We start from the raw sequence: 1,141,216 nt of genomic DNA, 5'->3' as shown, positions 1-1,141,216 counted from the left end.
TTCCCCTTCACTGCTTTGAACTCCCTCCACAAGACCTACTGCCAAGTATGGGCCCGCCCCATTGTCCTCATTGGCTGCTCCCCCGGGACCCTTGGGAGTGACAGGCCCGAGCGTCCACGCGCTGCGCTGGGGTTCAGGCGAGCTGGGTATCAGGCGCTCATAACTTTGCGAGAGGTTAGCGCAGCTATCTGTGGCACTACCAGCATGCTGATATATTTTAAATAAAAAAATATCAACGTCACTGATCATTTATGTTTATCAATATTTCGTGAAATTTTGTTAGTAACAGAGCTTTTGAAGTTTAATTTTTACTAAATGGCCTTAGGTACACATTTTTTCAGTAGTTGTTTAAATTTTCTGTTTAATATATATCTAAATTGGATGAAAAATTTAATTTGTTTGGAGTCAGTATCAAAGCATTAAAAATACATACATTACTTTAAATCTGGTCAAGACATTGTACCGATATTTTATTTTCTATTAGTTACAATATTTACTATCTTACATTTAAAAAATGGCACTGTGTATAATATTCTCGATATTTAATTCGCATTTTTGTACCAAATGTTAGTGTTCTTGCAGTTTTAAATTCTATATTTGCTTACATGCTTGCCTTTTTTCCTGGAAATACGTTTTGTAGGTACACTGACACTATTTGCGCCATAACTATTGCTGAAAACTAACCAGTTATTATGCTACGAGTTTATACAGTTATATATATGAACTTAAAAAATTCAAGTTATTTATACCTTATAGTTTAATTTCGTCATAAGTTATTAAAGAGCAGTTAAGATTTTTTATATTTTGTAACTCATGTAAATAATTATTCTACTTGTACTAACTCTTTTTAATAATGAATACAATAAAACATTATATCCAAATATATATATATATATCTTGTATCACCAAAAAATCCTTTAATATGACTATTTTGCCTATACTTTGAATTGCCTACATAAATGTTAGGATACTGGTCTGTGGTTTAACATTTCGCTAAGGAAAGTTCTTGTAAGGTTTGAAAAAAATATATAAACTAAGAAAAAAGTTTTAATATTTTTGTAAAATTTTGTCAAAATTATCAGGTTCGAATTTTATATTATGTATCATTTCACCTTAACACACATTATTGCTTAAAGATTGAGATGCATGGTTCCATTTTAAATGTTTTCTCTCTTTGCTTAACTATTAAGAAATGATCAAGTTAACAGTCTAAATGTCTCAAAACACAAATGTAGCCGTATACACAACACTCGTGTCAGAACTGAAATTATTGAGCTGCTGAAGTGGTCACACCAACTATATTTGTGTCAAAATACATATTTTCAAACTAAAAAAATTACCGTTGCGAATAATTAATTTAAAAAGGAGAAACTTATGGCAGGTTGTTTGTTTTAATTAAATATTTTACTCAAGTGACTATATGCGTCTTTTTATGGTATAAGTTTCACTTTAAGGTAAATTTAAAAAGAAATACCACCTATTGTAGCCGTCCGTATCCATGGAAAATTTTATATAATTTCTCGTTTCATGGTCCATAGACACCAAATAGATTGTCAACTCAAACTTTAGTATATATACATATAGTACAAAATTATAGTTCCTCCCTCGTAGACACAATATTGAATACGTACGAATTATGTATCAATCTTATAATTATTATCTAAATAATTTGATTTGAAACAGTTTTTTATGCGACGAGCCATTATTGCAGGGGTTAGAAATTTTTATTTTAAATAATTCTGGTGTAGATATAAAAACACCATGCACAATATTGAATACTTTTTTATAACCTTAAATTACTATACATAACATGTTTTATTTTAAAAAAATATACGACCAACTATTACTGCCAGGGTTGGAATATACAAGTGTCGGAGGACGAAAAAATTCAAGCTCCCTTCCTACGCACAACATCGAATCCGTACGAATTTTTTATTAATCTTACATGGTTTGCCCAAAACTTTTGACTGAAACTAATTTTGATTATATGAACCGTTGCTTCAAGGGGTTGAAAAAAGAGAGAGGTTAAATTAGGCCTACAACTAAAATCGTAACTCCCTTAGTAGGTTCACAATCAAGTCCGTTCAAATTGTGAGTTCATTTTATAATTTTTATTCAAAACTTCATTTAAAAATATTTTTGATTGTACGAGACATTGTTGCAGGGGACTGAAAAAATAAAGGGGCGAATTAAAAATTTTAGTCGTATTTATTTTTGACTATCTGACTGTTACCTCAAATCTTTGTCAAAAGAAAATTTTCATACGACCACGTATTTGTGCGAATGATGAAAAAAAAAAATGTTTGAAGGTTAAACCAATTGCGTAACTACCAGTAGGCATAATAATAAATTCGTTTATACATTCAATGCTGGATGCATTCAGTTGAGAAAAAGAGCATTTAATATATTTTCACTGCTTGGAGTATGAGAAAATGATTAATCGATATATTTTCTTAAATATTGGTGAACATATAATTCATATAGTAGGTACATTAACATTTGTAATAGTTTCAGGAATTTGTAAAAGTTTACAGAACATTTCTAAAATAAATAATTCCTTAGAAATCTACTCACGCCTGTAGGAGGTGCCGAAAGGATTTTTTTTTCTTCATTTTGTCATGTTTTTATAATAATGTTGAAGTGTTAGCCTCGTTACAATAACTAAAATATATCATTGCCAATAAAGCAAAGTGACGCGGTATTAAAAATCTGGGTTAGAATTCCGAACCAGTCATACCGATTCATGTTTTCCATGGTTTCTGTAAATTACTTTAGGTATAAAAAGAGGTAGATTTTACTTGCAAGCCATGGCCAATACCTTCTGCAATATACCTGATTAGAATTAATGTGTGTTTCTGTCTCTAACGATCTCATGTTGGCTAAACATTACCCACCCCGGTAAAAAAAATAGTTGTACTATTTACAAGATGTGTATATATAATTTGAAGTTCAAAAAGATTGGTTTGTAATAAATGCATAATAAATATTCGTTAAAATTCAATCGTTATGCTACTTTACTTTTCTCAGATAAATCGTATTGGCAAATAAAAAAAAGTGTTTTGTCAAGAGGTTCAAAAATTGTGGAAAACAGGTCGGATAGCCCAGTTAATTAAATACAAATTCGTGTATGGAATGGTTACGATGGTTTTGATTTTGCCAATTTTGTGCTTTGTAAATAACAGCAAAGAATATATTAGTATAATAAAACGCATAACAAAAAAATTGTTATGATTGCGGTAGAAGGGTATACTGTAAAAGTAAAAAGAGTACTATTGTTAACCATGTAATTTTTTAATATAAATGTTTCAATTATCGAATTTACCTTACTACAGATAAACAAGAATTTTGTTTGTCAACTTAATGAAATGTTGACTATAATTTATTGTACCAAATGTTAGTTTTCTTGCTGTTTTAAATTCTATATTTGCTTACGTGCTTGCTTTTTTCCTGGAAATAGGTTTTGTAGGTACACTGACACTAATTGCGCCATAACTATTGCTGAAATCTAACCAGTGATTAGTAAAAAGAAAACGTGTATATAAAAAACTAAATAAACATCATTAAAATAATTTGTATTTAAAATAAATTATAATTTCATCACATAAAAAACTTCGTATTTTGAACAATCCAGTTTTCAAGTTGAAGAAAAAATATATATGTAAACGAATAAATTTTAAAACACACAAAATAGTTTTTATTGATTACTATTTACAATTCCTTTTTCCTAGCATATTATTTGCCTTTAGACTCTCATTAAACGATTTGATGCTTTCAATTTTTTTTTGTTTACAACTTAAATACTCAGGGCGAACGTTCTTATATAGCTTAAGTCATTGTTACACATAAGTATTTTTATCTGTAGTTACATTACACTTAGGGATAAGAAAATATAAAAAAATATTAAAATAATTTTTTTTATATTTTATTATCCCTAAGTGTAATGTAACTACAGATAAAAATACTTATGTGTAACAATGACTTAAGCTATATAACAGATAACAGAGTATGAATCGGAACCTTGTCATTGGCTCGAATCCCTCTAAAACACAAATTTAAGTTCATACAGAGACGAAAAAAATTTAAGCCACTCGTTTTTTTTCTCGCCCTGCTCTTCGGAGCAGCTTTGTATCCGGCGTTCAGAATGCCATGGGAGGTAGGTTGACAGCAAGATGTCCGCGACCCTTGAGAGTCGGCTGGACGCCCCATCGTGAAAAAGTGTTTTCAAAGACAGGGGGGCTAGAAAAGAAAGCGAAAGCTTCGAGATAAATAGAGGGCTGAGGCCAGATTTGTATTAGGCGTACGTAACGTTACAGTAACGTAACGTAACAGTGAGGAAATGTAGGAAATGAATTTGAATGGCTGAATAAATGACTATATGAAATTAGAGTCAACTTATACCAACTTTCCTATTTACGTATTTATAATTATTTGGCAATTATTAATAGCTATAGATACAAAATAAAAATCAAATCATATCATACATTATATTTAAAATTTTATAAAGACATAACTTTCAGAATAACTGGCGATAAGAAGTTCAAGTCAACTGATAGGCTATCAAGCACCACACATTTTTATTTTTATGTTACATTTTTGAGACTTCATATCATTTTTGAATCCAATTATAATTAAATTTATTTATTTTTGGTTTAGTTTTTATTGCTACAAAAGCATGTTTAATTTTTTTAATATAAATTAATTTATTCTTGTTATAATTATGCGTACCGGCCGCGTTAAATTTAGAAGCTGATCTGAGCTAAAAACTGGAAAGCGAAACAATTACATTAATATAAACAAAACAGCAATTTGATATACAGTATATACATTGAAAAAACTCATGAAGAAAGTGTGCAATTTGTTCGTTTGGAGTCTGTGTTTTAAATTCACTTACACCGTATGATCACAAGCATATTTAAAATTTTGGTGACAGTTTAATTTATTTTTTACCTATAAAATAAACAGTCAATGTTTATTTTTAGTCCATAACAGCTTTAAACTTCCAACCATTTAAGAACAAATATCAGTAATTTTCAAGATGATATTACCTTGCTGGTGTATTAAGGATTTAACAGCGATACCTTTGGATTTTTACTCAATGAAATTCTAAGTCTACGTTTTGTATCCCTATTTTGAAATTTATGAACCAGAATAAATTTACAACGTAACTCATGAAATAAATTTTCTGTTTGTATTTTTGATATCATGCGTTTACAGCTATAATTTCAGACAAGTAAATGCGACAGAAAATCACACTGTTTATGTCATGCTTTATTTGTAATATTTCAATATTTAAAGTGATTGCAAAACAGTGGTTAAAAGTAAGAAAAGGCGTACTGTCTTAACTTGGCCATCAATAAGGACGGTAGGCCTATTATTATGATTATATATGATTTTCTGATGTTTTTAATCTTCTGCTTTCCAGTTTCCAATGGCAGAATCTGGTTACATGTAATGTGACAATAAACAGAACAGCCTTCTCGTATCTCACTGTGACCATCCACTACCTTACCAGTAGTTAGGAATAGGGGCTCCGAGGACATGGGATCGGGGATTAGGATTAGGATGCGTGACCTTTGACCTCTGACGTCATGGTTTTGACCTTTGACCCCTGGCGTCACTTTCGGCCACCATCTTGGATTACATAATTTCCGGTCGCCATATTTGATTACATCATTTCCAAGGATTTCCGCCATCTTGGATTGCATAATTTTACGACCATCATTTTGTCTAGAATGTTTTGTCATTTTAATTCTAGAACTTTCTATTATGTCACTACCAATGAGGCTTGAGGATTCGGATTTAGGATTTTACCATTATGCAATAACCATCTTGGATTATGTAATTTCTGGTTGCCATTTTGTTTTTAGAACTTTCTACCATTACATCATAACTAATGGGGCTTTGGATTTTCACATTACTGTCGCCATTTTGAATTGTAGAACTTTCTACCATTGCAACATAACTACCAAGACTTGGGGCTTTGGATTTTCGCCATTTTGTATTCTAGAACTTTATACCATTACATCACAACTAATGGAGTTTCGAATTACATCACCATATCTTATATTATTACTTTTATGCTACTGGCAGCCATCTTGGATTATACTTTTATTACGATTTTTTTTTAATTTAACGTACCATATATATATACAAGCATCCATATTAGTTTCCTTCTAGTGTTGAACATAAGGTCAAATGTTCAATGTAATATTTATGGTAGTTAATTCCTAGACTACTCTTTCTAGTTATAAAATTTTATATTATTCCGGATTTACAACCATTATAATTTATGAAACTTTGTATCCTTTTAAACCATCCTATAGGTACCAAGGAACTAAAACTACGAAATAATGTACATCATTTTTTTTTAACAATCACCATGTTTATTAATATATATGTACAAAATTATTAGGATTTTCGGAGCATATTCTTTTCTCGACGAATCACATCTTGGATATCTTCCACTTCTTCCTGAAGCCTCCGGAGTTCGTGCAGAACAGCAGTTATGTCAACAGTTATGTCAATGTTCCATGCATCTTGTATGGCTATTCTTTCCACAACTTCTTCACGAAAGGCGCGCACTTCGTCAATAACATTTTGAAGAGACGGTCCCTCTTCGGCGGCAGCGCCCACCCCATCTGTTGGTTCCTCCTGCATGCCAGGCGATCCCAGCATGTACTCGCTTCAGGGCACAGGCGAAAGTTCTTCGTCCGACCAGCGACTTATACAAGCGTAAGATGCAGTGGCTGATATCGACCGATGGTCCTCATACAACGTTGAATCTATTTGCGACGGTTGCCGATCAACCATTGGCGATGTTTCCACTTCGATGACTGCATCAAATACAGCATTCAGTAACGACTGGGCACTGCTGCTCTATGTAGCCATGTCGACATCTATGGTCAAAATGAAGGTAGTGAAGAATCGTCCCTCTCTATTTATACCCAGAAGAAAAAAATTCCAGCATCAGAAGTAAACAAGTCTAGCGATAAGACGAGTCCGAACAAGTCAAGACCAGCAGCCGTTTTTTTTTTAACTACTTATCTGTAATGTCGGTTATTGGTATCCATGAATCATGGCTTTTGTCAAAAGCAAGCCAGCGAACTAGAACTTTATTTCCTTTACATCTTAAAACTTTTTCCACTTGATAAGTATGCGGAAACTTTGAAGGCTGGATTTCTTCGGCATAAAATCCACCTCGTATAGGATTTCCTTCCATATCTCCGAGGTAGTACATTCGCGGCTTATAATGTCGAATCTTGATCACTTTGCAGATTTCCGTGCTCCGATTCGGAGTGTAGCCCTTAACAAATTTTCCTTTCTGCTTGGATATTCTGACATAGAATCCTACTCCTGCTTTTACTTTACGAGTATACAGTACTTTAGCATTTTTGAATACGGTCTGAAGCAATGAATTATCCGTGACATCAACATGTCTCAATTCTGTAGTATGATGCTTCGTATTATTATACATATTTATAAGTCTAGGCAATATTTGTATCCATATATAATTTCCTTGAGACGAAAATTCGCGCCACATAACTCCTTTTAAAGTTCGATTAAAATGCTCAATTATGCTAGCTTTGATGTTGCTGTGAGTCGAATAATGGTTAATTTTATGTTTCTTCATGAGCGCACTGAAGGAAGAGTTGTAGAATTATTTTCCCAAGCCGGTTTGTAGGTTTTTAGGCGGTCCTCCATCTTGCAAAACAGTGCACATGGCTTTTGTAACGTCAGCAGCATTCTTCGTTTTTACCGGCACTGCCCAAACATACTTGCTAAAACAATCTATTACAGTCATATCCTTTATTTTAACGCGAATACGGAATCATTTCAACGAGATCCGCTTGGAATAAATCACGTATACCGAAAATAGTTACTTTGCGTCTTGGATAGTAACGTCTAGCAGGCTTGTGCAATTCAGCAGCTATATCCGAGCGACTCATTGTATGTAGCCTGCTTCCCTCAGTTCTTCGAGTATCCTAGAACTTATTTCATTTGCGTGTGAATTATTTACCGCCCTTTGAGAGGCAACTAGCAAACGCAGTCTGTCAACAAGTTCATTCACATCGTCCGAATAAACATAATCTACGCGTCGACCATTTTCGATTTTATTCGGTAGTCCTTTATAAAATGGAACGACACCTCATACATTCGGAAACAAATGCGAAATGATATCGAATTTAGCATAGTGCTCATCCTTATATGCATTACTCGATGAGTTGTTATTCCTCAAATGTGCACTCGTGATTTTAATAAACGCTTATACTGCTTTAGTGCTTCCCTAAAAAATGCGCCCGGCTCCATCTTGAAAAGCAGTTTATATAGGCCAAGAGCTGCATGTATTACTTCGCTACCGACCTGTACTACGTCATTAGGGAGGAAAACAATTTCCTTTTTTTTCCAAAAACTATTTTTTATTTCTTTTCTGCACGCCGTATGTCGTATCTTGATTCTGAGACGAATAAGAAGACAAATAACCGCGAACAGCCGAGCTCCGAGTGTAAGCCCTAGCCTTCTTAGGTTTTAATTCAGACAGAGGAATATCATCCTCGCCACTAGGTTTAAACAATTACTTTTTCCGTTTCGGAAATTCATCAGCAGGCTCCTCCTTTACTTCTATGGGCACCGCTACCAGTTTTAAATTTTCTAGTCGAGAAATAATTGGTTTATAAGCTTCTTCATTAGCCATATCACGCTCCAATCGTTCGCGCTTAGCCAACATATATTTTGCACGCAAACTCTGAATGACACAATGTAAGTCACTTGCAGCTTCAGCCATTTTACTGAATGCAAAAACAAAATAGAAACTGTTTATATATTTTTTCCATGATGAGGTTCCTTGTTCCCATCCTCCAACAAGACAAGATCGTTCAGATACGAGTTAGAATCTGTATCAGCAGAAGACACGCTGATGTAATTTTTCATAGTATTTTCGAGTTTCACTAAGCGATGTACTATCTTACCCTGTACTTTTTCCAATCTTTCATCAATATTGCCATATATATCTGATAATTTACTTTTAATTTTATTAAGTAGCTCATCAACTATAATTTAAAGTATGTCATCTAGTAAGGTAATGGTTTTCGAAGGAATTGCGTCGATTTCATTGCTTAAAGATGTAATAATATTCTCCTTTGTGCTATTATTCAATGCTAATAATGCTGATATCTCTGAATCAACGTAGGCCTTGTTAACTACATCCTCTTCATGTTTGGGCCTGCCTACATTTCTAATACGTTTCCCATCAGCGCTGCAGTGGCCATCATCCGTAGGCATGAGACAAGTCTCTGCCCTGCGGTTGAGACCATTATGTCCAAATTTGTATTTGATATAGCTCATTTCTCACTGATGTATTATTATGAACTGATAAAATACTCGACGGTACCATCCATTAAGTAGGGGGAAATCCTTGACTATGACCATAAAACCATGATCGATACTCCAACTCAAGGAACACACATCTTTAAATTTTAAACGACATGTCAGTATTAACATGATCGGAAAAGACATGACGAAGATTCATATCATCAATTTTGAATAACACAATCATGTTTGCATTATCGCGAATCAGCTGGTTTGGAATGCGCGAGTATGTTTGACATAGGTAAAAACAGTCTACCTTAACATGCCTTCCCATACTAAAGTAATATTGGATACATTGCTGCTTTTCACATGCAACATCATCGAACACAATTATGGAATTGGGTAAGGCATTTTCAGGCGGCACAACTTCTTCATTATCGCTATATGGAAAATATCTTAGACCTTCTACGGCCTGCAGCACTTTTGGTTGCATTAGTGACTTGGAATACAGGTACACGTTTTCAAACCTAAGTCCATTGGGATCCTCAAATAAACTCAGTAACACACATGTTTTCCTGTAGTTGGAAGGCCCAGCAATAATGCTACGTACAGTCGATGGAAGCAAACAGCCATGACGCAGCATGCGTGCTAGTGCTTCATCCTCAGCACTTATATGTAGGTATGGGTAATTTTAAATCTTGCTGAACTACTTGTAAACCTTTGAGATATGATGTATGAGAAGATGTAATAGGAGGAGGAGGGCTATGAGGAGGAGGAGGAGGAGGGCTATGAGGAGGGGCTTCAAGCATACATCTTTGTGTATGCCGTTTTAAGTTGTCACTGCGGGTAAACGTATGTTGACAGATTTCACATTTAAAATCTGTGTGCGCCATGACATCCAGTATGTTGTGATGTTCACCCTTCGACATCCAACACAAACTACATTATATTAATCCAGATGTAAATTTAGAATTTTGTTTTCGTAACAATAATGTTTACATTAGGTACATACATATATATTGTTAACAATTGTAGTTATTCTAGACCAGTCTGTCGTTATGCCTCGTAAGTTAAAGACCAAATCAGGTCGTGGACTCGTAAATACGCTTATAAACAAATTGCCATTTGAACTTCATATTCCAGGATATCAATTTTGTGGACAAGGCACAAAACTAGCTAAACGTTTGGCATGAGGCGACAAAGGTATAACTACTTTGGACAGAGCGTGCAGAGAACACGATATAGCATATTGCCACCAGTAATAACATGGAAGACAGGCATCATGCAGACAACATTTTGGCCGAAAAAGCGAGGAAATTTTTGAAATCGCCAGATACTAAACTTGGAGAAAAGGTAGCTGCTTGGGGAGTTTCTAAAATAATGAAGACTAAAGTTATGCGTGGAATGGGTATAAAATTCAACGAGAAAAAGAAGTGTAAGAAAAAGAATACACAGAGATGTAAGAAGAGAGGTGGTTTTCTCCAACTAGTTCTTCCTGCTCTCGGTGGGCTTATTTGGGCCACAAGTGGTATTGTAAGTGCAGTCAGCTCATCAAAGAATCAAAACAAACAACTAGCAGAGGCATTACGACATAACAAGACCATGGAAGCTATTGCAATGAGAGCAAAAAACGGGAAAGGACTATACCTAAGACCGTATCCGGTGGGTGGAGGTCAAAGAAAGAATAGAAAAAAGAGGAGATCCTAAAATCACTACCAAACAGACCGCTAACAATAGCTGACTTGAACATGTTTGCACGAAAAATAAAAACATCTTATTTCCGCAATGTATAAATGCGTGATGAACAACCACGCAAACCCAAGTCGACGGAGTGCACAATCGTAAATTTGGATGGTAAGCATGGGTGCGGAACACATTGGGTAGCATACCGAAAGGCCGGTAATGCGGCAGAATACTATGACAATTTCGGGAATCTTAGGCCACCTATGGAATTACGCAAGTATCTTCGCGACACTACATTAAAATATAATTATAAAGCAGAGCAGTTGCCTAACCAATGGAATTGTGGTCACTTGTGCCTCCGCTTCTTAGTTAACAAATTATGAAATAATTTGCTTATAAAAGAGCTTTCATACAAGAAAAACAAGTCAGTCATGTCGATAACTCTTATCCGGTCGGGTAAAACCGCGGAGCTCCGATCTACTTATTTTCCTGCCTTGAATTTGGAAGGCACATGGAGTATCGCATTAGTCAATTTTCAAACATATTTCTCCGTCCCGAATGTCGATAGCGCAAACTGTAAATTACGATATATGAAAAATTATGTTTTGAAAGTAATATCTGTACCCACAGGATCATATGAAATCGAGGATATCGCATTATACATTAAGCAAGCATTACTACAAGATGATGTAGAGTTTTATCTTCGTGGTAACCCAAACACTCTGAAAAGCGAGATGATGTGTTGCACTAATGTTGACTTTAGGGAGCGGGATACTCTAGCTGCAATGCTGGGGTTTCAAAATAAAATTTACGAAGTGGGTAAATTACATGTATAAACATTACCGATTAATATTCTTCCTGTAAATGTTATAAGAGTAAACTGCAATTTGGTTAGCGAATCATATCTTAATGATAGACCGAACCATGTGCTACACGAGTTTAGCGTGCTAGTCCCTCCTGGGTTCAAAGTTGTAGAAGTGCCTAAAACACTCATTTACTCACCGGTCATTGGGAAGAGCATACACGAAATTGTCGTCCACATAGTCGACCAGGACGATAAGTTGATAAATTTTAGAGAGGAAGAAATCACATTGCGCTTACACTTGAAGAGAGATGGGTTTTAATTTTATACGAAAAAACTATAAATTAACTCACACTACCAAACCTACAGTCAGTATAACACAAACCTCGCGCTAACATTCGTTTATTGAATCAACTCGGGTATAAAGTGATTAGGAATGGATACGGAAATCCTGAACGTGGAAGATGCAGTTAGTTACAAATATATTATTACAAAGACCGAAATTCACTCGTACTTACCTTATCTTTCTGGACCATATCCTCTTTCGTCGGAAATACGAATTGCTGTGGTACCTTGCAACTCTTTTTTGCAATTTAGAGGCACACTTTTAAAAATGATGGTGATATTCCTACAACTACCAAGATCGTACGTGATGGTATTCTTCACATGATCAGTAAAATATCTTACGAATTAAATGGTATCGAGCTCGACCAAACGAGAGATGTGAGAATTACTTGTAATTTAAAAAATTACTTAACGCTAACCCATAATAAACTACCCGTGGCTAAAATGGTCGGATGGGGAATAGAACCAGATTACAAGTTGTCGTTATATGCAGGCGGAAGATTTGAAATTTGCGTTCCTCTCGCGATTATGTTGGGATATGCAGAAGATTACAAACACATCATAATTAATGCTAAGCATGAGTTGGTGATGCTTTTAGCCAACACCCAGGCAAATGCACTTCTCGATACAAGCAACCAACCGGAAAATGTAACTTTATCCATACACACTATCGAGTGGCTTCTTCCTCACATTCAAGTGAATACGGCAGAAAGCATTAGACTTTTGAAATTTGTCGAGAAAGGTCCAAAAATCGATGTTGCTTTTCGTTTTTGGAGTTTGGAAACCTACCCTAATCTTACCCAGTCTCAAAACATAAATTGGAATGTAAAATCTAGTTTTGCTGCAGAAAAGCCGCGATACATTATAGTAGCATTTCAAACAAACAAACAAAATTATATAAGAGCAGACCGCTATACATTTAATCATGCCAAGATAAAAAATATTAAAGTTTTGTTAAACTCTGATAGTTACCATTATCTGGATATGAATACAGACTTAGAAAATGGAAGATATTTGGTCGCTTACCGGATGTATGCACAATATCAGCAATCGTATTATGTTCATTACCATCCCCGATATTAGAACCGAATGAATTAAAAAATATTGCGCCTCTCTTTGTATTTGACGTGAGTAAACAGGACGACCGTATTAATACTGAGTTATAGACTGCAAAATCGAGATTATGGCTACAGAAAACATTCCTGCAAACACTCAAGCGTATGTTCTTATTATGCACGATTGGCTGGCTACATATAATTTCCGGGACAAAGTAGTTAAAATACTGGTGTAAATGCGGAAAAGAGTTCAGTATAGTTTCTGCCACCAACATGATCGTTAATATTCAGGGGTTCATGTCGCAAGTAGGATTTATCATCAAGGAAATATGCATAGCATATCGCCGCCTGAGTATTGGAGTGTTCTATGTCCACTTTTTAGGTTTTTTATGCTATGGACACGAAATTAATATTAGTATTCATTTGTACTATATCCACACACGTCTACGCACATAAAAATGTTTGTTCTTAATTTAAGACCAATATTATTTTGTTCTATGTCATGATATTCATAGTTGTTTGAACTTTCAAATGCTTATATCTCTGTTCCGACTTCAATGGACATAGAACACTCCAATTCTCAGGCGACGATATGTCGACGGAAGCACCATATCTCGTCAATTCTTACCGTCATTCCCCTGGCATCTTCTCGACCGCAAAAACCAATCTACAAACAGATGGCTGACTAATCCTTACCAATTACAGAAGATTTAGGGCTCGCGGGCCCCAAAATTTCGCAATCAGGGCACATGCTAGCTGAGTGAGCCCCGAGTCGCTCGCTCCCCAAGGGACAAAGCCCCCTGTTTCACCACAGAGCGACCCAGAAATATTAGCACGAGGCAGCACCAGATCTATGGTCAGCTCATGCCACACATCTGTATGTGCGATGCCAGAAAACCAACAGAAATTTAAAGTCGGCTACACCGAAAATTTCTGGAATGCGACAAAATGATAGATTTCCTGAATCCCTAGGCCAGTTGCTGTTCCACTTTTAGGCTAGCATAGTCCTATTTATGCTCGCTGTTAACATCAGTCGTAACTCGGATGTCTTCGACTTATTCATCATTCTCTCCCCTTTTGCAATGGTTACAGTCTACATTGCATGGTCATTGAGGTAGGGCAACATCATTGCTGTGAGTTTGGCCCTTGTGGTGTACGATTTAGCAATTGCATTGCTGCATCGGTTCACTCTACCAAGTGATTTGTTCCTTTGTGTGCTTGAATTGCAAATAACACATAGTGGAGCATGGTCAGCGTACAAGGAATTATCTCCTACATAAATATTTGTGAAAATGCTGCAGTGACTTAACTACAGCTAGAAGTTCTTTTATTTTAATTATTTACTTTCTATCTTGGATAAAGCTTTGTTGTGAACTTGATACCTCATTCGCTTTCATTATGACCCTGGGAAAGTACAGTACCCAGCCCATGTCTGCTCGTTTTTATTATGATAAATGTGGGCAAGAATGGAGGCAGAACATAGTGACTCCTAAAGGTTCTGAGAGGTAGCCTCACACCATGAAATAAAAAAAAAAACAGTATATTTTCCTGAGTCAGATGATGTGTTGATCGGTCAGCAGCTGCAAACCTAGACAATGAACCTTTATAGTAAGCACATAGTCCTAGGAAACGCCTTACATCGTGTTTATTTTTGGGTTGACGCCTCACCTTGATGACTGAATTTTCTTGGGGGTCTGTTCACATTCTATTCGCCGTTCAGACATGTTGTGAAAAAAATTATAAGTACAATATTTTGAGTTTTTGTTCTTGTTGGCCTCATTTAAGTAAAATAGCTGCCTTGTCAAGTAAACGTAGTTATATTCAGAATTTTATCCACCACAGCACAAATTATTAAAATGGGATAACCTATAGGTACTTATCTGCGTAAAACATAAAATAATTTTAAATAATGATTCCTTTCAAAATCATTTATATTATTACCTCTGTTATTTATAACTCACAACGATTTTCTTGTTACAACTGGTAACTTCAGTGAATTAACTAATTGTAAGCCTAATTTGTTATTCTTACAAACAGAAAAACTATTTGAGCACCCAATATTTACTTGTATAGGAATATTCCAGTCCAGAAAAAATTGTCTACCTAATAAATATAAAATCAGTGAATAGGTAAGACCAGGGGTTGGAAGAATTTCGAGAGGGATCAGACAAATATTAAACAGATTCTAAATTTTTTTAGAGAGACGCAACATGTATTTCCTGTAGGCTATATCTAAATGGAGTTCTGAAATTTTAAGACGATAAAAAACAAGACAAAGTTTAAATATTTTACTTCCAAATTCAAAATAAAGTCTTAAAAATAAAGGCTAGCTGACTGATTTTTAAGACACATACTCCATCATTCCTCGAGTTTTAATGGTAAAGATAAATTAGACCCATAAAACATTTGGTTTAAGTATATTATTGTGTCTTTTTGATTACAATTAAAAAATTAAATATTTTATTGAAAATAATTGGGACAATAATTAAGTATCCTATAATTCCTTAAAAGCCACAAGATAAAATATCCAGTGAAAACTCCGAGATACATCTAAAGCCTCGGCCACACAGAAAGCTGCGCATGTTCAATATTTTCGCTGCAGCAGTTGGCAACACAGTCTTGTTCACGATGTTGGATAGACGCATGCCGTGGGATTCAAGTGATGATTCGATGATGATAATATTCTGCTGGCATCACAGTATGTAAACGTAAAAAAGAAATGAATCCATGCAGTTTGTCCAAAAATATATGAATTTGGATGATTTCATCATTTGATGTAGTAGTTTAATGAGGATAAATGCATTACAGTTTCCTATCATACCATTGAAATCGAAACACAGACAATATCTTGCATACACTGCTTACTATGGATTTTATCGTTTTTATCATTTAACATGGCTATTTTCGTACAACAATCAAATTTTCCGTCGACGTTATAGGCTACTAATTTAAAGAAAACACAGAAAGTAGGCTACAGTGAAATTCCGGACGGAAACAGATATTTTTATTTGCACATGCCCGAAGCCAGTGACGTTTTTAGAAAAATAGCCGAGAACCAATTACCTGGCGTCGTCCAAACATAGCCAACATAGTGAACATAGCGAGCATGGCGCCCTGTGTGGTCGTAGCTTATGTCACTCACACACCTGTAAACATACATTTCAAGTCACGCTTTTTTCATTAAAACTAATTGATTTGTTTATTTGTTTTTCACCTGGATCTTATTTTAAGCTAATGCATTAAAAAAATTTGTCATACAGAATTCTAGTTAATTCTTTCGCTGTTGAACACATTTATTATATTTAAAGATTAATTATTTTCTTTTTAGTTCATACAACATTTGAACGTGTTTTGTTTAGTTCTTTAAAAAATAATTTAATAATATTATCTACGGCTTGGATTAAGATTATTTTTCAGTCTCCTTCAGTATTCGTGTCGCTAAGTGATTTCCATTGTAAATTTTTATGTACTGCAATATTTTTTATTCTCGCTAAATGCTGCAATTTATCACTTTGGGTATCTTGTTAAAAGCACTGATTTTTAACAAATGTTTATTATAATGGTACAATATTGGTAATTTTAATATGAAAAGAAAAAGGTTTTGGCCAGTGCGCCTGCAAAATTATAGAAATATGAGTTTTTCCAAATTATATTTGCATATAGTATGAGTACTTTAAAATTGAAGGAAGGTTTACCGGTTTTAAAACTCTTATAGTTTTCACTAATTTGATATAATGCTCATCACACTGATGACTTAAGGGTAGTTTTGGCAGTGAAATTTATTTTATTCTCTAAATTACATTCATCAAAATACATGGCCAATCTTAAAAACTGAATAGTTGTTGTTCCTTACTTTAGGTTTAGGTTTTTTATTTGTGAGTCAGATAGGTCTCCAGTGAGAGCAATGCCCTGCAGGTGAAGGAAACACGCGGCTTATAGCCCAGGAAACAAAGGTTTCAACCTGTGGAAAATTTGTCCAAAGCTAAATTTTTTCACAATGGTAGAGTCAACTATGCTGTGCAACATACCGAAAGTTTACCGCTGTAGACCTTGTGCGTATATCTGAAAAAGTGCAGTTAAGTCCTAAATGGCAGCGACTTGCAGCAGTTTATTAAAATGCTTCCCATTTACCCACTTTTTTACGTAGAGACTTCATAAAATTATTTAAACACTCTGAAAACGCTATTATATACACTAATGTTTTTAAGAGTTTTAAGAGTTTAGGTCAAGGCAAGAAATAAATTTATTAAGTAATGAAAAACTCTTTTTTATATAATTCAAGGACATTAAAACCTGATTGACTTAAAAATTATCATCTAATGTAAATATTACTTTAAAAATTATGTTGTTCATATCTTAAGCTTTATATTGACATAGTTTTCAAGAGTCTAGTTTAATTTATTGGATTTCTAGAGCGTTCTGAGAGTAGTAGTATTATGTACGTATGTTGAAATGCCACAGCCGCAAGCGCGGGTGTGACTTTCGCTCCCACTAAGTCGAGGTTTTTTAATCTTTAGGAAATTCCTTCCATATTGAAAATTAATACAAAGGTAACATCGAGGTATTTTAGTTACATATGAAAAGATTATCTCCGCAAACCTTGTGCGTCACAATACTGCATTCCTTAAACGTCATTATTATAGTAGACATTCTGCAAACTTAACCAAAACTTACTTAAAAAAATATCATAAATATAAAAAAACGGAAAAACTTTTAATATGTTTTACTAAATATGAAATTTATTGTTTTATTAGGAAAAAGGACTTGAAAACCTACAAAATTACAAAAAATTGAAACATATTAAAATAAAAACACGAAAACTTGATAAGATAAACGCATTAATGAATGTTGTTGCATTATTATTTAGCTACGAATTGGTATATTTGTAGATAATTTGGTTCAATCTGGCTGACCGCTGAAGCGTTTCGAAGTGCGTAGCGTGTAGTATATATACAGCGTGTTTGCTGAATTCGCTCGGGACGGGACGAATTTCGCTCTTAAGTTGCGAAGATTTTTAGTACATGGAAAATTAAATTAATTATGAAACTTTGTACAGAGCAATTATAAACGTTTCTTAGTAACATATTAAAAGTTTAACGTTGTATACATTGTGAGTTACACCAAAAACGTGCAGTTAAGTCCTATATGATAATTTTTCGTAAAGATCCACAAATATACATTTTGTAAATATAATGTATGAAGTAGACTCTTAGTTTGGATACGAAAATAATATAAAAACTATATTATACATATTTAAAGGAAAAAGTAATTAAATTTAAAAATCATATTTTTGATAACCATTTATAATCATAAAAGTTGGGAAACATTTTACTCAAATGTATGGAAGTAATCATACATAATACACAGACAATAAGAGCAAAAACGCAAAAAAAAAATTTAGTAAACGTTTTTGCATATTTCTTAAGCTTTAAATTGGCATATTTGTGAAAAATCTGGTACTATTGGTCTTACCTCTGAAATATTTCGAGCTGCGTAGTGTGGTACCATACTGTGACGTTGCTGAAGTCGCTTGAGATGGAACGATTTTTGTTACTAGGTAACCAAGGTTTTTAATTAATGGATAATTTGTCAAAACGGAATTTTGCTGCTACGGTAGAAGGCAATTTTACTAGCAACCAGGGGCGAATATTCCATGGAACCAAGGGAACCATTGGTTCCCTACTGCTGACAAATAAATAAAATAAATATATTACTACTTGTCTACTGTCGGAAATAATTCAACTCGTATTTTTTGAACAGCTCGCCCTCACACTTTGTGTGGGCGCGTTCGCGCGTTGAACTTCAGCTATCGCTTCATCTCTCTCACGCCTCTCTTTCTCTCTCTGCCTTCCCTGCTCCCACATCCCCCCCCCCCTCCAGGAATACAATTGCTTTCTGCGCCTTCATTGGTGGCCGACTCCTCTCCGCCTTCGCCTTCGGGTGTTTCCGTGAGCACTCGGCTTCGGCTTCCGACCTGGGGAACCAAGCCAGACGGCTGGTTCCATCGCGTGACGCATGGCGTATTCTCTAGAGAAATTGTGTGCTTCGCGTTGCGTAAAATAACTCGCCTGACAGCCTGAAAGCAGATTTACTACATTAAGAATACGTACTTTATAATACTTAATTACGTCACAAGATTTTGGTGAAGAGTTTCGTCAAATTCAAAAGTGGCCACATAGCTACAGCATTGTTGAACTCGCTCATTGCGGTAGGCTTGGCCAAGGGAACCAACAGTCTATTCTGCGGGCCCTGGCCATGGAGGGGATTTTAAGGGGAGTGCGGTGGGACGAGGCTGTCGCAGTAGGGGAGGGAGCGGCAGGAAACAGACGCGCTTGTGACTGCGTGGTAGAAAATTTTAGAGGTGTAAAAGTAACGAAAAAAGCGTATCCGTATGTATTCGTTACTATATCAATTAGTACTCGTTACTATCGTATCGTTACGTTACTCGTTACTTCTGATACCGCATAACATGCTATGTTATGTTGCAGCAACGAATCGAGTCGTATTGCGTACGCGTACAGGATGACGTCGCGTAAATAATAATAAATAGATTATATACAATTAACAATATTTGATAATTAACAGTTTTTGTTAGCCAAGAGACAATTAAATCTCATTAGAGCGGCTTTATTATATTATCTCTTTTAAGATAAGAACAAAAAAAACGTGAAAATACGCGATACTAAAAAACAAAAACATACATATTTCTCATTTGTAAAAAATACTTTCTTATGTTGTTTTTGTTCCAATCTCAAACTTTGTCTACACACACAATACCTTTAATAAACAGTAAAAAAACTTGAACGACGAATTTCCAAATTATACTTTACTTAATAAACAAACGTCGTTCTTTGTAACGTAAATTCATCGAATATGCGCGCGCATGCGTAAAACATACGAAAACTGCGAGTAACGAGATGCAGTCGTGTGTAATGTTTCGTTACTCGGTACTAGATGGCGCACCCGTTACTCAGTACCGAGTACATACGGTTTGCTACAGCTCTAGAAAATTTACTTGTTTCATCTTTTGGTGCTAAAAGTTTCGAACAAAAACGAGTTTTAATTTTGCAAGGTAGACCCACAGACATATCGTGTATGGTAACAAATGCTAAATCAAGCGGTGTGCATTGCAAAAGACACTTCAAATCTAATAAGCGAAATAGCCTAATAAAATGACCATACATGCTCATGCTTGAAAGTGACTACCAAAATCATAATTTCGTGAATTTTGATATAGGTATGCTGGTGATGTGTTTCCGAGCGTATCTTTCACTGTTTCACTGATTAAAATATCTTGCTTCGTGTAACGACGATTGCTCAAGTTTTAGTCATACCAGCTTTTTAATTTTATTATAATATAGGAAATGTTGACTTAACATTTTTAAGAGAAACTCTTAGGCCTAGCTTTCATCGACACTTAAAATTGTTTTGCTGCGAAAGCCGCCTTATTAGTCGAGGCAACAAAAGAAAAATAGATGAAAACATACTAATAGACCCATTGGTCGGTGGTGAACGAGAGGTGGGATGGCTTTTTAAAAGTACAATTCATAGCTTTTGCTTAAGTATTTTCCAAACTATGGGTTTTAACAAAAAAAAACATTTTGATACAAAATTAAAGAGCATAAAATTTCCTACAAAAGAGATACGTTAAACCGCTTAAATAGCACCAATTTGCACCTTAAAATCAAATTTTTCCGGGGGAGGACCCCCGGACCCCCCCACCATAATAGGGGGTGACAGTGAACATACTTGGTTCCCCCACTTTGAAATTCACCCTTCGCCACTGCTCTTTCCATTTGTCCACAGAATAGATACTGAACAATTCCTCACACAATTTTCTTTTATCATCTAGCAGTAGTTGGAAATAGGGGGTTCAAGAACAGGCGGAGGATCGAGGATCCGGCGGCCATCTTGGATGACGTCATCTAATCCGTATGCTAATCCATGCTAATCCGTATGCTAATCTATGCTAATCCGTATGCTAATCTATGCTAATCTATGCTAATCCATGCCAATCTATGCTAATCCATGCCAATCTATGCTAATCCATGCCAATCTATGCCAATTCGTATGCCAATCTATGCCAATTCGTATGCCAATCTATGCTAATCCATATGTTAATCCATGCTAATCCATATGCTAATCCATGCTAATCCATCCGCCATTTTATATTTCTAGAAATTTCCACCAACTTCGAATCGTGACGTCACCGTTGCACATTTCGTCACGGCCGCCATCTTGGATTCGAATTTTTTTTTTCGAACTTCAACTTTTCGAAATTCGATGTAATCATCAGCCGCCATCTTGTTTCGTCTGCTGGTGGCCGCCATCTTGTTTTCGTCTGCTGGAGGCAGCCATCTTGCGACGTCATATAGTTCTGTTGGTCGCCACCAGATATCAGCAGGGATTATTTTATTTTTTTTCTTTAACTAAAATAATTTCAGTGCCGAGGCTGGGATTCGATCCATGGGACGTGAAAACGTCCAGGATGTCGTGGTTACGAGGCGGACACCTTGACCACTAGACCACGAGACCAATTGGGATATGGTGGAATAAATAATCTATATATGCCACGTACTGACGTCAAGTTTTATGATAAAAGGGGGGAGGGTGTCTTTGCCTTCCCAAATGCATGAAATTCAAATTATTATTATACCATCGCCATCTTTAATTCCAGCACAGACTACCAGATGGCGCCAAATTCAAATATTAGTTAGGGAGTCGGCAGGCAGGTGTCGCATGCCGCCATCTTGGTTCTCAAGTTGGCTGGTAGATGTCGCTAGTATCGCGCGCCAAATTCAAAAAATTAGTTGCCAGAGACGCCGCCATCTTGGTTCTCAAGTTGGCTGGTAGATGTCGCTAGTATCGCGCGCCAAATTCAAAAATTAGTTGCCAGAGGCGCCGCCATCTTGGTTCTCAAGTTGGCTGGTAGATGTCGCTAGTATCGCGCGCCAAATTCAAAAATTAGTTGCCAGAGGCGCCGCCATCTTGGTTCTCAAGTTGGCTGGTAGATGGCGCCACCGTCGCCATATTTTAGTTCATACAATCGATACCAGATGACGCCACCATCGCCATCTTTAGTTCCTAGTGTTGCTACCAGAGTGTGCCACCGTCGCCATCTTTAATTCTTAAAGTTACCGCCGGAGCGCGCCACCATCGCCATCTTTAATTCATAAAGTCGCTACCGGATGGCACCACTGTCGGCCATCTTTAATTCAAGGTATTGTCGCCGGATGGTGCCAAGTTTGAATTTAAAAACCTACAAGTGTTATGCAATGTGTAACCAGTCGAGATAAGTTTGGAACCTGTAGCCATATTATTATTATTATTTATTAATGTATGTTTATTAAATATGATAGAGTATTTATAAAATATTGGTGTTGTGTAGAGTCTCTCTCTCTTCTTCTCGTAGTGGCAGACAGTTGTAGTAATTGTAGTCAGTTTGGAACCACTATACTACATCTCGACACTACTTATAAATTATGCCTCCACTATTTTACCCGGACTTGGCACCGGGCAAGCATGGAACCAGAAGAGTAATGCAAGGGAATGGCTTTTCATTTGTTTGTAACAAACAAACCATCCATCCGATTACATTATCCCAAGTGCCATGCCTGGCTGTGTTACCCCCCCCCCCCACGAAGCTGAAAAATGAAAACAATTCCCATAAGAACACAAGGGGAGGGTAAATATGTGCAAACATTGAGGGAAAAATAACCATCGCTGAAACATACTTCCCAGCATTAATTACAACAACAAAAGATGACAGCAAAGAGGACGGGGAAGAGAAGGCCTAAATAAAAAATGTATAAATACATGTGATAAGCCTCCATTACCCAACGTGGAGGATGTAAGGTGGTAATGTATATCATTAAAGTCCATACCCATGTAGCGACGTACTACCTCCATTACAAATTCCCGAACATCGTCCATCGTAACACTGTTTAAATTACAATCGCAAACACTCTCCGCGTAAACACTGGTGGAAGCCATGTTGACTGGAGCTTGGTCAAAGCAGAATGAATTCTATACCTACCACGTTAGCATGGAGATGTCGTCAGAGCCCCCCACACCACTGGGCGGCAGTTACGGTGACTCCAGAACTCGCTCGAAATATCCTGCACAACACATTCCAAAAACATGACGTAGCCTATGGTTGACGGCACAAACACCCTGAGTGGCTCTGTGTGTTTCCTCCTGCCCGAACACGCGCTGCTGTGAAAGCCTCTTCCCGAGCACAGACGTCACTCCCGCAGCAGACAAAACAGGCGTATGCTACAGGAGCTAGAACAATTGAATAACCAAATATATTTAGACTACCCAACTACATAAATGACATGAGATAATTCCTGTGCGATAATCGTACTTTAAATGTTGTAATGTATGTATAAACATTAATCATTCCGAAGTACTTGAAAATAAAAAAAATGTAAGTGAGATGTTATTCACCTTTAGCGCTTCTCGATTTCTGTATCTGCTACCCACGAATTAAATTGAGACGGGAAACCCCACCATTTCACAAAAGACCGGCCATTTCTTCGTTTGAGAACTTTCTCCACCAAATATGTGTCCGGATACATCGTAGGCTGGATCTCTTCAGCATAGAAGCCACCACGAATAGGCTTGTGGTCCAAGTCTTCGAGGTAGTAGGTCCTGGGTTCCGATTCACGAACATGTGTCACACGGAAAAGTTCAGAACTCCAATTCATCGTGAAACCTTTCTCAAAGACACCTTTCTGCTTGGAGATTCTCACAATGTCACCAACATTAGCTTTATGCTTGCGTGTATCTTTCTTCTTCGTGTTGGTGAATACAGTCCCAAGCAGACGATCATCCTTTACATCTGTCGATGGTACATCCTCCATCGAGTACGACGTTAAAGTCGGTAAAGATGCCATCGAAGTCTCAAGAACAGGCAGTTACGCGACTTATGCACCAGAAGAAACAAACTAGGTGATCCGTACACCGTCGACGGCAGTAACAAATTGAGCGTCCTGCTGTCTAGGACTCGTTTTTATACATTAACCGGTTTGAATAATACGCTAGTCAAAAAAAAGAACAATTTACTAAAATACTAGAGTCAAAACAACATTAAAAAAATAGAAGTACCATCAACAAAAAAGGCAGCAAATTTGGAAGCACCGACTACGAAAAGGCAGCACATTTGGAAGCACAGACTACGAAAAGGCAGCACAATGGGAAGCACCGACTACGAAAAAACAGCACATTTGGAAGCACCGACAACGAAAAGGCAGCACATTTGGCAGCACCGACAGCGAAAAGGCAGCACATTTGGCAGCACCGACAACGAAAAGGCAGCACATTTGGAAGCACCGAATACGAAAAGGTAGCACATTTGACAGCACCGACAACGAAAAGGCAGCACATTTGACAGCACCGACAACGAAAAGGCAGCACATTTGGAAGCACCGACTACGAAAAGGCAGCACATTTGTAAACACCATCAACAAAAAGGAAGCACAATCGGAAGCACATTCATAGAAAAGGAAGCACAATCGGAAGCACAATCACAAAAAGGAAGCACATTTGGAAGCACAATCACAAAAAGGAAGCACATTTGGAAGCACAATCCACAAAAAGGAAGCACATTTGGCAGCACCGACAACGAAAAGGCAGCACATTTGGCAGCACCGACAACGAAAAGGCAGCACATTTGGAAGCACCGATTACGAAAAGGCAGCACATTTGGAAGCACCGAATACGAAAAGGTAGCACATTTGACAGCACCGACAACGAAAAGGCAGCACATTTGGAAGCACCGACTACGAAAAGGCAGCACATTTGTAAACACCATCAACAAAAAGGAAGCACAATCGGAAGCACATTCATAGAAAAGGAAGCACAATCGGAAGCACAATCACAAAAAGGAAGCACATTTGGAAGCACAATCACAAAAAGGAAGCACATTTGGAAGCACAATCCACAAAAAGGAAGCACAATCGGTAGCACATTCATAGAAAAGGAAGCACAATCGGAAGCACAATCACAAAAAGGAAGCACATTTGGAAGCACAATCACAAAAAGGAAGCACATTTGGAAGCACAATCCACAAAAAGGAAGCACATTTGGAAGCACATTCAACGAAAAAGGAAGCACAATCATAGAAACAACGCACAATCGGAAGCACAATCAACAAAAAGGAAGCACATTTTGGAAGCACCATCAACAAAAAGGAAGCTCATTTTGGAAGCACCATCAAAAAGGCAGCACATTTTGGAAGCACAATCAAAAAAGGCAGCACATTTGGAAGCACCATCAACAAAAGAAGGAAGCACATTTTGGAAGCACAATCAAAAAAGACAGCACATTTGGTAACACAAGTTACGAGAACTAAGTCTTAGTTAGAAATCAGAATGCAAGAAATAAAAACATTAAATTTTTACTTTTAATATTTAATTTATTTCTTAAGATTATACAAATAGAAGTAAAATAAGCCATTATTGTATGTAGCCAGCTTTCCTCAGTTCTTCGAGTATGAAGGATATTTCTTTTATGCACGAATAGTTTCCTGCACAAAGCGAGCCATGTAGAAGTCTTAGCCGGTCAACCAATATGTTTGGATCTTTCCACGATGTGTAATCAATCTCTTCTACCACCATCTCACTTGCTTGTTTATAATAAATACTTTTAATATCACAATCGTCCCAGTGATCATAATAAGCGTTATCAGATTTATTTATTATAACACATCGTTTCCATCGTTTCGGTCTCAGGACACCGTTACATTCTTCGATCTTGTCAGCTTTAGGTGCTTCATCACAGTCTATGCTTTTGTAAACGGCCTCAGAGTCACTGTTACAATCACTGTAGAAGACATCCTCTTCACCCAGATTACCATATGAATTCGATATCGATGATGTCGAAGTGCCATTATCGTCTTCATGCTTCCTTTTTAGGAGTCCATCATTTTTACAAAGTAAGAAAGATCTACTTGAATTCGGCTGGAATGTATTCTCACTTTTCACGTTAAGGATTCTTCCATTGTCTTCATTCTTCCATAAATCATCATCGTCCTTCAATTTAAGTTCTTCGTCGAGATCGGAAGAGCCACGAACATAATCTCTCTCAAGACAAGGAAAATTATTGTCGTAATGCAGATCACTATTCCTTAGTCTAGTAGATCCATGGTTGTACTCTGGCTTGTACCCAGGCTTAACGTTACAAGTTCTGTCATGTCTTTTTAAGCTCTCTCTCCGCGTAAACGACTTGTTACATCGAACACAACTTATCATATTGCGTAGTGGATTTTTAACACAGTCATTCTTCTGGTGTTGTCTTCCATTCTTTCTCAAGATAAATTCTTTGCTGCAAAACTTACACCTGTGTCCTTTCGATACAGCGACAGACACCGAATCAGGATTCATATTAGTTACTGTGACTAATGTTAGATACAAACAGACAGTTTTCCAATTGGAACCATTACTTAAATATAAATTTTTAAATATTTCTTAAGCGAGAGTTATCTCATGCAAAGGTACTTGTTGTAAGTAGTTCTGCTTTTCAACAACAGATGACACCACGTATTGCTTGCAGGTAAATATTATTTCTTTCTTTCATGCGGGATGCAGGATTCTCACTAACGATCGCAATACAGGGATGGCATCGCTAGACTCCAAGGAGAAGGTAGTTTGTTCATCCAGTTAGTGTTTCTCAGATTTCTCAGGGTATATATTATTATTATATGACTGAATAATGATTTTTTTTTAAATTCCACCTAATAAAAATAAAATAGAAGCACTCAGAGAAAACCATCAGGGATGATGTCGTTTATAAACATCATAAATTACCAATTTTTTTTAAAAAATTCCAAATTTAATTCTGATTAAGCAAAGAGTGCACAAGCCCGCTTGTGCTAGAACTCTCATGTTGCTTAAGCAAAGAGTTCACAAGCCCGCTTGTGCTAGAACTCTCATGTTGCTTAAGCAAAGAGTTCACAAGCGGGCTTGTGCTAGAACTCTCATGTTGCTTAAGCAAAGAGTTCACAAGCCCGCTTGTGCTAGAACTCTCATGTTGCTTAAGCAACATGAGAGTTCTAGCACAAGCGGGCTTGTGAACTCTTTGCTTAATCAGAATTAAATTTGGAATTTTTTAAAAAAAATTGGTAATTTATGATGTTTATAAACGACATCATCCCTGATGGTTTTCTCTGAGTGCTTCTATTTTATTTTTATTAGGTGGAATTTTAAAAAAAATCATTATTCAGTCATATAATAATAATATATACCCTGAGAAATCTGAGAAACACTAACTGGATGAACAAACTACCTTCTCCTTGGAGTCTAGCGATGCCATCCCTGTATTGCGATCGTTAGTGAGAATCCTGCATCCCGCATGAAAGAAAGAAATAATATTTACCTGCAAGCAATACGTGGTGTCATCTGTTGTTGAAAAGCAGAACTACTTACAACAAGTACCTTTGCATGAGATAACTCTCGCTTAAGAAATATTTAAAAATTTATATTTAAGTAATGGTTCCAATTGGAAAACTGTCTGCTTGTATCTAACATTAGTCACAGTAACTAATATGAATCCTGATTCGGTGTCTGTCGCTGTATCGAAAGGACACAGGTGTAAGTTTTGCAGCAAAGAATTTATCTTGAGAAAGAATGGAAGACAACACCAGAAGAATGACTGTGTTAAAAATCCACTACGCAATATGATAAGTTGTGTTCGATGTAACAAGTCGTTTACGCAGAGAGAGAGCTTAAAAAGACATGACAGAACTCGTAACGTTAAGCCTGGGTACAAGCCAGAGTACAACGATGGATCTACTAGACTAAGGAATAGTGATCTGCATTACGACAATAATTTTCCTTGTCTTGAGAGAGATTATGTTCGTGGCTCTTCCGATCTCGACGAAGAACTTAAATTGAAGGACGATGATGAGTTATGGAAGAATGAAGACAATGGAAGAATCCTTAACGTGAAAAGTGAGAATACATTCCAGCCGAATTCAAGTAGATTTTTCTTACTTTGTAAAAATGATGGACTCCTAAAAAGGAAGCATGAAGATGATAATGGCACTTCGACATCATCGATATCGAATTCATATGGTAATCTGGGTGAAGAGGATGTCTTCTACAGTGATTGTAACAGTGACTCTGAGGCCGTTTACAAAAGCATAGACTGTGATGAAGCACCTAAAGCTGACAAGATCGAAGAATGTAACAGTGTCCTGAGACCGAAACGATGGAAACGATGTGTTATAATAAATAAATCTGATAACGCTTATTATGATCACTGGGACGATTGTGATATTAAAAGTATTTATAATAAACAAGCAAGTGAGATGGTGGTAGAAGAGATTGATTACACATCGTGGAAAGATCCAAACATATTGGTTGACCGGCTAAGACTTCTACATGGCTCGCTTTGTGCAGGAAACTATTCGTGCATAAAAGAAATATCCTTCATACTCGAAGAACTGAGGAAAGCTGGCTACATACAATAATGGCTTATTTTACTTCTATTTGTATAATCTTAAGAAATAAATTAAATATTAAAAGTAAAAATTTAATGTTTTTATTTCTTGCATTCTGATTTCTAACTAAGACTTAGTTCTCGTAACTTGTGTTACCAAATGTGCTGTCTTTTTTGATTGTGCTTCCAAAATGTGCTTCCTTCTTTTGTTGATGGTGCTTCCAAATGTGCTGCCTTTTTTGATTGTGCTTCCAAAATGTGCTGCCTTTTTGATGGTGCTTCCAAAATGAGCTTCCTTTTTGTTGATGGTGCTTCCAAAATGTGCTTCCTTTTTGTTGATTGTGCTTCCGATTGTGCGTTGTTTCTATGATTGTGCTTCCTTTTTCGTTGAATGTGCTTCCAAATGTGCTTCCTTTTTGTGGATTGTGCTTCCAAATGTGCTTCCTTTTTGTGATTGTGCTTCCAAATGTGCTTCCTTTTTGTGATTGTGCTTCCGATTGTGCTTCCTTTTCTATGAATGTGCTACCGATTGTGCTTCCTTTTTGTGGATTGTGCTTCCAAATGTGCTTCCTTTTTGTGATTGTGCTTCCAAATGTGCTTCCTTTTTGTGATTGTGCTTCCGATTGTGCTTCCTTTTCTATGAATGTGCTTCCGATTGTGCTTCCTTTTTGTTGATGGTGTTTACAAATGTGCTGCCTTTTCGTAGTCGGTGCTTCCAAATGTGCTGCCTTTTCGTTGTCGGTGCTGTCAAATGTGCTACCTTTTCGTATTCGGTGCTTCCAAATGTGCTGCCTTTTCGTAATCGGTGCTTCCAAATGTGCTGCCTTTTCGTTGTCGGTGCTGCCAAATGTGCTGCCTTTTCGTTGTCGGTGCTGCCAAATGTGCTTCCTTTTTGTGGATTGTGCTTCCAAATGTGCTTCCTTTTTGTGATTGTGCTTCCAAATGTGCTTCCTTTTTGTGATTGTGCTTCCGATTGTGCTTCCTTTTCTATGAATGTGCTTCCGATTGTGCTTCCTTTTTGTTGATGGTGTTTACAAATGTGCTGCCTTTTCGTAGTCGGTGCTTCCAAATGTGCTGCCTTTTCGTTGTCGGTGCTGTCAAATGTGCTGCCTTTTCGTTGTCGGTGCTGTCAAATGTGCTACCTTTTCGTATTCGGTGCTTCCAAATGTGCTGCCTTTTCGTTGTCGGTGCTGCCAAATGTGCTGCCTTTTCGCTGTCGGTGCTGCCAAATGTGCTGCCTTTTCGTTGTCGGTGCTTCCAAATGTGCTGTTTTTTCGTAGTCGGTGCTTCCTATTGTGCTGCCTTTTCGTAGTCTGTGCTTCCAAATGTGCTGCCTTTTCGTAGTCGGTGCTTCCAAATTTGCTGCCTTTTTTGTTGATGGTACTTCTATTTTTTTAATGTTGTTTTGACTCTAGTATTTTAGTAAATTGTTCTTGATTTGACTAGCGTATTATTCAAACCGGTTAATGTATAAAAACGAGTCCTAGACAGCAGGACGCTCAATTTGTTACTGCCGTCGACGGTGTACGGATCACCTAGTTTGTTTCTTCTGGTGCATAAGTCGCGTAACTGCCTGTTCTTGAGACTTCGATGGCATCTTTACCGACTTTAACGTCGTACTCGATGGAGGATGTACCATCGACAGATGTAAAGGATGATCGTCTGCTTGGGACTGTATTCACCAACACGAAGAAGAAAGATACACGCAAGCATAAAGCTAATGTTGGTAACATTGTGAGAATCTCCAAGCAGAAAGGTGTCTTTGAGAAAGGTTTCACGATGAATTGGAGTTCTGAACTTTTCCGTGTGACACATGTTCGTGAATCGGAACCCAGGACCTACTACCTCGAAGACTTGGACCACAAGCCTATTCGTGGTGGCTTCTATGCTGAAGAGATCCAGCCTACGATGTATCCGGACACATATTTGGTGGAGAAAGTTCTCAAACGAAGAAATGGCCGGTCTTTTGTGAAATGGTGGGGTTTCCCGTCTCAATTTAATTCGTGGGTAGCAGATACAGAAATCGAGAAGCGCTAAAGGTGAATAACACCTCACTTACATTTTTTTTATTTTCAAGTACTTCGGAATGATTAATGTTTATACATACATTACAACATTTAAAGTACGATTATCGCACAGGAATTATCTCATGTCATTTATGTAGTTGGGTAGTCTAAATATATTTGGTTATTCAATTGTTCTAGCTCCTGTAGCATACGCCTGTTTTGTCTGCTGCGGGAGTGACGTCTGTGCTCGGGAAGAGGCTTTCACAGCAGCGCGTGTTCGGGCAGGAGGAAACACACAGAGCCACTCAGGGTGTTTGTGCCGTCAACCATAGGCTACGTCATGTTTTTGGAATGTGTTGTGCAGGATATTTCGAGCGAGTTCTGGAGTCACCGTAACTGCCGCCCAGTGGTGTGGGGGGCTCTGACGACATCTCCATGCTAACGTGGTAGGTATAGAATTCATTCTGCTTTGACCAAGCTCCAGTCAACATGGCTTCCACCAGTGTTTACGCGGAGAGTGTTTGCGATTGTAATTTAAACAGTGTTACGATGGACGATGTTCGGGAATTTGTAATGGAGGTAGTACGTCGCTACATGGGTATGGACTTTAATGATATACATTACCACCTTACATCCTCCACGTTGGGTAATGGAGGCTTATCACATGTATTTATACATTTTTTATTTAGGCCTTCTCTTCCCCGTCCTCTTTGCTGTCATCTTTTGTTGTTGTAATTAATGCTGGGAAGTATGTTTCAGCGATGGTTATTTTTCCCTCAATGTTTGCACATATTTACCCTCCCCTTGTGTTCTTATGGGAATTGTTTTCATTTTTCAGCTTCGTGGGGGGGGGGGGGTAACACAGCCAGGCATGGCACTTGGGATAATGTAATCGGATGGATGGTTTGTTTGTTACAAACAAATGAAAAGCCATTCCCTTGCATTACTCTTCTGGTTCCATGCTTGCCCGGTGCCAAGTCCGGGTAAAATAGTGGAGGCATAATTTATAAGTAGTGTCGAGATCTAGTATAGTGGTTCCAAACTGACTACAATTACTACAACTGTCTGCCACTACGAGAAGAAGAGAGAGAGACTCTACACAACACCAATATTTTATAAATACTCTATCATATTTAATAAACATACATTAATAAATAATAATAATAATATGGCTACAGGTTCCAAACTTATCTCGACTGGTTACACATTGCATAACACTTGTAGGTTTTTAAATTCAAACTTGGCACCATCCGGCGACAATACCTTGAATTAAAGATGGCCGACAGTGGTGCCATCCGGTAGCGACTTTATGAATTAAAGATGGCGATGGTGGCGCGCTCCGGCGGTAACTTTAAGAATTAAAGATGGCGACGGTGGCACACTCTGGTAGCAACACTAGGAACTAAAGATGGCGATGGTGGCGTCATCTGGTATCGATTGTATGAACTAAAATATGGCGACGGTGGCGCCATCTACCAGCCAACTTGAGAACCAAGATGGCGGCGCCTCTGGCAACTAATTTTTGAATTTGGCGCGCGATACTAGCGACATCTACCAGCCAACTTGAGAACCAAGATGGCGGCGCCTCTGGCAACTAATTTTTGAATTTGGCGCGCGATACTAGCGACATCTACCAGCCAACTTGAGAACCAAGATGGCGGCGTCTCTGGCAACTAATTTTTTGAATTTGGCGCGCGATACTAGCGACATCTACCAGCCAACTTGAGAACCAAGATGGCGGCATGCGACACCTGCCTGCCGACTCCCTAACTAATATTTGAATTTGGCGCCATCTGGTAGTCTGTGCTGGAATTAAAGATGGCGATGGTATAATAATAATTTGAATTTCATGCATTTGGGAAGGCAAAGACACCCTCCCCCCTTTTATCATAAAACTTGACGTCAGTACGTGGCATATATAGATTATTTATTCCACCATATCCCAATTGGTCTCGTGGTCTAGTGGTCAAGGTGTCCGCCTCGTAACCACGACATCCTGGACGTTTTCACGTCCCATGGATCGAATCCCAGCCTCGGCACTGAAATTATTTTAGTTAAAGAAAAAAAATAAAATAATCCCTGCTGATATCTGGTGGCGACCAACAGAACTATATGACGTCGCAAGATGGCTGCCTCCAGCAGACGAAAACAAGATGGCGGCCACCAGCAGACGAAACAAGATGGCGGCTGATGATTACATCGAATTTCGAAAAGTTGAAGTTCGAAAAAAAAAATTCGAATCCAAGATGGCGGCCGTGACGAAATGTGCAACGGTGACGTCACGATTCGAAGTTGGTGGAAATTTCTAGAAATATAAAATGGCGGATGGATTAGCATGGATTAGCATATGGATTAGCATGGATTAACATATGGATTAGCATAGATTGGCATACGAATTGGCATAGATTGGCATACGAATTGGCATAGATTGGCATGGATTAGCATAGATTGGCATGGATTAGCATAGATTGGCATGGATTAGCATAGATTAGCATAGATTAGCATAGATTAGCATACGGATTAGCATAGATTAGCATACGGATTAGCATGGATTAGCATACGGATTAGATGACGTCATCCAAGATGGCCGCCGGATCCTCGATCCTCCGCCTGTTCTTGAACCCCCTATTTCCAACTACTTCTAGCGATGAAGAGATTCCTTCCCGAATTTTGTTTTTGATGTCTGCCCATACCAGATCAGTCGGATTCAAATCAGCATGGTATGGAGGCAGGCGAATGACATCATAGCCACACTCCATGATTAACGCAACTATTTTAAATTGTTTCTTTACTGGCACACGTTTTACTAAAAGCAGAAGACTCTCTTTGGTCATTGTTAAAGAGAATGGAATATTGTTTTTTGCTAGCCAGTTTTGAATGTCTTGTTATAAGGATGATGCTGTAGGTTTTTTGTTTAGCTGTGCATTATGATAACTGGCGTTGTCCAGAACTACAACACATTTTTCAGGTAAATTTGGCGGTAATTTACTTTACACCCACATTGAAAAATTTTCAAAATTCATATCATCGTGGTAGTCTCCAGATTTTTGTTTTGACTTAAAAATAAGTAAATCATTCGGAACAAAGCCTTCTTCTCCACCCGCATGAATAATTAATCTTGGACCTTTCCCAATGGATTCTGTGACGCCTATTTCCGTATCTGACCGCCAACAAAAACTTACGCTGTGTGTAGCATGAACATAAGTTTCGTCAACATAAACTACGGTTCTGCCAGCCTCACGTAACTCACGCATTTGTTCAAGATAGCGCCCTCTCCAAGCAGCTATTTCTGGCTTTTCAATCAAAATCTTTCTCTTCGATTGACACTTTTCCAGCGAAACACTAACCTATTCAACAACTTTCGCAAGTATTCCCTGCTACAGTTCAAAACATTGTCTTCTTGCAAAGCCTTAGTCAACTTATTTAATATCCTTACTGTATAAAACTCTTGAATTTTTCTCCGCACGGCACCACATGTAAAATCGTCTACTTCGATTATTTTCCTATGCTCTGTTTTCTTACGCGTCGGTGTCGAAAAATCTAAACTGGTTTTGCTCGTTAATTTCGCCTTACCTTCTGCTAGAATTCGTCTATCTGTTGATACTGAGACACCTGTTGCAGCACTTGTTGTTTCAGAGACATTGTACGTCAATTTATACAACTGTTTTTGTCTACTGAGATGTGTTGCAACATTGTACACAATCTCACGAGCTTTTCCCCGCACTGGAGTGCTAGATTTAATACGTGATTTAAATCCCGAAGTAGAAGCCATTACGTAGATCGGTTCGTGTAATACGGACTGCGAGACAGCCGAGCGCGAAGGTGTTTTCAGCCAGACAGCGGCTCCATTACTAACCCCCTCCACTTCCTGTAGCGCTCATCATGTGACTGTCTGCTGGCAGTGTGATCTGCGCAGGTTCTTTTCCTTGTTGTCGCACTATAGCTTGCATGGTAAATATTTTTTCTTTGTGAAGATCAATCTCCAAGTTTTGTCCTTCGTAATGTTGTAATAAATTTCCTTCCATTCTGATGGTATATTCGGAATTTTGCAGACTTCACAAATATTAGTATTCATTGATAAAGGTTTCTCCCATTCTTTATGTAATACTAAATGCAGAATAAACATAATGGTAATGATGTTATCTTATTCAGGACTTTATTTTACTTTAAGATGCTATAATCGTATTGCAATCTACAGAACGAGATACCTGAGGTCGAATTTCTCGAAATTAATAATGACTTCGGGAACATAATGAAAAACATATTCTTATTGAGATGCTTGAAATAGACAATGCAAAATACATTTTTTACAAATGTGATGAAGAACCTCTTGTAATAGAAAATGAATGCTCTTTTACATCAGGAACAGATACAGTAACAATTCCTCTTCATGGAGTTAGAATGGTAGAAATAGAATACTTCCTGAAAAGAATCACTGAAATCTCAAATCACAATCCACACTGTGGATGTTCTTTGCGCAATATGAATGTTTATAAAGAAATCCCCAATGATTAGTCTCCTACTTTTGTAATGTATTGTAATATGTGTAATCAAAAATTCACTTACGTACAGAGGATCCAGTTAAAGACAAGACACATTTAGATGTAAATTCAAGAGCCATTGCTGGGATGATAAGTATAGGCGGAGGTCATTCGCATATCGAAGAGTTTTGCTCATCTATAGGTATTCCTGTCATGTCATCCAAAACTTATACCAAGGTTCGCAACAAAATATGTAATGCATGGGAGAAAGCTGCTCTACAAGAAATGGAGAAGGCAATAAGAGAAGAAGCAGCTTTAGCAGTAGAGAGAGATGTGAGTGCAGATGGTACTCCTATTTTAACTGTTGTAGCAAATGGTTGCTGGTCAAAACGTTCATATAGATGTCAATACAATTCTCTTTATGGTGTTACAGCAATAGTGGGGTATTCTACAAAAAAAAAGTTCTGTTTATGGGAGTTAGAAACAAGTTTTGCTTTGTCTGTAGTCGAAGTCTTGATGGAGAGATTCCTGCCCACACCAGCTACAAAAACTGGACTGGCAGCTCCGCAAGTATGGAAGCAAGTATTATCGTAGAGGGATTTAAACAAAGTGAAACTGTATATGGTGTTATATTTGGTAAGCTTATAGCCGATGGAGACAGCAGTTGCTACACAAAAATTCTGGAAGCTAGACCCTATGCAAAGATAACAGTAGAAAAAATTGATTGCCGTAATCACCTCCTGAGGAATTACTGCAATAAATTGAAAGTACTGTGCGAGCAGGCAAAAATTGCTAAACCAACACTCAGAAAAAATGTACGAAGTAAGATTTTGAAACTGCGAGGGGCCATCACCGAAGCTATTAAAAATTATGTGTAAGTAATGGGTAAATTTACACTTACTTTGTTGGATGCAATTTAATAACAAAAGAGAGTTCTTTACACACACAAATGTGGATTATAATACACTCGATCACGTGAGGGTAGAAATACGCATACATCGGTGAAGATACAGCTGCCACCTACATTGGTGTAAAATTATATATTTGTTATATTTTGTACAAATGACTGTTGAAAGTACTATTTTTTTTGGTAAAAAGGCTTTCATTAAGCTGAATAGTGTTACGTGAAATCCGCCAAATTTCTATGACCCTATAATCGTTTCATAACGTAAAGGTTTTTAAAAAGCGCATGGGCTTAGCAAAACCAGTACAATTATTACATAAAATTCTTTTGTAAGGAATACTTTATAATGACAATTATCTCAGTGTTTATAAATTGACAGTAAAAACCTATGTAAATACAATATTTCATTAAAAAAATCCTGTGTTTGTACTCACTCTAGAACTGCTGTTGTTGTAGCTATCAGCACACATTTTTTTATAAATGTAACTTAATGGAATTAGTTTATTGGTTTAAAATTTGTCAATTCTAATAGGTCTTTAGAAAAGTAGAATTTTGGTTTGTTGTATCATGTAAAAATATATGTTGTCTGAAATATTAGTGTTGTATTTATTTTTGTTAACTCCTTAATACGAAATTTTAGGAAAAAATTAAAACATGGAAGGTAAAATTAAGGAGAGAAAAAGGGGTGACATGTGTTTTCAAACAATCTTATATATCTCAATAATCTGGAGACTATCGCTTTTTTTTTTTGGTTGCATAATATTGCCTAAATAAACGCACGTTCCCTTACCTAACTTTTCGAATTTTCGAAATTTAACAATAATTAGAAATGTGAAAAGAAGACAAAAATTACAGAACTCCCGAAAGTGAACGTGGTAATGGAGAAACGATTCAAAAGTTGTTAATTTTTTGCTAATCTATCAATAAATATACCTCATTGGGGAGCGTTCAAGTATTACGTAACGAATTTGGGAGGGAGGGGGGTCTTGTAAAACGTTACGATGCGATACAGGGGGGGGGAGGGGGGGGGGTTTGACCTACGCGTTACGTCACTTTTTTTTTTTTTTTTTTTTTTTTTTTTTAAACCCTTCAGAACGGTCGCGTAGAGACAGATTCTTTCACGCATTTTTTAAACCTTTTTTTTTTTCTCAAAATTTCAAATGGCATGATAACTTAATTTTTTTTACCTTCACAAAATTGCTTCTGCTTGCTTTACAGGATTAGAGAATGTTTTTTTTAACTCCAAACGTAAAGCAAAAATATATATTTATCAACAGCTGTGATAGTTTTTCTCGTCACTCCAGTAAAGTAGTTAAAACAAAAAATACCGCTATTCGGATGGTTTCGTTATACTTCGGATGTCAACGTAGACTCCAATCGCCATATTAGAAATTATGTAGGTATTGATATTCACAATACACGGTTTTCTATGTGTGAGATTTTCTCTCATCACAACAGTAATGTTGTGGTACGAAAGACGATTGGTCTGAAGGGTTAATAAAACTACTAGTGAATTAAAATCTCCCAAGTTTGCAACCCTTTTCGTTTATTTTTTACGGGGGATTCCCGATTGAATTGTTCGTATTTTGTTCTCCCAAGATGGCAACCCTTTTCGTTTATGTGCTCCAAGCACTTGGCCGACTGTATGAAAATTGACAACTACGATGTTTCGGCGGAATATAGAAACCCTGAAGATAGCTTGCAGGATCCAGCAGAACCTAATATGGCGTGGTATAGCGCTCACGTCCGTGAATCGGAATATTTCTTGCAAGTTATTAAATGCGTGGATGAATCCTGCTGTTCCCGCTTGAGGAGTGCATTAAAATCTGTCTTTCCAGAAACTTTCCTGCCGCCACCCTGCCCAATCCTTCAAACCACAAACAAGCTCGTGGTACCTATTCAGATAGACATAATATCATGCAAGTTTTCGCCACTTCTTGTGAGGTTGTCTGTTGATCTGTCGCCTCCTCTAGAAGGGTTTAGCAGATGCCTTACGATTTATTTTGTCCATCGGTACAATCCAACCTAAAGAACCGAGTATGTTCAACCTGTGGGATTTATTTTACATCCCACAAGAGTGTGCAAATGCAAAATCGTTTCATGCATGGCAATACTGCCCAACACCTTCATGAAAGTCGAGTACGGCCACAGCGACTTGCTGCAAGAAGGGCAAATGAGCTTCTCTGCATTGTGCGTCGCTGTGAAACATCGTCTGAGGATGCCGATTGGCTTGACGAAGACGAAGTTGATGCAAGCGGGTTAACAATTCCGGAACCCTCTTCGTCTGCTTTCTGGATGCCAGTAATGAAAGAATCTGAGTGGCTGGCAAGCCCATGGACAGAGGAGCAGTAAAACTCAAATTGATTTTTTTTTTAATTATGGCTAATTTTATTTTAAATGTTTTTCGTTTTCGTTCGATCGTATTCTTAAATACGATTATATTTTGACAAATATGTTTTATTTCAGTTAGTTTTATGTTTGTAATTGCATTGCCAAAGGTAAAAATAATTATTATAAATAAAATTTGTTATTTGATTTTAATAGCTTTATTAGTAAAACGCTAAAATAGGAGAATGCGTGAGAATAAAAATGGCGGATAAAGCAAAAAGTGTGTAAGGACAGGGCTAAGTCAGGAAAACGACGTAATTAAATGTATGATTGCTGAATGTATGATTGAGTAGTAAAAATTTATTAGGACAAAAAAAATATGAAAGCTCTTGCTTTTAAAAACAAGACATTTCAAATGTTAATAAATAAAATTAAAGCGATTAAAACAATAACAAAGGTATTTTAGTGACTTATTCCGGTACGTTACGCCACATAATTGTAACTTTAGGTAAAAATGGTCACTTGGGGTTACGTAACGTTTTACTAGGGGGGAGGGGGGTACAAAAAAACGTTTCGGCGCGTTACATGGGGGGGAGGGGGGGTCAAAAATATCAAAAAATTGCGTTACGTAATACTTGAACGCTCCCTTGGGACTGGGCCAGTTTAGAGACAATAAATCTGACAACCACGTTGATCCATTGGTTTCCACGAGCGTTTAAAAAAAAAAAAAAAAATTATCATACGTTACTGGGATAGCGAGCGAGAGGCGCTGTACCTGCCGCCGCGACAGTCCGCCAGACCCTCGCTCTCGGGTGCCTAGCAGACAATGACGGAGGGGAAGGGACAAGCCGGGCGGCTCGCACCCCCACCACTGCAACAGTCTTTAGGTGCGTCACTAGGGTAGACCACGCCCCCGACCCTACACCACGCCTCCCGGACTGCTCGAACACGTGGCATGGAGAGCTCTTCTCGCGGAGACCATACGCCCAAAGGACCCTCCCTTAACCGGAGGCTAAGCAACAGAAAATAAAATGGCGATGTATTAGGCGAGGTTAGTTATTGATAGTGATTATGACTATTTGAGGAATTCTATTGAATATTTGCAGGATGCGATGGAATAATTTATTACTAAATATAAAATGCTTCGCCGTATTCGTCAAAGTTTTATTAAAAATTACATGGCTTGAAAGTGTAGTCACGCTTTTCTATTCTCGTTGAGTCGTGTATTATTATTTGACTTTAATTGATCACGAAGTACATAAACGTATGCAATGTATATAAACTTAAATGTTCCTGCTTAAGAATATGTGTAAATAAGTGAATTTTAAAATTGCAAAACGAGGGTTATAAAATGCGTGTTTTCGTGGAAGTTGTATCTGTGTATTTTTATTCGTAATACAGTGGAAATATGCCGGGAATGAAATGCACTTCATACGACTTCAGACGTGGTTCTAATTCAATGAATACAATTGAATGTGAAAATAAATGTTACCCAATTATCCCTTCCCTATCTTACAAACCTTTAGGTACTTATTATCTACCTGCCACGCAAATGCAAAACGAAAACAGCACTGGAATTATTCTGTTTCCCGTATCCAAGTTTATCCCTTGATCCTATCGGCATGACCCTTTATATGTTGGTCTTGTTTTACATTAGACTTGCTGTTTTAATTTAGAATGTTGAAAAATCCTGTACATAACTCAAAATACCTAACATATCACGATACAAACAAATTATGTCAGGTCTTGAAAAAATGCATTTATTTCGTATACATTTTACAATCATAATTATTTCCCCAGTGAATATGTCTAGGATCTCTCGACCTACTAAATTAAAACAGCAAGCATCATATACCACAAACTAATTCCATCAGGATCGGATTAATTTGGATACGTGAAACGAAACTATTAGTACAAAAATGAAACCTACACCAGTGAAATGAAAATCGACAAGTATTTTCCCGAAACAGGGTCTATATTATTTGATTATGAAATAAATTTATGAAAGAAATAAGTGTTCTCTAACAAAACCCTACCAAAAATTTACAACAGAAACCAATAAAATACAACAGGAATTTCAGTGTATCCTGTTGTATGACAGATGAGATTTCAGTGTATTTTATTGGATCCTGTTGGTTTTTGTTGTAAACACACTGACTTCATTGGGTTTCAGTGTATTTTGTTGGGGAAAATTTACACACCAAAAAAAATACATCATTGTATTCTAGTGGGTTCTGTTGTCAAAGCCCACTGAATTCATTGGTTTTTATTGGATTCTGTTGTGAAATATATTGGATCAGAAAGTGTTGGGTTTTGTTGTTTTCTGGTGTAAAGCAGTCTGTTGGATTCTATTGTATTCCAGTGTTTTTCATTGTATTCTGTTGCGTCTTGTTGTTTTCTGTTGCAAATAGTTCTGTTGGTTTTGGTTGTATTCCAGTGTTTTTCATTGTATTCTGTTGGGTCTTGTTGTTTTCTGTTGCAGAGAGTTCTGTTGGTTTTGGTTGTATTCCAGTGTTTTTCATTGTATTCTGTTGGGTCTTGTTGTTTTCTGTTGCAAAGAGTTCTGTTGGTTTTGGTTGTATTCCAGTGTTTTTCATTGTATTCTGTTGGATCTTGTTGTTTCCTGTTGCGAAGAGTTCTGTTGGTTTTGGTTATATTCCAGTGTTTTTCATTGTATTCTGTTGGGTCTTGTTGTTTTCTGTTGCAAAGAGTTCTGTTGGTTTTGGTTGTATTCCAGTGTTTTTCATTGTATTCTGTTGGGTCTTGTTGTTTTCTGTTGCATAGAGTTCTGTTGGTTTCTGTTGTATTCCAGTGTTTTTCATTGTATTCTGTTGGGTCTTGTTGTTTTCTGTTGCAAATAGTTCTGTTGGTTTTGGTTGTATTCCAGTGTTTTTCATTGTATTCTGTTGGGTCTTGTTGTTTTCTGTTGCATAGAGTTCTGTTGGTTTCTGTTGTATTCCAGTGTTTTTCATTGTATTCTGTTAGGTCTTGTTGATTTCTGTTGCTAAAAGTTCTGTTGGTTTTGGATGTATTCCAGTGTTTTTCATTGTATTCTGTTGGGTTGTGTTGTTTTCTGTTGCAAAGAGTTCTATTGTATTCTAGTGTTTTTCATTGTATTTTTTTTTGTTTTCTGTAGCAAAGAGTTGTTGGATTCTGTTGTTTTCTAGTGTTTCTCATTGTAATCTGTTGGGTTTTGTTGTTTTCTGTTGTAAAGAGTTCTGTTGGTTTCTGTTGTATTTCAGTGTTTTTCATTGTATTCTGTTGTTTTCTGTTGGATTCTGTTGTTTTCTAGTGTTTCTCATTGTAATCTGTTGGGTGTTGTTGTTTTCTGTTGCAAAGAGTTCTGTTGGTTTCTGTTGTATTCCAGTGTTGTTCATTGTATTATGTTGGGTTTTGTTGTTTTCTGTTGCGAAGTGATCTGTTGTATTCTAGTGTTTTTCACCCATACAGCACAGAATGTTTCAGTTATATTTCAGTTACGTTGCAATGTTTCAAATACATAACATTTTACAATCCAGCTTTCATAAACATTTCAGACATGTTTCTTTGCAACATTTCATATACTTAGGCCTATATGTGTTTTGAAATATGTATTAAATATAACAGTATTTCGAAAATGGAACATATTTCAAGTGATGTACCTGGTACATAGCTTAAATTTAATCTATACAGTGCACTGTGCATTTGTTTCCTGTTGATGAGTTGTCCGCAATGTTCATGTGGTTACCTATGTTTGTAGTGATTTTTGATCTGTAGGTATGATTATGTTCTTTATACATTATTCGTATTAAGCATAGCATTACTAAACGTTGTATAGTAAGTATTTTACATATTACTATATAGAACCTAGACTGTGTGTTAGAAATATCCACTATACTTTTGTTATTGCGTACATAGGATATTTAAATATTTTCACTCAATGCTGTGAAATAAACCAAGGGTGTCTGTCTACCGGTCACGAAAGTCACGGAAAAGTTACGGAATTGAACACATGGTCACGGATGTCACGGAAAAGTCACGAAAGTGGCCATATGGGTCACGTTTTATTTTTTCGTAATATAAATAATAATTTCCAGTCTACAACTACGGATGAATGTATTGTATTTTTTTTCTTTTATCATACGTTAAAGCTTAGTTTTATATTAAAATTTTCATTCTTTTTTCAACTTTTCAGCGAAAACTAACCTACTTTATGCAAACAAATACCGTAATCAAAGAATGTAAACATCAAATATGTTTCGTCATGCAAGTGTCTCGCTTTACGCGGCATGATGGGTAGTGTATCGTTTTGTTGACAATATGGCGCCGCGAGCGTGTGTTATACGTGATGGCTATGCAGTTAATCGGTAACTTTTTAATGCTTGCAGTAAAAGGATATACGATGTAATGTATTGGTTAATTGAAGTTTTCTGCGTTAAAGATTACCGATAAAGAGTATCAAGTGTTTTTGTAAGATTTAGAAGTATTTTCTGGATGCGTGTTTACAAAAACTGTGTTTTCAACGGTTTTATATTGTTTTTTTTATTAGCAATGGGTGTTTGCATGTGAAGTTTAAATAGTTCAAAAATCTGTGTTAGACGTATTCAGCACACCTATAGCACGCACGCCTCAGCAAGACGGGAGGAAGACCTAATTGATAATTAATATTTATTGTCATTAGACACAGGGTGCAATAGACATTGTCATTGAAAATACATAATAATAATAATATATACACATTTTTAAGTTTAAAGAAAAAACATATTATAACTTTACACAAACTTAAGAGGCTTATGTACTGCTTGTCAAAACTTGGAATACACCTACCTTTTCTCAATCATTTTTAAATTATATTACTAAAGATACAGCATTGCTTATTTTTTCCTCACGAGAAAGAAGTTGGTTCGCTGTATCTACCGATTAGAATTTTATGTGCCACTATGTCAAATAACTTTAAAAAATTGTTCAAAAGAAGGTATTTGGTGCCTCTTTTCTTGTTTCCTTAACACAAATATTTGATTATTACATCCCTAGGACTAAAGTACTAATTTTTCTGACTAAAATGATACCATAAAAGTTGATGGTCACAGCATTGGAATTCCGTGTAATTGTTTGTGAAAAGTGGATATTTTCGCGCGACCAGAGCCTGGCTCCTGCTGCCTGCCTCGAGCGACGGTTGAAACACGCCGATCCCACGCAGGAGCAGTGTTGCCAGATTGTAAATGTCAATGTCTCGTACCAAGGAGCAAAAATTCTCGTACGAGACACAAAAAATCTCGTACACAATGGTATTTCTGCCATTCACTCTTTTTGCATTATTTTTTCGTAAAAAAAAAATATATTATTTTTATTTTCGTTAATTTAACATACAAAATTCTCTAAATGGTGAGTTAGGGGTTGTGCATTTAACATTATTCTGACTGGGTCATTTCCTGCACTAGACAAATAGAGGTTGGCACCTGCTAATAAAAAACAAACACTATCTTTTAGTCGGCGTCGCCTGTGTTGCCAGCCAAAAAAAAAAAAAAAGTCAACGCTGTCGGGCAGGAACTTGACTTAATGGTATTAAGTTTCAAAAGAAATGTTATACACTTGTTTTGACAAAACGATACAATAAAACTAATATATCTTACTAGAACCCGGTTAAAATAAAACTAACATTGATAGTGATCTTCAAAATTCTCGTACAAAAGCGTACGAGATCCAACTTTACCTCGTACAACGTACACAGGTTCTAAATTCTCGTACAAATACGAGAATTCTCGTACGTCTGGCAACACTGCGCAGGAGTCCGTGCGGAGAGGGGATGGCCCTTCCTGAAGGCGCAGGAGGGGAAGTTGTTGGACGATAACGCGCGCTTATCTGCGCGAGGTTCCAAACTGACGTCCTGGTAATTTAATATAGCCGTTGTCATTCAGAGCGCCAGTAGAAGCTGTTGGGTCGATTTATTCTGTTAATATTTCCTTCCCGGGATTTGTAAATTTATTTGCCTTTAGCGTGCGGTAAAACGTGTTGTTTTAAAACGTCACAAAAATGGAAGAGAAACGAGACAAGAGAATTGGCAAGTCGGGACATTTATGGTTAAGTGCTCGACGAAAGAAAAGAAAAGCAACGGCGGCGATCGCATACCAGCAAGAAAGGTAAGCAAATCTTTATCTGACATTTTTACTGGACACAAAAATGTCACACATGCATACAGTTGTAATTTCAAGAAGTGTCTTGAACGTATATATAAAATTGTGACATATTTCTTAGGAAAAAGAAAAGACTTCAAGAACACTCGAAAATTCCAGAGGAGAATACTTCGACAGTAATCAATAAGGGAAACGAGGAATGGTCGGCACCTTCTACAAGTCGTAGTGAAAGCGGAATTCTCAATTTGATAACTGGAACAAAGTAAGTTAAAATTTTCTTAAACTAATTATGCACTACGTTACCTGTCTTCCGTGTTTATTTAATTTGCATAGCATTTTCACCAGCATTTACCTTTACTGAACGCCTAACTTTATAGACACCACTTGGCCGGTGTTACTAAACGTGTTTATAAAGGTTTAGGCTCAGCTCGTACCTAGACCTTATCTGTATTCCTAAACCTTATACTGCTAGCGAAAATCTCAGATAAGTTGCAGCCAGATCTTTGTTTTTAGAGCTCCGATGTTGGTGATTTATCCTTGTTTTAAACAGTGCAGGTTATAAATCGCTTGCCTGCCGAAAACTGCATTTAACAACAAAGATTTCATTAAAATTTTATAATACGCTGGCTTTAGTACAACATTTTTGAACTCTATTGATATGTGTTTCAGTAGCGTAGATGGTAGAGCGTTCGCTTGACGATACGTATCTACAGTTTCGCGCCGCGGCTAAACCGAAATAGTTTTTTTATTTAACTGTTTACGCAGAACATTACTGACAGAACGAAAATTATTTCAGTTTCCAGAAATATCGTTCCTAGACATAACGTGATTGAGCGCCGTTTAGATCTCGTAGCAATCGAACTGAACTTAGGTTTTCTATGTTTATTCTTACGCGTTTAAAAAAAAATATGAATGGTATTTAACAACATGATGTCAGAGTAGTCAGATCACTCGGCTCCTACCAAGGTGATCCGGGTTCGATTCCCAGTGCGTTCATAGTCCTTATGTTTCGCATGCGGTAAACATGGCGGACGTTGCCGATGGACGGCGTATTTTCTAGGGGATTTCCCATTTCCCCCACCCTTCTTATTCCGTCGCTCTTCATTGTAGGGCTTTATTTCATGTCATGTTTATTGCTGTTTATTCCTTTGAGTGCTGCTTGGCTGAAAGAAAAAATAAGCCAATTGGATAGAATGTAGGCATTAGCATTAAAATATTTGGGAAAGTAACAATTTTTTTCTGAATTGCAATGTCGCCTATTTGAGTTTTCTGGGTTATTGAAAAGTTCAATATTTGACATAGGCCTACGTCTCAAAAGCTTTAATTTTTACAATGAGGATTCTGCGTTGTGTAAATTGTGAATAACAAATTCAGTGACGAAGACTGATATGAGTAATACAGGAAAGCACAACTGTGTGAACATGTGTAGCTAAGCAGCAATAAAAGGAACTTAATATTGTTGTATCTTTGTTGGTTTATAAATTGCTTTGCTAAGCCTGGCTTACAACCATAACAATTATGTAATTTCCTACTTTCTACTGTTTTATTATTTTTTATTTTTTATTTTTTTTTCAGAATCTTGCAGTACGAAGAGAATCATCATAACAGTCAAGATGTAGATCTGCAGGAAGTACTTTCTGAAAAGCCCGTGACACAAACAATAGTTCGAGACAAGTATGTATAGGCCTAATACCTAGGAAAATTTTGCTAGTCGTTAAATTAATATCGACACGGCACAATGCTTTAGAAGAGATATAGTAGTTTTATTTCCGCGTAAAGGTAAATTCCGTTTTCCGAAATGTAATGAAGTTTAACATTAATAAATAATAGTTTAAGAAACTACAACAACACGCTTTATTAGAAAAACGAACTAAAAAATGAAACAAAAATATACAATACATTTAGAATAAAACTAGTGATAAAAAATTAGCATCAAAAGCGAGGGGTGCTTTGTATGGTTTCTTCTTGGAGACTTTACTTTAACCAATATCTGTTTATTATGAAATTTATTAATATAGAGCACCCCACAAATGAAATGGTAAAATATTTATTTTTTGGTTCAGCACTCTAGTTTTATTATATATGTGTTGAAAATTATTTTTCATTTTTTTAGTTCAGTATTCTAATAAAGCGTGTTTGAGATTTTTTTTTAACTATAATTTACTTTTAATTTTTTTGTTCAATTGATAGTCATTAACCAGTATCCCGTTATTTTATTTATTGATATCCTTGTGATCCTGGCAATTATACTGGGACAAATTTACTAACTGATTGTCTTGTCATCAGTCTGTAATAAGTAGGCATATGTAAAGTTCGAGGCGATCTGATGTTTTGAAGTAGGAGAAAATCATGTCCAAAGATTCCGTTACATAGATACAGGCCAAGCTAATATAAATGATTAAGTTTATTTCTTTATCTACATGAATTAACAACGGTAATCGGAACATAGGATGCATTTAAACTGGGATAACATTCTGACATGAACGTTTTCTGAACTAATATGCAGGGGACTTGTCATGCTTAAAGAAAAATAACTGACAAATATTGAGTCAAAAATGGTTGAGAGCATCCTGAAAATTGAGAAAATTTAACCTTCATTATTTGTCGGTAGTAACTAATTGTAACTATTTCTGCAACAAACGAAGATCTAAAAGAAACCAGACGTCAGGGTGGTACAAAAGTATGTTTACTATGACTCTGTTAAGTTAGCTATTGGTTTCCCTTTTGCTATGTCTTCCAGAAGACCTTTATTTTTCGACGTACTCTTATTATATTGCTGAATGTTTATATTAAAGATGTTTTCTTTTACGTGAATATAACTGAAACTCAAGTAGCAAATACCCAACTTAGTTTGTTTAGGCTTTCTTTTGTTATGAACATGAAGAATAATTGTTGTTAAACTTTATTAATAAAATTTGTAGTCGCCCCCATAACCAGACAGTTGTAAAGCAGATAGGTTAGACCTAATTTAAATACGAAAAAATAAATTGAAACTGTAGGCCTATATACTTTTAAGAACTGCTATAGTGCGGATTTCATATGTGACACATACATTACGTTTTCACCAGTTGAATTAAACTACACGTATTGCTTTAAATTTTTTAACTAGTTTATAAATTGTAGTGAAACACGCAAGCATGATACGTTACATAATTTAAATATATGTAAAGTCACCTAATATTACGTAACTGAAAGAAGTTACTTTCATATTTCCATTTTCCCGATATGATTCATATGCATTACTTTTTTAACAGAACAGCGTATGCTTTTTCAAATATTCTAATGTTTTATTTTGGACAGTTAGTTTAATTTTTTATTTTTATTTACAGCCTGAATTCCAAATCATATACTTGTCTACAGCCAGTTTCGATACTACACGAGTCTGGATGCACATCCTGGGAAAGACATGAAGATGTTGCGGAATTACAATGCCCAGCTAGTGTCCCAACATGTGGTGTCTCCGAAGCACCTCAGAATACACAAGAGGTACGTTTTCTCCATTTAATTAATTCAGAAAAGAATGTACATATTCTGCATTATGATCTAGTACAGAATTCACGAGTGAAGTAGAGGCAATGGAATACGATATTGGACTGAGGATTTGAAATATTTCCAGCCTTGTGCCAGACTTAAAAGTGCAAGTTGAATGTGAAAATTTTCCCCCATGAGTTGAGTTGCAATTAGTGTGTGTGCGTGAGTGTATATGTATGTACAGGCAAATTCAGAATAAACGTAACATTTTGGAAGAACCTTTGAAAAAAATTACTAGTCACTTGAGCACGAGTCTCGACAATAACAATGGTTTGCAAAACTGCTAGTGAGGTTGGCAAGTAATAACGCAAAATAATTCTATTTATTGTATTATTTAAATACTGTAATCTTGAAATAAAGCCAAATGAAAAAGTTATACTGTAGTTGTATTCCAGGTACTTTAAAACGTATCTTTATGAAAGAATTTCAGTTATTTCTCAGTGTTTACTTTTAGTCAGTTCATGTCGTAATAAAGTTACACGTCCGCTGAGCGCTACCGATAGATGCATTTTACATCGCCAGCCATTGTTCATGTTAACATGTGGCGGAAAGATACAAGCTGGGTAAAAATAGAATTTTAGGAAACCTTTCAAAATATTACGATTATTCTGAATGGCCTTTATGTATTTATGTATATATGTGTGTGTAAGTTGCTTCTGTTGTTTTCGCGAATCGGCCGCTTAGAGCATAGGACCAAGTGATAGCCAGGCGTATCCTGCAGTGTAAGTGACATGGCATCACAGAATGGGTATTTTATATATACATATTTATATAACATACTTAATATATAATATTATATATATAATAAATATATTATATATGTATAACATATTTAATTGTTCATGTCAAAAAACTAAGTATCTGCAGCTTTCAGACAGTACAAAGAAAATACATTTATCTTGTACCCTTATGCAAAAGTAAAATGTGCTGAAATGTGACAGCAATAATTTATATGAAGTTCTGTCATGGTTGACATAAAAAGTAAATGTTTTACACAGTCACTAACAAGCCACGGAACCATGTCAAATTAAAATTTCCACTACTAGAATAATGAAGACAGTGTTAAGATGTGCCAAAACTTAAACAACTCTAACAACATGTAGCATGCAGGGCTCAGCATCCTTTAAATACACGTATTTGCAAGATGAAACAGGAAGAAATAAGTACTTTTAATTTAATGTTGATCCGTAATACATTTCAGTAGTTTCATTATAACGATACCTAAGATTGAAAATTTCTCAAATTTTAAAAAGACTAATATCTTAATTATAAATAATATTTATAGCTCCAAAAACGTCTCGTGCAGAGATTTAAGAACGTTTATTTATTATAAAATTCTGATTTATGTCGTTTCAAAATTTTAATAGCATGCAGTCATGGGTAATGCTGAACTGATGAGTATAAAACTATAAATTTTCCTTTCTAACAGATTTTGTAGTTTTAAGCCTTTATTTATATGAAAAGCGTTATAAATGTTTTAGTTGAAAACAAAGCACCTTACTGACTTGGTCTACATACATGAACGTTCAGTAATAAAATATCTACTCTGAAAAAAAGTCGCCTTAGAAATTTTTCTGAGACAGATATAATTATGTACAGTTATTTTCATTAAAAATGAAGAAGTTTAATGTTGGTTTACTAGTTTTCATAAGATTAAAAATATAGATTTTTTTACCTTGTTAATGTAATGATAATCATGGCGGGAGTTGTGCACTAACCACAACACCTCGTATGAGCAGTCCGACACACAATGCACTTGACCATTACTACTGCCAACAGTAGTATTTTGTCTGAAGTAAATTCCATACTTATGTACCATTAGTGAGAAAAATGAAATACAATAGATTTAATTTCGTTCAGTTTTTTTCTTATATGTTATATTACATTATATTAGCGTGATACAATCATAAATAGTTTTTTAGATATGTACGGTTTAAAATAATGAAACAATTAAGTAAACCTTATGTAACAAAAATAACATTTTAAGGGTAATTTGTATTAGCATGCAGCAACAAAATTTTATACATGTTTGTTAAATTTTGCTCTCGTATACGTAAATTTTCCCGAACTTACCCCTAATTCTAAATTGAATGTATGAAAAAAATTAATTTCCCATCAAAGTTTAGAACAGTTAAATTACAAATCCGTGAATATACACTTGTTTGGTAATTACTACATCTACTTATATGTTCATGATATTTCACTGACATCCATTTGAGGGTTTTCCCATACAGTGCTGTCAATTAACATTTTTTTAGTTCCATATGAAAAATTTTGCTACTTTTCTACCTTGCATTTGTCAAGAGTATTCATGTATATGTTTTAGAGATATGTAATTTGAATGGGGGTGCGGACGTTTCTTAAATATTTTTTTGTTCTGTTATTTGCAGTGCTCTGGTATGTCGGCGTGCCATGTAGAGCAGTGCGGGGGTTTGCATAGCAGTTCAGAAGATCTTGAAAAGGAGACGCCTGTATCCACAGTGATCATTACCAACAAAGCACATGTCAACAATGATAATGAAAAATCACTCGAAGGAAATCGTATAGTGGACATTTCATTTATCTTAACCTCTTTTAGCCTGAAATATGCAAATGTGCAAGGAAAAAATATTTTTGTAGAAAAATGACCTTAAATATGTATTCAAAGACACAGGAAACTATGACATATTTTATTTCGTTGTTGTAAAAAATTTATTAGGTTTGTTGCAAAAATGCAACAGTAGGCACTAAAGGAAAATAATAATTATTTTTAGAATAATACATTTAATTATTTACTGTTTGTAGGCTTACATTATAAAAGTTAAATAGCATAAAAAAATCTTACAAATTCAAAGTGCTCAAACAAATCACTTATTTAAAGTTCTCACAATGACATGACCTGCACAACAACTTTATTTTTTAGAAATACACATGTAATTAAACTTTTTATACGATCAACATGTTATAATTTTCATACCTAAGGAAAACTAAATAACAACATATAGAGAAATGCCAAACATGTAAAAATTAATAAATAATAATTCCCCTGATAAGACAAATCTGCTGATAAGGTTATATGATCATATACCAACCAATTTGAAAATAGTAAGAATATGACAGGTTTTTCTACATGTAGATTTTCTGAGCATTCATATGTGGAATTTGACGAAGCAATTCTTATTCTTCTTCAAACACAAATGAACACTACATTTTGAGCACTTCACTGTAGTGATACCAGTGCAGCCAGGAAGTTTGCAACGTTGCCTCGAATCCACAATAGCAGGCCAATGTGCAATACCATCTCGCCGAACACTGAACTCAGGAATTGGTTTTGCAGGTCCTCACATTTTTTTCTCTCGTGCATTTCATCAACATTGGTACTGGAGGGTCTTCCTCTTTTCTTTTCAGTGGGGTCTTTTCCCTGTGAACACGATGCTGCAGAGTCATCAGTCTTGAACTGCAAGAGGTCAGAAGTGATTTTCTTTGGAAAGTTTTGCAAGTTGCAGTCTCTTCGGTATAGCAACCAACTGTTCACCAATGCTACATCTACGAAATGGAAAATCAGTTTTTGGTAATACTTCTTAGATCGTATGTTGATTCTGTAATATGACACTAAACCATCCAGCAGATATACACCCCCCATGAACTTATTGTAGGTCAAAACAGCCCTAGGGCATGAAATTTCAACTTTGCTTTTAGATTTTTGTCATATCGCTTCACAGTGGATGTTTGTTGGGCTCTATCGAACGTAGTAGCTAGTGAAACACCTCTGTTGTCAAACCACTTTACGACCCGAACTTCTACTCCATCACCATCCGTTGCTGTTTCTATCATTGAGCCTTTCCCAGTTTTCTTCATCTCCGCATCAGTTGGTAAATCTAGCCCAGGAAATATGTTGGTTCTTATGGTGCCTAGGGCACATATTCGCATTCCAGCTAATACAGTGAATAACTTCAATGAAGAAAACCAGTTGTCAAAAAAAGCAAAAAGTTCTGGTGCTTTGGAATGCTCTCGACTAATCTCAGTACAATATTTGAACTGGCCCCAATATCAGGCAATCCAGGAACAGGTTCAATATTTCCACAATAGATTTCAAAATCACGAACTAAGCCTTTTGTGTCACAAAGAGTAAAAATTTTGTAACCCCACTTGTGGTTTTTTTCCGGGTTGTATTGTTTCAGTCTTGACATTCCCTCGAATGGGACAATTTGTTCATACACACAATGATCCTGTTCTTTGGGAACAGACTGAAATTTTACCACCATTTTTCCTTTGCCTTTTATTTCTGCTCTCCTCATTGTAAACCTGCAATCCATGGATACAATTGTACAGTTATCATAAATCAACAAAAGTGTATAAAAAACATTTTGAAAATCATTTACATACACTGTAGAAAAAAAGGTTAGTGTGTGAAAATATAATAAACTTGCATTGTATCAATAATTATGTATGTAATATTGTATAAACAATATAATTAGACTCAAATAATCTTTACAAATCATTATAGAATGCAAAAGAAAAAAATTCAGAAAGACCTATTGTTATCTCAAAAATTTCTATTAGTGCCTATTGTTGCAAATTCGCAACAAACTGAAATGTACATATAAATATTACTAGAATTATATCAAGGTTCATGTCAATGCATGCATAATCAAAAATAAGCCTAACAAAGATATTCTATAATTTTTAGTAAATAGTTTACCTTTAGGATGGATGTTATAATGTATACATTCGAGCTTCACCATTGATGCACTGCAATCACGTGATTAGTGAAAAGAATAAAGCTTTCTTTTGTTTTTATTTCACTAAAATAAAAATAAATCCATAGATAAATAAATGCCAACATTTAAACAAACTAAAAATACCAGGAATGTAGCAGCACATAGAGAAAACAATATTTAAAAAAATAAAAAAGGGTATGTTGCAAAAATGCAACACCAGGCTAAAAGAGGTTAAGGAAGATGACCGAACTTGGAAACCACAATCCTGATTTTGGATGTTCGTTGAATAACTTAAAATGCGTAAATGAAATTCGTCATGGTCTTTGGTCTGTTATCGTTTTAGAATGCAACATGTGTAACGGAAAATTTTCTATTCAGACTCAAGATCCTGATACTTCATCATCACATATGGACATAAATTCTAGAGCTGTTGCTGGAATTATGAGTGTGGGAGGTGGCTTTTCGCATCTGCAAGAAATATGTGCTAGCATAGGAATGCCGAGCATGTATTCGAAAACATACTCAGTAATACACGATAAAATTTGCGATGGCTGGGAAAAGGCAGCCATAAAAGAAATGCAGGATGCAGCAAAGGAAGAAGCAGAGCTAGCAGTAGAAAGAGGCGATGTGGATGAAAATGGTACTCCCCTTTTAACTGTTGCAGTTGATGGTTGTTGGTCGAAGAGATCCTACAGAACCCATTATAATGCACCCTCTGGAGTAGCAGCAATAGTGGGATTCTACACGAAAAAGGTTTTGTTCATGTCAGTACGGAACAAGTTTTGTTACGTATGTGCACGAAGTACAAGTGGAGAGGACATTCCCAAGCATGCCTGCTACAAAATTTGGTCGGGAAGCTCCACTAGTATGGAAGCAAATATTATACTAGAAGGATTTCAACAGAGTGAGGCGCTCTACAACGTGAAGTACAGTAAAATGATTGCTGATGGTGACAGTAGCTGTTATAAAAAGATATTGGAGGCACGACCATATGCAAATCTAACTGTTGAAAAAATAGAGTGCCGAAATCATCTTCTACGAAATTATTGTACCAAACTGAGGAACTTGTCAGAACAGCACAGGATTGGTTCTTCATCGCAAAGGAAATTATTACTTCAAAAAATTTTGAAACTACGAAGGGCAGTGACCGAAGCTGTGAAACATCGCAAGTCGGAAGAAATGTCACTCCGTGAAAAAATAGCTCTCCTTCAAGCCGACATTTTGAATGGACCAAGCCATGTCTTTGGTGATCATAGTAAGTGTTGTCAGTATTTTTGTTCGGGTCCTAAGGAAGGTGAGAAAAATATTGTGCCTGAACTGAAAATGAGTGAGTTGTACGAACACATTATGAAAGCTGTTAAGTATTTAGCATATAATTCAAGGAGCTTAATTCATGATGTCGATAGCAATGTTGTCGAACAGTTCAACTCGATAATAGCCAAAATTGTTGGAGGCAAGAGAATCAACTATGCGCTAAAGAGATCTTATCAGGGAAGATGCTCCGCTGCAGTTGTTTCTCACAACACCAAAAAGCCACATTACGTACTACACAAAACATTGTGTGACGGTTTCAGCCCAAACAAGTTTGTCAAGAAATTGGAGCTGTCTCGGTTAAGGAAAAGAGAAGAAACAGGTTCCAAAGGAAAGCGTGTGAAATGCGCTATCATTATGAAAAGAAGCAAATCTGAAAACCCCTCAGGTTTAGGAGATGCTAACTATGGTCCGAACTGTGAACGGCCAGATATGACCCCCGATCTTTTTCAAGTAGAAAAAAAAAATCTACTGAAGTCACTGGAAAAAACTGTTGAAGAACGCAGAGAAATTGAGAGGGCAACACTTCTTCAAGCAGGTAGTGGTGAATGGCTGGAACGGAGGCGCAAAATGCTGACAGCTTCCAAATTTGGTCGAATTTGTCGCCGACGTGCTACTACAAGTTGCAAAGCCTTGGTTAAAAACATCATATACTCATCGAGTATTTCAAGTGTTCCAGCTATTGCATATGGAAAAAAGAACGAATCGATTGCTCTTGAGCAGCTTGAAAGGCAAGAGAATTTAGTAATCCAACAATGTGGCCTTTTCATAGATGAACAACTTCCATTCCTTGGAGCAACTCCAGATGGCTTGATTGGGGAGCATGGTCTTGTAGAAATCAAATGCCCGTCGTCTGCAGCAGGTATCGATGTAGATAAAGCAGTTTCAGATGGTAAATTAGGTTATCTGATGTGCAACGACCAAAACAAAGTTACACGCTTGAAAACAAATCATGACTATTATTATCAAGTACAGGGACAGCTACACATCACAAACAGAAAATTTGCTCTTTTCGCCATTTGGACATCAAAAGATATTCCCATTAAAGTTGTTACTGTACAAAAAGATGATCAATTTTGGAAAGAAAAAATGGAGAAACAGTTGACCAGGTTCTATTTTGACTGCATGGTTCCAGAACTGGTAGACCCTCGTTATACCAGAAACATGGAAATCAGAGATCCAGAGTATATTAGGCATATTCCATGCAAAAAGAAAGGAAAAGTGTCTGCCTCGAAGAACTCAAAAGACATAATAATGCAATGAATTTTATAGTTTCCTGTTTCCTGTACTTCCCTTTCATGCTCAGATTTATCTGAAACGATCATGAGTGAGCTGATGGATAAATCATTTGTTATTTGTGTGTATAAGAACATATGGTCATGCTATGAAAAATTTGTCATGTATTTTAATTATTACCGTATTTTGTAATTCATATGTAATAGCCAGTAGTCTTTTTATAACATTTCTTGCATACATTTAATAGTCTTCTTGTTCTTGTTACTAGGGGGGCCGCGGTGGTGTAGGGGTCAGACATCTTGCCTAACACCTATGCGATCTGGGTTAGATCCTCGGCGGATCCGGTCCGGGATTTTCACATGCGGGAAACGTGGTATACGTTGCCGTTGGCCGGCGGGTTTTCTCGGTGTACTCCCGTTTCTCCCGCATTTTCGCATTCTGTCACTTCTCAATTGTAGAGCATCACTTCATGTCATCCTTCAGGGCTCGCGGATATCTACGGGAGCACACTAAGAAATTCTCTGCTCCTGGGTCTGATACCCTGCCCTCGGGTACCCTCCCCATACGCCATTTAATTATTATGCATTCTTGTTACTATAATTAATTAGCAATAATCTAACTTTGTTTGTTGGAAAAAATTGCTAAACATCTGCTTATGGATTTGTACTTACCAGTGAATAAGTGCTGTGATTTACAATGTTATTTCTTTGAAATTGTCTCCCATATGTGTTATTATTTATATGGTATGCTCTTGTAGGCTGTGCTGATCTATATACATTTCATCCTCAAGACAGTTCTCCATTACACGAAAAGCATGGAGAGAGCACAGATACTGTACAGAGCGATTTTCACAAAGCCGAGAGACCAAAATATAATTTTGCCTGTTTGGTTCTCATTGCAAACAAATGCTTGTTTGTTGCTTTTTATGTATTAGTATTTTGATATAAAAGAAACATATTCTCTATGTTGAGGCTATGGAGCACGCTACGGTCTTTGCATATAAATTCCATAGAATTTGTAACTGTTAAAAAAACTGGGTAATAATGCTGAGAATTATTGACTAGAATTATAATTTTTGAATGTGTGTTTATAGAAGTGCTTATTCATATTTGTATAATGTAAATAGTAGAATTTTGTTATGCAGGTTGTTATAAACATGTGTTTTTTTTAAAATGTTTTAATTACATTAAACATCTATGCCAGCTATGATTGTGATAAGAAAAAATGACATTTTCTGTAATAATATCTCTATATCTGTCATAGAATGCGATTGTCGTGATATGTCTTACCACTTTTTTCCTTACGCTAACCTTTTTTTGCAAGCAAATATTTCAGCGAGGTGGATAAACACACAAACAATTTCAGAAAACTTCATGTGGGTACACCGATGGAGCCCAATCGAACCCTGATGGAACTTTGAGCATCGATCGACATTACTGGAACAAAGTTCTGAAACTATACATTTTTTTCTCACTTACTTGAGCATTCGCTCGTTACGTTTCCCTCAAGGAGGTGACCTGTGGTATTTAGGCATGGGTGAAACCTGGGCGGTGCCGCAGCTATGTGAAGGACATCACAACACCCAGTCCTAACCCGGGACGGATGTGTAAATTACACCTTCCCGGCCGGGAATCGAACCCAGGACCCTGGGTTCAGCAGCCAGGCGCGCTAACCACTAAGCCAAGCGGTCGGATACGTAACTACAGCCTATCCCACGAACGAGTGCACTTTTTTGACAGGTTGTAAATCTTGTTTCAGAACATAAACCCAATACTTTATCGTCGTGAAACTGCATATTGCAAATTACTAGAGGGACAATTGAAAATAAAATTAGTTGACAGCATAGAAAAACTTGTAGAACTTTTGCTTCTACAAAAGGAGAACAAAATAAAATACCGCAAGAACTATCAAGAAAGTGCACTCATAGGTGGGATAGACTATATCTACCAGGCCCAAACGCGAGCACTCTAAAGGGCTCGATCGGGCTTGCGTTGGCTATCTCAAACGGCAACTTCGGACAGCGCTATACTAATGTTTTTTTTTCTCAGATACAAGACATCGTTCCATTTATTGGCACTCTCATCCTTTCGCCGTTTGTTACCTGAGGCCGAGAACATCTATTTCTATAGCTCCTGCGATCGTAACTTTATAGAAACAGCGATTGTCTTAGGTGATATACTTTGTTTAAAAAATTTATTTTCAGTCAGTGGTTATAAGGAAATATATTAATTATTATATCTTAAAAAACCAAATAACAGAATCAGGCACTCTGACACAATCTGTATATCAAACACACCTGGAAAAATTATATAACTGGGAACAAAATCTTGCAAATAAAATTAAGTTCTGATCTTTTCAATATCAAACAAGATCAAAAAATTTAATTTAAAAACTGTTGAACAGTGTTGATACTGCATAAGTTTGGAATAACTTGTTGTAAAATTTATGTAGCAATTAAAACATTATTGTGAAACATTTAATGGTTTGCAGCTGTGCGCTACGTATTGCCTGCAATATTTTTGATAAAATGAAAGAGATAATGTCTGGTATTTTGTAAGGCTGTTGCTTGTATACATATCAGCAAAACGTATTTACCACTGTCATGAATTTTTGTGAAAACATTATGTTTCTAATTAGTTATGTTGATTACTGCGGTAAAAGTTAAACATTTGCTAGGCTTCAATATATCATGTCCATGTTCAATGGTATTCTTTCTTTATTGGTGTGTCAACATTTGACTGGGCCATTGCTAATTCTTGTACGCCACTGACCGTCAGTCGTCCAGTCGTACTTGGTGCTAGACGTTACATTGTATTTGCAGAAAACGCTGGCGCGAAAGATTCTCGCCACTTTTCAGTGTCTATAATTATAATATACATAATTAATACATTCTTGCCAACTTTGAAATTAAACTTATCTTGTGTACGTGCTGTGAATATTTTATGTTTTGTGTACAATTAAGCACTGCTATTCTAAGGTCTAGCAGAAATAACTGATGCGTACCACGCGCTGCTAGGCAATGAGAAACCGAGCCACCATACATACTGTTACGATTTCCCTGCGGGTTCGTAAAGGATAGCCCAATTAAAGATTTTTATTACACACACAGTTTTATTTATTTCCACTACTTATGTCACTTACAACTAATCTTTTAAGATGGCAAACAATTAACTACACTTAAATGTCTATTCCCCCAGTCACTTGTTCCGCACACCTCGCTGGGCCGCACCTCTGGCGCAACTCTCGCCGCAGCACCCCTCGTGGGTCTCCGCCGCGGGACTCCGTCGCCGCACTCCACCGCCGCCGTCACACCCTTCGCCGAGATCCCACACGACGACTCGCCCGCAACTTCACTCGGGACTCCGCCGCGCCCGCGACTCTATCGCCCGGAAACTCCCGACTCCACTGAACTCACTCACTCCCTGCCCTGGAACCTTCGTCCAAGGACTTCGCCACTCTGCCGCACCCGCGGCACTATCGCCCGGAAACTCCGCTGCGGGAGAACTCCCCACTGAACTCCTCCTTAAATAGCCCTTGGGTTCCCATCCAGAACAATCGGGCATGTCTCCGAGATATCTCGCGACCTTCGCCGTCGAAATGCCCAGAAACGCGTCGTGAGTCCTCGAAGGACGCGGTGGCTGCTCTAAGAACGCCGATAAAGGCGTCTGAGTCATTTTATTCCGCAGTGCGGCCTCTTTTAAGTAACCCGATCTGAGGCAGGTGCGCGCTGCGACGGTCAGGATGTCGCGCGATAGTATGACACGAGATACCAGGGAGAGGATGCAGGTGGAAGGGGGCGCAGACAGGCCGAACGAGCGCGGCGATGCCAAGCACTGCAGCCAAGCGCGATCGTAACATTGCCCCCTCCTTAAACCTGTTCGTCCCGAACAGGTAATTCATTTCTTCCCGCATATCCCTTCAATCGGTCTAGATGCACCACTTTCATTCGTCCTCTTTTCCCCCTCTGGATACGGTACACCACATCATTTAACCGTTTCAATACTTCATACGGGCCTTCCCATGCTGTCTGAAGCTTAGGACACCTGCCCTTCCTTCGCTGAGGGTTATACAGCCACACTAAATCGCCTTCGTGGTATCCTGCCGAGTTAGCCTTCATGTCGTACCTTGTCTTCATTCGGTTTGTCGCTATTCGGAGGTTCCTACGGGCTTCGTCATGTATAAATGTCATTCGTTCCTCCAAGCGATTGACATAGTCGGTAGTGCTGGTCGACTCTTGGTAAGGATGACCGAACTTGATGTCACAGGGTAGCCTCAACTCCTGTCCAAATACAATACTTGCAGGAGTCTGCCCAGTCGAGTCATGAATGGCGGCCCTATAAGCCATCAGGAATAACTGAATATGTTGATCCCAATCTTGCTGATGTTCGGCCACGACCTTGGCAAGGTGTTCCTCTAGAGTTCGGTTGAACCTTTCCACCATGCCATCCGACTGAGGATGTAGGGCTGTAGTCCTGGTTTTATTTATGCCTAGTAACCGGCACACCTCCTGAAACACTGTGGACTCGAAGTTGCGGCCATGGTCTGAGTGAAGCTCCATTGGTACCCCAAATCTACAAATGAAGTTGTTGACTAGTGTATCTGCAATGGTGGTAGCCTCCTGGTTGGGAAGTGCATAAGCCTCTGGCCACTTACTGAAGTAATCCATCACTACCAGAATATACCGGTTACCATCTTTAGTCTTGGGGAATGGCCCAGCGATGTCGATTGCTATCCTTTCAAATGGAGCTCCCACATTATAGGCTTGCATTTTTCCGCGACTACAATGTTGTGGTCTTTTCCTAGCCGAGCATGTTTCGCATTTTCTACACCATGCCTCCACATCCTGGCGACATTTCAACCAATAGTAGCGTAGGCGGGTCTTACCCAGAGTTTTGTTAACTCCTAGGTGTCCGCCAGAAGTACCATCGTCGATTTCTTTCAAAACCTCTGCTACTAGACTCTTTGGAAGTAATAGTTGCATCTTAACTACTTTTCCATTTGGACTTTCCCATGCCCTCATGAGCAGCCCATCCACAAGCCTTAAAGAATCCCATTGTGCCCAATAAGCCTTCACTTCCTTTCGGTCACTAGATACCTCCTGCCATGATGGACGTCCAGTACCCTTTTCCATCCAGCTTATAATGGGTCCCAGGTCAGGGTCTTGATGCTGAGCCGATTTCAAGCTGGCATTGTCCCATTTGTCTTCACCGTTTGTTATAGTAGTTCGCCGAATATCTTCGATTCCCTCATTTTTCTCTGCTCTTTTGCAGTGGTTGCAGTCTACCTTGCAAGGTCTTCGAGAAAGAGCATCGGCATTGCTATGAATTCGGCCCTTCCTGTGTTCAATCTTACAATCATATTGCTGTATCTGTTCAATCCACCTAGCAAGTTGTCCCTCTGGATTCTTGAACTGTAACAGCCACTTAAGTGCAGCATGGTCAGTTCGTAAAAGGAATCTCCTACCATACAGATATTTGTGGAAATGTCGGAAGGATTTTACTAGAGCCAGAAGTTCTCTTCTTGTGACACAATAGTTACTTTCAGGCTTAGACAAAACTTTACTGTAGTATGCTATGACTCTTTCATTCCCATCCTGGACTTGGGAAAGTACAGCTCCCAACCCCCTTCCACTTGCATCTGTGTCAAGGATATAGTCTCCATGTTGACGGGGATAGGCGAGAATAGGGCTTGTACACAGGGCTTTCTTCAGGTCTTGAAAGGAAGTCTCGCATGTTGGCGTCCACAGAAATTGCCTCCTTTCCTCAGTCAGCTCATGCAGAGGCTTTGCAATGGCTGCGAACCCAGGTACAAACCTCCTATAGTAGGTACAGAGACCCAAGAAGCTCCTTACATCATGCTTGTTTTCAGGCCGTGGCCACTCCTTTACAGACCGGATATTCTCAGGGTCTGTTCGGACCCCAACCTGTGATACAATATGTCCGAGGAATGTTACCTCATGTTGAAACAAGAAGCACTTCTTTGGACTTAACTTGAGCTGTGCATGGCGAAGCCTGTCAAATACGTCCTGGAGGTTCTTTAAATGCTCCTTTACAGTATTTCCCACCACAATAATGTCGTCCAGGTACACTAGACATGTTTTCCAAGTCAAGCCATGCAGCACAAGTTCCATCAATCTCTCAAAGGTTGCGGGTGCATTACATAATCCGAATGGTAACACAGTAAACTGAAACAGCCCACTTCCTGTTGAGAAAGCAGTCTTCTCTTTATCCTCGGGGTGCAGCTCCACTTGCCAGTAACCACTCTTTAGGTCCAGCGTAGAGAACCATCTGGTGCCAGAGAGTGTGTCAAGTGTGTCATCGATACGTGGGAGGGGGTAGCTGTCCTTTTTGGTGACATCATTCAGCTTCCGGTAATCCACACAGAACCTCAGTTGGCCATCCTTCTTAGCTACCAGAACGACTGGGGAAGCCCAAGGACTTGCAGAAGGCTCTATGACACCACCCTCCATCATACTTGCAATCATCTTCTCTGCCTCTTCTTGTTTCGCTAGAGGAAGTCGCCGTGGTGCTTGTCGGATTGGTTCGGTATCGCCAGTGTTAATGCGGTGATACACGATGCTGGTTCTTCCAAGGTCAGTGTCCCCTAAGGAAAAAACATCTTGATTTCTCAACAGGAAAGAAGTAACTTCTTCCATCTCTTCACTTGTCAGATTATCTTGGCTTCGCTCCAATAACTGTTCTAAATTAGGATTAAGTCTCTGCTCGGTATGTATGCTAGGTGAAGAAGACTCATACAGGCCTACCCAAGAGACTGGTTCACAGCTAGCTATTGGGTCTCCCTGTTTCAGAACCCTCGTTCGCGAATCAAGGTTGGCTACCCTGACTGGTACAACCTCGCCGACCTTAGCAATGCTTCGAGCAATCAGGAGCTTCTCCAATCCTAAAGTCATATCCGGCTCAATCAGGTAGCTCATGTTGCCCCTAGGGTCTCCCATTATTCTAGCAGCTACAATCTGCTCATGGTTTGCTGGAATTGACACAGATTCGCTAACTACTACCTGCATTACAGGAACTTCCAATTGATCAGGGGTAAACAAAGCCACCTCTTCCCCTTTTATACGCAGTACCTGTCCCTCCATGTCAATAACAAATCCATACTGATTCATTATGTCCACTCCTAGAATTACTTCATCAGTGATATCGGCAACAAGAAATTTCTGTGGTAATGTCCAAGTCCCAATCCTTACTTCCGATTCCAACCATCCATGCACTGGTGCAGTGTCCCCAGTGGCTGTTTTAAGCCTGTATGGAATGGGTGTTCTCTTCAGTTTGTCCCTACTCACAAGGTCTGAGCGGATGATAGACACTGATGCCCCTGTGTCAACAGTGAGTAAACACTGTCTACCATTGATCCATCCATTAAGCAACAAACTGTCCTGACCTCTGCGAAGTAAGGATACTGGGAAAACCCTAGGGGCTACCATTTTCCGTAGAGCTGGCGTGTGCCCCCTCACACCAGCTACTGCCCGTTTCCCTGTTCTTCTCGCTTGTCTTCTTTCTGTGATGTCTTCTTGTGTGTCGGGCATTCCCGCTGGATGTGTCCTAATTCTTGGCAGACAAAGCACCGTGGGCGTCCTACTCTTCGGGCCTGGGTACCCGGAGAATCATTTAGCAACTTCTTCAATGCCCTGATGATATCTCCTTCATTAGTGTTGTTTCTGGCATTTCCTTCAGTATATGGCTCCAGTCCAGTTCTCCTTGTCCTAATGCTGGTGTTTCTTGAAGCACTGCGTGCCGCTTCAATTTCCAAGGCATGGACCAAGGCATCGCAGCTCTTCTTGTGCCGGGCCAAACGAAGAGTCTGCTGTACTTCTGCATCTCTGATCCCGTCTATAAATGCACTGGTTGCCAGCTGTTGTCGAAATTCTGTTGGTGCATCTGGATAAGCGAGGTACACAAGACGCTCGATGTCTGCCTCGAATTCCTGGAATGTTTCTGAGGGCCGCTGCTGACGTGTCTTCAGGGCTGTTCTGTATACCTCGCCCATGTGTCGGTCGCCATACCTTAACTCGAGAGCTTCCACCAGTACCGCATAGTTCTTCTGCTCTGGTACTGGTATGGTCTGAAGCAGCTCGAGTGGAGGTCCTCGCAGGGCCAGGACGAGTGCTGTAGCCTTCTCCTCCTCGTCCCAGCCATTTACCTCAGAAGCTGCCTCAAACTGTCTTCTGTAGACAGCCCACGAGGTTTGGCCATCGAAGGTGGGTGGCTTGAACTTTGAATGACAGGTTGCGCCTTCCACCTTCACATCTCCAGAATAACTGCTTCGTTTCGTAGCACATGTAGCATCCTTGAGCATCCGGCGCCATTCTTCGGTTACCGCTGATATTCGCTGTTCTGTGGTGTGCTCGAGTTGGGCCAGCTGTTGTGCTACTAGTTCTTCATGTTCTGCCACATGTTGCTCTAAACACTGTACTTTGCCTTCCAACTGGTTGCTGGTTTCATCGATCTTCTTTTTCATCTCTTCTTGGCAATTATCAATTTTATTCTTCATTTCTTCCTGGCCACTCTTCATTTCATTCTTCATTTCTTCCTGGCTACACTTCATCTCGTCCAGCCTATTCTCCATTTTCTCCTGGCTACTCTTCATCTCGTCCAGCCTATTCTCCATTTTCTCCTGGCCATTCTTTATTTCTTCCCTGTTACTCTTCATTTCATTCTTCATTTCTTCCCTGTTACTCTTCATTTCATTCTTCATTTCTTCCTGGCCACTCTTCAGTTCGGCCAAGAATGCCAGGACATTCTTAAGCTCATCGGCAGCCATCTTTCTTGTCCACATATACTACAAGCCTAAATAAATTTTTTTCTAATACTGTTCTTAATTTTAAATGACCTAGCCGAACCTTCTAATTTAACTAACAATAACTCTATTACATTCAAAACTAACACTGACTACAGTATACTCAAACTAACTCTAGAAAATTTCAAATTCACTAAAGTTCTAAACACTAACTATATTCTCGTAAACTAAATTCTATCCTTAACTTTTATTCTAATACTCTAACTGAATCCTAAATCTATTAATTAGGGCTATCCCACTTCTGACACCAAAATGTTACGATTTCCCTGCGGGTTCGTAAAGGATAGCCCAATTAGAGATTTTTATTACACACACAGTTTTATTTATTTCCACTACTTATGTCACTTACAACTAATCTTTTAAGATGGCAAACAATTAACTACACTTAAATGTCTATTCCCCCAGTCACTTGTTCCGCACACCTCGCTGGGCCGCACCTCTGGCGCAACTCTCGCCGCAGCACCCCTCGTGGGTCTCCGCCGCGGGACTCCGTCGCCGCACTCCACCGCCGCCGTCACACCCTTCGCCGAGATCCCACACGACGACTCGCCCGCAACTTCACTCGGGACTCCGCCGCGCCCGCGACTCTATCGCCCGGAAACTCCCGACTCCACTGAACTCACTCACTCCCTGCCCTGGAACCTTCGTCCAAGGACTTCGCCACTCTGCCGCACCCGCGGCACTATCGCCCGGAAACTCCGCTGCGGGAGAACTCCCCACTGAACTCCTCCTTAAATAGCCCTTGGGTTCCCATCCAGAACAATCGGGCATGTCTCCGAGATATCTCGCGACCTTCGCCGTCGAAATGCCCAGAAACGCGTCGTGAGTCCTCGAAGGACGCGGTGGCTGCTCTAAGAACGCCGATAAAGGCGTCTGAGTCATTTTATTCCGCAGTGCGGCCTCTTTTAAGTAACCCGATCTGAGGCAGGTGCGCGCTGCGACGGTCAGGATGTCGCGCGATAGTATGACACGAGATACCAGGGAGAGGATGCAGGTGGAAGGGGGCGCAGACAGGCCGAACGAGCGCGGCGATGCCAAGCACTGCAGCCAAGCGCGATCGTAACAATACGTTCGCTACTCAAGTTACTTGGAGCGATATGGCTGCCTGCCGCGCTTATCATGCAGCAGCAAGGCGACAGAGACACTGCCGCCCGAGGGAGGGGAAGGGGCTAGTCAAGAGCTCGCTCTCCCACCACAGCAACGTCCGCTAGGTACGTCACTGCGATAAGCCGCGCCCCTGACCGTACGCCACGCCTCTCAGACGGCTGGCGCACATGGCTTGGAGAGCTCGCCTCAAGGTCACGCTAACTACGTAACGCTCTTAAGGTCATTAAAATTTAAATCGTTCCATTCGTCTAGTGAGTATAAAGGATTGGATATGAGCTATTGTTCTAAGATTTGTTTATACTTATCAAAAGATACTGTTCTTCACACAAGGGTAATCTATTAAAAAACTTACACTTACATTTTTAAAACTCATATATGATTTACATTGTTGTTTATAACTGACATCAAATAAATATCTATTTCTGGTAAGAAGGAAACATAACGAACAGGATGAGGTGTTAAATGCAAGAAAAAGAGCTGCACATGAAATCAAATTACTCGAAATGAAAAAGGAAAAAATTGCTTGAAGAGAAAAAAGGAGAATTATTAGAAACAGAGAATGAATTGAAAAAACTCGAGAAAAGTGTATAAACTGTTTTTAGTGTCGGTAAATAGTAGAATATAGAATATTTAGGTTAAGTAGATGATAGTGCAAAACTTTGAAAAAATTTTGTGTACTCTGTTTCAAAAGAGTCTAATGCATAATAGTAAGTCCTCTATTTACGTCGTACCGATTTACGTCGTTTCGGATTAACGTCGCTAATGTTTGAGTACTCATGTTTCAATTTAAGTTGTCGCCGATTCACAATAACGTCGTTTACAATGACCGTAAATCTTTATTTTAACCAAAACACCGTATATAATTCGTTTATAATTCTTTGTTTCCTTCGGTAGTTAATTTATGCTATGTAGCGTAAGCTACACGTTCACCGCCTTATCTTATCATGCATCATGAGGGACGCTTCCTGCTCTTACGTACAGTATGTACTATATATCTGTTTTTATATTTCAATCAATAAAGGTAATAAAGCAGCTGGTTAAATAACCATTCTATAAAGCTGAGAAGTACTAGTTGGACTTGTTTCCCACGGTGTTGGTTGTCATTTGCTGATAAAATTGCCCGTTGTCACGTCTGTATGCCAGCGCTTCCGGCCGACCTTGGGCCGTGGCCGGCCGGTGGCATGAAACATGGCTCATTTTGCGTCGTTTCTATTTACGTCGCGGTTTTCAGGAACGTAACCCCGACGTAAACCGAGGACTTACTGTATATATTAATATTTTTGGTCATAAAATTTTTTTGAAAGGTCCCAAAAAGTCCCCAAAAAGTCACTGATTTTTGCTTTTGGGACTGGTAGACACCCTGATACTACTTGATGATCCCTAAAGTTTAATCCGTATTACTTTTTTGTCCAATATATCCCGGTTATCATTCGCTTTTATGTAAATGAATTAACATTATCCTAAAACACATTCTCCCCCCTCTCCCGAAACAGTACTATCGTCTTGATCGTTATAATCTTGAAATTGGTATGTAACAAACTTATTATTTTAATAAATACTATTTAAATGTGTTGTTTTTATTTCTGTTTAGCTGCTCTTATACAGAAATTTATAATAAATACTTTTGCATAATGCAAAGGTTAGATTGTAAACAATATGTTTGTTCCAGTAAAAAATATTTTTTTTTTCAGATATTTTCGTAATAATTTAATGCATGTTTCAGAGTGGGTTTTATTAATATGTATCTTTAGCCTAAGTAAAAACATATATCTTCTTGACAAAATTAGTTTTATCCATCTGTCATTCGCAACACTGGACTATTTGCAATTCCATGTAGGTTTCTTGTGTCTATACACTTGTAATTTAACCCTTATGCACAGTTTGTAGGTATTAATGTTTGCAGGTTTGAGTCCTAACATTTAATGAGCATTTATTTTCCCTTAGGCCGGGTTTATAGAAAACGCAAGAACGCAGAAACGCAAAAACGCAGGACGCGACAACCGCAAGTAATTCACAGTCGTTTATAAAAAACGCAAGGACGCCAGCCACCGCCAACGTCAAAAAAAATAATTCAGGAATAAGTCATGATTATTTTTAAAATCTTTGTTGTACTTATCGTACAGGCAGGGAAATTTTTGGATAAGCTGAACAAGAAATTCATCAGCTTCCTCCATTGCGCTGTATTCACTAGAAGAATGCCAGCCCAAAACATAAATAAAGAAACACAAGCGTAACGATTAATTACAATCGCAGAGCCTTCTATATGCATTACATGACAGTTTCATTTTCCACATACTAAAGCAACCAGTATCTCCTAAAGTATTTGGAATTTCTTATCTCCGCCGCTTTTAATGAAAATAGGAAGTTGAAGAGCATCTACTAAAGGTATTTTCGGATTTTTAACATTTCTTTTCGCAAATACCGCTCAACTACATATGATGAAATTTAAAAATTTGATATCTCCGAAAGTATTTGGAATTTCTTACCTCCGCTGCTTTTAATGAAAAGAGGAAGTTAAAGAGCATAGAATAAAAGTATTTTCGGATTTTTAACATTTTTGTTCGCAAATACCGCTCAACTACATATTTACCCGAGTTTTTAATAAGCACTATAAAAAACAGTATGACTAGTTCAAAAAATAAACATCTCCATGAGCCAACATCAGTTTTTAATGCAGTTTATAGTCGTCGAAGTCGCAAGACATGGATTTTAACCACGTTCTACGACTATCTTCTTACAACTGTACAAACAATCTCAAAACTGTTGTTACGACTGTCATTGTAGAACTGGCTTTTACAGATTTTGTGCATAACCTTGAAAATACATAACTTCAAATTTGTGAACTAATTCATGTTGTTAGAGACTTACTATAATTATTTTTATAGCAGGTTTTTCTTAATTTACATAATATATTTTATTTATCCATAAAAAAACAAGTCTTTAAAAACAAGTATTAAAAGCTTTCTTATATTTAATGTTAATATTAGAGAATTAGAAGGAGTCTACTTAAAATAAATTTATCTAGAAAACAATAATGCACAAAATCTATTGCTTTGCTAAAAAGTTACGACTTACCTATAAAAGACATTCATTTCAAGTATGTTTTATTATAACAGATATATATATATATATATATATATATATATATATATATATATATATATATATCTGTGTGTGTGTGTGTAAAATGTAAAATATGATTCATTAAAGGGGATACAGAACTTAAGGCTTTATACAACAAAATCATTACAGATTTTTAGCAAGTATACATTATAAACTAAAATTAATTGATTTAGTTTATTACACTCGGTTACATTTCGTGATTCTTGTCTGCATTTGGTAGTGATGTTGCCACCTACCACCCACCCATCACCACTTAAAAGTATTAATGCTAAGGCAGGTAGTGGTTTGTTGGAGATTTATTTTTTCAGATGGTCTTTTGGTTCTGCTAAGCCTTCTTCTTTAGGTGACCTTTTACTAATTAATGTTTGCAAATGAAATGGTGTGTTTTGTCTAGAGTTTATTTACTATTTTCATGTTAAAAATAGTGCTTTCATGCTGTTGGTGATATCTGTGTGAAATGTCAGTTTTTTTTTGTTTTAGGAAAGTGAATGTGACAGATAAAAGGGAGTGAAGAGATTATGCAGTGGATGTCTTCAGGAAATGTGTATGGAACTCACATTGGAGCTCTCTTAATGCTGTGCAAAATTTGAAATTTGTTGAAATCAAACTGAAAATTGTAGTCATTGGTATTAATTAGGTTCGGACAAAATTTTAATTTTCGAAGCTTTGAATGTAAAGAGATTAGGTATTTTTTCTGAACTGATCTGCAATTAATGCTTGTATTTAGTTGAAATTAACTACATACCAGCAATAAAATTTGAACTATTTTAAAGTGAACAAAATCAAGCATAAATACTACTGTTAATAATGGTTAACAATAAGTCAATAACCAATTAAAATGATTCGACTCCTAATATGTATACAACAGAAAAACTGGTCACTCTAGATGGTGCAGACATTTTACTTCTCACTAAAGGAGGTGTTTAATTGAATTTATCTATCTTTTGGCTTTGAAACTCTTGCCTACATACTTTTCTTTTAATTTATGTATTATAAATGTTTATCACACTATTTATGTACTGTAATTAGTCTTGTGAGCATTTTAAATTCACTACTGTGTATAATTTTCTTTCCATGTGTACAATAATATAAAACACGACAAATTGAATATTTTGAATACATATTGAATGTTTCAAGGCCGCTAGGCTACTAATTCCATAACATAGAAGAAAGGTGGTTGCAAGTACTCACAGGATAGCTCTTGTAGGTAGAAACACATACGAGGACGGCACATTTTCACACGGCTGCGCGATTTACGACATTTCGATGGTTTTAACCATCTTCTTCAGGTGAAGGTAGAAATTGCACGTCGTGCTATCCTGTGAGTACGTGCAGCCACCTGTCTTCTATGTTATGGAGGAAGTGAATATTTTAAGTTGTGTACTACTTACAATTATATGAAATTATTCAAACTTAGATTTTAATTTACAAATATTTTCAATGTTTATACTAAGAAGTTCATAAAAGTAGTCAATGCTTCAAGTGGTCTGATTTAGAAATAACTGCCTGCAAGACCCCTCAAGCATTTATTTCAATAATTCTATATATGTAATTTTGATTCATTATAATAATTTGTTGCAAATAACTGAAATCATTCATTACACATACTTAGTCAGATGATGAATTTTTTTAAAAACTATTTTTGTTAGAAGTTTGCGGTTATTTTAACACATTCTATGAAATATAGTGTTAAATAATGTAATACCTACCATCCATTTGTTATAATTGTATGATAGCATTCATTTTTGCTTAGCATACCACTTTTCTTTCTACTAAACTGTGTTAATTTAATTACAAGGAGAAAAATATTTAGTTTACAAAGTTTCCTTGGTCATAACAGAAGTTATTCACTAAATACATGATTTTAAGTAGAGTGAAGCTCACCTAAGAACTTTTTGTAAGTACTTGCCAATTTCACTTAACTAACTAAAAACTTCATAATATGCCTTGTTGTTTTATTAATAGAGAGTAATTAAAGTTTTGGAACCTAATTAATCAGGAAAACTTCTTAAAAGGTTTGCTGTGCTTTAGTAGCCTAAAGTTATAATGTTCATGAAATTTGCCAATTTCATATTGTAGGCAGATGTTAAACTGCAACTACATATGTATTTACTTAAGCAGATGTTGCTTTAAATTTAATTAAGATTACTAATTGTGATACTGATAATTGCACACTTTATGATACTAGTAGTAAAATTAGCATAAAAAAGATACAGATATTTGTTTATTTTAATTGTAAATCAATGTAGTTCATGCGCAGTAATTTAACAGATTTTGGTGTTCCGACAATTACAGTATGTGTTTCATCTGTGCATATTACATTCAGTTAAAATATTATAAAATACAGCATGTAAGTATTCAGATGAAGTCTCCATTAAGTTTTATTGCTTTAATGGAATAGCTATAAATTACCTGTAATTTTGACAGATATTAACCTAATCTTTTAAACTACTGGTATATTGGAAAACTTTGCAACAGCAATGTTTGTATTAAATCTTATACAATCAAAGCAGTATTGACAAATAATTGTGAAATACATATTTTATGCTAACAGTTGCACATGAAATGTCTAAAAACATCATATGTATTTGTTTTTCAAAATATTTTATATTATGTTTTTATTTTATTGTTATAATTATTTGTATAATGCTGTTATTGTAAGAATAAAAATATATATAAAATTGGTTTCTGAATTTGTCTTTCTTAGTTCAGGGAAAATGAGTGTATATATGAAGTGGCAGCTAATATATTTTTGCAATTTTGCTGTGAAAGTCCGCTCAGTCAGTGTGAATATACTTTTGGTGTGCTGTGTAAATTTAAAATGAGTAGGCCTTGTACAAAATATTAGTATGGGTTAATATATTTTAATTATTTAATGAGGATGACATGAATTATGTCATCAATTGACAATGCATTTGACTTTGCATTGACACTACTGCATATTCCTGTCATTTTCTTGTTTGATACAGTTAGACCGAGATTGTTAATGGTTCTCTACGTTGGGGGGGGGGGGGGGGGGGAGAGAGAGAGAGAGAGAGAGAGAGAGAGAGAGAGAGGAAGGAAAAAACAGCGTTAGAAGGAATATCTGTTCATCTAGGTGTCCGGATAATTTATAGCTAGTAATGGTATATGCTTATCTCTGATGTTACTAGCCAAATTCATAAAAAATAATCTTATCAGCATACATTTACACAAAAAAATTATGTGTAGGTGTTGGTATAGTTTACTTAATGTCACGTATTGTCTAACTGTTAACATTGGAGTTTATGAAACATTTTGATTTTAAATTTAATGGATGTAATATTTGATGTGTTTTTTCAGTATTTAATACTTTAAGATTTGTGATAAATTTTAGTATGGCCCAAAATATTTCAGAAATAGGGGAAAGTCCTCTAGAACCGGACGGCCTCTAGCATCGGACACATAAGAGTTCACGAAAATCCCGCTAGGTATCAGCATAATGCAGGGTGCGTCTTAAAGGTTCCTTCCAGTACACAAATGTTCCGGCAGAGTGTGTTAGTTCGTCGAGCTGTGACCATACTGTGAGCGTTTTAGTGAATATCATTGTTTATGTTTCTACCCAAGTTAAGATTTGAAAGTGAACTACACGGAATTAGTTGAATGGATTGTGTCTAAACTGTGTTCAGGTAATTATTATAGTCTGAATAACATATTCATTGATTTTTAGTGGAAATCTAACAGTGATTATCTAATGGCGAGAATTAATTTGGTCGCATGCGGATCCGGTAGCACCGGACACTTGATGTCCTCTAGTATCGGACACACAATTAGCCAACAGGCCCTTTGTCCTGTAGTACCGGACACATACATAGGTACTCTATTTTCTGTATTAAGACACACAAATATAAGTGTTCTGTTTTCAGACACATATGTAACTTGTTTAAGGCTCGTTTATAAATTCCTGATTATTTTTGCAATAATGAGATTTGTGTTTAGTAGGCATTAGCAACAATTTGCATGATTTACAAATGTTGGTTACGAGAGTGTCTCTAATTGTTTTGAAAAGTAGTTTTCGTTACATATTTTTGTTATTGAGTTTATAATTGTTACTTAAAGGAGTGGTACAATCTAATTATGAATTTATTATAATTTAATATGCGTGTTGAAGACATTACTAATAATTAGAAATTATAGCATTTATTTTTACTGTAGCTAGTAAGAGAAACCACATGCTAATTTTACACGGGCCTTTAATGTGTTCAGACATTAAATAGGTTTTCTGTTTGCAGATTATATGAATTTCAAGCATGTCGAAAGACAAAAATGATGCGAAAAGAAGAAGCAAATGGTCCGAAGACGATATGAAGCTGGCTGTAAACAATGTGTTGGCTAATAGTTTAAGTGTACGAGAAGCTGCAATAACTTTTAGTGTTCCAAAGAGCACTTTACAGGACAGATTTTTGCGAATTAAAAGTGGAGGGGAAATTCAGATCTCACCAAAATTAGGCCGGTTTGAGAAGACATTTTCAGATAGTTACGAGGAAAAACTAATCTCTCACATCAAACAGTTAGATGATATGCTTATGCCTCTCACCAGAAAAGAGTTCCTGAAGCTAGCGTATGATTTGGCTGCTGCTTTGAATCTGCCCCATAGGTTCAATAGAGAGAAAAAACTTGCAAGGAAAAACTTCTACTACGATTTCATGAAGAGGCATCCAGAATTTTCATTGAGAACTGCAGAATCTACCAGCATAATGCGAGCAGTGGGTTTTAATAAGCCTCAAGTTACTATATTTTATGACAAACTAGGTCAATCGTTCGATAAATATTCTTTCCCACCTTCCCGTATTTATAATGCGGATGAGACGGGAATATCTTCTGTCCATGAAAACAGCAAAGTGATTTCAGTGAAAGGAAAAATACAAGTTGGGAAACTAACTTCTGGGGAGAGAGGTAGAAACGTAACATTAGTGTTCTGCATGAGTGCTACGGGGCACTTCATTCCACCTATGTTTATCTTTCCTCGACAAAAAATGAATCAAAGGCTTATGATTGGTGCTCCTGGTGAGAGCTTCGGAGTCGCTCAGCCAAATGGCTGGATGAATGCAGAACATTTTTTAGCATGGTTAAAACACTTTGCTAAGCACCCACATCCAACGGAGCAAAGTACCACGCTTCTCGTCCTCGAAGGCCACTGCAGTCATAAGGAGCTGGACGTCATTGTGTATGCTAGATCGCAGCATATCCACATTCTATCAACACCTCCCCACACCACTCATAGGCTGCAACCTCTCGACAGATCATTCATGAAACCTTTTAAAGGGGCGTACGCAGAAGCATGTTTCGCATGGATGAGAAAGAATCCTGGACTGCGTATTAATTAATACGACATTGCAGAGTTGGCAAGTTCTGCCTACACCAAGGTCAGTCGTCTGGAGATCGCTCTGAAAGGATTCTCGTGTACAGGCATCCATCCATTCAACTCGGGTGTATTTTCAGATTTGGATTTTCTACCTTCCAAAATGACAGAAATGAAAAATCCGTCGACCAGCCAAGAAAATGGAATGTATGCCACACAGTCCAGTTCAGCACCATCCAACGTGGAACCAACTCCAGGTTCAAGTGGATTAGTCAACCCTTTGACTATTTTAGAAAAACTCTCACCTCTCCCAGATGCCAGCAAACACAGAATTCAAAGTAGGAAAAGGAAGACGCAGAGAAGTGAAATTCTTACATCAACTCCATTTAAAGAAGCCCTGCAGGCTAAGCGCAATGAGACAGTTGAGAAGGAAACAAGAAAGCGTCTGAAGTACAAGAAATCATTCAAATTCGATGCCTTTGCAACATCATCACAGTCAAGTGTACAGGAAACCATGTGCATATTATGTGGGGAAAGTTTTGAAGAAGATTGAATCCAATGCTATGTGTGTAAGGAATGGGTTTATGAAAACTGTGCAAGTGTTGAAGGAGCACCATTATTTTATAAATGTGACAGATGTGATAAACTTAAGAACATCGTCTAATTTTCTTTTAGGGGTATATTTTTAGGCTGAATATTCTGTTAAATTAAGAAATATATTATTGACTTATTACACCATTTTCTTATATTTATACACTCTTATTCTAAATTTGAATGACGTCGTGCAGTTTTGAAAACGGTTTTACATTAAAACAGCTAAGTTTTTATAACTTTATACTGCAGAAAAAGCTCTAGCATAATATTTATATGTGTCCCCGAGATTTCGAAACACATTCAATGTATTATGAACCTGTATATATGCCGTCGTCCGGGGTCTCGGGCTCGAGTCCCGGTGTGGCTCCTAGTGGGAAAAGGCGGTTCTTGCTCTGTGTTTTCCGGGTGGGCGCCAGACTAGCTCGTTTCTAGTCGTGAATTTGGGGTCGTGGATGTATGTGCCCCTGCGTGGCCCACTAGGGCCGGCGGCGGTGTTGCGTGAGATGATTTTAAATAAGAGACGTGGAGTTGAGGTGGCGGTGTCGTACCTTTTATTCAGAGGGTCGTACACAATACAACACTCTACAGAGGTCCCCGGGGGGGTTTTTACTTGTTATTTCGTGGCGCCGTATTGTCTGTGTTCCGCGTTACGTGGCCTCGGATGCTGTTATGTCTCAGACGTCTCACTGGGTACGCAGGTAACGTAAGTTCGTAACACAAAGGCGGGACACAAAATACACTGAATTAAGGGGTGCGTGCAGGTTACGTGGCACTCGTTACTCGGGTAACGTAAGTTATAAATACACAATACGGGATACAAAAATACACTGAATTAAGGGGGTGCGCACAAGTTCCGTGGCACTCGTTACTCGGGTAACGTAAGTTAGAAATACACAATACGGGATACAAAAATACACTGAATTAAGGGGGTGCGCACAAGTTCCGTGGCACTCGTTACTCGGGTAACGCAAGTTAGAAATACACAATACGGGATACAAAAATACACTGAATTAAGGGGGTGCGCGATTGGAGACGGCCAATCCCGTATGCAAATGTCTCGGCGCGGGTGTTGTGCCCACTGTGGTGAAACACGCACCGCAATTAAGTTTGTCCAAGTTCCCTTGCGGGTTTGTGGTCAGCGCCGTGCGCGTGACCTTAAATAAAGTTCTGTACGTTGCGGGAGACGGCCCGTGCCGTATGCTGAAGAGCAGCCCCGTTGACCAAGTGTGGTGCGGGGTGTCCTTAAGTTGATGCGGCCGGATTAGGTCCTGGACCGAAAAAAGGGGCCGGGTACTCACGGAGAGGTTAAGCAATAAAAGGGGTTTGGTTAATTAGTGACTATATTTACCGGACGTTACTTTCGATGTAGACAAAGGATGTTGCCTCTCCGTGGGACGTAGGTCCGCCCCGGCCCGTGAGCTGCGCTGAACTGCCGAACTGGCATGGCGTCCGAGGGAGGCTCGGCCTCTCTCGCGCCAGGCGTGACCTCATTACGCTAGACTCCAAACGGGTGTGTCTGGAAGAGATTTTATTGTCGCTAAAATCCTAATTTAATGTTTTAGGAGGAATGGGTACGGTTCTTCTCTTGTCTACTCAGGTTTCCGCGGCTTTATCTTTAATTGCTGTTCGGGTCGCCTGACTCGGGTGGGCCATGGCCAGGGGTGTGTTCCGTTAGTGGGAGCGTATACTGGCGGGTGCAGGTCGGGCTCTGGGGTGGTCGTCGGCCAGACGACGTCAAACGCCCCCCCCCCTGTGAAGCCCGACCTTGCGCCGCTTATGGTCCCGCTAACATGGGGCCACCCCTAGCTCCGGCCGCTCCATCCCGGCGTGGTTCGCGGCTCAGCAGCTGGTTGGCTCCGCGTACTGGACCTGGTGATCGTAGCCGACTGGGCCAGCGTGCGCGCCGCCCCGGTTGCCGTCGTGGCAGGCGTGCCGGGGGCGGCGTCGCGGCGCCTGTGCGGGGTCAGCGGCTGATAGGGTCAGCGCACTGGACCTGGTGATCGTGGCCGACTGGGCCAGCGTGCGCGCCGCCCCGGTTGCCGTCGTGGCAGGCGTGCCGGGGGCGGCGTCGCGGCGCCTGTGCGGGGTCAGCGGCTGATAGGGTCAGCGCACTGGACCTGGTGATCGTGGCCGACTGGGCCAGCGTGCGCGCCGCCCCGGTTGCCGTCGTGGCAGGCGTGCCGGGGGCGGCGTCGCGGCGCCTGTGTGGGGTCAGCGGCTGATAGGGTCAGCGCACTGGACCTGGTGATCGTGGCCGACTGGGCCAGCGTGCGCGCCGCCCCGGTTGCCGTCGTGGCAGGCGTGCCGGGGGCGGCGTCGCGGCGCCTGTGCGGGGTCAGCGGCTGATAGGGTCAGCGCACTGGACCTGTTGATCGTGGCCGACTGGGCCAACGTGCGCGCCGCCCCGGTTGCCGTCGTGGCAGGCGTGCCGGGGGCGGCGTCGTGGCGCCTGGGCGGGGTCAGCGGCTGATAGGGTCAGCGCACTGGACCTGGTGAACGTGGCCGACTGGGCCAACGTGCGCGCCGCCCCGGTTGCCGTCGTGGCAGGCGTGCCGGGGGCGGCGTCGTGGCGCCTGGGCGGGGTCAGCGGCTGATAGGGTCAGCGCACTGGACCTGGTGAACGTGGCCGACTGGGCCAACGTGCGCGCCGCCCCGGTTGCCGTCGTGGCAGGCGTGCCGGGGGCGGCGTCGTGGCGCCTGGGCGGGGTCAGCGGCTGATAGGGTCAGCGCACTGGACCTGGTGAACGTGGCCGACTGGGCCAACGTGCGCGCCGCCCCGGTTGCCGTCGTGGCAGGCGTGCCGGGGGCGGCGTCGTGGCGCCTCCTAGCTCCGGCAACAGCTCCACCCGGGTGGCGCTCTCGGTGGCCGCAGTTGGTAGGGCCCGAGCACCTGTCCCGGGTCGTCCCACGCCGAACATCCGGGGGTCGACTCGTCGAGGTGGCCTTGCGGCTGACAGGCTCTGCGCCTCGTTCCCAGGTCGTAGTCGGCCAGGCAAACTGGAGGTCTGTGGGCCCGTCGGGGTCGTTCCGCGGGCTCGCTGGCGGGTTCGCTTGTCCCCAGTCGATGTCCCGGTCCGCGGAGGTCCTCCTTCGGCGGCGGTTGACAGTTCGTGGACTGGTACGGAGTCCGTTCCCGTTCAGGTATGGCAGCTGATGCTGAGGCGGCGATCTCCGGGTCGGTCTCTCCGGGTTGCGTGACGATCGGCGTTGGCCCGTCGTCGTTGCCCGCATCGGATTGACCTATGCTGTGCGACAGCTCGGCGATCTCCACGGCCTCTTCGTCATCGCCCCGTGGGTAGTGTTGCGGTGGGGGGCTCTCGTACACCCCGCTCCCCTCCCAGGGTACCACTGCCGTCTCCGGTGCGTCCTCGTGGACCTCTTCCGGCTCGTCTGGCACGTCGTGGGCGGGGTCGCCCCCTGTGTCCCCCGTGGCCGTGCTAAGTGCGTAATCGTCGAGGTACGTGGGCGGGCGCCGCCACCGCCGTGGTTGTGGCCTCGCCTCGTCGTCTGACGCGGCCTCTGCGGGTGATGTCCCGGGCGTGTCCGCGGGTTCGTCGCGGGGCCTGTTGGACGTGGTGTTCGTGAACACCAGGGTGCGGTATGGGCGCGGTTCGGGTCGGCTCCTAGCGGGGGTCGCTTCTGGCGAGTCGCCCTCTTCCTGGACTGCGTCGCTCTCCGGTGTACGGCGTCCGTTTTCGTCCGGGGTGGGGGGTCCTGCGTCTCCGTCTGGGTTCCTCTCCCCAGGTAGGGCGGTGAGCCGGATGTCGTCCCTGTGCACCTTTTTCAGGCGCCGTCCCTCCGTGCGGACTAAGTACGTCGTCCTGCCTAGTCGTCGCTGTACCGTGTATGGCCCGCCCCAGCGCGGGGCCAGGCCCGCGCAATAGTTGCGGGGTGCGGCTGAAAGTGGGTGTAGTCGCGCGAACACCTGATCGCCGACCTGCACGGCGGGTGGAGGATGATCTGTGATTGGGGTGATCCGGTTGGCGTACCTCTCCTGCTTACATCTTGCCTCGTCGTGCAGAGTCACCCGTCGTTGGTCGCGTTCCTCCGTCGTCTCGTCGGGGTGTGGAGTGCCGTGTGTGGCCCATTCTCCCGGTAAGGGCAGGTTGTGGCCCTGTATCATTTCGGCCGGTGTGCGGCCGGTTGCGGCGTTGGTGCGGCGTCGTACACAGAAGAGGGCGTCAGCCACGTGCAGGTCCCACTGCGTGTGGTCTGCCCCCAGCCGGATCCGGAGCTGTGCCTTCAGTTCCTGGTTCCGGCGCTCTGTCGGGTTCGCTCTCGGGTGGTAGGCGGGCGTCGTGTGGTGCTCGATCTGGTGTTCGTCGCACCAGCCCTTCCAATGTCGCCCCAGGAACTGACTGGCGTTGTCCGTCAACACCGACTGGGGGTATCCCCAACGGGACAGGAATTCCCTGGTCAGCAGGCTGATGATGGTAGGTGTGCGCACGTTCCCGCACGGATACGCCTCCGTCCACCGCGTGAAGAGGTCCGTCACGACGAGGAGGAAGCGTTTGCAGCGCGGAGTGCGGGGGTAGGGGCCCATTACGTCTAAGGCTATCATTTGGAAGGCGGTGGTGGGTTCCCTGGGTCGTTGTTGCTCCTCGCCGTCACGCCGCCTCGCTTTCCTCGCCTGACAGACCTCGCATTCGCGCACGTACGTACGTACGTCGTACGTGACGCGGGGCCAGTGGTAGTGCCGGGTGACTTCTCGTCGTGTCTGATCGGTCCCCGGGTGTCCAGCGAGGTCGTGGTCGTGGAAGAACCGAAGGACCGCTTCTCGGGCTTCCGTCGGGACGTAGGTCCTCCAGTCTTCCTGGTGTCCGGGTGTGTGAGTCTGAATCAGGCCGTCTTGCACGCGCCACGCCTCGTGTCCGGCGGTCGCTTGCTGGCGGCGTCTTGCCGCGTCTATTGACGTTTCCTGTGCTCGACGTACCCGGTCCTGGACGTCGGCCACGGTGTTGGGTGGGTCTTCGTCCCCGTCCGCGTCGGCCGTGATTCGCGCGCATGCCGAGTCGTGCGATGCGTGTCCGTGTGGTGTGTCCGGGGGTAGAATCTCCTCCCAGTCGTCCTCGTCCGTCAGCTCTGTTCGGTCGTCGGGTTCCCGCGACAGTAAGTCGGGGAGCTGGTTCTCCGTGCCGGGAACGTGCTCGACGTCGAAGTCGAACGACTGGAGGAATAGCGCCCATCGTATGAGTTTGCCTTTCCGCCCCTGCATCGTACGCAGCCAGGTGAGGCAGCTGTTGTCCGTCCTCAGTGTGAAGCACTTCCCCTCCAGGTGGGGCCGGTACTTTTTCATGGCCCAGACTACGGCTAGGCACTCTTGCTCGTTGCTGTGATACTGGCGTTCGGCCGGTCCGAGCTTCGCGCTAGCGTAGTCGATGACCTCGCGGACCCCGTTCGGGTCCGTGTGAAAAAGCACCGCGCCCACACCGAGTGCGCTGGCGTCGGTCTGAAGGTAGAGGCGGCGTCCGGGGTCTACTCGTGTGAGGGTGTGACAGCGAGTGAAGGCGGCTTTTATTTCTTCGAAGGCGCGTTGCGCGGGTTCGCCCCAATGGTACCGTGCCCGTGGTGATAGGAGGTCGGTCAGTGGTGCGATGGTACGGGAGAAGTCGGGGATGTACCCCCTGAGCCAGTTCACCAGGCCGATAAACCGTTGGAGTTGCTTCCTCGTCCGCGGTGGTGCCGCTTCAGCGATCTTGCGCAAGTGAACGGGTTGGGGTCGGTTGCCAGCCGCGCTTACTAGGTGGCCCAGGAATTCGACCTCCTGGGTCCCGATATGACACTTGTGGTGTGCGGCCGTGAGATGGTGTGTGGCCAAGCGTTCTAGGACCAGCGCCAGGTGTCTGGCGTGGTCCTCCCACGTCTCGGAGAAGACGATCACGTCGTCGAGGTACGCGATCGCAAACCGGCCCAGGTACCCCTCCAACACTCGGGTCATCATTCCCTGGAACGTGGCCGGTGCGCACTTTAGCCCAAAAGGCATGGCGCGAAATTGAAACTTCCGCCCGTCTGGTATCGTGAACGCGGTTTTCCCCCTGTCTTCCGCCCGTATGGGCACTTGCCAGTACCCAGCCTTCAGGTCGAGCGTACTGAAGACTTTCGCGCGGCCGAGTCCGGCTACGGCGGCGTCGACGCTGATTTGAGGTGGGGGTGAGCTAATCGTGATCGCGTTTAGCGGCCGAAAATCGACGCAGAAGCGTAGCGAACCGTCTTTCTTTGGGGCTAATACGACGCAAGCATTGTAATGACTGTTGGACGGCTCGACTACCCCGTCGCGAAGCATGTCCGCCACTTGCTCCCGGATGGCCCTCTGCTCCCGGAACCCGTAGCCTCTCGGGGCCTCGTGTACTGGGTTGTCGTGGGTGGTCGGGATGTGGTGTTCGGTGATGGTGGTGCGCTTCAGTGGGTCGGCTACCGCGAAGACGTCCTGCCTTTCTGCCAACACGCGTTCCACTGCTGCTCGGTACTCGTGGGGGACGTTGTGGCGGAACTGGTCTAAGGTTACTTTCTCCCCCTGACTCTCGGGGGTAGTGCCTATGGCGTACACCGTAAGCCGCTCGCGGGTGCCAATGTAAACTCGTCTGGGTTTCATTTCGATCACCGCATCTTGTCTCGCTAACCATGGTTGGCCTAGTACTATCCCTTCGTGTAAGTCCTCTACCACTAGGGCGGTTACCGTGGTGACGTCGTCCCGAATGCGTACCTCGAGTTCGGCTTGCCCCACTGTCCTTCCCGGTTGCGTGCTGGTTGCTAACCGTAACTCGGCTTGGTGGGGCTGCAGCGCGCCGGGGGGTACCAGGTGGGGGGCCACGAACACGTGGCTCGCGCCCGTGTCTACCAGGGCCGCCGTGGGTTGCCCGTTGACTTCCACTGGGATACGGAGTAGGCCGTCGCGAGGGCGGACTAGCTGGTTTATCTGCGGTGTGGCTGCTTCCGCGGCGGGTGTGGGTTGGCTCGGGTTACTCGGAGGCGCGGGTTTTACCACCGTGCCCCCGGGTGGGCGTTTCCCGACATGTTGGTGAAGGGTGGTGTTTGCCGGCGTGGGCAGTCGACATGCCAGTGGCGGGTACCTGCGGGGCAGCCCAACTGGCATCGCGGTAGTGGGGGTTCCTGCTGTGTCGATGACCCATCGGGCCTACCAGGTGGTGGTGCGTCCTCGATGGCTCGTCGCGGGCGGTCGGGTGGGTAGCCCCCTGCTTCCCGGTTCTGGACGCTGGCTATTCTCTGACCCATTGGGCGTCTGGCCAGGTCCCGGTCGGTGTTCGGGGGGTCGTAGTGTCGCAGTCCCCGGATGTTCCGTTCCATGTCTATGGCTTGTCGGACGTAATCCTCGACTTCCTCTGCGCGGTAACACCGCATGAACGGTTGCAGTTCATTGTGTAGGAGGGTGGTAATGGTTGCGAGCGCGGTGGCTGGCGCGGCGCCGGGTGCTACTCGATTGAACAGTTGCATTTTCTTGGCCAGAAACTGCTCGACGGGTTCGCCGTCGCGTTGGCGTTCGCCATAGAACTGTGTCGTGCATTGGACCAGTGCGTGTTCCGTGTCAAATCGGCGGTTGAATGACGTGGCAAACTCCTCCCAGGGCATGCCGAAGCGTCCCCAGATGTTCCACCATTGGCGGGCGGTCCCCTTCAGCTGTTCACTCGCTTGCCCCGACCATTCATCGGTCGGTATCCGGACCGTGCCAGTCTGACCTCGCAGTGTGTTAGGAAGTCTCTGGGTACTTCGTGCCCTATTCCGCTGAACTCGGGTAGTGCTAACTTCCCTGTGTAGTACGGGTTGCGTGTATGCATCCCCGTGTGTGGTCCGGTGATTGCGCTTGGTGGTGGGATGTATTTGGGTGCCAGATTGGTCCGGGCACTCGTGAGGCCCATAGTCGGTAGTATGCCTCCCAGTGTGGCGTTAGCTTGTGCCTCCGTCTTGAGCGGTGCCCATGACCACGGTAATTGGGTGTGCGGCTCGCCGAGTAACGTCTCGCTCCAGGGCTTGCCCCAGGTCTGGTCGGTGACGTTGTCCCGGGTGTTCGCGCATTGGCATGTCCTATACCACGGCAGTGATCCCGTCAATAGGTCTATTTCCCTTGGTAATAGGCAACGCGTGCACACGAGGTCTGTAGGTGGTGCCTGCATGTTGAGCCGTATGTTGTACGTTCGAGTTCGCCGTTTGCGACAGGCTGTTCGTAGTCTGTGCGCGTGTTGTAGCGCGCGGGCTTGAGATCGGCGGCGGGCAGGTGCCCGGACAGCCGCACAAAGAGGAGGCGAAAACGGTCCGCGCGGAGTGGGGGTATCAGGATGGTTGCCCGAAGCGGAGAGCGTGAAGCGGGGTGACGAGGTGGGGGTAGGTGCCCGGACAGCCGCACAAAGAGGAGGCGAAAACGGTCCGTGCGGAGTGGGGGTGGTGACGTCGCTCCGTTGCTCGCCTCGCCGTGATGACGTGCGGGGGTGGGGGTGGTTGGAGTGTCCTTTGTCCGCTCGCCTCGTCGCGCCGGTCTGTCTGGCCTTCGACCCTTCCTGTGTCCAAAATGGTCAATTCGTGTCTCCGCTGTCGCCTGTTGGTGAATTTATCTTGAAAATGTCCAGAAGGGGGAAAAAAAATTTTTTCACGTTATTTTCTGCCCCACGCAGCGTGCGCCAAATGCCGTCGTCCGGGGTCTCGGGCTCGAGTCCCGGTGTGGCTCCTAGTGGGAAAAGGCGGTTCTTGCTCTGTGTTGTCCGGGTGGGCGCCAGACTAGCTCGTTTCTAGTCATGAATTTGGGGTCGTGGATGTATGTGCCCCTGCGTGGCCCACTAGGGCCGGCGGCGGTGTTGCGTGAGATGATTTTAAATAAGAGACGTGGAGTTGAGGTGGCGGTGTCGTACCTTTTATTCAGAGGGTCGTACACAATACAACACTCTACAGAGGTCCCCGGGGGGGTTTTTACTTGTTATTTCGTGGCACCGTATTGTCTGTGTTCCGCGTTACGTGGCCTCGGATGCTGTTATGTCTCAGATGTCTCACTGGGTACGCAGGTAACGTAAGTTCGTAACACAAAGGCGGGACACAAAATACACTGAATTAAGGGGTGCGTGCAGGTTACGTGGCACTCGTTACTCGGGTAACGTAAGTTAGAAATACACAATACGGGATACAAAAATACACTGAATTAAGGGGGTGCGCACAAGTTCCGTGGCACTCGTTACTCGGGTAACGTAAGTTAGAAATACACAATACGGGATACAAAAATACACTGAATTAAGGGGGTGCGCACAAGTTCCGTGGCACTCGTTACTCGGGTAACGTAAGTTAGAAATACACAATACGGGATACAAAAATACACTGAATTAAGGGGGTGCGCGATTGGAGACGGCCAATCCCGTATGCAAATGTCTCGGCGCGGGTGTTGTGCCCACTGTGGTGAAACACGCACCGCAATTAAGTTTGTCCAAGTTCCCTTGCGGGTTTGTGGTCAGCGCCGTGCGCGTGACCTTAAATAAAGTTCTGTACGTTGCGGGAGACGGCCCGTGCCGTATGCTGAAGAGCAGCCCCGTTGACCAAGTGTGGTGCGGGGTGTCCTTAAGTTGATGCGGCCGGATTAGGTCCTGGACCGAAAAAAGGGGCCGGGTACTCACGGAGAGGTTAAGCAATAAAAGGGGTTTGGTTAATTAGTGACTATATTTACCGGACGTTACTTTCGATGTAGACAAAGGATGTTGCCTCTCCGTGGGACGTAGGTCCGCCCCGGCCCGTGAGCTGCGCTGAACTGCCGAACTGGCATGGCGTCCGAGGGAGGCTCGGCCTCTCTCGCGCCAGGCGTGACCTCATTACGCTAGACTCCAAACGGGTGTGTCTGGAAGAGATTTTATTGTCGCTAAAATCCTAATTTAATGTTTTAGGAGGAATGGGTACGGTTCTTCTCTTGTCTACTCAGGTTTCCGCGGCTTTGTCTTTAATTGCTGTTCGGGTCGCCTGACTCGGGTGGGCCATGGCCAGGGGTGTGTTCCGTTAGCGGGAGCGTATACTGGCGGGTGCAGGTCGGGCTCTGGGGTGGTCGTCGGCCAGACGACGTCATATATATAAAGTACTTAAATTATGTACACAAATTTTTGACAAGTTTTTTAACTGTCCGATACTACCTGCCAATCTCGAGAAATAAGAAAATAACACAATAATTTTAAGTCAGTGTTTTCACTAATTGCATTAGAGTTTATGTTTATTGAATGAGTAATATTATTAAATATTTGTTCGAAGATATCTGGCATATAATACTTAATTTAAAAACACCTGTTAATTAAATTACTATAAACGAAAAATGTTAATTGTCCGGGGCTAGAGGACTTTACCTATAAACTGAAATGTTTTGATGTATTGCAGTGCTATGCTACACAAATAATATACTGATATGTAATGTTGAAATATAGTACTTACATGTTTCTGAGTAATTGCATTTGTATACTACAAATATGTTATTTTATTCTGTCAGAAACGTATCACACTGTGATGTGTCATAAACGTGACTGTAAAATATTACAAGGATAATGCAGTGTTATATCTCGTACCGATATCTTGGATATGTTTAGGAAATATTGCAGTGCTATATTTCAAACACATCTTGTATATATATCGGAGCTGTCGCATTATCATATTTCAGACATATGTCTTGGAAATGTATCAGAGATGTGGCAGTATCATATTTCAGACATGTATATTAGATATGTATCTGGGGTATTTCTGGGGAATGTTTCTGAAATGTAACACTGTTATATCTCTGTCTGCAGACATTTCTACGTATCTGAAACATACCTGAAATATCGACAAAAAGGTAACGATGTTTCAAGAGTTACATTTCTGAAATGTATTTGAAACTTTTTGTGCTGTATGGGAATTGCATCCTGTTGGTTTTTTTTTGTTTTCTTGCTGTTCTTTAGTGATATTTGTATATTTTTTTTTTCCTTGTACATAACCTGTTTCATGGCGGATGTCTTCGGGGGTAATGCCGATCACAGAGATCACATTTCCCACCATAGATCGCCATTACCCACACAATTTTTGGAATTTAAGAAAAGTGTTTCTGTTTCTCTTTTACATATTTTATTTACCGAGTTTGATTAATGTAAAATTACTATTGGATAACAACATTTCTCTAAATACATTATTCATTAACTATTTAACACATTTTTATGGCTCACTTTCTTTGTACAGGCTGGGACAAACTGGAAGGTTACGAATGTGACATTTGTTTGCTACAAAAGTGAATAAAGAAATTGGCAAGAAATATGATTTCTTTTAATATATATATTTTGGGGTTATAGATAAGATTTATAAAACATTAAGGTTTGCGTTAACCTACTACAATATTTGACTATGGCAAACGGGCTTGGATACACCACAAGGTTAAAAATGTGACTTTTTTTGCAACAAAAGTGAACGAATAACTGTGGGAAATTCTGTGTTTTAATTTTTGATATATATTTTTGAGTCAGTAATTAAAATTGATTAATAATGAATAATTGTTATTACAATTTACACTCGAATACAACAGATACCAACAAAACTCTTTGCAACAAAAAACAACAAAACCCTACCGATTACCATGAAAGACACTGGAATACAACCAAAACCAACAGAACTCTTCGCAACAGAAAACAACAAGACCCAATATAATACAGTGAATAACACTGGAATACAACAGAAACCATCAAAATACAAGGAGAATAACAAAAATAAATCAGAATCAAACATAAGTCTTTGCAACAGAAAACAACAATAAAATGAAAAACACTCAAATACAACAGAATCCATCAGAACTCATTGCATCAGAAAACAACAGAACCCAACAGAATACAATGAAAAACACTGGAATACAACGAAAAACAACAGAACTCTTTGCAACAGAAAACAACACAACCCAACAGAATACAATGAAAAACACTGGAATACAACCTGACGTCGTACCTCCTCTTTATTAAACAAAAAACCCGGGTCACAATCCTGTCCGCGGCGCAACACTCCAGCCATGGCCCTGGTAGTGCTACCACTCGTCACCAGATGGCAGTGTAAATAAAAAGAGACAATGTATCATAGTTATTTTATATATGTTATTATTGTAAATATTTAGGTAGATTATTAAGTGTATACTGGAAGTATGTTTTGTAGATGTGGAAATAATATTGTAAAATGCAAAAGATCATCATCATGCAAAAGAGATAGAAATATGTAAAACTTTAACACAGATGGTTCTAGAAGAAACTTGTATAAATTGTGCGGGCTAACAAGCCTAGACAGCTTTCCTCTCTCCCAGCCAATCTGGGAGAATAAATATTACCTCAGTCAAAAGTGGTATCATTGGCTTGAATTCCTCATCTTCCTTCCCTCAGCTAGCGACTCTTCGTGAGACCGCGGGCTTTCCTTCTCTCTCTCCTTCTCTCTCTCATTCTCTCGCACCTATCCGCTAGCGACTCCTCTCTCTCTCATTATACCTCTCTCTACCCACCCATCCGCTAGCGACTCCTTGTGAGACCGCGGGCAATCCTCTGCTAGCGACTCTTCGTGAGACCGCGGGCATCCCTCTCTCCAACTTCCAACCTTTCCGCTAGCGACTCTTCGTGAGACCGTGGGCATCCCTCTCTTCTACACCCAATCTTCCTGCTAGCTACTTGTCAGCACATCCTCGGTCAGCTGCACTGGGCCGAACGGTCCACTCCCGCCTCAGAGTGTGAGGCTGCTCTACCAAAGAGCTGGCGCCGGGCAAACAACACGACAACTGAACGACCGAGCGACGTCCACCCCGTCACAAGAGTCTAGCGACAGCAATGCTACCGTCCTGCAACTGCCGATCCTCTCCGAAGTTGGCCGATCGGGAGCGCCTACCCCCTGGATGTTTGATTTCCAAGTATCTTTAATGTAACTATCCTAACCAAATCAACCGTCCACAATGTTTTAAAGTATTTATAATGTAGCTAACCTAACCTAATTGACCATTAGTTATCATGTCCTTATCTGAAAATTACAATTTAATTAATAAATTTACTTTTATTTGCATTCATTATTCAAATATATTTATTACTTTTGAAATTATACGTGCTCGTATTTATTTTTACAAGTACAAAAAAAATTCGCACCTGCCGGGATTCGAACCGGCAACCTTACGATTAGATGATAGCGCCGCTTAACCCCTCAGCCACGAGGCCATATTTGACAAATATAAGTTTCAGATGATATATATGATCGTGCCGCCGGCCCCGGAACGAGCCTGAGAGGTGCGGCAGCCGGCCCCGGAACGAGCCAGTTGCCAGTTGCCAGTTGCCAGTTGCAGGAAGGTAGCATTGCTGTCGCTAGACTCTTCTCACCCCGTCTCCACAGCTTCACCAGAGACGAGGCCGCGACATTTGGCGCCCGAACGTGTGGCACTCCATCATCGAGACTACCAGAGTTCATGAACAGTCAGCAGGATTCGGCGACCCGAAGTGTGTATATTCACTAAACAAGTGTAGAAGAATGTGTGCAGGACAGAACTTGTAGAAATTCGTGACACAATGCTACCACACAGACTGACAACCACAGGCGAAACAGGTCAACCACCAAGGGACTTGGACCTAATGACAGGAGAGGAACAGTGGCACAACACATCTGAGTGCAAACCAGTGAGAGCAGAGTTAGCAATGGGTACCTTGGTTTGGGATACAATAGCAACACCAAGGCCCACACAGGCACCAACACAGAAGGCAGGGGCAAACCTCATAGACTGGGAGGTACTTGCAAGCCCAGCAGTGCAACCAAACGTGCATATAGGGCGGACAGCTACCGCAACAGGACGCATAGTGCTTCCAGAGTTCAGTGGGCTAGCGCATGAGGACCCATGCGAGTTTGTGCAGTGGTGTCAGGAACGGATGACACAATGCGGGGTGCAGATAGAAGAATGGACCCAACGCACGAGTGAACAATTACGCGGGCAAGCTCGTGAGTGGTGGAACCTGTGGGGACGCTATGACATGCAGTGGCAGGAGTTCGCTACCCGCTTAACATGGCGTTTTGACGACTGCATGGCAGTCATGAGCTGTAAGGCTCGCTTCTACGGCGAATCCCAAAAGGACTCAGAGTCAGTAGAGCAGTTCGTGGCAAACAAGCTGCGACTGTACCGGCGCATAGCCCCAGGAGAAGACCCCGAGCAAGCTTTACCAGAAGTTACAGCATTAATACGAGAGGAATTGCAACCATTCCTCAGGCCATACTGCAATGGGACAGTAGAGGACTACGTACGACAGGCAACAGCTACAGAAGGCAACCTATGACACCTCCTGGGACGTCGGACCGGGACAACTATCCCCGAACGAGGACCCAGACATCAGGTTGGAGCACCTGCAGGGACAAGCAGGGCCATACTGCAGGAACGTCCATGGCGGACAGCAACACGGGCGATCGAGGGCCCACCTGGTGGAACAGGCCAGAACATATCTCCAGAATGGCGGAATGCAGGCAATCGGCGCGATGGAGGCCGACCACTACAGTGCCGTCTTGGATGCCCACAGGGCACGTATCACTGGCATCAGGACTGCCAGAGACACCAACAGCGACAACAACCAGCGGGAAACGGGCAGTAGGGGGTGTAGGACCTACAGACTTACCCCCCGCGCCAGCCAATCCCCTGCTGCAAGCCACAGAGAACAACATTGAACAACTGGGGCAGCTCACCACGCTAGAAAACCGACTGATGCGGATCCCCATCACCCTGAACGGGAGACAGACTGCAGCGCTCATAGACACAGGGGCGAGCCATGTGTTCGTCGCCCAGCACTGTGTACCACCCGCAGAAGTCACACCCAGACACTGTGCCCTGCGCCTTGCTACGAACACTGGAACAGGGACAGCGATTGGAGACACCATCATCACAGTGGGTATACGGGAGATGGTGACCCAAACTCCAGCAGTCGTCGTGGAAGGGCTCAGAGAAGATTTGGTACTTGGACAGCCCTGGTTGGTAGAGCAGGACGCCTTGATTTCGCCAGCATCAGGCCTGGTCAATTTAGGTAAACGTGAGCGCCTGGCAGTATACACACTAGGAAGCATACCACCACCCCAGGAGGAGCCCACAGGGTTGGAAGACCTGGACAATCAGGTACCCTCCGAATATCAGGACGATTTTAGGCGACTTCTGTGGGAAAGACGAAGCATCTTTGCCACTGCAAATCCCCTAAAGCGCACCACAGTGACCGAGCACAAGATTCCTACTGCACATGACAAACCCATATATGAAGCCCCCAGAGGATATGGGTTCCGGGAGCAACGGCTGATACGAGAGCAGGTGCAAGAAATGTTGCGAGATGGGGTCATTGAGCCATCAAACAGTGCTTATAATTCACGCATTGTCTTAGCGGCCAAGAAGGATGGAACCATGCGGTTCTGTGTGGATTTTCGCCCGCTGAACAGGGTTACGATCAGTTCCCCTCCACCACAGATAAGCGTAGAAGAAGCCTTGGCAAGTCTAGGCAATGCACGGGTATTTACAACTCTTGACTTACGCTCTGGCTACTGGCAGGTGCCAATCACCCCAAGCCACAGAGAAAAGACAGCATTTACTGTACCCGATGGCAGACACTTCCAGTTCTGTGCCATGCCATTCGGCCTCAAGTGCGCACCAGCCACATTCCAAACTATGATGGTCCGCGTACTAGAGGGATACATCGGCCAGTTCGTGGTGGCCTACCTCGACGATGTGATAGTGTACTCCGAATCCTGGGAGCACCATGCACGCCACCTGTCGCTGGTCCTGGAACGGCTAGAAATGCACCACTTGACCTGCGCCACCCAGAAGTGCCACATCGGACTAAGAGAGGTTGAATTCTTAGGACACATGGTGGATGCTGAGGGCAACCGACCCCACCCGGCACACCTAGCAAAGATTGCAGGGGCAGAACCCCCCAGAACACGCAAACAGCTGCAACGGTTCCTGGGCCTCACCAACTGGCTACGGAACTATATCGCAGACTTCGCCACGCTCGCAACCCCACTGACAGACCTGTTGTCACCTCGACAGCGCTACCAATGGACCCCAGCTGCTCAGGAAGCACTGGACAATCTGAAAATAGCCTTCTCCAGATGTCACACACTGTCCCGAGTAAATCCCGAGAGTGTGCTGTATGTCCAGACAGATGCAAGCACCGACGGTGTGGGGGCAGTGCTATACCAATTGGACCAAAAGGGAGACAGGTGCATCATTGATTATGCTAGTGCCAAGTTTGGACAGGCAGAAAGGAACTACCACAGCAATGAGCAGGAGTGCCTAGCTGTGGTATGGGCACTTAAGAAGTACCGACCCCACCTGGAGGGGAGGCCATTTGTGCTACGCACAGATAACCAATGTCTCACATGGTTACGGACACTTCAGGGACGCAAGAGCAAGCTCGTAAGGTGGGCACTGTTCCTACAATCCTTCGACTTCCTTGTCGAACACATCCCTGGGGTAGAAAACCAGCTGCCGGATGCCCTGTCACGAGACCCCGATGAGGACTCCCACCTGGAAGATGACGTGTCATGGGAAGAAATACTGCCACCTTCCCATAGGGCACACGACCACAGGGCAAGTGACACGACCTGTCGTCTGCTCACTGTGGGAGAAGATGATGACCCACCTCCAGCGGACCTGATCGAACTCAAACAACGGGTTCTCGACGCCCAACGCACCTCCCCAGATGCTGAGCGTCGACGAGCAAAGCAAGCAGAAGGACTGGATGAGATATGGACCATGAGAGAGGGCATGTTGTGTACGAAGGGGATAGGAACCAACCAGGAGTGGCGCATCTATGTACCACCAGAAGCACGGGAAGCCGTTCTGCACTTCATGCACGATCATGACCTGGCAGGACATCCAGGAGCGGACCAAACCCGACGGGCAACCAGCCAGCACTACCACTGGCCCGGCATAGCCCGGGACATACGGGAGTATGTAAGGACCTGTGAGAAGTGCCAGGAGCGAAAGGCACGGCGGAGTGATGGGACCGAGCAGCAGCAGCCGCGTCTCCCCACTACCCCATTCCAGTCCATCGCGTTGGATATTATGGGGCCATATCCCAATACTGCCCGAGGGAAGAGGTTCCTGGTGGTGGTCACGGACCTCTTCACACGATGGGTAGAAGCATATCCTACCAGTAACATCCGAGCCAAAACCATTGCAAGAATCCTGCAGACGGAATTCTTTCCACGATGGGGATACCCCAGGGACCTCCTGACGGACAATGCCAGCCAGTTTATCGGAAGGCAGTGGCAAGAATTATGTCAGGCATGGCAAGTGGAACACCGGACTACGCCGGCTTACCATCCACGAGCCAACCCAACGGAGAGACGTAACCAGGAGCTGAAGGTCCAAATGCGCATACGTCTGGGGGACGACCATACCACATGGGATGAACACATAGCGGAGGCCCTGTTCTGCATCCGCCGCAGGACCAATGCAGCCACAGGGATGTCCCCCGCACAAATGGTCCAAGGCCACAATCTTCCCATGCCCGGCGAATGGACGGCCCACGGAGTGACAGATGAAGGCGAAGACCCCGAGGATCGCTGTCGGCGGCAGGCGAGTGAGCTGACAACAGCGCGAGAACACCAGAGGGCCTACACTCAGCAGATAACCCCGCAGACCACACGACAACCACCGGAGCTACAGCCTGGTGACCACGTGTATGTCCGCACACATCCCCTGTCCAATGCAATTAGGAACTACTGTGCTGGACTGAGCCCCAGGTGGTCGGGACCACACCGCATCCTGAAGCAGCTGAGTCATAGCACTTATTTGGTGCGCCGGGGTAGACAAATGCGAAAAGTACACCGGGACCACATCCGGAAAACAGCACTCCCGGAAGGGGGCAATGCCATGGAGGACCCTACTCCAGATGTGATAAGACCGATGCCGGACAACCACCGATCTGTCACACCCCAAGGGATGCAGCATCTGTTCCAGGGAACACCGAGCCCAAGGACAAGAATGGAGAGGCCTGCAGAAACCCCTGCCACGACCCCGAGGCGACAGCACCGGAGGCACCCAGCACGAATTCTGATCCTTGATGTCACGGGGACACCAGAGGCAGGCGTAAACACCACAGAGGAGCAGCCCCTGGTGACAGAACCGGAAGACATTGAGACAACAGAACCACCCTCCCCTACCCGAGGTGGGTGGGGGCATGGAGCCTCCCTCGCCGATGCCGAATTCCGGGTCAACGTGGAGGAACCAGCTGAGGACAACCAGAGACACCGCCGACGACGCCACCGGCCCCCACTATACCTGGCAGATTACGTCACAGGCAGCGAACTGGACACACTGGTGAATGGCGACCCAGGGAGTCCGGAACCAGCAGGCCGGCCCTGACGCTCGCAACTACGAGGAGAGAAGGCATCATGTGCCTGCTGGAGGGCGTGCGGACGGCCTAGACCCGGGCTTTTCCAGGGGGGGGCGTCTGACGTCGTACCTCCTCTTTATTAAACAAAAAACCCGGGTCACAATCCTGTCCGCGGCGCAACACTCCAGCCATGGCCCTGGTAGTGCTACCACTCGTCACCAGATGGCAGTGTAAATAAAAAGAGACAATGTATCATAGTTATTTTATATATGTTATTATTGTAAATATTTAGGTAGATTATTAAGTGTATACTGGAAGTATGTTTTGTAGATGTGGAAATAATATTGTAAAATGCAAAAGATCATCATCATGCAAAAGATATAGAAATATGTAAAACTTTAACACAGATGGTTCTAGAAGAAACTTGTATAAATTGTGCGGGCTAACAAGCCTAGACAGCTTTCCGCTCTCCCAGCCAATCTGGGAGAATAAATATTACCTCAGTCAAAAGTGGTATCATTGGCTTGAATTCCTCATCTTCCTTCCCTCAGCTAGCGACTCTTCGTGAGACCGCGGGCTTTCCTTCTCTCTCTCCTTCTCTCTCTCATTCTCTCGCACCTATCCGCTAGCGACTCCTTGTGAGACCGCGGGCAATCCTCTGCTAGCGACTCCTCGTGAGACCGCGGGCTTCCTTCTCTCTCTCATTATACCTCTCTCTACCCACCCATCTGCTAGCGACTCTTCGTGAGACCACGGGCAATCCTCTGCTAGCGACTCTTCGTGAGACCGCGGGCATCCCTCTCTCCAACTTCCAACCTTTCCGCTAGCGACTCTTCGTGAGACCGTGGGCATCCCTCTCTTCTACACCCAATCTTCCTGCTAGCTACTTGTCAGCACGCCCTCGGTCAGCTGCACTGGGCCGAACGGTCCACTCCCGCCTCAGAGTGTGAGGCTGCTCTACCAAAGAGCTGGCGCCGGGCAAACAACACGACAACTGAACGACCGAGCGACGTCCACCCCGTCTCCACAGCTTCACCAGAGACGAGGCCGCGACAAACCAAAACCAACAGAACTCTGCAACATAATACAATGTAAAACACTGGAATACAACAGAAACCAACAGAACTCTTTGCAACAGAAAACAACAAGACGCAACAGAATACAATGAAAACACTGGAATACAACAGAATCCAACATAACTCTTTGCAACAGAAAACAACAAACCCAACAGATTACAATGAAAAACACTGGAATACAACCAAAACCAACAGAACTCTTTGCAACAGAAAACAACAAGACCCAACAGAATACAATGAAAAACACTGGAATACAACCAAAACCAACAGAACTCTTTGCAACAGAAAACAACAAGACCCAACAGAATACAATGAAAAACACTGTAATACAACAGAAACCAACAGAACTCTTTGCAACAGAAAACAACAAGATGCAACAAATTACAATGAAAAACACTGGAATACAACAGAAACCAACAGAACTCTTTGCAACAGAAAACAACAAGACCCAACAGATTACAATGAAAAACACTGGAATACAACAGAAACCAACATAACTCTTTGCAACAGAAAACAACAAACCCAACAGATTACAATGAAAAACACTGGAATACAACCAAAACCAACATAACTCTTTGCAACAGAAAACAACAAGACCCAACAGAATACAATGAAAAACACTGGAATACAACAGAAACCAACAGAACTCTTTGCAACAGAAAACAACAAGATGCAACAAATTACAATGAAAAACACTGGAATACAACAGAAACCAACATAACTCTTTGCAACAGAAAACAACAAACCCAACAGATTACAATGAAAAACACTGGAATACAACCAAAACCAACAGAACTCTTTGCAACAGAAAACAACAAGACCCAACAGAATACAATGAAAAACACTGGAATACAACAGAAACCAACAGAACTCTTTGCAACAGAAAACAACAAGATGCAACAAATTACAATGAAAAACACTGGAATACAACAGAAACCAACAGAACTCTTTGCAACAGAAAACAACAAGACCCAACAGATTACAATGAAAAACACTGGAATACAACAGAAACCAACAGAACTCTTTGCAACAGAAAACAACAAGACCTAACAGAATACAATGAAAAACACTGGAATACAACAGAAACCAACAGAACTCTTTGCAACAGAAAACAACAAGACCCAACAGATTACAATGAAAAACACTGGAATACAACAGAAACCAACAGAACTCTTTGCAACAGAAAACAACAAGACCCAACAGATTACAATGAAAAACACTGGAATACAACAGATACCAACAGAACTCTTTGCAACAGAAAACAACAAGATGCAACAGAATACAATGAAAAACACTGGAATACAACAGAAACCAACAGAACTCTTTGCAACAGAAAACAACAAGACCCAACAGATTACAATGAAAAACACTGGAATGCAACCAAAACCAACAGAACTCTTTGCAACAGAAAACAAGAAGACCCAACAGAATACAATGGAAAACACTGGAATACAACCAAAACCAACAGAACTCTTTGCAATAGAAAACAACAAGACCCAACAGAATACAATGAAAAACACTGGAATACAACAGAAACCAACAGAACTCTTTACAACAGAAAACAACAAGACCCAACATAATACAATAAAACCCACAGAACACAACAGAATCCATTAGAATGTTTTGCAACAAAAACCAATATAAACCACTGAAATACACTAAGATTTACAACAGAAACCAACAGAAAGTGGCCATTTCCCGCATTAAATACAACAGAAAATCCTGTTGTATCCTATTGTATTTCAGTTGGTTTATGTTGTAAAGTTTTGTTGTATTTTCTGTTGTTTTCTGTTGTAAATTTTTGGTAGGGAAATGTCATCCCTATTAATTTGTTTGTATAGAATTACTTCGTTAGTTTTGGCTTAATATATAACCTAACAAAATCATGAGTTTCAATATAAGAGTAAAGTTGAAAACACACGGTTTTGAATCGTAAATTGTAATTTTATGGTTTAATACAAAGCAGGTTTGACGTCGAAGCAGTTTTTGGTTAATTTAATTATATCTGTTGCAAGATAAAGTTCACGGCATATTTCTTTACTGCAGCTGTAAACATTCCGAACCACAATACAAACAGCTGAATAACATTCTACCAGAAAAAAAAACTGTCTTGAAACAAAAGTTACCAAATTCGGGTTTATTTCATTACCAACACACCCAGTATTACACCACACGCTTCGTCAGGTTACGGTTAGCCAACCGCAGGCTAAGTATGAGTCATAATACACCCCTCGTTCGTTAACCGGAGGCTAGCCTAACCTGAAGGCTAGCTAACCTGAGATTTAGCCGGAGGTCATAATACCGGCCCTAAGACGTGTGTAGGTAATCTCGCCGTGCGGGTTCGTTCGTGGAAGTGGACAATTTATTATCGCAGTGCCACAGAATACACTTAAAAGGAACTTATATAAACAATACTTACTTCTGTTTTATATTTCAAATTCTTCTATAATAATCGAAGTACGTAACTTTCAGCCATTAACCACACACACACACACACACACACACACGCACACACACACACACACGCGCGCGCACGCACTGTACAACACAGATATACACTCACGCGCGTTTGAACGACTTGACAATTCAATAGACAATGCTTGCCTACAGGCGCGTAGGAAGCAAATATTTAATGGGGGGGGGAGGGGGGGCAAAGGAGAGTATCATTATAAGTGGTGGATTTAACAAAGGGGGTGTCCGGGGGCTCTCCCCCGGTAGAAATAAAATTGTATTTTAAGGAGCAAAATGGCGCTATTTAAGCGTCTTTCGTACATAAGAATAGAATGTACTACTAGCAGAAATTTTAACTTTTTTATAACAAATTTACTTAAGGCTCGGCATCACAAAACAGTGTTCACTTTTCAGTTTTCGCCTCGTAGAATTCATTTTAAAGGCAATTTTTGTTGAATTTTCCCACTGCACAGAGTACCTACATAAATTACAAGCACCTTCAAATTTAGTCCCCAGATATAATCAAGTTATCTAGAGCTGTAGAAAAGGCAAAGATTAAAATTAAAGATGGAAAAAAGCTTTTCGCAATAAAAACATTCATATCATTTTATTCAGGAAAGTCGAAATTTTATTTTGGTATTAAAAATTAAAAACGTGTCAATATTTTAATTTTTTTACTGTCAGACTCCCCTTAAGAATAAGTTTAAAATGCGAACCCCACAGAATAGGCGAGTAAAGATGCTCAAAAAGAACTGCAAATCTGCTTGATAAATTCTTGTTCAATGATTTGTAGATTCAAAGAAATTTTTTTATTACTCGATGGAATAATAACGAGCGACGAGCGGAAAAAAATAATGTACCGACATAGGTACTAAACTTTAATGTTAAATAGGTATATTAGATATGGTTTTCGGGATCATGTAAAAATTCGTCTCAGTCTAAACTGCTCAAAAGTAATACCTGAGTTAAATGAATCCAACTCTTCTTTAGGATCTTTGTCTTCACAGCTCACAGGCATTACAGCCTAATGTACACTGCTTTTTAGGCGGTGGTTGTGATGAACTGCAGAACTGTGCAGAATGGTTGTTGAAGAAAAAGTTGATGCTTTTCTGAGTTATTGTACGCCGCAAAAATTAAAATACTGTTATAAATTTTCTCCTTAAACCCTTAAAGTTTTTATCACTGCCATTCCGCACTACTCACTCACGATACTACAGATAAATAAGTTTATTTTAAACAGTTCTGTAGTACGGCTCACAAAGTTTCTTGGACTTAAAAGCAAGATGTACAGCTATTGAATGATGACTGATGTGGAAAGCGCTCTGCATGTCAGGTCGTTACCGTTAGGTAGAAACGAGGTGGGGTGAATGCAAGGGTCTGAAGGTCAGGTAGATTAAGGGGGGACAAAAACGGAGCGTAAGCTACTGCAACGAGCGGAAACATTTACTGGTCTTATATCCCACAATAATATTTCCGCTATCAGCACTGTGAAATGTGAATATTTAGAAGAAAACAAGAACAGTTGCAGTATTTATTGTGCCTGTACACTTATCGAAAAGTATTAATTTATTTTAAGAATAAAGTAGCGCACAGACAAGAAAATCCCACAAAACCACTTAGCATTCCAATGAAGACTATGCCTCGTGTTCATCTGATGCAATGGCCGGGCAAAACCATCACTTTGCCCGGCCATGAAATGTTATGGCCGGGCAGTCGCCTGGGTCGCCCCCCCCCCCCCCCCCCCAATTCCCCCCGGTTTCTACGCGCCTGCTTGCCTAGCGAAATAAGTGACGAAGGAAATTTAACCCCACGCCCCACTTCCCCGCAATGGACGACTTGAAATGGGGAGGAGCCAAGCAGTTCAAGTAACTGCCGGATGAAGAGCCACTGTCAACCAGTGGCCATGTGCCACTTTTGTTTAAGGTAATTCCATTTGCTTTTGTTAGGTGTTGTTAGTTAAGTTTAATTGTTTTGTTCTTTAAAGTTTGTATTATTTTTAATTTATTTTAATCGTTTAGGGAATTTATTGTTGGTCATGGCCAGGTTCGGAATTGCCGAAGGCCTTTAGTTTTCCAGAACAATCCAATACATGTGAGAGATAATTAAAATACCCTAGGATAAATTAAGTTTATTTTATGTTAAGATGTTTAATAAGTAATGTATATTTCAAAGGGCAGAGAGACTAATATATTTTTGGGCGAGCCTACGAGTGGGGTTGTTCAAATAAACTTTTGAAGTGACGAACTACTTTCTATGACGTCACATTCGCGGTGCCATACAGCGCCGCGCCGTGTGCACAGTTTATCGGCGCGGAAGAAAAAAGAGAGGGGTGAACCGCCCCCGGGGCTGGGAGGTTGTGTGTGTGTTCCTGCGGAACAAGTATACTAGATGGTGGAACGTAATGTGGAGTCACCAGGGATTTTGTTTTCAGTTAGATTTAGCCTGAATGTGAGGCTGGTTTTCGAACGATAAGCGACAAACTGGTGAAGGTTTACCAAGAAGCCTACATCGCTGAAGAATTTACACGCCCGTGTTACAAGTGTTGGCTGCTTCACTGATTTATTCCGTTACAACTAGTGCTACCAGAACGTCAACTTTAAGTAGCGGCCAAGGTCAATGTCCGCTCACCTGTATGAGGTATTGCGCCTATCGGCTTTAAGGGCGGTCGAAAAGTGCGGCAGGCATCGCGACTAGTAAAATTGTGTTGTTGCAATTTTTGCCCTCAATCCCCGCCGCAAATCAAAACACCGCAACGTAAGTATTTTTTCACCTAATGTTCATCGTACCAACTGGCTTGTGATTAAGTGAGAAGCCTTTTTGTTCAACCGAACAAAAAAACTGTGTTTACGATATTTTTTTACGTTAAGGTGCGGCGAACTCGGTGATAGCACATGCAGTATTTTTGTAATGGGCTGGCGGTGACAATTTATTTAATTCTGAGATTCTAGAAGGAGCAAGAGTTAGATTTTTTATTCCTAGTGGGCAGCCCAGATAAACAATACCCGGACTTGAACAACTATAGCCCCAGAGACTGTTGGGTGTAATATTTAACGTATTGTGTAAATTATAGATTAACATTCTTTGTGTGCTAATTACTAATTTAGCCATAACTTTTGTTATCTGTAATGTTTTTTTTTTAGCTCGGCCGGGCGACGTGCGTATGCTAAAGGAATTGTAATATTATTGGAATGTTGTTTTACCATTATATAAATTTATAAATTTATTTACCATATTAATGGAACTAGTATACCTACATAACGCTTGTTTTCTTAACTAGTAAAAATATGTACCAAGCTGCTGAAATAGTTTTGTTTATTAGTCACCTTTTTTTATAAATGCTGGTTTTTTCCGTTATTGTTTTAATTAATTTTTACTAAATTATATGGCTCCACATCTTAAAGATTTTAGGATCGGTTAGATGTGCCTCGAGGAGACCTTGGTTTTGGAGAAAGGTTATTTAAACAGTAATGTGGTTTCCGTCTCCAAGGGGCCTGACTGTTCCTGGTGGATGTGGGGGACTGTGGTTGGACTTGGGTGCAAAAACACAGCAAGTCACAACTCACAAACTGTGGGACACAGAATATAAATAAACAGTCGCTAGTAATGGAATCCGAATAAGCCACTTTTAAAGAGCTGACATACTCAAAATCATTATTAATTTGAATTCATTCGAATTTGGTGGCGTGGCACCGTGACGCCAGAGGGCGGGTACCTCAAGTCTTCCATTTTTCCGTGAGACTCGACCGATCGTCGCCGTCGTTCGTCACGTGTAGGTTGATTTCGCAGCCCCCCCCCCCCCTCCATCAAAGGTCTCTTGATGGCGCCGGGTGCGGTCGCACCGCCCTAGGACCGGCCCTGTCTGCGCACACATGAAGTAGTAGTAAATGATGCATCACAATATTTGCACTGGTGCGATGAATATCCTACTTATGTCGAAGTCTCTGAAGTTACTGATGAAACGTCAACCGATGGAACAGCACAAGTCACTTGTTTAACTTTCATGTGTATAAAATTGAGAAATAAAAGAATACCTACTTAAAATTAAAAAAAAAAAAAAAAATATTTCTTGTAATTTGATTACTACCTAAGACTTAGTTCTCGTAACACAGCTTCCTTTAATTTATTGTATTTCCAAATGTGCTTACTTTTATTGATTGTGCTTCCAATTGTGCTTACATTTGGTTGATTGTATATCCGCTTGTGCTTCCTTTCGTTAATTGTGCTTCGATTGTGCTTAATTTTCGTTGATTGTGTTTTTAAACGTGCGTCCGTTTCGTTAATTGTGTGTTCATGTGTGTCCATTGTGTGTTCAGTGTGTGTACTGTGGGCCCATTGCATGTGTGTAGGTACTGTGTGTTCAATGCGTGTTCTGTGTGTGTGTTTATTGTGGGTAAAGAAGGCAAGGGACCAAGTACCCATAATTTTTGCGAATAGGCTGAAGTCAAGTAAATGACAGCAGAAAGGAACTGCTCATCATTGTATTTTCATGTTTAAAATTTTGTACTTACATCTATGGTAGAGAAACTATAGCGTTGACAGATCACAAGGCTTTATGCCACATAAATTCTTGTAAATTGTTGCATGGTAGGATCACCAGGTGGATTTTGGAATTACAGGAGTACACTTTGGACATACAACATGTTCCAGGAAAAACATAAGTAGTTGCTGATGTTTTGTCTAGAAGGGTTGCAGATGTACACACTATCCAAGCAAAGGAATTTCAAATTGGGAGCCTGTGTAAACAGATTACAGAGGTGGAAACAGGGATGAAAGAATTTTCAGATAAACTAAAGGATGAGGAATTGGGGTCTGCGGAATGTCGAAAGATCATTAAAGAAAACTTTGTAACTATGAAAAAGAACTTTTTTTTTTTCCAGAATGTAAGCAGTGGTGTGCTAAAGTGGATGCTGTGTATACCTATTAGTTTTAAGAGCTGAAATATGTGTACTGATGCATGTCGAAACTGGGCATTTTCGAGTAAAAAAAAGTGCAACATTTTAAAGGTTTTATTGTATTGAGGAAGTATACCGATCTGTTGCCACAGTTGTAGGTAGTTGTTTGTTTTGTGCACAAACAAAGGTAATGAATGAGAGATACAAAGGGGTGATGCAACATGTATTGGTAACAGAGCCGCTGGAAGTGGTGTGTGTGAATTTGTTTGGCCCACTGCCTAGAGAAAAGGGTGAGCCGAGTATATTTCATTTTATTTGATGTTTTTTCAAAGTATTGACGTGACCTGGCGATGGGCAAGTGTCTGGAAGGAGCTTGAGGTGGGGGTGAAAACCCACAGGGTGCGACGACCTCAGTCGTCCCTGCCGAACAGCGCCTGTAGCTGGGCAGCCAGCCAAACGGAGATGGGCTGGGACCTCGGGTCTCGAAGCAGGTCGTCCGCTGGGCGTGATGGTGGTGGTCGGCGCAGGGGAAGGGCAGGAATCTCAACAGGGAGCAGGATACTGATGCGGGTTTCGATGGAGGAGAGGAGCACGGGCGGATGAGAGAAGAGGGGGCAAGGCATTGGTGAACTAAGCGAGGAATAGGGAACAGGTGAAAATTGGTAGGAGTAGCAGGGGATGTACACTGGGCTCGGTTTGACGGCACCGGTGAAGTAGCCTTGTTGGTGGGCTGACTCCTCCTCCTCCTCGCGGCATGGAGGTTGACTCCTGCGCCCTGCACGCTTACTAGGCATAGAGAAGAAAAGGGGGGCCCTAGAGCGCAATCCCGGGGGCTGCTCCAGGGAGGATAGGAAACCTAGAGCTGAGGGATTCTAGAGCATAATCCCGAAGGCCGCTCCAGAGGAAGGAGTGAGAGTCGGTGTGTGTGTGGGGGGGGGGGGGTAGGAAACGGAAAGGAAGTAGCAATAATATTCCAATTTCTCTTGCCCCACTGGTTTTATTCCCCAGATTTCTCCTGGTTCACCCCGAGTACATATACACAAAGTCTACACTTCCATTATGGTGGTATATGCAGAGATTTAACATATATCCTTCACACACCTATGTGTAAGCATTACATTTAACTATACAATTTATCATAATCCGATCACTATGTGCATGACATTTAACCTCGCCCTAGTTGTTCATAGGTGAGTTATTAAGTTCACTTAATAACTATTGGCAGCCCTCTGCCATCTGTGGGAAGGTGGTGACACAACCCCTCGTAGGCCAAAGACCGGGTAGCGAGTCGTGGGCACCCTGGGCTGAGGGTGTCACTTTGGCCGAGGCCAGAAAAAAAATGGTGGATATGACAATTCGCCCCCTTCCCCTGCGGTCTCGGCTGGGATCGTCGCACGTGCCAGAGGTACTGGGCTTCAGTCCCAGTGTGGTCCTCTCTACACTGGCCACTACACTGAACTATAGGTCACCGGTTACGTGCGGGTTTCGCAAGGCATTCCCAGGGCTGTAGCTTCCTTCCAAGGCTGGGGTGTCTCACTGGGGTGGGGCTGTAGTCATGCTGAGTGTCCTGGAGTTCAACCGATGTCTTCTCTGCTTGCAGAGTTTCGGGACGGTTATCCTGATGTAGACTACAAATCTCGGTGGAACTCCCCAGCTGGGCCCTCTGCAATTCCTTTTGGTGAACTTTGATGGTTTTGCAAGGATTCAGTTCGAGGTAGAACACTTGTACGCGCCTCCCCACTATTGCGTATGGGCCCTGCCAGGGCGGCGTGAGGCCGGCACAGAAGTTATCTTCTTGGGAAGACAAGGGGTGTGTCTGCCAGTAGACCTGCTCCCCTACTTCGAGTGCGGATTCCTGGGTTTCTGGTGGGGTAGTTGGCTGGGTTTGTTGGAGGTATCGGACCTGGTGTGACCTGGCGATTTATTGCCTGGCTTCGGTGTCGGAGCCAGTGCCTTTCCCTGCCGTGTCTTCATGGAACTGGGTTCGGGCCCCCGTAGTTCCCAGTCTCCAGGCCGGGTGAGGTCTTCTCCTAGTAGCAAGTGGCTGGGGCTACATCCCAGGGCCCCATTATATCGGGTATGCAGGGAAAATAAGATCGCCGGGATGTGCGAGTCCCATTGCTGGTGCTCTTCGCGGAGCCGTAGACGTAGTCCCTTCTTAATCTCCTGGTTCCTCCGCTCTGTGGGGCTTCCTTGGGAGCGGTAGAGGGCAGGTGTCCATTGTTTAGTTTACCATTGCTTTCAGGCCTTGGTCCACTGTATCCCGGTAAATTGCTTCCCGTTATCAGTGAGGATTTGTCTGGGGTATCCCCAGCGGGAGAAGACTTTATTCTCTAGAATTTGGATTAATTTCGGTGCTTTGGAAGTTCTATTTATGAAGGCCTCCACCCATTGTGAGAATAGGTCGGTGATTACTAGTAGGAATCGGTTCCCATGGGTACTTTTAGGATAGGGTCCCATGAGGTTGGCTGCCACTGTTTCCCAGATTCTATTGGGTTGGCGGGGTTGAAGGTGGCTGGGCCCCGCAGGGCGGTGGGCTTTCGAGGTGTTGCACAGATGGCAATATCCTACATAATCCTCTACATCCTTCTTATTCCATCCCAGGTGTAGTTCTTTTGAATGGCCCTCCGAGTCTCGGCCATGCCAGGGTGGTCCGCGAGATCTTAATCATGATAGGCCTTTAATACACGTTGCCTCAGGTCCCAGGTAACCAGTAGCTGGAGGTTGGCCCCTTTCTCTGGCCATCTCATTAAGCCAACTTGGTGAAGGCGATGGGTTCGGATGAACTGTTGGGCGGCAAGGGATCTCTTGGAAGGCGGTGTGGTTTGTAGGTCCTGTAGCCTTTGTACTAACAGACAGATCCCTTGGTCTGCTGGTTGGCCCTGCTGTACGAGCTGACAGAGATTCTCCCTCAGGATTTCTGTTTGTTGGAGGTTTATATCTTCTTCCTCAGGCAGCAGCAGGGAGTCGTGTTCCATGACCATCCTGTCACAATCTTGGAAGTTGTCGTCCTGTGGTGGTTCAGTGGGGGCCTGGGACAAGGTGTCTGCAAACTCATTTTGTTTTCCGGGACAATGTTCAATGGAGAAGTCGTACTCTTGTAGTAGTAGTGCCCAGCGAGCGAGTTTGGACTTGCCGTCTTTCACAGAATTTAGCCAGGTAGGTGCCCGGTTGTCCATCTGTAGTGTAAAGTGCTGGTCTTCTAGGTAGGGTCGAAACCTCTTGATGGTCCACATAATTGCCAAGCACTCCAACTCGTTGCTGTGGTATTTTTGTTCCATGGGGGAGATTTTGGCAATGGCATAGGATATAATCCTACGATTACCAGGCGTTGGTTCCTAGTAGAGCACGGCTCCCAGTCCTAGTTGGCTGGCATCTGTATGTAATGTGAAGGGCTTAATCGGGTCGGGCCTGGCCAAGCTTCTTTATCCGGGAGAATTGTTCCCGAAGGGAGGTCAGGGCTTGATCCTGGGCTGTTCCCCAATGGAAGCATCTTTGTGGACTCAGCAGGTCGGTAATAGGCCGACATATACTGCCGAAATGTGGCACAAGTTCTCTTACCCATTTGCAGAGGCCCATGAGATTTCAGACCTGGTGTATGGATTTGGGGGCGTTGGCTTCCATGATGGCCTTGATTTTTTAAGGATTGGCCTCATTTCCTTTGGATGACACCAGGTGGCCTAAATACTCCAGTTGTTGTTTCCCGAAGTGGCATTTGTTTATATGGCAGGCCAGGTGGTGTAGTTGACATCGCTCCAGGACTTGGGCTAGGTGGATGAGTGTTTCTCCCAAGATTTGGAGAATACTATGACATCATCCAGGTATGCGAAGCAACATTTCCCAATGAGGCCGGGCAGCACATCCTGCACCATCATCTGTTGAAATGTGCTCGGGGCATTCTTCAGGCCGAAAGGCATGAACTTAAATTGATACAGCTCCCCGGTTGGGGTAGCGAATGCAGTCAGGTGCTTAGATTCCGGGTGCATGAGGATTTGCCAATAGCCGGACTTGAGGTCCAGGGTCGAGAACATGCGTGCCGTCCCAATGTCTTTTAGGGTCTCGTGAATATTCATGGCTGGTGGGGCTGCGCTGATAGTAGCATGATTCAGGGGCTGGTAGTTGATGCAGAATCGTGGCATTTTGTCCTTGGTTACAATCACGATCTGGGAGTTGTTGGGAGATCGGCTGGGCTCTATGATGTCCGCCGTCCTCATCTCTGCCACTTGCTCTGCGATCAGCTTGCGTTTATGGTGCGATGGGGCCCCTGGTCTGGTGTAGATGGGTTGGTTCTCCTTCAGCATGATCTGGTGGCTAGCACTGGATGTGCGTGGTAGTCTCCCACTAGGTAGGAATACAGCTCCATAGTGTATCCAGTAGCTATGGTTGCAGAGGCTCGGGGAATCCCTGGTGTAGATCTGCTTATGTTAGCACAGGTGGTGTGGTATTGGCCCCCTGCCGAAAGTCCCAGTAGAGGGTTTGACGTGGAGCTGCTCCGAAGCACACCCTCTGGGCTTCAAAATCCATGACTGCCTTCTGTTCAATAAGCCAATATTGGCCCAGTATCAGGTCTTCATGGAGTTCTTTGGCTACTAAGCAAGACACTGTTATATACCTATCCCCAATGTGGCATATCAATGAGGCCCGGCCTTGGATGGCAATACTGGTATTGTGTTGTGCCAGCTGTGCCTATTGTACTTGTGAGGCCATGGCTGCTCCAGTCTGCTGAACCCAGCTGGCTTTCACGTATCTGGTGGTGGCTGCGGAGTCCAGGAGGGCATATATCTGGTTGTCGGCTAGTTGTACAGATAGGCGAGGAAGGAGCCAAGGGTGGTTGTGTTCGATACTCATTACTTGGCCCATTCCCTCGAATTATCCTGGAGTCGCATATGAGCACCAAGGGTCCTCCTTTTTCTTGGGGATGGTTCCAGAGGCACATTTCCTTCCTCTTAGGCATTTCCCGGTGGGGCCTCTGGTCCTGGTTGTCCCGCTCCCGGCGCCGCACTGGGCAATCTGCGTTGAAATGCCGCTCTGGGCAGTTCCAGCACTTTGGGACTTCCTGACAAGGGGCGAATTTTTTCTTCTATTGAGTCGAGGAGGCATTAGTTTTACTAGGATGTGGACTTCGCGACTCCTGGCAGTCATGTTGTGCAGCAGTGGCTCGGATGCATAGTTTGGACCATTCCTGCGGGGCTGGGTATCTAAGGAATGGCAGCAGATTGGGCCTCACTAGTTCTAGGACCGTAGGTAGAAAATCTTTGACATTCTGGTCGGGGTATAGGCATTCGAACAGTTTCTTCTTGTGGATCAAGAAACGTTCAATCTCCTCGCCTTCCTTCTGTTTGTGGCTGAACAATTGTGCAGTAAGTTCCGCGATCCGAGGTGGACTGCCGAAATGGCTCACGAAACTCGAGCGAAGTCCTCCCAGGTGTCGTAGAGTCCTTTATGAGTTTTCCACCATCGAGTGGCCTTGCCCATTTAGTCCTTCGATTTGGTCGTTCCATTCCGTCTGGGGGGTGTTCTGCAACTGAAATGCCTGTTTCCATTGCTGGATCTGTTGGGAGGGGTCCTCATGGTCTTGTCCATGGAATGGCCTGAGGGCCATTTTGCTGTCATTATGCCTGGGTTTGCCTTGGGGTTCTCGGCAGGTCTCACACTTGAAAGATAGCTCTGCGAGGTTCAGCGAGGTGTCTTCCCAGCCCAGGCAGGAGAGGTGGAAGTCTCGATGGCAGGTCTGACACATCGTGAGGACTAGGGCAGTCTGGGGCGAAACATCGCCGAGGTGTCCCTGGAGATGGTTTCTGGTCTGGCAGTTGTTCTCGGCAGGAGCGACATACATAGATGAAGTCTTGGGATTCCAGGTTCCGATCGGCTTGATCCCGATATTGCAGGTGAAATGGAGCCCTGCAACAGATGCTGGTGAGGCTGGATCCTTCCTGGATTTTGCAGCCAGGTGCAGTGCATGGTTGGGATGCCATCTGGGTGAAGGAGTGCGCCACTAGGTGTTTGCTGTACTCCTGGAAGCGGGTGTTGGCTCCGGCTGCTCGAGTCCGATAGTCTTCGTAAACTAATTCGGGCCCCATGTTGGGTGCCAAATTGACGTGTCCTGGGGATGGGTCTGTGTCTGGTGTGTCTGGAAGGAGCTTGAGGTGGGGGTGAAAACCCACAGGGTGCGACGGCCTCAGTCATCCCTGCCGAACAGCGCCTGTAGCTGGGCAGCCAGCCAAACGGAGATGGGCTGGGGCCTCGGGTCTCGAGGCAGGTCGTCCGCTGGGCGTGATGGTGGTGGTCGGCGCAGGGGAAGGGCAGGAATCTCAACAGGGAGCAGGATACTGATGCGGGTTTCGATGGGGGAGAGGAGCACGGGCGGATGAGAGAAGAGGGGAAAGGCGTTGGTGAACTCGGCGGGGAATAGGGAACAGGTGAAAATTGGTAGGAGTGGCAGGGGATGTACACTGGGCTCGGTTCAATGGCACCGGTGAAGTAGCCCTGTTGGTGGGCTGACCGCTGCTTCTCCTCGCAGCATGGAGGTTGACATTGCCAGAGGTGCCTGGGCCCTGCACGCTTACTAAGCATACAGTTGAAAAGGGGTGCTCCAAGGAGGATAGGTTTTTTTGTATAGGTTTTGACAAGTCAAGTATCACCTGTTGAGCAAGATACTCACTCGTGCTAATTACACAATCCCACCACCAACAGTTGGGATCAAATGCTCCAGCTCTTGGAGCTCTTTCGTAAACACTGCTACGAGTGGGGGGAAATAAAGCAAAGAATGAAAATAAGGTATTACCAGCAAAGGTATAAGATGCTGGGAAAAATTGGAAAACCCAGCTGGCAGGGAGGATAGGGGGCCTAGAGCATAATTCCAAGGGCTGCTCCAGAGGAAGAGAGAAGCTAGAGCATAATCACAAGGGCCACTCAGGTCTGGTTGACCCCCAGTACATATACACAAAGTCTACACTTCCATCATGGTGGTCTATACAGAGATTTAACACATATACTTCACACACCTAAGTGTAAGTGTTACATTTAACTATACAATTTATCATAATCCGATCACTATGTACATGACATTTAACCTCGCCCTAGTTGTTCATAGGTGAGTTGTTAAGTTCACTTAATAACTATTGGCAGCCCTCTGTCATCTGTGGGCAGGTGGTGACACTACCCCTTGTGGTCCATAGACCGGGTAGCGAGTCGTGGTGCACCAGGAGCTGAGGGTGTCACTTTGGCCGAGGCCAGAAAAAAAATGGCGGACGTGACAGTATGTAAAACTGTACCCTATCAAACAAGCTACTACTCAGATGATAGCTGAATTTTTTAAATATTTTTATGTAAAGGAAGTGGGGACTCCTAAGAAAATAATTTCGGAAAATAGACCCAGTTCCAGGGAGACTTGTGAAAAGTTCTGTATTCTCGATATGTAGATAGGATACATGGAAGTGTATCATCCAGCAGAAAATCCTGAGGTTGAATTGCACTGACAATCACAGCCAGTGGACTAGTGTTGTGATTGAAGTGGAGGGACTGTACACAATGTGTGGCACAAGAACACAGGATTCTCGTCTACTCAGTTAATAAAAAGACACTACCATCAACCAAAATAAAAAGGGTTATTGTTTTCTCTTACAGTGCTACTGTACAACCCAAAGACCAGTTGGAAAAGGCAGGAAAGAGGGTTTTGTTAAAAGCAAAGATGAGAAAAAATATGTTCGATAAAGGAATAAAACCTAAAGTTTTTAAAAAGGGTTATCAAGTGTTAATCGATTACACAAAGTGTCATCTGTAACAGGTCATAATGTGTATTAATTTAAAGGGGTGCAAATTGGCATGTGTTGTTTCTGAGACCATGGAGGGATGCACAGTGTGTGAGAAAAAAAAAGCAGTATTACTTTTTGTCGAAGAAGTACCATTTTATCGTGTTTTGATCACGGTGTTGAGGCCAACTAGCTACCTAAAGGGACTGTAATTGAGTGACCCTACTTTCTGCAAGCTCGGAATTTAGGTTCATTGGCATGGTGTGTTAAAGGAATACCATCTTTGTTAAGAGAGAAGTGTGGGGAATGTACTGATGATTTTTTTTACAATTTTTTTTGGATAAGGAAATAACTGGAATCCAAGTACTGGCAATCAGAATGCCATTGCAATACAAGGCAGAAGATAAGAACATAATTATAGTTAGATGAAAATGTAGAAATTATGAGATGTATATTGAAGAAAGTAATTTTAGGGAATAGGTGTCAGCCTAGGAATTATTTTTGCCTGAGGCGACTTTGGTCGAGCAACCTCTCCATTCTGGTATGCTCAGGTTTGTCTGTATTTAAATTGCCATCAGCCGGGGTTTCGGGTGCGATTCCCGCGGCGAGTCTAAGGAGCTGTACGTGGAAATTGGGGTGTATTCCGAGAGGGCGCCAGGCTAGCTCTGTCGTCTAACCATGAGTGGGTCGATTGACCCCAGCGTGTCCCCTAGACTCGGTGGCTTGACTTGGAAAGTAGCGACGGCCGGGTTAATCCCTGCACCGTAGAAAAAAAACCGACCCGGAGTCGCGTGGGGAGTTGCGTTGAAAAAGGTATTTGGTGATGACTATAGTTACCAGTCGTGAAGAATCAGAGAGACAAAACTCGAAGGCTACCCACGGTACGCGCACGTCCGCTCCGGGCTGTGAGCTGATCAGAACTGCCTCCGGGGTTGGCATGCGGAGGGGGGGACACTCCCTCCATGCGCCAAGGTTACGGCGCTCGTCTCCTCTGGGTGGAGACTTGGCGAGGGGTGCGTTCCGCCAGCAGGAGATAGTACTGTGGGCTGAGGTCGGGCTAATGGCCTTCAGTCAGTACGACGTCAAACGCCCCCCTCCTGAAGAAGCCCGGCCTTGCACGCGATCAGGCTCTGCAGTGGTTTGCACCCCTAGCATGTCGTTGACTCCCCATCCTGGCGCCTGGGGTGGCTGCGGCTGGTGGGGCCGCGTGGAGGCGTGATGAGGTGGTGGTGTGCAGTGTTGTGGTGGTGTGGAAGTGTTGTGTGGTGGCCTAGTTTTCACAGCATGTCCAGGTGGTTGGGGCTCTGGGCGGTCGCAGGTGGTAGTGTGTGTCCACCGGTGGTCGAGTTTCCTCCGTCGTGCCCTCCTCGTCACTTGGCGTGTGGGCGGTTCGTCGGATGCTCCTGGTGGGTTGTGAGGCATCCGAGTGGTGGTCATGGTGGTGTTGTTGTGGTCTTCCGTCGGGGTTGTACGGCAGTTGCTCGCGTCATGGTTGTTGGATGGCCTGCTAGAGTAAGGTTGCCTCCTTCGTTCGGGTATACCCGGGGTTTCTCCTGCCTTGTCATCGGGTTCCTCCACGACGGGTGTTGTGCTCTCAGGTAGGGTTGCCGACTCCTCCTCTGATGCGTGGGCGATCACTGGCCCAGCCGCACAGAGTTGTAGTTGTCCGGCGGCGCCGAGTACCACGTCATCAGGTTCGTCGACGACGATGGCGGTGTCTCCCAATAGGCCCTCTGGGTCGCTCAGTGAGATGTCGGTGATGGTCACCTGTCTGTGGGGGGTCATCTGTCCCAGTTAGTGTGACGTTGTCATCTCGTGCGTGGGATCTTGTGCGTCACTTGGTGTTTCCAGGTCGTCGAGTGCCTCTTCTGGTGTCCTGGTTCGGATGTCGTGGTCATGCTCTCCGGTAGCCGGTTCGGGCTCGTCTGCTACCGGTTGTTCGCTGTCGTGCATGTCGTCGTGTGTCTCGTCGTGGTCGGGTTCTTCCGGCATCAGCTCACCCGGTGTCGTGGCCAATCGTAGATTGTCGCGGTGGTTCTTCCGGATGCACCGCCCCCGAGTCTGACCAGATATGCGGTCCTGCCCATGCGTATCTGGATTTTTTAAGGCCCGCTCCAGCGTGGTGCCAATCCGGCGCAGTAGTTGCGGAGGGCTGCCGACAGCGGGTGGACCCAGGCATAGACTTGGTCTCCCGCTCGTACTAGGGGTGGCTCCCGTGTGGTCTTGGGGGTGATCTTCTGCGAGTAGGTCGTTTGTCGTCGTCGTGCATCTTCATACATGTCTGTCCTGCGCTGGTTGCGTTCCTTTGTCCCTTCTCCGTCGTGCGGCGTCCCATGGGTGGCCCATTCGCCTGGGAGGTGCAGGTTACTTCCTTGCACCATCTCGGCGGGCGTGTGGCCGGTAGCTGCGTTCACACGACGGCGGATGCAGAACAGGGCGTCGGCGAGGTGTTGGTCCCATTTCGAGTGGTCATCAGTCAGTCGGAGTCGGAGTTGGATCTTCAAGTCCTGGTTCCTGTGCTCGGTGGGGTAGGCTCTGGGATGGTAAGCTGGGGTGGTGTGGTCCTGTATATGCACCCGCGCGCACCAGTCCTGCCATTGCTTGCCGATGAACTGGCTGCCCTTATCGGTCAAGGCCGACTGTGGGTAGCCCCACCGAGGTAGGAACTCCTGCATCATGAGGTGGATGATTGTGGACGCCCTGGCATTGCTGCACAGATATGCCTCTGTCCACCTTCTGAACATATCCGTCACAACGAGTATGAACCTCTTCCCTCTGGGCGACCTGGGGTAGGGCCCCATCAGGTCGAGTGCGATGGTCTGGAAGGCATGGGACGGTTGTCGTGGGTGCTGTTTCTGCTCCCCGTCGCGTCGGCGTGCCTTGCGGACCTGGCAGACCTCGCACTCCCGGACGTACTCCCTCACATCCTGCTCCACATGGGGCCAATGGTAGTGTTGGGAGACCGCGTGTCGAGTCTGGTCCATACCGGGGTGTCCTGCTAGGTCGTGGTCGTGGTAAAACCTCAAGACAGCCTCGCGCACCTCGGGAGGTACGTAGGTCTTCCACGAGCCAGCCTCTCCAAGCGCTCGGTGCATGACCCGGCCATACTGGTTTCTCCATGTCGGGTGTAGTTCGTCTCCGGCTTGTTGTCGTCGTCGGGTCATTTTGGTTGATTGACGTTGAGCAGTCATGACCCGTTGGTCGATGTCAGTTGCGGTGTCAGGTGGTGGGTCGGTTTGGTTGGTGTCGGTCGTGATCCGTAAACAGGTGTTTAATGGCGAGAGGTGTTCGGTGTTGGGACCGGGCGGCAGCATGTCCTCCCACTCCTCCAGGTCGATGACCTCGCGTTGGTCGCTCGGTTGCCGCGACAGGGTGTCTGGCAGCTGGTTTTCTCGCCCTGGCACGTGCTCCACCATGAAGTCGAATGACTGGAGGATTAATGCCCACCGTATGAGTTTCCCTTTTCTGCTATGTATTGTCTGGAGCCAGGTGAGGCAGCGGTTGTCGGTACGGAGAGTAAAGGTCTGACCTTCGAGATGCGGCCGGTACTTTTTTACTGCCCATATCACCGCCAAACACTCCTGCTCATTGCTGTGGTATCTACACTCAGCAGGCCCGAACTTTGCGCTGGCGTACTCCACTACGTGCTTGTCTCCTAGGTGGTCAACTTGAAACAGGATGGCGCCTACTCCTAAGGCGCTGGCATATGTCTGCAGGATGAGTGGGCATTCGGGGTCAATATGTGCAAGGGTGTGGCAGCAAGTGAACGCGCTCTTCACCTCCTCGAACGCGCGTTGCGCATCACTGCCCCAGTGGTAGCGCCTTTGCGGTGACAGCAGGTCGGTGAGGGGTGCGATTACCTGGGAGATATCTGGTATGTATACCCTCAGCCAATTGATCAGACCGATAAACCTTTGGAGCTGCTTCCTCGTATGTGGGGCCTCCGTGGTCGCGATCTTCTGGAGATGGCCAGTCTGAGGCTGGCTCCCCTACGCGTTGATGCGTGCCCCAGGAATTCCACCTCCTCGGTACCCAGGTGGCATTTAGCGGGTTCGCGGTCAGGTGGTGGGTAGCGAGTCTCTTGAGCACGAGTGCTAGGTGGCGGCAGTGGTCCTCCCATGTCTCCGAGAAGACGATAATGTCGTCTAGATACGCGAGGGCGAACTGGCCGAGGTACCCTTCTAGCACCCGCATCATCATTGCTTGGAATGTCGCTTGATTGGTACTTGCCAGTACCCCGACTTCAGATCTAGCATGCTGAACACACAGGCCCTCCCAAGGCCGGATACCGCCGTCTCGACGCAGATCTGCAGGGGTGGTGCGCTGATGGTTACGGCGTTGAGGGGGCGAAAATCAGTACAAAAACACAGGGTACCATCCCTTTTGGGGGCCAGAACGATACACGCATTGTAGGGGCTGTTGGAGTGTTCGATCACCCCACTGTGCAGCATTTCAGTGACCTGCTCCTGTATGATCCTCTGCTCCTTGTACCCATAACCCCGAGGTGATTCATAGATGGGTTGGTCGGTGGTGGTCGGGATGGAGTGCTAGGCTACAGTGGTGCGCTGTAAGGGCTCGGCGGTCGCGAACACGCCTCATCGTTTGTGCAGCACTTTGTTAATGGCGCTACGGAACTCTGGTGGTACATCGTGGTGGAGTTCGTCTAGGGTTACGGTCGGGCCTGATGGTCTAGATGTTCGACCCACCGCATACACAGCTTACCTCTCAGTTCGCCCCACATTGATTTTAGCTGGCCCCATCTCCAACACGGCATCGTGTTCTGCCAGCCAGGGTTGCCCTAACACAAGCTCTTCCCCCAAGTCCCCCACAACAACAGCGGTCACTGGTGTAGTTAGCTCCCGAAGGCTTACCTTCACATCCGCATGTCCCATCATTCGGCCAGCGTGGGTGGTGGTTGCCAGCCGGAGCTCATCCTGGTGTGGGTGGAAGGTGCCGGGAGGTACCAGCGAGGGGTGGATGAACACCTGGCTCGCCCCCGTGTCGATGAGGGCGAGGGTCGGGCATCAATTCACCTCGATGGGCACGCAGAGCAGGTGGTCACTGGGTTGTGTGAGTTGTCCCATCCTGGGGGGTTGTTGTAACTGGATTGGTCCGCAATGGCCGGGCTGTTGGGTGTGGTGTATGTCGGTGCGGTGGGTGTGCTCGGCGGTTGCGCGTGGTATGGTGCTGGGGTCGCCGGGTCCTGTCATGGTGGGTTCTGACGTGGTTGGCATACCTGGTGGTCTTTGGTAGCGAGGTGTTGTGGTGGGCAGCGCTTGTCGTGGCTCGTCGTGGTTGTCACCGGCGCTCATGTGGCGTATGTTGGCACGGTGGATGCACTCGGCGGTTGAGCGTGGTGCGGCGCTGTGGTCATCACGTCCTGTCGTGAGTGTCGTGGTAGGTGGTTCACATCGTGCTGCCCTTGTCGTCCGTGGGTTTGCCGTGGTCATGGCATCACCTGGTTCGCGTGTCGGTATTGCGGACGGGGGGCTCCATCGGTGTCCCCCCTTACTCGTTTCCCGTCGGCTCTTGGTCGTGCGAGGTGGTGGATGGCCGGTAGGCGGGTTGTGTCGTGCGCCGGGCGTTTGCCCCCCTAGGACAGTCGCTGTGCCAGTGGTACGTGCCCTGGTAGCATCCTAACTTGCACTGTGGTGGTTGATAACTCCCGCTGGCTTCCAGCCGCATCAGGCCGTCGGTGCGTAGCGCTCTCGGCTCCCTGAGGTTGGGGCCCCTCTGTTGTGTTTGGGGTGGTGGTGCCTGGATTGCTAGCAGGTGTCGGCGGTTGGGTGGGCTGCTCCGTTCTCGCTTGGGGCCATGTGCGCTCTATCCCCACATCCTCTGAACATTTTGCTCCGTCGCCACCGCGAGTTGCACATATTCCATGATGGTGTTTACGTGGGTGACGCGCATGAACGGCTGGAGCTCGTCCCTCAACAGTAGGGTGATGGTGGGAAGTGCTCTGGTGGGCTCTGCGAGTGGTGCTATGCACTTGAAGAGCTGTAGCTTGTGTGCCACGATGTTCTCAACGGGTTCGCCATCTCGCTGTGTGTTCCCATAGAATTGCGCGGTGCATCGCACCATCGTCGCGCCTGAATCGAACCGTTGGCTGAAGGCCTCCGTGAACTCCTGCCACTCCATATCGAAGCGGCCCCATAGGCGCCACCAGGTCAGGGCGCTTCCCCGCAGCTGTTCGCTGGTCCGCTCGGGCCACTCGTCAATTGGGGTTCCGCTTCGCGTGAGTCGGATTTCGCACTGGTGGAGGTATGAGCGAGGGTCCTCGTGGCGCACCACTGAATTCGGGTAACCTAGATGAGTATGGGGCGGTTCGCACCGACTCCATGCGCGTGTTGGTGGGTCGCGTTGCAATGTCGTGCTTAATCGGTTGTGCTGTGGTTTGGTGTGGGGGCATGCCGTAACACGTGTTTGGCTTGTCCCCGGTGACTGGCACGGTCAGTGTGGGTTGTGGTGGTATTGTATACCCTGTCTCTACTTTTTCCTTCCAAATCTTCTCCCAGTCTATGTTCCACTGTTCGTGGTTCGCTTGGTTGGTTGGTGACGTGGTATTGATTTGCGCTGCGCATTGGCACGTGCTTTGCCAAGGCAGTGAGCCTGTCAGCAAGTCGGTGGTTCTCGGTTGCTTGCAGTGTGCGCATGTCCCGTTGGATGTTTGGTGAAACATAGTTGTGTTGCGACTCTTGGTGCTTTGGACAGCTGTTATTGTTGATGTTCCGCGCGCGCCTTAGCGGGTCTGCGGGCTGGGTGCCCAGACAGCCGCACAAAGTGGAGATCGCGATTGGGAGGGCGGGTTGGTTGCGTGCGCCGCTCCAGTGGCTCGGAAGAAGGGGGTGGTGCGGACACCCGTGTGAAGGTAGGGGCCGAGAGCGCCTGGACTGCCGCACAAAGCGGAGGACTGAACGGGCAGGGTGAAGGAGGGGGAGTGCGGATAACCGTGCGCAGCGGTGGCCGAGAGCGCCCGGACAACCGCACAAAGCTCGCCCGCAAAATGGCCATTTCGTGCCCGCTTTGTCGTCCAAGTTGGGAATGGCTTGAAGAATTCTGTTTTGAGATTTCTCCTGATTTGTTTTCTGTCCGGTTTTGCTTGACAGGTGTTTCTCTTGCTGATTTATTTTGCACTATTTGCCACACGCAGGGGCGCCATTTGCCATCAGCCGGGGTTTCGGGTGCGATTCCCGCGGCGTGTCTAAGGAGCTGTACGTGGAAATTGGGGTGTATTCCGAGAGGGCGCCAGGCTAGCTCTGTCGTCTAACCGTAAGTGGGTCGATCGGCCCCAGCGTGTCCCCTAGACTCGGTGGCTTGACTTGGAAAGTAGCGACGGCCGGGTTAATCCCTGCACCGTAGAAAAAAAACCGACCCGGAGTCGCGTAGGGAGTTGCGTTGAAAAAGGTATTTGGTGATGACTATAGTTACCAGTCATGAAGAATCAGAGAGACAAAACTTGAAGGCTCCCCACGGTACGCGCACGTCCACTCCGGGCCATGAGCTGATCAGAACTGCCTCTGGGGATGGCGTGCAGAGGGGGGGACACTCCCTCCATGCGCCAAGGTTACGGCGCTCGTCTCCTCTGGATGGAGACTTGACGAGGGGTGCGCAGGGCCGCCGAGAAGGGGGGGGGGCAAAAGGGGCAAACGCCCAGGGGCCCGGTAGCCTTAGGGGCCCGGGCGCCCGGCTGGGAAGTGGAAAATAGATGGCTGGAAAAACATTTTCCCCCTGCTATTAAAACTACAGTGATTAACCAATAACCTAACCGAGCAGTAGGTACTTGTAACATTCAGTTCACACCAAAATACTTTAATAGTAGCAGAAATGGGATCGTTACAGGTACGTCGGAACAGGGGGGGCAGCAGGGGCGAGGGGCGAGTCGCCCCCGTGCTGTTATGCATTGGGGGGGGGGGGGGCGAGAGTAGCATTTGGCCCCCCTCCTTTTCCCAGAATAAATGTTTGGTCGTAGTAGTATTTTTCTCAACCAGTAGTTACAAACGTTGCATTGGTGATCACATTGATTAGAAAATCAAATTTATGATTGTCAATATACTGTAAAATGATTGCAAATTCCTATATGGTATTTTATTTAAATTGTACAACATCTACTGTCAGAGTGGTATTTAATACATACTACGTCATCAAATTCTTGGAATGGTATATTTAATATTTTGGTTCGGAAACTCATTAAATAGCACAATTTTGCATCTAAAATTCCAAATTTTTCCGGGGGAGGGCCCCCCGACCCCCCACTCTATGACTGAGGTAAGTGTGATACCTCTGTTCGCCCCCCCCCCCCCCCACTAATGAAAACGTTCCAACGTCCCTGGAACATTATAAATAATTAATATGTATTACAAATTTTTCAATGTAATCAACGTGATTCAGTGTGTTTGATGTTTTCGAAGTAATAAAATTGATTATTACTTTACATTATTTTAATAATATTTACATTCAGAATAATTTATTATACTTATGTATTTTAAACACTCATATAATAATGCAATTTCTGATTACCATTTAAGATTTTTTTTTTTTTTTTTTAGCAACATATACATCAAAATAAATTATTATTTGTATTTTGATGGGATTAACAATGTAAAAGTGCACTGAGATAATACATGCAAATGCTCTCTTTTTTTTGCGTAACTAGGAAATCGTTATGTATGTTCAAATGAAAGATGCAATTTTACGATACCATATATATTTATGGTATAGGCCTACGTAGTAGTGGAATGAAAAAAAAAAGGAAGGGGTCTACTACCCCAGCTGCCCAGGGGCCCACAAATTCTCTCAGCGGTCCTGGGGGTGCGTTCCGCCAGCAGGAGATAGTACTGCGGGCTGAGGCCGGGTTAATGGCCTTCGGTCGGTACGACGTCAAAATACAAACTTTTATGAATGGCATTTTAATAGCTTACTGGCTGTTAGTGCTTTGAGTTTATTTCCTTTGAAAGATATTAAAAAAAATAATTTAATACCTATGTGTGTAGGTAATATAAGTGAATCGCCTGAAAAAGGGTGTTAACGATATTATTGTTAAACTGCAGAGGTTGAAATCATTTGATTAAATAACAGGCATGCCAACATTCTATACAAATGGTGTGTATGGTAATGCTGAAACAAACATGGCTATTTTCTCAAGTTTTGAAACTGAGAACCAGTTGTGTATCCAAGTATAGATAAATTGTTGTATTTTTCCTTCTAAGTCGTTTGTGAGGCTAGCTGGGAGGCAAGGAGATTAACTATAAATATTGTTAGAACCGGGTTCGTAAAGGATAGCCCAATTAAAGATTTTACTACCACACAGTTTTATTTTTGCCCCTCTTTACTTCATTAACAAATAATCTAAAAAAAACCAAATAATCAATTGCACTTAAAAGTGTCGCTTCCCCAGTCACTCGTTTTTACACACCGCACACCTCACTGGGCCGCACCTCTGGTGCAACTCTCGCCGCAGCACCACTCGCGGACCTCCGTCGCAGGACTCTGTCGCCGCACTCCGCCGCCACCGTCGCACCTCCCTTCGCTGAGGACCCACTCGACGCCTCGCTCGGAACTTCACTCGGAACTCCGCCGCGCCCGCGACACTATCGCCTGGAACTGAACCTTCGGCCCTGGAACCTTCGTCCAGGAACTTCGCCGCTCTACCGCACCCGCGGCACTATCGCCCCGGAAACTCCGCCACGGGAAAACTCCCGACTCAACTGAACTGAATCCCTGCCCTGGAACCTTCGTCCAAGGACTTCGCCGCTCTGCCGCACCCGCGGCACTATCGCCCCGTAAGCTCCGCCGTGGGAACACTCCCAGCTCCCAGCTGAACTCCCCTCGGAGGCCGGCGTCCTCGGCTTATATATCACAGGCGCCACTTCTAGAATTCACGAGCGCGTCTGGGGCCAGTCGCGTCATTCCGCGCCGACCCGATGCGAGAAATCTGACACGCATCGGCAGCTGCCAGGTGGCTCGCGGAATTCCCCAACTGTCAGGTGTTAAGTGTCAGGTTATCGGCGCCGCGCGAGGAGCGGAGGGGGGGAAAGCGGCGACCCTTGTAATCTACAGACGCGCGCGGCACGTCTCACCTTATGGCGGCCACATGATGTCAGCCAGCTTGCATCTGCGCACCGCAGCTCTGCTTACGTTCGAAACAATATTGTTCTGGTACGAGTTCAGTTTATTTTTTTTTGCTAGAACAATGAGGCCCTTCTCCTTTGCTACTCCCCCCTTCCCCAACAAATGGTGTTATTGTGTATTATTTGCTGTTACAGACCAGGGATGTCCATTTGAAGCTTAAGGAAGGCCCCATTTGTTCATGTATATATATTTTTCATAACAGATATTACAGTCGTTTGTGTACAAATTATTTGCCACATCATTACTATGGAATTGCCAACTTGAATTAGGTACTACAGAACATCGGTATAATTTGAGTTTGTGAGTTTAATATTTTTTCCATGGTATCAGGGACTAAAAGTTTTTGGTAGTTACCCACATTTATGAGCGAGATATTATTTAGTGCACTTAAATGTTTGCTATGTATATTTGTTTGAATTTATATAAAATTGAATGGCAATGTTTCAAAGTATTTTACCATTTTTGCTTTGTATTGTAACTTTTCAGTTAAATGCCAAGTACATTCAATTGTGAAGTGTGAGGGTAATGTAGCGACCCAGACTACTGTCTAAATGAGTTTTATTGACAATTTGTTAGATTACCAGCTGATTATTCTTTTAAGAGGTATTTATGCATTTGCAGCACATAGTATAATCTTCATTGTTTTATGCTTCTCAAGTGTTTCTGATAATTTTCTTGCTTTATGGTGCTTACCTGTTGGCTTACTTGTGTAATTTTGTTTAATGTGATTTTATGTTTTTTTTGTCATGGTCCTGGGTTTGCAATTGGGCTGATGCAATAGTTTGCCAGTTATATAATAATTCGAGAGAAAGAGTTCTGTAAGTGTAAGAAAAAGACTCTGGATTTAGTCAACGTGCTGTTGCCATGTGCCGTGATTAGCTTATAATTTTGGTGTAATTTTGTGATTGGGTGATCACATCACGAGCATTCTTTTCCTGTTGGAGGACAAAGGACACGGAGTCAGTCAGTGTCTGTACGAGGTAGCGGTAGGTCGCTTGTCGGGCTCAGATTTATTTTACTAATGTAGTGAAGAGAGAATTTTACAGCTGTGTTTAGGACTCTACAACTTATATTTAATTTTTTTCGTCTTTTGGAACTTTTAAATTAGAAGTTATTCAATCACAGTCGTTTGAAATAGCCCAAGGCAATGAGTGAGTAATTTTGTCATTGTCCCTTCGGCTGCACCATGAGTTGCCAGTTACCACTGTTTTTACTTGCAAACAGTCTTTCATATTGATGTTCAGTACCTATGAACAGCAAATTTGTTTTTTGGAGTCAAAGAAGATGTTTTGTACAACCTGTTTGTATTTTTGACACAAGCTGGTGGCCATGATGACATGTAAAGGATAAATAAAAAACAGTGAAAATCAGTTTGCGTCCGAGAGATGTTATCCCAGTAATAAATCAATTGACAGTAACATTTCTTCAGAAATATTTTTTCAGCAACCAACAAATTTCTTCAAGTGTTCATGTACGCGTGCACTTTAGACCATCTTTGAGCTAGACGGAGGTCCGGAGCGTTACAGTATATACAGTAAAATCTGTTTATAACAGTGCTTAAGATGTTTTTCAGTCTAACATCAGAATTATATAGCATCTAAAGTTTCCTATTTCCTCTTAAAATAACTTTTGTAGTTATTAAATTTTCACGTTTAGAAAGCACCAAATAATCACAAAATGACACACAAAAAAAATTCTATCAAAAATCTTTGCCTAATAGGTATTTGCCCAAAAGTAACAATTAAGTTGAAGTCAAAGAACCATGACTCAACAGTGCCATGTTTTATTTCCTGAATGCTCATTTAAACAACACAATTTTAAGTGGCTTCTTTCTGCAAAATTACGGATGTGATAAAAAACGCACAAATTACAGCACTTGAAAATTCTGACACAAATAATGATAGCATTAAATCATTCATGAGCACTTTAAAATACAAAGATAAACTACTTGGCATTTGAACACACAAGTGATAAAATTTCTCTTTTAAAACAGTAGTAGAAAAAATGTGTCAGTGACTGAAAATATATATTTTTTTAAATTCCAAAATTGAAGGGAAACTCGTATTTGACGAGGCGCTGCAGACAGGACTGGCCCCGATTATTATTGGCTGGTTCTGTATCTGTGATTTCGTTCCGTTCCGCTGTTCATTGTTCATTTTATAAACATTATATACTCCGTATGCATTTCCGTCTTTTATTTGTTTATTTTGTGTTATAACATTTTATCAATTTCGTAGGTTACATAATGTGATTTACGGTAATAATTTGAATTAAGTGTGTAAGTAAAATTATATTTCGTACATAACTATCGTATTTCCTTGATAATATTTAAATTTGGGTAATCAAACTATTAAACAGTTTTCTTTTGCTTTCCTGTTTTAAAACTAATTTGTAACAAATAAAAGTGTATTTACGTTATATCTTTACCTTTAAACTTTTATAAGAATAATTTTGTTAAACAAAAAGAGGTTAGGTAGTAGTTAAAGGCCCTTATAAGCGTACAAGTTTTTATAACGTGACAAATATAATTTCTAAACGGAGGAGCGAAGTATGTACATCAGATGAGAATGTAATCTGTATACATTTCCTATTGTAAAAGTTTATCACGTATCCAAATAAATCCTTTGACCCTGATGGCATGATCCTATACATTTTGATCCAGTTGTGCATGATGCTGGTGCTTGCTGTTTAAATTTGGTACGTCGAAATCCTGCACACAATAAAAACTTGTAATATACAAATGAATAATGACCTTAAGTTGATTACAAAATATATATTTTATTTTTTCTATGCAAATAGGCTTTTAGCAACAACCACAGTAAAATACAGCATTCACAAGAAAATAAGAAAGTTTTGAAATTTTTAAAGTAGCAGATCATCTGAAAAAAAAATTGAAATTCTGAAAATAATATTTTTGATCCTGCTAATATTTCTTGGTGGAATTTTAAAATTTACAGTGATTCTTTCATGACTTCATTAAGGAGGGTAGTAAAGTCAAAGTTAATTGTAAAGTAAAATTCCAAAATAATGGGAAAATATAATATCACTGTGAATGTTAAAAATCATATCTATCATACACTGTATTACTAAGCTTTACAACTTTATATAAACTTAAGTGTGGTGGAAATGGCACAAATACATAAAAATTCAATCCAATTACTAATACTTTTAATATCACAATACTTTCCGCGAAAATAAATAAATATTAATTGTATATTCTAGGAAAAAATGCTTTTTTTATTTTTTAAACAAGCTACTATGTACTATCAAAAACTACCCAGTATTTAGTAAACAGGAGCACAATAATAAAAAAAAACATTGAAAATTATTTTTGGATGGCACAAGGCAATTATAAACTGTACAGTAACATCAACTACCCTGTCTCTATCTGTATTGTTTGCTACTGTCTGCAGGTTCAGGTGTCCATAATGCTGGCTACAAGTTATTGCTCACCACAGAACCTGACGTGAGATTGCAGTGGCCCGTGGAACTTTGGGCCTGCAAGGACGAAGGGCATGCCATCTTCTTCATTGATTAATCCTGTTTTCGCTTGGACCACCATGATGATTGCACAGCTGGCCAAGACTTGCATGATGCAGCGTCATGCCAGCACAGCACTTGAATTAATGGTTTAGCACTGAATTCTTGCAAAAAGTTAGTTAAACATATGTATGGAAGTTTTCCGTTTGTACAGTACCTAAGACAGACATCAAGTTTTCTCGCACTATTGTGTTTGGTTTTTTCATTTGCTGATTTGATTCAATTTTTCTCTTTTTAGTAGAGTACAGCCTGTTTTGTTTCTGCACCCTCTTGTTGCTTGGTTCTTGACATTGTGGTCTTTGGTTTTCTGTGGGCAGCTTCTCTTTGATTATGCTAAGACAGCTTCATAACCATTTGTCAATTTTCGTGGTGGTTTCAGTGTCAATGTGTTGTCCAGCTGTGTCGAGATATGCTACCAATAATTCACATTTACATTTTATTGCAGCTGTCATTTGAAGACTTTGCTACAGAAGTGTTGGCATGAACTGCATGATTACTGCAGAAGTGTTTATTTGATAGTTGTGCCTTATCTCTCTTGATTTTGTGTAGATAAATTGTGCACAGTAATGAATATGTTTGAAAATGTTAAACTTAATCAGGTTATCATTGCAAGTGCAAGTGAACATGTGCACACAGATATTACAGTCCTTGCATTTAAACATGCACTTGCCTTCACATGCCAGCTCATCCTGTTTTGTGATTAAGTACAAATCATTTGATTGACATGATTTTTCCTCCCAGTACTTACCTAATTCAATGACAGAAATCATTGATGCTGTATATGATGTGCTACTGGTGTGAGCTTTCTGAATGGCTGCAATCCGACTTGTTGGTTTATTTTTTTCTGACTTGTTGAGGCGTTCAAAAAGTTTATCCCTGCACAATTTCATTAGCGCCGATATGCATTTATCAAGTCGCTTGTTCTTCCTACCTTGCAGGTAGATATATTTAATGACTTTGTGCAGGGATTCCAGATACATGTTTGTATTTATGCGTGATCTGTGTGTGTCTTTTCTGTTTGATATATAACAAATTCTGTTGGAAATCCAGCTCCAAATTCATCAACTGTTAATAGAGTGGTTAAATAAAAATCGTAACCAGTTGTTGAATGGGTACTATTTATGCAGATTTTATTTTTTCCAAACTGTCAGCATTTCTTTTTGGAATGTGGTCATGATCCCTAGGGCAAAATCATCTTTTGTCAACCCCTCTTGGTGGTCTTCATCACCTTGTGGTTTGTAAAATATTACCGGGTTTTCTTCACCCAACTGTTCCATAGATTTTATCCATAGATCTATGCTGACTGCATCATCAGGGTGTTGATTGTCTTTTTCCTGCTGGAATTCTCTAGTAATATTTCACAGATCATGTTTGGTGATGAGATGAATTCTTTCAAAAGATTTGCTGTAACTGTCTCTGATATCATCAAGTATATGATCAAGCGATATACGAGACTTGATCAAACCCGTGGAAAGAGGAAAATATGTTATTTCAGTACCATGTATAAGCAACAGTAACTATTTATATGTTCGGAGAAATGGGCATACTCTGTTAACTTAAATGTGGGTTACTGAAATTTTGTACTCTCTTTGATACTTATAAAACAGAATTTGCATACTGATTCAACCAGTATATTGTTTTTAAAATACATATGTAATAATATTGCATCCAGGAACCACATTATGCTTTGCTAAATGTCTGTGTTGGTGTAAAATATTGAAATAAGTTTTTGTGTAGTTCAGGTTGTATTGTTTTGTGTTGAGACCATGTTGTATTGACCATAGTTAAATTAATTCATACTGTATAGTTACTTAATTTTAAAAATTTGTAATTATTCAACTATTTCACTAAAATATTTTAAGATAGTAAAATATATTTCTTTCTGTTTAATGCTGTATGTTCTTAATATTTGTAATTTACATGTTTTTGCTCTGTTCTTCAGCCCACCAAGTTTAGTGGATATACTAAGGTATGGTTTGTAAATTATGTAAGTACAAAGAACTTAAATGAAAATTCATTGAATTTAATGAACATTGTAACTAGTACATAAATATGAACTGTTGTCAACCAGGGCTATGCCCTCCCTAAGCCCGATGTGCCTCATGCCGCTGCCGGACCCCTCTCCCCCCAATCGACACCCTCTAACTCAAGCCTCCCGCTAACAAGTGCGTGTGTTCGGTCGCCCTTCACGAACCCTTTCGGTGCCCACCTGAACTTGAGCAGTGGAGACTTCATCTTTTTAAATAATGTAGTTAATAATTAAATAACTACCCACACAGTATCTTTGCCAGCATGAAAGTTGGACTACTTGCTGTTTTTTGTATGCATTGTCAGTGTATGTGTCGGCGGAAATAAAACTTATATATTCACCCGACTCGTTGCACTCAATTCTTAACCACGAGCTTTCCGGTACAGGGTTGGAGGTGTGTGGGGCGTCTCAAGACCCCACAAGCAGTAACACAGCGTGACCACCACTGAGAGCGGGCCGGTGAGTTTTAGCATATCCACGCAGGGGAAAAGTCGAGCCTAGCTCCACATGGGTCACATCAAGGCCCTGGGGCAGAGTCGGTAGCCGGTCCACGTGGTGGCGCCCAAGGTCTAGACATACACCGATCCGAAAACTCCCTCCCCCTCCCGACAGTACTTACACATAAACGATATGTTGTAGTGATCAAGCCCACATTGTCATTTTCAAACAACTGTAAAAGATACAGATATGTTGATATATTTCTTGTGTGGATCTATTTAAATATTTACCAGAGTATGTATTATGATAAGAAAAGTTTTTAATTATATTTTGTTCATACAGTTGTAATGCCTACAGGCATAAGGACGGGGTGGAACGCCATAGCATGGCAAGGATTGTGAACGGGTATTTGTAACACAACAGCAAGCAAATTTTAACAATAATTAAATTTTAATTATACTTAACAAAAATAAATAACAATGTAATAATTTACGTAACAAATAAACCAAGTGCTTAACACACACAACAAAAGAGAACGAGCCATTATCAAGGCTACAAAAAAGGTGAGATTTTACGCCGGCGCATCGTGGTACAAAACATGCGCGGTAGATGCATTGAAACTGCCAAATTACATGATTGTCAAAACGCAGGGAAAACCCACTGCCTTATGCGCATTACGTGCGTTACAAAAGTAAGTTACATTATCTAAAAATGAATAATTATGTTACGTTTTACGTACGTCGACGACTCAGGGGAGAACAGTAACAAACAAGTGAAGTTAAATTAAATTAATTCAAGTTACATGAAAACCAAAAGTAATTTTCCAGGTGGCGATCGAAAAGGAATTTAGACAAAACACACAAAATTCAATAAACGTTTACATTATGGCAAGGGCCACCGCCTTACTCCAACTTACATTTTCTTTCCCCCGAGGTCGCGCACGTCGTACAAGGTTAAAGTCTAACTGACTGACTACATGCTGGCTAACAATTACTCGAGCTCTCACAAGAGACTAAAATAGGTCTGACGAGCTAGTTGATATACTAGAAGAACAAGACCGAATAAATTGAAAACGTCTGCTTTTATAACATATGTGCCGCGCAGCGTGCATGCGCCGAACGGAGGAGGAGAGGGGAGGCGAGAAGCAAACAGGCATACACTAGGAGGGGGAAGGAAGAAGGGGACGACGAGCCGCCGCCCGCGCAGACGCGCGGTGTTTGAAAGAAGCGGCGATCCTAACGCTTCACAGTGATTACTGTGTACAAATATTATAAAGAGAGAGTGTGGATTTGTAAAAGTAAACTCAAAAACTACTTACAGATCAACACAATTCTTTCACTGCTATAAAACTACATTACACCAGATGGACACATGTATGCAATCTCACAGAGTCTTCACACATCAAGAAGTATAATTTGGCCTAATAGATGGTTTACAGAATTGGGTCACCCCAGTATGAACAAATCAAACTCTGAACTTAAGTTCTTTGCAGAAAGTAAACAGTATAGGGTACAGAATTTATATTTAATAGCTTACTTTTAAATGAGTAATAACTATTTTCCAAATATATTCATGGTTTGCTTAGTGTTGTAATGTGCCACTCAGTATCATTGGAATTATTTTTTACTATTATGGCTTACTGCAAATATTTGTGTGTATAATTTATGATGTTTTTAATCAGAAGCAATTTTCACTTGGAAAAGCAGACACATACAGGAGGTTTATCATCCTCTGAAGAGTGATATTTACCTGTATACAAGTTTTGATACACAATCAGTTCATGTGAACATGATGTCTCTTTCTCAATTGTAAGTTTCCAAGCCTGAAATTCTAGCAAAAAAATAAAATATGTAATAAAGCACTACTAAAAATATCCCAAATATGAGAAGTATTATGTCCTTTTTTCCTGAAAAAAAAAAGTGTTCTGTACCACTGGTCAACATGAGTGCAGAAAATATAACACTTGAGGTGCACATATTTTGTTTGACATCGTCCCGACCACGGCCTCTAAGCCCGTGCTCCGCACCGCTAGTACCAGATCCCGTTTTCGGAGCGCACCCCTAGCCCAGTGGGAATGAGTCAGGCGAGCGCCTCGGGCGTGACCCCACAAGATGCAAATAAGCTTCAGGGCACGAAACCCCGGGGGCTCGACCCCATAAAACAATTAAGGATCAGGACATTAGGACACAATTATTAATTTACACGCATCAAACAAGTGCGTCGTAGCTACCCAGTGCGAGCACCGCACGCACGGAGTAGACAACGAACCTCATTACCAGTCAAGCGGCCATTGGCCTTAATTAAAGTGCCAGTGACAATGATCGAGTCAGATTAGGATAAATCCAACTAAAACAGTTCACAGTGAGACAATATGTTAGTAAATTTACAGTCGCCAACTTGATGCCACAATTCAAATAATTAAATACTATAAAACAGTTGTTAGCCTTAAGCACCCAATTACCAGGTGCTACCTTTTAATTGAGCACCTGGAACGTGTTTTCAGCTTATAATAAAGCAAATTAAGTTGATATAAGTTTTTAGCGCCGACTTACAAAGGATGTGAAAGTTTCCCTCCCTTGCGAGGTGGCCATGTTCGGCAGTCTCCAACCACTCCGCGCCGGGTCAAGATGTGTGTCCGTGAGCAGCCTTCACTTTTGTTCCATAGATTGTTCACTCTGTACTTGATTTAATAACCAAACCTTTTTTAATTCATTGCTGCTCACGTAGACTCAGCGTGTATTTCGCGGACCTGGGCTTATCTCGACCGTTTCCTTGGCGATTCCGCACCGCGTCGCCGACCACGCAATTTACGGCACTGGCCGACTCCAGCCAACTCGTTTTCGTTAAGACCGCCGCACATACGTCTGCCGGCTACAACCTCACTTAAGTGTAGACTAGAATTTAGAATCACGCTCATTGAGCCCTCCTAAGACAATTAACTTTCGGCGCTGGTCGTCTCAAGCAAACTAGTAATCATGTCCCCGTGAGACTGCCGCGGAAAATTCACAGTGTAATGTTAGTGTCGTTTTTTGTTTTGTAATCAACGTGTGTTAGTGTAACAGTACAACGGCTCAGACGCCGCATAGCGCATTATCATAGCTTTTGTAGTGGTTCTGCCATTGCGTAGTGTATGTGTAGGGAGTACAGCGTACCCATGCGTACCATCGGAGAAATCCGTGGATTAAAAGCCAATTTAATATAAACTGTGTCGTCAACGATTATTCCGCACCATTCCGTCCTCCACACGGCCGAGCGGCCTCACAGCCAAGTAGGGAATTTCAGGGTAGACTTCAAGCAGCGTACCTGGCGGGGCACGCGGGGGCAGAGTACCCACGACCCATCACTAACGGCCTAGTGTCCTACTAGCCTGGCGCCCCCCGGACAACAGCGGCACCGCGACGCCCGTAGCACCCGTCAGGTACTTCCCGGGCCTTCCACAGAGGCCGGGTGACGGCATGTTCTAGATCATTTTAGTTCAGATAGTGCTTTTTTTTTTTAAAGTTATATTAAATGTTTTCATTTGCAAAGACAAAAATTATCACAGTATTATTGAACCTACAAATAATGAAGAAAATAAGAGGTTACAAATGTTAATAGTGTAAAAATTAAGATTGTTTATTAACCTATTCTGTAGTAAACTTATCTGTTCAAAATTCTAATGCTATGATGGTGGGGTGGACAGAAGATTTAGTGGAAGTGGAGGATGGGGGAAAGCAGAGAGATGTCATTTTAATTAGGAGGAAAATGTATAACTGGAAGGGATAGGAAATAAAGGAAGCCGATGATTATTGATACTTTGGGGTGACCCTAGAAAATGACCTAGGATGGGTAAAGCAGGTTCAACAGGTAGTGAGCATGGATAGGAGGGCCCTGGCGTTGCTTGGCAGGACACTACAGGGAGCAGGAAAGAGGCATACTCCATGTTGGTCAGGCTTAAGGGAGCTTGAGGAGGTGTAGCATAGAGCAATGATGGGCATGTGGAGGAGAAGGAAAGGGAAAGAGAGGGAAATGCACAGTCCATCTGAGATGATCAAGGAGTTTGGATGGGAATTAATACAGGAGAGGAAGAGGGCGGCAAGGTTAGTCAGGCTGTTTAAGGTGATAAAGGTAGAGGGGAGCTAAGATCAGCTGAGAACTAGGATACACAGAAGGGAGGGGGTATAAAGGATGAAGCTTCAGATGGTATGGATGTGAATGGAGAGGTAGGCCTTCTTGGTGAGGATAGGGAGGAAGTGGAATGAGATTGTGGAGGGAATGCTGGGTGTGAGAGGTGCAAGGGAACTGAGAAGGCATTTTAAAGGGGTGCGGTTGAAGGAACTTCTTGCCACCGGGTAAGCTCAATTGCAAGTATAGCAAATCAAATTAAATCAAAGCTGAAAGGAAAGCAAGTGTTGATTTAAATGAAGATGTATTGTCACAGAAAATAAGTCTAAAGTCAGCAATTTTACATTCGAGATTATTGAAGGACAGCTGTTGTTTCTCAATTTATGTATCATGGCATATCCTGAAATTAAAAATTAAGTTCTTTTGCTTAAACACTGACAATTCACATATTGGACACTTTATTGAAGGTGAGTTTTCAATTACTGGTTCAATATTTTGAACATTCCTTTGGTGCCGATACAGATGCTTATTTGCAGAAAATGTATTATCATGTAAGTGACAAGATATTTTACTAGAATTTCTGAAAACCAAGTTTATATCACAGTACTGAATTCCGCTGTAAGCTGGTTTACAGTTTATAAAAAACGCTGGAAATCAAACGTGGGATTTCAAGTATTGTCAACAAAAATACACACACACACACACATATGTAGGTAATTCTAATGACGTTCATGTTACAAACGAAACTATTTTAATGAAATTTATGTCATTAATTAGGCCATCCAAACCATAATTAAAAATGTAATTCAAATACAGATTAATTTCCCATACAGCACAAAATGTTACAGATATGTTTCAGAAATATAACTTTTGAAACATTGTAACATGTTTGAAACATTTCGCAACCTACCTGAAACATCTCGGATATATTTCAGAAACGTCAAAATGTCCGCCCTGTGAAATATTTCAATGAAACCTCCCTGCAACATCAAATTGTAATGTTTCTGAAATGTTTCCACTAATGTCCCATCAATATTTCTGAAACATTTAACCGAAATATTTCCATAAATGCTCTGAAATACGTATAAAATGTATCATGTGACCTAAAATACCTCTGGAAATTAGGATGACTGAGGATATATTTATAATTTAAAAGAGTATTACACTTTAACAGATACCATAATGTTACAGCTGCATTGTTCAGCTAGTTGCAGTGAAGTGCAGTGACTGTGTTCCAATTCATCACAGCATGCCCTCGTACACTTCCTCTTGATAACTTTTTGCATAATGCCCCTTGACCACTCCCTTAGAAAGTGTTAATCGGTGGATTGATATGATCTTGTTCGTATCTTCATGTTTTCGTCAAGTTTTGCTTGTCCTTAGTAATCATTAGTGTCATTTTTTGATTATATAAAAAAATTGATATTGTAATATTATTTTGTTTGAAATTATTTTAAAGATGTGCTCTGGTAGGGCATAGAAATGTAAATTTTTGTCGTTTTTAATGTAATGATAATTGACTATATTACTTAATAATTTGGCTTGTACAATTGCTGAAAAACCAATTAAAAATCTACTTATAATTTCTAATGTAAGATTAAAAAGGCCTGCCGACAAAATACAATTCATGTAAATTAATGAAACCATATTCTCCACCCTACTGAGCTAAATTTATATATATAATATAAACCAAGTTAAAGAAATAATTTAATTAATCTAATTAGACATCAGATGTGTTCCCAGGTCAGCGTACCAGACTTGCCTAACATTAATTTTACAAACTATTTTATTATTCTAAAAACAAATTATTGTCATGAAAGTAAAATTTAAATAGGTAAGTCTTCAGTATGCTTGCAAAGTGAATGAAACTTACATGAATGTCATAGGAAGCCCAGCACTGGTGTCCATGGTTCCTGTCCATTGCATTTTATTTTAATGGGGAATTTGAATGTGATATAGTGGCAGGCAGGCATGCATCTACATCACTAATATACCTATATACAATACACTAACATATTATAATAGAAAATTCCTACTTGTATGTTGCACAGGAAACCGGTATTAACATAATGAACAGCCATGAGACTTGACCTGTGCTCGTATTGTGATGTACTTTTCTCCTTATTTAATGCTTTAGTAAGTATATATGGCTGGTGCTTGTGATTTGGACATTTGCAAGAAAATAATGTGTGCTTGAAAACCCTCAAAAGACATGTAACAATTTTATGCTATAATTAATGTATTTTTCTTCTTAAACACACATATACTAATTTACAGAGGGTCTCAATATGAAACAATGCAGTCTTAATACAAATTCATCATATAGCTTTATAATCGACATATTGTTTTCCATTTCACACAAGCTCAACATAAATGAGACTGGACTGGAATCGGCTGTCCTCACTAAACGAAAAACTTGTCTGACCAGCCTAAATGAAGTGAGATGGTGGTGTAGTAGTGGAATATAAATGGGAATGTAACAAATGTGCAATGAGAAATACTCTTCAACATTGCAATGTCACTTACCCCAATTGAAAGACTTATTGTATCAGACAAGAGCTCAAATTGATCCAGCTTACCTAACATTGAGTGGCCAGTGACTTGCTGAAGATGCAATAGTGGCAGTCCATAAAAAATCTGGTTTCCTTAATTTTTTCTATAGAAAGTTCGTGGATTAAGCTAGGTTTATATTTGTATTTTAATACTACCAAATTGACTAGGGTCTCTAAAATCCAAATTTTCAAAGTAAATACACAAAATAATATTAACACAACAGTACTTCCACACAAACTATATTCAAATGATATCACAAATTTATTGTAAACAAATAATATAAATAATTTTGTAATATGCAGTACAAAATTTTAAAATAATATGCATGGCGAGTTATACTTTGTACAAAATAGAAGGTAGCTAGTTTGGCCTAACTCGTCAACAATGAAGTCATTAGAGATAGAGAAACTTATTCAAACAGACAATAGGGTTTTGGATTGTAACTTCTATGATCTATGTTATGAAACCAGCCAAGAATGCACCTGAAGTAAGTTAAGAACCATATATAACCATAATCAGAAAGCCACACCAGGTCAAACCAGGTTCTATCCATTTGAATACTTAACAATAGAGGCAAAGATGAAAAGGGGTATTTTCAATAACAAATAACAACGTAGTCTGAGAAGTAGACTTTAATAAAAAAAAACTATATATATATTATATATACAATACATGAAATTTTTAACTGACTCTATGCAGATGTTCTTGGAGATTTTTGCTGAAAAAAAAGAGAAGAAGAAAAAACAATTATTTTTAACTTGTTTCAGGTCAATTATGACATGTATGTGAGATTTTTAAACATGTAGACACTAAGTTGTTACATTATTTATTTTTAAATTACCATGCAAACAGAAAAAAAAGTTTCTGATGCCAATGATAAATTTCAAAACTGAAAGCATCTTAAAAGGGACAAATTGGTATTGCAACCTATGCATTTTTTTTCAAACTTATTAAGCAGGAATACTTCTTCACTGGGAATTTCTTAACATGCTATTTACATTCCTAATAATCAATTTAATGGTGTCTGGTTAATGCAAAGAGGCCCATGACATTGTATAATAACACATTTTAAGCAAAGTTTTAAAAGAAAACTTAAATTTAAATCCTAATGATTTCCTAATAAGTGTCTGTGTGAACAGTGCCTGTGATGTTACATCATTACAATTCAGCCCATATTTTTGTGCAATAATACTTTAAAATTTCTAGTAATTTTTTGAGCAGATTCTCAATATCATTCTTTGTAGTGCACATTTAATGTTTATTTTCATTATTTAAATTGCTACCACTACATAACTATACACATGTAATCTAATAAATCATCATTAAATGTGTTTCCTTTATTGTAATATAATGGATGGAATTAGGTTTTGTCAAACTCTCCAAATCAAACATACTTGGTTACTACCATAATTTAGCATAAGATAAACTAATTTAAATAGAAATACCAATGATGCTTATGCTTAGTACAACACAACTCGAAGACTTGTACCTTCTCTGCGGTAAAGGACAAAATTTATTTCAATTATTTTGCGCTGCAATTCCAGCCCACCAATAAAATGAAGGCCAGATTGCAGAAATAACTTTGTTAAGTGAAATGGCAATTATTGAAACCGCTGTCTAATTATGTGTGTAGGCCTAGTGCATTCACTTACAATAAATTACATTTATGACAAGCCAGATATAATAGCAGGCTTGATTAAATTTCCGTTAATAGTAATACGTAGGCCTACAACATATGATGTAAGTACTACAGAGTGCGGAACATAATAAAAATAATTACTTAACCAGTAGAATTGTAAATTATTTCAAATTAAACACTTCAATAATTATATTAAAATAAACACAACATAATTAATTTATGTGTTGTGCACAGTAAATAAGCATAAATTACCCTTAACTACATATTATAGGTTATGAAATATATTTACTTAAGTATATTATAAAAGCCCGAAGCTGATAACTGAATAAAATAAATTGGTTTAATCAAATGCTATTAAAACCAAAATATTTAGGAACCTATAAGCCTATATTTGTGATTTTTAACTAAAGATAACGTTAAAGGGACTAACCCATACATTAGCATTCGTGTTCTACAGTCAACGACCATATAGCGGCATAGCAGCTACAGTAAGTAGAAAACTTGTTAGATGCTTTAGCAATTTTATTAAATCGCGAATATCCTGTTAATGCATCACATAAATTAAAAATCAGACTGAAAACAGCGCACATATAAATATGGCACGGGAATGTTTGAGCATAATAAGCATACCGACATTCCTTAACCTACAGCTTTACACATTTCGAAGACGCATAAAAGATTGTTTCTATACCGGTACTCGCTTAAGTGCGAAAGTAAAAACAAATATAGTAAACTAACATGAAATAAATAATGTTCAAACTTACAATTTATTCACCACATATAAAAATCCAAGTACCAAAATACTGCGCCAAAACAAAAAATAATACACAAAGACAAAGATTTCTAAACTTCAGTGCCAACAAGCACGATGGGAAGTTTCAATATAATGTCTCAGATACATTTCAGAATCAACCACAATGTAATATTGCCAACTTGCTGAAATGTATCTGAAACTTCATTTATAGACATGAGTACTATGTGTCCAATGAAATGTTTATGAAATATTCCAGAAACATGACAGATGAAATGTAATCTATTCGAAACATAGTAATGTTACTGCAATATCACAGACATGTTACTGAAACATTGTGTGCTGTATGGGTTAAGATCATGGGCGTAGATCCCGGGGGGGCCAGGGGGGCCGAGGCCCCCCCTGGAATTAATGGGTCCCTCCTTGGGGGGGCCCACTTCGTGATTTTAAAGTTAATGGTGTACACAGCATATATATCAGATTATTATTTACAACGACGACAGACACTTTGACATGCTTTATATTCCTACCTTTGAGTTCCGTAGTTATTTTCCCCTACCCCTTCTGCGAAAGCCATGGTATGGAGTTTTCCAGTGAGAACTTTGAAACCCTTAATTCCTAGAAACCGTTCATTCCAAAGGACAAAGCTAGGGTAGGGTTCCGTTAGCATTTCCTCCCCATTGATACCCACACTACCTTGTCCTCTGAAACGACAGTATTATAGGTTTCAGGTAGTCTGTTTTTAAAGTGGTTTTGCTCTCGTGTGCGCCAGTCTTCTGCTTTCTTGGCAAACATCAACATGGATAATTTCGTGACGCAGAAGAAACGGAAAACAGAATCTGATTCTCACCTGGTAAGCTTGATTGTTTTATAAATAGTGACTATTATTTAGGTAATATATTTTATTTAAGTGATTATGTAACGTTATTTTTTCCAGTAAATAAACAACTTAATACTTTAACAGTAATTATAGCAGAATTTAGTTTATTTACGAACTGAAACTTATATACCATTACTGGAATTTTTTTTAGCTCATCTCCATTCTGTAAGGCTAGCTGCTCTGTACGTTACATTTGAATATACAGGGAATAATTTTTTTCCTCGTCAATATGGAATTTAAAATCACTCCCCTTTTATTATCAAACTATAATTTTTACAATTCATGGCCGATAATCACTTTATAACATTTGTTATTTGATAACTGCAACACTGCACGAGTAAACAAAAGTAAGATTGAGAAAGAAGTATTTAAACGTTACACATCCGTATTTAAGTTAATAAGGAAGCAAACGCGTCTCTTTAATAACTAATCAAGCGGTATATTTTAACTAAATAATATTCACTGCCAAAATACTGATTATACTAAAAATAAGCCGAGAAATGTATGTGGTTCAATTAGCTGTAGGAAAAATTTCATAGTTCTATCTACGAGATTTTTCATTTGTGTCATTAAGTTTTTTTTTCTTTTTTACCTGGTTGATGCCTTTACTAAATAAAAGAGTCTTTAAGGGTTTTAATATGATTCAATCGTTCATTTGATGTTGATCCGTTTATTAGCTTTGGAGCTTTGGGTTTTTAGGGCGCATCAAAAACTGTGAACAAAGAATTTCACGAACAGCATTTGAATCGCAGTAATTATGTGATGTGGCATAAAAAACCTGACAAAGTGCGAGTCGAACTCGCGCACGAAGGGTTCCGTACCATTATCTATAAAAACGGCAAAAAAAAATCATGTCTGTTGTATGGGATTGGGAGCCCCTCTTAAATATTTATTTTATTCTGTTTTAGAATTTCTTGTTATAGCGGCAACAGAAATACATCATTTGTGAAATTTTATTCTGTTTTCACGTTTGTTGTATGGGAGCCCCCTTAAAAATTTGTTTTATTTTAATTTAATCATTTATTTTAAAGTGAATATATAACTAAATATTCTGTGAATATTTCAAGCGTCTACCTGTTGCCGTTTTCAATATCAAGCAAAAACGAACAAAAAAATCACGTTGGTTGCATGGGAGCCTCCTTAAATATTTATTTTACTATGTTTTTAGTATTTGTGTCTAACTATCACGGTTCATGAGATACAGCCTGGTGGCAGACGGACAGACAGACGGACGGACAGCGTTATATTCACGTATATTATTTTAATAGATTTTTTCATGGATATTTTATGTATTTAGGTTAGCAAATTATACAAACATGTTTGAGAGATCATTTCTTATAGTCATTAATTAATAATTACTAAAACATATGTTGCTCTGCTTTATTGTTAATATCATTTACGTAAAAATAAAGTGTATAACATACGAGCTTATCATCCAGAGAAGACTTGTTTCGGTTGACCTCTAGCGCAAAATTCTTAAACCACAGAATTCACGGGCCCCCCCTGGAAATCCTACAGGTTTGCGCCCATGGTTAAGATGATATCATACATTTTTTAGGGGTTTCATTTTATAAATAGAAAGTATTCATGGTTATTTAGATGCATAATGTTCAAGATCACTTTTAAACGGCACAAAACGTAAAACATTAAATAGTAAACACTAAACATTAAATATTTTCTACTTAATATCAACTCTACGATATTATTTTTCTATACCATGTCTCTTCTATGTGCACCATTTCATTTCGTTCCAAACTATTTAAATTAATCAAGGCAGCCAATAGGACGCAAGTCTAGCTAGCCAATAAGAATCGGGGCCAGTCCTGTTTGCAGCACCTCGTGTTATATGGGCTGTTTGTATTAGTTTTGTGAAGCATCCCCAATGGAAAAAAAAACAACAAATCTCTACAACCATGGATTACAATAGTTAACACTAACACTTTTTTGCCACTAACATTAAAAGGTGTGAACGTGAAAGTTGCCATGGAGTGTAAATCAATAATCACGATTGTTCTTGTTAGTATAGAAGTATCGAAAACGCACATATCAGCTTACTTTCCACATTTATTTATGACTAAATCATGTTGCGCTTCAAAAACAAAACAAATGTAAATAAACATGGATTTTAAAGGAAATTTTTCAGTAAACGTGACTGTAACCAAAATGAATGAATGAATAAATAATTATTAAAATATCAGTATTCCTCATGCAAATATTTTATTAAAAAAATATTTCACATATTTCATAGATTAGAGTTGATAACAAATTATTTAGAGGTTCGCTAAAATTTTCTCACAATAAATATGCTGCAAGTAAACTGTAATTCCACGTATAATTTACTATTCTGTATTTTACAAAATAATGATTCAACCCACGGAAATCATACTATTTTTGCTTACCCTTTTTACTTACCATAATTAAGCTTAAATTTTTATTTTTTTCAGAAATGTCGTAACAGGGTTTTACTATATTATTTATTAAATACAGTAAAACTCGCTTAAGACGTTCCCGCATAATTCGTTTTCCCATTTATAATGTTTAAATAATTATTCCCTTGATCACTTCCATTTATTCCTATGTTAATTTTTCCCATTTAAAATGTCTGCATTAATAAATGCTTCCCACATATAACGTTCATCATTTCAGGATTATAATAATGTAATGAAGTTTATCTCTACACAATTAAACTTAATTTATAGTTAAATAAAAAAAACATTAGGTACTGTTAAAACCTTTGCCGCACACAGCACACAGTTTCGATATATTTTTTAACCAATCATCTGCTTGCATTCGTATCCTTTGTGAGGCTGTTTCATCTGTACACCATTTCCCTAATTCGAGGCATAATGTCGACGAATATACAACAAAAACAAACCACTAGCTTGACCTGATTGCGGACACGTGACACATCTGGTACAGCAATATGAGGAGCTACTTCAGTTGTTGAGCACTGTAGTGGAAATTTTATATGGTGGACGTAATGAACATTTTAGTTTATTCGTCTTGCTATTTTTTAATTTTCTGACCAGACTTATCCTATATTTACCCGTAAATTGTGCACAATTTTTCGTAAAACGTGTTGAAAAATTATGGAACGAGGCTTATTCAAAACATGACAACACCGCATAGCAACGCTGCATAATGCAAAGGTTCCTTCAAGCTCCAAGGTAGAGGTGGGTTGTTACAGCAATTTTCGGTTTCTGTTCCAACCTGATACTGATACAGTAATGTACCTAGTTACAAGTCTCTGATACTTCTGTATCAGACGGTCCCAGGAATCAACAAAGCTCCGCGTACGCAGACCGTGCGACCGGAAGGAGAATCTGATACATTATTTATCACGCCCGGTAATTCTCTACCTCTGTTACTCTCATGCCCGCCTGATACAGCCAGTATCAATCAGTTCAACATTAACCGCAGTTCGTCCTGGCCGTGTATCACCATGTACATTGTTGCGGGCTGTCATGCTTTGTAGTTAGTATCTTTATAGTGAAATAAGGAATGGATAAGTGCACGAAAAAGACTTCATTTGTGTGGAATTTTTTTACGGAAAATAATGAGTTTGCTAATTGTAATTTGTGTAAACAAAAACTGAGTTATAAATCATCATCGACTAATCTGAAGAAACATTTGAAACGTAAACATTGATATAGTATGCTCACTAATGTACATATCTGTTTTTTTTTTTAATTTTTTATAAAATCGTAATCTTTAATGTATGATAACACTAGTTACTAATTGTTTTCGGAAAAAAAAAGTTCTAATGATGATTACATCTGTTATTAGTGTCAACTGAGAATTTATTTGCATTTTCATAGCTGTTAGGTGCACAAATATAAATATTATATCTTGTATTAATGTACTTTTTAATATTAAAATTTAATTAGTTTTATTATTGAACGAGTCTGTGCACGCACTGCGTTCTGAGCGTACTTTGATGTGGGACAATAACCAAACGACTCGTAACAATTTCGCTTTGCGCCTCTCCTTCAACGCCTTCCCCTGCGCTTCCTCCCCTACATTATTTCCCTTCTTTATCCCTTATTCGTCGTTCCTGCTCCCTCCCCTTTCACAAGCTCCGCCCAAGTGACCGTCATCTGCGATCGGGTTCTGCGCACATTGGCCGTGGTGTTGTTCCAGGCGAATTCTGAACTGATACTAATGTACCTGATACTTTTCAAGTGTACTCGTTTGCCGTTCCTGATACAGGCGCGTATCAGTGCTAAAGTAACAGGTTGATACTTTTCGACCCACCTCTACTCCAAGGTTGGTTGACCTGCTATCGCTGAAAAGGAACGACGAACATCTTGCATGTGGATTATGCTTTGTGATTTTGTTTTTCTGTAAAGCAGTGTTGCCAACTCGTGGGATTTTTCCCATTTCGTGGGAATTTTGGGCTCAAAAATTTGAAAAAGGGAAAAAGGGAATATTAGCACTAAAATGCCTCAAATGTGGGAAAAACTGTAAAGACAACATCTTGACAAATTTTATCTTATAAATAATATTTTTAAGGCGAGTTAAATATCAAATAAATCAAAGCAAACAATTCTATTGACTTGTTTCATTTGTAGGCGATTTCTGCTTTAGTGCTATGAAGTTTTCGTTCTTCCCATTATATGCTCTATGGGCAAAAGTTTTTTTTTATCTGTGACATTTGTAAGACTGCCAACTGGTAGAGCATTTTTCATAGATAAAGGTTGGTGGCATTTTTTGTATTATTAAGTTGCGTAGGTTTTAAAATCGTGCTACATGTCGTAAAACGTAAATAATTGGTAGTTTGTACAGCATGTGTGATGTAAGTGACGAGAGTGTTTTTCACACAAAGAAACAAAAACTTTCATCAGGTAACAATGAAGACGATAGTGAAATACATGTTAAAAAATGTGTCACATCTGCCAAAACATTTCAGAACTCGTGGCTGCAAGAAGAAAAATTTCGAGGTTGGTTGCAGCCTGTTGATAGCGACAAGAATAAAGCATTTTGCCGAGCTTGTAATGTGGCTGTTTCTTGTGGCAAAAGTGAATTGGAAAAACATGCAGTTACAGGTAAGCATGTCAAAAATGTTAAACAAATAGGAAGTAACCAAAGCATTTTGAGCTGTTTTGCAAAAAAAGATGAAAACAAGGTGCATGTTGTTAAAGTGAAGACTGCAGAAATAAAACTAGCAACTTTTTTCATTGAACATAATGTTGCATTCCAGGTAGTTGAGCATTTAATTCCAGTGATTAAGGAAGTCTTTAGTGATTCGAAAATAGCTGCCGATATTACACTAGGTCGCACAAAATGCACACAAGTAGTAAAAAACATTGTTGCACAAGTAGAAACAGAAAAGACAGTCGAGACACTTAAAACTGTACCTTTTTCTGTTTTGATTGATGAAACTACTGACATCGCAGACAAGAAATGTATGTGTATCCTGGTAAAGTACTTTTCACCCCTTAATGGACGAGTGAAAACTGAATTGCTTGAGTTGGTTTCGCTAGATGCTACAGATTGCTCTGCTGATAATTTGTTTATTGCTTTCTGTAACACTCTTGAGGCAAAGGATGTTCCTTTAAAGAATATAATTGGATTGGCATGTGACAATGCGCCTGTCATGGTCGGTTCACATAACTCTTTTGTTACAAGATTAAAGACTGTAACACCAGGTCTGATAGTTCTTAACTGTATCTGTCATACATCGGCTATAATAGCCAGCAAAGCATGCGAGAAACTTCCCCGGTCATGCGAAGAATTATTGCGATGTGTGTGCAGTTATATTTCTGGAAGTGCTAAGCGGTGTGCCATTTTGCGAGAGTTTCAAGAGTTTTTTAACACTGAACAGCGTAAGTTGCTCAAATTATCTGGTACAAGATGGTTGGTATTGCATCAATGTGTTGTTCGTCTTCTAGATAACTGGGAACCTTCAACAATACTTCCAACTTGCCATTGTTGAAGATAAACTTAAGAGTGCAGAGTTCATTTTTAATGAACTACAGAACCACTACACCAAGGCATATTTGCTTTTTCTCAAGTATGTTTTGACTTATTTTAATTCTTTCAATGCACTTTTTCAGTCAAGAAAAATACTTATACACAAGTTGTTGGAAGCATCTAGCACCCTGATAAACAATTTTGCACAAAACATTTTGAAAGCTGAGTGTCTCAATCAGCTGAAACAGACAAATGTGAACCATCCTTCAAATTTTCTCAACTTAGAGTCTATCTACCTCGGACCTGAGTGTGAGAAGTTTTTGCAGTCATTGCCGGAAGACTGTGCCTCGAGTGTCCAGCAGTTCAGACTGAAGTGCCTTGAGTTCTACATTTGTGCTACAGATGAAATGAAAAAACGGCTGCCTTTGGACAGTGAACTCTTTCGAGAAATGAAATTTGTAGATCCAGCTGTTGCACTTGAAAAGTCAGAGAGAAATGAAGTTAAGGATTTAAGCACTTTAGCTTCGCAAATAGGCGGATTTGATTTGAATAATTTAGCTGTCGAATGGAGAAGTCTGCCACATAGTATAACTGCGGATCAGAAAAAGAAGTTTTTAGAAATGGATATTGACACAATGTGGGATAATATCTCTCAAATAAGAGATTTCAGTGACAAATTGTGTTTTCCAAACTTAAGTAGACTGGCTAAATGTGTTCTCTCTCTTCCTCATTCCAACGCAGAAGCAGAGAGGATTTTTTCAATGGTGACCGATATAAAAACCAAAAAAAGGAACAGGATGGGCGAAGAGACCTTAAATGCAGTTTGTGTTGTCAGGTCGGCATTTCAAACAAATGACATTGACTGCACAACTTTCAAAGTGCATGAAAGCCACCTAAAACTTCATAACAAGAAGAATTTGTACTGCACTACAAATGACGAAAGTTAAAATTAATTTTTTATTTAACAGTGAATGTGTTTGTGTAAATATAAATTGAAATAAATACCTTTACATTAATGTTAGCTCTAAGAGTGTTACTAAAATTTTTTTAAAATAGCATGTGGGAATTTTTGTATAAAAATGGGATTTTTTTTTTGCCATAACATGGGAATTTCACATCTGTCTGGTTGGCAACACTGCTGTAAAGAGACGTTGCAATGATTGCCAAAGGTTTGTGGTAGTGATCATCTATGCCTGCTCAATAAAAACCTAAAATTATTTAAAAAAAAAAAGCTCAGGATATGAAAAATTGTGCCTTGGATGGAAAAAACGTCACAAAAAATCATAAACATGATTGGAGGGGGGAAAAATTGGTTTTGAGTGATTGTGTTATTGCAATAAAAAGTTTATTTAAAAGGTGAGAATTCGTAACGTGTGCTTACTCAGCAATTTTCAATATATATTGTTTATAATTTTTCTAACAAGGCATTGATTTCGGTCGTCCATAACCGACATGTTTATGGTGCTTCACTGCTATAGGCCTATACAAAACAGCTGCGATCGGTAGCCATAACATGATTTTTTTTTTGCGGCCCATCACAGTAAGTATGTTATATTTCAGTGTTAATTCATAAATAAAATATTTATTGCCCGGTATATTTAGATACATGTATTTACGATAAAGAAATGTGCTGCAAAAACATAACCACAGAGGTTAACACCAGTACTAACAATGCTAACTATACTGAACAAATTCTGTCCTGATTTTTATTTATTTTTTTACATCAAAATGAGCAATGATGTAAATTGAACTAAGGGCCTTCCTACAGGTGTCTACTACCATCACAAAATAAAATTCAAGAGGCAACCATCGTACAGGTAGCATCAGTCTCTCTGAGAGCCTCCAATGTGACGTCGACCAGGGCTATGCCCTCCCTTAGCCCGATGTGCCACGTCACGCCGCAATTGACCCCCCTCTCCTCCCACCACAACCCTCTATTCAAACCTCCCGCCGCGTGTGTGTGTGCGTTGGGCGCCCGGCAAGAGGCGGTGCTAGAGTCGGTGCGACGACCCCTTTCTTTTATTAAAATAAACATAATGTATAAACCTTTTTATGTAATAAAATATCCCTAATTGTCACGCCTCAAGTTTTAGTAAGTAAGGACGGCGCAGCGCCCCATGCTTGCATCCGCAGAACTACCCGCCAATAGTTTTTAAACTTTAATAAGAAATAACACCATAACTAAAGGTTCTTAATTATAAATAAGTGTACTTAAATTATGTTTGTTTTTTAAATAATGTTTGTTTGATTAAGTATGTTACCGGACGGCTGCCCGGTAACAAAGCGGGAACTTAACCCTTTCCGGCGGCCATGATGCTCTGGTCTCGTCAGTCTGTTTCCGTTCGCCGCCTGGAGTAGGAGCGGCCCGCGCACCTCGTCGACTTCATCTCTTTTGTTCACTGATCCATTCGTTTCTGTCGCATCTTTAAATAAATCTAAAGCCTTGTAACTTCTTCGAGGCCTGCTCCAGGTGGTAGACTTTTTCGACTAAATATTTGTTTTCCGTTTACGGATATTTCGTACGCGTATTACGTGATTGACTCTCGAGGCCAGGCCACGCGGTGACCTGGTCAGCCTATAAACTGGTTATCACCCGCAACGGTGTTTTTTAGTACTTTACGTAAAACTCTTTTAACATTTTTGTAATGTACCGTGTAATAATTCGCCTGTGCAAGTTCGCTGGTAATAAAATCACTAGCTCAGAATGTGTGGTTCAGTGGTCACGTGTATAATTCCCTGAGTTCCGAGGCGTGTGGGACGCCTCAAGAGCCCACGAACATGACGCACGAGGGGGGAGATTAGCCTAGCCCAACACGGGTCACGTCACGACCCTGAGCCGAGAGTTCGTAGCCGGGTCCACGTGCCCTTCCACGTGGTGGCGCCCAAATTACTCCTTTTCGTCCATCCAAACCCCCCCTCCCCCACGACAAATGTATGGTTTTCAAGGTATCTGTCGCAAACATCAATTTTTCCCCACCCACTTTGGCCATTGGTAATGATAAAGCTAATACAAAAGGGCCTTCCTACAATTGTTTATTACCAATAAAAAATAAAATTAGAGAGTCAAACACTGTGCAGGTTGTACCAGAGTCTCTGAGGGTCTCCAATGTGTGGTTTTCATGGTAACTTATAAGATAATTAAATATTTTTAATAATTACTTAATTCCAAAATAAAAATTTAAAAGTATAATGAGGCTTTTAACCAACAACATATATTTGTGGTAATGAAATCCCCACAAATGGTTGAATTTTAAAAGAGAGCTGAACAAACAGCACATAACCTAGCTATGTCATTTTAATGATTTTTTTATCATCCAGTCCCTTGAAAAATGTCTTAACAGGGTTTTACTGTAGTTAAGCTGTATACAATATTCAGCTATCCACCCATGTATAGATCATTAGCAACATAAACTAAAATAATAATTGTTTTATTGTAACTTGTTATTCATTGAAAGCTAAACAATGTAATTTTTAAAAAAAGTGTCTTTTCTGTTGTACAAGTTGACGTCGTCCCAGGTGCTCCCGTGGCTCGCACAGGTCGTTATGCCACCTCGGTGCCTCACCGGTCGGCGTGTGTGGTCGGTGGTAGTGTCTCGAACGGGTGGAGGTCGATTGTCATGGAGAGCGGAGATCGACTCGAGCCCTAACGGGACCTGCCAGGACGCGCCAGTTGGCCTTCACCCCTCGGCGCGAGCAGTCGTGTGCGACTCGCGGAGTTCGGCGATCGGTGTTCGTGTGCGGACCGGACAGTCGTGTGCGTGCCGACAACGTTAGTCGTGTGTGTGGTCCAACCACTCCTGCCTGCCACGTGGCGACGTCACGACCACCGAGAGACGGAGTCTCGTGCTGTGAACTAGCCCACAGCAACCACCCCCGTTAAAGGTTAGTTGGCGCCCTCAGACACCACCCAACCACGCATCAACATCGGCAGGACGACAAATGGCGCCCTTCTAGGTGGCTCATCAAAATTGCAAACAATTCAGGCAAAGAAAACCCGTCAAAATTCCCGTCAAAACTACGGCAAAGTAGTCGAAAGGCGAGCCAGGACAAAGGGGAGGAAAACGCGCGCGCAGGACAAAGGGCGCGTCTGACCAGCGCCCTTAACGGGACCCAAGGGCAAACGAGGTCACCCCACCCCCACCCCAGAAACGCGCGCGCTAGAAAGGAGCACCGGCCACCACTTTCCCCTCTCCGGTCCGCCGAGCGCGCACGTGCACCAAAGAAGCCAACTCCGGCCGTTCGGCACCCGAGCCTAACCGAGTGGAACCGAAGGCAGCCGAATCGGCACACTCGACCGCGGTCCGCGTCCACGGACACATCCCGTCTCCCGGGGCGGCCAGCCACGTTCCACGAGGATGCAGAGAGATCCGGACATAGCCATCGACATGGAGGGATTGTGTGAGGGTTGTTTTAGACCCTTTCCGGAGTCACTCGCAAATAACGAGAGTGCTCAGTGTCAGTGTGCGTGCGGCCGCGTCCACGTCAAAGAGGAGCACCCGCGAAGCGCCGCAAGGGGTACAACAAACACGCTGTGCGCAGCCGCGCGCTGCCGCGCGCAGCCAGGCGAGACGGCCCGATGCCTACAGTGCGGAGTCACAAAACACCGCGCGTGCGCTGAAGTACGCGAGTTCGTCTATTTTCGTGATGGGTTGTTCCTCTGCGTCACCTACGAGAGCACAATGATGCAAGCGTACCACGCACAGCTGACCCCCGCGTCGCGCGCTGCGAGTGGGCCGATCATTCTGCCGGAGTTCGCTGGTCACGCCCACGAGGACCCAGCCATGTTCTTGCGGGTATGCAAGGAAAAATTAGCACGCCATCACATCGCACCAGAGGAGTGTACAGAACGCGCCAGCAGCCAGTTGCGCTGCGACGCCCGAACCTGGTGGTCTCAGACAGGCGATTACGACACCGCATGGACTGATTTTGCACGACGCCTGGAGGCACGCTTTGATGACTTGCGCGCACGGGCCTGTTGCATGAACGAGTTGTTCTGCCGAGCTCAGTCTAGCGGGGAAGGAGTAGAAGCATTTGTGCACGGGAAGCTGCGGCTCTACCGACGTCTAACACCCCGCGGTAGGATACAGGATGTGCTACCGAACATTGTCGAGCTCTTGACGCCCGAGGTACGGCCCTTCGTGCGTACTGCAGTGGAGAAGGGACTAGACGCTTTCCTCGCCCTCGCAAGGGAAGTAGAACAGGACCTCAAGGCAGCACGAGACGACCGAAGCGTCACGACGCCCCAAGTCCCACAGGCGAGGCCGACAAGACGCCTGGAGGACACCCTGGCCGTGGTGCGATATGTGCAACCCCCCCCCCCCCCACCAAGGGAATCCCAACCCCAGTCCAACTTGCTACAGGAGGGGGGAGGGGCATCGCGTCCGAATCAGGGCGGCCAGGCGGCGCGACAAGCATGGGCAGGCAGCCAACGTGGCGGCCCTACCAGTGAACGTGACGATCATCCGCCACGCTGCCAATACTGCCCGACGCCCGAACACCACTGGCATAGAGTGTGCCCGACCAGAGAGGCGCGGTGGATGGCGTCAAAGGGAGGACCCACGCCGTCGGGAAACTGCAACTAGGGGGCGACGACGCAGTTGGCCGCCGTCCCCGGACCTCACGCCCTGCCTCCGCCGACACACCGCCTCACCTACCACTCGCCAGTGGAGGCGGCCCACCGCACCCGATGACGGACAGCCCCACGTCGCCAGCGAGCGACACCATTCACCAGGCGTCGCCGGTGACCCGACCCACAGCTGGGGGGTCGAGAGACGCACTGTCTCAACTACCGTATCACCTACCACTCGCCAGTGGAGGCGGCCCACCGCACCCGATGACGGACAGCCCCACGTCGCCAGCGAGCGACACCATTCACCAGGCATCGCCGGTGACCCGACCCACAGCTGGGGGGTCGAGAGACGCACCGTCTCACCAACCATATCACCTACCACTCGCCAGTGGAGGCGGCCCACCGCACCCGATGACGGACAGCCCCACGTCGCCAGCGAGCGACACCATTCACCAGGCGTCGCCGGTGACCCGACCCACAGCTGGGGGGTCGAGAGACGCACCGTCTCACCTACCGTATCACCTACCACTCGCCAGTGAAGGCGGCCTACCGCACCCGATGACGGACAGCCCCACGTCGCCAGCGAGCGACACCATTCACCAGGCGTCGCTGGTGACCCGGCCTACAGCTGGGGGTTCGAGAGACGCACCGTCTCACCTACCACTCTTCAATGGAGGCGGCCCACAGCACCCGACAACGGACAGCCCCACGTCGCCAGCGAGCGACACCATTCACCAGGCGTCGCCGGTGACCCGACCCACAGCTGGGGACCCCAGCCAAGCACCACCGCGCCTGGGGCGGATGGGACCGAAAGCTGGAAACCTCATCCGCATCCCTGTCTCGCTGGATGGGAGGCCGGTGGAGGCGTTGGTGGACACCGCGGCGACTCACACCTACGTTGCGGCCCACCTTGTCCCTGATGCTGAAGTGACACCTGAGGCAGACACCATTCAGCTCGTAACAAAGGGATCTAGCACGGTCACGACCGGGCGTGTGGAGGTGAGTGTCGGCATAAGGGACTATGTGACCAGGACGTGCGCACTCGTGGTGCAGGACCTCAGGGATGAGCTCATCCTAGGGTTACTCTGGTTAGTCCAGGAGGATGCTAACATAGAAGTCGGGGCAGGTAGAATGCATGTCGGGACCCAGGGGCGCTGGACCGTGCATGGGTTGTCACATCGCCGCCCACCTACCTGGACGGATCCTACCCAGCTGATAGACCTACGCCACGGCGTACCACCAGACTATTGTGCCCTTCTAGACAGAGCCCTCAGGCAGCAACCACAGGTGTTCGCGTCAGCTGACCGGCTGCGCCGCACGAATATTACAGAACATTGTATACCCATGGTACCCCATGTTCCTCCATTCGCCAAGCCAGGGGGTTTCGGTCCCCGCGAGCTCACTGCCATCCAGGAACAAATCACAGAAATGCTGGGGGATGGGGTAATAGAGCCCAGCACGTCACCATACAACTGTCGCATAGTCATGGCCAGTAAGAAAGACGGCTCCCTGCGTTTCTGCATCAATTTTAAGAGGCCGTGTCAGTAAATGTTTATTTCCAATATTCTGCCCTAGAAGTTCTCTCTTTTAACAGTGAGATTTAGTGGCTTTTTCAACCGAAGGAACTGTAGCCGCAGCGCGTGAAAATGCCACTATACCCTCATCACAGGATTAGTGGGAAGTTTGACAGCTCCAGCTTACTCGACGAAAAATAGCTGGTTCCTGGACAATCTGAGAGGATGACAATCTGACCGGCGGCTCACTAGGAAATTGCGGATGCAGGGATTCAGAGTCAAGAAACCTCACATTTACAACTGTAGTATCAGTCGTATCTTAAAAGTTAATACTTTAAACATATCGGAATACAATTAATCTTCAAACATGTGGTAATTATTCTTTATCTGGATGTAATATTCCGTGAAAAATAATGTTAGTTGACATTAAAAAAGTATACTAAAATCATGTAACGTTATAAAAGGATAATAACAAATTAATATGCTTACCTAGATATTACATATGCATTACACACAATCTAAATACAATCTCACTTAAGTCAGACTACCTCCATTTTTACAATGCACCATCATACAGTTTAACAGAGGTAGCAGAACCTCTTATGGATGTTGTTTCAAAGATTTAATATTTACAAATATCACTATTTATCTTATTACGGTATGTATCTTTATGAATACGAATTTACAAAAAAAATTGAATTGATACCATACATTACACTTTAACATTACACAAGACTAAAACACTCATATAACTTAATTTTATATATTGCTGTAGCATATTAGAAGACGAAATAACTCACAAGACTAACATTAAAAGGGCTGCATTACAAATTTACTTTACAGAGGAGAAAATATCCTTTAAAGATATTTCATTACCTCATTGATTATGTAATACTGCCGTTAATGTGATTGTAGATATAAATTATTGAAATATATATTCCATTAGGTTTATGTAAATATTTAGAAAATGTCATTGCTTATAGATGCTCATTATTTAAATAATAAAGAATCTTTTATGTACTGAAAAAACAAAATACTTATAAATTAATAAGAATAAGCTTAGTTGAGTAAGGGCGCGGTTACACGGGACCCTGAACTACTTCAGGTGAACATGTTTAAGTAAACACGTTTACAAACGCGAAAGTGTGCGGTTACACGGTAGTTGCTGAAAAGTGTGTTTAGCTCTAAAACCGATTGTCTACTGTCAACGAATGAATGTGTTGTTGATCTCTATTTTGTAATTGTATCCAGAAAACGCGGGATTTTCTCACTTGTTTATACAGCATTATCAGCAGAAATGAAATGTGTTTACATATTGCTCAATATTTTTTTACAAATCGGGAATTCAAACATGCACAGTAAAATTTTTAAACTTATTTTTTATTATTTTTTGAGCGAGAGTACCTATCTCAGTTTTAAGAAAATTAAGGTCAGGATAAATTAAAAAATATGTATAATTATCTGTTGGTTTTTTTGTTGCATTCGGTAAAATATTACTCGAACTTGTGCCAGAAACACTTTCCATCTAGAATTTCTGCAAAAGACTGTTTATATTCTAACCAGCCAATCAGAGGCTAATGTAGAAGATATGTCGATCTGAACTACTTTGCCAACCTGTTTAAGTTAAATGAGAAATGGCCTCGAACGAAACATGTTCAGACTGTGTGTAACCGCACTCAACAGCTGAACATGTTCACCTGAAGTAGTTCAGACTCCCGTGTAACCGCGCCCTAACATCTTCAATTTGTATTGAATTCCATGTATATATCGAAAATCATGTACAATGAATGCAACTGATTGAATTCAATAAATATTTGATCTTGTGAAACGGCCATAATGGTGATGGCATCGTGAGAGTCCGTATAAAGCCTATTACAATTATATAAGTATAAATTAAAATGCTTTTAAAATAGACATGTGTAATATTATTAAAACGTGTTTAAGTAAGATCACAAAAAAAGTGAAAATCCTTCAACAGTAAGTTATGTTTTATAAGATTTCAACTAAACACACATACAATAAGAGAATACTAATCATGCCACATAATTAAACACAAAATACACATTCCAGTAGGTGCTACGTAAAAATAACTTCTATTTTTATGCTGATAACTCTGCATTGTTTTATATATATCATTATTTCTAACTTTTAATATTCTCTACACATTAACTGAAATTACTTATTTACAGAGTCTTAGCAAATGCTGGTCTGTACCACATACAGTTCGTACGATATCTCTACATGAAACACATACAGTTCATTATTAGTAATTTCAATTATATTTCCATCAACATAATGAAATTAGTATAGGGCCTAGGTTGTTCACTGTAAATTGAGTACTTCTGAAGTATTTTCATTGTGAGTTAACATACATACCAAATGCCATTCTTCCAGTAAAGTTCCAAAGAAGACAACAAGATAATATAAGTATGTATGTAGTACCATATTTTTAACCCCTATTAAATGAATAATAACTAAATCTCTTTTCTGGACTGTTAAGTAACATTTTTTATTACTGTTATTTGTAACTTAAATAAAATGACAACTAACAAATTAGTAAAATATATAATTACGTGCGATATAGTGTGACATTTGTACTTGGACGGCAAACGAATATAATAAAATGTCTATGACAATGTTAACTTTATTATCTTTGAAAGATTCGTGCAATGGGAGTGCATGACTTGATGTAAGCTTTTGGGGGACGCGGATTTGTGTCGAAAAGAATAGTGACTATTCCGCCTAAACAATGGCAAAAAACGGATTTGTGTCGAATCGGAATAGTCACTATTCCATACAAGATTTAAATCTCACAAGTTGGCACGGACTTGTGCCGACCCGGAATAGTCACTATTCCGGTTCGACACATTTCCGTGTAGTGAAGATTCCGGGTAAGGTGGAAGTCGGGTTAGTTGTTTGCGGAAAAGTGTCGAATTTTTTTCGATGGAATTCATGTAGTTTGGTCAAACATGGTCCGATCCGGATTTTATTCGAATCTTGATTTTTCAAGTAGTTCCTACATAACGACGTTAGAGTGCAGTGTTCGCGTGGTTTAGCAACGCCATCTGTCATGTTACTCATAACTAATTGTTGAAGCTCATTGCGAATTATCACTGAGCAGGGTGCGCCAGTATACCCTTTTCCATTTATAATTTTATAATTTATTGTGTATCTCGGTTTCTATTTGCACACATGATTTATTTTATGCCTGTACTTTTTAAGAGCATAAGTTGTCAATTCATACACTGACTATGTTTCTTTATTTTCTGTGCAATACAGAATAATTTTTTACTTTTAAATATAAAAAAAATTAATGTCTCTGAAACATCAAAACTGCCAATCTCCTGTTCCACAATACTAGACCAAAAACTTGAATTATAATCGGTTGACACAGCTCGACAGGAGTTCTAGATCACGTACGGCATGTATTATGTTGTATAATAATATGTTGCACATATTTGTAGTTTTCCGCACATGGTGATGTGATAATTATAAAACTGACTTAGTGGTAGACGCGCGAGCCCTGTTTCATTAAATATATTGTATTATATTTACTAACAAGATGAGTAGAATTCATACGGTAACGCTATTATTGTAACATTAAACCGATTGCAGGTTCAGCTTTTTTGAATTCTGAAAGAAAAATTATAAAACGTGTTACCACATAATTACTGAAATTTTAATGAATTCAAAAGTTTGCTAACTAATGTGAAATTTATGTTGATAGATTTATATTTAAAATTTAAATTAATTTGCCGATTCTCTTGCATCTTATATAGCATCAATATTTTATAATTCAACTTCTTTTTAAACAATTTTAAGAAAGATATTTAAATGTATGCAATTTTGATGATGCCACACATTTATTTAATTAATTTTTTAAGTACGATTTTAAAATAATTGTGGAATTTTGAAGTTGCCATTATATACTTTTTGGTTGAAAAACGCAGATTTTAAAACAAATTTGCAAGAGTAGGCAGCAAGTTTTGTTCATCTTTTTCGTTCGTTTCTTGGTGTTTTAATGAGTTGAAAATAAGGCGGAAAGTCGGTTTTTTAGGAGAAATTTTTATTGTTATTTGTTTGATGCTTACTTAATTACTATTAATTCAAAACATTATTTCTGCAATACGATAAAATTATAGTTAGGTATATGTGTGTTTATATTTATTTATTTTCTGTGTAATATATAAAGCGAGTTTTTTTTTTCAAAGGCCATCGTTGGAAGAGAAGATTTTCTCAATTTTGGGGAACTCGAAAATAGTACAAACAAATAGCTTACTATATATGTTAATATGATGAAAACATTTGTTTCAGTTGCAGTGTCTAACATTCAGGTTTCTCCTGATGTATAGGCCTATTTTATGGTTTTGTGTGGGGTAGGCTCAATGTGTGTTAACTGCCTTTATCTAAAGTTATTTGCAAAAAAAAATTTAAAAACTTTAATAATTTCGTAAATTCTTAAACTACAACAAATACAAATACACCATCTCATAAAAAAAATTGGTTGTCTGTAAAGTCGGTTTACGGACGATAGTTTAACGTCAAAACGTCATAACAAAACATTGATTAAATGATTGCATACTTTTATTAATAAAATTCAATCATTTTTATTGAATTATCACTATTTTGTATGGATAAAAAGAAGGAGTGAAATAAAATCTACAATTTAATTGATAAATTTTCTTTTATTTGCACTCATTAATTCAAATGTGTTTATTACTTTAGCGAAGAGATTATTTTAAATATAACTTTTATACATGTTTGCTATTTAACTTCTTCCAATCTGTGTTGTTCTGTTAAGGATAGGACGGTGATAGGAAAAGTAGGAAACGAATGGGAGTTTTTCAATTTTAATGTACCTCGAAAAAGTCAAATCGATGGTTATTCCAGTCGAGTGGAAGCGTATAATGAGCGTAACGGGACAACGCGCGTTACGGGACACTTTTGACGTGACAACGTCTAATAAATCGATGAACGCCGGCTGCACGCACAGATTGGAAGAAGTTAAATAGCAAACATGTATAAAAGTTATAGTTAAAATAATATCTTCGTTAAAGTAATAAACATATTTGAATTAATGAGTGCAAATAAAAGTAAATTTATCAATTAAATTGTAGATTTCATTTCACTCCTTCTTTGTATCCATACAAAATAGCGATAATTCAATAAAAATGATTCAATTTTATTCATAAAAGTATGCAATCATTTCATCAATGTTTTGTTATGACGTCACATTAAACAAGTCCGTAAACCGACTTTACAACCAACAACCATTTTTTTGGAAAAATATTTTGTTTTAAATTTTGGATATTGATTATTCTTATGTGTTTCTGATTAAGTTCGCTTGTCTTTCATGCTTTCGTAAATATAATTTTATATATAATTTTAACTGTAAAGCCATTTTATGATGGCCTGGATTAGATGATATTATTTCAAAACTAGTTTATCTTTTATATTTAAGTTAGATATCTTCGTTTCTGATTTGAGTACGAATTATAGGTTACGAGCTGCAATGTTGCACATTTAAGGTTCAATTGTAACTTATCTCAAACGTCTGGTATCTCAAATAGGTGCATATATATTTTACCAAAAATAAATTTTTTTATTTAAAATTATCTGTCTACAGCGATTCCAAACCGAAATGCACTTCAAACTGCAGACGATGCCTACGAATTCAAAAATTCACCTTAAACCTCTGCTAAAGCCAGGCTATGGCTTCCGGGACGAAGCGCAACACCCCGTGGCCCTTCCATAAATAAAAATAAATCAGTTCATATTCGTAAAAAAAAAAACCCTACTTAAGAGTTTATTTCTTAATATTATATTGTTCTTGTAAATATTGATTGGGTGGGGTCACACTTCCAGAGGCGCAGAGTTCTAGCTGACTTTTTCTTGTGAAGCAGTGCGCAATAACGTGGTTTGAAAACAGCGATGGCCGTGATCTGCATTTTGGGCAAATGTCTCAGAAAAATAAGATGACAATAACTTGTTAATTTAATAAATGAGTTTTCTGTGAGAGATTTTATTGCACTACATTTAAAATAGAACTTTTAAGATAGATTGAAAGCTGTTTGAAAATTCTGGTCTTTAGTTACATAATTATATAGTTATTTGGATTTTTAATAACTATAAAATATTATATTGCCCTTGAGGCTGATATGAGTAAGCATATTCAGACAGAAGAATTTTTTAAATAACATAATTCTAGTCGTTGTGATTTTGAATATAAATATATAGGTAGCTGAAATGCTGTATATTTTTATTGATATATCTTTATACATAAAAATCCCGTGTCACGATGTTCGTCCACGCTAATCTCCGAAACTACTTAACCGATTTTAATGAAATTTTGCACATATACGTAACTTAGTCCAACTTGAGAGGTAAGATAGTTTTTATCTCAATTAATGACCTAAATATTTGTTTTTTCAAATGAAAAGTTTTTTTATAGGACAAATGCTCATATACATACAAACAGCAATTGTGTGTTATTTCTCTATGTCCACCACACTCTCATATAGTGCTATACTTTTAGTTTTAAGGGCAAGCTTCAAGGTCGCGGTTGTGAATCATGGTCACCAGGTAGTGCTGGGGTGGAGATGAGAGCGAGAGATCGCAGACAGAGATATGACCGTGGCAGCGAGTAGGCTGAAGGGTGGAAGGGGTGCGCCGGCAGGATCACGTGTTCATCCGGTGTTGCCAGTTCTGTGTCCCATTGTGGAGAACAGCCGCGTGCCTAGCTAGGGGCGGACTTTCGGCGAGGCACACTCACTCAGCAGTGTTTCAGCACTAGAAGCCCGGGACAGCAGGAATCTGCATTGGGCATCGTATAGAGCAGGGTTTTTTGGAGATGAATTCAGATACTAAATTGATAATATATTTTTTAATATATTTTTTTAGTTATAATTCTACAACCAATGGTCAGTTAAATTGGACTCTATCGCATGTCATGTGCAAGGATTACGTGCACTTACACGTCCCGTAACACCCGACACTCTGGTGGGTTTTCCTACAAGCACACATTTAATTTTATGAGCAAACCTATATATTTTTTTTTAATTTAGAATATTTTAACTTCTCTACACAATGTATGCGAATATTACGCTTGTGACCAAATTCGAGTTATAGGGCAGGACTATTTTTGAAATATTAAACAATTTGTAAAATACTGAATAATTTAACAGTAGTCGAGATGAGTCAAGACATAAATATTTCGTAAGAAATAAAACACGATGTACATACATATACTTGCTACACATTGACAATTTAACGATATGTAAAAAATGAGGACCTAATACATTGACGTATTAAAACTTAAGTTTATAAAACAATTGCCAAGTGCAAGTACAATAGGCAAACCAAGAGCCCCGTATCGTTCATGGGTATTTGTTCTTAACTTGCAAACTTATAAACTGAAGTAATATATATGTATATATAGCCTATATATATTTCCTTTTTGTTTCCAATTACCAAGGAAATAATGATATATATCAGCATTTATTTATATATACAGAGATTTTCAATAGAGTAAAAATTGTGCTTAATGCATGAAAAATAATTACACACACACACATATATATATATACAAACACACACACACACATACAAGCTGCAGTACCCGGCGTTGCCCGGGCTGAACACAGGGTGAATGGGACCTTTTTCGAAATCAGATGTAGATAGTAATTGTCTTCTTGGTTTGAATGTCAAGTGTGCAAAATAATTTATATCACTTTCAGATCCCGACAGACCTTTTGCCAGTGCATAGTTATTTACCTGTATATATCTCAATATTGGTGGTCTGTATGTAATCTAGACTCTATAAAGCACTATAGAAAAAAAGCTGAAAAATAAGAAATTACTGATATTGAAAAGAAAAACCATATCACTGATAGTAGAAACGCAGTTTACATCAACATAGAGACCAAAAGACATGTACCTATATTACTAGAACATCCATTTCAATAAATATATGAATTTTCGTTTTTTTTTTACATCATAGTATACACAAAATAAACAACTACATATAACAGTTCTTCGAAATTCATTGTAAACAATATTTTAAAAGGTATGTCTCCACAGAACATAAAATATAAACTTCAGATAAAATTAGAACCTTATATAAAACTCATGAACAGTTACTTCCAAAATTTTTTTTTTTTCTCTCGTTCAACTTAATGTTTTCGATGTTAGAACAAATTTGAACACACACAACAAAACATTTTATGGCTAATCGTCCAGAGTTTCAAAGAACAAAAATATCTTACTTCAATTAATTTTACATTCATTTATCCCTTGCTGTTTCCAGCTCAGTTTTTAATGTCTTGATTGCTGTTTCTCTACCAAGCTTCTTTCAGCTTCCAAAATGTATTCTGGTTCTCTAATGGCTCTGCCTATGCTTTGATTTGGCACCACTACCTCAGGCAGTAAACACCTACGATAAAATCTAGTCAGTTTCGGCAACATTTCTGTTTTCCACGTGAGCTTATCTCTTTCTGCTCTTTCTACGTGTAAATTCTGACGAACGCCAGACATTACTATGAAGTAACAATATTCGCGCTTTGTTAATGTCCTTTGCAGCTGATAAAAATAAAGGTGTGAACGTTTAAGAATTAAACTTTCATCGTCATTCACACGTAGAAAAAACTTTCTTTTTCTTATTGCAGATTCTTGGAGCCCTTGGTCAACTACAGAAGGCACACACTTGATTTCAACAATCGCATTTTCTTCGAACACAAGTCCGTCGGGGCTAGCACTCAAATATCCGTTTTATAGATCAAAAAATAAATCACATTTCTGTACAACTAATCCGGTTTGTGCTTGAAACCTCTGAATGGCAATATGCTCATTGTGACGACCGTATTACATTGCCAGTGTCGAAAACGAGGGCTTGTAGAGTAACTGTTTAACAAGATTTTAACATGACGTAGATTCTTTCCGGCGACAAACAACGCCGAAATGACTGGCACACGTCTCATTTTGTGCCATAGCTCACAATCAGCTTGCATTTTTGTTCGTTCTACGATATTATTTCTTTCTTCCAAAGTGACTTGCAGTGATGGGATGCAATCAACATTAATTACATAAGTTGTTTTGTCACAGAAATGATACTCCTAAATATATTAACATTGTGCACCTGTTAGATGTTAGACATGCAATTATAACATGACATTAATAATATACATTTTGATACTATTCATTACTGTTAAATAAAACTTTATAAACGTTAATTATATAACGTTTTTCAGTCACATTGTAGCAAATATAAGACGTGTGTATAATCACAATGGCAGTCCATCGGTGAGTGGGCAAAGGCGTCAACAAAACTCAGAAAATCTAATTTAGTACTACTTTTAACGTAAATAGATTCTTACATTAAGTGAAATTTTAACAAAAAGTTTGTTTTACGTATACGTCTAAAAAAATATACACATGGTAAAATTTTAAAATGGAATAACATAAAGAATAGTTTACAGAAATATTTCTGGATTGTTTTTTCAGTTTCTGTTTTATAATCTATTGTCGCTGGCAATAAGTGCCAGCACGTGAAATTGACAGTAAAGATTACAAAAAATTTTATAGACATAAAATTGCATCCTAATAAAAATGGTATTTATAGCTGCATATAAAAATCAAAATTGTCCCGTATGCATTCGCACTTTTACGGTTAACATTGTCACAAGCACACAAGTGTAATATATCATTAATAAATTTTCAATCTATAGGCATATAGAATTTTTAAGCATAAATGGAAACCTTAAATCCGTTTGAAATGTTTTTAGAGCAAATATATTTTTTTTTCAACTGTTAATAATGTTAAAAATGAATTTCCAGGACAGTAAGTTTTCAACCTTATTTTAAAAGTTTTACAGTAGGTCACATATAAATGTCTCATATTCGTGTATGCATAATAATAATTATAACACTCAATGTACATAGGTACCTATTTTATTTTTAGCATACGTGCCAGAAGCATTTTCTTTTTGCGGATTTCTTTCGCTTTGACAATTTATTGTGGCCGTTTCTTGAGGAATTTTGTGCTGCCCATAATCGCACACTGCGTACCAAGACTTGATAAAACTTCGTTGAATAAGTCACACGTAGTCGAGTGTTCCGAACACTAATACTACACAAGAGAGAATGAGTGACCTCGGCGAGACGCTGGCGTCACACACCTTTCCCCATCCCTTCCCATCATGCTCGGTAGCCGAGGGCGCAGCTAGCCACGGACCTCGACGCCATAAAATTTTTTTCTTAAAAAAATGTCTAATTGACAGAATGTGATTGTCGTTTGATTTTTTTTTATCTACACGGCTCTACCAAAAATATCAAAATTTGAAACAAATGTGATCGTTTGTGCGTCTTCAGAAACATTTGAATTTTCAGGAGCAGCCTAAATCTAAAGATAGCAAAAACTATTCTGTGTTATTTTTAAAACTCGCTATTAAAATAAAATTTTATCAAGTGTGTGTAGATATTCAGATAGGAATTTGAGATCTCTTGTCACAATAAATGTTAAGTTAAAAAAAATAATAAGCATTTGGTTTGGACAGGATAATTTCGAAGAAGCCTCGGTGTGCATAACAGTGTGATATAAAATCCTCCTAAATTATATATGAAAAAATTACCACAGAAAAAACTATTTAAAGTAATGTACAAATTTAATTTGTGAAGACGAACTGCGCAAGCACAATTTTTATTATTTTTAATGCATGACCATCATGCTATCAGTTTTTGTTTTTATATGCTGTCCTGTAAAGAGTTAAACACTAACCAGTGAAGTTGTAAATGCAGAACTGTCACTACCCCGCGCGCAAGGCGTGTCCGTCTCCCTGGCTCACAGTCGCGAGGGGTGGGTGACCTTCCAGGAAGGAGCTGGCAACACGGCAGCCTGTCTCCGCCACCCCGCGCGTCATCCTCACCCCCCTGCCTCCCCTCACCAGCAACCATGTGCTGGAGCCTCGCGGCCTCAATGTTTCCATTACAAATAACCATGCTGATGCTGTGTCTTTGTTTTTAGAGATAGAGTATAGTATCAGCCCCGCTGACTTTTTTAAAGAATTCAACTCAATCAAGGGTGCAGTACAGTTGTTTAAGCGATTAAATTAATAGCCTGAAAACTATGATACTTTGAATATTATATCACATGATATCACCATCTTGAAATAAAAAAATTAAAACTTTTGAAGCCATAGCACTGTTAAAGGTCTTCAAAATCTACAACATGGTTTTTTTTGACACCGTTATCACAAAAATTGTGGAAATCGCGCCAGAATTTGTTTTGCATGTAAATGCCTATCCCGCGGCCGGAGTGAATTTGGTTGAAGCCCGGCCTTACTCGCGGACAATATATCACCCTGGGTTCAGCCTGGCAAACGTTGGGTACTGCAGCTAGTATTATATATAAACCATATGGACATTAATTATATTCTATTTAAACTACATTTAAAAATAGTTACAGGTAAAGCGTAAAGGTGTATGTGACTGCGTACAGTGAAGTTTGCGTAAGAATTGGTGTGTAGTTAATTTTTAAAAGTTGTAATTTGTTCACATTTCCCGTAATAGACGCTTGGGCACGAGTTTTAGTTTTAGACCATTGACAACGTTAATTTGACCGCTGGGCGGAAGGATACCAAACAAGATAAATAATATGATAGCACAGTGGTAGAGTCGACTATGCTTAATAACATACCGAAATTTTGCCGCTGTAGACCTTGTGCGTATCACCGAAAATTTGCAGTGCCCTAGATGACAGCGACTGACAGCAGTTCATTAAAATGCTTTCCATTTACGCACTGTTTACCGTAGACTCTCGATAGCTTTATGAAAATAATCTTAAAGCACTACTACACACTTTATAATGAATAAAGTTCTAAGTGTTAATATAAAAGGTAAGAAAAAAATTGTTTCATTAATGAAATAAGTTTTTTACATCAGTCAAGGAAATAAAAATATTATTCACTTAAAAATAAAGGGTTTTCCGAAAATATTTCTTGAACAAAAGTTGTTGTATAATTCTTAAGCTTTATAGCGACATATCTCTTAAAGGTCTAGCTTGATTTATTTGATCACTAGAGCCTTCCGAGCGCATCAATGTCGTCTACGCACTGCGACAGAGCCACAGCCGCAAGCGCTGGGGCCACTTCCACTCCCACGAAATCGAAGAGTTTTAATCTTTGTAAAATTTGCTCCAAACTGAAATTTGAAACAGTAGTAACATACACGTTTTCTAGCAACATGTGAAATGTTTACCTCCGCAAACCTTGCGCGTAACACCGAAAACATGTAATTAAGTACTAAATAATACTTTATTGGCAATTTAACAATATAGCACTCCTTAAACGTAATTACTATAGTAGACCTTCATAATAGCAAACCAAAACTAACTCAAAACATTCATCTCTATGATTAAATTTAAAAACCTTTCACTACGTTTGACTAGATATGATATGTATTCAATATTAGGAGAGAGGTGTTATGAAAAAAACAATGGCACAAATGGAAATACGCATGAAAAGCCCGATGTGAAAACATTAAATAAAAGTAGTTGAAAAGTTCTTAAACTTTACATTAGTTTATTTGTGAGAGTCTGGTACAATTTGTCTGACCGCCGAAGCGATCCGAGCCGCGTACTGTGCACTACTGCGAGGTTGCCGAAGTTGGCTCGGGTCGGGACGAATTTCGCTGTTAAGAAACAAAGGTTTTTAATACATGGAAAATTATCCCAAAGAAGAAACTTTGTACAGTTGTAGAATGAACGTTTCTTAGTAACATGTCAAAAGTTTACCGATGTAACCCTTGTGATCACACCAATAACGAGCATTTAAGTCCTAAATGATAATTTCCCTAACGATCCACAAAAATGTGTTTCGTAAATAATTTAATAACTCCATAAATACTTTTTTTAAGTAGGCTCTCAGAAAACAGCAAGCTTGGTTTTTCTTCAAACGCCATACTGCTACGGTAATAGGAATATGAAATCACTACAGACAAGATTTGGTTCCGTTTACTATGGTGAAACCAGAGCTAACCGAGAAATGATCGAGCGTCCCGGAAAGTTGTGATATTTGACGATATTGCGCGAGTAGCACACCCGTACGTGACTACAGAGAATGGCTAGTTTCCTTAACCGTTAGGATTTCTGGGACGAACACCCTCTCACAGCTAGGATCATAAAATAAGGTCAAACTCTTGCAAAAACATCCACCACCGCTCTTTGCCACTAGCAATCCAACGATGTCAGCTAGGCCCAGCACTCAAATACATTAACTTATAAAAAAATATATGTAATGCTACCTATACATTTTACAACACAACTCGTGTTTTATATATTTTCGGTAAAAAAAAATAATACCTATTATTATAGGAATTATGTTATAAAAGTGAAAAAAATAAATAAAAAATCTCAGAGTACATTTACGATGTATCGTTTTATTCAATTTTATGTAGTAAACTGATTTTAAAGAAGTAAATATATAATTTTTAATATTTTCGAGTACAGGCTACATTAAAATTTTGCATTGTTCTGATCGAAAATAAAACGATGTATCAGAAATAAAAAAAAAATTAGTTGCTACAAAAATAATTTTTAATAATAAAATTGTTGTAACAGAATAAATCCATGCATATATAAAACCAGAGGTCCTCTAGAGTTTTTCATTTACAAGTTCCAAGCAGAAATCGTTTATTGTTAATTTTATTGTATCAAAAAACATTCATATAAGAAAAAAATGCATAATCTCAATACATGTAACATAAATACACTCTATCATATGAATTAGCTATGTTTAAAGTAATCCCTAAGTAAGACCAAGTTGAATGAGTGTCGCAGTACGCAGTGAGTCGCAATGCCGCGCTGGAACGGCGGTGGCCGTGAGAGATCAGTACGGCCGCAGTACACTGCAACGCTCGGGCCGCTTTAATAAGCTAACTAATTACGTTAGACTCTTTATAAATATACTGTCTTAAAGCTAAAGGTATAACCAAAAACATTTATTTGGACATTTTTTGCATTGGACTCTTCAAATTGGTGTAAATTGTATTTTTAACTGGGTGGCAAAGATAAAAAAAAAGTCATGAATTAATCGCTTTATATCATATCTTTAATATTAATAATTTATGCTTTTTACAACATTAATGGCTGTATTAGATTCTCAAGATTATTTTGGTAATTTTATGGACAGTCTTAATTAAAAACTGTACAAATGGGTAGCATTTTAATGAACTGATGTAAGTCGCTGTCATCTAGGATTAAATGCAATTTTTCGGTGATACGCACAAGGTCTACAGCGGTAAATTTCGGTATTTTATTAAGCATAGTCAACTGTACCACTGTGCAAAAATTCAGCTTTGGACAAATTTTTTACAGGTTTGTGCCTTTTTAAGTCTTGGTTTCCTGGAATATCATGTTGAAATATTTTCCTTTGAAAGCATTTTTATTTTATTTATCTGTACTGTGTGTAGTACCTACACTAAGAAATCAGATATCATCATAATACTGATACTTGCTTTTCAATTTTTCAATACGTCACAAATGCGTTTAAATGGATTTTTACAAATTATTTTAGGTTCTGATAGAACTATTACTATTTATGTCGCTGATAGAATGAAACTTAAAATTTTATTAAATCTGATTAAATAGCATTCGATTTTTAAACGTTTTGAATTTTGAAGGTACGTAACTAAATTGGTATTTTTTTAATTAACGAAGTAATTTTAAGCAGATATCTGTGGTTGAAAAAAAATACTGGCTAATCTCATCGAAAACTCATTACACGATTAAAATTATACGAGTAGTGTTTCAGTTGTAGTCCAGCAGGCTATAAGAGTTTGAAGAACTTACAACATCAGTTTCCAGGGATTAATCCAAGACATCATTCTAGACCTTCATGAGCGTTCGTATACAGCTGCCGAGGTTGGTTAACGCCATCCCTGTTTCAATGATTTTAACCCTGTTTTAAACAACAACCAACATTTGGAACTTAATTATAAAAAGTGAATTTTCTTAAATCATCACACACTTTAAATGTTTGTATAAGGACTGTAAATTATTATCTTGTTTTCAACAGTTAACTCTAACTGTTAAATTACGTTATTGGAATATTAATCCCTGTAAAATTTAGTAGTTACTACAGGTGGAATATTTTAGTAACACAATATTAAAATCAGATCATTATTTAATAACCCTCATTAGTATTTTATCTGTGTATTTCTTGTTTCACAAACTCAGAGGTCCAAACTTTCCGACCGTGAGCTTAGCTGGCAATTAAGTATTTTCTTGAACCCATAAATATTGTAACTTATTTGTCATTAATTGATACATAATATTTCTTATTAAATAGAATATTGAGAAAAATGATATCAATCTTAAAGATCAAACTAAACGTAAAAAATTATTGAATGGTTAAGTGACAGAAAACTAAACGAATTCCATCTGGTTTAGTTATTAAGTAATGATTTAAACTAGTTAAAGCAAGTTAACATTATTTGTTTAACAGAATATATTGTTCAATTGTACTTGATCAACGTACACACAAAACTAAACCTGAAAATACACGAACTATTACATGGAAATTTAAGTCATTTCAGGGTATAATTATCACTATAAAGCATGAACATACTAGTTTAACTTAAGACTAAATTTGTCAACACTATTCATTCACAAACACTGTGAGATTAAAACTAGCGTGTAGAAAGTTATTAAATTCAAATTAATAACGTTTATTGGGTACACTAGTTAGCTTCTACAGTGTAAGTAAGGGAGATAACTAGGCATTTAAATTGAAAAAAAAAAAAAAAATCTAAAAAAAGGAATTTCTTTTGTAAAACTTTACCAATTGATACTCTTTCATATACAATATCAACAAAAGTAAAATTTCTAAAAATGTGGAGGGCTATTCTAACATTTGAATTTTTCAAAACTATGTATTTATGAAACCATTATTGATTAAATGGTACTTTTGGTTGATCAAACTTAAACAAATTATACTATTTCAGATTAAATATTAAAAAAGTTGTGATTTTGAAATGTGGGGGGCGGGGGGTGGTGGGCGGGGGGCGGCTGGGGCTAACATCCTGTTTTGATTTTTTTTAATTTGATATATTTATGAATCTATGATTGATAAAATGGTAATTTTCGTTGATCAAACTTGAACAAATCATCCTCTTTCAGATTCAATAATAAAAGTTGTGATTTTGAAATTTGAGGGGGGGGGGGGGGGGGCTAACTTCGCACTTTTTTTGACGGGCTGGATCTGTTTAAATTAATTTGATCAAATGATAATTGTATGTGATCAAATGATGATAAAACAATTCTATTTATAAAGTATGTCATTTTCATACTTGGGGGGCTAACTACGCACACAGGTTGACGACCTGTAGCGCCGACGTTGTACAGAGCTGCTGTTATTAATTATGTCGCTGTTGAACAAAGTAATATAATTAAAAAAAAATTTCCTTTTTAGTTCATACAATTAAAGCGTGTGTTTTTAGTTTTTAAAAATATAATTTTATTCTTGATTACCTTTTGATGTATAACATCTTAGCTCTTGGTATACGGATTTTGATAAGAGTAGGTACTAACTTTTTAGTGTATTATAACAAGATGGGCAGTATTTTATTTAATTCCTTGTCGAAAACAGGTCCAAAACCGGGTTTACTATTTTTCCAGGTCTTTTTTGCTTTAATCGGAGCATTAATCTGCAAATAGATTTATTTGATAGTTGATGTTCTTTTTTTCTTGAAAGTAGAAAGAGAGTTAATGCAGCTTGTCGTCCTACATCGACAATTTGTAATTGTTTTACTTGCAGCTGGCTTTTTGTAGAATGATGTACAATAATGATTATTGACAGAACAATATAAGCATTATGTGTTCTTACGCCTGTATCAGCAGCAGTGTTGCACTGATTGTACAAAATTTATTTTACTCTTCAGACAACTAATAGCAGTCTTGAAATTTTCTGCAAATTTGCAGCAAAACCAATTTGATAGTATAATAATTTGAGTCAGACTTACTACAAGCATATGAAAGCACACTTGTTATAAGCTTCTTTCAAGCACATCACTACTAGCTTGCTGCATAGCAAGCATCTCATGACATATAGTGTCAAGCCATTTACAGCTTGTCATGGCAAGCCTGCTGCAAGCTTATGGCAAGCCTGCTGCAAGCTTGTCAAGGCAAGCCTGCTGCAAGCTTGTCACGGCAAACCAGCTGCAAGCTTGTCACGGCAAACCAACTGCAAGCTTGTCACGGCAAACCAACTGCAAGCTTGTCATGGCAAACCAGCAGCAAACATGCCATGGCTAACTAGCTGCAAGCTTGTCGCGGCAAGCCTGCTGCAAGCTTGTCATGGCAAACCAGCAGCAAACATGTCATGGCAAACCAGCTGCAAGCTTGTAGCGGCAAGCTTGCTGCAAGCTTGTCACGATAAGCCAGCTGCAATTTTGTCAAGGCAAGCCTACTGCAAGCTTGTCATGGCAACCAGCTGCAAGCTTGTCGCGGCAAGCCTGTTGCAAGCTTGATTCAATCACATTATGGCAAGCTTACTGCAAGCTTGTCATGGCAGGCTTGTTGCTGCAAGCTTGTCAAGTGTAAACTAGTTAGCTTGAATCAAGCTTGATTCAAGCTAACACACTTGCCATGACAAGCTTGATTCAAGCTTGTAGGCTTATCATGGAATACTTAATTCAAGCTCGATTCAAGTCTATTTTACTATCTAGGCAGTTAGTGGCTTGACCTAATCATCACCTCTAATTCTAACAAAGTTGTGTGCCATGGGCATCTCCCTGCACCGGGTCTATCGCACCACAATCTTATTTACCATGCTTTTCCATTGGCGCACCTAAGTTTCTAGCTACAGAAATATCAAAATGTTTGATAAAACTGATTTACTTAACAAAGTGGTCTAGTTATTCTTATAAACCCGGCGTGTGGCGCGTCCTCCGTCTGCACAGATGACACCGGCATCTTGTTATTGATGGCTCGAGGGGAAACTTGCTTTCAGAAAATATAAAGGAGCTATTAAATGCGACGATGAAGTGTCAAATACAGTTTTTGAATCCTAGCGTGTTCTAATAAACAGTTGCATCCAAGATGTACGCAAGGCTAAATTGCTTACACGAGCCGGTTCACGGCTCAAATAAGGCGTGATTTAAGAAATAATGTTATTGCAAACAAAGCTCCAACTGCGAAAAATGTATTAACTCTAACGATTTCAATTCTCATTTCCTAATAAATTTCATTCCTGTGGCTCCTGACATCCAAAATAAGGCAACAAAAGTCATGTTCATAATTCAGAAAGTCAGTTGTAAAAACATAATGATACGGTTCTTTTTAAGGCCCGTTCTACAATGGCACTCACGGAAACGGAGACGGATCACGTAATCAGAGACGGATCTCACGGAACAGAACTTCTATGGTAGCACGCAGACGTAGACGGACCCGTACGGATTAGCTCGGCACGCCGCTGTTTCCTCATATGCTCGGCCGAGAGCGTGTGACAGCGATACCAGGAACTATTATGTTCCCATAACTCGCTATGTGGTCGCCAATATAAATATTGCGACCCCGTCACTTTGTTCGAATCATTGGAAACGACGGCGGGGCGCGAAGTGTGCGATTTTAAGATTAATGGTGGCTCACGGTCCTGCAAGTTGTAAAATAGCTGTCGCATGCTGCTTGGCTCTATTTTTAATAGTGTAGATGTCAGGCGGGGGGAGGTCACCCTTTCCCCTCAGTTAGTTGGGTAACTGATGCATGAAGGTGTCGTGATGTCTGTATTTAGAGGCGTGTGGAGTTTGCGCAAAGATGGCCTAATTAATCTCGTTTTGTGAGTGTAGTGTATAGCTCCAAGGCCGCACATACCCGGCTGACCAAGGAGGCATATAATCGTGTACAGTTAGTCCGATGAGGGAAAGAGCGCATAGTATTAATAAACACTGCGATGATACCTGTAATTTTATTAAAAAGTATCTGGGGAAAACAACTAGCATAAACTATAGCCCCGCCTGGGCTAATAAAGGCCTGAAAATAAAATTTAGCGTCCCGCGTGGGCCAAAAGGAGCCGCGAGTGTGTACCCAGAACTCGGCACCGCCAGCCAAAATCCTATTCTGTCATCTGAAAAACTTTTTCCGCAGCATCGGTGCTATAGAGAAATGAGTTATTCATTTAAATTTAAAATTTAAATCGTGAAATATTAAATGTAATTTAATTTCCCGTGAGTTGATGCTTTGGGACGCACTCAGGAGAGGACATAGCTTCATGTCGCCTGTCACCAGCAAAAGGCAGTCGGCAGTTAGAGAAATTGCCCAATCCTTCATCACAAGTCCCTGGCCACAACTCCTACGCTTAAATTCTAACGGTGGTGTACGGCTATTAACTTTCCCCATTGGCATGGACAGTACTTGGCCGGGCAACACTAATAATGATTTTACATTCTAATATAGAGCTCCGCATGGGCCAGAAGTAATCGCAATCGTGTGCCCAGCACTCGGCACCGCCAGCCCAGGCATGCCACTCGTTGGCAAGTCCAGCTTCAACGGTGTATACTTTCACCATGGGCATGGACAGTACTTGGCCAGGCAACACCGCTCACTATATCAAAAAGTCAGAGCCCCGCTAGGCCAAATTACGGCTGCGTATACTCGTTTCGGTGCTGTGTGCACAGGGATGTATGTGGCCTTGTCTTAGGCAAGTCGCGGTTTTTTAAATTGTCGCTGGACAGCTGGGTCGTAGTCGGAGATAGTATTTATAAAAACATTAGGATGTGCCGGGAGTTGGCCATAAAAAGACCTATTTTGGCGTTTTATAAATTCCGAGACATATTCTACTTTAAGGAGCTGGTGTACTTCTAAATTGCTATTATACCAGTCGCAATCGGAAATTACCCGCAGGAATCTATTTTGGGTTATTTGAAGTTTCTTTATGTGCGACTTGGCTGCATAGCCATATATCTCGCAAGCATAGAGAAGTTGAGGGCGAACTATTTGTAGATATAGTTGAAGTTTTTTCCTTCTAGGGAATTGAGGGGCCTTAAACATTGGGTATAGGGTTCTTAAAGTGCCTAGGGCAATCCTTGAAACTTTATTAACCTGATGTTTCCAGGTGAGACTTGAGTCGAGAGTTAGGCCTAAATATCTTACAGATTTTTCGTATGGAATTTCTTGATTAAATATTTTAAGTTCGCGATCAGGAGCTGTACGTTTTTTAGTTAAAATTATAGTGGTTGACTTGGCTCCATTAATTTTAATGCGCCAGCGAGTGCACCACTGTTCTAGTGATGTGAGCTGTCTTTGGACAATAGTTAGGGCAAAATTTAAATTGGAGGATTGATAAACTACCGCAGTGTCATCCGCATAGAGCTGTACATGGGCATGTTCGCGTGGTATATCGGCTGTATACACATTATAAAAGAAGGGAGAGAGGGGTGAGCCCTGCGGCACCCCAGCTGTGAGTTCCCGAGTAGAATACTTCGCCCCATCTATCGCGACAAAAACGTTTCTGCGCCATAAATAATGGGCCACCAGATGAATATATGTGTCTGGAAAATTAAAAGAAACCAATTTATGAATTAGGCCAGGAATCCAGACTTTGTCGAAAGCTTTTTCCGCATCTAACATGGTTGCTACTGTAAACTTCGCTCGTGAATTAAATCCATCAGTGGCATCCTCAATAAGCTTGATTAATGGATGAGATGTTGAGTGGCCACTCCAAAAACCGAATTGGTTATCTGGGATAATGTTGTGTTGGTCGGAGTGCTCTTTAAATCGTTTTAATAGTATTTTTTCGAAAAATTTGCTAGTACTATTTTGCGGTAAAGCCGCATTTTCCCCTGGCTTCGGAATCGTTATTACTTTCGCGAGTTTCCACTCGGAAGGATAGGTTTTTAAAATAAATATAGCATTCAAAATTTTTAATAGATATTCGATTGCTGGAAGAGGTAATTTTTTAAGTGATTCGAAATTTATTCCATCAGGTCCGCCTGCTTTGTTTTGAGGTCGCGATTGAATTACTCTTAGTAGCTCAGGAATTGTTATAAGTTCCGGCTCTATTTGTGTGGCTATTTGTAAATAATTATTTACTGCTACTGTAGTGGTTCTAGTAAACTGAGGGTCATTTACATCCTTATTTGGTGAAAATTGTTTCTCAAAAATATCTGCTATCGCATTTGCTTTGTCAGCTGCGTCATATTTTATGCCCGTGTCTGTAATTATTGCGGGAGTATAAATAAATTTATTATTGCCTCTTAGTGTGCGCGTAAGGCGCCACATTTGTCGAGGTTGTGTTGCTACTTCTGTGACTATATTCCCGAATTTATCTATTTTTAATTGTTTAATTTTCCGAGTAACTTGGGCTTTAAGGCGATTTTATTCCGTCCTAGCCTGCGGTGTTCGTGTTCGCTGATAGTAATTTCGCGCCTGAAGTTTTAAAATGATTAAAATATCAACATCTGGATAATGAATTCGTGTAAATTCTCTTTTGTTTACTAATTTCGTGTGTTTTTTGCGCACATCTGTAACCGTGTCAGTAAACAGCTTAACCCGTGTGTCTAGCTCTTCTGGAGTATTTATCGGTGGTGGTTCTATAAAAATTGTTTCTAAATCGTCGCGAAATTTGTCCCAGTCGGTAACTCCGAAAGTTCGGCTAAAAATTGCCGCGCAAAACTGGGCATCAAAAGTTAATTGTATTAACACAGGAAAATGATCGGAGTCTAACTCATCTAATTTTTCGGAAGTAACCTGTGCTCCCGGGATGTTGGTAATAGCTATATCTAAAATTTCCGTCATGCCCCCATTAGTTGGGTAGATAGTCGGCGAATTTGGAGCAAAAATTTCGTAGTTATTTCTAGCCGCATGTTCAGTTAATATTCTCCCTGCTGGGTTGGTATTCCTGCAACCCCAGTCTTCGTTTTTACTATTTAGATCACCTGCTATGAAAAAATGTTGCATTGGATTAATTAATTTAAATCCCTAAACAATAGAGGCTTGTTCGGTGGTTTATAGACTGCCGACATACAGATGTGCGCACTTTTGTTACGAATATTTATGCTGGTGGCCTCAATATGCTCTAAGCCAGTTATTTCTATAGGATGATGATTTATTCCATGCTTAATGAGGATGGCTGTGCCTCGTCCGCCCCCTATAGTGTCGCGGTCGGTTCTATAGGTTGTATAACCACTTATATTAAAACGATTGTGAGGCCTTAATTTTGTTTCCGAAATTAATGCCACATCTATCCCGTACACGAATAAACATTGTTATAACTCGTAGGATTTTGAACGAACGCCATTTGCATTAAAATTTAGAATCTCCAGTGTTTTCCCCATGTCTACAGCCATTTATTGGAGCACTTTCGCAAGGGCTTCCAGCAAAATGGTCTGGCGCTGTTTTTTTAGTCGGCGCGGCGCGGATGCGGACGTAAAATGGCTCAAGGGCCTGAACAAGGTTCCAATAATCGCATAAGTGAAGAATTTCCGCGAGTTCCCCAAGGCCTGACATCGTACTAGTTTCGTTTGCGTCTGTATGAGTAGCTCGGCAATGCTAAGCTCTTCCGTTTACGTTGCTCCGTGCGACCAATAGACGCCGAGTATTTGGATGTGGTGGTAGCCATGTTTGTTTATGTTCTAAATACGTTAACATTTGTTTGAAAAACTAACATTTTTAGTGTTCTTTATTAATTTGTCGTTAATTTTATATATATTTGCAAATTCTGCCCGTACTTAGATTTAAAAAAATTAATAATTATTTTTTTTAGTTAAATAAATATTTTTTAATCTTGAAATGCACTCTCAGGCCCGTTCTACAATGGCACGGAAACGGAGACACCGAAAACGTAAACGGAGAAGGATCTCCCTGACATTTCACTGTCGCATCTGCTGCTTCCACAATGCACGGAAACGTTACAAATGGCAACCAATGAGAGTGCATTTCAAAATTAAAAAATATGAATTTAACTCTATATATATATATATATATATATATATATATATATATATATATATATATATATATATATATATGCCTATATGTTTTAAAATCTAGATATTTTAGATTTTTGTATACAACATGTACAGAACAATAATTTAAATAAACTACAGTCAGTATTTAATCCCAATTACGTTGCTGTATGTTTACTTTTTGGATTTAATAATAGTTCAAATTTATATCTAGATTTGCTGATGTATAGTATTTCAACTTCAAGTCAAACTCAGCTTTTAGCTTCGCTGCCAGGTGGCAGCATTGCTCAAAATGGATAAGCCTGCAATCTACCGTCATTTTATATGAACTAGTTTTAAAATATCAGATTCGACAGAATTCCGGATCGGTATGGTTCTGGCTTACAGGTTAGTCACTGGAATTTAACCTAAAATATTTCGACACTTTTCCGTGTGCTATTTGTAGATGCTAACAACAAACAGAATAGTCACTACGCCGTTTCGACACAATTTCGTCATTCCTACGATTGTGCGGAATATACACTATTCCGTGTCAGAATTTATTTCGTAGACGGAATAGTCACTATTCCGTTCGATGGAAATCCGTAGGAATTCCGGAATAGTCACTACGCCGGGTCGAAACAATTCAGTCGCCCCAGCTTTTGGACATACACCATTGCTAAGCACATGTATGTCTGTAGAAGAAAACTATAAAAAAAACCAATAGACAAAAACACAAATTAAGCAAAAAATTGCTGTTGTCAACAGGATATAAACACCACATAATATTCCATAACAGGAATATGGTCAACAAACAAAGAAAAACAAAGAAAAATGGACTAACAGGATGACAAAATCCCCACAAATGATGACAGCACAAAAATATTGAACTGAAAAAAAATTCAGCACAATAGCTGAAACGAGACAAAAACACGACAAAACGAAAAAATGAAACAAACACAATAGTTTTCCAAAACAGAAGAGAACGAAAAAAAACCCCACAAATGATGACAGCACAAACAAATATTGAACCAAAAAAAAATTCAGCACAATAGTTGAAATGAGACAAAAACACGACAAAACGAAAAGACGAAACAAACATGGTAGTTTTCCAAAACAGAAACAAGCGATGTTTCGGGAACTGCTATCTACACCCGTCCTCAGGCAGAGATGCACATGGTACGAAACTTTTTTTTTCGTGTTTTACGAAACCTGTTTCTTGATAAACGACGGTTTTTCCTTGTATAAAAAAACACCATTATTATATTTCTTTCCGATGACAAACAAAAATGTTGTATGGTCACGAATAATACATTCGTATGGCGTCACATCAGCAGAATATTCCCTTAGCATAAATGTGTGAAGTCTTTGGCACTTGTGAAGTAAACCTTCGCTCGAACATAAAAACAAATGAACGAACAGCTTTTTTTTTGGGGGGGATGTGTAGTCCGAGCCCCTGGGGTGGTTGAAGAGTGACAGGTCGGTCGCCAGAACAGGTAGTAAAAGCTCAGGGGCTGAGGATAGAAAAGGCCTATCTCCAAATTATTAAGTATAAATGTTGTCATGTAATAGTTAAAGACTTGATTACACCCAGGTTTATAAACCCATCATGATCATTAAGACACTGATTGGAAGATAATGTGCAATACATTTCAATGGCGTTTTCAGTTTTTGCTAAATAATTATAAATGTAAGCAAAATTTCAATGTGTCTGGACAAATCAAAATACTGATAATATTATTTTCATCACAGAAATAATATATGATATGATAACTAAATTTGAAAAAAGCAGTTATGTTAAATGTATTGTATACTTTCAGTAGGCTAAATTTCCGGCCCCTACCTCTTATAGACTTTGAGAAAAACTGCCTTTTAAAATAACATTGATATAGATAGGAGCACAAATTTGTGACACGGCCTCTTAAGCCAATTAATGACCTAACCATCCCGGCACCACCCCCACTCATAAATCTTACAGAAGCGCTCACCAGCATGGGCGATGCCCAGGTGTTTACGTCACTAGACCTGAAGTCCGGCTACTGGCAGGTGCCAGTTCGGCCTGAGGACCGCCCCAAGACAGCCTTCACTGCACCCGATGGGTGCAGCTTTCAGTTTTGTGCCATGCCGTTCGGGCTGATGGATGCCCCCGCGACCTACCAGACCATGATGGTCAGCGTCTTGGACGGCTACATTGGCAAGTTTGCTGCGGCCTACCTCGACGTGATCATATGGTCACGATTGTGGGAGGATCATGCACATCACCTCGCATTGGTCCTCGAACGGCTAGCCACGCACGGACTGACGTGTGCGCCGCGCAAGTGCCATGTCGGCGCGAAGGAACTGGAGTTCTTGGGGCACCTCGTGAGCGCGGATGGGTGTCGACCCCTGCCAGATCAGCTGGCCCTGATAGAGGGGAAAGAGCCTCCCCGTACCAGAAAACAATTGCAGAAGCTAATGGGACTTTTAAACTGGCTCAGGTCATTCATCCCGAACTTTGCCACCATCACCGCACCAATGACGGACCTCTTGTCACCCAAGAGCAGGTTTCGATGGACGGACGCGGCAGAGCAGGCCCTCGCCTGTGTCAAGCAGCAGTTCAGGGAGTGTCACACCCTGTCACGGCTAGTGCCCGATATTCCCCTATTCGTCCAGACAGACGCGAGCCAGGAGGGTATGGGGGCAGTAATCTACCAACAAAGAGCTGGAGAAGAGAGGCGGGTGATCGAGTACGCCAGTGCCAAGTTTGGCCCTGCAGAGCGGCGGTACCACGTCAACGAGCAGGAGTGTCTCGCGGTGGTGTGGGCACTCAGGCGATACCGACACCACCTCGAGAGGAGACGCTTCACGCTCCGCACTGACAGCCAGTGCCTGCAGTGGCTGAACTCCGCCCAGGGAGGCAAATCCAAGTTCACGCGGTGGGCACTCATGCTCCAGAACTTCGCTTTTTGCGTGGAGCACGTCCCTGGGCGGGAGAACCAGTTGGCGGACGAGCTCTCCCGTCACCCGGATGCCAACACTGTGTTCAAGGATGATCAGGGATGGGACGACCTACTTCCCCCCGGCAACCCCCAGACAGGGTCTACAAGTGAGCCCCCGCCAGCAGCACTATACGCCACTACGGCCGAGAGGCCCCGCGACCCTGCGCCAGCTACCCTAGCCAACCTCATGGAGATTGTCCGTCTCGCACAGAGCCAGGACTTGGTCAGTCAAGCAGACCTCGCTAAATGCAGAGAACAGGAGCTTCCCCACCTACGTAGTCTTGACGGGGTACTCCAGAGCCGTGTGCCCGGAGACATGAGCTCGTGGCGCACGCACGTGCCGCCGGCAGGACAGAAGGCTGCCTTGCATTTTTATCATGATCACGACCTAGCGGGACACCCGGGGGCCGACCAGAGCCAGCGGGCACTGCGGCAGTGGTTCCACTGGCCGGGCATTGCAGGTGACATCCGCGATTATGTGCGAGACTGCCAACCATGCCAACAGCGCAAGGCCCGTCGGCCTGACGGGGTAGAGCAACAGTGCCCCAGGAGGCCCCATGACCCATTTCACACCGTGGCTCTCGACGTAATGGGCCCATACCCCCGCACATCCCGCGGGAAGCGATTCTTGGTTGTAATCACGGATGCTTTCACACGCTGGGCAGAAGCGTTCGCCGTCACCAATGTACGAGCTGAGACCATCGCCATTCTCCTCGATGCCGAAGTATTCCCACGATATGGGTTTCCCCGAGTGCTACTCACAGATAATGGCACACAATTCAAAGGCCGGTGCTGGAAGGCCGATTGTAAGCGCTGGGAGGTGGAGCACCACACGACACCCACGTACCACCCAAGAGCAAACCCGACAGAACGCCGCAACCAGGACATCAAAGTCCAGTTGCGGCTACGTCTGGGGGACTACCACACCCAGTGGGATGTGCTCCTCCCCAAGATATTGTACTGCCTCCGTCGCCGCCGAAACGTGTTAACCGGCTACTCCCCTGCGGAGTTGCTTCAGGGACGGGATCTCGCCCTCCCAGGGGAACTCCGGGTAGCGGGCGCTGCTGAACGAGTGCTTCAAATGCCTGTCGCCGAAAGACGGGAGGATGCACGCCGGAATCAGGCACAGTTTGGAGCCACTCATACCCCTCAGACCACTCACCCACCCCTGCCATTGGAGCCGGGGCAACAGGTGTACGTCCGATGTCACCACCTTTCCTCCAGAGGCAAGAAGTTTTGCGCAAGCCTGGCCCCTAAATGGTCCGAACCCCGTGAGGTAGTGAAGCGACTCGGGCCTACCACCTACGCGGTCACAACACGGAGTGAAAGAGCCGCCAAGGTTCACCGAGATGATCTCCGGTTAGTCCACCCTAAGGTTGGTCCGGGACACCTGCACAAAGGTCCACAGAGGACAAGGACATCAGACAAACATCAATTCCCCCCATCACCTCTCGCGGCGACATCGGACACAGATCATGCAACCATAGTATCACCAAGCCCAATGACACCAGCCACAGGTCAACCCCTCCTGTCACAGGCCATGCAGACGGCGAATGTGCACCATACTTGCTCGTCGCCCGAGCCCCAGGCAAGCAGGGCCACGATGCCCGAGCTGGAGCACATGATGAGGCGCTTGGGTTACTGGGACTATCTGGGGTTAACGGCATCTGCCGTTACCCAGGGCATGTCCCCCCCTAAATGGCCAGCGGATGCGAGTCTGGAGAGATCGACATTTTCAGTGCGGGTTGACGAGCCTGAGTCCACAGGGGCAGACCAGCGAGGCGACGGGCAACCCAGCCAGGAGGACGGAGGAGTGACCATCGTCCCTCTCGATGAGGCCGACGACACAGGGAAAGCACCGCCTGTACCCAACCAAGCTGAGCCAGACGCCACGTCACAAACTCAGGTGGTGCGGCGATCGACCCGGCCTCATGTCCCCCCTGTCAGGTTCGGGATAAATGAGGGGTACCAACCACCACTAGGGGCCCGTGCTGGGGGCCGCACCAACCCTAGACAGAACCTTTTCCCGGATGCACACCACTGCTCAGTGATGAGGTTGCTACCGCATATCGCCCAGCCCAACTCCACTACATCTACCAACACCTCTCAGGGCCGAGCCTATAGTCGTTATCCGAAAGCGCTGTCAACAGTCATTCTTCTGGCAGCTTGTTCACTTCCTGTTTCCTATAAACGTTTTTCGGATGACTGCCAGCTGAAAGCGCTTCCACATCCACATTCAGTGTAAATTTGGCAACAAAGCACGAATTTCTACCTACCGACAGCATTTCGGATGAGTGTAGGAAGACACCCTTTTATTTTCGATCGTCTTTTGTGCATTAAGAACAACAGCTGAGTTATTTGTTGTGTTTGTGCATGATTTTGGCGAGCTTAGCGAGTGTTTGTTTAGCGTATAGTGATTAATTTTTTGTTTAGAATTTGTTTGTGAAAATAATGAGTACGTCTAAGAATATCGCATTTACGCAAGCTGACAAACACATTTTGTTTGATCTTATAAAGAAATATAAGCATGTTGTGGAAAACAAGAAAACGGACTCCGTTTCAAATAATGACAAAAAAGCCACGTGGAAGGTAATAGCCTTGGAGTTCAACGCCCGTAATGTCACGACTAAAAGAGATGATGGCCAGTTGAAAAGGTACGTGTGACTATAGTAAACTTGTAAAATATATCAGTGTTGAAAGCGATAAAATGTGATGTGATGGGGCAAGATATGTAAAATCCACTCAGGTTTAAAATGTCGTTGCTGAAGTAATTGCCTGGTTATGTATTTAATTTATCTCTTGATCTTGATCATGTACCACATGATCAATGTATATAGAATCATGCCATCAGGATCAAGAGAGAAATTTTGATACGTGTTACCACTGAACTTTATAAATGGTCTTATATCCTAACTTTTACATCCTTCTAAAAAAAAATACTTTTAATGCTCTGAGATTTCAAATCCCAATAAAGTATGATGAATTTGCTAGTTAGTAGCATATTTCTAATTAGTTAAATAACCATTAAATTTCGTTTGAATTGTATTATGTTGAAACTGTATTACACCAAAATTGAAATTACAGTAATTTTTAATATAAGTATTAATTTATAATATGAATTTGTTAAATTTTAACTTTCCAGGTGTTGGGAAAAAACCAAAACAACAGCAAGGAAGCATCGCCAGACTGAAAGGCTTCACGCAATGGCAACAGGCGGTGGTAAAGCGTTTGTTTCCCCACCTCAGATGGAGGAAATATCAACTGTGGTGTCCTCTATCCAGCCATATTTTGATTTCGAAGTAGTGTCCGAATGGGATAGCAATGCAATCCACCTCCTGGATGCCAGGGCTGACTCAAGTGCCGCAGCTGTCTCTGCAGAAGTGGCTGAACTGGATGAAGTCGCAGATGCTCCAGACAGCCCATCACCAATTCATGGAGCTACTATGCCTGCTTCATCACAGAACTTGAATAATACAGGTAAGGTAAAATTATTTACTTGTTAAGAGCATTTTTTTAAACAGTACCTCATGATTATTCTGACATTGACAGAAATTTGTATTTCTAATGTAAAGTAAATATTTCATATTATTTGCACTTTGCGATGTATTACTTCACTGACATAGATCTAAATAAATTGCATTCATGAAGAAGAACAATCAATTGTAATTTTCCATCTTGATGCCAAAGTATTTCAAACAGAATGTTAGTTAATTAACAAGAGGGACGCATCTGATACAGAAAAAAAGCTAATTCTCAGACGAAAAAATTAAATATAAATCAGAAACTAAATTTTCCACATTTTAAATACGTCCTTTTATTTAAAATTGGAAGCACGTTTCTTAATAGTTTGGGAGAAATCACTCTTAATATGTTCCAGTACAATAACTGTGCTCTCATCCGTTGTTGATGATGTGTCCATACTGTAATTATTGTTATAATGGTTTCACTGTAATTTTAATATAGTTTTACTAACCTATTCAACCATCCGCTTTCACTCAGCCACTGCCATTTTTCACATGTCCATTAGGTTATTTTATCTGCATTAAAAATACTTAACATCATGAACTGCTTGTTAGGTTAGAATAGCTACATTAATATTACTGGAAAATATTTTTAATGGTCACAGTATTTTTGATGTAGCAATGCTAAACTGATAATGTAACTAACCTAACCCACATTATTTTATGGTTGGTATTATAATGTAGCTAACTGATTTTTTTATACAGTAATTTAGATTTAGCTAACCTATCCTAACCTAACCTAACCAACCAGAAAACTGTGCATTAAAGATAAATTACTTGAAATATTGCATTGTCATGTTACAAAATGATTCCTAGAAATAATGCCAAAAAAATATTTTTGGATTATGTTCTTAAGATTGCCCCCTTTATATTTATTTTGCAGCTATGCTACTGTTAAATTTTGTATGTAGCAAATTTATCTTGGCTAAAAACTATTCCCACATGTTCTGTTAAAACATACAAAAATATCTGTGAATTGTTATGATGTACCAATGAACTCATAAAATAATTTTGTTTTCAGATGGAATATTTCCTGCAAAATTACCAGTTAGCAAGAAGGGCTCCTTTTCTGTCAAGTCTACACAAATGGTTGAGGCTGAAGTTAAGAAGAGGATCGAACAAATTGATGAGGAGATTAGGATGCTCCGAGAAAGTCATGCAGCGAAACTGAAACAGAATGCTGAGTTGCATGCTGCAGTGATGAGGCAAAATGCAGAAATACATGCAGTTAAACTTGCCAGGGAACAATTTTTGTTGCGCCAGTTGCAAACACATGAGTGTAAAAACACAGAAAATGATTTGTAGTCCTCTTATAAATAATGTAATTTTGTATCTAGATGGGTCGTAATTGTTTAATTATGTATTTGGGTTTCAGTCTGTTTGCATAAAAAGAAAATGGTATATATTCATATGTTTTTGATTGCAAAACCAGTTTGCACCAAGTGCATGATTACAATTTGAAGGGCTAGATGTTGCAGCACTTTATGAAAACATCTTGTTTATGGTGAAATTAGAATAAAAAAACAAAACTTAATTTTTTTTAAAGGTGTTACATAAGTAAGACGGCTATGCATGTAACTAATAAATTAATTATTACATGTGAAATTTTTATTTTACATGTCACGGAACTTGAAATTGGTAAGGGGAAGGCAGGAAATTTACTTTAAAAAATGGAAATTCCTCAGTTATAGTTATTTAAAGCAAAAATCTTATGTTCCGGTGTGCCATCATACAGACTAAATCAGTTTGTTTTTCCAGAGAGAGCAGTCGCACCCTTCCCCTGTAAAATGGTGTATGAAAGGTTCTGTTTGAACTAGTACAAGCTATAGGGATGGCTGAGACTGGATTTCCATTATTTCTTTAAGAAATTGCAAAATATGTAGGTAAATTATTTTTAAATTTTCATTAGGGAAATTTGTAATTTTGGTCATGGAAATTTTTTATTTAGATTTTTATAGAGATCCTGATAGTTATTTTTGCAAGTTGTTAGTACATTAAAAAAACTGCAAATGAAATAAGCAACAGTAAGCTATTTCTATATCTAGAAAAGTAATTAGAATTTTAATTTTCTTTTTTTCAGTAAAGTTTATCATATAAAAAAATTTTTGCCTTTATAATCACTATGTTAAAATTTCTTTTTTTTCTACAAAGTACAGATACATAAATATTTACACTTAAGCAATACTATAAACTTATTTTTAAAACATACAGAAAAGTGGCACGAAGTACAAATTTTCCCACTAAACATGTGAAAATAACAGCGGCTGCAACAATCCTAATATTTAATACATAATTGTATTGTCCATTACTTGGCTACCCTGCTTAATGTTATGACTTTCAGGTTAGTAACCTAAACTTGTATTGACATATTTCTGGTGTATCTCAAAACAAGCTCATTTTAAAGTACTAATTCTACAAGAGAACTAAATCAAATAGATTTCCAACTACTTTCTTATTTAGGAAGTGTTCTATAAACTTTTGGAACAATTGTAGAACTTAAAACTACTAAACACACCATATAGTCTCTTGTATTCCAAAATGATCCAATTAAAAACATTTTCTCATACTCCATGCAGCAATGTTTTTAACTCATTATGCATGGTTTTTATTAATCTTTCCTTTGGACCAAGCAAGTTTTGAATTCTTTTATATTTAAATCCCTGGTATGATTATTGTTGATCTCACTGAAAATTGTTTCAGCCAAAAGTTGTAGATTATGTTCAAGATACTTTGATATTATGCATACCAAATATTTATCTTTCAACTATTGTTATCTCCACCTTTTGCATTAATAGTTGGTAACATAAAAACTAAGTTTAGACAACAGTGTTAAGAAAGTTTTTCAACCTCTTTCAGTAAGTTTCTCTTATTAAAAATTATTTCAGACCAAAGTTTTCAATAATTTTTAGAAGAGTTACAGTTAATTGCTATAGATTTTATAGTTTACTTAATAGGGGAGGTTAAGAAATTTTTTTGTCCTTTGCCCCCTGTTATTTTCAACCACTTTCAGCAGTGGTTTGTCTATCAAATAATTATTTCAGACCAAAAAATTGTACGATTTTAAGCTGTGTAATGCCTCACCTTGCCTGGCTAGCTGAATTTTTTAGAATTGTGTGCACATTCATGAACACTTGCATAAATTAATAATGCAATGAAAAATTTGTTTAGGTTCCAAGAAACATAATTTATGTCAATGAATGGTTATGGAAATTACATATCTCAGACACCATTTTCTTATCACTATTTTTTTTATTTATGCCTGTCACAAGTCACTACTATCGCCATATGCGACCATGGTACAGATACACATCTAAATAATATTTAGATTGCACAAAACATGTTCAAAGTCTCCAAAACACCAATTGACTGTTCAAGGTTCTGAAAATTGAATAGCAAGATGGCTTGCCACTCATGGTACAAGCTGATGGACCATGTCCTCAGAACAATGGCGAAGTCAGTCGTGAATTGTTTAGGGCTAATACCTGCAACTGGGTCGATGAATTTAAAATACAGTATCAAAAAGAAGAAAAAAAGGTTGAATGTGACAGAAAGCTGTGACCACAGCCGTGAAATTTACTTCTCAGCTCTCATAAATATGCTGTTTCAAAACTTCGACTAGTTCCAGAGGCTTTTCTCACGTATCCAGAACACACTGTCTTATGGCACACAATAGCATCAGCTCGTGAACAAAGAAAACTGGTCATGGTGAAAAAAAATTTACAACAAAATTTATGCTAACAAGCATTTACAAATAAAGAACAAGCAAGCAATACTTTAAAAAAAACATTAAACCACTTAAAATGTAACTACACAACTAAACAAACACAAAAAATAACTAAGTGACTTATACACCACAAAACAAATTCATCACAAATACTTAACACCATGAAATAATGTAAATTATAATCATAAAATATGGCAAACACGCAAATACTTCTTAAAAGGTAAAAAAAAAGTTATTTAAATGATCTCAGAAACCATAGCCATCACACTGAATTTAATCTTTAAACATAAAAAACCTTAATACCCTAAGATGTTTAAAATTTTGGGAGGGCTGTAAATTGGGTTATTACAGGTTTAACAATAAATATGAATGGATTTAATACTGTTCATTGTACAGAAATTATACATTATTTTATTCTACCTGTTTTTTTTTAATCCTTTGCAGAAGTGGTGTTATCAAAAAAATTTCAGATAAAAATAATATAATATACAAACAATTCAAATGAACTTTGTAGTGTGCCCAAAAAGGGTGTTTCGATTATTTTTTTTCTGCCTGCCAGCCCGTTTTTTTATACTCCTTGAAGGCACAGTTAGTCATATAAAAAAATTTAAATTAAATACTTTCCTGAGTTGTAACTTGATACATACTTGTTATAAGAAAAGAATTATAGCAAATTTTCAGTTTTTAAAATAAATTTCCCCATTCCTACCCCTTTAGTGTAATTTTTCCCATTAACAAACTACTGAGATTTTTCATTACTATATTTTATGTATAAGTTTTTGAAAGAGATTAGTGCAAACTTACAGTAGTTATTGTCTTCATAAAAATCTGATATGCATATTTGTATAAACTTATTAGTTGACGATGGGTTTGGATCTGTAAACCATGAAATGAAAGGCTAAATAAAATTTTCCAGTGGTAACGGCTTAAAGAGACAGCCTTCCTTCAAAATATACCTAAAAGGATATCAACAAATATAATAATGATAAAATAAATATGAACCACAGCCTTACTACCTTATAACAGACTGAAAAAAGTAAAAGTAATTTATATGTTTCACACTTGGTGTCCACTAGATCTAAGAACAAATTTCTTAAAATACACCTGTAATGATTCTTGTATGCATCACATGTGATCAGATAAATGTAAGTTTTAATTTAATCTATTGAATTATTTACTTTTATAGTTAAAAACTTTTCGTTTTCCACCGCAGAACAATAGATGTACATTCACTAGTGGTAATTTTAACAGCTTGTTGAAAAAAAAGTACAATACGGTCCAAATACCTGCATGTTATCAAATAAATAGAATGTGACATTACAGTGCCTGGGCCTATACTGTTAACCAAAGAAAGGTTTTCACTGTTGCATTAATTATCAAGAAAATAATGCAAACAATTCAATTGTAGATCCTAAGATTAAAATCTTACACTACATGGTAATGTTACTAGTATGTTACATTAAGACAATTATAGATTGAAATTTGTTACAGGTCCCACATTATTTTAAAATATGAATTTGTTGTAATTAGATATTCTTAAAATATGGAGGTGAACAAAAAGTCTTACATATATTGTTTCATAAGAGATATAGACTTCCATTGTCCCTATGACAGGTTAACCAGCTGAGAAATGTAAATAGTATATTACAGATGCTAAATGTGAGTCACAAGGCAATGCTTGTATTTATAGGTATTTAACAGGATACATGATATGCCAAGCAGGGTTGTGTACCAGCTGTATACTTTAATGTGAAAAATTTGGTAAATAAATATTTCATACACTTTTATATGAATTGTACTAAGTTTCTACTGCAAAAACACTTCCAAAAGGTTGGAAATTTTGTTTTGTTAACTTGGCTTGCCTGATATTTGTGAGATGTTATTGACTCTACATAAAATAATTAATTTTTAACTTATCCATACATAGTTTTCAATTAAATAGCATTTATGTGGTATGTCCAGACTCCTGAATCATCAGAGCCGGCTCACAGCCAATCATATTCTGAACAACTAAAAAAATCTCACTTAGTGCATAAAATAAACAAATACTACACAAATATGAAATAAATTACATAAACCGACGTTGAATAAAATCTGCACGAATAAGATGACCTAATCTGTTGCGATTCCCTGCAGCAGCTGCTGCTATAGGAGCACCAAAAACATGAACCCAAGGGAATTCATCTTCGGGTAGAGGAGCTTCAACGTCTAAGCTGATATTGTGCAAAACAGCAGTTGCACAAATTATGGCAACAATGTTTTCAGGCTTGTGCTCCAGTTTTTTTGTTAGGCAGCGGAATCTTCGTTTCCAAACACCAAATGTTCTTTCCACAACATTCCTGGTTCGGATATGAGCTGCATTGTATCTTTCTTCTGCCTCAGTCTGTGTATTTAACAGTGGTGTAAATAGGTATGGAAGACACGGGTAGCCACTGTCTCCTAACATAATGCCTTTTATGCGTTGTTCCTCAAAGCAAACCTTGAGCCCTGAGCCATCAAATATTCTTGCATCATGGCAAGAACCTGGTCTTGTGGCACAAATGTCAATTATTTTCATCTGTGCGCTGACAGCAACCTGCACCAAAAATACATTAGCTGTGTAATAAGATTATAATAAAAAAATTGGCTGCAACTAAAAAAGTAAAGTATTTACATGCAATTGAAGTTGCACTTCCTTTTCGATTAAATAAACTAAACCATTTGGTAACTATGTAATAAAAATTTACTTAAAAATTCATTTCATTTGGTTACATAATTAATGTTAACAAAAACTGTTTTACAGCACATTGTGTATGTATGTGCGTGTATATGCATGCACATGCACGTGCAGATATATTTTAAAGTAGGCTGCAGTGCTTTATGTTATTTAATAAGGCTTAATTTTATTTTTGGAAGCAATTCCAAAACAAAATGTATTTTTAAATATGAGAAACTTAAAATACTAATGCATGAGTAATGGGGATAGTTTTTCCTTCAAAGTCTGATGAAGAAGCAATTTTCCTTTTATCTACTTCAAATTTGATTTCAGGGATGGGAGAGTGGGACGGGGATGGTTTTACTAAATTTTAGGCAGACAATGATCTTCCTCTTGTTTTCAATGTCAAGTGTACCTACAAACTTTCATGAAGCTTGAATGAAACAATAGATATGTATAAAAAAAGAAGCGGAAACTCTTCTATAGGATATACATTGAGACACAATTTAATTTAAACGAAACCTACCTGAACATTCAGGGAAAATATCCCATGTCTGTTTCGAAACACTTCTCCTCTGTCTCCTCCAGGATTTGCTATGGGAACATGAGTGCAGTCTATTGCAGCAACAACACCAGGGAAATTTCCAATGTCAAAAAATCTTTGCATAGCAACATTTATTTCCTCATTACTGTTGGGTAGCTTGATGTGGTGCCTCAGCTGTCCAGCTAGAGCTTCAGTCACAGCTTTAATTACTGCACCCGCTGTACTTCGGCTTAGGCCACTCATGTCCCCACAGACTTCCTGTAAAAACAAATGATTTTGAAATTACATTTAATACTAACAAAATCTTAACTTAACAAGCTTAGATGGTAAACATATGTTATACAGTGAAAATAATTAACATCGTACTAAGTTACTCCAACATAAGTTTTATTACATTTTTTAAGAGGGATCTTAATAGCTGAACATATGAAATTAAAGAACTTCCTAATGGTTGTTATGCCTACAAGAGTACATACACCAGAATGAGAAGTTAATTATCGATAAAAGTTTTTATAAACTGTGTAAGTAAAGAAGGTAGCCAAAATGAGAGGTGAAGTAAATTATAATGTATACTACCATTAATTTGTATTTGTATTGGGAATTAACATGGTACAATAGATTAGGGTGTATGACATTGTGACTTGTTTCAACAAATTTAATTTATGATAAAAAAAAAAAAACAAATTCATGAGACTGTTATAAGCTTGGTATATGAACAATGCGAAATCAAAACTTAACACACATTCATATGACTAGTTATGTATGCATATATACCCTATATGAGCAGCTATTTGTTTACTTTTTTTTCAGGTTAGTATGGAGGTTAGAATTTATCATTGCATGACATCAATGGGTAAATACAGCTAAAAATACTTACGTGAAAACTCCCAGTTGCATAAAACCGCAAGGCTAACAATAACTGCCTTTCTGCAGGAATCGGCAAACCACGATTATCTGGTTTTTCCAAATGCTGAACAAATGGGTACAGGACATTTCTAACCACCTCTTTTGAGAATCGAAATTTATTTTGAAACTCCTTTTCTCTGTAGATTTCAAAGGGATCTGGCGTATTTCTTATATATCTTTTAGGAAGCCGAACATGATCTTCCAATTCTTCGTAAAATTCAAAAACTCCATTTATGTGATTTCTTAACTCATCCAAATCCGCCGCCATTGTCAACAAAACGTTATGAAATACGCCGAACAGACTTTCGACAGAGCTTCAGACCTCATTCACTCAAGAGTGGAGAGCCATCCGCACCTAGCAGTTATCCAGCTACCGAAAGAGGTCTATAGTGCGAGTTTCGCAGTGAAGAGACTTTCGGGAGCTGGCTGATAACCGAAAGCCGACTATAGTCCCGGCCCTCAGACACAGTGCACTCCAGAGAACTTACAGTGTACCTACGGAGGAAATGCCCCGAGGCAATGCGTGTGATGGAGGCTTCGAGGGGGCATAACGGCCTCGGTGAGGGGGGGGGGGGCATTTGACGTCGTCCCAGGTGCTCCCGTGGCTCGCACAGGTCGTTATGCCACCTCGGTGCCTCACCGGTCGGCGTGTGTGGTCGGTGGTAGTGTCTCGAACGGGTGGAGGTCGATTGTCATGGAGAGCGGAGATCGACTCGAGCCCTAACGGGACCTGCCGGGACGCGCCAGTTGGCCTTCACCCCTCGGCGCGAGCAGTCGTGTGCGACTCGCGGAGTTCGGCGATCGGTGTTCGTGTGCGGACCGGACAGTCGTGTGCGTGCCGACAACGTTAGTCGTGTGTGTGGTCCAACCACTCCTGCCTGCCAAGTGGCGACGTCACGACCACCGAGAGACGGAGTCTCGTGCTGTGAACTAGCCCACAGCAACCGTCCCCGTTAAAGTTTAGTTGGCGCCCTCAGACACCACCCAACCACGCATCAACATCGGCAGGACGACAAAGTACATGGCTTCTGAGAATCTATACTAATATTATAAAGCTGAAGAGTTTGTTGTTTGTTTGTTTGAATGCACTAATCTCAGGAACCACTGGTCTGATTTGAAAAATTCTTTCAGTGTTGGATAGTACATTTATCGAGGAAGGCTATAGGCTATATTATATTATCAATAACATTAGGGATCCTTACTAAAACTCCAATTTAGAATCAAATGCGTTGGAGGGGGCTAGATACAACATGCAGTACACGTACAAAGTGTGTGTTAATGCCGCAGGCGCTATTGCCTATTAACATTGTTGCCACGCACTAGATGCCTTATCATTCTTAATTTTCCCATACAAGTAAAAAACACCCGTGTGATATTAACAACGAAGCAATCAGTACCCTCATAAGAGTTCAATTAGTATTTAAATACTTTTTATCACTTTAAATCGCAAACCTAAACTATTGTTTTTTTCCCCTCTCTCTGTGTTTAATTTGTTTTTTTATTGCCCTTTTTTTCAAGTATATATATTTTACAGACTTGAAACTTCACAGTAATGTTTCTTATGTTACACAGGATGACATTTTCCGAAAATTAGATCCCATGGGTGGTTAAAACCAGGCAACAGTGGGTACTTTGTCTGCATGAGAACAGGATTTTGCATTGTTCATGCCTTCTGCATCTCCATGGCAACGGGCATCGCGCGGCAGAGGCGTACCCACAAGGAGGGGCATGTATAATGAGCGGCGCAAGAGTGATCTGCCTGTAGACTGCCGTAGCGAAGTACGGCTACATCAGTTGTACGTTGCGTGCACGATTCGGGAAACCATCGTGCTATTCATTTTCTCTCCGGTACATTATACAGCATTGTAATAAATTTTCACTGAATTTTTTTTATTTACCATTACTGTAAATGGGAGATGTGGCTTAAATTTTTTCCATTAGTATAGCCGTGCGAAGCCGGGTCGGGCAGCTAGTTTGTTCATAATTGCAAGAATGTAGCTATCAACTGTAGCACAGAAGCATAGCATGAAGTCAGTGAACCTGCAGTGGAACCACTAAAACTGAAAGGCTTCTACAAGCGGACCTGTGATGACTGTATTGATGCATTGGACGGACAAGAATGTACAAACTAAAACTCCTTCCAATTCCAGGTGATATTTTAATTTTAAAAGTAATAATTTTGGATTGTATTGTTGGCTTTGGAACATACCTGCTATGCTTTACCATGGTAGATAGTGTTTAAGAATGCTTCAGTGATGGCGGAAACATTTCCAGTAGCTTCATGGGAGAGCAGTTGAAGATGACAGAATACACCTCCAGATAATGCATTGTATGATCGAGGGAACCAAGACCTTACTTAGCAGCCACACGAGGAATTTCCTCTGTTAAAACATGTCACCCAGGAAACACCCTAAGAAGAGAGTGGTTATTGTACAATTACTGAAAGTTGTGTGCTAGAGGAGTTGTAGATAATGTGTTTGAAGTCTATGTGGAAGGTTAGGTAGTACCCTCCAACTAGTGAACAGAAATGCAAGTGACAACATGGGGCATCTGCATGTAGTTCTACACGTATCAAAGTGGTACACATGAGAAGTGTGAAAGAAACATTGTTGTGAGGGATTTCTTCAGACATTATCTCAATTAGCAAGGCATAAAATGTTAGATAAAATACGCACTTTCACTGTGATTGTTGTTCTAATAAGTATATTTAATATAATTTCATGTAATATAACAACACTGTAAAATAAAAAAAAAACATATACAGTATAACCCTGTTATAACAAATCTGAAAGGAGTAGTTTATATGTTCACTATAGAGGGGAAACTTTATATCTGGGAAAACTTTTATATTGGCAATACATTCTCAAAAGCAAAATCTTAACTACACATAGGCCTAAGCCAAGAAAAGAACGAATGAAAATACTCAAAGCAACAGTTTTATGAGCAAATGCAGATTTTTTTTTCAATGAACTACACTTTCTATTACCTAATGGTTCTTGGAAATCGGCATATTATCCTTTTTTCGGGCATTTAATACTCTGTGACATTATCGCAGCTTGAGAAAGAAGATTGTTCAGCTTGTTTAATATTGTACTTAATGTGGATGTTGCAATTCCCAGTTCCTTTGCTATTAACACGTGCGGGACAGTGGGGTTGGAGTCTCCCTTTTCAATAATGTCCAGTTTATCTCGCACAGATAATGCCTTACGTTTTTTTACCGCGTTTTTCACCTTTTTTTATGTACGTATTTCTTATTGAAGCAAATTTGCAGCTTAATAACACGTAATTCTTTTTACCGTCAAAAGTAAATAAACGAAAAATAACGAGTGTGCTGCATCAAAGATTACTACGTATCATTTAGTATCGCAGTTGCTAAAGCTGGAACGAAATTTTCTCACTTTCTATGGAAACATTTTGTCCACAGAGTTCTATCTAGTGGTAGTCTTACGAACCTTATCCGATCAAAATGTCCGAAACGTGAACGATAAAAATGAGACGTAAAAATATTGAATTTTCTGCTATGATGTACATACATATTAGTGTGGCGGTAATTTATTTATAATTTTGATAACATAATAAATGTACACGCGTTCGCCCATTCTTTAACTATGCAGGGAAAACTATTTTTTATTTTCACCAAACTGATCACCATTTTTGGCTACACGTAGCCTACCGAGGCCACTCGATTACGACTTGTTTATAATATGAACAGTGGACAATCGAGTAGCGTACTGCGGAGAAAAACTTCAATGTGACCCAGAATAGACGTTTTGTGAAAAAACTTTTAATTATATGAAAATATTTGAGATAAAATTTGTTCGTGGTACACGGGAAAACGTATCAACATTGACAAAAAATTGTGCGCTATATCCAATAAATTAATACATAACCTCAAATCATTTTGCCGGGACTGAGACGGAAATTCACAATAAACGGGAATTCATTATAGGCCGGTTCACTATAAACGGGTTCTACTGTAATTTAACGCTAACACAAGTATTTTCAAAAGTAACTATTACGTATTTTTAAAAGATCTGTATTCTCAGAACTGTTAGTGAAAACGGAATTGTTTATGATGATTGGCTCTGTAATAAAAACATTAAGTGCCCAACTGATTCAATTCCACATGTCAGAACTATTTCTGCCCTAAACTCCTAACCATCTGTGTCATACTAGTACTTTACCAGGCACAACTTTAACCAATAGTTCCTCTGTTTTCATAATGCCAATTCGTGTCTCCTGTCCACAACTAGAGCACCCGGAGTCACTGGAGCGAGGGACTCATGTCCAGTCCAGTATGGTTGCAGTGCTATCTTAGCTATACTCCCTATAAACACCTTTAAGGCTTCCTTCTGCAAGTCGGCATAAAACGGTATTCATACAAGGCTACAATCAGTATATCGACTTGGGAGTTTTAATTCCTTTATGAAGTAGGAATTTTAAATTTTTATTTGTGTTGGTTTATGCAATTTCAGTTGAATAAACATGTTGAAGACCTCATTTATGGCAGAGACAGCACAGATTGCAATCGAGAGGGAGAAACAAGAGTCTCAAAGCAACATGGCCACGTACATTCATCCACTCATCCCAAACTGGAGGGAATGAGTGGTCTGACCACTCAGCGGAGATGCCTTGAGTGTCATGAGTGGTTGGCCAAACTATATCTACACAGCCTTCCAACAGAAACATTTTCACTGTATGTTACCTTGTATAACTTACAAAAGTGAGAAAAAAAAAAAAAAACATTAAAATAAAACAATGCAATATAGTCTGAAGAAGCGTCATATTATTATTTTTCTTACTTTTTAATACAGTTGAACACTTAACAAGAAGTTTACAGCTCTGAATCTATTGCATATTATAATGTTCAAAAAAGAGATTTGAGAACAAAAAATGTGCTTCAAATAGCATATATTCTGTAATCAATTACCATTTGCAAAAAAAAAAGTATAAAATGATAAAGTATAAAAAACAAGAAAAGATGACGGTGTGCAGGATTTATTTACAGTACGTCTCGACTACAACTAACACTGTGAGTATCGAATATTCTACTCGACAGACACTTTTCTGTACAAAATAAGTTACGTGTCAAAACGCATGGCCAACAAGGCAGTATTTGATACTGCCAATGTGAGCACGGGTTGTGAGGTTGTTTGTAGGAAAGTGCACTGTTTCCCCTTAACATTATAATATTATCTATTAAAAATTATCCTTTATAAAACAAAACTATAATACACCTGGCCAAGCCAAATTCCTTAGTTATTCCCCGTTTCTCTTGACTCCTTACTAAAAAATTCAAAAGAGAAAAGTCTTAACATTATTATCGACAAAAATAGTTTTATTAGCATTCTTTGACTAGCATAAAAATATACATTTTTGCATTTTCACTCTCTCAACATTTACACAAATAAGATGGATCAGCATTTAAAGAAATTTTTTAAAATGCTTTTTCTTATACTTTTAGTACCAAACAACCATCACAATAGAACTATCACTAATTCAGTGCCAAAATGACCTTACACTTAAACATATGTGCAATAAGATCATAAAATTAACTTGCACAATTTAACATTAGTTTTGTACTTTTTGTTATTTTGTTACAGGTTTCACTACTTAAAAATATTTACATTCATTACAAAAATTTAATAAACTCACAATACAAATCCTTCAACGTCATATACCATTAAGATGTTACAGTAAATCCCACTTAAGAAACTTTCCTGCATAATAAATTAAAAAATTTAGCACTGGACCTATAAATACATACAATATGAACCTTTAAATAAAACTTGTGTGTTAATAAGTCTACATTTCTAAGTACGCTGAGAAAATTCTTAACAAGGATTTACCATAGTTGCAACTAAGGTATCTACAAACGATGTGACGGTAGAAATGTTGTACCGATAACCGCACACAGAGAACTACGCGAGTAACGTGATGGGCAAGGTCAGAGCGTTTCAGGCAGGGGTCACAACTTCACACCAAGCTACGTCAGTGAGCAAGAGAACCATCGTGGAAGCCAGCACAAATGGTTAGCTCTGTGCCACAAGCTTCTGCCAATAAATAATTGCAAATAAATACATACAAACTTCAATGATAAACGGGTGTAAATAAACAATTTAATACAACAATTGTTCAATAATTTAGTCACAACAATTGTTCAATAATTTAGTCATCTTCTCACAGATTACTATTTCAAGACTTGCATCTACTAACACAAAATTGCGAACATAAAAAATAAATATCAGCAACTTATATCATATTTACACACATATATGTATAATACCGCATTTGTTAAATAAAATGAATGTACAGTTTATTTACAAGAAGTGGAGCTAGGAATAGGAGATATGTCGGGCGACAAGAGGCACTGAGAGGCGGGTGGAGTCGCCAGCTGCCGACCCCTACAGCAGCCACTCTCAAGGGTTGAGCACGGCCGTCTTCTTGCGATGTCTGCGGCCCGCGTCTAGCAGGTAGGACAGGTCCAGGGGCTGCTTGCTGGGCAGACGCGCCAACAGTCGCAGCAGGATGCCGTTCAGGCGCTGCTTCTGCCTCTCTCGCTGCAAGCACCATCACACCTCAGCATGTCTGCCCTCACTGCCACTATGTTTACATATAATAAAACACGCCTTTCAGATGCTTCTTTTATCACTAAGTACTGTCTATTAAGTTATTACTGTAAAAAACAGAGAATCCAAAAAAGACTTTCACACCATAAAAATGCACTTTGACATTAAACCTTCAAACTGTATAGCAAAACTCAAATTAATAGGCAATTAAAATTAAATACTACTCCTGTATGTTGAAACAGTAGATTAAGGCACAAATTAAAACCTATTCCTACCTCATCACTAGTTAGAGATGCTCGTTACAAAGTAGTAATCTCAGAATAATCAATAATAACGTTAATTAATTGATGCAATGAAAATGAAGTCTATCCTGTAAAGTCAGGAAACATTCTCTAGTATTAGACCATTCTCTAATATGGCACCCCCTTCCCAGGCCATCAGCTCATTACGTATCCTCAATATCATTAGGATGGATATAATTACAGCAAAACCAACTAGAGCAATTTAGGGATTAGCAAACATTTTCCCAGTGCTAGAACAATGTAAGGATGGCTGAACTGGCATTCCAAAACAATCCTTCCCAGTTCTAGTACAATGCAAGGATGGCTGGAATGGCATATTAACATGGTCCTTCCGAGCGCTAGTCCAATAAAATGACGGTTAGTCTGGCATTATACCATGGTCGTTATTATTGCTAAGTCAAATTCAGGACACCTGGAATGGTCATTTAAAGGGCACCATTCACAAATGGAAAGAACATTCTGAACAATTTTGAGTGTTTGTAATGTTAATACAGTGTAAACTCTATATAGCGACACTTAAGGGACTGCATATTTTATGGCGTTATTGAGAGTTATCATTAAATGGAGAGAAGAAAAATCAATATTATTTTACTATCATAATATGTATTTACATATAAAACAAACATTAATGTTGATACAAATAACAACGCTTATTGAGAATAGTCTGTTATCTTCGCCCGACTTTTTTGCTGCTCCAGTATTTATTCATATCTTGGAATTCTGTGGGATCAACTTAGTTATACAAAAAGTATTTTTCTAACAATTCTACTGCATCGAGTGCTTGTTTAATGCTTGGTGGAGGCTCAAGATCATATGTTTCATCTTCTTCATCTGTAAGTGAAGGTGTTGAAGCCAGGCTGTTGTCTATTTCTATGTAGGTTTGTAGATTTTCAATGAAATTTTGTGGCACGTTGAATTGTTCAACCCACTCAGTTAATGGAAGCTCATCTTCACTTTCAAACTCATGTCCCGTTTCTACTTCATCACTTGCAGAACTGGTATAACGTCCAGCATGACAATGAGGTAACAAACGACGACGACGACGACGACAACAACAACAACAATAATAAACCACACACACACAGTCAAATTGAAAACCTCCTCCTTTTTTGAAGTCGGTTAAAAAAAGTGCTGCATAGTTGTTGCTGTCACTTCTTCACAGGCTTTAGATAAAAAATTTACTGCATGCAGCATCTTTACCTTCAGATTCGACCAGCTACATGAATAGTTTCCTTCTATAGTGACCCTTGAGACTGTTAATCAGGCAGGTTAATCATACATTCGTTGTTAAACACTAGTCGTGTTTGGTGTAAAAAATGCCAACTCTATGTTTTCAAGGTTAGATATAAGAGGGTCAGCAGGGCATTTGTTGACAAGAAGCAAGATTTATTGTCCCTTTAATTCTGCATCCCATCTTTGCAATTCTTCAAAATATTGACTTGTTATCCAGGCTGATTAATTAGCTTTATAGGTGATTGGCAATAATTGTTTAATGTTCTTAAAACACCGCAGATTTTTTGATTTGCCTAGTACCACCAGCTTTCTTTTTTCTGTGCCATTCATATAAGCACTATGATACACTCTTTGGAGAGTTTTCCTCCCACACACTTTTCTCCTTTAAATTTCAAAGTTTTATCGGGGGTCATCGTAAAGAAAATTCTGGCTTCATCAGCATTAAAAATGTCACTTGGAGCGTACTTTTCTTTCAATTTTGGCCACACACTATTAATCCAGTTGTGAGTAACATTCTTATCAATTAATTTTCTCCATTAATTGTACCATTGTTGATATGGTGACGTTGCTTGAACTTTCTGAGCCATTCGTCTGATGCTTTGAAAGCAGTTAAGCCAAGTTCTTCAGAAAACTTCTATGCCTTAGCTTTCAAGATTGGCCCCGAGACAGGGATATTATTCTGGCGCTGTCTGTGAAACTATGATAGCATAGCTTGATCCAAATCTTCATATTTAGGTTTCATTAATTTCTCTATCATCCTCTGCTTGTAGAATTTTTTCTTTGTTCTTCAATATAGTAGACACGGTAGAGCGACTGAATCCAAAGCGTCTTCCAACATCACTTATCTTTTCTCCCGCCTCTATTGCGCATATAAATAAAACTCTCTCGTCAATACACAAAGATTTTCTCTTACTCGCCATGTTTACAGTTTGAAAGTTTGTGAGCAACTAAGAATATGATAACGTATAGACAATGCATAACAACCTAATGACAGCCTAGCAGCTGAGGTAAACACTTGCAAGGTAATCACAACTAACAAAAGAACAAATGTCTTAGAATCTTCAGTAGGAACTAGACAATAAAGCAACAAAATAACAAACAAAAGATCGTACACAGCTGCAGCTGTTATTAATTTCGGCACCTTAGAAAGTACTGTTTATTGCTTAATAATGACGTATTGATGTTATTCAGAGTTTGATGCTACATAGACAACTAGGTAAACCAACCAAAGTCAAGTAATTTCGACTTTTAAGGAGTTTGTCATCATATTGAGCGGCGTTAAATAGAGTTTATACTGTATTTAATAAGAAATATAAAATTTTAAACTAATTAAAGAAAATATATTTTTTTCTATAAAGATCATAGTTCCACAAAATATAATTCTCATAATCTGTAATAAAGTTAATAATAATATTACTTTAAAATACTTTGGGAATGAATGGTTTACAAAATATTGTCTAAATATACTGTGTAAGTCATGGTGTGATTGAAGAATGTATTTAAATTTTTTTTTTATGTTTGAGGTATGCTTTTAACAGTCACAAATCACATGTTTTTGAGGATACAAAGCTTTCAAAGTGTAATACATACTGATTGATTTTGTTTACACTTTTATCCTGATTTTTTGAAATTTTTTTTATCCAGCCATTTGAACATACAATAATAAACAACAGTGATACGCACGGGATAGCGGCTCTCTAGTTGAGACGCGCGCCAACAGTTCGCACTCAGTGTGAAGTTTGTCCCCCTACGGCGTAGCTGCGAGGGCTCCGACAACCCCACATTCCTTATCTCTCGACCTGACATTACTGCTAGCTGGACCGTTGTTCGTGTAGTAATGCGTAAGAGAAAATTTACCAGAAAAAAAATCTCAAAGCTGTCATGAGGACTGCAGACAGAAGTGAAAACGTTTTCGCAATTTTTACGAAAAATTATTATCACACAACTAGCTGTCTGGGTGATTTATCGGCGTGCGCTGTCTATACGTTTTGAAATATGGAAAAGGAAAAAAAAAATACTGAACTTTATTATGTTTATAAAGAATTTCGCGATACAATATGCAAGTATAATATTCCAGCCACAGAGACGGTTTTTATGTTAAAAGTCAAAGAAATTTTACAAGATGTTTTCAAGTATTCTCTATAAATAGTTTAATCAGTATGGAGAGCTTGGGCGAGTACATCTATGATAGTGACATTGTTTAAATTTGAAAACTCATTTTAAAAGGACATGTGGATGAACACGGTGTCCCATTTGTTACCGTAATAGCTGATGGTGGGTGGAGAAAATGGAGCTACAGGCATAACTACAATGCAGCATCTGGAGGGGTATTTTATTCACTTTCGAAGTACACAATTGGTGACTAGTGAATTATTACTATGTGCAATACCTTGTAAAATTTGGTATAGTACAAAATGGCTTTGACAGCTTGGTGAGGAAACATCACAAGAAAAGCATGAGTATTCGAAAATGAAATATGTTGCTAAGCTTTCATTAATTTTAAACTATGCAGTAAAGGTTACATAATTATGTATGTTCATAGTGGGCATACGTGCCGAAATGTTTCTTGAAACATTATATATGTTTACTCCTACCACATATGGAGATTGTAGATGCTCACTGACTGATGTGATAAGAGTTCTTCCTACCAAATAAATTAGTATGTTCAAAGAACTACACTGACACATTTTGCAGGTTATATTTACCTTGAAGTATCCCACAACACCCTATGAAGAATTAGTTAATGAGCATAAATTAACAAAAGAAATATTTAACGAATGCCTGGCAATAAGTGTTTTCTTACTGCATGCAAATGGTAGTGTTTAGAACTAATTTTAATTCAGTGATGAAATAATTTACAAATAGCTCTATGTAGAATATTTTAATAGCTAATTTTGTAACCTATTAGTGAAATGCTAGACTAATTACTACAATTACTGTCAAATAATGAATGCTTTTTATTTCATGTTGTAAATGCCACTTTGCACAACACTGAGAAATATTTTTTCTTTAACAATTTTGCACCATGTATATTAGTGAATATACACCCTGTATCAGGAAAGAATACAAAATTTTTACATTCCTTTAAGAAAGATGCCATTGTCATGACCCGTCTTCTTTAGTATCTTTCTGCAAAAGCAATCTCGCATAAAATCTATTTTATTGTCATATTTATATACAGAAAATCCTGCAGTTATATTTAGCTACTATTTAACAGATGCTAGAAAATTGTGATTATGTTACTCCTAGGGAAATTTAGAAATGTTATAGCTTTTGTTTTGAAAATGTTTAATAATAGCACTTCAAACTATGAAATAATTTTCAAAACATGTTATACATTTTGGACATAAAAAGATTTAATTTTCTTTATTTTAAAATGCTAACATTCATTTGAATTAAGCTTTTATAAAGTTACTTTAGTAATGAGGTGCATTTATTTCTGCTGTAGTGCCAGAAGCTGAAGGGAATCTGGTTGCTTTGCGACTGGCAAGCCAGCCTCCAACCAGGCCATCCGGGTTCAACTTATGGTGAGGACGGACATCTGATTTTCGGATGAGAGATAGTGGCGCATATTGCATGTGGTCTGTATGTTCTCTCGGGATACTCCCATGTCCACCAACCTTACGATCCACCAATGTTCAATTCCCACCCTGTTTCATCTTCATTGGCGCTGATGAATGCCATAAAACTTGTAATTTATTAATGAATGCGTCGAAAATAATTACTTGACATTTTGTGTAATTCATTGCCATGTTTTTGTTAATATACAGCTCAGAATTATGCACTAAACTTCTGAAAACTTACTAGAATATCAGTGCAATGTGACTTACTTGCAGAGATTTGACAAGCTGCTTCTGGACTGCATGTGGATGAGATTTACAACAAATAACTGAAAGCTATATTTATCTATATTTAATTTGTTTTCGGGCAGTTATAATAGGCCAGGCTACTGGTAAGCTGCTGTTTATTGATTTTTCACAACAAATCCTCATATATGTTATAAGAATTGGGACAAGTGAAGGGCTTCTACTTCAATGGAGCAAGATATTCTCACCGAAAGTTTCGAGAATAGCGAAGCGACGAACAGTGTGTAGTACAAGTATTTTGTTGGTGATGGCAACTCTAGGGTTTATGCTAGACTTATGCAAAATGTTTCTTACGGGCACTCTATCCACAAAATAGTGTGTTCCAACCACTGTGTTAAGAACTACTCAAGTGCCCTCCACAAACATTCAGAAGACAAAAACTTCACCACTGAAGCAAGAAAGATTTTGAAATTGTCTATTCCTCGTTTAACAGCTGTAACAAGAGATGCCATTCGACAATGAGCACATTCTGATGTCAAAGTTGAAGATCTGATCAAAGATTTGAGCAATGGCGTTTATTATGTCTTCGGTGAGAATTGTGACTGCTGTAATTACTTTTTTTCCCCAAGAAAACAGCTGCATTGAATCTTTTAAAGAATCCAAAATATTTGCTTAGATCCAAAGTCTGGTAAACAGATTGATTGCTAAAGCAACAAGACTCATAGAAGATAACACAAGTAACAAAGCATAATTTTATATGAGTCTTCTGGCAAAGTAGCAAAGTACAATGCTGGCAAGAGGATAAACTCCACACAAAGGGGCTCCTTCAAGCACCTATGCACTGTTGCTGGAATGAGATTCCATATGGGCCACTCTTGGGAGATGAGCCCTTCAAGAAACTGACTGGATGAAGTCCAGAAATGGTACACAAGAAGTCAATCAAAAAAAGTTTTCGCCAGCATGTGACTGATGCACATGGTAAATTGGAATATTCTGGAACCAACAAGCCAGTTAAACAGCAGTAAATCTTCACACCTGCTGATGAAGACAAGCCTGATTCAGAGAACCTGAGGATTTAAGTAAAGTGCAATCAAAATGTGAAGAATTTCTCAGAACTTTGTGACTGCAGAAAGCCATGACCATATCATTCAACAGACAATTATTGGACAGTCAGATTGTAAACTGTGGCATGAAGTGAGACGAATACGGTGCACAGCCAGCAATCGGGCCAGTTTGCCAGAGAAAGGAGATGACTTCTTGCTCTTCCCTCATCAAGCAACTTCTCTACAAGCCACCAGTAACAACAGCTGCCATAGAATACGGACGATCAAATGAATGTGTTGCAATAAAACGTTTTGAAGAAGAAACTGTTTTGTTTGTTGAAAAATGTGGTTTATTTGTTGACTTGGCTTACGGGTTTCTAGGAGCAAGTCCTGATCGCTTATTGAGGAATGAAAATTCAATCATCGAAGTGAAGCCATTGGAATTGGTCTCAAAGAACTGGCCAAACAGAGAAAAAGGTTCTTTTTTTAGAAGAAAAGGAAGGCAAACTAATGCTGAGGAAAACACAATTATTTTTATCAAATTCAAGGGACACTGAACATTTCAGAACAAAATGCTTACTACTTAATAGTTAAGAGTGACCTAAAAGAAAATCTGAATATTGAAAAGGTTTACAAAAATGTTGTATTTTGGGAGAGATATATTCACTGCTTATTGCTGGAGAATGCTGAACCAAATGTGAGCAGGGGTAAACCTCAATATATTCTAAACATGCAAGAAGAACAGAAGAAAAAAACAGTGTTTCAAGAAAGTAAAGAATGGGAGGTGTAAAGTGTATGTAAATAATTTAATTCAGTAAAAACAAACAGAACTTACATGAGAGTAAGGTTAAGGTTATTTTGTAGACTCATTGCATTTTGAGATCACAATATCAAAATATTTCTTATAATAATAAGTAAAGGTGAATCAGTGGTTGATTTTGGAAGTAACCGATTTGGTTTATCAGAAATGTTGCAGGAAAAAAAAAAAGGGGGGGGGGGGGGGAGGGGGCAAGTTACGGTAGTGAATTAAGAAAAGTGAATTGGTGTGTTTGAGTATTTTTGACTTGTATATAAAATTTCTCAGTGTTAACAGGCTACTGTTTTTACTCCTTAACTTAGATCTTTAATGATAAATTTCAGATGTTGTTAATAATAACTAAAGAATTTCCTAATACATACTCTGTGAAATCAAACTGATATTCGACTGTCCCAAAATCTTAATTTTGAGTTTTTTTTATTGCAATAAAGTTAAGGTTTTACATTCTTATAATTTTTTGTAAATTGAAATTAATATTTTCTATCATTGAAGTAGATTTTTTTTTTTTCAAACAGTCAACAATGCATGTGTTTTTAGTTAGAAAATAATGTACATGAATTGCCAAGATATTTTCACCTATTCACTGACAATGAAAATACAATATTTAAGAAAAGAATGTGCTTAATGTAAACAGTGAGCATGTTTACAGTAATTATTGTTCTCATATTTTATAACCATAAATATTATTTTTAATTAATCTACATTTTGATTTGATGATATATGTAAGTGAACTAGAGCAACCTGGTAATACCATATCTCATTGCAGCTAAAGTTATTAATTTGGTTATATTTTAATTTTTGTTGGAGACTCATCTACATTTTTCTTTGGTTGAATATTCCATTTTATTATTTTCATGCACCCAAGCACAGTTTATTCGTTGGTTTCATTCCGCCAAGTTGTTATAAATTCAGTCTTCAGTCAATTCTCTTAACAGCCTTAATACTTGGTTGCCACAACATACTGAATGATAGAAGTTAATTTTAAAACAAAATAAGAGAGAAGAGGTCTGCTATTGAAGAAGCAAAGACATCGTTTGTGTATGAGAAGGTCTCCGAATCCTCAGAGCCCTGCATGAGCGACAAGAAGATTCGTACCTACCGCGCCATAGATAGGTCTTTACTAGTATTAAAAAAATTAGAGAAATCTGATTTTATTTATGTCAGATTCAGGGAGCTGTTTGAACCCGGTGATTCCTGCTGCGTCGGTTGAGACCATATTATAGTGCTTCAAGATTATGACTAAGCTGAGCAGTTTCTATGTATCTGACACTTGTGAGAACGTTCCTGTCTAGAGGATTTTGCAGCTCCCGTGGAATTCGCTGCATTTCAGTTCCTGATGCAGAAGCTTTGAGTCGTAGTCTTTAGACATTTCTTTCAGCTATCCTGCTGCTGTTCTTCCATTGGGAACTTACCTAAAGGTTCTGATAGCAAAGATTTGCGAACCTACCCACTGAAATTTAGCAAGCTAACAATGTTTGTGTTTGTGTCATAAGCACTGCCAGTAGAAACAATAACTAAAAGAGGCTCTTAGTGCAGATACTGGGTTGTATCTAGCTTCACGATCAATTATTTTCTGTAATATAATTTTGTTTAAAGAAAGTGTTGGTACTGACATTCATATTGTGTATATGTTAAAAAACAATTGGATAATTTTATTGTTGTATTTTTGGCGTAATGTAACAGTACCAAAATACATGTTATTTTGTAAAACCACTTGATATTAATTTATTGATAAAATTAGTAGCAACTGTAACAAGGATTGAACTGAATAAAATAATTAGTTTGGTAACTTTAATTTTTTTGTGTGTTCGTTATGGTGGTATGAAGTAGATATACACATACACACAAGTATAATGTTGAATCTCATTACTATTTTAATTTTATCACACAAACACCACTTGACATCTATTATACACTATAGTTGGTTGCCTCTCAAGCTATTTGCTAAGAGGATGTGCTGGTTAGACTGCCGGGAAAAAATCAGAATAAAATTCATTTATTTACTGTATGTGAAAATTATATCTCAATCCAGCGCCACTATAGACGTGTGATCGCAGTAAAAAAATAAAAAAGCCATCTTTCACATTACTTTGATAGCCACACAGAGAAAATGTGTGTCACTGAATAGCATACTTCTAAAACAGACAGTTTCCATATGTGGTTGGGTGTTGTTTTTAACTTTTATGTAGTTTGCAGATTGTAACTAATATTCTTCCAGTATTTATTTCTGCTATCTTGATTAGGCAACTGTTAATGTGAGATAAATACATTAGGTTTCTACAAAATTCCTAAGCCTTATTTTTACATTAAAAAAGCGCCCAGAGAAGTACATATACAGAAGAAAAAAAAAGTTTGAGTCTTTAAGTACTTGCAGTGATGTGTAACATCTAACCTCAGTAACGAGCAAATTCATGTGTTCTCATGCTGAATGTACATTTATAATAAGAAACTCGCACACAAAATTTAATGTAGAATTATTAAAAGTAATGCTGAGAGTGATACATACACAAATTTTGTTTTTGACTACATTAGTGGATGCGAATCACATGTAGTCTCCTCACCCGCCACCATAATTCATTGCTGGAGCAGCTACGTTGACTAGTGAATCATTCTATTTGCAGAACAACATTTTAAACTATACAATGAAACTGCTTCATCAAAGCGAAAAAGACCTAAAAAAATACTACACCCTGACTTTGGATCTGATTTTTGAAACTATTTTTTATTAAAATATGAACATCTTGTTAAAATACATTAAAAAGTTAATACTATAAATTTTTTTCTTTTTGGATTTGTGAATTTTAGTTTACACTATCCGCCACAGATGGCAGCACCGTAGTTAAATATTTCCGTTCCATTCACTAAAATACTCCCACTAAATGTAATATTTCAGATCTTATGAACCCCTGCGGTTATGAATTTAGAAGAATGCTGAATAGAATAACTTCCATACATTCCTAATGGTAGCATTGTTGCAGCTGCTTATAAAAATATTTTGTGGCAGCTGTGTATCGTTTTACATTTCAAGTTGGGTCAAGTTTATTGCATATCGACTTGCATCGGTTGCTTAGAGGACATTATGGTGGTACAGTCTGCTGTGAATGCCTTTTGAAATTTGAGTTTAGTAACTGTAACAGAAACATTTCTTTTTAATTATTTTTATTCATATAATTTTGAAGGGAGAAACTATTATGCAAAGATACTCTCTCTTAAAGACTTTCGAGAGCTATTATTAGAGACAAGATTATGGTGTTATTTTAAGACAAATTTCGGTGTAAAGAAATAAAGATTTCGGTGTTAGTATATGGTTTTATATTTTTGCTCAAAATACCCACTGCAAAATTTTCTTACTTTTCTGTACGACATGCAAATTTATTAAAACAAATATTAATAAACACTAAAACCTCATGATCTAATTACAATTAAGTTCATTTGCAAATTCATAAATTCAAACTTTTAAATAACTACTAAAAATTTTACGACTTAATTACAATCACATACACTACAAAATTACACAATTAAGCACTTCCAAAGTTACTATTAAGACAGTTTTATTGAAATGCTATCATAGTTAAATTTTCCGCATTTTCTGGCGTGAGACACTGTCTTGTCACTAACTACCAGTGAGTACCTGGAAAATGAACGTTCTGCATCAACATTTGATGTTGGGAACCAGATTGCCCTTAAACTGGCTTGAGCAAATTCACTGTAGTCCCCTTTAAGAGTGCGCGATACATGTGGTTCCGAGCAGCAAAATCGACGTTTGCGGCGGAGCAGATTCTGTAAATGCCATGACATAAATTGGATTTTGGTAAAATATTATTTACAGAGTAAGGATGGATCTTAAAAATGTTATTACTCGAAATTTCGGTATGCGTCTTATTTTATTAACTAATTATTCCTAAAAACGGCGAAGTTTAGTAGACGAATGCTAGTATAATATGATTGGAAATGGGAAACAAAATAATAATATTTTACAACACATATGTGTGCATGAGTTAGAAACAGCAGGATGCATTTATAAGCAAAATACCAGCTGAAAAATCTGTTCCGCCGTAACCTTTGTAATCGGTAGACATAGAACGAATTTTACACATCGTAGTTCACGCGTCCACACACAGATGTCGGGCACTCCGCATGCAGAGGTTCATTGCAGTAACACATAACAGATGTCGCACATGTCGGAGGTCGTCACTACTTGTTTTGTTGTATCGCGCTACCACAAAGCCACATTTTTAAATTGAAATAGGTGGGAAACGCTGCAATTGGTGGCAATAAGACGCGTTTTAAAAAGAACAGTGACAAAGGAAACCTGCTTCTTTCTGCAAGGCGGAAAAATAAAAGTTAGGTAACTTATTTTTAAATTGATGATATTAGTTTGTTTTTGATTCCAAAATATTTAAAACGAGTGTATAACACTTTCCATGTATCTGAATATTTCAAATACCAGCAGCGCAGAGACTGTGGCATCCGAGACCGGCCGCAGCGTGGGAAGATAGCGCGGGAAAGGGCGGGCGGCGCGGCGCCGGGCTGGCGGGGCGGGCCAGTGCGCATTCCACGTTCACACTAGAGGTGTAAATGTAACGAAAAAAAAAAAGCGTACCCGTAAGTATTCGTTACTATAACAATCAGTACTCGTTACTATCGTATCGTTACTCATTACTTCTGATACCGCATAACATGCAACGAATCAAGTCGTATTGCGTACGCGTACAGTATGACGTTGCGTAAATAATAATAAATAGAATATATACAATTAACAATATTTGATAATCAACCGTTTTTGTTAACCAAGAAACAATTAAATCTCATTAGAGCGGCTTTATTATATTATCGCTTTTAAGATAATAAAAAAACGTGAAAATTCGTGATAATAAAAAACAAAAACATACATATTTCTAATTTGTAAAAAATACTTTCTTACGTTGTTTCTGTTCCAATCTCAAACTTTGTCTACACACACAATACCTTTAATAAACAGTAAAAAACTTTGACGACGAATTTCCAAATTATACTTTACTTAATAAACAAACATAGTTCTTTGTAACGTAAATTCATCGAATATGCGTGAAACATACGAAAAATGCGAGTAACGAAATGTAGCCGTGTGTAACGTTTCGTTACTCGTATATAGACGGCGCACCCGTTACTCAGTAACGAATACATACGGTTTGCTACAGCTCTAGTTCACATGCTGCGGCCGGAGGTTTTTTTCCCCCCTCGTTGCAGTAATAGTCGTTAATATTTAATTATATGTTGTTTATAACGACAAAATACACACAAGTAATACCAAATATATTTAGTTCGAAAAGTTAAAGAAATAAAATGGTGTGAAAAGGGGGGGGAGGGGGGGGGGGGGGGGGGGGGGGCAAATTGGCCAGCCCCGATTTTACAAAGGCAGCGATTTTACGAATGCCATCCTTGGAACCGTGAGCCAAGGGCGCCCATACCCATGAGCAGGGTAGGGCTGTGGCCGCCTCCCCCAGCTTTCAGGAAGAGGAAAAAATGTATGGGTTTTTGAGGATTTTTGGCAAATTGTAATTTTTGACACTTTTTGTCAATTTTTGAAGGTCTGCCCCCTCCCCTTACAAACTATTTTATAGTCTGGCCCCCCTTACAAACTGCCATATGGGCGCCCTTGCCGTGAGCATACATAAAATCATGGTTCTAGTGTTATTAAAATGTGGAAACTAACAAGTTCTAGTGTTGTCACAAAAAACGAACTTGAACCCAAATTTGTTGACACGAACTTGAACCGAACTATTTTAAAGTTCGGTTCGAGTTCGAAATTTCGAACGTCTGTACAGCCTTAAGCAATACTACTCTTCAAATGTCACACGTGAATGGAAACTTATCAAATAAGCGTAGCATAGCAATTATATATCGCATCTATTAAAAACATTAGTTTAAAGAATTAAAAAATTTATCCAGGACTCTTTTTGGTCATTACATATTTGGGATTGCTACATCTGGACACAAATTAATGTTAATTGTTGCTGACATCACATAACACAGTATAAACAAATACTAAACGTCCAAAATATATACGCCATCAGTGTAGCCTACATATTGTTAGTAATTAAGTATCTCACTGTTATTGTAACTTAAACCCAAAATATATGTTATGTGTGGTATTGTAGGGTTCAATATAAAAATGTATAAGTAGGCCTATTATAAGTAAGCATGCTTTAAAACCCACCATTTTGTAAGGTATGTTCATGATTAATTTACATATAGAATAGTTACCTAAATTATAATGATATGTGAATATGTTCCTTACTATTTTTAACTGTATAAATTGAAACAAAAATTTGTGTTAACTATGATGCATGTACACAAGATAGGCTAACTTTCAAAAGAAGGTTTGAATGAATACAAGGTTTCGCCAAAGCTATTTTCTGATGCAAGAAGTACATAGTAAATGTGTTTTTGTGTGCTTTACTGTAAGACCTATCCTACTGTAAATTCATTTCATATCGTTAACTTAATATATACTACATAATCTTTTATCTTTTCTGCACACATTACTTATTTTTTTTGTGGATGCGAATTGTAAAACTTCGATTCTTGCAAGGGCTGAACACGGAATGTCAACTTTCTAAAATATTCTATATAAATTTTTTAAGTTAGTAATGTATTCTATATATTATATGTGTAAAATTTTTGACGTGACCACGTCTAATAAATCGATGAAAGCCGGCTGCACGCACAAAAAAGTGTCCCATTTCGCTGTGTCCCGTTACGCTCATTTTATATTGCTCTTTGCTAACCTGAACCTCCTAGCATTGCGACCGAGTCCGTGACGTAATTCTGTTTTCATGCATTTCAATGTAACATTTTCATTGCTCTTTCGTTCCTCCTAGCATTGCTGCAGAGTCCGTGGCGCAAATATATTATTTTTGACTGCATCTTGGTGTTGGGTAAACCATTTTCCTTCACATTATCCTTGAAACACTCCCATTCGTTTCCTACTTTTTCTATCATCGTCATATCCTTTACAGAATAACACAGATTGGAAGAAGTTAAATAGCAAACATGCATAAAAGTTATAGTTAAAATAATCTCTTCGTTGAAATAATATACATAATTGAATTAATGACTGCAAATAAAAGTAAATTTATCAATTAAATTGTAGATTTCATTTCACTCCTTCTTTGTATTCATACAACATAGTGATAATTCAATAAAAATTATTCAATTTTATTTATAAAAGTATGCAATCATTTCATCAATGTTTTGTGATGATGTTATCACGTTAAACTATCGTCCGTAAACAGACTTTACAGACAACCAATTTTTTTCCCTGTATTCTATTTACATATTTATGTGTGTGTGTGTGTGTGTGTAAACTTTCTAATGCATTCTATATACAACGTGTATCTAAAACATACTGACAAATTCTTGCAGAATATTCCTGGCGAAAATACAAGACGAAAACCTGTGTACTATACTTTTCTCGTAAATGGAATCGGAGTTTTGAACCCCCAAAAATCAAATTTTCCTATTCTTGAATAACTTGCACTGCATCTGATGATTTTGTAGAACACAAATTTTTCACCACTAGATACGTAGGTTGTAATGAACATCCTTCAATGAATATAACGGCATTTCTGTTTTAGCACATTTTATCACCTGAAAAGCTAATAATAAATAAAAAAAACCGGGGCAGGCATTACAAAGCACGTTTGCAAGGTGTAAAGTTTCCTTTCTGATGATGTTAATTTCAAGATATGCAAAATTCCATTTTCGGAGGTTCGTAACTCGATTTATGAGTACGTTAAGTGGTTATTAGGCTTTCGTCTTGTATTCTTTCCAGAAACAGCCTGCTGAAGTTTGTACGTATGTTTTAGATACATGATGTGTATATATGTAAACTTTATATGTATTCTATAGATATACATATAATACATATAAAGTTTACATATATACACAACGTGTATCTAAAACATACGTAGGTACAAACTTCGGCAGGCTGTTTCTGGAAAGAATACAAGACGAAAGCCTAATAACCACTTTACTCATAAATCGAGTTACGAACCTCCGAAAATGGAAATTTGCATATCTTGAAATTAACATCATCAGTAAGTAAACTGTGACATATGATTTTTTTAGAAAGGAAACTTTACACCTTGCAAACGTGCTTTGTAATGCCTGCCCGGTTTTTTTAAATTTATTATTAGCTTTTCAGGTGATAAAATGTGCTAAAACACATTATATATATATATATATTATATATTATATATATATAGTGCTCAATAACCAAGAGTAAACATACTTTGGTTACGGTAGTGAACCTATGACTAGCCTATGGAAAGAAAACGCTACGTAACATGAACGAAAAAAATATTAAGTAAAACATAATTTTTCACTCAAATTAATTACATGTTTCAATATTAATTATCGATGGGCTCTTTCGTTAATGGCTGTCGCTCATTAGCTGTTATAGTCTTTATATCATATTTAGATATACGGTAGCTTCAATTACAGAACAGCCACTGAGCGACAGGCAGCAAGCCCTCCCACACCTTAGGCCGCGGCCTTCCACCATAGACGGTCATGGCTCTTAACAACACACATAATTTATTCTAATATTTGCAGCAATATAGATACACTACTTAAAATATAACAAGACTCTCTGGAAAAGGATTGAAACCCAGGCCACCGCGAATGCGAGTTTAGTAATTGCACCTTCAGAGGTAGTATATAGGTGGGTAGTTACCACGACCATGTTCTACGTTATATGAGAAGAGACATACGTTTTCTTTCTGTAGTGAAAAGTTGGCTCAATTTCAACATAACGCAATGATTATATAGTGATCTCTCATTCAATTTCGAAAAACCGATATGGTAATATAATAATAATAATAATAATAATAATAATAATAATAATTTATGTGTAATATACTGTAATGCCAGTACATTGACTTTTAAGTTCACTTAATTGGTTTTGGAGCAAATATTATGTTGATCGATAAAAAAAGGTATACTTAATTATACACAACATACATTTATACAAGTTAACTTAAAGTTAAAATTAAAGTATGGACATTTGGATTTACAGAAAATATAGAAACTATTATCTAGGTCCATTGCGGGAATAAAAAGACAAATTCTTGTTTGACTTTTCTTAAAATCAAAAACGTAGACTACACGGGCTAGACTTTTTTTTTTTTTAAACTTCGAAACGAAATTTGGAGAAACAATTAACAAATTTTCATTTAGAAAATAGTAAACTAGCAAACTGATTAGGATAATATTTCCTGGAGTAATTCAGCTTCAGTTGCCTGAGCCAGTACCTAGTCATTCGGGTGCCGGGACGCCGGCCAGACAGAGCGGAAAACTGTTCCAGCCTATCAGGACGCGCCATTGGTATTAACGCCACCTCGCGCGATAAGAGCAGAAAAAGTTGAGGTCAAGCCGATATTTTGTAATGCAGAAAGTGCCGAGATCGCCGATTTTTCAGAATTGAATATGCTGTTATCTTCTCAAACTATTAAAAAATTATGTTGTGTTTTATTCTCTACAAATCAACGGTATATTTGTTACAAAACACGAGTCAGAAACGTCAAGTGTATTAAAAAAGGTATAAATAAGAAGTTTCGTTCTGCAGTTGTCAGGCAGATGACAATACTAAACTATTAGGTATGTAGTGTAGACTTGTATCTAAAGTTCTTCTTCTTTTTTTTTTTGCTTGCAGAAAAATGTAAAATAAACATGAGTGATAATTTTACTTTGTAATATTTTATGTACCAGAACTGTTGAACGGTTTTTATTGAAACGAAGTGGTGTTGTATCACACAGTAACATCCACGAAGGTGGACATCGAAACAGTTAAGAATAAAATCGGCGTTCCTTTAAACAAAAAAAAAAACAAAAAAAAAAAAAAAAAAAAAACTAACCGCTCTGTCTGGTTTGAATGAAATTGGCGTGATAGTCCAGTGCATAGAGTAAGTAAAGGGAGAGGCGCCACTCCCATAGTAATGATCATTTGCTTAAATTTGTAAACAAAACCCTTGCGATCATACCATTTCTTTGCAACTTGACAACGAAAAAATTACAGCCAGATACAACCTGAGAAAGGTTTAGCGCGCGATAGTTGGCACCTTTGTAGTTGCCATTTTTATATTTTTTCGATAAAGGCTACTGATATTGTAAAATTGCTTTATGTTAGTACTTATAATAGATTAATAGGACGTTAAACTATTTCCACAATAGAAAAAAAATTTTCGCTATAGAAAAGACTCTGGTTCAAGGTGGATTCGAACCCGCGACCGTTAGTTCGGAAACAAAACGCCTTTATCCGCACGACCACCAATTCATCTTACTAATAGATCTTCAAGTGTACAATCTTATATAATATTTTTCTGCACTAGTAAAGTTGAAATTATACAGCCAGATTGAAACTAATGATCGTTTAGTAATTAATTTTATTTCTGTTTATTATATTTATTTTCCATTCCGTTATATATTTTTAATTTTCAACTTCAAAAACAGTAGCAGGTAATATGGAGAACGACAGGCCAACGTGCTCTAATTTTCGTTTTCGGCAATATGCCACGCAGCATCTAGTTTTCAGTGACATTGTAAAAATATATACTTTTACTTTCAAATCCCATTATTACCACGAGACGAGACGAGACAATACAATACAATACAATACAATATGTAATTGTAACAACTGGATATGTAATAAACTAAAGAGATCAAATCTTGTAATATTTTTTTTTCCGATGTTGGTGAAACATGGTATGATCCAATTTTTAAGGATTCAGTTTGTCCTATCTACTGTCACCCCCCTGGTCCAGTGTCGTCTTGTGCTTCTCAGCACATCACAAAGCCGTTGCCTCAGCTGCTTCAGCTGACTCATCCCACCCTATCAGCCGTCCTTCATTTGTCTTTCTCACTCTACTACCCCCCCCCCCCCTCCTCCACCTCAACAGGCATTCCGTTTTCCTACTAGTTCGCGAGCTCTCCACATGATGACGCGCCGCACGCTCTTCTGGCCGAATGCAAGGCTATCCTACGAGGAAAAAATGAACCACTTCAACTGACCGCGCGCGAGAAAATATTATCTCCCTCGCACTCTTAAGGGAGCAAAGTACTTTTGCAACATCAATTTGGCTTGTTTATGGCAATGAAAGTTCATCCTCAATTATTTTTTTGAAAGCAACATAGCCATGTATGAATGCATCAATGGGAAGATGGGAAACAGAAGGCAAGTTATGCAGAGACTTCTGTAGGTTTGTATCTTCTATGCTAACCCTACTCACATTTCTTGGGTTGAACAGCAAATTAATGGCATTAAAGACTCTTAGACAAGGATCGTTGTCAATAAGCTCACCCAGTTTCATTTCACATTTAAGTGAAGTCAACTTTAGGCACTGTTTCACATTCGCCTGTTTCACTGTGTTAAGTTCAGATAATTTTTCATTCACATTGGAGGAAAATACACCACTACTCAAAAGATGAAATTTTGTTTTTATGTCGCTCACTTTTGATGAGAGAACATGTGCTGTGGGGTAGGATGATCCTTCCAGAAGGGTAAGCAAATCGACTAAAGATGTACAATTTTGTGACACGAATAAAGCTTGTACACTAGGCGCAATATAACTCCGAGCTTGAGCTACATCACACATGAAGAGTAGGGACTGTAACATGTGTGGGGGGGTCGGGTGGATGAGGAGGGGGTATAAGCAGATACGGCGACCTTGCACAGCAGGTAAAGAAAAGCAGAAAACATTGACCACTTATCACTGACGTTCCAAGCACTACCTCAGTTCTTCAACGCCACTGACTGTTCCATCCGAAGAGTCTGATGTGTAAACACCACTGCTGTCACTGTTTGCATCACCTAACTGAACAATCACTTTATCAATTGATGTCCTTATCCCAGTATTCGTTCTCGAGTGTCTTGACATGATTGCAAATTGGTATCCAATCTTATGGACCTATTCGGTTAAATATCTCCTCGCAAAGTTTTTTTACATTTGCCAAATTGCAAGTAACATTTCTTGAAGCGACTTATCCTTTAACTTTAGCCCATATGCTTTCTATCGGATTCAAATCCGGATGATAAGGGGGCAGACGAAGTAATGTGTGGCCACTATTTACCAATAGTCTGTCTGCTGAGTACTGCACTTGCGAAGGTTTGTGCTTCTTTATGAGGTTGTACAAGTTTGGTTTGAGCATGTCGCTAGTAAAGGAAATATTCTCTTTACTTAACCACTGTTGCATTTCCGATTTTGTCGAGCATGGAGGTAGGCGTTTTATTTATTTTTACATTGTGATAGGGAGCATTATCTAACACAACAACACTGGTGGAAGATTTGGTACTAATTGTTCGGCAAGCCATTTTTCATAAATATCTTTATTTATGTTTTTGTGATAATCCCCTGTTGCCTGGTGCGACTTCCACATTGCAAGAGCATTTGGGATAAAACCTTTTTCGCCACCTGCGTGAATCATTATTAATCTTTGACCCTTCGCGACAGGCACTAGTAAACCACTTGAGGACATGTCACTCCACATTTTATTTTTTACATGAGATGACAATATGTACGACTTTTCCATGTATATAATTGTGCGTTCATCGTTTCTATATTGACACATACTCTTGAGATATTCTATATGTTTTTGCAGAATATCTGATTTTTCTATTAAAAATAAGCGCTGCAATTTGGTTTTCTGCCACCTGCATCCTAGCTTCTTCAAAGTCGTCCTTAAGGTTGTATTGCTACCTTGGTAATTTATATCATTCTTTAGTTTACGTCGTACAGTTTCGACAGTCGGCACACGTTTTTCAAGTAAGTAAAAATTGTACACAGTATGTCGTACCACAGCTTCATCAAAGGTGTCAAGTCCGTGTTTACATGTTTTCTTTCGCTTCTTGTTGGGCGTCTCGAAAGATGTTCCTTCACCAGCTTCATTCCTTTTAGCCTCCCTTTTAATTGTTTGCACAGTCGTGTGAGACACACCCGTCGCCTTAGCTGTTCTCAGCTGTGCTTTCTCTAGTGAAATGGAGGGTTCCTGCAATCGCGCTTCATTTTCCATAAACTGCAGAACGTTATAGACAATTTCCCGCGCCTGCGAGTCTAGTTTTTTGCTGTTAACTTTTGACAACACTGGAGGCATTTTATGTATAAAGTTGTACTTTACTGAAGTACTGCACTACATATGCAACCTGGCTCTGAACAAAAGTGATACACTACATGCACACAAACCTCAGATCCAAACTGTAAACGAAAACGTTTAGTAAGTACCGCGGATGTGTTAACGAACGTATTCGTCGGATTTCACCGAAGGACTAAGTTTTCACTCTGTGCAGTAGCGTGTAGCCCCTGTTATCTAGTTCCGCATTATCGCTCGCCGCGCCACGTCTGCCTACCCCAATGTCATGACTCACATACACACACCGATTTTCTAACCGTTACCCAAGCTCGGAGTTATGTTGCGTCTACAATAGTTCTGTCACTTTGATCTCTTCTAGTGTCATTTCTTTCAAAAATTTAACTACACTGTTTTCGTTACTGATTTTGTCCAGAAACTCGATAATGTCATGCCAATGCTCATTAATGTAGTCAACAGACTCAAACAAAGTATTCCATCGAGTTATTACCGGCTGAGGAAATAACTTGTGCTTCGAAACATTTGATGGATATTTTGCCTTTAGAAATTCAATGTACTGGTGTTTGTGCTTTCTTGTGTTGAGGAAAGCATTTTTCACTTTCACCACAACATTATTAAGTTCCTCCATGTTAGTCTGCCACACAACTACAACCAAATGCAGTTAGTGTGCCCAACACTGGACATGGAGTAAATGATCCCCAAACAGACCCTGCAGTGTTGTGGCACATTTTCTCATGTACCGTGCCGAATCAGATACAAATGCTACAACTTGTTTATACTGCACCTCATACTTTTGAATAACGTCAATAACTGCCTGGGCACAAGATGATGAGTCTGCACAGTCCAGCACAACAGATGCAGCGAGAAATACTGACTGTGCTGTGGATGTTTTAAATATGATGTTGAAAACCCAACCCCCCCCCCCCCCCCCCCTTGTCAGTGGTCTCGTCACACAAAATTACAATAGGTTTATCCTTTACTGCCGTTTTAATGCCTTCTCATTTTTTATCTGCTACTACTGGTATGTATCTTTTGCGAAGCCAGTTGGCGGTTGGGAGATCACCACCACCCTTCACAAAATCCTTGAACCACTCCCGTAGTTTTGGATGATCCAGCTTCTCCACTGGCACGTTGGCAGACACAAAAGCTTCTTTTGTTTTTAATAAAAAATCTTTTTTGTCGTCCTTTACCTTTTTCGCTAAGTTTTCGCATTCTACTATGGAAACTTGTCGTTTAACAGATGAGTTTTGCCTCAAACGCTTATGTTTCTCACTCGCGACATGTTTCATAAGCGTATTGCATCTCTCGTAGTCTAGCCTGCAGATACAGAATTTGCACATTAAAATTTTATCACTGACATAAAATCCTTCGCTGGAAAATTCTTTCCATCTGTCACTGGCAGAAACCTTCGTTTTAGGCATTATCAAAAAATTTTAATCACATAGGAAGAATTTAACCTTTTAATACGCAAAAACTTGCCGTGCTGGAAAGATCAAAACAATGGAGAATAGATGCGAATACAAACGCATACCTAATATCAACATACGTACGTGAAAATTAATACAGACATAAACATGTACTATTTTATTATTTAGAATTGTTACGTTAAGCAGGGTTAATTTTATTTTCGTACCCTATGTACTTTATTTTAAATAAACAGTAAAAGCAATGCACTTTAGTGTGTAATATTTTAATGATTAAAAACGTAATCTTAGAAAAACATATTTTACGTTTGTTATTTTTGTATTTACAGAAAGTGAACGGCGGCCATTGTATCATAGTTATCAACATCTTAAATTATTACGGTACACAAGATTACAGTTTATTGAAAATATTAAAGTTAATTCTGAGACTTCATTTTAAAAACATGAATGAATCACCATCACATATAATATATATGGCTGCTAGTTACTGTCAGAAATATTTGTTTGTGCTGAAGATAGTGAATTGTCCTTACAGAATGGAAAAAATTTTTTGTAAATAATTAGGATAGATGAGATTTCGTGACATATCGCGGATTTCGCACAATTTCGTTTTGTGTTTTCAAGCGGTTTTCTGTGTTATTTCATTTTATCGCGCATTACAATATAATCGTGTCTCTAGCTATTATATAATATATATTTACACTTCTGACAAATCTCCACAGATCAATTTACAATCGCTAAATTGCATGACTAATTTTAGAAGTAATAAAAATAGACCAGTGCATATAGTAGCTGGATGGTTGAATGGCAGTAGGTATGGTGCACTACCGGCCAGCGAGGTATGGGGGGAGACGGTCAGTACATCTGGCAACACTGCTACGGCTGTATGACATACGAGAGAGGGAAGGGGAAAGAGTGAGAGGTCACGTGCACTCAGGTATCTGGAAGGCTTGTCCACCTCCTCCGACAGCCGGCTCTCAACTGAGCGTTCCCTGCTAGTCAACACGGTCTATATACAGTCTAGCGGAGTAGTAGAGGACATTATTTCAACACAACCTACCATATTATAACAACAAAATACAGATTTGAAAGAGTGACGATTTTTTTGTGATTGAACCACACACTTAACTCTTTCAGAGTGCTAGTTAAATGTAATGTTGGCTGGATAGGCATTCTAAGATGGTCTTTACAAGTGCTAGTCCAATGTAAGGTTGACTAGATTGACATTTCAACATGGCCCTACCATGTGTTAGTCCAATTTAAGTTTGGTTGGCCTGGCATTCTATGACAGTCCTTTAGAGTACTAGTTTTATATCATGATGGTTCGACTGGCATTCTACCACAGTCCTACTATGTGCTAGTCCAAAATCAGAATGGTTGGACTGGCATTCTAACTCAGTCTTACAGTGTGCTAGTCTATTGTTGATTGGTATGGCATTCTAACTAGACATCTGCAAATTGTAATTTTTCAGTTCGAATCGAATTTGAATAGAATTTCAAAAAAATTTACGAGTTTTGAATTTTTTTCGAATCGAATTTGAGATTATTTAATAAAATAACTTAGATCATTTAAAATTTTTAACATACCACCTTTGAAAAACTTGTAAGTACCGTATCGATAATTTAATTGTCTGTTATTCTCTGAAAATCATACTAATTACTGTATTTTGTAAATTTACAGACCGGCAATCATTAGTGTGTTTGAACGTTTGACAGTTTTAGTTGGTTATTTTATAAAGTGGAACATGGCTACGCACATTATTTACAGTAAAACTTATTTCCACTTTTCATGAAGTCAAAGTAAAAAAGTTTAAAAAGCGGAAAAGTGTAAATAAAGGGAAGACCATAAAAATTATCACAGCTTACCTTATTTAGCATGTTTGACTTCCAAGTATAAAAATATTAATACAAACATCACAGCATAAGGAAGTTGTACAAAAGAAAAATAACAAATTTACAGTTTTCATCCCTTAAGCATCGCACATTTTATTCTAAAATCAAGTTTGAAAATTAGGAGTGAGACCGTGGGTGAGAAAAAAAAAAAAAAGTAATCCATAAAAACAAAACCTATTCATGGAAAGTACGTTTATTTAAAAAGTAGACTTTGCGAAAGCACGCCAAATAATTTAAAATAATTAGTGATGCAATAAAACCATTTTATTCAACATAAAAAAAAAAAAAAGAAACCAGTAGCAAGAACGTGATTTGTAACTATACGCATACGATCGTGCGGGTTAACTCGGTTCCTGACAGAACGCGCGCGTGCATGCAGTCTGCAAGCTATCGATATCAATCTTCGACTACGTGCACGAGCTCTATACAGGAATACAGGAATCAACACAACCAAACTGGCGCTGCTTACGTTTTTATAAGCGGTATAAAGCGACTCCTGAGACGTTAAAGATGAAGTTTATAACTTTTAAAAACGTCTTTAAAACACGATTTACACATCAGATTACATTGTAATAGGATTAATTAATTAAGCAGTTATATCAGAACGACCGGCATAAACTGCGTAAAGCAATAGACACGTTGTAAACAATAGGAATTTATGGCATTACATCAAATGAGGTTAGAACGGGACAGAAATAAAATGGTCCAAATAACGGGAAAACGTAAATAACGGTAACGTAAATAAGAGATTTCACTGTTTAATTATTGTAAATGGTAGCTGTAATCGTCCATTTACATTTCTTTTAAACATGGGGGGGTCCTTATATTAGTGTATCTGGGCCAGATTTTGCAAGTCAAATTATTGTAAAATGAATTCGATTCGAATTGACGAATCGAATATCAAAAAATTTGAACTCGAATTCAAAATTTCGAACATTCGCAGAACGCTAATTCTAACATGATCCAACAGTGTGCTAGTCAAATGTCAGGATAGCTGAACTTGCATTTTAACTCGGTCCTTCCAAATGCTAGTCCAATGTCAGAATGGCTGGATTGGTATTTTACTAAGGTCCTTCCAAATACTAGTCCAATGTAAGGATAGCTGGAATAGAATTCTAACACCACATCCTACTGTGAGCTAGTCCAATGTCAGGATGGTTCGACTAGCATTCTAACTGGGTCCTACCATGTGTTAATTACAAGTCAAAATGGCTGGAGAGGAATTCTAACACAGTTCCACCGAGTAATAGTTTAATGTTAGGATGACTGGACTGTTACTTTAACACGGTCCTTCCGAGTGCTAGTCCAATTTCAGGTTGGCTGGAATGGGATTCCAACATTGTTTTTAAAAGTATTGTTTGATGGCAAAACTGGCATTCTAAAATGGCCTTTAAGAGTGCTAGTTCAATGTCTAAGGTGATGGGTGGCCATCTAGGAGAGTACAAGTGTAAAGGAGGGGAAGAGGGAAGGGATTCCTTTATCAGCAGCCACAGTGAAGAAAAAAACAAAGAACCTAAAACTCCTTTTTCACCCTTTCAATCCTGCATCTCTCTGTTCAAGAAGCCCTGAGTGACATGAGTGATGTAGTTTACAGGAAAAGCATATAGTTTTTCAACTAAGGCATGATACTAGTTACAATTATGATGCAACCCCCACTTTTAAGTTCCACATTCTTTGTAAAAATTGAGGCCGGGCCCCATCTGAGTCCCAACTCCCACTGCAAGCATCAACTCTTGTTACCTTCCACAAGGTAAACACTTGCCCAGATGGGGCCTAACCTGCATATTAAATTCAAACAAAGGGATAAAACCTATGCTGAAAGTGTAAGGTGGCAGAACATTGACCAAACACATAAAATTAGTTCCAACATTTATTGTTAATCTTTAACATATCTCATAAATAACTTCCAGTACAGAAATAGTTATATCTGTGATGACTAATTAGTCCAAACAAATATTATAATTTATACACAATAAATACTATATCTAACTCTATAGTTTTCTTTGGTACAAGCTCTAAGCTAGAAAAGCCAACATTTATAAGCTACATTTGAATGCTTAATATCTGTACCAACTCATAAGGCAAGGTCTTTGGAGTGCTAAATCAAGTTATTGAAAACAATATGGCCACCAAACAATAAAATGCACAGGAGGTGCAGAAAATGGAACAAGTGCCAAATCCACATAATGAGCACCTAAACAACAAAATAACTGCTAATACTTCAAGTTTAAAAAGGTGCATCATATTCACAAAAAACACAAGTCCACCAGATACTACACACACTATAAAAGTTATTATCATCAAAAATTCAAACTCAACTGGCTCTGCTACCAACTTGTAACGTACGGCTGTGCTCAAAGTGACATTTCGTCTAAAGAACAAATATAGATTGGCCGTGGAAGCGCCAGGCAGAAAACAGTACTAAACACATTACCCATAGGGGCACAGCGCACGCACAACCAAATTTATGATTAACCTCCTTAAAACTTGGGAAAGTTATGTGGATCATGATCACTGGATAAGAAAATAATAAGATCTGGTTTGGTTTATATAGGCATTTACTAAATCTTACTTAATGATTTTGTTGCTGTTGTTTTTGTCTTTACAAACATTATCCAACTGAAGATGACCCATGGCATTACAGCCGAAACAAAATACCAAGAAAATTGTTGACCTTATTTGCTATACTTAATACATTAAATCTTGTTAAACAAAAAACAAAATGGGGCCCGGGGCGAGATATTATAATAAGTAACAATGGTTATACTTGACTGAATCTTAGGTCATTTGGTCTCTAACTTTACAGGCCATTGAATATTGAGCGCACAGGCTCTTCATAAAACAAATTATAAAAAATTACATTTACTCGTTAAATAAATATAAAATGTCCTGAAACTGGTTGTTTAGAATTATAAATTATTTTGTGGTTTTTCCACTCAGGAGAAAAGACGTTGAAAGCTGGAACTCTTGAGAAATTCTCAGATTGCAGGAGGCGATGAATTTCGGCGAACTAACTCATGAACTGCGCATTCGGGAGTTGAATTTGGAGCGGAATTTCTCGCCTAATACTTGAGCCCCGTCTGTAACCAGTATTCCCATCAAATTAGGTTGGTTAACAGGCGGCTGATGTTGGGCGAAGTTAAGCCCAGGAGAACAGCAAAAGGAAAAGTGTGTGTGGGGCGACGAAACAACTTACCTAAGCTGCGGAGTGGAGCAGATCAGGTCGACCCTGGAGATGGCCAGGTGACACGCGACGCGGAAGTTCGCGGTCGCCATGAAGAATAATAAGTTAAGACGAAAAACTATTTCAAAAATAAAACTATTTCGAGCAGCTAAAAAAAATTAAAAATTTAGTGCTAAGGCACATGGCCTTGTCGATAACTGACTACATGCTTTAGAGAAAGCCGTTCATGACTTTTCAGAAGCGCGTTGTCTCGGGCTGCAAAGAGAGAAGTGCCCTTCTTGCGTGTTGCCTGCAGAATCGTCAAAAATGGCGCCGGCTCGCCTAATTAAAACTGCCCTTGGTGGCCTGTCCAGGGAACCCGATGGGTTCCGATTGGAGTAGCCGCACTCTAGTGCGTCCTGGCGAGTGCGCACGGAACTACAAGCCCAAAAACGACCTCTCGACTTAGATGCAAGTCGATCCTTAAGGCCTGGCTTGGATAGGAGGGGACTATGCTGTCCTCTAGCAGAGAGGCGAGGGAGCATGCCCGGTAGTTGGCGAAACTCCCGCGTGTGTGGTCCATCTGGGGCGCGAGGGGCTGTGGCCTTCATCCTGGGCATTGGCGCGGCTGTGGGTTATGACCTGCGTGGACCAGAAGAAACGGGGAGGGGGAGGGGGGTGTGTTACGACCAGTGACTGACCCGGCCTGGGAACAGGCTGGTCCGACACGACGATACGTGTTGTTGGGCTGATGAACGGAACACAGTTTCGTGAGAGGGACAGTTAACTTCAGCACAACTTCAAGAGGAGTTAGCATCTTTGGAAGCAGAGAACAGCTTTTCTAGTCACGTTACCGTCTAGGGTGAACAGCTCGACGCGTGACGCCTAGCGGGGTTCAGACGAGAAGATCGCTGGCCCAGCATGTCGCCAGCAAACCTCAGCCTTAATCGCTGGGAACGGCGTTGGGAGCACTAGACTGCTAAACAAACTAACCTGTCGGTACACTCGACTGAAAAAATCTCGATGAGGAAAAAAGCAGTGGGACATCATATGGAAGATAAAATAAAATTTTTTAAAATTTCGTAAAATTAAGTAAATCGTACATTTGTGCCTGAAAGTAGCACTGAAACGGTACACACTGAACGTTATATGCTGAAGCATCTATTAATGCAAACGTTATGAATGGGAAAAATTAGCATAGGGATGTATGGAAGTGATCAAGGGAATAATTTTGTGAACTTAATAAGCGGGAAAACATTTTATGTGGGAATGTCTTAAACGAGTTTTACTGTATTTATTAAATATCAAAAAAATCACTGCAGTAATGTACATTTGTAAGTTTTAGTACAGCACGGTTACAATAAATGTGTACTGTGAAGATGTCCAAACACCAAGAACTGGACGACTTGGTTAAGGAGTGGTTTGATGCTACACGGGCAGCAAACATTCCAGGAGACAGCAGGTTGATTCACAAGAAAGCAATGCAGATTGAGGATCGCTTAGGCATTGAGCTTACATTCTCAAATGGCTGGATTGATCGGTTCAAAAAGAGATACAATGTTGTGTACCATACTGTTTGCAGTGAAAGCAAAAGTGTGTATCTGGAAACAGTTGAACCCTGGAAAAACACTGTCAGATGTGTTGAAGGGTTATCACCCTAAGGACATATTTAATGACGATTAGACAGGGTTGTTTTTTTAATGTACTCCCCAACAAAACTTTAAATTTCAAAGGAAAGAAGTGTCATGGGGTGAAATTGAGCAAATTAAGGCTGACAGTTTTGTTGTTTGTGAATTCTGATGCCACAGAGAAGCTGACTCCCATAGTTGTTGGGAAATCTTAAAAACCTAGGTGTTTTAAAGGCATCAAAACTTTCCCAACAAAATATTTTGCCAACAAAAAGGCATGGATGACTGAAGCCCTTTTCAGTTACCAGCTCCATGCATTAGATGCCAGGATGGGGATGCAAAACTGCAAAATTCTTTTGCTAGCTGACAATTGCCCAGCCCACCCTAAAGAAATTACACTACGTAATGTAAAAATAGCTTTCTTCCCTGCAAACTGTACAAGTGAACTTCAACCCCTAGACCTTGGAATAATACATTCTTTAAGTTGAAGTACAGGAAGCGACTAGTGCAGAAGGCCATCACAATGCTGGATTCAGGAGAGGATCCAGCCACAATGCATATCAGTGTTCTAACTGCTCTGCATTATATAGTGTGGGCATGGTCAGAAGTCAAGTCTGACACGATTATCAACTGCTTCAAGAAGGCTGGATTTTTTACTAAAGGTGAAGTTGCTGCAACTCAGCCAGAGGCAGCCAACACTGTACAGGTACAGCCTTCAGAGTGGGATACACTCAGTCCTGGTGTCACTACTACTGCTGCTGCTGCTGCTGCTGCTGCTGCTGCTGCTGCTGCTGCTGCTGCTGCTGCTGCTGCTGTGGTCACTTCAGAAGTGCAACCACTAGACAACATTATTGACCAGCATTTGCAGGACAAAGAAGACATGGAAGAGGAGGAAGAGGATGACGAGGACGAGCCAGTACCAGCGTGCAGCCACAGTGAGGCACTACATACACACTGTGAGAAGCTATTTAGCCAGTGTCTCTGGAAGTGATGAGGTGTTCATCACTTGAATAAAATGCAAACTCACCTCGAGGGTGTCAGGATCAAGTCAAAATGTCAAAGTAAAATATCTGACTTTTTTAGGAGGCAATGATTGATGTTTCTTTTTTAGTTTTTTAGTGTACTACTACATATATGTATAGAGTACTAGATGGTGTGATTACATTATACCTTTGTATTAATGATGCCATGGCTACGATACGTACGTCTAACAGCTGAGTAGGGTAAAGTTGAAAATGTTGAATGTTCGTTTATTCTGTCTACAATTTTTGCACGATATTTTTAATTTCATCCCATTTGTTTGTGTTATTGCTGCTGCTTAATGTAAATTCAAAATATCAAGTTGTTAAATGTTAGGTAAATAACATACTTTCACTTAAGTTTTGAGATTGCCATTAACTACTAAAGTTAATTGGAAACAAAAATAATATAGTAATTGTTGTAAAACTTTATTACAGCAAGCGTTAACTTGTAGAATTATATCTTCATGTAGTTTTTAGTAAAATTTTACTTTCCCCTCAATTACACCATTTTCAGTTTTCCCATTTTAAAAGTGTAATTCAGAGGTTCCACTGTAGTACGAGAATAGTTAGTTTTAGTACTACCTATTAATTTTGTTCCAATTTTTTTGTGTTAATTTTATTTTTCTAATCACTATTACAAACTTAATCTGTTCAAATATTGGTTGGCATGGCTCAAGTTATTTCCATAAAATGTAGGAAGGCAAGAAACCAACATGCTTCATAGTGTTTTACTGTTTGTGTGTGTTATTTGTACAATAATATTTTGTACAGATTAAGAATTGCAAAACCATTGTGCACCTAAGTTGCTGAGGTGTAGGAGTTATGTTAGAGTTGCCAGCTCAGGTAACTTTTATTTTGTTCTTCTTTGTCATTCTGTAAGGCTAGCTGGGAGGCAAGGAGCTTAGTTTAGAGTATTTTTCCAGCATGAGTCCAATGTTTTTCTTTTGCAAAGACACAGAAGTTCCTTCTCCTTTGCTGCGTACACCCCTCATAGTTCAAGTGTATTTAAAGTTTGTCACTGCTGACTATGAACATACATGTTGAAGTCTAAGGAAGGCCATTTGTGAGACATAGGTTGCTGCAATGATGAAACATAGAAGGTATAATGAATTAATATTTGTTACAACACACATAAAGAAAGAAGAGTGTCAGACCTTATGTTGTGGAAAATATGAAATTTATAAAAATGAAATACAGTAGAACCCCTGTCATACACTTTTCAACGGAGGGCACAAAAATGGTGTATGATGCGGGAAAGTGTATGAAAAGGGAATGGCAATAATAAAATTTTTTTTCAATCTAGCATACCAGCACAATGTCAGATTAAACTTAAATAAATAATGTGTAAATAATTGCATTATATTAATGAAATATAGAATTCATCATTACATATAAATAGTATAATAAAACCACCAGAAATGTAAAATACAGTCCATAATCAAGTAAAGCTGACATGAGAAACAGTGATCTTACAAAATGTTATGAAGTGCTTTCTTGGAGGGGGGGAAAAGTCACCAAGCCTAAATTAGAAATTAAAAAAATTAGGCTATTGTAAAAAGAAAATCAGAATTTTTTCCTTGTTTGTTTCATTTTACAAACAACTTTATGCAACAGAACAATTTTCAATAAAATTTTAACTTGAGAAACGTAAAATACAAAACAATCCGATCGTAAGTAAACAATAACAAACGGGTATATTAAGTTCAAAGATTAATGAATGCAAAAAATATGAGGTCCGTGCCTTGGTAAAGCGCGTGCACCATTTTCATAATCATTGCTTGTTTGCGCCACTAGTCTCGCTTGGTGCTGGCCATAGATGCTACTAGCGAAGTGCACAGTCTTCCTAATACTATCCATATCTATGGTGTGATAAAGTTATTTTCTTACGTTAGCAAAGGTAAACAATGAACGTTTTTCAAAATAAAAGCATTAAAATGTAGTTTATCAGGAGGAATATAACAAAAAAATTTGTGAATTTTATGACTTTTCCACTTCGTAAAAACGTATGAAACGGGAAATTAATGATTTTATAAGCGTATGTTCCGGGAAAGTAAACCATTGTAAATATAGTACTTTCGGCGGGACCAAAATTAATCGGCGTATGACACGGGAAAATGTATAAAACGGGAACGTATCATCGAGGTTCTACTGTATTTTATTTTTAATCCTCTTGTTTATTTTTAATCATCCAGTAGGTTTTTCGATACAGTGGAACCTCCCTACTAAAAAAGCTGACTTGGGGGCAAATATACTCGTAACTAGGAGTACTTGTAATAACCGAATATAGAAAATTGAAGTCTAAGTTAGATTCCTGAACCTTCCAAAAAAGTCAACTTCACACCATATCTCAAACAATGCAACGTAAAGAAAAAACACATTAAATTTAAGTTTTAGAAAATTAAATTTATGAATTTAAATTTCTTTGTATTTGCAACAGTTTTTGTATTAATTGTGAATGAAATGGTCTGACGCATGACCACGCTTCGAGTCCCAGCCATCGCCGTGCAAGCTCAGGGAGGGGAGGGAAGTGGAGCGGAAAAGGGAAAATAAACGGGGGGAGGGAAGATAGTCTGCCATCCTCCCTTTGTAAGAAATGTGTAGTGGCTGTCATCGCATACCTCAGATAAACTACTTACAGGAGTTTCCATTTGTCTTCAACCTATAATCCACATGCGCACGTGTATTTGAAACATGTATTTAGTAAATATTAATATGATTTGATTAAATTTTCACAGTAAGGTTTGCATCTTCAGTAGTATTCTATTAATAGAAGTGTGACACGTCTCACCACGGCAACGGTGCTCCTAGGTCTTCTTTATTACTATAGGGCGAAGGGGCGGCAGTCACCTACTTCCCACCCTTTCATGCTTTAGTAACCACTATCACAGAATGCATTTAACTACTACAGGGCAAAGGAGATTTGAAGGGGAAGCTCAGACGCTATCACGCTAACACCGGAAAGTTTTCATAAATCAAAGATGGATTGCTACAATATGTGCGCTAATTGTGGAAAATTGGTTGCAAGATTGCTGCTGTTGTTAAGAGTTCTTAGAAATAAAACTGAGTGAGAGGGAGGGAGAACCATTAACACTGCTTGAGATATGGTCAAACCTGCTCACATAGCGAGCACACACAAACTCTGGCTGGTTTATTCTTTGATTTCCCCCTCTATCTGAAAGCCAATGCTTTAAAGCAACTAGCCGCCATGAAATGAGAGTGCTAAAGATGGGGGGAAGGGGGGGGAAGACAGACATACACACAGAGAGAGAGAGAGAGAGAGAGAGAGAGAGAGAGAGAGAGAGAGAGAGCATGTTGTTTGTCACCAGAATCCCACCCACTTCCTACCGCCCCTTTCCAACCTTTTCATGAGTGCTAGTGAATGCAGCCAAACAAAAGAGACAGTGCATGCTGTTTAGTCCTGCAGACTTAATTCCCCTCCTTTCCCACGGGGTTACAACCTACGTGATCCAGTCCGCCGACCTAGTCAAGCACTCTCTAGCTAAGCAGTCTTTGTGTTCATTGTGTGAACGTTTTTTTTTTAACTAACAGTTAAATCACTTGTACTTATGAAAGGGCCAAATGGAACACTTATTATTACTAGTTTAATTTAGTATGATTTACATAGTCAAAGTGACAGTGCATTACAAAACTGTTGCAACTTCGAAGATTTCTTAGTATTCCGTACTCCTAATTAAGACGTTCCACTGTAATTTACCAGCTATTTACAATAATATTTTCATCACTGCATCAATGTTATTTTGTATGGTTTTAAAATGTGTTTGTAATTAGAGAGGTCAATATTTTTTCAACTTTTAAATTTTGTAAACTTTCAGGCTAAATGATGTCCTACAGCAGCGAATATTAAGAAGATAGGGTTGTGAGGGGGGGGGGGGGGGGGGGGAGGTAAGGTAACGTGGCATTGCAGACCATTGCACTTCCTAAACTTTCAGAATCTTTTAAGAGGTAATGTTTTACAGTAATTCAGTATATCAGCTGGGTATGCAGCTTCAAGTTCATGGAGACCTAGTTCTGTGTTTGTATTTTATTGTTTTGACAACTTTTGTAATAACTACTGATATTTTTAAGAAAACACCTTTAACTACGTTTTTTCTAATTTTCACAATGTTGACTAGGTTACTCTTTCTATAAGTGTGATTTGCAGTATTTTAATTCTTTTAAATGTTATTTTTCCAACTATATTTTAACGTGTTTATTTCACAATAGTTTTGTAATGTTTCTAGAACAATAGGTATTGATTTGGGAAAAGAAAGAGAAAGCTGCGTGACATGGCCACACATATTTTCCAGATAGTTTATCAATTGCCGAGACATTCTGGTGCTTTCCAATATGTATTTCTTACGATGGGAAAAACAGCAGGTGTTCGCTCCAACGGGAAGCTGTAAATTTATCATAGTTTTGTGCCAGCCAATCAGACAGAATTTTGTGATTTGCATGTTCGTTTTTTAACGAAACGCCTCGATGCAAAGGCCATTTCGTTAGTCGTTGTTCAAGTGCTGTTAGACAGTTTGCGCTGTTCAGTGGCTCACAAACAAATCTTTTGAGTGTTTAGAGGCGGACTATTTCATATCTGGATCTGGGGTTGGGGCCATACCGTAGTTAATGTTCTCCCCCCCCCAAATATTTTTGGAAGTTTGCAATCAGAAATTTACACCTAGATGTGGCGACTTATTTCCCTTTGTTTGGTTCTAGACTACATCGCTAGGGAAATTCTTTCATAAAGGCACAGGACTGTGAGAAGCGATCAGCAAACATGAGCTAGTGTTTTCTTTTGGTTACATTGTGAATTTGTGTAAGGGACAAGTATTTGCGACAGGAGAGTAATAAATTACGAATATTAATTTAAAACTATTCTATTTAAATACAATCATTTACAAAGGAAAAAAAAAATTGTAATTCATTGAAAGACCTTTACACTTAATTACCTGCAACATCAGATGGAATATTTTCAAGTGTTTTCTGTACGGTACAGGAACAAAGGTTGTTCAGCCAGGCACGACTGTGACTTGTCACACAGTGTTTTAAAATGAAAAACATGGTGCTAAAAAACTTGCAACCAATGACCATAGGGCATCAAGCGAGAAATAAGACACCCGCCTCGCTGTTAAACAGATAAGCGACAATCAGAAAACCAAAATTCACTGGCACACACGAGCTCCATACATCTTCGTTTCGAACCCAAATGGGGTGAAATCGTACAGCAAATTTTTTTAGTTCCAGCAACTCTGCGGAGGACGGTCTGGTGTGTGAGTTCACCGTTCCAGTCGAGCTCACTGGAAGCAACGTGTTTCAAACACAAGGCTTCAGCACAGCGTACTTTTGTGTGTGTTTGTTTTTGTATTTTTGTGTGTGTTTTTTTTGTAGTTTTGTGTGTGTTTGTGTGTGTGTTTTTTGCCCTTTAAGGCAAATAAAATGTTTCATCTAACATACATAATGTACTAACCACACAAGCAGTAAGGAAGCAAAGCAAAAGCAGAAACATGCCTTTTGTGCTAAAGCGCATTCCCTTACTGTAGCTAGTGGCACTTCCTCCTCGCTCTGCACGGCCTCGTCGACGGCCTGGCGTGTGGCGCCGGTGCTGGAGCCCGCACTGCGACCTCGGGCGCGCAGCGTGATGGGCCCGTGAGGCTGCAACACAGTACAGCAACAACCCTTACCTCCCGAGACAGTGTCCGCTTGGTTCAACACGACATTTTTAAAATATGCTTGTGGTAATTTGGCACCTTACCCTCCCGATGCATTTATCAAAATATTTATTATACTTCTAAAGTTATGATATTTAGTTAAGCTGTTTGGGATAATGTGAATAACAGGTGTTTGTCCATTTTAAAGATATTTGTGTGTTAGCCAGGTTTTTTTTTTTTTTTGAGATCTGTCTGTTGGTAGACAAATATATTCTCAAGTTTTTGTACTTTATTACTTGATTTGCAAGTATAGTTACCATGTAAAAATCTTAGAATCTAACAGTAATCATGTTCATGGTAATGTAAATTCATTGGTTTTTAGTACACACAAAAAATATCTTTCTAGATATTTCCTATGACAAGATAAATATTTTGGGTAAATTGCTGTATGTTGATATTACAATTAAATACATACAAGTAATCATGTAACACCTTGTGTTCCCAGATAGATAGTAATATGCTTCTAGTCTAATACACCTGTCTGCTCTCCAATCAAGACAGTGTCCACAGTAGCTGTACATGATCCAAATACAAACCAGGGTGTGGGCATGAAATGGACTAGACATTAATCGTAACATGTAGTTTTTCACAAAATAAAAATATTAATTTCATGATATATTAATTTTTTTATAACACACGTTTTATCATTTCAATATTAAATCTCACAAAATTTATTTTTTCAGTTGTTCTTTTTGATACTACAATCTTATATCTGGTGTTAAATGAATGGAGGACTAGATTATCAGGCCCTAAAGAAATTCAAAGAAGTGTATAGCGAATGAGGATACTAGAAAATCAGAATGACAGTTCCATTAGAAATAAGTGTATGGTGATGTTTGAAAAAAATGGTTTTCATTTTGCCCCTAAATGTTTTACTCTTGATTGGAAATCGTATCACACAAGTACTTTCTTTCACCAAATAACCCATATTTGTACGTTTTTATTCCCCAGAGTATAGATAAACATATACAATCATATTAACATGACATAAATAAATGTGTTATAATAGAACAATTCAAAATTCCATGAAATAAAATATAAAACATGGGTGTACATAATTTTGTCTTTGCTCATAACCATAAAACTTGAGTTATCAAACATGTAGGAAAAAAGCACCAAAATAAAATTTAATAGGACCGTTGCCTACAAATAAAAGCATCAGCTCAGTGTACCAGACACTAGAGCACCGTATACAAAAACGTGGCATATCCATCCATTACTTCGCATAAAATCAGCTAGCATACATTAGCTGACCAAAACCCACAGGTCATTCTGATCTCTTAAATTCTAGAGATGATTATAATAATTAAATATCTAATTGATGACTTTTACTATGTCAGCATTAGTTTCATGAATTATAACATTATAACATGAATTATAACTAGTACTTTATAACTCTTAATTGACTTATGTTAACCTTACCTATGGTTTTAACCGACTCCATTTTTTCGAGAGATTAACAATTCTCTCAGTGTACATTGGTTAAATGGTAGAGACCATTATACAACAAAAATACTTTCTTAGTGACATGTTTCCATTTTCTACAAGTAAGAGCTGTTCTTTTCAGCACGAAATCTCCAATTTTGAAGTTCTTGATCCTTGATGGAGGTTTTCTTCTCTGTCTGATTTTGGCTTCTGCTACAAGCTTCTCTCTTATCATCTCTTCTATATCTGCCTGAGTGATAGTTTCTTGCGGAATTGCCACAGAAAGTATCAGACTTGGGGATTTGTGCTGGAGTTAGGCCTGTGCTAGAATGTATGGTATGGTTGAGAACACATTCTATAAATGATAACATGTCACACCAACTTTGTTGATTTTGATGGCAGTATGTGCGTAACAAATTTACGAAACACTTCATTTGCTGTTCTAATGGGTTTGATTGTGGATGGCATACCAATAAAGTGGTAGAAATTATTCCAAGCTTTGTGACACTTTCTTGCCATAATCCCCTGGAAAATTGTGTACCCATGTCAGAAATTATGTAAGTGGATTTTCCCACGAATTCTACAAATGCTTTCAACTTAGCCAGAACAATTGGGACTATTGGGTATAATTTTGTATATTTTGTAAATACATCCATCATTACAAAAATATATTGTATACCAGTTTTTGGTGGTAAGAGTGGACGAAACAAATCCAATGGTCTCCTTGGTATAATAGCCCGCATTTCTCCATGGAGAAGTTCACTGATCTGCTTTGCCCTTTGACAAATATCACATGAGGCAGTCAGTCATTTTTGCTAATGTTCTATGCATGTTGTGCCAATAAAACTATCTACTAATAGATCAAACAGCTTACGTGATCCAATATGGCCTAGACTGACATGTACCTCCCATGCTATTTAATTCCTTAAATTAATAGGAACCACAAGTTTCCAGTAGTCGTTGAATAATCCTTTATTGTGCTGATGGCAAAACAACATGCCATCTGGGGATTTACAGTAATGCCTGTGTATTTCATGGTTAGGAAGGCTATATTTAATTTTCTCAAAGATACCTTGACAATATGTCAGTTTTTTGTTCTGTACGTACATCTTTCAACAAAATTTTTAGTTTTTCATTCTTCCAAACAAAAGTGGTTTCCACCGGTGCCACAATGAATTCTTTTGGATGACTTTCTGGAAATAAGCCTTCAGTTGGTGACGCTGGCATGCAACACAGGTAGTCTGCCACTATGTTTTTGGATCCTTTTATATGGCAGATATTAATGTCATATTCTTTAAGTAGAAGATACCATCTGGTCATTCTGCTGCTAAACATTCTTCCTGCTTTCAAGCACGTAAATACCTTATGATCCCTTAATAATTTAATTCATTTTCCTAGTAACAGATCTCAGAATTTTTGTAGATACCATGCAATAGCTAAGTTCTCCTTTTCTGTCATCGTGTAGTTCTTTTCTACTGCATTCATGGTTCTACTTTCCCCGGCCACTGTTTTTTCCATGCCATCTTCATAATTTTGAGACAACTTACATCCCAATGCATAGTTGAATTCATCAGTAGATAATGTAAAATCTTTTCCTTGCACAGAATGGTGAATTGCATGCTCGGACATGAAGACTTGCTTGCTTGCTTGCTTGCTTGCTTGCTTGCTTGCTTGCTTGCTTGCTTGCTTGCTTGCTTGCTTGCTTGTTGCTTGTTGCCAGGTCCATGGACAATCTTTCTTCAATAATGCAAATAAGGGCAAAGCTAGTTTTGCCTCTTGGTCAGAATTATTTCTATAAAAACTGACAACTCCTAAGAAAGGACATATTTGTTTAAAATTCTTTGGTTCTGGAAAGTCTTGGATGGCTTTCAACTTATCTGGACTGGTTTTTATACCAGATGGTATAAGTATTTGACCTAAGAATGGTAGTTCATCTCTGCAAAACATGGATATCTTTAATTTTACCATCATTTTAGCTTGGTGCAATATAATTAGTACTATCTGAAAGTGTTTTAGGTGTTCTTTAAAATCAGCTGAAGTGATCAAAATGTCGCCAACATATTCCCTAGCAAAGCCTTGACACTCCGGTCCTAAAGTAGTTGACAGGCACCGGGTGAACTCAGCGAGAGCATTACAGAGGCCGAACGGCATCACCTGAAATGTATATTGCTGGTTGCGGAATAAAAATGCAGTATACTGACAGGAATCCTTCTCTAAAGGTATTTGTCAGTAACCTGAAGAAAGATCCACTGTGGTTAAATACCTTAATCCCTGGTACAATTGTAATATCTCGCTAGTCTAACATGGATTTTCCATATTGTTGACTATAATGTTATTCAATTCTCTGGCATCGACGCATAGGCGTACAGAACCATCCTTTTTGCCTACACATTGAAGCATGTGCCTTACCTCATCGGCACCCGCCGGCTCCAAACCTCCCCTCCCCCTTGAGTTCCCCTCCCGCCTTCCCTTCTGACGTACGCGTGATGTAGGCTCCTCCCCTCTCCAGGCCTACTGATTGCTACACCAGTGCCCTCTAGCTTGGGTGTATAGCTCTGGTTTTAGCATAAGCTAGGGGCTGTTCTGTTCAGGTTCGCGGTCTTCATCGGCCATCTTGACGATGGCAAGCTTCATTTTCTGGTCGGTAGCTTACTTTTTGACGTTTGGTAGTTTGTGGCCATGCGTACTAAAGTTGCGTTAGTGTTGACACTGAGTTTCTGATTGCCCTTTGACGGTGGGCGTGGCCGTTGTACTACTTTATAGCTGCGTTAGTGGTGAAGTGCAGGTCCCATTGTATAGCTTGCTTACGTTTTTCGTGTATGCTAATTAGACACCCCCCCCCTTTTTTTTTTTAACTTGGTCGCGCATTTCTCATCTTTAAGGTTTCGTGCTCAGTGATCCTTGTTACGCAGCTCCACGCCTGGACAGACAGCACGTTTCTTTTGTAATTATTGAATTTTATACATATACATATTGATGTGTTCAAGCACTGTTACTTACGCCCTATTAGATCAACGTATTTGTTTGAGAGCTCATGTACTCACCCACGTGGGTATTGTAAACTGCTATTGAATGGGCATGCAAGAGTAGGTAATCCCATATCTGAGAATAGTATGTACTGGATCATATATGCGTCGTCTTTTTCTTATGTGCTATAAAGTTTCTTATTATAGTGTCCTTTTGTCAGAATATTAATGGAATGTATAATACACTTATTTATGCATATACATAAATCATCTTGTTAGCATCTGTACTATTTATATTTTTGAATCTGATTTTATTGGATTCTAATAATTTGAATAAATTTGAGACTATATTTTTTTCTAATTTTGCCTTTTGCTTTCTTGTTCACGATTAGTTTACCACACATTATGCTCTGTGTGCCCCTAACAGAAGGGGTTATTTGTCTTTGCGCGCTGTTGGTATAGTGCTGAGGTTGAGGTGGAGTGTGAGGTACCTTGCCTGCCCCCACCACGATACTTCAACATTATAGGATTTGAGTAAGAACTCGCATCCCACCGTATCTCTTGCCAATCTAGCATTAATTGAAGGTATTCCGGTTTCCTTTCGATAATTAACTGGAATAGGGTATGTTTTACGATGATATGGTTCGTTTCATCTCACTACAATTTTGGCATTATAAAGTGCACTTATATATTTGACTTTTCCTAATTAACATATTTCTAACACTACTTGTTGGTTAACAACACGACTAGCCCTGGAAGTGACAACTATTATTTTTTATTATAATATATATAATTACATGGAATATTAATAGGAAGTTAGTCAAATAATCTATGAAAAAATGTATTGTATCCATTATTGATAAAATAAATACAAAAAAACATACAGGATGCAGGCATCAAAGATTACAAAAATGGCATTTAACTCAAGAATTTTTTTTTAAAATACTTATTTGTAATTTACTCAAGCTTAAGTGCTTTAGGTTTATTTACTATTTATAATTTTATTTAGTTATAAAATAAAAGACAAAATATGTTTGATAAAAATAGTTCAAACATAATACTAAACCAAATAACTTTACAATATTCAGCAAAAACAGCTTCTAGGCATTACAAAAAAACGTGCAAGTACATATTCATCAAACCAATGTTTTTAAAATGACTATCATAAACTTAACAGATGATACAGCATGTCTGTTAAGTCAACGTGCACTTTATACCGGCCACAGTAACGCAACAAAACAAGATGGATAGTAATGTGAAATCTTCACCAAATAAAAGGTAAACTCTCCCAAGTTTGCATACCTGTTCAAGTGTTCAGTGCAGTTTGATTTGACTTCCATTTGTTGCCCTACACACATCAAAACAATATTCTAGTTCTTCCCACACACGGTTAAGGACGTCTGGTGTAACAGAATAAATAAGTCTGTGATTCTCTGTTTTAAGTGATTATGGTCACTGATATTCTCACTGTACACATGTTGCTTCACATAGTCCCACAGGTAAAATTCTAATGGCATTAGGTCTGGAGATTGTGATGGCCATTGCCTTGATAGCACCCTTGCCAATCCACCGCTGGTAAAATGTTTTATTCAGAAACTCACAATGTTGGCTTAGTGTGGAGGAACACCGTCCTGTTGAACAATGACACCTTCTGGAAATTGTGGCACTGCATACAATTGCAACATGACAAAGTAGCTGTTTGACGCCACAGTCTGCTCCGCAAAGAAAAATGAGTCCATAACTTTATCATGCATCAGGGAACACCACAAGATTATCTTAAGGGTGTTAGTTCATACTAAACGTAGGCACGGGGATTTTCAGCAACCCATATTCGGACGTTATGGCGATGAACATATCCACAGACATGGAATGTGGCCTCATCGCTAAACACAATCTTCTTCAATCGTTTATTCTTGTCAATCTCATTAAGCATATCTGTAACAAATGCGAATCCTCTGGGGTCTATCTGCCGGTTAGATAGCATGCAACAGCTGCATTTTGTAACCCAAAAAACGGAGACGTTTCTTTAAAACCTTATGAACTGTATGTAGTCTTAGGCTTAATTCTAGAGTACACAAATGCACAGATTTTTTGGGGCTCCTTAGGTAGCTCTCCTGTATAGCCTCTAAAAAACTGTCACTTACAGATGGCCTACCAGAATGGAGTTTGTCCAACAAACTGCCAGTATACTTGAACTGCTTATCACACCAATTGATGTTATTCCTATGTGGTGCTCTTCGTCATACACGCGACGTTATTCACGTTAAACTTTGGCCACAGATTCGAATTTAGCAAACCACAGAACACAAAGAACTTGACTCTATTCCGTCCACATCTTGACTGACGTGGCTTGATCCACTGCTGCTACGCCGTTTGTGGTGTTTGTGGTGTTGCATCATCACCTGCGTGTGCACACCATTGCACGTCATACTACAGAAACTCTTTGTGATACTGTCCAATGTAGCACAAGTTGCAAGCTTTCGTTTTGTTTCAGTTAGTCACAACAACATTCATAACTGCACCTTGACTTTACAGACATAATATATTATGTAAGATACAAATGCATAATATTAACATTAATACGTACCATTATTGATATATTAACTAACAATGATTTTATCCTGTAAAATTTTCTGTCTCGTTTCATTTAAATTGAACGCCCTCTATTTAGCATGAATATACACATAATATTCACATTCTGTATAAAAAAATTGTTGCATTTGACTAGGTATATTAATTTGGATTAGTATCAGAATTTTTTTAGTATCAGTAACCGTACTGAAACATAATACACATGAAATATTTAAATTAACAGGTATATACAATCCTATACTCAATAAACTAAAACCATACAATTATATTACATCTACACTACAGACATGTATAATTATATTACATACATATTTTAAGCAAAAGACTTGTATGAAAATAAAAAAAACTAGGTAATCTAAGGTAATTTTCCAATTTCAGTAACTTTTCATTTATTTTATATTGTAATGGTCATGTTAAACTGTGCACTTAAAAATATTTGTCAAAGTTATTTAATTTAAAGGTTTTTTTATTCCCCTCTTTATTATATGACATTATGATGAAGCATTTTCTTTGACCAATTCTTTATTTATTTCTTTTACACATATGTATGAGTTTTTACAAAATCTTCAATGACTTCTGTGAAATATTCTACGCATCTGTTTAAGACTTCGAAATTAATTATTTATTTTGTGAAAAACTACATGTAACACATTGTGTTCCCAGATAGATGGCAACATGCTTCTAGTCTACTACAACTGTCTGCTCTACAATCAAGACAGTGTCCACAGTAGCTGTACATGATCCTAATACAAACCAGGGTGTGGGTATGAAATGGACTACACATAAATCGTAACATGCAGTTCATGACATATTAATTTTTTTACAACACACAATTTTTATCAATTCAATATTATATAACTCACAAATTTTCTTTTCTCAGTTATTTTTAGATATTACAATCTTACATCTAGTGTTAAAAAACCGGGGTAGTAAAATAGTACTTGATTATTAGCCTTCGAGAAATTCAAAGTAGTTTGTAGTGAATGAGAATACTAGAAAATCAGAATGATAGTTTCATTATAAATAAGTGTATGGTGATGTTTAAAAAAATGGTTTTCATTTTGTGCCTTAATGTTTTACTCTTGGTTTGGCAATCGTAAGAAAATGCATGGAGGGAAAACCTGTGCATGGTTTTACCTCCCTTTCTTTCCCCCATGACCTGGTTGCCCGATCAGGAGCTGCTGACCTTCTTTTCTCTTCATGGAATGGTTAGAAGCTGACTGATACAGTTCCTAGTTATCACTATCAGTTCGTTTACCCTTTCCCCACCAAGTGTTTTTGTCTAGGCTTCTTATGGTAACAAAATCCTTTCCAATTGAAGGATTAGTATTTACTTTGGTGTGGTTCGCCTTGATATTGACTTGGATCCGGATGGTTATTTTCGTATCTCCATTTGGCAAAATTGAGATTTACTGGGCGATGATTAGGATCATTGCCTTTCTGCCAACCTTGATAAAATGGTTGCGACTTCGGTTGGTTAGGTTTATCCTGATCCTCTTGAACATTATTCAATTTGTTCAATTGTTCTAGTTTGTCAAATGACAACAATTGTTGCCCAAAATCAGTGATGTTTTGAAAATGGCGATCAGTCAGATCAATTTGATACATAACAGAGAGTTGTGCCAGTACCACTGCAGCATACTCTTTATCTTCCATCGATAAATCTATGTCTGTTGTTTTTTCAAACATTGTGAGATTTGTGTTTCAAGTGATTTTGCTTGTTTTGGAACATACTTTTTAAGATGTAGCTGGGCTCGGAGGTACCCTGTATTTTAACGCTACAAAACTGTTGGCGAAATAGTGATTTGAAATCCTCACAAGTATTAACACTGGGCTGAAGGACTTCCCACCAATAGTGAGCGTGATCACGTAATGCAGTTCCTAAACAACGTAATTTTTCTGCATCAGTCAGGTAAAACATATCAGCGTAATCGTTAATTTTTTTTTATAAACTGCATACGGTTTTCATGCGTATGAGTTGAAAATTTTGTCATTGTCTCAGCCCACTGTTGAGCTGGATGGTGAACCATGTTCACTTGGTCACCAGGGCTGTACTTGTCATAGGTGGTAGCTCTGAAAATTCCTGATGTATTGCCATAGCCACTGTGTTTATTACAGGGGGCTCTGATTGTGTATATCCAGTGTCTGACTTGTCACTGACCTGTAACTCACGTATGCTAACCTAAATTCTAGCATCTACATGCTGGTTAACTCAAGATGATGATGTTGTTGTGCAACTTGATCAATACAGTGGTCTACTCTATTATGGAGAGCTGTTATTTGTTGTGCTATCGCCTCCTGTACTAAGTTTTGGCATGTCTCTTGCATGATTTTTTGAACACTACTGTTTGCCTGTGGCATGCTTTCCATTAATTGGTCTTTAATGGTGGCCACCTATTGATTTAACTGTTGACTGACTTGTCAGAAAGCCCCTTTTTAATTAAGAGTCGCAGAAACTCCGCGCCACACTAGCAGACAGACCACCTCGGATCATCGGCCAGCAAACAGCAAGATTTCAGTCGGTCGTCGTACGAAAATGTAGTTGGCTAGTCAAGGGATGTTATCACTAATCTTTATCTTAGCCAGTATTTAGTCAGTCTGTGTGCCTAGTAGAAATTTGTTATACTATGCTAAATTCCTAATTATCTTAATTTATGGAACCGTCCGCTGCCACCGCGCGTGATCAGCGCTTGTCTTCGCCTCACATCCTGGTGGGCTACCTTCCGGAGTGCTAGGAGCCAGTCTCTGTTTGGTGAGTTTTTGCCAACCTTTTATTCCCAGACCATAACCGTTTTTTTGGTGGGCATTTTTGCCAACTTAATGACTGTCTGTGAACCAGTTCTGACCATGTTGGATTTGGGCTTGTTCACAGACAGGGTTCAAGAGCCTGGAGTGGGCATGGTGACAGCATACTCGCTCCCTTCCTCGGGACCCAGGACAGCTAAGGCGCCCTGGTAGCATGTAATACGTCACCTTCGGCCAGCTAACTTCCAAATTATCAGTGGTGTCTACAGCGTGACAATTAGATTACTGTGTTGAAGAGACTAGAACATCCGAAACCATTACTTCCGGGACTTAACTCTAATCACTAAAAATTAAAACTCTGGGATTGTTTATTTTAACCTTTGATTGTTTCTGATTCAGTTTGAATATGCCAAAGGAAACCTAATAGTAATATTCTAATCATGGCCGGCCCATACATCAAATGTTATAGTTTTAATATATTTGGCAAAGCATATATGTAAGTTAAGTTACTTTTTAACCTGTTGGCTGAGATCATGTTTTGTTGGTGGATGTTAAATTAATTAAAAGTAAAATAAATATAGAGGAACAGACATTTAGACGAAATTGCATTTGAAACTAAAAGATCCACCAGTCTCCCAAAGTTATTTTAAGGGGACATTTAAATTATACCAGTGAAGAAGAGAGTGTGTGACACTTCAAAATTTTAACAACAAAATCAAATATCATTAAAGGTTAACAATATAGTTACTAATCTCTTTGTGACTATTGTCAAAAATTTTGCAGAATATTTCTCTCGTGTTTATGTATCTCCCCACCTAATAATCACAATCCCTTACCACAAGTTACTGAATCCCTATAACAACTGAGAGTGTTTTCTTTGGGGTATGAAATCATTGAAGTCTACAATGTCTACTAGTCCTGATAATATTCCTAATTTTATCATAAAAGGTTTTTCTCTCTTACTTTATTCCATTCTTAAAATCATCTTCAATTACCGTATTAATTAATGGCTTCCACCCCAAACAATGGAAATCAAAAGCTTAAGTTATTCCTATACATAAGAAAGTTAGTAAACAAAATAAGAAAATATATTAGGCCCATATTAATACTAAATGCATTAGCTAAAGTCTTCATAAAATCATATTCAAAGATCTTGATTTCAATGTAAAAAATAGACTATAGAACAGCCAAAAAGGCTTTACAAGTGGTAATACAATTGTAACTAATTTACTAACATTTCTTAATTAAATTTATTCTGAGGTTATTACTAGAGAGTTAGAGACCCCAAAAAATGGTGAAAAAATTATGCCATTGGCGGTGTAAAAAAACCCTCATAGCGGTACATATAAATGAGGAAAGTGGTGTTTACGAATATTTTATATTGTAGAAAAAAATACAATTATAAATAGCTGTTAAATTTTGCATGTGAAAATCTGCTTTACATAAACAGGAAAAAAGTAAAAACTTCGTTAAATGATTCATTCGATTAAATATTGTTATACTTTTTGATTACAATACTTCACATGATACCTTGGTACTACTAATCTCAAGAAAATACTTATTCTCACATGGTACTTTGGTACAGTTTTAAAACCTGTTTTGTATGTCGGTATTTTTTATACAGTATCAAAGTGATGTCTTATTTTGCAAAAAAAAATTGTTGTAAACTAAAGAACACAGGCTTTACAAAGATTAAAAACGTCTTAACAAAGTAAAAACATTCGAGATATTCCATTAAAAATCCTATGTTACAATACACAGTATTTCAATATCCAAATTCAATTATAGAGTATCTCACTGTACATACTAGAAATTCTCCTCTGCAGGCAAGTTTGGTTGGTACACAAATGTGTAACACAACAGTTACCATAGTATCTTTCATAGGCACTACAAAATAGCAGACTCTGCCTTACATCGGCCCACTTTGTCTGTCGTTTCATCACACAAGAATACAATCTGCTTGTCTTCTACAGCATGCCTTACTGCTTCCTTATTTTCCTGGCCAATTTTTGGGACTTAAGTTTCTATAAGCGTGTTGGCTGATGGCAAATCCCCTGCACCTAAAATGTATACATATCTTACAATATACTTATAAATAGGTAACATTTATAAGGTTATCGCTGAAAATATTAATGGGCTAATTTAATCAAAACCATTCTTAGCCAAACCTAACCAACCTTTTCAAGATTACTGCTGGATTACAGAGTTAAACCATCAATCAATCAGTCAAAAATATCTTGTGTGCTCACCATTTCACAATGCAATCCATCCTAAATAGGATATGTGTTTGTTAATCTGAGGTACTTGCATATTTATTTGAAGTAAAGGTAAGTTGGCCCTAAAGGTAAGTTAATCGATAAATAGGCCTACATATGCTTATTTACTTTTATTAGAGGGGGGAAACATTTCTAAATAAATAAGGCTAACCTTCAAAATGGGTGTTCAACCATTCCCTCATAGCTGGATTATCAGCTTTTTCCAAAGGAATGTTAACAGCATCATATTAACAAAATTAGAAACAAATTCTTGTTTCTGCAATTTCAGGCTTGTTTGTTTTATTCACGCTGTCGCCTATCGAGATTTGTTTACACATGGTAGAATTTGCCTGACAAAATAATTCTTTTTTTGTTTTGTTTTGTGTGTGTCATTTGCCACATGCTTTTTGCACGTGTCCCATCAACCCACGTTGCAGAACCTGCACATCATAATTTTGTCCCGCTGATCAAAAATATAAAATCCATCCGATTTCATCTCTCTTTCGCGATCAAATATTGTCGAAGTTTTCGGCATCTTAGCCATAAATTCAATTGTATCACAAAACTTACAAAATGTGGAGACGGTATTTGTAAACACTCATACATTTGTGCACGCAAACTTAGATATGTGCACGCAAATTGACTGCCATCTTAGCTCCATGTGATTAAAGTCGGTTAGAAAAATCAACACCAGTGCGCCTTGCGGCAGAAACGACCATTATTCAAAACACGAAAACTGTGGACAGACAATTTTGTTGTGTTGGTAGTGCGCACATATCGATTGTTGATATTTGTTACATTTTGTTTTCATTTGCGATGGCAATATTTACTGCTTGTAAACAGAGATAAAAATATGTGGATTTCAGTAACGTGTAAAAATGAAGATAATATCACGGCACTAGCCTTTCAGTCTGTGTTTATTTCACGTCTATGTTTATGATGGCGTAAATAAATAGAACTTGCGACAGAAGGAAATAATTTTGTGCGAAAAAGCGTGAATTTCATGCCGAAAACTGAGAATTTCGCGACTATGTCAAAATCAAAGGAAAGTCACAAATTTCGTTTAAAGTATCATATTTTCGTGTTATTTCGTGAATTTCGCCCTTCACCATTTTTCGGGGTCTCTAGTTATTACAGTCAGATGGATGTTTGCTATTTTTATTTTAATAAAAGCCTTTGACACTGTAAATCATAACATCCTAATTTATAAACTTACTAACCAGGATTAATGGGTAAATACTTAAACTGGTTTTCTAGTTAGCTAACAGGTAGAATTTTTTTTTGTTTTCATAAATAATTTCAACTTCTGTTTACAAGTTACTAGCCCAGGTGTTCCTCAAGATAGAACTTTGTCTCACCTTCTTTTTAATATATTCATAGATTATATACATATAACTAAAGAGCTAAAACATACTACAGTAAAACCTTTTTGTTGCGACACCATTTATTGCGACCACCTCTTTATTACAACCCGATTTCGAGGAACCGTGAAAAAATTGCAGAAAATCCGAAGAAAATCGGACAGAAAACAAGTTTCTTGCGGTGAGTAGCGTGTTACTGTGTTTCTCTTGCCGAGTGCTGTACTGCCGTAGCAGCGCATATCTAAAAATAGATACCACTTCCTGTCGACTGCTGTCAGCGCTTAACAACCCCCATTCCACGTCCCTTTGCTGGCAGGGTGCAGATAAAGGTTTTTGTGGCAACGTGTTTACGTTTAGCTTTTTGCGAGTGTCTAGTGTCTACGCAGTTACGGCAAAGCTACCTGCTGGATTTCTCTTGATTTTGATTACTATCGGTTGACAATGTTTGCTTAGTTTTTGAAGTTTGATTTGGTATATTTTCTGGCTTGAATTTGTGAACTATTGTTGATGACTTATGCGTTTTTTTTTCTCCGGATTTTGTGTATTATGACTTAATAAATAAAATACCATTAAATATTAATTACTATTAATACAATGTTGTACCGTGCGCTGCGGCCGATCTCGGATGCTGCTTGTACTTGTTAACAATCACGTTATCTGCTTCATTTTAACGAGAGTAAAAATATATTAAAACTGTCAGCAAATTGATAAAACCTTCAAAACAGGGCACAACACTGGCCCGCCAGTTGTTTTCATTCAAAACGTGGCTAAAGAACTTGCATGGATCAGGCTGAAAACATCCGGAAATACGTGTAGGTTATAAGGAATCTTGTTGTGAATTGAGATGTTATGTTTTTCGAGTAGATATACACAGCGACCTACTGGATGCACGCCCGCCTCGACTCGTTTTAACTGCCGCAGCGATGTTTATTTTGACAGCTCAAGCAATTATCTTTTGCCGTGGGTTGACAGAAAAAGGTCGCTTCACCCAGCATAAAAAAAAGGCTACGCCACTTATTCCCCACGCAGGAAACACACTGACTGCCGTATGTCTCCCCGCACTTATCTTTCATCTAACATTCCACGTTTCGCCTCTCGCGCGAGCAATAACGAAGCCACCACGCATTGGGCCGTTTTATGCTTTGTTTGGTAACAGTAGCTTGATTTTATTCGGTATATTCCTTTTCATAGGACCCTTGCTATTAAAATTCATTTATATTTAAGTTTGAAACCTTGTAAATTCATTGCCAGAGATGACTGAACTCGAACTTGGTGTGAAAAGTGACATATTTTGACATACTTTTTTTTGGGCGTGTTTGCCGGGGAGGGAAGGGTCCGAAAATATTTACAACGACCTTACCCCTCCCTCACCGCTTTAGTACCCCATTCATAATAGCCCAATTTTACGGGAGAAGGGAGGGTGAAATGAGCATTTTCTCACTGAAGGTTTTTCAAACGGGAGCGAAGTTGGGGTGTTATAAGGGAGGACAATGGATGGTTTGTGTCTGGGAGGGATGAGCTTGCCTTGAAGAATGTTACCAAGAGGATGGAGGGGTGAGCTTATGCGTCATGAAGCTGCTGCCGCCAGCCAGCCGGGCGAGCTTCGTGTGCGCCCACTCGCGTTGCAGAACCTACCGCTGCCATATTTTTAAAGGAAATGTCCCATTATTTTTTTGTTATTAAAATACGCTGTGTGTTAAAATTAACAGATTTTAATGATCTTTCATTTCGTTTTTTTAAATTTTTTTTCTGATTTTCACATTTTGGTCAAAATATCCAATTTTTTGACGGTTCTCGAGAATGTAGAGAATGTATTCGTAAAATCACTGCATCGTTAAATCCGGGGTTCGTTACATCGGGGTTCTAGTGTATTTAATTACGGCAAGCAGAAAACGTACATGTAAACTAACCAGTAAAAATAAACCGTCTTTTGACATATTTTCTTTAGAGGTGGCCTGTAGGGCGACGGACTTGTCATGAAGGTTGAAGTGGGTTTAAAGCAAAGCCGTCTAGCATTGTGAGTGACAGCATCCTGCCATTGTACGGCTGGTTTCTTAGCGAGTAGCGGTTGGGGGGTGGGTGGGTGGTGTGTGTGTGTGTGTGTGTGTGTGTGTGTGTGTGTGTGTGTGTGTGTGTGTGTGTGTGTGTGTATGTTTGAAATCGACTGAAAATTTCGGAAAACATCTATTACGACCCCCCCTCTATTACGACCCTATTCCTGGGAACCGTGAGGGGTCGTTTCAGAGAGGTTTGACTGTACTGGTTTTCTGTTTGCGGATGGTTTTAAAATTTCCAGAACTATTACTTCTGGAATTGATTATCTACTGCAGATATTGTCACAATTGTTTGTTCGTGTAATTAAAACCTGGTTGAATTTAACAACAATAAATAAAACCACTACCATAAGATACAATAGAAAATATCATCCTCTTAATTTTGATTATACACTGTTTAGCCTGACAGATTTTTAACATATTAGTTAATGATTTGTCTTTTATACTTGCATTTCATAGGAAAAGCATGCAACATCCATAAAATTCAATTTGCTACTTCAGGCAATATTTTTTTTCTGCCAATTAATTGACCAAGTGGTTTGTCCAACTAGCTACTTAAACATCTCTTAAAATGGGCATTGTCATCATAGTCAGCAATATACTGCTGATATATCATGGTTTAAGTCTACAAAACTCCACATTCTTTCACTCTTGACTAAAATAACTGATTTAAAAAAAGTGATACCATAGTAGTTTACTGATGGATACTTATAATTAAATATGATACTGAAAATCATTATAGCTCACGAGTGACTATATCATATATATTATTTCTCTAGCCTGTTTTTCTGTCGGTCCGCGGGATCTTCCTTATTCCTTTATCAAATTCCATGATTTACCCCTCATTTTAAAGCTTATTGTGCCGGCTAATGACGAAAAATAGACCCACTGTCTAAAAATGTACCGCTTCTCTTAAATTTGAGATTTAAAATAATCTAAGAAGAGGTCCTTTAATGGGTGCGTCAATTTTTCGATAGATATCGAATTGGATTTGATAAACATATAATTGGATATCCACTTGAAACATCAGCGCTTACATATTTCTTTTTTAAATTGCACTTCCGTCATAATAAACAGAACTTATGATAAAGAAATCTTTGAGGATCCTCCAACTTAACCAAAAAATTCCGCCAATAAAACACCCAACCAAAACTTCTAACCCGTCAGACTTTTCTTATAAGTACTTTTGTAATTACTGTTGATATTTTGTATCACAAACATAACCTACAAACATAACCTCTTACATTTATGTCTCATGGCATCAGTTAGTAATGAAGATACATACAAACAAAAAGTGAACGATGATCACATCATCACTTCCAACACTGTATTTAAAGAGGTTTTGTAAACGCGTATATTATTGGTGCATTTGAATATAATACTGCTGGAAAAAAAAAAAAACCAACAACAACAACAACAACAACAACAACAACAACAACAACAACAACAGCTATTTGTACTGATGTGTTCAATTAGATGTCTTCTTTTGTACGGACATCCATTTACTTTTTTCTATTCTTCTTCAAAATGTCATTTCTCCCAAATTTTTAAAGAATGGAATGCCATACAAAATGATTTGGTGCGCACTGAGGAATTCCGCACGTGTCGACTAGTTGTGTGAACTAAGTAAGTAAGTAAGCAAGTAAGTAAGTAAGTAAGTAAATAAGTAAATAAATAAAAAAAGACACCCAGGTATACTTTTTTGAATGCACAAAATTAATTTTATGTACGTATATCTATTGAATGGTGTCACACATGGGACCCTTTTGATTTTATCATATTTTAACAAATGTTAAAATAATTTTTTTTTTATTTCATTCAGTATTTTCTAAAAATAAGTGTAATACAGCCTCAATGAGTAAAATTGTAGCAATTCAATTTGATTTTGCAAATATTTTAAATAATCAATTTGATATTCGCTTCACATAAAAAAACCGGTGTTGGCAACAGCCTATGATGAATACAATGTACTTATGCGAAACGTCTGTTGTAGAGCCTGTAATATCTGCAGATGAATACATAACACTTTAGATACGTAGCATTCTTAGGTGCTACTATCTAGCGGTGTGTTATAGCACTAACTATAGTTACAGTTCACCTCGGCAGATAGCAAGAATGATGTGCTGATTTCGGCTAAATATATTTTTTGTTTCATTAACACCTAAGAATGTAATGATACACCGTTATACACTACTTTCTAGTAAAACAGTCAAAATTTAGTGAAGTTCAGTGACAAAGACTCACTGTCAATTTTTTTACATTAACTATAGTATGACCAACTAATTCAACAGAAAATAATACATTTTACACCTCCTTCTTATGGTAATACCTGTCATAACTTTTGCCCACATATTGCACACCATACTGCTTTCCGTTTCTATCTCCCGCGGCCAGCGTGATACACTAAACTGCTTGAAAATTGGAAATAAGATGAAGACCATTGGATATACAATACAACACTAATAAATAAAAAATTATTAGATCAAAATAATATTAATTAAAAAATGCACATATAAAAAATGTGGATGAAGAGCAAAGGAGACAAAGGCAAAAACTATTCCAAAAGTTGACAATGCCAGTGTCAGACTTTGTAGAATCTGGCAGAAGTAGACACACAAGTGAATGATGCAAGAGTCAGATCTTGGCAGGAGTAATTGCATGAGTGGACATGCCAGAGTCAGACTCTGGCAGGAGTAATTGCATGAGTGGACATGCCAGAGTCAGACTCTGGCAGGAGTAACTGCATGAGTAGATGGTTCTAAAGTTAGATTTTGGCAATTGTAACTGCACATTTTGACAAAGCAAGTTAGACTTGGGAGTGGGACCATTATTAATAGTGCTTATGATATAACGCATGTTTTTAAGGCATAAAAAAAACATTTAACCTAAATGAAGATAAAACATATTTTGTTGATTTATGAAATATTACCAACCAGCTACAATACCCGGCGTTGCCCGGGCTGAACACAGGGTGAAGGGGACCTTTTTCAAAATAAGATGTACACAGTAATTGTCTTCTTGATTTGAATTTTAAGTGTGAAAATTAATTTGTATCACTTTCAGATCCCAACAGACGTTCTGCCAGTTTATAGTTATTTACCTGGTCTGTATGTAATTTAGACTTTATAAAGCAATATAGAAAAAAGCTGGAAAATAAGAGATTACTAATATTGAAAAGATTCCATTATCTAGCTAATGCTCGGCCTGCATTGCAATGCCACATTCAGTTTTGTTTTGTAATATGTTTGAAGTAGTTCCACATATAAAAATCATCTATCCATCTCTCTCTCTCTCTCTCTCTCTCTCTCTCTCTCTCTCTCTCTCTCTCTCTCTCTATATATATATATATATATATATATATATATATATATATATATATATATATATACATACATACATACACATCTATATACATCTATGTATCTCTCTATCTCTATTTATCTCTTTATATATACATATATACTTCCCACTATCTCTATATCTTCTATATATAAGTCTCTATATAGCTCTATACATCTGTAGGTATATCTCTTTATCTAACCCATTTCATTCTCTATACCTCGCTCTATCTCAACTTATCTCTCCGTCTCTAACTCTATATAAATATATATCACTCTATCTCTGTTTCTCTTTTATATTTAAATAAATTGTGTCATGCGTGCATACTTATACAACAAAAACAGACCAAGTGCCGTTATATAAAATGAAATAAACACATTTTTTGGCACAATTCGTGCTCCAGCTTCATGGGCATGCGCATAACAAATCACCAAACTTTCATCGCAATCGGATGAATGGTATAGGAACGCATACGGCACAAACAAACGAAAATTAAAGACATGACAAACGCATCAAACGATGGTGCGTTTAAAATTCAAGGCAACTTTATCTATTGAAGAAGTTAAGAACAAAACTGTTATTAGGGCCTTTATTTTGCTAGCCGCTGCGAGCTCCACTAAGCGGACTGGTCTCACCAAGGAGAAAAATATTAATTAGCCAGATCTTACTATGTGTATAATTGTGTGTTAGACATAGAGAAATGACACTCACTCACTATTTGTATGTCTATGACCTATGATTTTTTCTGTTATAAAATGAAATTATCACTTTTTCACTCCCTTAGGGATGGAATTTCATATTAATATGGGGTCTGTGTGTTAATCCAGGTTATAAGCTAGCTGTAGGCCAAATTTCATTCCAATACATTCAGTAGTTTTTACGTGAAAGAGTAACAAACATCCATCCATACTTACAATATAATATTAGTAGGATGATCAACTATTTTCCAAAATTAATTTTTTTTTATCTCGAATAGTGGTTTCTGCATGCAATTCTTTTGATGCTTAGTATTGTAGGAAAATCCACTTTAATACTACATTAAAAAAAAAAAAAAAAGTAGGTGACCCACGAAGCCTGATCGAGGTTTTTTTGACAAATATGTGGTACCGGAAGTTCCGCCCAGTGCGTATTTTTCAGCACAGTGCACCAACGTAATAAAGTTTTTTAACTAACAAGAATATATAATATTATTTTTAATACTTGTCCAATGTACTCGTTCATCAATCACATGGTGACTTGAGCTTGTCTACAAATGATAGTGCGACCCAAGAACTGGCTACCTCAAAAAAATATAATAAAAACAAACCTCTGAAAGTAATTTTCTTGACTCGACTCTAATTTATAAATACCAAACTGGGATCAACTCAAATGGCCCAAAGATTTTCAGACAATTTCATTTCTAGTATGTGATACTGATTGCAAGAGGATTTCAAAATTATTATTTTTAATAGACACTGAACATTTTTAGGTTTGACCAACTTTGAAGTATTGTCTAAGTTATACAATGAAATAGTTTTTTATGTTTAATTTTTTTAAGTTAAATTACTGCTGTATTCTTTAAGAAGTTAAATTTTTGCATTAATAATTATTATTCTTTAGTAATTGAGAATTTTCTTCTAACTTGCCCAAGAATCTCAGAAAATTCTAACAAAAATGGTTCTCAGTCTCTACTAATCACAACGGAAAAAGTGAAACAACAGTGTTTCCAGAGTTATTTCAAGGTATGCTCTACACTATGCCAAGCCAAAAAAGTAGTATAAAATCTTCTCTAAGACACAATGCTTCATTAAAAAATGCAAGGTGATGGATATTTTTACATTTTTGAAGTCATTAAAAAATACCTGGAAAATGGTTAGTTAATTTAAATACATAAACTGCACCAGAAAATAATTTATCAACAAAGTATTAAGTTAGAGGTTCAGATTTCAACAACTATTCTATTAAATACCAAAGTATTTAATGAAATTTTCATTAAATGAGCGGCACTCACGGTATAGGTGCGCTGGGGACGGAGGCGCTGGTCGAAGGCATCGAAGGCGTACGACTTGGTGCAGATGTTGACGCGAGGCTTGGCGATCTTGGAGAAGAGATGCGCGGTCTTGTCGACACGGTACTCGCAGATGTAGACGTGCTCCTCCGGTGCGCCCACCGGCCGCCCCTTGCAGTACGTGTTGAGGTCCAGCACCCAGCAGTGGCCCATGACCAACTCCACGGGCACTATCTCGTACAGCGGCACGCGCATCACCTCGTTGGCGAAGAACTTGCGCGTGGGCTCGTGGTAGGTCTCGTGGGGACGCAGGTAGTGGTGCCCGAACACGAACCTGTCCCCGCTGCAACCACACCAACTCCTGCCATATCATCTACCAGCATCTACCAACGTATTCTACACCAATGACAAATTAATATTTTTGATTATTAATGAGGCAACTCTCAAATACGTCATGATTACAGATACTTGTATCAGTTGACTGTACGAGCAAGAGGAAATGGGCTGGGCTGGCAGTTGTATTAACCACTGTGGCCATGAGATTGTTACACTTGACAGACAACTGATCATGTAAAACTACTAAACATTACAGCAACATTTCGCAAAAAAATAAAAAAAATATCAGTATCGGAGCCAATGTTGATAATGAAACAGAGCCAGCTTCAACTTTCAAAGTATAAATTTGATTCAAATTAAATGCAATACAGGCAGAGTGGTTAAATTACTTCCCATTTTTGCAGTGATTTGGCCATGTTGTAGACTTGGAGCCAATATATTATTTGTAGCAGTATGCAATCTTTTATTACTGCGTTTGCACGTATGAAGCAATCATGCTATCTTAATGAACACTCAATAGTTCATATCAGTGATAGGAAAATAATAATAATAAGTTTAAGGTAAATTTCTTTGAATTGGACTGATTTGATGTTAAAACAAGCTTATATGTGGCATGAACCGTTCGGTGTAGCTCATCCTAGAATCATAATATAATGTGTACTGTACGCATACTTGTTATAAAATAAAAACTATTTTTTTTTAAATATAATTTAGTGTAATATATGTTTTTGATGGAAATTTTTTAAAAAAATTCTTTAACAAACATGCACGAAAATAAATAAGTTATGAAGAGATGATTCATAACACTGTGAGATATATGGAGACATGTTCCAACAAATAAATAAATTCTTCCCTAGAAATAGAAAACATTAAACTTTTATTTTAGTATCTAGAGTAAACTCCGGATTATCCATGTAAATGTGTTAATTGGAACCTACCAATGCCCGGATAGTTGAAATCCTGTAAAAAAACCCCCGGATAATCCATGTTATAGTAAGAGCCGCCCTCAAATTTGGGTAACACCATGGCTTAAATCGTATACGGACCTGCCAGATCTGCGGACATTTTTTTATCATTCTGCGCACTTACGTCACGTCACGTTGGAGATTGCAGATGATATTGGCACTAATCTAGCACAGGTTTTATAATATGAAATGAGAAAATGCTTATTTGTGTGTGTGTAATATGGTTGCTCAAATGACAGTAATTAAATAAAGCATTACACTTTCTTTTAAAACTGTAACTCGGCAAAAAGACCAATTTAAACAATAGTTAATCACAAAGTAAGGCGGTAGGGTTTCATGAATTTTAAAATTAAGATTTTGACGTGACGTCTAATAAATCAATGAACGCCGGCTGCACACACAAAAAAGTGTCCCGTTAACTCATTGTACGCTTGCGCCGCACCAAAAGAAGTAAAAACTTAAAACTTTGTTTGTAAATGTGTAATATGAAATATTTAAAGTATTTATTCTTTTATTATTAAAAAAAATTGGTTGTCTGTAAAGTCGGTTTACGGACAATAGTTTAACGTGACGTCATAACAAAACATTGATGAAATGATTGCATACTTTTATGAATAAAATTGAATCATTTTTATTTTAATAAAAAATTGGTTGTCTGCAAAGTCGGTTTACGGACGATAGTTTAACATGACGTCAAAACAAAACATTGATGAAATGATTGCATACTTTATGAATAAAATTGAATCATTTTTATTTTAATAATAAAAGAATAAATACTTGAAATTATACTAGTAATCAGATTTTTAAAATGCAAGAATAATTAACCTTTATTGCCGAAATTGTTGTTGTAATAAGCAATGAAAACCACATTAATTTTTCACTCCACTTTATAAACAGTCGAGTTAAAGAGAGATAGATGCGGCGCAAGCGTACAATGAGCGTAACAGGACACAGCGTAATGGAACAATGTGCGTAACGGGACACTTTTTTGCGCGTGCAGCTGGCGTTCATCGATTTATTAGACGTTGTCACGTCAAAAAGTAGCATCTGTCGGCGAGTGCAGTAATAATATATTATGTTAGATATTTGATTACAGTTTATTTATATGAAAACTTGTTCATAATTATATTTAAACTTTATAGCTAAACGCCAGTTTTTAAAATTAATTACAAGTAATCTACACGTGAACTGTTTCGTTGACTGTTTATATAGTGAAGTGAAAAGTTAATGTGGTTTTCATTGCTTATTACAACACCAATTTCGGCAATAAAGGTTAATTATTCTTGCATTTTAAAAATCTGATTGTTAGTATAATTTCAAGTATTTATTCTTTTATTATTAAAATAAAAATTATTTAATTTTATTCATAAAAGTATGCAATCATTTCATCGATGTTTTGTTATGATGTTGTCACGTTAAACTATCGTCCGTAAACCGACTTTACAGACAACCAATTTTTTTATAGTAACAGATGTTGAGAAAATATATTTTTTTTGTGGGCATTGGCTTAAACAGTTAAGCAAAATTTTTTATAAGTTAATGTTTTATTTTTTGAATTGGCTCTCTGTTACGATTGCAGGATACAGATACGAGTTCATTGTAATTAGTATTAATGTTTAGATTTCATTTAGCCACCAAATGTATCTTATATTGCCACATAAACTAACATATATTTTTACTTGTATTACTGGAATAATTACATTAACTTTGGAAACTTTTAAACGTGTCCCTAAGTAATGACTGGAAATGGAAAACCAAAATTTGCAGTTAATTGATAAGTTTCTGTAATGTTTTGTTGATAGTACACCGATCCCTCACTTAGCACGTCTTCAGAATGAGCGGATTAATTTAGCGCAATGTGAATTTTACTGCCCCAGTCTTGAATAGCATGTCTGTAAATTTCAGTCAGCACGAAATCTCGGCAGGCAAAAAAAAATTTGGGCGTGACGCCACGAAGTCTGTTTCAATTTCTGTAAACAACAGAAGTGCCGTTGGATACAGTTAGCCAAACAAGGGGGGAAGAGATGCGCACGTAGGTCTGTCTACGCTATTGGCTGTTGTACAAACATTAGCTATCGCAAGTTAAATTGTGGCTATGGAGTGTAAAGGACCAAATGTTTTTACATCCGGGCGTATGCCACCGTGCCGTACCGTTGTCACCTGGCCACAAACAGGGCCGTGTACGCAGTCTAGCTAGCAGCATGGAATTCACTCAAACAAAAGCAACGTCTGCCCATTCAGCTTCCGGTACCTGTGCGTGCTTGATCATTCATAATGCATCGTGTTCAAGTATTTGAGACAAAACTAGAAGTATTACGGTGCGCAGATTATCATGAAGGCCACGCTTATGTTGGTTGCACTTTAGTTTTAAGCAAGTCAACTGTGCGCACAATCGTACGAACTAAGGACTCTTACCAAAAGTTTACGTAAGTTTGTACTAGCGGGAATATATTTGACATTATATACCGGAACAGAAATGAACAGATGCTTCACGTGGAAAAGGTTGTTAAATGAATGTTGCAACAAAAAAAATAATCATTAGCGTGACAGGATTGGTGTGAACCAGGTGGTGATATGCGAATAAGCACTTTAATTAATTTGAAAAATTAAAATGTAACTATCTGGGCAGTAATATCGGTTTCACTGTCAGTAAAGGATGGTTTGGAAAGGTACGCGACGTGAGTTGAAGGTCACGTCCGGGCGGGCAAGTCAGCCAGCCGACTGACGATAAAGTACCTAACCATGTATCTCCCATTACACGGTGTCGTATTTGTCATACAAAGTGCGATGGGAGGCATATAAAGATAAATGGTGTGACATATTTATAGTCGAGTGTAATTCAACACATTTATATTATATAAAGTATATTTTCCTACACAATTTTGGAACACAAAAAATAAATTAGCCTTGCTATTTATGGAAACTAATGCTTCAGAATACGCAATTTCGAATAACACGTGCATTTTTAGGAACAAATTAGTTGTGCTAAGTGAGGGATAGGTGTAATAACAAAAAATTGTGGTATATAGATCTGCAATGTTAATTGCCATTCTTCAGAGTACGTTTTACTTCATTCTATAAGTAATTATTATAGTAATTATCTGAATTTTTAAAAAAAAGATCTAAATGATTTTTTTAACTTGATATTTTTTAATGTTTCTGTAAATTGGCATTTAGATATTTCTAGTAGTTTATCGGTAGTTTGCCGTTTTATTATAATTTTTAGTTATGTTAGGTTAGCTACAATACTGTAAAATCATTTGAATGGTTGGTAAGGTTTAGTTAGCTGCAGTAAAAATACTATTAGATCTTATGAATGGCTGGTTGGATTAGCTGACTCTTATTTCAAACACTGTAAAATGGTGTGAACGTTTGCTTATGTTATACAATCTGCATTTAAAAGACTATAAATTGGTGTAAATGTTTGAATAGGTTACGTTAGCAACATTAAAAATATTAATCAACATTAATCAGGACACATAGGGCTAGTACAAAAAAAAAACTTTATTTTCTACAATTATAATTTTTTTATTTTAGCAGAGCATCTTCTCCAAGAAATTACGATTATTTTAAAAAGAGATTCAAGCTGTAAATAGAGAAGTCTAAGGTGTGTTAAGTAAGTTCAGGGAAGCAGAATGGCTGATCTGCAGTTAAAACTGCAGAAAAAGAAAAAACTCAAAATTTTTGAAAACTTTAAAAATTAAATATTAAAAGATTTGTATAATGAGAAATTAACATGATACTTTTTATAGTGTTTTCCATCGCAACGACGAGTATTAACGAGTATTAATTTCCTAACCTTGGTTTTTGAAAGAAGTGGCTTTTTCGGATGATGGTAAACTAAATTAAGCAAGAGTTTTTTTTTTTCCAGCATTTTCAATTACCAGTTTATTTTCCCGTGCAGAAGTTTCTTATTACATACAGTTATTTATTTATGTAAACAATTTTATTATGTATGTGTTCATCAACGATTGGCACTCGTCATGTTCATGCAAACAATTAACTGGAGTCAGTGCTACAAATATATGGCTTTATTTTAGCTAAACTTGTGTTGTATATGTATTTCACAAAAAAAAAAAAGCTCCAATATATATTGAAAACTGGGCAAACTTAAATGCTCTCATTCATTTGAAACTTAAGTCGGACAGAGAAAGAGAAAACAACCGATAAAAAAAATTATTTAGACATAAATGTGGCAATTAAAAAAATTACAGGTATCTAATGTATCTTCTAATTTGCTTTAATGGAATTCAAACTGCCATAAACTTCAACATTAGTTGATAATCGCCATTTTAACAACATTTCAACAAATTTTAACGTACATTTCCCTACACCAACTAATCAAAGTATCTCCAGAATGAAGTCACAATTTGTTGGACAGAGACAGAGATAGAGATAGAAGAACAAAAGCACACCACAATGGGTACCACCATATATTTGTCTGCAGTAGAATTCTGAGCACAAGTGAAGTCTTTGTGTGCTTGGTCTCAGCTTATTGGACAGTAAGCAATAAGGCACTGTGTCGCCACGCTGTCTTTCTCTCTTTCTCCGCCTGCTGGAGAGGCATCAAGACAACAAACACCCCCCCCCCCCCCCAAAACCCCTGTGTTTATTTTTACACCCCCAGCGGCAAGTTATTCCTTTTCCTCAGTTCCTCGTCCTTTCAAAAAACTATCACGCAGGGAAACATGTGCTACGCTGGAGGAATATGTAGAGACATGCAGTTTGGGGTTTATTTTATAGCAAAATTCGTTGTTATTTACCCTTAAAAGTGGTGTTATCATACATCAAAAGCGGTGTTATTTTTTAAATAGTTTTAGCACTATAAATTTAAAAAATTAAGTTAAGCATACCTTGAAATTTTAGACACATTCTTGTATTGTACAGTTGCACTAGCAGCAGTAATTTACAATTGAATGTAGACATCACTTTTTACATACAGTATTGAAAATATTTTAGTATCTAAACCAGCAAGAATAAATATGAACTCTCTAAAATAGTGACATAAACGCATGGGACAAAATCCTCAAACTTAAGCTCTCGAAAGCAAAAGTAGCCATGATACACAAATTAGCCTCACTTAAATTTGTCCTGCGGTCTGTTAGGACTGTGTTATATGAGGACAAAAATCGTTCACAGTCAATGTTTGCAGAAGGCATCCAGATGGCTTCCAGGCAGCTGGAAGCAAACAATGGTTGTGACAGCTTTACTACATTCAATGACTTCACTACGTCCACTGAATTGTCTGTTTCCATTTGTTTTGTAACAATGTCCTGAAGTTGACCAAAACCAGCTGTTAATTCTTCAGTGCTTATGGAGTAGAGACTATGGACAGTTTTCAGTTTCTGCACCATTTCTGGGTTTAATTTAGCAAGCAACAAACTTTCCTGACCAAAAATTTGAATTGCTTCAAATCTCTTTCTATTTGGGTCAGTTGTCATGAGAGAGTTCAGTTTGGAAAGGGCTTGTATTGCTGTTCTTGTGATGGACACTTTAGCTTCAGCAGCTTTAGCAGGGGGCATGTTAGACAAGGCTCTACTGGTTGCCTCAAAATAAATGCCACGAGTGATGTTTTCACATATTTTTTTATATCTTGCAAGTCCCCATATAGTGAATGGGCAGTTGGATACAAAGAACCTTCAAGTTTCTTTATTAGCTCTACAAGGCTCTTGGCATGCTCTTTCACAAAGACAGCTTGACAAAGAATGAGAGAAATGTCATTTTCTGTGAGTAGACTCAGAAACTCAATCCCTGAATTTTGTGTTGCCTTTACTTCATCTGTTTTGCAGAAATCAACAATGTCATGTATGTAGTCTGCTACATAAAAAATGCTGTTGAACCAGGAATTCCATCTAGTAACAACAGGAAGTGGGAACAATGGACGTTTCTCTCCGTGCTTTTCTTCAAGAAAGCTAGCATACAAGTGCCTTCTTTTCCTGGTGTTGTTGAACACATTTTTTATTTTGCTCATAGCATTGTTCAACTCAGGCAAATCTTTCACCCAGACATTGCCAACAAGGTTTAACTTATGTGCCCAGCACTGGACATGCGTTAACTGGTCTCCAAGGATTACTTCAAGAATACTAACAGCCTTGGTCATATAACGAGCAGCATCGGTTACTACTGAGAACACATCACCATACTGATTGTACATTTTGAGTGAATCTAAAATTGCCCTCACACAGTTTGTGGCAATAGCAGCTTCAAGAAAGTGAACTCCTGCAACAAATATTTCTGGTTTATCCTGTTGAAGATTCAGAATTCTAAACAAAACAACAAATACACACCTACCCATTTTATCTGTTGTTTTGTCGCACAGTATGTCAATTTTTTTGTCCTTTAATGCAGTTTTGGCATCTTCAATTCTGCATTTGGCTATGTCCCCTACATATTTCTCTCATGGACTGTTCTTGCAAGTGGCAGGTCTCCAGCACCTTCGATGTATTTGTTCAGCCGTGCCCTGATATTAGGATCATCAAACTTTTCAAGGGGTATATATTTGCCTTTATAAAGGTCTCTGTTGTTTCCTTTATAAATTCCAACTTTTTGTCTTTTTGGACATATATTTGCTGTCTGAAATGCTGAAGATATTGACGACTGGCGTTCAGACGTACTAGATGAGCCTTGCAATGAAGATACACGCTTCTTGTGTTTTTCACTGCCTACATGTCTTTCCTATCCCAAGAGACTGTGACATTGCAGTGACAACAAAAAAGTGTGGTTGAATCACTAGCATTTAGTCTGTGTTGAGAAAATTTAGAGGCTCGCTGTTTTGCAGTTACCGGCACTTTAAGAATTTTAATAGGCCTAATGTTTTAGCCAAAGTTTAAATTGTACACCTTTAATATGTTTCACAGACGTTGAAAACTATCGGTAACAAAATTCGACCCGTTAAACTTTAACTTGCGCACAACAGAATGTTACGAATCGTCACCGTGTTTGCATTTTAAATATGATATTTGGTTAATAAACATGGACGCAATGGACAAACAACGCTACGAGAAACAACCTGCTGTAAACTCCGTGAGAATCGACTGTCCAGGCGAGCCGAATATCAAAATATATCGAACATACACACGACTGCTTGCTCGCGAGCGCGATCACAACACCATTTTGTTTAAGATCGATACGATCTGTGCCATCAAACGACTTATTTCTGCAACGGAAAACTTGTGTGCTGTGTATTGTTCGTCAACTTGCTATACACTCTGTGCGTAGTTATCTTTGGTTTTTTGTTGTTGTTGTTGTTTCACGTTTGTTACTGTATTTACAAATTGAATTGCCGTGTTCGAATGAGAAAAATGTTCTGACTGTTCGCAGAAAATACAAGGATTTCGCGTTATTATCCAAAATGTGAGAAATTCACGTTATTCTTAAAAATGTACTCAAATTCGCGTAAAAATTTGTTTTATCGCAATCGCGAAATATGCATGTCTCTATATATAAGTACCAATTCAATACACCAATTCTCCCAGAAAAGTTTCTATAAATCCAATAAATCCAAGAGGGATGCAGCAATATGTGCGCATCTTGCGGAGCCATGGTGGTAGTGTTCGCCATGAAATGTTGCAGTTAAAGCATTGGATATAAATAGCATGAGAAAACGACATTGTTGGCACCATGAAAACCTGTCATGATAAGATACGTAAAGATTACCTTCACGAACATTGCTAGTTGACAGTCATTTACAATGCATGAAGAGAGAAAGTTAACTCAACACTGCTAAAGATAGCGCATACTGCTCACACACCAATTCTGGTTGGTCTTTTTTTCAGCCCAGTGTTCCTTCGTCCAGCCGAATGCCAGAAAGGCAAGCACTCGCGACGACTGCCAGGCCGTTGGGGTGGGCAGTTAGCACAACGGCGCGTGAACAGCAGTCAGGGCCCCCTTGGGTTTAGAGTGTGTCAAATGCGACAACTGAGGGGGAGGGGGTGGGTGACACAAAGAGTGGGCCAAACAGCTCACTGACAAGGAACCAAGATGGTTAAAAATACTGAATGGCCAAGCGAAGGAATGCGCCTGAGCAATGCCATAGTTTTTTTTACAGCTTCAGAAAACAACAAACTAATAATTAAATAAAATTTAATTATGGATAACCCGAAAATCAAATAATCCGGGCCCGGATAATTGAGATTTAACTGTACTAGAATTGCTTGTTACTAACCACAAATTATTTTCAAGATTTTATGGCTAGAATAACATTTTTTTTTATTAAAAAATAATTGATTTTGTATTGTTCAGGTTGTCTACCAGATCTAGTAAATTAAATTCCCTGAATTTTCCAGGTTTTCCAGGTCTAAAACTGAATTTTTTCAGGTTTTCTTTAACACAATTACGACATTCCACGGAACTGAAAAAACTGCAAAATAGTACATTGACGGGTTTCAAAGTATTTCAACTCACTTAAATAAGGAAAAAAAAATTTACCTTCTTCCAGACGTGGCCAAAGTGACTAAATTGATGGCAAATAAAACATGCTGCTACAAATATTTCACACACTTACTTTTGCAAAAACATTAGTAAAAGGAAGCTCCCATCAATTTCGCAGTGACTCAACTTTTGCGTCTATTGCACTTGCTTTAGAACGAGCCTTCTTCAACTACAACGCCTTGATCTCCTCTTCAACTATTCTTTTTTCTGCCTTCTTCTTGTCTGTAGCTTCCTTTTCTTTTTGTTTGGTTTGCAGAGCTTCCTTATACCTATAACTAGCATTTCTTACATACTGTAACATGGACTTTGTGATATCAACATGCTCTACACCTCCAGAACGTTGAACAAAGTCGTACAGTTGTCTTTGTGCAATCAGTGTTTCTTCCTGCAAGTTTTCAGTCAGCAGATTAGAATTCACTGAAAATCCTCTTTCCAATGATGCATTTCCATGGGAAAGTACCAACATCATCCTCACAAACTTTAGAAGGCCTGTTTTAGCAGCTACTGTATGTGCCTTAAGAATGAGCATCCACAAGTGCTTCAGAATCTTGCGAGGAACATACCAACTCATATGATCGCACAATGTTATCAGCTTCTTGTCCTGATAGCCACCTGTTTTGAAGACAACATTCTAAACTGTACTTCCCACGCTGTTTCCTCACACCCGAATTTAAAGCCACAGACGGACATACGCAGGAAATTCCCTTGGTAAGTTTGTACTTCAGGGGACTTTTACCATAACCTTAAGACAAGTCCTAACATCATTTTTTAGTAACAGGATAGACTTTTCTGGTACTTTCTCTTTCTTGATGGCATGGCGTACTACATAACCCAACTTGATATTGTTAGCAGTCAATAGATTTTCCTGGTTATCTACATCCAATCGAGATACATTGTGTTTCTCCCTAAAGCTCTTCAGTACCTCTGATTTCACAAACTTTCCTGCCAAAGCTAATAAAATGTCTACCAGTGTATCATAGAGAAAAGGTGCCATGGGTGCTTCACTTTGGAACCTTGTAAGAAACAATTCCAGCTCTGATGCCAGAGTGGAAGAATGTCAATTTTACTTCTAGAAGATTATCTTCAAGAGCACTTTTCACTACATTGAAAGAGACAGATGAAATAGAAACTTCACTAACAAATTTCTTTAGGTGGGGTAATGTTTTCATGGCACGCTCAGCAACTGCAGTATTTACAACCATCTGATAGCACAAAATTTCTTGGGAAAAGCTCTGATCCAGATATTCTAATGTAATCTGCCCTCCTTGCAGGTACGTGCTTAAACAAATAGTAACTGTACCTCAAAAAACTAACAACGTCCCATCGTGTAGCATTAGTTCCAGTTTTGAAAGCACCATGGACTGTATGAAACCCACAGCTACCAATTTCTAGCAATGATGGTGAATCTTCACCAAAAGTGTCTGTGATATATATTTTCAAAGCTAACAAAAATGCCCAGTTTTGTTGGGGCCATCCATAGATACCTGCAGAATATTTCAAATGTCAACAGAGGAGAGAGCTCCCAAAATGCTTGCAGTAAACACTAAGATGTGGTATGCCCCAAGAACACTGATGTTAAGTAAGCTGAAACAACTTGGTATTATCCGAGCGCGGGAAGCACATGCCGCAGCACGTCAAGTCAGCAGGATAACAGACCAGCTTGAACCAGTTTGTATAACGTGATTTGACGCCACTTCTGAATCCGATGGTAAATACAAGAAAATGGACATGGGAACTGTTCGTTATTTGCCATTCAAAAATAAAAACTGGAGGGGATATACACTTGATGCTACGTCAATGCAAACTGATCAATAAACAAAAAATGTATTGCCAACTACAACCTACCAAACAAAAATTCCCTGATTTTTCCCTGATTACAATATTCCATGATTGTTGTTAAAATGCCTTATAGTTTAGGTGCATGAAGAGACACTGTGCCATGGTCTACCAATATTGCCAGATAGCCATGACAAGAATGACAAAAAAAAAGTTACCCTTCAAGAACCAAACTCTCAGTGTACTAAGCATGTTATGCACAAAAGAATATGTAAAATCCCTTTGAATTGTTTTTCTGACAATGAAGACAAAATTTTTTAGAAAGTGTGTATGTAAGGACAATGTATATTCATAATTTATAGTTTTATTAGATTTTTTGAGGTAATCACCTGAATATATTTATTTAATTTTGTTACATGCCCACTGACAGTCTTAAGACTTTGGTAGTGGGCATGAAACATAGGACAAATACAACCATATCACTTAAAATATATAGCCTCCCCCTCGTCGCCACCATAGCAGGCAAGACAACCGCATATGGCCATCATATGAGGAGTGTACCACATACTTGCAGTGATAACAACAGTTAAAGACAAAAACAAACAGATACAAAGATACAACATTGAAAATTCAAACAAAACCACAGAAAAGTTATAAAAAAACAAAAACAACTAATTACAATAATTAAAAAAATACAGTGATAAATGTAATAAATAATAACAATGGGACAAAACAATGAAAAATATAAAAGATAAAATTGAGAAAATATTAATTTATTGACATAGGTGAAACAGGTTAAATTTATTGCAATTAGTGATCAGCCAGTAAATGAGGTCATTATTTCTGTAAAGAGTACAGAAGGTTGAGAGTTGACAACTATTGAATTTTCTAGGAGATACTTATTTTTTTTTTTTTTTGATTTGTAGCAGTTAAGAACAAAGAGTGAATCTACAATAGTTCTATGGTCTGCAAGGGAAGATAACGATGGTTGAGAAAATTTCTTTTGGGTAGTTTAATGGGTTATTTTATCTAATTTGAGTCAATGATATTTATTCTGTTCCAGATAATTTTAAGATGTTCTAATTTCAATCTAATCAGGCGTGTCAGTTTTAACTCTGAACAAAATTGTGAAAAATCGCGAAATTATTGAAGAAAATGCATCTCAGTGTGGTGGTTTTTCTAAGAGAAGAAAATTCCTTTCGCGCACCAAAATATGAGGAAGTTGAAGTACTTTTGAAGGAATGGTTTGTGGGTGCAAGGGCCTCAAATGTACACATTCATTATTTTTTTTTCTTTGAAAAATATACCTTTGATTTAGTACACTTTCCATATGTTTTATATTTTTGGTAATATTTTTAACCTGAAAAAGTCATGTTATTATGAATTGCTAATTAAGTATGAAAGTATAAACATAGACTGTATGCTTACCTGTACACTCTACAGAATGTAAATATAGTACCTAAGTGTACAATTATTCTTTTTAGATATGCTTCACACACTCATAATGAATAATTATGTGTATATCAGAGTACAATATGTTTAGGACATATAATACACAGTTCTCTGAGAAAAAAAAGATTTTTCATACATTTCCCTTATTTTACACTTTCCCACATTTTACAACATTTTCAGACACCCCCTTCAATAGTGTAAAAAAGGGGTTCTATTGTAGTTAGTATCAAGTCATCGATGGAACCAACTAGTCACTCAACCTTCGGAAGCTTCTTTTTGTGAACGTCTTGAATATATCTTGGAACAGTCCAATTTTAAACTCCAGCTAATATGCCATCATTTGCGTATTCCATCTTCTTTGATAGCGGTTCTCCACAATTTTAATATCTTAATAAAATCTTCCACCTTGCTCCTCATTGCTGTCTCCTAAATTTACAAACTGTTTCATAAGGCCCAGCTTGATATGCAATGGAGGGAAGATGTTTTTTCTCTCGTTCAACTAAGGATTCATTAATAACCTTTTTACCTCTAACAACCATGTCTTCTCTCTAAGGCCACTCTTGTCCAATCCAGAGGTATGTTTTGTTTATTGTCTATGCTATCCCAGAGGCACAAGGAACAAGGATATCTGGTGTGGCAACTTGGTGTGGCAACTTTGCTGTTCGAAGAGAAAGTCCACACATATCACCCATTGGTGTTCACGATATCTATCTTCTCCAAGACCAAAGCTATGGTGCTATATGTTTCTTTCATTGTCGTTGAATGAGCAATTGGTATTGAACCATATTTTCTCCCATTGTGCAGAAGAACACATTTCAAGCTTTGCTTTGAGCTATCAATAAATACGCGCCAGTCAACTGGAAAGTATTCAGGAAGATTCATTTTTTCCAGGAGTCCTCTAATATCGTGACAAAATAAAAGATTTTCTTCTTGAGAGAAGAATGGTAGCAGACCTTTCTTTCTTGTAAATAAAAATTAATTTTGGTTAGTTGTTTCAGTAAAATTTTTTCCTTCAACCTGGATGCCAGTAATAAAGAAGCTTCTTTTGACAGGTTAAGCTCTCTGACGAGAACATTTAACTCATCCCAGTTGAAACGCTGAGGAATTGTTGACATCCCCTTAATCACTGTCATCTTCATTAGTATCAGAAGTTTGGTTATAGGGACAACATTCGTCCTCAGAAAGCTCTGGAAGCTGGTGAAATGCTGGGATCGGTTCTTCCTCCGAGTGAATGACCGGGGATCTTGCAGAGACTACATAAGGATAAGTCCACTTGCTACAGTTGTTTCGATTGATTTCAGTAATATTTACTAGACAGAAATAGTCATTGATGTGGTTTTTGGATGCCCTCCAAACCATCGGCATAGACAAATTTCAAACTTTTTCTTTTTTCGCAGTCCACTGGCGTAAATGTTCTGTACAAGTTTTACAAACATGATGCGGTGCCTAGCATTTATCCTGATCAGTGATCACCAAACTTATCACCAAAGTATCCATGATAATCTCTCTTTACAAGGTCACCAACAGCCTGTTATCTTTTAATGTGTATTCTCCGCATATGTAGCAAAAAAACATCAGCTCTATTCACACAACTTCTTCTACTGGAACTCATTCTTTATCAACTTCAATCTATTCTAGACTGCTAAAACTCACAAACTGACATCAAATTTAGTTGAAACATTGTAATGAAGAATGAGATTCCCATCCTGGGATATCCCTGTGACGAAGTGGCTTGAGTCAAGCAGGCGGTTTGAATTCTTTTCTTAATTATCTAAAAAGCAGAGCTGATAAAAAAAAATTATGGCTAAAATCAGTTCCAAAATCTTAAGCACCAAAATTTTTTTTCTCTTGTTGGCCTGTGTAATTATTATAAAATTATTAAAAAAGTTTGATTTTAGCATATGTAGCCTACAATTATTTGCACCCCAAATAAATAATGAATCAAAAACCAGAAGAGCAAATCAAACTCAAATGTATTAACTGATTTGAAACACACACACAAAATAAAAAAATTAATTTCTAGCAGCTAGGTAATGTTTTGATTGAATCTGGGAGAATAAGAAACACAAAGAATGATTTTTAAAATGATTCTTGCCAATCATATGTGCCACATATTTGACAGCACTCAAATTTTATATATTTGTTTCAATTAACCTGCCTGGGAATTTTTTTTTGTCCTAATTAAAATATATTAAAAAATCCATGTACAGTAGTAATATTCCAAAGATTTCAAAATTAAATTAATTCAGACATTAAAAATAAGTGAGCAATTCATGAAAATTTTCTTACACTGATTTTTTACACTTCCTAGTAGTAAAGTCTGTCTCATTCACAAAATTATATATTCTAAGTCACGAATGTATCAATTAAAAATTGATTAGTTATAAATATATATATATATATGTGATTCATTCTCTCCCCACCCATTTCCCATAGTTTGTGGTGACTAAACCAAAAGCAGCTATACAATTTTAAATAGGTTGAATAGTATTTTATTATGGACATGCTACAAAACCCTATCCCTTATATTAAGTGAAAGGACAAAGTAAGGCAAGAAAGGAGGCCATGCAGCCGGCCTTGTGGAAACATCACTAACATTTTTTTATTTTTACCGTCGAACTGCTGGACAGTGTTGATTTAATGAAAATGGTTAGTTTTAATTTCACAGAATAAACTTTTTAAACATGCATTGTGGCACATATTAATAATATGATTATATTGATATAATAAAAAGGCAACATTAAAAAATGGTGAAAAATGACATAGTTAAAACAAGAATATATATATGTGTGTGTGTGTGTGTGTGTGTGTGTGTGTGTGTGTGTGTGTGTGCATGTAAGTATTCACTAGTGGTTGGCGGGATCTCGACTTTCAGGAAAAACTTCGGGAGGGCGTTACTTTTATCCCATTGGGAGGGAATAATATTTTTCCCGGTATTTTAGGGAATAACCAAAAATTGGCCACGTAAAAAAAAAAAAATTGAGCTACTATTGACAACAACCGGCCATTTGGCCTAAAACAAAATAACAGACAACAAATGTTTATGAAAATGGCACGCTTAATACCGAAACTATTTAAAAATTCCATAACTTCCGATAAAAATGATCCCAAGAAAATATGATTATTGTCAAAACTGAAAATAAACGAGCAATGACTAGCCTGAAACACAGCACTAAACGAGACATTATTTTAATAGTATACCGCTTTATCATTTCCTGTGTATAATAATATACATTTTAATTTTATATCTGTATTAATTATTGTGTTTACTTGAATTAAATTGAAATATCTAATATCTTGTTTGACTGAAAAATCAAAGAAAAAAATTAACAAAAATCACCAGGGACTGCTATGATTGGCCCGTGCATCACTAACAGGCGGTTTTACGCTATGGCTGACAAGAGACGCAGCACTATAGTTTTTTTCTACTCACGTAGTAAAAATATAATTAAATTTTATTTTTACGGTTTCTGAGGGTAATTTGAGGTCTACAAAAATAGGGGAGTTTTACACGAGTAGGTATTATTACTCACAATAATGCTGTAAAATTTTACTTGCGGCAGTAGGTTACGTTCCATGTTATGGTTTTATTTGTTTATTTAATGTTTAACATGGCTGACAAAAACAAAGACACGTCTCTGGAACTACTTTGCAATAAACAACGATAAACTAACTGCCAAATGCAAGACGTGCAGTAGAAGTCTTAAAACAAGCTATGGTAGCACATCAGTTCTCATAAGGCATTTGACGCAACACCCAATTGTGGAGAAAGAATAAGAGACGCAGCAAGAACCGTTATGGCAACTGTTCGTAAATACTGATTCTTCACCACCAGGCCCATAAAAACAAAGACGTATTGAAGATACCTACTACTGGTCGTCTCATCATCCAAAGGCAAAATTCATGACAAGAAACATTGCTGAATGGTTGGCTGATTCTATGCTGCCGTACAGTGTAGTAGAAAGTGTAGTAGAAAATAAACATTTCCAGAAACTCATGCAGTCTGCTCAACTGTTATACACAGTACCATCCAGAACCACATTCTCCAGGAACGAAATTCCAAAAAACCCATATGCTTCTGTGAAAACGAGAATCTCTGAGAAACTTTCTCAAGCCATTGCCAATCTTCAGTCAATGTCATTTTCTTGTAACTTATGGGTAGGGGTATGCACTTTTCGTGTTTATTTGTTCACAGAATTCGAGGTTATTTTTCTGGAAAATCGGTGTTATTTTTCTCTGAAAGGGAGGTTATTTTGACTACCAAAATGGATAACAGTAATACCACTTTAATATCTCAAGTGTCGTGAAAATTGTTTTAAACCTTAATACACACCAAATACTAAGTACTTAATATTAAAAAAAGATGACATTTAAAGAGGTATAATTAAAATTGAATGTACAGTATTTGGAGAAGTATGAAGTCATTTCTCAATTCTTATTTAAATACTTACTGTACTCACTGAATTGTTCACATCAAACCATTGGCAAACTGCTTACTGTAACTTACTGCTTCAAAATTATTACAACACTTAATCAACACAGCAAACAATATTTATAATGAAAGTTAACTTAAAATAAATGAATATCAATTAAAAACAACACAGTAAGTAGGCTACGCTCACTAAGTTATTGAACTTTCTGTTGTCCGTTTATTATGTTTTTCACTGCCAATATGCTTCGCACACGAGTCTTTGCGGTCCCATGTCACAGACACATTACAAAAACGACAGAAAATGGTTTTTCCATCGCTTGCATACAAATCGTGTTGTGAAAACTCTCCGGTCCGTTGTTTGGCAGTCACTACAGGTTTCAGCATTTTTGTCAACAAAAGTAATTACGGTAAATTAACGCATTTATGCTAAAAATATTTATTACTTCGGATAAGTAGGTATGTAGGCCTACGCCACGTAAGTATTAGAGAACTACCACACCACGCAAGTTCAATTCATACCGTTTACAAGTTTGTCGTATTCAACCACGCGCGGGCACGGTAGTAAACAGCTTTATTTTGAAACATGCAACAGCCACGTCGACGATGACGTCAGGGCGCGGCCACTGCTATCCCGTCTTCCGTTAGGCTTTCTCTCTCTAGTTCCACCTCTCACTCCTTTCTTGTATCCCCTCCAGGCAGGGTTCTGCGCGTGCGCGCCTGGCCGGGGCCATGTTATTTAAGCCCGGGAGAGCCCGGACTCGTTCTTATTCTTCGTTTAGGTCTGCACCGACTAGTAACTGTTGTAATTACTAATCGAATGTAGAGGTCTAGAAAAGACTTAGGCGAGTGACGGCGTGGCAGCGAAAAACGAGCATGACAAGTATTCGATAACTGTGGTGTTCGTGGCAGACGGTGGCTCTGCGTATCCATAATTTAAATTAATGATAGTTCTCTTTTCCTCTAAATTATATGTTTTGGATGCCACCTGGAAAAAATTAAAGTTTGGGTTATATCGGTTTTGGATTGCGTTTGTGAGAATTTAATGTTTTGAATACTCTTTAGGGAGCTTCACTCCTCGAGACCTTGCCATGGGTCGTTAACCGCAGCCACGTGCGTGGATCTTAATTGTAAAGTCGCTCTTTAATATCACGTTGGCTTAATTGATATTTCCGTATATTTTAACGTGACGAGTCACTGTAAATGTAATTGTCCATTTAACTTTTCCATTTTAAATTGAATCAGTAAGTGGTCCACGTGGCCAGTTGCATCGAGCTGTAGATGCTGGCGTAACTATTAAGAAGATTGTTTGTAGTGGGAATATGATAAGGATTCATTCCCCTGTTCTGTCTTGATTAAGTTGCATGTTCGTTCGCAAGGGATTAGATGAAGCGTTTATTCGCTAGAAAGAAAACAGGCGGGTTTAATGGGCATTCAATGCTTAAACCTGTATTGTCTTTCATGCCCAGCATATTCAGTCGTGTAATTGTCGTTTAAATAAGTTTGTAGATTGTTATACATGCGGGACGTTTGTGTCCCTGTGGCGTATCACATGCACGTGCGCGTGTCGACATAAGTGTTACGATCATTGTAAATTATCTATTTTAATGTGATTGAGAATATATGTTTAATGTCTTATGAGCACTATTTTGTCCTAGTGCTAATTATCTCGGAAACTTAAAGTTTTCTATTTACTGTTGTCAAGATAAATATATAAGTAATAAAGTTTTGTATTCGGATAAAATTGTGAAATGACACTTAATGTCTGGTTAGAGTGGAATAAATAAGGTCGACTTGAATAAACTTTTTCTTAAGGTTCACAACCCAGTGCCAAGCTCCCTTGTCCATTACAGCATGGACCTTGTATGTAATAACATGAAAATTATGCGGCTAGTGTAAACTACGCTAGGACTTAGGGCTATGGACATATAGGCCCTTAAGGAGACGTTAGAAAAAGAAGACCACATTTCAGTTTTGTTGTAACTTCGTGTGAGTGTGCGTGAGCGTGACTGCGCGCGCAGCCTACCGGCTGCCAGCTGCACTGCTGCTGCTGATTGCATCATTGTGTGAGCTCAGCGAGTAACGACGTGTTGTGTAGCTACTGCGTAGTTGTGTGATGTTTTGTGTACAAGTGTTTCAAACTATACTCACGTCTTTGCTTACATCGTTGAAGTTATTCAAAACATTCAATTTCGCCTCTGTACATATTTATACCGTTTTTCTTACCATAAATACTATAAACATCGTCACATGTTCGCGTGTGAGAGGAAGCATTGCATCGTACTCTAGTTGAATTATGGCGGCCGTGTTGATTTACTAATTCTGCACTAGGTTAGGCCTACGTTACGGATTTCGTCAGAAGTACGTATTTTTAGCATAGTTTAATCAAATAGTTATGGATATCGGGTTTATTTGTTTTCAAACGTTAAGATTCGCGTAAAAATAGTATCCTATAATGTGGATATCGGGTTTATTCGTTTTAAACTGTTAAAATTCGCGTAAAAATGATTTTATTGCAAATTCGTGATTATTCGCTTTAAAATGTCAAAATTCGTGTAAAAAATCGTTTTATCGCAAATGTGAATTTTGCATACCCCTACTTATGGGCATCACACAGTGAGGATGCTTTCTTGGCATTAACAACTTTGCTCTTATAAAGTACAGTCTCGGCTGTGTTAGTTTTTCAGAGAGCCACACACATTAACAATAGGTGACAAAATTACTGGCATTTGAATGAGTGGAACATCATAAATAACATCAGTACACATATTCCACTTTGATTAATACTGACAATGTGAGAAACATCAAGTTGGGGTCTAGTCTTTGTAAAGCACCTGACACACTTGCATTGTTTTGCTCATAACTTACAGCTTGCTCTTAGTGATGCTAAAAAATCTCACGTAGGAATGGGAGGTATGATAAAAAAGGCTCGTGGCATTGTAGGTCATCGCACAGCGCATCAGCAACTTCTGCATTTCACAAAATTAAAAAAGAAATGGGGACTAGACAGTTTAGAATTAACTCAAGATGTGTGACTAGATGGAGTTACCTCAGGCTTGACAGGCTACTTAAAAACAAACTTGTTCTCACGAGACATATGGCAGAGATAAATGTTGACAATCTTAGTGTGAGTGAGTGGCGACTTGTTGAAGGTTACTTAACAATTCTTTAACCACTGCATGAAGCCACAGAAGAACTTTCTGGAGAGAGGATACCTACAGCTTCAATGGTTATTCCAGTTTTGTTTTCAATTGAGACTTTTTAAAATAACTACACTGAGACTCATTCTAGTGAAATTGGGTCTGGTGTCACATTTTGTAGGGAATTACATTTTGGACTGAAGGCACGCTTTCCTTTATATCAAAGGCAACAGCCAAATTTTACAGCAATGTTGTTAGACCCACGCTTCAAGGCTGTTGTTGTGTCTGCCAATGAAAAAAAAACTTGCTGTTAACACTTTACAGCAAAAACCTGACAGTTTTCTAAAAGAAGACATTGAATCAGGTAAAGTGCTTGTTTAATATTAACACATCAACTTAATCATAATTTGTAAACAACTCTGTACATCTCACAAAAACATAAAGGGGGTACTAATATTCTTACTGTGGGCAGCTTTTACTAAATTTAATATTCTTTGGATGTAAAATTTATTGTGTGGTATTATACATTCCATAGCAGTATATCTGTTAATATGCCTACAGTATGGCTTTTATTATTTTCTGCAATAAATAGACTAACAACCGGGTTCTTACTTATAGTTATCATCTCAGATGTTCGTTAATGGTTTAAGGTATTTTTTTCTTTATTTTGCAGGAACTTAAAAAACTGAATCAGCTACTACTCCTTCTGGCATGAATTTTATCATTTAGCTGCAAAGACACTCTTAGGTTCTAATCAACACAGAGGTGACAACATATTTAAATATGCCGCTACTAGAGAGAACTGGAAACCCACTGAAGTGGTGGGAACAAAATGAGATGATACTGTCAATTTTATGCAAGTTAGCAGTGGCATATCTGGGAATACTAGCAACTGAAACTGCCTGTAAAAGGGCTTTCTCATCCGCTGGAAATATAATGACTTCAAAGCGAGAATCTTTAGCTGCCCAACATATATAAGAACTGGTTTATTTTTGCATGAAATGAGAACATTATATTAAAAGCCTGTCTTCCAAAAAGATCACAAACATTTCCTCGAAAGATGATGCAACTCATAAGTGTAAAGAATGTCATGTGTGTTGTTTAGTTTCTTTAGGTTTAGTTCATGAAATTTTTTACTCACCAGTATGGTACTTTTTTTAGAACTTAATGTTGTAATAAAAATATTACAAAAATCATAAGTTTGCTCTTATGCTCTATAGCTAGGGCCTGGGAAATTTTGGTGTTTTCAGTATCCAAAAAGCGGTACTTTCAAATTAGAAAAGTGGTGGTTTAAAGTCGGTATTTTTGTTATACAATGGAAATTTTACTGGTATTTTAAATGTTGACTAAATTGTGCAGTTATTGAATATAATAGTTTACATATTTAATAAACAATCCATGTATACTAGGAATAGACTAATATACATAATAACAGCCAATTAAATCCAAAACAGTTACACAAAACAGATATGTAGCTATAGATGTTTGCAACTACAAATTTTCTTTTTTTTTTTTTCGGCTGCCGATGCCACATGCTTAGCCCACTTTAGATGTTTGTCAATGGAATCTTTTCTTTCCCATGAAACTTTACAGTTGCAAAATTTGCACATCACTGTGCTATTGTCAGTACAATAAAACCCATGTTTTTGATACTGATATGTTCAGTCTCGAACACTCAAAGTATTATTCGGCATTTTCAAACTCTAGACAGAAATATGTTGCAACATACTACATACAGGCTGTTACGAAAACAATCAACTAAACTTGGCGCGCGAATAAATATCAGCAGTGGAATGCCACTACGTTTGAAACGCTGTCACGGCTCGTGACGTCAACAACAGATGCTGGCTGCATGATAGTCACGCATGCCCGCACACTCACAGTCTCGCTGTGCAGACTAATTTCGTACCTGCAAAATCATTATTTGCTTATTCTCTTGCTATTAACGAAGTTACATTAAAAAAACAACTACGGTAAGATAAATTCGTTAGCCGCTAACATATGTGTTTAGCTATACGCAAAACAAAACTTCTCACAGTCTGGGAAATGTATTATCTTCGTTAAGGAAGCATTTGCTTACGTGAGAAGTTAGTAGAAGCTATGTTGGCTAACCTGGACAAACCAGGTTTGTTTTGTTTACATTTTACCGTATATGACACAACTTGGATAAATAGAAGATATTAGGTTATTCTTTTGCTTTGATATAATATTTTATACACTTTTTGCAAAATACAATAAACACGTTCTCATATCCGGCCAAGTGTGCACAGTAGTTTAGAATTCGGCATCATATTATTTTTATTTTTCGTAGAGTGCAAAAGTTTGAGTTTGCTTGCATTCAATAAATACAGTATTGGCATAATGGAGTGGAGGAACACGGGGTTGCCACTTCAACAAACCCCGGCGCACAAATGAGAAGAAACTTAGTGCGAACTATACCCGAGATCAATTTTGAGCATCAAAACCATACACGAACACGGCTTATGTAAAAATAAGGTAATTATGCTGAAACACAAGACTTGGGTTAAAGGATACTTTAACCTTGCGTGAGTATTAGTGATCTGCAAATACAGTAGAATCCCGCTCATGCGACCCCTCACGGTTTCCGGAAAAACGGACTTATAAACGGAATGGTCGCAATAGAGAATTCGGGCCAATATTTACCCCCCCAAACAAATATATCCAAATACATAATAAATCGTCTTTTTTCGCATAGATTTCATATTCAAATAGCCTATGGTGTAAAAAAGACAACTTTTTAAATTCATATTACACCTTGGACTCGCATACCCCGAACAATGGGTTCCGATAAATACTCGTGCTAAGTGAATTCGCGTAACGCGAGTTCGGCTATGCTAGCCGGCTGGTGGTTATTTTCGTTCAAAACGTGGCGAAGGAAATTGCGTGGATCAGGTAGAAAACATTCGGCTATAAACGAAAGATATAAGAACAATGTTATCCTGAAATGCTGTGACATGTTTTTGGAGTAGATAATCACAGCGACAGACAGACAGGATGCGCTCCCGCCCTTGCCGTCAGCGATATTTATTTTGACAGCTCAAGCAATAATCTTTTCCACGTCCCTTCACAGCGTTTTTTTAAAAAAAAAAAAAAAAAAGTAACTATGCAGTAAAATAAATATATTTACGGCCCTGCTAAATTTTGCTATTCAATAAAATTCGAGGTATGTATATATTTTCAGCAGAAATTGCTATGTGACTAATAAACAAATTATATCATAATAACTTAAACTTATAAAGTATTTATTAACGGCGAAGGACAGTCGTATAAGCCCATAAAAATATTTATTTTACCGAGAATGGACTATACAACCTGGCTTTTGTCGCACGCGGAGTGGGAGGGGAGGAGGATGCTGACAGTCTCTCACGCAGAAGGGAGGTAATGTGTTGAAATGTTAGATGGAAAAGGGGGAGGGGTGCTTTTTTTTTTTACATGGTTTATGGCTCTGGGAGGGATGAGCCTTGAAGAATTAGCAGGGGATGGAGAGGTAAGCGTCACATCACATATGACGTCAAGCTGCCGCTACCGCCAGCCCGGCCGGACAAGTTTCTTACGCTCTCGCAGAAGCTACCACAGCGGCTTTTCCGGAGGGCGGGTTAAGATAACATGACAGCTGAGACGGCTTTTCGTGCGATAGTGGACGCACCGAGCTCGGCTAGACACTGCCGCGTGGACAGTCTAGAGGGGTGGTATCTATTTTTAGCCGTCTTTTGTATGCCTGCCTGCTTACAGTACAGCTCTCGCCAAGATAAACGTGAACACATAGTGCCCAACAAAGTGTAACAGACTTGTTTTTCAGCAGATTTTACTCAAATTTTCGACTTTCTCTGCTCAAATTTTTCACGGTTTCTCAAAAAACAGTCGTATAAACAGAATGGACGCAGCAGAGGGGGTCACCTCGGCAGGACTCTACAGTAATGGTACTTTTCGGGGATATATTTGCAGTGTAATATAGAAATGTTGTGGTTTTCGCGAATGTACTTACTTTTCACGTTTTCATGCGAAATTCGCGTGAATTTTCGCAAAATCCGCGATCGCGAAAAATTCCAGGCCCTATCTATAGCTTATAATGTATTTTCCCGATTTTTTCTGATTTCCAGAGTGAAACTGATTTTCCCTACCGAATTTTTCCTAAAGCTCAATTTACCTTTCCTGCGCATCCTTAGTATTCAAAATTTAAATTTTTAATATAAGACCTCTTAATGTGAATAGTTTATTAATTACTATTCACAAATATTAGTTAAAAAAAATATTTGCACTACTCCCCTAGAAAACAAACAAGCCACAGGTAATATTACATTTAAAAGTATGTAGAACTTAGGTAAAAATAATGTTTCAAATATTTACCATAGTGCAGAACTTGAATAGGTGCTTAAAAAAAGTATTTTATAGTAATATTGGTATACAGCTAAACAAATACTGTCCATTAACAGGAACATTTAACAAAACAAATAAAAATTCCAACTTTTAAAATTTGAAGTGTTAATATTTTTACATTAGAATATATTGTGTTTGTTTGGGACAAAATGCAAGGCTTGTAGTAGTGAAGTGTTTAGTAAATGTAATACGATTACTGGTAATGTAATATGATTACTCGTCAATGTGGTCTTTACAGTATTTACAGTATTTACTATCAGTAAATAACCAGGCAACTATTCATAATACAAATTTTTTGGTTTACTATTTATGGCATTCAACAAAATTTAATCTTCTGTTACTGGAGCTGAAAGGTGTTAGTTAATTTAAAACTGTGTAACTCAAATACTCTCTGTACAAAAGTCATATCTTGATGGGACAAACGATGAAACTACTATATTTCCTCTCCACTTTAAACACATTCATGAATAATTGACATCTATGTTTGTTTATTAACACATTAATTAATGTAAAGAAGGATTACAATAGCTCATGAATCCGGCAAAAACAAAATATTAAGAATAATAGTTAATGTTTCACACATTAAAAATTTATTTAATTTTTGTGTGTGAAATATAAGAAAATATAAGTGAAAAGTCAATTACTGATTTTTAACAGTAAATTATTTGTGTTAAATCTTTGATGGTGTCACAGCATTGCCAGGTAAAAAACACACACTCACCTGTGGTCCTTCCACAGCCTCTCAATCCTGAAGATGTCTAGGTCGCAGTACTTGATGTTCTTCACAGTCTTGTAGGTGTGCTTGACGGGTGGCGAGGACTTGGGCGCGCTCTCCTCCACCATGTCTCTGAGCACGTACACCGTGTCTCCTGCGACCATGCCCCAAACCCAGCGTGTCAACAAATACATACATTCCATTAATGAATGAATGAATGAATGAGTGAATTAAGATGACGGGTGACACTAAGAGACGGAGCTGTGAAATAATTGGTACATTCATGCACGCACGCACGCACGCACGCACGCACGCACGCACGCACGCACGCACGCACACACAAACCCACACTGTAGTCTCTGGCATATAAGATAAGGTCAACTTTTAAGTAGTCAAAATTTATACGTTAATTTGAACTTCCATTTAAGATGGCCACTACATCAACTTAAGGCTCAGTCTAACACGCAAGTCATTATCATTATGAAACCTGTGTAACTTCTTACTGCTATTATATAATGTTTAGCAAATATCTGTACAGAAAATTGTTTGTGCCTTAAGATGTAGCTCTAAGCCATTTACATTAAGTGCATATTAATATTATGCTTATTTTTATTTTAATGAAAACATTTTTCAATCAATATTAAAAAAAAAAATTAACAGGTGTACATTCATTCTATCGAATGGGTTTTACGTTGGTATAGTCAGGTATGAAAATAACAACGTAGGATGTAGTGGGGTAAGAAAATAATGATGGAATGTTAGAAAACGTCATTCAAATAGTAACTCTTTAAGAATAGAAGGGATATTTTTCACAACATCAATAATTTTTAAATTTTACAATTTTTAAATTGTTTTGGTACAATTTTCAACGGCCCTGAAAATTTAAAAATAAGATTGTCAGACAGGAAATCCAAACACTTTTTGAATGGCGCAATCAGATTTGTTGCAGTCTTACAATATCTGTAATCACCAGTTTTATAATGAAAAGTAATAAAAAGTTGTAAAAACATAAAATATGAAATTACTTCTGAATGAAGGATTTTTCAAAAATTTTAGCAAGGCATTTTTGTTGCTTTTGAACTTGATAAATGATTCCCAGAATTTTACCATTAAGAACTAAGATACACTGTAGATATCTTCGTGGAGCATAATTTAACTCAGAAGTCTCCCTAACAAAATAATATTTTCAATGCTATGTAAGATTTAATTTAAGGGTAAGATTAGTGAAAACAATATATATGGCTCATAGTGCTAAAAGAGATAGAAAATGTCTGTGAAATGGAACAGAAGGAAGATTTAAAAACTTTAGTTGTGATAACATAAGGAAAAACACGAAAGCACAAAACGATACACACAAAAAAGTAGATAAAAATATACATTAAAAGCAATAAAATTAGACACTAAACAAGCAAATTTTGATGAGAAACTCAAAAATAAGTAGAACTGAATCAGGAACTAGTTTAAATCATAAAATGGATAGCAAAATTTATACACCAATCCCTCACTTAGCACGTCTTTAAATTGCGCGAATTAATTTAGTGCGATGTCAATTTTACTGCCCCAGTTTTGAATAGCACGTCTGTAAATTTCAGTTAGCGCGAAATCACCACAGAAAAAACAATTGTAAAGTACCAAATGTTTTTGCTTCCACGGCTACAGACCGGGCCGTGATGAACTTCAGTATAGCCGTGGCAGGGAACTCTCAAAACACAAAGTAACGTCTGCCCATTCGTGTTCAAGTATTTGAGACAAAACTAGAAGTATTATGGCATGCAGAATGTCATGAAAGACACACTTATGTTGGTCACACTTTAGTTTTAAGCAAGTCACTGTGCGCATAATTGTATGAAACAAGGACTCTATCAAAAGTTTATACAGAGTGCGGCGCGGAAACTTGCTGATTTGAAAGGCCAATAAAAAATAAAGTAGTAAAGATATCATTATAATTTAATTTTTCTTGTAATATATATCACCTGAAATTTTTCCATTATATAGTTTTAAAGATGACATCCATCAAATGATGGCCCCCCATTGTCAATGCATTGAGTTACCTGATTTCTGAAGTTCTGTGCAACTCTTTCAAGCATATCGACGGGTATGTTGGCGATAGCTTGGCGTATGTTGTTTTTCAGACGAGGTAAGGTCCTTGGACGGTCACTGTAAACAATTGATTTCAGATAACCCCATAAAAAAAGTCACACGGAGCAAAATCGGGGGAACGGGCAAGCCAAACAAGGCCGCCTGTCAATGAGATAAGGCGCTCTGCGAAATGTTGATTCGAAAGATCCATTGAATATTGTGCGGTGTGTGCCGTGGCTCCATCCTGTTGAAACCAGACATCCCCAACATTCATTTCTGCGAGTGCAGGCAGACAAAATCCTTCAGTCATTTGTGTGTAACAAGCCGCAGTCACCGTGACTTCGCGTTAATTTTCCTCAAAAAAAAATAAGGAGCAATTATCCTCACTCTTGACACTGCACACCACACAGTTACTCGTTCACAGTGAAGTGGCTGCTGACGAAGTTCACGCGGATTGTTATCACTCCAATAACGCATGTTTTGCTTGTTTACACTGCCCTAAATGTGAAAGTTAGCGCATCACTGAAGAACACGAGTGCGTCATGAGGCAAGTTTTCACGGAGCACTTCACACGCATTTCGGCAAGCAATAAAATCGCGTTCACTAAGCACTTGTGTCACAACCATTTTGTAGCAATGAAAGTTCAGTTCATTATGAAGAATTCATCTCACACTGCGATCTGAAATCCCCAGAGCAGAGGTGTCTTTACGTGCTGAACGCCGTGGAGAGCGCAAAAATGACTCCCTCACTCTCTCAATGTTTTCGGGGGTAGTGACAGTCCGTGGACCTTCTGTCCCATTTTTCATCACACTTCCACTCGCCCTAAATGTGTCCACCCACGTAACAATCGATTGGACCTGCAGGACGAATATTTAACCGAATACGGAACGCTCGTTGAGAGGCGATAATGGAACGACCATTAGAAAAGTAAGCCTCGACGGCAAACGCGCGCTGCTCGTTGGTCCAATGCATGGCAGCAACTGACTAGGCGGGTGACAAAACTTCATGGACTGCCCTTTCGAACCAGACCCTCCCCACCCTCTCCCGACCCCATCTCACCTCTTGACATATTTATATTTGACATAAGATACCGGAATAGAAATGAGCAGATGATTCACATGGAAAAGGCTGTTAAATGAATGTTGCAATGAAAAAAATAATCATTAGCCAGACAGGATTGGTGTGAAGCAGGTGGTGATACGTGAATAAGCACTTTCATTTTTGAAAAGTTAAAATGTAATTATCCGGGCAGTAATATCGGTGTCACTGTCAGTAAAGGATGGTTTGGAAAGGTACCCGACTTGAGTTGAAGGACACGCCTGGGCGAGCAAGCAGACCAGCCGACTGATGATAATGTACATAACACCGTATCTTCCGTTACACTTTGTCATATTTGTTAGAGATGGACGAGTTGTGGTTTTTTGGCTTCGAGTCTAGTCGAGCCGAGTTTAGCAATTCATATTTTGAGTCGAGTCGAGTTCGAGCCACAAAATTTTTGAAGAGGTCGAGTCAGTTCGAGTTTCATAATTATATATTTTTTTGCATTAAATATGATAAATAACATATTACTACACATCCATTGATATAAGAATTGTGTATCCAAGATGCATCTGCATTATTTAAAAATTTTTAAATGATTAATTAGCAAATCATTATGTTATTTAAATATTTTAAATGATTAATTAGCAAATCATTATGTTATTTAAATATACAAAACTAAGCTTATACGTGGTCTACCGTGTTCCGATTTTTTCTCCATGTAAAATTACTTAATATCTGTATCAGTATTTACTTTTGCCGAAATTCGTATGCCGTTTTTGGTTTCTCACTAATCAGTGTTGCAATTGTCGAGTTACGTAAATTCTCAATGTAAATACACTTTCCGCGACAAGATTATTCGCCCGGAACTGTTACAACTACAAGAATATCAATATGTTTAATAAATAAATATTTCATACATTTGATTTGGCGATCAGTAACTGATTGCCAAATAAAATGCATGAGCGTTGTTATTATTATATTTTATTAAAAAAAAAGAAAGTAATTTGATCAGAACGTTATTGATATGCAGCGCTGCGTAGCGGAGCACAGCTAAATTTAGTTCCAAAATGCATGGCTAGCTGGCATAACACGCAGCCATTTTCACGCTTCACGGCTTGGATGTTATTTACTAAATATTATAATATAATTATTTTGTGTTTTTATATTTTAGGTTACGGAAATCTCTTGTTTATACGAGTTATAAATGGGGCACGATAAACGTGATGATTTTTAATACATGTGCGTTTTGGTACAAATTTTTCTTCAGTGAAAATCCATTGACGTATCTTGTAAACAAATGTGGTGCCGTATTTGAAGTAAACACAGGATGTAAAACAAAATGAAAACAGTGCACGCTGTTTTCCAAGGTTTTTTTAAAATATAAAATGGTCATGTGACATAATTTTGTCCTATGAACTGTCGCCACTATTGACAAAATCACGTTACGACGTCACGTTCATAAATGAAGGTAGGCCTAGGTTTGATTGCACTTGTACCTATTATAGCGCAGTAGCGGGCAAGGTTAGGTTTGCACGGGATTTGTTTTGTTTGAAGGTCATTATCAATTCTTGCTGTATTAATGACTTGGCGAAAACGTTAAGACAACCTATAATAAAGTGCTATAATGTCATGAAGCTGGTACTTAACTCGAAACGTGTTTCGGGTCTCGAACTTGATAAAATATGATACTCGGTTTTCGAGTCGAGTCAATCTGACCCAACTCGGATCGGCTCGACTCGACCCATCTCTAATATTTGTCATACAAAGTTCGATGGGAGGCATATAAAGATAAATGGTGTGACATATTTATAGTTGAGTGTTATTCAACACATTTATATTACGTAAAGTATATTTTACTACACAATTTTGGAACACATTAAATAAATTAGCCTGCTATTTATGGAAACTAATGCTTCAGAATTCACAATTTTGGATAACACAAACATTTTTAGGAACACATTAGTCGTGCTAAGAGAAGAATAGATGTATCAACTATTTAATATTATGTAAAATAGAAAGTATTCCTGTAAAGACTGTCTAAACATAATTTAGTAACTTTTGTATGTTGTTTAAGCTATGATGGCAGCAATCAACAGCAAAATTATACAGTAAGACAGAATTGGTGAAAATAATGTAGCAAACCATAAGGGCATAACTAAAATTACTTCAATAGCTACCAGGGATGAAAAAAGATTACACATTAATTACTTTTTGGTTTTTTTCTGCAATAGTCTCTCCAGGTTTTCTCATGACATATCAAAGTAATAGTTTCTGGTCATGGCTTCTGTTTATTATTACTACCAATCAGGGCCCGATTTTAGCGCCTGTCCGCCTGCCCGGGACAGGCAAAATCTCGTCCGGGCAGGCAAAATAAAAAAGGCAACTGTCCGGTGGACAGGTGCAACTTGTGACGCCGAGGTTATTCGCACGCACTAATGCAGCAGAGGTGATTAATAACATTTATGCGACCACGACCGCAAATAAAACGTCTTTGACAATATCTATAAATAAACAATAATGGCTGCTCTTTTGTGACGGACGACTCTGGCTATTGTATACCGCGGGAAAAAAAAAGTAGGTTATGTACAAACCGTGCTGAAATCTTCTGAATCATAATCTGAATTATAATTCTTAAAATCTTGCGTAACGTCATGATTCACGTAACATATTCGTATTCGTATGCTAGAGATGCAAAACATCTCACACCGATGATGTTTGTTTTTGTTGCCATGTTTTAATATTAATTTCGTTGCAGTGCAGCTAACAATTACGTAATTTACCGTTGTATACTTTCAAAATATATTTTTTTAAATTTATTGTCTTTATAAATCGCGACTTTACTAATTCCTTGCTCTACTTTAACATAGTTTGTTAACAGAAAAGCGTTTTCGCGTGGTTAACATTTCACGGCGTACTCCAGATACAGCTGACAGTGGCCGCAGTGACTACGACTGCTTGAAAATTCGCCTGTCAACTGTTGCATCAAAAAATAAACATTACTTGTTTACAGAGGACACGGTAATCATTTACAGTTTATCTTGTCACGGCGTAAAATCATCTGGATCAGTTTTTGTTACGGGCTGCTCAAGCCTGTAAAGACTGAAGTCTATAAAGACAGACTGGCGAAACTGTTTAAATGATGATACACTGTCTGCCCTCATGCGTGTTCAATTACAGTCACCTTCTGAAAGTGAGTTTGATCCAGCACCAGCAATAAATCTCTGGTATCATAATGTTCAGAGAAAACGTCGACCCTTTCAACCTCCTTATCGAAGATTTTCAAGAGAGAATCAGCAAAGTAATTCGTGAAGTGACTCGGACAGAGACTCGTCTGAAAATGATGATTAAATAAGGATGTTAAGTGTGTGATAAAAATAGGTGCAAAATATAGCAAAAATCCTTTTTTCTCACTTTTTCAGCGACTTTGAAATTTTTTTTATTTGGGTAAAACAGCGGACAGGCAAATTGGATGGCGGACAGGCAAATTTTCGATTACACCTGTCCGTTGGGCAGGTTAAAATATTCCTTAAAATTTAGCCCTGCTACCAATTAAAATCTTCAGACATAAAAGAAAAAGAAAAAAAGAGAGGCTAAAGAAAAGAAATTGAGAAGCAACTACTTCCCCCTCCACCCTCCGGCTAATTGTCGACAAAGCCTTAGTATCACAAGTGTCACATTCCTTACATCTACTGTGGAGGTTTGCCAGTAAACAGCACTCAAAAATGGTTCAAATGATGCAACTTGTAGGCACTGTGTATATATTTTCAACTAAACTGTGAACAGCGCTAAAATAAAATGGCATACATCACTCAAAATGGCATAAGAGATGCAGTTTTTCAACTAAGCTCTTTTCAACTTGTTAGACAAACAAATCCCGATGGCTTTCTAAAATTCACAGGTTTAGCAGTTTTCCCGACAAAATTTTTTTAAAGGTGAAGCAATTTTCCCAGTCAGGTGCCACCCTGGTAAATAAAGAAGGAAATGTGTGGTTCTTGCACTGCACATACCATGTGGCTCACTTAACATCATCTCAGGCCAGCAGTGAGCTGCCATATAAGCATGGACAGTCATATAAATTTATGTTATGTGCATTTGAAGACCTCAAGAAATTGAAAACACAAATCTAACAATATTCAAGAATAAATGGAATTGGAGATGCAAAACCTTCTTCGAACTTGTTTCATGAGATAGTTGGTTTTCATAAGTGTGTGGAATGCTTGCTCGAGCAATTAAGAGAAAAAAAAACCTGAGGGGGAATGGGACAATGCAGCCAAAATCTATTCAACTTATTGTCAGTACTTACACTCTGATTTCGCTAAATTTTATTTGCTTTTGTTTCTTCACACTTAAATGCCCAATTTTCACTATTCAAAAACTTATACACATAACAAAATATTAACGAGGAATTAATAGTATTTATTAAAATAATGCAGTAAAAGGTCTGTAATACCGTATTTACTCGCGTAAAGGCCCCCCTTTTTTCCCCAAATTGTGACTCCAAAAAAGGGGAGGGGGCCTATACGCGAATTTGGAGGAAAAAATAGATTTTTGTTTTCAAGTTGTGCATCTTTGTTCGAATGAGGGAGGCGGGGGAGGCAGCGACGCGGCAGGAGGGAGAGAGAGGCAACGACTCCGCAGGGGGGAGAGGCAGCGCATTATCAGGGAGGAGAGAGGCAGAGGCAGCGCTTAGCCAGGAGGGGAGAGAGGAGAGAGGCAGAGGCGTGGCTTAACCTCCCTCCTGCCAGCTAGCCGGCCAACCAGACAAAGGAGTGTTAGAATCCTTGACCCACTTCCCTTCCTCCTTCACTTCCCCTCTTCTTCTCCGACAACACTCCACATCAACACAGCGGCAGCGTGCGAGTCCAGCTTTCTTTATCTTTATGTCGTTTGAGATAGTACTAACTGCTTACGCCTGGCATGCCTCACGACGGTCCTACTGAGAACAGACAAACTATAATACCAGTCTCTGTATCACTGCCGCTTACAAAATCACCTCCCGCCGGTCACAATACATGGCTTGTTGTTTGATGCATGCCAAGCTGCCCTGCCCTCAGATAAACCCAGAAAAACACGTTTTTAAATTTTTTCTCAAAAATGTTTACAAAACAAGGAGGGGGGCTCATACGCGGGCGGGGCCTTTACGCGAGTAAATACGGTAATTTGGGCATGTTCGGGGCATGGTTACCCCGGACTACCAAACTTTAAAATTGTTTTAACTGGAATACCAAATGAGAAAATGTTGAATGTAAAATGTAACCCACACAAAAACAGTAAACACTGAACTGAATAAAAAAAGGACATTAACAATAATTTAATAGTAAAGTAAAAACATGGCAACCAAGGTTAACCGCCGGAATCCACCCAAAAATATTTAACGCAATTACTGGCACCGGATTGCAGAGCGCACAGAACTATCGACAACGGATTAAAGACCATTCATTCACTGTAATACAGACTTTGAACGTGACAGGACAAGAAAAACCAAACAAAAGACAACAAAAAAACCATATTCATACATACCGTTACATCTCAGATTCACTTTTTATGAAATTTGCACAGTTTTCATGAGGTATCAATTATTTTTCATTTAAATCAAAGTTAAATATTCCCTAAAATCATAAGATGGCTGAATGTGTTTTAAAGCCTTGTGTCTTGGATAACAGAAGTTCGTCTTGTGACATACTTCCGACATAGTGGGAAAAGCGCGACATTACCACAATACCAAGCATGTTGACCATCAGTAAATTCTCAGCACCATTTTGTCTCGCTCATTTTTTTTTAGGATACCCACTTGATTTTATACTTGGATTCAAAATTTTTCTCCCTACGGTACCTATTTCTTTATCCTCTTGGCCGGCTCCCCGCGCCATTTACCAGCGCATTGGCCAAGATGTTCAGCACTATCATGCAGGGTAGCAAACCTTTTCAAATTACATCTCTGGCGTGACATTCCCCACGGGTGCTGTGCTCTTCTGCCTGGTCCCCGTCTCGCTGTCCTGATAAGGTCAGTCTTTCACTGTACCCCTGTTTTCTTCTGTGACAGCAAACACAATCAGTTTTTGTCAGGCACCAGGTTCAGGTGTGGGCGCCAGGAGTACTGTGTCGGCCGGTGTTTGCATTTCGCCAGCATCGCTCCCCTCCCCTTCCACCAGCAGTTCACTGTGCTTCTAGGAACTTCCAGGGCCGGACAATGACCAACCCCTTTCCAATTCAGGGCCCCCCCCCTTCCCAGGCTAGTGATGCCCATGCCTAACAGCGAGTTTCAGCCATCGAATCTCGTGCGTGATCTGTCGGTCGACTTTGCTAATATATCCTAGTTAACTCCTCTTTTTATCACCAGGGCGCGACACGGTCTGTCCAAAGCCTTTTCATTCAGACTGGACGCTTGGCCGCCACGACGTGGTGCATTATCTACCAGCTGGCTCACCAACTATAGGAATTTTTTTTATGGCAGGGCCCGATTGCCTAAGAACCTTGAGCTAATCAGAGAGCAGTTACCCCCCCCCCCCCCCCCCACAAACTTGCCCCCCCTTTTTGGGAGCCCAGCAGCCGCCTTTAACTATGCTGGTAAGCTTGATCTAAGGAGGAGTCACCATGCTACGCTCGACACTGATGTCTGTGACATCATCCGGGCTACTCCCGATATCTTATTGACCTTTCGCGCAGATGAAGCCGCCAACGGTCTTGTCTGTGAGGATGTAATGTCGGCACGAAGGGATTTATCTCTAACTTTCATTCTCTATTTTATTATGTAGTGTTTAGTAATGCTACGGTTGATCGTAGTCAACTATGCTTCTGCAGCGGTGTTTTTCATTCCGCGCATCCGCTATGAAAGTGGCCGCCCACTTGGTTTAGTTCCGGTTTCATCCTCACATGGTGGTAAGTGCTATTCAGTTTCTCTTTTCCTTTAACATTTACCTTGATCTCTCTTGTTTCGTCTCTTTTCTTCTTTTTTTGGACTCTGCTGTTTTTGACTGTTAAACTTCTGTTCCACAGTGGAGGGACACAGTTTCCAGTCCCTGTGATGGACCACATTCTCGGCTCTCTCTTCATACGCTGACCCCCCCCCCCTTTCTTTAATGTTTCGACACTGCAGTGAGTCACTACCCCGACACGTCTGAATTGTAAAGAAAAATTCTGTTCTTAAATTGCTACATTCTACCATTAAAAAATACATCAGTCGCTTGTATTTCCTTAGTAATATCTGAAACACGCATATTGTGAAGTATTATAATTATATATTATATATATTAAAAAAATATATTATATTAAAATTTGACAATCATTGTAAACATTTGATTAATTTTAGAATGGTAAGCGGAGTAGTTCCTTTGTCAGTTTAGCAGTCTGATTATATATTCAGTTTGCTTATTGATAACAAAGCTTCTGTTGAGTTGCCTTGTACGTTTCCAGATCTATGTAAGTTTTTATATGTAACTTAAACGAAGCCAAAGGGTACCAACAGTTTCACTGTAGTGCAGTAAGTCCAGAACCAACTTGAACTCTGAGGTGAAACAAGTACGAGCGAAGAAAATTCACACAAAAGTGGCCATAAGAAATATTCCCACACTTAAAACTATGAACAAACAAACAAACAAACAAAAAAAAAAACCTCAAATGAACTCTCTTTCCCAAGCCAAAGTTGGTAAAACTCCAGACCAAATTTAATACTTATGCTTCATTACTAGAGCCCATGAAAAATGGTAAATAAAACTGCCTGATTTCGGTAAATAAATGTTAGGATTTCGGTGCTATATTTCGGTAAAAAAAAAGTATTTCAGTTAGTGATGGGATCTTCGATACTTCGATACTTCGATACCTTCGATACTTGACGGTATCACAAAGTATCGAGTATCGAAACTGTAAGTTCAATACATTTTTTCGATACCGGAATGCTTGTTCATTTGTATTGAATTAAGTTTTGAGTCGCCATCGTACAAAATACAACTACAGTAGAACCTCGATGATAAGTTCCCGTTTCATACATTTTCCCGTGTCATATGTCGATTAATTTTGGTCCCGCCAAAAGTACTATATTTACAATGGTTTACTTTCCCGGCTATTGTAAAAAAAATCAGAAATTTTTGCTTGTTTGTTTTATTTTACAAACAACTTTATGCAACAGAACAATTTTCAATAAAATTTTAACTTGAGAAAAGTAAAATACAAAACAATCCGATCGTAAGAAAACAATAACAAACGTGTATATTCAGTTCAAAGATTAATGAATACACAAAATATGAGATCCGTGCCTTGGTAAAGCACGTGCACCATTTTCATTGCTAATTTGCGCCACTAGTCTCGCTTGGTGCTGGCTATAGATGCTACTAGCGAAGTGCACAGTCTTCCTGATACTATCCATATCTATGGTGCGATAGTTATTTTCTTATTTTCTCACGTTTGCAAAGGTAAACAATGAACATTTTTCAAAATAAAAGCATTAAAACGTAGTTTATAAGGAGGAATATAAAAAACATTTGTGAATTTTAGGGCTTTCCCGCTTCGTTTGAACGTATGAAAAAGGAAATTAACGATTTTTAAGTGTATGTTTCGGGAAAGTAAACAATTGTAAATATAGTACTTTCGGCGGGACCAAAATTAATCGGCGTTTGACACGGGAAAATATATGAAACGGGAACGTATCATCGAGGTTCTACTGTAGTATGTAATGATCGGCGTTTGGTGATCGGTAAATAATTTGCAGATCGGTACGCCCAGCCCTAATCGAAAGTATCGAAGTATCGAAAGTATCGAACTGAAAAAACAATACAGAATCGAGTATCGAAAGTGTGGTATCGTCCCACCTCTAATTTCGGTGGTACAGTAAGTCCTCGGTTTACGTCGGGGTTACGTTCCTGAAAACCGCGACGTAAATAGAAACGACGCAAAATGAGCCATGTTTCATGCCACCGGCCGACCACGGCCCAAGGTCAGCCGGAAGCGCTGGCATACAGACGTGACAACGGGCAATTTTATCAGCAAATTACAACCCACAGCATGGGAAACAAGTCCAACTAGTACTTCTCAGCTTTATAATGGTTATTTAACCAGCTGCTTTATTACCTTTATTGATTGAAATATAAAAACAGATATATAGTCGTTTGGAAGACATCTTATGAAGAAAAAATCATAAATTGCAGTGAGCTGATACTGTAGGCCTACTACAAACGCATTTAATCACGATAAAGTTAACAACGGCACGTTTAAAACTCCGGCCAACTCAATGATATCATAGCGACTGAAGTGTAGAGCTGTAGCAAACCGTATGTATTCGTTACTGAGTAACGGGTGCGGCATCCAGTAACGAGTAACGAAACGTTACACACGAATGCATTTCGTTACTCGCATTTTTCGTATGTTTTACGCATGCGCGCGCTTATTAGTTACAAAGAACGATGTTTGTTTATTAAGAAAAGTATAATTTGGAAATTCGTCGTCCAAGTTTTTTACTGTTTATTAAAGGTATTGTGTGTGTAGACAAAGTTTGAGATTGGAACAGAAACAACGTAAGAAAGTATTTTTTACAAATTAGAAATATGTATGTTTTTGTTTTTTATTATCGCGAATTTTCACGTTTTTTGTTCTTATCTTAAAAGAGATATTATAATAAAGCTGCTCTAATGAGATTTTATTGTTTCTTGGTTAACAAAAGCTGTTAATTATCAAATACTTTTAATTGTTTATATTTGATTTATTTTTATTTACGCGACGTCATACTGTACGCGTACGAAATATGACTCGATTCGTTGCTGTTACATAACATAGCATGTTATGCGGTATCAGAAGTAACGAGTAACGATACGAAAGTAACGAGTACTAATTGTTATAGTAACGAATACATACGGGTACACTTTTTTTAGTTACTTTTACACCTCTACTGAAGTGCCAAGGAGTTGGACGAAAAGGGGTAGGAGAAAATGCTGTGTCGTTGCGGGAAGTAAACAATACTTCTACGTGCGATACACGTGGGTGGCCGAGCGGGCGGGCTGGTAGTATTGCATCACCGCGCGGAGAGCAGCGGAGAGCAGGAAGCGTCTCTCATGATGTATGATAAGATAAGGCGGTGAACGTGTAGCTTACGCTACATAGCATAAATTAACTACCGAAGGAAACAAAGAATTATAAACGAATTATATACGGTTTATTGGTTAAAATAAAGATTTACGGTCATTGTAAACAACGTTATTTTGAATCGGCGACAACTTAAATTGAAACATGAGTACTCAAACATTAGCGACGTTAATCCGAAACGACGTAAATAGACATACTGTATATTTTGGTAAAAAAAAAAAAAAAAAATTTTTTTTTTGTTTTGTTAAATGAGTGCATTTGTTTTACTAATTATTTAATTTCATGATACACACACAAATATGTACATGATACTTGATACAGCAATCACTAGATTCCTGCGTAAGCCTTACAGAAGTGGAAATGTTATCTCGTAGATTATATACACATTACTTAAATATTACATCACATATAGTGTCTAGAATTTTACAGTCTGTGTTTATGTATTTAAACATTTTGAGTATTAAATAGGCCTATGCTATGTTCCTGCACAAAACTTTATAGAATTAATTTTTTCCTGTCAGGAGAATTGGCCACTTTGGCCAAATAGTTTGGTAAACATGTAAGAAAGGGTTCCTGAAAAAATTAGTTAATTACAATGATTATAGTACATGTAAAATTTCAGGCTCAAAGGTTATTATTTTAATTTACTATAATTTTGTTTTAATACACATTTTCCGGCCTCTTTCCCATCAAATTGTGTTTATTAGGACGTTAGAACCGTAACACATTTCCTTGACTAACCTTTCATGTATTCATTTAACCATTCCCTCATAGCTGGGTGATCTAGCTTCTCTAGGGGAATATTTGCAGAAACAAATGCATGCACTGTATAGCTTGCAAATTTGACTTTAATTTCCTTTGCTCGTTTATGGAGAACAATATTATCCTCGAGTGTCACTTGCCTTTTGACTCCACAATCTGATGGTGATGTTCGACTTTTTTCCTTCTCTAAATGAGATGCTCGCTGTTTGCAGTGTTTCTCACAAGTATTTTTCCTTTTCAAATCTACTACCGTATTGCAAAATTTACACATCATTATCCACTTTTCTTTATTAAAAACAATGAATCCTTCATGCTCGTATTCTTTAGCTCGTTCAAACACTGATACGACCTTAGGCATTGTGAAGTATCAAGAAAACTTCAAACAAAACAAACCGCAACTACCTATTTTCGTTCACATTTACCTATTTACATGGAACGTAGGATCTTTTCAAACCTCATTTGGTCATTTCACATGACCCGCGTATTGCGACGTTAAAATCCCATAACCTCTCTGTTATTATTTACAAACAATACAACAACGGAACAGAGATAAGTATCTCTGCAACGGAAACAAATATGGCCAAACGGCTAACTTCATCCACATCCCGCTAGGATCGCTGATAAATGGTTGCCGCTTTCAGGCCGAGTGTTTGGTATTTATTTTGCTTCAACTTATCTATGGCGCATCTCATAATAAAGATGGCTTGCAATGTTTTTGTTTACTAAACAAATACGTTTTGCGGCAAAGGTAATATTTTGAAACTTAATATTCATATCGCGTTAAAATTCTGACATTTCGCTGATATTTCGTGAAACAACAAGAATATCGCGAATAGTAATGAATTTCGCGGCATCGCCAGTTATTTCGTAAACGAAATGCTGTAAAATCAAAATAGGAGTTTGGAAGCACATTTGTAAGTGCTTAGAATGAAGTACCAAATTCGTTAGTAAAATTTCGCGATTTCGTCATTAACGAAATTCGAGTACCTCTATTCATTACACATTTCAGTTTTTGAAGAAGTTTTTAATAGAATCAATAATATACGTAGTGTTTTGGCTCAGCAGGTGTTAGTCCATCCTGAACAAATTGTTAGCACCACCGCACCTCGACTTAAACCCTTGTCAGACTATGATACTGAACTGATTCCAACCCAGGTGCCTGGAGGAGCATCGTAAAATATTCTCGTGCATTCAAATCCTGGGAAATTGTATATGAAAACGTCAAGAGGACTAAGAACAAAATCTATAGATTCTTTTGGAAATCATGTCAACTTCTCCTATGATATCATCTGCCTCATGGAAACTTGGTTTAATGATAATAGTATAAATTCTCATTATTTCACAGAAAACTATCTAATTTATAATAATGATAAAAATGCTTTACTCATGTCAAAAGAACATGATGGAGGTGTTTCAATAGCAGTGAACAAAATCAATTTTTGATCAGTTCAACCAATACATACTTGGATTACCCCAGTATTGAAGCTGATTAGTTACAAATTAAAATATCCTCAACAAAAGTAAGTGTTATAGTGACCAATAAACCTATTTATTTTAAGCAATTTATTTTTTTCCAAGTGAATTTAAGGTTATGAAATAGATTTCCCTACAATCCAGTTTAGTTGTCTTCAAGGGAGTACAATTGTAAATATAAATGAACAAATGCTCAAATATGGCCCAGTGAGCCTATAAAATGAATAGTGGAGATAAAGAAAGGCACCTTGGCGCAACTGCAGGTCACCACGAAGCAGAGTGATGTAGTAGGTGAGGCCAGGCGTGGCGTAGTGTGGCTGCGGCTCCATCAAGATCTCCAGGTCGACGGGCCGCGGTTGGCAGCGCTCGCACAGGTACCTGTCCACCCCAGGGTCGGCTCGAACGCAGTCACAGTGCTGCCACACCAGGCAGCGCTCGCACTGGATCATCAGGCCCTCGTCGCGGTGCAGGCCACAGATGCAGCGTATCACGTCCTCCTCCTCTCCTCCTGCACATTGTCGATCTTGCAGGAGAAATGCATCACATCCCTCTGTCTGGCTTTCATATCAATCCCACACCAAAACAAGTATAGAGAAACTAACATCATTTTAAATACTAAGTTTAATGAGCAAGGAAATATGTTGTTATATCTTAAGCTTTTTAATATAGGTTTAATTATTGATGGCCTGATACTGAAAACACCCGATGCAGATACAGATTTTGATAATTCATACTTTATGAAACTGATATTTTTAATGGTTTAAAAAATAATCTGTTACTAAGTAGGTACATTAAGAAAAGCAGTACCAGCAATATCTTGCAACTTATGTGTTAAACTTAAGGACCCACTGAGAAGTCTATTTTCAAGTGTTTCAATTAAAAGCTCTAAAATTTTTAATTTTAAATGAAGAATAAAGAGAAGAAGGAAAGGAGCAAGGAGATGGAGGAAGAGGGGATGGAGAAAGAAGAGATGATGGTAAAGGAGTTGGAGGAAGAGGAGATGGGGGAAGATGGGATAAGGAAGAGAAGATGGTAGAAAAGAAGATACAGGAGATAGAGAACAAATGAACACAGAATTAAAGAAAATATGGAACAGGAAATGGAGGAAAAGGAGATGGAGAGAGGAGATAGAGCAAGAGGAGATAGAACAGGAGATGGAGGAATAGGATATGGAGGAAGGGGAGATGGAGGAAGAGGATATGGAGGGAGAGGAGATGGAGGAATAGAAGATAGAGTAAAAGATGGAAGAAGCGATGGTGGAAGAGATGAAAATAAGGTGGAGGAAGTTGAGATAGAATAAAAAGAAAAATGTAACAGGATATGGAGGAAGAGGAGTTAGAGGAAGAAGAGTTGAAGGAAGAGGAGTTAGAGGAAGAAGAGTTGAAAGAAGAGGAGTCGGAGGAAGGGGAGTTGGAGGCAGATTAGTTAGAGAAAAAGTATATGGAAGAACAGGAGTTAAAATGAACTGGATATGGAGGAGGAGGATATGGAAGAATGAGAAATGAAGGTACATGAAACGGAGGAAAATGAGATGGAAGAATGGGAAATGAAGAAATATGAAATTGAGGAAATGTAGATGGAGGGAAAGGGGATGGAGGGAGAGGAGTTGGAGGTAGAGGATATGGAGGAAGAGGAGTTTGTATGAGCATATTCTTTTTTAGCCTCAGCTAGGTTAACTAAATTTATTATACTATAAATTCATTAGGAATTACAAATTTAAAATGTAGCAAACAACCTCACTAACCTCACCAAAAAGTGCTATGATGAAGCATTTGATGTCATTAACATATTTTAATTATTGTACATTATTTAATTTATGACCCTTGAGACCTAGATTTGGATTTGATAGGTGGCTTTGAGACACTCTTTGAGATTCGGAATGGAGAAAATTGGGATTCAACCTACGACTACTTAAAAAATATAGGAATATACCTTATCAGGACTGTGTTTCACAACAAATGATTTAAGTGCAATTGCTGAATGGTGCAAATTAAATCTAAACCCTGGGAAAACTACTATAATAACCTTCACAAGAAAATTTCAATCTTTTAAATTATATTATGAAATAGCTGCAGTACCCGGCGTTGCTCAGGCTGAACACAGGGTGATATCTTGTCCATGAGATAAAGCGAAATGACAGTGTGGTGAACAGAGAACAATTTTTTTTAGATAGCCTTATTTACTTTTACTGAAACTGAATGTGATACACAACCAATTCACTCTTTAAAAATTTATAGGTATTTTCATAAATATATATTTTAAATGCAAAAAATTACACTTACACTTTTTAATAAAAATAAACTTTATGATGATCATACCTCAGCATGTTTTAATGAATGTATTTCTATAAAGGTATAAAAATGTTGACCACTGTGTGGAAAAATTACTTGATACACACTTCATATAAACAGAGAGAGAGAGAGAGAGAAAGAGAGAGAGAGTGTGAGTGTCGGAGAGTAAGTGTGTGTGTGTATATAATTATATGTGTGTGTTTGAAAAAAATTATATATACAGTGAAACCTTGTTAATAAAATACAGGTTATTTCAAAGTTCGCGTTTATTCGAAAACTTTTAATTCCCCTTCAGACTGGGATAGCATATTTAATGTCAATCAATACGGTTAATACGCTATATTCGTTATTATGTATTACGAAGTAACCTCACGTCCGCTCACGTAGTGTACTATTGTTTTATTATCGGATAAACTGAATGAAATTTTAGAACAAGAATCACACACTTTAATCACGTGCACGCAGCTTCACTATAATTCTGTTAACGGCAAATAATTTGTACGGTAAATGGTCTACTTCGAACAGCAAACATTTTACGACCACGTCTTGTTTTGTTAACAACCATATTTTTCATAGACAACGGAAAATAGTGCAGTGCTACAAACTGTAGAAAACGCACTAGAATGAACGCGGCTATTTAAAGGAAATTGCTTTTATTGAAATAAATACCTTGATTAGAAAAATATTTATTTGAAAGATAAATTTCCCATTTAAAGAATTTTACGCATTTTAAAAACAGAATACAAACAAGTAGAAGCCCACAATAACCTGAGAGTTACAATACAAAACCGTAACCACACGCCGCATGGGCTGTTCCAAGAACATGGCTCCCTTTACACCAATGAACTGCTCGCGTTAGCTGCTGCTGTTCCAACTGAATACCGCGTCCCCCGAAGTGAACATTCTGTCATACGGGACTCATGGTGCATGATGTTTGGTTGGTCACTCTGACACTTTTTTTTATCTGTTTACTTTTGTTGAACTAACCAGGGTGCTGTAAAATGGCGAAGCGTAAACGGAACGAGTTATCTTTGTCAGCAGAAATGGAAATTTTAAGTAGCATCAACAATAGCGGTAAGTCTAAAACAGAAATCGCGAAAGCCTTCAACATACCGTTGTCGACTCTCTCGACGATAGTGAGCAAGAGAGAAAAATTAGAAGCAGCGTGCGCGAGTGGTAGTTGTACAAAGGGAAAAAAACGTATGCGTGGTCCTCAACACAAGGAACTGGAAGATAAGCTACTGGAGTGGTTTCATCAGATGCGGGATGGTAACATACCCATGTCCGGGCCAATGATCCAACAAAAGGCAGATTATTTTGCACTGACACTGAAAATTGATGACTTTAAGTGCAGTAATGGATGGTTGCAGCGATTCAAGGAGCGAAATAATTTGGTTTATAAAGCTGTTTGTGGAGAGAGTGCAGCTGTGGACAAAGATGCTGCACTTGATTGGCTAGGTTCTGTGCAGCCAGTTTTGAATAAATATGCGCTACGCGACATATTTAACATGGACGAAACCGGAATTTTTTATAACTTGCTTCCAAACAAGACATGGGCCTTCAGAGGAGAATCTTGTCATGGTGGCAAACATAGCAAGGCACGAATCACTGTTTTGTTGTGCTGCAACCAGGATGGTAGCACAAAGCTGAAACCTTTTGTAATTTCAAAGTCAATGAAACCTAGATGTTTCAAGGGTATTGATACTGCTCGACTGCCCTGTGATTATGAAGCAAATGAAAATGCATGGGTAACGAGTAAATTGTTCCAGTCGTGGCTAATCCAGTTTGACAGGAAGATGGCAACTCTGAAAAGAAATGTTCTTCTATTGTTAGATCGTTGTGCAGCACATACAGCTCATGGGCTACAGCTGAATAATGTCACACTGATGTTCCTGCCAGCAAATACAACCAGCTTCATGCAACCACTGGACCAGGGCATCATTGCCACACTCAAGAGGTTCTACAGGACACGTCTAGTGAAGTACCTCATTAGGCAGCTTGAGCTACAGAAGTCTTCTCAGCCAAGGTGGAATGTGTTGGATGCAATGAGGAACATTTCAATGGCTTGGGACAGTGTATCAACAGCAATAATCCAAAACTGTTTTGCCAAAAGTGGGTTTGGCAAAACAGATGAAAGTCCCGAAGATGAAAGTTCAGACCTAGTGGAAGGCTGGGAAGAACTTCAGCAACATGGTGCTTCTGGCAACTTCAAAGATTATGTTCATGTTGATGATAATGTGTATACAAAAGCTGCACCACTGAATGAATGTGAAAGTGAGCTGGACAAAGTTGTTCCAGTTGTATGTGAAGATAGAGAAGAAGAAGAGAGTGATGATGTGGATGACGACGTTCACGAACTTCCGAGCAGAAATGAAGCTTCTTCAGCATTAATTGTCTTGGAAAATGTTCTGGCTGCTAGTGATGTAGACACTGATGTCTTGTCTTCCTTCGACAAACTTTGCAGTGCAGTAAAGGACATTTATGCAACTAAAAAAGTGCAGAAAAAAATCAATGAATTTTTCAAGCCTCTTTAATTCTCTATTTAACTAATTTTCGAGTAAAAAATCAATACTTGATTTTGTCGATTATTATTAATGTGAGCATATGCACCTGTTAATACAAACCTCGTTAATACAAACTGCAAAATTTTAGGTCCCTTCAGGTTTGTATTAAAGAGGTTTCACTGTATTTTTTTGTTTGATTTAGTCTTAATTCTGCACCAGTTCAAACCAAATTGAAATAGTTTGTACTATTTTAACAAAAATGAGGGCAATATATGTTGGACCCCGTAAACTGTTTGTTTTTGTTTTGTTTTGTTCTCGACACTTCAGATTACTGTTGTGTTTGGTGCATTTGACATGGTTGCTTAAATCAAATCTCCCACCATACAACATATTAAAATCACATACATATATTGCAAAAGCACATTTAGCACTCTTGAGAGATTTCATGAAAGATGGAAACTCATTCATATGTGAATCTCTAAACATTAAAAAAAAAAAATTTTTCTTACTCAATAGCATTGTCGATATTGGCATGAATGTCAGAAATTTTGCACTAACAAAATACTCAAACTTGGTGCATAAAAGATAACTAGCATAATACAAAAACAGTAACTTGATGTGTCAGCAACATTAAATTCTTTTTTCACATTTATTCTAACTCATTTCATTGCTGAAATTAACACTCATGTACAAATGCTACAAAACATTTTTTAGGCTTTCTTAACCAACAAAATTCATGATCTTGATGAAAATAAAACTTTCAGCTGAACAAATTGGGAGAAAAACACGTACATATGATATTTTTACTACCCATTTCTTAAAAGTATCAATAAAATGCCCCAACAAATTTCTTAGCACCAAATAAAGTAGGCTAAGTGCAACATTTGAAAAGATCCACAAAAAGTGAAATTAATAGGGATGGGCCAGGATTCAAAAACTTGAAAGTTGAGTTCATTATACTTGACAGGACGAGACTTGATGATCTTTTAATTGATAACGCGATACATATTTGACATAAAATGAGCATAAAATCATTTACCTTTGTTTTGCTAAAACTTCACAGCATAATCTCAATTTTCATTTTGTGTATTTCTCTTAAAAGTACGGTCAATTCTACATAAATTTTACAACAAATGTAAAGTTTATGCTATTTATGGTTCAAAACACTGGAAATCATGCCCTTTTGGAATGGCATGTCATTACTCATTGGTCATAGAATTGTAACACAGAAGACAATTTACGAAAAGAAAATATTTTAATGTTTCGCTTTCATGTTTTTTTTTCTACTACAACAGCAATTAATAGTATGGATGCTCCACACAAACACAAAAGTGTTAAACCATTCATTGCTTTGATTATTTAATAAAAAAACTGATTTATTTTTATCAACAACTTATGTTATTATGTATTTCAAATGCATTTAATGCAATTTTAGAAGAAAATCTTGACGTGACATTTGAAATTATCTTAGTATTGCAGTTTATGAATTTGGGACATTCATTTCTAAATGGAAAATTGCAGAAGAAAAAAAAAACTACTATGTAACTAGATAGTTGTAATTATTATTATTATTATTTACTTTTTCTTGCGGTAAGTTTACATGGTTATGTACCCACTTGTGCAAGCAAAATATGAGTTTTTAAAAGGACACCTTTACTTCAATCACCTTCACTACTATCAAAAGGTAGAAAACTATAATATATCAAAAATCTCAAGAAAAAAAGAATGTTATATAGTTAAAGAACAAAAGTAGTATAGCAAAGTATTTCCTGGGACTGGGAAGACGTGTGGTGGGGTCAATGACAACTGCCATTTGACATCATGGTGGGCATTGTAGTTAAATTGGGCATTGACCCAGGCCACCATTTTTTATCCATTATTAAGGGGAAGTATGGAAAGTTCTAGATCAACATCGAAAAGAGACCCAACAGAAAATAGGGAAGAGAGACTCGAGGAAAAAAAAATAGAAATACATCGGAACACTGAGATAGCATGAAGAGAAGTTGAGGAAAATACCCAGGGAGGCATGAGCTCAACACTAAATTTAGAGCAAATGTTCAGATCATTATGAGGATCAAAAGGAAAGAATCACGAGAGAACAGGAATGAATCAGGAGAGAATAGGAGGAAAAACAAATAAGGAAGAACAGGAGAAAGAGGAAAAAGAAATCAGGAGAGAACAAGAAAGTGAAAAAAATTTAAAAAAAAGTATTGCACCAATATTCTAGACACACTGAAGGTAGATTCCATAAAATTCAAGAGGTACCAAATGGGTAATAGGATCAAAGATTTGTATAAAGAAATTAGACAACACATAGTTATATGTAATTCAAGGAGTATGGACATACCAGAACAAAGGACTATCGACCAGGAAAATGTGAGTGTAGATAGGACAACAGAAATAAAATCCAGATAAAATTAGAAACATTAGAAATTAGTGATGGTTCGAATCCCATTTTTCTCGAATCCGAATCTCGAATCCGAATCCCAAACAGTACCTTGAATCCACCCCTCGAATCCGAATCCAGTTCTCAAGGGTTAATTATAAAATAATTTATAAGTTAAGAGAAAAAATTAAACATTATGCAGAATTATTTAACCCTTTAAATTTTTATTTAAAAAAACGAGGATTTTGACATGGTCTGGATCAAGACGATTCCGTTTTTGGTCACATATGTTACCTGCAGTGCTGAACAAACGTTCAGAGAACACTGTCGCAGGTGGTGAAAACAAATATTTTTTGGACAGTTTATGTAGCCTGGGTGAACACGCAGAATGAGTTTTCCAGTTTTCGAGGATGTTTATTTCAGGGTTAGCACGTTTAAAACAAAATGTATAAAACAATATGTTCAAAATTGTTTAAAACAATACACTCTGAATAAAACAAGTTTAAAACACAATGTTTAAAACATTTTGTTCTAAACATGTTTTTTTATATGTATTTTAAAAAAAAGTTTTATTTCTTACGAAAACGAAAACTGCTTATTGACATTTTCATCGCAAGCATCACTGTCTCATTGTAAGTCACCAATTGTGATAAATATCCAGACTAGGATTAGAAGTTTTGAAGTGAAACACATTCCTCACGTAAACATAAAATACCAGCACTGCTTGGGGTCAAACCAGTCATACCTTTTAGGGTGCCAGTTCCACTATGTTCATCTAACCTAATTAAAATTTGTTTTTGTTAGTTAAGTGCACGGAAAACAGTTACAAGTTTGGCAGCCTTCTCTGTTCCTAGCCGGTTCCTTACAGTACTATGCACAAACCCGAATGTGGAGAAAAGACGTTCAATACCAGCTGACGAAGCTACTGCTCTGTGTAATTGATGTGCCAGGTGCAGAGTTGCATGATGAGTACTTTTCTCCAAAGCCATCCACCATACTAGAGGTTTAATCTCTTTTAGTGTTACAGGACTGAATAAGTATTATCTTTGAAAGTTTTGTGCAATGGGAGTGCATGACTTGATGTAAGCTTTTGGACATACGCCATTGCTAAGCACAAGTATGTCTGTAGAAGAAAACTACAAAAAACACAAATGACAAAAACACAAATAAAGCAAAAAATTGCTGTTGTCAGGATATAAACACCACACAATTCTCCACAACAGGAATTTGGTCACACCTGTGTTTTCGTACCATGTGCGTCTCTGCCTGAGGACGGGAGCAGATTTCAGTTCCCAAAACGTTGCTTGTTTCTGTTATAGAAAACTGTCATGTTTGTTTTGTCTTTTAGTTTTGTCGTGTTTTTGTCTCATTTTGACTGTTGTGCTGAATTATTTGGGTTCAATATTTTTGTGCTGTCATCATTTGTGGTTTTTTTCCTGTTCTTTTTTGAAAAACTATTGTATTTGTTTCGTCTTTCGTTTTGCTGTGTTTTTGTCTCGTTTCAACTGTTGTGCTGAATGTTTTGATTTCAGTATTTTTGTGCTGTCATCATTTGTGGGTTTTTTTTCGTTCTGTTAGTCCATTTTTCTTTGTTTCGCTGACCATATTCCTGTTGTGGAGTATTGTGTGGTGTTTATATCCTGACAACAGCAATTTTATGCTTCATTTGTTTTTTTGTCATTTTGTGTTTTTTGTAGTTTTCTTCTACAGACATACTTGTGCTTAGCAATGGCGTATGTCCAAAAGCTTACATAAAGTAAGGACTGAATAAGTACTCCTTGAAAGATGAACTTTTTGCCTTGTACTTAATAATATCCGGAATGGCTACAGTCAGGGAAAACCGGGAAATGCCAGGGAATTCCATATTCAAAAATGTGTAGCAATATACCTTACACCTGATGGGACTTCTGCTGAAACCATATGTGCAAAACATATTGTGGTGGTTTTGATTAAAATTAATATTAAAAACAAAAAAAAAGTTTAAACTTAAAACAACTCTTTAAAACACGACAAACTGTTTAAAACAACAAAAAAAAAGTTTAAAACAATAAAAAAAATGTTTTTTGATTTTTTTTAAAAAAAACTGTTTTTTTTCCCAACCCTGGTTTATTTCTGGGTTAACTGTAGGATCATGTAAGAATCTGGTCACTTCATCAATTGCTGTAGAATCCGACTTGGTGGATTTAAGGCATTCAGGCATTATCTGTGAGTACAGTGATTCATGTATCCACGGAAATCGGAAAACGAAATTCAACATCTGACGGAACAATATTTTGTAGTTAACAACTTGACATATGTTTAAAGTCCCAAATGAAGGTAAACGCTTTCCTGAAATATTTAATGGAAACTGAAAGGCGCCATCTTGGCTTCAATGGTTTTAGGCCATAAGAAATATTGTCGTGCGTCTTTTAAAATTAAGCCTCACTAAAGCATAGTGATTAATATGCCCAAAGTTAAAAGTGACGGGGTGTTTTCTCTAGTTTACCCATTAAAATTCTTTATATTAATATTTGTTATTTTTTTATGTTGCTCAAAATGATAGGCTAACAAATTCATTGGCTGTCCATCATGGAATTCTCAGATAATACATATTTTAAAGTTGGCAGTCTACACAAACCAAACTTGGTCCTAAAAAAATTCATAAATAGAATGTGTATCAGAATATTTAAAATTGAATTGCGATTAAAATAATAATTGTATAATGCAATAATTTTTGTCAGTCATTATTTCATTGTTATTACTACATGTGTGACCATAACTTAAGATGAAAATCGGCATTATTGTTGTATTACTAAGTAACAGATTTCTCGGTAAAGTTATTTTTTAAAAAAAAAACAAGATTCATATTACTAGTCTAGATCCTAAATGTGCTTTATTTTATTTTTTAGCATATTCTGAGAATACATATGTGATTTATGCCTTATTTAATGCCAATGTAGCGACAATGCAGCCATGTTCATGAATATAAAGTAAGTTTCCCAAATCAGTACGTAAGTTACATGCTTCATAATTTTTTTATATAATAATGAATTAAAAGTACAATACAGTAGAACCTCGTTAATCCGTGATGTGCTAATTCGGGAATCGGGTAATCCGGGACGATTTAAAAGAGAAGAAAAAAAAGAGAAGTAAAAATTGTCAGCGCTTAAAATTAACGTCACGCTGGGCCGGTGGTGGGCTAACACTGCAAGCCATTTGTGTCGCCCCCCTTTCAGTTGTCACATTTGTCACTCTTTAAACTTGAGGGGGATGTCCTGACTTCTGCTTCCCGTCTCCCTTTGTTTGTTTCTACCCGCCACGGGAGTGACGTGTCTGGCTGGCATTCGGCTGTGCAAAAGGGGGAGGGGGGAGGGGCCCTACCCAAAATTTATGTGTGCAAGGTCAGCACGATCTTATCTTTCTCTCTTCGGCTGTTGTAAATGATGTTGTAAATGACTGTGAACTAATGGCTAGGCAGTGCTGTATTTTTTTAAGTCGAGACACTAATTCGAAGACGGCCGGCCCTTACCGTGAATGGATTATCCAGGTTTATTTTTATTTTTTACAGGATTTCAATTATCCGGGCATCGGCAGGTCCCAATTAACATGGGGAGTTTACAATTTTTTTATCCATCTGCTGCCAAGGCGCACTAAGCCTCGGGAGATGTTACGTCACATGACATTGGCCTTAACCCAGCTGCACGCCGGTGTCTGAGAAGCTTGACAAGACCTTCCGGGCTTTTAATCGCTAGTCCGTGAAATTCGGTAATCCTTGATTATCTCGGTCCTGACCATCACGTATTAATGAGGTTCTACTGTACCTCAATAGGATTGGTTCCAAGGAAACCGTTAACAGGCCAAGTAAATTGTAAGCATTAAAGTTTTTAAAGTACTACATTTACATCAATATTTTACCTCGAATCCCAAATCTTTTCCCTCGAATTTCGAATCTTTCGAATACCAGAGATTCAGTGGGATTCGAGGATTCGACCGGCCCATCCCTATTAGAAATGTAACACAGATGGTAACTGACTGACTTATTGCGATGCACCACCCAGCTTAAAGGTGATTAGATGAGATTAAAACATACATGGGAAAAAATAATGAAACTCTGAATCAGTTCTTACAAAAATTCGAGAATTATTGCCAAGTATTTGGGCTAAATGAAGGAGAAAAGCTGAAATGTGTGGGAAATTGCCTAAAAAATTCTGCAAATAGAAGCTTTACGATACACTGATTATTCTTCAGGAGTGTTGAATAGTTCTGTTCAATATTACAACGCTAAAGGTACTGTCAGTTTCTTGAAGGTAATAAATATTGCATCACTGTCCTGATGTCCAAGCTAAAATAAATATATGTCTTTTAACTCTAATGAATTTGTAATTTGTTAACTTCTTGTTTGAATCAAATCATTTTGATACAAATCGTTGCCAAATGATTCAAATAACTACTTAACCTGATGAGATTAGTTTATTCTTACATATTGAATCACACACTGTTTATTTTAATTGTACACATAAATTTAAGTAATTTAGACTCAGAAGTGCTGATCTTCAAGCAGTGATTTAAATCAGGGCATGCAATAAATCTATTATTGAATAAAAGTTTCAGAATAAGTAAACACATTTTGAGATTAACAATTGAAGCATTATGTATTTGCGATCGTATTTTTGGTACTGACAGAATCATGCAACGCTTGGAATCATTAGTATTTCTGACATAAGCTATTTACAACTTAATACAGTGTATTTTTCTGTTGAAAACCCTTTGTAAACCATTGAATCGAATATACATTGTTCACAAAATAACACTAAAAATACGTAATTTATTATGTCGCATCTGAATTATTTGAGATGATTTTTCTATTTCTTTAAAATAAGGCGCCCATTCAGAGTATATTAAAACTTAGTGTAATTATCTTCAGAGCTAATTGTGAAACTAGATTAAATAATTTTATTAGGAAAACACACTATGTTTGAAATACACAAATCGAATTTCATTGTTAATAACCAGATAGATTTATCAAACAAAATGTAGACATGTTGTAAATTAGAGTCATTACGCTAAATCACACAATTTTTCTTGACTTCATAGACCTGCACATGTGAGTGTTTACTTATTTAATTAATAGAAAAACGAAGTTGTGTGACGTGTAAATTTTCTTTTAAAGAAGTCTTTAAACGTTATAACCTTTATCAGGTTTGTTTTCTTCGCTGCTGTGTACTGCTTATAAAAATGTAGCCAGCCTAATGCTAGTTGGCATCAATCATGTTTGGTTATGTTGATTCTCATATAGAGCAGGCGTACATATTTGAATATTGACATCAATAGCTCGCCGATTGCATACTACGTACGCACTATGTCAAGTGCCTAGTTAACTACCTTTGCTAGCCCGCACTCTTTCGTGGGAAGTGTGTACTACGATGATCGTTATGTGTTAAGTTCCGGCTCACATTTGGGTCATGGTTCTTGTTTTTCTAATTAAAATTGAGCAAAAGGTTTTTTTGCATGACGTTAATTTCAATTTCTTGGCGTGCTTTTGTTAATTTTTTTAAATAAACATAGTTCCCATGAATAAATGTTTTTATGAATAAATTCACCTAACAAAAATTCTTTTTTCACATAAATATTGCACCTCTACTTTTCAAATTAGATTTTAGTATAAAATGTGCAACAATTATGCGATAAAACATAGTACGTATGATCTACAATACTAATTGTAAATTACAATAAACACCAGGGAAATAAAATTATTCTCTAAAATTACTGGAATTACACGAGCATGGCTAAATTTTCAACGACTCAATTCTACTATAAAATTATCCATTATGCATTATTGTTGAACTCGGCTCGACCCGACTTGTCCCATAAATTTGCACTCTCTATATAAAAAAAAATATTGAAAAATAATTCTAAATGCACACCACTTCATAATAAAAAGTAGTTAAGAAACGTTTTTCATTATAAGTATCTAAAAATCTTTTGTTCTAAAATAAATCTTGTTTGTTTATCCAACTACCCTCTAACCATCTTTCCTACTCTACGGCAGTGACCCCGAGCCAACAACTGATGAAAAAAATGTAGTGGAAAATGATGTGCTTACATTTTTATATATTAACTAGAACTTCATCATCTCACTTGTAGAAAAAAATAAATCCACCCATTCTGCAGTTCTTCACAACTGTAAAAAGTTGAACATTAAATTTTTGGTTATTGAGTAACAGATGTGCATGTTGAAGAATCTTAAAATGTTCACTTTTTATGGTGAGATTTTCTTACACAATTATTTTTGGACTTTGCGTATAATCAAGTGTTAACTTTTAATTAACTTCAGATTTTTATAGGTAACAATTCTATTGAACGAAAACTATTACTTTCAAAATGGCTGTTTATATTTAGGAATAGAAATAGTTACAAACGTTTCCGTTGCAATGTTTGAAAATCCAGTGCTGCTAACTGCTTTTCCAAAATATTTCTGTGGTAAAACGAGCACCGCAGATAATGCTAGACAATGTCATATTTACAGGATTATAGTTATGATGCTTTAAAACTTACATAGTAATCTACAGTTTATTCTTGTGAAAATCACTTTACAACTCATTTTATGCACAATACATAAAAGTTCAAAGGGGAGAGATCTAAAACTGAACATAATTTTCACTTTCACGTCACCGCAGTTTTGGTTCATGACCTTACAGTTTACTGTGGCACGTGGCACAGTAAAGAGTAGGTTGTTTACAACGGCAAACGAAGCTGTAGTGACCACATGCAGAAAAGTATAATAACTAAAACTTCACGCTATTAACTTTCTATTTTTATTGTTCCGTCTAAACTTTTCTGATGGTTTGCTATTAAATGCAGCACTGTTGCAACGTAAATTGCGGGAAATGCTTTCGCATAAAGTGGAAAAGTAACGCGTTAATGCTATAGGGAAAATGAATGGTCAAATAAAAAAAATATATGTTAATCACGGGAATTCATACGTAAAAATAAGGTTCTACTGCTGTACAGTAGAACCTTGTTTCTACATATTTCAAGGGACCAAGGGAAAATTATTAGTGTTGTGCGAGATCTCGAACCTCGAGAAAAATTTCAAGAAATATTGCATTCTCGAACAGCGAGCGAGAAAAAAAAATTCTCGAAAAAAAAAAAAAAAAACGAGAATTCTCGAAAAAAAAAAAAAAAAAAACGAGAAATTTTTTTTTGGTACCGGTAACAACTCAATTTGGTATGGAAACTAAATTTGATATTGATAGTTGCATTTTTATATGTTGAACATTACACACACACTGCCATTATTTTAGTTTAAATGTTTTAAAAATACCAAACGCGTCTGCCTGTTTGGACGAAAAATGATTTGGCGGAACACAAAGCAAACATGATGCAATCATTAAGAGATATTAGACTAGCCGATAGTCAACAATCCAAAACCTTTATCAATAACCGAAACTGTGAATAAACACTGTCTTATGAAATTCCAATTTATCCTGAAAGAAAAACTGCCGTATTTAATTTTTAATTACGTAAGCGTAATACATAATAAAATACGTTCGAACCTATCCTACAAAATTGGTTTTGTTTACAAACACATTATTACGGTAAAGTTATTAAAAGCATTACCTTTAATTTAGTCATAATATTTTATTCGGTAATGTTTAATAGCATACTGAAATGTTGAATATTACGGAAAAATACAAAATTTACTTTTTAACGAACAAAAGGGAATGGTGGTCATGCTGCCAGACCGAGTCTGCTTCGCTGTTCCGTTTCTTATTTCAATTCCATTAAAAGACTGCGCAAGTCATGTGATTATTAAATGGACTGGAATGTAAAGGAATGGATTGAAAACGCAGAACAATTCACGCCCTTGTATTACGTAAAATTACGTGAATGTGTGTGTTCAAACCCGTTGAAAAGGCATAATAAATAGTATGTTCATCCCATTTCCTTTTCCACCTTTGTTTCACTCAGTCGTAAGACGTCACGAGTAATGAATCCCGCCAAAGCCTCCCTAGTTAAAATTTCTTTGTTTTCATTACAGTACCAGTGTTTCCCGTTTACGCGAGCTACTCTGCGGGTATGATAAATAATGTGACGCTTGTAAAATGTTATTAGGAATATGAGAATAATTTCCTAATACTGCTTTATCTCTTTCTTAACTGCGGCGTAACCAAGTGGAAAAAAAAAGTGTTGCTGGAATATAACATTTAACAGAAGTAAACTTTGTTTTCAAATTAAACTTTGATTTTACAGTAAAATGGAAGAGGTGGACATATCAGTGTGGCAGTATTACACAAAAAGTGGCGATAAGTCAACGGAACCACAATTAACATGTTAGCTACTAGACTTTTACCTAAGTAAGTGAATGTTTATTTATAATTTAGTGTAGGCTTACATAACGTGTGGTATATGTCAGTTGTGCACAGGCAACTAAATTGACATTCTATATGATAAACAACAGTTTTATCTACAAAAAAATATATTTTGAAAGTGATATCTACAGTAAATCTTGATTTTTTAAAAATTTCTCATTCTCGTCTCGTTTCTCGCGAGAAAAATATTTTCTTTCTCGAAAATTTCTCGAGGTCTAAATCTCATTCTCGCACAACCCTAAAAATTATGTAAAAGCGGGAAAATGTAAAGAGAGGTAAGTGTTTAAAAAATTTTTTTATTTGCACTATGATGGAAAAAATAACCAAATATTGACCACACTAAATAAAATTTCAGAGATGCTTATGTTTTTATGTATTAACTAGAATTTAATTATTTCACATGATGAAAACAATCCATCCAATTTTGCAGTAATTCACAATTGTTTAAAGTTGAACATAATTTTGGTTCTCAAGTAACAGATGTATATGTTGAAGCATCTAAATATTTACAATTTTTATGGTGAGATCTAACTACACAATTCATATTTGGACTTTGTGTAAATTTGTGGTTAACATTTAATAATTTCAGAATCTCATTGGAAGTAATTCTGTTAAACCAATGCAACTACTTTCAAAATGATTTATAACGTTTAGGATCAAAGTTAAAAACGCTTACAATACAATTTTTGAAAATCCAGCGCCAACAACTGTCTTCCTTAAATACTTGAGGTGGTAAAACAAACATTGCCGAACATGCACAACAACTCTATATTTAGAGAAATTTGATAGGTTAATTTAAAACTTATTTAAACAATGGCATAGTAATCCACTGTTTGTGTATATATATATTAAAAAAAAAAAACCCCACCACACACACACACCAGTATACAACTTCAGTTTAATGATTTATTCATTAAAGTTTGACAAAGGAGAGAGAGCCAAATGAACTTAATTTTCTTTTCGTCACTAAAGTTTGGATTCATGGCCATATAGGTTCACCCTGGCAAGTGGCTCAAAAAAAGGTTTATATAAAGGAAAACTATGCCGCCACGATTGCAGGCACACACTATAATGTATATAATAAATAAACTTAAAACTATGCGGTTCTAACTTGTTCCGTTTAATAATTTTCTATTCAATGCAGTGCTTTACAATGTAAATAGTCGGAAATGCTTTTGCACGAAGTAGGAAAATAATGCATTATAATATTATACGGAAAATGACGGTCCAAGAAAAAATACGTTAATTGGTAAATGGCAGGTAGGTAAAAATGGGGTTCCTCACCTGGGTCGTGATCGGGGATGAAGGAAGCTGGGGGTGTCTCCCCCAGAATCTCCTCCAGCTGGCTCTTTACGTCCACCTTGGCCAGGTTGTAGACCTTGCGCAGGCGCGTCGCGACAATTCCCATGTCCGAGGTGCGTCCAAAGAAGCGCACGTTGTTCTTGAACAGGCGACACATTTCCTGGTCGAAGGCTTCCACCGTCTTGTATGCTCCTGTCACAATGTTTTGTTCCACCATGGACAGGTCTATTGGTTCCTGGATGCGCTGGTAGTATGCCGGCAGCTTGCGCTTCGAAGGCAGACTCATGAAGGGTGTCGCTAGCATCTCATCATCTTCGTCTACAAAAAAGTACCCCAAATTAAGTCTTGCTCAAAACTAAATATATATAGATAGAAAGAGTGAGGAGAGAGAGAATAAGTGATGTATCAGTTCTATTTTATCCCAATTCTCTGTTTGGTTTCTGTTCTTAAAATTGGTTCCCTCAACACAATTTTTGTCACACAAAAGGAACAATTGAATTTGAACAGTTGGCATCTTAATTTGTTTAATATAACATATCAGCACTGCAGTTTACCATACTTAGACCACAAACACGTTACCTAGCACCAAGGTTGCATAGTTACTTCATGTTTCACTATAAGGATAGAGCAGCACAAAACTTCCATTCATGCAGTGGTAATATGTATTAACAACATTGTAAATCCAGTTTAAGTGATGTAGGGCTGCCAAAGATGTAGCAAATACAGGAGAATCCCGTTATAGCGAGCACGGTAATAGCGAGAACACGGCTATAACGAGGTCTTTTTGAGGAATTTACGGCGTGATCGCGTGAAGCGCGCCTTTGTTATTTGTCTGCTTTATCTCCACCCCTCTCGCTCGCCACTAGACATCTTGCCGTTGAAACCTGTCACATTCTTCAGCCTTGCAGTCGCCATCTACGTGCGTGGCTTTAAAAATAGAATCCTGTCCTTTCTTTCTTTTATCAAACTTCCGCTTGGCTTCAAATCCAAGGTATGCTCGACTCGAATAAACTAAGCCTTTGAATATAAAGCCTTGTACGCATTTCTTATTATTTAGAAAATAGACAAAATCTATTTTTTCCCGCCATTAAACATAACAATGTGCACTTTTTTTTAGTATAAATGCTATTAATTAATTTGTTGGGACCTTTTCATTAACGAATAATAACATTGTTTATAACTATGTTAGGCCAAAAAAGTCAAGAGTCGTCTTTATACTTGTTGCTAATTGATCGCGTTAATAATACACAAATATTTATAAACTTGTTTGGAATTATTTCAAGTGTGACACGTTTACAAACACGTCAGGTTTTTTATTTTATTATCTTTCAAATAGCAGGCACTACCGTATTTATTTCTGAATCGCTAGGACAGTTTTCATGTAACTTTAGTTTCTGTCGGTTGTTGGGGCATCTGTCCGGGAAGGGGGTGGTGATGGTTTGAGTTTAATCCCAAATTTATTTTCAAAAAAAGTTTACAGGTTTCTTTAAATGAAAAAAGTTTAGTTTTCCAGCGACTATTTCGTTTGAGGCGTACGTGCGTTGCCGCACTCCTGCTTGTTTTTGTAAGGAATTAAATTGTCGCGCTACACTAGCACCACCTGTTAGCAACATCCCGAACCAACATGGCCGCCAGCAGACAGCCCGCGTCGATAATAGATAGCAGGACAATGCTGCGTCGGCCGCGGATTGCAGGCTGAGATGCTATACTTACGTGGCATGGTAGGGTATTCTGGTTATTTTGACGCAATCGGTGATAGTTTCCGTACTTGTGGGGTATCGTTTTAAAGATAATTCACACATCTGCTCACAGAAATTAAGATTTCGTTAATATAACCTGTTATTTTCCAATTATAAAGGTTTAAACACAATTTTCATGCAATTTTCGGTTAATTTTTATTTTTTGGGGGCCAAAATTTGCCAATTCAGTTATAGCGAGGATACGGTTATAGCGAGGATCAAACCCGGAACCGTGACACCTCGCTATAACGAGACTCTAGTGTATCTGCAGTTCATGATTAGTAGAATCATGGTAGTTTATTTTAAGATAAGATTGCAAAGTGTATTGAGAATAACTTTTTTCCACAGGTCTATAGGGAAGAGTCATACAGTCCTACCACCTTAAGTATTTTAACAATAATTTAGATAATGTATTTAAATATCACATTTTGAGACAATCTATTATTATAACTAGCACTTTATAAATAACAATATACGAGGTAAGTTTTTTTAAAGTAAGTACCGTTTTAAAATTAGACCGCTTCAGCATTGTAGGCTGTGTACCTACATTGTTGGCCAGCCACAGACACCATTAACGGAAACATTTGACCGCTTTTACATTTGTTTATATCTAAAATGCCTTCGCTAAATGAGAATTACGCCAACTTTGATTCGTTTTCTTAGCGCTGAAGGCGTGACAGTGGCAGAAATTCATTGTCAGATCAGTGAAGTGTAAGGAGAAAACATTCAGATGATAACAAAAACGTAAAACTACTATTTTCTTTAATATTGTGGCCAACTTTCTGCACCATATCTTCAGAAATGATACAAGGTCGCCCACTACGTTCCACGTCATAAACATTCGTGCAGCCTTCTTTAAAAGCTCTAACCTTTTTCCTTTAACATTCCATGAGTTATTATGTTATTATTTCCAAATAAAAAAGTATATTTTTAGAGTTCAAAAAAATTGTCGTCAAGTACCGACCAGCCATTCGTTGAGATGTTTTAAGTTTTTACAGCTAATATTTATAACAATAAAATTTTGATATAAGAAACTCAAAAACACAATGAACTGACATTAATATCAATTCAATGAAAATTCTTACAAAAACAAAACCTCTAATATTACTTTTCATAAGAAAAACACCATAAAGAGAGTAAATTTTTAAATATTTGTATTTACCTGTGCGTGGGTCGTACTATTTATGCCAATTTTTAGTGTAAAAAAACAACATTGTACTGTGTGGTTGAATATGTGCGTAAGTAACTAACCTATGTTGATTTTTTAGTAAATATAACTTCATGGGTAAGTATAAATTGTTTAATCAACATATCTCAGCAGTTTCACGAATCTCGTGAACACACTGTAGTTATTGTAGTGTGCTGTGAGGACGAGGGGAGGAGAGGAAAATCTAAAAATATACCAGCCAGAGAGAGACACACTGTGTGTGTGTGTGTGTGTGTGTGTGTGTGTGTGTGTGTGTGTGTGTGTGTGTGTGTGTGTGTGTGTGCGTGCGTGTGCGCGCGCGCGCGCACCTGCGTGAGGGAATGTGGCAGTGTAGATGGTTCTCCCTCCTCCTCTTTGTTATAAATGTCCCGTAAACAGGCACCCACACAATTAATGTGTCTATCTTGATAGGTGTTCATGATGCAACTGTGCACAATAATTATTGTTTTCGAATAAGATTTGCCACACTTTCAACTGAACATACCATGACAAAACTGCAGCCATCACTGATGTTTAAAAGAGCACCTATTATATTCCCCCAGCCTCACAGTTTTAATAGAAGGAACTGACAAAGAGTAGCTTGCCTCCTCTTTTCTCTGTGGCAAAAGGATGGGGAAAAAAAAAAATATAATGGACCAAAGGGAAACAAGGGTATAAAAAATAGCAGTTTTCTCTTTGTCTTGTTAGGAAGTATGGGAATTGGAGGGATCCTAAATTTAGAGGATGGTGAGGGAGGGGGGAAGTGGGCCTCCTCACACCCTTCCATTGTAAACAGACAAAGAATAGCAGAGGGTCACTAGTGTCCTATTTCTTATGTGTCAATAAGCTGGGAAAAGAAACACTTCACTTGTATCCAAGGAACACTGGCAGACATATATGGTGCAACCAATATGCAGGGGTCATCCTAAGGGTGAAAATGTTAGGTTTTTTGGCCAAAATTAAAGGTGTGACCCATATGCGCAGGGGAAAACCTTCTAATGGTAAATATGGTACATTCAATATGTGCCCAACATTTACATTAGACATACTACACAAAATCTTCTTCGAATGATTCACGACAAATGATACACATGGTTTTGTCTTCTGTAGGTTTTCACTGTTACAATTTTCACCAAAATACAGTTTATTTATTTGCTTTCTAGGGATATTCTGATCGTTCTTCCTTTCCATTTCTCCAGTGGCTGCGAACTTTCTTGCAGTTATGATTTTTTCACCTCTCTTAATTTCTTTCAGACCTTTTCTCTTCAGTCAGTTTTTTTTCTCCACAAGTAAATGTTTATCAGGTGTTGAGGTAAGGATCTCTGATTGCTCTGTTTGCAGAACTCTTTTTTTCATCTTGACCTCCTGAAGGTTTGTAAGGAGATATCTTTTCAATATTTTTTATTGAGATACACAGTTTATGACGAAGAAGAAGAAGAAGCTAGTGAAACATTAATATGTGAGATTGAATCACGTGCTGACGATGGAGGTTCTGGTTGGGGTTCAGTGAGATTAATTAGAATGAGAGTTGTTGAATATTTTGGTTGCTGGCCAATCAGAATGGTTGGTGAGAGAGCTGATAAAGTTTCCTGTTCTGGCTGATTTTAGGAGAAAGCGATGAAGGTCCAGGCTGCAGTTCAGTAAGCTCAGCTGGAGGAAGAGGTAATTATGCAGTTGAAAACATTCAACTTCAATAAGTGCATCAATGTTGCAGACTGGCATTGATCAGCTTCATCATCAGTAGTCTTTGGCTGTCGAAAGTGCTCAGAAGAAATGAAATCCAAATCTGAGAGCATGCCTGGGTTGAAAGGCCAAAGTCCTGTACAGGCAAAAACTGAGTGAAGTGTAGGCAGTGTCAACCAGACCAGCAACATCTCTCTCTGTGCAGATTTTAAAGGTTGATACTTCTTCATCCAGACACTGTAAGCTTGACTGAATGCTCCTTTGAAAAGCTACATTACAGCCCAATCTAATTGTTGCAATTTATTCGTAGCGTGTGGTGGTAGGTTAATCATGAGCACGTGATTTTTCTTAGCAAACATGCTAACAATGAGATCCTTATGCCAATCAAGAATGAGGAGGATTGGTTCTTCCTTAGTGTGACGTTTCCTCTCAACAAACAATTCCTCCCAATTCAAGAACAATTTAGCAGTGATCCAACACTTTCCCAGGTGCAAAAATACTTCCTAGAGACGCATCTTTTTTTCAGAACAGCATCTACTTGTTTATTACAAAAAACAAAGAGCGGAGGAATAAACATGTTCCCAGCAGCATTCATACACAGTAAAACAAAAACATTTTCCCCTCTTTCTCTTGAGTTATCTTGCTTACTTGCCTTTTCCCTATGTGTGAGATCAATTTGACATCATTATCATGAACAATTGAGACCCCAGTCTCCATCACAGTTGTGTGTTCTATTGGCTGGGAAATTGAGATTAGAAAGTAGCTCAGAACAATTATTAAAAAAAAGTGATATACTTGATAGTTGGTAGAGCCTAAAGCTCTCTGAAAACTTGTGGACTCTGGAGTTCAAAGAAAGCTCTGGATGACGAGCATCAAGTCATAATAAAACTGCTTCCCAGCAAGTTTGTGTTCCCTATTAAACTGGTGAAACAACTTAAAGGCTCGGCCAAATCGAATGCTAATTCAATTTATTCCCTCCAATTGAGGGGCATGTCTGTTGTCTTGAACTTGCATATATATTAGAGCTGGGCGAACCTCAGTTCTCTGGTTTCGAACTGAACCGAATCGAACCATAGCAAAAAAATTTTGAACGGAGCCGAACCGAACCTCATACAGAAATAATTAATTATTGTTTTGAATTAAAATGAACCGATGACCAGCATTTTGGTCTTTAACTGATTGGTGAGAAAGAAAGGTTTTCCAGCCATATGAAAAATTAAAACATTATATAACTTAGCTTTATTAAAACATTGCAAAACATTTTATAAGTAAATTTTATGCAATAAATAATGAAGGAAAGAAAACAGTTTACAGAAAATCATTTTGCATTTAATTTCTTTATATATATATACTAACTTTTAATTCATGAAGAAGTACCATCTAAATTTCAAAAAGACTATCTTCCTTTTTCAGTGTACAATAACCTTCATTATAAAAAATATAATATTATAAAGATAACACACATTCAGCATAAGGCCACATAACATATTTTTGTGGTAGACATAACCTAACATTTTTAATAAGTAAAACTTTTTAATAGAACATTAAAAAAAAAGTAGAATGCTGCTCGTCAGAAGAAACTTTAAGACATTTTTTTGGGGTGGTTCTGGGTCATCTGGGTCGTCATTATCTTTTCTCCATTTGGAAAACTTAAACGACGTAAGCCTGCTCATCGCAAATCACCTCAAGAACAATAATATTGTAAACGTAACGTAAGAAGTGTGGTTATGGAAATTTGCATTGGAAAAAAAGAAAACATGAGAAATAATGATGGCTGCAGCGACTACGCTAGTCAACTTAGTACCGTAATGTAAAATTTACTTGATACACAAGATAAAATTAATATTTTCAGTACCTGACTGTTATAACCAAAAAGGCCAAAGAAAATAAATACATCCCAGTAATTTAAAATACGTAATTCACATAATCATTTCCTACAGCATTTGTCTTGTATTAACTTGATCAAGCCAGTTTTGCCCAAATACGAGAGTTCTCGTACATGCGCTTTAGTTTAACGTATGGGGTACACAATCTTTGGTGATTTTACAACACTTCTCGTACACGCACTATAGTTAAGGGTATAATACACAAGACCTTTGGCATTTGTACAATAGTTTATAATACGTAGTACGAGAAATGCATACAAAATTCCCTACAGTAAACAAAAAACAAAGCGCGCCTATATGAATAAATGCTATGCGAGTTATGTGATGATTAATAAGAAATTTCTTTATTTTGTTGGCGCTTGAAATTGTTGATGAGACGATTATGCGATATAAGTCGGAATATTACAAGTAATGGAATTTTGTTGTGCTGTTTTGTGGATGGTCTCAAATGGGGTGTTAGAAAATTAGAAAAACTTAATTTTTTTTAAACGAACAATCGGTTTTTCGAATATATTTTAAGAGGTTTCGAACCAAACCGAAAGTAAGGGTTCGGTTCGGTTCGAAATTTTCAAACTTCGCCCAGCACTAATATATATATATATATATATATATATATATATATATATATATATATATATATATATATATATATATATATATATATATATATATATATATATATATATATATATATATATATATATATATATATATATATATATATATATATATATATATATATATATATATATATATATATATATATATATATATATATATATATATATATATATAAAAAGGCATTTTTCCATTTCACTATTAATAGTCATTTGAAATCTGCCCATCCATTCACTGTTTCACCAGATTTAATGGCTATCAGTCTCTCTCTTTATGTAGTTTATGGAACAGAAAACATCACTTGACGTGTCATTTTGTGTGAAAGAACTTCTTGTATTGCCGATCCGATATTGTTCTCTATCCATTTTCCTTTCTTATTTTATTTTCAGCCATTTTTATCTGGAAAGAGAAAAAAAAGGAGCTTAAATGTGTTACTTTGTAGTTATATTTTTAGTCGGTATCGGACGACAATTGGGTGGTTGGAAATGTACGATGGCACCGTAGTAACATTAATGCCAGCTGCACATTTATCTAAAATAATAAAGCGAATTTAACCATGTAATGTGGCCATATACTCAAGAAATTAAATAGATCCTAAAAAGGAAACAAACAACTTATCACGCATGAAATGTGAACTAACACCTTCACTGGCTCGCGGTTCCCACAACTCTGAACAAAAACGGTATTTGCCAAAGAATATGTACTATGAAGGTAAAAGTTATTCACAAACACCAGTAAAGTGCTGCTACCTAGCATCAGTAGTGAGAACTGGCAACGGTCGGTACTGTATGACCTATCCCTGTTTAGTTGAAATGATCATCCCTGTTTCCTGTTAAAAATATTCACAAAATAAGGTCCTTGGCAAGAACACTCTTTTTTATTTACGAAAACTTTTTCCGTCTAGGTGACTAACACAAAGAAGTAACGGATAGGGGCAATTTTCAAAGATTTACTAAACAGGCAGGGTGAAATGAAATGATAAAGACGTGACCTGCAAGGAGGTAATTTATGTCCGCCATGACTGCGTTTTGCCATAAATATATTGTACTTTCACTATAAATAAACCCATAAAGTTTTACAAGGTAACAGGATTCCAGTTATAGGTGCTGGTTAAATACCAGAGAAGCAGCAAAACGAAACACAGAAGAGAACATAGACTGACAATCACTAGAATTGACAGACCATTAGAGAAGGATGAGGGGGGAATGAGATGAAAATGGAGAAAAGGATCAATAGTTATTTAAATAATTAATATTTTGATATTCTATAATTTTTTTTTGTGCTAGTCAACCAAATTTAATCATAACTGCTTAGGAACAATGACTTTCTCCTGAATTGTAAAGGGTTGTAATATCTAAAGTTGACTGTAGTAGGGGCAGCGTGCCGTTCTGGTTCTACTGTCAACAAACAAACAGGTGGTTGTCGGAGCACGTGGGCGAGTGGGCGTACCACCACGTGGCAGGCGTGGGGCGTGGCACCACGTGGCCGGGTGGGCGTTGCCGGGAGCCGCGTGGAGGGAATGTTGTTGACGTCACGTGGAGGTGTGTGTATGTTTCTAAATGAGGAAGGTAGGTAGTGCTAGTGTCGCGCGCGCCGGAATTATTTTTTACAAGTATAAAAATGTGAGGGCGGGCAGCATTCGAACCTTCGTTTCTGGATCGTTAGTCCGTGACGCTAACCACAGGACCACGAGACCCTGTTGGAGAAAATAATTTCAGATGTTGTATATATGCTTATAAAATTTTTTTTAAAGAAAAGGGAATATTTTTTATAGTGCTAGGCGGTAAATTTAAACGAGGGGCATCGGCTGCTATGCGGCCGCCATGTTTAATTTTTATAGTGCTAAGCGGGAAATTTGAAATATATAGTGTCAACTGCTATGCGGCCGCCATGTTTTTTTTATAGTGCTAGGCGGTAAATTTAAACGAGGCCCATCGGCTGCTAGTCGGCCGCCATGTTTTTTTTATAGTGCTAGGCAGTAAATTTAAACGAGGCCCAAAGGCTGCTAGTCGGCCGCCATGTTTTTTTTATAGTGCTAAGCGGGAAATTTAAAATATATAGTGTCGGCTGCTATGCGGCCGCCATGTTTTTTTTATAGTGCTAGGCGGTAAATTTAAACGAGGCGCATCGGCTGCTAGTCGGCCGCCATTTTTTTTTATAGTGCTAAGCGGGAAATTTAAAACGGGCAGGCAGCCATGTTTATTTCAACATTGGAAAACAATAATAATTTCGGCTGCTAGGAAGTAACCAGAACAGCCAACTTTGAAAGAAAAAAAATTAAATAATATTATATGTATGACAATCGATTGCTTAAAGTCGCCATCTTGTAGTACAGCATACCAGGTCGCCGTCTTGTAGCATAGCACACCAGGCCGCCATCTTGTAGCACAGCATACCAGGCCGCCATCTTTTTTTTCTACCCATTATAGTCATTGTTTTACATTTCTCAAGTTTGAATTTTTTTTTAAAATATTATTTCGGCAGCCACTACTCTATGACTATAGTAGTAGTAGTACTAGATGGCAAATTCAAAACACAAACACTGGAGTGTAGCCATGTTTTCTTGTAGTACTAGACCAGTATAGTCATATATGCTTAATTTGTTGTGTAGCATGTCTGTCTATAATAATAAAAAAAGCTATAGGCATTACTTATGCTTATAGCGTGTTAATAAAAAAAATTATACTTTACGTATTTCGGCGAATTCAAACACCGTTTTTTTTTTATTTATGTGTTAAAGACTTAATGTTCTCTTGTAGTGTGTATTGCGGGGAAATGAAATATATACAGTAGGATTAATTACTTAAGTAATATTATATATAATATATCACCAATTTTAATAAAAAAAAGTATTCTTATTACGTCATTTGTCATTTAAAAGAAATGTATTGTGCATTCATAGTCATAATATATTTAAAAAAATATTTTTTTTTCCAAGGGCTTTAGCCGCGAGGGCAGACGTGTCGGCGACGGCGCGTACTCCCTCGCGACTCCAACTCCTTCCTCTTCCTCCCCCTTGTTAGTTTTAATAATAACAAGGGGGAGGAAGGGGTTTGAGTCGCGACACGTGTTAGACTGTCTCCCGCATAGGGAAGCCGCTCGCAGAGGGGTGGGGGTGCAGGCGCACACGTGTCGCGACGGAAACGTTCCACACACACACACACACACACCCCTTGTTAGTTTTAATAATAACAAGGGGGAGGAAGGGGTTTGAGTCGTGACACGTGTGAGACTGTCTCCCGCATAGGGAAGCCGCTCGCAGAGGGGTGGGGGTGCAGGCGCACACGTGTCGCGACGGAAACGTTCCACACACACACACACACACACACCCCTTGTTAGTTTTAATAATAACAAGGGGGAGGAAGGGGTTTGAGTCGCGACACGTGTGAGACTGTCTCCCGCATAGGGAAGCCGCTCGCAGAGGGGTGGGGGTGCAGGCGCACACGTGTCGCGACGGAAACGTTCCACACACACACACACACACACCCCTTGTTAGTTTTAATAATAACAAGGGGGAGGAAGGGGTTTGAGTCGTGACACGTGTGAGACTGTCTCCCGCATAGGGAAGCCGCTCGCAGAGGGGTGGGGGTGCAGGCGCACACGTGTCGCGACGGAAACGTTCCACACACACACACCCCTTGTTAGTTTTAATAATAACAAGGGGGAGGAAGGGGTTTGAGTCGCGACACGTGAGCGGCTGCAGGAGTCTACACAACGTGTCACACCCCAACCATTCCAAGGGTCTCCAGACATCCGCCTTTAGAATTTTGTTATGGCTGGTTCACTCTCCATCAATCTTCCACATCTGTTCTAGAAATAAATGTTTTTACTGATTCTGGGAATCCCTTCCAGCTGACTAGAAGACGTGTAGGAAGTCGCTTGTGAATTTTATTAATTAAATAAGTGTCTATATACTTCGTCACTTGAATTTCTTGAGAATAAAAACAGCCCTTGCTTTCATTTCCATCTAGATCAGACAAGTAGTATGTTCTAGGGTAAGTGTTGCGTATTTTTATCACTTTAAAAATCTCGTGGGACCAATTTACGGAATAACCTTTTGCAAATAAATCCCTATTTCTTGAGATACGTACATGATCTCCGACACTAGCTTTAATTCGCCTGTGATCTATTTTTTTCACAACATTGTAAACCGTTTTAAGAAGAGAATTATCTTTCACCTCGTTGGGGCTCATACCGATAGTCCTATGAAATCTGCCATTGTATATTTCCATAACTCTTGGTAAGAGCGGTAGCCATTTATAGTTTCCCTGAGCGGTCATTTCCGTAAACAAAAGCGATTTTAAACTTCTAATGAAGCGTTGAACGACCGAGGCCTTCAGCTCGCTGTTGGTTGAATAATGGTTGATTCCATGTTCTTTCATCAATGTCTGAAATCTTCTGTTATAAAATTCGGTACCGCGGTCTGAGTGCACGTGAGTGAAACCTCCAGAATCCTTTAGAATACGTTTCATAGCTAAAGCCACAAGCTCCGCAGTTTTTTTCAGTACCGGAACTGCGTAAGCCCGCTTGGAGTAAACATCAATTGCAACCAATATATATCTGAATCCTTTATTCGAACGGTGATAAGGTTGCATTTCCACCAAATCGATCTGTAAAAGATCGCCGAGACCATGCGTGATTACATGTCTCCGAGGAAAGACTTTGCGTGCGCTTTTGTGAAGTTCAAGCGCAATACCGCGTCTGGCAGTAATTTTTTTTTAATGTAGCCAGATTCTATGAGTTATTCTAGTATGGCCAACACTTCATTTGAATGGCTCGTGTTCCCGGATTTTTGCGATGCAAGTAATAATCTAAGCCGATCACATAATTCATTTACCGACTTCCAGTAAACATATTCCTTTCGACGATTTAAATCTAGTTTTTCAACTAAACCACTGCCTTCATGGGAAGCAATGACAGGACAAATATCCTTAATGAGCCCGAACTTTTCATGATCGGTGTTTTTATAACGTTTGGATGACGCATCATTTCTTTTATAACACGCGCTAGTAGACCGCAGCAAGCGTGTGTATTGACGCAATGCAGCTTCTGAATACACCTTAGGTTCTTTCGAAAACAATAGCTCATATAATCCCGGCGAAGGTTGTATAAGTTCATCATCTATGCGAAGTAAATTATTAGGTAGGAAAACAACTTCCTTATTTTCCAAGAACCAGCGATTGTTGCGTTTTATTTTAGAATTGAATCCGGTTAGGTAGGACCGGGCTCCTCACCCAACGGCTCACGTGACGCAGCCGAGCGTTTACCGGAATGAACAATCAGTGGTAAATCATCTTCATCTTCTTCACCTTCGCTAGAGAAAGTCTTAATCTCAGGTTCAGCGATGTGTGTAGCGGATTCTTTTTTCACCTCAGCCGATAAATTATCTGCGGCAGCAGAAGAACTCTCGAGACGCAATGTGATCGGTTTGAATACCTGTTCATTAACTGTATCCCGCGCCAGGCGCGCGCGTTTGGCTAGCAAATATTTTTCACGAACGTTTTGTATGACGTGATGGAGCTTTCTTGCTTCTGAAGCCATGACTGACTCATGTGAGCGTAAATAGAGGCTTTTATACATTAAGGATGCCTTTTAAGCGCAGTAGCTGTAGTGGGTATAATGAGAAGCTGAACCGGTACGGTAATACGCGGAAGCGATACAGATGGTACACCAGACAAATTCACCGACGGACCTCTTAAAACCGGAAGCGATACAGATGGTTACTGTGCTGGCTGGTTTTCAGGTCTGTCCGCTAGCTTCCTTCCCAATAGGTTATACAATAGGTCTAGACGATTTCTCATTGCATTCAAGCTTTGATTAACGATATGTGGAAACTGAGAACATGAAGTAGCTCCACTAACGAGACTATCAAATTTATCCTCAATACTCGATAAAGACTCCTTAATAAATTTAGCATTATCTTCGCGTAGAGAACTCATCAAAGTATTAAATTGAAATTCCATACCGGACACTATTTCCTTACTTACAAGCTTCGGTTGCTCGCCCACGAGTGTTAAAAGCTCTGTAAATGTCGCGCGATCCGTGACATCAACCTGCCTTAGGTACGCAGACGTATCAGGTTGTTTTTCGTTTGTAGAGATCAAAGCATTTTTGATTGTTTCAAAGTGTTGTTTGTGTATATATAAAGCCTCGTTGTGTTTAGTCAGAAAAATATTCTTTAGCTCGCTAAAGTTCCTATTGCAACCGCCACTTGACAGAGCCTTCAACAGCTCTAGAATCTTGGCAAATGACTCGCGCGTATCGCTATCTGCCTGACGCAAGTAACTTCCCAAACCCCGTTGCAAGTCAAATGACGAGCTAACGAGATCCTTCACACCCGTAAAAATCACTTTCAGCTCACCACTACTGAGAGATACAAGATTTTTCAACTCATGTAAAAATTCCTTCTCGGGTAAATTTTCCCGAATTTTATCTAAAACATTTGTACTCTTCTTTTCAAACTGATGTAAATACGCTAGAAAATTGTTATTAAGATCCTGTGCGTATGAGAGACTGTTTTTTAGTAGACCAAAGTCTTTTTCTAAATTATTCGCCATTGTACTAATTACATGTGCGGTGGCACCGGAAGCTACATCTACGTAATTCTTTGTGGCAGCATCCATCGCGTCACGTGGATCGCCTACACCGCGCAAACGTTTCCCACCAACCTGACAGTGCCCATCTTCCGTAAGAGTCAGACATGACTGTTGCTGACGTTTATCCCAGCCGCTCCCAAATTTGGAGATGCCCAAGTTCATTCTTCACGAAGGTAACACTATGAAGTGATCGAAGCCACAGCGATAACGACCTTTTTGTAGAGGAAAATCTTTACCTATTACTAGGAAACCATAACCATCATTGCTATTCCAACAGCGAGCACAAACATCTTTAAATTTATCGAATGACATGTCGGTTGTGACGTGCTCGTGGTAAACATGTTGAAGATTTAGAAGATCCATTTAAAATAAAATTATCAAATTAGCATTATCCCGAACCAACTGTTTTCGGGTTTGACTATACGTTTGAATTAAATAAAAACAATTGCACAAGAAATGTCGCCCCATGGAAAAATACTGTTGAACAATTGCCTGTTTTTCACACCCGATGTCTTCGAAAATTATAATCGAATTTGGTAGAACTTTGCTTGGCGGCACTACCTCTTCATTTTCACGAAATTGAAAAAATTTAATACCTTGAACATGAGACAACACCTGCACCAAACCTTTATATTTTGGTTGTTCTATGCTCTTGCTATACAAATAAATATTCTCGAAACGCACTCCGTTAGGATGTTGTATAAGCGAAAGTAAAATCCAAGTTTTCCCGCTGTTTGAAGGTCCGGCAATTATACATCTTATGGTATTCGGCAACAGCGGTCCGTGGTATTGTTCTCGTTTGCTTATCAAATTATCGTGAATAATTTTGATCGGAAGACTGTCATGTTGAGGAATTACTTCCATCGTTACAACTGAAGCGTAAAAAGTATAAAATCGTCTTATTTATACCCCCCAAAGTCATTACGCTGATATGCGTCGTGCTGGAAGGGGGGTGAAGGGTAAAGGTCTTATTAACTCTGCCATAAATAAATTACCTTTCGAGCTACATTTGCCAACTTATCAGTACTGTGGGCCCGGTACAAAACTTGAAAAACGTTTAGCACGCGGAGACCCAGGCAAAAATAAATTAGATAGAGCGTGCAAAGAACACGATATTTCATACGCAAAGAGTAACGATTTGGAGAACAGACATCAAGCGGACCGTATTTTAGCACTTAAAGCTAAACAAATTGCACAGAACCCTCAAACTAAGCTAGGTGAAAAGATCGCGGCTTGGAGCGTAAGTAAAATAATGAGTGTTACGCGCAAACTAGGAGCCGGCATAAGAGTCGCAAAGAAAAAAAATAAGAAAAATAAACGTGATAAAAAGGGCGGTGTTATACCATTTCTATTTCCAGCTCTGGCAGTATTCGGTTCTTTGATCGGAGGCGCAGCCGGAATTGCAAAGAGCGTGACAACCGCTAATAATCAGACAAAATTGTTGCGACAAAATTGTTGCAACAAAATGCACAGCATCACAGACGTATTCAGGCCTTAACAAATCGAAGCAAAAATGGTGCGGGGCTTTTTTTAACACACTTCAAAGTTGTGGGAGGGGGCGTCCGCCGCCGCCGCCGCCGGAAGCGGAAGGGGGGACAGGGAAGGGTGGGACGCTTTTAACCATGCCACATGGCCTTACGCGGAGAAGGGACGCTCTCGCCGCAGCGACTAAGAAAGCAGTAAAAAAAAATTAAGAAAGGGTGATTTTAGCCTTGCCTCACAGACCGCTAACTACCACGTATTTAGAAAATGCGGTATTCAAGTTGAAAATCAAAAATTTCCGAGGCGTTTTCATGAGAGATAACTTACCTTTAAAACCGAAACAGTACGAGTGTGGGATAATTAATCTAGACGTATCTACAGGAAAAGGAACGCACTGGGTTGCATATAAAAAGTCTGGCAGCACTGCGCTGTATTATGACAGCTATGGCGACCTCAGACCGCCTCCGGAAGTAAGAAAATACCTGAAAGGCACAATGTTAAGTTACAATTACGATAGACAACAGACGATCAAATCGTGGAATTGCGGTCATTTATGTTTAAGATTTCTCGTGTCCGCGTATAAGAAGCAAAAGAAATAATTTCAAACAGCACAGATACACCAGCCATTGCAGTGTTCAGTCTATACCAGAGTGCAACCTATCCTGGTGATCCATACTATAGTGCAAGCTAACCTGAAATGTGAATTTCACTTATATTAACGGGAACAAATTCGGAATTGCTGTCTGTATATTTTCCACCCCTTGATATTACGAATGGAGAGTGGCAGATTGAGCTAATCGACTTTCAAACATACCATGCCATTCCGAACGTTGACGAAAAAAACAACAAATTCCGTTTTTCGAAAAACAATGGTCCCTTTTTCTCAAATTGTTCTTCCCGTCGGAAGTTATGAAATTTCAGATTTGGAAAGTTACATCGGAGAACTGTTACCACACGATCCGACATTTATTTTGAGAGGCAACCCTAATACATTACAATGTAATATGCATTGTAATTACGATATCCATTTTACAGAAAGCGATACGATCGCAAAAATGTTCGGTTTTGAACCTAAAATTTACGTGGCAGGTCGAATGCATGAGTCAACACAACCGGTCAATATTTTCCCTGTATCGGTCATACGTATAGATACAAATATCGTGGGCTCCAGCTATTTAAACGGACAACCTAGCTTGAGCATACACGAGTTTTACCCCACAGTCCCGCCTGGTTATAAGGTCATCGAAGTACCTAAATCTGTCATATACGTTCCGGTGATCGTTAAACGAATACACGAGTTGTCTGTGAGGATAGTGAACCAAAACGGAAAGCTCATAGATTTTAGAGGCGAAGAAATAACGTTACGTCTGCATTAAAAAAAAATATGGGAGTAAAATACTTTGGCAATCATAAAGGCTCCGGCGGTTTCGAAGGCAGAACCAGTAGTCAGCGAGACGCCAAGCGGTTAACACGTAAAAATATACGTTTTCTCAAGAAACTAGGATTCAAAGTATTCCAAAATGGATTCCAGCATTCTCCAAGTCGACCAGCCAATTCAATTTGAAAATGATATCACGAAAACGGAAATACATAGCTACCGGCCATTCATTTCGGGTCCTTATGATTTAAATTCCGAGATACGTATTGCAATCCAGAATTCTGATATTTATTGTCTGCCGTGCAAAAGTCTGTTAAGAATCCGCGGAAAATTCGTCAAACCGGATGGCCAGGCCGCTACATACGCAAAAATTGTCAGAAATGGAATTTAACACATGTTTAACAGAATTGCGTACGAGGTAAATAATTTACAGATAGATGAATGTCGCAACGTTGGATTAGTGACTACGATTAAAAACTATCTTTCACTAACGCCCAGTGAAAAAGCCGTCTCCAAGATGGCCGGCTGGGGCTTGTCTGAAGACTAAAGTGTACCAATTAATGCAAATGGCGAGTTTGAATTATGCGTGCCTTTGAGTCAACTCATGGGATTTTTCGAAGATTATAAACACGTTTTAGTTAACGTTCGACAAGAATTAGTGTTACTGGTGTCAAACTATCAGAACAACGCTGTGTTAGACACGGCAGCGCAACCGTTGCCTGTGAAACTAACACTCACGAGCATCGATTGGCTAATGCCTCATGTAACCGTGTCTACCGCACAGAGGATTCGTTTGCTTAAAATGGTTGAAAAAGGAAAAAACATAGACGTTGCTTTCCGATCCTGGAGCCTCGAAACATATCCGGCCCTGCCGCAATCTCAATTGGTACATTGGTCCGTGAAAACATCATATAATACGGAAAAGCCTAGATATATAATAGTCACATTTCAAACGGGTAGGCAAAACAACGTCACCGGTGATAAATCAAAGTTGGATCAGGTTAACATTAAGAATGTGAAAGTTTTTTTGAATTCGAAATCCTATCCGTACACAAACCTGGATAGTAATTATCCTAATGATAGCTATCTGCTGGTGTATAACATGTACGCGGAATTTCAAGACTCATATTACGGCCGTCAATCATCACCACTTCTCGACCCGAAGAAATTTAAAGATATGGCTCCTCTCTTTGTGTTTGATGTGTCTAAACAGAACGATAAGATGATTGGAGGAGTCGTGGATTGTAGAATAGAAATTACCACAACGAGAAATATTCCCGTTGGCACTCAAGCATTTGCACTAATTCTGCACGATCGATTGGTTTTGTATAACCCGAGGCAAATCTATTAAAATTCTAATGTAAGTGATAACGCAGTCTTCCCTGGGACGTCATGCTGTATGCCAACCTCCAGGGATGCTATTCTTAGAGCCACAATTATATGGTAATACGCGATAAAACGAAATAACACCGAACACCGCTTGAAAACACGAAATAAAACGAAATTGTGCGAAATCCGCGATATGTCACGAAAGTTCATCTATCCTGATTATTTACGTTTTTTTTCTTTCCATTCTGTAAGGACAATTCACTACCTTCAGCACAATCAAATATTTCTTACAGTAACTAGCAGCCACATATATTATATGCGACGGTGATTCATTATAGATTTTAAAATGAAGTCTCGGAATTAACGTAATATTTTCAATAAACTGTAATCTTGTGTACCATAATAATTTAAGATGTTGATAACTACGATACAATGGCCGCCGTTCACTTTCTGTAAATACAAAAATAACAAACGTCCAAAATATGTTTTTCTAAGATTACGTTTTTAATCATTAAAATATTACACACTAAAGCGCATTGCCTTTACTTATTATTTAAAATAAAGTACGTAGGCTACGAAAATAAAATTAACCCTGCGTAACGTAACAATTGTAAATAATAAATAGTACATGTTTATGTCGGTATTAATTTTCACGTACGTATGTTGGTATTCGGTATGCGTTTGTATTCGCATCTATTCTCCATTGTTTTGATCTTTCCAGCACGGCAAGTTTTTGCGTATTGAGAGGTTAAATTCTTCCTATGTGATTAAAATTTTTTTGATAATGCCTAAAACTAAGGTTTCTGCCAGTGACCGATCGAAAGAATTTTCCAGTGAAGGATTTTATATCAGTGATAAAATTATAATGTGAAAATTCTGTAACTGCAGGCTAGACTACAAGAGACGCGATACGCTTGTGAAACATGTCGCGAGTGAGAAACATAAGCGTTTGAGGCAAAACTCATCTGTTAAACGACATCCGTGTCTAAGAGTCTTTAATGCCATTAATTTGCGGTTCAACCCAAGAAATGTGAGTAGGGTTAGCATAGAAGATGCAAACCTACAGAAGTCTCTGCATAACTTGCCTTCTGTTTCCCATCTTCCCACTGATACATTCATACATGGCTATGTTGCTTTCAAAAAAATAATTGAGGATGAACTTTCATTGAAAGAAACAAGCCAAATTGATGTTGCAAAGGTACTTTGCTCCCTTAAAGGGGACTACAGTGAATATGCTCAAGCCAGTTTAAGGGCAATCTGGTTCCCAACATCAAATGTTGATGCAAAACGTTCATTTTCCAGGTACTCACTGGTAGTTAGTGACAGAAGACAACGTCTCACTCCAGAAAATGCAGAAAATTTAACTATGATAGCATTTCAATAAAACCGTCTTAATAGTAACTTTGGAAGTGCTTAATTGTGTAATTTTGTAGTGTATGTGATTGTAATTAAGTCGTGAAATTTTTAGTAGTTATTTAAAAGTTTGAATTTATGAATTTGCAAATGAACTTAATTATCTATGAATTTGCAAATGAACTTAATTGTAATTAGATCATGAGGTTTTAGTGTTTATTAATATTTGTTTTAATAAATTTGCATGTCGTACAGAAAAGCAAGAAAATTTTGCCGTGGGTATTTTGAGCAAAAAAATAAAACCATATACTAACACCGAAATCTTTATTTCTTTACACCGAAATTTGTCTTAAAATAACACCACAAAATCTTGACTCTAGCTATTCTCAGCACGGTTTCGTCTTAAAAGAGATAAGCCTAGCTAATGACGAAGGGGAAATAATTACGAGAACATTTCAGCCGCCATACTCGTGGAAATACCTCCACAGAAATTACCAGAGAACCAATTCTTGGTTAACTAGACATTTCCACGGCATCCATTGGGATGACGTTCTGTTTCCGTATACTTTGTTGCAAAACATACTGTCAGGACATATTAGCGGAACCGTAATGGTGGCAGGCGTAGAGCAAAAAAGGTGGCTTGCAAAGTTGTGTAAAAAACATGTTAATATTCAGGATGCTCAGACCGAGCTCGGATGTCCGTCACTGAAAGAATTGAATAAAATGTATACGCAAGATAATAGCCGTGCACGGCCCGTTACGTCACGACATAACGCCGCGCTGCTTAGAGCTTGGGCGTTGGAGCATTGCCAAGCGACGCCAGACCCTGGTTGGTTCCCCGATGCTATAAATTGAAAGCGTCGCTCGTAGGGAGGGAGCCTGGTGGGTTCCCACCCTCGATGCTATAAATGGAACGCGTCGCTCGTAGGGGAGCCTAGTCACTCTCCAAGCCACTCTTCGCGCCAGTGTTCACATTCCGATGCAGTATAATCCAGCAACTTTGTATCGGGATGTGTCGCTCGGCTACGGTCGGGTGATATTCGAGACGGCGGATGGTCGGCAGTGGTTGCACGTGTGAACAATGTTGGGACACCTGGTTCGCGACGACGCAGACAACGATCTGATAGAGCTGCCTTGCACTCAGCAAAACTGCAGCGTAAGCCTCCTACGGCCGGACACACACCTCCCATGCTCTCCGGAAGCTCTGCTCGTTGAGGCCGCAGATGAGGTGGTACAGGTGTGGCCCGGCCAGGAGCAAGGTTTTGTTGAGTGCGAGCTGCATCGTCCCAATGACACGGTGGTTGCCTGGAGTGAATAGCGTGATTCGTTCACAAATTCAATCTTCCTCGACGGGGGCAACCACTTGTGGAGTGTGCCGTGCAACCCGGACATCTGCGACCTGCACACCGCGGACGGCTCCGACGAGGAGGAGGAGGACGCCGAGGACGCCGACCAGGTTGCCCACCTGTGGTGCCGCTGCCGTCGCGGCTAGACATCAGCCGCCAGCCGCCAGCTGCCACCCGCCAGTCTTCGCCAGTAACAGCTCCGGTGAGTGACGTCCGCCATGTTTCCACCCGTCTGGGGTAGGGACCCCATCAAGACCGAGAGGGAAAAGGCTAGACACATCCGCGGGCCGTATCCCGCCGGCGTAAGACTAGCTTCTGGTGAACATCTGGGCATTCCCATGGCGCTGTTCGAAGATGTTCGTTATTTAGATACGAACCCAGAACAATTTTCAGATGATGTTTTTATGATTATCAAAGCATTCTAAACTTCTATGACATTCCTATTTCTTTAGCTTAGATGGCGAGAAGAAGCGAAGATACACAGAATAGCAGATCCTAGGTTAACTGACACTTTACCCCAGATAATGTACGACTGTCAAGAAACTAGATATCTTTACGTGCATTCTACCCTGCACTGTGTCGAATACCGTGTTAGATATTACGACATTGAGAAGGATTGTGAACGTCTGCCTGTATACTTTGAATCGCGTCACGATAATATCCATTATCGCATGTGTTGGGATAAATCATACCCATATACTACCATGAGACTGTTAACATGGTTTCACTGTGAAGATAAGAACTGTTACGTGCACCTATGCCATCCGCTGGCTAAACATCCAACAACCGTTGATGAACTCAGGACCTCTAGAGTTAAAAATGATGAAACTTTCATAGAGCGCTGTACCGGAACCGATCATTGTCGGAAGAAAACGTACAATGTTTTGTTGGGAGATGATGACGACCTGAACACACCGTGTGTAGGACACCTATGTCCTATTTACCGTGCAAAAGTAATAAAAGAGTCAACCTTTTCAGTGTCTAAATCATTACCTCTTGCGCAATATGTCGGATTCAAGCTATCGACGAAACGTAAACTTTTCTAAAAATAAAAACAAAAAAAAATCATGAACTGTTGTGAGTCAGCGTGTTGTAACACCCTCTGTGAATACATTGCAAGTTTATTTATGGAATTCATACGTATAATTGCTAAAATACAATCAGAGTCTCAGCTCAGTGTGGACTGAGCCTCGGTCAAGTAAACATGTCGTTTAATCCAGGTAACCAGTATGAAAACCTGGCTCGTGGTTTATCTATGGTGGAGTACTCAATCTGGAATAATGGCATCCTGAAGAAGTATGTTGAGAGTTGTGACGGTCACTTTCACACTGTTCAGATTATAAACCCGGACACTAACGATCTACCCCTGGAAGTTAATCAGTGCAATCCGTACGGACGTTGTGCAGTTAATTACATGCGAAAAGACACTCCATTACCCTGCAGTGTCGACGAAGTCTACAATCACGCCTTGCAAATGCCAGAACTGCATTCATCCGACTGTGCATCAGCAATCATCAAGCCTGCGAAACCAGCGTGCAAGAAATGTCAGCGGAGAGTCCCCGCAACGTATGCACCGCGCAAGACTCGAACCCGAGACCTCAGCCATCTGGGACCCGTCAGTCAAGATGGTGATCACAACGTTCAGCAGAACGAGCACGAAAGAGACCTAAGAAATGCCAAAATAGCCCTATGTACTGTACTCATAGAAATGTATAACAAACTGTAAGTTTTATGACTTATGTTTTTCAGTTAATACGCCATTTTGTGAAAAAACGTCTTCATTTTTAATTTTAGATTTTTATTTAAAACACACATAAGTGTGGTTTTCGTAAAAAAGTATTCTACGTAATTATGTAATTTTGGACTCTGATTAAAAAGTCATAATTTTTTTATGTGTGTAATTTATTTATTGTATGAGGAGTGGTTTGAAGAGTGACTTTTGAATAAAAACTGTAAATATTATTACTTGTTAGATTATTTTAATACTAGCCTGTTCATTGTGTTTCTGGGGTGACTTCCGTCTGGGGTGAGATCCGTCTGGAGGGAGGGGTGGTAAGTTGTAAAAATAACCAGACGCAACGCGCTGCGGCGTGAGCGCTCGCAGGGTAAAAAAAATAATAAAAAAATGCACTGGCAGCCATTTTGAAACATTCGTGTGATATATACATGGCACAGACTGTGAGGGAACACAGTCTCTGATCAGTCGCCGCACTGCTGCTGCCTCACTGCTACCTCGACGAGCAGAGCTGTGCCTCCAGTTTTTTCCAGCAAAGGTAAGATAGATACATTTTACTGTAAATTTATTTACTAAGCTGTTTGTAATGTTAGGATGATATTATTATCATTTTGAATGGAAATATTCTTTTTTTTTCATTTAACATGAAAATAATATTAAACTTAAACTTTCTTCACCTTTTACTACCACACTTTTTTCGCATTTACCATCTATAATTTATTATCGTTTCCTATTCATTACGTACATTTTTTTAGAAAATATTTCCATCTAGAGATATTATCTAAAAATTTTTTTTTTCATATCTTGCAAACGAAAGGGAGATTTCGTGTACAATCTAACATTGTTTTTGAAACATATATAAAAAAAAAATTAATTTTAAAAAATTATGTCAAACCCATACTCCATAAATACGTCTACTAAATTTTATTCTTTTCTTTTTGTTTTAGCTTTGTGTTCACTGTTGAACGTAATTTTCCAGTCTCTCTTTATCTTCTCTCTCTCTTCTCTCTTACTATGTCTTCCCGTTCTTCTTCCCCCGAGGCAAAGCGACTCCGTCTTAATATCCCTGCCTCTCGCGATGGTGGGCGGGGGTCAGGGGTGGAGTTGGCGCAGGGGCCCGACGTCTTGCCTCGCCTGGAGGGTGTTACCTTGAACACTGCATTTGCTAACAAGATAGTGGACTTTCGAATTGGAAATGATATTGAAAATGTCAATCCGGACTTGGACCGGTTTCTACAGAGATGTAGGGTTCCCTTTCTGGACTTAACTAACGAATTAATTTGCCCCTTTAAAGTTTACGTTTCACTCTCGGCTTCATTTGTTAAGGAATCTGCGGAGGGAAACGAGAGTGAAACTTTTTATTTCACAACTCACTCAACTGCGATACTGCACTCTGATGAGGTAGGGGAAATCTACGATTCAACATTCATTCCGGAAATCAATAAACACGTTAGTGATTTCGGTGCGCATGGCAGTGGCTGGGCTCTAAAAAGATTGATTAACATGGATGTACATGTTTAAAGCTATAGAGTTTTCACGGTTGGCGCAGCGCACACGAAATTGCCGGCGTTTTTGTCCAAAAGGAGAGCTTGTGTTAACATTGAGTGTCCCGAGCAGCACTGTTTCCTGTATGCCGTCATGGCAGGTGTGTCAACGGTGGAAGGCAATCTAACTCGAGCCACTTCGTATCCAAATCCACTCGTGTATTTTAATACGAATGGCTTGACTTTTCCCTCCACTCTGCATCAGATTAAAACATTTGAGAGGAACAATGATATTTCCATTAATGTTTGCGTAGATTCTAAGGGGAATATCGTTGACGAGTGTTTGAGTGGCAAATTTCAATCCTCAATCCAGCCTCTTCGCGTATCCTCTGAGCGAAGAGAGAGACATGTAAATATCTTGGTGATTTGTTCGAGTGGCACGACAGAGCACCTACATTTTGTTTACATAAAATCAATGTCCAGATTATTGCATTCACAATTGTCCAAGATGAAACATAAGAAATGGATTTGCGAGCGCTGTCTTCAGTATTTTAGAAGCGAAGCCAGATTAAATTCACACACTGTTCTCTGCAGCCAGCATCAAGCAGTGCGGACCTGTTTCCCTACAGAAGAGAACAAGTATTTGCAATTTACAAACTTTGCAAAACAGGACCGCCTAGGCTTTATTGCGTACTGTGACACTGAGTGTTACCTTAAGCCTTTCTCCACCTGTTTGCCCGGTGACGAGTCTTCTAGCACTACACGGGTAAACGAACACGTGCCTTATGCATGTAGCATTTTGTTAGTATGTGGGTACGATAGCTCTTTGACCAAGTATGTGCAATTCGAGGGTGATAATTGTATTGCTGAAATGGTCGAAGAAATAGTTTCAATGACAAAGTGGGTTTGCGATATTTATTCAAAGACCATTACTATTAACACAGACCCCAGCCGTCTCTGCAAGGCTTGCGAGTCAAACACATTGCCATATCCAGACCTGCCAACATTCAAATTTAAAAAATCATGAGGTCCTCGATAAAAATTTTTAGGCCCATAAATACAAGTTAGAAATAAAATACAAAAAATGAGAATCTTTAAATTTAAGTGACATACCTGTACATATGTTACATGGTCTCTGCATCAAAATTTATTTCAACAAATTATAGGTTGCAGATTTAATTTAGTTGAACATAATTTAGCGCTGTCGTGTAGTGATCATGCAGGGCCGCAACTAAAAAAGATGTAAAATAACATTCTGCTCATGTAACACTATTATCACTGTTCACAGCAAAATTAATTTTTTTATTGGAAGCAATAAATTTCACGTGTTAGTTGTGTTTTTTTGTAGCAACATGTTTCACAATGTCTCCTCTTCCACTATGCGAGATAGAAAAATCAGCACGGCACATGCTACAAAACGCAAAATTGCTTCCTTTACGTGACTCGAGTATTGATGGAAACTCATTACTGTAAGCTTTCGTAAAACTTGTTTTGTAACTTTTACAAACAAAATCTTGGGGCCCCAAAAAATCGTGAGGAGAAACTATTTTGGCGTGAGGGCGTGAGATGGACCTTAAAATCGTGAGCCTCACACCAAAATCGTGAGAGTTGGCAGGTCTGCATATCTGTCAGAAGGTATTGGCTGGGCAGACGGTATGGGGCGGTCATCGGCCAGGTTTAACGCATGCTGCGGTTTGAACAGGCGGCCTGGATGAAAGAATACAAAACCTTTAATGCTGAGCGTCGTGCCCAGGCTGCGAATCCCTTCGAAAAATCGTTTTTTAAGTTACTTTCGAACGCAGTGTACGGTAAAAGTTTAGAGGATTCTAGAAAACACAAAGACATTCGCATCGCTTCGTGTTACGAAACTATTCATGGGGCAGCCGAGCTGATTGGTCGTCCGACATTCAAGGCTTGGCAAATTGTCGATGAAAATTTAGTTCTCATAGAGTTGCAGAAAGGTTCGATAACCTTCGATAAACCTTTGTACACGGGTGTCGCCATTTTAGATTTGTCAAAATTGATTTTATACGACTTTCATTATAACTATATGCAAAAAAATTCCCTCCCCAGTCTCTGCATCTCTTGTACTCGGACACTGATTCGTTGATTTACCACGTTCAGTGTGATAACATTTATGATTCAATTCGACCCGACTTAGCTTCACGTTTCGACACATCAAATTATGCGCCAGGTAATGATCAACGCTTCCCCTTAGTCAACAAGGGTGTAACAGGGGTGATGAAAGATAAGGCAGCTGGCAAGATCATTACGGAATATGTGGGTCTTCGCCCGAAACGCTACGCATACAAGATGGAGGATGGTTCTTGTATGCGTAAAGCGAAAGGAGTTAAGGCCAACGTAATCCAATCACTTCTGTTCCCTCAATACCTGGATTGCTTGCTTAAAAATTCCCGGATTCTAGGCAGTCAATACCATTTCCGTTCGCGAGGCCACGCCGTGTTTACGGAGCGAGTGAATAAGGTAGCACTGTCTTCAGGAGACGATAAGCGTTGGCTTTCTGAAGACAGTGTCAGCACATTACCTTGGGGGCATAAAGATCTGTGTCCTTCTAAAACTCGTGCCTCGCCCGATCCCTCCTAATAATTGTACATATTTCCATTTTTCTTCTGATTACGTTCACCAGTGAGACGAACACTGCTGATGTAACCTCCGAGCAGTGGTTGCAGGAACACAACAGCGCTCACCACTCCTCCCCTGCTCGGAAGGGCTTCAAGTGTATATATGTGTGTGTGTGTGTGTGTGTGTGTGGGTTAAAGGCAAACAACAGCGCTTCTTCCGCCTCCCCCCACACACAAAAAAAAAAAAAATATCCTGAGATGGGGTGTGTTTACCTCCCTCGCACCGCACCGCGCCGCGCCATGTCATGCCAACTGATCCTTTCCATTATGCATGTGGAGAGAAAAACTGTCGGTATGTTAAAGAAAATGTGTAGAGATGTTTGAAAAAAAAATATTCCCCTGTTACCATGATAGCTTGCATTTTATACATTCTATCCTGATTTAACTTTAAAAAAATACAAGTTTGTTTCAAGTTGACATACTATCCTGATATAAAAAAAAACGTAAAATATTACTAGTTTGTTTCAAGTTGCCTTGATAGCATCTCAAAGTATATTAATTTACATGCTATCCTGATTTAAAAAAAAAAAGTAAAATATTACTAGTTTGTTTCAAGTTGCCTCTCAAAGTATATTAATTTACATGCTATCCTGATTAAATGTAAAAAAAAATATTCCCCTGTTTCTTTTTTTTAATATACATAAATCGTCCTCTTGATAGGATGCCTGAAATTTGTGTGACGTTCTACAGATCTCCCCACCCAGACCATGGAGAGGATCCCATCAGCGTTGGCGGCCTCTTTCTTCGAGGCAAAGTCGTGGCCCAGCTGATGGCTATGGACGCCCAGCGGGGTAGGGGGGATGACAAATAATTTTTTTTTTAACTAAGTAATATTGATGTGTTGACTACATTATTGGAATATCCATTATGTGGTGTTACTTGTGGCTGGTAACTTACTATGCAGAAATTGGTAATACGTGTAAAGAACTATACGGTCATGGTAGCTGGCCTGCTGTAGGCTGGTGTTAAGGTTTAAAAATTGTTTTGTTTGGAAAATACACGTAACATTTAATCTAATTTTGTAGCAATGCGCTACTCGTAAAAAAAATATTTAAAAAAAATGCTGTTAGAAAAAAAATACATACATACATTATATTTTAGCAGAAACATTACGTAAACGAGACTCTTAAATAAAAACTGATGTGAAAAAAAATATATATATACATACATAATTTTTTTTAACGAAAAAATTACGTAAACGAGACTATCGCAAAAGATACAAGTTACTTTTACCTGGTATTAATCAAATGGTAGGTACAGGTAACTAACACACCAGGTAGACGTAATATTTTTTTTTAAGTGTTGGGGAAATATATATTTTAACTTTGGAATAAATTATATTTGTATACAGTTCTCTGCGGCCGCGTTCCCTCTCTGCGAGCGGCTTCCCTATGCGGGAGACAGTCTCACACGTGTCGCGACTCAAACCCCTTCCTCCCCCTTGTTATTATTAAAACTAACAAGGGGGAGGAAGAGGAAGGGGTTGGAGTCGCGAGGGAGTACGCGCCGTCGCCGACACGTCTGCCCTCGCGGCTAAAGCACTTGGAAAAATTTTTTTTTTAAAATATATTATGACTATAAATGCACAATACATTTATTTTAAATGACAAGTGACGTAATAAGAATACTTTTTTTTATTAAAATTGGTGATATATTATATCAGGGTGGCTACCAAACTGTAAAGAATAAATTCCCTGACTTTTCCCTGACTTTTCCAGGAAAATCATTTTTATTCCCTGACCATGCCTAACAATCTCATCAATTTTTTTAAGCGTAAAACCTTCTTATTTTTACATATTATAACTAACTTATCAGATAACATACACAAATATATGTCAAAACAAAATCAGACAAACAATAATAGCTTTTAGAAATTAAATTTTTTCGATTATAATGTATGTTAAGTGATGATGAACTTGCTAATATTTAGTGAAATATATATAGGTACTAATGAACATACACATTCTTAAGCAATATTAGCAAACAATCTTACTTAAAGAGTTTTTATTAGTTTTTCTATGTCTAATTGTAAGGTAACAAATTAAAAGAGTAATGGGTCTTTTTTCTTAATAATGTACGTAATTTTGTTGCCTGTAAATAATAACGCATTTTTTGTTGATTATTTCTAAAACTTAAAAAAAAATTAAAATTTGTATATTTATAAAACTGAATTTTATTCACTAAAATAAACACATTTCATAAATAATGTTTCTTTTACTAGCTATAAAATAAATCCTTTTATAAATTAAAATTTTTCGATTACATTATATGTTAAGTGAAGATTAAAAACAACTGTTATATACGCCATTTTACCCAATTATTTAAATTATTGTTTTATTTACTCATTTGATGTATAATAACCCAAAAAAGGATAATAGTCTAGGCGTTCACAACTGATCATTATAAAAAAGATCGCCTGCAGTAGCGGTAGCAAAGCGAACGAACTATCTGTGACCTGTCTTCTTTGAATTCGAAATGGGAGCGGACGAACTAAAAGAGCGACCTAGTTCGCACGTGTGTGCTTTTTTTTTTTTGTTCCCAGTCGTGTAGTGCTTCTCTACGTTTTACTTTTCAGATGTACTATTTATTTTATTTTGCTGTCCTCTTTGTGTAAACGTTTTTAATAGGAGCGCTCCCGGTCGCGAACTATTATGCGCAAGTCTAATGATTAGCTACTCTTAATATTTACCTTCCACTTTTCTTATCCTGTATTGGAATTCATTTTAAAAAAAATGTTTTACTCCATAAAAGTAATGGGCTAAAAATTTGAATATAACCGAATAAACACTTTAACTCATTAATCACCTTTACTCTTAGCTTTCAGCAACGGCAATATTCTTCCCAAGCCCACACGTTCATATCTGATCCCGCGCACATTTTCCCCCCCATCTTTGTCTACTACTTCTATTCTCTCCTTTTTATCTTCAGAACAAAGCCCGACTAGCTTACTAAATAATACTGAAAACATGTACACACCACTATTCAAAACGTTTACACAAAGAGGACAGCAAAATGAAATAAATAGTACATCTGAAAAGTAAAACGTAGAGAAGCACTACACAACACGAGACACGACTGGCAACAAAAAAAAGCACTCACGTTTTCATCCCAAAACGTTCGTGTACTTGTACCACAGTTGCCAATAATACGAGAAACAAAAATAAAACTATTTCGGTCATCTCGGTGTACTATGAGCTATAAAACTAGTAAGCATAGAATAATTTGGTACACGTACCATGACTATGGTGGCAATACAATGCATGCGCGCGCACGCCAGCCAGCTGTTATCAGCAACGCAAACACAGCAGAGTTTTTCATGGGCCCGCGACATCAAAAATGGCTTCATTAAAATGTCAAACTTTGTATAAAATATAGTATTCAGAATTTCAGTTAATAATTCGCTACATACAATTAACAAATTAACAAAGACTATGAATAATATTAAGCTGTAAAATGCTGCAGCAGGAACTTTAGACAAGATTTAATTTTTTCCCTGACTATTTGAAAAATTTCCTGACTTTTCCATGACTTTTCCCTGCTGGCAAAATTCCCTGACTTTTCCCGGTTTTCCCGGTTGGTCGCCACCCTGATTATATATAATATTAACTTAAGTAATTAATCCTACTGTATATATTTCATTTCCCCCCCAATACACACTACAAGAGAACATTATGTCTTTTAACACATAAATAAAAAAAAAAAAACTGTGTTTGAATTCGCCGAAATACGTAAAGTATAATTTTTTTTATTAACACGCTATAAGCATAAGTAATGCCTATAGCTTTTTTTATTATTATAGACAAACATGCTACACAACAAATTAAGCATAATATGACTAAACTGGTCTAGTACTACAAGAAAACATGGCTACACTCCAGTGTGTGTGTTTTGAATTTGCCATCTAGTACTACTACTACTATAGTCATAGAGTAGTGGCTGCCGAAATAATACTTTTCAAAAAAAAAATTCAAACTTGAGAAATGAAAAACAATGACTATAATGGGTAGAAAAAAAAAGATGGCGGCCTGGTATGCTGTGCTACAAGATGGCGGCCTGGTGTGCTATGCTACAAGACGGCGGCCTGGTATGCTGTACTACAAGATGGCGACTTTCAGCAATCGATTGTCATACATATAATATTATTTAATTTTTTTTCTTTCAAAATTGGCTGTTCTGGTTACTTCCTAGCAGCCAATTTTTTTTTTTTTCCAATGTTGAAATAAACATGGCGGCCTGCCCGTTTTAAATTTCCCGCTTAGCACTATAAAAAAAAAACAAAAAAAAAAAAACATGGCGGCCGACTAGCAGCCGATGCGCCTCGTTTAAATTTACCGCCTAGCACTATAAAAAAAAACATGGCGGCCGCATAACAGCCGACACTGTATATTTTAAATTTCCTGCTTAGCACTATAAAAAAAAACATGGCGGCCGACTAGCAGCCGATGCGCCTGGTTTAAATTTACCGCCTAGCTCTATAAAAAAAAAAAAAAAAAAACACGGCGGCCGCATAGCAGCCGACATTATATATTTTAAATTTCCCGCTTAGCACTATAAAAAATATCCCTTTTTCTTTAAAAAATTTTTTATAAGCATATATACAACATCTGAAATTATTTTCTCCAACAGGGTCTCGTGGTCCTGTGGTTAGCGTCACGGACTAACGATCCAGAAACGAAGGTTCGAATGCTGCCCGCCCTCACATTTTTATACTTGTAAAAAATAATTCCGGCGCGCGCGACACTAGCGCTACCTACCTTCCTCATTTAGAAACACCCCCTCCACGTGACGTCAACAACATTCCCTCCACGCGGCTCCCGGCAACGCCCACCCGGCCACGTGGTGCCACGCCCACCCGCCCACGTGCTCCGACAACCACCTGTTTGTTTGTTGTCAGTGGAACCAGAACGGCACACTGCCCCTACTGACTGTATTCACCCTATTTTGATTAATATATATAAATTTTAAACCCTCTACTAAATCTTTTTTTAAAATAGTTGTCATTATTAAGTAAGTACCGTGTTTTATCGCATAATGGTCGCACGAGCGTAATCGTCGCAACCATTTTTTAGGCTGTCAAAATTGGGATAAAAAAACTTCTCGCATAAACGTCATATGATGTTTTTTGTCCCGCTAGTAGATGCCAAGCGTTTTGTGTAGGTATCTTTACCGTACAAAACGATGTATTTTAAAGTAGAAATATAATATTTATTTGGTCATTACCACTTACTTAATAAATTAACGGAAAAATACGAAGTTGTCTGGCGTATACAATTTCTTATAAAGATGTTTTTAAACGTTATTTCCTTTATCTGATCGTCTGCGTCGCTGCGGTGTAGGTATAATCTATAATTTAATTTCGGTCATTACTACTTATTTATTTAATTAACGGAAATACAAAGTTGTCTGACGTGTAAATTTTCTTTTAAAGACGTTTTTAAACATTATTTTCTTTATCTGATTGTCTGCGTTACCGCGGCGTACCGCTTGTAAAAATGTAGCCAGCGCATCATTCATGTTTGGTTATGTTGCTTCCCGTATAGAGCGCACGCATGTAGTCGAATATCGATATCTTGCCGATTGGATGCAACGCGCGCGCTCTCTGTCAGGTGCAGAGTTAACTACATTTGATAGCCCGCATTCTTTCGTGGCAAGTGTGTACTACAACACGTTAGTTCACATCAGATTCAAGTGGCTTGCGTTCATGTTAAGAGTTTTGGTTATTCTATTTAAAGTTGAAGAAAGGTTTGTTTAAGGAATTATTAATATAGATTGTTTGGCGTGCAACTGTATACTCCACCTTTTTTTAAATAAACGTACTTTCCATGAACGGGTTTGTGTTTTATGAATAACTTTACCTAACAAAAATTTTTTTTTTCCGCATAATCGTTGCACCCATACTTTTAATACTTGATTTTAGAATAAAATGTGTGACGATTATACGAGAAAACACGGTAGTTATTTTCGAAGTTTTCAATGGAAAAATATTTTTGCTAAAAGTTAAGCAACCAGGAAAATAATTTTCCTTTGAATACGGGAAGGCCTAATTAAGAAAAAGTAAATAAATTACATCATATTTACACTTTGAACACAATTTTTCACTCATTTTAGTTATTTACAACAGGCACATATCCATTTGGCAATACATATTAAAAACTAGGGATGTGCGAATCTTTGATTTTCAGTTCGGTTCAAATCCGATTTGAATCCCTGGCAAAATTTGAGATATGAATCGGATTCCAAATATTAAGCACAGAATAATTAAAAATAACTGATTAATTTAAAATAATGTGTGTTCTCTTTTTTCTAACTGTAACTACTGGCAATTATTTCTTACACTAAGATTGAAATTTTTATAATTATGTAAACTTAATTAATAATAAACACTCTAAACGATGAAAAACTAAAACATGAAGCAAGTTTCAAATATTCCCTACATGGCCTACCTAATTCAATTGTTTTTCACAAGTTTCTGTTACATGAAAACATGAATGCTTAAAGACAGCTTATTTCTAGGCCTATATTGATATGTTTCGGTGCAGTTTGAAGTTCATAATTAACTGTATAACTTAGTTGCAGCGGTAACGTAAGCAAGCTAAAGCAGAATTTTTTAAATAAAAATAATATAATATTCTATGATTACTGCAACTGACTGAAAATCAAGCAAAAGAAGTTGGGCTACTTTTATTTATATATCTAATTTTATTATCAATGATATGGTTCACAATAATAAAGATATAGGCTATTACAACATGCCTACAACTATTTATAAGAACAAAAAAAATAAAAGTAGTTGGTTACTTGTAGGTATGTAATTGTTTTTAGTTTCTAGTTTGCTATACGACAATATTCATAATTAGGTACAGTTTAAGCTCTCGAAATCACGAAATTTTTAATGTCACTGTGTTAATTATTTAATTTACGTTTCTTTCTTTGGCACATCATATTATAAATACTTACATAATAGTAGTAGCCTAATTTGATTTTTCACTGCTAGTATTTTTGAGCCCATTAAATAAATTTATAACAATTATGAATATCCGTAATACTGTTCGAATCCATGTACATACAACGATTCCGGGTTCGGGTAGTTGTGGATTCGAACCGTACCCGAAAATATCGGGTACCCACACATCCCTATTAAAAACATATTTATAGTGAAATTTCACTCGATTCTGGCACTTTCATTTACATTATGTTTGTTAATGTTGCTTTCAAGCTGGAAGATGCAACGATTTAGTGTCATAGATAATGCTGTAAGCAAGCTACAACTGTGAGAACATGGTAGTAGATCGTAACTACTGATTCAAACATTTCTTCAACTACCATGTTCAAATTTTTTCCATAGCATAACATTTCCTGTGTTTTTGTTGATGTAGTCAATAGTCGAAACCAACTTAATTAATTTTTTTCCACTACTGGTAAGTGATACTAAACAACAAACAACTGATTATAATGATATTATGCACTTAACCCTTTAGCTAGTATGAACGTACATGTACGGGCATATTTTTAATGGTATTAGAGAGTATGAACGTAAATGTACGTTTTTAACTTTAATTTAATAGTATGACCATAATTTTACGTTTTGGCAGCAGTATAATGTTTTGTAATGTCCTACATTCTCTTGTACAGTTTACAAAATGATTCCCAGTGATTTTTAAAATTCTTGCGTATTTTACAAGGTGGTAAAACACAATGCGTCAGATAGCGGCGTAGTCAAGTCCTTATATGTGGGGTTTTTGAACGATAGCAACAGTCGCACACCTATAGAATTGCAGAGTCAATCTTTTATCTGCTCTTATCTCCCGGTAACGTGAACAGGGGTGTATTTATTTGAGAGTGCTTTTATTTTCGCGGTCACAGATACTGAACTATAGGCTCTTCATAATAGCCAGAAATCTGTGCGAAAAAAGAAAGGGATTTAAAATAAAGTTTGTAAATATTATGAATCACATGTCTGTTTTCTATACAATATACTATTCTAGTAATCGTATTGATGAAGGAATTGTTTGAGCAGCAAGTACAAAATTTTTTCCACTGGGAGCTTACTAAGATGGATAGCCTATAGCTATCATTTTCAGAACTTTACAGCACAATATTTTCACGGAGGTATAGACCACTTTTCTATTGCAATTATTTTTCAGTCTGATATGCACTCCATCGCTATGCTTGTGTCATTGAATTTGAATTACTAAGATATACAAGTGGCTTGTTCGTGCAAACGATGTTCAGTGCCGGGGTTTATCTATTGGTCATAAATTCGTAGAAGTAGAAATATAGTGCTACTGTTTTACCGAATGTTTTTATGACTGTTATTTGTATGTGATTTTTTTAAAATTTTTTGTAATAATGGCCACATCTCGCAAAAGAAAAATACTTTCTGAAAAAGAATTACAAGAAATTATCGCTAACTGGGAATCAGGAAGTGATGAAAGTGTAAGTGACATAGACACTGACAGTGATGCAGTTTCCAGTCTAGGTGCCATGAATGCAACTACAGGAACAGAGGTGAGCATAAATGTTCCAACTAATACAGAAAACTCTTTCCATTGGGAAAACAATGAAAATTTCCAACCAAGGACATTTAATTTTGACAATTCTTTTTCGGGGCTCACAGATGAATTCAATTTGCCGGAAAATTTCAGTGAATTGGATGTATTCAAAATATTGTTTGATCAAGATTTGGTCCAGCACATAGTTGATGAATCGGATAAGTACCATTCATACATAACAGAAAGATTTGAAGTCAAAGAAAAATCAAAACTCAAACAATGGGTGAAATCTAATGTTTCAGAATTTTATACATTTTTAGCTGTAGTTATACTCATGCCCCACACAGCTAAAAACCGTATAAATGATTATTGGTCCACTGACCCAATTCTGTCTACTCCTATTTTTGGAAAAATATTTTCGCAGGATCGTTTTCTGCTCTTACTTCGTCTATTACATTTTTCTGATAGCAACAGTCAGCCACACGGAGATTGTCTTTACAAAATAAGTACTATTTTGGAAACTACCAAAATGAAATTCAAGACATTGTTCAAGCCGCATCAAAATTTATGTATTGACGAGAGCATTATGGTGTGGAAGGGTCGTTTGGTCTTCAAGCAATACATTTCATCCAAGCGGCACAGATTTGGTGTTAAGTTGTTCGTCTTGTGTGACTGTGAGACAGGATATATTGTTGATTTTATTGTTTACACTGGCAGTGAAACCAACATTGTCAAAATCAGCGATCTCTGCATTTCAGGTTCTATCCTCATTACACTTTTGGAGCCCTACCTAGACAAAGGTCACATTTTGTTTACAGATAATTGGTACACAAGCCCAAAACTGTTCGGATTTCTTTTTGAACATCAGACGGGTGCATGCGGAACAGTGCGCCCAAACAGGAAAGAAATGCCGAGATTTCCACAAAAAGTAAAAAAAGGTCAGTGTGCAGTCTCACACACAGAAAACATTCTAGCTGAAAAGTGGCATGACAAAAGGGAGGTTTGCATGCTTACTACTGTTCATAACCACGTGTTTGTCGAAACCGACAAAAAAGACCGAACATCGGGTGAAAGCATAATGAAGCCTCGGTCCGTGGTTGACTACAATCGAAACATGGGGTTAGTGGATAAGGCTGACATGCAGATAAGTTTTGTTGATAGTACTAGGAAGACAATAAAATGGTACAAAAAATTGTTTTTCCATATATTGGACATAATAATTTTGAATGCCTGTATTATGTACAATATCAGACATAACAAGAAAATTAGGCTGGTGCAGTTCAGACTCAATTTGGTTCGACAACTACTGCAGGAGTTTTGTCCTACGCGCAAGCCTTCAAAAGGTGGGCGGCGCTCAGCTGTGATCACCCCAACACCATTGCGGCTAACTGCTCGACACTTCCCAACTCCAGTGCCATCAACAGCAGCGAAGGCCAAACCACAAAGACAGTGTTACGTGTGCAAGCACAGCACAAAGATCAAACCAAGGCGAAAAGAAACAAGGTGGATGTGTGCAGAATGTGATGTAGGATTCTGCGTACATCCATGCTTCACCACATTGCACACAATAAAAAACTTCTAAATTTGTTAACAGATTTTGTTTATTATATTTGTATAATATTGTAAGTACCGAAATAATTTCATCCTGAAACTTGAAATAAAAATCTTTCATAGACATTCTTTTTTCGAGTCAAAATGGATTGCACTGTAAGAAACTGTGTTTGTAAATATTTTAAATTTTTATTAAAATATTAAAATATTTATTCAAAATATTAAAAGTACATTTGATCACCCAAATATTGATTTTTCTTAAATATCTGATCGGTGTGTACAATGTGTATATGTTATTATTATATGTATTTTTTAAAAAAAAATGTAATTAAAAATGTCAGTTTTAAAATGTTTTGAAGGTTCTTAAAACTAATGATAATAATTGTTTTTGCAAAAAAAATAAATAAAAGATTTTGTAGTTTTCTAAAGAATGTTAAGATTTCTGTAAGAAATAAAAATTTAGTAAAAAATTTTTTTTTTGAAAACTTCCCCCTAGAGGATACACAAAAATTAATTTTTACCTCACCAACCAAAGGGTTAATATGTCTTAAATTCGTATTTTCAATAGTGGATGAAATTCATTCCACTAATGTTTTGCAACAGATTCAAATGCTAAATAAAGTGCTCATTTTCGATAGTGCCTGTGAATATTTTTTTACACCACTAATAGCTTGGGCTTGAACTGCTAGGAATGTTTTTTTTTTTATAGCATACATTTATTGAATCAGGTTGGAGTGCAGAGCTTTCCTTAAAAATAGTTTGTTAACAACACGTCTGGCACATGGAAATATGTACAACTGGAAGAAAATCTGGGAAATGTGAAAAAGTAATTTCCAGCCCAAAGTTTTGGGAAAGACATGTTCTTGGTTTTTCAGGAAAAACCAGGATTCTACCCAGTTATCGTTATTTGCCATTTGTTAAATGTCAGGCAAATTTCCAAAATAAAAATTTTTGCTGACTAATAGCATCATAGCCACTCATAAGAGTTAATTGTCGGTGATTCCACAGCTGGGATGAACACAAAAGTTAATTCTATGGCCCCATTTCCCAATTTTTCTCTGCAAAGGTGTGGAACTAAGAAGAAACATATAATCCATGAAGGTGGTGAAGTGGAGCCTGAAGACATAACTACATAATCAGCAATATCTCCATTTTAGTTACTGCATCAAAACAATAAAAAAAATTTAGTTTAACATTTTGACTGTCAATAACAATAAACTAATAAATGAAAGATTAGGACCATAATCAAATTAAATGAATTTAAAAAAAAGGTATTTTGATCTTTTTACTAAACTGGTTTCCATACAACCTGGCGAAATTATGAGAAGATTGGTGCAATGCCATCAATACTTTACATAGTTCTAAGTAACATCGGACATCTAGCTTGCGGTAGCCTGTGTGGGTGAGAGCAGAGAGCAGTGTGCTGCTATATACCCTTGGCAGCAGCCACGGCAGAGAAGAGCAACTGGAAGACTTGCGCGAGCCGCGCAGTGCGATTCATCTCCGGGTTGTCCTGTGCTTGCGCCAGACGTCGCGTGCGGATGTTGCGTGGCGTCGACAGAGCATTCAGCTGCGTCATGAACACATCTGACTGCTTCACCTGCAGGCGTGGGTAGGCACAGGTAGCTGCCTGGTCACGGTGAGCAGCTTGCTTCCCACGCTCCCGCACCCTGCGCACCTGCCAAAACCAACACATCTTCATCTCGTCCGTCAAACACACGGTGCAGCATGTTGCACTGAGCTGTTTCCCAAAATACAACCACAACAACACTCATCTTACCACATACAAGTGCCCAAAGTGGGGAATGTAGGTGCACTTCAAGAACTGTGTTGTAAAGACTTGATTTCACTGCCCAATATACTTTTTGGTACCAATAATGTTAGTTACTGTCCTAGCTGGCCAAATGCCAGGCAAGTCCGCACGGCAAGCCCAGTTGGCCGTATTTACAAAACTTTTAGAAAGAGAGTAGAGTGAATTAAAGTGGTAGTTACCTAGATGATTACCTGTTCATTTTATTTGCAAACTAGTTGCTATTGATATGTGGTCACCGGTTACCAAAAGTCAGACAGAAACTAAGGCCATTAAACTCTAAACTTTTTCACTAAATAACTAAAGATACAAAATTATAAGATATATAACTTCCATGTTGTACGAACTCCACAAATAGCAATACATCACATTTGTATTGTTCATAAATAATATTAATTGGTGCTGTTGTAGGAAATATATTAAGTTAAAGATATTGAAATATGCTCATGTTATAAATCTATGATACACTACATGAAGTTTTTAGATATGGAATCAATAAACACATGGAAAAAAGTTGTATTTTGTGCTAAACTTCATATTTCTACAGAAATGTTGAAATTGAATGAAAAACTTTAAAAACCGCAGAATGTTTTTCGTTTTTCACGAACATCACACTTACACCATTTTTTGGGTATCATAATCATTACTAGAGATGAGCTGAATCTTGAAAACTCAAGCACGCTGCATATTATGTGCCCAAAAACACACTGGCAGTTTTAATTAATTTTAATGACTTGACAGGTTCTCTTCACGGTAAAAACCACAGTTAGCACACACTGGGCATGTTATTTATTGTCCCAAAAAAGGCATATATCAAGCTTTTAACATATCTGCTCGAAGAAAAATCTTCGGAATATTTGCAGTTTTTAAGTTTTCCCAAAGAAGAAGTAGAATAAAATTAGTCTTCTATTCGACTTTGTATTTCTGAAACTTCGCCCACCCCTACTAAGCATCAATCAATAGTATCAATGTTAAGTAACAACAAGTGATACAACCAAAAGTGATACATATTGTTAATTAGGTTATATAAATACTGAAAATTTTACAAATTTTGGGAAGTTATACCAATAAAAACTTAGGTCTAAGGTTAAGTTAGGTCAGATAAATACATACTAATAGTAACACATTAATGAGGCTGACTTAATGCAACCAACCTTTCACTCAAGTTGTTATTCCCTTGTTTCTCAGAAGTCAATCTTCTGCAGAATTAACAATATTCCTGAACAAGGCAAAAACATAGTTCTAAACATAGATAAAGATAAAAATTATTTTGTTAATTTATGCCACTTACGTATTACTAATGATAAAATTAATATAAAAATTTACAAAAATATAATCTGTACTAGTATGGTCTGCACATACTATTTATTTTGACTCTTAGTATTACGAGACTATCAATTTTAATTCTCTACACCTAATAAGAACCTTCCACCACTCGAACTCAACTCAACTAGAAATTAATCAAGTCTTGGACTCAATTTGACTTCATTTGATGGAATAAATACTGAACTCTGCTCGGCTTGACTTTACCCACAACTTCAGAGCCACACCAATCTCTAACCTCTTAATCAATATTAATTTGCTAAAGCAGCACTCCATAGTATTAGTATCAGAGACATCGCAAATAAACATTTGTAGAGTGTATTTTATGATAAACTCCCCCTAATATATAGATATAAAAAAAGTTATTATCAATCAATTTAAAGCACAATTATTAGGCCTGTATGAATATTCAAATTTTTGAAAATACAAATGGATTGATATTCGTATTCGATTTGACCTCAAAAACAAACAATTTGAAATAATGAATATTCAATTGCTAACAAATATTTTAGAGAAATACCGTGAGTATGTCATGTACCAAGGTTTACTGTTTAGGTTATGTCATTTGTGAAAAATAAATACCCTTTTATCTTTTAATGAGACTTCATAATCCAAGTCATGAACAAAAAGCAATGTTATAAAAATATAAGTATCAAATTTTTTTTTTTCACTATTGTCTCACTACACAGTAAAGGAAAAAAAAAAAAAATTGTGTGAACGATTCTAAACATGAAATTTTTGAGGAATTTCACGTAAAAAAAAATAATCATCCTGTTACATGTACCAATAGTAGGAAAAAATAATGGAGCGCTAACAATCATGAACTACAACACCACAAAATACTGAAACTCCATTGCAATGGCCATTAAACAAGTATACGCCGTAGTTTCAATGGTGCATAAATCAACAGTCATAATCAATCTAACACAATGCGACACAGAAACAGCTTACTTGCTGTATGTATCATTACAAAACAGACGTTGTGGCAAAAAAAAAAAAGGGGAAGAGGGGGGGGGGGGGGGGGTGAAATGGTTTCCCTTATCAGATGAAACAAGCAGAAATATTGTTAGTACTATTACTTAACTAAAATAGAGGTTTCCTGGCTGATGTTAACAATGTATACATATAAAAATCTAGGGTTTAAAATGTAAATATTAGCTTTTTTAATAATTAATTTCAGAACACAGAATCAACAAAAATTCAAATTTTTCGTGAAATGAATTTGATTTCAGTTTTTTTGTTTACAAAATTTTTCTGGATCAATATGTAGAATAGCAGACTCTAGAAAATAAGGCAACTAAGAACCAAGATGAAATGTTGGTTGATTAGGTTAAGTTAGATTAGCTTCATAATTTATTATTATAAAAAATACTTTCAAAATGTATATATTTTAACTAAAGAAGAGAACTGAAATGTATTCAAATGTTACCTAACTCTAGATATCAAAATTAAACAATCGAAATTACCTAAAACGAAACAAATGCAATGAAATACAACCAAATGAAACTAAATAAATTGAAACCTAATGTATCAAATTAAAGGAATTGAAATAGATAGAAATGAAATCAAAACTCCCAAAAGTAATGAAATAAATGAAATGGAGTGAAATTACATTATACAGATTCAAAAGAAACCAATTGTTATTAAATAAAACTGTTTTAATTGAATCGAATTTCAATGAATCAAATGTTTGAATTATTACGAAATAAATCAAGAAATAAACTGAAATGTATTGAAATATTATCTAACTCTACATATCAAAGCTGACTTAACCAACCTTTCACTTTGTATTGTCTAATTTCTCAGAAGCCACTACAGTACACAACAAATTTTTTAATATGTATCTCTCTATGTATTTGTTACATAATGTTTAAATATTTTTTAGTTGGAGTCTAATTCTCATTCTTACAGTTTTGATTTAAACTTCATATTCAATTTCAAATAAAAATAACTAATATTTGCATAGGCCTAGCAATTATTGTTTAAAATTTTGAATTAATTGTTCTGTTTTAACATTTTTGTTTATTTTAGTAAAAAATGTTCAAGCAGTCAAAATATAATGGGATATATGCCCGTTATGTGCCAAATGCTCCAGGTGTAGTTTTCACAAATATAACGTGAATTTTGGGCAAAATTGCCAAAATAAATGCCTAGTAAAACCATTTTACCAAGTGTAAGTGTGCTCGAGTTGGCGCATTTGGCAGGAGCGGCACAGCATCGTGAAAAACACGTGATGTCATCCTAGCCCAAGGGCTTACATACCCAGGTAATTCCTAGCCAAAGAAGCAGTCATAATCACACTCTGTGGAGAGAACTTTAAGGCACTAGCAAGCACAACACCTTGTGGCAGGACAATGAGTCCAGTGGAGATAAGTACACGACATCGTTGCTAAAGTCTGCCATCAGAGCTGCAGGTCAGGCCTCCAGTTCACGGATAGTTTCGGGGATACCTCAGGCAATCGCAGAGAGAGAGTGTGTACTTTTTATGGTGGAGCTGTGAGAGGCGCATGCATCCCTGCGAGCAGAGCTATCAAAACACAGACAAGCACAAAGGTGTTGGGCAAGTCCTAGATGGCCGGGGGGTAAGCAGCGCTCGGCCACAAGTCGTCACCGAGGACGGTTAAGCACCAAGGAAGCCAGGGTCATAGGTAGAGTTAGGAGTTTTCCGCGATTCCGCGATCGCGGAATATTTCGCAGAATTACAAGAGTCCCGCATAATCGCAGAATCATCGCAGAATCACCAATTTTGCTGTACCTTTTTTGTCCATTTTGAGTGCAGTAATAATGTGTGCAAGGGTTATGTTCTCCCAAATAATATCTTAATTATTATGGGCAGAGTGAATAATTTCCAAACATTGTATAAAACATATGTTTTCATATAATTAATGCTGCAATGGCGTTAAAAAATTCAAGTTTGAATTACCAAAATATCACATACGGCAAAATAAATTTTGTTTGCAGAGAATCCAAAGATAAGATTATAAGAAGAGTACCACATTGAGCAAGTGATCCTACCGGCGTTTATGAAACGACTGTAGTCACAGTCGATGGAAATATGTGCGCATCAATCGACTAATCAATCGATACAAGGCTTCGAATACGAAAGAATAACCTTATGGCCGTTGGCGCGTGTTGTAGGCCACACGGCATATTAAAAAATATAAATATATAGATATATCGTGATCCACTAAAGTAAATGAAAATGTCTTTGAGTAAATACGTTTTTAAAGAAGCCAGAGGGGGTAAAACAGCTATTCAAAATTGTTTTTGTTAGCTCGTTGTAAAAACTGGCTTCTTTAGGCTGTATATACATGTTTCAAACGTGATAAACTATTTTTGATAAATTGCAGAACTTTACATTTATTATCACAGAATTTCTTGTTTTCTATCGCAGAATTTGTGTTTCATTATCGCAGAATTTTGGCCTTTGGTGTGCAGAAAACGCCTAACCCTAGTCATAGGTATGGACGGTATGGACATCACCATTTACTCAGCGAGTGGTGTCCACTGCACAGCGAGAGTGAGTTGCTGTATTGCTGCCAGGAGAGCAGACCCACACATCCCCTGAACTCAAGACTCAGCAGCCAGTCTGAAAGGGAAACTTCAGGTCTGGTTCAGCCAAAGGCAGAACGTCGCAGCAAAATTAAAGGTTAGTACAAAACATACCCTCAGTGCCACAGGGTATAGTAGGGACATAACAAGCCTGTGCTTCAGAGACAGTCTTGAACGTTTGGCCTAGTGTTCAGTCAGTGATGAACACTTGGAAGAAAGTTAGAAAAGACTCAATAAAAGAACACACTTGCTTTCACGGCCGTTTACTTTTCACTTTTTTTTAGATGCTGTGCCATCAGTAAATTTAACCGTTTACTGACTCTAGATAAATGATGACTAGGTAGGCAGCATGGAGATGTTGTATCACAAGATGGCACATAGTTTAAGTTGCAGTAAATATTGTATATAACCTAATTTTGAATATGTTTGCCTAGAATGACTACCAACTGTTAAGTCGCTTGAAGGAGAGTAGAAATATGTGTCCTGTAAAGGCTGTTTACTTGTCATTTTCACGTAGAATTAAAGTGTATAATTGTCTGAAATTGCCTTTGAGCTTGGGCATCCCTGCTAGGGCCCTTAAGCTGTTTGGTCATTAACTTTTATCAAGAGAATCTTCTAGAGTTTGCAGTTGTGTATTCGACAAAGAAAAAATTAATTTAAGAAAACTATTATGTAATAAATTTTGTATTGAAACTTGTTTCAATCAATAATCACTATTGAACAAAAAAATTTAAGTTATTCTTCAACATGACTAAGGTTAAAATAGGAAATTCTTATTAGAAATGAACACATGTTTCATATTTGTAATAAGTGTTGGAATAAGTTATTAATAAATTTTTCTGGGAATAAGCTATATTTAAGTGAATTACATTTCATTTGTAAGGTAAAAAAAATTATAATCTACGGAATAATTGGTATGAGTTTAACACAGTTCTTTTTTTATAACATAGATTTTTTGCAATTTTGATGGACTATACTTCCAAAGCTACTAATAGCTATATCACCTTTTTGTAAATAACTGGTCTTATATCAAAGCGGTGAAACTCAATTTTGGGGGGGCTCTACAGGAAGTGCTGCCATCACCTCTTCCTTATCACAGTCACATTCCAACAGAGCTCAGCACCCAGCAGAGGTGCGTCCCAAAGTATTTCCTGCATTGAGCGATGTGTGCATAACTTTCTAAAAATAATTTTACATCAAAAATGTTAATGACAACAGTGAGGACAAAGCAAGGAATACATTTATTAAGGGCAAAACTAAAGTTCCAGTGAAAAATATTCACGAAAAATTCAATTAGAACTTCTAAAAAAAAAGGCTGAAAACAGTTCAAAAACAATACTTTCAGTTATGATAAAAAAAGTTATCAAGAGCAATTAGTTTTTATTTTAATACTTATTGCCTTATACAATTCTTTTTAAATGGCAAATTATATACCAAACTGATTCAACAGCCATATTGAATCCTCTTAATATATTTATCTGTTCAATATCTTGGATGGCTTTAGTTAGCAGCATCTTTATGTATTATCTTTAAAAGATTTGTGCAATGGGAGTGCATGACTTGATGTAAGTTTTTGGACATACGCCATTGCTAAGAACTTTTTCTGTTGAAGAAAAACTAATAAATAAAATAAATAAAAATAAAAATAAAAATACTCAAAAAAGATAAATTAGCCAAACTGACGAGTAAGATGAATACAAAAACACATCCCACAACACAGAGCATCAACACTGTCGTTAATTCATCTTCAAGAAAGCTGTCCAATAGCGAGGAAAATGTTTTACAAAAAAGGCCTCAATTTCAGCATTGCTCCACGACACATTCCTGCACTTGACATAGTTTCATCTGTTGAGAGTGCAATATACAAACTTCCTGCCGCCAAACAAGATGAATTTCGTTGGAATGTGCGTACAGCAATCACTTCAGCTGGTCCACCTAAACCGAATCTGCCGCCTGATGAACTAAAGGCCATCAAAACTCTGAAATCCGACCATACCATTGTAATCCTCCCAGCCGATAAGGGTCGTGCTACAGTCATACTTGACAAACCAGACTATGAGCAAAAAAATTACTGATTTGATCACCACAGATCAATATACAAAACTGGTAAAAGACCCCACAGCCAGCATTGAAAGAAAAGTGTACCAAACTCTAAAAAAACATCAGAATCACATCCCAGAAAAAACTAGATCAGAACTGACACCACACAGCAGTAAAGCACCCCACATTTACGGTCTTCCAAAGATTCATAAACCCGACATGCCTCTGCGCCCGATCATCAGTTGTTGTAATTCCCCATGCCAGAAACTATCAAAATATCTCCTGAAAATTGTTGAGCCACTAGCAGGACAGACAGATACATTTGTCAAAGATTCTAATCATTTTATTTCTATAGTCAAAACACTGAAAATAGAAAACAATGATACCCTGGTGAGTTTTGATGTCCAAAGCCTCTTCACTAATGTGCCAGTAGCCGAAACACTCAGCATTGTCAAGGCGAAATTGGAAGCTGATCCAACCCTAAAGGACAGAACTATAATACCAATCCCATCCATCATGGAAATGATTACCCTCTGTGTCACCACAACATATTTCCAGTTCAAGGATATTTTCTACAAACAGACCGATGGCATGGCAATGGGCTCTTTCTTCTCTTTCACCATTTATGGCCAATATATTTATGGAAAACTTTGAGCAAGAAGCACTTAGCAAAAGTAATAGCCATCCAAAAATCTGGCTCCGTTATGTGGATGATACCTTCACTGTCTGGCAACATGGACCTGAAACTTTGGAGGAATTTGTGAACCACCTCAACTCTCTGAGGCCATCAATAAAATTCACATATGAAAAAGAAACCAAAGGTAGCATTCCTTTCCTGGATGTACTAGTCAGCAGAAAAAACAACAGCCTGGAAACAAAAGTATACAGGAAACCTACGCACACAGGCCAATAAAAAAAAAAAAAAAAAAATTGAGTCGCACCTGTGTTTCCGTGCCATGTGCGTCTCTGCCTGAGGACGGGAGCAGATAGCAGTTCCCGAAACGTCGCTTGTTTCTGTTTAGGTAAAACTATTGTATTTGTTTGTTTTTTCGTTTTGTCATGTTTTTTGTCTCGCTTCAACTGTTGTGCTGAATTATTTTGGGTTTCAATATTTTTGTGTTGTCATCATTTGTGGGGATTTTTTCGTTCTCTTAGTACATTTTTCTTTGTTTTTTCTTTGTTTGCTGACCATATTCCTGTTTCGGAATATTTTGTGGTGTTCATATCCTTGTTGACAACAGCAATTGTTTGCTTAATTTTGTGTGTTTTTTGTATATTTTTTTGAGTATTTTTATTTTTATTTTTATTTATTTATTTTATTTATTAGTTTTTCTTCAACAGAAAAAGTTCTTAGCAATGGCGTATGTCCAAAAACTTACATCAAGTCATCTTTATGTATTGTCATTATTGAAGTGGGAGAAATTCTTCTGGTTACAAAACCAGAAAATGATATAAGAAAATCGACACAGTAACCACAGTAAACAAGTCCATTAAATTGAGTTAATTTGTGTTTTTATACGGTGTAAAAATTACAAATTCTGGAAAGTATGAATCTGCTAACCAAACACTTATCTAATAATTAATATTTAAATAACGTGTAATACAGAAAGAACCTAAACAACCTTTCACTTTAGTTGTTCATGGCATCCCCCAAATAAAGAAAAATAATTCTTCCCCGACTTTTCCAAGTTTTCCAGACCAAATAAAAAATTACTGAAAACTATGGATGACTGTAAACATTACCCATGAAGAAGACTTTGGACAGTTTTCAATATTGCACAAAAATTAAATTCACCACCCAATAATTCATATTACAATGACGTATGTTCAAAGATATAAGTTGTTTTCTGCCTTGTTCTTTTAGCTTAAGTGGTACTGTTGGCCAAGATGCATAATTGATTAGCAAGGTATTTACAAATCTCTATACTGTATGAATAAATGATGACTGACAATAATGAGTATAATCAATAACAAACATTTTAAAAGGTTCTTCTTTATTTAACTTTTAGCACTTCCTTCAATAAACAAAAATTATCAAAACGCTGAACTAAGAAAACAAAATTATGATTAAAGTATGAAAGACAACATTTAAATATTTACCACACTATAATGCGACAAGAAGCAAAAGTTCCTTTTCGGATTCCACTCTGCGCATCAACCGCCTTCCCCTCTGGCAGCATGGCAGGAGGGGTGTCTCGTCTAACCATTACGCGAGAGTCCGTCTTGCAGAGCAGCTATGTCGTAACTCAGGATTCAGTCCAAAATCTTATGTCCCTCATGATTTAGAGGTACCGTGTTTTCTCGCATAATCGTCGCACTTTTTATTCTAAAATCAAGTTTGAAAAGTAGGGGTGACACGATTATACGAGAAAATTTTTTTTCGTTAGGTAAAGTTATTCATAAAAACAAAACCCGTTCATGGAAAGTACGTTCATTTAAAAAAAGGTGGAGTATACAATAGCATGCCAAACAATCAATATCAATAATTCCTTAAACATAAACCTTTCTTCAACTTTAAATAGAAAAACCAAAACTCTAACGCGAACGCAAACCACTTGAATGTGACGTGAACTAACGTGTCGTAGTACACACTTGCCACGAAAGAATGCAGGCTATCAAATGTAGTTAACTCGGCAGTTGACAGAGAGTGCGCGATGCATCCAATCGGCGAGATATCGATATTCGACTATGTGTGCGCACTCTATACAGGAAGCAACATAACCAAACATGAATGATGCGCTGGCTATATTTTTATAAGCGCTACACCGCGGCAACGCAGACAGTCAGATAAAGAAAATAACGTTTAAAAAGTCTGTAAAAGAAAATTTACACGTCAGACAACTTTGTATTTCCGTTAATTAAATAAATAAGTGGAAATGACCTAAATGAAATTATAGATTATACCTACACCGCAGCGACGCAGACGATCAGATAAAGGAAATAACGTTTAAAAACATCTTTATAAGAAATTTTACACGCCAGACAACTTCGTATTTTTCCGTTAATTTATTAAGTGGTAATGACCGAATAAATATTAGATTTCTACTATAAAATATACCGTTATATACGGAAATAATACCTACACAAAGCGCTCGGCATCTACTAGCGGGACCGAAAACATCATGGGAGTTTACGCGAGAAAGTTTTTTTTATCCCAATTTTGACGGCCTAAAATATGGGCGCGATGATTACGCGCGTGCAACAATTATGCGATAAAAGAGGGTATTTGTATTTTATGTTTAATTTTACAATGGTAATTCATTATTTCAAATTACTGTTTCAATTAGGTAAATGTACCACATATACTTATACAAATGTATTTAATATACATCTACATTTAAAGAAACTTCCAAAGGCACGGCGAAAGAAACTTTGATGGCCTGAGTCTAATTTACGATGTACCTAAAAATTTATACCTGCACCTAGATTATACCAAAATACTTCAGAAAATATTAATCACCAGTATGTCTTGCTTCCCAACATTGAAACGGGTGTAAAAAATCACCCCTGTGCATTGTTACACTCCTCAGTCATAACAGAGTAAACCCAAGTTATGTTATAACTTTGTTACACTTCACTCTCTCTTGATGACTAGGGTGATTAGTGGATCTTTTAGTTTGAGAAGGCAAAATAATGATTTCGTCTAGATATTAGTACCTCTGTTTTTATTTTACTTTTGATTATTTTCACAGTAAAATATTTTATAAATTGATTGACAAATAAGTAACTAAATAAATATATACATAAAAAAACATTGACATTGATTAAAAATTACCTTTTTAAAAGAATGGACAATGCCATTGATCATTAACACAATATTTAAATAAAATACGCAACAATAAACAGATTAAGTTCCTTTTAAAATAACCACCCTAGGAGTGAGTCAAGTCCTGAATAAAATTTTTTATGGTGTTCAGATCAGTTCAACGCAGTGGCTTAATGTTATTCTGAAGATCTAAAAACTGAAGAACTGGAAGTTTGACGATGGCTGGCCAAAGTTATGTTGCTAACGAGGCGTCCGGGCGCCTTAGTTGTTCCCATTGATGGAGGAAGGACTCGAGGGTGGAGTGGTCAGTTAAGCATCTGGTCCTAGGGAACTTGTACGTTCCTTGGACCCTGTCTGTGAACAGATCCGAAACACACATGTTCAGGACTGGTTCACAAACAGTTGGCGAAATAGGCAGAAAATGCCTTCTAATCACGATGATGGTCGGGGAATAAAGGTTGTCAAAACTCACCATACAGGGAGATGGCTTCCAGGATCAGCCTACATGTGGAGCTCGTGAACTCGCGGTTGTCGCGGACATTTCCACGATTAAAAAAAATAAATAAATAAATAATGACGAATAAAACATGACTACTCCTACGAGGTAGACCTACACGGACTGACTAAATGCTAATCACTAAAGTTGTGGGAATCATATACCTTGCCGAGCTGATTACATATAATAAAAAAAAAACGGTGTGACGTCCTGATGCCGGAGATAAGGTGCGGTCAGTCCGGAGTCGCAGCGCGCAGTCAATTTGGGGCGGCAGCGACTCGTAATTAAAAGGCAAAGTTCCGAAGATTACCAAGGGGCTTGTCGAGAAATACTGACTCCGATATCTCGAAGTTGGTAGTACCGGCCGATGTCAGCGCGAACTACTGAGGTGTGTCTGAACCAAGTAGAGGTCGACTCATACAAGGCTACAGTAAAAGTATGGGGCTTATGGAGCGGACTAGGCCAGCGCTCTGGTGGCCTGGGAAGGAACTACAGGGTACTGGTTGTTGCGGGAGACGCCAGAGGGCAGGGGTTTAGCGGGCGTTCAAACACCCAGTGGAAGTGATTCGCAACACTACCGCTAGGATGCATGAGTTGTGGCCTTGGGACAGTGTGGAAACTGCGGTGACAGTGGGAACGGGGCTCTACTGAGCCCGGAGACGTGACTGGCCGTTAGTGAAAATGACTCGAGATCATGCCCTGGAGTGCTCACGTCAGGTGAGGTCTTAGAAACAGCCTGCCATGATAGCTTGCAGGACATAGCAGTTCTTGTCACGGCTCGGAGGCGAATTACAGGTGATGTTTGTGCGCCAAGGCGGGAATAAAATGATACACAGACTGAGTCGCAAAAGACTCGGTAAAATCGGATCTAGGGATGGGAAAAATTGGGGAGACAGGTCTGACAAAGATTAAACGGGAATATACAGACGGTGGAAAAAGTTTAAGTTCTTGCAGCAAACAAATAAAATGACTGGCAACAGAAATTTTTCAAAAATTCAAATTTAGAATTGTGTCAAAATACTAATTGGCGGCACAACATGATCAGGAATGAAAACATTCTGTAGAAAGCAATTAAAATTACTCACCTATTCAGAATCATAAAAACAGCTTTCCCCGCTGTCTTTATTACTTGCAGTATCTCTGTCACTTTGAACATATCAGATGTTTATTTTTATTATAATTTTATCAATTTCTACAACCATTTTCCTATCACTCTTCACAAAGTCCTCTTCAATATTTTTCACATGTATGCAACATTCTCTCCACTTGTCCACACAATAGCGGCTGAACAACACCTCAACAAATCTTTTTATCATATAGCGATGAAGATATTTCTTCCTGGCTTGTATTTTTGATGTCTGCCTATACCAGCCCAATCGGGTTCAGATCAGCATGGTATGGAGGCAGACTAATAACATCATGATCACATTCCATAATAAATGTGCCTATTTTAAATTGTTTTGCTGTTGGCAAGCTTTTTACTAAAACAAAACACTCAGTTTTATCATTGTTGCAGAGGATGCAATATTGTTGTTTATCAGCCAGTTTTGGATGTCCTGTTTTAGGGTTGATACTGTAGGTTTTTGTTTAAATGGACATTATAATAACTGGTGTTATACAGTACTACAACACTATTTTCAGGGTAAATTGGTAGTCATTTTCTTTTCACACGCATTGAAATTTTTTAAAATTCATATCATCGCTGTAGTCTCTAGACTTCTGCTTTGACTAAAAAATAAGCAAAGCATTCAGAACAAAACCACCCTCCCCACCTGCAAGCACAATAATTCATTGTGGACCTTTTGCTAGCCTTTCGGGGTTCAGAATTTGTTCAAGATAGCACCCTCTCCAAGCAGCTAATACAGGTTCTTCAATCAAAATCTTTTTTTTTTTTTGATCAACAAGTTGGTGTTTCAAAATCAATTCCTGGTGCAGTAACTGATTCTCTATTAAAATGTACATTTTTAAACACTTCAAGGAAAGACATTGTTGTTTCGTATTGATCCTGGTCTGTTAATGATGTAATTGTGTGGTGACCTCAAGTCGGTCCGGGTAGGCGGACTGTTTGATATGCAGTGTTGTTGCACATGTATGGACACATGACAAAATGGCAACTGTGTGCATTAATAATAATTCCAGACTTGGATTCCTCTATGAAGCAGTCTAACTCAAGGTTGTGTCTTGGTGAGTTTGTGTTTCAATGCCATCGCGCTGGTCCTCTGGTTTTGTTGTGAATACATTATTTCTTGAAACAAAAAGTTGTATGACAGAAACATTGGAAATTGCTACAACCCTGTAGTTATGTTTGGAAAAACCTCACAAAAGGATGTGTCAGTGAATGCATCGGAGACCTAGGCTCTTGCAATACAGGATAAAAGTTACGAGTAAAAGAAGAGTCGACTCGCTCGCCACATGACCGATAAAAAGGGGGAATATAATATTAATAAAATAAAATTTTTGGCATGCAAAATGCACAGAGGGTAAAAAATGTGATGTTTTCAAAGAAAACATGGAGGTAGAGATGTTGATCCTAGAAAACGAGCACTACATAATTTCAAGGGTCAGACATGAAGAACCGATTACACACACATTAACTAATGAACAAACAATAATGAGTATTACATAGAAACATAAGTATTATAAGTTACTTTCTTACATTTATCTGAAACTGGATGATTGAATTAATCTTGAATATAAAATTACATTGATTTGCATTAAATATATAATTGTCACTTACAACTGTACTTAAATTAAGGATACAAAATTTTTTTTCATTTATAACTTTTTGATTTGTTAGCTAAGATGCGCAAATGCTTGATCATGCTTAGCAGAAAGATTAAGAACTTTCCTGAACGAGTCTTTTGCAGAATCCTTGTGATCGGCAGTGAGAGGGAAGACATTAGTGCAATGAGCAGAGCATCGGAGACGGTGTCGTGGCGTGGTGGCGTGGTGGACGAGCAGTGCGAAGCAGTGTGTTGGGAATGAGGTGTGTGGCAACAGACAAACAGTAAAGAGCCACTGTTGAGCTGAGATCCGGTGAAGACAGCAAGTATTAGACTTACGAAAGTGATTTATTTGTAAACTGTTAATTAGACGTAGTAATTAATAAATAAACTCTAATTAATTTGGGCAATCTTTTCCAGAACTGTATTCCTTCTCGCAATACAATAAAATTATAATATTTGGCCCTTCTGGTCGTACTAGGGATGTGAGGGATCCCGACTTTCCGGAAAAATTTCGGGAGGGCATTACTTATTTCTAGGCATGTGCGAAGGTCTCTTTTTATATGCGAAGCGAAGTCGAAGCGAAGCTTATATTGTGCGAAGGAATGTCGAAGGAAAACCGAAGATGAAGGATTTGAAATAACATAATTTTCATTACTAGTATTAATAGTGTATTGTTTTTATTAGTTACTACCTATAATAAAACTCAAAAAAACTTACTTAAAGGCCTATTTTAAGTATATCTCCTTAAACCAAAATTAAATTGTACGTGCAATTAAAATACAATAAAAACAAAACTGTCAAGATATATTTATAACTATTCAAACAAGTGTTCTAAATATAACACTTTTAGGCCTCAGCATTTCTGGTTATGGTTTACTGTAGATTTGATTGCATGCCAGAGGACTGCTGTAGCGCATATTCAAGGATTAAATTGACTTGTTAACTGCCATCGTAAAATATTTTTGAAATGTTCTTCTCATACTTTCAGATAAAATACGTTCAGCAAACGACATGCACTAAAAGTAAATAAACAAGAAAAAATGTTATGGGAAAAGGAGGGGGGTAGAGAGTCAGAGCTGCACTGCGCATGCGCGCCGGTTGGAGTTTCACATTCCCACCGCTGAGAGTTTGGTGCCGCTGCTGTGACAGAACAGCGAGGACAAAATAAGTGACATCAGCTTGAGCTTCCTCCATTTCTGTAAGGATAGATGCTCCCTGGGCTGAACCTTTATCGATCGACGAACGTAAACAAACATGGCGTTCCCGCATTCCTAAGTGGTTCGTTACGTTTATAACCGTCGTAACATATGAATCATTTTGTGTGCTGAATAAAAATTAAGGTGATTGCCATTTTGTGGTAATCTCTGTAAATTACGAATGCACTAGAAATGTCAGCAAACGAGTCGTTAACTCAAGCATGCATTGCTCATTGCTACATAACCTACCTTAAATAAACTACATATTATTTTCACGGGAAAGGTGCAAACATTAAGGCAAGTAGTAACTTATTATTTCTCCAAATAAATAATTCCGTGATTTTATTTTACGATATTGGTTTACTTCGGCCTAGTGACAAATTGTGCCGGCAAATGTAAATAAAACGAATTTATCGCTGCTGCACAGTAAATTTTACTTTTTAAAGTGTCAGCGGTTATAATAAACATCAAATTAATATACATAAACTGGAAATTACCCGCCGCAAATATATATATATAGATCCAAATAGTGGGCCAAACGTTTCTGGCTAAAATCTTCAACTTTTCCACTCGAAGTTTATTTTTGTCGAAGCAAAAGTCGAAGGAAAAAAATATCTTCGATTCGACTTTGAATACTCGAAGCTTCGCACACCCCTACAGTTATTTCCAATTAGGAGGGAATAATATTTTCCCCAGAATTTGGGAAATAAAATTATTTTTTATGTTCAAAAAATTTTAGCTTATACCAACATCAACAGAGGGACATTTGGCCTACAAACAATGAACAGACAACCACTATTATATGGTTTTATGGTTTATGAAAGATACTACATTTAATACAAGTTTATTACCAAAACTATTTAAAAACTTCAACATATTCTGATAAAAAAATTTTCCTAGACAATGATATACATCATGATTGTCCAAATTTACAAATAAACAGGCAACAACAAACTAGCCTGAAGGCAACGCTGAAAGATGCATTATTTTAATTGTTTGTTGCTTTATTGGCGTTTCACATGTACATAGTTAGAATTCTATAATCGTAATCATTTTTGTGTTTTCCAGATTGAAACCAGAGTTACAATATATAATATCATGTTTCATTGAAAAATCAAGAAAGAAAACATGACAAAAATCAATAGGAAGTCTGTCACTAAAGGGTGGGGTTACAGTACGGCCAACATGAGATCACAGCACCATCTGGTTTTTTTGTGACACACGTAAATAGTGAAAATATGATTCAATCAAATAGTATAAGTTTCTGAGGGTAATTTGAGGTACACAAAATCAGGAGAGTTTTACATGGGTAGGTATTAATACTCAAAAAAATATGGGAAAATTTTTATGTAGGACATGAGGTCACATTTTATGTTATTATTTTGTTTGTTTAGTGTATGTGTAGCATGGCTGAAGAAAATACATGTATCTGGCACTCCTTTTCTAGAAGTAACAATAAACAAAGTGCAAAGTGCAAGAAGTGCAGTAAAAATCTTAAAACAGACTATGGTAGCACATCAGGTCTCATAAGTAGGGATGGTGATTTTTCGTTTTCGCGAAATAGATGTGAAAATATGCTAAATTATATTTTTTCCGCTATAAAATGCGAAATCTAGACTATTCCGAGATAAATGCGAAATCAAGGTAAAAAACGTAGATTCGTCTTCACTCTACACAATTTATTTACAGATTGTATTTCGTTTCAGTTCAGTATCAAAAGAAACCATCATTTTATGGCTTATTCAGCACAAGTATCTTATTGTCACGTCATTCACAACACTATTGTTCGTAAATATTGAATGATAAATGGCCATCCGTGCCTCGCGATTGTAAACAAAGCAAAGAACAACTAGCTGGAAGAGTGTCCGTCATCTTGCAGAGTACAAGTTTTTAGGCCGCCATATTGCGACATCTCTGCTTCGCCGCGCTACAATTCCCATTTTCTGGCTGTATTTCACGTGAAAGCAGCATTCTTGTGTAGTCTGTGGAAGGTGGTGTGTTTACAAATACGTACATACTCGTGCAATGTGTTGTATACTGTTATTTCTCGTGGTAAAAATGGGACGAAACGTAATTTCCATTCGCGATCGCATAAATGAATACAAAAACGAACAGTTCTACGAAAGTGATACGAATATTTTAATGCGCAATTTATGTAATCGCCGTCTGGAGTGAAAAAAAAAGAAGATGTACTTGAAAAGCACATTAAATCTGAGGGACACCAGGCTGAAAAAAAAAAAAAAAAAAAAAAAAACCCACAGAGAAATTGGATGAAAGTCTGTAAAACAGCAAGCAACGGTTTCTGGCATGATCGAAAACCAAAAGAACGCGAAAATTGAAAAAACGAGTTTCAATAACATTATTTGTGCACTCTACATAAACTATGGCCATGAACACGGCTAAAAAATATTTATTGTAATTTTAAGTATTCAATTTATTGCACTCATAAGTGCTAAAAAGTTGTTTGGAAACCTGCCAAGATAGGCTATCTTTGTAGTTGTGCTAGATCTTTATTTCTGTGGTTGTTAATAATTAATATGTGTATTATTTAATGCTTTTTAAAAATATACTTTTCTTCGGTAATGTAAAATGAGAGAATTGGCTAAATCTTGTTTTTAAAAATGCTACAAAATGCTAAACTTCAAATTCAAAATGCTAAATGTTATTATTTTAAATGCTATAAATCACCATCTCCACTCATAAGGCATTTGACACAACATCCAACTGTGACATTAGAATATGGGACGGAGCAAGAACTGTTACGCCAAGGCCTGTTGCTACTGATTCTTCATCACAAGACCCATCAAAACAAAAACGTATTGAAGATACATACCTACCACTGGTCTTCTTACCATCCAAACGAAAACTCATGAAAAAAAAAAAAAAAAAAAAAAAAAAAAAAAAAAAAAAAAAAAAAACACTGCCGAGTGGATGGCTGATTCTATGCTGCCGTACAGTATGGTAGACAATCAACATTTCCAGAAACTCATGCAGTTAGCTTAACCATTGTAAAAAATACCACCCCAAACTACATTCCCAAGAAAAAATATTCAAAATCTGCATGCTTCTGTGAAAACGAGAACTCTAGAGGATATTTTTCAAGCAATTGCAAAAGTTGAGTTGATGTCATTTATTTGTGACCTATAGACATCATGCAGTGAGGATGCTTTATCTATTGCTTGTTCTGTGCTCTCGCTTGCACGTTCGGCTCAGGCGGAACGTGATAATGAGTCATGCTTTTTCGTGCGTGCAGCCGGCATTCATAGATTTATAAGACGTTATCACGTCAAAAAAGGCTTGTGGCATTGTAAGTCATTATAAGCACAGTGCATCAGCAAATTCGGCATTTCACCAAATTCAAAAAGAAATGGGACTTGACAGTTTAGTTTCAAGACAGTATGACGAGAAGAAATTCGGAGGACCTCATGCTTGACAGGCTATTTAAAAACAAACACGTTCTTACGGAGACATCTGTCAGAGATAAAATAAAGGTTGTGTAAAAATTCATAAACCACTCCATTAAGCCACAGTACAGCTTTCTGAAGAAAGGATACCTACAGCTTCAATGGTTATTCAAGTTTTGTTTTCAATTCAAACATTTCTGAACAACTACACAAACTCATGCTAGTGAAGTTGGGTCTGGTGTAAAATTTTGGAGGGCATTGCTTTTTGGACTGAAAGCAAGCTTTCCTTTATATCAAAGGCAAGAGCGATCTTTTATAGCTTCAAGGGTGTGGTTTGGTCTGTCTGTAAAAAAACAACTTGCTGTTAACACTTTACAGCAAAAACTTCAGTTGTCTGAAAGAAGACACTGAATCACAGAATCAGGTAAAATGCTAGTTATATTAATATTATTAAATTAATTATAATTTGTACACAACTTGGTGTATCACCGACACATAGAGGTTACTGTGGGCAGATTTTACTGAATTTAATGTTCTTTGGATGTAAATTTTTTTGTGTGGTATTCTACAGTCCATAGCAGTATATTCAGAACAGGCCTACAGTATGGCTTTTAGTATTTTCCACTATAAATAGGATAACTTACCTGGTTTGATACCTGTAGTTATAATCTCACATGTCTGATAAAGATTTGAGGTATTTTGTTTTTATTTTGTGGGCACTCAAATACCTGAATCAGCTAATACTCTAACCACTCCTCTTTGTGTATGAATTTGATAGTTAAGCTGCAAAATCTCTCGTAGGTGTTCATCAGGACACAGAGGTGACAACATATTTAAACATGCCACTACTAGAGAGAACTGGAAACCCACTGAATTGGTTGGAACAAAATGAGATGATATTGCCAAAATTTATGCAAGTTAGCAATAGTATATCTGGGAATACCAGCAACTGAAACTGCATGTGAAAAGGTTTTCTGATCCGCTGGAAATATAGTCTTTAAAGAGAGAATCTTTAGCCACCCAACATATAGAAGAACCGGTTTTCTTATATGAAAACAGAACATTATATCAAAAGTCTGTTATAAAAAAAATATATATCTTTGAAAGAAGATGTAAATCATGAGTGTAAAGAATGTCATGTTGTTTCTTGACAGTTTATTTAGGTTTGGTTCTTAAAAAAATGATTCACAAGTTTTGCATTTTTGTAGAATTCAATGCTGTTGTAATAAAAAAAATTCAAAAATTATAAGTTTACTGGCATCATCTACAGCTTATAATGTATTTTCCCAATTTGTCTCAATTTCCTGAGTTCAATCTGATTTACCCACCAAATTATCCCTGAAGCTAAATTTCCTTACCCACACACCCATAGTTTATATATATTTTAAATACATTAATGAGCACACAAGTTTGTTGTAACATTATAAGAACATCATATCTGCTGAAATGTTAAGTCGCTCAGCCGATCAGTAAATACAAGCAGTCCATGTAGTGTGCGTGCGTGTGTGTGAAGAAAATGGTTTCTATATGAATTACCTCCTTCGATTTAATAGCCATTCCAAATATAAAGTTAATTTTTTTAGACACCAGTCTGATTTGCAAAATGGCCACATTCAGCATAATTTAGCACATAAGAACTACACAAAAATACAATTTTTGGAATCCCCCCTTTCCCCCATGCTAAAAATCATATACGTAAACACTAAAAATACTAAAATGAAAAATGTCAACAAACAGAAAATTAGTTTGGTACTCTTTTTACTTTTCTTCTGCCATTTCATTACTTTCACTAATATTTATACATTCAAATGTCATATCACATGTCTTATAAATATAATGGCATTAAATTATGTGTAAAATACATAATAACTTTTGTTGTAAACAAACAAAAGGTCATTCGCCATCTTCATATCAAAGATATGAATATACATGCTTTATCACTTTCGTGTCTATGGAAGAACAATATAATCAACTGCCACTGCAGTAAAAAAATATATTACAGACATTATAATATTTTATTTTTGTAGCTTGTTTGCTGTGTTACAAAGCTATGACATACAGAAGGCCATTCCAAAATGGTGTCTTTTTCCAATGTATTGAAACACACATGTTTTTCGGACAGTGTAACTACGGTACCCTCTATTCTCACGTAAATGTTGCATGATGTTTTCGGTCTCGCTATTATTTTCCGAGCGCTTTGTGTGGGTATTTTTTCCATATAAAACAATGTAATTTAAATTATAAATCTAATATTTATTCGGACATTACCACTTACTTATTTAATTAACGGAAATACGAAGCTGTCTGATGTGTAAATTTTCTTTTAAAGACTTTTTAAACATTATAATATTTAACGGTTCGTTTGTGTCGCAGCGTTGTACCGCTTACACAAATGTAACCAGCGCTAGTTGGCATCATTCATGTTTGGTTATGTTGCTACCCGTATAGAGTGCGCAAACGTAGTCAAATATCTCGCCGAGTGCATGCAATGCGCGCTATCTGTCGAGTGCCGAGTTAACTACATTTGATGGCCCGCATTCTTTCGTGGTAAGTGTGTACGACGATAGTTACGCGTTCGTTCCAGCTCGCATTTGGATCACAGACTGTTTTTCTATTTAAAGTTGAAGAAAGGTTTTTGTTGCATGGCTTATTAGTTTAAATTGTTTGGCGTGCTCTTTTATACTTCACTTTTTAAATAAACCTAATTTCCATGAATGGGTTTTGTTTTTATGAATAACTTTACCTAACAAAAAATTTATTTTCGGCACACCCCAACTTTTCAAACTTTATTTTAGTATAAAATGTGCGACCATTATGCGATAAAACATGGTATTTAAAAGTAACCATATTTTTAAAAAAAACTATGAGAATGTAAATATAAAATGACTCAAAGTTTGTTTTCCGGTAGTCTCTTTTCGATATTTCAACTCTCCGGAGCCTCGCATGCTCGACTGGCCAAACACGGCGTGGCAGGTGGTCGTTCTGCTCGAGGGGCAAGGGGCTCTCAGGCCAGACAAGTCATGCCCTCGATGCTCCGCCTCTCGAGATCAGTTGTGAGGCGGAGTGCACGTCTGCTGAGTGTCTTGGTGTGATCGCCTACTGCTGCGTTGTTTGTGGTGTTCAGTGTATTGTGATTTTTAGGAGGACAATTAATAACTTCTTTATCATGATACATGTAATAATATCATATATTTATATATGATTTTTTGAATAAAATTTTTTGTCAATACATCTTACAGGCTATATCAAGCATATCCATATTTATGCGCATGTTTAAATACACACAACCTAAACTTATTATGCTCTCATTTGTGGAATGATATATAATATGTATTGCTTAATCAGTATCACCTTCAGATGAAACTTATTCCCAATTGTATTTTTCAAGATATCAGCTTTTGTGTCAAGTTCAAAAAAAAATCCTCAAGTTGCTTATTTGAGTGTTACCAAGTATTTCTGACCAAACTCTTACAACCTCTAGAAAGCAAAAGAGATGGCAAGTAAAACAAACCTTCTGTGAAGTGTTTGCAAAATAATGGTACATGATTATATGCTTGTTGAACAGGTAAATGATGTATTTAGTTTTAAGAAAAAGACTTGTCATGTCTGGTAAAATGAACTCGACTTTCAAGTTAGTCAAGCTTTAGCTACTTGCTTAATATGACTTGATATATCGGCTTGAGATTTTGAGTTTGGCCCATCTAGAGTTTAAAAGTGTGTTGATTTTTACACACTTTATATTAGCTTCACCTGTATGTTTGTTTGTTTGTATGTTTGTAACCGACTCCTTGGGGTGCGATTTTGACCCACTTTAAACGGCCAGATTTCATTCAAACTTTGTAGATTTATCGAGGACCGATGACAATACACTAATTTGATAAGATTATTCCATTATTCAATTTGCAAAATAAGATTTTTGTCAATTGATATAATTTCACAATTTTTAGTAGGCTTTGTTTATATCGCGCCAAAAACAAACTGAAAGAAAAGAGTTCGCACATTGTAAAGAAAACCATTTCCCTCATGTGCGAACTCTTTTCTTTCAGTTTGTCTTTGGTGCGATATAAACAAAGCCTACTACATATTATGACATTTAATTAAATGAAAAGTGAGAGTGGGTTATGATTATTGTGAACAATATACTTTCTTGAAGAGAATATTATCTATATTTGTAAAAATATGAAGAAAAAAAAAACCCTGAAATAAGGGCTTTAAATTTTGTTTCTTTCGTTAAACAGAGAAACACAATTATGTCTGTTTCATTTTACCAATTCACCAAGAGTGAAACATTATTATAAAACAACATTTTCTGCAAATATTTCACGAAACTAGGAAAAATTGATGTTTGATTTTGATGTGAAACCAACAGCAGATGGTAAATCAAACACCATATGAATAACCTCAATAGCTACACCTGATGGGCAGATTTTTGAAATTCCACTCGAACACCAACCTGCAAATCTACACCAAGCAGTTACAAATACTCCAAACTATGCCAAGGTCAGTAAATCATTAAATAAAAGACATCAAACACGGAAAATATGGATAAGTTTGACAGATGATATATCAAAAACTTATTTGGATAGAGAGCAAAACACAGTCGATAAAGAAGTATCACTTTAAATTATCAATAAACCAAACTAAAAAGTAAAAAATAAATAATAGTTTTAAAAAATTAAAAAACACGCTTTATATAGAAAACCAAACTAAAAAATAAATTTTAATAAATTTGAATTAAATATAGTGTAACATTTTTTAATAAATATAAATTAATAAGTGTATATAAGAAAAAATGTGTTCTATTTAAAAAAAAGAGTGGAGTGCATGGTGTCAATAGTTATAAATATTTTATTGACATATATGAGTAGAAGGATTATCATTTCGATAATATCTTAAAAAGCACCCCACACTTTTTTTTTTAAATAAAATAAATTTTTTTCTTAATTTATATTTGTTAAAATATTTTAAACTATTCTTAATTCAAATTTATTAAAATTTATTTTCTATTTTTTAGTTTGGTTTTCTATATAAAGTGTGTTTTTTTAGTTTATTAAACTATTATTTATTTAAATGGAACTTAGACTGTACTTGACCAAAGTACCATTATTTGATTGTTACTTATTCAAATTATTGTGAAAAGTTCTTCCTTATGTGCTTGTTGGACATATAAATTAGAATACAACATTTACTGAGCACTTTATTGTAAGCTGGATTTCATTTTGGAATTGGTGTCCCATGATGAAATTATTGAGTCACTCTTGGATAATGACAATAACAATGAAAACATCAACAACAAGAATTGTATGGTGGTATGAGACATTTAAGCTCATGACTAACTTAACTTAAAAACATTAAAATGAAAACAGCCACTGTTTTCTCGTTCAGTCAACTCACCTTTTTACCAGGGCCAGGAAGGAGATAGGTACTTATTAGGGCCATAGAAAAAATTAAAAATTTGATAACAAACTATCCTTATCATGTTTGTATTAGTTTTGAAATGTAATATATAATATGGTAAGGAAGTGTGCACCTTGTCGAAACTACGCAGTAGGAAACAGTGGTGCTGCTGCACGAAGCAGCGCTGCTGGTGCGACATGGCACGCACGTGTTGCTTCACGCTGCTGTCACACGCACGCCTGCGCAGCTTCAGTCTGGCCAGGCTGCTGCTGCAGCTGCTCACACTGCTCTTGCGATGGTTCTTGCGTGGCCGTCCCACCAGCCGCCGCTCCTCCGTCGGCTGGCCCGAGCAACCGTTCACGCGTTGCCACTTGCCGCCGATCACACCGCGGCACTTGTTGCTGCCGCACTTGCAGGGCTGCCGAAACACATGCACCTCACTCTCCATCACATCAATGACTAAGCCAAGTTCAACTTTTTATTCTACAGCAAGAGCAATATTTCTAGGTGTAATTACCACTGCTAAACTTATTTTCATGCTTACAAATTGATAAGTGTTCCATTTTTTTATTTAAAAAATTGTCCTGAATTATTTTTGGTAAGAAGAGAAAGAAAAAAACATAGCATAAAGCTTGATTTCACCCATATTACTACAGCTACCTACACAATTTTTGTTTTGCTTTAGGAATAAACATCTCATTCGCAGCAAGGTCATATGAAGCAACACCTGGCACACAACCTCACAGAACAAGGGTAATGGAAAACAACTGGCCATTGTCATTGCATGGTAGTAAACTATGGAAATCAAAATACGGATAGACAACTTTGTACTTTAACTTGAGACATCTGCAATGCATACCCAGTGTCTAAACACTGTGCTGCTGGGTCCATAACTGAAAGCCCACATGAATTGAAATGAAGAGCTGCTCAAGCAAAGGAATATCATGCAGAAGAAAGCAACAGTGAAAACTGCAGCTGCAACGTCATCTCACCCAATGGCAGCTGGCCGTGGCCAGAGCATGTGCTTCGCTAATATCACACCCATGCATGGCAAGCAATGAGCTAGTTTTACTAGGCCATCAAAGATTTATGTCTGTTAAATACTTATACTGTTACAAACATTATCAGTGACAAAATAATATTCTTTCAAGCACTACACCTCAAAACAATTCCAAAAGTTAAAAATAGATATTTTAAAAACCATTACGTAAGTTTCTTGAAAATGCCATACGAATAAAACATTTTATTTTTCTTGCCATTTAATAGATTGGTAAATTATTGATGAAACAAACAAAAAACGGGGATAAAGACTACAGTTTTTGATACTGACGATCATCAATGCTATAAAAACACAACCAGAGTGTTCAATTACAAGCATTGGTTAAGCAATGAATTTAAGGAAGATGTTCCTACGTACAGCTTCGGTGGCATGCCTCAAGTCACTGGAGGATGTTGAAAATGATTCTATTTCGTGGTTTTAAGAAATTTTAACTATAAAGAAAATTCATGTGAGTAAAATTGCCTGTATCTCTTATGTGCTTAAGTGTTTCAAAGCAATGATAAAATTGTAATGACTTTTATATTGTTTTACTTAAATCGAAAAACATAGTTTAATTTTATTTGAAAAACTAACTAAAAAAGTTAAAATAGCCAAAACTATTACATAAAAATACAAAATTTCCTGAACATAAACAGTTTGAAAGTTTCTGTACTCACAGCTATACTTTAAATTATTCAGCACAAATTATATTTGTTATGTCAAATGGTATGTATTCTGTTAACTCTTCCTAGTAGTCAGCAAACAGTCAGCTTTAAGCTGCCTGAAGTTAGTTCATTTTATTTATTGTAAGCAATTACAGTATTCATGTTGAAAGTTTGTCACAGTGCGCATTATCATAATATACACAGCAGTGTTTAGTTTGTGTCCATTTATTAAAACAACAGTAAAGGCAGCAGTACAAGTAATACACTCAGTACTACAGAGTAACCTTTACATCAATTTTCAAGGTATTGCCATAACCGCAGATGTGCTTTTGATGAGATGCCGAAAAAAAAAATAAATCCTGTTGCGTTGCTTGTCTGCAGCCTCAAGTATTTTTGTAAAATTTTTTACAACCTCACCTTTCCTGTGGGTTCAAAAGAGTTAATCTAGACATCACTTGCACAAATATTTACAAGACATGTCAGTCCATAAGAGAAATCCAATGGCTAAATAATTAAGGCCTAACCACTAATTCAAGGCCTAACCACTAATTCAGTCTCACACAAACAAACTAGCTGCAGTCTACGTGCTGCACATTGTCAGTGTGAATGCCAGACATCTCACTACGGACTAGAGGCTGCCTATGCACCGTAGAAAACTCTCTTTTTCACTGCATCTATTTTCTTTGCTTCAATTAATTTAAAAAAAATTGATTAAAACATATAATACAAACCAAATGCATAAAAAAGAAATATTAGTTTAGAAAAAAAAAAAAGAGATCCAGTGAAAATACTATATTTCTACATAAAGCTTTCATTTTCCCTTTGAAATGACCATGATTACCAAAAGTACAGCAACGAAAACAATCCCAAAATTAGAAATATTTCAAAGTCAGAAATTGTAAAGTAGTGAACTTGAAATAATTTTTTGCCACACAATTTCTTGTTGTATCACTTATTTTCATACTGTCACTATTTAACTTAAGAGTGCAACAACTGTAAAATTGTTATACACAGGACTGCTGTGTCTATATCAATATACAATAGTGAACTACATATGACAGTAAAGCGTATGCTGTACATATTTATTTTTGGGTTAGATTTTTTTAAATAATGGTTTCTTGTTACAACCAAAAAAAAAAAAATGTTTAAAGAAATGTCTTGCAACATTAACACAAACTATATACTGCTTCAAATGTTATAATGAAGAATGCATGTTTTTCTATGTATCATTGATCCATTTCGGGCTGTAAAATAAACTATTAAAATACACGGGTTCTCTATTGGGTGAAAAACATACTCTCCTTATGTGGTTAACTTGTTCTAAAAAAGAGGTTTTTTTTTTTTTTGTTGAGTACTGGCAACACTTCAGAAACAGTTTCAAAACAAAATTGTAATATCCCAATTAAATTAATTTTAGTCTTGGCATGGTGGTTAAAACATAAAACTGATAATTCTATTAGATTTCCTTTCAACCAGATTGAAATGTCTTCTATGCAAAAATAAAAATTAATTAATTAATTAATGCAATACTTCAGACTATCAATTTTACAACATTTAGAAATAATGAGACTCTCAAAGAAACAACTCATTTATGGAGTACTATGAAAAATATGGGTGAAGAGGCAAAGAGCTGTAGAAAAGTAAGGCCTGAAAAATAAGTTTGTTACGCTTATCTTGGCCGCTATAGCAATCAGGGAGCGGCTGGGAAGTGAGATGGCAGATGTGCATCGTGATGTGGATGGATCAGTGACAAGGAGACACGGCCAGGAAGCAGTTCACTCTTACGCTACTTCAACAGAGACTGCACTTCTGCCCAATCCCTCCAATGCTCGCCAATCACAGTGTGCAGCCTCCCTCCACCCCTACATTTCACCCCCTCAATCTAACCATCCAAGTTTTAACTTCTCACCTCACCTTGCTGGTAGTGACTTGTCAAGGAAATGTGTTACTTGTAAAAGAGTAAGGATGAAATACTAGCCGACAAGCCCCAGGCCCGATGCTGTGAAATAATCCGGAGCATCATTTAGGTGATAATGAAATAAGATTGGCCTTCCAATCTGTAATATTGAGTACTTGGTAAAAACATAGCAAGAAAGGTGATTATTCAAGTATTTAGGAATAGGCAGCAATGTCTTTCTGGGAAAGCACAGAGTGCCGGCATTGAAGCACTTATGAGAAACGGTATCTATCATGTACATTTAACATGACAAAGAACAGCATATGTTATTCACGCTTATGTTCTGAAAGCATTTATTTCAATTCCACTGCCTAACCGGTATAGCTGAATAAATGAACTTTATTCCAGTAGTATTTATTTTTATTTACAAAACTACATGAGAATACAAAAGTGAGTGTAATATTGGGCCAGTTTCTACTTTCATACCTACATAGTCATTTCGTTTATAAATATGTTTACTTTAAATGTTTATGAGTTACCGACTGGTTATCATTAAGTTGCAGTGATTGGGATGGTGGCAATGGCCGTTAATATCACATGTATATCATTTGAAAACTGCACCCAGTAATTTAAAATTGCTTGGAATCTAAACTGCAAAAACCATGGATGCCAGCTCCCAGGCAAACAGTATCAATTATGTGTGTGTGCAAGCCTTGTATTTGCTTCGGGCATTGCAGTACCCACTCTTTCCTTCTGTCACAGTTATATGACACTAGGACTTTGTAATGGACATATATTGCATGCTTATGTTTCAATAAAGGTTTCTCCATTAATAAGACAAACACCCGTTAACAAAAGACATAGTGAATGATCGTAAATAAGTACACGTGCACCATGTTAAATCTTGTTTTGGCGGTAAGAGGAGATTGAAAACACGCGTGTTTACTTCAACTTTTTTTTCGACAGCCAATTATTTACCCAGTTAATGTGTTATGGAACATACTGTATCGTACAAATAATATCACCATCATGATTATTATAACTTTTTTATGGAAATTTATTTTTATTATTTTGCAAGAGAAAAGAAATATAAACAAATTACATACACATTTAAAGTACACATTTTTAAGATTAATTTTCACTTAATATATTGAGCTGTTCAGGCACTAATTAAATTTTGCATCAGAAATATTATTTTGTAATTTAACTATAAATATTTTTTACACCTTTTCAGATATTTTTGTATGGAATGTTATACTTTTTCCAGTTTCTTTTATTTACTACTAGCTAACCCTGGCTCCACTTCGCTGTGGCTCAGTCTGAAATGAAATGAAATGAATAGGAAAGCAAATCAAAGTAGATAAAGAACAGAACTAAAATTAAACTAGATAATGTAAACTTCAAAAGTTTGAGAAAATTTACCAATTTCATCAGCAAGTGAAGGGTCATTACATGTCAAATCAACACACTTTTAATACAATTTTTACCTCACCATTTCAGATTTTGATGAAATTTTGCACAGATGTTACCTCCATACAGACTAACAAAAATATAAAATTTTAGAATTATATATCCATCTGTTTTGAAAATATTGCTTTGTAAATTTTCGAAAAAACACTCAAAAACGCACAACAGGCATATTTTAAAATTACCATAACTCTTCTCCAAATTAAGTTAGAAAGGTGAGACAGATGTCATTTTGCAGCATTTGGTATGGCCTTTCATGTGATATGTAACACAATAATGTCCAAAAAATCTTTTTCAAAAAACTTTTAAAAATTTAAATTTAAAATTTTGGAAAAAGTGCATTTTTAATTTTTTTCAAAAAATTCTATAAATTTTTTTGTAAAAATATCAAATTGTCTACAAAGTTTAAAAGTGGAGAGTTAATGGGTTCATAGTAGAATTAATTGGTAATTGTAACCATATTTATACTTTACTTTACCCAATAATGATATTTAACCATTTTTATTATAATTATAATAAGTTTTGTTGAAAGTATAAACACATAAAATTGATTAAAAATCACTAATAACACAATTGTAATTAATTATAGTGCTACACTTTGTTTGTCTCCGATACAGGATTTCAAAGATTAGTTCAGACAAGCATCCAGCTACTGGGGATTCCCCTCAATTTGCTATGGGATTTCCCTAGCTTTGGGATTCCCCTTACTTTGGGATTCTCCTTGCATTGCATTGGGATTCCCTTAGGTCTGTGATACCCTTGCTTTGCCCTGGGATTCCCCCCTAGCTCTTTCAGAGTACTGTACAGTAGTGGTTTCAGCTAGTTTATGCTAGGAGTCTGTATTTTTCTGATATAGTATCAAAGTTGTTAGTACAAGTATCAGTGCTACGCCTATATAAAAAGTGACAATTTGATATATATTATTAGTGGAGTTTACGCATTCTGAATTGAGAATGTTGATATTTATATTTAAAAAGGTAATGTGTTCATCATGATAGTGACTGAAACCCTATGAAAAGGTGGGCAGTTTACGGTAAGAAATGGCCCTCAGTGAATAATTTTTGAAGTTACAGTGTTTTAATCCATTAAAAAAAAGCAATCACAACATTAGGGAAAAAAGAAAATTAAGGAATGTTACTAGTTGGATGTGCAGTTTGTTTTCTGGATTGCCAAAGGGAGCAAAAATTTGTGATAGCTGTAGAATAGAAATTACAACATTACAAACTGCTGTTGCTTCTTCTTCTTCTACTCACCAAGATAACGAATCAAGTTCAGATTCTGATAAAGATCCCAGTTTTTCTGTATCCTCTGAGGTGATTGGTTCATTAAATATTTCACTACAAGGGCTAGGAGAATCTCCTATTAATAGGAAAAAATTCAAATCAAAAAGTTATGCAACCAGAAAAATTAAAACATTGACTCCACAATCAAAAGGAAATTTTTGAGTTGCCAGATAATTTCTCTGAGGATGATGGTGAAGATTTAGAGGAATCAGTTTTGCAAAACCTCAAAGCCAATTTCTTGAGTTCTACTAGTAGGAGCAAGAAGTTAATGATATTAACCTGTTTATCACCAAATTGGGGAGTTAGAAAAATAATACGAGAGTTTGATGCGCCGAACTACATGGTACGACAATAAAAAAAAACTCTTGGCTGAAAAAGGAATGTTAGAAAGTCCTAACCCCAAACCAGGCAAACACCTCTCAGAAGATGTAGTTGAAGCTGTCCATTTATTTTATGAAAATGATGAAGTCAGTAGAGTGATGCCTGGTGTTAAAGACTGCATAACAGTCACTGAACCTAATAAAAATAAATCAAAAATATCAAAAAGACTTATTTTGTGCAATCTGAAAGAGGGACACACTTTATTCAAGGAGAAATTTCCAAATATTAAAATAGGTTTTTTAAAATTTGCGGAGCTTCGTCCAAAGCAATGTATTTTAGTGGGTTTTAGTGGGACACATGCCGTGTGTGTAAGAACAAGCCATCAAAATGTCAAATTGATGATTGAAAATGCAAGATTATGTGATTTAACAAATGGACAATTTAAAACCTACAAACATTGCCTACCAAAAATGGTATGCAATCCACCAACAATAGATTGCAATATTAGACATTGTACATATTGTCCTGGTACTACAGCAATACGGACCATCCTTGAGAAGTCATTTGAAGAGCACCTGATATGAAAGATCACTTTTCTGCGGTGGATTTCAGTTGATTGTTGCAATTTAGAGACACTGCAGAAATCATCAGCAGAGTTCATAGATTTACTCTGTGACAAGCTGTCACTCTTAGTCCGCCACGACTTTATTGCAAATCAACAGACCTCTTTCATGAATCACTTAAAGGAAAATTTAAAAGAATCTGAATTTGCCATCACACTCGACTTTTCAGAAAACTACAGTATGGTTGTACAAGATGAAGCCCAGACTTACCACTGGACTAAGGGACATGCCACAGTTCACCCGTTTGTGATATATTATAAAGGAGAAAAAAGAATTGACAGGGTGGCCACTCTTCTGGGATAATAAAATTCCTGGTTTTTTCCAGGTTTTTTCAAGGGTGGTTTTTATCAATATTTGCATACAATTTGCATTTTTGTTACACAAAGCACACACAATATGATGTTTTATTGGCGTTAAAGAATTGACAACTTAACTATAGGCTTAAAAAATAAATCAATGAACTTGCTTAAAATAAAATCCTACCAACAACAAAAAAATTTATAATCTCACATCACGAAAATTACTTGACACCAAACGCACGTGTTTTGCCCCTCTTGCGTGGCTGGCTAATGCTGTTCTTCCCATGCTACCGATATTGATTTTAACATTACACAAATTGCAAATGGCGTTTGTCCTGCACTTTGGATTTTTCTCCACCCATTCAAACTCTTCCGTATATTTGTCATTGTATGTGGTGACCGAACTCGTTGACATTTTGATAGACTGCGCAAATTACATGTTAGATTAAAAAATTCAAAACAACGTCCCGCACAACTAAACTTTTAAAAAAACTCGAGAAAAGTATCCGTGATACTGTGACGCAACAACATGAGCGCAAAGTAAAAAAAAATATACATATATATATATATACACTAGGGTCTCGATAATCCGAGCTCCGATAATCCGAGTTCCCAATAATCCGAGTCAGTTTCGGGGGTTATGAGAAAGAAAAAAATACGAATTTTGCAAACACACATACACGTAGGGACAGCCAGGGCTACGTTGAGGAGGAAGGCCCGATAGGGTAAGTGACTGTACATAGCAGGTAGCGGCCCACCCCTGTCAGAAGTCGCAGGAATCTATTTTTAGAACATTGGGGGAAACCCCTTTTCTCCGTCGGCCTAGATCCTCCGCCCCCTCGTCACTTCCCCGCGTTCCCTCCAGAGGGCAATTTTTAGTTCCCATAAGTTCTTCGCCGTGAGCACATCTATGTAGTTACGTCCCAGTTCTATTACGAACCAGTATGAGTAAAAGAAAACATACTGAAATATGATTAAGTGATAAATTAGAAGCGCTGACGCGGGTTGATAAAGGTGAGCCGCTTAAAACAATTGCACGTGATTTAGGAGTGAGTGCTGTTACTGTGGGTGACTGGAGGTGCAACGGACAGAAATTGGAGTTATGGCAAACTCAAAAAAATCTTTCTCAGGCTACAACATCCAGATCTCGTATGAAAAAAGTGAGTACGAAAAAACAAGTGAAGCTTTGTTTTCATGGTTTTTAGCACAGCGGCAAAAAAGTGTCCCTCTTTCTGGGCCTATATTACAAGAAAAAGCGCAGTATTTTCATAATAAATTACAAGAAGGTGAAAGCAATTTTAATGCCAGTAAAGGATGGCTGGATAAATGGAAAAAAAGATACAGTGTGCGGAAATTGCATATCACAGGAGAAAAGCTTTCAGCTGATGCTGCTGGTGCTGAAAACTACGTTCAAAAATTTCAAAGCATGGTCGAAGAAGGGGGCTACACACATGATCAATTATATAACTGTGACGAGACTGGGTTAAATTTTAAAATGCTACCTGACAAGAGTCTAGCATTCAAAGACGAAATTTCGCTCCTGGGCATAAAAAGAGCAAGGAACGAATTACTGTTCTGCCATGTTCCAATGCCTCTGGGACACATAAGCTTCGTCCCTTGGTGATAGGAAAGTCAAAAAAACCTAGAGCTTCTAAAAATGTAAATATGAACGCACTACCCGTCGCATACAAAAATCAAAAGAACTCGTGGATTAATACGACCATTTTTCAAAATTGGTTCTTCGAGGAATTTGTTCCTTCAGTAGAAACTTTTTTAAAAGAACAACAAATACCGAGAAAAGCACTGTTGGTTATTGACAACGCTTCATTCCATCCAAACGTAGAAGAGCTGTCAAGTGATGAAATTAAAACTGTTTTCCTGCCCCCAAATCTGACTAGCCTCATTCAACCTATGGACCAAGGCGTCATTGCGACAATAAAGAAAAAGTACAGACGCATGCTTCTGACATATATTTTGCAAGAAGAAGAAATTTCATTAGTAGATATGCTAAAAACAGTTAATATAAAAGACGTTATCTATTGGTTAGTTGATGCGTGGTCAGAAATCAAAAAGGAAACTATACAGAAATCCTGGTCAAAACTTATAAAACTGAGAGTTTCACAAAATGAAGAAGAAACAGTTGAAGATGACTGTGATAATATGACTCTATTGAATTTAATGGTGGCAATCCCTGGCTGCGAAATGGAATCCAGTGCTGAAGAGGTTAGACAGTGATGAAATTGAAGAATTGACAGATGAGAAAATTATTGAAATGGTCAACAACCGGGACGAGGACACCGAAAAAGACGAACAAGAGGAAGAAGAAACCAACAAAAAAATTAGCCATGCAGATGGGTTTCTACGCTTAGAAAAGGCACTCGAATACGTGGAGCAGCAAGATGACGTCACGCCAAATGACGTAATGTTTTTTAAGAAGAGGAGCACACGAGCAGCTGAGAAGCGAGGAGCATTAAAACAGCAAAAAACAATAATAGATTATTTAAAAAAATAATAATTATGTATATATTTCTATTCTGCCTTTCAATATGTTTGTATTTTCTTTTTATTAAAACATCGACATATGTATTAGAAATTGATTTTGCGTGTTTTTATTCGTATTTCCAATAATCCGAGGTTCTGATAATCCGAGTTGGCCCCCTCCTATCCAGCTCGGATTATCGAGGTTCTAGTGTATATACATACAAAACTAGTGCTACCAACATGCCGTGCGAGAAATTACTACCACCCTACAACAACGTTTTCAGCCAAAATGCTGTTGCTTTTGAATACAGAAACATAATAAATATGGAAGTCTGAATTGTTAACGGTTTCTTACATACTACAAAAGTTTTTAAATGCAATATGAACAAATTAACTTTCACAAATTATAGCTCACGAGCATACTGTCGTGTTTCAACGGGTGGTGAACGTGCTCATTTAACAGCCGTATGTTATTGCGATCGTTATTTCATAAAAAAAATTTCCGGTTCTAATAAAAATTCTTGGTTGATTCCAGGTATTCCTGGTTTTTTTAAGAAATCCTGGATATTTTCCGTATTTCCCGATTTCCCGGTTGGCTGGCCATCCTGATTGAACATTTGAACTACGTTGTAATTTCTGACTGCCTAGAGCACAATACAGTTGCTGTTTACACATTTCAAAGAAATATGGTTGCTTTTTTGATTACAAAATTTAAAAACGTTCCTCATAAGTTCTTTTACTTTTCAGATGGATCTGCTGCCCAATATAAAAATAAGAAAAATTTCATCAATTTGTATTTTCACAAGCAAGACTTCAACATATAAGCTGAATGGCATTTTTCAGCCACAGCTCACGGTAAAGGGCCTTGCGATGGAGTTGGAGGTACGGTTAAGAGATTAGCAGCTAAAGCTAGCTTGCAACGGCCCTACGAAAACCAGATCTTGACCCCTTTCCAGCTTTATGAATGGGCAGTAGAAAATATTTCTGGTATTAATTTCACTTTCACTACACAAGAGGATTACATAGAGTCAGAAATATTTTTAAAAGATCGTTTCAATCAGGCAATTACCATCCAAGGAACTCAGCAATATCATGCATTTATACCTGTTGACTCAAGCACATCAAAAATTTCCGTAGAAAATATTTTCTGGAGCTACACATTCATCACAAGTAACTGTTAAAAGATCACTAGACAAACCGCAAATAGGAGACATAAAGGGCTATACTGCAGTTGTATATGACAAGAACGGGTGGCTAGCTTATGTTATGGAGAAAAACGAAGAAATTGATGAAGTGAAAGTAACATTTCTCCACCCTGCTGGACCATCACCATCCTTTTCTTATCCAGGGAAACCAGATGTATTATGGATTCCTCTCACAGATGTGTTATGTACAGTAAATCCTGTGACACCAACTGGAAGAATTTATGTGCTATCTGAAAATGACACTTTAAAAACCAATGAGGAATTTTTCAAGTACTGTAATTGAAAATTGCAATCAAACATTTATTTCTAATTTTAAATTATTGTGCACGGTAATCTTGCATATATTGTACTTCAGCATAAAGTACAGTAAGTCCTCTATTTACGTCGTACCGATTTACGTCGTTTCGGATTAACGTCACTAATGTTTGAGTACTCATGTTTCAATTTAAGTTGTCGCCGATTCACAATAACGTCGTTTACAATGACCGTAAATCTTTATTTTAACCAAAACACCGTATATACTTCGTTTATAATTCTTTGTTTCCTTCGGTAGTTAATTTATTCTATGTAGCGTAAGCTACACGTTCACCGCCTTATCTTATCATACATCATGAGGGACGCTTCCTGCTCTTCGCTGCTCTCCGCGCGGTGATGCAATACTACCAGCCCGCCCGCTCGGCCACCCACGTATCTCGCACGTAGAAGTGTTATCTACTTCCCGCAACGACACAGCATTTTCTCCTACCCCTTCCGGCCGACCTTGGGCCGTGGCCGGCCGGTGGCATGAAACATGGCTCATTTTGCGTTGTTTCTATTTACGGCGCGGTTTTCAGGAGCGTAACCCCGACGTAAACCGAGGACTTACTGTATTTCTCATTTCAAATTAAATTCCCTGTATAATTTAATTTAAAAAATTGTTCAGTTTAAGATACTTTCAGTGTACAGAATATAATTATCTGATTTTTTTTGTGTATTTTACAACAAGATTTTACTGTATTCTGTTATGTTTTCCTTTGCTGCCAACATTTAACCTGAGGTTTGACTAAAAGGGCCTTTGTTTTCAATTAATTTTACTATGAATCCATTGAGTCTCCATTTTGAAACTTTGTAGACAATTTAATATTTATTCAAAAAATTTTATAGAGTTTTTTGAAAAAAAAAAAAAATTTAAAATGCACTTTTTCCAAAATTTTAAATTTAAATTTTAAAAATTATTTTGAAAATTATTTTTTTTCTAGACATTGTTGTGTTACATATTACATGAAAGGCCATACCAAATGCTGCAAAATGACACCTGTCTCACCTTTCTAACTTAATTTGGAGAAGATTTATGGTAATTTTAAAATATGCCTGTCGTGCGATTTTGAGTGTTTTTTTGAAAATTTACAAAGCAATATTTTCAAAACGGATGGATATATCATTCTAAAATTTTATATTTTTGTTAGTCTGTATGGAGGTAACATCTGTGCAAAATTTCATCAAAACCTGAGATGGTGAGGTAAAATGGGTGTGTTGATTTGACATGGAATGACCCTGAAACAACCAAAACTTGTTATGTAGAAATGCAATGAAATATTATGTGAAAATAGTTACCATTTTAGATTTTATTCTTACGATTCTGTTGATAACAGCTCAAGTTTAACATCTACAGATTTTGTGACTGAATATTGTTACCTGTAATTTGAAAGCAGAAAATTTGAATAATAAACACAATGAAATATCAACCAAAATTTTAAAGTAAATTCCTCACAATTATGATTTTCAGGATACAAATTTTGTTTTCTTGTAAGCTTCCTAATTTAGATCTTTTTGTTAGGTATTGGACGTTATAGCCAGGGACAAAAGTGCACAATAACGCTACTAAATGTCATAAAAAATATTCTTATGTTTTCATTTTTTTTCCTTCGGTAATTGTGTTTGAAATATTCTTGGTAGGAAGAAGTTTCCCATCTGGTGATGTTAACCAGAACAATTTCACTTTATAAAATGGTTTAATCATGTGTTATCTTGAACTGTTTGACATGTTTTATTAATTTTATTTTCAAAACTATTGCAACTTACGTAATTTACAAAAACACAGCACATATTATCTTTCACTCTCACGTAATGTATGTGCAACAACAATTAGCATTAGAGTTCATATGATACATTTTTAAGCAATAAATAATTTTTTCAATTAAAAAAAAATCTTGCTGAATTCATTGTAGATAGACTGGGAAATTTTTGATGATTATCTCTGAAGTTATAATTTTTCTGTTTTGCTTGTAAAAACACACAGTTAAAATAGAGTACAGATAAAGAGAATGATGATAAAATCATTTAACGGGTCATAATATAGATTTTAAGAGTATTTTAAGCCGTTAAAGCTTTGAAAAAATATATCATGAAATACATTACATACTCAATCAAAAATAAGATTATTCTTGAACTTTAACATTTGTGTACATTGCCTGAACAGGACTCACAAAATATTGCCCATTTTAATAAAACTTATTTCACCATGATGTGAACAAAATTTCCAAAGATCTGACTAAAAACCAAACTAATTTTGGAAAAGGAATAACCTAATATTCAAAAGCAGTTTTTTTTAAAATGTAAAATAGGTAATCCCACAAAATATATTATGAGGATATAGCAATTATAATGGTGTGTAAATATAAAGCTGCCACATACAAGAAGATCCAGGGAAAAACCAAACTGTGTTTATTATTTATAATTTGCATTCTTAAAGGATTAATAACTATACCTTATATAAATTAACAATCTTGGTTTTCTTCACATACTCTATTATCATTAAAAATATAATAGTAAAATAATAATGCCCAAATGTTAATAAATATGAGTTGTTTTGTTGCTGTTGAAGATGCAAGTTTGTGAAATCAATTATAAATCTAATCATTTTCTTCTCTCTGGCATATTGATATTAACATTATTTATGAAAATTGATATTTCAATTCAGACATTGATCAGTTTCTGTTTAAAAATCCAAAACAACAAGGATGTGTGTACAGCATGCTTGCTAGAATAGAATCTACAGATAGAGGGTTAGGAAATTTGTAAGGTACACATAGATTATAACACATGTTATTAAGTGTTGAAAATATATTTGTTATGTACTAATAGTCCGTGGCTTCAGTGGAATCTGATAGCTAAAATACTATCCATTACTCTATTAAAAATGTCTGACATTTTTTCACTATTTAAATTAAATTTAAATGAATTTTTTTGAAAAAAGTTTTACCATCCATTGCAAGAATAAATGCAGTAAGGTGTGATCCCTCCTCTTACAGACAATTATGAATTTTGCAAATTCGTTAGTATGTGACAAGTGTGACAAGTCATCGCCTTGACCTTCCCTACCGACAGTATACAATCTTGTAATTATTACACATTTTATCACAGCACACCATGGCAATAATTTTTTTTTCCCTTAATTATATAAAGATGTACTATATATAAATCAATGGCCAGTATTTGTCTCGTTTTTACTCCTGCAATTTATAAGTGTCAACTACAAGCATTCTTGTAAACAGGACTTCCTAGTAAAAAAAAACCTTACACATTGCTGAATTTTGGAGCACGAGACTGGCTGTTATGAGGCCTAAACATGTTGAAGTACCAAAATATGTTTTTTTCCCCCTTTAATAAACATGACTGCCAAAATAGGCTTAACTTTTTCTAGCTCAAAGAAGGGTTATTACAGGCAGGTCTGCTTAAAATTGACCGTCTATTGCTTGTACCTTTAAAAAATGTCTTTCGTTGCACATTATATAATTTTATGGCTTAATTACTTTAGGCCAAATAACAATTAGAAAAATAACTATAGCATTTTACTTAAACTTAGATGCAAGAGTATAACTTGCACCTGTCAACTTTTCATGAGATGTTTCTTAAATTAAATGTATTAATTATATCAATTTGTAAAAGCTCTTTAATTTCAAATGCAATTCAATATTTTGGAAATATTATTTGCGCATCACTCATTTACATGTCAGTGAATGACTACTACAGTAATGACTTATGATTGTCATGTGGGAGTTTTGATAGGTCGTGGGCAAATCAGCTGTTGACTTACAAGGAATTAAAATAAATGGTATACGTATCAGAACCATCTCTCCTTAACTTCTTCTAAACCCCAAAGAGCAATAAAGTTGAAAACATGAATAACTATCATCCTTGCACCATTAATGCATTCATTCTTCATGCTTTATTTTGGCTTGCTTGCTGCTGCGAGAGAGAAAGTGAGAGAGAGCAAAATATATTATGATAATTTCACAGCTCACTGCAGAACAAGAACTAATGAAGTGTCTGACATAGATGTCCAAGGAGATTTTTTTTTTAAACTTATGTCTTAAGATCCCCACCACACCACACCTCACCACAGTATGTAACAGCCCAGATTACAGCCTTCCCCATGACAATCCAGTAATAATAATTTGTTATAAATTTTTGTCATATTTCAGGTTATGTTATCAAGTGATGTAAAGTTTTTCCTTTTAGAAGTAATTTTGAACTGACCATGTCATGTATTGTGAACGTAATTCACCTGGTTTAATGTTTTTGTTTTTAAAATGCATAAGTTTATTTTTCAAGTATTTTTTTTTGCTGGTTTCTTTGTGTTGGAAGGCCTGCTGACGTAATTCTCTTTGGGTTATATCCACGACCGCGGTTTTGTTTCACATGTTAGGCTTTGAGTCACGGTCAAGGGATTGTTAGAGAAAGACAGAAATTGCTGGGTCGTGGGAACAGAAGTAAGAATTTCATGGAAGTTTCTGTTGCCATGCGCCGTGATTGACTGAGAATTAAGTCAGCGAGCCCAGGACACTGCCCGCACAAAGGAAAGGAAGGTTGTATAGTTAGTCATTGTCCGAGCACCGTGCCGAGCAGTTATTGTTTGAGCACCCGTGACAAGAGGTCGTGGTCGGGCGATGGCTCGACTAACATAATGTTCTGTTTTTTAAGTATAACTTTACAGCTACGGTACGGGCAACGCATAATAAATAACCTTTTTTTGGACTTTTCAATAATTTGAACTTTTTTTTGACCGTAGTAGTTGGCAAAGCCCACGGCGAGGCGACAAAAGCCTTTTGTTTAGCCGTCGCTGCCCGGAATCTATCCGGGCAATGTACCGTGAGTTATCACAACCACAGGATGCAATTCGTAAGAAGAGTCTACGTGTTTTCTCTTTTCTGAATGTACATTAAATTTTTTTTTGTATTTGTTCTGTTGTGCGGAAGTTGGTGATATTTTGTTTTTACGTGAATAAATAACAACAGGTAATCCATCAAACACTGCCAACGAATTACTTCGTGACCTGCTACCAACCTGTATGCTCACTCATCACCTAATTTTGAGCTAGCTGGAGGTCATGAGTGGTAACAAGTTTGGTGAATAATATTTTACGAAATATGGGTTTCAAATTTCAACATTGAATAAATTTTGACAGGTAACCTGGGATATGTTGAAAACCTGTCAAATATAATTTAACTATGAATGGTAAAATTTTTATTTTCAAATATATTTTATTTGGTAAGAATGCAACATAATGCAGCATGATACATGTAAATATATTAAGTTTTTAAATCAAATATTTATATTATATTGGAGTCAGTCAGTGCCAGTGATCATAGACAAATCTCGCTCGTTTGGCAGGTTTGTGGGTTTGATCAGCTAGAAACCTTTGTTAAGGTTTTAGTCTTACATAAAAAAATAATATATTATGTGTAATTTGTGCTCCAGAAAATAAAAATTTAACAAGACATTAAAAAGTTGATTATTCCGGATACTATATTAGAGAGACAGCAATAAAAATCTAAAACCATTGCATGGCATTTTTTTTATGAATGTGTAACTGGTCATTCATTGGCTGTTTATTCTTGGGTAATGATTGGTGAATTACAATCCACCGCCTTGCTGTCAAGCTTGGCTGGCGGGAGTGGAATTGGCCTCTCTGGCAGTGGCGCTGGAGAGCAGGTACCCGGGCCTAAAAACGGGCTGTTAACTGCACGGCGAGGTTTCCCCTTTAGCCTTGCAGTCGGTGAGGAGATTCAGGCAACCCCGAGGTCTCCTCTGCCTGCTCTAAGGTTTCCACACACCGTTGGGAAGGTGATTGTCGTCTGAGGTGTCGGAACTGTTGCCGGTTCTAGTATCCGAGACATGAACCATCAAGTCCGCGGAAAGGGTGTGTGATGCGATTATATAGCCTCTCCACACCAAGTGGCAACCCTCTGCCTCCACGTTGGCACCGCTGTTGGGGGAGGACCGTGGTGACTATGTTGGGAGGGTTTCCCCAACCACTGGTCATAGCACCTCTCTAACTAAAGAGGGCGCTGCCGGGTCAAACTCTGCCACAGTGCATTCTCAATTGCATGTATGAGACCGGAAATGGTGAAAGGGCTGAATCTGCGGGCAACAGCAGATGCGATAGAAACCTCTCCGGGGGGTTCGACGGCCGAGCCTCGGTGCATCGGTCCCAAAGGGCCCCATAGTGAATGGATCAGGCCCCATGGTAAAGGAGTTCGACTGGGTATGGTGGTTACGGTGTCGGGTGCCCGGGCCTAAAAACGGGCTGTAAACTGCACGGCGAGGTTTCCCCTTTAGCCTTGTAGTCGGTGGAGGTACTGAGGCAACCCCCAGGTGCTTCCTGCCCGGGCACTGTGATTGCCATTTTCCAGCTGGGGTTGACGGCGGTTGTCGCCGGAGGGGTGCAGTCGCATCCGGGCCTTAACCGGCTGTAAACCCGCCGGGCCGAGGTACGGCGGGTCGGAGGGTTTTCCGAGGCGACGAGGACGCCTCGTGGCTGCACTCTGAAGTGTGATGGTCTGGTCAAACTACCGGCGAACAGTCTGCCGACGAGACCAAAAGTTGGTCGTAGTACGGGAAGAATCCATCATGTTTGAATGGTTCCCCGCTGAGGTTTTCTTAAGGCCCAGGATTCTTGGTGAGGTAGGACTCGTACTTGGGAGTGGTGCCCCGCGTGCTTTAGGGGCAGGTATCAGGGTTCCCTAGCCCATTGAAATACCGACGTTGTGAGCGATGAGGACAGCTCCGGTAACCAGCCTGGACAGCTGGCAGAGGTTGGGTAGGCCTCCACCGGACCGCGGGTTCGCTGGGTGATTGAGGAGTCCCAGTGTGAGGCGGGAGACCGGGGTAGGCGCCAGATGTGATGACAACTCCAGAGGGCTAAGGGAGCATCCAACTTGCTGGTCAGCTGAGTGGAGTAGGGGGCCGGAGGTGGTGCATAAACTGAGATGGGTGGCCTCAGTCCCTTTGCATAGCCAAAAGCTCTAACGCTCTTCCTGGTTGCATATGCGGCGTGATCCGCATCCACGCCCGTGGGGGCCCCAGGGCGGTAAGGATTACGCTAAGAGCGCTGGGTTAGCAAACCAAAAGGAGGGGAAACCCTTTCGTGTGACTATGTCAAGCTTGGCTGTCTTGTTGGTGTGGGTAGCTGGAGCTCGCGATAAACACGATTTTGATTCTGGATGCTGAGGCATTCTGAGTGAGTTCTACAAGCAGGTTTCTGAAAAGGGCAGTGCCCAATTAGCATAGTCCCGGCATAATTAACCCCCCCCCCCCTTGCAATTGTAGGTTGCAGTCAGCCGGTGGGTTTTCTTGGTATATTTGGTATTACTGTTTTCCTCACCAATGCATTCCATCATCGCTTCACCTCTAAAGACTTCATGTCAGCTAGACATTATGAATATAAATCTTTAATTATATATTCTATAAGTTGGACCCAGTCCACATCTCTGGCCTCGAGCTTACCATCTGAAACTGCTCATGGCCCAACCCAACATTATAGGCTTTTTTGGTTATGCAAGGCTATGAAGAATTTAGTATAAAGCATTTCCAGTAACACAAGTGCAGGCCACATCTGATCAAACATTTTCCCTTTGCCATACCCTTCTGTCGAACAGATTTTTGGGTTCATTCAATTTTTACCAATTTAAAACATTCTCTAGCCCTGATGTTAAATATCACTTCCTATTCCTCATACAATATTTTAGCAAACCACATAGAAAGATTGGTTAAAATAGTAATAATTATTATTCTACTTGTTGTAAAAAGGGACTTTAATTTTATTTTTATACTCGCGTGTTGTTTAGACAGAGAAAGGACAATATTTTGATGTGAATCCTCTGCTCATGCATAACAGTGCCACCAGCTTGATGAGGTAATTACAATGTCATCTTGAGTTAGGGCATTCCAAATAGTGTTTAAAAATGTGACTATTAAATGATATGGTTAGGTTAGCAAAGAAAAGAAATACTAGGTTAGCATGGATATAAAAGTCTGATTTAATGTAACACAATTTGAAATAAAATGTTATCCATTCTGGTTGATAATTAAAATAACTAAATGACATGTCTGTTCCTACCTGTCCCTCTGCAGGGTTGAACAGAGAGAAGTTGTAGTCATATGACAGCTCTTCGTTGGGTTCGATGTTACGCAATGCAAACAGGGCCATCCTGAACAGGCCATTCACACTCCACTTCTGCATCTCACAGTTTGGTTCACACGAATGATTCACGAATCGGCCTGCAAAAAAAGGAAAACATGAAACCACCATATTTTCAGGTAAATAATATGGGAATGGTATATGTTAGAAAAGTTTAATGATGCAAGCCATATTTTATTTGAATACTCATGTCATGTGCTCATGTGTTTGTTGCATTCAGTAGACACAGTCTTGAGAATTGTTTAGTGTATTACTTATTCAAAACTAAGTGAGTTAAAAGTTGCTTGTATCTACACATACAACCACAAAAGCCTTACATTCAGTGCCAAAGTTTGACTTTCCATCTCTCTTTCTATACTGTAGAATCTGACTTAACCTCCCTTCCTTCTCACTCACTCACTCACCTCCCTCCCCACAAAACCCAGATACATCAGACGCCTTAAAAAAAGATAACTACTGCCATATTGGTTATATAAATGCCGGGACACAGCTAAATGTAAAACTCTCAAAGTGCCGATATAAGGTAAGTACAGTAGAACCCCTCATATCCAAGCTTCCCACAACCGACTCCTCCAGATATCCGACCTAGTCTCCGTGGTTGGCGAGCCCGTTCAGACTTGAAAAAGTGACGCATCTACATGTTACCCAGTTCAGCCGTGATTGTTGGTGTAGAATGTGCTATTACTATAATCTTGAACTGTCCTATGATTTTTAACGTAACGCAAAGTATTGTGGGCAAAAAAAAGTGGAGGGACACTTGCGCAAAATCAAGATTGACAAAACTGAAACAAAAATCCATTACTGAATTCTTTAAATAAGGTATGCTTACATTGTATTCATCATATCATTTATAATTTAACAACAGTAAAATGTTTGAAATGTATACAGCAACATTTTTCCAAATAAAGTTGTATTACTGTACATACTGTATAGCTGGGAAAGGCGTTTTTTTTGCTCCTATGGATATCCGACCTTTTGGCCGTTCCGACCATGGCCCGGTCCAGTCATGGTCGGATATGAGAGGTTCTACTGTATTTATATGTAATGTATTTGTTTTGATAGATTTCCAAATCCACTAAATACAAGTATTAATGTGATTGGATGTTATAAACTATCAAGCTAATGCAATTAGGAGTTGATTCTATAATATCTGGTGCAAAAATCAACTGTGTTAAAAGGTGATACATACAACACACAAACTAATAAAATGTTAAGAATAAAGTGTGGGCACCATATATAAGAATGCATTCAAAACCAAGAACCTCATGAGATCTCTTCAAATTCAATGTTATAGGTATTTTGTTAAACCTTGAACGCTACGAACATCATACAACAACCAGTTTAAATATTATGATGAACTAATTAAATTTGTAGTCACAATGAAACAAGTACCATACACTCTGAAGTACAATACAAAACTAAATTCCACGCATGGATTTGGTTTCACGGACTGTTAAGACAGCGATGTAATTGTTCGGTTGATCAACCTATTTCACACATAAAAGTCTCAACTCAATCTTGAATACAATATATAAATAGCATCAGATAATACTTGAACAAATAAACTAAGGGTTTTTGCCTCGGTTAGATGTGTACTAGCTCGGTAGAACATTAGCCGGACTACTGGTGCACACAAGTTTCTGTGGGGACAGACAAACTAAGCCACTTGTAGATTAAATTGATAAATATTAAATTGAAATTGGTAACTACAAAATCCACACAGAGTTTCCAAAACTTAAAATCTTTACACATCAATACTTTTCAATATTTGGCATAAAACAATAGTGTTAGTATATATTAGGGAACTGTGAAGTGGATATTGTGATTGGTCTTTATATTTATCCAAGTTATCAGTTAATAAGAATTTTACTTCGTGTTATGGCAAAATAGGGACACCTGAGAGCAAACAGTCACTTGGGACTAACCAATCTCGAAGTGGCAATCTAGTAGATTTTACGTATCTTGATAGATTGGACAGTTTGTGGCCAATTTCCTATCTTCATCCTTGGAATGCCTCATACTAAGTATGTAGGATGATCTCAAAACCCGCAACCTTGAACACAGGACTCCCTAAGTCCAGTCAGGAGCTGCTGGTCCACCTTTCCTCGTTCTGGATTACGTAGCTCAGCACCCTCAGTTGACAGTCTGGATAGTTCTTGTCGCCTTCCTGTCCGTCGCTGATTCTTCTTCTCTCGAAATTTGATAAAAGTCGTTCTTCTGAGCTTGTAAATATTGCCTTTTGTAGTTGGCACTAGTAGTCTTCTTGTAGTAAATTATTAGTCTCTAGTCAATTTCTTTACTTCTGGTTGCTGGATCTTCAAACGTAGGAGAACAATTGTCTTCTGTAGTATTTCGAAATCAATAGATGATGATTACTTATTAACTTCTTATAATGTTCATAGAATTCTCATTCTTGAAGTATTAATAATAATTTCTCATATTATAGTAGAATTGATACACATTTTGACCATTTCCTAAATGAAAATGATGCTTGTCTTCCACAACACGTGAAATGCGTCTATTCCTGACAGAGCTTGAGATTCAACTGCCCATGTTCCCAATGGAAAATGAATCGTTCCTTGCTAAAGTGATTCTCTTATGTATTTTTTATAATTCAGAAATAAAACACATGCTGTTTGGTGGTTATAATATAATTGAATTTACTAGAATAAAAATTTAAAAAAAACACAAAACAAGAAACATACAGATATAATGAATGTTCAAAATGTCTTTGGCAAAATTTAATTGTTATTCTTATTCTTTGCCTTGAAGACTAGACTTTTACTTTCATACCGAGATCCGAGAAGAGCTAACTCCCCACCATTTATCAAAGTTTTTTAAAAGAAGGGATATATTTTTATTCTTACTCCCCACTTATATTGGCTTTCCAAGAGAAGGGATACAATATTGTTTTAATTCTTACTTCCCTTTATATAAGCTTTCCAGGAGAAGGGATACAATCTCTATCCTTGCTTGTTGGCCAGGTAGTCCTGGGCAGCCCACAGTGGCCGAGGCTGAAACTAGTCTGCAGCTGTGGTCCCAGCCATTTCCCCACTTCCCAGAAGTATCACAGCCTGAAATACTGAAATAGGGTGTTTATAAACCTCCCACAACTGCTGCTCTTAAGACGTGTGTGTGTTTTTTCAACCTGCAGGACATTGCTCTCACTAGAGACATACCAGACTCACTAAAAAAAACCTAAACCTAAAGTAAGAAAATCACGATTCAGTTTTTAAAGTTTGGGCACATATTATGATAAATGTAATTTAGAGAATAAAATAAATTTCTAAAATTTCACCCTGTGAATGAATCACTGCTAAAACTTTTTTTTAAGTTATCAATATAGTAAACATATCACATAAGTCAAAACAATATCAGTCTAAACCTTCTGTGCTCTATGACAGCAAATATAAAAGTTTTAAAACCTTCTCAAACAGCTCTACCAATTTTTCGGGTCAAATCATGAATCCTTTATTTTAAAGATTACTTCATTGATCTCTCACCCTGTATTGGGTTTTCCAGTTCAGGAAAGCTACATTGTTCAGCTACCATTTTAACATATCATATGCGAGATTGACCTACAGGACGTGTCCAACATTTTATAGTACAGTTCAAAATAATGAATGAGAGAAATGCTTAATGTGTATATGCAACTTAATATATTGTTGTTTATACAGTTATATTACATTTTATCAATTCAAGATTTGAAAAATTCTCTTTTAATAATTGTATAGATTTAATTTTTTCTTAGCAAGAATTTAATCTATTAGGTAATTTAAGACATTTATTAAGTGTTTTCGTGTGTTATTTATCCTAAATAAGTACACAATTAAAGAGAAATACATTTGTTTTATAAATACAAAGAGTGGGTACATTTTTCTGCACCAAATTGAACAAAAAAACACCAATGTTTTAATTTTATCACAGTTCCATTAAAACAAATTTAGGCCAAATCTTAAAAAAAAAAAAAAAAAAAGTTTAAATTATAAATTTCCACACAAAAGTTTTAAATAAAATATGTATAGTTAAATACAAAACCAAAACTAGAATAAAACCAAACTAAGAAATGTCAACCTTGCCTTCACTTTAGTTGTAACATAGTACATAACATATAATTGAGGGGCTGAGAACAAAAACCAGGTAAGTGAAATTTATATAAAAATTAAGAAAGCACCATTTTTATGAGCAAAGTATTTAAACTGTTAAAGGCAAATATCAGGCAAGTGCTACAATGATCATGTGACACTATCTGAACAGGAATCACTTGACCTACTTGCAGAAAGACAATGTGCAATGCTAGACTTCAAGAGCCATTTACTCGAAATGAGTATTTCATCACTTACCTGGTTTTTGTTCGCAGCCCCTCAATTATAACAATAGAATAATGCATATTTCTATAATTTTGTAGATGCACTGACCTAGACCATTTATACATTAATAGTATGAATGCTGTACCAATATAGTAAAGGTAGTTAAAACACCGAGTCCTTTCAAAAAGATACGCAAAATGATAAAACAAGTCATTTACCGAGGATACAATACATTGCAATACATGAAAATTTACAATGGAAATCACTTAGATTGATGTGAATACAGATGGTAACAGAAATATTTTTTTAATGAAAGCCATAAATAACATTAATAAGCCATGCACAACAATCATGTAGGTTCTTGATGCATACGTGTGCTTTAATCAATATGCACATGCTCATCCTTTATGCGGGGTAAAATAAACACTTAGCACTTGCGTGGCTAGATTTTATATTTCAATCTAGATATAAGCTCAAATATTTCTACATGTATGAACAGTTCTTTTGATGTGTAAACATCTTAGCCATCGGCATATCACATTTTGTAGGAGTATTTTGTGGAAATGGGAAGAAAGTCGATAAACAGAAATATGACACAAAGATGGCGGACCTACGTGTATATACGTGACACATATATAGTCACTTTCGTAAACATTAGGAGACAGCAACCATATTGGTGTTTCAAATGAACCTTTATGAAAGTGAAACTACCCTGGAAAATATTTGGTAAACTGAAATAGTCATAGTAAAATGTACTCTAAAGTTTTAAAATACCTAAGAAGACTGGCCCTACAATGATTATCTTATAATATAAATACGCTCATCACTGACACACTGACTGACTCTGTAACACTGTATGTATTCTGTTTTCATGCGCTTACAGTGTAATATTTTCATTGCTTTTTGCTAACCTGTTCCTCTTAGCATTGCTGACGAGTCCATGTCGCAAAGATATTATAAGTAGGGGCATATTGTCATATTTTGATGAGGCAGAAGGTTTCAGCATTTTTCAGTTATAAAACTAGCGAGCCGTGGCTTAGTTTGCCACGTTTCGGCCGCTGATGAGTCTCAGTGTTAAATGTAGTATATTTGTTGCATCAAAATATGGATACCGTATTTACTCGCATATAGGTCGCAGCAATTTTACCAGATTTGATGGGGAAAAAATGAAGTGCAACCTATATGTGAAGAAAATTTTTTTAAAATTTTTGAGGAATTTTTTTTGCAATATTTTGCTTTAAAATGCGAAAAAGAAGTTTATATAGGTATAGGCAAATTTATTTACAATGTACACATACAGCGAAAACCCTTATTTACGTTACCGTTATTTACGTTTTTCCGTTATTTGCACTATATTCTTCAGGTCCCGTTTGGTTCCCATTTAGTCCAATACAATACTTTCACGCAAATTACGACTCAAAAATTGATTCAATCCCGCTATTTACGTCACATAACAACGATAAACAACCAGAAAATACCGTGGGTTCTTTAAGAGTAGGTAAGATTAGCTAGTAGGCCTAAAAACATAGTGAAAAACTTAACGTTTATAGTCGGCAATGAACATTTTAAATCGCAAAATATACATATTTTATAACATGAAAAGTTGCTTTTATTTCTAAACATGTAATAATTTAAGCCTAGGCGTGTAAAAGTCCGAGTAATTATAGCAGGAGACAATCTAAAATGAACGAGGGAAAAACGTAAACTCACGAATGTATGAACGTGGCTGATTGTTAATTTCTGATACTGTATTTATGTCACAACTTAGCCGAAATACTGGTACAAGACAAACTTCACAAGATAAAATGAGTGGAGTCTTGGTAACTGTTTTATACGTATTTTATAATTTCGGAAGTATTGTACAGTTGACGCATATTTTTTAAACTAACAATTTATTTCTGGGGATCGTAATTAATTAATTATTGGTATCAAGTCATCAAAATGGACGTAAACTTGAACATGTCACGGCAGCGAGAAAACTGGTGCGTATACCAATAAACTGGTATTAGAACTGGACAAAATTGGTACATGGGAGGTGGAGCTTATATTTTTTTCCGCTAAGCTCGCATCTATTGGCTGGCTGGCTGCTGATGCAAGGTCACGAGTCTGGGCGGAGCGTTGAGTGAGTTATACTGCGCATGCGCAGCTCAGAGAACAAAGAGAGCCAGCAGGCATGCCGTAACAGCAGCTGATCGAGTACAATGACCTTTCTCCGCGCACGGCGCGGTAATGAATTACCAGTGCGACCTATATGGGGGGAATCTTAAATACCAAATTCAAGACCTCAAATTATGGGTGCGACCTATCTGCGATGGCGACCTATATGCGAGTAAATACGGTAATTACCAATAGAAAGTTTAACTTCAATGCCTATATCTTGGTGTTGGCTAAGATATTTTTCTGCACATCAGTGAGTTAAGTACCTTAAATCTGACTGACTGTGTTGTTTGAATGACTGAAAGAGTTAATTTGTTTGATTCTGTGCTTAATGAGGGTCAAAACTCAGTCATGTTCTTTCTAGCAAGGCTAAACATTCATTCAGTAGCAGAATTACTATGGGGAACAGACAAAACTGCAAACATAATTTTACTGATTGTTCTGTACTTCAAATTGCCACTGTCATTCTTCATAGCTGCAATCCTTCAACAAGTGTCATCAATTCTGGAACTGCTCAAAATGTCTTCAGAGAAATCATTACAAGCTGTTTCATAGAATAGTCTGACACTAGAATAGAACTTCCGTATGCATGAATCACCTTCTGGTATTTATATAATATAGGATCTTGCTTTGGCACCTATAATCAAATTAGAATCAGGTTTTTGATTTGTTCTCCTCTGAAAATCTACTTCAGAGACTGAAGTGACTCTCCCATGTGATGATGATGGTTTGATAAAGCAAACAAGCAAATCTGTCAATAAACCATATAGTTTTCTCCGAAATACATGAATCACAGGAACATCCTGTTGGAGAAAAAAATTTACTTGGTTGAAAACAGGAAGTGAACTGCTAAGAGAGCAACAGTAAAGTTTCGTAAGTGGATCCTGCATGAGAGATTTTACATTTTCATACTGTGAAGTTGAAGGCTTTCCTTTTCAGGATCACTACAAAATAATAGCTTTAGTGCCTCCCATTGTTCCAGCACTCTGTCAACTGAATCTAGGAGAGAGAGCCAACGTGTGCTAACATATATCAAGATTTTGTCTGACTTTGCCCCACATACCTCTTGATACACTTTCAGATGATTCTGGCATTTTGAACTTTTTTCCAAGTAATAGAAAATATTAATCAAAATGTCTCAATGCTAATTGTTAGCTGTGCACTGGCTTTTTTAGCTGCTATATGAATGAGATGATATGAGCAGCCTTGTACAACAATAGCTGGATGTTTTTCTTTAATAAATGCTACCACACCTTTGTTTGTGGCAGTCATAGTATTGGCATTGTCACATGCAAACGCTACACAATTTTTCCAAGAAATTCCAAAACGTTCAAATTACTTATTCAGCACAGAGAAAATACCATATCCTGTGTTGTCTGTACTCTCAAGAAGGGATAACAGTACCGTGCAAATTTTACCTTGTGTTTGATTTAAAAATGAAACAACTATTGGATAAATCTTCACTGCATTACAATCAGTACTCCCATCGGTAGCTGAAGCAAATAATCCACTTACCAAAGATTCAACAATTTCATTTTTAGTTTCACCAGTCATATACTCCACTAAGGCAGATGTTTTTTTTTTCTCGCACAGCTATATTTCTGTGCAATTATTGAGTCCGGGAACATGGCTCTAAACAAATTACCCGAATGATCCGCTACTGCTATCGGTGAATTGTGTTCTACGAAAAAACTTGTAAACAATAACTCTGCGTTCGTTACTTTCGTTTCTTCAGATGTAGCGAAAAACGACGATATAGATTTATATCTCGTCATGGCTATAAAATCATGTTACGCATGTTTCTTTGATTGAATATGCCGTCTAGTCATCCCTTCCACCATGTGCAATCGAAAAGTCACACGTGTATACATTACAAAATGTGTGGCGTTCCGAAACATTTGAAGACGACAAGCATGGCCATTCTTTAGATAAGTTAGGTCAAAAGTTCTGAAGAATAGCATTATTTTTTTTCCCCCAGATACACATTGTTCTGTCACACACTTCATTTCTACAACCGGCAACACTATCGAAAAACATAAAAAAAATTCACGTCTGTAGACACGATAAAAACACTTTGATGAAATAAATGGCTTTCAAAAAATAAATTAAAACAACACAGGTTAGCCAAAGTACCGTACAAAAATTATCGTGATGTAAGTAGCCAACAAACAAAAAGTCAAAGAATATGTACTAGTTGTATCGTACAACGCACGTAAAACCAACCCATTATTATTTGAAAACACGAGAATTAATCTAATTATTTCGACAGTACATGCGCACACTTACTAGTTCCGTTATTTGCGCAACCACGTGATGTATTCGAACTGCGTTCACGAAACACGCACACCAGAAACGGAATTTTTCCGTTACTATGTAGCACAAAGCCTCGTTTCCGTAATAAACCAGCGATGTTCCGTAATACCATAATTTGGTGTTAAATCAGTAATAATTACGGAAAATCCGTAATGGTCGGCAGCTCTGTATATGCAATGAAATACAAAATATATTTTTTTTTGTTCAATATATATTCAATCTCCCCCCCCGCAAATAATATAATGAATGAGGATGAAGATCCTAGATCCTACTTCTAGAAAGCATCACTTGGCTTATGAAAGACAGAAGAGGTGGTGGGCAAATCAAAAGTCAAGAATCGCAAGCACAAATTTGTGTGTTAGATGCTGCCTATCATCAATAACACATCAATCAAAACACCCAAACAATTGGCCACACATCATGTTGCTCATGCTGCATCTCAGCATCAAAACCTTGAACGAATGACAACCAAAGCTTATTAGGTTGCTAATTGCTAGAGACCTGAAATTGGCGGTGTTATTTTTGGCCAAAAGCGGTATTATTTTTGCCAAAAAGCGGTGTAAAAAAGCGGTGTTATTTTTTTATCTGTATAATTAAATTAAATATTTTTAACTGTATAGGCTTAATATTTGTTACGTAATTAATTTTCTTTGGCATAGCTTATAATTATCCTAATTTAAACACACTCTTTACATTTACTTAAACCAAAAATAAATAACAATGAAAACATTAAATTTCCAGTTGTACATAAAAATTGCTCACCACTGACTGTGAAACTTCCATACAGAAATTTTTTAGTCACTTGGTTGCTTAATGCATTGTTCAGTACATAATATAAGAAATTAAAGAACTGTTCATCATATGTAGAACCACAAAAACATTTCATTTCACTATTGAAAACTATGTGTTAATAATTTCCTTGCAAAAATTTTACACACACATTAGCTTAACATAACTGTTGCATAAAATTCTTTAAAAAAAAAATATATATATATCAATCATCAAAGGAGAGCATTGTAAACACTTCAATATTCTCTTCTTTTAAGTTCTGCCGTCTATCTGAAACAACAATATTGTAGTGACTCAACAACCTCTCACTCTCAACATTATTTGTAGGCATCCATATTGATTTAAGCACAGCTGAAGCAAACTTGACAGTCAGTTGTCAGTGCAGTGAGAATTTTCACTACATCAACAACTTCACCAGCTCTGCACAGTGACTCTGCTGCATCTTTTAGAGACTGGTACCCTTTAAAAAGGTCAACACTGTCTATCATCTTCAGGTCAGCAATGGATTTTAGTTATGTAACTATGTTTTCAGTTTTGTTAAGCAGAATGTTCTTAGGGTTGAAAAGCTGGTTCAATGACCTGTAAACATGTGCACAAGGATCACTGTTCATGAGTGTCTGCAGTTTGTTCATGCACAGTGTTGTGGCTTTTTGGCAGTTGTGCTTCACATGTGCAATGTCAGTGGTGTTCAAATTTTTGAGGACACTACAGTTTTCGAACGTATTGGAAAATATACCCTTTGCTGCACAGTCCAAACCTTTTTGTATATTTTCCAGATCCCCATACAGAGTATGTGATGTAGGGTACTTAGACCCTTCAAGTTTCGTTAGCAGATCCATTATTTCAGAAGCATGCTGCTGTACAAAAATACACTGTGCTAAAATTACGGATACTTCTTTGTCTGAAAGCATGATCAGATACTTAATTCCTGCATTGTTAGTTTCCTGAAAGTCACTATTTCTGAAAAAGTTAATGATTTCCAAAAAATATTCAGCCAGGTAGAACACTGCACGAAACCATGAATTCCAACGAGTATTGACTGGCATTGGAAACAATTTATCTGGTTTCACAGTTTCTTCTCGCAAATATTGCAAATATTGGTGTTTCCTCTTGCGAGTGTTTAAAAAGGCAGACTTTACCTTCACTACGACATTGTTTACGTCAACAAGTTCACATGACAACACATTTCCTACTTGGGCAACTTTGTGGGCCCAGCACTGAATATGGAGTACGTGATCTCCATACAGAACTTGCAAGCTGTTGACACACTTTGTCATGTAGCGAGCTGAGTCTGTAACCAAACCTCTGATGTTCTTGTATGAAATTGCATACTTATTTACACATTCTGAAATAACTTGTGCACATGTGGTCGCATCCGCTTTTGCAAGAAAATTAACTGAAGCTACTACTACCTGAGGTTCGCCTACTGGTTCTTGGAGCACTAGAAAGAGTACCACAAAAACACATCTTCCCTGACTATCTGTAGTCTCATCCGAATAGATAAAAATTAGTTTATCTTTAACAATTTCCATCACGTTTTCAAAGTGGTATTCAGCAAGTTTAGGAACATACTTTTCCCTCAGTGTTTTGACACAAGGCATGTCTCCAGAACCTGCCACAAATTCATTTAACCATGCCCTTATGTTAGGATCATCCAATTTTTGAAGAGGTATGTTAGCTTTAGCGAAGGCCTCTGTTGTCCTCAGTGCCAAATGTTCGACGTCTGCTTTTTTACGTTTAGCACTACCAAAGCACTCTGCAACAGAGCTCTGAATTTTTTTATCAGCACACCCATCATCATATTTTTTTCTTTTAGTTATGTGTTTTTCGCTCTTAGTGTGCTTTATCACGGTGTCTTTTCTCTCAAATGCGACTTTACAATTACAAAATTTGCACATTAACGTCGCCGTATCGGGTGCATATAGCCCGTCGCTTTTGAAATCGTCGGCACGTTGCCGCGCACTTGCAGCATTTTTCGGCATATTGTTACACAAACTCAAGTTATTTTATTTTAATGTTCCCATGCAGCAATAAAATACGATACATTAAACGAAAGAAGTGGCAATGTATGGTTATACGGTGTTTATCTTATACTTCAGCTGGAATCGCGTTACAAACACATAGCATTGATCCTTACGGCAGACGTGCGCATGACTGCCAGTGCCGGTTGTTTGTGAAATAAAAGCTGATTCTTCCCAGCATGCAATCTTTTGTGGCGTCACAAATTGTTTATTCCATAACTGCGTTGTGTGAGAACAAGATTTTAATTCGTTTATTTCGTAATTCTATTTCATGGCAAAATTAAATCACGAAGTCATTATTGTGCAATAGTTTTATTAATATAATCGTAAAAAAAAATTCATGTACGGACCTGGATCGGGAAATACGGTCCAAATGACATTTTCTTACGGACATTTCTTGCTGAAGGGTTGGCCAAGCTGGTTCCGCTTGCTCACAACTTGCAGCCTCCTTCCAGCCATTACATCAACAGTATCGCTCATGTATGACGTGGAGTTGTGGTTGCGTACATTATGTTTATTTTGTGTTGTGGTCACATCTTAGCAGCAATATATTTCGTTCTTCCATACATACATGTAAAGTATGTGATTTTCGAAACGTAAACAGTGGCAGGCTACCGCTAAGGTTAGTTAGTTTTAGTTCTGACAATGGCGATGCCGGCGAACTCAAGATGAAACCAAGTTTGTCACCGTACATTTCTTAAAATTTCGCGTGTATACAGAAAACTAGACGAAATCGTATTATTTCGCGAAAATCAATGAAATTCGCGTTATTTTTCGCGTTATCGCGATCGCGAAAATTTCAGGTCTCTACTAATTGCGCATCATGGCAACGACATGATGGACATACGCCTCAACAATTGGAAGCTCTTCATACTGCCAACGCTGCCTCACAACAGCCATGTGTTGAGCGAATGTCATCTAAAGAATTAGTTGTTCATCATATTGATCTTACTGATACACCATTACCTTTCATATTAAAATGCCGACAATTTCTGATAATTCCTAAGTACACTATTACAATAAACAAGGTGCAAGGCCAGTAATCTTATCACATTGGCATCAATATGAAGACAGCAGTATTTTAACATGTCCAAATGTATATGGCTTTGTCACGATCAAGAGTTGCAAGTGAAGGTGTATAATGAATTGAATCCACAGCAAGATATATTATTGAATGACCACTCAACATGCCATGTAGTTTTTCAAGATGTTTTTCATAAAAAAAAATTTCCCTAAATATTTTTTTTTATTATTTCATACACATACCAGAAATTATTTTCATTTGCAAATATTAAAAGAAATTTAATTCTTAGTAAATATTTAATATATTAAATTATAGTGTTTTTATATTCAATTTTTTCAATGTGTGCCTTACATCTAGTAATATATATATATATATATATATATATATATATATATATATATATATATATATATATATATATATATATATTTCTTTTAATATTTGCAAATGAAAATAATTTCTGGTATGTATATGATATAATAAAAAAATATTTAGGAAAAATTATATATATATTCTCTTTCTAAATTACCATTGGCTTAATAGTACAGCAAGCAGTAGAGCACTCACTTGTTAACCTCAAAGAATGTGGGTCCATTTTCATTCCTGGGGAATTATATATTTTTCCTTTTTTAATAACATTATAATATTATAGTAATGTTGAATCAGTTCAGTAACGTTAAGGTTTGTTTGTAGGAACTATTTAAAGACTGATTACATTCGTTTTAGCAAAAGCAAATATATGTATTAACCTATATGTGTTATAATGTGTTTTAAAATGTTTCAAGCTAATTGTTTAGTAATCCCATTGAAGTACAAGATCTAAAGGTGTGCGGAAACTTTGAAGTATTAACTTTTTAGTGGCTTTAACAAGATGGGTAGAATTTTAATAAAATTCCTTGATGAAAATTAGGTCCACAACCAGGGTTTTATCGGAGCTGTTTCTAATAATTTAAAATTTCAGGTTGTTGCATGCTGCTATTAGAGAGGAATGGTATTAACGATAACCAGTATATACATCGGTTATGGAACAATAACCATTTCTTTAAGCTTCTGGGTCTCTGATAAAGAAAGAGAATCTAATTCTCAACTGTGTGGTAACATACATCACCCAATCTAGCCAACAAATTAAATACTGTAACTTCAACACTTGTGCTGGTGCTAGGTATCACGATATGTACATTTCATCAGAAAAGACCAGTTCTTGCTATCAATAGTATCAGTTCTCAAATAGCAAATATTTTCTGAAAGAAACTATCTATACCATTCTTTCCCTTCACACATTTCTCAGTTACAAAATAATCATTTAGCATTTGACATTATTAAGTTCTTAAAGTAATTAAAAAATTTTTAATTTTTTCAAGTAATAGCAAATCTTCAAAGTAATGTTTTATACCAGAGTTCTCTGCTCGCGATCATGTAAAGAGTTTTGTTCCAAACAAAAAAGTTTTAATTTTTTTTAAGACCTACATAATATTTAACTGTAGATTAAAACTGCTCACTGTAAATTATTTTTAAATCCACTCTCTTTAAGTTTCTTCACACATACTGTAATTGCCTTACATATTCGCTTTACACTGTTCACTAATATATATGTATATATATATAAATAAATAAATAAATAAATAAATATATATATATATATATATATATACATACATACATATACATTGTAGATCCTACTTTGATTACCATGAAAAATAATTATTTATATTTTCCTTTAAAAATTTTAATATTTCAACAAAATTTTACCTTTTTTAACTGTAGATAACTTAACCTAACCAACCTTTCACTTTAGTATTATTTATCTAATTTCCCAGAAGCCACTACACTAAATATTTACTTTTTATTTCAGTATATATTTATGATATGTGAAAAATTTTTTTAGTGGCATTCTAATTCTTACTACAGTAGAACCCCAATTTTACATGACCACATTTTAAGTTTCCCCGTTATTTGCACCAGTTTATTTCAGGCCCATTTTAATATCATTTAATGCAATGCAATAAATTCCTGTTGATTACAATGTGCCTATAATCTACTTCCTGCAATTTACGTTGTTTGTTTATAGTATTCTTATATAAATTTGTTAATACTGTGTTTGGCATGGACATCTTACTTATGAAGATATCACTATCATGTGAAATACTAAATCAAAAATGTTGTTGGGAACACTAGCGCTGTAGCTCGTGTATTTATGGAAGTTCTTTTTCATTAAAAACGGCACTGATAGGCTGCCAACACTGGCCTAATAAAGGCAGACTTCGAGAAAATGTTAGCACGTGAAGCTGGCTTTACAGTTTATAGGAATTCCTACTGTTCATCACTAACTTATACATTCAGGATTGCTTACTGTATGCATTTCCAGTATTAAATCTTTGTCAACATCTGTTAAGAATAACATGGTTGGCAACCAATAATATTGTGAATAAGGGAAAACGTTGGTTGTTTTCTGTGAGTAATTGACTTATGGTTTTATCTGTACGTATGTTAACAAAATGACAGCATGTAAAATGGTTAAACATTTTCGTTTGATGAAAAACTCAAATTTTTAAAGTGTGTGGACGAACATGTAGGTACTCGTGTTTCACTCGCTGAGAGGTTAGGCATGTCAATTTCAACTCTGAACACAATTATTGTGAAAAATCGTGAAATGATTGAAGAAAATGCATCTTAGTGTGGTGGTTTTTTTAAGAAGAGAAAAATAACTAGTGCATTAAAATATGAGGAAGTTGAAGTACTTTTGAAGGAATGGTTTATGGGTGCAAGGGCCTCAAATGTACACATTCATTATTTTTTGAGAACCCTGCTGTGATTTTTTTTTTCTTTTAAAAATATACCTTTGATTTATTTAGTACACTTTCCTCATGTTTTGTGATGTATTTGGTAATATTCTTAATCTGTTGATGTCATGTTATTATGAATTGCTAATTAAGTATGACTGTATAGACTGTATGCTTACCCATACACTCAACCGAATTTAAATATGGGACTTAAGTGTATAATTATTATTTTTAGATAAGCTTCAGACACTCATAATGAATAATTATGTGAATATTAGAGTACAATATGTTTAGGTCATATAATATCACAGTTCTTTGAGCGAAAAAAGATTTTTTCATACATTTCCCTTATTTTACAACATTTTCAGACACCCCCGTCAATAGCGTAAAAAAGGTGTTCTACTGTATTCAAATTCAATATGTATATTCAATTCGAACTAAAATTCTTATATTCTCACAGGTCTTGTAACAACATAAAATTTAGAAATAGAAATACAGACACTTATTCAGGTCAGCATCTTGTGGATTGTTAAACTGGAAGGAGAAATGAATAGTTAATAAATAACAAACAGCTAGCTCATTTGTGAAATTACTTAGGGCAATAAAAATAGTTTTGTTTTAAATAAGTAATTTAAGCAAACTTAAATATCTAGAAATATATTTAGGGACTTATGAACAATGAAATCTGCCAGTTATACGAGGGTTATTTTTTTTTCAAACTCTGATCGGCTGTAATAAAAAAACGGGAATGAATTGGGAAATTATCTTAATGTCAAAAGAAATGTACATCTTTACTCTATTTTTCCACATAATCACCGTGCAGATTGAGGCATTTGTCGTACCGATGCACCAGCTTTCCAATACCCTCTGCATAAAATGATGCCTCCTGCCTATTTAGCCACGTTTTAACAGTGCCCTGCAGTGTGATTACAGTTTCATTTCTCCATGGCATGCCCATTAATCGATACCCTAATCGCTCATACATGAATCGACATGTCTCGTAGTGTTTACCCCCTTCCACCAACCATGTGGAGCGGCCAACTCACACCTCAGTTGAAGCTTGGTTAAGGGAATGTCAACATGGCTGCAACGATAAACTGTACGGTGAAATGCGAGCTGCGTGGAGTCATCCGTTTCTTACAGGCAGAAGGGCACACTGCAGCAGAAATCCATCGCCGAATGAGTGTTGTGTACAGTGAAAGCTTTATGAGCGATGGCGTTGTGCGAGAGTGGTGTCGGAAATTCCGCGAAGGCCGTATTGATGTTCATGATGAAGGTGGCCAAGGAAGGAAGTCGGTAGCAACAGATGAAACAGTTCAGAGAGTTGATGCAGTTGTTCCTGAGAGACGTCGATTCACGATTTCAGAACTGTCTGAACAATTTCCGCTCATTTCAAGGTCAGCCCTATACGCCATTGTTACAGACAATCTCGGATACAGGAAAATCTGTGCCCGATGGGTACCCAAGATGTTGACTGACATCAACAAGGAGCTGCGAATGGCATCAGCCTTGTCGTTTTTGCTGCGTTACACAGACGATGGTGAACACTTTTTGACTCAAATTGTGACAGGTGATGAAACATGGATTCATTTTGATAATGAAGAAACAAAACTTCAATCACAACAGTGGATGCACACATATTCTCCAAACAAGCCGAAACAGTTCAAACGGACATTCAGCACCAAGAAACAGATGGCTACAGTGTTCTGGGATCACCAAGGTGTGCTACTGGTTGATTTCATGGAGCCAGGGACAACAATCAATGCTGCTGCATACTGCACGACACTACGACGGCTAAGACAGTCGATACGCAACACGCGGAGAGGAATGCTGACATCTTGTCTTGCTTCATGACAACGTCCGACCGCATAGTGCCGCCGTAACACAACAACCCCTTGCAAGATTTCGATGGGAAGTGTTTGATCACCCTCCTTACAGTCCGGATTTGGCACCGAGTGACTATCACCTTTTCCCCACGTTGAAAAAGTGGCTTGGAGGACGACGCTTCAACACCAATGATGAACTGCAGAGCACTGTTAAAACGTGGCTGAATAAGCAGGAGGTATCATTTTATGCAGAGGGTATTGGAAAGCTGATGCATCGGTACGACAAATGCCTCAATCTGCACGGTGATTATGTGGAAAAATAGAGTAAAGATGTACGTTTCTTTTGACATTAAAATAATTTCCCAATTCATTCCCGTTTTTTTATTACAGCCGATCGGAGGATGAAAAAAAAAAAACCCTCGTAGTAAAATTAAGCCTACCATAAAATACTTTGAATGACAAATACGACACCGCGTAACAAGGGGTAGTTATCGTCGGTTAGCTGGTTGACTTGCCCGGCCGGGCATGACATTCAACTCGTTGTGTACCTTTCCACAAACTTTCCAAATCATCCTTTACTGGCAGTGAAATCAATTTTACTATCCAGATATTTACATTTTAATATTTAAAAACTTACAGTGCTTATTTACTTATCACTGCTTGGTTCACACCAATCCTGTCAGCCCCGTGATTTTTTTTAATTGCACCATTCATTTAACAACCATTTCCATGTGAATCATCTGTTCATTTCTGTTCTGGTATCTGTCAAAAATATTCCCGCCGGTACAACAAACAGAATCAGACTTATATAAATGTTTGATATAGTACTTATTTCATACAAATGTGCACACAGTTGACTTGCTTAAAACTAAAGTGCAACCAACATAAGTGTGGCTTCATGACATTCTGCACGCCATAATACTTCTAGTTTTGTCGCAAATACTTGAACATGATGCATTATGCTCTCACTTGGAAGCCATGATTCCACTATGATTCCAACTGCAGGTGCTTGCGCACATACAGTTACCGGCAGACAATGGGCAGACGTTGCTTTGTGTTTGTGCATGCGAGTTACCTGCCACTGGCTAAACTGAAGTTCATCACTGCACAGTCTGTGGCCAGTCGACAATGGTACGGCACAGCGGCATACACCTTTTTCCTTTATACTCCACAGCCGCAACTGAAATTGCCATAGCTGATATTTGTACAACAACCAATAGCATAGTCAGACCTGACCTTCCCCCCTCATAAGGCTAACTGTATGCCATGGCACATCTGTTGTTTACTGAGTTGAAATAGACTTCATGGCATGTGCCCGACCTTTTTTATTGCCTGTGGCAAATTAGTGCTATGTGACTGCATGCGTGAGATCTGATGCAGTTGCTAGTTGCTGAGCCCATAGAAAGACGTGCTATTCAAGACTGGCACAGTAAAATTAACATTGTGCTAAATGAATTGGTGCAATCTGAAGATGTGCTATGACGGAATTGGTGTACATCCTTAGTGGGTGAATAATGAACAGAAATGTTGATGAAAAGGAAATAATAAAACCACAGATAACCACACTTAATCAAAACATTGGGAAGGGGGGGGGGGACAAGAAGGAAATTAACTCTGTTTTAAACAAAGACTACATTGTTTGTTCTCGTCAATGAGACTTACAAAAGATTAAAATACATAACTGTAGGTCTGAGCGTCTGTGAGGTTGAGAGTGCCTGGAGGGGGCTGGGCGGCTCGACGAGTAGTTTTTAAGAAGATCTGCAGATGTCGTGCGGAGCAAGACATAGACGCATAGGGGCATTAATTGAGAGAGAGAGAGAGAGAGAGAGAGAGAGAGAGAGAGAGAGAGAGAGAGAGAGAGAGAGAGAGAGAGAGAGAGAGAGAGAGAGAGAGAGAGAGAGAGAGAGAGAGAGAGAGAAGGAGAGAGAGAGAGAAAAGGAGAGAGAGTAAAGAAGAGATAGAGAAAGAGGAGGCAAACTTGTGATGCGCCGGTGGAATAGCAAGAGTGAAGGGAGGGGAGAAAGAGAGAGAAGAAATGGCATGGTGGGAAAGCTTGCTATAGGAGGCACTTCCATTGACAGCCATGCATCATCCCCAGCACGGGAATGTAAGTGGGGTGTGCTGACGTGCGCAGACGAGTCGAAATGGGCCATCTCATCAGGCAGTGTGTGACTTACACTGAGCACTTGCGTAAGATCTGGTGCAGTTGCTGAGCCCCTAGAATGATAGGGCGTAAGACATCGGTCCCCGTGCTAATGCGTCTCGACAGGAAGAGCTGGAAGACCATGAAGGCAATGGACCAACTGTGCCAATTAGGAAAGTAAAACGAATTAAAATCAAACAGCTGTAGGGAAAACTATATAAAGAAAGAAAATGTAAAGAGGGATGTAGGAAACACTATGTTAAGGAATTTGACCAAATATAAAATATTACATAAAACCTAAAATTTACTAATTATCAGCCCAGTTTTTTTAAAAGAATATTAGTAGTATTTTTTCTTGTTGAAATGAGACTCCATGTGTTTCAGTAACAAGTATATAAATTGAGACCTGTTACTGTAATAGTTCGATGTTGCACTTATAACTTTATCTGCCAATAGTATGACATTGCATAAAGTAGGACTAAAATAAAAAGTATTTTGTATCTGGGAAATGTGCAACATTTTGATTTCAATGACAATAAAGTGTAATATTTAAACTGTGTTTATTCCAATTCTGAGATTACGTAATAAACTAATACCATCATTAACATTATAAAACATTAACCACTTTGAAGATATATGGGTACCTACTTTGTCCATGGAAAAAAGATATTCCTGAAAATAATTGTGCAGAATGTCACCTGCCTCCACTTATGTTCAATTCTCTTGAGTAGTAGATGGATTAAATGTTGTGACTATCATTTACATTTCTTCAAAGTGTTTTCAGCATCCTTGTATCATTACAATAAATGCAAAATAATTATTTATTTGCAATGGAAAATTAGCAAAAATGTACTTTGCTATTAACATTTTATAGTTAAGATGAATGAAATTGTCAAAATTAAAAGGTAAAACAGAATTACCTAATGCAAGTGGTTAAGGTACACACGTACAGATGAAATAAATTGTATTTATGTTTTCTAGGTTTCAAATTGCTGATTTATGCCATCTGTTTACATTGTTGTTTTCAAGAAATTGTTGTTTTCTGTTATGAATTTTAAATAGCATGTTTATAGTATATAAATTTTATGTATTTGTTTATTTGAGACCCGGTACTTTTTGTTAACATTTTTCAATTGACATAATGTGATAGGCAGTCATTTAGGCGATCAAAGGTTTGATTGTTTGAATCTTTGAGCGCTAGGCCTGTAGCATATGGGAATTGGAATGCGACGGAAAGTCCAGTGGTCCAGCGCAGATTAAGCTAGGTGCCACCAGATATGGTGGGTCTAAACTGGACCAATTGTGAGTAAAAAGTCACAAATGAAGTGTATTATTGTGTTTCACTCACTATCGAAGTTCGTTATGTATGTAAAATTATTACGTGAGTGCTGAATTAGCTAGCACTAATGAATAGTGAGCATTAATTCAATGGTCTAGACAGCCTGAACACTAAGGTAAACCATCTTAGTTTTTCAATAACAGCAGTTGGAAAAAAACTTGTGATGCCGTCACGTTTTCAAGACTTGTAAAATTGATAACCAGCTAGAAAACAGTAACACGCTTCCTATATCTGTCTCTATGTTTTCATGAGAGCTGTTTAAAGAGTATTTTTCTTTAATTTTAAACAGTAAATATGTAAAAATTATTGAAATGTTAACAAAATTATTATACCAAAATATTTTAGTACATTAATTTTTCATTGAGTTATGAGGTATTTACCAAATTTTTGTTTTTAAATTTTATAAAAAATTTTAAATGTGTGTGGTGGATGTAGTACTATTGTGTTGGGGTATTATTAAGAAATAAACACGAAAGGCCTACATACATTAAAAATCCCATAAAGTTTATTCAGAAAATACAACATGAAGATAAGTCCTAATTTACAAAGCCTCCACACCACCATCTCCTTGAATGTAGCTCAATTGCTGTGAGCCAACTTGTTATAAAAATTGTTGCAAACTGAGGGTACAAAAGGCAATAGTGCAATAAAGTCATTGTATTTTTGCTTTGTGATAGGTATTGGGTTTCTTGAGACTTCATTTAAATCTTCTGGGAATGTTACTACTTGTCTTCAAAACCTCACGAGGTCAAGTCTTAGTTTTTACCATTGAAATTGGTTTTCAAAAATAGTGTTCCAAACTTTTCTTGCTGAACTTGTAACTGTGCACAGGTTGAGAGCAGAACTGGCTCTTTCTTAATATCCTTCTTTCTATTTACAAGAAGTGGGTTAGGTGACTTTTTTATTATCAAACAACATATTGAAGTTTTTAAACTCTGAAAGTTCCATATTATGCACAGTGTATTTAATGGACATTTGCCTTACCAACTGTGGTCAGTCCCATGGTGTTAAAATAAACAAATTATTGAGTTTCTTTTGTTTCTCTCTATTAATGCATGTTCACTGTCAGCCTCAATATGAGTATGCCCTATCAGCAAAAACTTCTGAGTTATGATCTTAATTTGAGGATACTTATGCAGTATCCAAAAAAAGCACATCAAATAACTTACATTTTTATTTTGACCGTAACAATAATTATTAGTCCAAAGTGTGATGTCTTCTATTTCACTGCCAGGAATTACACTATCTGCCCATTTCAAAATTGATGATGCAATTTTATTTCCCCCACAGGTTCCTTTAGATTCGTCCCACACCATACAGTATACTGAGGAATCTGCTGCATCATACAAGGTGAAATGTAATGTCCAAAGCTTCCTTTTATAGAAGAAACATGCAGTCTGTTGTGAGTAGTGATGACAAGCATTTCGGCAGGTCACCAGTTAATACTTTGTATTTTGATGAGTGTTTAGCCATTGTAGTGTAATTTTTTTTAAGTCACATTTTCTTTTTGATTGATCACGATGTCCATCATAATCAGCCTTTGTACAATCTTTCTCTTCTTGAGTAAAATTACATTTAAGGTTAGCATTAAACATATCACATGTATCACAGGTGTCTATTTCAGGTGGTTTAAAAGTCAAATTAAACTATTTATTAAAGCATCATATTACAACAATTTTTTTAGCTCTTAATTTTGGATTCATATTTCTTTCATTGCAGTCATCAATTTTATCAGTTCATACATTTTTTCTATGGTTAGGTTTGGACCCAAATATTTTCTCTCACTCTTTTCCTTCGAGTAATGACTCTCATACTGTGCGAAAGAAGAAATATGTTATTTGACACCATTTATGGTTTTATCAGGGGTTTTATTTAGAGCTATACCAATTCACAAATTTTGCTGATATGCTGATTCACCGATTCTGAACCCATACTGTAGAAAACACATTTTGGTTAAAATATTTTTATAAAGTTACTAAACTACCCAAAATATCTCATTCTAAGAAAGGCATACAATGCAAATGCTCATTTATTTTAGTTTAAAAATGGAACATAACCTATCTTTTTTCAACTCTTATTTTTAGCTTGTTTTAAATTGTTTGTTGACGACCGTTAGTTGCTTATTGAAACATGAATTTACTAATGGAGGCTGGAAAATTTAGTTATTTACTACATAATTATGTAAAATAAGAATATTTAATAATACATAACTATGAAATATATTTATTCAGAAAATACTAAGTTTAAAAAAATGAATTTAAAATATGTAACAAGAATTTGTACAGGTTTACAATTCAAGAACGGGAATTCCAATACCACCTTAACGCGTGCAGCGAAGAAAAAGTTGCTTTGCATGGGAAACAGTTAAAGTAATTTACGTTATGTGAAGTCCTATATTATATGGTTTTTATTTTTTTATTCAATTTTAAAAACTTTACTTAAGTTGATTAATCAATGTAACCGCCACAATATTACGAACATTTCTTTGCAGTTCAAGCAGTTTTTATTTTCCATGGTTTGTATTGGTAGCCATGCTCTAAATAAAAGCAAGTTTTTGTTCTATATACCTTTACCGTACTGGCGATATATTTATTTATGCTGCATTAGATTTAAGAACAGTATTAAAACAAAAGATGATTAAGTTTGATATGTACGGCTGGCACACATAGCTAAGAAATGTTGCAAGTTCAAAATAGTAGTGGTATGAAAAGTGAAAAGGGTACTGGTGGATTTTTAGGTTATGACAGGCACTTTTATTTATTAATAATATTGGCCCAAAATTAACAAGCGTATTGTGAATCTGCATAAATGCCAATTCAACTAAATATCTGCAAAATCGGCTTCTGCTGATTCGTATCGGTACAGCTATAGTTTTATTGCTTGGTGTCTGCCTACTTTGATCTCGTTTTACCATACATCCTGATTCAACTTTTTCCAATGTATTGAAAGTGTGTTTAAAAAGATTACCTTAAAAACCCTAATCTGCTAATTATTTACTGTGAAAGAGCATAATAATGTGGTGTCTTCAGATTTAGTAGAGTTCAGATCTTTTTCTCTTGATCGGACTGTACTATGCGTTTCAACACATGAAAAAATAAATTGCATTTTAACATATGTACTCTTTTCTTCACTCCAGTATCAATAAAAATTCTGTTGTCTTTCACATTCTGGTAATTTCTCTCAACATTTCATCCTACAACTACAAGGAGCTCTCATTCATTTTTTTTAGGAATGACATTCTTTACCACCAGCTAACCTTCATTTATGAACATTACATGCCCTCTCAATGGCATGCATTACACATTTTTTACCTTGCTGTGTACACTTAATTTTGTTTTGTACTTTTATTTTGGCACTTTCTTCTTCTTGTAGAACAGCTTCATTATCTATAGGATTGTCTACGTCACTGCTTAGGTTTAAATCTTCGGCAAGTATGTTTTGTATTGTGTCTTCAGTTGCCATTTCTCTCTTATCTCATTGTGGTAGATTACGTATAGGCCTCATCACTGTCATTCGATTCTGAGATTTTCTCATTTTAAGGTACATAGTTTTTGTCGGCATCAGAATCATCATCACCAAAGAAAATTATCAACTTCATTCTCTTCAATGTCATTATCTTGTAAATTACTGGTGTTACCACATGATTCTGAAACGAATACAACTTTGTTAAATTAATTATTTAATTACAGGTTATCTGTATTAAGCAAAATAACAACAGGTCAATTTTTTTATAGACCTCTGTACTGAACATAAAATAATGAATATTTGAGGTTAGGCCTAGTGGAACAGACTCATGAAATTAAAATTATGTATTAGGTTATGTTTGAAATGAAAAATTACACTTTACAAATAAATTCATTGTACAAAACAACCACTTACCTATAGGTGAAGTTGTATTAGCTGTATTAGATGATAGTAACGTTAGTATTCTTATCCCACTGGAGTTTGGATCCATCTTGTATCTATTCTACCACAATTGAAAATCAACATTGAAAGTCTGAAACAGCAATCAAAATGTCTACAATGAAACCTTTCTCTCCTAGTTACAGAAACATCTGCAGGGTGTAAACAACACTATGTCTAGCTGATGAACAGTATTGTTAAAAATATTTTAGAGATAAACAGCACCAAGTCCACATGGTGCGCTATTCCTCTGAGTAAAACTGGACTTGATGCTCATTTAAAAGTCTGTAACTTTCCATACAATTGGTTGTGGACAGTGTCCTATATATACCTATAGGTAAAGCAAAAAAAAAAAGTTACATACAAATGTGAAATAATCTTAAATGTGCCAAAAATGGACATAGTGCCTTTCCCTTCTGAGGAACAGATATAAAATCACACATTTCAGCGTGCTACAGGTCAAAAAGGTCCAGAGGTTTTTCTATTGGCCTGAGCTAGCCTGTTGCAAAACTAAGCTACATCTTAGAGACAAACTTATGGTTATAATTATGAACATGAATTATAATACTGTAAACTCTCGATTATCCATGTGAATTGGGACCTACAAATATCCAAGTAACTGAAATTATGTATAAAAAAAAAACCTTGGATAATTTGTTTTAAGTAAAGGGCCATCTTTTAATTTGGGTCACACCATATACTTGTCTTCTGTAGCATCTGAGCACAAGTGAAGTCTTTGCCTACCGTGTTTCAGCTTACTGGAATGTAAACATATGGCACTGTCTCACCATGCGGGCCTATTTCCGTCTGCTGGTGAGGTGGCAGTCCCACGCACGTCTCTCTCTCCCCCCCCCCCCCCAACCCTTGTGTTTAATTTTTCTACCTCTCGACAGCAAGTTATTGCTTCTTCACAGTTCCTTGTCCTTTCATACACTAGCACACAGAGAAACTTTCGCCAAGCTGGAGGAGAATAAATATAAGTAGCAAATCAATACCTAAAGTCTCCAATGTGTGTTTTTCACAAAGTTTCATTAATCAAAGATAATTCCAGCAATACATGCATATATTGCGGAGCTATTGCTGCTGTGTTCGTCATGAAATGTTACACGATTACAAGCTTGAGAAATAAATAGCATGGGAAAATGATATTGTTGACATCATTAAAACCTGTCATGATAGACATGTCAAGATTGCCTTCAGGTACGTTGCCACTTCATGGTCATTTACAAAGGCAGAAGGAGAGTTAACTCAATACTACTCAAGATAAGATTGTGCAATCCGTGCCACAGAAATTATGGCTTCTTTCCTTCCTCCAGCCAATGTCAGCCATTTACATCACTTGCCGGGCGCCTACCGAGAAATATGTGTGATATGAAAGTGTTATAACTAGGCCTGTGCAAATATTCAAATTTTCGAATACAAATAATAAACTATTTGTATTCAATTCGATCTCAAATAGTAAAACCTTGAAATAACGAATATTCGTTTGCTTACAAATACTTGACATAGCATACCTCATTAGTTTGTCATAAACCAATGTTCCCTGATGAGATTAAGTCATTTGTGCAATACAAAACCATTTTTTGATGTTTAATGCAACTTCATAATCAAACATTGTGAACAACAAGTGACATCTTAAACATGCAACAAGTATTCCAAGATTTATTTCTCTAAAAAAAGACAAAATCGTGCAAACAATTCAAAACACGGCATATTTGTCATTTAAACATGAAAACAAAATATTATTCGTATTCTTTTCATTACACGCACCAGAAGCAGTAAAAAATCATCAACAGCCATAGACTACAAACCACAGAACACCGATACTCCCTTGAAATGGACATTAAAAGAAGTAATCGTCATATGTAGTTTCAGCAGCGTACAATAAGTCACAATTAACGAACACCATATAATACAATAGCAGCTGACTTGCTGTATATATCTATGATGAAACAGACAAGATGCAAAAATCATTATAAAAAAATTAATAATGGTTTAAGATTACAGTAAAACACGTTTAAGACGTTCCCGCATAATTTGTTTTCCTGCTTATTAAGTTCACAAAATTATTCCCTTGATCATTTATATTAGTGTTGTGCGAGATCTCAAACCTCGAGAAAAATTTAGAGAAATATAGCATTCTGGAACAGCGAGCGAGAAAAATAATTTCTTGGAAAAAAAAAAAGAAAAAAAAATTTTTTTTTGGTACCGGTAACTCAATTTGGTATGGAAATGAAATTTGATATTGATAGTTGTATTATTATATGTTGAACATTACACACACACTGCCATTATTTTAGTTTAAATGTTTTAAAAATACCCGAACGTGTCTGCCTGTTTGGACGAAAAATGATTTAGCGGAACACAAAGCAAACATGATGCAATCATTAAGAGATGTTAAACTAGCCGATAGTCAACCATCCAAAACCATATCAACAACCGAAACTGTGAATAAAAAATGTCATATGAAATTCTAATTTATCCTGAAAGTAAAACTGCAGTATTTAATTTTTAAATTACGTAAGCGTAATACATAATAAAATACATTCAAACCTAACCTACAAAATTGGTTTTGATTACATACACGTTATAACAGTCAAGTTATTAAAAGCATTAGCTTTAATTTAGTCATAATATTTTGTTCAGTAATGTTTAATAGCATACTGAAATGTTCATTATTACGGCAAAATACAAAATTTACTTTTTAAAGAACAAAAGGGAATGGTGGTCATGCTGCCAGACCAAGTCTGCTTCGCTGTTCCGTTTCTTATTTCATTTCCAATAAAAGACTGCGCAAGTCATGTGATTGTTAAATGTACTGGAATGGAAAGGAATGGATTGAACACGCAGAACAATTCACGCACTTGTATTACGTAAAATTACGTGAATGTGTGTGTTCAAACCCGTTGAAAAGGCATAATAAATAGTATGTTCATCCCATTTCCTTTTCCACCTTTGTTTCACTCAGTCGTAAGACGTCACGAGTAATGAATCCCGCCAAAGCCTCCCTAGTATCAATTACTTTGTTTTCATTACAGTACCAGAGTTTCCCGTTTACGCGAGCTACTCTGCGGGTATAAATAAATAATGTGACGCCTGTAAAATGTTATTAGGAATATGAGAATAATTTCCTAATGCTGCTTTATGTCCAACTGCGGCGTAACCAAGTGGAAAAAAAAGTGTTGCAGGAATATAACAGTTTAACAGAAGTAAACTTTGTTGGCAAATTAAACTTTGATTTTACAGTAAAATGGAAGATGTGGACTTATCAGTGTGGCAGTATTACACAAAAAGTGGCGATAAGTCAACAGGAACGTGTAACATTTGTAGAAAAGTTATCAAAACGAAGTCCGGAAACACATCAGGTCTACTGAGACATCTTACACAGCACTCTGCCATAAAAATTGAATTTGATGACCATCAGAAACAAAAATCATCACAACCTAGATTTTCTAGTGTATCTGGAGAACCTGTGCCCAAACAGCTTAAAATAGAGGATAAATATAAATGGTCTCCAACTCATGTGAAAGCTACAGCCATCACAAATTCAATTGGGGAATGGCTGGCTGATGCCATGTTACCTTATAACACAGTGGAGAACATGTCTTTCATAAAAGTTCTTGGTACTGCACAGCCTCTATACAGAGTACCTAGCAGAACTACGTTTTCACGCAGTGTAGTCCCCGGCTTGAATCTTAAAGTTAAAGAAAATGTGAGCAAACAAGTGGAAGATGCATTGGCAAGTGTAGCTTCCATGTCTTTCACATGCCACTTTATCAAAGATTTTACCCTCAAGACTTTTTGTCTTGGTTGTCATCACTTTCCGAGAGGTCACACTGGTGCTGCCGTTGCAGATAAGTTTACTTCAGTCTTGCAAGAGTGGAACATTGTCAAACTAAAAGATGCAATACCCCTATATGTAGTTACCGATAATGGTAGAAACATAAAGCTTGGTAAGTATATGTGCTGTGTAGAACTTGTTCAACTTCAATGTTTTGCACATACATTGCAGTTAGCATTAAATGATGCACCGAAGGAGACTGATGGAATGGGTAGCATGTTGAAAAGAGCTAGGATAATTGTTGGACATTACAAGCATAACTCCAGTGCTACCGAGAAACTTCATAATGAACTTGGACTGCCAGCACTGAGTTTGATCCAAGATTGTGCGACTAGATGGAACTCAGCGTATCTCATGCTCAGCAGGTTACTAGAAAATAAAGAAGCACTTGCATGTAATTTGGCCACTCAAAATATTGACAACTTAACAGTCTCTGAATGGCAACTCATTCAAGGGTACGTTCAAATTTTGAAACCGTTATATGAAGCCACAACTGAATTATGTGCAGAACAGTCTCCTTCAGCTTCAATGGTAATACCGGTTTTATTTTCTGTGACACAAAATCTCGCAGGATATGTAAATAAAAATAAGGGAATAATGGGAGCTGGTGTGGTGTTTGCTAGAGCACTGCTTCAGTCTTTGAAGGCGAGGTTCCCTTTGTTTGAAAGAAGTGAACCATATTACACTGCCATGCTAGTAGATCCACGATTCAAGCACGTTGTTGTACCCAAAGATGAAAAAATGATGGCAGTTGAGCATTTGAAGCGAAAAGTGGAACAAATTTCACCTTCACAAACAAACACACCAGGTAAGCTCAAGTGTTGAATTAAAATTTTTTTCAAGGCTTCAAATATTGATCAATATTAAATATATCATGAGTAACATGTATGTTTCAGGACACTAACTTCAATATTACCTACATTAACGTTAAAAAAAACATATTTGTCATACTTACATAATTTTTGAATGCCTACTATATTATTTTTTTAACAATGTGTACAGCTGTTTAAAGTTTGTATATCTACAAAGTGTGTATTTATTGAGGTTGTCAAAATGTTATATTTAAAGCAAAATATATTCTCTTTGATTCAGAAAAACCTGAAGCTCAAGAAAAGAAATCATCTCTCTGGAATGCGTTCGATGAACTGGCACAACAGGCTGAAAATAATGGCAACATGGAAGTGTCAGACTATCTTTCTTTGCCTACTATTCCAAGAGCGGATGACCCCTTAAAATGGTGGAAAGAGAAGGGCAGTAGTCTTTACACCCAATTGTGCAAAATTGCAATGCAGTTTTTCGGGATTCCTGCGACTGAGGCAGCCAGTGAACGTGTGTTCTCAGGAGCTGTGAACATTGTGAGCTGCAGGAGACAACTTCTTGCTACAGAACATGTGCAAGAACTTGTTTTTCTCCATGAAAATAAAAAAAAGGATGTAAAAATAGTGTGTTTAATAATTCAAGGTGTTTTCATCATAATTTGTTATTTTTATTGATGATTATTGTTATTATTAGTACAGGTTATTTTTATTTCTTCTTAGATGATTTCTTGTTGATGCTTATCATCACAATTAACATGTTAGCTACTAGACTTTTACCTACGTGAGTGAATATTTATAATTTAGTGTAGGCCTACATAACGTGTGGTGCATGTCAGTTGCGCACAGGTAACTAAATTGTCATTCTATATTATAAACAACAGCTTTGCCTTTATGTACAGAACAATATATTTTGAAAATGATATCTAGAATAAATATTGATTATTTAAAAATTTCTCATTCTCGTCTCGTTTCTTGCGAGAAAAATATTTTTTTCTCGAAAATTTCACGAGGCCTAAATCTCAATCTCGCACAACCCTAACTTATATATATTCCTATGTTAATTTTTTCCATTCATAACATTTGCACTAATAGTTGCTTCCGGCATATAACCTCGGAGGAACCATTAAAAGCAAGGTATTGTCGTTTGAAGAAAAACTTAAAATAATGTCAGAAGTTGATGCGAATCCTTTGATACCAAGAGTGAGTATGGCAAAAAAACTCGGAAGCCTCCGTCTACTTTGAATGGAATAATGATGAAGCAAGACCAACTTTTGGCTACTAATGTTTCGTCAAAGTGTAAAAAAATGAAAATTGGTAAATACGAAGAAGTAGAAAGTTTACTCTTGGCGTGGTTTAAAGAACAGAGGGCACTTGAATCGCTCATTTATGAAAGGGTATAAGTCAACTTTTTTGAAGAAATGTGTAGGGCTGTGCGAATCCTCCATTTTCAGTTCGATTCGATTCCGAGTCGAATCCCTATCAACTATTTGAAATTCGATTCCAATTATGAATCTTTTCTTTCATTTTTAAGTTTTATTATCAATAATTTGCATTAAGTTTATATATTCATATTACTGAAGGATAAATAGTTTCACAAACAAAAGAGTTGATAATATTATTTTATTACATACAATTTCCAGTTGGCAGTTGTAGAAATAATAATTAACTTGAATGTAAGAACTTCTTTAAATGCTATTTGTTACTTTCATATACAACATTCACAGATTTATATAGGCTACACTGCTACAGTTTACATACAAAATAAAACACTTTGACATAAGATTTATGGTAGGCTTTAATACATACATTGAAAAAAAATGATTTTACAAAAATAAGAATTACGTAGACCTACATGTTAAAGCTACTTATTCCTATCACAAAAAGCTAAAAATATAGGCCCAAGGCCTAATGCAAACATCCCTTTTCAATAAACAACTCAGGTGTGTCAAGTTCATTATCATTTTCTGTACCTACCTATATAAAAATGGATAAGTTTAGTAAACATAAAACACTGTAAATAAAAGCCTGTATTAGAGATGGTGTTTACAAATTATCATGTAAAAATGTCAACTTCTCCAAGAGTTCAGGCGCAAGACATTCCCTGCGAGAAGACACAATATTACCGGCTGTAGAAAACATTCGCTCACTTGGCACCGAAGTAGCGGGAATTGACAGCAATCTTTTGGCAACCACCAAAATGTATCTGAACCGGAATTGATTTGCTTTCCACCATGCAAATGGATCAGTGTGTCTGCTGATGACAGGCTCATTGATGTACCTTGAAATGTCATCAAGCACACTCTCACGTGGTAAGGGATCATTCACGGCCACTGACTGTGAAGCTGTATCAAATTTGTTCCACACTGAGAACTGAGAAGATGATGATGGCTGAAGTGTATTTTGTGCCCCTGTTGTTTGTTCCTTATGGATGCCTTCAAAACTTGTGTCAGACTCTATGTACAATTTTAGAGAATGTAGTCCTTTCTTCTTTTCATGGTCGTGTAACAAAATTGCTTTATACCTTGGATCTAAAATCATTGAAATAACATTCTTTTCGTAGTCTGTAGTCAGGAAATCGCACAAGCATTGCCTTAAGCATGTTACGTGCAAAGACAATGCCACTTCCTGCTTCAGCTCTTGAGATGAAAGTTTGTAAAAAATCTTTACTGCCATATATAATGGGGATAACCATAGAAATGGTGGTATACTTTTCCCCACACAAATAATTAGTAACTTTATAAATAGGTGCTAATACATCCACCCATAGGCGCACCAAGGAATTTTTTTCGGGGGGTGTTCTTCCAGATTTTTAAGAAAAACTGCATAAACACCAAAAATTAATTATTTCTTGAGTAAATAAATAGAAGAGTCACAAATTTGATTTTTTAACCTGGGCTATTGTTGATATGTAATTTGTACGTAATTTTTCTTTCAATTAACTTAAGTAAGATCACATTACAATATTAAAATACCTACAACCCCCCTCGCCCCAAAAAACAATATATGTATATATAAAATATAAAAATAATTAGTTAACTTAACGAATTTACGTACGCACTTTACAAACTTATTCCTAATAAGTTGACGGCATGACAATAGAATAATTGCTGTATAATTTGATTGTAAGGGTAATAGCAACTAAGGCCGGAATTACAATAGCCCGTCCATCCGTCAACTGTCTGTCAATTACGTGACCTGCACCCAATAAGATGGACTGAAAAATGTCATCCACTCGTCCGTCTAAAGCTTGGTAACTTTATACTTTTGACGGGTGAACGGATGAAACTATAACCTCCTAATGTCTTCTAGGTGTTTGCATATAAAATATTATATTAAAATTTATTAAAGTTTGTTTAATTGTTAAGCTGATTCCAAAATCATTTCTTAGCTTACGTTTAGACACATTTCGAAAGCTCTTTTTTGAAACAAAAATGGTCTAAGTCATGAAAGTATTATAATTACGTATGGTAACGCTGGAAATGTGAAAATACATACCGAAAAAAAAAAACACTCTTGAGTTTAATGAGTTTCAAGTACTTACTTTACATAATTGTTTAAGTAATATAATTACATATAATAATTTTTTTCCTCCAAATTGTTAAGTTTTCTCAACAGTTGTCAGCATTGACATGGATAAATATTATGACGAACGAGCGGAGTGTTGTAAATCGCCAGCTGACCTGCGTAGCGTAGTCAGATGCACACCGGCTTATGGTGGGAGAGGTTCTGGGTTCGAGTCCCGGGTAAGGCATGGGAGTAAAATCGAGACTTATTCAAAATGTACACTTGCGATAAAATATGATGAAAAAGAATAATGAATTTGATATTTCTGGCTAAACGGATACCGCTCAAGGCCAAAATCCAAGCAGTTGTGATCGCCTATTTCAATCTGACTAACCCAGTTATTGGCAGACCAACAAAGAAAGTAATTTGGTTAATACCAAATTTGAGAACCTCTAAAGAACATATATGATCTCTGAGTATATGTTTATGATTATTGGTGGTGAATCAATAATAATAAGTAACACTTTACGTTAAGGTGATCCACTGTGTTATTTATAAACACAAAATTATACTTACCATTAATCTTAATTTTTACTCCAATTCCAATAATAACTCAAACAGTTCACTGTTGTAATATGAATAGTTGTATTACTGGAAATGATATTGTTTTCACATTACAACATTATAATTGGAATTTTTACAAGAATAACTATATTCAGTAGAATGGTTTAAAAGATTAATATTGCACAACCTGTGTAATAGGACACCTCTTCAAATAAAAATTTAATATTTATATTGCAATATCATCTTGAAACTTGATATTACAAATATTGCTATATTCAAATGTAGTAAAGTTTTAACTTATTTTAGCTCAATCGGGACTCTTCGGTTAGTATCTCAGGTTATATGGGTGTAAGTAGGTGAATCAGACATAAGATTGATAAACTGCTGTCGGGTTATATACTGCTACTAATTATAAGCTTGTGGAGTTGGAAAGATGTAAAAATTTCTCGTAGTTCATAGTTACCTCAGAATATGCCGCAAGTTAAGGACAATACCACCTTAAGATATGGTATTTCAACTTTACCGTGAACTGCGCATCTCAGTGACTAAATTCGTACTGACGTAGTGATGTCCTAGTTCTCTATCTTCCTGATGATGACTCCACAGGAACAGCGGCCCTCGGTGTGTACAGCTGGATGTGGTACAGGTCCCGATGTGGACAGCGATTGTTAGTTGATGGGTCTCCAAACCGGCGATTCTTGATGACGACGAAGGGCAGTTGTTCACATTCTTGATAATGATGTAGTTATTTACTATCCTCGATGACGCATATGTAGTTCTTGACTACAGTAGAACCTCGATGATACGTTCCCGTTTCATACATTTTCCCGTGTCATACGCCGATTAATTTTGGTCCCGCCGAAAGTACTATATTTACAATGGTTTACTTTCCCGGAACATACACTTATAAAATCACGAATTTCCCGTTTTATACGTTTTTACAAAGCGGAAAAGTCCTAAAATTCACAAATATTTTGTTGTATTCCTCCTGAAAAAATACGTTTTAATGCTTTTATTTTGAAAAACCTTCATTGTTTACCTTTGCAAACATAAGAAAATAACTTTATCGCACCATAGATATGGATAGTATCAGGAAGACTGTGCACCTCGCTACTAGCATCTATGGCCAGCACCGAGCGAGACTAGTGGCGCAAACTAGCAATGATTATGAAAATGGTCAACGCGCTTTACCAAGGCACGGATCTCATATTTTGTGCAATCATTAATCTTTGAACTGAATACAGCAGTTTGTTATTGTTTTCTTACGATCGGATTGTTTTGTATTGTACGTTTCTCAAGTTAACATTTTATAGAAAATTGTTCTGTTGCATAAAGTTGTTTGTAAAATGAAACAAACAAGCAAAAATTTCTGATTTTCTTTTTACAATAGCCTAATTTTTTAAATTTCTAATTTAGGCTTGGTGACCTTTCCCCCCCTCCAAGAAAGGACTGCTTTACTTGGTTATGAACTGTATTTTACATTTCTGGTGGTTTTATTATATGTATATATAATGATGAATTCATATCTTTTATTAATATAATGCAATTATTTACACATTATGTATTTAAGTTTAATCAGACATTGTGCTGGTATGCTAGATTGAAAAAAAATATTATTGCCATTCCCTTTTCATACACTTTCCTGCATCATACACCATTTATGTGCCCTCCGTTGAAAAGTGTATGATAAGGGTTCTACTGTATCTTCGACGACGACTATGTAGTTCTGGTCTATCTTCGATGACGACTATGTAGTTCTTGAATACCTTCGACGACGACTATGTAGTTCTGGTCTATCTTCGATGACGACTATGTAGTTCTGGTCTATCTTCGATGACGACTATGTAGTTCTGGTCTATCTTCGATGACGACTATGTAGTTCTTGAATACCTTCGACGACGATTATGTAGTTCTGGTCTATCTTCGATGACGACTATGTAGTTCTTAAATACCTTCGACGACGATTATGTAGTTCTGGTCTATCTTCGATGACGACTATGTAGTTCTAGAATACCTTCAACGACGATTATGTAGTTCTGGACGAATATTGACAGCGATGAACTATGAGTTTTATATAAATTTTAGATTCGTACATTTCAAACTCTCCGTCAAGTTTGCTGCTTCTTTCATGCTCGCCGTTCGAATTCATCTTTCCTAATAAAAATTCTCCATCGACCTTGTAATTCAAAAGCAAGAATAGAGGAAGTAGGCAAATAAATATTTTTAAATCCAAAGATATCGTCGTTAAAAGTTACTAAGAAGTATAATGAAAAGAAAAAGAAGAAAGTTCCCCAAAACACAAGTTGTGGCAATACTTCACAAATAAATATATACAAATTTTGAAATTAAATAACATTATTAATTACTATAAACTACTGGTTGGTTAATACAGTGAAGTGAAGTGAAGTGAAGTTGTATATCGCTTGGCGGCTGACGGATGAAGGGATGACGGACCGATGCGACGGGCTGTTGTAATTCAGGCTTTACAATTAAAGTGTAGCAAAACAGAATTAAATCTTTATACATAAAAATCTCGTGTCACAATGTTTTTCTGGACTAATTTCCGAAACTACTGCATTGATTTTAAATGAAATTTCGCACAACTATTTGTAACTTTGTCCAACTTTATATATAGGCAACATTTTATTTCGATTAATGACAGCGTTTTCCGAAAATCAGCTCCCAAGGGTGGTTAAGCACTGGCAACAGTGGGTACTCCATCTCCATGACAACGGGATTTTGCATTGTTTATGCCTTCTGCGTCTTCATGACAACAGGCATAGCTTAGATCGATTTTTTTTTAAATTCGAGGCATATTTCTGTATAGATTTAATTATTATTTTATGTAAATTTATTTAAATTTAAAAATATATTTGTGCGAAATACCACTGATTGACTCATTACGATTGACTTGAAATCTTTCAACCGATTGAAACTTAGCATAGTTACTCATTTTGCGATGTATGTAGACGCTCACTAAGATATTTTCCAAAAATCAGCTCCCAAAGGGAGTTTTGGGGGTGTAAAATATCAAAATTTCAGTTTTTGGTAGAAAATCACCATGGCAACGGCTGTTGCTTTGTTGATGCTTCATTCGTCTCTATGGCAACAACTAATTCACTGTTAGTGCAGTTCTCATAAACGTTGAAATTTTACGGGGACTTTAAATATCAAAAATTGCCCCTTTTTTTTTCTTCAATTTTATATCCTACAGACTTGAACTTGACAGTAATGTTCCTCATGTTATGCAGGATGACGTTTTCCGAAAATCAACTCCCAAGGGTGGTTAAGCCCAGGCAACAGTATGACAGCGGGATTTTGCATTGTTTTGATTTTTTTTTCCATTCGAGGTGCGGCAGTGGCGTACCCACAAGGAGGGCCATGTATGTATAATGAGCGGCGCAAGTGTTCTGCCTGTAGACTACCGTAGCGAAGCACGGGTACACCAGTTGTACGTCGCGTGCTCGAGAATCGGGAAACCATCGGTGCTACTCGTTTTCTCTCCGGTACATTACAAAGCATTGCAATAAATTTTTGTCGAAATTAATTGCATTTTATTTCATTTATTATTACTGTAAATGGGATATTTAGTCTCATTTTTCCCCCATTAGTATAGCCGTGCGAAGCTGGGTCGGGCAGATAGTATATTATATATATATTAAATGATATTGTTCTATTACAATATTTGCTAAAAACACCTACACATTGAGTTGAGGCCATTAAGCTACTGACTCAAACACAACTTCACACCACGTTGCACTCAACGAGGTCCCTTTCATCTGAGACGAGAAATTTGCATTTCAGCTTTTCAATGTTTGTAACAGTCGTTTAAAATTACGCACCTTGCGATAATCAAACTTTTTTCTTCGTGTTATACGTACAGATGTACAGTATTTAAATGAAAGTACCTGAATTGACAAAACGGCCAAAAAAGTCCCATTCCCCCCCCCCCCCCCCACATTTTAATAGTTTTATAGAGTTTTGTATGAAATTAGGTCGGAATCACTACTGTTACTCAATGCCCAATTCTACTAACCAAATCTAAAACATAATCAAAGTAGAATTGAACTGATTATTCCATAGACCAATCACCGCGATCTGAGAATTTAGACTGACCTATCATGAAGCAACCACTGAAATTCAAATTTGTTTACGTTTACTTACCAATTAGGCTGCTTGGTGACGTTATATCTCTCGTTGCTCTGTGTTTAGAAATTGAGCTCGAATGACATAAGTGTTCATAATTTTCTTGCCTTATTTCGGGTTGGGGGGGGGGGGGGGGGGGGGGGGTTGAACCCCCCAAAACACCCTCCCTGGGTACGCCTATGCATCCACCACACCTGCAATCAATCTCCATTCAAGAGCATTTAAATTATCCATTGAGCATGAAGAAGCAAGCTCAGCTGCAATTACTATTTTCTGTTCCAAGAGACGTAAAAGCATTGCATATTCACTGTTCCAACGTGTTTCAACATCTTGAATGAGTTCATGTTGTAGTTTCCCCATTTGTTCTTGAAGTGTGTGCAACCGCTGAGTGGCTTGTGAGCTACGCTTGTAATGGTCCACAATGCTGCGTGCTTTCTTGCAACTGATTCCATGCCAGGAGTTTTCTTTTTTCAATCATTTACAGCTAATTGCAGGGTATGACCCAAACAATTGAATGGCACCCAAAAAGTTTTTGATAGTGCAAGTTTAATGTTCTTTGCATTATCAGATAAGACATACACATGTACACCTTGGGGAATTTTCCACTTGTTTGAAACGTCCAATAATGCATTGCAAATGGCAGCACCACTGTGTTCCCCAGAAAAAGGAATATTTCCCAATGTGTGATGTACAAGGACAAAGTCGCTAGTCAAGTAATGGCAAGTCAGTGACAAGTAGCTATCATTACTGCGAGATGTCCACATGTCTATAGTGTATGAAATGGAGCCAACACCGTTTTTAAAATCATGTTACATTTCTTCTGTGACCTTCTTAACTGTATCTTCATGCACTTGTGGAATTACAGTTCGTGAAAAGGTAGTGCGGTCAGGAATCATGTACTGTGGTTCTACTAAATTCATCATTTCAACGAAACATCTGTCATTACCATACTGAATGGCTGAAGATCATTTGCAATCATTCTGCCAATACTGCACGGGGTTGTCAACTGAATATTTATTACTTTTTGCAAACAATAATGGCAAAGTTTTTTGAGCCTTTTTTACTACATGTGTTGGTGTTTGCTTTTCCATCTGCATCTGCAAGAATTCTGAATATTGCTTTGTGTGTAACTTCAAATGATTGGCCATGCTTGATGTGCAACCTGTCGTTATTTTGAGGTCACGCCCACAGGGGTGCTGTCATAACTTAGAAACACACAACTTAAAAACACATAACTTAGAATTTTCTAAGTTATGACAGTTCTAAGTTATGACTTACTACATTATGATGTTCTAAGTTGTGTGGTTCTGCATTGTATGTTTCTAAGTTATATCAGTTCTAAGTTATGATAGTTCTAAGTTGTGACTTTCTACATTATGATGTTTCTAAGTTGTGTGGTTCTGCATTGCAGGTTTCTAAGTTACATGTTTCTAAGTTATGACAGTTCTAAGTTTCGTGTTTATAAGTTGTGATAGTTCTAAGATGTGACTTTCTACGTTACGATGTTTCTAGGTTGTGTGTTTCTGCGTTGCGTGTTTCTAAGTTAAGTGTTTCTAAGTTATGACAGTTATAAGTTGTGTGTTTCTAAGTTGATAGTTCTAAGTTGACTTTCTGCATTATGACATTTCTAAGTTGTGTGGTTCTGCATTGCATGTTTCTAAGTTATGACAGTTCTAAGTTGTGATAGTTCTAAGTTGAATTTCTACATTATGACATTTCTAAGTTGTGTGGTTCTGCGTTGCATGTTTCTAAGTTATGACAGTTCTAAGTTGTGTGTTTCTAAGTTGTGATAGTTCTAAGTTGTGACTTTCTGCATTATGATGTTTCTAAGTTGTGTGGTTTGCATTGCGTGTTTCTAAGATATGACAGTTCTAAGTTGTGTGTTTCTAAGTTGTGATAGTTCTAAGTTATGACGTTTCTAAGTTGTGTGGCAAACAAAGGGCCAAATGAAACATGCTCTTTTCTCCACAAATACATAAACGACAATGTGCCTCCATGTGTTAAAGAACTACACTTTTACAGTGATGCTTGCGGAGGGCAAATAAGAACAAATGCATGGTAAGATTCTTGTTATCACTTACTGACACCAACAGATTTGACATTACTATACATCGGTTTCCGATACGTGGTCATTCATATCTTGCTTGCGATCGCGACTTTGCACTGGTGAAACGTGTTCTTAAAAAGACAGATAGATATTATGTACCCATGGAAGTCTGCCAATTTATTACATCTGCAGGGGTTGCTGGAAAATCCACAGTCAACATGGTAACATTTGATGACGTGTTGGACTTCAAGAATTGGTGGCCCAGCCATTATAAAAAAACATGCTTGTCATTGGAAAGCCAGAGTACAGCAGTTCCGCAGAGCCAGAAGGAAGACTTTGCTGTATCAAAGTTTATCGAGTGGGTCCCACCAAACAGGTCTGTTTAAAATATAGAATGGCCAAGCGAAGAATGTGTCACAGCAATACCATCATTTTTTTTACAGCTATAAAATATAATAAACTAAATTTAAATATGATATCTAAAAAACAGGATAATCTGGGACGAGATAATTAAGAGTATACAGTACAACCCGGTTATAACATTCCCGTTTTTAACATTTTCCCGCCTATAACACCATAATTTCTAGTCCCGTCATTTCTCCATTTATCACAATGCTTTAATTTCCCGCCTGTAACAATATTAAAATTTCTACATTCCCGCCTTTAACGTTCAAATTTGCTTTGATAACTGCCACAATTTGCAGTATCCCTTCCTTCAAAGTCATAATTTAGAGCGAAACCATAGCTAGAAAATACAGCACGCATATACAAACATCAGATGTTTACATTTGAGTAGTTCACCATAGACGTGGTACACACGCACTCCACAACTTGCACCGGATCGACTATCAATATGGCGTCCTGTTCGCGCTTGTTAGCCTATGACTTGTTCCTTTATACGTATGATGCACATTTTGTGCACTGATACATGGTCGGAAACAGTGCTACTATAGTCTATGGTGCTGGTTTTTGTTTCAAAGGTTTAACACCTTGAGGTGGTTAACTGTTCTTTGGATATATTGACGGCTTTTGTTTGTGGTTAACCTTTATTTGGTTTTTAGTTACTTATTGTAGTCACGGTCGTATTTAATTAAAATACGCCGTATTGAAATTTTATTCAGGTTTTTGTACGGTTATGATGGCCGATAAATATAAGCGAAAATATATTCTGTAGCTGAAAAAATTCAGTTTATTAACCAAGTGGACAGGAACCCCAACAAAACGCGTGTTGTGATTGCAAAACAGTTGAATATTTCTGTTTCGACTCTGAACTGTATCGTACAAAACATTTTTTTTTCTTTAGCATATTATTAGGTATTATCTATAAATAAAATTAACCAATTTTCCACTCTATTGCTGTACTTAGTGTAATACTCCTGTATTTTGTGTTGTTTTACCTATACTTTTTAATTTAATCAATCCATGCGTAATTTTTACAAAGTGAAGATGATTTCCTGCTTATAACATTTTCCTGCTTATAACATTTTTTTATGTTGGTCCCTTGGAGAATGTTATAACAGGGTTGTACTGTACTTACTGTATTTGTAAAACTTTTTATTTTCTCGAGTGAAAAAGACTAAGTATTGTGTTATACCTTATACTTAATGGCAACACTAACTAGCTATTTTTATATCAGTTATAAATTTATTTTTCGTGAACAAACCTGGAAGTTTTCTTTAAATGACTTTTTCATGTTATTTGACAGATTTTCATGATGTCAAGTGTGTTACCTTTTCTAAGTGCTAATGTGTTATGGTATCTGTAGTGATAATTAAATGCTTTTGTTCCATTGATTGAAAACATATTTCATTTAACTCAAAGCAATAAATTTCAAGTATAAAATTTTGAATGCTTGGTAATTACTTGACAAAGGCACCCAATATTATATATTAAAAGCTATCGTATTTACCAACACTGTTGGATGGATTTCACCAGTCTCTTTGTTAATGTGAGCAACACAACACACTATTGAAATAGTAAATGAATAGTAATTTATGGGTACAACAAAAAGCAGATTTACAGAATTAGAAAAAGTAAAAAATAGCAAGTAATTTGTTTATTAAGTACAGAAACATTGTCACCTACTGTGGGAATTTGCCTGTGCAGAAAAGAGTTGTTTCAACCACGGGGCACATGTTTGTTGTCTCCCCATCACTACTGAAAAGAGACTCAACACAACAAGGGACTCGATAAGTGATGATTCACAGTTCAGTTGTGTCATTACAATGTTTTTTTATAGTAATTTAGCCAAAACTGAAGAAAAAAAAACTTGTGGCTTTTAGGTGAAACACCTTTAACATGGAAGACAACTGTGATTCCTTTAACGTGGATAGAACTTAAAATGAAAGTTAAAGTGGTGGGATGTTCTCAGAAGAGTGACAGAATGAGCTAGAATACGAACATACCATCTCCGCCCATGCGATGGCCATCGATGACAAGCCCACCGTCCAGGTTGAGACAGTAGTGGTGGGTGTCATGGACATAGCGGGATGCCATCCTGTCCTTGAACTCTTTCTCACTGACAACTTCGCCCACGTACTCAAGGATGAACTCCCCCATCTTGATAGGATACTTGGTGCGCACACCCCAGCCCTACACATAACACATATCACAATGCTTCACAGTCTAACACATCACACATTGCACATAATAATGCTTCACAGGTTAGCACATCACAACATTTTACAGCCTTAACCATTACAAAGCTTCACAGACTCACAAATATCAAAGTTTCAAAGTCTCACACTTCACAATGATCCAGTCTCACACTTCACAATGATCCAGTCTCACACATCACAATGCTTCAAAGTCTCACATTACAACAATTCAGTCTCACACATCACACTGCTTCACGACTAACACATTGCAACAATTTAAAGTCTGACACATTATAATGCTACAATCTCTCACATCTCAAGGCTTCACAGTCTCACACGTCACAATGCTTCACAGTTTCCTACATAATAACTAGAGCCAAGATTTTATGGTGTTATGAAAAAGGACTTTTCGTCATTAAGAATTGTGGATTTCGTCTTTATCGTCATAAAAAATTAAAACACATGTAATAACATGTACACACCTAGCAGAGCTGCCTTGATCAAATGCTTCAATAATTTGTGGTTAGAGACTTAAAATATGCACATTAAACAATACTATGTTGAGAGTACATAAAAAATTAACAACTAAAATATTCAGTATTCTTATGCAGGTAAGTACTGTTCCTGAGTTCAGGAGAGAGTCTATATTAATTAAAATAGAAACTACAGTTAAACTTTTGTTCTATAAATGCAATATAATTAAGCTCAGGAAAAAGCCACCATTGTCAGCAGTTCAGCATTCTCTGGTTTTAGAGATCTTCTTCTGTCACTTACAACTACAGAATACATAGAAAAAGATCTTTCTGAGTCCACATTCCTTGCAGGTATCCATATTAACTTTAAAGCAGCAGCTGCAAATTCAGGATAATCTGCTTTCATTTTACATAGTATGTCCACCATGTCTATGTAGTTCACATGCGGTTTCTTCTGCTCTTGGGAAACCAGGTTTTGGAGTGTTATGTAGCCTGTCGCTACAGAGGTCTTCTTCACCTTGCAAAGGAAAGGTAGGTTCCCAATATGTTTCTGGAATTCTTTTTCCTCCACACGAATGTTTCCTACATTTTGAGGATTCATTAAAGCGCTGATTCCCAGAAATAGTTGACGAGATGGATCAGTGTTCACCAGATCAATCAGTTTTATAAGACTGAGTTTAGCTGTGTTCTTGAACTGCTCTTTAAGGGCTGCAGAGTTGACAGTTTTCATTTCAGCCAAAATGTCTTCAACATTTTCAGGAAATATTCCCTTAGCCAAGACATCAAGAGTAGTTTGAAGTTTACTCAATTTTGTGCACAACTGATGAGCAGTAGGATACTTTGTTCCTTCAAGAAAATTAATTAGCTCTACAAAGGTGTTACAGTTTTGAGCCACAAATGTAAGAGTGGCCTCAAGACATTGTAACTCTTCCTTCTGGAGTCCCTTGATATATTTAACACCAGAGTTATCTTCGCTAAGTTGCTCAAAGAATTCCACAATGTCGTGCAGATGGAGTGCGAGGTATGATACAGATTCAAACCATGTGTTCCAACGCGTAACAACTGGCATGGGGAATAACTTGACCAGAGCCTTGTTTTCTCCATGTTTCTGGAGAAGAAATTGAAGGTATGCATGCCTCCTCTTTCTGGTGTTAAGAAAGGCCATCTTTACCTTACAAACGAAGAGGTTCAGTTCTTCCAAGTTGTTTTGCCAGATCTGCCCAACAATGTTTACTTTATGGGCCCAACATTGTATGTGGTACATGTGGTCACCAAATACACCTTCAAGGGTGCCAGCAGATTTTGTCATGTACCTGGCACTATCTGTAACATACGCAATTATGTTTTCTTCCTTGACTTCATATTTGGAGCATACATCAATCACTGCCCGAGAACAACAAACAGCATTTGCTGCATCAAGGACACAAGAAGCCCCTAAGATAACATCTTGTTCAGCACCTGGTTTCAGAATTTTAAACAAGATGTTGAAAACACAATTATTACTCTTGTCAGTGGTTTCATCTGCGAGTATGACCACATCTTGCCCCAAGAGCTGCTGCTTGATTTCCACTTCTTTTTTCTCTCTAAGTAGGGGAATGTACTTTTTCCTCATCCAATCCGCTGTTGGAAGATCACCAGCACCACTTACATGCTTCTGCATCCATGCAGTCAGCTTGCTGTTGTCAAGTTTCTCAAGAGGAATACCTGCAGCTACAAAGGCTTCAACAGTTTCGAGAACAAAATCTTCCTTTTGTTTTTTTGCGCATATTTGCGCCACTCCTGCTTCAGGGATTGAAAGCTGTCGTTTCAAAGTGCATGGGGATCGTTTAGCTTTTACATGTTTGTCGCTAATTATGTGCTTGTTTACCGTGTCCTTACGTTCATGCTCCAAACGGCAATTATAATATTTACAGAAAAGTATTTTTCCGTCACTGACATATAATCCCTCATTCTTAAACTCGTCAGCACGTGATGCCGCAGTAGCTTTATTTTTCGGCATGATTAAGAAATTTAGCTTTCATTTATGCACGTCATTTGTAAACAAAGCCCGGAGGTACCAAAAACTAGTATTTACTGAAGTTGTAGCGAAAAAATAAACCGCGGGAAGCCTACTTTTTACAGGCGAGAGAGCCATATACTCAAACCGAAGTAAAAGGTTAGGTTATGTCAGGTCAGTGAAATAAATGTTTTTATTTATTTTCCGGGAGGGTTGGGTAGGTAAGCGTTATTTAAAATATTTAATGACCGTAAAATAAATAAATCCTTGCAATATGGTGCTTTTTCATTAGCGATCGGAAAACTTATATTATGTTACGATTTTGGCTCTCTCGCCTGTGAAGTGTGAAATGAAAATGAAGGCTTCACTGTAAACTGCTTATTCAACAAGCACACAAAATTGCGTTACAGTGAAATTACATTAAACATCAAGTGATCATTAAATATCAATGTTCGCTTTTATTTTATTTTCATACGTATTTATTTAATGAATGCAGTTTTTGTTCACGTGTATTTTTCAAAGGATACAGCAAACAAGGCGCTGAGATTTTTCACGTTGTTGTGTTTGTTAACTTGTTAATTTTAGTTTACGATCGTCAGTTGTTAATATTGCGTGATCTCTAGTGGCTAGATGCGTTTAAAAACCCTAACCTAACTCCGATAACGATCTTTTTTTTGTTCGTGAAATCGTCAATTTTTGTGATATCTTGTAATTTTTTAAGATGAATAATTAACGCATTAAATAACCACCACACTGCAGTTGGATGACGACCATTTCTTCTACAAACAGATACGGAATTTTTGTCAATCAACCAATAGTCTGTAGTTAACGATTTAAATCAATATTGAGGTGTTTATTTGTGGTTAGTAAACATTTCGCATTTTTCGCGGTTTGGGATTAATTTCGCGTGAAAATTCGCGATTTCGCATAAAACCATATAATCTTGGCTCTAATAATAACACATCACTGTTTCAGACATCAAAATGCTCACAGTCTCACAACACAATGCTTTACAGGCTCACACATCACAATGCTTCACAGCCTCACACATCACAATGTTTCACAATCACACACATCTCAATGTCTCCAGTCTTACACATAACAAAGCTTCACAGTCTGACACATAACAATGCTTAACAGTCTCGCACAACACAATGCTACGAAGTTTCACACATCACAATAATTCAGTATCGCATAGCACAATGCTTCAAAGAAAAAAAAAATTTTATGTCTCATTTTTTCACGGATAGAGCAAGACTGCATAATATTTACAAAATAAAATAAATGTTTAAACGTAAACTATCAGTGCAAAACCATGGAAAGGTGGTTTGAATTTCATTTTTTAAAATTGTTGTTTGGACCCCTTTTGTGTTGCATATCAAAGAAAACGGTATTACCAAAGCTGCAAAGATACCTCTCCCATCTCTCTGATCTTAATTAGGAGAGCTGCAATTTAAATTTCATTTTTATTAACTTTAAATTTTCAAATTTTCTAAACCGGTTCATTTAAAAAGATGATTTTTATATTTTTCTTAGCCTCCAAAAACCATACTCAAGTGCCAAATTTTTTTTATATCTGAGATAGTAAGGTAAAAAATGAATTAAAATTGTGTCAAGCTGATACCAATTTTCAATCAATTAACTGGTCGATATTGTAGTCTTACAGATCACCGCGATCAGAATCATGCTCACTGATATTTCACACCGATCAGCTACCGTATTTACCTGCAGAAGGCCCCTGCGTAGGGGTCGCAGCTATAGTTTTAGGTATACAAATCTAATATTTTCACCATAAGGATCACCCTCCAATATGGGTTGCACGTTATCTTCAGTAGAACTCCATAGATACAAGTGCAGTCTTTGTGTACCACGTCTAAGCTTATTGGCACATAAGAAATACAGCATTGGTGTTGACCCTTGCCATATTCTCTTCCCCCTCCAAAATGCAAAGGAAAACCATACTTTTTTTTTTACCGTGTTTTCTTTCCCATCTATCGTGTTCCTTTCCCAAAGAGAGGAAGGGTTGCAAGAACTGTCAGTTGCTTCAGACTGGCACACTGTTACAGTCTAGGTTGGCCCAGCAATACAACCCAAATAAATAACAAGACAGACACTTTAAAACTTACTTTTGTAGGTAGTTACTTAAAGATTGTTTTTAAGTTACGTCTAAACCAAAGTGAGTTAAAGTTTTTTTATGAAAAATAAAAGCATTTTCAAAATTCCTTTGTTTATTACTTTCTAAAAAAAAACACTTAAACTTACACACAGTTCTCTTCATGAGTTCATGCGTTTCTGACAACGCAACCACACACGGCGACCATCGAGCGACAACTTCCTTGCACCACGCAGTTACCTTCATTTACAAAGTTAGAAACAAAGGGTGGCACCCTGTGGGCCAACTGACCAATCAGAACACAGTACTCAGTACCTGACCATATAGGGGAACTGAGCTTACAAATTTTATTCCACAAAAATCTGAAAGAGCACATCACACTACTGCATGGCTCGCCCTGATTGGCTGGCAAGGCAGCACCCAGTGAAAGTTCCAGTCGATTGCTGCGCAGTCCTGCGCCCACATGCTGGGTTTTTCCAACAACGCACTAACTTGAGGCATGTAAAATAACTTTCTGGCAACAGTGTCACACCTGTCTTCCTTTCTTTTCCAATCTTCTAGAATGTTCTAGAACATCAGTCTTAATGTCCATAGTGTGCTTTATAATTGTAGAAACGTAATTAATATACATATTAATTGGAACTGACTAAACAAATTTGAGTGAAAGAATAATAATAAAAAATATTACATTCAGATTTATGTAAAACCTAACCCAAATTAATAATATTTATTTTAGCAGAATCAAAATTCTTGAAAAGTCAATGCATAATAACAGAAACACGAGTATAAATTAATTAAGAAGAAAAAATACTACAGTCAAACCTCTATCTATCGTTTTTCAGGGGACCAACAAAAAAATTCAGTAGATGCAGACATTCAAAAGATGTGGACTTCACTCTTAGATTTTGAAAAAAATATTTCAACCTAAAAATTAGTGTCAGAAATATATCAGTTACTTGTCATTAAAGTTTAATCGGTTGAAAAAAAAATACAAATTGAAGCATTTTACTTAATTCAATTTACACTTGCAAAAAAAAAAAACATACGCACAATAAACCTACATGGAAATTGGTCTTTTTCAATTTCCTGAAGTCTGAAATATGTTTACTCATGTCATCAAATGTAGAGCTGTACTGAAGAAGCAGATTTTACCAATATTTAGTTGAATCGGCATTTCTGGAGACTTCCGATACTCTTGTTAATTTTCGGCCGATATTACAGAAAAACGAAACAGACTGCCATAACCTAAAAATCCACGACTACCATTTTCACTTTTCGTAGTAGTACTGCATTCTTTCAGATCGCATTATTTCTTAGCAACATGTGCAACCGTACATATCAAAATTTAACATCTTTTTTTTTTTCTTTCAATAATGTTCTTTAATTTTAATGTCATAAATAAATACATTACCATCACGGTAAATATACATCATCTCTGTTGTTACGGTAACTATAGTGCAAAAGTGGTAGCTATCGTGCTTCTTTAGTATTATGGTATCTACAAAGAATCTTTAGTTCTTTTTACGGTAATTATCGTAAGATAATAATTGGGTTTGTAATGTAGTTATGGTACATCATCCATATTTCTTCGTAAGTTGTTGTTCATTTGTCTTTTCTTCATGTTTACGTGCTCCATTACTTGGCTGCAGATTTAAGGTGATTTTTAATACTTCTGTATATAATCGTTACTGTTTTTATGACGGTTTCTGTCTAAGAAATGGTTATTTCTGCAAAATCTTTATGGTTAAACGATCATCTATTATAATTTATAGTGACGGTACCACATATTTTGTACGATCAATGCGGACAAAACGATAATTCGAACATCGGTAAAAGCGGACTTTTTTAACCTTAGTTGTATGAAAATTTTGCCGGGACCGTAGAAAGTATACGATAAACACGGACAATCGATACATGAGAGTTCGATAGATAGTGGTTTGACTGTATACCAATTAGTTAAAATATTATTAACATAGGGCAGAAGTTACGCTATGTCTCAATGCATGTTACTAAACTTGTTCAATGGAGCAAGGAGGGCTGGAGGAATATAAAAGACCAACTTCAGAACAGTTTTGTCAAGGAATGTTACAGATGAAAACGTTGAAATCTCATGCAAAAACAATAATGTTTGGGCAATGTTGCATCATAACAACCTGTTGAGATAGACGTGTAAAAATAGTGTAAAGACAGATGAACATTACAATGATTATATCCACACTACTACACGACCACACACACTCGCAAAATGCACACACACTAACTATGGCTGGTTCCCCTCCTACAGCCAGCCACGTCACTTACAGACACCGGCTTGAATGGCCTACCAGCAGGTTGCGGATCTAGCATAACGGCACAGATCAATGTATTTCATAAGAACTGCTGATATTTTTTAATTAAACAATTTCATGGTGGCCACTCACAGTCACCAAAAATATTCCCTGATTTTCCTGATTAAAAATTCAAAATTTCCCTGATATTTACAATTACAAAAAAAAAACATACTTTTGATGAAAAAATATAATATTATAGAAACAGATTACTAAAATTTTAGCACCCCGCAGTATTTTTTTTTATTATATACATACGGAATTTCATTAAATAACATAATACATTTTAAATATGTCACTTTACATTATACAATCCCTTTCAATGACCTGCAGTCTGTGTTTTGTTTTCTCTTCACAAATAACAAATAAAATTAATTAAATACACACTAGCATATCTTGTTACAAATTGCAGCAATTTCAAATACACACTACAGTTTTCATTTGTGATAATGATAAATGATAATGATAATGATAAAGCAAACAAGCAAATTGTCAATAAACCAAAATGTTTTCTCTGCAATACATGTATCACAGGAGCATCCTGTTGGAGAAATAAATTTACTTGATTGAAAACAGGAAGTGAACTGCTAAGAAAATAACTGTAAAGTTTCGTAAGTGGATCCTGCATTAGAGATTTTACATTTTCATACTGTGAAGTTGAAGGCTCTTTCTTTTCACGATCACTACAAAATAATAGCTTTAGTGCCTCCCACTGTTCCAGCACTCTGTCAACTGAATCTAGGAGAGAGAGCCAACGTGTGCTAACATATTTCAAGATTTTGTCTGACTTTGCCCCACATAACTCTTGATACACTTTCAGATTATTCTGGCATTTTGAACTTTTTTCCAAGTAATAGAAAATATTAACCAAAATGTCTCAATGCTAATTGTTAGCTGTGCACTGGCTTTTTTTTAGCAGCTAGACGAATGAGGTGACATGAGCAGCCTTGCACAACAATAGCGAAATGTTTTTCTTTAATAAATGCTACCACACCTTTGTTTGTGGCAATCATAGTATTGGCATTATCACATGCATACGCTAAACCATTTTTCCAAGAAATTCCAAAACGTTCAAATTCCTGATTCAGCACATAGAAAATACCATATCATGTGTTGTCTGTAATCTCAACAAGGGATAACAGTAAAGTGCTAATTTTACATTGTGTTTGATTTAAAAATGAAACAACTGTTGGATAAATCTTCACTGCATTACAATCAGTATTCCCATCGGTAGCTGAAGCAAATAATCCAATTACCAAAGATTCAACAATTTCATTTTTAGTTTCACCAGCCATATACTCCACTAAGGCAGATGTTTTTTTCTCACACAGCTATATTTCTGTGCAATTATTGAGTCCGGGAACATGGCTCTAAACAAATTACCCGAATGATCCGCTACTGCTATTGGTGAATTGTGTTCTACCAAAAAACTTGTAAACAATAACTCTGTGTTCGTTACTTTCGTTTCTTCAGATGTAGCGAAAAACGACGATATAGATTTATTGCTCGTCATGGCTTTAAAATGTTCTGCATGTTTCTTTGATTCAAAATTCCAATCTACAGTCATCCCTTCCACCATGTGCAATTGAAAAGTCACACGTGCATACATTACAAAACGTGTGGCATTCCGAAACATTTTAAAATGACAAGCATGGCCATTCTTTTGAATAGTTTGGTCAAAAGTTCTGAAGAATAACATTCTCTTTTTTTGCCCCAGATACAAATTGTTCTGTCATACGCTTCATTTCTACAACCGGTACTGAAGAACACAACACTATCGAACAACATAAAAAGGTTTCACGTCTGTAGACACGACAAAAACCCTTTGATGATATAAATGTCTTTCAAGAAAGTAATTAAAACAACACAGGTTAGACAAAGTACCGTACAAAAATTATCGTGATGTAAGTAGCTAACAAACGATATGTCTGAGAATATATACTAGTTGTATCGTACAACGGACGTATTACCATACCATTTCTATTACAAAACACAAGAATAAATCTACTTATTTCGACAGTACATGCGCACATTTATTAGTTCCGTTATCTGTGCAACCACGTGATATACAGTGAAACCTCTTTAATACAAACCTGAAGGGACCTAAAATTTTGCAGTTTGTATTAACGAGGTTTGTATTAACAGGTGCATATGCTCACATTAATAATAATCGACAAAATCAAGTATTGATTTTTTACTCGAAAATTAGTCAAATAGAGAATTAAAGAGGCTTGAAAAATTCATTGATTTTTTTCTGCACTTTTTTAGTTGCATAAGTGTCCTTTACTGCACTGCAAAGTTTGTCGAAGGAAGACAAGACATCAGTGTCTACATCACTAGCAGCCAGAACATTTTCCAAGACAATTAATGCTGAAGTGGACTTCACAATAAGAATTTTTAAAAAATATTTCAACCTCAAAATTAGTGTCAGAAATATATCAGTTCCTAGTCATTAAAGTTAAATCAGTTGAAAAATAAATAAAAATGGAAGTATTTTACTTAATTCAATTTACACTTGCAAAAAAAAAAACATACGCACAATAAATCTACATGGAAATTAAAGTCTTTTTCAATATCCTGAAGTCTGAAATATGTTTACTCATGTCATCAAATGTAGAGCTGTACTGAAGAAGCCGATTTTGTCAATATTAAGTTGAATCTGCATTTCTGCCGACTTCCGATACGCTTATTACTGAAAAACGAGAGAGACTGCCATAACCTAAAAATCCACGATTACCCTTTTCGCTTTTCGTAGTAGTACTGCATTTTTTCAGATCACATTATTTCTTCGCAACATGTGCCAAACGTACATATAAAAATTTAACATCCTATTTTTCAATAATGTTCTTTATTTTTAATATGTCATAAATAAATACATTACCATCACGGTAAATATACATCTCGGTTGTTACGGTAAATGTAGTTCAAATGTGGTAGCTATCGTGCTTCTGTAGTAATTATGGTATCAACAAAGAATCTTTAGTTCTTTTTATGGTAATTATCTTAGGATAACAATTGGGTTTGTACTGTAGTTATGGTACATCATCCAATTTCTTCGTAAGTTGTTGTTCATTTGTCTTTTCTTCAAATTTACGTGCTCTATTACTTGGCTGCAGATTTAAGTTGATTTTTACTACTGTATACTATCGTTACTGTTTTTATGACGGTTTCTATCTAAGAAATGGTTATTTCTGCAAAATCTTTATGGTTAAACGATCATCTATTATAATTTATAGTGACGGGACCACATATTTTGTACGATCAATGCGGACAAAACGATAATTCGAACATCGGTACAAGCGGACTTTTTAAACCTTAGTTGTATGGCAATTTTGCCGGGACCGTAGAAAGTATACGATAAACACGGACAATCAATACATGCGAGTTCAATAGATAGAGCTTTGACTGTAGACCATTTACCGTACAAATTATTTGCCGTTAACAGAATTATAGTGAAGCTGTGTGCACGTGATTAAAGTGTGCGATTCTTGTTCTAAAATTTCATTCAGTTTATCCGATAATAAAACAATAGTAAACTACGTGAGCGGACGTGAGGTTACTTCGTAATATATAATAACGAAAATTTCGTTTTAACCGTATTGATTGACATTAAATATGCTATCCCAGTCTGAAGGGGAATTAAAAGTGTTCGAATAAACGCGAACTTTGAAATAACCGGTATTTTATTAACGAGGTTTCACTGTATTCGAACTGCGTTCACGAAACACGCACATCAGAAACGGAATTTTTTTCCGTTACCATGCAGCACAAAGCCTCGTTTCCGTAATTTACCAGCAATGTTACGTAATTCCGTAATTCGGTGATAAATCCGTATTAATTACGGAAAATCCGTAATGATTGGCAGCTCTGCAGAAATATACATGACACAAAAAATTTCCCGTTATTAAAAAAATTCTCTGATATTTCCCTGATAATTTCCTATCAACGTCATTTCCCTGATAAATCCCGGTTGTCCCGGTGAGTGGCCACCCTGAAATTAAACTAACTCATGATGCTATATTTCTTAAAAACCAACACTCACTAGTTATTTAAGCACACTTTCAACCACACATTTGTAAACTTAATTGAAAATGAAAGTTTACCATTATTCCACACACCATTACTAGGGCCTGGAATTTTTCGCGTACGTGAATTTTGCGAAAATTTGTGTTAATTTAGCATGAAAATGTGAAAAGTACATTCGCGAAAACCAAAACATTTCTATATTATACTGCGAATATATCCCCGAAAAGTACCATTACAGTAGAATCCCGCCGATGCGACCCCCCTCTGATGCGTCCATTCCGTTTATACAACCGTTTTTTGAGAAACCGTAAAAAATTTGAACAGAGAAAGTCAAAAATTTGAGTAAAATCGGCTGAAAAACAAGTCTGTTACACTTTGTTGGGCGCTATGTGTTCACGTTTATCTTGGCGAGAGCTGTACTGTAAGCAGGCAGGCATACAAAAGACTGATAAAAATAGATACCACCCCTCCAGACTGTCCACGCGGCAGTGTCTAGCCGAGCTCAGCGCGTCCACTATCGCACGAAAAGCTGTCTCAGCTGTCATGTTATCATACCCGCCCTCCGGAAAAGCCGCTGTGGTAGCTTCTGCGAGAGCGTAAGAAACTCGTCCGGCCAGGCTGGCGGCAGCGGCTGCTTGACCTCATACGCGACGTGACGCGACGCTTACCTCTCCCATTCTCTGCTAATTCTTCAAGGCTCATCCCTTCCAGACACAAACCATGTAAAAACACCCCCCACCTTTTTCCAACTGCTTACCTCTCCCATCCTCTGCTTATTCTTCAAGGCTCATCCCTTCCAGACACAAACCATGTAACAACACCCCCCACCTTTTTCCAACTAACATTTCAATGCATTCCCTCCCTTATTTCAACCTTCTGCGTGAGAAACTGTCAGCATCCTCCTCCCCTCCCACACCGCGTGCGACAAAAGCCAGGTTGTATAGTCCATTCTCGGTAAAATAAATATTTTTATGGGCTTATACGACTTTCCTTCGCCGTTAATAAATACTTTATAAGTTTAAGTTATTATGATACAATTTGTTTATTAGTCACACAGCAGTTTCTGCTGAAAAATCACTAATACCTCGAATTTTATTGAATAGAAAAATTTAGCAGGGCCGTAAATATATTTATTTTACTGCATAGTTACTTTTCCATCTCCAATCCAACGTTTTCTTTTTTCTTTTTTTTTTACGCTGTGAAGGGATGTGGAAAAGATAATTGCTTGAGCTGTCAAAATAAACATCGCTGACGGCGAGGGCAGTAGCGCATCCTGTTGGTCTGTCGCTGTGATTGTATACTCCAAAAACATGTCACAGCATTTCAGGATAGCATTGCTTTTATATCTTTCGTTTATAGCCGAATGTTTTCTACCTGATCCACACAAGTTCCTTCGCCACGTTTTGAACGAAAATAACCACCAGCCGGCTAGCATAGCCGAACTCGTGTGAGGCGAATTCACTTAGCGCGAGTATTTATCGGAACCCATTGTTCGGGGTATGTGAGTTAAAAAGTTGTCTTTTTTACACCATAGACAATTTGAATATGAAATATATGCGAGCAAAAGCGATTTTTTATGTATTTGTATATATTTGGGTGGGAGGGGGGGGGGGGGGGGGGGGAATATTGGCCCGAATTCTCTATTGCAACCATTTCGTTTATGAGTCCGCTTTTCCTGAAACCGTGAGGTGTCGCATCAGCGGGATTCTACTGTATTTGCAGATCACTAATAGGTTAAAGTATCCTTTAACCCAAGTCTTGTGTTTCAGCATAATTACCTTATTTTTACATAAGCCGTGTTCGTGTATGGTTTTGATGCTCAAAATTGATCTCAGGTATAGTTCGCACTAAGTTTCTTCTCATTTGTGCGCCGGGGTTTGTTGAAGTGGCAACCCCATGTTCCTCCACTCCATTATGCCAATAACGTATTTATTGAATGCAAGCAAAATCAAACTTTTGCACTCTACGAAAAATAAAATGATGCCGAATTCTAAACTACCGTGCACACTTGGCCGGATATGAGAACGCGTTTATTGTATTTTGCGAAAAGTGTATAAAATATTATATCAAAGCAAAAGAATAACCTAATATCTTGTATTTATCCAAGTTGCATCATATACGGTAAAATGTAAACAAAACAAACCTGGTTTGTCCAGGTTAGCCAACATAGCTTCTACTAACTTCTCACGTAAGCGAATGCTTTCTTAACGAAGATCATACATTTCCCAGACTGTGGAAGTTTTGTTTTGTGTAAAACTAAGCAGATATGTTAGCGGCTAACGAATTTATCTTACCGTAGTTGTTTATTTTGTGTAACTTCGTAAATAGCAAGAGAATAACCAAATAAAGATTTTGCAGGTACAAAATTAGTCTGCACAGCGAGACTGTGAGTGTGCTGGCATGCATGTCTATCATGCAGCCAGCATCTGTTGTTGACGTCACGAGCCGCGACAGAGTTTTCAACGTAGTGGCATTCCACTGCTGATATTTATTCGCGCGCCAAGTTTAGTTGATTGTTTTCGTAAGAGCCTGTATGTAGTATGTTGCAACATATTTCTGTCTAGAGTTTGAAAATGCCGAATAATACTTTGAGCACTCGAGACCGAGCATATCAGTATCAGAAACATGGGTTTTATTGTACTGACAATAGCACAGTGATGTGCAAATTTGGCAACTGTAAAGTTTCATGGGAAAGAAAAGATTCCATTGACAAACACATAAAGTTGGCTAAACATGTGGTATCGGCAGCCGAAAAAAAAAGAAAATTTGTAGTTGCAAACATCTATAGCAAGCATGGGCGTAGATCCCGGGGGGGCCAGGGGGGCCCGGGCCCCCCCTGGAATTAATGGGCCCCTCCTTGGGGGGGCCCACTTCGTTATTTTAAAGTTAATGGTTTACACAACATATATATATCAGATTATTATTTACAACGACGACAGACATTTTGACATGCTTTACATTCCTACCTTCGAGTTCCGTAGTTATTTTCCCTTAGCCCTTCTGCAAAAGCCATGGTATGGAGTTTTCCACTGAGAACTTTGAAACCCTTAATTCCTAGAAACCGTTCATTCCAAAGGACGAAGCTAGGGTAGAGTTCCGTTAGCATTTCTTCCCAATTGTTACCCACACTACCTTGTCCTCTGAAACGACAGTATTATAGGTTTCAGGTAGTCTGTTTTTAAAGTGGTTTTGCTCTCGTGTGCGCCAGTCTTTTGCTTTCTTGGCAAACATCAACATGGATAAGTTCTTGACGCGGAAGAAACGGAAAACAGAATCTGATTCCCACCTGGTAAGCTTGATTGTTTTATAAGTAGTGACTATTATTTAAGTAATATATTTTATTTAAGTGATTATGTAACGTTATTTTTTTCCAGTAAATAAACAACTTAATACTTTAACAGTAATTATAGCAGAATTTAGTTTATTTACTAACTGAAACTTAGATACCATTTTCTGGAATTTGTTTTAGCTCATCTCCATTCTGTAAGGCTAGCTGCTCTGTACGTTACATGTGAATATACAGGGAATAATTTTTTTCCTCGTCAATATGGGATCGTCCATTAATCACGTGAGGCTCGAAAGGGGAGGGAGGGGGTCGGGAAAAATCACGAAATATCACAAGGTGGGAAGGGGGGTGTAGAGATATATCACGTGTATTTATTTTTTCGTGCAATTTCTACTAAACCGAAAAGTGACGCGTGACCTTGACTCGCCGTAGCCAGGCTTCAGGCAACAATATCCCCGCCCGCCACAACATGAACCACCCGGCTCGGCTTGCCAGTCGCCAGTAAGACTGTGATTTTGGCGCCGAATACATGCGTAAATAACATATAAGCTTTTCCTTTATTATTTTTATGGCAGTGAGAATTAACCTGCAACCTTAATGTGTGTCTGGACATTTTTATCACTGTGCTTAATTTTCCAGAATTAAATTAGATCATACCTATATTTAAAGATAATATTCTGAAATTTTTAAAAATATTTCGTACCAAAAATATACACGTGATTTATTGGGGGGGGGGGGGGGGGTGTTAGCCTGAAACCTCACCACAAATCACTAGGGGGGAGGGGGGGTTAAAAATTTGCTAAGAAAACATCACGTGATTAATGGACGACCCCTATGGAATTTAAAATCATTCCCCTTTTATTATCAAACGATAATTTTCACAATTCATGGCCGATAATCACTTTATAATATTTGTTATTTGATAACTGCAACACTGTACGAGTAAACAGAAGTAAGAGTGAGAAAGAAGTATTTAAACATTACACATCCGTATTTAAGTTAATAAGGAAGCAAACGCGTCTCTTTAATAACTAATCAAGCTGCATATTTTAACTAAATAATTCACTGCCAAACTACTGATTATACTAAATATAAGCCGAGAAATGTATGTGGTTCAATTAGCTGTAGGATAAATTTCATAGTTCTATCTCCGAGATTTTTCATTTGTGTCATTAAGTTTTTTTCTTTTTTACCTGGTTGATGCCTTTACTAAATAAAATAGTCTTTAAGGGTTTTAATATGATTCGATCGTTAATTTCATGTTGATCCGTTTATTAGCTTTGGCGTTTTGGGTTTTTAGGGCGCATCAAAAACTGTGAACAAAGAATTTCACGAACAGCATTTGAATCGCAGTAATTATGTGATGTGGCATAAAAAACCCGACTAAGTGCGAGTCGAACTCGCGCACGAAGGGTTCCGTACCATTATCTATAAAAACGGCAAAAAAAAAATCATGTCTGTTGTATGGGAGCCCCACTTAAATATTTATTTTATTCTGTTTTAGTATTTATTGTTATAGTGGCAACAGAAATACATCATTAGTGAAATTTTATTCTGTTTTCACGTTTGTTCTATGGGAGCCCCCATTAAATATTTGTTTTATTTTAATTTAATCGTTTATTTTTAAAGTGAATATATAACTAAATATTCTGTGAATATTTCAAGCGTCTACCTGTTGCCGTTTTCAATAACGAGCAAAAACAAACAAAAAAATCACGTTGGTTGCATGGGAGCCCCCTTAAATATTTATTTTACTATGTTTTTAGTATTTGTTGTGTCGTTTGGATGAACTTAGTTTACATGAATTAGCTAAAGATTTTGCTTCAAGATGTGAAATTAGAATAAACAATTTTGGAAAATGGTAATGTATGGGTGGGGTGTTATCTATTTGCATTATATTCACGTATATTATAATTATAGATTTTTTCATGGATATTTTATGTATTTAGGTTAGCAAATTATTCAAACATGTTTGAGAGATCACTTCTTATAGTCATTAATTAATAATTACTAAAACATATGTTGCTCTACTTTATTGTTAATATCACGTACGTAAAAATAAAGTGTATAACATACGAGCTTATAATCCAGAGAAGACTTGTTTCGGTTGACCTCTAGCGCAAAATTCTTAAACCACAGAATTCACGGGCCCCCCCTGGAAAACCTACAGATTTGCGCCCATGATAGCAAGTGTCTGTTTTGTGTAACTGTTTTGGATTTAATTGGCTGTTATTATGCATATTAGTCTATTCCAGAGCTGGGCAAAATACTTTGAAAATGTATTTGAAATACAAATTACAAAATACCTGTGTACATTTATTAAAAATACAGTTACAAAATACTCAAAATAAAATGTAGTTTAGATACAAAATACAAAATAGTATTTTAAAATACAGATGAAATTACAAAATACATGCAACATTTTTGTGAGCAACGAAGGACGAATTCCCTTTAAGACAAACCAGTTTCTCAAACATTGTGTCACTCAAGCTGTGGTGTTTATGGTTGTGTATTATAACTGCAAATGAAAACAACCTTTCAACAGGACCACTAGAAGTTAAACTTGTATTATATCGTAAGAAAAGCTTTCACACCACTGGATAACCATCTAGCATACTCGTATGGGTAGCCTTATCTTGTAAGTATTGTAATAACTCAAGTTCAATTTTGTTTGTTTGTGCAACACTTGATTCATTATTTGTATTGACATTGAATGCAAACCGATCATCTTCAGCTGGTGTATAACTGTTCTTCTTGTCATCTCTCAGTGGGTTTATGTCCTTTGCAAACCACTGTTAGAACCTCTTGGATCCGTTTCCTCTTGCTTCCATTAGTTGCTGTTGCAGGTAACCAACACAATTTGAAGTATGGATGTGCACATGTTGCAATAATGGCTTCATTCACCTTAAGTTAATTAAAATATTTCTCAAATGTTTTCAAAACTGATGTCTTCACAGCTTGCAAAAGAGGTGCGCCAAATCTGAAAGTTTGGAGTTCCAGTTCTTCAAACTTTTTAACCAATGTAAAAAGTGTTGGTAGTAATTGGCCATAATAGCAGCCATCTCCCTGTAGGCGGTCAAGAGCAGCAGCAAGAGGGCTAAATATGGCTATATACTCTCTTAGATATTCAATCTCAGTTACTTTAATGGTGCATTTCAATTTTAGTGATTTAAAAACTTCTGGTAATTTTTCTTGAAATTGTATTATCTGGCAGATAGAATCGTACATAGAATTCCATCTGGTAACATAAGGATAACTAAGTTTATGTCCTAGGATAGAAAATATTATTTCGGCCGATTTTGGTCGGCCTGAGGCATTCCATAAAGTAGAATACTTGGCCAGTGTTGGGTGATGGATCCTCGAAATTGATGGATTGCTTTCAATGGCCTAATTGATATCTGTTGTTGCAACGAGATTTAGTGTATGAGATGCGCATCTGAAATGTTGAGGAAGAATCAGTGGATGTTCAGATGTCGTAAGACTGTCTCTTGGTCATCCACAATTGTGAGAGGACTCATCCCATTTACAACAAATGTTGTGAGCAGTGCATCAAATTTCTTTTGTGCCATAGTATTGCTTGAAATATTTTTTCTTAAAAATGGAAGGCATATTTGCTTCAATTTTGTTGAATTACAATCTTCACTTGATGAAGGTGCAAGTAGCCTTTTTCTTGCAGCTGCAGGTTCTTTTTTCGTCCACTCAAGTTTATAGGTCTCGAATGACTTTATCTCTTCTGGATGTATTCTCTAGAAATATACGATAAAAATAAATATTAATATGGCAGCAAATGTTTTCTATGGCCTAGTTTATATATAAACATATTCTACCTCTACATTATAACTCGCCCACAAATCTGTATGAAAAGACAATAGAATATTAATTAACATGGATATCTTTGGTGTTTTCATTATTTGACATTGTGCAATACGAGTTTAGGGTTATGTAATGTACTAAAAAGTTAAACAAAAACGCAATCAATTAGGTCTTTATTACAGTACTTGAAAAATGTGTGCATACATTATCATGAAAATATTTTTATAGAAATAAAAATTGGTTTCACTTCACTTACCTTCAAATGAGTTTTCAAGTTTGTTGTAGCAGAACATGACCCACTAATTATAGTATCTTTCCCAATTTGCATAAATCACACCATACTTTGAATTTACCATCTTTTCCATGTACTACAACAGTGAAAAATTTTCCATCCAGAATTGCGCTCTTAGGTACAAATACATTTTCTGATTCACAATCGCTTGTCATGCTTATTTCCATTTTCAATCATATTCAATAGATATGTATGAACTGACGCCGCCGTCAGTGCTCCCTCTGAGAGCACAGGCCGTTATGTGTCCTCAACACCTGAACCAGCGTCAGTGCGACAAACACGCCCGCGCGTGTAGCATAGTGCAGTGCCTCGAACGGCATGACGTCAGTCACGGCCGGCTAGGTGTACAAAGCGCCCGGCCGGGTGTGGCAATGCGCATAGGGAATCCAGTGCATATGTAATTCAAATAACAAACACAAACTAAAACGATAATGAGCCTAATAATTCTTGTTAATTAATTAATGATACTGTAAACTCTTTCCGTTCACAAAACTGACCGGCATCATCTTCCCGCGCTCTGTCGTTTTCTCGCGGGTTTTCCTCCCCTCCCTGGCCGGATTGCCAGGGAGTATAGGTGGGTTGTTACAGCAATTTTCGGTATCTGTTCCAACCTGTTTCTGTTAAAGTAATGTACTAGTTACAAGTAGCTGATACTTCTGTATCAGCTAGAGCAGTAAGCATTCTCGTTACAGGTTACACATCCTCCGTGCCGTCATCACTAGCGTAAAAAGGTTTCGGTGTTCTCTTTCCACGCCTTTCGTAATCTGCAGCCCCCCCCCCCCCCCTTCACTGTCATACTTCATTCCCCCCTTTCCGACGTTAAAGGAGTATTACTCACTCTCTTCCAACCTCCCCTCCCTGTTCTTACTTCTCTCCAACAGTAAAAAAAAAAAAAGCTCAGTGTATGCAGACCGTGCGACCGTAAGGAGAATATGATACATTATTTATCACGCCCGGTAATTCTCTACCTCTGTTACGCTCATGCCCACCTAATACAGCCAGTATCAATCAGTTCAACATTCACTGCAGTTCGTCCTGGCCGTGTATTAGTGTAATTTGTGTAAACAAAAACTGAGTTATAATGCAATACTATTTGTTAAATAGTGACTGAACTTGCAAAGATTTTGTTTTTTTATCGATATTGGCACTGCTATCTGCCTGATGTAACTCAAATGTCTATTGATATAGTATGCTCACTAATGTACCTATCTGTTTTTTTTTTTATTTTTAATTTTTGATAAAATCGTAACCTTTTAATGTATGCAAACACTAGTTACTAATTGTTTTCGAAAAAAGAAAGTCCATATGTTGATTACATCTGTTATTAGTGTCAACAGAGAATTTATTTGCATTTTCATAGTTGTTAGGTGCACAAATATAAATATTATATCTTTCATTAATGTACTTTTTAATACAGTAAACTCCCGGTATATCGCGCCTCGATTGATCGCGGAATCGGGTATATCGCGGGTCAAACCATGTCCCCCAGTCAGAAATGAATAATAATAATGGAATAAATGGTTGACAGCCGATTAGGATAATTTTGCGTTGTAACTAACAAACTAAGCATCGGGCAGAAAAAAGCCTAGGCGTAGAAAATGTCCGCAGTAAAATTCTAAACAAGATATCTCCGTACATTATTCCTCTATCTTGTAGGGTTTTCAAATTATGGTCCAATCCAGCCCAGTGATATTTTCTGAAACACTAGTTCTTAACGTCGCTTTATCTCACAAATGAAGCATTGGACAGGGGACCTGATAAAGCCCACCGTCCAGCGACATCCAGCGTGACTCGGCTGGGGATTGATGTTGGATAGGCTTGGTTGTCGGCAAGCGCGGGGTAGGGAGAGGCGAGCCGAGAATATGGAGAGAGGTAGAGATTAGAGCGGGCAGAAACACGAGGGGGAGTGGGGGAGGGAATGTGTTCACGCAGCACACAGGCAGAGCATGAGTCACTTGACTGAGCAGCGTCGCTGCGTACAAGGCAAAATCAGGTAGTCCCGTGTTTAAAATTCCACTCCTGAATCTTAATTGGTACTTTACTGGAAATCTGTATATAAATGTTTTGTTACAACTTAAACCTACAGACGTAATATTATTGGGTAATTCATTGTATTATACAAGTTCATCTTTTTACTTTGGTATAATGTTTTAACATTAAATAGTAAAGTAAATCGGCTAGCGTATTTTTAATCTTTGCCCAGGAATTCCCAGTGGTCCAATATTTACGTGAACCATACTGTACCACTTTTGCCGTGAGGTAGTAAACAAGTCCCAGAAATGTTTATGTGTAGCGGTCTCCCGACCTTTAAACAGAGGCTGGGGAATATAACACTTGCCGATCCGAGCCACACACACTCAGCAACTCGACACAGCGTTTGGTGAAATAAGTAAAGACAAAGTTTAACACGGTTTTTAATACGGCGTCACTGATTGCGCTAAAATTAAATTGGCACAATTTTTGTTTCCCACATGTGACCATTTATAATTTACTGTAAGCATGGATAATAAAGTTTAACCACTTGACACGATAGACGATTCTTTATTTTTTATTGTACGAATGCTAGAATCGTTTTTCACGTATCTGCTGCATACTTCTGCAAAAGACACGCTATCTGTAAGTACGTAAATCTAGAATTTATATTTTGTCAATCAAACTCGGTACTTTGCGATTCATATTCGGTTTGAATTATCACTACGGCCTTTCTTTTTAGAAGACTTTGACCACAGAATCGTGTGTAACCGCACACACTGCACTTACTTTGTTACGGACACTGACGAAGCAGATACTGTGGTTAACACCACGAGACTGGCAGCAGCAGCTTGTGTGCCGCACGTGTGTATGGCGGCGTGTGGCGCGCTCGTAGGCCGTGCGACAAACTGTGCGCGGCACGCGGAAAAATAAAAACAATTCAACATTGAATATTTATCTTTAAAATTTATTATTTTTATTTTTTCACCCGTGTTTAGTGAAAACTGCGGATGCAAAGTCCGCACAAAGGCGGGCCGTCTATACTGTGCGTGCTTGCCGACCTATTAGAACACAGGCGGTGTTTTATGCCTTTTGACCTTGGTCACATCGAAACATCGCGGTTATGTAACAACGCGGGTAAAAGTTATGTCCCCCGAACACCGCGTTAAATAGGGAGTGTACTGTATTAAAATTTCATTAGTTTTATTATTGAACGAGACGGTGTTTTAGCTTTGCTCCCTAGATCGTAAATCCACATATCTATCACCTAAGGATGATGGATCTAGAGCCAGTGTCCTTGGTCTTGTATAGCTATTAGCGTACTAACTAGAGTCTTAAGTTTTCGCAAGAAGGACGCACTGCGCACTGAGCGTACTTTGATGTGGGACAATAAACAAAACTACTCGTAACAATTTCGCTCTGCGCCTCTCCTTCAACGCCTTCCCCTGCGCTTCCTCCCCAACATTCTTTCCCTTCTTTATCCCTTATTTGTCGTGCCGCTCCCTCCCCTTTCACAAGCTCCGCCCAAGTGACAGTCATCTGCGATCGGGTTCTGCGCACATTGGCCGTGGTGTTGTTCAAGGCGAATTCTAAACTGATACTAAAGTACTTGATACTTGAATAGTGTACTCGTTTGCAGTACCTGAAACAGGTGTGTATCAGTTACAAAGTAACTTGTTGATACTCTGCGACCCACCTCTACCAGGGAGAGTCGTCAGTAGCCTTCCAGCACTCACCAGGGCCGGCAGCCCCGCGCACGGGGAGCATCCAACTTTCGCGCCAGATTTCACATGTAACGTCCATAGGTAATATTTCTGAATCTTCTTTCGTCAGCCCCACGGTCGGCCCTAACCGGCCGTACGATGTATCGTATGGTCCTTAACTAAAATGCGTGACTCGACTACGAGTCTTTCACGTGTGATACGAAAATGATAGTGTTTTTAGGCAGCCCGCCGAGGTGCCTGCGCTTCACGCCTCTTTAACTCTCTTCGGAGAACTTGTACATTGCCCACGCAGGGCGGCATTGCGCTTAACGCGAAACTGAACTTCAGAACGCATCATTTCCTGGGATGTGCTACGGTAGCGGACGAGATACCACGTTGGTTTCCGCCGTGCCCGTACCCAGTTTTACGTGGCCCACGCCACCACGAGGACGAGCCTAGATTTACGTAATTCCCCTGAACGAGGGGCTTGAAACCACCCCAAGACTTGCTCGTAGTGACTCTAGTGTTAGATTTCAGTGTTAGTGTTAATGTTCGCTATCAATCTTACGTACGTGTCCATTTCAGTGTTATGTGTAATTCATCATTCAGTCATTAGCGTACTTTCTATGTTATGCACCGTACAGACTACCACGTGTTAAGCACTAGCCTTGCCGCTCACTCGAATCATCGTCACCGTAGCTCTCAGGGTAGCCTGCACCCCTCGATGTGGTAGTCTCCCGGAATACCGTCAGACGCTAACCAGTACCGCCATTCGACGGCCGTGTGGGCGGAGTGGAGGTCGACGATGATACGGCCAGTCACGTGAAAGTGCCATATGCGAAGTGAAGTATTGTAACGTGTGCTTCAGTAATAAATCAGTTAAGTTCACGTGTGTCATTTTAATAGCACGGCGTCCTGGGTGGCCATAACAGCCCAAGGGGCCCTTTGTAGACGCGTCCCTGCCTGCAGCCACGAGGCAAAGAACCCCGCCCTCGAGACCAAATTTCCTTTCACGTAATTTAATTAGCATAATTTCAGGACAGGCAGCGGGGCCGGCGTCAGAACATATGTGATAAGACAGCAATTTGCAAAATCTGTGAGGCATGCCCGCCCTTCTTATATTAAATATCACGTTACTTTACGTTATAATTAAACTCACAACGAGTTTTAATAAGTTCAGAAGCAAGTCAGGGAAAAATGTTTCGGCAATAGGCCTACTCACGTAATATGCGGCGACGAATCTGTGCGACGTCGTAGGTTATAAACAAAGCCACGAACAATAGAATAATTCATAAAAGCAACCAACCATCTTCATCCTTTATTTTTTACGTCACTATAACCACACAAATTAATGCACTTCAGAATATAATAGTAAATATGAACGAGTTATGTAAACAATGTATATTTTTCTCTTGCCACAGCTAAACATGTACATTGTGACGCCATCTTGTGACCGGCGATCTACCAACTGTATTTATATTTTATAATAGTATAAATTTAACTAATTAAGTGTGAAAGCAAGTTTAAATACTTTTTAATACCTAGGATTGAATATATATGTATGTACATATAATTATTTATGTCAAGTTTATCTTTTCTTTTTAATTATTAATATCTAGTTTATACTTCCACCACCAGGGCAGGGAAATTTCGGCGAGATTCATGCGCGCGCATCTCATCCCTTCCAAAGAGGAGTTAGTTCGCCCCTCCCTTCATTTCTTCGTTCCCGCGCATTTCTCCCTATATAAAGGCGAGGTCATCCACCTGAAAGTTAGTTGATCGGCCCGACGGCCAGTGAGGCTGGATTCCGCCCACTGACCATAGGACGATCATAGGGGGAGCAGCAGAACGACTGGCTATCCGTTTTCTGCTGCTCGCACCCCTCCTTCGCGAGTTAGGCCATCCGAGGACCTATCTCGGCCTAGGGAATTTGTCTCCCTTCCCCCCTCCCCCTTTCTTGACGATAAGCTATTCGCCTGCATACCAGCCGAGTGTGAATCCTGCCGCAAGACCAGCAGCTTCAACCTTCTCCACCCCTGCTGGCTCTCTCTCAAGAGAGACATCGGTGAGAGAAGAAGAGGAGACTGCACCACCTCATCTGTGATACCGTTTCTGTTCAACTAATATGTACCTTTACAATGATATCACTTACTAGTGCCAGATTGCAAATAAATAGCCCATCCTAATTTCCAAAATTAAAATACCCAGCAAATAAATGAGATATTTTATAAATGCAAGTAAGCAATGTATTTTGTATTTTATAAAATACAAAATACAGTAAATACACTTCAAAAGTACTTTCGATACAAAATATAAAATACTGAGACATAACTTTATACTGATACAAAGTACAAAATACCCAAAAGTATCGAAAATACGTATTTAAAATACTTGTATTTTCGATACTGCCCAGCTCTGGTCTATTCCTAGTATACATGGATTCTTTATTAAATATGTAAACTATTATATTCAATAACTGCACAATATAGTCAACATTTAAAATACCAGTAAAATTTCCATTGCATAACGAAAATACAGACTTTAAACCACCGCTTTTCTAATTTGAAAGTACCGCTTTTTGCATACTGAAAACACGGAAATTTTTCAGGCCCTAACCATTACCATTAGTTGTAAAAAAAAAATACACCATTTCAAGCTACTGGTGTTTCAAATAACTGTATAGCTTATAAAACATTTCCAATTACATCCTGGAGCCTATTTTTATAATGCCACAGTTTTTTTATAGTAAATTTCTGTGAAAATTTTAATTCTGTTAATAACTTGGATTTAAGCAGACATAAAAGACCTCATGGATTACTAACTTATTACTACGATAAATATGGCATGTCAATTTGAACTTTGTAACAGAATATCACCCATGATCCATACACGTGCTACAATGACATACAGCAGCATGTCCAAGCTGGAAGTACCGACAGTGGAAGAAGAGCACGAACCTTATCCTTGGTCATGAAGCGCTCGAGACCGGGAGCCCACTCATGGCGCTGGATGCGCTGGTTGCTGCACTGCTCGTGACATGGGCACAACTGTGGGGAGCACTCTGCATACACCATGCGGTTGATGCAGTCCTCACCACACGCCTTCTTGCAGCGTGTTGCTGGCACCGCACAATTGCACGCCTGTGCTTCGTAGGTGTACGTAGGCTTCACGTCATAATACACATCTGTAATCACCACATTATAGAGTGCCAATCGAATCAGCACTAATTAAATACTTTTTCCCAAAAGAGTACATGTTAATCAAAATAATTAGTTTTCCAGCCATTAAAATCTGTTTGTTTTCTGTGCCATATTCCAAATTTCTCCCATTTAAATCTAGTTACATTATTGTTAACACATCTAAATACATTTAAAGTACAAATAAAGAGGATGAATAAAGTAAAAAAAAAATACCATTTAAAAATCACCGGTGGCATATTTGACCTGTACATAGCCTACTAACCTCACATATCCTTATTGAGCGGGCAAAACACAACATCTTGAAGTTACAAAATGATCATATTAACATCAAAACTCTGTTTCAATGTTTAATCAGATTACATAAGAATAAATGTTATGTTTTCTATTAACAAAATGCTTTCTTGATCTGGAAACATAATTCGAGACTGTTGTTTATTGAATGCATGTCTGCCAACTTTGTTAACACGACTACATCTAGCGCAACCTGGCATGCATGAGGTTAACTGAACGGACGAAACAACTGAACAGATAAAACAGAGACTTACTTTCAATCTAAATCAGCACTACTTCAAAAATATCCCTAATTAATTGGCATCGTTACTCAAAACCACGTTAATCAAACAGTGTTTTAATTAGAGGGGCGGGTGAATATAATGAAATGGCTCTGATAAAAGCAACAGTTAAGACTAGACAAAATACTAATCCCTGGCTTTATACATGATTTTCTATGATTAATTTTTATTAAAATGCTTAATATCTTGTTAAAAATCTTTAAACAGTTAATACTATAAACTTTTCCTTTGTCTTTGTGAACTTTGGTTCACACCATCCACCACAAATGGCAGCATCATGGTTTTTATACGTTTTCGTTTTTTTACTTCCGGTCCACCAAAAACTGTTTACCGAAAACTAAGAAGTTACACTTTTAAAAAGTTGGTAATTTCCTGATTTAACATTTCACTCACATAAATGTAGAATTAAAAATGGCTAAATTTATGATAAATACTTCAGTACGTGCGTTGAAAGTTATACCAACTTGGTGTAGTAAAAAACTAACTTTAATTTTGCATGCAAATAATTAATAGCATTGAAATAATAAAAGGATTGAAATGATATAAATACAGTTGGTAAAGTATATATTCAATCAAAAAAATTTTTCAATGAATACTCAGTATTCAATATTAACATATATATAAACATGTGTATATAGTTATTTAGTTAATTCAGTAAAATAATAGAGATTAATTTTAACTAATAATGAAAATCAATAAACATGCTGAATGTTTATTCTAATTTATTAATTTCAATTATTTACTAAATAGTAATGTAATTTTTTATAAAGCAATTAAACTACACATACAGGAACATAACTTCCCTTATATAAATGCACTTTAAAAAGTTTGTAAACACAATTTCTATCACTAATATTCACAATAATTAAATATTTTTAATTACAGTATTTACTCGTGTATAGCACGCCCTCGTGTATAGCGCGCGCCACGATTTTTGCAACAAATTCCAAAGAAAATTTTTTTTCCCCCCCCATAAATAAATTTTACTAACATTTTGTGGTACCTGTTAAGTAATTACTTATGAAACAAATGATTATTTAAATTGATGTGTGGTGATGTGTCAGGAAAATACTTAAATTAAATACTCTTCCACCTTGAGGCATTTGTTACGCCTCCGTTAGTCCCTGGTTTAAATTAATTTGTAATTTTAATTTTAACATCTTTTTAATTGATTTGGTTTATATTGTTTGTTTAAATGCTTAATTATAGATATTTTGGTCTTACCTAAAACACGCCCTGAAACTTGGCTAAATACAATGGACATTAGCGGCTCTGCTGTTTTGTGTTTCCATGAGTGAACACAGTGCGGCGCGCGGAGCGGTCTGACGTCACGAGAGGTGTGAACGAGCCCGCGACTGCGGCTGGCCAGGCAGACGGAGCGAGCGGCTGGTCGCGCGCACATCGGCTTGCGGGAGCAAGTGTTTTGGGCTGCAGCCATGGAAAAACGTACCGCATTCACCAACGCCGCGAGGAGTGGCCAGTCCGGGCGGTCCTTCACAACACTGCATGCAAAAAAGTAAGCCTCGACGCACCTTTCTATTATCAACCAGACATCGGGTTGAGCTTTTGGTGGAACAAAACAGAGCGACTAAAGTGATTATGAACTGCGACGTTACGAGGCTCATTTATTGTTAACTCCACGAACTAAACTTTTATGCGTTTCATTTGGGGCTGTGCGAAAAAACTGGATTTACGGCATGTGAGACTTAAACTCTTTTATGGTGTGGTGCTGGTACTTGGCACGGACTATTGCGTCAAAATTTGGGACCAATTTGACGAAGATAACTGGTGATGTGTGAAACATGTTAAAGACAACTACGTCATCCACGATAACTTTTTCAGAACTATTAGGGCGAATGTATATTTGTTAAATGTTTGCAAAATTAAGCTTAAAATGTATCTGTATTATTATTTATATTATAGGATTTTTTAATGCAAGATCACGATCTTCAGTTAGTGTAAACTTGTATGTAGTAACTGCGCCAAGCCCATGCCATGGTGCAAACGCCGAGAAATTAAACATCAGCCAGGCAGTGATGCATTTAATTATTTTTTATGCCGTCCTATCCTGTTTAGGGAGTTTAGTGTCCGCTGCCTTTACACTTTTTACGCGACTGCGGTCTTTGGCTTTAAATTCGAGCGCCGCAAGTAAGGCCTCAAACTGAAAGCAAAACTTTTGTGGCATACTGTACCATCTGAAACGACACGAGCAAGCTAAACTCTGCTGTGTAGATGGAAGATAATGAAGCGCTGTATCGTCACAACTGGTACGAGGGCGGGAGGGAGGAAGGGAGGGAGGCAGGAACAGGACTATGACCATCAAATAACCTTGACAGTTGACAGGACTAAACACTACCACTCCCGTCACGCTACGTTGCTAAGCTGGCGCCGAGGACTAGATGACTCACAGGTAGCTGCTTGGACGAGGAAGCAAAGGAAGTGGGCTGGGGACTGGTGACAACACTCTCTCTCTCTCTCTCTCTCTTTTTTTTTTACTAGCTGCTGCGCTGGCTTTCCGTAGAGGGGGGAGGTCTAAAAATAAACAAGAGACCATGATGTGCCAGCTTGCGCACGCACATGTGTGTGTGTGTGTGTGTGTGTGTTGCGTGCGCGTGTGTGTGTGAGAGGGGCCTCGTCACTTGTGCGTATGTGTGGAGGCTGGCCAGAAACGTCACCAATCACCCGGCAGTTAACGACTACTGTTGTTACCAAATGACGTGAGGGCTGGCCTTCCTAGTCCTCGTTTTCCCCCACTCCGCGCTCTACCCCCCAGGTCAGGCTTGCCGCTTCTCCCCTCCCTCCAGAAGTTCAACAGCTGTACAGCTTACTATGCGTCCTGAAAGCATTAGACCATCGGTTCAAAGTGCACTTCGTGTATTCTTGGTTTGTAAAACTCGATAAAAAAATGTGTTTTGTTGCAAATAATCCTTCTGTCGACATGAAGTCAAGCTATAACTTATTTGTCATTCCAATATTTAATTTTTCGAATAAATACATTAACACAACGAAGCTCTGCATGAGAAACTGTAGTGATACATTTAGATTAATAAGTTCAAGCGGTAATGTAATGGTCTGACCATTCGTTTTCCAGTTTGGCGATCCGGATCAAATCCACTGTTTCATACCTCATATCATCTTCTTAAGTTCTCAAGCCACGCTTTTTAGCTTTGATCAAAACCTCTCCACTCCGTTAAGCTGAGTAAATGTAGAATATATAACAGATATGTGCATACAGCTGTCATAAATCATCTTAAAACTAGACTATAACATCCATCAAAAACTGGAAACTTATATATACTTTTATATATATATATATATATATATATATATATATATATATATATATATATATATATATATATATATATATATATATATACAGTACAACCCTGTAATAACATTCTCCAAGGGACCAACATAAAAAAATGTTATAAGCAGGAAAATGTTATAAGCAGGAAAATGTTATAAGCAGGAAATCATCTTCACTTTGTAAAAATTACGCGTGGATTGATTAAATTAAAAAGTTTAGGTAAAACAACACAAAATACAGGAGTATTACACTAAGTACAGCAATAGAGTGGAAAATTGGTTAATTTTATTTATAGGTAATACCTAATACCTAATAATATGCTAAAGAAAAAAAAAATGTTTTGTACGATACAGTTCAGAGTCGAAACAGAAATATTCAACTCTTTTGCAATCACAACACGCGTTTTGTTGGGGTTCCTGTCCACTTGGTTAATAAACTGAATTTTTTCAGCTACAGAATATATTTTCGCTTATATTTATAGGCCATCATAACCGTACAAAAACCTGAATAAAATTTCAATACGGCGTATTTTAATTAAATACGACCGTGACTACAATAAGTAAAAAAAAAAAAATTACGGTAAAGGTTAACCACAAACAAAAGCCGTGAATATATCCATAGAACAGTTAACCATTTCAAGGTGTTAAACCTTTGAAACAAAAACCAGCACCATAGACTACAGTAGCACTGTTTCCGACCATGTATCAGTGCACAAAATGCGCATCATAAGTATAAAGGAACAAGTCATAGGCTAACAAGCGTGAACAGGACGCCATATTGATAGTCGATCCGGTGCAAGTTGTGGAGTGCGTGTGTACCACGTCTATGGTGAACTACTCAAATGTAAACATCTGATGTTTGTATATGCGTGCTGTATTTTCTAGCTATGGTTTCGCTCTAAATTATGACTTTGAAGGAAGGGATACTGCAAATTGTGGCAGTTATCAAAGAAAATTTGAACGTTGAAGGCGGGAATGTAGAAATTTTAATATTGTTACAGGCGGGAAATTAAAGCATTGTGATAAATGGAGAAATGACGGGACCATGAAATTATGGTGTTATAGGCGGGAAAATGTTAAAAACGGGAATGTTATAACCGGGTTGTACTGTATATATATATATATATATATATATATATATATATATATATATATATATATATGTGTGTGTGTGTGTGTGTGTGTGTATATGTGTGTGTGTGTGTGCGTGTGTGTGTGTGTTTTCGCCAAGGCTCATCTCGTACAGGTTTGGTAATATAAAATAATATGCTCTGTACAAAAACGTTGGCATGTTGTTAGTTTTATATAGAAATTAATGCAAACTAGAAACTAAAGATATTTTTTACACACGCGTTAAAATATGTATTTATGAGACAAAAGCAAAAAAAAAAAAACTTTTGTTCAATGGTTATGTCTGGTAGGTAGAGTAAGAGTTTCTAATACATTGACGATGTTTTCTTTATTATATTTCAAAAATAACTTATATATTTAATTTAAATCCGTATCATAATTTTGAAGACAAAATTAAATATATATAAATTTATCCATTTAAATTATTAAGAGCAAACTTAATTATAGTCTCTTGCGTTAACATCGTTTAAAATTCGACATGTCATGACCATGTATACATGTTTCACTTTACTATGATTACAAACATTTATTTCGGGATTATTCGTCACAAGCTTCAACAAAATTCCTTATCGTTTCTCTTTCCTTGCTATGAATAACTTTCTTAAATCTCTTCGGCCACGCGTTACTTGCCATTGTTCACAGTCCCGTCACTACTGCAGCGCAGACGAAGGTCAATGTGTTTTAAATGGCTCCTAGCGCAGCTTGTAGGCGGGGCCAACTTTCTCTTCTACCCCGACCTCCCCTCGCAAAAGGGTTTCCTCACCCCCGCGCTGGTAGCCCTCACGAGTTCTGGCGACTACAGTACCACTCCCCCCCCCACCTCTCTATAACTTTTTTTCCGTGTATAGCGCGCATCCTTGATTTTTTTCCTTCACTTGAGGGGGAAAAAAGGGCGCGCTATACAAGAGTATATATGGTATATAGACCAGTGGGTATTCAATATCAATCACTGAGGTATATAATTTAATAAAATTAATACATAATTTTAATGATACGGACCAGTATTTAATATCAATCACTAAATTATATGACTTAAAAGTACATATATAATTTTTATTTGTATGAAGATTAATAAAAGGAAATGAACATAAGGTTTGAACTTCCTTAGGAAAGAAATGAATTGGACTTAAGTAAGTACTTAAAGGAATAAATAATTGGCCATATGGAACACTTCAAACAATTATATATTTTGCACATAAGAAGTAGTTGCCATTTTATAAATTATAATAATGAAATATTAGAGACAATAATAGTGTGTGTGTTTATTTCAAATGAAGTCTGACACTAAGAAGTATGAAAAAGTAAATTTGAACCCTAAAGTATACATAGAGAAAGCATTAAGAACCACAGTACTAATTTTTATGGAAATGTGACAAAATATGGTGAAGTAACAAAAACCAAAGGGAGTTGCTTTTGACCCAAAGAATGGATATATTTCTGCGAATGGAACTCATTGAAATTCACCAACCAAAACAAAAAGATTTTCTTTTTGCCAGATTGTTTATGCTAGTCAGCTCAGAGAAACTCGTCTTTATATAACTGCAGGGCCCAAGCCAACAAGCCTTTCGGTGTATTCCACTAAGTGCAGTGATAGTTCCATCATCACATTAACACACATGCTGTTCAGCACTAACATGACTCTAACAAGGACTGACTATGTATCTTAAAGGCATTAAATATTGTACTACAGTTTAGTTTTAAAGAATGCTATCAGAATTTGTCGTCATTGCCATACAACTTAAGTCTGGCTCTAAAAATTACAATGGACATACATATTTATGATTCAGTAACTATATACAAACAAACAGATAAAAGAAATGAATGCAATGCCAACAAAAGGCACACTTGATAACAGGCAGACAACATGCTTACTGCTGCGTATCTTCTTGTAGTTCCAGGAGGGAACCTTGTGGCGGCCAGGCGGCTGGCCATGGCCGTTCTGCCACCAAACGTCACAGGGCAGCTTCAAGTCCTCGCCGCCCTTGCTGCAGTGGTGTGCTGTCTCTTCCCTTGCGAGGCTCGGTCGTGGCCTACAAGCAGCCAGACCATCCTCAGCTCCGCTGCTCCCTCAGCACACGCACCCTGACCCTCCCCACTCCCCATCTCCAGTACCTACCTCTTTCTCCAAGCACGCTGCTTCTTGCGACGCCAGCACTTTGCTCCGGCTGAACACTCGCACTGTGCCGCCACACAGTTGGTCCTCACATGCAACAACAATACTCATTGCTAAAACCACACCAATTATACAAAAACACACTTTGCAAATATTTCTTTATGAATCAGAACAGTGGCAGACCACCTAAATATGACCAAGCCTAACTAAAGTTCTTAGTACAAAACGTTTCCCGTTATAGTTATAAATACCAGCCTAACCAAAAATAACTTCAACTTGGTCTTACTACTATGAAAAATATTATTTTTTTTTAAATAAAAACTTTATATATTAAGTCTTCTACACCATCTGTAAAACTTTTGATGTTAAAAACATGTAAAGTGTTTTATTACAAAAGAAAATTTTGCCCCTATACAGAGACAACATGAAAGTGTACATGGGGTAAGATGTGGTGTAGTGTCGATTCCTAAAATATACAGATTCCGATTCCATTTTCGATTCTTAAATTAAAGGGTTGATTCTTCGAATCCGATTCCGATCTTTAAATATTTTTGTCTGATGACATTAAACAGAAAAAATATACTCAGAAAAAGATTGCTTATGATTTCAAAAGTATAATTGCATTACGTTTAATTTTCTGTACAGAAATTAACATTATATCCAGCTTACATCATTTTAAAAAGAAAGTGTTCATTTTCCTAAGTAACTGATACCTTGAATTTCTAGCACAAATTTGGCCTTTTAACCTTGCATACAGTAGTCAAAACATATTACTCAAACACTGCCAACAATCAAAGATCTCTTAAGATGTAAATTGGAAATAATGTTATAACTTACAAACTATACAAACCTTACATTATCACATGAAAGTATTTATTGTAAAAAAAGGTTTTATGTTAGGTTAAGAATTTTATTTTCAAGCACAACTAAATAATGATACTAATAAAATTACAGTAGAACCTCATTTTTAAATATTTCAAGGGACCAGGGATGAAAAAAATAATAAAAAGAGGGAACTGCAGAAAAAAACTTTATTATCTCAATATGATAGAAACAATAAGAAACAAATATATACTAAATGAATGGTGAATTTGCTAAACAACTTAAGTCACATTTTTGGTGTTTTGAGAGTATTGCCTAATCGTGAAGCAATTGCAAAGGGCTACAGTTTACTAGTAAAATGACTTTAGTCCACTTCTTTGTTGCGTTTTTATCTGCTCCTGCATTTTTATCTTTATAGACAAAACAACCTAAGTCCCGGACTTAGGTCGTTTTGACTGTGAACATTTTTTTGATGTGAGAGTAAGCGTGGTTGTGTGGACACATATGCCATCTACCTTAAATAACTGGAACTAAATGTTCTGACACTTGTACGCTATCTGTTGACAAATATGTTCAGCTCAGTGTGAACGAAAATGTTGTTGCAAATGTGCGTGTTGTAAAATAAAACAAAAGTAAGTTTGCAGGAAAATGGCGTGTTCTAGCAGTAGTTTGAAGAGTTATTTTGAAGAAGCTATTGACAACAATGATATACGAAAGAAGGGTGTCAAAAGGACTGCTGAATACAAAAGAAACATTATAAAAATGGCTAAGGTAAAAGCTTTGGAACACAAGAACCATGTAAACAAGCTTGTACCAGCTAGATGCACTGGACAAGAATGTGGGTAAGTACATAGTGCTAATAAGTTGTAAGAACGATACTAAATAATACAGTAAAATGAGAATACCAGAACACTCGCGGTCTTGCAATTAGTGAGAAATGTTAGTGGTGTTGCCATCTCAGGAAAACGAACTGCAGAACATTACATTTAAATCAGTAAAATGTTTCTCTGTGCATATAGATGAAGAGAAAATAAATTTTTTACCTTCAGAATAATTTATTTATAGATGTCCTGAAAATATAATTAACAACACAAACCCCTTGTGTGTTAAATGTGTTAAAAAAGAGTGATACTTGATAATAATACAATATAAGTTAACATTTATTCCAAAAATAAAAAATAAAAGTTAGTCCTCCAGCCAATAGATTATTTGTCACATTCTCACGAATGTTATTTATATATTGCTATCCAGTCTTCCCCTTTTACGGCATTTACTATACATAATTGTTGTTATATTCAAACATTGCAGAAAATGCAAGACTTATTACTATAAAGTACCTAGTTCGAATCAGGATATAGGTTACTAAACTAGTAACTTCTATGGCATATAAAACTCTAAGTGCTTTACAAAAAAAACTGTCATATTTTATTTTTGAATAAATAACATAATTAAGCTAAACAATAAAATTAAATTGATGTGTTCAGTTATGTACCTCGAACTCAATCACACTATTTTTCACAGATTTCTGAATGGTTAGAAATAGTAGCGCGTAGACTGTTTGGTGTATTATTGCATTTTGTGCTAGATACCAATTAAATTACTAACATTAACAGATATTGAAGAGTGACGAACAAATTACAAGAGGTAATAATAATTATGTACTGTTCTTTGATTTCAGTTGCAAGAAAAAGTGCTTCAGGCTAGTTTCAGATAATACCTTCCTTGAGGCAGTAAACCAAATTAATGGGTTTAATACCAAGAATGAGCAGGATGTGTTTTTGCAAGGACTAATAATGCGTAAAGACGTTCAAAGAAGAAGGGGCAGGAAAAACGAACCTGGCAGACGAAAAGCTATGTTTGTGTACCATGTAAGGGACTCTGGTAAACTGTTACTGTGTGTAAGAAAGCATTTTTGAGTATTTATTGTGTTAGTGAATCTAGTGTCAAGCGTTTGTGCCAGCTGATACTACTTGGAAAATCACCAAGTGATGAGAGGGGAAAACACAAACCATCAAGTGCAAAAGACGCTACTATTCTTGCGGATATTCATAGCCATATATCCTCCTTTCCAGTTCATCAAACTCATTATGGTGATGTTGATATTTATTATCTTAGTGGAGAACTAACAGTCAAGAAAATGCATGAAATGTTTGTTGACAAGTATGCAGACAGGAATGTATCATATTACTACCACAAGTATTTCAAGAGCCATTTTAGTTTGAAGTTTGGTAGACCTAGTGTTGATATTTGTGTAATTTGTGAAGAAAAAAGTATTAAACTGAAAAGCTGTCTAAATGACACCGCCAAACGCGTCGCAACGGCCGAACTCCTTGTGCATAAACGCAGGAGCAAGAAATTCTATTTAACATTGAAACGTGCATCTCAATTGTGCATCGAAAGAGATGATTTTGTTGCATTGTCATTTGACTACATGCAAAACATATCGTTGCCAAAGATTCCAGTGCAGGATATGTATTATCTTCGTCAGCTGACTGTTCCTGTATTTTCAGTGCACAACCTTAAAACCAGCGAGGCCGTATTTTACATATACCACGAAGGACAGGCCAAAAAGGGGCCGAACGAGGTATGTAGTTTCCTACTTGACTACATGAACAACTTTATTCCTGAGTCAGCAACCGAGATATGGCTGTTTTGTGACGGATGTCCAGGCCAGAACAAAAACAACACTGTCATTAGATTTTTAATGGCATTAACTGCACAAAAACGGTTCCTCAAGATCAGACTTCTGTTTCCCATCAGAGGCCATTCATTTTTACCTTCGGACAGAGATTTTGCTGTGGAGAAAAGGTGTTTGCGTCGTTTGGACAGATTCTACACACTTAAGGGTATGTGTTAGAGCTAATCGTGCACTCTAGTGCAAAGAAAAAATTTACAGTGAACATTGTCGAAAGTGAAAATGTGTACAACTTTCATAGTTGGTGGCCAACTATTTACAAAAAGAATGTAAATTCACTGGAATCATCAACCTGCAATGTACCACGAAGTCAGAAAATCCCGTTCAGCATTTCCTCCTTCATGGAGTTCCAATTTTCTGCAGACCACTTCGTCATTGTCGTAGCCAAGCCATTTATTGATAGCCTAGTTGCTCACACATTTGCCCTTGGCCCAACATATCCCCACAACCCAGGTATTCCAACTCAGAAAGCTTATCCCAATGGTTTTATCCCAATTAATGCAGACAAATTACAAGATGTACAAAAGATGCTCAAATACATTCCAGAAGAAGTCGTGCAGGCATTCTACCTTGGCATTGTACAATGGGCAGCAATAGACCATTGAACGTTTACCACATGTAGGTTGTGTCTGATGCAGAGTGAATTGTTGACACAATCTTATTATGTTGACTGAACTGTTATTATCATTGTTGAAGTATCCTTGTAAATTGAGAAAAATAATCCTACTATCTCTAAAAATTGTTTGTAACACGTGAATGTATTGTTGAAATAAATTGATATTGATCTTAAAGGATAAGGAGTTTCTCAGTGCCATCTGCTAAAAAATATATTGCCAACCATACAACAATAATTACTTCGTAACTTCACCTCGTTTCTGAATAAAAACATTAAGAGATTAATTTAATTTTAATGATAATTATTACAAAATATATTATATTTTGTATTGAATATTTGTGAATTTGCAAAACGTCTTTAAGTCCAGCATTTTTATTTATTTATTCTAAAAACATATAAAATTTAAACCTTCTTTCAGAAGTTGAAAAATATTTGCAATACTGATCTGTTTGCTTTACGCCAATAAAAAGTGGCACAATATGTGCCAACAGCACATTACACAGTTTTTTGTGATTTTTCAAAACTATTAGTTTGGACTTACATTGTTTTGCAAATTCACCATTCAAATAAAATGTCAGAAATGCTTACAATTTATATGTTAATTAGAAATTCATTATCTAACTTGTTGAAGCATCACAAAATGTCCACTTTTTATGGTGAGATTATCTTAAAAATTTGTATTTAAACTTTTCAAATAATTGCTTGTTAAAATTTAAATAATTTCACATTTTTATAGAAAACAATTCTATTAAACGAACACAACTACTTTCAAAACAATTTTTTTATATTTAGTATTAGAAAAAGTGACGAACGTTTCAGCAGCAATGTTTGGAAAATCAGTGCTGCCAACTGCCTTTCCAAAATATTTCTAATGTAAAATGAGCATCGCTGAACATGCACAAGGGTCTTGTTTTTTATTTATTCATCTTTATTTCTTTTTTCTTCTATTTTTTGTTTGTTTTATTCATCTTTGTTTCTTTTTCTTCTATTTTTTGTTTTATTTCCTGGACGGCTTTTAAGATCTTCCCACTTCAGACCATATCTCTTCCTTAGAAGTTCCTGGCCGTTTGGTGAGATGTTCTTCCGGTTGATGTTGTAACGTTCCAAGGCCCCTGCCCTCCTATCTAAATATTTTTCTTTTAAACTGTTTTCATGCATGTAAATATTTCTTAAAAAGTCTACGTTGTTAGCTGTGTTTACATTTTTAGATAGTATAGTCAGACGTTAATATGTATTTTTCATTATTAATATGTTTTGTAAACGATGGTTGGTGGGTGTTTACATTTCTTCAAAAGTCACACTATAAATATTTTACAGTTTTAATGTATTTTAGGGTTGATATTTGAACTTGCTGTGTATTTTAATAATGTACTTTGTATTTTAACGGAATTTTAATTTTTTTTTTTTTGTAATTGTTCACAAATAAGTCATACTGGAATTTTTACCTGTTTTGGCCTACTTTTTCCGGTTTTTTCTAAATAAGCTTAATTTTGTCAAGTAATTTGTATTAGGATTGCGGTTTTTAACTTTCATTAACGTGTTACATAATTGTCTGATAATCACTTATTTTGGGTTTTCAAGAAAGCTTTTAAACTTTGTTTACTAATTATATTTGTCTAACACTATGTATGAATGTTTTCTACAATATTTATTTTGATTTTAATATGGTACTATAGTGATATGTTACGTTTTTATTCAGAACGGGCTGTTACATAATGTTCTATAACAATGGACTTGGTGTGGGGTGTATTAGAAAGAGGCAGGTATATGAGAGAGACCGATGAGTGTGTGTGAGATAGCAACGGTGATTCCCTACCAAAAGAGAGACAGAAACGATATCTCTTCGGAGCGTGGGAAACCAAGGTCAGACGTTTTTGATAAAAAAAAAAGAAGGGACGGAGAATGGGAAGTCCCTGTCTATATGTATGGAAAATGGTTTTCAGAGCTTATGTTGTGTACTGTTATTGGCTTGTGATTTGAATTGTGTGTGAGAGTGTGTGATTGGTCGGTGAGGTCATGTGACTTCTCCTTCCTGCGTGATGAAGAAGGTGGCATGACTTCACCAGTCGTCTGTCGATCGCTGCACCAAGAGGGCGCGTTCGGTGGCTTCTCACCAAATATGTATGAATTTTGAGGAGGATAAATTTAACGTCGGTAGCTAGAGCCATGCCGAAGAGAGTAAATTAATCATTTGTTGTTTTGGAACTTTTTGGACACTTTTAACTAGAAATTGCGGCTGCCGACGTCGGCGTCTGGCTCATTACGAAATTCGTTTTTGCTGTGTGCAGCCGTGTTTGAGGCCGCACTGATTTCGTGTACTTACAGTAAAATGTTACTGAAGGACTTAACCTACGTTATTTTTCGTTAATTCTCATCGTCCGAGCTGCGAGCAATTCTCGACAGGCGGATGTACAAATTTAATGAGTGAGAAAATTTTTGAAAGTGATTGGATTCGGCTATGTAGCATTCTATTTTAAAAAATAAAACAAACTACAATTGGCGCTTAACATCTCTTTTTTTTATTTTTTTGTATAACAAACTGTTATATTTGGCACCCAACATGGGGCTGGCACAAACTTTTACACGACCCTGAGAGCAAGACGGACATTTTCGGCGGTAAATAAAGATGATCTCCCAGAACTGTCGGCGTAGCTGAGCGGCGAATGCGGCTTTCTCCGCGGCGAGAGTCGACGGGCTGCTTCAGCAAGTGAAGAGATCAGACAAACAATTGTTTGAAATATTTTATTTTCAGTGAGAGCTACTTTCTCTAGCCATAGAAAGCATTTTTTTATACCATCCATGTGTGTTGAATTACTTCATCCCTTCTCGTATGTTGATCAAAATAAGATTAGATGGTACAACAGAAAAACCTAAGAATTGCCTCATTAAAACTCAAACATTATGGAGACAACAATAACAATAGTAATAGCTCTACTTTTAAGTGTCATAGAAAGTGACATAGTCAGTAACATGCTGGATTTTTATTGGGATTCTTATTCTCTGTCAGCTGAGCCTTCACGCTCTGTGTTTCAGACTCTTTTCCAGAAGTTTGCAGATTTGGACAGTTTGTGTATCGATGGAAGAAATGTAGAATTTGCAGGCTCCTAAAGAAACAGGTCTTTATTATTTACTCCACATAATGAACAAAAAAGGGACATACTTTGTACCCCTTCCAATGTCGGAAAAATAATTCCACTCAATTATCAGTACCAGCCTAACCATTTACAAAATAAGAGACCTTTTTGTAGGTATTGTAGAAATAAAGTTCCTGCCATATGCATACTCAAGAAATATGCAGCAAAATTTCAACCCAAAAACCAAGTAATCAGATGGCCCAAAATACTTTTTTCTGCACCACCTCACCATCAGCCATTTAGAAGATTTTTTTCGATTAACAATGTTAAAATACATGATAAATGTGCTTCATATAACAAAAAAAATATCAACATACCAAAAATTGAGAACTATGAGAAACATAAAAATAGTAAATGCGAAAACACCTGTTACATAGAATGCTTTGGCATTCACTATACAGTGTAAAACATGCATGTGTTTCTAAATTACAGGAAAACTAAATTGCCATATGTATATTTTTTTTTAATTCAGACAGTATTACTAGATGTTAAGACACTGACTGGAACCTACGCAATACCAGGTCTACTCGATATTAGCTCAGTTCGCAGTTTCATTTAGTTGAGTAAACAGAATCTGTGTAACTTTAAAATGTTTCACCACCTCAGGCAATCAATGAATATCAACACAACAAGGTTAAAATTAATATATTTTCTAGGACTTTTTCCATTATTTGTGTTTAACAATTTAGCAACTGATCTCTCTTTTGGCTCACACTTCATTGCCAAAACAGGTATAGTGTTTGAGCAACAAACAGAAAATTCAGAATGATTGTAATACTGAAAATGGAAATGATTTGCTTCTTACTGTCTCAGCCCTGCTAAGCAGAAACCTAAGAAACAGCAAATACAACATATAAACATAAAATAATATAGAGCAGAAAACAGTGGTAATACAATACAGTACATAAAATTAGTAATATCATCTTGTAAATAGAAAATATTATTTAGGATATTATTAAAAAAGTTTTAAAAATGTTTGATTTTTTAAAATAAAGTAAGCTATCTGGACTCATACAATTAGTACACATCATATTGCCATGGAAGCTCTCCCTCAGGAGTAAGGAAATAATCTCTGAATTCATTCCGAATTTCATGTAAGTTTGTTGTTGACTTTTGGGGTTACGTTTCTAAGATCAATCACAGTATTAATTTCATCCCGTTCCTTCCTCCTGGACTCCTCAATCAAGTTTCCATCTGTATCATATGAATCAAAAATACCAACTGGAGTGTAGTTATTTCTGGATACAATGTTTCTGCACAAAAAAAAAGAGATTAATGCAAGATAAAACAATGACCTCTACTTTTTCTGGTACCAGACATATCATTTTCAGTAGTATGCTAAATTTTGATGACATGATGCCAAAAACATGTTCAATTATCATTCGTGCTATACTCAGTCTGTAGTTGTAAACCCTTTCTGATGTCGATGATCCTGGCTTGTAACCTGGGTATGACTTCATCATGTAAGTAGATAATGCGAATGTGTCATCTGCCACAAAGATGAATGGGACTGGACATGTTCGTCGGGTAACACTTCACAACCTGGTACATTTAGGGATTGTTCTTCTAGGTTTTTGTAGAGTGAGGTGTGCTTGAAAACACCACCATCCTTAATCAGTCCTTGGCATCCAACATCAGCATATGTGAAGTTGTAGTTACTGTTTGCAATTCCAAGCAGCACAATGCTGAATGTGCCTTTATAACTAAAAAATCAAGCTGTCACTATGTTCTGGAACCAATATTTTTACGTATTTGCCATCTACACTGCCTCAGCAATGAGGAAAGCTCCATCTACAGGATGACCACCAAACTTTGATTTTGAAATTCATGCACATTTCCATGTTTTCAAGGATCAAAATTTAGTTTTTCAAGGAATTTGCTTGATGGTGAAACTATGCAAATTTAAGATGCCCAATATAAGGTTATGTACTAACGACACAGGCCCTATACAGTAGAATCCCGCCGATGCGACCCCCCTCTGATGCGTCCATTCCGTTTATACGACCGTTTTTTGAGAAACCGTGAAAAATTTAAGCAGAGAAAGTCGAAAATTTGAGTAAAATCGGATGAAAAACAAGTCTGTTACACTTTGTTGGGCGCTATGTGTTCACGTTTATCTTGGCGGGAGCTGTAATGTAAGAAGGCAGGCATACAAAATACGGCTAAAAATAGATACCACCCCTCTAGACTGTCCACGCGGCAGTGTCTAGCCGAGCTCGGCGCTTCCACTATCACACGAAAAGCCGTCTCAGCTGTCATGTTATCTTACCCGCCCGGCGGCTTGACGTCATACGTGACGTGACGCTTGCCTCTCCCATCCCCTGCTAAATCTTCAAGGCTCATCCCTCCCAGAGCCACAAACCATGTAAAAGCAACCCCCCCCCCCCCTCCTTTTCCAACTAACATTTCAACACATTCCCTCCCTTATTTCAACCTTCTGCGTGAGAAACTGTCAGCGTGTTTTTTTTTTTCTTTTCTTTTCTTTTACGCTGCGAAGGGACGTGGAAAAGATAATTGCTTGAGCTGTCAAAATAAACATCGCTGACGGCAAGAGCGGGAGCGCATCCTGTCGGTCGGTCGCTGTGATTATCTACTCCAAAAACATGTCACAGCATTTCAGGATAGCATTGTTATCTTATATCTTATATCTTTCGTTTATAGCCGAATGTTTTCTACCTGATCCACACAAGTTCCTTCGCCACGTTTTGAACGAAAATAACAACCAGCCGGCTAGCATAGCCAAACTCGCGTGACACGAATTCATTTTTTTTGGGGGGGGGGGGGGGGGGGGGGGGGAGGGGTTAAAATTGGCCCGAATTCTCTATTGCGACCATTCCGTTTATAAGTCCGTTTTTCCGGGAACCGTGAGAGGTCGCATCAGCGGGATTCCACTGTACTTATATTCCAACAAAAGAAATCATAAACAATTTAAATTTTGTTTCCCAGCTGCAGGAACTTAAAAAATATATCGCACACCGAGAATAATAGGGCCACATCTCAAAAAAACTAAATTTTACAGGAGAGTGAATAATTGAAAGTTTATTCTTAGCCTCAGCAATCAGGAAGTGCATAATGTTGGCACTGTTTCTATGGCACAAGTCAAAATATGGCCATGGTGTATTCCAACCCACCCTCAGCTGTACGAATAATAAGGCCGCATGTCAACATGTGGCTGTATTATTCTGATTTCTGTTCGAATAAAGTAAACATTGGCTATGTACGTTTTCATGTGCTCATCAAAATACTTGCATATTTTTACTATGAATAGATGCTTTTGTAAAATTGCCATTTCGTTAGCTAACTGGGGCAAATTTTATAAATAAAAAATTTTAATAGGTAGACCTATAAATTCTAACAAAATTAAATACAACATAATTAAAGAATAAAAAAGTGAAAAATATGTGAATAAAACCCCCTTTTTTATGCTTTCAAGCACATTTTCAGTAATCCAAAGTTTATGAGTGAGAATGTTTTCACAACATACTTTGCTTGTTACTATGTTTATTTCCTGTAATATATATTTTCAATGAACCCGAATAGTGTTTACTGCCCCTTTTGTACATTGGATAAACCTTTGATTTGGCATATTATTCATGGCATGACAAAACAATGGAATCCACACACCCTGCCAGCCTGCTGATGACCCCAAATATTAAAGTTGGCCATCTCAACACGAACAGAGTGACGTCACATACAAAACAATTTCAGAATCAGGTAGGGTCACATCTAAGAACCACCTAGTTGTACCAGGGCTTTAAATACATTTTAGACTGACAAAAAATAAATCTTGAACTCTTACATAAATGCATGTAAATGGTAAAAAAATATTTTTTATCGGTATTGATTGAGCCAGTTAAGAATGCAATTAACGATTTGTGATAGGAAATAAATTTACATACATTTTCTACATGCAAACAGTAAGCTAACACTATTTACACACGGAGAAGATCAACGTCTCAACTTGATCATTGTGTGAAATTACATTTTTCACAAACTAGAAATATTTTCCAATGTAGTAGCTCGTTTATATGAACTAAAACCAGAGAGAAGATTCTGGGCATTTATGGCATAATTTATACCATAAAATTGTCGGAAGCTGTATACGAAATTCAATCAATTGAAAATTGAAATACAAAATTATTAGGTAGAATTAATATCTTGTAAGCAACAACTAAATAAGTTGGGTGCACTTTGTCTGTATTTAAAATCGTATTCACTCTACGTCTAAGACTAAAACCTTCTGTAAAATAACAACACTGCCATACTGGCAATGCAAATGCCCAAGGATGATAAAGGTATTAAATTGTTTGGTGATCAGTCGCCAATTTTCGGTATGGTCGTGGTCGTTAAAATTAATCAAAGTCTACGAAACCACTTTAAAGCAGAACTGCCACCAATTAGCAAATGGTAAAAACTATTACTGATTTTTTGTTAATTTGAAATGAATTCTAATATCATCAAAATTCTAGGTTTGACATAAACTGAGAGAGTGATGTATTAAATTCTTGGAGACAAGCAATTGAAGCATAATTCCAGGTTTTTTCCTCCGATGATGAAAACTCATTTATATTTACACCTTTTTCCGAAATTCAAGGCTGGTGGCCACCCTGATCTAGTATTAAATTGGTCTGCAATAGCTCTCCAATTAATTTCTGTTGTTGGCAGCTGTGACAAAAATCAAGTATCCTTAGTTAGTACAGTATACGGACTGCGAAATATCACCAGGATGTAGTGAGGCTAGCGTCCGGGGAGGGGGACCATCAACTGTCCAACACTGAGCATGAACCCATGACCCCGAGTGTAGAAGGCATAGGACCTGGAGCGGACTTAGCCACTTCAACTCCAGCGGGGACACAGTCCTAACATTTAGGGGGTTCCCGGAAGCGGAAGTAACAGCAACAGATACTTAGCACCCAAGACAGTTGTTCCTAGGATGTACGGGCGAGACCGATCCATTCCGCGGGTTCTAGTGAGACTCAAGAGTGGACATAGAAAGACAAACCCAAACCAGCCCGCTGATTTGGGAACCTGACGAGGGCGAGACAGATCCCGAGTGACCAGAGAACGAACTATTGAGGTGACTTCTACATTACTCCCTGGCAGACTCCACGTTTCATATGATAACAGAAGAACCTGCTTAAAATGAGCAAGTGTCAGACCAAAGTCACCAGAGTGAGCTAATCACGGAAGTAACCACTCCTGCGCCCCAATACGATCTCAGACCACACAAAGCAGCCACTCCTCCTAGGTGTTGCCAGGTGATTGTCATAGGACCCTTGGAGCACACCAGGACAACCAAAGACCTGAACCGACTGTAAGAAGCCTGGTAAAGTGAACGCTACTCAATCAGTATTCCAAATGGCCAAGCAGCAATTACACCTAAAAACATTACCACGTCCCTCTACTAATGTGACCCACCACGTCACTGATGTAACGACATCACCAACATCACTTGCACACATCACCAATGTCATTGTCCACGTCAAAAACGTTACAGCACCGGAGATAGCAACGCAGGAGCCACATTGGGCTTCTTCAGGAGGGGGCAATCAATATCGTCCAGGGCTATGCCCTTCCTTAAGCCCGATGTGCCTTGCTGCTTCAGGCCCTTTCTTCTGCCACCATCACCCTCTGTCTCAAACAGCCCACCATGCATGTGCCTGTGTATGTGTAAGTGTGTTTGAAAATCGCGCCACAAACTACCGCTAGAGGGAGCGGTTTTCTCAGTGCTCCGCTCCCGTGTTTAAGTAATTAAATCAAGATGTAACCTGTTTTATTTGGCCCAAGTTTTTTATGTTATAGCGGACGGAGTGAACACTTCAAGACGGGTACTTTTAAAATAAATTGTAACAAATATGCCAAGGCCCGAACAATGCCCAAAGTGGACCAGATTTAATATTTAGTATGTTTTAAATAGTTTAGTTAACCAATATTATTGTTTGCAGCCATTAGGGTTATATGTCGTCATTCCTTTTTCCGGTGGCACACTTTCAAAATACATGTAACTGTCATTGGCCGGAAAAGAGCAGGTGACCTAACTCTAGGGCGCACTGAGAGGAGGCCAGTCAGTCAACGCTGCTACCCGAGATAAGGAGCTCCGCTCACCCATCATTTTCAATTCTGTAATCATTGATCCACTTCCATCTGTTCGCTTAATATATTTTTTAATCACTTTCAAATAACTTCAGGGCTTACCTCAGGTAGTAGACTGTTTGACCTAATTATTAATTTTTACTCAATTTCACTTTGTCACGTATTATGAACTCTAAATTGTTCAGCACATGTGGTTTCCTGATTTGTGCCGTGCCTTTGTAATAGTGTAACATGATGTAGATGAGAACAGATGTATAACAGAAATAAAACTCTGAAATAATAATAGTATTTTCTTTGATGTGAGTGACTGCGTGGAGACTGAGGTGTGTAGGCTGCCTCCAAGAGCCTGCTTAGCATACTACTGTACTTAACGCAGCGTTTCCACCAGTGAGAAAGGACATAGTTTTGTTTTAAGTGCTTTATTATAAATTGGGGGTAGGAGCCACGCCACACATGGGTGACATCATGACCTTGAGATGAGAGCTGATGGGTACACATGACCAGCATTCCATGTGGTGGTGCCCACGGCATAACAATATGTTTTCATTAAATTAGTATCAACCTACCGTGCGACAGCAAATAATTATATCTTCAAGTTACGAAGATCATCTAGGACATATAAACATAGAGCTGTCTAAATTAAGAGAAGCATGCATGACCGTCAAGCTCGCGAAGTCTAGGTTTTGTTGACTAGAATTGCCATTTCAAGGGCACATATTAACTCCCACATATTAACTCGGAATGGTATCAAATCATCACCAGACAAGCTTCAACCCAAATGAACTGTCCAGTTCCAAAGAACGTAAAACAACTAAGAACTTTTCTTGAAGTTATACGCTTCTAACAGAACTATAATCAGATAGCGCGTACAGCTATAACTTTGTTTAGTCTACTAAAGACTGTATTTGGAAGTGTGACAAAGACAAGTAGGCGTCAATCGAAGCGTTGATAGCTATCTTCTTAAAAGATGAGTTTTACACCACCCAGTGCAAGGAAAAGAATTTCTATTATAAACTGATGCATCCACTTATGCTTTGGTTACAAAACTGGCTCGGTTAGACGATTCTGGTATAGAAAAAATGATGGCAATAGCCAGCCGAACTTTAAATAACACGCAAAGGAACCATACCGTAGCTAAGAGGGAGACATTGACAATTATTTGGTCACTTCAAAAATTTCGCAACTTTCTACTAGGTGAACGCATTAAGCTTTTGACCGATAACCAAGACTTCTGCAGTCTTACATTAATTGGTGTCTTACATTCCCTAAATTTATTTCACTTTAATATGTACTTATTTAATATTATTTTTTTAAAGATATATACCTTACAATACTGATGAATTCCTACATTTTCAGGCAAACTCATTAATATTTTCATGATATTATTGAGATGATAATTCAGGATGTGATGGAAGAAATAGGGGTGGCTATTCAAGTATCACATTTAGAAAATATATATGCCAATAATCACAGGTGTATAACTTTGTCAACAACGCTCCTGTTTATTTAAAAAAGAAACACATGATTAACATATCAAAGAACCTCTCCCCATTATAGGTAAAGCAAAAAAAAATAAAATTAAGGCCAACCAGTATGACCTACACTTAAGGCCTGCTAGCAGTGCTGTGGGTTAGTACATAACTAGTGCACCAGTATTACCAGTCACCTGTATTTTCACTCATGTCCATACAACTAGAGTAAAAGTACTTACCTATCACTTGCCACAGCATCACTATCCTTTGCAGTTGCGCACAGAAGCTTGCTGACCTCCGGAGGAGTTGCCTCAACTTCATGCATCATCTTGGTGCACACTGCCTCCTGCTCTATCTCCAACGCCTGCTCCTCTGATGTCCTGCCACTCAACTCTGCCAGTGTCACCCCATTGTCACGCCTCCTTTTAATACGCGTTGCCTCAGACTCTATCTCCATTGTCTTCTCCTCCAATATCTTGCTTCGCCTGCCCGTGCCACTCATCTCTGCCAATGTCATTCTATCATCATGCCTCCTTTTAATGCGTGTTGTCTCCTGCAATATCTCCACTGCTGGCTCCGCCGATGTCTTGCTTCGCCTGCCCATGCCACTTAACTCCGCCAACATCACCCCGTCGTCACACCTCCTTTTAACGCGGGTTGCCTCCTGCTCTATCTCCACTGCCGGCTCCTCCGATGTCTTGCTTCGCCTGCCCATGCTGCTTAACTCTGCCAACGTCACCCAGTCATCATGCCTCCTTTTAGCACGCGTCGCCTCCTGTTCTATCTCCACTCCTGGCTTCTCTAAAGTCTTGCTTCGCCTGCCCATGCTGCTCAACTCTGGCAACGTCACCCAGTCATCATGCCTCCTTTTAGCACGCGTCGCCTCCTGTTCTATCTCCACTGCCAGCTTCTCTAAAGTCTTGCTTCGCCTGCCCATGCTGCTCAACTCTGGCAACGTCACCCTGTCGTCACGCCTCCTTTTAACGCGTGTTGCCTCCTGCTTTATCTCCACAGCCGGCTTCTCTGATGTCTTGCTTCGCCTGCCAATGCCGCTCAACTCTGCCAAAGTTACGTCACCACGCCTCCTTTTGATGCATGTCACCTCATGTGCTTCCTTTACTGACCACTCCTCCAATGTCCTGCCTTGCTTGCCCATGATGCTCTGCTCTGTCAATGTCACGTTGTCATGCCTTCTTTTGATGCACGTGGCCTCCTGCTCTACTGTCACAGATTGCTCCTTCGACACTCTGTTTTGCCTACCCATGCGGTTCAGCTCTGCTAATGTCACCCCATCGTCCCCTGACGAGTCTGCCTCCTCTTCCGCTGCAACGGTGTTAACTCCCACTCCAACCTCCACCACACACTGCTTCTTTTTCTTCTTCTTCTTGACTGGAAAGCCCGTCTTGTTGATGGCCTTCCTGCGTCTTGCTCTCTTCTTGGCAGCTCCCGCAGCCTTCTTTAACAGGTCGGCAGCAGTCAACTTCGTCACATGTACCCGAACCTCTCGCATGCCTTTCCTTTTTTTCAACATAGTGTGCCTGCATGCAGACTTCTTCTCCACTACTGATCGCAAGTTCAGCCGTTTCAACCTCGAGTTGTGATCAGCAAGTCCCTTATTCCTTGACGACACTGCACTCGATCTCGCAATGACAGCAGGTAGCTTCGTAGGTGTCGATCTCGTCACTGGAGCAACCAACTTTTTTAACGGAGAACTAGACCTTGTTTGTGGCAGTATGGTACATTTTGCCGAAGTATGTAAGATATCAGGCTGGATGCTTGGTTTTGTTTTGGGAGAACAATGTGGAGTGGAAGCACTTTCTTTGTAACAGGAAGGAGTAGGTTTGTTGGTGTTGCTCGATGATGTGGATTTCCCTAGGGAAGCACTAGTTTTGCATGAGGACAGGCCAGACTTGCCAAAGGACTCCTTGGGCGGGGAAGGATGAGCCTTGCTGGAGCTTGTAGACAGTGCACATGCCTTGTTAGAAGCCGACCTGCTCGTGGTAGTGGTCATGGTGGTGGGTGTGGCAGATGCCGTAGTAGAAGCAGCCTGACAAGTGTTCCCGGATGCTTTATTGGCTACAAGGCATTTCCCTTGGACAATAGAAGGCTTGCTGGCCACGAGCAGGGTCTTGTTAGACGTAATGGGCAGTACTTTCTGAGCTACGGAAGTAACCGCAGGTTTGGAGGGAGAAGAAGGCGCTTGTTTGGCAATGGATATGCTCGATGCTCCCAGCACAAGTTCGATGTCAATGTTTTTGGAGGGTTCAAAGACACCACTTTCCGGCTGCTTTGGAGTACCTAAAGTCTGTGACAAGTGAGTCGAACCAGGTGACTCCGTAACCACGGTCGTGTTGGTGCTCGCGCTTCTGGATGATGTCCGCTTACTTGGCTGAGGTGTGCTGCTATCATCTCTGTGTTTCCCAGACAGAGTTGCGTTTTTTGTAGGCGCACTGGAGATGACTTCCAGACGATGTCTCTTCTTAGGCGTGGCAATGACAGAGGGTGAGGCAGTGTACCTTGTTATGCACGCCTCAATCGCTTCATCTATGGAGTTTCTACCAGCATCCACCACAGGTTGGCCGTTCCCTTTACCGGCACCTGCTACATACCAACAGAGTATTTCATTACTGCTACAAAAGGATCATACTTAACTTTTACAGCTTCTACACATTGATAACTATGGTATACAACTTCTGTCCGAAACACACAACACTACAGAGTTTAAGTGATTGAAGTTTTAAAACACAACAAAACTAATTTGAATTTTGTTTTATTAGGCATTAGGAATCAAATGTCACAACAAAAATTACTTTTCATTGGAAACATGAATGAAGCAATGTTGTTACAAATAACTATGAAAATAAAAAATAAAAATAAAAAACTGTCCTAACAACTTAATACTAAATAAACCCATGTAAATAACACAGTCATTATTATTAAAGCTATGACAATAGAAAAAATAAACATATAAACACTTAAAATAGCTGCAATTTTTAATAGCAATTGTACGTTTTTATTAAACCAAATAACCACAGCGATTAAATAACTAACAACACAGAAAAGTGGAATTTTTTTAAAATTCTTATATTGGTACCAAAAAGTATCATATAATCTAAATGATTACTTGTTGAAATAAATTGTTTATTTAAATATGTTACAATGTATGTAATGATGACCATGTGGGGAAGTTGAGTTATAATGTAAAAACAACTTACAGACTATATAAAGACTGCAACTCTATTGTCGATATAAAAACATATAATTTTTTTTTTGTTTTAACTTGTAGCTTAACATTTGTGAAGCCATTTTGTAATAGACAACTGATATTAGAAGATGTATAGTTTTTTGTGTAAAAATCAGAACACTGTTCATTGCCAAAATGATTTATTTGGTTGTATTAAAGACGTTGCCGTCAATGCCAATATTTTAATATTATGTGCAAATAAAGTGTCCTGTAACTATGTCTTCTAGCCCATTGTTGAGACTCTAAAAACTCAAGCAGAGATAAAGGAGTAGCTTCAGCTCAACTTTGCTTGAAAGAAGTCGAGTTCATTGTACGTGACTGGATGAGACACAACAGTATTGTTTTTTTTTAACTCCATACATGTTCGACAAGTGCAATAAGTATAAAATCACATACACTATTATGCAAATATTTTACCGCATATTTATGTTCTAATTACATTTTAAAAAATTACACCATTTTGCAATAAAATACCAGCAGTATGCCACACATTTGTAACACGAAAAAAAAAAAAAAAAAACTCTGAGAAGAAAATATTTTGTCAGAGATTTTTTCTACTACAATCAATAGAATCAATAATTAGCACTAAGAAAAACCAAAAAGATGTGTCTTGTCATTGCATCTTCATATCTTTGATTATTTATCCAAATGTCGGATGGCTTTTATTTTTTTTATGCATTTTTATTTTGTTTATGCACGAGTCTATAATGAAATTTGCATCTAGTAAATGCCATTTATTTTTTAAATACATGATGTGTCATTTGAAAAGGCACAAGTATTTTCAGTATTTAAAGGGAGAGAAATAGTTGGTAACCAACAAATAGCAGAAGAAAATGGAAAATAATAATAATAATAATAATAATAATAATAATAATAATAACGTAATTTACCTTTCTTTCAGTTGTTTTAATTTTTGTTTCAGTAATTTTATAGCTAAAACACAAGTCTTTAACATATAAATTAAATGGTATTAAAAAAAAAATTATTTGGTTATTTAAATTTTAGGTTTGGTCAGATATATTAATAATGCATATTTAATATGCAAATTATAAGTAATATGTAATAAATGTAGCTGACCTGACATAACTAATCTTTCACTTTAGTTATTTCCCAGATTTCATTAGAAGCCACTTTTCTGCAGAAATACCAAAATACTTAATATATTCCTAAACAGGGTGAAATACTAAACCCAGATGATATATCTTTTTGTTAATTTATCTGTCTTAGTACCAATGATGAACTACTTTCAACATTTACCAAAATATAAACTTTAATAGTAAGGTTTATCAATTATTATTTATTTTGAACATTAGTATCATAACATAATACATTTTAACAATCTAAAACAAAAAAAAAAAAAACCCTTCGGTGACTACTAGAGCTTGACTCGACTAGAAATTAATCAAGTCTAGACTCAAATGAACGGTACTAATACTAAACATGGCTCAAATCGACCCCAAAATTTGCAGACTGATCCATCTCTACGTAGTTTATAGAGATAAACGAGTCTGCAAATATTTGAGTTGAGTCGCGTTCACCTGAGTGCAGTAATTATACAGTTAAGTTGAGTTCTCACTTTGCAAATCGAGTCAAGTCACTAAGAATCTAGCCAAGCACTAGTAATCGCAGAAATCTTGGAGAATAATTTATGTTCTTAGTGCTTATGCTTAGGTACCATTTGCATCATATAAGAGTTCATATATGTCTTCAACACGTGAATCATTTGCGGTAAGTGAATAAGTAAAATGAAACTATGAACCATACATATTTATGATTTAATTCCCATTGCATTCTGGAAATCTCAGTAGATGTGAAGGTCTTTAAAAAAAAATGTTGTTTAGTGAATTAAAAATTAGAAAATATTGACAAAATTTAAACTACGGTTTTCTTGCTTTAAATTATTTTAACCCCACAATTCTCCTAGATAGTAATTATGAAAGAAAGCATATTTTATAGAAAATATAATTTTTTTTCACTTTTTAAATGTTATTGAATTGTTTTCTACAAGAGACTTGTGAAACATCAAATAGTTTACCAATAATTCACTTTTTAACTATTAATAAGATTATCACATTAAAATACTAAAATACTATTAAGTTATATAAAGAAACCAATCGTAATTAAAAAATTGCCCTTTCCAACATAATTTAGCAACATTAGTACTCAAAGTGAATAAGTAAAGAATTTTTTTTAAATCATTACATGGACATGAAAAAATTATGCACATAAACTACAACCTTACCAAAACAAAAAATGTACAGAAACAGAAAATTAACTAAGTATTTATTAGGCTTTCCTGATTATAAACAAATATTCAAATTCAAATATGGCAATATTAAGGTATCTTGAAACATCATGTCAAAAATATTTTTTTTTAGAACTTGGTATCAAAACTACATGTGAAGAACATAATAACTTTTGTTGACAAAATAAATACATTTGCCATTTTTTCCAAATAGTTCAAGATATGAAGATACTTGGTGTAACACTTTAGTGTTTGTGCCAAACAGTCATAATATAGATTTTCGCAATAGTAGATAAAAAAAAATGTAAATTCCAGTCATTAAAATATTTTATTTTTGTATTATGTCTGTGGTGTTACAAATCTATGATGTATTACACGAGTAGGGAGCGGTAAAGAGTCAGACCCTGCACCATGTGTTATTTTGAATCTTGTCTAAGTGACTGTGAATCACTTAATAGTTGTGCAACTATGGAAAGTCCAACTGTAAACTGAGTAAGCGTAAACAATGTTTTTGCAGTGCCTTGTCAGTAATGATCAGCCTCTGTTGGCATAGCACCCCAGAGGAAGGGGGGAGGAGGAAGGAGCAGGGTATTTAACATTTGCAGGGGGAGGGGGAAGCTGCTCAAGTTGTCATGTGTTAGAGTAGTATTATTCTCGGCTGCTTGTAACATCATGTCTCTCTTCCCTCCCTGAACCTAGGGATGGGAAGTGTCTACTCGTAACGTCACGTTGAAAGTAAGTGTCGAAGGTGTTATTTTTAACAATAAAAATCTCGATTGCGGCAGCCGAATCCCGAACCGAGAGACGCGAGTCGGCGGACGGAGACGTTAAGACACCAGGCTACCAGTTAAGTTTAGACATGAAGAAATAAATAAGGAGTATGTAATATGTCTTCAAGGCACTAATACTAGTAATGTATGGTAAGGATCGCCACATTTCAATAATTAGTTGGCACCATATTAAAAATTTCATTTTTAATAAATATTTGTCAGAGGGCGCAATATTTAATTCTAGCTAAAGCTTTCAGAGGATGCCACAGTCGGATAACGGCCACATCGTTTGCTGGGGAATGACAAATTAAAATTTTATAATATAGTGGAATCCGTTTATAATGACATTGAAGGGAATTGACACACGTCATAATAAGCCGACGTCATACAAAGCGTTTTGTGAAAAAAAAAAAAACTTTTTTACGTGAATACTTATGTATTTTAATAGAGAAACTTAGCATATAAACACGTGTACATATGTATATATTTTTCATTTTTAAATTAAGAAATCTGTAATTTTTGTCTGCTTTTGTTTTTTTTAAATTTTATTGTAATAACAGTCTCTAATACTATTGTGTATAGAAGACATCGCCTTGGTCAAATTACTATCATTTTCAATATTGCTATAAACAAATCGTGATAATAATTCTGCAGCCTTTAATGCCTCTTCTGCGGTAGGTAATGGTGCTTCCTCGACTTCCTTTTCCCTTTCCCCATCACTTTCCAGGTGTTCCCTAGCATTAGTGTTCTGTACGATATTTTCATCGGTGGGTTCTTCGGATTTGAGAAGGGCACTATCGAAGTCAACATAATCTTCCCACATTTCCGGTGATGCTAAAGAATCTGAATTTAGGTTTCGTGACCACAAAGATAAAGAGACGTCATCTTCTTCATCAAATTCATGTTTTGCTGTTTGAACAGGTAAACCGTTGTGGTTTCCAATTAATCCAGCATGTTTGAAACAGTTGTGAATGGTACTTTGTGACATTTTATTCCAGGCATCATTAACCATCAGAATTGGATCTAGCATCGTTATTTTCGTAGAAGAATTGTTTTCATTAGCATCAAGACAATTAATCATTTTCAGCACAAGGTTTTTTCTAAAATTAGTTTTGAGTGATCGTATTATTTCCTGATCGATTGGCTGTAGTACTGATGTTGTATTCGGCGGAAGGAAAGCAAGTGTTATAGACTTTAAATCAGTAACTTTTGGAAGCGCCGGGCAATTATCAACCAGCAATAAAATATTTTTCTTCTTCTTCACCAAATCACGATCCCAATTTCGAAGCCATTTTTCAAAAAGCTCTGACGTCATCCAAGCTCTATGATTGTTAGCATATTCGACAGGTAACGATTTGACACTGCTAAAACATCTTGGTTTTTGTGACTTTCCAATAACGAGCAATTTCTTTTTCTCTGTGCCACTCATATTTGCTGCTACCATAACAGTTATTATGTCTTTCGACAACTTGCCTCCACTACAATTCTCACCTTTAAATTTCAAAGCTTTGTCCGGCATTAATTTGTAAAACAGTCCAGTTTCATCTGCATTAAAAATCTCATCATCAGAAAATTGTCTTCGTAGATTCGGCCACAGAGACGTCAACCAGTTTGTTGTTGACATTTGATCAAGAGATGAAGATTCACAGACAATTTTTCCCGCCACAATGTTATGTCGACCTTTAAAACGACTGATCCAGCTTGCAGAACAATTGAAGTCGTGAATACCAAAATGTGTGGCAAAAACATTTGCCTTTTCCTGTAGCATAGGGCCGCTGACAGGTATTCCCTTGTTTCTCGTGATTTTAAACCACTGAATTAATGCTAGATCAACATTTTCTTGTCGCGATTTTTGAAGCCTCTTCGGTTTCAAAACATTTGAATTAAACAATTGCTTAATCCGATTCTTGTTTTTCAAAATCATTGAGATTGTCAAATGACCCACGCCAAATTCCTTTTTGCGAGAAGAGTTTGATTCTCCATTTTAAATTCTGCATATAATTGCACCTTTCTCCTCAATCGTAAATGCTTAACGGCATTGAGATGACATTTTTTCCCCTGGATATCACAAACAACAATGCGTGACCTTCAACTGGCAATTACTCACTGAGGTTCAAAACAAAAACGAGCCACAAGCCACGTCATCGGGAATTAACGAACATTGCCGAAGGTGTAAAGAATCATGTCAGTCATTATAACCGGACATAATTTATTAAAAATGGGTCACAATAAGCAACATGTCACTGTAAGCAAAGTCATTATATCCTACTTATTTACAAAGAATTTTATATGAAAACCAAATTTCATTGTGTTACGAGTATTACGTCATAATAGGTGGTTCGTCCATATAGGCGGAGTCATAATAAACACAAATTAAAAAAAAATACCTGATAACGCTACCACAAATAAATTTCAAAAAATATCTTAAGAGGATGACATGCACAGAGTACATGAGGAAATCCTTAAACATTCCCCGCCATCTTGTTTTGAAAAGGACGCCATCTTGGATGAAAAGGCATAGTGTGCCAATGGGCTAAAAATGTGCATTAGAAGCACGCACGAGTAAGTTTCTTACTAAACCAAAGTTTTTACAGTGGTAGATATAGGATAATGGTAAAGACATAAAAATCTTTATAGTACTAAATCATGGATAGCTTATAGGCATACCTTTTTCTGTTCATTACAGTAATAAATGTATTTAGTAAGTGATAGGTACCTCTATATTTTGCATAAAACTCTTCACAACAAGGCAAAGTTTAAAAGACATGTTTAAAAAGAAATAGTGATTGCTCTAGTATATTCAGTAATAAAATGTTTTCAAGTGCTATAGCGCTAGTTTTCTTTTACACATTTTAGCTGCAGAGTTGAAAAATTAACCAGTTTCTTTTAAAAACAAAAACACCCTGTTTTTTTGGTTTGAACCATGTTTTTTTAACTTTTGTGTTGCCACCCAAAAAAACTCACAGCATCCGCCACCTGGGTACCCGGGTACCCCGCCTACAAAATGCTTGGTAAAAGTCCATCGTAACTAAAAATAATTATATGCATTCAATCAATATTTAACTATTCATATTCTAGGAAAGTATTCCTACCTGAATATAACAATTAAATTATGTACAGTGACCTTGTGAGTCCTAAAGCAGGTATAACACGTGCGCAGCTGCACCGTAAATTTCTCGTTTCTGGGAAGCCAAGTATTTTAACATGAAACAGAAGCAGAAGGGACAATATATTTCTTCTTTTATACTTGAAAAATATTCAAGGACATTTTTGAAACACGTAAACACAAACAAGTCTATATATTTAGAGCAGTATAGCCGTATAGCTCAGTTTTTATCATTCACTCGAAGAAGCAAGACATGCAGTCACTGCTGAGAGAGTTTGGATAGTTTGGTATATGCATGCGTGTTATATCCGCTGTTTTTATTTTCTGGCTTACTCCAATATTATTTAGTGAAGTGTGCATAGAACGTTTGCATCATATTTGTGGAATACAGAAGCAGAAAGCAGAAAGATGGAGGAATGAAAGCCATACATTCCTCTGCCACTCATGTTGAACCAGAAAAGTTATAACATCAAAGAACTGAAGTCCACCAAATCTGCACATATGACTGGAACCACAGAAAGACTATTTCCCCACAATAAGAGGATTCTCTATAGAATCGGTGTTTCCCACAGAACAGGGATTTACAGTAAGGTCAGTGATTTCAATGAGAAAAGGAATTTTTTTTTACTAATAAATTTATTTATTTCCTCTTTTCTTACAATTTGTGTACAATTCACTAATTAATTTATTTTATAAGAGTGTTTAGCTGATATAATTTACAACTTATTCAAATAATTTAAATGATAAGATCTTGATTAGTAGTTTTGTTTTTGGTGTTTCATCCCATAAGGCAATGCAGTATATTTTGAATTAAACTTTTTTTTGAGACTTTCATAGATTGATTACATTTTTGCCGAAGGGAAGTTTTTCATTAGCTGAGGGTTTGGAGGGATCGGATAAGCCATTGGAAATGCACACCAATACCTTATTTGCCATCCAAGCAGGTCATATTGTAGAATAGTGACCAATTAAGTTTTGCAATTTGCCATTTTTTTAATAAGTTCACATTCTTTTTTACTCTGAATTATCTATAGATTTTTAGTGTTTTGTATAGGTATATTGTTATTTTGTTTGAAGCTTTGTTACTGCATAATATGTAAATCCATATGTGAGATTTTTGTGACTACTACTTTGATTAATTATTAATGATTTACAAGATTTTGCAAAAGGTACAAGTTTGTCTTCTTGCTATTAGAATGTGATTTCTTTGGTTTTGGAATTAAAATATATCAGGAATATAATTTTTTATGAGCAGTTAGATGCTAAATTTTATTTACAAGGAAGTTTTCATTTTATAGGTTTCAATGCACTGACATTGTTCGGGCCTGCAGCCTTTCTAGCCCGATATGTTACCATCCTCCTACCCCTCTTTCTTCCGTCCCGTACATTTGAATCTCCGGCGGCCGACGTATGCGTGTGTGCTTGTGTGCGTGTGTGAACGCCCGGCGAGAGGCAGAGTTGAGCCAGTGCCTCGTTCCCTCGTAATTTATATTTAATTATTACTATTATTGTATTTCTTTAATTATCCCTAGTGTTGTGTATGTAAGTTTCAGGGCATAATACTTTATTTCATTTGTTTTCCTTTCGGAAGAAATGCTAAAGGGGCGTTACAGGCTCAGACTTGCAGAAGGCCATCCAGTTACTGTAACTTTATTTAATTCTTTCTTGTTTAACTTAATTATTACATGGTTGCTGTTCATGAACCGCCAGGGTAAAATGTAAAAGGGTGTTTGTGACTTAATTGGTTTTATTAAATATGCCACGGCGCAATACGGTTCAGAATAACGATACTATCCATCTTGGCGCTCAACGCCATTGTCCTGCCACCCCGCAGGCCATCGCTCGCCCCAGTCCCTTCGCATCACCACCCGAGGTAGGACGCGCTCTGCACTCCGAGGACTTGAACTTCACTATACTGACCCGGTAATTCTGTTCTTTGTAATTCTTCTTAATCGTCTTCGCTATCCTTGGAGCCTACCTTGGGGGTCGGCTGTTTCATTAACTACCTTGTAATCCGTAAGGAATTCAGAAATCACTACGAACGTAACTTGTCTTTTTTCTGTTGGACCACGTGTGCACTCCAGGTTGGCGTGTGGGACGCCATAAGATCCCACAATATTATTTCATAGCGTGCCCTTCGCTGAGAGCGGGTCCAGGTCAATTATTCTGTAGGCAGTGAATGGGAGTCGAAATATGTCCCCACACGGGCGACTGTCACGCCCAGAGTAAAGAGTCTCATCCGGGTGTGTGCACCTTAGACACGGTGGCGCCCTACATATTTAACGTTTCTCTAATGCTCCGACAACCCCCAGCGACATCAGCACATTATTTTAAAGAAGAGCTATGCTTTGTTTGGTTAATGTTGTGTAATGCAGACCTTCCACCTCCCAGAAATCAAAAACCAGGAGATATTTTTAAGATAATAAAACAACCCCCCCCCCCCCCCCGGGGCAATTTCTCCCAAAAATAAAAATAAACTGTTAACTTTCACCTCGAGAAACTAACATATTTATAAATTACATTACACCTGTGTCACTCTTCAATACAATGAAAATTTTAAAACCATCACACTATACACAAAAAAATAATTAAAGTTTTGAGTTATAGACTTACCAATTGTCTCTTCTAATTGCTGTTCCACACACATATATTGGAACCATTTAATTTATGATGTAACTTAACAAATGGTAACAAAATCATTTGAGGTACGTAATTCACTGTTGGTTCAGTTTTTAAGCTCATTATCCTAAAATATGACCTAACTTTAGCATGAAAATTTAAAAGTTTGTAACACGAACATATATTAAAAACTAAGTTACTGTTTACACTCAAAATAATCACAATGTATCCATATGACTTTACTTTTACTTCTCCAGTAGAGCTTCTTTCATTTTTGTTGTTGCAGATTTGGCCCTCTTCAATGTTTGTGAATTGAAACTTTGTTCAAAACAAGATCCACGTTGTGATGATTTAATGGTCAGTAGTTTCCCTAAAGTTTCATCACTAAGGGATGATCGAAACTGAGTTTTGGTTTTTGTGACCATACTGAACACTCTCACGCATTCTGCGTTGCTATGGGGAATTATCAGTAAACCCAACATTACTTTAGCAAGTTTGTCATATTTACGAATGCCATCTGCAGACACAATTTCACCAACCAAATACCATTTGGTATCAATCCTTTCCTCCGGCTCAATTTCTGGGGTTAGTTTTTGTAACTGAAATCTACAAAACTGAGACTGCAATATGTCCATTTCTCTAGGCAAATCATCTGCACTAACACCCAACATTTCTGGAAATTGTTCCACAAAAAATTTAACACTTGAGAAAGATGCTGTGCTGATTGAGGAGATGTTTGCTACCTCAGCATGCATCAAAACATCACTTTTCAATGGGAACTTGTGTATCATATAGTCACATGTTGTTGAATAAAACTTTCTAACATAAGTGAAGAATACCTCCTTATCCTCATGCTTCAGAGAATCTACTACAGTGGTAGTAGCACTACCAATGACTATGTCCGAGTCCTGTTTCTGATTTCCTTCACTGTGATAGTCAATTTCCAGCAGTGAAGGTGATGAAAGGACAACTGATGGCATGACAAATTTGGACATTAAATTTTGCAGCATGTAGAGTAAAATAGACCTCAATAAATGGATATGAGGTGTACTTGGTTGGAGAACTATGTTTGGAGTTTCAAATACTGGCAAATTACTTGACAAAAATAAGCAAAATGCCTTGTTTACATCAGATGACAAAAACATAATCTTTCTTCACGTGATGGACTATTTGCAAAACTGTCACCATGTTTTGACTTCTTCTGATTACTTGAGTGTACACTTTGAGATTCAGAACTTCTCTTTTTCAGAACAAGATTAAACAATTTACTTTGACCACATTTTTTGCTTGAAACAGACCTGGAACCAGAACTTTGACCGTGGTCTTTGCTAGCAGCAGACCTGGAACCCCCATCCTTGCAAGTGGGAAAATATTTTTTTTGGGCTGTTTGTGAGCTTCAGTTTCGGAATTGTGAACGTATCTAAAGTACTTCCAGAAGACTTCTTAGAATTTACTTCAGTCATGAACAGACTTGTGAGTGGTTGCCACTGCTGCAATAATCTTGCCAGACACCTCCTTTATGAAAGCCAGTGCATGCAAATGTGTTTGAGAACTTTTCTAGTTTCTGTGTTATGCAACTGCTGAAATTCATGTAACTTTTCCTTTCACTTCACACTTTTTTCAAGATAGTAATATATATCAACTAAGTACTCGTCAATGTTAACTGGAAGGCATGCAGCTCCTTTCTCTGCTGACAAATTTATTAAATGAATTGGACACCCTATCACTACTAAATTTTCTATTTCTGTTGTTAGAACAGCTGCAACTCCACTCTTCTGCCCTATTATAACCGGTGCATTATCCATACTCAAAGCTACACAATTTGACAATGGAATTTCACATTATTTCATTTCAGATAGCAAAAGATTGCCAATATTGTGTCCAGTAGAGTCACCTACTAAAGAAGGTGCACCCAGCAAGTAACTTTCTACTTTGTGTGTTTCATTATTATAGAACGTCACTACAATCGGATATAACTTTGAGTCACTTTGATTACTACCATCTGTAGCAATAGAAAATGTAGTACTTTTCAAAGCCAAAAGTTTTTCCTTTTCCAAGTCACCCAGTACATTAACAATTGACGCCGTTTTTGTCCTGGCACAGCCATACTGCTTCGCTATACTGCTGTCTGGGAATATTTTCCTGAATAAAGGTCCTGCATGATCGGCACAATTAAAAGGTAGGTTATGTTCTGTAATAAATGTAGTGAATAGACATTCGGCACGAGTCACACTTTCATTACCAGTATCTTTAACAAAAAAGTCTAACTTACGGTTTGTCTGCACACATTCACTGTTATCTACGTGTTTTTAGTACGCACGTGCTTAGAGACATCGCATTTCCCGCCATGAGAGACAGTGAAATCACACCTGCACACGGTACAAAACGTATACGTAGCTCCTAACCTCGACTCGATTATCATTGGAAATTCCAATGAATAATCATTCTTGAATGTTGCGTGGTATTTCTTCGACATTATAACTTTATATTCTTTCTACCACAAATAAATAATGTGATATGAACGGTAACCATTTTACTACACGCACAGAAAGCAGGTGAGAACTACCAAAGTTGTAGATAAAAATGTTTCCCACCCCCGAATTGTCGTTTATTTGAGAATATTACGGTACAGTAACAACAAACACAATTTTATTCTTGTTTAAAGTACAATATAATAGTACATAATACTAGTGCTAATCAATATTTATGGCACAGTCACGCAGCGCTGACATCGACAGCCGAGCAACGAACTACTATGATAGTATAATTGTTCGACACGAGTCAACCGACGTCAAAATCGGGAGAATGAGGTATCAAATTGTGAAGGCGGGAGATTACATAAAAAATCGGGAGAGGTGGAAGGTCTGGTCATGGGAAATATTTGTGAAAGTTTCAAGTAAAAATGTGAATGCTGTTTACATCTTAAAATATGAACACAAGTATGTTTGTATAATGTAATTAAAGAATATTTTAAAGGGATAGGCCACCAATAACTAAATAAAGGATTTTTTTTTTTTTTTTTAATTGAATAACAAGTGTGTCGACATTCTGTATTAAAGGTGTGACATGTAATGCTGAAACATACAGCAATATATTGTCAAGTATTGAAACTGCAGGATCAGTGGTGTGCTCAGGGTGGCAAGAATTTAAGTGAATCATTGTATTTGTCTTTTTATGAAGCAGATAGGTATTTGTGTGTCGTGTTTGTGAGGCTACTGGGAGGCAAAGAGATTAACTATTTTTAATTTTTTTTTTTTTGCAAGGGCACCGCAGTCCTCTCTCCTTTGCTCCTCCCACTCCTCATCAGTTGCTACTGACCAGGTACATGTGTCTCATTTGAAGCTTAAGGTAGGTCAGTTTTTCATGTAGGTTTTTTTGCAAGCTAAAGATGTACAATGGTATTTGTGTATGAAGTATTTGTCACACCATGACGGAATTAAGAAAACTTGTTTCTTGAAAATTATGTAAACAAAATGTTTTATAATTACATCAGCATCCATGACAATTTAAAATTTGAGTGTGCGTATTTCATATTTTGATAGTTTCCTAAGTGGTAGGGAATATAAATTTTAAGGTATGACCCACATTGATTTGTAAGAAAACTAATTAGTGCATTGAAATGTATTAAATATTTTCTATCTTTCTTTTAACTTTTTTCTTGTAACTTTTCAATAAAATATTATGTTCATTTAATTGAAAAGTTGGAGGAGAAATGTAACAACACAGGTTACTTACTGCCTTTCACAGTTGTTAAAGGTTTAATTAACAATTTATTGTAAGATTCAATACCATTGTTAGTTTTTCTGATATCATTTAAATATTAGCTTTTCATTCATTTTAAGAAGTATTCCTATGTTTGCCATATATTATATATTCATAATTTCATGCTTTTTAAGTTATTCGGACGAATTGTCTATTTTTTTGTGAACAAGCCCCTAGGCATTAATTTTACCTGGTTGTGAATTTATGTTATTATTTGCATTCACATATTGTTTTGAAATATAATTTTGTTTTGCTTTGTTGAAAAATGAGAATATTAATGTAAGTTTCCTTTGTACTTTGTTTTCGCCATGATATTTTCTCTTAAAGCTGATGAAATAGTTTGACTGGTCGCGTGAATTGAGTGTGAGAGAGACAGAAAGTTCGGCAACCGTGAGAAGAGGCTCTGAAGTTTGTTGGGCCACTGTTACTATGCGCCTATATTGGCAAGTAATTTGTCAAGATATTTTTATGTTTCTTTAAAAATGACATCACCAGACCACATGATTTATTCTTAGTGTATTCTCTGTCAAAAATGCCTCGCTATTAGGGGTTAGAAATTATAACCTGCTATGGTTTTGTGAGGGATATGCTGTGACTGGCTGAGAGAGAGTGCACCTGCGATTTCCTTCAGGCGGTACACAGATGCACGTAGCCTCAGTCAGTCTTTGTCTGGACGAGGTACCGGCAGGTTGCGGTCAGGTGAGGGCTCACAAAAGCAAATAATTATGTAAATTAAGAAAGAATTTCGGGGCTGTGGTCCTAGCGCTATCACACATAATAAACATTTTTTTTGTGTTTGGAACATTTAGCATGAATATTTAGACCACAGTCATCGGTAACAGCCCAATACAAGGACTGAGTATTTGCGCCATTGTTCCAAGGAAGTAGTTCTTCGGCTTTGTACCATGAATTAGTGTGCATCCACGGGACTTAACTACGAACTATAATTAAATATTCATCCTTCGATACCTGCGAACAGTAAACTTGTTGGTTCAGAAATCAGTGAAGAGGTTTCGTGCAGTATGTTTGTAGATTCACCATGTACTTGTTTTTGTGGTCGCAAGATGGCTGCAACAATGACTGCGAAATTTCTACGAGTATTAACAAAAATATGTTAATATCTGTTTGTGTCTGAGAGACATTATTTCAGTAACTGATTTACAACAGTAAAATTTTCTTTGGACCTAACTTGATTTTTCAGCACCCAACTTATTTATGAAAGTATTTATGAATGTCCACTTCAGACTAAATTTTGAGCTAGAATGGGAGGTCTAGAGTGCAATAAGTCACTACCAACAATTCTGAGTTAAAAAAAAATGTTATTCAAATAATTATAATAAGAATTTAAAAATCATAAATTTAGTGTTTTCTATTATTATTGTTGCAATTTACAGGGTTCGTACAGGATAGCCCAATTAAAGATTTTATTACACACACAGTTCTATTTATTGCCACTATTTCCATTACTAGCAAATAATCTAAAAATGCCAATTAATCAATTGTACTTAAAAATGTTGCTTCCCCAGTCACTCGTTCCGCACACCTCGCTGGGCCGCACCTCTGGCGTAACTCTCGCCGCAGCACCACAGCCGCTGTACTCCGCCGCCGCCATCACACTACCCTTCGCCGAGGACCCACTCGACGCCTCGCTCGGAACTGCGCTCGAGACTCTGCCGCGCCCGCGACACTATCGCCCGGAACTGAACTCTTCGCCCTGGAACCTTCGTCCAGGGACTTCGCCACTCTGCCGCACCCACGGCACTATCGCCGTGGGAAAGCTCCCGCCTGAACTCTGAACTGACTCTTTCCCTGAGGCCGGCATCCCCCGGCTTTTATATCAGCCCAGGCGCTTTCCATAAATCACGAGCGTGGCTGGGGCCAGTCGCGTCATTTCGCGCCGACCTGACGGCAGAAATCTCTCGAAACACGTGTCGGCGGCTCGCGTAACTCTGCAGCTGTCAGGTTTCGGATGTCAAACTAACAGCGCCGCGCGGGGAGTGGAGGGCTGGAGGGAGTGGAAGCGGCGACCCAGGTGCGCGCGGGACGTCTCATGTTGCACGGCCACATGATGTCAGCTCAGTTAGTTCTGCACCTGCGCGTGACACGGCCTTGCTCACGTTCGTAACATTATCATCCCAGACACTATTGTTTACTAAATATGTGTCTGCTATGATTTCCTATTAGTGCATTTACCACTAGCGCATCCTAGTGGTGTAAGGTAAACTACCCCTGAAAGCTTCTGGCTTTTCTCTCTAGAGATGCTGTTGACATGCAGGATGGATGAATATAAACATTTGCTGAACTCTTGGGTATCACCGAAAATAATTATGCATTGAAGAAAGCAAATAGGGGCCCGCCTCGTCAGGGGTGTATGTGTGTTAGTGAGGCGGGATGATAAGCGTGACGCTCACTGGTGCTTCTAGAGCGATATTGCCTCTAAGCGCAAGGCTCTGAACTGCTTCGCCGTCTTCTAGTCGCCACAGGATAACTGTGAAATCTGAGCAGTGATCGTAACATTATATGACTGAGAAATGATGATAAAGGGGTAATGCAAGTCCCTTAAGTGCTTTCAAGAATCTGTACCGGTTGTTTTACGTCTAAAAATTACTCTGAAAACATTTTTTTAGCCATTTTTATTCTTCTGAAACTACAGTTTAAAAACTTAATCCGAGATCAAAAATACTTTTCGGCCCTCAGCGAACTTTTAAATGCTTTTCGTAAGCAGACCCCACTAGGATATCCTGAGTAGTTTTGAAATCGCGTTGTTTTACCTGAAGTTCTGCACACCGCGTGTGTGTCCGGGTAAGTTGAGCCCTTAAGGAAAGAGCAAAATATTCTTTGTTGATTCGTCACATTATTAATTCATTGCAATACTAATTCATTGCAATACTAATTCATTGCATTTAATGCTACACAAGTGCCATTGCCATTGTGAGTACATGAAAATAAAAAGTCAAAAATTATTTCTGTTTTTCATGGTTTATGAAAGTGAAATACGGATAACCGGTACCCTTATAATCAGGAGTCTACTGTATGAAATTACTCTGTGAAGTGTTTGCAAAATAATGGTACGTGATTTTATGTTTGTGCACATGTTAAATATGTATCGAGTTATGAGAAAAATATTATAGTCTCTCATTGTGTCAAGTATAATATACTCGACTTTTGAGTTTTGTTGAGCTTTAGCTACTTCCTTGACTTGGATTGAGTTTTGAAGTCTTCGCCCATTCTTAGCTGATTTAATATTACATTGATAGAATTTTTTACTGTGATGTATATTAAGTTGAGTTGTATGTCACGGTAACATTCACTGAAGTTATGAAGCAAGGAAAACACTGATAAGCTGCTTTCATCTTACTGACTACGACATTAGTAACAAAATAGAAAAACAAATTGACTATAATAATTACACTTTCATTTTATCATGCAGTTGCACATGCATTTAACTAATGATGTTTAGAATCTTAAAAACAATGAAACCTAAGATGTTTTCTATGCTGGAAGCATTCCAAAAACATTAAAATGCTGCTAGCCTCACTTAATTAGTATTAAGAGTAGATTATGTTCACTTTAAGGAGATGGTTTTTATGATGCAAAATAACAATTAAAATATGTGCAAATAAGTTCCAACATCTAAAACACCTTGGGCACAATTAAACTATAAATTGCTCCTTTCTAAAATACAACAACATTCATAATTTCAAAAGCAAAATAGTTTAAAAAAAGTTTTCAAAATGATTTTTATGTACTTCTAATAATAAAATGTTACGCAGCATATTTGTGTTAAATAAATACAGGGACATAGAGATGATTGCCGGGATTCAATACTGTTATTTTAAATAAGTACAAAATGGATATACAATTGAGGCATCATAAAATGTTCACAGCTAAGTTTCAGCTTAGTAACTATGATACGGGCACCTTTTTAGCTCTAGTGGTGTTTAGGCGGTATTCTATTTCCTGCCACATTTTCTAATTCATGTCCATTGTTGAAGTGGTGATTGCTGCAGCGATGCTCACTTTAAGGTGCTAGATACTCCTTATCTTCTCATTGTACGCAATGTTTTTAATGTATTCTCACAGTACAGAGTGAAGTTTTCCTGTGACTTTTTGTGACCATGGGTTAGAGGTGAGATTATCCTGTTCACTTCCAAGTGGCAGGATGCTCAGTTCGTGTTATGACATTTGAATACACGAGAAAAATCTCCAAATGAACAAATCTTTGAATCAGTATCTGAATCAGTTCTGAAAAACAACAAATTCTGCATGTTTCTGACTGTCATTTGGATTTTTTTTAATAATTTTGTAAATGCAGAGCTTAAAAAGTTTCAGTAAACATTACTTTGTTCTCTAAAGTCTACAGTTTTAAAGTACTTTGTTTTATAACCCAATATTTTCACTTCCATGCTTTGCTTATATTGTAGTTGAACTTTCAACATACAATTGGCTAGAAATCATACATTCTAACAGGAAAAAAAATAGTTTTACCAATATATTGTGCCATAACAATTTTTTTTATGTTTATATTTTGTATGTGTTAACACAAAGATTGTGTGGTACCCTTTTTACAGCAGCCAGTAGCTTTAACTTCCAGAAAAATTATTAAAATATATTTTGCTTTAACAAAGATAAATATTAAACAAAAGAAATTATGGCCAAAAAATTGTAACTATACTTTATGACATACATTTTTTTGTGGTATTACACTGCAAGACGTTGGTGACATTAAAAGAATGTATTTGTTTACCTTTCCCTCAGGATAAACGTTTCGGTAACATTACGGATCGCAAAGTTAGAATTTACAGAAATGTACAAAAAACACCCGGGACCGAAAATGAAGATTTCAGAAGTTGGTTTTGGATCAGTTATTTTAAAGGAACAGAAACCAAAACCAATAAATTGGAGAACCACAAAGGCCTACTAATTCACAGTTAAAATACATAGCTGTGCCTTATCTGGCCTTACGTAAACATGTATGAGATAGGTGTTGATTTCAACAAGATCAACTAATCCAGACATAATGGTCTCATGTATAGGTAAACAGTGCAGATTTATGTAGTGTTGTGTGTTTCCTCTCTGAAGAATCACATTCTTTCAAGTAAAATAAACTGGTGTATGTGGCCACAGTTATGCACAATTTACAGACTTGTGCACACCACGGGATAACAATGGGAAAAACACTTATTTTTAAAATACAACTCAGAATTTTACACCAGATTTACAAATGAACTTTGTTTTTACTGCCAAAATGGTTAGTAAATGAGAAATTGCTAACTGAAAGTTGTTGTAACACTTACCTGTCAGTGGGCCGGGCTCCACGGGGACCACGCAGGTGGCTGCCGACATGTGGTAGTGTCTCTTCTTCAGCGGCAGTCGCTGCTCATTGTGCGTATCGAGCTTGTCATGGCCCTGCAACAACCAGCAGCCTTGATACACACCATCACAGCCTCTCTTTTACCATCTACCTCTGCCATTACTTAACACTAAATCATTATATTTTTTCATTATCCTTGGTCTTGTTTCTATGATTTTGGTATTTTAAAGTTTGAAACTAAGAACAATAATAAAAACTTACACTAGTGTCAGCTTTTAAAAACATGGTCAATGGTGTGGATTCAAATTTGCAGCAATTGGCTTAGCTTGATATGAGACTCTTTCAGGAGCTTTAAACACAGTGATGGTTTGGTGAATGCCCATGTTCTTCAACCCTAGATGCCACCCTGTGCCATGCTGGACAACATTATAGCAGCATAATTACAAGTTGAGCCCACCTTCTAATCATGCTGGTGCAATTTGACGTTCACATCAACTTATACTGGGCAAACATATGCACTTAAGTGTGTCGTAAACAATTTAATAACTGTGAGAACCGGACATATTGTACCTAAAAAAAAGTTTCGATAATTTTAAATGTATAATATTAATTTTTTTATTACTGGTGTTTTATCAATTTGATACTTTTTTATTTAAAGAATGCAATAATTATATGAAAACAATTAATAAAGAAAATTCTATTATTTTTCAGGAATCTGTGCATTAACATACATGGTCATATAAATGAGTTGCAAACAAAGGATATTGTTTACTTGCCACAATCATTTAAATTTTATTTTACATCAGCTTGTCATTGTCTAGCAATACATGGTTTATTACCTGATACATTAGGATTATCTTTGATTGGATTGGAACAGTTACAAATAGTGGAACAAAGACTATAATTCTTAAATTTAAATATATTAGTTTTTCATATTTCACAGAAAAATGTTGTAATAACAAGTGACTTTAAAGAAACATTTTTTTATAAGAAGTATAAGTTGACACAAATTTCATTATCCAATGGGCGGTAATCCAAAACGTTCCTAGTAAAAAAACCATATTGGGCCACAGCTGGAACCAAACTTGCAGTTCATACGCCAACTCAATCCCAATATGGTTATAAAATGGCTGCTGTTTTAATAAATATTGCCTGTGTGAGGTTACAATCAGATACATATCACATAAAGAGCATGCCACTTGTCACTCCTTTATCACCTTCCCCTATACAACATTTTTGTATGTTCAAATTTACAGCAGAAGAATTGAAGAAGAAAAAAAGCATAATGTCTGATTCAAATATGAAGAAAAAATTTTTTAGTTCAGATATATAACCAGTCCAAACAAATAACTAACATGTTTCAAACCCCAAAATAATAATGCCACGGTTGCAGTTCAGAAGAGTACAACAGCATTGGTTCGGTGAACAAGGAGAAATGAATAATTTTTGAATTTCATGCAATCTTAAAGTTTTATTGTGCATCTTGCTATCCGGTAAAGGAAAAAAGGAGCTCTGTGCATGCACAGTAATTCAGGCACAAATCCATTACGGATCAGACGCCAACATCTGTTCCCTACAATAAAAGGGCCCGGTCGGTCGTGACTTATCTAAGGGTTTGGGAGTGATAATTTGCACTTGGAATAAGTTTTGGTTGTAGATGTAGACACATCTACAACCTTATTTTTTTCTCTATTGGAACACCCACATCCAATGTGTTGATAAAGCTATGTTACACTCAACTTAAAATGTATTCACCAAATTAACAACAGTATAAAATTAGAGCAAATTTATATAAAGTAACATAAATTATTTTCCTTTACATTACATTTATTATAAAACAAATTAAAGAAATAGACGATTTTGAAAATATATTGTCGAATCAAGCAGAGTTCAATACTTATGCCAATATGTCAGTTGAGTCAATTACAGATTTCAGACTTGATTCTTTTTAGTTAATTCCTTAAAAATTTAGTTGAGCTGAAGTGGTTACAGGTTTTTTTTTTTTTAAGATGAAGTAAAATTAAGTGTTTTTGAATGGATAACGCAACAATACTTAATTAATTCATGTAGAAATTTACTAAATACAGATTGTATTTAGGTTGGAAGTAACTACTGATTGGTACTAAGTAGGAAAATTAGCAAAGTTAATTTTATCAGCATCTAGATTAAAAACTTATATTTTATAATAATAAACATGTTATTAAATATTTTATGTTTACAAAACATAAGATATTTTAACATATTAATTATTTAAATAACATGTGAATTTTTTTAACACCCATTTATTGGACATGTTAAAAACAACTGTGCATAAACAATACAGTTATCTAAATAACAAATGAAAACACAATTTCCATATTCTTCCACCATTTTCTGGCTAGCAATAATATTGTCCACTTAGATGCAACTGATATATATGTATATATATATATATATATATATATATATATATATATATATATATATATATATATATATATATATATATATATATATATATATAGAGAGAGAGAGAGAGAGAGAGAGAGAGAGAGAGAGAGTTGCATCTAAACCTCGTTTGTTTGTGCTCGCAAAACTCAAAAAGTAGTCAATTGAATTGAAACTTTGACACAACGCTGCATTTCAATACGAGTGTTTTTATAGTCATATTTTCCAAAAAAAAAAAATCCAAACATTTTCTGGGAAGTCCATTATTTTCCAAGTAAGAAGAATGAATTATGATATTATAGTATTTGGTAAGAAATAATAATATATGGATCTGAGAGCATTTGGAAAAGAAGAAAAATATAAGATATTAATTGAATTTTTATACGTTTTATTCACATTCTACTAACGTATAGTTTAGAGCATAATTAATAAAGGAGCTTAAATTCTTAATAGAATGAATATTCTCCTAGGAATGTGTGCCAAATAAATTAAAAAATAAAAATGACTTAACACCATCTTTTGTTTTTGCGTACCATAGTACATGTTAGGAGTTGGCTCACAAGAAGTAAATGGAAGCATTAAGGGACACATTGAAAGACTTGAGAAATAATCGCGTTCAATTAGGTGGAGCATTGGTGTTACTAACCTGTGACTTCAGGCAAATGCTCCCAGTTATACCTCGCTCAACACCAGTTGAAAAAATTGAATGCCAGTTTGAAATATTCCACTTTTTGGAGCACGGTCCAAAAAAATGCATTTAACAACAAATATGAGAGTTCAGCTTCAAACCGATCCAACAGCCGACATATTTTCAAGACAATTACTGGAGATTGGTAACGGCACTGTACTTACAAATCAAGATACAGGAAAAAATCACCTTCCCATCTAATTTTTGCAATATCTTGAATTCAAAAGAAGAATTAGTAGACAAGGTTATCCAAAGCATCAAAACAAATTATTGAAATCATGCATGGTTAAGCGGAAGAACCATTATAGCGGCTAAAAATGTTGACGTATACGATATGAACAACATAATTCTAAACCGAATCACAGGTGAAACAGTGACACACCATGGCCATATAGATAGCTCTGGCAACTGCCTATCCTTTGTCTTGGCATGTCTTGTCTGCTCAGTGAAGCTCGCCGTGGCCTGCAAACTAATGGTGCTAGTTTTAGGCGGGCCCACGATTAACATTGTGTTAAATGGGAGTTTTGTATAAAATATATTATTTATAATTCCATCTCAATTTCTGAAATTTTTTCCCAAATTACTATTTTTTTTTTTTCATTCTTTTGGTTGCTTGGTAAATGACTAATATGTACCAATGCCATAACATTTTTTTCACATTTGTTAATTAAGTTAAGTGGTAAGAGAGAATGCTTCGCTCTTGTATTTCACCTTGTAATGAAAGTAACAGCTTAAAACTATCAATTTTTTGTTTTGTTTTGATATCTACAAACTATCCAGTTAAAACAAATAAGATTTTTAAAGGACAGTAAAAAAATTATTTTGATATTAATTTGTTAAGTGGGATGGTGTAGTTATTAAACACATTGTTTGACAATCTGCTGGCTATGGTTCAATACCAAATATAACCAATTTATTTTACATTCTCATTTTCTTTTATTTCTCGCTATTAACATCGTCCCGGGCTACGCCCTTCTGAGCCCGATGTGCCACCACCTCCCTCCTCAACCCGCTGAAGGCCCCTCCTTCCACCACCACCCTCTGTGGCCCCGGCGTTTCACACCGCCCACTAAAGTGTATGTGTGTGTGCGTGTCGGCCCATGCCCACCGGTGTGATGTCAGTGCTTCGCTCCCATATCGATGCCAGCCTAATCAGTTGTAACTTGCTTATTTCTTCCCTACAGTGTTTTAATTTCTAGCAGAGGAGTAACTGCTTCAAGGCGGGTTTTTCTTTAAATTATAACACAAATAATATTTCGTCGCCCGAAAGATGCTGAGCGAGGACGATCATTCCCAAGGCAGACTATATTTAAATATTAAATTAGTTTAAACCAATTAGCTATGTAATGTTATTGTTTGCAGCCAGTAAGCTAATTTAATTAAGGATTTATTTGTGTTAATTCATTTTCCAGGTGGCACGGTTTATTTAAATATATGTAACGGCTGTTGGCTAGATTGAGTTGTGAGCAAACTGAAAGGAGCCAGTCTGTCGCCGCGGCCATCCGAGTAGAGCATGACTCCAGGAAGTCTGTTTCAACTTCTGTAAACAACAGAAGTGCCATGGGATACAGTTAGTCACAACAAGGGGGGAAGAGATACGCGCGCAGATCTGTCTACACTATCGGCTGTTGAACAAACATTAGCTATGGCAAGTTAAATTGCGGCTATGAAGTGTAAAGGACCACATGTTTTTACATCCGCGCGTATGCCACCGTTTCGTACCGTCGTCGCCTGGCCACAAACCGGGCCATGAACTCAGTCTAGCCAGTGGCAGGGTATTCACTTAAACAAAAGCAATGTCTGCCCATTCAGCTGCCAGTAACTGTACGTGCTTCATCACTCATGATGCATTGTGTTCAAGTATTTAAGACAAAACTAGTAGTATTACGGCGTGCAGATTGTCATGAAGGCCACGATTATGTTGGTAGCACTTTAGTTTTAAGCAAGTCAACTGTGCGTACAATCGTACAAAATAAGGACTCTTACCAAAAGCTTATAAAAGTCCGATGCTGTTGGTTGTACTAGCGGGACTATATTTGACATTAGATACCGGAACAAAAAAAAAACAGATGATTCACGTGGAAAAGGTTGTTAAATGAATGTTTCAAAGAAAAAAAAAATCATTGGCCTGACAGGATTGGCGTAAACCAGGTGGTGATACGCGCATAATCAAATTATTTTGAAAAATTAAAAAGTAACTATCCGGACAGTAATATCGGTTTCACTGTCCAGTAAAGGATGGTTTGGAAAGGTACGCGACAAGAGTTGAAGGTCACGCCCGGGCGGGCAAGTCATCCAGCCGACTTGACGATAAAGTATATAACCACGTATCTCTCGTTACGCGGTGTCGTATTTGTTATACAAAGTGCGATGGGAGGCATATAAATATAAATGGTGTGACATATTTATAGTTGAGTGTTATTCAAAGCATTTATATTATATAAAGTATATTTTCCTACAAATTTTTGGAACACATTAAATAAATAAGCCTTGCTATTTATGGAAACTAATGCTTCAGAATACGTGATTTCGAAATACACGAGCATTTTTAGGAACGCGTTAGTCGTGTTAAGAGAGGGATAGGTGTACTCAGTAGTTGTAAAGGCTTTGGATGTTACGAAAAATTGTATGGTTCAATTATTTAAATGTGAAAAAAATCAGTAATAATTATTGTACCCTTTTTCTCATTTTTAATACATTTCCCCCTAGTTTCCCTAAACTGTAGTTCTGCAAAGCATCTTTTCTATAAAATAAATTTCAACCTTTATTTTTTTTTTATTTCAGTCATGTTACTAAATCATTCCCTAAGAGGGTGTTGTGATATTTTAACTAGTTTACCATTTTAACTAGTGGTTTATGAATGGTTAGCTTGGTTTTGTTAGGTTAGCTACATTAAAAATACTGTGTGGTGTAGATGGTTGGTTGGTTTAGGCACATTAAAAATACTGTAAAATCATTTCAACAGTTGGTTAGGATAGGTTAGTTTCATAAAAAATACCATAACAGAGTAAGAATACTTTTTTAGGTTAAGTTAGCTATATTTTCAATAAGTAATTCCGAATAAATCATTTATCAGAAATTCACACAATTTCTAATGTGACAAACCTAATAAAACCAGCGATTCTCACGATTTTACCATATTCTTTATGGACCAAACCTTAACTACTTGAAATGGAAAACTACTTCAAGAATCACAATACTGTTTAGAGAATAATGCAAAAACATGGCAGAAAAAAAATTTGTTATATAAATGACATTTTCACATTACCTCACTTAACTTCATAGCCCTCCCTATCGAGTTTCTATTATACACCAGTCAGTCTTTGCAGGATGATCTAGCAAGATAAAAAGTTCCCAAAAATACATACAATTTTTTAAAATTTTTTTCCCCAAACATAAGCAGCTATCTTAAACAAGTAATTTTTGAAAACCATTCAATAGACATGTTAAAAGTCCAAAATATAGCAACTGTAACCTAACCAAAACAAAAAAAATGTTAACAAAAGGAAATTTAATCTGTATTAGTTTTCTATTCTCCTGCCATTTTCTGGTTAGCAATGATTGTCCCGACATTAAAAATGGTAATACTTAGGTATTCTCAAACGTCACATCACACATATCTTAGAAAGTGGCATTAAACTAGATGTGCAATAGGTAAGTTTGTTTTGCCCAAAAATAGTGATGGCCCGATATCCAAATACCGATTCCGATATTTCCCAATTTACTGATCCGATACCCGATATTCCGATAATAGGCCTATCTCATTTCTAACACTGATACTATAAAATTGTGGTTCTGGAGTATTGTTAGAGACAATAATGAAAAATGTTAAATATTAATAAAACATACAATTAATAATGAAATAATCATAATAACCTACAAATAAGCTCTCTAAATTCAAGGTCTTAAAAAATTAAATTGTTTTTCAAGGCCGGAATAAAGCAATATGCTGGTGTAGGTATTACCTACAGTATGCAAAAAACATATTGTAACAAGGAAACAAATTTCAGATTTTTGTGGAGAAATGTTAGTATGTTCAGGTGAAAGACGATTCCGTTTTTTGGTACAAATTCCACCTGCAGAGCTAAACAATCTTTCAGAATGAATTGAGGCAGGTGGAAAGCCAAGATATATTCTGGCTAACAATTTCAGTCTCGGAAAGGTATAATTTGCCTTCCAGTACGCCAGTGCGCTGTCATTCAATGGTATGTTTGGTTCTGATAGATACTGTGCAACTTCATTTGATGAACTATTTTCAGTTTTTGAGGCTGTCTGTGAATCTTCAATCAACTGTGAACAAATAACTTGAAGAGCTGATTTAAATTTCTCTGGGGTCTCTTTAACTGGTAACTTTGGATCTGGGCAATTCTCAGGTCGGACACGTTCAGCCAGCCAGTCTACAGCCCTTTCTGCTGCGTGATGATCTTGAAACACCCTGGAAAAATATTTAATTTTTTTATTCCAATGCTTTCTATTTCTAAACAAAAATCAACTTTTTTAAAGTGTTTGTATAATTACCAACTATGTAGGAGGAAATATTGATTTTTAGTAGATACTCATTTGTGTACAAAATAAAATTTTGTATATTTTGTATAAGTCACTAAAAAATTACTGTAATTTGATTTTGAATTGAAACAGTGAACATCTTTTCATTAGGGCCTAACTGGTCAAGGCAATATCATACTGGCCGAGTATTATTGTATTTTGAATATTTAAACATCCTTACACCTACCTATTTTTGTATCGTGGATCCAAAATTGTCGCAGATGCATACACTTCGATGTTATATTCTACACCATCAAATCTACTGTGCAACGAATGCAGCATTTCAGAAATAGCAGATTTCAAACCAAACACTTTCTTTATCTTGAATTTTTGGAGACCCCTGTCAAGGCTGTTAACTAGAGGTATAACATCAGATATCATACAGTTTAATGAACTGAGAGACAAAGTCGCTTCCTTGAATAGTTTTAAGAGCTCGATGACCTCTTCAGACAGGGTCCAGTCTGCTGGAGAAAAATTAGTGTTACGTCCGGGAATTTTACGAGTAACGTTTTGTAAAGCTTGTTGCTGTTCAACTAGCCTTTCTAACATGTCAAAGCAAGAGTTCCATCTAGTTGGTACTTCTTTGATGAGAGTGTGTTGTGGAAGATTGTACTTCACCTGAGCCTCTTTCAAAATTTTTGTTGATGTAACAGACATGTGAAAATGTGACAATTCGTTTTGCTGCTGTTTATGACAACAGACTGATTCATGCACCCATCGTTCACAACCAAATGCAGTCTGTGTTGAACACAAGGAACATGAATGATACAATGTAGCAGAGAAACAGCATTTTTCATGTTCGCTGCACTGTCTGAAACAATTATTTTCACTTTTTCTTCAATACCCCATGCAGAAAGGGCTGCCCGAATGTTGTTGGCTATGAGCTCACCTGTGTGATTGGCACCACAAAATGGCATCACTTCTAAAGACAGATAAATGAATTCCCACTCTTCATCTATGAAATGGGCAGTTATACTAATAAAGTCACCACCAGCACCAGACGTCCACAAATCTGTCATAATTGCAACATGCCCAGCAGCTGACAATATGTCTTTAACTTTGGCTCTAACAGTTTCAAGTAACTCTGGAATTTGTTTACCAATAATGTCCTTCCTCCCCAGCAACAAATAGCATGGCTGCAGGGTTTTGACAAACTGCAGAAAACCTTCATCTTCTACGATACATGCTGGTTGCATATCGAGGCAAATCATTTTCACTAGTGACTTGTCTGCTTCAACACATCGTGGATCACTTCGTTTCCATGTTGTTTGCTTTGCTACAAAGAATCCCAAATCATGCTGCTTTAATTTCTTCTGAGGTGGTTCAGTGAACTGGCAAAAACTTGTTGAAGGTATAGAGAATCACATTTGTCAGAACCACCAACTTCTTTTTGATGATGCAGGGATAAGTGATTCCACAAATTTTATGTATTGAATGTCCTAGAAGATTTCCCACCACGTAATATTTCTTTACAGCAATAATTGCAAATTGCTTTTGCCTTATCATTGGTTTTTACTTGAAAATGTAACCAGATGTCACTTTTCGGCGGCATTGCGTATTGTACTCACAAAACAATAATGCTTATAACCCGGACAGCTCTATACCAGGCCTGCCATTTTTACAGATTTTATCCGTTTTCACGGATATTTGAAGCTTAAAACGGACTAACGGATAAACGGCGACATTCATGGATATTTACGACGCTTCGCCGATATTTTCATATTTGAATTTCGTTCGTGTAAATATTTACATTCAACCACCTATTTGAAGTTGTCCAACCATACAAGCATCCAACAGTAAAGCAAACACTCACATTACATGTAGTGCCATGGAAATTACAATCGTTTAACCACAAACCAAATACATTTACTCCCACATATCGTTTCATGAAGTACAATATCTATGGTTTCGAGGGAAATGTTTTTTGTTTGTTGAGTTAAATGCTAAGAAGTGTCATGGCGTCAGTAAACATTGGTATTTTTTGCCATTACAATGATTTAGTTGCGGCATTTGTTTACAAACTTCTTACGTGATTTAAGTAGTAGTTTTGGTCTTAGCTGATTGTGATGGAGAAAAAACGAAAGGCTTCGCCGGACAGGTCACTTTATAAACAGCGTTATCGTAAAGAATGAGAGCAAGAATTGAAATGGTTGAGGCGTGGCAAAACGGAATTTTCCGCCGTTTGTTCGACTTGCAACTCGGAACTGAACGTGACAAAGGGCGGCTTGAAGACGCAAGTTCATGCGAAAAACCAACGAGCTGCTGATCAGAGTTGTTCTTTGACGAGTTTTGTAACCAAACCAAACAAAATAATTGATGCGGAACTGTTATCGGCGAACTTCGTTTGTGAAAACAATTTATCTGTGAAACTCAGTGATAATTTCACGAAACTTGTCCCGCAAATGTTTCCAGATAGTGAATTCGGAATAAACTTTCCTTGTTCGCGCACTAAAACTAGCCAGATAATTATTCAATCTTTGGGTACATCAGCTGCAGATTATGTTACCTATGCAATGAAAACACAATTTTTCACACTGATTGATGAATCAACTGATGTTACAGTCACTAGGCAGGTTGTAGTGTTAGCAAGGTTCTTTCCATCTGAGATTGTTGAAACCCATCTGTAGAAAGTAATGGCTTTGAGTGGTGCTGCAACTGGAGAAAATCTGCTGTGGAAAGGGTTTTCAGCAATCTCAAGATGGTTAAAACTGTTGACAGATCGTCAATGGAATCACCAATGTTAAATGCGCTGTTGCATTGCAGAATGAGAACATCTGCTGGTCTGGCTTTCAAGCCCACTGACGAGATGCGGAGAAGAGCACAGAACATGAAAAATTAGCTAGTTAATGATGTGAAATACATTTGTTTTTTTAAACTTGTAAATAACTTCAGTTGTATGGATGTATTTATAGTTTGTAAATAAGAAAAGCACCACAGCCTATACTGAAGAGAAATTTTTAAAATACTTTTCATTTTATTGTGATAACAACTATTAGTTTTGTATTGTAAGTGGCAAATCTTAACAATTTTTTTACATTCATTTGTTTTTTTTTTTTTTAATTATGTTTTGGAATGCAATGTATATTTAAAATTACCGCGAAAAATAAATTATGTAAATTACGGCTATAAATTTTACAGGATTTTTAAATGCTGTAAAGAGGGTTTAGGAACCTAATTTGGTGGCAGGCCTGGCATTAAGTGTCACAGTATGAAATTAATGGGAAAACATGTTTTCCACTGCTTTGTAAACTTGCAAAGGCAAGCAATACTTATCCTTCCACACAGCAATGCAGGGGTGGAAAGGTAAGCTCAACCTTATCAAGACAGGGCACATGCTAAATGCTTTGTTGTATATCTCTTCTAGGAAGAATATGGCAGAATTCACGTACATTATGATCGAGTAATTTTCATAAAAATTGCATATCTTTTGTATTTTTTAATGTACAGGATTTTACAGGATATTTTGTATTGAAAACAAGGATATTACAGGATATTTCACATTTAAATCAAGGATATTGTTTTCAAAGTGGTGGCAGCCCTGCCATACTCTATGTCCGACCATCTTATAGTCTATTGTTACTAACCTGCCTTTCCCCTGTGAAAAAAAAAAGTTTTATGTAGTCTATGACTAATCACAGTGGTTTAAACTGCAAAAAAAAGTGTAATAAAAGATTGTTTTATTAAATCTGTAACTATGGCTCCTCGGAGTTGCAAAAACAATCCAAATGTATTTTGCTATATTTGCGGACAATATACAATAGTTAAGCAAAGATTAAAATTAACAGACTTTGTAAAAATTGCTTATTATGCTTACTTCGGAATGAGGTTATGTTACCATGAGAAACAGTGGGTTCCACATACAGTGTCGAGGTGTTAAGACAGTGGACTTACGGTAAATCAAATTCATTGTCATTGGGTATTCCAATGTTGTGGTGGGAACAAAAAAATCATGCAGATAATTGTTATTTTTGTTTGACCAATGTAACAGGATATAATTCTTAAATCTGCGCCAAAATTGTGTATCCTGATTTTTCGTCTGTAACAAAGCCAGTTCAACATGGACCCAAATTACCCATACTAGTTCCTACTAACACTCCAGCTTCGAAACGCCTTTATCACAAAACTCAGAACAAAGTGATCATCTGCAAAGCAGTGGTGAAATTTTTCTCCCTACAAATGACCCTCGACCTTTAAAACAGCAAGAACTGAATGATTTGGTACGGATCTTGGATTACCTAAGGATGCTGCAGAACTTCTCAGTTCTCGACTAAAAGAAAACAATTTATTAGATGCTGCAACTACATTTTACTGGTATCGAAGCAGTGAATAAGAATTTGTGGAGTATTTTAAGAAAGAGGATAATTTAGTATTTTGCTGTGATATTGGCAGTTTAATACAAAAATTCAATATTGAATACAATACACAAAAAATGGCGACACTTTATAGATTCTTCAAAAAGAAGCTGCTGTCCTTTTGCATATTGGCAATAAATTTGCATCAATACCTGTAGCTCATCCAGTTTATCTTAAAGAAACTTACGAAAACTTGAAAAATGTTTTGGAGAAATAAAATACACCGAACGCAAATGGTTAGTTTGCGGTGACAAAAATCATATGGATATTTCTTGGTCAACAGCAAGGCTACACAAAATTCCCCTGTTATATTTGTGAATGGAACAGTAGAGCAAGAAATTTACATTGGGAAAAAACTGATCCGAAAATTAGAATGGAATTGAAATTGGAGTAAACAATGTCATCAATTCGAGCTTGTGGATCCCAAAAAAATATTGCTTCCACCACTTCACATCAAACTTGGTTTGATCAAACAGTTCGTAAAGGCATTACCGCAAGATGGAAATACTTTCAAGTATGTTATTTCATTTTTCCCTAGCTTATCTGATGCGAAGTTGAAAGAGGGAATAATTACGGGACCTGATATCAGGAAACTGATTAGGGATACAGAATTTGAAAAAGTGAGGGCAACCTTAGAACGAAATGCCTGGCATGGCTTTAAAAATTTTGTATCTAAGTTTCTAGGCAACACAAAAGATCCTGCATATAAAAATATTGTCCAGGAAATGTTAAATGCCTATAAAAATTTAGGCTCTAATATGAGTCTTAAAATTCTTTTTTTGAAGTCTCACATTGACTGTTTCCCAAATAATCTAGGCGACTACAGTGAAGAACAAGTTGAACGGTTTCATCAGGACATAAAAGAGATGGAAAGAAGATATCAAGGATGTTGGGACGTTAATATGATGGCGGACTATTGCTGGATGATACACAGAAATGAAATAAAAAATCATAAACGAAAACCAACAAATCTCAGCTTTTTTTTCCAAAAAGAAAATGTTATTTTTAATTGTTTTCTTCATGTATACCTTAGTGTTGTATTTTAATAGCTATAGACTCAATAAAACTTTATAAAATATTCTAAAATGATTCTCATTCATTTTATTTAATTTTTGTTTTGTTCTTTTTCGTATTCAAATACTATATCATCTAAATCTGATAAATTTGACGTGGTATATATCATATGAATACCGTTTTCTATTACTTTTAAGACAATTAAACACCATTTAACAAAAAACTTTTCAAAAAAAAAAATTTCGCAGACCTGTGTAATCAAAGATATAAAGATGCAAGTACGATTATATCACTTTCAGTTTTGCTATGTTCTTTCGAAATATGGTACTATTGATTGATGCTACAGTACAAAAATACATTAGAGATATTAAAATGTTTTCATTTAAAAGTTTGTTTGTTGTGTTACAAATCTGTGCTGTACATCTGGCCTCATTCCAAAATCGCATTTATATTTAATGTTTTGAGACATAAATAAAATTATATATGTAAATAAAATAATACACATTTTATGTAATATATACATATATTTTCATATATACATATAATTTATATTTATATATGTAATGTATACATATTTAACCATTAGCCGGAGACATGAAAATATTTTATATATCTGGTGACGTGGTGCCCCTCAGACCCCAAAATGTTCAGTATAAATTAACTGATTAGAAATTATTTTTGTCCCATGTAAAATTATTTCATGCATTTCAAATACTTATTAACACTTTAAAGCCCAAGCCCGAGAATGTATCGGGCTTAGGTTAAGGGCGCGGTTGACAAAATGGCAAGAATTTCCAGCAAATTTGGGTAGCTGTAATAAACATATTTAATAAGAAATAAAAAACATAATACTGGCAAATTAAAAAAGAATGCTTTCTTTCCACACACACCATAGTTAGAAAAAATAAATGACCCACATTATGTAATAAAGTTAATAATAATACTACTGCTTTACAATACTTTTGGAATTAAATGGTTTAGTGTTCATTTTGCCTAAAAAATGTTAGATGATCGCTGTCTTATATTTACACGAATATGTAATAACCCTGTTTTCAAACTGTATTTTATTAGTCATGCTGTGATAAAAAAAGTATTTTTAATTATTTTTTTTGTGTTCGAAGTTTGCTTTGACTGGTCACAAAATACACATTTTTAAAAATACAAAGCTTTTAAAATGTAATAAATGTGTGGTTTAGTGGTTGGTTCGCATTTGCACTTTAATTCTGACTTAACGAAAATGTTTTATCTCCAGTAGTTTAAACGTAAAACAATAAACCGTGATGATACGCACGGGAAAGCTGTTCTCTAGTTGAGAGGCGCGCTACCAGAGCGCACTCGATGCCTTATCAGCAACCGCCTCGGCGCAGCTGCGCGGGCTCGGATAGCCCTGCGTTGCCGTATCTTTCGACCCGTCTCTACTCACTGCTAGCAGGACTGTTGTTCGTGAAGTAATGGGTAAGAGGAAAGTTCACTACTACAATAAAAAGAAAAGTAAAAGGGCGTTAGCGATTGCAGAATCTCGGGGAAAGAGTAAAGAGTATCCAATAATACAAGTTGTAGTAGAAGTGACGCAATAAACTGAATTGAATGATGCTCATTCTAATACAGAGTAAGCTTTCAGCTGGAAAAAAAATTCAATGTTTTTAAACTGATTAACGAATACGTAGAAATAATTTTCTTTGTGATGAATATTACGATCTGCAGTATACGTCTTTTATTTTATGAGTAATCTTAGTGTTGTGAATGCTTGTGCGACCTGCGTTGCGTGCATGAAATGAGGTATGCTTACACTTTCCTATATTAATGCATGATAACATGTTAGTTCGTTAAAAACAAAACAAAAAGTAAGCGTAAATAATTTACGTTTCTGACAGCCACGACTGCTCATTTGCCGGTTTACTTGCGGTTCGTAACGCAGAAGTCACTCAATTAAAAATTCAGTCTCTTTACACAGCAAAATGAATCCTTGCAACAGTTAACATTTTGGAATATTGATAATGTATTTTACATTTGTAACAATGCTGTTATTTGGACTGCAATATATTTGTTGATGAGGAATTTTGGAAATCGTGATTGTTCGTTGAAAAAAAAAGGTAATTGCATAATTATGTAATATTTTATATGGTGCTATTTATCATCAATAATTAAATAACAATATATTTCTAATTATTGACATGTTTAAAATAGTGTGGAGAAATTTTATATGGTGCTATTTATCATCAATAATTAAATACCAATATATTTCTAATTATTGACATGTTTAAAATAGTGTGGAGAAATTAAGTTCTTTTGATTTGATTATTATTTTATATTCCATTTCTCTGCCTAAATAAAAATTAAACGATCTACTCTGTAGATCTGTAGTTCGTTCCATTTATAGTTTCTTCACAGTACAATCTGACATGTTTTGATGTTACATACCTCTGTATATTATGCCGACATTTGTTTCGCAAAGACGAATAACAGTTTATTTCATTGTGCACCGTAAGTCATGACCTATAAAACAGTGCCTATTCTGTGTTACAAAAAGCTGTACTTACCTTCAAAGGATAATTTAAGCATGAAGTATTGAATCATGTGGCCAGTGCAAAGTACATAAATCAATTGCCAATAAAAATCAGTAACATGTTTGGCCTTTTCATGTGAAAATCATTATACTTACATGTGTTTCTCAAACTTATTTTTTGTAATTTTGTGAATGAATCGGGAATGCGAACAAATTGCTAATATTTATCACTAATTACTTCTTTTGTGGGGCCATGGCGTTGTAGTGACCAGAACTCTTTCCTCCCGTCCAGGCGGTCCAGGTTCGATTCCCGGAATTTCGCGCTTGCATTCCAGCGATGTTCCATGCCCGCATCATCTCACCATAAGCTTCAAGCTGGCCTTGTGCGCGCCCTCCCTCCCCCCCCCCCACCTACACATCGTTCTTCCTGTTCGGTAGGGGGGTCAGCCCCGTTGCGTGTCGACCTCTCATTGCAGCTGCAGACCCTGCGGGATCTTTATATAATATATATATTTATATAAATATTTTTTACTTTTCTGGCTCTTAAATCTTAGTTTAAAATGCAGTGAATGCGTTAATGTCTGTCGCAAACACAAAATTTCCCTTTGTAGAATTGAATAAAATAAAACAGTACAATTATAATTCTTAATATCATAATAACATTCATTGCATAGAACACCCACCACAAAAGCATTTAATGGTAGAAATTTTTTGGCATTTAAAATTAGACCCTGCTGGAATACTTTATTTTTGTTACGTGATTGGCAACAAGAAATCGTTTGAGACATCTGTCAGCACAAAAAATAACTGGTATTGCATTTGACTTGCTACTCGTAGCAAAACGTCGGAATACAAGGGCGGAGAGAATGCTGGACGTCTCCCCCAACCTCGGATTATAGGCATCGACCGGTGCTGTTACCACTTGTGAAAAAACTCGCCCGACCTCGCTAGATACGTCGAATGCGCTCTAACCGTTCTGAAACTAGTGGGCCCCATTTCACAACTTACGATTCTTAATACTCTGAACTTTATACTGGTCACTTAGTCAAAATTTTTTTGTGCCTAACTATTAGGCCACACTTGGGAGATCAGCCCTTTTGAGAAACTGACTGGAAGGAGTCCAGGAATGGTACACAAGAAGTTAATCAAAAAAAGAGTTCGACAGCATGTGACTATTACACGTCGTAAATTAGAATATTCTGAAACCGACAAGCGAGTTAAACGGCATAAAGTCTTCATGCCTGCTGACGAAGACTACGGGCCTGATTCAAAGGAACCTGAGAATTTAAATAATGTGCAAAGAAAATGCGAAGAATTTCTTAAAACTTTGAGTGTGACAGCAGAAAGCCGTGACCATATTGTTCAACAGACGATTGGACTGTCATATTGTGAATTGTGGCATAAAGCGAGAAGAATAAGTCTCACACCCAGCAATTTCGGGCCAGTTTGCCGGAGGAAAGAGATGACTTCTTGCTCTTCCCTCGTCAAGCAACTTCTCTACAAGCCACAGTGTAACAACAGCTTCAATAGAATACGGACGATCAAATGAATGTGTTGCAATAAAACGTTTTGAAGAAGAAACAACTGGTTTGTTTGTTGAAAAATGTGGTTTATTTGTTGACTTGGCATACGGGTTTCTAGGAGCAAGTCCTGATGGCTTATTGAGGGATGAAAATTCAATCATCGAAGTGAAATGTGTTCCTTCAGCCATTGGAATCGGGCTCAAAGAAATGGCCGAACAGAAGAAAAGTTTCCTTTTAGAAGAAAATGAAGGAAAATTAATTCTGAGGAAAACACACAATTATTTTTATCAAATTCAAGGGACACTGAACATTTTAGAACGAGATGCTTGCTACTTGATAGTGATGAGTGACCTGAAAGAAAATCTGCATATTGAAAAGGTTTACAAAGATGTAGCCTATTTTGGGAGAGAGAAATGGTTCCAAAACTTTGTCGGTTTTATATTCACTTTTTGTTACCGGAGATTGTGGAACCAAATGTGAGCAGGGGTAAACGTATTCGTGAACCTGAATATATTGTAAAAGCGCAAGAGGAACAGAAGAAAAAACTGTGCGTCAAGAAAAGAAAAGAAGGCGAGATGAAGAGTGTACGTAAATAATTTAATTCAGTGCAAATAAACAGAACTTACATGACAGTAGGGTTAAGGTTAGTTCGTAGACTCAATGAATTGCGAGACAGCAATACCATAATATTTCTTGTAAGGCGAATCATTGGTTGATTTTAGAAGTAACTGATTTCGTTTATCATAGATTTTGCAGAAAATAAAGAAATTTGGGGCTCTGAGTTAATGAAAAGGTATTGTTCGAGTATTTTTGTCGTGTATACAATATTATTATTATTATTTCTCGTCGGTTTTGTGCATTCACTCTACAACTGTCTTACGTAACACAATTTAAAAATGGCTTAGTGTTAACAGACTCTGACTTTATTCCTTAACTTAAACTATTTAATGATAACTTTCATACATACTTGATGGTAATTGAATTATTTTGTAATGATATGCATACTCTTTGTGATCAAATTGTAACAATAATATCCACCCAAAATATTATACTGCAATTAAGTTAAGGTTTTACAATGGGCTAATTTTATATACATTTTACAACTATCCTTTTTTCTTTAACACGCTTTTATTAACTTCACTTGTAACTAACTAGCTAACTATGTAACTAGCTAACTATGTAATCAAAAATTGCAAGTTTATTTTAACCTACTTCTAATTGTCTTATCGCTTTTAAACTTTGCAAGTTTATGTAACCCAGATAACAAAACAATTTCGTACCATCGAACTGATCTCACTTGTAACTAAGTAAATAACGAGTTATGTAAACCAATTTTACAAGTAGGTTTTTACCAACTTCTAATGGTCGTATGGATTTGAAACTTTTCAACTATCTATATAATCCAGATGTATGTATGTATATATATTACAGAGTCAAGAGCCCCGTATGTCATGGATGGGACTTGCAAACGATGTACCAAGTACATAGCTCTACACAGCTCTACACAGCTCTACACAATTCATGCTGACATTGGCTGTACATTACTCCTGGTTATAATTATCCAGCCAGGTCCGAATAATCTCTTTCGAAAAATTGACGTAAATATTGTCAATATTTTATGTACTCATTTAAATATTTCGTCAGTGAGATTTAAGCTACCATTAATGAAAGACATTAGTAGAGACATGCAAAATTAGCGGATTCATTTCGCGATAGGCTAGCATCAAAACAACTATACCTTTGTACCGCTTCTGCGATTGGCCCAAATTTTATCCGGGGAACTGTGAGCCAATGGAAACACTAAACCAAGAAAGTGCCGAATTACGGACAGCCTAGTTGAGACGTCTCACGCGTCAGTAGCCAATGAACAGGTGTCATTTCCGCGAGTATTTAAATGACTGTGGTGTCTATCCTAGAGGTCAATGAATCCGCGAATTTTGCAGGTCTCTAGACATTAGATATAACTTAGGCTAGGAAAACAAAACTCACTCACGATCGCAAGAGAATGGAAGCTTCGGTAGACCTCAAGGAGAAGGTCAATCATCTCGTATGCCAGTGTTTCTCAGCTGTTTGAAGGTTAGGTAATAATAGACTCGGTAATAAAGATTTTTTTTTAAATTTTGAATTCCATACGATTTTGAGTTTATCAATTGTAATTTTGTAACATGGATTCAGAAATTAAACGAAAAGCTAAATGAAAATACATGTCTCATCTAGAAAAAAGTGTATTGAAGTTACTAACTGGAAGCACCCGTAGAAAATCAGCAATTTATGGTCAGTAATATCCATCAGCACGCAAATAATACCAACAAAATATTGTCAGCAATAACCAGCAGCACACTGAGAAAATCAAAATATTGACAGGAGTAACAACAGCACGCAGAGAAAACCCAACGAAATATTCACAGGAAAAAGCAGAAGCACACGAAAAAAAAAAAACCATCAAATTTTTGCATTAAAAAATTGGAGCACTTGGAGAAAACCTTCAGAGAGAGAATTTCTAATCAAATCCTGGCTTGTAAACTCTTCGCTAAGCAACTGGAGAGTCATCCGGATTAGATATACTTGCAAAGTTTCAAATCTATACGACAGTTAGAAGTACCTAGTTTAAAATCGACTGCCGATATTAGTATACAAAATTTACTAACAATAAATATCTTAGGATTATTAATAGAAAAAAATGTAAACGGGGATCCATGTCGCTAATTTATGCAATCGGATTAATATTCATTTTAATAATGTATATCAATATTATACAATTTGAAGTAGTTTAAAATGGACTTTTCAGATTTGTAAATACAATGTCTCATTGAGAACCTTGTAGTTCTATTTAATTTTGACATATCGCCCAAGCTTATTAACTTAGTCATTTTTAGTAAAAAAGATATATTATTTTATACTTTTGTGTCCATGATTTACAAAAGTGCAAAGTTTAAAATTATTATGAATGAAATACTTATTAGCGTGTAACTTATAAGTGTTTTTTTTGTATTTGAAACTGTATGATAATATTTTAGTTAGAAAAAAAATTCATGATTTGCCAATATTTTTCGGTTATTCATTAACAGGAAAAATGAAACATTCAAGAAAATTTGTGTTGCACTTGTTTCAGTAAAATATGATAAAACCATCTATGACATTACTTCGATATATACACATAGAGACAGTATGTGTCACCGAATGTGTTATAGCATACCTATAAAAAGAATGGTTTTCATATGTCGTTGGGTGATTTTTGTAATCAAGTAACATGAAATAGTACTTTCTGCAGCTGTTGCTAGTGAAAGGAGCTGGATCTGGATGTCCACCATCGTTTTTTTTTTTTTTTTTTTTTTTTTTAAAGAAATTTCCACCATTTGGTTTATAAAACCTTTAACCATTTGGACAATGCCATTTTTAATATTATGACAGTACGTCCGCCGTATTAAAAATCTTTAAATATTAACCAAAAAATTATTATGAATTAAATTTAAAAAAAATTGTTGAAAAATAAATTTAATAAATTTAATTATTAACTCATTTACGTCATGAAGTTTAGAGCATGGAGACCTGGGTTCTAACCTAAGGGGAGTACAAAATTAAAAAATTATTTCTCCATGGTGGTTGCTAGAAGACTGACCCACACCACTTTTACCAATGCATATATTATGCCAACCAATATGACGTAATGCTCGGCCATCTTGGATGCGGTTATGAATGTCTGATAATTAATACTACTGCACTTTAAAGGATAAAAATTAAACCAGTATAGCAGCAGCAAACGTTTTCAGACAAAAAAAATGGTATTAACAAGATGTTGGTTTATGTAGTCATACTAGTTGAAATATAGGCTACACATTGGTAAAAGTGGGGGGGGGGGGATCAGTCTGACAGCTGCCATCATGGGGGAACGATTGAATATTGTGCTCTCACAAGGTTCAAAAACAGGTATACAAGCTCCATGAAATAATTGTTTTTCTATAAAAATATACTTCATATTCTAATTAAATATATTTTTAATCACTCCCAATATTTTTGGATTGTAGGTAATTAAAATAATCAATATGGTGCATGTGATGTAATGATTTAAAATGGCGAAGACCAAGATGGCAGAATATTCAATAAAACAAAATTGCTGATGTCATCCAAAATGGTCAAGGTCGATTTTTCAAGACGGACGCCGTGACGTCAAAATCCTAGATGATGACACCCCGCTCATGCTCCACGCACCAGCCGCAGAAAATACTATTATATAGGCTACTACGAGTTGTTATCCGGTGTGCAGATAGGAACTAATATTCTTCCAGTTTTTATATTTCTGGTGCTGTTATTCAGCAATTGGTTTGTTATATATACATATTGAAATAATGATTTTTTATCTTCGAGATTTAAATCTTAAAAAAAAAAAGATGGAAACACCATTTTGTGTTCTCAAGCATATAATATTTTTAACCAGTAATATTTGAAGTAATGTGTAAAATTTAAGAGATATTAAGTTTCTGTTAAATTATGTTTTAACCAATTGGAGACACGTTAGAAAATTTATTAGGATTCTTTAAAATTTAAGAATTTTTTAGGTTGAAAAGCGCACTATATGTATGTGTATATATATAAACAAGGGCTCAAATTTAAAGGATTCAATAGAGGGCCCACAGAAATTCGTAAGGGAAGGGGGGAGCGGTACGGCTGCACGACCCAAGAATTTTGAGTGTGGGTTTTAACTGACACAAGTCATCTCTGGATAGGGTGCTCGAACATTGTAAACTGCCAATAATTTGGTCTGTATCATGAATTAGAATAAAACTTGAAAATACACATACAGAAAGTTTTCCATAAAACATAGTTTTGATGCTTACGCTGCTGTTTCACAGACGCTTTTTTTTCTAATGGAAACAGTTCCCCACAGTGAAGGGATTCTATATTCGGGGGGGGGGGGGGGGGGGAGGGGGGTTGCCCCGTCCCAGGTTTTACTTATATAAATATACACACACATATATTTATTCACATCACACACACAGAGAAAAATAACTGAAAACATATATTTCAGATTTACCGAACCCCTGCAGTTGAATTTAGGAGTGCTGAACCGAGTAAGTGTATGCACTCGTAAAGGCAGCATTGTCGCAGCTAAAGTTAAATAATTGTGGCAGTCGCACATCGCTTTATCATTTAAATTGGGCCATTCTTATGTTTATTATGTATCGACTTGCATCGGGTGTCTGGAGGATATGGTAGTACAGTCTACCTTGACTGGCAAGTGCCATACGATTTGAGTATCATTACTATCATTACTTGCATTTGCAATTTGAGTATAGTAACTGTAACAATAACATTGGATTCAAAATCTTTTCAATTGTTTTATGCTGAAGTGAAAAATTATTATGCAAAGAGACACTTTCTTTCAGACATTCGAGAACTGTTAAACATATATTAACATTTCCGACGAATAAATAGTCTCCATAACAGTTGCTAAATTGCATTACTAACTTCAATAAATAATAAAGATGGCTGGGTGATGGATGGCAGTGGCTATGGATACGCGTGGAAAGAGCCGGCGCGGCGGCCGACTAAGAGCGGGGAGGTTTGGGAAGGGAGACGCCAATACGCGTGGCAACACTGCTACGGCTGTGTGACGCTGGAGGTGGGGGAAGGTCTGAACTACGCGGTTATCTGCAAGGCTTATCGCAGAGCAACCTGACACAGCCTCCTCCTCCGACAGCCAGCTCTCAACTGAGCGCTTCCTGCTAGCCACACGGTCTATATACAGTCTAGAGGAGTAGTAGGGAACATCACTTCGACATAAACTACCATGTTACACCAACAGAATACAGATTTGCGAGAGTGGCGATTTTTTATGCTTGAACCGCGCCCTTAAGTAATGAACGGCCCAAGCCCGAGGCACGCTCGGGCTTACACATTTAAATGAACTGATTTGAACTGCCGAATGATAATCGAGCAAAAGCTTTTCGTACATTTTCTTGGGTCTCTACTGTATATTTTCATTATATAAGTGCTGCTATCTGTTGGATTTTTAGGAACTTATTGGCCGTAACATATTCCATTTCTTCGTAACTCGTTTTTCTTTCTCTACTAACGTGTTTTGTTCGCTACTGCTATCTGGTATTCCTTTTTGTAACTAAATAGCGGGTGTTTTTTTACTTGCGCTGTAAAATGATTTTCCCGCGAATTTTAGTTTTATTGGCAAGTGGCGGAATATTTCTGTGATGAAAAATGGATGAATATAATAGTGGAGATAAGACAGATGAATTTATTTACGATTCTGCTTCGGATGGCGAAGTGGAAGAGGACGATTCAGATGCAGACCCAGATTTTCATCCTAGCAGCACTGATGAAAGTAAGATAAATTATTTATTTCATTTCTGCTCTGTAAAGAGTGTAAGCATTTGTACAAAATGTTATTTGTTTAGGAATTGTACGAAATGAGACCTCATAAGTTAGTAAGTAAATAATTTGCATCATATAAAATAAATGTAATGTAATAAAATAATTCCAGCAACACAGCTGAACTCTCAATTTTTTCTCTGATGCAGTGTCATAGCGTTTGAGCCTATGCCAATATACGCTATGTAATTGGTATTTTGGAAGAAACAATTATTTCACATTATTATAATTACTACAATTTTGTTTCAAGCCTTGATTGAATTAGTGTTAGGAATAATTATTATTTTCCAAAAGTATAGGCCTATTTCAGTAGCAATATTTCTTTATTCATATCTTTACTTTAGGCTACATTTATAAAATAAATAACTCCTGCCGATAATTTCTGTTGTAGAAAATGAAAACGACACCATTGTTCACCCGGATATTCCAGGCACATCTGGCACAAACCGGAGTAAAAGAAAACGCAGTAAAGAACCAGGAATGGTCACTGATGCTGAGTTGGGGTGGTCACCTATTGATACTCCCCCACCACTGCCATCATTTCAGGAACACAGTGGTGTCTCAGCACCCCTTGACGAAACATCCACACCCCTTGACTGCTTTTTGATTTTCTTTCCAGCACCCATAGTAAAACTAATCGAACACGAGACAAACAAGTATGCAGCTTCAATTGTTGAAAGACAAAGACGTGCAGATAAATTGTAGAAAAATAGCATGTGGAGTTCTTGGGTACCAGCGAAACTGCAAGAAATATATTTATTTTTTGCCATCGTAATTCATATGTGTCTCGTCAAAAAGCCAAGACTACGAGACTACTGGTCAAAATCTGCATTCATATCCACATAGTTTGCACCATCCATCATGAGCCGCAACCGTTTTAGTTCTATTTTGGCAAATCTTCACATAAATGACAATAGAACTTGTGTACCCCGGAACGAAGTTGGCCATGATCCCTTACACAAAATTCGGCCTTATTGTGATCACCTTTGTACAGCCTTCTCGTCCAGTTTCATTCCGTATGCCAACCTTACAGTGGATGAAGACATGTGTGGATTTAGAGGACGCATCATATTCCGCGTGGACATGAAAAACAAACCCGAAAAATATGGTATCAAATTATTTGTGGTATGTGATTCATCAACAGGCTATGTGCTAAAAATGGAAGTCTACACTGGGAAAGGTGCTGCAGATAATAGCATTCTTGAACTTTTGAAAAGAATATTAGCTGATTATTTTGACAAGGGATACACTGTCTATATGGATAGATTTTACAGTTCGCCTGTTGTTTTTGACTATCTCTGGCAACGTAAAACTAAAGCTGTAGGCACATGCATGCCAAATCGCAAAGAACTGCCAAAAGATGCTATTGTAAGGAAAAAAATAAAGAAACAAGAAATGGTTTATATGAGAAGAAATCATCTCCTTTGTATAAAATGGAAAGACACGAGAGATGTTTTAGTTTTGTCAACAGCTCATCAAGCAACATGCACTGAGAAAGTTGTTCAAACAAAGGAAGGCCAACAGACTAAATCAAAGCCCGATGCCATACTGGACTACAATCTTCACAAAACTGGAGTAGACAGAAATGATCAGCTAATAGCATATTACCCATTCAAGCGAAAACAGCTAAAGTGGTGGAAAAAATTGTTCTTCCACCTCTTTGTAATGTCTATTGTGAATGCTTTCATCTTGTTCAAGGAGACACGAAGAGCAGACGACAAAAAGCGCTGCCATCTTGCAACATTCATGCAAGAGTTGGGAGAAGAATTGGTCAAAAAAGGTGGAGCGGAAAATGAAAATGAAGATGTGAGCAGTGCTTCGAACGCAAACAGGCTTACAGGAAGGCACTTCCCTGACAAAATTCCTCCTACAGAAAAAAATCTCAGCCGACACGGATTTGTAGTCTGTTCAGAAAAAGGTAAAGCAGAAACAGGAAAAGCAACACGAAGAGAAACATGCTGGTGGTGCTCTCAGTGTCAGGTGGCATTGTGTATCCCAGGTTGCTTTAGGCTATACCACACTAAGGGAAATTATGTGAAATAAAAAAAAACATGTCTTTTTGGACACGTGAAATTCAGAAGGCATGCAAACAGATGTTGGATCATTGCATGTGTTTTATTATCATCATTCTCGAAGTGTGTTTTGCTGTAAACAGTATTTATAACCCTCCAAGCAGTAATTGATTTTTTTATTGATAGTATCAGTGTTTGAGAGTTTTATTCCACTATATAAATAGGTGTTTTTTACAGTGTAGAAAATTAAATGTAAAATAATTTTATTTGGTGTGAGTTTGATACACTCAAATAGTATTCATTACCCTACAAGTAGTAACTGATAAGGTTTTATATCGAGAACAAAATGTTTCTAGATTATAATATAGTTATGTAAATACATTTTTACAGTGTACAAATTTATGATACATGTAAAATTATTTTTTTTTTGAAATTATTATACTTGATCTAAACAGTGTTTGCAATTCGCTAGGCAATTATTTATTTTTAGTTTAGAAAGTATCAATTCTAAAGCATTTGATATCTGATAATATCATTTTCTTACAGTGTAAAAAAATGGCCAATGTAAAATATTTATGTAAGATTTAATTTTTTACAATGTAATAACTGTCTAATTCATATTTATAAGAAAAAGATGTAAATACATTGATATAAATCATTTATTTTATTCTTATATAATAATGTCTGAGTTTTCTATAAATACATAATAAAGCACTTTTTCAAAATAAAATAAAAATATTCTACTATCAAAATACGAGATAAATTCATTTTTTTATTAAGTATATAGTCTCAAAGATTTGATAGCTGTAAAGATATTTCAATTCTTTCTCAAAATAAAATTTTAAAATTTTAATGAAAATAACAAAAAATGGCTGGGATGTCAGGCCAAAACAATAACATGATAGCTGGGCTTGAAAGTGTTAATTAAATTTAAAAATAAATTTTAAATAATTATTTACTAAATATAAAAAAATCCAATTTTTTCCATTGGTGCTTGCTCAAATAAATCTAAAAATGCCTATTTGTAATACTTGCTTTTTTTAAAAAAAATAAGAAATAAGCAGATGGTAGCCTAAAAGTTTTATTTGCTATTCAATATACAGTGAAACTCTGTTAAGGCGTTTTTCAAGGGACTGTCGAGAAGAAACTTCTTAGCTGGGAAAACTTCTTACAAGGGAATAGGAAACTATCCTCTTTTTCATAGCTTACTATCAGTATAATTGAAAAAAATTACAAATGGTAACAATTTCTTATGAAAACTAGAGCCTAAGACTATATAATGAAACAACAATTTAATTTCCTATTTTTGAAACTAATTACTACTTGCATTTACGTATATTGAATAATAAATGTTTACACATAAAGTACAATATTACATGTTCTAAATTAAATTTTTTTTAAAAAAAATGATCCAGTGTTGTTTGCTTGGAGTTCTTCTCAGTTTGCTTCATTATGAAATTTTCAATGAGCCAGACACTTTGCCAAATGTTGTCTGGCACGTTTTCAGTTCCTTGAACGAAGTCCCGCAGCCCTTCCAGATGCACTAAGGCATCAGAACAGGTTGGTTTTGATGGTGCTCTTGGTTCACTTTCCTCATCCTCTTCATCTTCATCATCTTCTACTGCAATCACATCACTGTTGCTGCTGCTTGCTATTGCTTCAGCACTCTGAGGCTCACAAGGCAGAACGTCACTGTCAGCTTCAACATAATCATCAAAACTACAAGTGATTTGTAGTTTGCTTTGCAAACTTTACCATGCATTATTGCACGCACCCTCATCGCCACCATCACCCTCATCGCCACCATCACCCTCATCGCCACCATCACCCTCATCGCCACCATCACCCTCATCAGTTGGGGCTACAGTGTCACCTCCAAAGCCTGCCTTCTTGAAGCAGTTGGCAATAATGGTTGGGTCCAACGAATCCCAAGAAGCCGCTAGGAAATGCAGTGCATCTAATATAGACACTTTGTAGGGTGGTCGTTGGGTGTTGTGTGGATCATTTTTGTTATTAGTCTGCACACCAGTCTCTTGCGATAATACTGCTTTAGGACCTTGATCACACCCTGATCCATGGGTTGCAGAACTGACATGGAATTAGCAGGAAGAAACTGTATTCTCAAATTCCTCAAGTTCGCTACATTCTTCGGATGGGCAGGGCAATGGTCCATTAACACAATTATATTTCTGTTCTTTACTCCCATTTTGGCATCCAGGGAGTGCAAATATTGTTCAAAGATGCTGCAAGTCATCCATGCAGTTTTATTATTTGTGTACCTACATGGTAAAGTTTTCACATTTTTAAATATCGTGGATGTTTTGCCTTCCCAATTACAAAAAGTGGAAGCTTCTCAGACCCATCCATGTTGGCCCCCACAAGAACAGTCAACCTCTCCTTGCTCTGTTTACCCCCATGACAAGCCTCTCCTTTAAAAACAAATGTTTTGTCAGGCAGCATTTGAAAAAAGAGGCCAAACTCATCAACATTGAAGATGTCCTTAACATCATTCTCGGATAGAATTTGAGGCAATAATATTTTCCAGGCATCTTTTATTTTTCACACACACTCTCAGACTCTCCACTTATTGCCCGGTACACAATGCCAGTCCTATTCTTAAATTGGTAAAGCCAACCATTCGATGCTTTAAACTCAACATTAAGTGTCAAAGCAATCTGTTCTGCTTTTTCTTTTAAAATCACACCACTCAATGGGATGTTTTGTGCATGTTGTTGTTTAAACCATTCAAGCAATGGTTTTTTTATCTCTTCATATTTTCCACTCTTCCTCTTCTTACAGGTCAATGAAATATTGCCAACCTCAGAACGTATTTCTTCTTGTTTAGCAACAATGGTATTAAGTGTTGATGGTGGTATTTCCAATTCCTTAGCGATCGCCACTTGTCGAACCTTGGGAATGGTATTAACTTTGTTTATAATGTCCAGCTTTTCTTTTAATGACAACGCTTTGCGTTTGATTGCACTCTTATTTAATGCCATTATTATGAAACTAAAACCATATTTAGTATCACCTTCACATAAAAAGAAAATAAAATTTTTTTAAAAAAAAGTAACTCCCGTACAAGACGACGCTAACGTAATTAGCGGGAATCTGTGGCGGTAATACTACTCAGCAGTCGGCAATAGACAGAATTGCGTGTTGCAGCAATCGGGAAGTTACCCATATCGATAGTCAGCTACAGGCGCGCACTCTATTCAGCCATCAACCTAACCAAAAATGATGCCAACCGGCGAGCATTCGATGTGAATAATCGACTTTGTGCGCGCACTCTGTACAGGCATCAACCAAACTACCACAATGGCAACCAGCGCTTGCTACATGTTAATTTTTATACGCGACTGGCGTGAAATGTGAAACGACTAAACGAGTGCTAAAGAGAATATACATGTCAACCAATTACGTATTTTGAAACTAAAAAATTATAACGGTAATTTCCCAATAAATAATGCATTTAAACTTAAAAAAAGTTTGTTTCATATGGAAAACTAATTTTACAAGGATCGTCTTACACGGAAAATAATAACCCACATCATTTGGAGAAAATGGCGGGACCGAAGCATTTGATCGTATGAAACGGGAAATCATATTGTGCGGGATCGTTTTAAACGAGTTTCACTGTAGATATAATGACAAAACAAAATCTAGAAAACTTCTACGAATAATAAGACTTTTTCATAAAAACTACAACAGATAAATTTTCCCAACAAAAAAAATTACTTTTTTCCCCCAAATATTTTCCTTGCATAACCAATGCTTATACCACAAAAAAATATAAAATCTAACTAACTAGAAAGCACATACATACTTATATATTTTGATAATGGCATTTTTACATAAAATATATTGGTCAAACAATGTTTGAAAACATTAAATTTGTACGAAAAGTCACTCTGTAGTAGAGTATTTGCACATGTTTGCTCTGCAATCATCACACATTGCTTTTCCACACACACTGCAAACATTTTTTGTTTTCTTATCCTGGCTGCGAGGATACAGATGACACCTTCTCCTTTTCCCAGCAGTTTTTTCAGGGGATTCTTGTTCAATTTCTTTCTTCAAAATTCTTCCAATGGATAATCGCAGTTCTCTGGGCAGCCTGTCATTTTTCATTCTCCTGTCCATGTGTTTGTGAACAAGTTCTTTGGCAAGTTCCTTTAGAAAGGTAGATCTTGGTATTTCACAATTTTTTGCATAACGGCCATGTAATACAAAACTATTAACCGCAGCAATATTCAAAATTGCATAAAAGAGAGCTAGTGGCCATCTATTTGTTCGGCGGTTTGTTGATTAATTGGCACAATTCCTGTCAAGAGAATCAACACATGATTTAGTGTTATTGTAAAATGCAATAATCTCAGGTTTGCCTGTTTCTACATCAGTTGATTTGGTATGGTGCATTTTTGAAATCAGAAGCATAGCTTTTCCTTTCTTTGTAACATACTATTTGGTAGGAATGTGGCTGGTATTTCTTTCTTGTTTTTCTTCAGTGTTCCAACATAAGTAAGGCCCCGGTTGCGTAATTCCTTGGCAACTTCAACAGAGGAAAACCAGTTATATGCAGTAATATTACGGTTGGTATTTACAATCGATTGAACTAACTGTAAAACGGCTTGTGTTGGTTTCAGAAATTCTCTGTCTACTTGCGGGAGTAACTTGCCATCACAATCCTTCCCAGTGTAAATATATGCATTGTAAAAATAACTTGTTCTGGCATAACTTAGTATCATTACTTTGATTCCATATTTTGATGGTTTATTCGGCATATACATGCGGAATCTGCAACGTCCTCTAAAACCAACCAGCATTTCATCAATGCATGCTAATTCACCGAGTGAGTAAGATAACTGAGAGTTTTTCACAAGTTCATTGAAAATCCACGATATAGCTGTGGAAGAATAATTTTCTTTTCGTTGTTCCCTGTTCTCAGAATTATCAAAACGCAAACATGACAGAAGGATTAGAAGCCTCTTTACAGACATAACACATCTAAAAATTTCCCGACCAGAGCCGTCTGTTGCAAATAGAGATTCCAGATCTTTGTGGATTGATTTGAACACTGACCAAAAGTACAAAACACCTAAAAGTGCATTAAACTCCATGCAATCCAGGTCAGACGACTCAGGTATATTTTCCCTTGAATATTTATCTTTCAATGTTCTGAGTTTTTTGTTGGTGTGTAAAATAACTTCATCTGCAATTTCTTGAGTAAAAATACATTTCCACACTTCTAATGGTGTTGTAGTTGTGGGTAAATTCTTTGCTGACCCTTTTAGATCCGGTAAATGAGAGACAATATTGTGCTTAGGTGTTCTAACAGTTTTTGTTGCAGGTGTAGAACACCATTTGTACATATTTTTACCATAATAGTATTTAACTTTTGAATGTTCACTGACCAAATCACTGCTTCGATGATATTGTCGCTCAACGTTTTCACAGTCCATTTCTTGGCGATGTTGAGTTGCACATTCTTCACCATTATCTTGATTTTCGTTGTCATCACAGCTGATTTCAGAATCTGAATTTTGATCACTACATGGAGGATAATCGTCTGATTCTGCACTTTCATCACTTAAATCACTGCCAATATCTTTCAACCACTTAGAAATAGTTTCTTCATAATATGGATCACCCACACGCACACATGTTCGCTTAAAAGCCATTTTATCACTTCTGAGATAGAAACATATCTGGTGACGTGGTGCCACTACGACCCCAAGTTATTTTTGCGACCTGATATCCAGCGCCAGACAGCGTAAACAAATCTGACACTGCAGGAGGAGACTATGTGATATCCAAGCGAAAGGTACATGGCACCACAAGCAAGTGCCTTGAACTGCACATAGATGGCAGCGAGTCAAAGTTTTGCTGAGGTTACGGAGACCCCACGTCCTCGGATAAGGGTTAAATATATATTATACATAGTATATAAAAATGTATATTTAACATAATATTTACATTCATAAATAAAGGAATATATATTATGAAAAATCTAATCTACTTTAAGAAAAAGTTGCAGAAAAACATAAATAGTAAGAATGTAAACAAGTTTTCACTGTTAATTGTTTGCAAATTAGTGTTATACATCATTGAATGGTTGTTGCATGTGTCAAATTTGTATATAGTTTAAAGAAAAATACTGTTCAGTATCATTAGATCAAATGCAATGAACTCGACTTTCGAGCCAGGGTCAAACTCAAGTTTTTGAGTCTCAGTCCATTTCTAATACATTACAATGATTCGATGTACCAAGCTGAAATTATAATACCCTATTGTATGTTATTATTTGTAATTTCTTAGCTGATAAACATTAATTTTAAATACATTATTTTTTAACATAACAAACAGATTAGTATCCAAGTGCATATTAACGTATGAATTTGATGAAACAGAATATAAAGCAAAGAATCAATTCCTATACATGAGAATCACAAATGGAATTTTACTATTTTTTTTTAATTATCCCAAGATGATTACAAATGGAAAATGCGTTAAGTGCTAAAAATTTTTTTTGTCAAATTTCTAATTCATGAGATCTGAAACATTTTTTCTTTCTCTTCTCTTTGGCCAAATCCGAATACTTAAACAAATCCTTTAAGGATTTGTCGAATTTTGAATCTGAGAAGAAAAAAATATTAAACAAAATGTTTTTCATTCAAATTGTTGTTTTCTAGTACAAATGAACCTAAAACACTGAGATTATTCCATTAAAAAAGGCATAAAACAAATACAAAGAACTTACTTGATGAAATATGGGCATGTGATGCTAGTTAATATGACCTAAAAAATTTAAAAAAAACCTACTTTAACACTACTCATGAGTTAATTTAAGTAATATGAACGTCAGGTACTTAAGATAGTTACATTCAATGAGCACAGAAGCCTAATTTAAAAACCATGATAATGGAACATGCCTGATGTACACTTAGGCTGTGTTCCAATTAATCCGCACTCGCACTTGCACTCGTGCTCATACTCACACCCACAATTCCTTGCGTGCAAAGTACATGCTCCATGCGTGCTCGCCATTTGGAACACAACCATACTCCAAAGTAAACACACCCATGTGGTAGGCGGCGCCGTGTGTTTATGTGTAGGTTTTGATTTGTGACAATGGAACACGCAGTAGGAGCAATTGTGGCCCTAATGGTAGTAAACCAACAACAGAGACGTTTACGACGGCAACGGTTATGTCGCATTGTCCAGGCAATAAACAGGAGACGGGTAACATAACCTTAATTATAACACGATCCTTGCAGCAATGATTGGTACTGGAGGTACACATGAAGACATTGCGTGTTGTTTAATTACGAACAGGTACCTACTTACAATGAAACGTGCATTGTTCATTTGCCATTGTTTTAGATCAATAGTCCAGACGTAAACGTAAACAAACAATGGTTACGAGAGTACGCAACGAGCAAGCATTCAAACACACTCGTTCTCGTGCTCGCACTCAACTATATGGAACAACACTCTCGTGATGTCACTTCCTAGAGCGAGTACGTGAGCACGCATGTTTACCTATTTGGAACACAGCCTTAGTAGGCCTACTACAGGTAAAATATGTAACGATCAATTCCGCTATTTACGTTTTTTCCCCTCGTAACATAACTCAAAATCGCGACAATTAACAGTCACCACTACAGATCATATTGCAAACACGGGAAAAATTTTGGTCCTGCCATTTTTCTCATTAAGATATACACTATTTTTGTCCAGAATGTCAATAAAGTTATTTCACCATATCAAACGTTTTATGTATTTTACAAGTTGAAATTTATTATTAGTTTGAATACTACCACTTACTGATTTAATGTGAAAATTTTTTTAAAGATATTTTCAAACGTGTTGAATTATGTCGTTGCATCTTGTAAAACCTTTACTATGGGAATAAACTGTATATTTTTTTAGCATAATTTAGAATACAAAATCACCTCCCAGCAAGTTAAGACAAAAAACGATCTGTACATGCATAAAGAAACACACATTAGAAAAATATTTAGGATAGTAATTGTTTTATATTTAATGTGAGGTAAGGAAAATTCTACGCAAATTACAAATTAGCTGAATTATAAAAAAACTAGCAAATGTCTAAATCAGCATAGCTTTACCTTTTACAATGTGACAGCTGCCACAGTGAGACATACATACCTTAGGTAATTCTGAAGTGCTTTTTTTCAGCCGCCTCTGTCGATTCTTGTCTTTGCCACCATCGCCTTCTGCTCCAGACTCCTTGTCGCTAGTTGGTCTCTTCTCACTCACTTTCCTTTTCTTACCAATCCTACGCGTGCGAAAAATAAAGGGCAGAGCATTGTCACATGGAGAACGGAGAACACCTTTTGAGATCATGCATAAGCGTTTGAATTCATGTGCCAATTTTTCCAATTCTGCTAAAAATAAAGGATCAGGCCTAAACGTCTCAGAGCGATTAAGTTTCATTTTTTTCCTTCTTTTGTGTTTGTGTCTTGGTTCTCCTTGTGATTGTGGGAAGGATCTGTGGTTGGTAATGCTCTTTAAAAGTACTTTGTCCCCATCTCCACTCACAGTCGCACTTTTCTGACCATTCACAGGTGGCACTAGCATTTCCCCCCCCTCATTCCTACAATCACTTTCCTTTTTTCTTCTACCTTTCTTCCGTTTGTCTTGGCCCAGGGTGGGCCGCCCACAACCACCCCTCCGCCCCTTCCACCCCAATTCTGCCACGTACACAGAGTGTTCCAGCCGCCTCGTCATCTTCTCGCAAATGTCCCCGAGGAAGGTAGCGGTGCTCTTGATACGCTTGGTTCCAGTAGTCTCGTCGTCACTCTTCTTCCCGACCAGCGCGCACGCCGGTACAGGCGGAGCCTTCTTGGGCCGGCCCGGACCACGCTTCAAGGGAGCCACAGGAAGCAGGTCGTCGCAACTGTCTGTCCCGGACACCCGCTGCCGAGCTTGCTGCTTCTTGCCGGAACCTCGTGGGCGGCCGGGGCCCCGGCGCTTCTCGGGAGCAGGGGGCGGGGGCGTGGGTGCAGGGGAGCAGGACCGGTGGGCAGGAGAGCCAGCTACACTCTGAATGCCAGAGTCGGGAGAGACGTTGGAGACAGAGCAGTCGAGACGCATGTAGGCCTCGAGGGGGGACGGCTCGGGTTGCTTCCTCGGCAGCTTGGGCGGACGGCCACGCTTCCTGCGGCCGGGCTCCTCCGGCTCGACACGGCCCTGGCCGGACAGGGCCTCCGTTCTCTCTGCGAACTGCTGCAGCAGGGAGGACGAGTAGCCGGCACGGGGTGCCTCGTCTGCATCCAGGTGGATGCGCTGTATGGCCTCCGTCACCACCTGGTCGGGGAGCTCCACCCCTGCGGCCCCCCTGCCGCTCTCTGAGCTCACGTCCTCGAAACCGTCGAAGGGCACGCCGTCGTCGTTGTGGCCCGGGGTGATGACGTCGGGAAGGATGGCTGCCAGATCCTCTTGGTTGATCACCTGTAACAGTCATCACACTGTTCGCAGGGTCTTGGGCAACAAACTATACAGCTCTCTACTTAATACAACTAACACAAGTCACTTAAAAGTATATTAATACAGCAAACTGAAATCTACCTGTGCCTGTATGCCTAGCCAAGGAATTTTTTTTCCCTCAAAACGTTTCTCGTGTAAATCAGGACACTCATTAGGACTCAGATATCGCCAGGGTCAACTTGTAGTGTTAAGTTTTTGTAATCCCAGTTCCATAGAGAGGAAGCACTAACCTAGCCATGTTTTACTTGTCAAACAGTACAAAGGTAAATAAAATTTTAATATTGTTTGTAATAGTAATGTTTTCAAACAGATTCATAGTATTCAAGTTATTGTGTAATTTGTTATTAACGTCCTAAGAAAATAACTATACAATGAAAAGCCAAGGATATTGACTTGAGAATGAAAGGTGTGAGCTAGTGGCAGACCTGCAGGTGCTCCGAGATGGCCATGTTGTCTTGGTCCATGTGGTCGAGCTGCTGAGCCAGCTGCGACATCTCCTCGCTGCACGTGCTGCCTGCATCGCTCTGCTGCGCTGAGGCAACCTAACACACAGCAACCATCACTCTGTGCAGTAGTCACTTGCACCACATCAGCACTAACAATAGTCACATCAACTCCATGTCTTTTAACCAGTCTGTCTAAAAGTCGTGGCATAGCTAATACATACTCTAAACTAGCATTATACCTAACTAACATGCATTGTTTCCACAGCTTCAAAGCCCTATTGACTGAAAATAATTTCATTGAATTTTGAAAATAAAGGGTTTAATTAACATTTTCTTTGTATCAATTTATACAAATTAATGTACAAGTGTCCCAAAAGTAGTGTACCCATTTGAAATTCAAATAAACCGGGAACCATAGTTGTTTGTTGCAGATTGTTGCTATGATATTGGAGATTTATCATGAATAGGTGGAGCACGAAAGAAAGTGCGTCCATAGTTGAACTTTACTTCACGCATGGGCATAGTGTTAAACAAGGCCAACGGGCGTACAAATGAAAATTTAATATTCGCGCCGCACAATCAAAACATGCTATAAGAAGATGCATGCAAAATTTCCGAAATAATGGAAATGTTTCTGATAGACCCAGAAGTGGACGTCCTAGATCTGCGCGAAACGCAGCCAATATTGACAATGCCCGCACATCAGTAACAAACAGTCCCAAGAAATCGCTTCGTCGTTGTTCTCAAGAACTTGGCATATCGAAATCGTCGTTACACAGAATCTTAACTGCTGACACACACATATCCATACAAAATTCAAATTGTCCAACGATTATTGCCTACCAACCTGCCCAGAAGACTGCAGTTTGCGAATTAATTCCTTCAACTGGCAAAAGAACCCAAATTCCACAAGAAACTTCTCATGATTGACGAAGACCATTTTCACCTGAGTGGCTTTGTCAATAAACAGAACTTCCGCATTTGGGCAACTGAACAGACGGAAATGATTCATGAAAGACCCCTCCATGAGCAACGTGTTACAGTGTGGTGCGGGATAATGGCACATTGTGTTTTCGCCCCTTTCTTTTTAGAAAACGTTGACGGGGTGGCCATCACTGTGAATGGTGAACACTACCGTGACATGTTGAGCACATTTCTCAGACCATTATTGGCTATGGAAAATGACGAGGTCTGGTTTCAGCAAGACGGTGCAACCTGCCATACCGCTCGGCTGACCATGACACTTCTTCAGGAGATGTTTCCAGGTCGGGTCATGTCCCGTAATGGAGACATTAACTGGCCTCCAAGGTATTCGGATTTCACCACCCCCATTTCTTAATGTGGGGTTTTCTCAAGGACAGTGTCTACAGAAATAAACCACGGACACTTGCTACCCTCAAAGACAACATTCGCATGGCAATCCTCGACATTTCCCAAGAAATCTTGGCGAAGGTCATGCAACATGTAGTGCTAAGAATTTGTCACTGCCAAGATGTGAATGGTGGTCATATGCCCAATGTTGTTTTTCATGAATAAACTCCTGACTATAAGCTGCAAAGTGATATAAACATTTCCGTTGTAACTGCATTATTTACTATAGTATCTGTATTTTAAATGGGTACACTACTTTTGGGACATCCTGTATAAGGAAATGGAAAAATATGTATTAGTACCAACAGTGCCATTTACTTGCTTTGGCTATCACCCCACAGACATAAACAATTGCTTGTTGAGTTTAAGTTGGTGTTTAATACAATTTGAAAAAAATTCCATTTTTAATATCATTTGAATTTAAAAAGGCAACTGCCCAATTTTTTTCATTTTTGAAGTATATTCATATCAAATTGTGATGTTTTGTATGGATGGTCACTATATATATATATATATATATATATATATATATATATATATATATATATATAATAATATTATATATATATAATATATTATATATATATTATATAAAGACACACACACACATAAATCCTCTGTTTTCATGCAGGATTTAAAAAAAACATTAAAATATGTTTTTTTTATTTTCAGTATAAATAACAAAGACATTTAATAAATATAAAAGTTAAGCAATTGACACCTTTTTTCCAGAGCTGGGGCACACATAAACAGGAATAATGTCTTGTGCTAGCAAATGGAACACTTAATTGATTTACAAGAGCTAACATGTGCTTCAAATAGTTTTTCCCCCCAGACTCAAAATTATTCTGCTGAACATAACACAGGAGAGGAGCCCGCATGGTTGTGAACACGACACACAAGTTCCTCTACCAAGCAGTGCCAACATAATACATTTCTGTGTTCTCTGCTTGTGTACTGCTAACTGGTAATGTAGTTTGTTATGTGTCACTTCTTAACTCCACACTTAAAGGTAGAGGTGAAGCATCCAACGAACCAGGTGCAAGAGAGTCGGAGATAGGGAAAAAAAGAAAGTGAAAGAGAGGCATAGAGTGGGGAATACATGCTTTATCCCAGCTGTACGCACTAAATTTTTTACACGATTTTTGTAACTTCGGCTTGCAGAAATTGGCATCTATTTTTCCCGTTATTTTTTGCAATATTTCCTTCAAAATAAAAAAAATTAACCACACTTGAGAATGTCAAGACGACTTTTTTTTTGCAAGTTTGTGACCCTCCCACTTCCTTAAGATACACTCAAATCGTCAGATTATTGAAATGCATACTTTTCAGCAAGTAATTAACCCACCTTACCTTAATCTGACGTGCTTGAGTATTTCTGACGGTCAATTTTTTTTACTATTCTGATGGGTCCCTAGATGCACGTTCTTAAATAAAGGGCTTATATATGGTGGAGGTACTCAACAAAATGCCAGGTATCCTCCCTTATGTTCATCTGACGCGCTTGAGTAAATCCCAAAATCACATATTGGGCTCCCCTTCTTTATTACCTCGGGAAAATAAAAAAGCATTCACTCAGAATTTTCATTCACGTACAAGATATACATCTTGTATGTGGCTGCAAGAAATTGACAAAAGTTTTTGGCCGTGCTTAATTTTTTCAAAGAAAAATTAGCGTGAACTACTTCCCGTTTTTCGTTTTTGTGATTTAAAAGATCTTCTGAAAGCAGAGGGAAACAAATTATAAAAAAATTTAATTTAAGCCAATGGGGATTGAGGATATTAAATGTTCATGATGGTTTTGCTTAGTAATGTACAAAAGGTTAAAATTATAACAAATGAATAGTAAGAAAAATAAAAATGATCTAAGTATTATTCAAATTGTAATAAATAACTTTATGTTACATGATGAGTGGGATGTCAACAATTTAATGACAAACAGTATATATTATATGTCCATCAGTAATAACAGGGCTGGTGCAGGGCTCTGGAGCTGCCTCTGATTACATATAATTTCTTAATGAATTGGCTGAATATGATAATTAACTCAAAATCCACCGGTAGAACTAAGTTTTCACTGGTTTATGAAGTGACATGCAAAATGACATTCTGTTTTCTCTGTCTGATTGACTGGTTTCTGAATTTAAAAAAAAAATTTTGAATCACTTTTTGTGACACTGATTTTGCATGAGACAACCGACATAGTTGTCAAATCATAGTTATCGTCAGTACTAAGCTAAATTACAAGAATGGCAATTTTGAGGAAAGGTTTTTAAAGTACATGGATACAACAGATAACGGTCTTAACCAACATGCTATCCATATTTTGGAAGACTTTAAATGATGGCTGGAGAGCATGGTAGACTGCAGACAATTATTAGGTCTGTGACCAAGCTATATTTTTTCACTGTTCATCCACAAGCTAAATATTGTTCTTTTACAAGTTACATTAAACAATGCAATGTATTCTTTATCTCCTTCACAGTGTTAGCAGTTTTTATTTGCATATCAACAAAGAGGCTGCAAACCTGATAAAAAAGGTTTCCCGTACCTGCTCTGACTCGCTGTAATTACAGTAGCAAGAGTGTAGAAAATGTGTAGATCACAAGGGAAATATAGGACAGCTTCTAAAGTTAGTATAGAACATGCTAACAAGTGGAAGTCCAAAACGTTATGTTTTGCTTGTGGTCTTTGATCACTTTTAAAATATTTTCATTTTAAATTCTTTATGGTCTGTGCCAATTTTATTCATTTACATGGCACTAATATATTTTTTTAATGATTTAACATTTTGTGCGTGTTTTAATTCAAAATGAATTTATTTTTATTTGTTTATCAAATTGCCAATTTGTATTTTTCCCAGACCTACATATTTCTTATTCTCTCTCCCTCAGCCACCACGGGCATTAGCTCGTGCAACTTCTGTCACTCACACGCACAGTGAGCTTATGCCAGTGTCCCTTAGCCAGCCCGAGCATCTCATCTTTATCTTTTGCGTGCTGCATGGCTACTTATGTATAATATTTTCAGAGTCCCAAACCCCTAGTTAAGGCCAAGGTCTGTAGAAGGCGAGGTTAGCCATTGCCCCTGGCAAACAGCGGGCATTTTCACTCGGGGTGGGAGTTGTACGTCACAGTAGGACCCTTAGCTCGCTCGCGGTCGCTTGAAAGTGCGGGAAACGATGTTCGCCACGTGTTTTGTTTGTAGTACGGACGTTTATTATATTGTGTTATATACTATGAATTTATCTCTGTGCAGTGTTACATTTGTAATTCAAGTTAGTGCACTTTGCGACCAATGATATCTGCGCATTTGTTTTCTTCAGGACCAGAAAGGTAAGTATTTAATCATTATACTATCCTAAAATTTTATTTGTCATCAGAAATATAAAGATTGTGTGTGTAGTAAAAACCTTTCGCATGTAATTTTCTTTATAATTTTTGTGCAGATGCCTGGAAAACGTGCACAGTCACAACATGCACAAACAGCTTGCAGAAAACAAAAAAATGAAGTAAAATGTACGTTATACCACGCTTTCCCTTCAGATCCAGAACGTCGTAAGCAGTGGATTCACAAATGTCGATGTGGTGGATCATGGAATGCCAGCTCGTGTCATGTTTGTTCCGATCACTTCAGTGAAGATGATTATGAACGTGATTTGCAGCACGAGTTGTTAGGCCTTCCTCAAAGAAAAAAAACTAAAAGTTACCGCAGTGCCACATTTAAATTTAGGCAATTTTTCCGAGGTAGTGGAAAGCGATAGACATACACGTAAAATAGCTCGCGAAAACAAACAAACTGTAGCAGAACTAATTAAATTAAGTACAAAAAGTAGTGTTCAGACAGACATAAGTGAATGCGATGTATGTGGTAAATGTGTCGTTTTAGGGCGGGAAAATAACTGTTTGAATTCTAAAGTATGCGAGTTACAGAAAATTGTTGCTGAACAGTCTGAAAAAATAATGGAACTTGAAAATGAAGTGAAAAAATTTAAGGCAAACATTGTTTTGAAAGAAGAAGAGCTGAAACACTTAAATAGTGAGTTTGTTCACCAGACAAAACATTTAACAGACGAAAAAATTAAGTTTGCAGAAGAAAAAATGAGTACAGTATTGACAAAAACACAGTGCGATATAGTTCTTCGTGGAAAACAGAAATTAGTGTGGAAAGCAGAAGACTTAAGCCGGGCATTCACTTTACGGTATTTGGGTCAACGAGGATACACATTTCTTCGTAGTAAGCTGAATTATACACTTCCAGCCATGTCCACATTGCATCACTGGGCTTCACGTATTAACATGAGGCAAGGTATACTTCAAGTTGTGTTGCAGTTCATGAAGATTGGCGCAATTAACTTCTCGGACGAGCAGAAGCTAACTGTCTTGCTGTTTGATGAAATGAAAGTAAGTTATAGTCATTGCTAATTATTTAATTACTTTTAGTGTATGCCAACTGATTATTGTGGCATCGTTATTATTTAATCTAATTCCAATATGAAAGATTTTGGTTCTTAATTCTGGGCGAAGCACATATTTTATCACACAGTAAAAAATGTTTGCATTATAGAAAATATAATCTTTAGAAAGGGTATTTCATCAGTATAGTCACCAAGCCCTATCAACTAGGAAAAACAAATCCTTAAATATAAAACACTTTAATTCCAGAACCATACAAATGTCAACCTGCAAGTGAACAAGTTTTAAATAAAATTACACATAAGCTACAAAATAAACAACAAAAAACTACGCAAACTGTCATTGTAGGTATAAACAGGTGTTTGAAAATATAATTTTAAAAAAGCAACAAAAGTACAATAATATTCTAATTAAATTATGGTGATGGAATTTATGTAAACATATACCCGCACGTTGTAGGGTTCAGTTCCGAAAGCAAATGTCTTTGAATAAAAATGTTGATACCGCCAGTGAGAATAACAAATTGATCATTTTATTAGGTATAAAAATTAATGTGACATTAATTTAAATTAAATAAAAAATATTTTTCATTAACCTTTCAGTACGATCGCTGGCAATAAAGAATAAAATCAAAATTACATTTACGTGAACTAATTGTTTCTGGAGGAATATCAAAAAGTAGCATAATGCAAACACACATTGTTGAGACTTAATAAAATACACTAAAAGCCTGACAATGTGAAAACCGTAGAAATATAATTTTATTCTCAAGTTAAATGCACAGTATCTATTACTTCAGGCGTGTTCTGTTAAGAACTGTATTAAATAAAGTTTATCCATATATCATTGAGATGCAGTTTTCCTATGTGATATGGTCCTTAAAATTAACATTGCCTAGAGTTACTTTAAATATTATTGCTGAACTATAGGCAGTTTTGTAATCATTACTTTGCACTTTAAAGAAGTAAGATGAGAAAATAAATTGTAACAATAGTTACAAAGTGTAATAAATGTTATGCAATATTTATCTTGTATAGTTTTAACATTTTTATGTTATAGATTTAATAACAAGGGACTTGAAAAATTTGTGTCTTCAATGACTGGTAAAGTTGAAAAATATGGTGTGTCTTAATTGAGTTTATCTCACGGAATGTGAGAAAGTTTTATAGAACCTGAAAAATAACTCATTTTGCCGGGGACTTAAGCTTAAAAATTGTACTGCGAATTTTTGAGGTCTTTTGTTCTGGTTTTGAAATATATATGTCAACATCTATTATTTCTTAGGTGAAGAACATGTACGAGTACGATCGAGCGGCAGATCGCATTGTTGGACCACATAATCAGATTCAAGTAATCATGGCACGCGGTCTTGCATCTTCATGTAAACAGCCAGTTTTCGTCGACTTCGACAAGAAACTAACAGCGGACATATTAAATGCTGTTATCACTGCACTGTACGGCGCTGGTTATCAAGTTGTGGCATGTGTGGGCGACTGTGGAGGTGGTAATGTGGGCTTATGGAAAGAACTAGGCATTTTGATTGACAAAAGCCACTTCAGTCACCCAGTGTTAAAAGATACATTTACTATTTCCCGGATGCCCCACATTTACTGAAATTATTACGGAACTGGTTGCTCGACAGTGAGTTCTTACTGCCCAATGGGCAAATCATAAATAAAAACCCTATCAAAGATGTAATCAACACTGCGTCGACAACAGAAGTACGTTCTTGTCACAAATTAACTACACTTCACGTGGAATGCGAAAAAACCCAGCGTCAGAAAGTTCGTCTTGCAGCTGAGCTGCTGTCACATACAACAGCAACTGCAATACGAAAATATTGTTCATTGGATTGCGCAAATGCTACAGCTGATTTTATTGAGTTGGTAAATTCCTGGTTCGATTTGATGAACACTTACATACCTAACAAGCAGTTATCGGAAATACGACCGAGTAAGTGTGCTTATGGTTTGGATTTGTTGGCACAAACAAAATATTAGATGCATTGCTTAACACCGTGACTGAAATGAGATGCTCAGGGAAAAAATTCTTACAAATTTTCCAAAAAGGAATTATAATATCTGTAAATTCTACCAAAGAATTGCATTCTTATCTAACGCAGAAATTTCCCCGTATTAAGTACATTTTAACTCACAAATTAAATCAGGATTGTTTGGAAAATTTGTTCAGCCAAATTAGAATCAGAGGTGGGCTGAATGATCACCCAACGCCTATAAATGCCCTTTACAGGATAAGAATAATTATTGTAGGTAAAAGTCCAGGCGTTGTTCAAGCAGGGAAAAATACTTTTGGCACCGACATAGTATCAAAAGAGTACATTGTTAGCGAAGTTTTGAAAACAGCTGGCATAACGACAAACGCTGAAAACTACAGTGAAACTGAAGATACCAACAGTCTTAAGGTCACACATATATCACCAATAAAAGAAACCAAAGTTTCAGAAGAGTGCAATGAAGATGGACTCCGCTATCTTGGAGGATGTATCGCAAAAAATTTTCTGCGCCAATTTCCGGATTTGGGACAACATAGTCAGAAAACTAAAATTCCAAACAAATCGTCATGGATCCAGCATTTGTCGTATGGTGGCTTGGTGGAGCCTTATGATGCTTTCCTGCACAATGTAAAGAAGATGGAATTTATTTTTCAACAATGTTTGGGTCAAAACTTCAAAATAAAACATAGCATTGTTGAGAAATAAAACATAGCATTGTTGAGAAAATTTCCAACAACATATTAAGCCAGATTAACGAAATTCCAGCAGCTGTCGTTAAAAAACATTTGTGACTCAGCGAATTTTCATACGTTTGAAGTTCTTGAACAGAATGCTTCACGAAATTTCAGGGAATAAAAGACAACACACAGGAAACAAAAATGGTTCAGATCCGCAAGCAAAGAAAATTAATAAGATCCTTACATAGCTATACAGAGTTTCTGTATACATATAGTAGGCTTATATATAAGTGTGTATGTGTATTGTAAAATAAAATAACAGATTTTCGTAACAAGTTTGACCTTAAATAATGTCTATGGAGATTATGGTACTTATGTCATGGTACTAATATTCTTCTTACAGATGAAATCTGATAGTTCAGTGTTACGAGAAAATTATGGATAAACTGCTGCTGTAGGCTACCAAAACTGAACTTTAATAATAGCAGCTTTTGTGGTGGTTTAAATAGCATTATTGTGTTGATCTATGTAAATAGTGGTAAAAGAAGTTCCTTCAGGTGTTTCAAGTGTTTTAATAATTATTATATTTTTCTTTATTATTTGATTGTTATGTGTTATCTGCCTCTTTTCAATAATTAAGTTTTCCACTTTGAACTGTGTGAGAATGCAGATAAAAATTTTAATGCATATGCAATTCATAAATTTATTATTAATTTAGTAAAAGTCCTTTCGGTGATATGTACGGCCTCAAATGCAGGAAAGTTCATAATGTGACACTTTTATAGATAAATTTACTACTTTAGTTAAATTTTCTGTTATTCATAAAATTTGATTGTTTACATTAGAAATAACATTCTTGCAATTTATATTGTTTTTTGACTATGGTAGAAAATTTTGAGCTAATGAAATGAAATTTTGCAATGCTTTAGAAATCCAAAAGGCGTGCAGAATATTACGTAAATTGTAACTGGACGAAAGTTTGATTAAATATTTAGTATATTTAACTTATGACTTCCTCTTATTTATTTTCGATGTTATTTATTTTTCTTCGTGTAGTTTCATGAGAATGAAATAAAATAGGGCATACACCTGATAAAACCATTTTTACATAATTATATGAAACATGATATAAATACCACCGTTCTTCCTATTGTGTAACATAAATGTTCACACAATCTAAATGGTATTATAACATTAACAGATAGATAAATGTCAAGTTGAGGTAATTTTTTAACTGTACCTATTCGTGTTTATCTATTTTAAAAAACTAAATTCGCGAAGTACATAAATTAAATTTACACCATAAGAATCTCTGTGATACATACTTTAAATAGTATAAGTTTCCTTCATTTTGAGATTTTGGTGTTGTAATTGTGAGGAGTTCTGTTTTCGAGCGACAGGCATGCCACATGCAAGCTGCTAGTCAGGCTGCGCTACGGTCCTACTGTGACGTCACAGTTCCCCGCCGTGACAGGCCACACCCCCATCGGCTAACCTCCTCTTCTATAGACCTTGAGTTAAGGCGACCATCACTGAAAACATTTATAAATGTGTCTAGGATATATATTTTTAAAAACTCCCTTCCTTCATGGGGCTGCACTTTCCCCTAATATACACCAAACTACTATCTCGATGGGTAGACAAAAAGTCAGAGCGCTAGGATTTTCCCGGGGGGGAATGTGCCCTTGATCGCCAAGGGAATGATTTTGACATGCCTTGTAATGCCGTCTCGCACGTCCTGTCTTGTGTTGCGAAAGTAGACCCTTCCTGGAGCCCAGTTGTATCCCTCCTCTGGTCAGTAATCCCCCCCCCCCCCCAATTCAACAAGCTTCTGCCCTTCCGGGCAAGTTACTGTGCCTTGTTCCTGCTTGGGGCAGGTGATTGTTCTCTGTCCAGCCACCTCTGCACATTGTCAGTGCCCAAATTGAAATTAAATTGAGTGAAGCAATTTTATATTCAGGATATAGTCACGGGTATTAAGGGAATATAATATCCATTTTCGCCAGCAGATCTAGCATGTAGTGAATAGTGTGTTTTAATTTCCTGAATTTTTTTTAATACTTTAGTTCTTCTCTGCTATTGCTATGACCTGACGTCAAACAACCCCCCTTATTTGTGGGTCCAATCGCATCACTATGGACGGTACCTGTCCCATCCATCCTGCAGGCTTCAAAGTTCTTAGCACTGCTGCTTTTTTTAGATTCTACTCTTCCAGTTTCCACACAAAGCTTTGAGAATGAAAGCGGCCCCCAAATTTTTCACTCCCAACCATTGTTTTCGATGGCTGGCGTGCCGTAGGAAGACCCAGATAAGAATGTGTTCTTTATTATTATTTTGTAATGTCAACATGAAGAAATCATGACTTCACCTTTAAAGGGCAACATTAAATTAAAGGTCCTAGTATTAATTCTAATTTTAATAAGTTTGCAAAGGATGCCTCTAATTGAAAAGAAAGTTTTATGTTAGCTAAAACATATTTAAAGTGCACTAAGTTATTTTTATAACACAAATACATCACACCTTATCAAACAATTTTGTCAAAATAATTTTTAATGCAGTAATATATTTGTATATTTAATACTAATTTCCTAAGTAAAAAACAATGTCCAGGATATTTTTCCTTTTATTTAAAATCAATTTCAATGCATTTTTTTTTCCTGATAAGTAGAACAATTCATTACTTATTATGTCAGTTACATGCAAATAAATAATAACGTTTCATGGAATTAAATGTGGCCTATGTCCCAGACATCTAAAGTATCATTTGTAAATCAGTTGAAATAAGTGAAATAAGTATTAGAAGGCACAATATGAATCCACATATCAAACAAGAACAGGTTTAGAAAATAACCAAGAGACAGAAAGAACATTTTCCCACATTTGATTTGCCAAATCCTTCAAGGAAAAATCAGCTGGATGAAGAAAATTAAAAAAATTACAAAGCTTTTTAAAGAATTTCAGAAATAATTTTGAATGAATGTAGGAAAATTTATGCTCAGGTTGTGAAAATGCTTCTCCAACAGCAAAATGAGTGTGTGTAGATTCTTCCTCAAATTAAGAGAAGAAGGTTATTTACAAAAGACTTTTTTTTTCTTTCTTCTCCCAAATTATGCATGAAAGAGATTGGCACAAGTACTAAAGCTAAAATTGCTACTCTTGTTGGATAGTAAACTATTCCAGAAGAAACTTTTGTATCTCTTAAGGAAAGATGCAAATTTTTTTTGATCTACTGAGCTTATCACATGATTTGTAAGTTTTATTCACTATGACATGCACAAAAGTACTATGTATATCAGATTCTCACTTGTATTTGACAGCACTGGAACTAGGTGACATATTTCAAGAAATACTGAAACTTTCAAAGCTCATAATGACATTACCAGCTACAAGTCCTTCATTCTCAGCATTAAAGCAGATTAAAGACTATTTGCTTAATATCTAACAGCCGGAAAGATTGTCTGCTTTTGCACTGCTCATCATTTAAAGAGAAAAAAAATAGTGCAGAAACTACATGGACCATCTTTCAATGATAATATGAATGAAGTCTTTGCCACTAAAAACCAAAACAATTGGCTGAAATATAAAACTACGGTATGAGGACACAATTTTTATTAAGTCCTTGTTTTTTTGTTATTTGCTTTGCCATGGGTTGTGCATTAATACATTATATACCAGGTACAGATGATATTCACTCCCACTCAATTTGTAGATAATGATATAGTCTTCTATTATGCAAATAATTAAGTCATTGGTGAAACCAGGGAGAAAGGGGTTGTATAAATTCCTATCCTTTACCTCAAAAATAATATACTATCAAAATAAAATTATATGTCCACCAGTCGTATATTCAATATTTAGATATGAAATCTACTTACATATGTAGCACCATTTTGCACCTTAAAATGAAAATTTTCCTGGGAGTCTTTAGTGGGAAGATCGGTGACGTTGCTTCCCCTCTTTCAAATCTCACCCTTTGCCTCTGCTTACAGTTAATGTAACAATGTGTGATCTAAGTGCACATATATTATAAAACTTACAAAAACATTGTACTAGAATAAAGCTTTATGCTGACAGAAATGCTCCGTACATTTTTGCTGAAGCACAGGGCACTACTCAATAAAGGTACCGTAACCTGGGGTGAATGGGGACATGAGGGTGAATAGGGACAAAAACTGGGAAAAACTATATTTATAATATATTTTGCTTAAACTAATGAGTATTAAATTTATATATAGTAGACTACGTTAAAAAATTGTTTGTTTATCTAAAATAGCAAGTGCAATTGTATTTTGTAGCTTTTATTTCATGTTGGCAGCCCTAGTTAACAGCTGTTGAATTGGGAGGCCATATTGTGCCATCACAAATGTTGTTTGCTACAAGCTTATTTCAGCTTCTATGTTTTATTGAAGTAAATGTCAGCTTTTAGTGTAGTCTGGTAAGTTTTTACAAAAAAAATATTAAAGATCCTCCTATTTTTAAAAAAATGATCAGTTGATTTTTATCAAGCTTGTAATTTCTTCATAAAAATGGGGTGAATGGGGACATAAAATCAACTTGTACAAATCACTTATAAAAAAATTTTGTTACAGTTTTTGTTATTAGTCATATTATTAAATTAAATTTATTATAACTAACATTATTCAGTTCTATATTTTGTTTTGTAAGTTGTAATTTAGGACTTTACTTTCTTTTGCAGTGATAAAAATGCCTAGAAAATACAAAAGGGATCCTCGTTCAAAAGAGCATCGTCCTATAGACAGGAAAAAGGTGAATCTGGCAGTGCAAGCAGTTAAAAATGGCATGACTATTAGGAAGGCTGAAGAAAAATTTGGAGTTTCGAAGTCTGCCCTGCATCGTTATTTGAAGCAGTTTAGAGACAATGAAGGTAAACATATTGATTTCAAGAGTAAAGGTGGTCAAACTTTGCTCCCTTCAGATTTTGAGAAGGATATTTTTGAGTGCCTCCAAACTTGTGCTGGATGGGGATATCCTCTAAGTGCGTTCGACTTACGCTGTTTTGTCAAATACCACTTAGATAGAGAGGGCAAGACCATAGCAAAATTCAAAAACAACATGCCTGGCTATGAGTGGGCACTTCGCTTTTTAACTCGACACAAAACTGACCTCTCTCAAAGATTATGTCAAAACACTAAAAGGAGCAGAGCAGAAGTCTCACCTCCTGTCATCAATAAGTTCTTTGATGAACTAGAAGCGACTGCAGATGGCATACCATCACATTTAATAATTAATTATTATGAGACAGCACTCTCCGACGACCCAGGCCGGCGGAAACTCATTTTCAAAAGAGGCTGCAAGTACCCCGAACGAGTAATGAATCAGAGTAAAGCAAGTGTATCTGTCATGTTTGCTGCAACTGCTTCTGGGAAGATGTCTCCATATGTGATTTACAAGTCCACATATTTGTACGATTTGTGGAGTGAAGGTGGACCTCCTGGAACCTTTTACAATCGTAGTAAGTCCGGTTGGATGGATGGCAACTGCTTTCTCGACTGGTTCAAACGAGTTATCATCCCATACTGTCGTCGATTCGAAGGAAAGAAACTTCTCATAGGTGACAACTTAAGCTCACACTTATCTCCTACAGTAGTCAGATTATGCGAGGAAAATGAAATCTTGTTTGTTTTCCTTCCTCCAAACTCGACACATCTGACACAGCATTTGGATGTCAGTCTATTCAGGCCTCTCAAGATGAGCTGGAGAAAAGTTCTAGAAGAAACGAAGGCCAAGGCTCAAGGAAAACACAAGCCATTTGATAAGAAATATTTCCCTTCCCTCCTGAAAAAGACCATGAATTTGATGGAGAGGGAACTTGAACATAACATCCAGGCTGGATTTGCTAAGGCAGGCATTTTTCCTCTCAACAGGAAAAGAGTGCTCGACAAGCTACCTTCTGGACATAATGAGGATGAACAAAAAGAACAGACTGTAGACAGCAGCCTAACAGAATTCCTAAAAACTATGAGGTATGGAACTTCTGATGAAGAAGTAACAAGGGGCAGAAAAAAGAGACTAAATGTCCCTGCAGGGCGTAGTGTGACAGTTGCAGATTTAGAGGGATCTGATACAAGTGATTCTGAATCAGAACATGTGATGTCAGAACATGATGAATTGGTTTTAAATAGACACGCATCCAGTGAATGTGAGATACCTAACGGCAAGGAAGGAGAAAAAGATCCAACAGAAGGGGACTGGGTAAAAGTCAGATTTGCATACGATCGGGGCATCAAGATTTTCATAGGAAGGATAATGAAGAAATTTGAGACGGATGAGCACCGGTACATTGGAACATTTCTGCGGCAATCAACCAAGTGCTCAAACATATTTGTTTTTCCCAATGTGCCAGATGAAAGTAACTTCTCAAAGAATGACATTTTAGCTGTCCTGAATGAACCAACTGTGCGCAGGGGACGTTACTCATTCACTCCAAATCCACTTTCGACTTGAACTCAGTGTAAATTTGAGAGCAGTTTCATGATTCTTATAATTATTGACATGTGTTCCAAATATTATTAGTGTGCATTGATCATTGCTATAAAGATTTTTTTTTTGGAAATAGAACAATATTGTCAACATTTCGTTAGGAGCCTCCTTTCATTAAATAAAATAGAAAATACCATGTAAAATTAAATAATTACTATTTACTTATTTGGTACAAATGTAAATGTCTGCTTGATGCTTTGTAAATTATGTCCCTATACACCCCAGTGATTTAAAAATAGGGACTACCATTAATGATACACTATTGTCCCTATTAACCCCGACATTGGGGTGAATAGGGACACCAATAAAAAAATTAATTTATGTTAAATGACCGCAGGTAGCAAACATTTATAACAGGCTATGAATAGCTTAAGGGTAGTGCAAGAAGGAAAAAATACTGCCTGTTCACAAAAAAATTACATTTAAAAGTTACTTGTAAAAACAATTAAAAACTGTCCCTATTCACCCCAGTTTACGGTACCTAGTCTGTCCATATCATTTTATAATAAGTTTCTTATGACAATTATTGGTGAATAATTAAAGTTACAAATCTATACAAATCAATAAACAGAATAGAGAATTTATCTTATTATTATAGGCAGACTATTTAAGTAATTAATGGTCACTCCAAGGTTAAAAATCTTTGTATCTAGTCTAATGATTACAAAAAGCTAAGGGCACATTGGTTCTGTAATACCCCAAGTATCTTAAACAATAATTAAATAAGAAGGTAAAAAGATTTGGAAACTCTGAACACTGGGGCCCTCAATTAATAACTATAAAAAGTCAAAAACAGAGGCGACACTAGGAGTAAACAAAGCAAATTTAGAGACTCCCTACGAACACTTGGGAGAAAAAGGGATTGTTATTATAGATTAATTAAATAAAAACAACAGTTACGTCTATAGACTTCCTTATTTTATTAATCATTGTTCTTTCTTTTTTATAGATTAAATTTTTGTTTGTAACATCTGTTTTTCATGGATAAGTGATCTTACTTAAATTCCTCACAATTACACTTATTATATTATATTCGTTGAACTTATTTACTATCGGGCCGGCCTTGAATGTATAACAAAAATTACAATATTTAAAAACATGAATGAAATTAACATCGCTAACTTTACAGGTTGTACATATAGTCCTTGTAAAACATTATATAAATTTCCTCTCCTTGAACTGCTTTTACTGTCTGCTGTCTTAACTGGGTTACACTATTTTTGAGTTCGTGAATAAAATGATAGAATTATGCGGGTATCACCCGGGGCTGTAGGTAGACGGTGATTGAGGTAGTAGGCCTAAAGATGGTGGATTCTGCTCAGGAACCGACTCCAGAAGTTCTGGCAGAGGATTTTAGTTGCCCCAAACTTGGAACCCTGTCTGAAACAGAAGTCCAAATTCAAAAGAATCAGACCTGTTTCCAGACAGTATTAAGTACTTAAATGGCGCAAAAGGCCAATAGAGGGAAATTAAAGGGGGGATGACGTCAAGACTTACCAGAACAGGGTGTTGCTCCTGGCGCTCAGGAGAGGGCATCTCGTCTCCGAAAACCCGAACCACGATTCGCGGTAGACGCAGAAATTTTCATGATTTAAAAAAAAAAATATCAAAATACTAAGTTTCTCTACTGTTTTACTAATCTACTGACTGGTTAATCTTAATTTTTAGATAGGGACATCATCCCTATAGTCTGAGAAGACTACATAATTCGAGATGTGATGCCGATGATTCGCCGAAGATCGCAGTTACAGAAGGTACCAGTCAGTCAGGAGGCGCGCACCGAAGTCCCTTCAGCGCGGGATATCATCAGTATATAATAAGCGCGGGATCTCTAGAGAATGGGAGGGGGGCTAGGCTCTGAGCCGAAAATTACCAAGCCTACCCGAAGGTGTCCGGCATAAAAAATATTAGTTCTTACTGGAGTGACGGCGCGACTGAGGCGCTATCTTTTGGTGGCGAGAAGAAGAACTAATAAATCGACTTGTGGCCGACGAGTGTGTCACTGCTAAGGGTTTATGGGGCAACAAGTGTTGCCACCTAGCGGCCCGAGACATAAGGCTGGAGAAAGGTTGTTGTTACCTCCGCGCGAAAGCGCTGGTGTCGGCGCTGCCGACGCCCACAAGTGGCGTTAGTGACCAGAGCCGTCGCTAGATGTCGTTAAAAGTCTAGAATCGTAACTGCGGCTGTCAAGCCTGAGATGGCCTTGAATTCGGTTACCGTCCCCGTGAGTTCACAAGCGGTCATCGCTCCTGGCTTCTCTTCTGAGAAGAAAGTGTGGGGGAGCAGGGGGGGGGGGGGGTGTGGTTTCAAAAACGCATGGTCTGATGGTCTGTGGGACGCAAGGCCCACGGGATCCTCCTGTCGTGTCTTGCTGCTAGTGAACCTTATACCAATTCGTGACAGAGTTAGCAGGGCTCAGCACTGCTTCACAAGCTGCTGTAGGCAAAAGTAGTCATGCGGAGAAATTAAGTTACCGGCCTCCAACGTGCCTCTAGGCGGGAGAAATATTAGCCAGACTGCTAACCTAGCTTTAGGCTGGAAAAAAAATCAGCTCGCCTCTGAGAACAGAGGCTGAGGGCCTGGCCGTAAAGAAATAAGATGAGAAAAAAAAAGAATAAATTTCCAAAAGTATTTATTAAAAATTTTTTAATAAAACTTGCCTAATCCCTAATACATGGCACAGTTCCATTAAGACATATTAGATATACACTTATTTAAATGCTAAAAATATTTTTGCTGACTTGACCTATAGAATGAGCACAGGTACTTTTTTTGTTTAATGTTATGACATTTTGCAATAATAAATTTTACAACTACACCTCCCTGAGAAAAATAAGACTACTGGAGCATTACACTTTAACTATACTTTACCTGCATATGTTAAAACTATGTATAATTCATTAAAATTAGTTTTAAATAATTATTTATGTTGAAAACCATGATTATCATTGTCTAAATTAAAATAAACAATGGAATAATATTATGTTTTCTATTGTAAAACATAATTTATTAGTTGTGCACTGGAGTAAAGGGTCATAAATATTTCATAAACAATTATTGTAGCATTTTAAGTATGCCCTTTTCTTGTGTTAAACATATTAGTTCTACTACAGTAGAAGTTAATAATAGTAGGTCCTGTGGCTGGTGCCGGTGCGAGGTGCCTGGTGACAGTCCGCCATCTTGGTTTGTGACATCACGGTGGCCATTTTGAATGGCCTTGACCTTGAACCTTGACTCCGGCCGTCATTTTGTTTTCCACCATATTGGATTCCGTCATTTTGTATTGACATTATCCACCATTTGGATTATCACATCACATCTGCCATTTTTTATATAATTTTCTGCCATTATGAATTATGATGTCACTGTTGTAGTTTTTTTACGGCCACCATCTTAGAAATCCGTAATTATTAACAATTTTAATGCAAAAAATTTAAAATTGATAAAAAATTAATTAACCAAATTTTAATAAAATTTTAATTAAAAAACACATGTCATGGAGGGAGTCTTCTGTTCAAACTCGGCGAGAGCAAAAAAAATGGCAATGGATCTTTCCTCCGAGGAGACCACCGACAGACTGACCTCCCACCACTAATGCCAAGGTAGATATATCGCCAGCTAGTATGTCACGTCAGTCATTTTGTTTTCGTCTGCTGGAGGCCGCTATCCTGGATCCGACATTGTTTTTGTCTGCTAGAGGGCGCTACCACCATGTTAGTTTAATATTCACTCGCTAGATTCAACAATTATTTATTGCCAGGGCGCCCGCCATCTTGTCGGCCGTCTTTGCCACCATCTCAGAAATCTGTATTTATGAAGCTAGAAATTCAAGAAAAATTCCCAAATTCATCAAAATAAATCAGCAAATGATTAATTGATTAAACTTATTACAGTGCTTGGTTTGATCCTTGCTCGATCCAAAAAGGTAAATTTAAGTAAAAAAATTTTATTCCATAATATATGATGACAAATCCTAACAATCAGCTTAGGATCCTAGTCTACCAGTCTCCAGTAAACCTATGATGACATATTGGCAGCCATCCTGGAAATTCATACTTATTAACCTAAAAATTTGGAAAATATTCTAAAAATCATAAAAAAAATTGTCTATTAAAGTAAGTCTGACGTGATACATTTCAGTCCTTGGTTTGATTCTTGGCCAGTAGAGTAACTAAAGCTTAAAATAAATTTTAAATTATGTTTCCCATTACCTTTTGTGGAGTTTATTAATCTTTCTCCCTACGAAAAACGACTTTATAAAGATGCATGACTGACGAAATAAATATTATGTCGCTGTGCCTAGCATTAAAATATAATCTTTCTATACTTGGAATACCTTCCAGCCAGGTTATGTACAATGTTAGGCATATAGGCCAAGTGTCCTCGAACCACGACACTAGGTCATGTACATTGTCACGCATATAGACCAAATGTCTACGAACCACAAGGCCTTCTTTGTCTATAACAAATATAACATATTTCAAGCAGTCAAGAACGATTCTTGGACCAAAAGTGTCATTTAAATTAATTACAAGCAAAAAGACCAACGGAAGGAACATGTTTTACACTTACGAAAAGACCAAGAATGTCTGAAAAATGTTTTTTTCAAGAACAAGAGGTTCTTGAACCAGTAAATATTCAGCACTGCCTACAGACTTGACTAGGCACATTTAATGAAACGATACACATTTAACAAAATAAAAGGACACGCAATTGACATGCAATACACACACACACACACACACGACACAATAAACACACAGGATACGCAATGAACACACAACACACACACTGGACATAAAATACACATACTGGACACACAAGGCACACAATACATCCCCTTGACATGCAATGAACACAAAATACACACTGGACATGCAATGAACACAAAATACACACACTGGACATGTAATGGACAAATAATACAAACACAGGACATGCAATGAACACAAAATACACACTGGACATGCAATGAACACAAAATACACACACTGGACATGTAATGGACAAATAATACACACACAGGACATGCAATGAACACACAATACACACACAAGACATGCAATGAATACACAATACACACACAGGACATGCAATGAACAAACAACACACAAACAGGACATGCAATGAACACACACAATACATACTGGACACGCAATACACAGACGACACACGATGTGCACACAGAACACACACTGGACATGCAATGAACACACAGTACACACTGGACACGCAAAGAACACGCAACAAACACGCAATAAACACACTGGACATGCATGTTCACAACGAACATGCCAGTCCTGGCCCTGGAAACACTGTGTGGAGCCAGAGCCACATATACGCTATCTAGGATTGATGTCACAGCCGCCATTTTGGTGCCAACATTTTGAATTACACTTTTGGGTGTGGTGTTGTGGTGTAAAGTACACCATTTTGGATAAATCATACTCATTACGAACATGAATATACAAGACAACTGTCCAACTAAATAAATATGTTACTGTCCCTATGCCTACCATGGAAGCTGTATCCAGTGCACCTTCTGACTAATATAGTACCAACAGCAAGCATAAAGTCCAAGAATTTGGGGCCTTCTTTTTCAATACTTGGCATACATTTAAAAAAAAAGGCATGACCAATGTCGAAACTATATTAATCAATATATATATATTTTTTTTAACAATTTTTGGAATATTTCCTCATTTTTGTTTGTTAAGTATCTTTTAAGATGGCGGCAAATGACATTGCCAGCTTACTGGTGGCTAGTAGGAACCATAAACGGAACGAACACGCAATGTTCAGACAATTGATACGCAATACACGCTATGTACACGCAATGTATGCAATGTACACGCAATGACTACACAAAGTTCACACAGTTCAAGCATTTAATGAAAAGGAAGCACATTTGGACTGAAATTCTACAAAACGTAAGTGCATTTAACGAAAAGGAGGTGCATTCTCACGTACATTCAACTTGGTAGGATGCGATCGTCAGTTTTAAGTTAAGATATAATGTCTCCAACAGTCTATCAATCCAACAGTTTATAGTTCCAAAAGTCATTGGCTCTGTCAGTCTATGACTCCAACAGTCTTTTGGCTCCAAAAGTCCTAGCTCCAACAGTCATTGACTCCAGCAGTCATTTGCTCCAACTGTATTTGGCTCCAGCAGTCATTTGCTCCAACTGTATTTGGCTCCAACAATCAGTGACGACAAAAGTATTTGACTCAAAATAGTCTTAGGCATAACGCTATTTGACTACAAGACTAGAAGGCTATGAATATACGAGACTACAGGACTACATCTGTCTTCTGCAGAATTTTCTCTTTGGCTCCAACTGCTACAGCAGCATTATGTTATAAGATTACAAGGCTACTTGGTTACGTAGCTACAAGTCTACGAGGCTCCAAACCATCATGACTACGCGAGTACGAGCCTTGAGGTTACGAGACTACGTGATTACGAGTCTACAAGGTTACGAGACTGCGAGGCTACAGGACTACGAAGCTTCCAGGACACAGGGCTACGTAGCTATGAGACTACTTGGCTCTAACTGACTACAATAGCACCATTCAGTGGTGAGAGTTAATTTATCTCTTGTAAAATAACTTGTTTAAAGTAGTGTCGATTCTTGTCAACAGATGTCGCCTGTTGCTTGCAGGTAAATATTATTTAATTCTTTTATGTGGGATGCGGGATGCTCAGGACCGAGGACTTCAAGACATAAGTGCATTTTTAAATATTATTTCATTAAATTTTAATTGATTTTTTGATAATTTTTGAAATTTTTCCCAATGTTATAGCATAAAATTACGGTTTTCAAAGATGGTGGTCGTAACAAAAAGTGCAACATTTAAGAATCCAATATGGCGGACGTAATAAAAGTGTAGCGATGACATCATCATTATCTAAGATGGCGGGCATAAAGATATGTGCAACGGTGGTTTTTGAGAAATATTTTACTAAATTTTAGTTAATTACATTTTTTTATAAATTTTCAAATTTTTCCCGATTTTTTAGCATTGAAATTACGGATTTTCAAGATGGCGGACATGACGTCATACTAGCTGTTGATATATATATATACTTTGACATAAGTGGTGGGAGGTCAGTCTGCCGGCGACTTCCGTGGAGGAAGGATCGGTCGCCATTTTTTTATTTTTGCTCTCGCCGGGTTTGAACCGAGGACTCTGAGCTCCATGGTGTAAGTGTGCATTTTTATAAATATTTTAAATAATTGTTTTATTAAATCTTTTAATTAAATTCGATGGATTAATTTTTTTTATAAACTTTACATTTTTTTATTAAAATTGGATAATAAAGATTTTCAAGATGGCGGCCGTAACGGAAATTGCAACAGTGACGTAATAATCCTAGATGATGTCAGACTTATCGGAGGCTGTAGACATGGATGCTTAAGCCTATTTGAGGAATTTGTGTTCTTTCTAAGGCAAAAAGTATTTTATGGTTTTAAAAATCCTAATTTTTGAATTAACAATTTTTTTGAGAATTTTTGGCGGAAATGTTTTCCAAAAACTGGAATTTTGGCGAATTTTTAAGGTCAAGGTAATCCAAGATGACCTCCGTGATGTAAAAATCCAAGATGGCGGTCGGCTCCCGGCTCCACACCCAGAACCCGTGTCCCCGGATGCCTTATTATATACTACTCCTATTTTCATCAAATGAGCTGATGTGTTACTAAATAATGTCCGTTAAATATTTTAAAGGTCAAGTTACTTTAATTAAAATGACCAGGGATCGAATTTAACACTTAAATCTATAAATTGATCAGCTTAAACGAATAAATGTGTTTTATTTTTTAGAATTGTTTAGTTGCATTTTAAATATATAGGAAATGGCGGCCAAGATGTTGGGCAATGTTGGTACACTCCAGCAGTACAGGAATTTATGATAACTACCTATTGGTGTTGTCTCTATGAAGAACAGAAAACGGGTGTGAATAGCTTGTTTGCCTTTGATCCATGATGGTGGCTGACGTTCTACAGATAACAAAAATTACATTCGAGGCGTAAGCTAGTGGACAAAGAATGTGCATAACCACCGTGGCCCAGTGGCCAAGACAGCTCGGACTGTGTTAAGTCTTCATTAGTAACCATGTACGCAACAAAGCTGCACGGACAACTGACTCGCTGAAATTGGGATGATTAGTATTTTTACACTTTATAAACCAAAAAAAAATTATATTTGTAAGATTTGAGTAACTATCAGTTTCGTTTACATAAGTGTTTTGCAGGAGAAGACTAACATCCACGTGATTTAAGGTCGTCCGTGACATTAGCGAACTTGTTTACATGTTACTTGTTTACTCACACGAAGGCACAAGCATGATCAAGCGCGATTTAACGTTCCGTAACTCCATGCGTTTGTTTCCAGATAGTAAAAGAATACCTATCAAACATTCTTTTTACAGTTGTTCTCAATAAGGAGGCCACTTGCGCTTCAAAACTTCACTATATGTTGTAGTTGCAATTTTTGTACTTTCGTAATTCCCCTATATGATTTTTTATTCTTATCAGCTAGCTAGACACTTGCACTACTAATTAACTGGCTAACGTAAAAAAAAAAATGTTATTCCCGCCAAACGTTTGCACCTTATGGCATCAGCGCATGAACCGCTCAGTCTACATGCGGACGTTGGGCGGAAGGAGAAAGACGAAACACATTGATGCGCATGGTTCAGTAAAGGCCTCTTCACAATAGCGCGGCGTGGCGCGATGCGACGCGTAGCGATGTGACATCATTCGATACCAACCAATCAGAGTTAACATCGCTCGCGGCGAGCGATAGCTCGCGACGTGAGCACAAGCGACAAGACTGCCTTGCCGCGCCGGGCGACATCGCTGATGACGTAAGAGTAAACAGCCAATCGCAAGCAATAATTCGGAGAATTATAAGAATATCAGTTGTTAGTAAACAATCGATTGAAATAGAAGGCAATAGGTGTCTAGAAAGTGATATTGATGTAAAATAATTTCCTGATGCAAGGTACATTAAAAAAAAAAAAATCAGCCAAATTCAAAACAATTACAAGAAGTGTCTGTACTTACAAAATCACAATATCTGCACTAGACACGCAAGTTAGCAAGTTATACCTTAGTGTCATCGACAGTCTTTCTGCTGGGCTCAATGGTAGGCGGTGAGAATTTTTTTGTAACATTGGACCAACAATATGCAGCAACGCATCAAATTCATTAGGAGACATCCTCATGAATACGAAATAATTGTCACTGTCTCCTAATCGCATTTCTGAGATAAGATTATGGTAGTCCCCTTGACCCAATCTATTTGCATTTGTGGGCCTTGTGTGTCATCTTCTGTTATTATTGTTATTATTATTATTATTATTATTAAAGTAATAATAAACACAACAACACTCTCCGCCTGTGAACATTTACTGCATGGCGAATTCTATTCATGTCTCTTTTCACCGATGCTTAGTTACAGTATACTTGCATATGCAATTCCAGACCAAAAAGAGAAAATTTTAAAATACATCCACAAAGTTTGTTTATATTTACTTATATGTTATCAGATGTCGCCGGCAGATAGCAGGCTGTTTCAAAAAAAATTTTCGCCAGTCGTATAGCGTCGCGTCGCGCCATTGTGAAGTGTGCAGCCAGCGACTTCGCGTTAGATCGCGAGCTATCGCTTCATCGCGTCGCCAGATCACGCCGCGCCGCGCCATTGTGAAGAGCGCTTAACGGAACTCCTGCCTCTGCACCATGAATGTCTTGTGGTTACGTACGGCTCTGTAGTTTTGGAGGCTTAATTACGAACATGATGTTACATAGTTCAAGTGAAAGTCGACCGCAATGAATGCGGGAAAAGTTTTGGCGCCTGCTTATCTAACAAACTCTTGTTAGTAACGGCGCCACCTTGAGTTCTGAGAAGAGCAGTTGCATTTCAAAAGGCAAGGAAGAATAGAGTTTACGGCGGAGTTATCCTGCGAGAACAGGCAAGGTGGTAATGCTAAGAATTCAAGAACTACGCTAAGAATGTGTTAAAATTATTTTCAATGTGTATTCAGTTATGTTATTAATATGAAAATAATATATAGAAATTTCTTAACAAAATTTAATTTTAATACAATTTTTACTTTTTTTGTACGTTCGAGGCTATTCCGCTCAGTGTGAATTCGGCTATTACACTCAGGTAAAACGACTTACTTTATTTTCAGATGGTGGATCGTTATAAGTGTTTTAAAATTCAAAACAGAAAGTAGTTTGCAGAAAAAATGTAAATGGCATACTCGGAAGGTGTTTAGTAAAGTAATAAGTCTTCGGAGACATAAAAATTAATTTATAATTCTATGTTAATATGATAAAGAAATCTGCAACTTAATGTGAGGTAATTACATTTTCACATACTGTTTTTCCAGAACAAAGTTTATAAAAAGAAAAATTAGCCGCAGAAACAAGAAAAACTCAAAAGGAAACATTGTCGAAAATGTTCCACCGGACATAACTTCCAAATAACATTACACAGAAACTAAGGTAAAAAAGCGTAAATGATTTGTTACAACAATGAAGTTACAAGGTACAATTGACGAGGATGAAAATACATAATGTGATTTCTGTGTACTTCTACCGATTAGTTTTTTTTTTTTAATCTAGAAGAAGAAGAAGAAAATTGTATGTCAAGAGTGTGAAGTGTGGTTTCATGAAGTAGGCATAGGAACTGAAAGGAAGGGGATATATTTATATGCGGAAAGTGTTTGTAAATTTTGGAAAATATGCCTAAACGCGAAACAGTCCCACAGGTAAGTAACTGTACCGCAAATGTGAATGTCAGTTTTTTCATGATTGAAATAAAAGCTTGTTGTCTGAGGTCGTTTAAGATTAATGGCATTTATGAATGGTTTTGTATAGCTTAAATTTTAAAGTATATTTTAAACAATATATGCAAATATATAAAACTTGGTTTTTAACATGGCTAAACGCCTAAGCACGACTTGTTAACATTTTACAATTAGTGATAAAAAATATAATAGATTAACGTATATATTGAAGGAGCCGTACACGATGTTTTTAAAGGCTGGGCTACATTCACAACAGCGCGTGTACAGCACACACACATACATAGCAGCGGCTACATTGGAAAACAGCACACGCACAGCGAACTTCTCTGTGCTGCGCGCCGATTTTCTGTTCGCGGCCAATTAACATGCAGTACATCATCGGTGTAGAGTAGCTAGCGATTGGTTAGGTACGTAGAGTTCAGAGATAAAAAGTGAAACTAATTTGAATACATTTACTTAAGAGGCAATACTTTGTTGCTAACCATTCCTATACGTCAAAAACAAATGGGGAAGAAATGAAATGCATTCATTTAGGTAACCAAATGCTTTATATAATAATACCTGACAAAACCAAACGTATAAATTGAAAATATAAACAGTTGGAATTTTGAATGTTTTGGCACCACTGTGTTGAGTTCTCTGCGAGCGCAACGGTGCTCTTAACATGATTGCGTTCTGTGACAAATGTAGCGTAGGCTGAACAGACTAATAGATTCGTAATAGATAGGTTGGTAGTGCACAATAGTACGAGTGTACAACAAGGCTGACGCGCGCAGTGACAGCAGTGCTGATACCTGGGGAAGGCCGGCCAGCAGGCTGACGATGTGCCACACCTCCATGCCCGCACATCTCGCCGGCGCGCCGCGCTCCGCACTGCCGGCCTCGCGCTCAAGGCTGCCCCCCCCCCCCCCCTCACCCTATACCCCCTCCCAATAACCACTATCCAGCCCGCTCTCGTCGCTTCTCGTGCGACTAGCGCTCCAAACACGAGCAACTTCGCGCGCGCATTCACCTTTACAAATGTTACACATACTTTCATATACGCTTTGTTCAACATGCAATTAACCAATTACGAGATTCAAGTTTCATTCACGAAACTGTACATGATGCTCTCTCAATCGTTCCATTGGCGGGAGATACTACTGCTATATTTATTGGGACGAGGCGGTAGTTATAAATCAGTTACAAAAAGCATCATAATTTTCCTTACATTGTATTTTCCAAGGAAAGAGTTTTTTAACTACTGATAAATAATATTTGCATTTTTTTATAGAAGAGTGAGGTGTTTTTTTTTATATTACGAACCAAAATGTATAGTTCAATTAAATAAAAACATTTCAGTTACTTGATTTAACACGTTTTATTAATAATCTATTGTTGAAACTAACAAAGGTGCATTTCTGTTTCGTTTGAACATTTTAATCCCCTGTGTACAAATATACTTTGTAAAAGAAAATAATATTCAGTTTAGAACCGAACCACAACCAAATATGTCGTCTGCATGTTTGTTAAAACAAACAGTGGTTGGGGGACGTGGCACTAAACTGTCGTGCAGCAGGTAATGTTGGCGTAAAGACGGCGGCGCGGCCCGGCAGACTTGTTGAAGGTGAGGAGACTGCTCGCCCTTGAACCCGCCAACCGGCTCCACCAGACCTCCCCCCCCCCCCCCCCCCTTTTCACTCACACTCGCCACCGACTGTCACTGCCGAGACCCGCCAACACACAGCTCATGTCCAGTCATCAGAGCAGTATCGCTCCTTCGAACCCTGGACGGCCAGTCTTTTTCGGCTATCGTTAGTTTTTCCTAATATCTACAGCAAATTTTGGCACATCCTTATTTATACATCATGACCAATTCTTAGCATTATGTCACTAAACACACTGGTTTCAGAAAAATCAAATATATTAAAAAATACATTTTATTTACCCAAAAAAGTTTTATAATTTTATTCAAAAATAATTGCAACTACTCTTCAAGCACATTTAACTAAAAATTAAAATCATTATTAATATATAACAACTTATTCAAAATGATTAATTTCTTTAACAAAATCAATGTCTTTGTTTTGTAAATAATTTAGTTTAACAATCACCAAAAATACCAAAGATTTGTACAGCTAAATTAAAATGTTTGAACAAAACCTTGAATAAATCCTTAAAAAGAAAGACAATTGCTGAGCACATGTATGTCTGTAGAAGAAAACTACAAAAAACCAAAAGACAAAAACACAAATTAAGCAAAAAATTGCTGTTGTCAACAGTAGATAAACACCACATAATATTCCATAACAGGAATATAGTCAACAAACAAAGAATAACATAGAAAAATGGACTAACAGAATGACAAAACCCCCACAAATGATGACAGCACAAAAATATTGAACCAAAAAAAATTTAGCACAACAGTTGAAACGAGACAAAAACACAACAAAACGCAAAGACGAAACAAACAATAGTTTTCCAAAACAGAAACAAGCAAAGTTTCGGGAACTGCTATCTGCTCCCGTCCTCAGGCAGAGACGCACATGGTACGAAAACACAGGTGTGACAGTTGCTTAATTTGTGTTTTTGTCTTTTGGTTTTTTGTAGTTTTCTTCTACAGACATACATGTGCTCAGCAATGGCTTATGTCCAAAAGCTTGGAGTTTCCTGTAGGCACTGTGCATGGGTCTGAAAATCGTACTTGTGGTGCTGCGTAGTGTTTCACTTACGAACAACTTGCAGGACTGTCGCGACCCACCTATCCCCGGGACAGGAGTACGCTGACAAATTCTTCTATAATTATGTGTGATATTATAATTAATTGCTGTTTCCTATTGATTAAATATATAATTACTGAGAATAGTTTATTGGAAGGGAAAAATATTTGTTTGAGTGTTCATGTGAATAATGCCAAGTAAAGCCTTTCTGCATTAAAACCAGAAATGATTCGGCAAATGTATTTTGCTCTTCCAACCTATTAAGTAACTAGTGAGTTAAATAAATTATCTCCCTGCATTTATACATCACTATTTTTTAATTTAATTTTTTATTATTTTGTTTTCATAAATTTACAGCGGAAGAAATATTATAAATACAAAAAGCCCTTGCCCGGCAGGACTTGGAAATTTCTGTTAACGCATTGCTGCAGTCCTTACTGAATAAACAATGAGTGTATTATTTCAAAAACGAATATCCCAAAAACATGGGGAAAACCATGTTCGACTAGAACTGTAAAAGAAAAGTATTCTACGGGAAAGTGAATAAGTAACATATTCCCTAAGACCGATCTAAAATATCCTGTAGCTGAAAACAGAAAATCTATATGTTAGCAATGCGAAGGCACTTAAGATTTCTGTAACGTACGACCAGCCAGATTGTCCGGAATGGATATATTAAAGAAAACTCTGCATCTCAGCGAGCAGAAATTTTTTTTCACTTGTTTGCAAATTTTATTTTGGTAGATTCTCGTTAAATTGTTATAGTTGGTGTCGCCGCACAAAATGTGCAATATGGAACAAATATTTTAAATCTGTAGCGACAGTCAATCATTAAAGAAAATATTATACAATATAGATGTATGTTGTGGTTTGATAGTCCATGGCTTTGTGGAAGCCCAAATTGTATTGTAGTTAGTAGAGGGAGGGCAGAAAGATTATTAAAAGTTAAGTGTCTCATTTTATGCAGTAATTAATGCATAATAGAAGCTGTAGTAAATATTAAATGTAATATTTATTTCTAGACAAAAAATAAAATATTAAGAGTGCGAGAAGGTTAATATTTTCTCGCGCGCAGTCAGTTGAAGTGGTTCATTTTTTCCTCGTAGGATAGCGTTGTATTCGGCCAGAAAAGCGTACGACGCACCATTGTGTGGCGATCCCGCGAACTAGTAGGAAAACGGAATGCCACCGGTGTGGGAGGAGGGGGATAGTGGCGTGAGATAGAATGACAAATGAAGGACGGCTGATAGGGTGGGATGAGTCAGCTGAAGCAGCCGAGGCAACGGCTTTGTGATGTGCTGAGAAGCACAAGACGACACTGGACTATCACGCCCGTTTCATACAAACCAGACAGAGCGGATACATCTTTTTTTTTTTTTTCGTTTAAAAGAACGCCGTTTCTATGCTTAACTGTTTCGGCGTCCGTGGATGTTACTGTGTGATACAATACCACTTCGTTTAAATAAAAACCGTACAACAGTTCTGGTACATAAAATATTACAAAGTAAATTTATCACTCATGTTTATTTCACATTTTACTGCAAGCGAAACATAAAAAATAGAACTTTAGATACAAGTCCACATACACTACATACCTAATAGTTTAGTATTGTCATCTGCCTGACAACTGCAGAACGAAACTTATTTATACCTTTTTTAATACACTTGACGTTTCTGACTCGTGTTTTGTAACAAATATACCGTTGATTTGTAGAGAATAAAACACAACATAATTTTTTAATAGTTTGAGAAGATAACAGCATATTCAATTCTGAAAAATCGGCGATCTCTGCACTTTCCGCATTACAAAATATCGGCTTGACCTCAACTTTTTCGGCTCTTATAGCGCGAGGTGGCGTTAATACCAATGGCGCGTCCTGATAGTCTGGAACAGTTTTCCGCTCTGTCTGGCCGGCGTCCCGGCACCCAAATTACTAGGTACTGGCTCAGGCAACTGAAGCTGAATTACTCCAGGAAATATTATCCTAATCAGTTTGCTAGTTTACTATTTTCTAAATGAAAATTTGTTAATTGTTTCTCCAAATTTCGTTTCGAAGTTTAAAAAAAAAAAAACGTGAAGTCCGTGTAGTCTACGTTTTTGATTTTAAGAAAATTCAAACAAGAATTTGTCTTTTTTTTTCCCACAATGGACCTAGATAATAGTTTCTATATTTTTTGTAAATCCAAATGTCCATACTTTAATTTTAACTTTAAGTTAACTTTTATAAATGTATGTTGTGTATAATTAAGTATACCTTTTTTTATCGATCAACATAATATTTGCTCCGTAACCAATTAAGTGAACTTAAAAGTGAATTTTACTGGAATTACAGTATATTACACATAAATTATTATTATTATTGCAATCACAACTTAATCATAATTTAAACAGAACTACTATAATCTATTTCATTGTACGAATTTTGACGTTTAGCTTGTGAGAAAAGTCTCTGTGAACAGGATTGCAAAGATCTTATTTTACCAGAAAACTATTGGACTGCCAGAAACTTTTTAAAAAGTGAACGTCAAAGTTCGGACAAAATGGACTTTATCTCAATTGAAGTTATTTCTGAATACAAAATATTACCATATCGGTTTTTCGAAATTGAATGACAGTTCACTATATTATCGTTGTGTTAAGTATGTTGAAATTGAGCCAACTTCTCGCTACAGAAAGGAAACGTATGTCTCTTCTCATATAACGTAGAACATGGTTGTGGTAACTACCCACCTATATACTACCTCTGAAGGTACAATTACTAAACTCGCATTCGCGGTGGCCTGGGTTTCAATCCTTTTACAGAGAGTCTTGCTATATTTTAAGTAGTGTATCTATATTGCGGCAAATATTAGAATAAATTATATTTGTCGTTAAGAGCCATGACCGTCTATGGTGGAAGGCCGCGGTCTAAGGTGTGGGAGGGCTTGCTGCCTGTCGCTCAGTGGCTGTTCTGTAATTGAAGCTACCGTATATCTAAATATGATACAGAGACTATAACAGCTAATGAGCGACAGCCATTAACCCTAGCACACCGCAGCCTTCCAATAAAGATGCCCACGAAAGAGCCCATAGAAAATTAATATTGAAACATGTAATTAATTTAAGTGAAAAATTATGTTTTACTTAAGATTTTTTTTCGTTCATGTTACGTAGCGTTTTCTTTCCATAGGCTAGTCATAGGTTCACTAACGTAACCAAAGTAAGTTTACTCTTGGTTATTGAGCAATATATACACATATATACATATATATATATATATATATACATATATATATACATATATATATATATAAAGTTTACATATATACACGTGTATCTAAAACATACGTACAAACTTCGGCAAGCTGTTTCTGGAAAGAATATAAGACAAAAGCCTAATAACCACTTTACTCATAAATCGAGTTACAAACCTCCGAAAATGGAATTTTCCATATCTTGAAATTAACATCATCAGTAAATAAACTGTGGCATATGATTTTTTTAGAAAGGAAACTTTACACCTTGCAAACGTGCTTTGTAATACCTGCCCCGGTTTTTTTATTTATTATTAGCTTTTCAGGTGATAAAATGTGCTAAAACAGAAATGCTGTTATATTCATTGAAGTATGTTCATTACAACCTACGTATCTAGTGGTGAAAAATTTGCGTTCTACAAAATCATCAGACGTAGTGCAAGTTATTCAAGAATAAGAAAATTTTATTTTTGGGGGTTCAAAACTCCGAATCCATTTACGAGAAAAGTATGGTACACAGGTTTTCGTCTTGTATTTTCGCCAGGAATATTCTGCCAGAATTTGTCCGTATGTTTTAGATATACGTTGTATATAGAATACATTAAAAAGTTTACATATATATATATATTTATATGGAATACAGTAGAAAGTTTACACATATCATATATATAATACATTACTAACTTTAAAAATGTATATAGAATACTTTAGAAAGTTGACATTCCGTGTTCGGCCCTTGCAATAATCTAAGTTTTACAAATCGCATCCACAAAATAATAAGTAATGTGTGCAGAAAATATAAAAGATTATGGAGTACCTATATTTTAAGAAAATGATATGAAATGAATTTTCCGCCAATAAGTTTTTTTTTAAAATTTACTATATAAAGTACGTCAAGATTTATTTTGAAATAAAGCATAGTCTTAGTATAAAACTACATATGATACCACAAATTAACTATTAATTGTTAAAGCTGGAATATTACCTTAGTAGCCATTGCAATTTGTTTTCTATTCATCTGTTCATGCGTATTTATGTTTTTAGACACGTGAGATTTTTTACAATGTTCTCCAGTATCAGTCGCGGTGAAAATTACGATTATTGTAATGTACTCGCACAAAACAGAACAAGGGTACAAAAAGGCTTCACCACCAAAAGTAGTACACATTAAATAATTGAAGCTATAGCATCTCGTAAGATTCGTTTACCGTGCCCAAAAGTTTGAAATACTCCTCACTTACAAATAAGTGTAACCATGTTACACTGCGTACTGATACAAACATTTCGGGACCAATAACATTTTACGATGTAATTATAATATTCTATTAAACTGTACTCCTCCCCCGTGTATCCGGCATCCATTTATCCGAAACTACAGTTATAAGGAAAAAATCTGCTGGCCCGTACAACCTCACAACACAATGGCCTCCTCCCTTTCCTTTTTCCCCTCCGTCAAACCCATAACACCCATTCACTTTTCTTTTATGGTAGACGCGGTATTTGCTTACAGCGCTACACCTTATCTTTCAGGTCGCACGTCGAGCTCGGCTGGCAGCTAGTGCTAGATAGTGAACTGGCAATGCAGTTGTGGCGTATATATTTTGGACGTTTAGTATTTGTTTATACTGTGTTATGTGATGTCAGCAACAATTAACATTAATGTGTGACCAGATGTAGCAATCCCAAATATGTAATGACCAAAAAGAGTCCTGGATAAATGTTTTAAATTCTTTAAACTAATGTTTTTAATAGACAGAGTCCATTCACGTGTGACATTTGAAGAGTAGTATTGCATAAGGCTGTACGAACATTCGAAATTTCGAACTCAAACCGAACTTTAAAATAGTTCGGTTCAAGTTCGTGTCAACAAATTTGGGTTCAAGTTAGTTTTTTGTGACAACACTAGAACTTGTTAGTTTCCACATTTTAATAATACTAGAACCACGATTTTATGTATGCTCACAGCAAGGGCGCCCATATGGCAGTTTGTAAGGGGGGCCAGACTATAAAATAGTTTGTAAGGGGAGGGGGAAGACCTTCAAAAATTGACAAAAAGTGTCAAAAATTACAATTTGACAAAAATCCTCAAAAACCCATATTTTTTCCTCTTCCTGAAAGCTGGGGGAGGCGGCCACAGCCCTACCCTGCTCATGGGTATGGGCGCCCTTGGCTCACGGTTCCAAGGATGGCATTTGTAAAATCGCTGCCTTTGTAAAATCGGGGCTGGCCCATTTGCCCCCCCCCCCCCCCCCTTTTCCAACCATTTTATTTCTTTAACTTTTCGAACTAAATATATTTGGTACTACTGGTGTGTATTTTGTCGTTATAAACCACATATAATTAAATATTAACGACTATTACCGCAATGAGGGATGAAAAAAACCTCCAGCCGTAGCTTGTGAACTAGAGCTGTAGCAAACCGTATGTATTCGTTACTGAGCAACGGGTGCGCTGTCTATATACGAGTAACGAAACGTTACACACTGCTGCATTTCATTAGGCCTAGCGCACACAGAGCAACTGTTCTGCAACTAGAGTCGGCAACCAGTTGCATCTGCAACTAGTTTGTAACTGAAACAAAACTTCTGTCCGCACACGTCAACGGGTCAGTTGTGAATCAGTTGCGTAATTAGTGGAGTATTTTGTAGGCCTAGTTCGCTGTGTTTTAAGGCATTGCCTTGACAATTTGTGCTTATCATGTCATCAGACTCAGACGAAGAGGATGTCATTAACTACTATCTTTACCGAAGGCGGCGAAGGACACAAAGAGAGCATTGGGTCCACCCTTATTTAAGAAATAATGTGAACTCTAGGCTATTTGTAGCAGCTAGAGAGTTGTCTCAGTCAGATAGGAAGTTTAAATCTTTTTACCGAATGACAAAAGATACGTTTTTGGAACTAAGAAGACTGGTTGGCCCTTCCTTGGAGAAGATGGACACACACCTGAGGGAATGTATTCCAGCACAGGAAAGATTACTGATCACTCTGAGGTAAGTTTAATAAGTCAACTTTATTGTTATTTTAAATTTACATAAGAATAAGACATATCCGCATAAGAAATGACCATTGAGTACTTATATTGAGTATTTACATGTTTGAGCTATTAAGACCTTGTGAAAAAGCGTTATAAAAATCTGCAGTTTGGATATTTACATCAGACGACATGTGAGTCAAGTCTATTTGTGAATCTCTTGAGTCGGACATCGTCGGTGAGGTGAGGATGGTGAGGCCTGATGAGGACTGTGGCTGCTGTTGATGGTGTCCCGAGAAACTTATGTCATCAATCACTCTCAACACCTGTCGCTTGAAACGTTTGATTTGTAAATCACTCAATTCTTCTAATTCTGGAATCAAGCTGAGCAGGAACATCTTGATCCCCTGCTGTCGATCAATTTTCTGATTGGTATCATCGGCCTCAGGTTTTGATAGTAGCTTTGCCCTTTTTTGCCTGAAGTACTCCGCTACCGTTTGGTCAGCTATGGTCGCAGCACTTTTGGCTTTTCTCTTTGGGATTTGAGTAGGCCTATTGCTTGATGTTGAACTTGTGGATTGCATTTCCACTGCCTGTTGGGAATGCTTTAAAATTGAGGGAGACATTTCTGGGGAAAAGTGGCCTTCGTCTGTAGGATCGATTTCCAACTGAATGGGGTCATCAATTTGGGTTTCAGAACCTTCAATTTCAGGAACTGTAGACTGGGTATTGCTGGGTTGTGGAGGCAAGTTTCCCGGAGAGGGGGGAGTTACTGTTTTTATGAATGGCAGACAAAACTGCATGGCATTTTCTAAGTAGTATGCCTTTTTCTTCCCCCCAGAACCACTAGGGGAAGGTTTCATTCTTCTCATTAAGACGGTTCGTAGATTTCTCCACTTCTCTTTGCAATCTTGCACTGAAACAAAAAAAGATAAAATCTTATGAAAAATTAGATATTTTCTTTATGTAAAACCTATTAAATTATCATAATTTTAATAGGTTTCACCTAACCTATATGTTTTTTTCTGTTGCAGATATTTGGGAACTGGTGAAACATTTGTGGCAGTGTCCTTATATTTTGCAAGAGGTGAGAGTACAGTTAGAAAAATTATCAAGGAAACCTCAGAAGCTATCTGGAACGTACTGAGGGATATTTACATGCCTGTTCCTACTCAAGATATGTTGAAACACATTGCTGATCGTTTTGAGCTGCTATGGAACCTTCCAAATTGCATTGGAGCACTGGACGGTAAGCACATAAGAATTGAAAAGTTTCCACTTACTGGATCTGAAAACTTCAATTACAAGCACTTCCACTCAACTGTACTTTTGGCATGTTGTGATGCCGATGGGCTCTTTACAATTATTGAGCCAGGTTATGCTGGGCGTAACAGTGATGGAGGCATTTTCAAAGCAAGCTCAATGAACTTCTGGATGGCACATGGTGATAATATCCCCTTGCCATCACCATTGCGGTATGATGAAAAAAACATACCGTTCCCATACTATTTCGTAGGAGACGAAGCCTTCCCACTGACTCGGAACCTTATGAGGCCTTTTTCAGGTAAAACACTGGACAATGTTAAACGAATATTTAACTACAGGTTGAGCTGAGGAAGGAAAACCATTGAATGTGTGTTTGGAATGGCAACAGAAAAGTTTGCAGTCTTAAACGGGCCAATACGATGTCGTGATTCTTCAACAGTAAATAGCATAGTGAGATCAGCTTGCATCCTACATAACTTTGTTCGAAAGCAGGAAGGAGCTGAGTACAGGCCTCAAGACATATCTCAACGTGAAAATCTAGCTCAACGTCCGACCGGTATTGAAACAAGAGACTTGGTGGTAAACAATGGATCATCAGCGATTGCTCTGAGAAATTATCTGGCCAATCATTTCCTTTCTGCAAGTTTACCGTGGCAGTGGAAAGCAGCAGTGTAACTACCCTGACTTAAGCTAAAATTTCAAAAAACTATACAATAGATTTGTGATGGATACAAAGAAATTAACGAAAAATGTGGTTATTTATAAACTGATGGTATGATTATCACTTTAGTAAAGTTATTAGGTTACTAATTTAATTTATAAGGGTCACTGTAAAATTGAACGTAAAACATTCACCCGTTCAAAAATTATTGTGCCTTGCACCGATTTGTACTCAAATTGAATCTAAGTAACAATATTTCGCTGAAAAATACAAAATAAAACCTTTTCTTACCTGGCATATTTACTTCAGCTGCAACTTCTTTCCATGCTTTCTCCGTTACATCTTTCCGTGAATAGTCTGGGAGTTTGTAATTGTACAGTGCTTCATGTTTCTCCACTTCTCCAACTAGCTTAATGTTCATTTCTTGGTCACCCATATTAATTTAACAATATGCGGCCGTCAAAAAACCAACAAAACAACAACACAACACCCCGTGATCACGTGTGACTGAAGTCTGCAACGCAACTGCAACCACGGGCCCACGATTGGAAGCGACTGGTTTCAGACTGGTTTGAGATCGTCACAAACCGGTCGCGCAGTGTGCGTCTCCCCACTCCAATACATTGCCGAGGTCACCAAAAGGTTGCGCGCCAAACTGGTTTGCAACTGTGGTTGCAAAGCAGTTGCTCTGTGTGCGCTAGGCCTTACTCGCATTTTTCGTATGTTTTACGCATGCGCGTGCATATTCGATGAATTTACGTTACAAAGAACGATGTTTGTTTATTAAGTAAAGTATAATTTGGAAATTCGCCATCCAAGTTTTTTACTGTTTATTAAAGGTATTGTGTGTGTAGACAAAGTTTGAGATTGGAACAGAAACAACGTAAGAAAGTATTTTTTACAAATTAGAAATATGTACGTTTTTGTTTTTTATTATCGCAAATTTTCACGTTTTTTTATTATCTTAAAAGCGATAATATAATAAAGCCGCTCTAATGAGATTTAATTGTTTCTTGGTTAACAAAAACTGTTAATTATCAAATATTGTTAATTGTATATATCTATTTATTATTATTTAAGCGACATCATACTGTACGCGTATGCAATACGACTTAATTCGTTGCATGTTATGCAGTATCAGAAGTAACGAGTAACGATACGATAGTAACGAGTACTGATTGTTATAGTAACGAATACATAAGGTACGCTTTTTTTCGTTACTTTTACACTTATAGTGTGAAAGTGGAATGCGCACTGGCCCGCCCCGCTAGCCCGGCGCCGCGCCGCCCGCCCTTTCCCACGCTATCTTCCCACGCTGCGGCCGGTCTCGGATGCTACAATCTCTGCGCTGCTGTTATTTGTAATATTCAGATACATGGAAAGTGTTATACAATTGTTTTAAAAAATTTGCAATCAAAAATAAACTAATATTATCAATTTAAAAATAAGTTACCTAACTTTTATTTTTCCGCCTAGCAGAAAGAAACAGGTTTCCTTTGTCACTATTATTTTTAAAACGCGTCTTATTGCCACTAATTGCAGCGTTTCCCACCTATTTCAATTTTAAAATGTGGCTTCGTGGTACCGCGATACAACAAAAACAAGTAGTGACCACCTCCGACATGTGCGACATCTGTTATGTGTTACTGCAATGAACCTCTGCGTGCGGAGTGCCCGACATCTGTGTGTGGACGCGTGAACTACGATGTGTAAAATTCATTCTTCGTCTACCGATTACAAAGGTTAAGGCGGAACAGATTTTTCAGCTGGCATTGCTTCTAAATGCATCCTGCTGTTTCGAACTCATGCACACATATGTGTTGTAAAATATTATTATTTTGTTTCCCATTTCCAATCATATTATACTAGCATTCGTCTACTAAACTTCGCCGTTTTTAGGAATAATTAGTTAATAAAATAAGACACATACCAAAATTTTGAGTAATAACATTTTTAGGATCCATCCTTACTCTGTAAATAATATTTTACCAAAATCCATTTTATGTCATGGCATTTACAGAATCTGCTCCGCCGCGAACGTCAATTTTGATGCTCGGAACCACATGTATCGCGCACTCTTAAAGATTAATGCCATGTCTTGTACACAGTGTCATATACTAATGTATAAAACAAGTACATATTGGTAGATACATGTTATTCGTATTTTTACAGCTGAAAACCACATGTGTACACATTAGGAAAGGACTTAATGTATGTTGAGAAATGCATTGATAAAATAGAAACATTTTGTTTTAATAACTATAAACCTACACTTGTTTCAGATAATATACAGTAATCAAAGAAATATCATAATTATAACAAATTATATTCATCCAGATTGTAAGTCACTTGCATTTATCTGTTTTAATATAGCTTTGTTTTCTCTTTTTACATGCTTTATATTAGCTTCACCTGTATGTTTGTTTGTATGTTTGTAACCAACTCCTTTGGGTGCGATTTTGACCCACTTTAAACGGCCAGATTTCATTCAAACTTTGTAGATTCATCGAGGACTGATGACAATACACTAATTTGATAAGATTATTCCATAATTAAATTTGCAAAATAAGATTTTTGTCAATTTATATAATTTCACAAGAAAAGAGTTTGCACATGAGCGAAATGGTTTTCTTTACAATGTGCAAACTCTTTTCTTTCAGTTTGTCTTTGGCGCAATATAAACAAAGCCTACTAAATATTGTGACATTTAATTAAATGAAAAGTGAGAGTGGGTTATGATTATTGTGAACAATATACTTTCTTGAAGAGAATATTATCTATATTTGTAAAAGTATGAAAAAAAAAACCTTAAATAAGGGCTTTAAATGTTTTTTCTTTGGTTAAATAAAGAAACACAATTACGTCTTTGTTTCATTTTACCAATTAACCAAGAGTGAAACATTATTATAAAACAACATTTTCTGCAAATATTTCACGAAACATGGAAAAATTGAGGTTTGATTTTGCTGTGAAACCAACAGAAAATGGGAAATCAAACACCATATGCATAACCTCAATAGCTACACCTGATGGGCAGATTTTTGAAATTCCACTCGAACACGAACCTGCAAATCTACACCAAGCAGTTACAAATACTCCAAACTATGCCAAGGTCAGTAAATCATTAAATAAAAGACATCAAACACGGAAAACATGGATAAGTTTGACAGATGAGATGATATATCAAAACATATTTGGATAGAGAGCAAAACTTAGTGTAAGGATTTTTACCTGGAAGAAATTGAGGAAAAAACAAAAAGTGCTGAATCTATACCTAGTGGATCAAATAAAAAATTGAAAAAACTGTTAGAAAATTTCTTGAAGAAAAAAAAAACTATATCTGAAACCCTAAATTTAGGGTAAATTGCAAACGATTTCATGATTGAGAATTTCACGGGCAGAAACTCAAATGCTTACCAGTGGATTAAAGATTTCAACGAAGAATGTGAACGTTTCCTAATCAAAGAAGACAAAAAGAAAATAGAAATTTTAAAACATTTCTCAGAATACTCCAATGTAGTTTGGTATAACTGCATGCAAATGAAACTTACAGTGGAATCGGACTGGAACAAATGGGAGAAAATTTTTTGAGAGACATTTGCAAACAAAAGATGGTCATCCATCAGATATGCTGAACTAGAATAAACATAAATGACTTCCCGAATATATTGATTTTCATAGCAGGATATTGAAATTATTAAGTACTGTAGTTCTTCAACACGCTATATTGGATATATATTTTAGAAGCAGCCAATATCTACTCAAATTCACTTTAATAGCAAAATCATGTAATAAATAAAAAATTGAGCCACATCTAGAGACACTTCTGAGATAAAACAATATTTATCGTTTTTATTTTTACTGCAGCCAATATCTATTCAAAATCTACTTTAATAGTAAATTGATGTAATAACTATCAAGTTATTTTACAATGTTATAAAATTTCTTGCATACATTGATAAAGAAGTATCACTTTAAATTAAAAATAAACCAAACTAAAAAGTAGAAAATAAATAATAGTTTAAAAAACTAAAAAAACACACTTCATATAGAAAACCAAACTAAAAAATAGAAAATAAATTTTATTAAATTTGAATTAAGAATAGTGTAAAATTTTTTAATAAATATAAATGAATAATAGTGTATATACGAAAATAAATTATTTTATTTAAAAAAAACTGTGGGGTAAATGGTGTCAATAGTTATAAATATTTTATTGACATAGATGAGTAAAAGGATTATCATTTCGATAATATCTTAAAAAGCACCCCACGTTTTTTTTTAAATAAAAAAAATTTTCTTATATACACTATTATTCATTTATATCTATATTAAAACATTTTTACACTATTCTTAATTCAAATGTAATAAGATTTATTTTCTATTTTTTAGTTTGGTTTTCTATATAAAGTGTGTTGTTTTTAGTTTTTTAAACTATTATTTATTATCTAACGAATCTCCACAAATCCAATATAATGTTTATTCTATACATATATTACATTAGAACATTTAATTTGTTGAAAACTAGTTTTATGCAATTTTTTAATAATAGGAGACTGCAACAACCAACTTTATCAACAGTTGTCTTCATGATAGAAAATAAACAACTGCAAAATTACTAAAAACAACACATATTAACAATATCTCAAAATATTATCAACATGTTCAATTGATAGTTTGTTAAATACGTAAAATATTGTTTGTCCAGCAAGGGTCATTCTTTTAACACCATTATGTCTTCCACCGTTGCCAAAACATTACCTTTCAATATATCCCACTAATATAATAAAATGGATGGATAGATGGATGGATTGGATGGGATGGATGGGATGGATGGGATGGATGGGATGGATGGAGGGATGAATGAAGGGATGAATGGGATGGATGGGATGGATGAATGGGATGGGTGGATGGGATGGGTGGATGTATGGAATGGATTGGATGGATTGGATGATGGAATGGATGGAATGGAGGGATTGGATGATGGGATGAATGGATGGGATGGCATGGATGGAGGGATGGATGGGATGAATGGATGGTATTAATGGAGGTATGGAAGGATGGGATGGAAGGATGGGATGGATGGGATGGGTGGAATGGATGGGATTGGTAGATGGATGGTATGGATTGGATGGAAGGGATGAATTGTATGGGATGGACTGGATGTAATGGATGGATGGGATGGATGGGATGGATTGGATGGATCAATTGGATGGATGGGATGGATGGATTGGATGATGGAATGGATGGATTGGATGATGGAATGGATGGATTGGATGATGGAATGGATGGATTGGATGATAGGATGGATGGATTGGATGATAGGATGGATGGATTGGATGATAGGATGGATGGATGGGATAGATAAATGGATGGATGGAAGGATAAATGGATGGATGGATGGATGGATGGGATGGATGGGATGGATAGATAAATGGATGGATGTATAAATGGATGGATGGATGGATGGATGGATGGATGGGATAAGATGGATAGGATAAGATGGATGAGATGGATGGATAAATGGATGGATTGATGGATGGATTGATTGATAGATTGATGGATGGATTGATGGATGTATTTATGAATTGATGGATGAATTGATGGATGGATTGATGGATGTATTGATGGTGTATTGATGGATAGATTGATGGATTCATGGTTGGATGGATTCATGGTTGGATGGATTGATGGTTGGATGGATTGATGGATGGATGGATTGATGGATGGATGGATTGATGGATGGATGGATGGATTTATGGATGGATGATTGGATGGATGATTGGATGGATAAATGGATGGATAAATGGAAGGATGGATGATTGGATGGATGGATAATTGTATAAATGGATGGATAAACAGATGGATAAACAGATGTATAAATGGATGGATAGATGGATGGATAAATGGATGGATATATGGATGGATATTGGATGGATAGATGGATGGATAATGGGATGGATAAATGGATTCATAAATGGATGGATGGATTGACGGACGGATGTTTTTTGTAACTTAATCACGCCTGAATGGCTGAACAGATCTGGATGAAATTTGGCCTACAGCGAGCACATTACCTGGATTAACACATAGACCACATATTAACATGAAATTCCATCCCTAAGCGAGTGAAAAAGTGATAATTTAATTTTATAACAGAAAAAATCATAGTTCATAGACATACAAATAGTGAGTGAGTGTCATTTCTCTATGTCTGCGACACGATCATACAAATAGTAAGGTCTGGCAAATTCATATTTTTCTCCTTGGTGAGACCAGCTCGCTTAATGGAGCTCGCAGAGGCTAAAAAAAAAAGGCGCTAATAACAGTTTTGTTCTTAACTTCATCAATAGATAGAGTTGCCTTGAATTTTAAATGCACCATCGTTTTATGCGTTTGTCAGGTCTTTAATTTTTGTTTGTTAGTGCCGTATGCATTCCTATACCATTCATCCGATTGCGATATAATTTTGGTGAGTAGTTATGTGCATGCCCGTGAAGGTTTCTGAGACAGTATAACTATTTTGCAATAGTTGGAGCACGAATCATTTCAAAAAAAGTGTTTATTTCATATTATATACCGGCACTTCGTCTCTTTTTGTTGTATAAGTGCGCACGCATGACCCAATTTATTTAAATATAAAAGAGAGACAGAGATTATGATATAAATGTATATCTATACTAATATTATAAAGCTGAAGAGTTTGTTTGTTTGTTTGAACGCGCTAATCTCAGGAACCACTGGTCCGATTTGAAAAATTCTTTCAGTGTTGGATAGTACATTTATCGAGGAAGGCTATAGGCTATATTATATTATCAATAACATTAGGGATCCTTACTAAAAGTCCAATAAGGTAACCCAAGGTGTAAAAAAATGACCCGAAAAAATCCTTACACGGTGTGCGCTGCGAAACCTATTCTTTATAGAACAAAAATATGTATTACCACTTTGCAGAACATATAATTGTCTTCAAAAAATAACGCGTAACCATATGTATAACTATTGTACTATCTCACAATTAGTGTTTTCTTTTATTTTTTTAAATAATTAAAATGCTGTCGCTTCAAAAACTCTTTATTGTGTACCTTGGTATAAATCCTTATCAAAATAAATTACTGCATATTCAAGACGAATTCAATACCTTTGTAGAACTTTTTGAATTATTCAATTTGGACGTTTCATTCAAAAGATATTGCGATATTTAAAATGTAAGTATTAGTGTTGTAGCCAAATAAGTATTAAGTATTGCACGCGCATGTGGTGGGCGGTCATGAAGAGTGAGGGGGCGGTAGCCTCTGCGATATATATATATAATATGATAATATTATATATATAGATATGTAATTTTTATTATTTTTCATTTGACAGGCAGAATTGTTCACATGGTGTTGATTTTTTTTTTTTTTGATAAGTAATGTGTGCCAGATAAGTGATGATAATGGGTCAGGAAGATAATACATAGGGGACAAAGAGGAGTCGTGGAATTGGCTGGAGTAAGAGTGTAAAACCCTGCTTTAGATCTCAATTTTGGTTTTTAGTTTGGTTGATTGAAAAATTTGTGGTGTTGACTCATTGGTAGGGACAAAATTATATGGTGAATTGCGATATAACCGAAATAACACCAAAAAGCAAGTTAATATACCAAGTGGACCGTTCAACCGATCGCCACGGGTAAACAGAAAATCATATGTCATAGACATACGAACAGTATATTGCGTGTCATTTAGCCTATGCCCACCACACTGTCATATGGCGCCACCCATTTGGCTTTAACTCGTGGACAATGTATCACCCTCTGTTCAGCCTGGGCGACGCCGGGCACTGCAGCTAGTATATATTAGTGTGCGTGTGTGCAAAAAAGAGAGCGAGAGAGAGAGAGAGAGAGAGAGAAAGAGAGAAAGAGAGAAAGAGAGAAGAGAGAGAAAAAGAGAAAGAGAGAAAGAGAGAAAGAGAGAAAGAGAGAAAGAGAGAAAGAGAGAGAGAGAGAGAAAGAGAGAGAGAGAGAGAGAGCATGAGAATTATTCTAATTTTTTTATACCATCTTAATATTATTTTTAACTTTAGTGCAAAAAAAATTTTATGCAAACATGTTATTAGTGCAAGGAATGAAAAATAAGTGTTAGAATGTTAAAAAATTTTAATAATTACCTTAGTTTGTATAAAATAAAATTTTGTCTAAGCTATTCAATGCTGGGTGCATTGAGTTAAAAACATTCATAATATTTTTGCTGCATGGAAAATGAGAAAATGTTTAATATATAATTTGGTAAAATTGGAGAACATAAAGATGACAGGTACATTTAGTTAAAATGTTTCAGAAGTTTAGAAAAGTTTTCTAACTATTTCCAGAATAAATATGTACTTCAGAATCTCCGTATGCCTGTAAGCTATAGCGAAAGGGATTTTTTTTTTATTTTTGGTATGTAAACAGTGATTTGAAATGTCATAAGGACTTACCGAGCTGTGAGATAGACTTTATAAGTGTAGTAGATGTTAGATCGGAGTGTTTTTTTTTTTAATTTTTATTTTATTCAGCTGGAGATTGTGATTTATCATACCTAAAAATAATAAACAGGTAGAAGCAGATAAGAGGTATTATCAAAGTCAACGTGGGAACAAAACGCCAACAACGTGGGAATAGAACGCCAAAAGAGGCACCAAAAAATACCAGTGAACAGATGCGAGAGTACAGGGCGCAGAAAAAGAAATTTTACATTTTGAGATCAAAGCCAAAACCACATCTTTAATAATCTCAATTATTTTCTCTTGTTCAATTCAAAAATACTAATAATTTATCTCTATCTATAGCTAATAAACAAGAAGTTTCACTTTTGTCATGCATAGACTCCACGCACATTTTTTAATTTACATTTGTATAAATTTACAAGGTAGACTTGCTTTCATTTACAGACTTTTCTGTAATTTTTAACAGAGTGAAACTACTCAAAGCAGGGCACAGAGCATAATGGAGAATGATCACTGCAACTCTGACAGTAGCTTGCCATGAGTACACAATCATTCCTTTCTCTTGGTTTCCTCTTCAGTTTGCAGAAATTGGGCTTACATTCAGCTGGCATAACATGCCTGTTAGTTAAAACTAAGCCACAAGCCCTATACCTTTTTCCCTAAATGGAACAACGATGGGCTAGAAAAAAATTTACCACAATATAGAATTCTATGTGAATTTTCAAAACTCAAGAAAAGTTTTCTAATGGCTTGCTCACGCAAACCCAAAAGGAATCAGTATTTACTCATAGCCCATCTTTCCCTATATAAACATCACCCATTAACAGGAAAGCAGTTTAACTGCGCACAGTGACCATTGTTTTACAGCTCACATGGTTGAAGGCTTTGATGGCAAGTACTGTTTGAAACAAGGCCTTCCTTTGAAGCGAAGCATTGTTTCACTAACTGATAACTTGCGCCCTGGATAAAAATTCTTACAGATATGTTTTTTCACAGTATCTATGACTGGGGGAATTTTCAAAAGAGGGTCGTAATTCTGGTGTGTTCAAGAAAGCTGCTTAGTATTGACAGCAAAGTTCAGAAATTACCTGAGAATTTTCTACATCTCAAGAGACATTAATTTGGTGTCGAATTTAGCCAAGATGTTTCTAAAAAATATTGCTCTATTGAGGTTTTGTGACACAAACCCATGCCTATTTCGATACATGTCATTGTCTGTATGTCTTCAGGGGTACATTCTTTCCAGTGATTGTACTGAGAACAAGGGCACACCTGTAATCAAAACTTTGAGGAGACATTTTTGGTTCGACCCTATGAAGCCTTGTACTGTGCCCGAGAAGTCATCAGAGTCTGCACGAGTTTGTCACTGCCCAGTGAGTTTTTTTGTCTCAGGGACCTTCGGGCAAGTAGAGAGTACTGCTACCCCCCTGTTAAACAAGAAAAACCCAGACAAGTGAACAAGGAAGAAATTATAAAGAGAGAGATAAGAGAGACACCTGGGGTGTGAAGGGCGAGCAGTGACCAGGGGCTTGATTCTGAATGCACTAGCTTCATCTTGTCATGACTCCCGCTCACCATCTTCCAAAAGTATAGGTATTTCAAATGTTAAAAAACACCAGTAGGCAACATCAAGACTCCCGCCTATTCATTGCTCCAAATGTGTTAACTTTGCCTTGTCGTGACTGCTGCTCACGACTACCCACCTTCCGAAATATATCCGTATTCCCAAATGCCAAAAACACGGGTAGGCAACATAAAGACTACTGCCTATTTGTCGTAGCCTCTAAGAACTGCGGACTACTAGGAGGTACCACGGTGTTGAATGCTGGGATTTTTTTGGTTGGGAAAATGCATTATCTTTCCTTATACACCCACGAGCGAAAGCTGGCAAGATAGCGGACTCCGTACCTGTGACAGCATGCATCTGTATGTGTTCGAGTTTCTGGACATCAGGAAACATGGCAAAAATATAGGTGTGTCTAATGAAACTTTGTAATAGTGAAACTACCTTGGAATATATTTTGTAAACTTAAATAATTTTAGTACGAAATAAACACAACTTTGAAATTAAACTAACTTTATTACATTTATGAGGTAATGTCTCAACATTTCAGGTTATGTGTGTCTGTAACACAACAGTAAAGTGCATGGCGCCAATAAACGAAACATGAAGGCCAACAAAATATTTCAAACCCTGTTATTGCATTTTATGTTTTAATATTTTTATATAGTTTACTAGCTGCCCGACCCGGCTTCGCACGGCTATACTAATGGAAAAAAATTAAGCCATATCTCCCATTTACAGTAATGGTGAATTCAAAAAAATTCAGTGAAAATTTATTACAAGGCTGTATAATGTAATTAAATTTAGGCTTGCTTTCGGACCCCACGTTATTGTGTTAACTGTATTGGAATTAGAATTTACTGTTTTCCGCTCCACATTGATGGGCAATCTGTAATTTAATTAATTAATTTTTTTTTGTGATATTAATGAATGGGTGGTATCTAGTATCAGGTCAACGTGAAGGAATATCATACCGTATTATAAATTTACCACATTTAAATTCATCATAGTTTTTTAAGTAATATTATAGGAGATAAGACAAAAAATGATAACATTGATAATTCAAATTTTTATACAAATTTTCCTAGCACGCGACGACCCATTGATACCGATATCTAATGTTCAGGGTTAAATTGAATTGCATGAGCCTCTAGCTAGTAAATAAGTTATTAGCAAGAAAATAATCCGGCTTAGTTCATGGGAGGGCAGTTGAAACTCCGTTACTCTTGGACTTATGATCTCGTCCTCAGCTTTCCAGGATATACGAGCAGTCTTGCTGTGAAAGAAAGTCTAAACTACGATCCAGTAGAAATACTGATGACTACAGCTACTGTTGACGCCATTCCAGGTGTGCTGAAAAATCTTTAGATTGGGCAGGTCTCACCAGCGCAGACAGGAACTGCAGCATGAAGATGATAGGAAGTCTTGCAACACACACAATGGCGGATATTCGCCCGACGCGGTAGTAAAAGTAATTGTGAAATGCGACTCCCTATAGTCTGTATAAAGAAGAATCAGACTTCCTTCACTTAAGACTTGCAAAAATAACTAATTACGCATTAGCCACGTATCTTCTTGTCCTCTGCGTGCAATTCCCGAATCCAGGAACTGTCACACCCACAGAGAACGTCCATTCGCTCCGCAGTCCAAAACTTAAGTCCCTCTAAGCCGATCAGCAAGCATCTAAGCTAGGAAGAATAATTAAACAACCTCTTTTCTTACCTGGCGAGAATTCAATACTCGAAGACCATAGCTAACAGTGCCTACATGCGAAGTTAGTAATAAACGGAACAATACATCTCAAATAAATGTTCAATAAAGAAGAATAACATCCCAAATATCAATGTCAACTGATGAACTATGGAATATCTCTGGGTCGTCGCACCACGTACAACTTAGCATTTACAAACATTACATAAAAATGTATAGTTACTCTTACTTAGATCACAAAATACACATAAAGCTAAGATACAACAATAATTTTAAACATGTAAATGTGTCCAAATGTTTACAATGTACCGGAGAGAAAATGAATAGCACGATGGTTTCCCGACTCGTGCACGCAACGCACAACTGATGTACCCGTACTTCGCTACGGCAGTCTACAGGCAGATCACTCTTGCGCCGTTCATTATACATGCCGCTCCTTGTAGGTACGCCACTGCCGCGCGATGCCCGTTGCCATGGAGACACAGAAGGCATGAAGAATGCAAAATCCTGTTCTCATGCAGACAAAGTACTCACTGTTGCCTGGTTTTAACCACCCATGGGATCTAATTTTCGGAAAATATCATCCTGCGTAACATAAGTAGAGACCCGGGAAATTCGCGACTCGCGAATTCGCGAAAAATGTTAAAACCATTTAAAATGTTATTAAAAATATTAAATCCATTATAAAAATGATTTATAATGTTTTTAGAATCAAGAAATACTCGCGAATTTGTTAAAATTAGGTAGTACCCACGAATTTCTGTATGTATTCAAGATTATACGCGAATTTTTCGGATCCATGACAAAAAAAAAGTTTGTGCGAGCGCGAGACGGTTGTTTACTACTTATCCGTCAACAATATCAGGTTGCAATAGCCGGGTGGATGGAAGGGGGGAAGGCAGCGGCGGAAGGGGGTTAAAGGGGAGCAGGCATAGTCCCAGCTGGGTCCAGTCAGGTTTGAATAGTCGTAGGGTGGACACATATTCGTAACGTTCGTTTATATATGCGGATATGCCGCCCAAAATAAACATTGACGAAAGAGTGAAACAGTTTTCCCAAGATGGAATGGTTAAATCTCAAAATATTATAATATGCCGTTTTTGCAATAAAACAGTGGCGTGGGAAACTTCCGACGGTGTGAAGAAACACATATGAAGTAATGATCACGCTGAAGCCGTCAAGAAAGTAAAACGGCAGAAAACGATGTTTGAAGCTGTCGAAGGCGCCAAGGAAGCGAAGGTACGGTAATGTTACACGATATAATGCTGGCATGCATTATCTTTCACCATTATTGGAAATGTATATCACAGAACCATTAATAAAAACTTATTGTTTGGCTAGTCACATGGTTGTTAATTTTCCAGAGTTATGCATTATTTTTAATTAAGGAATCAAAAGCATATAAAAGATTAGGTTAGTTGATCTGTTACTGAAACAATGCCTTTTCCAATTTCAGAGAGTGTTTCTGTTTTAATTCAATGGTAGGAAACTTTATAATAAAGTTAGAAGCTAGTTCTGATATAAATATATCACTGTAACCATGGATGAGTACAGCGGTAATTTGTGTAGCAAGACTCTAAGTTTTATCGAAGCCTAACTCGCCGCACACAAACAAAACACTACAATTTTAAAATATATTTTGATGTTTGCAGTGCAGAAACTACAACAAAGTCTGCACTAGTGAGACATATGGACCCGCAACACCGATCAACTCATAACAATGTGGCATTTGTGATTCAGTGTTCTCTCTGTGGGAAAAGAAGTCTAAGACTTCAGATATTTTACAACATTACGTTGCCGAACATGACAATGTTTTCCTAATGAAAATAAATTTCGCAAGTGGAAGAAAGGAACTGAAAACAAACAACTGTGTGAATTTGTTTGTAAGAACAAATATAATAGAAAAAACAATAGATGAAACCAGAGTTATATACAGGTGTCACCACGATGGCTTTTTCAAATAATAAAGCAAAGCAATGCGGAGCTGTAAAATATTAGGGACAATTATAAAAATGGGCACTGTCCTGCGAAAATGGATGTAACATATAACATATAACACATCAGGAAGAGTGAAAGTTTCATTCTGCAAGGCTCATGTAGGTCATCAGGGTAACTGGGTCATTTAAGACTGTCTAGTGGGTAGAGGGATGATATTGCTACTAAAGTCGCACTGCAAATCCCATATGATGACATTCTGGATTCTATTCGTGTTTCAGTCTGTAATGATAAAGTGCAACACGCTGAACTTATTACGTGGAAAGACCTGCACAATATCGCACATGATTATAATCTAAAAGCTGAAGCTATAAGACACAGTAATGATTGTGTAAGTGTGGAATCCTGAATCAATGAATTACAGGAAAACGGTGGTGTTATAGTTCTACAAACTTCAGTCAGTAACACAGAAAACACATCCTCAGTTTCAATCTGAAAATTTTATACTAGGCCTGTGCGGGATCCCGAAATTCGGGAAAAATTTCGGGAACATAGAGGCTTTTATCCCGTCGGGAGGGAAAATAAATTTCTCGAAATTTTCGGGAATTTTAAGTTTATTCTTTACTAGATATAATATAACCTCAAATCAATAAGCTAATGAACTTAATACACATTTCCTTCAAAATAAACATTAACAGTGCTGGAAAGAAAAAAAAACTGCAAATCCTTATTCTGTTCTAGCAATCTTTAAACTTTTATTTTTTCAGGTTCATGATTACTTGTTTTCATAATGTCTGACATATGTACGTAATAACCTATAACATACCCAAAATAAAACAGCATTAAAAATAATGAATGCATCACTTGATGTTTATAGCAAAACAAACAAAAATACGTGAAAATGGTTTTATCCCAACTCTATTCACGAGAGAAACTTGTCAAACATGACAGCAATACGCCAGTTTTGCATTAAATTATGCCCGGGTTTTCCATGCCATTAATTTTCTTAACTAAAATATAGACGCTACTAATATTTGGTCATAATTAGTAATCTGCCGATTTAAAACACCTAAAATATTTATCTTTATCAAGTATCACGAGATGTCCGAAAATCAGTTTCCTTTAGATGCCAACAGGCCATAAACAAAGCGTAAATGATTCCTGTTGATCCGATCACGTATTTATTTGGTCATATTTTCAGAGACTTAAAAGCCAAAATAAAAAAATAATAATAATATTGTATAATTAAATACAAGTTACTGTAATAGCTTTGAAACGTGGAAAAGTTTAAATATTTTCTTTCGGACAGTTAATTTTTTGGCAAGTTCGAGTTTAAAGATAAACAAACTTCAGCTTTTAGTAAATCGTGGTAGTTGGTTACACTGTTTAATAGTTTACCGTGCTTGTCAGCTATCTTTAGTGGAATTTAACGCGGTATTCTGTAATTCGTTTACCATTTCTTTGTCCTTATTGAAAACTCTGGAAAAATTACTTCCGAGTTAAAAGGTGTGTGGAAGTTTTATGAGAAAAATGCTAACCAAACCGCAAAATGCAAAAAGTGTCAAAAAATTATTAAAATAAGTTACGGTAGCACATCTGGGTTGATAAGGCACCTAAAACAGCATCCCACATTGCAAAGAAAATTCAATACGGAAGAAAAACCTGAACGTGAATAAAAAAAAACACTAGTGAAGGCCAATCTACTTCTAAGCAGTAAAGATTGAAGAGACTTATCAGTGGAGTCCTAACCATCCCAAAGTTAAAGTGATCACACAAAACATTGGAGAGTGGATGGCTGGTTCCATGGTGCCCTACAATGTTGTGGATAATGTGCACTTTAAGAAAATGTTGCAATCTGCACAGCCCCTGTACAGAGTTCCTTCGCGTACATTTTCCAGGTCAGTTGTACCTAGTTTGTACACTTCAGTGCAAGGCAAACTGCTCAACCACATTTCTCGGGCTGTTGCTAATGCTACCATAGCCTCTATGTCCTTCTCGTGTGATTTGTGGACATCACGCAGCAATGATGCCTATATGGCAGTTACATGCCATTTTGTTGAGAACTTTGCATTGTCCAAATATTGTTTGGGATGTGCAAGTTTTTCGGGAAGTCACACAGCTGCTGCAATTGGTGACAAACTTACTGAAATGATGACTAGGTGGGACCTTCTTAAACTTGAAGAGACTAAAGTACCTCTCGATATGGTAACTGACGACGGCAGGAACATCAAACTCGGTTCATCGCTTTGTAAAGCAAAGTTTACGCATTTGCAGTGTTTTGCCCATACACTCCAACTAGCCTTAAGTGATGCCAAGAAAAGTACAGAGAGCATAAACTTAATGTTGAAGAAAGCAAGAGGAATAGTTGGTCATTAGAAGCATAGTTCTACAACAAATTTACAGTTGCACAAAATTCAAGAAGAGTTGGGACTTCCATGTTTGGAACTTATCCAGGACTGTGCAACAAGATGGAACTCAGAATTCCTCATGTTGGAAAGATTGTTGAAAAACAAAGCGGCACTTTCCCAACATTTACTTAGACTTAACATTGATAGTTTAACTGTCAGTGAATGGCAACTTGTGGAAGACTATGTGGCGATTCTTCAACCACTTCATGAAGCAACCACCCAACTGTGCAGTGACAAGACACCAACAGCATCCATGGTAATCCCAGTCCTTTTTTCAATGGAAGCTTGCCTGAATGAGCATTCTGACAGTAATAGCAAGGCAGTATCTGATGTTTTTTCTAAAGCTCTCCTGTTTGCTCTTAAAGCCAGATTCCCAATATACAAAAAGCAGGAACCATACTTCACTGCAATGCTTATGGACCATCGCTTCAAGTCTGTTGTGATTCCAGAGGAAGAAAGAAAAGTCACTGTCAGTAAAACACTTGCAGTTAATGCTGCAAAGATCACAACAAACAGCTACATTATCAGGTAATTGAATTTAATTACAGCATAATGAATAAACCATTGTATAAAATTCCAATGTAACTAAAATAACTTTTAAAGCATTATGTTATAGATAAATTAAAATTTAACCTAATTGTTTGTTTTATCACAGTTTATTCTTACATTAAACATATGTTTTTGCCGATATGGAACAAGTACCTGAACCAAGTGTTAAGCCGCAGAGTGGATTATGGAAACAATTTGACAGCTGAGCCAGTTCTTCAAGTGTTAATGCATCTCCAAGTGAAATACATAGCTATTTGAGTATGTCCTTACTTTCAAAGACTGAAGATCCCTTAAAATGGTGGGAAAAAAATCTCACAGTGTTGCCTAACCTTTGCAAGATAGCAGTGAAGTATCTTGGAATACCAGCTACAGAAGCAGCAAGAGTTTTTTCTTCAGCTGGAAATGTTGTATCAACAAGAAGACACACAACATGTGGAGGAATTAGTGTTCCTTCATGAGAACCAAATATTATTTTGAAGAGTTGATATATGACTACATTGTTTTATTTTATACACATATATATATGTGTGTGTGTGTGTGTGTGTGTGTGTGTGTGTGTGTGTGTGTGTGTGTGTGTGTGTGTGTGTGTGTGTGTGTGTGTGTGTGTGTGTGTGTGTGTATATATATATATATATATATATATATATATATATATATATATATATATACACACACAGTTTAATTTTAAATGTAGGCTTAGTTTATATTTAATTATTTTGAAACATATTAAAAAAATAAACATATTTATAGGATACAAAATTGATAGGAAGCATATATTTCAATAAATTTTTTCCCGATCCCGTTCCCGTTTCCCGCGGGAAAAATACTTTCCAGCCCGAGAATTTCCCGGATAAAAAAATCCTTTCCCACACAGCCCTATTTTATACTTATCATTATGAATGATGCACTGAAAGGCATCCTCAAAAACTTTGGCACCAACTGCATAAGTATGGATATGACACATATCTATGGATAGGACACATGACCTAAATCCTTATGGATTTTAACTTACTACTTTGCTTGTGTTGAACAATCTTTGTGAGAGCTTTTCCTGTGCTTTGATGTTTTCGAGTAGGGTAGATGTTCAAGTGATAGATATATTTGTTACTACAATTCGAGAGTTTTAGGACAATCAATTCATTACGAAGTGTTCATGTCAGATATGGTGCCAACGTTTTACAATGAGTGGATAAAAATAATGCCTACCCCAAATTTTCACTTATTTTGTACATGGCATGTGGACAGAGCATGGAGGAAAAATCTGTCAAAGATTTAAAGGCATGAAAAGCAGACCGAAGCCTACAAAATTCTGAGAATGCTAATGGAAGAGAGGGATGAAAGAGCATTTTCAAAAATGCTGGAAGAAGCAATAAAACAGCTACAAGAAGACCCAGATATGGAACATTTTGGACTGTACTTTAAAGGCAGTTGAAAGCTTGGCCTACTGCTATCGCCTTCACGCCTGTTTAAACACAAACATGCACATAGAAAGAATGCATGGGATCATCAAGCACATGTTTTTGAAGGGGAAGAAACAGAAGAGGCTTGACATTGCAATCCACACCATAAGAGACAAACTTTTTGAAAGATTTATTACTATATATGTACTATGGAAAAGATACGGCAAAACTCTTAGTAATTCGGCAAAGACACTGCACTTCACTAACACTGCCCTCAGATAATGTTATATACGAAAAGGTAGTATGGAAGATACCATCTCAAAACTGCAGCGAAATCTATGAAGTGATGCAGATGGAACTAAACTGCTATTGTGACCTCAAATTTATTGAATGTAACACATGCATTCATTCATTTTGCTGTTCTTGTCCTGATTCTAGTATAAAATTCAATATGTGCAAGCACATCCACCTAGCTATTAAAGGAAATTCCAATATGATGACAGCAATAGAAGAAACGCTTAATGATGCAACTGATAACCATCTCAATGACTTTGTAATTGTAGAGCCTCAACGAGTGGATAATCCGGATGTTATCATCAAAGAATTTTAAAAAATCAACCGAGAAGCATCTAAATAAAGAGGAGAGAAGAGCTCAAATGTTGAAAAAATTATGCACATTATAGAAAAAGCAGAATCTGATGAGGATTTTGAAATAATAGAGAATCAGTTTAATCTAATACTACCAATAATTCAGACTCATAAAATGAAGTCAACATTACGACACCAGTCAGCTCCAACTCCAAAAACCACAAAATTTGAATCTCAAAGGACTCTATTTTCCATCAAAAAATCTCGCAAGAAAACATCAACAACAAGGCCAAGTTCTAGTGAACAAAAAAAATTCTTTCAATTTGCTACTTAAGTAGACAAGTACCTAATAAAAATTACATCTAGAAGAAATAGACAAGTAATATGTAATGAAAGAGAATTTTTTGTTTGTTTATGAAAATAATATTTATATCTAATCTAGAAAAAGTATTCAAGTAATAATGAACAAGGATTTTTTGTTTGTTTGTGTAGCTGGTAAAAAGTTACATCAAAAAGAAGTTTTTTCATTGTGTGTACACAAATTATGAGAATAATTACGGTGTAAAATTTTATAAACTGTTATGAAAATTGCTGCAGTAGATAACACCTAAAAAAATAAAAAATAAAAAAAACTTCATTCATGTTGCTGCCAGCCCACAGTTCTTCCAATTTTCGTTCTGGTAAGTATGATGATAAAGTTTTAACAATGGAATTTTATTTATAGCGATGGTGATTTATCCTGATAGTTTATCAAACCTAAATAGTTTTCAAAAATGCAACTTATCAATCAAATGGCTGAAGTAAATATTTTTTTCACTCATAACTATCTCTAGTCGAATACTGTACATACTGTACCATAACAACATAATTCTCGTTGGCCCATCAAAGTGCGGAACAATTTTCTTTTCAAAAATAAAGAAATTATGTAGACATAAATTAAATATAGACAAGGCCAACAGTATTTTTTCCCATGATAATCACTATCTCTATAAATGTGCATTAAATTGATGCGAGTGTTCATAAAACCACATTTCTAAAATTAATTTGTAATTGCCATATACATATTTTCAAAAGCCTATTCTGCAAATATTACCACGTCTGTTTGTCTAGCTATATTTTTATAAAAAACTCAGTACATCATTTCTGCAAAGTGTAAAGTTGGAGTTTAATTGTTAACGCTATTCGTTTGTTGTGTAACGTTGCAAGAACCCTGCCCTCTCAGCTAAATCAATTTCTCTTAAACTCTTTTTTGTATATGTAAGTATTAATAAGTAAATGTTTTTTGAGCGGTGTATATGTTCTGAAATAGTATAATCAGACGTTATGGATATTAATATATGTTGTAAATAAGGTTTGACTGATATTTACAGTTCTTGAAAAGCTTTTCTAATGATATTTTACCGTTTTTATGTATGTAAGGGTGGATATTTGCACGTGCTACGTGTTTTAAGAATGTACTATGTATTTTTACAGACATTTTAAATCATTATTTTTTATGCAATTATTCACAAATAAGCCGTTGTACTGGATTTTTGTCTGTTTTGGCCTACTTTTTCAGGTTTTTCTAAATAAGTTTAATTTTGTAAAGTAATATGTATTATGATTGCTGGTACATAAGCTTCTAGAACAATGGATTTGGTGTGGGATGTATTAGAGAGAGGCATAAGAGGCCTGTAAGTGTGAGGGAGAACGAAACAGTGATTCCCCGGTAACAGAGACAAAAGCTGGGATTCTCCACTGGTCGTGGGAACTGAGTAATCACTACTGTCTCACGGTGTGGGAAAGAGAACGAGACTGTAAAGTCCCTGGCTCTGTGTGTGGAAAACTGTTTTCAAGGTGTGTCGTGTATTCTTATTGGCTTGTGATGTGTAGTGTGAATGAAGCGTGTGTGTGATTGGTCGGTGAGGTCATGTGACTGCCCTCCCTGCGTGAAGGACACAGTGCCATGATCTCACCAGTCGTCTGTCGATCGCTGCACGAGGAGGGCGCGTTCGGTGGGGTGCGGCCAGGTTTGAGGCCGCACCGATTTCGTGTACTTACAGTAAGATGTTACTGAAGGACTTAAACTACGTTTGTTTTCGCTAATTCTCATCGCCCGAGCGGCGAGCAATTCTCGACAGGCGGATGTACGAGTCAAATGTGTGAGCAAAACATTGAAAGTGATTGGATGCGGTTGTTTCGTCTTTCGGACAATAAAACTCTTGAATGAAAAAGAAAGAAAATCTTTTTTATTTCATGTAATGAACCGTAACAGTTGTTGCAACGGTTTAAAGTCCTGCGCCACGTGCAATGCACGAAGAGGTTAGAAAGAGAGACAGAGGGGGGAGGGGGAGGGGGAGGGGGAGGGGGAGGAGGAGGGGGAGGGGGAGAAGGCGGAGGAGGGGGAGGTAGAGGTAGAGGTAGAGGTAAAGGTAGAGGTAGAGGTAGAGGTAGAGGTAGAGGGAGAGGGAGAGGGAGAGGGAGAGGGAGAGGGAGAGGGAGAGGGAGAGGGAGAAGGCTAATCCCGACAGTTGCCGATTTTACACAAATTCACACGAAAAATGCACCACTTTTGTGCTACCGAGACAGAAGTGTAAGTTCTTGTTCTAACCTGCTCAGACCAGCGTACAGATAATGTGAGTACACAAAGCTATCTAGGAATGTCTTTAAGAAGTATAGCAATACAATATGTGTAGGCAATTTGAGGAACATTTATGCCAAATATGTGATAAATGAATTACTAGGTAGTGTAATAACAATAATAAAAACAGTTAATTGAACTTGAATACGATACCATTTTTTTTGCATTTTTAGTCTGCTACAGAGAATAAACCAATTAAAAAAAACCAAAAGATATTTTAGTGGCATGTTAAGGGTTGTCATGGCAATGTTTTGCCATATTTTCAGAATTTTTGCACTTGCCCTTTTTTTTACAGCTCCTCAAAAATGGATTTTTTTCCAAAAACACAAACTTTAGGAATTTTTTTCACCAAGAAGGGATTGAGTACATTCTTTTGACAATAAATCATTGCCAAGTACTCCTTGTAGACTTACTTTCCTCAAGGTTACGCTGTTTTTTTTTTAATTTTGAAAGAAAGTAGGAGCAGTTAAAAATTAACTAAAAGTCAGTTTCAAGGTCAACTTTCCATGTCTATAAATGAAGACATGTAAACAACATTCTGTTGATTTTTAGTGACATTATTAATAGCCTTAAGTCTCCTCTTTGCAATGACATCGCACATGACTTCGTATCTTTTATACATATTAAGATATAAAAAAAAATAAAGGCCTGAAAATGTAAATTTTTGTACATGGCAGCTGCCATTTTGGTCCGTAAAATCAAAATGGTGGCACATAAAATCGGTACCTTCAGGTTTACACTGCTGGAATATGTACTTTTCATGTGACAAAATTTCAAATTTTTTTTAAAATGAGTCAGCAACCAATTAATTGAAATTGGGTTATTTTCCATGGAATGACTCGTCTGTGTGTGTGGGGGTGTGGATGTGTGTGGGTGTGTGGATGTGTGTGAGGGTGTGGATGTGTGTGTGCATGTGTGTGCGCGTGTGTGCATGTGTGTGCGCGTGTGGGCATGTGTGTGTGCATGTTTGTGTGTGCGTATGCATAGCGTGTATGTGCTTGTGTATGTGTATGTGTATGTGTATGTGGATGTGGGATTAGTGTTAAAAAATATATATTTTATCAATTCTTTTAAATTAATGTTTTTCCTTTGGTTTATATATATATATATATATAAGAGGTGGGACGATACCACACTTTCGATACTCGATTCTGTTTTGTTTTTTAAGTTCGATACTTTCGATACTTCAATACTTTCGATACTCCAGGGAAAAATATTTTCCCATTAAGTAACAATTATTACAAATAACATCAATTAGTTTTAAACTATATAAATTCAATCTATCAAACCAGCATTATGTCAGATTATACTTAAATACATAATGTGTAAATAATTGCATTATATTAATGAAAGATAGAATTCATCATTACATATAAATAGTATAATAAAACCACCAGAAATATAAAATACAGTCCATAATCAAGTAAAGCTGACATGAGAAACAGTGGCCTTACAAAATGTTTGAAGTCCTTTCTTGGAGGGAGGGGGAAAAGTCACCAAGCCTAAATTAGAAATAAAAAAATTAGGCTATTGTAAATAGAAAATCAGAAATTTTTGCTTGTTTGTTTCATATTACAAACAACTTTATGCAACAGAACAATTTTCAATAATTTTAACTTCAGAAACGTAAAAAAACAAAACAATCCGAACATAAGAAAACAATAATAAACTGGTATATTCAGTTCAAAGATTAATGAATGCACAAAATATGAGATCCGTGCCTTGGTAAAGCGCGTGCACCATTTTCATAATCATTGCTAGTTTGTGTCACTAGTCTCACTTGGTGCTGGCCATAGATGCTACTAGCGAAGTGCACAGTCTTCCTGATACTATCCATATCTATGGTGCGATAAAGTTATTTTCTTACGTTTGTAAAGGTAAACAATGAACATTTTTCAAAATAAAAGCATTAATTAAAACATCATTTATCAGGAGGAATATATCTAAAAAAAAATTTGTGAATTTTAGGACTTTCCCGCTTTGTAAAAACGTAGAAACGGGAAATTAATGATTTTATAAGTGTATGTTCCGGGAAAGTAAACCATTGTAAATATAGTAGTACTTTCGGCGGAACCAAAATTAATCGGCGTATGACACGGGAAAATGTATGAAATGGGAATATATCATCGAGGTTCTACTGTAGTTGTATTTTGTACGATGGCGACTCAAAACTTAATTCAATACAAATGAACAAGCATACCAGTATCAAAAAAATGTATCGAACTTACAGTTTCGATACTCGATACATTGCGATACCGTCAAGTATCGAAGGTATCGAGGTATCGAGGTATCGAAAATCCCATCACTAATATATATATACTTCACTTTAGATTACAAATAAGTTTCACATTTTTCACAATTTAACGTATTTACCCGAATAGAGGCCGACCTCGATTCTAGGCCGACCCCTAAATCCTGTTCACTGTCCAGTGGAAAAAACAGTTAGTCGTGATCCTCCACACCAGAATCACAATCACTTGTATTGTCTTCTTCTTCTTCCTCACTGTCATCTTGCTCATTTCCACTTACTCTGTCTTGCCACAAATCCTCATCTTCTGACCCATCCATGGCATTGGAAATACAGCATTTCTTGAAGCCTTTCACGATGCTGTCACTTGAAATGTGGTAACATGCTCTTAGGATCCACTGACCGAGCATGGCCACTTATGGCTTCTTGATTTTTCCTGTGGGTGTTAGCTGGTGGTATCCAGATAAGAGCCATTCATTATAGTGCTTACGCAGCTGTTCCTTGAATGGCTTGTTGACCCTGACATCCAAGACCTGTAGTTGCGAGGTCATGCCACCTGGGATGATAACCAGATCTGTGTTTAATTTCTCTATCTGATTTTTCACTGGCTGTGTAAGGTGTCCTCTAAATGTATCTAAAACAAGCATCCCCCTTTTCCTGAAGTGCATCAGGTCGATTGTTCCAGACAACTTTCAACCAATCAATAACCAAATTCTGGTAAATCCAACCATTCTCCTGACATCTAAAAACTACCCCTGGAGGCAAATATTCTTTGGGCATTGTTTTACGACTAAACACCACATATGGTGGCAGTTTCCGGCCATCAGCAAGTGCACACATCATCACTGTCATCGTTGCTTTCTCATTTCCTGTGCTTTTCACTATTACTGATTTCGTCCCTTTTTTGTTTACTGTAACACTTGAAGGCATGTCAAAGTAAACAGGGGTTTGGTCTGCATTTCCAATTTGACCTAGCAGATAGGAATATTTTTTCCTCAGTTGAATTACATATCTCTGAAATTTTATTAACTTCTCACCAAAGTCAGTAGGGAATTTTTGAGCCAAGGATGTTCTTCGGCGTAAAAAAAAACCTGCACGGCGCATCATGCGGACACACCACCCTGTGCTGGCCCTGAAACTGCTTCGGGGGATACTCTTAGCAGTAGCTATTTCTAAAGCCTTCAACTTTAACATTTCTGTTGATACAGGCATTCCTTCTGCACGATTTTCACATACAAATGCAATTAGTATTTCCTCTACTGCATCAATCGTCCTTTTTTAGGGCCTCCGAAAGATTTTCGAGTTGAAGAAGCATTTTGAAGTTCATCTTTTTGCTTCCGCCACCGCCGCACATTTTTTTCACAAATTCCAAATTTTTGTGCAGCCGCACAGTTGTTTGTTTCTTTGGCACACCTTATAACTTTAAGTTTATAGTTAGCATCAAAATAGTGCCGTTCTTGTTTAGAAATTTGAGATGAAGATGTCCCACGCTTTTCAACATGGTCACCCATCGTTAATATCTGATAAATATTATAATAAACTAGGGTTGTGCGAATGTTCGGTATACCGAAACCGAAATCGAAATTTTGCTACTTTCATTTTCGATTTCGGTAAGAATTTAATCTGTCGAAGTTCGTTTTTAGCTAAATATTTCGAGCCAAACGAAAGTTCTAAGCTTACCGAAGTTCGTTTGTTCTAGTTAAAAAATAACTCGTAATTTAATAAAATTGTACAGTAGAATACCGGTACAATAACGTACCTTATTATAACGTATATTTAACTTTAACATATTTTTTTTTAAGTCCCGCCAAAAATCGTATCTTCGCCATGCAAAACGGTTTCAGTTTAAAGTATCATATTTTCACTATAACGTATAAATTCTACTAGTAGCGTGGCATTACTACACCAAAATTTACTTAAACTGGTAAATAAATTTCCAGATAAATGATTAATGTAGTAGAACAAAGATACACAAATACCACCGCAACGTATTTTCTAACCTCTAAATTCTCAAAACAAAGTTAACAAACAGTTGCGCGCACTACCATGGATTATACTGTACGTAGTATGCGACGTGAGCAACAGAACAACATTCAATACATCGAAAGACGGCAGTTTGAGAGAAGTATTCATTATTTAGACAAAAGTGTTACGCTACGCTAAGAATACAGTTTGATGTCTGTGCCGGGATTGTTTATTGTTATTGTTGAGTTTATTTTCAGGTTACGTTATTTAGACACCGCATTGTATTTATGCTACAACATGAATGATCCTGGAGATAAAAAGAAACAAAAGCAATTCACGCTTAAGGAAAAAGTGGATATACTCAGAGAACTAGACAAGGGGAAAAAGCAAGTCACAGTTGCGAATACATATGGCATTGCGGCTCTCCTGTAGCTATTTTTTTAATATATTTTTTTCTCTTTGTAAAGATGATATGTATGTATGTTTCAGTACTAAGTACAAAAACTGGAGGTCCCTGTAAGTACATAGCACTGAGATTCTACTGTAATGTCTTTATATGATTTGCATGTTATTACTAATAACGCAATAACATATGCAAATCATATAATTACATTAATTAGAAAAAAGGTTTCCATTAAGATTAATTTACGTGGTGATGAAAAAAAAACGTTAATGAAAATACGGTAAAATCATAATTTGAACAAACATGGCAGATAAAGTAAACAAAATTCAAACGTGATTACAGTAGGCCTAGGTATCAAAACAAAATCATGCAATATTTGAAAAATTACCTGATTCATTTGCTTTCAAACAGTAGTGTAGGTACTATATTCGTAAAACATACATTCCAGAACTGTTAGTACACTATTTAGTATTTACCGTATACACATAAACAAAGAACGTACCTACTTTTATTCGCGCACGGCCAAACAAAAGCATTGTCGTCGGCTTTATTTAAATTGTACATACTCTGTCTGGCGTATAAAATCCTCATAATATACAGCCAATTAGACAAAAAGGTCAACAAGTCACTGCGTGCAATGACCACTTGGCAGCAACCATTTATGTTTTGTTTTGACCATGTCCCTTTGCCTGGTCTACAGCTTCCTGAGCAAGCCATGTGTGACAGTGGCCGTTCCGCAGTAGTCACGTGTTTTTTCATCAGTACCATGCACGTGATAAATATATTATCATAGACTGTGACATTACGACTGTAAAGAAAATAGTCTGTGCGCTGAAAGATCTGGATTGATTCTTGAAACTTACGAGTGACATGGGGCTGTGTTGTGTGGTCTAGGGCGGATGTTGATTATATTAAATAGTAATATTTATATATACATGAAAAGACACCAAAATGATTTATGTAATAGAATTTATTACTGAAGAGCAAATTTTGGGGCACTTTTTTTCTTTGTTAATTAAACAATTTCGCTTAACTTTCATTAAGAATATAATTATCTCATAGAAAAATTCATTTTCGTTTCACTTTCGCGAAACTTGATAAATTTTCTTTCACTTTCATTTCGTGTGGATGAAGTCACTTTCGCACATCCCTATAATAAACACTAAATTACACCTTACGTTATCTACCACGTGTTTACTAAGAATGTTTTTTTGTAGGTTAGTTTGTCACTGAAATCTGATCATAGATTACAGTAATATACCTATTAACGAAAGACGTCAATACCAGTATCGGAAGTTAGAAAACAGTATTTATCTATGATGAAACACCAGTTGTGCCAACGTTCATGCTCAAATGTGACGCCATTTTGCTGTTCATCTGATACACTGTTTCATAATGGAACACACCCTAATAAACACAGATGTTGGTAACCCTGCAGGCTAATGTTTTGTTTACCTATAATTCTTACGTATGTTGCTTACATACATACAGTATTCCCCAACCAATATATTAGTTATTGAAATTGCTATTGTTCACGGAAAACCAAATCCAATTGCGTAAATCATTAAATGTGGTTATAGTATACTTTTTATTGTTTAAAGTACCGATAAGTCATTATTTTAATTGACTTGATTGAATGCTTTTTGTCTTGTGCGTTTCTAGGCCAACCCAATATTTTGAAGATAATTTTTGGAGATAAAAACCTCGGCCTCTATTCGGCTAAATATGGTACATTTATATATTATTAAAACAAAAACTTACATAACAAAGTAATTATATTTTCAAAATTCACAAAATTGAGCCTACATGATGTCCAGTTTGCAAAATGCCCGTGCTTTCAGCATCATCTGCTCTATCGTCGCGTTGAAAAGTGATAAAAAATCAAGTGAAAGGAATTTTCCTTCTTTTCGTTAAATGAATAAAATACATTTTAATTATTATCTTAACAAATTTTAAAATGTTGCTGTTATAGTAATTGCCACTGGTGTAACCAGCCATGTGTTCATTTTATTTTAATATTTTGTACTTGCGGGGCCCCCAAGCTTGTCAAGTTTTAATATTCAAGATTTTGTGAAACAGAATTCTCAATTGAGGCGGTCTACGTAAAACGGGCGTATGGGTCCATACGCCCTTTTTACGCAGATCGCTTTATTTGATCCGCCATTTCGTGTAGAATTCAGTGGTGCAAGTTTCATCGCTATATCTTGAAAATTGAAGTTGGTACACCTGTTTTTGTGAGGTGATGTCAGCTGGTTTTCACAGTCAGGTTTTCTTGTTTTGTGGTTATGTTATTCGTTTGATTTGTTTTAAACTCATTGACTGTGTTTTCATATAGATCTAGTATCTATATTAAATTTAAATTACAGGAATAATGATTACTATGACAACAGGAGAAAGCAATGAAATATTCTTTTTGTGTTTTCTCAAAACATCATTTTTGCTTATACGCCCGTTTTACGTAGACCGCCTCAATTGTAAGTTAAGTATGTGCATGATAATATTATTTAAATAATAAAAAAAAATTGGCTGAACCGAAATATATATGTATTTTTTCATATAAAATCAGTTCCTTTCATTAGTTAATTTAATATATATTTAGTTAAGTTCTGTTGGTTGTAAGAGCCACGTGATGAGCCAGTCGGCGTATTCTCTCTACTTGTATACCTCTACACACACAAAGCAGTGCCATTGAGCCTAAGGTCCTGGAGCTTCCCTGTTGTGTCCCTCACGAGGTTAACCTAACCGACTGAGGTGGATAGGGCAGAGTGTGGATGTGGGTGTGGCTGGGGGTGTGGGGTGTGGCTGGGGGTGTGGCTGTGGGGTGTGGGGGGTAGCTGGGGGGGTGGCTGGGGGTGGGGGGTGGGGGGTGGGGGTGGGGGTGGGGGTGTGGGATAGGGTGTGTGTGTATGTGTGAGTGTGAGAGTGTGAGAGAGAGCGCGCGCGTGCGTATGTACTATGTATGTTCGGACATAACTTCTTTGTTTATGAACCAAATTTAATGATTCTTCTTCCATTGAGTTCAGTATAGCTTCAAGGTTGTTCCGTTTTAATTTCATTGTGATTGGACCTTGTACTTCAAAGATACACAAGGGAACTCCTCAAAATCAAATATGAAATGAATAGTGATTGAGTTATTGTTAGGTTTATGATAATCCCAAAACAAGGTGGGTACCTAACTATGGTCAAGGACGTGCTGCACTGGACTGGACTTCGAAGGTTAACAACTAACGGCACAAATGTTAAGATTGAGTTAGGATGGATATTAAGTCAATACTAAAGGTTCCTTACTATAGAACTAATCAGAAACACATTGGAACTCTTTAGCAACAAAATAACAGCATAAACACGGGGAACTGATTTATTGTGTATGAATTATGCAATTTTTAATATATGTTATAAGTAAAAAGGATAATTTGTTATTGAATAATGTCAATTATAGGACGAAGTTAGACTTCGCAATCGTATCATTGAAGTGTTATAAATTTATCTTCCCCCAAAATTATGCACTGTTTTTCTAAAAACTTGATAAAAATTACACAAAGACACTTCAACAATGCTGTAATAGAAACACTTAAATTTAAAAAAAAAAAAACAGTTGCAAGTGAAAAATTAACAGCATAATGATAAAACCACACTGTACAAAATGGCATCTTACGACTTACTGTACTACTTCCATCTAAAATATATTGCAATTTAAGAGAAAGCCTTTAGGTACGTCCAATACATACCCCCTGATGCACGTTCAATTTTCACTAACCCACTTTATATAAAATGAATGCTTCAGTTAAGCAGTTGCAAGTTTCTGATTATCTGAAGCTCAGTTCACACACAGAGAAGACCAGAAACATACTCACCTTGTCTTTGGTAGAGCGGACAGGACGCCCTTTGCCCTCTCCCTTCCTGCGGCCATCTGGCTTGCCTGCAGCAGCACTCAGCCTCTTGGCTGGCTTCCCCTGCACAAGCAACCAGCACTCATATTGCCCCTGGTCACTATCCACCTCGAGCCGGGACCCTCCAAGCTCGCGTGTTCAAGGGTGCTCTCTTAGAGCTCAGTAGAAGAGCTGAGCCGATACTAAGTTGCACATAACAACCAGCCAATATCACTATCTGTAATGCATTCATTTCAAATAAAAATTGTCGATTTTGGAAATGGGTTGTATAAGTGTCATAGCCATTCTGTAAGTTCATCCTTTGATAACCATTTTTAGCCATTTGTGTTCATTACGATTATCGTGTTTGCACAGTAATAGTTTCAGATTATTAGTGATATGACTAATCCAGAACTCATGTTATGAAATGCAACATTTTTGTACGTCTTTGTTCACAATCAATCAAAGTTTATGGAAGAGGATTAACTTACTTTGTGGCAACTCATACAAGCAGTTATTTAAAAATAACATTTCTGTTGAGCTTAAGATGGCCACAATTTGTACAAAATCATGGTACATGATAAGAAAGAAACTAAATTATATTTTATTAAATGACTGATTCAGGAATGCAGATTTCAATAAAGATGACGAATTTCACAGATTAACGTTGATTTCAATTCTTTAGTTTTCACTAACTTTCGCATGATGCACAAAGCCTGTACCTACGCAAGAAATAAACTTTTGTGATACTGTTTTGAATCAAGTGAAACCAAAAAGAGACTATTCTTTGGTACAGTGTTAGTGTTTTATCGAAAATAAAAGTAACTGCAACATTTTACATATTAAATTGAATTAAAAGTGACATTCCAAGACATTTGGGTATGGTAGAGAATAAGCACTGTTTTGTTGAGATACAACTGTACCCTAACTCGTAGTCTGTATTGCAGAACATGTTCAAACTTTATCCTAGTAAGGAAACAAATTGGTAACCATTTTATTAAATGATGCCCTGCGCGAAACTAGAAACTGGATTCAACGCATTCTAGTGGACATTTCACAACCTATATATATAATTATTACAGCAAAAATAATACAGATAGCAGCACCATCACACAAAAATAGAACTGCATTTTTAATTTTCTAAAGTAATTTTTAAGTTGTTTTTATTTTTTGTTTAAGACCATTAAAATGTACAAAATGTATTCCAGGATAGTTTTGCTATCATAAAGTTTCATTTGACACACAAACATGCTTAGGAAGTCCCCCGATGACCACAAAAATGAATCTATACAAGTTAATGGGCCAGACACTGGTACACTATCTGTACCGCTTAAATGAAAAAGTGAGCTCTGTGCACTGGCAGAATTTGGGCAACTTATAGGCAACAGATAGGATACCAAAATCCGTTCCCATAAAATAAGGGAATAGCCGTGTCATATGGTACACTAGGAATACAGTTAGGGTAAAGATGTATATTCAACCCCTAAACACTTATTTTCGTGTCTTGGAATACCAGCCTTAGTATTACAGTAAAACCTTGCTCATACGGCCCCCGGTTCGTACGTACACCTCAGAAACCGTGAAATAATGAGGCAAAAAATAAAAAAAAAATATATGAAAAGTGTAAGAAATACGTTAAAGTTTATTAAAATACAGTTTCAACCTGCAGCACTTATAACAAATACGGGCTAAATACACATTGCGTCACAGTAAAAAATTAAAAAAAAAAAAGGCCGCAAATTGATGGAAATTTACAGTCAATAGCGCGCCGTACGCGGAGAAAGGTCATTGTACTCGGTCAGCTGCTGTTACGGCGCGGCGTAGCCGCCGGCTGGCTCTCTTTGTTCGCTGAGCAGCGCATGCGCAGTATAACTCACTTTATGCTCCGCCAGACTTATGACCTTCCATCAGCAGCCAGCCAATAGAAGAGGGCATAGCGAAAAAAAATAAAAGCTCCACCGCCCGTGTTCCAGTTTTGTCCAGTTCTAATACCAGTTTATTGGTATACGCACCAGTTTTCTAGCTGCCGTGACATGTTCAACCGCCCGTGTTCCAGTTTTGTCCAGTTCTAATACCAATTTATTGGTATACGCACCAGTTTTCTCGCTGCCGTGACATGTTCAAGTTTACATTCATCTTGATGTCTTGATACCAATGATTAATTATTTACAATCCCCAAAAATAAATGGTTAGTTAAAAAATATGCATCAACTGTGTACAACTTCTTAAATTATAAAATACGTATAAAACAGTTACAAGACTCCGCTCATTTTATTTTGTGAAGATTATGTCTCATACGTACCAGTATTTCGGGTAAGTTATCAGAACTTACAAGCAGCCACGTAATATTCCAGTTACGTTTATACATTCGTAAGTTTATGTTTTTCCCTCGTGCATTTTAAATTGTCTCCTGCTATAATTACACGGACTTATTGCTACTCTTAACTGACTACGATTTGGTTTTTTTGGTTGAATTACTTTGGATTTCTTTTTCTTGACGACATGGAAACGAATTTCACCTGGATTAAGATTTTTTGTTTCATTACTTGGATTTATTTTGCTTTGGTTTTTGAAGACCTTCGCTACTTTTAGGATACGCATTTCGTACATCATGAGTGGAAGCAAGAGGAAAGCTATTACGCTTATGGAAAAATACAAAATAATTCAAGAGATGGACGCTGGCACACGCTTGCAAGCGGAGATATCGCGAAAGCACGGAATGGCGCAGTCAACGATCAATACAATCCTGCACAACAAGAAAGCCATTGTAAAAACAGTACAACAGGACGGTCGCAACGTGACTGCCAAAACATTGAAATGTGCAGCCCACGAAGGCCTGGAGGAGGCTGTGTTTGAGTAGTTTAGCCAGCTCAGAGCACAAGACGTGCCTGTTAGAGGGCCAATGATAGTACAGAAGGCTAATACATTCGCCCTGCAGGTGCATGTAGATAACTTCAAGTGCTCGCACGGCTGGCTGGAACGATTTAAAAAACGGTTCAACATTTCCCACTATAAAATATCAGGCGAAAGTGGTTCAGTTAACCAGGCATCTGTGACTGAAAGGCTGCCAGCACTCGGCAACATCTTAAAGAGATACAAGCCTTGCAACGTTTACAATGCAGATGAGACTGACACGTTTTACAATCTCATGCCAGATCGCACTCTTTCTGTTAAAGGAGATGCATGCAAAAGTGCAAAACGAAGCAAAGAACGCCTAACAGTGTTGCTATGCTAACATGGACGGCAGCGATAAAATGAAGCCATTAGTTATAGGCAAGTTTAAAAAGCCCCGCGGTTTTAAGAATAACACGATTCTGTGTGATTACGACCACAATAAAAATGGAATGGGTTACTTCAACTGTAATCACCAAGTGGCTTCGGGCTTTTGATGCTCGTATGGGTTGCCGAAACAAGAAAATAGTACTGTTTGTTGATAATTGCCCTTGCCATCCAGCTGTGGATAATTTAACTAACATTGAGCTAGTGTTCTTGCCACCAAACACCATCAGCATTCTTCAGCCCTTCGACCAAGGCATTATCCAGCCGATGAAACTGAAGTTTAAAGGAAAACTTGTGCGCAGCTTAGTGTTATCTCTGGATCTGGGGCGGTCACAAAAGAAGTGGGACCTTTTCAAAGCCCTACACGGAATTGTTGCTAGCTGGAATGAAATTACACCAGAGACCATTTCGAACTGCTTTCAACACGCAAACTTTGGAGCTGACAATACAGATGCCTTAGCCACTCTGCCAGAAAACGAAAATTAAAGTGACCCTGACGAACCCATGCATGTTACTGCTATGTTGCCGAGTGGTACGTTCCCTAAAACCCAGCCATACAGTTCGTCTGAGCCCACTCCAGGCACATCATCGGAGACCAGACAAAACACTTTGTCAGAGTGTCAACGAGCCCATGGCACAATTACCCGGCCGTGTGATGAGAAAACGTGGCAAAAACTGGCCCCAAACTGTTCATATGAAGAATACGTCACGGCCGATGACGGTTTGGCAGCTTGGGGTGAACTAGGCGACGAGGAGATTGTCAGTGGACAAAACCAGTCGTCTGATGACGAGAGCTGCAATTTGGACAGTGCAGAACAGCAAAATCCGACAAGGGCAAATGTTCTTAACGCACCTTCATGTTTGATAGCAGTGCGAGCGCCGATATTTTGAGGCAGTGGGAAAACATCAAAGAGTATTTAATAGAAATAGTTCTGGTAAAAAGAAAAAGGAGTCCATTGTAGACTTCTTCCATAAGAATTAAAGTTTTGAGTTGCCGAGTGTCAATTTATTTCTTCATAAGTTAATTTTTAGTGTGGTGATTCTCTCCCGCTTGTGTGCCAGTGCTGTGTGTTTATAAAAAAAATGTAGGTGTTATGTTTTTAAATAAGTTACGTTTTTCCGTGACAGTATAATATTTTTATGCTTCCTATTATTTTAGAAATGCTTAACTTTTGCGTAGGTCTAACCCCAATGTTACGAAACTAAAACGGTATAGTGGAAATATTGTGCAAAAATTGGGCCTGTTTTCTTTTTTTGTTTAAGAGTCATTCCATATCAAATCAACCAATGAAAAATGAATTTAGAAACTTCATGTTTCAGATTTATATGATTTTTTGTATATTGGTAATATCAACTAAATACATTATAAACCTATTTTTTCTAAAAAAAAAATTTTGAGTAGTTTTTTATGTATAAATTTTTGAAAATTGCAAAAATAGCCAATTTTAGCAATGTTTTGGATCACTCAAATACGTGTAGGTTTACAACTAATGGTGCTAGAAGACTGTTTGACAGCTCATTTTAAAGGTCATTGAATGGGCTTCAATTTGATATGTAACATGACCAACTTCGGAAAAAAAAAATTATTATTTCTTTTCAAAATGATTAATATTGAATTTCTAAAAAACACCATTTTTTATTTATTTTTTTTAAAAAAAAGTATGTTATTCCTACATATATTGGTTAGATTTGTGCCAAATTTCACGGTGGAGAATCAATGGGATCATGAGTAAATAAAAATGAGAAGTTTAGTAGATGCTTAAGGGGGCGTGGTAGATAAATAAATGCTTTAAGCGTCAGTCGGACGTTATTGGTTTTTGGAAGACAACATTGAAAAACTGCAAAACAACAATCCTACATAATGTTATTTGCCAACTTTATTAGCGGACGTCCTAAAAAGACAATTCTCAAGCGTTGTTTCTTCCGCAGCAATTAAATGTTCGAAATTACCAAGGCAGAAGTTTTGGCTTCAAGTAACCTTCAGTTTTTAATTAATGCATTTTGCTCTTGTTTAGATACCATGCCGCCTTAAGAAATAGTTGCAGCAAGGAAGAGTAGCATAATTTTAAATAAAATTTTGACTTAGTAAAGTATTCAAATTTTATTGTTATAGACTAAAAAGTTTTTACAAATTATAAAACACGGATAACAAATCTTACCTTACATTCATCCAGTGTTCTTTGATTAAACATTTGATCAATATGATAATACAAAGCACGTAATCTTGCTGAACAGATGTAGCCTAAGTTCAAAGCACATGATCTTGCTGAAAGGATGTAGCTTAAGTTATAACTGACAAAACATATAATTGCTCATGAAAAAAATCTGTTTAGTATATATTTAATTATTTACAGTTTTCACTTAGGTTGTGGCATACTTCGTTCAAGCAGGTGTGATGTCTCTACAATCTCTTCTTTAGTGACTGTAAAAGTTCTCCCAGTTGCTGTACAAGGTTCAAACTTTTTAAGAAGATCTTCAGTTCTAATGTCTAGTATATCGGCTCTTGGTGTTGGATAAAAAAAAGGAAGCAGCAGGTCCTTTGGGATGTAAAACACTGTCTTTAACTTCATTATTCTCATTATTTTTTGCCAATATACATGCAAGCCACCAAAAGTTATTGTATTTCATAGTAACATGTTTCGTCAGTTATAACTTAGGCTACATCTGTTCAGCAAGATCACATGCTTTGTATTATCATATTGATCAAATGTTTAATCAAAGAACACTGGATGAATGTAAGGTAAGATTTGTTATCCATGTTTTATAATTTGTAAAAACTTTTTAGTCTATAACAATAAAATTTGAATACTTTACTAAGTCAAAATTTTATGTAAAATTATGCTACTCTTCCTTGCTGCAACCATTTCTTAATGCGGCATGGTATCTAAACAAGAGCAAAATGCATTAATTAAAAACTGAAGCTTACTTGAAGCCAAAACTTCTGCCCTGGTAATTTCGAACATTTAATTGCTGCGGAAGAAACAATGCTCGAGAATTGTCTTTTTAGGACGTCTGCTAATAAAGTTGGCAAATAACATTATGTAGGATTGTTGTTTTGCAGTTTTTCAATGTTGTCTTCCAAAAACCAATAACGTCCGACTGACGCTTAAGGCATTTATTTATCTACCACGCCCCCCTTAAGCATCTACTAAACTTCTCATTTTTATTTACTCATGATCCCATTGATTCTCCACCTTGAAATTTGGCACAAATCTAACCAATATATGTAGGAATAACATACTTTATTTTAAAAAAAATCGAAAATGGTGTTTTTAAGAAATTCAATATTAAAAATTTTGAAAACAAATAAAAATTATTTCTTTTTCCGAAGTTGGTCATGTTACATATCAAATTGAAGCCCATTCAATGACCTTTAAAATTAGCTGTCAAACAGCCTTCTAGCACCATTAGTTGGAAACCTACAAGTATTTGAGTGATCCAAAACATATTAAAATTGACTATTTTTGCAATTTTCAAAAATGTATACAAAAAAACTACTCAAAATTTTTGTTTAAAAAAATAGATTTATAATGTATTTAGTTGATATTACCAATATACAAAAAAACATGAAAATCTAAGGTGTAGAGGTTAAGGCCTCTGGTTGATTTCATATGGAATGACCCTTAAGGCCATGCCTGGTAGTTTTGCAGCGATTTTGAAAATAATTTATTCCAAAAAAAACTAATATCTGTATCACAATATCGCTACAACGTTTTAACAATAATATGTCAACATTTGTAGGCCCTATCTTAATTTTTTCGTTGCAATAAACCCAACGGATGTTTAGAATCTTGCACCCAAAGTATCATATATTTTGGTACGAAAATAAGCCTAAATTACACAAAATAATTTATTGCTGACAAACGGTTTGTTATTTTTCAAAAAGCCTACGATTAATTGTGCATAGTAATACCTTACGCAGTCTCAAATTATTTCAAGGCATTCGGTTAAAAACTACTTGAGTTCTTTGCACCAACGTGAAAAAAAAACTCCTGAGCATGGCCTTAAAGTGCAGTGTGTAGTGTGTGACACCCATTGCTATGCTTCTTTTCACGCCTAGGCTTAAATTAATACATGTTTAGAAATAAAAGAAACTTTTCTATATATATATATATATATATATATATATTTAAAATGCTCATTGCAGACTATAAAAATTACGATTTTCACTATGTTTTTAGGCCTACTAGCTAATCTTATCTACATTTATAAAGAACCCATTGTATTTTTTTTATTTGAGCAAATATGTTACGTGTAAATTATTATTATTTTATTGATATAAAATATCAAAAATGTAAATACGGGGCGTACGACACTGCCTTCGTAAGCTGTATATTTGGCATAGACATAGTGTTGAGTCTTTTTTTATTTTTATGTTTGATTAGCTCAAGTGTTGTTTCTGCATGAATAGGACATAATTTCGATTGAAAATACATCAGCATAATAAACATACATGTAAAAAACCTTACTTGTTTGCCAAAGGCACATGTACGTGACCTTATAGACACAGCAACGCAATTCATATCCCGCGGCAGCAGAGGGAAAAAGGATGGGGGGGAAATAGTCACAAATGGACGTGATTTGGCCTTACTGGTTCTTACATACAACTCGGTTGTACGGACAAATTTTCGAGAACCGTGAGTGTACGTAGAATCGAGGTTTTACTCCATTTTGTTTTATTCATGAGAGTTCACAACAATACATTATAAATTACAACAATATATTTTATGTATACTAAAAACCAGAAGTTTGTTCACATTTACCATAGAGGATTTTTGTAAGTTAAGATTTCCCTCATTCCAGATCACTGGAACTCAATTTTTTTTTTTAGTTAAGGATGGTTCCTCAATTTTTTCCGAATAATTTATTGCTATTTTATTATTCACAATAGATTTTAATTGTTACAATAATTATTATTCATATTTATCTTCATTAACATTTCTCCAGTACTTGTTTTTACAATGCCATGTGTTCGATTAATTTGTTTTGTTGTAGGTTTGTTTTGGTATAAGACAATTGTTCTGTAACGTAAAAAAAAAGTGTAAGTTTTTCACAATTAGCTATATAGACAAGAGTAAAGCAATGTTCAACATTTGTAAATGTTTAGTTTCACGAGGTGGAAAAAGAGGGAGGTAATTTAGTAATACAAACTTGAAACATTTGGAGTACTCTCATTTAACTATGTATGCCAATTTCATGTTTCAATTTTCAAAAAACCAATACAGGGTGGCCACTCTTCTGGGATAATAAAATTCCTGGTTTTTTCCAGGTTTTTTAAAGGGTGGTTTTTATCAATATTTGCATACAATTTGCATTTTTGTTACACAAAGCACACACAATATGATGTTTTATTGCCTTCAAACAATAGACAACTTAACTATAGGCTTAAAAATTAAATCAATGAACTTGCTTAAAACAAAACCTACCACCAACAAAAAATTTATAATCTCACGTCACAAAAATTACTTGACACCAAACGCACGTGTTTTGCCCCTCTTGCGTGGCTGGCTAATGCTGTTCTTCCCATCCATGCTACCGATATAGATTTTAACATTAAAGAAATTGCAAATAGCGTTTGTCCCGCACTTTGGATCTTTCTCCACCCATTCAAACTCTTCCGTACATTTGTCATTGTATGTGGTGACCGAACTCATTGACATTTTGATAGTCTGCGCCAATTACATGTTAGATTAAAAGATTCAAAACAACGTCTCGCACAACTAAACTTTTAAAAAAACTCGAGAAAAGTATCCGTGATACCGTGACGCAACAACATGAGCGCAAAGTAAAAACAAATATACATACAAAACTAGTGCTACCAACATGCCGTGCGAGAAATTACTACCATCCTACAACAACATTTTCAGCCAAAATGCTGTTGCTTTTGAATACAGAAACATAATAAGTATGGAAGTCTGAATTGTTAACGGTTTCTTACGTACTACAAAAGTTTTTAAATGCAATATGAACAAATTAACTTTCACAAAATATAGCACACGAGCACACTGTCGTGCTTCGACGGGTGGTGAACGTGCTGATTTAACAGCCGTATGTTATTGTGATCGTTACTTCATAAAAAAAATTCCCGGTTCTAATAAAAATTCCTGGTTGATTCCAGGTATTCCTGGTTTTTTTAAGAAGTCCTGGCTATTTCCCGTATTTCCCGATTTCCTGGTTGGCTGGCCACCCTGCAATACCATCAATGGAATCCAGTTTGAATAAGAATGACAAAGAAAATGTTTGTGTGACTCCTGAAGTTGAAAACAGTGATGTTGACGGTAATATGGAAACTAGTTCACAACACTTAAGTGAATGAGCAAGCACAAGTTCGAGCAAGCACAAGTTCGTGTAGAAGTGAAGCAAGTCTTAAACAAAAATTCCACAACTTTTAAGAAATATTGCAAAGAAAAATGTTCCTCTAATCTAATGAGCACAGCATCAAGATGATAAATTCGATAGGCAAAATGATCTGCAGTGACTGATAACTACTCAGAATTGTGGAGAACAAAGGTAACTTTGCATTTATTAATAACTTCAATTTTAAATTAAGATTAGTATTGTCTGTTATTTATGAGCATATTACAATTGTCGCATACTGATGAGTTACAATTATGATTTGCAGAGTCCTACAAAATCCACACTGTCTCCATACGGCTACTTCGGAGAAATATGGCATGTACATGTCTCTAGCAGGCAAATGGTTCATGGCCTTTTGAGATTTCAAGGTGCACACAATTCAGTCGTTTTAATAATTCCATAGGGTGTGTAATTTATACTGAAAATGTATTTTATGGTTAATGTCTGTGTTTACAGAATTACTCAATATTCAGTTTTATTTTTCTCCTATGCATTTCAAAACTTCGATTAATTTCTTGGAATCAGGTACAACACTGTTCATGGTATAACTTTGTCAAGCAAAGTCATTGCAGTCCTATAAGATGTTGTAGATAAAAGAGTTAAAGAAGTTATTGCAGTGATGGAAATTGCATTATTCAATTCTGATAATTGGTCCCAAGCAACAGAAAATTTTATGTCCCTGACAAAAAAAAGTTGAAAACATAACACATACAGTAAAACCCTGTTAAGACGTTTTTCAAGGGACTGGACGCTAAAAACTTATTAACAGGGAAAACTTCTTAAAAGGGAAATATATTTGCTTCATAAAAATCAATTTTAATAAAATATGACATACAGTAGAACCCTGTTATAATGAATCTGAAGGGAGTAGTTTATATGTTCACTATAGAGGGGAAACTTTATATCTGGGAAAAAATTTATATTGGCAATACATATTCAAAAGCATAATCTTAACTACACATAGGCCTAAGCCAAGAAAATAACGAATGAAAATACTCAAAGCAACAGTTTTATGAGCAAATGCAGATATTTTTAATACACTACACATGTACAAACTTTCTATTAATGGTTCTTCGACATCGGCGTATTTTCCTTTTTTTGATGCGTTTAATACTCTGTGACGTATTCGCAGCTTGAGAAAGAAGATTGTTCAGCTTGTTTAATATTGTATTTAATGTGGATGTTGCAATTCCCAGTTCCTTTGATATTAACACGTGCGGGACAGTGGGGTTGGAGTCTACCTTTTTAATAATGTCCAGTTTATCTCGCACAGATAATGCCTTACGTTTTTTAACGCTTTTTTCACCCTTTTTTATGTACGTATTTCTTATTGAAGCACATTTGCAGCTTAATAACACGAAATTCTTTTTACCGTCAAAAGTAAATAAACGAAAAATAACGAGTCTGGCGCATCAAAGATCACTACGTATCGTTTAGTATCGCAGTTGCTAAAGCTGGAACGAAAATTTCTTACTTTCTATGGAAAAAATTAGTCCACAGAGTTCTATCTAGTGGTAGTCCTACGAACCCTACTCAATCAAAATGTCCGAAACGTGAACGATAAAAATGAGACGAAAAATATTGAATTTGTTGCTATAATGTACATACGTATTTGTGTGGCGGTCATTTATGTTTAATTTTGATAACTTATTAAATGTACACGCGTTCGCCCATTCTTTAACTATGCAGGGAAAACTATATTTATTTTCACCAAACTGAGCACCATTTCTGGCTACACGTAGCCTACCGAGGCCACTCGATTACGACTTGTTTATAATATGAATAGTGGACAATCGAGTAGCATATTGCGGAGAAAAACGTTAATGTGATCCAGAATAGACGTTTTGTGAAAATACTTGTAATTAAATGAAAATATTTGAGATAAATGTGCATTATGTCGGCAAAATTTGTTCGTGGTACACGGGAAAACGTATCAACATTGACAAAATTTGTGCACTATATCCAATAAATTAATACATAACCTCATCATTTTGCCGGGACCGAGACGGAAATTCACAATAAACGGGAATTCATTATAGGCGGGTTCACTATAAACGGGTTCTACTGTAGTACTGTTTAGCTCAAAATTACTTACCAATTTCATCGGCATGCTGGAAAAACTATATAATTATATCAGTAAATTGAATTATTCAAAATGAATTTTTTTAATAAGCACAATAAAAAATAGTTATCAAAACACCAAAAAAAACTCACATTTACTGTTTTGAACAATACTGCATTAGGGTTGTTTGTTTCAACAAATTTTCGTTCTGACGCATCACAAAATTGTCCAGTTCCCATAAACTCTTCCTCACACTATCTGGAACATTTGGTGTTCCACGAACAAATAACCTCAGCTTGTCAAGGTGGTCAAGGGCTTCAGAGTAAGTTGGCATGGAAGTGATCGCTGTCACCATCACCAGTTTCATTCTCAGCTAAATCCTTGTGTTGTGCACATTAATATTCGATGGTTTGTGGCTCACATGGTAGAATCACATCATCAACTGAGACATGATCTTCAAAAGTGTATGAAAAATTTTGTGTTCTCTAAGAGTTTTCTAATTTGCACTGCATGTAGAGAAGCACATGGAATTGGTTCATTGTCCTCAAATATTTCTTCAAGGAATATATTGTTAACTTGATGAGCACCAAAGCCTGCTTTTCTGAAGCAAATACTAATGATGGTTGAGTCAAGCATTTCCCGTGAAGCAGCAAGAAAACGCATGGTGTCAAGGATGTTGATTTTATAACCACTAGTTTTGGTACTTTTCAATCTTGTTATAAGTTGTAACACAAGGCGCTTACGAAAATGCTGTTTCAGAATTGTTATAATTCCCTGGTCAATGAGTTGTAGCCTGGATGTTGAATTTGGTGGGAAAAATTCAATTTGATATTTCTAAGGTTGGATATTTCTTTGGGATGAGCAGGGCAGTGATCCATGAAAAGCAAAATCTTCCGATTTTTGCACCTCATTTTTGCACCCAATGCTCTCACATAGTCTTCAAAAATGCTGCATATCATCCACGCAGACTTGTTGCATACTTGCAAAGTAATGTCTTTATGTTGTTAAAAAACAGAGTTTTTTTGGTTTCCCAATTACCAGCAATAGTAATTTTTCAGTGCCATCCATATTGGCACCCAGTAACACTGTCACTCGTTCCTTACTTTGTTTGCCTCCATGGCATGCTTCACCTTTTAAAACAACGGTTTTGTCCGGAAGCATGTTGAAAAACAGACCACATTCATCGACGTTGAATACATTTTTTGTTTCAAAGTACCTTATACATAATTGAAGGCAACTTTGTATTTATCCAACTCTGGACAGTATCATCACACACACACTCAGATTCTCCACTTACAGTTCTATAGACGATTCCTACTCTGTTCTTAAATCTGTCAAGCCAGCCATTTGAAGCATGAAATTCAACACCTAGGTTATATGCTATTTGTACAGCTTTCTCTCTTAAAATGGGGCCGCACGTTGGAATTCCAAGTGCCCTCTGTTCTTTAAACCATGCCAAGAGTAAAATTTCTACTTCTTCGTATTTACCAATTCTCATTTTTTTACACTTTGACGAAAAATTAGTAGCTAAAAGTTGGTCTTGCTTCAACATTATTCCGTTCAAAGTAGACGGCGGCTTTCGAGGTTTTTTGCTATACTCACTCTTGGTATCAAAGGATTCGCATCAACTTCTGTTATTATTATTTTATGTTTTTCTTCAAATGACAATACCTTGCTTTTAATTGTTCCTCCACTACTTGTAGATGCCATTATGCACTGTTTGCCACAACACTAAAGATTTATTATGCTTGATAACCTTAAAATCACACCTAAAAATATCGCAAAACTAAAAAAGAGTAATGGCTGGTAGTAAATATGGCTTGCTGCGTATTCGTCCCGTGTTATAACACAAATAGGAAAAAAGGAATGTAAATGGAATAGCCTCTCAGTCTATACGAATGCAAGCAGATGATTGATCGAAAATAAAACTTGTAACAGCATGTGGCACAGGTTTCGACGGTCATGCACGTTTCCATTCGTCAGATGTTCTGCATTGAATGGGGGAAATGGCGTGCAGATGGAACAGCATCTCAATGCAAGCAGATGATCGGGGTGCGGCATCTGCAAAGGTTTCGACGGTCTTGTGCAAGTTCAAATTATTTTGTGATTGTTCAGAAAAAAGTTAATTTTTTTAAATTAAAAATACAGTTTAAAAGTTAAAAGATATAAATTGTTTTTTTTTTCCACAAATGCTGAATGTTATATGCGGGAAGCATCTATTAATGCAAACGTTATGAATGGGGAAAATTAACATAGGGATATATGGAAGTGATCAAGGGAAAAATTTTGTGAACTTAATAAGCAAGAAAACGTATTTGGTGCGAACGTCTTAAACTAGTTTTAATTTATGTCTAAAAATTAGGCCTGTGCTGAAACCCAAAATTCTGCAAACATTTCGGGAACATAGAGGCATTTATCCTGTCGGGAGGGAAAATAAATTTTCCGAAATTTTTGGGAATTTTAAGTTTATCTTTAGTAGATATAACATAACCTCAAATCAATAAGCTAATGAACTTAATACACATTTCCTTCAAAATAAATATTAACAGTGCTGGAAAGAAAAAAACCGCAAATCCTTATTCCGTTTTAGCAATCTTTAAACTTTTTTTTTCAGGTTCATGATTACTTGTTTTCATAATGTCTGACATACGTACGTAATTACCTATAACATACCCAAAATACGACAGCATTAAAAATAATGAATGCCTCACTTGATGTTAATAGCAAAACAAACAAAAATACGTGAAAATGGTTTTATCCCAACTCTACTCACTAGAGAAACATGTCAAACATGACAGCAATACGCCAGTTTTGCATTAAATAATGCCCGGGTTTTCCATGCCATTAATTTTCTTAACTAAAATATAGACGCTAATAATATTTTGTCATAATTAGTAATCTGCCGAGTTAAAACACCTAAAATACTTTTCTTTATCAAGTATCACGAGATGTCCGAAAATCAGTTTCCTTTAGATGACAACAGGCCATAGACAAAGCGTAAATGATTCCTATTGATCGGATCACATATTTATTTGGACATATTTTCGGAGACTTAAAAGCCAAAATAAAATAATAATAATAATAATAATATTGTAAAATTAAATACAAGTTACTGTAATAGCTTTAAAACGTAGAAAAGTTTAAATATTTTATTCGGACAGTTAATTTTTTAGCAAGTTTAAGTTTAAAGATAAACAAACTTCAGCATTTTGTAGTTCTTCGTAGTTGATTACACTGTATAATAGTTTTTGTGCTTGTCGGCTATCTTTAGTGGAATTTAACGCGGTATTCTGTAATTCGTTTACAATTTCTTTGTCCTTATGGAAAACTCTGGAAAAATTACTTCCGAGTTAAAAGGTGTGTGGAAGTTTTATGAGAAAAATGTTAACCAAACCGCAAAATGCAAAAAGTGTCAAAAAATTATTAAAACTAGTTACGGTAGCACATCTGGGTTGATAAGGCACCTAAAACAGCATCCCACATTGCAAAGAAAATTCAATACGGAAGAAAAACCTGAACGTGAATAAAAAAAAAACACTAGTGAAGGCCAATCTACTTCTAAGCAGTAAAGATTGAAGAGACTTATCAGTGGAGTCCTAACCATCCCAAAGTTAAAGTGATCACACAAAACATTGGAGAGTGTATGGCTGGTTCCATGGTGCCCTACAATGTTGTGGATAATGTGCACTTTAAGAAAATGTTGCAATCTGCACAGCCCCTGTACAGAGTTCCTTCGCGTACAACGTTTTCCAGGTCAGTTGTACCTAGTTTGTACACTTCAGTGCAAGGCAAACTGCTTAACCACATTTCTCGGGCTGTTGCTAATGCTACCATAGCCTCTATGTCCTTCTCGTGTGATTTGTGGACATCACGCAGCAATGATGCCTATATGGCAGTTACATGCCATTTTGTTGAGAACTTTGCATTGTCCAAATATTGTTTGGGATGTGCAAGTTTTTCGGGAAGTCACACAGCTGCTGCAATTGGTGACAAACTTACTGAAATGATGACTAGGTGGGACCTTCTTAAACTTGAAGAGACTAAAGTACCTCTCGATATGGTAACTGACGACGGCAGGAACATCAAACTCGGTTCATCGCTTTGTAAAGCAAAGTTTACGCATTTGCAGTGTTTTGCCCATACACTCCAACTAGCCTTAAGTGATGCCAAGAAAAGTACAGAGAGCATAAACTTAATGTTGAAGAAAGCAAGAGGAATAGTTGGTCATTAGAAGCATAGTTCTACAACAAATTTACAGTTGCACAAAATTCAAGAAGAGTTGGGACTTCCATGTTTGGAACTTATCCAGGACTGTGCAACAAGATGGAACTCAGAATTCCTCATGTTGGAAAGATTGTTGAAAAACAAAGCGGCACTTTCCCAACATTTACTTAGACTTAACATTGATAGTTTAACTGTCAGTGAATGGCAACTTGTGGAAGACTATGTGGCGATTCTTCAACCACTTCATGAAGCAACCACCCAACTGTGCAGTGACAAGACACCAACAGCATCCATGGTAATCCCAGTCCTTTTTTCAATGGAAGCTTGCCTGAATGAGCATTCTGACAGTAATAGCAAGGCAGTATCTGATGTTTTTTCTAAAGCTCTCCTGTTTGCTCTTAAAGCCAGATTCCCAATATACAAAAAGCAGGAACCATACTTCACTGCAATGCTTATGGACCATCGCTTCAAGTCTGTTGTGATTCCAGAGGAAGAAAGAAAAGTCACTGTCAGTAAAACACTTGCAGTTAATGCTGCAAAGATCACAACAAACAGCTACATTATCAGGTAATTGAATTTAATTACAGCATAATGAATAAACCATTGTATAAAATTCCAATGTAACTAAAATAACTTTTAAAGCATTATGTTATAGATAAATTAAAATTTAACCTAATTGTTTGTTTCATCACAGTTTATTCTTACATTAAACATATGTTTTTGCCGATATGGAACAAGTACCTGAACCAAGTGTTAAGCCGCAGAGTGGATTATGGAAACAATTTGACAGCTGAGCCAGTTCTTCAAGTGTTAATGCATCTCCAAGTGAAATACATAGCTATTTGAGTATGTCCTTACTTTCAAAGACTGAAGATCCCTTAAAATGGTGGGAAAAAAATCTCACAGTGTTGCCTAACCTTTGCAAGATAGCAGTGAAGTATCTTGGAATACCAGCTACAGAAGCAGCAAGAGTTTTTTCTTCAGCTGGAAATGTTGTGTCACAAGAAAAGAGTCCTTAGTCACACAACATGTGGAGGAATTAGTGTTCCTTCATGAGAACCAAATATTATTTTGAAGAGTTGACATATGACTACAGTGTTTTATTTTATACACACATATATATATGTGTGTGTGTGTGAGTGTATGTATATATATATTTACAGTTTAATTTTAAATGTAGGCTTAGTTTATATTTAATTATTTTGAAACATATTAAAAAAAAATTGATAGGATACAAAATTGATAGGAAGCATATATTTCAATCAATTTTTTCCCGATCCCGTTTCCCGCGGGAAAAATATTTTCCAGCCCGAGAATTTCCTGAATAAAAAAATCATTTCCCGCACAGCCCTACTAAAAATATCACCATTTTGCTACAACTATTATACTGCTGTAAATATTTCTGATTTAATTCATAGTCAGAAGTGTGGGGATCGAAAGAAAAGGTACATTTATATGTAAGAGACAATGCTGCCAATACAGGTAATAAGTGTGCAAGGAATTTGAAATCAGTAGTGTCTGCTGTAATGCTTACATGCTGGAACTTGTAATAAAGATTGCAATGTTTTCACAGCTACGGTTCATAATTATTCTGTCTTAACTTTGTCCAATAGTTAGATCTTTACGCATTCTTTGTCAGTTAGCACACTCCTCAAAAAGTTACAAAGTTCTAACAATTTACCCATTTACTAACACTGTCAAGATGAGCCAACGAGGTTAAACAGCTCTTTTATAATGATAGTTTGTTCTAACAAAGAGGAACCAAAGCCTATATTTTGCCAAATTAGAAGTGTAACAGTAAGTTTCAAATTGTGAGTGAAAATTATTAAATTTGACTGGTCTGGTGCTAAGGCTGTTCCAAATGCACATACTTGCAATAAGTAAAGATGACTCTAGTAATGCAGTATTGTAAATTACCTCATGCACAAGATCAATAACAATAAAAGGCTGATCTCTTTAGGTCTCTTAAACCAAGATATAGTAATAATGAATCTGACAATTTCTATGCATTAAGTACATTAAAAGATGCAATATTTAAAGCCACACTGCATTCACCAGAACTTGCTAATGCCCTTAAACATGTATTGTCTAGCATGAATAACATACCTTGTGTTTCTAAGCACAAACATATGCCAAAGCATAATCAAAGCCAAAAACATAATACAAAACTAAGGGGTATGTGACAGAATTAAACGCTTAACTAATATCAATTAACACAAGTAACCATGTGTTAGAGGTAACATGAAAGTGCAAAATATCTCCATGTCAAGATCTAAAGTCCCAACCATACCCAGCAAAGTAGTAACCAAAGGCCTATAGCACAGGGTCGAGACCCACACCCTTGCCTACCAAGATGGTCACCTGTGTGCAAAAATATACATAGCTCAAGACAGCTGCAAACACGGGCAAAGCCCAGCAATATAGTTTACACTAGGAAGCTACCAGTATAATTCCCTGACAAAGGCCAGAAAAGTATTTTGCAACAGTCCATACCTCTGAGCTATAGACCCACATCCTCGCCTACCGAGATAGTAACCTGTGTGCAACAATACTAGGCCTAGCCAGCAGCGAAAACTGACAAAGGTTATCAACATAGTTCGCACAAGCCTATAGGTTAGGAACATGACCGACACTTCAGCCTACCATGGTAATCAAATGTATACAACACCATGAAGATCCAACCAGCAGCAAACAGTGAAAAAGGTTAACTATATTAGTTTTGACTATCCTGCATCTCTGCCCTGTATATCAACACACTCGCTTATTTGGATAGTCACTTGTGTGCAACAACTACGCAGATCCAAACAGTAGCATGCCCTGACAAAGGCCCACAACTAGGGCTGTGCGGGAAAGGATTTTTCTTTTCGGGATATTCTCGGGCGGGAAAATATTTTTTCCGCGGGAAACAGGAACGGGATCGGGAAAAATTGATTGAAATATATTAGGGCTGTGCGGGAAAGGATTTTTTTATTCTGGAAATTCTCGGTCTGGAAAATATTTTTCCTGCGGGAAACAGGAACGGGATCGGGAAAAAATTGATTGAAATACATGCTTCATATCAATTTTGTATCCTATAAATATGTTTATTTTTTAAATATGTTTCAAAATAATTTCTTCTGTATTGAATTTTCTTTGCAATGTGGGATGCTGTTTTAGGTGCCTTATAAACCCAGATGTGCTACCGTAACTTGTTTTAATAATTTTTTGACACTGTTTGCATTTTGCGGTTTGGTTAGCATTTTTCCCATAAAACTTCCACACGCCTTTTAACTCAGACGTTATTTTTCCCGAGTTTTCCATACGGACAAAGAAAATATAAACGAATTACAGAATACCACATAAATTCCACTAAAGATAGCCGACAAGCATCGTAAACTATTAGACAGTGTAACCAATTACCAATACCTCCAAAACGCTGAAGTTTGTTTATCTTTAAACTCAAAATCACTAAAAAATTAACTGTCCGAAAGAAAATATTATACTTTTCTACATTTCAAAGCTATTACAGTAACTTGTATTTAATTTTACAATATTTTTTTTTATTTTAATTTTGGCTTTTAAATCTCCGAAAATATGACAAAAGAAATATGTGATCCGATCAACAGGAATCATTTATGCTTTGTTTATGGCCTGTTGGCATCCAAAGGAAACTGATTTTCGGACATCTCGTGATGTTTGATAAAGAAAAATATTTTAGGTGTTTTAAATCGGCAGAATACTAATTATGACAAAATATTAGTAGTGTCTATATTTTAGTTAAGAAAATTAATGGCATAGAAAATTCGGGCATTATTTAATGCAAAACTGGCGTATTGCTGTCATGTTTGACAAGTTTCTCTCGTGAGTAGAGTTGGGATAAAACCATTTTCACATATTTTTGTTTGTTTTGCTATAAACATCAAGTGAGGCATTCATTATTTTTAATGCTGTCGTATTTTGGGTATGTTATAGGTAATTACGTACGTATGTCAGACATTATTAAAACAAGTAATCATTAAACCTGGAAAAAAAAAAGTTTAAAGATTGCTAAAACAGAATAAAGATTTGCGGTTTTCCTTCTTTCCAGCACTGTAAATGTTTATTTTGAAGGAAATGTGTACAGTAGAACCCCTGTCATACACTTTTCAACAGAGGGCACAAAAATGGTGTATGATGCGGGAAAGTGTATGAAAAGGGAATGGCAATAATACAATTTTTTTCCAATCTAGCATACCAGCACAAAGTCAGATTAAACATAAATACATATACGTAAATAATTGCATTATATTAATAAAAGATATGAATTCATCAATATATATATATATATATGTATATGTGTGTGTGTGTGTGTGTGTGTGTGTGTGTGTGTGTGTGTGTATATATATATATATATATATATATATATATATATATATATATATATATATATATATATATATAAAATAAAACCACCAGAAATGTAAAATACAGTCCATAATCAAGTAAAGCTGACATGAGAAACAGTGGCCTTACAAAATGTTATGAAGTCCTTTCTTGGAGGGAGGGGGAAAAGTCACCAAGACTAAAATAAAAATAAAAATAAATTAGGCTATTGTAAAAAAAATCATAACTTTTTGCTTGTTTGTTTTATTTTACAAACAACTTTAAGCAACTAAACAATTTTCAATAAAATTTTAATTTGAGAAACGTAAAATACAAAACAATCCGATCGTAAGAAAATAACAACAAACGGGTATATTCAGTTCAAAGATTAATGAATGCACAAAATATGAGACCCGTGCCTTGGTAAAACGCGTGCACCATTTTCATAATCATTGCTAGTTTGCGCCACTAGTCTCGCTTTGGTGCTGGCTATAGATGCTACTAGCGAAGTGCACAGTCTTCCTGATACTATCCATATCTATGGTGATATGAAGTTATTTTCTTACATTTGCAATGGTAAACAATGAACGTTTTTCAAAATAAAAGCATTAAAACGTAGTTTTGTAAGGAGGAATATAAAAAAACATTTGTGAATTTTAGGGCTTTTCCGCTTCGTAAAAACGTATGAAACGGGAAATTAATGATTTTATAAGTGTGTGTTCCGGGAAAGTAAACCATTTGTAAAAGTACTTTCGATGGGACCAAGATTAATTGGCGTATGACACTGGAAAATGTATGAAACTGGAATGTATCATTGAGGTTCTACTGTATTAGGTTCATTAGCTGATTGATTTGAGGTTATGTTATATCTAGTAAAGATAAACTTAAAATTCCCGAAAATTTCGGGAAATTTATTTTCCCTCCCGACGGGATAAAAGCCTCTATGTTCCCGAAATTTTTCCCGAATTTCGGGATCCCGCACAGGCCTACCCACAACATAGTTCTCCCATGCTGGTGACTCACACCCTCATATATCCAGGTAGTAATCTGTGTGAAAAACTAAGCTACTCTAGCCAGGAAAAAACTTACAAAGGCCAGAATTGTAGTTCAGAAGAAAGTTGGAGCCAAAGACTGTAGGAGTCAAAGACTGTAGGAAGCATTATATTATACCACATATTGCATCCGATCACATCATTTCTAATGGGATTGTATCCTGAGTAGAATGTACGTGCAAATATACGTTCTGTTTGTTAATTTTGCTTCATTTTTTTTAAGTGCTTCCAAATGTGCTTCCTTTTTTTAACGCATCTGGTTCATCATAGATACATACAGTAGGTACGCTGATATTGTGGTAGCATGGCAGTAGATTGATAATGAATGTCAATTTATATGCTATTTTAAATATCACATTCACTTCTTTTAATGGCCACCACAAAAGGAGTGCCCGTGTTGTGTTTCAGACCATGGTTGTTGACATTTATTTTTTTCCCCACTACAGATACATGTAACAAATTGAAAACAAAGATAGTTGGTATAAGACAATCTCTCGAGGTATGCTATGTCTTAGTATTTGAATTGAATACTGAATATGAATAATTAACCATTCAAATTCTTATTCAAAAATTTCAATATTTGCACAGGGCTAATGCCAAGACCAAAACAATAAAAAATGACACAAACTAACAAACTACTAGCCAAAAATATTTATGTATTTAACATTCAAAAACAAGAACTTGAATGGTATATTAAGCTACATGTTACAATGTAATTATTAAACACAATTTTTTCTTATTGTAATTTAAAATTATAAAGTTTTATATGTTCTCTTGCCTAGATAACATCCAAAATATTTATCAAGTTCAGAAAATTATTTTTATTTTGACACTTTCAAACCTTGTAAATTTTACATTATTTAATCAGCATAACTAAAAACATTATTTTTAAAATTTTGAGGAAATATATTCTCAATCCTGCATAACATCATGCTATATTGTTAGAAAGCAGAATACGTGTTTTATCGCATAATCGTTGCACGCGCATAATCGTCACACCGCTATTTTAGGACATCAAGATTTGGAGAAAAAAAATGTCTTCCATAAACGTTGCATGATGTTTTTAGATTACAAGCGCATTGTGTAGGTAGTTTTCCCGTATAATACAATGTATTTTAAAGTTGAAATCTAATATTCATTCGGATGTTACAGCATACTTATTTAATTAACAGAAATACGAAATTGTCAGATCCGTAAATTTTCTTTTAAAGACGTTTTCAACTTATAACTTTTATCTTTTTGTCTTCGTTACTGCCATATACCACTTATAAAAATGTAGCCAGCGCTAGTTGGCATCATTTATGTTTAGTTATGTTGTTTCACGTATAGAGTGCGCGCACGTACAGTCAAGTCTAATTAATACGAACCTGTTTAAAATGAAGTTCCCATTTATATGAAGCAATTTTCTGGTCCCGGCAAACAGAATAGACTTTTAGATGGTACAAACTTCGTTTTATACGAAATACGGTTAATATGTAATTTGAAGTTGGTTTTCGTCCCATACAGAAGTATTTGTACATATAATTATAATGATTATACAATTTTTAATTAATACTCTCGGAATACCCAAAATGTTTGCGGAACGTAGCAAATTTATCGCCCTTTGCCATTGTAAGAAATGAAAATAAACACACCGAAAAATCAGAGATGAACACAGCATCAGCAGCAATACTCGCGCTTGAGCTGAAGTGAAGAAATATTTACATCACGAGCGCGCCTCTAGCGTTGATTTGTGTAAACATGCAACGGATAATGTTTGGTTCTGTGCATCAATACACTTCCGATATTTAAAATTTTCACGCCTCTGGTGGCGAAATGTGGAACTACGGAATGCAATCTGTCTCTACGTATATTGTTTTTCGTTGGGTTGTGTATTCTTTTCTTATGGTATAACCGAAATATGTACGTCTATGACATTGTCGCTGCCATTGTTTATATTACGTTGCATACAGTGATTTATCTGAAACTGTGCATGAATAACTAATTATTGTTCTTTGTGCGTGGCAGATTTGCATTTATTCGTATCAATGAATACGAAACGCAAACGAAACGAGTTAACGTTAGCGGAAAAGCTTAAAATCATAAATGAAGTGGACAGCGGCAAGAAAACAAAAACTGAAATCGCTAAAGAATTTGATCTTCCTCTTTCTTCGTTGTCGACGATACTAAAAAATTGGAACAACATTGTTGGTGCTCGTGATGCTGCAATTGCTCTAAGGGGTAGAAAAAGATTTCCTGGCCCTAAATATGGTGAAATGGAGGAAAAACTTCTCGAGTGGTACCATGAAATGCGTGCTGCAAATCTGCCTATATCGGGGCCTATGATGAAGCAAAAAGCCGATTACATCACTCTATGATTAGGAATAGACGACTTCAAGTGTAGTTGTGGTTGGTTGCATCGCTTCAAAGACAGCAATAACTTAGTCTCCAAAAGTGTGTGTGGTGAGTCTGCAGCAGTTGACAAGAAACATGCAGGAGGTTGGTTGGAATCTGTGAAGCCATTACTTGATCAATACAGCCCTGAGGACATTTATAATATTGATGAGACTGGAGTGTTTTATAACCTTTTTCCCAACAGAACATTGGCTTACAGAGGAGAGAAATGTCCTGGGGGGGGAGGAAACAGCAAAGAGCGTGTAACAGTACTTTTGTGCTGTAACCAAGATGGAACCAAGAAACTTAGCCCACTTGTGGGTAAATTCCTCAAACCCAGATGCTTCAAAAATATCTATCAGTTGCCATGTGACTATGAAGCAAACTCGTCTGCTTGGGTAACAATAAAAAATTTTCAAGCATGGCTAATCAAACTGGATCGAAAGATCGCCTGTGCAAACAAAAAAGATTTTGCTTATGCTTGATAGGTGTGCTGCACATTCTGCTGAAGGAATGGAGTTGAATAATGTAACACTGATGTTCCTACCACCAAACACAACAAGTTTTCTTCAGCCTCTGGATCAGGGCATTATTCAGAGTTTTAAACAAAAGTACAAAGCACACCTTGTTAGACATTTGGTTCGACAACTTGAACTGCAAAGAAATTTCAACATGAAATGGAATGTGTTGGATACAATTGGCAATATCTCCATGGCATGGGATGAGGTGAGCACCCCAACCATTTCCAATTGCTTCAGGAAAGCTGGATTTGGTGAAAAAGAAGGTGCTGTAGTTGGAGAAGAAGATGAGGCTAGTATTGAAGGATGGGATAATCTTCAAGAACACTTACAGTTCCAGGAGACATTCGATGACTTCCTCCATGTGGACGACAATGTTGCAACATTTGCCTTGCCATCAAATGAAGATTTAATGTGTGTTGGTTCTTCTCAATCTGTAGCAGAAAATATAGAGAATGAAGAAGAGGAAGAAGAAAAAGAGCATGTGTGTGTATTGCCCACAAAACAAGATGCCAGCAATGCATTAACTACACTTGAAAATGTGTTATCAAACATTGACGCAAGTAAATAAACTCTGGCAGCATTTGACAAATTAAGAACTGTTGTAATAAGTGCTTATAAGTCAAATATTGTTCAGACAAAAATTGACAGCTTTTTTAAACCCTCGGTATAATTATTGCAGCATTTATCCCATCTGTTTCTGTTGTAAGAGCATTACGTAATTTATGTATGTATATTGTGATGAATAAAAATCAAGAGCTTTTTCTAATTCACAGTACATAGTACTTAGGCATGTACATAATTGCATCATTAACTTGTTTTGGTAATGGAAGTGTCTGTAACTTATGACCAAATATGTACATAATGTAAATAAATAAGTTTATTTTGTGAAATAATCTGATCTAGCATACCTTAATTACTGTAAAAAAAATGGTTAACATTACATGCTGTATGTTAATATGTTCTCAAATTTAAAAAAAAAATTCCCTTATCGTAATATTTATGCGAGTTCTTTTTTTCCGCTATGTACCTGGTTAGGTAATTTTTCTCGATGGCAGAAAATATGGTTAATACAAATCTCGTTATTACAAAGTGCAAATTTTTTGGTCCCCTCAGGTTTGTATTAATGAGACTTGACTGTAGTCGAATATTGATACAGATAGCTCCGATTGCATGCAACCCGCGCGTGCTCTGTATGGTGCCGAGTTAACTACATTTGATACCCACGCTTTCTCGTGGTGTGTGCTACGATAGTTACACGCTCCAACTCACATTCACATCACAGTTTTGGTTTTTCTATTTAAAGTTTTAAAAAATGTTTTTGATGCATGACTTAATAATTTTAATTGTTTGGCGTGCTTTTGTATACTCTACTTTTTAAATAATGCACATTCCTTGAATAGGTTTTTTTTTAATGAATAACTTTACCTAACAAAAAATGCTTTTTTCACATAATCGTCGCACCCCTACTTTTCAAACTTGATTTTATGCGATAAAACACGGTAGTCAGGCCAATATATTTCTGATAATTACTAAGGTTAACTACTAATAATAAAAACAGATTTCACCATTAAGGAATATAAAGAGGAAAATCACAACTATATACACAGGCACAGTGCACGAACCTTATTGTCTTCAGGGGGCGGAGATAGGGGTGGCTCCTTCCTGCCATCCGTGTCTCGCTTGCTCACCTTCAGGGCAGCAATCTTCAGCTTCAGGCCTCCCTGCCACACAAAGCAAATGTTACAACCACTTGCCTTACATACTTCCATCCCCATTCAGGCACAGGCTGTTGGTTGTCTTAATCATACTTCATACATATTTGCAATCTATTAGTTGAGACTCTGCATTGTGAAATTAATCTTACCAAATCTGTATACCAAGAGTTAAGATGTAACACACATAATGAGGTTTACAATAAAATGTGAAATGTTTAACGTGCATGTAATACAGGGGTTAGCACTGGGCCATGGTCTGTCTACATCCACTACAAAGCTACCACCCAAGCTACTGATGTAGTGTACACAACACTAATGGTCGAGGATAAGCCTACACATTCGTTTAGTCTACCATTAGATAGTGGTGCTGCAGAGTGAGACATTGAAGAAACTTAGCTTTCTCTGAAAAAGTTAGATGCCAGAACTTCTGTTAACATCCGAGCTCAATTTTCGGCATCAATTTTGCAACAATTTATGGCGCAATGAATTGAAAACCAACTTGTATGTAAGAAGGACAAACACATGTGGCAGTGCATCAGTGATATTTTACTAAAATTTCCAATGCAGTAAAGCTACCAGCTGGAACAATGCCGGCATAACCGGTCACTAAGTGGAGCCAATGCAAAGCTAAGAATAAAGAAAGAATAAAAGTTAAGAATAAAAGTGATGATAGTTAATTTCCTCTGTTGTACTCAAACTGCAGAAACTTTTTTTTAACAATTATAACACTAATCTTTTTGTAAGTATGTATATGCTGGAAAATTATATGTATTGTAGCCAATTACTTCTTCCAACACAGCCAACTGTTGTCTGGAGTGTATAGCCCTCGCGTGACCTCAAGAGGCAGCTCTAAGATTACAGTACATCATCATGCATTGGGCAATGGTATTCTTGATTCTACAGCCATGATATTTAATTGAAGCATCTACACACATAATTTTATGATAACCAAGGGTCACACTAGCATATAATATAAATTTCAGAGCCTAAGATTAAACCTTTCTGGATATGAAAACCATGAGGGCAATGAACTAACTTCTGTTATACTAAAAATTATACATTACAGCGCGTTCACGTGTGTGCATGTGTACACACCATGCATGTGTGCATACCTGTGCTATATACACACAGTCACAAAAATTACATACACCCAAATACATATTAGTGTTCGCTTTATTCCAAAAATATACTGATTTAGATTCCGGTTTCAATTAAAATACAGTAAGTCCTCGGTTTACGTCGGGGTTACGTTCCTGAAAACCGCGACGTAAATAGAAACGACGCAAAATGAGCCATGTTTCATGCCACCGGCCGGCCACGGCCTAAGGTCGGCCGGAAGCGCTGGCATACAGACGTGACAACGGGCAATTTTATCAGCAAATGACAACCGACAGCGTGGGAAACATGTCCAACTAGTACTTCTCAGCTTTATAGAATGGTTATTTAACCAGCTGCTTTATTACCTTTATTGATTGAAATATAAAAACAGATATATAGTACATACTGTACGTAAGAGCAGGAAGCGTCCCTCATGATGTATGATAAGATAAGGCGGTGAACGTGTAGCTTACGCTACATAGCATAAATTAACTACCGAAGGAAACAAAGAATTATAAACGAATTATATACGGTGTTTTGGTTAAAATAAATATTTACGGTCATTGTAAACGACGTTATTGTGAATCAGCGACAACTTAAATTGAAACATGAGTACTCAAACATTAGCGACGTTAATCCGAAACGACGTAAATCGGTACGACGTAAATAGAGGACTTACTGTATAAAGAATTTTTTTTTTGATTCAGATTCAAAGTACATCAGATTTAATACACTTTAAGATAATACTTGTCAACCTACTTTGATTTGTATACTCAGATACAAAAAAACTTTTTGCTACTTACGTATGTAATTTAATTACAGAAGAAAGGCTAGGAAATTTGAAGTGCTATTCATTCTTTAAGAACATGAGGGCCTCAAGTGCAGTTGGATATTAAAATTTTAATTGTTATAAATTATAAATTATATATTTCACAAAATAAATAGTAAAATAAGTTAAATGAATACAATTATTTTATATTTATCTGTCACAGAAATATAATTATTTGAATAAAAACTAGGTAAAATCTTGTTAAATCATCAATTTTTATGATACTTATGTTGTAAAATACTGTGTTAATAACATTTGCATACCATCCCGCTTTGGTTTATATAATTACTAGCTGACCCGGCGAACTTCGCGCCGCCTAACAGTCAATGAATGTAGTGTTAACTTTTAGCTAAACTTAATTTAGGATTTTATTAATGTCATAAAATTAATACTAAAAATTCAATAAAAGTACAAATATCAATTATTTCAATAGCGTGTCAGCAAGATGTTTGCTTTAATGAAGCATTTTGCTGCATGGGTTGCACTCGGGTTGATTCTCTTCAGTGAAGCACTTTGTGATATACAAAATTTTTGGTTTTATTATCAGGCGCAAGAACAAATAAAGCGGCTGGTTTGCCGACACGTGAACATGCCACGTACCATGAGGAAAACATGCATTTTCTAGATTCAGACCACAATAAACTTAATTATTGGCCTTGTGATTTGTTAATCCTCATGGTGAATGCAAGACGAATCGGAAATTGAAATTGTTTAAACTCAAAGGGCATATCGGTTGGGATCATCGGAATCCTTGGAATGAGAACTTCCACACCTTTAAATTTTCCTTTTGAGTATCATCGCGTGAATCACATTGATCATCAGTTTTCTTATCATTAAACGCGTTCAATAGCATAGTTTTGGTTGGTTTATATTTCGAAGCATGATGACTACTGAGCCAACCTTCAGTTGTAAATTGTGTGGTAGTAAGCCAGGCACATGCAAGAAGATTAAAAAGTCAGTTGGATAGTTGGTGGCTTCGTCTTCGTTTGTTACACAGTCAATAGATTTGAATGAATGCCGAGAACCAACGATTTGATTCTGAATTACGAAGTTTAAATCATCCACATCTTTGTTCTTAGCCACCAAAATTGCTCGCTCACTCAACCATTTGTTATTTTTGTGGTTAGCAATGATGTTCGGGAACACTTTGTTGATGAGCTCGTCTTTCGATGAGACGAAATTGAAAAAATTCGGAGGAAATGAAATCAATCGCTCGATTCGTAGACAGGAACACTGCCATTATCGATAGTCAGCAATTGCTTGGATAAATCTTCAACAGATAGATCTTTCAGCAATGTAATTCTCATGTTTGCTGCCAGCTGAAGTTTCTTCACATAGCGGCACAGATTGGATGATTTGAGGCAAGTGTTTATTTCGGCAGATTTTGATCTTAGAATGATTGGCAGTGTTTGGAGGAAATCGCCAGACAGTAAAATCATTGCGCCTCCAAAACATCTCTAGTCATTCCGCAGATCTTTCAATGTTCGGTTAAGTGCTTCCAATGCACGTTTGTGCGCCATTGTGCATTCTTTACAGATGATGATTTTAGATACTACTAAAACTTTGGTCATTGCGGAGTGTTTCGCAATGTTACATGTCAGTTGTTCAGTAGTTTGAAGGTTTAACGACAATTTTAACGCTGAATGAGCCATACGGCATCCTTCTAACAATGTGGCCGCTATTCCAGAAAAAGCAACTGCTACCGCAATGTCGGATGTCGCACGAACAATGGTCAAAATCAAGGCAATGAGGAATGTCTTCCCAATTACACCGGGGACATCCAGGAAAAATAAGCACCATTTCCGTCATAAATTGCCTTTATTAATGTATCATACACTTTCTTCTGTTAGGGTTTCAACAGGGGTACATTTGTTTGAACTGATTGGTCTTATTAATGTCGATCATGTTCACATTCACTTTCCAATTCTCAATTAAATGCGTCATTCATTCCACGATCTGGCGCTGGCATTCCGAACATGAATAACAAACTGTCTTCGATCAAGAGCAAAGCCTGGTTATGCAACTCCTCATTCGCCTCATTTCTTGAACTTACACGAATTCTATGTAAAATATCATCTGACATATTATCCTTGTATTTCTTCCACAGGTCACGTGGATTCGATGTGAAGCATGTCAAAATGATGATAGCAAATAATGTGCGTATCTGACTTAGAGATGCTGTAATAATTGCTTTAGCGATTGTTGTGACCCAATGAGTATTGTTTTCAATCAAATTGAGCTCTTGACATGCAGCACAAAATGTTGTGCATACTATACCATTCACAGTTCGTAGCGATTAAAATCACGTTGGCCTACGAACATTCACCAGCAAGGACCGAAAATAGAAGCATTCATCATTCTTCGGATGAACTGTGTAAATACGATTAAGAGCATCAGTATAACGCACACCCGAATGAACAGGAATCACATCGCATTGCTTCCTACGTTGAAATTTCTTCGATGAAGTGTTCCAATTGTAATAACGTGGCATCTCCGAGTAAAGCAACGTTCGTGCAAACGGATCGCTTTGGCAAATCGCAAAGAAACTGGTCAATGTTGTCGCTGGAGGTGATTCAGCATGTTGAGCAAAATTCTACATGGTGAAATAAACTCATTGACCATTCTCCATATGCACCGCCAAATGTTCAACAGTGGGATGGCGTTTGTGAATAGAGAATGAAAATCTATGCCAAATCGCCTCATTGCAGTTCACATATCGACCAACTTGATAGCGCAATATTTAATCATTGGTATTGGATGTTTGGTTGCGAAAAACCGCCATAACGCTGTCTTTCGTGATGCATTTGATGAACTTCACCGAATTGCAATACTCAACGTTGCAATGTGTCTTGAATGTTTTGGAAAGAAGTGGCGAACATGGAATAATCCAACTGTTGTCGACCATGAAATTATGTCCTTTCACTTTCCTGAAATTTCAAGAAATTTAATTCATTTTAATGATAAAAGTAAACAATAAACCACAAAATGGGTAAAAATAATTGTCCCAAACATGGCGACAACAAACGGTTCAGAGTGTTTGATTTTTATACTCTCTATACTTTATTCGTTAGAATAGCTTCGCGGCAATTGCTTAGCGGACATAGAGAAATAACACTGACAGTTTGTACGTCTGTAACTTTGTATGTCTATGGCCAACCTGCGTGACATGAGCTGTCAATTGCGGAATATGACGGAGTTCCAAACCTAATTTATTTAAAAATTATTTCTTTTTTTAATTTTATCAATATTTTAATAGTTATTCTGCTATTCAGGGCGTAGACGAATTCAAAAACTCATAAAACATTAAAATCGGTCCAGCCGTTCTTGTGTTATAAATGGTGTAACTAACCCAACTTTGTTATATATATATATATATATATATATATATATATATATATATATATATATATATATATATATATATTTCCCCCGGGAACAGGATAAAAAGTATCCTATGTCCGTCTCCTGGTTCTGAGCTACCTCCCTACCAATTTTGAGCCAAATCGGTTAAGCCGTTCTGAGTTTTAAATAGTGTAACTAACACGACTTTCTTTTATATATATAGATTATCATGAAGATATACAAAAAACAGAGTTTTGATGCCTGTTGTAATCCTACCAAATAAACACGAAAAAAGGCAGAGGTTTTATTCATAAAAACCACTTGCGAAAACATAGGTCAACATGGGGTCCCGCACCAAGAAATATTCACTACACTTTAACATAACAAATAGCAGAATCGGGTAAATATATTTTTCAGTCCATAAAATGCATTTAAACAATTTCTTTCATTAAGTTATCATGTATCTTGATCAACTTTATTTAAGGGTCATTCCATGTCAAATAAACACACCCATTTTACCTCACCATCTCAGGTTTTGATGAAATTTTGCACAGATGTTACCTCCATACAGACTAACAAAAATATAAAATTTTAGAATGATTTATCCATCAGTTTTGAAAATATTGCTTTGTAAATTTTCAAAAAAACACTCAAAATCGCACGACAGACATATTTTAAAATTACCATAACTCTTCTCAAAAATAAGTTAGAAAGGTGAGACAGGTGTCATTTTGAAGCATTTTGTATGGCCTTTCATGTGATATGTAACACAATAATGTCTAGAAAAAAAAATAATTTTTAAAATAATTTTTAAAATTTAAATTTAAATTTTGGAAAAAGTGCATTTTTAATTTTTTTCAAAAAATTCTATAAAATTTTTTGTACAAATATTAAATTGTCTACAAAGTTTCAAAGTGAAGAGTTAATGGGTTCATAGTAAAATTAATTGAAAACAAAGGCCCCTTTTGTTAAACCTCAGGTTAAATGTTGGCAGCAAAGGAAAGCATAACAGAATACAGTAAAATCTTGTTGTAAAATACACAAAAAAAATCAGATAATTATATTCTGTACACTGAAAGTATCTTAAACTGAACAATTTTTAAATTAAATTTTACAGGGAATTTAATTTAAAATGAGAAATACTTTATGCTTAAGTACAATATATGCAAGATTCCCCTGCACAATAATTTAAAATGAGAAATAAATTGAAGAAAGGAAATTAGCACTCACATGTTTGATTGCAATTTTCAATTACAGTACTTGAAAAATTCCTCATTGGTTTTTAAAGTGTCATTTTCAGATAGCACATAAATTCTTCCAGTTGGTGTCACAGGATTTACTGTACATAACACATCTGTGAGAGGAATCCATAATACATCTGGTTTCCCTGGATAAGAAAAGGATGGTGATGGTCCAGCAGGGTGGAGAAATGTTACTTTCACTTCATCAATTTCTTCGTTTTTCTCCATAACATAAGCTAGCCACCCGTTCTTGTCATATACAACTGCAGTATAGCCCTTTACGTCTCCTATTTGCGGTTTGTCTAGTGATCTTGTAACAGTTACTTGTGATGAATGTGTAGCTCCAGAAAATATTTTCACAGTAATTTTTGATGTGCTTGAGTCAACTGGTATAAATGCATGATATTGCTGAGTTCCTTGGATGGTAATTGCCTGATTGAAACGATCTTTTAAAAATATTTTTGACTATGTAATCCTCTTGTGTAGTGAAAGTGAAATTAATACCAGAAATATTTTCTACTGCCCATTCATAAAGCTGGAAAGGGGTCAAGATCTGGTTTTCGTAGGGCCGTTGAAAGCTAGCTTTAGCTGCTAATCTGTTAACCGTACCTCCAACTCCATCTCAAGGCCCTTTACTGTGAGCTGTGGCTGAAAAATGCCATTCAGCTGATATGTTGAAGTCTTGCTTGTGAAAACACAAATTGATGAAATTTTTCTTATTTTTATATTGGGCAGCAGACCCATCTGAAAAGTAAAAGAACTTATGAGGAACATTTTTCAATTTTGTAATAAAAAAAGCAACCAAATTTCTATGAAATGTGTAAACAGCAACTGTATTGTGCTCTAGTCAGTCAGAAATTACAACGTAGTTCAATTGTTCAATTCTTTTTTCTCCTTTATAATATATCACAAACGGGTGAACTGTGGTATGTCCCTTAGTCCAGTGGTAAGTCTGGGCTTCATCTTGTACAACCATACTGTAGTTTTCTGAAAAGTTGAGTGTGATGGCAAATTCAGATTCTTTTAAATTTTCCTTTAAGTGATTCATGAAAAAGGTCTGTTGTATTGCAATAAAGTCGTGGCGGACTAAGAGTGACAGCTTGTCACAGAGTAAATCTATGAAATCTGCTGATGATTTCTGCAGTGTCTCTAAATTGCAACGGTCAACTGAAATCCACTGCCGAAATGTGATCTTTCGTATCAGGTGCTCTTCAAATGACTGCTCAAGGACGGTCCGTATTGCTGCAGTACCAGGACAATATGTACAATGTCCAATATTGCAATCTATTGTTGGTGGATTGCATACCATTTTTGGTAGGCAATGTTTGTAGGTTTTAAATTCTCCATTTGTTAAATCACATAATCATGCATTTTGAATCATCAATTTGACATTTTGATGGATTGTAAATACACACACTGCATGTGTCCCACTACAACCCGCTAAAATACAATGCTTTGGACGAAGCTCCGCAAATTTTGAAAAACCTGTTTTAATATTTGGAAATTTCTCCTTAAATAAAGTGTATCCCTCTTTCATATTGCACAAAATAAGTCTTTTTGATATTTTAGATTTATTTTTATTAGGTTCAGTGACTGTTATGCAGTCTTTAACACCAGGCATCGCTCTACTGACTTAATAATTTTCATAAAATAAATGGACAGCTTCAACTACATCTTCTGAGAGGTGTTTGCCTGGTTTGGGGTTAGGACTTTCTAACATTCCTTTTCCAGCCAAGAGTATTTTTGATTGTCGGATATATCATTCTAAAATTTTATACTTTTGTTAGTCAGTATGGAGGTAACAACTGTGCAAAATTTCATCAAAATCTGAGATGATGAGGTAAAAATTTTATTAAAAGTGTGTTGATATGACATGGAATGACCCTTAATATAATGCAATAAAATCTATTTCCATATTCACATTTTTTATCTCTGTCAACAAATTGAAAAAAAAAAAAGTTTAACAGAATTTTTGGTTGCAGGATAACCAACCTACATAGAAAAGTACTATATAGCGGCTGAATCAGGGTGTATTCCATTATTTCAGTCTTAAAATCCAACAAATAAGGTGAATAGGCCTAACATGATTTTGTCTGTATTAGTTCAAGGAACACACCCTATGAATATTTATATCTCATATTGGTGTGCTTCTTTACGCTTAAAAATGTCAATAAAACGTTAACCTCTAGTGTATGCTAGATACGTTCCCCTAAAAGGAATTTTATGCTTTAGTTTTTTTTATAATATTTACAAAATCTGCCTTACATTTGTGATTGTATCTAAAAACGCAGCACATCTGCAACTCATGTTCCAAAACAAAAAACATTTCTTAAATTAATTAGAACCTCAGAGTTGAACACTATGCCAAAAAGATAAGCAACTGTTCATATGCATGCCAATATAGGTTATGAAAGAATGATGTACAGTGGCAAAGGATGTAGAAACACAAGCAAATAAATAAAAACAAGTTGGTGAAAGTGATTCTGATGCAGAAGAAACATAAATGTATTATTTTTTGGTGGAGAGAACATCTAAAAGTAGGGGTTGGCCTGATATTGAGGTGGCCTCTGTTCAGGTTGGTAAGATACTACTTTTATAAATAATCAAAGGTTGCGAGTGCAATAGAAACCCTAAATGAAAAGCTTTTAGTTTCTTCCTGAAACTATTTGTGGATCAGATTAATTTACATAAAGCCAGATTTAAAATATTCAAATAGCAAATGTTAATTTTATTCTTTTACTGGTCATAATAATAAAATGCAAGACATACAGTAAAGCTCTCAATTATTCGGTTTTTGGGTCATTCGTGCTTAGATTATAGGGCCCGCCTCATCAGGGGTGTATGTGTGTTAGTGAGGCTGGATGATAAGAGCGACTCTCACGGGTATTTCCAGCACGGCATAGCCTCTAAGCGCATGTGTTTTAGCGAAGTTAACTCTTATAAAAATACAGTTTAAAAACTTAATCCAAAATCAAAAGTACTTTTCAGCCCTCAGCGAACTCTAATGCTTTTCGTAAGCAGGTCCCACTCAGATATCTTGAGTAGTTTTGAAATCGCGTTGACTCTCCTGAAACTCTGTGCACCGTATGTGTGCCCAGGTAGGCGGAGCCCTTAAGTTTAATTATTTGTTTTTTGTATTCTGAAGCTGTATATCAAATGATGACATTGCTAGGGCGAGGCACTTCTTCACTTCGCCGTTTTTTAACCTCCCTGTTTCTGTATATCTCCCTCGACCTCAGCTGTCACGTTTGTCACACTTTAAAACAGAGGGGGATGCCCTGACACTGCTTCTGTCTCCAGTCTCCATCTGGTTTCTTTAATGTACCATTACACTACTTTCCGCCCACCTGTCGGCCCGGGAGGCACTGCGATTGATGTGGCTGGCTAGCATTTGACTGGAGGAAGGGACACAGAAAGATCTAAAAATAAACTAGCTAGAATTTGTGTGTGCATGGTTTGCATGATAGTATCTTGAGCAGTGTTGAGTTAACTTTCCCTCGGCCATTAGTCCAGTCGGCAGAGGTTCAATTTGGAGGGTACCTTGCATTAAATCGGAACATAATGAAACTTGGAGGGGTTGTTTATGGGCACCCAATAGAGCTTTATCCAAGTTTTCTACCAGAAAATCCTTGTGGAAAATTGGTGGTGGCCGAAAAACCGCAAACTTTTAGCCCTCGTTTAAGGTTTTTTACTTATAACTTAAAAACAGTATATCCTAAAAAAATTTCTACTCTTACCAAAATAAAAGAACATAAAATTTTTCATTGAATAACTTCCTTAATCGTCAAAATCGGTGCAGCCGTTTAGCCACAATTTATCGTCAAAGTTCAGAAATCTTGACTAACTTGGATGAAAAAATGGGCTATGCTCATGTTCCAACGCCTGTATCTTAAGAACAGCTACTCAAAATGAAAAATTGTCACATAACGAAAGTTTTAGAGAAGAAAATTCCATGTTAGAAAAACTCCTACAATTTTGTGGGTATAATGTTTTGTGGGGGTCGGAATGGAGGGTGGGGTGCCAGAGGGTTCCCTCCAGCCCCTTCCCATTGTATTATTCCTAACGGGACATTTCAGACCCTCGGGAGCACTGAACTGTTCCTTTCACCACCCCTATAAGATCCTAGCTTCAAATATCTTTGAGTTGTGTTTCTGGTGCGGTCTCATTCGTTTCAAAGTGACATTTTTTAAAATAATAGCCAATATGCGAACGCGCGACCCGCAATGGCTTCCTCGTCCAGCGGGCCAGGACAGTGTTTTATCTGTGAAAGGAGTTTGACAGGTTATTATTCAATTATTTTTAAATTCATAAATTTTATGGGTTGTTGTGCAATTTGAATATAAATTTTGTTTTTCTCCCCTTTAAAATTGGACAAAATGAGATGCCAAAATTCTATCCTCTGTATAAGTAACATTGTAGATTTTTGTCTAAAGCTCAGATCTTAACACTATTTCTTTTTTGATTGAAAGGTTTGCTTTGTAGGTTTCCGTAGGCATAAACATAATTGAAATCATTTTAAAACTGCCTTACAAATGTCTGTCAACAACAAAAGTTTAATACAGTAGAGCTTCATTATAAAGAACATGAAGGGACCAAAATTATGGCAGTTTGTTATAATGAAGTTCTTTATACCGAAATCACAATGATTCCTGATTTGGGGTTTTTAACATAGCTCGATCTTGTTAAAAAAACAAAGTAGAAAATCTAATACCAATATGAGTGGTACAAGCATCAATTACTTTAACAGCTATACTTTGGGATCAAGATACATACATACTACATACATACACATACATACTAGTATGTATATGTACAATACAGAAATACTACGTAGGTAAGTTGTTTGCCAAAACAGTAAGCCTACCTTTGGAATCAAGACAAGCTGTTTGCAAATATGCTGTAATAAATCAAAAATATAAAATTATAAGTTAGGAAATTTTTTTTTACATTTTATTGTCTTCCAAACTAGATCGCTGGGTGAGAATTGTGGATAATGTTGATTTGGAGATATCAAACTTTTTAGCCACATCAGTCTTTTTATTTCCTTTATCTACTGCTTTTAACATTTCAAGTTTCACATCAATCGCCTTTCGTTTTCTATAAGACATGTTCAGAAGATGGTTTTTTAAACTATAAAAACAAATGGACCCGACACATGTAAAAATAAGTTATACTCGTAGTATAGCCGGGAAGCCTACAACTCACGTAGTTTCGGTTCCCTACAACGTTCGTGCAACTTCGGATTTCTCTCAAAAATTGAAATTAAAAAAATCGAAGGGTTAGGTTAGTCACAACATGCTTGTTTTCATTGGAAACTTATGATTTAGCGGCTGAAGTGGCGTTAATACCAAAACGCAAAACTTGGGAAATATTCGGAAATTCTTGCAGGGAACCGAAACTATGTGAGTGGTAGGCTTCCCCGTTTCTCAAACAATAAACAAGGAAACGACCAGAGATGTGTGTGTAGCAATACTTTATGATGTAGAACTTCGCATCGGTTAAACACGTCGTGCGAGCATAGAACAAAGAGTAACGTCAGCGAACACCACAATGCAGCGCTTTAGTCGCTACACCAGTTTTGTGCATTAATTTCAACACTAGTCCATTGCAGTCATCTATGGCGCGTATCAAAATAAATAAGATGGCAGATTGTGGGAGAATGGCGACGATTTTATCCGTTTTTCGTTTACCGTGCCGGGCAGAAAAGTGTTCGTTCAAATGAATATTTATAGAATATTTTAAAAATTTGAGCGGGAAAATTCGTACTAGTGAAATTTTTTTACGTTATGTTATATGGACGTCTGACGGGACCAAAGGCATAGTTCGTAGTAATGAATTGTTCGCTCTAATGAAGTTCATTAAAACGGTGTTTTACTGTATAGTTTTAAATATTAAAAATCAATCTCTTAAGTATATCATAATCGAGCATAGAATTTTTTCTGTTGTGGGACAACCGTTTGACATTTTAAAGCTGAAACGAAAGGACAAGGTGACAACTCTCGCATCCATTTCCTGTTCCATCAAAATTGCAGACAAGAAATTCACAGTGGATCCTCTGACATTGTTTCAGAGAGTCTGCATTACCAAGCAGTCTGACGAAGACCTCAAGGAATTGTTCGCATATGAACTTGCACCGTACCCCATGTCACTCTTTACTGAGGAAGGAATGCGTAAGGGTACCAAATTAGCATTGTATGATGCAGCCTTCACCCCTCTCCAAGGTGAGACAAACTTTGGTAGCAGAAAATATGCTGTAATGCCATAAAGTTGTATGGAGTAAATCCACAACCAGTGTGCCAGACTTATGTACAGTAGAATCTCGTTATAAAGTACATCAATAAAGCCTCAACTTTTATACTTAGTAATGAAAGTACTTTATTCTGAAAGTTACCTTTAAAACGTAGTATTTTTGAATTTTTAAAAATAAAGTAACATGGGATCAAATGTTACATTAGCTTGGAAGCAAATATTTGTAAAACAAGAATTTAAAAAAAAAAATAAATACTGAACTTAATACAGTAGCCTAAATTCTAGGCCTCCATATACAAAATTTATATCTGTCGAACACAAAATGACCAATGGGTTAAACTATTTTGTAGATATGTACATTTATTGGGATAGAATTCCCTCGTCATCTCCTAGGCGAAGTCTCTAGCAACCAGCAGATAAAGATGACTGTTTATACAGTTCAATAATTTTTTTGTGGTATTTTATTATTGTTGACAGTGTAGTGGGAACCAAACCAAATGACCGTGCCACATCTGCATTTTTCCTGCCTTTGTCAACTTCTTTTAAAATTTCCACATTTTTCTTTCAAAGTAAACTGCTTGCGTTTCTTTTTATCTTTTTGGCCATCCATCCTTATTAAAATATTCAATCAACAATATTGTTTGCCTCGCGCCACGTCAAGCGTAAACAAACCTCGCATCCATAGATAACGATAGCACCACACTAGTAGCGCGCGTCGCGAGCATGGCTATGCCAGGCGACATTCCTATCTTCATGGCAACACAAATAAAGAGTGTTGGCCATTCTGTGACACCAAACAGTTCAAAACTTAACCTGCATGTATTAACATTGGATATAAGTTAAAATATAATTTTTATTTAACGTTTGTATCTGCGTTAATAAAAACTTTTAGAACGTGCTCTACAAATAACCAAAAGCTGTGCAGCTAAAAACAATTGTCTTGAAGAGGGGCGAGACAGCAATCGATTGTTTAGATCGTCTCGTGCACTAAAGTGTGTGATCCATGGTGGATGTAGAATGGCGCGTTATACTGTACTATAATTCTATGAATCGTTGAGACTTTGTTTACGTTTTATACTTGTAAACGATTCTTGAAAGCGATAAAAATAATCATAATGTACATTTACAGTCAAACCTCTATCTATCGAACTCGCATGTATCGATTGTCCGTGTTTATCGTATACTTTCTACGGTCCCGGCAAAATTGCCATACAACTAAGGTTAAAAAAGTCCGCTTGTACCGATGTTCGAATTATCGTTTTGTCCGCATTGATCGTACAAAATATGTGGTCCCGTCACTATAAATTATAATAGATGATCGTTTAACCATAAAGATTTTTCAGAAATAACCATTTCTTAGAAAGAAACAGTCATAAAAACAGTAACGATAGTATACAGTAGTAAAAATCACCTTAAATCTGCAGCCAAGTAATGGAGCACGTAAATATGAAGAAAAGACAAATGAACAACAACTTACGAAGAAATATGGATGATGTACCATAACTACAGCACAAATCCAATTGTTATCCTAAGATAATTACCATAAAAAGAACTAAAGATTCTTTGTCGATACCATAATTACTACAGAAGCACGATAGCTACCACATTTGCACTACAGTTACCGTAACAACTGAGATGTCTATTTACCGTGACGGTAATGTATTTATTTATGACATATTAAAATTAAAGAACAATATTGAAAAAAATGGATGTTAAATTTTTATATGTACGTTTGGCACATGTTGCGAAGAAATAATGCGATCTGAAAGAATGCAGTACTACTACGAAAAGTGAAAAGGGTACTCGTGGATTTTTAGGTTATGGCAGTCTGTTTCGTTTTTCAGTGATATCGGCCGAAAATTAACAAGCGTATCGGAAGTCGGCAGAAATGCAGATTCAACTAAATATTGGCAAAATCTGCTTCTTCAGTACAACTCTACATTTGATGACATGAGTAAACATATTTCAGACTTCAGGATATTGAAAACGACTTTAATTTCCATGTAGATTTATTGTGTGTATGTTTTTTTTTTTTGCAAGTGTAAATTGAATTAAGTAAAATACTTCCATTTTTATTTATTTTTCACCTAAATTAACTTTAATGACAAGTAACTGATATATTTCTGACACTAATTTTGAGGTTGAAATATTTTTTTTAAATTCTTAGAGTGAAGTCCACATCTATTGAATGTCCGCATCTACTGAATTTTTTTGTTGGTCCCCTGAAAAACGATAGATAGAGGTTTGACTGTATATTAAAGAACCCTGCCGCAAACACAGTAACAATTATGTAAAATTTTCCTGATAACTGGAAAAGAATGGTCGTTGAAATGAAAGGTAGGATACGTTTTTAATGTTAAAGTGAAATATTTTTACATTGTTTACATTGGTGTTTTGAGCGGGAATTTAAAATCATACGTTGAACTGAAAGATACGTTATTCTGAAGTACGCTGTAACGGAATTTCACTGTACACTATGTGCTGAAATACTTTTGATGTAATAACCACAATAGTGTTCGATGGGTATCCTGACGACACTACCTATCAAAGCACTAAAGCAGCAGAAAGATCTCGCTGAGCTGTACTTCACACAGCCACCAAATTTATCTTTTCAGGAACTACTGCAGTTAAAATAGCCCAAGTTAATTTTTTATCAAATGATGAAAAAACAAAAAGAACCTTATAGCAATGCTGATGACAGAACTGACAGCCAATGGGGTTGCAGTGAAACAGGATGCTGAAGATGCAGATGTAATGGTTGTTCGCACAGCAATCACAAAAGCTTCTGAATATGACAGTGTGGTCATAACGGGTGAAGATGTTGATCTTCTCGTGATATTGACAGGTCTATCAATAACAAATATGCCCCAAAACATCTATTTTGAGAAGAGTGGTAGAGGCAAAGCACCATCATTGTTGTATTCAGCAGCATCATGCAACATCATAAACCGAAGAGATATTCTCTTCCTACACGCTGTGAGTGGATGCGATACGACGTCAACCCCATTTGGCCAAGGAAAGAAGAAGGTCTGCAAGATATATGAGAAGACTTCATATTCAAAATATCGCAGCCGTTTTTACAGACGCTGAAGTCACCCCCTCGCAGATTGCTGAGGCTGGTATAAAGTTTCTTGTGGCCTTGTATGGAGGGATCATCGAAACCGATTCCCTGGACAATCTGAGGTTCCAGCTCTTCCAAAAATCAGTGGTCAAACCCAAATTTCAACTGGCAAGACTGCCACCGACTACAGAAGAAGCTACACATCACATTTTTTAGAACATATCTCCAGGTCCAAACATGGCTGGGGAATTACATTGTCCCATCAGAGTGGGGGTGGTCACTGACCAGACGCTGGGTGGTCCCCACCAGAACTACGCAGAACGCAGCCCCGGACAACATTCTAACCATAATCTCTTGCAAATGCAAGATAGGTTGTAGTACTGCAGCCTGCAGCTGCAAAAAAGCAGGACTACTGTGCTCCACCCTTTGCAAGAGCTGCACAGGCCTTGCCTTTGAGAATTGTGAACTATAATTACAAGATGAAGATGCCGATCTACATTCTGATGAATGGAATGTGGAATCCCTATTTGAAGAAGAAGAAAGAGAAGAGGAGGAAACTCCATTAAGTGCAAAACGTCTAAAAGCATAAACTTTGTAATTTGTACATAATTATTTAATTTTATTTCACTTACTTAAATACTATTTATTGCACATAATCAATGGTTACGTGGTTAAAACATAAATACTGTTCTTTTATGTTTTTCTTTTCCTAACCCATGTTATTTCAACTTTAAGAAGGGTGTTTTTGGGTTTTTTTTAGTAATTAAATTGTAGGAGCTTTTCTTGCATGGAATTTGATGTTCTAAAACTTTCATTATGTGACATTCTTCATTTTAAGTAGCTATTATTGAGATACAGGTATTGTAACTTGAGCATAACCCACTTTTTAGCCAAATTAGTCAAGATTTCGGAACTTTGACGATCAATTGCGGCTAAACGGCTGCACCGATTTTGACGTTTAAAGAAGGTATTTGACGTAAAATCTTATTTTCTTTTATATTGGTAAGAGTATAATTTTTTTTAAGAACCATTGTGTTTAAGTAATAAGTAAAAACTGAAACGAGTGCCAAAATTTTGCGGTTTTTCGGCCGCCACGAATTTTCCACAAGGAATTTTTGGTAGAAAACTTGAGTATAGATCTACATGGCACCCATAAACAACCCCTCCAAGTTTCATTAAGTTCCGATTTAATGCAAGGTGCAAACCCTATACCGACTGGACCACACTGTAAACGACCGTGAACTAGCAACACATGTGAAGGCAATCTTCACATGTCTTATCATTACAGGTTTTCATGATGCCAACAATATAGTTTACTTGTGCTATTTATTTCCCATGATTGTAACTGCAACATTTCATGAACACTGCAGCCACAGTTCCGCAATATGTGCACGTATTGCTGCATCCAACTTTGATTTATAGAAACTTTCCTTTGTTAGATCTGTGAAAAGCAAGCATCAGATCATTTGTGTATTGAAGTGCTGCTTATATATTCCCCCAGTGTTGCATAAGTTTCTCTGGAAGCTAGTTTTATGAGAGGATAGCAATAAGTTGAGAGACAGTACACAAATTTTCACTTGTGTTCAGAATTTTACTGAAGACAAATAGTATACGGTGCGGCCCAAATGTGGGGGTGGCCCTTACCGTGAAACAGTTTATCCAAGTTTCTTACAAGTTTCAATTATCTCGGAATTGGTAGGATAATCGAGAGTTTATTGTATTCATAAATTTTATATAAGTTCTGTATAACCTACCAAAATAAAATAATATAAAATAAATAACAGGGCCTCTTACAAATAATTTAAAATTATTTAGCATAGTTACACATGATATATAGTTTCTTTATAATTGTTTATTCAGATAAAAATATTTATTCAGTGCTTGCGGTAACTAAATAGAATACATACATTCATGTCTCCCTTAGCTGTAGATGAAAATTAGGATGCCTCAGGACATGGCAAAAAAAGGAATGGCAATTCGCTCCAGGGACTGTAAGTTAGAAGAATGACCATCATACGGGAGTATGTGAAAATCTGTGGACTTAAATCATGTCAAGACATAGGAGAAATGGCGAACACTGAATTAGGCATGCTGGCACATAGCACTAAACCATTCCAGACAAAAAGTTAAACCAGAAGACCAGTAACTATAACTACATGATGGTTTTAAGAAGAGAAGTGGGGACTACATACAAAAAAGAGACAACAGAGATCTGGCTTGTGGCGATGATGGTTCAACAGGTAATGGCGGCATGTCTGGGTATGCTAGAGATGCTGGACAGAAGAATGATACTTACATGAACTACCAAAGTTGCCGCTGAATTGTGCACACAACTTCACTTTTGAAAGTTTTATGGCCAGAAGGGGGACGATGAGCTATAGGCTGAAAATAGGTAGTGAAAAAAAAGTGTAGGGACAACAGTGAACTGGCAGGATGCTGCAGGCTTGCAGAAAAGGATTGGTATGAACCAAGGAGCGTGTAAGAAGATCTGGAGTGGACATGTGAAGGGCGAGAGCGAAGCCAGCCGGTTGCGAAGAAGGGTTGAAAAGAAAGAGGAAGAGAGCGTATTTCTACTGCAAACAAAGCCCCAGCCCACTTGTCCTTGAGGTTTTAGTGGCGCTGGTGTGCGGCTACAATAGTGATTTCCTGTAGCGCATATGGCTGTACAAATCGATGGAATTCCAAGCCAGATGGCGTTGCTTTTCACAGGTAATAACGATTTTTTTTTTCATTTGTTAACTAAATTAATTCCGAAAATTTTTGAAGCATCAGAAAAAGTGGCAAATGTTTTAAACAGAAGTAACTGATCTTTGAACATTTCGACAAACCTAAGAAAACTAATTAACAAAGAGAAGTTGTTTCAGTTGTAAGCACAATTCTTTACTTTTTTCATAGATTTCCAAAACGTGACGATCAACGATCTGGGAAAAAGCGACAAAGCGGAAAAATTGGACTGTGTCTCCGAACCATGCATTATGTACAGTGCATTTTGAAGACAAGTGGGTTTTAAGAAGTGAAAATCGAATTCGATTTCTGGATTTCCGCCGCACATGACAAAGCAGGTACTTCAATAATTTACTTAAGTTTTTTTCAGAATCTATTGCATGTATAAATTTATTAGACAAATATTTTCAAGAGTTTTTATTGCTACATGAAGAACGCATGTAATTTTGTTTCTCACTTCAAAATATTAAGGGAATGAGGAAAGTTTTAAATTTTTCGCAAAATCACAGTTTTAAAACTATTCAAATGAAAATCGGGATCATTTTTAAACATTGGTATTCCAGAATAAAACCTTACTAAACAGAGGTTTTATGAACCGTTGTGTTATTTAAAAAGGGATGACGTATTTTAATTGCTCTAAAATACAGCTCGAGATTTGCTGCTGTAGCATTCTTGTCTTTTTGTACGTTCTTACATTTAGGCCTGATTGAAATAGTTTTTACTTGTTTTGTTTACAAGCAGGTAATCGATATTGTGTATTAGTAAAATGAATAAGTGAGATCACTATTACTCTACGTAATGTACGTACACAATTGTAGTATTCACAATACTTCGAAACCAATGCCTGTACAGTGAAATAATATATCAGAAAAAAACAAACCATACTTAAAAGTTTTATGGATAATGCAATAATTTCAATTTGAATTTAAATATTTAATTACGCACGCACTTGTAAATAATGACAGTAATTGTGAATTTCTCAATTGCAGGAAAAGAAGTGTCATCTCACCGTTACATCAGGAAGGACCACTTCGTGTGACTATTTGTTGACATCTACTGCAAGTTCCGAGAGTATGCCTAACAAGCAGGTAACGGCAGTAAAATGAACTTTTAAATCCGTATGAACAAGAATATCTGACTATTGTTTAGCAAGTTAAACATTTCGCTCCATCAATTTCGCACAAGTTTCTTGTTCTTATAAGGAGGGGGCTGGGATGTCAGACACCTCGGGTATTTATACTTCTGTTATACTAAACTGTAAAAAAATATTGTAAATTTTACAATAGTTTTCTTAGTACTTTTACAAATAATGGTAAAAGTACAAGGATTTTCTTTGTAAGACATTTCATTTAAGAAGTTACAAAAGTAAACCTTGTAAAAGTACAAAGGAAGTCCTTGTTAAGGAACGAATTTTGTAGATTGTAGAAGAAAACATACCTAAATACAGCAAATCTGTTTATTTTATATATCGAGACAATTAACGTTTAGAAATTCATGCTGCCTCAACTGAGTTCACGACTATAAATGAATAGGTCATTTGTAAAAGGGTACATGTCCAAAAATCCTCATTTTACAGGACATAAAAAAAATTTATATAGCTATTGAAAAAATGTAGATTCAATGACAATAATTTAATCGTTTGTTTGCTATTTAGATAGTTATAAAATTACGCAAGCTTTATCAGAATTTACAGCAATATACTATGTAAAAATAAAATTTATTAACAATTTTACATGTGCCCTTTTCCAAATGTCATATTCAAATGCAGGCGTTAACATTACATAATAAAACAATTTTTTTTTTGAGCAGTATACTGCGAATATATGGAAACACAACAAAGAATTAGTTTAAACACAGCCGCATGCTCAGTTAAAGCATTCAGACAAAATGTCTTGGATTTTTAATAGACTTAAAAAGAACCAGGGTGTCTACCAGATCTAGTAAATTAAATTCCCTGAATTTTCCAGGTTTTCCAGGTCTTAAACTGAATCTTTCCAGGTTTTCTTTAACACAATTACGACATTCCAAGAAACTGAAAAAAAACTGCATAATATTACATTGACAGGTTTCAAAGTATTTCAACTTACTTAAATTAGTAAAAAAATTACCTTCTTCCAGACGTGATCAAAGTGACTCAATTGATGGCAAATAAAACATGCTGCTACAAATATTTCACACACTTCCTTTTGCAAAAAAACATTAGTAAAAGGAAGCTCCCATCAATTTCGCAGTGACTCAACTTTTGCGTCTATTGCACTTACTTCAGAACGAGCCAAATCCAACATTCGAGCCTTCTTCAACTGCAATGCCTCGATCTCCTCTTCAACTCTTCTTTTTTCTGCCTTCTTCTTGTCTGTAGCTTCCTTTTCTTTTTGTTTTGTTTGCAGGGCTTCCTTACCCCTACAACTAGCATTTCTTACATACTGTAACATGGACATGGTGATATCAACATGCTCTACACCTCCAGAACATTGAACAAAGTCATACATCTGTCTTTGTGCGATCAGTATTTCTTCCTGCATGTTTTCAGTCAGCAGATTAGAATTCACTGAAAATCCTCTTCCATGATCACTCAATGTTATCAGCTTCTTGTCCTGATGCCACCTGTTTTGAAGACAACATTCTAAACTGTACTTCACACGCTGTTTCCTCACACCCGAATTTAAAGCCACAGACGGACATAAGCAGGAATTCCCTTGGTAAGGTTGTACTTCAGGGGACTTTTCTCTTGAAGTTTTTTTACCATAACCTTTAGACAAGTCCTATCATTTTTCTGCAACAGGACAGACTTTTCTGGTACTTTCTCTTTCTTGATAGCATGGCGTACTGCATAACCCAACTTGATACTGTTAGCAGTCAATAGATTTTCCTGGTTATCTACATCCAATCGAGATACATAGTGTTTCTCCCTAAAGCTCTTCAGTACTTCTGGTTTCAAAAACTTTCCTGCCAAACTAATAAAATGTCTACCAGTGAATCATAGAGAAAAGGTGCCATGGGTGCTTCACTTTGGAACATTGTGAGAAACAATTCCAGCTCTGATGCCAAAAAGTGGAAGAATGTCAATTTTATTTCTAGAAGATTATCTTCAAGAGCACTTTCACTACACTGAAAGAGAGAGATGAAATAGAAACTTCACTAACAAATTTCTTTAGGTGGGGTAACGGTTTCATGGCACGCTCAGCAACTGCAGTATTCCATCTGATTGCACAAAATTTCTTGGGAAAAAGCTCTGATCCAGTTATTCTAATGTAATCTGCCCTCCTTGCAGGTACGTGCTTAAACAAATAGTAACTGTGCCTCAAAAAATTAACAACGTTCCATTGTGTAGCAGGAATTCCAGTTTTGAAAGCACAATGGACCGTATGAAGCCCACAGCTACCAATTTCTAGCAACGATGGCGAATCTTCACCAAAAGTGTGTGTGATATGTATTTTCAAAGCTAACAAAAATGTCCAGTTTACTTTGAGGGCATCCATAGATACTTAAAATTAAATGCACCTGTCGGTATAATCTGAACGTGGGAAGCACATGCTGCAGCACGTCACGTCAGCAGGATAACAGACTAGCTTGAACCAGTTTGTATCAAGTGATATGTTGCCACTTCCAAATCCGGTGGTAAATAAAATAAAATGGACGTGGGAACTGTTCGTTTTTTGACATTCAAAAATAAAAATGCGAGGGGATACACATGATGCTACGTCAATGCAAGCTGATCAATAAACAAAAATTGTATTGCCAACTACAACCTACCAAACAAAAATTCCCTGATTTTTAAAAAATTCCCTGATTTTTCCCTGATTATTCCCTGATGACAATATTCCCTGATATTTCCAGGTTTTACAGGTTTTCCAGGGTCAGTAGACACCCTGAGAACACGAATATGCTGCAAAAATTGTTTCTTTCAGATTCCAGTATCTCACAGTAACAGTAGGCCTACTAGCAGCTCAACTGGTACCATCAATTCGGCAGAAACGTCTACATATGCAGAAGATAGCCCGAGGAAAAAACAACTAAAAACAATTATTTTTAAGAAACAGAAACACATCAACAGCCTGAAAAAAAAAAAATCAAAGCTCTTCAACAGTCTCGGAGACGTTTGCAGAAAAAGTGTACAACCTTCAAGCAAATAATTGATGAACTTGAGAACAAAAGAATCGTGTCTGAAAATTGCTTGGATATGCTAAAGAAATCTGTCCCACGTGAAGGTGAAGCACTTCTAGAAAGACTGGAAAGTTCTGTCAACAAAAAGGGATTTTCAAAGGACCAGTATTCGCCTGAATTACTATGTTTTGCACTCACGTTGCAATACTATTCTCCAGCAGCCTACGAGTACGTTCGCAAAACCTTCAAATGTTGCCTACCTCATCAGAGAACAATACGACGATGGTATTCATCCATAGGTGGTGAACCAGACTTTGCATCTGAAGCGTTAAAAACTTTAGAAGCCAAAGCCAAACACGCGAAATCTGCTGGTAAATCAACTGTCGTGTCGCTTGTTGTTGATGAAATGTCAATTAGGAAACACGTGGAGTTTGACAGAGAGAATGTTGTTGGCTACGTAGATATGGGTACTGGATTGATAGATGATACATTACCAGAAGCAAACAATGTGATTGTTTTCATGGTGGTATCCTTGAACGACCTTTGGAAATTTCCATGCGGGTATTTCTTAATAAATTCTTGCTCTGGATCCGAATGAGCTGAAATGCTGCGAAAGTGTCTTACGGAACTACCGTATTTACTCGCATATAGGTCGCCATCGCAGATAGGTCGCACCCATAATTTGAGGTCTTGAATTTGGTATTTAAGATTCCCCCCATATAGGTCGCACCGGTAATTCATTACCGCGCCGTGCGCCGTGCGCGGAGAAAGGTCATTGTACTCGATCAGCTGTTGTTTCGGCGCGGCGTAGCCGCCGGCTGGCTCTCTCTGTTGTCTGAGCTGCGCATGCGCAGTATAACTCACTCAACGCTCCGCCCAGACTCGTGACCTTGCATCAGCAGCCAGCCAATAGATGCGAGCTTAACGGAAAAAAAATATAAGCTCCACCTCCCGTGTACCAGTTTTGACCAGTTCTAATACCAGTTTATTGGTATACGCACCAGTTTTCTCGCTGCCGTGACACGTTCAAGTTTATGTCCATCTTGATGTCTTGATACCAATAATTAATTAATTACGATCCCCAGATATAAATTGTTAGTTTAAAAAATATGCGTCAACTGTACAATACTTCCGAAATTATAAAATACGTATAAAACAGTTACCAAGACTCCGCTCATTTTATCTTGTGAAGTTTGTCTCGTACCAGTATTTTGGCTAAGTTGTGACATAAATACAGTATCAGAAATTAACAATCAGCCACGTTTATACATTCGTGAGTTTACGTTTTTCCCTCGTGCATTTTAGAATGTCTCCTGCTATAATTACTCGGACTTTTACACGCCTAGGCTTAAATTATTATATGTTTAGAAATAAAAGCAACTTTTCATGTTATAAAATATGTATATTTTGCGATTTAAAATGTTCATTGCCGACTATAAATTTTACGTTTTTCACAATGTTTTTAGGCCTACTAGCTAATCTTATCTACTCTTAAAGTACCCACGGTATTTTCTGGTTGTTTATGGTTGTTACGTGACGTAAATAGCGGGATGGATTCGATTTTTGAGTCGTAATTTGCGTGAAAGTATTGTATTGGAATAAATGGGAACTAAACGGGACCTGAAGAATATAGTACAAATAACGGGAAAACGTAAATAACGGTAACGTAAATAAGGGGTTTCGCTGTATGTGTACATTGTAAATAAATTTGCCTAGACCTATATAAACTTCTTTTTCGCATTTTAAAGCAAAATATTGCAAAAAAATTCCTCAAAAATTTTTTTCACATATAGGTCGCACTTCATTTTTTCCCCATCAAATCTGGTAAAATTGCCGCGACCTATATGCGAGTAAATACGGTAAATCATATAGGCGTTGAAGTAGTAAGCTGTACATTCGATGGCACAAACTCTAATCTCACAATGGCCGAAAAACTAGGCGCGAAACTGAATGTGAGTAACATAGATGAGATGGTCCCTTACTTCAAGTACCCCGATACAGGATATCCAGTCAATGTGATTCTCGACCCTAGCCACATGTTAAAGTTAATCAGAAATTGCTTGGCTAACAAGAAATTGTACGATGGTAAAGGAAATGCTATCAAATGGAACTACATAGAAGAATTACAAAAGCTGCAAGATAAGGAAGGTCTCAAAATTGGAACGAAATTAACTACAGCTCACATTCAGTGGCAAAGGCAAAAAATGAAAGTTCGCTTAGCAGCACAAGTACTTAGTTCGTCTGTTGCAGACGCCCTTCAAATATGTGAAGAACTGCGCCTTCCACAGTTTTTAGGAGCAGCAGCCACTATTAAATTTCTTAGGGTTTCTGACAGATTGTTCGACACTCTAAATTCGTCCAGTCCCATTTGCAGAACATACAAGGCACCTCTTAGGGAAACCAACAAATCTTTCTGGCTCCCCTTCTTAAACGAAGCAAAGTCATACATTTTAGGACTTCGGGACTCAGAGGGCAAAGACATACTTAAATCACAACGAAAAACAGGTTTCCTTGGCTTCCTTGTTTGTATAGATAATGTCATCCGACTTTTCAATTCATTAATTGTGGAGAGAAAAATTCTGCGTTATTTACTGACCTATAAGTTAAGCCAGGATCATATTGAAATGTTTTTTGGCTGTATTCGAAGACAGTTTGGGTGTAACAATAATCCGTCAGCTAGGCAATTCAAGTCAGCCTACAAAAAAACTGTTGGTTAGAAATCAAGTGCGGTGTTCAGGAAATGGCAATGTATCTTCTCTTTCTGACATAACTATTTTGCACATTTCAACCCTCCCTCTAACAAACAAAACTTCGAGACACGGAAAACGTGTGTTTAGAGCCCGCTATGAACTTACCTGCAGATTTCTCACACCTGAGTTTGTATGTTGAAACAGTTATTCCCTACATTGCTGGATTTGTTGTGTTAAAATTATCTAAAAAATTGGATTGTGACGTTTGTGTAAATGCGCTGTTTGCCAACGACGAGAATTACTCAATGATTGAAACCAAAACCAATGGCGGTTTGATATCACCATCAAAAGATGTTGTTGAAATATGCAAGGTAACAGAAGCCTTTTTTCGATGCGCGCAGAAAGCCAGTAACAATTTAAATGTGCATTTCAAAACGAATTCATTATTACAAGCAACAAAAGCAGCTACTGAAAAAGGTGTCTTCAATAATCTTGACGAGCATTGCAAAAGTTTCGAAGTTTTTTCCGGACACATACACGAATTAATAAAAGATATTGCCAAGTGTTATTTCAAAGTGAGACTCACCATGCTACAAAAGTGCGCAACCATATAATGACCGGGAAGAAAGTACGCTCGGTTTTAAGTAGACTAGTGATTTTCAAAAATCAGTAAAATGTTCGGTATATTATGGTTTCCCTCAAAGGAACCATTTCACAATGCTTTTAAGATATTAGTTACATCCCAGCATAAATTTAAAACATTTTTCTTAAGAGTGTGTTTCGTAGCATTAAAAGACGTGCCTTAATTATTTTGCAATTTTATCATTGTTATGGTGACGATGTCAGGGGTTTTTGTAATTTTTTTAGAAATATAGTGCAGTATACAGCGAAACCCCTTATTTACGTTACCGTTATTTACGTTTTCCCGTTATTTGCACTATATTCTTCAGGTCCCGTTTGGTTCCCATATAGTCCAATACAATACTTTCCCGCGAATTACGTCTCAAAAATCGAATCAATCCCGCTATTTACGTCACGTAACAACCATAAACAACCAGAAAATACCGTGGAGTTAGTAGGCAATGAACATTTTAAATAGCAAAATATACATATTTTATAACATGAAAAGTTGCTTTTATTTCTAAACATGTAATAATTTAAGCCTAGGCGTGTAAAAGTACGAGTAATTATAGCAGGAGACAATCTAAAATGCACGAGGGAAAAACGTAAACTCATGAATGTACAAACATGGCTGCTTGTAAGTTCTGATACTGTATTTATGTCACAACTTAGCCGAAATACTGGTACGAGACATAAACTTCACAAGATAAAATGAGCGGTGTCTTGGTAACTGTTTTATACGTCTTTTATAATTTGGGAAGTATTGTACAGTTGACGCCATATTTTTTAAACTAACCATTTATTTCTGGGGATCGTAAATAATTAATTATTGGTATCAAGACATCATGATAAACGTAAACTTGAACATGTCACGGCAGCGAGAAAACTGGTGCGTATACCAATAAACTGGTATTAGAACTGGATAAAATTGGTACACGGGAGGTGGAGCTTATATTTTTTTCCGCTAAGCTCGCATCTATTGGTTGGCGGCTGATGGCGTCATGAGTCTGGGCGGAGCATAGAGTGCGCATGCGCCGCCGCGTCGTTACAGCAGCTGACCGAGTACAATGACCTTTCTCCGCGTTTGGCGCGCTATTGACGGTAAATATTCATCAATTTGCGGCCTTTTCTTAAAAATTTTTTTACTGTGAGCAATGTGTATGTAGCCCGTATTTGTTATAAACCCTGCCGGTTGCAACTGTATTTATAATTTGGAGAGGCAAATAATCTCCTTGAACAGCCAAAAAAGCAAGCAGAAGAAAATTTCAAATTTATTTTTTAGGAAGTAATCAGAAAAACATTTTGGCTTTCATTCTTTTTTTATTTTTGTCAAATGTGGTAAATTAATAATTGATTAAATACTAAAGTAAAATTTGTTGTTAGTGTGTTTGTACCTGCATTGTAGTATGTGCTATTAAACAAAAGGAAAAAAATTCTAAATAAGGTAAACTGTACTCCTTTTTATACGTTTCCCTTTATTTACACTTTCCCGCTTTTTACACTTTTTTACTTTGTCCCCATGAAAAGTGCAAATAAGGGGTTTTGCTGTATTAGCAACCACGTTAAGAACTGTTATTTTATTCACACAGAGAAAAGAAATACAAAGTGCTAAAATTTGGCGTCTGTCTTTTTATATCCTATATAGACTTGTTATTACAGTAAAACCCCTTATTTGCACTTTTCAAGGAACCCCAAGGAAAAAGTGTAAATTGCGGGAAAGTGTAAATTGTGGGAAAGCACTTTTATTGGCAGTTAATGCTAAATTTTAGCTTAAAAAAATGTATCAGCATTTACCTATTTTTAATTATTGTGTTTAAAGTACTAACAGGAATATTCAGTTCCTTGGCCAAAACCACTCGGGTACCCACATGCTTGTCAAACTTCTCAATAATTTTAATTTTATCTTCAATAGATAAAGTATTTCGTGGAACTTTATACCTATCCATCTTCAATCAAAATCTTGCCATAAATAATATTGTGAACGATAAAAAAACACGTGCTAACCAAAACGGACGTTGACTAATGTAAACAATGAAAGCCATCATAGATATGTACTGTACATAATGCAGCACTACTAAATATACGTACTGTGTATGAGCGCTTTCCGGTAGTATCGATAGCTCAGCGCTTCGGACTATGCTCTGCTACGAGAGTGCTCTATGACACCATAAATAAAACCGTTTGTGGTTCTGCTACGAATGTTCTCTATGGCAGCAAAGATTAAAACGTTAGTAGAGGAGAGGCACCATAGAACTTGTCGATACATCAAAACGAAAGGTTACAGACAATAGGCGAACTACTTCAAACTTTTCACATCTATGACTAACGTGACGAGTATTTACATTTTTACCGTGTTTTGAAACGTACATTCCGGGTTTTTTGGTTACGTAGCGGTGTAATTTCAGGGAAAATGCAACACGAAAGTTAATGTACAATAAAACGGACCTACATAAAATGACGTTATTTGCGGGAAAACGTAAATAACGAGAACGTAAATACGAGGTTTTACTGTATATGTGTGTTGTAAAATGTATTAAAAATGTTAACTATATTCAACAATATTTGGTAATTATATATATTTAAAAACTTTTATGTACGCTACTTGAAACTACGTGAAAGATTTTCAGTCTATAAAGGCATATTCTATGATTTTTTTAAATTATTAATTCTTATGCAAACAATTAATAAAATTGAAAGTTTCTTACATTGTCAGTATATGCATAGCATTACAGTTATTCCAAACAATTCACTACCAGTGTTTAGCTAAGGTTTGCATGTTACGTTGGTTGAGTAAGTAAACTGGAACATGAACAAGATATTGAAAAGACTTCTAACTTCTACTAATACACATATATTACAAGAGATTTGTAATAGATTAAATGAGGTAAGTAAGAATTCGTTTTTATAAACGTTGTGTATGAAATTATAAAATTTGAGACATAATAACAAAAAGAAGTGCGTTCCGAAGACATATGTCGGTAGTGTTACCCACTGAAACATTATTCCCACTTCAACTCTCTGTAAAAATAAAAGTATGGGGCTGAATGCGTCAAGAGGGGTATATAAATAAAATTTGAGGCTTCTTCCTAATTTCATACGCTGGTCTCCCCCACTTATAATTGCAAACAAAAATTTTTCCACAATGTAGTAATTTACTCTGCGTATTCACAAAAATGTTTGGCAGTAAATAGGTATTTAATTTTTAAAAATTAAAGTATTCATGTTTCGAAAAAAATATTAAAGCGGTGTGGGGAAAAATGTTTACAGATAATCCAGTAAAATTTTCAGTTTGATTGTTTTGATAGTTTCGGAGCTGTTGCGAGTTTAGTTTGGAGGATTTTTCGGCCGCGCGAGGCAAGTTTGGCTCGTTTTAGTTTTCTTCCAGCGTAGGAAGCAGGGAACAAACGCCAATACCCGGCTTTACCTTGCATCCTCTGCTAGCCTTCCCTTCTCCTCTCCAGATGTATTACTGTATATTAGCTCCATGGTATGAACGAGGTCCTGGGCTTTGATGGCAAAACGATTGGCACAAAGTGGCGTGAAACTAGGGCCGAGAGAAACAACAGGGTGTGCCGAGCTTAAAACTGGCAAAACAAGAACATCAGCTAACAACATTGAACTGGTTAAAGATAGCTAAACCTTTCAGGCCATAAGGCTTAAAGAAAGAAAAATGGAAAATACTAAACTTAGAATTACTAGATAAAGTTATAAATCAATTAAATTTAGTGATGGGTCGATTCCGATTCCGGAATCGGTCGGTCCCACCGATTCCAGTATAATCGTGGGATTCAGAATACAATGGTTTTGGAATCGACCATGACCGATTCCTGCATTGTTTTTAAGTTTACAAAATACATCTCCTACGCAACGTAAGAAAATACTAAAATGAATGCAAATATAATTTTTAAACTACATAATACAATCTTTTTTACGGAACTGATTTACGAATTACGGTAATTAACGTATTTATTTACTTGCACCGCCATTTTCCCTATAGTACAAATGCAGTATCTACTTTCCCGCTTTAAACGAAAGCATTTTTCGGAAATTACGTTGCAGCAGCACTGCATTTAATAGTAAACCTTCAAAAATAACTAGACAAAACCATAAATGTTTAAAGAAAATTATGTAAATGTAAACGGCAAGTAAAATAACGTAAACGTTAAATATTTGATCATGGCAGCTACATTTGCCATTGTAAACAACCTAATTTTTTGTTTGTGCTACCGGCCATGGGATACCATACGGCCATTAACCAAATTTTTGGTGACGTGAACGTGAAAATTAAGATGTTTCACATCTCTGCACTTTAAACTTTAAAGAATTAAATGAAATAATTTTTGAACGAGATTTTACCCAAATTTACAGTGGATTACTGCGACCATATTAAAATAAGTTTAAAAGCAACATAACCAAATTGCTGTAAATCAGCGTTCTTGTGCGTGTTCAGCGATGCTCTTTTTACATTAGATATACATATTTTGGAAAGGCAGTTGGCTAATCTGAATTTCTAAACATTGCTGCTGAAACGTTCGTAAATTTTTATTACCAAACATAAACAATCTTTTGAAAGTAATTGTGTTTAACAGAATTGTTTCCGATAAATTTTTGAAATTAATTAAATGTTAACACGCAATTTTTTGAAGAGTTTAATTATTTTGTGTAAGAAATCTCACCATAAAATGTGGACATTTTGAGATGCTAAACATGCACAGAATGTTCTTAGTCAAGAACCGAAAATTTATTTTCTCTTTACGGTTGTGAAGAACTGCAAGACTGGATGGATTTATTCTTTTCACTAAGTGAGATAATTAAGTTCTAGATAATATATTAAAACTTAAGCATCTCTGACATTTTATTTTAGTGTGGTGCATATTTGTTTCTTGTCATTACCATCATAATGAGATAATAAAGTTTTATTTTTACATTTCCTCCTTTTTATTTTTTTTCGCCCAGGTCCCTTGAAATATGTATCAACGAGGTTATATTGTCATTTTATTTGGATCATTATTTACTTGCGCTTGAAAATAAAATTCTTAACCTAAACGTACAAACCTCTTTTTTTACAATTAATTAATTGAGTTGATAATGTAAGGTATCAAAAGTTGGTTAAGTTATAACATTATTTACAAAATACGTCATAAGACATCTTTGATTATTGGCAGTGTTTAAACACATATTTCGTCTAACTATATGCAAGGTTAAAAGGCCAAATTGTGCTAGAAATTCAAGGTAGCATAACTTGATGGTAATGAACATACTTTTTAACATTATATAAGCTGTATATAATGTTAATTTCTGCACAGAAAATGAAACACAATTATATCAATAATATATATATATTATATATATATATTATATATAATTATGCAATTATATTTTTAAAATCATAAACAACCTTTTTTTTTCTGAGTATATTACTCTGTTGAACATTGTCAGCTAAAAATTAAGGAATCGGAATCTGATTCGAAGAATCGACCCTTTAATTTAAGAATCGAAAATGGAATCAAATCGGTATATTTTAGGAATCGGCCCAACACTAATTAAATTAAATTCATAAGAAAATATTTCAGAAATACCATAAAATTACCTTAAAGCACATTCCGTGTTTTATTGCATAATCGTCGCACGCGCGTAATCGTCGCAACCATATTTTAGGCTGTCAAAATTAGGATAAAAATACTTCTCGCGTAAACTTCGCATGATGTTTTTGGTCCCTCTAGTAGATGCCGAGCGCTTTGTGTAGGTATCTTTTCCGCATAAAACGATGTATTTCAAAGTAGAAATCTAATATTTATTCGGTCATTACCACTTAATAAATTAACAGAAAAAATGAAGTTGTTTGACGTGTAAATTTTCTTATAAAGACGTTTTTAACCGTTATTTCCTTTATATGATTGTCTGCGTTACCGCGGCGTACCGCTTATAAAAATGTAGCCAGTGCATCAATCATGTTTGGTTATGTTGCTTCCCATATAGAGCGCGCGCACGTAGTCGAATATTGATATCTCGCTGATTGGATGCAACGCGCGCTCTCTGTCAGCTGATGAGTTAACTACATTTGATAGCCCGCATTCTTTCGTGGCAAGTGTGTACTACGACACGTTAGTTCACGTCATATTCAAGTGGCTTGCGTTCGCGTTAGAGTTTTGGTTTTTCTATTTAAAGTTGAAGAAAGGTTTTTGTTTAAGGAATTATTAATATAGATTGTTTGGCGTGCTCTTGTATACATATATATATTGTATACATATATATATTGTATACATATATATATTGTATATATATATATAAAGAAATTAAATGCAAAATGATTTTCTCTAAAATGTTTTCTTTCCTTCATTATTTATTGCATAAACTTTACTTATAAAATGTTTTGCAATGTTTTAAACTATATAATGTTTTAATTTTGCATATGGCTGGAGAATCTTTCTTTGTCACCATTCAGTTAAAGACCAAATGCTGGTCGTCGGTTAATTTTAATTCTAAACAATTATTTCTGTATGAGGTTCGGTTCGGCTCGGTTCGAAATTTTTTTGCTATGGTTCGATTCAATTCCGTTCGGTTCGAAACTAGAGAACTGAGGTTCGCCCAGCTCTAGAAAATTGTATACCTAAACTATATTATGAAGGTAACGGAAATAGCACAAACATAAGATAAACTACGCTGCATTTTGTCAATTAGCATAACTACTCGATCATTTCCAACCTTTAATAATATAACATAGCAGAAAAAACTTAACTTTTTTAAAATGGTGTCTGTTATACAAATGTATTTTATTGAAAACATAGGAAGGATTAATTTAACAGAGAATTAGACAGATGCAAACTTACGTGTGTGGCTTTTGAGGTTATTTGTCTCTATTTTATATCAGGTGTATGCACTATGCACTTATTTTATAATTTTATAAATACACATGTGATTTTTTTAATACATAGGCCTATGTAATTTTTTAAAATAAATGTGTGATTTTTTTTAATAACATGTTGTGAAGTTTAGTGTGGGACTGGGATTCGAGATTCGATGACAAACACTGATGATTCGAACAAGGATTCGGAATCGACCAAAATGTGGATTCGTCCCATCCCTACCATTTACAGTTAATATTACCGCAATGGCGAATGGCGACTGTTGTTTAGGTTGGTTATGTGACGCCAGAGATTAGAGTGACGCGCGTCGCGCGACGGAATTCGTACGGATTAATGGCGCTAGTAATCTCGTGGTTAGTAAACAACTACCTCTTCGGGAATTCATCTATTTAGTTTTTTCTCGCTAAATATGGCCTATTGAAAGTTTTGTTTAGCGAAATTAATATTCTTATCCTGTTTAGCCGGAAATAGAGCTTATTTTTCTTTTGTGTAAAAACCTGGTAGATGAAGAGTTTTGTTTACCATTTAGTGGTATTTCGTATTCACAAATTAACTTACAATCAGGAATTATTGAAAGCTTGTTGGCGGCACTGGGGGGAAGGAAGGGCAATAAAATTATCATCTCTGACGTCTACCGGCACATGCGGATCACAGAATGACGGAGTTGTGATTAGGTAAAGATTTGGTTTGACCTTATTACATTTTAATGCAGTTAAGTGTGTGTGCGTGTGTGTGGTGATTTTTAAGTAATCATGTCAAAGAAAAGTAGTTTTGTTTGGGAATATTTCACCGTTTATAGTGATCCGCCAAAAGGACATGTAATTTTTGTAATGCTATAATTTCACGTGGCGGTACCAGTGTACGAGGATTCACAACAACAAATTTATCTAGACATTTACTGATGCTTCATAGCAAAGCAATGGAAATACAGGTGCACGAAGATCTGACCTACAAATCACAAGTATCTGATCTTACAGCAACAGCAAGCATTGTTTCAAGCAAAGAAAGAATTGCTTCAACAAGCACTTCTACCTGTAGTGATGCTACTGAAAGTCGTTTTGCTTAATCTTTAATATATGGTTTCAGGTGATAAGGTATAATAGTATAAAGTAACTGAATTTTGCAGAGCACTGCATCAGCCGATTAGAAATGGTCAATAGATAGATTTTTAAAGAAAAACAATATTCGGTAGTAGGTAGTGTGTTAATTTGTGAAAGTGAAATTACAGACTCTTTACACAGCCTCATTTATCTGGTATTTTGGTAGGCCAAGTAACATAGAGTTATAGCAAAGTAGCAGTTGTGCAATGTTCATTGATTGTCAGTGATTTCTGTTCAACATTATTATTTTAATTAGAATTAAGGACAGTGTGTTGAGTGACCAATAATGCATTATTGGAATTGAAGCATGCACGACTTTATTGTGAAATGTAGGTTTAGTAATATGGTTTTGGTTGTAATTATAATTAGTATTGAAAATTTAAATTTGAAATTCTCTCCTTAAGTAATTCACACTTACATTAAAAAACTGTCAATTTTAAATCCTGTGATGTTGCTTGGATAGGCCACACATTTCCAGTTTTTTTCTTCAGGATGTTTAAAATTTTGTTTATTACAAAATTAATAAATTCAGAGGTACTTGAAAGGCTCTAATCGGCTCAGAAGATCGGCAAGATCGGCAGCAGATGATCGGCATCGGCATGATCAGCAAAATGTGATCGGCCCAGCTCTAGTACCAAGTCCACTGTATTTGTTTTAATTTAATGTCTGATACCACAATAACTTACACAGTATTTATTAATGGTAAATATGGCTATCGCAAGGGCCTAAAAAATATTCATTTAACTGGGAATGGGCTATACAACACCGTTTGGTACATTGGCTTTCGTCACTGGTATTGGTTTGGAGGAGGTGGGGGGATGTTGACAGTATTCTTGTGCCAAAGATTGTCAAGGGGAGGGTATTTTAAGAGGGGGAAGAAAAAATGGTTTGTCTCTCTGGGATTAGGGAAGGAGAGGATAGCCATACCAAGTCATGATGCCACCACTGCTGCAGCCTAGCCGGATGAGTTTTGCCCACGTCACAGATGCTACTGCCGTCACATTTTTAAAGGAAATATGCTGTTTTTGTTTTTCTTATTGGAACATAATTGAAACCATTAAAACCCAAACAAAATATACACTGTGCGTTGAAAAATTATATATTTTTATAAGCTTTCACCTATTCCGATTATATATGTTTTGGTATCAAAATATCCTTTTTTCAAAGATTCCTGGAAATGTATTCATAAAACTGCTGCTTAGTTAAATCCGGGGTTCTAGTGTATTCATAAACTGTATCATTCTTAAAAGTTTTGTGAATAGACCTTTTGATATAAACATTTTAGTCAAAGTCATTTCATAATCAGGACCCTAATTGTACATTCAAAATAATAATATATTCATAGATATGTTCATGTAAGGTGTGTTGTAAGTAACAAAATAAAATGAGTAACGAAAAAATGGAGACTGAATAATTGCAACGCACTCGAGCTTCCATTGTTTCTACTGATTCCGCTGTTAAGTCTAATTAATATTGTCTTTATTGTTTTTCATGGTGGTGTAGAAGTACAAATTTCAATCTGCACCCTTTCAAAGGAAAGAAGAAGAACATTTGATTGATATTCTGTCAATAAACCCTCAAGATGACTGGAAACCTTGGCACTAGTTATTAATATGCAGAGAATCCGCCGAAGCATAAATTAATTTCATAATAACGTTAAATCACCAAGAACATTCACTGACGTGTTCTTTTCTAAATTTTCAAATAACTGATTAAAAATCTAGGACATTTCCCAATTCAAAAAACATTGAGGCGTAAGTAGCCACCCTAATACTCACCTGCTCGAAATTGGTCTCGCGGATAGAGAAGGTCTGGTGGTGTGAGGACCGACTGGTGTGCGAGGAACACGAACTACTGCCGGAGTCAGAGTCGCTCCAAGTGAAAGAGCCACTTCCCGAGCCCTGCAAGCACGCCAGCCAATCAGCAACCTGAGGTAAGCCCTCGTCAGGACCAAACCCAAACCCTCTCAGACACACTCACCTCAGAGTCGCTGTTGGTGTCGGAGTCAGCACTCTCTTCCTCCGACTCCTGGCTGTCAGATTCTTCACTATCGCTGTCGCTAGGCCCGGCCGGCTGCTCAGGTGGCTTGGCACCCAGTGGCGTAGCGGGGGACCCCTGTAGCAGTACGACACCACTACCACAACCAGCACATGTCTTGTCTTAATGGCACAGACGACTCGCGTGATTGGCAGCCAGCAGCATAGTGGGGCCACTGTAGCAACACATCACTACCCATACTTGCCCACTGTCTTGCCTTAAGAGAACAGGCTGCTCTGTGGGCTTGGTACCTAACACTATGGCAGGAAGCACTGTTGCAACATGACACCTCTACCACTATCCACACATTCAGATTTTTTGTACAAGCTACCTTCTGTCATTGTCTAGTTGTTACATATGAAATCTTTACCTTTTTTAAGTTACCATAAACTTCATAGCCCTATTCTAAAGAATAAAACATCTCCTGTTAGGTAAATTTTAAATTAAAATACCATACAAAAGTATGGCATAGGTATAAATAAAATGTTTTTATATTCCGTTTGTAGAAATATTTGATAGGTGGAATAAATGAATTACTTAATATTATTTTTCCCGTAAAAAATACTTCAAATTAGCCATAATATTGTTAAATACACAACTTGTCTGTGAATACAAGATGTGATGTATTTGCCATCCATTATGCATTTTTTTTAGAATACAAGATGTGATGTATTTGCCATCCATTATGCATTTTTTTTATGTTCAATTGGTGAACATAACTTGCATATTCCTTTAAAGATTGTAAACTTTTTTTGGATCTAGAAAAGCTTAAAGTTTTATTTTAGTGATTGTTTTGAAATAATTTTTACTTATGGTATAGCAATAGCTTATATATATGGCTTGGCCTTTAAACTCAAACTGTGTGAAAAACCACTATAAGAAATACGTTGGAATTAACAATCAGTCGGCGAATGTAAGTATGTAAAAGACTTTTTATTACGTGCTTTTGATGGTTAAAATGATTTTCATGATAATAACATTGCAGGAATTTTAGATTTCTAGACATGTCAACACATAACGTATTGTTTCTTCTTTGAGTGATACTACTGATGCCTTTAGTAACAAAATTATTTTAATGATTCCTGGTGGCTTTGGCCGGCAGGAAATGACACGTCAGAGAAGTAGGTGAAGCAAAGAAAATTACTGTAATATGTAAACAAAACAAAAAAGCAAAATTTTTTTAGGATTTCACATTTTTAAAATTTGCAACCACTAAAAATAATGCACACATGATACACAAGGATATTTCATTAAATAAAAAAAATAGTAGGATAGATATTCTAAATATGCGGCGTGAATTGAAAAATGATAATTCTATTTGGTGCAGATAATAATGGTAGGGTTGCTAGCTGTGAGAATTGTGACCGGCCGTCATTACCACCGATAAGCACCAGAAACTTGAAAACAAGGCTACCTTTATGGCCTCCATGTCGACGGTGGAAGGGAGGTCGTCCGGTTCAGAGTCCTCAGCCGGCCGGTGTATGACCGCGCTCCATGCAGAGCTGCTCAGCAGAGGCAGAGTCTCTGCAGGCCCAGGGTCGTACTGCACACGGCACACAGCAGCCATGAGCACGGAAATGAGCCGAAATGCATCACCCCCACCTAGCCCACACTCACCTTCTTGGCATCCCGAGAGGCGACAGTGTCTCCCTCGTAGGCGGGGTCGGGGTCGGGGTCGGGATACGCTGCCGCAGCCTTGTCCAGTTGTGGCATGCTGTATGCGTCCCCCTCCATGCAGGCTACAGCTCTGAAACGCACCACACACATCCACCACTCTCTGATCGTGCCCAACATAGATAACGCATGTTGCATCATACCAGTTTATTTCAGGAGTTTTTCTAACTAAATACAAGTCTCTAAAACTATCAAATAGGCAATCCTCTGAGAATCAACTATTAAAAAGCAGAAACGAGTCTCGAGTAAAAGGTTTTGGAAACAAGCTCAACTGATACCTACATTTTATTCTTAAATAAATATCAAGATGTTCCTGTATACCAAAACTAGTTTCAAGACATCTCACATTTGAAATACTACTACACCTTAGAATATATTCTAATATTTTACTGTAATACCACTTAAGTTCAGCAATACATTATTTTTGAGTGAATATACACTAAAAAATAATATACAATGCTAATATGTGTCTTAAATAGCTGGTGCCTTCTGCGAAGAGGGTGACAAGACACCCTCGAGAGTGGCGTGACACAAACGACGGGATCGAGAGTGCGACTGAATAGCGCGAGACTGTGTGCGCACAGGCGTGAGATAACGGGCTAACCACTGTTGAGCACAGCTCCAGTGAGGAGTGCGAACTGTGGAACTTGATAGACATTAAGTGACATGAGAATAAACTTTTTTAGTGTGAGTGAATGGTGATCACACATTTTTAAGTACAATTGTTTCTTAGTAATGTAAATATAAGTAATGAATGAAACTGTAATAAAACTTAATTAGGCTATCCCTTACGAACCCAGTTCTCCCCACATTAGTTTGTAACAATATGTAATTAATAAACAACTTTATAGGCATATTAGGTAAAAGATGTAAATTTTCTGATAATTTAGTTATAAAAATTTGATGTAATTCATATTTTACAAAAATTAATATTAAATACTCACTCTTGGGCAACATTTAACAGTAAATTTGGCTTAAGCACTATTAGGACATTTTAGAAGAGTCCAGCCTATCAGTATACAAATAACATACATATTTCTAAACAAAAATTAAAAGGGGTATTTTTGATATTTTAACAAATATATTATAAAACTTATTTGAAAAATATGTATTTCATGAAAGAGTCATGTTTGTATCAGGTTAGAGACCAGTAAATACTAAAGATAATAAAACAAGTTTGAGCTCTCTATGCCTAACAGCTTTGAAGTTATCACATTTGTACTGTTCCTAAATATTTCAAAAAAATATTTTTTTTACATCTTTGAATTGCTATTATTCAAAAAGGATTAGCGCAAAAAGTTTTAAATTTTGTATTTTTCATCTTAAATATAGATATAACAATAGATATAAAAATCTTTGAAATCTAAAGGGGCAAGGTCCAAATATTTTTTTATTGGTTGATTTCACATGGAATGACCCAACAAACATATATAAAGCAGCTGGAATTTTTAGTATTTTTTAATAATTTCTGATTTTTCATTAAAAATCTTTTCATAAACCTCAAAAACAATCTTTTATTCATAGGAGGAACCAACTTGAATAATTGTTTGTAGTAATATTTGATGTCATCCTGCCTGTAGTAGTAGTAGTAGTAGTAGTAGTAGTAGTAGTAGTAGTAGTAGTAACAACACCCCGGGTACCAGTACCATCTGCCGCGTACCGCAGTACCAAAACGGGCCTTCATCGGACTTCGTGGTCAGTAGATGCCCTAAGTGTAGTGTATTCATGTTATTAGAGACCACTTTAATGGCAAAGAAATGGAGATATTCTTAAAGTGTAAATTGTGTGCGTTTTTAGCAAATATTTAAAACAGACTGGCCACCAGATTTTTAAAGTAAGTTGAGTTTGTAACATCACTTCCGCTCCGTGCGCATGGCAATGACACAATGGAGTCCTTGGATGCAGACCAGGTCAGGCAACCGTAGAGGTCTGATGCTGTCACTGGGACTCCAGCATCTTTTGTTTATCACTGATATTTAACTGCAATAATTTAGTTTTTTTTTGTATCATAACTTGTCTTAACAGAGCTCCAAGCGCACCTCGGCAGGATTTTTGAGCAGGGGATTTAATCACCACCCCCCTGAGCCTTGCACCGTCCAGCATGCAGGCACACTTAGTGTGTATGGGACCGGCCAACTCCGGAGTACTTTTAATTAAGTATCGGATTCCAGACATGTGCCAAACCCTCTGTCTTTCGAACTGCAAGCAAGTGCCATGTATGTTCCAAATTCCTCTGTGTATTGTTGTGTGTGCAGTTTGTAGTGATGCTGCAGAGTGCCCGGTGCTACAATAAAGGACCAGTAACCACGCCACCAAACTATAAATAGTATTTTCCAATGTGTTCAATCCATCTTGCTCCTTGACCTGTCCACATGTACGAGAGACATGTGAAGGGGCGTGTTCACTGTCCAAACACGTGGACCAACTAGGTATAATGACTCGCTTTCTACTACTAGTGTCTCTACCGACGCAGTCGCGTGTCCATGGTCCCAGGGACTGAAATGTCCACACTCCGCCTCCCAAGGGAAGCTGCTCTCTGAAAGCTGGAGTCAGAAAAAAAAAGAACATCGCAGACCACTGAGAAACGTCTGCCAAGTCTCCCCACGCTGTGTGTGTGGAAACTGGCCTGCAGCAAACTTAATTAATTTGCATATATATAGTTATTATATTTTTGAATAAAAACCATTTTGGAACCCATTGTTATCCAATTTTATCTCAAATAATGGTTTCTTAGATTAACTTTTTTCATTATTATGACAAGGCATATAAAATAATTAATGTACAATACAAAATATATTCATAATTTTAATAACAAAGAAAATATTTTAAAAATATATTAAATGTATTGTAGTAGTCCTATATATATTTATGCCCCACACCTATAGTGAACTACAGTCAAAATATATCTACTCTCAAGTCTAAGGTGCCAACCAGTGAAGATGTGAATTTTCAAGTATAGTGATTTTGTTACTTCTACTGGGTTTTATCTACAGTGAAACCCCTCAAATCCAAACCGCGGAAATCCTAAATCCCAGTAAATCCGAACAAGTTTTTTTTGACAAATTTAAGTTTGAAAAACAAACGCAAAAAGAGAAACTTATTTAATTAGTCATAAAACGATTATATATTCTCCATTACAAACTTATTTTACATATTTAGTTGAAAATTAACAAAGAAGTACAGTTAGCATACCTAACAAAGTGTAAATATGTCTACATACTTATGTCATTCCAGGATTTAAAAACGGTAAAAGTTGGTTATTGAAATTCTTTACGTTAATCACTTTGCAAAAACAATGAAATAACAATAGTAACACACAAAATATCACTAATATTTCACTTGAAATCAGTTATCTTCAAATGTCGGAAGTGACGAAACCTTCCTGCGGAGGGAATTGCGCGCCAGCGTCGCATGAACATGACTTCGTTTGGCATGGCTGCTGTGTGTTGTTCAACGAAGCGCTAGAATATGTCTAGAGCAGAGGCAGCATCAGTGGTCGCACTGTCTGTCGAAGTTTCTTCTTCCTCACTGTCACTAGCTACATTGCTGTCATGCTGACTTTGAACCAGACTCACTATTTCATGTTCACTGCATTCTTCATTGACATCAACTCTTGCCCACTGCTCTAGACAACCTTCTCCAGCATCCTCACAACCTGGTACTTGCTGAATAAGATGAAGGAGCTCAGTGTTATCGTCTTGTGTAACAGGTGAAGGGGTAGGTAGGTGTTTTCTCGAACTCGAGGCTAGGCCAAAGCTTCTTCCAAGATCTCCGTAGTAAGTTCACACTTGTATTTTGCCATGATTCTGCAACCCAGTAAATAACGTCTCTTATTGTAACTTTATTCAGCTTCTCAAGGATAGAAAGAGAACCATTTTCTTCAATAAGATATCATAGGAGCATTTTTCGGTAGCTTAGTTTTATATTCTGTAGAACACCCTGATCCATAGGCTGCAGCAGCGATGTCACATTGGGAGGCAGAAAAACTGCTTTTATGTCCCCGCATATCAGCCACATGTCTGATGGTGTCCATCAGAAGTAGAGCTCGAGGTGGTAGTCCATTTTCTTCATTAAACTTTTTCACTGAAGGAATAAATTGCTTGTCAAACCACTCCTTAAAAAGATAACTAGTCACCCATGACTTGTTTTTATTCCTGTAATACACAGGGAGAGAATTCATAATCTTATTCTTAAGGGCTCGTGGTTTGACCGATTTACCCATCACCATCAATGGAAGCTTGTTTGATCCTGCTGCATTACTTCAGGCTAAAACTGTAAGATGCTGTTTATTCATTTTAAAATCCAGCGCAGAAGATTCCTCTTGAGAAGCAAGACTTTTCGTGAGAAGGGCTATAAAGTTCAACCCATTCTCGTCTGCATTGTAAATTTGCTGTGGCAAGTATAGTTTTCTGAGGAAATCAAATCACCAAATTCACTTAGGTATTATTCTGCAGAAGCTGTGTCAGCTGATAGCTTCTCTCCGCTTATTGAAAGTTGTCTGATCCCATGCCTTTTCTTCCATCGATCCAACCTCCCGTTGCTAGCAGTGAAGGCTGAATTACAATTCATTAGTTCGTTAAGCCGTAATGCCTTCTCCTGAATTAGTGAACCACTAATAGGCACTCCTTTCTGTCGCTCCTGTGAAAACCACAAAAAAACTGCTTCATCAATTTTTTCATTTACGGAAACTGTTACGTGATGGTGTTCTTATAAGGTTTTATCACTTGTTACATTGCAAAACTGTTCAATTTTGATACGATTTTTTCTCCAGTCACTGATTGTTGCTTACCAACACCAAACTCACCAGCCAACTTTGTGAAACTTTCCCCAGCATCCAGACGCGTTAAAGCTTTCAGTTTTTGTTCTACAGTACAAGAGCTGGGTATTCATTTGCTTGCCATAATTTAAAATCAAAACATTTATCAACATCGTTCACTTAATTAAAAACTCAATGCAAAGCAAACAGAAACAAAAATGAACAGCACACAAAATAAGCAGTGCAGTGACAGGAGGCATGCACAAAACCACAGATGGGAGCTGACTAAGTACAAGACTGTTAGGATAGTATTCTATTTTTAGCGCCGGCCTGCCAAATGACAATATGGTCAGCTACTTTCACGCCATCTGCTCACCAGTCAAGGTCACTAACCTCGCTTGTCGTGCACAAAACCAACCTGCCTCGCTCAATGTACAGTCCAATACCGTAACGAGGGCTCGTTATTATGTTATAGATAGTTTTCGGCTAAACCGAACAAATTGAAATCCAAACAGACTACAGCTCCAATTAGTTCGGATTTGAGGGGTTTCACTGTATATTGATATTGTAATTATTCTTTTCTTATATATGTCATGGAATTAAAAGTAACAACTATCAGTTTAATGTTTGTAATTATAGAAAAAAAATGTGCAATAAATTCAAACAGTATTTGAAAAGTACCATTTGGTGTGAATCATAAAACCTTTTAACTACCAACTCTAAAATAACACTGTTCTTTGTAGAACGTATCAAGTAGGCGCATTAACTAGAATGAATTAACATTTTATATGGAGAATGGAACATATTGAGAAAAAGTCTTTGGTTCTAAATATCTGAAGTACAAATATTTCAATACATTTAGTAAAGAATATTAATTAATTCAAATTTATTTTGTGTCCAGCAACAACTCAATGATAGAGTCTGATAAAACTTTCTCAGAAAATCACCTCTGGTTTAGCAAAAGATACTTTCATATGTTTGTGTCAGAGCTATTTCTACACAAAAATTACTTACTGCCAAGACACTATGGTGTTCAATATGAGATATCATCCTTAAGCTGATGACTATTATTCACTTTTGTTAGATTCTTGAAACCATTCTAATGACATCCAATTAATAATCCAGCTCAAAAATCCACTTAGTCCAATATTCAATGATTACCATTTTCATATTCTATTATTTACTAAAGGGTCCTCATTATTACTATCAACAAAATTTTTCTATCCATAGAGTACCTACACTTTGGTAATACCTACTGTTATAAATATTACAGCTGTGGATTTCAATAAATGTTTTTTCTCTTATGAATAGAGCATATTATTCTCTGTGGAACTGACCTAAACAGAATAAATTAGGAGAATTTTATGACACGATGGTGGACATATTATATAACATTAAAACAAACATCTGTAACACTGTAGCGGTACAGTATATTGGCTGAAACTTAATCAAGGGCTTTTTTTTTCCAAATAAGGTCAATGTGGGATTAATAGGACATTTAAAACTCCTGCCAAGGTGGTGAGGTGCCTTTGTGTCAATGAAATATCAGCACGTCAGTAAAACTAGGTTAAGAAGTTTGTCGGTCCTCTTTTTGCAGCTTCACCATTTTCAACTTTAGGACGTGGTAATAAAAGCTCTTTGATCGTACGCAATAGCTGTTGTGGAACTTTCAAACAAAATATATTGCAAACCAAACATTGGAGTCTGTGCCAGATTTGTATTCTCAATCTCATGTGCAGTTGTGATATCGCAACGCATGAAACAATTCTATGAACAAGGAAACTGCCTAGAACATGCTTTGAAACGGTGATCGTTACTTTATTTTGTTGAAAGATAAACTTCTTTTTTCTTTTTTGTGGTTGACTCAATGACTTTTTGTTGTATTTTTGCAAATAGTCACAAGACAGCCATCTTGGCACATTGTTTACATCAGAGTTCATTCCATTCCACTTTGTTCCATCTCCTAGACTGCCACTGATAAATGGTCTTTTCCGTTTCTCTGTTAAGCAAGTATAAACAAACACGGTGCTAGTCATTTCATTATGTCAAAGTATAATGTGACGTGTTGGAAATGCATCTGGAGAGGGCAGAGCAAAGAATGAAACGGGCTCTCGCTCTAAAATGACCCAGTGATCCCTTAAAACATGATTTATTCTAGGTTACATGTCACAATCTTCCACAGGTATAGAAGGCCTATGAATCGGACTTCAGTTATGAAGTGGTGTGCAAAAATGAGATTGTATTCAATAAAAACTTACATTTCCAGCATCTGGTTTCTACCGAAGAAATATATTATTGTATAATGGCAGCTGTGGAACATGTTACGAAAGAAGTTAACATTAACCTCACGGGAAGTCATTCTACTACAAGTTCTCCTCATATGTCTGGCACAAAGACTCTAAGATAATTTTGCCTGTGATAAAGCTGCCTACATTTAGTGGAGATTCAAAGGCTTGGTTCAACTTCTCTAGCCTTTTCACAGCTTTGGCGATAAACCACAAGAACTTTTCTGTTGAGCATCTAACAGTCTGCTCTATCACAGGAAGCCTTGTCAGTGATTCAGTCACTTCACATTACTGATGAGAATTCTGGATTGGCCTGGTCCTTGTTGAACATAAAGTATGATAAAAGAAGAGTTTCAGTACTCGAGGTGCCTGCAGTGCCAGTTGACAACGCTGTTGCACTCCTTCAATCTTATGCACAGTCAATGAACATGTGTTGACATTAAGCCGCTAATCTTCAAAATTACAAAAGTGTTATTCACAACTGGCAATTATGTATTGTGCAAATTTTAGTTAATTTTTGTGGCATAAATATTTTTTACAAATTTTGAGTTTTTTTAATAGAGAAATATATTTAAAGAGAATTTTAATTTGTCATATAGCTTTAATATAAATTTCTCCAGACTACTTAGCCTTAAAGATTTTCTCTAGTCCGCTTTTTGGCACAGCATGGCCTTATATCTCGTCAAACACACGGTGAACCCACCCCAGGGTACCTCGTGTATCACGCTCTGCCAGCTTACACGTCACTTTTATCGCATTGCACTCTGAATGGCTTCTTAGACTAGCGTGCCTTGCAACACCGTCTCACATGTCCTGTCTTGCTTTTCGAGGCAGCTTATCGCCGTTTCTTGCAGTGATAGCATGGTTCCCAGCCACTCAAACATTTTCTCCCCCTCCCTGCACACCTAACATTTTCTCACCATGAATGCAGTGTGTACCCTTCTATCCCCCAGTGGCTCTGCTCATAAAAGTAGTCCCAACAGGGAACCATTTTCATGACCATGAGGTAGCTACACAGCCTCCCACCAATCCTAGAGCACTTATCCTTTAGGCAGCAAACCTAAAGATCTAGCAAGCAAAAAACTTTGTGTGCAATATGTAGTCGCATACAGGGATAGTTTCCCGCCAAACTTTCTCATTAAGATGTAGTTTTTGTGAAGTTATGTAATTATTTCTGTGCATGGATACTCATAAATTGGATTTTTTGCAGTCATCAACATGCTCTGATCCTTAACTAACCCACATTATTGGTAAGTGGACACAACTCAACCTAGATTCATCTCCCCATGGTAAATTTTATAGCACCTTTTGTTTTAATCACATATTTGAGTTCAATCTGGCCCTCTCTGTGTGCAGTGGGTTCTATTGTTTCTCTCGGGCAGTTCCAGTTCCTACTTCTGAGGTACCAGTACCACAGTACTGACTTTAAATCGTCTACTCCAAAGCCTTCAGTGTACAGAGGTTTACATTACAGCTTCATCTGTTCGGGCGTATGGAGCAATTCCCAAGTTTTTTTAATACATGAACCATTCCTTCACTACTGGCTAACTGCAGCTAAGCAACTTGAATTATTTGTTCTTGCTTTTACATTAGAGTACCAAGTACAGGTTAAGACTAAGGGCCGGTTTCACAAAGTCTGGTTATCGTCCGGTTATCTTCTGATTAAAATTTAAGTGCTGGTTAGCAGAATTACCTGTTTCTCAATATAGGGTTAACAGTAATCGGCCGATTAACTGATGGTAACCAATGGTTAAGTTAAACACAAGAAGAGGTTCTGATTAGTTGGCTACTGCTGATAGTTTTGAGGTTATGTATATTTTTGAAGCTGTTTGAAACCACATAGTGTGCAAAACAGAGATAATTGATTGAAGTGCCGCAGTGATGATGGCGAATGAATTGAACATTTTGTTTCACGATGATGATGAAGAAATTGTTGATTATTTAAATAGACCACAAATATTTCGAGTAAGGCCAAATCACTTTCAAATGAATGACAGTGAATTTGCAATGAGGTTTCGGCTTAGCAAAAATACGGTCCTAGCACTGTTGCTTTGTGCCATATTTTTTGTATATTAAGCGCCCCATGCTTTTTTCTCATTTATACTAGTATTGCTTATATACTATTGACATAAATTAAATTTTAAAATTATTTTTTACTTTTTAGTTTGATAATCTTTAAAAGCATGTTTCTTTAGTTTTTTAAACTATATTTATTTTTAACTTTTTAGTTTGATATTCTTTAAAAGCATGTTTTTTTAGTTTTTTAAACTATATTTATTTTTAACTTTTTAGTGTGATATTCTTCAAAAGCATGTTTTTTTAGTTTTTTAAACTATATTTATGTATAATTATCATAGGGAAATGAGTTACCGACACTACCTATTACCATCTGAGGTAACTATTTGGAGTTGCAACGTCACAAAGAAATGGTAAAGTCTCTCCGAATCATTTACAGTTAGATGTATGGATATAATCTTAGAATTTACCGGAAAAAAAAAACATTTTTTTTTTCGGCGTGGCCGGGAGTAGAACCCACGATCGCAGAATCCGAAAGCTGACGTCACAGAAGTCGCGCGCCTTAGACCGCTCGGCTAACGAACGTAATGAAATTGGTGGGACATTTTACAGTGATGAGCCACTCACTCTTAGTCGAAAGAGTTACAGACGGACAGACAAACAAACATACAGGTGAAGCTAATATAAAGCATGTAAAATAGAAAGACAGTTGGAAGTGTTTGACATTGTTGTAGGTAAAATTTTCCACTAAAGATATAAGTAATTCCGTTTCCGAAACAAGAAAATTTCCGGATTGTGGCCGCTTATTTTCGTCCATATTGATGTTTGTTTACAATTTTCTCTAACCGAACCTTAAACACTGGCCAAAAGTAACAAACGAAGGTAGCACGACAGCCAATCGCGATCCAATACATCATCACCTGGTTGCCATATTTCCCTTAACCGTTGTTTAGTTAAACACTCGTTAAAAATACGTTGGGAAACAGTCAAATGATAATCAGTACTTTAATGTCCTGTTTAAATTAAGTGTTCGATTAGATAACCGAAACTTTAAACAGACTTTGTGAAACCGGCCCTAAGTACTGTAAGTCATCCTCTTAGAGCCCACTTTTAAACTAATTTTTACTTAGGATTAATTCAATTTCTCTCATAGCAAAATATATAAAAGGATGATCCTTTAATATAGTACTATACAGTCTTATACAAACAAAATATATGTCACTACCCTTTGAATATTGGTCAGTAAAATATTTCCTCCAGGCAGTGTGATTAATTAAAATTTTTGTAACAGGGTAATTTTTTAACTACATATAGGGAACGCATTTTCAAACCTCTCTGGGTATTTATGAGATAAATAGCATAACATCAACAAACCAGCACACATATCTTTCTTGGACTGATAAAGGACTCAAGTGTTTTCCATGAATCAATATATAATAAATAGTACACATGGAGGTAAAACATATCAGCACTGATCCTGAGGCTGATGGGAGGTTAAGGCATGAGAGAATAGATAAACCACCACCAATGAGAACAGGTAGGAAGTGTTGCACTGTCTCACATCCATTTTCACAGTGGGGTTTGGCTAACTTCTATCAATGCAGCTATCCATATTTGAAATGTTGTATCATCCGAATCAGGCTTCAGCTACTTGCAGCAGTTGTGCCATTGTGTGGTACATGCTCAACTTGTTTAACTTTTTGTTCTCTTTTGTTAGCAAACTAGACATCATGTAGGCTCTATTTTTTTAGTAATCTCTTTATATTCATATACATGTATTTAAGGTAAGGTGCCTTAGTCTTAAGGTTGTTTAAATAGGCATGTACTATCAATTAATGCAAAGTTGTAGAGTTTGTTACTAACTTTAAAAAAAAGTTTAATATTAAGTGCCTCAAGGTTTACAGAAAAACAAATGGACAGTAAACATTTTGAAGCTAAGGTTTAAATTACTTAATATATTTAAATCATATTCTCTGTAGTATTTAATTATGATTTAGGAACAAACTCACTACAGTTTCGATAGCTTGTGTTTATATTGATGATCGTTTTTCTTCATTGAAGGTGACCTTGGTGTTGCCATTCTCCTGTGGTCATCCATCATATAGACATTGTAGTTTGTTATTTCAAATCCACTTGATTACGTGGTGATTTTGTTGCTCCATACCGTATTTTGGGTGAGTTTTTTGCTTGATTCTTCCAGGAATTGTTTTAAGTCTTTATGTTTTACCTATGTCTTATAACTTTTTTTGCCATTTCTTCTAGCGGTCCTTGTGTGGCGTGAGATATCCAGGCTCTTGGTTGACTAATTTCCCATAACTTCAGGAACAGGAGCGAGTATTCTCCTCCTCTTGTTACCTCACGATGCTGCCGGGAATGTCAAAAAAGTCTCTACAATAAATTTTATTTTCGGCATGAAGCATGTTTGCGCATGAACTTCTCCCTTTTTTGGACTTCTACACATTTATCATCTCATCAAAATACTAATTGATTCAACCTAAAGAAAGGACATTTTATTGTAAAATTTAATTGTTAAAAATGTAAAATAGTCTTTCCATATTTTGTCTTACTCCAAGTTAAATGTAATTGCCACAATGGTGTAACCGGTTATTTTAAAAAATATCATTATTGTAGTAATTTAAGGTTCTTTGCAACCCCCCCCCCCCCCCAACAAAATTATGTAATGTAAAATACTTGTTACAGATATCAAGATTTATGATATAGATTTTCTAATTAATAATAAATTATGGTATGATGCTTGAAGTATTTGTTTTGAAACAAACTTAAAATCTTTTCCTTTTAGTATTAATTTCTTAAAACCTTGTTGAGATTGTACTCTGTTGTATGAGCCAAGTGATGAGCCAGTCAGTGCATTTGTTTTTTATTCTGATACTTATCTCTTCACATGTAGAATGGAGTGCCATTGAGCCTAGATCTCAGGGCTTCTCTGTTGTGTCTTTGGTGAGGCAAACCTAGCCAAGCAAAGGCACTGGCAGACAGTGTAATCCTAATCAGGACCCACTAGAGAATCTCTTTAGGTTGTTTTGTTTGTAGTATGGTGCCAATAGTAATCCAACTTGAGTTCAAAAAACTGCTGCTGTTTTGAAAACTGAAATTTTAATGGATTAGCACTAAAGAGTTTTCCAAGCAGCTACCAAAGACATTATGCCAATTTTTTTTATGATGTGCTGATTGTTTTTTTAAGTGAATTTCAAGAATGTGAAATAGTTTCAACTTGAAATTTTCCAAAACTTTTATCTGAAATATAATACAGTGCTGTAACTGGAGTTGATAGTGCAGTTAAAACATTTTTTCATTAGCATATATGGCATGTTTTTATCGGTCACAAGATGTTGGGGAAGTGAAGTGTGATAAGTGCAAAGTGTGATTATTTTGCTTAAGTGGGTCAAGTGCTGTAGTTAAATTTCGTAACAGTCTAACTTTTTAATATGTAGATGCCACATTAAGGGCTCCGCCTACCCGGGACACATACGGTGCGCAGAGCTTCAGGAAAAGCAATGCGATTTCAAAACTACTCAAGATATCCAAGTGGGGTCTGCTTACGAAAAGCATTTAAGAGTTCGCTGAGGGCTGAAAAGTACTTTTGATTTAGTATTAAGTTTTTAAACTGTATTTTTAGAAGAGTTAAAATGGCTAAACACATGTTTTCAGAGTAATTTTTAGGCATAAAACAACCGGTACAGATTCTTGAAAGCACTTAAGGGACTTGCATTACAACTTTATCATCATTTATACGCAATATAATGTTACGGTCACCGCTAAAATTTCACAGTTATCGGCAGTTCAGAGCCTTGCGCTTAGAGGCTATAGTGCGCTAGAAGCACCAGTGAGTGTCACGCTTATCATCCGGCCTCACTAACACAGATACACCTCTGATGAGGTGGGCCCCTTAAAATGAGTCTCAGAGAAGGAAACTAATAATTATGTAACCGTTAAGCTCACTGGCATTATATATATCAGACAAATTCAATGAGGATTGCTACATTGTTTCAATGATTTATTTTAGAAATAATACTCATTTTGTAGGATATTAATTTAATTAGCAATATAAGTGACAAAACAAGATTTTTCAACTTTTATTTTTAGAACAGAAACATTAAGAAAGTACTTTAACCACACCATATGGTTAGTTTACTCTACTTATGATAATTATGTCTAATTATTTTCAGTCCTTTTATAAACATTTAATTCACCTAGCTTAATATGCTGCTTACAATAATTTGACTACTTATTTTTTTTAAATAATTTGTAAATCTTTTATTTTGTAAACAATTGTAACTTGACAAATATGTGTATGTTTATATATATATATATATATATATATATATATATATATATATATGTGTATGTATGTTTATGTTTATGTTAAAAACATTATATAAATACTGACATTTTTCTCACAATAATGAAAAAGGGCATTGCAGAATTTTAATGTTTTAACTGTTAATTACATTATATACAATTAAAGAATGGTAAAATAGGGTACCTACACAGTTGGTTATATTAGGTTAGCATCAATTGTAACCTGACACATATTTTATACCTAGTATTTTTAATGTAGCTTAACCAACCAAACCAACTGTTCACACAATTTCACAGTATTTTAAACATAGTTAATCCAACCTAAATAACCTTTTCACAAATTTTCACTATTTGTAATTTAGGACTTAAAGCAAACTGTTAATAGGCCTATGTTAAAATATGTGAAGTATCGCAGCACCCCCTTAGAGAACAATTGTAAAACATGACAAATTGTACGAGAATGCATATGAGCCAAATAGCAAGTGTAACAATCAATCAATCAAAAATAAATAAATGCTGCAGGCCTAAAGATTTTTCTTAGCCTTCGCTTCAAGCAAGAAAAATAACACTTATTCATTATGATGAACTGCTTACAATTGGAGTACTTTCTTCTGAAACTTCCTTCAATTATTTATTTAAAAATATATATATATATATATATATATATATATATATATATATATATATATATATATATAAAGCATAAGCCACTAATCTAGATAGTTACCATGTTTTAATAATGTAGCTGACCTAACCCAAAAAAACTTTATTTTTTGTGAAAATAGGCAACATGTGTGAAAATCTAACCTCAAGACAAATTAATAAAAATCATAAATAACCAATAATACGAAATACAAAAAAAAATTAAATAACTCACCTTTCAAACATTTTTCGGTGACTCACATCATCTACATTTTAAACTACACACTAAAATCTTGTTCCAAGTATTCAAAATGAAGAAAATAGTATTCTTCAATGAACTTCAATTGGAACATAACTGTGTCTCATGTGATTAAATACAAAGTTTTGCCATTTTACAGAATTAGAAAAACGTCAGGAAGTAAATAAATACATTAAAGGATTTTTTATTCACCCTTAACCTATACACCTTTATAGAGTCAAATACAAGGATTTTTAATTTTTAAGAACAATTTAGACTATTGGATGATTTTTTTTTATAAACATCCCATCCTCCCTATATATATATTTTTTTTCTGGATAAAACCAACTACCCAAGCAAGTATACATGACGAGTGGATGAATTAGGTAGGCCCTATTAAGTTTCTCAGCAGGTTTTTTATTCTCTAGTGTAAACAATTGTGTTTGATAACACTTAAATCAAACATGTCCATGCCAATCCTGCACTTGCACAGAAAGAATCTTAAATTCCATCCTACATGGTAGAGACTAAAGATGCAACAAGCAACAAACATGACAGCTTTCCACACATCTGACGGCACACACAAAATGTCAAAACCAAATAACACTTGCTTACCTCTCATGATAAAGCGATTCCAAACATTTTACATCTAAATCTCGAAGCGTTGACGTTATTCTACACCAATTACAGTATTTTATCACATACTGTGGCCCAAACAGTATTCATCAAAATCAATCGGACCTAAATAAAAACAGAACACGTTAACACGAAAAATGTCAACGGCAAACAAACGGCACAAAACCTAGTGAATAGAAAACACTAGCAAACTTTGCCGAATTTATTGTTCTCTTAACTACAATCACGTCGAATATATTGCTTAAAATTATAAACTGTGAGATGAAAACACTCTCACCATTCTAATAAATGAAGCTTATTATTTTCACATATAATTCTGCCTTTAGATGTAAACTTCCGGTATTGCTTCGTTTAAGATAGTGTAAACACTTCACTGACATTGATCAAACTCGTATATCTTGGGTCAGTAACTAAAAAACACATAACACATACGCCTCCCATTAGAAAAACTGTATGGTTAATTTTTAATCCTTTATTTAATGAATCACAAACTCTATCACATAAACATGAAAGTTAAACAAAATGGCGAAGTGATTTGATATGATTGACTGTTCTCAATAGATTCCAATGACAAATAACAAAGCTTTGGATAATGAAGAATTTTAAATAAATATTTCCAAATAGATTTTTAAAACAGGTATCTTATTGAGTTAAGTTTGTGAATAGCGAGCAAATAATAAGATAGTGAGAGAAATAAATATTTGCGAAAGCCGTAGCAAAATCTACAAGTATTTTATTTTTTCATTTGCACCTAAAACTATCTAACACAATCAATTTTATTTGCGAAATTGTTGAAAATTTGGATTGTTTAAGAAAATTTTATATAAAAAAAATATCTCGCATTTGATAATATTGAAACATCTTTAATGACTGTCCTGAATTATATTGTTACATTAATATAAGTAGCATTTTTGTTATTGTTGCCAATCATGAGCATTATAGGCACCCTTTTTTTAATTATAAAATAATTGAATGTTTTTAATTTTTTCAAATTAAATTCTTTGCTCCCTGCCATTTTATTCAGCCCAATGTACGGCCGGGCAATTCTTTTTTAACATGTTGTCGCGGCCTCGTCTCTGGTGAAGACGGGGTGGACGTCGCTCGGTCGTTCAGTTGTTGTGTTGTTTGCCCGGCGCCAGCTCTTGGGTAGAGCAGCCTCACACTCTGAGGCGGGAGTGGACCGTTCGGCCCAGTGCAGCTGACCGAGGACGTGCTGACAAGGAGTAGCTAGCAGGAAGATTGGGTGTAGAAGAGAGGGATGCCCGCGGTCTCACGAAGAGTCGCTAGCGGATGGGTGGGCAGAGAGAGAGAGAGAGAGAGAGAGAGAGAGAGAGAGAGAAGGAAACCCGCGGTCTCACTAGGAGTCGTTAGCTGAGAAGAATGGGAGAGAGGTAGAATGAGAGAGAGAGAAGGAAGCCCGCAGTCTCAATAAGAGTCGCTAGCTGAGGAAAGAAAAATGAAGAAGGCAAGCCAATAATACCACTTTTGCCTGTGTCATTATTTATTCTCCCAGATTGGCTGGGAGAGAGGAGAGCTATCTAGGCTAGAGGTGGGTCGAAAAGTATAAACCTGATACTTTAGCACTGATACGCACCTGTATCAGGAACGGCAAACGAGTACACTTGAAAAGTATCAAGTACTTTAGTATCAGTTCAAAATTCGCCTGGAACAACACCACGGCCAATGTGCGCAGAACCCGATCGCAGATGACGGTCACTTGGGCGGAGCTTGTGAAAGGGGAGGGAGCAAGAACGACGAATAAGGGATAAAGAAGGGAAATAATGTAGGGGAGGAAGCGCAGGGGAAGGCGTTGAAGGAGAGGCGCAAAGCAAAATTGTTACGAGTCGTTTGGTTATTGTCCCACATCAAAGTCGCTCAGTGTGCAATGCGTGCACAGTCTCGTTCAATAATAAAACTAATGAAATTTTAAAAAGTACATTAATACAAGATATAATATTTATATTTGTGCACCTAACAGCTATGAAAATGCAAATAAATTCTCAGTTGACACTAATAACAGATGTAATCAACATATGGACTTTTTTTTTTCCGAAAACAATTAGTAACCAGTGTTTTCATACATTAAAAGATTACGATTTTATCAAAAATTAAAAAAACAGATACGTACATTAGTGAGCATACTATATCAATGTTTACGTTTCAAATGTTTCTTCAGATTAGTCTGACGCCAACCGCCGGTGCTCCCTCTGGTCCGCAAAGGTCGTTATGCCACAACAACACTGGCTCCGAAGTGCGGCGAACACGCCCGAGCGTGATCTTCACAAAGTGTAAGAAAGTGCACCGCAACGAACGCCGCGACGACGACAGAGCCCGGCCGGGTGTGGCAATGCGCCTAACTAAACACTTAATTATTTTGTTAATTAAAACAACCCAAATTAATAACAATTTAAAAGAAGGGTTCATGTAAGGGAAATTATGTCTAATTGTCTTATAAGCATATGTTGTATAATTTGTTTCTAAGTCCAAAACTGGTCGGGTCGGTTTTCCCGCGTTCCACGCGTTTAGGCGCGAGGCCGCCGGGCGGTCTCGCGGGCAGTCGTCATCAGGGGCTCTCAGGGGTCGGACGCTCCGCGCACGTCGGGCCAGCACTTCTAGTTTTTCTTCAATATTTCAGCAATAGTGTAAGTTTCTACAAACCTTTCAATCAGCTCGGCGCCGACCCCACTTCAGTCGCACGATACTTCGTGCGACTCTTAGCTTAATAATTTATTCCCTACAGGGATCTTTAACTTAATACGTAAGGCCATGTCCAGTTTAAGGACAGCGTAATATTACTTTCGTATTGTAACTTTCTTCGTGTTTTAGTGTAATTGGTAACGTGTGTTTTAAGTGACTATCTTGCCACTCATTGAGACTTTACGCGTACGTCGCTCACTGACGTGATCGCATAACTTTTCGAGACTTTAGTTTTCGTCGCAGGCTAGACTGCAAACCGCCCTAAGCACAGGGTTTCCGCTATACATTTACTTTTCTACATAATTTGTTGCAACCATAATTCCGTGACTGTATGCTGAATCTTACTCAGGGACACGTAGCCACCGCTTCAACCCGTTGATTTCACTTTGCAATCTACCCTGGTCGCGCGTATTTGTTCGCCCACGTGTATACGTGTGTCACAGCGGTTCGACAACGGACGCGGCCAGTAACAGGACCAATCAGTGTATCAACGTTGAATAAAGTGCAGTGTTTCGGTAATCTGTTTATTAGTCATTTACAAGGCGTCCTGGGTGGCCTAAACAGCCCAGGTAATTTTTGAACGTAATTTTCAAGCTCCGAGACGCACTCCTGCCTGCAGCCACGAGGCCGAACCCCCGTTAAAAACCCTGAGATATTTTCAAACATTCTTATTTAATTATAAAACATAAACAGGCAGCGGGGATAGCGTCAAGTCGATGATGATTTATAACTCAGTTTTTGTTTACACAAATTACAATTAGCAAACTCATTATTTTCCGTAAAAAAATTCCACAAAAATGAAGTCTTTTTCCTGCACTTATCCATTCCTTATTTCACTATAAAGATACTAACTACAAAGCATGACAGCCCGCAACAATGTACATGGTGGTAATTAATACACGGCCAGGACGAACTGCAGTGAATGTTGAACTGATTGATACTGGCTGTATCAGGAAGGCATGAGAGTAACAGAGGTAGTGAATTACAGGGCGTGATAAATAATGTATCAGAGACACCGATACCTTTTTACGCTGGTGATGACGGCACGGAGGATGTGTACCCTGTAACGAGAAAGCTGATACCTTGTCGCTTCCTGGGACCGCTACTGCTCTGATACAACAGTATCAGATTAGAGGTGGGTCGAAAAGTATCAACCAGATACTTTGTCACTGATACGCGCCTGTATCAGGAACGGCAAACGAGTACACTTGAAAAGTATCAGAGACTTTAGTATCAGTTCAGAATTCACCTGGAACAACACCACGGCCAATGAGCGCAGTACCCGATCGCAGATGACGGTCACTTGGGCGGAGCTTGTGAAAGGGGAGGGAGCAGGAACGACGAATAAGGGATAAAGAAGGGAAAGAATGTAGGGGAGGAAGCGCAGGGGAAGGCGTTGAAACCTTGAAGGAGAGGCGCAAAGCGATATTGTTACAAGCAGGGCTGCCACTCATGGGTTTTCCACCCAGATTTGGCTTTTTCCAATGGTGTTTGGGTTTCTGGGTTTTTAAATAATGAATTCCAACAATTCTAGGTTTTTTATAATTTTAATTATTTTTATACCTAAAACAATAATAATGGTAGTAGCTACTGTATCTGTTGCAATATCTGTTTGATAAATGCAAACAAGTCTATGTGTTTCACACACAAAAATACATATAAACACAAAACTAGTTTTCAAGAAGCTAAGTCGAATATTAAATTAGACACATTCTTCAAAGAGGCTTGCAGAACACAAAACCAATGCAACAATTAACCTTCAAACCAATCTTGTAGAATCAGACTCTGAATAAAGACTAACGTACATGATGCAGTTTTATAAAAACAATTACCGGTTTAAAGAATGCAGTGATGGTGTTTGTTTTGTCATGTATATATTTGTAGGTTTTTTTATGTTATGTGCTGGTCCAAGAATTACTTATACAGCCATTTTGCTGCAGTGTAATTTTCTTGTATTGGTTGTATTTAACCGTTTTCAGTCTTGTAAGGTAATTAATTGTTTTATATTAAAACCAGTTATGTTTATATTTTTGAATTAGTACGCAAACATTTTCAACGATAGCATTTTAGACGCATCTGGGTTTTTTACCCATGTGTCTGGGTTTTTTTGTAGGTTATCTAGGTTTTTCATGAATATCAGAGTGGCAGCCCTGGTTACAAGTCGTTTTGTTTATTGTCCTACTTCAAAGTGCGCAGTGCGTGCACCGTCTCGTTCAATAATAAAACTAATGAAATTTTAATATTAAAAAGTACATTAATACAAGATATAATATTTATATTTGTGCACCTAACAGCTATGAAAATGCAAATAAATTCTCAGTTGACACTAATAACAGATGTAATCAACATATGGACTTTCTTTTTTTCGAAAACAATTAGTTGACGACAGTCGTCGTACCCTCCCAGATACAGAGGCCGTACCTGGCCACCGACGCGGGCCTGAGGGGGCCTATTTTCCCCCCCAGTGAACCCCAGTGTGTGCGACGGCCAGGGACGCACCCGCGTGCGCCCTAGCATGCCAACGAGTGTTTTTTCTATGTGACTTTATCTTTTATTTCAGTGTGTATATATTTGTAAACGATTAAGGGATTTGAATGTGTGTAATTAACTTATTTTATTTATTATTCATTGTGCAAGTTCGCTGTGTAATTAATGTCTCGTGTATGTCTTTGTAAATAATTCAATAACTTTTTCTGAAGTGTTTCGCCGTAGTATGTAATTGCAGCCTGGCGCGCCGCGGGACGGAGCTCTCTCCCACGCCGGCCGATTTTCCCCTCCCTCCCCGCCACCCGCGGGCGCCGGCCCGCGGGCGAGCGGGGAGAGGCAGTCGCGTCCTGGTCTCGAGCGGAGACAGACGTGTTCGTTGCTCCGCGAGCCGCGCACGTTGCGCTCGGGATTGAACGTTCGCTCAGTCCGCAGTCGGTCACGGCAGCTGAGCTGCCACCGCGAATCAGCTTAGCATTGTTAACTTACGAGTCATCGGGAGACGTGTCTAGCGGGCAGTTTCTACAACGCGAACGTGGTGCTACGAGTCTCTGAACTTTTCGCCGTCCACGGAACATTACGTAACGGGCCGCGTATGTACAGCGTTCCGTCTTCGGGCCCTTTCTCACTGGGTCAGCCTAGCATTAATAAACTTTACGATTCGCGCCGAAACGTATTTGAGAACCGCCCCGTCATCAGGGAGTCCGTGTCGCCGTGGTAGGGCACTTGTTCCGCGACGGTTCCGCCAGGCTGCGGCAGGACTTTATAAGCGTTAATAAAAGACGGCTCGTGAAATTCGTTAATGCCGTGTTCTGCTTGCGACAACCTACCAACATTCCTCGCAATCACTTCACTCTCCCTCCAGGTCCCGCCTTTCCCGGTCCCGGCCACGTTGGCCTGGACCCACACCTCTCCGACGAGGGCAGTACGGGCATAACAGGACATTTATTTCAACGGGAAAACGGGGACCTGAAGCCGAGGGACGTCATTTGGCGCCCAACTAGTGTGGCCGTAAGCATACGCAAGCGCACGCAAGCGCACGCAAGCGCACGCAAGCGCGCAGGTGCAGGACAGAACGGAAGCAGGTGCGGCTGCGCGGCGTGGGAGCGGCTCGAATTCGAGACGTCGCGCCGGCGCGCCGGCGGGAGATAACGCAGCGCGGGAACGGCGCGAACACGAGACGTTTCGGCGAGAGATAGCGCGTCGTGGGGGACAGAAATACAAGACGGCGGTGCAGCGGTATCCCGGACTGAAGATAACGCGCTGGGGAGGATCGTATTGTATTACTGGGGGAGATTGTGTTCACGATCCGCGGATCAGTAGCACAGGAGGACAGGATGGCGTGGAAACAGGCGGGACAAGAAAGATACGATCTAATCAGTTTCGAAACGGACTTGTGTGAGGAGGGAGACTCCGCGAAAATGGACGTAAAAAACGAGGTTTGCGGGTCCGGCGGCGCGGCCGAGGGCGCAAACAGCACGGACAGCACAGTTGAGGACAGTAAACGGGAACAGGGGGACAGGCACGCGGACGCAGATGGGCCGGTAGTGCGGTACGTGAGCACGCAGTTTGAGTTGCCAGAGTTTGCGGGGAGAGACAACGAGGACCCGCGGGAGTTTTTGCGGGAGTGTGAACACCTCCTAAAACTGTACGAAGTGCGACGGGCGGAGTGGACGCCGCGAGTGGCGGGACAGCTCCGCGGCGAGGCAAGGAACTGGTGGTCAATGGCCGGGAGTTTTGATACCGAGTGGGGACATTTTGTGCGCCAAGTCAAAACTAGGTTTGATAACGATCAGGCGCGGGCAATGTGTTTGCGGACATTTTATTGCCGAAACCAGGAGGAGGACGAGAGTGCAGAGCAGTTCATTTACGAGAAGTTACGCATGTTCCGCCGATTGGGGACAAGTGGGGACGTGAGTGCGGCGTTGCCAACCATTGTCGAACAATTGCTGCCAGAGTTTCGCCCCTTCATGAGGACGGCTGCTGGTCGTGACACGGAGGAGTTCGTGGCCCTCGCCCGCGTGATCGAACGTGACATGTCGCAGTGGAGGACGGCACTCAGGGGCGCGAGAGCTCCCCGTGCTCGCTCGGGGCCGCGAGGGGTCACCGTCACAGAGGTCACGGACAGTGACTTGACCGTGGTGAGCTACGCCGGCGGCGCGGGACCGCGCAGGACAACAGACCGCGGTGGCACCAGGGAACGCCCGGAACCAGCTGCGACAGGAGGAGGACGTCACGAGCGGACAGATACGAGAGAGAGGGACGAACGTCCGCCGCGATGCCGTTTTTGCCCGGACGCGTACCATTGGCATCGCCTCTGCCCCACCAGAGCCGCGTGGGAGGAGGCGCGCGAAGGCAACACGTCGCAGGCGGGAAACGCAGGACCGGGGGCGGAGGGACAACTGGGTGCCGCTCCCCGGCCCGCCAGCCACCGGCAGTCCCAGTAACTGACAGAACACGTCGACCACCACCGGCGCCTACCGCACTAACGTCCTGTATGCCGCCGGGAAGCAGGGGACAACGGGACTACTCCTCATCAGCTGTCCCCATGCCGAGGCAACTGCGGGGACAGCTGACTGCCGGCGCCACCACCGCGGCCCTGAGGCCGGGTATACCAGGGCCGGACCAGCCGCCTCGTCGACACGCCGTCGACGGGGTGGACAACCAGAGCGTCAGCGCAGGCATCCCGCCGGCCATCTCCGTGCAGGGACAGCTGACTGCCGGCGCCACCACCGCGGCCCTGAGGCCGGTTATACCAGGGCCGGACCAGCCGCCTCGTCGACACGCCGTCGACGGGGTGGACAATCAGAGCATCAGCGCAGGCGTCCCGCCGGCCATCTCCGGGCAGGGACAGCTGACTGCCGGCGCCACCACCGCGGCCCTGAGGCCGGGTGTACCAGGGCCGGACCAGCCGCCTCGTCGACACGCCGTCGACGGGGTGGACAATCAGAGCATCAGCGCAGGCATCCCGCCGACCATCTCCGGGCAGGGACAGCTGACTGCCGGCGCCACCACCGCGGCCCTGAGGCCGGGTATACCAGGGCCGGACCAGCCGCCTCGTCGATACGCCGTCAACGGGGCGGACAACCAGAGCATCAGCGCAGGCATCCCGCCGGCCATCTCCGTGCAGGGACAGCTGACTGCCGGCGCCACCGCCGCGGCCCTGAGGCCGGTTATACCAGGGCCGGACCAGCCGCCTCGTCGACCTGTCGTCGACGAGGTGGACCACCGGAACGTCAACACGTCGGCGCCGGAGCGAGCCGCGGACCTCGCCGCGAGTTCCCCACGCCCGGACGGCCAGGTGGCCGGGGGCGGTGGGGGACAGACGACTGCACAGCTGGGGCAGGTCGGCCCCGAGGAGCCGGAGCTGCTGCGAATTCCTGTCCGCGCTAACGGGCGGGAGATGCTGGCCCTGGTGGACACCGCCGCCAGCCGAACCTACATCGCGGCCCACCTGGTGGGAGCGGAGGCAGTGACACCGCGGAGGGAGCTGGTGCAGCTGGCCACCAGGGATGCCGTCGTTGCAGCAGGGGGCATCACTCAGGTAACAATGAGCATCGTTGGTCACGTTAGCCACGTCGAGGCCTGGGTGGTCCCCGAGCTCCGCGAGGGGCTGATTCTGGGGGTCCCATGGCTGCACGAGGTCGACGCCACCGTGGAAGTACGAGCTGGCCGGATGCACTTCGGCACCCAGGGGCGCTGGACGGTGTACGGCGTGCACCAGGTTCCCCCCAGTCCCCCTCAGTCAGTCATTCGCCTAGAAGACCTTCAGCACGGTGTTCCAGAGGAGTACGTCGATGTCATCAACCATGTCCTCACCTCTCAGGCACAGGTATTTGCGGCCGCGGACCGGCTACGACGGACAAACGTGACGGAGCACCGGATACCGATGGTACCGCACCGCCCTCCCTTTGAGAAGGTATACGGATTTGGCATCCGGGAACGGGAGGCCATACAGACTCAAATTGACGAGATGTTACGTGACGGGGTAGTGGAACCCAGCACCTCCCCGTATAACTCACGGGTGGTGCTGGCCACCAAGAAAGACGGAAGTCTACGCTTTTGCGTAAACTTCAAGGCGATAAACAAACTGACCATTCCCGCCCCGCCCCCGCAGATCAATATCACAGACGCACTGGCAGGACTGGGGGACGCCACTATTTTCACGACACTAGACTTAAAATCAGGCTACTGGCAGGTGCCGGTATGTCTGGAGGACCGCCCTAAGACGGCATTTACGGCACCAGACGGTCGACGTTACCAGTTCTGCGCCATGCCGTTTGGTCTCATGGACGCCCCTGCCACGTTCCAGGCCCTGATGGTACGTGTTCTGGATGGGTACATTGGTGAGTTCGCCAGTGCCTATCTGGACGACGTTATCATCTGGTCCAGGACGTGGGAGGAACACGCGCACCATCTGGCATTGGTGCTAGAACGTATGGCCAGACACGGACTGACGTGCGCCCCAAAGAAATGCCACATTGGGGCCACGGAAATAGAGTTCCTAGGACACATAGTGACGGCGGAGGGGTGCCGCCCCCGACCTGAGCAGTTGGAGCTAATAGAGGGAAAGGGGGCACCGAAGACCAGGAAGCAGCTCCAGAAGCTGCTGGGGCTGCTCAACTGGCTGCGGTCCTTCGTCCCCGACTTCGCCACGGTGACGGCCCCGATGACGGACCTACTGTCGCCGAAGACTAAGTTCCGGTGGACCCCCGCCGCGGACGAGGCCTTGCGACAGGTGAAGCGCCGGTTCAGGAACTGTCACACGCTCTCACGCCTGGTGCCCAGCCGCCCCATCTTCATCCAGACGGATGCGAGTCAGGAGGGGATGGGGGCGGTGTTGTACCAGATGGATGACCGGGGCGAGAGGCGCGTGATCGAGTACGCCAGCGCCAAGTTTGGGCAGGCTGAGCGGAAGTATCACGTGAATGAGCAAGAGTGCCTTGCGGTGGTCTGGGCCCTACAGAGGTACCGTCACCACGTCGAGGGCCGCTCATTCACGCTGAGAACCGACAGCCAATGCCTCCGCTGGTTGGACTCCGCTCAGGGCCGGAAGTCTAAGTTCACTCGGTGGGCCATGCTGATCCAGGAATTCTCGTTCACGGTCGAGCACATTCCTGGACGTGAAAATCAGTTGGCCGACGAGTTGTCCCGGAATCCGGACCCTGAGAATGAGTTCCACGACGACCAGGGCTGGGAGGAAGTGCTCCTCCCTGAGCGTGAGCGCGGGGTAGAGGACTCGGTGCCGCGACCGTGCGCGTTGTACGCGCTGACAAGCCCCACTGCTCCTGCACCTGACGCGCGACCCGAGACTATGACTGACCTGCTGGCGTGGGTCCACGCGGCGCAACTCCGGGACCCCGACACCCGGACCCGACTGACAGAGTGTGGGGAGGGGGTGATACCGGGCTGCCGGAGCCTGAACGGGGTGCTCCAGACCAGGGGGGCTCACAGGTCGAGCGGGTGGCGGACCCACGTGCCGCCCGAGGCCAGGCGCTGGGTCCTGAGCTACCTGCATGACCACCCCCTGGCGGGACACCCGGGCGCGGAGCAGACGCTGCGTGAGGTCAGACGGACGTTCCGCTGGCCTGGCGACGCGGCAGAAGTAAGACGCTACGTGCGGGCCTGCCTGCGTTGCCAGGAGCGGAAGTCCAGGCGACCCGACGGCAAGGAGCAGCAGGTCCCACGACGGCCCCGGAATCCCTTCCACACTGTGGCGGTGGATATTATGGGGCCGTATCCTCGCACGTCCCGTGGTCGGCGATTCATTGTTGTGGTCACGGATGTCTTCACCCGCTGGGCGGAGGCGTTCGCAGTACCAAACGTGAAGGCCGGCACCGTGATTGCCCTGCTCGAGCGCGAGTTCTTCCCGCGATACGGGTACCCCGCGGTCCTGCTGACGGACAACGGGGTGCAGTTCACGGGGAGAAGCTGGCGAGTGTCCTGCGCGGGTTGGGGGGTGGAGCATCACACGACGCCCACCTACCATCCGCGCGCGAATCCGACCGAAAGGCGGAATCAGGACATTAAAACTCAGCTGCGCATCCGGTTGGACGAGGACCACACCAAGTGGGACCTGCACCTGCCGACGCTGCTGTTTTGCCTGCGCCGTCGGACGAACGCGGTCACGGGCCATTCCCCCGCTGAACTGGTGCAGGGCCGGAACCTCGCCCTGCCCGGGGAAGCGCGCGCAACCCCCGACTTGCACAACATGACCACGGACGATCTGCGCGAAGACGCCCGACGTCGCCAAGCTGACTACCTGACTAGACGTACGCCGCAGACGCACCAGCCCCCAGCACGACTAGAGCCTGGCCAGCAGGTGTTTGTTAAGTGTCATCACCTGTCGGCTGGCGAGCGGGGCTTTTGCGCCAGTCTGGCTCCTAAGTGGGCGGGGCCACAGGAGATCGTAGACAGACTGGGCACCACCTCGTACCTCGTGCGTCGCGCCGACGGACGGACAACTAAGGTGCACAGGGACGACATTCGACTGATAGGCGACCCGCACGACGAGTACGACCACGACGACAGCGGACCAGTGGACGGTGACGAGGCCGAGGATGACGTCACCGAAGGTGTACTGGCCGACCTCGGCGCCCCTGTGGTGGTACCGCCGGAGCCGGACCTGGGACGTCGACGGGGACACGCCCACCCCAGGTCACTGCGGGGGGTTGGCAGGGACGTTGACAGGGACGACGACACACGGGACGGGACCGATGACAACGTCGCAGTAGGAGTCCTGGTCGACCTCGATGACCCCGTGGTGACGCCACCGGAACCGGATCAGGGACGTCGACGGGGACACGCCTACCCCGGGTCACGGCGAGTGGCAGGCGAGAACGCTGACGGGGACGGTGACACACGGGACAGGACCGATGACAACGTCGCAGTAGGAGTCCTGGTCGACCTCGGTGACCCCGTGGTGACGCCACCGGAGCCGGATCAGGGACGTCGACGAGGACACGCCCACCCCAAGTCACTGCGGGGGGTTGGCAGGAACGTTGACAGGGACGACGACACCTGGGGCACGACACATGGACGGGCCCCCACGACGACACCGACTCAGCCTCCTACGGGGGGACAGCAAAAGGGGAACGGTGGTTGGCAACTGGCAAGAGGGGGCGGGGAACGGACGCCCGTCAGAAGGGGCGGAAGGGGTCCGCGTGGCGCAAGCATGGCAGAGCTGGAGCGCTTTGTGGACCGGGTGCTCCCGCCTGATGACGTCAGCGCCTACGCCAACGACACTGATGGACCGCTCATCGAGGACGTAACACATGACAACACTGCTCAGGGCGACCTGGTCGACCTGAGTGAACCAGTGGTGACGTTGCCGGAGCCTACCCAGAGACGTGGACGGAGGTACGTCCACTCCTGGGAACGGCGGGTGACGGGGACGGACGTGAGCAAGGACGTGACAGACGGGGTAACGGTCCGGCTCCTCAGTGGGGAGGGCGATGTCGACAGGGCCCAGCAGGTGGTCCTGGACTTGCCTTCCGGGGAGCCGAGGATGACCGCTCACGCGGGGAGGGGACCGGCGTTGCGCCGGTCCACGCGTGAGAAGACGGCCCCCCACTACCTCCGGGACTACGAGTGGGGGAGTCAGCGCAAACCCCGCGACGTAAGACAAACGACCGACGGGGGGTTACGCTGCAGCGTGATGCAGCTCCTGCCCCAGTTTGCCCGACCCGGACGGAATGACGTGACGAGCTCCGACGACCAGACAAGTGGCCGGACGCGGACGCAGCTGCCGGTCTAGGTCGGCGTCGGGGGCCAGGACGGCCTCGGGAGAGGGGGGGCATATGACGACAGTCGTCGTACCCTCCCAGATACAGAGGCCGTACCTGGCCACCGACGCGGGCCTGAGGGGGCCTATTTTCCCCCCCAGTGAACCCCAGTGTGTGCGACGGCCAGGGACGCACCCGCGTGCGCCCTAGCATGCCAACGAGTGTTTTTTCTATGTGACTTTATCTTTTATTTCAGTGTGTATATATTTGTAAACGATTAAGGGATTTGAATGTGTGTAATTAACTTATTTTATTTATTATTCATTGTGCAAGTTCGCTGTGTAATTAATGTCTCGTGTATGTCTTTGTAAATAATTCAATAACTTTTTCTGAAGTGTTTCGCCGTAGTATGTAATTGCAGCCTGGCGCGCCGCGGGACGGAGCTCTCTCCCACGCCGGCCGATTTTCCCCTCCCTCCCCGCCACCCGCGGGCGCCGGCCCGCGGGCGAGCGGGGAGAGGCAGTCGCGTCCTGGTCTCGAGCGGAGACAGACGTGTTCGTTGCTCCGCGAGCCGCGCACGTTGCGCTCGGGATTGAACGTTCGCTCAGTCCGCAGTCGGTCACGGCAGCTGAGCTGCCACCGCGAATCAGCTTAGCATTGTTAACTTACGAGTCATCGGGAGACGTGTCTAGCGGGCAGTTTCTACAACGCGAACGTGGTGCTACGAGTCTCTGAACTTTTCGCCGTCCACGGAACATTACGTAACGGGCCGCGTATGTACAGCGTTCCGTCTTCGGGCCCTTTCTCACTGGGTCAGCCTAGCATTAATAAACTTTACGATTCGCGCCGAAACGTATTTGAGAACCGCCCCGTCATCAGGGAGTCCGTGTCGCCGTGGTAGGGCACTTGTTCCGCGACGGTTCCGCCAGGCTGCGGCAGGACTTTATAAGCGTTAATAAAAGACGGCTCGTGAAATTCGTTAATGCCGTGTTCTGCTTGCGACAACCTACCAACATTCCTCGCAATCACTTCACTCTCCCTCCAGGTCCCGCCTTTCCCGGTCCCGGCCACGTTGGCCTGGACCCACACCTCTCCGACGAGGGCAGTACGGGCATAACAGGACATTTATTTCAACGGGAAAACGGGGACCTGAAGCCGAGGGACGTCATAGTAACTAGTGTTTTTATACATTACAAATTCACAATTTTATCAAAAATAAAAAATAAAAAAACAGATAGGTACATTAGTGAGCATACTATATCAATGTTTTTTCAAATGTTTCTTCAGATTAGTCGATGATTTATAACTCAGTTTTTGTTTACACAAATTACAATTAGCAAACTCATTATTTTACGTGAAAAAATTCCACACAAATGAAGTCTTTTTCGTGCTCTTATCCATTCCTTATTTCATTATAAAGATACTAACTACAAAGCATGACAGCCCGCAAAATGGTGATACACGGCCAGGACGAACTGCAGTGAATGTTGAACTGATTGATACTGGTTGTATCAGGCGGGCATGAGAGTATCAGAGGTAGAGAATTACCAGGCGTGATAAATAATGTATCGGATTCTCCTTCCGGTCGCACGGTCTGCGTACGCGGAGCTTTGTTGCCTCCTGGGACCGTCTGATACAGAAGTAACAGAAACTTGTAACATAGTACAATGCTGTATCAGTATCAGGTTGGAACGGATACCGAAAATTGCTGTCACAACCCACCTCTATATCAGATACATGTAACTAGGTACATTACTGTATCAGTATCAGGTTCGAACAGATACCGAAAATTTCTTTAACAACCCACCTCTAATCTAGGCGTTTTTTTTTTCCTAACCTAACTAATTACTAAGTGTATTTGGGAGGGGTCTGGGTAGGGAAGACTCTAAGTGCGTCTCAGGCCGAAGCCTATACACTCTAAGCATGCAGGTTATGAACCATGCAGGAGAGGAAGTATGCATCATGTGCTAGGAGGGGATTGGCCAGCCATGGCAACGTTTTAGCCATGACTAACTCCCCTCACTGACTATTCTAAGTTAAAAACTAGATATGTTGGGCCCAGGTAAAACCTGCATAGACACAGGGAAAACCCTGGGCACTGACATGCGGGATGCAAAATTTCATGCATTAATTACAAGCAGGTTGGTTACAGGAAACAGAAGGATGGTTCTGGAAGAAGAGTTGGACAGAGTAGAAAGACTACTGAGCAAATGGGCAGGAGCTTGGACATTTTGTCCGCATTTAGTTTGGTGGCACTGGTTGTTTCGGGGGCGACTTTAGTCGTTTCCCACCAGGCTGCCAGCCAGCCTAGACTAAGTTAAGAAGGGGAAAAAAATTCGTGTGCGCTGTTGAATTTAAACTAATGTAAAGTAACATTAAATTAACATAAAATAAACATTACAGATTATGTTCATTCGGTAGCTTAATTTAATCGTGCTTTTTTGCGAGCTGATGCTTGTTAGCCCACACAATTTATACAAGTTTCTTTTAGAACCATTTGTGTTAAAGTTTTACATATTTCTATCTCTTTTGATCTTTTGCATTTTACAATATTATTTCCATGTCTACAAAACATACTTACAATATACACTTAATAATCTACCCAAATATTTACAATAATAACATATATAACATAACCATAATACATTGTCTCTTTATATTTACAACTGCCATCTGGTGACGAGTGGTGGCACTACCAGGGCCATGGCTGGAGTGTTGCGCCGCGGACAGGACTGTGACCCGGGTTTTTTGTTTAATAAAGAGGAGGTACGACGTCAGATCCCCCCCCCCCCCCCCTGGTAAAGCCCGGGTCCAGGCCGTCCCCGCGCCCTCCAGCAGGCACATGATGCCTTCTCTCCTCGTAGTTGCGAGCGTCAGGGCCGGCCTGCTGGTTCCGGACTCCCTGGGTCGCCATTCACCAGTGTGTCCAGTTCGCAGCCTGTGAGGTAATCTACCAGGTACAGTGGCGGCCGGCATCGTCGTCGGCGGTGTCTCTGGTTGTCCTCAGCTGGTTCCTCCACCTTGACCTGGAATTCGGCATCGGCGAGGGAGGCTCCATGCCCCCATCCGCCTCGGGTAGGGGAAGGTGGTTCTGTTGTCTCAATGTCATCCGGTTCTGTCACCAGGGGCTGCTCCTTCGTGGTGCCTATGCCCGGCACTGGTGTCCCAGTGACATCAAGAATCTGCATTCGTGCTGGGTGACTCTGGTGCTGTCGCCTCGGGGTCGTGGCAGGGGCTTCTGCAGGCCTCTCTATTCTTGTCCTTGGGCTCGGTGTTCCCTGGAACAGATGCTGCATTCCTTGGGGTGTGACAGATTGGTAGTTGTCCGGCATTATTCCTGCCACATCTGGCGTAGGATCCTCCAAGGTATTGCCCCCTTCTGGGAGTGCTGTTTTCCGGATGTGGTCCCGGTGTACTTTTCGCCTTTGCCTACCCCGGCGCACCAAATACATACTTTGACTTAGTCGCTTCAGGATGTGGTGTGGTCCCGACCACCTGGGGCTCAGTCAAGCACAGTACTTCCTTATTGCATTGGACAGGGGATGTGTGCGGATATACACGTGGTCACCGGGCTGTAGCTCCGGTGGTTGTCGTGTGGTCTGCGGGGTTATCTGCTGAGTGTAGGCCCTCTGGTGTTCTCGCGCTGTTGTCAGATCAATCGCTTGCCGCCGACAGCGATCCTCGGGGTCTTCCCTTCATCTGTCACTTCGTGGGCCGTCCATTCGCCGGGCATGGTCCATATCTCATCCAGTCCTTCTGCTTGCTTTGCTCGTCGACACTCAGCATCTGAGGAGGTGTGTTGGGCGTCGAGAACTCGTTGTTTGATTTCGATCAGGTCCGCTGGAGATGGGTCATCATCTCCCACAGTGAGCAGGCGACAGGTCATGTCTCTTGGCCTGTGGTCGTGTGACCTGTGGGAAGGTGGTATGCTTCCTAGTGTATATACTGCCAGGCACTCACGTTTACCTAAATTTACCAGGCCTGATGCTGGTGAAATCAAGGCATCCTGCTCTACCAACCATGGCTGTCCAAGTACCAAATCTTCTCTGAGTCCTTCTACCACGACTGCTGAAGTTTGGGTCACCATCTCCCATATACCCACAGTGATGATGGCATCTCCAATGGCTGTCCCGGTTCCAGCGTTCGTAGCAAGGCGCAGGGCACAGCATCTGGGTGTGATATCTGCGGGTGGTACACAGTGCTGGGCGACGAATACATGGCTCACCCCTGTGTCTATAAGTGCGGCAGTCTGTCTCCCATTCAGGGTGATGGGGATCCGCATCAGTCGGTTTTCTATCGTGGTGAGCTGCCCCAGTTCAATGTTGTTCTCTGTGGCTTGCGGCAGGGGATTGGCTGGCACGGGGGTTAAGTCTGTAGGTCCTACACCCCCTACTGCCCGTTTTCCTGCTGGTTGTTGTTGCTGTTGGTGTCTCTGGCAGTCCTGATGCCAGTGATACGTGCCCTGTGGGCATCCAAGATGGCACTGTGGTGGTCGGCCTCCATCGCGCCGATTGCCTGCATTCTGCCATCCTGGAGATGTGTTTTGGTCTGTCCCACCAGGTGGGCCCTCGATCGCCTGTGTTGCTGTTCGCGAAGGACGTTCTTGCGGTATGTCCTGGTTGTCCCTGCAGGTGCTCCGACCTGATGTCTGGGTCCTCGTTCGGGGATAGTTGTACCGGTCCGACGTCCCAGGAGGTGTCGTAGGTTGCCTTCTGTAGCTGTTGCCTGTCATACGTAGTCCTCTACCGTCCCATTGCAGTATGGCCTGAGGAATAGTTGCAATTCTTCTCGCATTAATGCAGTAACTTCTTGCAAAGCTTGCTCGGGGTCTTTTCCTGGGGCTATGCGCCGGTACAGCTTCAGCTTGTTTGCGACGAACTGCTCTACTGACTCTGAGTCCTTTTGGGACTCGCCGTAGAAGTGAGCCTTACAGCTTATGACTGCCATTCGATCGTCAAAACGCCGTGTTAAGCGGGTAGCGAATTCCTGCCACTTCATGTCATAGCATCCCCACAGGTTCCACCACTCACGAGCTTGCCTGTGTAATTGCTCACTCGTGCGTTGTGTCCATTCTTCAATCTGCACCCCGCATTGTGTCAACTGTCCCTGACACCACTGGGTCCTCATGCGCTAGCCCACTGAACTCTGGTAGCACTATGCGTCCTGTTGCGGTAGCTGTCCGCCCCATATGCACGTTTGGTTGCACTGCTGGGCTTGCAAGTACCTCCCAGTCTGTGAGGTTTGCCCCTGCCTTCTGTGTTGGTGCCTGTGTGGGCCTTGGTGTTGCTATTGTATCCCAAACCAATGTACCCATTGCTAAATATGCTCTCCCTGGTTTGCACTCAGATGTGTTGTGCCACTGTTCCTCTCCTGTCATTAGGTCAAAGTCCCTTGGTGGTTGACCTGTTTTGCATGTGGTTGTCAGTCTGTGTGGTAGCATTGTGTCACGAATTTCTACACGTTCTGTCCTGCACACATTCTTCTATACTCGTTTAGTGAATATACACACACTTCGGGTCGCCGAATGCTGCTGACTGTTCATGAACTCTGGTAGTCTCGATGATGAAGTGCCACACGTTCGGGCGCCAAATGTCCCGGCCTCGTCTCTGGTGAAGATGTGGAGACAGGGAGGACGTCGCTCGGTCGTTCAGTTGTTGTGTTGTTTGCCCGGCGCCAGCTCTTGGGTAGAGCAGCCTCACACTCTGAGGCGGGAGTGGACCGTTCGGCCCAGTGCAGCTGACCGAGGACGTGCTGACAAGGAGTAGCTAGCAGGAAGATTGGGTGTAGAAGAGAGGGATGCCCGCGGTCTCATGAAGAGTCACTAGCGGATGGGTGGGCAGAGAGAGAGAGAGAGAGAGAGAGAGAGAGAGAGAGAAAAGGAAGCCCGCGGTCTCACTAGGAGTCGCTAGCTGAGAAGAATGGGAGAGAGGTAAAATGAGAGAGAGAAGAAAGCCCGCGGTCTCACTAAGGGCCGATATTATGACCTCTGCTAAATCCTCAGGTTAGCTAGCCTTCGGGTTAGGCTAGCCTCCGGTTAACGAACGAGGGGTGTATTATGACCCATACTTAGCCTGCGGTTGGCTAGCCGGAACCTGACGATGCGTGTGGTGTAATAATGGGTGTGTTGGTAATGAAATAAACCAGAATTTGGTAACATTTGTTGCAAGACAGTTTTTTTTTCTGGTAGAATGTTAGTCAGCTGTTTGTTTGTATTGTTTTTTCGTAATGTTTACAGCTGCAGTAAAGAAATATGCCGCGAACTTTATCTTGCAACAGATATAATTAAATTAACCAAAAACTACTTCGACGTCAAACCTGCTTTGTTTTAAACCATAAAATTACAATTTACGATTCAAAACCGTGTGTTTTCAACTTTACTCTTGTATTGAAACTCATGATTTTGTTAGGTTATATATTAAGCCAAAACTAACGAAGTAATTCTATACAAACAAATAAATAGTGATGACTTTTTGCTAGAGAACACTTATTTCTTTCGTAAATTTATTTCATAATAAAATAACATAGACCCTGTTTCGGGAAAATACTTGTCGATTTTCATTTCACTGGTGTAGGTTTCATTTTTGTACTAAAAGTTTTGTATCACGTATCCATATTAATCCGGTCCTGATGGAATTAGTTTGTGGTATAGGATGCTTGCTGTTTTAATTTAGTGGGTCAAGAGATCCTAGACATATTCACTGGTGATATAATTATGATTGTAAAATGTATACGAAAGAAATACATCGTTACAAGACCTGACATAATTTGTTTGTATCGTGATATGTTAGGTATTTTGAGTTATGTACAGGATTTTTCAACATTCTAAATTAAAACAGCAAGTCTAATATAAAACAAGACCAACATATAAAGGGTCATGCCGATAGGATCAAGGGATAAACTTGGATACGGGAAACAGAATAATTCCAGGGCTGTTTTCGTTTTGCACTTGCGTGGCAGGTAGATAATAAGTACCTAAATGTTTTTTTAAATGGGGAAGGTATAATTGGGTAACATTTATTTTCACATTCAATTGTATTCATTAAATTAGAACCACGTCTGAAGTCGTATGAAGTGCATTTCATTCCCGGCATATGTCCACTGTATTACGAATAAAAATTCACAGATACAACTTCCACGAAAACATGCATTTTATAGGTAATAATAACCCTCGTTTTGCAATTATAAAATTCACTTATTTACACATATTCTTAAGCAGGAACATTTAAGTTTATATACATTGCATACGTTTATGTAATTCGTGATCAATTAGTCAAATAATAATACACGACTCGACGAGAATAGAAAAGCGTGACTACACTTTCATGTCATGTAATTTTTAATAAAACTTTGACGAATACGGCGAAGCATTTTATATTCAATAATAAATTATTCCATCGCATCCTGCAAATATTCAATAGAATTCGTCAAATAGTCATAATCACTATCAACAACTAACCTCGCCTGATACATCGCCATTTTATTTTCTGTTGCTTAGCCTCCGGTTTAGCAGCTAGCGGCTGGTTCATCCACCCGCTAGGTTAGCCGGAACTTTAACTGGAAGGTAGAAGTTAACAGGGAGTCATAAAACCGAAATAAGAGCTAGCCTGCGGTTAAATTTTAGCCGGAACTTTAGTCGATGGTCATAAAACCGGCCCTAAGAGTTGCTAGCTGAGGAAAGGTAAATGAGGAAGGCAAGCCAATAATTCCACTTTTGCCTGTGTCAAAGGCATGTATTAAATGATTTTGAAAGCCCCTCCAATCGGCGCGGTGATAGTCTTTAGTTTTGCGGGGCGTGTTGGTTTCTGTGTTCGCATTGTCGAATAGAATGTGAACTGGGAAGTGGTCTGAGGACATTTCATGCACCACTTCCAGCTCGAAACCTGTATTAAAACGCTTATTAATAACCATGTCCAGTATGTCAGGAAAATAATTTATTTGGCCTGTGTCATGAGTAGGCTCTGAGGGAGCATGCACATGGTAATTCCTATTAAGTTGATGCGTATAGAGCAGTCTACCGTTCGCTGTAGTGCGCCTGCAGTTCCACTCTATATGCTTAGCATTTATGTCCCCGATAGCCAGGAAACACGGCCCTACATTGTATAAAGCCTCCAGGTCTGCCACAGTAAGTGATCGGCCTGGTTTAGCATATATGGAAATTATTTTAACTTGTTGTCTATTAATGACCAGGTTAATGCCTACAGCTTCTAAGTTAGGAAACTGTGGGAGCTGGCATTCTGTATGTTTAATGCGCCTATGCAAAGCTAGAGCTACGCCTCCGCGTCTGGCGCCATTATCCCGATCGTGCCTATAGATGACATAATTTAATATAGTAAGTCGGTCTGCTTGTTGCAAAAATGTTTCATTGATTGCCGCGATATCAATTTTAAAGTTATTCAGGTGATGAATAAATTCTGATATTTTATTTTTAATTCCACGTGCATTCCAGAAAAGGATTTTGTATAGACTATTATTAGTATTTCCGGCCGATTGCGTTTGGTACGGTCCGGAATTATTTGCTGCCATTGAGGCGAGCAGTCAGGAGCTTTACGAAGCCCATTGTGGCCTGTATTTTGTCTGGCAGCTCCGTTTGCGGATTGCACCATATGGCCATGAGTTGGCACATTGGCATGATGGTCGCTGCCAGGTTGGGGTCTGACTTGAAGGTCTCGGATTGCTCCAATACCTGCAGGAAGTCCTCCAGCACTGGTTGTTTTGGTGTGGGCGCGGGGGTGGGCTGGGGTGCCGATGACGTCCCCGGGGCGGCATCAACTGCCATTGTGTCGGCAGGTGCAGGTGAGGCCTGCTGCGGCTGTGCAGGGGGGGCCTTCTGCGGCTCTCTGCGTGGTTGGGCTGGAGTCTGCGGTGCGGGAGGCGCAGGTGTGTCGCGCGGCTTGCGTGCAGCACTCTTGCCATTTTTGTGGCCGCTCGGGTGCTTTTTGAAGTGTGGCGCGGGCTGGCCCTGGAACTGTCGGCGAGGCCTGTAGTCGTTGGCACAGACTGGCCATTCTGTTTCGCGGTAGTTCGGATCCTGCGCAAGGGGCGCGAACCTGTTTGGTGCTGGCTGGGGGAAGTATTGCCCCAGTTGGGGGGGCGCAGGGGGGCCCCAGGGGCAGTGCCTGGGTGGCGCCGGTGGGCCCGAGTACTGGCGCGGGTTGCCAGGTTGCTGGCCTGAGGGGCCTTGTGGCTGGGGCGGTGTTTGTGCTGCCGCTGCAGCACGCCGATTTGCCCTCATGTCATATTTTGATTGCCACTCTCGCTCGCGTCGTGTCTGTGGCGGAAGGTGACGGCGCGATTCAGCCTTGTAGACCGGGCAGCCCCGGTAGTTGGCTGCATGCTGCCCTTTGCAGTTGGCGCAGCGTACGTATTCGTGGCTGCCCCCGTGCGGGCAGTCTGGAGCGCGGTGCGGGCCGCTGCACCAGCGGCAGACAGATTTTGAATTGCAGCCCTTGCCCACGTGGCTGAAGCGCTGACAATTGCTGCATTGATTTGGCCCCTCCGGGTGGCGGTAGTTTTCGACACGGATACTCATACCCGCGAATTCCCGGATGGCAAGGATTTGGTTACTGTCGCAAGTCTGAGGGACTTCGACTACGAGTTTGTTGCATTTCTGACGCGAGTGCCGGTTTTCCAAGAACCAGAATGACTGCACGGGAAGCCGCATGTCCTGGAACGTTTCGGCGAGGAAATCGGCTGGGGTCTCCCTGTGGACACCCCTGAACACGAATTTGCTTGGTATTTCGTCCTTTTGAAGTAGGACTGAAAACTGGGCGCCTATGGCCTGAAGGGCCCTGATTGCCAGTTGATACTCGGGCACGCTTGCGGTCTGTATCTGTAGCTGGTCGCGGCCATGGTTGTACACCGTGAACTTGTCCTGAAGGGACCCCTTCAGGGCTTGGTAGATTGCCGGGTAGTTGTGGGTCGCATCCACAATCGCGTACAGTGGCTTTATTTGGCTCCTGCCTTGCTTGGTCACTGCCTGTGCGGGCTGGTCGGTCGCTGCTGCGGGCGCAGGGGGCTGAGGGCCCTCGTCCTGGCCGTCCATTGCGTCATGGTGTCGCTTGAGGCGCTTGTCCGGCACTGTTTGCCACTCGCCGTCTCCAGTGTCTCTCGGTTGGGCCGCTGATGGTGTAGTGTCCATGGCGTCAGATGTCAGTGTCGGTGATAGCCTAACCACACTCGCCTCACCCGCTGACCGCTTCCCTGGGACTCAGTTAGCCAGGGTCGCGGCTAGGCCAAAGGGTGCTGCACCCTGGGTGTAAGCAGTGCTGCTGATTGCTGTTATGTCTGAGTCAACAGCACAAGTGTTACCCCTGTGCGCTGAGAAGCGCACAGGTAGGCTTCTGCGGGCTGTGCGGCACTAAAAAGTGCAGACACAGCTTGTTGCTCTCTTCCACTCTTTACTCCACGCTGTGGCTTGGTCTAGTAGAGCAGCTCCTCAGGACGTCCTCTCTGCTCGGCAGCCGGGCGACGACCCCTTTTTCTTTTTTCTTTTTTCGCTATCTAGGCTTGTTAGCCCGCACAATTTATACAAGTTTCTTCTAGAACCATTTGTGTTAAAGTTTTACATATTTCTATCTCTTTTGATCTTTTGCATTTTACAATATTATTTCCACATCTACAAAACATACTTACAATATACACTTAATAATCTACCTAAATATTTACAATAATTACATATATAACATAACTATAATACATTGTCTCTTTATATTTACAACTGCCATCTGGTGACGAGTGGTGGCACTACCAGGGCCATGGATGGAGTGTTGCGCCACGGACAGGACTGTGACCCGGGTTTTTTGTTTAATAAAGAGGAGGTACGACGTCAATGTTTTTTTTTCTTCCCCCTGCCCCCTTCCACCTTAAAAAAATGGTTCACAGCTTCGACAATGCTACGTTGCGACTTGGAGTGCTGCTTGAAGCGCCCCGGTCCCATAAACCCCGCTTGCTTACATGTACTAAGTCTTGTTACACAAAGTCATTTTGTGACCAGACTTGTTGGGGCAAGCAGACAATCAGCCCCTGGTGACTTCCCCGAAGTCTCACAATCAGCAAGCTTGGACAACCAGCCTGCTCAAATTCTCGGTGCGGCAGACACATCGCGGTGTCGCGTCGCCTCGATTCTCACGAACCTTGCTGAATTTCCCCCGCACTCGCCAGTCCCCTCGTCCAGAACCCAGGCCAGGTCAGTCACCGGTCATAACCTCCCCCCTCCTCACTGGTCCATGGAGGTCATAACCCACAGCCACTCTCACACACTCGTCCGCACACCCTGCCGGCAACGAGAGGAATTAAGATGCGCCGGACTGCTAAAAGACGTATATGCGATCCATCTAGCAGAAGTGAGAGACACTAACTCCTCCCTACCATCCTGGCTGTCCTCCTGAGGGCAGCACTGTCGTGCCCATAAGAACAATGTTCAAGTTGAATCGACCCTCGACCTGACCGCTCACCAGGCAAGTTGAGTTCCCCTCTTCTCCGTCCAGAGCGCGCCCCGAGGTCACTTTTCTTAGGGCAGCCAACCGCGAACGTCTCTGGTCAGTGACTCTCCTGACTTATGCGAGAATTAGAAGACCGCCGATCAATCAATTGGAATTTAGTCTACAACAGTTAAGGCCTCAAGTGCCAATTTACTATTTTTAGCTTTTAGTCTGCCCTAAGTAGTCGCTAATTAAATTTTTTTTTTTCTTCTTCCAACTTTCTTCGTATCCATCATGGTTTCCAAAGCCAACCGTGTGTTACCGCGTCGGTCTACGAGGCGACAGCCAGGCAGCTGAATTCTCCCCGCAGTGGTGAGTTTTTTTATGTTTTTACCCCATTTACACCTATCCCGGTGGTGAATTCAGCCACCCTACCTAACGCCTGCATCCAAGGTAATTCGTACCAAATAGCCTTTGCTGCAGTATTTGGCCCAGCAGTTTCACAGCACTCGGTGAAACGCCTTCGTCATTTTGCTCTCTCTCTCTCTTCTCATCGTCTGCGGCTCACTATGCTTGACCGCCAACATATATCAAGTATACCTACCACCCGTGCCAGTTTATAGACGTTTTAATTTTTTATTTCATTGTTTTATTTCATATTTCAGAACTGCATATTTATAATTTCAAGTACTAGCCAATGCAACGAAACAATTTTGTGTAATTATATGTTAACCTTCATAAGTAACCCTGTTGAGGCCCGGGCCGATTGTCAATTGTTTTTCACCTTTTTTTAATAATGTTGTCTTAAATTTTTAATATGCAAACCATATAAAAATTATGAAAGCACTGTCAAAATAAAATATAAAATCAATTTTTAATCAGAATAAATGAATAACTCGCCAACCAAACCTCGACTTCTCATTTATAAGCCTTACGATCCTCTCTGCCATCTGGAAGCCCACAGGGGCGGTAATAAATTCTTGTGCACCCTCCTTAGTGCCCCTCTGAAGTATTATCGACATATCTTTTTATTATAAGTTTATCTTTCCAGTGTGTTTCCAAATTTTTGGAGGGGTGTATTATGACCCATACTTAGGGCCGATATTATGACCTCCGGCTAAATTATCAGGTTAGCTAGCCTTCGGGTTAGGCTAGCCTCCGGTTAACGAACGAGGGGTGTATTATGACCCATACTTAGCCTGTGGTTGGCTAACCGGAACCTGACGAAGCGTGTGGTGTAATAATGGGTGTGTTGGTAATGAAATAAACCAGAATTTGGTAACTTTTGTTGCAAGACAGTTTGTTTTTCGGGGACGCGGATTTGTGTCGAAAAGAATAGTGACTATTCCGCCTACACAATGGCAAAAAACGGATTTGTGTCGAAACGGAATAGTAACTATTCCATACAAGATTTAAATCCCACAAGTTGGCACGGACTTGTGTCGACCCGCAATAGTCACTATTCCGGTTCGACACATTTCCGTGTAGTGAAGATTCAGGGTATGGTGGAAGTCGGGTTAGTTGTATGCGGAAAAGTGTCGAATTTTTTTCTATGGAATTCATGTAGTATGGTCAAACATGGTCCGATCCGGATTTTATTCGAATATGAATTTTTCAAGTAGTACCTACATAACGGCGTTAGAGTGCAGTGTTCGCGTGGTTTAGCAACGCCATCTGTCACGTTACTCTTAACTAATTGTTGAAGCTCATTGCGAATTATCACTGAGCAGGGTGCGCCAATATACCCTTTTCCATTTATAATTTATTGTGTATCTCGGTTTCTATTTGCACACATGATTTATTTTATGCCTGTACTTTTTAAGTGCATAAGTTGTCAATTCATACACTGACTATGTTTCTTTATTTTCTGTGCAATAAAGAATAAATGTTTACTTTTAAATATAAAATATAAATGTCTCTGAAACATCAAAACTGCCAATCTCCTGTTCCACAATATCAGACCAAAAACTTGAATTATAGATCTAGATCACGTACGGCATGTATTATGTTTGTATAATAATAAGTTGCACATATTTGTAGTGTCCCGCACATGGTGATGTGATAGTTGGTAGACACGCGAGCCCTGTTTCATTAAATATATTGTATTATATTTACTAACAAGATGCGTAGAATTCATACGGTAACGCTATTATTGTAACATTAAGCCGATTGCAGGTTCAGCTGTTTTGAATTCTGCAAAAAAAATTATAAAACATGTTACCACATCATTACTGAAATTTTAATGAATTCAAAAGTTAGCTAACTTATGTGAAATTTATGTTGATAGATTTATATTTAAAATTTAAATTAATTTGCCGATTCTCTTGCATCTTTATAGCATAAATATTTTATAATTCAACTTCTTTTTAAACAATTTTAAGAAAGATATTTAAATGTATGCAATTTTGATGTTGCCACACATTTATTTAATTAATTTTTAAGTACGATTTTAAAATAATTGTGTGATTTTGAAGTTACCAATATACACTAATTTGCAAGAGTAGGCAGCAAGTTTTGTTCATCTTTTTCGTTCGTTTCTTGATGTTTTAATGAGTTGAAAATAAGACGGAAAGTCGGTTTTTTAGGAGAAATTTTTATTGTTATTTTTTTTATGCTTACTTAATTACTATCAATTCAAAATATTATTTTTGCAATACGATAAAATTATAGTTAGGTATATGTGTGTTTATTTATTTTCTGTCTAATATATAAAGCAAGTTTTTTTTTTATTATTTTTTTTATACAAAGACCATCGTTGGAAGAGAAGATTTTCTCAATTTTGGGGAACTCGAAAATAGTACAAACAAATAGCCTACTGTGTTAATATGATGAAAACATTTGTTTCAGTTGCATTGTCTAACATTCAGGTTTCTCCTGATGTATAGGCCTATTTGATGGTTTTGTGTGGGGTAGGCTCAATGTGTGTTAACTGCCTTTATCTAAAGTTATTTGCAAAATAAAAATTTTCTTTAAAAAACTCTAATAATTTCGTAAATTCTTAAGCTACAACAAATACAAAGACACCATCTCAGAAAAAAAATTAGTTGTCTGTAAAGTCGGTTTACGGACGATAGTTTAACGTGACAACGTCATAACAAAACATTGATGAAATGATTGCATACTTTTATGAATAAAATTGAATCATTTTTATTGAATTATCACTATTTTGTATGGATACAAAGAAGGAGTGAAATTAAATCAACAATATGTTACAAATACTCGAGTGGCAGCAGCAAGGAGCATCTATCGGGCAGCAGCATAAAAACAAAAATTTATTATCATAAAAATATCAGTAGTTAGGTGTTGGTGACCTTCGGGAAAGTGTTTCCTTGCTGACACTCGGTTTTTGGTAGGTGATACACAGGCATGATTTAAATCCAAATTTAATTTTTTTTCTTGTTAATTAATGTGAAAATGTAATTTTATCTTGTGTAAAATATACAAAACATAAATACAAAAATTTATTATCTTAAAAATATCAGTAGTTAGGTGTTGGTGACCTTCGGGAAAGTGTTTCCTTGCTGACACTCGGTTTTTGGTAGGTGATACACAGGAATGCTTTGAATCAAAATTTAATTTTTTTTTCTTGTTTATTAGTGTGAAAATGTAATTTTATCGTGTGTAAAATATACAAAACATAAAAACAAAAATTTATTAACATAAAAATATCAGTAGTTAGGTGTTGGTGACCTTCGGGAAAGTGTTTCCTTGCTGACACTCGGTTTTTGGTAGGTGATACACAGGCATGCTATGAATCAAAATTTATTTTTTTTTTCTTGTTAATTAGTGTGAAAATTAATTTTTATCTTGTGTAAAATATACGAAACATAAATACAAAAATTTATTATCTTAAAAATATCAGTAATTTGGTGTTGCTGAAGCTCGGGAAAGAGTTTCCTTGCTGACACTCGGTTTTTGGTAGGTGATACACAGGCATGCTTTGATTGCAAATTAAATTTTTTTTCTTGTTTATTAGTGTGAAAATGTAATTTTATCGTGTGTAAAATATACAAAACATAAAAACAAAAATTTATTATCATAAAAATATCAGTAGTTAGGTGTTGGTGACCTTCGGGAAAGTGTTTCCTTGCTGACACTCGGTTTTTGGTAGGTGATACACAGGCATGCTTTAAATCCAAATTTAATTTTTTTTCTTGTTAATTAATGTGAAAATGTAATTTTATCTTGTGTAAAATATACAAAACATAAATACAAAAATTTTTTATCTTAAAAATTTCAGTAGTTAGGTGTTGGTGAGCCTCGGAAAAGTGTTTCCTTGCTGACACTCGGTTTTTGGTAGGTGATACACAGGCATGCTTTGATTAAAAATTTAATTTTTTTGCTGCTACTCCACTATTTTTTTTTTTTTTGCAAAAATGAGTCTGAATTCTAAATAACCAAGTAATACGATTAATGAGGTAGGTTCAATTAAATAAATAATTTTTGAAGGCTTGATTAATGTTACCTTTCGGGAAGCATGTTCCTTGCAGACACTCAGTGTTTGGTAGGTGATACACAAATTTGATTGCCAATTTAAATTTTTTTTTTTCATGTAGTGTGAAATCGTACCTTTTTCGTGTGTGTAAATATCCCATACATTATACAAAAATTTATTATCTTAAAAATATAAGTATTATGGAGCTGGATATCCTCAGGAAGGTGTTACCTTGCTGCCACCCCACTTTTGAGATTGTGTAAAAAAATATGCTTTATTGCTTAAAAAGTCTGTATTCTAAATAACTAAGTAGTTACGATTAATGGGGTAGGTTCAATTAAATAAATAACTTTTTGTAGGCAAGATTAACTACCTTTCAGGAAGCATTTTCCTTGCTGACACTTGTTTTGTGGTAATACATGATTTGATTCCAAATTAATTTCTTGTGTTTTAGTGTGAATTTTTTTTGTGTTAAATATCACATACATAATTTATTTTCTTAAATTTAATTGCTTTAGATTTAATATGTATGTACAAAATATAAATGATTTGCATGTATCAATGACAAGAATAATTTTGGTCTATAAGTTCCTTCTACTTCTGGTAGTTGAATAAAACAATCACTCACTATTTAATGATCATTTTTATTATGCAAGAATATCATTAAATCACATATTTTTTTTTACACAAGCCATACTGGTCTGGGTGCTCTCACTGGTGCTCGCTGCAGGAATGTTGGCTTGGGTGGTGATAAGTCAACCGAGGCAACCAGGTCAGGGGAGGGACTCTGCGCCTAGGGTCCCCTAGTAGCTAACTTACACTCCATGATTGCTTCTGAATAATTCTCACATCCTAGAAACATACGCTGGTTTCCACATCACCTTTGAGACAAATCTGTCTCAAGAGGTACAGCGCTCAATGCGTTAACTCATTTTTTTACATGGTGAGTTTCCCCAAGAGGCCTATTAAATCCATGGTCAAACCAATACACTAACCCTTACAATGGGACGTCCTTCACAATCTGAAAATCATGAACAGAAAATGATTAAATATTACGCTTTGATACCAAAAGGTAAAAAGTAAATAAATACACAGTAATAACAGTATAATAATAAAGCATTTATAATGCAAAATGAAATTTTGATAGCAATACTCCAATACACTAACCCTAACAGGGGGCGTCCTTCTCAATCTGAAAAACATAAACAATCTGAAAAACATGAACAGATTGATTCATTATTAAATGTTGAAAATTATTAATTAACTGCATGCATTATATTATGCTTTGATACCAAAAGGTAAAATGTAAACAACTACACAGTAATAACAGTATAATAATAAAGCATTTATAATGCAAAATGAAATTTTGATAGCAATACTCCAATACACTAACCCTAACAGGGGGCGTCCTTCACAATCTGAAAAACATAAACTATCTGAAAAACATGAACAGATTGATTCATTATTAAATGTTGAAAATTATTAATTAACTGCATGCATTATATTACGCTTTGATACCAAAAGGTAAAATGTAAATAACTACGCCGCCGATTCATCATATTGCCATCCGGGGCAGTAAGCGTGGGCGAGGCCAGAAACAGAAGTTTCTATAACTCGCTAAGTGCATAGTAAATCAGGTGCACCCCACACTGGTGAAGAATAATTTGAATCGACGGCGGGGGTGCGTGTCTTGTGGGATAGGTTTGGCACACGGGCCTGTGTGTGCGCTGGTAGGTTGTGTAATCCTAGAAAAGTTACGTGTACCTAATTTGGCGGGGGAGTGAAGCTCCCCACCAGTCAGATTGGCTAACTGGCGTGATGTAGTGTCGTGTTGGTGTGCATTAGAGCCTTGTCAGTGTGCTGTAATATCAAGTGACCTAGTTAAACTCGGGTGTGGCGTGTAGTGTAAAGCTGTGCGAGCCGCTCCTCCGAACCCCTGGGAACACAGAACATGCATGGGTAGTTAGCCCATTAGTGCATGTAACAGGTAGTTCAGGCATATAATCGTGTGGTCGTGTTGGTGAACGGTAAAAGAAATTACATGGATTAGTAAACTTCTGGCAGCCTTAGGGACCGAACTATTGCGTTACAAAATAGCTCTGTCAAAGTTAGACTAAGCCAGTATTGCTGTACCTAGCCCCCTGGCTGTTGTCTGCTATAACCTGTTAAAAAAAAAGTGGAGTTAGTGGATTGTATTCCCAATGAAGGTCGTCCTATTTTATTATTATTTGGGCAGAGAAATGCCCTCGTCCAAAATTTGTTTTATTTTATATATTTTAAATTTTTTAAATTTTATTTTTTATATTAAATATAGACTTAAAACTACTGTACATGCCCCCAGAGCCCTGCCCTGACAGGCATGCATGTCTCTCGGCCCGGATCCCCAGCGAGGGCTGGGGCAGCTCCCTCTACCAGTTCACCTGCATGATTCTGCCTTGACAAGGTGCTACGACGTGTGTGTGGATTGTCGCGTGTGTTGTAGTGGTGTGGCTGTAAAATTTTACGTACCCCGGGGAACGGAAAAGATATTTATTAGGTGATGATAAGTTTACGGAACTAGCTTTGTTAATTCAAAATCCCATGCCTTCCGAAACGCGGCCGGCACTGGAGGTGAAGCCTGCCAGGCGGGTCTCGCCCTTCAGGCATAGGGAGTCAGCCCTAACAACACTGGCAGTGAACCCTACGTGGGTCAAAACCTACACCTGCATGCTTCGGACCATTTTGAATTAGCTAGGAGAGAGATTTGCAGAGAAGTTAAGAGAATTAATTGGCTATTATTAAGTGGTGAGGTAGGAGTGTATTTTATTAATATGATTCAAAATCCCATGCCTTTCCGAAACGCGGCCGGCACTGCAGGTGAAACCTACCAGGCGGGTCGCGCCCTTCAGGCATAGGGAGTCAGCCCTAAGAACACAGGCAGTGAACCCGAGGGGATTGTACATATACCTGCGTGTTTCGGACCATTTTGAATTGTATAGGCAGTGTAAACTTTAAACTGTAGGCATGTATGGCATTGATAGTCCAATCACTGTGAACATAGCTCTGCATATCTCACATCCTGGTGGTAATTAAATAAGATGAAATCCTACAATATCAAACGCCTTACAAAGATCAGATATGGGGGAGACATAAGGCAAACTTTTTATTCAAGGTGGTACCTGGTGAGAACCTAAGAGTAAAAAAATACATATGAGCAACATTATTACAAATCACACAAATTACACATGTACTTTTCATCAACATCAATAACCTTATTGAGACAGCTTAAGTGGTACCATTCTTTACAACTATCACACTGCACCATAGCATTTAAAGTTTTGAAGTTTGTGCTTCGTGAATGGGGCAACCTGCAAACACAAAATATGTTACACTTAATTTCAGTGGAAAAAGTTTTCTGTCTTACAGGAACTGTGGGAAAAGGTTCAATGGAGCCCTCCTGCAAACATTTAAGCAGATGTGACCTCATCTGTGCCTGCACAAAAGCTCGACCATGCATTGAGAATCCATTACATAAAGCTACCGCTCTGGCAATTGCAAAAAGGCCACAGTCATCAGAGCCCTTATGTTCTTGGGGGACTTGATAGTGTAGTGTTATTTTACGGCCCCTGAATTTCATGAGTTCAGCTGCCTGCACAGTAATCAGCTCTACAACACTTCGATTTTTAGAATAGAACTTAGAATCAAACACATCCACATAACCTTCTGGACATTCAATAGCAGAGATGGTAACCCAGTGTTTATTGCAATAGATAACTTGTACCCACGGCTGATCTGCATTCTGAAACTGTAAAACAGTACCCAAAAGAGTATCCTGCAAACTATTAACAAAAGGATACTGTTGCTTAAGCAACTTCTGAGCACATGCAACTACTGTATCGTCCAACCATTCTCTAGATGAAAGGATTTTCAAAGAACTTTGAATGTATTTACAGGTAACGGGGTTTTCCGGAATGCAGGCTTCTGGAGGTGGGTCATCTACGTCTTTCACTTCTGGGATGGTGGCCAGCTCACATTTCCTAGAATAATGTTGAAATATTTGAGGAGTTCGAGACCTCTTTAAATCTTCTTTAATGCAGGCTTCCTGACGTGGATCATCTACATCTTCAACTTCTGGGATGGTGACTAGCTTACGTTTCCTAGATGTATGTGGAAAAATTTGGAAAGGAGTTCTAGACCCCTTAGGACGGCCCCTACGCTTCACAACATTAGGAATAATTAATTGATTTCTAATACTTGACAAATTTTTACCAGTGAATTGACTTTCTAGACTATCAAAACTTTGTGGTTCATTACCATATCCATTAGGATCTGCAATTAAACTACTACTGAAGCTTTCCTGCAAAACATTTTCACAAAGGTTTGGCTCAGAAAGAACGGAATCATACCTAGATTCTGGTAGACAATCAACATACTGAAACTTAGTCTTATCATTAACACTAAAGGAAGAAGATACAGTTAGAGGTAAAGTGGATGCAGAGGAAACATTTTCACAAAAATTACTTTCTTCACTGGGAACACTTGAACCTGTAAACTTTAAAAACTCTCCCAACTCATCATGCAGCAAAGAAGCGTCTGCTGGGCAGCTGAAATTATTATTTTCACAGAAACTACTAGCAAGACTATTAACAGAGACATGTTGGGGGGAACCAATACTGCCATCAGTAACTACAGAATTATGTTCTGGTAAGTGCATGCTGGAACTCCGGAAATCTTGTAGTAGCTGTCCAAAGAATTCATTGGTCTTGTTGATGCAGTCATTGAACTGTTTTACACCTAATGTCGCAATGAAAGAAGCAATTGGTTTCAAATGGGAAAGAGCCAAGTTATATTTCTCTCTTTCGGAAAGAGGCTTTCTCAGCAGTGTTTTCTCAACAACATATGTGGAAACAGACATTTCACTCTGAGAAGATGGCAAAGAACCCACAAATGTATCTTTCTTCCATCTACTGCTGACAGTATCTTCTGAAAATACACACATTCCACAAGCTCTTCTGGCAAACAACAAATGTGCACAAGGCAGAGAATACTGTGAAAAAAATGTGCAACTGCATACTGTAAAGTTATTGCCTATACAGTAGCTGAAGCCATTAAAAGACACATTACCATTAGCATATATCATTTCTTGTTTAGACTTTTCCAGCTGCCTACATATTAATTTGGTGGCTTCGACAGTGCAATGAGAAGATATCTGTAAATGAATATTATCAGAAAAATTCTTATTAATATGAGTCTTCATTTCTTTGAAAGCTTCTTGAGAAAAATTGACTTCCAAAACTCGTATGAAATCACATAGTGCCTTCACTGCCTCAGGTAAATGCATGCTTGACTTCAAATACTGTTTCAGCTTTTGGTTATGGCTTTCCAGTCTGTTATTTGTATTATTACCTAAAGTCAACTCCTTCCTTCTGAAAGCAAACACCCAAAGCTCTTTACATTTATCCCAGTTTATAATATAGTATTGCATAAATTCAGAAGGGGCAACATTTAACAAAACCTGAAAATTAGTGTTATAAGAATCTTCTGTCGAAGAATAAAGAAGCTGCTTCAAGCATGCCGCCACCTGTGCCTTCTTCTCTCTCGTACAATCTAACGACGCAACTTTTTCTTTGAAAGCCTTCAAGACATGAAAGGAGCATAAAATAATTTTGCATTGGGGGAGCATTTTTGACACTATATTCATTTCTACCCTGTCTTTGTCCATTATCATTACTTTGCAATTTAACATGTTAGGATTCAGGTCCAAAACTTTGACAAAAGCTTTACTAAGAACTACTTCTGTTTCATTTCTGACAAACACATAACTAATAGGTTTTCCATGCCCTTTCCCATCCTCACACAAAACGCAATATAATGGATAACCTTCAGCATTAACCTTGTAAGTACCATCTATCATCAAAACATCACTGTATTTACTAGCTAAATTTTTCATAAAACTAGTTTGCATTACAAGAAAAAGTAATTCATTATTTTCATCAGTTTCTATATGAACTGAACAGCCAATTTCCTCTTGCAGTTTCGTTAGCTCATCTACCAACAAAGCTGCCTGACTGCGCCCATCAACAATATTCTCTTTTGCCCGCTGACGTAAATTGTGAACATCCTTACTCTGTAACATTTTCCCACTTTCATCCCCAATAAACTGTCTCAATTCTTTCGTGCCCATGTTATATTTGATTGGGGCAATTACCTCTTGTTCCCCCTTATCAAGTAATCTTTGATCAGGATAATGCATAATGACATCTGGACCAGTTTCATGATTATGGCAATCAATCATACTACGCACAACATAACATTTCAGCTTATTATTATAAATAATTTTTACATGTACAGGGCAACCTTTGGCATTATACTTTTGATTTGGCCGAACATCATTACCTCTAATCCTAGGCTTACCAAAATGTTTACACACATATTTTACCTGCACATAAGGAATATTATCACCACCACCAGGACTTCTTACAGAATGGTTCACTCTCATTGGATGATGTCCTTCTTCTAACCACTGTTCATAAACCTCTGTAAATTCCTTATAACTACTGAACGATACACCTTCTGATAATGAAGTGGCTCCCCCTCCAACCAGACGGCTCCGAACTTTCCTTGGATTTACACTATTCTTAAACCTACAATCTTTCATCTTTTTACTGCACTTTTTACCACCAAAACTACTTTCAAACATGCTGGCATCTTCGTTCTCTGTTACAGAATTCAAAACATTAAACTTGTTTTCATGGACAAATGATTCAATACATGGCAGAACTGGGCGAAAAAACCTTTTTGAAGCACTGTGCTGAAAATATGGCAGTGGTGAATGAGGTGCAGAAGATACGTTGTGTAGTGGCCCAGACACTTTAGCCTGAGATGATGACTGTCCAGAAGATGGGGTACACACAGGAACCTGAAAATTGCTTTTAAGAGACTCAACAGCTGATGGCACAACAGGATTTACTGGGGCAAAGGAATTCTGGACTACACAAGGTACACAAGAAATTGAAGTAAACTGGCTAGGCAAAACCTTCAAACGCTGAGACATTCTCTGAAAAGCAGGTAGTTTTTTGACTTTTGGAACCTGAGAGAGTACAAAACGCTTCTGTGTACAAGATTCTTCCAGGGAAGGAAAGTCTTCATTAGAAGGTAAAGATGCCGCGACCCCTTGCTGCTTACTAGAAATTGTAGTAATCCTGGAAACAACAGCAACATTTTGTTCTGTAGGAACAGACAATTTGATGGGCACCTTACTCTTGCAAAACTTCCCATAGGATCTGCACAGCAACTTGCAACCTTGAGCCGTGATGTGAAGTCCATCAAAAGAAATCATTCCAGGCTGCAAAAAGAAATCCCACAGTTCAATGAACATTACCTCCATGTTTGGCAAACACTGTCGCAGCATATCGTTTACGCAAGCTGACTTGGCATTCATCCCAGCAACACGCTGGCCAGATGTTTCACAGCGGTAGCCATTCATTTTCCTTGGTAGGATGCCTGACACCATCAGTGTAGCATACGAATTTACCCTCTTCAAGGTCTCTGCAAAATTCAAAATATGGTCGACGATGGTCTCTGCATCCTCGCTCAGCACATTGTTGGTTCCGCAATGGAGGACTACTTTATTGAAGTAAGGTCCAACCTCTTCAATAATCGGCACAAGATCCTGAACCTTGTACCCTGGTTTAGGAATGCAAGTAATTCCATCCCAAAGATACTGGTTCAGGTACTTGACCTGAGAATCCCCAATGATCAGCGCCATCTGAAACTGCAAAAGAAAATAGGTCAGTAAATATTCCTATACAACCTATGAACCATTTACTTTTTTAACTGGTTCAACTAGCTATATTTTGCTACAAATGAGGCAACTAAAATAAGACTAGTAATTAGCAGTTCAATTGAAAAAAAGGTAAAGTTCTTGTGCCGTGACTTTTCCGTAGTTAAATACGTAATAAAATAAATAAAAATTTTTTTTTTTTCGAGGTCTAAAGACATTTCTAAATTCAGTAGAAATTCCTGTTTACAGCATACAATACAATACCTGTCCAATGATACCGCCGCCACCATTTTTTGCTTCCACTACTAACCTAAACTAAATGATCAATCTCACAACAGAATGTTGTGAATCTTAGGTCTACGATCCTGTAGTTCTACATAAATTATAGTGTTTTATATATATAATTGTTAATTATCTCGACTAGTCCTCTTCCTTAAAAAAATATTAAAAATTTGGGAATACTTTTATATTATATTACAATATTTCCTCCATTTAACACAACTTGCGGAGATACGAAATTCCAACTCGTTTAGTAGATATTGCCGTTTATACATTAACATACCTGTACATTGGTGCGGCCGTCGCCATATTTTTTTCCCGCCATGTGGGTCCTTGTATGTTTGTTTTAAACTCAAAATAACTAATGGTCGATTAGGTTAGGTTAGCTACATTATAAATACTTTAAAACATTGAGGACGGATGATTAGGTAAGATTAGCGAAATTGAAAATACTCTCAAATCATTATAAATGGTTGATTACGAATTAACAATATAATATATAGGTATCCAGACCTAGCAAACCATTCACACAATTTCACATTATTTTAATGTAGCTCTAATAATCTAACAGTCCACAATGGTTTTAAGTATATTAAAGTAGGTACTGTAATTTCATATAAAGGTTTATTCTTACGATGTTGTTTGTAATATGAATTGTGATCATGACGTACAAAATGAATTGTACATACTTTTACTTGCTTACTAAAAACGGTGTATGAATGCAATAGGTTATTTACCTTACAAGTGACAAAATAGCACAGTGTTGTCTAATCACCTTGGATGTAGCAGTCAATTGTTTTTTATAGAAAGGTTTCCATTGGATAATTCAAAATATGTACAATTTAGTCTCGTCTGAGGAAACGTTAAAGAGAATGCGCCGTTTAAACATTTCAATACCGGTACATTGTTGCGGCCGTTGCCATATTTTTTGTTTGCCGCACGGGTTCGTGTTTATTTTACAGTACTTTAAATGTAGCTATACTAACCAAATCAACCGTCCACAATGTTTTAAAGTATTTATAATGTAGCTAACTGTACCTAATCGACCATTAATCATGAGTTGTCCAAAATAAACATACAAGAACCCACGCAGCAAACAAAAAATATGGCGATTGCCGCAGCAAAGTACAGGTATGTTAATAAATAAACGGCGACTTCTCCTAAACGTGTTGGAATTTTGTATCTCCGCAAGTAGGGTTAAATAGAGGAAATTTTGTAGCACAAAATAAAAGTATTTCCAAATTTTTAATATTTTTTTAAAGAGGGACTAGTCGAGATAATTACCATATAATTATATTAACAGCTACGGCACTGTTTATGTATTGTAATTTAAGATATATACAGTGATTTCCAAGAAAAAAGTGAATACAAAGATGCTGTTTTCAGGGAAATACAATAAATTTCTAGTACTCGAAAAAAGTATTTTCAGATATTTATTATTAAGTTCATTTCCAGAAAAGTCTTGATGTAAGAAAATTACAGAAATCAATTTTATTTTAAACAAGCACACTAAAAAAATTTACGTGTCACTGTATTCATTAGTTTAGAAAATGTAATTTTCTGTTTATTTAGGCCCATTATACAATGACATGGAAACAGAGATGGTTCACACAATCAGATCTCACAGAATAGTAGCACGCAGATTGAAAATGACCCGCAAGGATTAACTCGGCAATCTGAGTTCTGTTTACGTTGCTCCACGCACCCAATAGAACATGAGTACTTGGCTGCTGTCATAAACATGTTAAAAAATTATCCGAAGTACAAGACTATCTAGTGTTCAATTAATAGTCATTTATTTTAAATATGTATGTAAACTTTGCCCATGCAATGGTTTGGAAGAATTTTTTTCAATTAAAATATTTGGTAAGGTTGAAGAGCAATCTTATAAGTTAAGTTTCCATAAATTGTGGAAGCAGAAGATGACAGTGAAGAGTTCTGAGACATCTGTCTCCATTTCAGCGCCATTGTAGAATGGGTCTAGGGCCTATATCTTATTTGATGTAATTTATTTATTCTATCTGTTCCATGAGTTGCAGAAATGATAGCTTTTAATACATTTATGCAGTTGATTAAATTGTTACATTAAAAGATGTCTCAGTATGTATGGTTGACATGCTAACAATGTTATGCACTGTTTTAAGCAAATGTGAGCTATTTCTTATTAAAATTTGTAACATACCCACCAACAATAATTGTAAGACTTAAATGTTGGACACAACAAGAAAGTACACGTTTATCACTGTAAATTTATGGATTCCTGCCACCATATGTACCGCAGCAGGCAGAATCACAGATGGCCAACACACAGGGCAAGAGTTCCGCACATCAGCATTGGCATATCTATGACTTATATAACGATAAATATTGCCATTGTGGTTATCTCCGAGGTTAGACAATAGAGTTTCAGGGTAAATTTTATATTCTAGGTTAGCTAAATCAATAAATATTACAGGTTAGTCTAAAAATGAATTATTGAGGTTAGTTGGATTAATATGATCATTTTAAAAATCACTAACCTTAAATGGTGGGATTCATTTTAATTGGCCCTTTATTCTTTTTTAATATGTAACTTATAGGAACCACATAAATACATTATTACACAAGGAAATTTTTTTTTTGTTTCCTTATTATGTTCAGTTACAAAACATTTATTGAAACTAGTTTGCAGATAGCTAACATTTACAGTTTTAAATATTATTTACATTAGGTTAGATAAGAAAAACTGTAAAATAGTTCTATCAGTTGAATAGGCTGGGTTAGCAAGATTCAAAATAGGTACTGAAAAATAGTCTGGGCAGTTTGCTAGGTTAGGTCAGCTACATGCACTACCTAAAATACTGTTGCACACCCAACGGTAATAATTTCGGTAATAAAATTTGGACGGCCCCATCAATGTACAGGTATCTTAATTAATAAACGGCAATAACGAGTTGGAATTTTGTATCTCTGCAAGTTGTGTTAAATAGAGGAATTTTGTATCATAAAATAAAAGTATTCCCGAAACTTTAATATTTTTTAAAGGAAGAGGGACTAGTCGCAATGAATATGATAGTACCTATTATCAGATCAAATAAAAATCCAAAAGTGATTGTTTACTTCCTAACATTATTTGTAATTTTTTTTTTCTGGATCTTTTGATGTACCTACTAAATTAAAACAGCAGGCATCATGTACAACAGGATCATGCCATCAGGGTCAATGGATAAACTACCTACGTGATACGGAACAATTACCGAACTAATTTTTAATAAAACTGAACTAATACAATCCATCCTTGAAACTAGAAATTTAAAGTAAAATGATTTGAATATTCACGATGTTCCTATCCACAATGACCAAAAATATTCACGGAAATCGGTATATCCACTGTGATTATTGAATCCCGGTCATTGCCAGCCACGTGGATAACGAATGGACAACACACTATACGCAAATCAATATTTATAAGAATAAAACCTATATTAAGTACTTACGAACAAATACAAAAAAAAACTAAGCGTAATGCTCAATACCAGCTTAAACATTCAAAATACGACACACACACACCAAGCACAAAGATCGGAGCGAAATCAATATGGCGATGCAGTTATGGATTCGTTTCCATTGTTATTAAGTAATATTGAAATAATTACAATAAGTTAAAAGAACAGTATTTAAGAAATATGTTTATGAAAAATTACGATCGAGTCCAACCATGTGGATAACATATGGTCAACACACTGTACGCAAATCAATATTTAAAAGAATAAAACCTATATTAAGTACTTACGAACAAAAACAGCAAAACAAATTAACTCAGAGGTCAATATAAGTTAACAAATTCAAATACAGCAGCAACCACACGGCAAGCACAAAGCACAGAGCGAAATCAATATGGCGATGTGATGTGGTTAGGAGATCTTCCAGTTGTGAAAAAATTGATTTCCGGTCACGTGTAAATCATTTCCGGAGTGGCAGCAGTGAAATCCGATACGGAATTGACTGCTGCCACTCGAGTGTCAGCAGACACTCCGTTATATTTAAGTTAAATATCTTCGTTTCTGATTTGAGTACGAATTATAGGTTACGAGCTGCAATGTTGCACATTTAAGGTTCAATTGTAACTTATCCCAAACGTCTGGTATCTCAAATAGGTGCATATATATTTTACCAAGAATAAAATTTTTTAATAAAATTATCTGTCTACAGCGATTCCAAACCGAAATGCACTTCAAACTGCAGACGATGCCTACGAATTCAAAAATTCACCTTAAACCTCTGCTAAAGCCAGGCTATGGCTTCCGGGACGAAGCGCAACACCCCGTGGCCCTTCCATGAATAAAAATAAATCAGTTCACATTCGTAAAAAAACCTACTTAAGAGTTTATTTCTTAATATTATATTGTTCTTGTAAAAATTGATTGGGTGGGGTCACACTTCCAGTGCGCTGCCTCTGTTAATGTGGCAGAGTTCTAGCTGACTTTTTCTTGTGAAGCAGTGCGCAATAACGTGGTTTGAAAACAGCGATGGCTGTGGTCTGCCAAAGGTTATTTCATGTAAGCAATAAGAAAATGGCTGTAGTACTTAATTAAATTATAGTTATTGCTCCACATGCGAACGTAAGTAAATTTTGGGCAAATGTCTCAGAAAAATAAGATGACAATAACTTGTTAATTTAATAAATGAGTTTTCTGTGAGACATTTTATTGCACTACATTTAAAATATAACTTTTAAGATCGATTGAAAGCTGTTTGAAAATTCTGGTCTTCAGATACATAATTATATAGTTATTTTGATTTTTAATAACTATAAAATATTATATTGCCCTTGAGGCTGATATGAGTAAGCATATTCAGACAGCAGAATTTTTGACGTGACAACGTCTAATAAATCGATGAACGCCGGCTGCACGCACGAAAAAGTGTCCCACTACGGATGTCCCACTACGGATGTGTTCTGTTTGCTCATTGTACGCATGCGTGGCATCTCTCTTCCACTCGATTGGAACAACCATCGATTTGACTTTTCAATCATATTTTCGTCGTTTGAATTATTAATATTATGTAATTTAACGATCGTCCACCGATTTTCAGCACAATCGGTACGGTTATTTAAAAGTAATGTTGAAAATTCAAATACGTTTTGAACCAACAATGGTGTTTTACAGTTACACATAATAATTCAAATTACACCCGGGATCTTTTGCACTATGTTTTAAAAAATATTGTAACACATTATAAATAAGTTTGGTGTATTTGGGATGCGTATTTGTTATAAAATCGTGTTAATATTATACCCCTACCGTGAACAAAGCTTATATATATATATATATATATATATATATATATATATATATATATATAACATTTGAAACTACTTTACCTTAGTATGGCCTCGTGGGCGTGTGGTTAGCGTACCTAACTCGTACATCAAAGAAAGGTTGTCGGTTAGAAACTCGGCAGCTGCGAATTCTTTTTTTGTACTTGTACAAATAAATATGGCGCACACAACATTTCAAAAGTAATAAATATATTTGAATTAATGAATGCAAATAAAAGTAAATTTATTAATTCAATTGCACATTTCATTTCACTCCTTTGTATACATACAAAATAGTGATAATTCAATAAAAATGATTCAATTTTATTCATAAAAGTATGCAGAGTTAGATTTTATCATGCAAAAGATTGAAAAATTAAAAAAAAAATTCTTTCTCAAAGAATATAATATTTTTAATGCCTAAATGGTTTGGTTGCAAAAACCTATTACGGCTCAGTCTCAGGCCGAATATGATATTTCCTTTTCTTCTGGATCAATCATTTCATCAATGTTTTGTTTTGACGTTGTCACGTTAAACTATCGTCCATAAACCCACTTTACAGACAACCAATTTTTTTTAAATAACATAATTTTAGTCGTTATGATTTTGAATATAAATATATACCTAGCTGAAATACTGTATATATTTTTTGATATATCTTTATACATAAAAATCCCGTGTCACGATGTTCGTCCACGCTAATCTCCGAAACTACTTAACCGATTTTAATTAAATTTTGCACATATACGTAACTTAGTCCAACTTGAGGGGTAGGATAGTTTTTATCTCAATTAATGACCTTAATATTTGTTTTTTCAAATGAAAAGTTTTTTTATAGGACAAAGGCTCATAGACATACAAACAGCAATTGTGTGTTATTTCTCTATGTCCACCACACTCTCATATAGTGCTATACATTTCGTTTTAAGGGCAAGCTTCAAGGTCGCGGTTGTGAATCATGGTCCCCAGGTACTGCTGGGGTGGAGATGAGAGCGAGAGATCGCAGACAGAGATATGACCGTGGCAGCGAGTGGGCTGAAGGGTGGAAGGGATGCGCCGGCGGGAACACGTGTTCATCCGGTGTTGCCAGTTCTTTGTCCCACTGAGGAGAACAGCCGCGTGTCTAGCTAAGGGCGGACCGTTAGGCGAGGCACACCCACTCAGCAGTGTTTCAGCACTAGAAGCCCGGGACAGCAGGAATCTTCATTGGGCATCGTATAGAGCAGGGTTTTTTGGAGATGAATTCAGATACTAAATTTATAATGTATTTTTTAATATATTTTTTTAGTTATAATTCTACAACCAATGGTCAGTTAAATTGGACTCTATCGCATGTCATGTTCAAGGATTACTTGCACTTACACGTCCCGTAACACCCGACACTCTGGTGGGTTTTCCTACAAGCACACATTTAATTTTATGAGCAAACCTATATATTTTTTTAATTTAGAATATTTTAACTTCTCCACATAATGTATGCGAATATTACGCTTGTGTAAGTTAAAATATTCTAAATTAAAAAAAATATAGGTTTGCTCATAAAATTATATATATATATATATATATATATATATATATATATATTAAGATTCGAGTTATAGGGCAGGACTATTTTTGAAATATTAAACAATTTGTAAAATACTGAATAATTTAACAGTAGTCGAGATGAGTCAAGACATAAATATTTCGTAAGAAATAAAACACGATGTACATACATATACTTGCTACACATTGACAATTTAACGATATGTAAAAAATGAGGACCTAATACATTGACGTATTAAAACTTAAGTTTATAAAACAATTGCCAAGTGCAAGTACAATAGGCAAACCAAGAGCCCCGTATCATTCATGGATATTTGTTCTTAACTTGCAAACTTATAAACTGAAGTAATATATATGTATATATAGCCTATATATATTTCCTTTTTGTTTCTCATTACCAAGGAAATTTATTTATACATACAGAGATTTTCAATAGAGTAAAAATTGTGCTTAATGCATGAAAAATAATTACACACACACATATATATATATACACACACATACAAGCTGCAGTACCCGGCGTTGCCCGGGCTGAACACAGGGTGAATGGGACCTTTTTCGAAATCAGATGTAGATAGTAATTGTCTTCTTGATTTGAATGTCAAGTGTGTAAAATAATTTATATCACTTTCAGATCCCGACAGACGTTTTGCCAGTGCATAGTTATTTACCTGTATATATCTCAAAATTGGTGTTCTGTATGTAATCTAGACTCTATAAAGCACTATAGAAAAAAAGGTGAAAAATAAGAAATTACTAATATTGAAAAGAAAAACCATATCACTGATAGTAGAAACGCAGTTTACATCAACATAGAGACCAAAAGACATGTACCTATATTACTAGAACATCCATTTCAATAAATAAATCAATTTTGGTTTTTTTTTACATCATAGTATACACAAAATAAACAACTACATATAACAGTTCTTCGAAATTCATTGTAAACTATATTTTAAAAGGTATGTCTCCACAGAACATAAAATATAAACTTCAGATAAAATTAGAACCTTATATAAAACTCATGAATAGTTACTTCAAAAAATATTTTTTTTTTCTCTCGTTTAACTTAATGTTTTCGATGTTAGAACAAATTTGAACACACACAACAGAACATTTTATGGCTAATCGTCCAGAGTTTCAAAGAACAAAAATATCTTACTTCAATTATATTTACATTCATTTATCCTTTGCTGTTTCCAGCTCAGTTTTTAACGTCTTGATTGCTGTTTCTCTACCAAGCTTCTTTCAGCTTCCAAAATGTAGGCTGGTTCTCTAATGGCTCTGCCTATGCTTTGATTTGGCACCAATACCTCAGGCAGTAAACACCTACGATAAAATCTAGTCAGTTTCGGCAACATTTCTGTTTTCCACATGAGCTTATCTCTTTCTGCTCTTTCTACGTGTAAATTCTGACGAACGCCAGACATTACTATGAAGTAATAATATTCGCGCTTTGTTAATGTCCTTTGCAGCTGATAAAAATAAAGCTGTGAACGTTTAAGAATTAAACTTTCATCGTCATTCACACGTAGAAAAAACTTTCTTTTTCTTATTGCAGATTCTTGGAGCCCTTGGTCAACTACAGAAGGCACACACTTGATTTCAACAATCGCATTTTCTTCGAACACAAGTCCGTCGGGGCTAGCACTCAAATATCCGTATTATAGATCAAAAAATAAATCACATTTCTGTACAACTAATCCGGTTTATGCTTGAAACCTCTGAATGGCAATATGCTCATTGTGACGACCGTATTACATTGCCAGTGTCGAAAACGGGGGCTTGTAGAGTAACTGTTTAACAAGATTTGAACATGACGTAGATTCTTTCCGGCGACAAACAACGCCGAAATGACTGGCACACGTCTCATTTTGTGCCATAGCTCACAATCAGCTTGCATTTTTGTTCGTTCTACGATATTATTTCTTTCTTCCAAAGTGACTTGCAGTGATGGGATGCAATCAACATTAATTACATAAGTTGTTTTGTCACAGAAATGATACTCCTAAACATATTAACATTGTGCACCTGTTAGATGTTAGACATGCAATTATTACATGACATTAATAATATACATTTTGATACTATTCATTACTGTTAAATAAAACTTTATAAACGTTAATTATATAACGTTTTTCAGTCACATTGTAGCAAATATAAGACGTGTGTATAATCACAATGGCAGTCCATCGGTGAGTGGGCAAAGGCGTCACCAAAACTCAGAAAATCTAATTTAGTACTACTTTTAATGTAAATAGATTCTTACATTAAGTGAAATTTTAATAAAAAGTTTGTTTTACGTATACGTCTAAAAAAATATACACATGGTAAAATTTTAAAATGGAATAACATAAAGAATAGTTTACAGAAATATTTCTGGATTGTTTTTTCAGTTTCTGTTTTATAATCTATTGTCGCTGGCAATAAGTGCCAGCACGTGAAATTGACAGTAAAGATTACAAAAAATTTTATAGACATAAAATTGCATCCTAATAAAAATGGTATTTATAGCTGCATATAAAAATCAAAATTGTCCCGTATGCATTCGCACTTTTACGGTTAACATTGTCACAAGCACACAAGTGTAATGTATCATTAATCAATTTTCAATCTATAGGCATATATAAATTATTTTTAAGCATAAATGGAAACCTTAAATCCGTTTGAAATGTGTTTAGAGCAAATATATTTTTTTTCAACTGTTAATAATGTTAAAAATGAATTTACAGGACAGTCAGTTTTCAACCTTATTTTAAAAGTTTTACAGTAGGTCACACATAAATGTCTCATATCCGTGTATGCATAATAATAATTATAACACTCAATGTACATAGGTACCTATTTTATTTTTAGATTACGTGCCAGAAGCATTTTTTTTGCGGATTTCTTTCGCTTTGACAATTTATTGTGGCCGTTTCTTGAGGAATTTTGTGCTGCCCATAATCGCACACTGCGTACTAAGACTTGATAAAACTTCGTTGAATAAGTCACACGTAGTCGAGCGTTCCGAACACTAATACTACACAAGAGAGAATGAGTGACCTCGGTGAGACGCTGGCGTCACACACCTTTCCCCATCCCTTCCCTACATGCTCGGTAGCCGAGGGCGCAGCTAGCCACGGACCTCGAAGCCATCAAATTTTTTTCTTTAAAAAATTTCTAATTGACAGAATGTGAGTGTCGCTAGATATTTTTAATCTACACGGCTCTACCAAAAATATCAAAGTTTGAAACAAATGTGATCGTTTGTGCGTCTTCAGAAACATTTGAATTTTCAGGAGCAGCCTAAATCTAAAGATAGCAAAAACTATTCTGTGTTATTTTTAAAACTCGCTATTAAAATAAAATTTTATCAAGTGTGTGTAGATATTCAGATAGGAATTTGAGATCTCTTGTCACAATAAATGTTAAGTTAAAAAAAAAAATAATAAGCATTTGGTTTGGACAGGATTGATTCGAAGAAGCCTCGGTGTGCATAACAGTGTGATATAAAATCCTCCTAAATTATATATGAAAAAAATAACACAGAAAAAACTATTTAAAGTAATGTACAAATTTAATTTGTGAAGAACTGCGCAACCACAATTTTTATTATTTTTAATGCATGATCATCATGCTATCAGTTTTTGTTTTTATTAGCTGTCCTGTAAAGAGTTGAACACTAACCACTGAAGTTGTAAATGCAGAACTGTCACTACCCCGCGCGCAAGGCGTGTCCGCCTCCCTGGCTCACAGTCGCGAGGGGTGGGTGACCTTCCAGGAAGGAGCTGGCAACACGGCAGCCTGTCTCCGCCACCCCGCGCGTCATCCTCACCCCCCTGCCACCCCTCGTCCACAACCATGTGCTGGAGCCTCGCGGCCTCAATGTTTCCATTACAAATAACCATGCTGATGCTGTGTCTTTGTTTTAGAGATAGAGTATAGTATCAGCCCCGCTGACTTTTTTTAAAGAATTCAACTCAGTCAAGGGTACAGTACAGTTGTTTAAGCGATTAAATTAATAGCCTGAAAACTATGATACTTTGAATATTATATCACATGATATCACCATCTTGAAATAAAAAAATTAAAACTTTTGAAGCCATAGCACTGTTAAAGGTCTTCAAAATCTACAACATGGTTTTTTTTTTGACACTGTTATCACAAAAATTGTGGAAATCGCGCCAGAATTTGTTTTGCATGTAAATGCCTATCCCGCGGCCGGAGTGAATTTGGTTGAAGCCCGGCCTTACTCGCGGACAATATATCACTCTGGGTTCAGCCTGGCAAACGTTGGGTACTGCAGCTAGTATTAGCTATATATAAACCATATGGACAATAATAATATTCTATTTAAACTACATTTAAAAATAGTTACAGGTAAAGCGTAAAGGTGTATGTGACTGCGTACAGTGAAGTTTGCGTAAGAATTGGTGTGTAGTTAATTTTTAAAAGTTGTAATATGTTCACATTTCCCGTAATAGACGCTTGGGCACGAGTTTTAGACCTCTGACAACGTTAATTTGACCGCTGGGCGGAAGGATACCAAACAAGATAAATAATATGATAGCACAGTGGTAGAGTCGACTATGCTTAATAACATACCGACATTTTGCCGCTGTAGACCTTGTGCGTATCACGGAAAATTTGCAGTAAGCCCTAGATGACAGCGACTGACAGCAGTTCATTAAAATGCTTTCCATTTACGCACTGTTTACCGTAGACTCTCGATAGCTTTATGAAAATAATCTTAAAACACTACTACACACATTTATAATGAATAAAGTTCTAAGTGTTAATATAAAAGGTAAGAAAAAAATTGTTTCATAATGAAATAAGTTTTTTACATCAGTCAAGGAAATAAAAATATTATTCACTTAAAAATAAAGGGTTTTCCGAAAATATTTCTTGAACAAAAGTTGTTCTATAATTCTTAAGCTTTACAGCGACATATCTCTTAAAGATCTAGCTTAATTTATTTGATCACTAGAGCCTTCCGAGCGCATCAATGTCGTCTACGCACTGCGACAGAGCCACAGCCGCAAGCGCTGGGGCCACTTCCACACCCACGAAATCGAAGAGTTTTAATCTTTGTAAAATTTGCTCCAAACTTAAATTTGAAACAGTAGTAACATACACGTTTTCTAGCAACATGTGAAATGTTTACCTCCGCAAACCTTGCGCGTAACACCGAAAACATGTAGTTAAGTACTAAATAATACTTTATTGGCAATTTAACAATATGGCACTCCTTAAACGTAATTACTATAGTAGACCTTCATAATAGCAAACCAAAACTAACTCAAAACATTAATATCTATGATTAAATTTAAAAACCTTTCACTACGTTTGACTAAATATGATATGTATTCAATATTAGGAGAGAGGTGTTATGAAAAAAAACAATGGCACAAATGGAAATATGCATGAAAAGCCCGATGTGAAAACATTAAATAAAAGTAGTTGCAAAGTTCTTAAACTTTACATTTGTTTATTTGTGAGAGTCTGGTACAATTTGTCTGACCGCCGAAGCGATCCGAGCCGTGTAGTGTGTACTACTGCGAGGTTGCCGAAGTTGGCTCGGGTCGGGACGAATTTCGCTGTTAAGAAACAAAGGTTTTTAATACATGGAAAATTATCCCAAAGAAGAAACTTTGTACAGTTGTAGAATGAACGTTTCTTAGTAACATGTCAAAAGTTTACCGATGTAACCCTTGTGATCACACCAATAACGAGCATTTAAGTCCTAAATGATAATTTCCCAAACGATCCACAAAAATGTGTTTCGTAAATAATTTAATAACTCCATAAATACTTTTTTTAAGTAGGCTCTCAGATAACAGCAAACTTGGTTTTTCTTCAAACGCCATACTGCTACGGTAATAGGAATATGAAATCACTACAGACAAGATTTGGTTCCGTTTACTGTGGTGAAACCAGAGCTAACCGAGAAATGACCGAGCGTCCCGGAAAGTTGTGATATTTGACGATATTGCGCGAGTAGCACACCCGTACGTGACTACAGAGAATGGCTAGTTTCCTTAACCGTTAGGATTTCTGGGACGAACACCCTCTCACAGCTAGGGTCATAAAATACGGTCAAACTCTTGCAAAAACATCCACCACCGCTCTTTGCCACTATCAATCCAACGACGTCAGCTAGGCCCAGCACTCATATACATTAACTTATAAAAAAAATATGTAATGCTACCTATAGGTACATTTTACAACACAACTCGTGTTTTATTTATTTTCTGTAAAAAAAAATAATACCTATTATTATAGGAATTGTGTTATAAAAGTGAAAAAAAAAACTCAGAGTACATTTACGATGTATCGTTTTATTCAATTTTTATGTAGTAAACTGATTTTAAAGAAGTAAATATATAATTTTTAATATTTTCGAGTACAGGCTACATTAAAATTTTGCATTGTTCTGATCGAAAAAAAAAAACGATGTATCAGAAATAAAAAAAAAATTAGTTGCTACAAAAATAATTTTTAACAATAAAATTGTTGTAACAGAATAAATCCATGCATATATAAAACCAGAGGTCCTCTAGAGTTTTTCATTTACAAGTTCCAAGCAGAAAACGTTTATTGTTAATTTTATTGTATCAAAAAACATTCATATAAGAAAATAATGCATAATCTCAATACATGTAACATAAATACACCCTATCATATGAATTAGCCATGTTTTAAGTAATCCCTAAATAAGACCCAGTTGAATCAGTGTCGCAGTACGCAGTGTGTCCCAATGCCGCGCTGGAACGGCGGTGGCCGTGAGAGATCAGTACGGCCGCAGTACACTGCAACGCTCGGGCCGCTTTAATGATCCAACTAATTACGTTAGACTCTTTATAAATATACTGTCTTAAAGCTAAAGGTATAACCAAAAACATTTATTTGGACATTTTTTGCATTGGGCTCTTCAAATTGGTGTAAATCGTATTTTTAACTGGGTGGCAAAGATTAAAAAAATGTCATGAATTAATCGCTTAATATCATATCTTTAATATTAACAATTTATGCTTTTTACAACATTAATGGCTGTATTAGATTCTCAAGATTATTTTGGTGATTTTATGGACAGTCTAAATTAAAAACTGTACAAATGGGTAGCATTTTAATGGACTGATGTAAGTCGCTGTCATCTAGGATTAAATGCAATTTTTCGGTGATACGCACAAGGTCTACAGCGGTAAACTTTCGGTATGTTATTAAGCATAGTCAACTGTACCACTGTGCAAAAATTCAGCTTTGGACAAATTTTTTACAGGTTTGTGCCTTTTTAAGTCTTGGTTTCCTGGACTATCATGTTAAAATATTTTCCTTTGAAAGCATTTTTATTTTATTTATCTGTACTGTGTGTAGTACCTACACTAAGAAATCAGATAACATCATAATACTGATACTTGCTTTTCAATTTTTCAATACGTCACAAATGCGTTTAAATGGATTTTTACAAAATATTTTAGGTTCTGATAGAACTATTACTATTTATGTTGCTGATAGAATGAAATTTAAAATTTTATTAAATCTGATTAAATAGCATTCGATTTTTAAACGTTTTGAATTTTGAAGGTACGTAACTAAATTGGTATTTTTTTAATTAACGAAGTAATTTTAAGCAGATATTTGTGGTTTAAAAAAATACTGGCTAATCTCATCGAAAACTCATTACACAATTAAAATTATACCAGTAGTGTTTCAGTTGTAGTCCAGCAGACTATAAGAGTTTGAAGAACTTACAACATCAGTTTCCAGGGATTAATCCAAGACATCATTCTAGACCTTCATGAGCGTTCGTATACAGCTGCCGAGGTTGGTTAACGCCATCCCTGTTTCAATGATTTTAACCCTGTTTTAAACAACAACCAACATTTGGAACTTAATTATAAAAAGTGAATTTTCTTAAATCATCACACACTTTAAATGTTTGTATAAGGACTGTAAATTCTTATCTTGTTTTCAACAGTTAACTCTAACTGTTAAATTACGTTATTGGAATATTAATCCCTGTAAAATTTAGTAGTTACTACAGGTGGAATTGTTTTAGTAACACAATATTAAAATCAGATCATTATTTAATAACCTTCATTAGTATTTTATCTGTGTATTTCTTGTTTCACAAACTCAGAGATCCAAACTTTCCGACCGTGAGCTTAGCTGGCAATTAAGTATTTTCTTGAACCCATAAATATTGTAACTTATTTGTCATTAATTGATACATAATATTTCTTATTAAATAGAATATTGAGAAAAATTATATCAATCTTAAAGATCAAACGAAACGTAAAAAATTATTGAATGGTTAAGTGACAGAAAACAAAACGAATTCCATCTGGTTTAGTTATTAAGTAATGATTTAAACTAGTTAAAGCAAAGTTAACATTATTTGTTTAACAGAATATATTGTTCAATTGTACTTGATCAACGTACACACAAAACTAAACCTGAAAATACACGAACTATTACATGGAAATTTAAGTCATTTCAGGGTATAATTATCACTATAAAGCATGAACATACTAGTTTAACTTAAGACTAAATTTGTCAACAATATTCATTCAAAACACTGTGAGATTAAAACTAGCGTGTAGAAAGTTATTAAACTCAAATTAATAACGTTTATTGCGTACACTAGTTAGCTTCTACAGTGTAAGTAAGGGAGATAACTAGGCATTTAAATTGAAAAAAAAAAATCTAAAAAAAGGAATTTCTTTTGTAAAACTTTACCAATTGATACTCTTTCGTATACAATATCAACAAAAGTAAAATTTCTAAAAATGTGGAGGGCTATACTAACATTTGAATTTTTCAAAACTATGTATTTATGAAACCATTATTGATTAAATGGTACTTTTGGTTGATCAAACTTAAACAAACTATACTATTTCAAATTAAATATTAAAAAAAGTTGTGATTTTGAAATGTAGGGGGCGGGGGGCGGGGGGCGGCTGGAGCTAACATCCTGTTTTGATTTTTTTAAATTTGATATATTTATGACTCTGTGATTGATAAAATGGTAATTTTCGTTGATCAAACTTGAACAAATGATCCTCTTTCAGATTCAATAATAAAAGTTGCGATTTTGAAATATGAGGATGGCCTTACTTCGAGTTTTATTTTTCGATATATTTTTCAAGCTATGATTGATAAAATGGTCTTTTGGTTGATCAAACTTGATCACATGATATTCTGTCAGATTCAATAATAAAAATTGAGATTTTGAAATATGTGCGGAGGGGGGAGGGGGGGGGGGGCTAACTTCGCACATTTTTTGACGGGCTGGATCTGTTTAAATTAATTTGATCAAATGATAATTGTATGTGATCAAATGATGATAAAACAATTATATTTATAAAGTATGTCATTTTCATACTTGGGGGGGGGGGGGGGGCATACTACGCACACAGGTTGACGACCTGTAGCGCCGACGTTGTACAGAGCTGCTGTAATTAATTATGTCGCTGTTAAACAAAGTAATATAATTAAAAAAAAATTCCTTTTTAGTTCATACAATTAAAGCGTGTGTTTTATTTTTTTATAAATATATATTTTATTCTTGATTACCTTTTGATGTATAACATCTTAGCTCTTGGTATACGGATTTTGATAAGAGTAGGTACTAACTTTTTAGTGTATTATAACAAAATGGGCAGTATTTTATTTAATTCCTTGTCGAAAACAGGTCCAAAACCGGGTTTACTATTTTTCCAGGTCTTTTTTGCTTTAATCGGAGCATTAATCTGCAAATAGATTTATTTGATAGTTGATGTTCTTTTTTTCTTGAAAGTAGAAAGAGAGTTAATGCAGCTTGTCGTCCTAAATCGACAATTTGTAATTGTTTTACTTGCAGCTGGCTTTTTGTAGAATGATGTACAATAATGATTATTGACAGAACAATATAAACATGTTCTTACGCCTGTATCAGCAGCAGTGTTGCACTGATTGTACAAAATTTATTTTACTCTTCAGACAACTAATAGCAGTCTTGAAATTTTCTGCAAATTTGCAGCAAAACCAATTTGATAGTATAATAATTTGAGTCAGACTTACTACAAGCATATGAAAGCACACTTGTTATAAGCTTGTTTCAAGCACATCACTACTAGCTTGCTGCATAGCAAGCATCTCATGACATCTAGTGTCAAGCCATTTACAGCTTGTCATGGCAAGCCTGCTGCAAGCTTATGGCAAGCCTGCTGCAAGCTTGTCAAGGCAAGCCTGCTGCAAGCTTGTCACGGCATACCAGCTGCAAGCTTGTCACGGCAAACCAACTGCAAGCTTGTCACGGCAAACCAACTGCAAGCTTGTCATGGCAAACCAGCAGCAAACATGCCATGGCTAACTAGCTGCAAGCTTGTCGCGGCAAGCCTGCTGCAAGCTTGTCATGACAAACCAGCAGCAAACATGTCATGGCAAACCATCTGCAAGCTTGTAGCGGCAAGCTTGCTGCAAGCTTGTCACGATAAGCCAGCTGCAATTTTGTCAAGGCAAGCCTGCTGCAAGCTTGTCATGGCAACCAGCTGCAAGCTTATCGCGGCAAGCCTGCTGCAAGCTTGATTCAATCACATTATGGCAAGCTTACTGCAAGCTTGTCATGGCAGGCTTGTTGCTGCAAGCTTGTCAAGTGTAATTTAGTTAGCTTGAATCAAGCTTGATTCAAGCTAACACACTTGCCATGACAAGCTTGATTCAAGCTTGTAGGCTTATCATGGCAAAATTAATTCAAGCTCGATTCAAGTCTATTTTACTATCTAGGTATAGTTAGTGGCTTGACCTAATCATCACCTCTAATTCTAACAAAGTTGTGTGCCATGGGCATCTCCCTGCACCGGGTCTATCGCACCACAATCTTATTTACCATGCTTTTCCATTGGCGCACCTAAGTTTCTAGCTACAGAAATATCAAATGTTTGATAACACTGATTTACTTAACAAAGTGGTCTAGTTATTCTTATAAACCCGGCGTGTGGCGCGTCCTCCGTCTGCACAGATGACACCGGCATCTTGTTATTGATGGCTCGAAAGGAAACTGCTTTCAGAAAATATAAGGGAGCTATTAAATGCGACGATGAAGTGTCAAATACAGTTTTTGAATCCTAGCGTGTTCTAAGAAACAGTTGCATCCAAGATGTACGCAAGGCTAAATTGCTTACACGAGCCGGTTCACGGCTCAAATAAGGCGTGATTTAAGAAATAATGTTATTGCAAACAAAGCTCCAACTGTGAAAAATGTATTAACTCTAACGATTTCAAATCTCATTTCCTAATAAATTTCATTCCTGTGGCTCCTGACATCCAAAATAAGGCAACAAAAGTCATGTTCATAATTCAGAAAGTCAGTTGTAAAAACATAATGATACGGTTCTTTTTAAGGCCCGTTCTACAATGGCACTCACGGAAATGGAGACGGATCACGTAATCAGAGACGGATCTCACGGAACAGAACTTCTATGGTAGCACGCAGACGTAGACGGACCCGTCCGGATTAGCTCGGCACGCCGCCGTTTCCTCATATGCTCGGCCGAGAGCGTGTGACAGCGATACCAGGAACTATTATGTTCCCATAACTCGCTATGTGGTTGCCAATATAAATATTGCGACCCCGTCACTTTGTTCGAATCATTGGAAACGACGGGGGGCGCGAAGTGTGCGATTTTAAGATTAATGGTGGCTCACGGTCCTGCAAGTTGTAAAATAGCTGTCGCATGCTGCTTGGCTCTATTTTTAATAGTGTAGATGTCAGGCGGGGGGAGGTTACCCTTTCCCCTCAGTTAGTTGGCTAACTGATGCATGAAAGTGTCGTGATGTCTGTATTTAGAGGCGTGTGGAGTTTGCGCAAAGATGGCCTAATTAATCTCGTTTTGTGAGTGTAGTGTATAGCTCCAAGGCCGCACATACCCGGCTGACCAAGGAGGCATATAATCGTGTACAGTTAGTCCTATGAGGGAAAGAGCGCATAGTATTAATAAACACTGCGATGATACCTGTAATTTTATTAAAAAGTATCTGGGGAAAACAACTAGCATAAACTATAGCCCCGCCTGGGCTAATAAAGGCATGAAAATAAAATTTAGCGCCCCGCGTGGGCCAAAAGGAGCCGCGAGTGTGTACCCAGCACTCGGCACCGCCAGCCAAAATCCTATTCTGTCATCTGAAAAACTTTTTCCGCAGCATCGGTGCTATAGAGAAATGAGTTATTCATTTAAATTTAAAATTTAAATCGTGAAATATTAAATGTAATTTAATTTCCCGTGAGTTGCTGCTTTGGGACGCACTCAGGAGAGGACATAGCTTCATGTCGCCTGTCGCCAGCAAAAGGCAGTCGGCAGTTAGAGAAATTGCCCAATCCTTCATCACGAGTCCCTGGCCTCAACTCCTACGCTTAAATTCTAACGGTGGTGTACGGCTATTAACTTTCCCCATTGGCATGGACAGTACTTGGCCGGGCAACACTAATAATGATTTTACATTCTAATATAGAGCCCCGCATGGGCCAGAAGTAATCGCAATCGTGTGCCCAGCACTCGGCACCGCCAGCCCAGGCATGCCACTCGTTGGCAAGTCCAGCTTCAACGGTGTATACTTTCACCATGGGCATGGACAGTACTTGGCCAGGCAACACCGCTAACTATATCAAAACAAGTCAGAGCCCCGCTAGGCCAAATTACGGCTGCGTATACTCGTTTCGGTGCTGTGTGCACTGGGATGTATGTGGCCTTGGCTTAGGCAAGTCGCGGTTTTTTAAATTGTCGCTGGACAGCTGGGTCGTAGTCAGAGATAGTATTTATAAAAACATTAGGATGTGCCGGGAGTTGGCCATAAAAAGACCTATTTTGGCGTTTTATAAATTCCGAGACATATTCTACTTTAAGGAGCTGTTGTACTTCTAAATTGCTATTATACCAGTCGCAATCGGATATTACCCGCAGGAATCTATTTTGGGTTATTTGAAGTTTCTTTATGTGCGACTTGGCTGCATAGCCATATATCTCGCAAGCATAGAGAAGTTGAGGGCGAACTATTTGTAGATATAGTTGAAGTTTTTTCCTTCTAGGGAATTGAGGGGCCTTAAACATTGGGTATAGGGTTCTTAAAGTGCCTAGGGCAATCCTTGGAACTTTATTAACCTGATGTTTCCAGGTGAGACTTGAGTCGAGAGTTAGGCCTAAATATCTTACAGATTTTTCGTATGGAATTTCTTGATTAAATATTTTAAGTTCGCGATCAGGAGCTGTACGTTTTTTAGTTAAAATTATAGTGGTTGACTTGGCTCCTTTAATATTAATGCGCCAGCGAGTGCACCACTGTTCTAGTGATGTGAGCTGTCTTTGGACAATAGTTAGGGCAAAATTTAAATTGGAGGATTGATAAACTACCGCAGTGTCATCCGCATAGAGCTGTACATGGGCATGTTCGCGTGGTATATCGGCTGTATACACATTATAAAAGAAGGGAGAGAGGGGTGAGCCCTGCGGCACCCCAGCTGTGAGTTCCCGAGTAGAAGACTTCGCCCCATCTATCGCGACAAAAAAGTTTCTGCGCCATAAATAATGGGCCACCAGATGAATATATGTGTCTGGAAAATTAAAAGAAACCAATTTATGAATTAGGCCAGGAATCCAGACTTTGTCGAAAGCTTTTTCCGCATCTAACATGGTTGCTACTGTAAACTTCGCTCGTGAATTAAATCCATCAGTGGCATCCTCAATAAGCTTGATTAAAGGATGAGATGTAGAGTGGCCACTTCGAAAACCGAATTGGTTATCTGGGATAATGCTGTGTTGGTCGGAGTGCTCTTTAAATCGTTTTAATAGTATTTTTTCAAAACATTTGCTAGTACTATTTTGCGGTAAAGCCGCATTTTCCCCTGGCTTCGGAATCGTTATTACTTTCGCGAGTTTCCACTCGGAAGGATAGGTTTTTAAAATAAATATAGCATTCAAAATTTTTAATAGATATTCGATTGCTGGAAGAGGTAATTTTTTAAGTGATTCGAAATTTATTCCATCAGGTCCGCCTGCTTTGTTTTGAGGTCGCGATTGAATTCCTCTTAGTAGCTCATGAATTGTTATAAGTTCCGGCTCTATTTGTGTGGCTATTTGTAAATAATTATTTACTGCTACTGTAGTGGTTCTAGTAAACTGAGGGTCATTTACATCCTTATTTGGTGAAAATTGTTTCTCAAAAATATCTGCTATCGCATTTGCTTTGTCAGCTGCGTCATATTTTATGCCCGTGTCTGTAATTATTGCGGGAGTATAAATAAATTTATTATTGCCTCTTAGTGTGCGCGTAAGGCGCCACATTTGTCGAGGTTGTGTTGCGACTTCTGTGACTATATTCCCGAATTTATCTATTTTTAATTGTTTAATTTTCCAAATAACTTGGGCTTTAAGGCGATTGTATTCCGTCCTAGCCATAGGCGTGCGCACGGTAGGTGCCACAGATGCCTTGGCACCACCATTAGGGTTAACGTTATTTTATTTTTTACAAGCAGAAATAATACATACTTACAAAAAACCGTATTATTTCCAAAAAAAATATGTTTTCCAATCGTGTCGAGTTACAGATACGTGCTCATAACACTATCAGTATATCAATTATCAATCGAACCAACTATACACACGGAAACAAGCCAGGTGCAATTACGCGGGCCGCGGCTACGAAACTTCTGAAATGTAAATACTTCTCCTAGTTCTCTTCGAATTACATAGAATGCGCGCTCGGTGTCCACTGTTCACTCCACTCGGCAGGCGCACGGAATAATAGCCGCCGTCCGCCCAGGGGTGTAGCCATAGGGGGGGGGGGGGGGGGGGGTTAGGGGTTCAACACCCCCCCCCCCTTAGCACCAATTCTTTAATTAATTTCTTATTCATCACTCAAACAAATTTCATATTAAAATTAATAAACATTTTACCATAATAATATTTAACTTTAAGAACCGAAAACTGCTAAAATAGCACTATTTTACACCTTAAAATTCACATTTTCCCGGGGGAGGACCCCCGGACCCCCCGCTTTATTACCGAGGGGGGGGGGGTGGCATGCTTCTTAACACCCCCATACACAAATCCTGGCTACGCCACTGCGTCCGCCAGGTAGCACTACTGTGTAGTGTTTACTCTTACTGTTTACTCATCAGTTTACTGTTCTAATGAGTACATGAATACAGCCTGTGTTTGTTACGTGCATCACTCATTAATTAATTATCATTTTATTTTCACTAGTTGACAGTTGTTATAGTTCGTTAATTGCTGTATATATATGTCTGTATGATGTATAAATGGGTGATTAAAATTAAAAAGCCGGATCCCGAAAAGGATTACTCGATTACTTATATGCAGTCGCCGACAAAACATTTTAGTTGTATTCCAAAAGTTAAAACTTTTGCCCACTCTTATTTGTGTAATTTATTATTTTAATATTTTACATATTTGAGGTATGTTACAAAAACTCCCTTGATTTGTTGATTTTAAAACTTAACATATGAGAATGTTTTTTCTAGCATTTATTTGGTGTCTTCAGAAAACATGTAAGTACGGTTTTTCAAAGCCACCAGCATGAATTCCGTGCAAACAATTTGTGCAATTTACTTTATGGCTCAACAAAGCTTAAAACTGTAAATAGTTTAGTAGTTTTCCTGGCGATTAAAACTCGAAAATAGTACAAACAAATAGCTTACTATGTTAATATGATGAAAACATTTGTTTCAGTTGCAGTAACATTCAGGTTTCTCCTGATGTATAGGCCTATTTGATGGTTTTGTGTGGGGTAGGCTCAATGTGTGTTAACTGCCTTTATCTAAAGTTATTTGCTAAAAAAATTTTTTTTAAAAACTTTAATAATTTCGTAAATTCTTAAGCTACAACAAATACAAATACACCATCTCAGAAAAAAAATTGGTTGTCTGTAAAGTCGGTTTACGGACGATAGTTTAACGTCAAAACGTCATAACAAAACATTGATGAAATGACGGTGATAGGAAAAGTAGGAAACAAATGGGAGCGTTTCAAGTTTAATGTGCCTCGAAAAAGTCAAATCGATGGTTGTTCCAATCGAGTGGAAGCGTACAATGAGCATAACGGGACACAGCGTAACGGGACACCGCGTAACGGGACACTTTTGACGTGTCAACGTCTAATAAATCGATGAACGCCAGCTGCACGGACAGATTGAAGAAGTTAAATAGCAAACATGTATAAGAGATATAAGAAGTTAAAATAATCTCTTCGTTAAAGTAATAAACATATTTGAATTAATGAGCGCAAATAAAAGTAAATTAATCAATTAAATTGTAGATCTTTTATATTTAAGTTAAATATCTTCGTTTCTGATTTGAGTACGAATTATAGGATACGAGCTGCAATGTTGCACATTTAAGGTTCAATTGTAACTCATCCAAAACGTCTGGTATCTCAAATAGGTGCATATATATTTTACCAAGAATAAAAATTTTTATTTAAAATTATCTGTCTACAGCGATTCCAAACCGAAATGCACTTCAAACTGCAGACGATGCCTACGAATTCAAAAATTCAATTTAATCCTTTGCTTAAGCCAGGCTATTGCTTCCGGGACGAAGCGCAACACCCCGTGTCCCTTCCATAAATAAAAATAAATCAGTTCATATTCGTAAAAAAAACCTACTTAAGAGTTTATTTCTTAATATTATATTGTTCTTGTAAATATTGATTGGGTGGGGTCACACTTCCAGAGGCGCAGAGTTCTAGGTGACTTTTTCTTGTTAAGCAGTGCGCAATAACGTGGTTTGAAAACAGCGATGGCCGTGGTCTGCCATTTTGGGCAAATGTCTCAGAAAAATAAGATGACAATAACTTGTTAATTTAATAAATGAGTTTTCTGTGAGACATTTTATTGCACTACATTTAAAATAGAACTTTTAAGATAGATTGAAAGCTGTTAGAAAATTCTGGTCTTAAGTTACATAATTATATAGTTATTTTGATTTTTAATAACTATAAAATATTATATTGCCCTTGAGGCTGATATGAGTAAGCATATTCAGACAGAAGAATTTTTTAAATAACATAATTTTAGTCGTTGTGATTTTGAATATAAATATATAGGTAGCTGAAATGCTGTATATTTTTATTGATATATCTTTATACATAAAAATCCCGTGTCACGATGTTCGTCCACGCTAATCTCCGAAACTACTTAACCGATTTTAATGAAATTTTGCACATATACGTAACTTAGTCCAACTTGAGGGGTAGGATAGTTTTTATCTCAATTAATGACCTAAATATTTGTTTTTTCAAAAGAAAAGTTTTTTATAGGACAAAGGCTCATAGACATACAAACAGCAATTGTGTGTTATTTCTCTATGTCCACCACACTCTCATATAGTGCTATACATTTCGTTTTAAGGGCAAGCTTCAAGGTCGCGGTTGTGAATCATGGTCCCCAGGTAGTGCTGGGGTGGAGATGAGAGCGAGAGATCGCAGACAGAGATATGACCGTGGCAGCGAGGGTGCAGAAGGGTGGAAGGGGTGCGCCGGCGGGATCACGCGTTCATCCGGTGTTGCCAGTTCTGTGTCCCACTGAGAACAGGGGCGGACTTTCGGCGAGGCACACTCACTCAGCAGTGTTTCAGAACTAGAAGCCCGGGACAGCAGGAATCATTGGGCATCGTATAGAGCAGGGTTTTTTGAAGATGAATTCAGATACTAAATTGATAACGTATTTTTTAATATATTTTTTTAGTTATAATTCTACAACCAATGGTCAGTTAAACTGGACTCTATCACATGTCATGTTCAAGGATTACGTGCACTTACACGTCCCGTAAAACCGTAACATAAGCCCCGACACTCTGGTGGGTTTTCCTACAAAAACACATTTAATTTTATGAGCAAACCTATTTATTATTTTTTTTAATTTAGAATATTTTAACTTCTCCACATAATGTATGCGAATATTTCGCTTGTGACCAAATGTTTGAATTATGTTATATATATATATATATATATATATATATATATAGATTCGAGTTACAGGACAGGACTATTTTTGAAATATTAAACAAATTGTAAAATACTGAATAATTTAACATTAGTCGAGATGAGTCAAGACACAAATATTTCCTAAGAAATAAAACACCATGTACATACATATACTTGCTACACATTGACAATTTAACGAAATGTAAAAAATGAGGACCTAATACATTGACGTATTAAAACTTAAGTTTATAAAACAATTGCCAAGTGCAAGTACAATAGGCAAACCAAGAGCCCCGTATCGTTCATGGATATTTGTTCTTAACTTGCAAATTTATAAACTGAAGTAATATATATGTATATATAGCCTATATATATTTCCTTTTTGTTTCCCATTACCAAGGAAATAATGATATATATATATCAGCATTTATTTATACATACAGAGATTTTCAATAGAGTAAAAATTGTGCTTAATGCATGAAAAATAATTACACACTTACACACTCACACACACACACACACACACACACACACATATATATATATATATATATATATATATATATATATAAACAAGCTGCAGTACCCGGCGTTGCCCGGGCTGAACACAGGGTGAATGGGACCTTTTTCGAAATCATATGTAGATAGTAATTGTCTTCTTGATTTGAATGTCAAGTGTGCAAAATAATTTATATCACTTTCAGATCCCGACAGACGTTTTGCCAGTGCATAGTTATTTACCTGTATATATCTCAAAATTGGTGGTCTGTATGTAATCTAGACTCTATAAAGCACTATAGAAAAAAAGGTGAAAAATAAGAAATTACTAATATTGAAAAGAAAAACCATATCACTGATAGTAGAAACGCAGTTTACATCAACATAGAGACCAAAAGACATGTAACTATATTACTAGAACATCCATTTCAATAAATAAATCAATTTTCGTTTTTTTTACATCATAGTATACACAAAATAAACAACTACATATAACAGTTCTTCGAAATTCATTGTAAACGATATTTTAAAAGGTAAGTATCCAAAGAACATAAAATATAAACTTCAGATAAAATTAGAACCTTATATAAAACTCACGAACAGTTACTTCCAAAAATATTGTTTTTTCTATCGATTAACTTAATGTTTTCGATGTTAGAACAAATTTGAACACACAAAACAGAACATTTTATGGCTAATCGCCCAGAGTTTCAAAGAACAAAAATATCTTACTTCAATTATATTTACATTCATTTATCCCTTGCTGTTTCCAGCTCAGTTTTTAACGTCTTGATTGCTGTTTCTCTACCAAGCTTCTTTCAGCTTCCAAAATGTAGTCTGGTTCTCTAATGGCTCTGCCTATGCTTTGATTTGGCACCACTACCTCAGGCAGTAAACACCTACGATAAAATATAGTCCGTTTCGGCAACATTTCTGTTTTCCACATGAGCTTATCTCTTTCTGCTCTTTCTACGTGTAAATTCTGACGAACGCCAGACATTACTATGAAGTAACAATATTCGCGCTTTGTTAATGTCCTTTGCAGCTGATAAAAATAAAGGTGTGAACGTTTAAGAATTAAACTTCCATCGTCATTCACACATAGAAAAAACTTTCTTTTTCTTATTGCAGATTCTTGGAGCCCTTGGTCAACTACAGAAGGCACACACTTGATTTCAACAATCGCATTTTCTTCGAACACAAGTCCGTCGGGGCTAGCACTCAAATATCCGTATTATAGATCATAAAATAAATCACATTTCTGTACAACTAATCCGGTTTGTGCTTGAAACCTCTGAATGGCAATATGCTCATTGTGACGACCGTATTACATTGCCAGTGTCGAAAACGGGGGCTTGTAGAGTAACTGTTTAACAAGATTTGAACATGACGTAGATTCTTTCCGGCGACAAACAACGCCGAAATGACTGGCACACGTCTCATTTTGTGCCATAGCTCACAATCAGCTTGCATTTTTGTTCGTTCTACGATATTATTTCTTTCTTCCAAAGTGACTTGCAGTGATAGGATGCAATCAACATTAATTACATAAGTTGTTTTGTCACAGAAATGATACTCCTAAATATACTAACATTGTGCACCAGTTAAATGTTAGACATGCAATTATAACATGACATTAATAATATACATTTTGATACTATTCATTACTGTTAAATAAAACTATATAAACGTTAATTTTATAACGTTTTTCAGTCACATTGTAGCAAATATAAGACGTGTGTATAATCACAATGGCAGTCCATCGGTGAGTGGGCAAAGGCGTCACCAAAACTCAGAAAATCTAATTTAGTACTACTTTTAACGTAAACAGATTCTTACATTAAGTGAAATTTTAATAAAAAGTTTGTTTTACGTATACGTCTAAAAAAATATACACATGGTAAAATTTTAAAATGGAATAACATAAAGAATAGTTTACAGAAATATTTCTGGATTGTTTTTTTCAGTTTCTGTTTTATAATCTATTGTCGCTGGCAATAAGTGCCAGCACGTGAAATTGACAGTAAAGATTACAAAAAATTTTATGGACATAAAATTGCATCCTAATAAAAATGGTATTTATAGCTGCATATAAAAATCAAAATTGTCCCGTATGCATCCGCACTTTTACGGTTAACATTATCACAAGCACACAAGTGTAATGTATCATTAATCAATTTTCAATCTATAGGCATATATAAATTATTTTTAAGCATAAATGGAAACCTTAAATCCATTTGAAATGTGTTTAGAGCAAATATATTTTTTTTCAGCTGTTAATAATGTTAAAAATGAATTTCCAGGACAGTCAGTTTTCAACCTTATTTTAAAAGTTTTACAGTAGGTCACATATAAATGTCTCATATCCGTGTATGCATAATATTAATTATAACACTCAATGTACATAGGTACCTATTTTATTTTTAGATTACGTGCCAGAAGCATTTTTTTTTGCGGATTTCTTTCGCTTTGACAATTTATTGTGGCCGTTTCTTGAGGAATTTTGTGCTGCCCATAATCGCACACTGCGTACCAAGACTTGATAAAACTTCGTTGAATAAGTCACACGTAGTCGAGCGTTCCGAACACTAATACTACACAAGAGAGAATGAGTGACCTCGGTGAGACGCTGGCGTCACACACCTTTCCCCATCCCTTCCCATCATGCTCGGTAGCCGAGGGCGCAGCTAGCCACGGACCTCGACGACATCAAATTTTTTTCTTAAAAAAATGTCTAATTGACAGAATGTGAGTGTCGTTTGATTTTTTTTATCTACACGGCTCTACCAAAAATATCAAAGTTTGAAACAAATGTGATCGTTTGTGCGTCTTCAGAAACATTTGAATTTTCAGGAGCAGCCTAAATCTAAAGATAGCAAAAACTATTCTGTGTTATTTTTAAAACTCGCTATTAAAATAAAATTTTATCAAGTGTGTGTAGATATTCAGATAGGAATTTGAGATCTCTTGTCACAATAAATGTTAAGTTAAAAAAAAAAATAATAAGCATTTGGTTTGGACAGGATTGATTCGAAGAAGCCTCGGTGTGCATAACAGTGTGATATAAAATCCTCCTAAATTATATATGAAAAAATTAACACAGAAAAAACTATTTAAAGTAATGTACAAATTTAATTTGTGAAGACGAACTGCGCAAGCACAATTTTTATTATTTTTAATGCATGACAATCATGCTATCAGTTTTTGTTTCTATTTGCTGTCCTGTAAAGAGTTGAACACTAACCACTGAAGTTGTAAATGCAGAACTGTCACTACCCCGCGCGCAAGGCGTGTCCGTCTCTCTGGCTCACAGTCGCGAGGGGTGGGCGACCTTCCAGGAAGGAGCTGGCAACAAGGCACCCTGTCTCCGCCACCCCACGCGTCATCCTCACCCCCCGCGTCATCCTCACCCCCCTCCCACCCCTCACCGTCAACCATGTGCTGGAGCCTCGCGGCCTCAATGTTTCCATTACAAATAACCATGCTGATGCTGTGTCTTTGTTTTTAGAGATAGAGTATAGTATCAGCCCCGCTGACTTTTATAAAGAATTCAACTCAGTCAAGGGTGCAGTACAGATGTTTAAGCGATTAAATTAATAGCCTGAAAACTATGATACTTTGAATATTATATCACATGATATCACCATATTGAAATAAAAAAATTAAAACTTTTGAAGGTTAAAGGTCTTCAAAATCTACAACATGGTTTTTTTTTTTGACACTGTTATCACAAAAATTGTGGAAATCGTGCCAGAATTTGTTTTGCATGTAAATGCCTATCCCGCGGCCGGAGTGAATTTGGTTGAAGCCCGGCCTTACTCGCGGACAATATATCACCCTGGGTTCAGCCTGGCAAACGTTGGGTACTGAAGCTAGTATTATATATTAACCATATGGACATTAATTATATTCTATTTAAACTACATTTAAAAATAGTTACAGGTAAAGCGTAAAGGTGTATGTGACTGCGTACAGTGAAGTTTGCGTAAGAATTGGTGTGTAGTTAATTTTTAAAAGTTGTAATATGTTCACATTTCCCGTAATAGACGCTTGGGCATGAGTTTTAGGCCCCTGACAACGTTAATTTGACCGCTAGGCGGAAGGATACCAAACAAGATAAATAATATGATAGCACAGTGGTAGAGTCGACTATGCTTAATAACATACCGAAATTTTGCCGCTGTAGACCTTGTGGGTATCACCGAAAATTTGCAGTAAGGCCTAGATGACAGCGACTGACAGCAGTTCATTAAAATGCTTTCCATTTACGCACTCTTTACCGTAGATTCTCGATAGCTTTATGAAAATAATCTTAAAGCACTACTACACACATTTATGATGAATAAAGTTCTAAGTGTTTATATAAAAGGTAAGAAAAAAATTGTTTCATTAATGAAATAAGTTTTTTACATTAGTTAAGGAAATAAAAATATTATTCACTTAAAAATAAAGGGTTTTCCGAAAATATTTCTTAAACAAAAGTAATTGTATAATTCTTAAGCTTTACAGCGACATATCTCTTAAAGGTCTAGCTTAATTTATTGGATCACTAGAGCCTTCCGAGCGCATCAATGTCGTCTACGCACTGCGACAAGAGCCACAGCCGCAAGCGCTGGGGCCACTTCCACAACCACGAAATCGAAGAGTTTTAATCTTTGTAAAATTTGCTCTAAACTTAAATTTGAAACAGTAGTAACATACACGTTTTCTAGCAACATGTGAAATGTTTACCTCCGCAAACCTTGCGCGTAACACCGAAAACATGTAGTTAAGTACTAAATAATACTTTATTGGCAATTTAACAATGTGGCACTCCTTAAACGTAATTACTATAGTAGACCTTCATAATAGCAAACCAAAACTAACTCAAAACATTAATCTCTATGATTAAATTTAAAAACCTTTCACTACGTTTGACTAAATATGATATGTATTCAATATTAGGAGAGAGGTGTTATGAAAAAAACAATGGCACAAATGGAAATACGTATGAAAAGCCCGATGTGAAAACATTAAATAAAAGTAGTTGCAAAGTTCTTAAACTTTACATTAGTTTATTTGTTGAGAGTCTGGTACAATTTGTCTGACCACCTAAGCGATCCGAGCCGCGTAGTGTGCACTACTGCGAGGTTGCCGAAGTTGGCTCGGGTCGGGACGAATTTAGCTGTTAAGAAACAAAGGTTTTTAATACATGGAACATTATTCCAAAGAAGAAACTTTGTACAGTTGTAGAATGAACGTTTCTTAGTAACATGTCAAAAGTTTACCGATGTAACCCTTGTGATCACACCAATAACGAGCATTTAAGTCCTAAATGATAATTTCCCAAACGATCCACAAAAATGTGTTTCGTAAATAATTTAATAACTCCATAAACACTTTTTTTAAGTAGCCTCTCAGATAACAGAAAACTTGGTTTTTCTTCAAACGCCATACTGCTACGGTAATAGGAATATGAAATCACTACAGACAAGATTTTGTTCCGTTTACTGTGGTGAAACCAGAGCTAACCGAGAAATGACCGAGCGTCCCGGAAAGTTGTGATATTTGACGATATTGCGCGAGTAGCACACTCGTACGTGACTACAGAGAATGGCTAGTTTCCTTAACCGTTAGGATTTCTGGGACGAACACCCTCTCAAAGCTAGGGTCATAAAATACGGTCAAACTCTTGCAAAAACATCCACCACCGCTCTTTGTCACTATCAATCCAACGACGTCAGCTAGGCGCAGCACTCAAATACATTAACTTATAAAAAAAAAATATGTAATGCTACCTATACATTTTACAACAAAACTCGTGTTTTATTTATTTTCTGTAAAAAAAAAAAATAATACCTATTATTATAGGTATTATGTTATATAAGTAAAAAAAAAACTCAGTACATTTACGATGTATCGTTTTATTCAATTTTTATGTAGTAAACTGATTTTAAAGAAGTAAATATATAATTTTTAATATTTTCGAATACAGGCTACATTAAAATTTTGCATTGTTCTGATCGAAAATAAAACGATGTATCAGAAATAAATAAAAAAAATTTAGTTGCTACAAAAATAATTTTTGATAATAAAATTGTAATAACAGAAAAAAAATCCATGAATATATAAAACCAGAGGTCCTCTTAGAGTTTTTCATTTACAAGTTCCAAGCAGAAATCGTTTATTGTTAATTTTATTGTATCAAAAAACATTCATATAAGAAAAAAATGCATAATCTCAATACATGTAACATAAATACACCCTATCATATGAATTAGCTATGTTTAAAGTAATCCCTAAGTAAGACCAAGTTGAATGAGTGTCGCAGTACGCAGTGTGTCCCAATGCCGCGCTGGAACGGCGGTGGCCGTGAGAGATCAGTACGGCCGCAGTACACTGCAACGCTCGGGCCGCTTTAATAAGCTAACTAATTACGTTAGACTCTTTATAAATATACTGTCTTAAAGCTAAAGGTATAACCAAAAACATTTATTTGGACATTTTTCGCACTGGGCTCTTCAAATTGGTGTAAATCGTATTTTTAACTGGGTGGCAAAGATAAAAAAAATGTCATGAATTAATCGCTTAATATCATATCTTTAATATTAACAATTTATGCTTTTTACAACATTAATGGCTGTATTAGAGTCTCAAGATTATTTTGGTGATTTTATGGACAGTCTAAATTAAAAACTGTACAAATGGGTAGCATTTTAATGGACTGATGTAAGTCGCTGTCATCTAGGATTAAATGCAATTTTTCGGTGATACGCACAAGGTCTACAGCGGTAAACTTTCGGTATGTTATTAAGCATAGTCAACTGTGCAAAAATTCAGCTTTGGACAAATTTTTTACAGGTTTGTGCCTTTTTAAGTCTTGGTTTCCTGGACTATCATGTTGAAGTATTTTCCTTTGAAAGCATTTTTATTTTATTTATCTGTACTGTGTGTAGTACCTACACTAAGAAATCAGATAACACCATAATACTGATACTTGCTTTTCAATTTTTCAATACGTCACAAATGCGTTTAAATAGATTTTTACAAAATATTTTAGGTTCTGATAGAACTATTACTATTTATGTTGCTGATAGAATGAAATTTAAAATTTTATTAAATCTGATTAAATAGCATTCGATTTTTAAACGTTTTGAATTTTGAAGGTACGTAACTAAATTGGTATTTTTTTAATTAACGAAGTAATTTTAAGCAGATATCTGTGGTTGAAAAAAAATACTGGCTAATCTCATCTAAAACTCATTACACAATTAAAATTATACGAGTAGTGTTTCAGTTGTAGTCCAGCAGGCTATAAGAGTTTGAAGAACTTACAACATCAGTTTCCAGGGATTAATCCAAGACACCATTCTAGACCTTCATGAACGTTCGTATACAGCTGCCGAGGTTGGTTAACGCCATCCCTGTTTCAATGATTTTAACCCTGTTTTAAAAAACAACCAACATATGGAACTTAATTATAAAAAGTGAATTTTCTTAAATCATCACGCACTTTAAATGTTTGTATAAGGACTGTAAATTCTTATCTTGTTTTCAACATTTAACTCTAACTGTTAAATTACGTTATGGGAATATTAATCCCTGTAAAATTTAGTAGTTACTACAGGTGGAATTGTTTTAGTAACACAATATTAAAATCAGATCATTATTTAATAACCTTCATTAGTATTTTATCTGTGTATTTCTTGTTTCACAAACTCAGAGGTCCAAACTTTCCGACCATGAGCTTAGCTGGCATTTAAGTATTTTCTTGAACCCATAAATATTGTAACTTATTTGTCATTAATTGATACATAATATTTCTTATTAAATAGAATATTGAGAAAAATTATATCAATCTTAAAGATCAAACTAAACGTAAAAAATTATTGAATGGTTAAGTGACAGAAAACTAAACGAATTCCATCTGGTTTAGTTATTAAGTAATGATTTAAACTAGTTAAAGCAAGTTAACATTATTTGTTTAACAGAATATATTGTTCAATTGTACTTGATCAACGTACACACAAAACTAAACCTGAAAATACACGAACTATTACATGGAAATTTAAGTCATTTCAGGGTATAATTATCACTATAAAGCATGAACATACTAGTTTAACTTAAGACTAAATCTGTCAACACTATTCATTCACAAACACTGTGAGATTAAAACTAGTGTGTAGAAAGTTATCAAACTCAAATTAATAACGTTTATTGGGTACACTAGTTAGCTTCTACAGTGTAAGTAAGGGAGATAACTAGGCATTTAAATTGAAAAAAAAAAAATCTAAAAAAAGGAATTTCTTTTGTAAAACTTTACCAATTGATACTCTTTCAAATACAATATCAACAAAAGTAAAATTTCTAAAAATGTGGAGGGCTATACTATAATTTGAATTTTTCAAAACTATGTATTTATGAAACCATTATTGATTAAATGGTACTTTTGGTTGATCAAACTTAAACAAATTATACTATTTCAGATTAAATATTAAAAAAGTTGTGATTTTGAAATGTGGGGGGCGGGGGGCGTCTGGGGCTAACATCCAGTTTTGATTTTTTTTTAAATTTGATATATTTATGAATCTATGATTGATCAAATGGTAATTTTAATTGATCAAACCTGAACAAATTATCCTCTTTCAGATTCAATAATAAAAGTTGCGATTTTTAATTGTTGTGGTGGGGGAGGGGGGGGGGGGGGGTTTGTCACCTTCGCGTTTTCTTTTTTTTTTTTAATTAGATAGATTTATTAAAAAATGACTGATAAAATGGTAATTACGGTTAAACAAACTTTACAAATGATCCTCTTTAAGATTCATTAATATAAGTTGCGATTTTGAAATGTGAGGATGGCCTTACTTCGAGTTTTATTTTTCGATATATTTTTCAAGCTATGATTGATAAAATGGTCTTTTGGTTGATCAAACTTGATCACATGATCTTCTTTCAGATTCAATAATAAAAGTTGAGATTTTGAAATGTGTGCGGGTAGGGGGGGGGGGGACTTCGCGTTTTCTGTTGTTTTTTTTTAATTCGATATATTTATGAAATTATGATTGATCAAATGTTACTTTTGGTTGATAAAAATTGATCAAATGATCCTCTTTCAGATTCAATAATAAAAGTTGTGATTTTGAAATTTGGGGGGGTGGGGGGGTGGGGGGGGATAACTTCGCACTTTTTTTGACGGGCTGGATCTGTTTAAATTAATTTGATCAAATGATAATTGTATGTGATCAAATGATGATAAAACAATTCTATTTATAAAGTATGTAATTTTCATACTTGGGGGGCTAACTACGCACACAGGTTGACGACCTGTAGCGCCGACGTTGTACAGAGCTGCTGTAATTAATTATGTCGCTGTTGAACAAAGTAATATAATTAAAGATTGTTTTTTCCTTTTTAGTTCATACAATTAAAGCGTGTGTTTTTAGTTTTTAAAAATATAATTTTATTCTTGATTACCTTTTGATGTATAACATCTTAGCTCTTGGTATACGGATTTTGATAAGAGTAGGTACTAACTTTTTAGTGTATTATAACAAGATGGGCAGTATTTTATTTAATTCCTTGTCGAAAACAGGTCCAAAACCGGGTTTACTATTTTTCCAGGTCTTTTTTGCTTTAATCGGAGCATGAATCTGCAAATAGATTTATTCGATAGTTGATGTTCTTTTTTTCTTGAAAGTAGAAAGAGAGTTAATGCAGCTTGTCGTCCTACATCGACAATTTGTAATTGTTTTACTTGCAGCTGGCTTTTTGTAGAATGATGTACAATAATGATTATTGACAGAACAATATAAGCATTATGTGTTCTTACGCCTGTATCAGCAGCAGTGTTGCACTGATTGTACAAAATTTATTTTACTCTTTAGACAACTAATAGCAGTCTTGAAATTTTCTGCAAATTTGCAGCAAAACCAATTTTATAGTATAATAATTTGAGTCAGACTTACTACAAGCATATGAAAGCACACTTGTTATAAACTTGTTTCAAGCACATCACTACTAGCTTGCTGCATAGCAAGCATCTCATTACATCAAGTGTCAAGCCATTTACAGCTTGTCATGGCAAGCCTGTTGCAAGCTTATGGCAAGCCTGCTGCAAGCTTGTCAAGGCAAGCCTGCTGCAAGCTGGTCAAGGCAAGCCTGCTGCAAGCTGGTCAAGGCAAGCCTGCTGCAAGCTTGTCACGGCAAACCAGCTGCAAGCTTGTCACGGCAAACCAACTGCAAGCTCGTCATGGCAAACCAGCAGCAAACATGCAATGGCAAACCAGCAGCAAACATGCCATGGCTAACTAGCTGCAAGCTTGTCGCGGCAAGCCTGCTGCAAGCTTGTCATGGCAAACCAGCAGCAAACATGTCATGGCAAACCAGCTGCAAGCTTGTAGCGGCAAGCTTGTTGTAAGCTTGTCACGATAAGCCAGCTGCAATTTTGTCAAGGCAAGCTTGCTGCAAGATTGTCATGGCAACCAGCTGCAAGCTTGTCGCGGCAAGCCTGCTGCAAGCTTGATTCAATCACATTATGGCAAGCTTACTGCAAGCTTGTCATGGCAGGCTTGTTGCTGCAAGCTTGTCGAGTGTAAACTAGTTAGCTTGAATCAAGCTTGATTCAAGCTAACACACTTGCCATGACAAGCTTGATTCAAGCTTGTAGGCTTTTCATGGCAAGCTTGATTCAAGCTCGATTCAAGTCTATTTTACTATATAGGTATTTAGTGGCTTGACCTAATCATCACCTCTAATTCTAACAAAGTTGTGTGCCATGAGCATCTCCCTGCACCGGGTCTATCGCACCACAATCTTATTTACCATGCTTTTCCATTGGCGCACCTAAGTTTCTAGCTACAGAAATATCAAAATGTTTGATAAAACTGATTTGCTTAACAAAGTGGTCTAGTTATTCTTATAAACCCGGCGTGTGGCGCGTCCTCCGTCTGCACAGATGACACCGGCATCTTGTTATTGATGGCTCGAGGGGAAACTGCTTTCAGAAATTATAAGGGAGCTATTAAATGCGACGATGAAGTGTCAAATACAGTTTTTGAATCCTAGCGTGTTCTAAGAAACAGTTGTATCCAAGATGTACGCAAGGCTAAATTGCTTACGCGAGCCGACTCACGGCTCAAATAAGGCGTGATTTAAGAAATAATGTTATTGCAAACAAAGCTCCAACTGCGAAAAATGTATTAACTCTAACGATTTCAATTCTCATTTGCTAATAAATTTCATTCCTGTGGCTCCTGACATCCAAAATAAGGCAACAAAAGTCATGTTCATAATTCAGAAAGTCAGTTGTAAAAAACATAATGATACGGTTCTTTTTAAGGCCCTTTCTACAATGGCACTCACGGAAACGGAGACGGATCACGTAATCAGAGACGGATCTCACGGAACAGAACTTCTATGGTAGCACGCAGACGTAGACGGACCCATACGGATTAGTTCGGCACGCCGCCGTTTCCTCATATGCTCGGCCGAGAGCGTATGACAGCGATACCAGGAACTATTATGTTCCCATAACTCGCTATGTGGTTGCCAATATGAATATTGCGACCCCGTCACTTTGTTCGAATCATTGGAAACGACGGCGGGGCGGGAAGTGTGCGATTTTAAGATTAATGGTGGCTCACGGTCCTGCAAGTTGTAAAATAGCTGTCGCATGTTGCTTGGCTCTATTTTTAATAGTGTAGATGTCAGGCGGGGGGAGGTCATCCTTTCCACTCAGTTAGTTGGCTAACTGATGCTTGGAAGTGTCGTGATGTCTGTATTAAGAGGCGTGTAGTGTTACGCAAAAGTGGCCTAATTAATCTCATTGTTTGAGTGTTGTGTAAAGCTCCAAGGCCGCACATATCCGGCTGACCAAGGAGGCATATAATCGTGTACAGTTAGTCCGATGAGGGTAAGAGCGCATAGTATTAATAAACACTACGATGATACCTGTAATTTTATTAAAAAGTATCTGGGGAAAACAACTAGCATGAACTATAGCCCCGCCTGGGCTAATAAAGGCATGAAAATAAAATTTAGCGCCCCGCGTGGGCCAAAAGGAGCCGCGAGTGTGTACCCAGCACTCGGCACCGCCAGCCAAAATCCTATTCTGTCATCTGAAAAACTTTTGCCGCAGCATCGGTGCTATAGAGAAATGAGTTATTAATTTAAATTTAAAATTTAAATCATGAAATATTAAATGTAATTTAATTTCCCGTGAGTTGCTGCTTTGGGACGCACTCAGGAGAGGACATAGCTTCATGTCGCCTGTTGCCAGCAAAAGGCAGTCGGCAGTTAGAGAAATTGCCCAATCCTTCATCACGAGTCCCTGGCCACAACTCCTACGCTTAAATTCTAACGGTGGTGTACGGCTATTAACTTTCCCCATTGGCATGGACAGTACTTGGCCGGGCAACACTAATAATGATTTTACATTCTAATTTAGAGTCCCGCATGGGCCAGAAGTAATCGTAATCGTGTGCCCAGCACTCGGCACCGCCAGCCCAGGCATGCCACTCGTTGGCAAGTCCAGCTTCAACGGTGTATACTTTCACCATGGGCATGGACAGTACATGGCCAGGCAACACCGCTAACTATATCAAAACAAGTCAGAGCCCCGCTAGGCCAAATTACGGCTGCGTATACTTGTTTCGGTGCTGTGTGCACTGGAATGTATGTGGCCTTGGCTTAGGCAAGTCGCGGTTTTTTAAATTGTCGCTGGACAGCTGGGTCGTAGTCGGAGATAGTATTTATAAAAACATTAGGATGTGCCGGGATTTGGCCATAAAAAGACCTATTTTGGCGTTTTATATATTCCGCGACATATTCTACTTTAAGGAGCTGGTGTACTTCTAAATTGCTAGTGTACCAGGCGCAATCTGATATTACTCGCAGGAATCTATTTTGTGTTATTTGAAGCTTTTTTATGTGCGACTTGCCTGCATAGCCATATATTTCGCAAGCATAAAGAAGTTGAGGGCGAACTATTTGTAGGTATAGTTGAAGTTTTTTTCTTCTGGGGAATTGAGGGGCCTTAAACATTGGGTATAGGGATCTTAAAGTGCCGATTGCAATCCTTGAAACTTTATTAACCTGGTGTTTCCAGGTGAGACTTGAGTCGAGAGTTAGGCCTAAATATCTTACAGATTTTTCGTACGGAATTTCTTGATTAAATATTTTAAGTGCGCGATCAGGAGCTGTATGTTTTTTAGTTAAAATGATAGTGGTTGACTTGGCTCCATTAATTTTTATGCGCCAGCGAGTGTACCACTGTTCAAGTGCTGTGAGCTGTCTTTGGACAATAGTTATGGCAAAGTTTAAATTAGAGGATTGATAAACTACCGCAGTGTCATCCGCATATAGCTGCACATGGGCATGTTCGCGCGGTATATCGGCCGTATACACATTATAAAAGAAGGGTGAGAGGGGTGAGCCCTGCGGCACCCCAGCTGTGATTTCCCGAATAGATGACTTCGCCCCATCTATCGCGACAAAGAACTTTCGGCGCCATAAATAATGGGCCACCAGATGAATATATGTGTCTGGAAAATTAAAAGTCACCAATTTGTGAATTGGGCCAGGAATTCAGACCTTGTCGAAAGCCTTTTCTGCATCTAACATAGTAGCTACTGTAAACTTCGCTCGTGAATTAAAGCCATCGGTGGCATCTTCAATAAGCTTGATTAAAGGATGAGATGTAGAGTGGCCACTCCGAAAACCGAATTGGTTATCTGGGATAATGTTGTGTTGGTCGGAATGCTCTTTAAGACGTTTTAATAATATTTTTTCGAAGATTTTACTAGTGCTATTTAAAAGGCTTATAGGACGCCTATTTTGCGGTAAAGCCGCATTTTTTCCTGGCTTCGGAATCATAATAACTTTCGCGATTTTCCACTCGGAAGGATAAGTTTTTAAAATAAATATTGCATTCAAAATTTTTAATAAATATGCGAGTGCCGGAAAAGGTAATTTTTTGAGTGATTCTAAATTTATACAATCAGGTCCGCCTGCTTTATTTTTAGGCCGCGATTGAATTACTCGTAATAGCTCGTGAACTGTTATAAGTTCCGGCTCTATTTGTGTTGCTATTTGCAGATAATTATTTACTGCTACCGTGGTGGTTCTAGTAAACTGAGGGTCATTTACATCCTCATTTGGCGAAAATTGTTGCTGAAAAATATCTGCAATCGCGTTTGCTTTGCCAGCTGCGTCATATTTTATACCTGTGTCTTTAATTATCGCGGGAGTAGAAATAAATTTATTATTGCCTCTTAGTGTGCGCGTGAGGCGCCACATTTGTCGAGGTTGTGTTGCGACTTCTGTGACTAGATTCCCGAATTTATCTATTTTTAATTGTTTAAGTTTCCGAGTCACTTGGGCTTTAAGGCATTGTATTCCGTCCTAGCCTGCGGTGTTCGTGTTCGCTGATAGTAATTTCGCGCCTGACGTTTTAAAATGATTAAAATATCAACATCTGGATAATGAATTCGTGTAAATTCTCTTTTGTATACTAATTTCGTGTGTTTTTTGCGCACATCTGTAACCGTGTCAGTAAACAGCTTAACCCGTGTGTCTAGCTCTTCTGGAGTATTTATCGGTGGTGGTTCTATAAAAATTGTTTCTAAATCGTCGCGAAATTTGTCCCAGTCGGTAACTCCAAAGGTCGGCTAAAAATTGCCGCGCAAAACTGGGCATCAAAAGTTAATTTATTGTATTAACACAGGAAAATGTTCGGAGTCTAACTCATCTAATTTTTCGGAAGTAACCTGTGCTCCCGGGATGTTTTTAATAGCTATATCTAAAATTTCCGTCATGCCGTCATGGGTAGATATTCGGCGAATTTGGAGCAAAAATTTCGTAGTTATTTCTAGCCGCATGTTCAGTTAATATTCTCCCTGCTGGGTTGGTATTCCTGCAACCCCAGTCTTCGTTTTTACTATTTAAATCACCTATGAAAAAATGTTGCATTGGATTACCTAATTAATTAATTTAAATCCCTAAACAATATAGGCTTGTTCGGTGGTTTATAGACTGCCGACATACAGATGTGCGCATTTTTGTTACGAATATTTATGCTGGTGGCCTCAATATGCTCTAAGCCAGTTATTTCTATAGGATGATGATTTATTCCATGCTTAATGAGGATGGCTGTGCCTCCTCCGCCCCCTATAGAGTCGCGGTCGGTTCTATAGGTTGTATAGCCTAACCACTTATATTAAAACGATGATGAGGCCTTAATTTTGTTTCCGAAATTAATGCCACATCTATCCCGTACACGAATAAACATTGTTCTAACTCGTAGGATTTTGAAAGAACGCCATTTGCATTAAAATTTAGAATTTACAGTGTTTTCCCCATGTCTACAGCCATTTATTGGAGCACTTTCGCAAGGGCTTCCAGCAAAATGGTCTGGCGCTGTTTTTTTAGTCGGCGCGGCGCGGATGCGGACGTAAAATGGATCAAGGGCCTGAACAAGGTTCCAATAATCGCATAAGTGAAGAATTTCCGCGAGTTCCCCAAGGCCTGACATCGTACTAGTTTCGTTTGCGTCTGTATGAGTAGCTCGGCAATGCTAAGCTCTTCCGTTTACGTTGCTCCGTGCGACCAGTAGACGCCGAGTATTTGGATGTGATGGTAGCCATTTTTGTTTTATGTTCTAAATACGTTAACATTTGTTTGAAAAACTAACATGTTTAGTGTTCTTTATTAATTTGTCGTTAATTTTATATATATTTGCAAATTCTACCCGTACTTACATTTAAAAAAAAAAAAATATTATTTTTTTTTAGTTAACCTTCGACACATCACGTGGGGTCTTTCTGGACCCCACGAAAATGTTTCACTTCGTAGCATTCATATGTTTAGCCTGTGACTTATGTTATTTTAGGACATTTCTTTAAAATGTGTTTTAGGTGCTTTGTTCAAATTCTGGAAATGTTTGGTTTCAAAATATCTGTGTAATAAATATTTTAACTTTAAGTCTCTTTCACAGTGCACTTGGGGTCTTTTGTACCCCCACTCAAAGATAACTTATATCTAATGTATAAAATTAATTTTCAAAAAATTTATCTTTATATTATTGCTTGAGACAACGGAGCTAGAAATAACTCTACTGGCAGTTCCTAAATGAGTAAACAGATAGCGCTAATGGTATCCTCTTGGCGCATCAGCTATCGCAACTGCTCGGCAGTTGTATTTGTACCCATGAGTTTTGTTGCGTGGAGTGATTGTGTTACTAGTTTTGAACTATCATTATTTAGCGTTATATTTTACAAGTTGTGGAGACGTGATTATAAAATTGCATATTCTTTAGGAACAATATATTCCACGAAACATGAATCGTAAAAGAAGAATATAGAAAAACATAAAATATGGATGAAGAAATTATGTAAGTAGCAGTACAATTTTAGTGCGCATTTTATCATTCAAAATGATGGCCTAGGCTGCTTATATATTTTTTATTTTACGAGCAAAAGTTTACTAGTGCTTTCAATACATTTTATCAATAGGATGTGTTCGCTTTGGGCATCTTTGTCGTCGTGCCCTATAAAAGTTCAAAGCAGATGTAACAAAGTGAGCTTGTTTTGACTCATAGAGAAAGCGTCCATTTACACTCTACAATGTTTTTTTCAAGTGCCATTTGCTTTTCTCGGGCGGTGGATCGTTTTTGATGTTCTACGGTTTGAAACATTTCATACCTTTTTTGTATAGCCTACTAATTTTCACAGGCATGGGAAGTTCATAAAAAATCGTATTCTCTAGCTACATTGTGTTCAGTAATTTTTTTACAATAATAACGTTCAAACACTTCACTATTTACAATATCTGATGCAAACTCTGGAGGTTGTGTGTTTGCTCTCGGTCGTGTGCATTATAGTGGTTTTTGCAACTATCATTCCAGAAAATAGTTGAAGTTCCTCAATGTCCATATTTCCAATTCCATGCCCATAAATTTGTTGTTCTTTTATAACGCCAATGCTGTTTCTAGGAAAAATTCAAAATATAAATAAATTATTTTATATTATATATTATATATATATATATATATATATATATATATATATATATATTACACTTATATTGTACAGCATAAAAATAGCAATAAACAGACCAATAAAAATGTCCATCCCTGCATTCGAGTATTAGTAATAAATACAAGAAACTTGTTTTGGTATATTATACAATGCCACTTATTCCTTCCTTGCAAAAACTAAGATACTGTATTTTGTTCACAGTAACTATCTACAGTGGGCATCCGCTCACCTTGAAAATAAGGGTAAATGTTTTTGTTTATTTCAGAATTGAAGGCAAACGCCACTCCAGTGAAGAAGGAAGAAGTATATTACTAAAGATGTTGCAAGAGATAAGTGACAGTGAAAATATTTCAAGTTCAAGTGACAGTAATCCAACAACTGAAAATGAAAGTGATGCACTTGAAGATGAAGATTATCAAGATGATGCTTTACAAATATCAGATGATGACTCGGAAATAGAAAGTAACTTGTCTGGCCAGTATTACATAGCTAAAAATGGAATGAAATGGTTTAGGGATCCACCAACACAAAGGCAAACGTTGAAGCACAATATAGTTCGTGATAAACCTGGAGTGAAGTGTAATCGCCCGGGTTCAGTAAAAGAAGCATTTGGGACATTTGTGACACCAGAAATGGTCAGTACTATTGTAAGGGAAACTAATAGAGAAGCGGAACGAGTTATGAATGATTGTAATATATCAGATGCGAACACTGAACATAAAATATGGAAAGATACAAACGAAATGGAAATTGAGGCTTACATTGGACTATTGTTGTGTGCTGGTGTGTATCGTGCTAACAGAGAAGAGCTCAGTGAGCTATGGAATGAGGAACATGGCAGGCCAATATTCCGAGCTACTATGCCCTTGAAAAGATTCAAAGAGATAACAAAGATGATTCGTTTTGATAATAAGGCAACACGTGTGGCACGCCAACAGGAAGATAAACTTGCAGCTTTGCGTGAAATATGGGATACATTTGTACAGAAACTTTCAGAGTCATATGTACCTGGTTTTGACATGACAGTTGATGAACAGTTAGTTGGGTTTAGAGGAAAATGTCCTTTCCGTCAGTACATGAAGAGCAAACCAGCAAAATATGGCGTCAAAATTTGGTGGTTATGTGACTCTGATACATCTTTTCCGCTAAATGGCCAAATATATCTGGGCAAGCCCACACACGGTACGAGAGACCAAAACCAAGGCTCTAGGGTTGTCAATGAACTAGTCAGAAAATGGAAAAACAAAGGACGAAACATTGTTGCTGACAATTTTTTTACTAGTATTCCTTTGGTTCAACAGTTATTGAAAGAGAACACAACATTCGTGGGGACACTGCGTAAAAATAAGGTGGAAATTCCTAAGGAAATGTTGCCTCATAAATGTAGAGAAATCCATTCATCTGTATTTGGTTTTGCTGGTAATCTAACTATGGTGTCATATGTGCCTAAAAAATCCAGTTCAGTTATACTTATTTCGTCAATGCACCATTCCACAACTGTACAAGGAACTGAACAGAAGCCGGAGATAATAATGCACTACAATTCAAAGAAAGGAGGTGTAGATACACTGGACAAAATGGTGGCTACTTATAGTTGCAAACGTAACACAAGGCGCTGGCCACTTTTGTTATTTTATAATCTCCTGGATGTTGCTGGTATTGCATCACTTATCGTTTGGGTATTTTATAACCCTGAAGATTTTGGAAATGTAAAACACAAAAGGCGTCATTTTTTGTTACAACTGGGACGCCAGCTTGTTCATCCATACATAGAAAAAAGGCTGCAGAATGGTAAATGCATTCAGAAGGGTGTGAAAAGTGGCCTTCTTGCACTTGGCTACAAAAAGCAAACATCAAGTGAATATATTCCTACAAGTAACAAGAGAAAACGATGTCACTTGTGTCCAAGAACCAAAGATAAAAAAATTAAATCTGTGTGCAACTCCTGTGGATACAATGTATGCAGCTCGCATAGTGAAAACTTTGTCAAGTGTTGTAGCTGCGCTGCAGAGAGTGATTGAAAATTATATTGTGAATATAAAAATCGTTTTGTATGTCTGCAAATTAGACATACTATATAATTATGTGAGCATACATTTTCAAGAACAACAACATTGTGTGTTATAATGACATAAATATGTTATTTTGACAGGGACATTTCAAATGATTGAGAAATATGACTAAAAATGTAAAAATCATTAAAACTTTCTGTGGTTGTCCACATTCTTCCAAAGTGAAACATCTAAAATGTCGTAAAATATTATGAGTACAAATATGTAAATCACTACATGGCGTATTACATATATAAAATCTCAAATATTATTGGGGTCCTAAAAGACCCCATGTGCCCTAAAATGTTGTTGTAACGTGTAATTAGAACACTGGGTAGTGTAACATTAAAATAGATAATAAATACATGGCAATTTGTAACATTACAAGATATGTGCAACTTATATACATTTACCCACATTTTAAGTTGGGGTCTCAAAAGGCCCCAAGTGCACAGATATGTAACAAAACTAAGGTGATTTGTCGAAGGTTAAATAAATATTTTTTAATATTGAAATGCACTCTACACTTCTACAATGGCACGGAAACGGAGACACCGAAAACGTAAACGGAGAAGGATCTCCCTGACATTTAACTGTCGCATCTGCTGCTTCCACAATGCACGGAAACGTTACAAATGGCAACCAATGAAAGTGCATTTCAAAATTAAAAAATATGAATTTAACTAAAAAAATATATGTATAGGCCTATTTATATGTTTTAAAATCTAGGTATTTTAGATTTTTGTATACAACATGTACAGAACAATAATTTAAATAAACTACAGTCAATATTTAAGCCCAATTTCGTTGCTGTATGTTTACTTTTCGGATTTAATAATAGTTCAAATTTATATCCAGATTTGCTGATGTAAAGTATTTCAACTTCAAGTCAAACTCAGCTTTTAGCTTCGCTGCCAGGTGGCAGCATTGCTCAAAATGGATAAGCCTGCAACCTACCGTCATTTTATATGAACTAGTTTTAAAATATCAGATTCGACAGAATTCCGGATCGGTATGGTTCTGGCTTACAGTTTAGTCACTGGAATTTCACCTAAAATATTTCGACACTTTTCCGTGTGCTATTTGTAGATGCTAACAACAAACAGAATAGTCACTACGCCGTTTCGACACAATTCCGTCATTCCTACGATTGTGCGGAATATACACTATTCCGTGGCGGTACAATTCCAGGCCACCTTTCAGAATTTATTTCATAGACGGAATAGTCACTATTCCGTTCGATGGAAATCCGTAGTAATTCCGGAATAGTCACTACGCCGGGTCGAAACAATTCAGTCGCCCCGCAAATGTAGCTGCCATGATCAAATAGTTAACGTTTACATTATTTTATTTGCCGTTTACATTTACATAATTTTCTGTTAACATTTATGGGTTTGTCTAATTATTTTTGAAGGTTTACTATTAAATGCAGTGCTGCTGCAACGTAATTTCCGAAAAATGCTTTCACTTAAGGGGCCCGCCTCGTCAGGGGTGTATGTGTGTTAGTGAGGCGGGATGATAAGCGCGACGCTCGATGGTATTTATAGCGCGGTGTCGCCTCTAAGCGCAAGGCTCAGAACTGGCGCGCAGTTGTGTCGTCGTCACAGGTTAACTGTGAAATTTGAGCGGTGACCGCAACATTATATGGCAGAGAAATGAAGATACAGGTGTAATGCAAGCCCCTTAAGTGCTTTTAATAATCTGTACTGGTTGTTTTACGCCTAAAAATTACTCTGAATACATGCGTTTTAGCCATTTTAACTCTTCTAGAAATACAGTTTAAAAACATGATCCAAAATTAAAAGTACTTTTCGGGCCTCAGCAAACTCTTAAATGCTTTTCGTAAACATACCCCAATAGGATATCTTGAGTAGTTTTGAAATCGCGTTGTTTTTCCTGAAGCTCTGCGCGCCGTCTGTGTGACCAGGTAGGCGGGCCCCTTAAAGCGGGAAAGTATATACTGCATTTGTACTGTAAGGAAAATGGCGGTGCAAGTAAATAAATACGTTAATCACCGTAATTCGTAAATCAGTAACGTAAAAAAAGATTGTATTATGTAGTTTAAAAATTATATTTGCATGCATTTTAATATTTTCTTACATTGCGTAGGAGATGTATTTTGCAAACTTTAAAACTGACGTCGTCTGGCCGACGACCACCCCAGAGCCCGACCTGCACCCGCCAGTATACGCTCCCGATAACGGAACACACCCCTGGCCATGGCCCACCCGAGTCAGGCGAGCCGAACAGCAATTAAAGGCAAAACCGCGGAAACCTGAGTAGACAAGAGAAGAACCGTACCCATTCCTCCTGAAACATTAAATTAGGATTTTAGCGACAATAAAATCTCTTCCAGACACACCCGTTTGGAGTCTAGCGTAATGAGGTCACGCCTGGCGCGAGAGAGGCCGAGCCTCCCTCGGACGCCATGCCAGTTCGGCAGTTCAGCGCAGCTCATGGACCGGGGCGGACCTACGTCCCACGGAGAGGCAACATCCTTTGTCTACATTGAAAGTAACGTCCGGTAAATATAGTCACTAATTAACCAAACCCCTTTTATTACTTAACCTCTCCGTGAGTACCCGGTCCCTTTTTTCGGTCCAGGACCTAATCCGGCCGCATCAACTTAAGGACACCCCGCACCACACTTGGTCAGCGAGGCTGCTCTTCAGCATATGGCACGGGCCGTCTCCCGCAACGTACAGAAATTTATTTAAGGTCACGCGCACGGCGCTGACCACAAACCCGCAAGGGAACTTGGACAAACTTAATTGCGGTGCGTGTTTCACCACAGTGGGCACAACACCCGCGCCGAGACATTTGCATACGGGATTGGCCGTCTCCAATCGCCCGCCCCCTTAATTCAGTGTATTTTTGTATCCCGTATTTTGTACGGCCAACTTACGTTACCCGAGTAACGAGTGCCACGTAACTTGTGCGCGCCCCCTTAATCCAGTGTATTTTTGTATCCCGTGTTTTGTATTGCTAACTTACGTTACCCGAGTAACGAGTGCCACGTAACTTGTGCGCACCCCCTTAATTCAGTGTATTTTTGTATCCCGTATTTTGTATTGCTAACTTACGTTACCCGAGTAACGAGTGCCACGTAACCTGTACGCGCCCCCTTAATTCAGTGTATTTTGTGTCCCGCCTTTGTGTTACGAAATTACGTTACCTGCGTACCCAGTGAGACGTCTGAGACATAACAGCATCCGAGGCCACGTAACGCGGAACACAAACAATACGGCGCCACCGAATAACAAGTAAAAACCCCCCGGGGACCTCTGTAGAGTGTTGTATTGTGTATGACTCACTCCTCTGAATAAAAGGTACGGCACCACCACCTCAACTCCACGTCTCTTATTTAAAATCATCTCACGCAACACCGCCGCCGGCCCTAGTGGGCCACGCAGGGGCACATACATCCACGACCCCAAATTCACGACTAGAAATGAGCTAGTCTGGCGCCCACCCGGACAACACAGATCAAGAACCGCCTTTTCCCACTAGAATCCACACCGGGACTCGAGCCCGAGAGCCCGAGACCCCGGACGACGGCATTTGGCGCCCGCTGCGTGGGGCAGAAAATAACGTGAAAAAATTTTATTTCCACTTCTGGACATTTTCGAAATAAATTCACCAACAGGCGACAGCGGAGACACGAAATGGCCATTTTGGACACAGGAAGGGTCGAAGGCCAGACAGACCGGCGCGACGAGGCGAGCGGACAAAGGACACTCCAACCACCCCCACCCCCGCACGTCATCACGGCTAGGCGAGCAACGGAGCGACGTCACCACCCCCACTCCGCACGGACCGTTTTCGCCTCCTCTTTGTGCGGCTGTCCGGGCACCTACCCCCACCTCGTCACCCCGCTTCACGCTCTCCGCTTCGGGCAACCATCCTGATACCTTCACTCCGCGCGGACCGTTTTCGCCTCCTCTTTGTGCGGCTGTCCGGGCACCTGCCCGCCGCCGTCTCAAACCCGCGCGCTACAACACGCGCCCAGACTACAAACAGCCCGTCACAGACGGCGAACTTGAACGTACAACATACAGCTCAACATGCAGGCACCACCTACAGACCTCGTGTGCACGCGTTGCCTATTACCAAGGGAAATAGACCTATTGACGGGATCACTGCCGTGGTACAGGACATGCCAATGCGCGAACACCCGGGACAACGTCACCGAACAGACCTGGGGCAAGCCCTGGAGCGAGACGTTACTCGGCGAGCCGCACACCCAATTACCGTGGTCATGGGCACCGCTCAAGACGGAGGCACAAGCTAACGTCACACTGGGAGGCATACTACCGACTATGGGCCTCACGAGTACCCGGACCAATCTGGCACCCAAATACATCCCACCACCAAGCGCAATCACCGGACCAAACACGGGGATGCATACACGCAACCCGTGCTACACAGGGAAGTTAGCACTACCCGAGTTCAGCGGAATAGGGCACGAAGTACCCAGAGACTTCCTAACACACTGCGAGGTCAGACTGGCACGGTCCGGAATACCGACCGATGAATGGTTGGGGCGAGCGAGCGAACAGCTGAAGGGGACCGCCCGCCAATGGTGGAACATCTGGGGACGCTTCGGCATGCCCTGGGAGGAGTTTGCCACGTCATTCAACCGCCGATTTGACACGGAACACGCACTGGTCCAATGCACGACACAGTTCTATGGCGAACGCCAACGCGACGGCGAACCCGTCGAGCAGTTTCTGGCCAAGAAAATACAGCTGTTCAATCGAGTAGCACCCGGCGCCGCGCCAGCCACCGCGCTCGCAATCATTACCACCCTCCTACACAATGAACTGCAACCGTTCATGCGGTGTTACCGCGCCGAGGAAGTCGAGGATTACGTCCGACAAGCCATAGACACGGAACGGAACATCCGGGGACTGCGACACTACGACCCCCCGAACACCGACCGGGACCTGGCCAGACGCCCAATGGGTCAGAGAATAGCCAGCGTCCAGAACCGGGAAGCAGGGGGCTACACACCCGACCGCCCGCGACGAGCCATCGAGGACGCACCACCACCTGGTAGGCCCGATGGGACATCGACGCAACAGGAACCCCCACTACCGCGATGCCAGTTGGGCTGCCCCGCAGGTACCCGCCACTGGCATGTCGACTGCCCACGCCGGCAAACACCACCCGTCACCAACACGTCGGGAAACGCCCACCCGGGGGCACGGCGGTAAAACCCGCGCCTCCGAGCAAACCGAGCCAACCCACACCCGCCGCGGAAACAGCCACACCGCAGCTAAACCAGCTAATCCGTCCCCGCGACAGCCTACTCCGCATCCCCGTGGAAGTCAACGGGCGACCCACGGCGGCCCTGGTAGACACGGGCGCGAGCCACGTGTTCGTGGCCCCCCACCTGGTACCCCCCGGCGCGCTGCAGCCCCACCAAGCCGAGTTACGGTTAGCAACCAGCACGCAACCGGGAAGGACAGTGGGGCAAGCCGAACTCGAGGTACGCATTCGGGACGACGTCACCACGGTAACCACCCTAGTGGTAGAGGACTTACACGAAGGGATAGTACTAGGCCAACCATGGTTAGCGAGACAAGATGCGGTGATCAAAATGAAACCCAGACGAGTTTACATTGGCACCCGCGAGCGGCTCACGTTGTACGCCATAGGCACTACCCCCGAGAGTCAGGGGGAGAAAGTAACCTTAGACCAGTTCCGCCACAACGTCCCCCACGAGTACCGAGCAGCAGTGGAACGTGTGTTGGCAGAAAGGCAGGACGTCTTCGCGGTAGCCGACCCACTGAAGCGCACCACCATCACCGAACACCACATCCCGACCACCCACGACAACCCAGTACACGAGGCCCCGAGAGGCTACGGGTTCCGGGAGCAGAGGGCCATCCGGGAGCAAGTGGCGGACATGCTTCGCGACGGGGTAGTCGAACCGTCCAACAGTCATTACAATGCTTGCGTCGTATTAGCCCCAAAGAAAGACGGTTCGCTACGCTTCTGCGTCGATTTTCGGCCGCTAAACGCGATCACGATTAGCTCACCCCCACCTCAAATCAGCGTCGACGCCGCCGTAGCCGGACTCGGCCGCGCGAAAGTCTTCAGTACGCTCGACCTGAAGGCTGGGTATTGGCAAGTGCCCATACGGGCGGAAGACAGGGGGAAAACCGCGTTCACGATACCAGACGGGCGGAAGTTTCAATTTCGCGCCATGCCTTTTGGGCTAAAGTGCGCACCGGCCACGTTCCAGGGAATGATGACCCGAGTGTTGGAGGGGTACCTGGGCCGGTTTGCGATCAGGTACCTCGACGACGTGATTGTCTTCTCCGAGACGTGGGAGGACCACGCCAGACACCTGGCGCTGGTCCTAGAACGCTTGGCCACACACCATCTCATGGCCGCACACCACAAGTGTCATATCGGGACCAAGGAGGTCGAATTCCTGGGCCACCTAGTAAGCGCGGCTGGCAACCGACCCCAACCCGTTCACTTGCGCAAGATCGCTGAAGCGGCACCACCGCGGACGAGGAAGCAATTCCAACGGTTTATCGGCCTGGTGAACTGGCTCAGGGGGTACATCCCCGACTTCTCCCGTACCATCGCACCACTGACCAACCTCCTGTCACCACGGGCACGGTACCATTGGGGTGAACCCGCACAACGCGCCTTCGAAGAAATAAAAGCCGCCTTCACTCGCTGTCACACCCTCACACGAGTAGACCCCGGACGCCGCCTCTACCTTCAGACCGACGCCAGCGCACTCGGTGTGGGCGCGGTGCTTTTCCACACGGACCCGAACGGGGTCCGCGAGGTCACCGACTACGCTAGCGCGAAGCTCGGACCGGCCGAACGCCGGTATCACAGCAACGAGCAAGAGTGCCTAGTCGTAGTCTGGGCCATGAAAAAGTACCGGCCCCACCTGGAGGGGAAGTGCTTCACACTGAGGACGGACAACAGCTGCCTCACCTGGCTGTGTACGATGCAGGGGCGGAAAGGCAAACTCATACGATGGGCGCTATTCCTCCAGTCGTTCGACTTCGACGTCGAGCACGTTCCCGGCACGGAGAACCAGCTCCCCGACTTACTGTCGCGGGAACCCGACGACCGAACAGAGCTGACGGACGAGGACGACTGGGAGGTGATTCTACCCCCGGACACACCACACGGACACGCATCGCACGACTCGGCATGCGCGCGCATCACGGCCGACGCGGACGGGGACGAAGACCCACACAACACCGTGGCCGACGTCCAGGACCGGGTACGTCGGCACAGGAAACGTCAATAGACGCGGCAAGACGCCGCCAGCAAGCGACCGCCGGACACGAGGCGTGGCGCGTGCAAGACGGCCTGATTCAGACTCACACACCCGGACACCAGGAAGACTGGAGGACCTACGTCCCGACGGAAGCCCGAGAAGCGGTCCTTTGGTTCTTCCACGACCACGACCTCGCTGGACACCCGGGGACCGATCAGACACGACGAGAAGTCACCCGGCACTACCACTGGCCCCGCGTCACGTACGACGTACGTACGTACGTGCGCGAATGCGAGGTCTGTCAGGCGAGGAAAGCGAGGCGGCGTGACGGCGAGGAGCAACAACGACCCAGGGAACCCACCACCGCCTTCCAAACGATAGCCTTAGACGTAATGGGCCCCTACCCCCGCACGCCGCGCGGCAAACGCTTCCTCCTCGTCGTGACGGACCTCTTCACGCGGTGGACGGAGGCGTATCCATGCGGAAACGTGCGCACACCTACCATCATCAGCCTGCTGACCAGGGAATTCCTGTCACATTGGGGATACACCCCTAGTCGGTGTTGACGGACAACGCCAGTCAGTTCCTGGGGCGACATTGGAAGGGCTGGTGCGACGAACACCAGATCGAGCACCACACGACGCCCGCCTACCACCCGAGAGCGAACCCGACAGAGCGCCGGAACCAGGAACTGAAGGCACAGCTCCGGATCCGGCTGGGGGCGGACCACACGCAGTGGGACCTGCACGTGGCTGACGCCCTCTTCTGTGTACGACGCCGCACCAACGCCGCAACCGGCCGCACACCGGCAGAAATGATACAGGGCCACAACCTGCCCTTACCGGGAGAATGGGCCACACACGGCACTCCACACCCCGACGAGACGACGGAGGAACGTGACCAGCGACGGGTGACTCTGCACGACGAGGCAAGACGTAGACAGGAGAGGTACGCCAACCGGATCACCCCAACCACAGATCATCCTCCACCCGCCGTGCAGGTCGGCGATCAGGTGTTCGCGCGACTACACCCACTTTCAGCCGCACCCCGCAACTATTGCACGGGACTGGCCCCGCGCTGGGGCGGGCCATACACGGTACGGCGACGACTAGGCAGGACGACGTACTTAGTCCGCACGGAGGGACGGCGCCTGAAGAAGGTGCACAGGGACGACATCCGGCTCACCGCCCTACCTGGGGAGAGGAACCCAGACAGAGACGCAGGACCCCCCACTCCGGACGAAAACGGACGCCGTACGCCGGAGAGCGACGTAGTCCAGGAAGAGGACGACTCGCCAGAAGCGACCCCCGCTAGGAGCCGACCCAAACCGCGCCCATACCGCACCCTGGTGTTCACGAACACCACGTTCAACAGGCCCCGCGACGAACCCGCGGACACGCCCGGGACATCACCCGCAGAGGCCGCGTCAGACGACGAGGCGAGGCCACAACCACGGCGGTGGCGGCGCCCGCCCACGTACCTCGACGATTACGCACTTAGCACGGCCACGGGGGACACCGAGGGCGACCCCGCCCACGACGTGCCAGACGAGCCGGAAGAGGTTCCTGAGGACGCACCGGAGACGGCAGTGGTACCCTGGGAGGGGAGCGTGGTGTACGAGAGCCCCCCACCGCAATACTACCCACGGGGTGATGACGAAGAGGCCGTGGAGATCGCTGAGCTGTCGCACAGCATAGGTCAATCCGATGCGTGCAACGACGACGGGCCAACGCCGATCGTCACGCAACCCGGAGAGACCGACCCGGAGATCGCCGCCTCAGCATCAGCCGCCATACCCGAACGGGAACGGACCCCGTACCAGTCCACGAACTGTCAACCGCCGCCGAAGGAGGACCTCCGCGGACCGGGACATCGACTGGGGACAAGCGAACCCGCCAGCGAGCCCGCGGAACGACCCCTACGGGCCCAAAGACCTCCAGTTCGCCTGGCCGACTACGACCTGGGAACAGGGCGCAGAGCCTGTCAGCCGCAAGGCCACCTCGACGAGTCGACCCCCGGATGTTCAGCGTGGGACGACCCGGGACAGGTGCTCGGGCCCTACCAACTGCGGCCACCGCGAGCACCACCCGGGTGGAGCTGTTGCCGGAGCTAGGAGGCGCCACGACGCCGCCCCCGGCATGCCTGCCATGACGGAAACCGGGGCGGCGCGCACGTTGGCCCAGTCGGCCACGTTCACCAGGTCCAGTGCGCTGACCCTATCAGCCGCTGACCCCGCACAGGCGCCGCGACGCCGCCCCCGGCACGCCTGCCACGACGGCAACCGGGGCGGCGCGCACGCTGGCCCAGTCGGCCACGATCACCAGGTCCAGTGCGCTGACCCTATCAGCCGCTGACCCCGCCCAGGCGCCACGACGCCGCCCCCGGCACGCCTGCCACGACGGCAACCGGGGCGGCGCGCACGTTGGCCCAGTCGGCCACGTTCACCAGGTCCAGTGCGCTGACCCTATCAGCCGCTGACCCCGCGCAGGCGCCGCGACGCCGCCCCCCGCACGCCTGCCACGACGGCAACCGGGGCGGCGCGCACGCTAACCCAGTCGGCCACGATCACCAGGTCCAGTGCGCTGACCCTATCAGCCGCTGACCCCGCCCAGGCGCCACGATGCCGCCCCCGGCACGTCTGCCACGACGGCAACCGGGGCGGCGCGCACGTTGGCCCAGTCGGCCACGATCACCAGGTCCAGTGCGCTGACCCTATCAGCCGCTGACCCCGCACAGGCGCCGCGATGCCGCCCCCGACACACCTGCCACGACGGCAACCGGGGCGGCGCGCACGTTGGCCCAATCGGCCACGATCACCAGGTCCAGTGCGCTGACCCTATCAGCTGCTGACTCCGCCCAGGCGCCACGACGCCGCACCCGGCACGCCTGCCACGACGGCAACCAGGGCGGCGCGCACGTTAGCCCAGTCGGCCACGGTCACCAATTCCAGTGCGCTGACCCTATCAGCCGCTGACCCCGCCCAGGCGCCACGACGCCGCCCCCGGCACGCCTGCCACGACGGCAACCGGGGCGGCGCGCACGTTGGCCCAGTCGGCCACGTTCACCAGGTCCAGTGCGCTGACCCTATCAGCCGCGGACCCCGCACAGGCGCCGCAACGCCGCCCCCGGCACGCCTGTAACGACGGCAACCGGGGCGGCGCGCACGCTAGCCCAGTCGGCTACGATCACCAGGTCCAGTACGCGGAGCCAACCAGCTGCTGAGCTGCGAACCACGCCGGGATGGAGCGGCCGGAGCTAGGGGTGGCCCCATGTTAGCGGGACCATAAGCGGCGCAAGGTCGGGCTTCACAGGGGGGGGGGGGGGCGTTTGACGTCGTCTGGCCGACGACCACCCCAGAGCCCGACCTGCACCCGCCAGTATACGCTCCCGATAACGGAACACACCCCTGGCCATGGCCCACCCGAGTCAGGCGAGCCGAACAGCAATTAAAGGCAAAACCGCGGAAACCTGAGTAGACAAGAGAAGAACCGTACCCATTCCTCCTGAAACATTAAATTAGGATTTTAGCGACAATAAAATCTCTTCCAGACACACCCGTTTGGAGTCTAGCGTAATGAGGTCACGCCTGGCGCGAGAGAGGCCGAGCCTCCCTCGGACGCCATGCCAGTTCGGCAGTTCAGCGCAGCTCATGGACCGGGGCGGACCTACGTCCCACGGAGAGGCAACATCCTTTGTCTACATTGAAAGTAACGTCCGGTAAATATAGTCACTAATTAACCAAACCCCTTTTATTACTTAACCTCTCCGTGAGTATCCGGTCCCTTTTTTCGGTCCAGGACCTAATCCGGCCGCATCAACTTAAGGACACCCCGCACCACACTTGGTCAGCGGGGCTGCTCTTCAGCATACGGCACGGGCCGTCTCCCGCAACGTACAGAACTTTATTTAAGGTCACGCGCACGGCGCTGACCACAAACCCGCAAGGGAACTTGGACAAACTTAATTGCGGTGCGTGTTTCACCACAGTGGGCACAACACCCGCGCCGAGACATTTGCATACGGGATTGGCCGTCTCCAATCGCCCGCCCCCTTAATTCAGTGTATTTTTGTATCCCGTATTTTGTACGGCCAACTTACGTTACCCGAGTAACGAGTGCCACGTAACTTGTGCGCGCCCCCTTAATCCAGTGTATTTTTGTATCCCGTGTTTTGTATTACTAACTTACGTTACCCGAGTAACGAGTGCCACGTAACTTGTGCGCACCCCCTTAATTCAGTGTATTTTTGTATCCCGTATTTTGTATTGCTAACTTACGTTACCCGAGTAACGAGTGCCACGTAACCTGTACGCGCCCCCTTAATTCAGTGTATTTTGTGTCCCGCCTTTGTGTTATGAAATTACGTTACCTGCGTACCCAGTGAGACGTCTGAGACATAACAGCATCCGAGGCCACGTAACGCGGAACACAAACAATACGGCGCCACGGAATAACAAGTAAAAACCCCCCGGGGACCTCTGTAGAGTGTTGTATTGTGTACGACTCGCTCCTCTGAATAAAAGGTACGACACCACCACCTCAACTCCACGTCTCTTATTTAAAATCATCTCACGCAACACCGCCGCCGGCCCTAGTGGGCCACGCAGGGTCACATACATCCACGACCCCAAATTCACGACTAGAAACGAGCTAGTCTGGCGCCCACCCGGACAACACAGATCAAGAACCGCCTTTTCCCACTAGGAGCCACACCGGGACTCGAGCCCGAGACCCCGGACGACGGCAAAACAATGCAGGAATCGGTCATGGTCGATTCCAAAACCATTGTATTCTGAATCACACGATTATACTGGAATCGGTGGAACCGACCGATTCCGGAATCGGAATCGACCCATCACTAGTGTGAATATTAAAATAAGCAATTTTTATAAAAGTTTAACCAGAAGCAATTTTTGAGCTAGTATTTAGAGATCAAATCAAATGTTTCTTAAAATATGTGATGAAGCCTTTGAACAGCTTTTTTAACTATATTAAGTAAAATTTAATTTAATTAAAAGACTAATACAGTAAATTAATATGTAACCGATTGTGACTGATGGCCATTATAACAAATATGCATAAAAAAAACTCTTAGGTTTCTTGGCTATCTTATGAAAACACAAGGATTGTAAGAGGTCTTGTTTTAATAATGAACCTACCAGGGGTATATGCAGGGGCAAGAGGAATATATGCCTCCCCCAAAATCCTACAAGAAAAATCTATATCCCCCCCCCCCCACCCCCCCCCCCAAAAAAATTAAAGCCAACAGCAGGCTAAGTGCTTCTATACCATGGTTCCCACTCCTTTTTGATGAAAAAATTTAAGCACTTTTCAAGCACTTTCAAGGACTTTTTCCAAAATTTCAAGGACTTAAATATTATGAAATAATTTTAGTACTTATAGTTATATTATGAACATGTGCAGAATTGTTTTTTTTTCCTGTCTATTACTTATAAACAAAAAGATAAAAGCTTATCGGAGGGACAGTAACATTGCAAATTGGCTGAGTTTAACATTATACCGAACTGGTTCATAATTATTATAGTAAGTTATTTAGGTAGGCATTTGGTTAGGTAGGTATTTGGTAGGAATTTAAATTTAAGAATATCGAATTAGCACTCATGGAATTCCTAACTTCAAATACTATAACCTTGACAGTCCCATTATTACAGAATTCCTGTTCATAACAATGCTATGTTTAAGAGTGTGGCAAAAATACATACCAATGATGCAATATCAAATATTTATCAACTGCATAATTTACAACATGCTAAGTTACTGCACAGTTTTACATCTACACGCACATATAACTACAGGTTGCATATCAAGATAATAATATTAATGCACTTTTTACTCATTACTACTAGAAAATAGGAATGTACTCATATTAGACAGTTTACAGTACATCTTTCAAAGGTTCATGATATTAATATTTAATATAGCACAACAAAATATAACAATTTTGATTATTTTACTCTCCTCATGTTTTCAGATACTTCTTGAATTTTCTTTTCTGTCTTTTTAATTTCAAGTAACTTTTCTTTAGCTGTCTTTATAAAACTGTTTGACTGGATAATCAAATTCACATTTTCAGTTTTTTCTGCCTGCTCAGCAAGTTCATCGGCAGATTTTTGGAGACTGTCTATTGTTTGTTGTAGTCGAATCTTCTTTGTTTTATGAACTTCTAACTCCTCACTTAACTGAAGACTACGTTTCTTTTCCAGCGCATTAGATTTTTTCTTGCGTTCCTCTTCCAAGTATGACATGTACTTCTGACGAGCTGCTGCAACAGAAGCCCGCAACTCTCTTGTTAGAGGAACATTTGTAACACCGCCACATTTTCTGACCTCTTCAATGGTTAATCTCTTTGCTGCATACGAATCTTCCTTTAGATTTTCCACTTCTATATGGCGATTAACAGAAAACCCTCGCTCTACAGCTGCTTGGCCATGTGAAAAAATTAAAAGCATTTTTATAACTGGCCACAGTTTCACAAACTTTTTCTCACCACCAAGGTAATTGCGAAAGAAAACATCAATTCGAGACACATCAGGGGAAAAGTCACTAAATGCTGTTTTGTTTTTATGAGCATATCGGAGCAATTCTTGATACTCCAACAGGATTTCATCACACATCTTTTCCTGAAGTTGTTTAGCCTTTACAATAATTGACAAAATCTGCTTCATCTTCTTGTAGCAGCTGTGGCTATCGGTTAGCATAAATCTTGGATCAAGACACGAAAGGCTTCGAACAAAGGCATACTTGATTGGGGATTTTACCACTAGGTTTTCAAGCATCAAGAAAATGAAATTCTGTGTTTCATGTCTGAGTTCTAGTACCTCTTTTTCTGAAACTTCCCTTTTGTGAACAAGTTCTTTGACTAGTCTATCAGCAATGAACCCCAAGTTAACTTTGCATGAACTTAAAAGACACTTTCTGTCTTTAAAGTCAAAGAGCGAAACCTGGTATGGTGAAGATAATTTCGAAATGTACTCATTCCTCATAATATTGAAACTCTGCAAGCAACTAACAATCATATTTCTTAGATCTTCAGCTAAGAAAGGCAAGAGTGGTTTGTCACTTTGATACTTCGTAAGAAAAGGTTGTAACAGTTTGACGACCGAAAGGAAAATGTTCAACTTTGCTGGCATCAAAACATCCTGACATGCCTCCTTAACAATAAGGTAAGACTTACATTTAATTTTTGTAAGATGTCCCTTGTCAACTTCTCCGACATATTTCTTCAAGTCGTCCCAAATTACGAGTGCTCTTTCGGCTGCTGGAACATTTTCCAACCAACGATGTTTGCAAAACTTAGAGGGGAGTTTTTTGTTTACAGAAAGATTCAAATAATCTTCCCTGCGAGCTGGAGAATCTTTAAAAAGCCAGTATATGGTCACCAAAAAACTGTCAATATCCCAAGATGTAGATCTACTGCCATGTTTGAAGCAATTATTCAAAGTGTGAAGAGTGCAACTGCCTACATCTATTAAATGGGAAATGGCCTCGAACGAAACATGTTCAGACTGTGTGTAACCAAATATTGTAATAGGATAATATGGGAAACAGACAAAAAAAATGCGAGACATGTTGTCAGCGAACCTGGCGGCGTGGACTGAACCTACGCTTTGGAAACGGCGGTAAAAGGCATTGAAGTGTGTTTTGTGCTATAAGATGATGGTTCTATTTGCGAATAAATAAACACATTATTATGTGAACAGTGGTTCTGGGTTCGAGTCCCGGGTAAGGCATGGATGTTTATTTACAGTAAGAGATATGATTGCTACGAAATGATAAAGATTGGAATGATTTAGTTCTGGTTGTGGGCGAAAGCCGTTAACCATTCAAACAATAAAAAAAAAAAAAAAATTATGTGAACAGTAATTCAGAATGGCCGGAAATATTTGTGCGGTGTTTGGCTGCAAAAATTACAATGTTACAAACTGCTCAAAGTCTTTTTTCAGATTTCCAGCGGACCCAACGCAGTAAGTGTTTCGCGTTTCGTGCATTCACAATTTTAACCCCTTTGTTTTATATTTTTGTCTCTTATTATAATGTAATTATTTATTATAATTCCTTACCATTCTTGTAACATGATTTGTTTGCAGCAGTTTCTTTCGGTTTAATTAAGGATTTTTATTTAAAATGCAGTCACATTTTCAGGTGAGAAATTAATTTCATACATACAATTTACTTCCGTTACTAAAACTAGTTGTTCTTGTTTCCTTAAAAATAAAACAAATGGAAAACCAATTAGATACTACATACTACTTGTTCAGTTAATTTGATAGATTATATTTTGCACATAATTACATATCTATCTTTGACACATACCTTTAAATAAAGCCTGAGAACATCTCTGTATGAATAATAGCATTAAATTTGTTTGAATTTCTAGTTTTGGTAAAAACAGCACTTAATTGTGTAAACATGTTGCCTTTAATATGCACGTAAAATTGAATTACGCGGGGCTTTCTTCAGTCCACGCCGCTAGAATGCGCTGCAGTCTGATGTCTCGCGCTTCGCCAATGCTAATTGGCCGGAGTTTCCCATATTCTATTACAATATTTGATATTATCCTATTACAATATTTGGTGTAACCGCACTCAACAGCTGAACATGTTCACCTGAAGTTGTTCAGACTCCCGTGTAACCGCGCCCAAATGCTCTACAATCTGGACACAAAGCAAATGAAAGTGATCGTCATTTGTCAGAACAAAAACACTGATGACACCATAATTGCCGATAAAAATAGTGCATAGAAGATATCTTATCGTATGCCGTCGAAAAACGAGGCATTATTCAATGTAAAAATGACAACTATTTGAACATACCATAAATAAGTTATCGTAGAATTAAATTACGGTGCCACACTAAAAACTTGTCCTAAATAAATATGTACAACGTAATTATAACTTACAGTGTAAACTTTATCAAGCACTTTCAAGCACCTAAAAGTTTTTTCAAGCACTTCTAAGGGCCCTTAATTACTTCAAAATATTTCAAGCACTTTTCAAGGACTTTCAAGGAGCGTGGGAACCCTGTATACCACTTTCCTCCTCCCCATCCCCCTTCCTCCCTCATAACAAAATTCTGCATACACTTCTGAGTAGAACAACTTTAATTTTTTTTTTTTTAAATATGAACTATTAACACTTCCATGTTCAATGCAAGTAGAGGTGGGTTGTTACAGCAATTTTCGGTATCTGTTCCAACCTGATACTGATACAGTAATGTACCTAGTTACAAGTCTCTGATACTTTTGTATCAGAGCAGTAGTGGTCCCAGGAAGCGACAAGGTATCAGCATTCTCGTTACAGGGTACACATCCTCCGTGCCGTCATCACCAGCGTAAAAAGGTATCGGTGTCTCTGATACATTATTTATCACGCCTGGTAATTCTCTACCTCTGTTACTCTAATGCCCGACTGATACAGCCAGTATCAATCAGTTCAACATTCACTGCAGTTCGTCCTGGCCGTGTATTAATTACCACCATGTACATTGTTGCGGGCTGTCATGCTTTGTAGTTAGTATCTTTATAGTGAAATAAGGAATGCATAAGTGCAGGAAAAAGACTTCATTTGTGTGGAATTTTTTTACGGAAAATAATGAGTTTGCTAATTGTAATTTGTGTAAACAAAAACTGAGTTATAAATCATCATCGACTAATCTGAAGAAACATCTGAAACGTAAACATTGATATAGTATGCTCACTAATGTACGTATCTGTTTTATTTTATTTTTAATTTTTGATAAAATCGTAATCTTTTAATGTATGAAAAAACTAGTTACTAATTGTTTTCGGAAAAAAAAGTCCATATGTTGATTACATCTGTTATTAGTGTCAACTGAGAATTTATTTGCATTTTCATAGCTGTTAGGCGCACAAATATAAATATTATATCTTGTATTAATGTACTTTTTAATATTAAAATTTCATTAGTTTTATGATTGAACGAGACTGTGCACGCACTGCGCACTGAGCGTACTTTGATGTGGGAAAATAACCAAACGACTCGTAACAATTTCGCTTTGCGCCTCTCCTTCAACGCCTTCCCCTGCGCTTCCTCCCCTACATTATTTCCCTTCTTTATCCCTTATTCGTCGTTCCTGCTCTCTCCCCTTTCACAAGCTCCGCCCAAGTGACCGTCATCTGCGATCGGGTTCTGCGCACATTGGCCGTGGTGTTGTTCCAGGCGAATTCTGAACTGATACTAAAGTACTAGATACTTTTCAAGTGTACTCGTTTGCCGTTCCTGATACAGGAGCGTATCAGTGACAAAGTATCAGGTTGATACTTTTCGACCCATTTCAAAATGCAAGTCATTTTTTTGTGTTTCATTTTAAATGTAGCACACCTCCAATTTCTCTCTGTCAACTTTCAGGTATCTTAACTACTTAATTTTCACCACTCTTATTTTAAACCCACTACACCAATCTCAAACAACAAAATTGGAAGCATACCAGTATTGAAAAAAATATATTTAATTTTCAAATAAATGTTTGGAAAAGTATAGGATAAACAAAATGCATGACTACCACAATATAATGTCTTCCAGAGGTTGAGGGACAAAACCACCTTCTAGAATCTACATCATTCCCAGTGATGATGCTGTACCTAAGATTTGGATAATTCTCTGGTCAAGGCTGCTCAGAAATATAACTTGGATAATATTGCCAGCTGTTATCTTAGCAGCTATTGCTTAAGCTACTCTTTTTATTGCAGCATATATCATGTTGATCCATTACTGAATTTAAAAAAAATGGATTAAATAATTGGTATGCATGTACATCAGAAATTGTTCAAACTGAATATTATTTTACATATTAAACCATCAATTTCTAAACTTGCTGAGAAAAAGTAATCTATTAATTTATTTTAATGGAAAAAAAGGGGGGGGGGGGGGGGGGGGGAGAGAATTAAAATTATTGAATATTTCAAGACAGTTTTTAAAATAATTGCAGCATATTAATAATTTACATACATGTTGGATCATTAACCAACTTGAATGCCATCTTCAAAACAAAGTTGTTTACTCAGTACTTAGTTTCACTTGTTTAAGTCATTGGTGAGATTAAATTAAACAGCAATTAAAAAAAACATAGCAATGAACTTTCATATCCTCAGATTATAAAAAAAAACTGTTCTTACACTGAAAAATTTCAAAAACTGTTCCATAATAACTGTTTAAAATGTCAATCTTTTTAAATTGAAACATTATGGGCCTAATTTTATCCTTAGAATATGCAACCCAACACACTGAAGAGTTTAAAACAGACTTCAAAAAATGAAAATACAAAAAGTAGCCCATATCTTCTCCATTGTAATTGAAGGCTGCTGCTTACATAAAAATTGTAATGCTATATTCACTAAAGAAAAAAAAAATAAGAAAACTAATATTTTGCCAATGGTCAATGGTTTTTAATGTCCCTAAACGTTTGTTAAGCCTTTTTGCCAGTTAAATCCACAGATACATGCAAGCTTCACATTCATTATTTGAAGAAAAAATTGGCTGCAAACTCTCTGTGGCTCTTAATAAACCACACCATGATTTCTGTTAGGCAGCAGTAACTTTACCAGTGCCACTCTAAGGCTTATTTTAACTGAGAACACAAATATCAACACAGTGTCCTCTTTAATAGCGGCATGTGCACTCTAATCAAGAAAACCACAAATTTAAATAATTTACTGTAATTAAACTTTACCAAGTGTACGAAGGGAGTAAAAAATGTTTGAGTGACCTATGATATAAATATTAGCAAAATTATTTTTATTTACGAATGGTACTAATATCTTGGAAACATTGTTTCAAAACACTTGTATATAAAATCCACGAAAGCACATGAGTATTAAAATATATTTATAAAATTTTAACTGATTAGATTACATAAACTAGAAAGCTTACCGCTGGAAATATGTTAAAAAGTGTTGTTTTTATTAGGTATACTAATAACCACTTAAATATATCATTAACCACATATATGTATAACTTTGAAGTATAAGGTTATGTTTTTACACAAGCACACCAAACTTGACTAAATATTTTTTAAATTCCATTCTTCATATCATATCAATAATAGGTAAAATAAAAACAGACACGGGTTCATGGTAATTAGTTGTTCCTTTAATTTTGTAACCTGTAGAGTGGCCTCATTTTCATTCTATTGAAGTTTAAACATGCTTCTCGTTCGATGTTTATGTTTACATGGCAAGACGCAGTTAGCCACAATGACGACGCGAAATCTTTAACTGCATTTTTAATTTAAACTTCTACGAAAAAGGCAGCAAAAAAGCTTTAAAGACTTTATTTAAGAAATTAGTGCATTAAAAAAGATTATTTTGTTCCCAGTAACACTAAGTATTCATGATTCACTTACAAAATAGTCTGTTCGACGAACATATTAATTGTTCAATATTGTTGCTTGTCCTCTGACGTCATGGATTCGTATCGCAGGTTAGCGTTACCGTGGAAAATAACGAAACGCATATCGCAAGGTGGGTCGTAATCACCAAATGCGATACGTGTTTCGTTACCGCGTGAAGAATAACGCTAGTCGTCGATGGTGTTTGTAATCAGCCCGCAGCTTAGCAACGGTGACGGGAGTGGTGGTGTTTAGTCCTATCAACTGTCAAGTTACTTGATGGTCATAGTCCCGTACCTGCCTGCCTGCCTGCCTGCCTGCCTGCCTGCCTGCCTCCCGCTCTTGTACCAGTTGTGACGATACAGCGCTTCATTATCTTCCGTCTACACAGCAGAGTTTAGCTTGCGCGGTCGTTTCAGATGGTACAGTATGCCACAAAAGTTTTGCTTTCAGGTGGAAGAGTACTGAATTTTCCTGACATATCACCACACATCGATGTAAATAATCATTTGTTTCATAAGTAATTACTTAACAGGTACCACAAAATGTTAGTAAATTTTTTTTTTGAATTTGTTGCAAAAATCGTGGTGCACGCTATACACGAGTAAATACGGTATGTTTGTTTCAGATTCAACAAGAAATGTCTGCTGCAGGAAATAGTAAACCCTCAGTTTTCAAAAAGATTTGCCAAGATGGATATTAAGGATCCCTTATACATAATAACAGCCCAACAAGAAGCCCAGAGGGCCAAAGAGAGACTTGTGAGGAGCTGTAAATGAACATAGAGTGAACCACAGTAATACTTGTATTTTGCACCACTTTAATGTAATTAATATAATTTAAAAAATAAATTTTATTTTTCAAAACACACAAAACATTTAAAAAATATTTCTGTCCATCCCAATATTTAAAATTGAACATAAAAAAAAAAAAAAAAAAAACCCAAAGTGAAAACAGTATTCCAGATTCATACAAATTCGCTGATATTGGGAATGTTGAGGTTGTGTTCCAAGCAACAATTTTGCTTACGAAAATTAGCTCTCAACTGATATGTTAAATTTGATGTTTTCAATTGCGAAAGTAACAGTTTAAAGGGATGATAGTGTGTTTTTATTTCTGGAATTTAAGTTCTCTTGAGTTAAATGATTTTTTCCTGAAAGGCTTTCTTTCTAACGTATTGAAGGAGGAATTTAGAGAACAACAAGCCGTTTTGATTACTTTTATTGTATAACTTATTCACAATGTTCAATAACAGCAGGGGCTGTGGAGATCAACTTGTAAGGTCCCTAGCCTCCCACCACGGCAATCTGGGTTTGAACCCCGGTGGGTTCTATCTCCGGACCTTTGCATGTGGGAATCGTGCCAGATGATGTCGCTACTCCACGGGTTTTTTCGCTCTGCATCATAACACACTTCGATAAAAGTATCCTCAAAAAGCAATGTTTTAAATATAATCTTGCAATGAAAAAATTAAGAAAAGGAAACAAGCTATTTGTGCTACTGTCAACGAACCAAAAGGCCATTGCCGATAATCCGTCTTGGTTTCAGGAAATGTGAGTCGCCACTTTCTTATCGTTCGCATTTCTGCTCCGCATTCACTCAAGGTGTTGGGGATAGAAGCAACATATCTCCACAAATAGATGTACTGTTTTCATGAGAGAAAATATTTAAATTATTTAATATTGATTACTAGTTTTACAGGCTGATTATTATTCAAGTAATGTTCAAGTTGCAAATTACTATAGAACATGGTAAGGTGCGAGTTTAAGACATAGCTTTCTGTAGTATTTATGCTGCATTCATTCACTGCAATCAAGAAAATAATGTTAAAAATAGCTTTTATCCAAATTTTTTATTCAGAAATTTTAAATATTTAAAAAAAAAAAAAAAAAGTCACAGACAATTATACAACATTATATTACTTACTTCCAAAATGTTTATAGCTTTAACTTCATTCATTTTCCCAAAAAAGATAAACAGCGGTACACATGTTTCCCACTATTTAGCCCACCGTACCCAGCAGCCTTAAGTTATTCAGAACAAAGTTAATCCTTTACGTCAGTTGACTTCTACCAGAATGTAGTACATGGGCAGAAACTAGCAGATCTCATGTTACTTATTGAGTTTTAAACCTTACTCTGAAGTACTCAGTAATTAATCAGTAAGTAATTGGAGCTATGTTTTCTCCAAGTAATTGAGAATTCATGAGTTTTAAACTTCCAAGGACATACTTTCAGCTTTAAATATTTCCTCTTTTACTATTCATACACATATTTACACACATAAGATATCATATGTTGCTTGCAGACAGGGTGGCCACTCTACTGCCAAAATCTAATTCCAGGATTTTCAGCTGTCTCACTGAATGTTTAGAACTATGATTTAAAATTTAGACCATCAAACATTAGGTACATTCAAATAAATTATACTTCCATAAACCATATATTTATAATCAATTTACGATACAGTACTTCTCCTGAACTAATTTGGTAGTATTTACATGGTGACTCCAACATAGAAACATCAATAAGCCAGAGCCAGTGGTACTAAGGTCAGGGTACCCGACTTATATTCCTGTGGTCACTGGTTTAAATACCATCTTGAAAACATGTGTTTTTAAAATTAGTTTGTGAGTAGTTATACAAAAGGAATTTATGTTCTGTAATTAATTTTTTTTAGGCAGGCATCTGCTAACAGTGTGGTACGCTGTTCTAGACACACATCTAATGTTGTCAACAGCACATCTGTGTGGAGGGTGGTGGAAAAACAACAGCAGACAAAACCGCCATAAGTCATGCTGTTTGTAGCCAGAGAGCTTTTTAATTAACCCATTTTCATTTTGATCTTGCTAGGCAAACGTATGATTCCAGGTGGCTTTCCAAAACATTTACGGTTCGTTTAAGGTTTCCTGCAACTCCTGGTCCATTGGCCACCCTGAGAGAACATGGGCCATGGAAAACAGACTCAATCTACCACCTTTGCACCATTTATTAACACACAAGAAATGCAGCACTTAGACTGTGGTAAATAAGAATTAATGTGACCTCATGGTTATGGAGCCTTATTTATCTTGCAAAAATTACATGTCATCCCCACAGTGTCCAAAAAACACAACTCAAAAGTAAGTATGTTATATCTTGAACATACTGATCTCTTTGACTGACATTTGAACCTAGTTGCCATAACTTAATTTATAGTCTCGACTCTTCTCTGCTAGCTTTGTAAGAACCGTTTACCGTTTATGTCTAGCACTAGCATACTTGATAATTTTTGAATTCCCAATCCAGTAGAAAAATTTAAATGGTTAATTTAAGCGTAAACCAAACAAAGAAATTAGGTTACTTACGATTAAACCCGACAAATTACTAATTATTGTACATTATATTTTATCTACGAAAGTCAAAATATTTTTAGAAAAAAAAAATACAGCTTGTAAATGACCTGAAAAATCTGGTTTGTAAATTTCATAGTTCACACACCTACTTTACACAATATTACTCCCATCATCGGCTGCACTCAATACATCTGTTCATATCTAGGAGTGTACTAAAATATTATATAAACTTGTAAAACACTTTTATAACTATTACTAGCTATTTTGTCTTAAGGGAAATGCTTGAGTGATGCTGCAGTCGCTTTCTTAGAAGGTTAGGTGTGATAATAAAATGCGTGAACACTTACTTATATTGATTTTTCAGTTTTCACAAATAATTCTGAATTTTCATTTTTTCTTGGCCACTTTTTTATTACTGTTTGTTTTGTAGTTTTGCCATGATTTTTTAATTTTATTTTTTTCGCCGCCATATGCGATATTCATATCACAATGACAAATCGTACAGAAAGCGTACTTATTACCTTTATAATATATTGAAACTCTTGCACATACATGGCTCTGAATGCCTGAAAAGTACTGCTTGGTTTTTCTGCTCATTTAGTAAACTTTAATATGTATATTCGTACTGATGCCACAAATGTAATTTAATTACAACACACGCACTTCTAAATAATTATTCACATAGCACTAAGCATTAAGTTTTATGCAAGCTAAATAAAACAATGAATTATACAACAAAATTTTTATCCAAACAACAACACTGCCATCATGCACACTAATTCACTCAAAGACTTCAAACAAACACAGAAGCCCCACAGCCACAGCTAAAGCCCAAAAGATAAAAAAAACAAAAAACAACAAAACTACGTGATGATTGGCTTGTAGCAGCCAATGAAGAAACAGATGACACAGATCTTGATATCACGTCACTGATACAATACAAAACTCTTCCAAATTAATTTTAATAATGTAAAAATGTCGGAAAACCAGTAAAATAACAGACATAGCCATACAAAAACATGATTTTCTGTATATTTTACTGGTAAATCTTACAAGTTGGCAAGTATGCACTAGGTACAGTCAGTAATGTAAAAACAGTATTTTGTACAGGCCTATGCAGCATTGTGTTCAAGTAGAATTACTGAAATGTACATTCTGAAATATGAATTCAGGACCAAACCAGTGTTACGTGTGTGACTTTGGAGGAAATTTTTTGTGTTTGATTTTAACTTTTTACATTTAATATTGTTGCTTTCTTGTTCAAAACATGATTTAGGGACACTTTAGACATTTGTTAATAAAACTTGATGCTTGGAACAGATTAAATAAATTTCTAAGTATTTTTTAAAGGAGTTTACTTTTTTGTTACGTGTGTGACTCAGAGATTTTTAAATATCTTACACTCATGAAAGTTACATTTTTACTGTGAATCTTATTGCATTATATAAAAATAAAAATTATAGTGATGTAGTCCACTATATGGACTAATATACACTGTGACATGAAACACATTGCTTTCCTAGTATTTTCACAATAAACTCGTGTATTGATATTACGTGTGTGACGAACATCTGTTACGTATGTGACCAAAGTCACTCAGCAAAATTTAATTTCCTTATTAAAACCAAATACTCATAGATGAATCATACATTCATTTAGGTTTATGAAATGTTTTAACATTTGATAGTAAACATATGCAGGCTGTCTCATACTTATTTACCTGGAACAGTTCCTAGAACAATTTATTTATTAAAAATACTAAACATATATATACTACTTCACAAACAGCAAACATACAAATAACCTATAATAAGCATTTCACAATATTAATAAATATGATACAGTACTTCAAAAATCAATAAATTTAAATTGTCCTCGTGAGTCACTTACTTCTGGTGGAGCCAGACTCTTCTTCACATTGGCCATTTTATAAAACAAAATATCTGGTTTCGAAGGCCACTTCCAGTAGTTTCCTGAAGGAATCATTACACTAACTTGAATCTCAGAATGAGAGATGTTGAACACTTCGCCTGGGAAAAAATTGTTATCATAAATTACTTTACACCAATCTCCTTTATTTAATCTTAACATTTCATCATTCACATCACGAATGTCATTTACAACAAAACTAGGATGCTTATCTGAGTTTGAATGGAAAAAGGAAACTTTACCATCAACATCACTTTTAACAACATGAATCTTCTGGATACCGTGAACTGCACCGACTGCTGACCATGGTGTGACGGTTTTGATTAAACTGTCTATCTCACTTTGGCTAATATGAAGCACTGTTGTTGAAGGCATAAGTTGAGAAGCAGCGCTGGCAAATTCTGAAGAACTCTGTATTACAAAATTTTCAGCTTTACTCATGGATTTATGCCTTACTAGCGATTTAGCTCTTCCTTCGACTCCATCCACAACTCCTTTTCTATGGCTAGTACCAAAATATTTCCATGTAAAGTTTTTGGCAAACTTATGTGTTAAATCTGTTAGTAACTTTACCATAAATTTATTTTGGAACTCAGATGATGGCCCATCACTAAAAAATATAATCTCTTCAAATTCATTAATTGTGTTTGGAGTTGCAAAAATTAAGTCGTACAACTCATTTATGAAGCAATACACAGTATCTTTTCCTTTGTCTTTGGTGTCAGAGCAGATCAGGAAAGTTTTTGTACATTTGTTTCCCTCAAATAAAGCAGCAGTGAACAGCTGCACTCTTTCACGCGACCATAAAGCAGACTGAATCTCATTTTGGTACTCACACGAATATGCCATTGCAAAATCAACTTGTAGAACTCTACAAGTTTTCTTATCATTTTCAAACGCTTCACTTTGTATGCGCTTGATTTTGACATGTTCTCGAAACCTAGGCAGAACTTCCAAAATTTCCTCTATTAGTTCATCTGCACAACCCACTTTCACTGCCTTTACTATGTGGCCATTATCATTTTTTTCCCAATATCTCCATGAAACCTGGACTGATTTATCAATGCCTTCAAACATAATTGACAGCTTCTTACCATCACAACAATCACTACATAATCCATTCCAACATGGAGCCGTTAAAGTGTCAGAGTTGCAAATTATTTTATCCCAAAAGGAACCATCATACAGTAAAACCTCTCTGAAAAGACCCCTCACGGTTCCCAGAAATAGGTTCATAATAGAGGGGGGGTCGTAATAGATGTTTTCAGAAATTTTCAGTTCATTTCACCCCCCCCCCCCCCCCCCCCCCCCCACCACTTAGTCCTTAGTCCTTGCAGTGACATTTTTGAAATTGGCCTGGGTTGAATATGCCTACCAAATATCAGTGTCTGCAGCATAGGAAAATAAATTAGATCTATGTAAAACACTATTTCCAATTATTTTAATTTTAAAATAGGTTGGAAAAATCTTTTTTTCTAGATAATTACCAACTACCTAAAATTAATTCTTTATTTTTAAAACTAAATCAGCAAGTGTATCCGAACACTGTAAGATTCTTTTTCAGGAACATCAGCTTTTGAAGAGTTTGTGGCTGCAGTCTGTTACGTTTCTTGTCTGCTATATCCCCAGCAACACTAAACAGTCTTTCAGAGTTGACAGTGCTCGGAGGAATACCCAAGAACTTCCGTGCCACTGATCTTAGTTTCAAGTGTTGAGAATGATGCCAGTAGTTAAAAATGTCAGCACTAATTGACAAATTTGGTTCACTGAGATATTGAGTCAATTCATTTTCTGCAGCTTGACTTGGGGAAGGTTGATGACTGGAAATGTCAGATGCACTCATAAGCTTTTCGCAAATTGCCCACAAAGAAGCTTCTTTGACACTAGTGACTGCAGTGTTTACTTCAGTCGCTTTGGGCTTTGGAATGTTGTCATTCAAACCAGTACATGTAATTGTCATTGCTTTTAAGAGCTCCTCTTTTACTAGTTTCACTGTATTCTCCTCTTGAAATGGTCTGCAACAAATAGGAAATGAGGTCATATACACCAGTTAGTCTAAAGTTTTAGATGCATTTAAAGGTTTGGATGTTCGTACAGCCTAGTTTTTCAGTTGCTGATAAATCTGAAATGACATGAATATGATGTAGTATCCACTTGCATCTGCATTATTTCAGCATGATTTCCACATGGAAAAACTGAGAGTGACCCAACCAGGAATCGAACCTGCATTTATTTTAATGGGAAGCAAGCCCTATTATCTATTTGACCACAACTGCCCCATGTACATATGTCAGCAATAGGCCTACTTCAAAGGAATTGTTTGCATGTCAAGAATCACAAATAAAGAAAAGAATATTTCAATATTTGTCATCCTTACCTAATTTTGTAACGAGGATCAACAGCAGTTGCTATCAAGTAGAATGGGTCATCTTTAATATGACCAAATCTTGTATCAAATGATCTTTTAATATCTCTCGCTATACAACCCAATCCTTGAATTGTTAAAAACTTCTCTGCTGCACACTTTAGGCTTGTAATAATAGGTATTACATCTCAGAGTGTAGCTTTAGATGAGCTGAGAGAATGTGTTGCCTCATCAAATAACTTGAGGATCTTCACCAAATTTTCTGCAAGCACCCAGTCACTGTTGGTTAATTCTACATTCAAACTGATTGAGGCAGTGGCCACTGCAATAGCAGTGCGTTGCTCGCACAGCCTCTGCAGCATGTGGAATGTGGAGTTCCAACGCGTGGGTTCGTCTTGGATCAGTTCATGTTGAGGAAGTCCCAAGGATACTTGTGTCTGCCTCAGAACTTTGGAAGAATTAGTTGAATGATGGAAGTGGGTCACTATTTTTTTGCAATTTGACACAAGGTTCGAGACAGAACTCTTGATGAAACAACTGTCTTTCAATACAAGTTGAAGTGTATGTATGTTGCATGTTAAACCCTTAACAGGCGAATGTGTTGATGAAAGGGCCAACTTCATGTTCGCAGCACCGTCCGTTACTATGGCAACTATTTTGTTGGAGAGCCCCCACTTATTAAACACAGTTTCCCAGTTTTCTATAACCAATGCCGCAGTATGTGAGGCACCTTCAAAAAGAATCACCTCCAGAGCCAGTTCTGTGAGTGCCCAGTCTTCTTTAATGAAATGGGCTGTAACACTAAGGTAGTCTTGTCCTCGAACAGATGTCCAAATGTCACTAGTTACTGCGATGTTTTCTGCACTTGCTAATTCATTCATGACTTGACACTTCAATTTCTCATACATATCTGGTATCACAGTATTTGCCAGATGCTGCCTTGTTACCATATGGTATCTTGGCTCTAGATGGGAAATTAATCTGCGAAAACCGATATCTTCAACAACAGAAAATGGTTGACTGTCAGTGCAGACCATTTCTGCTATTTTTTGGTTATTGCCTTACTCCTGGGATCATCACTGCCAAACGTTTTTGTTTTGTTTATGATGGCCATCAGTGTTGGTTGCCTTAGAACTCCAGGTGATGAAGCTGAAGCAGTTTTTAATACTTCTTTCTGTAAATTTATTCCTGGAGCTGAAGTTACAGTGGAACTTGAAGATGAAAGGGAAAATGATATTTGTGCACTACTACCAGCACTGAAACTGGGGACGCCAGGATCTTCACTTTGTGAACTTGATATAGGCTTAGTGTGCGACACAACACGGTTTTTAACAATGACGATGTCATGTTTCCTTCGCAAGTGATTTTGAAGATTTGTGGTACTGAATGTTCGTTTGTTTTTTCCACCTCTCTTAATACAACATTCGCACGAATTACAAATCGCGATCAACTCGTCAGTTGCTTTAACGGAAAAATAATTCCAAACAATACTCTTTGCCATCGCATTTACTAATTATAACCAAACATTCAAACAACACCTCACATTGGAAGCTTTCTATATAATTTTGACGTGAATTTTTTACGTTCGGAAGATGAATTTTATAAGTTGAGCACACTAAATGGTTTCGCCGCTAGATAGCAGTGTTGTTCAATTTCAATCCAAGCACCACATTAATTTGTTTTAATGCTTACATGGCGGTCTCTTGCATATTAATTTCAAAGTGAGAGAGTAATTTGTGTGTAACTTGTCAGTTCATATTAAATTCAGAATAAGAAAAGCCTAAATTTTATCTTGTAGTAGAATTAACCTTAACATCGCTTAAAAAAAACATAGTACCAACACATCTGCAAGAAATTACCGTTAAACTAATAGTTTTTCTTCACGTACGCAAAAGCAACAAAAAAAGTTCTAGAATTCATATATTCTTAATGGGAAAAATGTTCATTACAATTTCCGCAATCAAAACGCATTCAACTAAATACCAAAAAAAACTAACGTATTTGACTTACTGTCGCGTTTACCTCCCATTCTCGCCACTACAGTTGGGCTTTTTTTTTTTCAAAATAAAAAAAGTAAACAAGATAAACTGCTGCCATGCCAGCGCACCTAGCGACAGAACTTTTTCCCGTGCCAAACTCGCCATTAGACAATCCGTTTTCTTCCTAACCTGTAGTAGAATTAACCTTAATTGCACGCAAGAAACGACAGATTAACATGCGTGAAATTCGTGAAATTAGTTTTATTTAAAATGAAATATTTTTTGTATTAATTTTTAGTATACATAATTATACGCAATCATTGCAGTACAGGTTTTTTTTTACCGCTGGTTAAAATAACATCGTTCGGCCTTATGAGGTTTTGGTAATTGTTTGAGTGTTTCCGTTAATATAAATCTGGGTATCGTAGTGAAGTATGTACTGAACTTTAATTAAAACATTATCTGTATAAGCTAAATCTATAAATTATAATCGGAATCGGAATAAATCGGTCGTTTTCCGATTCTTTGAGAATAGGTTATTTACCTGAAATCGGCCGGTTCCGATCTCTTGCCGATGCATCGGTAACATCCCTAGTTTCCACTCTTTTACTCTCACTTGCTTTGTAGGTTATGTCATCTTTCCTCTTTTTTCTGAACTTTCTGATTTTTTCTGCACTAGTCATAGGCACTTTATGTGATTCTTCTGATACTTCAGGATTCATATTAACAACAGTTACAACTTCTATATAAAATTATAACATTGTCACAGTTTTGAGCCTAAAGATACACTCTCTTCCCCACTCATAACACAATAAATAAAAACAATTGGTTGTTTCCCTCCAAAATGAATAATTGTGTGTTTAAGGAAGTAACCATTATATTTCTTATAATTATAATTTAATGTTAACAAATTGTGAATGACTGGTTGAAAACATAATTAGAACCACCTGTAATTTAAATAATAGGAGTATTATTGTTAAGGCTATTAATTATAAATTTGTAAAAATTGTATATACTGTTTTATTTTTTTAATACTCTGCATCTCAACTGCCAACTTGACATTTAAAAGTACATCAAAGTGTTATGAAAATAACATAAAATAAATTGTTCTCGTGTCACACACGTAACAATATTTGTTACGTGTGTGACAGTTTAATTTATATCATAAAAAAAAAGGTTTCACCTTATAATAACTGTATTTTTAGATTATCATCTTTATGTGTAACTAGCTATAAATACAGGATTACAAATTGTTTATTCATATATTTCTATTGTTATAGATATTTTTATACTTTTTGTTACGTGTGTGAGACAGTATTTACACTAACTTTGGTTTCTACTTCACAATTATCATTTTTTCAGTACACAAATTTTGAAAACCATATTATCATGATCAAGCATAGGATAATGTTTGTGACTAACAAGTGAAAAATTCATATTTACTAATTGTATTAAGCCAATGTTTGAAGGATTTTAAAGTCAGGAAATTTGGAATACAATGTTACACACATATGAAATCACTCTTTAATTTGGTAAAAACACAACTATACTCATGGTATTCTCAAAATGCATTGCTAATGCTAAAAAGTATCAGCCTTTAGCTACAATTTGACTATGGAATGATTAAAATTAGATACTTTTTCATTCTTACGTACTTAGGACCACTTTTTCTGGAATCGCCCTTCAACAGATGTTGTCATTACTGCTCTCCTGTGCTCATATCCTTATAACACAGGTTGTTCCACAACTTCATACTTACTCAAAAAAACAATGTAGGCAACAGTTTAAACATATTTATTTTTCAATAATTTTAGCATTTCATACAAATACAAGAAAGAAAGAAACAAAGCTGTACAGTGAATCACAGTCTGTTGAAAAACAGAGACATGCCCTCTCAGGCTGTCTCACAAGGCTCCGTGACAGGCATGCTCACTCGTGGTTACTCACATCGCCATTACAACAAGCATACACTTCACTCTGTCTCAGCTTGTACATTTATTACAAAAATAGTTATTTATTTACGATGATTTTATGTAACTGGAACAACCTCATAACACACAAATATGGTTTAATGGGCCTATTTGTGTTGCAGCAGGCAAATTTAAAATCCACGAACAAACGGGGAGCTTAAATTAAAATATGATCATCACCATAGTATACGAATCAACAATGATTGCAAGATTGAAACTAATAACAGCAAAAAATTACTGTTTTCCCTCATTCGAAAACAGCACAGAAGGACAAGTGGCTGCAGTTAAAAGAAAGTAAAGAAAGTTACTATGTGCCGATGAAGGTCAAGAGCAGGCGTTTCACAAAGCAAGGGAAACAATGTTGTGAGTGAGGATGTCTAGGGGAAAAAAAAAAAAAAATATATATATATATATTTATCTCACACACACACACCTGAATGACAGGGAGTTGAGAGAGATGGGTAATGATTAGAAGTGGGTAAACATGGATCCCTCCTCCCACCATATTCCAAAGTGTGATGCAAACAACAGTGGTTATTTTGGTGCAAGTGACTTTAGATGCACAGCACTTGGTTTTCCTACTAGCTGTTTACAGAGCTGAGAGTGAAAGCACTATCACTCAGTGATACTCTCACAAACAGCGCTGAGAACTTGAGCTTGAGAAGTACGATGCAGCGACACGTTGCAAGACACCACAGCCTCTGCCATCCAAGCAAGCACTGGGTGAAAACCAGGTCATGAGGGAGACCTCACCGAATTAGCTGCTGTTGAGTGACGACCTCTCTGATGGCCTCCAGACCGAGTGACCGAGAAGTTACCAGCAGTGCTTTTGCACGCACTATGACTGACGCATGTACTTCATACTTACCTTCTGCTGTGCAATATTCAATTAAAAAACATAAATTAATATTTTTATACAAAAATTTAAAAGCTTGATAATTTACAATTTTGCGGGAAACAATTATTTGCCAATAAAATCAAAATGGTTAGAAATTTAAAAAAAAAATCTTTGTAAAATTTTTGTTCTTAATCAAATTGGCAATAATTAAAATAATATTTTTTTCTTTTATGATACCGTGTTTTCTCGCATAATCGTCGCAAATTTTATTCTAAAATCAAGTTTGAAAAGTAGGGGTGCGACCATTGTGCGGAAAATTTTTTTTTGTTAGGTAAAGTTATTCATAAAAAAAAAAACAGTTCATGGAAAGTACGTTTATTTAAAAAAAGGCGGAGTATACAAGATCACGCCAAACAATCTATATTGATAATTCCTTAAACAAAAATCTTTCTTCAACATTAAAAACTCTAACACGAACGCAAGCCACTAGAATCTGACGTGAACTAACGTGTCGTAGTACACACTTGCCACGAAAGAATGCGGGCTATCAAATGTAGTTAACTCGGCACCTGACAGAGAGCGCGCGTTGCATCCAATAGGCGTAGATATCGATATTCGACTACGTGCGCGCGCTCTATACGGGAAGCAACATAACCAAACATGAATGATGTGCTGGCTACATTTTTATAAGCGGTACGCCGCGGTAACGCAGACAATCAGATAAAGAAAATAGCATTTAAAAACGTCTTTAAAAGAAAATTTACATGTCAGACAACTTTGTATTTCCGTTAATTAAATAAATAAGTGGTAATGACCGAAAAAAATTTTTAGATTACACCTACACCATGGCAACGCAGACGATCAGATAAAGGAAATAACTTTTAAAATCTTCTTTATAAGAAAATTTACACGCCAAACAACGTCGTATTTTTCCGTTAATTTATTAAGTAAATGGTAATGACCGAATAAATATTAGATTTCTACTTTAAAATACATCGTTTTATACGGAAAAGATACCTACACAAAAAAATTCGGCATCTACTAGCAGGACCAAAAACATCATGCGACGTTTACACGAGAAGTTTTTTATCCCAATTTTGACAGCCTAAAATATGGTTGCGACGATTACGCGCGTGCGACGATTATGCGATAAAACACGGTATCCCATTTTTGAGATATTGCATGAAATAAAGGCATTTTTAAGAAGTCCAGGAATCTACCTTGGCAATTTTTTTTCTTCATGATTCGGCTTTACAAATACTTGTTTCCGAATACTTGTTTCTACGAAAATATCTACCACCATCAACAGCTCTTGCAGTAGCGAGATTTCACTGTAGTTTATTCAGCGCACGAAAGACGAGCAGGATATGTGAGGCATGTGTGGCACTACAACCTGGACCGTAGCCACTCTGGGCCGCAGTCAACACTAGCTGGTTTCTGTGGCAATACATCACGAATACTAATAAAGCGAACAAGATCATTTAAAACACACACACATATACACACACATACAGAATACCTATCTGAAATAAAAACAAACTCTAATTGCAAAATTTCTACAATCCAAACAAAAGATGTTCCAGGCAGTGGCATTTACATAAAATAGAATAAAATTTCATTTCACTTTGTTCCCATTCCGATGGTTACATTAAAAACAATATAAAAAAATTAAAATAAAACCTGCTAGCACATTACAGTTTGAAATTTAAACATTTTAATTTAGCAAAAAATAATAAAAGTTAAGCACTTTATGAACATATCACTGACTGAACGAGTATTCTTACTAAAAATTACTACAATCACAAAGTAACTCTATAGCAACGTTATTGTACAGTTACATTAACATAAAATACCAATTAAAAAAGCAATAGGAACTGTTTGAAAACATTGTGCTTTAGTTTTCAGCAACCCAATAAAAACATGTTTAAACTTAAAGTGCATGAGAGTGGATCCAACTGGAGTTGCGAGAATCCACAAACCAATACGACTGGAGAGCTGCAGTCACGCTCTCTTCTGCCGAGTGGACGCGGAGTTGCTCTTCAAGGCACGCAACTGTGGGTGCTCACCCTTGGATGACCATGGCGACCGGTGGCAGGAAACAAGACGGAACCAGCGAGGGAGCGGGGCCCGGGCGCAACTCCCCTGCGACATGCCACCAGCGACGCAGAGTTACGGGCAGTTCCCTCCCTTCACTTGGGAGTGATTCATGCCCAGCACGAGTAGATGGCATTACTGAAATGCCATCTCCTATTACAGTTTCCTTATCACACATTACTACAGTAGAACCACAAGTCCATTCAATTGGAATAGGAGCTGAAACCCAGCTTAGCTAGAGAATTCGGGTAAAAAAAAAAAAAAAAAAAGCACACAACATGAATACGGAAAATATCCTTTATATTTGCTGCTTATTTACATCACCTATCAACTATGGTACTCACAGCGTACCATCCCATGTGCTCCCTGTACAGCATAGTTTCTGCTTTTAATCATGCATACCAATTATGTAATTAATAACTCAATCATTAGTTCTCGCACTGTTTACAATTTTTAATTATACTTTACAGTTCTCCGACTAAGCTTATTTATTTTTGTTATTTATTTAATTATTATTATTACTTTTTCTTTTAAATTTGGGTTATCCAAAGGTCTGCATTATGAGGTTATGCTGTAATAACTCTTCACACAGGGGCCCACTTTTACAGTAAATATACTTAGCCATGGTAAAAAATTATGCAAATTTATCCATAAAAAAAAATCCAATTTACTAAAAAAATCTATATGAGAAAATAAAATACATTTTCAACAACAGTTAAAAGGTATAGTCATATTAAATTAAAATTATAACTATAACTGATTTATAGATTGATAATATAAAATTAATATATTTTTCTACATATAGTTTTAAATTAAATTTACATGTGTTTATATATAAATCATTGCTTCATCAATGAATGTATAAACAAAACACAAATAATACAGAACAACTCGTCATATACCATGCATACACTTCCCTTGCACAGAGATTGCAAGGTGTGGCATATCTCTGGCTGTACCAGACTGCATTAGTTATTACACATGCAGCACTTTGTTATAAAATACACAAGTGTTTTGAAACGGAGCAGACACACATGCAGGAAGGTGGTCGAGTGCGTAAGACATGGCACACCTGGACGGGTATCGGTCAGAGCTCCAGCTCCTTGAAGAAGTGACGGCAGCACAGTGCGGCCATCGACAGTGGCCGGTCACACACCGAGTACAGCTTCAGGTCTGACTGTGACAGCTTCTCGTACGCAGACATGTACTCCCGGTCAAACGCAGCTGCAACCCCAGTCTCGCATCACCATCCACCATACCAACCACTGTGCCCCAAGCCCACAACAAATGTGTAAAACAATGTCTCCATGCATGGAGGTTAACTGTTACAGCAATGCATTTGCTGCAATCTACACATCAACAGGTATATGCTTTTAAAACATTATGGACTTAACCCCTTATCCCCCAACTTCCATTTGTACAGTCCAGCTTATTGCGCTCTTTTGATCAAGTACACCAACACAAACAACTGTATGAATAAAAAATAATTGCACCCCTCTGTCATAATTTACTTAATTAGAAACAATAAAATCTATGAATGTAATAGAGCTGGCTGAAGGCAAACAGCAGTACCTTGGTCAATATTTTTGCGTCCCATGGCAGTGAAGGCGAGGAACAGGATCTCGCGGTACAGGGAGAGTGTACGGTGGACACCACGCCCCTTCAACTTGTGGCGCTCCATGGCCAACCTTCGGAGTGGCTCCTGGAGGTCGTTGCCACGCACACTTGCCACCACACTCTGCATCACCCTGCATAAAACCCACCTCAGTGGAGGCAATCACTAGCACACACACTTACCACCATGCACTGTATTGCCCTCCACAAACATCCACGTAAGTGGAGGGTTGTTGCCGCACACACTACCCACCACGATCTACATCACCCTGCACGTAATCCCATATCATTAGAGGTCATTGCCATGGTCTCTCACCATGATGCTCTATATCACCCTTTACAAACGTCCTACCTGCTCCACATTGATCAAAACACATGCCCACCTCTGCAGAGGTCATGCCACGCTCTCTCACCACTATACTCTGCATCACACTGCACACATGATAACCTTCGTGGAGGTTCCCACAAATTATCACTACCATGCTCTGCATCACTCTGCACACACAGTGACCTAAGTGGAAATCATTGCCATGCTCTCCTCACTTCTATGCTCTGATTCACCCTGCACACACAGCCACCTCAATAGAGATAGTTTCCATACATGATCACCACCAAGCTCTTCATCACCCTGCACACACGCCCACCTTCGTATGAGTGTATGGCATCAAGTCATTGCCATACACTCCCTCCACACAAATCTGCATCACCCTTAACACAAGCCCACTTTAGTGGATTTTATTGTTCCGCACTCTCACCACTATGCTCTTTCCACCCTGCACCACACCCTTCTCAGTGGAGGTCATTTATATGCTCTCACACCACAATGTTCTGCACCACCCAGCACATATACGCCTCATTGGAGGCAATCACTAGCACACTTACCACCATGCTCTTCATCATCCTACCCACACAGCCACCTCAATAAAGATAGTTTCCATGCATGATTACCACCACGCTCTGCATCAAACCGCACACATGCCCACCTCAGTATAGGTCATTGCCACGCACTGTCACCATCATGTTATGCATCGTCCTGTCACATGTAAAAGGTGAAACTTCTTTGGCAATCTAAATTTTAAATTTATAAGCCTGAACTAATAGTAACAGATATATGTCAGAGACTGAGAGAAAGATAAAGAGTAAAATAGTTTAGGTCTTCATATTTTTGTGTTCATATTTAAAGCATTTAAATGAGAAAAGTTTGCATAAAATATGAGTTATAATTTTTTAATTTTGGACATGGCAAATTCTGGGAAATTTTCCTATAGATTTGTAGGGACACACTGTAGTTGTAACTGATGCAATATCTTACTTTAAAAACAAAAGAAAAGCCACCTCTGTTGATTGATGGCACATTTTTCTGGTTATGTGCTGTAATTTTTCAAAGTGTTTCGTGGATTATTTGAATAACTTCATAACATAACATCACTGGTGCATATAAACTTTTAGTAGGTAAATAATCATAATATTTTACAATAAATCATACTTAATGAATCAGTAAGACATAATTTCAATTTTTTTGTTTCATTATACTTAAATAAATGTCTCGACTTTCAGTTCTTGGATGAAAAAATGATTGGAATGAGTAACGGGAGAAAACGACTTAGTGAAGCTAAGTATAAAAAGAAGGCCAAAATGAAAAAAAGAACAAGAATAAGTTTATTGTAAATGTTGAAAATTGACAATTTGTTTACAAGTGGAAGTGAAAGAGGTATTGAAAAACCGGGAACTTCGACAACATACACTGACACAATAACATCTAGAAAAGATGGAACTGATTTGAACCCTGAGGTTTTGAAAAAATGGATATTCATGTTTTTGACAAAAATGCGGTTGTAGAATCATCAATAAGTATAACAATTTAAGATGCGTCTCTGAACCAGACGTTAAGTAATGATCGCAACCAACAGTAAATCTAAACAAAGATCCAGCTTTATGGGAAATCAACGATACCTTAAGGAAGATTATTGCAAGGTGCGGTTTCGATTAAAACAAGTCTTGTGACTTCTCTAAAAGTGAAAAAATATTTGTTGATCAGCGTCTTTTCTTGCCAGTGAGTAACTTACAAAGGAAAATGAAAAATAATGAAGTAAATGACCGAAATTGGCTGGTTTATTCTGAAAGTAAAAGATCTGTCCTTGCGGGCACTGTTTAGTATTCGGTCCATTGGAAAATAAGACTTAGTTTGAGAACGAAAGATTAAATGACTGGAAAAATGCAACACCGAGTAACTCAGCATGAAAAATCTGCGCTTCATAAATGTAGTATTATTAGTTTGAAAGTTAGAAGTGAGAGTGATGGCCGACTCGACAATTTACTGCATGTCTAGATTGATGAAGAAATTACTTATTGGAGAAATGTTTTGAAGAGAGTTGTTGCCGTAGTGAAACGACTATGTTCAAGAGGCCTTGCTTTCAGAGGAAAAAATGAAAAGTTCAGTGATCCCCAAAATGGAAATTATTGTACGATATTGGAACTGTTAGCTGAATTCAATCCTTTTTTAGCCAGTCATATCGAATGATTTGGAAATCAAGGATCTGGAAGTACCAGTTACTTATCAAAGACCGTTTGTGATGAGTTTATTCTTTTGATGGGTCATCAAGTCTTAAAACAGATTGGAGATGAGATAAGAAGAGCAAAATATTTTTCCTGAATCATTGATTCAACACCAGATGTGGACCAACTTACTCTCGTCATTAAATAGGTTTTGGAAATAGGCAAAACTGTGTGAAAGATTTTTCAAGTTTTTGCCCCCAGAAGGACATAAAACTGAAAAAATGTTTTCTGCCATTATTTCAGAAATCAAAACACTGAGCATAAATACTGAAGACTGTCGTGGACAATCATATGATAATGCCGCGAACATGTCTGGTGTGTACAATGGCTTACAGTCTAAAATTCAAAGCCAAGCACCATTTGCTTTTTTCGTTCCTTGCTCTGCCCACTCTTAAAATTGAGTGGTAAATGCAGCTGCTGAATCTTGCACAGAAGCTTGTTGCTTCTTCATGTTGCTTCAAGAAATCTAAGATTTTTCTGGTGAGTTTGACACAATGCTGGCAAAAGTTAATGACTGAAATAGGGAAAAAGAAAAGCCTAAAGAGAGTAAATCTGACATGTTGGTCAGCTAGATAGGACACATGTAGAAGTTTGAGAGATTCTTAGCACAAAGTCCTTAAAACTTTGGAATCAATCAAGGATGACTGTACCAAAAAGCCTATAACCCGAAACAGAGGTAAAAATACTTTTAAATTTATAAAAACTGGAAATGGCAGTAATGTTTATTGTGTGGAATGAATTTTTTTTTGGAAAGAATGAACAAAGTGAATGTTCAAATTCAGGCTCCTACCACAGATCTGATCACTGTTGCTAACCTTTGCAAATCTCTTTGTAAATTTTTCGTAGCTGAAAGAGAAAATGTTATGAATTATGAAAAAAAGGTGATGGGATTAAGCGTCTCAAAGAAGTATACAAAAGACATGGGAAAAAGACAACCAAAAAGGAAAAATAAGATATGAAAATGACTGCGAGTGATACTTTTAGGGTTAACACATTTCTCGTTCTCATTGATGGACTCGTATCCGAATTATAAAAGCGACAGGAGGCCTACAACAGTTTCAATGAAAATTTTTATTTCTCACCAAAATGAGTGAACTGTCACCATCAACCCTTACGGAAAAAGCTCTTCTCTTTTCTGGGAAAAAACGTATCCTAATGACTTAGAAACTAACTTAGTTCAAGAATGCATACACTTTCAATTCTACCTTTCTTCTGGAAATTTTTTGTTTGAAACCAGATTCTGGATCATTGGTAAAATTTATCTTCGTTCTTGCGAAAACAGAATTTGCTAAACATTTATACAAACTTGAATATAGCAGTTCGCATGGCTCTATGTACACCAGCGACAAATTGTTTGGGTGAGAGAAGCTTTTCTTGCTTAAAAAGGGTGAAAAATTATCTAAGATCTACCTTAAGCCCAGAAAAGCTAAACGCCTTGGCTCTTTGTCCCTAAATCAGAACTAATGAACAAAATATACCACGATATAATTGATAATTTTGCAAATAGAAAATCGTGCAAAAAGGTATTGTAAAACTTTTATAACTTATTTAATTGGATTTTGTCGTCACCATCGTCCGGATTGTAACCAAATAATTCAATATTTTATTTTTTAAACCTGTAAGCAAGCTCAATAAAAATTATTATTTACTTTTACTGAATGTATATTATTGTGTAAGTACCTAGTATTAAAGCATACCTTACCCCGCCTTATTAGTAGTCCATGACTAAATTTTTATTAGCTCAGAAATATACCTAAAAACTATTTCTTGTGCAATCTTGATTAAATTGTTGGGTTGTAAAAATAATCTAGGAACTAGACACATTGATCCCCTAGTTCACAATCATACTAATAACGGGAAAAAGGTGGTGTAATTAGGACGATAGTGTACCAATCATAAAGTTACAATTTGATTGACAAAAAAATTGTAATTAATATGATTGTGAACTAAGGTATCGAATTGTAGAGTTTGGTAAGGGCAGCAATTTTTGAATAGTCTACTGTTGGCAAATGTGTAAATCCCCCACTGATTACAGTACATTATTTCACTAGAGTTGGCAGATAAGTACTTCACACACTGAAACAATATTTATTTAATCTCTCAGTTTTACCGATTAAAGCTCCAATGTTTTTCACACCAGATGGTTGAAAACATAATGATATTTACTACAGATGGCAAGAGTAAATGTTTTTTGTTATTCACGATATTTAACACCCCAGGCAGTAAGACGTCAAAAAAAAATTCTAAATTTTATTCTCCCAAGCTGTCAGTGATGGAACAAATCAAATTCAAAAAGTGTGCCGAGGTCGCACTTATAATAAACATAGAACATTATTACGATCTTTGAATGTTCGTCAAACTAGTCCAAAACTTCTTAAATACAGTGAACGACAAAAGATCGCATGCACCGTAACTTCTAAATGAATCGTCGAGGAAAGGCAAATATAATGTTTCTGTATTGAGAAAAGAGGGACATGTGATGCATTAACATTGAAACTTTGGTAACCGATTCGAAAAAAAAAAATAATTCGTTGACGAAAAAGGGCATATTGTGCCAACAGCTGTGTGACCCACTCCCTCACCATTTTCTTCATTCCTAAAAAATTATAAATATCTGGCTAAAAATATATATAATAATTCTCATTCCATGCCACAAAGCCTGTTACAAATTAAATGTAGGAAAACAGTGTCAGCATGAATAAAATCTAATTTAGTAAAGCATAATATGCTATATTATACCTATATTATAGGTATGTTATGTTTTTATCTATTCCTGGTGTATTAAAAGCTAATATTGGTTCATTTAACTACATATATAAATATATAGAGAGGGTCGAAAACATGGGTGTTTGTGCTATGGAATTAATTATGCTATGAAGAATAACTCTAAATTCGAACAACAAACTTCAACAGCAGGTTCATAACATGAAAAGTATTGCTTCATGTGTGTATTAAGGCAGGTATACGGCCTTGAAGTTAAAGCTTAACAACAAGTTTAAAAAAAATAATAATGTATTTCAGATGGAACACTAATCATCTTTTATAACTTTTAATTGAAAAAAAGTTATACAACCATCGCAAGACTTGTGGCTATTGTAAAATTAAGCACTGAAATATTGGGGGCAACACAATTATTGACAGTATATTTTTTGTGACTTTTCTTAACACGCGAAAAACTGTATTGCACCTTATCATCATTGAATAGCAATTAGCAATGTAAATTACATTAAAAATTGTTATCGAGCTTTATATAATTTTAATTTCAGAGTAAAATCCCGCCGGCCTCAAAGAGAATTTAATCCAGTTCCTCTGAGTACGGCACCTGGGGATGGGAAATATCTTGCTTGCTCATCAGAGCTTGCTGCTTCCTACAGTGCAAATCAACATGAACATGGAAGGGCCAGTGTCGCCATTGCGACAACTTTGTTCTAGAGTGCGAATGTCAGGAAGATTCGAGAGTGCGAATGTCAGGAAGATTCGAGAGTGCGAGGGTCGGGAAGATTCGAGAGTGCGAGGGTCGAGAAGGTTCAAGAGTGAGAATGTCGGGGAACTGTTATTCATACATTATTAGTTTACGAATTTATTTTATACTGTAGTTATTATCTGATTTGTTTTTGTACTGAATCACTGTGTATGTTGTGTCATTTGTGCTTGTGTCTTTTGTGTAAATTCATTTTATTTATGTTGTGTTTTTGTCTTTATTTTGTGCCTACCCCTTAAGTTTTAAAACTGTTATTTGGCATATTACAAATAAATAAATAAATAAATAATGAATTTGATTAAGGCTAAGATTCTATGTGAGGAAGAAATCAATTGATTGATGTGATGATGGCAGTATAGCTTGGAATCAAGAGTATTGCCATGATCGTTCATGAAAGAAGCTATAGAAATTGGTGCATTATCTGATTTGTAGTCATATTGAATAGGGTGAAGTTTCCTTGTGAACTTATAACGGTTCGTTACATACACAAATAAACAGATGTTCAACGCCGATTGTAATTTTGTTGTTTTTATTTTTTCATATAGAATGCACAGACGAATTAAAACACTTTCAATACTTTGCTCACTCATTCCAGTCGTACATTCGCCTGTCGAGAAATGATCGCAGCCCGGGCGATGAAAATTAATAAAAAATATAACTTCGCTTAAATCTTTCAGTATCCGAAATCTGTAATTATACAAAAATCAGTATGGCCTCAAATACGGCCGCACCTGGTGAAAAAACCGCGAGCCGCCAAAATGCGGTCTCGCCTGGCAGCGATCGCCCGACGACTACTGATGAACTCATGACACGTCTCCTCCACACAGGGAGTATACGTCACATGACCTCACCGACCAATCACACGCACGCTTCATTCACTCTTACAGATACAAACCAATAGGAACACAGAACACATATTGAAAACAGTTTTCTCTCCGTAGAGCTAGGGACTTTACATTCTCCTTCTCTCTCCCACACCGTGAGACAGCAGTTATCACACATTTCCCACGACCAGTGGGGAATCCCAGCTTTTATCTCAGTTAGCGGGAAAGCACTGTTTCCTTCTCACTCCCACTTACAGGCCTCTCATGCCTCTCTTTCTAACCATCACACCAGACACAGTCCCTTGTTCTAGAATTATTATGCAACACGTTAATGAAATTTTAAGAACAGCAATTATAAAACAAATTACTTGACAAAATTAAACTTATTTAGAAAAACTTGAAAAAGTAGGCCAAAACAGGCAAAAATCTAGTACAGCGACTTATTTGAGAATAATTACATAAAAAATAGTTATGATTAAAAATGTCTAATAAAATATAAAATACCTTCTTAAAACACATAGCAAGTGAAAAATATCAACCCTAAAATATATAACAAACAGTAAAACATCATTAGAAAGACTTTTTTAAGAAATATTTACATGCATAAAAATAGTTTAAAAGAAAAATATTTATTTAGGAGGGCAGGGTTCTTGCAATGTTACAAACGTAATAATATTGGATTTTCCTTCATTAAGAGCAACAAGATTGGAACTATACAAATTTTTAATTTTCATTAATATGAATTGAGGTAATGTTTCTGGAAATTTTTAAACTGTCATCAAATAAAAGATGGAAAGAATGATTAATAGCTGTAGTGATATCATTAATGAAGTTGTTGAAGCGTAACGGTAACGTATGCCGCCGAGCCGTACCGTTGTCGTCCGGCCACAGACCAGGTTTGATGAACTTCAGTCTAGCCAGTGGCAGGGAACTCGCACCACACAAAGCAACATCTGCCCATTGTCTGCTGGTAACTGTATGTGCGCAAGCATCTGCATTGGAATCATAGTGGAAATATGGCTTCCAAGTGAGAGCATAATGCTTCATGTTCAAGTATTTTAGAACAAAAACTGTAAGTATTACGGCATGTAGCATTTTGGTCGCACTTTAGTTTTAAGCAAGTCAACTGTGCGCACAATTTTACAAAATAAGGACTCTAGCAAACGTTTATGTAAGTCTAATGCTGTTGGTTGTACTAGTGGGAATATATTTGACATTAGATACCGGAACAGAAATGAACAGATAATTCACATGGAAAGGTTGTTAAAGGTTGTTGGAAAAAGTACAATGAAAAAAAAAAAATCGGGACCTGATAGGATTGGTGTGAACCAAGCAGTGATATGCAAATAAGCACTTTACATTTGGAAAAATTTAAATGTAAATATCAGGACAGTAATATTGGTTTCATTGCCAGTAAAGGATGGTTTGGAAAGTTTGTGGAAAGGTACGTGATGTGAGTTGAAGGTCATGCCCGGGCAGGCAAGCCAACCAGCCAACTGAAGATAAGTAAATAACCACCTATCTCTACATTTGTCACACAAAGTATTCCATGGTAGGCTTATAAAGATAAATGGTGTGACATATTTATGGTTGAGTGTTATTCTACACATTTATATTATGTAAAGAATATTTCCCTACACATTTTGGTACACATTAAGCCTGCTATTTATGGTGACTAATGCTTCAGATTACACGATTTCAAATAACACGAACATATTTAGGTACAAATTAGTCGTGCTAAGTGAAGGATTGCTGTACACATTTTATTCAAATGTGGAAAGAAGAAGAAGAAAAAAAACAAAACACCTCTCTTCTTATTAGTTTATGCTTTATATTTTCATTATCTTATAGTTTAGGCCAAGAAATAACTGTTTATGGCATGAGAAAACATTTTACAAAGTATTTTACATACGTTTAGCCTTGTCCCTGTGTTTTTATTTACTCTAGTTGTTATTACAACATCCAGAAATGTAAATACACATTGTGTAGGTTCTGCCCAGTTTATGCCAAATAATAAGAGTTGGTTTATTTAGTGGGATAGGCATGAATTTAAATCCTTACATTTTAACACTGCAGATGTTGTACATTCACTCAGCAGGGATAAAATGTGAATATTTTATTTTTTACCATTGCTTGACAGCAAGATTTTGATATTGTAAACAATTTTTATGAAATAATAGCGTGATAGTGGAACTTAAGCTTCGATCAGGGGCGTGCCTAAGGGGGGGGGGGGGGGGGGGGACGAGCGGGACCGGACCCCCCCCAGGGCTAAAAATATTTTAATATTAAATTCATAAAATGAAAAAAATATATATTTAGTATTATATTAAAATAAATTCAATGACACAAGCATAAATGTTTAATTAAACTTAGTTCACTTTCCATTTTTAGCGTAGCTAAACTACTGTAAACGGATATATACGAAGCATCCCTTCCCGACAAGCTCATAAATAATGGACTCACCCGTACTTTCCATCACAGGTAGTGCGCCCTCCCCCGCCCTCGCCATGAAAAGGACTCGTCCAAAAGTGCCAGCGCCGTTGTGAGTTGTGACTGTTGTGAGCTTTGTTCTCTGTTCTCAGTTCTCACTACTCAGTCATCTAGTGCAGTGCGTGTGTGTAGAACTCAGCTGAGCTAGTGTCGTGCGCCGACAAGTGACGTTTGTTCCACTAGTGAGAGGTTTTTACTAAATATGAGTGAGAATAAACGTAAAGCTAGTAATCAGGGTACGCTCTTTAAGTTTTTCAAGAAGCAAACTGAGCCTGAGGAAGCTCCAGATGACACAGAAAAGGCGGGATCTGGATCTATGAACATACCTATACCGACCGAAAATACTGAAGTGCATAGAAAACCTGAAGAGGATGGCAATTATAGTTGCAACTTAAATGCTTTCCATCCTAATGACATAGGATTATATATTCACGGACAGGTAAATATAAAATTGTTTGCTGTATGCTGTCTATCCATTAATTACAGTTAAAATATTATTATTTATTAGACTACCTTTATTAAAAATTTAATTTCAATCATTGCTTATTCATATTTTTATTTATTTCAATCATTTACTATGAGTAGGCTGTGTTTTATCGTTTGACAATATCTTGGTTCAAGTATGTGGGATGCTATAAGACATGTTTCTAACTGGAACGGTTCTGACGAACGATCACTGAGTGGACTTTAAAATTAGTTTACTCAGTGAAGTCTTGCAAACATATTTTAGTCTTCGCTAGTGGGTTTTTATTCACGAAAAATACAAGCACACATTAATTTTCATGTCAGTATTCCCTAATGGTGGCTGTATAATTTTAGGTAACCGAAGAAGAAAAGGAGAAACTTTTGACGGATGCTTGGGTGCCAGATGAAAATTTCAAATTCCCGTCTACGCAGTTTGGGAAGCGCCAACTGAAATTTCAGTACAGCTGGCTAAAATCAAAAGAGTGGGTAACCTATTCAAAAAAACTGGACGTAGCTCTGTGTAAATATTGTTTTTTATTTGCTCCATGTGGAGCAGGAAAACAGGGATTGCCACTTGGAAGGTTGGTCACATCAAAGTATTGTGATTGGAAACACGCTCTTGAAGATTTTTCCAAACATCAGTTAACGTCTTACCACTCAAAATGCAAACTTGATGCTGAAAACCTTTTATCCATCAGGCATGGCGCAAAGCAGAGCGTTATTGCTCAAATAGATAAGAGTGGAGCTGACCAGGCCAAAGAAAATAGACGCCTTATAACGTTATAACTCCTGTGGTAAAAACTGTTATATTTTGTGGCAGACAAGGTTTGGCCTTGAGAGGTCACAGGGATGGAGGTATGCTCAACATTACAGACGACCAAGACATTGTTGAAAACGAAGGTAATTTTCGAGCACTTTTGAAAATGCGGGTTGAAAGTGGTGACGAAGACTTTAAAAGGCATTTGATGAATGCAGACAAAAATGCAACATATATAAGCGCAAAAACGCAAAATGAAATTATATCAACATGTAATGATATAATTTTGGCTAAATTGGTGGCTAAAGTAAATGCTGCTCAGTGTTTTACGGTAATAGCTGATGAGACTACTGACATTTCATGCACAGAACAGCTGTCACTTTGTGCCAGATACATTGATCAAGAGACATTAACCATAAGAGAAGATTTCCTGCAGTTTGTTCCAGTTTATGATTTGACTGGAAAGGGATTGAGCGATATTATTTAAAAAAAACTAAGAAGTTTTGGCATATATACAGAGTACATACGAGGTCAAGGGTATGACGGGGCGTCTGCTATGGGTGGTGCTTTTAATGGTGTGCAGGCGTTCATAAAAAAAGAAGTTCCAAGCGCATTGCATGTCCATTGCAGCAGCCATTCTTTGAACTTGCCTATATCAGATGCTTGCAACAGTACCATGATAAGAAACTGTATGGGATCAGTAAGTAAAACTTACGATTTTCTACACACTCCAAAAGAGCAACCAGTTTTAAAGAAATTCTTGGAGAAAAAATCCAATAAACTGATGCAATGTAGTCCTACCCGATGGATCCAGCGGCATAAAGCAATAATGGTTTTTGCTGAAAACTATGAAGCAATACTGAGGAGTTTAGAAGACATATCAAACTGGGATGATCGAGAAAGTAGCTCAAACGCCAATGTACTGCATTGCGCCTTGACTAAGGCTGAGTTTATTTTATCACTGTTCGTAATAAAGAAGATATTTTCTTTCAGTCTTTCGTTAACAAAGTATTTGGAGACAGAATACATTGATCTTACAAGTGCTATAAACTGTGCAGAATCAACAGTAAATGTACTGAAGGAAGTAAGGGAAAAGGCTGATGAAGAATTTTCTGTAATTTTTAAAGATACTCAAGATATATGCAAGAGGGAGGATATCTCTATAGACATCCCTTGAACAACATCACGGCAGACGTGCAGACAAAATGTAGAAAATGATGGTCCTGAATCTTACTGTCGCACGTCCCTGTTTATTCCCTTTGCTGACCACTTTATCAGTCAGCTTACTGAACGCTTTATCTCCCACAAGGTTGTTCTAACATCTTTTGATGTTTTGACAAACTCAAAAATGGAAAATAAAACTATTCAGGTGTCATGTGAAATACTTTTCAAGATGTACCAAAGTGATTTAGTGTCATACATCGAAGGGCCAGCTGAACTGTATGGCGAAATTAAAATATGGCACCAGAGATTAGTTGCTGTCAACCAAATTCGAGAAGAGACCCATAAACAGTCAAAGACGACCAAGCATTTAAATAAGATATCTGGAATCGAATCATTGCAGTCGTGCAACAAGGAATTGTTTCCGGCTGTCTTCAAGCTTTTACAGATTCTGGCAAAATTGCCGGTCACTTCGTGCAATGCAGAACGGTCTTTTTCTACACTCCGCTACTTAAAGGACTATTTTTAGAAACTCTAGTAAAAAAACAAGACTTAATGGCCTAGCTTTGCTGTATATCCACAAGGACGTTAGTGTAAGTTGTGAGGAAGTGCTAAACAAACTCTCTAAAAAACCAAGAAGGCTAAACATTAAGCTGTAAGATACAATATTTTACATCATATACCAATGTACTGGTGTTTATTCTAAAGTTTAAAATACAAAACATATTTGTTTATTGTCTCTAAAAAAAGAAAAGTTTGTTTTATTTTGCCTTATTATTCTAAAAACGTTTTCACGATAAACAACAAAAATTAAACGCAGTAAATTAAAAATATTTCCGATACTCACAATTAAAGAATGTTGGAGTAAACTGACTTCATAAAACTGACTTTTATGAAGTTACAGCCAGTATTTTTAGATAGCCTAAATCAGCAATATTGAACACGTATTTTTCAAAATTTTCCCGGGGGAGGACCCCCAGACCCTCAGCCTAGCTGGGGGGTATTCCATACCCACCCGGCCCCCCGGAAAGGCCTTAGCCTTCAGCCTGACACCCCCCCCCCCCCCAGAGCAAAATCCTGGGCATGCCACTTGCTTCAATAGTAAATTTTTTCAGGTAATTTAAAAAGTTTTAGTGAAAGAATATGCAGGGTGGCCACTATATTTGTGATAAAAAATTCCAGGTTTTTTCCAGGTATTTTCAAGATTTTCCAGGTTTTGCAATATATATACAAAATGACATGTTTTTATTTATGTAATACATGATACAAAGCACACATTTTAAAACACGGAACTGTATAGTACTAAATATAAAACAAAAATGCACAAAATGTGATACATACCCAACTAAAAAAACAGGTGGCAGTTTACTAAAGATATATTTGCCACATAACTTTAACCTTTTTTGTGTTTAAAATTTCTTCGTCTATGAGAGCGGTCTGTTTTAAGGCATCACTCATTATTTTGACTTTTTTTGCCTTAAGTTCCCTGAGGTTCTTTTCTGTTTTTTTTTTTTTTGAACCAAATATATTTGGTATATTTTGTGCGTATTAAACAGGGCACAACACTGGCCGGCTGGTGGTTGTTTTCAATCAAAACGTGGCTAAAGAACTTGCATGGATCAAGCTGAAAACATCAGGCTATACGTGTAAGTTATAAGGAATCTTATTAGTGTCATGAATTAAGATATGTTTTTCGAGTAGATATACACATCGACCTACCGGATGCTCGCCCGCGTCTTGTTTTAACTGTCGCAGCGATGTTTATTTTGACAGCTCAAGCAATTATCTTTTCCCGTGAGTTGATAGAAAAAGGTCGCTTCACACAGCATAAAAAAAGGAGCTACGCCACTTATTCCCCACGCAGGAAACACACTGGCTGCTGTCTGTCATCCCCCGCATTTCCCCCTTCATTTCTTCTAACATTCCACGTCCCGCCTCTCGCGCGAGCAATAACGAAGCGATGTAGCAGTAGCACCACGCATTGGGTCGTGTTTATGCTTTGCTGGTGACCGCAGGAGGTCCAACATGCTTTTATTCGGTATATATGATCTTTCATTGCGTTTTTTTTTAAATATTTTTTTCTGTTTTTCACATTTTGGTCAAAATTTCCAATTTTTTTATGGTTCCCGAGAATGTACTCGTAAAATCACTGCTTCGTTAAATCCGGTGTTCGTGAAATCGGGGTTCTGGTGTACATAATAATTATATGTTTAGTATTATTATTTTACAAATTTTAAGTGAACATAGCATTACCGACGTTAAAGGTAAGTTAATGCGGAAGGTTTATCGGCCGGCCTCAACACGCTGCGAATATTCATAAAAAAACGTGTTGTGTCGTTAGTTACTGGACATATTTGACAGTTTATTGATAAGCGATGGATTACAAGACGTCGTAGTTTATAACACCGCTAAACCGTTGGAAGCTACTAGTATAAATTAAAGTACTAATAAAACTTTGTTACAGGAAGCGTGGGCTTCATCCTGAGCAGGTTGAGTGGAAACAAAATTCTGTAACTTGCAGGTTTCTTGATTGGTTATTTATAACTCTATTGTAATTCTTAGATTTGGCATGGCTTGTAAATGCTCCCCTACCCATCGTATCGATCTTGAAACTTTTATTGCATATCTTGCATCTCGCACAAGTTCTGTCTTTCGCATCCTCAGTAGCCCATGGAACCTCAAGACTCATAACGACAGGAATACCTAGTAGACATTGCCGCAATAGCTTCCTAACAAACTGCACAGCGTAAGACTAAAACCGCTCGAAGACTTGTACTGAACAGAACAAATTAGAACAACACTGTACACGAATATTAACGTAATAGTAATTATGAATTAATATTGAAGTTGTTCATGCTTTTTGTATTCAACATTGTCAGAAATGTTGACGTTATATTAATTTTGAATTAATATTGAATTGAATAAAACGTCTGTTACCTGAAACCTTTTACCTTGATTACCCAACTGCTCCAATCACGTAATCCGCAGTCCTAGCCAGCCTCTGGTCTTCCTTCAATCCCTAATAGGCCCCCACCTATTACATATTCATACTAGTGTATTGAGTTTGTGAAGGTGTGCTTTGAAGTGTTTATGTAAATTTGTAAATTTGTAATATTACAAATTCCCTCTCCCCACATTCAGATCGCCCTATTCATATTATTTAATGTTTTACTTTGCTTGGATTAATGTATTTGTTCTGTTGAATGTTTTGTTTGCTATATTTAGGGCCGGTTTCACAAAGTCTGTTTAAAGTTTCGGTTATCTAATCAAACGATTAATTTAAACAGGACATTAAAGTACTGATTATCATTTGACTGTTTCCCAACATACTTTTAACGAGTGTTTAACTAAACAATGGTTAAGGGAAATATGGCAACCAGGCGATGACGTATCGGATCATGAGTGGCTGTCATGCTGCCTTTGTTTGTTAATTTTGGCTAGTGTTTAAGGTTCGGTTAGAGAAAATTGTAAACAAACATCAATATGGACGAAAATAAGCGGCCACGATCCGGAAATTTTCTTGCTTCGGAAACAGAGTTACATATATCTTTAGTGGAAAAGTATGCCAGTATCGTAGAATGCAAGAAAACTGATGCGGTTACATGGCGACAAAAAGAAGATGCATGGCAAAGGATTACTTGTTATGTGCGATAGCAAGTAACTTGACATAAAAAGGAATTTTTATGTTGAATACGATATTTCATTTTATATTTTTATTCATTTTATACGTCAAGTTGCTTGCTATCGCACGTACCAAGTCGGCGATCCGCGCCTCCATACTGCTAAAAAACATCCCTGGCAAGGGTTGACGCCTGAGCTTGGTTAAACAGTAGGGACTCACGTCATTATTTTTTTTTTGTTATTTACATTTCAATAGCCTATGACGTGACTGTCATGTGACAACATTATCCAATTACAAAAAAAAATATATTTGATACTAGTAAACAAGAAACAATGGCGGCGACAGCATGAATGCAAAGGTATAGTGATGGAAAATAAAAACTGCAATTTCTCCTAAACTATTTGGAATTTTTTATCTCCGGTTTTTTTTATTAAATTTCAGGACGGTTTAGAGAATGGAATGAAGTTAATTTAGAATTTTTAAGTATATTCATTAAGGAATACCCCTAAACTACACACTACGTAAGTCTTCATACCTGTAGAAATAATTTTGATGTGGGTACAACCAATAGCTCTTACTACTTTTGTAAACCGTGCTACATTGTAAAATTCTTCATGTGTAACAGCCGATATTGTTCATCTGTCTCGGGAAATGCAATATATTCTCTGCGGAGCACTGCTACCACAAGAGTAACCTTTTTTACAATACAACATACAGTGCTCTTGTGTAAACCGAAGTAATCACCAACGGAAATTAAAAACCCATCAGATGCATAAAACCTTAAGGTTACTAGAAGTTGGTCAATAGGAGAGACAGAAAAATTCCTGAAAACAAAAATACTTGTTTATACTCACATGTTTACATAGCCAAATAAATTTCAAATGGATGCTCACACAAAAAGTACTTTTATTTTGTTTGCTTGTAATAGCTTAACAAGAAAAAAGCCATCACTAACCTGTCTGTGGGCACTTCCAACTGTCTTTCTTTTTTTTTGCAACAGTGCTAGGACTGTATTTTTGCTAAGCCGAAACCTCATTGCAAAATCACTTTCATTCATTTGAAAGTGATTTGGCCTTACTGGAAATATTCGTGGTCTATTTAAATAATCAACAATTTCTTCATCATCATCTTCAAACAAAATGTTCAATTCATTCGCCATCATCACTGCGGCACTTCAATCAATTATCACTGTTTTGCATACCATGTGGTTTCAAACAGCTTCAAAAATATACATAACCTCAAAACTATCAGCAGTAGCCAACTAATCGGAACCTCTTCTTGTGTTTAACTTAACCATAGGTTACCATCAGTTAATCGGCTGATTACTGTTAACCCTATATTGAGAAACAGGTGATTCTACTAACCAGCACTTACATTTTAATCAGAAGATAATCGGACGATAACCAGACATTGTGAAACCGGCCCTTAGTGTCAACTTCAGTTTATGTCTGTATTAAAAGTAAACCTATTAGAGTACCCTAGAGAGAAAGATTCTCATAATTGTTTTACTTACACTGAGCTTAGTCAGACTGGAATTGATTGAATTGATTATAGAATACAGAGTTACTAACCTACACTCTCATACTACTTAATGAAACCGACTAATCTCCACCTATGGAATTTGAAATATTTATCTATTTATGTCTGTAATATTGAAGGGCCTTGTAAAGAATGGTTTCTATGTTAAAATATTAGCTGTCGATCATGAGACTTGGAGTCACATTCATATAGTATCTGTAATAAAACATGGCCAAAGAAACTAGCATTTTAAATTTAGATTCGACAGAGTTAATATTTTTGATTTCATGGTAGATTTAGCTGGTCAGGTTAGTAATATTGATGGTGCAAAGGTTAGTTGCGTCATATATCCCGGAAGGAATTTATTACCAGACACTCAATTGCTAATATTCCGAATCCAATTATTCATAATGTTGAATAAGATTGAGGCATTCAATTATATAGAATTGGTCTCCCAAACTAGAGACTAACTCTGTAATGGATAGCTATGGAAAAGCACTACATGGATGTGTATTTTCTTTTAAACTAATTTCATCTCATTTATCATTTACGTATGATATTAAGGAAAAAATCAAACTGTGGAGCTGACAAAAGTTATGTGAGTTATATATTATTCTGCTTATTTAATTGATTTTTAACACATGTTAAGTTTTCTCTATTTAACTACACAGCAGTTATAAGTGATACTCATTTAAAAAGGTTCCTTATATAGCTAAACATTAACTTAAAATGGAAGCAGGAGCAAGACAAATTTGAATTTTTTTCACCAAGCTTGGCGAAAATCCTCCTCTAGCATACGAATGAATTTTTATGGGTTATGTTTGAAGATATGTAGAGAAAATCAAACTTAGGAGTGGAATGGTTAAAATATTAAGGCTATAAAAGACCTTAAGTTACAGACTTTAGAGGGGGATTCTTCAAGATAAGGTAAGTAAAAAAGTAAGTAAAAAAGATAAGTGTAATCTTGTCCTGCCTCGATCCGCAAAATAAGGTGTATGGTAAAAGAGGTGGGTGAATACCCTGCAGGTAGGCACTGATGTAGCATGGGCAAGGGGTATGTGAAGTATTGCACATGCACAACCTATTTCACTTCTCGAACTATTGGTCCAAGGTTAGCATGATACTATAGTCGCATACCAATGTCAGGTGTCTGGTTGCTGGCACACAGTAAACTACTGGGCTCATAGTGTACTCAAGCTGATCTAATTCATAACCCCTAACATCAACATTCCTTGGAGTCCCACTCCTTCATGGATTGAGGTAGGAAAAAAAAGTCACTTCTCTTATTAATAATGTTATCATCATGAATTTCCTTAAGACTGTAACGATAGTTACACTACACTGCATACAGCCTATGTTTATCCAGTATATGGGCTACCTTTGTTCCAAATTTCATGCAAATAAGTTCAGTAGTACCAATATGATTGAGTAATAAACATCCAAATATCCATTTTTTTTACAATTAGAAGATTAGTATAAAAACATCCAAACATCCATTTTTTTACAATTACAAATATTATTAGTAGACTAGAAGATAAAAACTTAAACAAAAGGTATATATCATCATTATGCAACTTAACAGTGGAATAAAATGTATTTCAGGTACAAAGGTAAATATGGTAAGGTCTAAAACTAGTTTAATAAAAACTTTAGAATGTTCCTGACTGACAAATTAATATCAACTATAAACCTTATGTATTCATACCTGTTTTGAGTATTTTATTCAAAATTTTAACTGCAATATGAAACTTTTATTGAATAACGAATGTGGTGTACTTGCATAACATGACTTTGGTCAAAATGGTAGACTTCTGAAACTGTGATGTGTACAACGCCAGAATTGTTTTACTGAAGTGTATGCCACCAAGAAATCAATAGCTCTGCAATTAAACTTAGCTTTTTCTACTTTACACAATACAGTAGAACCCCGATTTAACGAAGTGCTATGGTTACCGAAAATGTTTACTCTAAATCAATGTTTCGTTAAATCCGATTTTCCGATTTTCAATGACCCCCGCACTCATAATCGCGTCCCTACCGTTTCCATATCGTAGACAGGGTCGACGCTGATATCTTGTGCTGCCGTGCTATCTCAGACTTCGTCAACTTTACATCTTCAACGTCTTTTAATCTCGCTCGTACGGCCCCCGGTTCGTACGTACACCTCGGTCGTACATACAGATTTTCAGAAACCGTGAAAAATGAGGCATAAAATAAAAGTTTAAAAATATGTAAAGTGTAAGAAATACGTTAAAGTGTATTAAAATACAGTCGCAACCTGCAGCGTTTATAACAAATACGAGCTACATACACATTGCGTCACAGTAAAAAATAAAAAATAAAAAAATTGGCCGCAAATTGATGGAAAATTTCCGTCAATAGCGCGCCGTACGCGGAGAAAGGTCATTGTACTCGGTCAGCTGCTATTACGGCGCGGCGTAGCCGCCGGCTGACTCTCTTTGTTCGCTGAGCTGCGCAGCACTTATAAAAAACGTATTCCAAAAACTAAACACCGCGCACAAAGCTCTTACTGAGAATAATAAAGCTGTAGCAAACCGTATGTATTCGGTACCGAGTAACAGGTGCGCCATCTAGTAACGAGTAACGAAACATTACACACGGCTGCATCTCGTTACTCGCATTTTTCGTATGTTTTACGCATGCGCGCGCATATTCGATGAATTTGCGTGACAAAGAACGATGTTTGTTTATTAAGTAAAGTATAATTTGGAAATTCGTCGTCAAAGTTTTTTACTGTTTATTAAAGGTATTGTGTTTGTAGACAAAGTTTGAGATTGGAACAGAAACAACGTAAGAAAGTATTGTTTACAAATTAGAAATATGTTTTTGTTATCGCGTATTTTCACGTTTTTTCTTGTTCTTATCTTAAAAGAGATAGTATAAAAAAGCCGCTCTAATGAGATTTAATTGTTTCTTGGTTAACAAAAACTGTTAATTATCAAATATTGTTAATTGTTTATATTCTATTTATTATTATTTACGCGACGTCATACTGTACGCGTACGCAATACGACTCGATTCGTTGCTGCAACATAACATAGCATGTTATGCGGTATCAGAAGTAACGAGTAATGTAACGTGATACGATAGTAACGAGTACTAATTGTTATAGTAACGAATACATACGGGGACGCTTTTTTTCGTTACTTTTACACCTCTAGAGAATAATGATAGTTGCGTATTGGTGTGATGTGGTCACAATTTGAAAAAACCTGGAGGATGGGAAAGGGAATATTTGGAAACGTGTGATTATTGGCTAGCACTGTTACTATGCGGGCGTGTTTGGAAGCTAACGTGATGAGTCAAGCCAGGCATAGAAGAGGGGGAGGGGGATGCGGACAAAGAAACCCTTCATGACGTCATGTGTCGCGGACAGTCTATCTATCCAGGCGCGCGCAATGGCACGCACATACGCAATTCAATTACAGCGCCCGCAGTTTTTAAGCAATTTGAACAACTTTTTTAATTTTTTCGTATTTGGACAGATGATGCAAAGGCACATATTAATATATAGTACCTCCATTCTATTACTGACACCACAAAGTGTAATTTTTAATAAGATTCCATTACTATTTACTTTCATTTTTTGGAAATCTATATTATTATTTTAATAAATTGGTGTTTTTTTGATGGTTCCTGAAAACCTTTACGTTAAATAGCTGTTTTCGTTAAATCCGTGTTCGCAAAATCGGGGTTCTACTGTATATCCACACTTTCACATAATTATCTAGGGCAGTTATTTAAGAAGCAACGTAATGAATCAGAAAGTGAAAACATGCATATGAGACAGAATAATGAATAATCTAGAAGCAGTCGTTAGAAAATTGGGGTAAGCAGCACAGTGCACGGTAAGGTGGACATACCTTATTAACTCATGTTGGATTGAGAAAAAAACCATTAAACTTAAAAATATCAGTACTCTTACAATACATCAGATGACAGATACAAAATTCTTCGGTCACCTTTAAATTTGCACAAACATAAGTCTGGCATTTGGACATCCATATGTGTAAAATAATGAGCGCTATAGTACTGTGAGTGTAACCAGGCATGAATACTCACGTGCGAGACACAGATATCCTATCCGTGACGAGGGCATTCACGAGGTCGCTCTGCGGCTGATGCTGCTGCTGCCACAGCACGTACATGGGCGGGCCGACCTGTACAGACACAATAACGGCCAGCCTGTACTAACCTCACACAAACCCTCAACACCAGACAGCTTCTGCTGCCACAGAAATAACATGAGAAGTCTGAACTGTGCACACAAAGTAACGGCCCGCCTGCACACACCTCAACCAAACCCTCACCACCGGTCAGCTTTGGCTGCCACAGAACATACATGGGCGGTCTGAAATATGCACACACAATAATGGCGTGCCTGCATACACCTCAACGAAACCCTCATCACCAGACAGCTTCTGGTGCCCCATAACATTCATGGGTGGTCTGAACTGTTCACATACAATAACGGCACACTTGCACACACCTCAACCAAACAGCATCTGCTGCCACAGAACATTCATGGGTGGTCTGAACTGTGCACAAACAGGAACGGCACGCCTACACACACCTCAACTAAACCCTCACCACCAGACAGCGACAGCTGCAACAGCATGGACATGGGTGGTCCAACATGCAAACACTCTCTCTTTAACCAAGCCCTCACTACCAGACAGCGCTGTCACAGCAAGTACATTTGTGGGCTGGCATACGAATACACAGCTACTGCACGCCTGCGCACTCCTCTACATATGTACCATCAGGCCTCTTATGTTTGGTGACTAGAAATTTACCCTAGTAATTTTTTGTTACAGTTGTTTACATTGCTGATTTACTTTATCTTAGTACTTTTCTTTCCTTTTTTTGCTTTCTGATTTTTAGTTTATATATCTCATCATTTGTACTTAATATATATTTTTCATTATTTATCTATATGTTTATCACTACTAGTTTATACTTCAAATTATGTTAGTTTATTACCAACTTCAGTTAGTTGGTAATGTTTTTGAAATGAACTAATTACAGGGGCTGCGGAGTGATACATGTGACGTCGGCGGACAGCAGCGCAGAATGGGAGCAGCGATCAGCCAGGAGAGAGTGCAACTGGACAGCGTGCCGAGAGCACGTGAGTCTCGCCTGCTGTGCAAGATGCGTCATGCCCAAGTAACGGGTGTTTGAGTGTAACATGGGACAACAGGGAGTGCCATCCGGCTCACAAACTTCTGCACCCATGAACAAGGTAATAAAACGGGGAGCAGCTATTCAAACCCTGTTTTCAGGCCTGTATGACAAAGTGCAAGTTTTGAACCAGTTGCAAATTTAATGAATTTTGTCTTAAGCACTTTGATTTTAAAAGTCCCATTTTGTGAACATTTCAGGCACATTTCAGTGCTTTGGTTTTAGCTTTTTTTTGAAGCAAGTGTTTCGGTAAAATTACAGTGCCTAATTTACTTTCCTTGTCATGGTTACAAGCTACGAGTACCCTAAGGAAGCAAAAACTTTACAAAAGTTTATTATGTAGTTTACGAGGCATTAACTGAAATAGTTACGAGATTTGTGTGTCGTGAGTTTATGTGTCGGAGTTGAGAACCCCAGAGTAGTACAGAATAACTATAAATAACAGCCTTTGACATTGGTAAATTTATGTCGGGAAACAGAAAGTTTTGTGGGCTGCAGTGATTGAATCCTAGTTGGGTGTTTCCCATTTTGAATTAGAACATTGTGGTGTTGTGTAGCACACTTTGATGACTACTCACTGGACTTATCGGACAACCAACCAATGTTTAGGAATTTCACCTGCCTATGCATCATCTTTAGAAATCAAACTATTTATGAATTTGTTACGATTATTAATAAGGTTGCCGCTCGGCACTTTGATGTGAACTAAAATAGTTTTACCATAACTAGTGGATGTTAATAATTAGTTATAGTAGTTTTAGCACTGATCATCTGTTAGGCATACAGTTATGTATTTTTTATATATGTACTTTAGGAAGAATTAAGTTTTATGTATGATAAATTTACAGATATTCAGGCGACTGCCATATTTAATGAATAATGTGATTACGTTAATAGAGTGCTGTATATTTATTAATGAAGAATATAAACATGTTTAACAAAAACTAAAACTTAAGGTGTACCATTAGTTATTTCTTGTATTCATATCTGCTAATATTTTACAGTTTGTTTTGGGCATGACACAAATTTGCACCCTGAATGATTTAGTCGCTCTTGGTCATTGGAGAGCAAAGTTCCATTTAAAGATTTCACAGACTTAACATTTAACTTGGATGACAGAGCAAATGTCGGGAAAATGGACTTTTGACTCTTTTGAAAAAGGAACAAAAGACCACAAGCTGCACCCCTCTGTTCGTCTAAGCTTTGGATATTAATTTTTTTGAGCAATATGGCTGTCACCTGGATTTACAATTTCACAAAGACGAGTTATTAGTCAACTTAAAGGCAGCAGGGGTTGCCGCTTCACACGAGGATGACATTGAAATATTGAGGCGTAATTTAGGTAAACACATTCAAGGCGACAGGCTCGATGAGGAAAAAACAATAATTTTGAAAATAATGGTATGGAAAATAAATTTAGTGTTTAAATAACACCAACAGACATAAATTGGAAGGCAAACTTGTGTATAACAGCCTTGCTTTCAAGTGAACCTCAATGTCTGTTACATTTTCGTCTCAGTGTCGAATAAATTTGTGAAAGGCACTAATTTAATAATGATGGTGAATTATTACAATTAATATCTGGTAAATATGACGTGCATTAGATGTAATAAGCACTGGGTTAAGAGAACAGTTAACTTGGGCGAGGTTAAATCTAATTTGTGGGGAACCCTACGTCTGCAGAGAGTAAAAGAAAATTTAGTAAGGGATTTTGTTTTCCATTTTCAAAGTACACATGGAACTGCAGTAGAATGTATATAGACTATTATTGAGTGCTTGGTATTCAGCTTAGCGATAACAAACTGATTCCTCTGAAATATGAGTCCGCATTTGAGGAGGGAATGCACATTTGTAAATCGCCCAACAAATTTATAGAGCTACAATAATGGACCATGCAGGTTGACAATAAAGACTACGATCAAGTTGGATATAATTTTTAAACTAGTGTAAGAAAGTTTTTTCAATGTGGAAAGGCTAGCCATTTTGTGGCATAATGTAAACACAAGGGAAAGAGGAATATATTTAGCAAATTTTGCAGTAAATAGGAGCATATTGCTGACTTTTGTTTTAAGAGAAAAGGCCAAGTGAGTGGTGATATCTTGCTGTCAGTGCCATTTCAAGAAGGAAATGAGGAAATGGGAATTGAACACTAAATAATAATGGTGGTGGTTGTGTGTTGTTGTTGTTGGTTGTGGTTGGGTGTTGTTGTCATTGTTGGGTGATGTGTGTTGTTGTTAGGTGATGTTGTGTGTTGTTGGGTGTTGTTGTTGGGTATTGTTGTTTGTTGTTGGGTGTTGTTGTTTGTTGTTGGGTGTTGTTGTTTGTTGTTAGGTTTTGTTGGTTGACGGGTGTTGTTGGTTGTTGGGTGTTGGTTTTTGTTGGTTGTTGTTGTGTGTTGTTGGTTGTGTGTTCTTAGTTGTTGTGTTGGTTGTTGTGGTTGTTGTGGTGGTTGTTATGGTGGTTGGTGTTGTTGGTTGTTGTTGGTGGTTGTGGTTGTTGGTGTTGTTGGTTGTTGTTGGTGGTGGTGGTTGTTGTGGTGGTGGTTGTGGTGGTTGTTGGTGTTGGTTGGTTGTTGGTGGTGGTTGGTGGTGGTGGTTGTTGTGGTGGGTGTGGTGGTTGTTATGGTGGTTGTGGTTGTTGTTGGTGGTTTTGGTGGTGGTTGTTGTGGTTGTGGTGGTTGTTGTTTTGGTGGTTGTTGTGGTTGTTGTTTTGGTGGTTGTTGTGGTGGTTGTTGGTGTTGTTGGTGTTGTTGGTGGTGGTGGTGGTGGTGGTGGTGGTGGTGGTGGTGGGGTGGTGGTAGTCATAGTATTGAAGGAGAAAATTTTTTTGTTCTCATGTAGAAATATTGGAAAAATATTATGGCATTGATTGACAAGGGCACCAGCTGTAGTTTTGTGGGTCAGGCTTTTTTTTGGCTAATTTGGTGCGAGGAAGAAAATAACTCAAATATAGGTTAAGAACCAACAAATTTTATTTTGGTTCAGTTAGCCAATGGGCAGGATAGTCAAGTGCAGGTTAGTGACACCCTACTCTTTAAGATAGAACGTTTTTTGTGCGCACAAAATTTTTGGGTGGTAACCTACTTAATCCTTAATATAATTTTGGGTATGAATTGAGAATGAAAAACCAGCTTCAATTAAACAGTTATTTTCGAACATTTAATCTTAATTGTTCAATGTTTAACATTTATTTATGAATTATACATACAACAACTTCATATATGTAAGAAATACAATAATACTTGTAATTCTAATGTTCTGGATAGGTCAACTACTTCCAAAATCGACATCCTTTGAGTCCACAAAGTGTCGAGTTAGTGAGGTTTTACTGTATTTTGATTAACATGTACTCTTGAAGAGGTGTGTGTATACCTAAGCATGTTTTTGCACAGTTTTTCTTAAGCCAAGGTAGTTAATCATATATATTGACATTAATATCTTGCATTTTAAATTCTATTTAACGTAACAAACACGAATTTGCAGAAATTTTTTTACAACTTTGGACTTGAAATTTTTATTTCAATAACCTTCACTTAGGGTTTGCATCACACTTAAAGTGTAATATTTACTCACACCACAAAAATGAACATTTGAACCAGCCTGAAATGCTCTGGAAGAATAAAGTAGGTAGGTAGGAAGATAGAGCGAGGCGTACCTCCTCATGCAAGCATGCGTTGTCCCAGAGACAGCGGACTGCCACGTTGTGCTGGTCACAGCTACTCCAGGAGGCGTGCACAGTCTGTGCACGGTTCACAGTGGAGGCATGCAGGCACAGCCCTGGAAGGTGGCTCACCACATCCGTGCGCTGGAACACCCAAACCTGCAACAAACATGCAGCTCAGTGTCCACACCAGTTGTCCGCCGGCCTGCCAACTATATCAGCAGCATGGCGCTGTGATCCAACAGGCAGGCAAAGCTCCACAGCTTGTGTTCATGCCAGAGGTCTTGACTCGACAGTGGAAGTATTGCTACAATGTGCACTTCCAGGGAACGGTCAAGCATCCAGCAGTTAAGTTATTCCCTGTTATTTCAGGGTGGGCAAAATGTCTGATTGTGTATAATTGGAAATAGTTTGGAAGTAAACATAAAAAAAAAACTTACTAAAATAAGGACAAATCTATAAACACTAAAACAATAATAATACATTTAGTCATCAATTAACGAACACTTGTTTAACGGATACATATCTGTTTTAACTGACACTATGTTTTGTTGCCTTTACTTTGATTAAGGGAAGTCAAACTCGTTATTGCGTACATTTCCACGTTTTGATTTAGGAATGGGCGGGGTTGGTACTCTGGAATAGCCTATATAAGTGTATATACACTCGTATCCAAGTGCTGCACTGCTTACACATTGACTAATTCTTGCTTACTTGCATAATGGTTATCGAAGGATGACAACTGTTTTAAAAGAGTGTCTGTGTATATTTTCTCCCGTGCCTGTAAAAAAAGGAAGGTAAGATGCGGCACTAATATTTATGAAGCGTGTGGCAAAGAAAACAACAGCCAACTCACCCCTTCCACCAGCCTATAGGTCCAGTTATGACTAGGGAATCTGTGCAGGTCATTCTCCGAATTTCCAGATGGTGACGTACACAAGCCATTTTGTAGCCAGCCATTAGTCTGTCATTTGGCAGGCTCTGTGCTTTCGAGGGGGTGTTTACCCAAAATAAATACAGATTAAGTTTTAATACAGTACGTTCAGTATAATATTGTGTACGAAGTAGTATAACTGTATGGATGAAAACATAACATAATAAATGAGCCTCTAGTAATGGGAAGAAGCAAGTTTTGCTGCAAGTGTCTAACCGCCCTCCACCAAGGGCACGTGAGGGGAAGCAGCCTCTCGTCACGCCCACTCTCTCACTCCAGGCTGATTAACACACCTGTGTCGTGACAGGTCTGTGGCTCGCCCATAAATTCATCAACGAGGTTGATAATATTCTTCTAGGAATTTTAGGTTTTTGTATACACTCGCCCGGCGCGTGTCTGTGCCGCTGCAACAGTGCTGTCGCTGTCACCGTACTGTGACTACTGAATAACTGCGGACAATATTTTCTTATTTCACGGCCATGCATATTACAAGTGTAGTTGCCAGAAACACTGTCGCTTTTGATTAGAAACCGATAAGAGATCATGGTCAGTGAAATTTCGGGTCGGTCATGTCACTGTCATGTCACTGGTGTTTGTAAATTGTCCTTTCCTTGTTTCATCCTTCTCTCCCTCTTGCTCTTGACAAGGTCACTGAACCATTTACAACCTTCACGCTTGCTCTCAAGATTTTGATTTTTTGGCTCTGCTGTGACACGCAATCCTGCCGCGCTGCCCGGCACATCATGAGCTGGCAATCCTGCCGTGCTGCCTGGCATGTCATGAGCTGGCAATCATGCCATGCTGCTCGGCATATCATGAGCTGGCAATCCTGCTGTGCCGCGCGGCATGTCAGGAGCTGGCTATGAATTTTTTACATCTCATGTTAGGCATTTCTGGAAGGTCTAAGAACGTAACCCATTGTTCCTTGTGGGGAAATGTGATTTACATAATGGATGTTTTGCTTAATGGACAATCCCCAAGAATGTAACCTGTTTGTTATCCAGGATTTACTGTGAATACCAGACATCATTAGATAATCTAAAATATTATATAATAACTTATAAAGTTAAAGAGATTTAATAATTCAAGTAGGGAACAATGAATGATTAACTTTTGAATAAAAGTGTCTGACCAACACTACAGCTTAAGTTTGGTAGATTTGTATTATACATAAGCTATATCCTGGTTATGCTGCCAAATGGAAAACATATAGCTAATGATTTTCATAAGGATAATGTAGGAACATGTTTGAATAAGGAAACATCACCTATAGCCCGGCAACTTAGTAATTGACCTTGTACGTTTCTGTTCCGCGCAGCTCCTACCTCCCTAACTTCCACCCCTCCTACCCCTCCTAATCGTCTGCAGGTAGGGGAGGGCCACTCCTCCCTCAAGGACAACTTACACGAACGCACTTCACTCGCTTCGCGATGAGGCTGAAAGGTATTCACACTAACGAAATATTTGTTGCGTTTGACACAGCATTATGGGGGTCATTTGGTTGATGCAATAATGAAATCTACCTCCGATATCGGTAATCGAGAGGGAAAAGACTCCTGAAACGTATTTTGGAAACCCTCAAAATTACGAAAACTACATATTCATTCGCAATTCTATATCTAGATGAACATATTGATCAGATGCACGGGCACATCTATAGAAGCATGCACTTCACTTCTCTAAATATATCCCATTAATAAAATGTCACTGTCACCGATGAAAGTCTTAAAGGACATTGGAACCTCTGAAAACAACTGCATGTCTATCTATTTAGTGCATTGGACATAAAAAACTATACATTACATGCACCCGGCAATCGTAAAGTGTCAATTAAATGTAAAAAAAATTGACAACCAAGATGAGTCAAAATGTTTGCTGTCAGGTATAAGTACACCATTCCCTTTAATAAGTAATATTAATATATCAAGCCAATAGAACATTAATTCACATAGGCTATGCAACATGCATAGTTATCACATACAGCAGCAAAAGAACCATTAGAAAGATTAATTAATATTTTGAATAACCATAGGAAATATTAACCTTACCTAGTCCGAATCGAATTCCGAGTCCAAGCTATGTGCAGTATCTGTTCCACTTGATTTTTCATCAGATGATGATTGGAGGGTTACAATAATTTTGTCGATTTCGATGTACATGATTCAATCACTTCTGAAATATTAATTTTCAATACCTTTAACGCAGCATTTTTTACACTGTTCGACGGAGTACGAAGCAAACAATTTCTCACATAGTTTTCTTTTTTCGTCCAATGAGTTACCTATTTCATCAGAGACCTTCCTCTTGATGTCCCCCCACACTAGCTCAATCGGATTTAGATCCGAGCGGTAGGAAGGCAATCGAATCACGTCATGGCCATATTTGTTTATGATTTCGTCTACCTTGAATATTTTTGGGGAAGGATGCTGTTTCACCAAACACAACAAATCTGCTTTGTTCATTTCAGGAGTAAACTGGATGCTATTTTCCCTAAGCCAATCTTAAATGTCATGTTTAAGAGTAGCTAATGAAGGTTTTCTATTAGTTTGAAAATTGTGGTAACTAGCATTGTCTAAAACAATGACACTGTGCATTGGCAAATTTGGTAGTAACTTTTGTTCTAGCCACAATGAAAAATTTGCATAGTCCATATCATCGTGATAATCACCGGATTTTTGTTTTGATTTAAAAATCAATAACACATTCTGGACAAAGCCTTGTTTGCCACCAGCATGCACAATTATCAATTGTTGCCCTTTACCGATAGATTATGGGACCCCCAGTTCAGTGCTGGATTGCCAGCAAGAACTTACACTGTGAGTAGCGTGTAGACATGTTTCATCAATATATACTATATTCAGCCCTGCATTTTGGTACGCACGAATGTCTTGTAAATATTTCCTCTCCATGCGGTAATTTCACGTTTCTCATTCAAAATTTTTCTTCTAGACTGACATTTTTTCCATCGAAAACCGAGACGTTTCAACAGTTTGCGCAAGTATTCTTTGCTGCAGTTCACAATACCGTCATCTCATAAGGACTTTGTCAAATTCTTTAATGTCGGCACTGTTTTTCTAACGGTATAAAATTAATGAATTTTCCTACGAATCGTACATTCGGAAAAGTCATCAACTTCAATTCTTTTCTTTCGGTCTTTGTTCTTACCCGTGGGTGTGGAAAATGATAAACTACTTTTAATTTTAATTTTACCTTCCGCAGCACTTGCCGATTCTGTGACGTAATTTAATTTATATAAACGTTTCTGTTCTTTTAAATGTGTTACAACATTGTAAACAATTTCCCTTGCTTGTACACGTAATGGTGTATCGGCTGAAATGTGTGACTTAATTCCTGAAGTTGAAGCCATAACGCAAACTTTATCTGTGTAAACCGACCTGCGAAGCAGTATCTCGGGAGCGGCGTATTCAGGAAGCACAACCGTCAACTGATCTCCTCCACTCCACTCCGCTAGAGAATCACGTGACCGCCGCCTGACACTGGGGTCTGCGCAGGTCGAAAACAAAGTTTCCCAATTATAGCTGTTATTAGTATCCTCGTGTGATGTAAAAAAAAAAATCATCAAACTTTTTTTTTTGCATCCGCGTACAATACAGAGTAGACTCCCGATTATCCGAGGTAATGACTGACAAGGGATCCACGGATGATTTAAAAATACAGTTAAAGCAATCTATAATCATAAATAAAAATAATAAAAAAAACCTTTTTAGTTATTAATTTTTTATGCCAACTGTCTAGACAATATCATATAAGGTTGTGTATAATTCATACATGTATGTACACTTACCCAAGTACATATTGGCAGCATTTTCTGGCTTGATTCACCACAAATCCCACGCATCTCGTGCGTCCCCCTCCCCTGCTTCTCGCACGCCGTGTGCCGGTGCATGGGAGTCAGTCGTAGCTCGCCTGTCATCCGCGCTGCTCCGCGCTTCGCCGCTAGCGACTAGTGAGTGGTTCCCCGTTTAGCAGCCAGTGCCTTAACGATGTAGACCGAACTACGGACATACATAGACCTTACTAAATGGCGTCTCGAGTGGCCAACAGCTAGAGGAGTCGCTGTTGTCCTGGCACCCTGTTGTAAGCCACAAGGTGAGAACCCGTTCACTCCCTGAGTTTTAGGCTGGCTGGCGCTCTCGTCACGACAGGGAATCACTAGCAACAGGGGTCAGAGAGCCAGGTGTCGTCAAGTATAAGCATACATATGTATTACTAAAAGGATATTTTCCATGCATATCCTTGGGTGTTAAATCTATTCAAGATGGCTGAATGATAAAGTATTTGTCTTATGCACAGCTTTGTATATTAAATGTGATTTGAGATTTACCTGTTACTGTTTAACATACATTTCAAAGAAATACTACCTACTGTAACAGTTACCATAATGAGACTTCCCGAAATTTTTTAAGTTATACTTCTTTAGGCCCGTTACGAAAAAATGATGAGTGAAATTTTAAGATGCGCGCGCATCACTGTAACACAAAATTAACAGGTTGAAGCTGCCCGCTAAACCGCTCATTAAGTCTCGAAAAAAAGCTACTAACAAAATAGAAATAGAACCTCTATTAGTCGCGCATGTTAGCACGCTCGTCGCCTCTGATCACTGTTTTCATATTTATAATATTTATCCATATGTTTCTAGTTTCTACATTCACAACACGTGTTTTAGTTTCATACAAGTGCGAATTATATATGTGCTATTAAATTATATTCAGTAGTGATTTAAATTGAATATTTTGATTAATATTATTTACTATTAGTAAATATTAGTAAAAAAAATTGTGCTTATATACTTTTTCAAGTGCTCCAATATAATTGAGGTTAACTATCCGTATGTTTTATTTATTGATATAAATTAAAATATTATTATTTAATACAATTAATACTAAATTATTAATGTTAAATATTTATTACTGGTTATTTAATATTTACAAAAATTAGGAAATAAATTTAATAAAACATTTAATAAAAATTTGTGATATAAATTAAAAACGAACATCAAATTAAAATATTAATTTTTAAAATTTATTATTAAATTGAATAAATCATAAATATTTATAAAAATAAATGAACAAATTTAATGAAAACTTTTTGATAAAAATGAAAGTGAAATTAAATTAAGAAAATCACAAATATTTAAAAAATGAATAAACTTAAATTAAATTTTTATATTTATAATTAAATTTATTTATTTTCTTTTAAAATATTAAATAATCAATAATAAATATTTAAAATTAAGAATCTTATAATATTTAGAACAAATTATGTTATATATATTTATTATTCTCTAAATTTTATTTATTTAATTTTTCAAATTTAAACTGAACTTTATTGACTGTGTTGACTATCATTTTCTTGCCCTTTTATTATTTTATTGTAATTAATTATTTGCATGCAATTAAAAACTTTTTTTTAATAATGCCAAAGAAGTATAACTTCTCACACGCGTACATAAGTACACGCACCCATTTTTTTTATATATTTTTTCGTCATGGTTCCTAGACCCCAAAAACATGGTCAACTAAATATATATATATATATATATATATATATATATCTATCTGTGTGTGTGTGTGTGTGTGTGTGTGTGACAATTTTATGGACACGATAACTGCCACAATTTTTCACAATCACTTACAAACTGATACCTAAAATCTAGTAGTGGAAAATACTGGTCAAGTTCATTAATGGGCAATATCCAACCAAAGGGGTAGAAATGGGGAAGGTTATTTGAAAAACAGAAAATCCTTGTAATTCTAATAATATGGTAAACATCACATCCGTTTCAATGTATTATAACTTGTAGGAGTAATACCAAAATCTTTTGTCTAAAAATGTTTTTGATATGAACCAGAACTGCAAAGTAAAAAAAAAAAAAAAAAAAAAAAAAAAAAAAAAAAAAAAAAAAAAACTTCCTTCGTGAGCACAACATTGAAATTGTACTAACCGTGTTAATTTTATAATTTTTACCTAAAACTTTTGTCTCAAACAATTTTTGATTAGATTAACCGTACCTGAAAGGCAAGGGGTTAAAAAAAATTAAAGGTAGGCTTAAAAAAAATATTCATAACTCCGTTCGTATTTACATCTTATAATTTTTACCTAAAATATTTGTCTGAAACAAATTTTTGATATTGCAACCATTACTGCAAGGGGTTGAAAAAACATGGGGTGAAATAAGAAAATAAATACAAAAAATTCCCTACCATGTACTCTATCAAATTAATGTTTATTTTTGTTTAACTTTTTAAATATTGCTGAAAACTTTTGTCTAAAAGTAAATTTTAAACCACAAAGCATTACTACAAGGGGTGAAAATAACAAGGGTAGAAAGAAAAATGTCATTACAATTTAATATATATATACTATTAAATCCATTATTATTCATTGTAAAACTCTTAAACTTTATCTAAAACCTTTGGCTGCAACAATTTTTGATGAAACTAACTATTACCATGAAAACAGATGTTGACAAAAAAAAAAATTCTTAGTATTAAATTTGTCGGAATTTATTAATAACCATCTTAAAATTATCTTAAACCTTTTTCCAAAACAAAAATTTTTATACGACAAAGTATTAGTGCAAGGATGAAAATTAGTGTTTGTAGGTCAAAAATAATTGCATAACTATCTTAGAAGGCATAACATGAAATTTGTTAAGACATTCAATGCTGGAAGCATTTAGTTAAAACATTAAAATTATTTTCGCTGTATGGAATATGAGAAATTGTTAGATAAATATTTTTTGAATATTGGTAAACATAAAGGATGTTATGCAGGCCACATTACGTTCTTAAAAAAGTTCCAGGAGTTTCTAGAAGTTTCCAAAATATTCTAAATCTACCTTCGCCTGTAGGCTGTGCTGAAAGGGATTTTTTTAATATTACATTTAGTATTTTATAATTTGATTGTGGTGACAACAAATGAATTTAAAGTTGCAGGTAGTGACGTGTAAAGTTCTGTCTGATTGTTAAATTACTCAAAATTGTTAAATGACTCAAAACTGTTTATGGTAATTCTCAAATAAAAGTTCAAATGAAGTTAGGTGATTTATTCTTCTAATGCCATCAACATCTACATATCCTTTACATAGTAAGTCCGAAAGAAACCACTCACTCGCTCATCCTCATCGATCGCTACTCACAGTTCTGTGCCTTCACGAGATACTGTTCCAATTGACTCTGTCACCTAGGTATGTTAATGCACGAGAAATAAATCCCGGTGGATCACCGGATCACCAGGGCCTACACCACACATTTGAGGCCCACAAATTCGACTTAAACAGTCAGAAAAATTCTCAAACAAAGGTTCATACTTAATCGCATCAAGGCCCTGACACCCAGACGTGAAATTATCTGCTTTATTTAACATTTACTTTTATTTGTGAGCTGCCACCGCCTCCGCATGTCCTTTCGGCAAAGTACTTAACGAATGACTAACAAGGCTATGTGCAACTGCGTACCACCCAAGGGAAGCGGCAGGTGCAATGCCTTACCAGCCAATCACAGCAAAGCCCTCACAAAACCACAGCAGTATACAAAGTTCCTACCCCTTGCAACGAGACTTTTGTAGCAGAGATTACAACCAGAAAAAAAATCTCCAAAACTAGTGAAATCACTTTCAACCAATCACAAAAATACCTTGAAAAAATATCCGCCAATCATGACACATAGCAACAATACTTCGACTAACTTCCCAGTGTATTTTCTCACATTCTCTGAACTGTCTCTTTCTAATAATTATGCTACCAGAAAACTACCACACATGAATGTAAAAAAAAATCATGGTGAGAAAAATGCGTACCAAAAATTACATTAACATGCAATTATGAATAAAGAAAAAAGTAATAATTAAAAAACTCATCAAACCACATAATAATATATATTAACAAAACAGTGAAAATAACATCTAAGGGGCTTATTCATTATAAACATAAAGCAAACAAATCATCAGAAAAACTTTAAAAAAAAAACATGAAACAATGTCAATTATAATTATTCAGCATATGGCAAAGACAAGAATACTTCTTAAAAGGAATAAAAAATTATTTCAATATCAGAAAACCTAACCATAGTTCTAAATATGAGACAACATACAAAACTGAAAATTAAACCATTTAACAAGGGGGAAGGGCTGTAAACTGGGTCATTACAAATGAAAGATGGCACACTCTGGGAAAATAATTGTTGAAATTTGAATGTCACACAACTTACCATACATTACTATAACCGGACACACACTAGCAACAACTAACAATGGCATACATTAAATTTTTTTTTTTAAATTTATTGCTTCCTAACGACACTCATCTGTGAAAAGCAAAGAAAGATGGCAGCCTCTAACATTTAAAATTATTTTATTGTGATGCCCTTTACGTTTTTGAAATGTGGCACACACTGAATTTGGCACCACCGACTACAATATATATAGCTTATTCATTTAATCATATCTCAACTGACTTGCTGGACTGGTGGTTAGCATCTCCCCTTGCCAATTCACGACCCTAAATTAGTGGCGCGGCTGCTCTAATAGATTTTGCTCTTAAAAATAACACCACTGCTCCACATCAGCGCTACTCAGCTTCGAAAAGATAAACCAAGAAGCAGCCTCCAACCAGGACGTCACCAGCTGATGCCTCTCTGCTGCTTTCCTCTCGCCACTTGGTATTTAAAGAACAACCACCACCGGTTGTACCTTGAAAACATGTGGCCCAACAACCTGTGGATCTGGCAACCACTTGCTGTTACAAACATAGGCGTGCCCAGACATTTCCATTAGGGGGGGCCCTGCTAAATTTTTAAATCAGAAGCTGAATTTAGAATGTTAAATAGCCTAAATAAATTCACTCATTCCCGTGTTTATATTTTTGTGCAGTATCAACGAGATATGTTTACCAGTTAATATTTATATCCGTATAATTTTAAAAATCTTGAAAATATGTTTTTTTTCCCATAGACAATGTTTAAAGGGTACTTACACGTTTTTCCCCCTCGAATTTTCCAATAGCTTGGTCCAGATCTACCTTGAAATGAACTTCTTTTTAGTGAATGCAAACACAGCAATTCAGACAACAGAACTTTAACAAACCTCTTAAAATATTTTTTTTCTTGGCCATTTTAAGGGACCTCGTGTTTTAAATAAACTAAGGCGGCTGTATTTCCATAATGATAAAATGTTTAAAAAATATTATTAATTATCACGCTGCAACACTGAAAAACAGTTTGAGTGTCACAGTGCCAGGAATATACGAATATTAACGAAAGCATTAGAGAAAATGCCGATCTAAGTGATTACATTAGGGGGGGCCATGGCCCCCCTGGCCCCCCCTGTAGGCACGCCTATGGTTACAAACAATGGTCATTACATCCGCCACCCCCCCCCCCCCCCCCCCCCCACCAACCCAATGTATGTCCTCTGACTGGCAAGCCCCTAATACTTTTGCATATTTAGTACAACATATTGAAACAGTTTTTTAATTTTGTCATGTAGAATAATTTTTGTAAATTATTTTGGTTTTTGTTTACTGAATTTATACTATAATAACGTTTATGGAATGCATTATTGGGGAGCACTGAAAGAAGCTACCATTTAGGATTTAACTGAACTTTTTCCGTGTGTCACACAAGCTTTGCAGAGGTAAACTTTACACATGTTACCTGAAAACATTGATATTAACATGGTACTAAATTTCATTTCAGGGAAATGTTTCAGAGATAAACAAATCCTTGATTTAATAAAAGTGAGTCACCCCAGTCCCCTGGGGTTTAGCACTGTCACAGTCGTACAAAACAATGACATGTTTGAAATGCTCTAGCGATTCAATCAAAACTTGAAAAACATGTCACCACAAAGCTTTAGACACACGGAACAACTTTTGGTCTACTGATTATCACGTGGTCCATTTATTTTATGTGAAATGTGTTTTTATGTCCTTGAATGAGAAAAAAAAAGTCTTATTTCATAAATTAATAAATTTAAATCGTACCATTAATATTAACACCTGGACAATTTTTCAACATAAATGTGTATAATACGTTAAAAATTGTGTAAAAGGGAAGCTTTTAGTGGACTGCTGTAAGTCGTCATATAGGACTTAACTACATGTTTTCAGTGATGCACAAGGTCTACAGTGGTAAACTTATGGTATGTTATTAAGCATAGTCGACTCTACCACATTGCAAAAATTTATCTATGAACAATTTTTCACAGACTGTTTCTTTTTATATCTTTGTTCCTTGCATGGGCCAAATGCAAGAAAACCTGGCTTGGCCCTGGTGATTGCATTACGGCTGTGAGCTCCAAAGATGAGGAACAGGGGTGGGGGAGAAGGCTTCTTGTTGTGACTTGCTTCCTCTGTCCGCTCCAAGGAAAACCCGCATGGAAGAGACAGACAGTTGTATAAGACCTTCCAGCGATGCCCACTAGATGGCAGCCCTCTGGGCTGTGCCTTCGACAACCTTCCTCGCGGAGCTGTCTCGCCAGTGACATGTGATATCTGGCCTGCTAGTTTACAACGATCCAGATGACTATACAGTAGAACCCCGATTTTGCGAACACGGATTTAACGAAAACAGCGATTTAACGTAAAGGTTTTCAGGAACCATCAAAAAACACCAATTTATTAAAATATTAATATAGATTTCCAAAAAATGAAAGTAAATTGTAATGGAATATTATTAAGAAATACACTCTGTGGTGTCAGTAATAGAATGGAGGTACTATATATTAATATGTGACTTTGCATCATCTGTCCAAAAACGAAAAAATAAAAAAAAATTGTTCAAATTGCTTAAAAACTCCGGGAGCTGTAACTGAATTGCGTAGGTGCGTGCCATTGCGCGCGCCTGGATAGATAGACTGTCCGCGACACATGACGTCATGAAGGGTTTCTTTGTCCGCATCCCCCTCCCCCTTCCATATTCCTGGCTTGACTCACCACGTTATCTTCCACTCACGCCCACATAGTAACAGTGCTAGGCAATAATCTCACGTTTCCAAATATTCCCTAACCCATCCTCCAGGTTTTTTCAACTTGTGACAACGTCACACCAATACGCCATTATCATTATTCTTATGGAGGTGTAAAAGTAACGAAAAAAAAGCGTACCCGTATGTATTCGTTACTATAACAATTAGTACTCGTTACTATCGTATCGCTACGTTATTCGTTACTTCTGATACCGCATAACATGCTATGTTATGTTGCAGCAACGAATCGAGTCGTATTGTGTACGCAAACAGTATGACGTCGCGTAAATAATAATAAATAGAATATAAACAATTAACAATATTTCATAATTAACAGTTTTTGTTAACCAAAAACAATTAAATCTCATTAGAGCGGTTTTTTTATATTATCTCTTTTAAGATAAGAACAAAAAAACGTGAAAATACGCGATAATAAAAAAAAACATAATTACATATTTCTAATTTGTAAACAATACTTTGTTACGTTGTTTCTGTTCCAATCTCAAACTTTTTCTACACACAATTCCTTTAATAAACAAACATCGTTCTTTGTAACGTAAATACATCGAATACGCGCGCGCATGCGTAAAACATACGAAAAATGCGAGTAACGAGATGCAGCCGTGTGTAACGTTTCGTTACTCGTTACTAGATGGCGCACCTGTTACTCGGTACCGAATACATACGGTTTGCTACAGCTCTATTATTCTCAGTAAGAGCTTTGTGCGCGGTGTTTAGTTTTTGGAATACGTTTTTTTATAAGTGCTGCGCAGCTCAGCGAACAAAGAGAGTCAGCCGGCGGCTACGCCGCGCCGTAACAGCACCTGACCGAGTACAATGACGTTTCTCCGCGTACGGCGCGCTGACGGTAAATTTCCATCAATTTGCGGCCATTTTTTATTTTTTACTGTGACGCAATGTGTATGTAGCTCGTATTTGTTATAAACGCTGCAGGTTGCGACTGTATTTTAATAAACTTTAACGTATTTCTTACACTTTTCATATTTTTAACATTTTTTTTAAAATTTAATGCCTCATTTTTCACGGTTTCTGAAAATCTGTATGTACGACCGAGGTGTACGTACGAACCGGGGGCCGTACGAGCGAGATCAAAAACGTTGAAGATGGAAAGTTGACGAAGTCTGAGATAGCACGGCAGCACAAGATATCAGCGTCGACCCTGTTTACGATATGGAAACGTAGGGACGCGATTATGAGTGCGGGGGTCATTGAAAATCGGTAAATCGGATTTAACGAAACATCGATTTAGAGTAAACATTTTCGGTAACCGTAGCACTTCGTTAAATCGGGGTTCTACTGTATATTATTTATAAGTACACATTTATGAAACACATAAGCCAATTTTCAGTATGAAATATTACTTTTTTTATTCTGCACTAATCCCCTTAACTCACCAGAATGCCATACTCTACTAAACAAAGAAATCACAGTGATTTTTATGAGAACATGTCATGGAGACCCAGCTCCTCCTATTGAGAAGTAAGGGTGGGGCAGGGGAAGACTTGTAATAAGGCTTTCTTTTACTCGTCATAAAACCTGTTTTCTACACCCAAACAAAAAAAAGTTTCGATAATAATGTAAATAATGTTATTGTAACATAAATTAATAGGTATGATAATACTAAGGAAACAGAACTGTCACTTAGCTGCAGCGATAAAAAAGGATTTATTTTCTTTGCTCTAAAAATATTTAAATAAATTTCAAATCTATTATAAAAGTGTATGTAATTTTTTTCAAATATAAAATAAATATTTTTTTTGTGCAATTATTTGCATTTGAAAATATTTGCACACCTTGGTTTGTTGTGACCTGGAAGCAAAAAGCAAAGCAGGGAGGATCTAAGAACAAGTCACGTACCATGTTCCAGTAGATGATAGGGTGCTGGTCCACAAAGCACGCTTGCGTGAGACACACATCTCCTTCGCAGTGCAAGATGTTCTCCAGCTCCTTGCGCAACACCAGTGGGTTCAGGTAAGGCACTACGATTGGTTCCAGCGCCACAGACTCTGTCCCCTCCTCCTGCAACATACCCAACTCCTATGGTTCACTTGTGGATACAGGAGCCACTCCAGGTGACAGCTGCCAAGATGCCAGAGCACTTCTTTAAAGCACATGCCGTTTCAATTACGTCTCACTCCAACTGTTTTCCATGTCACAATTACTACAAAAAGGTTAAAATTTAAGGAATAAAATATTTCTTCCATTCAAAGAACAAGGAATTTTGTAAATGGGCAAACAAGTGCCACATGTTACAACAGACCAACACTGCTAGTTGGCAAAGGACCACATGTTTCCAGGCACTACCACGGCAGGCATGGCATGGATCCGGGGGAGCCGGGGCCTCTCTGGAATCAAAAATCCCCTCTCTGAGAGGGCCCTCTTGTGCTTGCAAAATACATAATCCCTCCCCCTCGCCCCTGATGGCAGGTGTTCACTGACATGATGTGACAACACACAACCAGGAGGTAGAGTAGAACCTAGTTACAACTGACTTCTGCTGCTAGCTGAAGGGAAATAAGCTGCTGCCTACAGCTACTACCAAGGCGGGTGTCCACAGAAGTGATGTGTGACAACCAACCAGGAGGAACATGTTATTAATGGTTGAGATTAGGGGTATGCCAGTATTAAAAAGAACATTCAATATTCGTGAATCATTTGATGTTACATACAAGAATTAACATCAATTTTTTTGTTTATTCATTTTGTAACAACCAAGTACACCACTTGTTAATTGGTTTAAATAACCATTTACTATGTCCAAAATTCAGTACTATAGATACGTTTTCTGATATCATATAAATATATTCTTTTTATTTTTTTAAGAAGTAATCCTGTGTTTGCCGTATGTTTCATGACCGTAATTTACATTAGTTCATGCTTTCTAAGTTGTTCTGATGATTTGTTTGCTTTATAGTGAATAAGTCCATAGGCATTATTTTTACCAGTTTGTGTATTTACATTATTCTATGCTTTCACATATTTGTTAAGTATTGCTTGTTTTCTTTATTCATAAAAGCGTGTTCATGTAATTTTCTTTTGTATTTTTTTTTGTTTGCCATGAATCTTTGTTTAAACGAGCTGAAGCAATAGTTGGCTGGTTGAATAAGAATGAAAGAGAGAGTTTGGAGCTTATGAGAAAAGACTGGAGTTCATAAGGGTTCTGTTGCCATGCACCAGTATTGGCCAGTATTTTATCCATGTCATTTATTGATTCATTAAAAATTATGTCACCAGATTTTGTGATTTTTTTCTTGTTGTAATCTCTGTCGAAAAAGCCTCATTGCGAGGGGCTATGGTTCTGTGAGGCTGTGCTGTGATTGGTTGGAGTGGTCATGCAACTGCCACTTCCTTCGGGTGTATGTGGCTGCAAAGCCTTGTTCATTAGTCAGCTTCTGTGCTAGGTACCAAGAGGTATTGTGTTGGGCAGTGGCTCAAAACTAAACCATAAGCTGAACAGTAAATTTTGCGGCTGTGGTAAGGGTTCTACCGGATATAATCAACCTTTTTTCACTTTTCGGAACTTTAAACTGGAATTTTACGATCACAGTCATCTGTATTAGCCCACAAGGATAGAGTGAATTTCTTCTTTGTTCTGAAGGACTGAGTCTTTCTGCTTGTATCGTGATTTCGTGTGCAACCACCAGACCTAATTGTGAACTAAATTTTAATATTCATCCTTTGGTACCCGCGAACAGTCAACGTGTTTGTTTTTGAGGTCTGTGAAGAACTTTTGTGCAAAAATTTGTATACTCAACATGTACTTGCTTTTTTGGTCGGAAGATGGCCGCCATGATGACTGTGAATTTTCTTTGAGAATCAATAACTACACGTTAATCTCAGTTTTTGCCTGAGAGACATTATTTCCATTAGTAATCAACAACTGTAACAATTGTTTTTCTTGAACTTATATATGGTTTTCAGCACCAAATACATTTCTGCACGTGTTAATGAAACATTAATGTCCACTCTAGAAAAAATATTTCAAGCTAGCTGAGGTGGTCTGGAGTTTGACAGTTTCTGATATACACCATTAAAATAATTCCAACCAAATTAAAAAAAAAAAGTACATTATTAACTAAGAAGATTTTTTGATAAATTTTGATTTGGTTTCTGCAACAATAAATATACATTATTTTTATATATACTGAGTAGCCACACAAAATTTAAAATGAAATTCCCTGACTAGGTTTTCCCTGACCTGATTACAAGAGCCACTTTTTCATAAAAATCCCCCATTAATTTTTAAAAATTTTTTGACATTTTTTTTTTAATCATTATGTAAGAGAGCATTGTGGTACTTCAAGTAGTTTACCAGGAAGTTGTCATTTTGAATGGTAGTTGTTTTAGGGTAGGTTAAATTAGCTACATGTTTATTTGAAATTCATAACCAATTGTTCAAACAATATTCAAAGATTTTGTAATGTAACTACCCTAACTGACCATTCTCACAATATAAATGATTTGTAATAAGTAACTTAACCTTAACACTCAACATTATGGCAAATACCTGGTAAATTACTTGAATTATGACAACACCATCATAAAGAATAATTATAAAATATGCCAGTAAGAAAAAAAAACCTAGTTGGAATTTTTAATAAATTTTTTTGAGAAAAGTGACTCACCTTTAGAATTACCTAAGCAGCAACCTCGAATAAGCATTCTCCAAACTATTAAAAACAGACCTTGGAACCATATTCAACTTTCTCTAATTTTTTAGTTCCAGATTTGTATAATTATGCCCAATTATAAATTGCCTTTAAGGATTTCTGTAAAAATGATAGTGTTCTCAGTACCTTTGTTAAAGTAAACCAAATATTTTTTTTCACCACTGTATTCTTGCCACAAGAATACTATTTAAAGTTTCAATACTTCCATTAAAAATCTTAATGTAAATTTTAACTACATGACTCTATAGATATCAGGCAGTAAATATTTATTTTATGGATTAAGTGTGAATGATAACGTGTTTACTGTGATGTGAAGGAAAATTACTCAATAAAAAGTCTAAAACGAATTTTGGCTTTTATTCTTCTCCAGAAAAACCAATGTTACATATTTCCTAGCAGCCGAGACGGCCCGACCCTCGCACGACTGACAAAACTCAGCACATTAACAAACCTTACAGAAAATTTCAATTAGCTGGGGACTTCCCCGAAATACTGCTTTACTATTGGCTACAACACTTATTCTTACAATTATGATGAAGTCCCCCCCCCCCCCCCCCCCCCGGCTCCTCTTTGAGGCCATCGCCTCGCTCTGTCACATGTCTGTGTCTTTCTCTTACACCTGTATCTTTTAAATTGGACACCGAATTTTCAGATTCCCCCGTAAGATATTCCCACGGTCTGAGTTAACATATGTCTCTCTCTTACACAAGAAGCGATACACTGTCGTCTTTTGGCACCGCTATGTCGCCTCATGTCTTTCTTTCCTTCTACCCAATACTCACGGTTTTAAAATCACTACAAAACACATACACAATATTATTATTAAAAAGGAATATTTAAATGCAATAGATTACTGAAATTCACACTTACACAAATAATAATCAAGTCGCCAGTAAAGTGAAAGACAGTAAAATTATAGTCAAGAGGTTTTTCAAATAAAATAACAAAACATCAAATTTACAGTAGAACCTCATTTTTACGTACCCGTGATATACGAATTCCAGCGATTAACGTATTTTTTTACATGCACTGTCAATTTCCCTATACTAATAATGCATTCTTTTCCTGCCTTGTGCAAAAGCATTTCCCATTGTTTACGTAGAATTAGTGCTGTATTTCGTGGCAAACCATTGGAAAATTTAGAGAAAACAATAAATTCTCACAATGAATAGCGTGAAGTTTAATTATTAAGCATTACTGCATGAGTGTATGGTCACCACAGCTTCGTTCACCATTGTATAACGGTTCGTTACATACAAAATAAAAAGATGTTGCGGCAATTTTTAGTTTTTGTTTTATTTTTTCAAAATAGAATGCACAGACGAATCCTATCACTTTCAATGTTTTACTCACTCGTTCAACACATACATCTGTCTGTCGAAAACTACTCGCAGCTCGCGCGATGAGAATTAACGAAAAATAACGTCCTTCAGTAATATTTTACTGTAAGTACACGAAGTCAGAGCGGCCTCAAACCTGGCCGCACCCAGCGAAGATGAACTTCGCCACGAGCCAAACGCTGACGTCGGTAGCCGCAATTTCTAATTGAAAATATCCAAAAAGTTTCAAAACCAATGATTAATTAACGGCATGGCTCTAGCTACCGACGTTAAATTTTCTCTTCAACAATTTCTACATACTTTGCGAGAAGTCACCGAACGCGACCTACTTGTGCAGCGTTCGACGGACGACTGCTGAAGTCCTGCCACCGTCTCCTCCACGCAGGGAGGAGAAGTCACATGACCTCACCGACCAATCACACGCACACTTCATTCACACTACACATCACAAGCCAATAGGAATACAGAAAACACATTGAAAACAGTTTTCTCTCCATAGAGCTAGGGACTTTACATTCTCTCTCTCTCTCCCACACCGTGAGACAGCAGTTATCCTCAGTTCCCTAGACACGTGGTGAATCCCAGTTTTTGTCTCTGTTGGCGGGGAATCACTGTTTCTTTCTCACTCGCACTTACAGGCCTCTTATGACTCTCTCTAATACATCACCTCAGACACAGTCCCGTGGTCTATAATTATTATGCAACATGTTAATGAAAAATAAAAACAGCAATCATTATACAAATTACTTGACAAAATTATAAAAACCTGAAATAGTAGGCCAAAAAAAGCAAAAATCTAGTACAACGGCTTATTTGTGAATAATTACATAAAAAATAGTAATGATTGAAAATGTCTGTAAAAATACCAGGGACATTCTTAAAACACATAGCACGTGCAAATAACAACCCTTAAATATATAAAAACTGTAAAATATCATTAGAAAGACTTTTTAAGAAATATTTACATGCATAAAAATAGTTTAAAAGAAAATTATTTAGCTAGGAGGGCAGGGTTCTTGCAACGTTACAATTATAAACAACTTACTTTTTTTTGTGCCACGTGCTATTGTACACCATACGGCCATGAACCAAACGTATGGTGACATAAACATGAAAATTAATAAGTACTTTTCTTAGCGTTCCCCTTTAATCTTAAATGTATTATGCATGAAAATAAAGGTGAAAACTCACATTTTAAATACACAAAAGAGCGGATTACTGTTCCATTATTAAAATACGTTTTAAGCAACGTACGAGTTTCCTATAAATATGGCGTCTTCGTGCATATTCGGCAATGTTCGTTTTAACACATTAGAAACATTCTGAAAAGTCAAATGGCTGCAATGAATATCCAAACAATGCAATGGCAATTTAACTTCTATTCCTCAACGTAAACAATTATATTAATGGTGGTAGCTATCGTTTTATAGTATTATTTCTCAAAAAATCTGAAATTAATAAAACTTTAACACGTAATTAAATACAAAGTTCAAAAATCAAATGTGTTACAAAATTTCAGCACCAAGTGGCTATATCAAGATGTTTCAACATTCTCATCTCTTACACAAGAACAGCAAATTTCATGTTTAACTTTCGGCAATAATGAAGAACGGGGATATTGGATATATTTATAATTTTAATTATGTGAGATAGTGAAGTTCTAGTTAATATTTAAAAATGTAACCGTCTCTGACATATTATTTAGTGTGGTATATATTTTCTTTTTGTTTCCCATATAGCGAGATTATAAAAACAATTTGAACATTTCCCTCATTTAGCGTTTTTCCCGGTTTTTACATATTTTTTTCCTGGTCCCTTGAAATATGTAAAAAATGAGGTTCTACTGTAATTACAATAATATTACAAATATTAAAATACAAGTATGAAAAACTAGGTCACTACTTACTACCTTACAGGCTATGTATTCAGCTGAAATACTGAGATACTGAGAAACCATAATATTTATTCTTTTAACAAACACTTGTAAAAGTTGGGGAGGGCAGAGTCTTGCAACGTTACACACTCAATAAAAAATATTATTTTTTCCTCCAGTCACGTATATGACTTTATTCCTGTAGCAAGATTCTCATTTCCTCATAAATTTTAATAATTTTAGGGTTTTTCAGACATCGTAGATAATTGTAACCGCAAAGCTTCAGTAATCATTGCAAGTCTTTCTCACAACAAACACACATCTTCAAACCATGAGCAATATGACAGTCATATTTTAAGCATAGAGATAGGGAATATTTACTGTTGTCGCGACAGCCGTGTCGTGGTTGCAACTTGTAACTGCAAGTCACATGGCCAGGCCACAACCCGCAACAGCAAAAATGTTACATCACTTCGCTCTCTCCTCGAGGAACACCATGCATGTCACGGGTCGCGTGTTGCTAAGAGTCAGTAGAGGGCGACTTGCCACAGGCAAGTTGCCACCTGCTGAGCAGCGTATTGCGACACGCCTGGCCCTGGCGGTACACGTCCAGAACACGCGCCACACGAGCTTGGCCAGTCTATTTTACTGCACCCAATTAGTGCACTGGTCAGATTCTGTGTGTACTACAATGTTATATTAATATGCAGAATATATTAAAAAATTTGAGGGTACCTATTTTATTTTTTACATGTTTTGCTTGTTTAGAAAAATGTATGATGTATCATGGCAATAAAATATGAACTAATTAGGATTCTCTGAGAATTCATCATTCTTTTTTTTTTTTTTTTAAATATTATAATAGTCAATGTCAAACAGTGAATATTAATAATACTTGAACAGTGAGATAAAAATAACGTAATAACACCACTTCTTCAAAAAAAAATATTGATAATCTTATTTCTGCCATTTTCATGCACTAGATTACATAATAAAATAATTTGTTTCTAAAATCTCTCACACCCACTTACATTACAAGCAATGTTCTCCTTAAATTGTGGTAGGTATGATGTGGCTCGGATGGCGGTGTAGATTGATTGTTGCTGAGCGGGTCGCATGCCATGCAGGGTAGTGGGTAACTCCGCGGGCCATGTGTTGTTGCAGGTTAGTGGGTCGCTCCGCGGGCCATGTGTTGTTGCGAGGGTAGTGGGTCGCTCCGCGGGCCATGTGTTGTTGCAGGTTAGTGGGTCGCTCCGCGGGCCATGTGTTGTTGCGCGGGTAGTGGATCTTATGTGGTTTGTGTGTCACTGTGCGGATTGTGGCGCAGGTTGCGGGTCGCTGCTCTGGTCAAATGTTACATGTCACAGCACAGCTCGTGTGTCACGTGAAGCAGCACAAGTTACGGGTAGCGTATCACAAAGAGTAATGGTGCCGCGTCGTGAAATAAATGACGACTTGCCTGCTGCAAGTTGCCATCTGTTGTCCAGCGAGACACGACATGCCTAGCGTCGCTTGCTCAGCAACATACAAGTACTTTCTCCACGCAGCATATGACACTAGTGTGTTCAGTTACTCTGTTCAAAATCACTTGTTAATTTGAACCTAATGTTAAAGTCAACTATGCAATTGTGAACAAAACAAGAAGTCAAACAAACACCATTTTATTGCAGTGAAGTATGGTACTTCCCAGTTTTCATTTGTTCATGTTTTGAATGTGCTGGATAATATAATTTTTAAATCAAAAACAGTTTATTTAATAATATTCAGAAATTTATAAATATAAATTGGACTTATGTAAAATTGTGTAGTAAGACATGCCATTAAACTATTAAATAATTTGGTTTCTCTATGACAACAGGGTGTATACACAGAGCGAGAACCTTTGAAAGGGTGCTAGAATATTACTTACACGAGAGAAGGTGCACCAACAGAAAAAAAAGGCTAAGGAAAAGGGTATCGTGCGGGGCTGGCTTAAGCGACAAGGTTACTACATGGTATATAAGGGACTTTGTCGCTATAGCAACAAAATCGTGGCAACTTGGCCTTGTGACTTTCAATTCGCTGTACGCGGCTTGTAAAAGGGACAATATTTGTCAATACTAACACCACTAATTAATCAACAGCAAGTTAATCATGCTTGGAGCTTAACTGAATGTATGCTATGCAGCATTGCCATGTAGCAATGTAAAGTTTTGAATTAGCCATGATTCATGCTTTTTAAAAACACATTTTTACGAAAAATTGTGTGCGGATTATTTGGATGAAAATTGTAATATGCATACACAATTTTGAAAATGTTACAGATAAACGTTTTTTTTTTTTCATAACGAATGACCATTGAAGAAACAATTATGCTGCAGAATACGGTCATATATATAGGTTTGGCAACTTACCCTCATTCTCAGTCGGCTTAGTGAAGTTCGCAGCAACCTGCAAACTAACGGATATAGTTGAATGATGGAACCCATCATCAACATTGTGTTAAATGAGTTTTGTATGAAAAATATTAGTCCTAATTCTGTCTTAATTTTTGAAATATTTTCCCAGATTACTATTTTGTCATTCATTTGGATGGTTGGTAAATGCCTAATCTGTACCAATGCCAAAAGTTTTTTCAGAATTTGTTAGTTAAGTTGGAGTGATGTTACAGAAATATGTTTTAAAGAATTTCTAATTCGAACAAGTGGCGCAGTGGTCAAGCGCATGGCTTGGCAGTTCGCTGGCTCAGGTTCGATACCCACTGGTACTATTTTTTTACATTTTAATTTTTTTTCTTACAATATTAAACTATTTTAAAAAGTTAAATTACATAATTGTGTGAGGTTTTGAATAAAAACACAAATCACACTCTGCGGTAAATACGATTCATAACTGTACCATTTAAAACTCTTCTTGTTTAAGGCGATTGGTGCACGGTAAAAAACGGTCACAGGCCCGAAAACAATGAATTTTGTATCATATGACCACTAAAGAGTCTAGATGCCTATGTGGGTGACCGTTACTATGTAGGGAGGTCAGGAGCTTAGTTCCAGCTCGTCAGTGGCGAGATGGCCTTCATACGGGAAGGGTGTCGCTGGTGGTCGCTCTGCGGCCTGCCATCTAGCGGGAACTAACAAAACCTCGAAGGTTTTATCTCTCTCTCCCTCTAACACACAGCCGATAAGGTTCTATCGTGCCCGGAGGAGGGGAATGTTTATCAGGTTTCTCTTTTACTCATTCTTCGCCATGGGGAGGCAGAATGGATTATTTTTTATCCGCAACTGCGCAGACGTCATGTGGCCACTCCCGCACTCTTCTCACTCAACTCGCTCATTCTCTCACACTATTTCAATAAATCTTTTCAAATCTTCAACATCAATACTTTAAACCATTGCGCTTCCTACGGATTAATTATATTTCATGCAAGTGCCCGAATTCAGCTGCAAAAAAATAAAAAGCGTAGTCAATTTTTTTCTTCAAAAACCTTCCGAAACACTGTGTGTTAAAAAACATTCTGAAAGCCCATTTTTCTAGATAAATGGAAATTCTAAATCACCTACGCCACAAGGAAACATTGTGCTTTAATATTATGTAAAGAAAACACCTCTTAGTTTTATAGTTATGTAAAGGTGGTGTGATATGTTTTAGATGTCGCACCATCTTATCATCCATGTATAAGAGTTACCCGAAAAGCTAACAAGACTATTGCCATGGAAATGTTTAAGGAAATATTTTTCAAATGTTTGGTAAACAGTAAACAACATATAAAAAATCTTATAACTGTAAAATTAAAATACAAACAACCCTATAGCAAATTTAATTTCAATATGAAAAAGTCTACAATAATGTTTACAAGAAACGAAATTGCAATAGCAATACAAAAATATCGCAATTTTGTTACATTGTTAATAAATATATTATTTTTAATAAAGGCAATAAAAATGACATACTCAATATTTGGAATACAATAAATACCTTAAGCCCTACATAATTGCTGCGATATTCACAATAAATGCTTTTCTTAAATATAGTAATTAAAAAACATCGTAAATAAATTATGAACATACATATTATGGTGAAGGAAAGTGGACACTATCACACTGAAAAATCTTAGAGGGTAGTTTTCCTCATCTTATTGCTTTCTTTGCATTTTTGGTCTTGTTCGTTAAAATATTTCATGTTCAAATACTTGATACGCATATACGTTCTTGTCCTGACAAAACAGTATATAACTTCTTCTGGATATTTATTTTCAGTAGTTCCGCAAATAATTTTAGTCAGTGATTCAAAATTCCGCTCTTTTTTGCACAAATTGTTGCCATGAATATTATCAAAACACATTTCAGAGATCTTTATTAATTCAAAAAATTCATTAGTGGGACATTTTAAGTTACCCTTTGATTGTACATGTATCCAGCTATCGTCCTCCGAATTGAAATCCGTAGTGCCAAGGTCAGGATATTTATTTCTGAAACGGTGAGCTATATAGCCAGAAACATATTTCAGCCCTTCAAGAGAAATTTCGTCACTTGAAAGGGGCCTGGCCTCTAAATCTAAGTCTATTTCTTCCATGTCAGCAAGATCTATTTCATTTAAAGGTGATTTCTCTTGAAATGTCTTTGTAAAATACATTTCCTTGCACAAAAGTAGTTCTGTAATTTCATTCTGATAAGCACTGTCCTGTTCCATTTCATTTGACGAAAAATCACTTACGAAACACATTTCGTCTGTCTTCTCATCCGTGTTTTTCCGTTCAGCAAAAACTGCTGCAGAATGTTTTCACAATATGTAGTTTATAATTCTGTATTTAAAGTAAATGGGCGACAGATGCGTATTTTATTACATGCTTTATATTAGCTTCACCTGTATGTTTGTTTGTCTGTCCGTCTGTAACTCTTTCGACTAAGAGTGAGTGGCTCATCAGTGTAAAATGTCCCACTAATTTCATCACGTTCGTTAGCCGAGTGGTCAAAGGCGCGCGACTTCTGAGACGTCAGCTTACGGATTCAGCGATCGTGGGTTCTACTCCCGGCCACGCCGGATAAAAAGAATGTTTTTTATTCTGGCAAATTCTAAGATTATATCCATACATCTAACTGTAAATGATTCGGAGAGACTTTACCATTTCTTTGTGACGTTTCAACTTCAAATAGTTATCTCAGATGGTAATAGGTAGTGTGGGTAACTGATTTCCCTATGATAATTATACATAAATATAGTTTAAAAAACTAAAAAAACATGCTTTTAAAGAATATCAAACTAAAAAGTTAAAAATAAATATAGTTTAAAAAACTAAAGAAACATGCTTTTAAAGATTATCAAACTAAAAAGTTAAAAATAATTTTTAAAATTTAATTTATGACAATAGTATATAAGCAATACTAGTATAAATGAGAAAAAAGCATGGGGCGCTTAATATACAAAAAATATGGCACGAAGCGCCTCAAGCTTTTTTTCTCATTTATACTAGTATTGCTTATATACTATTGTCATAAATTAAATTTTAAAAATTATTTTTAACTTTTTAGTTTGATAATCTTTAAAAGCATGTTTCTTTAGTTTTTTAAACTATATTTATTGATGTTCCATACCTCTAATATACGGACAGAGAAAAAACCACTCTAACACATCTTAGTTCAGTTTAATTGTTAACAAATATTTAGGTTAACAGGTCCTATACATATTTCCGAATGTTTTACTGACTGAGTTATACTGGACATTAATTAAATTGATCGCTGATATTTATACTTTTAAACAAAATTTTGAATTTATCATTTTATGTAAACTCTAATGTGTTAAAAAGTGTAACGCAACACTACACACAGGTAGTGATGTCTAGTTCACTGCCCTATGCACATTAGTTAACAAAAAATAAAATGAAATATTAATTACTGATAAATAATACCTTGATGTCGTGATACAAGTAACACATGCTTATCTGATATTTATCTCAATTAGAATACGAAATAGGAAGATAAAATAATTAACTGATTTTAAGACTGATTTATTACTTACACAGTACAGTGCATTTTGAAGACAAATGGGTCTTAAAAAGCGAAAATCGTACTCGATTAAAGGATGGTATGGTGTTCGGTATATTAAGGTTTCCCTCAAAGTAACGGTTTCAGGATGCTTTTAAGATATTAGTTACATCCCAATATAAGTTTAAAACATTTCTCTTAAGAGTGTGCTTCGTAGCATTAAAAAATGTGCCTTAATTATTTTGCAAATTTATCATTGTTATGGTGACAATGTCAGGGGTTTTCGTAATTTTTTTTTAGAAATATAGTACAGTATTAGCAACTACGTTAAGAACTGTTATTTTATTCACACAGAGAAAAGAAATACAAAATGCTAAAATTTGGCGTTTGTCTTTTTATATACTATATAGGTTTGTATTATATGTGTGTTGTAACATGTATAAAAATGTTAAATATATTCAACAATATTTGGTAATTATATATATTAAAAAACTTTTATGTACGCGACTTGAAACTATGTGAAAGGTTTTCAGTCTATAAAGGCCTATTCTATGATTTTTTTAAAATTATTAATTCTTATGCAAACAATTAATAAAATTGGAAGTTTCTTACATTGTCAGTATATGCATAGCATTACAGTTATTCCAAACAATTCTCTACCAGTGTTTACCTAAGGTTTGCATGTTACGTTGGTTCTTCTACTAATACACGTATATTACAAGAGGTTTGTAATAGATTAAATGAGGTAAGTAAGAATTCGTTTTTATAAACGTTGTGAATGAAATTATAAATTTTGAGATGTATAATAACAAAAAGAAGTGCGTTCCGAAGACATATGTCGGTAGTGTTACCCACTGAAACATTATTCCCACTTCAACTCTCTGTAAAAATAAAAGTATGGGGTTGAATGCGTCAAAAGGGGTATATATATATAAAATTTGAGGCTTCTTCCTTATTTCATACGCTAGTGTCCCCCACTTACAATTGCAAAAAAAAATTTTTCCTCGATGTTGTAATTTACTCTGCGTAATCACAAAAAATTTTGGCAGTAAATAAGTATTTAATTTTTAAAAATGAAAGCATTCATGTTTCGAAAAAAATATTAAAGCGATGTGGGGAAAAATGTTTATAGATACTCCAGTAAAATTTTCAGTTTGATTGTTTTGATAGTTTCGGAGCTGTTGCGAGTTTAGTTTGGAGGATTCTCGGCCGCGCGAGGCGAGTTTGGCTCTTTTTCATTTTCTTCCAGCGTAGGAAGCCAATACCCGGCTTCACCTCGCATCCTCTGCTGGTCTTCCCTTGTGCTCTCCAGATGTATTACTGTATATTAGCTCCATGAGCGCGACCTTGACAGAGCCTCCCCTCTTGTCATCCCTCTACACCCCATTCTTCCCCCTCCCCACCCGCAGGCTGCGGCCCGCCGGCTGGAGCTCCGCCGGACTACCTGGTTGCGACAAGCGTTGCCCTCAGCGCCACGTCGCGGGGACATTCTTCCCGGCGGCGAGAGTTTTACACGCAGCACTAGACTGCCACTCCAGAGGGCATGTTTTGAGTTGGATCGTATCAAAAACAAAAGGATGTGAAAATATATACATAACTCAATAGTGTTCTGCAAATTATGTTTTCATTTTCATTTAAATTTATTCTTTAAATCGCTCCTGAAGTATTCCAGCAGTGATCAATGGAAATTGTCAATATTAAACTGTAATTTTGACGATGAAAATTTTTTCTTCTTACTTTTATATGTGCAGAAACCTATTCGTACACTCGTTTCTTGAACTATACTTAAGTTTAACATAATTATGTGTTTTCTAAATAATTCTGGCTTGGAATAAAAATAAATGCATTTAAAATGACATAACTCAGTAAAAAAAAGTTTATTAAAAATATCCTAGGTATATTATGTCTTAAAAAGAAGCATCAAAAATAAATATGTACAGTTAAATTAGTTTTGTCGTAATATTTTCCATGCACCAATCGCCTTAAATATATTAACTCATTTGCAGCAATATTTACTATATTGAATATATAAATTTTAAATATACACATTGAACTGTTTAAACATATTCAATTCCTGTAGTTAATAGTTTAATATTGTGAGAAATAAAATAAAATAAAAATGTAAAAAAAAAAAAAAAAAAAAAAAGCCGGTACCCGTGGGTATGGAACCCAAACCGGCAGATTGCCCGGCAATGCCTCTGACTTGACCTTAATTTTAAACATATTCCTGAAACAACATTTCAACTTAACTAAAAAATTAGGAAAAAATAAAAATAGTATTCTGGAAAGAAGTTTCAAAAATTGAGATGTATTAGGACTAATATCATATTTTATATGAAAAATCCCATTTAACACACTGTTAATGATGGGTTAAACTACTAATAGCACCGTTAATTCCCAGGCCAAAGCGCGCTTCGCTAACCCAATGAGACACACAAGGCAAGAATAGGAAGTTACCAGACCTATCTACACTAGAGTCCCGTTATAGCGAGGTGTCACGGTTCCGGGATTCATCCTCGCTATAACCATGTCCTCGCTATAACCGAATTGGACAAATTTTGGCCCCCAAAAAATAAAAATTAACCGAAAATAGCATAAAAATTGTGTTTAAACCTGTATAATTGGAAAATAACAGGTTATATTAACGAAATCTTAATTTCTGTGAGCAGATGTGTGAATTATCTTTAAAACGATACCCCACAAGTACGAATGCGATCACCGATTGCGTCAAAATAACCAGAATACCCTACCACGCCAAGTAGGAATAACATCTCAGCCCGCGGCCGACGCAGCATTGTCCTGCTATCTATTATCGACGCGGGCTGTCTACTGGCAGCCATGTTGGTTCGGGATGTTGCTAACAGGTGGTGCTAGTGTAGCGCGACACTTTAATTCCTTACAAAAAAGCAGGAGTGCGGCAACGCACGTACGCCTCAAACGAAATAGTCGCTAGAAAACTATACTTTTTTTATTTAAAGAAACCTGTCAAATTTTTAGAAAATAAATTGGGATTAAACTCAAACCATCACCACCCCTTTCCCAGACAGATACCCCAACAACTGACCGAAACAAAAGTCACAAGAAAACTGTCCTAGCGATTCGGAAATTAATACGGTAGTGCCTACTAGAGGTGTAAAAGTAACGAAAAAATGTGTACCCGTATGTATTTGTTACTATAACAATTAGTACTCGTTACTATCGTTACGTTACTCGTTACTTCTGATACCGCATAACATGCTATGTTATGTTTTAGAAAAGAATCCAGTTGTATTGCGTACACGTACAGTATGACGTCGCGTAAATAATAATAAATAGAATATAAACAATTAACAATATTTGATAATTAATAGTTTTTGTTAACCAAGAAACAATTAAATCTCATTAGAGCGGCTTTTTAATATTATCTCTTTTAAGATAACAACCAAAAAAAAAACGTGAAAATTCGCGATTATAAAAACAAAAACATACATATTTCTAATTTGTAAAAAATACTTTCTTACGTTGTTTCTGTTCCAATCTCAAATTTTGTTTACACACACAATACCTTTAATAAACAGTAAAAAACTTGGATGACGAATTTCCAAATTATACTTTACTTAATAAACAAACCTCGTTCTTTGTAACGTAAATTCATCTAATATGCGCGTGCATGCGTAAAACATACGAAATATCGGAGTAACGAGATGTAGCCGTGTGTAACGTTTCGTTACTCGTTACTAGATGGCGCACGCGTTACTCAGTACCGAATACATACGGTTTGCTACAGCTCTAGTGCCTACTATTTGTCAGATAGTAAAATAAATAACGTGACGTGTTTGTAAACGTGTCACGACTGAAATAATTCCAAACAAGTTTATAAATATCTGTGTATTATTAACGCGATCAATTAGCAACAAGTATAATGACGGCTCTGACTTTTTTGACCTAACATAGTAATAAACAATGTTATTATTCGTTAATGAAAATGTCGCAACAAATTAATTAAGAGCATTTATATTGAAAAAAAGTGCACATTGTTATGTTTAATGGCGGGAAAAAATAGATGTTGTCTATTTTCTAAACAACAAGAAATGTGTACAACTATATGTATATTCAAAGGCTTGGTTTATTCGACTCGAGCTTACCTTGGCCTTGAAGCTAGCCGGTGATGCTATGACTGTGAAGTCGCAGGTACAGATAACTAACGGAAGTTTGATAAAAGAAAGAAAGGACGGGATTCTATTTTTAAGCCACGCACTTAGGTGGCGACTGCAAGGCTGAAGAATGTGACAGGCGTCAACGGCAAGATGTCTAGTGGCGAGCGAGAGGGGTGGAGATAAAGCAGACAAATAACCAAAGCGCGCTTCAAGTGATCACGCCGTAAATTACTCAAAAATACCTCGTCATAGCCGTGTTCTCGCTATTACTGTGCTCGCTATAACAAGATTCTACTGTATATGACCGTAATGCAGAAAGAAGCTTATCTCAAAAATTTCAGACTTTACCCAGTTTACCCAGTCAGTAACCACCCTGATGTAACAAATAATCCTTGATTACAGATAAAAATAAATAAAAATACTCTGATTTCATGCACGTCATCAGTTGGATCAACAAAATAAATTTCAATTTTAAAATTTTATTGGTTTAAAAAAGGGATGGTAGGTTTTTTGTTTCTTGCATTTTATACCACTGATTATGGTTCTGTATAGTATATTTATTTGTTTTTTATTTTATTGTCAATTGCATCAATTATTCATGGACTTCTGTTAAGTGTGAAAAAATAGTTTCACTTTATTTTTAGATTTATTTGAACTGTGGAAAATACACGAGTACACATATTTGTAGAAGAAAACCCCTACAGGAACTTTAGAATAACTTTTAATTTTTTTCATAAAGTTAAAATAACATGTGGGTTAAAGGAATATTGCTGAATAAGTAGTTTGTATAAAATTATTTAATTTACCATTTGGTTGACCATGTCACAGCAGGAGACGGGACGAGCAACAAGCAACAGTTTTCAGGGTCAATGACAGAGAAGCGTGACACACCTTGAAGTCGTCCTGGTGCTGCATGCGGGGAGCAGAGGAGCCCTCGGCACAGTCGACGGTGCCTGTGGACAGATGCGAGACCGTGAGGGCAAGGCCAGAGGAAGACACACGACACACCCAGCACCTGCCGGCGAGGCATACCTAGGTGCGGGAGGGAGCTCCTGGTCACTCGGTGGCTGGCGACACTCTCCCGACTGGCGGACGGAGCGACCATTGGCTGGCCCCGGTAGTCCAGGATGTTCACTGACAAGAAGGGCACCGTCGCCTTACTGCAGAACTGGCACCTGTCTCACGGCACACCATCGCCTCAATTGTACTAGTGTGTCAAGCTAGTGTTTTGTATAATACAAACTTCACCTTGGCCTTACTCATCATGTTGCTAGTTCCAGACTTAAAAGGTACAACTACTTAGAAACTGTGTGCTGAACCAGGTCTGGAGTCACAAGAAATAAACTCATTGTGATTGACAATGATGCTTAAAATCAAACAAAATGTTTTGTAAATACACGCCTGACATTTTACAAAAATCATATAGCGTGCAACACATATGTGGGAACTAAACAAAGTGAAGCTCTTTAAGCCGGACATTCGGGACCACGGCCGTGTTTGACTAGATATTTGCCGGATTATCAAATGTTTATACAGTTTTAATGGTAATACCAAAGAAAAATTAATTACAAATAATTATAAAAGTTAGTGTGCATGCAATACATAAGCCTAATAAAGGTTAAACACTCACACTGTTGATATATTAATCATGATCATAACGTGGGTTTTTATGAAAACGTTGAACAATTAGTTATTGAAACAATAATTTATTTCAACACAGTACTTCTTCCAAATAAATCAGTATTTTGGAAGGGCATATACAACATCTATCATCGGCAAAGGAAGCATACTTCACCCAGTCATGCAGAATGTTTAGCAAGCAGCAAGTCTTTTTTCAGTAGCCTATTGCAAGAAAATATGTGATTTTATTGTTAAAATTATAATTTATTATACTAGCCACAAGAATGAAAAAATAACAAGAAATGAACATTCAAAGTATTATTGTCGCAAAAACTATACATAAACCCAAGAGTGACAAAAAAGTTTTAGCAAAATGCTTATGCAAAATCCATTTTCATAGGCTTCTAATGGCAACTTACAAAAAGTTTATTTCTATTATTTTTTATACGAATATTTCTGAATGAAAAAATATCATACAAGGCCAAAAAAGACCTTTGATTTCGACCAAAATAAAAATCATAAACATGGAATCGTTCCAGCTTTTGGCGAATTGCCAGTGCACAGTCGATTTGCAGTAACTAGTTACAATAAAATTAATATGTTAAAGTATTAAAACAATTATGTGAGGGGTAATGCATTTTAAGGCTTGACTCATGCTGTTACCTGCAGCTCTGGTAGCCTCATGTGTAAGAAGGGAGGCCAAGTGAGACAAGCCAGCAAGAGACTGCCCACAGCCGGGTCATCTATACTAGCAAGGGGAAGAGAGGATCAAGGTAAATAAAGAAGTCATTGTACTGCCATGTCAGTGCGGGCCTGCCTTACAGGCGGGTAGCAGTTACTAAAGTCATTCTAAACCAAGGAAACCAAAGTTTTTAAATTAAATTATATACATATTTTTTAACTTTCTGAGGTGTATAAATTAAGTTTAGAGAGAATACAACCCGTACAAGTAATCCTCGTTAGCTAGCAAAATGTTCAAACAATATTATCTATTTTTGATGGTATTTCAATCAACAGAATTCCCTGTGAATTGTGAAAGTGAGCGGCTTGTTTGTTCTGGACTACATAACGTGTGGAAACAAGGAAAACAGGATTGAAGTGCAACCAGTGTATGCAGCACAGCATTATATGAAGAGCTTCAGAAATATATAATGAAACTGCACTAAAAAAAATTGACATAAAAATGCAAACTCCCAATGGTGTGAGTGATACCATGCACAATGACATTAATCTAACACAAAGTCATGCAAATAAAAAATTCTCTGTATTAACATAATTATGGTTCAAATTCACCAACGTAAAATAATTTCCTCAAAAGAGCATAAAAAAAAAAAATCCCACAGAAGCAGTACGTTAGATCTTATAATATACCACACCAAATTGATAGTCTAGAAAAGCAGTTCCCAGAAGATGTTTCAGGAACCATGGGGTTCCGTGGCAGGGTCACAGGGGTTCCGAGAGTAAAGACGAATCTATACTAATAATATAATCAAGCAGAAGAGTTTGTTTGTTTGTTTGTTTGAACGCGCTAATCTCAGGAACCACTGGTCCGATTTGAAAAATTCTTTCAGTGTTGGATAGTACATTTATCGAGGAAGGCTATAGGCTATATTATATTATCAATAACATTAGGGATCCTTACTAAAAGTCCAATTTAGAATCAAATGCATTGGAGGGGGTTAGATACAACATGCAGTACACGTACGAAGTGAGTGTTGACAATGTCGCAGGCGCTAGAAGTTTAGTTCCTATTGCCTATTAACATTGTTGCCACGCACTAGATGCCTTATCATTCTTAATTTTCCCATACAAGAAAAAAACACCCATGTGATATTAACAACGAAGCAATCAGTACCCTCATAAGAGTTCAATTAGTATTTAAATACTTTTTATCACTTTAAATCGCAAACCTAAAGTATTGTTTATTTTCCTCTCATTGTGTTTCACTTTTTTTTTTACTAGAATTATTTTTATTATTTTTTATTAATTTTCATTTTTCGGAACATCAATAATTTTCCTCTCCCGTTACAATTCTGACAAGGACTTGTATGTGTATACAGTAAGTCCTCGATTTACGTCGGGGTTACGTTCCTGAAAACCGCGACGTAAATAGAAACGACGCAAAATGAGCCATGTTTCATGCCACCGGCCGACCACGGCCCAAGGTCGGCCGGAAGCGCTGGCATACAGACGTGACAACAGGCAATTTTATCAGCAAATTACAACCGAAAGCGTGGGAAACAAGTCCAACTAGTGCTTCTCAGCTTTATAGAATGGTTATTTAACCAGCTGCTTTATTACCTTTATTGATTGAAATATAAAAACAGATATATAGTCGTTTGGAAGACATCTTATGAAGAAAAAATCATAAATTGCAGTGAGCTGATACTGTAGGCCTACTACAAACGCATTTAATCACGATAAAGTTAACAACGGCACGTTTAAAACTCCGGCCAACTCAATGATATCATAGCGACTGAAGTGTAGAGCTGTAGCAAACCGTATGTATTCGTTACTGAGTAACGGGTGCGGCATCTAGTAACGAGTAACGAAACGTTACACACGAATGCATTTCGTTACTCGCATTTTTCGTATGTTTTACGTATGCGCGCGCTTATTAGTTACAAAGAACGATGTTTGTTTATTAAGAAAAGTATAATTTGGAAATTCGTCGTCCAAGTTTTTTACTGTTTATTAAAGGTATTGTGTGTGTAGACAAAGTTTGAGATTGGAACAGAAACAACGTAAGAAAGTATTTTTTACAAATTATAAATATGTATGTTTTTGTTTTTTATTATCGCGTATTTTCACGTTTTTTGTTCTTATCTTAAAAGAGATATTATAATAAAGCTGCTCTAATGAGATTTTATTGTTTCTTGGTTAACAAAAGCTGTTAATTATCAAATACTTTTAATTGTTTATATTCGATTTATTATTATTTACGCGACGTCATACTGTACGTGTACAAAATACGACTCAATTCGTTGCTGTTACATAACATAGCATGTTATGCGGTATCAGAAGTAACGATACGAAAGTAACGAGTACTAATTGTTATAGTAACGAATACATGCGGGTACACTTTTTTTAGTTACTTTTACACCTCTACTGAAGTGCCAAGGAGTTGGACGAAAAGGGGTAGGAGAAAATGCTGTGTCGCTGCGGGAAGTAGATAACACTTCTACGTGCGAGATACGTGGGTGGCCGAGCGGGCGGGCTGGTAGTATTGCATCACCGCGCGGAGAGCAGCGGAGAGCAGGAAGCGTCCCTCATGATGTATGATAAGATAAGGCGGTGAACGTGTAGCTTAAGCTACATAGCATAAATTAACTACCGAAGGAAACAAAGATTTATAAACGAATTATATACGGTGTTTTGGTTAAAATAAAGATTTACGGTCATTGTAAACGACGTTATTGTGAATCGGCGACAACTTAAATTGAAACATGAGTACTCAAACATTAGCGACGTTAATCCGAAACGACGTAAATCGGTACGACGTAAATAGAGAACTTACTGTATGTGTATATGTGTATGTATGTGTGTGTGTGTGTGTGTGTGTGTGTGTGTGTGTGTGTGTGTGTGTGTGTGTGTGTGTGTGTGTATATATATATATATATATATATATATATATATATATATATATATATATATATATATATAAAATCGAAATACCACTCACTGACTCACTCATCACGAGATCTCTAAAACTATACACCCGATTGACTTGATTTTAGCATAGTTACTCATTTTGTGATGTAGACACTCACTAAGAACGGATTCTGCGGAAATCCGATCCCAAGGGGAGTTTCAGGGGCGTAATAATATAAAACTTTCCAGTTTTTGGTAGGAAATCACCATGGCAACGGCTATTGCTTTGTTGATGCTTCATTCGTCTCTATGGCAACGACTATTTCATTGTTAGTGCAGTCCTCATCACCGTTGAAATTTTGCGGGTACTTTAAATATCAAATATTGCCCTTTTTTTTCAAGTATATATATTTTACAGACTTGAAACTTGACAGTAATGTTCCTTATGTTACGCAGGATGACATTTCCCGAAAATTAGATCCCATGGGTGGTTAAAACCAGGCAACAGTGGGTACTTTGTCTGCATGAGAACAGGATTTTGCATTGTTCAAACCTTCTGCGTCTCCATGACAACGGGCATCGCGCGGCAGTGGCGTACCCACAAGGAGGGGCATGTATAATGAGCGGCGCAAGAGTGATCTGCCTGTAGACTGCCGTAGCGAAGTACGGGTACATCAGTTGTACGTTGTGTGCATGAGTCGGGAAACCATCGGTGCTATTCATTTTCTCTCCGGTACATTATACAGCATTGTAATAAATTTTCACTGAATTTTTTTTTATTTACCATTACTGTAAATGGGAGATGTGGCTTAATTTTTTTCCATTGTATAGCCGTGCGAAGCCGGGTCGGGCAGCTAGTGTCACATAAAGCATGCACAATTATTGTCAAAAAACATTCTTTCCGCCAAAAGAAAAGTTGTTAATAGGGTTCTTTGGCTAAAAACAAAATTGAGAACCGCTGGACTAGATATTTATCTGTCAAAAATTACCAAATCAATAAGCCTAACCACCAACGGCAAACAAACATACCTACTACAGGACTAATAAAAAACTGCTCTTTTGTAAATAGTAGTATACCCAGTGTCTCATAACAGTTTTTAGATTTGTTTCCATTATAAATAAAATATTATTAAAAATAAGCACACTATGGTCGATGACCATTTTGCCACTTTATGTTAAATTAACATGTTTGAACCATCACAAAAAAAAATTATTATAAAGGAAACGAACACAGAAAAATAGTTGCATTAATAGAACATACTTTAATTGCTATTTCTGAATGTCTGACGGCAAAGAACATGATAAAGAATTGAAGCGACACTGACTTAGTGTTGAGGTTGGAGTCCTCAGGTTCCCAGCCCGCCATGATCTCTTCATCGTAGAGCACACAGCCACAGTTATGGCACTTGGAGCAGCTCGTCATGAGTACCTCGAGAGCCACGGGCACAAGTGGGTCCCTGCACACAGGCCACTCCTCGCTCATCTGCCCAGTGCACTTGTTTCTGGCTACCTTAACAGCAATATTGTATCTACCAATCAAATTACAATTCATTTCATATTTACATTTTTGAATTCATTATCTATCCTAAATGAGTCATCGTAAGATGAAATAATTTTTAAAATATTAAACATCCATAAGAATGTGCAAAAGTCTCTTTTCGGTTGTATATTGATTGTTATTGGAATATCTACAGAGTGAATATAAAAAAATTGTGATTATTCCTATATTAAATTTTTAATCCTGTTTTCAGGTGTGGAATGATATATAAAATATAATAGTAACATCTTTATAACTTTATAATTTTCAAATGTTTAACCTACTACTATAAGCCCAGTAAAAATTATTTTACATTTCTAAAACAGTCATTTACATTTCATCTTGAATAAACAACAGTCAAAATTAAAAAAAACAATTTCAGCCTCTGGGAGGAGGCCATTTCGGTTCAGGGTTATTGATTTTAAATGTTGTATCTCTTCACAGCCTTTGTCATAAACATAGCTAATTGACTTGCAGCACATAGGTTTTGATTGGCTCATGTAAGATGGCCACTCTCATGGCAAAATTAAGATCCACGTTTTTGAAAGTCAACTCATTGAATGTATCGATTAAATAAAATATTGTTCACAAATATAATATTCAAATAAATTATAATATGAACATAATTTGGTAGCAATAACATGGTTCATCACATAAAAACACCAATTAAAAGAGGAGATTAATTTACAACAAAAGCAAACATAGTTGTAGGTTATAGCATAATACTCAAATTACACATTTTCCATTTTAAATCTTACAAGTATTTTAATCAGTATTAAAAATTCACAATCACAAATTTTCAGGACAAACTGTATGGGGTTAGGAATATGTATGGGGCTAGGAGAAATTATTTTATACTTTTTAGTCAGTTTTAAAAACGTCAAAAATTAATTTTTATAAATTTCAATAATTATTTTCTGCTTTTTAGTCATGTGTAAGAATTGTCATCCAATTCCGAGCTATGTTTAATGTTTAAAGTCTCTAGCTCATGGGGAAGTTAGTTTGAATTTATTACGAAATTTCTACTGAACAGACAGACAGCAAAGAGAGTTAGTAAAAATGTAATGATAAGATTTAATTTTGAGTAATGGTTGTTTGCATTAAAACTTTGTAATATGCTCAGTATTTAATTTTATATTTATTTAATATGATGAATGAAAAATATTGAATATTAAAAGATCTGCAGTATCGCTGGGGCAGAACGACAAGCTTCTAAAGAGACAACAGGCTGGGCCACTCCCTGAGGGCGTAGAGTCCAGCCACACGGAGCAAACGGTCCCAGCTGTTTCTTTCATTCTGGCCAATAGCGAAGCTTCATTTCACGGATTAGCAAACAGTGAATTTAAAACTACCTATCTTCTAAGAAATTATAAATATATTATTTCTGTTTTGAGAATTCTTATGTATCAAATATGAATATCCAGAAATGAAAAATCAAAGAAATGGCAATGAAACTCTGCCCACAAATATCAAGTTTGGCTGCAGGGCAGGGTTTAAGCTTTTTGAGGAGTGCTGGTTGGTGGACTGGGAAGGATCTAAGTCACTGATCAGGCCTCTTCGAGTGAGACAGTGTGGGCAAGACAGTGTCTGATTATGGACTTGAAGGTGTACGGACATGTTCAGTCTTCAGCACTGATTAGTATTTTATTCGGTTCTGTGGTACGAAGGGTCCAAGCTAACCCCAGATACTGTCATGGCTTTTGGAGGGCATGAGTAGGATTGAAATACTGGATCAAAGTCCATCCATTATTTTCAGTCCAAATTTCATTGTAAATTATTATTTATATGTTCCAGTCTTCATAAGTTAAACCACCTTCAACTGGCTTAACCAATTATCATTTATAACTTGCCAACTACCAAAGAAAAAAATATACGTAGTTACAGAAACATTAAAAATTATTAAGGGGTGTAACTGGGTTAGTAAAAAACCACCTTAATTGGTTTCCAAAATATATTATTAAAAATTTAAATATTGAAAAAAATCTCTACAGCAAAAACTGGTAATGACAAATTTAACAATATTAGTTTCTTAAAATTTATTAATCTTACATAAACAGATGCCTGCACATATCTAAATAACACTTGTTTAACACCATGACATTGCAGAGGATTTTTAATGGGTTATTAACATTTAAAGATTTTTTGCTGAATGTTTATAATGTTATAAAAGAAAATGGTAAATATGTAAATGTTTAAATAATTCTATGCAGACCAGGTACTGAACAGATGTCAGTAGCTGAGCGATGGGAGACTCGCTGCTTCACGATAGTTGCAGAGCAAGTGCGAGACTCGCTGCTTCATGACGGTTGCGGAGCGAGTGTGAGAATTGCTATTTTATGAATTTTGCTGGTTGAGCGGGGACTCTACGCAGCAGAAACGTTGGTCGCCGAGTGAGTACTGAAGAGATATCAGTAGCTGAGCACAAGTGGGAGACTTGCTGTTTATGATGACTGCAGAGGGAGTGTGACAAAGTCTAAAGACAGAGTGATTGGGCTCTACCGTGAGTTCATACGTAACCACCAGATATTAATATCATAAATAAATCTTTGTTTTGTCAGACATTTTAGTAGCATTTTAAAGTAAATTGTTTTCTCAAGCAACAAACATTTTGTGATGTGTTGTGAATTATCTGCAACAATATTGTTGTCAGAAGATGGCTGCCTTTGCACTAATGTGAATATTTGGTAATGGATAATAAAAAGCAGTAAAAATCAGTCATTGTTTTCGAGAGACTTAATTTACATCATGAATCATTTAGAGCAACTTTTTTATGAAATTTGAACAGTATTTTTTTACCCAAAAAATTCAAGTTTTGTATGTGCAATTCAAGCCAAAGCCAGCCGGTGAGGTCTGGATTATGACCAGCTAACTGCTTCATAATGATTTTGGTGGCATCCATCTATTATTAATGTCAACAGTTTTTTTCGGGAGGCATCACAGTGAAATGATGTCACTCAAAACACCTGGTGAAAACACAGCTTTTTAGGGTTCAAGGAAGTACTTTTTGGCATTTCAAAATGACAAAATAATTCCAGTCCCTAAATATGAGTATGGTATCACACAATGACATAATATAACTTCCAAGTGGATTTAGAATTACCAAAAGCTAATGTCTACAAATTCCGATAACCAAAATTACAGAAAAGTTATAGTAATCAACCCTATGAAGCTATAAACAGATAAATTGAAAAGATTGGCGACACCTGAATGGAAGAATATGTACTTTTATCATTTTCATTGGCTAGTTAAGGATCAGTTAGAAACAATTACATCAAAAATACAGGAAATTGGTATACCGATACTAAAACAAGTACATTACAGCATCATTAATATGTAGGATATTTACACTTGTAACTAAACTTCCTCAACCTTTAAGCTGGGTTTACGATTGATTTCCTTAAGAATTATAACATAACATCGAGCACACGATTAAGTCAAAACTACATTTTCCAGTTTATGATTGACATAGAAGTCATTAATTCTAACCAATCACAGCACAAAACACATGGTCGGCCATTGTTCGAAACGGAGAAGCAGGTTAGAAATAGGTTATTGACAAATGGGATATCTATTTTTTGAAATGGATGATGATTACAAATGACAAATATACGAATTCTAACCCAAAATACTGCCTCGCTCGGTCCAATAATAAGACATAAACTTCCGGTTGAAAGGTTCTGGTTTGTTGTGATTGGTCGCTTCCCTTAAGTCTTAAAGAAAAATATAAAATATAACCATTTCTGTTAAGTCTTCAGTCACCATATGGTTCGTACACGACCCATCAAAATTCACACATCATAAACCATTTCACTAGTTTACATAGAGTCATATGGTAAGTACACGACTAAGTCTTAAGTCTTAATTCTTAATTTTCAATCGTAAACCCACCTTTATCCTGAATGTATTACATATAACTCTAATTTCTGATCTGCTCAATTATTTTCCACATTATTTTTAGAGGTCTTCGGGTAGTGGATTTTTAAGCCGGGTCGGGTCGGGTCGGATAATTGCACAAAAAATTCGGGGTCGGGTATTGTCTTTCTAACATACCTGATGAAACTGGAAATTGTTATTGCAAAATGTTTTTACTGTATCTTAAATACACTTTAAAAAATTAATAAATATAAGTTAAAACATTACATCAAATTACAAAATAAGCATTGCTCAACTTAAATATTTTTTTTGCAATTCAAATAAAAAACAACCCTACCAAACAGTTTTTACTTAGCCTAATTTTTGAATTTGATGCAAAAAAAAAAAACCAGTTCTTCTACATGTTCTGCTGACAGCCGTTCCTGCCTGTGTGTCACAACATTGCTAGCACTTGAGAACACACACTCACTGGATACTTCTGTGGCAGGTATTCCCAAATAATGATTTGCTGTTTTGGCGATGCTTGGAAAACAGCTTATTGTAGTTAAAATGTTAAAACATTATTTTAGCATTTAAAAATGTGTTCAAATCAGCATTACAGTAAAACCTCGCTCGTACGGCCCCCGGTTCGTACGTACACCTCGGTCGTACGTACAGATTTACGAAAAAAAAAAAAATTGAATATGAAAAATTGTAAGAACATTAAAGTTAGGTAATTAAAATACAGTCGCATCCTGCAGCGTTCAGAACAATACGGGCTACTTTAGACATACGCATTGCGCCACACTAAAAATATTAAAAATTAAAAAAAAAAGGGGGCAGCAAATTGATGTAAATTACCGTCAATAGCGTGCCATGCGCGGAGAAAGGTCATTGTACTCGATCAGCTGTTGCTACGGCGCGGCGTGGCCGCCGGCTGGCTCTCTCTGTTCTCTGAGCTGCACATGCGCAGTACGCTCCGCCCAGACTCGTGACCTTCCATCAGCAGCCAGCCAATAGATGCGAGCTTAGCGGAAAAAAATATAAGCTCCACCTCCCGTGTACCAGTTATGTCCAGTTCTAATACCAGTTTATTGGTATACGCACCAGTTTTCTTGCTGCCGTGACGTGTTGAAGTTTACGTTCATCTTGATGTCTTGATACCAATAATTAATTATTTACGATCCCCAGAAATAAATGGTTAGTATAAAAAATATGCGTCAACTGTACAATACTTCCGAAATTATAAAATACGTATAAAACAGTTACCAAGACTCCGCTCATTTTATATTGTGAAGTTTATGTCTCGTACCAGTATTTTTCGGCTAAGTTGTGACATAAAAACAGTATCAGACAAGCAGCCACGTAATATTCCCGAGATTCCTGTTACGTTTATACACTTCTGTCTCGGGAGCACATAAGTGGTGCATTTTTCGTGCGAATTCGTGTAAACTCGGCAACTGTCGGGATTAGCTTTCTCTCTCTCTCTCTCTCGCTCTCTTTCTAACCGCTTCGCATAGTGCACGTGGCGCAAGACTTTCAAACCCTTGCTTTCGAACGACGAACGAATAGAGTTAACAATTAAACTCCAACTTTACCCTTTGCAGAAACGATGTACTGAGTTGTTTATAAAAATATAGCTTAGATAAGCAGACGTAATAGTATTTGCAGAAGCTTTTGAAAATATGTAGATGGTAATTACAAATTAATTTTAGAAAAAGGTTTTTATGAACACACAACAATATCTTCAATAATGCGCATTTATAGAGATAGTGATTATCGTGGGAAAAATTACTGTTGCCTTGTGTATATTTAATTGATGTCTAAATAATTTCTTTATTTTTGAAAAGAAAAATAGTTTCGCACGTTGATGGACCAACGAGAATTTAGTTGTTATGATACAGAATGTTCAGTATTCGACTACAGATAATTATGAGTGATAAACATATTTATTTCAGCCATTAGATTGATAAGTTGCATTTTTTGAAAACTATTTAGGTTGAATAAACTATCGGGATAATTCACCATCGCTATACATCAAATTAAATTCAATTTTAAATCTTGATCATTATACTTACCAATAATTATTCTCATGAATTGTGTACACACATTGGAAACACCTCTCCTTGATGTAACTTTTGCCAGCTACACAAACAAAAAATCCTTGTTCATTATTTCTTGAATACTTTTACTAGATATAAATATTATTTAAATAAACGAATATAAAATTCTTTTTCATTACATATTACTTGTCTATTTCTTATAGATGTAACTATTATTAACTACACAAATTAAAAAAAAAAAGCTTGTACATTATTAGGTACATGTCTACTTAAGTAGCAAATTTACAGCAATAAATTGTTGTTCACTAGAACTTGGCTTTGTTATTGTTGATGATGTTTTCTTGCGAGATTTTTTGATAGAAAATAGCTTCCTTTGAGGTTCAAATTTTGCTGTTTTTGATGCTGGAGCTGACTGGTGTAATGTTGACTTCATTTTACGAGCCTGAATTGTTGGTAGTATCGGATTAAGCTGATTGTCTATTATTTCAAAATCCTCATCAGATTCTGCTTTTTCTAGAATGTTCATAAATTTTTTTAGCATTTAAGCTCTTCTCTCCTCTTTATTTAGATGCTTTTCGGTTGATTTTTTCAATTCTTTGATGATAACATCCTGATTATCCATTCGTTGAGGTTCTACAATTATAAGGTCATTGAGATGGTTATCAGTTGCATCATTAAGCATTTCTTCTACTACTGTCATAATATTGGATTTTACTTTAATAGCCAGGTGGATGTGCTTGCACATTTTGAATTTTATACTATAATCAGGACAAGAACAACAAAATGAATGAATGCATGTGTTACATTCAATGCATTTGAGGTCACAATGACAGTTTAGTTCCACCTGCATCACATCATAGATTTCGCTGCTGTGTTGAGATGGTACCTTCCATACTCCCTGTTTGCATATAACATTATCCGAGGGAAGTGTTAGTGAAGTGCAGTGTCTTTGCCGAATTACTGAGAGTTTTGACGTAACTTTTCCTTTATGTATAGTAATTAATCTTTCAAAAAGTTTGTCTCTTACGAAGCGCATTATGGTGTGGATTGCTATGTCAAGCCTCTTCGGTTTTTTCCCCTTCAAATGCATGTGCTTGATGATCCCATGCATTCTTTCTATGTGCATGCTCGTGTTTAAACCGGCGTGAAGGCGATAGCAGTAGGCCCACCTTTCAACACGTGACTTATACTCATGTTCAAAGTACACTCCAAAATTTTCCATATCTGTGTCTTCCTTTAGCTGTTTTATTGCTTCTTCCAGCATTTTTGAAAATGCTCTTTCATCCCTCTCTTCCATTAGTGTTCACAGAATTTTGTAGGCTTCTGTCTGCTTTTCATGTCCTTTAATCTTTGACAGATTTTTCCTCCACGCTCTGTCCACATGCCATGTACAAAATAAGTGAAAATTTGGGGTAGGCATTATTTTTATCCACGCATTGTAAAATGTTGGCGCCATATCTGACATGAACACTTTGCAATGAATTGAGTGTCCTAAAGACTCTCGAATTGTAGTAACAAATAATTCCATCACTTGAACATCTACCCTACTCGAAAACATCAAAGCACAGGGAAAGCCCTCACAAAGATTGTCCAACACAAGCAAAGTAGTAAGTTCAAATCCACAAGGATTTAGGTCATGTGTCCCATCCATACATATGCAGTTGGTGCCAAATTTTTTCAGGATGTCTTTCTGTGCATCATTCATAATGATGAGTATAAAATCTTCAGATAGAAATTGAGGATGTATTTTCAGTGTTACAGACTGAGGTTTGTAGAACTGTATAACACCACCTGTTTCTTGCATTTCACTGATCCAGGATTCCACGCTTACACAATCATTACTGTGTCTTATAGCTTCAGCTTTTAGATTATAATCACGTGCTATATTGTGCAGGTCTTTCCGCGTAAGAAGTTCAGCGCGTTGCACCTCATCATTACAGACTGAAACACGAATAGAATCCAGAATGTCATCAAATGGGATTTTCAGTGCGACTTTAGCAGCAATATCATCCCTCTCCCCTCTAGACAGTCTTACACGACCTAGTTCTCCCTGATGACCTACATGAGCCTTGCAGAATGAAACTTTCACTCTTCCTGATGTTTTATAAGTTACATCCATTTTCGCAGGACAGTGCCCATTTATTTTATTTGTTCCTAATATTTTACAGTGCCGCATTGCTTTGCTTCGTGATTTGAAAAAGCCATCGCGGTGACACCTGTATATCACTCTGGTTTCTTCACTTATTTTTCTATTATATTTGTTGTTACAAACATATTCACACAATTGTTCGTTTTCAATTCCTTTCTTCCACTTACGAAATTCATTTTCATTAGGAAACTCGATTTCTTCATTACTAAGTGCAATGTCATGTTTGGCGACGTAATGTTGTAAAATATCCGTGGTTTTACATTTCTTTTCCCCACAGAGAGAACACTGAACTACGAATACCACATTGTTTTGTGTCGATCGGTGTTGTGTGTTCATGTGTCTCACTAGCGCAGACTTTGTTGTAGTTTCTGCATTGCAAACATCACAAGTAACTTTAAAATTGTCGTGTTTTGTTCATGTGTGGCGTTTTAGGCTTCGATAAAACTTAAAAGTCTTGCTACACAAATTACAGCTGTACTCGTCCATGTTTATAGTGGTATATTTATATCAGAACTCGCTCCTAACTTAACTATAAAGTTTCGCACCACTGTCTAATTAAAACAGAAACACTCTCTGAAATTGCGATATTCATTGTTTCAGAGATAGATCAACTAACATATTATTTTCCATGCTTTTGATTCCTTAATTAAAAATGATGCATAACTCTAGAAAATTAACACCCTTGTTGTGACTAGCCAAACAATAAGTTTTTATTAATCACACGGAAATAAACAGGTAGGCTAGAAAAGTCTAAAATAAAAATTAAAACCTTTTAAAATAAAATTTAGGATGATCAACTGAACAGAAGTTAGATAAACCTGGGAAAAAAAATTAAAAAACGCATTTATTTCCGAGTTAGCATTTTTTGCAGGGCATGATCGTAAAAAGCACAAACACGGGAGCACAAAAGAATAACATACTTCTTAAAACGTAATTTTTTACCACTCTAACTTTCTGTCCCGCGCGGTAACAACAGGCGAAAACACGAGACTGAAATGTATGAGAGGCATGTCTGCCGCACAATATTCTTTTGCCAGTGTGGCACCACAATCGTAGTGGAGTATCTGCCACATTAATACTCTTTGCGCTAGCGCTTGCACCCCTTTTGTGCTCCCGAGACAGAAGTCGTTTATACATTCGTGAGTTTACGTTTTTCCCTTGTGCATTTTAGATTGTCTGCTGCTATAATTACTAGGACTTTTACACGCCTAGACTTAAATTATTACATGTTTAGAAATAAAAACAACTTTCCATGTTATAAAATATGTATATTTAGCGATTTGAAATATTCATTGCCGACTATAAACGTTACGTTTTTCACGATGTTTTTAGGCCTACTAGCTAATTTTATGTAGACTTAAAAGTACCCACGGTATTTTTTTTTATTTGAGCAAATATATTGTGTGTTCAGTAGTGATGGGAGCAGTGACAAATTTTGTTCCTGGGACATGCCGTGACCAGTGACATGAAAGGCACAGGGTCAAGTCACCGTGACATTGTCACTGTTAGTGACCTTGTTGCTAAAATTTAAAACCGGAGTTTTTTATTAATAAATATAGTGTAACATAATCTCCTAATTGTATATTTTTATATATGTGACATAGAACATGTAATCATTGATAAACCAAATTAGTTGATAGTTTATTGGAATTATTAACTATGCATTTTTACAAATGAAATAAATATCTTCTATATTATTTATAAATATTTTTAAATAAAATATTTTTATTAAAATATAACATTAATCATCACATTTTTTTAATAATACTCAAAACACGAAAACTGGGCAATATCCTACTTCACCGAATTAACAGTGTTTGTTCGGCTTTTTTTTCAATTTGGACAATAACATTTAGTTCAGATTCACAAATGATTTTGAACAGAGTAACTGGACACACTAGTGTCGCATACCTCGCCGAGAAAGTACTCGCGTGTCACGTGTCACTGCTGCGGCAAGTTACTATTAATTTCCCGGCGCCGTTACTCTTAGGGACCTGCGACTCGCACCGCAGTGACTTGCGCCAGTGACACGCTCTGCAGTGACACGTGACCCGTGACATGCCTACCGCGCCGTTACTCTTAGCGACCTGCGAACCACGCCGCAGCGACTCGTAGCGACACGTGACCCGTGACACGCATCGCAGCGACAAGCGCGAAGAGACGTGACATTGGCCCTGTTACTTATAGCTAAAGTCACCACCATGACACGTGACATTGCAGTCGCCGTGACAAAGTCACAGTGACAGTAAATATTCCCCATCCCTAGTGTTCAGCATAATATATAGACACGGCAGGTCATTTCCCGTGGCAGCAGGACACGGCAACGGCAAGTTAACCAAGATTTTTTTTTTTTTTTTATTAGACATCCCACCTGAAAATTTTCGGGTATAAAAAGTGCCCGACCCGAGCCACGGGTAATTTAACTACCCGAAAAATACCCGGAAAGACGGGTACCCGCCGACCTCTAATTATTTTTGATTTGAAACAAATATTGCTGTCACTAAACATTTAAAACAACATAAAAAACAAGCATTCACACAGAGATGAAGCACAAGGCGGGTAAAATGGCAGTAGGAATGACACCTACCTCACACTTGCATCCCGGGAATAGATGTTCTCAGGAAACAGTTGTTGCTGCGAAGAGGCTCTGGAATCTGAAACATACAGACGACAGGCCACCTCGTCATATAGTGCCACACCTTACCAATGGTATAACCAATCAACCTCAGCTTTCTTGCCTAATTGTCATGTAAAGTTCAGCACAAGCAGTAAGTCACCAATGACAGTCATGTCTACAAGTTTAGCTTTGAGAACATAAAAACGAGAATATAATAGTTGTATTTTGATAAAAAAATCTTTGCTATTACTTATGTATATTTTAAAAAAGTCTTCATACTCAAAATCATTATGATCTTTGTAAAACAGCTGCTGCAATCCCACTACATAAAATATAACATATTTTTAAAAAACTACACTATTATAGAAACTAGAATTGTCAGCAACACCAGCCAAGTCCCAGTCAAGGAGACGAGTAGTTTGCTGCTCGCTGTTGCGACCTGACGGTAAACAGTGACACCACGCAAGCCGGCGACTGCTGCAGTGCCAGGCATCCTCCAGTACACCGAGTCCCAAAGAGTGCGCACCAGGTCGAGGGGGCACGAGAAACACTGACAGCAGTGCAGAACAGAACAGGGACCTGTCCGGATAAGAAGCAACGGAGAATGTCAGCTGGGAGCAGCAAGTAGTGGGTAACAAAGAGCCAGTGAGTAATGCAACACCAAGCACCATTCAATACCGCGAGTCCCGAAGATGGCGCACTAGGTCTAGGGGACCCGGGCTATACTGTCAGAGGTCCCGACCAGGGACCTTTCTAGACAAAGAGTATGGAAGCGAGTCAGCTAGGAGCAGCGAGTAGCAGTAACAGCTACACCAAGAGATCCGGCGAGTACAGCGGTGCCAGGCGCCATCCAATACCGTGAGTCCCAAAGACAGTGCACCAAGTTGGGGGGTCCAAGCAACACTGTCAGCAGTCCCGACCAGGGAACAGTCCAGATGAGAAGTTGAGAAGCAAGTTAGATATGAGCAGAAAGTAGCGTAACAGAGACAACAAGTAATACAAGCCGGCGAGTGCTGCGGTCCTAGGCGTCTTCCAGTACCGCGAGTCCCAAAGAGGGCGCAACAGTTCGAGGGTTTTCAGAGCAATACTGTCAGTGTTCCTGACTAGGGACCTGTCCAACCAGGAATATAAGAGGGAATCAGCTTGGAGCAGCGAGTAGCGGGTAACAGTGACAACAAGCAAGCCAGCAAGTGCTGTGGTGCCAGCGCAATTGGTCAAGAGGGTCCAAGCAACAAGGCCAGCGGTTCAGACTAGAATACTGTCCAAAGAGGGATTGCTGGAGCAAATCAGCCAGGACTGTGAGTAGCAACACCAAACTAGCCGGAGAGAGCTGCTGTGCCAGGATCCTTCCAGTACCGCACCAAGTCGAGGTGGCCCGAGCAACACTGTCAGTGATCAAGATCAGGGAAGTGTCTGGACAAGGAGTCCGCGAGCAAGTCAGCCAGGATCAGCGAGTTATGGTCCCGACAATAGGGGATGCGGAACCGTGGTGGTGTATGGAGTCCCATGCAGCTAGCTACGGCAACCACAACACCGGAACGAGCAAGAGTGTCAAGGCTAGTACACTACTGGTCTTATGCTAATGGAGTTGGTGGTGTGTATCGGCTATTAAAAATCAAGTTTATCAATACTGACACAGTCAATTCACTGTCAGTAGTTGGTGCTCAAGGCATAACTTTTGAAGAACAGTAACTCACTGAGCCTGTCTTGTCAGATAACAGGCAATCTATGACTATAGTGAATGAATACTATTGTTGTTTGCTTTAGATGTATTTAATCAGTAATGCATCTGTGGGCTTCTGTATAGTAGTGATTTTACACTGTACCAGTAACTTAACTAAGGCTCGCAATATGAGTAAAAATGCTGGTGTGTATTGACGACACTCTTTAGTGCTTCCTCTGCTCGCACAGGCCGTTATGGCTGGTCGCCGCCTCCCGGGCGTGTGCACTTATTAGTGCGTGAAAGTGCAACAAAGTGCGGCGAGAGGACGGACGCCACCACGGAGTCGATTGTCACCCGCGCGACTATCGATTAGGTGCGTGGGTCTCTTCTCGGGAAGGGGCACCTGGTGGCCAAGACCGTTTCGAGTCAGAGCAGTGCCCTTGTACCCATTGCCGGGACTGGAAGTGTTTGTACGAGTCGCGATATTAAAGTTGCATTCAGTGAAAGAGGTCTTTTATTGTGTTTTTATTAAAATAAAGTCCTGGGGGGAGTACCAGTGTCTCCGCTAACCGCCTTGCAGCCACAGGTGACGTGATGCCCGAGATCCCAGGGTCTCCACGGAGTGCTAGCCGGTGCCCACATCACCACCAAATCATCTCGGCAAGGCAGCTAGGTGTCAAATGGCGCCCAATTGGTGTGGCAACCAAATTTGTACAAATTAAAAAAGGCCCAAATTCGTGTAGCACAACGAACTTGGCGTGCTTTCAACAACCCCACAGACAGGCAGGTGCACCGGTCAACGTGATACGCGGGAGAAACGAGGTCAAGACACCGCGCCCTCCCGACGCACGCCTGTCCAGGAGCGCCGGGCCAAACCACCCCTCTATCACTTCGCCGAGCGCGGCCAAGCCGACCGGCGTCGAAGACAGTCGAACCAGCGCCTAGATAGCTGACAGCGTCCGTGGCCACGAGGTGCGTGCGGACAAGGGCCGCTCACCCGGAAGCGAGGGGAGCAATCTTCACGACATGCCCGCGCCCGTCGCCCGGGTCGGCCAGCCGCGTACCGCGAGGATGCAGATTATCACAGGCGTACCGCGAGGATGCAGATTATCACAGTCATTGCTATCTGCATGGAGGAACTGTGCGACGATTGCCTCAAACCCCGCCCTGGGCCAAACACGACCGCAGGGGTGGCCCTGTGGCAATGCGCGTGCAGCTGCGTCCGCGCAAAGATGGAGCGGCTGGGAAGCGCTGCAAAGGGCGCAAAAGACACGCTATGCGAAGCAGCGTGCTGTCATGCGCAACCAGGCGAGATGGCCAGATGTCAACAGTGCGGAGTCAACAGGCACCATGCGTGCGCCGAGGCGCATGAGTTTGTGCATTTTCAGGCTGTTCCTATACACCACTTGCTGCCAGAGTTTGCCGGCCAAGCCCATGAGAACCCGGTCACGTTTGTACGGGTGTGCAGTGACAAGTTGGCATGTCACCACATTGCACCAGAGGAGTGGACAGAACGCGTCAGCAGCCAGTTGTGCATCGACGCCCGAACCTGCTGGGCTCAGACAGGTGACTACAACACTTCATGGACAGACTTCGCGCGGCGCCTTGAGGTGCGCTTTAAAGAAGCGCGCGCACGTGCCAACTGCTTTAATGAGCTGTTCTGCCGGATCCAGACAAGCGGGGAGGGAGTCAAAGCATTAGTACACGGAAAGTTGCGTCCTACCGACGCCTAACACTCTGCGGTCAGAAACAAGAGGTGTTGCTGAACAGCATGGAACTCTTGGCACCCGAATTACGGCCATTCGTACGTAGCGCAGTGGGGGAGGAACTGGTCACTTTCCTCGCTCTTGCCTGGGGCATAGAACAGGAACACAAGGCGTCACAAGGTGGCTGGAGCGTCATGATGACACGACCAGCAGAAGAGCCACGCATTCTGGAAGTGCGACCCGGGGACAAACTTGCCATCGTCCCATTCAAAACCCCCCCCCCCCCCCCCCCCCCCCCCCCGGCCAGAACATCAACCAACCGAGCGGAGCAATGGCACAATCTGCGCCGGCCAACCAAGCCAGCATTCCCACCTTCAACTACAGCAGGCATCTTGGCCAGACATCACGCTGGAAATATCACCGTCAACTACAGCACACATCATGGCCAAACATCGCCACACTGAAACTATCACCTTCAAATACAGCAGGCATTATTGACAAATATGGCAACTCTGGAACTATCACCTTCAACTACGACAGGCATCATGGCCAGACATCGCCAACTGACATTATCACCTTAACTACAGCAAGAAACATGGCTAGGGATCGCCACACTGGACCTATCACCTTCAACTACAGCAGGCTTCAGGGCCAGACATTGCCACGCTGGAACAATCACCTTCAAATACAGCAGACAACATGGCTAGTCATCACCACACAGGAACTATCACCTTCAACTAGAGCAGGCAACATGGCCAGATATCACCACACTGAAACCATCTCTTTCAACTACAACAGGCATCATGGCTAGATATCGCCACAGAAATATTACCTTCATATACTACGTCTAACATCAGGGCCAGACATAGTCATGTTGGAACTATCACCAACTAAATAAGGCAATATGTCCAGAGATTCGCACACTGGATCTATTACCTTTAACCCCTTAGCTTAATCATTAAATTACAAATATTGTGTCAAAAAATAATAATTTTTTTTATTGCTTAAATAAGTAACATGTAATGAAACAATTTCACTGGAGAAAAAGTGATACCTATAGTTGACATAGAACTTCAGCTATGCACATTTTAAATAGACATATTTTAAAAGCCCGAGTATACTCGTTTAGGTACAATTTTTTATTTTCTATGACATTATTTATGTAATTTTTTCTGTAAACCAAATTGACTCAAGAAAGAGAAAATTTACATAACTAATTTTACATATAACTTACTAAATATATTAAAATATGAAATGGTGACATGCTAATAAGACATAGAAAAGATATGTTTTTTTCCGACAACAAATTGAATACATACTTTTGTTAGAATATATATATATATATATATATATATATATATATATATATATATATATATATATATATATATATATATTAGCCTATTGGAAAGTCACATTTCTGATGCTAAAAAAAATATTTCAGATACCCACCTGTCAAGCAAATTAGATCCAAAAAGTAAAAATTTACTTTGCTAACACTGTTTATAACTTACAAAACTAAAGAAAAAAATGCACATGAGACTTAAGTTTCACACATAACAATTTACTTTGCATTGATATATTATATCTGGTATTTCTAAAATATTTCAAATATATTTTCTATTTATGGTTACTAGAAATGCAGACATACAATTAGACCATTAGTTTTTGAAAATTACTTTCCTAAAATGAGTTTGGACATGGAAGCGTATAAAAAACTGGTAACTCATAAGCAACCTATAATGTTCATGTCCATGTCAATTCAAAATTGATCATGCCGCAGAAACACACATAATACATCAATACTGTACTCAAAAAATCACTCTCTCATGGAAATAGCACAAAATAATATAATCATACCCAAAACCAAAACAAATTATTCCAAGTTTCACTAAAACATACTGACAAATTCTGAATGTTTTCAAATGTTTGTCGCTGTATGATATGCTTTGAAGCAGGGAACTATGCACAAGGCAACGTCACAGTCTTCGCAGTAGTACCTGGACTCCCTTCTTGCCTTTTTCCCTTTGCAATCACGTACACGACTGCACATGCCGCAAAGTTTCGTGGGGTGTTGTTTCTTCGGGGTTGGTGGTAGAATGGAGGGGAAATGCCTGCCAGTCAATCGCAAGGGGCTAGTGATTGAAGATGGACGACCCACTGCTTTGGGAGAGTTGTCATCATTCCTGTATTTTTTGAACATCGTATCGATAATATCGAGCCGGAAATCAAGAGCGCGTTTTTGGCCTCCTGTCTTTTTATACAGAACAAACGCGTTCCACAAAGCTAGTTCCAGAAGGTGAAAAAAAATTTTCTTGTAATACTTCTTCCCTCTTTTACGTGTCACAAGGTTGTCTGCTAGATGCTGATCAATTTTATCCACTCCTCCCATTGTTTTGTTGTATGCAACCACTGCCACAGGTTTTATTTTCTCGTTATTTCTCTTGTGTGTAGTCATCATCTGGGCAGTGTGAATGGAAGTGAGCATGCATACATCTTTTTTATCTTTCCATTTTATCGCCGTTATTTTTCCCCTCTGATAAGCAGCAACCTCTCCTCTCTTCAGTTTCTTGTTGCGAAACAAAGGTGGCATATCTTTCCTCGATGGCCGTACTGTGCCATAAACGTCAGTCCGTTTTGAAACGAGCAGATCAGCCAATTGTGGAGAGGTGTAATAGTTGTCTATTGTTAGGCAGTAGCCATGGTTCAAAAGTGGCTTCATCAATGTCATTACAATTTGTGTTGACTGGGGCATGTCTTTATAGCTTTCATTAAAAGACGTTCCTTTCCATGTGTAGATTATAAGAGACCAAAGGTAACCACTCAGTGACTCGCAAATCATGAAGCTTTTCATCCCAAATCTTGCTCTCTTCAAAGGTAAGTATTGTATCCACCCCAATCTGCCTTTGTAAAGCATCAAACTTTCGTCTATGGTGACATCTTGTTCTGGAGTGCAAGCACTGTGGAAAATCTTGTTCAAGTGTTCTAAAACTGGCCAAATTTTATTGAGTTTTGGTTGTGGGTGGTTTTCCGGATCATAAGTATTGTTGTCTGTAAAATGAAGACATTTCTGCAAAAACAAAAACCTTGTGTAACTAAGCACTTGGCGAAAAATTGGCGTCGCAAGAATTCGATTTTTTGTACAGTACATTTGGTAGGTAGGTTTTTTCACAATGCTCTGGAGCAACACAATGGCAAAAAAAAAAAAGTGTATTTCATCACTTGTTGTGTCTTTCCATTGGCTAATATTTTTTTCCCTAGCATAGGGTAAAGGCACTCAAGAGTACGCACTTAAGTTGTTTTTAATTGTAAACTTAAGATATTAAGTATTACACAAAAAATGATTATAATAAATGAAACACTATTACTTAAAGTTTACGAAACACATATTAGACAAGCAGCTATGAAATCCTTTGCAACTGAAAAACATAAGTTTTGCATAAATTGAAATTGCGAACTCTTAGAGGACTGGTGTCTTAAGAGTGCGCACGATGTCCTCCAAGAGTACGCATCAGCACCCATCACATTTAAAGTGTCCAGACCCTTCATAGCTTGAGCAATCTTCGTGCCACCACTGTTTACATTTGTCGCACTGTACCCAATCCTCTAAAATCGGTTCTTGATAGCGTTCATCGCAACCTGGACAAAAAAACATTGTCTTCGATTTCTTCTTCAACTGCATGTAGGCCTATTGCTGAAGTTGATGGTACAGCGGGATTGTTCAACTGTACTGCCTTCTTTACTTGTTTTCTTGTTTGAATTTTCTTAGCCGTCTTGCTTACCAGAAGAGAGTTTTTAAATGGCGATGAAGACATTATTTCAGACTTCTTACCTGCCACTTTTCCTTTCCTTGAAATGACACACTTTGGTAGTGGTGTTAACATTGAGGGTGGAACTCGCTGTAGTTTCGCAACGGAAACGTGTTCTGCCAGATCATCAGTTTGAGTGTGGGGTTCATCAGTTTCAAGAATTGTTGAATTTTCTGGTGTGTTTGGGTCTTCTTCAGTGATGTCCAATTGCTCTTGAGGATGGTCTGTCACTTCAGCAGGTGCAAAGTCTTCATCAGTGAAGTTATCGGGATTGAAAGGATGTATACCTGTTGATCTAAAAGCATTTATTGCCTTTTCCATCGTTGCTACCCTCGTGTAAGCACATGTGAAGATTTTTGCAATGTCATGCTGGGTGATTGCCCTCCCTGGATGAACCACTAACCACTTTTCTGCTTCTTGAGCAAAGGCTTTCTTTAAAGGCTCAAAGAAACCGACGTCTAGTGGCTGCAGTCTGCGGCTAGCATGTGGTGGTAGTGACAGCAGTGTTATGAAGTGTTCTCTGCAGAAATTTACGGCTTCAATATTGCAGTGTGATACGTGGTTATCCAATATCAGTAGCACTGGATATATCTCTGTTGGCTTCACGAAATCATAGAAATGTTTCAGCCACTCTACAAGAAGTTCCGTGTTCATGTACCTACCCAGTATCAGAAATCATATGCAATGTTCCTTCTGGTGCATTTGTGTACAGTTAAGGTTTCATCGTCTTCCTGGCAAAGATCATGGCTGGAGGAACAAACGTACCAGTGGAGCTCATGCAGCACACGACAGTAACTGTTTGACCTCTTTCAGCTGAAGAAACTTTACAAACTACCTTTTTCCCTTTAGGAGAAATTACTTTTGGAATATGATTGGGTACAGTGGATACCAGACTCGTCCATATTGAATTTTCGATGAGCCAGAAAATTATTTTTAACACAAACACTGGCCAAGTTATCAAAAAAATCTCCTGCGCTGAACCCTGTTAAATCCAATGGCTCTCCCTAAACTACATTTCTCCGGAGTACGTAGTGCCAAACCTTGCCTTTTGCAGAAGGCACGAACCCAATTTTCTAGTATACTTTTTGGAGGTCATTTTCGTCGGTGAAATAAATTCTGCAACAAGAAACAGTTGAATTGTAAAAGTAATATTTTGCCATGCAGAAACGGCCTCCAAGAGTACGCAGTAGACAATTCGGGCTCTAAGAGCACGCATTGCTGTGCACTCTTAGAGGCACCCACACAAATGCAACGTTTGTACAACAGATAGCAGCAGCCTTCACTTTGGCTGCCCGTTACCACGTTATCGTAAACAATAGACTCTAAGCTTCGGATTACCAAAATATGATTCGCGGTACCTCGTTGATGTATTACTTACAAAGACTATTATACTCTTATTCATATTTACATCAGGAGAAAGCAAATGTTATTCTTACCTCTTACATACGAAATAAACCGATTCAACAAATTTTCTTAGCGCAGTAAATCACACAAGCTTCAAGGAGCCACCTATCGACTTCTCTCGCCAGTGCTACCAACTTCTATATATTTATACTGCGCGCTCTTAGGGACTGCGCGCTCTTACCTGCCTTTACCCTACCTGCTTGTCTCTGTAACAATAATATCTACTAGTTCGTCATCCATAAAATAATTTATATACTGAGTTATGTCTTGTTCAGGATCATGCTCAAAATGAATGCCAGCATTACCTGTAAATGGAAACCGTGGTGGATTTGGAGGTAATGTATTAGGATCAATTTCCACCCAATGACGTGCACTTCTAATGACATCTTCAGAAGAGCTTGAATCGTCATCTTCAACAGATAATGATTCCTGGTCACTATCAGTTTCAGTATCAGATTCACTAAACTCTAAATTATACTCTTCATCACTCGCCATATTTTAGTACAGTTCATAGAAACTAATATTTGCACACAAGAACTATACGGAATGTTTCACCGCATCTAACATAAAATTATTTCCCGCCAGTTACTTGCTTACATATAACAAAAAAATATATATCTAAAATGCTATCTATGGAAAAATAAATTAACTAAAAACTAATGAAGGAATGATTGGTTGAAGTACACAGTAGCCTACATCTCCAGTGTCTAAAATATACTACAGCTCTATCTAAGAAGAAATTACGTAACTAAAGTAAAATCGATTGCTCGAAGTACGTCAGCGATACACCAAGCACAGTTGGTATATATAGAGTGATATCTATCAGCTAAATATGTAACTGCCATTAACTGTGTGTTCTAGGCAGCTATCTACAGGCAAGAAAGCGAATTCACATCAGTGAACGTAAATGTTCGGGATTTTAAGTATTTCTTAGAACTTTGCACAACCGCCCGAATATATTCGGGTTTTTAAATTTAGGTAAAAAAAAAAAACCCAAATATTCTCGGGATTTTAAGTTAAGAGGTTAAACTAGGGCTGGCATCATGGCCAGACAAGGTCACGTTGGAACTATCACCTTCAACTACAGCAGACATAATGGCCAAACATCGTCATACAAGCTATATCACCTTAAACTACGAAAGGCAGCAAGGCCATACATCGCCATGATTGTACTATCACCTTCAACTACAGGAGGCATCATGGCCAGATATCGTCACGCTGGAATTATCGCCCTTCAACTACAACAGACATCATGGCCAGACATCGCCATTTTGGAAGTGTCACCTTCATCTACAGCTGGCATCATGGCCATACATCGCCATGCTGGAACTATCACCATTATGCACCCACCCAGTGGTGCAGCTGATAAGGGGGAGGGGGTTAGGGTTACTAACTCCTCCCTGAGCCCCAATTTTTTTCTTATCTGAAAGCAGGTTAGCTAAAAGCCTGGGTGTCTTACTGCTATCACCGGTCACTGCACTGGAGGGGAAGAGTAAGCGAGCCCTACCGATTCTCCTTCCCTTCCCCTACCCCTGTCACGAGCAGAAGCTATAAGGTTGTGACGCCATGACGGGTCCCAAGCTTTCAAATATCTTACACCTATTGTATTTAACCAGCGCGGTAATTAAAAGCAGATGGTGACTGGGCTTCCAAAAGTGTAAGGATCGCTGTGGTATATAGAATTGAGACGATGACATAGTGTCATGTAACTCTTCAAGCCAAGGCTAATTATTTCCAGGAAGAGCCCAGTTCTGCCGAAACCCAACCTTTTTTTTTGTATTGTCGATCTTCGAGCATAATTTATGATTTTGAGTGGATGTGGACAAGGCACTTGGATTGATTATAATATCTTTAATTAATTTCTTACTTCATCACTCAAACAATTTTTTTTATTAAAAATTAATAATATTTTTATCATTACAATATTTTAAGTTAAGTACCGAAAACTGCTCAAATAGCACTATTTTACACCTTAAAATCCAAAAATTTCCGGGGGAAGAACCCCCCTACCCTCTGCTTTAATAGGGGGGGGGGGGGGGGGAGGACCATGTTTCTTAACCCCCGCACCCATAAACAAATCCTGGCTGCGCAACTCCACCCACCTAGCTTGTGAACATCGTTGCAGTGTGTTTGAAATACACCTTTTAAAAAAAAACACCAAAACTTTTCAAAATCTGTTTCTGTATGAAAAGAACACACACTTCAGGCAATAACCTAAATAGCTATTCAAATTGAATAAAAAATATGGGGATGTATTATTTATTCAATAAAACAAGCCTCATTACTCTAAGTTGCTCCATTTTTTTTGATAGTCCTTAAAAAGTGACACATCTCTTTTGCCCCATTCTATATGTTAATGCCTTAACTGCAGGATTCTGTTAATCCCGCACATACCTACCTATCCATCATGGTATCAGCATAATTTTTGGCACATGGGTAGAAGAAATTTGATGCAATAAAATATACTTGTATGTAAGTGTGTGTGTGTCTATATATATATATACACACACACATATACACGCACGCATGCCTGCGCACGCGCACACGCACACACACACACACACACCCACACCCACACACATATCTCTCGTCGGCTTAGAGGCAATACTGACCAAGTTCAGATTTATTACTTTTGAGTAAATATGATATTAAAATAGAACTGCACTCCAAAAATCAGGTTTGTGCTACAGATTTGTAAACATTTGTGTACGTATTATGTTTGTTTCACTATGTGGAAGAATGTCCAGTTATGTAGAGAAGAATAAATAATTTACATAATATTTATAATAGTTAGTTGGGACTTGGTCATTTTTACCAATCTGTGAAAGTGATATGACACAAAGATTAGATCACTACAACTTTGAAATACCTTGTACTACAAAATCATATAAATGCAGTTTACACTAAGAGTCATAAAACAAGTATTGCCTAATTTTTTTATCTGCATTAGGATTACAGAAAGCCTATTGTTGCACATAAAAGAAATTGTTTGACATTTCGCACACTTTTTAAAATTGCAATGTTGATTTTAAATAAAAAAAATTATACAACCCCATAGAGGGTAAAAAATTGAACAGAATGTCAATTATTTTCTAATCTTCTTAATAGCTCTATCATTGAATTAATCAGATTCACTGTCTCATAACACATCCGGTTCAGGATTTCTACATTTCAGCTTCTCACAAGTTGGCAATGTATGATAAAAATGATGATAGTCTTGTGGAATTACCTTTGCGACACATAATTTAAACAAATCCTTCTTTTTTTTTGAAGAAATTGGAATGTTCGTAGAGTTGCTTGAGGTCCTTAGGCATCTTGGTAGGTCTTCCTTTGCCATAAACTTTCAGCTCCTTGTATTCACTACTGTAATCGTAGCTGAAGAGGATGGATCCCTTTCTGTCTTTTTCATACCTTAATCGTTTTATTTTCAGCCATTGCACTGCATGGTTCATTGTGTCATGTGTTGTATTGTGCGTTATCTTGTTTACTAAATCTTTTAGATCTTTAAAATCTTAAAACCTCAGTTCTTCAGTTGTATACTGCGCACTGCTTTTATTTTTATTTCTTTTTGATCTAGCTAGCTGGAAAATGCATGAGGTACACTGGGACATTTTTTTTGCACGACTCAATAGCACTGTGCAAGTGTGCATGGAATCCACTTTCAATAACTTTGAAATGAAAATTTTGCACAATAAATAACAACAGGGCAGCTATAAACTAATTCCTGTTCTGCCTGCTACAGGTATCCGAAAACAGTGAAACTTCTATTTTGGCCGGTAAGGTTTCAAACTATCTGAGTAGAGCTGTTCCAATTTCTGAACTACCTCTCTGACCGTTGACCTCTGTCCATGCAAAGCAATATCCTTTGTTGGGTGGAGAGGCTTCATAGACAGTTAAATTGTATGCTGAAAGTTTTCTACTGTAGTAAATGGGCGATACCTCGGAACAGGGTATCTGGAGGACACTTTCTAAATTGAATGAACAACCCATAAAAGCAGAATCAATACTACATCTCACTTTATCCTTAGCTTTACTTTACATTGCTTCGTTTTTCCTCTTTTGGTGTTCTCTGAACTCTCCTTTGAGGTGTTCTTTCTCATCACCAGTTGCTCTTTCATAGTTTGTGCAAATTAAGCACTAGTCTTTTTTGGGCTTGAAAAAAGACAGGTTATATTCACTGCAAAATACATGCCGATACACCCCTGCAGAAGGAACAAATTCAATATTTTGTTCATTGCATTGCTTTTTGAACAATTCATACATTTATTTATCGATTAACTTAGAATCAAGATACTTTCTTTTGGTTGTTTTTCTGCAGTAATGACTTTCTTGAGTTGGAAACCTCTCTATGTGGTTCTTTATCTTCAGAACAGAATCGAGTGGTGTTCTGTTTGGTGGCACTCTTTCTTCCCTCTTCTATCCTCATCCATAAAATTTCCTGTCCCTGATTCTTTACCTATTGCAGTGTCTACTGGACCATGACTGATACTCAGTGTTTTTAAGAAAAAGTTTTTACATACTCTAATCTTCTCCTGATCTTTTAAAAAGAAGTAGCTCTTTGATCTTACTCTTTTATGTCCTGTATTTGTTCTTCTACGCTTTCTTTCAACAGGAGAACTGTTAACAAGTTGAAGTAGCACATCCCTTTGTCTTGAATATGATAGGGAATGATATGTACGGCATGTTTTTTCTCTGAAATCTTCATCGAATCTGGTTGTGCATTTGTACATGCATTGTGTGCAATGAACTGGTTTGGGTACTTTTGGTAACTGTATGCGCCCACTATTGGATTTGTATGGCAGTCCTTTACTGCGGAGTCACTTATTTGTGTTCCTTTTCCACTGAGAGGGATTTGGTTTTTTCCACCAACTTTTCCTTGTGGACCCTTTGTCAGGGGTATTTTCTGTATTGTTTGTAGCTTGCAGTACTTCAGTGTGGTCATTTTGCTGTGCTGTATTTACATGAACTTGCACATCACTTGATTTGTCCCTTATTGATAGATTTCTATTAACTTGATTTGGCTGGTAATCTAGATCTGCGTCGCTGTCGTCAAATTCTGGAGAATCTTGATCATCATATGATTTTTTTCCCTCAGAATTTCTGGAGTCCTGCAACAGCATTCAGTTCAATATAATATTGAGATATCAAATGTGATTACCAGTTGAACATTGTGAATTAGGTCAGTTCAAAACATAATTATTATAAATTATTTACACATAAAATTATTTAAAATATTTGTCCCTTGATTCTATCACTTTGCAATTATTACAAGGATAAAGGATACTATAACATAACATTGTCCTAGTAGGACAGTAGAAAATCATATGACATAATATGGTATACAGAATACTTATTGCCCCAATATTGCTTGGATTTATATTACCATGTTTACATTTAATAAAGTGAAATATTATAAAAAAATTTATTATTTAATTGCAGCCAACAATATTTCAGTTAAATTATATTTACTACATTCACAGCCAAAGTACTAAAATGAATTATAATATCCAAACTTTGCATATAAATGGTATAATAATCAGTCAGGATTGTAAACTAGATTCAATATTGATTACATCATGGTAACATAGTAAATATTTAAATAATAATTAGGGTATTTTTAAAATAAATAGCAAACACTAACCTCGTGAAATGAGTGTGCAGTTTCATTTATGAGATGGTCAGGTGTCGGATCTATCTCATACATTTGTAGCAGTTCCAAATTGCCATTTTCTGGTATTTTCAATGCCTTTCTATTCAAGTCAGTTTCACCATCTGGCCTATTTTGAAACAATGCTGCACCATTTCTTGATTCCTGGACATACAACATGCAAATTTTAGGCTAACTTAAAGTACCTTTAAAAGTAACACCAAATTATACATTGTTTAACATTATGAATGTCTGATCATGCTTACCATATTTCCATCTCAGTCTTCATTTGCATCATTACAAGACAAATTATTATAATTTGTGACAAGACTGACAATATACTTCCCACGGCTCAACATTTTGTTTTCATTCTGTCATAGTCAAGTTAATAGAATTACTTATACACCACAAACAAGACGTAACACATTTTTATAAGTCATTCACAAAACCATAGACTAATTGATACTAGATGTCCACATGGTGCTAACATTATTACATTTTACTTAATGAAATAAAAAGATTTTCTTTCTTTTTCATTTGAGAGTTTTTTATTGTCCGAAAGACGAAACAACCAAATCCAATCACTTTCAATATTTTTCTCACGCGTTCAGCTCATCCATCCAATTGTCGATAATTGCTTTTTGCTCGGGCGATGAAAATTAAGAAAAAAAAAAAAAAAAAAAAAAACGTAGATTAAGTTCTTCAGTAAAAAGTTACTTGAAGTACACAACTAGTGAGGCCCCAAACCTGGCAGCACCTGGCGAAACACAGTTGCCACGAGCCAAAATGCCGACGAAGATGGTCACAATTTCTAATTAAATGGCCGAATGAAAATAAAAATGTTAGGTTAACTTAAAACTCGGCATGGTGCTGACCACCAACGTTAAATTTTCTATCCCACAATTCTCCTATATATTTGGCTAGAAGCCACCGAACGCACCCTCGTTGTGCAGCAATCGACAGACGACTGACGAGATCATAACACTGGTTCCTCCACGCAGGAAGGGCAGTCACATGACCTCACCGACCAATCACATACACTCTTCATTCACACTAACAATTACAAACCAATCAGAACACAGAACATATACACTGAAAACCATTTTCACACATAGAAACAGGGGATTCACTTTCTCCTTCTCTCTCCAACACCGTGGGATAGTAGTTCTTCTCCAGTTCCCACGCAGTGACGAGATATTGTTACAGTCTCTCTCTTACTGGGGAATCACTGTTTCATTCTCACTCACACTTACAGGCCTCTTATGCCTCGCTCTTTCTACACATCACCCCAGATACAGTCCCTTTTTCTAGAACCATTGTGCAACATCTGCATTTTAATAAAAACATAATATATAATTATACTATAATATTCAAATTTAATAAATAATAGAAAAAACTCATTACACATAATATTAGGTAAATATAACTAGCAAAACAAAGTTGAAAGGATGACAGAAGAAACATGATTATTAAATAATTATAAATTCAGAATAAAATATACTGGCAACCTAACAATTTTATTAGTAGAAAAAGCATGTATACTACAATGCTACAGCTTGCAAGCTTACTTGAGCATTGTTGCCAACATCTGTTTCAAAAAAATTCATTTACCAACAAGTGACATTAATTTATGTCATTATGTAGGATAAATTTTTTCATTTCAGAAATTTAGTATATTATTTGTCTAGTGGTAAGAATTATCACATGTAACTTAGCCATTCTGAAAATGTGAAATGCAAATTGACCAAGTTGGACTAAAACAGTTTACGTATCATAATCAGATCAACATTTTTACCTTTGTAACACCTTATATTCTGGACTTAATCATTTTCCAGAAGTTCTATATCTCAATAACTTACATTGACAGGACTTGGATACTTTTACTACTGAAAGATATGGCTACAAAATGAACTGTTTACGAGTAAAATGGCCATTTTACCTCTCAGATGAATATATATATATATAAATCATTTCCTGACTGAGTACGTTTTTGAGACATTCAATGATAGTCTATTGCAAGGTCGTCATGTAGGGTATACATAGAAAGTTGTTTTTCTAAGCTTTTTTTTTTGCTCTAAAATAATCATGGAAAATGTTGTACCCATTTATGAGAGAGAGTGTGTGTGTGTGTAACTTGTTTTGCAAAATGTTTAATTTTTATAATGTCTGTACCTTGGACAATTTAAAAAATAAAAATCTGAAATTTTGCAGAACATCTTACCTTGTCATATGTGTTCTCCATACCAAACGTCATCAAAATGTGAACTGGTGAGATCATAAACTATTTTTTGATTGATCTTACAGGAATGTCTCAGTTTAATACAAGGATATCATTCATTACTTTTGTGAACAATTTCATACATTATTACATTATTTAAAAAACCTGTGGCTACAGTAGTTTATATTTTGCTGTGTTATCCTTAGTACATTTAAAAGTACATATAATACCTGTAGTACTATATTTGTTAGTATCGAAGCACGCTTGGCGGACCTCCCTCTTCAAGGACCCATGGAAGAGACTGGTGTCCCAACTGAAGCACACTCACCCAGAGGCTGCAGGTTGGAGGCACTGCCCTTGCGGCTGCCCTCCCCGAACAGATCCAGGAAGTTGTTGCCCCAATAGTCGAGGTGCATGTGGACAGCCAGCGGGGAGAACTCGTTAGATATTCGCCTGACACTCTCGACGGGCACATCCACTTCTCCCTCGCTGTAGACGCTCTCCCGCTCGCCGGACCTGCCGAGCCTGCCATCAACATTCCCCGATCACAACCTGCTGGTACACATCACCAGTCGGCGAAGAACCGTGCAACGACACTCACATGGCGTTGGCCTTGACGGGAGTGCTGGTGACGGACATTGCCTCCTTGATTTCATCGAACTTCTTGGCAACTGACGTGGCAGCCGACTTGAGGCTGCTGAGACCGCCCTGCAGTAGCTCGTTGGACTTCTTGGAGGCGAGACTGCTGGGGCTGCAACACGTAGCCACACCGTGCCTATGCTGCTATGCTGCTCGCAACTTACAACCAACAGCACTGCCTACCACAACAAAACTATTAATTACAAGCTATATTATGAAATTGACTTTAACAGAAATTAAGTATCCAATGTCTCAGTGAACTATACTACCACAAACATTTAATATAAGTTATAATTTAAGTTCAATTAGTATAAAACTGATAATAAAATCATTAACTACACACTGAACACTCAAAGCATCTAGTGAAAACATGCAATAGTGAAAATGGATAAATAACAGCATATAAAGCAAAAGTTAAACAAATTCTTACTTAAACACTAAAGGCTTATTAATTAGACTAAATATGTCATTTGTTACGAATCAGTTGCACATAAATAAGCATGACACTGAGTGACTGAAATTCTGCACTTGTGCGACAGTAAAGCAAGCAAGACAACTACGACCACATATATCTAACAGACAACATGCTGCCACGGCTGAAGAGGAACTACCCGAGACTGTGCACACTGCCACTACTGCAGATTACACGTGCTCCGAGACCGCAAGTCACACCATGAGGCAGAGACACAACTGCAGACCAAGCAAGTAGTCAGCACCACAATTCTCAGTAGAAGATAAAGCAAGTTTTAAATGTGTTGAAAATAAAAGATTTGAAATAACTATAAATATGTATGAAATTTGACTTTTGAATTGGAAGAGAGATGCACAAACTTAAACTTCTTTCAAAGGAATCAGGAAATGAAGAAATAAAGGGAACTTGAGTAGTTGGTCCAAAAGAACACAATGAAGTACATACATTCAAAAACCAGAGGAATGTTCAGTCACCATAATGAAAAATACCAAACCATCTACACGACTTTTAGTATTTAAAAAATGTTTCAAACAACTTTAAACATGGTTTCATAGCAAAAAAAAAAAAAATCATATTTTAGTGAGATGGAAGGCCATGTTGTTGGGTGAGGCCAACTGGATGGTGCAGAATAAAATGAAACATTGACAACGGGGTCAGTAAAATAATGAGAGGTAATAAGATAAAATGTGCGGATGATGAAGAATCGTGCGTGAAGAGCAATGCCGAGTTGTTCACTGCACAGTGGTTATATTCTTATGCAACCGCAGCCTTGCCTATCACTCCCATCCTGTACAGGCCCATCCAAATTCTGCACAAATAGCCCTCTGAAAAAAAAAAAAACAGGATAAATAATTGTTATAATAAGTTACAGACAAGGATATTTCAAGGTATTCTTCTAAGATATACGAGGAGAACCCAAAAAAAAAACCCCGGATATATTTAAAAAAAAAAAAATTTATTACCTTTTTATTTAAAATTTCTTTCAGACACCTTAGAAGTATTCTCCATCAGATGCGATGCACTTGTCAAGTCTTTTTTTGCAACTGTTTAAAGCATTTCTGGAACTCTTCAACTTTGATATCCCCCAGTGCCCTTTGTAAATCTGTTTTAACCGCCTCCACATAATGAAAACGCTTCCCTTTGAGATTTATCTTCATTCTCGGGAACAGGAAAAAGTTACACAGAGCTAGGTCTGGCGAATAGGAGGGTAAGGAACAACAGACCACCCCGAGGCCAAATAGCAGTTCACTCGTACAACCGTGTGTGCGGGGTCATTGTTGTGATGAAGAAACCAGTCACCTGATCGCCAAAGTTCCAAGTGTTTCCTTCACGCATCCTCTCGCAAACATCTTAACACTTCCAAATAAAAGTTCTGGTTAACAGTTTGGCCAGGTGACCAAATTTCCGGTGCACAATTACACAAACATCAAAAAAGACAATGATCCTCGTCTTAACATTCGACCTCACTTGCCTTCTTTTTTTTGTCTGGGAGAGTTGGGAGTCTTCCACTGGCTTGATGCTTTGCTTGCTTGGTTTCTGAGTCATACCCGTAACACCAACTCTCATCACCTGTAATGACTTCGGTCAAAAAATTTGGATCACTTTCAATCACTTTTTTCACATTCCTAGCTCAAATTCAATTCAATGTTTCTTTTATCCTGTTTGAGAAGGCGAGGAACAAATTAGGCAGCAACAGGTCTCGTTTGCAAATTCTCAGTAAAAAACTGCTGGCACTAGTTCCAATTCACTCGTGTCTCTTCTAAAATTTAGTTGATTGTGAAATGATGGATTTGGTGCTTTTTTGAACATTTTCATCATTTTTAGATGTTGAGGGTCACCCAGAAAGAGCATGGTCTTCAACACTCATCTCACCACATTTAAAGCACCCAAACCACTTGAAAACTTGTGTGTGGCTTATAGCATTCTCCTTGAAAGTCTGTTGAAGCATTTGGTAAGCTTTGGTTTCCGATTTTTCAAGCAGGAGACAAAATTTAAAACACTCTCTTTGTTCTTTTAAATCAGCCATAAAGACTTCGCAGGCAGAACACCAGTACAGTAAGAGAAAAACAATACTACAATCAAACACTAACCTATAAAATGATGCTGTATAGGCAACTGTTTAATGAAGGTATCTACTAATTCCATCTAACGGGATAACTTTTTACTACGTCTACAAATGGCAGCGCCTAATCAGTCCGGTTTTTTTTTTGAGTCCCCTTGGTATGGATGGAAATAATACCTCAGAAAAAAGAACAATCTTTTTTTTTTAAGGAACATTGTGAACCAAACAGCAGGCCCTAAAAATAAGGAAGGTATATAATGTTTACAAATGTAAAGTTTTAAACAATACCATCATCAACATCAAAATTGTATTATTATTCATTTCAAAAAATGAAAAATTATAAATTTTTTTTTATTACATTACATTCTACAGAAAAATTAAAAAAAAAATTGGTTATTGGAACAAACTTAAGAAATTGTTTTAATATTACTGATGAAATTTTAAGGAGCACAGACACAGTGATAATCAACATTATCCCAACAAGTAAAGACAGTGGTTCTCAACAATACAAAAAGGTCTTATTATTTCTGTTACTTTGTTTTAGAACGTAAATAGTATTCCCTACTGTTGAAAGGAGGGTTGAAAGAGAAGGTTAAAAAAAGAGATAGAATCTAACAGGAGCATGGATGGTAAGGTGGAGGGAGAAAGAAGCTGACAAGAGGGTGGAAGTTGAAGATGGAGGGAGATAGAAGCTATCAGGAGGGTGGAAGGTGAAATATATAGGTGACAGGAGTCTGGAGGAAGATAAAAGGATAAGGTGTGGGGCAACAGGAACCAGCCGGAGGTCTAAGGAAAAAGTGTAAGGAGGTAGGAGATATAAGGAGGGTGTAGGCTAAAAGACATGGGCGACAGGAGCAAGACGGAAGATAAAAAAATATTTAGGGCGACAGGAACCAATCAGATGTTTGAAGAGAATGTGAAGGGAGGTAAGAGCAAACAAGCGTATGAAGGTAAAGAGAAGGGCAACAACAGCCAGTAGTAATTTGAAAAGATAAGGTGAAGGGATACAGGAACCAGCAGCAGGGTGTAAGGTAAAAGAGAAAGATGACAAGAGCTAGGAACCAGATGAAAGGATAAGGTAAAGGATGAATGAAAACCACAAAGGGTGTAAAGAGAAGGTGGAGGAAGGTAAGAGCCAGGTAAAAAAAAAAAAAAATGATAATAAAAGAAAGGGGAAGATTAAAGAATAGGGTGTAGAGCAACAAAAACCAAAAAGAGGTGTAAAGAAAGGTGGATGGTGGTAGGAGCAGACAGGAGGGTGTAGTGTAAAAGAGAAGGGCAACAGGAGAAAGTTAAAAGATGAAAGAATAAGGTGTAGGGTGACTGAATCTAGAAGGAGGTGTAAGAAGAAGGTGATGGGAGGGAGGTGTCAACAGGAGGATGTAAGGTAAAAGGAGAAGATGAAAAATGTAAGGATAAGGTGTAGTGTGGAGGTGTATGGTTAAGGTGGAGGGAGGTAGGAGCAAACAGGCGGAGGGTGAAAAGATCTAGCAATAGGTGCATTTTAAGCAGAGAATGGGCAGAGGCATCAGTCACACAGTGCCAAGTCATCCTCTAACCTGAAGTTAGCGATTGCATTCTCAATGATGTGTGTTCCAGCTCGAAGGTCACGGGTCTTCAAGCTAAGTCGGGCGGGTGAGAAGCGACTGCTGCAATTGAACAAGCAGGCGTGTAAGTGAAGTGCGGCGGGCATGCAGGCTGCAATACAGTTTTATTGGGCACACTCCTTGTGACCATGTCATTTATTTTATTCAACTTACCAGCACCTTTCTGGTCAACTGTGTAACTGCTGCCAAAAATGTTCTATGTTTGTAATATATGTACTAAATTTGCCATCTTTAATTAAACCTTTGCTACACCAACACAACCTTCCTTAGCATCATGAAAATAATATTTTCCAAATACCAATTTTCTGCTTCAAAAACCAATGGATAACACAGCTGAAGTTACAAAGATTACAAAAATTCAACTTTCACCATTACTTGTAGATGAACAATTTTATCAACTGTCACTATCCTAATTATGAGGCAGGGCAAATTTAATTTAATACTTATATGGTGAATTACTTTTGTTTTGCGAAACATAGAAATGGACAAGCTACTAAACATAACCTAACACTGTTTTCTTCTCAATGGCTTGACAAACAAGTTTTTTCAGGTAATGGGCAAAACTAGGGTAGAAGGCACAGCTAAATCCACAAGGAGCATATCAAACAGCTGTGCTTCACAGGGAATGGCATGGCATGGCTTCTCGCTGGGACTTCTGAAAGTGTGCAGCAGTGTGCTAATTACAAGCAGAGTGTAAGTTCTTTTCCAGAATTTACTATCTCAACATGATGCTGAATGTGCTATAAGCTGAGTTGTGGTAGACTAGAAGGCTCTAGTTAACAACATTTCACACACAAATGTTCACCATTTACTTCAACTAGCCAAAACCATACCTCGTTTTTGTACTTCCTGTATTCGCAACTCAATCACTATCTCCACTTGTGGCAGTCTTCAGGTACATAGCAAATTACTACGGAGTGTTTACTCACCTCAGAACCTTGGCTGAGTGATGATTACTAATGCTTTATTCAGAGACCTGTCCTCGCCCCAGGACAATGCCAATATTACCACTATAGAGAGTAAAACCTTGCAAATACAGTATAACTAAGTCAATTAAGGAAATCACATATATATTGATTTGTCTTTGGAGCATGGCAGAAGTTTTAAATTGTTTTGATTACTATCTCATTAGTTTGATACTTATGTAAGTACTTGTTTATATCTGATTAACAAATAGTATATGGAACTGATCCAAAATAGTAATGAAAACCATAATTAATAACTTATAGAGGAATTCAACCATAAGAAGATTGGCTTATGTTTTCATGAGAGGTCAGAGTTTCGAAAATCAACAGCTATCAACAGAAAACATTTGATTAGAATGTTCAGTCAGCATTGAGTCCTCATACTGAAGAGAAATAAGCTAGCGAAGAATAATGTATTTAACTATGAATCAATGTGAAATATTTATTTACTAGCCAACACATAATCAAGCACTGGATCGCAGCAAGAAGAATGTTATAATACTGATAACTAAAATTGAAATAATACTAGGAAGCTAATTCGTCATGAAAAATTGAATGGAATGTGTAAAGTTTCTGCTGGATAGAATAATGCAGAGAACTTTTAAGAAGATATTTGAATTTGAGTCATATTAATTTCAAACCAAGTGTGTGTCATGACGATACTACAAGAACATAATCTGTGGAGATTCAACTGATCCAGCTGTGTGCTAAAGGCCAACGTCTGTACGAGAGGACGACACATTGCGACGAAAAGAAGGATGTATACTGCCGACCAAACCACTGATCCTGTTCTGCAGACCAGGAGTGTTGAATTCAGCCACCGTGCTAAGCTCTTACAGGTGTGGAACCAGTATCAAATACGAATTGTGTTCGTAAAAAAGAGCAAGTAAGACAGTATTATTTAGGTGATTTGTTGCATCGTTGGAAATAGTTAAATTCTAGTAGTTACTATTTGTATCAGTTCATTTCATTGGTTATAGATTTTGTGATAACCATATAATTTGAGAATTGTGTCACCCATAAATTGTTTCTGAACTTTGAGTCACATATTTAGTACTATAGTTAGGTTTCATGGTATGATTTAAATAACATATTTCTATTCCTTCTAAGAAGTATTCATGTGTTTGCCATATGATTTATAATCATGAGTTACATTATTGCCAGCTTTTTAAGTTTTTATGACTATTTGTATGCTTTATAGTGAATAATCCACTGAAAATTATATTTACCAGCATGTGTATTTGTGTAGTTACATTCAAGTACTGTCGCGTATTTTTTTTAGTATTGCTGGTTATGTTTTCATTCGTAAAAGCATTCACATAACTACCTTTTGTATTGTTTTTTTTGTTTTCCACGATTCTTTGTTTGAACAAAATGATGCAATAGTTGGCTAGTCGATAAGAATGAGAGAGAGAAAGAGACAGAAAGTTCAGTAACCGTGAGAAAGACTCTGGAGTTAGTTGAAGTGCTGTTGCCATGTGCCGTGATTGGCTGATATTTTTTCATTGTATTTTTGTTATTGGTCAAAAAATATGTCACCAGACTTCGTGAATTTTTCTGATTGTAATTTCTGTCAGAAAAGCTGTTGGAAATGTGTATACTGCTATGGTTCTGTGAGGCTGTGCTGTGGCTGGTTGGAGAGGCCACGCACTTGCCACGTCCTTCGTTATTCAACATCTATGCTGGGTATCGAGAGATCGCGTGTCGGGTGGTGGCTCACTAAAAATATATATATTAATGTGAGTCGAATAGTAAATTTCGCAGCTGTGGCCCGGGTGCTACCTTGGATAATCAATTTTTTTTCTTGATTTCGAAATTTCATCTAGAATTGTTGAACACAGTCGTCGGTATTAGCCCACAACAAGGATTCGGTGAACTTCATCTTTGTTCCAAGGACTGAGTCCTTCGGCTTGTACCGTGTGCTAGTGTGCAACCATGATACATAATTGCAAAATATCTGTTAATATTCAACCTTTGGTACCTGCAAACGGTCAACTTGTTTGATTTTGAAATCAGTGAATAGATTGTGTGCAACTGGGTTGTAGACTCTACGTGTATTTGTTGTCGTGGTCTGAAAATGGTAACCATGATGACTGGAGAGTTTTGTGAGGTATGAAAAAAAAAACCCAGTAAATATCATACATTTTTGTCCAAGTATTTGATTGTCAACAGTAACACTTCTATTGGAACTTACAGATTGTTTGATTGTCTAATTCATTTCTGCAAGTGTTAATAAAACATGTATGTCCACTCTAAACAGAATATTTTAAGCTAGTCAGGGTCTGGAGTGCGACATGTTGATATAGAAGTAACTTAATTATTGAATTTACTTTTAACTGAGAATGCATTTAAAGGATAACTCATTTAATCATAAATATTTTGAGTTAAGTTAAACATTTGTATTATTATACCCAGAGGTTATCTCTCAAAGTACTGAGTTGTAGTTGTGATAAAACAGACCTTTTAGTCTTAGTTTAACATCAATATTTAACTGTAAAGTTGAAGTCAGTTTCATAACAAATATTTATTTTGGTTTATACCTGATTGTTCATATTTAATGAAGTTGGTCTAATGAACAACAGCAAGAATCAAAAGTATTTAATTTCTGCTATCACAGAATAAGTGTGTCAATTGAATGATTTATTTGTATTGCATCAGGAATGTCATATTAATGCACAATGTTCTTGGGATTTATGAATAATAATGACGTTGATTAGTAACAGAATCTATGATCATTAACGTAGATTCATCTAAAGTCTGGCACCCTAAATAAATAACAGAAACTGTAAGTTAATGTCTTTACAGTAATTAATTTTTACACTGTTAGGAGAGAAGCATACGAGTAGAATATTTTCTATAAACTTAAAATTGGTCAACCATACGTGGTGACATTGACGAAGATGTTTATACCACATTGAGAATGTTGGGTGTGCTAGAGAAACAAACATGATTCCCCAGTGCCTACACAAAAAAGTGTCTGAAACATTACCGAGCTCAACCAAAATTCATCACTAACCTTTAGCCATTCTTCTTGCTCTTCATGTATACAAAGTAAAACAATACCTAATCAATGGAACTGACTACAAGGTACAATAAGGCAGACTGCAAAAAAATTAGTTAGCTTAAAAATTTCGATTTTGCAAGAAAATATCTGTTAGTGTACTTGCTCTTGACTAAAAACATTTCAGTAGATTTTCTACCTGCACACACTTTGAGAGCACTGTCATCATATTTACAGTAGCTGTAGTATGAGTTAACTGTCATTAGCCAGCTCTTAAAAATTTAATTTGGGCCCAACAAGAATAAAATGTGTAATAAACATCTGACTGAGCAAAATGCAGTAATCTACCTTCAGCTTATCATCGGGAAGCAGGTATGAAGTAAGTCAGAATCATCCTTGCCAGTGATGTGTGACAGTTGATTCTCAACCAAAATTATTTTACATTGAATTTTCAACAGCTTTGTGCAATATGGATATTATAATACATATAAATTAACATATACTGTGTACGCTCATTCAGTATACAATTAACCTGTCTTTGATTTTTTTTAAAGCTGTAAATAGCAATATGTAAATGTAATCAATGAACTTCCTTAATCACCATTCCAATCATAGACATTGAAACAACATTATATTGTTTATCACTGTAATATTACGGTATTATCAGATTAACTGAAACTGTTTGTTTATTATTTTACGTTCGAGGTTAATTCCGCTTCCCTGACTTTTCGGTAGTGTTTTGTTTTGTTTTGTTTTTCGCGTGGCGGCACGCGCAGCTCTTTCTGCGTCGTCATGACGACGTCTCATGTAAATAAATCGCACGGCTCTGGGACAGCTTTGATGTACCTATGCTTGTTTTAAAGTGACATTTAATTGGCCTACTTCAAAAGGACGCGTACGTGTCACGGCCGTGATTGGCCAGTTTTAATTAACAATGCTATTTAGTCAAGAGAGAAGAGAAAGAGTGAAAAATGACACCATTCAGCTTATAGTGGAGTTTATTCCCTCAGGGAATTTCAATATATGGTGAGTTTATTTTCTGTGTTTGCATCGTAAGAAGTAGGTCTTCTACAAGAGAAATTGTCTGAGCGGCCCTGACATTGAATGCAGATCTCAGGCATTCATTTTCCGTGAGTTAGGGCGGATTTTGAGACGGTAAATAATCGTCCAGCTATCAGGTATGGCCGGCGTTGTCATCATGTAGTGACGCCAACGCGATTTTACCGCTAATATTAATAAACATTGCTTGGTCCAGTACTAATTTCAAAATAAACTATATAAACAGTGACTTTTTGGCAGAAATCAGTAAATTAAATTCAAAATAATTCAAAATACTTCATAATAGCTACACACAGGTCCAGTGGTCCTGCAGAGGAATCTCCTGCGTGAGCAAACCGGAGCAACCCCAAAACTTTTACGTTTCGAACACTTTAAAGGAAACTAATACATTTTGTTGTTTAATATATTTATTTGTTTTTGTTTAATATTCAGACTTTCTGCAAGAAAGACCAGACTGGACTATCCTAGCTATCTCATATTGGTTTTGTTTACATATGACTCGAGGTTTTTTTTACTGAAATGTTTAATTTAATAAAATAAGTATTATTAATTTTGTTCAATAATCCTACTTTTATTTCACATGTTATACTCTTCTGGCACCCAAAATTAGTTCCCTTATTGATAGTTTGTACGTATTAAAAGAAAAAAATAATTTATTCAAAGACATGTTTGTGTACATCATTTTATCCTTTTTTCAGAGTTGGTATATGCCAAACTAACGAGGTATGCTACGTCAAGTATTCATAAGCAAATGAATATTTGTTATTTCGAAGTGTTAGTATTCGAGGTCGATTCAAATAAGCATAGTTTAATATTCATATTCGTTTCTGAAAATCTGAATAATCGCACAGACCTAGTGAGAAATATTTTTATGGCAAACAAGATTTCTAAAATGTATAGACTGCGGACATGGGTTTCCATATGACTTGGTGTAAAAAAAGGTGAATAATATACGTGTCAAACTTATAACCTTGAAAGTGACATGTAAATTTTTCTTCTCCAAAACGTGATAAAAAAATCATCTGAGAAATCCAACTCTAAGACCTCTCAGGATAATACATCTTGGGAAATTAATCTTTTAATCATGGAGCCACCAACAAAAAGAGACACAACAGTCATCTAACAAGTTATATAAGAGCGTTGAGTCCTTGTATAATGTTCACGTCGACCGGGGCATCGCCACATAAGCCTGGTTGGATTAAACTCCCTTCATTGACCTTCACCCGTTCCTTCCTGGCATGGAATTACCGAAGTACGTAGTCGTGTGTTTTTAAAGAGCATGCCACGAACTACCGGAAGACGGTTTTTTAAGCTCAGAGCATCGGTACAACAGCGGCGCCATAGTGGACCAGAACTCAACTAACCTGGATCCTGTTTATATGTTAGTTTAGTAATAACTGTATGTTCGTATGCAATCCCAACCCATCCTCACGAACCCATGTTTATACCCCCGAAAGTTACGGACATACAGAGAGACAGACCATCCTAGACCAAGTCCAGGAAATGTTGCGTGACGGCATCATCGAACCTAGCGAGAGTCCTTAAAACTTCCAGGTCGTACTAGCGAAGAAAAAGGACGGGAAGTTACGTTTCTGCGTCAACTTCAAACCGATCAACAAAGTGACAGTAAATGCCCTGCCCCCCTTGTTGAACATCGCTGACACACTGGGCAGACTAGGAAATGCAAAAATATTCTCTTTGCTCGATTTAAAGTAAGGGCACTGGCAAGTGCCTATACGGCCCGAAGACCGTAAAAACAGCCTTCATGACTCCAGAAGGGGGTAGGTTCCAATTCTGCGCCATGCCATTTGGTCTCCAGGAGCCCTGCAACATTTCAGAGTTTGATGACGCGAGTCCTAGATAAGTATTCTGGGAAATTTGCTGCTCCATACCTGGATGATATAATATGGTCTCAGATGTGGGAGGAACACGCGCACCACCTAGCACTAGTTCTGGAGCGCCTCGCTATGCACGGCTTCACATGCAATAGTGAGAAATGCCACTTGGGTACCACAGAATTGGATTTCCTCGGAATAGTCGTTAATGCCGAGGGTAACCAAGCGACTGAAAAGCAGCTAGAGGTCATTATCAACAAAGACCCGCCGCACACACAGAAACAGCTTCAGTGGTTCCTGGGACTGGCCCATTGGTTGCCTGCGTTTGTCCTGGAGTTCTCGGTAGTGGCGGCACCTTTGACAGAACAGCTGTCTCTGAAAAGGGTCTTCCGGTGGACCAAAAACACGCAGCGCGCCTTTGACGAGTTGAGACACCGATTCCAGTGATGCCACCTGCTAGCCCGGCTGGACCCAAACAAACAGCTGATAGTTCAGACGGACACAAATAAAGAGGGCATAGGCGCCATTATATTGCAGCTAGGCAACAACAATGAGCCTAGGATTGTAGAGTACGCTGGCGCGAAGTTTGGTGACGTGGAGCAGAGAAACAGCGTGAACGAGCGCGAATGCCTAGGCGTGGTGTGGGCCCTTAGACTAGTGGTTCCCAGCCTTTTGTGATTCATCTCTCCTTTCTGGAGGTTGACTAACGCCTATCGCAGCCCGCCCCCCCCCCCTTTTTTTTTCAATTTCATTGTATGCCTAATTTTAATTTGAAGTAAACTGTAAAAAGTAAAAAAAAAAGTTTTATTTATTTAAACATTTAAACAATTTTATTACTGTATATAAATAACAACCAAAGCACTTTTATCAGGTCACTCTTAAATTAATTATAAAAAAATTAAAATGTACATTTTTTACAGATTTATTTTTAAGAACAAAGCACTAAGATCATTGACATACATTAAAAAAAAACAGGAGTACATGTTTTCATTTTTAAATTGGAAATTGGAAAAATTAAGAAAGTTGACAGTTAAAATTTGAAAAAATTATCAAATAACTTTATTAACACCAGAAACTGCTTTAGCAATCATTCAAGGTTATTTGAAAGTTTGAAAACTTTGTTATAGTTTTATTTTACCTTTTCAATGGCTGCCTTGTGCTTGGTGGATTTCAGTTAAAGCTTTAATATCCGGCTTTATGTTCGTCAAGTTCAGACGCAAGTCTCCTTTTAGGCAGATGTCCAACTTATTTATTTGTTTTGTGAGGAGCTGAACAACAGAATTAAATCCTTTTTCAACTAAATATGTTGATGGGAACGAGATGAGAAGTGGTTCAGTTTTTCCCCACAGTTGTGGATAAGTGTCCATAAGCTTCACCCATGCTAAATCGTAACCACTCTGCATGAAAATGATTTTCGCCTCCCAGTCATACTTCAGAACTAGAAACTCCGTCTGCAAAGAGTTATGTATCAAGCTTATCCACAGCTTCAAACGAGAATGGATCTAGAATGCAATCCGGAATTTGTAACTGGGTCAAATCTTCAAATCTTGATTCCATGTCAGTTTTTAACTGGTCAAGGTGATCAGTAAAAATTAGGATTTTGTCTTCTGGGAGTTCAGGAATCTCGTTATCTGACACAGAATACTTTTTAAGGGTCGTAAACTGAATCAGCTCTTTACGGCCAATATTTACCTTGTGAATATCAAACTTGGCGATGAATGATGAAATAATTCCTTTGGCCTTGATAAGGTTCATCTTGTTTCCTTGAAGCCTTATATTGACTTTGTTCATTTTTTCAAAAATATCTGTAAGGTAAGCAAGTTCAGACTTGTGTTGCTTCAAATTATCACTTAAAACAGGATCAGACGTGTCGAGAAACTCGGTAACCGTGTCAAATAATTCGAAGGAACGGCACAAACAGTTTCCTTTGGAAAGCCACCTCACGGTCGTAAGTAGAAGCAAGCGTTCGAATTCCTCATTATTTTCATGGCAAAGTTGTCGGAACAAACTGTCATTGAGGGGATTAGCTTTGATCTTGTTGACACCAGCAATAACCAGTTGTAGGGTTTCCTGCAGGACACCACTCAATTTTTTCGCAGCTAAGTGTTGATGATGAATGACACAGTGAATAGTGATGACCTCTGGCACTTCTTTCTTAAGGCGAGCTAGAAACCCAGCATGACGACCTGACATGGCAGGAGTACCGTCTGTTGCGCAAGCACTCACGTATTTTAGAGGAATCTCTTTTTCCTCAAAATAACCTTGCACCGCTTTAAAAATCGACTATCCCTTCGTATCAGTTATCAAAGTTCTATCAAATAACATTTCCTCGGTAATTTCCTTTTGTTCATTGATAAACCTTACATAAACTAATAAAATTGTTTTGTTATCAATCACAGTTAATTCATCAATCTGCAATGCAAATTTACTTTTTTTTCAACAAATTGGTGAGTTTGGATTCAACGTACGTGGCCATTTCGTCAATTCGCCTGGAAACAGTATTGTTGCTCAAAGAAACCGATTGACTTATCTTATTACTAGGGCCCTAGCAGGTAGCAGGTAAAACACGAGTCTCCCCAATTGTGTGAGGTTTACCACATTTAGCGATCAATAGACACCTCGTAAGAAGCAAGAAAACCTTTGTCAAGATCGATTGCTCGTTTTTTAAATAATTAATTCACATTAGTCCGTTTATCAGCTTTAGCTTTGAGGTGTTGAAAATAACTAAGTTCTTTACTCACTTTATCACTGTGTACTCTTGATAAATGATCTTTCATTTGCGAAGGCGTCATGGCTTCATTACTAGTAAATGTTTCATTGCACAAAAGACAATGTGGAAACCGCACATTTTGCGGTGATGCGATAAAACCGAATTTTAAATACTCAGCTGAGTATTGACGAAACTTCTTCTTTTTTGATTCCATTGTGCATGAACTTCTATTCTTCAAAACAAACGCACAAAAGCAGAAAAGACACGCACAAAAACTGATGGTGAGGCACACAAAGACTGGTGAAGACTGAAGACGAATGTAGCTCAATGGCAAGTGTGTTGTGATAGCTGGAGGGCGAGGGGGTTGTCACCAGTCGGCCGCGCTGAGCAACAACAGGTGGGTGACTGTGGAGAGGGGTGAATGCAGTGAACTCGCCGGCTAAGAATAGCTAGTGACTCATGCAACTTGTATTGTACAGTATTTATTTTAATTTTTCCCCCTTTGAATACTCATCACCCCCAAATCGCCCCCCCCCCCCCCTTATTTATTGCCCCCCTGATAACCCAAATCGTCCACTTGGAGGCGATCGCCCCCAGGTTGGGAACCACTGCCTTAGACGATACCGACCGCACCTAGAAAGACAGTTCGTGTTGAGGGCGGGCGGACAGTCAGTGCCTCAAGTGGCTGGCGACCATGCAGGGACGACGGTCCAAACTTACGCGTTGGGCCATGTTACTCCAGGCACTAGACTTTGTCGTGGAGCACGTACCTACCTGGGAAGCAGAACGAGATAGCCGACGGATTGTCCCGGAACCCTGATGACACGATAACCGCGCATGACGATGCGGAGTGGGAGGAGTTGTTATCACCTACCAGCGGACATGCCACCACAGATACATACGTATATACGCCGAGCGCAACTCTGTGTGCGATCAACACAGCCACCCCGCTCACTTTCCCTCCAGGCGCCGAGCTGCATGACCTTGACGAATACGTTCGCGCCGTTCAAATCACGGACGCGGCCACACAAAAGCTTGTACGCCGCTGTCGCAAAGGGGCATGCGAGGACTACCGGATGGTAGACGGGTGTTTACAAGAACGACCCGCAGGGAGTGACGCACCATGACACACTTTTGCACCCAGTGTGGCGTGGCACAAAGTTTTCAACATGCTGCATGTAAACAAACTTGCCGGGCATCCAGATACATATCAGACCATGCATGACATCCGCGAACTGTTCTACTGGCTAGGGGTGAACAAATACATCAGATACTAAGTACATAGCTGAATACACTGTCAGCGGTGCCAAGACTCGTCGGTCAGACGGGAGTACCGAGACGGCCTACAGAACCTTTTCACACAGTCAGGCTTGACCTGATGGGTTCGTACCGACGATCCACATGGGGGAAGAGGTTCCTACTGGTTATAAGAGACTGCTACAAGCGCTGGGTGGAGACATTCCTGCTGACTAATGCCAGAGCGGGCATAATCGCGCGGGTTTTGGCAGCACAGTTTTTCCAGAGGTGGGGGTATCCCCGTGTTATTTGACCTGACAATGCGACACAGTTTACCGGACGCAAATGGACTCAGCTGTGCAAGAATTGGTGGTGGGTTTGGCTTTATACTATACCTGTATACCACGCTCGCGCCAACCCTACCAAGAGACGCAACCAGGAAATCAAAGTCCGATTGCGTTTGAGATCTCGGACGACCACACGCAGAGGGATGCACACATATCGGAAATAATGTACTGTATCAGGCGGAGGGTAAATGCAGCAACGGGCAAGACACCAGCGACGCTGGTTCAGGGGCATAACCTCCTTTGCCTGGGCAATACCACGTACAACATCAACCTGAAGCCGAGGCGGAAGACCCCAACAGACGACTCAGGCGGTTAGCGGAGACCAACGATGCAGCGCGACAGAGACAGGCACTGGAAATGGCTCGTCCACCACCGATGTTAACACCTGGACAACTCGTGTACGCACGGCTACACCCGCTCCCGGCAGGAAACTTAAAGTTCTGTGCAGGATTAGCTCCTAAGTGGAGTGGCCCTGTGTCTGTGCTACGAGCCGGGACCACTGCGGTCGTAATCAAACTGCCCTCGGACCGTGCAGCCAAGTACCACTGGGCTGACATACGCACTTCATCCACACCGGCGGACACCGAGGAGACATGATTTCAAGGATTCCTGGAGACAGGAGAAATGTCTATGTCTTAAGAGACAGTCACGGAAGCCCGACCAAGACGGCTGTTCCAGGATGTATCAGACGAGGACATATCCTTTCACGGATATGGCGGCAACGTCGACGGTGAACTCGGCAGTCGGAGTGCCAGCCCTTCTCCATTGATAGAGGCGTCACACTATGAGGAAGAGAGACCGGGGTCACCAGACAAACCACTGTAGCCACTCCATTACTCGCTAGAGAGTTCGACAATCTGCGTGATTGTCGAGGAACCTGCGAATGTCGACTCAGAGCAATGAGACACAAAAACGTGGCGAACGACACACCAATACCTGCGCCCTGATACCTCAGGCCCAGCAAAGAGTCTGTGGAGCCTAGCTGCTACAACATAACATGTCAGCATCTGGGTGACACTACAGAAACGGACACACCCACTTTGCCAACCGAAGGTAGCATTGTCAAACAAGGCTACTTCAAGGGAGGGAGGGGGGGAGCAATTGACATCGACCGGGGCTTCGGCCCATAAGCCTGGTTGGACTAAACTCCCTTCCTTGACCTTCACCCATTCCTTCCCGGCATGGAATTACCTAAGTATGTAGGTGTGTGTTTTCAAAATGGCGCTACAAACTACAAGAAAATGGAGTTTTAAGCTCACTGTTTCGGTACAATGGCACCATAGCGGACTGGAACTGAACTAACCTGGATCCTGTTTATATTTTGATTTAGTAATATACTGTATGTTTTCATGTAGCTAAGTAAAGAGAGGGCATGTATTATTTATGTTAGTATTTTAAGAGTGCTTTCCTTGTTTACCCGCGAAACATAACTAAACAAGTGTTACGGTTCTGTGGTTCGGCGGAAGACGCCATGTCGCCGGTAGGAGCGTGGCCTTCCGACCTAGTCTTCAACTAGCAACGGTCGAGGTAAGATGCATACGCACCCCAGGGACTTCATCCATTTGCATCGAAGAACTGAACTTAGATCTGTTAACATAATTCAATCTCAATAAATTTCATATTATCCTCGCGGCTCGCCTCAGCCAGCAGACTGTTCAATTTAGTATTTTTTTTAACCCTTAGCGGGACTTTGCCAGAAAGCTAAGCGATACCATTTTGTGCGACTACCGTGTGGTCTGGCTGTCGCCTAGCTAAGTTTGTGCCATGGGTTCTGTGTAACCTGTTGTCGAAGTGTAATAAAAACCCGTACTGTGTTCACCGTGTTATTTACTGACCACGTGCCAGCTCTCCCAGGTATCAGGCGTGTGGGTCGCCTTTAAGAGCCCACTGGAGTGTGCAACCATCTTCGTCATGTGTAAGCGTGCCCGATGCTGAGAGCGGGCCAGGTCTGTGCGATAACTGGAGGCTAGGAGGGATCGAATCTAGTTCCCCACACGGGCTGCTTCGCGCCCTGAGACGAGTCTCTGCCGGGTCCGTGTACCCTTATCATACGGTGGTGCCCAAATTCACAACCGTTGACGAATCACACCTCCGGAACCAACACAATGTATTGTGTGAAAAATTGAATTCTTAACGAACCAAGTCAACGACCTTAAAGAGGAAAACACGGTGTTGCGGGCAATGTTTGACAGTACGTTATCGGTTGGATGTGATCTATTGGATGTGAGGAGCACAAAGCAACTTATTTATCTCTTGAAACATAAAAAACACTTCTTTAGGAAGAAATAAACGAACAAAAAAATTAATATTATCAGAAGTTTTCATACTTTAAGGCAAATAGTAATAATAAAAGTTAAATAAAATAAAAACAAATAGATTGAAAATATAAATGAAAAAGATAAAATCCTCACCACATAAATTTTGGAACTATGATAAAATTCTAAAGGTAGGTTACAAACAGTTTCCTAAAGACATCAAAAATGATGTACTATTAAGCGATCTAGTTGCTATAGCCAATTCCTTTGGTAAACAATTTTCTGGAGTTTATGATCAACTTATAATATGCAGTTGCAACCCCAGGTGCATAAATATGAAACTAACTTAATGCCACCCATCATTACCATCAGCCACGTTCTTTGGGCTGTTACCGGTGTCCCGTGACACCCTCGAGTTGGCTCGTGTGACAAGTAGACAAGTTCGAGTTGGAAAGGTGCTGGTTTTAGAATAGGAGGGCTGATGAAGTGCATATAGTATGTCGAGGCATGGCCTGTTTGAAGTGGGAGTTAAACTGTAATCCCCATGTAATGACAATATTTCCCCGACTGTGACTGATGACTTCCAGAGTACTGTGTCGTATGAATGACATTTTAGTACCCGTACTGAGCATACTCTAAAAGATATGTGACGGAGTACTCGCTGTAGTGTGGACACGTTGGCCCGAATTCTGGTTGAAGGAGTTTGTTCATGAGTGGCAACTACGAATGGTGCCGCTCACCAAGACCGTCGAGACCGAGTGTAGAACTCGTCCTGATTATTCGCCACGTGTCAAGAAGTGGATGCCCTGGTGTGTCCAAAACTTCAGAATAGCTGCATGTGCTGAGCTACAAGTTAGGTAGTAGCTGCGACCACACCTAGTCGCCTGCCTCACGAGTCGAGGTTTTCGCCTGATGGGCGGTGCAGCACGAGTCAGGAACTCGTCGGGACAACTTGTCGGCACATCGCACATTAGCAAGGCGAGATGCGGTTTTTTGGATTCTCATCCAGTTGGCAGGACCGTATGGAGAAGTAGACTGCTGATAAAAATTATAGTAATTATCAGGTAGTGCCCCTTAAAAATATTCAATATATTCTCTAGAGGTTTCCTGTTTAAAATATATATTTTTTATGTAGTTTTAATGATGCTGAATCAGGGTAAAGTTAAGTAAATTTGTTTGCTCTTTTCTTGTTAATTCTGGCATGCAACTTCAAGTGTATTTATATTGTCATAATAATGCCTATTTTCATTAAGGCCTATACTTTATATTTTAAGGCACAGGCTATTTAAATGTTTAAATGTTACGTAATTTCAGATAATCAGTACAGAATTGTTTTTCCTCATGTGGCAAGCAAGCCTAAGTATTTAAATTTGTATTTTGAAATGATGATGTCTTTTTGTGCAGTACTGTCTCTGTGCTATCTCTCTGCAAATAATTTCAAAATGTGAGGAATCTAAATATCTGTCATTGGTTGTTCACAGTGAATAGTGAATGTCATTTTGAAAACAGTGAGAAATTTCTGAAACACATGAAGTTAGCTTGATTCTGTCATTAACCTATTTGTGTTGTGATAATAATGTGTAATAAATATGATTTTGGTATAGAACTCTTTGTTTATAATTAAATTGTTGAGTCACACTCAACGTGTAGGTACTCATAGGGCAATTAAATGTTCAAAACAAACTAAATAAACAGGAGTAGATGGTATTCTCAATTTTATTATTAAAGACTGTAAGGATATTTTTGCAGCTGTTTAACTCACATTTTCCATAAAAGGCTTGTGTTCTGGAATATCCAAAATTATGGAAACATGCTACTGTAGTTCCAATATTTAAAAAAAGGTAATAGAAAATTAGTTACGAACTATATATAGACCTATCTCACTTGCTTGTAGTTTTTCTGAAGTTTTTGAAAAAGTCATTAATAAACAAGTTCTTTTCACACATCCAAAATATTGAACTGTCAACACAGATTTTTACCAGGTAAAACCAAGATCACAAAGTTATTTGCATTTGTTAATTATAGGTACGGCAAAATACTATCTCGCAATCACTTTAATTGTAAATAAATTAACTATTTTTGGTTTGAACCTTTGTTACACTAATTGGTTTTTTTTAGCTAACTAAATGAAAGATCCTTTTCTGTACTAATTGGGAATACTTTATCATCTTTCAATGCACCATCAGGAGGGCCTCAAGGTGACACTCTACCACATTTTCAATTTGTAATTTTCATAAATGACACATTAAATGTGGACCAGCATACCAGAACTTTTCTCTATGCTGATGAGTAGAGTCCTGGAAAATTCGAAAATGCGAAATAACGACGATACAATGTGAAATGACTCAATAAATGCGATAAAATGCTAAGTATTAGTTTTTCTGCGATAAATGCTAATAAAATGGAACCTCATAATTACGAGTACGGGATACTACGAGACCTCAGAAGTTACGACAGTTTTGTAATGCACTGTCGATTGGAATACGTAAATCATGCTAAATTAAACGGGTTAGAGTGATTTAAATGGCATCTTCAAACCAGGAAAAATGCCTGCTGTTAGGGGGAAAAACATTCACGTAGTATTAACACGGACTGATAAGCGCCAGACCGCAAGCTGTGTGTTTAGGCCGGTGCTGGCCGACTGACTCACTAGGTAGCTGCCGGCCCTTGGAGGGGTAAGAAGTGGGCGGGACCTAATGCCCTTCCCCCTTCACACTCTCATGGCGTAGGCTATTTGCCCTTCTACTGCGCTGGCTTTCGGTAGAGGGGGACAGATCTAACAACAAACCAGCCTTTGTGTGTGTTGCTGGATCTAAGGGCGTGTGTGTCTGTATGAACAAGGAAGATGGCAGATCAGTGTTGCCAGGTCTACCACTCACCAAAGCAGGAGATTGAACAGTGACAAAACAGTAGAAAGAAGTAGATATTCTAAACATATAGCTTTCCTTTACAATTAATTTAGTAAACCTATTTTTACACATTTACTTTTAAATTAGTAAAAAAAAACTTGTTTCATACACATTACATATTAAGATACACAAACCACAAGAAAATTTTTTTATTTTCACTGACCATATAAAAAAACAGATGAAAACAAAAAGTTGCTTGTAGCCTGCTCCTTCTTCAATTACCAAAACGTCAGTCATCATTATTATCATCATCATCATCATCATCATCATCATCATCATCATCATCATCATCATCATCATCATCATCATCATCATCACTGTCATACATTTTGTTTTGAACTCTCTTCATTATTGTACTAGTTACATCAAAAGAAAAGCATTCGGATTTAGAAACTAGTATCTTGGTGTGTAACAGACCGCATACTGTCTTTGAAGATAGCCTGTTCCTGGTTTTCGTTTTCATCAAATTCACTGCTGAAAACATTCGTTCCACTGTAGCACTCGAATGGGGTAGACTCAAAAGACTCCAAATAAATTTGGCTAGTAGAGGAAATACCTGGTTGGAGTCTGCGTATGATTTTTTACGGACACTATCCCAGAAATCCTGTATTGTGTCTTTACTGCCACTACTACCACCTATTTCCGTATTACGTAGCAATCACCATTCTGTATCAAGTTGTTGGATCTCATTTTCTTTTATTAATCTTGGAAACAGGTAAGCCAATGGTGCAATAGATTGACAAGTTGATATTTTAGTAGGATCTAGCACTTCAAGCATAGTGAAAATAGGATCATTGAAAGGAAAATGATCTGTAATCTGTTTCACAGATTCAATGTAGAAATCTAGGCAATGCAATTTGAGCAGTTTCACATGCTGCTCAGAAAATTTTTTTTGACAAAGAAATATTAAATTTTGCCCCAAAATAGACATTTTCTAATGGCAGAAAAACTCTAGGATCTTTATAATCAACTTTATCTACATCTATGGATCTTACAATTTCTATTTTAACAGAGCACTCGAGGAGAGTTTTTAATACAGAAACTACACATGGCCTCAAATTTAGAATTTGTGGTTGCTCACTCTGCATTTGCTTGTTCAGGATATTGAACATAGGCAAAACAAACTGAAGTAACTCAAGATACAATTTGTTGAAGGGTGATTTTATTTTTGAAGAATGGGATCTGATGCTAATAACTTACCTTCAAAGGCAGCCTGGGTGAAAAAAAGTATGAGGGCATCATACTGCTCCAAAACCCGAGATTCAACTAACTCAAGGGATAACCATCTTGTCTGACTTGGATGCAACAGCTTATGTGGCTTTACATTCACAAAACTTTGGAATTCTTTAAAGGATTCAATACATTTAGAACTTGAATGAAAATAATTTAAAATATCACGGACCAAATCTTCTGGTTCCCTTGGAAGCTTCGCACAAGCATATGATGAACACAAATGGAATGAGTGGCAAATACACCTCATTATAAAAAGGTCGGGCATGTCGTTTTTCAAAAGAATAGATAATGAATGACTTTTACACATCATTACGTGAGTGGGAAAACAAAGAGTTGTTTAAGGGTTGGTTACAGTCCAGCAAGAAAGGATGCGGTTTTGCATATTGTAAGTCATGTAACTGTGATATGAGAATTGCTTCTGGAGGTAAAGGTACATTAATTAGACATGTAGAGTCTGATAAACATGTGCAATGTGGGAAGGAACTTGTTGGTCAAAAAACGTTAACTTCATTTACATCTGAAGCAACCAATTTAAGTAATCAAGTCAAAGAAGCTGAAATTTGTCTTTCTGCATTTGTAGCAGAACACAACATTTCATTTAATATAATTAGTCACTTGACACCCCTTATTAGATCAGTTTGCCCTGATTCTGAAATTGCAAAAAAAATCAAGTTTGTACTTCTGAGAATACTTCACCTTTTTACTCATAGCAAATCATTAATAATAAATTCAGCGTTATCAAAATCCATTCGTAATAAACGACTGCACACTTTGTCCGTGACACCACATCGTTCGAAATTATTACAGGCGACCGCGAGACAATAATAGAAACATAAACGGTTTCACTTCACAGCACACAAATCTGATGACTGATAAACAGAGTACCGACAGGCGACAGTGACACGACATGATGATGACACTCGACAGAGGGACAAGACGAGTCACGAGTTACGACTGACGAGAGCTCTATCTCAACTCAAAAGGACGACTGGGGGGGGGGGGGGGGGGGGCGACTCCCGGAAAACGAAACGCTCATGCCACAGCCACACACCACTAACGAGGGGAAAGTCCCTTGGTAACTATCAGAGATTCGATTTAAATATATCTCGCAGTAAATCGATATATCGCAGTATGACACTAACATTGAACTGTTACAGGCTAGAAAACTCAAGAACATAAAAGTATACACTTTTTAGTTAAAATTCAACCTGTTTTTGTTAATTTTAATAAAAAATTTGTCGAGGCAGGAAAAAGCAGTAAATTTGCTTGACTTTTCGCTTTTTAGCAGTAGAACAGTAGATTTTTTAAAAAGCAGGAGATCTACTGCAAAAACAGCAGACCTGGCAACACTGTAGATGCCCTTCCCTTCCCCTTCTTTCCTTCTTCCTTCCCTCCCTCCGTTGTTTTCCTTTCTCCTCTCCACATACTTCCCCTCCCTTATCAAGCAAGGCGACGGTGACAGCTGTTTTTTTTTTTTTTTGCTGCATCTCAGAGCGCGGTCATGAGTCAGACCATTTCATTCGCGATTAAAACAAAAATAGTTTCAGATACAAAAAAAAATCACAGAGACCTTATATATTTGAAATTTAATTTGCTACAACTTTTATTCTATGCGTTTTTTCACTACAAGGTACCGTTTCCGAGATATTGTGCGACATTAAGACATTTTGGGCATGTTCAGGATTTTAACTTTGACTTAAATCTTATATATTCAGTTATTACGAATACTCGTAGTTATGAGGATTTTTCTCGCCATTGTCAGCTCTCGTAGTAGCAAGGTTCCACTGTACTGCTGTGACGGTAGCCAGCCAGCAAGCCAAGTGTGTGTAGGTGTGTTTGTAAGCGATGAGAATGGTGAAGAGATAGAGAGGGAACAAGCAAGCCGAGACAGCACAGTCAGCAGGTGTGTTTGTGAGTAAGAGATTATTAGAAAGAGGAGGAGAGATAGTGTGAGCCCAGCCAGCCTGTGTGTGTGAGCATGAGGAAGTCGCCAAGGTCAACTGGTACAGTCTGTTCACAACAGCAAGCAATACCCCTCACGTCTCATGGGGAAAGGTTATACGGGTAGTTCCGGTGCAGTTTTCTTTGCAAATTGTGTTCCACAAGTGAAACGTGGTGGCACGGTTTCAATTCACGATCGTGCAAATGCATTTAAATATATGCCCTTTTTTTTAAAAAAAATTACATTGATGTGTTGGACATGCTAAAGTTATTTAACATACTATGTAAAAACTATATTTAATGATTCATTCTTTGTCAACCTATTAAAATCTTATTTACCTGGATACTGTTTATCTAACATTTATCAGTAGGTATTCTTATATTTTGATGTGTGACATGTTTTAAATTTTTTTAAATATATATATAAAAATTGTGTTTTTTCAAAATGCTACAAAGTGCTATATATCACTTTTTAAAATGATATAATATACATTTTAAAATGCTAATTTTCTGGGACTCTACTGATGATCTAAAAACTTATACTACCATTAGAACACCCAGTATTTGCTTACTGATGCAAAAAGATATAAATAATGTAACTAAATGTGTCAAACTAATAGCAAGAAAATAAATATAAATAAGATTAAAATTATAAAATATTCTCAGAAGACATATACAGAAACTTTTAACTACATAATAAACAACATGATACCGAGAACTCAATGTTTGCATGATCTGGGTATTTTTTAGATTCAAAATTTTACTTTCATCACCATGTTGATAATTTAACTGCAAGTGTAAACAAAATATTACGGCTTATAAAATATTTAACTTATTTGGCTACCCTTGCTGACTCTGTGCTTAGTTTTTATATTACTTTAGTAAGATCTAGATTAGAGCATGGCTCTGTCATCTGAAACTCAATAACTACTACTGGTTCAAATAGACTTGAAATACATTAAATTAAATACATAAAAAAAAAAAAAATTTAGTAAATGATAATTCCGAGCAATTTAACTATGATCTAAACCTGGAAACCCTGAGTAGTCTTACACTGCAGTTTAGAAGAAAAATAGCAGATACTGGTTTTTTTAATAAATTGCTTTACAAATGTTTATCAGAGCACTGAAAAATTACACAAAATATAAAAACAAACATAGAACAACACATTGTTTTGAACTAATTACATAAAACATGAGTTTCCAAACACTGAACAGATAATAATTGTAATAATTTGTTTAAAAGATTTGGACCCATTTCTCAAGTCAGGAATCTTAATGAAAGACATTTTGAGCTCTTAATTTTAATGCAATTAACACAACTATTTATATAAAAATGTAATTATTTATGTTTCATATAAATATTTATCGGTATTTCATTAGTTAGAATTAATTGAAAATTGATAAATTTATTTTTCTATTGCCTTTGTTTTGTTTATTGTGATGTTTTGTAATGTGTTTGTTTTATATTTTGTGCTTGTGTTTTCCCATTTTTTTTTCACTGTGGACTTTCTCTGTGTATTATTTTGTGTAATTATTGTTTCTATATGTTATGTTATATTTGTTCAGTGCCTGCCAATCGCCATGGCCTTTAATAGGACTTTAATAAATAAATAAACAAACAAACAAACAAAAAATTATTTGAGGCAGCAATTTTTAATGAAGTGGTAGAAGCACTTCTGCTAACACCTGAAAATTGCAAAAGAAAATGGAATGTAATGGTCTCATCATAACATGTATTGCATAATTTTTAACACATGAAATCCATTTTACATGGCATGAAAAAAGAAATTACCTAGCAACAATTGGTTACAAAAATTTATTTTTATATCATTGACCTCACATAACAAGTTATTTAATCAATTCTAAAATATATTAACCAAAATGAAAGAATTTATAGTCACAGTAACAAAAAAGTGTTAAAACTTGCACATACCCAATTTTTTTTTTCATGTATGTTAATAGGACAATTGGATGTGGGTCAAGAAAGGAACATTCTTGAAATACAGACGAAGCAGAAACAATCTCAGACTGTAAGGTAAAAATGCTTATTCTTAATGCATGCTATGCAACTAAACTGGATAAGTTGCAATGCAGCCCAACCATGCTGGGAAAAAGCTATGTTTTGATGACAACATTAAAACTTCATGTGCACTAATAAATACAGAAACCATGCACAAATGAAGATGAGTTAACTGAAGTGAGTTAATACACAACTACCATTCATCAGCTAGTGTAACACACAGTATTTATTGTTTCAACTGTACCCTTCATTGTGCAAATTAGAGTTAAATTTAAAACAATTACAAACAAGAGCAGCTGATGCATTATTCCAGGTCGTCTGCAAATACCAGGTGAACCCATTGCAGGACAGTTATGGGACTTTAAATTAAAAGTTTTTTAAACTTTTTTTTATCATCTTGTAACATGTTAAATGTAAAAATCAAAAATGACACTTCAAGAAATAAATCTATCATTTGCAGAAATGTGCTGATATTTATATCGAAAAGCTTAAAACATTTTCACAGATGATTTGTACATGATTTAAGTAGACTGTTTTCAACTAATTATATTTTATGTTTTAGACAAACTGAAGTGAGGCATCAAAAAATAAAATGCAATTTAGTAAAATGCTACTAAAAATTAAAGTTTTAGGATTTATAGTACCATTACAGTTTAATTTGAGTCTTAATCCTAATTTTAATGACAGGTCCTTTAGTTTTGTTACTAGTTTATGACTTATTCGACCTGTAACACCCTGCATTTTCAAGTGTAAATTAGACAAGCATGAGGTGGTAATGAAATCAATAATAATTAATGTTCACATAACGCACATTTATTCAATCTAAAATATCAGTACTTCTGAAAGGAAATTAGCATGAAGAATTGTATTCCATAACTTATTGCTTGCAATAAAAGAAGTACGTATATAATCTGTGGTAACCAAAAACTTAAATGATATATGGTTTATATCATGCCACATTTATTGCCAGCATATCTTTGATTGCACTACAAACACAATAAAATGCACATAGTAGGAAATAAAAATCAATATGAACACTCAAATATGTACTGCAAGCTTTAAAACTGCCCCCAAAAATATTTGTAATAATGAGAAAAAAAAATGCATTCTGTGAAATAGAAACTGTAACAAAGAACTAAATTTTTATGATCAGTACATATTAAATTTACTTCAGTCCATGTTCACAGATACTAATATTCTATACAAAATGCAGTTGTTAAACATACTTAAAAAAAGAGAATAAATAGTGTGTGAGCCACTGTCAAGTGACAAAGTGCAACCACCAGGTGCTTCGTAAAGGTTCTGGTCAATTATTTCACCCGCAGCACAAATCCCTAGTATAGTAGACATGTCTTACTTTACACCAATTCCACACTTAGCACATCTTCAGATTGTGCGAATTCATTTAGTACTATGTTAATTTTACTGCCCCAATCTTGAATAGCACGTCATAAATTTCAGTTAGTGTGAAATCTCCGCAGGCAAAAAAAAAGTTGGGTATGACGCCACAAAGTCTGTATCAACTTCTGTAAACAACAGATGTGCCGAGGCATATAGTTAGCTATACGAGGGGGGAAGAGATGTACGCGCAGGTTTGAATACGCTATCGGCTGTGGTACAAACATCAGCTATGGCAAGTTAAGTTGCGGCTATAGAGTATAAATGACCAAATGTTTTTACGTCCGCACATATGCCTCTTTGCTGTACCGTTGTCACCCAGCTACAGACCAGGCCGTGATGAACTTCAGTCTAGCCAGTGGCAGGGAACTCACACAACACAAAGCAACATCTGCCTATTGTCTGCTGGTAACTGTATGTGCGCAAGTTCCTGCAGTGTTAATTATAGTGTAATCATGTCTTCCAAGTGAGAGCATAATGCATCATGTTCAAGTGTTTGAAACAAAACTAAAAGTATTACGGCATGCAGAATGCCATGAAGGCCTCACATATGTAGGTCACACTCCAGTTTTAAGCAAGACCACTGTGCGCACAATCGTACGAAATAAGGACTCTATCAATTGTTTGTATAAGTCTTATGCTGTTGGTTGTACTAGTGGGAATATATTTGACATTAGATACCGGAACAGAAATGAACAGATGATTCACATGGAAAAAGTTCTTAAATAAATGGTTCAATGAAAAAAAATCACGGGTCTGACAGGATTGATGTGAAACAAGCGGTGATACACGAATAGGCACTTTAATTTAAAAAAAAATTAAAATGTAAATATCAGGACAGTACCCTCTTTTATCCCATAATGGTCCCACGTGCGTAATTGTCGCACCCATATGTTAGGCCATCGAAATTGGGATAAAAAAACTTCTCGCGTAAACTTGCATGATGTTTTTGGTCCCGCTAGTAGATGCCGAGCGCTTTGTGTAGGTATCTTTTCCGTATAAAACAATGTATTTTAAAGTAGAAATCTAATTTTCATTCAGTCATTACCACTTACTTAATTAATTAACGGAAAAATACGTAGTTGTCTGACGTGTAAATTTTCTTATAAAGATGTGTTTAAACATTATTTCCTCTATCTGATCGTCTGCGTCGCGGCAGGGCAGGTATATTTTCCGTATAAAACGATGTATTTTAAAGTAGAAATCTAATATTCATTCGGTAATTACCACTTAATTAATTAACGGAAAAATACGTAGTTGTCTGACGTGTAAATTTTCTTATAAAGATGTTTTTAAACGTTATTTCCTTTATCTGATTGCGTTCCCGCGGCAAACCGCTTATAAAAATGTAGCCAGCACATCATTCATGTTTGGTTATGTTGCTTCCCGTATAGAGCGCGCGCACTTAGTCGAATAACGATATCTCGCCGATTGGATGCAACGCGCGCTCTCTGTCAGGTGCCGAGTTAACTACATTTGATAGCCCGCATTCTTTCGTGGCAAGTGTGTACTACGACACGTTAGTTCACGTCAGATTCAAGTGGCATGCGTTCGCGTTAGAGTTTTGGTTTTTCTATTTAAAGTTGAAGAAAGGTTTTTGTTTAATGAATTATTAATATAGATTGTTTGGCATGCTCTAGTATACTCCACCTTTTTTTAAATAAGCGTACTTTCCATGAACGGGTATTGTTTTTATAAATAACTTTACCTAACAAAATTTTTTTTCCGCATAATCGTCGCACCTCTACTTTTCAAACTTGATTATAGAATAAAATGTGCGACGATTATGTGAGAAAACACGGTAATATTGGTTTCACTGCCAGTAAAGGATGGTTTGGAAAGTTTGTGGAAAGGTACGTGATGTGAGTTGAAGGTCACGCCTGGGCGGGCAAGTCAACTAGCCAATTGATTATAACTATCTCCCGTTACACGGTGTCGAATTTGACATACAAAGTATTCAATGGTATGCTTATAAAGATAAATAGTGTGACATATTTCATTGAGTGTTACTATTCTACGCATTTATATTACGTAAAAAATATTTTCTTACACTTTTTGGAACAAATTAAGTCAATTTAGCCTTGCTATTTATGGAGACCAGTGCTTCAGAATACGCGATTTCGGATAATACAAACATTTTTTGGAACACATTAGACGTGCTAAGTGAGGGATTGGTGTACTTTCTTTACTTTTGAACAAAAGTTTATTTCACACTTCTAGTAAAGCTATAACGTTCGTCCACAAGAAGGTTGTTTACGCAGGGATTCATTGGCATAGTTGGGGCCACTGTGACTCAGCACTCATGTCACTTGCCTCCCACTATGGTCGACCCCGTATTGCTCACAAGTGAGAGATGTGGTGGATGTTGGAGTGGCCAAAATGGTTTTCTCAGGGTGTTTATTCCATTAATGCTCCATTAGCATCTCATCACCCTTCATTAAAACTCGACTCATATCCATTTCCCTTTCATTAGCTTCTGTTGCCTACAGTTGCACACTGACTTACAAAATGTTTCATGAATACAGTAGAATCTCGTTATAAAGTACATCAATAAAGCCTCAACTTTTATACTTAGTAACGAAAGTACTTGACCTCCTCATACCAAGCCCTCTTGGGTGAGAGCCAGGTATCCTATTTCTGGAAGTAGACAGGGATAGAGAAGGTCAAGCTGGTCTTGCGGCAGGATTCACATTCTCTTGACGGTGGATGCACGGATGCTCGGAAGTGCGGTCTGCTGGCGTAGGTGAATAGCTAGTGGGGTGAGGGATGGGACTAAACTATTCATTGAAAATGTCGGTATTTTACAAGGAACTTTTTAATTGACCTGAATGTCCAAACAGTTCAATTGGTCGCCTGCGTAGGCTTTCACTACATACACAGAATTTATACACAGTACACCCTATCGTCAAGAAAGAGGGGGGGGAAGCAGACAAATTCCCTAGGCCGAGAGAGGTCCTCGGATGGCCTGAATCGCGAAGGAGGGGTGCGAGCAGCAGAAAACGGATAGCCAGTCATTCTGCTGCTCCGCCTATGATCGTCCTATGGTCAGTGGGCGGATTCCAGCCTCACTGGCCGTCGGGCCGATCAACTCACTTCAGGTGGATGACCTCGCCTTTTTATAGGGAGAAATGCGCGGGAATGAAGAAAAGGAACGGAGGGGCGAAGTAACTCCTCTTTGGAAGGGATGAGAGGCGCGTGCATGAATCTCGCCGAAATTTCCCTGCCCTGGTGGTGGAAGTATAAACTAGATATTAATAATTAAAAAGAAAAGATAAACGTGGCATAAATAATTATATGTACATACATATATATATATTCAATCCTATGTATTAAAAAGTATTTAAACTTGCTTTCACACTTAATTAGTTAAATTTATACTATTATAAAATATAAATACAGTTGGTAGATCGCCGGTCACAAGATGGCGTCACAATGTACATGTTTAGCTGTGGCAAGAGAAAAATATACATTTGTGTACATAACTCGTCCATATTTACAATTATATTCTGAAGTAAATTAATATGTGTGGTTATAACAACGTAAAAAACAAAGGGCGGAGATGGTTCGTTGCTTTAATGAATTATTCTATTGTTCGTCGCTTTGTTTATAACCTATGACGTCGCACAGATTCGTCGCCGCATATTATGTGAGTAGGCCTATTGCCGGAATACGTTTTTCCCTGAATTGCTTCTGAACTTATTAAAACTCATTTTGGGTTTAATTATAACGTAAAGTAACGTGATATTTAATATAGGAAGGGCGGGCAAGCGTAAATTTCCCCCCTAGTGGTGAGCGTTACTTTACGGGAGAAGAAGCTAGGACATCTTGGAGGAACACATTACACATAGATAACTGTCAGTCTCTGTAGTGTACGAGTCTCTGGGTTATCACTTCGGATATGGCTTCTTCAGCTTTCTGGATGTCCTGATTGCGGACAGCTGCCGGTGGTCTCCTGGGAACGCCTATTGGGACTGCTGCCGGTGGTTGTAGGATTTGGCCATTGGTATGGCCATCGGTTTGGTGGCCGCCAAACCGTCTCTCGGTACCGTCCTGGTAGGTCCTTGGGGTCTCCTTTGCAGCTCCGCCACGGCATCTGGCGTCGCTGTGGAGTCTGGTAGAGGCCTAGTTGGGGTCCTTCCCACTTTGGTGCGAATCCGGCGCAGAAGTGGTTAGGTTTATTGCTGAGTGGATGGGTCTTGGCTAGTACCATTTGTCCTTCAGCAATCTGGTGGTTGGGCGGATTCTTCGGTGTAGGATACTTGCGGGCTAGGTACCCTAGTTGAGCCTTTCGTGCACATCTACTCTGGTGGCAGCTCGTAGACGGATCTCTTCGGCTGAAGGGCGGTATGTGGGGTTGGAACTCCATTTCCAATCTCCGGGTCTCTGGATCTGTCGTCCCAAGTTCAATTCGCTGGGGCTGGTTCCGATTGATTCATTGTGTCTACGCCGCAGTGTGAAGAGGATTTCTCCCAGGTAGCGATCCCAGTGACGATGATTGCCCGCGGTACGCAACCTGAGCCCTTTCTTCAGTTCCTGATTACGGCGCTCTGTAGGGTTTGCCTGGGGATGGTAAACTGGAGTGGCCTAGGTTTCTATTTCCCATTTGGCACAAGTGTCGGCCCATAGTTTGCTAGTGAATTGCACCCCATTGTCTGTAAGTATGCTTTTGGGGTATCCCCATCGAGGGAACACTTCATCTTGGAGATTTTTTAAGATAGAAGATGAATCAGCTTTAGCGAGGGGAAAGGCTTCGACCCATCGTGAGAAAAGGTCTGTGATGACGAGTAGGAAGCACTTACCTGTCGTGCTTCTTGGGTAAGGTCCCATCAGGTCTAGGGCTAATTGGTTCCATGGTGTTGTTGGGCGCCTCGGTGTTCCTGTAGGGTGTTGTGTAGCACTTGCTTTGGTTGCTGCACACATGTGGCATTGGCGGATATATTCTCGTATGTCCCGGGTCATTCCTCTCCAGGAGTATCTTCTCTGGATTTCTCGAATCGTTTCATGGGTGCCAGGGTGTCCTGCCAATGGGTGATCATGGAAGTGTTGGCAGATGGATACTCGTAGGGATCGTGGTACCCATATCTTCCATTCGGTGCTTTGGTTGGGGCGGTACCAAATTATCCCTTGGTCCTCTTTACAGGTGGATGGACAAGTCTCTATTAATTGGTGAACCTTGGGGTCCTTCTGTTGTTCAGCCATTAGTCTCTCCAAACTATTATCATGCTTGATAATTTGGAGATGGTGGTGAAGCGGTCGGCGCAGTGGTGAAGGTGATGGAGGCAGTCTCCTCCCAATTGTGCAGCGGGACTGTCTCATATTTCTGAGTGGGTTGTCGGGACAGAGCATCAGGTAGATCATTTTCTCGTCCCGGACAATGCTCTATAGTGAATTGGAACTCTTGCAGTAGTAGCGCCCATCGGGACAGTTTGGTTTTCTTGTCCTTGGCAGAGTTTAACCAGGTAAGGGCTAGGTTGTCTGTCCTCAGTACAAAAGGGCGGTCTTCCAAGTAGTACCTGTATTTGCGTACAGCCCAAACTATTCCCAAGCATTCTTGTTCATAGATGTTATATTTCTGTTCAGCTTTGGTCATCAAGGTACTGGAGTAACTGATGATTTTTTTTTTGTTTCTGGGGTTCTTCTTGGTATAGGACTGCTCCAAGTCCCCTCTGGCTGGCATCTGTTTGAAGTATTATAGGTATTTCTGGTGTTGGCCGGTATAGCTGGGTTGGTTGCTTGAACTTTTCTTTAAGCTGCTGGAATGCCTCCTGGTGTTGGGGCGTCCACTTCCAGCGCTGGTTTTGGAGAGCAGGGTGGTCAGAGTTGCCATGTTGGGAGCTACATTGGGGATGTATTCCCTCAACCAGTTGCATAGGCCTAGGAAGCGTTGAAGCTGCTTCCGGTTCCCAGGTACGGGTGCTTCTTGAATTGCCTGCATTTGTTCTGGTTGTGCTTGATTTCCCTGAGGTGTGATAAGGTGTCCCAGGTACTTGATAGTTTCTTGCCCAAAGTGGCATTTCGGTAGGCAGGCGGTAAGTCTATGGATTGCCAGGCGTTCCAGTACCAGATGTAGGTGCCTTTGGTGTTCTTTCCAATCGCAAGAGTATATGATGATATCATCAAGGTAGGCAATGCAGAATTTACCTATGTATCCGGCAAGGATAGTGGTGTTCATCATTCTTTGGTAGGTTGCTGGTGCATTTTTCAACCCAAAGGGCATGACACGAAATTGCAACTGTTCTCCGTCAGGCGTGGTGAAGGCGGTGAGGTGCCTGGCGTCTTCATGAACTGGAATCTGCCAGTAACCACTCTGCATGTCGAGGGTAGAGAAGATTTTTGCTTGTCCCAGATCTTTGAGGGTATGCTGTACGTGAATGGTTGGAGGTGCAACCATCTGGGTGATTTTATTGAGGCAAGAGTAGTCTACACAAAAACGCAGCTCCCCACCTTTCTTAGGAACCAGCACGATTCGAGAGTTGTAGGCAGAGTTGGTTGGTTCTATTATTCCTTGCATCTTCATCTCCTCGACTTGCTCTCGTATGATTTGCTGTTTCTGTACAGATGGTAGGCTTGGCCGATCGTAAACTGGTGTTGGGCTGTTGAGGTGAATCTGATGTTCTGTTGAGATTGTTTGCTGGAGTCGCTCTCTGACTTTGAATACCTTAATGTGATTGTTGATGAGACTCAAGAGTTGAGGTACTTGGTCTGGTTTTAACTGGTGTGTTACTTCGCCCTCTGTCAGGGGTTGGAGGGGTGCTGGGCCTTGCGGTGTTTCCCAGTTGATGGCATATCTCTTTGTGTTCCCAAGGTAGATTCTCCTTTCAAGATAGTCCAGGATGCAATGTTGTTCCAGTAGCCAGGGTTGTCCTAGGATGATGGGTTCTTCAAGGTCTCTGGCTAGGAAGAATTTCACTTCCCTGGTCCCAGCTGCTGTGGTTAGTGGTATCTGGACTACTCCTTGGATTGGTAGATATGTGCCTTTTCGTGCTAGGCCTACCCGTCCTTGAGGTGGTGAGTAGATCTGCTGAATATCAGGTGGTAGTAAGGTTGGGTTGATGAAATTTGCTGTCGCAGCTGTATCCAATGTGGCCATAGCTTCGTGGGTTCCTACTTGAACTAATATTCGTGGTGGATAGTAGGCTAGGTTTTCTACCTGTTCTTCCTTTAAACTGAGGGCCTGAGGTTTTGCGCTGGGGGTGGCAGCCCGTTGAACTTCCCGGCGGTCCTGTTTCCCTGTAGTTTAGCGAACTCGGTGGTTTCTGGTCGCTGCCATTGTTGTGGTGCTGGATTGGCGTTGATTCTCTGGTGATAAATAGGGCAGTCTCGATGTAGGTGGCGTTTGGGACAGTACCAGCATTGGGGTAGTTCCGTTTTATTTGGTGGGATTGCTGTCTTAGATTCCCTGGGTTTGCCTTCTGTATAACAGGGTCCCCGATTGCCATGGTTGCGATGGGTCGCCTTGTGATTGTTTTCAATCTCCTTAGCTCTCTCGATAAGCTCCTCTAGGTTCTGCGCCTTTGGTATCCGAAGGAATGATCGAATTGGGGCATCCATAAGTCCTAGGATAGTGCTGATACAGGCTTCTTCCGTCCCATGTGGAAACACTCTTTTGTATATTTGAGCCTTTCTTCTAATGAATGTTTCGACATCTATGTCGGGGGTCTGGCAGATACTGTATAGGTCCTGGGTAAGCTAGGTTACCACATCAGGTCCGGAGAACTGTCTCTGAAGTCGTGTCCTGAATTGCTGCCAGGTAGTGATGAATTTTCCGTACTTTTCCCACCATTGGCTGGCTGGTCCATGGAGTTGTCGCCGAGCTTTCTGTGTCCAGTGTCCTGGTGGTAAGTGATTTGCTTGAAATTTGTTCTCACATTCGGCCAGGAATATTTGTGGATCTTCATGCGGTTTTTCGTGAAACTCCGGAAGCGCGAGATGTTCAGGTCCACTCCATTGTGCCCGTGATGGTTCCGGGGGTCTGTGATTCTGGCGAGAGGCTGCGTGGACCATTCGGCATGGAGGGCAGCAATAGGTCATACCTTCCAGGCTGTGGATGGTGTCTGGCCACCCCAGACATAAGTTGTGGAACAGCCGTTGGCAGTAATCACACTGAATTCCGTAGCGGCCTTGCCCAGGTCATTGGTCCAGGCTGCAGCAGGATTGTCTCTGCTGGCATGCGGGGCATCGATACTCTAGTCCAGCGTGATCTCCGGGCTCGTCTGGCCATCCCAGACAAGAGTGATGGAACAGGAGTCCACAGTGGGCACAGCTGATCTGGTGGATTCCGGTGCCAGGGCAGTCTTCTACAGCGCAGAATCGATGGGCTGCGTCCGCCGTCGTTGGGTATGTACAGGTAGGTGAATTGTTGGGCGCCAGGAGGGGAGGCTGTTCCCCTCCGCTGTCTTGGTCTGCTTCTCGGGAATCCCTGGTGGTAGGAAGGTCAGGAGCACTTACCTGCTTGCTGCTGTTCCTGGTGTGGGCCATGGTGTGCCTGCTGTTGTTGGTTAAGTCTTCTATGAGCTGCAAGTGATGGCAGGGGTCCATTCCAGGGGTTACTGGCTAGTCCGTCTGGTAGAGCTTGCAATGGGTCTTCACGGGTATTGTAGAACAATCAACGGGCCCCGCGTTGCTGCGCCAGATAATTGATCTCCTCGTACCGAGCCCTCTTGGGTGAGAGCCAGGTATCCTATTTCTGGAAGTAGACAGGGATAGAGAAGGTCAAGCTGGTCTTGCGGCAGGATTCACATTCTCTTGACGGTGGATGCACGGATGCTCGGAAGTGCGGTCTGCTGGCGTAGGTGAATAGCTAGTGGGGTGAGGGATGGGACTAAACTATTCATTGAAAATGTCGGTACTTTACAAGGAACTTTTTAATTGACCTGAATGTCCAAACAGTTCAATTGGTCGCCTGCGTAGGCTTTCACTACATAGGTACACAGAATTTATACACAGTACACCCTATCGTCAAATAAGAGGGGGGGAGGGAGACAAATTTCCTAGGCCGAGATAGGTCCTCGGATGGCCTGACTCGCGAAGGAGGGGTGCGAGCAGCAGAAAACGGATAGCCAGTCGTTCTGCTGCTCCCCTTATGATCGTCCTATGGTCAGTGGGCGGATTCCAGCCTCACTGGCCGTCGGGCCGATCAACTCACTTCAGGTGGATGACCTCGCCTTTTTATAGGGAGAAATGCGCGGGAACGAAGAAGAGGAACGGAGGGGCGAAGTAACTCCTCTTTGGAAGGGATGAGATGCGCGCGCATGAATCTCGCCGAAATTTCTCTGCCCTGGTGGTGGAAGTATAAACTAGATATTAAAAATTAAAAAGAAAAGTTAAACGTGGAATAAATAATTATATGTACTGACGTCGTACCTCCGTGCCTCTGGGTTAAAGCCCGGATCACAGCCCTGTCCGCAGCGCGCCGCGGCTTTGGGAATGACGTCACTTCCGCTCCGTACGCGCGAGAGCAGTGCGCCGGCGTGTTGGTCTCCAGTCCCGTGCGAGCCACCTTCGAGGCTAGACGCGGCCGCGAGATGCTCCATAAACTCGCCGCTATTATCGCTTTTGGATTCTGTTCTATAGTGTGTATAATCTCTTTTTTATCATTTTCTTTACCGTGTGCGTGAGTGTTGTTTTGTATCTGGCGTGTCCGCGGGCCAAAACACGTGGACTAACACAACTAGCCTGCACCGCACATTTCTCCAGCGCGCGACGTCCCTTGGCAGCTACATGGGCCGGACGGTCCACCCCTGCCTCCCCGCAGGAGGCTGCTCTACGCGAGAGAGCTGGCGCCGGGCAACACTAGAAAACGGCCGAGCGACGTCCGCTACGTCTCCACGCATTCTACGGAGGCGGGTACGCGACATTTGGCGCCCGTATGTGTGGCGAACTGCAAGTCCACAGGAGAGCGCGTGCAGTGCGGGAAAAGAGTGTACAGTGAGTGATCAGACAGCGTGAAAATCCACCTGGGACAATGGATGGATTCACTTATTCACCTAGACAGTACTTCTGATCTCATCAACGCGAGGACGCAACCATTCCTTTCCCACGTTTCCAACACCTATCAGTTTCACGGTTCAGCTGATAACGCATCGCCGTCTCCTGTCCCGCAACCGGATTATATTTCCCGTAGATTCACCACCACCCCCCTCCAACGGGATAACGCACCATGGTACCCCCTCCTTTTTCACCCTTTCGCCGTTCTGTCATCGGTGATCTTCGGGGCGCGCCGGCGGTGTTCGGGCGGGCGCGGTGATAGCCTGCGCGGGCAGGCTGCGCAGACGGAGCGGCCACGTGGGCCCCGTGTTTGTAAACAATGCTGCCGCGCGGGTTGACAGTGTCAGCTACCGAAAGGCATGGACCTTGTGACAGGAGAGTGGCAGTGTCGGAACACGTGTACGTGCGCGCCACTGAGGCGCAGTGAGGTGAAGACAGAAACTGCTGAGGGTGTGTTGTTATGGGACAGGGATACATCATCAGAGCAGATGCATAGGGTAGCCCCGAACACAGCGAGTGCCGTGTACCAGGAAAAAGGGGGATGTGACGAGTGTAGAGGCTGCTCGGGCAACCGTGTCGGGTCGATGTTACCGAACCAGAATCCACCGTCGCCGAACCTAATTGACTGGGACACACCTACGAACTCGGCAGCGCCGCCAGTCGCGTACGCTGTGCGGGTTGCCACAGGGGCTGGGCGTATAGTGCTGCCAGAGTTTAGCGGGCTCGTGCACGAAGACCCACGGGAGTTTGTGCGGTGGTGTGAGAGGCGCATGTTACAGTGCAGTGTGCCGGTAGAGGAGTGGACCCAGCACATAAGCGAACAGTTGCGTGGTCGAGCTCGTGAGTGGTGGACTCTATGGGGGCGATACGATATGCAGTGGCGGGAGTTCTCCACGCGTCTCATGCAGCGATTTGATGACCGCCAGGCAGTCTTGAGCTGCAAGGCCCGTTTCTACGGCAAGGCGCAGAGGGACACGGAATCGGTGGAGAGATTCCTGGCGGGCAAGTTGCAGCTATATCGTCGCATAGCCCCAGGGGAAGCGCCGGAGCAAGCGTTGCCGGACGTGACCGCGTTAGTGCGGGAAGAATTACAACCCTTCCTCAGGCCGTATTGCAACGGGTCTGTTGAAGAATATGTGCGACAGGCCGTAGCCACGGAGGGCAACCTGCAGCGCCTTCTGGGGCGACGGACAACTATGACCACTCCCGGACGAGAGCCCAGACACGAGTACAGAGCGCCCGCTCTCCCAGAGGGAGACATGCAGCTCGAACGTCCACGGCAGATGGTAGCACGGGCAATCGAAGGCCCACCGAGTGGCAGACGACAGACCACCGCACCAGAGTGGCGGAACGCGGGGAATCGGCGGGACGGAGGCCGACCACCCCAGTGTCGCCTTGGATGCCCGCAGGACACATTCCATTGGCACCAGGACTGCCCAAGACAACAACAAAAACAACAACAACAACAACTGGCGGGAAACGGGCAGCAGGGGGTGTAGGACCAACAGTTCTGCCCCCCACACCACCTAACCTCCTTCCCGAAGCCACGGCCGAGACACGCATAACACTGGGACAGCTCACTACCCCAGACGACCGGCTGATGCGGGTACCCGTCACTCTGAACGGGAGACCGACGGCTGCTCTCGTAGATACAGGTGCGAGCCACGTGTTCGTGGCCCAACACTTGGTGCCGCCAGCGGACGTCACACCGAGACGCTGTGCACTGCGTCTGGCCACGAGCACCGGAGTCGGGACAGCCATCGGGGACGCCATCATAACGGTGAGTGTGAGGGAGCTGGTTACCCAGACGGCAGCAGTTGTAGTAGAGGGACTCAGGGAGGACCTAGTGCTGGGACAGCCTTGGTTGGTAGAGCATGACACAGTGATAGCGCCGGCCTCTGGGCTAGTGAATGTTGGCAAACATGAGTGCCTGGCAGTGTATGCACTAGGTAGAGCACCACCTCCCCCGAGAGAGCCCACGAAGTTAGAAGATGTGGACAATGATGTACCCCCAGAGTATCAGGATGCATTCAGGCGGCTCATAAGGGAAAGGCAGAGCATCTTCGCCACTGCCGACCCACTCAGGCGCACAACGGTGACAGAACACCGAATCCCCACTATGCACGACCAACCAGTGTATGAGGCCCCCAGGGGATATGGTTTCCGCGAGCAACGGGTGATACGTGAGCAAGTGCACGAAATGTTGCGAGATGGTGTCATTGAACCCTCCAACAGCGCATACAACTCACGCATCGTCCTAGCTGCCAAGAAGGATGGGACCATGCGCTTCTGTGTGGACTTCCGTCCCCTGAATAGTGTCACCATTAGTTCTCCACCACCGCAGATCAGTGTGGACGAGGCCTTGGCAGGCCTGGGCAATGCACGAGTGTTCACGACCCTTGACTTACGTTCGGGGTATTGGCAGGTGCCAATACACCCAGGTGACAGAGAAAAGACTGCGTTCACGGTGCCCGATGGTAGACCATTTCAGTTCTGTGCCATGCCCTTCGGGCTCAAGTGCGCGCCGGCCACATTTCAAGCAATGATGGCCCGCGTACTGGAAGGGTACATTGGCCAGTTCGTGACAGCCTACCTCGATGACTTGATTGTGTACTCCAAGACCTGGGAGGACCATGTGCAGCACCTGTCCCTGGTCCTGGAGCGGCTCCAGATGCACCACTTGACCTGTGCCACACAGAAGTGTCACATTGGACGGAGAGAGATGGAGTTTTTGGGGCATGTGGTGGATGCTGAGGGAAATCGTCCGCACCCGATGCACCTGGCGAAAATTGCAGAAGCTGAACCCCCTAGAACCCGCAAGCAGTTGCAGAAGCTCTTGGGCCTCGCCAACTGGCTGCGGAACTATATCCTGCAGTTCTCCACGCTCACTGCCCCTCTGAAAGATCTGTTGTCACCACGACAGCGCTATCAATGGACACCGGCTGCACAGCAGGCGCTGGACAGCTTGAAGGCGGCTTTTCTCCGATGCCACACTCTGTCACGGATAAACCCCGAGAGGACGCTGTACGTGCAGACGGATGCGAGCGCCGAGGGGGTGGGCGCGGTGCTATATCAACGAGACGAAAATGGGGACAGGTGCATAATCGACTACGCCAGTGCCAAGTTCGGCCGCGCGGAACGGAATTACCACAGCAAGGAACAGGAGTGCCTGGCTGTGGTATGGGCACTGAAGAAATACCGTCCCCACCTCGAGGGTAGGCAATTTGTATTGCGCACGGACAACCAATGCCTCACATGGTTGCGGACCCTCCAGGGGCGGAAAAGCAAACTCGTGAGGTGGGCGCTGTTTCTACAGTCGTTCGACTTCGTTATGGAGCACGTTCCAGGAGTAGAAAACGAGCTGCCGGATGCCCTGTCACGGGACCCTGAGGAGGGATCGTGCCTGAAGGACGAGGTATCTTGGGACGAGATACTGCCACCTGGCCGTGAGACGGATCACCACCACCCAAGGGACCCAACCTGCCGCCTGCTTGCTCTAGGTGTAGACGACGACCCGCCTCCTGCGGACATGGTCGAGCTGAAACGTCGGGTGCACGATGCCCAATGCACCTCTCAGGATGCTGAGCGCAGACGCGCGAAGCAAATAGCGGAACCATGTAAGACCTAGACTACAAGGGACGGTGTGCTCTACATACGAGGACTGGGACCCGATCAGGAGTGGCGCACCTATGTCCCACCGGAGGCACGTGAAGCGGTGTTGCGCTTTATGCATGATCACGACCTGGCCGGACACCCTGGGGCAGACCAAACATGGCGGGCGGTCGGTCAGCACTACCACTGGCCCGGCATGGCCCGGGACGTGCGGGAGTACGTGAGGACTTGTGAGATGTGTCAAGAGCGGAAAGCGCGGCGGAGCGACGGGATGGAGCAACAACAGCCTCGCATTCCCACTACCCCTTTCCAGTCCGTCGCGCTGGATGTCATGGGGCCATATCCCCGCACAGCCCGGGGCAAGAGATTCCTGGTGGTAGTGACCGATCTCTTTACCCGTTGGGTAGAAGCTTACCCCACCAGCAATGTACGGGCCAACACCATTGGGACAATATTGCAAACGGAATTCTTCCCACGTTGGGGCTACCCGAGAGACCTGCTGACGGACAATGCCAGCCAATTCGTCGGGAGGCAGTGGCGGGAGATGTGCAACTCGTGGCACGTCGTACACCGGACCACACCTGCCTACCACCCCCGAGCCAACCCGACGGAAAGGCGAAACCAAGAGTTGAAAGTCCAGATGCGCATAAGGCTGGGTAGCGACCATACTAAGTGGGACAACCATCTTGCAGAGGCTCTGTTTTGTATCCGTCGCAGAACCAATGCAGCCACAGGAATGACCCCGGCGGAAATGGTCCAAGGCCACAATTTGCCCTTGCCAGGAGAATGGACAGCCCACGGGGTAGCCGATGAAGAAGAAGATCCAGAGGAGCGCCGTCAACGGCGAGAGGCATAAATGACAACAGCGCTCGAACACCAGAGGGCCTATACTCGCCAGATAACACCGCAGACGACCCGAATGCCACCGGAACTCCAACCTGGAGAACTGGTATACGTGCGCACGCAGCCTCTGTCCAGCGCGCCGAAGAACTACAGTGCCGGGTTGAGCCCCAGATGGTCGGGACCACACCCGATCCTTAAATGGCTAAGTAGGAGCACCTACCTAGTCTGCCTTGATGGACAGCGGGCGCGAAAAGTGCACCGAGACACCATACGGAGAACATCAGTCCCAGGAGAAAATTTGGTCTCTGAAGATGTCACCCTAGTAGAAATGGACGAAACGCCTACTTCCGACGACTCGATCACACCCCGAGGCATGCGGGGCCTGTTCCATGCCACCCCCAGCCCCGAAACAGCGACCCTGGAAACAGCAGGAAGCTCGGCCACAAGTCCGAGGCGACGCCGTCGGAGACGCACGACGCGGACACAGATCGATGACGTCACCGGGATGCCCGAGGCGGGCGCCGATGCAGCGGGCGAACAACCTCTGGTGACCGAGCCGGACGAGGAGGAGGCAGATGAGCCACTCTCCCCCACCCGAGGTGGATGGGGACATGGTGCCTCCCTCGCCGATGCAGAGTTCAGAGTCACAGTCGAGGAGCCGGCTGAGACGACCCCGAGACACAACCAGCGACGTCAGCGAGCCCCACGTTACTTGGCAGACTATGTCACAGGCTCGGAGCTGGACGCATTTGTGTACGACAACCCGGCGAGTACGGGGCGAGAAAGGCGGCCCTAACTCCAACGACCGCCGTGGGAGAGGGCGTCCCGATCCTGCTGCCTCGGGTGGAAGCACGGACGGCATTGACCCGGGCTTATCCAGGGGGGGGGGGGGCATCTGACGTCGTACCTCCGTGCCTCTGGGTTAAAGCCCGGATCACAGCCCTGTCCGCAGCGCGCCGCGGCTTTGGGAATGACGTCACTTCCGCTCCGTACGCGCGAGAGCAGTGCGCCGGCGTGTTGGTCTCCAGTCCCGTGCGAGCCACCTTCGAGGCTAGACACGGCCGCGAGACGCTCCATAAACTCGCCGCTATTATCGCTTTTGGATTCTGTTCTATAGTGTGTATAATCTCTTTTTTATCATTTTCTTTACCGTGTGCGTGAGTGCTGTTTTGTATCTGGCGTGTCCGCGGGCCAAAACACGTGGACTAACACAACTAGCCTGCACCGCACATTTCTCCAGCGCGCGACGTCCCTCGGCAGCTACACGGGCCGGACGGTCCACCCCTGCCTCCCCGCAGGAGGCTGCTCTACGCGAGAGAGCTGGCGCCGGGCAACACTAGAAAACGGCCGAGCGACGTCCGCCACGTCTCCACGCATTCTACGGAGGCGGGTACCCGACAGTACATATATATATATATATTCAATCCTATGTATTAAAAAGTATTTAAACTTGCTTTCACACTTAATTAGTTAAATTTATACTATTATAAAATATAAATACAGTTGGTAGATCGCCGGTCACAAGATGGCGTCACAATGTACATGTTTAGCTGTGGCAAGAGAAAAATATACATTTGTGTACATAACTCGTCCATATTTACAATTATATTCTGAAGTACATTAATATGTGTGGTTATAACAACGTAAAAAATAAAGGGCAAAGATGGTTCGTTGCTTTAATGAATTATTCTATTGTTCGTCGCTTTGTTTATAACCTATGACGTCGCACAGATTCGTCGCCGCATATTACGTGAGTAGGCCTATTGCCGAAATACCTTTTTCCCTGAATTGCTTCTGAACTTATTAAAACTCATTTTGGGTTTAATTATAACGTAAAGTAACGTGATATTTAATATAGGAAGGGCGGGCAAGCGTAATACTTTTTTCCGAAATTTACCTTTAAAACGTAGTATATTTGAATTTTTAAAAATAAAGTAGTAGGGGATCAAATGTTTTATTAGCTTGGAAGCAAATATTTGTAAAACAACATGAATTTAAAAAAAATTACTGAACTTAATACAGCAGCCTAAATTCTAGGCCTACATATACAAAATGACAAATGGGTTAAACTATTTTGCAGATAGGTACATTTATTGGGATAGAATTCCCTCGTCATCTCCTAGGCGAAGTCTCTTGCGACCAGCAGATAAAGATGACTGTTCATACAGTTTAATAATTTTTTTCGCGATCTTTTATTATTGTTGACAGTGCAGTGGGCACCAAATCAAACGACCGTGCCACATCTGCATTTTTCCTGCCTTTGTCAACTTCTTTTAAAATTTCCACATTTTCCTTCTTAGTAAACTGTTTGCGTTTCTTTTTATCTTTTTGGCCATCCATCCTGATTTATTCAATCAACAATATTGTTTTCCTCGTGCCACGTCAAATGTAAACAAACCTCTCATCCATAGATAACCATAGCACCACACTAGTAGCGTGCGTCGAGAGCATGGCTGTGCCAGGCAACATTCCAACCTTCGTGGCAAAACAAAGCGTGTCGGCCATGTTGTGACACCAAACATTTCAAAAATTAACCTGCATAAATTAACATCATGGGATTTTCTATTTTGTATATAATTTAAAATATAATTTTTATTTAACGTTTGTATCTGCGGTAATTGAAACTTTTAAAACGTGCTCTACAAAAAACCAAAAGATGGTACAGCTAAAAACAATTGTCTTGTAGAGGGGCGAGACAGCAATCAATTGTTTAGATCGTCTCGTGCACTAAAGTGTGTGATCCATGGAGGAGGAAGAATGGCGCGTTATACTGTACTATGTCTCGTGAATGAATTGTTGAGAATCGTTGAGACAGTATTTGTTTACGTTTTATACTTGTTAACGATTCTTGAAAGTAATAAAAATTAATCGTAATGTACATTTATATATTAAAGAACCCCTGCGCAAAATCAGTAACTATTATGAAAATTTTTCCTGATAACTGGAAAAGAATGGTCGTTGTATTGAAAGGTAGGGTACGTTTTTAACGTTAAAGTGAAATATTTTTACATTGTTTACATTGGTGTTTTGAGCGGGAATTTAAAATCATACGTTGAACTGAAAGATACGTTATTCTAAAGTACGTTGTAACGGAATTTCACTGTATTTTAAACTGGATGTGATGAAATACTGTGCTAAGATAACTTCTAACAAACTCTGCAGCTATGCTGGCTGCTGACCGTAATATATATTTTAATGCTACATGAATAATGTAACAACAACGGCTGTACAGTTTAGTTATAGGTAGCGATTATACATTGCTTGAGAATTAATATTTCTTTGAGTAAAAATTAGAACATAGGTACACCATATTTTTTAAGATAGCAATAAAAATAACAAGTAATTATAAATAACAAATACATTTTTTTCAATGAATTAAAAAATTATAAGTGCCTATGTATCAAAACCTCAATGTTAACTAAGAAGTCATTAAATAAAGTATTTTTTCAACAGAGCTGTGCAGTTCTGGGATTTATTGGTTTGTTAGATTTGTTTGGTTTAACATCTTGAACATGTTTCACATTCCAGTTTCCAGTTCTTATAAAAGTAAAGAAATAGAAAAAATGGTTGTATTCCTAAGAGACTTCAACTTTATTTTTAGATTTTTTTTAAGTTAACCTCAAACCATGAAACAAAAAAATTGCTGCTGGCTTGCAGATCCTGATGGTAAAGATGGATTTTTATTTTCTAATTCAGTGTTATCAGCACTAATTTATATGTTTTAGCTCTCAATTATAATGTGTTTAGTTTGTAAAGGTTTTGTGTAAAAGTTAATGTTTAATGTACAGTGAAAGTCCGTTGTAGCGAATACAGTCTATAACGTAAAGTCCGCTATAACGATAATTGCCATCGACACCGTCAGTTTTGCATATGCTGCGTAGGATAATAATTTAGGAAATAACGAATGCAGCATGGGCTCATTTTCGCTATAGCGATAGATTACACACCTGTAATTTATTTTGCTCTAAAACAATGAGAAAACATTACAATTTCCTTAATAAATGAGAAACAGCTTCGCACAATTCCACGCGTCCGGCAAATGAAACAACGCGCATGATGTGGCTGTCTTGGCAACACCGCACAAGGTGGGGCCCCACAGCGAGCATAGCTTGCCTCGCGGCGATGAAAGCAAGTGCCGTTAATCCACTGCGACAGGGTCCCGCTGCGAGCATTACTTATTTAGAATCACGCGGACTGTAGCCCGTAAATGAGCATAACTCGTTTCACACTTGCATTGTAAGCGTTGCGTACGGTGTAGTTACGGGGAGTTGACGAACACGGAACTTGTTAAGCTAGTCTCTTCTAATCAAAACAAAGGGGCATCTGAAGATGATGACAATAATGACGACGAACCAAGTGACGTATCTGTTCCGTCGCAAACGTCAATGATGGAGGCACTTGATACAATCAGTCATTTTTATCAGCATACAAATGCTTCGACGAAAGATTTGATGTACTTCCAAGAGGTCCAGTCGTTTATTTTGTCCGAAAGACTAGTGAAATCAAGGCAAACGAAAATTGATTCGTTTTTTAAAAAGTGATTTTTAATTTTGTGTTACTATCCAAGGGTCTGTACGAGTGATTATTTTTGTGTTACTGACCAATTGTTGGAAAAATTATTTTATATAATTTGTATGGTTGTCCAACGTAAATTGAGATTTTTTTAAATTTTGTTTTGTGTTTGACATTTTTCATAGGTGTCAACGTGAGTAATAATGTGACAAATTTTAAAATAAATTTCACTACATCTTTGAGTTTACATATTGTTAGTAAGTATTCAAAACTCCGCAAATATGCACCCAATATCATCAGCTTAGCGAACATGTCTCCAGCAAATCAGCTGCGGTCAAAACGACAGGAAGTGGTCGGCATGACCTTGCGTGACCCCGCCCGCCCGCCCGTCTCCATGTAAACAAACAGCTGTGCGCTTAGCCACGATGTGCGTGACGGCCTTATCACGGCCACGCGGTCTCATATTTCGCAGTCTGCAAGTGCTGATATAGCTTAAAAATGTTATTTTAGTAAGTTTTATGTATATTTCCTTTACTTTTGTTGTGAATTTCCATAGTAAAAATAAGCGAGAAAATAATATATTTTAAAAATGCTACATAAATAAGATTTTTTTTTTTTTTTTTAATTTTGGCTATAACGAAAATTGGCTATAACATAAACTTTTGGCGTCGTTATAAATTTACGTTATAACGGACTTTTACTGTATTACAAAACCTTAATAGTATGTATCGTAGCACAGTTGACCAATATAATGTGCATAATGGCCATTAAAAGTATATAATTTTCGATCCCTACAAAATGTTTTATTTACAGAAACAGTTCTGTATATGTAAAAAGTAAATTTATTCTTAAGTAACAAAACTATGGGTTTGAACAGGTATTTTGTAATAAACATTTCAATGTACATAATAAACTTATCAAGAAAACATGCCAGGCCATCAAAAACACGTGAAAAATGACAAAAAAAAAAAAAAATTAAAAAACTCTGAATAGCCTGAAAGGCAAAGGTGGAGCCTACACATGCCATCATAAACAACAGTTTAGGAAATAAATTGCATATAAATCACATGTATTCATCCATGACAGTAATCAATTAATATAGACATGTTGATTGAGATTGCTAATATTGCTTTTTAATCAAAAAACATATACCGTATTTACTCGTGTATAGCGCGCCCTCGTGTATAGCGAGCACCACGATTTTTGCAACAAATTCCAAAGAAAAAAAAATTGAAATTTTTTTTTCCCATAAATAAATTTTACTAAAATTTTGTGGTACCTGATTATTTAAATTGATGTGTGGTGATGCATCAGGAAAATACTTAAAATCTGCTGTGTAGACGGAAGATAATGAAGCGCTGTATCGTCACAACTGGTACTTGGGTGGGAGGGTGGGAGGGAGGGAGGGAGGGAGGGAGGGAGGTGTGCCGCGCTACGTTGCTAAGCTGGCGCGGAGAACTAGATGACTCACCGGTCGCTGCTGGGACGAGGAATGGAGGAAGCGAATAAAGTTGCCGGGGGGGGGGGGGGGGAACTTTTTTTACTAGCTTCTGAGCTGGCTTTCTGTAAAGGGGGGGAGGTCTAAAAATAAACAAGAGACCATGATGTGCGAGCTTGCGCGCGCGCACGTGTGTGTGTGTGTGTGTGTGTGTGCTGTGAGCGTGTGCGAGAGACCAGGTTGTGAGTGTTTGTGTGTGTGTGTGTGTGTGTGAAAGAGAGGCCTTGTTGCTTGTGTGTATGTGTGGGGGCTGGCCAGAAACATCACCCGTCACCCGGCAGTTAACGACTTCTCTCCTCTCCGCCTCCCCCCCTCCACACTTTTTTTTTCCGTGTATAGCGCGCATCCTTATTTTTTTCCTTTACTTGAGGGGAAAAAAGGGCGCGCTATACACGAGTATATACGGTATGTTACTAAAGTTTTATACTTAATGACCTATTTTAAACATATGAATCTACAGATAAAATTGTTAAGCCTCCATTCAGTACTTATAATCCAAATGACAATAAAGCCATACATCTTGTCTGAACTTGTTGGTGAAAGAATGACGGTGGGAAGCCACCCACCTGAAGGGCAGCTTAAAGCCACCGGCAGGACTGTCAACAGGCATGGTGGACGAGCGCTGCATCACAGCCTTGCCATCCGAGCCACTCTCCTGGTCTGCGCCGAACGTGGCGCTGCGAGACACTCCCCGCCCAAACAGCAGAGGCCGCTCCGACGCCTCCGGCATGTCCCGAGTTGCACACCGGCCTTCCTCTGTGGCACAACCAGGAACACATCACAGTCTCTGTCGTGCCGAAGGACACTCCTCCCCTTCAAAGCCCAGGTCGTGGTTACTACTTCATTATTTTCTCCCCCTCAAATGAAGCCGAGACACGGCTAGATCCCAAATGTAATAAAATTGATTAGCAAACATACTCTACCCTTACTTTCATGTGACCTTGCCCCTGTTTAGGGTGCTATTACTGCATGTCCCACATGGTATGCTGGCCCATAATCCGCAGTCTGTGCACAATTATAATGATATGTAAGCTCTGAGGATTACGTTACTGCCGCGTGCGCCGATAAACACCAGCCAGCTGTGCATGTTGGAGCCCCCCTCCCTCTTAGACACCCTGCTGGGACAGATGAGTAAATATTTCCACTGGCGAACAGTCTACACTACCGCAGCATGCTCACCCTCACCTTTTCTCTCTCTATTTGTCTCTCTCTTATTCTCTTTTCTTTTACTTTCTATTTCTCTTTATCGCTCTAACTCTATTCTTTGCTCTGTCTCCACCCCCCCCCCCCCCCCCCCCCCCCAAACAGCCCTGGATGTCCCCTGTAATAACCTCCAGCTAGTCTCAACACTAAGAGCAAACACATTCCTACTAGTCCTGGAAATAAAGGAAATAAGCTAGAAAAATGTTTTTCAAAGCCTAATTTTTGCATAGTAGTACAGGAGACCATGCTAATAACATACCAAAAGTTTACCACCACAGACCTTGTGCGTATCGTTGAAAACATGTAGTAAGTCCTAAATGACAGTGTCTACAGTAATTCATTAAAATGCTTTGTATTAAAACAGTTTTTGCTGCAGACTCTCGGTAAAACTACTAAAATAATCTAGGAATTATACTATACAAGGATGTTATAAACTAACTTACCATTTAATTATAATGATCAAATATGTATCTATAAATTAAAAAAAATAATTATTTTATCAGTTACAGAACTAAATATACATTTTTTTAAGAAAATGCAACTGCCCAAAGCGAAAAATACCTCTATAAATATTTTTACTCATCTTGTAAGCTTTGAGACGGTGTATGTATTAAAGGTCTACTGTAATTAGATGGACCGCTAGTGCGGTTAACTGTAGAAAATGTGGTGAAACACTCTGTCAAAATATTACAGTGTTTTATCGCATAATCGTCACACATTTTATACTAAAATCAAGTTTGAAAAGTAGGGATGCGACGTTTATGCGGAAAAAAAAAATTGTGTGTTTGGTAAAGTTATTAATAAAAACAAAACCCATTCGTGGAAAGTACGTTTATTTAAAAAAAGTGGAGTATACAAGAGCACGCCAAACAATTTATATTAATAAGTAATGCAACAAAAACCTTTTTTTCAACTTTAAATAGAAAAACAACGCGAGCCACTTGAATATGCGATGTGAACTAACGCGTAACTATCATTGTAGTACACACTTACCACGAAAGAGTGCGGGGTATTAAATGTAGTTAACTTGTCACTCGAAATAGAGCGCGGGCGTTGCATGAATCGGCAAGATATCGATATTCGACTACGTGTGCACGCTCTATACGGAAAGCAACATAACCAAACGTGAATGATGCCAACTCGTGCTAGCTACATTTTTATAAGCGGTACTGCGGTATAAGCGACGCAGACGAACAGATAAAGGTTATAACGTTAAAAAATTCTTTAAAAAAAAATTTACACATCAGATAAGTTCGTATTTCTGTTAATTAAATAAGTAAGTGGTGATGTCCGAATAAATATTAGATTTCTACTTTAAAATACATCGTTTTATACGCAAAATATACCTACACATAGGGCTCGGAATCTAATAGCAGTACCAAAAACATCATGCAACGTTTACGCGAGTTTTTTAAATTCAAATTTTGATGCCTTAAAATATGGGTGCGACGATTATGCACATGCGATGATTATGCGGTAAAATAGGGTAAACTAAAAATGTACAAAAAAACTGTAAGGAAAAAACTGAAATGTGTTATATGAAAGGCTCCTCAATGTTATAACATTTATTAAGGAGTATAAATTTCTTGTCTTCTACGTGACTCTTGGTTTGCCTCTGCTCACGGAAGAGAATATTTGTTTTTATTTGATATAATGACTCAAAATTTTCCAATGAAAAACTTGATGGAATGTGTATCATCCACTGAGGGAGTGACTGCGAGGCCTGATCACGTCTGCACTCGCGATGAGGGCGCGATCAATTTGCTGCGACTAGGCAAAGAGTGAAACTTTGAAAAATGTGTAAGTATAGGAAATGATTCGGGGCTGGTCAGACCATGGCTCCATAACCTATTAAGGGCGCAGTTGAACAGAATTTTCAATTTGGCACCATTTATAGCTGTAATTTCTGGCGTTAAAATATGATTAATGGAAAAGGTATTCATGTATATAGATTAATAAAGGTTATTTTAAAAAGTATAATAGGAGTTCCAATGGTTAATATTTTTTTCAATGTGAAAAAATTGCCATAATTTATAATGCAACATATGTGCTGTAATACATGAGAATTTCAAAGAAAACTTTTAAAATAACAAATGAAACTATAAAAAAAAATATATTATAGGAATAATCACTTTTTCGTACGGAATTAGCTCCTAAACTTTGAATGGAATATTATATTAAAGTTTTAAAATAATTTATTTCTCTGTGGTAGCATTTAATCAACATTTGAAAACTACATTTTATGATCGAAAAACACATTTTAAACACATGATACTTAACATCGTTAAAAGAGGAAATTCCGTAGATTTTGAATTGGTACTTGCGGTTTAGGTAGCCCGTATAGATTTTGAATGGCATGTGAAATACTTGTGCACCGCGCGCGGCAGCGTTCCGGTGTACTTCGAAATGCGCCGAAAGAATGCGCCACGACTAGCAAACCGTGAAGGCCGTGCTCAGTGTTGCCAAGTCCAATTTTGTGTCTTCGCAGAGAGAGAGGAACGGGTTTTTTGAGATCTGTTGCCGTATTGCTTTGCAGTAAATGTGATATTTAGCACAATTTTAATTCTGCAGTTATTATTATAACATATATATTTAAATAACGTATTTTGAATAGAGTTACCTTGTGAGGGAGACTAAACAAACTTTGCAAATTTAGTCTCTGATTTAATTAATAATGTAAAAATTAGTTCATTTTCACGAGAATGGGCTAAGAGAAAAGCTCTTATCACCGGTTGAAGAAATCAAAGAAAGCTGTCGCAAGAGAATTGTACTTTCGGAATAAGAAAATTGAAAAATCAAATGACGAAAACACTCATGATGTTGAGCAATCGCCGCTTGCATCACTGTTATAAACAGTTTTGTTAGTTATGCTTAGTGTTACGCTAACATAGAATTAGGTAACATAGTGTTTGTTTTATGTTTTTCACGTAAGTTAATTGCAGTTGCTAGAAATATTCAAAGTGTTTATTGTTTTCGCGATCAACACATTTAAAAAAAAAAAAAAATAAAAAAATAAATAAATAAATCTTTATATATATATTTCTTGTGTGCGTGTGTATGTCACTGAACTCCTCCTAGACGGCTGAACCGATTTTGATGAAATTTTTTGTGTGAGTTCACGGGGATTCGAGGATGGTTTAGATTCACAATTGGATAGTTTATCTCGATTCTGAGTTAAGAAAAAACTAAAAAAAACACTCTTTAAAAGCAAAAAAACTAAGCATTGTTGATAATTAGCCTCCATGGCAACGTGCTTTTGCATTGTTGTTGCCTTCTGCGTAACCATGGGAAAGGTTTTTGGTAACGGCAGTGGCGTGCCCAAGAGGAGGGGTATGTATAATGAGAAGATACAAAATGTCCAGCGTAGAAATACTTACCGCCATATCCATATCTCACAAAAAGTACATTTGGGCAGGACAATGTCTGTCGGGTCCGCTAGAAAGATATATAGAGATATATATGTAGAAAGATATAGAGAGATAGAGATATAAATAGAAAGATAGAGTTATAGAGATATACATAGAGAGATAGAGAATTAGAGAGATAAAGAGAGATGCTTAGTATACGTTTAAAAAATTTAAAAAAAAAATTGATTGAGGCATTGCAACGCATGCCGGGCATTATCTAGTAAACAAATAAATAAATAAATATATATATATATATATATATATATATATATATATATATATATAATTGAGACCTTTGTTTCTTGTTTGTAAATAATATTTAATCCAGAATTCTAACTTCACCATACTAATAATAGTTGCAGAACTGTATAAATGTGAACACTTGAATGGCAGCGGCCAGTGTGGGCTAGGCGCCGGCCTGCGGTGCACGAGGACCCGGGCTCGGATCCCGGCTCGGGCAGAGCTGTTGTGGTGTTTGTTCTTCACGCCATACTGCGGAAGGCAATAGCGAAACCATCGCAGAAACATGTCACGTAGAGAACCTTGGAGGGCAGTGGTTCTCTCCCCGACGCCTCTCGGGTCGATACCTGCCTTCGTGGCGGATCACGCTTTCAATAAGTAATAGTATGGTAATATCATTTACCGAAGGGAGAGGGGTCAAGGCCATAATAGGGAGTTAGTTTTAACTGGTGCAAAGTATTCAAATAATTCCTAACTGAACACTTTGAAAAAAAAAAAATATGTACTGTCCTACCATACACAAATTTATGTAAAAATTTTGCAAACTGATGTATCCTTTGACTAAAAAAGCTTATTTTACTTATTTTTTGCTTATTTGAGCACCTAAAAGTTGCAAAATACGAAGAAACTGTGATAAGTTACTGACTTTTTAAAAAATTTTGAGAGCAATATTATAATTGTTACGGCCGCGACGAGCTGCAGTTGTGCGTGTTTCTGTGTCGTTTCGGCCCGCCTGTTCCTTCCCCTCGCCAAAGTCATTTTCTCCTGCGACATCCTACACTTTGGCGGTGCGCACTATCTTATGTCTGCCTCGCGTGATATCTCACCCTTTGTTATACATACGTATGATATATACATAATTCTATATTGTTTGGTTTGAATTTTATGAAACACTTCTGTGCTTCACCACATATAGCACGTACATGGCATTTCAATTTCTCCCCTCACGATAACAGCAACAGTCAATCTTTTTATAATTGAGTAAGTGTGTACATAGTAATTTATTGATTGGAAGTCAGAAGGAACCAGCAGCTATATTAGGATGTGTGATGAATGGGGCAAACATGGAATACTTGAACGAAAGGGAGAAAAAAATTGTGGTCCTTGCGAAAACCAGCCGACCAACAACTTTGTTAGGACAATTGAAAAAAAAATTGTTTACCCGACCCGGAATCAAACCCGTATCACCTTCACAGCTATTATAGTAGTAGCTACTGTTTTAAATGATTCACGATTTTCGTTGAGGCAATTCTACAGGAAATGTGCTTAAAATATAAAAATTAGTAATAAAATGTTTTGAAGGTTACTGTAATTGAAACTAAGGTAATGTTTCCATGACTTAAAAGGAAAGAAATCACACTAATATACTACTGGCTTCAGTTTCTAAAATTAGTCTTAAACTACCACTTGCTAAGCGTCCGATTTTCGGATGAGACATAACGTGACGTTCAGTGTCGGGGATGTAAACTTTTTTTTTTAACATGAAATCCCCACTTTTATAAATGGCTTTCTGTCAGTTTTCCTGTAGCATTTACAATATTACACACTTGATTAGTAGCAGACTGTGCATAAATTTTTTTGATCTCTGCTGATATTTGTGAAATACTTGTTATTTCAGTCGTAATAAATTACCGTGATACCTTTGACACTGACTCATTACTTTCAAGATAATGGATATTTGACCATTTTAAATATAAGTGTTTAAAACATTTTTCATGCAGAACTTTTTTGTTTTACTTTTTATACCGATAATTAATGTTACCTTAGTGAATCACTCTTTTCATATTTTCGGAATTCAAAGTTAAAAATTACAGCCTATGAAGTGAAATGCACTATCTGCCTACAAAGAAAAGCCACCAAAGTAATTAACCTTAATTGTTATTTGTTTCTGCAACACTGAAACATTTGTTTTTTTTTGTAATTTATTTATTAGCCTTTATTTCAAGCAGTTAAAATAAACTCATTTCTTAAAACATACAAAAAAATACTGCATTAGCGAATGGCGCTAGTATTCGTACAACAAAGGTTGTCGCACTGTATCGCAGTAGCCTAACATGTGTCCCATTCGCGTTTTATGCAGAATACATGCGCGGATGTACCACTTCGGACATACGTATCCCTCAATAATTTATAGCTGCAATACACAGAGTAAGGTCATAGTAGCCGAGGACTGTGACCCTCCGAGCCAAGTCCAGTGAACACGCAAGGCATCTAGACTGTTCGTTCAACGAGAACGTTTGGAACCATAATGCGGGTCCGCAAACATGGCCAGTGACAACAACTATGTATTTGGAGGGTCAGTGGCACCAGCTGTAGCATGATCTTAAGGGCTGTATTTAGGGAAGGGCAACTGAGGCGAAAGCCCCGGGGCCCCCACAAACGGAGGGCCCCCACAAACGGAGGGCCTCCACAAACGGAGGGCCCCCACAAACGGAGGGCCCCCACAAATGCAGGGCCCCCACAAACGGAGGGGCCCCACAAACGGAGGGCCCCCACAAACGGAGGGCCCCCACAAACGGAGGGCCCCCACAAACGGAAGGCCCCCACAATAGAGACTTCGGAAAAAAAATCTTTCAAATTCCGACAAGTAAACACTAGTATTTATGTATGTTTTTTTAATACTAAGAAAATCTACTTGATTTGAAAATAAATTTTTTATTGGAAAACTCGACTGAAAAAAATGTTTCATTTTATTTGGAAAATAATTTGGGGCCAGGGGGCCTCCGCTCCTCTGTTGCCCCGAGGCCTCCAGACCTCTAAATCCGGCCCTGATGATCTTATTCAGGAGAATATCCGACTTATGTATGCTTCCATGTGAGATTGTAACACCATCTGTCTCCATGTTACTGGCTGGCCGATGCCTACTAAGACATTGCATCTTACAAATGTTGGTCCCCTGCAAAACATGATTTGCGTATTACAATAATTTGAAGTGCTGTGTATACATTTTTCCAATGTCTGTTCCGCATGCGTGCTACGGTACTTTTAGAGAAAACAATTTTTTTTTGTTGCAAATGTGAGTATTTTGATGTGGTTTGTTTTTGTAGATTAATTCATATGTTTCTAATTATTTGCATTTATTGTTCCGAAATTTGTAAATTAATATAGGGTAACTTGGTAACTACTACTAATTTCATCGGGCCTATGATTTGCGTCTATGCCTGGACATTAATTACTGCCTTGTATTATTGCCACCTCCATTCTCATGACGATTTTAGCTCATATTACGTATTAAATTCCTGCACAATATTTACACAAGGCACTCTGGATTTTAAACGGATTGAATGTTTAAATATTGCGGTATTGCATTGAAAGTTAATGTGACCAACCAATTACATTAAACAGTGTGGGATTGGGATAATCAGGAAACTAAAACTAGATGTGTTATTTCTCAAAATTTATTTCTTTATATGTAATAAAATAAATGATAGAATCATGTTATATCTTGCTTATCCATTGTAATTTCTCTATTCCTGTGAATACTATTAACGTGGTTTAAATATAAAATATATTATTTGCGTACTGCCACTGAAGATGACAATGTGGGAAAAACGTTGTACTTAAATAAAATGTAAATTAAAAAAAACCCTAATAACAGCCAGCAAAATCTAAATATTTTACAGTTATTAAACAAACTCTATGTACTGTATTTCTTTAATTATTTTTGTACTGCTTAACATTGTAATAAAATGCTTGTAACTTACATTATTTTTACTAATAATTTTAATTATAACTGCTGTATTACTAGTGTTTTATATTTTAGTATGTAGTCACACTCAAGTTTTTGTACAATTAATTAGTGATATGTCATGTACTGCGAAGAGTTTTGTCACACCACCAAAATGTTACTTTGCAAAAATTGCAACTTTGATATGTTTGAATTGGGTTGGCATAAAAGGAGACTTTTTAACAATGGTAACAGTTTCAATTTATATTCTTCTATAATTAATACTAAGTATGTTTTATACAGTAATTTTATCCCATGAAAATTGCCCTTTTTTTCACAGTGATAATTTCATGAATCATGTATGATAGTGTAAATATATATATATGTGTATGTATATATATATTTTTTATATACATACTGTATATTGGATCTTGACATACTGTTCTTGCGAAATTCTCATATGTGGCATACTACCTATTGAATGTGTACTTGCATAAGACTCAAGAGGCATTTCAAGTTAAAACATGTCTAATAGCATATTTATGTAGCCGCTAACTGTATCAGAAGGTATGTTTATGAGGCTGTTTAATTCGCTTATTAGTTTATACTCATTTTTATACTGTTTCATGACGTGACACTAAATATAATGTGCCGCCAAATATATGTAAAATTTTTGTAGGATAATTAAAGTAATTGTAACTTAACAACCTTCGTGAAGTTTATTTTTAAAGGTTATTTACCAACAGAATTACTAGCAGTGACAGCGGCAGGGAAATAATGGACGTCGCAACGAATATTTGGCTATGAAATAATGTCTACCGTCACTTGAAAATCAACATAAAAGGATAGTGAGAATATAATCGTAGTGTAAGATAATGTGTCTTTCATATAATGCTTTTGATATATTGTTTGTCCCGTCCACTCCCCTAACAAAACGCTGCTGCATCCTCGCCACACCATACGGATTGCGTTCAGCCGGCCGCCCGAGCGCCCGGGTCAGACCAACACGTCAGACAGCCCCGCGCCCCTGGGAGGGGAGGGAGCAGTCTGGCAACGCTGCGCGGAGGCGTTAGGCACTCATGGGTGAGGGGAGAAGGGAGGTTTCCCATAGCTCGCGTGCTCCAGTTTCAAGGCCAAACAGAGCAGCGACACAACCTCCCCGCTCGACGACTCTCTCGCGACTGAACCGCGCTGGGACCGGCCCTAGCCTAAATACAAGCGCGCGGAGTAGTGGGGGACATAGCTTTGGAACCCCTAATGACATCACGACCGCAAAATAATGTTTCGGAACAGTGACAATTTTTTCGACTTGAACCGCGCCCTTAACTGCAGTGCAACACATCGGCACAGTCATGTGCTGGGGAAGAAGAGTGCCGCTGACAGGTTCGTGGAACCATCTTGACTGAAGAATGTACATTGAGGACCCTGCCTGCAATGCTACAGTCTGTGAAATTTTGATATTAATTCATTGCTGTTATGAGTGTGTACATTTTGTTGGGTTTGTGTACATAATTGTTTGAATTTGGAAGGAATTTAGGCTGATAGGACCTCATCGTGTTGAGTGTGGAACCGGGACGAATACATGCCTTGGCGTGGATGCAAATGTGTCTACGTTGTAGATATTCTGAACAATCTACATTGCTCAAAACATGAAAGGCGAGATTGTAAGTTAAAACCATTATTTCAATTACAAAGTTGTGAGAAGTGCAGCAGCAGTTTGCTCGATGAGATAATTTCATTAGGCATGCCAGGAACAATAAAGCAAACTGAGATACAACATTGCTGATTATGAAATTAGACAAAACATTAAATGGAAATGATAATGATATAGAAAATAATAGTCATTCCTTAACATCTTCCAACAGATTCATAGTTAAATTGGGTACTGGTTTAAATGATCTATAGACCTATTTCTAGACAAATAGATGAATATGAGAAAAATTATTTCTTCAAAAAAGTGGTTGTATCCAAAGAATTTGATTACAAATGATGGGAATACCAAAATTGATTGGTTGCCAGGCTACGACATTAACATGCTTCGCAAAAAGCTGTCACAGCTGAAGTATGTACTATAATCACCAAATTCAAGATGGCAGGCTTTATAATATAACTCTATCTTATTGTACAAAAACCAAAAGTATTTGGTAAGTTTGTGTTGTGAAATGTTGAATATAGTTTAATAGGTAATAACTTTAGTTCAACTTTGCTATTAATATAAGTACAAAAATTTTTTAATGTAAGGTAAATGTACCAGTAGTCGTCATGCTAAGAAGAGTTTTAGAAAAAAAAAATTGTGTACATAACCTCGTAGGTGAATTACTGCCCCTACATGTTTGTTTTTAACCTCAAACTTTACTCTACAATGCTATCCAACACTCTTCGATAAAAATAAATTATTTTTGTAGATTTATAATTTTGAAAAAAGTGTGATTTCGAGCCAGTAGTCGTCATGCTAATTTTCGTGTTTGCCAGTGTTCGTCACATGTTCGTGCCAGTAGTCGTCATGTGCGATTTCGGCTGCATTAGTTTTAATTCATGGATCCAGAATGATAGTATTGTACTATTTGAGCTTCAAATTTTATTTTGTACTATATTTTAAACATAAAAATGGCAATTCATAAAGATTGTTTAGTAATATAATGAATAATCCTCATTAATTTTTGAATTTACTTAGAGCACTCACGGAACAAAGAGGGACAGCACAACTAACATGACAATATATAGAGCTGTAGCAAACCGTATGTATTCGGTACTGAGTAACAGGTGCGCCATCTAGTAACGAGTAACGAAACGTTACACACGAATGCATTTTGTTACTCGCATTTCTCGTATATTTTACGCATGTGTGCGCATATTCGATGAATTTACGTTACAAAGAACGATGTTTGTTTATTAAGTAAAGTATAATTTGGAAATTCCTCGTCTAAGTTTTTTTACTGTTTATTAAAGGTATTATGTGTGTAGACAAAGTTTGAGATTGGAACAGAAACAACGTAACAAAGTATTTTTTTACAAATTAGAAATAAGTATGTTTTTGTTTTTCACTATCGCGTATTTTCACGTTTTTTTTTGTTCTTATCTTAAAAGATATAATAAAGCCGCTCTAATGAGATTTAATTGTTTCTTGGTTAACAAAAACTGTTTAATTATCAAATATTGTTAATTGTTTATATTCTATTTATTATTATTTACGCGACGTCATACTGTACGCGTACGCAATACGACTCGATTCGTTGCTGCAACATAACATGGCATGTTATGCGGTATCAGAAGTAAACTTTAAAAATGAATCAGGGCCCATCTTCCTACCCAAGGGCGATTTGCCTTTGTGTTTATCGGACAATGTGTTTCTTGGCACACTATTTTTTTCCTCTGCTCGTTTTATACTCATACCATTCGCTACATCTTTAAGAGCAGCTTCCATGGCTGACTCTTCATACAACAGTATTTTCCGTTTTGGCATTTTGCCCTGTAATTAAAGAACGAGACACATTACAGTGTTTAATTTACTTATTAATGTCAAAATATATATCGAATGACCCCTAAATTAATGTAAACAACAATGCCTACACAATTTCTGCAATCAATAAAGTTAAGTAATTTCCGACCCAGAAGTCGTCATACACATGCATCGGAAGTCGTCATAGGTGACGCCTACTGGATCTGATCATAATAATGTACTTTGTCTATCAACAACAAAGAACCAATATTATTTAAGAACTCTAGGGTGTAACTTAGCACAACTTTAAATAAAATATTAGATGTACCAGTGCTCGTCAGGTATGACGAACACTAGCAATACAAGGTTTTTATTGAGCCAGTTTTCGTCACCCTAACTAAATCATACAAAGAAAACGTTTTTTTTTTTTAAATAAACACTTTCACCTCTTCAAGAACATTTAACTAACACATTCAGCACAAAACATCACGAATAAACATGAAAAATTACAGAATTAGAAGTAAAAATGTGCACGTACGTCCTTAGTGTTTTAGTATAGGAATTCCCCTATTTATCTTCACTGCTCTACGAACTTTTGATGCACGGACTTTTTTTGATTGAAAATAGTGTTTGTTCCGAAAACTATTGTGGTAATTTCAGCTAGAACGTCGACCAAATTTTTGTCAATATTTAAGTTGGCGATATATTGAGCTACTTCTCTATTATTTACATTTGAAGTTGCTAGTGACGACCATTGGAGCAGTGACGAGTACCGGTGCACTTACCTTAGATGACGAGTGTGAAAAGTGTGTGACATTCTCATAATTGTAGATATTGTTTAAGCAAAATAATGTGTTGTTGTTGTTGTTGTTGTTGTTGTTGTTATTATTATTATCTTTATTATTATTATTATTAGTCTATATATACTTGCATCATGTTTTATGGTTTGGCTAACTTAAGTACTGACATCGTCCTGGGCAGAGCTGGGCAAAATACTTTGAAAATGTATTTGAAATACAAATTACAAAATACCTGTGTACATTTATTAAAAATACAGTTACAAAATACTCAAAATAAAATGTAGTTTAGATACAAAATACAAAATAGTATTTTAAAATTCAGATGAAATTACAAAATACATGCAACATTTTTGTGAGCAACGAAGGACGAATTCCCTTTAAGACAAACCAGTCTCTCAAACATAGTGTCACTCAAGCTGTGGCGTTTATGGTTGTGTATTATACCTGCAAATGAAAACAACCTTTCAACAGGACCACTAGAGGTTAAACTTGTATTATATCGTAAGAAAAGCTTTCGCACCATTGGATAACCATCTAGCATACTCGAGTGGGTAGCCTTATCTTGTAAGTATTGTAATAACTCAAGTTCAATTTTGTTTGTTTGTGCAACACTTCCTTCATTATTTGTATTGATATTGAATGCAAACCAATCATCTTCTGCTGGTGTGTAACATTTTCTGATTCACAATCGCTTGCCATGTTTATTTCAATTTTCAATCATATTCCATTGATATGTATGAACATACGTGATAAGACAGCAATTTGTAAAATCTGTGATACTGTTTCTGTTCCAGTAATATGTACCTTTACAATGATATCACTCACTAGTGCCAGATTGCAAATAAATAGCCAATCCTAATTTCCAAAATTAAAATATCCAGCAAATAAATGAGATATTTTATAAATGCAAGTACGCAATGTATTTTGTATTTTATAAAATACAAAATACAGTAAATACCTACACTTCAAAAGTATTTTCGATACAAAATATAAAATACTGAGACATAACTTTCTACTGATACAAAATACAAAATACCCAAAAGTAACGAAAATATGTATTTAAAATACTTGTATTTTCGATACTGCCCAGCTCTGGTCCCGGGCTACGCCCTTCTGAGCCCGATGTGCCACCACCTCCCTCCTCAACCCGCTGAAGGCCCCTCCTTCCACCACCACCCTCTGTGGCCTCGGTGTTTCACACCGCCCAGTAAAGTGTATGTGTGTGTGCGTGTCGGCCCATGCCCACCGGCGTGTCAGTGCTTCGCTCCCGTATCGATGCCAGCCTAATCAGTTGTAACTTGCTTATTTCTTCCCTACAGTGTTTTAATTTCTAGCAGAGGAGTAACTGCTTCAAGGCGGGTTTTTCTTTAAATTATAACACAAATAATATTTCGTCGCCCGAAAGATGCTGAGCGAGGACGATCATTCCCGAGGCAGACTATATTTAAATATTAAATTAGTTAAAACCAATTAGCTATGTAATGTTATTATTTGCAGCCTTTAAGCTAATTTAATTAAGGGTTTATTTGTGTTAATTCATATTCCCGGTATCATGCTTTATTTAAATATATGTATGTAACGGCCGTTGGCCGGATTGAGTTGTGGGCCCTCCTTGAGGGCGCACTGGGAAGAGCCAGTCTGTCGCCGCGGCTGCCAAAGGTAAGGAGCTTCACGCACCCGTCGCGTCGTCTGCAACTCGGTACTATCACTGATCCACGTCCAACTGCCTACTTAATTAATATAAATAGCTTTCTTTTAACTTCAGGGCTAACTCGTGCAGTATACGAATAATAATAATTATAATTTAGTATTCCCTTGACACAAATGGCATTCATGTAGCAGAAATATTTACGTATATGGACTTAAATGAGTCATTAATGGAACATTAACATAAACATTCCTATGAGTGGCTAACAAGTTACACAAGTGACTATTAACAAGGCTTACAAATCTTACTTAAAGATTTTCATAATTAAATCTTGTCAGCCCCATTTAATTCAAGTTTAACTTTAAAACTTAGTTTTGAATGTCAGTCACATAGGACTGGAAGCGATGTTCTTTGCCTGTGCCCATGTTATGTAACTGTCTACCTACTGTTAGTCCTTACCCAGGTTTGTTGCATGCTTCATTGCCATGTTTTAGCTTTGTCTCAGCCGTTTTTGAAATGTCATCATCAAATGTAATAGTATTTTGTATTGAGCGTATTTTAAATTTTCTTGGTCGGAGTACACTTAAAAGAAAAGCTAAATTAATTAAAACATTTTTTATTGACCTTCTATTTTGTACTGAGTAGTATATAATAGGGGCTCCGGAAACAGGCGCCAGGCAGTGGTGCCTGTGGTGCCGACCGCCATCTTGGATTTGTGACGTCACGGCGGCAAAAATTCCTCAAAATTCCTCAAAAATGACTCAAAATGACTCAAAAATTCCCGTTTTAAGAAAAAATTTCCCGTTTTCTAGGGAAAAATTCCCGTTTTGAGGAAAAATTCCCGTTTTATTCCATAAAAAATCCCAGCGGCTGAAAATTCCTAAAACTGGCTTAAGCATCCTTAACTCAAGCCTCAGTTAAGCCATTTCTAGGAATAAGGATACCATGACCTTTGACCTTGAAACCGACCGCCATATTGGATCCGCCATCTTGGATCAGCCATCTTGGATGACATCATTGTGTTCTCGAACATTCCGGCGATGTGTTATCCGCCATATTGGATGATGACGTCACCGTTGCAATTTCCGTTACGGCCGCCATCTTTAAATATATTATCCGAGTTCAATGAAAAAAAATTTTAAAATTTATAAAAAAATAAATTAATAAAATTTTAATGAAAAAAATTTAAAAAACAAACATTAACGACACGGAGCTTGGAGTCCGCGGTTCAAACCCGGTAAGGGCAAAAAAATTAAAAAATGGCGACCGATCCTTCCCTTACAGTGGCTGCAGGCAGACTGACTCCCACCACTTTCTTTTTTCAAAGTATATAGAACGTCATCTAGTATGACGCCATGTCCGCCATCTTGTCTTCGATGCTGGAAGGCATCATCATTGTATCGTCGGCGAGAGTGCGCTGATGCCAAGTTAGTTTAATTCTTATCCGCTAGAGTGCAGTAATCATTTATTACTGTGACACCCGCCATCTTGAAATTTTGCCGCCATCTTGAAAATCCGTAATTATTTAGCTAGGAATTCGGGAAAAGTTCCAAAATTCATTAAATAAATCACTCATTAATTTACATATTTATTAGATCGATTCCTGTCCTCGGTTCAATACCCGATCGATTCCTTTCCTCGGTTCGATACCCGATCGATGCAATAATGTTTAATTTTATGAAAAAATAATAATTTCAATAAACCACGTTCAACATTCGTAAAGAGACTTTAAATCCTCTACTACCATCATCCTATCAGACATCAAGACCACCATAATGGAAATTTGTATTTATCGAACCATGAATTTATAAAAGCATTAAATTCATATAAAATCAAACAATAATTTACCTATTGAATAGTTACTTGGTTCAATCCCTGGCCGATACAAAAAAATTAAATATAACATCAATTTAACATAATAGTAACAGGTTCGAGGAATTAAACACCACAAGTTCTTTTACAAACATAATATTTATTACATGATTTCTATTCTACTACAGGATCATTTGCGAAAGCCAGCAATCTTAAAATCATTTAGTTCCGCAGCGGTGTGAAATGACTAATTCTTAGCTCCAATCGGTTTATACTAGACAGAGTCCAGCCAGAACCTTTACAGACATAGTCCACCTCTTCTTGACAGAGTTTCCGGATACCGTGTTTAACAGTTTGCTTCACATCGTTAGAACTGTAAATTACTGCAGCCGATGTCTTAAATGCACACTTCTTCACTTTGTCATCGAACGGATATGACTTTCCATATATACAGTCCAACCACAAGTTATATTTCAAAGATCCGTTTGTTGCTACATCATCAGTAAGCTGATTGATTATCTTCTGTCTGATATCGTCAAGAAAATTACAAATGTCTTACGACTCACCGAACGTATTTAGATAATAGTACTTTCAACGTTCCACGAAATGCAGACTGCGCCAAGTAGAAGCCATTATCGTTCACTTGTAATGCTCCGAACACAGTCTTAGGTTTAGTTCCATGTTCAGGCGTCATAACAATCGGTTGCTGGGCATCTGTTTTTTTGGTTGTACGCTTTCGTGTCTCCAATCTAAAGCGAGGAGTCGAAATGTCGGCAGGTAGTTCAGCAGTAGGAGCACAGACTCCACCTTTACATTTTTTCGCATGATGTCGCAAACTGTCAATTCGAGTAAACCATTTAAGGCACTCATCACAGCGAAACTTCATGCGAGAAGGATTCTTCGTGCATTTGCTCCGCTCATGTCTTCGTGCATCATTGGAAAATGCGAACGACGTATCACAGTAGCTGCAAGGATAACGTGGTGATGTAGACTATCCTTTCAGACCTGATCCAGATACAGGCGTTGCAACAGTAGTACCATTTCCAGGCATACTCTTATGCACATCGATGCATCGTTGTTGCGCCGAAACCTTTACTTTCTGCCGCACAGCAGGACCTTTGCATGCCTTCATGTGCGTTTTCATATTATCTTTTCTGGCAAACAGCTTATGACATTTTTCACAAACAAACATTTTACGATATAGGTTCTTGGCACATTCGCTCCTCTCGTGTCACAAAACATTGCTGTTGTTTGAGAAAATCTTGTCGCAGTAACAGCACAGATGTTCGCTAGTTGTCAAATCAGCATCCATTGAAGTCTCCATGGAGGTCGTATCGTCGATCGTCGTGGTTTCCTGCACATCCAGCTCTGTAGTCATTAAGATATCTCCTGCTGGTGGTATCACATCTGTTGAAATCTCCTCCAATGTTGACGTCGTCGTCGTTGCCAACGGGATCTGCTCCACCATTGTCGTCGCTGACGTCAAGGTTCCCGTAGACGATGGTACAACGTCCATCGAGGTCGACGTTAAAGTCGGTAAAGATGCCATCGAGTTCTCAAGAACAGGTAATTACGCGACTTATGCACCAGATGAAATAATCTAGGTGATCCTTACACCGTCGACGACAGTAACAAACTGAGCGACCTGATGTCTAGGACTCACTTATATACATTAACCGGTTTGAATAATACGCAAATCAAATCAAGAACAATTTACTAAAATAATAGAGTCAAAACAACATTAAAAAAATAGAAGCACCGACAACGAAAAGGCAGCACATTTGGAAGCACCGACAATGAAAAGATAGCACCGCCATCGAAAAGGCAGCACATTCGGAAGCACCGACTACGTAAAGGCAGCACATTTGGAAGCACCGACAACGAAAAGATAGCAACGCCAACGAAAAGGCAGCACATTCGGAAGCACCGACTACGAAAAGGCAGCACTTTTGGAAGCACTGTCAACAAAAAAAAGGCAGCACATTCGGAAGTACCGACTACGAAAAGGCAGCACATTGGGAAGCACCGACTACGAAAAGGCAGCACATTTGGAAGCACCGCCATCGAAAAGGCAGCACATTCGGAAGCACCGACTACGTAAAGGCAGCACACTCGGAAGCACCGACTACGAAAAGGCAGCACATTTGGAAGCACCGTCAACGAAAAGGCAGCACATTCGGAAGCACCGACAACAAAAAGGCAGCACATTTAGAAGCACCGCCATCGAAATGACAGCACATTAGGAAGCACCGACTACGAAAAGGCAGCACATTTGGAAGCACCGACTACGAAAAGGCAGCACATTTGGAAGCACCGACTACGAAAAGGCAGCACATTCGGAAGCACCGACAACGAAAAGGCAGCACATTTGGCAGCACCGACAACGAAAAGGCAGCACATTTGGAAGCACCGACTACGAAAAGGCAGCACATTTGGAAGCACCGACAACGAAAAGGCAGCACATTTGGCAGCACGGACAACGAAAAGGCAGCACATTTGGAAGCACCGACTACAAAAAGGCAGCACATTTGGAAGCACCATCATCAAAAAGGCAGCACATTTGGAAGCACCGACAACGAAACAACAGCACATTTGGAAGCACCGACAACGAAAAGGACGCACATTTGGAAGCACCGACAACGAAATGGCAGCACCACCATCGAATAAGGAAGCACATTTTGGAAGCACCATCGAATAAGGAAGCACATTTGGAAGATCCATCATCAAAAAAGGCAAGAAGGAAGCACAAGTTGCGAGATCTAAGTCTTAATTAGAAATCAGAATACAAGAAATAAAAACATTAAATGTTTATAATTGTAATTATTTATTTTATTTCTTTACATTATACAAAAGCAAGTAAAACAAGCCATTATTGTAAGTAGCCAGCTTTCCTCAGTTCCTTGAGTATGAAGGATATTTCTTTGATGCACGAATAGTTTCCTGCACAAAGCGAACTATGTAGAAGTCTTAGCCGGTCAACCAATATGTTTGGATCTTTCCATGATGTGTAATCAATTTCTTCTACCACCATCTTCCTTGCACATTTATAATAAATATTATGATCTCTGGTGTCTTCCGTTTTACCACCAACCTCAGGGTAACTTTCATTTTTGAGACGGTGATCATCACAAGCTTGATCAGATTTATTTAATGTATCACGTCGTTTCCATCGTTTCGGTCTCAGGACACCACCACATTCTTCGATCTTGTCAGCTTTAGGTGCTTCATCATAGTCTATGTCTTTGTCAACAGCCTCAGAGTCACTGTAACAATCACTGTAGAAGGAATCGTCTTCAGCCAATTTACCGTAAGAATTCGATGTTGATGATGTTGAAGTGTCTTCATCGTCTTCATGCTTCCTTTTTAGGAGTCCATCATTTCTACAAAGTAGGAAAGATCTACTTGTATTCGGCTGGAATATATTCTCACTTTTCACGTTAAGGATTCTTCCACTGCCTTCATTCTTCCGTAAATCATCAACCTCCTTCATTTTAAGTTCTTTGTCGAGATCGGAAGAGCCAGGAAAATTATTGTCCTAATGTAGATCACTCTTCCTTAGTCTAGTAGATTCATCGTTGTCCTCTAGCTTGTACGCAGGCTTGGCGTTACAAGTTCTGCCATGTCTTTTTAAGCTCTCTCTCCGCGTAAACGATTTGCTACATCGAACACATCTTATCATATTGCGTAGTGGATTTTTAACACAGTCATTCTTCTGGTGTTGTCTTTTATTCTTTCTCAAGATAAACTCTTTGCTGCAAAACTCACACCTATGTTCTTTCGATACAGCGTCAGATCCTAAATCGGAATTCATATTAGTAACCGAGACTAATGCCAGATGCAAACTAAGAGTTTTAAATTAATAACCATTACTTAAATACAATTTTTTAAATATTTTGTCAGCGAGAGTTAATTTATCTTATGCAAAGGTACTTGCTGCAACTAGTTCCGCTTTTCAACATCAGATGACGTCACGTATTGCTTGCAGGTAAATAATATTTATTTCTTTTATGCAGGATGCGGGATGCTCACTATCGATCGTATAAGAAGGATAGCTACGATAGTCTCCAAGGAGAAGGAAGTTCGTCCTTCCTGCTAGTGCTTCTCAGATTTCTCACGGTCCACCATCTTGGATTGCGACGTCACGGTGGCCATAATGGATGAGTGTGACCTTGAACTTTGACCGAAACCGCAGGAATGATCGCAAGCACACGGATTAACCATCAAAATATTAACAAGAATAATCGGGAGCACACGTAGAAAACCACCATAATATTGACAAAAATAATCAGAAGCACACGGAGAAAAACGACACAAGTTTTCTTTGATATCATAAAATTTCAGGGGAAAAAAATATTTAAAAATAAAAATAAATTAATAAAAATTAAAATATAAAATAAAAAAATACATAAATATATTCTGCTAGCTTGTGAACTTCTCATTGTTGAAAAAAGATAGAGTTTTAGTACAAGCCAGAATATATTTATGTATTTTTTTATTTTATATTTTAATTTTTATTAATTTATTTTTATTTTTAAATTTTTTTTCCCCCTGAAATTTTATGATATCAAAGAAAACTTGTGTCGTTTTTCTCCGTGTGCTTCTGATTATTTTTGTCAATATTATGGTGGTTTTCTACGTGTGCTCCCGATTATTCTTGTTAATATTTTGATGGTTAATCCGTGTGCTTGCGATCATTCCTGCGGTTTCGGTCAAAGTTCAAGGTCACACTCATCCATTATGGCCACCGTGACGTCGCAATCCAAGATGGTGGACCGTGAGAAATCTGAGAAGCACTAGCAGGAAGGACGAACTTCCTTCTCCTTGGAGACTATCGTAGCTATCCTTCTTATACGATCGATAGTGAGCATCCCGCATCCTGCATAAAAGAAATAAATATTATTTACCTGCAAGCAATACGTGACGTCATCTGATGTTGAAAAGCGGAACTAGTTGCAGCAAGTACCTTTGCATAAGATAAATTAACTCTCGCTGACAAAATATTTAAAAAATTGTATTTAAGTAATGGTTATTAATTTAAAACTCTTAGTTTGCATCTGGCATTAGTCTCGGTAACTAATATGAATTCAGATTTAGGATCTGACGCTGTATCGAAAGAACATAGGTGTGAGTTTTGCAGCAAAGAGTTTATCTTGAGAAAGAATAAAAGACAACACCAGAAGAATGACTGTGTTAAAAATCCACTACGCAATATGATAAGATGTGTTCGATGTAGCAAGTCGTTTACGCGGAGAGAGAGCTTAAAAAGACATGGCAGAACTTGTAACGCCAAGCCTGCGTACAAGCTAGAGGACAACGATGAATCTACTAGACTAAGGAAGAGTGATCTACATTACGACAATAATTTTCCTGGCTCTTCCGATCTCGACAAAGAACTTAAAATGTAGGAGGTTGATGATTTACGGAAGAATGAAGGCAGTGGAAGAATCCTTAACGTGAAAAGTGAGAATATATTCCAGCCGAATACAAGTAGATCTTTCCAACTTTGTAGAATGATGGACTCCTAAAAAGGAAGCATGAAGACGATGAAGACACTTCAACATCATCAACATCAAATTCTTACGGTAAATTGGCTGAAGACGATTCCTTCTACGGTGATTGTTACAGTGACTCTGAGGCTGTTGACAAAGACATAGACTATGATGAAGCACCTAAAGCTGACAAGATCGAAGAATGTGGTGGTGTCCTGTGACCGAAACGATGGAAACGACGTGATATATTAAATAAATCTGATCAAGCTTGTGATGATCACCGTCTCAAAAATGAAAGTTACCCTGAGGTTGGTGGTAAAACGGAAGACACCAGAGATCATAATATTTATTATAAACGTGCAAGGAAGATGGTGGTAGAAGAGATTGATTACACATCATGGAAAGATCCAAACATATTGGTTGACCGGCTAAGACTTCTACATGGTTCGCTTTGTGCAGGAAACTATTTGTGCATCAAAGAAATATCCTTCATACTCAAGGAACTGAGAAAAGCTGGCTACATACAATAATGGTTTGTTTTACTTGCTTTTGTATAATGTAAAGAAATAAAATAAATAATTAAAATTATAAACATTTAATATTTTTATTTCTTGTATTCTGATTTCTAATTAAGACTTAGATATCGCAACTTGTGCTTCCTTTTTGCCTTTTTTGTTGATGGAGCTTCCAAATGTGCTTCCTTATTCGATGGTGCTTCCAAAATGTGCTTCCTTATTCGATGGTGGTGCTGCCTTTTCGTTGTCGGTGCTTCCAAATGTGCTGCCTTTTCGTTGTCGGTGCTTCCAAATGTGCTGTCTTTTCGTTGTCGGTGGTTCCACACTGTTAGAAATTACAGTATTTTTATGGACATTCCAACGAAGAAACACCTGTAAATAAACTGAACGCTCTTCTTTTTTCTGTAAAACGTAATCTCCGTAAAATTACGGTGGCATTAGAGAGAGAGAAATAGCTGTGCTGTCGCCCCTCTCTCTCATTCACCATTTAGTACCCTCTGTGCATGCGCGTAATTTACTTCGGCGTACTTCGGTCTACTTCGTGAACTATCATTTGTTTTTTTCTCATGCATTCCGTGTTTTGTTTTGTTGCTGTTTCTTAATAAGCATACATATGGAATTGTTCAAGAGATTTTCCTAGTGATTTTATATTAATTATTATTGAAATGAAGTTTACTGCTTTTAAGATTGATAAAATACCTGCTATATGTAATGAAAAAATAGCTGATTCTAGAAGTTGATCGTGGTCAGCCATGTGTGGAAGAAGAGAGCAAGTAATTTTTCGAAGTTTTATACAATCGGAAGAATTTTTTGAGTCCATGCGCAAGGTAAGTTCAATTAGAGTATCTGTTTTTATTTAAATAAATTATATTATATATATATATATGTAAGTTTTTTATCCCACCAATAATATAACCAGGTTAAGCGCACACAAGACACGCAAGTTTCGGTAAATATGTAGTTTAGAAAAAAAATGTTAAAAATCAGAAAATACTTTTATTATTATGCATATTATGCTCTTTCACTTCCTTTTTTCATTAAACCTGGTGGAGATTAGAAATTTCAAATACTTTAGGAGATATCGAATTTTTTAATTTTCATAGTTGGGCGATATTTGTTAAAAAAAAATTTAAAATTCCGAAAATACTTTTATTCTATGCTCTTTAACCAAAAATGCAACTTTTATTCAACTTACAATCTTTATTTATTGTTCTACCTGAAGTTCAGGATCTAATGATGTACTTAATTGAAACAGTAAGCATTGTGTACCACAGGGTCAAAATGTACAGTTTAATGCCATCAAGATCAAGGGCTCAACTTAGATACGTGATACGGAACTTTTACCATTAAAATTGAACAACTTGAAGTATCATATGTCAGCTTAGAAAATGATTTGAAAACAAGTCAGGAAGTAAAAAAAATAGCCACTTGAAAGTTTTTATTCTTAGGAAAGTATCCTTCAGTATTATCTAAGCATGTATTCTTTGCTTTAATTTATTATGCTTGCACATATTCAAAACATAGTCAGTATGCAATGAACATTAACAACGTACTTTCTGATGAACAAAATTTGTTTATGGATTTATTAATGTAATTTTTATGTACTAATGGATTTTATTTTGGGACTATGAACTTTTTTTATGCATGCACTTAAAAGCTTTTGTTTCGTACTAATTTACCCAACCAAAATTGACAAATGGGGTTAAAATAATGTTTATTGTTTCCTAGCCACCCGCTGTACTCTGTTGGCAATGTGCTAAAGCAGGTGCTCTTCAGAAAGTATAAAACTATAATTTTGAGATTTCTACTTTTGTATTCCTCTCATTATGTTTAGCATTATTAAAAATTGCAATTTAAAAAATGCTGTTGTAATTGGTATAGTGCAGTCATAAGGAAAAAAGTTCATCATTCACTCATAAGAAAAATGTTCATCGTTCCAGAATAAAATCTAAAACACGTAAGTCACGAAAATAAATGCAGAAAAGGATTTGGCTTTCTTTAAGTAAGTTTAATTGTTCATCACATTCTTTTAATTTTTTGAAATATGTTGTTAATAAATTAAATTAAAGAAATAAATTGTATTTCAGTAATTCTGAAGGAGAGATGCTTTCATTCCTGAAAACAAAAGTTTTAAAACTGCTTTTTTTAAAAATTATTTTTGTGTTTTCGAAACAATTTCTACGAGGGTGAGGAATAGGTTATGTAATCTACAATAAAAATGGCTGCAAATTGGTGTGAATAGGGGTCACATTAGTTTGTGAAAAACATTAAAAATAATTAACTGTGTTTTTCTGCACCTTCTTACCGGTAACCCTGCTGAGATCTGATTGTAAGAGGAAAATTTTAATAATTCTCTTTAATAGATTTTTTCGTTTATTCAGCTACATTATTAATGTAACCGAATGATTATAACCAACTTTTCATCTAAGTTAATTTTTGCCTGGTTTCCCAAAATTCACTACTCTCCATAATTACCTTGTAATAATTAATGTACAGCAATTTAATTATCTCAATCAATATTTGTTTCATGGTAATATATCAGAACTAGCCATTTCCCTCGACTTCAAAGGTCTTAAAATTTAACAAGTTTTCAGAAATCAGGGGATAAAAAGGAAGCTCTTTTATGATAATGTTAATATTGACAATTTTACAGATTTAAAGTATGGCTGATTACATAAGAAACCTCTCACTTTTTATTTTGATTCCTAGACCTGTACACTGAGCATCTGTGCATCTAGTCCTCTCAAAAACACTTAACTTCCTCCAGAAAAACCTTACTTTTACTGGAAAAACCTTTACAATATTAAAACCACAACCAAATAGGGCAGGGGTACCAAGCACCCGAAGAAAATTAAAATTAGGGGTAGACTGAAGGTCAAATTAATCTCATCGTGCCCCTGGGGCCGGTTCCCTACCTCAAAATGTGGGAGGTTAAAACTAAGTTTAAAGGGGACCTAGTCCCCACAAGTCACTGACTTAATACAGCTAAGTGAATTTAAGTGAGAAGTTAGATCTAGTCTGCCTGTACCTACATCAAATTAATACAAAAAACTTGGATAGACTATGTTTTCAGGGAGCCTAGCTCCCTGCGGTCCTTAAATAAATTCAAACTTAACCTATGCACTTAAACTATAATTCGGTGAACCTGGTAAGTAGCCCCTTCCTAACTTTACTTAGATACATAATAATAATTTTTATAGGCAGGCTGCCTGTTCCAAAGATAACCCAGTCATAGCTGCCCTCCACCTGCTACTTTAAGTGCCTCAGAACTGCATTCCTAACAAAGCTATTATTATTAACTAGTAGTAAAGAACATGTTATTCTTATAAATTTAATACTTCACCATCTTCATAAAGTAACAGCTAATAACAATTAAACCAATTTTGAAATTGTAATATTGAAACAAGCATTATAAAAAATGTTGTCTAGGTGTATAGTAACTGTGTAAATTTCGCTGTGGGTATTTCAAGTAAAATAAGACCACACAATACAAAAATCTGCTTTCTTAACACCATAATTTTTCTTAAAATATCACCATGAAATCTTGATACAATTTGGGACATGCCCCATTGCTGGTCATAAGAAACCTTAAATTTGGACAAAAACATTCATTTACAAAAAAAGATGAACATGCAAACACAGAAAACAAGCTAATATGAGCCAATGTAAAAAAAAAAAAAAAAAAAAACAGAATTCTACTGTATTTTTTGTGCTGTTGAAGTTTTAATTGGGTGCGTTCAGAAAGAAAGCTGGTAGCAAGTTACTTGTTCCTAGCGCTTGCTTCCAGTGCTTGCAAGCGCTTGTGGTTAGTGTTGGGTGTTCACAACAAAAGCTTAGTAAGCTTTCAACTCTCATTGCGATAAATCTTCCTCTAGTGATGAAGAATACTGTTTTTACTAGAAAATGTAGATTTAAAAGTGCGAAGACATGTAATTAACCACGGTAGAGGAAGATTTGGTGAATACCACAATCTGTTTCCTCAGCTAAAACTGGACAAGGTGAGGTTTTTTTCTTATGTGAGGATGGAGTTGAGGACGTTCAATTATATCCTCAAGAAAATTGAAACTAATTTGGACAAATGCTGGGGAAACTGGCATAATCAACCAATTCATCCCGAAGAACGGTTTGTTATTTGTTTGAGGTAAGTCTTGGTTGATAATAATTATTTTTAGGAACCATTTACTATATAATAATTTTTATATAGTTTTTACTATGCACTATAAGATAAAACTACTATTTATATGTGGTTTGTTTTATATTAAATTACCACAGTTACAATAAATTCTTTCAAATAATAATTTGTAGTTAAATATAAACACATTATAATTTTTGCATTTTATCTATGAGAAAATGTCTATTATGGATCTTGTATTGTTAAGATAATCTGCACTTATATCCTGAGATCAATTGAATTAATTATGTAATGGTATCGAAGTGAGTAATGAGGTTTTATTTATGTCTAGTGAATTAATTAAAGTACCACAAAACACAACATAGTTGGAGTTTCAATTATTTATTAATATAAGAACATAACAATGAGTAAATTAAATGAAACACAAACAGTTATGAATTTAAATATAACAGGCATGTTGTTGGAAATATTTACTGTTTCTTACACGCATAAAAACTCCTCAACTAGTTATTTTTATTTGAGATTTAATAATTGGTCAAGTCCGTGAAAATCCTAATTTGCAGAAATTGGTGTTGCCTCATATTCATCCATGGATGCGCTCTGGTTAGAAGTGCTACAAGTTGAAAATGGAGTGCTGTTCCTAGGTGTAGATCCAACACTGTAAGACATGGAGTATACAAATTGCTGAACAACTTCCTGAATCCTTGCACGAAATGGAAAAATCTGTTCCGGACTAATTTTTCTGACATGTGGTAAAAGCGTCTTGAAGAATAATGCTCGTCTTCAGGTTCCTTTTCTTCTTTATTGTTCCTCTTTTGTGTTAAAATTTCTAGTTTTTTTCTCTCAATTTCCAGCATTGAAGACGTATACTAGTCATCAGTTCTTCTACGTTTGATTCGATCCGTTGTATGTTTTCTAATGTTTTGTGTTTGTGGAGTATCACCCTCGTATTCTATTCCGCAAAAACGATCAGCTATTGTGGATATATCGTCATTATCCACGGCATTATCTTGCTGGGGCTGAACTACTACCACATCTTCAGACCCAATAACTTCTTCCTTGTCGCCTATATCTGGAGAGTTCCTCTGCTGTTCAATATCTTCAAACGTATCTGGGCTTTTGAGTGTGAAACAGTTACCTGAACTTTGTCGAGGTCTAACAAAATCTTTTAAAAAAGAAAGTGCTTTGAAATACTGCCACTTACACGTAACTATTTCATCTGCTCCAGCTCCGAAAATGGGACGAGTCATTTTTGACAGCTCAGTGGAATATTGATCTCGTAAATATTTCCACTTCTTCTTCAGCTCATGTTCTGAAATAATAAATTTGCTTACCTTCAATGTTCATTTCCAAAGCTATCTCCTTCCAAAACTTCTCTACGTACACTCTATTCACATGTTGTTTGAGACGTTTGTCCCAAATAGGTCCTCTTCTAAACACTTGTGAAATAATTTCATCGACATCCATGTTGACTGTATAAGTAGTTGTCAGCGACTGAATGCTGCCGGCGCCGAAAAACAAGTATCAACAGGTTCTTGCTTGCCGTTCAGCGCTTGTAGCAGGCGCTTGCAAGTCGGAACAAGCTTTCTGTCTTAACACACACACTTGATACCATTAAAAATTTTTCTCGCGCCGGTCAGCGCTTGTCGGCGCTTGTTAGCAAGCGCTTGCAACCAGCTTTCTTTGTGAACGCACCCATTCTTGGCACTACCTGCTTTTATTTTGTTTTCTGTGTGTTTGCACATGAATTTATTTTAATTTTTCTCAGTTATTTTCAGGTTTCTTAAGACATACAGTCATATAGCTATGGTTTATGTCGATAAAAAAATTTTTTTAATCAATCTTACCCAATACAGTAACCATTCAAAGACTGAACCATGAAATCTTGTCTTCATCTATGAGGGATATATTAATACATTAATTAGTGGTGAGTTGTGTATGTATGTAGGCTACACACACAAAAAAAAAACTACAAATGAAAAGATACATTGAAATTTTGGCATTACTTTATAAAAAATGTAACTTACCTCCACAACCATTCTGATCCCTAAACAACTAAGTAACTTTATGTAACTATAATACACTATACTTGGCATAACAACCAAGTTTAATTATATATAATAAAACTGATTTACCTATCCCATTATTTATTTATTTATTTTATAATTATAAATAAATAATTAATTTTTTTCTCTTCTTTTTACATTTTGTTGTATTTTTATTTCTTTTGTATTACTTATATTTATTCAAGCCCTTCCCATTTACTTTATTTTATAATAAATTTGCATCTAAACAACACTGCCCATGTTATTAAAAAAAATTGCCAGTTTCACCCATTGTAGCCATAACTATACATCCCCCACCCATGATCCAGTTCTACCAACATAAAATACCTACCCCCTGGCTTAGAATAACTTTCCACTGATAGCCCAACTTAAAACTAATTTAACTTTACTGATTACCTGCCGCTTTGTTAATTTCTGCCAACTAAAGAGGCCTGAACAACCTACATTTTTTTTTTTCCCCCATATTTTTTTTTCCAATTATGTTGAATGTCCTTCTTGTTTCTGCTAAATTCTGTTTTTGCCTTCCCTGCTGCCTCCCACTTATTATAATCTTCATAACCATAACAACCGAGTTAAATAATATACATCCCATAACTTTTTAATTTATTTTTAATTGTTTTCAACCTTATCATTGCTTTTTTTTACAAGCAGACTTTTTTCACATACTTTATTTTATAGTAAATTTAATCTTTAACAACCCTGCCAATGTTATTAGAAAAAATTGCCAGTTTCACCCGTCGTAGCCATTACTTTACCTCTCCCCCACCCATGATTCAGTTCCACGTACATAAATATATATCATAAATGCTGTTCTGCTAAAGTCTGCCAACTAAACAGTCTGACCAATCAGCATTAATATTATTATTTACCTAAATTTGCTTTACTTTTGTTTTAACTCTTGTGCTGCTCTTATATTTTGTTTCATTTAAATTCTAAAGTTTTTACACCCCATGCTACCTTCTGCTCATAAAAACCAGACAATAACTACATAAACACCAAAATTTTAATCCAACCACACTCCACCCAGTTAAAATAAAACCTACACAATTCCAACCAAACCTTTGCCACCCCCCCCCCCCCCCAAAATCTTAATAATAATAATAATAATAATAATAATAATAATAATTGCAATCAACTTCACCTTTTTCATAGTTTTATTTTCCTTATTATTAAGTAGCTTGCCCCGCCATCTGAGGGTGAGCACATTTGACCAGACCTCGGAGAGACCAACCAATCTTGGACACCAGGATGTATTAAAGTTCCTACAAGCTCCAGCCAGGGTACAGTCATGTACGCTGCGACCCCCTTCTCCCCAGCCAACTCCAGGAAGTGGTACGACAGGGGCCGGAGCCTATTAGTTAACCTGACTGTTAAATCTTTCTGAATGCTGGCCTACAGTTAATGCACAAGCCCTGTTGTATGGTTGTATGCAGGGCTGAACCGGGTAGGGGTGTCTTTCCCACTCATCATTAGGTTTTTAAATAATTAGGGGAGTGAAGTTAATTATTATGTTCAATTTGCCATTTTGGTCAGGCATTATTTCAAAAAGCAAACACCAGATAAAATTAAGATAAAAAAGGTGGCAGCCTTTGAGGGCACTAAAAGTCTGCTCATGGCAGACCCTTCAACCCAGACACCTCAGGTCAGTCCTGTACACAAACCAAGTAATGCTAGATGTTAATTCGGCAGAGTAAACATGCCAAAGCAAGAAAAAATCTTGTGTGCAAGCATTCAGGTATTGCAGTGGAGAAATTGGAGTTAAAAGTTGAGAGCAGACATTGGCACTGGCCTAATCTTTTTGCAAATCTAAGCATGCCTTAAGTATCTCATGTTATACTTTGGAAAGAAAAATAAATACTAGTACATAGAACACTTGCCAATATACATAAGGTCTAACCCTCACAAACTTAAAAAAATTCAGACCTGCAAAAGAAAAAACAAACAAAAACTGAGCAAATAAAAACTTTGAAAAAAGAAAAGTATTGGTTTGCTTGAAGAGCTTGCATGATGCTTAAAGAATGGTGTCTAATACCCTCAAAGCTTAAGATATTTCAAGTACAGATATAAAATTTGGCCAATAGCTGATGGTTAAAAATATGAACAGCTAAACATTGTAAAACTAATTGATGGTAAACAAAGTGTCTAACACCCACAAGACTTTACCTCAGATGGTGGGGCAAGCTACTTAATAATAAAGAAAATAAAACAATGAAAAAGATGAAGTTAATTGCAATTATTTTTTTTTTTTAAAAAAGATGCGGGGGGGGGGGGGGGGAACACAAGTTTGGTTGGAATTGTGTAGGTTTTATTTTAACTGGGTGGAGTGTGGTTGGATTAAAATTTTGCGGTCATGTAGTTATTGTCTAGTTTTTATGAGCAGAAGGTAGCATGGGGTGTAAAAACTTTAGAATTTAACAGAAACAAAACATTAGGGAAGCACAAGAGTTAAAACAAAAGTAAAGCAAATTTAGGTAAATAATAATAATGTTGCTTGGTCAGACTGTTTAGTTGGGAGACTTTAGCAGAACAGCAGGTAATCTTATATATTTATGTAGGTGGAACTGAATCATGGGTGGGGGAGAGTTAAAGTAATGGCTACGACGGGTGAAACTGGCAATTTTTTCTAATAACATTGGCAGGGTTGTTAAGGATTAAATTTACTATAAAATAAAGTATGTGAAAAAAGTCTGCTTGTAAAAAAAAGCAATGATAAGGTAAAACAAAAATAAATTAAAAAGTTATAGGATGAACAGATCAGGTTGTTGTATATTATTTAACTCAGTTGTTATGGTTATGAAGATTATAATAAGTGGGAGGCAGCAGGGAAGGAAAAAACAGTAGAATTTAGCAGAAACAAGAAGCAAATTCAACATAATTGGGAAAACAAAAAAAAAAAAAAAGTAAGTTGTTCAGGCCTCTTCAGTTGGCAGAAATTAACAAAGCGGCAGGTAATCAGTAAAGATAATTTAGTTTAAAGTTAGGCTATCAGTGGAAAGTTATTCTAAGCCAGGGGTAGGTATTTTATGTTGGTAGAACTGGATCATGGGTGGGGGATGTAAAGTTATGGCTACAATGGGTGAAACTGGAAATTTTTTTTAATAACATGGGCAGTGTTGTTTAGATGCAAATTTATTATAAAATAAAGTAAATGGGAAGGGCTTGAATGAATATAAGTAAAACAAAAGAAATAAAAATACAACAAAATGTAAAAAGAAGAGAAAATATATTTGTTTATAATTATAAAATAAATATACAAATAATGGGATAGGTAAATCAGTGATATTATATATAATTAAATTTGTTTGGTATGGTCTAGTATAGTGTTATGTAGGCCTATTATAGTTAAAGTTACTTTGAGTAGATGATGTTTACGGATCAGAATGTTTGTGCAGGTAAGTTACATTTTTTTATAAAGTAATGCCAAAATTTCAATGTATCTTTTCATTTGTAGGTTTTTTTTGTGTGTGTAGCCTACATACATACACAACTCACCACTTATTAATATATACCTCATGGCTGAAGACAATATTTCATGGTTCAGTCTTTGAATGGTTACAGCATTGGGTAAGATTGATTAAAGATTTTTTTGGACATAAACCATAGCTGTATGACTGTATGTCTTAAGAAACCTGAAAATAACCGAGAAAAATTAAAATACAAAAAAATTGAATGTGCAAACACACAGAAAACAAAATAAAAGCAGGTAGTGCCAAGAAAACATCAACAGCACAAATATACAGTAGAATTCTTTGCTTTTTTTTTACATTGGCTGATTTTAGCTTGTTTTCTGTGTTTGCATGTTTATCTTTTATTGTAAATGAATGTTTTTGTACAAATTTAAGGTTTCTTATGTACAGCAATGGGGCATGTCCCAAATTGTATCAAGATTTAATGGTGATATTTTAAGAAAAATTATGGTGTTAAGAAAGCAGATTTTTGTGGCCTTATTTTACTTGAAATACCCATAGCGAAATTGTCACAGTTACTATACACCTAGACAACATTTTTTATAATTTTTGTTTCAATATTGCAATTTCAAAATTGTTTTAATTTTTATTAGCTGTTACTTTATGAAGATGGTGAAGTATTAAATTTATAAGAATAACATGTTCTTAACTACTAGTTACACTAAACTTGATATAGTTAAAAATATATGTTGGTACATATGAGACACACACCATTTGACCAATCATCATGTAAGTTTGCATATAAAAGTGTTTTTTCATGGAGAGGGTTTTTTATGCTATTCATTTTAGTAACTCTTCACCAGACAGCATTGTAGCACATAAACTTCTTGACTTTTCAACCATCACCATGGGTGAATTCATTTTTATAACAGAAAATCATAGATCATAGACATACAAACAGTAATTGTATGTCATTTCTCAGTGTCCACCACACTTGTCATATAGCGCTATCCATTTTCATGTAACTCATGGATAATATATCACCCTCTTTTTGGGGTAACCCAGATACTGCAGCTAATTAATTTATATTATAGAAGTTGTATTTGTTTATTCCAAATAATTCTATATATTGTGTAGAACAAATTTTAAAAATGGGGGCAACCATTGATCGTAGTATGTACCTACCAGGATCAGTAATTTAATAAGTTCATGATAAAAGCATGATCAATCAAATTAGGTAAATAATTTTTATAATCAAATTAGTACATTCAGATTGTTACCAACTACTCACAAAATCTCTGACATACATTGCATAAAAATTAAGGAATTAAATTTCAATGTTATTGGTAAAGTTTTCTTAAAATATTATTTTATTTAAGTAATTGACTTGTATTTTTAAATCAAATGATGTATTGGCTCCACGTTGTGTTATTTTTAATTGCAATTCATCATATAACCTTGTTCCTTTGCATGCATACTTTTTGTTTTCTATTATTTCTATTTTGTTTCAATACAGCTTGTGTTCGCTTATAGTATTTTTTGGGACATGAGGCGAAATGCTTATTTTTCAGGAATGTGTGCTTAGTTTGTACTTATTGCTACTAATTCTCAGTGAGATATTAAACTAGGTTTATTTTTCCTCTTATTCCCAGTCTCCTGCACAGATTTAGATAATAAATAATCAGCTTTTGGGTTTTTTAACATTGCTGAACTGTATACGAAAAGGAAATTTAACAAACCATAAAATCATTTGAAGCCATTTAATTGTGGAAAAAGGCATGACAGTAATTATATTATGTTACAAAATACTATACACATTACTGATATTAATTAATTATAAATTTACTTTTTATTTTTCTGAATGTTAAATGATTCATTGTTAGAATATCTGATTTTATATTGCAATTGGCAATGGTTAAAAAAGTTTTATTGTGTCTGAATTTCAATATAGTTCTTTTGTCTTCCGGTTATCAAATTTACTTTTCTGTATGCGATGCCATTATGTTCCTCTGTGATGGAATCCATGGTGACTGTGGTCATCACTGAGAAAATGTACTTATATGGCGAGGGTTGGGACAGAAGTGGTACCTAGTAGTTTGACTTTCATGATATTGTTGTAGCTTCCCATCGTAGCTAAGTTTATTTTTACTGCTAGACTTTTGAATTTTTGCTCCTCAATATATTTAAAGTATTTTGTTCTTGTTTTCCTTGTGTGCCTTTAAGATTGCATAAATTTATATGTACTTGAAATAAGTTGCAAAAAAAATTTTTTAGAATTGAGAGGTAAAACATTTACAAGGATTGGTGGAAAACATGCATTAACTATTTGCCTAAAATGGCACTCTCTTTCTATACTCTTATTCAATGAATGTGAACTTGCAGGTTTTTTTTTGTAAGTTTTGTGGCTTTTAATGAGTTATATGGTATTATTGTTTTCCAGGGCCATCTCCCTACCTGTCTCGGAAGTTTATCTTATTTGTGGACAAGAAAATGTCCCTAGAAACATCAGAATAGTAAGTGCTGTCTGTAGTATTTGCTGCATTTTTTATTTTTAATATTCAATATCCTATTGCAGTGGCAAAAGCATTGGTATTAATTCAAAGGTACTGTATAAATACTAATTAGTATTATATTCAGGAGTTGTGTGTTAATGTGAAATATTATCACTGAAAATTTAAGAAATGATGTTACTGAGCATTAGGAAAACCAGGTATAAATTATTTATGGTTCTCAAATCTAAATACAAATTTCATTTAATTGCAGCTGGCTAATTTTAATGGATGCTGGCAATAATATTGATGAACTAAAATTATATTTTATAAACTAAAAAACATGCTTTCATTTAATATGAACTAAAAAGTAAAAATAATCTTTAAATTTTAGTTTGTTGTTTAACAGCTACAGAATTAATTGCAACTATGTATCACAAATTTTTTTAATAAGCTTAAAATAAGAATTACTAAATAAACAAAACAATGAACTTTAATGAAAAAAAGGCTGGGGTACTCTCTTTTTATCATTTTATAAACCTTGCCGGAACGAATAAACACTAGAGGTAAACAATTTATGACAACTGATATCAATCACCCTACGCCTTTTTTAAAATTAAAATTAATTGTTTTGGTTTATTTCTTGAATCTTATTTTTAACTTGTTTAAAAAAATTTATAAAACAGAGTTGTAGTTCATTCTGTCGCTGTTAAACAACATACTACTTAAATTAATTTTTTTTATTAATTTTTGATTAATGTAAAAATGAAACTGTTTTATTAATTTTTAAAACTATAATTTTATTTGTTACTTTTTAGTTAGAATTGAATTAATTTTTTTTTATAAATTCCTCGAAATGCTTACAAAAATGTTTTCAAAGTTCCGAAAATTTGGGGGGCAATCGACCCCTCACCCACCAAGGAGGTGCAATAGTGCCCGAAGGCCCCGGAAGCACATCAAAATTAATGTACTTTCATTGTCCCGACCTTAAAAAATCGGGTTCTAATGGCATTTTCTCTGAGGGGGATATTGGATTGGGAAACTGAACACTCCGAATGGCTTGGAAACATTACAAATAAAAAAATAATCAATTTTTGTAATTTAAAAATTTTTTAGGCTTAGCCCCTCCCCCTCAACCCAATTGAGGGGGCAGTCGACCTTGAACAAATTAATCTCCCACCATGCCCCGGACATATGGATATATAAAAAGCATGGTTATTTCTCATAGCACCAAAGTAGTGTTTTTGTTTGCATATATTACCTCACACTTCTGATCATGAAAAAAATTGTTGTATTGTCTTCTGAATTACATATACTTGCAAAGTTTCAAATCCATACGACAATCAGAATCAAAATTAACAACGTATCTTCATTGTCTAGACTTTTAAAAAATCAGGGGCAAATAACTTCTCTCCTGAGGAGGGGGGGGGAGAGAAAGTTTGAGGACCCTGAATGGCTTGGAAACACTCCAAATCGAAATAGAATCCATTTTAAAAATTTTTGGGTTTTGACATATCCCACCCCTTTTTTCCACAATTAAGGGGGGGGGGGGGGGGCAGTTGACTTCGGATAAATTTCCCACCATGTCCCGGACTTATGGATATACAAAAAGCATGGTTATTGCCCATATAAAGAAAGTTGTTTTTTTCCCTTGCCCCTCCCCACTTTTGATTTTTGTGTCAGTCATTAAATTATTGTATTGCCACCCAGATTACATATACTTGCAAAGTTTAAAAGTGACATTACAATTAGAAGTAGGTTGAATTCGACTTCCAAGTTTTAACTACACAGTTAGTTACAAGTGAAACTAATGTGTTAAAAAAAACACTCTAAAGGATTGATTTTATCAAGAATATCTATTTCTTAATACATATAACTGTTGATGTGAAATTTTGGGCCAAGTATAAGTCCCCCACAGAAAAATAATTGAAATAGCTCCTAAATATTTTATTAACTAAGCATCCCTGTTAAATTTTAAAGTTTTTAACGTATAATTAAGCACAATAAGTCATCATATTTATTATTTAAAAGCTTACAATTCTCTGTACAAAATATGCACAAGATTTAATATAGTAAAAATTTTATAAACTTTTATTTACAAACTAGTCATTTAAAAATACTAGTTTAAGATCTAGTTTTCACTAACAGATAGTTGCATGTATTTAATAAAGTTTTAAACACAATATTATATAAATATAAATATTAGTAATACTTTCATTCTGTTACAGTTATTGTGTTCCTATCATTGACAGTCATGCATGACACAATTAATTTGAACCAAGAAACCGTAACATATAATTGTTCGATAAATTTTGATTCAAATGTGGGTAATTAAATTTAACTATTGATATATACATAATGAATATACATTAAACTTGGAAGCTGTGATTTATAATTATAACTCTTCACACATATGCGATGAGTATCGTTGGGACAAACTCATACCCCGAAATGACCGACATTTGTGAGTACTAAGTTTCACTAAAGTAATCTGGAGTTCATTATGAAATGGAAGATCCAGTAACGTTAAAAATATTATTTTATCATGAGATTTACCTTGCCTGCTTACATACCAAGTGTCCTTCTGTAGATAAAACACGTACATAAATTTTAACACTTTCAAATTTCAAGGTTTTACATTAAACATTTTTACAAACCTACATGACTTTCATATACTATCGTTAAGATACACAAAGTTAATAATCTAAAAATCTAAACAAAACATTATTTTCTAATGCCAATTTGTAAACAAATAAACAAGCTATATTTAAATAAAAATTACCCTATAAAAATTGATTAATATAACATTTTGGACATGTATTTACAAGTGAAAAAACATAGTAAAGATATTTTATTTTATAACTAATGCTGATTTATTTTTAACACAGCCAAAACACACAATTTCCATTACATAATTGTAATCAACTAAAGTTGTGTTATAATAGGTAACTTTGGTATTTTTTCAGAAGGAACTAAATAGTGTAGAGTAGCAACTCACAGTACAATATTTGGTTGTTTTTTTATGATTCTGGAGGAATTGCATAAATCGTTGTATATCTCACATTGCTGATCTGGTCTCAGACAACATGCAAAATAAAGCCATACAACATTTAGCCCCAATTGCCTGTTGTATATTCCAGAGTCTGAAGATGGTGTCATTGCAACTATCACTCGAAATTAGTACGTGCAATTGGATTTCTTCAAAGTAATTGTTCTGGGGAGATTGTGCAGTGCTTTTTGGAAAGGATATGCTATATCTGAAGGATTTTTCACAACCGAACAAATTAACAACTTCAATCACTAAATGTTGCTCAGAATCAGTGACTGTAATTGTCTTCAGGCCACCACAGTTTTCTGAACACTCTACCTCTATATCGGTTAGTAATTGATCAACATAAATTGTCAGGTTATTTACAGAGTGGGTCTCCATAGCTATATAAATTATTGCTTTTTCAATTATTCTATTTGCCATGCATTTGGTGTTTGTTTATACAAATGTTTCAGTGAATGAAGGAAATTTTACTAAAAGTCTACTGGCCATCGAAATTGCAGTTGAAATTGAGTTAATTTCTATTAACTTTTTTGACAGAAGAATATGAGCAGAGAGATTGTAAAACATGAGCTCTACATTTGTAAGACCCGGACGGGATAGTATTATGTGATAGGTTTTCAACAATCTTAACAAGAGGGATATTCTTATTTCCTGCTATGAACTCTTTGAAACGTGCACTGTCGGTGTAAGATGTAGCTAACACCTGAAGAAAAGAATCGAACGCGCATGTGTTAGTTAAAACAACTTTATTTCCATGCAGGGATATGGCTTTCAGGCTGTTGGCTCTGTTGCCATTTTTAAGTAAGCCTACTGGAAGCGCACCATAGAATGTCGTGGACGTACCTGGCTCTATAAATTCATTGCTAGGTTCCAAATACGAAAATCGTCGTCTCTTTTTCGGTGGAAGTGAAACCAGCCCTCTCCAATTTTCTTTTGCAGTGTCTTCGTGAATATCTATATTAGAAGTGGAGCTATTTTCTTAGTGTATAATGTATGGACACTACCATTCTTTACACAATTCACGCATATACGTTTATCACCATACCCTTCTTCAGAACTTTCATATGGGAGTAAACATTCAATAAATGCAACATGGACAGGAATGCCGTAGACATAACAAGTGTGAGCAACTGTTGGCAAATCACCTCTGGCACATGCAAAGCTTTTATTGGGTTCATTGATGAGCGTACCTATGTTATGCATCAATCGCCAATGTGTTTTCAGTACTTTATTTTTTTTTATTTCCAACTTTCTTTGTTTTGTTTTTCTTTACATCGGATGATAAAAGGAATTGTTCAATATAATCATGAGATGCTTGTTTCTCTACATGCTTGAACATGTTTTTGCATGGTATATTCGCTGCGACTAACTTCATTTCACCATCAACAGATTTCAGATGTATTTCCAGAAATTAGTCCCCAGTCGTTGGCAGACGTACGTTCTGAAAATTACGGTGCTTAATGTCGTTGAATATGCTTTCTACTGAAGCACTTGAAGCTATCAAAGAACCATACCCAAAAATTTGCACCATTAAGGCAGACCACAAAGGTAGAAACTTTAACATTTTTATAATGACTGTTACAATTTCTAGTAAGAAATATAAATTGTCATGGTCACCTTCATTATTAACCTTACCGTGAACTTCTGCCGCAATTTTAAGTAGCCATTTGGTGAAATAAGTGGTAATTCCTTGTGTATTTGAAACACTTAAAAAAACTGCTTTCTCTTGGTTCACTTTCGTCAAATAAAATAATTTATATTGTTGCTTGTAATGCTGGGTTTGGTCCTGTTATAAATATATTTTTTAAAGCATTGTTTGCGTTTTCACTCTTTTCTAATGTGATTGCAGTCGTTCCTTCTGTTTCGCTAAGTGCTACTGTAAAAATGTTCTCCAGTAAAAATTTAACATCATTAATATTCGCGCTTTGAACCATCAGGGCTGAACTTCGTATATAGAAATGTCTAACCCTTTTTGGCTTTCCGTGAAGGGGAGGTAAATTTGCTATTATTTTTCATGTGTGCGCTACATCACAACGTACGAAACAGTCAGGAATTTCATAATAACCGGAACAAAAAATGCTGTTAAAACAGTTTTCCACGTATTTTGCAAGAGAACCAAATTGAGTGAAGCTTTTTACTAGTCCAGACAGAAGGGCTAGTGAGTGATCACTGATAGTTTCTTTTGGAGTCGGAGCACCACTTCGTAGCCAAGTTTGTAGGAAATGTTGAACTCTCAAATTGTGATGACTTTCTGAAAGCGTGTTTGCAACTGTGTACTGCAAACCAGCTGTAGAGTCATGAACTGCAACAGAATACAGGTACACTACACCTGAAACATTTCCAAACGGGCGCTGAAGTTTACTAACTAACCCCCTGTTGCATCTATCATAATTGATGGGTTTGAACTAATTTTGCAGTACTCTTGGTATACAAAAAGGTGTGCTGGTGTCCAGTAATAAACATTAAATGGGTCTAGACCTATTTCCACTATACTGCTGTGATACTCGGCTGAATGTTTAAGTTTACCAATAGCCAATCAAGGGTTATCATCAATGCGCCTTGATGGCACTGAAGCATATGATTTCATATATTTTAAAATACTTTTGTAAACGTTTAGGTACATACTTTCTCATATGTATGCATACTTTTATCTTCTTTATCATAATTTCGCAACTCGTAATTCGCAACTCTAAAGCTGGGTCCGTATGTTAACATTAAAATTGTGACAGTATGTACAGACATTTCCAATAGAGTTAATATCATATTTTTTTAGCTATCATTAAAAAATTGATTCATTCTTATAATCCCTTTAAGACATTGTCATGCACTAGAATATCTACACTCAAAACATAATTACAAGTCTTCCAGACAGGGACAAACTGTGAAATTTGGGGCACAAACTGAGCAAAAATCACTGAAAAAATTCTATATTGATAGCTCATTAACCACTGACAAAAATAATCGAGATCTACCGGGGGGGGGGGGGGGGGGGGGTAATGTCGCCCCCCCCCCCCCCCACTTTAATTAATAGCTTATTAACCAGACTAGCACAAACTGTAATATTTGCGGGACAAACTGAGCACAAACCACTGACAAAATTTAATCAAGATCGGCGGAGGTGGGGGGGCTGGCGACATGCACCTTTGGGATCTTCCATTGGTGATCCCTTCTCCCTGAGTACTCCCCTCATTTCTGACATTAATTATTTCTTAAAAACTTTTTTCCTAAAAATACAGTACATTTTTATTGAATTTAATCCCTTGAATTATAAATCATTGCTAGATACAATATTTTATGGTTTTATTTTTAAGACGATTTAGATTTTGAAACAGGAGACTTTGATGTCATTGTTAATTAATTTTATACATAAAGGTGGTATGTTTTACAACAATTAATACATAATAAATACATACTTGAATATTTATTAATCCTATTTTGACTAATATAGGATGCACTTTTATATTAAAATAATTATTTAATAAGTATGCCTTAAACAGAACTATTCTGAATGAAAATAAATTTACAAGGGATTGTGTGTTTTGTAAATGTACAAACATCAGGAGTTTAAAAATGAGTTACTAATAGGAGATGATAGCACAAATAAAGTAAAATTAAATTTTTGCGATGTATTTTGATGCTATATTTTGCAACAAGCTTTACGCTGACAAAATGATATTAATTGAATGAATATATTTGGAGATTAATGACATTTCATGTTTGATGTTTCATGGTGAATTGATATGCTTTCTGGTTTCATCCAAATTTACCATATCTTGTCCGTAATCATTGCTAAAACACTAATTGTTAACAGTTTTGATTTTCAAGATTTTGAATACTTAATTTCGTTCAAAAATGCTTGTTGAAACATATATATTTTTTTCCTATTTTGAATTTATCTACCTCTTAAAATAGAACAAATATTTTTGTATCATGAAACTTATCCTGCAAGCAATGAAATGATTTTAAGCTTTCTTATCATAATAAAATAAATGGCAACCTAAATGAGTGTACCCCAAAAAAAATTGAAAGAAAGAAATGTTCTTGTAACTGTAACATTATCAAAAAGTGCTTGAGCATTATGCGAGATTGCATGTGATTTTGATTGAAATCATGATTTACTATCTAACAGGTGTTATTTGCCTTACTTTATTAATTAGCAAAACTAATTATGAAGTGTGCTGTTATTTGTAATATTTACATAGGTACGTGTAGTCAGCAAACTTATTTGACTAAATGTATATGTTTTTTGATAGAAATCTGACATATAGAGGATGAGTCTGAATGTGACTGATAATTTGGGTTTTATTTTCCACATACTTTTGTGATTTGTTGCTACCCCTAATTATTTCAGGAAATATTTACAACAGTGACACAATTCATGGTTGTTGTTTAACTCATACCCAGTGTTTCATCTTAAATACTTTCACTATCATTTACAATAAAAATATTGTTCAGCCCCAACCACAATGACGTATACAAGCCTTGAAGAAAGTCAGAACATAAGTCGTACAAAGGTTATTTTGTCGTGATGAACCTGCAGCTGATATTTGTTGGTCAGATACAGACACATCCTGTACAAAAACTTGTTTTTATTTATGTATAATCATAGTACGTTATATGACAATCTGCCTTGTACATAAATACATATGACACTTCTAATCACGTGCCAATGTGGTGAATAAACAGGTGTGTGCTTGCTCTGTCAGCTATGAAAACACATTTTTTGTCTTTCAGTATCATTAATTGCAAGTCTTATTTGACAAACACTTTTCTGTACAACCCACATTTTATTTGGATAGATAATTTTATATTTATTTTTATCAGTTTATACAACCTTCCACTGATAGTTATAAATTATGCTTTTATTATTTTTCAGGTCCATTATGAAGATTAATCCTACTGTACAAAAAAAGCATCAAGGAAACCCCAGAGTTGGAACTTTGAAGAAAGTGACAGATACAATTACTAAAATTGTTGAATTGTCAAAGCTGTTGGATGATTTGTACATGCAGATTTGTGTAGTGTTTCAAGATTATTTTTTTTAAAATTATTGTGACTAAACAATTCTAATATGAATATTTTACATTTATATTTATTTAAAATGTTGGCTTATATTAACAATGCATTTTGTAAATAAATATTTATAAAGGTATAGCTCATTTATTTATTTATTTTAATTTTTTAAAAATTTACCAGCACATAAACAAAGGAACTATGTGCTACGATTATGGTTCTTATGTCTTACAATGGCATATTCTGTACGTTAATCAACTAGCAGTGCTGCTAAATATTATGTTTTTTTGTTGTTTAATGTTTCAATTTTGTAACAGAAACTATGTCTCCTAAGCAAAACTTATTGTGGGAATTTTTAGCAAAAAACTTTGGGATTTACATATCATTATAAGCTCTATTAGTGTGCTTTTGCACTAAAATAATAATAAATACAGTAAATGGGTATTTATTCAAAACTAGATGATTTAAGTACAATGTATCTGTACTTTTTATTACTTCACAAGTTAACATACTTTTTCATTGTAGTATAAACACTGGTCCTACTTCCTACAAATATATAAACTTAAAAATTTTAAGGTTCATATGCTTTTCAATTGTGTCTTTTACACTTAACCAATTTGGTTACAGTTTGATACATAGGTAGCCCATATACTGGATTAACACAAATGCTAGAGTAACTTCTCATTAAAAAGTATCCAAAAAACCCATACTTTGGTACTTTTTAATACTTTATGCCTCTAAGTGTGTTGCTTTGTAATGATTTTTCACTAATAAAAAATTCCACCCATCAGGGAGAGGTGATAAGTATCATAAAATACCTCACAATTAGGCTAAATGAAGCATAAGGCAAGGTTGGGTATCCTACTAATCTTTAAATCATGTAATTTTTTGAGTTTAAAAGTTTATTACATAATGAAGTCTTTGCTACTTACCTGATTTTGATAAAATTTAAAACAGGATTCCTATCTTCTAGATTATAGTCTAACAAATAATGGAGTTAATGTAAGAATGTGAGTAAAAAGAATATTTTTAACTATGACATTTTATCATATTTAGATAAAGAATAAAATTTTTTAATTGGGAAGAAGTCAAGGCTTAGTATATTCTAAATGGCTCCTTCTGACTTCTTATACATGCGACAAAATAAGAGATTTTATGTAACTGGATTTTCCACACAAAACCCTCAATATACACTGTACATGATTAAAATTCCACCTTTAAATTGGGTTTATAATAGAAAATGGTAGAAAGTAATTTATTTGGTGTGAATTGTAAAATGTCCACCAAGTAAAACATGTAGAGGCTTAGAGTTATGTTTTTGCTCCAAAAGTAAGCTATATAGTTATTATAAGCACAAACATTAAGAGTGCTATGTATGTAATTGCATTCTAAAATAGCATGACTTTACTGTAATTATACTGGTTACAAATTACCCAGAGAATTTCATAAATTAACATGTACTACACCATGGAAAATAACTTTATCTTTGTAAATTTTACATCAAGTGCTGTAAACATAACGGTAAAACCATATTTTTATGCTACGGAGTTTCAGTAATTTTTACAGAACTTTTGTAAATTTGAGGAACAATCTGTATGTGAATATTACGAAGTTATTGTATATTTACTGCATTGGTTTTGAAATTTACAAATAATCTGTATTTGAATTTCACAATGTACTTGTATATTTACAGTATTAATTGTAAAATTTACTAAGAATACATTTTTTAGTATTACGAAGTACCGGTATATTTACGGCATTGGTCGTGAAATTTACGAAGAATCCATATCTGAGAATAATAAAGTACTAGTATATCTTTGGCATTGGTAGTGAAATTTTTGAAGAATCCGTATCTGAGTTTTACGAAGTACTAGTATATTTACGGCATTGGTCTTGAAATTTACGAAGAATCCGTATCTGAGTTTTACGAAGTACTAGTATATTTACGGCATTGGTCGTGAAATTTACGAAGAATCCGTATCTGAGTTTTACGAAGTATTAGTATATTTACGGCATTGGTCGTGAAATTTACGGAGATTTAGTTTTTTTCGCTAATGAAGTAACCGTAAATTTACGAAGATCACCGGAGAATTTTTTTCCGGTACTTTTCTTAAAATTACGGTAAAATTTTTTAACAGTGCAAATGTGCTGCCTTTTCGATGATGGTGCTTAAAAATGTGCTGCCTTTTCGTAGTCGGTGCTTCCAAAAGTGCTGCCTTTTCGTTGTCGGTGCTGCCAAATGTGCTGCTTTTTCGTTGTCGGTGCTGCCAAATGTGCTGCCTTTTCGTTGTCGGTGCTTCCAAATGTGCTGCCTTTTCGTAGTCGGTGCTTCCAAAAGTGCTGCCTTTTCGTTGTCGGTGCTGCCAAATGTGCTGCCTTTTCGTTGTCGGTGCTTCCAAATGTTCTGCCTTTCGTAGTCGGTGCTTCCAAATGTGCTGCTTTTTCGTTGTCGGTGCTACCAAATGTGCTGCCTTTTCGTAGTCGGTGCTTCCAAATGTGCTGCCTTTTCGATGGCGGTGCTATCTTTTCGTTGTCGGTGCTTCCAAATGTGCTGCCTTTTCGTAGTCGGTGCTTCCGAATGTGCTGCCTTTTCGTAGTCGGTGCTTCCAAATGTGCTGCCTTTTCGAAGTCGGTGCTTCCAAATGTGCTGCCTTTTTGTAGTCGGTGCTTCCAAATGTGCTGCCATTTCGATGGCGGTGCATCCAAATGTGCTGCCATTTCGATGGCGGTGCATCCAAATGTGCTGCCTTTTCGTTGTCGGTGCTGCCAAATGTGCTGCCTTTTCGTAGTTGGTGCTTCCAAATGTGCTGCCTTTTCGATGGCGGTGCTATCTTTTCGTTGTTGGTGCTTCCAAATGTGCTGCCTTTTCGATGGCGGTGCTATCTTTTCGTTGTCGGTGCTTCCAAATGTGCTGCCTTTTCGTAGTCGGTGCTTCCAAATGTGCTGCCTTTTCGTAGTCGGTGCTTCCAAATGTGCTGCCATTTCGATGGCGGTGCTTCCAAATGTGCTGCCTTTTCGTTGTCGGTGCTTCCGAATGTGCTGCCTTTTCGTTGTCGGTGCTTCCAAATGTGCTGCCTTATCGTAGTCGGTGCTTCCGAATGTGCTGCCTTTTTTTCGTTGACAGTGCTTCCAAATGTGCTGCCTTTTCGTAGTCGGTGCTTCCGAATGTGCTGCCTTTTCGTTGGCGGTGCTATCTTTTCATTGTCGGTGCTTCCAAATGTGCTGCCTTTACGTAGTCGGTGCTTCCGAATGTGCTGCCTTTTCGATGGCGGTGCTATCTTTTCATTGTCGGTGCTTCCAAATGTGCTGCCTTTTCGTTGTCGGTGCTTCTATTTTTTTAATGTTGTTTTGACTCTAGTATTTTAGTAAATTGTTCTTGATTTGATTTGCGTATTATTCAAACCGGTTAATGTATATAAGTGAGTCCTAGACATCAGGTCGCTCAGTTTGTTACTGTCGTCGACGGTGTAAGGATCACCTAGATTATTTCATCTGGTGCATAAGTCGCGTAATTACCTGTTCTTGAGAACTCGATGGCATCTTTACCGACTTTAACGTCGACCTTGATGGACGTTGTACCATCGTCTACGGGAACCTTGACGTCAGCGACGATAATGGTGGAGCAGATCCCGTTGGCAACGACGACGATGTCAACATTGGAGGAGATTTCAACAGATGTGATACCACCAGCAGGAGATATCTTAATGACTACAGAGCTGGATGTGCAGGAAACCACGACGATCGACGATACGACCTCCATGGAGACTTCAATGGATGCTGATTTGACAACTAGCGAACATCTGTGCTGTTACTGCGACAAGATTTTCTCAAACAACAGCAATGTTTTGCGACACGAGAGGAGCGAATGTGCCAAGAACCTATATCGTAAAATGTTTGTTTGTGAGAAATGTCATAAGCAGTTTGCCAGAAAAGATAATATGAAAACGCACATGATGGCATGCAAAGGTCCTGCTGTGCGGCAGAAAGTAAAGGTTTCGGCGCAACAACGATGCATCGATGTGCATAAGAGTATGCCTGGAAATGGTACTACTGTTGCAACGCCTGTATCTGGATCAGGTCTGAAAGGATCGTCTACATCACCACGGTATCCTTGCAGCTACTGTTATATGTCCTTCGCATTTTCCCATGATGCACGAAGACATGAGCGGAGCAAATGCACGAAGAATCCTTCTCGCATGAAGTTTCGCTGTGATGAGTGCCTTAAATGGTTTACTCGAATTCACAGTTTGCAACATCATGCGAAAAAATGTAAAGGTGGAGTCTGTGCTCCTACTGCTGAACTACCTGCCGACATTTCGACTCCTCGCTTTAGATTGGAGACACGAAAGCGTACAACCAAAAAAACAGATGCCCAGCAACCGATTGTTATGACGTCTGAACATGGAACTAAATCTAAGACTGTGTTCGGAGCATTACAAGTGAACGATAATGGCTTCTACTTGGCGCAGTCTGCATTTCGTGGAACGTTGAAAGACTACTATTATCTAAATACGTTCGGTGAGTCGAAAGACATTTGTAATTTTCTTGACGATATCAGACAGAAGATAATCAATCAGCTTACTGATGATGTAGCAACAAACGGATCTTTGAAATATAACTTGTGGTTGGACTGTATATATGGAAAGCCATATCCGTTCGATGACAAAGTGAAGAAGTGTGCATTTAAGACATCGGCTGCAGTAATTTACAGTTCTAACGATGTGAAGCAAACTGTTAAACACGGTATCCGGAAACTCTGTCAAGAAGAGGTGGACTATGTCTGTAAAGGTTCTGGCTGGACTCTGTCTAGTATAAACCGATTGGAGCTAAGAATTAGTAATTTCACACCGCCGCAGAAGTAAATGATTATAAGATTGCTGGCTTTCGCAAATGATCCTGTAGTAGAATAGAAATTATGTAATAAATATTATGTTTGTAAAAGAACTTGTGGTGTTTAATTCCTCGAACCTGTTACTTTTATGTTAAATTGATGTTATATTTAATTTTTTTTTATCGGCCAGGGAGCGAACCAAGTAACTATTCAATAGGTAAATTATTGTTTGATTTTATATGAATTTAATACTTTTATAAATTTATGGTTTGATAAATACAAATTTCCATTATGGTGGTCTTGATGTCTGATAGGATGATGGTAGTAGAGGATTTAAAGTCTCTTTACGAATGTTGAACGTGGTTTATTGAAATTATTATTTTTTCATAAAATTAATCATTATTGCATCGATCGGGTATCGAACCAAGGACAGGAATCGATCGAATAAATATGTAAATTAATGAGTGATTTATTTCATGAATTTTGGAACTTTTCCGGAATTCCTAGCTAAATAATTACGGATTTTCAAGATGGCGGCCAAATTTCAAGATGGCGGGTGTCACAGTAATAAATGATTACTGCACTCTAGCAGATAAGAATTAAACTAACATGGCGTCAGCGCACTCTCGCCGACGATACAATGATGATGGCTTCCAGCATCGAAGACAAGATGGCGGACATGGCGTCATACTAGATGACGTTATATATACTGTGAAAAAAAAAAAAGTGGTGGGAGTCAGTCTGTTGCAGCCACTGTAAGGGAAGGATCAGTCGCCATTTTTTATTTTTTTGCCCTCACCGGGTTCGAACCGCGGACTCCAAGCTCCGTGTCGTTAATGTTTGTTTTTTAAATTTTTTTCATTAAAATTTCATTAATTTAATTTTTTTATAAATTTTAAACTTTTTTTCATTAAACTCGGATAATATATTTAAAGATGGCGGCCGTAACGGAAATTGCAACGGTGACGTCAACATCCAATATGGAGGATAACACATCGCCGGAATGTTCGAGAACACAATGATGTCATCCAAGATGGCGGATCCAATATGGCGGTCGGTTTCAAGGTCAAAGGTCATGGTATCCTTATTCCTAGAAATTAGTGATGTGCGAGTCTCGGCATCATCGAGAACGAGTCGAGACAGAAATTTTCTCGATCTCGTCTCGAGATAATTTTTTTGGCTCGGAATTTTCGAGAATTTTGTAAACAAGAAATAGGTTAGGTAATATAATATATTGAGGCAGCATTTTGCGTTGCGTGTTGAAATAATTAACATATCTTCAACGTAACGTAGATCGAATAAAATAAAATATACTTGTTACGATAGTATACACGATAAATTATTAAAAAGTTAAAAACGAACAACTTCCGTTCACAAGTCACTACATGAAACGATAAACGTAAACAATGAATTGTGCTGTGGTTATCACGTTAAATTACAGAAGAAAATGATTATTTTCCGTTAATAAAACCAACATTAAAGTTAAAAATAAATCATTTTTGGTATCAATATCAAGTATCAACGTAAAACGGTACGGTAAAAAATAAAAATATAAACATGACTGCAGAATTCTTCCGCGATTGCATTTTGTTTTATGGCCTTAGGTTATACACACGGCCAGCAGTATATAACAAGCAACATGATGTTTAAATTGCGGTCCGTATCGATAGTGACATATCGATAGTGGTGAATGTTCAGACTTTCATGATCAAGTACCGTCCATGGCTCAAGGAAACTGTATAGACTATGGAGTCAATAACGTATGTTTACATACGACAGTAGGCAAATAAACTGTTGAGTGTAAAGGTAAAGTTGTAATTGCAATTGCAATTGTGGATACTTGATAAAATTATTGAATAATTATGTATGTTTGTCAGATTATTGAGTTTTACTTTTTTGGATCATATTATCCTGTTAACTAAAGTACAGATTTCTCGATCTCGACTCGATTCTCGAGAATTTTTAAATTGCTTTCTCGATCTCGTCTCGAATTCAAAAAAGTCTTTCTCGCACATGCCTACTAGAAATGGCTTAACTGAGGCTTGAGTAAAGGATGCTTAAGCAAGTTTTACGAATTTTTAGCTGCTGGGATTTTTTATGGAATAAAACGGGAATTTTTCCTCGAAACGGGAATTTTTCCCTCGAAAACGGGAATTTTTTTCTTAAAACGGGAATTTTTGAGTCATTTTGAGTCATTTTTGAGGAATTTTGAGGAATTTTTGCCGTCGTGACGTCACAAATCCAAGATGGCGGTCGGCACCACAGGCACCGCTGCCTGGCGCCTGTTTCCGGAGCCCCTATTATATACTACTGTACTGGAATCCCCAAATAATTAAAGTATGGGTGAAAGGTAAGCAGAACAAAATTATTATAATTACTATAGGTCAGCTAAAATATGCAATTAATAGCAAAACTGTAAGTTTTTCTTCGATTATAGAACTGACTTTTAAATGTGAAAATTAGCAGATGCTATACAGTTGGGTATGTTTATATTAGTTTAAACAGAACTTTATTACTTGTAGTTAAATAATACGGGGCGACTGAAAAGTATCCAATCGGAATGGTTACCATTCTGTAAATGATACATCGTCATGTGTGCTGAGCAATCCGGAATGGTTACCATTCAGGATTTACTGACAAATATTGTATAATTGCAAATCCTGAAAAGTATCCACTGTATGAATGGTTACCATTCCAGCTTTTACTGCAAATGTGCTGCTAGAAAAAATCCGGAAAAGTGTCCGCAGTGTGAATGGTTACCATTCCGGATTAGATAGTTTTCCGTGTTCGTCTGCAAAATACAGAAAAGTATCCGCTGTCGGAATGGTAACCATTCCAGTTTTGTGTGCGCAGATATAAAAGTAGCTCCTAAAATCATGAATGGTTACCATTCCGGTTTTCCTTGTCAATGCACTTAATTTAAAAATATTGAAAAGTTCCCGCAGTGTGAATGGTTACCATTCCGGGTTTATTTGACAATGCACTTACTTTAAAATTCCTGAAAAATGCCCGCAGCCTGAATGGTTACCATTCCCGTTTTCGCAGCTGTTGCAATCTCATAATAATCCTGAAAACTATCCATTCGGAAAAGTATCCGCTAAGGGCGTGCAGTTGACTCATTTACCAGTTGCTAGATGGCAGCAGTGTTATCTGTACACGAGAGATGGCGTGCATAAACCATTTGTATATGAATGTATGGTCAATTATAATATATTTTTTTTTAGAAAGATTTACTACCCATATCTGTGTTGCGAATAACTGGATAATGTCAACTGAAAATATGTTTATTAAAATATCTCTGAAAATGTCTTTTGATTTACGGGACTGGACTTGTCTTTATCCTAAAAATACACAATTAAAAACATTGTACATATTTCAAATTTAATTTTTAATATTTCAGAAATAATATGCCTACTGCCAAATTATACTTGAGTGTTCATGAATACAAAAATATCTACACTAATGGAGTTATTAAAATCAATTTTATTTGGGCAAAGGCAGAAAGTTAGTGATAATATGTCGGTCATTAATCAAGGTCTATATAACCATGTCATTTCATCCCGCTATTTTGTTGTTATTGGTCAATCGCATATGACGTACATGCCAGACCACATTACTGCGGGAATTCAAAATTTACACGTGACTAAAAGGCCTGTTCTCAAATTTTCATACTTCTTGTGTAATGTTGGCAGACATTATGTATGTGCGGCCTGCTGTTCTTGTAATACGTTCAACAGCACTATGTAATTGAATGCTAACCTGTTTATTTTTTTAAATTACCTTCGAAATAAATAATTATTATTGCTGAAAAATCATAATCAGTGTTATATTTTTACCACAAGATGCTACAGTGTCAATAAGCAATAGCCATTTGCAGTAGTAAACAAAGCTGCTCTGTGTATCAATGAGATTTTTTTAGCATAGCAGTTTTTATGATAGCAATTATTCTTGAAGATTAGTTGAGCAATAATTGGCTCTGTAAATCTTAAATATCATGTTTCTGTGCGGCAAAATTATCACACTTTTGGCTTGACTTCAGTATAAGCATTAGCTTTTGTTCAAATATGGACATTTCCTTTAGCCGAGTAGCTTGTTTATTGCGTTTTTAAAGTGAAAATGTAATTTGATATATCTAATAACCTAGTAATTATGTATGAATTAAATGATTAAATATATGCTGTAATTCTGCAGTGTGGCGACTTCTAAAAAATTGGTTGTCTGTAAAGTCGGTTTACGGACGATAGTTTAAGGTGACGTCATAACAAAACATTGATGAAATGATTGCATACTTTTATGAATAAAATTGAATCATTTTTATTTTGATAATTAAAGAATAAATACTTGAAATTATACTAGTAATCAGATATTTAAAATTCAAGAAAAATTAAACTTTATTGCCGAAATTGTTGTTGTAATAAGCAATGAAAACCACATTAACTTTTCACTTCACTTTATAAACAGTCGACGAAACTGTTCACGTGTACATGACTTGTAATTAATTTTAAAAACTGGCGTTTAGCTATAAAGTTTCAATATAGTTATGAACAAGTTTTCATAAAAATAAACTGTAATAAAATATCTATCATCAATTATATGAATCAACATAATTTTTTTAGTCAATTGTAACTTAACATATTATTACTGCACTCGCCGACAGATGCTTCCTTTTTTTTAATAATAAAAGAATTAGTACTTGAAATTATACTAGTAATCAGATTTTTAAAATGCAAGAATAATTAAACATTATTGCTGAAATTGTTGTTGTAATAAGCAATGAAAACCACATTAACTTTTCACTTCACTTTATAAACAGTCGACGAAACAGTTTACTTGTAAATGTAAGTTGCGTGCTGCCGCTGTCTTTCTTCTCCAAGGATGCATAGGCCAATCGAGTGGAAGAGAGATAGATGCGGCGCAAGCATACAATGAGCGTAATGGGACACAGCATAAAGGAATAATGTGCATAACGGGACACTTTTTCGTGCGTGCAGCCGGCGTTCATTGATTTATTAGACGTTGTCACGTCAAAAAGAGTGATTAAATGACGCCACGTGTGTTTCAAGATAATTCCCGCTGGGAATATAATAGTTTGGCGGACTATTATGAAGTGATTTTACTACGAATTATAATTTTTCCGAAGGGAAAAATGTGAGTTACCACAACTATTGAAGGCAAGTTGCGGGACGCATTTTACCGTGAGTTACGACGGTAATATAACTGGCAACTTTCTACTATCAACCAGGTATGGCTGTCGTGGTTAATTACTAGGGACGCCAACGTATTTTTGTAGTAATCGTAACGCTGAGACAGTAAACTTTGACTATCCGACGGTAAATAAGTGATATGCATTGAGTAAACATAAACTGTAATATTTTTTTTTCTACAACACAAACAGTCTTATTCACACAGGTCCAGAGGTCCTGAGTGCTAGGATCTCATGCTTGAGCTAACCGGAACATTTATAATTAACAATTAGACTCTGACATATTTAAATATATTAAATAATTAATTTTTTTTTTTGGTTTTCTGAAATATCTGGACTTTCTACAAACTTTTCTATAGATTGTGATCAACATTAGTTAGTTAATATTTCAGCTTAATTTATTCCTATTTATTAACTGGAGACTGATTGTACTTTTTGATTTGTTTAATCAATAAAATAAATCTTTCATATTTATTAGTGAATTAACATTTGTTGTATGTCATTTATATGGTTTTCCCAGCTCAGTATTATAGTTGAACAAGCACCCAGGGCATTAAATAACTAATTTATGTTCAGTCCTTTTAATTTTCTTTTTTTAAGTACGTTTGTGTACAGAAATGTGTACGAAATACACGTTTTCTTTACGAGACCATTCTACCTATTGTCAACAACTTGTGTACTTCAGACGAGAACGAGTATGTAGACATACTTTCAAGACATCACGCGGATTATAAATAAAGTTTCGGAGTCCTCAAACAGTCAAAAACTATGTTTTCAGACAGCCCTATTTCAAAATATAACAATAAGATATACATTAAACTACTTAATTGTCTTGCATTGAACTTTTATACATATTAAGAGAAGGCTATGCCTTAACATCGCCATTCCAAAGACAAATAAATAAATATTTTATTATTTGGTTGCAACTGAAAGTCACATATTAGGCAAGAACAACACATCGAAAAAACACTAAGTTCAGAGCCTTGCGTGTAAAGGCGAAGGTACACTTGGTGCGTATAACCGTGTCGCCTTATCGCTCCCTCGTCCCAATACCTCGCACGCAAAAAATAACCCCATTAACCTCAATTGTGCAGTTTTTTCTCAAATTAAATAATTTACATTCAGCATTTATTACACATTACTATCATTAACAGTGGGTCTATAATAATGATACTATAATTAGGCGCTTAGAATTACTTAACTTTGAAACACAAACGGTCATACCGTTCACTTTATTGGGAAAAAAAAAAAAAAAAAAAAAAAAAAAAAAAAAAAAAACTGGAGTGCGATTAACTTTTGGGTCGCTCCCGACTTTTCTTTTTAGCAAAAGTAGTATAGGCTGCTGTTAACTAGTGAATAGATTCTATTCTTCCATTCCACCATCCCTTCATTACTACATCAGGTGTCACGATACTGATGTGGCCGTAAATGCCTCGTAGATGAGCATACATGTTAAAATACGAAACACGTGGCGTAGCCCGACTCGTTCTTAGGCGTGTTCTACAATGACACAGACACGTAAAAGCTCCGACACGGAACACGTAAGCAGAGCAAACTAGACGGCTGGGACAAAAATTTGTTTTCTACAACACAAAAGTAATAAATGGCAACCTTTGAAAAACCAAAGATAATTGTTTTGAAAACAACAAAAATCCTACATTTTATAAAATATTCAACGTGTTTCTGATATTTGTTTATTGTTTTATAATTATAAATAATATTTAATTAATATGTTAATGCTTTTACGATTACAAAATACATCAAAAACCATGCATATTACTTTATGTTTTTAATGTGTATATCAAATACTATAACTCTTTGTTTACCTTATTAATATTTAAAAAAAAGATAAAAAGATAAAGTGCCGAAAACTTATTTTGTTCAGTTGTTTATCTCCACCGTTTTCTTCTAAACCAAAATGGTGCCGAAATACTTACTTCCTATAGGCTATATACGGATTCAGGGGCACGCAATAGTTGGGAGTTGACTAGCATTCTTCCGCGAATCCGTATGTTTCAGTGACCGGATACATCCCACTGTGGAATGAACACAGACTACTTTACGTTTCGGCTTATGTGATCCGTGTTCCGCATCCGTGGAATTGTAGAACGGGCCTTGCAGAGACTGAGATAGATAACGGCAGCCATAACAAAGAAAAGTCACCCTAACAGATAATTAAAAATGTACAATAAACCATTATATTATTAACTTAGCCATTTCTAAGCTAATCATTTTAAATCGATATAATAATATTACATACACAGTTACTTCACGTGTTAAGTAATTCACATTGTGAATTATTGAAGTTTTATGTTATTGAGATGTTGGTATACGAGGATGTGTTAATGATAAATAAGAACATTTTAGATTGAGTCTTAGCTGATCTGCAAACCTCACCTTGTTTTCACTCCCCCCCTCCCAATCCCTTTATTTGCCAACACTTTAAACACGAGGCTGGCAGGGAATTAGCGCAACAATTACGTGACTCATCCCCATCTCCGAAATGCAAACAATGTTCGTGTGAAATCACAGGTCTGTGTGAGATGCTGACTTCTTGTTTATTTAAGACCCATTGGGGAGGGGGGTGGAGGTAGGGAGAGAAAAAGTCATGCATCGGTTTTGACACTTCAATGGATTATGGATTTCTAAAAGGAAATAAATTACATTTGATTATAAATTTATATGCAACAGACTTGTGCAAGCGATCTCTCGTGTACAGTTAACACTGCTGCCATCTAGCGACCGGTAAATGAGTCAACTGCACGCCATCACGGGATAGTTTTCAGGATTATTAAGAGATGTGCACCAGCGGCGAAAACGGGAATTTGTTCACCCCACATAAATTAAAAAAAAAAAAAAAAAAATATGGGCTTGTTGTATTGTCAAAGAACTTGTATGGATAAAAGAACAACAAGCCCCTAACAAGACGCAACAGCTTAATCTGAACATTAAATGTAATCATTAATTCCATTGATTGGAATAAGTGAGAAACCGATGATATTTAGGCATTTTGCAAGTGGAAATGCCATTGAATAAGAAGAGTTGGTTGGTGGTTGAGGTTGTTGCTGACGGGTGCGACTGGCCTTCGGTTGGCTGCTACAAATAACTGAGGCGTGGTTTAAATTCGTATGGTCAAACGTCGCTGGCAACTCCTTCCAACAGCCGGAAATGACAATTCGCAAGGTGGGGTCTAGGCAACTAGTCGCACTGTAGAAACTGGTAATATAGTAAGGATGGTAGAGGTAACTAACAGTGATGTTGCCATAATCCCGGGGTGGACATATTGACGAATGGAAACATGTCTAATCTAACCACAAGTTACAGATTTATTTCAGGTCATTTTAAAAATCCAAATGTTTTTAAGGGAATGACACCAACGCACTGTCTATAATAATTTACCATACGCCTAAAATATTATGAACTAGAGGAAGTCAAGCCAGTTTTCAAAACGCGTTCATATTTTTATCGTTTTCGTGGCATTATTATATTCAACTTTTGTGAAAGAATTTTAACTGTTACATTGTGTGCCACAAACTTTGAACTCTTTTCAGTAACTTACCGGTAAACAAAAAAAAAATCAAGCAAGTGGATTGATTGTGAAAACATGCTGAAATATAGTAATAATGAAATTAGAAGACATCCGCCAAATGTTTGAGAATATTTTATTAAACGTTAAGAAATTAGTGTTATAAGATAAAACAAAGATTAAAAAACCCACTGATATTAATCTATATTGTTTATTTTCACATTACTTCTTGAAAATGAAATTTATACAAAGATCTAATTACAATATTAAAGTGTTCATTATGTTTATTATGACAAGTAACCATCCCATGTATCCCCACATTCACCTATTAAAGCAAACATAAGTTAAGTGAAACGTCAGTTAAGTTACCAATTTTGTTGTGATCATTTGTAGAAGTATTTAATTTTTTTTTAATTTTAATGAAATAAGTAATTGATCATACAAATAAGATGGTACATTTTAAAAGTTTGCAAAGGAATACATACACAAGAAGGATAAAAAAAGTAATATTATATTGTGTAGCTTTCCGAAAACATTTATACTAAAATAAACACCAGAGGAGGTGAAAGTTGGGCGCGGGTGTATCGAAAATTAAAATAATAATAATTTTTTTTAACTAATCCTGAAGACTTGTTTGACCAACCAATATCAGGCAATAAGTATTAGTAATTAAGGCTACTTTCCAATATTTTACACACAGAAATCTGTTGACAATTAATTTGGAAGCAGTGCTAACGTCAAAAGCACATAAAAATATGTAGTGCTATTGAATTTTTTTCATAATGCAACGTGAAAATATAAACTAAAAAAAAATAACTACGTCCAGCGATATATTTGCTAGATTTGCTGTTAAAGTTATTTTTGTTTTTTAAACTATAATTTATTTCTTGATGACAGGTATCCTGTCATTTTCTGCACCTCTGACAACGTGTAAGAAAAATTGATGTTTATCGGTTGAGTAGTTAAGGCGTAAAAGCATAACAAACAAACAAACTCACATTTGCATTTATAGTACCGTATTTACTTGTGTATAGCGCGCCCACGTGTATAGCGCGCACTACGATTTTTGCAACAAATTCCAAACAATTTTTTTTTTTTCCCGTAAATAAATTGTACTAACATTTTGTGGTACCTGTTAAGTAATTACGTATGAAACAAATGATAATTTAAATTGATGTGTGGTGATGCGTCAGGAAAATACTTAAACTCTGCTGTGTAGACGGAAGATAATGAAGCGCTGTATCGTCACAACTGGTACGTGTACCGCAGGGAGGGAGGGAGGGAGGGAGGGAGGCAGGCAGGAATGTGACATGGAGGACTAGACGACAACGGTAGCAGCTGGGACGAAGTGAAGGAAGTGGGAGGGGGGGACTGGTGTCAACATTCTCTCTATCTCTCTTTTATTTTACTAGCTGCATTGGCTTTCTGTAGAGGGGGAGGTCTAAAAATAAACAAGAGACCTGCGAGCTTGCGCGGGCACGTGTGTGTGTGTGTGTGTGTGTGTGTGAAAGAGAGACCAGGTTGTGTGCGTGCGTGTGTGTGTGAAAGAGAGGCCTTGTTGCTTGTGCGTATGTGTGGGGGCTGGCCAGAAACGTCACCCGTCACCGGCAGTTAACGACTTCCACTCCTCCCCGCCTCTTCTACTCACTTTTTTTTTTCTCCGTGTATAGCGCGCATCCTTATTTTTTTATTTTACTTGAGGGGAAAAAAGGGCGCGCTATACACTAGTATATACAGTATTAGTGGGCTAGTAGGATTCTCAGTGTTAATGGCAAGCTTTAAACCCAGATTTCACAGCACAGACAACCTTGGTGACAAGACTGCAGATTAACTCATTCCAGACCCAGGTTCAGACCGGTTCCAAGTGTTACAATGTAGGAAGTAATGGTTTTAACGAAAAAAAATTGGTTGTCTGTAAAGTCGATTTACGGACGATGGTAGTTTAACGTGACGTCATAACAAAACATTGATAAAATGATTGCATACTTTTACAAATAAAATTGAATAATTTTTATTGAATTACCACTATTTTGTATGGATACAAAGAAGGAGTGAAATGAAATCTACAATTTAATTAATAAATTTACTTTTATGTGCACTCATTAATTCAAATATGTTTATTACTTTAACTATAACTTTTATACATATTTGCTATTTAACTTCTTCCAATCTGTGTTATTCTGTTAAAGATAGGACGATGATAGGAATAGTAGGAAACAAATGGGAATGTTTCAAGTTTATGTGCTATAGAGGTATTTGAGAAGCCCTCAATAGAAATGAATTTTATGTTTATTATTTTACTTCTTACCTCTATGACTTTGTCTTAGTCCTGTTATGAATTATATTTACCAGTATTGTATCTCTATGGTCAGGTCAATTTGGTTTTACTCTTTAAGTATTTTCATGTTTTATCTAAGTAATAATTTTATGAAATGTCTTTGCAAACATTTGTTAAACGGCGACGAATAGGAAATGAGCTTACACCTTTTAATATTGTTTTTGGGTCATTACTGAGGAAAGAGTATATGTGATTGGACGCTCGACTGCGCATATATTTTATTTAAAGAATTTAGTATTCCCAGTGTGATTTCAGAGAGTGTTCAATAGAGAAAGCTTTGACTGTTTGAAACAAATTGGAACTGGAGTTTCTGTTCTACTATCATGGGAGAAGGATTAGAGAGAAAGAGCTCCGTGATTTAGTCATAAATGAATGTAAGAATATCACGTAAAACATTGGTACGACGACTGAATAGCTAGAATCTACGTGAAATTGATGATTTTATAATAAATACCGGAACTACACAATGAAGAAGAGGTAGTTACCGATGTTCGAAGCTCTACTAAAGAATCTACGACGACGATAAGTTTTGACTAACAGCATAAATATAACTGGATCAACGACGAATTAAGAAGAAAAGAAGAAAAGGACTATCAATCTTCGAGATGGAAGGAGTTCGACAGCGGTAGACGGCATCGTAGACGGTGTACCGGAGGACATCATCCTTCTAGACGACTCCAGGTGACCGACGCCAGTCCTGCGGGAGTACCAGCAGCACGAGAGGAGGTGCATCGAGACGGAGACCCAACCAGCGACATCGGAGGAGAGTGAGATCTAACCAGCAACATCGGAGGAGAGACAGGGGTTCGGAGAGGTTTTCCACAGCCTCTTGGTATTGTAACGACGCGACGAGGTTTGTTTGCCACATCCCCGAATTAACAAGAACAGCGAGAAGTTACCTGTCCTATTTTAATGGCAAGATATCTTAAACTATGATGTTTACGATCAAGACCTAATTTGAAACTCGCTAAAACAACTTAATACTACTTAACTACGTAAAGACTGGTAGCTTGTACATACTGGACCTGGTTAACTGACATTGATCAGTAATATGTACGATATCAAAGTTAAAATCTGTTAAAGTCATTAATTGTCTTGAATGTTTAAAGAATAGTCCCAGGTCCAGAAGTCTTGAGACAGTTTGATCTACCGAAAGAGACTGAGCTAGTAAAAACAAAGAAAAGACTAATTTGCCAGTTAAAATGTGTTTCAATAATATTTTAAAATATTGACTGATAACCAAACTATTATTCAGTGATACAATTACGTAAAACGTAATTAGTTCTGAAAGACATTTAAGTATAACGGATATTGAAATTTTGTTTAATGAAAAACCTATTTAAACATGAATAATTGTCTCAAAGGTATTTGTATGTTGCTTGCTAATCATTGACTCTGTCACTTTTCATGTTACAGTTGGATATGTTGCAAAAGAGTATTGTCACCCATACAACCATGATTTTGACCCTAGTAAAAAGTTAAATTTTCATTATATTTTATTTTTCCGATTGATAACCATACTTACATATCATGTGTATGTTAAACCAGATAGACAGAAGTATTTAGCTTGGATTGTCTTGAAAGAATAATTAGTTTTTATTACACTGAGATCAGCAGTCATAGAGAAGTTAATGCTTTTAAACACACTACTTATATTTGTTGATTTTAAGGTCAGAATACTTACACCAAAGAGAAGGAGACATACTGCTAAGGAATTATACGACATTTTATTGTTTGGTATTCACACTGAGTCAAACTACACCAGTACATACAACTTGAGAATAATTTATTTTCACTATCAACATAACAAGACATCTTTTAGTTAATATTCTGTAGAGGTTAGTAGTTGTGCTACATACACAATCACAGCACTAGTACTTTATAGAGTTTTCACGGCGCCCAACTAGACCACATTTTACATTATAGATATTGGCATTTTAGGAAATATACTCTATAGAGTAATTCTGAAAATACTTATAGAAATTTTGATCACCCAACGGTGGTACACCCTTTTGAAATTTTGGTCGCTCATCCTTGGAGCTGTCTGAAAAATAACAGAAGAAAAGGGAAAATTCTGAAAACACTTCAGAATTTTTGGCGCACAACGTGTAAGCCAACGTTAGGGACTATTTTATGATCTTTTTTTGAACAACTCAAGACACTTTGAAAAATACAGACAGTAATTTTGTTTTGTCAAGATGACAGACACAGGTAGGAAGTCATATTTTTTGAGAGGTAGCAATGACACTTCTGACTCTAGTCCTGAACGAGAACCTAGAGAAGTAGTACCAGAACAGCACATCGAGACTACTGGTATGGAGTCACAGCAGGAAATGGAGTTGGGTCATTCGCCGCCGACACCAACTGTTACCCTAGATGCACTGTTCCAGTTCATGAATAAGGAGAAATTAGAACGGGAGCGTAAAGAACAGGAGGAGAAACTAGAACGGGAACGGGAGAAACAAGAACGGGAGCGTAAAGAACAGGAGGAGAAACTAGAACGGGAACGGGAGAAACAAGAACGGGAGCGTATAGAACAGGAGGAGAAGTTAGAAAGGGAACAAAAGGAGCGAGAAAACGCCGAAAGACTAGACAATTTAGTGCAAGTCTTAAATAACACTTTAGGCAGGATTGCAGATGAAACAGCAGAAATCAGGCATGACTTAACTGAAACACAGCACGAGATGCAACAGAAGTTTTCCAGCGTACACACTCGTATTGAAGGTGTAGAAATATTCAGTAAACGCACTGACGATAAAGTAGTACACTTAAGCGAGCGTCTAACAGGAAGGTTAGATATGGTAGAGGCGAAAATAGTGGAAATAGAAAGAGAATCCAGACACATCGCAACATTCTCGCCCCAACTAACGACTCACCACACTAGCGAATGTAATACCGACAAGGAAGACACGCCGGTAAACAAATCGATAACGATAGAAGCCGAGCGAAATCCCGCGAATATTAGTACTGCAATTATGTCAGCAGATCCGGTACTTACACTACACCACCCTTCTAAGAAATGGTTGGATGACGTTCCAACATATTCAGGGAAAAGTAATGAAAACCCTCGAAGATTCTTAAATCAGTTTGGAGAATATTGCCACACATTTAAGTTAACAGACGCAGAAAAATTGAAATGCGTTAGCCACTGCTTGAAAAACACGGCATATTATTGGTGGGAGTTGGCGAAAGATTCGGTACACGCATACGAATCGTTTCAGAAAGCTTTCATATCCCAATTTTGGAATACTCGTATCCAAAGCAATTTGCGAATACAGTTGCATTCTGAAAAATTCGAAAATCGTAAATTTCAAAATTTAGAGGCGCATATCAGCGATATGTACGAGAGAACTCGTTATCTTGATTGCCGTATGGAAGACGAAGAGTTTATTGCCATGATAATTTCGCAATTACCACTCAATTATCAATTACAACTTAGTGGACGGCAATACAGTAATATTGTAGATTTCAAGGAACAACTGTTAACGTATGAACGACTCGTTAAGCTCGATAAAACGGTAACGCACAAAGAAACTAACGAGCGCAAGAACACGAACCAACAGACACCGTTATACAATAACTGGCGCAATCGAAATGAAGGGCAGAACAGCGGACACAAACAACCTCAAATTCACACACTGAACGTTGAAAACTGCGGAAGTAATTGGTATCACAATAGATATCGAGGTCAGCGATATGGTAACGGATTTTATAAACCACAGTACTATCGTCGTAGAAACGAGAAGCGACAAGACAGACGCGAAAATGAATCACAGTGGGAGAATAAACGCCAGGAGGGGACAGTTAATTTCAGAGAGAATTCAGGCGAAAATCGAACAACGAAAGAACGATCGGCAAATTACAATAATCATTCCGGAGGTCAGTACAGCATAAATGCACAAACGTTTGTACCGTCTGAAAAAGGGAACAGCTTTAGCACCACCATTCACGACGCGCGACAAGGAGAAAGAAATTCATATTCTATAGCGCCAAGTCACGAGCAAAGCAACACGGAATGGCCGCGCATGCAATCTAGCAGAAGCTCAGATACAAACCAAGGAGGTAATAACACATTTTTGATTTCACCGAATGCAAATAATGGATTTGCTAATTTGTCACAAGAGCAAATTAGAGGATTTAAGGACAGTGCGGTAAACTAATTAGGGATGGCGAAAACCCGCTCCGCACGTCAGTCCCTAATTGTAAGTTAGACGGGGCTAGTATAAAATTGGATCCCGACGCAAATGACAAGAATAATTGTCGAAGCATACACACCATTATGTTCAAAGAAAACGAGCGTGAATTTTTACTCAGCGAGCCCACAGCAACCGAAGTTCAAGCGAAACAAGCACTATGTCCGGAGATATCGTTAACTTTAAACGGAGTTAAAGTGCCTGTACTATTAGACAGCGGCGCAGAGATATCCTGCATCAGCGAAGACTGCGTAGCCATGATAGAGAGCACCGGAATATCATTACCGAGAATGCCAGTACCGAGTTTAAAGATTCTAGGAGTTACATCAAGGGCTAGTCCCATCATTAATCGTCAGACCTTATTGGAAGTAGAAGGGTTAGGTAGCACCAAGTACATTAATGTATTAATCGTAAAAGGATTGGCCAAACCAGTAATTTTCGGGGTAGATTTTCTAACTAGCCATAAAATAATTTTGAATTTTGCAGGTTGGATGGTAACTGCTATGGATGACACAGAAAATACGAAAACTACTGAAAATTTGGAAGGACTCAGAAAACTGCCAATCGTACCCACCACGTCTTCGGTGAGACACCCGCAGAGTAATCCTGTGAAGAGACAAATGCGCACACTTGGTAATATGTTGCGGACATTCTGCCACGATACACAGCAGAACTGGATGAGTAAATTAACGTTCATTGAATGCATTTTGAATAATACTGTACACAGTTCTACCAGTGTTACTCCATATGAAGCGTTAACAGGAAAAAGATCATTGATAATACCGTCATCGTTACTACCGAGACATCACGATGAAGCTCTGGCCGCAGAAGATAAAGAATTAGTCGAGATACAGAAGGAAACTGAAGAGTTGGTCGCAGCCAAGTTGACATCCACGGCGGATCTTCGGAGAAAATACCAGAAAGATTCCAGCAAGATGAGTTTTAATTGTGGAGATTTAGTACTCAAGAGAACGAATCCAGTAAGCCAATTTTGGAAGTACGTTACTAAGAAGCTATTTCTACTATTCGATGGACCATATATGATCACGAAGATTATTAGAAGTAACTGTTACGAACTGTCTGACATTAAAACGAAACAAGTAATAGGACACTATAATATAACGCAGTTGAGGAAATATTACACTCCTGTAGAATAGTATACACTGTTACACATATGTCCGTTTGAAGACATATATCGGTGACAATACTCTATGTTTGCAAGTAAGTATGTAAATAAGGTCAATAATATGAAATGTAAATTTTCTGCAAATAATTAGAATATAGATGAGATGTTTGTATGATGAGAAATGGTCCTAAGACCTATATCAGAGTATAGTTCGTTAGTCACATTTCTGAAGGGGACTATTCTATAGAGGTATTTGAGAAGCCCTCAATAGAAATGAATTTTATGTTTATTATTTTACTTCTTACCTCTATGACTTTGTCTTAGTCCTGTTATGAATTATATTTACCAGTATTGTATCTCTATGGTCAGGTCAATTTGGTTTTACTCTTTAAGTATTTTCATGTTTTATCTAAGTAATAATTTTATGAAATGTCTTTGCAAACATTTGTTAAACGGCGAAGAATAGGAAATGAGCTTACACCTTTTAATATTGTTTTTGGGTCATTACTGAGGAAAGAGTATATGTGATTGGACGCTCGACTGCGCATATATTTTATTTAAAGAATTTAGTATTCCCAGTGTGATTTCGGAGAGTGTTCAATAGAGAAAGCTTTGACTGTTTGAAACAAATTGGAACTGGAGTTTCTGTTCTACTATCATGGGAGAAGGATTAGAGAGAAAGAGCTCCGTGATTTAGTCATAAATGAATGTAAGAATATCACGTAAAACATTGGTACGACGACTGAATAGCTAGAATCTACGTGAAATTGATGATTTTATAATAAATACCGGAACTACACAATGAAGAAGAGGTAGTTACCGATGTTCGAAGCTCTACTAAAGAATCTACGACGACGATAAGTTTTGACTAACAGCATAAATATAACTGGATCAACGACGAATTAAGAAGAAAAGAAGAAAAGGACTATCAATCTTCGAGATGGAAGGAGTTCGACAGCGGTAGACGGCATCGTAGACGGTGTACCGGAGGACATCATCCTTCTAGACGACTCCAGGTGACCGACGCCAGTCCTGCGGGAGTACCAGCAGCACGAGAGGAGGTGCATCGAGACGGAGACCCAACCAGCGACATCGGAGGAGAGTGAGATCTAACCAGCAACATCGGAGGAGAGACAGGGGTTCGGAGAGGTTTTCCACAGCCTCTTGGTATTGTAACGACGCGACGAGGTTTGTTTGCCACATCCCCGAATTAACAAGAACAGCGAGAAGTTACCTGTCCTATTTTAATGGCAAGATATCTTAAACTATGATGTTTACGATCAAGACCTAATTTGAAACTCGCTAAAACAACTTAATACTACTTAACTACGTAAAGACTGGTAGCTTGTACATACTGGACCTGGTTAACTGACATTGATCAGTAATATGTACGATATCAAAGTTAAAATCTGTTAAAGTCATTAATTGTCTTGAATGTTTAAAGAATAGTCCCAGGTCCAGAAGTCTTGAGACAGTTTGATCTACCGAAAGAGACTGAGCTAGTAAAAACAAAGAAAAGACTAATTTGCCAGTTAAAATGTGTTTCAATAATATTTTAAAATATTGACTGATAACCAAACTATTATTCAGTGATACAATTACGTAAAACGTAATTAGTTCTGAAAGACATTTAAGTATAACGGATATTGAAATTTTGTTTAATGAAAAACCTATTTAAACATGAATAATTGTCTCAAAGGTATTTGTATGTTGCTTGCTAATCATTGACTCTGTCACTTTTCATGTTACAGTTGGATATGTTGCAAAAGAGTATTGTCACCCATACAACCATGATTTTGACCCTAGTAAAAAGTTAAATTTTCATTATATTTTATTTTTCCGATTGATAACCATACTTACATATCATGTGTATGTTAAACCAGATAGACAGAAGTATTTAGCTTGGATTGTCTTGAAAGAATAATTAGTTTTTATTACACTGAGATCAGCAGTCATAGAGAAGTTAATGCTTTTAAACACACTACTTATATTTGTTGATTTTAAGGTCAGAATACTTACACCAAAGAGAAGGAGACATACTGCTAAGGAATTATACGACATTTTATTGTTTGGTATTCACACTGAGTCAAACTACACCAGTACATACAACTTGAGAATAATTTATTTTCACTATCAACATAACAAGACATCTTTTAGTTAATATTCTGTAGAGGTTAGTAGTTGTGCTACATACACAATCACAGCACTAGTACTTTATAGAGTTTTCACGGCGCCCAACTAGACCACATTTTACATTATAGATATTGGCATTTTAGGAAATATACTCTATAGAGTAATTCTGAAAATACTTATAGAAATTTTGATCACCCAACGGTGGTACACCCTTTTGAAATTTTGGTCGCTCATCCTTGGAGCTGTCTGAAAAATAACAGAAGAAAAGGGAAAATTCTGAAAACACTTCAGTGCCTCGAAAAATTCAAAAATTCTTTCAAAAAAAAAAAAGTTGTCTGTAAAGTCGGTTTACGGACGATAGTTAAACGTGACAACGTCATAACAAAATATTGATGAAATTATTGATCCAGAAGAAAAGGAAATATCATATTCGGCCTGAGACTGAGCCGTAATAGGTTTTTGCAACCAAACCATTTAGGCATTAAAAATATTATATTCTTTGAGGAAGAATTTTTGTTTTTAATTTTTCTATCTTTTGTACGATAAAATCTACCTCTGCATACATTTATGATTAAAATTGAATCATTTTTATTGAATTATCACTATTTTGTATGGATACAAAGAAGGAGTGAAATGAAATCTACAATTTAATTAATAAATTTACTTTTATTTGCATTCATTAATTCAAATATATTTATTACTTTTGAAGTGTCGTGCGCACTGTATTTATTTTTACAAGTAAAAAAAAAAAATTTCAGTCACCGGGATTTGATCAGTCATCCTATCAAATGGTAGTCAGCGTTGCTAACCGCTCAGCCACGAGACCATATTGGGAACAATTGTTTCAGATGTTATAAATTAATAATATTCCACGCACAATATTTGTTTTAATTTCTTTTAACTAGCCTATTCTCTGTTGGACTCTAAATATTTACACGCTCATGGGCTCATAACTATAATACGGTGTGTGATTTAGTTGATCAAATAATAACTCATGACAAATAATTACCAATGTCAAACTAACGCGTGAAAAGTATCATACCAGCAATAAATATTTAGTTACACAGCTAAAACAATACTCATACAACACTGTTTAAATATACTGATTTACACTAGTAATTAAAATAATACGTACTTGTAAGAAAGCCATTTCCTTGTGAATATACTCCCGTGGCGCGATGCACAACAATAACCTCGAGTACGCCGCCGACGTTGTCACGTCAAAAAGTCAAATCGTTGGTTGTTCCAATCGAGTGGAAGAGAGATAGATAAGGCGCAAGCGTACAATGAGCGTAATGGGACAATAAGCATAACGGGACAATGAGTCATACTTTTTCGTGCGTGCAGCCGGCGTTCATCGATTTATAAGACGGTGTCACATAAAAAATATATTTGTGTTGATGAGCAAGTTGTTATTGAATTCTTTCTGTTAACTAGCCTTCAAATGAAATTTTAAAAAATTCGTTGTTAAGTAAAAATAGTTTACATGCTCAGATTTGTGTGTGCTAGCACTGTTATTACATTGATGACCGAAATATTGGCTGTATCCGAATACCTAGGGATGCGTCCATTAAGTTCACGTCCCTACATCCCTAAACAAATGCACCCACAATATAAAGGTACATTCTAAAGTATGTACGATATCCGAATAGTTATACAGCTAGCACTGCCTGTTAGTTTGTCATTGTACTAATGTGGATTGGCCTTTTATATTCATGAAATCTAAAGGTGGGCAAGTAAAACGTAAATGAACATTCAAATTTCTAAACAATTTCAAATGATTTAAATTATTGTTGGGAATTAAAATACAAAAGAAAATTTTAATCGGGCACTTGTTGTTACTACAAATAAAATTTATTTACTGTTTATGTGAATTATGTAACATATACTTATAGTATAAGTATTTATAAGTACCATAGATACATTTTACGTGATTATCTTCAAGTTCAAAATCCATTTTTACTAACTATCTCGTATCACACTCTCGTTTTCAAAGGGTTATGGTCACAATAACAAAGCTAAGGGATCTATGGACATATCAGTGGATGTGAGAGTCGCGTCCCTTAAAATCTCAAACTAGTGGACGCATGAGAGGATGCATCGACATCCCTTGTGAGAATTCGGATACAACTCAAAGATGGCCGCGTTACGATGCACTATCTCTGGATCCCTTAGCTAAGGGATCCATTAGGCCACTATTCGGATACAGCTATTATCACTTATGTACTTTCTGCCTTTGCCCAAAACAAAATTGATTTTAAGAACTCCATTAGTGTAGATATTTTTGTATTCAGGAACACTCAAGTATAATTTGGCAGTAGGCATATTATTTCTGAAATATTAAAAATTAAATTTGAAATACGTACAATGTTTTTAATTGCATGTTTTTAGGATAAAGACAAGTCCAGTCCTGTAAATCAAAAGACATTTTAAGAGATATTTTACAAAACATATTGTTCACACTAAATATTTCTTTTCAGTTGACATTATCCAGTTATTCGCAACACAGATATGGGTAGTAAATCATTCTAAAAGAAAATATATTATAATTGACCATACATTCATATACAAATGGTTTATGCACGATTAAGTGCATTGGCAAGGAAAACTGGAATGGTAACCATTCAGGATTTTAGGAGCTTTTATATCTGCGCACACAAAACTGGAATGGTTACCATTCCGACAGCGGATACTTTTCTGTATTTTGCAGACGAACACGGAAAACTATCCAATCCGGAATGGTAACCATTCACACTGCGGACACTTTTCCGGATTTTTTCTAGCAGCACATTTGCAGTAAAAGCCGGAATGGTAACCATTCATACAGTGGATACTTTTCAGGATTTGCAATTATACAATATTTGCCAGTAAATCCTGAATGGTAACCATTCCGGATTGCTCTGGGCACATGAGGATGTATAATTTACACGGAATGGTAACCATTCCGGATTGCTCTGGGCACATGAGGATGTATAATTTACACGGAATGGTAACCATTCACATTGGATACTTTTCAGCCGCCCCAATAATACATACGTTGGTTTAGTGTTTCATAGTAGAATTTTTATGTCTGCCAATATAGTAAGTACACATGCTTATGGTCATTTCCTTACCAGAAAACCTTGTTTCATAACATTTGAGTCACATCTGAATTTTATCATCCTATAAATAAATATGTTACAATGTCAAAACAAGTGGTAAGCATAGACTGATATTGAAATATTAATGAAACATCTTTGATGTTTACTACAAGTTTTAAATGATTCAATGCTCAAAAAATTAAAAACACAGAGAGAGAGCACATTCGGTATTTGTGTGAAAATACTTGGCCTTGGCAAGAACAAAAAGAATGTGGTGAAAAATTCTAACTTACAAGGACCATCATTTAATGGTCTAAAATTCTATATGATTTCAAGCTATTGGAAGGTTTTGACAGTTTTGTATGAGAAAACATGCAGATTTATTAAAGACGTTATAATATTCAAGTGCTAGAAATGGCAACATCAATACATGATGTTTCTGAACAATGTAGGCACAGATTTCTCCTTAAAAACACTGCAGCACTGCAGAAGGCTCTCCCACCCGTATCATGTTCTGAAATCCTTGCCATGTTCACAGTTCACTAAAGATAAAATACTGAAGCGTGAAACCACGAGCACACACTACCAACCTGGTGTAATAGTAGACTCCCCAGGGATCCCATTGACATCCGTGGAATCTGTCTCCAGGGCTCCCAGAGGGTCGTTCTCTGTGACGGGGGTTCTCACGGGTGACATCTTCTGGGTCGGAGAAGTGGTCCCTCGCTCAGGGGACGTGCTGAGCTCACAGCCGGTGGGAGACTTCTTGCCGCCCCCCCAGCGGTGTATCACAGAGAACAGCTTGGAGGGGGGCAGGCGACGAGAGCCATGGCTACCTTCAGAGTCCAAGTCATCCGTGCTGCCCGTAGAGCTGCGCTCCTCCAGGTTCTCCGAGGAAGACTCGCGGCTGTGTCGTAGGCCCAGGCTGCTCTTGCGGCCGAACAGAGCCCTACACACGCAGAAACACACCTCACTACCACTGTGCCAGTGCTTACAACCAATTGCTTAGCCCAACTGTTAGCAATGGCATGGCAAATAAGGTTATCATAAACATAGTTTGATCAAGTGACTGAGATGTGACCAATGGGGTGAGGTGCGGTATCACATTTCTCTGGGCATGAAGCAGGTAAAGGTGCAAGGCTTGTGTACTTGCTCCATGAGACTACGAGACTGAAGACAGCTCATCTGAAGGGCTTTGCTTTGGCACCAAACTGACCCAGCAGCTACAGCTAGAGTATCCATTCTGTTTTGCCCATCTTAGCAGAGAGCCTGAGCAGTGCACTACTAGGTGGACAGCCTAGAGTGAGTTGAGACAGGGATTAGTTCAGTCCATAGGTCACCCTGGGTGTGATAACATCTAGATTTCATTCAGCAAGTGACCCTAGAAAAATACCTTGAGTTCAGTATCTATGTTTATTATGATATCAGATTGTATAACGAGTTATGTCATACACAATACTCTGATGAACAATATCAAGAATAGGCAGATCCTATAGGTTTTGTGCTAAAGTGCCTAATGTGGTCTTGGCACAGTTGCAGTGAGGGCTGGATGGGCTGGTTGTGAGTCCTGGTACATTTTCACTATCCAGAAGGGTACAAGAGCGATGCGAGCGTGTGGTGCATCGACAGAGTTCGGCATACAGGTGCGTGGTGACCTACGAGCGTGGTGAGTCTGCATGCTTCCATGCAGATACAGGTCAATGTGAACTTTGATTGGTATGTGACCATATGACAAAATATACATGTAAAAAAGCTGCAACCATGAACGCTTACCTCTACATAACACTTTTCAATTTAACAGTACAGCTTGTCATTGTAATGTTACAGACCCTTACCTCTCTCTCATATCTAATCATGTCTAAATGTTTATGAAGGGGAGATAGAGGCCTGTAATTTGTTTGGATGTTTAAAATAACCATGATCAAGTTTTATTTATTATTTTTAATATTTATTTAAATTGATATTTATTGCATCCCATACACATTATAAGTGTTAGTTAGGTTTTTATTCTATGGCTGTTCTATTACTCAGAAAATGATGACACATTTTTAGTTTAAAAAATTAGTGTGCAAAGCAATAAGAAATTAAATTGATGTAGTAAAAGACATTCCTAACGTTATGATACCTCAAAGAGTATACATTATTAGTAACTCGTCTGATACCTTTAAAATTAAAAAGTAACAATCTAAGAAATACTGTTGATATTATGCACAAAGATAAATTATGAACACAAAATTAACTTTATATAAAATACTTATCTAAAACAAAACTAAATGTTGTACACAAAATTTCCTACAACAAGATTAGGTAGCGAGTGAAAATACTTTATTCATCAATGAACTGACTTAAATAGTAATTGCTGAGAAGATATAATGATGATGATGATGATGATGATAATAACCGTCACAAGAATACGTTAAAAATAACAGTTTCTTGAGTCAGTGGATCAGCAACTGGGCGGTGACGTAGTTAAAAGTTTTAAGGAGGATTTCTGAAGACTGGAGCGATGGTGATTAACTGGAGTTGTGGAGTCCCAGATCTGCGTTTACAGGCACCAGTCCAGCAACCAGCGAGGATGTGACATGGAGCTCCAAAAGGTTTGGATGTACATTGGAGACTAAACATATAATTTCAAGTTATATTTATACTATTAGTGATATGTTATAAATATCTTGTTTCCTTTCTTCATCTTGTACCAAAATTGACAAATGCATGTTAATTAGTATCACACAATGGTTACGGCTGAAACTCTGTTGTATAAGTGTGTCAAGTGATTGAGCTAAATAGCCATGATTGAAAATTAAAAATATTATGGTAATTAAATTTAATTTTGATGGTAATTTTTGAATTCACTGATTACCTTTAACACTTTCAAGATGACACTCGTACGTGATACGAGCAGAGTACTTCAAACTGTCAGTCAGCACTCGTATACTATACGAGCACCATATTTCTGTTTTTTTAAATACAATCTCTCGCATCTTGCACGAGTGCCGACTATTCTGGGTCTTTTTTTAGTTCTTTATGAGTCCGTTGGTGGCTCTAGTTTACAAATTCGTTGACTCAGGAGGCTTGTATCGATTTTCTTGTACATTGATGCGTCAGTTGCTGACTGCTAGTCTTTAGTTAAACATTAGATTGTGCAGTGCCGTATTTGTTTTGTGGCATGTGATAAGTAAACGTATTTCTTTCGCTGAAATATGATATGGATGTTCCTCGGGAAACTCTAGATAAATTTGTTGATGATTCTGGTTCAGATATAGATAACAGCAATGCCGACGCATCATATATACCAAAAGAAAATGAATCCAGCAGTAACAGGTATTTATCTTTTCAACCAGCGTAAAAATAATTGCTTTGTTTATCTCTGTGTATTCTGTCGTTCATGGTTTATTACTGTTCCTACTAGCTAGTACTTGCATTATAGTCATGTATAATATTATTTCAGATAAACATTTCCGAAACGATTTTATTTACTTTTATTCTAGACATTTCAATAGGTAATGGCACTGTATTGAAATGTATTTGATACTTGCATTCGTAGAATTTTTTTTTTTCATTCAACAAAGGTAGATACTATACTGAAATTAGTTTGAAAATTATATAGAATTGTTGTATATATTACAGCCTATGCCTTTATTACTTTTTGTAAAGCTTCCTTTTCTCTTTTCATTTAATAGTGTTACTGTATTGAAGTATGTTTGAAATTACACGCAAATCAACCTAGGCCAATGTTGCACGTTCGTAAATCTTAATTTGAACAGGTCAGCATATTATTTAAATTTTTCCGATATTAGTAAATGCTCTTCTTGCATTTCAGATGAAATACAAGAGCAGCGTTCACGAAAACGGCAAAAAAATGCACCATCTACTTCAAAAACTGATGACAGTGAGTGGTTAGAATCTGAATCTCAGAAACCAGACCAACCAACACAAGCAGTAACTAGTTTCACAAAGGAGTAATACCTGAATGGCATGTCAAACTTACGTACTTTCATATGGTATAAAAGATTTATAATTCGAAAGGAACAAGAAGAGACGATTGTGATACGAGTATTGTGTGGATCGACTGGGCTTTATATAATTATGTTGGTTATCTCATGCATGTGTAAACATATGTAAAGTATTATTCTTGTAATAATTCTAATATTTTTTTGTTGTCTTTGTGCATTTACTATTGTCTTTTTTCAATGCTCTAATAAAATTTGTAAGTATTTTGTTTTTATAATACTGTTTCTAGCATGTAAGTTATATGTAAAAATTTGTGTGAAATCTCAAAAATTGTAATGTTCAGCAGTAATTAGTTTCACAAAAGGAGTACCTAATATATACATGTCTATCAAGTAAAATTTACATACTATCTTGAGATATAAAATATATATTCAGGACGGAACTTGAAAAGAGAAGGATAGAGTGGTGTGAGTATTGTGGGGAAGGACTGAATTTTTTACATGTTTTTTTTTATTTCCATACAAATGTAAATAATTATGTAAAAATATTTTTGTAGATTATTTTCAATTATTGTGACATGAAGGAAAGCTATTATTTTCATACTCTTGCATTAGTATATGAGAAAAAATTTCTTTCAAAACTCAAAAACAGTACTTTTACAATAAAAAGTTTTACAGAAGGTAGCACTCAAAAGTTTTCAAGTGAAATATAGCTAACAAGAACAAATTTCAAACTTTCTAACCATATATAAAACATTTAGGCAGGAGAAAAACTTATTTTAATAAAAAAAAAAAAAGGTGAAAAAAAAAAAAACGTCAGTCGGACCCATTAAACAGTGTATGATAAACTAGTCTTGAATGTGTTAACGAAAGCTTAATTAATAAAGAGATATGTGGGTTATTATGAGTTAAGTATGTAGCAACCAAGTTTACTTACCCACTCCAATATCTAATTGAGTTTGAGTTTTATTATGTTTATATAATGTAAAATAATACTCGGTAAGATTTTCTATTATTGAAGTGACTTCTTTGCTGAGGGGGTAACAATTTTCAAGCATTACAAAAATTCTGATTGCATGAGGGGAAATAGCTAGTTATGTGGTGGGGAACCGATAGAGGAGATAGCAGGAAAGGCAGAAATGACGCAACAAACTTGCGCTCTTGTGTTCTCGCTCACTTTCATGTGCGAGGTTGTTTCTTGGGGGTTGACGTCAAGCTATCCCCACTCCGGGGCCTTTAGCGCGGTCGGTGATTGCTGGAGCAGCCTTGAGCGGGCTCCATGTGGCAGCGTGCGACTCAGGTTGAACCCTGCCATGCTGCAGGGATAGGCGATCACGGTGGTCACGGCGGTAAGGACCATATTTGAAAGAAAATATTGTTCTTTCATGTATGTATTATTAATTTAATTACTTGAGTAAATGAGTATTGTTAAATAGTGTTATGTGAGTATTGTTCTAGTGGTGTAACTAAATATTTATGCTGGTATAATGCTTTTTATGCTTTGGTTTGACATTGGTAATTATTTGTCACAAATTATTTGATTAACTAAATCACTCATATTATTATAGTTACGAGCCCACAAGTATGTAAATATGTTAAGTTCAAATAAGAGGTGTGAATATTTCTTGATCGGAGTGTAGTTGTGGATTACTGTGGCTCAACAAAGTAGCATTGAGCTATGTCCTAGTCCTATGCCATTTTGTCACTTTAACATGCCTACCTCGGACTACCCACGTCCATATAGACAATGAGATAAGCTGCATAAACTACCTAATTATTGGCAAGCTTCAAGTTTAAGAATTATTTAAAATGAAAGTTTGTTTTAAATGTACGAGAAAATGTTTTTAGTACTTTTTTATTTTAAGAATCTACAATTTATTTATTTGTGTGGAAAAGAGTTATTTAATTTGAGATCATACCCACATCCTTAGTGTTATTTTCAATTATTATCTCTTGTTCTATTAAAAAAATATTAGTAATTTATCTCTATCTATACCTAATAAGCAAGAAGTTTCACTTCTGTCGCACATGACTCCATGCACACATTTTTTATATAATACCAATTGTTTATTCTTTTGAGAAATATTTGTGCATTTGCAACATGTCTTATGAACAAAGTTTACATTTATTTAATTATTTTTAAATAATTCTGAATATTTGTTTATGATATTAGAAAAGGTTGTTTGACAAAAATTTTACTTAATTTGTGCTTATTCATATAGGTTTTTTTTTGTATTTTGTACTTAGGTTTCTTGTATGAAAGTGTGATGATGCAACATCTCATGACAAGGAAGTCAGGAGAGGAAGAGACAATGACAGTCATGTGATACTATAAGAGTGGGAAAGAGTTTCAGGATTTGGTTGAAACTATGTTGCCATGTGCCAGTATTGGCTGGTTTGCCTATGTGTAATATTGTGTCATTGTTCAAAGAGTAAGATGCGCTGTGATTGGTTATTGATGGCATCACGAGGTCTATCTCCTTCCAGTTGGTAGGAAGCTGGAGTTGTACGTCGCCATGTTAGTTGCCACTTAATCAACTGCGAGAGTACGTAGTAGTCTGGGCTGTGCGCCGGGCAGACAAGGGATGTCGGCCTTTTGTAATGTGCATCACAAGTGACCTTGGGATAAAATTAAACAAACTGCAAGTAAATATAGTGCATAATTAATAAAATCAATTTGTTTTGAGAAGTTGTGCAGCAAGTTTTTTTGTTTTATTTATGTAAAGGTTGCTGCGCAAAAATGGTGAATGGTGGCTATGTTCAGTGTTTGATAGCTAAAAAAAATAAATCTACAATTTTTAATTGTGAATTATTTTATTTATGGAAACAATTTTATGAGTAAACAAACCTGAACTCAAAAAGTAACATTATATGGAACTTAAATGATTTTCAGCGACCATAAAATTCTTCAATATGTGCAATATAGACCAATTTTCAGCTAACAGGAGGTTTAGATTCTAACATTTAGATAACTTGATTTTTGTGTAGTTTCATATTTACTTTAGGACTTAAATGAATGCTGTTAGAGAAGTTGTTGTAGATTTTGATAGCGTAGATTTCTGGCTTCTACATGAATGCTCAGAAAGATTCAGGATTGTTTGTATAACTGTGTCCTAGCAGAACACAATTGTAAGGAAAGAGGCAACCCACAAGATTATCAAGAACACGTATATTGTGCTTGTGAGTATGAAATTGCTATTTATTACGTTCATGATTCCTGTGATAATAGACAAAGAGGTTCAGTTTATTGCTTAGTAGATGTATGCAATGCAGTGGCGTGTGGTGGAGTTATTGTGTGGGTAAGCTGTCTCACTCATCCCCGACCTTAAGGTGGGGGGTCCGAGGGCCCTCCCCCGGAAAAATTAGGATTTCTAGGTGCAAAATGGGGCTATTTTTGTAGTTTTCCTGGTAGAAGTATAAAATGCACTTTATTCTAAGTAGGCCTATACATTCTTGTACCTGTCAAATTACTCCAGCTGCTAGAACCAGGAGCAAAATTATTAACTTTTCGGAGACAGAGAACTATTAAAGTTAAACTGCAATATGAAGAGGGGGTTATTACTAACATAACATACAAATACGCTCACAAAAAAATAATACGCCTTATCTTTAGGCAGAGCTCCGGCGATCAGGGGAATGAGGTGAAAACTGAGAAACGCTGGAATGTATGTGCGGGGTAAACCTAACGCGAGTTTTTTTCCCCACATGTCAAGGAAAAACTTTACACGACTTTAAAATTATAAAATAAAAAAGACAACGTTAGGGAAACATTTTATATATTAAAAGTGCACTACTGAGTACACAAAAATTAACTTGACAAGATTTTTCACACAAGTCGAGAACATTTTTTACACCATTTTAAACTTGGATAATAAAGACAAAAGTAAAACAGTTTTGTTTTTTACAATTTAGCTGCTGATTACATTAGAACTAACTAAGTGTGATATTTTTCTCAAACATTTCATATTTGGCTTTTACGTTTTTTATTTATTTACTTTTCAACCGCCAATGCGAAGTCAGCGGATAAATCGGGCAGACTATAAATACATACAATAGTTTTATTTTTATCTATAGAAACACTTTAAGTGCAGTTAAAAAAAAATGTAGCACAAGGCACTAACGACCATAAAGGCCTAGAAACACAATATCTATTATAGACTAAAATAAGAAATATGCAATAATAAATTAATTGGTACATAATATTTATAAAAAAATATTGAAAATTGAAAATTGTGCAAAACGAATTAAAACATAATACAAGACACCAAATAAAAAAAGTTACTTGTATGTAAGCTAGATTCTTCTCTTTTTTTTTTTTTTTTTGAAAACTCATTTATTACTGTCATGAAAATTTTGCTCATTCTGCATTTCACACAGCAAATCTTTTTCAATGGACAATAATGACAGTTTTGAAAGTCTGTCTTGTTGTGTGCTACGACTGTATGTCTTTATTCGCTTCAGTGCTGAAAAACTTCGTTCTGTGGAGGCACTAGTAGCAGGAATAGTTAATGTCAGTTTACACAACTTAACCACTTCTGAATATGCTACCTCTTAGTTGTTAGAAAGTATGAATAGTAGAACTTCACATACATTTTAACCTGAAAATTCCTGGGACACATAAACTGCAACAAGTTGTGCTCACAGGGCAACAACATCAAAGAAATTACCATACAGATTTAATACAGACTGCAAACTAGTTTCGGGAAAACATTATCGATGTTTTGTAAAGTTGTTTGGTTCTAGAAGTTCTAGGAACTGCAGAGATTCTAAACTGGAAAATCTGTCGCTCATTTGATGAATAACAGTGTCAATAATTTCATAGTACAAACACCTGTAAAATGTTTTGAGTTCACTACTATCACTGTGCTCAAAACGTTTCCTTCTGAGTTCTTGTGCTTTTGAATTTACTTCAGCTTTTGTTTTCTCCCAAATACAGTACACTCCCTATTTAACGCGGTTGTCGGGGGACATAACTTTTAACCGCGTTGTTGCATAACCGCGATGTTTCGATGTGACTAAGGTCAAAAGGCATAAAACACCGCCTGTGTTCTAATAGGTCGGCAAGCACGCAAGTATAGACAGCCCGCCTTATGTGCGGACTTTGCATCCGCAGTTTTCACTAAACGCGGGTGAAAAAATAAAAGTAATAAATTTTAAAGATAAATATTAAATGTTGAATTTATTTTTCTGCGTTCCGCGCACAGTTTGTCGCACGGCCTACGAGCGCGCCACACGCCGCCATACAAACGTGCGGCACACACGCTGCTGCAATGTCTCGTCGTGTCAGCCACAGTATCTGCTTCGTCTGAGTGTCCGTAACAAAGTAAGTGCAGTGTGTGCGGTTACACGCGATTTTGTGGTCAAAGTCTTCTAAATAGAAAGGCCGTAGAGATACTTCAAACCGAATATGAATCGCAAAGTACCGAGTTTGATTGACAAAATAAAAATTCTAGATTTACTTACTTGCAGAAGTAGGCCGCAGATACGGGAAAAACGATTCTAGCATTCGTACAATAAAAAAATAAAGAACCGTCTATCGTGTCAAGTGGTTAAACTTTATTATCCATGTTTACAGTAAATTATAAATGGTCACATGTGGAAAACAAAAATTGCGCCAAATTAATTTTAGCGCAATCAGTGGCGCCGTATTAAAAAGTCTGTTAAACTTTGATATTTACTTATTCCACCAAACGCTGTGTCGAGTTGCTGAGTGTGTGTGTGGCTCGGATCGGCAAGTGGGCCGCTACACATAAACATTTCCGGGGCTTGATTACTACCTCACGGCAAAAGTGGTACAGTATGGTTCCCGTAAGTATTGGATAACTGGGAATTCCTCTGCAAAGATTAAAAATACGCTAGCTGTTTTACTTTACTATTTAATGTTAAAACATTATACCAAAGTAAAAAGATGAACATGTATAATACAATGACTTACACAATAATATTACGTCTGTAGGTTCAAGTTGTAACAAAACATTTATATACAGATGTTCAGTAAAATAGCAATTAATACAGTACATACTGTACCGTAAAAGATGTAAAAAAATAAAATAAGTCATAGTTAGTTTAAGTGCTCCACACTAAATGGGAAGATTATGGAGTGGAATTTTAAACACTGGACTACCTGATTTTGCCTTGTACGCAGCGACGCTGCTCAGTCAAGTGACTCATGCTCTGCCTGTGTGCTGCGTGAAAACATTCCATCCCCCACCGCCTCCCCCTCTCGTGTTTCTGCCCGCTCCAATCTCAAACTCTCTCTACGCCCTATCTTTCCCTCCCACCTTTTCCCTCTCCGACAGTATACTTCAACTACCCCGCTCCATTCACTGCTATACATAATACCGCAGCCTCTCCTGTCAAGACAGCACAGCATGGGACAGGTCAGACGTTAAATAAAAATAAAAAAACTGCCCTCAAATTTACATTTACAGCGTGGAGCGTTTACACAATCACTAGAATATATGTATGCATTACATATGTATATGTACCTATTCTTTTCTTTTAAAATAATCGGACATTTTTGTTTGGCGTACTAATGCAGTGCGTTTCTGTTCTGCATAATTCTTTAAGTTTGCCAGGTGAAGCAACGGGACATGATTGGGCTCACTCTGTCTTTCTGTAGCTTCTGGGATACCGCACTCACGTGACATGCTCGCTTTCGTCTCACCTTTTTTCACACGCTCAATGATTTTTAGTTTATCTGCTATAGAATGAGTTTTTCGTTTCTGTGACATCGTACCAAGCGCTAACAAGACTGACTGTAAAAACACGTCTTCAATAACGTAGGTCAACAATGACTTGTCTCTGCTTGTCAACACACGTGACCACGAGAAGTGTGCAGACGGGAAATGAGTGAACTACATACTCAAGGTCACCAGACTTCCCCCCTTTCTGCTTACTCATCGCCCCTCTCATCACTAGCGCTTATATTCCACCCCTCCCGTCTACCCGGGTGTCTTGGTCGCATATTCTCGGCTCGCCTCTCCCCTCCCAGCCGCAGCGCCTCTCCCCTCCCAGCGTTTGCCGTCATCCAAGCCTATCCAACATCAATCCCCAGCCGAGTCACGTTGGATGATGTCGTTGGACGGTGGGCTTTATCGGGTCCCCTGTCCGATGCTTAATTTGTGAGATAAAGCGACGTTAAGAACTAGTGTTTCAGAAAATAACTCTGGGCTGTATTGGACCATAGTTTGAAAACCCTACAAGATAGAGGAATAATGTATGGAAGTATCTTGTTTAGAATTTCACTGCGGACATTTTCTACGCCTAGGCTTTTTTCTGCCCGATGCTTAGTTTGTGAGTTACGACGCAAAATTATCCTAATCGGCTGTCAACCATTTATTCCATTATTATTATTATTATTATTATTATTATTATTATTATTGTTATTATTATTCATTTCTGATTGGGGGACATGGTTTGACCTGCGATATACCCGATTCCGCGATCAATCGGGGCGCGATATACTCGGAGTTTACTGTAGTTTCAAAATTGTTTCATATTGTTTGAAGAAGTTGTGATAACTCCTTTACTTTTGAAGTGCAGTACTCAATGTTATGTAGCTTAGTCTGCAGAATACTGAACAAAAATCTGTGTGAGGGAAAATGTCAGCAAAAACCTTTAACAGAAAATTGAAGTAGAAGTCGTTCATTGAAGCCCGAAAGCCTTTGGCACTTATGGCAGATTCTTGATCCCAGGCAAATAAGTTTGTCTCGGTATTCATGTACTGAGCCAACTAAGTGCGACTTGAAGTTCCAACGTGTGGCTGAAACTCGAGGCAATCTCTTATTTACAACATCATCAATGGCCTTTGTATGTTTTGTGGACTTCGTAAAAAATGCAGCCAATCCACTTATTGTACTGAAAAATATTCTGCAGTCATTATTGAACATGCAGATCGTGATAACACCAAATTTAGCCTGTGCGCCATGCAGTGAACAAATGTAGCCTGAGGATATTTTTGTTTTACTTTCGCTTGCAGGCTATTCAAATGACCAGCCATAACAGCAGCGCCATCATAGCTTTGAGCTACGAGTCTTTTCTTGCAGCTGTAATCAGCCACTAATTGGTCAACAATGTTGTAAATGGCCTCAGCAGAGCGATTTTCAGACACATAAAAAAAAACCATAACATAAACCTTTCTTGTACTTTACCATCTTCAGTTCTTTTTAAACAATTCGTTGTGTTTTTGATGACCTTTTTTTTTGGTCATCAAGCAAGTGGTCTATCCTAATCTTGCCAAAGGTTTTTTTTTACAAAGAATAGCTTGAAAATGGGTATGGGACAAGCAATGTTTTTTAAATCTTTGTGCAAATTGCACATGTCAATGTATCCAGTTTTGCTCCACACATTTTTTTCTTTGGAGGAAAGCATACAAGGCCAGCAAAAAAGTTTTCCAAGTAATGGGCAGCCTGTTAACCACTCATTTTTTGAATATAAATTACAATTAAAATGTCTAACACAAGATTTTCCTGTTGTTTTTATGTCTAAATCAGGAGTCGGTCTCCCCACTGCCAAACACTTTTTTTTATCTTCAAAAGAAAAAGAATTAAAATCAGTACTCAAAAAAATTGCAAACAACGCAGTGGCAGTGTTCTCGGCTAGGCCAGGTTGAGAGTCGTGCTCCATCCCGGACAGCATACGCTGTGGAACTCACAGCTTACCTTGTTGGCACATGGACGGCAGTCACAGATGAAGTTTACATTCTCACTGGCTAGCACTTAAAACGAAAACAGTAAACACCAAAACAGAATAAAATGTTCTTAAAACGGACAGTGTTGCGCAATGAAAACTTGCCTTATAAATTGTAAAAATAAAATTTATACCGGTATTTGTTTGTTGCACAACACAACGCAACTTCAGCCTGCCAACGCGTGCACACACAGCTAAGGCCAGCTGCTCTGATTACAGCGAGCCTTGAGCGAACATTACCGAAGTAGTCTCACGAAGATACGCGAACCCTTTCCCCCCTACTCACGGCTTTCACCAAAGCTTCCTAAATTGCATTGTTCCCACTCATGTTTTTTGAAAAATACATAGTCAAATACTTTGAACACAATTTCATGCTCCCTCCCTCGTAGCCTACCAATGCAGTTTAATTATGGTGTTTCACCTTCCATAGATACATTTATGTAATCCACATCAAGGCAGATAATAAAATCACATACGCAAATACATAAACAGTTAAAAACGTATTTGTAACGGGTCACCAGACATAATACGTTGCTTGGTCGCGAGATACGGCACCAACCAGCAGGCTGGTATCCAGAAATGAGAGTAGAATAGGCCTACACAAATATTATAATTTTCGAATATGAATAATAAACTAGTCCTATTCGATTTGACTTCAAATATTAACATTTTGAAATAACTAATATTCATTTGCTTAAGAATACTTTACATATCATACCTCATGAGTTTGTCACCAACGTTCATTACTGAAATTGTCATTTGTGTGATATGAATAACCTTTTTTGATGTTTAATGGAACTTCATAATCAAAAACATGAACAATAAACAAAGTTTTAAACATGCAACAACTATTCAAAGTTTTTTCCGCTACTATCTTGCTAAATAGTAACGGAAAAAATCGCATAAACAATTTAAACTTGGCATATTTGTAATTTCAAACTTGGAAACAAAAATATTAATTGTATTCTTTTTGTCACAGGCACCAGAAGTGGAAAAAAGTAAATAAACAAACATCAACAACCATAGACTACAAAACACGCGCACTTCATTGAGAAGGGCATTAAAAGAAGTAATTGTCAAAGTTTCAACAGCATATAAATTGATTGTCAAAATTTTTAACACCATGTGATATAGTAGCAGCTTACCTGCTGTATATATCTATGATGAAACATACATTGCGACTCAAAAATATATTACAGAAAATGTAAATAACAGTTTAAGATCCCAAATGAAATTAGCAAAAATTGTCTTTATAATATAGTTGAATTAAAATATAGTTTATCTGGCTGCCCTTACCAACAAAAACTCTTAAATAAATAGGATTTAAAAATATAAATATTAGGTCATTCAATCTATAGCCTTTTCAAAAAAGATTCACATTTTCGTAAAATAGATTGTAATGGATTTCAGAATATGGATCAATATGTATAGTAGCAAGTTATGGAAAATAAGGTGAATAGAAACTGAAATGAAAGGTTGGTAGGTTGTTTAGGTTAAGTTATATTAGCTGCATAATTAAAAAAAAAAAACAATTATATCATAACTGAAATATTTTAACAAACTTTTTATAAACAATTATTGTAACAGACTTAACTTGACCAACATTTCACTTTAGTATTATTTGTATAGTTTTCATGAAGTTACATGTCGTGAGAAAAACTTTTAGTGAGATTTTAATTCTCATTCTTAATATTCAAATTTTATAATCATATTTGTGAATAATTTGATATACATATTCATATTCGATCCTAACTAAAAAACTGATGTTTCCAAAGGCCTAGTGTAGAAGGAAATAGCTGAACTAAGGAAGCCTTAATTTTTGAACTTGCTTGCAGGACAGAGCCCTACTTCTCCAAACACATGGCTGTGCTTTCTCTTAGAAAGTAGTTTTGGAGCAAGTCTCTATTACAGTGGGCTCTTGCGTTGATAAAACACGTCATCACAGCTACGGACATGAAAACTCTAGGATCAACTGAGATAATGTTGCTTTTAAAAACAAATTCCATTCTTTGTGAACATCTTTCAGGCTTTTAACCCATATCTGTCTTTAATGGCAAAAATATTTGCAGTATAAAAATTTTTTGATGAATCACTTTCTGAGGAAATACATTTTAGAATTTAAAAAAATTATAATAACTGAAACATGGAGTAGTTTTGTCTTGAGTTTATTTAGTGGTATACTAAAACATGAATTTACAAACAAAAATACCTTAATTAAATACACCAATAGGTTAATTTTTTTCAGCTCCTTAAAATGCAATTTAGTATTCAAAATATACATTTCCTGATCTGTATGTTGATGCATTAGAATATGCAAAAATGGTTTGCCCAAAAATACACTATAAATTCATATGATACATGACCACAGCGCACGGATAAACAAGGACAGCGCTATCATCATTCAGTGACAGAATGCGCCCATTAACATGCACATTCCACACTGCAATCGAAGTGGGATTCTCTGTAGGAATGAATCTCACAAACTTGATGCTGACTGCTGGTGAGGATGAGATGCATTTCTAAGCAATCAAAAATTGTATTTTGTGATCATTTTATTAACGAAATTTATTAGGTGTTGTCCATGTTAGGGTTCGACAATCACTGTGCGTGGAAGATTAGTGTCCACAAACTTTTGGTAATAAAAATATTATCATACGTAAAAAATTTATGAATATCACATACATCTGAAACAAAACCATTATTGAATACTATTACACAATAAAAAAAATTATTATTATTTTTTTCTATAAAGGTTTTGAAAATTTAAAACCACACACCCACGCACCCACGCACGCACGCACGCACGCACGCACGCACGCACGCACGCGCGCGCGCACGCACACACACACACACACAAAATAAGAATATTTAAAAATGTTTTTTACTGGAGGTATTTATTAGTGGTGTGCAGGATCCCAACTTTAGGGGAAAACTTTGTGAGGGCATTACTTTTTTTCCCGTCGGGAGGGAACAATATTTTTCCTGGTATTTTCAGGAAAAACCAAAAATTGCTCATGTTCAAAAAAAACTTGAGCTTTTAGTAACAACAGTGGGCCAATTAGCCTAAAACAAAATAACAGACAACAAATGTTTATAAAAAATGGCACATTTAATACTGAAACTATTAAAAAATTCCACTTCTTCTAATAAAAATAATCCCCAGAAAATGATGCATATTATGATTATCGTCAAAACTAAAAATAAACGGGCAATGAATGGCCTGAAATGCAGCACTGAACGAAACATTATTTTAATAGTATACCGCTTTATCATTTCCCATGTATAATAACACACATTTGAATTTTATAACTGTATTAATTATTGTGTTCACTTGAATTAAATCAAAGTATCTAACATCTTATTTGATTGAAAAATCAAGAAAAATAATTTATCAAAATCATCAGGGACTGCTATGGTTGGCCAGTGAATCACTAAGGGGCGGGGTTACGCTACGGCCGACAAGAGATGGCAGCAGTATAGTTTTTTCCTACTCACGTAATGAAAATACGATTAATTTTTATTGCTACTGTTTCTGAGGGTAATTTGAGGACTACACAATTAGGGGAGTTTTACTGGAGTAGGTATTATTACCACAATAATGCTGTAAAATTTTACGTGCGGCAGTAATTAACATTCCATGTTATGGTTTCATTCAATTAGTTAATGTTTAACATGTCTGACAAAAAAAAAACATCTCTGGAACTACTTTGCAAGAAGCAATGATAAACTAAGTGCCAAATGCAAGACGTGCAGTAAAATTCTTAAAACAAGCTATGTTCGCACATCAGGTCTCATAAGGCATTTGACGCAACACCCAAATGTGAAGTAAGAATACGAGACAAAGCAAGAACCGTTATAGCAACTGCTTGTAAATACTGATGCTTCACCACCAGGCCCACCAAAACAACGATGTATTGAAGATACCTACCACTGGTCTTCTCACTCATGACAAGAAACATTGCTGAATGGTTGGCTGATTCTATGCTGTTGTACAGTGTAGTAGAAAATAACAATTTCCAGAAACTCATGCATTCAGCTCAATCGTTGTACACAGTACCATCCAGAGCTACATTCTCCAGGAATGAAATTCCAATCTATATGCTTCTGTGAAAACGAGAATCTCTGAGGAACACATCACACAGTGAGGATGCTTTCTTGGCATTAACTTGTCATGTCATCAACAACTTCGCTCTTATAAAGTACTGTCTCGGCTGTGTTAGTTTTTCAGACAGCCACACAGCATTACCAATAGGCAAAAAAAATTACTGACATTTTGAATGAGTGGAACATCATACATAACATCAGTACACCTATTCCACTTTTATTATTACTGACAATGCGAGAAACATCAAGTTGGGGTCTAGTCTTTGCTAAGCACCTGAGACACTTGCATTGTTTTGCTCATAACATACAGCTTGCTCTTAGTGATGCTAAAAAATCTTACAAAAGAATGGGAGGTATGATAAAAAAAGGCTCGTGGATTTATAGGTCATTCATTACAAGCACATTACATCAACAACTTCTGCATTTCACAAAATTCAAAAAGAAATGGGAATAGACAGTTTAGAATTATTTCAAGACTGTGTGACTAGATGGAATTCGAAGTACCTCATGCTTGACGGGCTACTTAAAAACAAACTTGTTCTCACGAGACATCTGGCAGAGATAAATGTTGACAATCTTAGTGTGAGTGAGTGGCGACTTGTTGAAGGTTACGTAACAATTCTTAAACCACTGCATGAAGCCAGAGAACTTTCTGGAGAGAGGATACCTACAGCTTCAATGGTTATTCCAGTTTTGTTTTCAATTGAGACATTTTTGAATAACTACACTGAGACTCATTCTAGTGATATTGGGTCTGGTGTCACATTTTGTAGGGCATTACATTTTGGACTGAAGGCACGCTTTCCTTTATATTAAAAGCAAGAGCCATATTTTACAGCAATGTTTTTAGACCCACACTTCAAGGCTGTTGAGTCTGCCAATGAAAAACAACTCGCTGTTAACACTTTACAGCAAATACTTGACAGTTTTCTAAAAGAAGACACTGAATCAGGTAAAGTGCTTGCTTAATATTAATACATCAAGTTAATAATAATTTGTAAACAATTAGGTACATCTCACAGAAACATAAAGGGGGTAATTTATTACTGTGGGTAGCATCTGCTACATTTAATATTCTTTGGATATAAAATTTATTAGGTGGTATTCTACAGTCCATAGCAGTATATCTGTTAATAGGCCTACAGTACAGCTTTTATTATTTTCTGCAATAAATAGACTAACAACCTGGTTTCTTACTTGTTAGATAGTCAGATGTTTGTTAAAGGTTTAAGGTATTTTTTCCTTTATTTTGCAGGAACTCAAAAAACTGAATCAGCTAATGACTAGCCACTCCTCCTTGTGGCATTAATTTGATAAATATCTTTGAGAGATTTGTGCAATGGAAGTGCATGACTTGATGTAAGTTTTTGGACATCAAGTCATGAATTTGATAATTTAGCTGCAAAGTCTCTCTTAGGTGCTAATCAAAACACAGAGGTGACGACATATTTAAATATGCCACTACTAGAGAGAACTGAAGACCCACTGAAGTGGTGGGAACAAAATTGGATGATACTGCCAAATTTATGCAAGTTAGCAGTGGCATATCTGGGAATACCCGTAACTGAAACTGCCTGTGAAAGGGTTTTCTCATCTGCTGGAAATATGGTGTCTTTAAAGCGAGAATCTTTACCCACCCATCATATAGGAGAACTGGTTTTCGTTTATTAAAACAGAAAATTATATTAATTAAAAGCTTGTCTTCAAAAAGATCACAAACATTTCCTCGAAAGATGATGCAACTCATATGTGTAAAGATGGCCATGTATATTGTTTAGTTTCTTTAGGTTTAGGTCATGAAATTTGTGTTTTCTCTCATGCTTCATGTTCTATAGCTCATAATGTATTTTCCTGATTTTTCCTGATTTCCCTGGTGAAATCTGACTTTCCCTCCCGAATGGTTCCCGAAACTCGATTTCCTTTCCCGCACACCCCTAGTAGTTATAAAATGTTTAAAAAAGATGGATTAAAATAGCTGGATTGTACAGCATAAGTGTATCGTGTGAGTGTTTGTGACAGGACAAGATGCAGACAATTTGCAATAGGCACATGCCAGTGTAGTCGTACCTGCTGATGCTTCCCTTGCGATGAGAGCTGTGGCCATGCTCCCTAGCATCGGGTCCTACTGCAGCTCGCCCATTGGCCAGCACGCTTTCCTTGGACAAGCCTGCCTTCAGTCGATTCAGGTTGTCAAGGATGCGAGCGTCGTTCGCAAAGCTTTCCGACCTGCACACAGATCTTTCCTTCTACTCACCTGTTGCCACTCAGCACCAACCATACTCCACTACAAGTCAAACATACCATTTTTACACAGGTAAGTACACTGAGTTAAAAACAATTATGGACATTAAAATAGCAATTTTTTGTTTGGGAATCAAATATGAATAGAACATTTGCAAATATCTCAGAGTATCTAATAATTATAGAACACATATTTAATATTTAGATTTAAATTTTTTCTAAATATTAATGTCAGCCACTCATGAAATGAAATGCTATTTGAAAAAAAAAATTTCTACATAATTTTTTTTATTAATTTATTATACCTCCAGTCACAGTCATTAGTAAGAGTAGAAACTATCTGCTAATGACATCCGGGTTTGGATTCTTAGTATAATGTAGATGGCTAACAATGATGGAGAGTGGGACAAATGAGAATATTGTTAATGGGTGGTCATTTATGGCTGTGGTGGAAAATAAAATATTTCATTAGTGTATACTAGTATTATTAATGAATAAAATTATTTTTGTTGTGCGTTTGTCTGAATGTTGGTTGATTTCATATTCTGTGCGCTGGGTCATTGGTAGGTAGAGGAGCGGATGTGACGTGGTTTACGCTGACTCTTTATAAATATACGGTGTTTAATCGCATAATCGTCGCACAATTTATACTAAAATAAAGTTTGAAAAGTAGAGGCGCAATGTTTATGGGAGAAAATTTTTTTTTATTAGGTAAAGTTATTTATAAAAACAAAACCAATTAATGGAAAGTACATTTATTTAAAAAGTGAAGTATTAAAAGAGCACGCCTAACAATTTAAATTATTAAGTCATGCAATAAAACCTTTAAACTTTAAATAGAAAAATAAAAACTGTGATCCGAATGCGAGCCTGAACGAATGCGTACTTATCATCATAGTACACACTTACCACAAAAGAGTGTGGGCCATCAAATGTAGTTAACTCAGCACTCAACAAGAGTGCACATTGCATGCAATCAGCAACATATCGATATTCAAATTCGTGTGCGCACTCTATACGGCAAGCAACATAACAAAACATGAAAGATGCCAACTAGCGCAGGTTACATTTTTATAAGCGGCACACCGCGGTAACACAGACGAACAGATAAAGGTTGTAACGTTTAAAAATTTCTTTAAAAAAAAATATTTACACATCAGACAACTTTGTATTTCCGTTAATTACATAATTAAGTGGTAATGTCCAAATAAATTTTATATTTATACTGTTACAATTATTAAAACAATAATTGTCATGTGGGAAACTACTGGGTTCGTAAATGGATTGCCCAAATTAAAGATTTTACTAAACAGTTTTATTGATTGTCAATATTTACATCACAAAAAAATAATCTTCTCAAAATGCCTAATAATCAATTACACTTAAAAATGTTTACTCCCCAGTCACTCGATTTTTACACAAAACACACCTCACTAGGCCGCACCTCTGGCACAACTCTCGCCGCAGCACTACTCGTGGACCTCCGTCGCGGGACTCCACCGTCGCACTATACCGCCGCCGTCGCACTTCCCTTCGCCGAGGTTCCATTCTACGCTACGCTCGGAACTTCGCTCGGGACTCTCACCGCACCCGCGGCACTATCACCGAGAAACTCGCTTGCCAAGGAACTCCTCGCCCAGAAACTCCGTCGCACCTGCGGCACTATCACCCAGACTATCACCCCGGAACTCCGCCGCACCCACAGCACTCTTCGCCGCACCCGTGTCACTATCGCCCAGACTATCGTACCGGAACTCCGCCGCACCCGTAGCACTATCGCCCAGACTATCACCCCGGAACTCCGCCGCACCCACAGCACTCTTCGCCGCACCCGTGGCACTATCGCCCGGACTATCGCACCAAAACTTAACTCTCAACTGAACTCTGAGGCCGGCATCCTGGGCTTATATAGGCCCAGGCGCCACTTCTAGAATTCACGAGTGCGACTGGGGCAAGTTGTGTAATTCCGCAATGACCCGACGTCAGAAATCTCAAATTAGGCGTCGGTGGCTCGCGCGATACCCGCGGAACTGCCCAGCTACAAGGTGTCAGGTTAACGGCGCCACGCAGGGAGCCATGGGAAGGAAGGGGGGATCCACCAGGCACGTGCGGCGGCCACGTGACGTCAGTGGCAGTGTGGGGCCGCCAGCCAGCCCCGAACCTGCGACCGCCGCGGCCCTGCTTACATTTGGTTACAATACTTTAATATATATTGTTTTATACGGAAAAAATACCCACACAAAGCGCTCGGAAACAAATAGCGGGACAAAAACCTCATGCGATGTTTACACAAGAGGTTTTTTTATCCAAAGTTTGATGCCCTAAAATATAGGTGCAACGATTATGCGATAAAAGAAGCTACTGTCTTAAAAATAAAAAAAACCACGCACAAACTTTTATATAAATTTTTTCGTACTGGGCCCTTCAGTTTTGTATAAATCGTATTTGTATCTGGGAGGCGGGGTTAAAAAACCTTATTTCATAAGTAAATCAATTAATATTTTATCTTTAATACTAGTACTAAGAATATTTTTTCACATTAATGTGTACTTTGGTAAGTTTATGAAGAATCTATGTTAATAACTGCGTAAATGGGAAGCATTTTAATGGACTGCTGTAAGTCACTGTCATTTAAGACTTAACTGCACGTTTTTGGTGATACGCACAGGTTTATAGTAGTACACTTTCTGAAGGTTTTTATACATAGTTGACTCTACAACTGTGCAAAAATTCAGCATTACATAAATTTTTCACAAGTTTTTTTGCTTTTTTTAAGTCTTCATTTCCTGGACTATGATGCAGGGAAGGACCAATGGCAGCCAATGTATTTCCTGCTTGGGGGAAAAGGGGTGTGTGTTTTTTTATATTACTGAAGTGATCTTTTTTTTTAACCCATGAGAAAAGATAATTGCTTGAGCTGTCAAAACAAACATCACAGGTGGTAGTTAGCAAATGGTGAAGGGACAGGCGTGCATCCAGTCGGGTCGCTTTGTATATCTACTATATTGTCGCGGGTTGAAATTTTGCAGGGTTGTTGAAATCAAATTTAGGGACTTTACTGACGGGACTCTGGGCTGGCTGCTCTGTTCACTCGTCAGCGCAAGTGGCGTGACCATGTAATTGGGGCACGGGGCCGGCGCGGCGCGCTGCGGGCTTGCAGAATTTTGTTTGTTTGTTTGGCCGCGCGCTGGCGCAGCCACGGGCCGCAGTTACTGGGGCGCGCTGTCGTAACAAGCCGCGCGGTGTGGCCTGCACATTGGGGTAGAGGGGGGGTAGTCTTCCCAGATGTTCTAGTTAGTTGTTTAGTAAATTTGACTTCAATAACGAGCTTTTGTTATGGTAGGCGCGGCAGGGCGCGCGAATTTAAGCGCAAGTGATTGGTGACTCGGGGCTCACTCAGGCGGAGGCTATGCGTCTCACCTGTGGTCACGAGTTGTTAGTTCGTTCGTGATGTAGGAATTCAAGCTTTCGGGCGGAGGCTATGGCCAACGCCAGAGGCCACGAGCCGTTTAATTCGTAATGTAGTTTAAGTTAGGTCATAATGTAGTCATCTTCAAGCTTTCGGGCGGAGGCAATGGCCCTCGTCACTAGTCGTTTAGTTATAATTTTTAAAATGTAATGTTCGTTCGGGATTTCAAGGGCAGGAGAGGCCCCTACGTTATTTTTTTAAAGTAATCGATCAAGAAAGGCTTTTCGGAAAATGTGAGTATGGACTTATCTTTGTTTTAATTTTAAGTATTAATTATGATTTGAGGTATTCGGAAGGACTAGGGAAGTGTTTAGTGAAGTTCTCTCATTCTCTCTCTTGTAAGGTCGTTCAATCGTTAAGGAAGTAAAGAGATTATTGTTTTAAATTGTAATCCCGCTATTTAAATGTTCTTTAAAATGATGTTGAGTATTTGACTTTAAGAATAAAATAATTTTAATTAAGTATTATGTTATTTTGCAAAATCTCCTTAGTTCAGCTCTCACCAGACATCCTGTACGGGATGACGAACCTATGATCCTAGGTACAGTAAAGTATTTTATGAAGTTAAGACTAGTTGATGCCAAGCGAGTTGTTTCTATGTAAAGAGCTACGATTCTCGCCCCCCCCCTCTGAAGGTGGATCGTGACAGAAATGGCGGTGGCACCGGCTAGGTGCACGTGACAGAAATGGTGGAGGCGCCGGGTAAGTTCTATTTCTGGAGAGAGAGAGAGGTAGATTTTTATGTTTATTATTAAGTTAGTTTCAGCTTCTGATAGCAGGTTATTAAGAGTTTACTTGAGGAGAGGATTACGGAATTTTAGTCTATAGTGGAGGAAGTCTTTGAGATTTTTTTTTTGACGTAACAGATGTTTATTTGAGGATACTTGTAAGGATAAAGTTTATAGTGATAAGTTGTTTTAAGTCGTTGAATTTATTGTAGATTTATATCGGGGATTATTACGTGAGGAGAATACGTTATAAGTTAAATGCTTATTAGAGATAATGCAAGTGGTTTAATTTAATTGAAGTTCATTTTAAGATTGTAGGTTAAGAGAATTATAATTTAAAATAAAGTTTTTTGTCGTAAATAGGAATTATTTTCAAGAGAAGTTTGTTTTGTTTTCGTGCGCGTAGGAGACGAGACGTACGAATTAAATCAGTCGAGGGAAGGATAAACGTTAGAAAGGAATTAAAGAGAAAACGAGAGTTTATGTAAAAGAGAGTTATAGAATTTATAGTGATGTTTTGTTTTAATTAGAAAAATGTTGAGAGTTGTTTCAGAACGACACGTCAGTGGACGTGGCAGAGTGAACACGTGACGGGGAGGTGCTGAGACCTAGCGGAGAACGGAGGAACCGCAAGCGAGGGTTGGCGCACCTGATGGAATTCGGTGACGTCACGGGCTCATACGGAGACGTGGACAGGCCGTGACCTTGTTTTGATCAGCTGTACGGTAACTTAGCGATAAGAAAATAGACTATTGGTTAAATAAATTTAAATTTAAGTGTGTTTTAGGAGAAGAGGAACTTTCAGTATGTAAGTAATTTAATTTAAGAAGTGTATGATGTATAGGCTAGAAGTGTTTCGTTGTAAGTTGTTTATGTTTTTGTTAGTTAAATACTACCTCGGTTTTAAAAATATTTTTTTGGGATTTGTAAACATTATTAAGGAGGTACACTATAAAATCGATAAGCATTGAGAAAACTGGGAAGGCTAGATTTTGTGTGTAGAGGGAATTTACTCCAAAAGAACAGAGAGACAAAATTAATGTTTTCATTAGGGCGAGGGACCCTAAGGTGAGGCGTTGTGTCCCTGGGAAGAAAGGGAATTGTAGCGCAGACCATAGGAGATGGGCTGACTACGGAATTAAGGGTCAGGAGAATCCTGAGAGTTGTGAGTAGTTTGGGGCAGGAGTTCCCCATGGTAGTACCGAAGTGGCTATCCTGTATGGGATAGGGTACCATTTCAATGAAGTTTGTTGGTGGGGTTAGAGCCCCCTGTGTAGTGGGCCTATAGCAGATAGGCACTACAGTGAAATTTTTGGTTATTTTGTGAGGTAAATTCCCTGGAGGTTAAGTAAGATTGGATTCAGTTAGGAAGGAGGGAAATGAGAAACATTGCTGTAGAGAGTTAGTGTACTTGCCTAATGTGAAATTGAATTTTACTAAATTAATTTAGGAGAAAGTTTTGTTCGGTAAATAAATAATAATGGAAGATAGCTAGATAATTAATTAATTTTTTTTTGAGTAAGGTGTTTTAAGTAATGAAATAAAATAAGGTGAAGTAATTTGAATAATTGGGGAGGAGTTTCTTTAAGAGTTTAGATAATTGTTTTTGAATTTATTGAGATATTCAGCCAGTGAAGTTTGAGTGTGAGAGATACAGTGAGATTTTAAGGAAATCGGTTGTTTATTAATTAGGACAAATGAGATTTTATGATTAAGAGTCAGTAAGCATAGTTAAAATTTACGACATGATATTTGTTGACAGTTTACAGTTATTAAGGAGAAAACAGAGTAATCTATTTATTTTTATTTTAATGGTTTGAAGATAAGATTATGAATTTTTTTTGGAAGTTTCTTTGGCATGTTGGAATAATTTTTTTTGATTTTTAGAATTTACAGAGAAAATTTAATTGATTTACATTAGTTTGAAAGTATGGAGGTTTAATGTTCGATTAGCCCTAACTTGATGGTCGGATCCCAAAAGAATGCCGTAAAACCGATAGCCAATTGAGAGGAATGCGGTAGGCGCTTGTGTAGAGAGGGGTTGTGGGAAAACTCCTTGGGACTGATGGCAGATCAGGGGCCCTAAATAGTGTGTGATGCTGTAAAACCAGTGCAGGGAAAGCCTGGTATGCTTAAATTTTTGGGCACAGGTTAGGTAAACCTGGGGTTCCATGGGATTTAGTCATGTTAGCTGCTGTGAGACATTAAGATTTCCAGGCTCCATAGTAAATTCAATGTAAATTTTTGTTTTCTTAAAATAATAAATTTGTTTTTAATTTTTTTTGAGATATTTGATTTGTAACAGTGAATACAGACCCCGAGGAATAAGAGTTGTCATGCTGTGAGAGGAGAAGGTGGTAGGCCTAAAAGGGTACAGGCACCACAGAGGTTATGTGCATTGCATAATTTAAATATAAGGAAACTTGAGAATTTGAAATTTTGTTGTTGGTTTGTACACCCATAAGAAGAGTATAGGCAGAATTTTTATTGTTATGAGATGTCTAATTTAATTGAAAAGAAGAAAGTTTAAAGATGCAAGGTAACATTATTATTGTAATAATTGAAAGAGATTAAGAGGTAGAGAGAAATAGGCAGTTTTTGTTTGTAAGTACTAAAGTTTACAAATAGAAATTTAGTAACTAAGAATGAATAATAAGTTAAGTCTAGTGTAAAAGTTTTTTTTAAGTTTGTTAAGTTAAGAGTCACAAGTAAATTTTTTTTTAGAGAGAATGTCTTTGATAGGAAGTATTAGAAACTTATGGGAATTTTAGGGTAACATAAATAATGTAGGTAATGAATAATAAATAGATGGTAGGTCTTAAGTTAGGATTAACATTTGAAGCAGAATTTAATTAAGAAGAAGGAAAATAAATAGGCCTAATGAAAAGAACAAAAAAGGATTTTATGGTAAAGCATTTTTTTTAAGTAATAAACAATGAATAATAATGTTGTTTCAGGGTAATGTGTACTAATAATACAATTTTTTTTTTAGGACCAAAGAACAGGAATTATGTAATTTAAATTAACATGTATTTTTGAAACTGTTACAGATTCCTTAAGATGAGCTGAGCAGCAGTCCAGTTTACAAGATGACAAGAGTTCGAGAGACAAGATACAAGATCACTGAAACAAGAGCCAAGACTGAAGATTCAAGAGAAGAGAAAGCTGGCAGCCATGGACTTACAAGTGGAGATTAATAAGGTCATGTAAAGTTTTATTTTTTTTATGGAAGACAGTAACTGGAGTTTTTTTTTGTTATAAACATTATTTACAGAACTTTTTAGGTTATAGTAATGTAATGGAACTAGTGAGTTGTGGTAGCTGTCAAAAAGAACTAATACCTTAAGTTTAATTTTTAAAGTTAATTTTCTTAATTTACAGAGGGATTAGTAGTTTTTTTTAAACCTTATTTAGGTTGGAATTTAAATACAATAGCTTATTATAAATGTGTACGAACAGTTCAAGTTCACAGTACTGATAGGTAGGTCAGATGATCTTATTGATTTTGATGATTTGTTGTTTTGAGTTGATTTTTAGGTGTTGTGAATTAGACAATGAAATAGTTCTGAAAACTTAAATTATTTCAAGCTAAGAAATAGTAAAGTTAATTGTAACTCAAAGGACACCAGAATTTAATTTTTTTTTTGAATTAGTAATGTTTGAAAATTTTATACTTTACAAGAAAGGTTATAAACAAACAGATCGGATGGAACAAGGATGCAGTAAATCACAATTTCATTTAGAATTATTGATTAGCTTTTGAGGTTATGAAGTAAAAGTAATTATAGTTTAAAAGTTTGAATAAAAAAAAATGTTTTTTTTTATTTGTTTGAAATAGAAAGTTTAAAAGTTAATTAGTCATGATCTAGGTGGGTGATGGGGTGGGAATTGGCCACTCTTTTTCCCTATAACCTCCCTAACATGGCCTTCTATTACAACTAACAGAAATAAAGAAGAAGAAAAATGAAGAATTATTAGTTAGAATGTTTCTTTCATGAAGATACCTGATGAACTTTTACTGTTTGGAAGAATAGAAGCAAGGTTAGTCAGATATTTTTACTCAGAAGAAGAAGAAGATAAAGCAGTTTTATGACTCGACAAGCCAGAGATTGGTGTTTCCCCTCTGCGCTTCTATTGACTACGTTGTTTACTCTCATGGGATAGCTGGTTCGGCACCATGGAGAGAGATTGGTGGGCATTGTGGTTGCCCCCAGAAGAAAAGAAGAGTAGAAGAGGTTATGGGTGGGTCATGTGAACTGACCTTCAACCCAGTTACTTCGTGGGGACTATTTGCTGTATAGAGAAGATCAAGACTCAAGAGTTAGGGAAAATCATTGGAGGTCATGTTTCCCTTCCTTAAGTTTTTCCTATCAAATTATTTGCCTGATTAGATTATGCTAAGGGTGGGATACTTTATGTTAGCAGTTGAATTAATTAATTTTATTTTTTTGTGTGTTTGCATCCTTGCCCATCGATTGCAGTTTAGTAGTTAGTTTTGTATTTGTCAGGCGTGATGGTAATGCCTGTTGATGATGTTTCAGAATTGTAATCTGTTCGTGATGAGGATGGCACAACTCCGAAGCAGATGTGGGGAGAAGTTGTGAGCTGCCCTGGAAGCCAGTCCAGTAGCTGTTGGAGTTGAGTGGTGTTTGCTGATGGCCAGCCCAGGGAGCTACTCTTCTCGACAACACTGACTTCGAGGAGTTGCACCAACCTTCACGAGATAAGAGTTTAATTAATTTGAAACACTGATAATTTTGTAAGGACACTTAATTTTTTTTGAAGAACGAAAGAAGTATGGTAATAAACGGAAACCGAAAAAAAAAAAAAATAATAATAATTATCAAGAATTTGCACATTGTTTAACGAATACTGAGAAACTAAGAACAGTAATTTAATTTGTAAAGAGAGCTTCACTAACAGAACAATTTTTTTTGAATTGAGAACTCGAGCCTCTGAAGGTTCCTGTGAGAACAAACCAGATAAAAGTTTTACATTTAATTTTATGAATACTTGTTGTTTTAAAATAAATCTTATGCAGAATCTAGATGTATGTTCAGACAGCAAGGAACTAAGAAAATTATTATTTTTGTGAAATGAGGAATTTATAGTTATGGTTTAATGGAAAAAGACAATTTGTAATTTTGAGGTAGCTCGATGGGGCTCGAGCTCTGTGAGGGGAGGGTTATGTCGCGGGTTGAAATTTTGCAGGGTTGTTGAAATCAAATTTAGGGACTTTACTGACGGGACTCTGGGCTGGCTGCTCTGTTCACTCGTCAGCGCAAGTGGCGTGACCATGTAATTGGGGCACGGGGCCGGCGCGGCGCGCTGCGGGCTTGCAGAATTTTGTTTGTTTGTTTGGCCGCGCGCTGGCGCAGCCACGGGCCGCAGTTACTGGGGCGCGCTGTCGTAACAAGCCGCGCGGTGTGGCCTGCACATTGGGGTAGAGGGGGGGTAGTCTTCCCAGATGTTCTAGTTAGTTGTTTAGTAAATTTGACTTCAATAACGAGCTTTTGTTATGGTAGGCGCGGCAGGGCGCGCGAATTTAAGCGCAAGTGATTGGTGACTCGGGGCTCACTCAGGCGGAGGCTATGCGTCTCACCTGTGGTCACGAGTTGTTAGTTCGTTCGTGATGTAGGAATTCAAGCTTTCGGGCGGAGGCTATGGCCAACGCCAGAGGCCACGAGCCGTTTAATTCGTAATGTAGTTTAAGTTAGGTCATAATGTAGTCATCTTCAAGCTTTCGGGCGGAGGCAATGGCCCTCGTCACTAGTCGTTTAGTTATAATTTTTAAAATGTAATGTTCGTTCGGGATTTCAAGGGCAGGAGAGGCCCCTACGTTATTTTTTTAAAGTAATCGATCAAGAAAGGCTTTTCGGAAAATGTGAGTATGGACTTATCTTTGTTTTAATTTTAAGTATTAATTATGATTTGAGGTATTCGGAAGGACTAGGGAAGTGTTTAGTGAAGTTCTCTCATTCTCTCTCTTGTAAGGTCGTTCAATCGTTAAGGAAGTAAAGAGATTATTGTTTTAAATTGTAATCCCGCTATTTAAATGTTCTTTAAAATGATGTTGAGTATTTGACTTTAAGAATAAAATAATTTTAATTAAGTATTATGTTATTTTGCAAAATCTCCTTAGTTCAGCTCTCACCAGACATCCTGTACGGGATGACGAACCTATGATCCTAGGTACAGTAAAGTATTTTATGAAGTTAAGACTAGTTGATGCCAAGCGAGTTGTTTCTATGTAAAGAGCTACGATTCTCGCCCCCCCCCTCTGAAGGTGGATCGTGACAGAAATGGCGGTGGCACCGGCTAGGTGCACGTGACAATATATATAAAAAAAAACACATTCCATACCATTTAAATAAGAGTGTGCTCATAAATTATGTTTATAGCCGGATGTTTTTTACCTGAACCATACAAGTTTCTTAGACAGGTTTTGAACGAAACTATCCATTGGCTGGTCAGTGTTGTGCGCTGTTTTACATATGTGAATGAAGCTTTTATCAATTTGCTGACAGTTATAAAATATTTTTACTCTCTCCTCATTAAAATTAAGTACGTCGATAACGATGATGTCATGTCTATAACCAACCATGTTAAACAGATCTTTTTCTGTATTAGATTTCCCTCAATTTACGTAGCTAAAAGGAAAATAAAAACGCTCCACATGTATAACATTGAAAAATTCTTGAAAATAAATTTTTCTTGTCCAACTGTACAACAAATGGGTGCATGTACTTATGTATGTGCATTAGAAGTTATTCTAACTTGGTGTAGTAATAAACTAACTTTAATTTTACATGTAAAAAATTAATAATACAAATAATTTAATAGGAAGACTGGAGTGATATTATAAATATTAAGTTTCAATTTAAAATCAATCAAATTAAAAATTTAAATAAATACTCAGTATTCATTATTAATATAAATATTTGTATGAAATAGATTATATAATTTAATAAAATAATCAGGATAAATTTAATAAGTAATGAAAATATAAAAAAAAAAATTATGAATGTTTATTCTTATTAATTAATTTTAATTATTTATTACATAATAATGTAATAATTTATGATATATAATGCAAATAAATTATACATACAGGAATTAAACCTTCCACAACCACTCCCCTCCCTGCCAACGACAATTTAAGCTTTCAAGCAAACTGATACATGTGGAAACATTAAGTCACTTACATAAACACACTTGAAAAGTTTATAAACACTTTTTTTATCACTAATATTCACAATAAATAAATGTTTTTATGATATGGACCAGTATTCAATATCAATCACTAAAGTACAAGATATAAAAACCACATGAATAATTTTCATTTGTATGTAGTGTGCTGCAAAATTGTCATTTTTTCTGCACCATCTCATGTTGTTACTTGTTATTATTTTTGATAAGTGTTCAGGAGTTCACATTATTTAATTAATTAGTTTTATCCAAAGGAATCATTATTATTTAAGCTTTAGGCAGTTGGTATGCCCACAGCTAGTGCGGCCGGACGCAGTTCTCCTGTTCCACGCTGTGCCAACAGTGGGTCAGATTTTTCCCACCTGGCTGTACGTACTTTTTCCAGTGCCCCATGCAGAGACCGCGCCTTCGGACACGGGTGATTTGACCCCCACATTGATTACGACACCGTCTATGTGCCTGGGCGGCCGGTGCAGCCAGCATACCACAGCACTTTCCCCTTGGCCGTTTCATTTTTGCTGTTGTTCTCAAAACTTAGGGCTAGGCAGAGTGCGTTGGACTGCACAGAGGTCCATTCCTGGACTTTGGTGCTGCCTTGGTACGCCATCTCTTGGGCACCACACTAACTAAATTATTTCTTCCTTCCTCATGGTACTCGAATTTTCTGCTTGGGAGAACCAGCTCCCGAGAAATCTTTCTTTCAGATCTACCGACCTCCCTTCCCTTTCTCTTCAGGCCACCACATCATTGTCCCAGATCCTCCCTCAATGCTACTCGGTGCCTTGGCCACCATCTCGCGGCCTCTTATCAAACTATTTGGTTTCTTAGTTACCCTGTTTGTCCACTCCTTAGTGCCACTTTCTGGGTGGGCTGCCTCCGGCTTGATTACTGCCCCCCACCCACTCTAGGTTTCATCCCTGCATAGAAATAATCCCTGCCAGGGGCGTATCCTGGACTTTGTGAACTAGGTTTAACTACACGCGTACCCCAGGGCCTGAGGCCAGTGTCCGTCCGCCTTCACACCCATTTAAAGGACGAACTTTCGCCATCTCATGCCAGCGTTTAGCTGTTTTGTTTTACGTATTGAAGGACCGAGTTATTCAAGGGATGTAATCGCAGTGCACAGGAAGTTTCTGACTTTTTTACCTTTTACAAGTTCGTCCCAGCATGTTGAAAGTGCTAGTTTTTTTTTTTTTTTTTTTGGTTGATGGCACTACTGTTCTTGGCTTTCAGTGCAATAGCAAGTGTTCTGAAGACATAGCGTCTGGACTTCACCCCCACAGCGGTAAGTGGATCCCACCGGCCCGTTTACACCCTGTTAGCCTCTTTATCATGTTTGGTGGCTGTTATTTAGCTTTTGTCTTTTCCTTTTTTTATCACTGCATTACCTTCTGTTCATGCAGTAGGGTTCAAACTATGGGTCCAGAGTTGCCCTTCTCTGGATGACTGCACCCTCTGGTTCCTCATGGCTCCCGCCAGACAGCCTCGTGGGGATTCAAACATCTACTCATCCTTGCTGACTGGGCACGTTGGCATATCGTCCTCGCAAAAAAAATGTGGATAAATAAAATTTATTTATTAATCTAGGTTTCAAGTCTGTACTTCATCAAACTCTAGTTTGGACTTTAAAAAAGAAAAGAATAATAATAGTGAAAAAAAATTAAATTAAATCAAATGTTTTAATAGTGTACAGCATTTCTTTGCTGAATAATGTGATATATATTATAACATACATTTCTAGAGTCAAAGACATAAATATCATGTAAGTTAATACATGCTCGCTGACCTTTAGAGTTTTTTTAAAACTATCTTGTAACTAGTGATGGGATTTTCGATACTTCGATACCTCGATACCTTCGGTACTTGACAGTATCGCAAAGTATCGAGTATCGAAACTGTAAGTTGGATACATTTTTTCGATACCGGAATGCTTGTTCATTTGTAATGAATAAAGTTTTGAGTCGCCATCGTACAAAATACAACTACAGTAGAACCTCGATGATACGTTCCCGTTTCATACATTTTCCCATGTCATACGCCGATTAATTTTGGTCCTGCCGAAAGTACTATATTTACAATGGTTAACTTTCCCGGAACATACACTTATCAAATCATTAATTTCCCGTTTCATACGTTTTTGCGAAGCGGAAAAGTCCTAAAATTTACAAATTGTTTTGTTATATTCCTCCTGATAAAATACGTTTTATGCTTTTATTTTGAAAAACGTTAATTGTTTACCTTTGTAAACATAAGAAAATAACTTTATCGCACCATAGATATGGATAGTATCAGGAAGACTGTGCACTTCGCTAGTAGCATCTATGGCCAGCACCAAGCGAGACTAGTGACGCCAACTAGCAATGATAATGAAAATGGTGCACGCGCTTTACTAAGGCACGGATCACATATTTTGTGCATTCATTAATCTTTGAACTGAATATAACCATTATTTATTGTTTTCTTACGATCGGATTGTTTTGTATTTTACGTTTCTCAAGTTAAAATATTATTGAAAATTGTTCTGTTACATAAAGTTGTTTGTAAAATGAAACAAACATTTCTGATTTTCTTTTTACAAAAGCCTAATTTTTTAATGTCTAATTTAGGCAAGAAAGGACTGCTTTACTTGATTATGGACCGTATTTTACATTTCTGGTGGTTTTATTATAAGTATATATAATGATGAATTCATATCTTTCATTAATATAATGCAATATTTACACATTATGTATTTAATTTTAATCTGACATTGTGCTGGTATGCTAGATTGAAAAAAAAAAAATATTATTGCCATTCCCTTTTCATACACTTTCCAGCATCATACACCATTTTTGTGCCCTCCATTGAAAAGTGTATGACAGAGATTCTACTGAACTAGAACAGCTTATTAGCCGTAATTATGATAACCAATAGGCTTAAATAATAAATTATGATTATATATATAAGTAATTACTGCAACTTGCCAATAGTAAACAAATGGTAAAGTAAGGTTAAGTTGTTTTTGTTTTGTGTTCAAGAAGTTACGTTTTTTGTACATAACACTTCTGACATTGAATTCACAGGAAGGAAGGAAGGAAGGGGAAAAAAAAAAAAAAAGTAGAAATATCGAGCAGTTAAAAATCACATTAATTGACTTCACTCGCAATCCGTCGCAATAGTAACAACAACACGCCTAGTAATAACAGTCAACATCATAGAGTAAGTACGTGTCTCATCTCTCGTGTATGGTAAGTACTGGAGATTTGTATCGATATTATGAATGTTTTCAATTGCCGCGGTCGTATAGGGGCGACTGAATTGTTGCCCATTGGAAGGGCAGCCCTTCAGGATTTTTCTGAGAGTGGTTTATTTGTACAGAGACTGGAAGGGCAGCCCATCCAATTTCTGAAAACACGCTCCTTTTAGAGTTTAAATAATCCTGAAAACTTGCCCCTTGGATGGGCAGCCCATCAGGATTTTTCTGACAGTGGTAATTTTGAAAGGTTGACTGAATTGTTGCCCCTTGGATGGGCAGCCCATCAGGATTTTTCTGACAGTGGTGTTTTTGAAAGGTTGTCTGAATTGTTGTCCCTTGGATGGGCAGCCCTTCAGGATTTTTCTGACAGTGGTTAGTTTGTAAAGTGACCTAATCTAACCTAACCTAACCTAACCTAACCTAATCCAATCTAACCTAACCTAACCTAAACTAACCACTGTCAGAAAAATCCTGAAGGGCTGCCCATCCAAGGAGCAACAATTCAGACAACCTTTCAAAAACACCACTGTCAGAAAAATCCTGATGGGCTGCCCATCCAATGGGCAACAATTCAGACAACCTTTCAAAAACACCACTGTTAGAAAAATCCTGATGGGCTGCCTATCCAATGGGCAACAATTCAGACAAACTTTCAAAAACACCACTGTCAGAAAAATCCTGATGGGCTGCCCATCCAAGGGGCAACAATTCAGACAACCTTTCAAAAACACTACTGTAAGAAAAATCCTGATGGGCTGCCCTTCCAAGGGGCAAGTTTTCAGGATTATTTAAACACTTAAAGAAACATGTTTTCAGAAATTGGATGGGCTGCCCTTCCAGTCGCTGTACAAACAAACCATTGCCAGAAAAATCCTGAAGGGCTGCCCATCCAACGGGCAACAATTCAGCTCCCCCGTCGTATAGTGACGTAAATTGGCGCCACCAGCGCGAACTATCATTGTTTGCGGCAATTTTATTTAAGACAGAGCTATCTTTACTTACAATGTTCGCGGTAAAAAAAAGTCTACTGGAAAATAAAGGGTTAACTCTCTTGAAGATATTTCGCTTCTATTTTTTATATTGATTTTTATACTCAAGTCTTTAAAGTAGTTTGCAGTTTGTATTTTTGTAATAAAGAGGGAATTTATATAGTTTAAAACTAATTTATGTTATTTGTAATAATTGTTACTTAATGGGAAAATATTTTTCCCTGGAATATCGAAAGTATCGAACTGAAAAAAACAATACAGAATCGAGTATAAAAAGTGTGGTATCGTCCCACTTCTACTTGTAACTAACATAAATTATTTACTTAATGATTAACTTTTTTTCCTGCTATTGCTGTTTTTGAGCTAAAATAATGAGAAAATTGTATGATCTTGTTTTCTAAAGTTAAATATCGCACTAGCAAATATACAAAAAGTCAACAAGATTTCCCTGCTTCTTATTTATTTTATTTAGTGAACAGTTCCTATTCATATTTCCAAGTCTATCTACCTTCTTAAACTTCAATGATGTGGTACATCCTAAATTTGATTGTGCTCCTAGACTTTACACCTCTGGATTTGTTAAATTAATTGCATTAAACAGTACACCTTCCAATTTTAAAATTCTGTAGAAACCTATAGCAAATGGTAAAGTAAGGTTAATTTTTCATTCTGTTAATTTTAGTTGCATGCCGTGCATGCATCATAAAAATTCTTCTCATCATTCTTTCATAATGCGCCTAAAAAAAAGATAACCTAACTTCACTTACATAAATACACTTGAAAACATATTTGAAAAAGTTTATAAATACAATTTCTATAACTAAAAATTACAATAAATAAATGTTTTCAAGGATATGGACCAGTTTAATTTCAGTCACTAAAGTATAAGATTTAAAAGTATATATATAATTTTTATTAGAATTCAGCCTTTTTTTTTTTCATCCTGTGAAAATTTTGTTGCATAGTGTGTTTGTATCTTAAAAATTCCCTCTCATAATTTTTTCATTATGCACCTAAAAAGTATAATTAAAAAAAATCTCAGCAATCCTGTAACTTGACTGAATTTTGGGATCCCAAATAGCCAGACTTTCTACTCATTTTACACAAATCCTAAGTCCGTATATTACATTATAAAAATATACAGGTTGTTAACAACTGTTCATAAAATCAGCACTACAGTGAATTGCAGAGTAAGAAGGTAATAAGTTAAAAAAAAAAAAAAACAATGATCAAAGTCAAGAGAGAATCAAAACTGTGCAAATCTTTCATAATAACAGTAGCAAACAATGAGGGCAGTGTGTCCAAAAGCAAGTGATATCACCATGATTGATTGCCGGGCCGGCCAGCACGCAGACATGCTAGCGCCATGGGATCGTGAGGAAAAGATCAGCAATGAGAACAGGGTGTCTCTGCATCACGTGCACTACAGTGCTTGCAAAGATAAAAGCTGCGCAAAGTGCTTCAAACAAATTTTTGGCCAATTTCTTTATTATTTTTAACATTTAAAAACAAAATATTTCACGGTTCCTTGAAAAGAGGTTGTAACAGAGAGGTGGTCCTAATAAATGGGGTTGCAGAATGGGGTTTTACTGTAGTATCATGGTATCAGGTAATTGTTGCTGAGAGTAAACAGCTGCAAGCACATGAGCTATGAGTTCTTTATTCAAATAACCGGAGTCTCGTACAGCACGATCTTCACGTGCCTGTTAAGTGTGGTGAGGTTAGTCTTCTTTGTATGGTACAGGCAATGGAAAAATGTCATTATCTTAATTAAATTAGAATGACGCAGAACAGCAATGAAATAGAAATAAGTAATGAACACGGACACTCACCTCATAAGCTGTCGCCAGTTGTCGCCACCACCGGTGTCCGGAGAGCGGCCCGTCTGGGGGCTGGTGGGACAGTGCTGCCCACGCAAACCAAACACGAACTCAGAGCAGCTACCACTGCGGTTACGCGACTTGCGTGCACCCACCGCGGGGCTGTCAAGCAGGGTGTCTGCAGAGAAGCTGTCTGTCTCCTCCCACAGCACGGCGCTGTCATGCTGATGCGTCATGAGCAGCCCCGCGCTGCTCTCGACTGCAACATGTGGGAGCACCTCCTCACACTTCCCGGCTTGCTCTTACATCAAACAGAACACCGCGAGAAAAACTAAAAAACTACATATTATTCAACAGTCATATGTTTAAAATAATGGCTTCATAGTACAGACCATAAAATAATAGTAAATGCTTTCAAATATTAATCAAAAATTATAAATAATTTTATAAAACTTTCAAAAAGTTTAATGGTAAAATTTTGACTATCGTTTTTATGAATTTATTATTTTAATTAAAATAAACTTCCTATACTTTCTATATTTGAAAACACTTATAAAGTATTGTTACGAACACAGACAGGTCCGCGACGCGCGCCGTGTTCGGAGCTGGCTGGCGGACGTCATGCGCCGTTCACTGACGTCAGGCATGCCACACATGCCTGGCCGGATTGCAAGGGTCCTCGCTACCCACCTGCCCCCCCTTCTGCAGCCACAGGCCTTTTTTCAATGAACCTTTTAGCGGCCTGGGGATTCTGCTGTTTTCCCAAGGCCGCCGCGCTGAGTTACATGAATAAACACCGCCTTTCTGGACTGTTTGGCCATCGGGTCAGCCCGGGATGATGACTCGTCACAGCCGCTCTCGTCAGTTTGAGAAGGGCGCCACAAGTAAATAAGCAGCGATGCCAGCCTCCGCGGAAGTTCGGAGAGTTCGGAGAGTACTGTGAGTGAAAGGAAGTGCGACATTGATGAAGAGGGTGAGAAACACCCTTGAGAGTGGCGTGATGCGGAGTGACGGGACCGTGAGAGTGCGACCGAGTGACGTGAGACTGTGTGTGGACAGGCGCGAGGTAAGGAACGAACCACTGTTGAGCCTAGCTCCAGTGAGGAGTGCAAACTGTGGAACTTGACAGACATTGAGTGTCTTGTGAATAAAAATTTTTATGTGCCAGTGATTGGTGAGCAGAACACAATTAAGTACAATTATTTACTTATTACTTATTATTTATTTAATTATTTATTTAATTATTTATTAAGTACAATTAAGTACAATTATTTATTAGTAATATAAATATTAGTAATTAACAAAACTGTAATAAAAATTAATTGGGCTGTCCCTTACGAACCCAGTTCTCCCCACATAGGTCATAGCATTATTATTATGTTGATGACAGTACTCTATTAAATGGAGTGTTTTAAGACTAGACAATGTTATTTAATATAATTAAAATCACAATATATTCATAGTTGAAATATTTTTTTTATAATAATGAATTTTTCTTCAATTTAAAACAAATTTTAGTTTATGCCTGTCTAATTAAAATCCAAAATATTACCGTAGAAAATTTATAGGGCTAAGTATACATTCATTAAAATTAATACATACATTGGAACTCGATTATGGTATTTTTCAAGGTACTGTCTAAAAAAGATTCTTAGCAGGGAAAACTTACTAGAAGGGAAAAGGAAAATTTCCTCTCTTTCATAGGTTACTAATACTATAATTGAGCAAATTTACAAATAGTAACAACAATTTCTTACTGAAAGACACTAATTCTAACTTGTATATATGTATGTTAAATAATGAATGTCTGTACAAAAAAGTACAATAATACATTTTCTAAATTAAATAAAAAAAAAAAAAGTAATCCAGTGTTATCTGCTTAGAGTTCTTCTTGGTTTGCTGCATTATGAAATATTCAATGTGCCAGACACTTTGCCAAATATTGTTTGGCACATTTGCGGTTCCTTGAATGAAGTCCCGCGGTCGTTCCAAATGCAGTAAGGCGTCAGAACAAAATGGTTTTGGTGGTGCTCTTGCTTCGCTTTCCTCATCCTCTTCATCTTCGCTGTCGTCTTCTACTGCAACAACCATTGCTGCTGCTTGCTATCGCTTCAGCACTCTGAGGCTCACAAGGCAGGACGTCACTGTCAGCGTCAACATAATCGTCAAAACTACACGTGATTTTTAGTTTGCCTTGCAAACTTTTCCATGCATCATTGCACGCACCCTCATCACCAACATCACCTTCATCAGTTGGAGCTACTGTGTCACCTGCAAAGCCTGTCTTCTTAAAGCAGTTGGCAATGATGGTTGGGTCCAACGAATCCCAAGAAACTGCAAGGAAATGTAGAGCATGTAAAATAGACACTTTGTATGGTAGAGAGTTGAGTGTTGCTTGATTAGTTTGCACACTACTCTCTTGTGGTAATACTGCTTTATTACCTTGATTACACTCTGATCATAGGGTTGCAGCTGATGTGGAATTAGCTGGAAGAAACTTTATTTTCACACTTCTCAAGTTTGCTACATTCTTCGGATTCTTCTGTTCTTTACTCCCATTTTGGCATCCAGGGAGTGCAAATATTGTTCAAAGATGCCACAAGTCATCCATGCTGTTTTGTTATTTGTGTACCTACATTGCACAGTTTTCATATTTTAAAAACATTTTGGATTTTTGGCCTTTCTGAATACAAAAAGTGGAAGCTTCTTGGACCCATCTATGTTGGCACCCACAAGAACAGTCAGCATCTCCTAGCTTTGCTTACCCCCATGGCAAGTCTCTCCTTCTCTCCTTTGAAAACCAAATGACTTGTCAGGCAGCATTTGGAAAACTGTGCACTCTGAACAGGCATGAACCTAACTAGCACGATGTCAACCAGCACTGGCTTCATTTTTATACGTGCTGCACAACAGTGGCACACATGGAACAAATCAAAGTCATAATGTTTGAAAAGTGTCCTAAAGAGAATTTACATGTCGAACAATTACGTATTTTTGTTCAATAAGAAAACTGTAATTTCCTGAAGGATAATGCATTTCAGCTTTAAAAAAACATAGTTTCACATGGGAAACTAATTTTACAAGGAACTTCTTACACAGAAAATAATAACCCACATCATATAGAGAAAATGGCAGGACCAAAACATTTGTTCATATCAGACGGGAAATCGTATTGTACAGGAATGTTTTGAACAAGTTTCAATGTAATTTGACTGAAGTCTGGACAATATAATAAAGAGCTCAGACTGCATGGTAAAGAGCGCTTGTGTGGGCAGCATGTATCTGCGATGTTCGCCAACAGTCAATACTGCTATTTACCCACCGACTGCAATGTAGTATTATAACATTATAAGACAAGTAAAATGCTTGTTTTTGATGTATTATTAATTTTAATATTAATATAATGGGGTAATGCACAAAGAATGAAATATCAGTGGAACTGTTTCAGTGAATCTATATTTTGACAGCTAGGCAATTATCTCCTTCCCAATAAAAAAAACAATTTTCTTTTTTTTATATGTGTCACACTCAAGTTTAGAACTTTGTGCCAGTAAAAAAGTTCAAACTATTGCATTATAAATAAAGTTTATAAATATCTAACAAGACAGTCAGTTAAAAACAATCTGCGCTCAAGAAATTTATGCAAATATTTTTTTATCAATGTTGGATATTATACATCAGTTTACTAAATAATAATAAATAAAAATTACTATCATATGTTAAGTATATAAACAACACACTTGAAGATTAATGATCAACTACAACAGGTGGCATGGGAATTAACTTTCACCTATGTTATATCATTTTGTAGTTTCAATATTTGACAGTATCAAATGAAACATTAAAATAATGGCATTTCAAATCTCAAATTCAAAGATTCTAGAGACTTTTGAAAGAGCAATATAATTATATTTTAATTGAAGACATTACGGTTCACGACTGTTTTTTGATGTTTCCTACCATAGTCTCTATTTCCATTTAAATTTACTGGTATCCTGATAGGAGGAGCACAGCAGTTCTGGGAAAACTACGGTGCGGGGGAGCAGGGTTAAGATCAGCGGGATGAATGGCCCAGTACTAGGGCACTGTTCCCAGCAACAGTTTGTGGATAAACAAATACCATCTGGGTATTTTAAAAACTTATCAAGGAAAGGGGGTTACGAAGAGGCTTATCTTATCATAAGCTGTCGGCTGCCATTTTAGTTTTGAGGTAAGCAGGCAGATTGCGCTAGTAAATTTATTTATTCTGTAAAAAATATACAATTGCGGAGAGTTGGAAGCGAACCAATTTGAAGTTGAAAGGCAGAGACCTTAACCTCTAGGGTAAGTTCTGTTAAGAAATAATTAAGTAAATAAATACAGTATATATGCTTTCAAATTCCAAAATATGTTAGGCCCCTAGATATCTGTACATCTGTAGTAATAGTGTTGTCTGCAGAGAAGAGCTGCAGTTGGGCCATCTTTAATTCAAGTGGTGACTACCAGAGGGTGCAACATTTAAATTTCAAAAAATATCTGGTAGAGAACGCCAATGTCAAAAATTTTAAATGCATAAGTCACCTGAAAGATAGCTGCACAGTCCTTCCAAATCCCCTTGACATAAAAGATTTAAAAATTGTACGCATGGAGTACATAATGAGTCATTTCAGATTGTGCATTAGATGCCTGCATTGAGTGCACAACAAAATCTTTTAATAACATGCAGTACACACAATGTATTAAATACAGGAAAAGGCAGTTTAATGAACTTAAGGCATATAGCAGACAAAACAAGCATTCCTTTATGTGTATTAGATGCATGCACAAGATGCTTAAGAATATTAGGAATAATTATATTATATAATAAAAATATTTATAAAAAATGAGAGTGAGTCTTTCAGTACTCACCAGACGATGTGTAACATCCAACCTCGGTAACCAGCAATTTCATGAGTTCTCACGTTACAAATAAACTTATAATACGAAACAAAGACACAACATTTAAAATAGGATTCTTCAAAAATAATACTGAGCATGATAACTATACGAAAAATGTGTTTCCAACTACATTTCTTGACTCAAATAACTCATAGTTTCTGCACGCGCTGCTATAATATGCTGCAGGAGCAGCTACGTCGACTATTAAAACTTTTGATTTACAGAGCAAACGGATAAATTCTATAATGAAACTGCACCAATAAAAGCAAAAAGACATGAAAAAAAAACTAAACCCCAGCTTTTAACTTGATTTTCGACAAGATATTAATTAAAATACTGCTCATTTTGAAAAAATTCACTAAACAGTTAATATTATAAAGTTTCCCTTTGGCTTTGTGGCTGCCATCTGCCACAGATGGCAGCACTGTGGTAACACATTTCTGTTCCATGCAACTTCTATTCCATTCTCGAAATTACCCCTATCAAATGCCATACACCGAGAGCTAAAAAACATCAACACTACTATAAACACCAATGACGCTTTAATACTCTAAAAGTGCAAGGGCGAGCTACATACTTGGGCATACGCTAAAAACTGTTTATATATGGGATGTTATGTTAAATACTTAAGTTGGTAAATATATATACTATCACACATAGTTCTATATAAAACTATCAATATTTATATTACACTAGTACTGTATACATAGTTCAATAATATCCTAAACACCACTAAAACATTTAAGTATGTACTTTTATCTTTTAAAGTATTTGCTTTAGGAAAAAATTGAGAAAAAATTGTTTCCCGTTTTAAAATCAAACTCTATTTCTGTATAACAGTATGGCACTGTTGGTTGTTAAAAATATGTATTTATAAAAATTTTTCACTGGAGTGATTCATTGGTTCGTTGATATTCTTTAATGTACTAATCCCCTTTTTTGTTTCTGGGTATACTTTACAAAAGGAGTTAATTTAAAATCTTAAAATGGCTGTAAACATTTAAGAATTAATTTTAGGGAAAACATATAAAATTTTTCCCTTTTAAAACCTAAACATAATTCTGTTTAACAAGTTGGTACTATTGATTTCTCAACCAAAAAAAAGGTCAGAAGTTAATAGTTATACTTTTATGGCACAAACAAACTTTTAAGCTAAAACATTTTAAAACACATATTATAACACTAATTATATAAATGTATATTTGTTTTTGTTGAAATGACAGAAATAAGCCTGTAAATACTTTCTACAAACCAACCTTTTACCTTATTGAGCTGATTTAACATTTAAGAAACGTAAAAATTTCATCGCAAATTTATTTTATTTTTCATGGCATCAAATATGTGTAGGCTAACCATTTATTGTGTCTCTACAATATGATAAACCCTGTGCTATTTCTCGATTTCAACATTAACTAAAGGTTGTAATGCCAGGATTCTAACGTATTTTTTAAGTTGCCGTTATTTCTTTTCGTGACTATAAATTATAACATTATGTATTAAAGGATACTTGTAGCATTATAAAGTTTATTTTTTAATACCTACAGGGTGTGGCAGAGAGGACGGACGGTTTTAAAAAAATCATAAAATAGTTAATTTTTACGCAAAAACAAATTTATTGATGCAATCAGGTTCACAAGGAAATATCATTTGAGACAGTCAAGTGTGGAAAATCACATCAGGCATGTGGTGGCCGAAATTGTTGATGCAGTGCTGGAGGCGTTCTTTGAAGTTCGCGTAGACTCACTCCATCACTCTCTCAACTTGGGGGACTTCCACGCGAATTGCGTCCTTCAATTCGTCCAGAGTTCGGGGCTTGTTCTCGTATACTCTAGCCTTGAAGTGACCCCATAAGAAAAAATCGCATATGGATAAATCTGGGGACCGAGGAGGCCAAACCTGGAAATAAGGCGACCTGGGAAGAGAGGGCGAATAACGTCCATTGATGCTCTGGCTGTGTGGGTGGTCGCCCCATCCTGCTGGAACCACACACGTCGGGTTGGAACACGTCGCCGTCGTAATTCAGGGAAAAAGAAGTTGGTGATCATTTCAACGTAGCGCTCTGAGTTCACGGTAACAGCACGACCATTACCGTCTTCGAAGAAGTAAGGGCCAATGATGCAATTTTGCGATACAGCGCACCAAACCGTTACTTTTGGGCTGTGCAGCGGTCTTTCCTGTAACTGTTGCGGATTTTCATTAGCCCAATAACGACAATTCTGCTGGTTAACCATGCTGTTTAGGTGAAAGTGGGCTTCGTCACTCATGAACAAAATGAGGTTCTCATTTTGATCGATCAGTGCTTCCATCTCACGTGCAAAGTTCATTTGTTGTGCATAATCTCCGGGCTGTAACTGTTGCACAATGGCCAATTTGTAGGGGTGAAAGCGGAGATCCATACGCAAAATTCGCCTTACCGAACGATCACTGAGGCGAAGTGCAGCAGCGTGTTTCCAGGCAGATCGAGTCGGACTCGAAGAAAGGCTTGTTGAACGATTTCAACATTTTCAGGAGTTCCAACTGTTCGCGGAGCTCCTGTTGGTCTTCTGTTGATCAGTTCACCACGCCTGCGAAGTGATTCAACCCAACGAAGGATGGTGTTTCGAGAGGGAACAGCTCTATTCCGATGAATGTTGAAGTGGCGACGAAACTCACGCTGTACGACGGTGACTGACTCATTATTTCGGACGAAACAATCATAGGCGAAAACTCGGTGCTCCACCATCCAAGGCTCCATGACGACAACTGGTAAAACAATGCTAGGAACTCACGATTCAAACGGCACCCTCCCCACTTCTCTCGTAGACGGAGGGGGAGAGTACTACCCTTCTCAAAAAAGTCCGTCCTCTCTGCCGCACCTTGTATAAGCAGTGTAAATTCTGTGATGTTTATGAAAGCAATATAGATACGTATATGGATTAATTACGCAGGTCCAACATTTATTAATGATATTTGAGACGTCCAGATAGCAGCACCGTGGTTACAAATTTCCTTTCATTAGACTTTCATTCCATTCTCAAAATTACTCCTTCCAAATGCAGTGTACAGAGAGCTAAAATGTTTACACGTCAAAATTAAAGCTGTTTATGGTAGAGCATACAGGATACTCTTCTATTATACTCATACTTTGTTTTTATGTTTAATACAAATTGCTGCTATAATTTCATTTTATAGTGTTAGCTATATTGATTAGCAATAAAAATTATGATGTATTCATTGTGTAATATTTGAAATATGTAGGGTCTACATTGCTACATCTTGTGTTATATGAAGTCATAATTTTTGTTAACTATAAAAACATTTTATACCAATTCTTAGAAAGAAAAAGTTTCAGTATAATATACGTATATACCATGTTTTATCGCATAACTGTCGCAAGCACATAATCGTCGCACCATTATTTTAGGGCATCAAAATTTGTAGAAAAAAAAATTCTTGCATTAACGTCCGTCTGGTGATGTTTTTGTTCCCGCTGTTAGATTTCAAGCACTTCATATAGGTAGTTTACCCGTATAAAACAATTTATTTTAAAGTTGAAATATAATATTCATTTTGAATTAATAGAAATATGAAGCTGTCTGATGTGTAAATTTTCTTTTAAAGACTTTTCAAACATTTTGACAATATCAGTTTGCCTTCATCGCCAATGTGTAGGGTATAAAAATGCAGTCAGTGCTAGTTGGCATCATTCATGTTTGGTTATGTTGATTCCCGTATAGAGCACGTGCACATTGTCGAATATCATTATTGATATCTGGCTGATTGCATATAACCCGCGCACTCTGTCCAGTGATGAGTTAACTACATTTTATATCTTGCACTCTTTAGTGGTGTGTACTAAGATGATAGTTATGCATTAGTTCCAGCTCACTTTAAGGTCACGGTTTACATTTTTCTATTTAAAGTTGAACAAAATGTTTTTGTTGCATAACTTATTAATTTAAATTGTTTAGCGTGCTTTCGTATAATCTCAATTTTTAAATAATGTACTTTCCATTAATAGGTTTTGTTTTTATAAATAATTTTACCTAACAAAATAAGTTTTTTTTGCATAAAAATCACACCCTATTTTCAAACTTTATTTCAGTACAAAATGTGCAATGATTAAGCAATAAAATTATTTCTTTCATTAACGACTGTCTTCTTCTGTAGAATGATATTGTGGCAGTTGATACATGGTGTAATTATTTAGAAAATATCATCCAATCAATTTTGATTATAACCTCTCAAATCTACCGATTAGGAAATCAAATTATATTAAAGATTTAGGTATCAGTCTTGACTATAAATTATTTTATTATCATCACAAATAAACTACTGTATCCACTGTAAACAGAATTTTTGCATTCATTAAATTTGTTACAGATAATGCATCTAATATTGACTCAATTCTCAGTCTTTATTTTTCTTCAGTTTTATCTAACTTAAATATGGCTCTATTATTTGGAACATTCTTAATAAAACTGTAAGTGACAAACTTAAAAAAGTTCAAACCAAATTAATAAAAATTATCAGTCAAAATCCAAATTTCAAAAATAAGTTAGATTAACACTCTCTTCTAGGATCATTGGCCTCAAGAAGAGATATTTTAGAATCATTATTTATTAGAAACTGCTATGAAAATAAACTTAATTGTAATAAACTTTTGGAAAACACAGGAATTAAAATTACATTCTTCAATAGTCGCTAGAAATCTATGTTATATTCCATTGAAAAAAACTATTTAGTATATAATATAGTTAAATATTTTAATAAAGTAGAAATTCCTTAATTTCTCTGTTAAACAATTTAAAACCAAAGAAAATTATAACCTACCATTAAAACCTACCTCAAGTCATTATCTTAGTTCATTTCTTTATATTGAATATTCTTCTCATTCTAAGTATATATTTTAAAATGGTTTTGTTTCTCATATTGTCCTTTATTGTTTTAATGTTGTCCTTTTTTGCAAGTTCTTTGTATTCATATTCTGTACCTCTACTTTTTTTTCTTCATTGTGTACTGTTTGTCAAGTCTACCATCCAAAGCTTTTAAGGCTAAGATCCTGAGTATCTCCCGAGCGTGCAAAGAAAGAACACAACACACGTAGTTCCAAAATTCTTGATAGAGAGCACTAGCTGTATGGATGAGCTATGGATATATGAGGGGTGTGGTGGTGGAGGAGTAAGAGGAAAGAATGTGCTTTTCTCAGAATTCCTTATCGCCCAGCGGGGTGTCATGTTCTTCAATGAGCATGGAAAGGGGGGTGGGGGAAGCCAGCCAACTGCCTGCCTCGGAGAGAGGTAAGATTTCCGCTCGGTTTTCTCTGTCAATTCTCCCCAGACTTCTTCGACCGCTCGACCCTCAGCGCGTAAGAGAATAAATATTACTATTTTCAGTATATTTCAGTTCTAAACCCGTAAGTAACCGTATGCAACCCAGCAGAATTATAATAAATATTAATTTTGTGCATACATATGCAAACAAATATAAAAAACACTTCACTTATACGATAAACATATTGTACATATTACCGCGGTGGGTTGGTGGCGAAACTTTTAGATTTTGTATCTTCTGCAAGTTACGCAAGATCAAGTTTTTAGTTATTTATTATAACATATTCGACTAGTTTGACATGCTTATACTAAAAAAGCTAATCCTTGAGATGACACAAGAACTCTCGTACACAGCTGACCACTACAATCAGTGAGGTTGGACAGTAATGCAGTTTTCCTTCACGTAAAAAAAAATTGTCTTATTATAAACTGTACAAAAAAGGGTTTAAGCTTCTACAAGTTTTCTTGCTTTACACATTTTGCCACAGATATATGATTGAACATCTAATTACGTGATTTTCTGTTCTAAAGTACGACAATATAAAAATGACCTTTTTATACAATCAATTTATATTTGTAGGTGAATATATGTCCACAAAATATTGCAGCTTATTGCACTAATTTTAGTTGTTTGAATGTATTATGCTGAAGCATTTTTTGGTTTGCTTTTAGCCGACCTGCAGCTTGTGGCTTTCGATGACCCCATCATTTTTATTTATCATGTATGATGTTTGAAATCTATGTCATTAGTTGCTCAATGACCCTGGCATTCGTCAAAATTTTTTCTTTTAAAAATACGCAATTAAAATTTACAAAATATGCTCTCGTGTAGTAATTTATTATTGCAACATAAATATTGGTTGTCGCGTCTGACGAAATGGAGAGCGCCTTCATGCTATCCCTACGGGTGACGTCAACCATTACCGGTAGTTCTCCTTGTAGGTATTTATGTACTGCAGGTCGGACAGGCATGAAAAAACATATGTTGTAATTAATAATTAATATTTCTATAGTTAAAATTTAACCCTGAAAGAGTCACAGACCTTTACCACAAACCGTCTTCACTACCCAGTCAGAAGTGTCTGAATAAACATATGTAGAGAGTAGGCTAATCGTCATAGGTAACAAAATAATATTTCAGAGATGGCTAGATAAAGTGATATGCGAAGAGTAGTAATTTCCCCCTTCCCAAACCGCTAAAAAAAATCGACACGTTACCACATGCAAAACACTGCTTCAGATCTGGACCTGGAACATTTTTAGGAAAAAGGCGTGCATAAATTACGACCACTGATGTAATACACGGAAATCAACCAGAGTCTAAGTGATTAGGAGCGAGGAATACTAGTACAATAAATATAAGTCATGGACGTAGTTTTATAGTAATTTATACTCACGTTTTAGAAATTGTAATTGCTGCATGTCAAATTTACATTTTAAAATAGCATAATAAAGAAAAATTGAGAAACAGTAAAAATAAGTATGCTTAGTATATAATTAAATGTCTTTGGACAAATGAAAATAAAACAATTAGAGGACAATTTATTTATTAAATAGCAATGTATTAGATAAATATTGTAGAAAACTAATTACACATTCATTGCAAATTAATGAGAAATATTATAATTTTTCTTAGGTATACAAGTATCATTATATTACATTTTTGGCAACTGGTACACATAATTATGCTATGGGCCCTGTATATTATACATTTTCAATTTTTAATCAAGAATACATACGGGCATAAATGTACGAGACCGATTGCTCTAACGTCACGGCGGCCATTTATAGTGCCAAAATTTCTTTTAAAAAATTCCTAATTCGAGGGAAAAATTCCCATTTGAGGGAAAATTTCCCAATTTAGTGCTCAAAAATGTCAACGGCTTGTAAATTCCTAAAAGCGGCTTCAATTGCTTAGCGTCAAGCCGCTCTAAACCGCCGAGGTCATGACCTTGACAATTAGGATGACATCACCGCCATTGTGAATTATGTTGTAACTGTTGCAATTATCAGTACGCCTACCATTTTGAAAATACGTAATTTTTATGCTAGAAAATCGAAAAAAACTTAACAATTTATAAAATAATTTAAATAACAAAATCTAAATAAAAAATATTTAAACACACCGTTGCACATATCGTTATGGCCACCATATTGGATTCCAGAAATTTTGCATGTTTCGTTATGCCCACCATATTGTATGTGTATAACGTCATCGTTGCACTTTTTGTTACGCCCACCATCTTGAATTATAGATCTTTGCAATTTTTGTTACGGCCGCAATCTTGAAAAAAGGTAATTATTGTCCAAAAAATTCATAAATGTTTTTAAAATTTATAAAAAATAAAAATTTAAATAATATCATTTCGCCATTTTGGATTATGAGATCAATAACACCATCTTGAAAATCCGTATCTATTTTCAGATTTTAATAAGAAAAGATTTAAAACTTATAAAAAATTTAATAAAAAATTTAAAAAAGTATTATTTAAAAACGCACCTACAAAATGAAGCTCGGAATCCTTGGTTCAAACCCAGTGAGTGCAAAAAATAAAAAAAATGACGACCGATCCTTCCTCCATGTAAGCCGTCGTCAGAATGACTTCCCACCACTAATGCTAAGGTGTGTGTGTGTGTGTGTTTGTGTATATAGCCAGCTAGTATGACGTCATGCTCACCATCTTGGATTATGACATCACAGTCATCTTGTTTACATTTGCTAGAGTGCGCTACTGCCATTTAGTTTAATTTTTATACACACGATTATTGCAAAAAAAAAACACACACACACACACACGCGCGCGCACGCACGCACGCGCACGCACACACACACACACACACACACACACACACACACACACACACACACACACACACACACACACACACACACACACACACACACACACACACACACACACACACACACACACACACACACACACACACACACACACACACACACACACACACACACACACACACACACACACACACACACACACACACACACACACACACACACACACACACACACACACACACACACACACACACACACACACACACACACACACACACACACACACACACACACACACACACACACACACACACACACACACACACACACACACACACACACACACACACACACACACACACACACACACACACACACACACACACACACACACACACACACACACACACACACACACACACACACACACACACACACACACACACACACACACACACACACACACACACACACACACACACACACACACACACACACACACACACACACACACACACACACACAGAGATATATATTTACAGAAGTTACCAGAGCTTGCAGGTTGCGCAGAAAGGAATTGTATTGTTTGTGAGAGTTCTCTGTTGGCAGTAACACTTATGATATATGTTTGATGTTCTGTTTCCAACTCATCGTTAAAACTAAATTTTACAGACTGATTATTATCCTTTTATTTAAAATCTAAGTTATTTACAGTGTTTAAAATATGCTTTCTTGCGTTTAAGAATATTTCGTATTGTTTGTATAATGTTTGAGTCACCCGCAAAGATAATGAGATAGTTATTTTATACTGCTTCTTTCGCGTTGTTTTTTTTTAAATTTTAGTCTTGACAATAGGGAATGAATTATTCAGACTGTGCTAAATAGATAGATTATGCTTTATGTCATTAAGATCAAACTCTTCTATTTTTGTGCATTTTATAGTATTCCTAGTTTAGTTAATTTATCCAACAATGTATTTATACAGTCAAGGCCTTAGATGCTTTATAAAAAAAACTCAAGTGATTCATAATCAGTTGCCGTGTATAGATTTATTTTGTAGAAAATAAGCAGTATATGTTTTACTGCTTAGAGTTTATATAAAACCATGTATTAAATTTGAAAGTATTTTGTACTTTTTATACTTAAATTTATTATACAATGTTCAAATATTTTTCGATATAAGTAAGGACACCTGTATTTCGCGAATACATCTCGTGTCAGGCTATTTCACACATAACTGTAGCTTTTTTCTTAGAGGTTTGGCGAATTGCGGGCGTGCAGCAGTACGGTAACTACGTCCTCATTGGCCCCGTCAAGTGCGGGAAAACAGCCTTCACCGACCACAGCCAATAATTACAAGAAAAATCTACAGTGTTTTGTAAAATACCTTGACACGAAATGTATTCGCGAAATACAGTTGTCCCTAGATATAAGACGTAATTGCTCTTGGACGATAATTTTCTTTAATGGTATTATCACCTTTCTTATGCAGGAGAATAGTTTTTGTAGTCTTGTGATACCCATTCTGAAAGAATTCCAATAATGGAATATGTGTTTATTATAATAAATGGAGAAGTGTATATACTATTAGCAAATGGATCATTAAAAATGTGAAAAGATTACTCTATTGCACATAAATCACAGATTTTAAAAAGCCAAAATTACTGTAACATTCAAAATATTACAGAGCGTGCCATGTAGAAAACACGGACGCATGTTGTTGTATAAATGAAATTAATAAAATACAAGTCTGCGGCTTTAAAAACCAAAGAAATAAAATGTTTAATAAATATTCAACGCTTGTAAGGGTACAACCATTCATTACACTGATAGGACATAGTTTTTCTAGTACATCATACTGATTCCTAACCAGACACACATATATAAATAATTTGTGTTACACTTCAATTAATTTGGCCATGAATTAAACCTGATAAATAAACAATGCAAACAAGCGAAACTCTACAGAGTATCGTCAAATAAAACCTGGACCAAAAGCAAATCAATATTTTAGTGCTCATTACAATTCCAAGGAAATGGAAGATTTTTTGTAGTATTTTAAATGATCATACAAGGATTGCTGATTTGGTTTTGTATTAATTTTGAGCGTAAAACTACCCCGAAAATATTGAATAAATTTTTCAGTTAAGCTGCATATAAACTGAACTGGTTTGCTAGCTGTCTTGCCATCGTAAACATGACTATGAGTCTGATTGGCCATGTTGGTGATAGGCACGATTTTCAAGGCTGTCTCCCGATATTATATGATATGTGTTTTATTTTTATACAAAATGAAGCACGAATATGTTTTATATTTCTTGTGTGAGATACCAGTTGCAAAGACTTTGCAGTTTGATTTTATGGGTAGTGAATCAGTGGTATAAAATAACTTCATTTATTTTTTCCCGATTAAATCTTTTTGACATTAGTATAATTTAATCACTCGCCAAGCAGAGAACCTTATTTTTTGTAGTCACGAAAAAAATTGTTTGTATTCAATATCAGCTAATAACTTACTATTGCTTATGTCATCAAATACATTTACAGTACTGTTCAATTTGTACAAGCATGAGAAGTAAACAATTTTGTGCAACAACGTTCTTCCGGAAGAAGGTATACACCGATTTTAAAGGTGCGTGCCTATTTCTTAATTTTATTTTTTTAGTAATTAGAAAATAAAAATTGGTACTTTTCCGAATTTCCTCATTGAGGCTGCGACCAAAATTTCAAGTTTCCAGCCCTTTTGGCAGTGGGTTGGAATTAGTATAGGCCAGTGTGTGAGCGAGTGAATTACTTTTTGCATATTCGAGCAATTCAAAATTTAGGCCCTAAAGTTTAATTATACCAATTTCACGTAAGCTAGAAACTCAAAGGCTGGTAAAACAATAAAATTTTATTTCATATAATTCTAGATCAATTTCATCTAAGTATTACACACCCATTTAAACACATTTTATATACATAATAATTTTACTTCAGCAAGGTCTTCGGTTTCTTGTAACACAAATAAAATTACCTAAAAAAAAAAAAAATTACTGGACATACTTAAAAAAGTTTTTAAATTGTAATATTTGCCAAATAATTTAAATAAATATAACTGCAAATGTAAGAACACAGTATAAAGGACTTTAAAATTGTATTTTGGAAAATTACCTGAATGTTTATTTGCTAAAACTTCTCATTTCACTTGTCCAAAAGTGTTTACATGTATACATATGCGTGCGTGTGTGCACACACTTGGAACTTATGTTTCTATGATCATTTATAGCTGCAAATAATGTAGCGAAAGTTAAATTGAAAAATATATAATTCTTTCTGGCCAATATTTGTTTACAAACATAATTTTACATGACCACAGAAGAGAGAGAAAAAAAAAGTATCGCCACTGCCTTGTAATTGTGTTTCTAACGAACTTGTGTAACTAACGAAAATGTTTAACTGCTCAAGGTTAGTGATACAATAAATGCTTGGGTAGTGAAAAATCCATTGGTAAAAACCAAAGGTAATTTTAAACGACCTTTAGTTAACCATTGTTCAACGACAGCATTGAGAGATTGGCCCTTATTTTTGTATCGCTATATACATAACTAAATCATTACGGGAGGAAGTTGCCATAGGTGGCTGGTCCTTCAGTTACTATTTTTTTTAAAACATCTCTATAAAGTTGCAATACTATAACCAGGGGCGCAGCAACAGGGGGGGGAGGGGGGGCAAGGGTATTTTGCCCCCCCTCTGAAACCTTGAAGTGGAAGCAAACGGGAGCAAAGAAAGAGCTGTGTAATAAATTTTTAGATAATAAAACTGTTTAAATAGCACCATTTTCCACCTTGAAATAAAAATTTTCACGGGGGAGGACCCCCGGACCCCCCGCATCAATAGGGGGGATTGATGATTCTTTATAAAAAGGTATATTGCCCCCCCTTTGAAAATTTAGTTGTTGCGCCTCTGACTATAACTATTAATATTTAGATCATAACTCATTTATGTAACATTACACTCAGAGGTATAAAAACCCATTCTACCAGAGCTAAAGTCGAGGTACAAATATAATTAAACAAACATAATTAAATAAATATAACTAAAGAAATATAATTAAAGAAATTTATAGAAAATCATTGTCATTTTGCAAATCATTTTTTTTTACAATTGAAATATTCTAATAAAATCTTAAACATTATTTATTTGTCTTGAATGTACGATTCTTGAATAGAAGTATAAATAATAATTTAATAATTTAAATTGATTTTGGAAGTTATATTATTATATGAAACCATTTTGCTATTATTGTAATACACCGTGATTGCAGGATTCATTCATGTGTTAAGGTAAAGAGTCATATCAAAATACATAATGAAGTCACTAAGATAATATGTGAAATAATGTTGTAATAAAATGTAATGTGCGACGTTCACGTAGATGCCCGTAAACGAAACAGATTAGATATTATAATCATATTTAACACTTTAGTATTTCCAAAAAAAATTTTTTAAGGAGCCCAACTATTATAATAAATCTCTATCTACTAAAACAATTCAGTAATTGTAGTTAGATGATTTTAAATAAAAAATATTCTATGAATAAATTTGTCACGGCAAGTGAAGCATATTAATAATAATTTACATCACTGAAAAGCTGACAAATATATCTATAGAAATTGTCGACAACGTGAGACGGTCTTCAATTCATTGATTACTATGGCTGATACTAGTGTTGTGCTTTGACCGTTTCGAAGCGATAATATTCCCGCCTGAACTCCTGCGATATTCGAGGCATCTAGTGAGTAAACTCGGAACTAATCGGAGCTCTAGCGGCAAACTGTTGAACTCGTTCCTTTCATCAGCGGCAAGTGACAGTTAAATCACAATATTTTGTACTCAGATTATTTAAATTCTGTACGTTGTATTAAAAAAATTAATCGGCAGAATTGTTCATTGTACCTCCTTTAAGTTGTGTGCAAAGTAACAGCCGAGTACGTTTTAAATATATACCTAATATTTAGTTTTGAAAATTTAAAAATTAAAATTAAATAAGAAAGCCTTTTTTGAGAAAATTTTTATCATCATATTTACAAAATTAAAAAGTTTTATTTACAATTACGCCAATTATATATTTTTTATCTACTACGATATTCATGGGAAAAATAATTTTCTTGGAGGCTGCAAAACTAAGGATCTTAGCCTTAAGCTGTCAGTAGGCATGTTACAATTAAATAATAAAAAAATTTAAAAATCTGAAGTGGTAGTAATAAGGGCTCGGATAAAAGTTTGTGACACCCCACCCCCCTCAGATATTTCATCAGCGGGAAATTATTTTATAAAGATTATTAAATATTGTACACAGGCTGATGATAAACTTGAGTGAATATTTATTAAAAATGTTACGATTTTACATTGTCATAAAAAATGTTTATTTTTATAGATTTAAAATCAAGATATTTTTAATTTAAATACTAAAGAAAAGAAGACATATACCAGAAGTATGGAATGAAAACTATCTTGTTTTATCGCATAATCGTTGCATGCTCATAATCGTTGCACTGTTACCTTCTATTATCGCATAATTGTAACACGCGCATAATCGTCGCACCCATATTTTAGGGCATCAAAATTTGGATAAAAAAAAAACCTCTCACGTAAACGTGGCATGATGTTTTTGGTCCCGCTATTAGATGCAGAGCGCTTTGTGTAGGTATCTTTTTGTATAAAACGATGTATTTTAAAGTATAAATATAATATTTATTCAGAAATTACAGCATACTTATTTAAATAACAGAAATACGAAGGTATCTGATGTGTAAATTTTATATTAAAGACTTTTTAAACATTATAATCTTCATTGTTCGTCTCCGTCACCGCAGTGTACCGCTTAAAAAAATTTAGCCAGCGCTCGTTGGAATCATAACTGTTTGGTTATGTTGCTTCCCGTATTGAGCGCTCACACGTAGTCGAATATCGATATCTCGCCAATTGTAGGTATCTCTTCCATATTGTAATAACCCAGATTACAGCCTTTCCCATGCCATCCAGCAATAATAATTTGTTACAAATTTTTTGTCATATTTCAGGTTAGGTTTTCAAATGATGTAAAGTTATTTTCCTTTCAAAGTTATTGTGAATGTAATTCTCCGGGATTATAGTTTTTATTTTCAAAATTCACAAGTTTATTTATCTCGTAATTTTTTGCTGGCTTCTTTGTGTGGGAAGGCATGCTTATGTGATTTTCCTTCATTTTTTCTATGACCGAGGCTTTGTTTCACACGCTAGGCGTGTGAGTCATGGTCACGGGAGTGCGAGAAAGATACAAAATCGCTGCATCCTGGGGACAGAAGTAAGCATTTCGTGGAAGCCTCTGTTACCACGCGCCGTGATTGGCTGAAAATTACATCAGTGAGCCCAAGACACTGCCCGCAAGAAGGAAAGGAAGGCTGTAAGATTAGTCATTGTCCGAGCACCATGCCGAACGGTCAATGTTCGAGCGCCGGGCCGAGCAGGCATTTAATGGACGTTTAAATTTTATTTATTCAGTTGTATGAAATTTAGTGTGAATTTTTAAATGACTAAATAAATCAGGCAATACCTCGAACTTTGTGTGTAAAATTCTAATTTCTTCTTGACCTGCAAACTGTATGTTCCACTCATCACCAAATTTGAGCTAGCCGGAGGTGGTGGGTGGTAACATTTGGCGGCCCAAAGTGTGGCTGGCACGGACTTCTACACGCCCTGAGTAGAATAATTTTTTCTCAAAACAAATACGTCAAGAACTTCAAGCTATGTACGCATCCATTAATCATCAGCTGTGCTGTTTACCGCCTGACTGTTTCAACTAGTGCTTTATCCACGTGTCGTGAATACTAAGAGAGAGTGAAGCTACGAGACCTAGGGTTGTCCAGTACGCAGAACTTCAAGATCGTTGCATCGTGGAACTATGAAACCATCGAGATCGTCACATCACAGGACTTCGAGATCGTCACATCGCAGAACTACGCGGTGTAACGTTGCAAGAACCCTGCCCTCCTAAATAAATATTTTTCCTTTAAACTATTTTTATGCATGTAAATATTTCTTAAAAAAGTCTTTCTAGTGATATTTTACCGTTTGTTATATATTTAAGGGTTGATATTTTTCGCTTGCTATGTGTTTTAAGAAGGTATTTTGTATTTTATTAGACATTTTTAATCATTACTATTTTTATGTAATTATTCACAAATGAGCCGTTGTACTAGATTTTTGCCTGTTTAGGCCTACTTTTTCAGGTTTTTCTCAATAAGTTGAATTTTGTCAAGTAATTTGTATTATGATTGCTGTTCTAAATTTTAACTAACGTGTTGCAATATAATTATAGATCATGGGACTGTAAGTGTGAGTGAGAAAGAAACAGTGCTTCCCCGCCAACAGAGATAAAGGCGGTAATTCCCCCACTGCGTGGGAACTGAAGGATAACTGCTGTGTCACGGTGTGGGAGAGAGAACGAGAATGGGAGTCCCCGATTTTGATGTGAAATTGAAAAGAGACAGATCAAGGGAAGCCCCGAGTTCTGTGTGTACAGGGTTTTTTCATGTATTGTAATTTGTTCTGTGATTGGCTTGTGATTTGTAGAGTGAATGAAGCGTGCGTGTGATTGGTCGGTGAGGTCATGTGACTTATCCCCCCTGCGTGGAGGAGACGGTGACAAGACTTTACCAGTCGTCCGTCGAACGCCGCACAAGTAGGTCGCGTTCGGTGGCTTCTCACAAATTATGTAGAAGTTATTGAAGAGATAATTTAACGTTGGTGGTCAGAGCCAGGCCGATTATTAAGTTAACCTAATTTTTTTATATTTCGTTCGGACATAAATTAGAATATGCGACCACCTTCGTCGGCGTTTTGGCTCGTGGCGAAATTCGTTTTCGCTGGGTGCGGTCATGTTTAAGGCCGCACTAATTTCGTGTATTTGCAGTAAAATATTACTGAATGACGTTAGTTTTCTCTAATTCTCATCGCACAAGCTGCGTGCGTTTTTCGACAGGCGGATGTACGATTGGAACGAGTGAGAAAGAATTGAAAAGGGTTTGGATTCGTCTGTGCATTCTAGTTGAAAAAAATAAAAACAACAAAATTACAATGGGCGTTGAACATCTGTTTATTTTTGTATGTAACGAACCGTTATAGCGGGACAGAGCAACAAACACAAGTCAATTAAGGTCATCATTCAGAAATTTTTTTTTTGTAACACTGGTTGGGTAGATTTCGTTTTTTTTTTTTGTTACAGTGAAGTGTAAAACCAAATACATTTAAATACAGGATTTTTAAGGTTCCTAAGAAATATCTGCTAACATGGAACATCCTGCAGGACCTATACAAAGTGAGGTTATCGGGGGATCCGAACAGATGTTGCAAATGATAATTGCAACAATACAACAAATATCACAAGGACAGGCAGAACTAGGGAATCAAATTGCACAGGGGCAACAGGAAATCCAACGGGACTTGGAAAAAATGAGAACTGAAATTAAAAATTTGAATGCTAATGTAAACAATCAAATTTCCACATGTGAATCAAGGGTTGAGAGCTGTGAATCACAAGCGGAAAGGGAACAAACTAATTTAGAAACTTATGAAATGAAAGTAACAGTGTGAAAAGAAAATAATGAAAATGTTGGGCATGATGTAAATGAAAAAATAAACATTGAAAACACATTTTAAAAGTTTCATGATGAGGTAAACAGGGAATGTTCGGATAATGTAGAGGAAACATTTTGTAAAATAAGAGTTAATGGACATGTGAACAGGAGTTTGTGTAAACATATGACAGAAGTAGAGATTGAGATGAAAGCATTCTCGGACAAACTTAAGGATGAGTTTGCCGAGGAGGTAATCAGTGAATTGAGTTCTGCAGATTGCAGAGAAGTGATAGGACACCTTTTTCAAAATGTAAGCAGTAATGTGCCAAAATGTGGGTTGTGTGTACCGAATAGGTTAAAAACCAAAACTTGTGCACTGATCCATGTGAGAAAAACAATAAAACATGTTCAGGGGTTTTATGTATAACAAACTGTCACCAAGAGTGTAAACAGTGGTTTGTCATGTGCAAAGACAGAAGAAATGAATAGTAAATGTAAAGGGGTGATGCAATATGTATTTGCAACAGAGCCTCTGGAAACAGTATATGTAGACTTGTTTGGCACAAGGCCTAGATGGAGGGGTGGAGTAAAATATAGTTTTGTCGTATTTGATGTTTTTTAAATTAGTTGCATTTTGCAATTTTATGATGTTTTACATAATTTTTTTTTTAGATACTTTGAATTATATACTTTTTGATAATGTTTTGTATTTTGTAGAGTTTTTGTGTTTTTTTTTTTAATTGTTATAGTATAATATAGGAATTTATACATAAGATTGACAGCAAATTTTTATGATGAACAATAATAACATTTTTACAAGATTCTTAAAGAGAAGGAAGATAAATACATAAAAGTTAATGTGAATGTTTTTCTGTTGTTTTGAAACAATAATGATAATATAGTATTTATAAATTCTTTTGAGTAGACTGTTCCTAAATTTTATTTGAAGAAATGCTTTACATTGTGATCATTTCATTGCACTTGGGTAATGTTTTGATTCTTTAATGTTGTGTCATGGGAAGGTGTTAACTGAAATTTATTATGATTTATGTTTTCGAAAAAATTGATAGTAATTTTGAAAAGGTTTAAGGTTTAAAATTAAAGTGCCACACATGTGTAATGGAAAATGTTTGTTTTGGATTGAATGACAGGGTGTCAACATCCTACATTAAAGGTATGAAATGTAACGCTATACGTTAATGAAAAACAGTCGTCCAGTTTTAAAGCTGCAGAAGCAGTTGTGTGTGCATGATGGCCAGAGTTTAGGTTATTGCCCTAAATAAGCAGCAAATGTTTTTTGTGTAATGTGGTTTGCGAGGCAGCTGGGGGGCCAGGAGGTTAATTATAAATATGTTTCCGGAATGGAGTCCGATGTTTTTTTTGCAAGGGTGCGTCCCTTCTCCTTGGTCGCTTCCACCCCTCAACAATGTTGAGATATGTGTTGCTGCTGAAAGGGGAGATATAGTTTGAAACCTAAGGTAGGCAATGTGTTCATGTAATCTGTGTCATAATGAAGTGTTTGTCATGCTCTGTCTGTAGAGTTGTCAACTTGTTGTTTGATGAAAATTATTTTAGAGATTATTTTTAAATTTATTGGAGCATGTGGAGTAAACCCATGACAGTTTAAAAGAGTTTTCGTGATTTCGAAATTTTTTCCCAAGTGGCAGGGAAGATAAATTTTGGGTGTCACCCACTTTTGTAAGAATTGTTATTTAAGTGCATTGAAATGTTTTATGATGTATGTAAAGTCTTCAAAGGTCAGGTTTGAACAGATTTTTTTCATTTTTTTTTGTGCTTTTGTAACTTCTCAGTGAAAATTTGGATGGGTAATGTAATAATCCAGATTACAACCTTCCCCATGCCATCCAGCAATAATAATTAGTTATAAATTTTTTGTCATATTTTAGGTTAGGTTTTTAATGATGTAAAGTTATTTTCCTTTCGAAGTTATTGTGAATTTAATTCTCCGGGTTTATTGTTTTTATTTCTAAAATTTTCAAGTTTATTTTTCTCGTAATTTTGAAGTGACAACATCTAATAAATCGATGGACGCCGGCTGCACGCACAAAAAAGTGTCCCGTTACGCACATTTTTCCGTTACACTGTGTCCCATTACGCTCATTGTTCCGTTACGCTGTGTCCCATTACGCTGATTGTTCCGTTATGCTGTGTCCCATTACGCTCATTGTACGCTTGCGCCGCACCGACAGAAGTGAAAAGTTAAAACTTTGTTTATAAATGTGTTTCTACATCAAATGTAATGAATCTGATTACAAGTAAAATGTCAAGTATTTATTCTTTTTTTATTAAAAAAAGTAACATCTGTCGGTCAGTGCAGTAATAATATGTTACAATTGACTAAAAAACTATGGTGATTCAATCATTGATGATAGATATTTGATTACAGTTTATTTATATGAAAACTTGTTCATAATTATGTTTAAACTTTATAGCTAAACGCCAGTTTTTAAAATTAATTACAAGTTATCTACACGTGAACTGTTTCGTCGACTGTTTATAAAGTGAAGTGAAAAGTTAATGTGGTTTTCATTGCTTATTACAACAACAATTTCGGCAATAAAGGTTAATTATTCTTGCATTTTAAAAATCTGATTACTAGTATATTTCAAGTCTTTATTCTTTTATAATTAAATAAAAATGATTCAATTTTATTCATAAAATTATGCAATCATTTCATCACTGTTTTGTTATGACGTCACGTTAAACTATCGTCCATAAACCGACTTTACAGACAACCAATTTTTTTTTTGTTGGCTTCTTTGTGTGGGAAGACATGAAGATGTGATTTTCCTTCATTTTTTCCATGACCGTGGCTATGTTTCACACGCTACAGAAGTAAGCATTTCATGGAAGACTCTGTTACCATGCGCTGTGATTGGCTGAACATTACGTCAGCAAGCCCAGTACACTGCCCGCAAGAAGGAAAGGAAGGCTGTAAGATTAGTCATTGTCCGAGCACCAGGCCGAGCGGTTGTTGTTCGAGCGCCGGGCCGAGCAGGCGTTTAATGGACGTTTAATTTTTTTTTATTCAGTTGTACAAAATTTAGTGTGAATTTTTAAATGACTAAATAAATCAGGTAATACCTCGAACTTTGTGTGTAAAATTCTAATTTCTTGGTGACCTGCAACCTGTATGTTCCACTCATCACCAAATTTGAGCTAGCCGGAGGTGGTGGGTGGTAACAGTATAAAATGATGTATTTGAAAGTATAAATATAATAATCATTCAGAAATTACCGCAGAATTTTTTAAATAACGGATATACGAAGCTGTGTGATGTGTAAATTTTCTTAATCATTTTTCATCTACATCGCCGCAGTGTACCGCTTACAAAACGTAGGCAGCGCTCGTTGCAATTATTCCTGTTTGATAATGTTGCTTCCAGTATGGAGCCCACACACGTAGTCGAATATCGATATCTCGCCGATTGCATGCAACGCGCGCTCTATATGCGGAACCCAGTTAACTCCATTTGATACCCCGCTCACTCGTGGTGTTTACTACGGTAGTTACGCGTTCATTCGGCTTGCATTTGGATCACAGATTTTGTTTTTCTATTTAAAGTTTGTTTTTCTATTTAATGTTGAAGAAATGTTTTTACTGCACGACTTCCTAAATTAAATTGTTTGGCATGCTCATTTATAATTCACTTTGTAAATAAACGTACTTTCCATGAATGGGTTTTGTTTTTATGATTACTTTATCTAACAAAAAAAAAATTTTTCCGCATAATCGTCGCACCCTTACTTTTCAAACTTGATTTTAGAATAAAATGTGCGGTGATTATGCGAGAAAACACGGTATTTTAGGGCGTTAAAATTTGGAGAAATTCTTGCATAAACGTCGCATGATGATTTTGGTCTGATTGTTAGAATCCGAGCCCTTTGTGTAATCAGTTTCCCATATAAAATTATGCATTTTAAAGTTATATCTAATATTCTTTTGGATATTTCAACTTACTTATTTAAATAACAGAAATACAAAGTTGTCTGATGTGTAAATATTCTTTTAAAGATGTTTTGAAATTTTATAAACTTTATCTGTCTGTCTTAGATGCCGCTGTGTACTGCTTATAAAAATGTAGCCAGCACTAGTTGACATTTTTCATGTTTGGTTATGTCAGTTACCATATAGAGCACGGGCACGTAGTCGAATATCGATATTGATAGCTTGCTGATTGCATGCAACACGCGCGCTCTGTCTTGTTGAGAGTTAACAACATTTGATAGTCAGCACAAAATATTGTAATACAATAATGTTGGAAACTCTAGCCAATTATCATTTGTGAAGCACGAGACAATTTACTGCATTGCTTTCAAGCTATTTTCACTCCACGTCACTAGATGCCATTACTCTCACGCACTTAGAACACATTGTTAAAGAAAGTTGTTATACTCCACGCCACCAGGTTCTCTGACATCACTTGTCTCATGTATTTCTTACGAGTTTGCTATATTGTCCTTATTACAATATTTGCCCACACATTTTCATGGTAAGTACACTAGAATCCCGTTATAGCGAGCACGGTAATAGCGAGAACACGGCTATAACGAGGTCTTTTTGAGGAATTTACGGCGTGATTGTGCGAAGCTCGCTTTTGTTATATGTCTGCCTTATCTCCACCCCTCTCGCTCGCCGCTAGACATCCGGCCGTTGACACGTCACATTCTTCAGCCTTGCAGTCGCCACCCAAGTGGGTGGCTTAAAAAATAGAATCCCGTTCTTTCTTTCTTTCTTTCTTTCCCAGTCACCAGTAGTCCGTGTTCAGCCTTTCGGTAGTCGTTTGGTCATTGTGCTTTAAACTGTTTTAGTTTTATACAGATTTGATTTCTGCATTGATTTATTTGCCGTTTTAGATTTTGATGTTATAGTGTTTTCATGTTGTTGACAAACTTAATTTTAATACGATTTTAAGATTATGATTTTGTGCAACTAACGACTTAAGACAGTTTTTTGGACTTTGATTTGTTCCTGCCATAATTTTACGACATGGGTAGCAAAAGGAAGACCTTGGATCTCGCTACCAAGTACGAAATAATTATGAAGATAAAAGAAGGTAAAGGATCAAAGGCAGATATAGCACGGGAATACGATATTGCGTCGTCGAGCTTATCGACGATTTTGAAAAAAAAGGAAGAGATTATGGCTGCAGTGGAAAAAGGAGGTCGAAACATTAAACTCAAAAAGTTACGAAGTGCCGACCATGAAGACTTAGAGAAAGCTTTGCTTGCCTGGTTCAACCAATCGCGAGGGCAAAATGTGCCGATCACGGGACCAATGATCATGGAGAAGGCCAACTTATTCGCTGCGAAGATGAATGTTGATGATTTTAAGTGCTCTACTGGGTGGCTGGACCGCTTCAAGAAGCGCAATGGTATCACGTGGCACAAGATTGTGGGGGAGAGTGCTGCAGTCCCGGGCTGCGCTGTTGAGCAGTGGCTACCGACACTGCACAAAATCTTGAAGCGGTATTCACCACGAGACGTGTACAACGCGGACGAGACTGGGCTGTACCATAACTTGTTGCCGGATCGCACCCTTGCGATCAAAGGAGATTTGTGCAAGGGGGGAAAGCGCAGCAAAGAGCGTCTCACTGTGCTACTTTGTGCCAACATGGATGGCACTGATAAACTGACGCCACTCGTAGTAGGAAAGTCGGCGAAACCCCGAGGCTTTAAGGGGAATATTGTGCCATGCCGGTACGAACATAATAAAAAGGCCTGGATGACTGGCGACCTTTTCACAAAGTGGCTGAAGGCCTTTGATGCACGTGTGGGCACCCGCAACAGGAAGGTGGTTCTGTTTGTTGACAACTGCCCCGTACATCCTGCAGTCGAGCTACGCAACACAGAACTCGTATTCCTGCCGCCAAACACCACCAGTGTCCTGCAGCCCATGGACCAGGGCATCATACAGCTGGTTAAAAAAAAGTTTCGCGACATGCTGGTCCACGATATGGTTATTCGTATAGATTTAAACCAGCCTCAGAGGAAGTGGGATGTGCTGAGGGCTATCCGAGCCATTTGCACCAGTTGGGATGCTGTCAAGTCGGAACACATCGCCAACTGTTTCCGACATGCTCAGTTTGTTATCGACAAACCAGGACAGATCCCAACAAAGATTGACGACAACCCGGACGACCTTGGCTCTCTGCCTGCCGACAGCGGCAACGTCGTAGTCGAACTGGGCAACAATGTCACCACAGAGCGCGGCGACGATGCATCCTCGACACAGCTTGGAATGCCATTAGCACCCCAACCTGGCAGCTCTCGTAATTACATTCTGGCTTCACCTGAACTTCCCATCGACAAAAAATTGTGGGACAAAATTGCACCGGGTGTCACGTATGAGGACTACCTTGCCGTCGATGATGACATGCCAGCATGGGGAGCTTTGGAAGACGACGAGATTATCAAAGGGTATGAGTCAACTGACGAAGAAGAGGGGGAGGAAGAAGAGGACGCGGTACCGAAACCTACAAGAGAGGCCATGCTCGAGGCCATTGAAGTTATAACAAATGGAATGTTGCGTAGTGAGACAGAAGCTGAGGTCTGGACAAGCTTAACGCATGTTAAGAAATGGGTCGTCGCTAGCTACGGTAAAAAAAAACAGGCATCGATTACACACTTCTTTAAGAAGTAAAATGCCTTGCAGTCTTCCCTTATACTTTGCACTCTACTGTAGCAGGCTTTATACTTTTTATAAAATAATGAAATATGCAAACATAAATCATCCAGTTTCTGTATGTTTACAAGTTAAAACCGCCCCCCCCCCCCCCCCTTTTTTTTACTCTAGCAGTGAAGTGTGTTGCTATTCTACTGTTTTGTTAAAATATAACGTTCGTAATTTCTGTAGGCCTAACGCTGCTGTGTTTACAAGTTGTAGATCACAACATTCAACTTATTTGTCTTTCTGTGAACTTAGTATAATAAATGCTGAACGTGCTGGGGATATGTGCGTGTGTAATCAACCGCTAGGCTACAAACAGTGCAGTCCCTTTGTTTCGTTTCTGACTATGTCGCTACAAGATAAGCCGGCTATCATCCAAACGCCCAAACTCAGTGCGTGCGTGTGTGTGCGACTTCACAGTCACAGCATCACTGGCTGGCTTCAAAGGACAAGGTATGCTCGACTCGAATAAACCAAGCCTTTGGATATACATTTACGTGTACGCATTTCTTACTATTAAGAGAATAAACAAAAAAATTTCCCGCCATTAATAGAGACCCGGGAATTTCGTGAATAGCACCTGCCAAATTTCTTAAGTGAGGAAAGCAAATATTCTTGAGTAAAATTGCCAAAACTCTTGAATAAATTTCCAAATTTCTTGGGTAACAAATGTATATAAGATCAAAATAAATTGAAAAGGCTGTTCAAAATTGCTAAATAAAAGCTTACATAATAGGTATCCAATTTTAAATTAATTAAAAGCACTACTTTAAAACCATGAGTTCATGCGCATTAAGGTATATTTTCACAACAATCAAATTAATAAAATAACGTAGCTTAGGCAGACACTACCCACTCAAAATGAATACACACATGGTTGTTAAGCTGTAAGAATTTCCGTCCTTGCATTTCTACGTGTTTCCTCCTATCAGCTGTGTAAGTTAATATCCGTTGCTAAGCGTCACGCGCCGGAAATGTGAGAAGGAAGGAAGGGTAAGTATAGTTAATTTCCGGTAAAATAAATATTTTTACGGCCCTGCTAAATTTCTCCATTCAAGAAATTTAAAAAATTCAGTCATTTACCAGCATAAATATGTACTGCTGTGTGACTAATAAATAAAGTGTATCATAGTAACTTTAACAGTATTTACTGACTGAAAATGGCAGTCGCGTGAGCCTTAAAAATATTCATTTTACCGGGAATGGACTATAGGCACCGTGCGCGCCACTCTGGCGGCCAACGGTGTAACTAACTGCGGGACGACAGGAATTGAGTAACTGCGCATCGCTAGTGTGTCACTTCTAAACAGTTCAAAACGACTAGCAATATGAATGTATTTAAAGAGCGGAAAGGTAACACAAATTGCTGTGTGGTTGGGTGTAGTAATGCGTACAGGAACACATCATCTGATATAGTGTTTTATTCATTTCCAAAGCGGAAAATTGAAGAACAACGACGAAAGTTGTGGGTTCAAGTGGTACGCAGATAAAAGTAAGCAGGTGTACACTGCTTATAAACTATTATATGCCAAAGTTAAACAATATATAGGCATATAATGCTATAAAAGCAGTTAATTTCTGCACAAAGTATGCTAAAATTATGTTAAGTATCACTGTAATCACATGGTTTATTTACATTTATGCCTAGCATCTGTAGCTGCGACAGTAAATATAAGCTCTGTGAAACACATTTGAAAATATTATTCCGAGTTTTGCATAAAAGTGGTCAAATTTATGTGATTTGAACCTTTTTTTCCAAATAAATAAACATTTATATAAAATAAAACAACAAAATAATGTTTGCTTTTACAGTTTTATATTTTTTGCATACGATTCGTGAACTTGCGGAGGTTTTAAGAAATATATTCCCCAGCACTACTCTATCATTTTACTTTTATTTTAGTACATTTACTAATTTGTTATTTATATAGAGGCTATTAGTGTATTATTTGGTAAAAGTTACATTTTTATTTCAGTGTTGATAATTCACCTTGGGAACCAACAACCACCTCAAGAATATGCAGTGTTCACTTTATTGGAAACAAAAGGTCAGGACACCCAAACAATCCTGCATACGTCCCCAGTTTATTTCCAAAAAACTATAAAAAGACAGCTGCCTCATCACACGCTTCTGAGAGGTATGAAAGATCCGCGAAAAGGTTAAAAAAACAGTAGCTATGTATATATTATAGATGATAAATGTTCAGCGAGTGCTGCTATTAAGAAACATGAAGTTGCAATACAGACGGATGTAAATGAAACAATTGTCTGCAATTTTGTCTTTTCTTGTAAAACTGATGGGGAAGAATTGTCGACTCAAGCTTTTATTCCATTGCAAGTATGCCTTAGTTCGTATAAGAAAAGTTTATGACAATAGCTCAGGAACAAGTGATATGTGTAATGAAATACAGGGTTTTCAAGGATACCCCTCAATAAGACATGAGACAGAACTGCGAGACATTTGCTGTTTTTAATCTATTGTTAACATTGTTACTTAATCAAACACAATCTTACAGCAAGATTAGTAAAGAAAATCGTTTGCTAATATTTTAAATGAAGATGAAAACTGGCTTGTCATATTCTGCTATGAGGGTGATGTTCGGAGTTTACCGTACAACTATATCACGTATTTTCACCACTACTCTAATGTTGCTATCATCTACAATGGCTAATTATGTGTTTTGGCCTAGCAGGGAAAATATAATGGAAACAATGCCTGAAATTTTCAAAAGAAAGTACCCTAATTGCCGAGTAATAATTGATTGTACGGAAATTAAAGTAGAACAGCCACCTATTGTTGATGAAAGAATTTTTCTTTATTCTAATTACAAGGGTACTTACACAATAAAATTCCTGGTAGGCATTTCACCTAGTGGAATGGTGACCTTCAAATCAAAATGCTATGGTGGCAGATCGAGTGACACATTCATTACAAATGATTGTGGATTATTGATTCTATTAGAAGTTGGCGATGAGGTCATGGCGGACAACGGTTTTCCAGGAATAAAAACAAGCCTCTCCGACAAAGGGGTCGTTGTTGTAACTCCGCCATACCTTCATGATGGAAAATTAACAGCCGAAGAAGTGGAAACTAAATAGTGATTAAAATATAATGTTTATATTTTATCAATACAGTTCTCAATGTACGTCAAGTTCTTTTCTAATGTTATGCAGATCTGTTGTTTTCTACTGTAAACATACAAGCCACATGTATTAACACCTGTTACATACATTAATATCTGACACTGAGTGTAATAAATATTATTTTTCTTTAATGTAATGTTTCCCCTTTCGTCTAGAAGTAAAAATTTCAAAGAAACTTTCCTGCCTCATCTATTATGCACCTATCTTTACGTGAAATTGGACATTTTACTTCTAATACTTTTTTTGCCTTGCCTCCACTAACTACGATGCCATCTGGGCTTCCGCAAAGCCATGGTTTCAGTTTATGAATGATCAGTCCACAACGTAACACTTTCGTATCATATGTTCTTTGATAATGGCCCATGGCTTCAGATTCCATGTTTTTCCGTATTTCACATTTCTAGCGGCTACACCAACTAGAATTTTGTTAGACCCTACCAAAAAAGTATTTGCTAACGAGTCAAAACTTTCTCTTCTTACTTTTATGCGATGAGCCTTGTTGCTCGCCGAGATGCGGAGTTTTCTTTCATTGAACCATTCTGAACATTCTGCCTGCTTCCGTGTTGCTACAGAAATATTGAGTGCCTTCTCATTACTAACACTCACATAGTTTTCGTAGAATGACTGTTCGCCCTCATTCATGGTCTAAACGCTAACTTTGTTGTCAAACTATTACACTGATTTAGTAGGATTTCTTTAGTTATATTTTTACACTCATCTAGCACTTCTGAGCTTTCCACTGATTCTAATAAATAATTAATTACACTTTTACAGTCACGTTCCTCTTCTGTTCTGTTTTCTGCTTGTAACATTTGATACAGAAGACAAGCGATATTAACAAGAGTATCCAATTCTAAAGGAGAAGCGGCTACAGAATATTTTAGTTCTTTTATAGGAAATATTTCACTGATTCGCTTTCCCTTTGAATACTTTTCTTTCGCAGCCCTAGTGTAACATGGCTTTCCCCATGTTTGTGGAATGTCAGTCTTCGAAGTAATTTGTTCATTATTAACATAGTAAATAACTACAGCAATGTGTTTACAGTCGCATCAAAGTCCTGCCGGGCATGGGCAGTTTCTGTTTATGATATTTCTTCCGCCGTCAACCTACGAAAACAAATGAACGGTTAAATAAACATTAACATTTAAACAATAGGCACTGAAGTATAAACGTAAGGAAATAAAATACTTCAAGAGTGACAAGGTACGGTGGAAGATTAACAGACGTTTGCCGAATCACTTCTGCTTTTAATAGAGAAACGTCACCTCTCTTTATTTCCTTTACATTATTCATATGGCCACTGATACAAATATTTTTCCCTTTCGATAATTTATCCTCACCGAGGTTACTATTTTTAATCGGTAGGAAACCACATGTAGTTTCTATATCACACATGATTACAAACTGATTGTCAGCGCGCTGCGTGTCTCGGAGAGAGACAGGCAGGTCGCGCGCGGCAGTTCCTCAAGTTGTTTCGAAAAGAAACACTACGCAGCGCCACCAGTACGATTTTCAGACCCGTGCACGGTGCCTATACAGCCTGGCTTTTGTCACACGCGGTGTCGAAACGAGGAGGAGGGGAGATAGGTGTTGTGTTGAGGTCGCATGAAGGGAGGAAATGTTGAAATTTTGACAAAGAGGGGGAGGGTGGCAGGGAGAGAAAGAGACAGACAGACAGGATGGCCTGTTTTTCTGGAGGAATGAGCCTTGAAGAATGCCTGCAGGGGAGGGAGAGGTAAGCCATATGACGTCATGCCGTCGCCGCTGCCACCAGCCTGGACGAGCTTCGCACGCACCACTACGTCGCAGAAGCAACCGCCGCCGCATTTTTAAATAGAACATCCAATTTTTTTTCTGTGATGGATCCGAAACATTCGTGAATAATTTTGAATACATACAGAAATTCGCAGGTACTACAGAATTTTTACAAATTCGCGAGTACTTCTTGATTCAAAAAAACATTCTAAATCATTTTTACAATGGATTTAATATTTTTCTAACATTTTAAATGGTTTTAACAATTTTCACGAATTTCCCGGGTCCCTAGCCATTAAACATAACAATGTGCAATTTTTTTTAATGAATACTCTTAATTAATTTGTTGGGACATTTCATTAAAGAATAATAACATTGTTCATAATTATGCTAGGCCAAAAATGTCAGAGCCGTCTTTATACTTGTTGCTAATTGATCGCATTAATAATACACAAATATTTATAAACTTGTATGGAATTATTTTAAACGTCACACGTTTACAAACGCGTCACGTTATTTATTTTACTATCTGACAAATAGTAGGCCCTACCGTATCTTATTTCCGAATCGCTAGGACAGTTTTCTTGTAACTTTTGTTTCTTTCAGTTGTTGAGGTATCTGTCCGGGAAGTAGGTGGCTTGATTGTTTGATTTTAATCCCAAATTTATTTTCTAAAAAGGTTTACAGGTTTCATTAATTAATTGAAAAAGTTTAGTTTTCCAGCAACTGTTTGAGGCGTAAATGCGTCGCTGCAGCGGCCGAGTGATCAATCGCGGAACAATGCTGCAGCGGCAGACAAATAGATAGCAGCACAATGCTGCGTCGGCCGTGGGCCGAGTCGAGTAATTGATTACGGGCTGAGATGCTATTCTTACGTGGCGTGGTAGGGTTTTCTGGATATTTTGACGCAATCGGTGATCGCATCTGTACTTATGGGGCATCGTTTTAAAGATAATTCACTCATCTGCTTACAGAAAATAAGAATTTGTTAATATAACTTGTTATTTTAAAATTATACAGGTTTAAACACAATTTTTATGCTATTTTCGGTTAATTTTTATGTTTTGGGGGCCAAAATCTGTACCAATTCGGTTATAACGAGGACACGGTTATAGCGAGGTTCAAACCCGGAACCGTGACACCTCGCTATAACGGGACTCTAGTGTATGTACTACGAAGATAGTTATGCATTAGTTTCGACTCACTTTCGGGTCATGCGGTTTTCATTTTTCTATTTAAAGTTGAAAAAAATGTTTTAGTTGCATGATTTATCAATTTAAATTGTTTGGCGTGTTTTTTTATACTGTACTTTTTAAACAAATGTGGTGTCCATGAAAATGTTTTGTTTTTATGAATAACTATACGTAACAAAATAAGCTTTTTTTCCCATAATAATCGCACCCCTATTTTTCAAACTTGATTTTAGTATAAAATGTGATATGATTATGCGATAAAACATGGTAACTGATCCCAGGTGGAATAAAGTAATTATTTTTTGTTTAGTTCCTCTCACTTGAATTGGGCTCTACCAAATCTAATGCAGTAATTTAATTTTAATATTTTGTGAGTTACGACATTTATATGCCCCCCCCCCCCCCCCCCACCCCCTAATTCATTGTGTTGGACAGTTAGTTAACTAGAAAGTATGAACAGTTGAAGTGCTGATGTTTTTATGTTCTTACTTGATATATTTATTCAAATATTTTATTTGTAGTTCTTGTCACTTCACTTTGTTTAGTAACATAATATCTATCCTGTGTAACCTGTAATTCTGCTGCAGACCTGTTAGTTATCCATAGTGGAATCTCCCTTAAAATAAAATTTAATCAATTTAATAGCAACCATCGAACATGAACCACAATCACCAACACTTCAGGATACAAAAATGGTCCAAAACAACACTACAAAATGATCAAAAATTCAGCCCTAAAGAAGTGAGGAAACGACTGAGATAGTCTGCAAAACACTACAACAAGACGATAAAATTCTTTCATTAATAGTACTGATTAAGAAAAAAACAGAAAACCAATAACAAAGCCATTATGCGCTAACAATTAAAACCGCTCCTCGCAGAAACTGACCATGATTCAAACGTATCCTGTTTGAAAGACAATTGAGAAAAAAGACAGTTTCATCATTAAAATTTTAGGATTTTGTTTTTATCGTCATTTAAATTAAAATCAAATGTAGGTAATATGTACATATCAAGCACAATAGCTTTGATCAACTGCTTTAACAATTTGTGGTAAGACACTTAAAATGTGTATATAAAACAATATGTATATTGATAGGAGTAAGTTAAACAAAAAAATTAAACTATAACATTCAATATTCTCATAAAATTATGTTTAGTGTTCAAGTAATATACATTAAAAATCTATATGCAATGTTAAAAACCCAAAATCAATATACTTATACATTTCCACGTGACTTTAGCCATTGATGTACATATAGCTATAGACTACTATGCTTTACTTTGTAAAAATTTTATGCAGATACTAAATATAATTTTTTTTAATTAGTAGATATTTTTTTAGGTTTTTAATAAATGCAGATTTTATTAATTATACATTTCAATAGACAAAATAAGGCAATTGAGGTACTTTTGCTACATTTTGAGTTATGCAGTGTACTGACTTCCATTTCGGTGTTTGGCGGTGTATTGACTTTCGCTATTATTTCAGTTATATTGCTATTCACCATATAATCTTGCCTCTACAATCAATGAATATTCCCAGAATATTGACAACCTCTTAAATTAGCACATGGATAAGAAAAGATGGAAAAAATTCCAATACCTAAAAATACGAGGCAAATTCAAAAGAAGACACATGTAATGATCAAAGTACACATAAAAGAGAGTACAAACATAAAATGTACTAGCAAACTTAACACCAAATCCATGAACATTATAGATGAAGCTACTATATGACTGCCAAAGACAAGTATTTAAAATTGCATTCTTTAAAATATGTATGTTAAAACTATTTTAGTAAGATATTATTGATTAAATAATTTAATTGTATCAGTTGGTTTCTTGGAGTGAAGTCTTCTGATCAAACACAACACACATTTATTTTAAATGTCAAGTTTCCCTCTTACTTCCAAAGTTTTGCCCTCCCTTTCAACTACTTCTTGAATTCCTTCTCGCCAAGTCACGTCAGAGGGAGCATCTTTCCCAGCAGAGGTGGGAAAGCACCCTTCTCTGACTCAAGTGAGGCAAAGATTGGACACTCCTGTTACGATATATTAATGAAATCACTCCATTATGGTAAAAAAACACTGTCAGCAATCCTCAAGCATAAACACTTGACTGTCTCGTAAGACCTATAAGTGACAATATTGGAGGCCCCATACCACATGTGCACATGCATGCGTATAGCAGCAAGATACCGTTCAGGTTATTATGTACCGTGTCATATCTTTAACTGCCTGTAACCCAATACATGCATATCCTTTACAGATACATTTTGTCCCTCAAGAGTATCTGTATAAAAGTCAATAAAAAAAATTAAGATAAATTAACAATAATGATAGTGAGTTAAATAGCACACTCATAAATAAATTCATGAAAGGTTTACATTTAATCTTTGTGAAACACCTATAAACAAACAAAACTAGTGCTATCAGTTTAGGTTGGATAAAGGTCTGTGAATTATTTCAACAAATGGGTCAGCATTTTCAATGCACAGGGATGCTTCACAAGCAACTTCAGAATAAATGTGGCAAATATTTACAGATATGAAAAACTTCTCAATCCACCTTAATAGTTGTTTACCAATACATACAACTGCAGTTCTTCAATAGTTCCTTTTCAGAAACTAATATAAGCAAAAACTGGTTCAGAAACTAATATAAGCAAAAACTGGGCGAATTACCAAAATTTGAAACTTGTTACTCAAGAAAATCAAAGACTGAGATAACTTGGCCCTTTGCAAGTTAACAGCTGCTAAATTCAGTGTAAAATAGACAAAGATTTATCGGACTTCAACATTAATATCCTTAGTCAAAAACTTGCAAAAGAAATAACATCTCAGCTGCTATTACAACTGTTAGCGAAAAATTATTTTGCTGAAATTCAGTTCAAGATTGTCTTTCTGTAGCAAATCGGGACAAATCAGCAAAATTCCAGAAACTGCTAGAAGTCTTGTACTGCAAAGTTCTCTTCCATTGACCACTAATTTCTATATACTAAAATAATTACCATTTTGGGAAAAGTGTGATAAGAGTAGCTTTCCTGCTGACCATCTACACACACTTGTTCTCAACCAGCAAGTCTCCGCCTCTTCATGAAAGTGCTACACTCATGTCTTTCAAGTGGCACACATCCAAAACAATTATTGGTGTCACATATAGTCTATTCCTTTGCCATCTTACACCAAAACTGAGGTTTTAAGCACTTTTAAATTTAAAAAAATAAAATTTCAGCCAAATTGAAAATACATAAATAACAATGTAAATGATAACTAAACACGCTGCAAATATTCTATTAACATTCAGCTGGCCACCAAAAAGCGGTATTGCTAGAGACAGGTGTTTTTCGCGATGCGCGAAATATTAATGAAATTAATATACATAAACTTAAAAATGCGAAATTATCAATTACTTAGAGAAATCACGAAAAAAATTAAGAAAAAACACACTGAAAATAGCTAAACGTCCGTATTTTGATGACTCGATAACAGCAGTCGATTATAATCGATTGTTAACGACTTTCGATAGTCTAGGAAGTCGAATTCGTGTCGCGCTATTGCCTCGCGAGAAGCCTAAGATGTACAACAAGTTCTGTACCTGCCCGAACACGCACGAATATTCACCTTCGGCCAACCTCGGGATTTGTTTTATTTTTGCGCAGGAAAAATGAATTAAAATATTAAAAGTGGTCGGTTAGGTTAGCTACATTAAAACACTTTAAAACACTATGGACGGTTAGTTAGGTTCGTATAGCTACATTAAAATAAACAGAGTATTATAAATATATATAAATAAACCCGAGGTTGACCGAAGGTGAATATTCGGGCGTGTTCGGGCTGGGACAGAACTTGATGTACATCTTAGACTTCCCATCGCCTCGCCAGAGTCGCCAATCGCCACAGTTTGTTAAAATGGCGTGGATGTAATCAAACGTTTTTGCTTTGTTTCTTTTAGTAAAACGTTGATTTTAAAATGGTTGAGACAGTATTTGACAGGGCGGCGGAGTTTTCGAGCGAAGGATTCTATGTCTTTGACAAAGTGAAAAAAATTCTCATGTGCAAGTACTGCAACTTTAGAATAGAGTGGCAACGGAAAGACACGTGATTGAGACACATAAAAAACAGTGCCTCGCATAAAAAAAAAAACAAGGAAAGTCAACAATCCAGTGCAAAAAGGCAAGTTTCGCTGGAATCAGCCTTGTTGACGGCAAAAAAGCAAAATTTAACAAGAATGAGTTCATTATGTCAACAACTCGAGCTTTTATCGAAGCGAACATCCCGATTGAAAAACTGGATGACCCGAAACTTCGTCAATGGATGCACAAGTACATTGCAGGTAGGTGCTAAAGCGTACAATATTTTAACAGTTTTGTGGATTCTTAAGCAGATAAACAGAACGTTACGATAATAAATTTTGTTAGGGCTACCTACTCTTGAAATATTCATATAGCTGCGATTCATGTTTTTTACAGCACTTATTGGAAAAAGTTGATATAACCTAGCCACAGATAAAAATAGACGTAACTTAATTGTTTTTAGGTTAGGACTTAAGTTTTTTTTTCAGTAAATTTTTTTAAAACAGTTTCCAGTACTATGCTTTGTATCATGTTTAGGCCTAGTAAATATATGCATTTTTTAAAGCCTGAACAATGCAGACAAAAAAGTTTGTATAAATTGTGCAATAATATCTTGTGAATTATCCTACTCGGAATTGTGGTAGGCCTTACAGGTTACAGAGTTTAAAAGGCATACATAGGTCTAGAAAAGTATTTATTTTTGTGGTTTGTATAAGAGAGAGTTACATTTAATTATGTTACAGTAAAAATTTTACAACACATTTCAACTATCCATTTTTTTTTTATTTAAAAAAAGGCGCTGGGGACTTGCCGTCTGCCAGTAGAATACGGAAAGGCTATGTTCCATTGGTTATTAGTGAGGAGGAACAGAGGTTGAAAGAAGCTGTTAAGGATCAGAGAGTTTCCATTCTCTGCGATGAAACGTCAGACAGAAAGGGACAGTGTGTGTTCGTAGTCCTAATAAAAGTGCTTGGCTGTGGGGATGTGTCTGTTCAAAAATCTTTTAGTTGGTGGTGTTAAAGTTCTAGCAAATGCAAATGCTACTGAATGCTCTCAGGCAATTGTAGGTGTTGTTCATAAGTTAGGGATTCATTACGGGAACATTGTTTTCATAACTTCAGATTCTGCCAGATATATATGGGAAAGTGCATCAACGCCATCAGAATCTTGGTGTATGAGGATCTGGTTCATACGCAGTGCTGGGCTCACAAACTGAACTTGGTAGGAAATATTTGGGCCATACAGTTAAGTGATTTGAACAACTGTGTCATACAAACCAAAAACTTGTTTTTGAACACACGGAAAAGAAAGCATGCATACATGCAATTTTTGACTGAAAAGCATGTGAATGATGAAAGTTTCAAACCTAGACTTTTCCTCATCCCGGTTATAACCAGATGGAACTCTTGGTTCAAGAGCGTAGAGTATTTGTGTGAATTTTTACATGCCATTGTTGGCTTTGTTGTAAGTGTGGAAGAAGAAAGTGTTGCAATCAATTATTTCAAGGCTTTGGCTTCGTGTGAAGTCAACAAAATACACTGTCAAGCTGTAATGCTTGTTAAACACTGTGCACAGTGCTGCAACAGTGCTGCAACTTACTGTTAACACTAGAAAGTAGTAAAATTATAATGGCACACACATTCAATTCAAAATTGAATGACTTATCTAAGAGTTTTGTCTTGTTTAATGACGGCTTTTTCTTTGAAAAAACATCCGCTGCACTTTCCAAACTTCCAAAACACAGTCAGACACAACTTACAGGTTTGTTTAAATCTGCAGGCGAAAAAAGTTTATGCAAACTGAACCAGCTGATAGATTCTGACAGAGCAAAAGATTTATTTTCATCTCTTGGTCAGCTGTTTGACCATAGAAACATTATGAAATGTAGTGTAGAAAGTAATGATGTTTTTCTTTTAGTAAAAAATATCCCTATGCTCAAGGATCATGCAACAACAGAACTAATTGTGCCATATTCTGTATTCAGAGAACAGGCTTCAAGTTTATGCAAGTCAGGTAAAAATGTTAATCCTGTTGCAATTCTTTTATCGGTAAAGTCCAAGCATAGTAAATTTGTTGATGCTGCCGTAAAGGCATTGTGGATACCTGCCAACAATGTTGAATCAGAAAGATCCTTTTCAATGTGTAACAAAATCATGTCTGACCAAAGGGCAAACCTTCATGTGGATAACACGGAACTGATGTTAACTTTTGCTATGTCCGACTAAGTGTATGTTCAAATTCATTTTGTCACTTGAAGGAATACTGTCTGTCTTTGTCCTATTTATGTGTAGTATTTTGTTTCAAAATATTTTGCTTGGCCTACTTTACCTTCATTTAATTTTTTATTTGTGCTATCTATAGATTTGTTTTGTTTGCTCTGCATAGTTGTTGAATTGATGCTTGTTCTGTGCAAATATTTGGTAAAGTTATGTATGAAACTGTGTAGTACTACTCTTAAATGACATATTAAACACTTTATAAACCTCATATTGCAGCTATAAATCAACAAAATTTTTGACGAAACTATTGATAAAACAGCGAAAAATATACCGAAATCATCTTGTAAAAAGTAACGAAATTGTGCAAATTTTTTCACGGAAAACACCTGTCTCTAGGTATAGCACATGGCACCGTACAGGCCTGCTGATGCACAGAGGGACCGGCGGGCAGCAGGCACATGCCGGTCGGCCCGCACGATGCTGCCGTGTCTGCTGCGGTATCTGTCGAACTCTGCGAAGTGCAGTTCCTCCGAGGAGTCGGCGCGGCTGCCCAGCCTCCTGCCGTCTGCAACACGCCACTCTCCCGCTCCACTACAGTCATGCAAGGAACAACATTGATGGGCTCAGTTCACAGCAACACTGTGTAGTTGAAAGGCAAAATCTGATTGCTAGCTTCATTTGTAAATAGAATAACTTCATTAAGAAAAAAAATTATTTTTTGCTTGTTTATTGTTATGATTTTGTTACAAAAAACTATGCACAAATAGATTAAACTTCCAAATAAAACAAAGATACAGTCATTTGTACCTGACAAACAGTAACGCCTGTCAGGAGCGAGGGTGCGGCAGCGTGCACAAGGGCTGTTGTGCTATTCCTGGCATCACGTGACATCTGGCTTGAGCAGCAGCTGCTTTTGTGCCAGTCAGGCACCGGGGCAAGAAGTGACCAACACAGAGGGCTTAAGCTGTAAGAGCTAAGTCTATGCTAGGAAGTGCTAGAAGCTTCTGGAGGGATGAGCCTTAAATGTTTAAGAGGGTGCGAGTGATAAGGCTGGGCTCAGTCTGGTCGGTACGTAGGTAAACAGTCGGAACAATTTCACTCAATCAGCTATCTGTCATCATGTAATTGTAAATAGATGGAATCTCGTAGGAGAGTTTCTTTCATGAGATTACTAATATAGGTCCAGAAACATTTTTACTTTGTAAATTATTTTCAATTTTATTAATAAATATCATTTCTTACTATACTTTACTTTTTATTATGAATTACTTTAATTTGTAATATTTGATGAAAATAATCCCTATTGCTATTTAGTTTAGACCACCTAGTCTTGACTTCATTTATTTTTCTGGCTCTTTAACAAATATTATTTTGCTGGCTCCTTAACCAATATTATTAAGGTATAATTTAGTGTTATTATTTTAATAATTTTAAGCCCTTAGCTTCCGAAACCACCTGTAAAGGGGGGGAAAAAATACTGATCCAGTAGTTGTTATTTACGTTTTAAGATTTGTTTTGTTAGCATCTTTTGTTAGTTGTCTTGATATGAGATACCTTAGTTCAGTTGTTTCACAAGTGGGTTTTACATTCTACTGCTGTACTGTATTTATTTTCCACCCACTAGTGCTACACTATTATACACCAAAAATATTTCATAATGCCCATCAAATATATTGTCACGCGGTAAATTTTACGTGTAGGGTTTATTGAATTTGGCTTTACACATGTAGTGCTTTGTGAGCCCGCGTGAGTTCCTGACACTTGTTTGCGACACTCGGGCTTTGACTTTTGTTTTCCTGGCGCGGTAGATTGCTAACGCTCTCTGTTTTTCTGGGACGGTGATGTGATTCGCCGCCCGAGAGCCTGGCCAGCTGCGCGGGCGGTTGCGTCATCCTGTCCTGGAATCTCCGGGAGTGTTGGCCGCCCTGGTTGGTTACGCTGCGTTGCTGTTCGTGCGCGTCATGCGCTGGTGTTTGTGTCGCCACCAGGTGGCAGAAGTGCGAGTCTAGCATGACCGGTGGAGGGGGGGATAGCGTCGGTTGGCGGTTGTGTTGTGAAATCGCGGCCGGGATTTTTGTTTTCGCGTGGAGTGTTCTCGACGTGATGACGTTGTGAAGTGAATGTAATAAAGGGGGCCACCCTGGGTGCGCCCGGGGTGGTTCTTCTCGGTGAGGTGCTGGAGGTCTGTCGGAGCCCCGGCCTGGCGGGTAGCTGCGTGCTGCCTTTCGAAGGTGTTTGTAAGTAATGGCGAACTCGTAATTTTCTTTCACCTCTTGTAACATCTGTGGGCGTATTTTAAAATTGGGTTAGGATGACTTAACGTTTTTATTCTTTCCAGGAGTGCAGGCAGTGTGTGGTATACAGTAATGTAAACTTTCTTTCGTTAATTTAGCTTAAGGATGGGTCGAGGTGTGTGTTAAGAATCATGTTATTTTAAAAAAAAGTAATAATCGTTCTCTTTTACTTATTTCAAAAGAGTATTTAATATTTTTTTTGTTTGTTACCAGAAATATTTTGACATGATTGACTTTATTTAATTATTTAATTAGTTATTTATTTACTTTTGTGTTGGTCCCAGTTTACCAGAAATAAAACCTGAAACGATGTGGGATAAATAATACTTTATTTTCTTTCAGTCAACACCCTACACCCCCTGTCCTAAGGAGGTTAGACCATCCCGGTACCAGCTCTACTGCTACCACCCCCCCCCCCCCCCCTAATTTTATTTTGAGTGACATTTGTGTTGATCTTGACGGAGACCGAGGGTGATTGCGACAAAATGGTGGAAGCGCCCGGGTATGTCTAATTGTAGGGTGTGTGTTATTTTTTTTTTAAATTTGTTTGGTGTAATGGAGATGTTTGGTTTTAACCATATCTGTTTCAGGGGTCACGAGGTACAGCCAGGTTATTTATAAATGTTTTAAGCATGAGAAAGTATTATTAATTTATTTTTTTTTAAATTTGGCCTATTCTGTAATGGTAATCATTTTCTTTTTTTTCAGCCAGTGTTTGAGATAAGTGTTTATGTTTATCAGCAAGGAACAACATATTCAGGTGTTTTAATTTGCATACCTTCCATTTTCAGGTTTTAATTAGAGGAGTGGAGACAGAAAGCCTACTCACATGTACTCTGAATAAGTGTAGAAATGAAATGGTCTTGTTATAGAGTTAAGTATTTTAATTAAGTTAAGTAATTTTTTTTTTTTACAAATTGCACTTTAGTATTTCATTTGATTTTTTTTTTTTTTTTTTTGGTATTGTGTGTAATTATAAGCAGTTGATTTAAGATTTTTTTTTTAAGCCAGGTTAGGTAGGAGGCTGAATGTTTATCAGGAGCATGATTATTTTTTTTAGTTTAAGTATGTCCACACACTGAGTATTCTGTTTATTTTTTTTATGTTTGGGCATGTCTTATCAATACACTCTTAGCCTATGTACGGACGACAAGACAGGGATACCTGATATTTGTGGAAATAGTAGTTCAGATGAGGAGCCCCTGGTAAAGATACAAGAAAAATTGCATTTGTTAAACTCAGCACCTAGAGGAGACCACCACGACACAATGGAGGCAGGAAAATTTTTTGTGGAACCTAGCTACTTTTGGGGGAGACAAATAGAAGATGTTGATGAGTTTATAAAACAGTTTAGGAGAGCAGCCAAGGTCAATGGCTGGAATGACCAAAAATGTATTGCGTATTTACCCACATTTCTCAGGGGACCAGCTAGCCGCTGGTATGACAGTTATGAGTCAACATTGGAAAATTTGAAAACTTTTGATGAATTAGCCACTGCTTTAAAGGCTGCTTTTGTTCGTGTAGGTCAGGTAGAAGACCTGGAAATAAGACTTCAATCAAGAGTACAGGGTGGGGAGGAACCATTTGAATCTTTTATTTACGACGTTCTTCACCTTTGTAATCGGCTTGACCCCAAAATGCCAGAAGCCAATAAAGTGAGATATTTATTAAGAGGCTTACGACCGGATATTGTGGAGAAAGTTATGTTGTTTCCTAACAACACAGTAGACCAGTTGCTAGGAAATTTAAGAAAAATTGAGGCAGGTCTATACTATGCGAAGAGTCATGATAGATTAAAGGGAAGTGGGGTAGTAAAACAAGAACAAGTTCCTGTTCGAAATATCAGGGAGGCAGACACAATGGATTCAAAAATAGAAAATAGACTAATGGAGTTGGGGAAACAGTTAAAGCAACTGCGTGAAGAAATGGAAGTTTTAAGAGTTCAGCCAATACACTTACAAAATTTCAGACCTAGTGGAGAAAATAGAAATAATCTTAACAAACAGAAACACAACAGTACACCTAGAGACACAACCCAAGATCCCGGTTCTAGAACCTTTGCTAGACCCCAGAGGACCTTTGATGGGAGACCCATCTGTTTTAAATGCAACAAGCCTGGACACATTCAGTGGAACTGTCGCTCACAGCCAAATATGCAGAAAACAGGGAAACTAGGCAGGAAAAGTTATGCACAGACTAGGAATGCATTCTGTAAAAACACAATGTCCCTTTTTAAGTGCGATGGGGTGTTCAGTCTAAAAACTAAGATTTTTGGGACAGAGATCCCCGTTTTTATAGATAGCGGTGCTGCTGTATCTTTAGTGGATAGTAAGTTAATTCCTAAACGTTTTTGGAAACCAGCAGAACACAGAGTTGTAGCAGGGGTGTCTGCACAAACCCACCACTTGAATCACATGGTTATGCTGGGTTTTAAATTAGGCCAATTTTTTTATCATCACCCAGTGGGACTGGTAGAAACACCAATCCGTGGTCTTATTTTAGGATGTGATTTTCTTACTAAGTTTGAGGCAGTAATTTCATGTAAGGGAAACAGAAATACTTTATTTACAATAAACCATCCCACTGCGAGCATTCCAGTACAAGGAGCAGAGGTGAGGGAGGCTAAGGACAGACACAGAAAACATGATAAAATTAACGCACCCCCTTGTGATAACCAAGGTCAGAAGTCAGGAACCCAAGATGATCCTCCTAAAGTAAACAAAATTGAATCAGAACCTACTTTGAGGTTAGGTTGTGTCAGGATAAAAGAGCATTCACACAACGAGGCTAGGATGCATCAACGAATCCCAGTGTGTTTTGCAGGTAATGATTTAGCAGAGGAAGTCGGTAGTAGAACCCTAAGGGGCAAAGAGAAAACATTAAAATTACCAGTTTTTGTTGTGAAAGATGCTGATTTGACTAAGAAGCAACAGTCTGACCCCAGGTTAATGCCTTCAGGACCTAAGACAAAATTACGTAGACGGACCAAAAATGTTTCTTTGCTTAATGATGTGTTTTGCTATAACAATCCCAAGCCAGATAGAGTAGACCAGCGCAGGTATGACAAACGGAGACAAGCGGTGAGTTATAAGGTGGGGCAGGAAGTGTTAGTGTTTACTCCGATCCGGAAAAAGGGGCTTTCGGAGAAGTTGTTGCATCGCTGGTTTGGTCCTTTTGTTGTTGAGAAAAAAATATCTGATAATCTGTATCGGTTAAAAAAGTGTCAACGTGGTAAAGTTAGCTATGAGGTAACTAATGTGGAAAGAATGAAACCATTCTTTGCTGCCTGAGTTTATTTATTTTTTTTATTTTTTATGGTGATGTCAATTGTGAACCCTGTTTGTATTGTGTCTAGATTCTTTGTAAGGCCATCAAGTATTTGTTTTTGGTGTTCGTTTGTTGTGTATTGTAACCTGTGATTCATTTCATTTCGGTCCTTGGTAATTTTGTTTAATAGTGACTTGGCAATTTAAGATTTGTTTTTTTTTAAGTCGCCTGTAAGAGTGTTTCAGGTACCCTCAAAGCCACTCGGGCCCTCATAATGAAGACAACTTGCTGGTGGCTACTGATGGGTATGCTGGTGCTGTCTCGAGGGGATGACGCGCCTCATTCGCCGTTCCAACCTGAGACAGTGGGGGTCATCGCTGGTGCCCATTTCGAACCTCTACCAAAGGTGATGACCTTTAAATTTTAAGGCCCCCTGGCCATTACAATTATCAGAAATTCATGAAGGTATAACACTTTTGAGTTCTTGCCCCTCTAATGCATCCTCTGACTGGTGTTCAGTTTTCCGGGAATTAAAACAGGTTATGTTTTATTCTGATATGCTGTTGAATAAACTAAATGATGCAGCTGGTGAGAATTTGGAGTATGACAGTGTGGTTAATAGAGAAAAGCGAGGCTTATCTTTTATTGACGATTTTGTAAGATGGTGTTGTGATGTGGCGGTGACCAGTCAAGTAGAAAGTTTATTTCTAAATCAGCAACAGATTGCTCTGCATATTGATCAGATGGAAGCACAAATCATAGATGACCATGTGGCGCTTGCCAATTTGAGTAATTCTATTAGTGTTGTTAATGAAGCCATGACGACTGTTTTGAAAAGAGTTCAAACGAAATTCACTAACCTTACTGATTACCTGAGAACTTTTAGAGAAGCAATGACAGTTCGTTTTTCCGGGATGGTAAAAGAAATAGGTCACTCTTTTCAGTTACAATTATTATTAGCGGCTCAGTTAGCTAAGCAAGCTCACACTCTAACTCGTATTGAAGTTTTGGATCAATGCCGCTCACATAAGATTCCTTCTGTTTTGATTACGCCGGCACTTTTGCAGGAAAAATTGCAGGATTTGGAAACTATCCTTGTTAAAGATGGTTATAAATTAGCAATTAGTAGTACCCAAGTTCAGGCTTATTTCCATTTGCCTATTTGTAGATGTAATGCGTTTAAAGAAAGTCTGTATGTGTCAGTCAAAATCCCTATTGTACGCTATAGCTCTAATTGGAAGTTGTTTCAGTTTGTTGGTATACCTTTTCATTGGAAGAATAATACATGTCACCTAGAATATGAACCAAACTTTTTAGCGGTGGATGGTAACCACCTAGTGACGATCCAAGGACGTAATTTGTTGGACTGCCGGCCTTTGGAGGAGAATTTGTGTTTTGTGCCTAGATTTTCAGGAGACACCATGGGAAGTGCATTGTGCCCCAAAGCTTTGTTTCAGGGGGTTACAATCGAAAGACTTGCAGAACTTTGTACTTTTCAATGCCGTTCCGGAACTCACCTCATGATCACGCAGGCTGGGCCGGAACGCTATTTTTTGACTCACCTTAGTGGCAAGGTGGAGTTACAGTGTGCCAAGAATCCTAACCAAACCTTGTTTATAGATGATGAAGAACGACCAGGTGCTGTGGACATAGAAGTTCCGTGTGACTGTCGATTGTATCTGAATAGTGAATTGAAAATTAATGAATTGTATCCTTGTGACTATAGAGCTAAGTCAAAGTTTCAACTACTTCATGTGATCCCAGCAGCCTGGACCAGGTTAAAGAAATTAAAGATTTTTCCACGGACTGCTTCCAGCCACACAGTTTTCCCCTCGTTGGAGGATTGTTTAGATGAGGACTGGCCCTCTGCCATTCCTCATTTGAATTTCACGGTTTCTCGGTTCACTAGATTGGACCCCATTTCTTTGAATAAACCGGTTGAAGTATTGAGTTTCATGGTCAGACATGTTCAGAGTATTGCATTATTTGTGATAGGGGGTACCCTATTTTTGATTATCATTAGAAATCCATACCTTGTGGGTATTGGAACGTTCCCACGTGTAGCTGCACTGGATGAGACCACTATGTTAAATGCTGAACTTACTGTTATGGTTTTTGTCTTGGGAATTGTAATTGGTATGTTGGCTTTTCTTATCTGGAAGTGTATTCAACTTAAACGAAGTGCACAGAAAAATTTGAAGATATCGTCCCCAGTCACGCCTGTTGAGGCATCCACGAGTGGAGAGGCTATGGACTTACGAGAACGATTACATAATGAAAATGTAATAAAGGCCAAATTGTCCAGTAACACTGGTGATGAATTTTTTGTAAACATCACACTTATCGAACCATGAGGTAAATTTTCTTTGATTGATGGACTCATCCTAATTGTTTACTGTTATCGCGGTTTGTAATTATTTCAAAATGGTATTTGTTGTTTAATGAAGAATTAGCTATGTTTTTTAAAACAAAGTAAGTTACGACTAATTATTTGGGCACATTGGTGTATTGTTTATAAAGATTTAGATTTTGTTTGTTAACCAGAGATGACCCTAGGTGTCTGCTATTTTGATAGGTTATGCTGGATTTGGAGGTTAAGCCAAGAAAGAGTTCCTTATCTCCTTTACCTCCCTTCCATGGACTCGGAGAGCCAGGACCAACTTTAAACCCGACATGTGGTGCTAGTGTAGAAGATGAACTGTTATAGCATCAATCATCGTGTCCATCCTCATTACCGAGGATCTGGGACTATACAGCCTGTACCTGGTGGTGGGAAAAAGTAACTGTTATCCCTTCCAGGAATTGTTGTGGGCTGTGTGTGACTCCTGTGGAAGTGCATTCGTCGGATGACCCCAGTTGATTGCGACATGTATGTGTGGACTCTCAGTTTCTAGAAGAGAAGAGACGAGACTGCTTGGTCGCAGTGGGGTTCGCCGCTATCATGGCATTGCTACGTTGAGAAGCCAGTGCTACATTTCTGTACTAGTGATTTTGGTGAACATTCTATCCCGCAGCGGGTTGCTGCCATTACGACTCTGTGAAGATTTTGGACTTCAACTAACCTTTGAAGCTTTTGAACTACCTTCTGGTTCCTACCTAGAAGCATATCCTCTTTTGCCCTCGGTCCTCTTAAAAGGGGAAGGATATTTTTTTGCTTATTTCTTGTTTTGCTCGGGTTAACCTTTATTTGTAGGTTATAAGTTTTGTATACTAATTATTGAATCTGCGGGGTAAACAGGCACCTGGGTTCATCATTGGTTAGGCATATTTGGATTCCCATACCAACCTTGTTTGAGATTTGCCTATGTTAGACACTGTTGTTAAATGACATTAATGAAAGGTTAAATTTATGAGTATGTCATTTTCTATTGTTGAAGTATGTTGCTAACCCTATGTAAGTTTATGTTTTTGAATCACCTAAGATTATTTTTTTGTTGTTATTGTTTATTTTGTTGATGAATCTGATGCTGGGTATGAAAGTTTCACAGTATTGACGGATGGCACTGCTGGCAACATGCAGCAGAGATGGCTGGAGCTGAGGGGTGCTACTCCAAATGGTGGAGCCCTGGACTTGGGGACGAGCTGCAGATCGTCCTCCGGGATCATGGTTCCCGCCGCCCCTTCGAGCTGTTCTGTCACCATACTCCGCCTCTATAGGCTGTAGGCCAGTCAAGTTAGGCTTAAATGTGCTTGTACCTCAAGATTACTTTATTTAGCTCAATACAACTATGTACACTCATAATTGGAGATATGAAATTGTAATTTTATGATGTAAGCAATCGGATCAATTTTTGGATACCTCGAACCCGTCTTTAAGTTTAGCTCTGTTTGTTATGTTATCGATTCTCCTCTGGCCGGTCTTGCTATGACTTTTAGGAATTGGCTCGTGCCTCTCAGGCTTCTTTTGTAATATTAATAGTTAACATTGTAAAATTTTCATTCAATCCTTTGAATGTAAATTTAAAGTTGTGGTTCTTGGCTTGTGGGGCACAAGCCCTCGTCGTCCGGAGTGATGTCACGCGGTAAATTTTACGTGTAGGGTTTATTGAATTTGGCTTTACACATGTAGTGCTTTGTGAGCCCGCGTGAGTTCCTGACACTTGTTTGCGACACTCGGGCTTTGACTTTTGTTTTCCTGGCGCGGTAGATTGCTAACGCTCTCTGTTTTTCTGGGACGGTGATGTGATTCGCCGCCCGAGAGCCTGGCCAGCTGCGCGGGCGGTTGCGTCATCCTGTCCTGGAATCTCCGGGAGTGTTGGCCGCCCTGGTTGGTTACGCTGCGTTGCTGTTCGTGCGCGTCACGCGCTGGTGTTTGTGTCGCCACCAGGTGGCAGAAGTGCGAGTCTAGCATGACCGGTGGAGGGGGGGATAGCGTCGGTTGGTGGTTGTGTTGTGAAATCGCGGCCGGGATTTTTGTTTTCGCGTGGAGTGTTCTCGACGTGATGACGTTGTGAAGTGAATGTAATAAAGGGGGCCACCCTGGGTGCGCCCGGGGTGGTTCTTCTCGGTGAGGTGCTGGAGGTCTGTCGGAGCCCCGGCCTGGCGGGTAGCTGCGTGCTGCCTTTCGAAGGTGTTTGTAAGTAATGGCGAACTCGTAATTTTCTTTCACCTCTTGTAACATCTGTGGGCGTATTTTAAAATTGGGTTAGGATGACTTAACGTTTTTATTCTTTCCAGGAGTGCAGGCAGTGTGTGGTATCCAGTAATGTAAACTTTCTTTCGTTAATTTAGCTTAAGGATGGGTCGAGGTGTGTGTTAAGAATCATGTTATTTTAAAAAAAAGTAATAATCATTCTCTTTTACTTATTTCAAAAGAGTATTTAATATTTTTTTTGTTTGTTACCAGAGATATTTTGACATGATTGACTTTATTTAATTATTTAATTAGTTATTTATTTACTTTTGTGTTGGTCCCAGTTTACCAGAAATAAAACCTGAAACGATGTGGGATAAATAATACTTTATTTTCTTTCAGTCAACACCCTACACCCCCTGTCCTAAGGAGGTTAGACCATCCCGGTACCAGCTCTACTGCTACCACCCCCCCCCCCCCCTAATGTTTATTTTGAGTGACATTTGTGTTGATCTTGACGGAGACCGAGGGCGATTGCGACAATATTAGCAATACATATGCATAATCGGCTGTCAGTTTACTATCTTATAAAGAATAGTATGAAAAAACAAAGAAACAAGAAACAGAGTTGTCCACTTTTTTGCAAATCAATCAAGCTATCATAACTGCTTTGGTTAAGGTGACCAATACATCATGGAAACCTTTATCCACTTTGCTGCTTGAGAGATACCTTCATATTATTTTACAAAATTTTATGGTTCATAAACATATTCCGTATCTACCTATTTTGGTTAAAAGGCTTGGTTATGCCTGCCTACGTTATTCTAAACATTTACTAAACAACTATCTAGCTGATTTGTAAACACTGCCAAAAACGGTACAACCTCATGTATGGTTGCAGGCAGCTGACAGAGACAAGCAGGCAATGTGGCAACATGGCGACGTCTCAGTGACATCACGTCCGACTGCTGCAAGGACAAAGAACCACAAAAAAAAAACTCCCTCCTATAGGCTTTGTAGGGGGCTTATCTTCCCCCATCTGCTGTGTTTACTTGAATTTGTCTCCGCGAAAGAAAAATAGACTTTGTTCCTTCATAATATTTCAAGTGGGTTCAAGATGTTGGAGGAATGAAATAATGTTGCTAAATATCTGACCTAGTTTAATATTACAGTTATTTTAATGTTAAAAAAGTTTTGTCAGTGCCTAACAATGACATACTGCAGACGGGGGTATCCACAGTGCAACAGTCAGCTCCCACCCTCCTATTCCTGCACTATTAGAACAAATACAAAGGATTTGGACGGGATACTGTGAAGCAAGGGAAGTTCACATGCTTGAAAGCCACCGCAGCAAATTATGACTATGATGTGAGTTCTCTCTCCCATCTGCTGTTTTCCCTACTCCCAAGAGAGAAAAGGCAGCAAAATACTCTGCCTTGTCAGATCCTTCTCTGAAACTATCACATGTAAAACAAGTGTGGGGCTGGAGTAATATAAAAACAAACACTCAAAAATACTAATTCTTCGAGGCATGCTTGTACAGAACAAAATTTTAACAAATCGAAGATGATTTGCTGCAATACGTGCAAAAACTGTGGAATGATGGCTGCAGTGTGTGTCATAAATTTCACGTTGAAAGCATGGCGGAAATTCACATGCAAAAACAATACTGTTGGGACACAGTTAGATCATTAAAATTTTGTAATGGCATATATTTTAAGATTGTGTACGTTGCCAGTTTATGGACATTTACAGCCCGTAAACCTTGCCATTCACTTGGATTTTTCAGCTAAATGTTATCTGGAAATGTTTTCTCTTTAGTCGATAAAAGCTTTTAGGGCCATGATTGTCAGATTAGAAACCTGTGATTTATTTTTCTCTGGAGATACCTCAAAGCCCAGGTTCCATGCCATCCCCAAACTTTGGAAGCTTTAAAGAGAGATGATAACCCAGGAAGTTGCTGCCATTCCACCCAAAATTACTTCCAGTGATGTAAAACTATTAAAAAACTCTAGCAGTGTACAAACAATAAACATAGAGACTTAAAAAGTGCCTTTCTTAAGACATGTTTTAAAACTATGTATGTTTTAAGGATAAATATATATTTGCTGTATTTTATTTAATATGGCTTTTATTATCTTCTCAAATAGGGGAAATTGAGTCAAGGTAGTTTAAAAATTCAACTTTTTTTGTCAAGTAGTAAAATAATTTTTTTTTATAATATTTCCCACTCAACTCACAGGATTGGATAAGTAAAACATACATGTTTTATCATGGATTTTTAAATCACTGTCATAGAAACAATTGCATAATACATTATATAGAATTTTTTTTTAAATGTATTTTTTAAAGGTTAGGATTGCAGTGCAATAACCTTCCCAAATTATAAAGCCCTTATGTTAAAGAATTGATATGTTTTGTTATCAGATTCAAAGCTTAGTAAAATTTCTTAAAATAATGGAAACAATAGCTGTTAGTCCATTCCAGGTATCTGTGATTTAGCACTGTGTTTTTGTTAACATTTATTTACTTAAGTTCATGTTTTTTAAGTAACTTTGATTTCATAAATCAGTTAAAAGTTACTTTTACTTATTTTTTGTTTGGTTGGTTTAGTTTTCATGTGTGATCAGTAATTTCTAGTTATTTATTTTGACAATATTCTTTGTCTGAAATTAAGATAATGCACATTTAGTAGACCCAAAAATATTATGCAATTTATTTAAAGTATGAATGGTGTTGCTTGATGTTCATATGTTTTAACATCATGTTCAGCATTATTTTCAGCTAAAGCTGACAAATATAAGACATGTTTTTTTACCTGTTTTGTTGCTTAACAAAGATATATGGTACAAAGAGTATGTGTGTGAAAAGGGATATTTGTTGCATATCTACAAAATTATTGATATTGCAGCAAATTCAAGAAAATTTTCAATCTACAACTCATAGATGAGTTAAACTTTTATCAGTAGTTTATGTTAACATAAACAAAATATTTATGGTAAAATGTAAACTAACTGAAAATATATCAGAAATGGAAATGAAAATCATATTTACAGTATAAGATGGTAGAAAAAAAATGTAAACAGTCACATGCTGAAGTGGTTAATTTTACTGATTTAATTATATAAACGTTAATTAATCATGTTTTATAATAAATTAGGGCTTTTCAAATATTTGATTTTTTGATACCAATTCCCAATACCCCGATTCCACTACTAATACCCGATACCACAACCAAAAACTGATATTTCAATCAATATTTACAAATATCAACCACATTTTATTAAAAAAATTAATGGAAACATAATTTTTTTTAAATTCATGTTGGTGAATGTCATAATTTTATAACCAAAATATAATTCAAAACAAACTTTTATTTCCAATAAGCATAACTTATACACTTTTTTGTTTACGTGTAACTAAACAGTACCTTACTTTATAATTTTTTAAGATTTTGCTTAAAACATACAAGTAGTACAAATACATCCAATAAGATAAAAAATACTAATTTAAAACTATAAGCCCCATCATACTTAAAATAGTTTTTACGCAAAAATAAATGTTATTTAATACTGTTTGAAGGTATTTTCATTTAAATTTATTTAATATTGTTTATTTGGAAATGAGCATTTCATTAATTATGACGGTAATAATAGTCCTTTTAATTTTATGTTATTATTGATTAACGTTTAAATATTTTAATTTGAGTTGCATAAAAAGTATCAATTTAGTTTCATACCCAGAGCCCTGGTAAGCAACATTCGGAGTTTATAACCGGGACTGTGCTGGCTGGGTTAAATGTAGCCAATTTATTTTTCAGCATGCCTCAAAATATTGGGCTAATCTCGACCTGAAAAACAACTACTTCAAGACCTTCAGCATCCGGTGACTGACGAATATTCCTACCAGATCTTCAAACTATCAGTTCATCCTCGTCAAGATAATTTTAGCAGCAGTCGTCCCAGACAATTCACAGACAGTGCACAACTGGAATTTAACTTTGAAGTGCACACGAACAATGAAGTGAGTGCTGCGTTATATGAAATTTCTCATTATTTTTTAAAAAACAGAGTTGCCTTTGCAATAAGATTTTTTTGGAAACATTTTCATGACATTTTTAAGTAAATTGGCACTAATGCGTTGCACTACTAGCATGCCCAAATTCACTTAGCTGATAGTATGTGTTACATGATGTCAGAATTGGTGGATATCACTGAACTCTGATTGCGTTCTACGTTATTTTGGATGGTGGTTTCTTACACTGTTTCTACGATTCTAAAGTGCAAGTGGTGGCTACGCGGCAGTTATTCCAACTTAACATTTATTTAAGACAGTTCACGGATTATGTTTAATGGAAAAATTGTTCTACATGTATTTTCTACAAGTTTAATAAAAAATAATCTACAAAATTTTTGAAGCATACTGTTACATATTTTGCGTTAATATATTTTATTTATTTATTTATTTATTTATTTGTATATGTGACATGCCCACCAACAGCTATGACACTTATGATAGGCTTTTAGATCTTTGTGATGCCAATTTAACATTCAGTTTGGGTAAGTTTAGGTGAAATACGAAGGGAAGACTATAATAAACTATTTTCGTGGTGAAAAACAGTAAAGAGTAAGATACCTTTTTTTCAAATACATATATTTGTATTTTTATGGCATTATACGTATGCGTTAGATTTTGTGAATTCCGTCATTTTATCTACACATATTTTGATATTGTGTGTGTGTGTGTGTGTATTAAATACCTTATATTGGGCAGTTTTAATATGTGTAATTTTTTATAAAAATGAATATTTTAAGCATTGCTATTTTATTTATATGAATTTAATTTATATTTATAATTGAGATTATTCACCTGTGAGTAAGAAAGGAATGGCTAATTGCATATAAGGGACTTGCATAAAATCATGATTTGAGGTTCTTGTTCCCATTTATAGTAAAAGTAAAAGCTATATTTTTGATAAACTTTTTTTATTTTAGTTTTTGTATAAGTTGTCATTCTTCCCTAATTTTTTTTATGGTTTTAATTTGATTGATTTTCAATGCCCAGGCACTCGTTCATGAAGTTTGCGGGATAAATATATTTTTGCTTACTGTTTTAAATTTAGAATCAATTAGTAATTACATAAGCACTTTAATAAGAAATTTTATTTGTACTCTGTTAGTTTTATTTGTCACAGGAAGAGTACATGGAAGGTGATGTTGGCCTATTTTAAACAGCTGTAATGGAAAAGGCAACACCACAATAGGAAAATTGGCTTTCTGTGTACTTCAAGTACAGCTACTATATAAAATACTAAATCAAAATGTCCCACCACAAGTTGCAGCCTAAATCATGGAGCAGGCAGCCATGCAGTGTACAATATGTGACAGTGTCAGCATAGTCCTATTCTCTGCATCGTGGATTGAAGTGACGGACATTACAACAGACAAAATCATTATTTTTCATAAAACAATTGAAATTAATTTCAAACATTACTTTTTTTTACAAATCAGCATTATACATTTTTTTGTTCTGGTTTTATAGAACACTTATTTTAATTTGCATAACACTCGTGAATGCAAACCCTTCTCGGGCTGGGATAGTTGTGGGAGGAGGGTGGCTGCAGCATTGTGATTGGTGAGGTAAGAGGGTTGGCAGACATGCAGGCACCACTGACAAGGCATGATGAAGTTATGTCTGCCACACAGGCAGAGATCTCTACTCGCAGTACGTCATTGTTAGGCACAGAAAAAAACTTTCGTAATGTAAAAATCACTGTAAGATGTAAAAGCACAGGTCAGAATATTAAACACCATAAATTCACTTGCCAAATTTTCAATACATTATGAAAGAACAGTTTTTCTTCGCTTTCTCTGGGAGATGTGAATTTAAGTCTAAACACAAGAGTGATGGGAGCGGAGGGGTACCAGGCCATGGTGGCTGGGGAGACAGTGGAGGGGCGGTTGTTTGTCCTTGCAGCAGCTAGACGCTACCAGCCGGCCAGCTTGCCTGATCTACTCGGCCCACTGCTGGTTACATAATGCGAGGTGTGCAGCTTTTAGCGGCGTTGCAACACATTGTATTTTGCACCAAGATTGTGAATACTGCCACATTTACAAATTATTGAATGTCAGTACATTTAAAGGGGAATATTTGCTTAAAAAACCCACTTAATCAAAATACATATTTAATAATCAAAGTTGTGGAAATATTTTCTAATATCTGTGACAATACCTTACTGACTTGCCCAAGATAAATATTTGCCAGTACCTATCTGATATTATGAATTGGTAATGGAAGAGCCCTGAAATCACTCCAGAATTGTGTGAATAATGTTTCACACATGTGTGATTGTTTTCCTAGACTAAAAAGTAAAATACCAAAATTTTTCAAGCCTTAACATGGGAGCCAAGCACCTAAAACATTCCCACAATTTGCTATCACATCCCCAAGTGGCAGCTTGCTGCCTGGCCTCACAAGGGCACTGTATAAAAACACAACAAAACCACCAAAAAAAAAAAGATATAAAAGACAATAAATTACCACAATTTACTAAACATATCTTTAGCAACTTTAAACAAAGCAAAATGCTATTTTTGTCTGCTGACTATAGTAAATTCATGAAAAACACACTACTGACCTATCCGCAAAGAACAGAAAGTTGATAACGTGTAGCACATACTCGGCTCCTGGGGCTCGTGGGAGGTGGAGCTGTCGACCGAGGTCCGAGACACCACGTCTGTGGCATCCAAGCTCGAGGTGTCAGCAACACGCTTCTTGGCCGCCGCTCGACGGAACAAGGCCACGCCAATGACGACGTTCCTGCAGTGTAAGCACGGTCCAGCTTTCTCAGTGTTCACACCACTGCCAAAAAGCTACATAGAACCACAGGATGACCCCTCTATTGGAAAAACCAAATTCCAGGGTTTTCCAGGCATTTTAAGGTTTACTAATAATTTTTGTTGAATAAGAGTTGAAACCAAATCAACCATTTAATATTATGCAAAATAGAAAGTATTCCTGTGAAGACTGTATTACTCCTGTGATAGAAGTGTATTTCCTCAACATAATTTAGTAGCTCTTGTATGCTGTTTAAACTATGAAAGTAGAAAAAAAAAAGTAAAATTTTATGAAAAGAAAGCATTGGTATAAACTATAAATAATACAGCAAACTATAAGGGCACAACTATAATTACTTCAGTAGTTGCCAGGGATGAAAATAGTTTACACATCAAAATAATAACAATTAATATAAATAATTATAATTATCTTAAAGAAATTTTGTTAGTTGAGCACAATAAAATTTTTTTCCCAGCTTTAAATTCTTCTTAGAGAAACTTTCATTCACAGAAATATGCACATTATGAATTTTGAGTTGTAAAAGTACTTCCCTACTTGTCCATTCTATTTTTTTTACTTATCCCTAAAACCCCTTTAGTACTAACTGTAGAACAAATGTATCCAAAAGCTAATTCAACAAGTCACTTAAGGAAAAAAAAAAATAATGGCACCATCCGCTTATCTAGTTTCTTCCAAATTCAACATTCTATTTTGGTTTTATTCTGCAATATAGCCTCTTTCACATGACAAACGAAGTAATATTTTCATTCATGTCACCTGTTTACTATTACTGATAGTGAAAACCTTCAGATGCAAAAGTAAAAAAGAAACACGAGAGAAGACAGAAAAGAAATTGAATAGTGACTTCTTCCCACTACGGCTACTCGCCGGCAAACCATAGTATTGTAACAAACAAACGCAAGAGAACAGACCGCGACGACAGGTTCGGAGCTGGCTGGTGACCCTGCATGGCCACTGGCGTCACGTGCCGTCCACTGATGTAAGGCATACCTCCCTCCTCCCCCCCGGCATGCCAAGCATCATCCTGCCATGGCGCTGTTATCTATTGCTGAGCGGCCTTGGGAATTCCGCGGGCCGCCGGGCAGAGTAGCCAGAATAACCACCGATGTTTTGAGCGTCGGGTCAGCCCAGGATGATGCGACTCATGATAGCCGCTCTCGTAGATTCGAGAAGGGTGCCCCCAAGGTAACTAAGCAGCAACGCCAGCTTCCACGATAGTTCGGCGACGGAGTTACGCAATGAGTCCCGTGACATGTGCCATATGAGAGCTGAGTTCCGAGTGAGTGCGGCGAGAGTCTCGCGACGAGTCCTGTGACAGGATGCCAAGAGAATCCCATGAGAGTTCCAGAGATCCGAAGGTTCTGTGGAGTGCCGCGTGAGTGCAGAGTTCCAAGCAGATTCTGAGCCAAGAGAAGTGCGACATCGGCGAAGAGGGTGAGAGACAAACACACAACCCCCCCCCCCTCCTTCACCCAACAAACATAAGAGAGTAGCACGACACGGAGTTCGACAGGATCATGAGTGTGCGGCGACTGAGTGACGCTCAACCTACGTGTGCGCGCGTGTGTGTGATTTTGTACTGTTCCTGCCAAACATTGATATTATCAACTGCCACTAGTATAAAAAAAGTACTTCAAAGACATAAAAACATTTTCTTCACAAATTTTGTTGGCCGTGTTACAAATCTATAATGTACTGATGGCATTTCATTCAAAAATGGTGTCAATATCTATCATTTTAAGACATGAATATCAGTATTTACATTTTCTGGGTAACGTAAAATACCCCATGACTTAAAAAAAACATCAATTGCAGAAAAACATAAATAGTAATAAAATAAATATAATATTTCATAGCAAAATATGTATATACTAGTCATATGTGATTTTGTTTCTTGCCCTTGTCGATTATATATCAAGTTTTAAAAAATTACTATAGAGTCTCATCTGGTAGAGTGCAATGCACCTGTTTTTTAAGCTGAGTAGAGCTGAAACTACTTGCTTGACTCTGCTTGAGTTATTGAATTTCACCCCATCTTTAATTAATATATGTTATTAATTTCATTTTTTTACATTAAAAATTATAAAGACTAAAATAACAAAAAGGATTTTTTGCAGTTGTTGCATACTGCTTATAGTTTGTTTTCTCCAACTTGTTAAAAGTATATCAGATTTTTGATTTTTGCAGTGTCTGAACTTCCATTCTACTTATGACTGCACATGTTGAAATAAAGTATCGCTTACTATATCAGTTCCATTAATATGGTAACTAGGCATGTACACATTTACATATTATCACAATATATCTTAAACTCTACATAAATTATTGCATTACTTCATGGTGCAATACATTCATTATATTTAAAATAATATTGATTATTTGTGATCGACCTCAAAATGTTATTATTTGATACAGGTATGCAAGATGCTGTTTTGGTAGTTCAATATAAAAATGAGAAAAGGTTAAGAATATTCTTTAAAATTGAGACAAAATGGAGAACCTAATATTTGAACTGTGATAAACAAATGTATTTTGCCAGTAGACAAGCAGGGCTAGTAAAGGTTTAGTGTCGGGAGTCTGAATGGGAGGGCCGCGAGGGAGAGTGCGCTCACCGCAGCTTGTTCCACAGCAGCTGGCCAGAGTTGGTCAGGTCAGAGGGCCAGGTGGAGTCCAGCACTGCCCTGTTGTAGAAGCCGTAGGTGATGGCATTGGGCTGGATGCCGCAGCGCTTCATGTGGAACAGCAGCTTCACTGCGAGCACTGGCTGGCTGTACACCCCGCACAACTGCATGATCACGCGGTAGCACACCTGCACAGCACCCATACCTTGCACTGACACTGCTCTACCACTTACCTCATACCTTTAGATTCAAGACAGTGTGTTTGTAAAGAGTCAAATGCAATTATTTGGATCGCCAGAGCAGCCAGAGCAGCCTGAGCGTGGCACAGCTGTAGCTGCTCGGGACGCTGCACGCCGGCTCCACTGTCTTTATGCATGACCTTCATGGCCAAGTACTTTCAAGTTAGAGTACTTTCATTATTTAGGGAATGCTGAAAATATGTTACATTTCATAAATTGAGTACATTTGAGTTATATTTACGTAACTGAGCTGTATTTTAATCACTTTTATCTAGTGAATGAATATTTATAGTCCCATAAAATCACATATTATCTTATTTTTTCCTATCTTGTTAACATGAAGCACAATTTTAATGTAATTTTTTATTTTGACAAATTTATCTTTGGAGTGAGAGTAAAGATTACTCACAAGGTTAAAGTCACATAGGTTACTTAAGGGATCGAACACATGACACACATTGCGGATGAGGCATGTTAATTTATTAGAAAATATGTTTTCAGTATGGAAATCGTCAAGAAACAAAAGCTGTTTTGAAAACATAAAAAAAGAAATGTAATTTTAAAGAATATCATTTTCTTACAAAATTAATACCAATTCAAATTTATATTGTATATGTAAGTTCAAATATATATACAATGATCCTACTTATGTAGTCAAATGAAAACCAAAATACAACAATTCTCATCGGGCTTATGTAGGTAGATCCTACAATTAGCAAAAATCATTTTGCAGTTATCTGTACTCTGGTGTGTAATAAATATCACCCTACTTTTGCATTTGCTTACAATACTTTATTGAAGCAATTTCTTAGCAATTTCTAACTTACATAGTGAGACCTTTGTTTCCTAGGAACAAAAGTTGCCCTAGCCTGTGCGACTGTAGCAGTGCCGCAATATGGTGAGACCACTCTGGTGATGTGATAGACCATATACAAATATATCACTTTAAAACTTACGAAGTACGCAAACACTTTTGTTCAAGTGATTTTCATGCCATGACTTTCATGTCTATGTAATTTCTATTTTTATTTCAGTAAATGTAGCAAAAAATCTTATTCCTTAAATGTATTGATTTATAATGCATATTTAAGAGCGTGCATCAGATGGAATTAAACTTTCTAATACAGTCATCCAGGATTCGGAAGATTACTACTATACTTTTACACGTTTAGCATTTCTGTTGACGGATTAAAAGAATTTAAATGTTGGTGAACATTTTAAATTCATAACATTTTGAAAATATCAATTGAAAGTTGCTTTAAAAGCATACTGTAATTGCCATTTTCAGCCATTTTCAAACTGCGTTGTAGCCAAGAAATATAGACAAATCTCCATTCTGTTTTAATAGGCAAAAATTGTAGTTCCTCGCCAGAACCTTTGTCGCTTTGTCCCTCATTGTCACCGTGACAAATTTCGAGTAATATTCCTAAACCGAAGGCACTGCACGCGTTTATAGCATTCTGCTGGGCGCGCCGGACTGCCGTGTCTGTGTGAGAATGGAACAAGAGATACTCACGGTTCCTATCTTCGAATGCGAAGAAGCGTCAAAGAGGAGACGAAGAAAGATTGCTTCCTGACCCGGCGCGCCGCGGCGTTGTTGCGTAAGCTAAGATTACGAGGAAGTATTACCACCCTCGTAAATAACCAAACAAAAGATTTTTTGTTGTAAATTTGTAAATGTTTTTTTCCTAACTCTGCTAATTTAATGTGTTTTAAAGGATAACTATATAAGAAAATAAGCTTAATTAATTTGTAAGTAAGTTTATTCAAAGTTAATTGAAATTTTGAATGCAGTAATAAGCCGCACAATGACTGGTTGTTAGACTGTAAGGTATAACTAACTGTCTAAATTTTGGCTGTTAGGGTGTACAGAGAGTTTAAATCCTCCAATGAATACATACAAATGTGTTAAGATGTAGCACCAAGACTTGGTGACCAAGTACTAAACAGCTATAATGTATTTGTTAGCACTCCGAAAATTCCAATTCATAGATAGTGTTGATGATTTTGGTGGTTGCTACCAGTGTAAAAAAAAATTAAGTACTTAATTATTTATGTCAATTACATCATATTTCTGCACGAATTAATTATTTGTAACTGATTGTTGCTACAAGTTGACGCTTTATTTTCAACGAATATCCAAAAACTTATTCCACAAAGTATTTTTTTGTAAAACCATTTCGAGAGTTCAACAGTTTAATGGTAAACGATCGTTTTACCATTATAACTAAATTTATGTTATTTCTTTTAAAGGTCCTCTGATTCATAATGGTTCGTGTCAAAATAATTATATAGATTATCTAAATTAATTATAGGTTAAACCCGACATTCGTTTTTATGGATTTTATTTTAAATGTAATTAAATTGATTATAACTAAATTTACTACTTGATTATAGGTATAGAGTTGATTTATTCAACCTGTGAAGTTAACTCGCCAATACATGTTAATTTTTTTGATTGCTTGAACTAATACATTTTGCTTAAAACTTCACACCATTAAAGTATTTTATAGTCTGAAGTTAATTTGAAACCAACAATTGAGAAGGTCATTTGCAATAAAACCTGTGTTCAGAAATTAGTTCAATTGCAATAATGTAACTTTTAAGTTCCTAGAAAATATTTAAATTTTAACTGGACAAATATGTGAACAATAACTTTTACATTCAAATTCTGGAACACATTATTCCTTATTAATTTTTTTTTTGTATTTTGTAGGACTATATAAACTCTAAATGTACACTACTGTATCTTATTAATGTTCACATCATTTGTTATATTGTGTATATGTTGTATATGTGATTGTGTTAATGTATCTTGACCAGTTTTCCTTGCCGTGTGTTCTTGTTAGCCTACATTGGTAAAAATAAAACCACTGTAACTTATGTACTGGTACTTAATCATGCAATTATGTAAATTAAAATTGTTTTCATAGTATAAAATGTCTGTGCTATACAACAGGAAAACCAAGGACAATCTCTGTGTTGCTGTAGTTTATGTAATTTTTGTTTTTCATTGTCCTTCTGTTGGTGATCGTTGTGGAACTAACTGAGAAATCGAGGTCAAGGTAGTCCACAGGAATGACTGTCGCTCGTTACTAACGCACTAATTACATAATGTATAAAAATTATGTGCGTGGGTGCCACGCGTATTACAAGTGGCATTTAGTTCCATACTAAATGCCATTTTGTTTACGAAATGCGACCTGTGTTGCTATCAACCCTACGTATTTTTTATTTGTACTTGTGGCTGAAATTGGGTATTAAGGTAAGTGCACCGGTACTCGTCACTGCTCCAATAGTCGTCACTAGCAACTTCAAATGTAAATAATAGAGAAGTAGCTCAATATATCGCCAACTTAAATATTGACAAAAATTTGGTCGACGTTCTAGCTGAAATTACCACAATAGTTTTCCGAACAAACACTATTTTCAATCAAAAAAAGTCCGTGAATCAAAAGTTCGTAGAGCAGTGAAGATAAATAGGGGAATTACTATACTAAAACACTAAGGACGTAAGAGAACATTTTTACTTCTAATTCTGTAATTTTTCATGTTTATTCGTGATGTTTTGTGCTGAATGTGTTAGTTAAATGTTCTTGAAGAGGTGAAAGTGTTCATTTAAAAAAAAATCGTTTTCTTTGTATGATTTAGTTAGGGTGACGAAAACTGGATCAATAAAAACCTTGTATTGCTAGTGTTCGTCATACCTGACGAGCACTGGTACACTTAATATTTTATTTAAAGTTGTGCTAAGTTACACCCTAGAGTTCTTAAATAATATTGGTTCTTTGTTGTTGATAGGCAAAGTACATTATTATGATCAGATCCAGTAGTCGTCACCTATGACGACTTCCGATGCATGTGTATGACGACTTCTGGGTCGGAAATTACTTTACTTTATTGATTGCAGAAATTGTGTAGGCATTGTTGTTTACGTGAATTTAGGGGTCATTCGATATATATTTTGACATTAATAAGTAAATTAAACATTGTAATTTGTCTCGTTCTTTAATTACAGGGCAAAATGCAGCAACCAATCGAGTCGTATTGCGTACGCGTACGGTATGACGTCGCGTAAATAATAATAAATAGAATATAAACAATTAACAATATTTGATAATTAAACCGTTTTTGTTAACCAAGAAACAATTAAATCTCATTAGAGCGGCTTTATTATATTATCTCTTTTAAGATAAGAACAAAAAAAACGTGAAAATACGCGATAGTGAAAAACAAAAACATACATATTTATAATTTGTAAAAAAAATACTTTGTTACGTTGTTTCTGTTCCAATCTCAAACTTTGTCTACAAATACCTTTAATAAACAGTAACAAAACTTAGACGAGGAACTTCCAAATTATAATTTACTTAATAAACAAACATCGTTCTTTGTAACGTAAATTCATCGAATATGCGCGCGCATGCGTAAAATATACGAGAAATGCGAGTAACAAAATGCAGCCGTGTGTAACATTTCGTTACTCGTTACTAGACGGCGCACCCGTTACTCAGTAACGAATACATACGGTTTGCTAAAGCTCTATATATTTTCATGTTAGTTGTGCTGTCCCTCTTTGTTCCGTGAGTGCTGTAAGTAAATTCAAAAATTAATGAGGATTATTCATTATATTACTAAACGATCTTTATGAATTGCAATTTTGATGTTTAAAATATAGTACCAAATAAAATTTGAAGCCCAAATAGTACAATACTATCATTCTGGATCCATGAATTAAAACTAATGCAGCCGAAATCGCACATGACGACTACTGGCACGAACATGTGACGAACACTGGCAAACACGAAAATTAGCATGACGACTACTGGCTCGAAATCACACTTTTTTCAAAATTATAAATCTACAAAAATAATTTGTTTTTATCGAAGAGTGTTGGATAGCATTGTAGAGTAAAGTTTGAGGTTAAAAACAAACATGTAGGGGCAGTAATACACCTACGAGGTTATGTACACAATTTTTTTTTCTAAAACTCTTCTTAGCATGACGACTACTGGTACATTTACCTTACTAATTTATATATGAGAAACAAAATTGTTTGTTGAAAATGCAAAAAATTTGGTTCTTTTTTGAAAGAAGCAAATACATCACTGTTATTTTATACAGTAAGACTGTATTATGTAGGGTGATTATAAATTTATAATTGATTAAAATTATGATCAATATATACTTAATCGTATAAAATGTGAACTAAGTTATTACGGAGATTGAAAAAAGAACTGTTGGCGACTTCAGCGTGTATCTGAGAGTGAAAACTACGGACCTATAATTGTCCTGTGAAATATCTTGCTTCGACTATTATGCTGGACCACGAACTTCAGGACGAGGGATAACTAAATCAAGAGCCCCATAATTCAAATTTCATAATACCTTGAAGAACCTGGGTATACATGATGATAGTCAAACTCCGAATATAGAGTTGATGTCTAAGGATCTACTGGTTATTTCTACTGCTACCTACCAACAAACGCCGTGACAATGAAGACATTTATGGAGTGTCATGACTATATGTTATGGTTGGACGAATAACTCCACGATATCTTTTGACTTATGTTTGGAACTACAGAAGGATTAAAGTGGTATGAAGTTACTGTTAATTGACAATGTAAATATGTATGTGAAGTGCTTTGAAATGTTAGTAGGTACTCCAAACGACGTATTGCTCTGTAGATTTATTCCTGATTAATTAAAGTAACATCAATATTATAATTTTCAATTTGCTGCACCAATTATTGTGAAGTAATTTTCTATAACTATCATCAATGTAGAAAAGTTTATTGTAAAGTGCTTTACCCTAACTGACAAGCCTGTGCAAGCTATATTTTGTTTTATTTAACTTTGAGTTCTCTGTAATTGATTAGGCTAGTCTAGAGTTGGTTTGTATAATCCCAGATAAAGCAAATTAAATGAATTTAAACTAATTTGGAAAGTTAATATCTCCGACTTTGATTTTACATTGTTTCTCATAGAGGAAACTGAACCTTGTAATTTGGCGACATGTACTTCATGTTAAATTACGTGTCACATCCAGAGATTAGAGAAATATGCAGATGGAGAATAAGGTCTGACTTTAGACGAGGGGGTTTAGATTATCGTATTTTGTCCGTAGTATTTAAAGATCATTAAAAAAAATTGGTTGTCTGCAAAGTCGGTTTACGGACGATAGTTTAACGTGACGTCATAACAAAACATTGATGAAATTATTGCATACTTTTATGAATAAAATTGAATCATTTTTATTAAATTATCACTATTTTGTATGGATACAAAGAAGGAGTGAAATGAAATCTACGATTTAATTAATAAATTTACTTTTATTTGCACTCATTAATTCAAATATGTTTATTACTTCAACGAACAGATTATTTTAAATATAACTTTTTGAATGAAAGTGATTGTTTAATTGGAATGTTCAATTGGTTCCATAAAATAGTATATTCCCTTGCACGTCGGTTAGGCGGTTCAACATGATATTAAAATTACTAAATATTTTTAAAATTCTCTTTTATGTTTTTTTTTTGTTTATTGCTCTTTATTTTGAAAGAAATGAAAAAATGGAAAATGGAAAAATAACCAAAAAATTAATTAATAAAAAATAGTTTAGTTAAAGTACTAAATTTAAAGCTACTTTTGAAAAGCCCGCCTTAACCTATTTAATATAATAGTAGATTCATAGTCCAAACGAGTGGAAGATAGATGCGGCACAAGCGTACAATGAACGTAACGGGACAATGAGGGGTAATGGGACAATGAGGGGTAACGGGACAATGAGCGTAACGGGACAATGAGTCATCCTTTTTCGTGCGTGCAGCCGGCGTTCATCGATTTATTAGACGTTGTCACGTCAAAAAATTAATTAATTAATTAAAAAAAATGGGTTGTCTGTAAAGTCGGTTTACGGACGATAGATTAACGTGACGTCATAAAAAAACATTGATGAAATGATTGCATACTTATTGAATAAAATTGAATCATTTTTATTTTAATATTAAAAAAATAAACACTTGAAATTATACTAGTAATCAGATTTTTAAAACGAAAGAATAATTAACCTTTATTGCCGAAATTGTTGTAATAAGCAATGAAAACCACATTAACTTTTCACTTCACTTTATAAACAGTCGACGAAACAGTTCACGTGTAGATGACTTGTAATTAATTTTAAAAACTGGCGTTTAGCTATAAAGTTTAAATATAATTATGAACAACTTTTCATTTAAATAAACTGTAATCAAATATCTATCATCAATTATATGAATCACTATAATTTTTTAGTCAATTGTAACATAACCTATTATTACTACACTCGCCGACAGCATAACGGAAACAGCGTAACGGAACAATGTGCGTAACGGGACACTTTTTCGTGCGTGCAGCTGGAGTTCATCTATTTATTAGACGTTGTTACGTCAAAAATAGTTTAGTTAAAGTACTAAATTTAAAAGCTAATGATTAATCAATTAATAAAAAAAATAGTTTAGTTAAAGTACTAAATTTAAAAGCTACATTTGAAAAGCCCACCTTAACCTATTTAATATAATAGTAGATTCATAGGACAATCTAGTGGAAGAGAGATAGATGTGGCGCAAAGGTACAATGAGTGTAACGGGATAATGAGTCATCCTTTTTCGTGCGTGCAGCTGGCGTTCAAAGTTTTATTAGACGTTGTTACGTCAAAAATTAATATTTGCGCTTATAGAAATTATTAACTAATTTGGAACATTTTCTATCATCGTTCCTAGTTTCTCATTACAACTATTTCACTATGTAATCAAGTTAAAGTGCGGTATGTATTATAACACCATTTTCACTTTTGTGATTATAATATACTAATATGAAACAAGACTAAATAGGATGAGTGAATTGCTGAAGAGTACATATATACGTATGCGTAGCACTGTGGCAGTGGCTCGCATCGGTAATTCTGCGTCCGTGGTCTTGGGAAGGGTTTATCTTGACAAGGGACCCGCAAGGTGGGGGGAAGAAAGATAACAACTCGTGAATGGTGTGGAGAAGACTGTACGAGAGCGATAACTGACAGATTTTTGTCTCCTCCTTTTGCTCCTCTTCGCGGTCACACACACTTACATACCCAAATGCAGATGCCAGGCGCGAGCTGAGAACTTGCTGCTCTGATGAACGCTCTTAACATGGAATATTAAATCCTTTCTGATAATAGCTAAGTTGCATTGGTTGGTTAACTGAGTATCTATTTTGACAGTTGCATTTAAGAATTGCATTTTTGTGTAACACTTAAAAGATCTATTATTTAAAACTTCACTGCAAGTTTTGAATTAACACACAAGTTCCGCATTATCTTAGTTATCTAACTAAGAATGCTCGACTCTACTACAGTGAAAAAATTTAACTTAGTACCAATTTTTCACTGGTTTGATTATCCTTGATTTCATGGGCTGACTCAGCCTTTGGGTTCAAGAACACAAACAGCTTTTAGTATGTGGTGGGCGCCTTAGAAACACCCTATTACAGATTGGGAATTTTCTTGGAAGGGGAAATGGTCAGAATCCCCTCAGAGCTTCACAGCTACAAACTAGATTGAGCTGTGGCCACTGTTCCTGGCCAAGAAGAGGGATTCTGGGTTGTGCTCTGAGCTAGGCAGACAACTTAAATCCCTCAATTCCCCCATGTAACGCTACTCAAGATGCTATCCAGGCTCAAAATACTGACGTCGTTCCAAGTGCTCCCTTCGCTCGCACAGGTCGTTATGTTCCCTCGTCGCCTCACCAGGGTGGGGGGAGGGTGGGGGGGGAGTAGTTCGCGGCTTGAGGAGTCCTGCTGCGCTTGGGACGTTTTTGCGGGATGCGGGCTCCGAGTGACGCGCAGCGATGCGGAACGCGGGAGTTGAGCTTCAGACCTGGACCAGGCAAGTCGTGTTGCGCACCTCGCAAGTCAACAGTTCCGCCGGGAACTGAGCAGCTCCGCCCTCACCGGACCACCACCTCTACCGATCCAGCTCCCTGCCAGCCACGTGGCGATATCACGACCCCGAGGATCTCCGCTCTACCTATGAACTGGCCCACAGGGTCTAAACTTAGGCTAGTTGGCGCCCTCAGCGACGGAAATATCGTAGCAGGGACCTATATGGCAACAAATGGCGGTGTGGCTACCAAATTTTAAACAAATCAGATAAAAATTCAGCTTGCTAGAGACCTACAGCGCAAACCAGTGAAAAACGCGGGCAAAAACGGCATAACTCGCAGGGTAGGGACAAAGGACTTCAGGCGCGCAGCACTACACAGACAGGCGCCGGGAAACGGGACCCGCCGAAGAAATAAGGTCACGGCACCCCCCACCCCAGCAGCGCGCAGGCTCCAGGACACCACCCCTCCACCCGTGCGCCGAGCGTGCGCGAGAACGCCCGAGGATGACCGAGGCAACACATTTCACCACCGACCGCGACCGCGCAAACATCCGAGGGCGAGGACGTGCGGACAAGACCGCTCGGACGATAGCAAAGGGAGCGCCCTCCCGGATCTGTCCGTGCCCGCCACCGACGCCGTGACCCGTCGTCCGGGTATGACAGCCGCGAACCACGCCCTGTACGCAGGAGCTGACGTAACCATCGCCATGGAGGAGTCCTGCGACCGCTGCGAAAAACCATACGCCAACAACAGCTGCGCTGGTGAGTACCCTCATATGTGCTGCACATGTCAGTTTCCGCACTTAAGGGCAGAGAGCAATCTCCGAGCCCCGACAGGGCCTCTGTGCGCCGCGAACAGGTGTCCGGGCCGCCATGATGAAGTAGCACATTGTCAACAGTGTGGGACTATCAGGCACCGCGCATGCGCGGACGCACTCGAGTTTGTAAACTTCCGCGACGGACTTTACCTATATGTCGAGTGCGAAGGACGCGCACGTAGGCGACAGAGTGGCTCCCTGGACTTAGTGCACCGCCCCCCTAGCGGACCTGTCACTTTCCCAGAATTCACGGGCCACGCCCACGACGACTCGCGTTTATTCCTAAGTGCCTGTGAAGAGAAACAAACCCGGCACAACACAGCGCCCGAAGACTGGACGGAGCTGGTCAGCGGACAGCTGCGAGGGGAAGCGCGCACTTGGTGGTCTCAGGCGGGGGGATACGATGTGGGCTGGGAAGACTTCTCACGCCGGTTGGAGGCTCGGTTCAACGACGCGCGCACCCAGAACAAATGCCGCAGTGAACTGTTCAGCCGCACGCAAGAGAGTGGGGAGAGCGTAGAGGCGTTTGTTTATGGCAAACTCTGGCTTTACCGCCGCCTTTCACTGGGGGGCCGCGCCGACGACGTGCTCCATTTCATCGTAGAGTTGGTGTCTCCCGAACTACGCCCACTCCGCGGGGTAGTTGCGCACGGACTTGAAAACTTCCTCGCCCGAGCCAGGGACATAGAATACGATCTGATGGTGCACCGACGTACCAAAAACATCGCGACGGCGCGCCCAACTCCGCAAACTCAGGAGGCGGAGCAACCAGAGGACGCGCAAGCAGTCGTTCCGTACGTAGAACCGCCGCCTCCGAGAGATAACTACCGGCAGCAGTCGTCCAGCCGCCGTCTCATCCCCTTAGCACTAGTGGGGACGGCCCGCCTCATCCGTTCGGGGCCCGCCCCAGGTCGCCGGCGAGCGACGCCGCCCACCAGGCATCGGCGCCGCCCCCGCCCGCAGCTGCAGGGCCGAGTCCGGCCAAAACCCGCCTGGGCCGATTGGGGCCAGATGCCGCGGAGCTGATCCGGATCCCAGTGGAGCTGAATGGGCAGTCCATAGCCGCGCTAGTGGACACCGCAGCCACACACACTTATGTCGTGGCCCACCTCATTCCTGAGGGGGACCTGGTGCCGGGGGTCAACACCATCCAGCTGGCCACTACTGGGACTAGCACGCTAACGACTGGGCGTGCCCAGGTAAGGATTGGCATTAGAGACATTGTGAGCTGCACCAGTGCCCTGGTTGTGCAGGACCTTCGCGATAACCTCATCCTGGGGCTACCCTGGCTGGTGCAAGAGGACGCCACCGTTGAGGTCCGCGTAGGGAGGATACATGTGGGGACCAGGGGCCGCCGAACTGTATATGGGCTGAGACACACCCCACCCCCTTCCCGGGCCGAACCCCCCGCCTAGCTGATCTCCGCCACAATGTTCCCCCTGAGTACCACAGATTGTTAGAGACAGTCCTGGAGCAGCATCCCCAGGTGTTCTCCGCAGCAGACCAACTACGCCGAACCAATGTCACAGAGCATTGCATCCCCACCATCCCTCAAATCCCGCCGTACGAGAAACCATTCGGGTTTGGGCCCCGCGAACTACTTGCCATCAGGGAGCAAATCGCAGAGATGTTGTGTGATGGCGTCATAGAGCCTAGCGAATCCCCATACAACTGTAGGATCGTAATGGCAGACAAAAAAGATGGCTCACTTAGATTCTGTGTTAATTTCAAGCCAATCAATAACCTCACCATTCCCGCACCACCACCCTTCATCAACATCACAGAGGCCCTCACGGGGTTAGGAGACGCCTGCATCTTTTTGACACTTGACCTGAAGTCGGGGTACTGGCAAGTCCCAGTAAGCCCCAAGGATCGCCCTAAGACCGCGTTCACGGCGCCTGATGGGCGGCGCTTTCAGTTCTGCGCTATGCCGATCAGGCTGCAGGACGCCCCGCGACATTCCAGACCATGATGGTCCACGTCCTGGACGGGTACATCGGCGAGTTTGCCACCGCGTACCTGGATGACGTGATCATCTGGTCTCGGACGTGGGATGACCATGTCCACCATCTCTCGCTGGTCCTCGAACGGCTCGCCACACACGGACTCACATGCGCGCCACACAAGTGTTACATCGGCGCCCGTGAGCTAGAGTTCTTGGGGCACATCGTCAGCGCCGAGGGCTGCCACCCCATCCCCGAACAGCTAAGCCTCATTGACAGGAAACAGGCGCCCCGCACCAGGAAGCAGCTCCAGAAGCTGATGGAGCTGTTAAACTGGTTACGTTCATTCATTCCCAATTTTGCCACAATCACCGCACCCATGACAGACCTTCTCTCCCCGAAAACAGAGTTCCGGTGGACGGAAGCCGCGGACCAATCACTCATCCTAGTGAAGCAACAGTTCCGCGAGTGCCACAACCTGTCACGTCTGGCCCCAGACAAGCCTATCTTTGTCCAGACGGATGCCAGCCAGGACGGTATGGGCGCGGTTCACTACCAGGTGGGTGATGATGGGGAGCGGGGGGTAGCTGAGTATGCAAGTGCCAAGTTCGGCCCTGCAGAACGATGTTATCACGTGAACGAGCAGGAGTGTCTCGCGGTGGTGTGGGCCCTCAAATGCTACCGGCACCACCTTGAGGGGAGACCATTCACCCTGTGCACGGATAGTCAGTGTCTGCGGTGGCTGGACTCCGCCCAGGGACGAAAATCGAAGTTCACCCGCTGGGCACTCATGCTCCAGGGCTTCACATCCATGTCGAACACATCCCTGGGCGAGAGAACCAGCTGGCAGATGAGCTGTCCCGTCACCCAGACCCCGATACCATCTTCCAAGACACTCAAGGGTGGGATGACCTGATGCCACCGTCCCACCAGCCTGCTACCGGCCTAGCAGCATCACCTCCAGCGGCACTCTACGTCATCGGACGAGCGGATCCCACGGTCCAAGCAGAGGCATCGCCCACCCTGGCCACTCTGGTAGATCACGTTAAACTGGCCCAGCAGGATGACCCAGACACGCAGCGCAACCTGGCAGCATGCGGTGAACGCGCCCTCCCACACCAGCGCAACCTGGACGGGGTCCTGCAGAGCAGGGTGCCGGGTGACATGGACACCTGGCAGACCCATGTACCCCCCACTGCACGACAGCTGGTGCTGCAGTATTTCCACAACCATGACCTAGCAGGCCACCCGGGAGCAGATCAGACCCAACGGGAGATCACGAAGCTTTTCCATTGGCCGGGCATAGCACGGGATGTCCGGGAATACGTGCGCAACTGCCAGCTCTGCCAGCTCTGCCAGCAGCGCAAGGCCCGCCGGGCCGATGGGATTGAGCAACAGCGCCCCAGGCGACCAGAGGAACCATTCCACACAGTAGCCCTCGATGTCATGGGCACCTACCCTCGCACGTCGCGGGGCAAGCGGTTCCTCGTCGTGGTCACGGATGTGTTCACACGTTGGTCGGAGGCATTCGCCGTATCCAACGTACGAGCAGGGACAGTAGCAGCCCTACTGGACAATGAGGTCTTCCCCCATTATGGGTATCCGAGAGTGTTACTAACGGACAATGGGACACAGTTCGCAGGACGGCGGTGGAAGGCCGACTGCCGCAGGTGGGACGTAGAGCACCACACTACCCCGACATACCACCCCAGGGCGAACCCGACGGAACGTCGCAACCAGGACATAAAAATACAGTTGCGCCTCCGTCTGGGGGAAGACCATTCTAAATGGGACCTCCACCTGCCAAGCTGCTTTATTGCCTGCGGCGGCGGACCAATGTGGTCACGGGCCACACCCCTGCTGAACTGCTTCATGGGCAGAATCTCGCCCTACCAGGGGAGCTCCGGGTTGCAGAAGCAGCAGGAGTTGTCACCCGTCCCCCTGTCACTGACTTTAGAGAAGAGGCACGGCAACACCAGGCTCGATTCCTAGCCACGCGCACTCCACAATCACAAAATCCACCGACGCCATTGGAGCCCGGGCAAATGGTGTATGCCCGGTGTCACCACTTGTCGTCTAGCAGCAAGCGCTACTGCACAGGTCTGAGCCCCAAATGGGCCGCCCCCCGGGAGGTACTGGAACGTCTAGGGCCCACTTCTTACTTGATCCGACTCCCGAACGGTAGGTCGACAAAGATCCACCGCTTAGATTTGCGTCTCGTCCCACCCACAGGCGCCCCAACTGTCCCAGCGGGGGACAGGGACAGTGGTAATGACCAGCATACATCCACTGCTAACCCCACGTCCCCAGCTGCTCAACACCCAAGCACTTCTTGTCCCACATCCCCACCAGACCAACACCCAACAACCATTCGTCCCACATCACCATCAGATCAACACTTAACCACTCCTTGTCCCACGTCCCCATCAGCTCAACACCTAACCACCACTCGTACCGCGTCCCCATCAGACCAACACCCATCTACCGCTCACCCCGTGCTCCGTTCGAGCGGCGCAACTTTGCGCGAGCTGAGAGCCTGATGGATCGGCTGGACCCAGAGAGATTGTCCGTAGAACTTTACGATGGGGACGACCCAACCATGCTCAACCCCGTGTCGCATCCGCGGATCACATTCCCTGATGGAATAGACGACGACTCCCCATCCAGTTCGCAAGGATGGCCTGACTGGGATCAACCACCCTGGCCATTGGACGCGAGCCATGGCAGTTCAATGTTCAGGATGAACTCGGAGGAGCCAGAGCAATCCGAAACCGGACCATCTCAGGAAGGACGTCCATGCAATACGCGGCAAGTATTGGTGGAACAGGGCTGCGAGAACAGCCCCAGGACAACGGCAGTTACACCCAGCGGCCTAACGGGAGACAGGGATGAAGTCGAACCGCAACGGGAGAGTCAAGGGGAGTCCAGCATCCCGGAGGAAGCCCGACACGAGGGACTGAGGCGCTCTACCCGAGCCCGTGTAGCCCCACGACACCTGCTGGACTACGAGTGGGAAAACCCACATGAGATCAACCGAGCACCACACCCCGATGCACCACGCCTTCATGTAATGACCCTGCTCCCTTTGGATGCCCGGTCTATTCTCCCCATCATTGCGAGCCAAACCCCGAGCACAGAACCCTCCAGATACATTCCGAACATTGGTGGGGAACAGGCCCCGAGGCAATGCGTGTGACATGGGGCTTCGAGGGGCATAACGGCCTCAGTGAAGGGGGGGCATTTGACGTCGTTCCAAGTGCTCCCTTCGCTCGCACAGGTCGTTATGTTCCCTCGTCGCCTCACCAGGGTGGGGGGAGTAGTTCGCGGCTTGAGGAGTCCTGCTGCGCTTGGGACGTTTTTGCGGGAAGCGGGCTCCGGGTGACGTGCAGCGATGCGGAACGCGGGAGTCGAGCTTCAGACCTGGACCAGGCAAGTCGTGTTGCGCACCTCGCAAGTCAACAGTTCCGCCGGGAACTGAGCAGCTACGCCCGCACCGGGCCGCCACCTCTACCGATCCAGCTCCCTGCCAGCCACGTGGCGATGTCTCGACCCCGAGGATCTCCGCTCTACCTATGAACTGGCCCACAGGGTCTAAACTTAGGCTAGTTGGCGCCCTCAGCGACGGCAACATCGTAGCAGGGACCGGTATGGCGACAATACATAAAGGCACAAATATAATTGATGGGTTACAGCTAAGTTTATGATTATTTTTTTCACCTGAGAAGTCTTTATTTGATCTTTTAGGGTATGATTTTAGTAGGAAGGGCGTGATGGTTCTCGGAAACTGTAAAAAAATGGGCACCTTCTTTACTATGGTAGTGTGGGACCACGTGGTCGGACCACATGGCGAGGTGGGTGTGGCAACACGTGCTCGGGCCACGAGGCGAGGGGGGCATGGAACACGTGCTCAGGCCACAAGGCGAGGGTGGTTGTTGTGGTCTGCTGGTGACATCACAGGCTGCCACCTTGGTTCAGTTTTCCAAAGCTAGGGAGCTCTGGTGTGGTGTTATTTTTAAGAATCAAATTTTTTTATTGCTTTGACAGCATCCCTAACCTTTGAACGCTGATCGGCAGTCAGCTACACTAGTCACGTGGTGGTGGTGGTGGTGGTATGGTGGTTGTATGGTGGTGGTGGTTTTGGTGGTAGTGGAGGTTATGGTTGTGGTGGTGGTGGTGGTTGTGGTTGTGGTGGTAGTGGTTGTGGTGGTAGTGGTGGTGGTAGTGGTGGTGGTATGGTGGTGGTATGGTGGTGTGGTGTTGTTGGTGGTTGTGGTGGTTTTGGTGGTGGTGGTGGTTATGGTAGTGGTGGTGGTGTTGGTGGTTTTGGTGGTTGTGGAGGTTGTGGTGGTGGTGGTGGTTTTGGTGGTGGTGGTGGTATGGTGGTGGTATGGTGGTGGTGTTGGTGGTTTTGGTGGTTGTGGAGGTTGTGGTGGTTGTGGTGGTGGTGGTGGTGGTGGTGGTTGTGGTGGTGGTGGTGGTGGTGGTTGTGGTGGTGGTGGTGGTGGTGGTGGTGGTTTTGGTGGTTGTGGAGGTTGTGGTGGTGGTTTTGGAGGTTGTGGTGGTGGTGGTTGTGGTGGTGGTGGTTGTGGTGGTGGTGGTGGTGGTGGTTGTGGTGGTGGTTGTATGGTGGTGGTATAGTGTTGGTTGTATGGTGGTGGTGGTATGGTGGTGGTATGGTGGTTTGGTGGTGGTATGGTGGTGGTGGTGGTGGTATGGTGGTGATGGTGGTGGTGATATGGTGGTGGTGGTATTGGTGGTGGTTGTGGTGGTAGTGTTGGTGGTGGTAGTGGTGGTGGTGGTGGTGGTGGTGGTGGTGGTGGTTGTGGTGGTGGTTGTTGTTGTGGTTGTGGTGTTGGTGGTAGAGGTGGTAGTGGTGGTGATAGTAGTGGTGGTGGTGGTGGTGGTGGTGGTGGTAGTGGTGGTGGTTGTGGTGGTTGTGGTGGTTGTGGTGGTGGTAGTTGTGGTGGTTGTTGTGGTGGTGGTGGTAGTTGTCGTAGTAGTAGGGGTAGCAGTAGTAGTAATGTTTAAAACTCTTAAGTCCGCCATCTTTTTATAGTATTGGGTGATGGAGTGATATTCAAATTTAAAAAGAATATATTTATAATACTAAAGACGTCATCTTGGGTTGACATATATGCTGACTACCACTATAACAAAGCTATAGATATATTTATTAGCAGTATGCTTATAGCACTATCATAGAGCTATAATTTTTTTTTACTGTGTAGTATTCCCATATGCTAAGTAATATTTCTGTATAGTATTACAGCGGACGTCTCCGCTGCTTTGAAGTCCGCTTGCTTGCCGTCCTCTGGCCCCCCTTCCCGCTTCACCGCACCAACCTGCCCACTCTTCTGTCCTTTTGTCATAGTGATGTATATGTACCTTGTGATTTTCTTTTCCCTTAATTTCTCATTCTGTGCTTGCACATTGTGGGTTTGTGTATGCTTATTTAAGGCAGTGTCGCCATATTGGAACCTTTTTTCGTCTAGTATCTTTCGGGCTGTTAACTTCGCTTAGCTTCTCACTGCCGTCATGCTTAAAAGCTCCACCTTTTATTCGGCGTCTAGCTTCACGCGTCTTCGGTATTGTAACTTTGTCAATCTAGGGCTTAGCTTGTAATTATCCTTCATGTATTCTTGCTTTTCGCTCTCGACGTGGAATGCACTAACTTGTATAGCTTTGCTGGAGTTTTTTTTTGTTAGTCATTTTTCACCATTTACTTTTTAATGTCCTATGTGTGTGGCCTTTCACTAGGTCAACGTATGAAGGAATAACGTGCCAGTTTAATTTGTTTCAGTACAGAGAGACGGGGTCTCATTCGAAAGCTGTGCGCGGTGTCATAACTTGGATGCTTTTTGCCTGTTGTGCACAATTTTCCTGTGTGTTGTATGGGACACTTCCCGTGTAAAGCACGTTCTTTTCTTGCCGTGTCCGGATTTTTTCACTGCATGTGTGGACCTTCAGCCCGGGTTTGTTTGTGGATGTGATTCCTTTAATTTTGCTTGGTTTACCCAGGGACGTGAAGTCTGTTTTGTGCACTTGACTTGGATAGTTTAAGACTCTGTATTGGTCGTCTTTTCTACACACGGTGTTCTTGCTTGCGGGCTTGTGTATAGTTCAGTATATGTATTTGTTTAAACTTTTGTATGTTCGTTTCAAATGAGCAGAAGTTAGCTCTATCCGGCCGCCCGGGACAGAGAGTTTGGGACAACAACAGCTTAAGTCATTCCACGCAAATACAGTAATTTCCAAACAAGTTTTAATATTTTTACAAGAGAATGAGCAGACCTAACGTTAGAGCAGTTACATGGTGACCTTCATACATGTGTTTACTACTGTGCCGGAAATTAGGTATTTTGGCACTTTTTTTAATTTTCATTATAATTTTAATTTTTTTTTGGAAATTTTATTTTCCATATAAATTGGTTACAAAAGGGTGAGTAACAATTTGTTCGGCTGGTGTACTCTGCTTAGTTAAACTTTGCTGCTGCAGTGGCCCGAGGCACCTTTTCACAGGGGCCAATCTGATAGATTTGCAAGTCTAAAGACGACGTTAGCAGCCCGGATGACATTTCTCCCGCTTGCAGTCACGCCCGGGGCCTGTAACATTAATTCCTTGCATGACTAAATTTGCATACAACAGCTCTGGACGAGTGGTTACCACTTCTCAGAGCCCACCTTAGAGCAGCTCTTCCCGTCACGCATACGTCTTAGGTTCACTCATAGAAAGTCATGTTAGGGCGCGTTTTCCCATGCCGAAGGGTGTCGTTTAGTCCCCCTCTCTTACCCTGCCCCCTAGCGAGTGTCATCGAACGTTCATGAAACCAGCAGGGAGAGTGGGCTGAGTCAAGGCCATTCAGCCGCCAGAGCTGTGGTGCGATTTGGAGACACCCACACCATCTAACGAGCTCCTTTAGAACTAACCACCTCGTGGCTGACAGAGAAAGGCCTGTAGCGCTCCCTGTGCGCTTGAGATGGGTACTTCCATTCCCCCTCTCAGTTAGGCTGCCAGAGCGCAGCACCGGCTACAGCATAAGGACACAGGCTTCACCAACTCGACCTGGCTAGAGTCGATAGGCGGTTGTTTTCGGAGTTGCTCTCTAGATAGCGCTGTGATTGCGCAAACTTTGAGTTAACCACTCGGGTTGTGTTTTGTTCTCGCCCTGCCCCTTCGGGCATCTTCGGATACCTTCGGTACACACCCACCCCCCAACCTTTGTTCCAGGGCTGAACCCTGATTTTAATTAAGACTCTTTCCGCGCGCCCCGGCACTTCTGCGCGCGACCTCTTTCTGGCTGGTATACGGTAATCATTGACGCGGGTTCCGGCAGAGATTGTCGCATTATGTAGTCAATATGCTACCAGGGATGAGATCCCTAGATGATATAATAATATAGCCGGCTAGTAGTAAAAATTAGAGTTATTTTTTTGTACTTATTTTATGTAAATTAAATTAAATCATGAAATTATTCTTTATCTACCGCGTCGGAATTTGGCCAGCGAAGACGCGGCACCATCCGGAGTGACGGTATCATCCTCCCTGCTTTGGTGAGTGTACTTAGTTAAATTCTCTCCCCCCCCCCAACCCCCTTTTAGGCCTTTTGGGCCAAAGTTTTTCGGGGCTGGCTGCAAACAGGTCTTATTATCAAGAATGGATTTCTGTTGCAGGCAGGGTCCAAGAATCCAAGAATCCAAGAATCCAAGTAACAGGAAGATACACTCCTAGAGCCAGCCCCAGAGCTCTGGTAGTTTTTCTCGGGAGCCTTCCCAGCGCTGCTTCCTGCGATGGCCTAGGGACTACTGCCCTGGTCCTCTAAGGCCTATTGCCACCTTTTTGATCCATCCCCCACCAAATTGTCAACGATTCGTGAGTGAAAACAAGCTTAAAAGTGTCAGCTTACGGACCGATAGGAAGATGTGAACTTAAGTAACAGGAACTTACAAATGTATATATATCAAGACCAAATAATTTTATTGTTTTGTTTGGGTAATGCCTTATGATTGGAACTAAATGTAATTCCATATTTACACATTTAACAAATTAATATAATGTATTTAATTTAATAATTTTGCTAACATGTAATACGGTTTCGGGCCCGTCCATAGCATTCTCTATTTTAGTGTGTGTGAGTGTGTGTGTGTGAGTGTGTGTGTGTGTGTGTGAGTGAGTGAGTGTGTGTGTGTGTGTGTGTGTGATCTGTCCCTTGAGTGCTATTTTGAAATTTAATATTTAACAGGAAAAGAAATTTCTAAGGAATAAATCAAGATGATTATAGATATGTTTGTAGTATCTCTTTAATAAATACGATCTTTTTTCCCTCTCCTGTTTTAAGGGAAAATCTAAATTATAAATTAGTTTGTCTGGCATCTCGTTGCTCCCTATGATGGTATATTTACTTAGTCCTTTTTGCTCACACACTTCCAGTTCTTAATCAGCCACTTGGGAAATTATTTTTATATTGTAGCACGAGAGTCAGTTAAACTATCAATAAAAATTAAATTTAGAGTTTGAACCATCGTACAGATTGCACCAGGGCCTCTGAAGACCTCCAAAGTTTTGTTTACATGGACTTTATCACAAACATTTTTTTTCCCCGGCCACTTTGGCCGTTGGTACCGATAGAGCTGGTACATAGGTACCTTTCTACAGGTATAGACTATCAAATAAAAAATTACTGAGCAAATTATTGTACAGGTTGTCTCAGGAGCCCTGGACATGGCCTATACTCATTTGGAGTCCTTTTATTTGTTCCAACAACATTCTTCAAATTCAGAACTGTACCTCAAAGTTTACTTAGACTTTCATTATGGTTTATGTAAGGAGTACGTAAGCGTGCCCAATTTTTTCATCTCCGATCAGTAGGAGCTGAAAAAATTAGCATCTATTTTTTCCAAAATTTGCATCTATTATTTTAAAAATTAGTATCTATTATTGTGATATTAGAATTTAGATGCAACTTATTTAAAAATTAATATTTACAATCTAAATGTTTATTTACTAACTATATTCTCATATAAAAATGCCTACAAATTACCCTCCAGTTCGGTTTTATAAAAAAAAAAGTTCGTGTCTTTCTAGATTAAAACAACAAAAAGTATTTCACTGCTTATTTTACTTAAAAAATTGGCAGTGCGATATGCTAGCAAACATTAAGTCGCAGGTTTAATTCATAGAATAATTCTCAAATCAACTTGATTAATTGGGTTGGGTTATATTTTGATGTTATCTCAGAATGCATGTAACTTGGCTTGAACTCGGAGACATGGCAATGGTAGAGAACAATAACTAGAAACTCACCACACGAGTCAAGTGAAAAATTTGGGAGAACACCAAGTAACAGTAGTATTGCTATGGTTTACTTCACATTCCCGCCAAAGCAAAATGCGAGAAAGTGCAGCCTGTTTTGTTTTCATTTTATTAGATTTTATTAGATGTGCGATGAGAAAATCTACAGCAAAAATAGTGGATTAGTTATTTTTGTATTAACTTAATTGCTGATAGTGATAAGTCTTAACTGCCACATATGTCCAAGACAAACAGAAAGCATGAATATAAGGTGAATAAAAGTCTACTCAAAGGGCTGTTTCTTTTTAAGTGTAAGAAGATAAATTTTGCACAATGATTTTAAAAACTATCAAAAATACGTAGTAGTAATATTTTATTAGTCCTGTAGTAGGTATGTTCGTTTGTCGTTGGTGGTTAGGCTTATTGATTTGGTAATTTTTGACAGATAAATATCTAGTCAAGCGGTTCTCAATTTTGTTTTTAGCCAAAGAACCCTATGAACAACTTTTCTTTTGGCGGAAAGAAAGTTTTTTGACAATAATTGTGCATGCTTTATGTGACACTAGCTGCCCGACCCGGCTTCGCACGGCTATACTAATGGAAAAAAATTAAGCCACATCTCCCATTTACAGTAATGGTAAATAAAAAAAAATCAGTGAAAATTTATTACAATGCTGTATAATGTACCGGAGAGAAAATAAATAGCACGATGGTTTCCCGACTCGTGCACGCAACGTACAACTGATGTACCCGTACTTCGTTACGGCAGTCTACAGGCAGATCACTCTTGCGCCGCTCATTATACATGCCCCTCCTTGTGGGTACGCCTCTGCCGCGCGATGCCCGTTGTCATGGAGACGCAGAAGGTTTGAACAATGCAAAATCCTGTTCTCATGCAGACAAAGTACCCACTGTTGCCTGGTTTTAACCATTCATGGGATCTAATTTTCGAAAAATGTCATCCTGCGTAACATAAGGAACATTACTGTGAAGTTTCAAGTCTGTAAAATATATATATTCTTGAAAAAAAAGGGCAATTTTTGATATTTAAAGTACCCGCAAAATTTCAACGGTGATGAGGACTGCACTAACAATGAAATAGTCGTTAACTTCTAGCAGTGAATGACATTTAAAACAAATTTAGCTGAAAAAAGCATTTATTTTTAAGATTAGCTAAAATAGTATATATGTTGGGAATTCGCAAAAAAAAAAAATGCATGTGTAGAAGATGCTAATTTTTTCGGTCCCTACTGATCAGAGTGTAATATGAAGATGTTTCATAGAGACTACTATAAAAGATAGCCTGAGATACAGGTCAATAAATCTAGGTGTCCCGGATATAAACCACTTGTGTTCTGCAGTGTGAGCCATAGCCGAAGTGGAAGATTACCTTGGGGTGGAACTACGGGTGACCAAACGAATGCTAGTTGTGAGCGCTGTAAACGCTGGACTTCAGCTGGGACGAGCCATCGTTTCAGCAATAGCTCCGAGTGGAGGACTTCTCAGATCACCTTTATTATAAGCCAAGTTGTTGTTTGATTGTATAGGCACCAGTTGTCGGGTGCAGTCTTACTGCTTACTCATTCCTGTTCTCTTTCCCATGTTATTATTATTATGTGCTCTAATCTTTGTAGTTAATAATGTCTTTTAAGATATGTTTTTAACATTGCTCTTTCATGGAACTTAATATTGCAGCTTGTTGATGGCTCTGTGGCTTGAGTTGCACCTTACAAATCTTTTCTGTGCCATTTTGAAGACTTAAAGCCTTTCAGCATATAATATTTTTTGATATTGGTATACCTACAGTTTTATTGAATACGCTGAGTGTAAGTGACCAAAGCAAATGTTCATTATTTTGATATATTTGATGGGCTTTTTATGTAACCTTTTACTGTGAGCTTTAATTTTTTAGAGTCATAATAATTATTGTTTTTCTATTGTTTGCTTTATATATTCATGCCACGGTTCGTGTGTTACAGTGATTGTCATGGCCAGTTACTAAGGAATGCCCTCGTAGCAGTTCTCTCAGAGTTCTTTTATTTTCAGTATATGAAGTGTCCTATATTTACACAATTATTGTTCAATAAATGTACTATTGGCTCTAAAGGTCCAGCTCTATTTTGTTCTCCAATTCCACGCTTCATCATAACACTCAATTTTTATCATTCCTGAGTTTAATAAATTAAAAGAAATATTTTTTTTTTGTTTTGGGTTGAATTTTTGATTAAAAATTCAGATTATTTTGTGCTTCTAGTTGCATTTCGGTGTTATATGTTCTAATGACTTGCTTTTACGTTATTTTGGTTTTATTGCAATTCACCATATAACCTTGTCCCTATTTATTGTAGAAATGCATCCTATGTCAGTCAAAATAAGATTATTTTGGTTAAACCATTACTATGAAATATTTTAGTTTCATATTTGTTGAATAATACACCATTTTTTATGATTAAACACAATGTACTAAAAATAAAAATTATAACATCGAAATCTCCTGTTTTAAAAATGATATTTACCTAAAAATAAAACCATAAACTCCTGTCCCTAAATATTGCTAGTTTGCACTGTCTTTCATAGAGAAAACCCAAAGAACAGACAAAGAAACAGAAACACAGAAAACAAGTCAAAATCAGCCAATGTCAAATGTAAAGAGAATTCCGTGGAAGGAATCGGTCAGATAATTATTACAGCACAGACAAACACAGTGAGCTGACGAAAAGACAGTTGCAACAAAAACAGTAAATACAGACAGACAACAACTTCGAAGAACACAGCAACATATCGAGGAACCCAACGATTATACTAAACAGTGAATCTCAAAAACACACCGACAACATAGTGAAATACATGCGAACCAAACAATGAAATGAAACAGGTTTTGTCTGTTTTTTTATGCTACACAAATGCCTTTCAGTGAAGTCAACACAATTTTTTGCGAGATACCAGGCGCAAGCATCTCATTATTTTATACAGTACAACGCAAGGAAGCATTTTTAAACAAATTAGAATCTTTTTGTACATCTGATCGGACCATAAAATTAGTTTTAAAATGACAATAATCCTGCCAGAATGTATCAATAACTAACAAAATTTTGGACATGATTTTGACTCTTTTATTTATTTAACCTGAAATATTTAAGATATTTTAATGTTCTTTGTATTACAGTAAAACCTTTTTGTTGCGACCCATTTATTGCGACCACCTCTCTATTACAACCCGATTTCGAGGAACCGTGAAAAAATTGCCAAAAATCCGAAGAAAATCGGACAGAAAATAAGTTTCTTGTGGTGAGTAGCGTGTTACTGCGTTTTTTTGCAGAGTGCTGTACTGCCGTAGGCAGTGCATATCTAAAAATAGATACCACTTCCTGTCGACCGCTGTCAGCGCTTGACAACCTCCATTCCACGAATCACGTTATCTGCTTCATTTTAAGGAGAGTAAAAATATACTAAAAGTGTCAGCAAATTGATAAAAGCTTTATGTGTCCGCAAAACAGGGCACAACACTGGCCCGCCAGTTGTTTTCATTTAAAACGTGGCTAAAGAAATTGTATGGATCAGGCTGAAAACATCCGGCAATACCTGTAGGTTATAAGGAATTTTGTTATGAATTGAGATGTTATGTTTTTCGAGTAGATATACACAGAGACCGACTGGATGCACGCCCGCCTCGACTTGTTTAACTGCCGCAGCGATGTTTATTTTGACAGCTCAAGCAATTTTCTTTTCCCGTGGGTTGACAGAAATAGGTCGCTTCACCCAGCATAAAAAAAAGGCTACGCCACTTATTCCCCACGCAGGAAACACACTGGCTGCCGTCTGTCTCCCCCGCATTTATCTTTCTTCTAACATTCCACATCTCGCCTCTCGCGCGAGCAATAACGAAGTGACCACGCATTGGGCCGTTTTATGATTTGTTTGGTGACAGCAGCTTGATTTTATTTGGTATATTCCTTTTCATAGGACCCTTGCTATTAAAATACATTTATAATTAATTTTAAAAGCTTGTAAATTCCTTGCCAGAGATGACTGAACTCGAACTTGATGTGAAAAATGACATATTTTAACATACTTTTTTTTTTTTGGGCATGTTTAGTGGGGAGTAAGGGGTCCGAAAATATTTACAATGATCTTACCTCTCCCTCACCGCTTTAGTACCCCATTCATAATATCCAAATTTTACGGGAGAAGAGAGGGTGAAAAGAGCATTTTCTCACTGAAGGTTTTTCAAAGGGGAGTGAAGTTGGGGTGTTATAAGGGAGGACACTAGATGGATTGTGTGCCTGGGAGGGATGAGCTAGCCTAGAAGAATGTTAACGAGGGGAGGGAGGAGTGAGCTTATGCGTCATGAAGCCGCTGCCGCCAGCCAGCCGGGCGAGCTTCGTGTGCGCCCACTCGCGTTGCCGAACCTACCGCTGCCATATTTTTAAAGGAAATGTCCCATTATTTTTTTTTGTTATTCTTACATGAACATTATTGGAATTATTAAAGCCGACACAAAAATAAGCTGTGTGTTAAAACTAACAGATTTAAATGATCTTTCATTTCGTTTTATTTTATTTTTTTCTTTCTGATTTTCACATTTTGGTCAAAATGTCCAATTTTTTGACAGTTCCTGAGAATGTATTCGTAAAATCACTGCTTCATTAAATCCGGGGTTAGTGACATCGGGGTTCTAGTGTATTTAACTACGGCAAGCAGAAAACGTACATGTAAACTAACCAGTAAAAATAAACTGTCTTTTGACATATTTTCTTTAGAGGTGGCCTGTAGGGCGACGGACTTGTCATGAAGGTTGAAGTGGGTTTAAAGCGAAGCCGTCTAGCATTGTGAGTGACAGCATCCTGCCATTGTACGGCTGGTTTCTTAGAGAGTAGCGGTTTGGGAAAGAGGGTGGGGGGGGGGGGAGTTTGAAATTAACTGAAAATTTTGGAAAACGTCTATTACGACCCCCCCTCTATTAAGACCCTATTCCCGGGAACCGTGAGGGGTCGTTTCAGAGAGGTTTGACTGTATTATAATTTTTTTAAAATTGTGAAATACCAATATTATAGTGAGGAAAAATAATGCATGTGTTACGTATGTAGAGAGAAATACATTGTCGTAAAGATTTTACTAAAGTTGTATCAGCTCAAAAATAAAACCCGCAGTAAATATTTTCAGTTCTATTTATATTAATTTTGCACAAATTAGCTTTGAATAAGATCCCATGAACCGGCTTCAAGTGTGGTGGAATTACGTGATACTGCACTGACAATATGCTATTGCAACGCATAGAGCAGACTGTGGTAGCATCTAGCGGCAGACTTGGAACTAAGTATAGTTTGTTACACCGTGACCAGTGCCTCACTTTATGACTTCATCAGCGAACAACTCTGGCTCTCTGGCCACAGTCCCAAACAGTAAACTTTCTAAAATTTATGAAAAATTATTTAATCAAATACTCTAACTTTCGAAAATTATAAAAAAGCAAAAACGATAAGCAGAAGCAGAAGCAAACCTAACTGTTATGAATGGAATTGAATTAATTAAAACAAAAAAATAACATCTGAAGTTAATAATATTTTTACCAGTCTGTTTAATACACCAACCACAGTTACAAACTGTTTAAAAAGTCTCATTTGGTGAATATTAAATTGCAACCTAGCTAAGATATCTTCATGTAAATAATTTCTTAGTCAAATGCAAAATAAAACTATTAAATGTGCATTTATAAAGTAATTAATAAAAAAGGGCAGTCAGCAGAATTCAACAAAACTGTGCTACAAAGTCAAAGGTGACCATGTATTTTATAAATATTAAAAAGCATTAGAAATATAATAGTTTATATAAAGACCTTAAAACAACTATATCCAAAGTATTACAAATATCAAAACACTGCATCGTTTCATATGCTAACATCAAAGACACATTTAAATTGCTCGCAGTAAGCGACATTTTATAACTGTTTTCTTACTCTTCACAAATTACCACAGTCTAATACTGTCACAAAATTATGTATATATGATATGTGCGGATTTATACAGTTAACTCAAACATGTTTAATGCTGTGTCTCGCGCAAGTTCATTAAATTAGGGGCCTACATAAATTTGCGGGTATGTTGTATATTCGAGTGTTCCACCAAACTAAAGATATTATTGTCAGCTGCTGAAGTAATACCCACTAGGTGTTGGTAAAATAATATATTGAAAATACTTAATACCTGTTTAAAATTACACATTATACTCGTGTCCAAGCTAATTTGTCGTGAAGGGGCTAGCTCAAAATATGCATGGCAAAAGTGCAACAAATTGCCAAACACTTTCTTGTGTTGGTTTCACTGTTTCACAGAAACTCAAAATGTTGATTTGCAACATTCTTTTGTACTAGTTTATGATTTTTTTTCCAAACAGGCTGTTCAACAAGGAGGAAAACAAAGCTTGCTATCTTTTTTCTTTGGGCCACCTCAGAAGAAGTTACGCGTGGAAGTGAATTCTGAGGATACCTCAGAATCAGTTGAGCAGCCCAATGATTTGAATTGTGGTAAAACACACAATGATATGGTTTTGGAAAATGATTTTACATCGATTATCAATAATAAAGAGAAAGTTGCATCATCTTCAAGCTCTTCTGACCAATATCATATCCAAAAGCCTTATCCAGATGAGGTTAACAATGGCATATTACATTCCGCATTACTTAGCTCTTTGTCTTCTGTTGGAAGTGTTTCCAGTGACATTGGCCACTTTGTTGGAGGAAATATTGATGACTACACTAAGTCCGTTCTGCTAGAAAATCTGTGGCAACCACCAGAATCTTATGTCTTTCCACATTCCACCCGTGTTGTCTCTGGAAAGCCTGTCCGGAATTTTGTGAGGCGGAGTCATCTGCAAACCTACAAAGAATGGCTGGTTCTATCAGATGTTAAAAAAGGTCTGTTTTGTAAATATTGTCCATGGTTTACAACTAGGAATGAAGGTGGGTACTGCAAAAATGTTCCCCTCAAAACTTTAGTTACAGAACCTCTTACAAATTTTAAAGATTTGATTGGAGCTAAAGGTTACTTGGAACAACATTCAAGCCATCAATACCATATGACTGCAGTTGCCATGGGGAAGAACTTCCTTAAGACATATCATAATCCTTGCTCTGAGGTAGTAAGTCTTGTCAACAACAACATTTGGAAGAGGCTGAGGAAGATCGGAAAAAACTACTACCGATCGTGAAAACAGTTATGCTACTTGGAAGGCAAAATGTTCTTTTCCGTGGTCATCTGGATGATGGTCCACTTACTACCGATGCTCCATCTCATAATGAAGGAAATTTTCGGGCAATGCTTCATTTTTGGGTGGATGCTGGAGATAAACTACTTGAAAATCACATTAAAACTGCTCATTTTAATGCTACATATATCAGCAAAACTGTGCAAAACGAGCTTATCGACTGCTGTGGACTAGACATATTAGATACAATTCTTAAGAGAATAAGATTATCTGGGTTTTATGCTTTTATATTTGACGAAACCAGTGACATGTCAAATAAATCCGAAGTGAGTCTTGTCCTTCGCTATGTACATTTTGGTCAGAACACGGTTGTAAGGGAAGATTTTGTTTCATTTATAGATGCATTTGGTGATATGTCTGGAACCACAGCTCTCCAAACAAATAAAAAATTTTCATTACTTGAGAATGGTGCCGAAGATAATTCAACAAACAAACCAGTCAAAACGGCCACTGAAGAACTGTCTCTTACAGGAAAGTCACTAGGCCAAATTATTATCAGGAAAATAAAATCATTGCAGCTTCTTCCCCTCCAGTGTGTAGAAATTGGTACTGATGGCTGCTCTGTCATGTTATCAGAAGACAGAGGTGCAGTAAAGGAAGTGCAGAGTTTGACAACCAATGCTGTGGAAATGCCATGTTACAATCACAAACTTAACAATTCTCTATCTCAGTCTTCAAAGATACATATGGTCAAAAATGCAGTGGGTATCATGAAAGAAACTATCTCCTTCTTTTCTTTTACAAAATGCAGTAAAACTCTTCTTCAGTTTCTTGGAAAACAAATAGCTCATTTATCAGATACAAAATGGGTTGAACGACATGACGGTGTACTTCAGTTTGTTTTTGATTTGCCAGAAATAATAGAAGCTCTCGAGAAGATTTCTAGCTGGAAAGACAAATCTGTAGCTGGAAAAGCAGCATCACTTATAGCTGCTCTATGTGAAAGTAAATTTTTGGTTGCTGTCTTCTGCCTCAGTAATGTTCTGGCCCTTACACTTCCTTTGAGCAAACTTCTTCAAAAAGAAACGCTTGACCTTGTACATGCTTCTAAGAGTATTACAAATGTTATTTCGGTCTTAGAGACTCGTCGTGCAGATTGTGACAATTACTTCAAAGAAATTTATGCAGAGACAAAGAAAATGGCAGAGAAACTTAATGTTGAGCTTCGGAAACCCAGGACTGTTGGGCGACAGGTTCATCGCAGTAACTACCCGGTACCAGTAGAGTCGCAATCTGTAAAGGATTATTACAGAATTTCAGTATTCATACCACTTATAGATGGCATATTACAAGATATCAAGACAAGATTTTCTTCTAAAGTCCTTGATATATTTAGACTCCCAGTTCTACTTCCACAGTTGATAGTGAACACAACCTTAGCTGAAATAAAAGATTCAATTTGGTTCCTGGCAAACAAGTTTTCTCCATTACTAGAGGGCACCAAAGAAATTCAGCTAATAAAGTTAAAAGGTGAAATTTTTCACTGGCAGCAGACATGGAAAACTGAAAAAGCTCGTGGTGCCAAACTTCCCAAAACAGCTATTGATGCATAACATTATTTATACACTGCTTCATGTTCTTTGCACATTTCCAGTCAGCAATGCCAGCGCAGAGAGAACTTTCTCAACGTTACATCGCACTAAAACGTGGCTCCAAACTACAATGATTGAGTGACGACTTGAGGGTCTCGCTCTTCTCCATATTCATTATGACATACCAGTGGACCCTTTTCATGTGATTGAGAGTTTCTCAAAATTTGGCAAACGCCGTATCTTTCTCTAATTATATATATTTTTACTTCATGATGATTATTAAATTGCAATATGAAACAAAATAATTTATTTCATATGTTTTTATTCAACAAATATTTCATGTTGTTCTATGTCATGTAGTGATGGGCCGAGACTCGAAAATTCGAGTCGAGTCGAGCGAGTAGCATCAGCTCGGCTCAGCTCGGCATTCGAGTTTATTTTACTCGACGGGGCGAAACTCGAAAGGAAATTCGGGTAAAATTCGATGATAAAATATAATAAAATTGAATTACAATTCTTAATATCTCCTTACGTGACTTCGGCCGACACTAAAAATTACGTACATAAGACCGAAACACGTAGGTACTTACAAACAATGATGACAATCGGCCATATTATTTATATTTTAGTTTTACATATTGCCAACTTAACAGGTGTGACCACATAGCAAAGAAGACGAACACATTTTTAATAAACTAAACACGAATTATATTTTATAATCATAATATCGGCACAAATATTACTTTTTTTTTTTTTTTTTTTAGTAAATCCGTGCTAAAACCGGCGCAACGTTACAATAATAAATTAACGGTAGCGTTATATTTGTGTTACAGAGCGCATGTTTGCGACTGATACACCACCAATCACGAAATAGCATTTTAAAAAAAAACTTTGTCTAATAGCTCCTCTAATTTTAGGAAGTGTAGGTTGGCGAACATGAATTTTTTTTCCGTGTTTGTATACACTATTACGTTCGGCGAGATTGCATTTTGTATAATTGTTTGCTATCCAAGTTAAGTGGCAAGTTAAAATTAATTATGAAGTATAAAGTATTTTATAAAGTGTAACTATTCAATACAAATACAAAAGCATGGATTGGTTGGAAGTGCCAGCTTGCGATTGGCCGGCAACGTAACGGCGTTAGTGTTGTAGCAATCATCTTTAAATGTATTATATTTGTTATGGGAACGTTTATTTTAATGTTGCGCAAATTGTAGCACGGCCTTACACTTCCCATTAGTGAAAGTTTTCATAATGATTGTGTGAAACTTAACCTATCCTTCGCGCCTACAAGCCTAAATTATATTCATTGTTTTTTATTGACTTGTGAATGCTGCAGGCCGCAGCTAACTCGTTCGGTCCAAAATAATCATTGGAACCACCAAACTGTTTGTGCACAAAGTCATGTTCCTTTGTCCTAAACGGTACATTATCTCCAATCTTTCGGCGATTAAAATTTTGTTACAGAATAACAGTGATTTTTTTCCCCGCCACGTTAGTGTTAATTTAGGCATACTTTTACTGAGCAAACACTCACAATGTCAGTCAAAAATTCATCTTCTAAAGGTATGTGGCCTTAAAATATTACTTCTTATAGTTATACGCTTTCCATAAAAATATTTTAAAATATGTACTGCTAGGAATATATTTTCATTATGTTTTGTAGGCTGATACCACAGTCTTTAATATTCTCTTTTATAGGTGGTATAAAATAAACAAAATGATTACTGTACAATATTTTAATTTTTTACAGTTTAGTTTGTTGCTTGTTTGAAATTGATTTCATTTACCATGTAAATTGTTAACTGCACTATTAAACAGTTTTTGTATAACTATTAACATATGTTTCAATTTTTATAATGAGTTAATTTACTATGATTAGTAATGTGACTAGTAGTATGATGCTCTACAGAATACCTCAATTATTGAATTGTATTATATCAGTTAAGAATTTATTCTAAATGAATTAATTGTATTAATACTTGTATTTTAAATATATTTGATTAAGTGGGCCATGATATAACAAGACAACCATCTAACGACTCTTAGCAGTAAAATGCAAATATTCAAGCTCGACTTAAGTGTCAAAGATTCAAATAAAAATTCAGACTCGAATCGACTTGAATTTATGATATACAAACTCGACTCGAATCGAACTAATTATTGTAAAATTCGACTCGACTTGACTTAAAAATTTGCACGTTCGTACATCTATAATATCATGTCATATTTATACAACGAATATTATTACATTAAAATAAAATAATTCACAATAAACAGTGTATATTACATTAATTGAAGTATTTATATTCAAAACAAGCTCAATCTATTTTTAAAGATTTATGTGAATTACCAAAAATATTTTACAGCCAAAAAACATGGTTTAAATTATTATTTATTTTATTTTATTGGAAACGAGGAAGGTCTCTAAGAATTTAAAATTGCAGTACTTTCAGCTTAGCTATATTTTGTAATTAGCCAGTTTTGAAGTAATCCAGTTAGATAAGCAATTTTTTTTTTCATGAATAAGTTTCAATTACTACCACTTCATTTCCCCATGACTTTGTAAATGCCCCAAGTATTACATTCTACTTGAGATTAATTGTTCCAGTAATAAAAAAATTTGCTTCCTAATTTTAATATTTAATTTTTAAAAATTAATTTTTTATTTTTTTTTCTGGTTGGCTTTATTATATGCCTATGTTATATTCTTCAACAATTATTTTATGCCCAGGATTCCATAAGAACCATGTTGTCAATACCGTTCAATGTTCTTCGGGCACCAGTTCCCCCCCCCCCCCCCCCAAAAAAAAAAAACTGATCACTGGATCCGCCCCTGACTCCATTATTCAAAGTTGTATCTGTAGAATTTTGTAAATGTGGAAAAAAAATGCTGTTTTCTTTGACTTCAACTTCAAAGAAGACTTAGATCTTCAACTCTGACCTTGGCCTATAATTATATCTTTGATATCGGCAAAGAATCTTTATCTTTTATTTTGATTCGAACTGAAAAAAAAAATGTTCTTTGCAAACTCATACAAATTGTAAAAGCAGCATAGCATACCTCATCTGCAGGCTGCATGTTCATCTTGTGAGTCTTGACAAGCAGCTCGTAGGCGGTGCGCAGGCATGACGGAGCCTTGGAGCGGGACATGAGTGCACAGCTCGGCAGGTGCAGGAACCACAGACTGCAAACACACATGGGCATCACTGGTGGACAAAACTGTTATCATAACATTCAACACCCATGATAAAGTGATACATTTCCTAAGATCAAAAATGTATTTGTAAAAAACATTTTCCACGGCAGAAGCTTAAGAATAAACAAATTTGTTGCCTTAAGGTCCTATATTGTGATTAAACTTATTGAAAAATATTTAGTAGAGGTGTTTTTATAAATGGATCATTTTTAATGGCGACTGTAAAAATACAAATAATGGTTGTGTCATTACAAAAGCCAAAACAATAAAACCTTTGTGTAACAAAATTTAAAATAATTTTTTTTTATGTTATAATAATAAGGTACTTTGTAATCAAGGCTAATATGTAGAAGTCCATAAATTGTTTTAAAATTTGTTATAGCACTTTTAATTTTTAAGGTATAAATTTTGTTCTAGTTTGTTATTGTACCTATTTTTGTTGTTTCAAGCTCTAAAATAACTTGAAATACTTTCGAAAATAGGAAACACATTAACAAACCAGACTTCATTTCTGGGCAGGAAAAAAAAATGGAAGGGGATAAGATAGGAAATAATTGAGGTTCAATTGTCAAAAATTGTTATACTTTCAAAAAGAAAAATTTGTGAAGTTTCAATTTCATACTCCATAAATCTAATGATTAGAAAATGACAGAAGCAGGTAATTTTAAGAAACTACAAAATACCACACAATAAGGCTCACTTTATTTAATTCAATAATAAGCAAGAAATTAAAATAAAAAGCCTAATATGTGAAATAGTGATGAAAATAGCTCATATTTATATTTTTAACTAATTATTTACTAGCTTTTGAGTCACGTATCTTAATCTATAGTGGCATAGATAAATGAAGCATATAAAATATTACTGTGTGAATGAATGTGGTGGTAAATGTGGTGCTAGCAATTGATTTAAAAATTGGTGCAACTAGCATGTTCACATTTTATTTTTCCATAGCTAACAGTCCTTATGTTTTTGTTACTGTTGACAATGGTTGAATATTATTTATTTTTACAATACTGGTAAATAAAACAAACAAGTAATTGTTTTTTACATATTTTCTATTTTAAAAAGCCCATATTGTCAATTGTGGACACGATTTGTTCTACAAACATGTTGCAAAATGCATTTAACAGCATTTAACTAAAATTGATTTTGGTTGTGTGTTTCAAATGCTGAAGGAACTGCTTGTTTACTATCGTGTATGTAAATGTTTATATGCTTCCGTTTAAAGTTTTCAGTTTAATATGCTGAAAATGGTGTGTTTTTAATCTCGTGCATGTATTGAAGTTAAAATGAAGCAGGGTTGGATAAAAACCAGGTTTTTATTAATGAAACGAAAAAAAAGTTTTATTTTTGTTCAAACCAGGTTTATTGGTTTAAACTAGTGATGGGATTTTCGATACTTCGATACCTCGATACCTTCGATACTTGACGGTATCGCAAAGTATCGAGTATCGAAACTGTAAGTTCGATACATTTTTTCGATACTGGAATGCTTGTTCATTTGTATTGAATTAAGTTTTGAGTTGCCATCGTATAAAATACAACTACAGTAGAGCCTCGATGATACGTTCCCGTTTCATACATTTTCCCGTGTCATACGCCGATTAATTTTGGTCCCGCCGAAAGTACTATTATTTACAATGGTTTACTTTCCCGGAACATAAACTTATAAAATCATTAATTTCCCATTTCATACGTTTTTACAAAGCGGAAAAGTCCCAAAATTCACAAATTTTTTTGTTAGATATATTCCTCCTGATAAATTACGTTTTAATTAATGCTTTTATTTTGAAAAACGTTCATTGTTTACCTTTTCAAACGTAAGAAAATAACATTATTGCACCATAGATACGGATAGTATCAGGAAGACTGTGCACTTCGCTAGTAGCATCTATGGCCAGCACCAAGGAAGACTAGTGGCGCAAACTAGCAATGATTATGAAAATGGTGGACGCGCTTTACTAAGGCACGGATCACATATTTTGTGCATTCATTAATCTTTGAACTGAATATAACCATTATTTATTGTTTTCTTACGATCGGATTGTTTTGTATTTTACGTTTCTCAAGTTAAAATTTTATTGAAAATTGTTCTGTTGCATAAAGTTGTTTGTAAAATGAAACAAACAAGCAAAAATTTCTGATTTTCTTTTTACAATAGCCTAATTTTTTTATTTCTAATTTAGGCTTGGTGACTTTTCCCCCCTTCCAAGAAAGGACTTCAAACATTTTGTAAGGCCACTGTTTCTCATGTCAGCTTTACTTGATTATGGACTGTATTTTACATTTCTGGTAGTTTTATTATATGTATATATAATGATGAATTCATATCTTTCATTAATATAATGCAATTATTTACACATTAGACATTATGTATTTAAGTTTAATCTGACATTGTGCTGGTATGATAGATTGAATTTATATAGTTTAAAACTAATTTATGTTATTTGTAATAATTGTTACTTAATGGGAAAATATTTTTCCCTGGAGTATCGAAAGTATCAAAGTATCGAAAGTATCGAACTGAAAAAGCAATACAGAATCGAGTATCGAAAGTGTGGTATCGTCCCACCTCTAGTTTAAACCAAATTTTTTTATTACATTAGTTATTTTGGTTCTCAGAATGTTCAAATGAAAGCAATACAAAATCCCACTTTCTGCCACTCATGTTGAACCAGAAAGGTTATAACAGCAAAGAACTTAAGTGCAGCAAATCTGCACATTTGACTGGGACTTAACCACAGAAAGGGTATTTCCCTACAGGAGGAGTATTCTCCATAGAATGGGTGGTTCCCACAGAACAGGGATTTACAATACAGTCTGGGATTTCCCACAAAATAAATATTTTTCATAATAAATTAATTTATTTCCTCTTTTGTTACACAATTCACTACAAAGTACTAATTAATTAAATTTTAGAAGAGTATTTACCTGGAAATAATTTACAACTTGTTAAGATAATTTAAATGTTAATATCATGAATAGTATACACTTATTTGTTTGTTTAAATAAAAAAAAACATTAATGAGCAAACTATTGTTGTTATTAGACTGGAATTAGACCTTTCATTTAATTTAATAAGATGTTCTATTTAATGATATTATTTTAAAAAAGCAATATGAATTTTTATAAAATAACCTGGATCAAATTATGGTTTAAAGCATTGTGTTGTAAATCAGCCAACCCAGAATTTAAGTGAGGTGCTTTCTTCGAATACAGTAGGTTAAGAACAATTTGGACATGTATACCACTGTACTAAATTCAGGAAACTGGAAAAAGTATTATCCCACCCATGCATCTTCAAAGCTATCAGCCATTTCTGCTGACTTTCTCAGTAGTTAAGATCCTGATTCATTGCATGAAAGGACAAGTCTCTAGTATCTTTACGTGCATCTTTGCAGCATTTTAGCGGCTTGGGTGATCCCTTTAGTAGAAATGTGACGATTGTAAACTGCTTTCCTCATTTTATCTGTATATTTATTATTGTTATTTAATCAACTTTAAACACATAAATATTAAAAATTGTTTATAGACAGATAAAGAATAATCAGTAACACAAATAAATAACAGCCAAATAAGTCTTTATTTTTTAATACATACAGTTCTACTCATATTGAAAAAATTCAAAAGTCAATCACAACTAGTTTCACTTTATACAAAAGGATCATTTGGTTAAGGCTGCATCAGTAAAGAATGCATCCTTACCATGAAACAGCCAGTGTTTGATAAATTGTAATAAGTCACTTTGCGTAGCCTTGGCCTAAGAGGTTACTTTGGGTTTTGGCATGATTCAGAAATATTTATCTCCATTTCAGAAAAAATACTAATACGTTACAACTTCGCATGATCAAATAATGTACATATGTAAAAATAAATCCTTCTGTTAAGTGGAAATATGGCCAGAAAAAAAACATATGCCCAGTCCAGTAGGTACTAAACAAAAACTCAGACAATATAATTATGGAGCACCTAAAAAACAATGGGGCATAAATATACATTTATATACGGAGGAAGAAGATACAGTAAAACCCTGTTGCTATCACCACATTTATAATGACGATCTCTCTATTACGACCACTTTTTGAGGAACCGTGAAAAATGTGTGTTAAAAAGTCAAAAGTTTGAAGGAAATCTGCCAAAAATTTGTTGGAAGCGCATTGGGCTGCATTTCTCTTGGCAAGCCCTGTGCCACACTTGGGGCGGTAGACACCCTCTCCCCCTGGCAGTAACTCTTCACCATCCTGCCCCAGATATTTCGCAGCACTAGTCACGTCTTCTCACTGACAGTTGTGATATTGCCAACCATTGTGATATTGCTTGCTCTTTGACACCTATAAAATTAGTAATCCCGAAAAAATCTCAAAATAATGCAACTTGATTTGCTTGGAAGATAAAATGCTATTACCTAATTATTTTTATTTTTTATAATAATTCCAACAAAAATAGGCTCTCATTTTATGAATGTTAAATTTTCAGGACTTCCTCGTGAAAAGTAACCTCTTTTATCGCATAATCGTCGCACCCATATTTTAGGGCGTCAAAATTTGGATAAAAAAACTTCTCGTGTAAACGTCGCATGATGTTTTGGTCCCGCTATTAGATTCCAAGCGCTTTGTGTAGGTATATTTTCCGTATAAAATGGTGTATTTTAAAGTAGAAATCTAATATTTATTCGGAAATGAATTATTTTACTTATTTAATTAAGGGAAATACGAAGCTGCCTGATGTGTTGTGCTGGAAATTAGTATTTATGACACAATTCTAAATTAGAATTTTTGAAATATTCTGTTGCCAGCCATTTTATTTTTTTGCTGCAAAAACTTAAACTTGTTCCTCCTCCTGTAAACTCCAGTTTATCTTTGTCAGACCTGTCTCCCCAATCCTTCCCAGCATATGATTTTGTCTACCATTTAATGACCCAGCATTGGCTATCGTTTTTATCCCCGCCTTTGTGCACGTACGTGGCCTGTAATTCGCCTCCGAGCCATGACAGGAACTGCTATGTCCTGCAAGCTATCATGGCAGGCTGTTTCCTAGACCTCGCCTGACGTGAGCACTCCATGGCATGATCTCGAGTCATTTTCACCTACATCAGGTCACGCCGCTTGGCTCAGTAGAGCCTCGTTCCCACTTTCACCACAGTTTTAACCCCCCTACCTCTCCAAGTTTTCCTGTGAACACGGCCCAGAGCACTGACCGGCCACTAATCCCGGCCAGGGTCGGCCTGTCCCAAAGCCACGACTCCAGTCCCAAAAGGTACATGCTTATGAACTCTAGTGGAAGTGTTGCGAATCACTTCCCCTGGGTGTTTGAATGCCCACTAAACGACTGCCCTCTGGCGTCTCCCGCAGCAACCAGTACTCTGTAGTTCCTTCCCAGGCCAACAGAGCGCTGGCCTAGTCCGCTCCATAAGCCCCATGCCATAGCAGTCGCCTCGTGTGAGTCGACCTCTACTTGGTTCACACACACCTCAGGAGGTCGCGCTGATATCGGCCAGTACCACCAACTTCCAGATATCGAAGTCAGTATTTCTCGACAAGACCCTCGGTTATCTTCGGAACCTTTCGGTCTGGAAGCCGAAGACTCCCCACTTTCTTTTGTTTAACTTCGCCTTTTAATTACAAGTCACAGCCGCCCCAAATTTACTGCGCCCCGCGACTCAGGACTGACCACACCGTATCTTCGGCATCAGGACGTCACTCGGTTTTTTTTATTTTTAAGATGTAATCAGCTCGGCAAGGGATATGATTCCCACAACTTTAGTGATTAGCCTTTAGTCAGTCCATGTAGCTCTACCTCGTAGGAGTAGTCATATGTTATTCTGCATAATTTATTAATTATTAAATTTTTTTTAATCGTGGAAATGTCCGCGACAACCGCGAGTTCGCGAACGCCGCGACTCCAGTCTGATCCTGGAAGCCATCTACCTGTATGGTGAGTTTTGACAACCTTACTCCTCGACCATCATCGTGATTAGAAGGCATTTTCTGCCTATTTTGCCAACTGTCTGTGAATCAGTCCTGAAAATATGTGTTTTGGATATGTCCACAGACAGGGTCCAAGGAATGGATTAGTTTCCAAGGACCAGACATTCCAAGGACCAGATCAGTTTCCAAGGGCCGGATGACTAAGGCCATCTGACGTCCAGTCAGCTGTTCCATTTAGCCCAGCAATCGTCAAACCACCAGCCCTTAAGTTTTTTTTTAAATATTTTCGGACTATAATTGAATCACAAATTTGAACAGATCGGACAGCCAGAAATGTTTCTTTAGGACTTAAATTGCTCTACATTTTCTGGGACTGCTACTCATGAACATGTTTATTGTTGTTTATTATATTTTGAGGGTCTAATTAAGGGGAATTTTCTAATGAGGGCCAGCCCATTGTTTTAATAATGTAAATTTAATTCCATGTTATATATATACACAAACACACACACACACATACACACACATAGGTACATACATACATACATACATACATACATATATATATATATATATATATATATATATCAATTTATAAAATATCATCTTACTGTGAAAATAATCAAAAGTAAAAATAAAAACAGAGGTACTAATATCTAGACAAAATCATTATTTTGCCTTATAAAACTAAAAGATCCACTAGTTACCCCCAGTCATCAAGAGAGAGTGAAGTGTAACAAAATAATAACATAACTTGGGTTTACTCTGTTATGACTAAGGAGTGTAACAGTGTAAATTTTCTTTTAAAGACTTATTTAAATGCCATAACTTTTATCTGTTCATCTGCGTCACCGCGGTGTAATGCTCATAAAAATTTAGCCAGCGCTAGTTGGAAGTATTCATGTTTGGTTATGTTGCTTCCCGTATAGATCGCGCACACATAGTAGAATATTGATTTCTCGCCAATTGCATGAAAACGCGTGCTCTCTGTCGAGTGCCGAGTTAACTACATTTGATAGTCTGAACTTGTTCATGATAAATGTGTACTACGACTGTAGCATTGCAGTATACATGCCTTTTCTACTAATAAAATTGTCACTAAGAACGGGTTAGGTTGCCAGTATATTTTATTCTGAATTTATAATTATTTAATAATCATGTTTCTTCGACGACGATAGTAACGCGTTAGTTCACGTCACATATTCAAGTGGCTTGCATTCGGGTCACAGATTTTGTTTTTCAATTTAAAGTTGAAGAAAGGTTTTTGTTGCATGAATTATTAATATAAATTGTTTGGCATGCTCTTTTATACTCCACGTTTTTTTTAAATAAAAGTACTTTCCATGAACAGGTTTTGTTTTTATGAATAACTCGACCAAACAAAAAAAATTTCTGTATAATCGTTACACCCATACTTTTAAAACTTGATTTTAGTATAAAATTTGCAACAATTATGCGAGAAAACACGGTATCTAAAAAATTGTGTATCATAAAGAGAAATACATAAAGTAAATCTTTACGCAAATTTAATTATGAAACATGAAAGGTTTCTACAAAATTGTTTATACCTGTAACTATTTTTTTATTGGTAAATCTCAATATGCCCAGCTGTGCAGCCATTTTATAATTCTTCAGCTGTCACTTCCAGCCTTTGCCAACTCTTTACCCAAACTACAGGAAGAATTTGGTTGGAAAATGACATGCTCTGCCTCTAAACTGCGTTACTTATGCCACTCTTAACCACCTCCCGAACCACGGGTATGGCATATCAGACAGGTAACACTTTGGAATGATAGTGCTATGGGTGAGAGATTGGAAAGGGAGAAAGGGAGGGGGAGGGGGAGAGAGAGTCTCTGTGTGTGTATGTGATTGCGTGAGTGATAACATAATGATAACACAGTGCTTAGCCGTTTAACTCTCTAGCTTGGTATATAGTTAGTAGTTACGGCCCAAGTCTAATAAACTAACATTTTAAAGAAAATTCCTTTTATTTTCCTTATAAAAACAGTGTAAAATTAACTTGAAGCTTGTTTTCAAAATTACTGTTGTGTCTCACATTTAGCCGTATTTATGCTTGTTTTGGTGATAGTAGGTAGTCCAATATACTTTTCTTGGATACCTCTTCTTTTAGGAAAATGTTTGTTCTTAAAATTAATTTATTTTTAATTCTGAAAAAATCTTCAATTTTTTGTCAGAAATAACTCAAACACAAACTTAGTGTGAAAAATGGCATAATTTGACCTACAGGATTAGGAGGTGAGTCAGTCGGTCCAAAAATTTTATTACAACCTCCCCTCCTCCCTTTTGATTCTATTACCAGAACCATAAGGATTCATAACAAATGCTTTTTAGTGTCTAGGGTAATGGTAGGGCCATTGGGGTCATGGTGCTTTTTGTTTAAAAATAAGGAAAAAAATTGTTGTGACTTTATTTCAACGCTTTAATGCCATTTCCTGTGTGATAGCTTGTGAGTAAAGTTGTGAATGGAAGCACTAGAAGATTTAAAACTACATATATTTTATGAATATCTTTCATGTTAAAATTAAATCTCCGAGGGAAGTATTTTCTGCGCATAAATAGCACTAATGTAATTTTTAATGTTCATTTTTTAAAAATCTGACGTGAAAAAAAAACCGCATCATTGTTCATGTTGTATTGGTATCACGGCCTGCAAACACCCTTCCTCATTCTACAAGACAACTAACAGCATCTGTTGGTTGGTCACAAAAATATTGGAAGTTTACAGATTTATTTCACATAGGACTATTTCAACAATTTTTGGCAGGTCTATTTAAATCACTCTGATTTAGTCCTTTGTTTTTTTTATAGAAAAGTAGGAACAAAAAAATATATTAATGTTATAAAATGAAGAGAACCCAATTGAATTGAATTTAATGTTTATTGTAAATTAATTAATTGTAATAATAATTGCAATTAATGTAAAATGTTTTTTTTAAATAGGACACTATAGTTTTTAATAATTCTTCCAATAATTACACAAATTATTTTTGATATTTTATGGACACTAAATTATATTGAATTTCTCAGATGGTAAGCAAGTATGAGGATAAGAATGTGTATTTGCAGTAATTTGAAGATAGAATGAATTAAACAAATGACAATTTAGCTACTGCAGCTGCAGCACTGCACTTCAATGTTCCATACACGACTCTGCAGAGTAGTCTCTGTGAAGCTCATCTTCAAAAGGATTTCATGAATGATACTAGCCATGCACAAATTCTCAAAAAACAGAAAGGCCATTGGTCATCGACAATATTATCACCAAATCAAGATGAACTTGAGGATAGTCCTTTTAGCTTGGTTTTGGCCACTCATTTGTAACTGTGAGAAGGGCAATGTACCATTTAGCAAAATTGATTAACATTAGTACTCCATGGAGTAATGAAATAAAAATGGCAGGGAAAGATTATTTTGTATTTGAAATCCAGACATAGAATTGAAATTTTTTCAATAATCCAGAATGACTTTTGAAAATTTTGTTTTTGGCAATGAATAAAGAGCTTGTTGATAAATTGTATGACATCTAGAGATGTGTATTGATAGAGTTAAGTATCCAGGGCCTGCCTCAGAGCATCCAATGTGGACGAGAGCGGTTCTCCACTGAACAACCGGCCCTTGAAGATGGTTTGTGGAAGGGGGAAGAGAGAGGTCATATCAGTGACAAATTTGGAATGACAAGAAAATGTACACCAGTTGTCTGTTGCAGTGATAATGGGGTGTTCATTCCAGCATTCATCATATTCAAATGGAAGAATCCAAGAACAGAATGCCCCTAGCAGTCAAGTTGCAATGTCGAAGTCAGGTTACATTGAAAAATGTTTGTTTCTGGTATGGCTGATACATTTTCAAAACCACTGTTCACCAGGAACTGTTCTTGGACACATCACATCAGACGCTAGAGAACTTGCAGTATTGTGAATAACATCAAATCGAGTAACTGTGTTTCACTCATACACCACTCATGTCTTGCAACCCCTAGACAGAACTGTTTTGAAGCCTTTGAAAACATTTTACCACCATGAAACACATTCATTAA

General features: G+C 37.7%; 5 protein-coding genes across 14 annotated transcripts in view; 2 read left to right on the top strand and 3 right to left on the bottom strand.

Annotated features, from left to right (window-relative positions):
• Positions 1–44,004: 44,004 nt before the first annotated feature.
• LOC134527292 (uncharacterized) lies at positions 44,005–56,444 on the top strand. 2 transcript variants are annotated; one of them, XM_063359845.1, is made up of 5 exons: positions 44,005–44,470; positions 44,586–44,726; positions 46,040–46,138; positions 47,825–47,950; positions 50,386–56,444. In XM_063359845.1, the coding sequence occupies exon 5, from the start codon at positions 52,936–52,938 to the stop codon at positions 55,267–55,269; it is 2,334 nt and encodes a 777-aa protein (XP_063215915.1). In that variant the 5' UTR covers positions 44,005–44,470; positions 44,586–44,726; positions 46,040–46,138; positions 47,825–47,950; positions 50,386–52,935; the 3' UTR covers positions 55,270–56,444. The 2 variants fall into 2 exon arrangements, with proteins under 2 accessions (XP_063215915.1, XP_063215916.1); XM_063359846.1 differs by having other exon boundaries at positions 47,794–47,950.
• Positions 56,445–175,947: 119,503 nt separating this feature from the next.
• On the top strand, positions 175,948–182,675 carry LOC134527291 (myb/SANT-like DNA-binding domain-containing protein 3). Its single transcript, XM_063359844.1, has 3 exons — positions 175,948–176,297; positions 176,786–177,120; positions 178,186–182,675. The coding sequence occupies exons 1-3, from the start codon at positions 176,095–176,097 to the stop codon at positions 178,467–178,469; spliced, it is 822 nt and encodes a 273-aa protein (XP_063215914.1). The 5' UTR covers positions 175,948–176,094; the 3' UTR covers positions 178,470–182,675.
• Positions 182,676–189,799: 7,124 nt separating this feature from the next.
• LOC134527289 (uncharacterized) lies at positions 189,800–678,438 on the bottom strand. 2 transcript variants are annotated; one of them, XM_063359833.1, is made up of 26 exons: positions 678,167–678,438; positions 677,869–677,994; positions 662,940–663,069; positions 662,737–662,865; positions 661,266–661,400; positions 661,064–661,186; positions 625,268–625,366; positions 623,975–624,076; positions 599,422–599,520; positions 533,062–533,178; positions 531,296–532,600; positions 497,659–497,770; positions 476,855–479,213; positions 461,787–461,870; positions 461,543–461,700; positions 454,416–454,642; positions 429,267–429,453; positions 387,256–387,416; positions 367,729–368,013; positions 343,320–343,563; positions 305,368–305,703; positions 288,799–289,059; positions 273,132–273,279; positions 247,488–247,827; positions 226,561–226,704; positions 189,800–191,593 (listed from the first exon to the last, which is right to left on the bottom strand). In XM_063359833.1, exons 3-26 carry the CDS (start codon positions 663,054–663,056, stop codon positions 191,453–191,455), a joined length of 7,413 nt encoding a protein of 2,470 aa, XP_063215903.1. In that variant the 5' UTR covers positions 663,057–663,069; positions 677,869–677,994; positions 678,167–678,438; the 3' UTR covers positions 189,800–191,452. The 2 variants fall into 2 exon arrangements, with proteins under 2 accessions (XP_063215903.1, XP_063215904.1); XM_063359834.1 differs by having other exon boundaries at positions 226,588–226,704; positions 476,855–479,216; positions 677,869–678,438.
• A 30,065-nt stretch (positions 678,439–708,503) lies between these two features.
• Positions 708,504–718,556, bottom strand: LOC134527287 (uncharacterized). Its single transcript, XM_063359832.1, has 2 exons — positions 718,463–718,556; positions 708,504–714,402 (listed from the first exon to the last, which is right to left on the bottom strand). Exon 2 carries the CDS (start codon positions 714,394–714,396, stop codon positions 709,852–709,854), a length of 4,545 nt encoding a protein of 1,514 aa, XP_063215902.1. The 5' UTR covers positions 714,397–714,402; positions 718,463–718,556; the 3' UTR covers positions 708,504–709,851.
• A 71,514-nt stretch (positions 718,557–790,070) lies between these two features.
• LOC134527290 (DENN domain-containing protein Crag) overlaps positions 790,071–1,141,216 on the bottom strand; it is a 771,918-nt gene continuing 420,772 nt past the window's right edge. For 3 of the 8 annotated variants that reach the window (XM_063359835.1, XM_063359839.1, XM_063359838.1), the window contains 5 exons: positions 1,131,094–1,131,217; positions 1,098,038–1,098,234; positions 1,095,205–1,095,386; positions 1,078,851–1,078,998; positions 1,037,853–1,037,984 (listed from right to left, as the gene is read on the bottom strand). In XM_063359835.1, the coding sequence (XP_063215905.1) occupies positions 1,037,945–1,037,984; positions 1,078,851–1,078,998; positions 1,095,205–1,095,386; positions 1,098,038–1,098,234; positions 1,131,094–1,131,217 (691 nt within the window). In that variant the 3' untranslated portion in view covers positions 1,037,853–1,037,944. Of the gene's footprint in view, positions 793,243–794,266; positions 794,419–794,766; positions 794,943–815,765; positions 815,864–820,538; positions 820,704–834,342; positions 834,505–851,355; positions 851,418–851,496; positions 851,640–857,000; positions 857,133–867,863; positions 867,931–884,668; positions 884,866–884,941; positions 885,092–889,072; positions 889,163–933,049; positions 933,240–1,001,882; positions 1,002,239–1,020,101; positions 1,020,261–1,037,737; positions 1,037,985–1,078,850; positions 1,078,999–1,095,204; positions 1,095,387–1,098,037; positions 1,098,235–1,116,312; positions 1,116,549–1,131,093; positions 1,131,218–1,141,216 lie in introns of those variants that run through there. The other 5 variants (XM_063359840.1, XM_063359841.1, XM_063359842.1 and 2 more) reach the window with 5 other exon arrangements.

The sequence above is a fragment of the Bacillus rossius genome, chromosome 1, assembly GCF_032445375.1.
Source record: "Bacillus rossius redtenbacheri isolate Brsri chromosome 1, Brsri_v3, whole genome shotgun sequence".
Classification (NCBI taxonomy): Eukaryota; Metazoa; Arthropoda; class Insecta; order Phasmatodea; family Bacillidae; genus Bacillus; species Bacillus rossius.
Note: the sequence above shows the minus strand (reverse complement) of the source record. Positions and strands in the feature narration are given on the sequence as shown.

Excerpts from the sequence above, each read along its gene's own strand:
- LOC134527292 (XM_063359845.1), top strand. The coding sequence starts at position 52,936 with ATGACCGAACTTGGAAACCACAATCCTGATTTTGGATGTTCGTTGAAT.
- LOC134527291 (XM_063359844.1), top strand. The coding sequence starts at position 176,095 with ATGAGTACGTCTAAGAATATCGCATTTACGCAAGCTGACAAACACATT. Across the intron at positions 176,298-176,785 it reads GATGATGGCCAGTTGAAAAG|GTGTTGGGAAAAAACCAAAA; the intron begins GTACGTGTGACT and ends TTAACTTTCCAG. Across the intron at positions 177,121-178,185 it reads ACAGAACTTGAATAATACAG|ATGGAATATTTCCTGCAAAA; the intron begins GTAAGGTAAAAT and ends TTTTGTTTTCAG.
- LOC134527289 (XM_063359833.1), bottom strand. The coding sequence starts at position 663,056 with ATGGAGGGGGACGCATACAGCATGCCACAACTGGACAAGGCTGCGGCA. Across the intron at positions 461,871-476,854 it reads GATGCTGTGGCAAGTGATAG|GACCAACTGTGTGGCGGCAC; the intron begins GTAAGTACTTTT and ends GTTGCATGTGAG. Across the intron at positions 273,280-288,798 it reads TGACCTGCAGTTGCGCCAAG|GAGACACGGTGTACGTGCTC; the intron begins GTGCCTTTCTTT and ends GCATGGTCGCAG.
- LOC134527287 (XM_063359832.1), bottom strand. The coding sequence starts at position 714,396 with ATGGCGCTGATCATTGGGGATTCTCAGGTCAAGTACCTGAACCAGTAT.